General features: G+C 44.8%; 1 protein-coding gene, 5 non-coding genes and 1 pseudogene across 6 annotated transcripts; 3 read left to right on the top strand and 4 right to left on the bottom strand.

Moving 5' to 3' along the window:
• Positions 1 to 216,075: 216,075 nt before the first annotated feature.
• LOC126106274 (activating transcription factor 3) lies at positions 216,076 to 825,326 on the bottom strand. The gene is made up of 7 exons (XM_049912497.1): positions 824,640 to 825,326; positions 239,935 to 240,636; positions 239,775 to 239,886; positions 232,688 to 232,851; positions 225,958 to 226,065; positions 221,945 to 222,098; positions 216,076 to 217,253 (listed from the first exon to the last, which is right to left on the bottom strand). Exons 2-7 carry the CDS (start codon positions 240,112 to 240,114, stop codon positions 217,024 to 217,026), a joined length of 948 nt encoding a protein of 315 aa, XP_049768454.1. The 5' UTR covers positions 240,115 to 240,636; positions 824,640 to 825,326; the 3' UTR covers positions 216,076 to 217,023.
• Positions 275,559 to 275,676, bottom strand: LOC126107156 (5S ribosomal RNA; annotated as a pseudogene).
• Positions 333,166 to 333,249, top strand: Trnas-gga (transfer RNA serine (anticodon GGA)). Its single transcript is given in 2 exon segments — positions 333,166 to 333,205; positions 333,215 to 333,249. It is a non-coding gene; the product is annotated as a tRNA-Ser (tRNA).
• On the bottom strand, positions 409,178 to 409,259 carry Trnas-uga (transfer RNA serine (anticodon UGA)). The gene has a single exon. It is a non-coding gene; the product is annotated as a tRNA-Ser (tRNA).
• Trnat-ugu (transfer RNA threonine (anticodon UGU)) lies at positions 424,889 to 424,963 on the bottom strand. Its single transcript has one exon. It is a non-coding gene; the product is annotated as a tRNA-Thr (tRNA).
• Trnat-ugu (transfer RNA threonine (anticodon UGU)) lies at positions 425,096 to 425,170 on the top strand. The gene has a single exon. It is a non-coding gene; the product is annotated as a tRNA-Thr (tRNA).
• A 126,695-nt stretch (positions 825,327 to 952,021) lies between the features above and the next one.
• Trnas-uga (transfer RNA serine (anticodon UGA)) lies at positions 952,022 to 952,096 on the top strand. The gene has a single exon. It is a non-coding gene; the product is annotated as a tRNA-Ser (tRNA).
• The last annotated feature ends 102,740 nt before the right edge of the window (positions 952,097 to 1,054,836 follow it).

Here is a 1,054,836-nt window from a genome sequence, read left to right as displayed (position 1 = left end):
CGAATAAGTTTTGAAAATGGCAGAATTATATTACTGGCCATTAAGATTGCTACACCAAGAAGGAATGCAGATGATAAACGGGTATTCATTGGACAAATATATTATACTAGAACTGACATATGATTACATTTTCGCGCAATTTGGGTGCATAGATCCTGAGAAATCAGTTCCCAGAACAACCACCTCTGGCCGTAATAACGGCCTTAATCCGCCTAGGCATTGAGGCAAACAGAGCTTGGATGCCGTGTACAGGTACAGCTGCCCATGCAGCTTCAACACGATACCACAGTTCACCAAGAGTAGTGACTGGCGTATTGTGACGGGCCAGTTGCTCGACCACCATTGACCAGACGTGTTTAATTGGTGAGAATGTGCTGGCCAGGGTATCAGTCGAACATATTCTGCATCCAGAAAGGCCCGTACAGGAGCTGCAACATGCGGTCGTGCATTATCCTGCTCAAATGTAGGGTTTCGCAGGGATCGAATGAGGGGTAGAGCCACGGGTCGTAACACATCTGAAATGTAACGTCCACTGTTCAAAGTGTCGTCAATGCGAACAAGAGGTGACCGAGACGTGTAACCAATGGCACCCGATACCATCACGACGGGTGAAACGCCAGTATGGCGATGACGAATACACGCTTCCAACGTGCGTTCACCGCGATGTCGCCAAACACGGATGAGACCATCATGATGCTGTAAACAGAACCTGGGTTCATCCGAAAAAATGACATTTTGCCATTCGTGCACCCAGGTTCGTCGTTGAGTACACCATCGCAGGTGCTCCTGTCTGTGATCCAGCGTCAGGGGTAACCGCAGCCATGGTCGCCGAGCTGATAGTCCATGCTGCTGCAACTGTCGTCGAACTTCGTGCAGATGGTTGTTGTCTTACAAACGTCCCCATCTTTTGACTCAGGGATCGAGACGTGGCTGCGCGATCCGTTACAGCCATGCGGATAAGATGACTGTCATCTCGACTGCTAGTGATACGAGGCCGTTGGGATCCAGCACGGCGTTCCGTATTACCCTCCTGAACCCATCGATTCCATATTCAGGTAACAGTCATTGGATCTCGACCAGCGCGAACAGCAATGTCGCGATACGATGAACCGCAATCACGACTTTATCAAAGTCGGAAACGTGATGGTACGCATTTCTCCTCCTAGCACGAGGCATCACAACAACGTTTCACCAGGCAGCGCCGGTTGACTGCTGTTTGTGTATGAGAAACCGGTTGGCAACTTTGCTCATGTCAGGACGTTGTCGCCACCGGCGCCGGTCTTGTCTGAATGCTCTGAAAAGCTAATCATTTGCATATCACAGCATCTTCTTCCTGTCGCTTAAATCTTGCGTCTGTAGCACGTCATCTTCGTGGTGTAGCAATTTTAATGCCCAGTAGTGTAGTTCCAAAGTTAGTGATGACAAGATTGTCTGTTAGAACAAACTTGTTAGGAGGAAAAAGAAACGGCGACATAGCACAAATTATGGAAGAATATGACGATTCAAAGTTTATATAAAAATTTCGTATTTCGATCTCATGCATGAGAAACGAGCGTATGAATGAAATGTAAAACTATTTCCTAACTTAAAGCTTTTCGAGTGTGCTAGGCTAAATAGTCATTTGATATTGATACTTCGTGAATTATAATGTCGTGTTCTAAAAATGACCATTTGTGCCAAAACAGTCTCGTGTATTTGGTGTGTGCTACAACTGCTGCAATATTAGAAAGGCCTATTTTGTTTTATATAGTAGACATGACAGAACAGACGTAATCAGTTCGAGAAACCACACCAGTCTTGGGTACTATATGTATTAACAGCTTTTGCAGTATTAGACTACTACATTTCAATTTTTCAAGCAGCAGAACGTTTGACGAATTTTGATGAGGTAATAGATTCTTTCGCAGAAAGGAAGACATGCCATGTAAAGCTATAGCAAGATCAGAGAGGAAAAAAATGCTTGGAGCTAAGGATTGAAGAAATGTGTACTGCCTTGCTTGTCTCTTGTGTTTACTGGTTTTATGTATCCCATATTTAATTTTATGTCACACAAACCAGGAAGTTATTAGCTAATAGGCAATAAACAGTGCAAATTTTCTGAAGAGTTCTTCTTCTCCCGATCACAAATAATCTCATCCAGTGTTAATTGCGAGTTTTTTTCTTTTTCTTTTTAAAAAGAAAGAGGGGCAGGATGTCATACTGGCCGACTGGGAGCAGGAGAGGCACCGCAGGACATTTCAATTTCCACTATCCTGTGTAGGTTTGATGGCACCTATTACAACGTCTCAATTCCACAGAGCGAAATACAGTGACGTGGGATAGAAGAAAACTATGTGAGGAGGCGTGGCAGTGCACTTCGGCACGCTTAAGCCCAGAAACATGTTTTACATTGCCGCGAACATATTTGTTTTATTATCAGTCTCTTCAGAAACATGTGCGCTACAAAATGAACATATTTTTGAAAAGTCGATTTTCTTTTTAATTTTTGCCGTCCTACCTCAAACGCTCGAGGGAGGAGGGGGGGCGCCGGTTCGGAAATATCGCAGACAGAGCAGCCCGAGTTGTGGTGGGCAGGTGGGGAGTCTCCACGTGACCCGTGCTTACGTTTAGTGATTTTGCTGTTTCCTCTTCGTTTACTGCTCTCGTGTCCAATGAAAACAAAACGGATTTCCGTGGCCGAGACCTATCAAGTGAATAAAATACATTCACATATTTACGGAAGGCTGAAATATGTTATTAGTTTCAGATTTTATTTTATTTCCACCTCTCTGACAGTCAAGTATTAATCGCCTTACAGAACAATGAAGTTATTTTTGTCGGTTTGCTAAACGAACTTGGTTTTTATTAATCGTTTCCGCTGAGGCAGTCAATGTATTTGAAACGAAGTGTTTAATTCCACACTGTTGGCTAGTTTCAACTGTTCGCTGCATTTCAAGTGCACGTTTTCATCTTCTAGCATGTATGGCATTATGCCATAATGAAGAACCAAACATGAGATAATACAGCACTGGTGCCCCAAGAAAATTTCCTTCCCAAAAATCACACTGGAAAGCTTAATATCTGGTCGAGCCTTACTTCATCAGGAATCTGGACATACGAATGTCCACTAAAGGTATGCACTTTCAATGTGAACGTTTTAGTATGATTCACAACATTCTCTGGGATCATCATCTGATGCCTATTTTCTTTTATGACAACATCTAAGATCTTTTAACGTTTTACGCGTGTGAACATGCGGCCTTACTGCGTCATCGTAGCTGCGCAAGCGGGGTGACGCCTGTTATCTGGCGCTCTCTGACAATTGCTGAAACGAGCACAATTCTAACAGGTAGGGGGAAAATATTGCGCATGGTGGTCTGAAATGCGTTAATTTCAATTTAAATTTCCCTTTACGCAAGTTGAACTATGTGCGAGAATGTACGATGAATTTCTTAACTCACAGAGCGTTTGGCTCTCATTTAGAAATGAACTCTTTGATGACGAGCCAGTTAGAAGATGTTCGAGCCCAGGAGACCAGACAGTTATGTCGTTATTAAAAATTTTACTGAGACATTTTTGTGATCTACCTTAAAGTATAACACTTGCAAATAATATCAATATTAGATGTGAAAACTTTGCTTTTCTTGTAGCAACACTATGTATATTAATTTGAACCATTAACTTTTCCTGTTTGTGTTTAACAGTGACGTTGCTATTGGCTGACTACATCACGTGTCCTATGCTCTGAATATCAGCTGTCATCGGCTGGCGAGATCACGTAACGTGAGCTATGACTGGCTTACAAAAGCACATCGCAATCTCGATTCCAATGGTTCGGAAAGTAAAATGCGGTGTTTGGTGGAATTCGAATTTATACTTTCGTAATACGAAAATATGCAGTGTACATGTTGCTGCATATCAAAGATCTTTCGAAAACATGTTTTTTTCCTTGAGTTTCATCTTCTAAAGTGCTCGGAAATTCTACGCCCGTGTATAAAACATAAACAATTCAAAGGATTGGTATGTTTTACAGTTTCGAAGGAAAATGTACTGTCACTTAACACGGAAAAGGTTTGTTTTCACCCGGGAGAAAGTGTATTTTCAACTAGGAAATCCGGGAAAAAATCCGGAATTTTTTTTTCTTGTGGGCGTATTCACACTGTTCTAGCACCTGGTTATAATAATACGTGTCTCACATTATCCTCATCTTGTTATCAAAGTCATTTTTAGATAGCTCAGATGGGCTGTGGAACAAAATACCCTTAAAAGCAGTTTTCCGATCTGTGAAATCACTGTGGTCCTAGATAGAATGTAATGCTGTTCCACCCATTGTGAAACTATTTCATAAGGGTGTGTATAGGAATGAACGCAAAATAATAAATGAGAAATTTTTTCTGCCATGTTTCTTTAAACACATATGTAACATTAGTAATGACTTTCCAGAATACTGATAACATGTGGCATCACAATGCTTAAACAACAATATAAAATCATTTGCACTCTAGGTGTTTATAGAACTGAATGTTAAACAGCAAGGAAGTAGCAGTGGGGTATATATCCAGGGACAGTCTTCATTGTCAAATTTCAGATGACCTCACTGGTGACATCATCAATTATTATTGTCATACTTACCTTCCCCGTACCCTTCTGATGACATACTAATTTCCGGGTGCATAAAATGATGAAACATTTGAAAGTTGGTTGGAAATGCAAAAATCCGAGATTGCGGACTTAGTGCATCTCTTTGAAGTATGGAATCTGACATTACCACTGGTTTTTCTTAACTCTATGATGTCAGAATCCAAGATGACCAACCTGATGGATTCTGGGATTGCTTGTCAGACCACTTGTGTTCACATAGAGACTCCAAGATGGCCCCAAGAATTTTGTGACAGGCTACGTGGTGATCAGAGTTTCGAGGTTTTCCACAGCACTATTTCTTCAAATACATGAAGGTGAAACTTGTGGATAATGATGTCATGTGAGTTAAGTATTAAATCCAAGAAGACATACTTAAAATACAAGCTTTAGTGTACATGGTTGACAGATCTCTAGGACTAAAATATGGTCTTAAGTTGAGAACATTGGGAAATTAAATATAGTGGAAATTCCAATTAGCCCAATTGTGCTCTAGAACTCAATGACATTGTAGAGTCCACTTGCCCTTTTTTTAAAAACAGGGTAGCTCCTTGTGCACTCTGAATGTTGAAATAATTTCCACTGTACCTTTGATGTCACAGTTCACTGCTACACTAAATTTGAAACCCAAGAGATGATAGGCCCTAAATTAAAAAAGTTAATGCTTTTTAAACAGGTAGGTTGTGATAGGAAAAATGACATCTTAATTTAAACAAAAGTGTTGGAGGGTTTCTCGTGTCCGCAAGCTGTGCACATACCAGCAGAGCTAACACGATTCAGCAGTACACGTGCACGCAGTTGCACCACCCAGGCCTCATGCTGACAGAGCTGTGGTGTGTTGCGGCTACATCCCCCACTGATGTGATGGCTGATGCATGGCACAACAGATCTCACTCCTGGTTGGCTGAACAGAGTTACTACTGATCCTAGTGATGCCTAACAGCCTGTATCACTTTCGCCATGTGTGTGTGACACAATTCACAGGTATTTGCCTTTGAGTTTTCAGCCACTGTCCTTTCCAAGACTTCGGTATATCTACAGTTATTCCTATTTATTCGTATCTAACACAATCTCGTTTTCTGTCTAGCAAGCTGGATTGTTTAATCCTAGTCTTTAATGTGCCAGAGTGTACTTCCTATTTTCTGGTTCTGTTCATTGTTGATCTTCTTTCCACAACATGAAAAAGCAATCAGAAGTTTGCAAACATGTCATTCAGTGAGCAGGAACGTAAAGATCTACTTTCAAGCGTAGGGACATGCACCACACACACACACACACACACACACACACACATAAACACAAGCGCATTAACAATACCAAACATCGACTGTTTTGGTGTAGACTGATGCTTCATGATGGCAACATTTACTGCTTGATAGCTCGTTGGTAACTTAAATTATTACTTACATTACATTGTGGGTAGCTTCGCAACAAAAATCGTTTGTTGATGTTGTTGTTAGTTGGGGGACCTACTGTTTGATTTTTTGGAGGTATACAGGACGAAGAAAAAATACCACACTCAGCAGTCGGTATGTGATTCCTAATCCCAATTCAAGACAAAACTGTATCTATCAAAATTTAGTCCTATCAATGGGTTTAATAGAAATGTTATTAGAAAATCGAGGCTTTGATGATTCTGTAACTGGGTGCAGCATGGACAAGAATAGGTAACATTAAACCTGTGCTGTGCTGGAGTTATCCCATTAGCAGAGTGAGACGAGGCAATGGCATGAGGAAGGATATGCTAACATGCCAATATTCGAGCTGATTTTGTGTCAATTTTGTTGGTAAAGCATCAAAATGTATCCAGTTTACACTTCCAGTTTACAGCATCTTCTCTATTTCTTTCTGTTACTATTACCTTTATGTAAACATCAAGACACAAAATGAACTTCTTACAGGCACAAACGACACCATTTTTCGTCCATGACACAAATAAAGCCAACAGAAAATTATAGTGGCTGCAGCAACATCATCTGTATCCAGTGAGCTTCAAAAAACACAGTTGGTGGGCTACACTGGATTGCACATTATGATATGCAGGATAATTCCATCCTGTATGTTCAACACCCAGACTTATATCCATGGAGCTAGTATTTACACATATGAGCAACATTCACTATAGAGACGGTGCTTTAAGTCCTCACCTTGCATTTAAAAACACTTTGCCATGTGCTGGATCATACTTTTACTGGAAGCTATGCAGTACACCTGCATCTTCCACTGCTGATGCAGTACGCATGCGAGCTTTTACGTTGGTTCATCCATGGGCGGTGTACTATAAACTTGTATCTTTGAGTATCGCCACAAATAAAAACCTAGCGGGTTAAGATCCAGGGAATATGGAGGCCAAGATATTGGAACTTCACGACCAATTCAGTTCCCTGGAAACACTTTATTTAAATAGATATGCACATTTATTCCAAAGTATAGTAGTGCAGCGTCATGCTGAAACTGTAGCTGTCGCCGAACACCAAGTGCAAAGTTTACTAACCCATCAAACTACTCATTGCAAACAAACATATTATACATGGATGCATTCAACTTGTCTTGAAATAGGTAAAGGTCCAAAAGCACTCCTCCCACAGATTTATGCCAAAGAATACCTCAAAGCCACATTCACAGACGGGCGCTAAGTTAGGTATCGCACAATGTGGGCACTATGTACATCTGGTTATGACGAACCATTAATACATGCACATCTAGAGATAAATTGGATCGAAAGTTGAATGAAGGGTAGTAGTTTGAAGGGCAGAGGGGAAAAAAGTGCCAAGGCAAAAGCCAAGGGAAAAAACCACCTTGATAATTGGGTCAGGTTGTAACAGCAGTAGCAGTTCTCTTGCTGCCTGCAACAGGTCATGCAAGGGTAGGCTTCGTTAGTAATGGGTATCATGCAGGTGGATACCTGTGACGTTGTGGAGTGGTGCTACGCAGCAGCTGCAGGTGGTTACCAGTGTTGGCTACTCGCTCAGCATTAGCATGGCTGTAACAGTTGGGTTCATCGTTGTTTAGTGTCCATTAGGTCATATATCCGATTTAAAGTATAAGGTGGCGTTGGCGGTTTGTTCGTGCATTAGTGTGCGAGCTTCCCTGCTGTAGCCTGTTGGTCGGCTCTAATAGAAGCTGTCATGTCCAGTCAATTCGCTGACTTGCAGGGGCTTGCTGATGTCGCTTGTGAGTGTATGTTAACTCTCCATTTGTGGTTATGCCCTAACTAGTAGTACCTTTGGTCGTTTATGCTTCCTCCTATGGTTGTGATCATAGTTCATCAGACTAAGGATGAAAGGATTGTTCGAGTGTCCCAAGTTCCTGTATAGTATAACGGCAGTATAGGAGATTGAAAATATGTTCAAAAGTGAAGCCAGGTTTGTCAGTCCATACCACACTATTTATAAATCGTTCCTTAGTTTTCACTTGGCGCAAAACCACTAGTTGAATGCGGTCGTCTGGCCAATGTTGTTGAGATAACTTGTAATGATATGGATGCAGTTCTACATCATGCAACACTGCAACAACAAGTCTTTGAGATATCCAGAACTGCTTTGAAGTATCACAGGTACTTCAACTAAATGATGGTTGAACGGTTTAAAGATACCCTTCCTCTGTTTGTGGAGTGTGTCCAGTCCATAGACAACCTCTGTCTGTTACCTGTGGATGAAGATTACCGGTTTGCGAAAGCAATGCTCAAGGCAATGAAAAACATTCTTATCAGGATGAAGCCTTTGAGGGTACTGTGCAGCATTCACACGGGCCACAGCAGTAGCAACTTTGTTATTGGAGGCACTCAGCGCCAAAGCGTATCAGTGTATTCATCATTTGTGTAATCCATTGGGAAGCGTGAACATGACGGCATCAGTTATGGTTGTGCACGGCACAATTTGTATACATGTGCATGCAGTTTAATGGATGCCACTCGCGTGATATGCTGTTTTCACATGACGAATGATGTCGTGCTTATAAATCATGAGAATTGGGAAACAGACCTCTAAAAAGTAAAAAAGGAATCTGGTGAGAATTCAAAGCAGTGCTCCATGGTGGATGTGGGTTTTGTGCCACAGCAGGTTACTCAGTAACCTAGGATGGTTGGTACAGTAGTGCAGTGTGATGTACGTTTCTCTATACATTCCGATACATTGCACAATGTGACAGTGTTGTCAACTCCTCGTTTTCATACAGTTTTCGAACTGCAGCCAATCTGATTTTGCTGGATAAACTTTTGTATTGAAACTGTATGAGAAATTGCATGACGATCTCCAGTTGTGGCATTTATTTTCTGCCCTGTGTATTATTGTGGGAATTACTGCTTCAATCTTTGGATGAACCTGGTGCTACTACAGTTACTACAACTACAACGGCTCCATACTGACCAAACATCTTTAGAAACGGAAACTTCCTGGCAGATTAAAATTGTGTGCCAGACCGAGACTCGAACTCGGGACCTTTGCCTTTCACGGTCAAGTGCTCTACCAATTGAGCTACCCGAACACGACTCGCCCTGTCCTCAGAGCTTTAATTCCGCCAGTGCCTCGTCTCCTACCTTCCAAACTTCACAAAGCTCTCCTGTGAACCTCGCAGATCTGGCACTCCTGGAAGAAATGATATTGCGGAGGCATGGCTTAGCCACAGCCTGGGGGATGTTTCAAGAATGAAATTTTCACTCTACAGTGGAGTGTGCGCTGATATGAAATTTCCTGGCGGATTAAAACTGTGTGCCGGACCGAGACTCGAACTCGGGACCTTTGCCTTTCGCGGGCAATTGCTCTACCAACTGAGCTACCCGAAAACGACTCACACCCCATCCTCACAGCTTTAATTCCTCCAGTAAACTTGTAGAAACATGTAAATAGGTGATTGTCTAAGAGGGAGGATGTTAATTTGTGATTATCATTTCAAGTTTGTTTATTCATTCATTGAGTTCTATCACTTTTCAATCAATGTATTTGTGGTGGCATAAGCTGTCGGCAGCACACCAGTCAGCAGAGATGCACGAAAATCAATTAGTTGGCACTGTATCAAGTGTGCCTATCACGAGAGAGGCCAGAGACACAATCGCAAGCAACATGCCGCCAATGCCCTCTCCACAGCGTATATTAAGAGCGCTGTCGCTAACTGGAGGGCCTCACTCACTCACTCATCCAGTTTGGCATCTGTCAGTTTACTTGCAGGGCAGGTTTATTCATCACAGGCTACAACAGTACACAGTGACCAGATTAGTGATCATAGTGGGACTATTACTGATGAGCTTGTACCACGAACATGGACTTTAGTCAAGTTAAGTACATTTTCCACATCATGTAAATAAAGAACTGCATTAATCCACGTGTGCATTTGTGTTGTAGGAACCCATAACATCATCCCCTCCCCTACTTCCTTGTGGGACAGGACTCTTCAGTATTATTTTGTCTCCAAAGCATATAGATTCATTTGTTGTTTTGTTTGTGAAATTTTACTGAATGTGACAAAAGTTTGTTGAGTGTGTGTGTGCTATACATATAAAGCAGAATGTATGTATTTATGTACATCAGAAATCTCCTCCGAAACCAGAGGATCAATTTAAGAAACTGGAGGTCTCAAGAGTATCATGCCTACGGAGATTATGATCTCCTAGCTCCAATAGGGGGCCAAAATGTGCACTTTGCAGCCCTGACATATAGGCTGCCCAGCATAGCAGGTATGTTGTGTGGGAATAGTATTGACCTACTTACCAAGCTGCTTTGTAGGGCAGCCTAGACAATGGGGCAAGAAACGGATTTTCAGACCCCAGCATACAGACTGCCCTGCACAACAAGTGTATTGTGTAATAATTGTATCAGCTGCTTTATTGGCCTGCTCTGCATGGCAGCCTATACGTCATAGACAAAAAACAGTTTTTCTGTCAGAGAGAGAGGGCTGGAGGGGTAAAGAGGTGAGCAGAGAGAGATAGGTGCAGGGTGAGACAGACAGAGAGAGGGAGAGAGGAGGATGAGATAGAAAGAGGAAGGTTAAGAAGATGGACAAACAGGGAGACGAAAAGATGGACAAGGTGTGAGTGGTAGAACAAAATGTACAGAGAGAGAAGGTAGTATGAGGATATGGACAGAAAGAGGGAGATGAGGAGATGGGCTGAGAGGGGGCAGAAGGAGATGGGTAGAGATAATGGAGTAACGAAACTGGTAGAGAGAGGAAGGAGATGAGTGTCAAGAAGGGCAGAAGAATGCTGGAAGGGGGAAGGAGGAGATGTGCAGAAAGGCAAGACACAGCAATGGAAAGACAATCAGGTGAGGAAGTGATAGGCAGAAAGTAGGGAGGAGGAGATGGACCAAGAGAGGATGGGGGAAGAGGTGTGTCCATTGTATCTGACATATTTGTGTGTGCTTCAGGCCACAGGGAAGAGCTAATCTTAATATATCCAAAGCAGAGAACATGTATGTACTCGTATGTCTGGGCACTCCTCTCAGACGCATGGACCAAAGTGGATCAAATTCGACACAAAAAATTCTTGCCATGAGAGGAACAACATAAGGGGCTTATAATGCTCTGACTCTAATATTTACTCAGATGTGAACATGTGTGTTTTTAAGCCGTTGGCCCATAGAAAGCCCTACACAATGGATGTGTTTTTTGGGAATAGTGTCAACATGCCTTATCGACAAGCCTTACTGATCTGCTTTGCAGGGCACACTCCACATCAGGAGCAATAAATCGTTTTCCAGCCTCCAATGTGTGCGCTGCACAGCACAACAGGTGTGTTATGCTGGTGTAGTATCAGCCCGATTTGTCAATCTGCTTGGCGTAGCTGCTTACATTTCGTGGGGACAAAAGTGTTTCCAAGCCCTTGGCATGTACACTGCGTTGCTTGAGAGGAATGTTGTGAGAGTAGTACTAGCATGCATTATAGACCTATTTTGCGGGTGCTACACACGCAGATAGGCACGCCTGGTGGAAGGTTGAGATGGATAGATGAGGAAATAGAGAGAGGGTGGGGCTATGAGGGGATGGATAGGAAGAGGGGGTGGATAGGGAGGGAGAAGAAAGGAGGTGGTGTACAGGGAAGGATAGGGAAGACGAGATGCACAGAGAGGGGGTGGAAAAGATGGATGGAAACAGAGGACGGAAGGGGATGGGATGAGATTAGGCATTTATAGGTTTGATACTCACTCTACACTTCTGGCAGATGGGGGGTTGCAGCAAAAGCCATGATGTCATGCAGCAGCTGAGGATATGCCCACCAGGGGATGTTGCTGTGATGTCATACAACGAGTCACTGGAGTGGTGTGTGAGGTTACAACTGTATCTCTCTTGCACAATCGGCGTGTTCATAGCCTGAGCCAGCGAATCCTGGCCCCGTACCAGCAGTCGAGTGGCCGGAGGTGGCCACCTGTAGCACAGTGGCCTGCACAGAGTGGCGCAGGGGCACCAACGGAGGTTTCCACATTTTAGTTTAAAGAAAGACGCAGTTCCCCCTATCACATCCTACCGTAAATGTTTAAATAGTACACAATTTTAACATAGGTAAGACAGCTCCTGAATATCAAACTTAGGTGGTTTCATGTCAGAGGGAGGGGGAACTGTTTAAAAATGCACGTTGTATCAGTGAGTTACACTGTTTTAAACTTATGGCAAATGGACTTTTAAGACAATATAACTGGGACCTTGTAAAACAGAGGGAATATTGTTGCACAGTTGGACTTTTTTCAAATTTCTGGCCATTATAAACACAGAAACAGATTCTGAGCTTGACACAAGTGACGTGGCAACCATGTAGAGTGCCCAGCATCCTCATGGATACCGGCTTGGATATTATACTTAGCATAAGTGACCTGAGAAAACTGGTAGGTTGTGCCAGGATACACCAGTTCCACTGTCTTGTATATGACATCATTGTTGTTGTTGTGGTCTTCAGTCCTGAGACTGGTTTGATGCAGCTCTCCATGCTACTCTATCCTGTGCAAGCTTCTTCATCTCCTAGTACCTACTGCAACCTACATCCTTCTGAATCTGCTTAGTGTATTCATCTCTTGGTCTCCCCCTACAATTTTTACCCTCCACGCTGCCCTCCAATACTAAATTGGTGATCCATTGATGCCTCAGAACATGTCCTACCAACCGATTCCTTCTTCTGGTCAAGTTGTGCCACAAACTTCTCTTCTCCCCAATCCTATTCAATACTTCCTCATTAGTTATGTGATCTACCCATCTAATCTTCAGCATTCTTCTGTAGCACCACATTTCGAAAGCTTCTATTCTCTTCTTGTCCAAACAATTTACCGTCCATGTTTCACTTCCATACATATCTACACTCCATACAAATACTTTCAGAAATGACTTCCTGACACTTAAATCTATACTCGATGTTAACAAATTTCTCTTCTTCAGAAACGCATTCCTTGCCATTGCCAGTCTACATTTTATATCCTCTCTACTTCGACCATCATCAGTTATTTTGCTCCCCAAATAGCAAAACTCCTTTACTACTTTAAGTGTCTCATTTCCTAATCTAATACCCTCAACATCACCCTACTTAATTCGACTACATTCCATTATACTCGTTTTGCTTTTGTTGATGTTCATCTTATATCCTCGTTTCAAGACGCTGTCCATTCCGTTCAACTGCTCTTCCAAGTCCTTTAATGTCTGACAGAATTACAATGTCATCGGCGAACCTCAAAGTTTTTATTTCTTCTCCATGGATTTTAATACCTACTCCGAATTTTTCTTTTGTTTCCTTTACTGCTTGCTCAATATACAGATTGAATAACATCGGGGAGAGGCTACAATCCTGTTTTACTCCCTTCCCAACCACTGCTTCCCTTTCATGTCCCTCGACTCTTATAACTGCCATCTGGTTTCTGTACAAATTGTAAATAGCCTTTCGCTCCCTGCCACCTTTAGAATTTGAAAGAGAGTATTCCAGTCAACATTGTCAAAAGCTTTCTCTAAGTCTACAAATACTAGGAACGTAGGTTTGCCTTTCCTTAATCTTTCTTCTAAGATAAGTCGTAAGGTAAGTATTGCCTCACGTGTTCCAGTATTTCTACGGAATCCAAACTGATCTTCCCCGAGGTCGGCTTCTACTAGTTTTTCCATTCGTATGTAAAGAATTTGTGTTAGTAGTTTGCAGCTGTGCCTTATTAAACTGATTGTTCGGTCATTTTCACATCTGACATCATTATTCTAAGCAAAATCGAAAAATCCAGGAACTATTACAACCACCCAGGTTGTCCCAGTTTCATCAAGTGCACCTCCTGGAATCCATACTCAGCACAAGTGACCTATCAACCATGCAGAGGTGTCCCAGTATCCACCACGTCTGTCATTTTGGTTTCTGATGCCACTAGGCTGAGAAAACCAGGTGATTATTTTTGATTTTATACTTAGAACAATTAGATTGTCACTGCCATCTTGATGCACTAATTTGGATTAAGACATCATAGAAGCTGCCCTAAGATCCCCCATCTTTAATTTTATACTTATGGCTGTTGGGATAGGTCTACCATCTTGGAATTTTTAATTTCACGTCAGAATCTGAGTTTTCATGAGCGATTCGCCCATGATGTCAGAGGGGTTTGGTGGAGGGGAAGGTGGGAATTCTACCAAACTGAATATGATGTCATTGATAACGCCATCAGTAAACTGGCAACAGTGCAAACTGTGCCAAAGCATATTCAGTTCCACCATCCACTATCACATTCTTTTTTTTTCGGAAATACATGTAATTGTATGTATCGTTCATGTCAGAAATTTAGTGCAAACTGCCAGAAATATCAAACAAATTTTTTTGATAATTGCTTATCACATTGTTACAATTTTTTAATCCAAAGATCAACAGATAACCGTTTCTAAAATCACCGAAGAAACTTACAAAATGGCGAAAGGAGATGCAGAAGGCGTTTTAACACACAGTTTTAATATTTGTTTTAGTCAAAAGATCATCGCATAACCTTTTTTTTATATTACTGAAAAATTCTAAAACAGAATTCGCAGAAAGCAATCAGGAACAGACGGCAGGGTAGTTTATGTCTATTACTATTTGGCAAGACTCCGCAGAAGGCGACATATTGCATTACAGAATAACAGACTTATAAAATTATTAGTCACCGTGTACCCATAATAACAAAACCATTCAACAAACACACGAGCAGATTAAAAGAAAACATAAGGATTGATGAGCTGAGGGCTCTTAATTAAATAGAAGGCTCTTTTATTCGGTTAACGTTGTGCAAGGAATCCTGTTTTACAAGAAATATTCATGCAGACATTTTCGTTGAAATGCGAAATTACCCTGATTCCGCAGTAACCAACTTACAGCAATAAGAAATTGCGTTATATTCATCAGGAATAAAACAGAATTATCACAGCTGTCGAAATACAAAGTTTAGCGAAAGGCATGTTAAATGCCTTATAAAATTAATTTCATTTCAGCTGCAAGGACTTCATATGGAGTTACCATAGACTGCTTCCGCTTGTTGGTGACAATTCAAACTTCCTAACAATAGTTTCACTGTGTTTGAAATGGCCAAAGAGCAAAACCCTTATTACCATAACTACAGGCCAGATAACAGTGACTAATACTGCTATTGTTGTGGTCTTCAGCCCAGAGACTGGTTTGATGCAGCTCTCCATGCTACTCTACCCTGCGCAAGCTTCTTCATCTCCCAGTACCGACTGCAGCCTACATCCTTCTGAATCTGTTTAGTGTATTCATCTCATGGTCTCCCTCTACGATTTATACCCTCCACGCTGCCCTCCAATACTAAATACTTCCTGACACTTAAATCTGTGCTCGATGTTAACAAATTTCTCTTATGCAGAAATTCTTTCCTTGCCGTTGCCAGTCTACATTTTATATCATATCTACTTCGACCATCATCAGTTGTTTAGCTCCCCAAATAGCAAAACTCATCTACTACTAAGCGCCTCATTTCCTAATCAGATTTCCGCAGAATCCCCCGATTTAATTCGACTACATTCCATTATCCTCGTTTTGCTTTTGTTGATGTTCCTCCTTTCAAGACACTACCCATTCCGTTCGACTGCTCTTCCAAGTCATTTCCTGTTTCTGACAGAATTACAATGTCATCGGCAAACCTCAAACTTTTAATTTCCTTTCCATGGATTTTTAATACCTACTCCGAATTTTTCTTTTGCTTCCTTCACTGCTTCCTCAATATACAGATTGAATAACATCGGGGATAGGCTACAACCCTGTCTCACTCCCTTCCCAACCACTGCTTCCCTTTCATGCCCCTCGACTCGTATAACTGCCATCTGGTTTCTGTACAAATTGTAAATAGCCTTTCGCTCCCTGTATTTTACTCCTGCCACCTTCAGAATTTGAAAGAGGCTGGAATACCCCACTCAACATTGTCAAAAACTTCCTGTAAGTTTACAAATGTTAAAAACGTAGGTTTGCCTTTCCTTAATCTATTTTCTATGATAAGTTGTAGGGTCAGTATTGCCTCACGTATTCCAACATTTCTACGGAATCCAAACTGATCTTCCCCGAGGTCGGCTTCTACCAGTTTTTCCATTCGTCTGTAAGGAATTCGTGTTAGTATTTTGCAGCCGTGGCTTATTGAACTGATAGTTCGATAATTTTGAGATCTGTCAACACCTGATTTCTTTGGGATTGGAATTATTATATTCTTCTTGAAGTCTGAGGGTATTTCGGCTGTCTCATACATCTTGCTCACCAGATGGTAGAGTTTTGTCAGGACTGGCTCTCCCAAGGCCGTCAGCAGTTCCAATGGAATGTTGTCTACTCCCGGGGCCTTGTTTCGACTCAGGTCTTTCAGTGCTCTGTCAAACTCTTCACGCAGTATCGTGTCTCCCATTTCATCTTCATCTACATCTTCTTCCATTTCCATAATATTGTCCTCAAGTACATCGCCCTTGTATAGACCCTCTATATACTCCTTCCACCTTTCTGCTTTCTCTTCTTTGCTTAGAACTGGTTTTCCGTCTGACTCTTGATATTGATGCAAGTGGTTCTACAAAGAATAAATTACAGAATTAAAAACAAGTTGAAAATATACACTATTAAATTCGACAGAACTAAGACGGCCAATCCAGGGAAGTAAACAGTTAGTACACAGAAGTTTTATTAACTTGAACCAGAAGAAAGTCACACTGTCAGGATTGCCGAGTTGCAATACAACTCTTTCGCTGTAGCAGCTTATATAGTTTGTACAAATTCTTATTCTGGTGACGACATCTACAAATGTGTGGCAAGCCGAATTTTACAAATGAGCTTCGTTAATCACCTTCGACACACTAACTGTTGTGGATTGGCAAGACAGCCAACCCACTATGAGGAAGCCGAAAGGCACGCGTTTTAGCTCACGCAGGCTGGCGTGAGGTCTGGAACAGGACAAGGTAATTATACTAGCAAAAAACGTACGTAACTGCTGGAATACTTAACTTTAATCCATAAATGGTGAACATCGCTCTTGACGGTAATGTTTTACAGCATCAATAGTAACTGGTAATGGCGCCTTGCTAGGTCGTAGCAAATGACGTAGCTGAAGGCTATGCTAACTATCGTCTCGGCAAATGAGAGCGTATTTTGTCAGTGAACCATCGCTAGCAAAGTCGGCTGTATAACTGGGCGAGTGCTAGGAAGTCTCTCTAGACCTGCCGTGTGGCGGCGCTCGGTCTGCAATCACTGATGGTGGCGACACGCGGGTCCGACGTATACTAACGGACCGCGACCGATTTAAAGGCTACCACCTAGCAAGTGTGGTGTCTGGCGGTGACACCACACTAACAATGTGTTGATACACCTGTGGAACACAATACAGCAGCTGTTCTGCACGTCATGGATTCGAAAAGTACTCGGTAGCTGTCCAGAGGTAAGTGGCGCCAGATGTCTGTACTCATGTCCTACAGATTCTGCAAATTAAAGACCACTAATTGGTGAGCACGAGATGGAACGGGATAACGTCCCAGATGTATTCAGTGTGGTTCACATTGGGCGAAATTGGCGGCGAGCGCTTCAGTACTTCACTATCACACTCCTCAAACCGTTGTAGCACAATTGTGGCCTTTGACATGGACAGTTGTCCTGCTGGAAGATGCTACTGCCATTTGGGAAGAGCCCAAGCTGGAAATGGCGCAGCTGGTCCTCAATAACGTTCACGTACTCCTCAGCCGTCACGGTAATTAGAATACTAGCGCTGCTGCCATGGAAACCAAAGTGAATATCACACATAACATTAAAGTTCCCCCAGAAACCTATGTGTGTGGCATGGTGCATGTTTGCACAAGCATGTCAATACTGAAATACATAACATGTTTGTGACCATATTTGTGGCTGATGTTTGCAATCAGATTTGTAACATAGAAACAGCTATGCGTGGCATTGCCAGTGCTGAACAAAGAAAGCAATGTTTCTGGACAGTTATGGCATGTCACCACTGCAAGGCGTAGTATTTGTGTGTGATTTGGTTTGCTCGATGTTCACCTGGTTGTATGTTTGCACATACCGTTCATTGATACTAATATTGAAATGGAATGCATGAAGCCGCATGTTTTGGAAATGGTATCATCGTAGGAAGCAGAGGAATGCCTCTCGCATGTCAGGAGTTCCAGCCACAAGAAAGTAAACGAAAGCAGGACTCTCTGGAAAGAACTGCTGCTGCGTTGAACACCAAAAGCCGCTCTGTCGACCTTAAGATTACATCGCTAATCGTTCAATACCGAAGGAAGAAAAGAACAGTGGAGGAAAGCACCAAGTCGTACAGTGGTGCAGAAGGAACTTATTAGCTGAAGTGACACGGTTTTGAAGTCGTGCAGTTCCTCGATGACATACACGAGTCAAAAGAAACGAAATGTGAAATACACTCCTGGAAATTGAAATAAGAACACCGTGAATTCATTGTCCCAGGAAGGGGAAACTTTATTGACACATTCCTGGGGTTAGACACGTCACATGATCACACTGACAGAACCACAGGCACATAGACACAGGCAACAGAGTATGCACAATGACGGCACTAGTACAGTGTATATCCACCTTTCGCAGCAATGCAGGCTGCTATTCTCCCATGGAGACGATCGTAGAGATGCTGGATGTAGTCCTGTGGAACGGCTTGCCATGCCATTTCCACCTGGCGCCTCAGTTGGACCAGCGTTCGTGCTGGACGTGCAGACCGCGTGAGACGACGCTTCATCCAGTCCCAAACATGCTCAATGGGGGACAGATCCGGAGATCTTGCTGGCCAGGGTAGTTGACTTACACCTTCTAGAGCACGTTGGGTGGCACGGGATACATGCGGACGTGCATTGTCCTGTTGGAACAGCAAGTTCCCTTGCCGGTCTAGGAATGGTAGAACGATTGGTTCGATGACGGTTTGGATGTACCGTGCACTATTCAGTGTCCCCTCGACGATCACCAGTGGTGTACGGCCAGTGTAGGAGATCGCTCCCCACACCATGATGCCGGGTGTTGGCCCTGTGTGCCTCGGTCGTATGCAGTCCTGATTGTGGCGCTCACCTGCACGGCGCCAAACACGCATACGACCATCATTGGCACCGAGGCAGAAGCGACTCTCATCGCTGAAGACGACACGTCTCCATTCGTCCCTCCATTCACGCCTGTCGCGACACCACTGGAGGCGGGCTGCACGATGTTGGGGCGTGAGCGGAAGACGGCCTAACGGTGTGCGGGACCGTAGCCCAGCTTCATGGAGACGGTTGCGAATGGTCCTCGCCGATACCCCAGGAGCAACAGTGTCCCTAATTTGCTGGGAAGTGGCGGTGCGGTCCCCTACGGCACTGCGTAGGATCCTACGGTCTTGGCGTGCATCCGTGCGTCGCTGCGGTCCGGTCCCAGGTCGACGGGCACGTGCACCTTCCGCCGCCCACTGGCGACAACATCGATGTACTGTGGAGACCTCACGCCCCACGTGTTGAGCAATTCGGCGGTACGTCCACCCGGCCTCCCGCATGCCCACTATACGCCCTCGCTCAAAGTCCGTCAACTGCACATACGGTTCACGTCCACGCTGTCGCGGCATGCTACCAGTGTTAAAGACTGCGATGGAGCTCCGTATGCCACGGCAAACTGGCTGACACTGACGGCGGCGGTGCACAAATGCTGCGCAGCTAGCGCCATTCGACGGCCAACACCGCGGTTCCTGGTGTGTCCGCTGTGCCGTGCGTGTGATCATTGCTTGTACAGCCCTCTCGCAGTGTCCGGAGCAAGTATGGTGGGTCTGACACACCGGGGTCAATGTGTTCTTTTTTCCATTTCCAGGAGTGTAAAAATACACAAGGCTCTGAAATGCATCTTTATTTGCCAAACAAAAAAAGGAATAATGGCCATTCTTTGCTTCACTGTATTTGCTGTCTTGAAATTTATGTCTTGCTTTGGAACATATGGTGCCACCATATTTGCCAGAATTTCAAAATTGTTTCCGACGAAACATGTTTCCAGTGCCAATGCGGAAGTGGGTTAACAGCTGTTTGGCTGGAGGACAGTGATCCTAGACAATATCATGGACACGGTTTAGCAAGGAATGTGATTCATCTGGTCAGACAACACAACCATTTATCGTCAGTCCAATCTAGATGGGTACATGGCCACTGCAGTCGTAACTGAGTCTGTTGCCGAGCCGCATATTCAACAATGTGTGCTCTGAAACATCACTCGTGACCCTGTCACCAGGTCTGCCACAGATTGCCTCCACATTCTGTAGTAAGGCATGGTCGTCCAGTACCGTGCCGTCTACTCACCGTTCTACCATACTTCGATCATTCCTCACAGATGTTCACGACAGCAACATGAGAACAGCGACAGAGCTTCGAAGTTTGTGAAAATCCCGTTCCCAGGAGCCAGGTTATCATTATCACCACTCTGTCAAAGTTGTTTATGTCAGTGGATTTCCGTACCTGTTCGACTTACTCGCTTTCCTTACGATGTGAGATGTCCATAGCAAAACATATGCTGTGGACAGTAATCATTATATTTGTGTTCGTTGCTATAAATGTAGAATTAGAATATATAAGGTAACATTATGTAAGTGTTAGCAAATAATGCAGTATGTCATGTAATAATATAATGCTGATATGTAGCACTTAACTAACTACTGATAAAATAAAATCGCAAGTTATTTGAATATCCTTGAGTACTTAACCAACTAAATAATAAATCCACTTGTAATAGCGAAATTTGTTTTAAATGAGAGAAAATCTATCCTCAGTATTTGATGGCAGGGTTGGATCGAAAGCCACAAATATGGAGTATATCACATGCAATACTGTTCACCTGAAAGGCAAGCTCACTGTTTATAGACAGGAATAGAGATATCAGGGACTTCAGTTACACCGAGATGTAGTTAGTGAACAAGTCAGTGGAAGAGTGACAGTCATGTATACAAAGAATTGAGCGCGTTGTACGGAAACTTTCATTTGTCATTGGGAGACACAAAAATAATATGTTTGCTCTCCTCATTTTCTCTGTATGTAGGCTCACAAAAACGATTTTGTGCGACCTGCTGTGGCTGTCAGAATAGTGGAGGGAAACATCATTCTTATACAACAGAAATGTTTGGAACATCTGTTGCTTCCACATTTTTTTTTTTTTTTTTACAATGATTGGTCTGACTAATAGAGCTAACAATTAAGTAAGTAAGCGGCAAAATATTGTTTAGAGGAGAACAATGTTGAATAGGTAAGATATGCCGGAGTGGCCGAGCGGTTCTAGGCGCTACAGTCTGGAACCACGCGACCGCTACGGTCGCAGGTTCGAATCCTGCCTCGGGCATCCTTAGGTTAGTTAGGTTTAAGTAGTTCTAAGTTCTAGGGGACTGATGATCTCAGAAGTCCCACAGTGCTCAGAGCCATTTGAACCATTTTTATGCATTGGGTGAGCAAATATTTAATAAAGCCCGGAATAAGAAATACAGTTCCACATCAGTACAACATCTTCAGCCAGTGGACAACATTTCCCATAGAACACTTCATATGTTACCTATAGTTCCAGGCATATTGTAAACAAAGTACTATCTGACAACAAAGGGAGTAACACTTTTCCACTAGTCATCGGCCATACGTTTGTCATACTGATAAGAGTCTGGTTTATGGCAGTTTATGTGGACAGTAGAAGGAACGCCACATCTCATACTATTCAAGTGTTCCATGCAAATAAAGTTTGTCCCTGTTGGGAGTCAATCATCTTTATATATATAATTCTACTGTACGTGTGTATGTCACTGAACTAAACGAGTGGACCGATTTGAATGATTTTTTTTATATGCGTTTGGATGGTTTAGATTCACAAACCAGCCCGGCAAATGGCACTGCAGTCAGTGTCTAGGTTATTTATCTATACTGCAACTAAACGGCTGGATCGACTTGAATGAATTTTTGTGTATAAGTTCAAGTATGGGCCTGGAAAATTTACATTCTTAAATCAGCATTTTTGTATGCAATATTGTGCGTATTATATTCAGATATAATATATATGATTTCGTTTATTTTTCGACATTTTAATCAAATGGTTCAAATGGCTCTGAGCACTATGGAACTTGACTTCTGAGGTCATCAGTCGCCTACAACTTAACTAATTAACTAACCTAAGGACATCACACACATCCATGGCCGAGGCAGGATTCGAACCTGCGACCGTAACGGTCGCGCGGTTCCAGACTGTAGCGCCTAGAACCGCTCGACCACCCAGGCCGGCTTCGACATTTTAATTTGAGTATATTATATTAAGTGTGTTTCATTGTTTCGGCATTTTAATTTTTTTGTAGAGTGTCTTCAGAACCGTCGGTTAAATAGATCGGCAGAAGATCAATTGACGGACAATGAAAATTTAAGAAACCAGGCTGCAATCGGACGTGCTAATGAAAGTCGGGAGCAACGCAACGAACGCCTTCGAGCTAATGCATCGAGACAAAGACCGGCCCGTCAACGAGTCACCGACACACCCAGAACACGCGGACAACAGCGTCCGCAGGTGTATCGCGCATTGACACGTGCATCACACTTCGCCTTGCGTTTGAATACGACTCGGACATCGACTGTTCGTCACATTCACAAATTTTAATCGGTGCTATGAAGAAACAGTGCCAACAAAGTCATGCACTCAAATACAAAGGTGAATCGGCCGGTTTCTACTGCGCGTTTGGAAAACTTGTATTGTCACCACTGAATTCGCCGCCAGAACCATTGAAAACCCTATTGGCTGGAGCTACATCTCAATCTAAATTGTTTTTGCGTAAAATTCGCAAATTCATTTCAAATGACATCATTTGGAGCAACAAAAATCGTTCAGAATGAGGATGGTCGCAATTTTCAATCAACGTTAAGATTCAGGGCCAAGTGTGTCATCAAGTTGGTTCTTTAATGCCGATGCCTGATACCGATTCAAAATTTGCGCAAATCTACTTCGTGGATGATGAGGAGCAGCAAATGAACGCACGCTGCCAGTAAAACCATATCGAACACATGGAGGAGCGAGAAACTGTGGGTATTTTAGAACCGTTTTCACAGAATCACAACCAGTTGGTCCAATTCTTCAATACCGTTTCAAACAGACTGCAAAAAGACAACTATACGATCTGGGCAGCACGCGGGCCGATATAATGCACCGACCATTAATGAGGTGGCAGTTGTTATGGTTGGCGACGCCTTTGAACGTCGAGATATACGAATCCAACGCAGAGATAACACAGTGCATACGATTGAAGACAGTCATCGCTCTTACGACGCTTTGCAATATCCATGGATATTTTGGGAAGGAGAAGATGGATGTCATTTAAATATCAAACAAAGAAATCCAGCAACAGGTACAATCTACACATGTCATTACCTAATATTTTATTTTTATGCACGATTAATTTCATCTTAATTATATTTTTACTTTGCAGGTGCAGAAACCAGCAAGAAAGTGAGCGCGATGAACTTCTACGTATATCGCTTGATGATTCATGTCAATGATGCCGCCAGTTGTTTTATCAATATATCGTTTATATGTATTCGATAATTGAAAGTGAGCGATTACGATGCACGTGTCAATGCGCGATACACCTGCAGACGCTGTTGTTCGCGTGTTCTGAATGTGTCGGTGACTCGTTTACGGCCCGGTCTTTGTCTCAAAGCATTAGCTCGAAGGCGTTCGTTGCGTTGCTCTGGACTTTCATTAGCACATCTGATTGAAGCCTGGTTTCTTAAATTTTCGTCGTCCGTCAGTTGATCTTCTGCCGATCTATTTAACCGACGGTTCTGGACTAATTGTGAATTTCGAGTCCGTCGACCAATATTTCCTCCTCGTCCACGAAGAAGTGGCATTGTTTTATGTACGTAACTTATATGTGAATATAATACACTTAGTATTCACAGAAATGCGACACCTGAAATATCAAAAGATACCGTACAAAAAAAATTAAAATGTCGAAATAACGAAACACATAATATAATACACTCAAATTAAAATGCCGGAAAATAAACGAACTCCTATGCACGTAACTTATATCTGAATATAAAACGCTCAATATTGCACACAAAAACGCAACGCCACCTACCGTGCTGATTTAAGAATGTAAATTTTCCAGGCCCCCACTTGAATTTATACACAAAAATCCATTCAAGTCGATGCAGCCGTTCAGTTGCAGTATAGATAAATAACCTAGATACCGACTGCAGTGCCATCTGCCTGGCTGATTTGTGAATCTAAACCATCCAGGGCGCCACCCAAACGCATACCAAAAAAAAAAAAAAAAATTCACTCAAATCGGACTAGTCGTTTAGTAGTAGTTCAGTGACATGCACACCTACAGTAGAATTATATATGTAAAGATAACTGAAAAAGTTGAGAACAAGTATGTCGCCACGTCCGGATGGCGCACAGGGTAAGCTGCAGTCTGCTGATGATGATATGGTGTACGGGAAGATGTCGTCGTTCTGTGGCTCTAGGCGGATACAAGACCACATAAACATAATTTCTAGTTGGTGTGATGAATGGCAGCTAGCTGTAAATATGGAAAAATGCAACTTAATGCAGATGAGTAGGCAAAAAAAAACCCATAATGTTCGAATACAGCGTTAGCAGTGTGCTGTTTGACACAGTCAGATCCATTAAATATCTAGACGCAACGCTGCAAAGCAATATGAAATGCAATGAGCATCTAAGTATTGTAGTAGAGAAGGCGAATGGTCGACTTCGGTTTATTGGGAGAATTTGGGGAGAGTGTTCTTCATCTGGCACAGGGCACCCTTCGCTACGCACCACGGGGAGCATGTATGTATATACTTCCCTGGGGCAGTCCTCACGATACCCTTGCCTCGCTTACACTGTCCGCCCGATCACATACACTGAAGAGGCAAAAAAACTGGAACACCTGTCAAATGTCGTGCAGCATCCCCGCGGGCTCTCACAAGTGCCCCAAGACGACGTGGCATGGGCTCGACTAAAGTCTGAAGTAGTGCTCGAGGGATCTGACACCATGAATCCTGCAGAGCTGCCCATGAATCCGTAAGTGTAGAGAGGGGGGGGTGGGGGGTGGAGATCTCTTCTGGACAGCAATTTGCAACGCCTCACAGATATGCTGATTAATTTTCATGTCTGGGGAGTTTGGTGGCCAGCGGAAGTGTTTAATCTCAGAAGAGTATTCCTGGAGCCATTCTGTGGCAATTCTGGACGTGTGGGGCGTCGCCAATTGCCCAAGTCCGTCGGAATGCACAATGGACATGAGTGGATGCAGGTGATCAGATAGGGCGCTTACCTATGTGTCACCCGTCAGAGTCGTATCTAGACGTGTCAAGGGTCCCATATCACTCCAACTGCACACGCCCCACACCATTACAGAGCCTCCATCAGCTTGAACAGTCCTCTGGTGACATGGAGGGTCCACGGATTCGTGAGGTTGTCTCCATATCCGTACACGTCCATCCGCTCGATACAACTTGAAACGAGACTCGTCCGGGGAGGCAACATGTTTCCAGTCTTCAACAGTCCAATATCGGTGTTGACGGGCCCTGGCGAGGCGTAAAGCTTTGAGCCGTGCAGTCATCGAGGGTACAGGACTGAGCCTTCAGCTCCGAAAGCCTATATCGATGATGTTTCGTCGAACGGTTCACACACTGACACTTATTGATGGCCCAGCACTGAATTCTGCAGCAATTTGCGGAAGCGTTGAACTTCTGTCTCGTTGAACGGTTCTCTACAGTCGTCGTTGGTCCCGTTCTTGTAGGATCTTTTTCTGGCAGCAGCAATGTAGGAGATTTGATGTTTTACCGAATTCCTGATATTCATGGTACGTTCGTGAAATGGTCGTACGGGAAAATCCTCACTTCACCTCTACATCGGATACGCTGCGTCCCATCGCTCGTGCGCCGACTATAACATCGCGTTCAAACTCACTTAAATCTTGATAAGCTGCCACAGTAGCAGCAGTCACCGATCTAACAACTGCGCCAGACACTTGTTGCCTTGTATAGGCGTTGCCGACCGCAACGCCGTATTCTGCCTGTTCACGTACCTCTGTATTTGAATACGCATGCCTGTGGCAGTTTCCCTGGGGCACTCCTTACGTTACCCTTGTCTCTGATGAACACTCGGCGTCGAGGACAACAAACTGGGTTGTGTTACCTCCCCTTTCAATTCTTTCAGTCGTTTCTCTACGCCAGGGACGCTTCTTATTACTGTGTCGAAGAGGAGAGAGTCTGTCCGATGGTCAAACAACGGTGTGTCTTTACGAGTCTGCTGCGTGGACGATTTCTTAAATGCTACATTTAAAACATCAGTTTTACTTTTGCTGTCGTCTGCTGCCATACCAGACTGGTCAGCGAGTGACTGGATAGATGCCTTAGACCCACTTAGCGACTTTACGTAGCACGAGAATTTTCTCGGAATGTCGGCAACTACCTTTGCTAACTGATAGTCCTTGTAAGCTTCGCGCATCGACCTTGTTACAGACGCACGAATTTATGTTAACGTTTGCCTGTCATAATTTGCACTTTCTCTTTTGAACCGAGAATGCACCAGCCTTTGCTTCCTCAGAATTTTTCGAATTTCGTTGCTAAACTGCGGTGAGTCTTTTCCGTCCTTAATCCACTTATTCTCCAGAGAATGCTTTACAATCTGATTAAACTTTACCCATAATTCCTTTGCGTCCATTACCCATAATTCCTTTACGTCCATCGTACTGGAACTAAATGATGTCAATTCAATGTCTAAGCGAGATAGTAACAACTGTCTATCTGCTCTTTTTAGCAGAAATACTCTCCTAGCCTTCTTGTTTCATTTCTTAACTTTAGTAACCAAAGTCACTATGATGACATCGTAGTCAGTAATCGCTGTCTCTAAACTTACGCCTCGATCTCCCAGACGTATTTGCCAAGGTTTTGAATGAAGATACGAGGTGTGTGTAGTTTCATACCATCCATTATTTTACAGGTAGCTCGTGAGCGGGAATGCGTTGTAGCTTCCACATAAATCGATTTGAAAATCGATGTTAAAGCATGTAGCGGTGGTTTAAAGCGCAAAATGTGGGAAATGTTATTCATCTGAAAACTGTAACGTCAGCCAAACAATTAATTGAGAAAACAGTACTTACACCGGCTCAAACATAATAATAGCGTAAACAGTGGAAAAACATAAAGTCTGGGAATATGAAAATAGGTTTTGCTATATTAGTTGGCCACAGTATTATTGTACCTAGGAGGGGGGGTGTTTCGAACACGTAATTGGGGATGACAGCATAGGCACATTTGACCTGCAAGAACTGCTAGTTCAATGTGTGTTCCATAGTTATCACGCTATTTGTTTACTGTAATAATGGCCAAGTGCAATAATATCTTGGTTGAGTAGTAATAATACTGTTAGTTTGTTTATGTTTACAACGTTGACCAAGTGTACTGGACAAACCAATTTTAGGAAAGAAGAGGAGATAAAAATGTCCTTAATATTTGTAATCACATACATGTATGGGGAAAATGTTTTGCCTCTACTGACATGAAATCGTGCAGCTGCCCCTGATGTAGATGTATATTGTTTCTGCTCAGACAGTTGACTGTAGCGCTGTTGCTGACAGAAGCAGGAATCAAAGGTGAAAGCAGGAGAAAACCGTTAACAGACAAGGACATACACATACTGCCCTTCAATATGAAATGCTCTCCATCAGCAGACACTCGCCATTGCGTCGGCAGCTACTTGCAACATCAGCAATATTGTTCAGTCACCCCACAGAATAACCGTCTGTCGCAGCCACATTGCAGCAATATTGACGACAAAACTATTCCGGCCAATTATTACCAAAAAATATGGCCTATTTAAACGAAAGTATAGCTAAAAGTTCTGCGAGTGAAACGAGCACCGATGACGTTTATATTCCTTGCTTACCACAAAAATTTCACTCTCTGTTTCCAAAAATGTCGCGATTTCAGAAGGTGAGATTAGGCAGCAACCTATGAGTGAAGCACCTTCGTGTTTCCCACTGTTGAAGAACAATTCGGGGATGGCGATTGCATCTTTCGACACGATGGAGCACCTATTCATAATGCACGGCCTGTGGCGGAGTGGTGACACAACAATAACATCCTATAGGACACCTTAGCTATGTTTTGGAACGCCGTGCCAGGCTTCACTGACTGACATCGATACCTCTCCTCACTGCAGCACCGCGTGAAGAATGGGCTGCCATTCCCCAGGAAATCTTCCAGCGCCTGATTGAACGTATGAATGCGGGAGTGGAAGCTGTCATCAAGGCCATCACCACACTGAATTGCAGCATTACCGATGGAGGGCGCCACGAACTTGTAAGTTATTCCGGATATTTTTGATCACATAGTGTAAGTTAAACAGAGTACCTCCAGTGGTCACAGGTTCGTTTCACTGTTGTAACAGATCACATGTATACTGTCATATTTTGTAAACAAATATGACGTCTGGAAACTATTAGGTGCAAGGGTCATATAGCACAAGAGGACCATTATCACAAAGTATAAAGAATATACAATACTGGCCATTAAAATTGCCACACCAAGAGGAAATGCAGATAATAAACGGGTATTCGTTGGACAAATATATTATACTAGAACTGACATGTGATTACATTTTCACGCAATTTGAGTGCATAGATCCTGAGAAATCAGTATCTAGAACAACCACCTCTGGCCGTAATAACGGCCTTGATACGCCTGGGCATTGAGTCAAACAGAGCTTGGATGGCGTGTACAGGTACAGCTGCCCATGCAGCTCTAACACGATACCACAGTTCATCATGAGTAGTGACTGGCGTATTGTGCCGAGCCAGTTGCTCGGCTACCATTGACCAGACGTTTTCAATTGGTGAGAGATCTGGAGAATGTGCTGGCCAGGGCAACAGTCTATTATTTTCTGTATCAAGAACGGCCCGTACAGGACCTGCAATATGCGGTCGTGCATTATCCTGCTGAATGTAGGGTTTCGCAGGGATCGAATGAAGGGTAGAACCACAGGTCGTAACACATCTGAAATGTAACGTCCACTGTTCAAAGTGCCGTCAATGCGAACAAGAGGTGACCGAGACGTGGAATCAATGGCACCCCATACCATCACACCAGGTGATACGCCAGTATGGCGATGAAGAATACACGCTTCCAATGTGCATTCACCGAGATGTCGCAAAACACGGATGCGACCATCATGATGCTGTAAACAGAACCTGGGTTCATCCAAAAAAATGACATTTTGCCATTCGTGCACCCAGGTTCGCCGTTGAGTACACCATCACAGGCGCTCGTGTCTGTGATGCAGCGTCAAGGGTAACCGCAGCTATGGTCTCCGAGCTGATAGGCCATGCTTCTGCAAACGTTGTCGAACTGATCGTGCAGATGGTTGTTGTCTTGCAAAAGTCCCCATCTGTTGACTCGGGGTTCGAGACGTTGCTGCACGATCCGTTACAGCCATGCGGATAAGATGCCTGTCATCTCGACTGCTAGTGATACGAGGCCGTTGGGATCCAGCATGGCGTTCCATATTACCCTCCTGAACGCACCGATTCCATATTCTTCTAACAGTCATTGGAACTCGACCAACGCGAGCAGCAATGTCGCGATACGATAAACCGCAATCGCGATAGGCTATAATCCGACCTTTATCAAAGTTGGAAACGTGATGGTACGCATTTCTCCTCCTTACACGAGGCATCACAACAACGTTTCACCAGACAACGCCGGTCAACTGTGTTGATGTTGTGAGGTAACTTCTGTCCACTCCTGTTGTCTGTGGTAAAGGATATATTTATGCCTTTTCGTATGAAGACATTGGAAATGTGATATGAAATATTAACTATAAAGGAGATTGTATGGAAGATGTTGTTTTCTTTTTGTTTTTTTGTGATGTGATTGCTTCGCCACTGAGTGTTTTGGGGTGTCAACTACGGAACTGTTACAATCCATTTGCAATAGCTGTTTGTTTTATATTTCAATCTGTTCTTCACATTTGTCTTCAGAGAGTGGTAGTTAGATAGCTCTATTGATCATGTACCACAATGCTGCCATTTTGCGGGCTATGGAGTGACATAGGCCAGGCAAGCAAATAATTTGAGATTAGATTCAAAACTAAAAAACAAAAAATGCTACACATCAGCAATAGCTACCCACCTGTGTGAAACAAAACATCATGTTAACAACACAAGCACCTACACATCCAACATATAGGCAAAAATCTCGACGTCCTTAGAAACTCCAAATATACATATACCAAACAAATCAACCTGAAACCATCTTAAATGACAATATTTACAACAGTCTTTTCTCTGTTTTAAGCAACTTTTTACGTTATTAAGTTTGCAGTGTGTGTGCGCGGGTACACGCAAATACACACGCACACGCACACACACACACACACACACACACACACACACACACACACATCTTAATATTTATCATAAATATTTAGTTAAGTTGCCATGACATCTCCCAAATGTACAAGAGATTGACCTCATTTGCAAATATACCATCACACTAGCAGTTTGTATCCCCTTTCAACTTGAAACTATATGTACCTCAACTTAATGGCACAGATTGTACATCCATCTGCATTCGGAGGGGTCCAAAAAAATGTATCCAATGTTTAAAAGTCCATAACTTGCAAACTAATTGATGGAGTTGTCTAATTTTTGGTGAAAGTGTAGCTTAAAGTCCAACTTAAAGATATCACTATAGGTGTTCGAAATGGTCACCATTAACATCCACACACAAACGATCTACCGAACTGCAGCACGAACTACTGACTGCAACGTGTTCAGTTGGATATTTGCCAATGAATGTACGATGGATTCTCGAAGTTCATCCAATGTGCGTGGATTTTGTTGATAAAAGAAGCCCTTGAGTGTTCCCCACAGGTAAAATTCTGAGGAGTTAGGTCTGGGGAAAGTGATGGATACTCCACAGCACATATACGGCCTATCCATCTTCCTGGTAGATTTTCGTCGAGATACGCCCTAACGCGATTTTGGTAGTGGGCTGGGGCACATATCTTGTTGAAAGTAAACTCTTCCGTCTCCATACAAGTCTCAGATGGCAGGTAAAATGGATGTCTGAAGCTTCTGAAGGTACACATCACCGGTAACTGTGATAGTGGAAGATGGATAGGCTGTAGAGGTGCTGTGGAGTATCCACCACGTTCCCCAGACCTATTTCCTCTGGATTTTACCTGTGGGGAACACTAAAGGACGTCGTTTATCGACAAAAGCCACGCACATTGGATAAACTTCGATAACCCATCGTACATTCATGTGCAAATATCCAACTGAACTCGTTGCAGTCAGTAGTTCGTGCTGCAGTTCTGCGGCACCGTTTGTGTGTGGATGTTAATGGTGACTATTTCGAACACCTATAGTGATATCTTTAAGTTGGACTTTAAGCTACACTTCCACCAAAAATGAGCCAACTCCGTCAATTAGTTTGCCAGTTATGAACTTTGAAACAATGGATACATTTTTTTGGTCCCCTCTGTATTTTCAAAGCATTAACCAATGTGTTACCCCAACCTTTAGGAAATTAATACACGTAACAGATATCATCTTAAGACCTCCTGCTTTGGAAAGGGGCCAGCTGAAGAATGGGATACAACACATCACCTTTGACAAATGACATCATTGGTTTCTCATAGATATTAATATCTTTATTTTCAAGCCATACATAATAAATCGGTTATCTTCTGTGGCGATGCGTCATCATTGTAAAATGGAAATAAATGAATGTGTATAAATAAGACAGGGCTAAACATTGTATACGATTTCTATAGCTTCTGTTAATTTAAATTATTTGTTTGTTTCAATTCATTCGGTACTTATTTCCATTCTTAGTGAATTTGAGATATTTTGAAACAATTGTTTTTTATTCGGGACAGTTTTTACTTTTTGATTTTTCTTTTGTAGCAATGGATTTATCTATTCCTATGAAAATGGAAGACTTGAAGCAGGGCTTGTCAACTGCAGTATGGAATACAAATTTTACAGTTGTCGCTTTTTCCGCTTTCGCTAGCATTATTATTGCTACATTTTTCTATCGACACTAGTACTATCGAAGGCGAAAAGACCGACATACGAAAAACCACCTACATAAATCAACCGTTGAGTGGTGCTTAAGATAGGTAAATAAATTAGTGAAACCAATGTGAAGTGAGGTAGAAATTAGAAAATAAATGAAAAACTTAGTTTAGTTTAGAAGAATTATACACTGGCAAACAGTGGGATGAGCAGCAGTGACAGAAGAGCCAATGACCGTGAAGTCAGCATGTTCCGGAGAAGCCGTCGCCATCCCCACATAAGCGGACGCTGTCGATTCAGCCGTCAGGGCATCGCCCGACCGGCTCACGTGTTTCTCAATTGTCACATGTGATCACAGGCCCTCGCCTACATTCCAAGAGCCAATGACCGACGTTAAGAAGATTCGTCGAGAAGCTTTTCAACGTGACAGAAGAGGCAATGACCGGCTCACGTGTTTCTCAGTTGTCACATGTGATCAAAGGGCCTCGCCTACATTCCAAGAGCCAATGACCGACGTTAAGAAGATTCTTCGAGAAGCTTTTCAACGTGACAGAAGAGGCAATGACCGTGAAGTCGTTCACCTCCAGTGAACTGAAGTAATAAATACGCGAGACGCAGTGGGCCCGACAAGAAGAGTAGCAGTAGTTTTCAGTCAGTTTCGGTGCTGAAGACCGTCATGCAAGAAGTGACTACATCATACACAGACGCACCAAGTCCGCCGCTGTGATGGAATAGCAAGCAGCAGCCTCGGCGCCAGAAGACAGAAGTTAGAAGGTATTTGAAGTCTGATTTTTACGTACCCGGGTGACTCGTGAGGACGGGAAGGAGACGGCCTCACATCAGCAGTCACCTTTGAGCTGGGATGAAGACGTGACAGCCGAAGACTGGCAAGCGGGAGTCCGTTGTTCGAGTCCGGGACACTGGCCTTCCCCCGCCGCGCCGCTCCGCAGGCCGACGCACAACACTGACACACGCGGCCGCTTAGAGAAGAGAAACACTGGGACGCCACATCCAAGGTGTCACCATCCGATCCACGACTTTGTTCTCAATAATTAAACGGCCCACAGCACGATGCGCGTCTCCAGTCAACTGGGCGAGACGGCGATACGAGGTACAAACTGCCAGGCGTAATCAGACGCCGCGTCCGCAGCTCGCGGTCGTGCGGTAGCATTCTCGCTTCCCACTCCCGGGTTCCCGGGTTCGATTCCCGGCGGGGTCAGAGATTTTCTCTGCCTCGTGATGACTGGGTGCTGTGTGATGTCCTTGGGCTAGTTAGGTTTAAGTAGTTCTAAGTTCTAGGGGACTGATGACCACATCTGTTAAGTCGCATAGTGCTCAGAGCCATTAATCAGACGCCGCCGCTGCCGCAGCAGAAGGCTTCGCAGACGACACAGCTGCCGCTCTTCCAGCCAGAACATCCAGTAAGGAAACAGTTGTACAAATGTTCAATAAAAGTTATCTTATGTAAAAATGCTGTTTCATTCTACCTTATACCCGAGCCAAGGAAGAACCCACCCTGCCCACATGTAGTTAAGAGAGAAAAAGTAATTTATTTAGTGTTTTTCACCCTGTCATAATGCTTTAGAATCAAATGCTATTTGCAGTTGCCGGCCGAGGTGGCCGAGCAGTTCTAGGCGCTACAGTCTGGAACCGCGCGTCCGTTACGGTCGCAGTTTCGAATCCTGCCTCAGGCACGGATGTGTGTGATGTCCTTAGGTTAGTTAGGTTTAAGTAGTTCTAAGTTCTAGGGGACTGATGACCAGAGAAGTTAAGTCCCACAGTGCTCAGAGCCATTTGAACCATTTTGAACCCTTTGCAGTAATGCTCATCCTGACAATTGACTAGCATCAAAAGAGAAAACCCAGTTAGTGTCAGAAGTGTTACACAACTGAAGAATTTAATACTAGTGCTAGGGAAGACGAAAAAAGCGACATACGTAACATTGGCATCCTGTAGCTCAGTTGAACTGCGAAGGCGGTAAATACGTGGTATACAAGTACAGGATACAAATTTAACTGTTGTAGCTTTTTTCGTCGTCGCTAGTGCTACTATAATAATTTTCAGTCGATACTATTTGTATCGAAGGCGAAAAAAAAAAGATTGTATACCATACTTCAGTTGACCTATACACATACTGTTGTTGGTTGGCAGGAGAGCCAACACGGGTTTACTAGAGGAAGCCGAAAGGCACGCGTTTTAGCTCACGCGGGCTGGCGTGAGGTCTGGAACAGGACAAGGAAATTATACTGTAGAAAAAACGGACGTAGCTGGTGGACTACTTAACTTTAATCCATAAATGATGAGCGTCGCTCTTGATGGTACATGATTACAGTATCAATAGTAACTGGTAATGGCGCCTTGCTAGGTCGTAGCTAATGACGTAGCTGAAGGCTATGCTAACCATCGTCTCGGCAAATGAGAGCGTATTTTGTCAGTGAACCCTCGCTAGCGAAGTCGGCTGTACAACTGGGCGAGTGCTAGGAAGTCTCTCTATAGACGTGCCGTGTGGCGGCGCTCGGTCTGCAATCACTGATAGTGGCGACACGCGGGTCCGACGTATACTAACGGACCGCGGCCGATGTAAAGTCTACCACCTAGCAAGTGTGGTGTCTGGCAGTCACACCACATTCCTCCCCCGCAAATCGGCGGACGGTTGCGGCATAAGGCTTCCGCCCGCCGTGGGGAGGACCCCATGTTGACCTATGCGACGAGGTGGGTAGCCTAACAACAGGCGAGGCTGTGCCACCCGCACCCTGCCATTCGGACCGCGGGGAGCTAGGAAACGCCTGAAAACCTGCTCCAGGGTGCACGCCAACATGCGGTGTATGCGCCCGTAGAGAGTCAAGAGGGGCCGAAGGGTCGACCTCCATCGGGCCGGAGCACCCGACGGGCGAAGACGACGTGACCCAGGGAGGCGCCCGGCGGTTGCAGCGACACGTCCACTGCGGGCGTCGCCGGCGGGAGAACAGGCGGCGGCGGCGGGGGCGGCGGCGCGTCGCCATGGGGCAAAATGGAAGGCATCGTCGGTAACACCTGAGGCGAGCCAGTAGATGGGTCCCCAGGGCGCTGACCGGACGGCACCGTCGCTGAAAGCAGACGGGGAGCGGCAGATCCCGTGCGACGACAGAGGCGCAGCTGATTGAGATGCCGACGCACCTCACCAGAGGCCCCCAAAACCAGATACAGAGCGCGGCCGAGGCAGCGAAGAATGTGCCCTTCGATCCAACGCCGTTAACCTCGATAGTGGCGGTAGTAGACAACGTCGCCTGGGGCAAAAGCCGGTGTCTGCCGCTGCACAGGAACCTGATGCGGCGGATGTAGCAAAGACATCAAGGTTCGATGAGGGGGACCGTGGAGCAACTCGGCCGGCGAGCGACCATCTCGGGGCTGAGAGCGATACGAGGACAAAAAGAGCAATAACGCGTCCTCCCGAGAATGTGACTCTTTCAACTTCAACATCTGTGACCTGAAAGTCCTGACCAATCGTTCAGAGGCACCGTTTGACTGTGGCGAAAACGGCGCGGACGTCAGATGTTGAATAGAATTGGCCTTGCAGAATGACTGAAATTCTGCGGACATGAATTGTGGGCCATTGTCGGAAACAATAGTCTGTGGAAGACCTTCAATGCAAAAGATAGCGAATAACGCTTGGATGGTGGCAGATGACGTCGTGGAAGACATCCGGACAACAAAAGGAAAATTACTGAATGAATCGACCACGACCAACCATTGAGCATTCCAGAATGGACCAGCAAAATCGATGTGTAAGCGTTGCCAAGGGGAAGGGGCTTTTGGCCATGCAAAGAATTTCTGCGGTGGTGCTGATTGTTGCTCGGCACACACCATGCAAGAAGAGCACATATTCGTAATGGCGGCATCGATTCCGAACCAAGTACAGTGCTGACGAGCAAGTTGTTTCGTTCTCACTATACCCCAATGTCCTTGGTGGAGAAGCTGTAAGACAGAGGACTGTAACGAACGTGGGACCACGACCCTGGACTGATCATTATCTGAACGCAACAGCAAAACACCACGTCATACAAAAAGTCTGTCCTTGTGAGCAAAAAGTCGGCGATCTAAGGGATCCCAGATCCGTGACTTTGACAAAGGCCATTGCGTAGCAACAAAACGCAGAACGGTAGCAAGGACAGGGTCGGCAGCTGTGGCTGTAGGTACACGACGAAAATCAATCGGAAACGATTCGACCACGTCATCGGTTTCCGAATCAATGAACATGCAAGCAAGTTCGGAGGAGTCGAATGCTCTATCCTCAGCAACAGGTAAACGGGACAACGCATCGGCGTTTCCGTGCTTAGCAGTGGACCGATACAAGATATCGTAGCGGTACTGCGAGAGGAAAATAGACCAGCGAATGAATTTCTGCGCTGTACGTGGAGGTACAGGCTTGGTCGGATGAAAAAGCGATGTCAAAGGTTTGTGGTCTGTGATGATGGTAAAGTGACGACCATACAAGAAATCATGAAATTAAGTAACACCAAATACGAGAGCCAAAGCTTCTTTCTCTATCTGTGAATAATTTCGTTGCGCAGACGTGAGCAAGTTGGACGCAAAGGCAATACGGCGATCGTGCGATCCATCTTCGTGCGCAAGCACAGCACCGATCCCGAAATCCCATGCATCCATCAACAACAGGGCTTCCGGGGATCGAATGACGTAAGGCAAGTGTTGGAAAGCAACGCCAATTTCAACTGGGGAAAGGCGCGTTCGCATTCCGTCGTCCAGACGAACGGAACACCTTTACGGCGTAAGCGATGAAGCGGAGCTGAAGTGGAAGAGGCGTGGGGGATATATTTATGATAATAGTTGATTTTTTTCCCAGCACACGCTGTAGCTGCTTCAAATTCTGCGGCGAAGGCAAGTCTTGTATGGCATGGAGGTGCTCCGGACTGGGATGTATGCCTTGGGCATTGAGTACATGTCCCAGGTAGGGTAAATTACGAGCAAAAAACACACATTTGTCCTTCCGCAAGCGAAGACCATTTTGTCGCAAGACCTGAAATAATGTTCTGAGATTGGCTAAATGTTCTTCTTCCGTCTTTCCGGAGATCACAATATCGTCCAGATAGTTTGCTGCAGTAGGGACCGACGCACAAACAGTTTGTACTTGTAGATATTGCTGAAACAATGCAGGGGCGGATGCACACCTGAATGGCAGTCGTTTGAATCGATACAAACCAAGATGCGTGTTAACCACCAAAACGCGCTGGGATTCTTCGTCCACCGATATTTGCAAGTACGCATCTGCTAGGTCCAACTTCGAAAAATATTTACCCGGGCACAGTTTGTCAAAAAGATCCTCCGGGCGGGGTAAAGGAAAAGCTGCAATCACTAGTTGCGGATTCACCGTTGCCTTGAAGTCCACACAAAGTCTCAATTTTCCGGAAGGTTTTGACAAAATTACTAAGGGTGATGCCCAGAGAGAAGCCTGCACACGTTCAATTACACCTTGTGATTCCAAATCGTGTAATATTTTTGCGACCTCATCACGCAATGCGTGGGGAACATTGCGCGCTCTGAAAAATTTCGGTTGCGCGTTTACTTTCAGTTCCAAATGTGCTTTATAGTTCTTAGCGCAACCGAGGCCAGGTGCAAAATTGTCTGCAAATTCGTCATATAGACGAGAAACACTGTCTGAAGGCACAGTTTGGTTCACTGATAGGACCTGATTTAAACAACTGAAATAAATCGAAACCAAACAAGTTCACTGGAGCAGAAGAATGAAGGACGTAAAATGACACAAGTTTTGTTTGTCCCTTGTATGTTGCAAGAAGGCTGCACTGTCCTAACACAGGGAGCTCGTGACCTGAATAGCTAGTTAACTTAACATTTGCGGCACGCTACGGAGATGTGCCCAGCAGTTTGTAAGTGTCTTGATTGATAAGTGAAACTGCAGCCCCGGTATCGAGCCGTTAATGTCCAAGTCCACAAAAAGTTTATTGTCCTGCTGACGACAAGAGCGACTGTCTCGTGCAACGTGAACTGACACTGGTACAAAATCACTTGCGACTTGACGGGAGTTCCGGCGATGTCGACACACACTATTTTTAGGACGAACACAGTCACTGTTAGAGAGAGTGGCACTGGGCAGAGTGGAATGAACTACATGAATTTCCGTGGGCGAAGTTTCGCGAGCCTGAGTATCCTTGGTTCGATTCCGATTCCGGCGCGAAGCAAAGGGCCTGGAATGGTTTTGAGCTTCCGATCTGAGCTTTTTCTGGCAAACACTTTGAACATGTCCTTTTTTATTACAGTAAAAGCAAATAGCTTGGCGTGACGGGCAGTTCTCACGCGAATGTATAGTAGCACACTGCGGGCATGATTGTAGCACTGCATTTGCTTGCTGGCGCGGTACACATGGCTGAGAGCCTGGCGGCAGTGGTGCGGTCGGGCGCGAGGACTGTTTACTGTTCTCTGCAGCTCGCCCGGCGGGCCGATTAACCTGACACACGGGTGGTGAAGTTTCAAATGATTCCTGAGCAAAGTGACGTGTGTCCTGCTGATCCAATATGTCCATCACTTGTTGAAGGGAGGAATTGACTAGTTTCAAAATCTGTTCCCTTATACGAACATCAGAAACGTTCTGTGCAATTGCATCACTTACCATAGTATCTGAATAAGGGAGTCCACATTGACACTCAAAAGCACAATCCCTAGTAAGGCCTTGCAAGGTTGCAACCCACTCCCGATTAGTCTGACTTGCCGTACATTTTGTACGAAAGAAGGTATACCGTTTGGCAACTACATTGACTGATTCTTTGAAATATGCATCTAATGCAGACAAAATTTCGGCGTGGGACAGAGTTGCTACATCGCGTCGGGGAAATAATTTGACTATCACACGGTACGTGTGCACCCCTACGGAGGACAATAAAAACAGGCTGCCGCTCGTTACCTTGAATTCTGTAGGCGGCGAGATGGAATCCAAATTGGCGTGACCACTCCGTCCAGCTTTCCAGTGCAGCATCAAAAGGACGAAAAGTTTGTGCAACTGTGTGTTGTGGCTGCGTTGGCGGTGGAGCGGCGGCTGCCGCGTCGTTTTGCATTGCACGTTGACCCTGGATGAGTTGCCCAAGGGCATCCAGTAAGGCCTGCGTCTGCTGATTCTGTAAGCGATAAAATTCGGACAGTACATCTGGAGATGGTGGCGAAGCCATTACACAAGTAAATCAGGGCAGTATAGTTACTAACGCGGTGTTGCCTCGTCGCCAATGTTGTGGGTTGGCAGGAGAGCCAACATCGGTTTACTAGAGGAAGCCGAATGGCACGCGTTTTAGCTCACGCAGGCTGGCGTGAGGTCTGGAACAGGACAAGGAAATTAGACTGTAGAAAAAACAGACGTAGCTGGTGGAATACTTAACTTTAATCCATAAATGATGAGCGTCGCTCTTGACGGTACATGATTACAGTATCAATAGTAACTGGTAATGGCGCCTTGCTAGGTCGTAGCTAATGACGTAGCTGAAGGCTATGCTAACCATCGTCTCGGCAAATGAGAGCGTATTTTGTCAGTGAACCCTCGCTAGCAAAGTCGGCTGTACAACGGGGGCGAGTGCTGGGAAGTCTCTCCAGACCTGCCATGTGGCGGCGCTCGGTCTGCAGTCACTGATAGTGGCGACACGCGGGTCCGACGTATACTAACGGACCGCGGCCGATTTCAAGGCTACCACCTAGCAAGTGTGGTGTCTGGCGGTGACACCACACATACAATACAAATTTTATGTGTGTGGCTTTTTTCCGGCGTTGAAGTTGCTCTGCTATTCTAAGAGCAAATGTGGTGCGTTCAAATGGTTCAAATGGCTCTGAGCACTATGGGGCTTAACATCTGAGGCCATCAGTCCTCTGCAGTCCTCTAGAACTTACAACTACTTAAACCTAACTAACTTAAGGACATCACATACATCCATGCCCGAGGCGGGATTCGTACCTGCGACCGTAGCGGTCGCGCGGTTCCGGACTTAAGCGCCTAGAACCGCTCGGCCACAGCGGCCGGCCAAATGTGGCGCGTCGCTGCAGGCGAATCAATGCGCCCCTAGCGGCGAAAACGTTCTACATTCTCCCGTCTTCATTTCGCACTCGGTGCCTAGTGGCTTTCACTGATTTCGTGCGGTCCACAGTCTCACGTAAAGTACGTAGGATTTGCGGTCGATCGCTAAAGTCGCATATCTTTGTGGCGTCGACGGAGTCACCTGGTAGAAGCAGAGACTCTCCATACACAAGCTCTGCTGGTGAAGCCTCAGTGTCTGGTTTGAATGCAGTCCTCGGACCAAGTAGGACAACGGGCAGTGCAGAAGTCCGTGTGGTCCTGTGGCACATCAGTGCTGCCGGTAGTATGGCAACAAGGACGTCGCCCCTAAAGCAGGTCACCCCAAGTACCGTCAAGTACGTGACGTCAGCCGATGGCACGAGTACCGTTACCGAAGGGTGGCGGTAAGAGAGGGCAGTTGCGCTACCTCCACTGTCCTGACCCACCTCTTCCTACGAACTGTACACAATTAGAATCAGAACCACCGTCAAGTGTGTTCGTCACCCTCTTCGAAAATGTTCCGCAATTTAGCTCTAAGAGCTTGCATTCAATTCGAATATAATTTCTATAAATTTGTTTGGATTTTTTAAAATTTGTTTAAATTATTATATACCTACAGCATTAGTTTCCTGTTTCCACCACGATAGGCTAAGATATCGATAGCTGTATTACATGCACTGGACGTAAGTCTTTATTTAAACAATTAGACCCACTACAACCATCAAATCTGTTCATGAAATTCTGCTCTAACAGCTGATGAGAGTTACTATAGTGTTTCCACTCAATTCGAATATAATTTCAATAAATTTGTTTAAATTTGTATACATTTATTTAAATTTGTATAAATTCTTATAATTATATAGTTTTTAAAAAATTGTTTAAATTTATTATCTACCTACAGCATTAGTGTTGTGTTACCGCCACAAGAGTTTTTGATATCCGTTTATCAGTGTTTTAATAGCTGTATTACATGCAGTGGACATAAGTCTTAATTTGAACAATTAGGTGCAGTACCAGCATCAGTTGTGTTATCCATCCTCGTGTAAAATGTGCTCGAATTTTTCTGAGGGTGGGGGGATTAGCAATGTGCGCCCGGCTGTATCGCGCTATATGTGTGTGTGTGTGTCACACCACCCCAGACGCATTGGTAATAAGAACAAAGGCCGACTAGCCTCCTTTACAGCTGCTGACGTCTGCTGGACACAAACAGTCTCACTTTCTCGAAGAACACTCTCGCCCGTTAGCAGCACACGCCCACAATGGACTGAGATATCGATAGCTGTATTACATGCACTATTTAAAAAATTAGAGCCACTACAACCACAACTCTGTTCACGAAATTTTCTCTAACAGCTGATGCGAGTCATTATCGTGTTTCCATTCAATTCAAATATAATTTCTATATATTTTTTAAATTTGTATAAATTTCTTTAAATTTATACAATTTTTTTAAAAATTTGTTTAAATTTATTATCTACCTACAGCATTAGTGTTGTGTTACCGCCGCAAGAGGCTTAGATATGTTTTTCTGAGTGTTTTAATAGGTGTATTACATGCACTCATTCAGCTCTGGACAAAAGTCTTTACTTAAACAATTAGACCCATTACCGCCATCAAATGTGTTTGCCATCCTCTCGGAAAATGTGCATGAATTTTGCTGAGGAAGGTTAGTATGGTGTCGCCCCCACTAGAGGCTGCTCATTCATATAGGCAGGATGAGGTGTTCGCTACACTTTCAACTATCTAGTTTCAACTACTTTTCAAGATCACCGAACCACATTTCCTACATACATCGAATTACAGATGTCACCTAGTTTATTACGCTGATACAAAACACTCACCCTGCCGGCAGTCTGGAGGGGAGAGAAAATTTGTGTGAAAAACGAGGCAGTCCGTTCTGGGCTGCTGGAGAGAGGACGGAGTGTACTTTACTTATTTTTTTGAACAGTTCATTTAGCTACGGATTTCACCTAATTTATTTATCGCGCTGATGCAAAACACTCAAAAATGGTTCACATGGCTCTAAGCACTATGGGACTTAACATCTGAGGTCATCAGTCCCCTAGACTTATAACTACTTAAACCTAACTAACCTAAGGACATCACACCCATCCATGCCCGAGGCAGGATTCGAACCTGCGACCGCAGCAGCAGCGCGGTTCCGGACTGAAGGGCCTAGAACCGTTTGGTCACAGCGGCCGGCGCAAAACACTCACCCTAACGTACTTAGAGTCACAATATAAGCTTACAGACCTCGAAAGTACTCCTAAATAATGCATTACGCTGATGTGCAGAGAGGCAAACAACTCGTAAATTACGTCATGCAGTGGCTAGCACACTGGACTCGCTTTTGGGAGGACATTGGTTCAATCCCGCGTCCGGCCATCCTGATTTATGTTTTCCGTGATCTCCCTGAATCTCTCCAGGCAAATGCCGGGATGGTTCCTTTGAAAGGGCACGACCGACTTCCTTCCCTAATTCGTTGAGACCGATGACCTCGCTGTCTAGTCTCCTCCCTCAAATAACCCGACTCCAAAATTACCGAAATAACGCAGCAGTACACACCAGGCACATCCACATCACTGAAATAGTGCATGCAAACACGCCCACAACGAAAATAATTGAATGCACAAACACTAACTGCAAGTAAAAAACTCAACTTATCAAGCACTCGAACCCTGATTCGACTTAATGGAACCTCCCCCCCCCCCCCCCCCCAACTCATAGAAACTCACCAGATGCGGGAGACTCGCCCAAATATCCATCCTAATTACATAATTAATCACAAAGATCGTTCATAAGTACACAACTATGTGCATAGCGCTGCAGAAGGACGGCTTAAAATCACAAAAATAATTATGCCATCCCAATACCACTCCAAACTCGCGCAAATATCGCAATTAATCACAAAGATCGGACAACTATATGCACAGCGCTGCACAAGCACGGTTTAAAATCGCAAAAACTGACAACTCCTGTTATCCTGCTGGGAAAAAAATTATATCACTCTAAACTTACGCAAAATATCGATCCTAATCATAAAGATCGGTCCTAATTACACAACTATATGCATAGCACTGCAGAAACCAATACAGCTGATGCGAGAAAAAAATTCATCACACTACTCAGGGAAATACACGCCCTGAAAGGCTGCCTTCTCATCCATCTGCAATAACAAACTATGGAATGGGAGCTACTACAGCGACAGTGTCCCTGCCCGTTCTGACGCCAAGGCGAAAGTCCCGCCAGCTGAATGGGGCGCCCCCGACCGAAATGCCTCGACAGCAGTTACAGGTATAACAGGACAGTCCCCCAACACCTCTCTTTCTTAAGGACGCTCGGCCAGCGCTCTGGTGTACGTTTCGTCCGCTCCATTATTTATTTAACATCAGCTAGACCCCTAAAATAAAGCAAAACATTCCTGGCCATAATAAATATCCTCTTTCCACGAAAATGGACAAAGTCCAGTTTTATGAGCAAAATGGGTATCGTTTTTTGCGTTCGACTTAGACAATTGTCACGTCTGCGAAGACATTTTCGTGGAAACCGATATTTCCACTCAAGGATACAGATCGCGGCGATGTAGCAGATTCCAAATCACCCCCTATAATTTACAAAATCGAATAACGTCTTTCTCATATCAAGAGAACCGGCAAACGTGTTTTCAACCTCGGAAATACACCCTGCTGACAGCTGTAGCTCTGGAAATAGAAATATCTTTACCATTCTTATTACTCGACATACGCCTCCCTTCGTCATCACATTATTGCACATCAGATCCATACCTTCCTTACGACTGGACGTAGTCGTTTCCTGTGCACATGTCAGAACGCAAACACATACTTTATAAGCCTCAGACTCAAGGCGAGCCCGTCACACATCCCCTACTACTAAGTATAATACTTCGTCAATAACTGATTGCCTGCAATGCGAAATAATAATACTGACCGAAAATCAACCGTGGGTTGACATGTCTAATAAATTTCCTTGCGAGTTGTGCCACTCGAGATTACAAACAGCGAGATGTTAAACACAACCATCACAAGCGGTCCTGGTTCTACAGGTGCATACGAGAACCCATGTTAAAAGCTATACCCACTTTACAAATCGAGTTACGGCATTACCTCTGAATGGGGTGGCTTTTTTGTCGAAACAAATACCGTAACACTGAATATAGACGGTGATCGCTCGAGTGTACTCGGATTTGGAATCAAGTCCTCCCATTCAAACATATACCTGTGTAGGATCCTATGCAGAAGTCCTTTATTGATTTCAGCCAGTAGTAAATCATATTTCTAGCACTCTCATATCTCGAAACGACTCACCTTTTTCTAACCTATCTGCTACAGTAAACTTCCAACCTTGTTTTTGATAGCCCCCACGCATCTTGCAACTGCTACCATTTCTCCATCTTTATGCATGTGATTGTTCCAATTTAACTCGGAACATAGAAGTGAGAGTGTGACAGCAAGAGTAATATTGGACAAAATCGGCAAGGAAGCACTGAAAACGGAGGAAAATATATCTGCCACCTTCTGCAACCCATGTAGAAACAGGCTAAGCTGCGTTACTGCAACAGGACTGTGTTTTGACCATTCGATGGAGACGGGAACAGCCATAAGAACAGGGGTTTTTTGCTACTGCGCTGTGGTTCGTCCCCAACTACATACAAGTACTACAGATCCGTGTCCATTCACATCTATCTTCGTTATTCTGTACGATCCAACAGAGGGAAAAAAATTAAGAACTACAAAAGCTCGACTAACTTCATCCGATATAGAACTCGATAAGATTTTTACCGCATCTCTCTCCTACCATATATCGAAAACAAATACCGTATGCGTGCAGACATCGAGCACATGCGACGATCCTACTAAACCTCCAGCTTCTGATCAGCCGCACTCCTCAGTTTAAAGTTTCGTCACCTGTTGTGTAGGAGGAGGGTCGTATCCTGAGGACTAGACTGTGTGTGACCCTGGCTCGTTGTTTGAAACTTTGCTTTCTTCTGCTCTAACACGATTTGTACACCGCCAAACATTTTATTTTTTCCTCCACGACTTCGAGGTCTGGGGCAGGTTCTAAACTGACATTAACACGTCTGATCTACGGCATGTCACAGAAAACTAGACCTCGCACGGTCACGCGATTGTCGGCAGCTGATGTTGCAATTGACGTCATTCATATAGATAAAAGGGGTTCACTATACTTTCAACTACCAAGCTTCAACTACTTTTCAAGGTCATCCGACAACCCACTTTCAACAACCAAAATATATGCCCATGGATAATTTTATATAGGAAATGTCTTAGGATTTTTGGTCGGTTAGCAAATAAGACAGCGTGATTAGCTCTGCACCAAATGTAGAACTGCAGAGTCCCTATTGATGAAGTAAAGCTTGCAAAAGGTGCACAAAATATAAAATGTAGCTTGCCACACAACTAAGTATGAGAGTAGCGCACATAAAAAAGAAAAAGCAATTTGTAAGTAATGTGCTGGTTGAGACTTGAAGTGTTTGTTTTTATTTCATGAAGTGAACAAATCATGGGCGTTACTATTAAATCAATTAAAAGTTCATCAGGAAAATTAAATTAAAAGTGGGGACTAAATACCTATCCACAGTATTAATATGCACATCTTAGAATGAAATTATGGAGTATTCTACACACTAAGGTATGAGTTTGTTGTGATGAATTCACAAACAATAAACACATTCCAAGTACAAGAAACCACTACGTCTACATAACTCTCTGGATTAAAATTGTCTTTGACAGATGAATAATACTGAATTCAGTTTGTGTTAATCACCAAATTTTTAATGAATTCAGGGATAAACATTATAGTTCTTGGTTCAAACATAGTTCCCTCCTTTTGGCAAAATGCTAGCATGTTGTAATAATAGTATTTCTTTGGGTTAGTACACACAGTAACAGAACAGTTGTCATAAAAGAGAACACTACCACTTGTGCCAGATCTACATCCATGAACATACTATCCAGCAAGAATATTTCATGATATGTAAGTCAGACAGAGAGTTAAGAAAAAGGACTCTTGTGTTAAATAGGTATAATCTTATGTAGGAAACACCTCACATCAGGACAGGATGTTATGCAAAAAAATATTTACTTCTACAATTACTTTTTATTTTTTGTATACCATCAAGATCAATCAAATATGTGTTATAAGATAAATGGTCAGAATACCATTACTTCACACAAACAAAAATTTATGAATAGACACAAGTGGTACAACAGCCTGTCAAAAAGAGCAGTAACTGAAATTTGACTTAAGTAAAGTTACAACACAGAGGTAGCGAATAAGTAACAAGGATTGTGAACTTCTGAATTCTGTATGACATAGTCCAAAATAATAGAAATGCGATTTACCAATTGAAAGATAGCAGAATCCAAAAATTGAAGCCTACATCATCTGTTAACAAAAACTGCAACAGTTTCAGACATCACTATGTGCGATTGATGTTTACAATGAAAAACAAATTATGTGTATTTTATGTACCGACGTAGGACTGACAAAAATTGTTTGTGTAAACATTTCGAAATCTCACTTGTGAAATGTGAAGAACAATATTTCAGTATCATGGGCGAATATAGAAAATGGAAAAAGGAAACTCAATGAGCTGGCAAGAGAGAGAGCAAGAGAGAGAGAGAGAGAGAGAGAGAGAGAGAGAATGTGTGTGTGTGTGTGTGTGTGTGTGTGTGTGGTGAGGAGTATTGAGGATACATAGAGATGAGAGGCATGGTGTGGGGAGTGGGAAGGATAGCAGTGTAGGGTTGGGAGAAGATGCTAGTGCTGCCAATAAGACCATGGGGGAATAAAGTAGAGACAGGATAGACAACCGCGAGCTGCAATGTCGGGAGGCTACACTGGGGCTGTGGGGGAGTGGAGAAAAGTATAGAAAAGAAGAGGATTGTGCCAGTACACCGATGGGATAGAAGTGCGTATAGTGCTGGAGTGGGAGCAGGGAAGGGGATAGAGGCAGGTGAAGGGCAGGAAATAGGGGAGGTTAAGGTGACGGGGTTGGTGTTGATGGAATGAAACCAACCAATGAAGCAGTCATTGAATTCAAGCATATCACGCTGGGTGGCGCGCTCAGTAACTGGGTCATCGAACTGTCTCTTGGCCAGTTTGGCGGTAGCCATTCGTGTGGACACACAACTTATTAGTGGTCATAACCATGTAAAATGCCACAAAGTGGTTGAAATAACTTGGTAAATCATGTGGCTGTTTTCACATTAGTTCCTGCCTTTGATTGGATGGGATATGCCTGCAACAGGACTGGAGCAGTTTGTAGAATGGGACAGCTTTTGCATCTATCGCAGGATAGGACCCATGGGACAAGTGGTTTGCCGCAGGAGTGGAATAGGGGCAGAATAGGATATTCTGTAAGTTGGATAGGCAACAGAATACCACTGTGGGAGGTTATTTTTCATTTCAGGACACAACGACAGGTAGTCAAAGCCTTGCTGTTCTCTGGAGTATTGTTAATGCATCATTAATGAACATTCATGATGACAGCAAAATTATTATGAATTATCATTAATACAGGTCACTCAATCTTAGCATTTTAAGAAAACTTAGTTGTGTGGGTGCCTTTGCCTCAAATAAATATTTATGTCTCCAAGAATATATATCCTGTCCATAGATAATTTTGCAAAAGATTTTCTCCAAGGACTTCCCAAATGGTTCAGTGTTAGTGTCTGGCATAGATGTACTGATTTTTAACATGGGCTGTAACAGTGCAGCTGCTGCTGCCAGTGCATTTTCTATGCTTTTATCACTGACACTAAGGACACTGCACTGTGTAAGTACAGTAAGTCTATTAAACTGATTTGTGTAGTCTCTTCTATGACACCTCTTCGGCAGCAGATCGGTCTGATGTCATAAAGCGCAAAAATGTATATGCCACCACAATTTTGGTTTTACTTTCTCACACACTATCTTCAAAATCCTACTGCTTGGATCATGGCCAATTTCTTTACAGGAAAAGGGAGAGTCCAATGGCAGAATTGATGGGATAAATTATAAAGTTATTGAATCACAGCTATTTAGACACACTGTCCAGGCGTCAATGGTAGCTTCAAAAATTCAATACACAGAGTAAATACACGTGACACTCAATGCAGTTCATATTTACACTAAACATTACAGTTCACATACAGCGCTGTGTTGCAGTAATACACTCCTGGAAATGGAAAAAAGAACACATTGACACCGGTGTGCCAGACCCACCATACTTGCTCCGGACACTGCGAGAGGGCTGTACAAGCAATGATCACACGCACGGCACAGCGGACACACCAGGAACCGCGGTGTTGGCCGTCGAATGGCGCTAGCTGCGCAGCATTTGTGCACCGCCGCCGTCAGTGTCAGCCAGTTTGCCGTGGCATACGGAGCTCCATCGCAGTCTTTAACACTGGTAGCATTCCGCGACAGCGTGGACGTGAACCGTATGTGCAGTTGACGGACTTCGAGCGAGGGCGTATAGTGAGCATGCGGGAGGCCGGGTGGACGTACCGCCGAATTGCTCAACACGTGGGGCGTGAGGTCTCCACAGTACATCGATGTTGTCGCCAGTGGTCGGCGGAAGGTGCACGTGCCCGTCGACCTGGGACCGGACCGCAGCGACGCACGGATGCACGCCAAGACCGTAGGATCCTACGCAGTGCCGTAGGGGACCGCACCGCCACTTCCCAGCAAATTAGGGACACTGTTGCTCCTGGGGTATCGGCGAGGACCATTCGCAACCGTCTCCATGAAGCTGGGCTACGGTCCCGCACACCGTTAGGCCGTCTTCCGCTCACGCCCCAACATCGTGCAGCCCGCCTCCAGTGGTGTCGCGACAGGCGTGAATGGAGGGACGAATGGAGACGTGTCGTCTTCAGCGATGAGAGTCGCTTCTGCCTTGGTGCCAATGATGGTCGTATGCGTGTTTGGCGCCGTGCAGGTGAGCGCCACAATCAGGACTGCATACGACTGAGGCACACAGGGCCAACACCCGGCATCATGGTGTGGGGAGCGATCTCCTACACTGGCCGTACACCACTGGTGATCGTCGAGGGGACACTGAATAGTGCACGGTACATCCAAACCGTCATCGAACCCATCGTTCTACCATTCCTAGACCGGCAAGGGAACTTGCTGTTCCAACAGGACAATGCACGTCCGCATGTATCCCGTGCCACCCAACGTGCTGTAGAAGGTGTAAGTCAACTACCCTGGCCAGCAAGATCTCCGGATCTGTCCCCCATTGAGCATGTTTGGGACTGGATGAAGCGTCGTCTCACGCGGTCTGCACGTCCAGCACGAACGCTGGTCCAACTGAGGCGCCAGGTGGAAATGGCATGGCAAGCCGTTCCACAGGACTACATCGAGCATCTCTACGATCGTCTCCATGGGAGAATAGCAGCCTGCATTGCTGCGAAAGGTGGATATACACTGTACTAGTGCCGACATTGTGCATGCTCTGTTGCCTGTGTCTATGTGCCTGTGGTTCTGTCAGTGTGATCATGTGATGTATCTGACCCCAGGAATGTGTCAATAAAGTTTCCCCTTCCTGGGACAATGAATTCACGGTGTTCTTATTTCAATTTCCAGGAGTGTATTACAGAGAAAAATGCACAGCAATATTTCAGTCTGCACAAGCTTTATGAAAGTCACCATTCTCAACAACAACTTGTTCCAATAACCAACCACACTATAATTCAGACAAAATATTATCCAACCTGATTTCTTTTTAAAAAAGCACTTTCAAGTTCTTAGTCACTTAAGTTATTGCAGATGCTGATACACAAATTTTCAGCAAAGACTGCATGTAACTATTGCATGAACGAACTCTGGGAGCAGACTTGTCATAAGACTAGCATATGAACTAATTACGATTTTGGAAACTACACAACCATTTTAAAAACTTCTAGGTTGAATATTGTTGCTCAGAACAGACTATAATAATTAATAACAACTTGATTTGTAATAAAGTGTAGTGATTTATGACTGCATTGGCAATAACCTGTTTATGCATTGTACTTGAGGACAATATTATGGAAATGGAAGAGGATGTAGATGAAGATGAAATGGGAGATAAGAAACTGCGTGAAGAGTTCGACAGAGCACTGAAAGACCTGAGTCGAAACAAGGCCCCGGCAGTAGACAACATTCCATTAGAACTACTGACAGCCTTGGGACTGCCAGTCATGACAAAACTCTACCATCTCGCGAGTAAGATGTATGAGACAGGCAAAATACCCTCAGACTTCAGGAAGAATATAATAATTCCAGTCCCAAAGAAGACAAGTGTTGACAGATGTGAAAATTACCGAACTATCAGTTTAATAAGTCACAGCTGCAAAATACTAACGCGAATTGTTTACAGACGAATGGAAAATGTGGTTGAAGCCGACCTCGGGGAAGATCACTTTGGATTCTGTAGAAATGGAACACGTGAGGCAAATACTGACCATACGACTTACCTTAGAAAATAGATTGAGGAAAGGCAAACCTACGTTTCTAGCATTTCTAGTCTTAGAGAAAGCTTTTGATAATGTTAACTGGTATACTCACTTTCAAATTCTGAAGTTGACAGGGGTAAAATACAGGGAGCGAAAGGCTATTTACAATTTGTACAGAAACCAGATGGCAGTTGTAAGAGTCGTGGGACACGAAAGGGAAGCATTGGTTGGTAAGGGAGTGAGTCAGGGTTGTAGCCTGTAAAGGAAACGAAAGACAAATTCGGAGTAGGTATTAAAATTCATGGAGAAGAAATAAAAACTTTGAGGTTGCCGATGACATTGTAATTCTGTCAGAGACAGCAAAGGACCTGGAAGGCCAGCTGATCGGAATGGAGAGTGTCTTGAAAGGAGGGTATAAGATGAACATCAAAAAAAGCAAAACAAGGATAATGGAATGTAGTCGAATTAAGTCGGGTGATGATGAGGGAATTAGGTTAGGAAATGAGACACTCAAAGTAGTAAAGGAGTTTTGCTATTTGGGGAGCAAAATAACTGATGATGGTCGAAGTAGAGAGGATATAAAATGTAGACTGGCAATGGCAAGGAAAGAGTGTCTGAAGAAGAGAAATTTGTTACCATCGAGTATTGATTTAAGTGTCAGGAAACGTTTCTGAAACTATTTGTATGGAGTGTAGTCATGTATGGAAGCGAAACATGGACGATAAATAGTGTGGACAAGAAGAGAATAGAAGCTTTCGAAATGTGGTGCTACAGAAGAATGCTGAAGAATAGATGGGTAGATCACTAATGAGGAGGTATTGAATAGAAATGGGGAGAAGAGGAGTTTGTGGGACAACGTGACAAGAAGAACGGACCAGTTTGTAGGACATGTTCTGAGGCATCAAGAGATCACAAATTTAGCATTGGAGGGCAGCGTGGAGGGTAAAAATCGTAGCGGGAGACCAAGAGATGAATACACTAAGCAGATTCAGAAGGATGTACGTTGCAGTAAGTACTGGGAGATGAAGAAGCTTGCATAGGACAGAGTAACATGGAGAGCTGCATCAAACCAGTCTCAGGACTGAAGACCACAACAACAACAATGGGTGCAAGCACAATATTGAAAATTATGGCCCGTTAATGGGTACAAGCACAATACTGAAAATTACAATAGATTTTGCAAAACTTATAATTATTAGCTCGATCAGTTAATGTGGTAAGCCAGCTTGTGCATAAAAATTGGACTAACAAAAGTGTATTAGTCCAAGAAGGAATCTAACATGCACAGAGTCAAAAATCTGCAATGTAAATCGTTGCTGCTTCTGAACTTTAATGATAATTACCTTGTAAGCTAATTATTAGCACAAAATTTGAAATATGTTGATGAAAAGTTGGAATTTCAGTCTGTACAATGAGTGGTATCATCCTTATAAAATCTATTAGCACAAAATATTTTCACTGCTATTTACTGTAGAACATTTTTTAACCAGGCATAACTTTTAATTAATATGGTTTTAAACAAAATTAACTGTATTTTTGCAGTGAGATACTGACACTACAAATGTAAAAATGAAATAGAATAAAATCTGACCTTAATAACAAACTGACACATTTGTGCTTACATCACGTACTTAATTCTTTTGTAATTTGACATGCAGTGATGATATTCTACTTGTGTTTGTTATTTTTATTTCTGCCAGGTTCTATTAAAAAGTATTCAATAATGCATTCAGTAAACCTTTGATTTATTTTCAGAAACACATCGCAAGTCCAGTACCACACTAGAACTACAGGACTGTACAACCAAACAATCTCTTCCACGACCCTATAATTTCTGGGATGGTTACTAAGAATAGGCCATGGCGAATACCCAAGATTGTTAGTTTATATTTTACCATATGTGCCAAATTAACGTGTCTGGTAATATATTAATATTATATCACTGTCTATAGTAGTATCATAGATACACTTTAACAAAATGAAATGGTTTACATTCCATTGTGAAAACACACTATAATAAAATGTTTATTGACGTGGATGACACTTGTATCTCTTGTGTTGGAGTTACTCTTGCAATGAATGTGATTATTTTAGTATGACATGTTGAAAACAACTGCAGAAAAATAAATTTGTGTATTGCAACAGCGAAACACGGGAAGTGACGTAGGTCGCAGAAGTTACCCCATACAGTTGTAGGCGCTGTATGTATTACCTTTGAAGACGAAATTCGGTAGTTCAGCAAGTGTGTAGTTAATGCTGTCAAGAATATATAAATTAATAACTGTTAAAAATTCTATATTTAATGAACAATGGCTTACAATGTGTTCTATTATCTATCTTAGCCATTACTCTGATTGCTTTCTTCTGGATCACCATAATTTCATTTATTTTCTGCTGTTTCCCCAGAGTACTAACCCATACCTTAAAACAGATTGAAAAAAACGCAAAGTACGCTGTCCTTACGTACTCAAATGTCACGCAACAAGAGCAGTGAGAAAGATTTCTAAGTTCAAAGCAGGCATACTGACCTTTTAGGGTAGTATCAAAAACACACACACACACACACACACTGAACAAAGGTTCCAACAGTAGATAAGCTCCATTCTAGACTATTTAGTTCCGTTTTCTTGCCATTTGGCAATCATGCCAACACTATTTATTACCTGAGGTTAACATAAGGTTATTTCCACAGGACCATGTGCTGATGTCGCTGTTGGTGGTGGTAGTTGTCTTTCTGTATTGGATCACACTTTAGACAGTGCTTGTACCACAACTGCTACATTCCACAGAAGTAAGTACTCCCCCTTGAAGCAAGGCTACATTTAAAGTGATCATATGACCAAAGAATCTGCTACCTGTTACTCATTCTAGAATGTTACTGGTGTCCTATCTTAATAACTTTGGCAATAATGTTCCTCTTACAACTGCCTACTGGCACGAGACCACTGTAAGTTCATGCCTGTAGGATCAGCTACAGATGATGCTACCCAGTGAGGTTCTGTTATGTGTGGAGCAGCCTCCTTCCAATGCAAACATTTACTTTGTAATAACTAATATGGATGAGTAGGAGGTGAATGTACTGGGTCAAGTGAAAGTTGCGGTTATCACCCATCTGCTTTAACCCGTGCAATACCTGTGATGTGGTGTGTGACTTCTTGGTGAGCTTGGTGTTTTTGAGTTTGATTGTGTGTGTAGGTGGTGTGTTGTAGTATTTGGTGGTGCTCTCTTGTGCTGGATGTTTGTTAGTGAGTCATCTGATGTGAGTTGGAGATTTAATGTTATTTTTCTTTTTTCTTCTATTGCAAATAAGATACAGAAATTTACGGTTAAGTCATTGCTTGTTGCAATGGGCAAAGATATAGCGCCTGTGGTGGAAGCTCCTGCCTACAATTACTTTGACTGATTGTGGATGGCTTTGTTCTGTTAGTGTGTGTGTGTGTGTGTGTGTGTGTGTGTGTGCGTGTGCGTGTGTAGGTGGGGGATGTTAAGTACGTTTTGTGATTTTTTATATTGTATATGGTGTGAGTTTGTTTATAGTTTATGTACATTGAAATTAGTGGTGAAGCGTGTTTTCTTGAATTTTGGAGTTTTCCTGGTTAGTGTTTGGTAATCATTTTGAATTGTAATTGGTATGTATTGTGGTACTGATTTACCATCTTTGGTTAGAATACACTTGTATTAGTCCTGTGAGCAAGGTTTGGTTTGTTGTACTGTGGACTTCACTTTAGAGGAAACACAGAAGTGTCTGATTCCACCCGTTTGCTTTGACTCATGACGTCACAAATATGGCGGAAACGACCATACACTACGACTCCAATATGGCGCTTATGACGTCGTTACGTAAACATGACCACAAACACGAAAATACATTGAAAAACCAACATACACACGTTCCACAAAAAACCTAATGAAACTAAGGGGTCAAGAGATGGAAATTGGGCTTTTTTGGGTGGGGACAAAGTAAATATAAATAAATTTAGACACCTACCACCATACCAAACCACTCAAAACGACGAAAAAAACCGACAACTCAAAACTCCCCAAATTCCACTAAACACAATATCCTCTGGATATTGCGCAACTTCCCTTGACCTATACAGGGTGTTACAAAAAGGTACGGCCAAACTTTCAGGAAACATTCCTCACTCAAAAATAAAGAAAAGATGTTATGTGGACATGTGTCCGGAAACGCTTAATTTCCATGTTGGAGCTCATTTTAGTTTCGTCCACCTATGCTCAATGGAGCACGTTATCATGATTTCATACGGGATACTCTACCTGTGCTGCTAGAACATGTGCCTTTACAAGTACGACACAACATGTGGTTCATGCACGATGGAGCTCCTGCACATTTCAGTCGAAGTGTTCGTATGCTTCTCAACAACAGATTCGGTGGCCGATGGATTGGTAGAGGCGGACCAATTCCATGGCCTCCACGCTCTCCTGACCTCAACCCTCTTGACTTTCATTTATGGGGGCATTTGAAAGCTCTTGTCTACGCAACCCCGGTACCAAATGTAGAGACTCTTCGTGCTCGTATTGTGGACGGCTGTGATACAATACGTCATTCTCCAGGGCTGCATCAGCGCATCAAGGATTCCATGCGACGGAGGGTGGATGCATGTATCCTCGTTAACGGAGGACATTTGGAACATTTCCTGTAACAAAGTGTTTGAAGTCACGCTGGTACGTTCTGTTGCTGTGTGTTTCCATTCCGTGATTAATGTGATTTGAAGAGAAGTAATAAAATGAGCTCTAACATGGAAAGTAAGCGTTTCCGGACACATGTCCACATAACATATTTTCTTTCTTTGTGTGTGAGGTATGTTTTCTGAAAGTTTGGCCGTACCTTTTTGTAACACCCTGTATAGGTCAACAGCAACTCCCGATACCGGTACACCCACAGCAACCACACATTGGAATCGAGCACTTCCGTTGACCTATATAGGTCAACAGAATCTACCGATACCAAATCATAAAACCCAAAACTACCTCAAAAAACACAACAAATCAACAAAATTGGAATCCAACACTTCCCTTTACCTATTAAAGTCGTGCAATGCGCACTAAATACCAATGAACAATATGAAATGCAGCCGACTGCCATATGCTCACAGGCATATGGAATGTAGTCACAGAGCCCAATGCATCAAATATGACCCATCTACTAAAATACGAATTTTCGGAAGCAAAATCGTCTTTCATATCACTTTCTAGGACAGAATTATAGTCAGGGAACTGTTAACAATATTTTAGTACTGCTTTAAAAGTAAATAAACGATGAATTAACAATTCTAACCTTTTTTCCTTGAAGCTATGCTTACTCAATCAAAACGCACTTGCTGCTGCAGCAATGAAAGCTGCCACATGACACACGTCGCTTAAGTATCTAGGCGTAATATTTGGAAAGCGATATGAAATGGAATGAGCACTTAAGTTCAATAGTAAATAAGGGGTTCATTGGCAGAATTTTAGGAAATCGTAATTAATCTAAAGGAACATTCTTGGTTACCGTTAGAACGTTTGGGACTATGACCGGGGCGGATTAAAGGAAGACAGTGGAGCAATTCAGAAGTGTGCTGATAGATCTGTTATGTTTCATCATGTGAGTGTGACAGAGATGCTTCAGTAAGTCGACAGCAGAACGATTCTTCTACTACCAATTTCACATAATCAGTGCAAAAGAAAAGATAAAAGAATTTTGGGCTCATGCAGAGGTATGCAGACAGTATTCTCTTCCTTGCACCAGTTTTCAGTGGAACAGGAAAGAAAATGATTAGTAGTGGTTTAGGGTATTCCTGGTGTGCACTACATGGTGGCTTGTGGAGTATGTGTATGGGTGTACCCAAGTAAGATCACTTGTTTAGGGTTGTCAAGGAGAGATCCGATCCACATGATTGAACACTATGGCAGATGGGACCTTTCAGTGTGTGTAAGCATTTCGAACTGTTACAAATGCTTCTGTAAAATATGTCTGTTGTTAATTCTTCATTACCCATCATATTTAATGAACTACCAAGAGACGTTGGATTCAGAAAGGGAAAATCATCCTAGAAAGTTAAATATTACTGACATAGAATTTTTTTACAATTATAATAAATTTGAAACCAATGTACAGAGAAGAATAATATCTTATGTGTAGGGTAAAGGAAAAATTTTTGTTTTATTTAAATAACTCTGCAAATATTTGATGCAAAATGGTTTTAATATAGATTTATTGGAAATTTATCTGTTTCAATTACTTGACAAATTTGTTTATATCAGAAATAAAATGGGTAAGTTATTTCCAGAAAACTGAAAAAGATAAATGTTGGGGGTTATGGGATACGGACAGCAATAAGAAAGAGAAGCAATATTCAATAAAATGCTTTTTCAGACACAAAAATCACAAATATTGTGTTGTTTACAGCAAACAGAACACTCTTCATGGTTTCACATTTCGCGCTGTATATGTTGCACATAGGAAAATTTTGGGCCACAGAACATGCATTCTGAATCTCCACTTCCAGATTCAGAATGCATTCTGACCACCTCATCTTGCAGCTTCACTATATCTGAATCCAACGGTTCAAATGGCTCTGAGCACTATGGGACTTAACTTCTGACGTCATCAGTCCCCTAGAACTTAGAACTACTTAAACCTAACTAACCTAAGGACATCACACACATCCATGCCCGAGGCAGGATTCGAACCTGCGACCGTTGTTGTTGTTGTTGTGGTCTTCAGTCCTGAGACTGGTTTGATGCAGCTCTCCATGCTACTCTATCCTGTGCAAGCTTCTTCATCTCCCAGTACGTACTGCAGCCTACATCCTTCTGAATCTGCTTAGTGTATTCATCTCTTGGTCTCCCTGTACGATTTTTACCCTCCACGCTGCCCTCCAATACTAAATTGGTGATCCCTTGATGCCTCAGAACATGTCCTACCAACCGATCCCTTCTTCTGGTCAAGTTGTGCCACAAACTTCTCTTCTCCCCAATCCTGTTCAATACTTCCTCATTAGTTATGTGATCTACCCATCTAATCTTCAGCATCCTTCTGTAGCACCACATTTCGAAAGCTTCTATTCTCTTCTTGTCCAAACTATTTACCGTCCATGTTTCACTTCCATACATGGCTACACTCCATACAAATACTTTCAGAAATGACTTCCTGACACTTAAATCTATACTCGATGTTAACAAATTTCTCTTCTTCAGAAACGCTTTCCTTGCCATTGCCAGTCTACATTTTATATCCTCTCTTCTTCGACCATCATCAGTTATTTTGCTCCCCAAATAGCAAAACTCCTTTACTACTTTAAGTGTCTCATTTCCTAATCTAATACCCTCAACATCACCCGACTTAATTCAACCACATTCCATTATCCTCGTTTTGCTTTTGTTGATGTTCATCTTATATCCTCTTTTCAAGACACCATCCATTCCGTTCAACTGCTCTTATCTGAATCACTGGAGTCAGTAGTTTGGGGCTCTTTCCTCCATTCAGGCTTCTTTGATGTTTTCTTTGCACTGATCGTTTCTGGTAGAGATGATGCGATTCGACGTCTTCTTGTTTTGTGTTATAGGCGATATGTTGTAGGGACTCCCAGCTGGCAGAAAGAAAATGGTTTGTGTTTATTTGTGAAGTACAGCGTGTTTTGGGCATTGTAGAATGGCAAACCAAACCTTTTTGTAATAGACAATTAATAAATTTTACTAACATGCTTTAGCTCTACACTTATCTAGCTGCTCGCGATTTTCTTGCTCAACATGACGTTGGGCAGATCCGTTCCCAAGACTTCCATCGTTTACAGCAGTGAAGTCACAATCACTGAAAACATTTCTGTTGCGCAGGAAGACGACCGTGACCCTGAACACGTTGACTGTAATTTCACCGGTCTGGACGTTCATATAGGCTCGACCAGAGAGTTGTGCAACATTAGCTGGTTCTAGTATTCTGTAGAGTGCTTGAAGCCATTGCCAGGTCACTTCACTGCAGTAGGTCCTCATTTTCCCAGTGGCTGGATCTTACAGGGACAGTGAGAAGGCAAGCTAACTAAATGAAGATGATGAACGAAAGCCATTTCAGCTACCTGAGTGTTTTAGATGTGACTGTAATGACCTTCTTAAGATGAGAAGCACAGGAGAGTACATACTCGGATAGATTTTGAAAACGAAATGTTCAAACCACTGCTTCAACAGGTTGCTCTGTGCTTAACAAGAGGGATGACACTCTGAAATAGACCCACGTGGTGCTCCTCTCATTAACAGCTGGTTCATGTTGCTCTTCGGGAAGCTACATCGTAGGAGGAAAGAAGGAACCATCAGCATTCAAGCACAGAATGACGGCAATGAGAGTCTTTGTGTCATGGTGGGAGTTCCTATCTGGCTTTTCTCCATGAGACTTCTGAGGCAGAGGATTTGTTTTGAACGACAGTGAAACTGATTCTGTGTACATTGGAGAAATTTCACACCACTTTTCAGTTTACTCTAGAAGCTCTGGCCTGCGATGTGCCAATTGGATTCCGAAATGATAAAATATTTTTGCGTCTAAAACATCTTCTCAGTCAAACCTTTCCTGCAATTCCAGTGCTACCAAAAGGATTGTTGATACTATTCCTAATAGCCAGCTGATAAGGCATCCGGCTAATATCTCTTCTTGTTCACTCACAGACAAGAGACTCCACGCCTAGGCAGTAGACGGTTGGCGCCTCTCGGAGATTTGCTGGTAACAAAATTCTGCATGCAAATTTCGTTGTAGCTGCATCCTCCTCATCAGAAGTTTTAGACGTAGCCCGCCGAAACATTGTCGTCCAAGGGACTTCAGACATTGTGGCAGCTTTCAAATATCCCATTTTCTTTTCCTCACTAACGTAACAGCTTTTGCCATTTTGGCAATGGCGAGGAAAGCATTTCTGAAGAAGAGAAATTTGTTAACATCGAGTATTGATTTAAGTGTCAGGAAGTCGTTTCTGAAAGTATTTGTATGGAGTGTAGCCATGTATGGAAGTGAATCATGGACGATAAATAGTTTGGACAAGAAGAGAATAGAAGCTTTCGAAATGTGGTGCTACAGAAGAATGCTGAAGATTAGATGGGTAGATCACATAACTAATGAGGAGGTATTGAATAGAATTGGGGAGGAGTATGTGGCACAACTTGACTAGAAGAAGCGACCGGTTGGTAGGACATGTTCTGAGGCATCAAGGGATCACCAATTTAGTATTGGAGGGCAGCGTGGAGGGTAAAAATCGTACAGGGAGACCAAGAGATGAATACACTGAACAGATTCAGAAGGATGTAGGCTGCAGTAGGTACTGGGAGATGAAGAACCTTGCACAGGATAGAGTAGCATGGAGAGCTGCATCAAACCAGTCTCAGGACTGAAGACCACAACAACAACAACGACATTGTCGTTCGTCTTGCGACACAATTTTCTTGTAGCTGTGTATTACTGAGCTATCAAAAGCATGGGGATTGTATTAGCAGACTATATTTTGCAGTAATTGTTTAAAATATATGAAACAGCTTTGAACACCAGAATTATGATTTAAACAGCCGTGTAAACGTAGAGGGGTTATGGAATACTTGAGAGCCAGACTGGTCCATAACCACCTCTCAAATACAACCTGACTTTGCCCATTCGGTGGATGAATAACTTCTAGAGCCATCATGTGGAGTTGCAAAGTAGTTTTACTTTATTAAATTACTATTTGACACCTTCTGCACCCCAAAGAGCTTTTACCTATAAATATTTCTTCAGTGTTTTTGGCAAGTGATAGGCCAGCCAAATACTGCTGTGTGTCTTCTTGTTTTCCTCTGGTGTCAGTTGCGCTTTAATTGTCATTTTTCAACCACCTTCCGATTTTTCACGTTTTTTTCTGTTTTCTCAGCAACTGTGATGGACACGTAGACAAAACCTGTGTCCATCAGCACCTCAGTGAGGCAGTAAAAGAAGCAGCAGCCTCTTGCGGCTCTTGCGTCTATTACAGACTACACTACACCCAGGAGCGATTCCATGCGGTGGCCGTAGCCCAGAGCCAGCGCCAGTATAATAGATATACACCAGCAGAATGGCTCCGACAATGTCCTCGAGGCATATGCAATAGCGCAGCACCTGCCTGATGGACCTTCAGCTACTGAGGGCAGCATTAGTGTCTTGGAGAGACGTCAGCAGACAGCCTGTAGTAGGCAATGGCGAAGAAATTTCTGTGTAACATCAAAGTGAGGATGCGAGGGCTACAGTAAACCAGCAGCAGTGCATCTGTTACAAGCTAGTGGACTCCCAGGAGAGATTGCGTCTGGTGACTGTAGCATAGGTAGTGCGTGTATAACGGTTGGTGTGGCGATGTAAGTGCTGTTTTCTCACCTTCTAAAAGCCGCTTACAACACCCACAGTTTCTACTCCTGCAATTACGTTTAGCATTTCAGATGTTATTCTAGCTTTGCTAATTGGAGCACTTAAACACAACTACTTCCTTAACAACCGCTAGTGATCTCAGATGCCGCGTAATAGATAAAGCTCGGTCAAAAGGGAAGTTATCGTATAGTCAGAAAAGAGACTCCACGCCTAGGCAGTAGATCTCTCGGAGATCTTGCGAACCATGGATGAAGGATATCAGACGGATACCATATTCCTTGACTTCCGGAAAGCGTTTGACTCGGTGTCCCACTGCAGACTCCTCACTAAGGTACGAGCATATGGGATTGGTTCCCAAGTATGTGTGTGGCTGGAAGACTTCTTAAGTAATAGAACCGAGTACGTTGTCCTCGATAGTGAGTGTTCATCGGAGGTGAGGGTATCATCTGGAGTGCCCCAGGGAAGTGTGGTAGGTCCGCTGTTGTTTTCTATCTACATAAATGATCTTTTGGATAGGGTGGATGGCAATGTGCGACGGTTTGCTGATGATGCTGTGGTGTACGGGAAGGTGCCGTCGTTGAGTGACTGTAGGAGGATGCAAGATGACTTGGACAGGATTTGTGATGGGTGTAAAGAATGGCAGCTAACTCTATTAATGCAGATGAATAGGAAAAAGAATCCCGTAATGTTTTAATGCTCCATTAGTAGTGTAGCACTTGACACAGTCACGTCGATTAAATATTTGGGCGTAACATTGCAGAGCGATATGAAGTGGGACAAGCATGTAATGGCAGTTGTGGGGAAGGCGGATAGTCGTCTTCGGTTCATTGGTAGAATTTTGGGAAGATGTGGTTCATCTGTAAAGGAGACCGCTTATAGAACACTGGTGTGACCTATTCTTGAGTACTGCTCGAGCGTTTGGGATCCCTATCAGGTGGGATTGAGGGAGGACATAGAAGCAATTCAGAGATGGGCTGCTAGATTTGTTACTGGTAGGTTTGATTATCACGCGAGTGTTACGGAAATGCTTCAGGAACTCGGGTGGAAGTCTCTAGAAGAAAGGAGGCGTTCTTTTCGTGAATCGCTACTGAGGAAATTTAGAGAACCAGCATTTGAGGCTGACTGCAGTATAATTTTACTGCCGTCAACTTACATTTCGCGGAAAGACCACAAAGATAAGAGAGATTATGGCTCGTACAGACGCATATAGGCAGTCATTTTCCCACGTTCTGTTTGGGAGTGGAACACGGAGTGAAGATGCTAGTTGTGGTACGAGGTATCCTCCGCCACGCACCGTGTGGTGGATTGCGGAGTATGTATGTAGATGTGGATGTAGATATCTTGGTTGCAGCTTTTCTATTCGGTCAAACTACTTCTTGCGAGTGAAAATAATACTGAGAAACAGTCGCCAGCCAAAATGACGAATCGACTGACGTAACTCAACCAATTCACCAAATTTTGGTCCTTATTTAAACTTTTTGTCTTTTAATAATTTCTATCGCTGAGGGAACAGGCTAATTCACGTAGATAGCTGAATAATGATTGCTTTCAGCATAAGTCACACGCACACACTTAGAAAGGTTTGGTCCATGAAAACAACGCCGGAACGACGATAATACTTACGTTTCTGAAGGTAAGATCAGCAACAATTCCTCTGAAAACATGTATTATACACAAGCAATATTTTACGATACTTTTGTAAGTAATGAAATGATCGCAAAACGTTTAATACTCGGTTTTTCTTAGTTTTATTGAAATAATTACTTAACGTAATTTCCCAATAACCAAGTTCACACACTAGGTAGAATTTTTATTTACTTTACGTACTTTAAATGCAATCTGCAATTCTCCACATTTACTTCAATTTCTGCACTTGAGTGATGATTTAAATTTACTTTGAAAGAAAACACTCAGTTTCATGCCAATGGATTTTCGGTTTCTTTCTCTTGAGTATACGAGAGGATCCCTACTTGGAACACTTTAGTTTAAATGAGTCGTTTTGCGCTTAAAAAAAAGAATTAAATGATTATTGATTAAAGCACACAAAAACTTGTCAATACAGCTCGTGTACGGAAGAACTAGGGACGGTTAAGTTCCGTATTGTTGTCGTGAGCACAGTTGATGGAGACTCAGGTGCTTTTAAGGCACGGACCGTTTTGCAGCGACGGAGATTGTTACTTGTCTTCGTGGCGTCGAATTATGCGACTTATACCGGCGCAATTATGAGTTTGGCTTTCCTGGGGATCTGTGTCGGTCTAAGTAATGGATTCCTTAGATCTTTCCCATCCAGGAACCAACACTCGTTGCAGACGTAATTTCATGTCTCTTCTAAAGCGCTGCAAATGCGTACCTTAGCACTTCCCCTTCACTCACGTCTATTAAGCAGTCAAATTTTTGCCTTTGTTTAAACAACACTGCGGAGTGCACCGCGCATGAGCTTTAGAGATGGGGGATCCGCTCTTGAACTAATTCATAGAGTTGAATCTTTCAAAGGAGTGAACAATCAGTGATTCAGAAAAAAAGAACGGTAGCTCCAAACGTTTCCCATGGCAGAGAGAGAGAGAGAGAGAGACGGAGCATATCAGCAGCGCCTCTGCTGGTTACAGCACAGTGCACGCCACACAACACAGCCAGCGCCGGCCTCTGCCCTGCTTCTACCTTGGCTGCCTGCATTGTGCAGTGCCGCATTGGATTTTGTGTTTCACATATGCCGTGCCGTCTCTGTGCGTCGTCTGCCGCGTGCAGTGTCTGGCGCAGCTTAACTTCGCATCGCACTCTGTCGGCGATCGTTTCAGTCGCACGTCCTGCCCTCTGGGCAGTTGATGCGAGCAACAGGACGGAGAGCCACCTAGCGGATAACATAGGAACTACTTGCAACAACCTGCTCGCAAGGGAACGGACGATTTGTCTCGGAGTGGGTGAGTTCACCGCTCCCCCCACCCTCGGAACTCGCCCGCTCAACGCTCACCCCACCGTTCTCGACTCTAGCCAGAGCGTCGAGCAAAGCAACTCAGGTGTCAGTCTGGTCTCTGCGGTCTCAGCTCACGCAGTAATACAGCTCGCAGCTCGACCTGCTCGACTCAGTGCTTCTGCATCGGAGTTCGTCTCTACTGGATATTGTTCTTCGTAGTAATACCGCAATGTATATTACATTATTATGTTATGTATACATCATTTGTTTTTATTTTATTTTTATTTGTTTAAAGTGATCAGATTAGGTTCCTGACGACTCCTCTTACTATAGGATTTTTATTATGGACACTCGAATTTACGCTTTAATTACGAGCGAACCGATAAACGTATCGCAAAATGTGATACACCAATATTTTCCTTGTTTTATTCTGCGTAAGGCTATATGCAGCACTTTCGTTTTACAGTCAAATTTATATATTTTTCTTATTCTGGTACGGATTTTGCGATTTTAGGCGTCTTCGGAAGGTAACGTTCACTTTAAAAATATATGGCTTGCGATGTATTTGTATGAGGTTAATGAAATTTTAATACATTATAGCCAAATATATTGTTAATATAAATCTCAAGTTACAACATTTTCCGATCACCCAGAAAACCACGATAGTGCAAAATAAATCAATAATCAAAAACTTTGTCATATCGTGGAAATTTCAATAAACAATACAAAATTCTTACTCATTATCTGTGTTACTTCAAAATAGGATCAAATAAGATCAAAATACAGGTATAGTACTGGAATAAACCAAGTTTAAAGGGCAATGTGCCTTTCATTTATTTTCTATTGTAAATGAGTGGTGAGTCATGAAAAAGAGCTAATTCATTTCAGGGAGTGAACAGCTCTGATCCGATCTCTGAAAAGAACAGTTTTGCCCATCTCTAATCAGCTTTCGCCACCTGCCTCCACAGTGCCTCGCGCCTGTCTGACTCCCTCCACTTCTCCCCCCCCCCCCTACCTGCAGCAAAAAATATCCACCTTTTCCGGCCTTCCAGAATGTCGGTAGATCCCTACTTGTTTATTTACCTTTAGCCCTGAGCTGGTCTTCACTTTACAAACAATTATACATAGTTAAATAAATCACAGTTATTGTTACTTACATAACATTATAAACATTTGTTAATTACATATAAACACTAAACTTCACATAGTCAAAGAATATTGTTTTCCGCAGACTCTCTTATACACTACATACCGTACAAATCTCATTCTTTGCTGCAATAGTGCAAAGTCTCTCGACTCTCAAAATGTCGATGGTGTTAAACGTGAAACAATGTCAGCTAATGCGTGCCTAGTAAGCAAGGATATCAGGGCACATCTGCGGCGCAAGTTTTAATTCAATTTTTCACCTTCTATCATTTTCTTAGGTCGTAGATATGGTCATTAATCGGTGCGCTCGTGGAATATGCAGAAAAATAACAGTTCCAATAAAATAAGGCTGTTTAGTCAGATAGAATGTCAAATATTTCCTGTTTTGAAGTCAGTATGCTCTTTGCTTCTTGGAGGTGCATGTTGATTTCTTAAGAAGGGTTAAGAAGGTTGACGTTTACTATACAACACACAACGGCTGTTGAGAAGAAAGACAGTGCTCTTCTGGTAAAACTGTTTTATCATAGCGGCATAACCAGCAGCGCTGCGTTGGGGTCGGATGGCCCACAGAAATAGGGGGGAGGGGGGCCATTGCCACGTCAGTTGTTGATGGTCGCTGCAGCTACCGCTGACCATTCCTCAAGTTCTGCAACCAGTGCTCGAGTTGTGCCATGGGACTTGTCCCCTCTCTAGTCAACACTTCAAAAGATTTTATGGTGCACTGATAGTCCTACAGCATTCAATACGTGCACCAAATGAAGCCCCGAGGTAAGATACAGTGCTGTAACTTTCCCCTTTTTTTTGGCATGCATGGAAACTGGTGGTATGTGGCTGGGGAGTATTCTTTGGATGGACAACGCACATTTTACTCTGCACAGTGCTTTGAATGCACAGACCTGTCACATATGGGGTTCTCCCCTCGATATTTAACTTCTCAGTTGCAAATAAAAAAATACTGTTTCAGTGTTTTTGGAAACTGTACCCCTAAGGGGATGAAATAGAGGATGAGATTTTTTATGAAAATAATTTATTACGAAAGCATTTTTAAAGCTAAATTTATGAAAATTAAATTTGGCTTCTCAGTTGGAAACTAAAGAATGTGTGTTTCACTGTTTTTAGAAATTCAATCCCTATGGGTTGAATTTGACTCCTATGTGGTGAAACAAAGGATGGAAGCTTCTGTGGAAATAGTTCATTTGATTATGAAAGCATTTTTGAAGCTAAATCTACGAAAATTTGTATTTGGTCTCTGTTAGAAATAAAACATACGCGTGTCACTGTTTTTGGAAATTCAACCCCCCCTAAGGGAGTGAAATAGGGGGTGAAACGTTTTATGAAAATATTTCATTGAGAAAGCATTTTTGAAGCAAAATATTTGAAAAGTGTTGTTTGGCTTCTCTGTTATAGATGAAAAAAAAGTGTTTCACTGTTTTTGGAAATTAAACCGCTAAGGGGATGAAATACGATCAGACTGATTCGTTGACTCAGCCCAAACAGCTAACGATAGAAACTTGAAATTTGGAGAGGGTGTGGATCTTATACTGCAAGCATCGCACAAGAAGGGACTGTCCGAAATTCCACTCCTAAGGGGATGAAATAGAGGATGAAAAGCCTTTTGGAAGTATGTCGCTGTGAAGGGACTAGAGCTACGAAAATTGGTTTTTGGTTTCTCAGTCAGAAAATAAAAAATACGTGATTCAGCATTTTTGAAAATTCAAACACTAAGGGGGTAAAATAGTGGCCGAAAGTGTTTTGAAAATAAGTAATTACTGAACACCTACTAAAGTATTTTTATGGTTACATCTATAACAACTAGTATCTGCATTCTCGGTTAGAAATAAAAAAAAACGTTAATCTGGAAATTAAACCCTAATGGTGTGTAGTAGGGGATGAAAATTTTTCTCAAAATATTCCGTTACATTAAAAAAATTTCAAGCTATATTTATGAAAATTGGTATTTCACTTCTCCCTTAGATATAAAGAAATATTTGTTAGCGGGTGAAAGTTACTGTGGAAATATCACCACAAGAACACAAAAGGTATGATTAACAAAAATTTTGGACTCTAACTGCCAGCATCGCTTTTCGGTCAGAAGTACATTCGGAAAAGTCCGTGACTGCGTGGTCTTAATTAGCGTGAAAAGCCTAGAAGGTGTTGCTGTTCGTGAACAACATAAAAATTCGATTAAATAAAAACAAAACAGAATCTCTGCAGGCCATACAATCCACGCGAGCGAAGCAGCGGGCACTAAGTTAGTCGTAGATAATACTGACTGTGCAAAGGGAAACAAAACAGTACCACATTTTCTTTCTCTCAGTCGGTAGTACAGTAACGGAAAACCAGCGCATTGTTGTTTGAAAAAATTTAGAGCATATGTCTTCACCGAATGTTCATTAGAGTATCATATAAAAATTTGAAGTAAATCGGTCAAGTGCTTTTCGAGATTTTTGCTAACAACTTTTACCCTTTGTGTATTGTGTTCATATTGACGCACAATACATTTTTTAAAATATCTAGTCTATATCTGGCCAAACGTTTATTACACAATCGCGTAAAAATTTGTAGATAATTGGTAAAAACTTTTCGAGATTTTTACTAACGACGCTTCGTCTAGACGTTTTAAAATTCGCAGTAAATCAGTAAGAAACTATTCGAAATTTTTGCTGACAACATTTACTCCCGGGAGCGGATACAGAATTTTTTTCTTGGGGTGCGATACTGTGTGTGTGTGTGGGGGGGGGGCGGGGGGGGGGGAGACGCAGCTATTAGAAGGTAAACACGTCCTTACAGGCTTTGTGAGACTAATTTTAGAATAAAGACACTCTCACTCTCTGCCTTCCGCCCTCCCTCGATCTCTCTCTCTCTCTCTCTCTCTTCCCTCCCTTTATTGTTTCCCCAGGCTGTCTGGGTGGCACGTGCTCCCATGCCCCCCTGGTTCCGCCCTGGGTTTACTTTTTATGTATGATATATAGTATCTTTATGTATCGCATATATTTAAAAGCTGTGAAGCTTATATCCGTTAGAACGTTCAATAGAGTATTGGGTAAAAACTTGAAGTGAATTGGTAAAGAACTTTTCGATATTTTTGGCAACAAGGTTTCACCATTATATAGTACGTAGATATTTTAAAAGAAAAAGTAGCCTATTATTAGAATATCGTGTTATAATTTGAAGCAGATCGTCAAAAACTTTCCGAGTTGCTGGGTAACAACGTTAGACAACGAAACTGATTAGGCATGCGTAAATGTAAACAGGCAGAACAAGGCACAGCAATCGGCAACGCCTACATAAGGCAGCAAGTGTCTGGCGCAGTTGTTAGATAGGTTACTGCTCCTAGAATGGCAGGTTATCAAGATTTAAGTGAGTTTGAACGTGGTGTTACAGTCGGCGCATGAGCGATGGGGCACAGCATCTCCGAGGTAGCGATGAAGTGGGCATTTTCCCGTACGACCATTTCTAGCGTGTACCATGAATATCAGGAATACGGTAAAACGTCAAATCTCCGACATCGCTGCGGCCGGAAAAAGATCCTGCAAGAACAGGACCAACGACGACTGAAGAGAATCGTTCGACGTGACAGAAGTGCCACCATTCCACAAATTGCTGCAGATTTCAATGCTGGGCCATCAGAAAATGTTAACGTGCGAACCATTCAACGAAACATCATCGACATGGGCTTTCGGAGCCGAAAACCAACTCGTGTACCCTTCACGACTGCCCGACACGAAGGCTTAGGCCTCGCCTGGGCCCATCAACACCGACGCTGGACTGTTGATGACTGGAAACATGTTGCCTGGTCGGACGAGTCCAGTTTCAAATTGTATCGAGCGGATGGACGTGTACGGCTATGGAGACAACCTCACGAATCCGTGGACCCTGCGTGTCAGCAGGGGCTGTTCGAGCTGGTGGAAGCCCTGTAATGGTGTGGGGCGTGTGCAGTTGGAGTGATATGGTACTCCTGATATGTCTAGAGACGAGTATAACAGGTGACACGTACATAAGCATCCGGTCCGATCACCTGCATCCATTCGTGTCCATTGTGCATTCCTACGGACTTGGCCAATTCCAGCACGACAATGCGACACCTCACACGTCCATAAATGCTACAGTAGCTACAGGAACCCTCTTCTGAGTTGAAACTCTTCCGCTGGCCACTAAACTCCCCAGACTTGAACGTTATTGAGTATAGCTGGGATGCCTTGCAACGTGCTGTTCAGAAGAGATCTCCAACCGTTGGTATTCTTACTGATTTATGTACAGGGCTGCAGTATTCATGGTGTCAATTCCCTCCAGCACTACTTCAGTCATTAGTCGAATCCGTGCCTCGTCGTGTTGCGGCATTTGTGCGCGCTCGCGTGGGCCCTATACGATATTAGGCAGGTGTACCACTTTCTTTGGCTCTTCAGAGTACTTATGTAGTAGATTACCACTACGCCAGACAGCTCGTGCAACCTCAGACACTTAAATGTGCCCATGCGAAGTTGGAGACCTCGCTAGTATTATACTCTTCATAGTTGAAATTCCCTAACTGTCCTCCATAATCACACACTCTCACACGACAGACCCGAACTCAGTACTTCTCAGGTAACGGTATTCTACAAGAGTATGCAATCACAGAGCTCGGTAGTAGCTGGAAGACCCTGACACCGGCAGCGGCCACGAGCGTCAAGGTGCTGCGAGGATCATACAGTCCCCTGGACGAGGAGCAGATTAGTGTTTAACGTCCCTTGCATTTACAAGATAATCGAATATGCATATGTAAAGGAGTCTACGATGTTATTTAAATTGGTAAAAACAAATAGCGCCCTTCGCGGGAATTAAAATGGCTGATAAGCTAGCCAAAAAAGCGATTGTCATGGGCAGTCAGGAACACGATGAGTTGCTGTAGGGAAAATCCGGGGAAGGTGTCGGATAAAGTACGGTACAGGCTACGCACCGCAAACACAGACCGAGTGTGCGCGTATCGGCACTGTAGTTTCTCAGTGCACGCCACGCCATAGTACAAGTGTTAACGTTTCGATCGAGCAAGTTGTACATAAGCTCGTGGGGAACAATCGAGGTAAGTGTACAAATGTACAAACTTCTCACCGTCAGGATTAGGTCTTAGTATAGGTGCACAGTCAAAAATTATCAAATGTTTGAGTAGTTGTGTGGTGTCACCGCCAGACACCACACTTGCTAGGTGGTAGCTTTAAATCGGCCGCGGTCCATTAGTACATGTCGGACCCGCGTGTCGCCACTGTCAGTAATTGCAGACCTAGCGCCACCACACGGCAGGTCTAGAAATACGTACTAGGACTCGCCCCAGTTGTACGACGACTTTGCTAGCGACTACACTGACGAAGCCTTTCTCTCATTTGCCGAGAGACAGTTAGAATAGCATTCAGCTAAGTCCATGGCTACGACCTAGCAAGGCGCCGTTAACCATATCTGCAGAGAGTCTCACTTGTATTAACACTAGCGATGTACCACAAGGATGAATTAAAGTTAAGTATTAACGCAGGTACGTACTTTTCTTTACAGCATTCATCCCGTATCCTGTTTCAGACCTCACGCCAGCCGGCGTGTGTGTACGCGTGCATTTCGGTTACCTCGCCTTGTGTCTAGACTGTCTTGTCTAGACACAACAAGTTGTATTAGCAGTAAGTTTTATTGCGCTTGTTCTGGTTCTAGTACGGCTGTCTTGGCTATTAAGGTCGTGAATTTATAAGGCGCGGCGTCTATCCTCTATAGATCGGAATACACGCTGCAATAAAATCCGGTACATATGTTCAAATGTGTGTAAATTTCTAAGGGACCAAACTGCTGAGGTCATCGGCCCCTAGACTTACACACTACAAGACACACACCGATGCTCCGGCGGGAGGGCCGCGCAGTCCGTTACATGGCGCCTCAAACCGCGCGGCCACTCCGGCACACGCGCCGCTCTTTTTTTCGTTAGGCGTTCACACAGTCTCGTGCAGATCAATGCACAATGTTATTCCCAAAATTACTTATTTCATCTGCTTTGCTTTCCATTTTCTGAGCCACAGTCAACACGAAACATATCAAAAAAACTGGGCAATCTTCGTATAAGCAAAACCTACAAGTTCGCAACATAATCAGTCACATTTTATGTAGTTTATAGGTATAATTCTCCACACTCCATACGCATATCTAGCGATACTTCGATTCTTTTGTGTCGTCATCGTGTAGCCTGGCAGTAGCCTGCTTTAATCTTTCTGGGTCCTAAAGACCGCGAAGTTTGCCCCTGGTTTTCGCTTATAAAATAACTGTACTGATGCCACGTGAGCAGTTCGTTTACTCGCCTCCGTTTGGGTGTTGGCGGCTTCTCAGTTAAGATGCGCAATACTCTGAAATATTACATGTATGCATCAGCTTGTATCTTGCAAATGCGAGACAAATTGCCGAGGTCGGTGCGAGTATTGCGAGCAGGACTATTCTGCACGAACCTGTGCGAGCAATGTGGCGGACAGAGCTGCGACACGGGCGCCAGTTTTGGCAGAGAAGACGAGGAGGACCTAGACGACCCCCTTGCAGTCACGCTGTCTGAAGCAGCCGACGTGACACACGGTATTCATTCGCGTAATATTTTGCAGCATTTGACATCTCTACTAATCGATTTTTCTTTCGTAACGTTAATGATTCAGTTACAATTTTTCATTTGTAGAAGAGAAACAACCCACTGTTCAGCTCGGACCTTTCACAGCCTCGGACGATTTTCCTGGATCTTCCACGGCCGAAGACTTTCCACCTGAGCCCTCTAGTGCCGGACAGACACTGCGTGGGCTGCAGACACCCAAACGGAGACGAGTAAAACAACTGCGTACACGAGATCAATACGTGTATTTCTACCCGTACCGATAGTTGACTACATAAATCATCTGTCTTTTCTATCACGTTGTGTCACTAAATGCCTTCTTTATATTCCACATAGAGAACCTACTCGAAGTGATGACCGAATCTCGGGCTCGATATTCAGTCGTTTCGTGACACATGTATATTACTACATACAGATTTCATATTCATCTCTCTGTTCAGTGTCGTGTACCTAATATGCTGTGAACATAATTTGCTTAAGTTTTCATCAAATATGCTTTCCCCGCAATTCATACAAAACAACCTTTTTTAAGCGTAATACACCAGAAGTATAGCGCCGAAGAGAGAGAGAGTGAGAGGGAGGGAGGGGGGGAGGCGTCGTCTGGCTTTAGGGAGCAGAAGGTATTTTTGCTAATTTTCGCTTTGCTCACTCTTCCCTTGTGAGAAAATTGAATGTAGCGGACTTTCCCTCGTACGAAATTAAATGCGCTTTTACGTTATGTAGGTGTTTGTTGTTGGTAACAAGTATATTTTCCGAGTTGTACGGGTTGGGTGTGTGCATTATGACGTTTTCGCAGAAGGGCCAAAAAATCGTCGCTTTTCTGTCCGTTCTAGCGCCTACGCGGCTCGTCACAAAAACAAATGCGACTAATGCGTTTTGTAGGAAATTTTGTGTACTTTAATTTCTGAATAGAGTGGCCATATTTGAAGCGCGTATAGTTTTCGAGATATAAGCGAAAAGTTAAAAAGAAAGTGGGAACAATGGAGACGACCTCCTACAAGGCAAAAAACATGGAATTGGGATTCAGCACCCGAGAAAACATATCGAATCATCATCATCATCATCATTTAAGACTGATTATGCCTTTCAGCGTTCAGTCTGGAGCATAGCCCCCCTTATACAGTTCCTCCATGATCCCCTATTCTGATGTTAAACCTATTACTTCAAAATCATTCTTAATCGAACCCTGGTACCTTCTCCTCGGTCTGCCCCGACTCCTCCTACCCTCTACTGCTGAATCCATGAGTCTCTTCGGTAACCTTGCTTCTCCCATGCGTGTAACATGACCCCACCATCTAAGCCTGTTCGCCCTGACTTCTACATCTATAGAGTTCATTCCCAGTTGTTCTTTGATTTCCTCATTGTGGACACCCTCCTGCCATTGTTCCCATCTACTAGTACCTGAAATCATCCTAGCTACTTTCATATCCGTAACCTCAACCTTGTTGATAAGGTAACCTGAATCCACCCAGCTTCCGCTCCCATACAACAAAGTTGGTCGAAAGATTGAACGGTGCACAGATAACTTAGTCTCGGTACTGACTTCCTTCTTGCAGAAGAGAGTAGATCGTAGCTGAGCGCTCACTGCATTAGCTTTGCTACACTTCGCTTCCAGTTCTTTCACTATGTTGCCATCCTGTGAGAATATGTATCCTAAGTACTTGAAACCGTCCACCTGTTCTAACTCTGTTCCTCCTATTTGGCACTCAATCCGTTTATATTTCTTTCCCACTGACATTACTTTCGTTTTGGAGATGCTAATCTTCATACCATAGTCCTTATATTTCTGATCTAGCTCTGAAATATTACTTTGCAAACTTTCAATAGAATCTGCCATCACAACTAAGTCATCCGCATATGCAAGACTGCTTATTTTGTGTTCACACATCTTAATCTCACCGAGCCAGTCTGTTGTTTCCAACATATGATCCATAAATAATATGAACAGCACTGGAGACAGGTTGCAGCCTTGTCTTACCCCTGAAACTACTCTGAACCATGAACTCAATTTACCGTCAACTCTAACTGCTGCCTGACTATCCATGTAAAGACCTTTAATTGCTTGCAAAAGTTTGCCTCCTATTCCATAATCTTGTAGAACAGACAATAACTTCCTCCTAGGAACCCGGTCATATGCCTTTTCTAGATCTATAAAGCATAGATACAATTCCCTGTTCCACTAGTAACACTTCTCCATTATTTGCAGTAAGCTAAAGATCTGGTCTTTACAACCTCTAAGAGGCCTAAACCCACACTGATTTTCATCCAATTGGTCCTCAACTAATACTCGCACTTTCCTTTCAACAATACCTGAGAAGATTTTACCCACAACGGTGATTAAAGAGATACCTCTGTAGTTGTTACAATCTTTTCTGTTTCCATGTTTAAAGATTGGTGTGATTACTGCTTTTGTCCAGTCTGATGGAACCTGTCCCAACTCCCAGGGCATTTCAATTATCCTGTGTAGCCATTTAAGACCTGACATTCCACTGTATTTGATGAGTTCCGACTTAATTTCATCCACCCCAGCCGCTTTATTGCACTGCAATCTATTGACCATTTTTTCCACTTCCTCAAATGTGATCCCATTTCCATCATCATTCCTATCCCATTCTACCTCGAAATCTGAAACATTACTGATCGCATTTTCACCTACATTGAGCAACTCTTCAAAATATTCCCTCCATCTGTCCAAGGCATCCACAGGATTCACCTGCAGTTTTCCTGACCTGTCCAAAATACTTGTCATTTCCTTCTTACCTCCATTTGGAAGACTGCTAATTACACTCCAGAATGGTTTTCCAGCAGCTTGACCCATAGTCTCCAACCTGTTTCCAAAGTCTTCCCACGATTTCTTCTTGGATGCTGCAATTATCTGTTTGGCTTTGTTTCTTTCTTCAACATAACTTTCCCTGTCTACCGGGGTTCTGGTATGTAGCCATTTTTGATACGCCTTCTTTTTCCTTTTACAGGCTGCCTTGACTGTATGATTCCACCAAGCTGTTTGCTTCATCCTACTTTTACACACTACTGTTCCAAGACATTCTTTAGCCACTTCTAGTACTGTACCCTATACCTTGTCCATTCCTTTTCCAATGACTGTAATTGACTACATTCAACTAACTGGTACCTTTCTGAGATCGCTGCTATGTACTTGTGCCTGATTTCCTTATCCTGAAGTTTCTCTACTCTTATCCTCCTACATATGGACCTGACCTCCTGCACATATCGAAGAGCTGAGAAAAGAAGTTGCGCAATTTTGTAACGGGAAAGTCACCAACTGGCTAGCCTACGGGCCGACAGCAGACTTGAGCGCACGGGCCGCGAAGCCTCGCCGCCAGCGTCACTGTGCGGCGCTGGCCCGCGCGCCGCACTGGCTGGGAGGGCGGCAGTCGGGCAAGCCAGTCCTCCACACTCTTCTTTAGCCAATTTGTGTGATAAAGACGAGAGATTTCTAACCAAACTGCGCGCCTGTCGAGTATCGTTTCAGTCGTGCGACTCGATTCGTCATTTTCTGTCAGAGAGGTTGGAAGGCGTTTCTTTCAATAAAATTATGATTAGGGACCCTAGGCGGGTCAGCCAAATGTCGGGGGCTTTTAACAAGAATGGTTTTACTTGTTCACTTTGCCTAGTGGATCGGCTCGTTGATCAGACCCAACCTGTTAATTACAACTGGCCCTTCACTAATTTTGATTAATATTTAATAATTAAATAGTGTTCAGGAACTGATCACTACTAAACAAACAAGGATAGCATTGAACACATTTATTGAACACCAATCTTCCCAACATCAAACTGAACGATGACATACATTTATAAGTGATAAAATGAAGCTAGTAATGGCAATGGCCTTTAAATTTCAAAACTAACTCTTCAGGTCGGATAACGCATCTGTACTCGTTATTTTCTACTCTCTCCCCTTGTCAGACGGCATAAAATACGTCAGACAAACCTACCGCAATTAACAAGTTCCCAATAAGAGCGTGGCTGGAAAACTGAGCTCGGGTAATCACGGGCGTGCGTATTACATCTACATCTACATCTACATCTACATTTATACTCCGCAAGCCACCCAACGGTGTGTGGCGGAGAGCACTTTACGTGCCACTGTCATTACCTCCCTTTCCTGTTCCAGTCGCGTATGGTTCGCGGGAAGAACGACTGTCTGAAAGCCTCTGTGCGCGCTCTAATCTCTCTAATTTTACATTCGTGATCTCCTCGGGAGGTATAAGTAGGGGGAAGCAATATATTCGATACCTCATCCAGAAACGCACCCTCTCGAAACCTGGCGAGCAAGCTACACCGCGAAGCAGAGCGCCTCTCTTGCAGAGTCCGCCACTTGAGTTTGTTAAACATCTGCGTAACGCTATCACGGTTACCAAATAACCCTGTGACGAAACGCGCCGCTCTTCTTTGAATCTTCTCTATCTCCTCCGTCAACCCGATCTGGTACGGATCCCACACTGATGAGCAATACTCAAGTATAGGTCGAACGAGTGTTTTGTAAGCCACCTCCTTTGTTGATGGACTACATTTTCTAAGGACTCTCCCAATGAATCTCAACCTGGTACCCGCCTTACCAACAATTAATTTTATATGATCATTCCACTTCAAATCGTTCCGCACGCATACTCCCAGATATTTTACAGAAGTAACTGCTACCAGTGTTTGTTCCGCTATCATATAATCATACAATAAAGGATCCTTCTTTCTATGTATTCGCAATACATTACATTTGTCTATGTTAAGGGTCAGTTGCCACTCCCTGCACCAAGTGCCTATCCGCTGCAGATCTTCCTGCATTTCGCTACAATTTTCTAATGCTGCAACTTCTCTGTATACTACAGCATCATCCGCGAAAAGCCGCATGGAACTTCCGACACTATCTACTAGGTCATTTATATATATTGTGAAAAGCAATGGTCCCATAACACTCCCCTGTGGCACACCAGAGGTTACTTTAACGTCTGTAGACGTCTCTCCGTTGATAACAACATGCTGCGTTCTGTTTGCTAAAAACTCTTCAATCCAGCCACACAGCTGGTCTGATATTCCGTAGGCTCTTACTTTGTTTATCAGGCGACAGTGCGGAACTGTATCGAACGCCTTCCGGAAGTCAAGAAAAATAGCATCTACCTGGGAGCCTGTATCTAATATTTTCTGGGTCTCATGTACAAATAAAGCGAGTTGGGTCTCACACGATCGCTGTTTCCGGAATCCATGTTGATTCCTACATAGTAGATTCTGAGTTTCCAAAAACGACATGATATTCGAGCAAAAAACATGTTCTAAAATTCTACAACAGATCGACGTCAGAGATATAGGTCTATAGTTTTGCGCATCTGCTCGACGACCCTTCTTGAAGACTGGGACTACCTGTGCTCTTTTCCAATCATTTGGAACCTTCCGTTCCTCTAGAGACTTGCGGTACACGGCTGTTAGAAGGGGGGCAAGTTCTTTCGCGTACTCTGTGTAGAATCGAATTGGTATCCCGTCAGGTCCAGTGGACTTTCCTCTGTTGAGTGATTCCAGTTGCTTTTCTATTCCTTGGACATTTATTTCGATGTCAGATTAAATGCCGAAACTGAGCATCACGTTACCAAATGCAGCATCGTGGACAGGTCAGCAAGCTGCCGATGGTGTCTGCGTCGTCGAGGAGCCTCAATTGCAACAAAAATGAATTTATTTTCGCGAACGGGCTTCCTGTTCGTAAACTCCTATTCGAAAGCTAATTCTGCTTTCTTGCCAATCGTATCACACTCGTTAAGACGGGGACTCACCAGCCCAAAGGCGGAATCCAGTAACGTCTTTAATAAAGTGTGACTCGAGGAAATTGCTCTGCTCCTCTCTGCTTCCTGTGAGACAGTATTCCCAACCGTAATTAGCGGACTCAGCCTGTCCCTAACAGTAAAACACGACAGTACCCTTAACTGAATACTAGTTTCAGTTGCAGCTGGCACACTTATTCAAAGTCCTGCACAGCACACTGGAAAGAATTTACTCTCCTAGAGCAGAGCCGAAAGCACGAAAGCTACAGGAGCTACGACGCTTCTCCTCGATAACAGCTCGAAAAGCTTCCCTCTGCAAAAATCAGCACCCCCACGCTATTTTTGGAGCTGGCCAATCCCGTGGCTCTAGACCAGCACAGTTCGCTCCCACTATTATTTCCTGGCTTCTTCCAGCCAATTAAAACATTCTGCGCCTTACTGCGCCTAGAATGTTCTGGAACAAACTGAAACTCCGTTCAAAACTGAACCCACCAATCGAGTCTCTCTGTTCGCCCTCGTGCGGGATAAGGTCATTGCACTAGCTTAACCGCGTTTCTTAGAAATCCCCAGAAAACGTTAAGATTCGTGGGAAGGCTCCCTTAGGCGCCAGCTCACCTCGACACAGTGGCGTCGGCGTAACGCCCAGCGCCAACGAGGCGCCGTCCCTCGAAGCCCTGCCTGTGTTGTCCGCGCGATGGGTGCCTACCTGCTCCGGCGGCGCGTCTCCCCCAGTGGGACGCTTTCGCATGCCGACTCGTAATGGTCGGTTGTAAACTTCCGCACCCCTCTGCCCTGCCTTTGAGCAGTGCCGCTCGTCCGCTCCAGCCGAACTCCGTGAAAATACCACCTGAACCCCGACTTCGTGCAAAATGCGAATTTCTTAAAGTTAACACGTGTCTTATGCCGTCTGATACTGCCTACATTAATTTCAATGGGCTGATTGCCTGATAAATAACATAATAACCGATATCTAACTCGTCTTTGCAACAATTATTATACTACAGTAAGGTGCAAAATACTTTTACCTTACAAGGTCACACTACGAGGTCTGTTCAAAAAATTCCGGAACATTCGTAATTTCGCGCCAGTAGTGTGTTGGATGGAAATGCGGTTGGCATCCCTGCACACGCCTATGTTTAATGTGTAATTGTCTGAAGTTCCATTGTTGCATGTCTGTTAGTAATTATTCAGTGCTGAGTGCAGAACATCGTGTCGCACAGTTTGCGAATTTCGAGGTGGCCGAGTCAGAGGAGCAACTGTGCCGTGAAAGTCGGGGAAGCTTTGCAGAGACACACCACGTAATGCAGGAGTGAGTCCTCGAGCCGTACTCGGTGTTACGAATGGTTCACACGGTGTAAAGTGGTCGGACGAAGTTAAAAGATGACCCTCGTTCAGGACGCCCTTCAACGTCTACCGACGACGCTCGTGTCAGAAAGGTCAACGACATTTTGACTGTCCGAGACTGTCTGATAGATTGCAGAGGAATGTAACATTTCAGTTGGATCACATGATGAAATTCTGACACATCATCTTGGGATGTATCGTGTTGCCGCCAAGTTCGTACCGCGGTTCATTGGTCGAGACCGGAAAGCTTCGCCTCGCAATCTGTGAAAAGCTTTTGGATCGCGCGAATGAGAACGAGATGCTCCTTAAGAGAATCGTAACTGGTGTGACACGTGCGTCTGCGGTTAAGACCAAAATTCAGTCTTCGCAATGGGTCGGGAAGGGTCCTCTAACACCAAAAAAAGCTTGTCAGGACACGTCAAATGTCGAAGCCGTGCTCATAGTTCTCTTTGAATTTGAAGGAATAGTTCACCATGAACTCGTGCTACAGGGCCACACTGTTAATCTATGGTGCTATCGGGACGTGTTGCGATGCCTGCGAGAAAATGTGAGAAGGAAACGACCTGAAATGTGGCGAGACAATTCGTGGCTCTTGCTTCACCGTAACGGAACCACGCATTCATCCCTGTCCGTGCGTGGCTACAGGTACCCTCCACACCTGGATCCTGCGGACATTTTTTTTTCATTCCCAGAGTTGAAAACCCTGTCGAAACGACGAATATTTGTAACGATAGATGGTATGAAAGAGAATTCTCAGACAGCGCTTCGCGCGATCCAGCAAGAGGCGTGCCGACGATGCTTCCGCAAGTGGAAACGGCACAATAAGGAAAAGGTAAGCGTAGGGAAATTTTGTGGACATGGTTCCGGAATTTTTTCAACAGACCTCGTACTTAGTAACCGACGGAAAATCGTCGAGTAAAACAAAAGTGATATCCGGCGTTCCCCGAGGAAGTTTTATAGACCCTCTGCTGTTACTGATCTACATAAACGATTTAGGAGACAATATGAGCAGCCCTCTTAGATCGTGCGCAGATGTATTTACCGCCTCGTAAAGCCAACTGATGACCAAACCCAATTGCAGAATGACTTAGGCACGAAAAATGCGAAAAGTAGCAGTGTTCCTCAGTAAGGAAAAGCGTGAGGTCATTCACATGATTACGAAAAGAAATACCTTAAATTTCGGTTAAAACTATAAATCACATCTAATTTTCATGTTTTCACAAAAATCACCACCTTCTCAATGAATTTGTAGATTACTGGAAAACAGTAGCCGAAGCAAATGCTTCCACATCGTCGGGCTATCGTTTAATGCTAACCGTGCATTTACGAGATACGAGAAAATGAAGCTCACATTTCTTTCGAACCCAACCTTGGTTCAAATTACCAAACACTGTCAACGCGCGTCGGAAATCAGATACACTTTGTTTTGTGGTTCAAACCATCGTCTTCCTACTGGGGAGAGTGTTATAGAACTTATTATTTTTTTGGAAAATCAGGTGAAGTTGCCACATTTTTTACTTTTTTACAAAATCTTCCACTTTGCACTTAATTTATTCAGTATTAGTAAGTGTCACATAAATTAAACTTTATATTTTACAACTCTGTGCTGTTAGGTTACTACATACCATGTTTCACGACATCACACCTTTAGTCCGCGAGATTTAAGAAGCCAAACTCTAAATTTTTAGGGCGAGATTACCTGAACTGTTCTGACTGAACATCGCTTATTTCTGTCAACAAATTATTATATAACAGGTCACAAGCCCTAGAAACTTGGAAATTCACGCCCGCTCTGCGCAAAGTCGCGTATGCAGTCAAAATGTATTTCGGCCAGCGTTGCTTCGGCGACCGTTAAATTTTACCAATGTTCATAGGGAACATGTGCCAAAGTTCACTTAAAACTTCATCTAAATTGGAAATGGTCGAGCAGAAAAAGTTCCCAAATTGGTGATTTCACGTGGAATCATCCATGCAGTTCGTCGCAAAGCAGACAGCGTGAGCCAAGGCAGTTTATCGTCCCAAATACATCATACATATATAACGTCAGCTGTGTAAAAACAGGTGCCTGCCGCGGTGGTCTAGCGGTTCTAGGCGCGCAGTCCGGAACCGCGCGACTGCTACGTTCGCAGGTTCGAATCTTGCCTCGGGCATGGATGTGTGTGATGTCCTTAGGTTAGTTAGGTTTAACTAGTTCTAAGTTCTAGGGGACTGATGACCTCTGATGTTAAGTCCCACAGTGCTCAGAGCCAGCCAAAACAGGTACCATGAACGTAATGTAATCCTATTAAGAATGGATGAAATGAGATGCTTGTAGTTAATTCTTCCGAAAGCTAATTGTTCGGAAGTGGGAAACATCACAGTAACAACAATAGCAGTGTAATAAAGAAATATAAATTCTCAGTATTTCAATTTCCACTACATTTAAGCTTCCTACTTTACCAAAACGCCTCTCTTACCTTGTTTTCTTTTGTAGTCAGCTGTAGAGCCATTACTGGGGAGCAGAAATGGTTGGTGATAATATGTTGCATACCACATCTATCCAGACCACCACACAGAAATTCCAAACTGTATCAGGATTCACTGCAAGTACTATGACAGTTAGGCGGGAGGTGAGAAAACTTCGATTTCATGGCCGAGCGGCTGCTCATAAGCCACACCATCACGCCGGTAAATGCCAAGCGACGCCTCGCTCGGTGTAAGGAGCGTCAACATTGGACGACTTGAGTGACGAATCACGGTACACAATGTGGCGATCCGCATTTGGGTACGGCCAATGCCCAGCGAACGTCATCTGCCATCGTGTGTAGTACCAACAGTAAAATTCGGAAGCGGTGGCCTTACGGTGTGATCGTGTTTTTCATGGACGGGGCTTGCGCCCCTTGTTGTTTGGCGTGGCAGTATCACAGCTCAGGCCTACATTGATGTTTTAAGCACCTTGCTGCTTCCCACTGTTGAATCCAGGGATGGTGATTGCATCTTTTAACACGATCGAGCACCTGTTCGTAATGCTCGGCCTGTTACACGACACTAACATCCTTGTAATTGACCGGCCTAGCACAGAGTCCTGACCTGAATCCTACAGAACACCTATGAGATGTTTTGGAACGCCGACTTCGTGCCAGGCCTCACCGACCGACATCGATACCTCTGCTCAGCGTAGCACTCCGTGAAGAATGGGCTGCCATTCCCCAAGAAACCTTCCAGCACCTGATTGGACGGACGCCTGCTAGAGTGGAAGCTGTCATCAAGGCTAAGGGTGGGCCAACACCATACTGAATTCCAGCATTACCGATGGAGGACGCCACGAACTTGTAAGTCATTTTCAACCAGGTGTCCGTATACTTTTGATCACGTAGTGTATTTGTCTGAAGAACTGGCCGGCCGGAGTGGCCAAGCGGTTAAAGGCGCTACAGTCTGGAACCGCGCGACTGCTACGGTCGCAGGTTCGAATCCTGCCTCGGGCATGGATGTGTGTGATGTCCTTAGGTTAGTTAGGTTTAAGTAGTTCTAAGTTCTAGGGGACTGATGACCTTAGACGTTAAGTCCCATAGTGCTCAGAGCCATTTGAACCATTTTTGAAGAACTGGAACATGTTGGGTTACTTATTCTATACTTGAGATGAGGAAAGAGACAAGAATATTTTCTTACGATTATTTTAATGAGTAACAGAACAGGATGTAATGGAAGGTAATCGATTTCAGATTTTGTACTTTATTGCGGCAGCTTGTAGTAACGCGTTCTTGGTTCAGACATCCAAATACTTGAGTATAGGGAAAGATAAACAGCAATGCATAATTTTCAATTTGAATTTGTGGGTAGGAATAACTGTTGAATATTTAATGTCTTTTTACGAGTTACACGTTTGAATAGATCTCATTTGATGTTAAAGACTACTTCTGTTTCTTCTCCTAAGAACTGTACTTTTTTGTGTATTAATGTTTGTGAAGCAAAGAAACATAATTTTTCAGTCTAGAACTTTTCTAGTCTGAAATCTAATTGCATTTGATGTTATAATTTATCCCACTCATTGTCTGCATCCAAAGTCCATGTCAAAATATGAGTTATCATTTTTACTGATTCAGTTTTGCACTGCGTCAGGCCCAGCTCAGTCGTTAGTTGTAGCTCAGGAAATGTGACACGCTTTCAGGAAAATAGCAGTATCACGGTGTTTCCATTGTACAAAAGGTAAGCCAAAGTTAAATAAAAAAGGCCCAATTTATCAGTTTGAAAATTTACTGATTCACAGTGGTAAATTCAGACAGTATGCTTGCCACGACGAATGTTTAAATAGACAGAAATCCAGATAGGCAGTTTCTAGTTTCTTTCTCGTAGTCAGTTTGTAAGACATTCTCGCAGTCGAATTCTTGTGTTGAATGTTTATAAATTCCGATGTTGTAAACGGATGATACAATTTTCATGAAATGCAGGAACGATACTAGATTTATTGTAAGCAGAGGATACGAAATATGCTTGATTGTTCGCCGAAAGACAACATGCGCAAAAGCGCGAACGCAGGCGAATGCGAACCGGACTCGAGGGAATGTCGTGTGCTCGCGCGCTTCTAGCGCTTGCGGGGGAGAGAGTTCTCGGTCGCTGTTGCACGTTCGCTTGTGTTCGCTTCGGTGCTTAATGGGGTAGACCAGGAAGACACGCGATTTCGGAACCGATGTTCATGATTTTTTTCAGTGAAATAACAAAACTAACTTTAGACGTTTATTGTACAATCTTAAATTTGTTTTGTGTATTTTTTTAAGTAAAAAAACTTTCATCCAGAGGACACTACACGAAATCGACGAAAGGTCTTCGCAGAGCGGTTGTTGGGAGCTCTGAACACCACAATTTTCATTCTAGAACAAAATTACAAAAACTGCTTTGAATCTGATGATATTTTCTAACGCAGTACGTGTAGATGTTTAAAGAAATGTTTTTAACAAAATGGCGGCACTCTAAATGTCTTTACAAAAATGTGCACTAAAAATAGAGATTAAAATATATAGCAAAAATCCCACGTGTTACAGACGAAAAAACGCCGATTCACAACTGAGAAAAAGGTATAATGTAACTGCATTTACATTTAATGAGTTATAGCTCCTACCAATTTCAAGAATGTTGTTTTGGGAAAAAAAGCATTCAAAGTTGCAACTCGAGTTTTTAAATATTTAATTCGAACAAACCTTTAATCGGCAATGTTAGCACTGTTTCTTGCCGATGTCGGAACACTCTCATTTTGAAGAAATTATATGGATTAACTGGCTTTCGCTTACCGATCGAAGCGTTTTTGCACGACTCGGATTACTTTTCGAAACTTTTTTATCCGTACTACTACGTTTGATCGTCATTTTCAAGCACCCACGGTTTACTTCGTATATAATGCAAGTGAGATAACAAGCGTACGCAAAACAAGCACGTACTTTCGGACTGTTTACCGTAAAGGAGTCGTGTTACCAACAGAAATTGAAAATAGTATTTTAGTTGACAGTAATGCCTTCTGTGATGCCATCCAAAACCCCTGTTCCATCGGTAACGACTATAGTATTACTTCGGTCGAATTGCAGCTCTCGGATGTGCCAGATCCCTGATGCAGTGAATCGCGATTTTAAGATGTTTTGCTTTTTACTGCACACATTATATGAATTAATCTTCAAAAGTGACTCTCTAAGGAACATTTTAAGCTAGCAAAAAATTAAACTAAAAAAATTTCTAGTCTGGTCTATCCCCGTAAGGAAGATTTTGCAAAACGAAATAAGCAAATAAAACTGCAATCGTGAGCACGTGAAAGAACTTGATCCCTGCGGAACTGTAGGGACACAGGACAAGCGCGGAATGGCTCTGGTACACTATAGTGGTAATGGTGAAATAATGCCGACTGACAGAGTAGCTTCGTGTGTGTGTGTGTGTGTGTGTTTACCTGCAGAGTGGCGGACGCCGCCAGCGCCTGGCGCTAAACGAGCAGCGCTGGTTTTATTATTAATTTTTTCTCGGAACTGCGGCCGCCTTTATTTATAAAGCGTTACGTAGCGCGTGGCACTCTAATCGGGTACAATGGGCGCCGACTCGAGCATGCTCGGGCAGTTAACTTGCGGTGGGATGGGCGTAAGGTGGGGGAAGCGGCCGCGTGGAGGGGGAGGGGCACTCTAACAATAGACATTACGTCGCTGCGGCGTCGCGCCGTTGCCCGGCAACAGACACATGTCAAGGACGGCAGCGTGCGTGATGAACGCTCTGCCAGCAACCTCCTGTCCCCCGTAGAACAGGAAGCTGCTCCGTACTGCCGAATGTGGCTGCACATTTCTTCTTACAGGGTATTTGCTTGCTAGCCCGTTGAACACCTCACGTTTTATCCTTATATCTTTATTACCACGACGTCCTTAGATTACGTCCCCTCAGCCCCCCCCCCCTTGCTAATTACTGGATTTAGCTATAGTTTTTAAGCGTTCCTCATGTTGTCATAGGTAGCTTCATATACAGGGTGAGTCACCTAACGTTACCGCTGGATATATTTCGTAAACCACATCAAATACTGACGAACCGATTCCACAGACCGAACGTGAGGAGAGGGGCTAGTGTAATTGTTTAATACAAACCATCCAAAAATGCACGGAAGTATGTCTTTTAACACAAACCTACGTTTTTTTTTAAATGGAACCCCTTTAGTTTTGTTAGCACATCTGAACATATAAACAAATACGTAATCAGTGCCGTTTGTTGCATTGTAAAATGTTAATTACATCCGGAGATATTGTAACCTAAAGTTGACGCTTGAGTACCACTCCTCCGCTGTTCGATCGTGTGTATCGGAGAGCACTGCAACATACATCGCGTTTCTACAGAATGATCTGCCAACGTTGCTCGAAAATGTCCCACTGGAAACGCGTCGACGTATGTGGTATCAGCATGATGGTGCACCTCCACATTCCGCAATTAACACTAGGCTGACCCTTGACAGGATCTTCGACGGGCGTTTCATAGGACGTGGAGGACGCATAAATTGGCTAGCCCGTTCTCCTGATCTTACACCTCTGGACTTCTTTCTGTGGGGTACGTTAAAGGAGAATGTGTACCGTGATGTGCCTACAACCCCAGAGGATATGAAACAACGTATTGTGGCAGCCTGCGGCGACATTACACCAGATGTACTGCGGCGTGTACCACACTCATTACGCCAGAGATTGCAATTGTGTGCAGCAAATGATGGCCACCACATTGAACATCTATTGGCATGACATGTCGGGGCACACTCTATTCCACTCCGTAATCGAAAACGGAAACCACGTGTATACGTGTACCTCACCCCTCATGGTAATGTACATGTCCGTCAGTGAAAAAGGCCAATAAAAAGGTGTTAGCATGTGGACGTAATGTGCTGTTCCAGTCTCTTCTGTACCTAAGGTCCATCACCGTTCCGTTTGGATCCCTGCGTAATTCGGTGCTCTCCGATACACACGATCGAACAGCGGAGGAGTGGTACTCAAGCGTCAACTTTAGGTTACAATATCTCCGGATGTAATAAACATTTTACAATGCAACAAACGGCACTGATTACGTATTTGTTTATATGTTCAGATGTGCTAACAAAACTAAAGGGGTTCCATTTAAAAAAACGTAGGTTTGTGTTAAAAAACATACTTCCGTGCATTTTTGTATGGTTTGTATTAACCAGTTACACTAGCCCCTCTCCTCACGTTCGGTCTGTGGAATCGATTCGTCAGTATTTGATGTGGTTTGCGAAATATATCCAGCGGTAACGTTAGGTGACTCACCCTGTATAAGTTTCTTTACTAGCATAAGCAACCGTGTGCGGTTATTTTTAGGTTCTATCTCCTATTTAGCTCGTCTCTTGTTCTATCAATTTCGTTTTTTGATATACGTTGATCCACGGTTGGGAATATATGGGCTATTTAGCCCCGACCCACGGATAAACTTTCTCGTATTCGGATGCACATGCGCATTCAAGTAACTTCCCTTGTCTTGCGCATGTGCATAGATACCGGGTCAGGCTTGTAAGTGAGCGACCGTCTGTAGCTGCAGTTTATGGCGGGTCTTGGCCCATTTTTTTGTTATTTTTTTTCCGGAATCTAATTTTTTTCGCCTTCGTTCGTTGCATCTGCTCGGGGCGGACGTCATGAGACATCCGCTTTTAAGTTCGTTGTTGATCGAGTATCTCAGTTTTTTTATTACAGAGGGCAGCGAACCCTCTGACCGAACACGCTGAGCTACCGTGTAAGGTGGAGCGTACACCATTAAGTTAAGTAGTGGTTTTGACTTTGTACATATGTACTGTTTGTGTTTTCCTTTTCTTTTTCGTTTATAAATGTATAGCTATGGTGTTCCTTTAATCATTGACAAAGGTCTTCTTAGGCATTTGTGGGTTTTATTGTTGTTCTGAAGAAGGCGTAGTTATCTACGCCGAAACCTGGGTTAACACTTGACACTAGGTGCTTTTTTCACAATCGAGGCGGGTTTTTAGTTTTTAAATAGATTCTAATATTGACTGGAAACACAGAACACATCCCCTTGTCGGCAAATACGTCCATAATGGCGAGTACTGGTCTGGTGGCGTGTCCACCTGAAGAAAGTGAACAGGACCGCAAGCGAGTTGTGTGTTAACGTGACTGGAAGCGTGAAAGCTGGCGACAGAGGACCAGGACTAGATGTGTTACAGCTTCCTAATGCTGAACCAGCCACCAGCGATGACCGCCATAGTAAATAGTGAAGGAGAATATATTATTGATGACTACTGTCTCTGCTATGTTACCTGTCGTGCTTAATTTGTGGAAAAACGCTACGAGCTCATGCAAAAACCCAATAACTAAACTGTCTGCGTCCCGTGCTCTGCAGTGCGGGCTGTATACATCGTAGAGTGCTGAAACATCGTAGGTACGTTTGTGATCGGTGTATCATGGAATATCTTGAAAAAATTGTAGTTGACTTTCTGCCACCAGGTGAAAATACGGCTCTGTGAGCAGTCACAGTGTGAAATGTTCTCCTGCTTTGACGTGAGTACACTGTTTGTTACTCAATGACGCGCATTGACTTCTTTTGAGAAGTGACTGCTGGAGTAAATGGTTATGGAGGTTCAAGTTTTCCGTACGAAACGTAGTGGCTATTGAGAAGAAAGACCGTGCACTACTGATAAAAGTTGTTTTACCAGACGGCAATAGTAGCAGCATTGCATTGCGGTAATATCGCCGACAGAACACTTCTAAGAGGCCCCATGTCAATGAATGGGCTAAACAATATTATCAGCAAATTTAAAGGAACAGCTGAATTAGGTGGTCCAGCAGAGTGACAAAGGGGTCCATTCCCCTGGCAGTGGCTGATGAAGTTGGTGCAGCTGTAACAGGCTGCGCAGCACCTGCCTCAGATTCTGCAGCCAGGGCCCGAGCTGTGTCATAAGAATTGTCTCTCCCCTGGTCAACAGTTCAAAAGATATTGCGGTGCATTTTACACTGGTAACCCTCACGATTCAGAATGTGCACCGAACGAAGCCCCAAGATAGACTACAACGCCGTGACTTTGCCGTTCTTCCCTCGGCACACACGGCAGTGCATGACATACGGCTGGTTAATGTTGTTTGAACAGACGTGGCACATATCAGTCTGCGCGGTGCAGTGAATGCGTGCAGCCCCATCACATGTTGTGTGAAGACACGCGCTGCACTCCGCTCAGGTGGCTGTGTGGTGTTGTTTGAGTCCGTCTGTCTTCGAGGAGCTGACGCCTTGCGGGACACCTGCACGTTACGACGATGTCGTCGCGCGACGCGTGAGACCAGCGTTGCAAGAACGCAGCTGTGTCCGCACCACTATTCTCATGCAATATGGGGCGACACCACATGTTGCTTGCCAAGTGAAAGACTTGCTTCGAAACACCTTCGGTAATGACTGCGTCGTCTCTAGGAAATTTCAAGGTTATATAGCCTCCATATCTTCCGAACTAAAGTCTATTCACCGAGAGCTGGGACGAAACATAAACAGTGTCACGTGAGCGACTACGCTCGTTTCCAGAGAAAGCATTCGCTGTTCACGTGACACGTAGGGGTGTGGAAAATCCTTGGCGCACGCTTTGCGGCTGGCGGCGTTCGGCTCGCTGCCGAGCTGTCACAGCGGGCCGTGAGAAACCTGGGCAACAATATACGAAATAAATTTAACAATAATGTTAAAATAATGTTAAACTGAGTTCATTCTGGCGAAGCAGATTTATTTTCATTAAGGTTGCTAACAAAACGCTCCATTCACACACAATTGTTAATTTTAATAACAATACCAGTAATAATAATGAGAAAGGATGAAACAAGGTTCACTCTGTCGAACTTGAACTGTTTTCATTGAGGTTTATAACAAACCGCTCCTCTCTCTCTCCTCTATAATGCAGTCTAATTTCCACATTTGAGTTTCCACTCGTAAAGGACAAACGGTTGCGCCCATCGCATTCGAAAAAACTACAAAATTAAATTCAAACCTTTCTGAAACTTTTCTCGCTTACACCCCCACAAAAAAATTTAAAGGGGAAAAGTCTATATTTCGGATGATGATTTGGTAAAAATTCTGCATCAGACGTGAGATTTTAATTTATTACACCACAATTACTGACTCTATTGCGCAAAAGTTTGCGGACGTCATCAACATATAGTACTGAAGCAATTATAAAATTATTTTGCTGTGCGACACACAGTTTAGGAGATATGGCGTGATGAATATAGAGTAACGCGAAAAAACAACTTTTCCTGAAAGCTTAAATATTTCTCTTTTTCAGTGGCAATAAATTTTAATGTAATGTAAAACAAGGGGTCGGTAGGTAGTTCTCGGATCACTTTATCATGCTCAGGTGCCAAATTAAACACGACTTTCGTTTTTTAATTTCTGATGCCCCTGCCTTGTACACCCCTCGACGGGAGCGCTGTGGTCACGCGCCTTGCCGTGTTTACAATACGTTTCTTGCTTCGGTGAATGGAGTATAGACCCACGTGACTTGTATTGTGGGCATATCAGGCAGATCGCGTCTAGCAGGAATGTACCCGGACTCCTGCTGATCAGAAGGAGAGCGAACAACGACTTATCGCTTCGGTCACACCGGATGAGCTGCAAGCAGCTGCCGACCGTGTCTGCCATGTATGCAGCGTGCTGCAGAGTCGGGAGAACGTGTCGAACACGTGTTGGCACTTGTGGCCACGTCCTAAACAACGTGTCAGAACCTGTCTCACTATGTGTACGATCGTCCCTCCCCTTTTCCTGCACCCCACCACATTCTGTCAGCATACTGCGCCATATTTTCACCTGGTGTCAGTAACTGGAAATATTACTTTATTCCGTGAGCACACCGATTAATGAACATACTTACGAGATTCCAGCGTCCTGCGATGCAGAAAGCCCACACATCAGCACACACAACATTGTCACTTTATTTATAATATATCATTTAACGCTGGTTCCTGGGACCTCGGGATAGTTTGCGTCTATCTTAAAGTGTGTGCCAGTTCAGTACCTCTGTTACACTCTCCCACTAGTCAAACAAACCTGTGAGCACGCGTGCTGCCCCTCCTCTGTGTAAGTTCACAGCTTCCAGCTTCCACACGCTTGAGTAACACTCTGGCGTGGGTCGCAGCCCGCTCTGTAGGCTGACTGCATTTCCCTCTCTAAGTAGCCTGTTTACGTTTGTTTATTGGTAACGCCACGTAGCGCTCTGTATGAAAATCACTGGCTGTGCTGTGTTGCAATCTGTGGCTGGTTTGCATTGTTGTTTGCTATTGTAGTGTTGGGCAGCTGGATGTGAACAGCGCGTAGCGTTGCGCAGTTGGAGGTGAGCCGCCGGCAGTGGTGGATGTGGGGAGAGAGATGGCGGAGTTTTGAGAGCGGATGATCTGGACGTGTGTCCATCAGAGAGAGTAAATTTGTAAGACTGGATGTCATGGACTGATATACATATATAATGACTTTTGAACACTATTAAGGTAAATACATTGTTTGTTCTGTGTCAAAATCTTTCATTTGCTAAGTATGTCTATCAGTAGTTAGTGCCTTCAGTAGTTTGAATCTTTTATTTAGCTGCCAGTAGTGGCGCTCGCCGTATTGCAGTAGTTCCACTAACGAAGATTTTTGTGAGGTAAGTGATTCCTGAAAGATATAGGTATTGTCAGTCAGGGCCATTCTTTTGTAGGGATTTTTGAAAGTCAGAACGCGTTGCGCTAAAAATGTTGTGTTTCACTTTAGTGTTGATCAGAATAAGTAAAGAGCGAAATGTCTGAGTACGTTCAGTTCTGCTCAGCTGTTTGAAAATCAAATAACGTAAGAGATTTATCAGCACAGTAACTCATTAATTTTTCTAAGGGGACGTTTCACCTCATAGTATTCTGACAGTGAGCCCAAGTCTGGCACCTGCTTCACCCACAAAGGGGCCTTTTCGATCTTTGCATTTGCATTCCACACCCTTAAGAAGTATTACACCCACGTATGTATATGAGTTGATCGATTCCAAGTGTGACTCGTCGGTACTGGAGTCATAAGGTATACTACAATCTTCGTTTTGTGGAGTGAACAATTTTATATTTCTTAACTTTTAAACGAAGTTTCTACTCTTTGCACCACTTTGAAATTTTATCACCGTCTGACTTAACGCGTGAAACTTTTTTCAGACAGTACTTCAGTATAGGTAATTGCATCATGTGCGAAAAGTCTGACATTACTATTAATGTTGTTTGCAAGGTCATCAATACAGAACAAGAACAACAAGGGTCCCAACACACTTCCGAGGAGCACACAGGGAAGTTCCTTGTACATCTGTGGATAACTCCCCATGCAAGACAAACTGCTGCGACTTCGCCAGCATAAAATCCTCAATCCAGGTACAAATTTCCCCTGATACGACATACGATCGTAATTTTTTACAATAAGCGTGGATGTGGTGCTTTTTCCAAACCGAGAAATGCTGTTTCTGCCTGACTGTCTCGATGCGTGGCTTCCAGGAAGACATAACAGAAAAATGGGAGTTAGGCTGTGCATGTTGGATGTGTTCGGAATCCACGCTGGTTCGCACGGATTGTGGATCACTTCGGATATTCTTCTTGTACACGGCTGTGACGCGTATTTTCTTCCAACTACTGGGCACGGTCTTTTGTTCGACAGATCTGCGGTAGTTTATAGTTAGCAGAAGAACTAACTTGTCCGCGCTACAGAATCTCATAGGGATTCGATCGGGTCCTCGAGCTTTTCTCAGTTTTAGCGATTTCAGCTGTTGCTCAACACCAGCGACACTAATATCTGTATCACTCATCTTTACAGTGGTGAGAGAGTTAAACTGTAGCAATAACTCTGGACAAGGCAGAGATAGATACAGCCCGCTCATACGAAATATTTTCCACTTTTCGTGGACATACTTACAACATTCTAGCGTCCTGCGATGCAGAAAGCCCACACATCAGCACCCACAACATTGTCAGTTTATTGATACTACCAGGTGATCAAAAAGTCAGTGTAAATTTGAAAACTGAATAAATCACGGAACAATGTAGATAGAGAGGTACAAATTGACGCACATGCTTGGAATGACATGGGGTTTTATTAGAACCAAAAAAATACAAAAGTTCAAAAAATGTCCGACAGATGGCGCTTCATCTGATCAGAATAGGAATAATTAGCATAACAAAGCAAGACAAAGCAATGATGATGTTCGTTACAGGAAATGCTCAATATGTCCACCATCATTCCTCAACAATAGCCGTAGTCGAGGAATAATGTTGTGAACAGCTGTGTAAAGCATGTCCGGAGTTATGGTGACGCACTGGCGTCGGATGTTGTCTTTCAGCATCCCTAGAGATGTCGGTCGATCACGATACACTTGCGACTTCAGGTAACCCCAAAGCCAATAATCGCACGGACTGAGGTCTGGGGACCTGGGAGGCCAAGCACGACGAAAGTGGCGGCTGAGCACATCATCGCCAAACGACGCGCGCAAGAGATCTTTCACGCGTCTAGCAGTATGGGGTGGAGCGCCATCCTGCATAAACATCGTACGTTCCAGCAGGTGTTTATCAGCCAGGCTGGGGATGATGCGATTCTGTAACATCTACATCTACATCTACATGATTACTCTGCAATTCACATTTAAGTGCCTGGCAGAAGGTTCATCGAACCACAATCATACTATCTCCCTACCATTCCAGCGCGCGGGAAAAACGAACACCTAAACCTTTCTGTTCGAGCTCTGATTTCTGTTATTTTATTTTGATGATCATTCCTACCTATGTAGGTTGGGCTCAACAAAATATTTTCGCATTCGGAAGAGAAACTTGGTGACTGAAATTTCGTAAATAGATCTCGCCGCGACGAAAAACGTCTTTGCTTTAATTATTACCATCCCAACTCGCGTATCATATCTGCCACACTCTCTCCCCTATTACGTGATAATACAAAACGAGCTGCCCTTCTTTGCACCCTTTCGATGTCCTCCGTCAATCCCACCTGGTAAGGATCCCACACTGCACAGCAATATTCCAACAGAGCGCGAACGAGCTGTCTCTTTGTTGCATCTTCTAAGTGTCCGGCCAACCTTTGGCTCGCCTTCCCCACAATATTATCTATGTGGTCTTTCCAACTGAAGTAGTTCGTAATTTTTACACCCAGGTACTTAGTTGAATTGACAGCCTCGAGAATTGTACTATTTATCGAGTGCCAGAGTGTTACTTAACAAGCTGGAAGCTGTGAACGTACACAGAGAAGGGGCAGCACGCGTGGTCACAGGTTTGTTTGACTAGTGGGAGAGTGTCACAGAGGTACTGAACTGGCACACACTTTAAGATAGACGCAAACTATCCCGAGGTCCCAGGAACCAGCTTTAAATGATATACCGGGTGATCAAAAAGTCAGTATAAATTTGAAAACTTAATAAACCACGCAATAATGTAGATAGAGAAGTAATCGAATTCCAACGGATTTCTTTTGGAACTCATGTAGATCACCTCACACCTGCCACACCATACAGCAATCTTTTCTAAATCGCTTTGCAACTGATACTGGTCTTCGGATGACCTTACTAGACGGTAAATTACAGCATCATCTGCGACCAACCTAAGAGAACTGCTCAGATTGTCACCCAGGTCACTTATATAGATCAGGAACAGCAGAGGTCCCAGGACGCTTCCCTGGGGAACACCTGATATCACTTCAGTTTTACTCGATGATTTGCCGTCTATTACTACGAACTGCGACCTCCCTGACAGGAAATCAAGAATCTAGTCGCACAACTGAAACGATACCCCATAGGCCCGAAACTTGATTAGAAGTCGCTTGTGAGGAACGGTGTCGAAAGCTTTCCGGAAATCTAGAAATACGGAATCAACTTGAGATCCCCTGTCGATAGCGGCCATTACTTCGTGCGAATAAAGAGCTAGCTGCGTTGCACAAGAACGATGTTTTCTGAAACCATGCTGATTACGTATCAATAACACATCGGCGTACCTCTCACCCGTCACGGTAGCAGTTACAAAACCAGAATTACGCATTTCCTCGAAGAAAAAAGGCCCGATAACGGTAGATGTGGTAAATCCCACCCATACCGTGACTTTCTCGTCGTGCAATGGACTTTCCAAGACAGTTCTAGGATTTTCGGTAGCCCAAATTCTGCAGTTGTGGGCGTTGACAGACCTTCGGAGCGTGAAATCAGCTTCGTCGGTCCACAACACGTTACTCAACCAATCGTCATCTTCCGCCATCTTTTGAAACACCCACACTGTAAATGCCCTCCGCGTCACTAAATCGACGATGCCGATGCCGATGTACACTCCTGGAAATTGAAATAAGAACACCGTGAATTCATTGTCCCAGGAAGGGGAAACTTTATTGACACATTCCTGGGGTCAGATACATCACATGATCACACTGACAGAACCACAGGCACATAGACACAGGCAACAGAGCATGCACAATGTCGGCACTAGTACAGTGTATATCCACCTTTCGCAGCAATGCAGGCTGCTATTCTCCCATGGAGACGATCGTAGAGATGCTGGATGTAGTCCTGTGGAACGGCTTGCCATGCCATTTCCACCTGGCGCCTCAGTTGGACCAGCGTTCGTGCTGGACGTGCAGACCGCGTGAGACGACACTTCATCCAGTCCCAAACATGCTCAATGGGGGACAGATCCGGAGATCTTGCTGGCCAGGGTAGTTGACTTACACCTTCTAGAGCACGTTGGGTGGCACGGGATACATGCGGACGTGCATTGTCCTGTTGGAACAGCAAGTTCCCTTGCCGGTCTAGGAATGGTAGAACGATGGGTTCGATGACGGTTTGGATGTACCGTGCACTATTCAGTGTCCCCTCGACGATCACCAGTGGTGTACGGCCAGTGTAGGAGATCGCTCCCCACACCATGATGCCGGGTGTTGGCCCTGTGTGCCTCGGTCGTATGCAGTCCTGATTGTGGCGCTCACCTGCACGGCGCCAAACACGCATACGACCATCATTGGCACCAAGGCAGAAGCGACTCTCATCGCTGAAGACGACACGTCTCCATTCGTCCCTCCATTCACGCCTGTCGCGACACCACTGGAGGCGGGCTGCACGATGTTGGGGCGTGAGCGGAAGACGGCCTAACGGTGTGCGGGACCGTAGCCCAGCTTCATGGAGACGGTTGCGAATGGTCCTCGCCGATACCCCAGGAGCAACAGTGTCCCTAATTTGCTGGGAAGTGGCAGTGCGGTCCCCTACGGCTCTGCGTAGGATCCTACGGTCTTGGCGTGCATCCGTGCGTCGCTGCGGTCCGGTCCCAGGTCGACGGGCACGTGCACCTTCCGCCGACCACTGGCGACAACATCGATGTACTGTGGAGACCTCACGCCCCACGTGTTGAGCAATTCGGCGGTACGTCCACCCGGCCTCCCGCATGCCCACTATACGCCCTCGCTCAAAGTCCGTCAACTGCACATACGGTTCACGTCCACGCTGTCGCGGCATGCTACCAGTGTTAAAGACTGCGATGGAGCACCGTATGCCACGGCAAACTGGCTGACACTGACGGCGGCGGTGCACAAATGCTGCGCAGCTAGCGCTATTCGACGGCCAACACCGCGGTTCCTGGTGTGTCCGCTGTGCCGTGCGTGTGATCATTGCTTGTACAGCCCTCTCGCAGTGTCCGGAGCAAGTATGGTGGGCCTGACACACCGGTGTCAATGTGTTCTTTTTTCCATTTCCAGGAGTGTATTTTGTACGGATAGCATCGGAGGGTAGGCCTCAGTGCCAACCAAACAGCAGTGTATGGAATGACGGTGCGACGTGCGACTGCACGAGCGCTGACTTCCCCGTGCATAGACGAACCCGCTCCAGTCTCCATTTATTCCTGAACTGTCTGAGCAGCATTACGCCTTGTGGTCGGTCGGCCACTACGGGGTCTATCGTCTAAACAACCCGTGGCTTCGAACTTCGAAATCATTGTTGCCACAGCTGCATTTGTCAACGGACTTTTACCCGTTCGAATCCCCTTCCTGTGGCGATAGGATCGTAACGCTGAAGTGGCACATTCCCCATTATGATAATACAGCTTCACTAAAAGCGCCTTTTCAGGTAACGTCAACATGCTGCGACTGCTGGCGCATCTGATTCTCTCTCTCATTACAGCTCCTTTTATACACGATTGTCATGCGCAGTCACTGACGTTTTGCTGTCCAGCGCCATCTGTCGGACATTTTGTGCACTTTTTTTGTTCTAATAAAACCGCATGTCATTGCAAGCACGTGTGTCAATTTTTACTTCTCTATCTACATTATTGCGTGGTTTATTAAGTTTTCAAATTTATACTGACTTTTTGATCACCCGGTATATCATTTAAAGCTGGTTCCTGGGACCTCGGGATAGTTTGCGTCTATCTTAAAGTCTGTGCCAGTTCAGTATCTCTGTGACACTCTCCCACTAGTCAAACAAACCTGTGACCACGCGTGCTGCCGCTTCTCTGTGTACGTTCACAGCTTCCAGCTTGTTAAGTAACACTCTGGCACTCGGCCAGAACTTACACGACCCCTCTCCGTCAGTAATATTACTGGACCATACGGCAATATTGTCGTGTATTGCAGGTACATTGCAGGAATTGTGACTGCTGAACCATTCTGGCCACACATTGCCATGGAATACATGGCACAGTGATATCAATGTGACGACCGCCTCTGTTCGACTCCTACGTGCAGTAACCGCTTACAGACTGCAATTGGCAGCACTAGCACTGAAGGATATATAAAGCGTGTGGGAGTGACGCGGGAAGCAGTGCAGTTGTTGTCGTAATGCAGAAACGGAGCGATGTAACTGACGTCCAAACGGGCATGATGATTGGCTTTCTGACCAAACGTGGAAGCACTGCCAAAACGGCTAAGTTTGTAAACTATTCGCGTGGCGTTGCGTGGTTGAAGTAGATCGTGCATGACAAAATGGCATCACGGGCCACAGATGACAGGGATGAACGATGGATGCAGAGATGTGTACAGGCGAGTATACGTGCCACTGTTGAGCAGCTGACCGCCCATATGAACCGAGGGGCCACCAAAACGGTCTCCTCAGTGACTGTTCAGAGAGGGTTGCTGTGTGTGCACTTATTCTGCCTGCTGTTCGCTGGCGACGAACGCAACTAGACGTCCACTGAATGGCGACGTGTGGCGTTTTCAGATGAATCGCTTGTTATGATCCATCGGAGAGATTGCCGATGGCGTGAAAGTTACGAAAGTAAGCATCTTGCAGCAGTCGATTCTAGGATCCAGGCCAAAAGGTGGAGTGTTATGGCCTGGGGACAGTTTTCGTAGCGTTCCCTGAGTGATCTCATTCTGGAAGACACGAGAATGGATCTATCCTTAGGAACCACGTCCACCCTACGTTAAGTTAGTTTTTGCCCACTGTGTGGCATCTACCACTGGGACAACTCAACGTGTCACACTGCTCGTGACTGGTTCGAAGAGCACCGGCATGAGTTTACCGTACTCCCTGCCCACCAAACTCCCTGGATTTTACCCCAATCGAGAATTTGTGGGACTACCTCGGTCCGGTTGTTCGCGCCGTGGATCAGCAACCGAGAAACCTAGTGCAGCTGGCCACGGCAGTGAAGTGAGCGTGGCCCCGTAGCTTCCAGAGCTGCACTGAGGCCCCTCCTGCGGCCTGCGCTGCCTTCTGACAGGTGGTGGCATTGATGTGGGAGCTAGCCTCGCTGGGAGCCAGTAGGGGCGTTCGTATGACGTCACGGCTTGCACAAATGTAGATGACTCTAAGCACGAATGGAAACGAGTTCTGTAGACGAGCAGCGGCTGCGGCTGCGTCAAGGCCGGCGGAGCAGCCACTCTGCAGGAGGGCTGGACGGGGAAGAAGCGAGTCCGTGCGCCCAGTCGACTCCCCTGGCGCGTGAGAGGTCCGATTCGGGCAAAATAATCCACTTTTGATGGACGTAAGAATAATCTGTCCTTATGATATGACCGACGCCTGGAATAACACCGTTTGTGAGTGCAAAATGGTTCAAACGGTTCAAATGGCTCTGACCACTATGGGACTTGACACCTATGGTCATCAGTCCCCTAGAACTTAGAACTACTTAAACCTAACTAACCTAAGGACATCACACACATCCATGCCCGAGGCGGGATTCGAACCTGCGACCGTAGCAGTCGCGCGGCTCCGGACTGAGCGCTTAGAACCGCTAGACCACCGCGGCCGGCAACAGTTTGTGAGATCGGGACACGTAACAGTAGAGTACCATCTTGTAAAAACTAGGAACTTGTGCTCTTCCCGTGCTGTCGATTGCGAGGTCACATAAGGAACGCGCACTTGTTCGTGTTGGAATGCTGCACTTGCTGGACACAGAGCCGGAGCACCCAGAAGGCAGGCTCAGTCTGTGCACGTAGACTGCACACCGGCGGCGGATGTGTAAGCGACTAGAGTAGGCAAGAGGCGTGTTCAAAAAGTAAGTACTATCAAACTTCCTGGCAGTTTAAAACTGTGTGCCCGACCGAGACTCGAACTCGGGACCTTTGCCTTTCGCGGGCAAGTGCTCTACCATGTGAGCTACCGAAGCACGACTCACGCCCGGTCCTCACAGTTTTACTTCTGCCAGTATCTCGTCTCCTACCTTCCAAACTTTACAGTAGCTCTCCTGCGAACCTTGCAGATCTAGCACTCCTGAAAGAAAGGATTTTTATATTTTTTTTTACAAAACAGTAACTGAAAAAAAGATGCAGGATGTTGTTGGTACACTTGGTGACTATTTTTGCGCAGTATCGTAATCCCGCTGAATGCGAGTGATGAGCCGAGGCACAAGCTTCTCTATGCCCTTCGCCAAGAGCTCTCTCGCCAGCCAATCCGGCTGGGAATCGAATCCGGGCAACTCGCATGGCACCCCGCCGCGCTGACATCTCACCTTGTCAGCTCGGAAGGCGAAAGTCTAGAGGAAAGCGTCGTAGTTGCATGATTTTTAGGCCACAACTGTCCACCTATTGTAATGAGTAGCAGATCTCGTTAAACGTGAGATAATACATACAACGAGGAGATATAGCCCGATAGTATTCGATTAGAAGGTTAGTGGGGGAGAATCCAGAACAGGTCACGTCGTACAAATATTCTCTAAGACAAAAATAAATGACGCACCACGAAGGGGGTATCCGAATGGGACGGAAATCGGTAGATGCGTGCGTACGTGTACAGACAAACAAATGACTACAGTTTCGGAAAAGTCTGATAATTTCTTCAAGATAAAGAGCTCTATAAATGTCCTCCGCTCGGGTATTGGGTGTTATGTTGTCTTCATCATCAGTTCGCCCTCATCGGCACGCAGATGGCCGAGGCGGCTTCAACTAAAAAGCCCTGCATCAGGCGACTCGGCTTCCCGCAGGTGGGGCACCCGGAGCAGCCACGGTTGTTATTATTCCTTACACAACGGCAACGTTCGCCTATAATCACTACTCCTGCTGATCGTGTCCGATATATCGTTTAGAGGTCCAATTAAGCTTCTCTGGGGCACACGCGATGCCATTCGAGGGTTGAGTTGGTATCTGATGTTATTTCGACGACTACAACATCGAGTCAAATTTAGGTAGAAATAGCTAGTACGAGCCCACCTGTCGGTGTCACGCTGCGTCTCCTCTAGCTTAGAGTCAGCGGAGGTGCACCTCTGAAGATGACCAGCGCAGTCCTGGACGAAACGACAGGAACAGAAGAGTTTCTTGGACCACGATCTACCATCCCGAAAGGCTTACGAGCAGCTGCGTCACCCGGTCGTGAAAGCCTTCATTCAAAGTGGTTATCGCCAAGCGTGAACGTGCATAGTTTTCCTTTCAGTTCTTCTTCTAAGGGGGATAGGCAGGCAGCTAGCTTGTTGATGTGCAGAATATCTTATAATAAATCAATACTTAAATATACAGATCTAAAACTGGCAGCATATTTACAATGTGCAGCCAATATTTTTATAAGCTGGTAGGTCCATATTTTTCTGTCTTTATATCGATACTTTGCGTCGATATATCGAGGCCGAAAATGATACTTTTTTCAAATATTTCGGATTACCGATATTTTTTACAATAAGAACAGTCCTATCGCACATCATGGAGCCGGAAAAAACACTGCTGTCCTCTTAAAGACGCTGGACATTCTATGTCCAGCAAAGCGTACTGGGTCTCATTAGTGAAAAATATTCCTCGATCCAGTGGTATGTTGTCAGGGTACTCCGTATGGTCTTGCCACGATCATGGTCGACAATGTGAAACAGTGTCGAACGCCTTTCGGACATCTAGTAAGACCTTCATGTACTGTCAATTGCGTGTCAATAATGCAAGATTTGTTACTGAATTTGTGCTGAGCCTGTGACAAAAGCTTGTTTTCCTACACGAATGTCATGATCGTTGAGATTAAAAAGTCTCAAGAGCCCTCCAACACTTCATTGGAATACTGAACAGCAACAATGACAAGCAGTAAGTGAAAGCAAGGATAAACCTGGACAAGAAGTCGAAACTGAGGGAGAAGAAATGATAATTTCAGAATAAAATTCAATAGTTAGTTGTAGAGATGTTTTTATTACGATTTGCAGCAAATGAATCACATCCATGTACACGTCAATCTGTTGTGTCAGTAGCAAGAAACACAAATATGTTACTTGACAACAGCTTGACAGGTACGTAAATATGATTCATTTACTGCCTAAATTTTATCAATCTTCCACTCCGTGTTTACGCTCATCACTTATTACATGTACAATTATGGATTTATAACGGCACTAGACGCTACCCGTGGTCTAGGGGTAGCGTCTTTGATTATTAATCAAAACGTCTTCGGTCCCGGGTTCCATCCCCGCCACTGCCTAATTTTTGATAAATAATCAGCATTGGCGGCCGAAGACTTCCGGCATAAGAAGTCAGCCTCATTCTGCCAACGGCCATGTCAAAGAGGGCGGAGGAGCGGATAGAGGTTCAGGGCACTCTCTTGTCCTAGGGGTGGGAAATTGCCCCTAAAGGCGGAAGAATCAGCAATAATCAACGACATGAGGATGCAGAAGGCAATGGAAACCACTGCATTAAAGACACCTAACGTGTATCCACAGGACATGTGGCCTGTAATTGAAGAAATGTCATGATGATCTCCCCGTTGGCAAAAGATTCCGGAATAGTCCCCCATTCGGATCTCCGGGAGGGGACTGCCAAGGGGGAGGTTACCATGAGAAAAAGATTGAATAATCTACGAAAGGATAACGTTCTACGAGTCGAGGCGTGGAATGTCAGAAGCTTGAACGTGGTAGAGAAACTAGAAAATCTGAAAAGGGAAATGCAAAGGCTCAATCTAGATGTAGTAGGGGTCAGTGAAGTGAAGTGGAAGGAAGACAAGAATTTCTGGTCAGATGAGTATCGGGTAATATCAACAGCAGCAGAAAATGGTATAACAGGTGTAGGATCGTTATGAATAGGAAGGTAGGGCAGAGGGTGTGTTACTGTAAACAATTCAGTGACCGGGTTGTTCTAATCAGAATCGACAGCAGACCAACACCGACGATAGTTCAGGTATACATGCCGACGTCGCAAGCTGAAGATGAACAGATAGAGAACGTGTATGAGGATATTGAAAGGGTAATGCAGTATGTAAAGGGGGACGAAAATCTAATAGTCATGGGCGACTGGAATGCAGTTGTAGGGGAAGGAGTAGAAGAAAAGGTTACAGGAGAATATGGGCTTGGGACAAGGAATGAAAGAGGAGAAAGACTAATTGAGTTCTGTAACAAGTTTCAGCTAGTAATAGCGAATACCCTGTTCAAGAATCACAAGAGGAGGAGGTATACTTGGAAAAGGCCGGGAGATACGGGAAGATTTCAATTAGATTACATCATGGTCAGACAGAGATTCCGAAGTCAGATACTGGATTGTAAGGCGTACCCAGGAACAGATATAGACTCAGATCACAATATAGTAGTGATGAAGAGTAGGCTGAAGTTCAAGACATTAGTCAGGAAGAATCAATACGCAAAGAAGTGGGATACGGAAGTACTAAGGAATGACGAGATACGTTTGAAGTTCTCTAACGCTATAGATACAGCAATAAGGAATAGCGCAGTAGGCAGTACAGTTGAAGAGGAATGGACATCTCTAAAAAGGGCCATCACAGAAGTTGGGAAGGAAAACATAGGTACAAAGAAGGTAGCTGCGAAGAAACCGTGGGTAACAGAAGAAATACTTCAGTTGATTGATGAAAGGAGGAAGTACAAACATGTTCCGCGAAAATCAGGAATACAGAAATACAAGTCGCTGAGGAATGAAATAAATAGGAAATGCAGGGAAGCTAAGACGAAATGGCTGCAGGAAAAATGTGAAGACATCGAAAAAGATATGATTGTCGGAAGGACAGACTCAGCATACAGGAAAGTCAAAACAACCTTTGGTGACATTAAAAGCAACGGTGGTAACATTAAGAGTGCAACGGGAATTCCACTGTTAAATGCAGAGTAGAGAGCAGATAGGTGGAAAGAATACATTGAAAGCCTCTATGAGGGTGAAGATTTGTCTGATCTGATAGAAGAAGAAACAGGAGTCGATTTAGAAGAGATAGGGGATCCAGTATTAGAATCGGAATTTAAAAGAGCTTTGGAGGACTTACGGTCAAATAAGGCAGAAGGGATAGATAACATTCCATCAGAATTTCTAAAATCATTGGGGGAAGTGGCAACAAAACGACTATTCACGTTGGTGTGTAGAATATATGAGTCTAGCGATATACCATCTGACTTTCGGAAAAGCATCATCCATACAATTCCGAAGACGGCAAGATCTGACAAGTGCGAGAATTATCGCACAATCACCTTAACAGCTCATGCATCGAAGCTGCTTACGAGAATAATATACAGAAGAATGGAAAAGAAAATTGAGAATGCGCTAGGTGACGATCAGTTTGGCATTAGGAAAAGTAAAGGGACGAGAGAGGCAATTCTGACGTTACGGCTAATAATGGAAGCACGGCTAAAGAAAAATCAAGACACTTTCATAGGATTTGTCGACCTGGAAAATAATATAAAATGGTGCAAGCTGTTCGAGATTCTGAAAAAAGTAGGGGTAAGCTATACGGAGAGACGGGTCATATACAATATGTACAACAACCAAGAGGGAATAATAAGAGTGGACGATCAAGAACGAAGTGCTCGTATTAAGATGGGTGTAAGACAAGGCTGTAGCCTTTCGCCCCTACTCTTCAATCTGTACATCGAGGAAGCAATGATGGAAATAAAAGAAAGGTTCAGGAGTGGAATTAAAATACAAGGTAAAAGGATATCAATGATACGATTCGCTGATGACATTGCTATCCTGAGTGAAAGTGAAGAAGAATTAAATGATCTGCTGAACGGAATGAACAGTCTAATGAGTACACAGTATAGACTGAGAGTAAATCGGAGAAAGACGAAGGTAATGAGAAGTAGTAGAAATGATAACAGCGAGAAACTTAACATCAGGATTGATGGTCACGAAGTCAATGAAGTTAAGGAATTATGCTACCTGGGCAGTAAAATAACCAATGACGGACGGAGCAAGGAGGACATCAAAAGCAGACTCACTATGGCAAAAAAGGCATTTCTGACCAAGAGAAGTCTACTAATATCAAATATCGGCCTTAATTTGAGGAAGAAATTTCTGAGGATGTACGTCTGGAGTACAGTATTGTATGGTAGTGAAACATGGACTGTGGGAAAACCGGAACAGAAGAGAATCGAAGCATTTGAGATGTGGTGCTATAGACGAATGTTGAAAATTAGGTGGACTGATAAGGTAAGGAATGAGGAGGTTCTACGCAGAATCGGAGAGGAAAGTTCAAGGCAATCGTAAAATGCGTTTTAGACAGATACGTGCAGAGTAAAACTGTGAGGGACGGGAAAAACCCACCATGGTACAACAACAAAGTTAGGAAACTACTGCGAAAGCAAAGAGAGCTTCACTCCAAGTTTAAACGCAGCCAAAACCTCTCAGACAAACAGAAGCTAAACGATGTCAAAGTTAGCGTAAGGAGGGCTATGCGTGAAGCGTTTAGTGAATTCGAAAGTAAAATACTAGGTACCGACTTGACAGAAAATCCTAGGAAGTTCTGGTCTTACGTTAAATCAGCAAGTGGCTCGAAACAGCATGTCCAGACACTCCGGGATGATGATGGCATTGAAACAGAGGATGACAAGCGTAAAGCTGAAATACTAAACACCTTTTTCCAAAGCTGTTTCACAGAGGAAGACCACACTGCAGTTCCTTCTCTAAATCCTCGCACAAACGAAAAAATGGCTGACATCGAAATAAGTGTCCAAGGAATAGAAAAGCAACTGGAATCACTCAACAGAGGAAAGTCCACTGGACCTGACGGGATACCAATTCGATTCTACACAGAGTACGCGAAAGAACTTGCCCCCCTTCTAACAGCCGTGTACCGCAAGTCTCTAGAGGAACGGAAGGTTCCAAATGATTGGAAAAGAGCACAGGTAGTCCCAGTCTTCAAGAAGGGTCGTCGAGCAGATGCGCAAAACTATAGACCTATATCTCTGACGTCGATATGTTGTAGAATTTTAGAACATGTTTTTTGCTCGAGTATCATGTCGTTTTTGGAAACTCAGAATCTACTATGTAGGAATCAACATGGATTCCGGAAACAGCGATCGTGTGAGACCCAACTCGCTTTATTTGTTCATGAGACCCAGAAAATATTAGATACAGGCTCCCAGGTAGATGCTATTTTTCTTGACTTCCGGAAGGCGTTCGATACAGTTCCGCACTGTCGCCTGATAAACAAAGTAAGAGCCTACGGAATATCAGACCAGCTGTGTGGCTGGATTGAAGAGTTTTTAGCAAACAGAACACAGCATGTTGTTATCAACGGAGAGACGTCTACAGACGTTAAAGTAACCTCTGGCGTGCCACAGGGGAGTGTTATGGGACCATTGCTTTTCACAATATATATATAAATGACCTAGTAGATAGTGTCGGAAGTTCCATGCGGCTTTTCGCGGATGATGCTGTAGTATACAGAGAAGTTGCAGCATTAGAAAATTGTAGCGAAATGCAGGAAGATCTGCAGCGGATAGGCACTTGGTGCAGGGAGTGGCAACTGACCCTTAACATAGACAAATGTAATGTATTGCGAATACATAGAAAGAAGGATCCTTTATTGTATGATTATATGATAGCGGAACAAACACTGGTAGCAGTTACTTCTGTAAAATATCTGGGAGTATGCGTGCGGAACGATTTGAAGTGGAATGATCATATAAAATTAATTGTTGGTAAGGCGGGTACCAGGTTGAGATTCATTGGGAGAGTCCTTAGAAAATGTAGTCCATCAACAAAGGAGGTGGCTTACAAAACACTCGTTCGACCTATACCACTCATCAGTGTGGGATCCGCACCAGATCGGGTTGACGGAGGAGATAGAGAAGATCCAAAGAAGAGCGGCACGTTTCGTCACAGGGTTATTTGGTAACCGTGATAGCGTTACGGAGATGTTTAACAAACTCAAGTGGCGGACTCTGCAAGAGAGGCGCTCTGCATCGCAGTGTAGCTTGCTCGCCAGGTTTCGAGAGGGTGCGTTTCTGGATGAGGTATCGAATGTATTGCTTCCCCCTACTTATACCTCCCGAGGAGATCACGAATGTAAAATTAGAGAGATTAGAGCGCGCACAGAGGCTTTCAGACAGTCGTTCTTCCCGCGAACCATACGCGACTGGAACAGGAAAGGGAGGTAATGACAGTGGCACGTAAAGTGCCCTCCGCCACACACCGTTGGGTGGCTTGCGGAGTATAAATGTAGAAATGTAGATGTAGATGTGGAAAACACTGATAAGGAGAAGGGACAGGATGATAGGACGTCTGCTAAGACATGAGGGAATGACTTCCATGGTACTAGAGGGAGCTGTAGAGGGCAAAAACTGTAGAGGAAGACAGAGATTGGAATACGTCAAGGAAATAATTGAGGACGTAGGTTGCAAGTGCTACTCTGAGATGAAGAGGTTAGCACAGGAAAGGAATTCGTGACGGGCCGCATCAAACCAGTCAGTACACTGATGAAAAAAAAAAAAAAAAAAAAAAAAACTTCTGTAAGAAGATACTGACATCTGCGAAACCCTAGATTCGCATTCGGGAGGACAACGGTTCGAGCACGCGTCCTGTCATCCAGATTTAGGTTTTCCGTGATTTCCGTAAATTTGGGTATTGTTTTACCTTGAGCCTTGTTTGCGTTAGGAAAATCGTACTGTTCATCCTGTAGTTTGGTCCCTTTATACCTCAAACCAAACAACCGTAAAGAGAAATAAAAACGTCAGGGGAAATGACGACTGAAATATATTCTCAAATCTACTCTACAGTTGCTGAAAAATAGCAGCTACGAATAAAATAATGTTACAAATAATATAATAACAAATAAAAACTTTTGCTGATGGCACTGTAATCTTTTTAGAGGTAGGAAATGACTTGGGAGAACAGTTGATTAGAATGAATTGTGTCTTGGAAAGTTGTTATAAGATGTATATGAACAAAAGTAAAATAAGAGTAATGGACTGTAGCAGAATTAATTCAGGTAAAGCTCAAGGAATTAGATTAGGAAATGAGGCACTAAAATTAATACATCAGTTTTGCTACTTGGCCGAAGTAGAGAGAATGTAACATGTGGACTGGCTATAGCACGAATATAATTTATGAAAAAGAGATATTTGTTAACATCCAGTATAAAGAAGACTTTTATGAAGATACATTCTAAGAAAAAAAAACGCATCACGAAGGAGTTATGCAAACTGGTCACAAATTGATATTCATACAGGCATCGACGGAAAATGCAAGACTTTGAACTTGGACAACCAGTGGTCGAAAGCGTGATGCAGCAATGAGTGACGCAGCAGCCCAATTTGACCGTATATCTGGCAGGATAGTAAACAGGGGACATGTCGATACCAAAGTACAAAGTTCTCGCGAATTTCATTCCGCGTTCTGAATTGTACAGTAACTATCCCTCGCACAAAGACGCGTGAACAACATACACAGATGTCAGTATTTGAGAGAGGAGTGTAGTCGGCCTCAAAGAATCCGTTTGCAACAATCGGCCAGTAGATCGACATTTGCATAGGAGCGATGCCACTATTGGACGATGTTGCCGGGAATGTGTGAACTCAGGCCGATCACGGCGTCAAGAAGGGAGCGGTCGACGTAGACAGAGGGCAGAACACGAGAGCTGAGGCACTGACGGCCCCGCATTCGTCGATCCAACGTGCGACTGGCGCTTCACTGACCACGGGGACCATCAATAGGAGGCTCACAGAAACGGGGCTGAGCCTCGGCTTCCCTTGCGCCAGCTGCCACTGACCTCTGTACAGACAAGCCTGGGCGCACTCCCACATTGACTGGGGTAGAACTGTCTTCAGCGACGAGTCCTCGCTCCAACCTCACTTTGTTGCCCTTTGTGGCAAGCCATTGTGGGCTTATATTTCAGGAAGATAATGCCCGCCCGTAGACGTCGAGAGTTTCTACTACCTGTCTTCGCACTTGTCAAACCCTACCTTCGCCACCAGACTCGCTGGATTTCTGCCCAATTGAGAACGTCTGGAGCATTATGGACAGGGCCCTCCAGCCAGCTGGGTCTTTTGACGATCCGACGCCCCAGTTGGACAGAATCTGGCACTATGTACCTCAAGAGCACACTCAGCAACTCTGTCAATGAAGACCGAGCCAAATAACTGCTCGAATGTGGGCCGGAGGAGGACCGACGCATTACTGATTTGGTCAATTTGTGGAGATCTCCCCCTCGAATAATTCATCATTTTTTTTTTGTTAAACTGTAATCATTTGTTTGTCTGTACATGTCGATCACATCTACCTATTTCCGCACGATTCGGATAACTCCTTAGTGTTGCGCTCTTTTTTATTATTTTTTAGAGTGTATTTGTGTGGAGTGTAGCCTTGACCAGAAGTGAAATGTGTACGATAAACAGTTCACACAAATGGAAATACAAGCTGTTGAAATATGACGCTACGAAAAGAAAAAATTAAATGTGTAGATTAAGTAACTAATGCTGACGTACTGAATGGAAATCGGGAAAAATTATGGCATAACTCGACTAAAAGAAGGGGCCGATTGATAGGACACATCGTGAGGCATCGAGGAATCGTCAGTTTGTAATGAAGTGAAGTGTGCGTGGTTTACGTGTGTGTGTGTGTGTGCCGATGAGGGTTGCAGGGAGGGGGGGGGGGGGGGGAATAATAGAGGGAGACCGATGCTCAAATACAACATTAATAGAAGAATAACGTTGAAATGCGTGTGGGTTGTGCAGTGGTTTTGCAGAGATACAGAGATTGCGCAGGATGGGCTGGCGCAGAGAGCCGCGCATCAAACCAGTCTTCGGGCTGCAGACCACAAAAACAACAACTGAACAGCAAGAAAAGCATTCGCGTGCTTACCTCTGTAATGATATGTGATCTTATCTGAAGACACAACTTGCATGGTACTTATTTATTATTGTTTTTGCGTCTTCTTTTTTTGGGGGGGGGGGGGTGCTGACGTCACGATTCGTAGGCAGCGAGGCCGCCGAGCACAAAGAAGGACCGACTGAGCAGCGACGAGGCGGTGACTGGACGGCGGTCCGGACTCGGTTGGGGAGCCACTCTGTCGCGCGCCTCGAAGCGACTGGGGTTAGCAAAGTCGCGGAAGGCGTTTACAGGGTGGTTATACACTGCGTGACAATTGCTAAGGAACAGCTGAAAGTTGCTAAGGAACAAATTCTGTCAATCGCCACAAAACGGCCAGCACTTGTAATGTCCCCACAGAAAAATACCCTCTAGCACGCACCAGTTAATCATTGCCAATCAAACCGTCCACATTCATTCACTTTGGAAAAGTGTCTGATCTGATTTTCTAGTAATATATGCGCCGACAGCTCGTCGACGCCAAAGTATTTTCTAGTACGTTTATTCTTTGGAATAACAGAGATACATGTATGTATTCTCCATGGTTGTTAGACTGGTAACTAGGACAGCTTCGGAAGTATCTGCTGAAAGATTGGCGGCTTTCTAAAAGAGACATATCTGCTTTTCTTCTCGCTAAAGCGAGCTATTAACATTTGTGCCACTAGCGGGTTGTTTGAAGAGAAAGAAACTGTAACGGAAAATAATTAAGACTTGGAACCAACAAAGATCTGGACATGTAATGGAGATGGATTGAATATACAATTTTCCTTCATAAATAAGGTTTGTGACCCCTTTTATTCTGGAGTGAATGAACGAATGAGTTCTTTGTCTGAATCATTGATGATCGCGTTGGCCCTGTAATTAGTGGGGAAGTTTCAGCTGTGTCGAAGAGAGCCTGCAATCACCGAGTCTTTGTTAAATCGTCCAAAAAGGCTTCGTACACATCTGGAATTCGAAATCTTTCGTAAAAGGAACGAATTGTTCAAACGATTGATTTTCCCAGCTGAATGCAGCACTTAACAATAATAATAAATGTAAAGATCTCTTACAGCAAGCCAGCCGCTGAATACTAAGAAGAAGGGCTCCACCAGAGATTCTATTTGGCTGATTTCACGTAATGAAATATTATATTTAAAACTGTACATAGATAAAGGAGAGAGAGAGAGAGAGAGAGAGAGAGAGCGAATGAAAATTAGAGGAGATACTAATAATCCTCCATTAGTCTAATTTTTCGCCTGTCTTATCACGGATCAGCCTAAAGACAAAACGGGAGGCCCTTACTTTACTGTATAGATTTATGTGTGAAAGTGAAGGGATCTTAAAAGCAACAGATACACGTCTATACAGACAAGACATTACACAAAGTTAGCGGCAAGCTGCATGCATTCATCATTCAGCATCTATTCTCCTTACATTAATACATTATACACTGCTACGGAAGACGCGACAAATGACAGTAAAATGAGATGCAGAGGGCGGGGCGGGGTGTGTTAACTGCAGCGAAGCGTGTGCCCCCAACGCTCTGCGTGCGCTCGACACTCCACGCAGTGCCGTAGTGGTGGGCAGGAAATCGCGTATCTGTTAGAAATCACAGTGACTGAGAAGTCGCAGATATCACAGTAGCAACTTTACAGAATCTAACTGCGATTTCAGTCACAGTTAGCAGCCGCAAGTAGTATTTCATATTCAAAGACGTGAGCCATCTATTGGTCGAATTTAGCACTGCTTTCTGCGATTTCAGTGACAAGTCGCAACTAAGAGTCGCAAGTAGCAACTAAAAAGCGCAGTTAGCACTGCCATCTGTTGAGCAAAGTTCATACTACGCTATTCGCTACCGAGTCAAACTGCGATTTCTGTGACAAATCGCAACTAAGAGTCGCAAGTAGCAACTAAAAAGCGCAGTTAACATACTTTTCCTAGCGTCATCTGTTGACCGACGTACGTACTTCGTTATGAGAGCCTTGTGCCTCACGAGATCGATGTGCTGTGTGTGCATATGAAGGGCTTATTTCAATAGTGGTACAAGTCCATTTTTGTTCATTTTGAGATACAGAGTCGTAAAGTTAAATGAGCGCTGACAAATCTGCATTTGAGATACCAGAAATATTCAAGCATATGGCTTCTTGCTAGAGATGAACCTTTATTTATGTTTGTTTGGATCACTAATTTCAGAAGCATTATAGACAGAAAAGTGGAGGTAATGGACTTGTACCACTATTGAAATAAGCCCTTCATATTATGTGACGACATGCACATTCAGCATCAGTTATGATTGGTCAAATACTGCTGTGACTCTGAATGTATTATATTAATAAGAAGCAACATTGCCTTTTTCTCCTGAAAATATCAAGTAACGTAACAAATGTGTTTGATTCTGCTTCCAATATGACAGTTTTGGTTAATACTCCACATGCCTACAGGACTTTGCAATGTTAACACAGCAGAACTCAGACATCTGTATAAGTGTAGAGAAATGAAAACAGTCATATGAATGCCTCACTTTTGTTCCGACACAGTTCAAGACTCGGGAGAAAAGTTTTACACCTGGTGTTCTACATGGCAACTTCACACACAAGAACATTTTGCCGACACTACTACCACCTACATAAGTAAGCTTTTCCTGTGTTACTTTCAAGTAATGCACTTAAGCTATTCCTGATTTAACTGGAAGATCTGTACTTCCCACTTTCATATCAACAGCCTCAAAATGCATATTGTAGACTTTGGGATAAGTTACAGGTCAGTGTCACACCAAGATTGTGGAAAAAGGGGGGGGGGCGGCATGTCACTCTCCAACAAGTGTTTACCAATAAGTAGGTGGCGGAAAATTATGGGTATAGGACGGCTTAAACATGTGGAAAATGAGATTTTTATTATTCACTCACTGTATTTGACATTTATTATTCCTTTAAAATCGCACAACAACTTCAATAAAACACAGGTTAATCATTCACACACTTATTTCACAATTATTTCACTTTTAAACTGCAAATCCTCTAAGAGCTGTCTTGAATCTTCACGAGTCTCTCTCAAAAACAGCCTTGATGTGGATAGATACGTACAGCAACCAGTAATCAGAGTCACAACTGTGTCTGCAAAAACACAAGGATTATTAAACAATTTTTGCTGTCATTAATTACTAGCAATATAATTGACAGAATAGATTGCTAATATTTGCTATAATGAATATCACATTTGCAAGAACGATCTCACTGAAGTAATTAAGTCCATCGAAACGCTTAGAAACTAACCTCTCATCTGACGAAAACGGTCTAAAGACGCAGTGGCAATTTCTTCAGATCTGTTGACAATGATATTTTGAGTTATCACTTTACTGAGTGACTGAAATGTAGTTCAGGTACCTGTGAACATAACAATATGTTAGAATTCATTTTCTAAATACGAACTATTACGGTACTGTACGGCTACTTACATATTAATTACACTATTAATATTTTCACAGTTGTTTCTTTAATACAAAATTAAAGCCAACGGAAGAAAAAACGTAAAACATACTTGCCAATTACAGGTTTGTTGAGATGCAATTTTCTGTGTTGACAGATGTAACTTTTTCATACGGTGGTAAGTCGCAGAAATCGCAGGAATCACAGAAATTGCAGAAGTAGCAGAAGTCACAGAAATCGCAGAAGTAGCAGAAATCGCAGAAGTAGCAGAAGTCACAGAAATCGCAGAAGTAGCAGAAATCGCGGAAGTAGCAGAAATCGCAGAAATAGCAGTGGCGGAGGGATACACGACCTATGTTCCTTAACTGCGACTCTTAACTGCGACAAATCACAGTTAAGAATAACAGATACTGAAAAGTAGCATTCACAGAAATCACTGATATCGGAAAATCGCAGTTTAGCCCATCACTACAGTGCCGTGTTTGACCGACTAGTGCGACTGTCCGCGTGGTACGGCGCGTCTGCGAGACACGGTTTGAGTGCTCACGACCGTGGACGGCTCGAAACACAGTCCAAGTGTCACTACTGGGCCCGGACCGACGGCTGTGCTCCAAAATGCCATATCGCAAATAAAAATGGCCGTTGTGCTTCGTCGGAACAGACGTCTCTTTCCCGGGCACATCGCTGCATCCCTTGAAACCGCTACCTGTACACGTGTCTCTGCCCAGAAGCAATTCGTGGTGAATAAATCAAACTGTTTTGTATGCACGGAGGACTGTTAAGTGTATCCCGTATCAACCACGCCATCGTCAGGAAACAGTTCGTCGGTGTAGGCAGCATGTTCGTCAGGACCAGCAATAGCGGTACGAAGTGACGTTCTCCGACGAATCCCGCTTCACTGCGGCAAGTGATTCTGACCACCAGTTAGTGTTGACACAGAAGGGAGAACGTAACACACCACAGGCTGCCGATGGACGTCATCGGTATGACGTCGGCGTTGTGACGCGGGCAGGCACGGTGCTTAATGACCGAACACCGCTGCATATCCGTCACAGCACAGCTGTGTCAGAGGGAAACTATTCTGGATCTTGTCCACCTGGGCATGCCCTATGTCCCGACTTTCTGTTTATGGACGACAATGGCAGCCCACACAGGACGCTGAAGTGTGGCACACACTGGAAACTAAAGATACTGACCGTATGGAATGGCCTGCGCACTCACCGAACTTAAACCCTATGGAGCATCCTCGCGATGCTCTCGAAAGAAGTGCTTCTCAACGTAGACCCCCCTCCCTGAACCGTGCAAGAACTGAAAAACGGTTTGACGGAGGGGTGGGAAAATATCACCCGAGGACTCCAACAGTTTGATAGCCAATGTGAATTACAGGTGTCAAATGTGCCTTATTGCCTGAGGAGGACGTGTTCCCTACTCAGAGTCCAATATCGACCTTTGTGTTGGGAGTGTGATCGGTCTCAAACATGAACTTTATTTATATCTTATATCCTGCTTTCCCATGTGCTGAAACCTGTACTGCATTTCGTTATAAACACACCACTCCATCTCTGTTACGTGTCTACTGTGTTTCATTACCTGTGATAATTCTCCTCCAACAACGTCACTGCAGATGAGAAGCAGCGTAACGAGAGTTTCGTTGCTTGAGCCAGTGTACACAGAAAACTACACTACTGGCCATTAAAATCGCTACACCAAGAAGAAATGCAGATGATAAACGGGTATTCATTGGACAAATATATTATACCAGAACTGACACGTGATTACATTTTCACGCAATTTGGATGCACAGACCCTGAGAAATCAGTACCCAGAACAACAACCTCTGGCCGTAAAAACGGCCTCGATACGCCTGGGCATTGAGTCAAACAGAGCTTGGATGGTGTGCACCGGTACAGCTGCCCATGCAGCTTCAACACGATACCACAGTTCATCAAGAGTAGTGACTGGCGTATTGTGACGAGCCAGTTGCTCGGTCACCATTGACGAGACGTTTTCAATTAGTGAGAGATTTGGAGAATGTGCTGGCGAGGGCAGCAGTCGAACATTTTCTGTATGCAGAAAGGCCCGTACGGGACCTGCAACATGCGGTCGTGCATTATCCTGCTGAAATGTAGGGTTTCGCAGGGATCGAATGAAGGGTAGAGCCACGGGTCGCAACACATCCGAAATGTAACGTCCACTGTTGAAACTGCCGTCAATGCGAACAAGAGGTGACCGAGACGTGTGACCATACCGTCACGCCGGCTTATACGCGAGTTTGGTGATGATGAAAGCACGCTTCCAATGTTCATTCACCGCGATGTCGCCAAACACGGATGCGACCATCATGATGCTCTAAACAGAACCTGGATTCATCCGAAAAAATGACGTTTGCCATTCGTGCACCCAGGTTCGTCGTTGAGTACACCATCACAGGCGCTCCTGTCTGTGATGCAGCGTCAAGGGTAACTGGAGCCACGGTCTCCGAGCTGATAGTCCACGCTGCTGCAAACGTCGTCGAACTGTTCGTGCAGATGGTTGTTGTCTTGCAAACGTCCCCATCTGTTGACTCAGGGATGTAGACGTGGCTGCACGATCCGTTAGAGCCATGCGGATAAGATGCCTGTCATCTCGACTGCTAGTGATACCAGGCCGTTGGGATCCAGCACGGCGTTCCGTATTACCCTCCTGAACCCACCGATTCCATATTCTGCTAACAGACATTGGATCTCGACCAACGCGAGCAGCAATGTCGTGATACGATAAACCGCAATCGCGATAGGCTACAATCTGACATTTGGCTTCAAATGGCTCTCAGCACTATGGGACTTGACATCTATGGTCATCAGTGCCCCAGAACTTAGAACTACTTAAACCTAACTAACCTAAGGACATCACACAAAAATTCTGACATTTATGAAAGTCGGAAACATGATGGTATGCAATTCCCCTGCTTACACGAGGCATCACAACAACGTTTCACCAGGCAACGCCGGTCAACTGCTGTTTCTGTATGAGAAATGGGTTGGAAACTTTGCTTATGTCAGGACGTTGTAGATGTTGCGACCGGCGCCATACTCGTGTGAATGCTCTGAAAAGCTAATCATTTGCAATACACAGCATCTTCTTCCTGTCGGTTGAATTTCGCGTCTGTAGCACGTCATCTTCGTGGTGTAGCAATTATAATGGCCAGTAGTGTATTTACCGTACGGGTAGCCAACTCGATAGGAATGATGTTCAAGCTGTGCGCTACAGGCTTTGCGCCGATAGCAACGTTAGTGCCTCGGCTCGCCGCTAGGCGCCGCTACTGGTTCGGCGACGCAGGGCTGGAACGCGAGCACCGGTGCGCGTTATTCGGAACTTCTAATTGACTGGCGGTTTTGGAATTGCTCTTGGGACAGGCTGACGACTATTTGCGCTACAAATTATTCAGGAAGTTACTACTGTTGCGTCAGTGAGAATGATGGACATGTCACGACTGCTGAACGTTCGACGGTCCAGCAGTAGAGCAAAAGTTTCATTGTCCCACGATGACTCGTTTCTCATGGGGGCCCTCTGACGTAGCGAAAGTTCGGATTATAACCACCCTGTATAAAGGGCGAACATTAATAAAACCGACAAACTGCAGGGACGGATTCTTGACTGGAAATGGGAAAAAAGGGTCCTACGAACACGTGTCCGGAAATGGAGGGGTGAGTAGAACGACATCAAATCGTCCCGGAACACAGTACAGCGCCACATCGCATCCACGCCACAAGAGATGTCGAGAGAGGCCCTCGCGGAACGGCAGGTGAGAGGGGCGGCGGCGGCTGCCGTGCAGGGCACGCCGTGTCGCCGGGCCACTCGGCTGGAGCTCGTGCTGGGGTTCCTGTCGATATGCTGCAGAGCCCGGTGTACACAAAGTCCGCATCCTTCCTGCACGTTCACGCGTCTGAAAGGGCCCACGATCGCACAAACGCTAAAGAGGGCTTGAAGTGTTGTGTAATGCGTTCCTGTCTGTGAGGGTACTTGTTTTGGTACGGGCGTGCTGCCTCTCGGCCGTGTTGGCTTGTTCCTGACACGAACACCGGACCACTCTGCCGCTTGCAGTACAGTACAGTACAGCCTGCAACGCACGAGGAACGCACGGCACGTCACTTGTCAGCGCCATCACTGTGGCAACGGGGCATTTCCGTACGCGTGTTCGTAGGACCCCTCTCCCTTCATTTCTAGTCAGGAATTCGTTCCTGCAGTTGCAAATTAATCACCACAGTATGCATTAGCGTAAATGGTTCGTTTCTTCATTTCGTCTGTGATTAGCTAACCACAGGTATCTTACGTTATTCTTCAGTTTATTGTTTGGTAAGCAGAGAGTAATGGCCTCTGTGATTAGAGATTTAGAGGCTACGAGAAAGCGTGACATCTCTTACCTATAATCTCACAGGGCATGAACTTACCTTGCTTTCCGTATCAGTTTGACATCTTTTTTGAGACAACCCCACTCTCGTAATTTCCACACTATTCGAGTAACGGAAACACGTACAGGGTGTTTCAAAAATGACCGGTATATTTGAAACGGCAATAAAAACTAAACGAGCAGCGATAGAAATACACCGTTTGTTGCAATATGCTTGGGACAACAGTACATTTTCAGGCGGACAAACTTTCGAAATTACAGTAGTTACAATTTTCAACAACAGATGGCGCTGCAAGTGATGTGAAAGATATAGAAGACAACGCAGTCTGTGGGTGCGCCATTCTGTACGTCGTCTTTCTGCTGTAAGCGTGTGCTGTTCACGACGTGCAAGTGTGCTGTGGACAACATGGTTTATTCCTTAGAACAGAGGATTTTTCTGGTATTGGAATTCCACCGCCTAGAACACAGTGTTGTTGCAACAAGACGAAGTTTTCAACGGAGGTTTAATGTAACCAAAGGACCGAAAAGCGATACAATAAAGGATCTGTTTGAAAAATTTAAACGGACTGGGAACGTGACGGATGAACGTGCTGGAAAGGTAGGGCGACCGCGTACGGCACCACAGAGGGCAACGCACAGCTAGTGCAGCAGGTGATCCGACGGCGGCCTCGGGTTTCCGTTCGCCGTGTTGCAGCTGCGTTCCAAATGACGCCAACGTCCACGTATCGTCTCGTGCACCAGAGTTTACACCTCTATCCATACAACATTCAAACGCGGCAACCCCTCAGCGCCGCTACCATTGCTGCACGAGAGACATTCGCTAACGATATAGTGCACAGGATTGATGACGGCGATATGCATGTGGGCAGCATTTGGTTTACTGACGAAGCTTATTTTTACCTGGACGGCTTCGTCAATAAACAGAACTGGCGCATATGGGGAACCGAAAAGCCCAATGTTGCAGTCCCATCGTCCCTGCATCCTCGAAAAGTACCGGTCTGGGCCGCCATTTCTTCCAAAGGTATCATTGGCCCATTTTTCAGATCCGAAACGATTACTGCATCACGCTATCTGGACATTCTTCGTGAATTTGTGGCGGTACAAACTGCCTTAGACGACACTGCGAACACCTCGTGGTTTATGCAAGATGGTGCCCGGCCACATCGCACGGCCGACGTCTTTAATTTCCTGAATGAATATTTCGATGATCGTGTGATTGCTTTGGGCTATCCGAAACATACAGGAGGCGGCGTGGATTGACCTCCCTATTCGCCAGACATGAACCCCTGTGACTTCTTTCTGTGGGGACACTTGAAAGACCAGGTGTACCGCCAGAATCCAGAAACAATTGAACAGCTGAAGCAGTACACCTCATCTGCATGTGAAGCCATTCCGCCAGACACGTTGTCAAAGGTTTCGGGTAATTTCATTCAGAGACTACGCCATATTATTGCTACACATGGTGGATATGTGGAAAATATCGTACTATAGAGTTTCCCAGATCGCAGCGCCATCTGTTGTTGAAAATTGTAACTACTGTAATTTCGAAAGTTTGTCTGCCTGAAAATGTACTGTTGTCCCAAGCATATTGCAACAAACGGTGTATTTCTATCGCTGCTCGTTTAGTTTTTATTGCCGTTTCAAATATACCGGTCATTTTTGAAACACCCTGTATACAGCGTGTCGGAGTGACGCGGGAAGCAGTGCAGTCGTTGTCGTAATGCAGAAACTGAGCGATGTAAGTAATGAACTGGAGCATTTTACTGAACGACGTTGGACTCTGTACACAGATGTCTCCAGAACGTGTGAGAGAATGTGATACGCTTTCTACAGCCCCCCTAACGCCACCTATCAAATTAGTACACTTCCTCTTAAAACCTGCATCTATACAGCGGAGCTACTGGCCATACGAGAAGCCATTATTATCTAATGCAGACATTTAAGATCCTACTAATACTCACTGACTCCCAAAGCTTTATGGAGAGATTACGAAACCGAAAACTCGACAAGCATGCTAACAGATTGATTTAGGAGATACTGGAGACCATCGCAGAATCGGGAAAAAACGACACACACATCCACTTCCTGTAAATAAAAGGACATCTCGCAATTTTACACAACAAAATAGACGACCACCCAGCGAAGAGTAGCAGTACCGAAGGGCATTTGCCTCTAACACCAACAATATCACAAACTACGATCACGAATGCTGGTCACCATGACTGCAGCCGTAAATGTTACGTATCACAACATAAGGCAGACACCTAGCGCCCATATAATCTGGACATCTTTACTCGACTGTCCTTCACTATCTGGAGATAAGTTAACGTCATGTGCCATCCATCACTGGCATGAGGTTGAAACTCGGATGCTACCCCGCACATTTAAATATAACAAAAATTCCAGTATCTGGCCTTTGTGGTCGGGATCAAACCGACATGGACGATCTTCTTATAAATCGTGTACTACTACTGATATTTAATATGCAGATTGCACCAAAAAGGCGCGGCTTTGATACATCATCGTTGTGCCGTAGCTCTGAAAAGGTACATTTTCGTAAAAAAAAACAAGTTATAACACTAAAAACATCAACTACTGGAAGCTGTTACCTAGCGATACTTAGTTTACTGTTATTTTATTGCGACAGATCGTAGCTGAAACGCTTTGTTTTCGAAAGATCCTCAATTTGCTCGATCCTCAAGAGCTCCTATTCGTACCACGTACTCCACCGAGAAAGAAAACCCACCAAATACAATGTTCGACACTATACAATACGGTGGTTGCTGTGTTCTAGTTGTCGCACCCTGCTGGCCACGTTCCTCTCCACCAGGCAAATATCTAGTACGCCAGTTTCTTTATTCCACGCTCCGCACCGTAGCGGAGCGGGCGGTTCCACGGTGTGACGTCAGCAGCGCCCAGGAGAAACACAGGCCGTAGCGCTGACGTCACAGCACGTGGCGCTGCAGGTCTCACGAGTGCGGGGAGCGGCTAACTGTCTCAGGCTAGTTTAATAGTTGTTTACTGCATGTTTAAACGCATGCAGGTTCTCGACATCACAAGGCAAAACAAGCCCTTCAGTGGGTACTCTGTCAATAACATACTGATTTTCCGTGGGCCTCGCACGGAGCTGAGCCTTCGTGAGGTGTGGCGGACACGCCGACTAGTGTGACGTCACAAATTCGTTGCAGGGCCCCTACCTCTTTTCACGTCCCCATGGGAGGACAGCTTTAGTGTGGCACGGAAAAGATGAGGTATCCACTCACATAAATCTCACAACGTACGAAGTTATGTAAAGCATTTAATAGGCAATCAAGTTAACTTCAAACACAAACTGAAATTATATGTACCTCACAACTTCTACTCTCTAGAAGAATTTCTGAACATGCACATGTGTGTGTGTGTGTGTGTGTGTGTGTGTGTGTGTGTGTTTTTTTTTTTTTTTTTTTTGAGAGACTGAAAAAGGTGTCAGTATTACTGGTCCATCAGTTTAACATGTTATGGATGCCAAAAAATACTGAGATGAATGAATTACAGAGAACTGTAAAAATTGGTAGAAGCTAACAGCACGGAAGAGCAGTTACAGTTGTGGAGAAACATAGTATTACGTGGAGCTGTGCTGACCTTACAGCTTATCTTACAAGGCAGACTGAAGAAAGGGAAACGTACGTTAATATCATTTGTAAATTCGCAGAAAGATTTTGACAATGTTCACTGGAAAATACTTCTGTAAATTCTGTAGGTAGCAGCAGTAATGTACCGGCAGCGAAAAGTTGTCTGCGACTGGTACGGAAACCGGACTGCCGATATAAGAGTCGAAGGGTGTGAAAGGAAAGACGTGTGACAGGGTTGTAGTCTCTCTCCAATGTTATTTAATCTGTAAATTGAGAAATCAGTAAAGGAAACCGAGGGGAAATTTGAAAAAGAAGTGAAGTTTAAGAAGAAGAAATTAGAACTGTGCTGTTAGTCGGTGACACTATAATTATGCCAGAGACGGCAAAAGACTTTCAAGAAGAGCGGAACAGAATGGATAGTGTGATTATGAGTATTAACAAAAGTAAAACAAGGTCAGCGGAATCTAGTCAGATTAAGGCAGGCGATGCCGAGGGAATTAGATAAGGAAATGAGCCACTAAAACTAGTTGATCAGTCCTCCCATTTGAGCAAAAAAAATAACAAAACAAAACAAAACACAACTAACCGATGACTGAAGCAGAAAGGTTATGTAATGTAGACTGGCAACAACAAGAATATAATTTTTGAATAAGATAAACTATTGCCCACCAGTGTAAACCCAAGTATTTTCTGAAGATGTTTGTGAACAATGTTGCCTTGTACAGAACGAAATTTAGAGAATAAGCAGTTCAGACATGAGCCGTGTTGCGGCCCGCGTTGGTGCCGTGTGTAGGTTCCTGCCAGACCGTATCTTTTAGTTGGTACGGTTGCATTGTTTGTCTTCTTCATGTGTTCACTGGCGCAACTCGGTTATATAAGCATTGCCTGTCCGCTAGTGGTAGCAGCGGCGCTTATCGATACGTAGTTCTGCTGCCCTATCTTTGGGGAGACCTCGTTCCTCTTCCGTGTGGTGTGAGTGTGGAGTTCGGTTAGGGACGGAGGAGCGGCGAGGTCCGCGCAGAGCGACAACACGCCGGGACTGCTGGCGGCGTGCGTGCACTGCCGGATGTAAGGGCCGGAACATGCATGTCGAAGCTGAGTGCATTGCAATTCGCGTAGAGAAACCTCCACCATTGTGAAATCTCGCGATTCTCCAGTGACTCGGGTTCGTGTTGCTGCTCGTAGTGTCGTCGAGGCGAAAAGCGGCGAGTGGAGGACCTGGGGAAGGCGCATCTGATTAGCCTTCCTGAGTTTCTAATTGTTTGTTGTTGTTGTTGTGGTCTTCAGTCCTGAGACTGGTTTGATGCAGCTCTCCATGCTACTCTATCCTGTGCAAGCTTCTTCGTCTCCCAGTACCTACTGCAACCTACATCCTTCTGAATCTGCTTAGTGTATTCATCTCTTGGTCTCCCCCTACGATTTTTACCCTCCACGCTGCCCTCCAATATTAAGTTGGTGATCCCTTGATGCCTCAGAACATCTCCTGCCAACCGATCCCTTCTTCTGGTCAAGTTGTGCCACAAACTTCTCTTCTCCCCAATCCTGTTCAATACTTCCTCATTACTTATGTGATCTACCCATCTAATCTTCAGCATTCTTCTGTAGCACCACATTTCAAAAGCTTCTATTCTCTTCTTGTCCAAACTATTTACCGTCCATGTTTCACTTCCATACATGGCTACACTCCAGAAAAATACTTTCAGAAATGACTTCCTGACACTTAAATCTATACTCGATGTTAAAAAATTTCTCTTCTTCAGAAACGCTTTCCTTGCCATTGCCAGTCTACATTTTATATCCTCTCTACTTCGACCATCATCAGTTATTTTGCTCCCCAAATAGCAAACCTCCTTTACTACTTTAAGTGTCTCATTTCCTAATCTACACTCCTGGAAACGGAAAAAAAACACATTGACACCGGTGTGTCAGACCCACCATACTTGCTCCGGACACTGCGAGAGGGCTGTACAAGCAGCATTGTGATCTGCCATGTCGAAAGAAACTCATTACCTATGGATTCTTATACAGTGTCAATCGCTCAGCAAAGATTGCACTACAAAAAAAAAAAAAAATCTCGAGATGATGTCACGCGTTACTACCTGTTTTGACTCTCTCCTACTCTCACGTGACAGAAACTATGTCTGACTTTCATGGCCATCCCGACAAGATTATTGCTTAAAGATTTCGTGGGCTACTCGGACGATTACCCATGTAATGCTACACCGCCCCCCAGATACTGGAGCTTTCTCTGAGCGATGGCGACGTGGTCTTGTGTACTGTTGTTTTTGAACCAGTCATTTTCAGACTCGTACCACAAGTTACGGACACTGTACATCGATCTTTACAGTGATGATAAAATGTGGGGTCTAACAGGATTTGCCCATTAAATAAACCACAAATGTCATGAGATCTGTCCAAATTTTTAGGTACTTTTTCATAACGAAATATCACACTTTTACTTCACAGCACTAATTTCACTACACTATTAGTTGAGAAGCCTTTTTTTTTTTAACTGACTGCTCAAAGCAGGGATTGCAGCCAGTTCCGATGGAAAAATGACCAAGGCAGTGGCTGCCACCGAGCTGTTCAGGCTGCTAAAGACAGCTCGTTCACCTTCTTCGGCTCTTCGACGTTCGAAGATCCCGGTACTGCTGCTCGTCCATCGGCGATTCCAAATTTTAAACAGGCCGCTTATAACGCCAGGCTATCTAATAGTTCAGCTGACAGGGTCATCTCTGTTTCCCAACAGTGCGTCTCCTCTTTGGTGTCAGCATTGTATCTTTGAAATTCATGTTTATCAACAAGACGTTGCATGTGCTAAAGTAATCTGCTCTAATTTTCCTTTACAATTATACGACAAATGATATCCGAAATTAATTCAATGAAAGATATCCTCGCTATTAATGCATTTAAGCACCGTACCTTCCCCTGCTCTAAATTACTTTGGTGAACCAGTCCAGTATTTCCATCATTCTCGTGTTTATACGATTCGCGTCCTCCCATTTCGCACCTCACTGATGATTATTTTAGAATAACGGTCATAAAAGTATGTTAATCTATTTCGTGCCCAAATTCACTGTAGTTGACAATGAATTTTCCGATGTGAACTTTTGCAGGTCATCTTCTCGTCGATGATGATCTCTTTTCCTTTTTCCATATACATATTCCTTCGTATCACTCTTGTCCCTTTTCTCTTTATAACCACTACACACACACATGAAATTTTTTCATCTTAATACTGTTATTAATAACACATTCTTCACAATGTATAAAAATGTAAGAAAAATATTTACAGATTTTAAATCAATTCTTCATTCCTCTGAATAACACTCTTGAAATCCGTCAGCATTTCCTCCCTTCTTAACGGAAAATCTGTGATCTAATTACTTTTCCAATTCGGATACTTTTTTTTTTTTTTTGATTCTCATGACTTTTTTCATTCTGTCTCCTTTCAACGTATATATACAAATACTTTCTACTGTGTAAATATACTATTTAATAACAGTTCGAAAAAAATATTCCTCTTAACTGTATACTACTAATATACAATAGCATTCATGGTATGCTTTTGGCCTGGCTCTATTCCACTAATCGTGTCCCAGCATCAAATTCCTTCTTTATTCTTCTTTCTTGCAGTTTATTTCCATATTACTGTCCGTCTGTTCTTACTGAGACTACTTCTCAATTTCTGTATGGTGAAACAGTCCCTTTACGGTATCTGAGTCATAATCAGCTAATATGTAACTCCCTTCGTGTGATACCTGGATTATTTTGTATGGCCCTGTATATAAATACTGCCACTTTTAAAGTTTCTTCTTGCTGGATGGTTTTGGATGATTTCTTAATAGTACTTCCTCACCTGTTGTATATGTGATTACTTTCTTTACACTTTTGTCAAACTTTACTTTCCGTAGTTTAGCCTGATGTTGGAGGTTCTCATAAACATTTTGCAGAATGTCCCCTTGCGTAAGATCATCTTTTTGAATTCTGGACAAATTCCCTAACCAATCTCGAGATTCGTTTCTTCCATACAATAGAACCATGTGGTAGTGAAATCCCTGAACTAGCAGGACAGAGCGGGTGAGGTTATATTTGTGGAAAGGGGCCAAAATAAGTTGCTGTCAGTTACACTCAACATATAAATTTTATTATTATTATTATTCACGTTTGGGCCCTACTGGACCACGCGAAGTACAATCACGGGGCATTCAGTTATTTTATTTTAGACTTTCTCTCTGCCCAAATTGTTTTCATTTTCTCGGAATGAGCTCTTTTCCTTTCATCAGACCATGTGGTTCCAGTTTTCTTTGGTTTTTCAGCTTGACCAACTACCCAGTCATGAATTTTTTGCCTAAATAATTTTCTGTCTTGAATTTCATCTTGTTTTATATCTGCCTCTTTCATGTCCTCTTTTATAGCAGCAATCCATTTTATTGTCTCAAATTTAGCTTTACTTCGATTTTCGTAGAATTCCACTACTTGTTTAGTTAGTCTGGTAGCATCCATTCTTTTAATATGCCCATAAAATTTTAATCTGCGTTTTTTCATATCCGAATATATGCTGGTGTATTGTTGAATTTCACTATTTGCTCTTAGCCTGTATGTTCCTTCTTCAGTATATTTTGGACCTAGAATTTTTCTGATTACTTTTCTTTCTCTTTTTTGGATTTCTTGAATGTCCTTTTTTCTGTTTAAAATTAGCGTTTCAGCCCCATAAAGGCACTCTGGTTTTATGACCGTGTTGTAATGTCTCAATTTAGAGTACCTCGAGAGACATTTTTTGTTGTAGATGTCTTTTGTAAGTCTAAAAGCTGTCTCCATCTTTTGACAACGAATTTCATTTCCAATTTTTTCTAGACCAGTCTCTGAGATTGTTTCACCTAAATATTTGAATTGCGAAACTCTTTTGATTTTTCCATACTTAGTTTCCAAAAGTTTGGGTGCCAGTTTGTTGCTAGTCATATACTGTGTTTTTTCAAATGAGATTTGGAGACCTACTCTTTCTGCTGTTTCTTTAAGAATTTCTATTTGTTTCTGAGCAATTTGGATGTCCTGCGTTAGAATAACCAAGTCGTCTGCAAAGGCCAAACAGTCTATTCGAATATTTGTTCGTCCTAATTTCACTGGTTGGTCAATTTTGAACTCCAATTTTCGTTCGCGCCACTCTTGTATTACTTTTTCTAGAACGCAGTTAAATAGCAACGGAGAGAGTCCATCACCTTGCCTCACGCCTGTTTTTATTTCAAAGGGTTCTGAAATTTCTCCTCTGAACTTTACTTTTGATTTTGTACCAGTTAGCGTGTCTCTGATAATTGCCGTGGTTTTAGGATCCAGGCCTTGTTCTTTCACAATTTGGAAAAGAGATTCACGATCCACTGAGTCATAAGCCTTTCTAAAATCTACAAAGGTACAAACTAGTTTTTTATTGTAAATTTTTTGATGTCTGAGAATTAGTTTGAGGACTAAAATCTGTTCTGGGCAAGATCTATTTGGCCTGAAACCTGCTTGATATTCGCCAATTTTCCATTCAAGTTGTTGTTGTGCTCGGTTCAGAAGACATTGAGAGAGGATTTTGTATGTGACTGGAAGAAGAGAAATTCCTCTGTAATTATTAACATCAGTTTTGTCTCCCTTCTTATGAAGTGGGTGAATCAAGGCGGTTTTCCATTCATCAGGAATTTTTTCAGTTTGCCAAATGTTTTGCATGATTGAAGTAATTTCTTTAACGGTTTTTGGACCAGCTGCCTTTAAAAGTTCTGCAACAATTCCATCTTCACCAGATGCTTTGTTGTTTTTCAACCTATGAATTTCTTTAATGATTTCCTCTTCATTTGGTGCAAGTGAAACTTGATTGCATTGTTGGGGAATTTTTGGTGGAAATCTTTCTGTGGGCTCGGGGCAATTTAGAAGATTCTTAAAATATTTAGAAAGTTCTTTGCAATTTTCTTGGTTGTTAAGAGCCAGCTGCCCATTTTCCTTCTTGAAGCAAAGATTCTGGGGTTGGTACCCCTTTATTTTGGTTTTAAAAGTTTTATAAAAATTTCTGGTATTGTATTTCTGAAAATCTTCTTCAATTTCTAAGAGTTGACTATTCTCATATTGTCTTTTTGTTTGTCTAATTAGTTTTGAAGTGTCTTTTCTAGTTGTCAGGAATGTATCATATGTGTCTTCTTTCTTGTTGCTATTCCATGCTTTAAATATAAATTTTATTAATTAAAACACACAATAACATAAGCAAGAATTAATAACTCTCAAAGTTTTAACGAAAGAGCTTCTTTGATTTGATTTAAATCGGCTGAAATCCACATACGAAAATCCAGGGCCCAAGGCCTAAGCAAAGTATTGAGGTACAGGAGTTCTTATGGAAGTTTCACTTCTTTCAAAAAAATTTTTTTTTTACTTCAATAAAAATAGGCCGAAAGCCACACATTAAGCAAGAACTGTGTTACGGCTTAAGGCCAAAACAAAGATTTTCAATGTTATTTATAAATAGGCTGAAACCCGACCGAAGGCCGCATATCAACTAAACGATTTAACAGCTTAAAGCCTAGGAAAAAGGGCTTTCAATTTAACAGGCTGAGGGCCTTAGCTTAAAACATTTCATGCAAACTCGGCTGAAGGCCTCATACTAAAGAATTACAATGTTATGACTTAAGGCAAGACCAACATTTTAAATTTTTAGTTTAAGAGAGATTACAACTCGGCTGAAGGCCACATACTAAAGAATAAACGATCTTATGACTTAAGGGCAAGACAAAATTTTGAATTTTCAGCTTAAGAGACTTTAAAACTCGGCTGAAGGCCACACACCACGGAGAAAACAATTTCACAGCTTAAGGCCTAAAGAGAAAAGAAGCTTACAATTTTAATAAGGTAAAACTTGGCTGAAGGCCACACAGAGTACTTAAAAGGAAATCGCTATGTAAAACACAATGAGCGGTGCTCAGAAGGTTCGAAGGGCCGGCCTGGGAAGGTAACACTAACGGACGTTTAGGTGAGACAGGCAGTCAGACCGACAACCTCTTAATCGGAAGGCAACCTAACCGAAGGCCAGCCGACAAACCGACCGACAAAATCAGTTCTGCTCCACCTGATGAGCAAAACGACAACAAGACGTCAATAACACGACGTTCTGGATACTGGTGCCCAATCCAGCCAAGTCGGAATAAACTCCCACAACTACCGACACACCTCAGCTGTCAAACTACACGCTGTGCTGGACAGCAACAACATGACGAGGAAAATACACTGCCAAAAACTAAGTCAATTCGTAGGGCAGGTAACCGGAACGGCAGTAGATACCACCGGTGCACTTCATTAATGAAGGAGTGAATTAAATTAAGTTAAATCCCGTCCAAGCAAAAGTCTGCAATTCTCGCCAATTTCAATGCGCACACGTTGTTGCTCGCGGGAATCTCGCTGAAAGCAACAACCGGGATCAAACGAAAGGAAGTGATAGCAGCTGAGGCTCGATAGTAGGTTAAGTGAGCAGATTCCAAGTTCGGTGGGCGACGAACTTCGTAACCCTGGGAAGAAGCGCCTCACAACTCCAGCCGCGCGTGCACGCCGCCAGCGGCTCCGGCCCGACTGCGCACGGCGGGGATTTCCTCGCTGCTCTGCCACCACCCGGAAACGGTCAAAGGGCCAAACTGACGCCGGCTGACGGGACGACCGACCGAACGACCAACCGACGGTCGTTCCCGCTCCAGTCCCCTTCAGTCGGACAGTGCACTAGAGGTGGGCCAAACGGTTATTCTGGAGTAACCGTTATCACAGTTCCAGTTATTCTTTGATAACCGTTATCGTTAACGGTTATTAATAACTGCAAGTTATTTTTCGCTAGCGAATACCGATAACTCCGACAGTTAAATAACGACATAGTTGGAATCCATCAGTTTAGTTATCAGTATAACTGCAAGTAGTGTGAAATAGCAGGAATGTCGTATGAATCGTGTCATAACCTCAGCTTATTAACTCCGGGTACATTTTAGTTGATGTTAGAACGATTATTAGTGTTTCAGATTATATGTTTGTAGGTTATCGGTCGCTATTAGAAATATTATCTTCGCAGCTGCGACAGAAAGTACGCGGAACTTCGCCAAAGCACTGTTTAAGTAAAATGTTAACAACGTGCGTTTTTAAGTATGAAGTAATATGTAAACTGAGTACTGTAGGTTAAATTCGAAGCTTAATTTCTTGTGCTGCTCACATAATAGAATAAAGTGTACAGCCTTGTAATACAACAAAAAATATGCGTAATGTGACAGATTCGTTTGCTCTTGCGCTGTAAATGCTAGTCCTATTGGGGAAAGTGTGAGTTCGCTAATCCAAGTTTTATGTCAGATTTGGAAACTGCTCGATTTCTCCAGCTACAGCATGTTTATAACATATGAAGACATGCAGATCGAAAAGGTTGACAGTGTTACATTTCTGGGGCTACAACTCGATAATAAATTCAGCTGGAAAGGGCATACCACATTTTTTCACTCTATTATTTCGTAATGCAGCATATTCTGTGGTAACTAATCAAACGTAGCAAAAGTTTTTTGCATGTAAAAGCGTGTAATAAAAATCGTTTGTGGTATAAATTCAAGAACATCATGTAGGAACCTGTTCAGGGAACTTTGTGTTCTAACCACTGCTTCCTAGTGTATTTATTCCTTAATGAAATTTGTTGCAAGTATTTCCAACCAATAGCTCAATACATAATATCAGTACCAGAAATAGGAACAGCAATCTACACAAAGACCTAAAATCACTTACCTTGGTCCAAAAGAGGTCCAATATTCAGGAACATGCATTTTCAATAAACTGCCAGAGTCAGCAACCATTAAAAACTTGGTTTCAGATAAAGCACGGTTTACAGTGTGTTTGAAAGACTTTTTGATACAGAAGTGTCTGATTCCACCCGTCATCAATATGCCGGAAATGGCTATTTTAAGTGTGTCCATGACGTCACTACACACACACACACACACACACACACACACACACACACACACACACACACATGGCAACAAACACGAAGATACATATAAATAATACAATAACATCAATCACCAAAAATACAATCAAACCAACAGGACAACTGCGGGAAGTTGGGGGTTTTAGGGTGAGGACAAGCTAATAAAAAAAACACACCATGATCCCAAAACACAAAATGAAGAACAAAAAGAAAAAAAAATACAGCATTCTGCTACACCAACAAAAATCTGCAGGAATCAGACACTTCCCTTGAACACTATAGGTCAACCATAGGTGACCATACCGAAACACCAATACCCACAACTAAAAGCACGAAAATTGGAATCGGATATTTCACTTGACCTACATAGGTAAACCACAGATGATGATAGCAAAACATCAAGACGTACAACTATGAAAATGGGAATCGGTCATTTCCGGTGACCTATATAGGTCCACCACAGCTACTGATGCCAAAAAACCAACACCTACAACTGCGAAAAATAAATCCACAATCCCAAAAGTCCACAAATCAATCATCCCTACATAAATTAAATCACATTCAATACTTCATAAATACACAAAACATCACAGCTAGAAAAAAAAAAATTAATTACCACCAGCAAATTCCGGCACTGCAAACTAGATCGGCCAGCCCCCCCTCATAAACCAACTCATAAACACCGTGCCGTAATGACATTCACACACCACAACACGTTTTTACGTCGAAGCAGACGGGTGGAATCGGACGCTTCCACTGACCCCTCCTTCTACTCTGTAGATGAATATCGTAACAGAGACTGATAGACCAGCTCAGGTAAATATTCTGTTATATTTCAGTTTTGACAGCACTTGGTTGCAACAGTCAAGATCGGTTATTCTGTGTATGATAAATTTATTAAAAGTACGTAACTGTGTTTTATTCTGACAGTGTATCAATTCTGTAAATATTAGCAGTTACTGTAATATATTCACATATTTTGACAATCTCCTGACAAATGATGAGGATAATAATTATTATATTCAACTGTATTATGTTATTCTTCCTGACATGTTATTTGTCATTCGCGATGGCCAGCGGCTATTTCCGAAGAAGTACGTAAATATTTGTTCACTCCAGTAACTATCGTCTCTGAAATATCACCGGGGTCTAAGACTGGAGTCACTGTGTCAGGAACACAACCACACAGTTATTCCGTTACCAACTTCCAGGTTACCTGTAATGGTAGCCCGATAACTGCCAGAGAGCGAGAACTGTGAGCCAATAACGATAACTGCCAGAGGAACATACCGATCTCTGACAGTTATTTCCATAGTCGCTCGAATTCCTTATGGTACCTCTCTTTATACTACCCGTCCAAGCTAAATTGACATATGAGGCGGTGGCTTAAGGGAACGACCGTACTTGTTAATGCCTGTACTGCAGCTCCTATCAGCCACCGCTTGGACATTAACTTTATTTAATTGTTTGTGCTAAAAGTAACGAAGACGCACTATATACTACACAGTTCTTATCAACAGATGGCGCGCAGTCTCACAGTTATTCCCATGGCCTATAGAACGCCTTCCAAATGGTCTACCCTCTCCCTAGTTCCTAGCCAGATCTCCGATGAGTTGACGGGAAAGCATAGTACGATCTTCGGTCAACAGATGGCGTGAGGCACTGTTGACATTAGACAGTTATTGAAATAACTGCCTGTATCATAGGAACAGTTATCGCAGTAACCGTTACTTCTCAGTAACCGGTTATTTCTATCAGTTACGTTATTTTATGCCACCTCTACAGTGCACGCCTGTCGGCAGCGGTCGGCGAGTACTGGCCTGGCTGTCCGCAGCCGACGCTTCTTCGTCGCCGACCGCTGCTCCGTGCACCGACTGACTGCACTGCTGGTCTGTCTCCAGCTGACTTCCAGACACACGACGTCCCGGAAATACTATCACTCCAGAGATGGTAAAACAGTGCAATATGATTATTTGCTGCTGCTGCCACTCACGGGCGAGTAAGGCAGGAAGTTAGTGTCGCCAGTAAATGGAATAAGAAAACGAGGCGGCAGTACCCTAGTAGAAGGTGACAAACGAGATATGGGATAAACGCGATCCGCGCACGCCTCAGGTAGCTCATGGTTAGACTCCGCAAAGGATATAATTTGACACATTTTGAAAAAATGTCGGAACAGGCCAGTATATACTTAAATGTCCCTCGTGCAGTGGGACATGGACCACACATATCGCAAGCTATTAGCCTTAGAGGTTGGAGAGGTATTTGGGATGTAGCTCGATCCTTCTACAATAGTTTATGGGTTTGGTCTTTTGACATATTTTGCATTTCTTCAAAATATTATTCGCTAGCCCAGGGCTTCCCAACCTTCTCAGCTGCCGGACCCCTTCTCCAGTCGAAAATCGATGGCGGACCCCTAGTTAGTCAAGAGCACAGTAACTTTAAATTTCAGAGCGAAACCCATGGCAACTGAAAGCTTCTTAATGCAAGTGCCATGTTCCCAATGACCCCCTCTCCCCCTCCCCCCCCCCCGCGAAGTATCAATAGGCTTTCGTTAAGAGATGAATGAAAACAACTTGAAATTAACGATCCAATTTGAATTCCCACTGTATCCAGACACTTACTAGTGGATTTACTCCCTTTGTTCAACACACTATAGCCTGATTAAAATTACTTGGTAATTGACATTTCACACGTTGGAGTTGCCTTCCTCCAAGAGCAATCAACGTCACGTCCAAACTGCTCGCTGTTGACAAGCTGCTTGTCGTGTGTTCACTTCCACTGTTGTTTGGCTACTGTTGTGTAAGGAGCATGCATATTTCGTAACAGTCGTGTGTGTGTGTGTGTGTGTGTGGTTTTTCGTGAAGACATACTATTAACCTAAGTTTAACTTCCGCTAAGGACAACACACACACACACACACACACACACACATGCCCGACGAACGTCCGGCGGGAGCGGCCGCGCAATCCACGATGACGTGCCACCTAGGCTGCGCGGCCATTCCGCGCGGCTGTGAAGAAAACAGGCAGCGCCCATGATTCTGGATACATCACGAAAGAAAAGAGGCCAAGGAACTGCCTTTAAGGGACTATTGTGACATTTGTTGTGCCATGTGTGGGAATACATTCACCTAGTTTACATGCGTTTCCAAAACCAGATTTCGTAAGCTGATGTCCCAGTTCCACTTTTGGTTTGTCAGGTAAACACTTCAAAATCGAGTCTGGAAATCTGCTTTTATAAAGCCGTTTTCCAGCTCCACAACTGATTTTCGTGCCCATGTAAAATATCTCGGAAAGTCTAGTTATTTTTACGTCTTTGCGTATCTACTGAACGGCACCTGTCAGTAGCTAGCATGCGGCGTTGCAACAATGTACTGTCGGTTGGTAGCTGGCAACTGACAGGCGGCGTGGCAACAGTTTAGCCACAGCTGACAACTTCACTTACTACTTGGACACTATATCGTGGCAGTCAGCCTCGACTGTAAACAAATTAGGAAAAGAAACAAACAAAGAGACTCTTTTTATTTCTATATAAGAAGACAAAGCATTTCACAGAACACAAGACTTTTTTCCTCAAAGGAAACAATTCTGGCAGAGGAGGTATATCTTTTACAAGGTGGCACGTCCTCATTTGTTTACGCTCGCAGTCAGTTGCCACAATATAGCGTCAGAGTAATAGCAAATAATTGTAATTGAAGTATAGGCAGGCCATATTTTTAACTGAGAGGACGGAATATATTATAAAAAAAAGATATTAGCTTTAGAGATCATTTTAATTTTTGTAACAGAAATATCAATGCCAACAGAATTCAATTAATAATTATTTTGTAAATGATAGAAGACAGAAACAAAATTCCTACAGAGCTATAGCTCAGGTACGTTCACTGAGCATCTACGAAGAAAAATGCTTTCTTATTTACTATAGATGAGTCTGTAGGAATAATAATGGAATCCTAATGTGATGGTTCAGGGTGCTTCTGCTGACACAATTTTGAAAAGTTGGGTTCAATTCTTGACAACTGGAGATGGATGTCTGGTTCCGCATCTAGACAGCTTCGGTGCTTAGTTTTGTGGGCAGCATAGATGGAGAATCCAGATTCACACTTGTATGTTGTGGCAAACGGAAGAAGTACACGTTTTGCCTCTTCAACAAGGGGGTAGTATTTCTTGTTATCGAAACGAATCCAAAAGTGTGAGTGACCGTCAATGTCAAAACTTGATTTCAAGGTAGGGTCTGCGGCAATTTCTATCAACAACTCATATTCATTTGATGATAGAATGTTCGGCTGTTTGGATACAGTGAATGGGTTGACCACCCATTCGTATTTCTGCAGCTTCTCATCTTTAGCTGTTGGGAAATAATGCTCCAACAATCACATCAAGCTTCGGAGATGTTCCAGGATTTGATGAAACAAATTCTTCCCAAGCGCCAATGTTTTGTTTTTCAAAAACTCCTCGAGAAGAGGAAAACACTCGACCTCCCCCTCCTCGACACTCTCTGCCCCAAAATTGATTTTCGTCTCGAATGCTCGAACTTTGTCGAGAGCCATGACCTTTGTTTCACTTTGCTCTTGGAGTGAAATATTTATTTCGTTCATTTTGGAGAAAATGTTTGACAAATAGGCTAGTATACACTGCCAATTTTCGTCATTAATAAAGTCTGCTAATTTGGTGTTATGCTCCAAAAGGAAAGCTAAGACTTCCAATCTTAATTCGTACAACTTAGAGAGTGTATTCCCACGTGTGATACACCTCACTTCTGTGTGGAGAAGCAGGGAACGATGAAGGCTTCCCGTATTGAGAAAAGTCTTGACTTCAACGGCCTTGATTTTATGTAGTTAATGATTTGAATGGATTCGTCTAAAACTTTCTTGAAGGAAACAGGCATTTGTTTCGTAGCTAAAGAGTATATGTGGAGAGCACAATGACTACTGCTGCAATTCTTGGCGTTTTCTTTTATTTTCGTTATTGCTCCGACTGTAGGACCCGTCATAGACTTTGGACCATCTGTGCACACATCTACGCAATTAGACCATGAAACATCGTTAGTCCTTAAAAAATCATACAATAGACAGAATATTTCAGCACCTGTTATGTTGGCAGGTAGTGTTCTGCACAATAAGAGATCCTCCTCAAAACATCCAGAATATTCATAACGGACAAAAGCCAATAAAATCGCTAATCCGTGGATTCATCTATCTGCAGAGAAAATGAATTGTGTTGGATGCGAGAAACAAGTGTGTCTTTCACATCATTTGACATGTCAACAATGCATCTCTTGACAGTATTGTTTGATAATGGCACCGAACATACAAGCTTTACTGCCTTTTCGTCTCGCATGCAAGAAGCCATATCATTAACACACGGCTTTATGAGATTTTCTGCAATGGTATGAGCTTTGCCTGTTTTTTCCACTCCATAACTAACCAAGAAAGAAGCTTTTAATGAATTTTCATTAATTGTTTTTGCATGAGTTTTCATGCAATGCTGATAAGCAACTAGTTCAGGACTCTTCCTTTTGAAAAAAATCGATGTCTTTAGCCCGAAAGTCCGGGTGATACCTTCTAAATGACTGCGCAGTTTAACTGGAACCACTGAACTGTTCGGAAGGACTCATACACAAATTACACACTGAGTTTTACCCTCCTTTGTCTCCATAAAGCCCATTTCTAAATAGCTTTCGTTGTACTTACGCTTCTCGGTTATTCCACTTCCACAGGATATTGCAACCAATGGAGTACTTGCAGCGTTTTCACATAATAAATCCGGCTGTGGAGCTTCTTGTGATTATTCTTCCTTTTGTCGTCCTCACTCCTCATTCATTTCAACTGGAAACTTCCCTTGTTGTGAAGGCGATGGAGAAACTGGACCCTTCTTCAATGATCCTGACTTCAGCCACCACTCCATGTTAGAAGTAATAAACTGGTCAAAAATCGACGTATGAAGTAGGTAGCGCAGTGACAAAGCAAGTTCAACATTTAATGATGCCTGGGGCCGCATACGTGCCGGAGAGCGCTGCGATTGGTCGACAAAGCTCGCTTCGCGCATGCGTAAAAGGTTTCAGCGCATCTAGTGCCGTGAGCTGGCGCACAAACGACACCCGTGTTGTTGTGAAACAGTCGATCAGAGAAGCCGCATTCTCCGCCACTAAACTATGTATGCGTTCTCACATAGGAACCGCAAAGGCTGCTTGGGAATACGACTTGAAGTACAAGTACACATGTCTTTCACACACACAAAAAATAGTGATGAATTTGATTTTCACATTTTTATTCAATAATTTTACTCATTATTTTCCACGATTTCGTGAAAGGTGGCCGCGGACCCCCTAGAAAGTGCCGGCGGCCCCTAAGGGGTCCGCGAACCACACGTTGGGAAACCCTGCGCTAGCCGTTCTAGGTTCGGATAATAGCAATTTTGACCCAACTTAGCTTTGCATTTATAAGGCCCAAAGTGTCCCCCCGTCAGATGAGTATACCAAAGTAATGGTTCTAGATAATCTTTTGCGACACAAACTTTCCAGCTATCATTGTTGATTTGTTTCCTAAATAATACCTCAGATCGTGCAGTATATTGATATTTAGTATTAGTAGGATATTTAAGTTTAATTTTATCCCTAATAGTCTTCCAACGTAGGTCTCCTTCTTGCAACTGTGGCAGCTTTCGACGCAGTTCTGAAACTTGTTCTTCACAGTAATTTAGTGATGTGTTGTTGTTGTGGTCTTCAGTCCTGAGACTGGTTTGATGCAGCTCTCCATGCTACTCTATCCTGTGCAAGCTTCTTCATCTCCAAGTACCTACTGCAACCTACATCCTTCTGAATCTGCTTAGTGTATTCATCTCTTGGTCTCCCCCTACGATTTTTACCCTCCACGCTGCCCTCCAATACTAAATTGGTGATCCCTTGATGCCTCAGAACATGTCCTACCAACCGACCCCTTCTTCTGGTCAAGTTGCGCCACAAACTTCTCTTCTCCCCAAGTCCTATTCAATACTTCCTCATTACTTATGTGATCTACCCATCTAATCTTCAGCATTCTTCTGTAGCACCACATTTCGAAAGCTTCTGTTCTCTTCTTGTTCAAACTATTTACCGTCCATGTTTCAATTCCATACATGGCTACACTCCATACAAATACTTTCAGAAATGACTTCCTGACTCTTAAATCTATACTCGATGTTAACAAATTTCTCTTCTTCAGAAACGCTTTCCTTGCCATTGGCAGTCTACATTTTATATCCTCTCTACTTCGACCATCATCAGTTATTTTGCTCCCCAAATAGCAAAACTCCTATACTACTTTAAGTGTCTCATTTCTTAATCTAATTCCCTCAGCATCACCCGACTTCATTCGACTACATTCCATTATCCTCGTTTTGCTTTTGTTGATGATCATCTCATATCCTCCTTTCAAGACGCTATCCATTCCTTTCAACTGCTCTTCCAAGTCCTTTGCTGTCTTTGACAGAAATACAATGTCATCGGCGAACCTCAATGTTTTTATTTCTTCTCCATGGATTTTAATACCTACTCCGAATTTTTCTTTTGTTTCCTTTACTGCTTGCTCAATATACAGATTGAATAACATCGGGTAGAGGCTACAACCCTGTCTTACTCCCTACCCAACCACTGCTTCCCTTTCATGTCCCTCGACTCTTATAACTGCCATCTGGTTTCTGTACAAATTGTAAATAGTCTTTCGCTCCCTGTATTTTACCCCTGCCACCTTTAGAATTTGAAAGAGAGTATTCCAGTCAACATTGTCAAAAGCTTACTCTAAGTCTACAAATGCTACAAACGTAGGTTTGCCTTTCCTTAATCTTTCTTCTAAGATAAGTCGTAAGGTCAGTATTGCCTCACGTGTTCCAGTATTTCTACGGAATCCAAACTGATCTTCCCCGAGGTCGGCTTCTACTAGTTTTTCCATTTGTCTGTAAAGAATTCGTGTTGGTATTTTGCAGCTGTGGCTTATTAAACTGATTGTTCGGTAATTTTCACATCTGTCAACACCTGCTTTCTTTGGATTGGAATTATTATATTCTTCTTGAAGTCTGAGGGTATTTCGCCTGTTTCATACATCTTGCTCACCAGATGGTAGAGTTTTGTCAGGACTGGCTCTCCCAAGGCCGTCAGTAGTTCCAATGGAATGTTGTCTACACCGGGTGCCTTGTTTCGACTCAGGTCTTTCAGTGCTCTGTCAAACTCTTCACGCAGTATCGTATCTCCCATTTCATCTTCATCTACATCCTCTTCCATTTCCATAATATAGTCCTCAAGTACATCACCCTTGTATAAACCCTCTATATACTCCTTCTACCTTTCTGCTTTCCCTTCTTTGCTTAGAACTGGGTTTCCATCTGAACTCTTGATGTTCATACAAGTGATTCTCTTATCTCCAAAGGTCTCTTTAATTTTCCTGTAGGTAGTATCTATCTTACCCCTAGTGAGATAAGCCTCTACATACTTACATTTGTCCTCTAGCCATCCCTGCTTAGCCATTTTGCAGTTCCTCTCGATCTCATTTTCGAGACGTCTGTATTCCTTTCGGCCTGCTTCATTTACTGCATTTTTATATTTTCTCCTTTCATCAATTAAATTCAATATATCTTCTGTTTTCCAAGGATTTCTACTAGCCCTCGTCTTTTTACCTACTTGATCCTCTGCTGCCTTCACTACTTCATCCCCTCAAAGCTACCCATTCTTCTTCTACTGTATTTCTTTCCCCCGTTCCTGTCAATTGTTCCGTTATGCTCTCCCTGAAACTCTGTACAACCTCTGGTTCTTTCAGTTTATCCAGGTCCCATCTCCTTAAATTCCCACCTTTTTGCAGTTTCTTCAGTTTTAATCTACAGGTCATAACCAATAGATTATGGTCAGAGTCCGCATCTGCCCCTGGAAATGTCTTACAATTTAAAACCTGGTTCCTAAATCTCTGTCTTACCATTATATAATCTATCTGATACCTTTTCGTATCTCCAGGGTTCTTCCAGGTATACAACCTTCTATCATGATTCTTAAACCAAGTGTTAGCTATGATTAAGTTGTGCTCTGTGCAAAATTCTACCAGGTGGCTTCCTCTTCCATTTCTTAGCCCCAATCCATATTCACCTACTATGTTTCCTTCTCTCCCTTTTCCTACACTCGAATTACAGTCACCCATGACTATTAAATTTTGGTCTCCCTTCACTATCTGAATAATTTCTTTTATTTCATCATACATTTCTTCAATTTCTTCGTCATCTGCAGAGCTAGTTGGCTTGTACTACTGTAGTAGGTGTGGGCTTTGTATCTATCTTGGCCACAATAATGCGTTCACTATGCTGTTTGTACACTTCTGGAAATGGAAAAAAGAACACATTGACACCGGTGTGTCAGACCCACCATACTTGCTCCGGACACTGCGAGAGGGCTGTACAAGCAATGATCACACGCACGGCACAGCGGACACACCAGGAACCGCGGTGTTGGCCGTCGAATGGCGCTAGCTGCGCAGCATTTGTGCACCGCCGCCGTCAGTGTCAGCCAGTTTGCCGTGGCATACGGAGCTCCATCACAGTCTTTAACACTGGTAGCATGCCGCGACAGCGTGGACGTGAACCGTATGTGCAGTTGACGGACTTTGAGCGAGGGCGTATCGTGGGCATGCGGGAGGCCGGGTGGACGTACCGCCGAATTGCTCAACACGTGGGGCGTGAGGTCTCCACAGTACATCGATGTTGTCGCCAGTGGTCGGCGGGAGGTGCACGTGCCCGTCGACCTGGGACCGGACCGCAGCGACGCACGGATGCACGCCAAGACCGTAGGATCCTACGCAGTGCCGTAGGGGACCGCACCGCCACTTCCCAGCAAATTAGGGACACTGTTGCTCCTGGGGTATCGGCGAGGACCATTCGCAACCGTCTCCATGAAGCTGGGCTACGGTCTCGCACACCGTTAGGCCGTCTTCCGCTCACACCCCAACATCGTGCAGCCCGCCTCCAGTGGTGTCGCGACAGGCGTGAATGGAGGGACGAATGGAGACGTGTCGTCTTCAGCGATGAGAGTCACTTCTGCCTTGGTGCCAATGATGGTCGTATGCGTGTTTGGCGCCGTGCAGGTGAGCGCCACAATCAGGACTGCATACGACCGAGGCACACAGGGCCAACACCCGGCATCATGGTGTGGGGAGCGATCTCCTACACTGGCCGTACACCACTGGTGATCGTCGAGGGGACACTGAATAGTGCACGGTACATCCAAACCGTCATCGAACCCATCGTTCTACCATTCCTAGACCGGCAAGGGAACTTGCTGTTCCAACAGGACAATGCACGTCAGCATGTATCCCGTGCCACCCAACGTGCTCTAGAAGGTGTAAGTCAACTACCCTGGCCAGCAAGATCTCCGGATCTGTCCCCCATTGAGCATGTTTGGGACTGGATGAAGCGTCGTCTCACGCGGTCTGCACGCCCAGCACGAACGCTGGTCCAACTGAGGCGCCAGGTGGAAATGTCATGGCAAGCCGTTCCACAGGACTACATCCAGCATCTCTACGATCGTCTCCATGGGAGAATAGCAGCCTGCATTGCTGCGAAAGGTGGATATACACTGTACTAGTGCCGACATTGTGCATGCTCTGTTGCCTGTGTCTATGTGCCTGTGGTTCTGTCAGTGTGATCATGTGATGTATCTGACCCCAGGAATGTGTCAATAAAGTTTCCCCTTCCTGGGACAATGAATTCACGGTGTTCTTATTTCAATTTCCAGGAGTGTAGTAGCTTACCCGCATTCCTATTTTCCTATTCATTATTAAACCTACTCCTGCATTACCCCTATTTTGTTTATAACCGTGTAGTCACCTGACCAGAAGTCTTGTTCCTCCTGCCACCGAACTTCACTAACTCCCGCTATATCTAACTTTAACCTATCCATTTCCCTTTATAAATTTTCTAACCTACCTGCCCGATTAAGGGATCTGACATTCCACCCTCCGATCCGTAGAATGCCAGTTTTCTTTCTCCTGATAACGACGTCCTCTTGAGTAGTCACCGCCCGGAGATCCGAATGGGGGACTATTTTACCTCCGGAATATTTTACTCAAGAGGACGCCATCATCATTTAACCATACAGTAAAGCTGCGTGCCCTCGAGAAAAATTACGGCTGTAGTTTCCCCTAGCTTTCAGCCGTTCGCAGTACCAGCACAGCAAGGCCGTTTTGGTTAGTGTAACAAGGCCAGATCAGTCAATCATCGAGACTGTTGCCCCTGCAACTACTGAAAAGGCTGCTGCCCCTCTTCAGGAACCACACGTTTGTCTGGCCTCTCAACAGATACCCCTCCGTTGTGGTTGTACCTACGGTACCGCTATCTGTATCGCTGAGGCACGCAAGCCTCCCCACCAACGGCAAGGTCCATGGTTCATGGGGGGGAATTTAGTGATATATCCATTATTTTAAAATTTAAAGATAGCTCATCTTCTTCTTCATTACTCCTCCCTTTTGGTAATCGAGATAAAGCATAATAAATTACGTTCTCTTTTCCCCTTATGTATTGCACAGAAATGTTGTATTCTTGTAACAACAGGGCCCCTCGGGTTAACCTTAAATGAAACATTCGACTCGTCAAGATATAGGATACAGCATTATGATCACAGTATATCGTAATCCTCTTGCCATAAACAAAATATCTGAACTTCTCGAGCGCCATAAAAAAAAGAAAATGGTTCAAATGGCTCTGAGCACTATGGGACTTAACATCTATGGTCATCAGTCCCCTAGAACTTAGAACTACTTAAACCTAACTAACATAAGGACAGCACATAACACCCAGCCATCACGAGGCAGATAAAGTCCCTGACCCCGCCGGGAATCGAACCCGGGAACCCGGGCGTGGGAAGCGAGAACGCTACCGCACGACCACGAGATGCGGGCCCCAGATTACTGCTAAAACCTTTAATTCCGTGGTACAGTATGCTCTCTCGCATTTAGACAGTGTTCTGCTTGCAAACCCTATAATTTTAATGGTGTTCAGGTAATGCGGATCATCTATTTGAAACAATGTGGCACTTAAGCCTGTTTCTGAGACATCTGTTGCAATACAGTCTTATTCAAGTTTCGGATGGTGCAGGAGTTGTGCATTAGTCAAAGCATACCGGATTTTATCAAACGCTTGGCTGCATTCATGCGTCCATTTCCAAATAACGATCTTTCGCAATAGTTGTAATAAGCAATCTTGGCTAATTATTTGGTCAGGCAGAAATCGACGGAAGAATGAAGCTAGGCCCAAAAAAGACTTTACTTCTTTTTTACTCCGAGGATACGGACACTCTTTGCTGGCATTTATCTTCTTGGAGTCGGGCATAATTCCGCCCGGCGTAATTATGTGTCCGAGAAACTTTAGTTGATTCTTGGCGAATTTTGACTTCGTCAGATTCACCATCACTCCGTACTCTGAGAACTTCATGAATACTTTCTCTAACAAATCGAGATGCTCCTCCCATGTCTTAGTCGCGATCAAAAGGTCATCTACATACACGGTAACTCTGTCAAGGAGATCTCGTCCTTGTACGGTATCTAACACGGAAATAAACACTCCTCCGCTGATGTTTAAGACGAATGACATAACCGTGAGTCGATTGCTTCTCCCAAGAAAGATAAAAGCAGTCTACTTCTGTCATTCAGGTGATATTCTCGTCTGCCAATAGCAACTCCTCATATCAAGGGATGTCAAAAAGTGGGCACCGTTATGAATACGTTCTTCTAAATTCTCTGGTCTCGTTTGTACCGGAACAATAATTTTGTTAATTTCCCTGGCGTCAAGACTACTGTTACATAACCAATCGACTTTAAGACAGCCAAGAGAGAGCTCGAATATGAAGAATTAGAGGGCTCTATTATTCCCCACTCGAACCTCTTAGTGATTTATTTTTTCACTGCCTCTCCTTTAGACCACGGAACAGAGTAGGAAGTGCGACAAAAATCTTCCTGAGGATATGTCTGAATACCAAACTCGAACTCCTTGATGATTCCTGGACGTTTACTGAATACTGGTGCATAATTAGTTAACAAGCAGAATAAGTCTTCCCTCTGATCTGACATCAGATATTCGGATTCAGAGACTTTGACACGTATTGTGTCTTGATCTATCTCTTCTTCAGAAGAGTCGATAAAGTGGCACTTAACACCAATATAGCTAACCATTAGATTTATACAACACCACTGCGGGACTACTTGCCCTTCATCATAGAAATTGTAACCACCTCGCTTCCTGAGTCCAACGTACACGTTCCTTCTATTACCATAGACCTTGCCGTTGGTGGGGAGGCTTGCGTGCCTCAGCGATACAGATAGCCGTACCGTAGGTGCAACCACAACGGAGGGGTATCTGTTGAGAGACCAGACAAACGTGTGATTCCTGAAGAGGGGCAGCAACCTTTTCAGTAGTTGCAGGGGCAACAGCCTGGATGATTGACTGACCTGGCCTTGTAACACTAACCAAAACGGCCTTGCTGTGCTACTACTGCGAACGGCTGAAAGCAACGGGAAAATACAAAAAAATTGTTCAGATGGCTCTGGGCACTATGGGACTTAACATCTAAGGTCATCAGTCACCTAGAACTTAGAATTACTTAAACCTAAGGACAGCACACACATCCATGCCCGAGGCAGCATTCGAACCTGCGACCGTAGTGGTCGTGCGGTTCCAGACTGAAGCGCCTAGAACCGCTCGGCCACACTGGCCGGCTGTGAAACTACAGCCGTAATGTTTCCCGAGAGCATGCAGCTTTACTTATGATTAAATTATGATGGCGTCCTCTTGGGTAAAATATTCCGGAGGTAAAATAGTCCCCCATTCGGGTCTCCTGGCGGGGACTACTCAAGAGGACGTCGATATCAGGAGAAAGAAAACTGGCATCCTACGGATCGGAGCATGGAATGTCAGATCCCTTAATCGGGCAGGTAGGTAAGAAAATTTAAAAAGGGAAATGGATAGGTTAAAGTTAGATATAGTGGGAATTAGCGAAGTTCGGTGGCTGGAGGAACAAGCCTTTCGGTCAGGTGAATACAGGGTTATAAACACAAAATCAAATAGGGGTAGTGCAGGAGTAGGTTTAATAATGAATAAAAAAATAGGAGTGCGGGTAAGCTACTACAAACAACATAGTGAACGCATTATTGTGGCCACGATAGATACGAAGCCCACGCCTACTACAGTAGTACACGTTTATATGTCAACTAGCTCCGCAGATGACGAAGAGATTGATGAAATGTATGATGAGATAAAAGAAATTATTCAGATAGTGGAGACGAAAATTTAATAGTCATGGGTGACTGGAATTCGATAGTAGGAAAAGGAAGAGAAGGAAACGTAGTAGGTGAATATGGATTGGGGGGAAGAAATGAAAGAGGAAGCCGCCTGGTAGAATTTTGCACAGAGCACAACTTAATCATAGCTAACACTTGGTTCAAGAATCATAAAAGAAGGTTGTATACATGGAAGAAGCCTGGAGATACTGACAGGTTTCAGATAGATTATATAATGGTAAGACAGAGATTTAGGAACCAGGTTTTAAATTGTAAGACATTACCAGGGGCAGATGTGGACTCTGACCACAATCTATTGGTTATGAACTGTAGATTAAAACTGAAGAAACTGCAAAAAGGTGTGAATTTAAGGAAATGGGTCCTGGATAAACTGACTAAACCAGAGATTGTGCAGAGTTTCAGGGAGAACAATTGACAAGAATGGGGGAGAGAAATGCAGTAGAAGAACAATGGGTAGCTTTGAGGGATGAAGTAGTGAGGGCAGCCAAGGATCAAGTAGGTAAAAAGACAAGGGCTAGTAGAAATCCTTGGGTGTCAGAAGAAATATTGAATTTAATTAATGAAAGGAGAAAATATAAAAATGCAGTAAACGAAGCAGGCAAAAAGGAATACAAACCTCTCAAAAATGAGATCGACAGGAAGTGCAAAATGGCTAAGCAGGCATGGCTAGAGGACAAATGTAAGGATGTAGAGGCTTATCTCACTAGGGGTAAGATAGATACTACCTACAGGAAAATTAAAGAGACCTTTTTAGATAAGAGAACCACTTGTGGAACATCAAGAGTTCAGATGGAAACCCAGTTCTAAGCAAAGAAGGGAAAGCAGAAAGGTGGAAGGAGTATATAGAGCGTCTATACAAGGGTGATTGACTTGAGGACTATATTATGGAAATGGAAGAGGATGTAGATGAAGATGAAATGGGAGATACGATACTGCGTGAAGAGTTTGACAGAGCACTGAAAGACCTGAGTCGAAACAAGGCACCCGGTGTAGACAACATTCCATTGGAACTACTGACGGCCTTGGGAGAGCCAGTCCTGACAAAACTCTACCATCTGGTGAGCAAGATGTATGAAACAGGCGAAATACCCTCAGACTTCAAGAAGAATATAATAATTCCAATCCCAAAGAAAGCAGGTGTTGACAGATGTGAAAATTACCGAACTATCAGTTTCATAAGCCACTACTGCAAAATACTAACACGAATTATTTACAGACGAATGGAAAAACTGGAAGAAGCCGACCTCGGGGAAGATCAGTTTGGATTCCATAGAAATGTTGGAACACGTGAGGCAATACTGACCCTACGACTTATCTTAGAAAATAGATTAAGGAAAGGCAAACCTACGTTTGTAGCATTTGTAGACTTAGAGAATGCTTTTGACATTGTTGACTGGAATACTCTCCTTTAAATTCTGAAGGTGGCGGGGGTAAAATACAAGGAGCGAAAGACTATTTACAATTTGTACAGAAACCAGATGGCAGTTATAAGAGTCGAGAGGCACGAAAGGGCAGCAGTGGTTGGGAAGGAAGTGAGACAGGGTTGTAGCCTCTCCCCGATGTTATTCAATCTGTATATTGAGCAAGCAGTAAAGGAAACAAAAGAAACTTTCGGAGTAGGTATTAAAATCTACGGAGAAGAAATAAAAGCTTTGAGGTTCGCCATGGCATTGGAAGATCAGTTGAACGGAATGAATAGTGTCTTGAAAGGAGGATATAAGATGAACATCAACAAGAGCAAAACGAGGATAATGGAATGTATTCGAATTAAGTCGGGTGATGCTGAGGGAATTAGATTAGGAAATGAGACACTTAAAGTAGTAAAGAAGTTTTGCTATTTGGGGAGCAAAGTAACTGATGATGGTCGAAGTAAAGAGGATATAAAATGTAGACTGGCAATGGCGAGGAAAGTGTTTCTGAAGAAGAGAAATTTGTTAACATCGAGTATAGATTTAAGTGTCAGGAAGTCGTTTCTGAGAGTATTTGTATGGAGTGTAGCCATGTATGGAAGTGAAACATGGACGATAAATAGTTCGGACAAGAAGAGAATAGAAGCTTTCGAAATGTGGTGCTACAGAAGAATGCTGAAGATTAGATGGGTAGATCACATAACTAATGAGGAGGTATGGAATAGAATTGGGAAGAAGAGGAGTTTGTGGCACAACTTGACTAGAAGAAGGGATCGGTTGGTAGGACATGTTCTGCGGCATCAACGGATCACCAATTTAGTATTGGAGGGCAGCGTGGAGGGTAAAAATCGTAGAGGGAGGCCAAGAGATGAATACACTAAGCAGATTCAGAATGATGTAGGCTGCAGTACGTACTGGGAGATGAAGCAGCTTTCACAGGATAGAGTAGCGTGGAGAGCTGCATCAAACCAGTCTCAAGACTGAAGACCACAACAACAACAACAACTGATCCACACAAAAAATCAAGATCCCAAACACAAGGCACGGCTATTTTCGAAATGATCAGGAAGATACTTTCTATAGAAGCCCCCCGCATTATAATGTCGACTCTTGCCTGTTTTGAGACTCTGCGCTTTCGCACCAAATGGACCGGATACAGTGCATCCAGTAACAGGAAACGTTAACACTCTCCCTTCTCGACTGATCTGTTTATAACAATCTTGCGTCATTACGGTAATGGCTGCGCCTGTGTCGATCAAGATTTCAACATCGATACCATTTATTACTGCTTGCACCACAGCTTGTAAAATTCGCCCACATTTATTGGAAATGTTCGGCACTTCTTCACTCAACTCTTCCCTTAGGTCCAAATCATTATTCTATCTCAATACAGTTATTGAAAAATGATGCCTGCCCTCCTTTTCATCGCCAGTCATCCTAGGAAGGCTTTTGGAGACCGGTTTTAGTTTAACCTTTCGGTAGATGTCTTCATCGGTGTTTCATGAACTTCACCTATACGAATGTTGTGTTCAGAGTTAGGTATTCGTTACCTCCGTATTTCCGGTGGTCTGTCATTCATTGGAATCGGTCTTTGCGATTGTGATGCTGGTGCGGTTCCTTGCGGATGATCTGCCCACGGTTGTATCCTGTCAGGATCTTCTTCCGGATATCTATCACGTCTGCGGCGACGACTAGGCTTTCCTGTATTGACATAATTTACGATTACCATTATTCCCATAGGTTTTCTTAGTATAATGAGCATCACGTTTATAGTTATGTCTTTCATCGTTAGTTTTATGGTAGCCATAAGACGTCGTTTGCTTTCTTTCTGGTAGTGTAGGCTTAGCATTCCTATCTCTGTTGTCGTCATTACAACCGCCACCGTGATTATTAATACCCGCATCATTACGCTGTGTAGCAGACCACTGATTATTACTCCGAACTTTGGCATCTTCCTAAATCATATCAATAGAATCAACTACAGACAAAAATTGTTCCACATTACAATCAGGAACATTTATGAGTTTTTCGCGAATATGAATTGGCAACCTTCCCTTTAGAACGCGTATTACTTTCCGATGTGAGATGGGCTCGCTCCAGTATCTCGTTTTGTCAATGTATTCTTCGAAATACTGTCGCAGTGAGCTTCGCTTACTGTTATAATATTCAGGTTGGTACACTTCCTTACGCAACCATTCCTGTTTGCTCTTGGACCAGTATTTTGACAGAAAAGCTGCTCAAATTCTGCACAGGTGCTGCAGCTCTCGCTTGCTTCTGAAGCCTACAGTGCTGCTTCAGCTGTCATTTTGGATACGATGAACTGAAGCTTATCTTGTTCCCACCGACTATGTGGAAAAATACGCTTGAAGTTATTTATGAAAATTTTTCGATGGATGTTGTTCTTTTCTGACGAATAGGTCGGAAACTGCCTGTTTTTAAATATGCTTGTTTCAGTTTTTAGAGATGACGATACCCTCTCTGAACAACCAGTCCGCACGCTAAACAACACAATGACGTCAAGAAATAAGGAAAAAAAAAAAGTATCTGGACTCGATAGACCGTGACGACTGTTGGATTGGAATGTGTTGTGGTCAAGACTTTCGAGCAGCTCTGTAGCAGTAAGCGCCTGGATGGCCGGCAACCCGTGCAGCACATGAGATAAGCAGGCAGCATACGCCTCAAGGTTCAAATGGCTCTGCACTATGGGACTAGACATCTGAGGTCATCTGTTCCCTAGAACTTAGAACTACTTAAAGCTAACTAACCTAAGGACATCACACACATCCATGCCCGAGGCAGGATTCGAACCTGCGACCGTATCGGTCGCGCGGTTCCCGACTGAAGCGCCTAGAACCGCTCGGCCACAACGGCCGGCCTCGCCTCAAGGGAGAGCGCTAAATATTGTAGTTGTAGAGAGACAAAAACAGGTGAGGACAAGGGGACTCTCCACATTGACAGTCTAAGCAATTATTACTGCGCTTCAGACCTCAGACGCAGTACAGCATCATCTGGCGTCAAAGCATGCAGTCACCCATTTCGATAAATTGTGCATAGCAAATTATTTCATAACTGCTCTGTGTCCTGATGAGCCGAACACATACACTACATAACTACTTAGAGTCATATAAAGAAAACTATTCCACAGGTTAATAAGGAAAACTATTCCGAAGATTAATAAAGAAAACTATTCCGAAGATTAAGCTAAGACTTCACCTACGTCACTGGACAGACTGTACAAGCGTACGCTGCTATTGAGTTTATAGTTGCCCTTGCTCCAATATGGAAAGAAGGACTCCTCTACAAATTCGCAAGTGTTAGTTGTTGTTGTGGTATTCGGTCCGAAGACTAGTTTGATGCAGCTCTCCATGCTATTCTATTCTGTGCAAGCCTCTTCATCTCCAAATAACTACTGCAACCTTCATCCTACTGACTCTACTTACTGTATCTATCCCTTGGTGTCCCTAAATAATTTTCAGCCCCCCCCCCCCATTCCCATTCCCCCACTTCCCTTCAACACTAAATTGGTCATTTCTTGATGTCTGAGAAGTGTCCTAGCAACTGATCCCTTCTTCTAGTCAGGTTGCACCACGAAATTCTTTTCTCCCCAATTATGTTCAGTACCTCCTCTTTATTTACGTGATCTACCCATCTAATCTTCAGCTTTCTGCTGTAGTAACACATTTCAAAATCTTCTATTCACTTTTTGTCAAAAATATTCATAGTCCATGTTTCGCTTCCTTACATGCTTATACTCCAGACAAATACTTTCAGAAAAGACTTCCTCACACTTAAATGTACATTCGATGTTAACAAATTTTTCTTCTCCAGAAACCCTTTTCTTGTCATTACCAGTCTACATTTTATATCCTCTCTAATTCGGGTATCATTAGCTATTTTACTGTCCAAATAGCAAAACTCATCTACGATTTTAAGTGTCCCGTTTCCTAATCTAATTCCTTCAGCATCACCTGGTTTAAGTCCACTGCATTCCATTATTATCCTTGTTTTACTTTTTTTGACGTCTATCTTTTACCCAGCTTTCAAGACAAGGCTTATTCCGGTTTGCTGCTCTTCCAAGTCCTTTGCTGTCTCTGACAGAATTACAGTGTCATCGACAAAACTCAAAGTTTTTATTTCTTCTTCCTGGACTTTAGCTCCCACTCCAAATTTTTCTTTTGTTTCCTTTGCTGCATGCTCAATGTACAGACTGAATAACCTCGGAGGATAGGTTACAACCCTGTCTTACTCCCTTTTCAATCACTGTACCCTTTCATGCCCCTCGACTCTTATAACTGCTGTCGGGTTTTGTAAATAGCCTTTCACTCACTATATATTACCCCTGCTATCCGCAGAATTTCCATCAACATTGTCAAAAGCTTCCTCTAGTCTACAAATGCTATTAATGTAGGTTAGCCTTTCCTTCACCTGTCTTCTAAGATAAGTCGTAGGGTCAGTATTGCCTCGCACGTTGCTAAATTTCCCGAGAATCGAAAGTGATCTTCCCGATATCGGCTTTTACCTGTTTTTCTATTCTTCTGTAAGGAATTCGTGTTTGTATTTTGCAACCATGAGTTATTAAACCGGTAGTTCGATACTATTCATAACTATCAACGCCTACTTTCTTTTGAATTGGAATAAAAATACATCTTGAAGTCTGAGGGTATTTTGCCTGTTCATGCATGTTGCACATTAGATGGAAGATTTTTATCATGGCTCGCTCTCCCGAATAATTCTGATGGAATGTCATGTACTCCCCGGGCCTTGTTTCGAATTAGGTCTTTCAATGGTCTGTCAACTTCTCCTCGCAGTATCATATCTCTCACGTATCCTGACAGCTATGTATGCGGCTAAAAGTGGCCCAAAGCATAAGGGACTAGTCAAAGCAACCCGCGTTCCACCAATACCCAACGCATCAGGTGGAGTTACCACACTGGTCGTTCCTGCCCTTGTAGGTCTCTCAGCGATGGGCTGACTGGCTGGTGGTCGTGGTGCGGCTACTGCAAAAACAGTCGACACCCACAACTCTCAGGAGCAGCTGGTGGGAGCAAGAAGAGATAACCACATGAAACCAGAAAAGAAAGGAGTAGGTCTCTTCGTAAATAAAAAAAAGCCCATTAACTATCCTGGCTGGTAGACCACTTACAAATATAGATCTGCTCAAGTTTGTCAGCGGAAAATTCAGCATTCCAACGTTCCCAGGTGTGTTTATGCGGAATACATTACCAAAGGCTGTGTGGAAATCTAGAGAATGTGAAATTGTAAATTTAGATGTTGCTGGGGAACTCGGCACCCAGTGGGTAGCGGTATGTTAAGGAAAATACAAATAATATCTACTATTTCGATTCATTTGGAGACCTGAAACCTCCAGAAGAATTACAGCGATAATTCACCGGCAGAAGACGTGTGTTCTACAATTTTCATTGCTACGAAGACTTTAATAATTACCTGTGTGGACATCTGTGCATCATGTTCCTCCCGACGTTTACAAAGAAACATGTATAAAAGAGGTGCATTAAGCATCCTATATTCAGTTGTGGTTAAGTTGCAAAGTCGTATATAGTGCGACTTTAAACGAAAAATCTTTGGTATTACACTCGAATTACTTCCCATCGACTGATTTAATGCAATTGAGAGTGGAGTATTGTGCTCATTGGACTGGAGACATACAACAGCATTCTAAATATCACAGAGGCTAAGAATAAACTTCATCTGGAAAATAACAGCAGAATAGAAATTGTGGAAATACAACCTTTTGCAAACGACACTGACGATTTTAATGATGTTTTAAAACATTCTCAAAAGGGATAGTGCTACGTGGAAACTTCAATACACTTAAATCTGAAAATAAGACGTAGAATGCGATGTCTGACTTTACCAGAAAGTTCAGAAGGACAACTACTGCGTTTCATAAAAGGACAGTTTTTGAAATACGATCCTAACAAATTTTACCGATCAGATCGGGGAATGGATATATTTCCTGTCAGCACAATCCGTGTTGAGTGTAACATTGCAACAAACTCCTATCTCAACACTAGATTGCTTCGTACAATTTTCGGATCCTTCCCATCAGTTGGAAATGGTTCTAAGAACGTTGAGACCCCTACCAACGCTATATACTTTCCAGGAACGATTCAGACGTTGGACTATTTGGAGCTGCGTATTATGGATGAGGATAATGAACTTGTTGACTTTCACGGTGAGAAATCGTTGTGTGACCTCATCTGACGTGGGATCAGCAGTGACCTCCAACGGGCAGAGACTTGTCTCGAAATGACAAAATGACAATATGTAATCTCAAATATCTACAGCTAATTACAAATAAAAAATGAGAATCGCTACGTAAACCCATAGCAATTAGGATACTAACATGCAAAACAAAAACTGTACCAATTTATGCACCAACCTAATAATACGAGGGAATGTCTTGCCAAATACTGCCGTGTTAATCTTCTTGAAGGAGTGCAGCAGAAGGCAGGAGGCTGGCGCGACTACACAGGGGGGGGGGGGCAGGGGGCAGCGTCAGGAGCGCGGCCGCTGAGGAAATCTGCAGGTGGACGAGGGTCTGCATCAAGCTGGAAATTGTCAAAGTATTTAGAAATTCCTGGCAGCCTTGACGAATTCTCCGTATCGCTGCTGCTTGAACTAGTAATAGACTGAACTCGATCACAAGGCTGTGGATAACCCGGTGTGCTTCCGGGAAGATTTTCTTGGTAATAAGGAAAACACCGTTGCATTACACACTGTGCTCCGGAAGAAGCAGCATTGTCGACAAGTGTACAGTCTTCTGCTAATACTTACGGTTCAGCTTTAAAAAAAAATAGGAGCTCTAGCGTAAGCATAATTTGTACGCTATATATTTCTCGTGGGCACTAAATTCTTCGTTAGAACGAATGGCTTTCTACGTTTGCCCGTGATCTCCTCAGGCGTTCGAGAAGGAAGGTAAATGTAAGTACCACAAATAAGGTTTTCCCCGTTCCTGCTACAGGTCCCGTGGCGCCTTCATTTTCACTCTGTCTTTGCGGTAAACTGTTCCAAACGAGTTGATTTTTTTTTTGGTGACCTAGTCTCTTGTTGCTTTGCGATCCACTTCTTTGTATTTATTAACTAAAGCGGTGTATGACTCGTGTATATTTAGCTTTTTACTTGCCAGAGACAAGGAAAACTTTGATACAGCTCTGTGATCTCCTTGAAACACTCGTGTGTTCAGTGTCATAATTCTCCCATTGTGTTTCGCCGCTACACACACTAAACTAACTGCTGGGAACCGCAGCGTCGCTGAGAAGAGACTGGCAGCGGAGAGCTAAGGCTGACGTGCGTCTGTCTGCATGCACAGATTTGTCGGCAGTCTTGCACGTACACGAAGCTCCAACCCATCAGACTTCCGCGACTTTGTCAAACTTGATTCAGTTCATGTAAGACTGTCAAAAAAATGGTTCAAATGGCTCTGCGCACTATGGGACTTAACATCTGAGGTCATCAGTCCCCTAGAACTTAGAACTATTGAAAGCTAACTAACCTAAGGACATCACACACATCCATGCCCGAGGTAGGATTCGAACCTGGGACCGTAGCGACCGCGCGGTTCCAGACTGTAGCGCCTAGAACCGCTCGGCCACTTCGGCGGGCTAAGACTGTGAAAGTTCCATCCGCACCTAACTGTTCGACAAAGCGGGCATGATCACGGAAGACTGAGGACGGACTGTAGACCAGGTTTCGCACACAGCCAGTTGATGCCTAGGGCTAAGGATCAGTTCTCGAATTTGGTGTAAAAGTGTGCAGAGGAACTGAAAAGAATGCATCGGTTTAGTAAGACAAAAGTGAAAACCGGTAAAGACTTGTACTATGATTTTGTGAAAAAAATGAAGACTTAATCCCGAGTGCAGCTGAATCCAGGAATTTGCAGCGAGTAGGAAGTTTCAGTGGGGAAAAAGTTGACAGGTTCGGGGACAAACTAGATGAGCTGGTAGAGAACATCGTGTTTATAGCCTTTACGACCGAGCTAAAATTTCTGTGCACCGAACATGACTTTCTAGTACATTATAATTCCATGTTCGATACAATCTTCCAAAAATTTGTACCACTTAAATGGAAAGGGTGGAAGAATATTAATAAATTGACGAACGTTTGTTCTGATGTCATACAGTTTTATATTTCTATTGAGTAGCGTAATACAATGTTGTTTTGTGTTGTTCTGGTACAACCTTAATAAAAGAGTATAATAAACGGTTAAGTCCAGCAACTCGTACCGCTCGCATAACAACTAGTTTATGTCGTATGTCGTCCCTTACAAAGAGAATATCGATCGTATAAAAGCGAATAATGAAAATAACACCTGGTGGTCACAAACAGTCATCGTGTAGACGGCTTTTCGAGGAGTTAGAAATTCTAAATGCAGCTTGACAATACACATTGTTGTGCTAAAAGTTAAGGACGAGAATAACTTTGTAACGACGTGTCCCTTCCAAGTAACCTCGGACCGTACACAGAAAGAACTGCTACAGTATGGTACAGAAGGTAACTAATGAAGTACGCAATGAGACATACAGGAAAGAGTGTTTTTATCCGAAGCCAGTCCCTGGAGACGAGCCGCCGTCCTTCACTCCGCGCCCCCACGCCGGACGCGCCGCGCGTCGCCTCCGCCGCTGCTGGACGCTCGCTGCACCTCGCGGCCGTCCTGCAGCACGCCTGCCCGCTCCACTGGATTCAAGTCGGGGGAACGGAGAGGCCAGCCCGTTCGCCGACATGTCTTCTCACTCCAAGAATTCTTCTACTTGCGCACTTCGATGCTGTCGCGCATTGCACGTAGCCAGGGCCGCACTCAGCCCTGAAAAGTCGCACGTGTGTGCAAGACCAGTGTGCGATTTGCTGGCGGGGGGGGGGGGATTTCCCCCCCTCTGCATCAGACCATCCCCTCCTCTGGTTTTAGTTTATGCATCCCAACCTGGGATGTTTATTTCCCACGCACTGGCGTAAAACTTTACATATAATTTAAATTTGTGGAGCCGAACACTGAAAGTTTTTAGTACAGTCTTACTATTAGTAGTATTAATATGTTTGCTTATTAATTTTGAAAAAGTGTTATGTAGTAGTTAAGCATCTCAAAACATTTAGAACTAAATTATCATTATCATGTTGTCATTGTTGCTTTCGTCTAAGCTGCGTCATCCGTTTACAGGGTGTTTCAAAAATGACCGGTATATTTGAAACGGCAATAAAAACTAAACGAGCAGCGATAGAAATACACCGTTTGTTGCAATATGCTTGGGACAACAGTACATTTTCAGGCAGACAAACTTTCGAAATTACAGTAGTTACAATTGTCAACAACAGATGGCGCTGCGGTCTGGGAAACTCTATAGTACGATATTTTCCACATATCCACCATGCGTAGCAATAATATGGCGTAGTCTCTGAATGAAATTACCCGAAACCTTTGACAACGTGTCTGGCGGAATGGCTTCACATGCAGATGAGATGTACTGCTTCAGCTGTTCAATTGTTTCTGGATTCTGGCGGTACACCTGGTCTTTCAAGTGTCCCCACAGAAAGAAGTCACAGGGGTTCATGTCTGGCGAATAGGGAGGCCAATCCACGCCGCCTCCTGTATGTTTCGGATAGCCCGAAGCAATCACACGATCATCGAAATATTCATTCAGGAAATTAAAGACGTCGGCCGTGCGATGTGGCCGGGCACCATCTTGCATAAACCACGAGGTGTTCGCAGTGTCGTCTAAGGCAGTTTGTACCGCCACAAATTCACGAAGAATGTCCAGATAGCGTGATGCAGTAATCGTTTCGGATCTGAAAAATGCGCCAATGATTCCTTTGGAAGAAATGGCGGCCCAGACCAGTACTTTTTGAGGATGCAGGGACGATGGGACTGCAACATGGGGCTTTTCGGTTCCCCATATGCGCCAGTTCTGTTTATTGACGAAGCCGTCCAGGTAAAAATAAGCTTCGTCAGTAAACCAAATGCTGCCCACATGCATATCGCCGTCATCAATCCTGTGCACTATATCGTTAGCGAATGTCTCTCGTGCAGCAATGGTAGCGGCGCTGAGGGGTTGCCGCGTTTGTATTTTGTACAGATAGAGGTGTAAACTCTGGCGCACGAGACGATACGTGGACGTTGGCGTCATTTGGACCGCAGCTGCAACACGGCGAACGGAAACCCGAGGCCGCCGTCGGATCACCTGCTGCACTAGCTGCGCGTTGCCCTCTGTGGTTGCCGTACGTGGTCGCCCTACCTTTCCGGCACGTTCATCCGTCACGTTCCCAGTCCGTTGAAATTTTTCAAACAGATCCTTTATTGTATCGCTTTTCGGTCCTTTGGTTACATTAAACCTCCGTTGAAAACTTCGTCTTGTTGCAACAACACTGTGTTCTAGGCGGTGGAATTCCAACACCAGAAAAATCCTCTGTTCTAAGGAATAAACCATGTTGTCTACAGCACACTTGCACGTTGTGAACAGCACACGCTTACAGCAGAAAGACGACGTACAGAATGGCGCACCCACAGACTGCGCTGTATTCTATATCTTTCACATCACTTGCAGCGCCATCTGTTGTTGAAAATTATAACTACTCTAATTTCGAAAGTTTGTCCGCCTGAAAATGTACTGTTGTCCCAAGCATATTGCAACAAACGGTGTATTTCTATCGCTGCTCGTTTAGTTTTTATTGCCGTTTCAAATATACCGGTCATTTTTGAAACACCCTGTACTTGCGAGCTTGCGAGGGAAGTAGTGTGGCAGTCATACCACAGCAGTCGTTCCGCAGAGTTGGGTGAGCTGGGGGCTGAAATTCCCACCCCGGGCCCTGACACGCGGTGATGACCAGCCCGGTACCTGTGCGAACATTTACTGTTAGGCCACCTTTTGGCAACGGTATGGCGCGGACTAACGTGCCTGGGACGAAAGCACAAAGTAGTGCGAAGTGAGCAACGGTACCTACCAGACGGGATCGGACAGTCTGACTTCGCTAGCCGCGAACCACGTGGGTGGAGCTTAACACAGGCTCCCCAGCATCGCGTACTCCAAAGTAATTGGTGCCGTTCGTTCGTTGCCTCGCGTCCGCCAAACAGACGGCGATCTTCACACGTTCCAGCTTCAGTAGTTTCATTAGTGAGTTGAGTGCGTCCGGGCCTATAAGAACTACGGAATTTCAGGATGTCAATCAAACAAAGCAAAATTTCTGATTTCCTTAAGGGCAGTGCATTACCTGATACGCGTACCAACTCTGACAGTCAGGATACTGACATTGGTGCCAGAACACTTAAAATAGACAGTGAATGTAAAAAAGAAAACGGTAATGTTGGTGCTAATACACAGGAAGAGACTGAATCTCCGGCGACTGAAAACTGTGACACGTCTCAAGGTAGGAATGGGAGTAATAGTACTCTTGGGGTAATAGTAGGAAATTGTGTTGCCTTATCACGTTTTCAAAACTGCCAAATGACTAAGCCGTGGCTGTCTGTAAATGACAAAAACTTAGTAATATGCACAGTGTGTTGACAAGTTCGTGAACTTAAGGTGGAAAGCACTGAACGTGTGCGTATCGATAACGCGTTTTTAGCTAATGTTTTTGCTAATAACACCAAAAAACTAAATGATGAAATCGGGGATCATGCAGGGTACAATCACACATGAAGTGCGTAGAAATCATGAGTATAAAAGAAAATAAAAGTTAAAATAAATGCGTGAGTGAAAGCGAAAAGTTGTGGGGAAAGCAGCATCAAGAAAAAGTAATAGCAACTGCTTCGTTGTCCAGATCTGCATATGTAATAGCTAAACAGAAATTATCATTCGAATCGTATCCTGCAGTAATCGAACTACAAAAGCTTAATTGTTTATCAGTCGGTAATGTGCTTCATTCTGACCATGCATGCCGAAATATCATTATGTTTGTAGGAGAAGAAACGAAAAAGAATCTTGCTCACTTCCTTGTAGAATCGGGTACAAACTTAAGTATCATGATGGACAAAAGTACAACGCTTTCCAATAAAACTTGTTTAATAATATATTTACCTTTGTCCTTTGAGGGAGTTGCTTGCAATTATTTTTTCGACATTGTTGAATTAGAAAGTGGGACAGGCGAATGCATTTTCAGCACACTGTTAGCAGCTCTTGAAAAGTATGGCATTACAAATGATGTACTAAAAAACCACTTTGTAGGTATCGCAACAGATGGTAGCTCAACAATGCTTGCACCTTACAAAGGCGTAGCCGCTCTACTGCGTAGTCATTTACATAAGGATTTAACTGTCGTTCATTGTATGAACCACAAAATGGAGTTAGCTGTCCTAGCAGATGAATACCATATACAGGTTCTTTTAGATTCCTTATATTCTGTGTTTTCTCGAAGTCCCAAAAATCAGAGACTACTACGGAGTGTTTGACAAGAATTATTCCCGCAGCTATTAAAACTATGCCGTATTTTTCGCGTACGTTGGGTTGCTTCTTCATTTAACGCTGTTCGGGCTCTTCTTGGAAGTCACAGTTCTCTTGTCCATCCTTTCGAAAAACTGAGACGTGATGGTTCCTGATCAACTCAGAAGAGATGTAAATTTGAAGGTTTACTAAAACATCTCACAAAGTGGTTGCTTGTAATGGAATTAGTTATGCTTTATGAGGCCCTAGAAGTTCTTTATGCAGAACAGAAATTCTTCAGTGCTTAAAGCAAAACAGGAAATTGGCGTGGCTATAAGAACTCTTGAAACACTGAAAACAAATGGCTCGCCACGAATTAGGATGATAGTACAAGAGTTGGAGGGAAAGCGCACATTCAAAGGGAATTAATTGAAGAACCATTTGGGATGAATATAACAGATTTCAGACATTTCGGAAGAAATTTTTCAGTCTTTGGTAGACAATATAAAAACCGCTTTGAGGACCTGGATTTCTTTTCGGATGTAGCCGTATTAAATTCAGATACATGGCCTTCAGATGATTATGAACGAGTGTTTTATGGGGACATGTCAATTTCTCGCTTGTGTAATAAGGTGGATTTTAAATAACGTGAAAGCACGCGTGCGTCACTAGTTAAAGATTTTCGAATCTATAAAAGAAATCCTCAACACATGCCCAGTTATGTGAAGGAACTTGTGAAAGCAGTCGAAGTTATACCTATATCTACAGCTGAATGTGAACGAGGATTTAGTGCCATGAATTTTACACTGACTGATCAGAGAAATCACTTACAAATACCGACACTTTGAAATCTACTTTTCATTTCAATAAATGGACCTCCACTGCATTGCTTCGATGCAGAAAAATTTGCAGCAAGGTGGATCAAGTCTCAGCACCATAGCACCCTTCACAAACCAACAGGCAACCCTCGAATCTTCAGGAGCAGTCTCATTCATCTCGTCTCTTCAACTAAACTCTGTAAGTTAAAATGACAATTTTATACTGTAGTACTAGCTGAACCGGCCACACTTTGCTAGGGCTTTGTCATAATACGATGATTTAACAAATTAACATTCACTTATAATTTCAGAGTGTTAAAATTAAGCACAAAACAACACAAAAATTTTAATTTTACATTTTATTCATCTCATATTTTAGTATAGTTTGAGTATCGTATATTACATGAATCATTTACAAAGTTGTTAATTAACAACATATGAAGATTTATTAATTTTATAAATGAGGTAAGTAAACTCGCCCCCGGATGTCTCTACCTTCCCCTTACGTCCATTTTCTTCTTTTCCCACTCCCCATCTTCTCCTGCCCTTCTCTCTGTCCATCTACTTTTCTCCTCTATCACCTCCTACCCCCTCCGTCGCTCTCCCCTTCGCCAAGGTCAATTTCTCTCCCCCTCTAAGTCAATCTCCTCCTCCCCTCTTTTTCTGTTCCTGTGACATCCAACATTTACATATTGAAAGCAGTAATTTGCGTCCACAGTTGCCATAAGGACAATGCTGAATGTTTTTTTGTAGTTGATGTATTCACTTCCAGTATTCGGAGGACACATAATTTGCACATGTTTGCCATATATGGCTCCTATGCAGTGAGGGAAATTACACTTCAGTTAGAAATTTCTTGCTACCTTCTGCCATTCTTCAGTATCTTTTGGAATCTGAAAAGTAAAACATACTCATTACTTTCCCTATTTTTTCAGGCTGATGACACAGAGGTCATTGTATCAAAAGATAACGGCGATGTAGCTCTTGAAGAACATGTACCTCCCACATATGTCAAGTACATATTTTCAAATGTTCTTTTTAAAGCGGCCTTGGGGGAGTATGAACAGCAAACTCCGAGCGTCGAAACATTGGTTGCAAATCCTAGCTGTGAAACTCTGTCTGTGGACAATATTACTTAAATGAAATCAGTATTGAATGTTGCGTGCATACCTTTACGTAGTTCTTCAACACCAATGAAAAAGCTTCGCATACTTCTGGCACCATGAGGGAAATAGCAGAATATGATACTTTAAGTAAGTACATTAATGACTTGTATGAATCGCCAATGGCTGAAAGTCGTAATGTGATGCCCCATCGAATTCTTGGTGAAATACTGTCTTGGCAGTTGTAAACTTTCTTTACAATAAGAGGTGTAGTTAACTGCAGTAAGTAATTAAAGTCTTCAGTCGACACTCTCGTAAAATTGCTAAATAACGCACCATCGTCTGCTTCTAGTTCCTAGGATACTATTTCGTGGACCTTCTTTAAATACTCTTCTCTTCCACCATCATTTTCTTTTCCTTTGGTTTTCATTTCCGTTGTTAGCTGCATGTGCCAGTACCAAGTAGGCCGCCGCTGCGATCACTTTATCATCCGTTGTAATGCAAGACCGACACACGTGTGGCACAAATTCTGTTGCTTTGGTATAAATTAACCTGCCGCATGCAACATACGCCGTAAGATGTTGCCTGTTGTAGCATGCTACAAGACGACGCACACCACACTTCCGTAGCATGCCACAATGTTGCAAGACGTCGCCCCAGCGTAAACGAGGCTTTAGAGCCAGGTCTGTATTGTATCGTGGATGTGACGTCGTGGAAAACTGTGAAGAGGTTTCATCCTGCAGCAAGATAACGCTCGCCCACATTCTGCGAAACGGACAGCCGACGCAATAAAGGAGTTGAGATTCGAGGTGCTGGAACATCCACCATACAGTCCAGACCTGGCTCCAAGCGATTTTCACATGTTTGGACCCTTAACGGAAGCACTACAGGGAAGAAGATTTGAAAGTGATGAAGACGTCATTGCTGCGGTGCAAAATTGGTTACAGATGCAACCGAAAAACGTATTTTCTGACGAAATAAAAAAAAAACTCGTAAAACGTCGGGAAAACACAATTGAAGTCCAGGGAGGTTACGTAGAAAAATAACGCATATTTCAGTTTTTATCATCTGAATAAGTACAGCTTTTCACAAATGTGCCTTCACTTTTTGAGTTCCCCTCGTATACCTGTATGTAGATGATTTTGTAAATAAGCTTTACCTATCATGTACTTTTAAAGATATAACAAGGGATGGCTTTTCTGATAGTGCATACGCGTGAATAGTGAGTTTCGGCATTAACCTCTATTTATAAATAACTGTTTAACCATGGGTAACGCTAGTAACATATATAATTACACTAACCCCCTAAGACATTTCCCCCCCCCCTCCCCCCCACTGGTAAAAGCACAAATCGCCCACTGGCAAGGACTACAGTAGCACAGTAGCGCTGACCAGTGGGTGTAACGTGTTCAGGGATAAGGAGGATTTTACGCACGTGCTGCGTAACACCTAGACAAACAAAACAATCAGATTTGACGATGTTCCCAGATCCATTGCGCGTTCTCGTCTCTCGTCATATCAGAGTACGTAATAAAACCAGGAACATTGCATACAAGTACCAGGAGCATTCAATAACTAATGCAACAAATATTTTTTCTCGGCCTGCTTCGGTCGAAAAAATGCGGAGTTTGTTGTGAGACATCGAGGAATATTCTAGCTGCAGCCGCTGTAGTTTCACGAAGTTCCGATAGACGACGGCGCTATACGCGGCTTCAAAATGGCGTCCGTAACGGAGGTGCGTTACACGCCAAGACCTGTCCTCCAGTTTCTCTCGGAGCAAAACCAGACCAGCGCAGATATTCGCAGGCGTTCGCAAATGTCTGCGTAGAGCTGTCACGGAAGGAGATCGAGGCGAGCCGCCGGCCGAGGCGCCTGTAGCCGCCGCAACCGGGCCACGCACGCCCGAGTCCTGCGGTGCCGGAACGTGCGGACACTCTCACTCGAGCTGAACGACGGATCACACTCAGACAGCTCGCCGCTCAACTAAACGCGACAATTAAAAGAAGGGGAATAGAACTTTGGCAAGAAATCTGGGATGGGGATGAAACAGGAAGAAGGACTCACCGATTATTACCAAACGTTCAGGAAAGATTAAGGCTAAAAACATTTCCAGCCCAGTAAGGGACTGCTGCACTTCCTCACTGGGCACGGCCCGTATACCCGGCATATCTATGCCGGTTTGGGAAAAGAGCGACACCATCGAGTGACTGTGGTGCCGAGATCGGTACACCGGATCATGTAGTCTACGAGTGTCCGCTTTTCGACGACGTTGCAGCTGATTTACGGAACTCATTGCCTAACACAGATACCTTTCAACTTATTCGAGACCCTAACACTTTCACCATCATCGATAAACTGGCTAGCGAGGTATCCGCCAAGGTCCTAAGGGAATATAGAAGGGAGATCGAGTAAATATAAAACTGAAACCTGACATCACGCACCATCCCATACCGCCAGGGTGTGTACTGGCCGACCGTCAATGACGGTCGGGATCCGACGCATCCAGGACCAGGGGGAGGGGGAGGGTGCGACCACACCGACTTGACACTACAGCACACCAACTATGACTTATAAAAACCAATTATTATTTTTGTAGAAGCAGATCGTAGGGAATTCCTTTTCTTAAACCTGCAGCGATTGCGGTAAGGCCAGCCCAGTACCAGGGGCACGCCCACTGGGATTAGCTCGGTGGGCATGGCCATGAAATAGTAGGTTTATATTATATACTGGCACACCTGTAATGCTGCAGGAGGTAGTTGTTAGTAGCAGAGTAGGTTAGAGTTGATGGCATTATTGAGTAACAATTATAAAGATACCCATATATCATATAGATAGATAGAACTAACTTCCTGTGGCTAATAAAACAGTAGAATATAGAATATGTAGTAAATGCCGCTAATGTAATATTGTGTCTAATTTCGACCCACTAATGTTTTTAGGTGGTGGGGTAGATTGTATAATATTGGTTTTGATTAACAAAGATTAAAAAAAAAAACGGCACGTGTCGGTACTGTCGGCACACTCGTCCAGCCCCCCAGTTGAGGCACCCGCCGGGTCCCGTGCCGCCTAACAGGAGGCCACAAAGACGCGTTACTACGCTGATCGCGTCAATTTCTTGTGGAACTTGGTCACAGGTGACGAAGCACCAGTTCACTTCTTTGAACCAGAAACAAACTGCTTTCATAGAGTGGCCCCACACCACGTCTCCTCCTCCGAAGAACTTCAAAGCCATTAAAGTGACGGCGATGGTCTTCTGGAACTTGAAAGGCCGATTCTGTTTGGTGTCAGCCCTCTCTGTGCAACGATCAGCTATCGAGTGCAATGAAGAAACGACTTCAGCGTGTTACTCGTCACAAAAATGCAAACGAACTTTGTTTCTGCACGACAACGCAAGCCGTCACGCGAGCTCACAAAGCTTCGCTGTACCGCTGTCCCTGACCCACGCTGCCGCCTGGGCTCTAGAGATGGGGGATCCGCTCTTGAACTAATTCATAGAGTTGAATCTTTCAAAGGAGTGAACAATCAGTGATTCAGAAAAAAAAGAACGGTAGCTCCAAACGTTTCCCACGGCAGAGAGAGAGAGAGAGAGAGAGAGAGAGAGAGAGAGAGAGACGGAGCATATCAGCAGCGCCTCTGCTGGTCACAGCACAGTGCATGCCACACAACACAGCCAGCGCCGGCCTCTGCCCTGCTTCTACCTTGGCTGCCTGCATTGTGCAGTGCCCCATTGGATTTTGTGTTTCACATATGCCGTGCCGTCTCTGTGCGTCGTCTGCCGTGTGCAGTGTCTGGCACAGCTTAACTTCGCATCGCACTCTGTCGGCGATCGTTTCAGTCACACGTCCTGCCCTCTGGGCAGTCGATGCGAGCAACAGGACAGAGAGCCACCTAGTGGATAACATAGGAACTACTTGCAAAAACCTGCTCGCAAGGGAATGGACGATTTGTCTCGGAGCGGGTGAGTTCACCGCGCCCCCCACCCTCGGAACTCACCCGCTCACCGCTCACCCCACCGTCTCGACTCTAGCCAGAGCGTTGAGCAAAGCGACTCAGGTGTCACTCTGGTCTCAGCTCACGCAGTAATACAGCTCGCGGCTCAACCTGCTCGACTCAGAGCCTCTGCATCAGAGTTCGTCCCCACTGGATATTGTTCTTCGTAGTAATACCGCTATGTATATTACTTTATTATGTTATGTATACATCAATTGTTTTTATTTTATTTTTATTTGTTTAAACTGATTAGATTAGGTTCCTGATGACTCCTCTTACTATAGGATTTTTATTATGGACACTCGAATTTAGGCTTTAATTACGAGCGAACCGATAAACGTATCGCAAAATGTGATACACCAATATTTTCCTTGTTTTATTCTGCGTAAGGCTATATGCAGCACTTTCGTTTTACAGTCAAATTTATATTTTTTTTTCTTATTCTGGTACGGATTTTGCGATTTTAGGCGTCTCCGGAAGGAAACGTTCACTTTAAAAATATATGGCTTGCGATGTATTTGTATGAGGTTAATGAAATTTTAATAGATTATAGCCAAATATATTGTTAATGTAAATCTCAAGTTACAACATTTTCCGATCACCCAAAAAACCACGATAGTGCAAAATAAATCAATAATCAAAAACTTTGTCATATCGTGGAAATTTCAATAAACAATACAAAATTCTTACTCATTATCTGTGTTACTTCAAAATAGGATCAAATAAGATCAAAATACAGGTATAGTAGTGGAATAAACCAAGTTTAAAGGGCAATGTGCCTTCCATTTATTTTCTATTGTAAATGAGTGATGAGTCATGAAAAAGAGCTAATTCATTTCAGGGAGTGAACAGTTCTGATCCAATCTCTGAAAAGAACAGTTTTGCCCATCTCTACTGGGCTCCCGTCTGTTTGGCCCAGTGGGAGGGGCACTCGGCTGCCAGCAGCACGCGGCTGCTGACGGGGAGGTTGCTGGCTCCGACGCCGACGCCGGCCAGCAGAGTGGAAGCAGGCGGCCACACAGTGCGGTGGCGCCACGGAGGTCTGCGCTGTTGTAGCCACAAGAGTGGCCAATACCGTGCTGTACTGGATTCCTCAGTGAAACCATCCTGCTTTCAGACACAAAATGTGACGCATTACACAGTGAACGCCCGTCGTATTTGACGTCTTGCCTTGTGAATGAAGGCCTCGCTTGACAATGGAAGCTTCAAAATGTCACTGAAATAATTTCTGTTTGACAGCTACTACTGTTCCACAGACGAATACGCCTGAAACGTCCCCTCACAAAAATTATGAATGACTCTGCTGGTAAACTTCTACGTTATTTGATTTTCAAACAGCTGAGCAAAACTGAACGTACTCAGACAGCTTTCTCTTTACTTATTCTGATCATTACTAAACTGACACACAATATTTTAGCGCAACGCAATCTGACTTTCAGTAATTCCTACAAAAGAATGGCCCTGACTAATAATAGCCTATACCTTTCATGAATCACTTACCTCACAAAAATCTTCGTTACTCGAACTACTGCACTACAGCGAGCGCCAATACTGTCAGCTAAATAAATGATTCGAACTACTGAAAGCACTAGCTACTGATAGGCATAGTTACCAAATGAAAGATTTTGACACAGAACAAACAATGTATTTACCTTAATAGCGTTCAAAATCCATTATACACACGCACACACACACACACACACACACACACACACAGATATATATATGTATATAATATATATATATATATATATATATATATATATAATTGTGTGACATCCAATTAAAAAAATTTCCTTTTTCTGACGGACGCATGTCCAGATCGTCCGCTCAAAACTCTGGCATCTCTCTCCCCATATCCACCACAGCTGGCGGCTCACCTCCAATTGCCCAATGCTACGCGCTGTTCACATCCAACTGCCCAACACTACACAAGCGAATATTCCAACAGTGAGTCCAACCAGCCACAGACTGCACACAGCGCAGTCAGCGATTTTCATACGTGGCACTACGTGACGTTACCAACATAAAAACCTAAACAGCCTTCTTACACACTATGTGATCAAAAGTATCCGGACATCCCAAAAAACATACGTTTTTCATATTAGGTGCTTGGTGCTGCCACCTAATGCTCAGTAGTCATTAGATACCGTGAGAGAGCAGAATGGGCCGCTCCGCGGAACTCACAGACTTCGAGCGTGGTCAGGTGATTGAGTGTCACTTGCGTCATACGTCTGTACGCGAGATTTCCACACTCCTAAACATCCCTAGGTTCACTCTTTCCGATGTGATAGTGAAGTGGAAACGCGAAGGATCACGTGCAGGACAAAAGCGTACAGGCCGACCACGTCTGTTGACTGACAGAGACCGCCGACAGTTGAAGAGGGTCGTAATGTGTAATAGGCAGACACCTATCCAGACGAACACACAGGAATTCCAAACTGAATCAGGATCCACTGCAAGTACTATGACAGTAAGGCAGGAGGTGAGAAAACTTGCATTTCATGGTCGATGGTTGCTTATAAACCACACATCACGCCGGTAAATGCCGAGGCAGGATTCGAACCTCCGACCGTAGCGGTCACGCGGTTCCAGACTGAAGCGCCTAGAACCGCACGGTCACACCGGCCGGCAATCACGGTACACAATGTGGCGATCCGATGGCAGGGTGTGGGTATGGCGAATGTCCGATGAACGTCATCTGCTTTGCCGTTACAGAGACATGATAACATTAGCGCATCATCAGCGTCTCCCTGGCGCCTTGGCTTCACTGGACTTTAGCCAGGCTTTCGACCGTGTTGACCACTTCTATTTACGGACAGTTCTTCAGCATATGGGTTTTCCTGGCGGTATTATAACGGTGATTATGCGCCTGTTGAGTAGTGCAACCTCTAAAATCATGTACAATGGTCGTCTTACACCGTCCCTGGTCATCGCACGATCTGTACGACAAGGATGCCCTCTTTCCACGATTTTGTATGCTTTCGCCTTGGAAACCCTGCTCCAGGGCATGCGCCAACGTTTGGAAGGCATGGCTGTGCAAGGCCACCGTTTTTGTTGTACAGCCTACGCAGACGACATAGTACTATATGTGCGCAGTGAAGATGAAGTACGAGCAGCACTGGCATGGGTGGCGACTTACGACGAAGCGTCGGGGAGCTGCCTCAACGTGTCAAAATCCAAGGTCCTGCTCATTGGTGAGGGCTTGCCGGAGAGATGCGCTGCCCCCCTTAGTGTCGCCGCCACCATACGGTGTCTAGGACTTGATTTCACAGCAGACCTGCGCCGCTCAGCGACTATCAATGGTAGACGCTTGCTACAGACAATCAGGGCAAATCTCGCCGATCACCGGCTACGAGCTCTCGACGTTATCCAACGCGCGCAATACGTGAACATGTATCATGCTTCCCGTATACCACACGTGGCTCAAGTACTACCAGTCCCAAATCTCCTGGCGCGACGATTGTTGATGGCTTTCGGCTCCTTCGTCAGCTCGGGGATGTTATTCAAGGTGCAGTATGAATCCCTTGCACTGCCACGAGATCGTGGCGGGTTGGGACTCATCCACGCGCCGACTCGTGTCAAGGCACTATACGTCAGCTCCCAACTAAAACTTTGGCATCGTTGCCCGCAGAGCCTAACTAGCCTCTTACTTCACAACTTTGCACCGGCCTCCTTGTCCGCCCCAGTACTGGTATCGACCATTCCAACCCCCTTTTATTACATCCAACGATTTTTCCTGGAGTTCAGTTATATCTACCGGTCCTTACCACTTACACGTTTGTACCTCACGAAAACAGTCTCCGACTTGTTACAACAGTGCCGCCCGTCCAACCCCATCGAACGTAAGTATCCACAGTACGTGTGGCGACACATATGGAAGGCGATCCATGCGCGTTTTCTCGAATCAGACGTTCAATCAGCGTGGTACATCACCGTGAATGGCAAACAAGTTAACCGAGATCGTCTGCACCGCATCCATCTCGCCGATTCATCCCTCTGCACCCACTGTGGAGTGGATGACACGGATGTCCACCGGTTCTACTGTGGCACAGCGCTAGACGTCTGGACACTTGCGCGGCGAATTTTGGCGTTTCTGACTGAACGTATGCCTACGAGAGTGGAAGCTGTCATCAAGGCTAAGGGTGGGCCAAGATCATATTGAATTCCAGCATTACCGATGGAGGTCGCCACGAAGTTTTAAATCATTTTCAGCCAGGTGTCCGGATACTTTGGTCATATAGTGTACCTACACGTAGTTGGGCCGCGCGGGATTAGTCGAGAGGTCAAGTCGGCTCTCAGCCGTGCTAGCGTGCGGAGCTGCTCCGCGCGCCGTCCGACGCTCCGCTCTCGGTGGTGTTTACTTCCGCGTCGCGGTGTTTGTGTCTATCGAGTCCAGTACTAACGTACACCATGGCGCACTCGTACCGCCGTGCAACGATCAAAGTAACGTTTCAGGCCGAACATCCACGACCCAGAGCTTTCGAAGTCGAATAGTTCATACGTGAGGATCTACTTTTGAACCCCCAGGACGTAATCGGCATACATTTTTCCATCACTGGAAATGTTGTCTACATCAAGATGTCGACGGAGGAAATTTGCAATGACATAATTCACCGTCATGCCACCGGACTGAAATTTAAACACTCTGATGGACATATGGGTGCCGTGACAGTCGCCCATGCTGGATTCGGTCTCCGGACATTGCGGGTGTTTGAGCTCCCGTTCGAGGTGCCTCAGGATGTGGTCATTGCCGCTTTCCAACCATATGGCACCGTCTTGGGTCACGTCGCGGAGAAGTGGCAAACATTTACGACCTACCCCGTATTAAATGGCGTCCGGCAAATAAAAATTGAGCTGACGAAACATGTCCCATCGTACCTGCTGATTGGCGGTGTGAGGGCCATCGTCATGTATGATGGACAGCCACGAACATGCGCAAGATGTGGCCAGGAGGGACATGTACGTTCCGAATGCTTACACCGCCGTTTAATACAGACGCCGTTACGCGAAGAGACCCAGGCTTCGACGGTCACGTCCTTACCCATCACCTACGCCAAGGTTGCACAGGACCCCGTCGTACCAATCTCGATTGCGCCAGCAGCTTCGTCAACGCCACCCGCCTCAGCACAACGCGCCGAGGACACAAGCACGGCGTCGCCTCCAGTGCTCGCTTCAGGACCGATGTTCCTGTTGGAACTATGGACGTCGACCTCGGTGTCGTGCCGACGTCTGCCTTTGTCCAGACGGGTTCGGCGTCAGACGACGGGCGACCACATTCTGATTCAGAAGGCCACATCAGGAAACAGCGGTCGCCTCGCAAACACAGGAAACGACGACGAACGCCTTCCGATGACGCCCTTTCTCAGACGGCCCCACGAGATGTCGACCTGATGTCTGATGGTGATCTCCCACATTGCGTCCAGTCACGCGATGTGGCAGCAACAGGAGCCCCTCCTGTGAAGCCTACTCTCCCAGCCAGGGACGTGTCCTCGCCGTTGTCAACGAATGATGACGGCGGTCCCCCTGCCACTCATGTTGCGGAATCCACAACACCCGTTCCGGAAGTACGTGACCGTCACATGTCCACGTCGTCAGCTTCCTGAGCCGATGACGTTGAAGAAGAAGCGGAACAGACTGCCAGCGTGTCTGCACAGGAGTCCACCTCGGCGACACTGGGGCTGGCGCCCCGCCAGTAATTATCACCACGGCGGGACCACCGGCGGCTCTCCACCTGCCGGCTACTTCTACCGCACGTTCTGCAAATACTGAGGATGGCCGCACACAGCAATATCGTATCGCCACGATGAATCTTGCCACCATTCGTGCCCCCCATAAACTGGCCATGTTTAGAGACACTATTTACTCTGCGGATGTGGATATAGCACTCTTACAAGAGGTGTTTGTGGCTGACTTCCTAGTTCCCACCGGATACAACGCCCATGTTTCCCCCGCATCCGATACCGGTAGCGGCGTCGCCATCCTGCTACGCGACGGACTCCCTGCAGAGGACGTCATCTACCTCCCCACTGCGCGAGGTATGGCCCTCACACTGTTCGGCGTGCGTATTATTAATATCTACGCTCCGTCCGGCACTGGCCGCCGTCATGACCGACAAACTTTTTTTGCCGAAAGCGTCACGTCCCTCTTCACCGGTCCGCAGGACGATTTGGTACTCGGTGGGGATTTTAACTCGACACAGGAGCCCGCAGACCAACTCCCGCGACATTCCCCTTGTGCATCTCTCTCAGTGGTCATCGACCGTCTCCGACTTGTTGACACATGAAAGAAGCTCCACGGAATTCAACCGGGCTATACATTCTACACCTCTCACTCGTCAAGCCGCATAGATCGCACCTACGTTACCCGCTCCCTTGCTGATGGCACACGTCATGCGGAAGTCAGGCCCTTGGCCTTTTCAGACCATGATGCGTACGTCTGTGACGTCACTCTCGCCCGACAGCAAGTGTGGCATAGTCGTGGTCTGTGGAAACTCAATGTCGCTCACCTGACCTCCTCAGACTGTCGCCGTATGGTCGAAGAAGCGGGGGCACGCTGCCACCATCGTCGAGAAGCCTATGCCTCCACCTTATCATGGTGGCTCTCCTGTGCAAAGCCGACCCTCAGGAAGACTCTGATGAGTTATGGGAAGGAATTAAAGGCGTGGCAAACTAATAGCCTGCACTTCTACTACACCATTCTACGTGACTGTACGACGATACCTTTCTCGCCGGCCCGGCAGTCGATGGTCCATCGCACGAAGGCGCAGATCTCCATGATCATGCGGCGTAACTTGGAAGGCACTGTAGTCCGTTCTCGAGCTTTTAATCGAATTCCTCAAGAACGTCCTTCGATGTACCACCTCCTTCAGGAAAGACAACGACGACGACGGGCTCTGATCCAAGTCCTCACTGATGTGGAAGGGCGCCGGCACGACACCCAACAAAGCATCGATCGTGCTCTCCATGCTCATTTTGCCGGGCTATACGCAGCCGTACCGCATTCTGCAGCACTGATCACAGAAGTCGCTCAGCTTACTACGAACACTCTTCCAGAGGATGCAGTGCACGACCTCCAAGACGACGTAACCACCGATGAAGTGCTAGACGCTATCAAGACGGGTTCCGATAACAGATCTCCTGGACCTGACGGTATCCCCATCGAATTTTATAAAAGTTTTCACTATTTGTTGGCTTCCACGTGGACGGCAATCGCACAAGAGCTGATGTCACCGATGACAGTGGTCCCGAGCGCCTTTCTAGAAGGAATTATTATCCCCGTCCAAAAACCGCGCGGGTTATCGAGGGTCCAGGACTATCGCCCAATTACTTTGCTCAACAGCGACATGAAAATATTCACACGGCTACTGGCATCGCGTCTCAAGAAGGTCGCACGTTACGTCACATCCTGCGACCAGACTTCCCTAGGAGGCGACAACAACATCCGTACGGCCCTTTGCCGTTACAGAGACATGATAGCATTAGCGCATCATCAGCGTCTCCCTGGCGCCTTGGCTTCACTGGACTTTAGCCAGGCTTTCGACCGTGTTGACCACTTCTATTTACGGACAGTTCTTCAGCATATGGGTTTTCCTGGCGGTATTATAACGGTGATTATGCGCCTGTTGAGTAGTGCAACCTCTAAAATCATGTACAATGGTCGTCTTACACCGTCCCTGGTCATCGCACGATCTGTACGACAAGGATGCCCTCTTTCCACGATTTTGTATGCTTTCGCCTTGGAAACCCTGCTCCAGGGCATGCGCCAACGTTTGGAAGGCATGGCTGTGCAAGGCCACCGTTTTTGTTGTACAGCCTACGCAGACGACATAGTACTATATGTGCGCAGTGAAGATGAAGTACGAGCAGCACTGGCATGGGTGGCGACTTACGACGAAGCGTCGGGGAGCTGCCTCAACGTGTCAAAATCCAAGGTCCTGCTCATTGGTGAGGGCTTGCCGGAGAGATGCGCTGCCCCCCTTAGTGTCGCCGCCACCATACGGTGTCTTGGACTTGATTTCACAGCAGACCTGCGCCGCTCAGCGACTATCAATGGTAGACGCTTGCTACAGACAATCAGGGCAAATCTCGCCGATCACCGGCTACGAGCTCTCGACGTTATCCAACGCGCGCAATACGTGAACATGTATCATGCTTCCCGTATACCACACGTGGCTCAAGTACTACCAGTCCCAAATCTCCTGGCGCGACGATTGTTGATGGCTTTCGGCTCCTTCGTCAGCTCGGGGATGTTATTCAAGGTGCAGTATGAATCCCTTGCACTGCCACGAGATCGTGGCGGGTTGGGACTCATCCACGCGCCGACTCGTGTCAAGGCACTATACGTCAGCTCCCAACTAAAACTTTGGCATCGTTGCCCGCAGAGCCTAACTAGCCTCTTACTTCACAACTTTGCACCGGCCTCCTTGTCCGCCCCAGTACTGGTATCGACCATTCCAACCCCCTTTTATTACATCCAACGATTTTTCCTGGAGTTCAGTTATATCTACCGGTCCTTACCACTTACACGTTTGTACCTCACGAAAACAGTCTCCGACTTGTTACAACAGTGCCGCCCGTCCAACCCCATCGAACGTAAGTATCCACAGTACGTGTGGCGACACATATGGAAGGCGATCCATGCGCGTTTTCTCGAATCAGACGTTCAATCAGCGTGGTACATCACCGTGAATGGCAAACAAGTTAACCGAGATCGTCTGCACCGCATCCATCTCGCCGATTCATCCCTCTGCACCCACTGTGGAGTGGATGACACGGATGTCCACCGGTTCTACTGTGGCACAGCGCTAGACGTCTGGACACTTGCGCGGCGAATTTTGGCGTTTCTTACTCGCCAGACACCGGCTCAGATCGACGTTCACATGCTTTTGTACCCCGATAAGACTTTCTACCCCTCCGCCAAAACTAACTCTGTGAATTGGATCTGTGGCCACACGATCCGCTATCTTTTTACTTCTGGCGACAAGTCTACGCTAGGATATTGGACTTATCTCAACGAACGACACTGCGTCCTGATACGCAACCCACGCTATAAACAATATTTTTCCAATTTCTTACGGAGCACTTTCGATGACCCACCTAGTAGCTGGAACGTCCACGCCATGAGAAGCTGAAATCTGTATAAAACGAACCGACCTGAATAGATCTGCCACCCAGAACCCACGCCTACGCCATGAGAAGACACGTTTGGACGAGCTGGCATGCTGTAGGCGGATACACTTCAGGAGCTCCTGTAAGAACTGGACTTTAACTACAAGTCGCACGACGACTTAAAAAGCTTTTCCTTATTTATTCTTCATAGTTTGTTCTTAAAGGAACAAGAAATTTGATTTTGGATTTGAGAAACTTTTTTGTTCCAAAAGATTGCTTCTTCGCCAACAAGACGAAGGAGACTCATTTTTGTTTACTGGTAGGAGAAACCAGTATAATTGGAGTCTTTGTTTCTTTTGTAAAAAAAAAAAAAAAAAAAAAAGAGAGGTCAAGGCGCTGCAGTCATGGACTGTGCAGCTGGTCCCGGCGGCGGTTCGAGTCCTCCCTCGGGCATGGATGTGTGTGTTTGTGTTTAGGATAGTTTAGGTTAAGTAGTGTGTAAGTTTAGGGACTGATGACCTTAGCAGTTAAGTCCCACAAGATTTCACACACATTTTTTTTGAACACGTAGTTGGGCTGACTATATTACATTCTGTTGTGGATTGCGACTGCAATAAAATTTCCAGTTGTCTAGTGACAGAAATGACGATGCGTCTCAGGTAAATGCAACTTATGCAACTTATTTGTAAACCTAACGTCTCTTTCCACAACATAGGAAGATGTCGCTAATGTGACAAACGGAATAAGCAAGCAAATATCTGCCGCAAGTAAGTAAAGGAGATGGTTTTGGAACAACTGTATTCGTTTGGATTGGGCAGAATGTGCCGGCTCTAGAGGTTTCCAGAATGTCCCGCATCGGTTTCCGTCCGCTTTATTAATTGAGACCGTTCGAGTCGTCATTATTCAAAACATTTCGGTAGCGTGTGTTGCGGTCGGGGCTGTGGGCGGAAGACATATTAGAGCAGCAAAAGTATTCCGAGACATCTCAGATGGCCAGCGTCTATTTTTCCCCTCGCCCGTGCATGCCAGATGACTCGCCGTCGTTGCTTCACCGGATGTCAAACTCCCGCAAACGAGGATTCTGTTACGTCCGCCCACTGTCTCGGACGAAGACAAGACTTGTTCTAGAAATTACTCACGGCGCTACATGTTTATTCACAGCGGCATTTGTAACGCGATACATAGTGATCTGTATGGGCGTACAATTAACGATTTGTAAGGTTCCTCCTAGGTTTGGATCACATATTACATATGAAAGCAACTCCGATTATGTCCTGAACTGAAAGAGATACCGTCTCATACAAAATATTTAGTTGCGCGAAATAAGTAGTAACGAGATTTGGCTGTAAAGAGTTGTGTAATACTACCTAGGCAGTGAACGCTTCATCAAATGAAGCTATATGGTACGACAGACCTTTTCAGGTCTGAAACACACACACACACACACACACATACACACACACACACACACACACACACACATATATATATATATATATATATATATATATATATATATATATATATATACTCCTGGAAATGGAAAAAAGAACACATTGACACCGGTGTGTCAGACCCACCATACTTGCTCCGGACACTGCGAGAGGGCTGTACAAGCAATGATCACACGCACGGCACAGCGGACACACCAGGAACCGCGGTGTTGGCCGTCGAATGGCGCTAGCTGCGCAGCATTTGTGCACCGCCGCCGTCAGTGTCAGCCAGTTTGCCGTGGCATACGGAGCTCCATCGCTGTCTTTAACACTGGTAGCATGCCGCGACAGCGTGGACGTGAACCGTATGTGCAGTTGACGGACTTTGAGCGAGGGCGTATAGTGGGCATGCGGGAGGCCGGGTGGACGTACCGCCGAATTGCTCAACACGTGGGGCGTGAGGTCTCCACAGTACATCGATGTTGCCGCCAGTGGTCGGCGGAAGGTGCACGTGCCCGTCGACCTGGGACCGGACCGCAGCGACGCACGGATGCACGCCAAGACCGTAGGATCCTACGCAGTGCCGTAGGGGACCGCACCGCCACTTCCCAGCAAATTAGGGACACTGTTGCTCCTGGGGTATCGGCGAGGACCATTCGCAACCGTCTCCATGAAGCTGGGCTACGGTCCCGCACACCGTTAGGCCGTCTTCCGCTCACGCCCCAACATCGTGCAGCCCGCCTCCAGTGGTGTCGCGACAGGCGTGAATGGAGGGACGAATGGAGACGTGTCGTCTTCAGCGATGAGAGTCGCTTCTGCCTTGGTGCCAATGATGGTCGTATGCGTGTTTGACGCCGTGCAGGTGAGCGCCACAATCAGGACTGCATACGACCGAGGCACACAGGGCCAACACCCGGCATCATGGTGTGGGGAGCGATCTCCTACACTGGCCGTACACCACTGGTGATCGTCGAGGGGACACTGAATAGTGCACGGTACATCCAAACCGTCATCGAACCCATCGTTCTACCATTCCTAGACCGGCAAGAGAACTTGCTGTTCCAACAGGACAATGCACGTCCGCATGTATTTCGTGCTACCCAACGTGCTCTAGAAGGTGTAAGTCAACTACCCTGGCCAGCAAGATCTCCGGATCTGTCCCCCATTGAGCATGTTTGGGACTGGATGAAGCGTCGTCTCACGCGGTCTGCACGTCCAGCACGAACTCTGGTCCAACTGAGGCGCCAGGTGGAAATGGCATGGCAAGCCGTTCCACAGGACTACATCCAGCATCTCAACGATCGTCTCCATGGGCGAATAGCAGCCTGCATTGCTGCGAAAGGTGGATATACACTGTACTAGTGCCGACATTGTGCATGCTCTGTTGCCTGTGTCTATGTGCCTGTGGTTCTGTCAGTGTGATCATGTGATGTATCTGACCCTAGGAATGTGTCAATAAAGTTTCCCCTTCCTGGGACAATGAATTCACGGTGTTCTTATTTCAATTTCCAGGAGTGTATATATATATATATATATATATATATATATATATATATATATATATATATATATAAAAGAAAGATGATGAGACTTACCAAACAAAAGCGCTTGCAGGTCGATAGACACACAAACAAACACAAACATACACACAAAATCCAAGCTTTCGCAACAAACGGTTGCTTCGTCAGGAAAGAGGGAAGGAGAGGGAAAGACGAAAGGATGTGGGTTTTAAGGGAGAAGGTAAGGAGTCATTCCAATGCCGGGAGCGGAAAGACTTACCTTAGGGGGAAAAAAGGACAGGTATACACTCGCACACACACACCATCCGCATATACACAGACACAAGCAGACTTGTAAAGGCAAAAAGTTTGGGCAGAGATGTCAGTCGAGGCGGAAGTACAGAGGCAAAGATGATGTTCAAAGACAGGTGAGGTATGAGCGGCGGCAAATTGAAATTAGAAATTAGCGGAGATTGAGGCCTGGCGGATAGCGAGAAGAGAGGATATGCTGAAGGGCAAGTTCCCATCTCCGGAGTTCTGACAGGTTGGTGTTAGTGGGAAGTATCCAGATAACCCGGACGGTGTAACACTGTGCCAAGATGTGCTGGCCGTGCACCAAGGCATGTTTAGCCACAGGGTGATCCTCATTACCAACAAACACTGTCTGCCTGTGTCCATTCATGCGAATGGACAGTTTGTTGCTGGTCATTCTCACATAGAAGGCTTCACAGTGTAGGCAGGTCAGTTGGTAAATCACGTGGGTGCTTTCACACGTGGCTCTGCCTTTGATCGTAAACACCTTCCGGGTTACAGGACTGGAGTAGGTGGTGGTGGGAGGGTGCATGGGACAGGTTTTACACCGGGGGCGGTTACAAGGGTAGGAGCCAGAGGGTAGGGAAGGTGGTTTGGGGATTTCATAGGGATGAACTAAGAGGTTACGAAGGTTAGGTGGACGGCGGAAAGACACTCTTGGTGGAGTGGGGAGGATTTCATGAAGGATGGATCTCATTTCAGGGCAGGATTTGAGGAAGTCGTATCCCTGCTGGAGAGCCACATTCAGAACCTGATCCAGTCCCGGAAGTATCCTGTCACAAGTGGGGCACTTTTGGGGTTCTTCTGTGGAAGGTTCCGGGTTTGAGAATATGAGGAAGTGGCTCTGGTTATTTGCTTCTGTACCAGGTCGGGAGGGTAGTTACGGCATGCGAAAGCTGTTTTCAGGTTGTTGGTGTAATGGTTCAAGGATTCTGGACTGGAGCAGATTCGTTTGCCACGAAGACCTAGGCTGTAGGGAAGGGACCGTTTGATGTGGAATGGGTGGCAGCTGTCATAATGGAGGTACTGTTGTTTGTTGGTGGGTTTGATGTGGATGGACGTGTGAAGCTGGCCATTGGACAGGTGGAGGTCAACGTCAAGGAAAGTGGCATGGGATTTAGAGTAGGATCAGGTGAATCTGATGGAACCAAAGGAGTTGAGGTTGGAGAGGAAATTCTGGAGTTTTTCTTCACTGTGAGTCCAGATCATGAAAATATCATCAATAAGTCTGTACCAAACTTTGCGTTGGCAGGCCTGGTGAACCAAGAAGGCTTCCTCTAAGCGACCCATGAATAGGTTGGCATACGAGGGGGCCATCCTGGTACCCATGGCTGTTCCCTTTAATTGTTGGTATGTCTGGCCTTCAAAAGTGAAGAAGTTGTGGGTCAGGTTGAAGCTGGCTAAGGTAATGAGGAAAGAGGTTTTAGGTAGGGTGGCAGGTGATCGGCGTGAAAGGAAGTGCTCCATCGCAGCGAGGCCCTGGACATGCGGAATATTTGTGTATAAGGAAGTGGCATCAATGGTTACAAGGATGGTTTCCGGGGGTAACAGACTGGGTAGGGATTCCAGGCGTTCGAGAAAGTGGTTGGTGTCTTTGATGAAGGATGGGAGACTGCATGTGATGGGTTGAAGGTGTTGATCTACGTAGGCAGAGATGCGTTCTGTGGGGGCTTGGTAACCAGCTACAATGGGACGGCCGGATGATTGGGTTTGTGAATTTTAGGAAGAAAGTAGAAGGTAGGGGTGCGGGGTGTTGGTGGGGTCAGGAGGTTGATGGAGTCTGGTGAAAGGTTTTGTAGGGGGCCTAAGGTTCAGAGGATTCCTTGAAGCTCCGCCTGGACATCAGGAATGGGATTACCTTGGCAAACTTTGTAAGTAGTTTTGTCTGAAAGCTGACGCAGTTCCTCAGCCACATACTCCCGACGATCAAGTACCACAGTTGTGGAACCCTTGTCCGCCTGAAGAATGACGATGGATTGGTCAGCCTTCAGAGCACGGATAGCCTGGGCTTCAGCAGTGGTGATGTTGGGAGTAGGATTAAGGTTTTTTAAGAAGGATTGAGAGGCAAGGCTGGAAGTCAGAAATTCCTGGAAGGTTAGGAGAGGGTGATTTTGAGAAAGAGGAGGTGGGTCCCGCTGTGACGGAGGACGGAACTGTTCCAGGCAGGGTTCAATTTGGATAGTGTCTTGGGGAGTTGGATCATTAGGAGTAGGATTAGGATCATTTTTCTTCGTGGCAAAGTGATATTTCCAGCAGAGAGTACGGGTGTAGGACAGTAAATCTTTGACGAGGGCTGTTTGGTAAAATCTGGGAGTGGGGCTGAAGGTGAGGCCTTTGGATAGGACAGAGGTTTCGGATTGGGAGAGAGGTTTGGAGGAAAGGTTAACTACTGAATTGGGGTGTTGTGGTTCCAGATTGTGTTGATTGGAATTTTGAGGTTTTGGATGGAGTGGAGCTGGAAGTGGGAGATTGAGTAGATGGGAGAGACTGGGTTTGTGTGCAATAAGAGGAGGTTGAGGTTTGCTGGAAAGGTTGTGAAGGGTGAGTGAGTTGCCTTTCCGGAGGTGGGAAACCAGGAGATTGGATAGTTTTTTAAGGTGGAGGGTGGCATGCTGTTCTAATTTGCGGTTGGCCTGTAGGAGGATGCTCTGAACAGCCGGTGTGGATGTGGGAGAGGAAAGATTGAGGACTTTTATTAAGGATAGGAGTTGACGGGTGTGTTGATTGGCTGAGTGGATGTGTAGGTGAAGGATTAGGTGGGTGAGGGCAATGGATTGTTCAGTTTGGAATTGGTATAGGGACTGTAGGGACTGATGGGGACAGATATATTTTTTCCACGTAGATATATTTTTTCCACGTGGAATGTTTCCCTCTCTCTCTCTCTCTCTCTCTCTCTCTCTCTCTCTCTCTATATATATATATATATATATATGAAGCAGCAGCCTCCAGCTCGCCAGGCAGACGCGCTAGCCAGCGTGCCGCCCTGGCACGAGAGAACGGACTACCCCTGCACAGCTGCCTCCTCAGTCACGCCCGCTTGGAATCCCCCCCCCACTCCCCCACCCTACCCCCTAAACTCGAACATCATTGCAGAGGCTGTCCAGTTGTACTGGAATAGCACCTCCGCGTCGGACGAAACAGGGGATACTGTCTGAAACACAGGCATAGGTGTTTTAATGAAATGAAACTACACGGTTACAGAGACCCAGTCTCAAGTATCTATGATGTATATGTGCAGACTGAAATGACGAATGAAAATTTGTACCAAGGCCAGGATTCAAAACCGTGTCTCCTGCTCACTAAGCATATCTGTGGTTAGATATGCTTAGCTCGTGAGCAGCAGAACTGGGTTTGAATCCTGGCCTTGGTACAAATTTTCGTTTGTTACTTCAGTCTGAGATTTGATTGTACCCGTATAATATTACCTAGACAGTGAACGCTTACATTGAGAAACATTTGGTTGCGTAACATTACGTTGGTAGTGAATGCTTACTTTGCACGACGATAGTTTTTTTGTAGGTTCCTGCTGATCATCAGTCCCTAGGGTTAACCTAACCTAAACTTACGCTGAGGACAACACACACAGCCGTGCCCGAGACAGGACTCGAACCTCCGATGGGGCAGCCGCGCGAACCGTGGCAAGGCGGCTCAGGCCGCGCGGCGGCAGTGATTTACAAGCGGCACAGCGAAAGGAAACAGATCTGTATGAACCTCAGGAATTATACCAAATGCATGAAAATATGTAAAGGTATGTGGCTTATAGCCCTGCGATTAGCCCGTGGACTCAGTTTGTTGTGGTACATCAAATAATCACCCTTTGTATGGAAAGAAGGACTGCGACTCTGCGAATTACGTTAGCGCCAATACTCGGTTTTAGTGCTGGAAGTACGATGTACAGTGTTCAGGGACTGATTTTACTTTCGATACGAAATGCAGTAAGAATTCTTTAGATCTTCTGCTAGTTGATGAAGGCGAGAAGTATTGCAGTGGTGCATAAATTTGTAACGTTTTTCCATAAGTTTAATAAACGTAACAGATACACACAGCAGTCATCCGTAAGATATTCTCCCTCACTATGCTGGGATACCTTTTAGATTTCATGACTGTAGAAATCGTGTGGTTTTGAGGCGAAGAACTCGTCGACCTACGTTCGCAGCACATTTTCATCCGAAAGGAAGTTCGTTGGAGGTTGTTCGATAGAGAGCAAAAAAGGTGAAACACTTAGGGCACAAGACGAGGTGAATAAGGTGGGTGCCGAATGAATTCCAAACCCTGTACAGCGCTTCCCGTGAGTCTAGCAGCATGCGGGCGGACGTTGTCGTGTAGAAGCGTCGCTTCACGCAGCCTTCCCGGTCGTTGTCCTCGGACTGCGCCTGCAAGACGTCTCAGCTGTTGACGATAGATGTCAGCAGTGCTGGTTACACCTCTGCAAAGCATTTTTAGTACACCGCACTGTTGCCGGTCCAACAGACGCCTCTCCTGTTGATGCACGCAGGTCTTTATACGGGGAATTGATGCTTTGTTTGGGCTCAACCGTTCCTTCTTTTCCTTACGGTAGCATAGAGACGTCATTTCTTGTCACCACTAACGATACAGGAGAGGAATGGTCGTCGGTGTTCAGGAGACAATTGATGATGAGCAAGCAGAGGTGGACAAATGACCACCTGCTGATTTTGACTTAGAGGGTAGATACCCATACACTCGATTTTTGAACGTTCCCCATTGTACGCAAATGCCGCACTACGGTGGAATGATCACAGTTCTCCAGTACAGTGACGTGAGTCATTGCGGATTAACGTGTTTACACGAAGGTCTTCATTAATGTGGAAAGCCAATAATGTCAAATAAGAAAACCGTTGTCATGCCGTGCTCTGTCCAGTGGCGTTATTCCAACACGTGCCGTGAACGTGTGTGGCTGCCTGTGCTGTTCAACTCGAACAGAAGCTTGCCACTCCATTCTTTAGCGTCCACTGGTCCACTCACTATCTCCACATGACAAAATGACAATATGTAAACCCATATAGCAGTAGTGGACTACAAATAAAAAAGGGCAATCTATAAATAAACCTATAGCAAATGGGATACCAACGTGCAAAATAAAAACGCAACGAACTTACGCTTCTACCTAATACGCCTCGCATCGAGAGGTAGTGTGCTGACTGCTAAGTGTAAGTCGGTACAAACTCGTGCAAACAGGAAAGTGGCAGCTAAGTTCAAATGGTTCAAATGGCTCTGAGCACTATGGGACTCTACTTCTGAGGTCATCTCCTAGAACTTAGAACTACTTAAACCTAACTAACCTAAGGACAACACACACATCCATGCCCAAGGAAGGATTCGAACCAGCGACCGTAGCGGTCTCGCGGTTCCAGACTGTAGCGCCAAGAACCGCACGGCCACTCCGCCCGGCGACAACTAAGTACGAGCGGCGTTGAACAAGTAATGGAACATTTTCTTTTTTCTTTTTTTGAAAGGAGCTCGGTTTTATTCAGGATATCAATACACCGCGTTATAACGTATTCTTTTGGCTACAATGGTTCTTTGTGGTTCTCTATAACTATCTCCATTTATTCTCGTAAAGCACTACTTTCAGCGTGGTTCTTTATAATTACACTCCTGGAAATGGAAAAAAGAACACATTGACACCGGTGTGTCAGACCCACCATACTTGCTCTGGACACTGCGAGAGGGCTGTACAAGCAATGATCACACGCACGGCACAGCGGACACACCAGGAACCGCGGTGTTGGCCGTCGAATGGCGCTAGCTGCGCAGCATTTGTGCACCGCCGCCGTCAGTGTCAGCCAGTTTGCCGTGGCATACGGAGCTCCATCGCAGTCTTTAACACTGGTAGCATGCCGCGACAGCGTGGACGTGAACCGTATGTGCAGTTGACGGACTTTGAGCGAGGGCGTATAGTGCGCATGCGGGAGGCCGGGTGGACGTACCGCCGAATTGCTCAACACGTGGGGCGTGAGGTCTCCACAGTACATCGATGTTGTCGCCAGTGGTCGGCGGAAGGTGCACGTGCCCGTCGACCTGGGACCGGACCGCAGCGACGCACGGATGCACGCCAAGACCGTAGGATCCTACGCAGTGCCGTAGGGGACCGCACCGCCACTTCCCAGCAAATTAGGGACACTGTTGCTCCTGGGGTATCGGCGAGGACCATTCGCAACCGTCTCCATGAAGCTGGGCTACGTCCCGCACACCGCTAGGCCGTCTTCCGCTCACGCCCCAACATCGTGCAGCCCGCCTCCAGTGGTGTCGCGACAGGCGTGAATGGAGGGACGAATGGAGACGTGTCGTCTTCAGCGATGAGAGTCACTTCTGCCTTGGTGCCAATGATGGTCGTATGCGTGTTTGGCGCCGTGCAGGTGAGCGCCACAATCAGGACTGCATACGACCGAGGCACACAGGGCCAACACCCGGCATCACGGTGTGGGGAGCGATCTCCTACACTGGCCGTACACCACTGGTGATCGTCGAGGGGACACTGAATAGTGCACGGTACATCCAAACCGTCATCGAACCCATCGTTCTACCATTCCTAGACCGGCAAGGGAACTTGCTGTTCCAACAGGACAATGCACGTCCGCATGTATCCCGTGCCACCCAACGTGCTCTAGAAGGTGTAAGTCAACTACCCCGGCCGACAAGATCTCCGGATCTGTCCCCCATTGAGCATGTTTGGGACTGGATGAAGCGTCGTCTCACGCGGTCTGCACGTCCAGCACGAACGCTGGTCCAACTGAGGCGCCAGGTGGAAATGTCATGGCAAGCCGTTCCACAGGACTACATCCAGCATCTCTACGATCGTCTCCATGGGAGAATAGCAGCCTGCATTGCTGCGAAAGGTGGATATACACTGTACTAGTGGCGACATTGTGCATGCTCTGTTGCCTGTGTCTATGTGCCTGTGGTTCTGTCAGTGTGATCATGTGATGTATCTGACCCCAGGAATGTGTCAATAAAGTTTCCCCTTCCTGGGACAATGAATTCACGGTGTTCTTATTTCAATTTCCAGGAGTGTATTTACATCTATTGTTGCAAAGCACTACTTTTAACATTAAGTGGTGTAAATATGACACTGCTTCTACGTATGGTAACCACGTTTGGGCTGTGTCGATTTTCGGCACGATTGTGTTCCTGCCGCGAGTGTTGAGGTCGACACCGGCCTCGCCAGAGGTCCTGGGGGCGCCGAGTTGCCGGCGAGTGGCCCTCTGGCGTGGAGGGATGGAGGGTCAGGCAGTGCGGAGCGAGGAGGACAGAACGGTAGGGGTGGGGTCCAGGATTGTGCAGTAATAACTCTGCCACTCTGTGGTAATGAATTGATGGTGAAACCGACACGCTTGGGAAATCAACGCTGTTGTGGAGCGAGAAGCCGTGGGCTCTGCAATTGTATGGACACAGTTTATGCCGAGCTGTGGCCGATGTCGTTTGCGGGTGTTTTGCCACGGCAGATACACGAGACAGCGTGGGCCCAACCTGAACACGCTGTGCTGCAGCATGTTCGCCCACCATAAGGATGTCACGAGATCGCAGAAGAAAGCAGTCGAATACGGTACGTGTATTAACCTTCAGTGACGTCTGCGGTGTTAGTTTACTTAACTGTGTGGAGACTGAGCCGTAACTGTCACTTTTCAACGGAATTTACGATCGTGTAAAAGTGTGGGCAATGCCGGACGGGCGTTGTCATAAAGTTATTATATGTCTTATTTGTGAACATAATTCTCTGTTATCAGGATTACTCATTGCACAGATTTGAAATTGTCAGTTCTGCGCTGTAGTTCAGCGGGTTATAAATACTGGAATTTGATAAATGAAAGTGAATTTTCAAGGTTTCTTTTTTTTGTGCTTCTAGGGCCCACAACTACAGTGGTCATTAGCGCCCAGACTAAGTCATGAATGCACTGCGAGGCACAATGTTAAAACAGCAACTAAAAGGGACAACACTATAAAAGGTACATTAGGCAAGGGAATTGTAAGGTACCTATCTAGCAATAAGAGTCTGTAAGTTTTTATTTGGAAGTGATGTTGTTTGCTACTGTTATTGGTTGAGAATTTATTACCCTATTAATCAAACGAACAGTTATTTAACCAGCCTTTCTATGAAGTGTTTTGAGACTTGTTTTCAGTGAAGTATTATTAATAAATTACGTAAATCAGTAATTGTGTGCAAGCAGTTATTATAGGCACCCACCACCATCGCCAGTTGTGAACGGGCATTGGGTGTAACGTTAGCGGACTAGAGACTATTTGTTAACTTCTGGCAACGCTAATCCTGTTGTTTGTTATTCTTGTTGAAGTGTCTAGTCACCCATAAATTAATTCCGAACATCGGTAGAAGAGCGTGGTACATTGGCTGGAGGGAAGTGTCTTCAAACTGTCGAAAATTAGGTTGTAGTATAAGATTGCTCGCTACTATTTTGGACCTGATACTGCTGTAATTATTCCAGGATGCCATCGAATCTGGTGAAGGACGCGGCTTTATTGAGGAGAAGTGAGATGATGTACGAACTTCAAAGGAGGGGTTTGGAACCACAAGGCAATGTAACTGAATTGTCGGAATTATTAAGGAAGCATACGCACCTCCCGGTAACGATGAAAATTACTGAGATTGGCCGCTGCCGCTATAGTTGCGCCGCTTGACGAAATGTTGGAAGTGTTGACGGTTTGGATGTGGCTTCACTAACCGAAAATCAGGTTAGAAGGTTACAAGAGAGACATGCCCATTACCTAAATCGGGTGGATGATTTAGTAGGTATGCAGAGGAAGGAGGACAATGTAATGAGGGATTATTTAAAGCGAATCGGTGACGGGTTGTTCGTTTGTTCGTTGTGACGTAGGGGATGTAAGCACATTTAAATTCATCCTGCTAAAGAGCATAACATCTTGGATGCAAGTTATATTACCGATATTTCGTAACAATATTGTCTAGATCCCCCAGTGATGACGTCAAACCGGGGCACCCTGCCGCGCCTATCACGTCCCCTTTCATACTCTTGAAGATCGTCCCAGTTCCAGATGTCTATTGGAAGGAGGGAGACAGCCCTTCGTGAGTACTATCCTCACCTCCAAAATAGAACAGCACACTGGTCGGGCAGTACAGTGTAGCGCCCACTCCCTCACAACCACACACTGTATTCTACCCTCACACATGCAGAACGTAGAGCAAACGGAATAACTATTCGATCGCTCTTTGCCACCTAGGCCCTGTTCTTCCTTCTCACAGGTACAATGATGTCTGATGTCTCTTTTGTTTGATGTCTCATCTCAGTGTCACAGAACATTCGAGGCCAAACTTCATTCAGCACGGCTGTAGGATTGTGATATCACATTGAAACAGCACTCTTTAGGTTGCTTTATAGATAAAACAAGCATCAGACATTGGCTATTTTAAATTTCAGTTGGTTCTTTAACTTCTCTCATTTAACTACATTTATCCTCTGCAACAAAGGCATGATTACGGGGGTACGGTTCCCACCAGGTACCAAATCCGTGAGAAAGACAAAACAAGCTGCGTTCTGTGGCACAGGCTGTAAAAATATTTTTTCCGTCGTTTCATTCCCGGCACTTATGGGAGCAGGAGGCTTATGGACTGCGCCTAACCCTTCTGTATACACACGCGCATTTCGAGGCTGAAATAGCGAATCAATAAAAATTATTCTCACACAGTGCTCTACAGTGAGGTGAATGATCTTGGTTTCATGTATGTATTATTTGTACAGGGGGCATTGTTAACATAGTTTGTCAGTCACTAAAAGATTTTATGTTTTGGTTGTCCTGTGAAGATTTTCGTGATGGTATTATTTTGTGGGAAGCAAAGATCTGAGATTGTGAAATAAAGAGAACTGATGATTTAGTAGCGAAGGTACCGTGACTGTAAAAAGTTGAGATTGTGGATGTGGGAGATATGCAGTTTAGAGTTTCCTGCATTCAAAGAGGATTTTCCGCAAAATGTGCAGCTGAATATCGATATAGGTATATTACAGCATAGTTTCCTTGAAGACCAGGTTCTCTAGCCATTTCCATGTGTGTACAACAAAGGCACAGCTGTTGGGTTTACTAAATCATGTAACTACTGAAATGATTCTAATTATTCCTTTTTTCTCTAGTTTCTCCTCTTGTAATTCATGATGTGATGATATGTAGTAAGAGGAAATAATTTCATTTATAAAAAAGGGGACCACGTACTGAAAAACAATATTTGCCGAATATGCAAACAACATATCTGATACAGCAATACTTCAGAAATTGTACAGACGGGGAATGCAAAGCCACTGAAAAATGTGAAGTTGTTCTGTTTATTTGGCATCTTCTTGTTAACTTGTTCGTGGGAGCTGAAGTTCAACATATGTATCTTGCTTAACGTCTTAACTGTTTGGTATATAATCTAAAAAAGTCTTGCATCACCCCAGTTCCCAGAACTCCTGAAGATAGACGTTGACTGTGGATATTGCATAACAGACACAGTCCCTTTGACTGTTCAGAGACGTCATAAAACCCGCCCAGCCGGCCGATGTGGTCGAGTGGTTCTAGGCGCTACAGCTTGGAACCGCGCGACCGCTACGGTTGCAGGTTCGAGTCCTCCCTCGGGCATTGTTGTGTGTGATGTCTTTAGGTTAGTTAGGTTTAAGCAGTTCTACGTTCTAAGGGACTGATGACCTCAGATGTTAAGTCCCATAGTGCTCAGAGCCATTTGAACCATTTGAAACCCGCCCAAAGATGTAAACAACCACGCATGAGTAGCGCCTATTAGACGGAGGGGGTCCGACAGCCAATTAGTTCCAGTCATTCCACCAGGAAGGAGGTACACGGCTCGTGTTGTCTGTAGTTCAACCATGGCTAGACGGTCAATACCACAGTTCGATCGCGTCCGCATCGTTACTTTGTGCCAAGATGGGCTCTCAACAAGGAAGTGTCCAGGCGTCTCGAAGTGAACCAAAGCGATGTTGTTCGGACATGGAGGAGATACAAAGAGATTGGAACTGTCTATGACATGCCTAGCTCAGGCCGCCAAAGACTACTACTGCAGTGGATGACCGCTACCTACGAATTATGGCTCGGAGGAACCCTGACAGCAACGCCACCATGCTGAGTAATTCTTTTCGTGCAGCCACAGGACCTCGTGTTACAAGTCAAACTGTGCACAATAGGCTGCATGATGCGCAACTTCACTCCCGACGCCCATAGCGAGGTCCATCTTTGCAACCACGACACGAGGCAGCGTGGTACAGATGGGCACAACAACATGCCGAATGGACCGCTCAGGATTGGCATCAAGTTTTCTTCACTGGTGAGGTCGCATATGCCTTCAACCAGACAATCGTCAGAGACATGTTTGGAGGCAACCCGGTCAGGCTGAATGCCTGAGACACACCGTCCATCGAGTGCAGCAAGGTGGAGGTTCCTCGCTGTTTTGGGGTGGCATTATGTGGGGCCAACGCACGCCGCTGGTGGTCATGGAAGGCGCCGTAACGGCTGTACGATATGCCAGTGCCATCTTCCGACTGGTAGTGCAACCATATCGGCAACATATTGCCGAGGCATTCTTCTTCATGGACGACAATTCGCGTCCCCATCGTGTTCTTCTTGTGAATGACTTCCTTCAGGACAATGACATCGCTCGACTAGAGTGTCCAGCATTTTCTCCAGATCTGAACCCTATCAAACATGTCTAGGATAGATTGATAAAGGCTGTTTATGGACTATGTGACCCACCAACCACTCTGAGGGATCTATGCTGAAGTGCCATTGAGGAGTGGGACAATCTGGACTGCAGTGCCTTGATGAACTTCTGGGTACTATGCCACGACGAATACAGGCATGCATCAATGCAAGAGGACGTGCTACTGGGTATTAGAGGTACCGGTGTGTACAGCAATCTAGACCAAAGTAGAGGGACTACCTTCGTTTCAGCGCATTTTGTTAGTGCTTGTTGCCTACATCAGGGGCAGGTATGCACTCAGGGGAAAACCTGTTTTCTCGTTTGATTGACAGATACTTAACATATTGTTCTCCTTTGATCGACAGGGACTTCATCTATTGTTCTGCTAAAAGGATCTTTCCTTTCGATTGGGGCACCAGTGCATTTTGTTATTGCAGGTTACCTACATCAGAAGCAGGTACACTCATGGCAAACCTATTATTCTTCTTCAATTGACAGGCACTTAACCTATTGTGCCCCTCGCCCCCTCCCCCTCCCCAAACCCCCATCCCCTCGCTGCTACAGGTACACATTCAGGTCTGAGTTATTGGAATAGGAGCCCCTCTCACTCTTATCAGTTTCATTGACTACTCAATTAAGTTGATCAATTCATTAACCTCTCTTCCTCTGTTAATCCCCTCTCCCCTCTCATCCTCCCCTCCGATAGAGAACTCGACAAGATTTTACCCACATTGCTCTCCTCCCATATATCGAAAACAAATACCGCATGCATGCCAGCTCTGAGCACATGCGACGATCCTTTTACATATACAGGTCACTGCACAGACCAGTTTAAAGTTTCATCTCCTATACTGTAGAAGACTATACTGTAAGTCGCAAGAGATGTTCCCTGTGACCCTGTGTCATTGTTTGAAACATTGTTTTTTTTTTTCTACTGTAACACGCTTTGTACGCTGCCATACATTTTGCTTTTCCGCCACGACTTCGAGGTCTATGTCAGGTTCTAAGCTGACATTAACACGTTCTGATCCAGTGCCTCTCACAGAAAACTAGACGTCACGCGGTGTAAATCATGTTGTTTCTGCCCATACCATTACACGCCACACACACTGGATGATTTTAAATAAAAGACAGTTATAACATAAGGAAACTGGAAGAGTTTGGCGGCGGTGTGGAGAGTTTCCAAACTTCTGTCCGAAAGTGATAGACAACCTCTACATTTAAACTCATCTGTCAGTGACAGAATAGCTGATGGCTCCACGTTCCGTTTCGACTGATTCCTCATATTGCAGTCATGTATGCAATCACTGTTTTAGTGCTATCCATGCCCAGAAGGTGTTGTCCATCCATGAAAACCATTATGTGGTGACCAACAGCATACCAGTTGACAGATAGGATAGAAAAGACACCCTGATGTACTGAAATTGATTGTGTAAACAATTTTACCAATTTTACAGTACTTTCAACACAGACCCGTGATGTGACAGCATGTTTCCAAATTTCAGTGCTGCAAGGACTATATGCAGTGCTGTCTGTCTTTGCGGTACATATACGAGTGTCTGGTGGTCGATAGCTATACGAATGATGTAAAAGGGCCGATTTTTGTAAGGCGCAGGATACAAATTGTATGTTTACTACATACCCTCGCATTTTCCTCGTCATTCTATCGATAGTGATGTTGATTGCAATACACCAGCCCACGTCAGTGATATCTTTTCAAGCATTGTATCTGCGGGTGCAGTATTCATTATAACACATAGTGCCGGTCTCCTGTCCTTTGTAACACTTGTTGGAGAGAATCTTGGCAGGATGCAGCACCTTCCAGAAGTGCTGATTCAAAGTTTTTGTCAGATAATTTCCTAGGATTGAGGAGAATCGAAACATATAGGTGTTGTGAGTGTAGGTGTACTATAATTTTTTCAGGTGCTGTACAGATATAAAAGATAACTGCACTGTTTGTCTGAAATGCGTATATGTTGCAGTGTCAAGTTACTGTGGCTCATCTTGTGGCTCGATTAGAGTAGATGAGTGTGTGTCCTATCGTGAGGGACGCATAGATTCAGCACATCGATACCTGTGAAGGTACGAGAGAGATTTTTATGTGGAAAATTATGTATGCTATAGATACTGAGATTGGTTCTAGAACCACAGCCATCAAGACCAGAAATTACCTGTAAATCGATCAGTGTCAGACTGCAGCAGCAATCGTAATATTTAATTGTAGTTACACCAGTAAATGTGATCCTGGCTCGCAGTATTCTGGTGAGTCTTGTATGTATTTGATGATATGTAGACAACTTTTGCGGGGTTTAACAGTCAGTGCAATCTAGCGATCTGTACAAAATAATTTACGTGCTACATGTCTCGTCTGCAGAAATCCATCACGGACGGTGCTCCCACACCACCACCACCACCACCAGCAGTTTGATGGGTAAATTCAGTGACGAATGGGCTGTCCCGTTAGGATCGCTAGGAACAATGAACCCTGTGCTATTCTGGAAGGCATCGGAACATCTCTCTCTGTGCTGGACCCGCATTGCAGCTATATGTCTATATATGGTGTCTATGCGAACACGTATTTCGACAGGAATTTCTCAGGTGTCAAGTGTGTGTATGCGTGTGTGTGTGTGTGTGTGTGTGTGTGTGTGTGTGTGTTTGAGTGTGTGTTTTGTCGAGTTCATCACTATTCTCAACCACCACCCTGTCTCCTTATCATTTATTTAAGTTACTTTTGATTCTTATATGTTTCCGGGAAAAACTGGAAAGTTTGGCACCGGATTGTTCAGACGAGAATGAACGGACACTACTGGCGTTCTTTCGTTATATTTTTCTTTTCAATTAAGAGCCAGAACCTCCGCCCCCCTCCACCAACCCCCAGGATATTTTATCCGATAATTTTACCTGCTGCAGGCAACGTTTTCTAAGGAGAACTACGCGGGTCTCATCGACTATCGTTTCCCAAGAATGACTCCTGCGAGCCTAATCGTTGGCCTGATGTAATGCAACTTGTTGTGAAAAAAATCCGAGTATGGCCTACAAAAAGGTAACCTGTTACATGAAATCACAGAAACCTGCACGAGTTGCTGTCTGTGCACAGGGTGGGCGACTGCCACGCCCAGCTCGGCCCCTGAGGAACTGAGGAATCCACACAGCGGCCGCCACACCGCGAGACAACAGGGAACGCAAGCCACGCTGCGATAGCGCGGCGCTCTTTCTAGTAACGTTGCACATTTTTTAAGTTATGTTATGCAAGTGTGTAAGTACCCATTTCGGATTAAAATGACCGGAGAGAGCTTTCTTTTGCCTATTCCGAAACCTTTTCTGTTATGTAGTTTCTTTTATTGTCTACATATTTGGTATTATTGTTACACGTTAAATTGCCAACACTGTGTCTCAACCGACTCGAGTATGACTGTTAGCGTGCGTGACCCGACGCGAATGAGAGTTTTCTCCTGCAAGCGTACAAAAGATCCAATAGAACATATTCTATTCATTTTTACGTAAGAAAATCGAACTATTCGTGAATATTTTTGTACATCGTGTCTTCATCTCTTATTCATTAAGGATGGTGACCAAACGTTTCTTTTTCCTTGAAGCAGATTATATGAAAATTCTTCCGAAATTTCTTTACAATGCCGATGATGATGAATTGTGAGCTGTTTGTGTGATCTTAGACACGAGGAACTGTTCCATTCTCCGTAAAATACAGAAACCAGAAGGGTCCGCTAGAGCTGAGTCGGCTGCATTCTGCACTTCCTCGTTCTTGTCTCCCGCGTTAGTGTAGCGCTGTCTCAGAAGAAGTCGACCGTACTCGAAAGCATTTACACGTCCACGGACTCAGCTTCGGAATGCGTACTGCCAAGATGAGGAGTTTAAAACTCTTTCTCAAAGACGAGACAAATTATCTTATTGACGAAGCACTTCGATTTGTGAGGGACACATTTGATGAGACTGGCATTCCCGCGTAGAAAATTAGTAGAAGGCGATGATACCTCGAGAGAAGGCTGCAGCCGAGACTCTGACTCTGCAAAAGAAACCGAGAAGTTCAGTGTTGCAGTGCACCGACAGGTTTCTACAAGATATCGTTACACGCTGCTAAACCGTGAAACGAATATCAGATCTTTTTACAATTTTAAAGCCCAAAAACATAATTAAAATCTCAGAAATGGAACTTCCCACATTGTAAAAAGCTTAGGTGAGAATTAATTTAACATTTCTGAAGATGGTATTCTTGCAGAAATCGTATCCCTAATGTAACGTACCCTCTGTCTCTTGTTTTTTTTTGTTCTTGTTTTTTGTTGTTGTAGTTGTTTAGAGATAAGAAATTATTGTAGCGGTTTGCTTAGTCAGCCGTACTTCCGAATTTTTTGACATTAAATGGAGCCTGAAACTTGCGTAATAAATACTTCGCGTGAAGTGCGATTTGCGGCATAAAGAAAAATTAATTGCGGAGATGCAATCCACAGAATATTAACAGAAAAGCTTTAGAACAATGCGCACGACTGACTAGACACATTCAGAGGGTACGTACATTCGCGTACGAGTGGTTGCGATCTGACGAGGAAGATCTATCTCAATTTTTTTTGTGTAAAATAATTACGTCGTAACACACTCGGAGATTTCGAACTTACAATCAGGGTAGAGGCACGTACTTTCTATCATTCTCCGTGGCCTGGGTAAAAGAATTGCAATTATTTAAATTTAAGAATATTTCTTTTTCAATCGGACTCGTATTTTTATACGAAAAGGAAGATTGCAGGATCTGAATGTCTCGGCAAAAACACATCGAAATTAATCTTAGCGGCCACCAAAGGAAAGTAGTGAGCACAATCACGTACCTCTATTGTTGAGCAGCGCCGTCGTAAAGATCGTCGCCTCCATCTAAAACTCGCTTTCTCCAATTAACAGAATAATTTGTACTCCATTGGTATGGGATTTAGGCTTGATCTTGACAGAAATTATAAAACACATTTTTCATCATTTAACACCTTCATTTAACACACACACAGACATGAAACTATACAGAACGTCTTTACGCCAGCACATAAGAACAAAAAGGTCGTTAATACTGGAAGTAATAAAAGAATCTCGAAATTAGTCCTTTGTCTCTCAATAATAAAAAAGTTTTTTAGAGTATTCCTCTAGTATCATAGGCGAACAAATTTTCTTCTTGTATCTTTGAGATTAAGTTACAACATTTTTTTAGTTCCTTTTCGTCGCCCCCTTGGGCGAATTGTCCGAAGAAATGTCAATTTTCCGGGCAGTGAGCCCAAACACTTAACACTTGACTGTTATACACACGTAATGGAACTGCACTGTCAGTGTCTTTCTTCCCATTTCTTCATTCTACAAACATGGTTTTGATGCCAATTCTGACACAAGGCAATGACTAAACATATACATTAGGATATACAGAACACACGTAAAACACACAAACTTACATACTATACACACAAAATCTTTTTCATTGTCTTTACATTTCACATAAAATCATGACATCTGGATAATTATACACAGAATTGTTACATACTCCTTTTACCTTCTTCCTCTTCTTTTCTTTCTTTTTTATGTCGTACAGTATACACAAAATTATTTTTATTATATCTTTGTACATTGTATTATACAAGGGTATTACATTGTTTTATACATAATATATCGCCGTATAAACTGCCTTCTCGTTCGCATGTTGACAATAAAATTCATTTTTCATAAGTCTTTGTCTCTTGAGTAAAAAAAAAAAAAAAATTACACGAAAGTCTCATACTTATTGGAGTGTACGGATGTAGGGTGTGTGGCTAGCAGAGGTGTCTGGGGCAGCAAGAGGCGTTAGTTCTTGCTTAGAGTTGCTGGTGCTTCCCACTGCTTCCCTCTTCTACGCCAGGATCTGCTTAGTGACACCCTTTTCACATTTTACTGTTGTCTCGTCATGGGTAATATAAACACGTAACAAATAAAAATTCACATGGATTAGTACTCAATACATAAACATAGGCGTTGTTCAAAGGTAACGTGGGACGTGAATCATGAGCTGTGGTTGTCAGACTTTATTTAGTGTGTCAGGGAACTGTTTTTCTACATGTCTTGGCACTTTGTTGGGTGTCTATTTAAACGTAGATATTGCTTTGCATTTAAGTTGTCCTCCTATGTTACGCCGTTAGCCAATAATGCGTCAGATGCGCAAAACTGCAGACGCAACAACCAGCAGTTGCGTGGCCCCACCGCCGTAAGGCGATGCCGCGCGTCCCGGTTCATACTTGTCAGTGTCTCGTGCAGTGTTCGCAGAGTTTGCGAAAAACCAACCGCACTTGTTTGAACTTGCCGTACACCTTGGCTGTGCGAAGGGACCACTGGGTGCCTTCTAAGTTTACTGCACGAAAGGTAAGTACTGCACTTCACTATTTGGCTTGCAACGGCACACTGGCCTATATAGTGCACAAACACTCGTACCGTAGCAGCCTTCCTTGATTCACTGTATCTCTTTTACCTCGAAGAAAAAGGTTTCTGAAATGAAACGTATTTTCACTTGTCTATTTGCGTATAGCTCACACACTGGTCACTGACACTGAATAACTCGTTGTCACTGGGTAAATATACACTATCCTGTTCATTATCAAGTTCGTTCAGAAACAAAACTTTAACTCATCACACCACTAGCTTGTCTTTTATGATAAATGCCCACGTTCGTTATTTTTTATTGTGCTTCTATACGGAACTATGTCGGCGTACTTTTTGCTCACAACATTTTAGTACATAAATTGGTAGGTGATTGTTTTCTCAGAGAGTACGTGCCTCTAATAACTACATTTCGCGGTCGCGACACTGCCTGGCACCTCACAGAGCATAGCAGAACGCGCTTGAGAACAACAGCACTTTCTAAGTTTATGTCGTACTACTGATGCACTTATGTATTGAAGTGACAACAATAGCACATGAATGCACTATAAGTGCTTTTTAGAAGTTGTCTCCAAATGAGTCAAAATCTGTTCATTTTCTACCCGCGAGTTACTATGTGGGAGGGGGGGGGGGATATTATTTTTTCATCCTTTCGTCACCCAAGTTTGTAACAACGCATGGTACACACATCATAAACAAACAAACAATTAAAAAAATAAGAAAATACATACATAAATAAATCACTATACTTAAATTGCTAGGTAGTACAAACAACAGATCAATAATGAAGCTTGGCTGCTGTGCGCTGCTGCCTCTAAAGTCTGTGCTTGCGTGTATGGTGCTTCTTTGTGTTCGTGTTTGTGTTACTTTTTCCTTCCATCAAATATCTTCTGCTCAGATTGGACAAAATATTATAAACCTAGCAAAAGAAATAAGTGTACTGCATCCCTCTAAAGTCAGCATACATCCTTAGTGTTTTCATACTGGAAAAAATAGATGATTAAAATCCGCTGGCGTTACTTAGTGTCACGTAGTGTATTTCTCAGTGTTCTTGGTAATGTTTTATTACGTCAATCGTCGGTCATAGTGACATTAATGGAACTTAGTGGCTTTTCTCCGCCGATTAAAGTCTCGCAGTATCTCGCCGAGCGCCACCTGTAAATAATTGTTTGTTTCGGCGTTACCTCATTTTTTTTCGGCTAGTTGGTTTGCTGTAACTTACCTTGTGCATACTCCTTTATTTTGTTATAAGAGACGGTGTTATGTTTGCCTCAGTTAACATTCACTAATCGTATCTCAACATCGTACTTGCATTCAAACATGTATATAAAGTTGAAAAAAAATTATCTGTATGACTGTAAGATCACACAAGTTGTTATTCATGAATCCTATCTTTAGGTGCACTTTCCTTAGATTAGGTTACTGTGCGTATGATGTATAGTACGCTAAACTTCCATTAACAGCTAGAAATCATTTTTATAATTGCAGCACCCAAAAAAAATTAACATCATTTTCCATGCGATACACTTATTGATAAAACCTCGTGGTGTGTATACGTCAAAAACCACCCAATACTTTCTCAACAACCTATAGTGTACTTGTGTCACACATTTATCCTTTGTACCTAAGGGAGTCCAATATTTTTCTGTAACTTACCCTGTACCTTATTCCTTTGATACACAAATGGCATAAAAAAATGACTTACATCTATATTGTTCCGAGGTCTGTGCTAATTGTTCGCTCTAGATACCTCCGTATATAAACTTAAAACTAAAATACCACTGTGACCAAACAAAAACATTCCGTCAAAACTTACAAGTACACTTCGTTTTAAGAATCGCTAGTCACCAACTGACGCGTATGTCCTAGCTTAACTGTGTCTTGCGTCCACGTTCACTGACAAATGTAAACAATAATAGTGAAAAGTTCTTATTCACTTAGCTGCATAAGATGTACTTCATCCTAATCGTGTTCGTTCTCTTTTTCGCAGTAACTTATTTTGTACGTGTGCATTAATAGGTATGGCGTGTGATACTTATAAAGTAGAATTTTCGTAAGTCTCTGTGTGCATATAGTCCTTTGTTTTTGCCATTGTGGGGGTATGCAAGTAAATAACATCCGTCGTGCGGAATATGTACAATTACGTACAGACCAGTATATTTTATTTGCCACTTAGCGTTTTTCTTAATTAACAAGGAAGATTTCACATGAGTTTTGAGTAACACCTTTTCTCTGATTGTAGATCTGGTAACACCATGTAGCTGTTTATCATAATGCTTCTTTCGGCGTTGGGTTTGTTGTGTGATAGGGATTAATACTTGCCTTATTTTTTCATTTAGGTCTACAGGTTGTCTAGGAACAGACGGGATAGGGTTTACCTATTCATTATTCTATTTCTTATTGCATATCAGATCAGACGGTGTAACTGCAGTATCGTATATTGGGAGACTGTTTACCACCTGTTCAAAAACGTTTAAATATTCAGTCCACTTAGATTGCTTGTCTGCTACATATGTCCTCATAAACCTATTCAATTCACGGAATATTCTTTCAATTGGGTAGGATTGCGGGCTATACCTGGATATCAATATTTGTTTAATCTGTTGTTCTTTCAGAAATTGTTTTCAAGCATGGCATGTAAAATTGGTTGCGTTATCTGGTAAGATCGCCTGTGGTTTCCCAACAGACGGGAAGTAGTCGTTTAGCAAACGTCTGATAATAGGCTTAGCTGCAGTTGTTTTCGTGGCAAACAATTTCACATACTTTGAAAATACATCATATACTCCAATGACACATTTTACACCTCCCCTGTCAGAGGGTAAAGGACCCATAACATCTATGCATACTAGCTCTAGCGGGTTTTTTGGTAAAATAGGATGCAACTCTGTCTCACAGTTCAGATTGACAGGCTTAACCTTCTGACAAATAATACAAGTTTTTTATATGTGTTGTGTGCGTCGAAGCATATTGGGAAAGTAGCAGTACATATTTAATTTCTTACAGCACTTATGGGCGCTGTAGTGCCCCCAAGCGTAGTGGGTATGCCAAATTAAACTTTTCTCGTATGCTTCGGGTACACAAACGCACCATGTATCGCTGTCCATGTTTCTCCTGTAGAATAATGCACCCTTATGTAACCTGTAATGCTGTTTTATAAGTAAAGGGGGTTATTGTTTAACTGGGATGTGACTTTCCTCCAGCGGTCATCTTCTTCCTGTAATTTGACCATATTATTGCACGTATCCAAAAAATATTTCCTAAATTTGGTGTCCCTGATGAGCATAACTTTAAATTCTGTGTTCTCTTCTACCAATTCTTCGAACTCAGGTAATCCTTGTGGTTATCTTGACAGTGCGTAGGCGATTACGTTACCTTTGCCATTCACATATATAATTTCAAAATCATAAGACTGCAAAAATAACGTCCACCGCGCAAGGCGATTGTGTAGCAACCTACAAGTGAGCAAAAAGCTTAATGCCTGATGGTCACTGTAGACTCGTACATGCTTGCCAAACAGATAATAGTTGAACTTCTTAAAGGCCCACACAATAGAAAGGGCTTCTAATTCTGTTGTAGAATACCTGCGCTTGCATTCTGATAGAGTACGGCTAGCAAAACTAATTATGTTAACATTGTCGGAGCTAGCGCCTTCGTCCAGCTGAAATAGACAGGGTCCTAGTCCCGAAAATGAAGCATCCGCCGCTATACAAAAATCTTGGCTCATGTCAGGATGTTCTAGGATATTAGAATTAACCAAAGCGTGTTTTATTTTATCAAAATCGGTCTGGCATTGAGGCGTCCAGATCCACTGTTTGTCCTTCTTTAATAGGCCCCGTAATGCGTGGCTATCGAGCAACTGGTTCGGCACGAACCGGCGAAAGAAAGAGCACAAACCCACAAATGCCTTTAGTTGTCGTTTTGTGCATGGAGCGGGGAAGTTTTTTTATGGCTAACAGTTTTTCTGGGTCGGGTCTTATCCCTGCAGGTGAAATTATGTGACCGAGAAATTTTATGTTTTTTCTCACAAATTTGGATTTCTTCATGAACCATAGACCTTGCCGATGGTGGGGAGGCTTGCGTGCCTCAGCGATACAGATGGCCGTACCGTAGGTGCAACCACAACGGAGGGGTATCTGTTGAGAGGCCAGACAAACGTGTCGTTCCTGAAGAGGGGCAGCAGCCTTTTCAGAAGTTGCAGGAGCAACAGTCTGGATGATTGTCTGTTCTGGCCTTGTAACACTACCCAAAACGGCCTTGCTGTGCTGGTACTGCGAACAGCTGAAAGCAAGAGGAAACTACGGCCGTAATTCTTCCCGAGGGCATGCAGCTTTACTGTATGGATAAATGATGATGGCGTCCTCTTGGGTAAAATATTCTGGAGGTAAAATAGTCCCCCATTCGGATCTCCGGGCGGAGACTACTTAGGACGTCGTTATCAGGAGAAAGAAAACTGGCGTTCTACGGATCGGAGCGTGGAATGTCAGATCCCTTAATCGGGCAGGTAGGTTAGAAAATTTAAAAAGGGAAATGGATAGGTTAAAGTTGGATATAGTGGGAGTTAGTGAAGTTCGGTGGCAGGAGGAGCAAGACTTTTGGTCAGGTGAATACAGGGTTATAAATACAAAATCAAATAGGGGTAATGCAGGAGTAGGTTTAATAATGAATAAAACAATAGGAATGCGGGTAAGCTACTACAAACTGCACAGCGAACGCATTGTTGTGGCCAAGATAGATACGAAGCCCACACCTACTACAGTAGTACAAGTTTATATGCCAACTAGCTCTGCAGATGACGATAAAATTGAAGAAACGTATGATGAAATAAAAGAAATTATTCAGATAGTGAAGGGAGACGAAAATTTAATAATCATGGGTGACTGGAATTCGGTAGTAGGAAAAGGGAGAGAAGGAAACGTAGTATGTGAACATGGATTGGGGGTAAGAAATGAAAGAGGAAGCCGCCTGGAGGAATTTTGTACAGAGCACAACTTATCATAGCTAACACTTAGTTCAAGAAACGTAAAAGAAGATTGTATACTTGGAAGAAGCCTGGAGATACTGACAGGTTTCAGATAGATTATGTAATGGTAAGACAGAGATTTAGGAACCAGGTTTTAAGTTGTAAGACATTCCCAGTGGCAGATGTGGACTCTGACCACAATCTATTGGTTATGACCTGTAGATTAAAACTGAAGAAACAGCAAAAAGGTGGGAATTTAAGGAGATGGGACCTGGATAAACTGAAAGAACTGGAGGTTGTACAGAGTTTCAGGGAGAGCATAAGGGAACAATTGACAGGAATGGGGGAAAGGAATACAATGGAAGAAGAATGGGTAGCTTTGAGGGATGAAGTAGTGAAGGCAGCAGAGGATCAAGTAGGTAAAACGACGAGGGCTAGTAGAAATCCTTGGATAACAGAAGATATATTGAATTTAATTGATGAAAGGAGAAAATATAAAAATGCAGTAAATGAAGCAGGCAAAAAGGAATACAAACGTCTCAAAAATGAGATCGACAGGAAGTGCAAAATGGCTAAGCAGGGATGGCTAGAGGACAAATGTAAGTATGTAGAGGCACATATCACTAGGGGTAAGATAGATACTGCCTACAGGAAAATTAAAGAGACCTTTGGAGAAAAGAGAACCACTTGTATGAATATCAAGAGCTCACATGGAAACCCAGTTCTAAGCCAAGAAGGGAAAGCAGAAATGTGGAAGGAGTATATAGAGGGTCTACACAAGGGCGACGTTCTTAAGGACAATATTATAGAAATGGAAGAGAATGTAGATGAAGATGAAATGGGAGATGTGATACTGCGTGATGAGTCTGACAGAGCACTGAAAGACCTAAGTCGAAACATGGCCCCGGGAGTAGACAATATTCCATTAGAACTACTGACAGCCTTGGGAGAGCCAGTCATGACAAAACTCTACCATCTGGTGAGCAAGATGTATGAGACAGGCGAAATACCCTCAGACTTGGAGAAGAATATAATAATTCGTTTCTGAAAGTATATGTATGGAGTGTAGCCCTGTATGGAAGTGAATCATGGACGATAACTAGTTTGGACAAGAAGAGAATAGAAGCTTTCTAAATGTGGTGCTACAGAAGAATGCTGAAGATTAGATGGGTAGATCACATAACTAATGAGGAGGTATTGAATACGATTTGGGAGAAGAGGAGTTTGTGGCCCAACTTGACTAGAAGAAGGGATCGGTTGGTAGGACATGTTCTGAGGTATCAAGGGATCACCAATTTAGTATTGGAGGGCAGCGTGGAGGGTAAAAATCGTAGAGGGAGACCAAGAGATGAATACACTAAGCAGATTCAGAAGGATGTAGGTTGCAGTACGTACTGGGAGATGAAGAAGCTTGCACGGGGTAGAGTAGCGTGGAGAGCTGCATCGAACCAGTCTCAGGACTGAAGACCACAACAACAACAAGGTTAGCTGTGACACCAGCCGCTGTAAACCTCTGTAGCATACTTTCCAAAAGCTCTGTATGTTCATCCCACGTAGGTGTTGCTATTAATATGTCATGTATATAAACTGTGTGTTTGTCAAGGAGGTCAGGTCTTAAAACAGTGTCGAGCGCAGTTATGAAAACGCCGGCACTCACGTTCAATCCGAACGACAGAACACAATACTGGTAGGACCTACCTGCAAATATGAATGCTGTACACTTCCTACTATCAAGCGATAGTGCGATTTGCCAGTACGAACTACGAAGGTCTTCACTAGTTAAATACTGCACCCCATGAAAACGCTGTTCTATCAGGTTTTCAGGTCGGGTGGTTACTGGAACTATAATCTTATTAATCTCCCTGCGGTCGAGAACGAGTCTCACCGAATTGCCGGCTTTCTTGACCACTAGTAGCGGACTGCAATAAGGCGATAATGAAGTCTCTGTGATATTCCACGAGAGCACTCTCTTTATTTCTTGAGCCACTGCCTCTCTTTGTGACCAAGGTATAGAATAGGTGTTCTTACAGAATGTGTCGTTGGGCTGGACATCCATGCTGTACTGATACATCCCTATGACTCCGGGCCTTTTATGAAACACACGAGCATAGCGTAACAATACACTTCTAAGATCACCCTTGTGTTGTGAGATTTCCGAGCATTCAGATATTTTCCGTTCAATCTCATGCTGCTCTACCTACTGACACCACAGTTCACTTGAGTCGCTACATCGTGAAGTATTGACCTTTAGGATTTGGATGTGTATAGATCGACAAGATTTGTCGTTCCTACACTTGACTTTTATTAAATCCACACAATTCTTCCCGTTAATATACAAAGTACACTTTCCAGATTCCAAGTCAATTTTAGCACACTTTTCCCTTAAGAAATCCATGCCGAAAATGCACCGTTCTGTCAACCCTTCTACTACTAGAAAAATTGACTGTAAAACCACGTCTTCAATCTGCATGGTTTGCATTTTAATTAGCTTGGATTTACCGCCTATGGCTCCTAATATCGTACAATTTTGTACTGGATAGGTCGGTAAAGTTGTGTGAATGTTAATCTCTTTAAATAGTGACTTGGACATCACACTAATTTTCGCACCAGTATCCACAAGGATATGCGTAGGTACTTTTCCTGTAAACCAGCTTGTACTATACGATCACCTTCACATGACTGTGGTTCTTCCTCCTTGGTCAATAAATCACGCATGTCCGTTTCATCTTGGTACCTGAGCAATTTACTATCATGACAGTATGGATCGCCCCCACGACTATCTATGGCCAACACTGGGGAGCATAATGAGGCCATGCTTAGTTTAACGCTCCGCGGTTCACATCTGTTTGTGTTTCGTTTGCGACTTCAATTATATTTACCCCTGACGTGTTGTTCCAGAGTTTAGCGGCATATTGGCCCCTTAGTGTTTGAGCTCGATAGGCTTGGCTGTTAACTGGATATTGCCACTGCCTACTTTGATGATCCACCGTGTGGTTGCGGCTAAATTCAAGTTGGAAATTATTATAACTTCAACTTTTGTGGTCCTGTCTTCCTCAGTTGCGTGTAATATTACGGTATATTAATAATTTTTACTTATGGACCGTCTGACAGCAACTGAATAAAACACAATTTTAGTGCCATACGCGTTTCGCCTTTATTTTCTGCAAGGCATCATCAGTGGCCTGGAATATGTACATATGTTAGCTATTTTATTTACATTTTTGTCATTGTGCCTATAGGTTATAAACAGTTCTGGTGGTTGGTATTTCTTATTAAGTAGTAATGTTTTGAACTGTACGTACAGGTTGCGTGGTCAGTTTCCTACATATTACGCTCCTGTTGCATTTTTGGTGTTGTTCTTCTTCTTATGAACGCCAATTTGCGGTTTTTTTTCGCCATTCCAAAACGCTATGCACTGAACGCTTGTTTTAAAGCAATGTTTTGGTTTCTGTTGCCGACTGTCAAATGTTTTTGCCAAAGATCGAATGTTATTGCCAAACTTATGAGTGTAACTATTGAAGTATCTGTGGTCTGTTCGTGTATGAATTTGTGTGTGCGTTTGTGTATGTGTGTGTGTGTGTGTGTGTGTGTGTGTGTCTCCAGATGATGAGGGGAAGAGTTTTTTTTAATTATTTTTTGTTTTATGTTATCATTTCCTTTACTAAGTGTAGTAGGGAGCCTGTGCTGATGTGTGTCTGTTCATTTATCACATGTTTGTTTTCTGCTATGGCTTTCTGGATGTGGAAGTTTTCTTGCATTTGTATAAGATGTTTGTCATGGTTGCTTATTCTCATTATTTTCATTTCTTGTTCCATGTTTGTAGGATGATGGTTGTAGTGTTTTAAATGCTCTGCAAATGTGGAATGGTTTGTTTCATACTTCCAACATCTGATATGTTCTTTGTATCTTGGCTGAAAATTCCTGCATGTCATGCCTATGTATACTGCATCACAACTTTGACATTCAAGTTTATATATTCCTGATTGTGGAATTTGTCTCTCTTGGTAGCTGGCTGGCTTAGGTGTGACTGAAGGGTTTGCCCAGGCTTATATGCTTTACACAAATGCATACACGAACAGACCACAGATACTTCAATAGTTACACTCATAAGTTTGGCAATAACATTCGATCTTTGGCAAAAACATTTGACAGTCGGCAACAGAAACCAAAACATTGCTTTAAAACAAGCGTTCAGTGCATAGTGTTTTGGAATGGCGGAAAAAAAACCGCAAATTGGCGTTCATAAGAAGAAGAACAACACCAAAAATGCAACAGGAGCGTAATATGTAGGAAATTGTCCACTCAACCTGTAAGTACAGTTCAAAACGTTACTACTTAATAGGAAATACCAACCACCAGAACTGTTTATAACCAATAGGCACAATGACAAAAATGTAAATAAAATAGCTAACATATGTACATATTCCAGGCCACTGATGATGCCTTGCAGAAAATAAAGGCGAAACGCGTATGGCACTAAAATTGTGTTTTATTCAGTTGCTGTCGGACGGTCCATAAGTAAAAATTATTACTATACCGTATTATTGTAACTGTTTGCCTACTGGTTCCTATTGCCATTTCTGTTCCAGTTACGTTTTGGGTCATCGAAATAACCAGAAAAATACCTATCACCGTTTTTTCTTTTTCTATTGTACTGTGGATGGTCGGTCTGGCTGTAGCTGTTGCCGTAATTTCCTCCCGAAATCACGCCTGGCGCGAACGACAAAAGCCGGTCGCGACTCAGCCGCGCACGCTACATCGTGCTGCCGGCTCTGCGCAGGCTGGTTGCTACCGCTGCCACGAAAATTGTTTTGGTGGCCTTCATTTTGCCTGGCATCCTCATTAATTAAATCTATAGAATCTAATACAGATAGGAAATATTCGAGATTGCTCCCTGGTACTTGTACTAATTTTTCTCGGATACTGAACGGTAATTTTGCTTTCAGGGTGCGCAGTACGTCTCTGTGTGTGAGGGGCTCGTCCCAGAATCGCGTTTTATTTAAGTATTTTTCAAAATACTTCCGGAGTGATCCAAATTTTGGATTGTATTGCTCCGGGTTGAACAAAACTTTCCTTAATCTCTCTTGTACACCTTGTGACCAATACTTAGATAAAAATGCACCTTTAAATTGTTCTAAAGTCTGACAATTTTCCGAAATTTCCATTGCCTATAGGGCACCTTCGCCTTGTATATATCCAGTTACATACTGTATTTTTTGCTTTTCAGACCAGGTCTTAGGCAACAGATTCTTAAATGACTTTATAAAAATTACCGGTCGGACGGATTTTTTTTTCTGGGATAAACACTTGGAACTGCCTGTGTTCCTCTAACAGAACAGCCGACAAAGTTGGTTCGGTTGTCTGGTGTCTCTCTCGTTCGTCGCGGTAATGTCGGTTAACGTTACGACCGTGGTTAGGTGAAAACACGGGTACATCGGGATAAAGGTAACTGTTTGCCGCATCGTCACTCTTACCTGTGCGTCTGTCATCAAATTCCTCTTCTGGCTGTTGTTCTCTCTCGTTCTGCGTAGGGTGTTTACTCTTTAGTTGCTCGTCTACATGTTTTTTCCAGTCAGGTAAGTCCTGTGTCAGAGTATTTTGTAACTGAGCTAGGTCAGTTTGTAGTTTAGTTACGGACATGGTCTGGGTAGTGTACACCTGTTCTACAGTATGAGTTATTGCTTTTTTTAGTTCTGTCTCTAAAGTATGGTTGATATGTTTGTCTTTTTCCTCTAAAAATTCGTCAAACTGCTGTTTTTGTTGTTTCGTCATGTCATCAACTTGGTCTACAGCCTCCTGCATTTTGACACTAAGCTCGGTCTGCTGTAAACTCGTAGCTTCAAAATTTTCGGTTAAGGTACGGATCTGTTCTGGCATATCCTTAACTGTGGACTTTGAGTTGTCGATGTCTTGGCTCGTGTAATTTAAATCTTCGCGTACTACCTCTATCACTTGATCCGCTACCTCTCTTCTTAACTGGGTCAGTTGAGTCGTCAGGTTGTTTTGCATGTCGGTCAGGTTCTTCACGTCATTTTCTATTTTGTCCATTTGTGTCGTAATATTTTCTACACGCCTATTTACAGTACCTATTTGTGCTGCAACATTATCTATCTCCGTGGTGACATTTTCTGTGTGAGCGTGCAATTGTGCTGTAACATTTTCTGTGTGAGCGTGCATTTGTGCTGCAACATTTTCTACACGTGTGTTAACAGTACCTATCTGAGCTGTGACGTGAGCTGCAAACTGTGACATTAAATTCGTCTGCATCTCTCTAAACATGCGCATGAGGTCTGGTTCTACTGGGTCTTGTTTATCGTCAGTATTCGTGTCTGTTTCTGTAGTCGACATGTTGTCGCCCGTCGCTTGCGACTGAGCACTGCCGGTCGCTGCCACTGTGTTTTCAGTATTCGCAGTACTTTCTGCCTCGAGGTTATGTAAAGGTTGGACTGTGGTTTCCTCATCTGACGAACTATCCACGGTTTTGGTTGAGATCTGAGTTTCACCATGCCAATTCACAACTCAGAACAGCGTGCAGCCGAACTTCACTATCACTACAGCTCGCACTACATGTAAATAAATCAGAGATGGCTTTGCGCTCGTCCGTGGAAATTCACGTAGTAAAATATGTCTCTGGCAAAACAGAAGACTGATAAATCACTCTTTTCTTTTTCGCGCGCAATTAATAATTTTTTTCCGCCATCTTGTGATTTTTTTTGACGGTTTTGAAGAATTAACGTTAAATGGTCCAACACTTTTCTCTCGAAAATTGGTAATTTCTCTATGGGTTTTTTTCTTTTTTGGTACGCAGCTCGCGTAACGTGCAACAGAAACAATGAGTTGTAATAGCAATAATGGATTGGAAAAATGCTTAAATTTTTCAACTAATATTTCTACTGATTTTTACTGTAATAATCGTCATGGCACTCGGTCGCCACTGTAACGTACCCTCTCTCTCTTGTTTTTTTTGTTCTTGTTTTTTGTTATTGTAGTTGTTTAGAGATATGAAATTATTGTAGCGGTTTGCCTAGTCAGCCGTACTTCCGAATTTTTTGACATTAAATGGAACCTGAAACTTGCGTAATAAATACTTCGCGTGAAGTGCGATTTGCGGCATAAAGAAAAATTAATTGCGGAGATGCAATCCACAGAATATTAACAGAAAAGATTTAGAACAATGCGCACGACTGACTAGACACATTCAGAGGGTACGTACATTCGCGTTCGAGTGGTTGCGATCTGATGAGAAAGATCTATCTCAATTTTTTTGTGTAAAATAATTACGTCGTAACACACTCGGAGATTTCGAACGTACAATCAGGGTAGAGGCACGTACTTTCTATCATTCCCCGTGGCCTGGGTAAAAGAATTGCAATTATTTAAATTTAAGAATATTTCTTTTTCAATCGGACTCCTATTTTTATACGAAAAGGAAGATTGCAGGTTCTGAATGTCTCGGCAAAAACACATCGAAATTAATCTTAGCGGCCACCAAAGGAAACTAGTGAGCACAATCACGTACCTCTATTGTTGAGCAGCGCCGTCGCAAAGATCGTCGCCTCCATCTAAAACTCGCCTTCTCCAATTAACAGAATAATTTGTACTCCATTGGTATGGGATTTAGGCTTGATCTTGACAGAAATTATAAAACACATTTTTCATCATTTAACACCTTCATTTAACACACACACAGACATGAAACTATACAGAACGTCTTTACGCCAGCACATAAGAACAAAAAGGTCGTTAATACTGGAAGTAATAAAAGAATCTCGAAATTAGTCCTTTGTCTCTCAATGATAAAAAAGTTTTTTAGAGTATTCCTCTGGTGTGACAGTCGATCAAATTTTCTTCTTGTATCTTTGAGATTAAATTACAACGTTTTTTAGTTCCTTTTCACTAAGATCCAAAAGGAGAGTATCGAGTCTGGGCATCTTTAATATTCTTAAAGTTCGGTGCCGAATATGAATTTTCCGAATCTGTTCCCAACGTCATTTTGGTGGCAAGATTTTTCACATGTTAGTCTGTTTCAGTAGCTTCAGGTGAGCTAAGTTTCTGAAAACTTAAATAATTAAGAATTATGTTGGATCCACTATGAGTGAAGTATGTCTGCCTGGTTTGTTAATTTTGTCAACCTGGAGCTACAGGTATCGATTTCTGTGATGAAGTTTCAAAATTTGTAGCGGAAAAAGTTAGGTGAAGAGTGTAAGTAGCATAATAAATACTTAGTTGCGTATCTGGATGAAAAAACATTAATGGCAATAGACGGCCATCCGAAATTAATTCGAAATGTATTCGCTGAATGCGAATAACTTGGCCTCGACAAGCGAAGGGTACGGCAATCAGTCGCAAGTGAAGTTCACCGCGTATCTAGATTTAGGTCACTGTGTGGCCATCTTCATTGCTATAAAACATGCAAGGAGCCAGTTGAAATAAGGTAATGTGCTTGCCTTATTAAATGTGCAGTTGCATAAGCCTTAAATGTATGTCAACCATAACATCTCGGTCAGATATCCAAGTTAACAAAATTTTTATTATTAAAACCATGCTACATACTAATCACTTAGGTATCTGAACAAAATGTTTTGCATTTTTTAAACTAGGTTCACTTGTAAAATGTGCAGAACTAATTGACCCCCCCCTCGCCTTGTACCACTGTAAGATATTAGTCACTATAGTTACAATAACTCTAAATTATGTACAAACGTTTTTAAAAAGTATAGAATAGTAAATAGAACGACAAAACATACGAATTGTAAAATAAAGTTAATACATGTCACGAGTGCATCATACATGTAAGGAGGGCACTGAAGATTGGTATCACATACATTGAAACTAGCTGTGTTTTAATTGTAAACAGTGCCCTGAGTGGGACTCAGCCTTCTACATGAATAGTCCAGTTGGGATTGTGAGTATATAGAAGTGGTTTTAATGTTTTAACTTACATTTTCCGGTATGTATTCTATGACTGACTTACATTAAAAGCTTATGAAGCTGAAAATTTAGTAAGGCAGGCATGTTACCTTATTGTGACTGGTTCTTTAGATGTTTCTAACACCGAAGATGGTCAAACAGTGGCCATAATCTAGATATGCAACAAAGGTCATTTGCGATTGATTGCTGTTCCCTTTACTAACTGAAACGAATACAGTCGCTAGGCACAACTGTTTCCCTATGGAATTGAGCCAGACAAAACTTGGTCTCAGCTGTGTTTGGTGCAGTTGTACCACCTACTGGTGACATGTGCCAGACTCGAACTCTGATTTCCCATTTATCATTAACCCTTAGGCTGTCCAGTATAGGGATGTATAGGGTGGAGATCAACAGGAGGTGCAAAATAGCCAAGCAGGGATTGCTAGAGGACAAATGTAAGGATGTAGGGGTGTATTTCACTAGGGGTAAGATAGATATTGCCTACAGGAACATTAAAGAGACCTTAGAAGGAAAGAAAATCACTTGTATGAATATCAAGAGCTCAGATCGAAAACCAGTTCTAAACAAAGAAGGGAAAGCAGAAAGGTGGAAGGAGTATATAGAGGGTCTATGAAAGCACCCAGTACTTGAGGGTAATATTATGGAAACAGAAGAGGATGAAGATGAAATGGGAGATAAGATACTGCGTGAAGAATTTGACAGAGCACTGAACGACCTTAGTCGAAACAAGGCCCCAGGAGTATGCAACTTTCCATTAGAACTACTGATAGCCTTGGGAGAGCCAGCCCTGCTAAAACTCTACCATCTGGTGAGCAAGTTGTATGAGACTGACGAAATACCCTCACTCAGACTTCAAGAAGAATGTAATAATTCCAATGCAAAAGAAAGTAGGTGTTGACATGTGTGAAAATTACCAAAGTATCATTTTAATAAGTCACAGCTGCAACATACTAACACGAATTCTTCAAAGACGAATGGAAAAATTGTTAGAAGGCGACTTTGGGGAAGATCAGTTTGGATTCCGTAGAAATGTTGGAACACGTGAGGTAATACTGAGCCTACGACTTACCTTAGAAGATAGACTAAGAAAAGGAAAACCTATGTTTCTAGCATTTGTAGACTTAGAGAAATCTTTTGACAATGTTGACTAGAATATTCTCTTTCAAATTCTGAAGGTGGCAGGGGCCAAACACCGGGAGCAAAAGGATATTTACAATTTGTACTGAAACTGGATGGCAGTTATAAGAGTCTAACTAAATCAGGTGATGCTGAGGGAATTAGATTCAGAAATGAGACACTTAAAAGAGTAGATGAGTTTTGCTATTTGGGGACCAAAATAACTATTGATGGTTGAAGTGGGGAGGATATAAAATGTAGACTGGCAATGGCAAGAAAAACGTTTATGAAGAAGAGAACTTTGTTAACATATGGATTTATGTGTCAGAAAGACTTTTCTAAAAGTATTTGTATGGAGTGTAGCCATGTATAGATATAAAACGTGGACTATAAATAGGTTAGACAAGAAGAGAATAGAAGCTTTTGAAATGGGTTTCTACAGAAGAATCTTGAAGATTGGATGGGTAGATCATGTAACTAATAAGGAGGTACTGAATAGTATTGGGGAGAAGAGGAATTTGTGGGACAACTTGTCTAGTAGAAGGTATCAGTTGGTAGGAAATGTTCCGAGGCATCAAGGGATCACCATTTTAGTATTGGAGTGCAGAGTGGAGGGTGAAAATCGGAGAGATGAATACACCAAGCAGATTCAGGAGGGTGCAGGGTGCAGTAGTTACATGGAAATGAAGAAGCTTGCACAGGATAGAGTAGCATGAGTGCTGCATCAAACAACTCTCTGGACTGGAGACCACAACAACAACACGGTTTACATATAAAGCTTAGGCCAGATCAGGAGGCGTGCACGGATAGCCTAATGGTTCAGGTGACCACTCACAACAAGCAGGAAATCCGGGTTGGAGTACCAGTGCAGCACAAGTTTCCTTATGTCATCAGTTGGCAAATTTACTGCAAAATGAAGTACTTATGACTAAGAAGAAGTTTATTTTGTGTTACTGATTAAAATGCATTTCACTTATTTGTCCCCTTTTATAAAGACTGTTTACGAAATATTTACCATTATATTTTGCTTACGCATCCACTTGTGTCCAAAAGTTGCTTCTCCTAAAAAAATTGGTTGATGTTTTTTATGGTCTCAAGGGTATCAAGAGGGCGGGACAAAGGAGTAAAAATTCCGCACGGGCGCCAAACTAGTCAACAATGCCGCTGATGTGAAAGCTTTTTTGCTGTCCCAGTTGTGAATGATGTGTGGAAAGATCCACAACTACTGACCCCTCTGCATGAGCTCGAATCTCTCTGACATTATCTTCATGGTCTTCTCAAGAAATATACATGTAAGTGAGCAATATACTAGAAAAGTAGACCCACGGAATTTTAATACACTATACTGTGATGGTGAATATCTGTCTCGTAGTGTCTACACTTGATGTTGGATGAGCATTTCTGTGATGGTGTCACGTTTACTAAAGAATCCTGTCACCAAATACGATTCTCTTCTTTGAATGAACTCTATTTCGAATTATGAATCGTATCTGTTAACCCGGCGTGACGTCGGGTATGTCATACCAGAGGTGTTTTGAAGTGCTGATTGTTGAACGTCATGGTTGCCACACAAATCTTGCTGTCTCAGTAGCTGGAGGTAAGGGAGAGTGGGGCAAGATGCAGTGTCAAGTTTATCACTGCACCAGCGTCAGAGGGAAATACACATGTGCAAACGTGGCTAGGGTACATCATACCTGACCTCGTACTCGGTGTTACATTTTTGAGCTTGCATCGATTTTATGAAATACAAAGTAATTTATAGTATTCTTTGATTTATTTTTAGATTTTATATTTCTCAGGATGTCTTATGAAGAAAAGGAACGTCGACTACAAGAACTTCTAGAAGCAGTTTTAGAAAATTGTTCAAATGCTATTTCCTGTGACTCCGAGAGCGAGGAAGAGATTGACAGAGTTTCTCAAGGAAGTGAAGAAAGTGATTCGGAGCAAGAGGGTATTTTGTATGATTCGGAAGAACCAAAATCTGCGATAGTGGCTTCTAGTTAGTCACCTGAAGTACATGGGATTTTATATACGTCCAAAGGTGGTACAAAATAGATGAAGGATTGTCCTAGGCAAAAAGTTCGTATTCATTCAGAGAATATTATTACCAGTTCTCCGGGCATAAAAGGTAATATCATTATGTTAATTAATGAAAGAAACTGCAATTTTTTTCGAATTTTGTATGAAAAACTGTTAAACTTCTGAAACCTGTGTTTCTTCTGAGAAAATGTAGGCACTTCATTATTTCAACCCCCCCCCCCCCCCCAAAAAAAAGGATTTACATCTTAAACATAGTGTTCTACTTACTCATCTTGTTTAATAGACATCATTATTAATATCCCAAGTAAAAAAATATTTAACACACTACTATAGTATCAAAAATTTGTCATCAGAATTTCAGGTATCTCATACCCACCCCATAGCTGGTGTAACAATTTCGCACCTCATTCACTCCGGGTTAAGAGTCCCAGCTGAAATGCAACACTCAAATATCCCTTTCAAATGTAGATTTTGTGAGCAATCCCCTTCACCAGTAAATTAAAGTTCCTGCAGATTCTTACAACAAATCTCAGTATGACATCTACATTTCCTACAATTGTATTTATTTTGGTATTTGACTTTAAAAATCATTCCATACACACAGTTACAAATATTTAGTGCTTGTGACTGTTTCCACTGATTAGTAACAGCAAAACAAAATAATAACACGACTTTCTGGCTATTTATGTGCATTACTGCGTTTGTTTTTATGTACCAATCCCTTCACCAAGTGTTGATCCTCTGGTGGACTTCCACTTGTAACTGGCATTGATTATTTTTAGAATGCCTTGCTCATATGTGACTCCATTCAAATGGGCCTGAGCGCTATGGGACTTAACATCTGAAGTCATCAGTCCCCTAGAACTTAGAACTACTTAAACCTACCTAACCTAAGGACACCACACACATCCATGCCCGAGGCAGGACTCAAACCTGCAACCGTAGCAGTTGCACGGTTCCGGACTGAAGTGCCTAGAACTTCTCGGCCACTGCGGCTGGCTGTGGCTCCATTTTTGATCAGAAGTGATATAAACAAGACTGTCCCATTTTTACATCATACAACATAAGTGAATATGACATCATGTGGACTGGTCTTCAGCAAAAACTGGATCGAGCTGGAAAAAAATTTGCTCAAATCCTACTGATTTCCTAGTGAAGGAGTCATCTTATTTATTACCCGACAAAAGGTTAAGCTTTAACTGTGAAAGTTTCAGATACTTCTTGAAAATAACTACATATTCAAGACGAAATCTAGATGGAAAAAGAAAAGAAAAACAAACCTTTCATCAGGACTATCCATCTGCCAACATCAATACTTTGGCAGTGTGTAAATACAGAATTAAATGAAGTAATTGTTGGAACATTTATGAAACAGCTGAAGCCTGCAACCTTCTGACTTCCATGTGTTATATCTCTTCTTCTCGTTCATGTTTACCCTGTTTTACTTATGGGCTCCACTGTACTCAAGTTTTGGTAATTTTGTTTTATTCAATTTTGTGGCCAGATCCCCTTCCTGTTGCGACATTCCATCTTCTATCTGTCACCAGAAGGGAAAAATAGTGCTAGAATACATTTTGTGTCAAGTAAAGAAATTGTAGTATCCACATACAGTTTTTCACTGTGAAGCTCAGATTTTTCATAGTGTCCTCATACATGTAAAATGTGTAACATTCAGCTCTGTGAATAAAAGTGGGATCTATTTCACAAACATGAATTATAACAGACAAAATATAGAGGTAAGAAATAGTTTTATTACATACAGTGTTTTAATTATAGAAAAAATACATGTGGTCCATTATTTTCCAGATAACTTTTAAAGCCCACAGCTTCCAGGTACTGAAGTACTTAATACAACACTGAGATAAAAGGAATGATTCTGCACTCTGACAAACCAAGCAGTAGGCAACAAACTATCAATTTTATGTATTTGTACAAAACACTTACTGTTACCATTCTATTACATATAAAAAGGTAATTTAGTAAAAGCTTGAAATTATACATTTTAGAATTAACTGCTAATAAGCAACTTGATAGATATTATATAAAACAGATTTTTGTGATTTTTATTTGTGTATAGTGTTATAAACATTTCTTTAATAAAACTTTTGATACTTGCTCTGCTGAAGTCTTGAGTTTCAACAATTTATTGTGTTACTGTATTACAATGCATACATATGCTGATGAAACAGTTTAAAACAAAGTTTGTGTTATACTATTCGAATGAATTCATAAGCAGATGAAAAAAATTAAGACAAGCAATAAACAATACTTCTTTGACATGTAAGGGAAAGGGTGCAATCTGCTTCACCTGAGCAATCTACTTTTATCTATGTTTATAAAATGTACACCTCAAGGTGTTACATTTTTTATGCTGTGTTGTCAGCATTGGAATTAATTATTTACTCATGATGTACTGACTTCAGATTAACTTGATTCTATTGTCAGAGTATATATTTTTATAATGTGCACAATTTCACATTACATATATTCGTAAAGCAGAGTGTTATTTAGTAAACAACCACATCCTTGGCAACAAGTTCACAGAATACAAAGAAACACTCACAGTGACATACCACACAAAGAAACTCAAAATATCTATAAATGGAATTACCAGCTGTTTGACATACCAGACATAGTTCTCATTTGGAATGGTTGAAGAAATGTATTTCACTCTGTTAATAATATTGAAGCTGTACATTTTTATGTCAATTTCTTGTTACAGATTCATTAAGATGATCGTCTTCAGAACTGTTTTGTTGTATATGCAAAAGTACACACCTTAATGAGTGACCTCTCTGGAAGTGACAATAATAACGTAAATTAAAATAATTTAAACTAATGTTCCAAGTAAAAAAAATCTCTTATTAGCACTGATTATATCACTTAACAGTTTGCCATTATTGAACCTCATAAAGTGAATGTAAATTGAAATTACAGCCAGTTACCAAGAAAGTAGTCTAGGCTGATGTAGAAAATTATTGTTGTTCTCATACCAACAATAACAAACAGTAGCAGTACTTTTATCTCAATCTTTCACTTCACTACATTATTAGGAACGAAGCTCATGAATGTGTGTACATTTCAAAGCATAAATTAATTTGCATCAGAACAGATATCAGAAAAGATGAGCTAAAGTTACTGCTACTAATGGCTTCTTATAACTTTCTTTGTCAAATTTGTTCAAGCAAACACGACAAGAATGTTGTTACAGAATGAATGGCAATGAGTGTTTTGAACACTAAAAATTATTCTCATATAACACAGCCTAACAAGAGGTAATCAGGTCAGACCTGTATTAATTTACCACTATCCATTGCAAAAATATTTGTTTACAATTAAGGCACTTCCATTTTGGAAAATTGTTGATCACACTAGAGGTAAAACAGATACCAAAAATGAAATATCAGCATTTATGGAAGAAAAGACCCCATCAAAACTAAATGGCATATAATGATTCAGCACACATGGAATAATAATGTTAATTTGAAGATATTCCTTTGGTAAGACTGAGGCTCTCATCCTCCAAAATACAAATGACACATCTTAGTTTAGGTATTTACAAAATATATTTGTGTCATTCCTAAACAATAAACATTCCGTTGCAAAAAAAGCTCTCTGATTAAATTTTTGGTGATACTTTTTGCTTTGAAAAATAGTACTTTGTGTACACTACAGTTATTGTCAGGTGTGAAGAAACTGAGGTGCAGCAGAAAAATGTTACTATTTCTCTGTACCAAATGTAGCAACAAGTTCAAAAAGGAGAGAAATTTACTGTTCTATTTGCTGTTATATTCTGTATAATTACAATAGTTGTTTTACCTTTATTAAAATGTTGTCTCCACTGTTGATTCATATAAACTGCAAAAAAAATTTACATTCACGGGTTTCGAATAGTCAGTGAAATAATGTATTGTTGTGTTCATGGATAGCCTCATATCATACAACTCAATCCGTGTTCTACAACTGCATATACTTTACCATCAGAAACCTAGTGTCCTCAAAAAATGATTCCTTAACTCCCTTTCCTATTTACATATGAGTTCAGCTTGGAAGAGCTTTTAAGGGTGGTACCATAGCATGTTTCTTTCAGAAATTAATTCTGCAGAAGAATGAAAAGCAGTTTACTACCCTTTTATAGCTACTAAACTAACGATATTAAATTAATTGTTGATCCAAAAAGCACGCCTAAGTGATGGAAGTATCCTAATGGAAAAGCCCGTTCTATATATTTAAATATGTGATACCAAGAATGAAATATACTTAATATATACTACAAAATCAATGTGTAGAGACTATAACACACCTGGAGTGCTTGGAACAGTATGAAATGCAATAACTGTTATTGTTTCTATAAATAGGTACAAGTATAGTCATAATTCTTGTTGCACACATTCAGTATGAGATGTGGCTATGTTTTTTTTCAGATTCTTTAGATTTAGCTGCATCCCCAATCCCCACACACATAATGCTCCACATATTTTGCAGGCAGTCCATATTTTAATATATGACTGGAGCAAAAGCTTCAATGAAACACAATTTTGAAACATATAAAAAACTGCCTTGTAACAGACAACCTGCTAAATTCAATATTTTGTGCAACCTAATTAACGAAGCAGTTGCTACAAGTGCACTAAGAGACACAAAATTGTACTATTAATACAAATACTTGTGGTTATTAATTTAAGATCTATATGACTCATTATTATACTAGTTTAAATGAAGAATAAATCACTCTTATAAAAATTACTTATGGTTCATTAAAACTTGTGCAAAAAAAATTATAAAAATAGAAGCTTAACGTCTGCATCCTATTTTCTAACATGAACTTTTATACTAAAATATAAACAGTTATTGTATACAAGCACAACACACAACTTCTTATAAAACACAATAAAAACAATAAGCATTTTTACAAACATTAACCTTAATCTCGTAAATAAAGGAACATAGGCTATGCACACTTACAATATAGTTTATTTATTTTACACATTTGTTCTGATACCATAAGGACATAAAACATGCTAAAATTGCTTGCAGCAATGGTTTTGAAAAAAAATACAAAGAACAACGTTGAATTATAGCTGCAATACAAATATATGAATAAAATTTTTATTCTTAATGCTCTAACAGAATATAAATTATCAAAGACTATTAATCACATGACGAACACACAAAATGTTGTGCAAGAAGAATGTAATTTTAGTAATTCAGTGACTTTCAGAAATGTGTTTACAGAAAAATAAACATTGAAAGTAGTGCAAAGGCCTGAAAAGTGAACACATAAAAGAAGTCTTAATCCCCTTTAAGGAAATTTGTAGCACCTAAGTTAAGCACCAGTTTCAACATACATCAAGATTATCACTGATGCTAACAAGCAGCAGCAATAACAATAAGAAATTAAAGAGTACAAAATATATAAATAACACTCCTTTTTTTCACGAAGAATGAGTATAAAATATGAAACTGTAACTGGAATTTCAACAGTGGCAAACAATGATCTCTCAGTTCACATCCCTTGTTTCTAAAGCATCTACAATGGGAAGACACCAATCAGTGACTGAGTGTATTTTATTTTACTTTTTTTCGAATAATGATGTTAATTGTCCTATTTGCGATGAGGGCATTGATCTTCATAAAGAGAAGCTAGACATTTCTAAACCTCAAATTCTCATATGGTCAGCTTTGGTGATATTCTTACAATTGACTCACAAAATATCATAGTGCTTTACACACACACACACACACACACACACACACACACACACACACACATTCCAGTTGCAGCAATTAGATTATCACACACACACACACATTCCAGTTACAGCAATTAGATTATCACAAGTGTCAAATGTTATATAAAAGGTACAAAAATGTTGTGAGTTAATATTTTGAAAATCATGGACAAGTTTAGTTTTTAATGTCCTTGATAACACATTGTTCTCTAATAAGCCATATTAGTACTTACTCACTTCTGCCACAGTGCAGTTTGAAAACTGACATTTCTGTTGTTCTGTGTACATGGACGATTCTTTATGGAACCTTGGTGATTACTTTTTCCTGAAATCTTAAAAGCAGAAATTTCTGAATTTTTCTCACAAATTTTTAGACACTGATAGCAATTATGTGCTTGCTCTGCAAAAATGGTAAAATTATAATCTGGTAAGGCACTTTGATGTATTGACTCTTTCTTGTAGGATATTTAGAATACCTGGGTTCTTCAGACAATTAAGGCAGCATTAACATACTTTGAGAAATTATGGATATAGTTCAAATTTTATTCTACTTTGCGTATTTTAGAATCATACATGAAGATAAAATAAATGAAAACAGTGGAACATGACTATTTTGGAAGCATGAGAGGTACACATGACTTTATAATTCAGGATGTATCCCAAACTGTTGTTTACATTGTTTGCTGAATGCACTGAACAATTTGTCATATGGAACTAAAGCCAGATATTTTACAAATAGGTTTTATGTACTTTGTAGACACCAGCACTGAAGCAATTTTTTATAGTGTACATCTTAAATCCAAGTTCTACAACAGATTAAGGTTACCACGGTCCTCGATTCTCATACGGAGCTCAGGGTCCCGTTAAGCCATGCAGCCACCATCAATACCGGCCCCCGGTGAGGGATAGCCACTGCTATAGTTGCACGATGATGGGTACTGCTGCTCCGGTTGGTGCTGGTGGTGCTGTTGGGCATGGTGGTTGTGGTGGTGGTGGTGGTGGTGCTGGTGGTAGGTGCTACTCGCAATGAACGCTTCGTAGGTCTGCGGCAGAGAGTCGCCATTTGTGCCAAAGTTGTCCCCGGACTGTGTACCTGCAGTGCAAGATAGTCCTTCAGTGACAAGACATTTCAGTATTAAGACACGAAGGAATTACAGACATTGTATGTGAGTGGCCACTGATCGAAATCGAGGGGGAAAGTTGAAAATTTGTGCCAGACCAGGATTCGAACCTCGGTCTCTTGTTCTGACCGACATGCAGACAGTGGGCGTTGCAACTGCACAGACTACCCTAGCATGCCTCCTGTCGCACCCTCTACAAGTGCTGCCTGTTCTTTCAGATATGTCCAAAAAAAGAGACCATTTTGGATCCAGCAACCATTACGAATTAAGACACAAAGGAATTACAGACAATGGCTGCGAGTGGGCACCGATTGGGTAGTGTGTCGATCAGCTGAGAGTTTGGGTCTGATGAGAAGCGTGCTAAAGCTAGTACGTGCAGTCGCAACGAACACTATGTGTAGGTGGCTTAGCGGTCAGAACGCCTGCCTAATAAGTAGGAGATCCAGACTCGAATCCTGATCTGGCACAAATTTTCGAATTTCCCCACTGGCTTCAATAAATCCCCACTCACAGCTGATGTCTGTCATTCCTATGTGTCTTAATCTGTAATGGTTTCTGCATCAAAAATGGTGTCTGTTGTTTGGGCTTGTCCGAAAGAACAGACATCACATACACTCCTGGAAATGGAAAAAAGACCCACCATACTTGCTCCGGACACTGCGAAAGGGCTGTACAAGCAATGATCACACGCACGGCACAGCGGACACACCAGGAACCGCGGTGTTGGCCGTCGAATGGCGCTAGCTGCGCAGCATTTGTGCACCGCCGCCGTCAGTGTCAGCCAGTTTGCCGTGGCATACGGAGCTCCATCGCAGTCTTTAACACTGGTAGCATGCCGCGACAGCGTGGACGTGAACCGTATGTGCAGTTGACGGACTTTGAGCGAGGGCGTATAGTGGGCATGCAGAAGGCCGGGTGGACGTACCGCCGAATTGCTCATCACGTGGGGCGTGAGGTCTCCACAGTACATCGATGTTGTCGCCAGTGGTCGGCGGAAGGTGCACGTGCCCGTCGACCTGGGACCGGACCGCAGCGACGCACGGATGCACGCCAAGACCGTAGGATCCTACGCAGTGCCGTAGGGGACCGCACCGCCACTTCCCAGCAAATTAGGGACACTGTTGCTCCTGGGGTATCGGCGAGGACCATTCGCAACCGTCTCCATGAAGCTGGGCTACGGTCCCGCACACCGTTAGGCCGTCTTCCGCTCACGCCCCAACATCGTGCAGCCCGCCTCCAGTGGTGTCGCGACAGGCGTGAATGGAGGGACGAATGGAGACGTGTCGTCTTCAGCGATGAGAGTCGCTTCTGCCTCGGTGCCAATGATGGTCGTATGCGTGTTTGGCGCCGTGCAGGTGAGCGCCACAATCAGGACTGCATACGACCGAGGCACACAGGGCCAACACCCAGCATCATGGTGTGGGGAGCGATCTCCTACACTGGCCGTACACCACTGGTGATCGTCGAGGGGACACTGAATAGTGCACGGTACATCCAAACCGTCATCGAACCCATCGTTCTACCATTCCTAGACCGGAAAGGGAACTTGCTGTTCCAACAGGACAATGCACGTCCGCATGTATCCCGTGCCACCCAACGTGCTCTAGAAGGTGTAAGTCAACTACCCTGGCCAGCAAGATCTCCGGATCTGTCCCCCATTGAGCATGTTTGGGACTGGATGAAGCGTCGTCTCACGCGGTCTGCACGTCCAGCACGAACGCTGGTCCAACTGAGGCGCCAGGTGGAAATGGCATGGCAAGCCGTTCCACAGGACTACATCCAGCATCTGTACGATCGTCTCCATGGGAGAATAGCAGCCTGCATTGCTGCGAAAGGTGGATATACACTGTACTAGTGCCGACATTGTGCATGCTCTGTTGCCTGTGTCTATGTGCCTGTGGTTCTGTCAGTGTGATCATGTGATGTATCTGACCCCAGGAATGTGTCAATAAAGTTTCCCCTTCCTGGGACAATGAATTCACGGTGTTCTTATTTCAATTTCCAGGAGTGTATATACATTTCAGAATGTACGGTCTACTAACTGGAATTTTCCAATAATAAAGGTACAGCTTAGAAAACTGGCCTCAAGATAGCACCTATGTCTACATGACATGTAAATAAAGTAATGAGAATGATAGCACTGTTCAGTCTGGCAATGCTAGAGACGGGGGAGAGGCAGGTGAACACGTGATACGTCACGAGTATGTAACTGTCTGCACTAGCGTCACATTCGTTGTCCGTAGAGCTTTCTTCAGTGGAGAATGTTTCGCTTGTTCATTCGGACAGTAAGTGACTTACATACCAAGCAATGTTGTGCGATCGTATTTTGTTTCGTACTCGGGCACACTACAGTGGAAACGTTCGCAAAACACTGGCAGGCCTATAGAGACAGCATTCTGCCGAGGGCCCCGGGGTTTCGGTGGTGCAGATCGTCGGCTGATAGTCACGACGGCTGGGGCAGAGTTGAATCTGGATTACACTAAACAGAAACCACATGTCAAAAGAATTGGGTGTCGCATCACGACTATGTGCCCTGTCAGTCAACATTTTCAATAATCCATTTTTTTGGCCATTAAGGACATTCCTGTGTGTCCTGAGCCAACTTATTCGCCCGACTTGAGTTCTTGTGACTCTTTTCTCTTTCCGCGATTGAAAACGCACTTCGAGGGAAGTCGCATTGGGGCACTCGATAACATCCAAATGGGTGTAACCGACGGGATGAAGGTAATTCCAGTATCCGGGTTCCAGCAGTGCTATGAGGAGTTGAAGAACAGTCTCCAGCGCTGTGTGGTTTCCTGAGACAAGTGCTTCGAAGCCGACAAAGCTTAATTGTAACGCTATTGGGATAAAACAGGTGAAAAAATCACTCCTGTTAATTTGTTTGCACATCTTTATTGTCTCGATGCTGTGTAATTCACGTTACGCAAATTACACGTACAATATTCATTCAGTATTTGAGAGCGAGACCAATTAGCGATTTAAACCAAACTTTACACACTATTTTAGAACGGTTTCATAACTTTATTTCCCTGACATCCCCAAAAAAATAAAGTAGGGAAAAAAGTTTATCACTTACGACAGTTCCACTACTCGTGCAGTAAAACTACATCATTTGCCATGACGTTTTAACTTATTAATTATTTACTACTAACTCCATTCGCAACACATTTCCAGACATTATTCACATATATCACTGAAAGTTCCCGCTGAAATGCATGAAAAACTAGCTTTTCTTAAAATGGAGAGCAAATTTCCTTGACTATAAACATCCCAGATAGGTTTTGAGTCTTTCATTAGAGTACCGGTAAATAACCTGAAACTAATAAAACCATCATAATCAGCGTTTTGTGTCTTCAACCGTAAAAGTTTTACAAGTGCAACAACAAATAATTAACAAGCTGTTTTAAACATTGGAGTTAAATTTTTTAAGAATCAGGAATAGGGGTAGGTTTACTTATAGTGCACTGTCAAGGTAGTAAGGGTATGTGTCACTAAATGAAGAGAAGTGACAAACAGACCTTCATGTAATGAAGGCATTTGTGAGAATGTATGTCTAGAGTTTAGCCGTGTGCGAAAGTCAATCACGAACTGTGGAAAAATCGTGAAAGATGAGAATCGAAGAATCTGAGATCATATGTTACAGGAGAAGGGAGAAAAATTAAGTGGACTGATTAGAGATGAGGAGGTCCTCCCTACAGTCGGCAAGGAGAGGGATGTGGGGTAACACCTGACTTACGATAAGCCGCTCCGGTTTGCGAGGAAATTTTCACACACGCGTCATATAAGGAGCAATCAAAAAGTTTCCATTGTGGCAGGATAAACGAGTAAGCAACGCAGCGCGACTGCGATGCAGGTATATAAGCACTGACATGTAAGCAAGGGATTATTGTGGCATTTGTGTCTTTCTGATGTTTGTGCAGTATATGCGGAAACGTGATCTATGGCGATATTATTACCAAATGCGTCCAAACAAGACCGATGTGAGATTTTTTCCTCGGTTGCGGGACAAATACCAGTAGACATCCACAAAAGAATGAAGACTGTGCACGGGGCAGCATATCTGTTCGAGACCACCACTGTGGAATGGTGCGCCAAGTTCGCAGTTCGACACGAGACGGAAGTCGATCGGTCGTTCATTGCAGACAAGTGGCAGGCACTGCCCTGGAGCCACAATATCTCCCCGTGCGATTATCGCGCTTTCAGTCCCTCGAAAACGGCCTCGAGGGGTCGACGATTTCTGATGGGAGATGACACACAGCACTGCCTCGCGCAACAGGACAAGGAGTTTCACCAAATGGGTATGTGCAACCTGGCGCATCGGTGCGATCATTCCTTCAATGTTTGTGGCGAAGTTGTCTGATTGGCATACCCATTCTGGATTGTACGCCCTTCGAACGGAACATTTTTGTTCGTCCCTGATATCATTTGGCCTTTGGCAAGACAAGCGGCTACGTGTTTTGACTGAGCCTTCCACTGGCCCTGATGGTGGGACATTTGTTAGTACTGGAGAGGGTAGTAGTGGGCAAAAATTGTTGGGTAAGACAGAGATTGGAGTATGACCGAGGATGCTGGGGCAAGTGCTGCTCTGGGATAGAGAGGTTGCCACAGGAGAGGAACTAGTCAGAAGATGTCCCAGCAGGGAGTCTCATTTTCAGTTGCTCACCTGTTGAGCCAGCCGTCGGCGGAGCACCCCCCGAGTTCTTGAGGCAGGTGGGCGTGTGCATGGACAGCATGTCGATCAGCCGGCGCCGCTGCGCCTCCAGGTCTTGAATCTGGCTCTTCAGGTCGTGGTTCTGCGTCTCCAGAATTTCGGACTCCTGCAGACAAAAACCGTGTGATGCTCTCACTGGGCTATACAGCTCAAAAAGCGCATGACGATACCTGCCGATTGTGTTCAGTCCAATTAAGGAGTGATAAAAGCTAGAACAATGTAGCAGCAAGTCCAGTTAAGAGTTTACACTTAAGCTACGAAGAAGTACGTGTACGTGTGTTTTTTGGTTGAAATTGGGACTTGTATACCTACAGTCGGCTTTCAGCCATGTCGTCATACTATTGTAGCGGGTGACATAATCCATTATCGAGATTTACCATCCTAATCATTCGGACGTTAAACATTATCTTTGGTACTTCTACTAACGAGCGATAATAGTGATTACGAACAATTCACGTGATATTGGAATTATTTATAAATATATTTTCCTTTCGGATATTAAATTCTTACCTGCCATACTACCGGTTTGAGGGATTGAGCCTCTGTTTGTGGGTTACAATGATGTTAACCAATAAATCCCAAGTTTTATTTCCTTGTCGTAGTCATTTATTTTATTTGTTGCAGCTTTCACGTTGTAATTTTTGCTAAATTGATTCTTCTGCTAAATTGATTCTTCCACTATACCAAGCCTGGCTAAAAAAGGGAAGCATCCAAAAGACACTTTGTGTACATATACACCAGCGGCATGTATGTAAACGATTAGAGTTGCAATGCTCTTGGAACCGCGCCACTGCTACGGTCGCAGGTTCGAATCCTGCCTCGGGCATGGATGTGTGTGATGTCCTTATGCGTAAGATAGGCAATATTATGGGCACTGTCAGGCGAGGAGCTCCGTGGTCCCGTGGTTAGCGTGAACAGCTGCGGAACGAGAAGTCCTTGGTTCAAATCTGCCCTCGACTGAAAATTTTGCTTTCTTTATTTTCGCAAAGTTATGATCTGTCCGTTCGTTCATTGACGTCTCTGTTCACTGTAATAAGTTTAGTGTCTGTGTTTTGCGGCACCGCAAAACCGTGTGATTAGTTGACGAAAAGACGTGCCTCTCCAATGGGAACCGAAAACATTTGATCGCAAGGTCATAGGTCAACCGATTCCTCCACAGGAAAACACGTCTGATATTTTGTATACGACACTGGTGTCAGCATGTGCGTCACATGACAGGAATATGTTGTCGACCCACCTAACTAGTACACTTGGCGAATGGGTGAAAAGTTTCTTCTACCTTGCCCGATTTAGGTTTTCTTGTGGATGTAATAATCACTCCAAAAAAAGTGATGAAAACATAAGAGTTCTTCACATAAACTGAAAATAAAAAGTTAAAATTTTCGGTCGAGGGAAGATTTGAACCAAGGACCTCTCGTTCAACAGCTGTTCACGCTAAGCACGGGACCACGGAGCTCCTCGCCTGACAGTGCCCATAATATTGCATATCTTGCGCATGGACGACCCAGTTTGTATACTTTGCTTATTTTTTCACAGTTCCATGCAACTTCTTCCTGTTTTCTCAATTGATCTGTGTTCAGTTTTTCAAGGCCTATCCACTGTGCCAACTTATAACTAAATCTGAGGGGGGTGCGATGGGGAGGTTCCCTTGTAAGCACACTGTTGTCCCTTCTTGTCTGTACCTATCATCGAAGGACAAGTAATGAACTGCCTGCACAGGAAAACATTCCGTGCCGTACCGCATCACTGGTCAGAGACTAGCAGCAGCCAGGCTTGGGAATTAGTGTCCCACGCGCAAGTTTCTGTTAACACTACGGTGCAAACAGCTGCCGTGACTGACAGGCGACGACTGTCGACCAATGGTGTTCCTTCGTGTCGAGCGATGAGCTGCGGTTCGGACCATCGATGGCGGTGACCTGGGGGAGAAGTCGCACTCTTCCACCGTTTTTCATGGACATCTCGCGGTCTCGTGTGTCGCCTCACATGCGACAGAATCGTCGTGCCATCCTCCAGCAGGACACTGGTCACCTACACGTGGCACACTTCTCTACGAACTGCTCGGCCAGCAGCAACGTCTCACCGAGCGAGGCGGCACAGTGGAGTCGCATTCGGGAGGACGACTGTTCAAAGCCACGTCTGGTCATCCACGATTTCCCTAAATCGCTTCAGGCAAATTCTGGGATGGTTCCTTTGAGAGGGCATGGCTGTCTTTCTTTCCCATCCTTCCCCAATCCAATGGGATTGATGTCCTCGGCGTTTGGTCCCTTCCACTAAATCGACCGACCGACCAGCAACGTCTCCAGATTTGTACCGAACAGAACAAGTGTGGGACCAGCTCGGACGTCAAATCCATTACAGTGCCGCTGTTCGGACTATCGAGGACCAGTTACAACAGTTGTGGGCCACTGTGACTCAGCAGAGGGTACAACAGTTCTATGACCCCGTTATCAACCGAATCAGTGGATTCATCCACGTCACAGGCAATGAAACGTCATAGAAATAGCAGGGCTGATACCGCCAAGTTATTGGCAAATTTAGCTTGATTTTCTAATCACTGAAATAACATCACATAACCTCTCAACCCACGAAGTTTCGTCTCCACCTCCTCCAACGCCAGCCCCCTTATGGACGGTTGGCCTTTTTTTGTCAGGGAATGTATTTCGTGGTCGTTTGTTGAGGTGGGAGATGGAGGATTAGGAGTCTACTATTGAATTTTTGCAAGAGTTGCGTGTAATCGGAGCTTTTGTATACAATAGCAGGGGTGACATCTTGGTTTAAAAATTGCTTAATAATCTTCATCACTTATTTTCAATGACTCCAAAAATAGTAATTGATGGCCAAATACAAAATTAAACGGAGCACAGCGAAGAAAACACAGGAGGGCAAAAACACCACTTTAATGTAGCAGCCTTGGTTTTAGTATAAGAGTATCCAATACGTGGTTTGTTTATTGTATTGCTCAGTACTGTGTATCAGGTGTTGTATCACTATTATATGACTACCTATTATCCATTACTTAATGTCGTGTGGAAGAGCTGTGAATTATTTGCTTACTGATGATGATCATAATGTATCACTGCAATGATCATATTTTAATAACATATTATGGATTTGTAATTAAAGATGTGAAATTTACAAACACTACTGTGATTTTGTAGTAGAGTTATTTTTATACAAAATTAAGGAATAGGAAGTCCTTAAAATAAACACTGTCTAACGCTATGACGAATTATTAAAACTGTAGATGGCTTAATAGATAATAATGTTTAACATGGTTCATAAGATAGTTCCAGGTACCAAATGAATCAACTTTAGAACCAAGCCTCTGTAAATGCTAGTTATTTAAATAATGAAGCACCTAAGCACGAATTAGTATATTTGCAAAGTAATTGTTGAAAATTAATATTTCACAAAATTTTGCAAATAATTTTGCATGTTAAAAATCTGACTGAGTTAAATATTTTACTTTTTATTGTAAAACATACTATTATGATAATGTGTAGTTTTTAACTGCAGACATTACTAATGTAAGAGAATCAAGAAGCTATTTTTCATGAGAGACTGTTATGTTTTTAGATTTATCTTGTATTTGGTGGAAGATTGAAGTTGATATTATCAGCAAAATTGAATCAATGGTTGCACAGAACTGTGTATTTGTCCTTTACATATGAAGGGAATGAATTGGAAGAACATATGCAGATATTGCCAAGTAATGATTTACGATGAACAACCCTATATCTGTTGTTATTATTACACCGTACATAAACATCATTGTTAGTTTTACTCTATGTTCGATTAAATGTTAACATGTGGTGTCTACAGCAACTCTAGTAACAGAATTTCTCCTGCCTACAGACAAAGAATTTTCAGCAGTATTATTCTTGTACATATGTTGTTTCGACCTCATTTCTGGTGCCATGTTTGCGCACGTGTTTCGGCGTGAATCAGTATGTATCCGAGCTTACCTGTACTAGATTCACGGTCCTCTCCCTCTTCTTCAGCCTACACTTCGTCGCAGCGATTTTGTTTCGTTCTCTTCGCCTTCTTCGCCTTTCTTCGTCTTCGGGCGTCAGCTGCAAAGTTTGAAAATTCATATGAGACTGCTGGAAACAATTTTAAAACTATTTTCTCGCTAGAACCGAATTCTGTGTGAAGCTGAAACATTTAAAAGTTACTGCGCATTTCCAAAACATTGATCCGATTTCACAGCATCTTATGTGCAACATAAATGAGAATAGAAACGTGTGGTAGCAACTAAAAGTTTGGCTTGGCAGCAGTTGTACGTTGCTGGTCGTGTGGTTGTCTGCCTGGTGCAGCCGACACCGGTTTAGTGCCGAAATGACACAAGCGGCTGTCTTGGGCAAGAAGTTGAGAGGAGTGCCGCAGCCATCAAAGAGCAAAATCTGTGTATAGCCTGTATCATAATTTGAAGCGAAAACTGGCAGAGGTGGCTGTATATAATAGCAGAAGGGAAAAATTACCCAACAACGATCCGGAAACAAGCCGTTTGTGGGATGTTTGCGAATGTGTTGTTACAAGCCACTAATAAAGTCAGTAAAAAAAAAAAAAAAAATCCAAAATATGTAAATGTATTTGAGACCTAAACTTTTCGATTACGCCGTCGCCTAATTGCGCTCAAATTTTACCAAGGCTACCTTCCACATCTACATCTATATTTATACTCCGCAAGCCACCAAACGGTGTGTGGCGGAGGGCATTTTAGGCACCACTGTCATTACCTCCCTTTCCTGTTCCAGTCGCGTACGGTTCGCGGGAAGAACGACTGCCGGAAAGCCTCCGTGCGCGCTCGAATCTCTGTAATTTTACATTCGTGATCTCCTCGGGGAGCAATATATTCGATACCTCATCCAGAAACGCATCCTCTCGAAACCTGGACAGCAAGCTACACCGCGATGCAGAGCGCCTCTCTTGAAGAGTCTGCCACTCGAGTTTGCTAAACATCTCCGTAACGCTATCACGCTTACCAAATAACCCTGTGACGAAACGCGCCGCTCTTCTTTGGATCTTCTCTATCTCCTCTGTCAATCCGACCTGGTACGGATCCCACACTGATGAGCAATACTCAAGTATAGGTCCAACGAGTGTTTTGTAAGCCACCTCCTTTGTTGATGGACTACATTTTCTAAGGACTCTCCCAATAAATCTCAACCTGGTACCCGCCTTACCAACAATTAATTTTATATGATCATTCCACTTCAAATCGTTCCACACGCATACTCCCAGATATTTTACAGAAGTAACTGCTACCAGTGTTTGTTCCGCTATCATATAACCATACAATAAAGGATCCTTCTTTCTATGTATTCGCAATACATTACATTTGTCTATGTTAAGGGTCAGTTGCCACTCCCTGCACCAAGTGCCTATCCGCTGCAGATCTTCCTGCATTTCGCTACAATTTTCTAATGGTGCAACTTCTCTGTATACTACAGCATCATCCGCGAAAAGCCGCATGGAACTTCCGACACTATCTACTAGGTCATTTATATATATTGTGAAAAGCAATGGTCCCATAACACTCCCCTGTGGCACGCCAGAGGTTACTTCAACGTCTGCAGACGTCTCTCCATTGAGAACAACATGCTGTGTTCTGTTCGCTAAAAACTCTTCAATCGAGCCACATAGCTGGTCTTATATTCCGTAGGCTCTTGCTTTGTTTATCAGGCGACAGTGCGGAACTGTATCGAACGCCATCCGGAAGTCAAGGAAAATGGCATCTACCTGGGAGCCTGTATCTAATATTTTCTGGGTCTCATGAACAAATAAAGCGAGTTGGGTCTCACACGATCGCTGTTTCTGGAATCCATCTTGATTCCTACAGAGTAGATTCTAGGTTTCCAGAAAAGACATGATACGCGAGCAAAAAACATGTTCTAAAATTCTACAATAGATCGATGTCAGAGATATAGGCCTATAGTTTTGCGCATTTGCTCGACGACCCTTCATGGAAACTGGAACTATCTGTGCTCTTTTCCAATCATTTGGAACATTCCGTTCCTCTAGAGACTTGCGGTACACGGCTGTTAGAAGGGGGGGCAAGTTCTTTCGGGTACTCTGTGTAGAATCGAATTGGTATCCCGTCAGGTGCAGTGGACTTTCCTCTGTTGAGTGATTGCAGTTTCTTTTCGATTCCTTGGACACTTATTTCGACGTCAGTCATTTTTTGGTTCGTGCGAGGCTTTAGAGAAGGAACTGCAGTGTGGTCTTCCGCTGTGAAACAGCTTTGGATAAAGGTGTTTAGTATTTCAGCTTTACGCGTGTCATCCTCTGTTTCAATGCCATTATCATCCAAGAGTGTCTGGATATGTTGTTTCGATCCACTTACTGGTTTAACGTAAGACCAGAACTTCCTAGGATTTTCTGTCAAGTCGGTACATAGCATTTTTTTCGAATTCACTGAATGCTTCACGCATAGTCCTGCTTACGCTAACTTTGACATCGTTTAGCTTCTGTTTGTCTGAAAGGTTTTGGCTGCGTTTAAGTTTGCAGTGAAGCTCCCTTTGCTTTCGCAGTAGGTTCCTAACTTTGTTGTTGAACCACGGTGGGTTTTTCCCGTCCCTCACAGTTTTATTCGGCACGTACCTGTCTAAAACGCATTTTACGACTGCCTTGAACTTTTTCCATAAACACTGAACATTGTTAGTGTCGGAACAGAAATTTTCGTTTTGATCTGTTAGGTAGTCTGAAATCTGCCTCCTATTACTCTTGCTAAACAGATAAACCTTCCTCCCTTTTTTTATATTCCTATTTACTTCCATATTGGATGCTGCAAAGGCCTTATGATCACTGATTCCATCTTCTGCGCTTACAGAGTCGAAAAGTTCGGGTCTGTTTGTTATCAGTAGGTCCAAGATGTTATCTCCACGAGTTGGTTCTCTGTTTAATTGCTCGAGGTAATTTCGGGATAGTGCACTCAGAATAATGTCACTCGATGGTCTGTCCCTACCACCCGTCATAAACATTTGAGTGTCCCAGTGTATATCTGGTAAATTGAAATCTCTACCTAAGACTATAACATGCTGAGGAAATTTATGTGAAACACAACTTAAATAAATGATTTGCCCAGAAATTTATCTGACGAAAGGATCGACGCACTCCATCACATCACCTTTCAGCCTCGTACTAAGGCAACAAAGAACCGATTCTTATTGCAGGAGTTCCAGCACAGTTCTTCTGTGCGAGGAGTACACCGTTCAAATATAAAGACTTGGGAGTGTCAGTGTTCTCTGCTTGTCCAAGAATAGCTAAATAACTTTCCCTTCAGTTAGTTTCCATTCATATGTGCAATCAGATTCAAAACTATAGACGGATTTATAAATGCGTTTACCAAAAACATTTAAGATGCCGTACTTGGTTCGCCGTACCAAAAGAAACAATTACAACGAAAGCTTTGGCTTTCCATAAACAGTAGGCTAATTATAAGTTCATAACTCTATGAAATTTGTTCACAGTTGCACAATCTTTTTGACTTTACCTGCATTAGGTGTGAAGATATTACCTATTGGTGGCATGTGAAAATTGTACCGGAACCCCAACTTCCCTTTCGTCGCGAGTGGTCGCCGTAACCATCTCAGCTGTCCGAGTACGCTTGCAAGACCAGCCCGCAAGACTTCCGTACGTCATACTGTCTACAACCCTATCACTTGCAACTTCACTTGCTTTCCCACTCAGGCTTTCAAGGAACAAACGTATTTCGCGTTGGTATTAGGATTGTCATTTTGGCCCTCGACAGTATGACATATGAATGTTTGGATTGGTCTCGGAAGCGTGTGTTCAGATACCCTACGTGTTCAAGGCGAGCGCTTGCGAGAAGCTGCAGATCTGCGTTGGAACGCCAGTCTGGCACAAATTTTCATTTGTCACCAATACGTGATGCCTTCACACACAGTTCAAATTATGTGCTTTGCATACCGTCTACATATAATAGTGATATACCTTAAAATACTAGATGGATAACTAGCAGTCGCTTGCAGTAATACGAGTTTTGTGAAACTCGGCTGCTGGCGCACGGTACACTTTCAAGCACGCGGACGCACGAGCAGAACACAACCAGATTTTCCGCAAGCTTCGCTCAGTGGAAGAGGAGAGTAAAGAAGCTAACACGTGTCTCGGCTTATCCGTAAATACTCGACAGTTTCTCAAAAAAGAAACCGACAGTCGAAGTTTTCGAAGCCAGATGCGTTCTAGCGCGCGATAATGTCAGCGAAAGTGGCGGTGCAGTGGGTAGCGTCGCAGTTTCACAGTTTTGTGCTCCGTGTTCTAAACCCGTGTACTGCTTTTATTTGTATCCAATTTTCTACCGATGTCCGTAGAAGCTTACTATACGACTGTTTCTTACTAAGTTAGGCGATACAATGGCGTTATACTTACTGTAAAATTACAATTGCGTTTCACAATGAAATGATCGATCGTATGGCACCGTTGGTAACACCCAGTCTCAACGAGCGGAGAAAATCTCCAGCCCGGCCGGGCATCGATCCCGGGCCCGCTGCGTGGGAGACAAGCACGTTGCGATTCGACTGAGCAGGCGGACTGAGTTTCACAATAATTACGAGGGTCGTCCACAAAGTAAGATCCGTTTGTATTTCTATCCGCGGCAGCGCTACGGTCGCAGATCCGAGCATGCGCGGCGGTTGCTCTGACTCGAGGAGAAGACATGTACGCCATTTTCAGATCGCTGCTGCCGAGGTGTGTGCTTTGTTGTGCTTCTTTATAACGTCATGCGTAATTGAGAATGCCGCTGCGTGTGAACTCAGATCTGTGGTTCGTTTTGAAAATCCAAAGAAAGTTAAACCAAAGGAAATTCATCGGCAAATCTGCGAGGTTTACGGACAAAATTCAATGGTTAGAAGATGGGTCAGACTGTTCGATGAAGGACATAATGAAGTGCACGATGAAGAACGAATTGGATGCCCGTCTGTGGTTTCTGATGAACTGGTTCACACAACTGAAGAGAAGATTAAGCACAACCGTAAGTTTACACTTAGTGCCCTTGCTATGGAAGTTCCGCAAATCTCACGATTACTAATTCGTGAAATTGTTACGGAAAACCTAAAATTTGGAAAACTTTACTCACATTGGGTACCCAAAGTTCTTAGTGAACAACACAAAAAACAACGGACGGGCATTGCAATTCAGTTTTGACACGCTACAACGAAGAGGGCGGTGGTTCTCTCTCTCTCGGATAGTCACGGGGGATGAAACTTGGGTATCGTACGACACCCCTGAAATAAAACGGCGATCAGTGGAATGGAGGCAGACTTCATCCCCAACGAAGAATAAGCCTAAGCAGATCATGACACCTCTAAAAGTCATGTGCACCGTTCTTTGAGACAGAAAAGGCATTTTGCTGATTGATTTATTATCACGAGGCCAAACAACCAGTGCACATTGTTACTGCAAAACCATTAAGAAATTGCGCCGTGCAATATAGAACAAGCGCCGAGGGTTACTGCCAAAAGGTGTTGCTTTTTCCACGATAATCCCCGACCTCACACGGCGAATGTGACGAAAGAAGTGTTACGGGAATTTCGCTGGGACGCGTTAGACCATCCTCCGTACAGCACGGACCTCGCTCCTAGCGACTTTCATCTCTCCTTACACCTAACATCTGTCCTCGGTGGTCAACACTTGAGCGACGATGACGAGCTGAAAGAACGTGTTAAGACACGGTTGAATACACAGGCGGCAACCTATGAGGATGGCATGCAAAAACTTGTGCCTACAAAATTTCGGAAGTTACGAAGAAGAGTAGTTTAACAGTTGTAGATTTTTGTACAATAAATATTTTTGCTGTATCTGTATACGTTTGTTTTATATAACGAAACGGAAGTTACTTTGTGGACATACCTCGTATAATGTACTTCTCTATGCTATTTTCAGGGATTACAATCTTTTTAAATTATCACGTTCTTATACTTAATTCTTCCATTAATTATTGTTGTTTATTGTTCACGAAGATTTGGTGTATTCCTTTGGAGACTATCGATCGCAGAGACATTCGGAACAAAGGAATTCCGAACACGACGAGGCTCGCGCGAAGGTGCGTTTGCCACGGTGACATTTCTTCGCGCGGATCTCATCCGGGAGAGAAGCACCGTCAACACTGCTCGACATTTCACGTGTTGGCAATAATTTCACGGCAAACCAGGCATAAAGGATCACTTTAACAAGAAACTGGTGCTTGTTGTTGACCACGAATCGAGATACACTAAGGGAATTCCAAGTAATTCAAAGAAATTTCAAATAGTTTTCTAATTTTTTTTAAACCGTTCACCAGACATACAATTTACTGACGAGTACGGAGAACGTTATTTCAGTATACGTCGGAAAACATTCGTTTACGGACACGGGAAGATAAAAATGAGAAAAAAAAATAAAAAGTTGTTCAAAAGTGTGAGGCCGCGAAGGTAACGACTGTGCGACCACGTCGGTAGAACTACTTAATCGCTGAAAGGCGCCTAAAGTACGTGGAGGACTGTGACCGCCGTTCTCTCAGGAACGGTGGAGTATCCACGGGTAAGCCGAGGCGAGGCAAGTGCTGGCTTGTTGTGACTCCTCCTCCGGCGAAGTTCCTGGGAAGCTGGGTTATATCAAAATGGGCAGCTTTACAGTTATGCCCCCTGCTGGGAAGATTTATCCGGCGACGGCCGTGCCGGACACCGGAGTACGTACCTCGTCGTCGCCGTCGCGCTTGGCCGCCTTGGGCCCCCGCTCCGGGCCGTACGCGCCGTCGTCGAGCAGCGCCGAGCCGGTCGCCTCCCGCTTCTTCTGGATGGTCATCTTGAGGCTGTCCTTGATGAGCTGCGAGCACATGTGCTGCACCGACGGCGGGGTGCCTGCGCACACACAGACAGACGAGCAACTCAGTTCTCCCGGCAGCCTTCCTCAGTAGAGGTGGGTATAACTCGTTCATTCCCGTGAACTACTTCATTCATTTCACTCTTTGCCGTGAAGCGTTCAAATGAAGTAGTTCATTCGTGAAGTACGGAGGCCTGGCGAAGTTGCCCAGTTCGCCGCTCAGCCGCGGCTACGCTCGCTTCTCCTCGCTCGTACAATAAAACTTCGTAATACTTCATAAGTTTACCAACAGGTGGGCGCACTATGCAGTAACGTGCACGCAACGTTTTACGCTCTTACAGCGTCTGATTTAACTTAATAGAGCGTGGTTGAGGGGGACAAAGGAAAGATAAACAGAGAAGCCTGTCACATATAAAGAAGGTATTACATTTAATCTTGCTCGACATTTTCCCATGAAGCGCCCAAAAAAGTCTTTATCTGCCTAATTAAACTTTATTTGTTGTATTCACGGACAGAAAACTAGGGCTACCAGCGAAATGCAGTCCAATTTTATGTTCCTTTTAAAATTTAATCCAAAATAGAATGAGTACGTTTACCACCATCACATAGTCTATATACCTACGTTAAGTAATTATTCAGAAGTTTTCCTGTAGAATTTATTTTTGTTGAGAATAATAACCCTCCAGATTCAAAACGTAAACTGTCACCTGTAGTCATTGGTACGATTTCAGGTAAAATCCCTCTTTCAGTGTTATTAACAAACCTCTTATTTTCATGCGTGCTCACACAGCCAGCCTCTTCGTTTGTATCTTTAATTTTCATTTGTCTGCAAGCGCTGCCAACGGTAGGTTACCCGTAGACGCGAAGTTTAACTGCACAAATAGTCACGGGTAATGATGTCAGCACTGCAGGAAGCAGCTGACGCTGCATTCCCCTCGCCCCTCACCTCTCCAAACCCTCGTAAACCTATCGTTCCCAACAAACACCGTTCGATTCGTCGACAGGCAGTAGAGGGAGGACTGAAGTGAAGTGACGTAGCGCCGATGTAGTGGGTGAGGGAGAGGGGAAGAGAGTGAGTGAACAAGAAAAAAGTGTGGAATGTGCTATCTGTGAAGAGTTTGAAGCACCAGTTCATTGAAATTGAATGGTTAGTTCACACTTCACTGGAGTGAAGCGTTCATTTGAACGACTCATTCACGAGCTCCCCATCACTATTCCTCAGGGCCTCCAGTCGCTTCTCTACAGGCGACGTCGACCGGCTCCTGTTGCCCCATTCGAGTACTCGGAAGAATAATGGTGACTTACTATTAACGATTACACCGCCTCGCAATCGAACTGGCGCCACATTCTCCGACACTAAAATATTCGCTCTTACAAGGGAAGCACGCACAAAAACGGTCACCCACCGATTTTGCTTATCTTTCGCACGATTGCAGTGCGTGCTCAGATGTAACCTATGCTGCTCTGCACGTGGCACTTCTCGACCGTTTTAGAAAACTCGAATCTTGCGCGTGCCGTTAAATTAACGTACGAGCATGCCGGTAGCCGCTGCGCGTTTGTCTGGTTCAATGTTCGCGCAACATTCGATTAGCCTCGCCTCTTCTACAAACTTGGTATCTAAACATTCAGCAGTTGTAGCTCCTTAACCAATGGCAGTTAATTCCTCGGAATGTAAACCCTGTCCCCTGAAACATTATCTGCAGCTAGTATGTACCTAGTTTTCCTTTTTGGCCGGCCGCGGTGGTCTAGCGGTTCTGGGTGCTCAGTCCGGAACCGCGGGACAGCTACGGTCGCAGGTTCGAATCCTGCCTCGGGCATGAATGTGTGTGCTGTCATTAGGTTAGTTAGGTAAGTTCTAGGCGACTGATGACCTCAGAAGTTAAGTCGCATAGTGCTCAGAGCCATTCAGTTTTCTTTTCCCAGTACATTCTTCGTTGTCGTACGCCCAAAAGTGTTGCAACAATACTGACTTCCCAAAACTTGTGCACTTTCCCTATAGTAGAATGAAGCTATTTTCCTGTTTTTATGAAGCTCCTAATATTTCTGAAATGAGACATATCCTCAAAAAATGAACCGAGACAGTATTTGGAAGTATATTCAAATGGCTTCCTGAGTTCGTCTGTGACTGCTCAGTTGCTGGCAGTGATGTTAGATTGGAAGTTACTGGGAAACTGAAAATGGCAAACATTATTGTTTCTCATTTGCATGCTTCCAGAACTCTTTCTCGATTTTGAGCAAGATGCACAATTTCCTCTTCTTACGCCCTTCTTCACATTTGATCAGTTTGCATCTTCATCATCAGGTTCATCAAACTCTGTGTTAGACTCATCTGGATTATTTCTGTCAACGAACTCAGGAAAAAAGTAGAACCACAATTCAACTACATAAACAAAGTCGGCATTGAGTCACGAGGTATCACATATGGTACCTTCCAGTTTAAAGTCGATAAATCCGTTATAGCATTAGTTTACAGTTCGGTATTAACTGAAATATATCTGTACAGTTTTAATATAATGTCAAAGTGTGGTGTCACCGCCAGACACCACACTTGCTAGGTGGTAGCTTTAAATCGGCCGCGGTCCATTAGTACATGTCGGACCCGCGTGTCGCCACTGTCAGTAATTGCAGACCGAGCGCCACCACACGGCAGGTCTAGAGAGACGTACTAGGACTCGCCCCAGTTGTACGACGACTTTGCTAGCGACTACACTGACGAAGCCTTTCTCTCATTTGCCGAGAGACAGTTAGAATAGCCTTCAGCTAAGTTCATGGGCACGACCTAGCAAGGCGCCATTAGCATTACATTGCATGTATCTAGAGAGAGTCTCACTTGTATCATCAAGAATGCTGTATACAAATGATGGATTAAAGTTAAGTATTCCAGCAGCTACGTACCTTTGTTTATAGCATTCATTACGTATCCTGTTTCAGACCTAAGCAAGCCTGCGTGAATTAAGCGCGTGCCTTTTCGGCTTCCTCGCCCTGTGTCTAGACTGTCTTGTCTAGACACAACACGAAGCATGTGAAAACACATGTAATTAGAAAAACAAATGTCTTCACCGTGCAGTCGGGTAATCCGAACCTTCCAATTAGTGTTGCCGCGCGGGATTAGCCGAGCAGTCATGGACTGTCCGGCTGGTCCCGGCGGAGGTTCGAGTCCTCCCTCGGGCACGGGTGTGTGTGTGTGTGTGTTTGTCCTTAGGTTAAGTAGTGTGTAAGCTTAGGGACTGATGACCTTAGCAGTTAAGTCCCATAAGATTTCACACACATTTGAACAATTAGTGTTGGCCCCTCATATTGCTCGACAGAAGAACGTATAAGTCAGCTGCCGCAGGTGGCGAAGTCTACGAGGGCAGTTCAATAAGTAATGCAACACATTTTTTTTGTCGGCCAATTTTGGTTGAAAAAACCGGAAATTTCTTGTGGAATATTTTCAAACATTCCCGCTTCGTCTCGTATAGTTTCATTGACTTCCGACAGGTGGCAGCGCTGTACGGAGCTGTTAAAATGGCGTCTGTAACGGATGTGCGTTGCAAACAACGGGCAGTGATCGAGTTTCTTTTGGCGGAGCCGGCCGGTGTGGCCGTGCGGTTCTAAGCGCGTCAGTTTGGAACCGCGTGACCGCTACGGTCGCAGGTTCGAATCCTGCCTCGGGCATGGATGTGTGTGATGTCCTTAGGTTAGTTAGGTTTAAGTAGTTCTAAGTTCTAGGGGACTGATGACCTCAGTAGTTAAGTCCCATAGCGCACAGAGCCATTTGAACCATCTTTTGGCGGAAAACCAGAGCATCTCAGATATTCATAGGCGCTTGCAGAATGTCTACGGTGATCTGGCAGTGGACAAAAGCACGGTGAGTCGTTGGGCAAAGCGTGTGTCATCATCGCCGCAAGGTCAAGCAAGACTGTCTGATCTCCCGCGTGCGGGCCGGCCGTGCACAGCTGGTACCGTGCAGGCATACAGGCCCTCATTTCAAGGTGGCGTAAGGCCGTAGCATTGAATGGAGATTACGTTGAAAAATAGTGTTATGTAGCTAAAAGATTGGCGAATAACCTGGTGTATTTCAATGCTGAATAAAACAACCCCTGTTTCAGAAAAAAAAAAAGTGTTGCATTACTTATTGAACTGCCCTCGTATTTACATGATACCACAGGCCACACAAAGTTCAAATGCAAATGCGTCAGAGAAAAGAATAAAACTTAAAAGTATCCTATTTGATACCCCGCGACTGATGAGGCTAACTACAGCTACCGCGACCCTATTTAATGAACAACGCAAACGACTGATATGCGGAAGTTTTCGGAAACTGACAACTGCAGACACATTAATCAGTAGTGGATCGTGCCACCCAGTAATCCACAGAAGGGCGATGTTTATCCTGGTTGTGCGATGGTGTTATCATCAGAGTAGTAAGGCACAATAATCAGCCGCAACGTTACGACGACCGACCTACTGTCTACACAGAGCCGTGCAGTAGGTAGCAGCGCCACCTGGCGTGGAGCGACTGCCAGTCGGACAGACGCACGGTCCGCATAGTACCGGCGAGCGTGCTGTCTGTGTGTAGAGTGGGGAAGGTGTGAGGTCCGTCTGGGTTCGGCCGAGGGCAGATTGCGGTGGCCCGGAGGCTCCGCACGGGAACCGCGAAAACTGCACCACTTGTCGGATCGAGGAGTGCTGTGATGAGTGTCCTCAACACGCTGGATTCCGACCAGGAAGATCATGCTGTGGCCAAATCCTTAATCTCACACAATACATCGAAGACGGCTATCAGAGAGGAGAAGTAACTGGGGTCGCATTCCTGGATCTCAGCGCTGCATATGACACAGTTAACCATAAGTTGCTTACCCAGAAAGTGTATAATGTCACTAAGGACTACACCCTTTCTATGTTCGTGCAATGTCTGTTACAAAACAGACGCTACTATGTAACCTTACAATCTAAAAACAGCCGATGGAGGACACAGAAAAATGGACTTGCACAGGGTAGTGTCTTGGCTCCAATATTATTTAACATCTATACCAATGATCTTCCCATCAGCCGCCAGACACGGATGTTCATATGTGCTGATGATGCAGCAGTGGCCACACAGGATGAAACCTTTGAACAAGTGGGGGAGAATCTCACAGGAGCCTTAACAGAACTTTCTGCCTATTACGACGGCAATAATCTCAAACCAAACCCTAGTAAATCTCAAGTATCCGCCTTCCATCTTAGGAACAAACAAGCCAAACGGAAACTCCGAGTCATGTGGCAAGGGGAAGAGCTGAAACATACAAACAGCCCAAAATACCTGGGAGTAACATTGGACAGAGCACTTACTTTTAAGCAGCACTGCCACAACACTAAAAAAAAAGGTCTGTGCCAGGAACAACATACCGCGGAAGCTAACAGGTTCATCGTGGGGAGCTCAACCACATGTTTTGCGCACCACGGGTCTGGTGCTGAGTATCTCAGCAGCGGAATACGCAGCGCCAGTTTGGAGGAACTCTGCTCACACTGAGCAAGTTGACGTCGCAGTAAACGAAACTGTACGTATTGCCACAGGATGCCTCAAACCAACTCCCACAGACATCATTTACCCCATCATAGGCATAGCACCACCCACTATCCGCAGACAAGTAGCCGCCGAGATCGAAAGATCAAAACAAAAGAATGATCCTCGACACCCGATGCATATGCACCGAAGACAACGTGTCCGGCTGAAATCCCGCAGGAGTTTCATTGAAACTACTGAAGAGCTCGCCACCGAGCCCGCCGCAAGGCGGCTATCTCTCTGGGAAGAAATGGTGCCACACTCCACAATGGAACTACTTGAGGAGGGATCTGCAGGATTTCAACTACCTTTTACAACTTGGAGGTCATTAAACCGGCTGCGCACTGGAGTAACTGGGTGCAAATCAAACCTATTTAAATGGGGTTACAGTGATGGCGACAGGTGTGAATGCGGAGCAATACAGGACTTGGACCACCTACTGATCTGCCCAGATATGTCTGTAACATGCACTAAAGATGATATTTTGAAAGTCAATGACAAAGCAATCTACGTTGCTAATTACTGGGAAGGGAAGATATAATTGGTGCATTCGGACACGGAAGAAGAAGAAGAACACGCGGCGAAGGCAAACTGAGACCTCGTCCAGGCGTCGTGGGGTGGGGCGGTCGCCCCTCATCACAAGTGCCGGACGTCGCGGGCTGGGCAGACTTGTAAAACAGGACTGTGGCGGAACTAGCATCACTTTAACGCTGGCCGGAGTACGAGTGTGTCTGTGAACGCGCTGTGCGCCGAACAGTCGTTACGATGGGGCTCCACAGCCGACGACCCTTGCACGTGCCAATGTTGACACCACGACGTCGGCAGCTACGGCTGAAATGGGCGCGTGACCGTCGCCACTGGACACTGGGGCAGTGGCAGAGCGTTCCACGTTTTGACGAATCCCGATACCTTCTCCATCGTGCCGATCGGAGTGTGCGAATCCGTCGTCTTCCAGGGAAACTGCTGCACTGCAGGAAGCTGTCGGCGGCTCCACGATGCTCTGGGGCACCCGTGGGTCCAGAGGAGCTCGTGCATGGCTGAGGGGTATCGTACACTGGTTGCATACTACTTACGCCCCTTCGTGATGGTCATGTTTTCCGACGGCAGTGGCATTTTTCAACAGGATAGCGAGCCGTGTCACACGGCCAGGAGTGCGACGGAGTGGTTCGGGGAACGCACTGGCGAGTTCCATTTGATGAGGTACCCCCCCCCCCCCAACTCGACAGATCTGAATCCGATCGATCCTGGAGACGGTTAAACGTGGCGTCAGAGCTCATCGCCCCTGCCCGGAATTTACCGGAATGAGGTGACGTGTGAGGGCAGATGTGGCGCCAGCCACCTACCGAGGCCTCACTGTTTCCGCGCCACGACGCGTCGGTCGACGTACAGGCTGCCGGGCAGGTGGTCGTAATGTCAGTGTACGGCACTTACCTGTGGGGCTGGACAGAGGCGACCGCGACGCAGATCCGCCGCCGCTGGCGCAGCCGCCGTCACCGAGGCTGCTGTGGCCCGGGGGCACGGAGGCGATGCGCGGCCCGCCCCCGACGCCGCCCCCCGCGACGCCGCCCCCGGCGACGCCGGCGCCGCGCACGCCGGCGCCGCCGCCGGCCGCCGTGGGGTAGCCGTCGAACGGGTTGGACATGGCGATCAGCGAGTTGAGGATCTCGGGCGTCTTGGGGGTGGTGCACGCGCCCTCCACCCCCAGCAGGCCGCCGGGCCCGCCCCCGACGCCGCCGGGCGTCAGGTTCACGTTCACGTTCAGGTTGTACATGCCGGCACCTCGCTTTGCCGCCACCTTGTCACGCACCACGGACTCAAACTACGCAGGCGACTAACTTCTTTGCGTAGTTTCCCTGCGCTCGCTAGGACCAATAACCTCAGACGATTTTATCACAAAGACGCTTACCTACTGCCTACTATATTAAAGCTTGAAACCTTTCGATATGTTCTACACTGCACCAACCTTCCTATTAAAGCAATTTTCCCACGAAATATGTTACAGCGGTGATAACTAACTCCTATATTATATAAAAAAAGTGTGCACAAAACAGAATGTAATTTGCGAAACTACACCAAACTGTTCGTATAAAAAAATAATGCTCGTATAAAAAGAAACACAGTCTTTCACGTCGAGTCCAGTCCAGTTGCCGGGTAATCACTATCTACTGTAGATGCCACTCAGTCACTAACGTAAGACCGGCAGCAACTGTTGAAGAAGCTCCTAATGTTCTTCATTCGAACAGTTCTATCACTTCCCTGGTTCCTGATGAAGGGTGTGGAATTGGGCTGCGACCTGCAACAGAAATGAGAAATAGAGAAATTAGTTATAATACAAATAGATGGCTTCATCAGAAGCAAATACTGAATGAATGATGATTGGTGATCACCGGCCCCGCTCCCTTACACACACGGAGTCTCTCAGATTAAAATCGACGCATTCACATTCTTTTTCTGACATATCTTAACATATTTTCTTAACATGATGTTAATGATATGTAAAAATACTTGGTAAATTATGTCTGTCACGTGTGTTTCGTAATATTTGACAACTTTCTGGAAAAAGCATACATTCACTCTGATCTTCTCTAACTTTGTTTTAAAAGAGACACTTGCACCGTGAATTCTCTGACTACTGCTGTTAAAAGTTCTTAGGTCAGCACGTTTGCACACAGAAATATCTTGTGGAGGCACATGTAAACAACGGAAGTACCGCAAACACGTCACAGATTCTAAACTAAACACACGAAGACGAATGAAAGACTGTACTGCAAGCAAATCGAGCAAATGAAGACTGGAGCGCACGACACGTGAACATTATCTCTGATGCTCTTCAACTTATATTCTGAAACACTGTTTCGCAAAACATGGACTGGCTTCGACAGAGGGATCAGCACCAGTATGGAAACAACACGATTTTCGTAAACGAAACAGTGCTGTTCAGTGACAACATATTGTGTCTTCAGCCACTTCTGAACAGACTTCACAACAGTAGAAACAACAACAATAATTGCCACTAACAGGGAGAGAACTGAGATCGTAGTAATCAGCTGGGCTGGGGACACAACTGAACGAGACGTTTCTCTGTTAGCCAGTAACCTACAGTGAAGTCGGCGAAAGGAGGTGCACGACAGCTGCCACCAGTGTAGTCAGCAACCGACTGTGAAATGCAAACGATATTCGCAGTCGAGTATAGTTGCGGCATTGCAAGTCGTATAAAAAAACGCGTTACGTGACTGGTTGAGTGAGGTGGTCGAGGCAGACGTGCCCAACCTTCTGCAACTACCTGGGGATGCGTCCAACTACTGCGTCACTGCGGTCAGTGGACGCATACCTTAACCACTTCACAGTACCACACTACATACTGTCGTCGCACTGCTCTCCACTTTTGTTATGCACGAGACAGGGGTGCACCAAGTGAACAGTAAACTGCACTGTTGAATTCGATATCTGACGGATGTATCATTTATATCGATTTGCAACACAGTTTGTACAAAACGAACAGTATGTAGCGCAATTAATTGTAGCAATAACAAAAACAGGTCGTCAGATTTTGAAAGTTGTCATTCTATGGGTTTCCTAAGGAGTTCAAGTGGTGTGAGACACTGTATTACAGGACTGCCTAGTCACGATTTTCTTGAACCCTTACGCATTTATTGTGGAATACCGTTTTTTAACGGTTATTAGGTAATAAACAGCAGAAGACATGATGAACTGCCGAAAGACATCGCAAGCAGTGAGGTCACAAAGTTATGGGGTACTTCCTAATGTTGTATCGGACTTCCTTTTGTTGGCCATAGTGAAATGAAATGTCGTGTGGCTAGGGCCTCCCGTCGGGTGGACCGCTCGCCTGGTGCAAGTCTTTCGATGGGACGCCACTTCGGCGACCTGCGTGTCGATGGGGATGAAATGATGATGATTAGGACACTTTTTTTCACTAGCTGCTTATATTTTATGACCCACCGTCTAATTTCTTATGGTGGGTCGTATGTTGCCACTTAGCCGCTGTGACTGGGTCCGGGGTCCACAGTGACTGAAAGTAACACCACCCCGGCTCCCGTCCCCACTCACACCGTTGCCCGTGTCCCGCCACGTGGAGGCGGGCTCTATTTGTTTACATCCATTTGATATCTTTTTTTTGTGCGCAGCGTTAGAAAAACTTATAACTAATACAAAATCAAGTAAGATATTAATAAACAAAACGAAATTAAATATTTAGAAAGAAGGAAGGAAGAGAACTGAATAGAGAAGTTATGGGTATAATATTGCCCGTCACCTGGTTGTGGGCGGCGGCCCGGGTCTTGGAATGAACCTCAAGACGCTGCCCGTTGCTCACCATGCCTTTAACATCTACCATCCTAAAAACTAACTTAACTAGAAGAGATTAGGGTACTTTAAAGCTAGAAACTAACACTAAGACCTCCATGTCCAGCCTGCTAAACTATGATTTTGTGCTTGGCTCAAAGTTGCTAATGAAAGGGTACTTGTGGTAAAAGTAATAAGGTAATGACGGCAACGGTTTGTGTTGAGCCTACAAGGCTCCTAGTAGAGTACATCAGGCGCAAGCACCTACCGGCCCCCCCGACAACACGACCTGAACGGTGGTTTTCCCCGATCTACCATAGGTATCCGTCGGGTTGGGTTCAAAAGAGAGGAACCACAATTAAGATCCTTCCATCCAGGACGTGCGCCGCCTCTTACCAGGGGGCGTAGGTCCCTTCAAGAGGTGCCTAACCTTAAGCTTCAGATCAGAAGTTATTAGTGTAGTGGAGGTTGAGGTATAGGCTGTGTAGGTTGGTTGTACAAACAGTTCACGCTGAGCCAATGAGACTTACAATGATACGTGGTGTGGCAGTTGGCACCTTCCAGCCCCGCCAGCAACACAGCCTGAACGGTGGTTTTCCCCGATCTACCATAGGTATCCGTCGGGTTGGGCTCAAAAGAGAGGGACCACAATTAAGATCCTTCCATCCAGACTGTGCGCTGCATCTTAACGGAAGGCGTAGGTCCCTTGAACAGGTATCCAGCTTTAAGCTCATATTAGACACGGAGATGCTGTTAACTATTTACATATAAGGTGCAATCTGTTTTTAGGATTGTGTGTGACTAGTGCACCTTTTGTCGGTTGTTCCACTCCGTTCTTTCAATTTGACTTGGTTGACACTATGGATCATCCGCGCTGGACGCTTCAATATCTGTGTTGGTGCCCTGGACTGTACCTGATTCTTCTTCATCGCTCGTGGTGCTAATCATATCTGTGTCCCCCTGGGCATCGTGACGTCTGTTTGGACCGACTTGCCTTCGGTAGGGTCTTTTGCGCAAGTATTCTATTTGTTGGATCTTCGAGATTTCGTCCGTTAGTTTGTTGAGTTCAGTCCACCTTTCCGGGTCGCGTATTATGGCATATAGTTCGTTCTGTGTGTTCAGGCGATTTATGTGTACTGTGTGTCTTATGTTCGTGCGTTGTTCGCAGAAGAAGACAGTATGTTCAGGGGAACCTTCTTCCCCGCATGTGCATCTATTAGTCTGCTGCAGACTCACGCGGTACAGGTGCGTGGGATAAGGGCCATGTCCTGTGATGAAATGTACCATACCGCGGCTGGGATCAATATGTTTTAGTTTTAGTCTTTCCCGGATGTCAGGGAAGAAGTTGTATACACGGCGGCCCTTATCGCTGTTGGCCCACTCGCTCTGCCAGGTATCCACTCGCCATGCTCTGAGTTGGCGTGTTGTCTCAATCGGTACACTAGTGATCTGCCGAACCTGGTCTATTCTCCCCATCCTAAGCCAGTACATTGCTGCGCGGTACCTGATGGTGATATCTATGGGGAAGATTCCCATGACGACACAAAGTGCGTCATTTGATGTTGTGTTGAATGGCCCTTTTAGTCGAAGTAGAACACTTCTTTGGCCTCGACGTACAATGGTTCTGTTGGTTGAGAGATTTAACCTGTGGGCCCACGTACTGGCAGCAAAGCATAGTACTGACTCGAAGAGAGCGCAATGGTATGTTCGTGTCACTGACAGGGGTAGTCTGAATTGTTCCGAATTTAGCCTAGCCAGTTTGTGTAGTATCTTTTCTGCTTTGTTTGTGCATATTCGCATGTGTTCGTGGAAGTTCAATCGTTCATCAATGTATACTCCTAGATGGCGTGTGACTGCTAGTCTCTTTATGTTTGTGTCCCCGATTTTGACTATTGGGTTCCTGCGCAGGGTACCCTTTGGCAATGTATAAGTTGTTTTGTTTCCTGCTATCTTTAATTTATTATCTGTGCACCATTGGGTTATTGTCCTAAGTGTTCCATCGGCTCTTTCTTCTAGCTGGGCACGGTTATTTGCTGAAACTACGACGAGTAGATCATCAGCATAAGCGACAGCTCCATCTGTCAAGATGTGCTCCTCTAGTAACAGTAGGAGCGGTTCTATAACTATATCCCAGAAAATGGGGCCGCAGATCGACCCTTGTGGACAGCCTTTTGTAATTCGTTTAATCACTTTCTGGTTGTCCATTTGCCAAACGACCGTTCTGTCTCTGCAGTAGTCCATGAAACTATTATACAGAGACTCCGGTACCTCTTGAACAAGGCCGGCCACCAGAGGTTGTCGAAGGCACCTGAGATGTCTATCATAATTGCAAGTGTGTATTTGGAGGGTGTGTCGTGTACTATTTGGAGTGCTCTGTTAATTGCGTCGTCTATAGATTTCCCTTCCCTCAAGCCGTATTGGTGTGGTGTCAGTCCCCGTAGTGTTCGGTGTGCTTGTAGTCTTTTGCAGAGTAGTTTTTCTTGTACTTTACCGTCGGGTAGACCGTTCGCCTGGTGCAGGTCTTTCGAGTTGACGCCACTTCGGCGACCTGCGTGTCGATGGGGATGAAATGATGGTGATTAGGACAACACAACACCCAGTCTCTGAGCGGATAAAATCTCCGACCCAGCCGGGAATCGAACCGGGGACCCTAGGATTGACAGTCTGTCACGCTGACCACTCAGCTACCAGCGCCGGACTTGACCACGGTGCAGGAACGCGACGTGGCATCGACTCAACAAGTGGTTGCAAATCCCCTGCAGAAACATTTGAGTCCTGCTGCCTCTATATCCGTCCATAACAGCGAAAGTGTTGCCAGTGCTCTATTTTGTGCACGAACTGACCTTTCGATTAATCTCGTACATCTTCGGTGGGATTCAGTTTGCGAGACTTTGGTGCCGAGAGTTCTTCAAGTCAATTGCGAATAAGTGTGGCCAAGTGACACGGCACATTGTCATCCACAAAAATTCCATCGCTGTTTGGAAGCAGAAAGTCTATGAATGGCTACAAGTGATCTCCAAGTAAAGTAGCCGAGAATCCAGCCCACACCATTATGGACCCACCACAGAGCTTTGTTGACAATCTGGGTCAAGAGCTTCGTGGCGTTTGCGTCACACTCGAACCCCGCCATTAGCTCTCACCAACTGAAATAGGGACTCATCTGGCCAGGTCTTCGTTTTCCAGTCGTCTAAGGGTCGAACCGAGGTACTGCAGGCCATGTCGTGCTGATAGCAAAAGCCACTCGCGTCATGCGCTGCTGTCATATCCCATTAACGCCAAATTTCGCCTCACTCTCCTAACGGGTACTTCTGTCTCTAAGCTGGTCGTAGGTTTTGTTACAAAAATGAACAGCATAGATACAGGAGTGATGACACTTTCTGCAGAGCCTTACCATCATTTTGCAGGACAATGCTCAAGCACGTACAGTGCAAGCTGTTAATGTTACGTTTGACTGATGGGACTGCTTAAGTGCTATACCACCTACTGACCTACTGCTCTCCCCTGACTTAAGCCCTCGTGAATTCAACTCGATTTCTAAACTGAAGGAAACGCTTCACGGCATTCGCTTGAGAACTGCTACAAATTCGTCGTGCAACAGACCGCGCCGCTCCAACGGTCAACACAACTGGCACTGCTAAGAGTATCCTACGACTTCCACATCGCTGGCAACGGGTTATACACAATGCTGTTGACTACTTTGAAGGTCAGTAAAACTTTGAAACACGCATCTATTTTGTACGAACTGTAAATAAGTAGTTGCCACTATTATAGTTCCAACCCTCGTAGGCCACAGAGAAAAATCGCAGTAACTGCGGGAAAAAAAATCCTAGAACCACACCGGGATCTGTGACGGTACGTCACATAAACATTGACTTTTTAGCGGTTGTAAATCGTAGTTTGCGTATTTTAAGAATATAATTAGTGTAAAAGATATAGTTAATATTCTTGAAACATCTGATATGCAGCGATACCATCTTTATTTAATGTCTATGAAAATAAAAAAGGATCGAAAGAGACGCGATTGTACGGCCGAGGAGGAAGGGCGTATTTTGTGGTGGACACACTGTTTTGTTTCGCTACACGGATGGTAGCCATCGAGCGGCTACACATATTTTATGTAAGTTATTCGTATTTATTGCTAAAATAAACGTGTTATTGTTATTACAAAATGAATTTCTTTGTAATAGTTGTCTCCTCAACTGCTCGCAGTGACTAATTATTTTTAATAAGCATTTTTTCAGTAATTTGCGCTGCGAGAAGCTCATCTTCCGATGCAGCTTCTGGTCGGCCATTACGCGCCGAAGTATTAATTTCTTTTTCAGTGTTAACAGTAACTGTAAATGCGAGAGATTTCGTTATAAGAACCTTTTTAAATTGCAACAGATAATCAATTTACGTTAAAGTTCACGTTTTTAAACTATACAGATTCCATGATTTCATGATTTCAGTAAGTTTTATCTTGGCCGCTCCACGGCAACAATCGAAATTCTCTCAAGACTTGCTTTGCAACCAGTAAATAGAAATCAACAAAATTACATTCAATTTAGTTAGCGGCAACTATATTATAGTCAACACGTTCAAAATCTAAAGTTGGTACATGAATAACTGAGGCCCTTCAAGAACCCGTTTCATATTTACTTATGCGCGTAAGTAAAAGTGATAAGAAAAGACAATATCCCTGAGAGAAAGAAGCATGCTGATAAATTAAAATAATTTCCTTTGTATATGACGTCACGAATCCCAACAGACGTCACAGATCGAACCCAAGCCGTAGTAGCGACGTGTCGCTGTGGCTACTGCGAAACATTTCGGGTAGCGTAGACGATTTGCTCTGTAAATCACGTAGAGCTGTTGAGTTGCAGCTCAGGTGGTCGCCACACGTGTTACAGTACCAGTATGGCCGTATGGTACTGGCGGGCGCAGAGCCGGTGACAGTTGAATGGGGCCGCCGCATTGTTGTGCAGGCAGCTGCGGCCCCGTCCATCACGCAGGTTTCAACACGCGGCCTCTCCGTGGCTCCGCCCCCGGCATACTTTATTCCCCATCACCGGAGCCGCTTCGTAACTTTCTAGACTCTTAAAAACTAATGAAATTAGCGGAAACGCTCGGGCCCACCTGCTCCGTTGGCGGTCGCCGCCATAATTGGGTAATAAATCACAGCCTTAATTTTCCTTGTGTTACGTTGCTCAGCACGTCCGCTCGTCTGCTGTCGGCGTAAATTAGTTTTCTCGTTTCGTTACACTTTTTTTTGCTACTGCTTTACTTTTGTTGGCCCCCCTTATTTTTCTTTGCGCCCGGACGTCGATCCGATAATTTTTCTGAGAAATCGCAGTACTGTGAGAGTCAAACACATACACAATCAAAAGACACTCGCTGCTGCAGAACTTCCTACCGTGTGACAATTGACGTCACACTAGCGCTCCTAGCGGCGAGAAAGCCGTTTCTCACTTAACGTTAGATGTACCAACAAATTAATGTTTTTAGCTCTTTTCTACTTAATTTACGAAATAGTTATTGCATTTTTGCATTCCCGGCAATAGTGAAATATCAAGAGACCTGAACAATCGCAAAATAAATGTAAGCAGAGTCCAAAATTCATGAATAAAATGACGTTAGCTACAATGATTTCATGAAGAAATACTCTCGTAACTGCATATAATTACAAGTTAATTCACTGAAATCAAGAGAATATAAAACACAGTATTTCATCCATAAGAGGCAGATATTTCAGTTATTGACTGTTATAATTGGGAGTTTCTTTGACACGCAATTATTTTGCGCAAAGTCTAAAGATTCGCTCATCGTTGCAATTCACTCGACGTTTCCAATCCACGAATATTTGTTTAATGCAAATACTCGTTCGTCGAAAGAGGCCTGAGTTGAAAAATTCTGACTTGCGTGACTCCGATGTAGCAACAGTTACGGAGTTACTCGGATTCGGGAAACAATTTTATTGTTTTTGACGTTTTATAATCATGTGTGTATGATAGTTGTCTCTTGAGATACATTTATGGTGCTTATATTGTACGCTAAACAATATAGGCACTGCATTGCATGCAGCGGGTTTCGAGGCGCCTTGCCACGGTTCGCGTGGCTCCCCCTGTCGGAAGTTCGAGTCCTCCCTCGGGCATGGGTGTGTGTGTTGTTCTTAGCGTAAGTTAGTTTAAGTTAGAATAAGTAGCGTGTAAGCCTAAGGACCGATGACCTCAGCAGTTTGGTCCCACAGAAACTTACAACAAACTTCTAAACTACTGCATTCCGTACCAGTTTCCTGTTTTGCACATTTATAAGGTGGTTTATTTTTAACTATAGTGAACAGAACGTTACGTTATTGTGTAAAAATACTACGCCTTTCACCAGTCCCTCGCATCTTATGCTCTTCACCTAGTATTCCTTGTTGTTAAAAAAAGCCAGCCTGTGTGGCCGAGCGGTTCTAGGCGCTTGAGTCTGGAACCGCGCGACCGCTACGGTCGCCGGTTCGAATCCTGCCTCGGGCACGGTTGTGTGTGATGATGTCCTTAGGTTAGTTAGGTTTAAGTAGTTCTAAGCTCTAGGGGACTGATGAACTCAGATGTTAAGTCCCATAGTGCTCAGAGCCATTTGAACCACTTTTTTCTTAAAAAAAAGTTATTCTTTTGTAAATGTAGGTAGGTTACATAAAAATTGTGACTAAAGACTTCTATCATGCGCTGCTTCATACGTCTCGAAACTCTTAGAAAACCCAAGGGATGACAAATTTGGATACTTACTTTTGTTACCGATACAATTTGTTGTGCTACGTACTCTCCGTTCTCATTTTACAAAGCAATAGAAAGCCAGAGTGGACAGAAGCAAACGAGCATCAGTGAACAGTAATTCTTTCCGGCGTGAACGACTGCATTCGGTCGTGTTACGTCCTCATTCGCTTGCGTTCATTCGCGTTCCGCTCGTTGTCGGTCTTTTAACAGGAAGTTGCGTCCCCTCCGCTTCGGCGCTATCACTGCAGAGAGTTTTCGCCGGCTATCCTGTCCACTTCCGTTGCTGACATGAGCTTCGTGAGCGACAGAGTGATCTGTTGCTTTCGTCAGGATGGAACGGAGTGAGTAAGTGTGAACCTTCCATTTCATTTTGCTAAAAATGAGAAGCGCAATAAATGTCTTCGAAAGCAAGCAAGTACAAATACGTGTCTCTTATGCTGATTGAAATAAAAATATGCAAAAGACATCATGATTCTCATTGCTTACTCCCATAGTAGTTGTTATTACTTGGATAATGCATCGCTGTTCTGTTAGGAGATTTTTGACGATATATAAAAGAGGTTAATCCACTAAAAAACTGTACTGTAGATTCTATCAAGTAACCCATGTCACAGTCGTTTAATTATTTGACATTTTGTTAACTTCGTTTTATTGACATCATCTTCCTTATAGCGACTTTAATGAAGCCCTCGAAGTGCTTTGGATACGTCGCTGCAGACATTACAAACCATCTCAGATGTGGCAGATATCGAAGTGCGCAGCAATCATTAACGTAATTATCTCCTGCTTCTCAAAACAGAGAGAAAGTGCCAGCGTGTCTTCACGTTATGTTGGACATCTGTAATTAGTGTTCTGCTTTCAGATTTCTACTGGGTTGTAATGAGAACCCATCGTAAAGCGTCGGCTACCCCTGTCGGAGGTTCGAATCCTCCCTCGGGCGTGGGTGTGTGTGTGTGTGTTGTCCTTAGCGTAAGTTAGTTCCAGTCTAGGGACCGATGGCCTTAGCAGTTTGGACCCATAGGGCCTTACCACCAAATTTTCCGAAAAGCGTCAAGCGAAATACGTGCAAAGTTTTGGATTAATTCTAAGGATAGTAGAAGCTGTGATTCCGTATTAAGTACACTATCTGCACGTATTTCCCGTTTACGTACGAACTTACGACACCTGGAGTCCTCCTTTTCTACGTCGTTTTGCGTACTTCGTTAAAGAAGGGTGTCCTCGCCCTGTGAATATCAACGTTCTGCGCCGTGGTTGTAACTACACACTGTTGCGTTCCGTGTACCGATTACTGGCGCAAAAACCAATAACGAAGCGTTCATAGGCTACGTTCGTTATACTCTATACCGTTCTCTTCCGTTCGCGCTAGTGCAGTTATTCCGAAACGTTTCCTCTGACAAAACACTTTGAGAATCCTGGTACTTCGATGGGACACCGTGCTTATTTTGAAGGGCAATGAAATCAACAGGATTTTAAAAAATGAGAAAAACTGATACTCAGTGATTACTTTAGGTTTAAATCATAACTAATAATACAGAAGTCAAAAAAAAAAAATTTAAAAATAAGAAAAATGTCATATACAACGCCATGCTATTAATAATTTTTTGTGGAGGATTATTCACTTCCCACAGAACTGCGTTTAGCACACACTACTCTGGCACGAAAGCTTGTTCACAGGTAAAAGGAAACTGCTGCTAATTCGCATTTGCTTTGGTGGTACGGGGATGAAAAACTGGTCTTACTGTGTGAATACACTCGACTCTTTGCCTAACGGTTTCTTTATAGGCTAACACTCGCATCGACAACCGCAGGAACTGCTACCGGCTGTATGAGAAGGAAGAATATGAACGTTATTGCTCCTCGTTTCGCCCACAGCAATTAAAACTGTCCTCTTACGTTTCTACCTGTTATAAATTCGGAAATCACTGCATATTTGGAAATAGACAGCGAGATATTCGTGTTCAGGAAGAAAATGTATGCTAATGCCTCTCGTAGCAGTTTTAACTGTCCTGTTTAGCGGAGGAGGAGGAGGTTAGTGTTTAACGTCCCGTCGACAACGAGGTCATCAGAGACAGAGCGCAAGCTCGGGTTAGGGAAGGACGCGGAAGGACATCGGCCGTGCCCTTTCAAAGGAACCATCCCGGCATTTGCCTGAAAGGATTTAGGGAAATCGCGGAAAACCTAAATCAGGATGGCCGGAGACGGGATTGAACCGTCGTCCTCCCGAATGCGAGTCCAGTGTGCCGACCACTGCGCCACCCCGCTCGGTGAGTCCTGTTTAGCCGCGTGTCTAAGCACACACTCGGAAATAGCCAAATATTTATTTCGTCATTTGTCCTCTACTCGGAAGGAAATGTAAATAACATCGAATACAGCAGAACATACTTGCATTGCATGCATAAGAAAGTCACAGAACGTGTTAACAACGCTAAGACAAATACAAGTAATTACATATAGCGGGATGCGGACTTACTGTTTCTACTCCAGAAATCACAACAATATCCATTTCTTCGTCATCTGATCTCCTGTCTCGGTTATGATGATATCCCTTGAAGCCTTATATCTTTACTGTATTATTAACTGACATTTAATGACAACGGTGCCACGCCAGTGATAAAATTTCAGTGCTCCGTTACCTTCAAGTAGCCTGCTCCAAATTATCACACAAGCGTGTTTCATGCTCAGTTTCTAAATTATTGACGATAAAACTCATTCTTGAGAGAGAGCACTTAGATGAAAATATTAACTGCCGATGAATCATTGTGCGATTGCAAACGATAATTATAATAAATCGTATCAAGGATGGCGTGTTTCATAAAGTCTCCGATACCCGTGCATGAAGTCTTGCGAGAGGCTCGTATCGAACGCTAACGAAGTTCGATTGCTGTTCCTGTGGTTGTCGATACTGTGTGTGACGTTAGAAAGTCTTGTGAAATGAGTGTTACTCATAGCGCCTAACGGTTTCTTTATGATCAATTATGTCAAGCGAAACTGAGTCCACAACGATAAGTTCATTACCTCAACAAGCCGTAGAATCGTGCCAAGATGTTTTTGAGGTACCATCATCGGAGTAAAAAGTAAAAAAAAAAAAAAAAAAAAAAAAAAAGACTCATGCGTACGGACTTGCATTGCTACAGCTTCCCTTTAGTGGAGCGTGGGAAAATGTCCCGCTTCCTAACAAACACGGCGGGCGCCCCCGATGTTGTCGCGCCTCGCTGCCGTGTGGAAACAATTGGTCGTTACTCATTCACGACGGGGCGCTGCGACGCGCGTGCGTGCGTGAGTGCGTGCGTGTATGTAGACCCGCGACGCCGCCCTTTGAAGTTTACGGTTATGCAAAGGCCGTGGAAAAGAAATATTCGACACGGCAGCGCGTACCCACTTTCACCGTGATAAATATAGTTGGTTCAAGTGGCGGCAGACAGAGGGCAGCACTGGACAGCGAATGGGGAGAGAGCCTACAGTGGCACAGAGAGAGAGAGAGAGAGAGAGAGAGAGAGAGAGTAATGAGCGGGTGGGGGGGGGGGCAATGTTGACATCGCCGCTGCGGCTGGGAGCTCAGGGCGCCATATTTTACGCTGCCTTTTGTTTATTGTGGCTGGAGTAGAGTGTGTGGTGCAGCTATAGACTGATTTTAACGTTCAAAATTACACCTCAGTGGCGGAATATTTGCCGATGGAAATACACTTCTGCGTTTCCTTTGTCCGTTCGTTATATAATCTGCACCAATAAAGTAGTCAAGTTGCAGCCGGAATCTGTGGCGATATCACAACAGATTTTCCACCAGTTTTTCTAAACTAAATTTTGACAGATTTTACGCATGTGGCCAATACGACTTATGTAATTTTTTCAGGGTAAGAAAGAGCAGTGGAGGTGGCTTCGGGGCCGCTGCTAGGTATTTTGCCCACAATAGGCGAGAACTGAGAAAAGAAAACAGACGCCCCCCCCCTCTTTTACTATCACCGGTCCACGAGCACAAAAATCGATTGCCGCAACAGAAGGCAAATATCCTACTATTTTTTAATCAGTAACCTTGGGTTGGGTGACTGGCCGTTATCATTTTTCTTCTCATTTGTTCAATTTTTTCCAGCCATTCCCGGCCTCCTAAAACGGCCCTAGTCGGCCGCCTACTCTCGCCTAAAGGTAGAAATGGCCCTGGGTCGCCGAATGATGCATGTTTCCTATACATGAAAGACGCAAACAGTAGTCACTTGAAATTTTAACCCGGATGACAGGAATCGTAATGGCTTTTTGTGGAAATCGACAAATTACTCGTTTCTGGTGTGAAGAGTGTATGCTGGGCCATTTAACCAATAACATTTCGTTGCACCCGCTTTTCTTTGTACCTAATGTTCAGTGTTGTAGTGAACACTTGGTATTTTATCACTATAGGGACGAATAGAAAAAGCCACAGTTCATACTGCTGAACAGTTGTCAGATGATGATTCTAGTAGTTGGCCTACAAACATCATTAATGATATTTATTTAGTGCGTAACACTTTTTTTTGAGTTACCATTTCTTCATCCCTAGCAGTGATTTGTTACTGTGAAGAATTTGATTTGCATTGTGTGAGATACGGTATGTCTGAAGCAGTACATCTAATTTACAAATCGCGTACTTTGCATTGACGGACTGATTTTGTAATCACTCTTTATTGAAATTCACAGGACAAATAACTGGTTATAGAAATGATTGGCAAGGAATACCATTTCTAAAAATGCCACTTATTCCTGAAGGAGGTAGTATTGGTCAAAACCAGAAGGGCATTTACTATAATTACGCGGCTGGGAAGCAATATCCGTTGAGATATGGTGTACTTGTGACGAGTAATGTGTAGTACTTGGTCAAGCAGGTCATCACACTTCTGACGACCTACATGATATAGTAATCTAACCCAACAAGTAGGTGTGGGCAGATGCAAACCCTGTCATGGAGGTGAGGCATCAGAATCACTTTATGAAGGTAAGGCGTGTGAACTGCTTCATTATCAATGTGTGGGGAAGAACTGTCTGCGACAGACTCATAGGATCACTCACTGTACCAAAATACTTAAGATGATCAGGTCCTGTGCCTCACCGATTTCTGTGCGATGAGTTATCAGTGGAAGGAAACGGCTGTGCTTCATGCACCACAGGGCACAATCCCACATTTTACGGACCGTACGGATTGGTCGAGGAGGTTCAGGAGCATGGCTTCTCCGTTTACATAACCTGAATCCGTTGAATTTCTGGCTATGGGGGCATGTACAGGCACTGATGTACGCCGAACGCACCGACGATGTGCAGGTATTACAGGACCGTGTCATCAGGTTCAGTGTGGGCTATATTCTAATGTGGTAACGTGGAAACGACTTACACTGGGTAAAATTAGTGCCGATTTTGGTCACTAGGTGCAAATATGGCGCTACGAATGCAACAAAGACGAACAGAAATGTTTGCATATGCAATGGATTAGAAATGGGACGTGGGCAGAAAAGCTCATACAACTGAGAAATGCATTATGCCGATTTTATTATCAACTGTCAGTTACACAGTTTGTTCTGTACGAACAACTGACATGTCGACAGGAAGAATTGCATCTGGTGGCCAACGTTGGAACAGTTCTTTTTGCAGCATAAATCGATTCCGCATTAATACACTAGCGTATCTACCAAGCCGGCCGCGGTGGTCTAGCGGTTCTGGCGCTGCAGTCCGGAACCGCGGGACTGCTACGGTCGCAGGTTCGAATCCTGCCTCGGGCATGGGTGTGTGTGATGTCCTTAGGTTAGTTAGGTTTAAGTAGTTCTAAGTTCTAGGGGACTTATGACCTAAGATGTTCAGTCCCATACTGCTCAGAGCCATTTGAACCATTTTGTATCTGCCGAGTTTCGCTGCCATATGAGAATTACAGCCCACCCTGAATTGTTGATAAAATATCGAGACTTATAGGCGATATTTTTTCACCGATATATCGATATCGAAATGCCAATAACGTGCCAATATTTTTGTTTTATTTTTTTTCGCAATTTTCGACAAATATTTGAAATTGTTCTTTTGAAATTGTAGTAGAACATAATTTTACTTTGACTGTTTGAAGGAGCCTTACGAGTTTTTGAGATTTTATCATGTATTATCTTTCTCTTTGACTGCATGAATCAAGTATGGAGGGGAGGAGGAGATTAGTGTTTAACGTCCCGTCGACAACGAGGTCATTAGAGACGGAGCGCAAGCTCGGGTGAGGGAAGGATGGGGAAGGAAATCGGCCGTGCCCTTTCAAAGGAACCATCCCGGCATTTGCCTGAAGCGATTTAGGGAAATCACGGAAAACCTAAATCAGGATGCCGGAGACGGGATTGAACCGTCGTCCTCCCGAATGCGAGTCCAGTGTGCTAACCACTATGAATCAAGTATAGGTGGCACAAAGAAGAAATCCGAATGAACGGGGTCGGGCAGAAGTGGAGGTGTGAATGGAATAACAAGACTTCCGACGTGAAGATATGGCACACCAGTTGCGTTAAAAAACGCAACTAGTGTGCTATTTATTCTCATCGGCATTCTTCAAAAACAGCTGCTGCAAAAATCTAAACGACAAGGCTTGTTTGTCTCTGCAATGGGGGCAAACGTATGAACTCCAATGCTGACGTAATCGACGATCGGCGCTAATAACAGGAACTGCAACGTTTAGCTTCAACACGCAATTTTGACGCTAAAATTGCACGGTAGCTGGCCTTTGCTGAAATGAAAAAATAGGAAAGTCGGCATGAAGTGTTCTGGTCAAATCTGATATGTGACGAAACGGAAAGACGGATCCATCGGACATTTTCTAAAATGGCTCAAATGGTTCAAATGGCTCTTGAGCACTATGGGACTTAAGTGCTGTGGTCATCAGTCCCCTAGAACTTAGAACTACTTAAACCTAACTAACCCAAGGACATTACACACATCCATGCCCGAGGCAGGATTCGAACCTCCGACCGTAGCGATCGCGCGGGACATTTTCTATTGTGCCACTTACTTGCAGGTACCAAAGTGGTTATCGCCAAGCACAAACGTGCATTGTTTTCCTTTCAATTCTTGCTCTAAGGAGAACAATCATGCTCCTAGCTTGTTGATGGACATAATGTCTAATAACAAATCAGTACTTAAATATACATCTCTAACACTGGCAGCAAATTTACAATTTGCAGCCGGTATTTTTGGAGGCATTGCCGTCGATATATGTTTCGTCGATACAACGATAAATTTTTTCTATTTATGGAACACAGACTATGACATCTTTTAAAATATCGATATATCGGACTTCAAATAGTTTTAAAAACATCAGCAGTCCTACACTGGACCTCTGTGAGTAGCTGCATTATATTTAGATCGGTCAATCTAACGTTAACAAAATTTGTTTTATTTAAAAAGCTTCTAGAATCTTCACATAAAAAATTCCACGGCATTATTTTTGTGCACGGTCTCGTACGTCTGGAAGAAACGTGTTGTAGCCGTTCTTCGTGTGGGTGGTGAGGGGAAGACGACGTCCGTGGAGAATGGCGACAGTTTGGCGACAGAGTAATACGTCTGCTCAGAGCGCCACGGGGGGGGGGGGGGGGGGGGGGGGGGGCACAGCAGTCTACGAGAACGACGGACTGATATAAACGCTGTGTCGGGGGAGTGCAAGGGCACGCCGGCGGCCTAGTTTTCAGCAGCGACCGGTGTTCGGCTGCCTGTGAGTTCTCTCTCTTTATTTTGCCGGTCCTCGCTCTCTGGCACGTTTCCACGTTTCGCGTCGCGGCGCAAACAGACGGCACAGGGACGCGATTGAGGCTCGCCCCCACTTCCGGCCGGGAAATGTGAGATGGCGGGTAAACAGTTGAATGACTAACTGCCAGATGGCGTCCGCGCCATTTGCGACCGCTATTCTGGGTGCTGCGTGTCAACCAGTGACAAGTGGGCCGCGTTTCGTGTATTTTCTGTCCGACCGACTCCGCCGAAACACAACCCAGCTGACCGAAAAACCAGCAGAATATGTGTATTTATCGATTCTGAAAAAAAAAGGAAACCATTTCACTGTGTTAAAAGAGACATATTTTGGACACACTCTCTTCCTTTTTTCCACTTTATCCAATTTTATTTCATTTTATTATGTTTTCAAACTAATTACTTTTCGCTTATCTCTCTTTTTACTGGTTTGATGTACCATTCCACGATTTCTTCACCTACAATCAATTTCTTGTAAATTATTCCACACACAGACACTCCACACAAGTACACACTCTAAGGCACCACGAAGGATGTATCCGAATGGGGACGAAACAGACTTGATATACATGTAAGATGACAATTTCAGAAATAAATGCATAATTTATTCGAGAGAAAGAGTTGCACAAATTGAGCAAACAGCTATTCGGCTTGGCATTTAGTGATAGATTCGTTACATTGTTGAAGGATACCGTGGCAGATTCTATCCAACTGGCGCGTTACACAGTCAAAATCGCTGGCTTCTTGGAGGACGCCGCCCACAATGCTAGAAAGGATCTCAGCTGGTGAGAGATGCGGCGACCGTGCTGGCTGAGGCAGAGAGATTGGCAAGCACGGAGGCAGGCAGTGGGAATCCGCGCCGGGCGTTATCTTGCTGAAATGTGAGCCCAGGGTAGGGCAACACGACGGGGCGTAGATTACCGTCCCACCCCAGGCCAGCGCTCCTGGCGGGCTGCCACCATTACTTTAAAACAATGAAACCCTTTTTTACAAAAATAGACCTCACGCTAGATAGTTTGACATCCTATTTGTCCACGTCCCTCTCTTCGTTTGGCGATAAAAAGTCGGACAAAAATCCATTACGTAATTTCTGGGAGTCTTTTTTCTGGTCCAGCAACGGCCTCGCCGCAGTGGATACACTAGTTCCCGTCAGATCACCGCAGTTAAGCGTCGTCGGGAGTGGCCGGCACTTGGATGGGTGACCATCCGGGCCGCCATTTTTCGGGGTGCACTCGGCCTCGCGATTCCAATTGAGGAGCTACACGACCGAGCAGTAGCGGCTCCGGATTAAGAAAACCATCGCAACGGCCGGGAGAGCGGTATGCTGGCCACACGCCCCTCAGCTTGGGATGACACGGCGGTCGCACCGTCCCGATGGGCCACTTGTCGCCTCAAGACGGAGTGCTTTTTTCAGGTCCGCTTAAACATTTGATCACAACAGACGCCGCATATTCAGCTACCCCTACCTGTGGGTTTTATACAGCCCACATCATCTTCAAATTCCGCACGCATATTTTCGTATGCTCTCGCTCGTTACGCACAAACTATTACTCGTACAGAAAAAAATGAACAGAGCCTTCTTGTAGGAAATTTAATTTTTCGAATTATTCGAGAAAAACGTACAACGAAGACCTTCAAACGCATTTTTCTTGAATAACTCGAGAACTGTGGTCTCCAGTGAAAACGTATCCCAGTAGAAAATTTAACTAGATTAAATTTTCATTCTAACGTGGGAAAATGGTTGCTTCTCGTATGATGGATGCTTCCACAACACGGCAACCGAAGTCTTTGCTGTTTCGAGAAGCACCGTATTGAAGACTTCTATCGCATACAGGAGAAAGTGGAAAAACACGCCAAGTCACAACATGGACGAAAGTCTGTGTCGACTAATCGTGACAGACAGTTATGGAAGAGGGTTGTGAAGAAAAATAAGAGGGCAACAGCTGCAAAAGTCACTGCAGAAGTGAGTGTCGGACTTGCGAACTCTGTCAGCACAAAAACAACACGAATGGAGCTCCGTAGCTCGGAACAACATGGCGAGCTCGAATGTCAGAATCAAATGCATATAACAGAAAAACGTGGTACGGAAGCCATAAAACCCGGATTTTGGAGTTGTGGAACACAGTCATTTCGTTAGATGAGTGTTGTTTTGCACTGTTTGAAACTTGTGGCAGGGTTTACGTCCCAAAAGTGAAACACGAAGGGGCTTCGCTGAAGTTTTAGGCAGGCATATCGTGGTATTCGCCGAAGGGCTTGCCTTAATGGTAGGACGGGTTCCCGCCAGATCACCCAAGTATAGCGCCGTCGGGTTCGGCCAGGACTTGGATGGGTGACCGTCCGCCCTGCCGAGCGCTGTCGGTAAGAGGGGTGCCCTCAGCCCTTTTGAGGCTAACCGAGAAGCTGCTCGATTGAGAAGTAGCGGCACCGGTCTAGCAAACTGACAGCGGCGGGGAGAGCGGTCTGCTGACCACGTGCTCCTCGATATCAGAACCCAGTGACGGCAATAGGCTGAGGGTGACACGGCGGTCGGCCAGTAACGTCGGGTTTTCCGAGGCTTGTTAGCAGTTTAGTTTATATCGTGGTATCCCATAGGCTCCCAAGGTGGCATTAATGCCACGGGTTATGTTACCACTTTAGCTGATAGGGTCTATCACTCGATGCAGTGTGCGGATGGTGTGCTCCAAGATGACAACACCCTGTTCACGCAACTCGCGCCGTCGACGGCCGGTTTTTTGAGCGCGTGGCTAGATTGTCGCGTCTCCTCTGGCCAGCACACTCGTGGCGTCTCCATCACTGTACCGAGCCTTTGCTGCCTTCTGAATCTTGCTGGACCGTAACATAACCTTCCTCGAAACAGGACCTATATTTATCCATTCTGAGACGAATGAAAGCAGTTTTAAATGCCAATACGTTCTTACACCACATTAGACACGCGATTCTATTGTGATTTTGGCGTTTTCATATCTTTGCCCACACCGTGCAAATTCAAAACCGTGGCGCCACTCGACATGCTTCACTTTTAGAGCTCGCTGCCTGACGTTAAGAGGCGATAACTGCGGATAAATGACCTAGGACTGGCCGAGGATCGAAATGCGGAACATTTTGTTCGTACCGTGAGCCCTACCCACTTAGCTGTCGAACCGCACAACAACTGAAGACCCAACATTCTAAAAGTGCTTAGTACTATTGATTTTATTGTGTCTAAAGGTGCTACATCGATTCGAGTTACACTAATAGCGCTTCATCGTAGGACGAAGGGAACAAATCGTAATAGTGACGAACAGATGGCGCTGGTGCTAGCTCCGTGGCCTTCATCATTCTAAATGCATTTTTAGCAACCAGCGCTGAATTAAATGTTTAATACGCGAACTAATAGCAGCCACATTGTTTTTTGGAGGTAGCACTTGTACATCGATCTGCAACAAGCATTGTTTATCCCAACTCTTAATCACTTGGTTATATTCTGCTTACGCAGGCTTCCATATTGCAACTTCTGTGTTCATGCTCATGACAACAGTGAGGCAATAATGTAATTGTGGCATGAGGGTGAAGGGTCTTGTGGAGCTGATAACATAAAGTCTCCGTCCGGAAAGGCTTCGAAAAGGTCCAGCGGTATCGACCGACCGCCGTGTCATCGTCGGCCGAGACGTGTCACTGGTTGTGGATATGAGGGCACAGGTTGTCAGCACACCGCTCACTTTTCGTGACAGGAGCCGCTACTCCTCGGTCGAGTAGCTCCTCAGTTGGCCCCACAAGGGCGGACTGCAGCCCGCTTGCCGACAGCTCTCGGCAGACCCAGATGGTGACTGATCCAAGTGCTGGCGAAGGTCGACAGCGCTAAACTTGGGTGATACGCCGGGAACGGCAGCAAGCCGCTGGCCCTAACGACATAGCGTCGCGTCTATTCCACGTTCCGAACTGCACTAACGATACCGTCAGTGTAACTGCTAACAAAAGGAAACAGGTGATTTTGAGTAACAACTACTGTGGACCGAACAAAAACCGTGTAATTGTATCTATGTACGTATTTACAGGGCCTTGTGCCCTATCTGATTGCGTACAACATGAGTAACTGGTGCCGGACCAAAGCTTCCTCTCTTGTGATAGGAATTTTTGTCGCAACAGAAAAGCGCAAGAAGAGACTTAAGTGTCATATACCTGATGATCTACAAAGGTAATTACTTGAGCACGCCCTTGTTTACCATTCAGCATACTCAGAATGAAGGACAGAACTTGACCGACTTGCAGACCGCTGCTGACTGATCCGCTGACACGACGGAACGACGCGTCAGCTCCGCTGCCCACCTGCAGTAAGCAGCGCGCTCTGGATGGACATTCCGTGACACTGAACACTGGCAAAGAGTAAACATCCCAGTGAAAGGCGAAACTGTCGGCGATTTCACTCGTGCGCGACTTCCAGTAGCGCAAAATATTTCACGAGTGTTTCCTGAAGAAGTAAAGGACTTGCTGGTCATGGTACGCTTTATACCACATCACCATCGGCAGTTTTTTTTACTGATCTCCTTAATGATACTGCATACTGATGAGTTTTGTTTCGTATTCTTTAAATGTCTTAAGACATTTAGATTCAGCTACATTTGTCAACCATTATAGCACAGTACCTCTGTTTGACTTATTACATTTAGTCTGAATAGGGAAATATGTAAGACGTAAGATACCTTCTACTCTGAAATTTTTAATTTTCTTTTTCTGCAAAATTACAAGCAACTTTCCCTCATATTGTAGTATATATTTATACTTGATGGATGACAGTAAATGTTCAGTACTATGAAAACGTGCTGCCAATTTAGTATGTTTTTTCGTTATTCCGCAAAACATTACTTTTGGTCCTTAGCACATTTAGAATGTTAGATCTTTCATTAACTACCCGAATACATTTGCAGGGGAAGCCCAAGAAGCCCTTGATGTTTTTCTCTGACGATATACGCTGAGGCGATAAAAGTCCTAACATCGTGTAGCACCTCCTTTTGCCCGGAGTAGTGCAACAATTCCAGGTGTCATAGATTCAAAAAGTCGTTCCAAGTTCCTCGCAGAAATATTGAGCCGTCCATAATTCCCAAGTTGTTGCCGGTGCAGGATTTTGTGCACTAACTGAGTTCTCCAATACGTCCCACGAATGTTCTGGGTGGCCGAGTCATTCTCTCGAATTGTCCACAATGTTCTTTCAACCGGTCGCGAACTATTGTGCCCCAACGACGTGGCGCATTGTCAGCCACAAAAATTCCATCATTCTTTGGGAACGTGAACTCGTGAATGGTGACGCAAGTGGTCTCCGAGCAGCCGAACACGACCATTTCCAATGAATGGTCGGTTCAGTTGAACCAGAGGACCGAGTCCGTTCCACTTCGACAGTGTCCACACCACCACGGAGCCACCGCCAGCTCGCCCGGTGCCGCGTTGACAACTCGGGTCCACCGCTTCGTGGTTTCCCCGCCACACTTTCGCCGTACCACCTGCTCTCACCAACTGAAACAGGGACTGATGTGAGCAGCCCACGGTTTTCCGATAGTCTAGGGTCCGACCAGCCCAGGAGAGGCGCTGCAGGGGATGTCGTGCTGTCAGCAAAGGCGTCGGTGCTCTCCTCCCAAAGCCCATTAACGAAAATTTCGCCGCACTGTCCTAACGGTACGTTCGTCGTACGTCACACGTACAGGGTTATTACAAATGATTGAAGCGATTTCACAGTTCTACAATAACTTTATTATTTGAGATATTTTCACAATGCTTTGCACACACATACAAAAACTCAAAAAGTTTTTTTAGGCATTCGCAAATGTTCGATATGTGCCCCTTTAGTGATTCGGCAGACATCAAGCCGATGATCAAGTTCCTCCCACACTCGGCGCAGCATGTCCCTATCAATGAGTTCGAAAGCATCGTTGATGCAAGCTCGCAATTCTGGCACGTTTCTAGGTAGAGGAGGTTTAAACACTGAACCTTTCACATAACCCCACAGAAAGAAATCGCATGGGGTTAAGTCGGGAGAGCGTGGAGGCCATGACATGAATTGCTGATCATGATCTCCACCACGACCGAGCCATCGGTTTTCCAATCTCCTGTTTAAGAAATGCCGAACATCATGATGGAAGTGCGGTGGAGCACTATACTGTTGAAAGATGAAGTCGGCGCTGTCGGTCTCCAGTTGTGGCATGAGCCAATTTTCCGCGGGCTACGCGTGAAACTTGTCCGCACGCGTTCAACCGTTTCTTCGCTCACTGCAGGCCGACCCGTTGATTTCCCCTTACAGAGCCATCCAGAAGCTTTAAACTGCGCATACCGTCGCCGAATGGAGTTAGCAGTTGGTGGATCTTTGTTGAACTTCGCCCTGAAGTGTCGTTGCACTGTTATGACTGACTGACGTGAGTGCATTTCAAGCACGACATACTCTTTCTCGGCAACTGTCGCCATTTTGTCTCACTGCGCTCTCGAGCGCTCTGACGGCAGAAACCTGAAGTGCGGCTTCAGCCGAACAAAACTTTATGAGTTTTTCTACGTATCTGTAGTGTGTCGTGACCATATGTCAATGAATGGAGCTACAGTGAATTTATGAAATCGCTTCAATCATTTGTAATAGCCCTGTAGATTTCTGCGGTTACTTCAAGCGGTGTTGCTTGTCTGTTACCAGTGACAACTCTACGCAAACACCGCTACTTTGCGTCTTTAAGTGAAGGCTGTCGACCAATGTGTTTTCCGTGGTGATAAGTAATCCCTGAAATTTGGTATTCTCTTTTGTGTTAGCAGAAGAGCCAACACCGTGTTACGAGTGGAGGCTGAAATGCACGCGTTTTAGCTCACGCAGGCTGGCGTGAGGATGGAACAACTATTCTGACGTGAGGTCTGGAACATGACAACGAATGAGAATTCAGAAAGTGGACGTAATTAGTTTGATACTTAACTTTAATCCATTAATGATGAACGTCGCTCTTGACTGTACATGATTCACAATATTATCTGTTCAGAATACATTCTGGAAGATACTAACTATAGTAACTGAATATGGTGCCTTGCTAGGTCGTAGCAAATGACGTAACTAAAGGCTATGCTAAACTGTCGTCTCTGGAATTCAAAAATGGCTCTGAGCACTATGGGACTTAACATCTATGGTCATCAGTCCCCTAGAACTTTGAACTACTTAAACCTAACTAACCTAAGGACATCACAAAACACCCAGTCATCACGAGGCAGAGAAAATCCCTGACCCCGCCGGGAATCGAACCCGGGAACCCGGGCGTGGGAAGCGAGAACGCTACCGCACGACCACGAGGTGCGGACTCTCTGCAATTGAGAGCGTATGTAGACAGTGAACTATCGCTAGCAAAGTCGGCTGTACAACTGGGGCGAGTGCTAGGTAGTCTCTCTAGACTAGACCTGCCGTGTGCCGGTGCTCGGTCTGCAATCACTGACAGTGGCGACACGCGAGTCCGACGCATACTAACGGACCGCGGCCGATCTAAAGGCTACCACCTAGCAAGTGTGGTGTCTGGCGGTGACGCCACATTCTCGGTGCGCTCTTAACGCTGTGGATCTTGGAATATTGAATTCCTTAACGATTTCCGAAATGGAATGTCCCATGCGGCTAGCTCTCAACTACGGTACAGCGTTCAAAGTCTGTTACTTCGCGTCATGTCGGTAAACCTATTCACACGAATCGCATCAGTACAAATGGCTGTTCTGCCCTTTCATACCTCGTGTGCGCGGTATTACAGTCATGTGTATATTGGCTATACCATCACATATATCACCACGATGTAGTTTTGTTTGTTCTAACATACCCTTCTGCTCGAAAATGAAACGAGACGAATCTTACCGAGTTTTGGGAAGCGTCTATTCTGCCATCGAGCATCCGCTGGAAACGTCATCCTAGGCCAGAAGACCAGGAGTTCGATCCTGGCCTCCAGCCAAAACGCTATGCATCTTGCAGACTGGACGAGAAATATGTTCTGGTGGATTTTATACCTCCCCGCTATCTGCCGGCATTATGTCATGTACGCGTCACAAAGATAGCCAGTGCATTATCTGGGTCGATTAGCAAATAGTTATCACGGGCAGTCGTCTTATCAGTTGATCCTTGTACAGTTATCGCGCCCTGACCAAGCAGATAAGAGGTGCGGACCAATCGACAGCACATTCACTTAGATACGGATCGTTATCTTCTGAAGGAATCGACTGTTGCCTTTATGACGCCGTATCTGCTGAGTTGTACTTTGCGACGCAGTATTGAATCATTTTAGACCGGTATTGCATCATTAATTCGAGATCTATTGTTTTTTTGTTTGCTTGTAGGTATCTAGCCGAGCCTGAATGGAGGCATGTGCTGTCGACGACAAGGTCATTCGGGATCATTTAAGCTCCGATTGGACAAGCATCGAGCAAGGTAAGACATGTGTTCTTTTAAAAGGGAAACAGTACACTAAAAGACCAGTTGTTCGAGCGATTCTTGAGTGTTATACACCAGTCTGGGACGCTTGCTAGATACGTTATTTCAGTACGTGCGAGAGCTCTGTGGACATGGTCATGAATGCGGAGAAACTGTGTGTTGTTTTTGCTAACATTCTATACACTACCTTTCACTTGTTGTGTTTCTTACATGTTACTACTTCGATGGTCTCTCATGTGTTTGTTAAATAGAATATCATCTCCGACATGGGCGTCAGTTATTTAGGTGTTTAAACAGTTGTCGCATAGTAAATTGTGGCGAACACGCTAGTTAACATGTAGTACGCGCACTCTTAAGATTTGCTGAATCTTCTCGTTACAAGCGTCAGTTCACAGTTTCGGATCCTAGGCGTCACGTAGGACCACAAAGCAACATCATTAACACACTGAGGCGCCAAAGAGAGTAGCATACGTATTCGTATTCAAATACAGAGATACGGAAACATGCAGAATACGGCCCTGCGGTCGCCGGCATCTATATAAGACAACAAATATCTGGCACAGTTGTTCGATCGGTCACTGCTGCTACAATGGCAGGTTATCAAGATTTAAGTGAGTTTGAATGTGGTGTTGTAGTTGGGGCACGAGCGATGGGACACAGCGTCTGCGAGGTAGCGATGAGGTGGCCATTTTCCCGTACGAACATTTCACGAGTGTACAGTGAATATCAGGAATCCGATAAAGCATCAAATCTCCGACACCACCGCGGCCGGAAAAGAATCCTGCAAGAACGGGTGCAACGACGACTGGAGAGAACCGTCCAACTTGGCAGAAGTGCAACCCCTGCAGATTTCAATGCTGGGCCATCAACAAGTGTCAGCGTGCGAACCATTCAACGAAACAGCATCGGTACGGGATATCGGTGCCGAAGGTTCACTTGTGTACCCTTGAGACTGCACGACACAAAGCTTTGCGCCTCGCCTAGACCCGTCAACACCGACACTGGAATACTGATGACTGTAAACAGGTTGCCTGGTCGAACGAGTCTCGTCTCAAACTGTATCGATCAGGGGACTGTTCAAACTGGAGGAGGCTCTGTAATGGTATGGATCGTGTGGAGTTGGAGTGATATGGGACCCCTGATACGTCTAGATACGAATCTGACAAATGACACGTACGTAACATCCTGCCTGATCAGCTGCATTCATTCGTGTCCATTGTGGATTCCAGCGGACTCAGGCAGTTCCAGAAGGACAATGCGACACCCGACACGTCCAGAATTGCTGTAGAGGGGCTCCAGGGACATTCTTCTGAGTTCTTCCGCTGGCCACCAAACTCTGCAAACACGAATGTTATTTAGCGTATCTGGGATGGCTTGCCTCCACCACCTCGTATTCTTGCGGATTTATGGACAATCCTGCAGGATTCGTGGTGTCAGTTCCCTCCAGCACTACTTCAGACATTAGTCGAGTCCATCTCCGTCGCGTTGCGGCTCTTCTGCGATCTCGCAGGGGCCATACACGGTATTAGGCAGGTGGACCACTTTCTTTGGCTCTTCATTGTAATAGACACTTATATTGAGGATGACATGCCGTAGGAGAAACTGACGAAAGACCACGAAAGTGGTAAGTACGTAAGAAATATAGAAAGCAAAAAGTACTGATTATAGCATCATCAAAAGCTGTTTTTTTTTAATCGTAATTTAACATGTTCCAGTATGTAACATACCATACTTTAAGTTTACACAGGATGCGTACAATAAATCTGGTTCAGACAATAGACTGATTGCAGACTGAGGACGAAATTAGCTTTGACACGGTGTGTCACTGCCTGGTAACATACCTCGACGCAACTTGGACCACACACAGGAAGACCTGCTACAGTACAATAGAGTACAGTGTAGTATACTGTAGCATAGTCTACTATAGTAAAGAAGGTAACTGAACCAAATACGCAATGAGACGAACAGAAATGACATTATTAGAGGCGGGGCTTAAGGCCGGGGCCACACGAGCGGATTGTTTCCGCAACGGTCGACGGCCTGCGGCTAGACGCAGAGTCCTGTACCCATGCGGCTAGCTGCGGAATGTTCGTGCGGAGAGCCAAATATCTAGTCATCTATTTTGTGTCGAAAAAAATTGATTCATGTAAACGAAGGAAAGCTACACCCGTCCATGTAGTTAGTTTCTCATTACAACTTATACTTTTCGTGTAAAAAATTAGAAACCACTGTTTTGGAATTCGTCTGTGTTCTGCGCTACGCAATCTCTCTCATTAGATTGTGAGGAAACTATTCGACAAAAAAAATAATATTTTTACGCGTGTTATAGCCTGATATCACAGCTTGATAACGAAATGGTTTTCTTTTCGCTGCTGCCCATGGTTATCGTGATACATCATAATTAAGTAAAATACAGCGCGTATTTTGAAAAATTTGCAGTAAAAAATGTCGTCGCTGGCTACTTTGCGTTTGGTGCATTTGAGGTCGTATAATGCTGCGTACGAATTGTAGCTAAGATATCGAAATTGTTTTTAACATTGGAAGGAGAGCCATATCTCTTTCCAGTCTCGAGTAATCGAGTGATATATATTGGCGCTTGGTAGTGTAGTGGCAGTGTAGACAAGAAAAAATGACACATCAAGCAAATCATAGACGACATGCGGAAAATAAACGCGGCACAACTCTGCATTGTGAGCGAGAATAGCCTCGAGCGTGGCGCGCCGTAGGCAGCTGCGGCCAAGCGCCAATATATATCACTCGATTACTCGAGACTGGAAAGGGATATGGCTCTCCTTCCAATGTTAAAAACAATTTCGATATCTTAGCTACAATTCGTACGCAGCATTATACGGCCTCAAATGCACCAAACGCAAAGTAGCCAGCGACGACATTTTTTACTGCAAATGTTTCAAAATACGCGCTGTATTTTACTTAATTATGATGTATCACGATAACCATGGGCAGCAGCGAAAAGAAAACCAGTTCGTTATCAAGCTGTGATATCAGGCTATAACACGCGTAAAAATAAATTTTTTTCGTCGAATAGTTTCCTCACAATCGAATGAGAGAGATTGCGTAGCGCAGAACACAGACGAATTCCAAAACAGTGGTTTTTAATTTTTTACACGAAAAGTATAAGTTGTAATGAGAAACTAACTACATGGACGGATGTAGCTTTCCTTCGTTTACATGAAACAATTTTTTTCGAGACAAAATAGATGACTAGATACTTGGCTCTCCGCACGAACATTCCGCAGTTAGCCGCATGGGTACAGGACTCTGCGTCTAGCCGCAGGCCGTCGACCGTTGCGGAAACAATCCGCTCGTGTGGCCGCGGCCTAAGGCGTGTGATCAGCACGGACGGCGATGCATTCTCCGCAACGAGAAGCCGCGCCGGTGAGGAGTTGTGTGTGCGGCAGGGCCTGCTTCCGCTGCTCCGCCAGCGCGGTCAGCAGCTGCCGGCCGGCAGTCGCTGCGACACGCCAGCCCGACGCATCATCCCAGACGAGCACGGCGCGACGTAAGTCGGGGGAACGGGAGAGCCGCTACACTACATTCGCAGGATATTTTCTCGTTCCGACAGGTACTCCACATCGACGCGGTCGCAGATTCTCGTCCATAAAACTGAAGTCAGCGCCGAGTGTACTCCTGGAAAGTCGCACGCGAGGAAGCAGTACCGTGTCACATTACCGCTCAACGGTGAGAGTCCAGTTTTTACAGATCTGGAGGTCAGGTCAGTAAGCCCACGTTACATTACGCTTCCGCACACCACAACACCTGGACCACAGAGACGATCGTGTTGGACGATGTTTGTGGGTGCATTTCGCGTTACGCACCCTCATACGGTGGGAGGTGAGCATTATCGATCACGACCGTTTCCGTAGCCCAGGTGTGGGGAGGCATAATACTGCGTGGGCGCACCAACTTCAAAATCTCTGAACACGGTGCGTTCACTTCTACGTTATTCTATTATTATTATTATTAGAATAAATGCGCACAAGTTGTGCACAAGTTACGTAAATTACATAGCTTTGTGATATCACACCTCGTTCGTCACCTTGCAGTGTTCACATTGGTTATTATTCTGCGTTATTCTGACACTGTATTGCTTCCCCCCGGCCGTCTTTACAGGTGTGCTTTCAGCCGCGACTACATTTCTTTGAATGAGTAGTGGATTTTTGTTCTCGAGAAACGGACTGATGGAACGTTCCGTTCGTACTTTACAGACACTTGGCGATTCTGTTGGAAAACTGTGTTTTGTATATACACTCCTGGAAATTGAAATAAGAACACCGTGAATTCATTGTCCCAGGAAGGGGAAACTTTATTGACACATTCCTGGGGTCAGATACATCACATGATCACACTGACAGAACCACAGGCACATAGACACAGGCAACAGAGCATGCACAATGTCGGCACTAGTACAGTGTATATCCACCTTTCGCAGCAATGCAGGCTGCTATTCTCCCGTGAAGACGATCGTACAGATGCTGGATGTAGTCCTGTGGAACGGCTTGCCATGCCATTTCCACCTGGCGCCTCAATTGGACCAGCGTTCGTGCTGGACGTGCAGACCGCGTGAGACGACGCTTCATCCAGTCCCAAACATGCTCAATGGGGGACAGATCCGGAGATCTTGCTGGCCAGGGTAGTTGACTTACACCTTCTAGAGCACGTTGGGTGACACGGGATACATGCGGACGTGCATTCTCCTGTTGGAACAGCAAGTTCCCTTGCCGCTCTAGGAATGGTAGAACGATGGGTTCGATGACGGTTTGGATGTACCGTGCACTATTCAGTGTCCCCTCGACGATCACCAGTGGTGTACGGCCAGTGTAGGAGATCGCTCCCCACACCATGATGCCGGGTGTTGGCCCTGTGTGCCTCGGTCGTATGCAGTCCTGATTGTGGCGCTCACCTGCACGGCGCCAAACACGCATACGACCATCATTGGCACCAAGGCAGAAGCGACTCTCATCGCTGAAGACGACACGTCTCCATTCGTCCCTCCATTCACGCCTGTCGCGACACCACTGGAGGCGGGCTGCACGATGTTGGGGCGTGAGCGGAAGACGGCCTAACGGTGTGCGGGACCGTAGCCCAGCTTCATGGAGACGGTTGCGAATGGTCCTCGCCGATACCCCAGGAGCAACAGTGTCCCTAATTTGCTGGGAAGTGGCGGTGCGGTCCCCTACGGCACTGCGTAGGATCCTACGGTCTTGGCGTGCATCCGTGCGTCGCTGCGGTCCGGTCCCAGGTCGACGGGCACGTGCACCTTCCGCCGACCACGGGCGACAACATCGATGTACTGTGGAGACCTCACGCCCCACGTGTTGAGCAATTCGGCGGTACGTCCACCCGGCCTCCCGCATGCCCACTATACGCCCTCGCTCAAAGTCCGTCAACTGCACATACGGTTCACGTCCACGCTGTCGCGGCATGCTACCAGTGTTAAAGACTGCGATGGAGCTCCGTATGCCACGGCAAACTGGCTGACACTGACGGCGGCGGTGCACAAATGCTGCGCGGCTAGCGCCATTCGACGGCCAACACCGCGGTTCCTAGTGTGTCCGCTGTGCCGTGCGTGTGATCATTGCTTGTACAGCCCTGTCGCAGTGTCCGGAGCAAGTATGGTGGGTCTGACACACCGGTGTCAATGTGTTCTTTTTTCCATTTCCAGGAGTGTATATAGGGTGGCAATTATTGAACTGCACGAAAAAAATGTAAAATAGTTACAAACTCTGGCGTGCACCCACCTTATTCACCATGTAAACATCACCACATGTATTCGGATGCAGTTTACGGCACGTTCGATATTATGCCTGCCGTCAGTGGCGATGATGTGGAACAGACGAATAGCGAAATTCTGCATGACCCGCTGAAATGTCGGAACATCGGTGATGCCGATGACTCCTGAATGGCTGTTTTCAGATCAGCAATGATTCTGGGGTTATTGGTGTACACCTATAGCCCCACATGTGTTCAGATCCGGAGAATATGGCGGCCAATCGTGGGTGATAGGATTGGCCTCTGGGTATCCCAGAGCCAGACTGCTCCTCCACGACGTCACACACTCTCCTGCTTCGATGAGGTCCAGCTCCGTCTTGCACGGACCACGTCTTGTCCAAGTCAGGGTCACTTTGGATACCCCCAAATGCGTCAATTTTGCTTACTGACGAACCCATCCAAATGAAAGTGGGTTTAGTCGCTAAACGAAACCATACAGTGCATACTAATTCCCATCATGCGTCGCGGCTGACGGTACGGTTTGAACGTCCCAACCCAAACTGTTCAGAAGTTGTGAGGATTTTCTTTCATATAGTACAATGTATATATATCACTTTAAGCTTAAGAGTGTCTTCAGCAAAAGTTACTTAGTATGTCAGAATAATGTGTAACTTACTATTTGAAGTCTACTCTTACGTAAGTGTAAAGCTGCAGAGTGGAATGAAGTGGAAAGAGTATGTACGGTCACTCATAGGGAAGGCATATGGTCAACCTCGGCTTATCGGGATAAACCTGTGGAAGTGTGGTTCATTTGTAAAGGAGACCTAACACAGAACACTATTCCTACCCATTCTTGAGCACTGCTCGGATGTCGGGGATCCCTGCCAAATAAGATTACAATGGCTCTGAGCACTATCGGACTTAACATCTATGGTCATCAGTCCCCTAGGACTTAGAACTACTTAAACCTAACTAACCTAAGGACATCACACAATACCCAGTCATCACGAGGCAGAGAAAATCCCTCACCCCGCCCAGAATCGAACCCGGGAAGCCCGGCGTGGGAAGCGAGAACGCTACCGCACGACCACGAGCTGCGGACTAAGATTACAGAAAAGCATCGAAGCAATTGAGATTTTGCTAGATTTGTTGCAGGCAGAGGTTCGATCAACTCGCAAGTATTATGGAAACGCTTTGAGAACTCAGACTGGAATCCCCGCGGGGAAGACGACGTTCTTTTAGAGAAACACTGTTCAGAAAGTTTGGATAAGATACAGCCGCGCGGGCTACCCGCGTGGTCTCAGGGCACCTTCTCACGGTTCGTCGGAGGTTCGAGTCCTCAAACGGTTCAAATGGCTCTGAGCACTATGGGACTTAACATCTGATGTCATCAGTCCCCTAGACTTAGAACTACTTAAACCTAACTAACCTAAGGACATCACACACATCCGTGCCCGAGGCAGGATTCGAACCTGCGACCGTAGCAGCAGCGCGGTTCCGGACTGAAGCGCCTAGAACCGCTCGGCCACAGCGGCCGGCGTTCGAGTCCTCCCTCGGTCACGTGCGCGTGTGTTGCTCTTAGCGTAAGTTAGTTTAAATAGCGTGTAAGCTTAGGGACCGATGACCTCAGAAGTTTGGTCCCATCGAACTTACCACAAATTTCCAAATTAGATGATATCTGAGGCCGATGCAGAAAGATTGTACACCCACCAAAAATACCCTTCGCGTAGCGACTGCAAAGACGAGACAAGAAAAGTTAGATGTCGTACGGAGGCACGCAGACAGTGATTTGTGAGCGGGACGGGAAAGGACGTGACCTGCAGTGGGGGCGCGGTGCCCTCCGCCGTGCAGGGCACAGGTGCGGGTCGGTGGCTGCCCACCTGCGGTAATTACCCCCTGAGCGGCGGAATGAAATTTTCTTAGCGGTAAAAAAAGAAGCATTAGTGTGTTACGGTTACGAAACAATTTTTTTTAAGATCATTAGTATTATCACTATTTCATAAGACTGTTATACCGATTATCAAGTTGCCAGTCGTTATCTTTTTTTTTTCAAAGACGAGGGTTAACCTGTGACACAATTTGATTGCGGTTTAAGCTTTTGAAACGAATGTATCGAGATCTTCTACTCCTATAGTCCACCTTTTAAATATAAATGTTTCACGATGTGCCGTGCATCTATAAAAGTAAAACTGAGACGTATACATCATATATGCTTTAATATCTCATCGAAATGTCATCTCTGAGTTGTAGATAGTCGCTACAACAGACCAGAAATTGCTTTAGTATTCATTTGGAGGCAGATAATGCATCCAATTGACGACACGACACAACGGTAACTACGTAATGGTGACTAAACTCCTGCAGTGCCTTCCCAGTGTTATTATTATTACTATTAGTTGTCAGACATAAAGCTTTGGCAGCCTAAGGTCTTCCAGTTCAGAAGTAATTACTCCAGCAATGAAGTAATTTACAAACCGTAAGTGTAACGTACGCATTTTAATTCGGTTGCTTTTGAATGGTGGTGTAGAGTCTGGGTGAAATAAGAGTCTCCAGGGAGAGCAGTGGTGCAGAGGAAAAATGTTTTGTAACAAATGTCTATACACAGTGTGGACAATTAGCTTTCTTTCCTGAAGAGGTGTTGTAGGGAGCACTGGCGGCGCACTGTCAAGTGTTTCATCATTCAATAAAAAAAAAAAAAAAAGATTGTTGGAAATAAGCAGAATCACTAGTCCGTGATATAATAAATCACTATCTTTCGCCATTCTAAAAATGGAAGTGTTGAAACAGAATATATTCATTCTACAATTTACTTAGGCACAGATGATGCCGTTAGTGGTGACGGGTACTAGCTAGTATCTGACTGCACTCAGGGCTAATGACCTAAGAAAGGTCGGGGAAATACCGATGTACATAGAACATCTGGCGTTTAGTGAGGCAGGAAAATATCAACATTCACAACTATGCAGTCGCCGTGAAATCGTTCTGCACGAAACAGCCTGTCTGCAGCATCGGCGACAGGTAGCTACGCTGCAGAACAAAGTTGCGTTTAACGCAGCCAGCACGTCAGTCACTGACTAACCCCACCATCCATCCATCCTCCGCAGCCTCTGACATTGCAGACACGGCCCCTGTCGCGTCACAGTGGAAGGCAGAGCGACGGCTGCGCCACTGCGACAGTAGCGGGCGAGGCTGGTACTAATGGCCCGTCCCGCCCAAGCAGGGCGGGGCTCGCCAGCGCGGATTGTAATCGAGCGGCGGGAAATCGACCCATCGACCGCGCCGACATCGAAACGACCGGCGCCTCCGGAGCACAATGAGCGACCCGGGGCGTCGCCGGCGGCGGCCGCGAGGTCGGCCGTCAACGCAACAGGCCGCTGTGGCCAACTGCCGAGGTCAACCAAGAGCGCGCGCGCGCGCACACACACACACACACACACACACACGCTCCGGATCGCAAGTAGTCATTTCGAGTCCGACTCCTGGAAGAAGTATCCTTCCACACGGTCCAGTCACCATAATGTGACCTTCGCCTTCGTTCAGTGTCAACGCGCAACTAACACTCAGCATGCACCACTAGCAGCGGACTTTATACAACGAGCCTACGAAAGCCATGGAATGTTTTCAGCGCACGACCAGAATTAACAGACTCTGAATGCGCAACAGTACACGGTGCTGGACGCATGGGAAATTCCACGTGTCGACACTGTACCGAGAATGCCAGATTTCAGCAGTTACCTCCCAACAAAGGCAACGCAGTAGCCGATGCCCTTCGATTAAAGACCGAGAGCCAATGGCTTTGGCGTAGAGTTGTCAGTGCTAATGGACACAGCCGGAAATAACCGCAGAAATCAATATGGGACGTACGACGGACGTATTCGTTAGCAGAGTCTAGCAAAATCTGGAGTTAATGAGCTGCAACAGCAGACGACCGACGCGAATGCCTCTGCCAACATCACGACACCGGCTTTCACCGTCCCTCCTGGGTTCGTGACCATATGGCTCGGACCCCAGGCGACCCGAAAACCGTGGCCCGGTCGGATGAGTCCGGATGTGAGTTGGTAACAGCAGGTGGTGTCGTACGAGTGTCGCGCAGACCCCACGAAGGCGTGTGGCTGCCAACACGAACCACTCCGTCTGCAGGCCACAGGTGACCCATCGGGATCATCCCACCGCCGTGTCATCCTCAGCGGAGGATGCGGATAGGAGGGGCGTGGGGTCAGCACACCGCTCTCCCGGTCCTAATGATGGCATTCTTTACCAAAGCCGCTACTATTCGGTCGAGTAGCTCCTCAGTTGACATCACGAGGCTGAGTGCACCCCGAAAAATGGCAACAGCGCATGGCGGCCTGGGTGGTCACCCATCCAAGAGCCGACCACGCCCGACAGCGCTTAACTCCGGTGATCGCACGGGAACCGGTGTATCCACTGCGGCAAGGCCATTGCCCTGCCAACAAGCCACTGTGCACATGCATAATGGTGTGGGCTGTGTCTACATGCAATGGACTGGCTCTTCTGGTCGAACTGACACGATCATTGACTGGAAATTGCTATGTTCAGCAACTTGGAGGACATCTGTACCCACTCACGGACTTCTTGTTCCGAAACAACGACGCGCCATATCACCAGGCCGGAACTGTTCGCGACTGGTTTGAAGAACATTCCGGACAGTTCGAGGAAGTAGTTTGGTCACTCAGGGCTCCCGATATGAATACCATCCAAGTTTTATGGCTTTGCAAAAACAGACATAATGTCTTATGGGATAACAGCAATCAGTGATTTTATAATGTTGCTTAAAATCCGTCTTGATTGCAAAAAAATTTTTTTTATTATTCATATGACCGGTTTCGGTTCATTCAGAACCATCATCTGATATTTCAGTTACAGCAGTAACCCGTCCACAGCCAGCAACTTTCACATGCTACGTCATATCAGATCTGAAGATGGTTCTGAATGAACCGAAACCGGTCATATGAATAATAAAAAAAAATTTTTGCAATGGATTTTAAGCAACATTACAAGTTTTATGGGTCATAACGGAGAGGTGAGTCCGTGCATGAAATACTGCACCGGTAACTCTTTACCAGTTGTCAACGGGTACAGAGGCAGCACGGCGCAATATTTCTGTTCCTGGTGGGGACTTCCGGCGACTCGCTGAGTCGGTGGTACGTCGAGCTGCGAGCTGACGCACTACGCCACTCAAAAGCAGCTGTCCCACGGCTTCTGTCACCTCAGTGAATAAAGCGTGCACGTGTGTGTGTGTGTGTGTGGGGCTGGGGGGTGGGGGGGGGGGGGGGTTGAACGCGGGAAACTGTGCACTTGTTGTGAGACCTGAGTTTCCTACAGGACTGGTAGTATTTAGCTTAGATATAATGCGAAATGTTTTTGTTCGCCAGGATCTAAGATTAGGATCCTCTCAGGTTCCGCAAAGGATGGATCATCTTGCTTTGCGTAATGCGGGTGTCTCCAGTGTTCCTTGCAGTTGCGTCGTGTCGTGTATCAGTCGACTGCCAGGACGGTGGAGGGCCGGTCTAGTGAGCGTAAGCTCACAGCGACCGAGTCCGTCTCCGTAGCGTTACGGCCTACCACGCAGGGGGCCGGGCTTCGATTCTCCGCAGGGGACTGGCTGTTGTGTGTCTTTCATCATCATCGACTCGCAAGTCTCCGATGTGGCGTCACCTAGAATATCCGCCACTGGAGAACATCGTCTGGGCGGCAGTCATCCTTTGGAATATAACAACATGGTGATTGTGGCATGGACTTTCAGCTACTGGGATAGTGTTACTACGGATGCAGTAGAAATTAAGTTAGCGAATACTCTTACAAATAGAGGTGGAGGGTTTTGTTTAACTTGTGAGTGGGATTCTGCTATCTCTCCTGTGAAAAAACAGAGACACAGAGTAAATGCTACCCCAACCATTGATTACGAATTTTCTCTGTCGGTAACTTCTGACGTCGGTAATTTTGGTTGTGTGATGGTACTGGTGTTATACAGTGTGTGTGTGTGTGTGTGTGTGTGTGTGTGTGCTTTTCGGGATGGCTCTGTGAACTGAAGGATGTCCCCCCCCCCTCCCCCGTCGAAATATTGGCAGTCACGAGACTGCATTCCCGTGCAGTCGTTGTCGTAATGCGGAAACATCGAAAAGGGTACAGTCCTGGCTATCGGGCCAAAGATGGAGGCATGTCCAGAGCGGCCAAGTTTGTAAGCTTTTGCCGTGCCGTCGTGGTCAAAGTATACCGTGCATGGCAAAATGGCGCTATCCATAAGCGGCGCCGAGGAAATTGTGGTGCGTGGCGGGCTTTAGCGACGGCTGCAGTGCTGCAGAACGACGGACCGCCCCGGTGAACCACGCTGCCGCCACCGATGCCTCCTTAATGGCTGCCGCGTACGGAACTCCGGTGCAAGCGGCTGGTTCACGCTCCCGTGCTGACTGCTGCTCACAGGCTGTAATTTCCAGCTGGACGTCTGCGGAGTCGTGACAGGAGGCCTTTTAAGAAGAACCGCGCTCTGTGCTTCAGTGGACAGATGGCCGCTGCATCGTCGAAGGAGTCCGAGCCGCGCGGGCTAGCCGTGCGGTCTGAGGCGCCTTGCCACGGTTCGCGCGGCTACCCCCGTCGCAGGTTCGAGTCCTCCATCGGGCACGGGTGTGTGTGTTGTCGTCAGCGTAAGTTAGTTTAAGTTAGATTAAGCAGTTAGATTAGCAGTTTGGTCTCATACGACCTCACCACAAATTTCCAAAAAGAGTCCAAGCTGTGGGACGGAGCATTGTCATCTGCGAAATATTTCCTTGGCATAACCTGGGTGCATAGGCTCAATCTACGAATATTAGAGGCCACTGAAGTGAAGTGGAAAGAAGACAAGGATTCCTGGTCAGATGAATATACGGTAATATCAACAGCAGCAGCAAATGGTATAACAAGAGTAGAATTAGTTATGAACAGGAGGGCAGGGCAGCGAGTGTGTTACTGTGAACAGTTCAGTGATAGGATTGTTCTTATCAGAATCGACAGCAAACCAACACCGACAACGGTAGTTCAGGTATATATGCCGACGTCTCGAGCTGAAGATGAAGAGATAGACAAAGTATATGAAGATATTGAAAGGGTAATACAGTACCTAAAAGGGAGATGAAAATGTAATAATCATGAAGGACTCGAATACAGTTGTATCGGATGGTGTAGAATAAATGGTTACAGGAGAATATGGGCTTGGGACAAGGAATGAGAGAGCAGATAATTCAGTTCTGTAATAAATTTCGGCTAATAACAGCGAATACTCACTCTGTTCAAGAAGCACAAGAGGAGGAGCTATATTTGGAAAAGGCCGGGTGATACGGGAAGATTTCAGTTAGATCATGGTCAGAGAGAGATTCCAAAATCCGATACTGGATTTTAAGACGTACCCAGCTATCACGCTAAATAACTATCGCCAGCTTCGCTGTGGCCCGCGACACGGGGTTAAAATTGTCATTTCTTCTGTACCAATAATGAACCCAGCTACTTTCAAACGACACTCACATTGACCCAGTGGAGTGGAAAACCGTCCAAAGTTAAAGAGGAAAAAAGACGCTCTCTCTCTCTGTCTGTCTCTCTCTCTCTCTCCCCCGAGAAGAGCACGCGACCACGCTGGTCGTCGCTCCAGCTCCTATGCTACCTCTACATCTCCACGATTACTCCGCGATTCACAATTAGTGCGTTGCAGAGGGTTCATCGTACCGCCTTCGAGCTGTCGAGCTATGTGTCTACGGTTCCACTATGTGACAGCACCCAGGAAAAACTAACACTTAAGTCTTTCTGTGCGAGTTGTGATTTCTCTGATTATGATGATCATTTCTGGCTGTTGAGGTGGGAGCCAACAGAATATTTTCGCTTTCGCAGTTGAAAGTCGGTGACTGAAATTTCACGAGAAGATTCAGCTGCAACGAAAAACGCCTTTATTTCAATGACTGTCACCCTAACTCACGCATCTTGTCTGTGGCACTATCTCCCCTACTTCGCGATTATACAAAACGAGCTGCCCTTCTTTGAATTTTTTCGATGTCGTCCGTCAGTCCCACCTGCTGCGGATCCCACACCGCGCAGCAGTACTCCGGCATAGGGCAGACAAGCGTGGCGTAAGCAGCCTCTCTAGTAGACCTTCTGCAGTTTCTGAGTGTTTTACCAACAAATCGCAGTCTTTGGTTTGGTTTAACCACAATATTATCTATGTCATCGTTCCAACTGAAGTTGTTCGTAATTGCAATTCCTAAGTATTTAGTTTAACTTACAGCCTTTAAGGTTTGTGTGATTTATCGTGTAAGCGAAATTTAATGGATTTCTTTTACTATTCACGTGGATAAATTCACATTTCATTATTTAGAGTCAATTGCCACTTTTTGCACGATACAAATATCTTGTCTAAATCATCTTGCAGTTAGTTTTGATCATCTTATGACCTTACAAGGCGGTAAAAGGCAACATCATCAGCTAGCATCTAAGAGGGCTGCACAGATTGTCTCCTACGCCGTTTATATAGATCAGGAACAGCAGAGGGCCTACAACACTTCCTTTGGGAACGCCAGATATTACTTCTGTTTTAGTCGATAACTTTCCGTCAATTACTACGAACTGTGATTTAGCTGAGTTGTAGAAATGATACAATATTCCATAGGCAGGCAATTTGATTAGAGGAAGCTTGTGAAGAAAGGTGTGGAAAGCCTTCTAGAAATCTAAAAATACGGACTCAATTTGACAACTGCCGTCGATAGTAGTCATTACTGAATCAGTATAAAGAGCTTGTTGTGTTTCACAAGAACGATATTTTCTGAATCCGTGCTGAATATCTGTGAATATATCGTTTTCTTTGAGGTATTTCATATTGTTCGAACACAGAATACGTTCCAAAACCGAGCTGCAAATCGACACTAACGATATGGATCTGTATTTTAACGGACAGATGACAAAATGGTAGATATCGAAACAGACGACAGAGGGATAGAGAAACACTTAAAATCGGTCAAAAGAGGAAAGGCCGCTGGACCTGATGGGATACCAGTTCGATTTTACACAGAGTACGCGAAGGAACTTGCCCCCCCTTCTTGCAGCGGTGTACCGTAGGTCTCTAGAGGAGCGTAGCATTCCAAAGGATTGGAAACGGGCACAGGTCATCCCCGTTTTCAAGAAGGGACGTCGAACAGATGTGCAGAACTATAGACCTATATCTCTAACGTGTATCAGTTGTAGAATTTTGGAACACGTATTATGTTCGAGTATAAAAACTTTTCTGGAAACTAGAAATCTACTCTGTAGGAAGCAGCATACGTTTCGAAAAAGACGATCGTGTGAGAACCAGCTCGCGCTATTCGTCCACGAGACTCAGAGGGCCATAGACACGGGTTCCCAGGTAGATGCCGTGTTTCTTGACTTTCGATACAGTTCCCCACAGTCGTTTAATGAACAAAGTAAGAGCATATGGACTATCAGACCAATTGTGACATTGGATTGAAGAGTTCCTAGATAACAGACCGCAGCATGTCGTTCTCAATGGAGAGAAGTCTTCCGAATTAGGAGTGATTTCAGGTGTGCCGCAGGGGAGAGTCGTAGGACCGTTGCTATTCACAATATACATAAATGACTTTGTGGATGACATCGGAAGTTCACTGAGGCTTTTTGCGGATAATGCTGTGGTATACCGAGAGGTTGTGACAATGGAAAATTGTACTGAAATGCATGAGGACCTGCAGCGAATTGACGCACGGTGCAGGGAATGGCAACTGAAGAGGGGCAGCAGCCTTTTCAGTAGTTGCAGGGGCAACAGTCTGGATGATTGACTGACCTGGCCTTGCAACATTAACCAAAAGGGCCTTGCTGTGCTGGTACTGCGAACGGCTGAAAGCAAGGGGGAAACTACGGCCGTAATTTTTCGCGAGGGCATGCCTGCATCAAACCAGTCTCAGCTCTGAAGACCGCAACGACAACAACAACGTATATCTCGCGAAGAGACCACGAGGGTAAAATTAGAGAGATTAGAGCCCACACAGAGGCATACCGACAATCCTTCTTTCCACGAACAAAACGAGACTGGAATAGAAGGGAGAACCGATAGAGGTATTCAAGGTGCCCTGCGCCACACACCGTCAGGTGGCTTGCTGAGTGTCGATGTAGATGTAGATATAGGATTACTCCTGTTTCCTCTCTTGGGTATCGGTGCGATTTATGCAGCTTTCCAATCTTTCGATGAGCGAGCAGCTGTATATCGTTGGTACATATGGAGCTGTTGTATCAGGATGCTCTGAAAGGAACCTGAGTGATATGCTGCCCGGACCGGAAGCCGTGCCTGTATTAAGAAATTTGGGCTACTTCACTACACCGAGAATGCCTGTGCTCTTGGTGCGTGTGTCAGGGGAAGGCAGCGTAGCGATCGTCGGACGGAGCGACCACCCCCACCCCCGCGCACACCCCGCCCTGCTGCTGTGCGGGTGCGGTCGCGGCAGCAGGCGCCCTCACACGCGGTGTCCCTTTCCGCCTGCAGCTGGCGGTCACCCGCTGCTGCAAAGTACTGGTCAGTAGACTTGGCCACTGTTTCTATGTTTCGATACAGTGTATCGATACGTGGAACTGTTTCAGTGTTTCGGAACGGTTGTGGTTCACTGTTTCGAAACAGTGGTGTTTCATTCCGCCCCTGTCTCGGACCAGATTCGATCTCGAGCCAGACACAGAAACTGCATCGTTGTTTCAAAATAAGGCTGTTTCGGTCCACCTGTGCCTGGAACGGACTAATTGTATCGAAACAGTGATGTTTCATTCCACTCTGTGTCGGACGAGATTCGGGCTCGGCACAGGTACTGAAACACAACATACCACTTCGTGAAACACTTTCAAAGAGTGTCGAAATCTTTTTGACAAGCTATAGCATGAAGCTTAAGATATCCGAAAATGAAGCTTCGTTTCTAGCTGACTGTCCTGTTTCGAAATGGCGTAACATCTGCTTTATAAACACTAACCAAACAATAAAAAACGCATACTATTCGCATTCAAAATAATAAATATGTGAAAATCATTCAGTTAAATTACACTTTTTTTATAACATACGCTTCTCTGTTCGTGTACAGTAATCATATTAAGAAACCGCAAGTAAGCCTACAACATTTTGAATAAAAAAAGGCGTAGAGTGACAGTTATTAGACATATACATAAATTTGATGTAGGTATAATTGCAAGCAATTTGTTTGACATATCACTGATAGTGTAATGCTGTACGGGAAGGGCTGGGAAGCATGGTGAATTTATAGTAACGGTTCGAAACACCTTGAAAGACAAAAAAAATTTCTGTTATATTTCGTTATTTATACGAATTATTTGGCTTTATTTGTGAGTCTATAGTCACTGTGCCTATTATCCACAATGATTCCCCTTGTGTAGATGGAAATTAGCAGGATGGGTATATTACCCATACTAACGGAATGTGTGTTTCTGCAGTTTGCTCCCACCTCCAGTTCCGTTCGTGGTGGTTCTTCTGTCTTCAGATATGGCTGTCCTCAGCCAATTGAAAAGTATGAAAGTCACGCGACACGAAAGCAGCGCATTTGCTGCAGGAAATACGAAACTGCCAAGACGCCTAAGTGATAGTTTCATACTTTCTGCGACATGATTAGCGCTCTCGCACCTCATTTGTGGTTATATGGACATACTTATACAGTAGACATTCAAGATGATAAAATGTGTAGGTTTATTAGAATACAAAACACAAACTGTTTCACTGTTCCGAAACAACGTATCGGAACATTACATTGTACTGTTTCATTTGTTTCGAAACAATTACGTGTTTCAGTTTGCCCACCTCTACTGCTCGGCGACACACGCTGTCTCTGCCCGCCGCTTCAGCTGCCACGTGTTGCTTTGCTGCGCCTGCCGCATTTGACGCCACAGTCGGGTGACGTCCAGATTTCTGGGCGCGGCTGGGGGAACTCCGGCAACTTTCATTCAGTTCCGCACAGTAGTCAACACGTTACCTTGGTTTATCTGCCTCACACTAAACTTTTCCAGAGCAGTGTACTCGTTGCGAGGTACTGCTTCCTGCCAACGCTTTGGGAAGGGTTTTTTGCTAAAGGGTATTAGCAAACAATGGTCATCCTATTGAAATCACTCGCCTTGCAGAACAGTACCGTCGGTCCAGACCACAGTTTACATGCGTTTAGAGAATTTGGCCATTATCTTCATACTGGAGAGCAGCCGCCGTCACCCGCAAACCGGAAAGCAGACGCTGACGTTCACGTTTTCATGACGTAGGAATGTTTTTAGCAACTTTCAATATCTATTTTGCACTGTCATTAAGGATCTAATACCATAACGCGTCCACACACATGGTAAAATTATTAAATAACATATATATATACCATGGGAAAGGCCGTGGAGACATCGAGCTTATATTACTCACATCTCTGTCCCACCCCTCTTTTTACACTCATGATCATCATCATCATCATCATTTAAGACTGATTATGCGTTTCAGCGTTCAGTCTGGAGCATAGTCCCCCTTATAAAATTCCTCCATGTACCCTATTCAGTGCTAACATTGGTGCCTCTTCTGATGTTAAACCTATTACTTCACATTCTTAACCGAATCCAGGTACCTTCTCCTCGGCCTGCCCCGACTCCTCCTACCCTCTACTGCTGAACCCATGAGTCTCTTGGGTAACCTTGCTTCTCCCATGCGTGTAACATGACCCCACCATCTAAGCCTGTTCACCCTGACTGCTACATCTATAGAGTTCATTCCCAGTTTTTCTTTGATTTCCTCATTGTGGACACCCTCCTGCCATTGTTCCCATCTACTAGCACCTGCAATCATCCTAGCTACTTTCATATCCGTAACCTCAACCTTGTTGATAAGGTAACCTGAGTCCACCCAGCTTTCGCTCCCATACAACAAAGTTGGTCGAAAGATTGAACGGTGCACAGATATCTTAGTCTTGGTACTGACTTCCTTCTTGCAGAAGAGAGTAGATCGTAGCTGAGCGCTCACTGCATTAGCTTTGCTAAAGTCTTTTTAGACTTTGACACTTTAATGATACAGGAATAATTTCATAGTTAGTGTCATCTGGTTACAATCAAAAATGTGTACATATTTCCTGACTGCTAAATCCACTGTTAGGCTTTCCAGCCTGATGCTGTTGGATTATATAAGGTGTATTGGGCATATGTCAGTTTCAGATTACTGGCAGATTAGTTCAATAAAATAGGTAAGCGATTCATACTAGGGTCACACATGTTGTAAAAATACGATGAATTGCAGTTTCTGCAGGACACCACTAGAAGTGATTTTCGCCTTGGTATCTCAATCGGTTACACTACGTGTATCCTCGATTTTCTGATATGGACTTGACGTTGCCATTGTTTCCGTTGTTGTTTAGTTTTTACGCTCTTTGTATATCTTTCGTTCGGTGTAGTTCTCACTAAATGGTTGGTCTGTTGTTAATTTGTGACATGGTGATATCACTGGATTTTGTAATAGTATCATGTGATTATTACATTACATAATACTGTATGCAGTTCCTCATTTGCTTGTATTACTTGTATCCTCAAACCTCTGATATAGATTTGCCGATATAGAGTTGTTTTGCTGCTGCTAGTCTAAATAATTCGCGGTAGTTGGACTGACCCATATAATTGTTCAGCATTATATGTCCACGCATATTTTCATATATTGTAGTCATTGCCAAACTGTCAGTTTGTTTCTATCCTGTGACAGTGAAGTACCACGTGACATTGCAATACCATCACGTGACTGTTGTACTCCAAAATATTGTACATGTCTATCTACATTTTCATATGCAATGGTTCCCACAAAACGGACGGTTTGATTTTATAATGTGAAATTATAATATCGTGTGACAATGTAATACTATCATGTGATTTTTATATCACATGATGTTGCACTGAAAAATTGTGGCACTGAGAAATAAATATTCTTTATACAGCTTCATAATTTGAGGTCATGCCTGCCTATCCCTGAAAGTACTTGCTGAGTTCTAGTTTGGCTGTTCGCTTGCCGCCTCTTAGATGTCGGCCTGCTGCACCTTGTCGAGCCTGAGCACCTCTTAAATGTCTTCAGCGTTGCTTCCCGCACGGTTAAGCGCGTATTACAGCGTTAAGCATCAGTTTTGATACGTTTGCAAGTCACCAATGGCGTACGTTTTCCTGGTTAAACAGCACGTTCGCCACGTGAAATTCTCACAACAGATATTTTTCGTCAGTACACGGAATTGTACGACTAATAGTTCTGATGAAGATGTAACTTGTGTTGACGTTCACAGTTTTCTCTCAGTTTCCATTTATGTGCTAGCACTGTGAAGATCGTCCGTGATCGAAACCAGTGGTGAGTAAATGTATTCTAAGACATCACAGTGTCCAGCGTGCCTTTCTCCAGGCTCACGATGCCGGCCACCAGTAATTGACAGGCGCTGCCTGCGATTGACATGCTGTACCAGAACGTGACCTGCTGTAAACGAATTCTTGTTGTTGTTGTTGTTGTTGTTGTGGTCTTCAGTCCAGAGACTGGTTTGATGCAGCTCTCCATGCTACTCTATCCTGTGCAAGCCTCTTCATCCCCCAGTACTCTACTGCAACCTACATCCTTCTGAATCTGCTTAGTGTATTCATCTCTTGGTCTCCCTCTACGATTTTTACCCTCCATGCTGCCCTGCAATACTAAATTGGTGATCCCTTGATGCCTCAGAACATGCCCTACCAACCGATCCCTTCTTCTACTCAAGTTGTGCCGCAAACTTCTCTTCTCCCCAATTCTATTCAATACCTCCGCATTAGTTATGTGATCTACCCATCTAATCTTTAGCATTCTTCTGTAGCACCACATTTCGAAAGCTTCTATTCGCTTCTTGTCTAAACTATTTATATCCATGTTTCACTTCGATACATAGCTACACTCCATACAAATACTTTCAGGAACGACTTCCTGACGTTTAAATCTATACTCGACGTTAACAAAGTTCTCTTCTTCAGAAATGCTTTCCTTGCCATTGCCAGTCTACATTTTATATCCACTCTATTTCGACCATCATCAGTTATTTTGCTCCCCAAATAGTAAAACTCATCTACTACTTTATGTGTCTCATTTCCTAATCTAATTCCCTCAACATCACCCGGGTTAATTCGACTACATTGCATCATACTCGTTTTGTTTTTGTTGATATTCATCTTATATCCTAACTTCAAGATACTGTCCATTCCGTTCAACTGCTCTTCCAAGTCCTTTGCTGTCTCTGGCAGAATTACGTCATCGGCGAACCTCAAAGTTTTTATTTCTTCTCCGTGGATTTTAATTCCTACTCCGAATTTTTCTTTTGTTTCCTTTACTGCTTCCTCAATATATGGATTGATTAACATCGGGGAGAGGCTACAACCCTGTCTCACTCCCTTCCCAACCACTGCTTCCCTTTCATGTCCCTCGACTCTTATAACTGCCGTCTGGTTTCTGTACAAATTGTAAATAGCCTTTCGCTCCCTGTATTTTACCCCTGCCAACTTCAGAATTTGATAGGAGAGTATTCCAGTAAACATTGTCAAAAGCTTTCTCCAAGTCTACAAATGCTAGAGACGTAGGTTTGCGTTTCCTTAATCTACTTTTCTAAAATCAGTCGTTGGGTCAGTATTGCCTCACGTGTTCCAGTATTTCTACGGAATCCAAACTGATCCTCCCCGAGGTCGGCTTCTACCAGATTTTCCATTCGTCTGTACAGAATTCGTGTTATTATTTTGCAGCCGTGGCTTATTAAACTGATAGTTCGGTAATTTTCAGACCTGTCAACGCTTGGTTTCTTTGGGATTGGAATTATTATATTCTTCTCGAAGTCTGAGGGTATTTCTCCTGTATCATAGATCTTTCTCACCAGGTGGTAGAGTGTTTTTAGGGCTGGCTTTCCCAAGGCTATCAGTAGTTCTAATGGAATGTTGTCTATTCCCGGGGTCTTGTTTCGACTAAGGTCTTTCAGTGCTTGTCAAACTCTTCACGGAGTATCATATCTCCCATTTCATCTTCATCTACATGCTGTTCAATTTCCATAATATTGTCCTCAAAACCATTGCCCCTGTATAGACCCTCGATATACTCCTTCCACCTTTCTGCTTTCCCTTCTTTGCTTAGAACTGGGTTTCCATCTGAGCTCTTGATATTGGCGCAAGTCGTTCTCTTTTCTCCAAAGGTGCTTTAATTTTCCTGTAGGCAGTATCTTTCTTACCCCTAGTGATATACGCCTCTTCGTCCTTACATTTGTCCTCCAGCCATCCCTGCTTAGCCATTTTGCACTTGCTGTCGATCTCATTTTTGAGACGTTTGTATTCCTTCTTGCCTGCTTCATTTACTGCATTAATTTAAAAAGAAAAATAAACATTAGTCGGATGCAGTGTTTGGCAGTGCAGCTTCTTCTGCAGATTTAAGCAGCGCTGTGACGAGGTAGCGGCAGCTTCGCGAGGCAGTGTGCTGGGTGTCGGAGGACGCGGCCGTCGGGAAGTCGTGGAAGGGGCGCGTGACGGCTTCATCAGCGGCGCCCGCGGCCTGATGTGTGCGCATACATTTGCCTGCATTACGCTCGTCCGCAACTGGTGGGCCCCCCTTAATTAGCCGCTGGCGGCCGCGTCTGGGTTTTAACCGCCGTAGAAAAAGTGTTCGGCAGCCAGAGACCGCCGCAATTACCTGCTACCGGTCTCTTTGTCAAATAGGTCCGTTCGTGTAACTATACGGTTCCAGAGACCTTTTCAGGCTTTAAACATCTACAGTGTATATGTGCACACTTAGACGACGGATGAAAGTTTGGATCGAGTTAGTCCTGCCGCTCCAAGCACTGCGCCAACCCGCCACAGCGGCCTAGCACAGCTGAACGGACCACCCCAGCACGCCTCGAAATTTGTAAGAAAATGGAAGAATGAGTGGCAAGAAAATTTCAAACCTTTTAGAACATTTTTCGCGCTGATACTACCTCCCCTCCCCCCACCCCACATACACACACACAATGCTGAGACGCAGACAGTATCTACATTTAACACAGGTAGTACCCGAAAATTTATATCACTATACGATACATAGTTCAGCAGATATAACGTAATAAATATTGAGATGCGTTAAAAAAAAAACTTGCTTTTGTTTGGAGTGGAACAGAAATTATCCACACTGTAATTCTCCAGTCTTTCATAATTGGAACACTGACTTCCAACAAAACTTCAAGTATACGAGGTCTGTTCAAAAAATTCCGTAAACTACCGAAAGTTTCATTGTTGTATGTCTGTTAGTTGTTGTTCAGTGCCGAATTGAGTAGAACATTACGTCGCACAGTTTGCGAATTTTGAAATGACAATCGTAGTCGAGCGACTCGTCTGCATTAAATTTTGCGTGAAACTCGAGAAAACCTGTACAGAGAAACACCGAGTGATGTAGGAAGGCGACGGTGGCGGGCGCTCCAGCCGTCCTCGGTTGACGAGCCTCGTTCAGGCCGCCCTGCGACGTGTGCTGACGAAGCTCGAGAAGGGGCGCCAACGAAACTGTGCGTGCCAGGCGAAGACAGACTGTCCGGAGGATTGCAGAAGATTGTAACACTTCAGTTGGATCGTGTGAGAAGCAAACTGCCTAAAACGTAGCGAGAAAATTCGTGGCTCTCGCATCACACTAACGCGACCATAAATTCATCCCTGTCGACGCGTGACTACTGCACAAGAAACGAAACCACTGTGCCGTGTCATCCTACGTACTCTGCGTACCTTGTCACAGCGCATTTTTTTTTTATTTCCAAAGCTGAAAACACCGTTGCAGAGATACACGGGGAAAAGAAAATTTGGGTGACGGCGCTTCACGCAGTCCAGCAGGAGCCGAACGGAGACTGCTTCCAGAAGTGGACAGGCCGTTAGGAGCCGAGTATCAACTGTGGAGGAAAGTACACTGCTGGAAATTCAAATAAGAACACCGTGAATTCATTGTCCCAGGAAGGGGAAACTTTATTGACACATTCCTGGGGTCAGATACATCACATGATCACACTGACAGAACCACAGGCACATAGACACAGGCAACAGAGCATGCACAATGTCGGCACTAGTACAGTGTATATCCACCTTTCGCAGCAATGCAGGCTGCTATTCTCCCATGGAGACGATCGTAGAGATGCTGGATGTAGTCCTGTGGAATGGCTTGCCACGCCATTTCCACCTGGCGCCTCAGTTGGACCAGCGTTCGTGCTGGACGTGCAGACCGCGTGAGACGACGCTTCATCCAGTCCCAAACATGCTCAATGGGGGACAGATCCGGAGATCTTGCTGGCCAGGGTAGTAGTTGACTTACACCTTCTAGAGCACGTTGGGTGGCACGGGATACATGCGGACGTGCATTGTCCTGTTGGAACAGCAAGTTCCCTTGCCGGTCTAGGAATGGTAGAACGATGGGTTCGATGACGGTTTGGATGTACCGTGCACTATTCAGTGTCCCCTCGACGATCACCAGTGGTGTACGGCCAGTGTAGGAGATCGCTCCCCACACCATGATGCCGGGTGTTGGCCCTGTGTGCCTCGGTCGTATGCAGTCCTGATTGTGGCGCTCACCTGCACGGCGCCAAACACGCATACGACCATCATTGGCACCAAGGCAGAAGCGACTCTCATCGCTGAAGACGACACGTCTCCATTCGTCCCTCCATTCACGCCTGTCGCGACACCACTGGAGGCGGGCTGCACGATGTTGGGGCGTGAGCGGAAGACGGCCTAACGGTGTGCGGGACCGTAGCCCAGCTTCATGGAGACGGTTGCGAATGGTCCTCGCCGATACCCCAGGAGCAACAGTGTCCCTAATTTGCAGGGAAGTGGCGGTGCGGTCCCCTACGGCACTGCGTAGGATCCTACGGTCTTGGCGTGCATCCGTGCGTCGCTGCGGTCCGGTCCCAGGTCGACGGGCACGTGCACCTTCCGCCGACCACTGGCGACAACATCGATGTACTGTGGAGACCTCACGCCCCACGTGTTGAGCAATTCGGCGGTACGTCCACCCGGCCTCCCTCATGCCCACTATACGCCCTCGCTCAAAGTCTGTCAACTGCACATACGGTTCACGTCCACGCTGTCGCGGCATGCTACCAGTGTTAAAGACTGCGATGGAGCTCCGTATGCCACGGCAAACTGGCTGACACTGACGGCGGCGGTGCACAAATGCTGCGCAGCTAGCGCCATTCGACGGCCAACACCGCGGTTCCTGGTGTGTCCGCTGTGCCGTGCGTGTGATCATTGCTTGTACAGCCCTCTCGCAGTGTCCGGAGCAAGTATGGTGGGTCTGACACACCGGTGTCAATGTGTTCTTTTTTCCATTTCCAGGAGTGTATTTCGCAGGGGGGGAATGCACAATAAGTAAAAGGTAAGCGGAGAAAAATTTTGTGGACAAAGTTCCGATTTAAAAAAAAAAAAAAACAACAGTTTCCTTAAGTTCAGATCTTTTCCAGTAGTTTTCTCGCTCATACGCTTAACGTATGCATTTAACACCTTCACACGTTTGTAAAGCAATCAAACGTTTGAAGATGTTTCATACACGGAAGTTGGATTATGTAAACACAGGGGATTTACTTCTTGTGTCCTAATTCACTTTAGTTTCGGTCCGTAAACTAAAATCAACACAGAAATATTTTTACGACTCAGGAATGCGTTCGTCGCAACTGTGCCAGTCACGCCACGGGAAATTATGCAGAGGCGGAAGAGCGCGCACGAGAAACAGCCAGTTAGGCGGTTAAGTCAACAGCAGCTCGTGCCCTGGCCTAGGATTCTGTGCCCGTTAAAAGTCTGGGGCTGCCGACTGCAGGGGAGCAACACGAAAACGGAGAAAGAGCGCGTCTTAAAGCGGAGCGGAATGTGGCGCGAGCGTTGCGCCGCCAGTAAAGATGAGCTCTTGTCTGGGCCGGCACTCGCTTACTGGCGCCACCACGACTTGCTGTAAAAACACCGGCGTGTTTTATAACTGCCTTCCACAGGCCGGGACCGGAGAACGTAAGCAATGTTACGTACGTGTCTCGGAAATGGAAGCTGTCGACTAGCACCTAATATGTTGCTGGAGCTTCAACGAAGCGCGGAAGACGCGCGTCGAAAAATAATTTCTCTATTCCTTTCTTTATTCCAATAAAAACAATTTCACAGCAGCTATTTTTTTTACATTGCTATTATTTTGATGTTTATCTCACACAGGCAGTATCGACTTCAGTATTGCCTCATCTTCAGGTACCTGTTACTCGTTTTGTCGCAGAGAGTAGACAGCGTCTGACAAGAATTATCCAACTGTATGCGATAGGCATTATGGGCGCCTCGCTTGATTCGGAGCACTTACGGCATTTGATCCCTGAAACGAGCCCGACAAAGGCGACACGACATTGCCTCGAAATCCATAGTACCGGGTGATCAAAAAGTCAGTATTAATTTGAAAACTGAATAAATCACGGAGTAATGTAAAAAGTTCAAAAAATGTCCGACAGATGGCGCTTCATCTGATCAGAATAGCAACAATTAGCATAACAATGTAAGACAAAGCAAGGATGATGTTCTTTACAGGAAATGCTCAATATGTTCACCATCATTCCTCAACAATAGCTGTAGTCGAGGGATAATGTTGTGAACAGCACTGTAAAGCATGTCCGGAGTTATGGTGAGGCATTGGCGTCGGATGTTGTCTTTCAGCATCCCTAGAGATGTCGGTCGATCACGATACACTTGCGACTTCAGGTAACCCCAAAGCCAATAATCGCACGGACAGAGGTCTGGGGACATGAGAGGCCAAGCACGACGAAAGTGGCGGCTGAGCACACTATCATCACGAAACGACGAGCGGAAGAGATTTTTCACGCGTCTAGCAATACTTTTTTTTGTTTTGGTTCTAATAAAACCTCATGTCATTCCAAGCATGTATCTCAATTTTTACCTCTCTATCTACATTATTCCGTGGTTTATTTAGTTTTCAAATTTATACTGACTTTTTGATCACCCGGTACATACGCGGGATGAATATCAGAATAAAACGTAAGGAAACTGACTTTCACTGGAATAAACAACAGCTGCTAGTCCTTTGGGCATGCGATATAAGTAGTTTGACTAAAGCCTTCTAAATAGCTCTTTTCTCACGTTTGATATACTCCGTGTAACAAAAATACATGGCACAAATGTCAAGAGATATTCCTCACACGTAGACGAACAAATTACGTTGGATGAACATGGATCTGGAAACACTTTGTTTCCAAGTTACTGGTAAACACAGCAAGTTAGTATCATCGGGAACAAGCTCTGTGGGTGACGTCTGGCTAAGTTGTACACGGCGAGTGTTCTGTTTTAGGTATGCGCGTCGCCATGCGACATTGGTCCTGCGTAGAGTTAATCACAGATGTCTCTCGTGCAGTGTTAGTGGACAAAAGTGCAGAGGTGGCAGGCGCCCATCTGATGTGTGGATTAGGTGACGGCGGTAGCGCTGGCGATCAACTTTTGTACCGGCAGGGTTTCTAGGGCGAAAGTGTGACGACAGTAAAACCTGTGAAGCCCCCGACTGTCGTCTCAGGGAGCACGGGGCATTTAAGCCAGACACTGACGACCGCTGGAGGCATAGAAGGACGGGCAGGCGGCAGCTGTTGGCGCAGCTGACGGCGTCAGCACAAGACGCGCAGCTGCAGCTGCAGCACCCATCTCGGACCACACGACTGTCTCGCGACTGCTACACGAGCACCAGTTGTACCGGTACCATTTGCAGCGCAATCACCGGCTCATTTTCCTGCGCGGGTACTCTTCTGTGAATGTCTTACACTTTCTGTCAATGTTTGGGCCGCGATTGTTGCTGACTGGTGGAGCCTTACCAGGCTCAACAAACAAGAGTACCATAATTTCGCAGAGGACATTCTACCTGGTCTATTACTATGTGCCTTGAGATGTGCGACAAAACATGTGTTTGAAACTTCCTGGCAGATTAAAACTGTGTGCCGGACCGAGACTCGAACTCGGGACCTGTTCGCAGGAGAGCTTCTGTAAAGTTTGGAAGGTAGGAGACGAGATACTGGCACAAGTAAAGCTGTGAGGACCGAGCGTGAGTCGTGCTCGGGTAGCTCAGTTGGTAGAGCACTTGCCCGCGAAAGGTCCCAAGTTCGAGTATCGGTCCGGCAAACAGTTTTAATCTGCCAGGAAGTTTCATAACAGCGCACACTCCGCTGCAGAGTGAAAATCTCATTCTGAAAACATGTATTTCATACACGATGAAGCACCTTCTCATTTTAGTGTTGATGTCCGTCGGCTTCTAAATAACATATTCGGTGACAGACTGATAGGTACAGATGGACCGACTGCCTGGCCTCCACCGGACCTAAACCCGCTGGGCTTTTATTTGTGGCGGCATCTGAAAGGCTCTCTTGTTATTATGTTGCAGTGGGAATAAAGGGGACATATGTGAAATTTCATATTACTTTCTGTAAAACATTACGCAATCCGATCGTGGGAAAACTGTACTGCTGATGACGTATGTCAAGGTGTCATTGCTTTCGTAAGAGAGTAGCAGGAATAGCTGTCTAAAGTGTAATAAGTTTCTAAATTAATTTCAAAATTATTTTTCTTAAATGGCTACATAGGATAATTGAAATGGCCTGGGAGTCGGGACAGGTTCCATCAGACTGGACAAAAGCAGTAATCACACCAATCTTTAGACATGGAAACAGAAAAGATTGTAACAACTACAGAGGTATCTCTTTAATCAGCGTTGTGGGTAAAATCTTCTCAGGTATTGTTGAAAGGAAAGTGCGAGTATTACTTGAGGACCAATTGGATGAAATTCAGTGTGGGTTTAGGCCTCTTAGAGGTTGTCAGGACCAGATCTTTAGCTTACGGCAAATGATGGAGAAGTGTTATGAGTGGAACAGGGAACTGTATCTATGCTTTATAGATCTAGAAAAGGCATATGACCGGGTTCCTAGGAGGAAGTTATTGTCTGTTCTACAAGATTATGGAATAGGAGGCAAACTTTTGTAAGCAATTAAAGGTCTTTACATGAATACTCAGGCAGCAGTTAGAGTTGACGGTAAATTGAGTTCATGGTTCAGAGTAGTTTCAGGGGTAAGACAAGGCTGCAACCTGCCTCCACTGTTGTTCACATTATTTATGGATCATATGTTGAAAACAATAGACTGGCTGGGTGAGATTAAGATATGTGAACACAAAATAAGCAGTCTTGCATATGCGGATGACTTAGTTGTGATGGCAGATTCGATTGAAAGTTTGCAAAGTAATATTTCAGAGCTAGATCAGAAATGTAAGGACTATGGTATGAAGATTAGCATCTCCAAAACGAAAGTAATGTCAGTGGGAAAGAAATATAAACGGATTGAGTGCCAAATAGGAGGAACAAAGTTAGAACAGGTGGACGGTTTCAAGTACTTAGGATGCATATTCTCACAGGATGGCAACATAGTGAAAGAACTGGAAGGGAGGTGTAGCAAAGCTAATGCAGTGAACGCTCAGCTACGATCTACTCTCTTCTGCAAGAAGGAAGTCAGTACCAAGACTAAGTTATCTGTGCACCGTTCAATCTTTCGACCAACTTTGTTGTATGGGAGCGAAAGCTGCGTGGATTCAGGTTACCTTATCAACAAGGTTGAGGTTACGGATATGAAAGTAGCTAGGATGATTGCAGGTACTAGTAGATGGGAACAATGGCAGGAGGGTGTCCACAATGAGGAAATCAAAGAAAAACTGGGAATGAACTCTATAGATGTAGCAGTCAGGGCGAACAGGCTTACATGGTGGGGTCATGTTACACGCATGGGAGAAGCAAGGTTACCGAAGAGACTCATGGATTCAGCAGTAGAGGGTAGGAGGAGTCGGGGCAGACCGAGGAGAAGGTACCTGGATTCGGTTAAGAATGATTTTGAAGTAATAGGTTTAACATCAGAAGAGGCACCAATGTTAGCAGTGAATGGGGATCATGGAGGAACTGTATAAGGGGGGCTATGCTCCAGACTGAACGCTGAAAGGCATAATCAGTCTTAAATGATGATGATGAATTATTTTTCATTTCGGTCATTTTTATTAAATAATATATTAGTATTTGCATTTCGAATGACGTCAATGACTTTCTGCTTAGTGATTGGCTAAGGCAAGATTTGCCGCGTGAATGGTCTAGAAGGATTATTCTGATTGGTCTGTCAGACTGATCAGCCAATCAGAATTAAGAGGTTCCCGCCTTCTGAAAGTAGGTTGGCAGAGAGTGGGGAGGCATCGGAAGAGTGGATCGCCAGCTATCGGACGCGAAAGGCCGTGGTAAATATCACGGTGCTCATTATGTCTAAAACGAAGAAATACTGAGTTCTCGCGTTTAGTACGAGCCGTGATCACAGCTGTCGCAATTTGGAAGTATGAAGCTTCTGGATTGTTTTGTGGGTAAGTTACTAGCGTGTGAACTTTCAGCTTTAGTGAAAATTCCGCGTGGCACATTCTGTATTTATTTATGGAGTATTTGGCGAGCACGCCTTTTATGTAAGACCACTGAATCAGACCGAATATAGAACTCACAAACAGGTGTTAACGAGAGACTGTGAGATCGCAAACATGAAGGGGTCCGACTTGAGTAGATTTCTGGCTGCTTTGCGTGTGAAATTTGTTGGTTGACTGAGAACTGAGAATGATAGAATAGTACCTCACTAAATGTGGACCTGACAGCCATAAACGTGTGTTATTAAGCAATAAACATTACTTGTTTTGAAATTTTACGACGCTTATTTCAGTCAAAAATACACCATATTCCCACCGGAATTCTTGATAAATAGGAACTCTCGGGAACTGTTTCCACCACTAGAGTTACGCGCACTCTGCTGGGTAGGTAGGCACTAGGCGACGTTTCGGCCGTCTAGTAAGTACCTATGATTGCAGAGTGAAGGGACGTCGAGCGGAAGCCGTACTGAGGTAGGTGGACTTTCAACAGGAACAGTACGTGCGAGACATATATTTTAACCCGCCCCGCCCCGCGCCGCAGCAAGTCCAGCTAACCCCCAACATTCTTATGTAGCATCATATCTAATGCTTAGATTATCTTCTGTTCCTGTTTCCTCACAGTCCGTGTTCCAATGCCATACAATGTTGTGCTCCAAACGCACATTTTCAGAAATCTCATACTTAAATTAAGGCCTGTGTTTGCTAATTGTAGATTTCTCTTCGCGTTTTGCCAGTGATAATCTCCTTTTCATGTCCTCTTTGCTCCGTCCGTCGTAGGTTATGTCTCTCCTTACGTAGGAGAATTCCTTCACCTTATGTGCTCCATGATCAACAATTATGATGTTAAGTATCTCACCATTCTCGTTTCTGCTACTTCTCATTACTTACACCTTCCTTCGAGTTAGCCTCAGACTATATTCTTTATTCGCGAGAATTTCATTGCAATCAACTGATCCTCTAATTCTTCTTCACTTTCACTGAGTAATGCCATCGGCGACATTCTGAGAACACAGGAGTAAGTTATAGGGGAAGTAGGGAAATACGGATAATACACAATATGCAGAAGAACCAACAATAAGACTGGAAGACCGAGTACGAATTGCTCAGATTAAAATGGGTGTAAGACAGGAATATAGTCTTTCGCCTCTATTGTTCAATCTATACATCAAAGAAGCAATGACTGAAATGAAAGAAAGGCTCAAGGGTGGAATTAAAATTTAGGGTCAAAAGGTTATCAATGATAAGGTTCGCCGACGACATTGCTATCCTCAGTGAAAGTAGAGAAGATTTACAGGACGTGTTGCCTGAAATGAACGTCTAATGAGTAAAGAATGTGGACTGAGCGTAAATCGAAGAAAGACGAAAGTAATGAGAAGCAGCAAAAATTAGAACAGCGAGAAACCTAGCATCAGGATCGTTGATCACGAACTAGATGAGGTAAAGGAATTCTCCTATGTGGGCGGCAAAATAACTCCTGACGGACGGAGCAAGGAGGACTTAAAATGTGGTGGCCTAGCATTGGTAAGTAGAGCGTTCCTGGCCAAGAGAAGTCTACTAGTGTCAAACATAGACCGAAATTTGAAGAAGAAATTTCTGAGAACGTAAGTTTGAAGCACAGAATTGTATGGTAGTGAAACGTGGACTGTGGGAAAACCGGAACAGAAAAGAATCGAAGCAGTAGATGTGGTGGTAGAAAAGAATGTTGAGAATTAGGTGGACTGATAAGGTGAGGAGTGATGAGGTTCCCCGCACAGTCAGCATGGAAAGCAATACTGCGTATAGCAAACACTGACAAGAGGAAAGGACAGGGTGTCAACACATCAGGATACTAGGGGGATGGAAAGGAATACTGGATGTAGCATACACTGACAAGAGGAAGGGACAGGGTGTGAGCACATCAGGATACTAGGGGGATGGAAAGGAATACTGGATGTAGCATACACTGACAAGAGGAAGGGACAGGGTGTCAACACATCAGGATACTAGGGGGATGGAAAGGAATACTGCGTATAGCAAACACTGACAAGAGGAAGGGACAGGGTGTCAACACATCAGGATACTAGGGGGATGGAAAGGAATACTGGATGTAGCATACACTGACAAGAGGAAGGGACAGGGTGTCAACACATCAGGATACTAGGGGGATGGAAAGGAATACTGGATGTAGCATACACTGACAAGAGGAAGGGACAGGGTGTCAACACATCAGGATACTAGGGGGATGGAAAGGAATACTGCGTATAGCAAACACTGACAAGAGGAAGGGACAGGGTGTCAACACATCAGGATACTAGGGGGATGGAAAGGAATACTGGATGTAGCATACACTGACAAGAGGAAGGGACAGGGTGTCAACACATCAGGATACTAGGGGGATGGAAAGGAATACGGGATGTAGCATACACTGACAAGAGGAAGGGACAGGGTGTCAACACATCAGGATACTAGGGGGATGGAAAGGAATACTGGATGTAGCATACACTGACAAGAGGAAGGGACAGGGTGTCAACACATCAGGATACTAGGGGGATGGAAAGGAATACTGTACGTAGCAAACACTGACGAGAGAAGTTACAGGGTGTCCAGGCAGCAGGATACTACAGGCAGTTGCAGAGGGTAAGCCAGAGATTGGGATAGGTGTAGCAAACAGTTGAGGACGTCGGTTGCAGGTACTACTCTGAGATGAAGTGCTTCGCACAGGAGACGAATTCGTGGCGGGTCGCATCGAACCTGTCAAAAGACTGATGATTAAAATAAAATGGTTCAAATGGCTCTGAGCACTATGGGACTCAACTGCTGTGGTCATAAGTCCCCTAGAACTTAGAACTACTTAAACCTAACTAACCTAAGGACAGCACACAACACCCAGCCATCACGAGGCAGAGAAAATCCCTGACCCCGCCGGGAATCCAACCCGGGAACCCGGGCGTGGGAAGCGAGAACGCAACCGCACGACCACGAGATGCAGGCGATTAAAATAATAATAATAATAATAATAATAATAATAAACAGAAGACCATTCGCATCTGTTTGGTAACTATACCGTTCCTTAGCTTCAGCCTGTGAATTCTCTGACTTACTCTCGAAAAATGTGTTCTCACACTTTTTTACGTTCGAAAATAACTTTATGTGTGGAACAAAATAATACTTCCTTTCACATATCTTTCAGTACAACCAAATGCTGCAAACAGATTTTTCCTCTGTATTGAAGAAACTTTTATTGAAAATACGATAGTTAAAAAAAAACTGTACAGGATTCCAGCAGGTGCCTGCAAATCGATGTCGGCAGTTGTTAGCTGATAGAGATGGTCATGTTGGCTTCAATATTATAACGTCACCTGTCCTAGACAGGGATGCCCAGACTTTTGTCACTGCGCATGACCTGAGATATGTAGAAATTTGGGAGTACTCGTGTAGCTTGTTCACTTTTTAATGAACCCTTTGTGTGTGTGTGTGTGTGTGTGTGTGTGTGTGGGTGGGTGGGTGGGTGGGTGGGTGGGTGGGAGGATAACTCCCGCCGTCTTGCTCAGTGGTGGCAACGCACATTTTGTTTTTGTGTCGTCCTGATCCGCTACTATGTTGGCGGAAATGTGACGCACATACGTAATGACTTTTCGCGGAAAGACTTTTGCAGAGGTGTTCACGTTCACACTGAGCAGCGAGGTAACTGTACTGCTGTCCTCCGAGGTAGAAGGAACTTCCTGGCTAAAAAATCACTTCACGGATAACTTAAAAGACAATCGCATATAACTCACACAATCAATTAAAGTGCAACATCACAAATATAGCAGTCAAGAATCAGCTTGCTGCAATACGCACGCTCCGGTTCCAGAAGAAGCAAGCTTCCTTCGTATGTCGATCTCATTTAGGGTAACACCCAACAAAGCGACAACACCAAGATTCACTGCGTAATGACTGCTGCGTCGGTACACATTGGTACAACGCGTAAGTTGGAAGCAGCTGCGAAGTGGCACGAAAACTTTCGAATAACGACGGACAAGAACCGATCAAAATTTGGTCAATCTCAAAAACAGATTAATCATTGCTGCGCACGGCAGCGAAGGCAAATGGAGGGGGGGTGAGGGGAGGGTATGTGGGGAGGGTAGAATCCGAGCTTCCCGTGTCCCACGGTGCAGTCTGAAACAGACATTTTGCGGTAAATAAATTTTCTTTAACATTATACAGATTACAGATGCTACTGTTTCTCACAATCATTATCATTTCGCTTCAAAGATACAGTAATCTGAGAGATTGTTTTACTCATATCAGTACATGTTCTGTTTATTTGAACGCGTACGATCTAAAATGTCCTTCCTCAAACTTTCGCATGATACGTTTCCGGATACAGAAAATCAGGTAAATAAAACTTACATCTGTCCACCGATCGCTGATTTTCTGGAAAGTAATAGGAGGTTGAAAACCACAAAAAAATCGCCAGTATTCTCTTACCGGTTCTAGTTTGTTGAGATATTGTTCAAATGTATGTTGTAATCGAGAATGATACCATTATTTGGGAATCGCGAACAGTCAGTGCTGAAGAGTGAAAACGCAGATTGTAGAACGGTATTCATACGGCAGTGTGGAATCCTTCGTCTAGAATTATTAACAGCTGCCGGCTTGAAACTCGTTATTTGCCATTACCTACGAGCCACAGAATGCGGGGGACGGATATATCTGTCGAACTCGCGGAGAGCGAGCTGACCACGGACGCCAGGTATACAAAGGTGGACAAAAGCATTCGGACACGGATCACATGCATATCTCGCGTTCAGTTGTGAGTGACGCATACACGGACTGTGTAACTGCGTCTGTGCCATAATGTAGGGAATATTTGGAAAGACGTTGACTGTGCGAATGTCAGCGTACCCTCTACCTGGAAAGATTAGTTCCGTGTTACCATCACAGGCGTGTGTTTCACGCGGGACAAAAGTGATGAGACACCGCCCCGCCTGACAAGGAGCCCCGCCTGACAAGGAAACCGCAGTCTGAAGGCACAACTCTGTGGCAGCGAGCAGTCAGTGTGTGCTAGAGATGGGAAAACTGTTCTTTTCAGAGATTGGATCAGAACTGTTCACTCCCTGAAATGAATTAGCTCTTTTTCATGACTCACCACTCATTTACAATAGAAAATAAATGAAAGACACATTGCCCTTTAAACTTGGTTTATTCCAGTACTATACCGGTATTTTGATCTTATTTGATCCTATTTTGAAGTAACACAGATAATGAGTAAGAATTTTGTATTGTTTATTGAAATTTCCACGATATGACAAAGTTTTTGATTATTGATTTATTTTGCACTATTGTGGTTTTTTGGGTGATCGGAAAATGTTGTAACTTGAGATTTACATTAACAATATATTTGGCTATAATGTATTAAAATTTCATTAACCTCATACAAATACATCACAAGCCATATATTTTTAAAGTGAACGTTTCCTTCCGAAGACGCCTAAAATCGCAAAATCCGTACCAGAATAAGAAAAAAATATATAAATTTGACTGTAAAACGAAAGTGCTGCATATAGCCTTACGCAGAATAAAACAAGGAAAATATTGGTGTATCACATTTTGCGATACGTTTATCGGTTCGCTCGTAATTAAAGCGTAAATTCGAGTGTCCATAATAAAAATCCTATAGTAAGAGGAGTCATCAGGAACCTAATCTAATCAGTTTAAAGAAATAAAAATAAAATAAAAACAATTGATGTATACATAACATAATAATGTAATATACATAGCGGTATTACTACGAAGAACAATATCCAGTAGGGACGAACTCCGATGCAGAGGCGCTGAGTCGAGCAGGTCGAGCCGCGAGCTGTATTACTGCATGAGCTGAGACCGCAGAGACCAGAGTGACACCTGAGTCGCTTTGCTCAACGCTCTGGCTAGAGTCGAGAACGGTGGGGTGAGCGACGAGCGGGCGAGTTCCGAGGGTGGGGGGAGCGGTGAACTCACCCGCTCCGAGACAAATCGTCCGTTCCCTTGCGAGCAGGTTGTTGCAAGTAGTTCCTATGTTATCCGCTAGGTGGCTCTCTGTCCTGTTGCTCGCATCAACTGCCCAGAGGGCAGGACGTGCGACTGAAACGATCGCCGACAGAGTGCGATGCGAAGTTAAGCTGCGCCAAGGCCCTGCACATGGCAGACGACGCACAGAGACGGCACGGCATATGTGAAACACAAAATCCAATGGGGCACTGCACAATGCAGGCAGCCAAGGTAGAAGCAGGGCAGAGGCCGGCGCTGGCTGTGTTCTGTGGCGTGCACTGTGCTCTGACCAGCAGAGGCGCTGCTGATATGCTCGGTCTCTCAATCTCTCTCTCTCTCTCTCTCTCTCTCTCTCTGCCGTGGGAAACGTTTGGAGCTACCGTTCTTTTTTTCTGGATCACTGATTGTTCACTCCTTTGAAAGATTCAACTCTATGAATTAGTTCAAGAGTGGATCCCCCATCTCTAGTCTGAAGGCACAACTCTGTGGCAGCGAGCAATCAGTGTGCACAAGGCAGCTGCCTCGTACTACGGGAGAGCACAGGTCTCGTCAAAAAAGACCAACGCAGAGCTATGCCCCGTAGATATAGTGAACCGAGAGTGGAAGAGCGAAAGCTTACTGTGTGGCTGCATGGTGAGGAAAAATCGTATGCAGAAATAGGCAGCGTCGTCAACCGGAGCCGAAAAACTATATTTAGTATCGTACAGAAATGGAAGGTAGAAGAAACTCTCGTCAATCGTCCACGACAGAGGCGTCCTCAGAAACTGAAGAACAGGGACAGAAGGAAGATAGTTGGAATGGTGAGGAACGACCCGCAGACAGCGGCCCCTGCTACAGCGACAGTACTGGCAGAAGGGCGTCAGTACGCATATCACTGTCTGAACAGTGTGCAGCTGCCTGAACAGTGCTGGTACAATGCCTGAGTGCCAAGGTGCAAACCGTTCGTAAGTACAGGGTGTTTCAAAAATGACCGGTATATTTGAAACGGCAATAAAAACTAAACGAGCAGCGATAGAAATACACCGTTTGTTGGAATATGCTTGGGACAACAGTACATTTTCAGGCGGACAAACTTTCGATATTACAGTAGCTACAATTTTCAACAACAGATGGCGCTGCAAGTGATGTGAAAGATATAGAAGACAACGCAGTCTGTGGGTGCGCCATTCTGTACGCCGTCTTTCTGCTGTAAGCGTGTGCTGTTCACAACGTGCAAGTGTGCTGTAGACAACATGGTTTATTCCTTAGAACAGAGGATTTTTCTGGTGTTGGAATTCCACCGCCTAGAACACAGTGTTGTTGCAACAAGACGAAGTTTTCAACGGAGGTTTAATGTAACCAAAGGACCGAAAAGCGATACAATAAAGGATCTGTTTGAAAAATTTAAACGGACTGGGAACGTGACGGATGAACGTGCCGGAAAGGTAGGGTGACCGCGTACGGCAACCACAGAGGGTAACGCGCAGCTAGTGCAGCAGGTGATCCGACGGCGGCCTCGGGTTTCCGTTCGCCGTGTTGCAGCTGCGGTCCAAATGACGCCAACGTCCACGTATCGTCTCGTGCGCCAGAGTTTACACCTCTATCCGTACAAAATTCAAACGCGGCAACCCCTCAGCGCCGCTACCACTGCTGCACGAGAGACATTCGCTAACGATATAGTGCACAGGATTGATGACGGCGATATGCATGTGGGCAGCATTTGGTTTACTGACGAAGCTTATTTCTACCTGGACGGCTTCTTCAGTAAACAGAACTGGCGCATATGGGGAACCGAAAAGCCCCATGTTGCAGTCCCATCGTCCCTGCATCCTCAAAAAGTACTGGGCTGGGCCGCCATTTCTTCCAAAGGAATCATTGGCCCATTTTTCAGATCCGAAACGATTACTGCATCACGCTATCTGGACATTCTTCGTGAATTTGTGGCGGTACAAACTGCCTTAGACGACACTGCGAACACCTCGTGGTTTATGCAAGACGGTGCCCGGCCACATCGCACGGCCGACGTCTTTAATTTCCTGAATGAATATTTCGATGATCGTGTGATTGCTTTGGGCTATCCGAAACATACAGGAGGCGGCGTGGATTGGCCTCCCTATTCGCCAGACATGAACCCCTGTGACTTCTTTCTGTGGGGACACGTGAAAGACCAGGTGTACCGCCAGAATCCAGAAACAATTGAACAGCTGAAGCAGTACATCTCATATGCATGTGAAGCCATTCCGCCAGACACGTTGTCGAAGGTTTCGGGTAATTTCATTCAGAGACTACGCCATATTATTTCTACGCATGGTGGATATGTGGAAAATATCGTACTATAGAGTTTCCCAGACCGCAGCGCCATCTGTTGTTGAAAATTGTAACTACTGTAATTTCGAAAGTTTGTCTGTACTGTTGTCCCAAGCATATTGCAACAAACGGTGTATTTCTATCGCTGCTCGTTTAGTTTTTATTGCCGTTTCAAATATACCGGTCATTTTTGAAACACCCTGTAAGTGTTACGCAGAAAAGCGGATGGTTTTTGTACAAGAATTTATCGGCAAGGATGTGACCTTTCGGGACAAGATTCTGTGGAGTGATGAATGCAAATTTTCTTTGGGCCTCGTGGATGGCCGCAGTTTAATGTGTCGTCTAGAAAACACACAAAGTGGGAACCTAAAAACATGCAAGCAACCATCGAACATGGCGGCGGCAGTGTGATGGTGTGCGATGCATGTCTTCCAGAGGTGTTGGCGAGCTCGTCTTTGTTGAAGGCACCGTGGACAAATTTCTCTATCTCGATATACTCAAACAAAATCTGGCGAAAAGTGCTGCGAAGTTGGATCTCGGAGTGACTTTTAAGCATACGGCGGAAGCTGTCAAACTGTGGGTCCTACGCAACACGCCTCATCGCCTCATTGTCCCACCGCAGTCCCATCGAAAACGTACGGAATGAACTGAAAACGAGACTGCACGAACGACGTGTGAGCAGCCTGGCACATCTGCGTGCGTCGATAGAAGAAGAATGGATGAATATCGGTTCGGATATAAAGAAAAAGGTTGTTTACACCACGCCACAGAGGGCTGTAATAGATGGAAAGGGACGCATTACCAAATACTGACTGCTGAGTGTCTGAATGCGTTTTTAACTCAAAACATATATTTTATTCTTTACGAATAAGTAACACGTATGTCAATCTGAATATAAGCAGAAGAACAAGTAACAAAACACACCTTATGTAAAAGAAAGACACAAAAAATGGAAATATACGATGGACAAATGCACAGTCTGAATACTTGTCTTCGTATGTCGTGCACACTGTGACCCAGCCACCCATCCACCGACACACACACACACACACACACACACACACACACACACACACACACACAGACCTTCCTTCCCGCGTACGGCCTCGTACCAGTAGGTTCTGGCAAAAAATGAAAGAGTGTAAATAATTCGTCTCCTCGGACCTGAGCCTTGCTGCTCGAGAAATGAAGCTGTTACTCGAATAAGGCGAAGAAATGTGTTCGCCGCAGCTGACGGTGCAGGAAACGCCCTGACAGCTTGGCAGATGATACAAACACTCGCGTTCCCACTGCCACGCTGACATACGATACGTCCCTGTAAACACACATGTGCTTCATACAGCGAGTATGGGAATTCCGGAGGAGGGAACGGAGCAAAGAGGTTCTAACGCTCGATCTGATACAAATGAAAGTGGCGTTCTCAGGTGCTTGTATGAAGACACAGAATAACTTGAATAGATGACAGCTTGCTCTAAATATGGAAAAAATGTAAATTAATGCAGATGTGTAGGAAAAAGGATGCTGCAATGTTTGAAAACAGCATTAGTTGTGTTCTGCTTAACACAGTCACCTCGATTAAATTATGGATGATAGTTATCGCTGAAACAACCGATTTTCATAAACATTGTTCTGGGAAATAATTAAAAAAACTGGTTTCCTGTTATACCGCTTTTTCCATCACCAGTTTCACCTGACTGTTGAATCTGTTCAAAATAACAGGTTTCTGAAATAACCGATTTTCGGTTTTCTATTGTTATTATTTCCAGCAACAAACGCAGACATCGAACAATGAAAATTATGACTTCGTCAAACTTTCGCAGTATACGTTTCGAGACATACAAAATCAAAATGTCAAATAAAATTCGTAAATAAAAGTTAAGTCTGTCCACTGTTCGCTGGTTTTCTGGAAAAGTAATGAGGGGTCGAATACTGCAAAAAATCACCATTTTTCTCCCATTGGTTCTGATTTTTTGAAACGTTTTCCTAATTCATGTTTTAATCGAGAAAGATACCTTTATTTGGGCATCGCGAACAGTCAGTGCTGCAGAGTGGAAAATGAGATTTGAGAACCATATTTTTCCTGTTCACTAGTCCGTTTGCGAGGGCCACTAGCAGATAACGGCTTTTTATGTACACAATCGCACCAGATACGCTACTTTCTATTATTATAGGAAAAACTACGATACAGTTGTTAAGTCGCAAGTGTTGTGCCTCCTCCCGTTTTTAATCTTTGACACCAGATGGAGCATTTTATCGCACTGCCACAGCATTTCGTAAAATAGTTCCAGACTAGCGATGGCGCCATTCCGATGACCTACGACATCATTCAGACCAGGTGGGGGCAGGTCTTGCACACAGTACGCGCAGCCGTACCGTCCAATAAGGCACTGACGCACGGCAGCGTGTCTGTACACGGACACAATTATTGAACTGTACGAAATAAAATCGTCATAACTTCTGAACGGCTCAAACCGCACGTTTGGCCGCGGGGCAAGATGGGAATTAATATGAATTGGTTTAGCGACGATGCCCACTTTCATTTGGATGGGTTCGTCAATTAGAGAAATTGGCGCATTTGGGGGACTGAGATCCGCATTTCGCGATCGCGATGTGTCTTCATCCTCACCAGGCGACTGTGTGGTGTGCGGTGTCCAGCCACGGAATAGTCGGTGCGATATTCCTCGATGGCACGGTGACTACCGAACGGTACGGGAACGTTTTGGAAGGTGGTTTCATCCCCATTATGCAAAGTGACCCTGATTTCAATAAGATGTGGTTCATACAAGACAGAGCTCGACCCCCTCGAAGCAGGAGAGTATTTCACCTCCTGGAGCAGCACTTTGGGGACCGCATTCTGGCTCTGGGGTACCCACAGGCAACTGGCATGGGACAATTTTGGTAAACATTTTTGGAAAGCAGTGATCAATTAATTGTTATATTTTGACTAAAGTTCAGTCTTGATCACTCATGTATGTTTTAATAATATAGGTAACCGGTTTCGATTCTTTCTACAGAACCATCATCAGACCCATGGCTCCCTTAGGATGGTAGGCGGAGCTCTCCTCGCTGCTACGCAGACTGCGTATCGAACATATCATAACCTAAATTCGAATATCTGTGGTGACGTTTACATGTTGAATAAAGTGTGTGCACGCCGGGGTTTGCAAATAACTTACGTTTTTTTCCGTACAGTTCAACAATTGTTGCTCTGTAAATTATCGCCCCAGCAGCACTGCAACGATTCTTACATGTGTATGCTGCTCGATTCTGTCACAGACGATATTAAAATAGCAATGATCACGTTTCCAATTTTCTATAGTAACCCAATACTTCAAAGCAACATTTTTAGCGTTCCGTACAGCTATAGGTAAAAACAAATCCCTTATAGGATCACTTTGTTGTCCGTCTGTCTATCTGTCTGTCTGTTTGTCCGACTGTTAAGCCCCTATTACCGATGCGCCTAAACCGTACACCTATGCACCAGCGCTCCAAGCGTGCATATCTGTAACTACAGACTGGTTCACGTAGACACATTCCACCAACCGCACGAGATATACCTGGCGTACATGCGCAGTAGACGGTAATAACACGCGAAACGAGAACGGAAGCGTCTGCTCTCTTGTAAAGCCGTTCGGTCCACCGCGCGAAACACAAGGGTGATCGAGTGACGTAGGAAAGTCATTCGTTCAAATTATTTATGTGAGCTCAAGGTTCCTATTTAATAAGAAATTGTTTGTATCATTGCCGGCCGGAGTGGCCGTGCGGTTCTAGGCGCTACAGTCTGGAACCGAGCGACCGCTACGGTCGCAGGTTCGAATCCTGCCTCGGGCATGGATGTGTGTGATGTCCTTAGGTTAGTTAGGTTTAATTAGTTCTAAGTTCTAGGCGACTGATGACCTCAGTAGTTAAGTCACATAGTGCTCAGGGCCATTTGAACCATTTGTTTTTATCATTATTTATGACGTAATTGTTATTCTTTTATGTAGGTTACTACTGTTCTGAATTACAGACTCGACAGTTAGTTTTGTATTACGACATTTGGTTACACAGGTACACATATACCAAAATTTACATTTTGCACATGGAAGACCCACTTGTTTTTGGAGCTATTGCTCTGGCAGTGAGAGCAAATCTTCGGATTAGGGCAGAACGACGACGAAACCGAAAAGCCAGACGTTGTTGAGTTCGACCCTGGCTGAAAGGAACGGACGAAGGCACTGCTTAAGAACTGAGGCCCGAAGATCCGCAACATTTTCGGAACTTCGTGAGGACGGACATGGCTTGTTTCGTGAAGCTGCTGTCTGTGATACAAGATGGAATCAGCAAGTGTGACATAATCATGAAGGAGACTATCTCACCTCCTCGGAAGTAAAAATTAAATCATATGATTATATGTTTTGTGATCATACCAGCCTAGATCACTGATAAAATACCAGTACACGCCCTGTTATGTTGCAGGCTGGTTGTAACATTACGTTTCCTGGCGACTGGGAAATCTTTTCGAGTCTGCCTCTTAGCCACAGAATAACACAGCCCGCCATTTCGAAAGTTCCTGTGGGTGTGTGGTGTGCGTACTGTAAGACCTTCGGTACACACACCATCAGATTATTTGACTTGTCGCTCGAACGAAGTAGGCGAGTGTCATCAATATGTCTCGTGGTCTTATCGTGGCGTGTTTATCTTCTGCCGTTAGGTCAGACGATAGAAATGCCACTTGCACGCTTAGAGTGTCAGATTGACGGTGACCAACTTTAAACAGAACTTGATTAATTTTCACACACATTTATTAAAATAATAACAAGCATAAAAATAACTTAACTTAGATCTGAATGCTATTTACAATGGACAGTCTGAAGGTCCTTTGGTCTTGGTACGTTAATCTTATTCTCACATATCTCTGATACTTGACAAAGTGTCTATACATTTCTCTTCATGGCGATGTACAGAAATATGGTAATCTTATTAGGCGCAGACTGAAACTTGACTGTAGACTAGTACAGACTAATGTAGACTGGTACAGACAGGTGCAGACAAATGCAGACTGACTAATCGGAGGTCTGTACACTCGTTGTAATACCTCGAGCGTTCAGGTATCACTGCGCAAGTGTGATGCGCGAGGAGAAAACGTTCTACGTTAGCACCAATCTCATTGGCTGCGTTACATATTAATACGCGGATCGGCGGAAGCAGAATTTGGTGCGTCTCTAAGACAGCACCATCTCGTAGTGCGGAGACGGACGAGCGCTGCGCCTGCGCTGTTGTGCTTAGCGGGACGCGCTCTAGTGGAAAAGTTGTGTACGCGCTGACTACGCGGAACTATGTACACAACCGGGTGTGTACACTGCAGTTTGGAACACTTTAAAGGACCAATACTTAGAGGTGCACTTGTGTTATTTTTCCAACTTTGGAAAATGGAATGCAATGTGCTACTCAGAGTTTAACAGTCTTCTTCTGTCGCAGTCGGCGAAACTGCACGCCTTTCTCGCCATCACTGCCAGTTTCTCTTTTCTAGTATGCCTAACTACCAGTTTAATAACTATCAGTTCAATAAGTCACAGCTGCAAAATACTGCGACGAATTCTGTACAGACGAATGGAAAAAGTGGTAGAAGTTGACCTCGAGGAAGTTTGGATTCCGTCGAAATGTTGGAACACGCGAGGCAATACTGACCCTACGACTTATCTTAGAAGATAGATTAAGGAAGGGCAAACCTACGTTTCTAGCATTTGTAGACTTAGAGAAAGCTTTTGACAATGTAGACTGGAATACTCTCTTTCAAATTCTGAAGGTGGCAGGGGTAAAATACAGGGAGAGAAAGACTATTTACAATTTGTACAGAAACAACATGGCAGGTATAAGAGGCGAGGGGCATGAAAGGGAAGCAGTGGTCGGGAAGGGAGTGAGACAGGGTTGTAGCCTATCCCCCATGTTATACAATCTGTATATTGAGCAAACAGTGAAGGAAACGAAAGAAAAATTCGGAGTAGGAATTAAAATCCATGGAGAAGAAATAAAAACTTTGTGGTTTTCCGATGACATTGTATTTCTGCCAGAGACAGCAAAGGACTTGGAAGAGCAGTTGAACGGAATGGAGCATTTTGATAGGAGGATATAAGCTCAACATCAACAAAAGCGAGACGAGGATAATGGAATGCAGTGTAAATAAATCAGGTGACTGAGGGGATTAGATTAGGAAATGAGGCACTTCAAGTAGTAAATGAGTTTTTCTATTTAGGGAGGAAAATAACTGATGATGGTCGAAGTAGAGAAGATATAAAATGTAGACTGGCAATGGCAAGGAAAGCGTTTCTGAAGAAGTTTGTTAACATCGAGTATAGATTTAAGTGACAGGACGTCGTTTCTGAGAGTATCTGTATGGAGTGCAGCCATTAAAATCTTTAGGGTACTTCTCATTGACCTTCAGTCGTCGAATTTGCCAAGAAGCAAGGGTTCTCGGTACAAGTATACGAAAATATCCAAAAAATTGTTAATCTATAATTATACTAACGAAAAAATATCCGACTTGAAGCTTTGAAAACATTCTAGAAAGTCTTGGAATTCTGGGGAGAGATATCTTCCAGGTATAAATGTCGGTAACAGTGCAAAATCGTCGAGGTTCTCGATCCCTGGAACCGATTAAGTGAACGTAATTAAGTGTGTACGGAACTCATCACACACTACAAATGTAGCGCGCCTTGTGTATTATCCTCATTATTCACGGCGGCTGAACCTGAAGAGATGACTGGCCTTCCGCCTGTGTGTGTGTGTGTTCTCTCGGACATGTCAGAACAGACACGCTGTATCCTGTGTATGTAACCCACTGCTCGCTTCTTCCACGACGACAGCCGGTTGGCGGCGACCGGCGACGTCGCTGACGAGCACGACTCCCTCGCCGCGTCGCCGGGGCGAGTTCGCCACTTCACTGCCGTGGTGCGCGTGGTTCCACCGCGCACGCGTCCTGCCAAACCGCTCCGAGCCCGCTCTAACGAAGTAGCCCGTGTGCTCGGAGCCTCGGGCGCGCGTGCAGCTGCGTCCACGGCGAGTCCGTGTCGACCTTGCGCGATGTGCCACCATGTTCTGACCTCTCGCCTCCACAGTGGGGTTTAACGGGGGGGGGGGGGGGGGGGGAGACTCTACGTTCCGGCACGCGCGCCCCGGTCCCTGGCAGGCCCCCCACGATGTCCCCAGTCTCCCTCCTGCACTGTTTTCTTCACTCTGCCCCTCTCCATCCCGTCCCGAGTTAACCTCCACGGCAGCGACGCGGTCGCATTACTAACCAGACGGTCGCCGTCCCACCGAGGCGAGCGCCAGTGCTACACCAGTTTGAGGGCGCACGGGAACATGCGCCGAGATTTTACCCAAAGGTTCATCATTTTAGGCTTGCTTTGCGGAGACTCACGCCCGACGTTCCAACATGTTCCTTTCACTCCTCCATCTTTTATAGACCTGAGAAACTTTATTCCTAATGTTTCTTAATCGTCCGAAGTATTTCTTTCTTCAGTCTAATTTCAGCACCATCATCATCATCATCATCATCATCATCACCATCATCATAAATTCTTCTTCTTCCGCACTTACTACAATACTTTTTTTTTAATTTCGTCCTGTTCCTTGTCCTTACCTTGTCCATTGTTGTTGTTGTTGTTGTCTTCAGTCCTGAGACTGGTTTGATGCAGCTCTCCATGCTACTCTATCCTGTGCAACGTTCTTCATCTCCCAGTACGTACTGCAGCCTACATCCTTCTGAATCTGCTTAGTGTATTCATCTCTTGGTCTCCCTTTACGATGTTTACCCTCCACACTGCCCTCCAATACTACATTGGTGATCCCTTGATGCCTCAGAACATGTCCTACCTACCGATCCCTTCTTCTAGTCAAGTTGTGCCACAAACTCCACTTCTCCCCAGTCCTATTCAAGACCTCCTCATTAGTTATGTGATCTACCAATCTAATCTTCAACATTTTTCTGCAGCACCACATTTAGAAAGCTTCAATTCTCTTCTTATCCAAACTATTTATCGTCCATGGGGGAAAGAAATACGGTAGAAGAAGAATGGGTAGCTTTGAGGGATGAAGTAGTGAAGGCAGCAGAGGATCAAGTAGCTAAAAAGACGAGGGCTAGTAGAAATCCTTCAGTGACAGAAGAAATGCTGAATTTAATTGATGAAAGGAGAAAATATAAAAATGCAGTAAATGAAGCAGGCAAAAAGAAATACAAACGTCTCAAAAATGAGATCGACAGGAAGTGCAAAATGGCTAAGCAGGCATGGCTAGACGACGAATGTAAGGATGTAGAGGCTTATCTCAAAAGCGGTAAGATAGATACTGCCTACAGGAAAATTAAAGAGACCTTTCGGGAAAAGAGAACCACTTGTATGAATATCAACAGCTCAGATGGAAACCCAGTTCTAAGCAAAGAAGGGAAAGCAGAAAGGTGGAAGGAGTATAGAGAGGGACTATACAAAGGCGACGTACTTGAGGGCAATGTTATAGAAAGGGAACAGGATGTAGATGAAGATGAAATGGGAGATATGATACTGCGTGAAGCGTTTGACAGAGCACTGAAGCACCTAAGTTGAAACAAAGCCCCGGGAGTAGACAACATTCCAGTAGAACTACTGACATCCTTGGGAGAGCCAGTCCGGACAAAACTCTACCATCTGGTGAGCAAAATGTATGAGATAGGCGAAATAACCCTCAGACGGCAAGAAGAATATGATAATTCCAATCCCAAAGAAAGCAGGCGTTGACAGATATGAAAATTACCGAACTATCAATTTAATAAGTCACGGCTTCTCCATATACTCCACCATTATCTTCTTATCCTCCGTACTTCCCCTTCCGTGAATTATCTATTCATGCTTCTCACCATATTTACCATTTTTTCAATTTTATCTGTCTTCTGCTTGTTGTTCACCACCAGCGAGTCTTCTCCTTCTCTCTCCTATACTCGTTATGAGTAACCCTAGTTCTCCTTTTCCCCGTTCTTCTCCATAAACGTCACAGTCATCTTCTGCTCATCACAGTCCGTCATCACCTTCCTCTATTCCTAGTACTGCTCCCCCTTGTCGCCCTCTTTCTCATCTTCTCACTTTCTTTTCTCTACCCACTTATACTCCATCACCACTAAGTTCCCCTTCCTCTTTTAGCTCTTATTCTTTCTCCTTCATACAATTTAACATTTGGTGTGGTGTTTTGCACGAGACGGAAGAGAGTCGGCACGAATTCTGCCTCCGCTCAATTGCTCTGGTATATCAGCCAGCGTTGATGAGTGTTCACCCCCAGGAGAATACCGACCACATTCGATGACTAAGTGCCTTCTGCTTTTCAGACAATCCGAGAGATGTTGAGGTAATCGTGAAGAAACTATCGGGAAAACTAACACTTTTTCTAAGGGTATACATGTTAGAGACGTATTTTACATTTACACAGACACTCAGCAAACCACTGTTCAGTACGTCTACATCTACATGGTTACTCTGCAATTCACAGTTAAGTTCCTGGCAGAGGGTTCATCGAACCATTTTCATACTACTTCTCTACAATTCCACTCTCGAATGGCGTGTGGGAAAAAGGAACACCTAAATCTTTCCGTTCGAGTTTTGATTTCTCATATTTTATTATAATAATCCTTTCTTCCTACGTAGCTGGGTGTCAACAAAATATTTCGGCATTCGGAAGAGAAAGTTGGTGATTGAAATTTCGTAAATAAATCTCGCCGCAAAGAAAATCGCCTTTGTTTCAGTGACTGCCACCCCAACTCGCGTATCATATCACCCCTATTGCGCGATAATACGAAACGAGCTGCCCTTCTTTGCATTTTTTTCGATGTCCTCCGTCAATCCTACCTGGTAAGGATCCCATCCCGCGCACCACTATTCCAGCAGAGGACGGACAAGTGTAATGTAGGCTGTCTCTTTAATGGGTTTGTCGCATCTTCTAAGTGTTCTGCTAACAAAGCGCAGTCTTTGTTTCGCCTTCCCCACAATATTATCTATGTGGTCTTTCCAATTTAAGTTGCTCGTAATTATAATTCCTAGGTATTTAGTCGAATTGACAGCCCTTAAATTTGTGCGATTTATCGTATACCCAAAATTTGTCGGATTTCTTTTAGTACCCATGTGGATGACCTCGCACTTTTCTTTGTTTAGTGCTAATTGCCACTCTTCATACCATACAGAAATTCTCTGTAGATCATTTAGTAATTGGAATTGCTCGTCTGATGATTTTACTAGACTGTAAATTACAGCGTCATCTGCAAACAATCTAAGGGGGCTGCTCAGATTATCACCTGGATCATTTATATAAATCAGTAACAGCAGAGGGTCTATGACACTACCTTGCAGAACACCAGATATCACTTCTGTTCTACCCTCTATCACTACGAACTGTGACCGCTCTGACAGGAAATGACGAATCCAGTCACACAACTGAGACGACATACCATACGCATGCAATTTGATTAATACTCGCTTGTGAAGAACGATATCAAAAGCCTTTTGGAAATATAGGAATATGGAATCATCGGAGACCCCTTGTCGACAGCACTCATTACTTCATGGCAATAAGAACGATATTTTCTGAATCCGTGTTGGTTATGTATCAATAAGTCATTTTCTTCAAGGTGATTCATAATGTTCGAGTACAATATATGCTCCAAAATCATACTGCAAATTGAGGTCAGTGATATGGGTCTGTAATTCAATGGGTTACTCCTATTTCCTTTCTCGAATATTCTTGTGACCTGTGCTACTTTCAAGTCGTTAGCAACAGACCTTTCGTCAATGTTTTAACAATTTTATTGCCGAACCTTGTAAAATATGCGTAATTATTTATAGGCAATGAATGCAATATGCCATTTAATTCAAACGTTTCACAGATCTGGTGAAATGTGGACGGGACACGGAAACTATATTTAGTGTGTATGGGGCAGTGGCTGCTGTCTCGCCTGTGTGTGTGTCGCTGCTAAGGAGGAAGGTCTTCGACAAATGGGGCGGAAAGTCTGGCGCCAGCCAAGGACTGAGTAAAGAAAACGACTCTGGGGCGACAAACATTGAGGGAGATAAATAGTTAGCTACAAAGAGAGAGAGAAGAGAGAGAGAGAGAGAGAGAGAGAGAGAGAGAGAGAGAGAGAGAGAGAGTGACCAGTGGGTCAGGGGAGGGGAGGGGGGGGGGGGCGGGAAATTTAACATCGAGAGACAGGACATGACATCTGAGGGTGATTGTAAGCGGCGTCGTAATGTGACCGTCTATATGCGATAGGTGTGATACTGATGAAAGTGTTGTGTAGGTATTAATAGGGAAAGGCTTCATTCTTCGCCTGTTGTGCAAAATGGCGGTTGGTTCGCACTTTTTTTTGTCTGCCTAGCTGTTAACACACTTTGTTTGCATTCTAAATTAAATGACTCTGGTTTCCCCTTTCTGTTTTCACACGCCATCACTTCATGGGCACAAAATATTTTTCTCCATATACACAGTTCCAGATTCTGAGTTTCTCACTTCTAGATTCATGGTTGTTGTGTGAACATTTCTAGATCTGGGCAATGTCTCCTGTCGGGTCTTCCATATGACCTGAGCGAGACAAAACATCACTCTCGAAACCCAACTCGTGCCTTTCAAACATTGTATCAATGGTCGAGAACTAGTCAAATATTTCTCTGGATAGTATATTTTTAGGCCACATCAAACGAATAAGAGCAGAAGACTTCCGAGAAGAACCGTAGATTGGACTGAATCTGGAGGGACCAGTTGATAGACCACGAACGAGATGGAGGGACTACGTGAAGGATGATGAGAAACGAAGAGGACTGCAATGGCAGGAGAAGCTAAATCACTGTGGGAGAAAAGAGAATCTTGGAAAAGACTCTGGTAATGACTAGCATAAGCAGAAACACTTCAGGAACAAGAAGAAGAAGAAGACTATTATATTTTGGTGCATTCTGTACAGATGTTATAAGAGATACGTCTCGTTTCCTCATGTGGCCGAGGTCCTCTTGACATTTTGGCAGACGTCTTGTTGCTCCGAACTTTTCGGCCTGCTTCAGTCTCAACTGCACCCACGATTTTTCGTGGGATTGTTCCTTCCAGGACTCCCAACTTCTCTAGCTCATAATTAATCGAGAGACATTCACTGTTTTGACCGCAGTATTATAGCATCTCAGTTTGGCATTCCAGGAGACGCACTTACGGCTGGAGAAAGTTTTTAACCGGCCGACATGCTATCTCCATTTTTGCGATCCGATCACGTATCGCAACTGTTTGTGGTCCATTTTCCTTCACGGTTTTACAGCGTTCACTCGGACGTTTTTACCCCGTAATCCGACCTATGTCTGTTTCAAGGAATTTCGGTCCATCTTCGTCATTCAACACGAATTTGGTATTTACTCTTCAGTATCTAAACCCCGTTCTGCTGGCGATGTTTTTGAGGTTGATGTGGATGATAATATCACAATGTCATCCGCAAAGTCCATGCAGTTGGCTTCAATTCCTTCCGACTTACTCTCTGAACAGATCAGTCTTATTCCTGATTTTCGAATTCCCAGGATATTGTTATTAAAACTCGCTGCTGTATCCGTTCCCGGCCACGCGTGGCTGCGGCTCCGTAGGGTCAAACGGAAAACAGAGAGAAGAGGAAACACGCGTTTCTACTGAGGACGCACGTCGCACTGTCCCTCGTCCCGTCTCTGTTCACCTCCTCCCCCCCCCCCCCCCCCCCGCCCCTGCGTTCATCACCTCATCTGCCCTCATTACGTTAATCTTCGCCCGCCCCTTATTACAATACTGTGTAAAATTTCAAGTAAATCGATCTAGAACATTTAGAGATTTTTGGTAATAACGTTTCCCATTTATGAATTACACATAGATATTATATATACACTATGTCATGACAGGCTTGGGAGAGCCAGTCCTGACCATCTGGTGAGAGCAAAATGTATGAGACAGGAGAAATACCCTCAGACTTCAAGAAGAATATAATAATTCCAATCCCAACAAAAGCAGGTGTTGACAGATGTGAAAATTACCAAACTATCAGTTTAATAAGTCACGGCTGCAAAATACTAACGCGAATTCTTTACAGACGAATGGAAAAACTGGTGGAAGCCGACCTCGGGGAAGATCAGTTTGGATTCCGTAGAAATATTGGAACACGTGAGGCAATACTGACCCTACGACTTATGTTAGAAGAAAGATTAAGGAAAGGCAAACCTACGTTTCTCGCATTTGTAGACTTAGAGAAAGCTTTTGACACTGTTGACTGGAATACCCTCTTTCAAATTCTGAAGGTGACAGGGGTAAAATACAGGGAGCGAAAGGCTATTTACAATTTGTATAGAAACCAGATGGCAGTTATAAGAGTCGAGGGGCATGAAAAAGAAGCAGTGGTTGGGAAGGGAGTAAGACAGGGTTGTAGCCTCTCCCCGATGCTATTCAATCTGTATATTGAGCAAGCAGTAAAGGAAACAAAAGAAACTTTCGGAGTAGGTATTAAAATCCATGGAGAAGAAATAAAAACTTTGAGGTTCGCCGATGACATTGTAATTCTGTCAGGGACAGCAAAGGACTTGGAAGAGCAGTTGAACGGAATGGACAGTATCATGAAAGGAGGATATAAGATGAACATCAACAAAAGCAAAACGCGGATAATGCAATGTAGTCGAATTAAATCGCGTGATGCTGAGGGAATTAGATTAGGAAATGAGACACTTAAAAGTAGTAAAGGAGTTTTGCTATTTGCGAAGCAAAATAACTGATGATGGTCGAATTAGAGAGGATATAAAATGCCGACTGGCAATGGCAAGGAAAGCGTTTATGAAGAAGAGAAATTTGTTAATATCTACTATAGATTTAAGTGTCAGGAAGTCGTTTCTGAAAGTGTTTGTATGGAGTGTAGCCATGTATGGAAGTGAAACATGGACGGTAAATAGTTTGGACAAGAAGAGAACAGAAGCTTTCGAAATGTGGTGCTACAGAAGAATGCTGAAGATTAAATGGGTTGATCACATAACTAATGAGGAGGTATTGAATAGAATTGGGGAGAAGAGGAGTTTGTGGCACAACTTGACTAGAAGAAGGGACCGGTTGGTAGGACATGTTCTGAGGCATCAAGGGATCACCAATTTAGTATTGGAGGGCAGCGTGGAGGGTAAAAATCGTAGAGGGAGACCTAGAGATGAATACATTAAGCAGATTCAAAAGGATGTAGGCTGCAGTACATACTGGGAAATGAAGCAGCTTTCACAGGATAGTGTCGCATGGAGAGCTGAATCACACCAGTCTCAGGACTGAAGACCACAACAGCATGTCGTCAAAACTATCCGGACACCCCCAAAAAATACGTTTTTATGTTAGGTGCATGGTGCTGCCACCTACTCCATACCAGCAACCTCAGTAGTCATTAGACATCGTCAGAGGACAGAATGGGGCGCTCCTCGGAACTATCGGACTTCGAAAGTGGTCAGGTGATTCGGTGTCACTTGTGTCATACGTCTGTACGCGAGATATCCAAACTCCTAAACATCCCTAGGTCGACTGTTTCCAATGTGACAGTGAAGTGGAAGCGTGAATGGACGCGTATTGCACAAAAGCGTACGGGCCGACCTCGTCTGTTGACTGACAGAGACCACCGACAGTTGAAGAGGGTCGTAATGTGTAATAGGCAAACATCTAACCAGGAACTCCAACTGCATCACGATACACTGCAAGTACTATGACAGTTAGGCGGTAAAACATAACCAGATCCAGAAGCACAGCACGTTGTACATTTCTTGAGGTGATAACTTCGCTGCAGAAAGTCTTCCGTCACTCCAGACGTACACCAGTTTTGTTTATTTGTCACAACTTTACAGGCACCGTGGCACACCAGCTGGTACTCCATCCGCTCTCTTCTAGCTCTCTGACAATGTGTATTTATACATCTTTTAACAATTACGTTCTTTGACATTATTATGTTACTTCATGTTTGATGTTGTAATTGCGGTAAGTTAACCCAGCAAAAACTGACATTACGGAATTTCAGTAGAAATTAAAAGGAGTACAATGATAATGCACATTTTCGAAATTAACGATCTTTTACCAGTGCAATTTTGAAATCTGCCAGGAAGTTTAACATACATATAGTTAACAATTGAGTTCTTATTATTCGGTCCAGAACATTCTCGAATATCTTTACGTAATTTAATTTATTGTGCAATTTTATGAAACAACTTCGAGCTGGTAATATTTCTACAATATCAAAATTCAAATTCAAACGTTCAAAATGACTTTTTCACTACATTTGAAGGCTAAAATGCGGAATAATTACGTACAACTCGAAACCTTTGAATCGTGTTACAAAAGATTAATGAATTGTTCTTCTAACATTATTTATGATACAAATTGTCTTTCTGAATCACGTTATGTCTCCAGTTTAAACGAATCTTCTCTAGTTTTCATAATATCTGGATTTCTCTATATAATGTTCCAGAAACATTAATTACGCGTGTAATTACAGAGTTTTAGTTGGTGATTTCCGTAAGAATATGTTGTTCTGACTTGCAAAGATACATAAATGTTAAGTTTTTCCGAAGTTAATGGTTCACACGGTTAATCCGCGTTATGGTAAACAATGAATTTTACAAATTGAAATATAATTACAAAAGTGAATTAAAAAGGTTACTAACATTTATACACTATTAACACTGATTCAGAACTTGTTCTTTCTCTTCAAAACATCCGGAAATTCATATGAAAGTGGTAATGACTCATCCGAACTGTACACATTACTTTACCTGATTAAGAACATCCATTAATTGGTCTGTGACACAGTTTAACATTTTTGTTACGACTGTTTCACACTGTTGCACTAAGTGACCTCATTCACTAGTTGTCCTGTTCTAGCGTGTATCGCATACTACGAAACCTGCTGTATTGGTACTTCACATGACCCAATACAACCTGTTTCATTACATCGAGAGGTGAGGACACTTGGTTTTCACGGTCTAGCGGCTACTCAGAAGCCACACATCACGTCTGTAAATGCCAAACGACGCCTTGCTTGGTGTAAGGAGCGTAAATATTGGCCGATAGAACAACGGGGAAAAGCTGTGTGGAATGACGAATCACGGTACACAATGTGGCGATACGATGGCAGGGCGTGCATATGGGGAATGCCCAGTGAACGTCATCTTCCAGCCTGTGTAGCGCCAACAGTAAAATACGGGTTCTTGCTTCCCACTGTTGAAGAGCAATTCGGGGATGCCGATTGCATGTTTCAATTGACTGAGCACCTGTTCATAATGCACGGCCTGGGGCGGAAGGTTACACGAAAAATAACATCCCTGTAATGGACTGCCCTGCACAGGGTCCTGTCCTGAATCTTGCTTCTTGCGAGGCCTCACCGACCGACATCGATACCTCTCCTCAGTACAGCACTCCGTGAAGAATGGGCTGCCATTCCCCAAGAAACCTTCCAGCACCTGATTGAACGTATGCCTGCGAGAGTGGAAGCTGTCATAAAGGCTAAGGGTCGACCAACACCATATTGAGTTCCAGCGTTACCGATGGAGGGCGCCACGAACTTGTAAGTAATTTTCAGGCAGGTGTCCGGATACTTTTGATCACATAGTTTACATATGAAAAGACTGACCTATAAAAACAGGCGCTTATTTGAATAGAACGTTGTGTCAAAATTTCGAAGCAATGTTTTCGGAGCCGGCCGCGGTGGCCGTGCGGTTCTAGCCGCTTCAGTCCGGAACCGCGCGACTGCTACAGTCGCAGGTTAGAATCCTGCCTCGGACACGGATGTGTGTGATGTCCTGAGGTTAGTTGCGTTTAAGTAGTTCTAAGTTCTGGGGGGACTGAAGACCTGAGATGTTAAGTCCCATAGTGCTCAGAGGCATTTGAACCGTGTTAATTTTTTCGGAGATGTAAGATTCTGAAAAAACGAACACAAGATGTTTGCGAAGAACGTATCATCTTTATTAGTATATTGTCGTCGACAGACTATAATATGGGGCGGGGGACGGTAGCGAGACAGTAGCAGTACGTGGCACACTGAGAACAGACGCCTGCCGAAGACGAGCAGCCACGCTTCCGACGCCCCACGGTAAGGAACCTCAGCATACGGAAGAATAAGAAGTCCTCTCTGCCACGCACTTCACACAGTATAGATTTAGTTGTAGCTGTCGCTGAATCGTTCGTAAGTGCTTCGCTATTCTCCCCTGCTTATTAGCAGTGACATATTCGGTAACGTGTGAATATTTTTCGTGAGTCAGGAAACCGGTCAGCAGTGGCCCAGAGCGCTGCGTGTACGCACTTCCGCGGCCTGGAGACAGCCGGCGGGGTTATCTGCGCCTCCCACGCCGCCGCAGACACACAAGGCGGCCGCTGTGCCCCGCAGCGGCCATTAATTTCCGCCCGCGCCCGCGCCTCCGCCTCCGCCCCCTGCACGGCCTACAGTATGTGGGCCGGCCACCACGCACTGCCGCACGGGCAGCGTCCCTACTTGCCGCCAGCCACCACACAGCTCCCACATCGCCCCCTGCGGCCAGTGGCCTCTTGCCGTAGCGAAACCATCTTTGTACATTTCTCTCACATACCTATAATACACTCCTGGAAATTGAAATAAGAACACCGTGAATTCATTGTCCCAGGAAGGGGAAACTTTATTGACACATTCCTGGGGTCAGATACATCACATGATCACACTGACAGAACCACAGGCACATAGACACAGGCAACAGAGCATGCACAATGTCGGCACTAGTACAGTGTATATCCACCTTTCGCAGCAATGCAGGCTGCTATTCTCCCATGGAGACGATCGTAGAGATGCTGGATGTAGTCCTGTGGAACGGCTTGTCATGCCATTTCCACCTGGCGCCTCAGTTGGACCAGCGTTCGTGCTGGACGTGCAGACCGCGTGAGACGACGCTTCATCCAGTCCCAAACATGCTCAATGGGGGACAGATCCGGAGATCTTGCTGGCCAGGGTAGTTGACTTACACCTTCTAGAGCACGTTGGGTGGCACGGGATACATGCGGACGTGCATTGTCCTGTTGGAACAGCAAGTTCCCTTGCCGGTCTAGGAACGATGGGTTCGATGACGGTTTGGATGTACCGTGCACTATTCAGTGTCCCCTCGACGATCACCAGTGGTGTACGGCCAGTGTAGGAGATCGCTCCCCACACCACGATGCCGGGTGTTGGCCCTGTGTGCCTCGGTCGTATGCAGTCCTGATTGTGGCGCTCACCTGCACGGCGCCAAACACGCATACGACCATCATTGGCACCAAGGCAGAAGCGACTCTCATCGCTGAAGACGACACGTCTCCATTCGTCCCTCCATTCACGCCTGTCGCGACACCACTGGAGGCGGGCTGCACGATGTTGGGGCGTGAGCGGAAGACGGCCTAACGGTGTGCGGGACCGTAGCCCAGCTTCATGGAGACGGTTGCGAATGGTCCTCGCCGATACCCCAGGAGCAACAGTGTCCCTAATTTGCTGGGAAGTGGCAGTGCGGTCCCCTACGGCACTGCGTAGTATCCTACGGCCTTGGCGTGCATCCGTGCGTCGCTGCGGTCCGGTCCCAGGTCGACGGGCACGTGCACCTTCCGCCGACCACTGGCGACAACATCGATGTACTGTGGAGACCTCACGCCCCACGTGTTGAGCAATTCGGCGGTACGTCCACCCGGCCTCCCGCATGCCCACTATACGCCCTCGCTCAAAGTCCGTCAACTGCTCATACGGTTCACGTCCACGCTGTCGCGGCGTGCTACCAGTGTTAAAGACTGCGATGGAGCTCCGTATGCCACGGCAAACTGGCTGACACTGACGGCGGCGGTGCACAAATGCTGCGCAGCTAGCGCCATTCGACGGCCAACACCGCGGTTCCTGGTGTGTCCGCTGTGCCGTGCGTGTGATCATTGCTTGTACAGCCCTCTCGCAGTGTCCGGAGCAAGTATGGTGGGTCTGACACACCGGTGTCAATGTGTTCTTTTTTCCATTTCCAGGAGTGTAGTTCCAGTTCCAAAGCAGGCAGGCGCGGGCAGGTGTGAACACTACTGAGATGGTCCGTACTCGATTCCAGAGAGTGCTGCTTTCTGTTCTCTATACACGGCCGTTCGTAAAACATCGATGCATCAACATTATTCCAACAATTGTATATCGGCGATCCCCCACTATATGGGTATATAGATATCGAAACGACAGTGTCAAAAATGTTCAAATGTGTGTGAAATCGTATGGGACTTAACTGCTAAGGTCATAAGTCCCTAAGTTTAGACACTACTAAACCTAAATTATCCTAAGGACAAACACAAACACACACACACATGCCCGATGGAGGACTCGAACCTCGAACATCGTCACAGGCGATGAAACGTGGCTTCATCGCTTCGAACAGGAAACAAAACGGCAGTCGGTGGAGTAGCGCCGCACCACCATTCCTCCGAAGCGACTCCTCAAAGCGCACCCTCAGCCGGCGGCAGTGGTCCGGGACTCGGGAGCGATCATGCCGTTCGACGGCCTCCCTCGGCGTGCGACGACTCACTGTGCCGGTGTGCTGCGCTGGCTGCCCCCAGGAGGCTGGAGACGCGGACACCCCCCCCCCCCCCCCCTCCTCCACGACAGCACACGGCTGGCTCTCGCACGTTCCGACTTGCATCTGTTTGGCTCGAAGAAGGGTGAACTCCGCGAGAAGCAGTGGGCGACACGGAGGTCAGTCACGCAGCCACACGCTGACCATGTGCACATACAAGCCCTCCGAGAAAGGTCGCAGTGAACGGAGATTGTGTTGAAAAGTAGCGCTCTGTAGGCAAAAGACTGGGCAGTAATGTGGTTTATAAGAATCCTTGATATAACCATCTGCTTTCAGAAAAAAGTGTAGCAGTAATTTCTGAACGAGCTTCGTAAACAGGGCTGGGTGGCCAGGCTGCATTTTGCTCGCTCTCGCTTCTCTCCAGCAGCGAGTGCTATCATTTTAAAAAAAATCCGCATCCAGGGTTCCGTACAAAATTAATTACCTATATGGATAGTTCATCCAATCCAGGGAATCGACAATCTCGTCGGTTTTAGCATGTTACCAACATCGACGATGCCAACGTATCGGCCCCGGGAATTGTAAGACCATCCAGAATGATAAAAAAGAAATATTTCTGCCGCGTGATGTAATTACAAATTAACAATTTTCAATTATTTTCTCTTTAGTTCCGGTGTGAAATCTTGCTTCTTGTCAACTTTCGTGATTATAGACCACCGGGAAGTACCTTACAGATTACGAAGAACGAGTTTGCGAGTATTAAAATATGTGATATAAATGGTCGCAACTTTCGATTGCTATGACTTACAAGCTTAAATTTTGTACAACGCCAAGGGATCATGAACTTCAGTACAAGACATATATTTCAACTTGGCACATCTATCTGTTCAAATGTTCAAAGCTGTGTGACATCGTATGGGACTTAACTGCTAAGATCATCAGTCCCTAAGCTTAGACACTACTTAATCTAAATCATCCTAAGGGCAAACACACACACACACACCCACACACATGCCCGAGAGAGGATTCGAACCTCCGCCGGGACCAGCCGGATCTATCTGTTCCTGAGAAAAAGACTGTCATAACAGACGGACAGACAGTCAGACAATAAATGGCAAAAAATATTTTTCCGTGCGATATAATTACGAATTAACAACAATTTTCGGATATTTTCTATAGTTGTACTGTGAAACCATCCTTCTTACCAAGTTTCCTGATTCTCGGCCGACGGGAAGTACGCTATAGGTTTTGATGAGTGACTTTGCGAGTATCGAACCGTGTCACATGAATGCCCGTAACTTTTGATTGCATTTACTTATAAGTTTACATTTATTAGACTGCCAAGGGACACTGTCCTTAGGACGCGACAGGAATTTCAAGTTGATACGCCTCTCCGTTCCTGAGAAAATGGAGGCCTCACGGCCGGTCAGACAGACATACAGACGGACGACAAATTGCTCCTGTAATGATTCCGTTTTTACCGACCGAGGTACAGAACCGTAAAAAAGCTACTCCTGTTGATATTTTCGTAAGGAACAAAGTCAGAAAAAAGGCAGGGACGGTGGTTAATGCCGCCCCGGAACTCTGATACATTTTTAGCGTTCTGTACCTCAGTCGGTAAAAACGCAACCGATGTAGGATCACTGTGTTGCCTTGTGTGTCTGTACCCCTTCTGTACGAGTCCTCAAGAGCACTTCTTCTCAGGATAGGTTAGACGCATCAGTCATGTTGAAATTTGCCTCCCATATTCAGGTCTACGGTCACTTGGCGTTGTAAAAAATGAAGTTTGCAAAAAAAGGTACGGCTATCCATGTAACACATGTTGATACTAGCAAAGCTACGGGGTACTTCCTATCGACCTAGAATCATGAAACGTGCCAACAGGCAAGGTTTCGCAGTACAACCGAAGGAAAAAATCCGAAAGTTATTAATCTGTCATTACATCACACGAAAATTTTTTTCTATTAATATCTATCTGTCTGTGCCTCCGTCTGTTAAGACCCCTTTTTCTCAGAAAGGCGTAAAATTACTAAGTTAAAATTTATGTCACATACTCAGATCTTTAGTCCTTTGGTGGCATAAATATGTTAAGTTTCTAAGTCAATGCAATCAAAAGGTAAGGCCATGTATGAAGATTTTAGCGTTTAATAAAAGAACACGTTGTCGGTTGAAGGTTGTGCTGTGCTTTATTAAAATACTGCTATTAGCTAATTCCGGCCCTGAGCCATTATCAAGCACATTTGCTATGTCGTGTACTACGTATCGTGTTCATCACATTCCTTTACGTCACATACATAAAAGAACGTGATGAGCACGATACGGAATACGCGACATAGCAGATGATCTTGACAGCGCCTCACGGCCGAAATTAGCTGATAACACCATTTTAATAAAGCACAATACAGCTTATAACGGACAATGTATTCTTTTACTGTACGGCCGTTTATGTCGGATATTTTGATACTCGCAAACCCACCCATTGAGACCTACAAGGCACGTCGCCATGGGAAAAAAAATACTACAGTGTACAAGTAGAGGAAAAGATATTTGTAATTATATCAGAAAAACACATTTCTTTTGTCAAAAAAATGGTTCAAATGGCTCTGAGCACTATGGGACTCAACATCTTAGGTCATAAGTCCCCTAGAACTTAGAACTAGTTAAACCTAACTAACCTAAGGACATCACAGACACCCATGCCCGAGGCAGGATTCGAACCTGCGAACTTTCTTTTGTCAATTGTTATCGGGTTCCATACCTGAAATTAAAACCGCCTCTGTAATCTTTGAATCAAGACTGATATCTTGCGAGGCAAATTCGCCGAGATCTTTGATTCCCAGGATGGATCAACTATCTATATCATATTTTGGACCATTACCCCTCAGTGCAGTCAGACATTACCTAGTACCCCCCCTCCCCCCTCCCTGCCATCTGTTGCTCCCCTCCCCCACATTTTCAACGACTTCAGCACCTAATTAATCTGTAGAATGAGAGACTTTCGTTGGAACACTTTTATTTTTAAAATGACGATGAAACACGAAACATATTTAATTTATTTGTGTGTGTGTATCAGACTAAATGACGAAGGAACTGGTGGTGCACCGCCAGTGCTGCCGCAACTGACTACCCGCAGTGAGGGTGACCACTTGTTACAAAACAAGCTTCCCCTGCACTACTCCTCTCCACTGAGGCACTTTCTTCACCCGCACACTGCAACCGCATTTGAAATGAATCAAGTTGAAAAGTGTTCGGTACAGTTAACGCCCGAAATCACTCGGCTGCTGCTTTCCTTACTTCTGAACTGGCAGAAATTAGAATGTATTCTTCAATGAAACAGAATCGAACCATCTTTCAGGAAATTTCATTTTATCCCCCAGTTCGGCAAACACTGGTCTGTGTACAGAGTTAAAAGTTGGTACGGAACTCTCAGTGCAGTAGTCCTACCCGCACCTGCCCAAACCTGTCCAGTTTGTTATGTTTCTTCAGAAAAAGAAATTATTTGGGACGGCCTAAATGGGACGTCCCGTATAACGGCTAGTGCGTAAGATGGCCACGCAAATAGAGACATAATCCCGACAACTTTAAAGTTGTATGATCAGGGTGTCTACGTGGACAAGAAAAAGAATTCCCGGATTTTTCCCGGATTTCCCGGTTAAAAACACAATTTCTCCCGGATGAAATTACGTATAAAGCGGGTGAAAATACATCCGTGTTAAGTAACAGTATACTTTCCCTTGGAGCTGTAAAACCTATCAGTCCTTTGAATCTTAAAGGTCTTATACCGGCGGAGGACGTCCCAGCACTTTAGGAAACGAAATCCAGGAAAACAATGCGTTTGGAAAGTTGTTTGATGCGAGACAATATGCACAGAGTTTATTTTCGTATTGCTAAAGTATTTACACAAATTCCACAAATTACAGCACGGTAGCTTCCGAAACTCTAAAATAGAGATTGCGTTGAGCGATGCACTTTTGTCAGCCAGTCATAGCTCATGTCACGTGACCTCGCTAGCGAATGACGGCCGTTATTCAGAGCACGAGGCCTACGAGAAAGACAGGCCGCGGCGCGTACGTTACGAAGGTAGGCCGAGCTCGCTCAAATCAGCAAAGTGCGTTTCTACACCGGTTAACTCGTAAGCAGATGTGTATGTACGAACGAGAATTGCATCCTCTGTTGGCATCCACTGTTATTAGTCCTACAATGATAGGAAGTCCGTAGGCCTACTAACAGGCTCTAATTTGGCAATTAAAATCGTGCCAAAATGATTATCAGTTGCGTAGAAAAGTCGAGGTGTTCTGGCATGAAGACACTTGTGACATTGCTCAGTAACACATTATGCACATTCTGTGAAGGTCAATGGAACTTTTTGCCATCGATTGCATAATTTTTTATCTATGAAAGAACAACATTAAATATGAAAACTAACTTGAAGCTCGGTCTTTTTTTAGCGTGTGTTACACGTGAAGTCATATCAAATACAAATGTGCCGGTAAAATTTTAAATAGTGGCATAAATGACTTTATCTTCTGGGCCCGACATTTTTCAAATGGCTGGTCCTCAAAGTGTTACGTTTTGAATGAGAGTTATAACGCCCTGTGATTTAAGAAATGCACTGCACATTCTCACACGTAACATAAATCATCTTGCGTGGAAATTTACTTCGAAAGTAACGCATCTCAAGCCACTATTCGTAATAATTTCTGGTGATCTGTTAGAAATGTAAACAATTGTGACGTCACACACATCGAATGCGTGTTAGTTGTTACGGACGTACTGCATAATCTTCGACCTAAATCCTTTGACACTATTTACCCATTTTCTATGCAACTAAACTTTTATTTTGGTGTTATTCTGTGATTTGTGTTTCATTGGTGCAATATTATTTAGCAGTAGTGGACTAAAGTTCTTTGTCAGCGTATCAGATCTTACACGTCACACCTACAAAACTTTAACTGAAATCTAAAACAACGAAAAATCCCGGAATTCTAAAAAATTCCCGGGTTTTTCCCGGATTTGTCCCGGATGAAAAAATTCCCGGGTTTTTCCCGGAATTCCCGGGTGTCCCGGGCCGTATACACCCTGATGATGTATCGCGCAGCCGTGTCGCTGCAACTAGAGTGCTAACAGGCTTTACCGTATCGGATGTGAGAACGCGTCCTCTTTTTACGGAACAGCGAATGCCAGGGAGGGCACGGCGCGGTGGAGCAGCAGGAAGGAAGCGGTCAAATCTGGGACGATAACTGCGACTGCTGCGACAAGCTAGGCCAGTGCGTGCTGCACGCTGCGCACTTCACCGAGCCATTCCGCGGCCCGCTGGAGCGAAGCTGGGCGAGCTGTGCAGGGCGTGGTGGGCGTGGCGCGGCGCGGCGCCGCTTTGAAGTCTGCCGACCGGCGGGCGTCGCCGCAATCGCTGCGCCCGCAGCCCGCTGCTCGTAGCCTAGCAACGGCGTCCTTCAAAACAAGCCGATGCGCAGGCATCTTCTCGCGGAACGGGCACTTTATCCTTTCAGTATCGATCCACCCCCGGAGGGAAACACATTCCTCTTACTTATTTCAGATAACGTCGTACTCACGCGAAACATTAAAACGCGCGCCACATAGCGGCCGTTACTCGCTGTTCGGTGGGGTCGAGCGCTTCGAAAAGGCATTCGGTAAACAGTTCGACGTCGAGCCCGAAGCTGTTGTTTCTGAGCGAAAATCGATTGTTTTGTGGGTGGAGACGCTGTAGACATCGGTACTGTGCACAAAAAGAAAGCAGGACCTTCGAGGCCGGTCATACTGAATTCCCCCGAACGATCTGCACGGAAACGTGCATCTGCTTTTTGCAGTTTCTGACCGCACCGCGAGGGAAAGGCTTCATTAAGACTGGGAATTTCATCCGTGCAAACTGGAACTCGTGCACACGCTTCTTTCCATTCAGGAAAAACGCCTTGTGAGACTTTGATCGAAAACCTGCCCCCTGGCGCCATCGGATTCTACGGTAACGAGGAACGTCTTCATTTATCTGGATGCGTGAATAAACAAAACACGCGATATTGGGGTGGCACGAAACCGTGGGGAGGTCCGAAAAGATGGGGAAAGATAATTTTATTTTTCATAAAGCGTAGCTTTTACCAAAATGGGTGTTCACACTTTATCATACATACATTGGGTATGAAATACCATGTTGGTTGGTTGGTTGGTTTTGGGGAAGGAGACCAGACAGCGTGGTCATCGGTCTCATCGGATTAGGGAAGGATTGGGAAGGAGTCGGCCGTGCTCTTTCAGAGGAACCATCCCGGCATTTGCCTGGAGCGATTTAGGGAAATCACGGAAAACCTAAATCAGGAAGGCCGGACGCGGGATTGAACCGTCGTCCTCCCGAATGCGAGTCCAGTGTCTAACCACTGCGCCACCCCGCTCAGTGAAATACCATGTCTTATGTATCATAAAAAGTTAAAAATGGTGCCTGCGGCTCTTGTCAAGATGTGCGCAATGTGGCACATTCTAGTTTTCGCGATGCAACGCAATCCACGACCAGACGACCAGCTCCTGTCTCCGCCGGCGCATCCACGACTGCGCCTGCTCTCTGCTCTGCACTTCCCCGTCCGACTGAAACCGACGTCCACGCACGTCTCTCTCCAGCTCGCCAGAGATGTGAAAACCACCCGGCAAAAGACGCGGGCTGTACAGAGGATGTTGCAGCGCCACCCGACCAAATCGCTGTACCGTAGTGTGAGGGCGGCCGTTACCGTGCATCGAGATGATTCCGTCTGACATCGTTCCCGGCTGTCATGACTCGTGGCGCGTGGCAGTTTGTGCACAGTGTCTTCACAGCGCTGCCGACTCGTTGTGGTTCCGTGCTCGAGCAACTCGACGAGCTGAGGGCTCCTGCGCCCGAAGGGAAAGGTCCCCCAAGTTGGGACTCCTTTGGCGGCGGAGAATGGCTTTGCCCTTTACCCTCAGGCTGTCCCACGGAATCGTCAGCTGCACGATAACGCCCTCCTCCGTACGGCCAACCGGACCAGCGAGTCGGTTGGGAAACACTCGGCGTACTCCGCACAGCCCACGGCCTTCGCCGTCTGGTTTTCACATCTTTGGCGACCTGAAGAAAGACGTGCGCCGACGTGGTATCAGTCGGACGCAGAAGTGGAAGAAGGGTGGGTGCCGTTGTGGATCCGCGTTCTACGAAAGAGGAGTTTATCGTCTCCTCTCCCAGTGGTATAAATGTCTTAACGCGTGTGGTGATTACTTTTGAACGGAACATTCCGTGGTCCCGGTGTGGCGGGTGTTCGGATTTCATCTGACTGCCCCCCACAAAATCACTTTGGGCCTTTGAACAATGCTCTGAAAAAACAAAATGGCAGCTATTTCGGAAACGTGACAATTACTTGCCGGTCGGCGCAGCGAGAGTTGAATATTCAGATTTGTGACATGTGGTGACATTAATGTGACTGGACAGCGTTTGAGGTCGTTTAGATTATTGCCGTCATCAGCTGTATAAGCAAGATTGGAAGAGAGTAGGAATATGAGGCGTCTGTTATAAATTATCAGGTTACGAAACTTATAAGGATAAACTTTTTTGAATGTACTCTCACTAACTAAACGTTTAGTGTCAATAAGTAAAAAACATGCCTTACACGGTGTCAACTGCGAACTCGGCACCTTTTCTCTCTCCCTGTCTCTCACCTATTATCAAAAATACAAGAGCTAGCTGAGAGGTGCCGCTACAAAATGAAGGGAATATTTTGAAAAATTTTTGGGGCTGCGTTGACAGTTGACGTCTAGCTTACTTCTAAGTTTTGTTTGATGAACATGTAAAAAGAAATTTTTAATCTTTTAGGTCTACGGCTTTTGCAGGTCGATAATGTATAACAAACACCTCTCATTCCTATGTTCCTTTAACCTTAATCAAAGAGTTGGTGGCAGTAGGCGCAATGACGTCATAAGCAAATAAATTACGCGCTGTAGAAGCTTTTTAAACACTAAAACTCTTCTTTGTGTGAAATGGCGTAAGTACATACAATTTCCTTATCTACATTTATATTCACACGCAGTGGATGGACAGAAATAAGAAGCACCAAAATCACTACACGTTACCACACCTAATATGGTGTAGGAAAAGCGTTGGCATTCAAAACAGCTTTCTGTGCAAGCGGAATGATTAAATACAGTTGGTGTATTGTTTTCTATCGGAATCTTGTACCATTATTTCTCAAGAACAGCGGTAAGTTGACGTAACGGTGATGGGGGTGGGTAGCGATGACACACTGTTGTCTCTGACGCAAGCCACACAGGCTCAGTCATACCGAGGTTCGCTCGACAGACACGTCCCCCGAGCTGACAAGACCAGTCCTGCGCGACCAGGTGGCGGGCCTCGGCAGCCACGACGGTCGCACAGTTCTCGGCAGTAGTCGAAGAATGGAGAGTAACCGTGGGACCCGTAAAGTACCCTCCGTTTTTCACTCTCGGACTGTAAAGTCGGCCAGTGTGAAACAAGGCTTGTCCGACCGAGTGATGCCCGCATCTCGTGGTCGTGCGGTAGCGTTCTCGCTTCCCACGCCCGGGTTCCCGGGTTCGATTCCCGGCGGGGTCAGGGATTTTCTCTCCCTCGTGATGGCTGGGTGTTGTGTGCTGTCCTTAGGTTAGTTAGGTTTAAGTAGTTCTAAGTTCTAGGGGACTGATGACCATAGATGTTAAGACCCATAGTGCTCAGAGCCATTTTTTTTCGACCGAGTGATGCTCCAGCACCACGGTCCCCTGTTACGGGCATTTGCATCACACTCGACACACACTTTCGTCCGCTTTGTGACTTAGCGGATGGTGTTCTTCCTCTTGTCCGGTATGCGGTAAAAATTTTCGATACGGTGCCTCCCGAAACACCGAACGCTTTGGCTACCTCGGTTATGGCAATACTCACCATCGGAGCACCAACAATTTGCCCACGTTCGAATTCTGTTGCCTCGGATATCAGTGCTGTCTCAAGTACACAGAAAACTGTTCCGGAGCTTGCAACGTACTGAGCACACTGCGTTTGTGTTCAGGCACGCCCTTCTGGCGGTGTTCACATATTTTTGTCCAACCGCATGCTCTGCAAGCGACCGTAAGGTGCACAGCGGAGGGTATCTTCTACCACCACCAGTCGTTCGCACTCCCGTTCTACTCGCAAATGGAGCGAGGGGAAAAACGATACTCTGTATGCTACAGTACAAGGGTTAATTTCTCTTCCTTCGTCTTCGCGGTCCGTACGTGAGATGTACGTTGTCGGCAACAGAATCTCTAAATTTTCCGAATAGCGTTTGGCGAAAAGAATGTAGACTTCTATAGCGGGATTCCCATTTGAGAATACGAAGGATCTCCGCATTACTCGCGTGGACCCGGCCTGTAACAAATCTAGCAGCACGCCCCTGAATTGCTTCGGCGTTTTCCTTTGACCGGACCCGGCCGAGATCTCGATCTCGCGGGAAGTACTCGAGAATAGTTCCCAGAGGTGTTCTGCGCCCTGCCACTCGTACAGGCGAGCAACACTTTCCTGGAACTCTCCCAATGAGCCTGAGTCGAGCACTCGCCTTCCCTACTGCCGACGTCACGTCGTCGTTCCACTTCTCAGCGCTCCGCAACTTTGCGCCTCTGTACGTAATTGTCGCCACTGTGTCAAGTAGCACACAGGAGATCGATATTCCAGGGCTTCACCGGCCTGGGTGGCCGAGCGGTTCTAGGCGCTACAGTCTGGAACAGCGCGACCGCTGTGGTCGCAGGTTCGAATCCTGCCTCGGGCATGCATGTGTGTGATGTCCTTAGGTTAGGTTAGGTTTAAGTAGTTCTAAGTTCTAGGGGACTGATGACCTTAGAAGTTAAGTCCCATAGTGGTCAGAGCCATTTGAACCATTTGATACCGTCGAGGGCGCCCCAGCAAAGTGTCACTAGACTAGTCTCGTTGTCTACACACAGAATGAACGACAAGTTCCCGTACCCCGAGTATCGAAAACTAATTTCATTCATTCGTTGTAGCACAAGTACTAACTTAGGTATTGAGTGTACAGTATATCGGTACGTTTCCCATAAAACTGTGATGTACGTCCGTAGCGTCCGTGTTCTTCTTGACATACCGGGTGATCAAAAAATCAGTATAAATTTGAAAACTGAATAAATCACGGAATAATGTAGATAGAGAGGTACAAATTGACACACATCCTTGGAATGACATGGGGTTTCATTAGAACCAAAAAAATACAAACGTTCAAAAAACGTCCGACACATGCCGCTTCATATGATGAGAATAGCAATAATTAGCATAACAAAGCAAGACAAGCGAAGATGATGTTCTTTACAGGAAATGCTCAATATGTCCACCATCATTCCTCAACAATACCTGTAGTCGAGGAATAAGGTTGTTAACAGGACTGTAAAGCATGTCCGGAGTTACGGTGAGGCATTGGCGTCGGATGTTGTCTTTCAGCATCCCTAGAGATGACGATCGATCACGATACACTTGCGACTTCAGGTAACCCCAAAGCCAAAAATCGCACGGACTGAGGTCTGGGGACCCGGGAGGCCACGCACGACGAAAGTGGCGGCTGAGCACACGATCATCACCAAACGACGCGCTCGAGACATCTTTCACGCGTCTAGCAACATGGTTTCTTTTTTTGCGTTCTCATAAAACCCCATGCCATTCCAAGCACGTGTGTCAATTTTTACCTCTCTATCTACATTATTCCGTCGTTTATTAAGTTTTCAAATTTATACTGACTTTTTGATCACCCGGTATTTTCGAGTATGTCCGGTGTTACAGTGCGAAATCCATCCTCAACAGCGCTGCCAAGTTCTTCGTCTGTAGCACAGCAACGTGCAGGTATATGGCGCGTGAATGACTCCCCGTAACGAGTTGTCAGGTGTGGTGAGGTCCGGACCTGTTTGGCGGTATCTCGTGGTGCTGACGAACCACGACCTCTCCGCCGATCTGGAAAGTGCTCCTTTAGGAACTCGCGTGGTGACGGCGCGCTCCGTGTTGCTGTAATCGTATGTTTTCTGTGAGGCCCCTTTCGTCCAACTGAGGTATTAACCGTGTTTGTAACAGGTGTGAATAATTTGCAATATTCACAGCCCCTTCAAAAAACGTACCGTCGAAGAAGGTGTTGTGATGTCATCGCTGCCCGTATCGTTACGTGAGGCCGATTTCTTTCCGACTGTGTAATGAGGATTCTCTTTGGCTCAAACGACAGTATTTCTGGGACGTGAGTTGCGATAAATGGCACGTCCACTTGAAAACGTAACCTTGGCAGGGTTCACTTCATTTGGAAACTCAGTTAAGAAAGCATTGCCTGCTAAAACGCACACATTGCTGTCTGTAACCAGTAAGTCGCTTACGAACGTCGATCGAAAAGGTCTGACCTTGAGGTATTTTTTCACTGATCTCGAATTGTTGTTCTCGTTACGTCGAGTTCCGGAGTACGTTTACATTTGGACTTGATAGGAGGCTATTCAGTCGCAGCAGACACACGTTTCTTCTTCTGTCTTCTTCCTTCCAATCCGCCGCCTGTGTTGAACAGTGCCAAATCCACAAGGGTCTTATTTCACGGTGCAGCCTTATCACGTCTTTTCTGGAGTCGAGGAGGAGATCGGTGTTTGACTTCCCGTCGACAACGAGGTCACAGAGACGAGGCAAGAGCTCGGATTAGGGAACGACGGAGAAGGAAGTCGGCCGTGCCCTTTCCAGTCATTTGCCTGACGCGTTTTAGGGAAATCACGGAAAACCTAAATCAGGATGGCCGGACGGCGAAGTGAACCATCCGGTGCGCGTCCAGTGAGCTAATAACTGCGCCACTTCGGTGGGTTTTCCTGGAATGCTCCCGTAATCTATCTCATTATCTGCCCTGTGCGTTGTTCGTGCACTGGTAAACCTTCTACTAATCGCTCGTCAGTAGTACAACTATGACCACTCACATATGCCGTGGCTTCAAATTAAAACCCCACAGCCGACCGGAGTGGCCGAGCGGTTCTAGGCGCTACAGTCTGGAACCGCGCTACCGCTACGGTCGCAGGTTCGAATCCTGCCGTGGGATGGCTGTGTGTGATGTCCTTATGTTAGGTTTAAGTAGTTCTAAGTTATAGGGGACTGTTGACCTTAGAAGTTAAGTCCCATAGGATTTTTATTATGGACACTCGAATTTACGCTTTAATTACGGGCGAACCGATAAACGTATCGCAAAATGTGATACACCAATATTTTCCTTGTTTTATTCTGCGTAAGGCTATATACAGCACCTTCGTTTTACAGTCAAATTTATATATTTTTTTCTTATTCTGGTACGGATTTTGCGATTTTAGGCGTCTTCGGAAGGAAACGTTCACTTTAAAAATATATGGCTTGCGATGTATTTGTATGAGGTTAATGAAATTTTAATACATTATAGCCAAATATATTGTTAATGTAAATCTCAAGTTACAACATTTTCCGATCACCCAAAAAACCACGATAGTGCAAAATAAATCAATAATCAAAAACTTTGTCGTATCGTGGAAATTTCAATAAACAATACAAAATCTTACTCACTATCTGTGTTACTTTAAAATAGGATCAAATAAGATCAAAATACAGGTATAGTACTGGAATAAACCAAGTTTAAAGGGCAATGTCTCTCTCTGCTGTGGGAAACGTTTGGAGCTACCGTTCTTTTTTTCTGAATCACTGATTGTTCACTCCTTTGAAAGATTCAACTCTATGAATGAGTTCAAGAGCGGATCCCCCATCTCTAGCGCCCACCGTGCAGCGAGCGGACCTGTCGTTGGCAGGCGGGCATGGGCAGTGCGTGCAGCGGCGGCCCGGCTATGAATAGGCGGCGCAAACAGGGCCGCGAGGCGCCGCCGGCGGCCTCTTTGAAGTCCGCGTCGCCAGGAGGTGCGTGCGTGTGCGTGGCGCAACTTGGCGGCGGGCCCAAGTCGGCGTGTGTGCCCCCCGCGTTCGCACCTCTGTCGCACAGCCGTCCATCCACTTCTCGCAGGCGTCTCACAGGAGGAGTGTGCGCTCAAACAGCGCGGTTACTGTGCGGCGTAGGCTTTACCGCAAGCGCTCGGCAGATTCCTTTTCCTTCTTTGGGTTTCTGTGCCTCACTCGGTAAAAAGTGAACGCTTTTATGATCACAAGGGTCTTATTTCACGGTGCAGCCTTATCACGTCTTTTCTGGAGTCGAGGAGGAGATCGGTGTTTGACGTCCCGTCGACAACGAGGTCACAGAGACGAGGCCCGTCGGTCTGGCCCACTGACAAACAAAACCCTTTTTCTCAGGAATGGATACGTGTACCAAGTTGAAATTTTTGTCATACTCTAGGGTTTCGGTCCCTCGGCTGTATGCCAAACTGAAGCTTCAAAGTCAGTGCAGTCAAAAGAGACGGCCTCTTCTTACACATATTTTGATACTCGCAGACTCACTCGACACGATCTATAGCGTACTTCCCTTTGGCCTAGAATCATACAATTTCTCGAGAAGCGAGGTTTCAAAGCACAACTAAAGGAAAAAAATCCGAAAATATACCTACGACAGTTGAAAATTTAATAGCGGCAACTATTTATTTACGGCCCGTACAAAATAGACACGTGTTTCGAAGTTTTACCGACCTTCAAAGTAGTCAACAGCATTGTGTATAAGCCGTTGCCAGGTACGATACTCTTAGTTGTGTTGACAGTTGGAGCTGCGCGGTCTGTTGCCCGACGAATTTGTAGCAGTTCTCAAGCGAATGCCGTGAAGCGTTTCCTTCAGTTTAGAAATCGAGTTGAATTCACGAGGGCTTAAGTCAGGGGAGAGCAGTAGGTCAGTAGGTGGTATAGAACTTAGCAGCCCCATCAGTCAAACGTAACATTAACAGCTTCCACTGTACGTGCTTGAACAGTGTCCTGCAAAATGATGGTAAGGCTCTGCAGAAAGTGTCACCACTTCTGTCTGTAAGCTGGACGTAGATCCTGTTCCAAAAATGAACAGCATAGAGACAGAAGTGATGACACTTTCCACAGGACCTTACGTGCTTGAGCAGTGTCCTGCAAAATGATGGTAAGGCTCTGCAGAAAGTGTCACCACTTCTGTCTGTAAGCTGGACGTAGATCCTGTTCCAAAAATGAACAGCATAGAGACAGAAGTGATGACACTTTCCACAGGACCTTACCATCATTTTGCAGGACAATGCTCAAGCCCGTACAGTGCAAGCTGTTACTGATTTCTTTGACTCATGGGACTGCTTACGTGCTATACCACCTACTGACCTACTGCACGCCCCTGACTTCAACCCTCGTGAGTTCAACTCGATTTCTAAACCGAAGGAATCGCTTCACGGCATTCGCTTGAGAACTGCTACAAATTCGTCGGGCATCAGACCGCGCCGCTCCAACTGTCAACAGAACTGGCAATGCTAAGAGTATCCTACCTGGCAACGGCTTTTTGACAATGCTGGTGACTACTTTGAAGGTCGGTAAGACTTCGAAACACGTGTCTATTTTGTACGAGCCGTAAATAAATAGTTGCCACTATTACAAGTTCCAACCCTCGTAAACACGAAAAAAGATATTTGTCACTTGTTGTCAGACCGTCTGTGTGTCTGCCAGTCCGTCTGCTTAGACTTAGAATCTGGCACACGTGTCAAGTCGAAATTTTTATCACATACTAAGATCTATCGCCCCTCGGCGGTGTAAAACAGTTAAGTTTGTAAGTCAGTACAGTCAATATCGCATATTTTGATATTCACATACACATTCATTAAAACCTGTGGGGTACCTTCCGTTGATCTTGAATTGGTTCAAATGGTTCAAATGGCTCTGAGCACTATGGGACTCAACATCTGTGGTCATCAGTCCCCTAGAACTTAGAACTACTTAAACCTAACTAACGTAAGGACATCACACACATCCATGGCCGAGGCAGGATTCGAGTCTGCGACCGTAGCAGTCGCGCGGTTCCGGACTGAGATCTTGAATTATGAAATTCGGTAGGAAGCTAGCTTTCATAGCACAAGTAAAGGAAAAAAATCACAAAGTAGTTACTTTCAAATCATATCATACAAAAATTGATTATTTTGTCATTTGTTATCCGATTTCAAAGATAAAAGTAACATTCGTGGAAGTATTTGTGAGGCATTCAATTTCGGTTAGTTATTAAGCATCTTCAGTGGCGATTTCCAAAGTTGCTCGTTGATGTGTCTCGTCCCGAACATGTGTTAACTCGGTCTCCATACTCCAGATGAGCGGTTTTTGGAGTTCTCTCGCCCACATTTATTACAATTCTTCACTCGCACTTTTCAGTGTATGTTTAAAGTATGTGAATTAAAACATTCTCGAAAGTCTTGCAATTCCTGACACGGATATCTTGCCAGTACCAATGTCGATAACAGGCAAAAATCGTCGAGTTTTTCAATTCTCGGGTTGGATGAACCGTCTGTAAACATTCTTAATTAAGTTCGTAGGGAACCCTCAATGCGCTCCTGGTCAAGTTTTATTTTCTTTGTTGGCCTTTCGCCATCGCCATACAGTCACCCATCACAACGTACACAGTATCATTTTCGATGGTTATTCTGGTATGTCCTCGTTTACATGATTACTCCGCAATTCACAATTACGTGGCCGGCTATGGGTTCATCGACCCACCTCCAAGCTATTTCTCTGCCGCTTCACTCCCGAAAACCGCGCGGGGAAAACGAACATATAAAACTTACCACGCGAGCTCTGATTTCTCTTATTTCATTAGGATTATCGTTTCTCCATGTGTAGGTGGGCGCCATCCGGAGGAGAAAACTGCTGACCGAAATTTCTTGAGGCGATCCTACTGCAACGAATAACGCCTCTGTTTTAATGACTGCCACCTCAACTCGCGTACCATATGCGCGGTTTCTTTCAGGATAATACAGAACGAGCTGGTCTCGTTTGAACGTTTCCGATGTCCGCCGCCAGTCCGACCCCACACCGCGCACCAGCAGTCCGCAAGAGGACGGGCAGGCAGTCTCCGCAGTACACCGTTGCATCTCCTCAGTGTTCTGCTAGTAAATCGCAGGCTTTGCTTCACTTTCTCGGTTTTACGGTTGTATCTCATAACAGGCACAGGAAAACACTAGATGAGTCACGTCTTCTTCTTCATTTCACAAATCGCACTCCCTTCAATCCTATTTGGAACGGGAGGATAAGAAATTTGCAGTGATACAAGCGCGTCCGCGTAATCGTTGTTATGAAACGCCTGCTTCTGTTACAATTAGAAAACCACAGAGAGGAAATGAGTACTGATGACTACACATTGTATGTAGATGTCTCCTTGGATAAAGGCCTTTGGATTTAGAAATATTAAAAAAAAGTAGGCCATTAATAACTGTACAGGATTTCAAAACAAAACTGGAGGTCACAAATGTAAACTAGTTTGCGCGGTAAGGGTCACGATTACCAGCGCCAGCAATCCTATCACAGCCACCAGTCATAACCTAATCTAAAAGCCCACTGTTCATTATTTAACCCGATCTGTGAATGAGTGTTAGAGAAAGAGAGAGAGAGGGAACACTTAAATACAGATTTAGTGTTACATTACTATGAAAAAAAAAAACAGTAAATCTTGAACTTACACGCTGTAACTACAGCCAGATGTAGCGAATGTGAAGCGTGAAAACATGATACAGCCAGGTATAGCGAATGAGAACCGTGAAAAGATAAATACAGTTAGGTAACTGCATACCAGCGTCATTGAACTGAGATGTCATTTGATTGCAGTTGAATTTCCATGAGGCTTACTGTGTATACTTGAGTGCTTCTCATAGAACTCTTGAATCATAATGTTCTAGCCAGACAATGAAATGAAGTGGACAGCGTTTAAGTTTATGGGCTAATATATCACACAATCTTTATTCAGAAAATACACTTATAATTAATGAACCGCCTTCTTTCATGAAATGTGTAGTACTCGAGAACAAATTTCAATTACAAAAGACGGAATTTTTCTTATCTTTATGATACGACATAACTGAAGTTGAGGGAACTCAACTTGCAGGCACAATGTTTTGAGAAATATTGGGTTCGGAACGAGCGTAGCAGCGAAGTTGTGGGCAGGATTTCGCACTGGAACGGGGCCGTGTCTACGATCTTCCCCGGATATCTCAGCTCCGATCACAAACAAAGGAATCGGACAGGGCGGCACTACGCCACTGGGTGCTTTCCGCGGCTGCCACACACAGCGACAAGAAAGCCCCGCCGCGTTGTACTTACTTTCTTGTTGCTCCCTTTGTTTCACAGTTGGCTCGTTTTCGCAATTACAGGCCGGCGGTTCATATTCGGGAGGTCGGAGAGGTTCGCAAAACACCGGCTGCGGCGGTTGGCGCGCACTTGTGTTTCGCGAGATTCCGGCCAGCCCAGGGGCCAAACCTTTCGCCTCCTCTTTCTAATCATCCGATTTCGCCAGCTGCCACGCGTTGGCCAGGCCTGGGCCGGCTTGCGCTACTGCAGCAGCAACTCACGTGCCGACAAGCGATGGCGATACGGCGACGTTTACGTACTCAGCTCGACTGCACTAAACGCAGCGGTGTCGCAGGCCTCCGCGGCGGAAATCGTACGAGGACTGACAAGCAGTCTGAATGGGTTGGCGCACACGGTGGGCAGCAATCTGCTGGTGATGCCGTGGTGTCCGGTAAGGTGTCCAAGTTGAGTGACTGCAGCAAGATACCAGACGACTTAAGGCGAAATTTCCAGTTGGTGTGATGAATGGCGACTAGCCTTAAATGTGGAAAAGTGTAAGTTAATGCGGATGAGTAGGGAGAACGAACTTGCAATGTTCGGATACAGCACTACTAGTGTCCTGCTCGATAGTGTCACGTCATTTAAATATGTGGGCGTAACGTTGCAAAGCGATGTGACGTGGAAGGAGCATGTGAGAATTGTGATAGGGAAGGCGAGTAGTAGACTTTGGAGTATTGGGAGAATTTTGGGAAAGAGTTGTTCACCTGTAGAGGAGAGCGTGGTGCGACCTTTTCTTGAGTACTGCTCGAGTGTCTGGGATTAGTACCAGGTCGGATTGAAGGAAGACATCGAAGCAATGCTATTCTGCAATTCTGTGTAAGACTTCACTCCTGATCTGGCAAGAACTGCTGATTTATCCTAACACGTATGTGAATGGTTATCTGGTGCAACTCTTTTCGTTCACTTGGTTGTCTCTTGGCTTGCTTGCGAACTCGACTGCTGCCGATGGATAGTCCTTCGGCATTTTCTTAATGGCTTAGTGTGATGGTGAGGTGTGCATACTGCAGGCCCTTTAACTTGACGCACGTTGAGGCAGTGGCAAGGCGGGACTGCGGCTGTGGACCTGCCAGCCGACAAGGTGTGGTGTGTGCTCGGATGACTGCAGCTCTCGTTTCCGAGTTACAGGGAACGAAGCAGCCGAGAATCGTCTGTTGGGACGCCGCTCTACTATTTTCTCCGTTAATGTAACTACTGAGTTGTTTGTCACGCTTAGTTGTTCACTTAAAACGGTTTTCTTTTGTGCTTTCGTTTTGTGAATATCATAGTATTCTTGTAAGTTTGTGAGCGGTTTTTTATTGTTTGTTGCTTCAAACGTCTGATTATTTTACAACTGAGATTATGTGTTAAGTAATTGACGTTAACTCTGCAAGTGAGAAAAAAATTTAGAAATGCTTTGAAGTTATGTTTAAAGTTTGCTGGAATTCGCAAACAGTGCACGACCGTAGTCAGGATAATTTGCACTCCGTTTTAAGAAAAGCTGCTTTACGATGTTTATGACGTCACATTTCCTTAACTGCAATAACGATGTTATTTCGCAGATACGTTAAATGGTATACGTGGTTGCAGTCTGCGAAATGTGTTCCGAACAGAGTTAGTAGTTAGCGACTTTAGGGAAAAAGCGAAGGGAAATACCTGAATAAAGAGGAATACGGTGTTCAAAATTCTGCACACAAAACTGGTCTCCTCTGTACAGTAACAGGAAAATACACATCACGGAGAGGTAGTAGCTAAATTTGTTTGAATTCTGCCGGCCGTGGTGGCCGAGCGGTTCTAGGCGCTCAGTACGGAACCGCGCGACTGCTACGGTCGCAGGTTCGAATCCTGCCTCGGGCATGGATGTGTGTGATGTCCTTGGGTTAGTTAGGTTTAAGTAGTTCTAAGTTCTAGGGGACTGAAGACCAAAGCAGTTAAGTCCCATAGTGCTCAGAGCCATTTGCACCATTTTGTTTGAATTCTATAGGACGACATCGGAGGGCACGATAATACTTTGGTTGTGTAACAGTAACTAAGTAAGGTCCAACGAAGGCAATGGGCGACATTCTTGCACGACTCACGTGTAACAGAAACACGCAAATTATTTATTTACTTCACAACTGTGTACAGGCAAAAAACACTATAGATTTACATACAGATACTTACAGGCTACAACGTAACTGGTTACTAAACTTTTTTGTTCTATTACGACAAGTTTGCTACATCATTACGTGGCAGTTTAGATTTTTCACTCTGCAGCATTGCTTCCGACAGAGCAACGAGGCCACAGTTTTCTTACAGCCTACGATGCGTGTTTGTAAACAGCGAGTCTGTTTAAGGCTGAAAATCAGACATCTCACCGAAAGGACTCAACGTAAATGCACAGGACTGCACACACACACTCGAGCATTCCTTTCCAGATCGAATGCGGCTCAGCTTAAAATAACAACTGTCGTCACGATGAAGCTAAGCCTGACCCTCGTCGCAATTGAAGAACGAAGTTCAGTAGGTGGCTGGTCAGCTGGTGTGTCTGCGAAGATCTCGTACCATACGGAGGGTCTTCACGAATACACTACCCGATCAGAGCGCTTCCCGAACACCCTGTGTGAAGCGGAGTTCTCGCGAGAGGTGGGGCCGGCAGTGTGAATGGAGGAGGCGAGTACAGCGTTTGTCAGTATGGAGGAACTAACGCTCGGACAGGAGGGAACAGTCACTTGCAACGTCGACTAGTCACCCGAGTATAGTCTGTCGGTAAACTGAAGAGCGAGCGAGCGAGTCCCCACTCTGCGTACCCAGCTACGTCACGAGGCGCTTATACAGGCTGTTTCACAAGTTAGTACCGGTTCTGCAGCGGCGCGCGTGTTAAATCTTTGTCGACTCCGTGTACAGATACGTCCTGGCAGCGTTTATTTTTAGACAAATGCGTTAAGATCATAATGAATCCAAAAGACGATAGCTTTTTCCGAAACACAATATTATAGAGTAAGTAATATTAACGTAGGAAAGAAAGTCAGGATTCTGCTACAAATACAGAACCGAATGCCTGTTCATGTGAATGTATGTACCCTCTACTGCTATTAGCAAAACGAACCCCGTATGGTGCAATCAATCTGTAGAATTTAAGCCTTGTTCTTACTTTATGTTTCTATTAAAAGCTAGAAATTTCCAGGTAAATCCCATTTTACGCTGTGTCTTACGTAAAACATCTTTCTGCCAAAGAAAACAGATTTTTTATTTTGACGGCAGTAAGCAATGTCCATAATGTCGTCATTATTTTTTGGTTTATGTGAAAGTCCTCTATCGTTTGTAGAATGACCGATTTTGTGAAACTGCCTATAACGAAGAGTTTCCTCCCAAAATTATCAGTTTTCCTTCGTGGCGGTTCCAGTAAACCACGCGGTTTATTTTCGCGTTTCTTCCTTATGCGTCCTGTTGTGGCGAGGCTGACGTTTGCATAACTTGCAGCCCTCTGATTGGGACTGGTAATATTAGCCCACAGTTCTTTTGTGCCGCCTCTTTAACACATGATGCTGTAACATCACAGACAATCGAACGCTCGTTACTCCATAAATACCTCCTCTTCTCCATATTCTGCACATTTTCTTGCAATGCAGGGCGATTATCCATCACTTCCGGATACCGAAGTATATCAGTAAGCATACAAAATTACCTGTCTGACACTGGCAATTAAGATCCCACGAAGAGAACGACGTGTATCACTGCTCGCTGATCTACACCGCTAGGCAGGTAACGGGCAAATGATTTTGGGTGCCCCTGTAGGCCAGTGGCAGGGTTCTTCTGGGAAAGGCCGCTTCCCCCACCAAAAGCACTGCTCGCTCTTCAGTTTACAGACTATAACAAACCCGTCAGGGACGTTTCAACCCTTCAGAGGCTACCCGAGGCGACTGCCGATGGTGTGAGGGATACGGTGTCGTCCTCTTATGCAGCGGGTCGGAATGGCTCGGGACCTTCCCTGAGGTCACGGGCTGTCGACAGAAATCAACTGCGCTTCCCCTTACGGAGGGGCAGTGGGCTGAGGAGGGACTTCGTGATGAGGGTCAGGCGGCCGCTGACGATGCGGGCGGGTGGCGCCGGAAGTGGGCGTGGCCTCGCCCCGCTGCAGGCGGCGGGGGTGGCGGTGTGTGGGCCCGCCGTACCGCACAGCTCTGCTCTGGGCCGTAAAAGAACGTTAGCCGTCGCGGCACCCAGTCTGTTGCAATATCTTGCAAGCGTAGGTGGCGACGTTGGGACCACGGATTTACTTCAAACTTTGTTCACCTTTAGTACAACATAATGTGCAAGTAGTAAAGGGCAATACTTTAGCACGCCCGACAAAATCGCAAGAGAAGTTTCACGAGTCTATTATGTAGGCGATATAACGATAACTAGATGTTCCATGCTGGAGTGGAAGCCGGCGCGGTAGCTCCGCGTGTTCGTCAGAGGGTTGGCTGCCCGCCGTAATAAAAAAGAAAAAGAAAAAAAAAAGAAAGGATCAACGAAGAAGAACGGGTGTCACGGGACGTCCGCCCCGAACAACTCCACCGAACAAAATGAGATTTTGTTTTTAAAAAAGAAAAAAAAAAATTGCTTACCATTCGAGCTTCGTAAAAGGCGCACATGTGTAAGGCGGCGATTCGACTCCCGCTCGAACCTTCATTTTTAATCTATATTTTTTTTCATCACTGGTCACATTATTTAATTTATATGGCATCTGAGAGATAAAATAACTAAGAAAACCACGTGCATTTGCATAAAGTTTTAGTGTATTTCATGTTATTTGGCTGCTTATTATCTCTAATCAAATTTAATTATTACAACAAACATATTTATAGCTAGCGACAAGTAAATGAAGAAACGAAAAGAACTTTCCTGAAAATGTAAGCCTGTCGTGATTTTCGAAATGCCTTATACGTGCAAACTGGTAAGGTACCCGGAACTACTTTGCACCTCGACGCTTCGAAATGCAGACAAAGAGGCAGGTCCAGTTTGACAATTAATTTCCTTAGCGGTAAGATGGTTCAAATGGCTCTGAGGTCATCAGTCGCCTAGAACTTAGAACTACTTAAACCTAACTAATCTAAGGGCATCACCCACATCCATGCCCGAGGCAGGATTCGAACCTGCGACCGTAGCGGTCGTGCGGTGCCAGACTGTAGCGGCTAGAACCGCTCGGACTCTCCGGCCGGCGCTCAGCGGTAACACGCTGCTCATGTAGCAACAACTAATAACGTAAGTGCAAATTTTTTAAATATCACAGAATTCGCACTTGTACTACAAAAATGAAGGTTTCAACGGGAGTCGAACCGTCGACTCATACACGTTCGTGTTAGTAAGCTCGAACGCTAATCATTTCACTACCGTGACCGACGCCTACGAATGGATACACCACTTACATAGTAGACGCGTAACACTTCTCTCACGATTTTCTCGGAATTGCCAGAGTAGTACACCTTACTACTGGCACATTATGTTGTTTTAACACCCTACTAAAGATGTACAAAATTTCAAGTAAATCCAGGATCTCAACGTCGTGCCGATCCTTTGTCAGGTTTTCCTGGCGTTATTGTTCATTGGCGTACCTCCCGGTGCTCAACCGAATTGTTGTTTCCAACCGTTTCTCGACTCATCTCGAACTCAAACTCTGTCCGAACAGGCTTCGAAAGGCCCAACCGTACAGACCGTACGCCGTGTCACCCTCACGCGGTACTGGACGAGAATACGGAGGGGCCTGTCAGTTTTTGTGACCAGAGCCGCTCCTCCGTCGGCCCCACAACGGCAGAGTGCAGCCCGGCAGGCAGGGACGGTCACCCATCCAAGTGCTAGCCAAGCTCGACATCGCTTAACTTCGGTGATATGACGGGAACCTGTGTTACCACTGAGGCTAGACCTTAGCACCTTTTCTCAACTCCAACACAACACAACTAAGACGATATTCCGTAGGCACGCAGTTTGATTACAAGTCGGCTGCGAGGAACGGTGTCAAAACCCACCAGGAAATCTAGAAATTTGGAATCTATTTGAGTTCACCTGTCGATAGCAGCCATTACTTCTTGAGAATAAAGAGCTAGTTGTGTTGCACAAGAAAGAACAATGTTTTCGGAATCTGTGATATGTGTCAAATGAGCATTTCCATCTAGATAATTCGTAGTGTTGATCACAATATGTGTTGTAAAATCTTACTGCAAATCGACGTCAGTGAAATGGATCTCTAATTCAGCGGAGTACTCCTATTTCCTGATGTGACCTGTGCAACTTCCCAGTCTTTAGGTGCTGAACTTTCGGCGAGTGATATGTTGTATATGTTTCATAATATGGAGCTGTTACATCAGTATACTCTGAAAGATTTTCGAAATCTTTCGACACTGTACCACATTTTTCTGCTGAAAACATGAATAAGCTACGGTCTTTTGGGGCCGAGAATTTTCGACTAATGGAACTGAGTACGTTACTAGCGGAAAAATACTCCTCCCGGACAACACAAAAGGTGTTTAAAAGAGTGACTGAACATTAGGGTACCGGCTGCCTTCCTCGGCACCTTTTAAACAGAAACCTATTTGCCTTTCTTGTGCTCCGGTAGGAACATTATTTCCCTGGGTCCCTTCTTTTCAGTGCCACAGCAGTGCATGACACTCGTATGAAAAGTACTCGAGGGGGCGGTAAAATTTTGATAGTTTACTTATGTGAAATTGAGATAGTGAAAAACTACTCGAACATCTCAGACCGAATTTTACGTGCACAAAAATTTTGCACGTGTTTCAGTATTAGAACATGGGATTCCCAGAACCCTTCTGATGGTAACGTAGACACCTTACAGTATATTTCTCCGTGCTAAGACTCTTTGTAAACAACATTTTCGCCTCTCATTTTACACGTAGGATACCTTTGAACCAACGCATCTCGGAAACGGATAAATTCATCTAGGAAATTTTCATAGCCATTCGAAATCGGGATCTATCGTAAAAATATAAGCCATTTGCTACGCGTAGCCGCCTAGGAATCCGCGCTTGGTACGAAATAAATGGAAAAACGCGTTTTTTGGTTTTTTTTTCTAAAGAACAGCCGATGAACTAATGGTGCCTCCATAAGCCACTTAAGACCCACCGCAGACCACATCAAATGCTAAAATACCCGACTGATTTGCTCGATTTTCCTAAGAAGGAGGAAGTGTGTAATATTCTTACTTTCACCTCGCACTGTAGGATAGCTCCAGCAAGACGATCCTACTGTTGGGAATACAAATGGCCTCTAGTCCAAGGGCTATCCAAAACACTTGACGATATCTTCCTATCACCAACAGAACACAAGGTATGATGCCTGGAATAATCCCATGTTTATGCGCCATGTTTTGGAACTTATTAGATTACAGCACGGTTAATGTTCTACAAAAACGGAAGCATAATCGGTTGTACAATACAGATATTGGAGGAGTATGCTAATTGATAACTGGAGAAATGAGAAAAAATTCAGATGAAGAGTTGAAATGGTGAAGGAAGTGTTCTAGAAAATGGAACACTTATCTGCAGAAAATTAGGTTGGAGTTGAGAAAAGGTGCTAAGGTCTTGCCGCAGTGGTAACACAGGTTCACCGAAGTTAAGCGATGTCGAGCTTGGCTAGCACTTGGGTGGGTGACCGTCCGTGCCTGCCGGGCTGCACTCTGCGTTGTGGGGCCGACGGAGGAGCGGCTCTGGTCACAAAAACTGACAGGCCCCTCCGTATTCTCGTCCAGTACCGCGTGAGGAGGACACGGCGGCCGGTCTGTACGGTTGGGCCTCTCGAAGCCTGTTCGGACAGAGTTTGAGTTCGAGATGAGTCGAGAAATGGTTTCGAGCTATCCTGCCAGTAACATCACCGTCCGTAGTAAGTGACGGAGAGTAACCACGCAAAACAGGAGCAACATTCGGCGTTCACCGGGGAGGTGTTGTAGGCCCTCTGCTGTTCATTATCTATGTGCACGATTTAGCAGATAATCTGAGCAGCTATCTTAGACTCTTTGCAAATGATGTTGTCATTTGACGTCTAGTAAAGAAATGACAACATCAAAAGCAATTGCAAAATGATTTAGAGACGATATCTGTGCAGTGTCAAAAGTGGCAATTAAACCAAAATAATTAAAAACGTGAGTTCATCTACCTGAGCAGTAACAAAAATGCGTTAAATTTCGATCACGCAATAAATCACACAAATCTAAAGGCTGTTAACTCAACTAAATACTTGGGGATAACAAGTACGAACAACTTAAACTGGAACTATAGCAAAGATAATGTTAAGGGAAGGCAAAACAATGACCACGTTTTATTGAGAGAACGCAGAAGACAACAAATCTCAAGTTATAGTGCCCACAGTATGCGTGTGCGTCCTCTTCTGGACTACTGCTGTGCGGCTTGGGTTCTTCCTAGGTATTAGTGACAGAGGACATCGAAACAGTTCAAAGAAGGGTAGCTCGTATTGTATTACTGTGAAATAGGGGAAAGTGTGTCGCAGATGTAATACGCTAGTTGTTGGGGTAGCAATCATTAAAACGGAGACTTTTTCGTTGCGGCGATGTCGTTTTATGCGAGATTTCAGTCTCCGACTTTGTCCCTCCAATGGCGAAAATATTTTGCTGATGCCCATCTACATCTTCGCAGAGCAGTGAGGGAAATCAGAGCTCGCACGGATAGACTTAAGTATTCGTTTTTCCGTTGCGCTGTTCGAGAGTGGCGAAATGGTGTGAAAGTGGTCCGATGAACTCCCGCCAGGCACTAAAACGTGAACTGCAGTGTAGAAATCTATGAACAGAGAGTTTTCTGAATGCAAGATACCAAGCATGAACAAGCAAGATATGTTTCACCCAAATGATGTGCTACCTGTTCCATAAGAGCGTGCGGAAATGTAACAGGACATAGAGAATACTCCACTGAGCCGGCCGGGGTGACCGAGCGGTTCTAGGCGCTTCAGTCTGGAACCGCGCGACCGCTACAGTCGGAGATTCGAATCCTGCTTCGGGCATGGATGTGTGTGATGTCCTTAGGTTAGTTAGGTTTAAGTAGTTCTAAGTTCTAGGGGACTGATGACCTCAGAAGTTAAGTTCCATAGTCCTCAGAGCCGAGCCGAAACACACCATGGATATTTATCAGGGTACGTCGGAATCTTGTTCACCGACGTCATGCTTGCATTGAGGTCGATGTCGTCAGTTTCAGCACGTTTTGTAAGATAGACTACAAATGGCACGTTCATTGTGTCAGTGATAGTATTAGCAGTTAAGTATAACTAATGTAAGTAAAAAACTACACATTAATGTGATTTTATTCCTGTGATCTCCTTAAGCTGGCTTCCCCGACCCCAGTTTCCTACCTGAAATTGTTCAGTGGAGCGTCCTCTACGACCCGCTGAATTTTGGGACCCTCTTAGGGAAACAGCGCGCAGGGTTTCGCAGTGCGTACTGGCGATTACCCTTGCCGTACTCCGGCGCTGACAAAATAAACTTGTTACGTATCTCGTGGCTCGCCTTTTCACGATTACATCCACATCACTTACATCACTACCCTGCAATTCACACTTAAGTGCCTGGCAGAGGGGTCTTCGAACCACCGTCAGATTATTTCTCTACTGTTCCACTCGGAACAGCGCGCGGGAAGATAAAACAGTTGGATCTTCCTGCGCGAGCTCTGGTTTTTCTTATTTTATTACGATGGTCATCCGTCCCTATGTATGTTGGCTACAGTAGCATAGTTTCATACTCAGAAGTACAAATTGGTGATTGAAGCTTCGTGAAAAGATGTCGTCGCGACGCAAAACGCTTTTATTTTAACTATTGCCACTACGACTCAGTTGTGATATTCGTGACACTTACATTCCTAATTCACTATAATACAAAACGAGCTGCTGTTCTTCGTACTTTTTCGATGTTATTCGACAATGCTACCTGGTAAGCACCCCACACCGCAGAGAAGTACTCCAGCAGGGCACAAACAAGCGTAGTGCGGGCAGTCTCTGTACTAAATAAGTTGATCTACTAAGTGTCCTGGCATTAAAACGGGGTCTCTGGCTGCCTGCCCCGCAACATTCTCTACCACGTCTTTCCAGTCTCATTCATTAATAATTACAATTCTTAGGTGTTAGTTGAAATGACAGATTTTATATGTGTGATTTATTGTGTAACCCGAATTTAACTGATTTCTTTTCGTGTTCACGTGGATGACCTCACAGTTTTTCTTATCACAGGCAATTTCCACTCTTCGTACCACAGACTGAGATATCGCATCCGAGCTGTTTTGCAATTGGTTTTGATCTTCTGCTAATTTTACCAGACGGTAAATGACAGCGTCGTCCGCGAACGATATGAGGTGCTGCGCAGATCGTCTCCTAACTCGTTTATACAGATCAGGAACAGCGAAGGGCCTACAAGACCTTCTTCTTCGGAAACGCCAGATATTATTTCTGTTTTACTCGATGAATTTCCGACGGTTACTACAAACTGTCACCTTTCCAACAGGAAATTACGAATCCACCAACTGAGACGATACTCCGTATTGTGAGAAACAGTGTCAAAAGCCTTCTGGGAATCTAAAAATATGGAATCAATTTAATATCCCCCAGTCGATAGGACTCGTTACTTCGCGAGAATAAAAAGGTGCTGTGATTTACAAGAACGATATTTCCTGAAACCGAATTGGCTATTTGTTCAAAAATGGCTCTGAGCACTATGGGACTTAACATCGATGGTCATCAGTTCCCTAGAACTTAGAACTACTTAAACCTAACTAACCTAAGGACAGCACGCAACACCCAGCCATCACGAGGCAGAGAAAATCCCTGACCCCGCCGGGAATCGAACCCGGGAACCCGGGCGTGGCAAGCGAAGGCTATTTGTTAATAACGCGTGTTCTTCGATGTAATGTACACGTATCGACGTCAGAGATACGGGTGTGCAATTCAGCGGATTACTCCTGTCTCCTGGTGTGTTCATTTGTGCTCGGTAAGCATCTCAAATGCTTCAAGACTTTCCACCACGGTTCAGAGTAAACGTTAGTGACGACGCATACACCAGCGTTAATCCCAAAAGAACACAGGCGGTACGAGTGTGCGGAGGCCACGGGACGTCCTCGGGCACCGTTAGTGCCGCCTGGAGAGTGGGCGGCGGCAGACGCGCCCGGCTGACGAGTTTGCTCTGCGCTTCAGTCTGGCAGTCGGTCCGCTGTTTGGTCTGGAGAGAACGCCCGAGGGAAGTGCCAGACAGCGCCAGTAAGTGGCTGGCAACTGCGCTCGGCCGGTCCTTCGGTCGCCGCCTAAACATGCAAATCTACTTCCACATCACGCAAGCCACGGCCAACTCCAGGACACACGCCGCTTCCTACACACAGCGTCCTACACACACCGTCCAGCCGCTGCGAGGAGGGGCAGCGAGGGAATGTGTGCTCCAGCGCCGTGGCCACTGGTGCTGCGTCTCTGGGTTCAGGGCCCGTGACGCGTACAGCGTGTAACGTGTCTTTCCTTACTGGCAGAAATTCCGAACAAGTACAGGGTTATTACAAATGATTGAAGCGATTTCACAGCTCTACAATAACTTTATTATTTGAGATATTTTCACAATGCTTTGCACACACATACAAAAACTCAAAAAGTTTTTTTAGGCATTCGCAAATGTTCGATATGTGCCCCTTTAGTGATTCGGCAGACATCAAGTCGATAATCAAGTTCCTCCCACGCTCGGCGCAGCATATCCCCATCAATGAGTTCGAAAGCATCGTTGATGTGAGGTCGCAGTTCTGGCACGTTTCTTGGTAGAGGAGGTTTAAACACTGAATCTTTCACATAACCCCACAGAAAGAAATCGCATGAGGTTAAGTCGGGAGAGCGTGGAGGCCATGACACGAATTGCTGATCATGATCTCCACCACGACCGATCCATCGGTTTTCCAATCTCCTGTTTAAGAAATGCCGAACATCATGATGGAAGTGCGGTGGAGCACTATACTGTTGAAAGATGAAGTCGACGCTGTCGGTCTCCAGTTCTGGCATGAGCCAATTTTCCACGGGCTACGCGTGAAACTTGCCCGCACGCGTTCAACCGTTTCTTCGCTCACTGCAGGCCGACCCGTTGATTTCCCCTTACAGAGGCATCCAGAAGCTTTAAACTGCGCATACCATCGCCGAATGGAGTTAGCAGTTGGTGGATCTTTGTTGAACTTCGTCCTGAAGTGTCGTTGCACTGTTATGACTGACTGATGTGAGTGCATTTCAAGCACGACATACGCTTTCTCGGCTCCTGTCGCCATTTTGTCTCACTGCGCTCTCGAGCACTCTGACGGCAGAAACCTGAAGTGCGGCTTCAGCCGAACAAAACTTTATGAGTTTTTCTACGTATCTGTAGTGTGGCGTGACCATATGTCAATGAATGGAGCTACAGTGAATTTATGAAATCGCTTCAATCATTTGTAATAGCCCTGTATTTAGGTGATTCGAAAATGTACTTAATGCGTTCGAGAAAAATTGCCTCACGAAAAACATGTCACGAATACAATGGTACGATGCGATTACCTGTGTAACATACACAAAATAATTTCTAATCATCTGGTTAATTCTCATAGGATTTGCGTCTTAATTATCCCATCGCGATTTCGATCGATGAACCAGGCCCTGGCGGCTACCGTACATCGTCGTTCTTTGAAAGCAGTGACCGTCAAAAATATTGCACTGACTTGCAGACGTACGTTGGCAAAACTGTAACATCGACTTCGTACAAAAATAATGCGAACGTTCGACTTTGTACGTAATGATGAAACGACATGAAGCGATAAGCTATCTGTCGCTTTGCATCCAAATAGAGTTGCGCTTTAGCAAAACCACGGTTCGACAGTTTTGGTACGCTACATAAATAAAGTAGTAAACGGTAGTATTACCGGTAGAATTGCCGGTACTGGTAGCGAAAAACACATAAATAAAGTTGTGAAAGAGGAACTGGGAGCCGACGATTTCTCTTTGTGTCTTGTTTGTTTATTTGTTTTGCACATAATTAGAGTCACACATCGTTAAGTTTTAGCCAATTGTGCGTAACTTCTGCGCTTTTATGTAACCAAAGATATTACATTTCATGCAAGTACAGTTTACATGCACAAACAGAAAAATGTTTGTATAGTTATTATTGTTACAATATAGTCAACAAAACGTTGTGAATCACAATCAAAGGTAACAGTTCCCTGTTACTACTGGTAAGTGTGAAAGTTGTTTGGCAATAACGGAAATTTTTTTTATACAAGCTCGACAAAGTACTGAAGCACTGAAGCGATGTTGATACGGTTTTGTTTCGGGTTCTTTAAAACTTTTACATTTTTTTGTATAGAATGCTGCGTTTTCTAGCGCCACATGATAAACCCGTATTTTTTTCATTTTTACTACACCATCCGTCTGTTTTACGTTAGAGATCAACAATTTTCAAATAAAACCTCAATTAAACATTGACAATTTCAATTTTTCTATAAATAGTTTTTATTTTCAAGTAACCTACCAGAGGATAACAACGTAAGATAAAAAAAGAAATGTTCTGTAGGTTCTGCGATTCTTTATATATGCTCCGTCAGTTTCCAGATGGTTCACCACTTCCGGTTTCTAGGGGGATCTAACAAGACACTGGTGCTTCGTGGAAACAAAGCTATCGAAATGAGGTAACGCCACTATAGGTATGCAACACACTTAATGTACAGGTACCGCGGTTACAGTCCTAACTGACCAAAGCTGCCAGTCTACACTTACTGACGACAGTCCACACTAGCCTACCGCAGTTTTACAACTGTGTTTCCAAACAATGCGTGCGCAATCCTGATACACAGACCTGTCCAGACGTTGAAATTCATGAACCAGATTAAAGTATTTTGTTCAAATGGATTCTAAAAATGACTGCAGAGACATCAGCAGAAACTTAACACTTATTATTCGATAGTAATTACAAATTACACAACGCAATTAAATGTACTTCTGCTAATTAAGGAAACAATAAGAAGAGCACGCTTCCTTACTTTTGTTTAAAAAAATGGATTCCATGTAGATATAACGTTTGCTTGTCCTTGATATAGACAGTCTGTGAATTAGATATACAATTTAGTCTCCTCCGATCACGTGGCTTCCTGAATGACGAAGTCATCCAGGGAATGCCACGATGACGTTCTCCGAACCATAACGCTCTCTCCTGTTTCTAGGGTGTTTGCCTACAGACTTCTCACGCCGTACGAGAGCTATGCCGGAAGTTTTTTGCAGAATGCGTGAAAAAAAATTATGTGCAACTTTTCAAAATACTCTCCATTAGCATGTATACATTTTTCCATTCTCTGAATCCACTTAGAAAATGTGTCAGTCCTAGCTTCTTATGGGACGTCACTTAGTGCACTGTCGTACGCTGCAATGGCCTCTTCATCTGATGAGAACCGCTGCCCTCGAATTTTTTCCTCAGTCTTATGGAACAGAAAGAAGTCACAGAGAGCCAGATCAGGTGAATAAGGGGGACGGGGTAACACTCGCACTTTTTCCTCCTCCAGAAAGTCCATCGTTCTGGCAGCCCTGTGCGCACATGCACTGTCGTGATGCAGCAGAAAGTGCCCACTCTTGGACTTTAGTTGCTGTGACTTCCATGTGGCGATGACTTTTGGAAGACAATCGTTCACTTACCATTCAGCATTGACTGTACGACGTGTGTCCAAGGTCACATTGGTGAGACGCCCGATCTTTGTGAAAAAGTTGCCACCATCTTTTTTCCAGAGCTCCGATTTCGTCGAACTTTTGTGGGTGGTTCCTCCCCTGGAAAGCACCAACAGAAGACTGTCTCTTCGTTTCAAGGTCATAATGGTAGACCCACGTTTCATCACCTGTGACGATACTGTAGGTGTCTTGGGACTTCCCTCCATTGAATTTTTCGAGCATGAAACGACATCCGTCCACTCTCGCCTCCTTTTGGCTTTCTGTCAGGGAATGTGGCACCCAACGGGCACATCTCTTAGTAAGGCCTAAGTGACTACGAACGACGGTCTGTGGTGCTGTCGATCCAATATTTAAGGTCCCTTCAATGTCGCAAAATGTAAGATGTGGATTTTCTTTGATCATTTTCCTCACAGCATCAATGTTTTCAGGAGTCACAGCTGTTGCTGGCTGATCGGGACGAGGTTCATCTTCAATTGACTGCCGACCCTCGAAAACTCGCGAAACCAATTTCCAACTGTGGCCCTAGAAGGAGAAGCTTCACCAAAAACACGCAGCAAAGAAGAATGGCATTCTTCGGCACTTAAACCCTTTTTATAATCGTAAAAAATCATGGCGACAGCTCCATCCTGCACCGTCGCTGACTCGGCACTGCCTGTGCTTTCTTACCGCGCTGTGGGGGGATCACCGCTAGCCAGGGGCTGCCCGCGCACGTCACAAGGTCGAAAAACAACGCTCTTTCGAATGAAAACAATGTCCTCCGCCTTACAGTTTACGGGCTGCTGAAAACTTACGGCGCAGCCCTCGTACACGCCATCGCCGAGGTGCGCGATGGATCGCAAAACGTGATTCATGTGAAAAGGCCTCGAGTGGCGACTGAGCGGTCGTCCAGCTGCGGCTGCGGCTGCGGCGGCGGCGTCGCCGACGAACGGCGGGCTCGGCTGAGGGGGCGGCGGCCGCTGGAGGACACACTCCTGGCAGCCCCTCGCTTCACCTGGCCCATCAGCTGCACGTCCGTTCGCCTCTACACGTCTCCGCAGGTGTCATCTATGGCCTCTTGTGCACCACAAGAGTTTACAAACTTACATAATAAAATAAAACACCTGAAGCCGTTCTTCCGATGTTATTTATTACACAGGAGCCACTTCGGCCGGCCGGAGTGGCCGAGCGGTTCTAGGCGCTTCAGTCTGGAACCGCGCGACCGCTACGGTTGCAAGATCGAATCCTGCCTCGGGCATGCATGTGTGTGATGTCCTTAGGTTAGTTAGGTTTTAGTAGTTCTAAGTTCTAGGGGACTGATGACCTCAGATGTTAAGTCCCATAGTGCTCAGAGCCATTTGAACCATTTTTGAGCCACTTCGATGACTCACGACCGTCAGGCCTTAACTGACGCTGAGGGCGTTTAAAAACTTACGCGTTTCGGAAATGGTTCGACCCGTGGCCCGAAAACCGAGGATCGTGCCCTTTTGTTTGAGAGATGCATCGCTCCGTTTTCGCATTACGACAGCAACACCACTGCTAGTGCTGCCATCTGCGGTGGGCGCAGTCACTGGACCGTGCACGTCCTGTACCAGTCGAAACAAGGCCACAGACACGTACACGCCTCTGTGCTGTTCCATAGGACTCTAAGAAACAACACCACAGACACGTACACGCCTCTGTGCTGTTCCATAGGACTCTAAGAAACAACACCACAGACACGTACACGCCTCTGTGCTGTTCCATAGGACTCTAAGAAAAACACCACAGACACGTCGTACACGCCTCTGTGCTGTTCCAGAGGACTCTAAGAAACAACACCACAGACACGTCGTACACGCCTCTGTGCTGTTCCAGAGGACTCTATGAAACAACACCACAGACACGTACACGCCTCTGTGCTGTTCCAGAGGACTCTAAGAAACAACACCACAGACACGTCGTACACGCCTCTGTGCTGTTCCATAGGACTCTAAGAAACAACACCACAGACACGTACACGCCTCTGTGCTGTTCCATAGGACTCTAAGAAAAACACCACAGACACGTCGTACACGCCTCTGTGCTGTTCCAGAGGACTCTAAGAAACAACACCACAGACACGTCGTACACGCCTCTGTGCTGTTCCAGAGGACTCTATGAAACAACACCACAGACACGTACACGCCTCTGTGCTGTTCCAGAGGACTCTAAGAAACAACACCACAGACATGTACACGCCTCTGTGCTGTTTCAGAGGACTCAAAGAAACAACACCACAGACACGTACATGCCTCTGTGCTGTTCTAGACGACTCTAAGAAACAACACCACAGACACGTACATGCCTCTGTGCTGTTCTAGAGGACTCTAAGAAACAACATCACAGACACGTACACGCCTCTGTGCTGTTCCAGAGGACTCTAAGAAACAACACCACAGACACGTCGTACACGCCTCTGTGCTGTTCCAGAGGACTCTATGAAACAACACCACAGACACGTACACGCCTCTGTGCTGTTCCAGAGGACTCTAAGAAACAACACCACAGACACGTCGTACACGCCTCTGTGCTGTTCCATAGGACTCTAAGAAAAACACCACAGACACGTCGTACACGCCTCTGTGCTGTTCCATAGGACTCTAAGAAAAACACCACAGACACGTCGTACACGCCTCTGTGCTGTTCCAGAGGACTCTAAGAAACAACACCACAGACACGTCGTACACGCCTCTGTGCTGTTCCAGAGGACTCTATGAAACAACACCACAGACACGTACACGCCTCTGTGCTGTTCCAGAGGACTCTAAGAAACAACACCACAGACATGTACACGCCTCTGTGCTGTTTCAGAGGACTCAAAGAAACAACACCACAGACACGTACATGCCTCTGTGCTGTTCTAGACGACTCTAAGAAACAACACCACAGACACGTACATGCCTCTGTGCTGTTCTAGAGGACTCTAAGAAACAACATCACAGACACGTACACGCCTCTGTGCTGTTCCACAGGACTCTAAGAAACAACACCACAGGCACGTACACGCCTCTGTGCTGTTCCAGAGGACTCTCATGAGGCCGACAGTGCTGACCTTCCTGGCTTCCTGGCTGCTCTCACTGTTGCAAATACATGTAGTAAAACCAACCTGTCCACAGCATCCTTTGTGATAATCGACAGCGCTATGTGCTGGCATTTGCACCATTTTTCATCTCATGTAAATTTGCAAACTTTCACGGCCTCCTCAGTGAAAGTAAAATCTTCGAGATTGTCAACCCGCGTCCTGCGCTTCTTCGCTTTCTCCTACACGATCTCCGCTTCCACCCCTCTGCTGTGATGATCTGGTATTCACGTTTGCCGGCCGGTGCGCCTGAGCGGTCCTTGGCGCTTCAGTCTGGAACCGCGCGACCGCTGCGGATGCAGGTTCGAAACCTGCCTCGGGCATGGATGTGTCTGATGTCGTTAGGTTAGTTAGGTTTAAGGGGGTAGGACGTGAAACGGGTCTTGGAGCAGGAGAGGCACCACAGGACATTTTAATTTATACTGTCTATACTTTTACAAATAAATTCATACAAGTTTGTTAGCATGACCAGGAAGGATTCAGGATTCACACTCATAGCAGATAAAGCTCAAAAACATAACAAAACAGTTTTTTTTACATGTTAAATTTCATCATTTTTTTTCACTTGGTATTAGCTGCACTTGTAGCTGTAGGTAGACTTTTCTTCATAAGTAAGAGAGATTCTTCGATGAATTTTGCACAGCATACAAACCATACTTACAGGTGTATCAAACTCTAGAATTTTCCAAATCTATTAAAAACTATGGTAAAAATTGAGATAATTAACTGTAAAATTCCAGTTTTCTCTAAACACGAAGTTTAAAACGTAACAGCCTATTCATTTTTCCATAGATTACATTCTAAAATTCTAAAATATACACCTGTAAGTATGGTTTGTAAGCTGTGCAAAATTCATCGAAGAATCTCTGTTACTTATGAAGAAAAGTGTACCTATAGTAAGAAATGCTGCCAACAGTAAGTGAAAAAAATCATGAAATTTCACATTTAAAAAATATTATTTTTTCGTGTTTTTTAACTTCCGCTGCTATGAGTGTGAAACCTGAATCCTTCCTGGTCATGCTGACAAAGTTTTATGAATTTATTTGTAAAGGTATATACAGTGCAAATTGAAATGTCCTGTGGTGCCTCTCCTTCTCGAAGTCGGCCCGTTTCAAGTCCTACCCCCCCCCCCCCCCCCCCCTCCTAAGTAGTTCTAAGTTCTCGGGGACTGTTGACCTCAGATGTTGAGTCCCATAGTGCTCAGAGCCATTTGAACCATATTCACGTTTAGCTGAACCTTCTTCCTTCCGTTCGCGCACACTAACGCGAGCGCAACACCACAATGAAGAAGCACAGCGGTGATCCGTGGGACGCAGTGCTGATGCCTGACAGACTGGTGGGCGGACCGCACTCGACCCTGCCGGGGTTCTGTTCTCAGTTCTGGTGACAGAGAGCGCGGGCTTTCTCTGAGACAGGGATCGGGGGAAAGCGAGGCAGATAGCCGCTTCCTGCAGCAGTTCCTCTTCCTGGCGACGATTCCGCTTCTCTTCTCACAAGGAGGTGGGCACACCAGAAAACCCAGTGGCAGCTCCACGCTGACAAACTAATAACTCGTCAAGCTGACATATTGTGGCCAAGAGTCAGTTTGTCGCTAGCGCCTCAGGAAGCTACATAGCTCCTCCTGGACGGCAACTGACACGAAACGTACAAGTACAATTGTACACAAAAATAATTAAATATATTGAAATAAATGAATGAGCGACGGGAAAAAATAAGTGAAGCTATAACGACTTTAAGTGACATCATTGTAAGCCACTAAGATAGGTTGAACTAGTATCTTATCATTTGCAGCGTATTTTAATAGTATGCACTGGAATCATTTCGAGTCATTACATTGTCACTGCTTTTATCCAGATCGATCCTTAATTATATTTCAGTAAATATCTCTTGTGACGTGCTAAGCCGGGGTCTTCCACGACCTCCGTCCTCCACAATTGTGCTACTCTTCTCCCACAAGCCGAGCGATGCTGCGCTCTCCCGCACACAACCATTGACGCTATTCTATTCCCATGCACGCAGTGGCACTAGTCTATTCCTATATACGCCGTGGTGCTGTTTTATTCCCACATACCTAATGGATGTATTCTATTCTGAAATACTCAGTGCTGGTATTTTATTTCCACATACCCAGTGGTTCTATTCTATTTCTACATGCATAGTGATGTTATTTTATTCTCACATACTAATTGTCAGTACTCCATTCCCAAATACCCTCTGATGGTATTCTATTCCCAAACAGACAGTGGTGGTATTCCATTTCCACATACCCAGTAGCACTATTCTATTGTCACTTACCCAGTGGTAAAATTTCATACACACATGCCCAGTGCTGCTATTCTATTAACACATACTCAGGGTTCTATCCCATTCAACACGCGCTATGGTACAGCCTCTCTCAGTAATGTTCAGAAATCGTAAGTGCAAACATCAGTAATATGATCAACACGTAGAACAGCTGGGTGACAGTTAGGCGAATTTGGTAACGAATTCGACGGACATGTGAGTGCCACCTGCAGTATTCTTTTTATTTTAAACCACGACTGGTTTCGGGCCCCAAGGTCTTTTGGTCTCGGCTATACTATCAAACAGCAAAGTCCGACGGAAATAGTCAAATGGTAAACAATATAGCAGGAATAAACATCATCAACTACAAATCAAATGTGTACATATTCAGGACAACTCCTCCTTTAATGAAGTGCGTGGGCGAATTGTTTTGGACATTTATATATTTGACTTTGATGTTCATCATGCTTATTGCTACATTCTTCACCGTTTGACTAAACCTGTTGCAGCTGCACAGCTACAACTCGCGGTGACATTTTCTTCAAAATGAAAGTTTCAGACAGGCCCGGGGGTGGGGGGAGGGGGCGGGTTCTAGAATAGCCCACTGGCTAACGCGACTGCACCCTATACGCAGGAAATCCGGGTTCTAGTCGTGATCTCACAGATACGTTTGAATTCTAACAAGAATTTCATCCCCTTACAACAGGCTGGGTAATCTGATGCAACGAAATTAACTTCGAGATATTATAGAAAAGGAAGATAAAGTACGTGAAGATGCAGTGGCGATCTAACACGGGCAGGTGAATTTGACAGAGCACTGGAAGACCTGCCTGCGAGTCACTGAAACCCTTGGGAGTGCCAGCCGCAATAAAACTACCCCACCTCATGGCCAAGCCATACAGGGTGACTCAGCAGCCCCCACTGCTGGCGATTTATGCAATGCGCAATGTTATAGCTGGCCTTCATAAACAAAACGTGAGAGGAAACTTCCTGACATATTAAAACTGTCTACCGGACCGAGACTCGAACTCGGGACCTTTGCCTTTCGCAGGCAAGTGCTCTACCAGCTGAGCTACCCAAGCACGACTCACGCCCCGTCCTCAAAGCTTTACTTCTGCCAGTATCTCGTCTCCCACCTTCCAAACTTTACACAAGCTCTCCAGCGAACCCTGCAGAACTAGCACTCCTGAAAGAAAGGATGCCGGCCGAAGTGGCCGTGCGGTTAAAGGCGCTGCAGTCTGGAACCGCAAGACCGCTACGGTAGCAGGTTCGAATCCTGCCTCGGGCATGGATGTTTGTGATGTCCTTAGGTTAGTTAGGTTTAAGTAGTTCTAAGTTCTAGGGGACTAATGACCTCAGCAGTTGAGTCCCATAGTGCTCAGAGCCATTTTTTTTTTTTTTGAAAGAAAGGATATTGCGGAGACATGGCTTAGCCGCAGCCTGGGGGATGTTTCTAGAATGAAATTTTCACTCTACAGCGGAGTGTGCGCTGATATGAAACTTCCTGGCAGATTAAAACTGTGTGCCGGACCGAGACTCGAACTCGGGGCCTTTGCCTTTCGCGGGCAAGTGCTCTACCAACTGAGCTACCCAAGCACGACTCACGCCCCGTCCTCACAGCTTTACTTCTGCCAGTATCTCGTCTCCTACCTTCCAAGCTTTACAGAAGCTCTCCTGCGAACCCTGCAGAACTAGTACTCCTGAAAGAAAGGATATTGCGGAGACATGGCTTATCCGCAGCCTGGGGGATGTTTTTAGAATGAAATTTTCACTCTACAGCGGAGTGTGCGCCGATATGAAACTTCCTGGCAGATTAAAACTGTGTGCCGGACCGAGACTCGAACTCGGGACCTCTGCCTTTCGCGGGTAAGTGCTCTACCTTAGTTCTGCAAGGTTCGCAGGAGAGCTTCTGTGAAGTTTGGAAGGTAGGAGACGAGGTACTGGCAGAAGTAAAGCTGTGAGGACCGGGCGTGAGTCGTGCTTGGGTAGCTCAGCTGGTAGAGCACTTGCCCGCGAAAGGCAAAGGTCCCGAGTCTCGGTCTGGCTCACAGTTTTAATCTGCCAGGAAGTTTCATATCAGCACACACTCCGCTGCAGAGTGAAAATCTCATTCTGGACACTTGAGATTTTCATATTCTCTCGCTCGCTGAGCGCAACAATTAGTGGCAGAGAAGAAATGAACAAGACTTTAATGTAAGGAATTTAGTGTAGTTAAATTTGTCCTGGAATATGTTTTCGCTGGAGGATACGGTTTTCGTGTTGTTCGAGAATATTGTGATTTAATATTTTTGTACGTTACTCTTCAGTAATTCGAAAACTGCAGCGTCTACGTAAAACTGATCCAAGTACAGAATTTAACTACATTAAAGGTCCTGCAAAGAGACGTTGTTCATTTTTTCTACAGGACTAATAATTTGCACGTAGCGATCGAGAAAACATAAAAATCTCGCACGTGGTTTATGAAGATCAGATATAACGTAGCGGGTTGCATAAAACAACAGCGGTAGGGGCATCTCAATCACCATGGATGCAAAAAGTGAAATAGCGTCACATTTCAAAGAGAATGTAATAATTTCAGCTCCAAAGGAAACAGATGCTGACAGGTGGTAAGGGTACCTTCAGTTTATTAAGTCACAGTTCCAAAATACTGACACAAGTTATTTACAAACGAATGGAACAACTGGTAGAAGCTAACCGCCCGGGAGATCTGTTTGTGTTCTAGAGAAATACAAAACTCTTGAGTCAATGCTGCCCTATGACTTGGCTAAAAAGAAAGGCAAAGCTAAGCTTACAGCATTTGTACATTCCTAGAAGACTTCAAAAAAGATTAACTGGAATACTCTGTTTGATATTATGAAGATAGCACGAGTAATGTATAGGGTGCGGTTATTATCTAGCAACAGAAAGCAGACTGTAGCTTAAGAGTCGAAGGACATGCAGGAGATGTAATGGTTGACGATATAGTTTTCGAGACATTTGAATGTCTCCCATTAAAACGAACACCTTGTATAGAGCAATTATTACGGAATACCAGAAGAAATATAGAAAATGGAGTGAAGTTCACAGGGGAGAAATTAAAACTTTAAGTTTAGCGAATGACATCGTTCTGCTGACAGATAGCAAAGAATGTGGGAGAGCAGCTGGACGGAATGTAAAATGTCTTGAAAAGTATAAGGAAGGAAGCGTTACTTCTGTGTCGTTTAGGTTTAATGGTGGAAGAGAGTCTCTGAACTGAGGGGTAATAAGTCTCTCGGAGCGAGTAAGATTCCTCGCGTTTTAGACGGGTTGTGTGTTAAACCTGCGCTCTGCGCCGGCAGTAATAGGGTAAGTAAATCGACACTTGCATGCTGAATGGCTGTGCACAGGTCTGTTGCAGTTACACGAACGTCTTTAGCCTGACGGTTATAGTTTTCTTAAGGAAGAGCGAAAATTAGCCACACACTTCCCGTGTTTGATAACGAGAGCTTAGTTTCTTTCAACAGAAGCGAAACACACAAAAGGGCTATAGCTTTTTTGGTTTATTATTTTCGGTTCTGACTGTTTCATCAGTCTATGAATGAATAATGTGATACTGATAAACCAACGTAATTAGGATTTCGTGTCTTCAACTATACAGGTTTACATGCTTAACGTCATTTAAGCCATTAACTCATTAGTACAATATGTGAGCTGTTTTATACATGGCAGTTCGATTCTTTAAAACATCAGGCACGATCGGTTGCTGGTGGTTATAAGACATGATAATCAGCTCTTAGTAAATTCGACAAATGTAATACAGATCAGCAGCTTAAATGGGTAACAAACAGCCTAGCAAAATATGGTCCGTGATGTTCCGCAACTAAACAAGTGGTCAAATAATGTTCTTTTTACTGTGATAATCATTGTAGCTACATATAGTGACGAACTGAGTGTGCGAATATTCTGACCGACGCGGAAAGTCACGCAGTGACTGCTCGACGGAAACACACTGACGCACAAGTTCCGTAGCGAGCGACTCGCTGCGGCTGACTCACGCTGCGTCCGCGACGCCCATTAAAAGACGCGTGCGGGACAGTTATTACAAAACTCTAAAGCACAAAAATACAGAGATTTTTAAGTTTTAGATACAAACAAAAAATACAGATGTTTCTAATGTTGTTTTAGTAAAGTTATACATTCTTAATCAGCTGGGGCTATAAAAACCGTAACACTGGATATTGGGAAGGGTCACCTGTTAAGATCCTAGAATAGCAGTAAAGTTGTGTGATTTAATGGAGAAAGAGGGCTTTCCAATAAGCAAAATAAGTTGGACACTGCGCCGTGAGCATTGCAATATGCCGCCAGTTCAGTGATTACCGTTCGCTGCTGGCGCCGCGTTTTGACAGTCGAGGAACCGCTTCGCGGCGGTCGCGGATTTTCCTGCGATGCGGAGCTGAACACAGCGGTTCCCCACTGGCTCCGTGACCGGGCAGCGGATTTCCCTCGACGACGAACTGACCGACCGGTACAGCATTCCCATCGGTTGCCTGCGGACGACTGGTGCTTACGTTGAAAAATGGTGGTCATCTTTCTGTGTGACTGCGGCACTCGTTAAAACTCGCTTGCCATAATAATGTCTAACTTACTTTCCGAAGACCACTTACAGCATATCGTAGATGACACAATAATTCGGGTTTCGGCGGCCAGTGTCTTCGGCCAGTTGCACTGTACAGAAATCTTAGCGCCCTGTGTCACGGAGACTTACAGGACGCCTCTTGGACACTGGCAGGCGCCGTGGTGTGAGGATACAAGTAGCGAGGTTTCACTGTCGGATCGAAAACGTCAACGAATATGCTGCACATGATTTCTAAATATGTGGCTGCACGAGCCGAGCTAATTTATTCCTTTTTTTTCCCGTGACATTACGACAAGAAAATTACCAGCCGCGTGAAGAAATCCATAAAGATCACATTCTTGTATGCGAACTTACGCTTTCACTTGACGAGGAGATTAGGATTGAATCCACGGCGTAGGAACACCTACTGGTGACCAGGGATTCGTACTCCAGCGCGCTACTGGACTCACGTCGGCTGTGTCAGAGCTTCAAACAAGGAGGCGAGGACAAAGGAGAAGCAGCTGGCGCCCGCATGCTCTCCTCTCCACTCTGTCAGTGTCGACAGCTGATAGCTCGCTTGAGTTACTAGGGTATCCCGCCCTACCGCATTACGTTCAATTACTTACTTAGAACCCAGAGTAGCCACAATGGCAAACGGCCTTCTACGTTCTCGATTATTACCTTTTATCCATAACTCATACGTGGGTGCCTTTATGTCTCAGTGGTTGCTAGTAACTTAGCAAAAGTCTCCTGTTTAAAGAATCGAGCTCCCATTTATGAAACATCACATCTCCTGAACTGCATGTCGTAAAATTATGTAATTTTTCAAGTACATTCGGTAGTGTATTTGGATATTGTCTGCGAATAGACTTAGTAGTAATGAAATATCAAATTAAACACCATGCTTGACGCTCAACTTTTACTGCAGGAATGGCGAAAATGAACTAAGCGACAAACTTTTTTCATTTATTGTCTTGTGGGAGGTACCAGCGAGGAAAAGTTTTGAAAATATTTGAAATTACAAGTTAAGCTGTTTGCAGTAGCTAAGTTCTCTGCTTCTGAAATTCTGAATGAACATAGTCTGGGTAATTTGCACGTCATCAGTTATGCTACCCGAACAGACGTACAAAGTTTGTGACCTTATTACTTGAAATGGTGAGTTAAATCCTTAACTCAAGATTATACCCCTCTGGCGATCAGGTTATGACAGCATTCTAAATACTTAAATTGGGTCAGTAATTCTATTAAATACTGAAGATCGTGTTTTTGTTCCTCCTGGAAGCTGTTACACACACAATATGAAATTGGAAAAGGATGATGGTTTTAGCCTAAAGCAAAAACGTTTAGCGAACATGGGTTGTAAGACCCAGACCTTAAGAGCTACGAGCACTTACTCATCAGAAGACAAGCGAATGTGAACAATTGCTCAAACGTCTTAAGGTATCCATTGCAGAGCCCGTGCCGGCCGCTATGGCCGAGCGGCTCTAGGCGCTTCATTCCGGAACAACGCGGCTGCTACGGTCGCAGGTTCGAATCCTGCCTCGGGTATCGATGTTTGTGATGTCCTTAGGTTAGTTAAGTTTACGTAGTTCTAAGTCTAGGGGACTGGTGACCTCAGATGTTAAGTCGCATAGTGCTCGGAGCCATTTGAAATCAGAGCCCGTGTTTAATTCCTTCTTGTTTTCCTGCGTACTACCACCTTTCAAAATGTGGAAAGCAAAGAGGTTGCAAATAGACGACATTTGTTTCACAGTATCGAAGGCGGAGAGCTGGCCGTAGCGCTTGAGAGCCCACGTCCACCAGGCATGTTTGATTCGAATAATCGTTCCTGTCACATCGCTCAGTACTCACAATTCCTCCTGCAACACCGTGTACAGTTTCATTCGACATTACTGGTGCATGGAACCGAGCTCTCGACGATGGACGACTCTACTGACATTTGCGAGATGTTGACTTTACCACGCGTGCCCTCAGTCCCTCTGATAACGATACACTCTCTGACAGCATTACGACAGTCAGTTGCTGCTGACGAAGACGATGAAGGCTATCTGCAACAAAGGGAATTTTTATCCTACCTTACGGCGCAAGAACATGAAGAGTACAGGGTGTATCAAAAAGAATCAGCCGATTTGGCAGATCTATATTTCTGAAACTAATAAACATATACAATGTTCCACAAAATTTCGGTCAAACTGCCGGATGTTTGCAACTTCCTGCGAAAATACACTCCTGGAAATGGAAAAAAGAACACATTGACACCGGTGTGTCAGACCCACCATACTTGCTCCGGACACTGCGAGAGGGCTGTACAAGCAATGATCACACGCACGGCACAGCGGACACACCAGGAACCGCGGTGTTGGCCGTCGAATGGCGCTAGCTGCGCAGCATTTGTGCACCGCCGCCGTCAGTGTCAGCCAGTTTGCCGTGGCATACGGAGCTCCATCGCAGTCTTTAACACTGGTAGCATGCCGCGACAGCGTGGACGTGAACCGTATGTGCAGTTGACGGACTTTGAGCGAGGGCGTATAGTGGGCATGCGGGAGGCCGGGTGGACGTACCGCCGAATTGCTCAACACGTGGGGCGTGAGGTCTCCACAGTACATCGATGTTGTCGCCAGTGGTCGGCGGAAGGTGCACGTGCCCGTCGACCTGGGACCGGACCGCAGCGACGCACGGATGCACGCCAAGACCGTAGGATCCTACGCAGTGCCGTAGGGGACCGCACCGCCACTTCCCAGCAAATTAGGGACACTGTTGCTCCTGGGATATCGGCGAGGACCATTCGCAACCGTCTCCATGAAGCTGGGCTACGGTCCCGCTCACCGTTAGGCCGTCTTCCGCTCACGCCCCAACATCGTGCAGCCCGCCTCCAGTGGTGTCGCGACAGGCGTGAATGGAGGGACGAATGGAGACGTGTCGTCTTCAGCGATGAGAGTCGCTTCTGCCTTGGTGCCAATGATGGTCGTATGCGTGTTTGGCGCCGTGCAGGTGAGCGCCACAATCAGGACTGCATACGACCGACGCACACAGGGCCAACACCCGGCATCATGGTGTGGGGAGCGATCTCCTACACTGGCCGTACACCACTGGTGATCGTCGAGGGGACACTGAATAGTGCACGGTACATGCAAACCGTCATCGAACCCATCGTGCTACCATTCCTAGACCGGCAAGGGAACTTGCTGTTCCAACAGGACAATGCACGTCCGCATGTATCCCGTGCCACCCAACGTGCTCTAGAAGGTGTAAGTCAACTACCCTGGCCAGCAAGATCTCCGGATCTGTCCCCCATTGAGCATGTTTGGGACTGGATGAAGCGTCGTCTCACGCGGTCTGCACGTCCAGCACGAACGCTGGTCCAACTGAGGCGCCAGGTGGAAATGGCATGGCAAGCCGTTGCACAGGACTACATCCAGCATCTCTACGATCGTCTCCATGGGAGAATAGCAGCCTGCATTGGTGCGAAAGGTGGATATACACTGTACTAGTGCCGACATTGTGCATGCTCTGTTGCCTGTGTCTATGTGCCTGTGGTTCTGTCAGTGTGATCATGTGATGTATCTGACCCCAGGAATGTGTCAATAAAGTTTCCCCTTCCTGGGACAATGAATTCACGGTGTTCTTATTTCAATTTCCAGGAGTGTATCTCAGATAACATAATTTTTTTAAAGAAATCGGATGAGCGTCTTTGGCACACACTGTGTTGCACGCGGCCGCCTTTTGGGCCGGCTGGTCCCTCTGAGCGGCGACCCCGCCGGGCAGCAGCCGCGCCCCGCAGTAGGAGCGCCCTGTCTACAGCCAATACGCCCTCCGAGGGTCTCCTCCACGGCGGCCCTTCCTCAAAAACACTGCGGCCGATGACGCGTCCAGTGCAGCCCAGTCAACAAAGACCAGAAGACGTCGAACTAGGGAAGAAAATCGTGAAGTCGCAAGTTTTTGTACAGCGTGCAACGTAGCAAATCATTACGCGTTGTCACCCCGCACTGAAGACGTAGCTTGCCGTGGACCCGGAAGGAGACATATTGGTTCTCACGCTCGCACATCTGGCGTTGGCTACTGGGCCGCTAGAGCCGCTCCACTTGCTCACCGCTGCCTGTAGCACGTTACACACACTCTGTGTCAACCCAAAGAAGCACTCTTAAACATTATTCGACCTTTTCCATACTTTGTATACCAAATTCTACAGATAACAGAACCATACCCCTAAAATTTCAAATCAATAACTGCAGTACTTTAGGAGATATGGTTTGGTTGGTTTGTTTGGTGGGGCGGGGGGGGGGGGGGGGCGCAGGAGGCGAGACGAGGCGGCGACGTCATCGGTCTCATGGATTAGGGAAGGAAGTCGGCCGTGCCCTTTCAAAGGAACCATCCCGGCATTTGCCTGGAGCGATTTAGGGAAACCACGGAAAACCTAAATCAGGATCGCCAGACGCGGGATTGAACCGTCGTCCTCCCGAATGCGAGTCCAGTGTGCTAGCCACTGCGCCACCTCGCTCGGTTAGGAGATTTAAATTTTTACCTAAAACATGGTTCAAATGGCTCTGAGCACTATGGGGCTTAACATCTTAGGTCATCAGTCTCCTAGAACTTAGAACTACTTAAACTTAACTAACCTAAGGACATCAACACATCCATGCCCGAGGCAGGTTTCGAACCTGCGATCGTAGCAGTCACGCGGTTCCAGACTGAAGCGCCTAGAACCGCTCGGCCACTTCGGCCGGCTACCTAAAACACATCATAACTGTGCTGGCATTGCGAATCCGAGTTACGGAGTGTAATATATTCATCTATAGTATCAAATGAAACTACAACCACCAGGACAGGTTCATACAATCTAATTTTCTGGGATTTTCTTTAGTTTCATTGCCACAGATTACTGACGTAATTAACAGTACATTGAAAAAAAACTTGTTTCATCGTCCGGAATGAGATTTCCACTCTGCAGCGGAGAGTGCGCTTATAAGGAAGTTCCTAGCAAATTAAAACTGTGTGCCGCACCGAGACTCGAACTCGCAACCTTTCCATTTCGCGGGCAAGCGCTCTACGAATGAGCTACCCAAACACGACTCACGCTCCTCCTCACAGCTTTAATTCTCCTAGTGCCTCGTCTCCCACCCCCGAAACTTCACAGAAGCTATTCTGCGAACCTTGCTGAACTAGCACTCCTAGAAGAAAGGTTATTCCGGAGACATGGCTTAGCTACAGCCTGAGGGATACTTCTAGAATGAGATTTTTACTCGCAGCGAAACTTCCTGGCAGTGTGCTCGACAGAGACTCGAACTCGGGACCTTTGCCTTTTGCGGGCAATTGCCCACGAAAGGCAAAGGTCTCGAGTTCGAGTCTCGGTCCGGCACACGGTTTTAATCTATCAGGAAGTTTCATTATTTCATCGTGTTTTGGTTGTGTAAATGTTTCGGAGAGACTTAGAGAGTGACTGGAGGGCATAAGTAAAGTGTGGATGCGATTTTTTTTAAAAACTGTGTAAATGTTAGCGTGTAATATGGGAATTTGTGACGTATGTCCGCGGGAGATTGATATCGCAAAAGACAGCCAGAATGGGCATTGACTATTAAATTTATCAGTCATTTATTTTGTGGAAAGTAATCGTATTCTGTTTGCATTAAATTGTACCTACTTTCGGAATTACGAGATTTGTAGTCAAAATTGCCTCTGCTTAACGTACCGGGCAACAGGAATTCGACGTTTCCGGCTTTGTGCCGCAGATCTATGAGTCGATACAGTCCCTCGGCAGCCGACTTCTGGGAAACGCCTATGTTAAATCGCACTGATAAAGGTTGTACCAAAATGTAGAAATTCGCGCCTTTGATCGGTTCTCGTGTCGTTCATGAAAAGCGACTGCTGTGTTCAGTATTTTGTGAAAGTTTGAAGTTCGTGAGCGGTTTATTTTGGAAGATGTTCAAATAGCCGATAAACTCCGCGTGGCGTGTTTCGTGCAAATTACGAGACATTAAGCTGAACACTTCCCTACTAGAGACTACTGAACGACTGACTGTGTTAACTCGCAAGTGGTCGTGGGTCAGAGACTGTTTAGGACGTTAAAAATATCGGGACGCACTAAATGTCTTCTGATTCCTTTTGGGTGTGAACTTGTTACAGTCAGTGTGATTGCGTAACTAGCGTTGGGATATTAAATAATGACTTGTTAGCGATCTTCTGTGTTTTAAAGACAAAAAACCAGCTTACAGGTAATTTTAGACTTTTTTTCAAACGAGTCATGTAAGAATTTCGAACGCCCGATAGTTTCACTAACTTCCCCCCTTCTCCCCCCCCCCCCTACCCTCAGATTGGAGTTATGTAGCCTTTGCGTGGTAGGTATTTAGCTGGCTTTTCGTCAACGCTGCTTTTATCGGCTAAACCAATACCTACCATCGCAGAGTGAAGGGGCAGTAAACCTGACAGTAAACCTGAAGGCTGTCGAGGTAGGTGGACAGATTGTTTAAAGGATAGTGAGAGAGCAACCCCCCCCCCCCCCCCCCCCCCCCCGCAATTCGCAGGAGCGAGTATCATCAGAAACATACTAAAAACCCGTGATTGGTGGTGTGGGGTTTAAAGAAACTCGAATGTCACATCTTCTGTCGAAAATGTTTCCCATTGCAAAATTAAACTAAATGAAATTTATTACAGAAAAGTTTCTATTCATTTTTTAAAGTGGAACTAACAGTTTCCGCGTTGTAGAGGATGCAAAAATCGCCGCTTATTAAAAACAGTGTATTAGTGGTATAAATAAATGTTTACAGTTAAATGAAGGATGCTTAGAACACGTATTAAACGTGCGTAGCACGTCTACGCGCAGTAGAGCCGCATTAAGGGTTAAATTGTGTTCTTGGGGGGGGGGGGGGGGGTAATAGAGGGGAGGCGGAGGGGCTGGAAGCCAGAACTGCGAGGGAGGGAAGGCTGGTCGCCATGTTTATGTTCCACAAAGTGCGTTAACACTGTAATGAATACAGATATGAGTTACTATCAATACTAACGCAAGAGACGCACATGGGCAGAATCTACGTAACTCCCTGCACCCTGTCTTACTCTGCCAGAGGGGAAATTCATTGTTAGTCACATGATATTTTTTAAGTTTTCCACATCGGCTGTTTCTCCCAAGTAGTCAATTTATTGGATCTTGGACGACTGTAAGATTTCGACATTACAAGTGATTTTCGGGCGCAGTAGGTGTCGATGAGTTGTACAATTGTCGACGCAGTAAACGGCGGATGTAGCCACTCTGAAAGCGAGCACATTAAGTTAAAACCAGAAAGCTTACTGCGTGTGGTAATCGTCACCTTTATAACCGAGACCACACTGTACGACACTGTATGTGCTCGTATGGAATCAGCAAGCGGGCGGCAGTGTTGAGCTGCTGTCTTCTGTCTTATGTATAAGAAAAAATATAAGACACGTGATATTAATTTAGGTTACGGTCGAAGTGCTTGTTGTTGGATGTCGCGACCGACTTTACTTCAATACTCGATAATCGATTATGAAATTATATCTCGACATGATAACGCAAGAAACAGAAGTGCCTCAAGCATGAGAAAAATAAAAGCCTGGACTATATTGGAGAGTGCTCCCATACTAACATATAAAATACAATACGGTCCTTCTGAAATTACATTTTAGGATTCCTGTAACAAATCTGTAATTCTAATATTGAAATGTGTTTAATTTATTACTCCATATTTTGCTACCATAATAGGCTAATAATGACTTAGGTTTTACGAGGGACCTACTAGTTTGGCTAAATCGTGGTGCAATGTTAAACTTCAATTGAAAGACGATTTTGAAGAGTGGCGTTCATTCAAGTGATACTGTAAGACAAACGATCAGCTTTTCCACAAACAATTGTAATCGACATGCATCACACGAATTATCGATATTATTAAATTTGAAAATATTACCGACTCGCAATATCAGAACGAAAATTCCTTTAAGATATGAAAGTTTACACATCAATTCTCAATCGTTTTAAATATCGTGAAAATTACATTCATATTATGTTGCTAAGATGGCAGACAGAGCAGGAGAAATAATAGTGGCTCAAGTACCGTTGCTGCCGCATTAAAACACATTCAAGCAAATTCAATATGAAAAGGGAAAACTGTTTTAAGTTAATACTAATGTAAATAAAAATAGCGACATTCTTTGGCCAGTTTATTTCTATTTTTAGGATCATGTTCATACTTCGTTTTCATAACCTCACAACACAGTTGGGAATTTTAGAGAGACACGCGGAAAGACAGTTGAGAGTGAACAGATGTTGTAGTGGGTCGTGTTGACCTATACACCTATCTCTGTGAATGCTGTCCAACTGTGGATTGGTAAGAGTACGACGACATGTCCGACGTCTGTTGTTACAGCGAAATTCTTTTCTACCGTGTGTATGAAAAAAAAAAAATGTTACACTATGAAGACACCCTCGGGCTCTGTCAGCAGTTAGACGGAACGCAGAAAAACGCGATAGCGCACGCCGGCTCTTGGACCAGAGACCTGAAACGCCGCGGACAGTAAATTCATCTCACAGTACAGATTAAAGGCACAAGCTACATTCGTAGCATCGTCGACTGGGAGATGCATATTTTAGCTTTTTTATCGACCCCAGGTGCAGGAAACATCACACCGTACGTCATGACTTGTCAACATTACTGTACTAGATACCAGACACTTGACATTAGATACGAGACCGTGACGCCCTGAATTTTTACATTTCACATTCACGCGGTTTTATTTTTACGCCATGAGACAGTTTTGTAGGGCCAAAGCAGTTTTCTGCTGGACTCCACGAGACAGGAAACTTACGCAGCCGGCCCATGTGATCGAGCGGTTCTAGGCACTTCATTCTGGAACGTCCGCAGCTCGTGGTCGCGCGGTAGCGTTCTCGCTTCCGACGCCCGGGTTCCCGGGTTCGATTCCCGGCGGGGTCAGGGATTTTCTCTGCCTCGTGATGACTGGCTGTTGTGTGATGTCCTTAGGTTAGTTAGGTTTAAGTAGTTCTAAGTTCTAGGGGACTGATGACCTTAGAAGTTAAGTCCCATAGTGCTCCGAGCCGTTTGAACCATTTCAAACTTACGCAAGGTGGAAATGTCTGGGGGACGCCTTTTTGCTGTATCATATATTTCATGATAATGATGAAATCATAACTAGAATAACGAGTGACAGAGAAGGGCTTTTGCTGCGGTTTCGCAAGATAGCAGGATACTCCACTCGCTGCCTTGTCTGCACGTCAAGCTCCCTTTATATCGGAGTAAATGGGAGCGAACGCAGCGGACATGCATTCGCAGGCTGCTCGTCAGTGCTCACTGCCATTCACTTGTAACTGTGAACAAGCGTTTACACTGGAGGGAACGCTGGGGGACACACCATGAGGAACACACTGCACACTGAGGTCATAAAAGTCCTAATGTGCCAGGCCTCTTTCAGCCCGTCGTAGTGCGCCAACTTGACGTGGGGGGACTCGACAAGTTGCTGGAAGTCGCCTCCAGTGGTATCGCGCCGTGCTGCCTCTGTAGCAGTTCGGAGGTTGTGCACGCACTGAGCTCTCGGTTGCGTCCCATAAATGTCGATCGGATACATGTCGAGTGATCTGGGTGGCCAAATCATTCGCTCGAACCACCCAGAATGTTCTTCAAACCAGTCGTGAACAACTACGGACCGGTGACATGACATCGTTGTTTGAGAACGTGAAATCTGTGAATGACTGCAAGTGATCTCCATGTAGGCAAACGTAACCGTTTCCAGTCAACGATCGGTTCTGTTGGACCAGAGTAGCCACTTCATTCCATGTACTCACCGCCCACACCATTATGGAGGTACCACAGATTGCAGAGTGCATTGTCGACAACGTAGGTCCGCGGGTTCGTGCGGTCTGCGCCGCACACGAACCGCACCGTCAGCTCTTACAGCCTGAAATCGGCCGGCACGTGACCAGACCGCAGTTTTCCAGTTATCTAGGGTCGAACCGACACGGTAACCAGCTAGTGATGGGGAGCTCGTGAATGAGTCGTTCAAATGAACGCTTCACTCCAGTGAAGTGTGAACTAACCACTCAATTTCAATGAACTGGTACTTCAAACTCTTCACAGACAACACACTCCACACTTTTTTCTAGTTCACTCACTCTCTTCCCCTCTCCCTCATCCCATTACATCGGCGCTACGTCACTCATTCTCCCTTCACTTCAGTCCTGCCTCTACTGCCTGTCGACGAGTCGCGCGGCGTTTGTGGGAAACGATAGGTTTGTGAGTGGTTCGGGAGGTGAGGGGCGTGGGGAAGGCAGCGTTAGCTGTTTCCTGCAGTGCTGACATTATTGCCAGTGACTATTTGTGGAGTTATACTTCGCGTCTGCCGGTAGCCTACCGTTGGCAGCGCTTGCGGACAAATGAATATTACAGATACAAATTACAAACGAAGAGGCTGGCTGTGTGAGCACGCACAGCCAACATGAAAATAAAAGGTTTGTTAATAACACTGAAAGAGGGGTTTTACCTGAAATCGTACCAATGACTACAGGTGACAGTTTACGTTTTGGATCTGGAGGGTTATTATTCTCAACAAAAATAAAATCTACAGGAAAACTTCTGAATAATTGCTTAACGTAGGTATATAGACTTTGTGACAGTGGTAAACATACTCATTCTATTTTGGATTAAATTGTAAAAGGAACATGCAATTGGACTGCATTTCGTTGGTAGCCCTAGTTTTCAGTCCATGAATACAACAAATAATGTTTCACTTGGCAGATAAAGACTTTTTTGGGCGCTTCATGAGAAAATGTCGAGCACGATTAAATGTAATACCTTCTTTATATGTGACAGGCTTCTCTGTTATCTTTCCTTTGCCCCCTTCGACCATGCTCTATTTAAGTTAGCTCATACACTGTAAGAGCGTAAAACGTTGCGTGCACGTTACTGCATAGTGCGGCCATCTGTTGGTAAAATTATGAAGTATTACGAAGCTTTATTGTACGAGCGAGGCGAAGCGAGCGCAGCCGCGGCTGAGCGGCGAACTGGGCAACTTCGCCAGGCTTCCGTACTTCACGAATGAACTACTTCATTTGAACGCTTCACGGCAAAGAGTGAAATGAATGAAGTAGTTCACGGGAATGAACGAGTTCGACCCATCTCTATAACCAGCCCAGAAGTGTCGCTGCAGGCGATGTCGTCGTGTGCGCTCGCGCCGGTCGCCTGCTGCCGCAGCAGTTAGGTTCGCCTCCTGCGGTTATTCCACGCTCTGTTGCTCGCGCGTTGTCCATGACTCCTCTGCACAGACGTCGCTGCTCTCGGTCGTTATGTGCAGGCGGTCAGTGACTGCGTCGTCCACTGTGAGAGGTGACGCCAGAAAAGTGGAACTGCAGGCACGCTCTGCACACTGTGCACCTCGGAATATCAAATTTCCTGACGATTTGATAATGTCGACTGGAATACTCTCTTTCAAATTCTAAAGGTGGCAGGGGTAAAATACAGGGAGCGAAAGGCTATTTACAATTTGTACAGAAACCAGATGCCAGTTATAAGAGTCGAGGGGCATGAAAGGGAAGCAGTGGTTGGGAAGGGAGTGAGACAGGGTTGTAGCCTCTCCCCGATGTTATTCAATCTGTATATTGAGCAAGCAGTAAAGGAAACAAAAGAAAAATTCGGAGTAGGTATTAAAATCCACGGAGAAGAAATAAAAACCTTGAGGTTCGCCGATGACATTGTAATTCTGTCAGAGACAGCAAAGGACCTGGAAGAGCAGTTGAACGGAATGGACAGTGTCTTGAAAGGAGGATATAAGATGAACATCAACAAGAGCAAAACGAGGATAATGGAATGTAGTCGAATTAAGTCGGGTGATGCTGAGGGAATTAGATTAGGAAATGAGACACTTAAAGTAGTAAAGGAGTTTTGCTATTTGGGGAGCAAAATAACTGATGATGGTCGAAGTAGAGAGGATATAAAATGTAGACTGGCAATGGCAAGGAAAGCGTTTCTGAAGAAGAGAAATTTGTTAACATCGAGTAAAGATTTAAGTGTCAGGAAGTCGTTTCTGAAAGTATTTGTATGGAGTGTAGCCATGTATGGAAGTGAAACATGGACGGTAAATAGTTTGGACAAGAAGAGAATAGAAGCTTTCAAAATGTGGTGCTACAGAAGAATGCTGAAGATTAGATGGGTAGATCACATAACTAATGAGGAAGTATTGAATAAGATTGGGGAGAAGAGAAGTTTGTGGCACAACTTGACCAGAAGAAGGGATCGGTTGGTAGGACATGTTCTGAGGCATCAAGAGATCACCAATTTAGTATTGGAGGGCAGCGTGGAGGGTAAAAATCGTAGGGGGAGACCAAGAGATGAATACACTAAGCAGATTCAGAAGGATGTAGGTTGCAGTAGGTACTGGGAGATGAAGGAGCTTGCACAGGATAGAGTAGCATGGAGAGCTGCATCAAACCAGTCTCAGGACTGAAGACCACAACAACAACAACAACAACAACGATTTCCTAAATGGAATTTCCCATGCGCCTAACTGCAAATACCGTGCCGCCTTCAAAGGCTGTTAGTTCGCGTCGTGCGGCCGTAAGTACGTCGGTAGGCTTCTCACGTGTTATCATCAAGTACAAGTGACACCTCCACCAACGCGCTGCCCTTTTATACCCTGTGTACGCTGTACTACGCCGCCTGTATATCTGCATATCGCCATCCATGACTTCCATCAACTCAGAATATGAACGCTGCGTTATGGTTTTTTAGCGCTATTAATCGGTACACGGGATATAATACTGTATGACGTACGAAAAAAAGAAAAAAAGCTTTGGTGTCTCAGTTTGTACGTAAACGTGAAATCCTCGAGCTACTGCACTAGACACTGAATTACAGCTCTAGCTACCCTTAGCACAGACCAAATATCATTTAGACACGTGCTTATCGTTAGCTTCTCATTGCAAATGAACAAAATATTTAAAAACAGAACAGTGTTTACCTACGACCAACAGAACTCTGGTCACAAGCAAAAAATGGCTCTGAGCACTATGGGACTTAACTTCTGAGGTCATCAGTCCCCTAGAACTACTTAAACCTAACTAACCTACGGACATCACACACATCCATGCCCGACGCAGGATTCGAACCTGCGAGCGTAGCGGTCACGCCGTTCCAGACTGTAGCGCCCAGAACCGTTCGCCCACTCCGGCCGGCGGTCAGTACCAGCCGAGAACATTTACAATAACGATAGTTTCGCAATTCAGTAACCGCTGCACAGACCGTAAGTGCAGATATTCCTATTGGTGACTCGGGTCGGTGCACTTAACAACATTGTGTCAGGAATTATGGCTATTACAAATTATACGTTTTTAGGTTGGTTAGTACTTCCAAGTACACTCTAAGACTAAAGTAACGGCGCTCCGCCATGGAATTATCGGAATAGGGCAGAAATCGGTAGATATGATTTACACGTACAGACAAACCAATGACTATAATTTCTGAAAAACTTGATGATTTGTTCGAGAGCCTGACAAATTGAGCAGGTGAATAAGATGTTGGTTACCTCTGGCTCTCACGCAAGCAGTTATTCGGCTCGGCATTCATTCACGGAGTTGTGATGTTTAAAGCTTTCCCGGCGTACTGATTGTTCCATAAAAACACGGGAGAACTGCCGCATATCAGTTTTTATGGAACATTCACGGAGTTGTTGCGCGTCCTCCTAAGGGATATCGTGCCGAGTTGTGTCCAGTTGGCGCGGTAGATGGTCATAGTCCGGAGTTGGTTGGGGGGCCCTGCTCGTAACGCTCCAGACGTTCTCGGCTGGGGGGGGGGGGGGCGGGGGGGAGACGTGGAACTTGCAGGCCGCGGCAGGGTTTGGCAAGCACCGACAAAAACAACAGAAACATTCGCCGTGTGGGGTCGGGCTTTATCTTGCTGAAATGTACGCCCTGGGTGGCTTGCCACGAACGGCAACAAAACGGGTAGAAGAATGTCGTCATCGTAGCGCTGTGCTGCAATGGTGCCGCGCGCGACGACCAGACAGTCCTGGTGTGAAGCGAAATGGAACCCACACCACGGCTACTGGTTGTCGAGCTGTACGGCGGGTGGGGTGACACGTCAGGCTGGCTGGTATTCCTCGTCTCGAGACACGTCTTCGCTGGCCGTCGGGGCTCAGTTGGAAGCGGGACAATCGGATTCCAGGTCCAAGTCATGCATGTGCCGCGTAAAATTACAGATACCTCGAACCTACGTAAGAACATGATGCCGGCTTTCGCAAATTTTTAATTTAAATCGGCGTAAGATATATATATATATATATATATATATATATATATATATATATATATATATATATATTCGCACTTGTTGACTTTCAAGGAAATGTTTTGCGCTTTTCGTTTTTATGAAAATAAATATAAAGTTTGAGTTTCTTCATTTCTCACTGTACGACGTTTTGATTGATCTGTGTTCTTTCTCACGTCACTAGTTGTACTTTTGAGTGGTTCGGCAATTTTCTAGCAACGAAGTTTCTTTTTCTTCGGCTTTTGGATCCCAGAAGCATCTACGATATCTACATTCTTCTGTCAGTAACATCACATTTTCTTCGGCTAAATCCACCGCTCGGACCACTCGTGTCGACAACGAAAACGGTAGACAGGATGGGAGACGAAAGCTTTCTGTGCCGCAAGCGACAAAGCGAAGATGACGCGAAATTCCTTTGACGATTCGCCGAATGATCGACAACCAGTGGAATACTGACGAACACGAGCGAATACGAACCGAACACGACCAATTGGTGTGTACTTACGTGCTCCCGCCGTTTACAGCAGAGAGAATTCTCGTTCGCCGTGTCCGTTCTGCCGTAAAGACGCTCCACGTAGATCCACAGGCCTGGGCGCGCACAGTGGAGCCGCCAGCAGCACGTGCGAGGCGCTCGGCCCACACTGCGGTCGACCGCGCCGTCAGCTCCGTCAGCTTCCTCCGGTGACGCCACGCAGTCCCGCGGAAACGGCTCCGTCGCCGCCGCGTGCAGGTCCCACACGCTACTCGCGGGGGTCTGACATTTCAGCTGTTGACGCACTGCTGGGCCGCAGTGCTGTTACAGCAGCACTCATACTGTGGTGTCACCGCCAGACACCACACTTGCTAGGTGGTAGCCTTGAAATCGGCCGCGGTCCGTAAGTATACGTCGGACCCGCGTGTCGCCACTATCAGTGATTGCAGACCGAGCGCCGCCACACGGCAGGTCTACAGAGACTTCCTAGCACTCGCCCCAATTGTACAGCCGACTTTGCTAGCGATGGGTCACTGACAAATTACGCTCTCAATTGTAGAGACGACAGTTTAGCATAGCCTTCAGTTACGTCATTTGCTACGACCTATCAAGGCGCCATATTCAGTTACTATAGTTACTATATCTGAACAGATAATATCGTGAATCATGTACCGCGAAGAGCGACGTTCATCGTTAATGGATTAAAGTTAAGTATCAAACTGACTACGTCCACTTTCTGAATTCTACTTCCTTGTCATGTTCCCGACCTCGCGTCAGTATAGTTCTTCGCTCCTCACGCCAGCCTGCTAAAACGCGTGCATTTCGGCCTCCTCTAGTAACACGGTGTTGGCCCTTCTGCCAACACAACACATACTCCTATAAATACTATCACACATATATTCGTCATCGCTAGAACACACAACGTTCTCATCATCAGCATCATCACTACACATCATCACAGACACACACACACACACACACACACACACACACACACACACACGCACGTCGTCATCATTTTCTTACATGCCTCTGTGAAGAAGTGAACAGTAACTGCATATTTATCTACATTGAAGAGCGAAAACGTTATCACCAACTGCTAAACAGCGTGTTGTTCCACCCACGGAACGCAATACCTTAATGTGCCGGACGGTGTGGCCGAGCGGTTCTAGGCGCTACAGTCTGGAACCGCGCGACGACCGGTACGGTCGCAGGTTCGAGTCGTGCCTCGGGCATGGATGTGTGTGATGTCCTTAGGTTAGTTAGGTTTAAGTAGTTCTAAGTTCTAGGGGACTGATGACCTCAGAAGTTAAGTGCGATAGTGCACAGAGCCATTTGAGCCATACGTTAACGTGTTTCCAGAGAAGTCACGCAATTCCCATAAATTGGATCCCGGTGGTTTTTAGGCACGGAGTTGGTGCCAGGTAGGGTGTTCCTCATCAGGCGGAAGTCGACTGCCAGCAGAGGACCAAACAGGAGGCGAAACGACGGTCCCTCCAGGCCGTAGTGCTGCTCCCGTCCACCTCCGTCCGTGTCTCCAGCGTCTGCTCGCCCGGGTGATCGCGTATCGCCACACGACACACACGACCGCGGGCCAGGTGTACAACCTCGGAAGGGGACACCCTACTTACGCAGCTTACTTCTCCCACGTTTCAAGAAAAGAGACATACGGGCAATGGCAACAGCACTGGCAAATATCGGAGCAGAAAAAGGGCCTTTCCTTCGCTTCAGTCCAGCAGACTAACCCAACGACAGGGCGGTATTGCCAGATGGATATTCCGAGAAGACTTCTGACATCACTTATTGCAGTAAGATTGGGACACGTGTTTCCCTGCACGCCTCTATAATACTGAGGTGATATACCCTCCCACACAGCGAACATCCAGAAGATAGAAAAGATCCAACCCATCACGTCTGGATGTTATAAATATGCTCCACACAAAAATGGCACAACATCGAAAAAATCAAGATTCCCTTGCCGGGAAATATTCGGTCGCTAATGAATGAAAGCAATGTTAAAATTAACTGTTTAATAGCACATTTCCACATACACAGCCCACTAGGCCGGGTAACAACACTGAGCAGGAACATTAATGCACTGTGGTGACGTCACACAGCATTGCAACTGTATTTGTTAACAAACGTGCACATGCTGTGTACGTGTACAAAGCTATATTGGCAACCCTTCGTGTCTCCTGGGTGTTTCATTTGTTTTTGGACAGGCAATTGCACCTTGCATCACTATTTTTACAAGTTTCCAAACCGCACTGACTTTTGAAACAGTGAGGTCATAATGAACAGCAATAGAGTTGTTTCCAATAAGAAACTTAATGATTTTGCACGAACTAAGACAGGAACGTAAGAGTTTAACATCTGTAAACGAGGACCTCATTACGGACGAAACGTCAGGTTTGTTTGGAGAGGACTCGGTTCAAAAAATGGTTCAAATGGCTTTGAGCACTACGGGACTTAACATCTGAGGTCATTAGTCCCCTAGAACTTGGAACTACTTAAATCTAACTAACCTAAAAACAGAACAGTGTTTACCTACGACTAACACAACTCTGCTCGCAAGCAAATAATGGCTCTGAGCACTATGGGACTTAACTTCTGAGGTCATCAGTCCCCTAGAACTTAGAACTACTTAAACCTAACTAACCTACGGACATCACACACATCCATGCCCGACGCAGGATTCGAACCTGCAGGATTCACATTCGAACCTGCGATGTGTCTAGAACCGCTCGGCCACAACGGCCGGCAGAGGACTCGGGAATGAAGTAGGTCGTTTCCTCTTTTTTTTTTTTTTCGTTGGCACCACCGTCGGAGTTTTCTTAATATAGTACTACGAAAATGGGATTTGAACCACTATCCTCCCATTACAGCAGGCCATAAGAAAATAGGATTCTGCAGACTGATGCCAGGACCAGTTCGTTTCGAAAGCAGGACCCAACTTAGGCAACGGCAGTGGAACTGCTGTCTCGCTATCATGATGCATGGTTAATGTGTACAGATGGGTCCAAGTCGAGTGACGGCGCTGTTACTGCCCACTGGATACGCCGAAGCAAAGATCAGGGCCTGTACAAACAGGGTCCATACCCCACTTTATCACAGCCGAGCTGATTTCCATTTTGGAAGCCCTGCTACTCGCACAGATGACCACGGCAGACCCAAATGTGACAGTGTGTCAGCCCTATAACTGATTGCACACCATCAACTCCTGTATCGACCCCATAGTTGCAGCAATTGCCGACATTGTGTTTCGGTTGCAGCAGAAGTACCGCAACATGGCGATGGTACGGATGAAAGACCACGCTGGGACAGCTGAAAATGAACGTGTAGACGTGCTGGAAAAGCAAGCATCTCTACATCAAGGTCGTAAATAAGATAGACTCCCTCTCGCAGGAACGATAACCGTGCTCAGGCAGCGGTTGCCATCGGACCAGCAAGAGGCCATCTAAAATCGGAGGCACTCACTACGGTCTAATTCAACCCACGATGGTGTAATCAGACACAAACATCGAGGAGATTCACACGACAGTTATAGCACGTCTGAAATCATCTATGTGTTTGGCGTGGAGGAAGAAGAAGATCCAAACCATATATCCCTACAGTTTCTTCGGAACACGTGTCACATAAGAGACTTTGCAACTTGGTGGAGAGGCGAGTTCGTGTACCGACGACACTCTTTCGCTGTTGAGGACGCCTGCAGAGGCCCAGTATTTGTGCAGCGGGCTTCCCAACGGGCCGTGTGGACTTGCTGCAGTACATCGGGCAGTAGGAGGTCCGACACGGTGTTAGAGATATCGCGTGACTTTTGTTACGTCACTATGTACCTTATACATGTATTGAATGAATACAGGAGTATCTATATGTGTGGCAGCGATACCCAAATCTTGTTCTTGTATAATGTTGTCATGTTCTGTCTAGAGGGTACTTATAGATCTGCACAAATGTTCAATTCCGTGTCCGCAGCTTTTGACATACAAATTAACATTTTATTGTTCATTTAAAAATATAGTCATTAATATGGATTCTATTGGGATTATTCCGAATGTTTACCAACGGAAATCGTGATTTATTGTGTTAGCAGTAGGATTTTTGTAGAATACTACGTGTTTATCTTCTTTCCCATTTCAGTCTAGTTTAGTCGGTTTGGTGCACTTTGGTTGTAAGGTTTGTTCCATGTTAGAATTAGTCTTTTGTTAAGCCTATGTGACATAGTACCAGAGTACGTCATAAACTACTTTGAATTATCATAACAAACTTTAGTATACTATTCCTGGGGTGTCACCGCCAGACACCACACTTGCTAGGTGGTAGCCTTTAAATCGGCCGCGGTCCGCTAGTATACGACGGACCCGCGTGTCGCCACTGTCAGTGATTGCAGACCGAGCGCCGCCACACGGCAGGTCTAGAGAGACTTCCCAGCACTCGCCCCAGTTGTACAGCCGACTTTGCTAGAGATGGTTCACTGACAAATTACGCTCTCATTTGCCGAGACGATAGTTAGCATAGCCTTCAGCTACGTCATTTGCTACGACCTAGCAAGGCGCCATTACCAGTTAATATTGAGATTGTAAAACCTGTACAGTCAAGAGCGATGTACACCAATTATGGATTAAAGTTAAGTATTCCAGCAGCTACGTACCGTATTGGCTATATTAATTACATTGTCATTTTCCAGACCTCACGGCAGCCTGCGTGAGCTTAAACGCGTGTCTTTCGGCTTCCTCTCATAGTGGCTTGGCTGTCTTGCCAAGTCACAACAATTCCCACTTTTTTGTTTATTTATTTAAAATGGTTCAAATGGCTCTGAGCACTATCGGACTTAACATCTATGGTCATCAGTCCCCTAGAACTTAGAACTACTTAAACCTAACTAACCTAAGGACATCACACACACCCATGCCTGAGGCAGGATTCGAACCTGCGACCGTAGCAGCAGCGCGGCTCCGGACTGGAGCGCCTACAACCGCACGGCCACCGCGGCCGGCCTCAAAAATTGTGGCCCATCGTATAACTTTTGGAGTTCTATTCCACACCCAGTCATCACGAGGCAGAGAAAATCCCTGATCCCGCCGGGAATCGAACCCGGGAACCCGGGCGCGGGAAGCGAGAACCCTACCGCACGACCACGAGGTGCGGACCGTTTATTTATTTACAACATGTTGCATTACAATACTTGTATAGTACATGTATGTATTGTGTATGTGTGTGTGTGTCGAGTGTAATGTCCATGCTGTATGATGATGATGATGATGATGATGATGAGAAAAGGGGGAGTGTGAAACCCGGTGCCGGCACACAGAGCGCTCCTCTCGAAGACCGCCAAGGAGACCGCAGACCTCAACGTCCCTGTTCGATGGGCGGATCATCGTCAACCGTGACAGACGCCCTCAACTGGAGACACACTGCGGAGAAGTTTGGTATTGAACCCACGACACGGGCACAAAGTCTGCAGATCAGGAACTTCCCCCTACCAGCCAAATACTGGCAGTGGAATTTTTTCACCGCATCCAGGATTCGAACTGGCTTACCCCGGGTTGAACACCACTGCACGAGCATGCGACCTCGGTCACGCAGGCGGATTATACCACTTCAAGTGTCGAGATGGCTGAATAGGCACGTACCGAATGCCAGTTAAAAACCACATTCGCCTGCAAATGCGAGTCCAGTGCGCCATCTCGCTTCGGTCTCACTTTTCGAATGCAGATTTGTGGGAACTTGGCAGCCGAGATGAGGGGCGCGTGCCACGCCCCCTTGTGCTGGCCGCCGGCTGGCTTTTAATTACACGCCTGTTAGCGCGCGCCAGTCACTCCAGATTGGACCGGTCTCTTTGATTCTCGCCGCCGACCAGCTGGCACGCGTGCGTGACAACGCCTCGCCGCTCCCGAGACCCCTGAAGACGGCAGTGTACACATGTGTCGAAACGTCGCCTGCGCGCTGCCATTTCAGCGACTCCGCCGAACCCACCACAAGCGTCTTTGTGCTCTCGGACGAGATAACAGCTTCCGCTGCTGACCGCACACTTCTTCTGGGGCTTCAGTTTGTAAATAAAGCGTGTCGGCCCTGCGCGGAAAGTTCACAGAGCGCGTGACGCTGTGACAGTTAAAACGGGCCACCACTTCCGGAATCAAACTTGTTTCTGCTTAATCTATACATACACATAAACTGGCCAAGTGCGAGCCGGACTCACACACAGAGGGTTCCGCAGAAATTATGTACGGTACACAGTTCATCCACGCAGGGAATCGAGGATCTAGACGATTTTTGGCTGTTGTCTTTACCGACAATCGCGAGATATTCGTCCTGGGAATATATATCAAGTAGGTCCTCATACTGGCCCGGAGTCCAAAAAGAAGAGAGCAGCGGGCGTAAGTTGAAATATGTAGAAACAGAAGGTTTAATAAAATATATTTTATTTACTTACTAAAACATCAATACGACTTACATTTTATGTTTGCATCCCGTAATAATCTTCAAGGGCAAGTTTTTCGATCTTTTTTGTGACTTACGCTGTACTGGCTGGACACTGAGCTTCAAATCCTATCCCCTGACGTCACTTCATTAGTTTACATGCGTACACCGAACTACTTCTACATAATTTCGAGATTATTGTGCATCGCCACAGCTCGGAAATACTGTCTTCGGTAGGCAGACGTCGCCACTTACGTAAACGGAGACGACACAGTAAAGTCGTAAAGTACGCCGCTCTCAACCAGTTAACTCTACACAGCGCGCACGTAGCAGAGATACGTGATAACGCTCGTTGTTACTCCCTCACAACCGACGCACTGACAACACAATGGATCAAGTTGTACTTCGCAACACGCGGATTGTGGTATGCGTACAACTGGGTGTAGGTGTCCCACACTGTCGACAACGCAGCGACATGGGGGACACATGTTGTTACCTTTCAGTAACTAGGTAATATCGACAACATATGGGTAAACGGGTAAACCTAATAAACACGGAGTACGTACAGTAGCAGTTCGCAAAGTGAGGATGCAAAGAACTCTCGAATTACATCCTCAGTAATTTTCTACCAAGCAATATGCGGAAATTAGTATCGTTATTTCGGATAAAAAATTGTCTGTGTCCGAGTAGAACATTACACAGAAAATTAATTACGTATACAGTTCATAGTAATAGAAGGCAAATCATCGAGTAAAACTGAAGTGATTTCAGGTGTTCCCCAGGGAAGCGTCCTGGGACCTCTGCTGTTCCTGATCTATATAAATGACCTGGGTGACAATCTGAGCAGTTCTCTTAGGTTGTTCGCAGATGATGCTGTAATTTACCGTCTAGTGACATCATCCGAAGACCAGTATCAGTTGCAAAGCGATTTAGAAAAGACTGCTGTATGGTGTGGCAGGTGGCTAAATAACGAAAAGTGTGAGGTGATCCACATGAGTTCCCAAAAGAAATCCGTTGGAATTCGATTACTCGATAAATAGTACAATTCTCAAGGCTGTTAATTCAACTAAGTACCTGGGTGTTAAAATTACGAACAACTTCAGTTGAAAAGACCACATAGATAATATTGTGGGGAAGGCGAGCCAAAGGTTGCGTTTCATTGGCAGGACACTTAGAAGCACTGAGAAGATGCTACAAGTCCACTAAAGAGACAGCTTACACTACACTCGTTCGTCCTCTGTTAGAATATTGCTGCGCGGTGTGGGATCCCCACCAGGTGGGATTGACGGAGGACATCGAAAGGGTGCAAAAAAGGGCAGCTCGTTTTGTATTATCACGTAATAGGGGAGAGAGTGTGGCAGATATGATACGCGAGTTGGGATAGAAGTCATTACAGCAAAGACGTTTTTCGTCGCGGCGAGATCTATTTACGAAATTTCAGTCACCAACTTTCTCTTCCGAATGCGAAAATATTTTGTTGAGCCCAACCTACATAGGTAGGAATGATCATGAAAATAAAATAATAGAAATCAGAGCTCGAACAGAAAGGTTTAGGTGTTCGTTTTTCCCGCGCGCTGTTCGGGAGTGGAATGGTAGGGAGATAATATGATTGTGGTTCGATGAACCCTCTGCCAAGCACTTAAATGTGAATTGCAGAGTAATCATGTAGATATAGATGTACAGACAGGTCATCCATTCTGGGAACCGAGGATCTTGAGACTTTTTTCCCGTTGTCGACGTTTATAACGGCAAGGTACCGGTCCCAGGCATTACAAGACCGAGGATGTTTTATATTTCACTTCTGAAGTCGGATAACAAATGACAAAAGGTATATTGTTTTCGTCTGATATAATTAAAAATTAGCAAATTTTTGAGTCTTTCCTTTGCCTGTACTGTGAAACTCTTTTTCTTGCCAAGTTTCGTGATTCAACGTCAAGGGAAAGTCTCCACCTTACCGCAACGTTCCATCGGCGACGGACTGGTCGAGGAGGTTCGGTAGCGCGGCCTCCTCGTTCTCCACATCTGAATCCGTTGACCCTGCGGCTACGACGACATTTAGAGGCATCGGTATATGCTCAACCCAGCAACCTACGTGCAGACGTTGTAGAAGCCTGCAACTAATGCTTGTGATGCAATCCTAATGGAAAGAGTAGCACCTGAAAGAGTGAGCGATTCACTGTGAAGAAGGACTGAAGGATGTCTCAGCCCTCCTTATGAAGTCCCTTTCTATATAACAGACAGATGGGAACGAGAGAGGGAGTCGGGCTGGCATCTCAAAACCCTGTTTGACTACTATTGGTACAAACGTATAGGCTCCGAGTGATTGCCACCTGTTTCCCTCAACTCGAGCACTTCTTTCTTCGGCAGAAGACAGTGTGAAAATGTCACTTAACTGAAGGGCGACGTTAGTACCTGGTTCAACATCTTGGCAGAAGTCACAGGAAAGCTTGTGGAGCACTGCAACAAATGTTTAAATTTGAACGACGACTATGTAGAAAAGCAGATATCAAAATAAGATCTAAAAGAAGTTTTGTTTGTAAGACCTGAGTTTCTCTCGGTTTACACAGTGTTCAGGAAACTTAACGGGAATACAGCCGGCTGGCGTCGAGAACTGGCGATATTTCGGCAGAAGACGACGCTGTTATTTTCAAGGCAAAACTGCAGCAGGAAAACACTGTACAAGGAAATTTACAACCTTGGTATGCAGAGCAATTCCAAAAAGTTAACACACGCACACTGTAAACGCTAACGCCACCACACCAATCACAGACGGCTGACACCAGAAGTTATCGACAGTGAGCAAACTGGCTGTTGCAGAACTCTGTCTTTGCTCCCATCATCCTATGGAATCTAACACGGAGATTCTGGTATGCTGTATATTGGGATAGTGTTTCTAAGGAAGCAGTTGAAGTTAATTAACCAGCTAACCGTGTAAATAGAGGTGAAGGCTTCTGCTAAAATTCTGCGTGGAAACCTGATCCCTCCCTTGCCAAAAAACAGAGGGGCAGAGCCAATGGTAGGTCACTCGTTCTTCAGCATCTTCACTATCGATAGCTGCTGTTGGTCATCTTTGGTTGTGTGATGGTGCTAGTGTTCACAGTGTGTGTGTGTGTGTGTGTGTGTGTGTGTGTCTGTGTGTGTATTATCCTTTCGAAATTGCTCTGCAAACCGAAGTTTTAAATTTCCTTGTGCAGCGCCTTCCTGCGTTGAAAATGGAAGGATGAGCTCCTGTCCAAATAATATCAGCGGCTGTCGGGAATGTCACGCGGCTGCATTCCCGCGAGTTAATTGAAATTTTTTTCCATTTTCTTGAACAAAAATGTTTGGAGAAACAACGTTGTTCACTTTTAGAATGTCCCTCGTGTATGCTGCGTGACACTTGTTTTACGTGTCCTACTGTATCATAGTGTGGCCACCTTTCAGACTGCTGCTGTGGAAGATATCCAATAAGCCCTGTTTTCATGCTTCTTTTAGTAGTTTCCATATAAGCTCGGCCGCGCTACGCTCGGAGCAACTGGCGCCGGGGCCTAACAGACAAGTCAGGTTCGCTTCTCTGCTATTCTGATATCCAATTACTGCTGCAAGTACAAGGATGCCACAGAAATTCATAAACAGCTTTAACACGAAAGTAGAAGAACTGACGTAACACTAGTTGTAGGCCTTAGCGTTAAATAAAGTAACTCTTCTCGAGGGGGGGGGGGAGGCGGGGAACGCTAATGGGAACACATATTTGAACAAAGAGTGGCAACAGCTTATTGTTCCCACTTTATTTCTCGGTGCACGAACTTGCACTATTGAGGGTGTTCTTTTCATTTTTATGATAGTATATTGTAGGCTGTCAGAAATGTCTATCCTGAGTAATAACAATGGGAATGTTAAACAACCACAACAGTATGCTCAAGTTGTACCGGACAAAGCAATTTAGGGTTGCGCCTAACAAAACAGATAATATAAAAAAAAATTACGTTTTTTTCTTGAACAGTCAAAAACCAAAAGTAAGGACAGAAATGGGATTTAAATACGAGAGCTATTCGTTTATTAAGGTCCTATCGATCGCAAAATAGGAACCACAGTGAAAATCAGAACTATTTTAGTTGCAACAATCAGTTCCGCCATTCAGCTACTTCCCTACACAGTCGCTGCTCCCACTTGGACATCTGTCGTGACGCTGAATCGAGTTTCCAGTACCGTCGTCACAGCAGGCAGCTACCTGTGCTTTCCGCCACTTCTCAGCGCTCGTGTGCAGTTCGTTGTGTGTGCAGAAACGTCGTTCGTGCGAGCAGAGCAGATCACAGTATGGTGGGTGACCAAACACCTCCCACGGAAAGCGCTGCAGGGGCGTCTTCGTTGCCCCTGCAGAGTGTGACCGACAGCTGTCGTGACGAAGGAATTGCACGACAGGCGCGTTACGTGGGGTTGCATTAAATCTGGGGAATCTCTGCGACGCGATCGACTGGCGTACTGGAGACACGGCCCGACACAATTCTGCAAAGCTTCGTAGGATTTTCACGGCGGTTTCCATTTCGCGCCCTATCGGACCTTAGTATACGAACAGCCCTCGTGACACGAACAGAGCCGTAGACAAATAGTCAACTGTGTTAGGACTACAGCTGGGGACCCAATAATACTCTAGTTGTGCAACATTACCGAGGTAAGGTCCAAAGAAGGCAGCGCACGGAGAATAGTCGACATTCTCACAGGACTCACCTGTAACAGAAAGACAAAACCATTTATTTACTACAAAATTACATGCAGACAAAGTGGCCATATGTTTTCAAATAGCACGTTTCAAATAAGGTGCATTTTCTCTGCAATCTACAAAATACGTGAAAAGGAATGTTTGTTTGGATATGTACACGTAAGAAACGCTACTCTTTCTGTGGAGTTACGAAAAAAGTTAGTTTAAATATTTTACAGAGACATTCAGCAACAAGCTATAATTACTTAAACAGAACATTTTTTTCCCTATATGTAGCTGATGTATTTAAACCAAACCAATTTTTTACCAGTTTTAGTTAGGCAACTACAAACGTCCGCAGTTTGTATAGGGATGGATGTAACATGCCGGAAGTAACTGCCTGTATGCAGATGGATGTACTGGGGGCGGAATGTTAATCTTATCTCGAATGCACAACTCCGTGAACCTTCTAGCCGACCTAGGGACGAGGCTCCACGTTCATTCTACGTCAGACTCGGCTGTCTGTGCATTCCATCCCGTCTCGCGTACGTCACTCTAAGAATGGACACTCGAAAAACCCTACTTTCGCGATACTTCCTCACCTTTCCCTGCCAATGCTATATATAACGCATTCCGTCGCTGCCCCGCTATCTTTTGGCAGCGGTCTTAACGGCATCTCAGACAGATCGTTACGCTGTTAACAGCAAACGGTTTGGCAGTATCAGAACGACAAAGCTGTTACATTTAACGAGAAACTGTTTCAAACGGGATTAGTGAGATGAATGTTACAGAAGTGAAACAAGCGAAGTACCGTCTTTGGCCACATAAATTTGTCTTTTGCACTTGGGAAAAAACTGCCACACTTTCTCTTATACTAAGAGCGATTTAAGATATTTATGGCAATACTCAAATAAAATGCCTCCAATGATGGACTACATCATTTTTACTGCGATGTGATAGAGAACTCCAGTTTCCTATTATTTCCATTTCCATAGGCTTATGAAACAAAACAGGAAATTTATTAGAGGAGTTGCAATAAAAATTTTAGTGTTACACTCTTACATGATCAACATGTCTGACATACTTATTAACATTCAAAGCGGCTCAAAATACTCGTCACTATATACTGCTTCTGTTACTAAGTGTGTAATTTATACTTGGTGAGATTGTAACGTACTGTAGTAACAACTACACATCATATGTTATGCATACAACTTAAACTGGAAGGAACACATAGAAAATATGGTGGGGAAGGCTAACCAAAGACTGAGTTTTATTAGCAGGACACTTAGAAAATGTAACAGACCTACTAAGGAGACTGCCTACACTACGCTTGTCCGTCCTCTTTTAGAATATTCCTGCACGATGTGGGATCCTTGCCAGATATAATTGACAGAATACATCGAAAAAGTTCAAAGAAGGGCAGCACGCTTTGTATTATCGCGAAATATGGGACAGGTCGGTGTGAACATCATGTCAGGTACTCAGCTGATTTTTTTACGTCGTTTGGAGGGACGGCGGTTGAATGACTCTGATATTTTAGTGAGTTTCGATGTGGTCTCTCTCTTCACTCGTGTTCCTCTGATTCGTTACTGTTAATTGAGGCCAGGTTTGGTTCTGAAGTAACTAATCTCTTTTGGCATGTGTTGACATCCACTTACTTTTTATTTAATGACCAATATTACGAGCAGACAGATGGAGTTGCGATGGGTAGTCCGTTGTCTCCTATGATCGCAAATTTGTTTATGGAAGACTTCGAGGAACGTGCATTGGAGTTGGCGCCTTTGAAACCCGCGTGTTTCAAAAATGGTTCAAATGGCTCTGAGCACTATGGGACTTAACATCTATGGTCATCAGTCCCCTACAACTTAGAACTACTTAAACCTAACTAACCTAAGGACAGCACACAACACCCAGCCATCATGAGGCAGAGAAAATCCCTGACGCCGCCGGGAATCGAACCCGGGAACCCGGGCGTGGGAAGCGAGAACGCTACCGCACGACCACGAGATGCGGGCATCCGCGTGTTTCTTTAGATACGTTGACGATACCTTCGTTGTTTGACCTCATGGTAGGGAGAATTTGAATGTCTTTCTAGAACATCTGATCTCGATCCACCCGAACATTCGTTTTACGATGGAGGTGGAAGAGGATGACGTGTTGGTTAGGAGGAAGGATGATGGATCATTGGGACATGCAGTCTACAGGTGGTGGTGGTTGTTAGGATGTTTAAGGGGGACTAAACAGCTAAGGTCATCAGTCCCCAGTCTACAGGAAACGTACTCACACCGACTTGTACTTCCACAGGCTAATAGTTGTCACCATCCGGCTCAGCGTGGAGGGGTACTTCGTACCTTGGTACACAGGGCACATGTCCTTTCCGACGCTGAGACTTTGCCAGCTGAGCTGTCCCATCTTGAAGCTTCATTTCGTCAAAATGGTTATAGTGATAGACAGATTGAACCTGCGTTGCGCTATCGACCAACTGTACATCGGATGATTGATGATAGTTCTGAGTTAACACCTAAGTCAACTGCCTTTTTGCCTTACGTAGGAAACACGCCCAACAAGATCGGTCGTATTTTACGGAAATCCGATGTGAAATGTGTTTTCTGACCTCCATCTAAAATTAAAGCGCTTTTGAGTTCCGTTAAAGATGATCTTGGACTGCGGATGTATATCGTATTCCTTGTAGCTGCGGCATGGCATATAGTGGTCAAACCATCAGGACCGTGGAGGACCGATGTACTGAGCATAAACGGCACACACGATTACAGCAGCCAAGTATATCTGCTATTGCTGACTTTTGCTTGGATACTGGTCACCCCATGTTGTATAATAACACCGAGATATTGGCATGCACGTCCAGCTATTGGGACAGTGTTATTAAGGAGGCAGTTGAGATTAAATTAGCGAGCAACCTCGTTAACAGGGATGGAGGTTTCTGTTTAAACTCTGGCTCTCTCCCTTGTCAAAAAAACAGAGGGACAGAGTCAACGCTACCTCACCTGTGAATTCGTAGTCTCACTATCTATAGCTCTGACTTTGGTCATCTTTGGTGGCACCTGTGTTCAGTGTGTGTGTTATCATTCCTGCTTCAGTCCGAGAACCGAGGTTTTAAATTTGCATGTACGCCGCCTGTCCGTTGCAGTTAGCCTCGAAAATGGCGGGGTGTTCTCCCGCCGAAATATAGGCGGTCGCTGAATGTGTTACGTGGCTGGATTCCCGGAAGTTATTTGAATGACAAGGGTGCTCGCGTGTGCGTTGCCAGGCGATGGCTGCGAGAACGTTCCTTTCATCGGTTCCGGTATCGGATGTCGTTTCTCGATCCTCAAACGAACCACAATGCATCTGCAGTTGCCCAGCGATCGAAACAAGACTCCTACACAAGTGTTGGTAGCGGCCGCGAAGAGTCATGTCGCGTCGACGTTGTGAAAGATGTGGACGGCTGGAGAGTTGTTATGTAAAAGTGAGACAAGTTTCGCGTTAGTAGTCTGTGGGAAAAGACGGACGTGCTACAACTCGAATACAACTGAGGTTGGTTTCCTACTGTAGCTACCGTGGTAGTTTCCTGACTGTAGCACGAATATTCGAAAACAACGGGTGTTCATGTATGATGTCCACAGCGGGCAGCACTCTCGTATCGGTATGTCGGTAGTAATGCTCTACTTTTTGGACTCTCATTGCAGTATGCATACCACATTATAGACTGCCGCGATAGGAACAGTTCGGCGCAATAAAATTCTGTGTTCGTTTAAACCATTCAGTCACTGGGAATTACGGAAAGCTGCGGGAAGCGTACGGTGAAGATGCGCTCAAATGGTTCGAATGGCTCTGAGCACTATGGGATTTAACATCTATGATCATCAGTCCCGTAGAACTTAGAAATACTTAAACCTAACTAACCTAAGGACATCACACAACACACAGTCATCACGTGTAGAGAAAATCCCTGACCCCGCCGGGAATCGAACCTGGGGAAGATGCACTCCTTCGAGCAACAGTGCTTAGGTGGTCCGACCACTTCAAAGGTAGCCGACTCGTCTGTTTTGAAGCTACGTGGGCCTGGTGTTCCTGCTTCTGCTGTGACTCGAGTTACAAGCAGCACGGATGCTGTGACTGTCCGTTAGGGAAGGCGGACAACATTGCGTAACGTCAGTCAGGTGATGAGAATCTGATATCGCGGTGTCTTTACGATTATGCAGGATCACCTCGGTATGACCCGTGTCTGTGTCCGTCGGGTGGCACGCCTGATGATTCCCGAACAGAAGGCTGTGAGGTGCAGCTTCTCTTTGCTGCGTTTCTGGAACCGATTATCACCGATGATGAGTCGTGGCTACATCCTTACGATCCTGAAAGAAAACGAATCATCACAATTTGGAAATCGCCAAGTCCTGAAGGAGAAATTTGTTGCATCTGCAGGGAAACTGGTGGCGATCGCATTCTTTGACTGTCACGGTATCATTTACCAGCCTGCAGTTGCCACCTCACCGTACGCTACACGTTGGTATTGGTTAACCTAAGGCAGCACACTGCAAGGGAGCTAAGGCTGGACGGCGAGTTCAGCACGACAACGCGCGGCCGCACGTCGCAGATCAATTCTGGCTCGGTTCGACATTACTCGTGTACCACCTTATAGTCCCACTTTTGCCCATTGTAAATTCTTCCTCACTTCCATCAGTAGAGGCAAAGTTCCGAGGCAATCGCTCTGAGATCTCTGAAGCAGTGAGGCATTTCTCGAGGACCTGACAAGCAACACCCTGCATGGGTTCGAAGACGCGCACAGACGCTATAGGCGAGGACTACTTTGAAGAAGATCGTGCTGACACTGAAATGGAGTAATAGACAAATATCAAAAAAATTAGTCTCAATCTTTGCCAATCAGCCGTCCTACGTCTTTACATAGCCTGACATTTTATTCCGGTGCAGGAGAGCAAAAATTAGGCACAGAAAAATACTCGAGACCACGAATTTGTACCAGTTAAAGCGTTGCCGGCGAGTACGAGGTGTGTTCGGAAAGCAAGGTCCGATTAGGCGCGAAATGGGAACCACTGTGAAAATGCGACGGAACTTTGCAAAGGTGTGCTGGGCAGTGTCTTCAGAGTGCCTGTCGATCGCTTCCCATCGCAGAGAGATCACGTAGAAACGCTTAAAACAACAGTGTCTCCCGCCAAGTATGTGGATCTGGAGAGAGATTTCCCCTGAAGCTATGCGGCCCACATAACATAAATGTCATGCGTCTATTTCTTCGAGACAATTTTCAGCCGCATTCTGAAGGGGTAATGAAGGGGCTCCTGCAGCGTTTCTGACAGGAAGTGTTTGACCACCCACAATACAGCCGTTAATTGGCTCCCTCCGTTGCTCATCTCTGCTCACACGAACCGCAAGCTACAAAGACATTTTGACACAAACAACGAAGGCACACCAACGTAGGGAATTGGCGGAAAGCACCGCCGGCTGTGAGGACGAGACCTAGTAGATAGTGTCGGAAGTTCCATGCGGCTTTTCGCGAATGATACTGTAGTATACAGAGAAGTTCCAGCATTACAAAATTGCAGAGAAATGCAGGAAGATCTGCAGCGGATAGGCACTTGGTGCAGGGAGTGGCAACTGACGCTTAACATAGAGAAACGTAATGTATTGCGAATACATAGAAAGAAGGATCCTTTATTGTGTGATTATATAGCAGAACAAACACTGGTAGCCGTCACTTCTGTAAAATATCTGGGAGTATGCGTGAGGAACGATCTGAAGTGGAATGGTCGTATAAAATTAACTGTTGGTAAGGGGGGTGCCAAGGTGAGATTCATTGGGAGAGTCCTTAGAAAATGTAGTCCCTCAACGAAGGAGGTGGCTTACAAAACACGCGTTCGACCTATACTTGAGTACTGCTCATCAGTGTGGGATCCGTACCAGGTCGGGTTGACAGAGCAGATAGAGAAGATCCAAAGAGGAGCGGCGCGTTTCGTCACAGGGTTATTTGGTAAGCGTATTAGCGTTACGGAGATGTTTAGCAAACTCAAGTGGCATACTCTGCAAGAGTGGCGCTCTGCATCGCGGTGTAGCTTGCTGTCCAGGTTTCGAGAGGGTGCGTTTCTGGATGAGGTATCGAATATAATGCTTGCCCCTACTCATACCTCCCGAGGAGATCAAGAATGTAAAATTAGAGAGATTCGAGCGCGCACGGAGGCTTCCCGGCAGTCGTTCTTCCCGCGAACCGTACGCGACTGGAATAGGAAAGGGAGGTAATGACAGTGGCACGTTAAGTGCCCTCCGGCACAGATAGTTGGGTGGCTTGCTATAAATGTAGATGTACATGCACTGGAAAGTTTGTACAACGCCACGGCAGATGTCAAAGTCGCCAACGGTTGCGAACAAAAAATTTTTGATTTTCACTGTGGTTTTCATTCGACGACGGATCGGGTCTTACTTTCCGAACAACCCTCGTATCTTTAATTGCTTTTCCTGACTTGAGTACAATGCGTGCAGTGCGAGTGGTCCTGAGTATGTGTGTGTGTGTGTGCGTGTAGAGACGCCACTCCCAGCGAGGTGGGCGCGGCAGGCACGCGTGCGTGACTCCACGGCGGTGTCGTCACTTCACGTCACGCATCTGCGCGCCTGCGTGTCGGACACGCTGCGTAATTACAAGGCGGCGTACGCAAATGCGCGCCGGCCCCGTTCCCATATTCACCGGCTTCCCGCTCACGTTTTTTCCTCCCCTCGGTCGCCTCGCGCATCTCAAAATTTCCTGTACTCGGACCCACATACGGCAGCACTCTTAGCGTCCCGTGTATGTAAGTTACACGAGCGATAAGTACAGTACACCGGAAGCCACAAAAATGCGACGCCACGAAGGGCAGTGAATAACGTAGTTTTGCTTATTGTGCGTGTACATTGTACACTGTCCAGTCACAGTAGTGTGAGCACCTGTCAAAGGCCCGAGTAACGACCTCCTGCAGCGCGGTCCACTGCGAGAGGTGCAGGAGGGGTGCCGCTGAGGTTCTGGGGGGTGGGGGTGGGGGTGCCGGGTTTCTCGGTTGAGGATGCGTGGCGTGAAAAGGTTGTGCCACGGCTTCTCGATTTCATTTCAATCCGGCGGCTCAGTCGTCATCAGGGCAGTACGCTAAACTCACTCTGGTGCTGCCTTCGAATCACGGACGTATGCTGTGAGTTTAGTTATCGTGCTGGTAGACGCCGCCGTGTCGAGGAGCGGGTGGACACAGATAGAAGCGTACTTGCGTCGATCCGCTGACCCTCCCATCACGCAGGGAATGCCGAGGAAACGTTCCCCAGTCACAACAGTGCCTCCTCCGGCGACTGCTGCGGGGTCGTAAGCGTCGGCCGTCTGCCCGACGCAGCACACAGCGGGGTTCATTCGAGGAGGCCACCTGTCGCCAGTCGGCGCCGTTTGCCGCGCAAACCACAGCCTCGGCCGCAGTCGGCACGGGTGCAGAACCACAGGCGGTCGCTGCGGAGGCAGCAGGGAAGACACTGTCGCTTCGTCTGGGCGGTCGTTTCCGCAGCAGTTCCACATTCACTCCCCGTGGAAAACTCCGCTTTTGTTCACCTCTGTCTTCTACAGCCAGCAATGTACCACAGCTGCTCGGTCGCGGGTTTTGCCATGCACGATGTACTTTAATCACGGCGGCACACGAACAGCTCACAAATTTGGCCATTAGAGAAATGCTCTCATTCTTGGCCTCAGAGCCAACGATCGTGCCCTTTTGGACGTCGGATTAATCGCTCCGTTTCCTCATTAAGACAACGACTGCACTGTTTTCGGCGTCCCCCCCGACACACTTTGTACACTCCTGGAAATGGAAAAAAGAACACATTCACACCGATGTGTCAGACCCACCATACTTGCTCCGGACACTGCGAAAGGGCTGTACAAGCAATGATCACACGCACGGCACAGCGGACACACCAGGAACCGCGGTGTTGGCCGTCGAATGGCGCTAGCTGCGCAGCATTTGTGCACCGCCGCCGTCGGTGTCAGCCAGTTTGCCGTGGCATACGGAGCTCCATCGCAGTCTTTAACACTGGTAGCATGCCGCGACAGCGTGGACGTGAACCGTATGTGCAGTTGACGGACTTTGAGCGAGGGCGTATAGTGGGCATGCGGGAGGCCGGGTGGACGTACCGCCGAATTGCTCAACACGTGGGGCGTGAGGTCTCCACAGTACATCGATGTTGTCGCCAGTGGTCGGCGGAAGGTGCACGTGCCCGTCGACCTGGGACCGGACCGCAGCGACGCACGGATGCACGCCAAGACCGTAGGATCCTACGCAGTGCCGTAGGGGACCGCACCGCCACTTCCCAGCAAATTAGGGACACTGTTGCTCCTGGGGTATCGGCGAGGACCATTCGCAACCGTCTCCATGAAGCTGGGCTACGGTCCCGCACACCGTTAGGCCGTCTTCCGCTCACGCCCCAACATCGTGCAGCCCGCCTCCAGTGGTGTCGCGACAGGCGTGAGTGGAGGGACGAATGGAGACGTGTCGTCTTCAGCGATGAGAGTCGCTTCTGCCTTGGTGCCAATGATGGTCGTATGCGTGTTTGGCGCCGTGCAGGTGAGCGCCACAATCAGGACTGCATACGACCGAGGCACACAGGGCCAACACCCGGCATCATGGTGTGGGGAGCGATCTCCTACACTGGCCGTACACCACTGGTGATCGTCGAGGGGACACTGAATAGTGCACGGTACATCCAAACCGTCATCGAACCCATCGTTCTACCATTCCTAGACCGGCAAGGGAACTTGCTGTTCCAACAGGACAATGCACGTCCGCATGTATCCCGTGCCACCCAACGTGCTCTAGAAGGTGTAAGTCAACTACCCTGGCCAGCAAGATCTCCGGATCTGTCCCCCATTGAGCATGTTTGGGACTGGATGAAGCGTCGCCTCACGCGGTCTGCACGTCCAGCACGAACGCTGGTCCAACTGAGGTGCCAGGTGGAAATGGCATGGCAAGCCGTTCCACAGGACTACATCCAGCATCTCTACGATCGTCTCCATGGGAGAATAGCAGCCTGCATTGCTGCGAAAGGTGGATATACACTGTGCTAGTGCCGACATTGTGCATGCTCTGTTGCCTGTGTCTATGTGCCTGTGGTTCTGTCAGTGTGATCATGTGATGTAGCTGACCCCAGGAATGTGTCAATAAAGTTTCCCCTTCCTGGGACAATGAATTCACGGTGTTCTTATTTCAATTTCCAGGAGTGTAGTTTCGAAAAGGTTTTCAATTATGTGTAAAATTTATTAGAAGTCTCTATGTGCCCTTATTCTCCTGCTAGCTGCTACCTGTGAGTGGTTATTGCACACTGACGCTGGAGATAAGCGCTGATCACATTCGTGTGCCAGAACTGTGTAGTACTTTAAATCTGTTAATGATTGGGACCGCAGAAAATGTAGTACACAGGGCTGCCACCTGTGACAGTAACGACGGGTCTAACCTCGCTGAACGGAGCTCGCATGACGCCGTTCCGTGCCACTTAGGCTCTTTGCCAGAGTTTGTGAAGTCTAGTGGCTGGGGAGCGGTCGCGAGCCAGTGTCTCAGCGACGCATAGCCAGATGTTTGCAGCGACCGAGATATCCACTACGCTCTGTATCGAGATAAGCCGAGGCAGCACACGAGATATGCAGTCTTGCATTAACTTGTTAACAGATAACGTCGCGGACGCCACGAAAGTAATGCAGAGCTACTGGCATGTGGTTCGCACAGTCGGTTCTCTGGATGCAGCCGGTTGGGTGCACAAAACGATCACCTGTGGTTCGCACTACGATTAGGATTTAACGTCCCGTGGACACCGAGGCCGTAAGAGACGAGTCACCGTCAGATCTTCCACGGAAGTCTAGAACCACATCTCATTTTTAAAATACTCACTATTTCCAGGTTCTTTTTAGAGCCTAATAGCTCAAAAACTTGAAGCACGGTAACGTGCAACATCCGTTTGTCAACAGCGATCAAACATACGTTCTAGAGGATACGTCTCAAAGTTAACAACAAATATTTACAACGTACAAAATAGCTTGCAATACACACATTTAAATGAGAAAATATGGCAGAGTTAAAGCAGTTCCACAATTTAAATATCTCCGTGAAACAATCCAGGAAAACGGATCAAAACAAAAGCAAAAGAAATTACATGCCATAAGATTGATAAGATCTCATCACACCATCTGCAACAAGAAATGTACCTGCAAGCACACCAAACTAAGGTACTGCAATACAGTAATTAAACCAAAATACCTCTATGGACAAGAAATATTAATTCTGAGTAGACACTCAAATCTCTGAGAAAAAGAAACCCAAATGTTAAGAAAAATTGTGGGTAGAAGACGTGTAGAAGAACAATACCGACTCAGTGGCACACAGGAAATAACAAAATGCAGAAAAAGCTACCGTGACAGTAAAACTAGGAGATGAACATGCTACGGAGTCATTAAAAGAATGAACCGAGAGAGAAACCAAACAGTCGAATTCTTTTACAACAGCACAAGATGAAAAGCAATGGTTACATCACAAATGATCTGAAATTGGTGAACATAACACCTGAAGATGTCGAAACAGTGAAATCTTCAGGTCTAACATTCACAAACAGTAACTTGACCGAGAGGAAAAACCAAAGGTGAAGACTGGAACAACGACGGCTGAGAAGAAACAGAAAGCCCAGAGGAAAATGGAAAAAAAAATTGGACACTAAGGGAGGGAAATACCCAACTGTTACTATTTTGCGTACTTCTAATGAGCTTATCCGCAAATAATAATAATAATAATAATAATAACTGGCGAGGTGCGAGTAGAGGGTTCTGTGCAGACGTAATTATGTATGCAGACAGTTCATCCGTGCCAAGAATCGAGGCTGTCAACATTTTCTGCCGGTTGTCGACGTTGATACTGGCAAGAGAAGTTTTTATTTCGGGTATTAAGTCGTATGAGAAATGACAAAAGAAATATTTATTTCGTGTCATATAATTAGAAATTAACAACTTCCTCGCTTTTTTCTTTGCTTGTGCTGTGAAATGTTTCTTCTTGCCTGATTTCGTGAGTCTACATCAACTGAAAGTACCGTACAGGTTTCAGTACGTGAGTTTAGGAGTATCAAAATATGTGCCATAAATGACCGTATCTTTTGATCGCATTTACTTAGAATGCTTACATTTATTACACCGCCAAGGGACGACAGACCTCAGTAAGTGACATAAATTTCAACTTAATGCGTCAACCCTTTCGTGAGAAAAAAGGGGTCCTAACAGACAGACGGACAGATTGACAGTCGGATAACAAAAGACATTAAAATTTTTTCATCTGATATGATAACGAATTCCGTCTTTTTTTCCTTTAGCCGCACGGTCACAACTGCCAAGTTTCAGGAGTCAAGGCCGACAGTAAGAACACTAATGTTTTGTCGAGTGAGTTCGCGAGAATCGAATTATGTCACACGGCTGGCGTCCGTTTTGATTGCATTGGCTTAGAAGTTCCGATTTTATACACCGCCAAGGGACCGTAGACCTTAACGAGTGACATAAATGTCAGCTCGATATGTGTACCCGTGTATGAGGAAAAGGGTTTTCAACGTAGACTTGTCCAGTGAACTAGGTTTTTAACAAGATTTCTCAAGTAACGAACAGTGGCACAACCGTAGCGCACGGCTTTAGCACGCGACCGTAACTCGTGAGATTGCCGAGGTGACAGGACTCACCGACGCCTCCTGCAGTGGCCGGCCCGTGCAGAAGCCGCCCTCGCCTCACTGCACAGTGCGACGCGCGGCGCTGCCTGCGAGGCGGACACACCAGAGCCGCGCCGTGGAGACGTTCGCAGTGCGTGGGGAAGCCTGGAAGCCTGGAGTGACGGGGCTGGCACGAGGAAGCTGCGGGCAGGATGTGGCCGCCGGCGAGACCCACGCGCCGCTGCAGCCCGGCCGAGGCAGCACGGCTCGGCCGAGGCGCTAAAGCCGTCGCCACACGGACCGTGCTGTCGAACGTCAACGTTGAGCGTGACGAGTTCAACGTGCTGCTGAACGCTCAGAAACGATGCGACTTGTGCATACGGTACGTGGGCCCCGACGTGTATACGCGATCGCAACGCACTCCAGCGGCAGTCGAGGGATGTTTCTAGTTCGTAAATCACACGGTTTCCTCAACAGGTGTGCGTAAAATTCCGACGTTAGCTCTATTAAATCGCACATTTCCTCCATTATTCGTATCCTAGTCGCCTTATTCTATACATAACATACACAAATAAAAACTTCAATATCCACGTACATGTTTTAAGACGAAAAGAAAAGTACCATGTGCAATCAATAAGGACACAGGCTTATAAAAGTTCCATTACAAACAGTGTGACACAAATTTGCAATAGTTCTCCACTTCAGATAAACTCTATTTTATCTTTCCCACTTGTTAGTAAAACCCTAAGGTCATTCTTACTTTATCACTGTTCCTACCCAGTAGCAGAATCTTTACAACATGAAAATTACGAAACTCAAAAGAAAAAGGATCAAAATATCTTTATACAAATAGCGCAAGCTGTCCTGTAGATTAAGCCAATCGAACAAACTCACTCCTCAAAGAAAGGTGAACTTATATTTACATAACATCAAATATTGTAGTATAAACTTACATTAAACTAATAGTAAAGCATCAGAACCTAAAATATACGCGAATGCGAGGAAAAAATTTTTAATCTTCACAAGACGCGAACCAACTTCAGGTCAAATGTCTGATTTTTTTTTTTTTTTTTTTTTTTTTCTTTCTTTTCCGTAGCGGTCGCGCGGTTCCAGACTGCAGCGCCTAGAACCGCTTTTTTTTTTTTTTTTTTTTTATGTCCCAAAAGAAAAATCATATATAAACAAGAAGGAAAAGAAATATAGGACTGAAGTGACATCCTCGTCACTTCACTGGGAGTACATTCTATCCCTCGAAACAACGTAAACCTGGGACTCCCCACCGCTTCGGGGGGTTATGAAACATGCTGCCTAGAAAGTTCGCAAAAGTCGTTTTATATTTAGAGTGGCGTCGGATGATTTCGTGTTGTTCTAGTAGATAATGCCAATAGTCCATGCCCGATATCAAGGTCCGCGAGAGCACGTAGTGCGATGCGTGTCCACCAATCCATCGGATTGCCGAAGTTTTTTGTGAGGGGAAAAATACAGCGTCAGGGAAAAATAAAGCGTCCGTCGTGATCGTTGATTCATCGGTGCGCCTGAGGAGGGCCATGATGCGTTGCGTCAGCCTCCAAACATCCTTTGCCTCTCCGCACTGCAGAGAATGTTCGTCGGTGTCCTGCATGCCACATATAAGGCAGAGCGGGGAATCAACCATGTGAATGTCGTACAAACGTTGGCGGTTGACTGTCTTGCGGTTGATTAGTGTATACCATGACGATCGCGCTGCTGTGGTGAGGAGAGGTGTATGGACAGCTCGCCAAATCTGTCGCCAGTTTCGTGTTGGGTATTTAAGTTCGACAACATTGCTGCCATGATGACGCCGCAAGTATCGATATATCTCACGGGTAGTGGGGATTCTTGTAGAAGGTATCTGTAACTGAACATAACTAAAATCAACAAAAAATCGCGCGACGTGAGAAAAAGAGGGTGAGATTGTGCCTACAGCGACCGGTGGTTCAAAGGACGTGGGATGAAGCACATCCAGGATGGCCGACGTGATGGCGTGTTGCCGTTGGTTCCAAGTGCGTAGCGTCGCTCGCAAGTATAGAGCTAGAGCCTTGTTCCGCACATCCGTGAGGTTAAGTCCTCCAGCATGGTGTGGGAGAGTTAAAGTCTTGTATTTGACCTTAAACAACATTCATTGGCTGACATAGTATCCAAAGGCCGCCATTAATCTGTCAGCAATACCATGTGGCATTGGCAGTACCTGTGCCAGGTGCGGCAGTCGCGAGGCCAGGTGAACATTAGTGTAGTCCACCCTTTGGAGCAGGTCGAGCGTTCGGAGTGAATTGTTGCGTATGTGCAGTCGGACGTTCTGGAGGAGACGTCGATAGCTCGCCGCCGCTGATTGCCGTAGCGATCGGGTGAACAATACACCTAAGCATCGCAAGATGTCCACCGTCGTAAACGGACTGTGCAGATCGTCCAGCCCTCGACCGATGTGCATGATCTTGGTTTTATTCATGTTGACCCTGCTTCCCGCAGCTACGCCGTACGTAGTAAGAAGGGTAACCACCTGACTTACTTCATTCTCCGACCGGACGAGTATCATCAAGTCGTCGGCATATGCACTACACGTGAAGGAGCTCGCACGGAGTCGGACGCCTGTTAGAGTCCGTCTAAGAGTCTGCATCAATGGTTCGAGCGCTATTGTAAACAGTAACATCGACAAGGGACATCCCTGCCTAACGGAGCTGCAAACAGGAATCGGTCCTACCTCCCTGCCATTGACTCTCACCGTCGAAGAAGCGCCGCGAAGGAGGCGCATGAGGACGGTAATAAAATCCTGTGGTATCGCCATGCGTCGCATGGTCGAGTCAAGGAAATCATGGTTGATCCTGTCAAAGGCACGATCAAAGTCCACCGATACGAACGCCGCTCGCATGCGACAAGCTTCCGTCAGTGAAATTACGTCACGGTATTCGCCGAGGATAGTATGTATGTTGCTCCGAACCCCTAGACAAGCCTGGTCAGGTGGTATTGTCTTGGATATGACAGTCTTGAGCCTTGCCGCCAACATTCGCGCAAAGAGCTTATAATCAGAATTGAGCATCGTGAGCGGTCTAAATTGATGGACGCTGACACTCGCTGTCGATTTCGGTATTGGTATAAGCAGTCCCGCCATGAACTGCGACGGAACGTCCATGTCAGGGCTCAATAACTCATTATACATCAATACCAACTGGGACATTATTAAATCCGCAAATGCGCGGTAAAATTCGAGTGTCAACCCATCTGGCCCAGGGGATTTATGCACCGCACCCTTCGCGAGTGCGCCCCGGATGTCATCTTCCGTTAGGGGTTCCAATAGCGCCTCTGCATCTGAACCATCCACCTCCGTTTGCATCTGTCGCAAAAGTTCTTCTCCTGTCCGATTGTCCGTCGGCGTCCCAGTGAAAAGGAGGCGATAATGCTCCAGAAACTCAGCAGCAATGTCCCGTTGTGACGTCAGGGGCCGACCATCGTCATCATGGAGTACTGTGATTAGGGATCGGCGATTACGCGCATTTCCCTTGGACACTTGATGCATGCCGATACGTTCTCCATCGACGTTGTCCAAGCACCGAGCACGGATCGAAAGTCCCTCCAGTCGACGTCTCGTGATCGATAAAATACAGGCCTGAATGCGATGGACTTCCGCTTGACGCTCGAGCGATGGGGCCATGGAGGACAGGTCGCGGAGCACCATGTAGAAATAGTCAAGTGTATCTCGGAGCCATTTCGCTTTTTCCTTGCCATACGTGATGAGAGCTCTTCGTATCGCCGGTTTTGCACACTGCAGCCACCACGAAAGAACCGTACGGTGCAGCGGCAGACGGCGAGTGCAAGTCTGCCATGTTTCTTCGATCCGCTGGCGACATTCGAGATCCACCAATAAGGATGAATTGAGTTTCCAGGAACTACGACTCCGCCAGACCCTCTGCCGTGGGAGGGTTAACGTGCATAAATATGCAAGGTGATCCGTAAAAGCTGTGGGCCAACGTTCAGCAGCCAACACGTGATCTCTTAATCCGTCAGAAACATAAATCCGATCCAGCCTGCTCGCCGAATGGCTAGTAAAATACGTGTAGCCCTCTCGCTGCCCATGGATCTTTTCCCACGTGTCCATAAGGGCCATGTCCCGGCAGATCGTGTTCAATGCGTGGCATGAGCTGAAATTAGGAGTTTGATCCTTCGGGGCGAGTACACAGTTAAAATCCCCCCCTATCAAGATGTGGTCATACCGTCCATGGAATAGGGGGGCAATCTCCTCCGAGTAGAATCGTGCACGCGCCTGTCGATTTTCAGATCCGGAGGGTGCATAGATGTTGACGATACGAATGCCGTTCACGGTCATAGCCAAACCCCGAGCCGAAGGAAGGTAATCGAGGTCACACATCGGAATCCCTTCCCGGACTAGTATCGCTGTGCCACGTCCTCCATCTGGAGTCGGCGCTAGGTAAGTGTTGTATCCGTGCACGTCGGGAAAAGCAGCATTGCAGGTTTCCTGCATCAGCAGAATATCAACGTCAGTGGCGTAAATCATGTCCCGGAGAAGTTGCATCTTTGCAAGCGAACGTGCGGTGTTAATGTTCACTGTGCCCACCTTATATGCTTGGTTCGTTGTCGTTGTCATGCTCGTGCCATGTCACTGAGAACTCCAAGGGCGTTAGGCCACTATTCGTGCTCAGAGGGGTGCCCGCCAACGGGCTGCCCTCCTTTGTTGTCGTTCCGTGGTGTGCATCCTGTAGGTGAGTGGTCATCATTAGGGGTTGGCAATTCCTGTATGTCCTCGACTGGTTCCGCCCAATCACAGTGGTCATCCATCCGAGAAACGTCCTCTGATGTATTTCGACGAGGTTGCTGGGACATTGGTATCCCGGACTCCTTCGTCGGCAGGTCTGGGTCAGTCGGTGTCAATGAAGAGGGACCATCTGAAAGGCAGGACATCCGGTCTCCATCTGACGGAATCCTGTCAGCGTTCTCTAAAGGCACGTGTTCTGTGTCAGACAGTTCGTCGGCTAGGATAACTTCCGTGTCCCCTAGGCTAGGGGGGGACGTGTCACCCGAATTATGGCGACGCTTTTTGCGACGCTTCGGCGATCGCTGTTTGCGTGCCCTGCCCTCTGCTGCCTCACTGTGTTCGTCGATCGTTCGTTGGTCCGTTGCCGGCGCCACTGTCTCGACCTCTACTTCCACGTCGCGTGCTTCATGTGAGTTGTCAGAAGGTTCCTCCCTCAACCGACGTGACGTAGGCGTAGGGACATTCTCCGAGTCACCTCCACGCTCCCGTAACTCGGTCGGCTCTTGCATAAACACGTCTTCGTCTCGCTCCGAACTGGGCAACACCTCCCGGCGAGCCACCGACACGTACGTTATCGGCAGTTGCGTGGGAACTTCTCGCTGTGACGCGTCTCCATGTGGCAGTTGCACGACGCGGCGTTGTATGCACTCCGAGCGGATATGTCCTTCTCCACCACTGCCAGAACAAGTGCGTGGCTGGCCATCGTAGATCACAATAGCTCTACACCCGCCAATGTATAAATAAGACGGGATATGTTTAGTAAGGACGATCCGCACCTGTCGCACGCCGTTTAGCACAGGATAGGTACTAAAACTTGCCCAGCGTTCAGGCGTATGACTAAGTACCGTTCCATATGGTCGCAGCGATTCAGTCACCATCGATTCTGGCACCTCAAACGGCAGTTCAAAGATCCGAATCATCCTCACACCCAATCCTGAAGGAGCTACTGTTACATCGCTGATATGGCCATCAGAGTGTCGAAATTTAAATCCTCTTTGAGCAGCGGAGAGAGTTCTTTCACACGCAGCTTCATCGGTCATCTTTACGTACATTGTACTGCTGACAATGGACAGGTGTATTCCAATTATGTCCGTAGCAGGTAAACGAACTTCTTCCCTCAAAAAACGCTCTATTTCGAAAGCTTTTGGTCTGGCAAATTCGTTGTCGAACGTAAATTGGAGCGTAGTCTTTCGAAAATTGTGTGCCATGGTGATCGAGTCAGACAACAACACGCGCGAGTACCGACGGTGTAAACACTTCCTCGTCCACGCGCGCCCGCGGCCGGGACAGCAGGTCCGTGCCGCGCCACCGCCTAAAGCAGACTATCATAAATTGCTACACGTCATCGTCTGCAAGCTAAACTGGACACATCTGCACTGCCCAGTGAGGCACCACTTGTACTAACACCTGGTGGACGGCTGTGAGACGAGGAGATGAGCTGCGGCTTCTGGGCGCGACTGTAACGCTGCGCCCTGGATCAAATAACACTGCACATTGCTGGTGACCCACGTGTTTAGTAGTGACACAACTGCTAGGATGCAGCTGAACGTCCGCCCTATGAGAGCGAGAAAATTTGCGCAGTCGGCAGGACTCGAACCTACGCTCCCAGAGGGAATCTGATTTCAAGTCAGACGCCTTAACCACTCGGCCACGACTGCCGGTAAAAATGGTTCAAATGGCTCTGAGCACTATGCGACTTAACAACTGTGGTCATCAGTCCTCTAGAACTCAGAACTGCTTAAACCTAACTAACCTAAGGACATCACACACATCCATGCCCGAGGCAGGATTCGAACCTGCGACCGTAGCAGTCGCGCGGTTCCGGACTGAGCGCCTAGAACCGCTAGACCACCGCGGCCGGCATGAATCGTGATACATCAACGCTACTCATTACACTAAAGTGACACCTACTCGTTTGTGGTCAGCTCTAAGATGATGTTGTCACTTGCTAAATGCATTAATAGTAGCTATGCTCCTCACTGAAATTTATTTACAACATATTGTACCAAGAACAATTTGTCTTTGGTGGATCGCCGCTGTGTCGCTACCTTCAAATGACATACTCTCATAATACGAAGTTACAATAATTCTTTTGCCACGATATGATGTCTATCATTATTTTATTGCAACAAATCACGCAGTTAACAACGGGTTTTCGAGTGATTCTCAATTTGCTGGTGCTCAGAAACGACATATATACGTACAGGCTTCAACTGAATGCCAATATGGCGCCTCACAGCTCAGTGCTGAAGGGAGACGGCGTGCATGTGACGTAGGTGGCGTTGTGCCATCTCATTGGTCAACGCTCAGACGCACGCTCAGAATATCTGACTTGCTAGATATTGCTCTGCACGTTCGGAAAGACTCCCGAACGTGCTGTTCCACGCTATGGCGTCAGAAACGCGGCACGCTGAACGCTCAACGTTCGGATGCACGGTCCGTGTGCCGACGGACTAAAGCCGTCGCCACACGGACCGTGCTGTCGAACGTTAACGTTGAGCGTGCCGAGTTCAACGTCCTGCTGAACGCTCGGGAACGATGCGACTTGTGCATACGGTACGTGGGCCCAAACGTGGAATACGCGATCGCAACGCACTCCAGCGGCAGTCGAGGGATGTTTCTAGTTCGTAAATCACACTGTTTACTCAACGGGAGCGCGTAAAATTCCCACGTCAGCTCTATTAAAACGTACATTTCCTCCATCGTCCACGAAAAGGAAAGTACCGTGTCCGTTACAAACAGTGCGGTACAAATTTGGAATACTTCTCCGCCTAAGATAAACATTATTTCATCATTCCCACATTTTAGTCAAATCTCAAGGTCAGTGTTACTTGATCACTGTTCCTACCCGGTAGCAGAATCTTTGCAACATGTGAAATACGAAGCGTAAAAGAAATATCTTTATACAAGTAGCGCAAGCTGTCCTGTAGATTAAGCCAATTGAACAAAGTCACCCCTCGAAAAAGGTTGAACTTATACTTACGTAACATCAAATAGTATAGTATATACCTACATTAAGCTAATAATAAAGTATCAGAACCTAATAAAAACGCGAATCATAAAAAAAAACTTGGAAGTGTTAAGACGCGAATCATCGCCCCTACGAACATTTCTAGAAGACTCTGACGCTACTCATTACGCTAACCCAACAGCAGAACCCTTACGACGATTCACATTATGTTACGCCTTGCTGAAAACCTTAATCGTACATATGTTACTGATTGAAATTTAATTATAACAAATTGTACCAAGAACAATGCGTTTTGGGTGGATCTTCAGTGTGTCGCTGCCTTCAAATAGCCTACTCTCATAATACGCAAGTTGCAATAATCTTTTGCCAGGAACATGATGTTTCTCATTATTTTATTGGAATGAATCACGCAGTTAACAACGGTTTTTCCAGTGATTCTCAATTTGCTGGCGCTCAGAAACGGCATATATACATATAGGCTTGAATGAATGCCAATATGGCGCCTCACAGCATTGTACTGAAGGGAGACGGCGTGCGTGTGACGTAGGTGGCGTTGTGCCATCTCATTGGTCAACGCTCAGACGCACGCTCAGAATATCTGACAAGCCAGATATTGCTCTGCACGGTCGCAAAGACCCCCGAACGCGCTATTCCACGCTATGTCGTCAGAAACTCGGCACGATGAACGCCCAACGTTCGGATGCACGGTCCGTGTGCCGACGGCTTAACGAGCCGCCTCTCCCAGGACAACACGTCTCACCTATAGGGTGTTTCAAAAATGACCGGCATATTTGAAACGGTAATAAAAACTAAACGAGCAGCGATAGAAATACACCGTTTGTTGCAATATGCTTGGGACAACAGTACATTTTCAGGCAGACAAACTTTCGAAATTACAGTAATTACAATTGTCAACAACAGATGGCGCTGCGGTCTGGGAAACTCTATAGTACGATATTTTCCACATATCCAACATGTGTAGCAATAATATGGCGTAGTCTCTGAATGAAATTACCCGAAACCTTTGACAACGTGTCTGGCGGAATGGCTTCACATGCAGATGAGATGTACTGCTTCAGCTGTTCAATTGTTTCTGGATTCTGGCGGTACACCTGGTCTTTCAAGTGTCCCCACAGAAAGAAGTCACAGGGGTTCATGTCTGGCGAATAGGGAGGCCAATCCACGCCGCCTCCTGTATGTTTCGGATAGCCCAAAGCAATCACACGATCATCGAAATATTCATTCAGGAAATTAAAGACGTCGGCCGTGCGATGTGGCCGGGCACCATCTTGCATAAACCACGAGGTGTTTGCAGTGTCGTCTAAGGCAGTTTGTACCGCCACAAATTCACGAAGAATGTCCAGATAGCGTGATGCAGTAATCGTTTCGGATCTGAAAAATGGGCCAATGATTCCTTTGGAAGAAATGGCGGCCCAGACCAGTACTTTTTGAGGATGCAGGGACGATGGGGCTGCAACATGGGGCTTTTTGGTTCCCCATATGCGCCAGTTCTGTTTATTGACGAAGCCGTCCAGGTAAAAATAAGCTTCGTCAGTAAACCAAATGCTGCCCACATGCATATCGCCGTCATCAATCCTGTGCACTATATCGTTAGCGAATGTCTCTCGTGCAGCAATGGTAGCGGCGCTGAGGGGTTGCCACGTTTGAATTTTGTACGGATAGAGGTGTAAACTCTGGCGCACGAGATGATACGTGGACGTTGGCGTCATTTGGACCGCAGCTGCAACACGGCGAACGGAAACCCGAGGCCGCTGTCGGATCACCTGCTGCACTAGCTGCGCGTTGCCCTCTGTGGTTGCCGTACGCGGTCGCCCTACCTTTCCAGCACGTTCATCCGTCACGTTCCCAGTCCGTTGAAATTTTTCAAACAGATCCTTTATTGTATCGCTTTTCGGTCCTTTGGTTACATTAAACCTCCGTCGAAAACTTCGTCTTGTTGCAACAACACTGTGTTCTAGGCGGTGGAATTCCAACACCAGAAAAATCCTCTGTTCTAAGGAATAAACCATGTTGTCCACAGCACACTTGCACGTTGTGAACAGCACACGCTTACAGCAGAAAGACGACGTACAGAATGGCGCACCCACAGACTGCGTTGTCTTCTATATCTTTCACATCACTTGCAGCGCCATCTGTTGTTGAAAATTGTAACTACTGTAATTTCGAAAGTTTGTCCGCCTGAAAATGTACTGTTGTCCCAAGCATATTGCAACAAACGGTGTATTTCTATCGCTGCTCGTTTAGTTTTTATTGCTGTTTCAAATATACCGGTCATTTTTGAAACACCCTGTACCTGGCCACCACTTCCTCCGACCGGCTGCTCATTTCTCGTGTCGTATGCAACTTAAATCACTTAACAAAAGCAAGCCTTCCTATCACAGTAAGCTGATGCAATAGCTCCGTACTTAACAATCATAAACGATCGCTCGCTCGACGAAAGATCCGTACCCAAAGACTGGACAATTACACAGGTTACACCAATATTCAAGAAAGGTTGTAGGAGTGATTCACTATATTTGCGGTCCAAATCATTAACGCTCATATGTAGCAGGATTTTGGAACATATATTGTGTTCCAACATTATGAATTACCTCGAAGAAACCGCTCTATTGACACATAGTCAATATGAATTTACAAAATACCGTTACTGTGAAACACAATTAGCTCTTCACACACCAAGTGTTGAGTGGTACTGACAAGAGATTTCAAATTGAAATTGATTCGGTATTTCTAGATATCCAAAAGGGTTTTCACACTGTACCACACAAGCGGCCTGTAATCAAATTTCCTCCCCCGGGCATGGGTGTGTGTGTTTGTCCTTAGGATAATTTAGGTTAAGTAGTGTGTAAGCTTAGGGACTGATGACCTTAGCAGTTAATTCCCATAAGACTTCCACACATTTTTATGATTTCTGGCGTTCTCCAAGGCTCTCTGCTGTTCCTTATCTATATAAACGATTTCGGAGACAATCTGAAGAGGCGCCCAGCCTGTTTGCAGATGCTGCTGCGGTTATCGTCTAGTCCAGTCATCAGAAGATCAAAACAAATTGCAAACGTATGTATAAACTATCTGTGTGGTCTGAAAATTGGTAATTCACCCTAAATAATGAAAAGTGTTAGGTCATCCACATGATTGTTAAAAGGAATCCGTTAAACTTCGGTTACACGATAAGTCAGTTAAATCTAACCGCCATAAAATCAACTAAATTACAATTACGAAGAACTTCAATTGCAAAGAACGCATAGAAAATGTGGTGAAGGAAAACCGAAGACTGCATCTTATTAGCAGAACCCTTAAAAGATGCAACAGATCTACTAAAGAGATTGCTTACACTACCTTGTCCGCCCTCTTTTGGAGTACTGATGCGCACCGTGGGATTCTTACTAGACAGTATAAACGGAGTACACCATGAAAGTTCACAGAGGGGCAGCACGTTTAGTATTATCGAGAAACAGGAGAGACAGCGTCAAGGGTATCGGCAAAACAAAGGCGTTTCTCTTTGCCGTGAGCTCTTTTCACGAAACTTCAATCACAAACTTACTCCTACGAATGCGAAAATATTTTATTGACACCCATCTACACGGGGAGAAACGATCTTCGTAACAAAACAGGAGAAATCAGAGCTTACACCGAAAAATGTAGGTGTTTGCTTCTTTCGCGCACTATCTGAGAGTGGATTTACAGGATTATTGTGAAGGTGGTTCGATGAATCCTCTGTAAGTCAATTAAGTGTGACTTGCAGAGTAGCAGTGCAGGTGTAGATTGAAACACTGTAGCGTACCCCCACTACATGTGTAATAAAAATTAAGAGGGGTGGGGTTAAAACAGAAATACGCTAGACGGCACGAAAGTCGCAGCACGTGATACATGACGTGTAATTATCTATTTAAGTCACGACGCGCTTTTTCTGTAACATAAGAGTATGAGGGGGGGGGGGGGTCTGTGAGACCTCTACTCGTTTAAACTGAGATTTTAGGTAAAAATCACTCGAAACTCTTAATTTATGTTATGTAGCGTTTATTTGTCAGCAGCTCGTGGTCTTCCGGTAGCATTCTCGCTTCCCGCGCACGGCATCCCGGATTCGATTCCCGGTGGGGTCGCTGGCTGGAGTGGTCGAGGGGTTCTAGGCGCTTCAGTCTGGAACCGCGCGACCGCTACGGTCGCAGGTTCGAATGCTGCCTCGGGCAAGGATGTGTGTGATATCCTTAGGTTAGTTAGGTTTAAGTGGTTCTAGGGGACTGATTAACTCAGATGTTAAGTCCCATAGTGCTCAGAGCCATTTGAACCATAAGCCCGATGGATCATATTTCGGACGCCATCAGATGCTAGCTCCTCGCCCGCAAACTGACAGTCCGTAAGTTACAGTAATTGCGTGTCTGGTGCTACCTAACCCCGGAAACTATCGAGAACGTGCAAGTGGACGCACTACGTACGCCGCGATCGCGGTGTAGACACTTTTACTGATCCAGGATGACCGGTTTCAGCAGTCTTGTGCTGCCGTTGAGAGGTGGCATGAGCCCCCTCTCATATTTCTATCTTACGATTCTCCTCTGTAATTGCATGCGGTGGAAAGTTGCTATTCCTTCACACGCGGACTTCCCACGCAGCGTCTCTCGTCACCCGGGTGGTCCAGTGACAGGCGGGCTCTGTTTGACTTTGAAAGGGTAAGCCGACAGGTGTGAGGGAGTCGAGTGAATGCTTTCCAGACGCCGACATTGTCAAGAGGCACGCCCGCAGGGCCTGAAGCAGCGGCTGGGCTAGAGGTTCCGTTACTTCGCAGAAACTTAGCGAAAACACTTTCTGGCGGGCTACCAGCGAGGCGTGGGAATGACTTGTGTACCCAGGCAGCTGTGGCGGGAAAATTCCCGCGCTTTCTGCAAAATAGTAACTGTGATTGGCTTGCTCAGGGCATAGCTCCGTGACGTAGCAAGATCGGCGCAGAAATTGGCGCCAAGAATCTCCATTGGTGGAATGGTAGCGTTCCGGCAATGGAGTGGAATTTTCCGCCGGTTTTCGAGTTGCTGATTGGAACGTTTAACCACGGCCACTGTCGTGGGGGCGGGAATGTTCTGGGTTCGGTTTTGTACGGGTGCTCTAGTGGGGAGTCGGCTCTCACTTTTCGGTCGAGGACGTCGAAGCAACCAGCCAACGGCTCCGGTACGCCAGATTGTGTCCTGGCACTCAAGAAGCCAGTTTGGTAATGTATGTCCGCAGCACCGGCAGATAGGGATTTTCCTAGGTGATAATCAGAGCTCAGCAGAGCGCGCCTGTTCGTCTTTTTTCTAACTTTGTTCTGTCTTGGGTAGCAGCAATTAATGTTGGGTTGGCTATGTGTTTTCTCTAAGATGTGAGTTGCAAGGAATTGGCTGCACATACCACTTCGTCATAATCCTCACAATCTAGTTTAGGGACAACTTCACATTCACAGCGTTTGTTTGAGTATCCAATTTGAGCCAATTTGATGTATTGTAAATATTTCATGTGTTTTTGTTTATTATTTTGTGTTTAGTCTTAATAAATCATATTGTTATTTTGGACAGAACTTTCATTCTGTCAATCGGTAGAGCAACCCTATCATTCCTCACTATGTTAATGAGGCTTTCGTTTATGTAACTTATTTACGAAATTAAATTATTGCAGGTGCCAAACTCTCTTCTACTCCACTGGCAGGGTTGATTAGAGTCAGTTCGCGTACTTTTTTTAATCCTTGTGCAACAGCAAAAGTCGGAGTTAGAATAGGGGGGGGGGGGGGGGCTTAGCGCATCATGTACATATGTAGCTTCTAGAAGAGTGTTAAATACACTGCTAGCCCCGGCACCTCGCAGCGTCATCTGAAGTTTTATAACATGGCAATTTTATAACAAGGTCATACGATGGCGGCATAACACTGTCGAAATCGGCCATCGTGGAACAATAAAAGTGTCTACGTGGCGTGAGGCGGCTGTCCGTTGCCAACTACAGCGGTCGGCGAGCAGCGCGCCACGTGCCCCTGTCGAGCGCTCGTCCGTCGTCGTCTGCGCAGAATCGGTTCCGTATTCGTTCCGAAGCTGCACCGACGCGGTACTTAGCTGGTGGTCGCACTTGTCTGTGTAATGGACTCACGAGGACGAGTACGAGCGCGACTGGCGCCGACGCCGCACGTCGCCAGCGCGCAGCTGGCGCGCCTCTTGGCAGCGGCGGAGGTCGCTGACCCCGGCACGGCGGCGGCGGCGGCGCGACTATTAAATGGCCGGTAATTAGGGCGGCTGTGCTCGGCCCACACCCATCAGGCCGGCGGTGGACGGCACGGGCCATCAGCGCAGATTCGCCACGACGCGCCCCACGCCGCGGCGCTCCGTCTTCTGGGCTGGCTGCGTCGCCAGGTTTCTCATTATCGCACACCGAACCGGCTTTCTTTTTCACTCCATTGGTTTTCGGGTCGAGCCCGTTCACCCGTCTCAACAGTAGTGTCAATTTTGACGATACGATCTTACGGCACGCCCACTTGCTAAGCGGAGAAAATCTCCGACCCGGCCGGGAACCGATCCCGGGCCCCTTCGGTTCGCCGCGCTGACCTCTCAGCTACCGAGGCGAACACACCGAACTGCGTTGTCAGGTGCGGTAACCACTCACTGTGCAAGCGACAACTCTAGAAGCTGTCTCAAAACGCTACAGTTGAAAAGTGCTATGCACGGCAATAAAAATCCACGTTAGCTCTGATGATGCTTTTAATGCTTCGTCAGCCTTCAGCAGGCGAAACACCTACGTGTTAATGGAAACGAACCCTGTCAGTTTCGATATCCTCGAAGCAGGGAACTCTTTGGGCATAGGACAAGACCGTTACTTCGTTCTCTTCAGGTTGGTTGGACAATGTAACGACAGCTTTGGACTGTGCAAAAGCACGGACACACACTGCTGTTTTTGTAGTAGTCTTCAGTCCAAAGACTGGTTCGATGCAGCTCTCCATGCTACTCTATCCCGTGCAAGCCTCTTCATCTCCCAGTACCTACTGCAGCCTACATCCTTCTGAACCTGCATAGTGTATTCATCTCTTGGTCTCCCTCTATGATTTTCCACCCCTCACGCTTCCCTCCAGTACTTAACTGGTGATCCCTTGATGCCTCAGAACGTGTCCTACCAACCGATCCCTTCTTCTAGTCAAGTTGTGCCACAAATTCCTCTTCTCCCGAATTCTGTCCAGTACCTCCTCACGAGTTACGTCATCTACCCACTTAATCTTCAACATTCTTCTGTAGCACCACGTTCCGAAAGCTTCTATTCTCTTTGTCTAAACTGTTTATTGTCGATACATGGCTATACCCAACACAAATATTTGCAGAAAATACTTCCTAACACTTAAATCTATGCTCGATGCTAACTTTTCTTGCCACTGCCAGCGTACATTTTAAATGCTTTCTAGTTCGGCCTCCGTCACTTATTTTGCTGCCCAAATAGCAAAACTCATCTGCTACTATAAGTGCCTCGTTTCCTAACCTGGCTCCCTTATCATCACCTGATTTGACCGAACTATTGCGTCAGCAGCAAACTTCAAACTTTTAATTTCTTTTGTTTGAACTTTAATCCCTACTTCAATTTCTTCTTTGGTTTCCTTTACTGCTTGTTCAAAGTGCACGTTCAATAACATCGGGGGTAAGCTACAACCCCGTCTCGCGAGCTGTTCACCACCTTATGAGAAGTATACGGACACGAGAGAAGGTCGCGCCAGTGCAAGACGAGACTTTGCCCAGAGAAGACTGTGTCGGCCGCCAGCATCCATCGCTCACGGACAGCCTGACAAATCCCCTCGGACTGGCGTCCCGGTCAGCTGTAGAGAGAGACAGAGGGGAGGTCTCTGGGAGCCGGCCAAGCCTTTGACTGCGGCTCCGTGCTGGCAGTGCGGCACGCCCCTTTGGCCGCACCCCCACTGAGCCGCCGAGATCACAGCGCGTCACTCATTCGTACAGAACGAGGAGTCGCCAAAACCTTCTGTCAGTGCAAAAAAAGAAAAAGCAAAGAGGAAAGAAAAGAAATCCTCTGTGCTCAGTTGGGTTCCTTGCCGTACATGTTTCATGGAGATGTCGAGATAAAAACGTCACAAGAGTTTCGTATTAATACGTAATTTAACTATCGATCTCTTTAATACCCTGGTCACACAGATTAGTAAGAGGTCTACATCTCTCTGAGGCACCGATCTGTCGCCAAATTAAGACCGTACTGACAAATCAGATCAGGCTTTGCGCAGTGTCTCCAGTATGCCCGCAGATCCCGTCACGTCACGCTTTTCAGCTGTGAGCGCGCAGCCTGCAACAGAGAACTCTCCCGCCAGCTGTGAAGTGTGCGCCGTCATGCGGTTTCTACGTGCTGAGGGGTTCCGTCAGATTTCGTGCAGCTCACACATTACTGCCGTGAGTGACATCCAAGCGCGGCGATGGCAGAGGAACTGGGAAGCAGGGCGTGCAAATGTTCGTCGCGATGCAAATGGTCATGGAAGGGAGGAGGTGTAGACCGATGATTGTGTTCAGTGCGTGCATCACGCACTTCCGGAGAATCGTCTACGAAGGGCAATGCAGAACAAGCAAAGAGGAATGTCCGCCCAGTGGATGCGTCGTTAGACAGTATCGACAGGGCCTGTTGCACACCACACTCTCCTTCTTTCGATGAAATTTTCCTTAACTTTTCGGCATACTTGCGCTTCTAATCCTGTTATTACACGCTGAATCGCAGTCTTGTGTTCCGCATGTGATCATCAGTTGCGTACACACAAATGTTCAAATACACCTACAAGAGGAAAACACACGGGGTCAAGTCGTACGATCTTGGTGTCTAATTCTACATCTACATCTACATCTATACTCCGCGAGCCACCTTACGGTGTGTGGCGGAGGGTACTTATTGTACCACTATCTGATCCCCCCTTCCCTGTTCCATTCACGAATTGTGCGTGGGAAGAACGACTGCTTGTAAGTCTCCGTATTTGCTCTAATTTCTCGGATCTTTTCGTTGTGATCATTACGCGAGATATATGTGGGCGGTAGTAATATGTTGCCCATCTCTTCCCGGAATGTGCTCTCTCGTAATTTCGATAATAAACCTCTCCGTATTGCGTAACGCCTTTCTTGAAGTGTCCGCCACTGGAGCTTGTTCAGCATCTCCGTAACGCTCTCGCGCTGACTAAATGTCCCCATGACGAATCGCGCTGCTTTTCGCTGGATCATGTCTATCTCTTCTATTAATCCAACCTGGTAAGGGTCCCATACTGATCAGCAATACTCAAGAATCGGACTAACAAGCGTTTTGTAAGCTACTTCTTTCGTCGATGAGTCACATTTTCTTAGAATTCTTCCTATGAATCTCAACCTGGCGCCTGCTTTTCCCACTATTTGTTTTATGTGATCATTCCACTTCAGATCGCTCCGGATAGTAACTCCTAAGTATTTTACGGTCGTTACCGCTTCCAATGATTTACCACCTATGGCATAATCGTACTGGAATGGATTTCTGCCCCTATGTATGCGCATTATATTACATTTATCTACGTTTAGGGAAAGCTGCCAGCTGTCGCACCATGCATTAATCCTCTGCAGGTCTTCCTGGAGTACGTACGAGTCTTCTGATGTTGCTACTTTCTTGTAGACAACCGTGTCATCTGCAAATAGCCTCACTGAGCTACCGATGTTGTCAACTAAGTCATTTATGTATATTGTAAACAATAAAGGTCCTATCACGCTTCCTTGCGGTACTCCCGAAATTACCTCTACATCTGCAGATTTTGAACCGTTAAGAATGACATGTTGTGTTCTTTCTTCTACGAAATCCTGAATCCAATCACAAACCTGGTCCGATATTCCGTAAGCTCGTATTTTTTTCACTAAACGTAAGTGCGGAACCGTATCAAATGCCTTCCTGAAGCCCAGGAATACGGCATCAATCTGCTCGCCAGTGTCTACGGCACTGTGAATTTCTTGGGCAAATAGGGCGAGCTGAGTTTCACATGATCTCTGTTTGCGGAATCCATGTTGGTTATGATGAAGGAGATTTGTATTATCTAAGAACGTCATAATACGAGAACACAAAACATGTTCCATTATTCTACAACAGATTGACGTAAGCGAAATAGGCCTATAATTATTCGCATCTGATTTATGATCCTTCTTGAAAATGGGAACGACCTGCGCTTTCTTCCAGTCGCTAGGTACTTTACGTTCTTCCAGCGATCTACGATAAATTGCTGATAGAAAGGGGGCAAGTTCTTTAGCATAATCACTGTAGAATCTTAAGGGTATCTCGTCTGGTCCGGATGCTTTTCCGCTACTAAGTGATAGCAGTTTTTTTTCAATTCCGATATCGTTTATTTCAATATTTTCCATTTTGGCGTCCGTGCGACGGCTGAAGTCAGGGACCGTGTTACGATTTTCCGCAGTGAAACAGTTTCGGAACACTGAATTCAGTATTTCTGCCTTTCTTCGGTCGTCCTCTGTTTCGGTGCCATCGTGGTCAACGAGTGACTGAATAGGGGATTTAGATCCGCTTACCGATTTTACATATGACCAAAACTTTTTAGGGTTCTTGTTTAGATTGTTTGCCAATGTTTTATGTTCGAATTCGTTGAATGCTTCTCTCATTGCTCTCTTTACGCTCTTTTTCGCTTCGTTCAGCTTTTCCTTATCAGGAAAACCCGGCCATGGATCATCTACCGTAACAAGTCCGTTGTTGCAATCAGTGCTTGAGAGGTTGCGACATCTTTTTCAAAGCAAACCCCTTCGGCGCTCCCTCGATGTACTGCGGCAGCGCTCGCCGCCCACTGTGCCCGGCGCCGCCCACGCAGTGGCACGCCACGCCCCAGGGGCCGCCGCTCGCCCTCATTCGCTGTGGATGCAGCGTGGCTCCCCCATGATTACTCGAGGCTTTCCCGTTTTCCAAAATCCTGCAGTTTTGCTTTCGGACGCAATCATTCTGCAGAAAGTGCTCCTGACCAGCGAACATTATTTTCTTCGTGAAACCGTCGTCCGGCCTTTGTCTCACAAGCACGCACTGGGATGTCCAGCGGTTACAGTGATCGTTTACGCACAGTTCTTACGTCACTCAACTATTACAGGCTCAAAGATCCCAATCTTTTTACAGAATTCGGTGCACGCTGATTCTAGGACTATCCATTTCTCGTGAACGTCGGCGAATAGATTTCAGTGGACTTGGTAAAATCATCACTCAAAAAATGGTTCAAATGGCACTGAGCACTATGGGACTTAACATCTATGGTCATCAGTCCCCTAGAACTTAGAACTACTTAAACCTAACTAACCTAAGGACAGCACACAACACCCAGCCATCACGAGGCAGAGAAAATCCCTCACCCCGCCGGGAATCGAACCCGGGAACACGGGCGTGGGAAGTGAGAACGCTACCGCAGGACCACGAGATGCGGGCTAAAATCATCACTCCCGATGCCGACACTTTCAGCGTAACTATTAACACGTGGGGGCCCCGAGGGTTTGATGTCCACAACTAAAGCAGTTTCCACAAATTTAACTATCGGCTTCATAACAGTCGACGTAATCTGGGTTTTAGGCTGATCAAACCGACCGCGGAGTTTGATAACAGTCTTTGCGCAAATACCAAATTTTTAATAATTTCTAGTGTTTAGTACCTCTACCGGTACAAACGCAAACCTTTAGGATCGTATTGTAGTCCGTCTGTCTGTCCGACAATTAAAAAACACTTTTTCTAAGGAGCGATTAGACGTATTAATTTAGGTCATATGTTAAGATGTACTGTGCCCTAGGTAGTATATACATTTTAAGCATCATTTCAGTCACAATATACGGCCATTTATGTCAGCTATTCTGATGCTCGAAAAGTCAGCCATCAAACCCTGCTGACCTAGAATCACGAAATTTCGCAACAAGCAAGGTTTCACAGTACGAGTGAAGGAAAAAAGAATCCGAAAAGTCTTAATTTGTAAGCATATAACAGGAAAAAATAATTTCTTTGTCATATTTTATCCGTCTGCCTGTTTGTCTGCCCACCTGTTACGAACCTTTCCCTGTGGAACAATTTGGCGCATTAAGTTCAGACATACGTTACATACTAAAATCAGTGTATTCGTGGTGTAAGAATTTTAAGCTTATGTATCAATGCAATCAAAAGATACTATCATTCATGTCTTTTTGATATTCGAAGACTGCCTCAGCAAGAACTGGAGGGTGCTTCTTGTTCACCTAGAAAGATCAAATTTGGAAAGAAGGAAGGTTTCACAGTACAAGTAAAAGTAAAAGTCCGAAATTGTAAATTTGTAGTTACTTGATTCGAAATACATTTCTTCTGTCATTTGTAATCCGACTTCAGACTTGAAATTAGAACATTCTACAAGGAACTGGAATCCCTGGGGCCGATATTTTGCCAGTATCAATGCCGATAATAGACAAAAATCGTGGATATATTCGATTCCTACTTGTACCTAACATGTTTTTTTCTTTTTTTGCAATATAACATGATGCTGTTCCGCTCCACTACTCCACTACCAGCCACACGAAAGACAGACTACATTCATGCAACGTTCAGAGTGCCAATTTGCTAGAGCAAAAATGCCGGCCATTTCAAAAGTGACTATCTCTGTGCGACAGCCTTTATTTGACGGCACATAAGCGCGCTATCGTCAGCATACTCGCGCTAACAGATGCCCTTACTAGAGCACAACATGGAACTTCAGTAATAATATGACGAAAATGCGAGTACCGTAATAACGAGATTCGTCGTCACTGGTATCTCGATTGCCTTTTTAATAACTCTGTCCGAGAAACCGTTAGCTGAGCAGCTCAGAGATGTCCTTTCGAAACTGAACATCCGTTACTCCGTTAACTTGTGGTCTGATAGGGTAAATTTATTTTCCTACCCGTGTGTTGCATGTATGTTCGGTGCAACGCAGGAGACATAGCGCCGGGTTTATCCGACGTAAGATTTTCAGATCCACACTGCTCGATTTACCTTCGTACACGTACATACCATCGGCGGGTATACAAATTATTTGGAAAGAGTAGAGTTGCATTTCTCAGCGGCAAGTGTGACGGCCACTATAGTGCATCAGTGATATAGGCGTTGTCTGCTGTAACCAGACTTGCCGGGTGTTACCGTATAAAGGGGCGCGAACAGCGTCAGTGATCACTGAACAGGACACGGAGATGCCGCGTACACGTGTGAGTCGGCGTTATCAGCGAGTGACAGAGTTTGAAAGGGGCTTCGCCTTGGCTCTCCATTTGGCCAGCTGCAGATGTGTGGGGGACTGGGATAAGGGATGCGGCAGCGAGTCCGTGTCGGACTGTAGGGCTGAGCGTGAGCGCAGGCACTGTCGTCGCTGAGGTTCCAGACGACCGCATCTGACCGACACAACTGGCGGTCGCCGTACGCTCTAACCCCTTGACCTCTACGCCTGCTATCGGAGAACAGGCAATGGGCTCAGCGCACCATTCCGTGCCGTCTCGCATCACTGGTCGGAGCCTAGTAGCAGAATTACCGTCCCACGGGCAGGTTGCCGTTAAGACAGCAAGGCAGTGGTGTCGTGAGTGGGAAGCGGCAACTGCTGATGGGTAACGCCGCCTCGTAGTAAGGAATGAATTGTCTCCAGTAGAATATGGACCACCGTCCCAGTTCCAGTATCCGAGATATCGAGGGCAGTTAAATAGCTGCGGGCCAGCTAGCCTAAGGTCAGGCTATAACGGCTGTATGACATCTCACCCAGCTGAATCATTGCATCCAACGAGGACAGAGGGGGTGCAGCGTCACAGTATTACGTCGGCGCATACTGTAAAACTTAAACTCCGGACAAGCAGGCCTCGGAAGGCCCAACAGTACCGACCGACAGCCGCGTCAGCCGCTGCTGATGGGAGTCGCTGGATGCAGGTAGGGAGTGGCTTTTGGTCAGCACACTGCTCTCCCAGCTGGTGGTAACTTTCGTGGCTGGACCTGCTGATTCTCAGTCGAGCAGCACCTCACTTGGCCTCTCAATGGCCACGAGCACCTCTCTTGGCAACAGTGCTCAGCAGACCAGGATGGTCACCCATCCGGACGGTAGCCCGACAGGCGCTTAACTCCTGCGATCTGATGGGAGCCCGTGTTACAACTGCGGCGAGACTGCTGGCCGTACGCCGGCCGCACTGGCCTTGCGGTTCTAGGCGCTTCAGTCTGAGAACCGCGTGACCGCTACGGTCGCAGGTTCGAATCCTGCCTCGGGCATGGATGTGTGTGATGTGAATTATAATTCAATGGACACCCTAGCTGCAAACAGGCGTTGATGTACTTCATTGGGGACATGTTGAAAATGTGTGCCCCGACTGGGACTCGAACCCGGGACCTCCTGCTTACATGGCAGACGCTCTATCCATCTGAGCCACCGCGGGCACAGAGGATAGTGCGTCTGCAGGGACTTATCCCTTCACGTGTCCACGAAAGTAGTGGTGTGGACATGTTGGGAATGTGGATCTCACGGGGAGCGTCCAAGGGATAAGTCCCTGCAGACGCACTATCCTCTGTGCCCGCGGTGGCTCAGATGGATAGAGCGTCTGCCATGTAAGCAGGAGATCCCGGGTTCGAGTCCCGTTCGGGGCACACATTTTCAACATGTCCCCAATGAAGTACATCAACGCCTGTTTGCAGCTAGGGTGTCCATTTAATTATAATTCATTTCTAGCAAAGCTGCATGGTCATCCACAGTAACTGTTCTTTCGGGAACAGATACTACCGTCATATATGTGTGTGATGTCCTTAGGTTCGTTAGGTTTAAGTAGTTCTAAGTTCTAGGGGACTGATGACCTCAGGTGTGAAGCCCCATAGTGCTCTGAGCCATTTGAACCATGTTTTGACTGAAGACTGCGACTGAAATCGGGCCGAGCAGCCGGCGCCGTCCTACGTCGCGGCGGCGGAGGGCGTTCGTAGTGGGGACCAGCGGGCGCGCAACACTGCATGCCCGCACTATCCCTGTCGGCTTCTCTCGGAAATGTCAGCTCCAGTTGCCAACTATGAGACGCCGGTGAAGGTGTTATCGATCTACGATTCCACACGGCACGACCTCGTTGTCGATGGGACTTTAAAGCCTAGGATTCCTTCCGTCGAAATAATGTGTGATACTATAATGACATAACGTCTCAAGTCGTGAACTTTCATTTCGTTTTCTCCTACTCTTCTGCGGGTTTCACCTTCCCCTGACAGGCAGTGTACACTTCACTCCTGCTGGCGTATTCCGCAGGCGTAGTACCGCTGAATCTCTTAACGTGTTCAGGAGCTGGCGGCGGCCACGATAGGAACGCGGGGCTGGTAGCTGGCGACGCAGCCTCTGCTTCAGTCCCGCCTCCCCGCTTTCCGCCCCGGCTGTTGCGTGCAGGTATCGGCGGCAGGCGAGGCCGCGTGTGCGCTCGTCTGGCCGCGAACGCCTAATTACGGCCGCGAGGCGGAGTGGGCGTTCCGACGCATCCCGACTAGAGATGGGGGATCCGCTCTTGAACTAATTCATAGAGTTGAATCTTTCAAAGGAGTGAACAATCAGTGATTCAGAAAAAAAGAACGGTAGCTCCAAACGTTTCCCATGGCAGATAGAGAGAGAGAGAGAGAGAGAGAGAGAGAGAGAGAGACGGAGCATATCAGCAGCGCCTCTGCTGGTCACAGCACAGTGCACGCCACACAACACAGCCGGTGCTGGCTTCTGCCCTGCTTCTATCTTGGCTGCCTGCATTGTGCAGTGCCCCATTGGATTTTGTGTTTCACATATGCCCTGCCGTCTCTGTGCGTCGTCTGCCGCGTGCAGTGTCTGGCGCAGCTTAACTTCGCATCGCACTCTGTCGGCGATCGTTTCAGTCGCACGTCCTGCCCTCTGGGCAGTTGATGCGAGCAACAGGACAGAGAGCCACCTAGCGGATAACATAGGAACTACTTGCAACAACCTGCTCGCAAGGGAACGGACGATTTGTCTCGGAGCGGGTGAGTTCACCGCTCCCCCCACCCTCGGAACTCGCCCGCTCAACGCTCGCCCCACCGTCTCGACTCTAGCCAGAGCGTTGAGCAAAGCGACTCAGGTGTCACTCTGGTCTCTGCGGTCTCAGCTCACGCAGTAATACAGCTCGCGGCTCGACCTGCTCAACTCAGCGCCTCTGCATCGGAGTTCGTCCCCACTGGATATTGTTCTTCGTAGTAATACCGCTATGTATATTAAATTATTATGTTATGTATACATCATTTGTTTTTATTTTATTTTTATTTGTTTAAACTGATCAGATTAGCTTCCTGATGATTCCTCTTACTATAGGATTTTTATTATGGACACTTGAATTTACACTTTAATTACGAGCGAACCGATAAACGTATCGCAAAATGTGATACACCAATATTTTCCTTGTTTTATTCTGCGTAAGGCTATATGCAGCACTTTCGTTTTACAGTCAAATTTATATTTTTTTCTGTTATTCTGGTACGGATTTTGCGATTTTAGGCGTCTTCGGAAGGAAACGTTCACTTTAAAAATATATGGCTTGCGATGTATTTGTATGAGGTTAATGAAATTTTAATACATTATAGTCAAATATATTGTTAATGTAAATCTCAAGTTACAACATTTTCCGATTACCCAAAAAACCGCGATAGTGCAAAATAAATCAATAATCAAAAACTTTGTCATATCGTGGAAATTTCAATAAACAATACAAAATTCTTACTCATTATCTGTGTTACTTCAAAATAGGATCAAATAAGATCAAAATACAGGTATAGTACTGGAATAAACCAAGTTTAAAGGGCAATGTGCCTTCCATTTATTTTCTATTGTAAATGAGTGGTGAGTCATGAAAAAGAGCTAATTCATTTCAGGGAGTGAACAGTTCTGATCCAATCTCTGAAAAGAACAGTTTTGCCCATCTCTAATCCCGACTAAGCGTGGCGAATAAAGATCGTCTGCTCTGCTCGCACCTGTGTGCGGCCAGGAAGGCGTGGCACCAGTTTCGATGCTTACTTTGCTTCGTTGGCTCCTCTCTCACGAGGCGCCAGGGAGTCTGCGACCCAGGATCATCTCTAATGTTTACAATTCAGTGCACAACACTGGAACTGCGGCAAAATGGTTTTTGTGCGTACGGCGTACGTAATACAGGGGACGTCCGACACCGTAGCTGCGCGGTCAGCTCGGCACGTTGCTAACCGAAAGGGCCCCGGTTCGATTCCCGACCGGGTCGCAGATTTTGTCCGCTCGCGGACTGAGTGTTGTCCTGTCGTTTGTCACGAACTAGAGGAATTCTTCTCTCTGCTCTCCAACATCAAATAACGAGCCGACAACTGACGCGGTTGCCCCACGTTAGGAGCCAACAATTAACTGATATCAATAATTAAATAAAATCGAACACAAATGGTACATTAGGGTTTTCGTGTATGAATGTAAAAGATTGCTTATATGATCGAACCATAAAAGAAATGTATTTATTTTCGTAGTTTCCACAAAACAAAACAATATTACAAATCTCGAGGCTGATTTGAGTGGGCGGGGACACGATTCAGTTATTGAGGGGAAGGAGGAGGGGACGAACCGCCCCACCATTCTCCGTTATGGTTCGCCGCACTCTCCTGCCGGCGGCAGGCGCTGCTTCGGTGCGGCGCATCGCCTGGGAGCTGTGCTGCGCGGGTCGGCGGCCCCCGCCAGCAACCGCGGCCTCCGCGTTGTCAGCCGTCGTCGGTCGCGGCGTGGCCGGAGCCGTGCTGCCACGGCGTCGGAAGGCGGATGGATGTCGGCGGTGGCTGCAGGGGCGGCCGCGTCCTCTGCCTTCCTCAGTGCCTCCACGTCTTCTCGTCCCTCATCCATCTCCCAGCTCAGCTCCTCTCCCAAGTATTGTCGTTGTCATTGGCGGACGAAATTTTCGACGCGGCCCAAACAGCCGTTTCATCGCTACGCCTCTCCGTGCGGGGTCGAAATTTCCTATCTGGCGTGTGGCTCGTGCATTCTTCAGATGTTTTCCAGCATTCCGAGCCTGTTGGGAGAGCAGCTACACAACAGTTCATTATAACCGCTCTATCTGCGTGTGATACTCTTCACTGGTTGGCAGCTGAATCTTCAAGTTGACACAGGACAGAAAGTCCGGGCTAGAGGTATATGCATACAAATCCTTATAACGAAAGAACGCGACATTTTTTATTGGTGGGTAAACACGCAATCGACAGAGACACTCGACAGGATGTGATCCTCGCCATTTCGTGACCAGCGCTGAGTCGCACTGCACACGGGCGCCACTGGCAGGGCACGCCCTACCTCCGTCTGTTGGCGGTCTGTGCTGTTTCACAGCCGCCTTCCGATTTCATTTTCGAGCAAGATGGGCAGTGACGCCACACCTCACGTCTCCTTGTATCGGATGGAGGCGGTGTCCCCCCCCCTCCCCCCCGTCGATCGTCTCCCTATCTGACTCCGCTGGATTTCAGTGCAGCGGAGTTTAAGCTTCTCAACCACATTCTATACGGAACGGAGAATCCATAACTGGTAGGTTTGGGACAATGGACCTACGCCGCAGAGGGCTTGACACCTGTCTTGCTTATTAGCATGTGGTGAGGATGGAGGATGGAGGCTACAAACGATGCCTGGGTCTGCGCTGAACTGTACCGCCATGCATAAATATGTTTGAACTCCTGTCTACAGTGCTGCACAAGTAGTTACGAACCTCAATAGATACTGACATACAAACAAATGTTTTTTTATACGTCTAGCACGGATGGCCCGTATTTGTATGATCCAGGTGGCCGCCATCAGCATCTGCAGCTGCAGCTGCAGCTGTCGCTACACCACAGGGCCTCCCAGCGGGAGCGGTCGGTGTTCAGCGACGTCACGGGGACGATCGTTCCAAGAAAAAAGTCTTCTAAACGTTTGCTTTGAAACGCATACCTTAAGAACTATGACAACTTCTTCGTCTTTGATACTGTCATACAAATCTCTTCTAATGCAATTTCTTTCCTTTTCATATTTTGACAGGAGGCAGTATGAAACAACGTAAGAAAAAAGTCCATTAAACATGGGCTCGGAAGTGCGTGCATTAAGAGCTATGTCTTACGATCACACGAAACTCCAACTGTCTGACCATAACTAAAGGTGCTCTGATTGCTATAATTGGTTCATTGCAACTACAGCATATGAAATATCAGTTCACTTTCTTATATGAACGAGAAAAAGAATTGCTTCACTTGGTGCTATCATTTGCCACAAGAGTGCTCGATAATTTACAACTGGCACTATTAAAGCATCACTCGATGCTCTAAGTGAAGTTCAATGTTCATCACTTACAGGAGTGCGTTTCCACCTGAGACTCGAATAACGCTTTAGCCTTACTCAGTCACGCTGAGTGCGTCAGCTGAGGTCAGCAACTGGGCCACAGCGCCTCCACGCTCGGCTCTATATTGACCTCCGTGCGAGGTCGCTGGCAAGGAACGATTATTCGAAACGGGAAAGACAAGTAAACATTCGCTCTAAGATGCATACATTATGAACTGTGAAATGCGACAACAGGTCGATACTATCAGTACTGAGGAAGTGCACGGTTGGTCGACAGTGCAGCGCACGTTAATCTATCTTTCGGTGTGTTAACACTGACGCGAGGCGACCCCAGGATGGGTTAACTCAGCCGAAAGTCTCTCAGGTTGCGGTACGACGTCCGTCCTCGTGCCGAGCCGGCTGGTGACCACCAGCAGCCTGTGCATACAGGTCAGCGTGAGTAGGCTTCCTGCAAACGGCGTTTCTCAACGTACCCTCGACCTTCCTACTTGCTGCAGTTTTGCTTTGCAAATGACACGGTGTGCTCCTATCGAAATATCTGCAGTTGTCGACGACTTCACCCTGCTACGTTCCCGTAACTTTTCTGAACATTGTATGCGGCGGGAGAAACTCGGGTCTCACTTTAGAGAACCTGTACGTCCGACAGACTGTACAAGGACGTTACTGCTTTCAATGTTCATCTCGCGCATTGTCCTTGACCAGAGTGTAAGAGAAATTAACGCTCGTACACAGAAATACAGACGGTATCTCTCCTCTCGTCCCATTTACGAGTGGAATAGGACAGTCAGTGACTTCTGTTACTGATTCGAGGTACCCTCCTCTATTTACCACTCACCACTGTGCAGTGGCTTGAGGAGTATGTGTGTATATGTAATATGGTCACTCATTCTGTTACATCACACTTACCGTTGTGTCGTGACAAAAGAATATGAACACACACACACACACACAGCATACCTACTCGAAACAGTCTGATGTGTCTAGGGATAAACATTCACCCATGCTTCGCACCTCGAGATGCGGTGAAAGTAACGCAGAGTAAGAGGACGAACAGGCGTGTATTTGCAGCTCGTCGTTCCTGCTAGGGTGGCCCCACAGACTTGCCTGTCTGCCAGTTGCGTTTCTCTCCTCCCGCCGACGCACTTCATCGGAAGGCAGCAACACTACCCGTTCCCGCTAAGAGGCGTAACTGGAGGCGTCACGCGAACCGCGGCCTTGTACACTACAGGGAAGACGCAGCTAGTCCACTGCAGGCAAAAAAAGGAAGCAGGGCGCAAATTTGGGGTGTAAAAGAGGTGCCCCACACGGTCGAGTTATTGGCCCACTGTTTCTCTCGATGGGTGCTAAGTGACTAAAAAACTACAGTTTGTTGTCGAGTAGTAGCGGAAATGATAACAGTGAAAAACTTCATATCGAGATTGGTGATCACGAAGCAGTTGATTTTAAAGAATTCTGCTAGTTTCGCAGGAAAATAAGCCGTGGCGGACGGAGCAACGTAACATGAAAAGCAGACCAGCACTGGCAAAAGGAGCATTCCTGGCCACGAGAATTGTAGTAGTATCAAAAATAAGAATTTCAGGAAGAAATTGCTGAGAATGTGCGTTTCAAGCAGAGGATTGAAATGTGAAACATGGGACTATGGGAAAACCGCAAAAGATGAAAGTCGATGCATTTAAGACGTGGTTCTACAGAAGACTGACGAAAATTAGGTCGACTGATAAGTAAGACATGAGGAGGTTCTCCGCAGAATCGGCGAGGAAGGGAATACATGGAAAACACTGACAAGGAGAAGGGGCAGGGTGATTAGACATCTGTTAATACATCAGGAAAAAAACTTCCATAGTACTAGAAGGAGCTGCAGTGGTTAAAAGCTGTAGAGGACGACAGTGATTGGAATACATCCAGCGACAGAGGTTGCAAGTGCTACTGTGAGATGAAGAGGCTGGCACACTAGAGGAATTCGTGGTGGGACACAACAAACCAGAGGACTGTTGAGTCAAAAACAAAAGGCTCGGGTCACGGTGTTCATTACGTAGCCTTTCCATCTCCGTCAATGTATCTCCTACCCACGTCCTCCTCCGCTGCTGAGTGCTCAGCACAGGTGGCTGCCATGTAGAAAACAGGGCTCGGATTCGCGGTACTGGCGTGGAATTTTCCTTGGGGGAGGAGTGGTATGGGGTGCATCCAGCCTCGCAATTCCGACTGAAGAGCTACTCGAACGTGAGGCAGCGGCTGCACGGTCTAGGAATTTGTCAACACGGCCGGGAGATGTGTGTGCTGACCGTAGCGCGTCCACGTGGCGCCGCTAGGCAGAGGACGACACGGCGGCCGGTCCACGTCTCGCGGGCCTGGACGAGGTGCTCGTCGTGTGTCTGGCGTCGCCGCTGTGTAAGGCACCCGCTGCCTGGCTCCGCAGGCGTTCGGCAGTTGTTCGCAGGTGTCGCAACGCCCCGGGCGCGCACTGCCGTTGCATTCGCAGTCCCTGACTCCGCGGGTCCCCCCCGTAAATCTGCCGCCTATCGGCTCGCCGGCCTGCCGTTTCTGTTCTCCACTCGCCGTCCTCAGGCCGCATTTCTTCCGCCTTTTTAATCGTGCCGCAGCCGCGCCGGCCGGCACTTTCACGCCGTATTCGGAATGCGGCGCACCCAGCCGTGTGTTTTCGTGCGCCGATAGCCGATGGCCGCGCGGACAGCGGCTTCGGCAATTGCTTCGTCGTTTCCGAACGTTTCCCCCCACACCTCACCACAAGTCCGTCACCGGGAATTGCTCAGGTATCCTCCTTAAGGCCCTCTTTTTGTCAGCCATCTTCTTGCCGCGATCACGTACTGTTTTCAAATACGAAGGTCGCATTCCTGTCCTCCCCACAACGAATCTTTCACTCTTCAGCTGAGTGTGCGCCGTTTTGCAACTTCCTGGCAGATCAATACAGTGTCACAATGAGACCCTGTGATGAGAGGGGAAGTTTCAAAAGGCATTTATCGGCTGTACATTTTATTGTGATAACCGGTTTCGGCGCTCGCCATCTTCAGATCTACACTGAAGTGCCAGAAGCCACGAGATAGGTTTTAATATCGTGTCGGACCTGATTTTCCCTGCGTCGAGCGGGAACTCGGCGTCGCACGGACTCGACAAGTCGTCGTGCAGAAATGCCGAGCCGTGCTGCCTCTACAGCCGTCCACAATTGCCGGTGCACGAATTGACCTCCGGATGAAGACCCGTAGGTGGTGGCCGAATCATTCGCTCGAAATGTCCAGAACGTTCTTTAAACAAATCGCGAATAATGGTGAGCTGGTGACACGGCGCATTATCATCCATAAAACTGCATCGTTCTTTCAGTACATAAAGTCCACGAATGGGTGCAAATGGTGTCCAAGTAGCCGAACGTAACCATTTGCAGCCAATGATGAATTAGACCAGGGGCTCTAATCGATTTCATACAAACACAGCTCGCATGGTAAGATATACCCGGTGATCAAAAAGTCAGTATAAATTTGAAAACTTAATAAACCACGATATAATGTGGATAGAGAGGTAAAAATTGACAGACTTGCTTGGAAAGACATGGGGTTTTATTAAAACCACCGCATTTGGTAGACGCGTGAAAGATCTCTCGCGCGCGTCGTTTGGTGATGATCGTGTGCTCAGCCGCCACTTTCGTCGTGCTTGGCCTCCCAGGTCCCCAGACCTCAGTCCGTGCGATTATTGGCTTTGGGGTTACCTGAAGTCGCAAGTTTATCGCGATCGACCGACATCTCTAGGGACGCTGAAAGACAACATCCGACGCCAGTGCCTCACCATAACTCCGGACATGCTTTGCAGTGCTGTTCACAACATTATTCCTCGACTACAGCTATTGTTGAGGAATGATGGTGGACATATTGAGCATTTCCTGTAAAGAACATCATCATTGCTTTGTCTTGCTTTGTTATGCTAATTATTCCTATTCTGATCAGATGAAGCGCCATCTGTCGGACATTTTTTGAACTTTTCTATTTTTTTTTTTTTTTGGTTCTAATAAAACCACATGTCATTCCAAGCATGTGTGTCAATTTGTACCTCTCTATCTGCATTATTCCGTGATTTATTCAGTTTTCAAATTTATACTGACTTTTTGATCACCCGGTGGATGTTTGTTCTTTCCGCGCGCTATACTAGATAATGAGAATTGTGAAGGTGGTTCGATGAGCCCTCTGCCAGGCACTTAAATGTGATTTGCAGAGTGTCCATGTAGGTGTACTGTAGATAGAGCCACCACCAGCTTGCACAGTCCCTTGTGGACAACTTGGGTCGGTAGTTTGGTGAGGTCTGCGCCACACTCGAACGCTACCATCAGCTCTTACCAACTGAAATCCGGACTCACCTGCCCAGGCCACGGTTTTCCAGTCACCTACTGTCCAACCGACACGGTCACCAGCCCAGGGGAGGCGCTGCAGGCGCTGTCGTGGTCAGCAAAGGCACCCGCACCAATCGCCTGCTGCCGTGGGCCACTAACGCCAAATTCCTGCGCACCGTCCCATAGGATACGTATGTCGTACGTTGCACATTGACTTCTGCGATTATTTGACGGCGTGTTGCTTGTCTGTCAGCACGGACAACTGTACGCGCACGCCGCTGCTCTCGGCCCTCAAGTGGGGGCCGCCGTCTGCTGCGTTGTCCGCGGTGAGAGGTGGCGCCCGACACTCGGTACTCTCGGTACTCTTTTGACACCGTGAATCTCGGAATACTGAATTACCCGACTATTTCCGAAACTGAAAGTCCCAACCGTCTAGCTCCAGCTACCAATCCAAGTCCAAAGTCTGTTAATTACCGTGTAGACACAACCACGCCGAGAACCTTTTCACACGAGTCAGCTGAGTAGAAATGTCAGCTCCGCCAATGCATTGACCTCCTACGCCTCGTACACGTGACACCATCGCTGTCCCGTGACTTTTGTTGCCTCAGTCTACAGCCTTATTCATAAGCAACTGCAGTGTTTGAGATGGCGTCTGGACGAAAACTACAACACACGTGAGAAATGACGCACATCATCGGATAGGGCGTCCCTCCGTGTCTTGACGCGTAACAGGCGCCTGACGTAGTTGCTCTGCGAGGCAGGTGACTCAGAACACGACAAATCATCCGCTCTCTTCTTCCTCATCGAATTAGTTCACATCTGCATATACGATACCTTGACGAACAGATTGCCAAAGCCGGTTGTTGTCGCGCCTTCACAAGTGATTCGTTCCAGCGAATTAATTGAATTACACACACGTACTGACGTTTGTGGCATCACAAAGTCTGCCCGTATCGAGCACTTGTAATGTCAATTCAAAATTTGCAGAGTCACTGTATGCACAGACATGCGTCCTTTTTCCGTCTGCTTCCTAGTTTTCAAGCAGTAGTTTTTTGAAACCCTGGAGATATGAGTAACCCTACGTAAAGGAAGAACTAGCGTTAACAACTGTAGCTTAGCAGCATAATAAGCAGCAATTATACATTTACACGGTGCAGCCTATGTTCGACGTCAACGTCCCCTGACCACAGACAGACGAGAGGTGGGAACGCTTACACCAGAGCACTAGAGGGTACATAAAGTGCGTCGAGGGCGCACGCAAAACACTGCAGTCGTTGTCGTAATGCGGAAATGCAGCGATTTGTCCGACGTCTGAAAGGCATGACCTTCAGCTTCCGGGCCAATGGTGGACGGATTTCCGAAACGGCTGAGCTAATAAAGTTTTCGCGTGCCGCTACGGTTAAAGTATACCACGCGTGGCAAAATGGCGCCGTCCAAAACCCAATTGTGGCGCACCGGGCGCCGCAGATGACAGGTTTCGGACTTGGGCTGCAGGGGTGTGTGAGGGCGAGAAGCCGCCAAGATGAACTGCCACCAGCAGTAAACAGCGAGATACGGAAAATTCTTGCATATAAAAATCGATGTACCGGGTGGTTATCATTAAACTCTCCCTATTTAACATGGAAAGTAATTACCGTACGAGGACCAAACTTGGTAGCATTCATGTCAAGGACATGGGGAAGAGAAATAAGGCAGAATCAACTAAACTGAAACACTTTGAATGTGCTGCTACGGTACATCGTACCATTACATACCGCTACCATTACTGCTGCACAAGGGGCTCAATATGGCGCCCATCAGAGTCTGGAAGCGCAGGTTCGCATTATACACAGCAGAGGGAAGCATGTCCGTAGCTATGCTGGCTACCTCTCTTGATATACTGTGCTAAAGATCTTGTGGTAAACCCTGTCCTTGAGGTAGCCCCACAACCAGGAAACACAGGGAGTGAGATCAGGTGATCGTACCGGGCAAGCATTTGGAAACGATCGGCTGATAATTCGATCGTTGCCAAATGTGTTTGGGAGAAGCAGGTGAATTTAACGAGCGATGTGCGGCGAGGCCCCATCTTGCATGAAAACTGTTGCGGTCAGTGTGTGTGTGCCTCTCCCCTGTAGGGCGGATACGACATGCCGGCGAAGCACATCGCAGCAACGCTGGCCCGCCACACTGCACGTCTTTGGTCCTCGAGCGCCAACCTCTTCAAAGGAGAATGAGCCAATGATGTGAAGCCACACCGTACGGTGACACGTTCACCGTGCAGAGGAACTTCGTGCACAGTTACTGGAGGTGAAGAACCCCACACTCGGCAACTCTGTGTGTTCACCTCACCCGTAATAGAAAAATGGGGACGGTCGAGGGCCAGTCCACGTGGACGCCAATCCTTGAGAGAAAGTGGAAGCGAAGTCAACACGTCGTTGTGCGTCCTGTGGTGCAAGCTGGATCTTGTACGGATACCATTTGAGAATGGATGGAAGGACCTTCCGCACACTGCACCACGGGATGTTCAACTATCGTGACACAGCACGCGCGCAGCGTTGTTTGCATCGACAACCTGTGGTGCAACCGGTCGTCGGCCTCTTCCCGGAGCGATGCCCAGTTGTCCAGTCGGTTCGAACTTCTTCCTCGTGCTGCGCACGGCAGGGAGAGAAAGAGGACCCTCCCGTCATCCTTCCAGCGGGCCTGTTGTCCGAGTGCAGCTGCAGCATCACTGTTGTTTCGATAACAGAGCTTCACCAATGACGCCCTTATCCTTCTGTCCGAGCTCATGTTGACATGTCAACAAGTGCACTGCGATTGGTCAGCTGTGTGACACTGTGAATCACGATGACAGATCACGGCTCTTGGCGGCCATAGTTGGAACTTGACGCCAGTCATGTATCCCACACTCTTTACATTAATGCTAGCAAGTTTGCTACTAGTACGGTAATTACGAGGGCAGTTCAATAAGTAATGCAACACATTATTTTTCTGAAACAGGGGTTGTTTTATTCAGCATTGAAATACACCAGGTTATTCCCCAATCTTTTAGCTACACAACACTATTTTTCAACGTAATCTCCATTCAATGCTACGGCCTTACGCCACCTTGAAACGAGGGCCTGTATGTCTGCACGGTACCATTCCACTGGTCGATGTCGGATCCAACGTCGTACTGCATCAATAACTTCTTCATCATCCGCATAGTGCCTCCCACGGATTGCGTCCTTCATTGGGCCAGACATATGGAAATCCGACGGTGCGAGATCGGGGCTGTAGGGTGCACGAGGAAAAACAGTCCACTGAAGTTTTGTGAGCTCCTCTCGGGTGCGAAGACTTGTCATGAAGAAGGAGAAGTTCGTTCAGATTTTTGTGCCTACGAACACTCTGAAGTCGTTTCTTCAATTTCTGAAGAGTAGCACAATACACTTCAGAGTTGATCGTTTGACCATGGGGAAGGACATCGAACAGAATAACCCCTTCAGCGTCCCAGAAGACTGTAACCATGACTTTACCGGCTGAGGGTATGGCTTTAAACTTTTTCTCGGTAGGGGAATGGGTGTGGCGCCACTCCATTGATTGCCGTTTTGTTTCAGGTTCGAAGTGATGAACCCATGTTTCATCGCCTGTAACAATCTTTGACGAGAAATTGTCACCCTCAGCCACATGACGAGCAAGCAATTCCGCACAGATGGTTTTCCTTTGCTCTTTATGGTGTTCGTTTAGACAACGAGGGACCCAGCGGGAACAAACCTTTGAATATCCCAACTGGTGAACAATTGTGACAGCACTACCAACAGAGATGTCAAGTTGAGCACTGAGTTGTTTGATGGTGATCCGTCGATCATCTCGAACGAGTGTGTTCGCACGCTCCGCCATTGCAGGAGTCACAGCTGTGCACGGCCGGCCCGCACGCGGGAGATCAGACAGTCTTGCTTGACCTTGCGGCGATGATGACACACGCTTTGCCCGACGACTCACCGTGCTTTTGTCCACTGCCAGATCACCGTAGACATTCTGCAAGCCCCTATGAATATCTGAGATGCCCTGGTTTTCCGCCAAAAGAAACTCGATCACTGCCCGTTGTTTGCAACGCACATCCGTTACAGACGCCATTTTAACAGCTCCGTACAGCGCTCCCACCTGTCGGAAGTCAATGAAACTATACGAGACGAAGCGGGAATGTTTGAAAATATTCCACAAGAAATTTCCGGTTTTTTCAACCAAAATTGGCCGAGAAAAAAAATGTGTTGCATTACTTATTGAACTGCCCTCGTAGTTCACGTGTTGAAATGTGTTTCATAACGTGTTAAATTGGGAATGTCTAATTCTAACCTCACCGTGTGTCTGTGTGCATTTTGCAAATCTCCTCCTAAACCACTGGACCGATTTCAACCAAGTTCGGTACACGTTTCCCTGACCGTCAGGCAACAATCGCTGTGGGAATGACAACCACTTAGCTACCATAGTTCAGGAGGTATGACGTCGAAAACAGTGATATGCGTGACGAACTGTTACATCACGCCTGACGTTCAAACTTACAACTTCTTCTCTTTCCGCAACGTATTTCACAGACGGTATCCACGTTTGCCAGTGAATGTACTACACTAATACATCATTGTACGACAAACAGTTCGTGAGCCGGCCGGTGTGGCCGTGCGATTCTAGGCGCTTCAGTCTGGAACCGCGTGACCGCTACGGTCGCAGATTCGAATCCTGCCTCGGGCATGGATGTGTGTGATGTCCTTAGGTTAGTTAGGTTTAAGTAGTTCTAAGTTCTAGGGGACTGATGATCACAGATGTTAAGTCCCATAGTGCTCAGAGCCATTTGAACCATTTTTGAACAGTTCGTGAGATAAGACGTCATAAACACTCAGATGCGTAAACAAAAATGCTGGATCTTGCACGAAGTTTTAATATATTATTCTTTACTGCTGAGGCACACCTACAGTCGAGTCAGGTTACGGAAACCCCTCAGACAGTTATTTTGATAGGTTTCAACTGCAAAGCGCAAACGACGGTAGGCGAAAAGAATAGCAGTCCACAGAGGTCCCACGAGGCGTTGCCACACGGAAGGTTACAGAACAGCGTTCTACACACGCGAAGCAGCTGCATCCCTCGTGCAGGAAGTGCCCGGCGCCATCTCACGCCGAGTCCACTGCAGGGCTGAAATAGACATTACAGAGAATCTGCATTTTGCGTACCTCGTTTCTTAATTTGCATACTGTACTTAACACATTTGTATACCGTGCGTATTCCTTTGTACGACTGTTTCATAATTCCAAAGGTGTTTTCATAATATATGGAAATGACCTTTTTCCGATATTACACTACGAACACAGTTAATTTCTTTTGTGGTGTCACCGCCAGACACCACACTTGCTAGGTGGTAGCTTTAAATCGGCCGCGGTCCATTAGTACATGTCGGACCCGCGTGTCGCCACTGTCAGTAATTGCAGACCGAGCGCCACCACACGGCAGGTCTAGAGAGACGTACCAGGACTCGTCCCAGTTGTACGACGACTTTGCTAGCGACTACACTGACGAAGCCTTTCTCTCATTTGCCGAGAGATAGTTAGAATAGCCTTCAGCATGGCTACGACGTAGCAAGGCGCCATTAACCATTTCTATAGAGAGTCTCACTTGTATCATCAAGAACGCTGTATACAAATGATGGATTAAAAGTTAAGTATTCCAGCAGCTACGTACTTTTCTTTATAGCATTCATTACGTATCCTGTTCCAGAGCTCACGCTCGTCTGCGTTAGATTATAGCGTGAATTTCGGCCTCCTCTATCTACAAGGTGTTGGCACATTTGCCAACACATCATCTTTTTCCCGTTTTTAATAGAATATTGGCAAAATGAATACTCGGGTCGGACAATGCCGAAATTGTCAGTTGATAAGCAGTAAAGGACCAGTAAAGCTTAAAAAACTCGAAATCTTACGTGCTGCAATATGTTGATAGACAGATTCTGATTCTACACACCAAACTACATACTAACTGATATAGAAAATGGCTTTCGAGTAGTGTAATTGGTCAGAAGTGAAGATTAACGCAGTAAAGTTTCGTAATGAGAATCTGAAAGTAGCGAAAAAGGACGAAGGAAGAAGATGTTAGTGCAATAGAGGAGGGTGTAGCTCTTCAAAGAAACGGTGTAGGATGTTTAATGAGAAACATCCTGGAAGTGTGAAGTGAACTCGAAAGAAACGAAAGAAGACCAAGGAAGGAGTCGGTGCAATAGAAGTGAGTACAGTCAGCCTAACGCTGCTCGCGAGGAGAGCTTTATCCGGCCGGAGCGGCCGGTGACAGAGGTCAATGGTGACCGCGCCGAGTGCGCCGTCGTTGCGCAAGAGCACCTGAGGCGGCCGGCATTCCGGGCGCACGCCCCTCCGTGGCCCTCCCGGCCCGGTAATGCCCTGGAACGCTGATTTTAAAATCAAATTTTACGGCACACTAGTTGCGGAGTCGTGTCGCTAGGCGTCCCGGGAGGACAAATTATGCGGCGCACTCCGCGCTCGGCGGAGGTCGTCGCGGGCAGCCAACACGTCCAGGGAGCGATCACGTCCCAGGGCGGCGCCCGCCTGCTGGGAGGGACGCGGCGAGGACGTCACCTGCCGCGCTCCGCAGCTGCCCGGTGTCTGGGAAACGTCACCTTCTGATAGCTCACACAAATGATATCATCACGTGAACGAGACACCTGTATTACTAAGCGACTCACAACAGTCCAGCCATATTTGAGGTGACCACGTGTCTCAATTTATAGACCGCTCGGTTTTATTAGATACATTGTGGGAGTGAACAGTGATCACTGCGTTACAAACATATTGATTGGACAAATGTATTATACTACAACTGGCATCTGATTACATTTTCGCGCAATTTGGGTGCATAGATCCTGAGAAATCAGTACCCAGAACATCCACCTCTGGCCGTAATAACGGCCTTGATACGCCTGGGCATTGAGTCAAACAGAGCTTGGATGGCGTGTACAGGTACAGCTGCCCATGCAGCTTCAACACGATACCACAGTTCATTAAGAGTAGTGACTGGCGTATTGTGACGAGCTAGTTGTTTCGGCCACCATTGACCGGACGTTTTCAATTGGTGAGAGATCTGGAGAATGTGCTGGCCAGGGCAGCAGTCGAACATTTTCTGTATCCAGAAAGGCCCGTACAGGACCTGAAACATGCGGTCGTGCGTTATCCTGCTGAAATGCAGGGTTTCGCAGGGATCGAATGAAGCGTAGAGCCACGGGTCGCAACACATCTGAAATGTAACGTCCACTGTTCAATGTGCCGTCAATGCGAACAAGAGGTGACCGAGACGTCTAACCAATACCATCACGCCGGATGATACGCCAGTATGGCGATGACGAGTACACGCTTCCAATGTCCGTTCACCGCGACACGCTTCCAATATCCGTCCACCACGATGTCGCCAAACACGGATGCGACCATCGTGTTGCTGTAAACAGAACCTGGATTCATACGAAAAAATGGTTTTGCCATTCGTGCACCCAGGTTCGTCGTCGAGTACACCGTCGCAGGCGCTCCTGCGTCAAGGGTAACAGCAGCCATGGTCTCCGAGCTAATAGTCCATGCTATTGCAAACGTCGTTGAAGTGTTCGTGCAAATGGTCGTCGTCTTGCAAACATCCCCATCTGTTGACTCAGGGATGGACACGTGACTGCACGATCCGTTACAGTCATGAGGATAAGACGCATGTCATCTCGACTGCTAATGATGCGAGGCCGTAGGGATCCAGCACGGCGTTCCGTATTACCCTCCTGAACCCACCGATTCCATATTCTGCTAAGAGCCGTTGGATCTCGACCAACGCGAGCAGCAATGTCGCGATACGATAAAGGACAATGGCGATAGGCTATAATCCGACCTTTATCAAAGTCGGAAACGTGATGGTACGCATTCCTCCTCCTTACACGAGGCATCACAACAACAATTCACCAGGCAACGCCGGTCAAGTGCTGCCTGTGTATGAGAAATCGGCTGGAAACTTTCCTCATGTCAGCACGTTGTAAGTGTCGCCACCGACGCCAACCTTGTGTGAATGCTCTGAAAAGATAATCATTTGCATATCACAGTACCTTCTTCCTGTCGGTTAAATTTCGCGTCTGTAGCACGTCATCTTCGTGCTGTAGCAATTTTAATGCCCAGTAGTGTATTTACTATCAATAACAGTCTTGATCACAATTTATAGTAAACGCTTGGTTTTAATTCCGCCGCCGACTCTCATCGAAAATGGCCGAACACTGGTCATCCGAAATACACATTTTTGATGCTCTATTGTTCCCTCTAGTATCACGTAAGTCATTGCCTGATGTTTTAACAGATGTCCTACGATCTGCACCTTCTTCTTGTGAGTGTTATCCACATATTCCTTCCTCGCCGATTCTGCGTAGAAGGTCCTCATTCCTTACTTATTAGTCCACCTAATTTTCAGTAGTCCTCTGCAGGATCACATCTCAAATGGTCCAATTTTCTTCTTTTCCGGTTTTATCACAGTCCGTGTTTCACTACCACACAATGCCGTGCTCCGAACGTGCGTTCTCAGAAAATCCATCATCAAATTAAGGTCTATGTTTGACACTAATAGACTCCTCTTGGCCACGAATGTCCTTTTACTCAGTGCTAATCTGCTTTTTATGTCCTTGCTCCGTCCGTGGTGGGTTATTTTGCTGCATAATTTCTCCGTCTGTTTCGTGATTTCCGATTCTGACTTTTGCTCGCTGTTCCCATTTCTGCTACTTCTCATTACCTTTGTCTTTCTTCGATTTAATTTCAATCCATATTCCGTACTCACTGGACCATTCATTCCATTCAATACATCCCCTAATTCTTCTTCACTTCCACTACGGATGGCAAAGTCATCGTGAGATTGATAGTCTATGGAAATCGCGCTCCAGCTACGGCCAGGTCTGGGTATTACGGTCGGATTTTGGCAAGTTTAACTGAAGATGTCGCCGGATGCCCTTCCTGTTTCCACACCGTACCCTCTGGGACGGAATCAGTGTTCCCCAGCTCCCTACGTCTAGTGTAAACCGTCAAATAGTGCGAGTGTGTGTCAAATGCCTGCGAGTCGTGTAACTGAGGCGGAACGTGGAGACCAGACCAGTATTCACATAGTGGGATGTGGATAACCGCCTAAAAACCACATTCAGGCAGGTCGGCACATCGGCCCTTCGTCGTTAATCCGCCGGGAGGATTGGATTCAGCGCTGGCATACCTACCAGAGTCCAGGGAACAGCGCACTAGCGCTCTCGGCTGAGCCGGCCGAAGTGGCCGTGCGGTTAAAGGCTCTGCAGTCTGGAACCGCAGGTTCGAATCCTGCCTCGGGCATGGATGTTTGTGATGTCCTTAGGTTAGTTAGGTTTAACTAGTTCTAAGTTCTAGGGGACTAATGACCTCAGCAGTTGAGTCCCATAGTGCTCAGAGGCATTTGAACCATTTTTGCTCTCGGCTGACCTGACTGGTCTTATCATTGATATCCTGCTTATATTAAGAAATGTGTAATTCGGCTCATACTGCGCTGCACAGATTGCATACTGCCTCACGTACCGGCTTCCACGAGCAACGAAAATATGATTTTGAATATTTCATATAATTATTCACTGAATTTAAAATTTTAAAAAGCTGTCATAATTTCCCCATTAAGAGGTATAAACTTATGTTAAAAGTTTAGGACAGTAAGTCAAGTATTAAAGTCAGAAACTGTGTGTGTATGTCATGAAGCAGCATAACTCACGGGGCTCAAATTCTTCAGATTCTATTCGTCCAGTATTCGAGAATAAGGGCACATAGAGACTTCTAATAAATTTTACACATAATTGAAAACCTTTTCGAAACTATTTCTCATTCACGCCTCCCATGAATAATGAAAAAAAGTGTTTATCGCTAACCACATTTTCACTGCTCATGCATTAAAACTTCAACACCAGTCATGACATTTTAATTTACTACGTAGCCGTGCATTTTGCAGACAGTATCCAAATGTACCACTGAGTGTCCCTGCGACATTACATCTTCGCACGACACATAGATCGGGAGATGTGACGTTTGGCAGATGGGAATCCCACCCTTTAAACATTCAGGGGAGGAGGATGGGGGGCGGAGCGTGCGTGCAAAGGGAGGGGGTTTACTGGTGAAATCCCAAATGAATAGACAGCGTTACTAATAAAATTTTCCTAACCAATGCACATCAGTTATTGATACGGGTCTGTCATCAAGTACAGGTATGACATGTAACACTGTATCAATAATGACGATGTCCTGCACGGTGGCTCACAGAATGAGCATCAAACTATTGATTCTAAGGTCTGGGGTTCGACTCCTGATCAATTCTCGTTTTGCCTCCTGCAGTAGTAACGGCATCACGAAACCACCAAATCATCTGTAACGTGCATTTCCGAGAGGCGTTCAATAAGTAATACAACAGATATTTTTTTTCTGGAAGCAGTTTGGTTTTACCCATGATTCAAATACACCATATTATTCCCAACTCTTTTGGCTACAAATCTTATCTTTCAAGATATTGTGCCCTCAGTATGGTGGCCTGACCCTACTTTACTGGGAGGGCTCGTATGCCCGCATAGTACAACTCTACTGGTCGACTTGCTGGCTCAGTAATCAATAACCTCCCCATCAAAAACGTATTGCTTCCCGCAGAGTGAATCCTTCATCGGGGCAAACAGGTGGAAATATAAAGGTGCGGGATGTGAGCAGTAGGGTGGATGAGGAAGGACAGTCCAACGAAGAGCTCCTCTCGGGTATGCAGACTTGGGTGAGGCCTCGCGTGTCATCCAGAAGGAGAAATTCGTTTGCGTTTTTGTGGCGACTGCCACCTCGAATGAGCGTCCAACGTCGCAGGATTCACAGACGCCACCACGCGGGAGGTGGGACAGGTTTGCGCGACCTTCGCTGAACGACTCACCGCGCTTTTGTTCACTGCCAGCTCTGCACAGATATTCTGCGACTCTCTGGTTTCCCACCAAAAGAACTCGACAACACCTCTCTGCTTGTGGCGCACCTCCGTCACAGACGCCATTTTGGAGGCTACGCACAGCACCGCCACTTACCGGAACTTCACGAAACTGTCGTATCTGAAGTGAGAATACTCACCGACGTCACGCAACAAATTCCGCATTTTTCAACGAAATTGTTGGAGGAAAAAAGTGTTGGGTTACCTATTGAACACCACTCGTATTTACCGGCAATTAGCGCCGGTCGAGTGATCATCTTCGATTCACCCACGTATTAGCAGGAACGGATGACAAATAGAACTTGTCAAAACAATCCATTGTGATAGGAATCCGCCTCGATAATGAGTGGTCAGCGTTTCTGGCTGCCACACGGAAAGCCCGGGTTCGAATCCCGGTAGTCGTGGACTTCCCGTTGATGAGAGGACTGGAATGGGGTGCACTCGGCCTCGTGACGCAGACGACGCAGGCCGATGCGGCGGTCGGTCGGTCGCGACTCACCCGTCGTGGCCAGAGCGGCGGAGCATTGTGGACGGACTGTGCTGACGGAGACCGTTAAATCGAGTTGAGCGAAGGTTCCTTGTCTTCCACTGCACAATTGCTACGAGTTGCAGCACCCAAAGGAATAGTTAAAAATACAAATGTGCGGAGACTTCGTACAAACCATAGCATATATACACTTCGTGCGCTTACAAAAATCTAACACGAGTGTCTGTTGGATATACAGTATCTGATCAAAAGTACTCGGGACACCACTACGTAATGCGGAACCGACCGCTAGCTGTCACAAGCAGCAGAAGCGTCGGTACGAAAGGAGGCGAAGCGTTGTCAGTAGAGACACAACAACAGCAGAGTGGACACCTGAGTCACTTCCAACGTAGGATAGTCGCTGGCTGTCACCTGGGTAGCGAACCCATCAGGGACATTTCAATCCGTGTAAAACTGTCCAGTCAGTTGTTGGTACCGTCGACTTTGAAGCGAAAACGGGAAAGAACGACCGCGTCCAAACGAAGACCAGGCGGAACTCCCTGAAGTACCGATGGACATGGACCGTCGGGCATCGCGGAGGGCGGCTTTCCAGGAATCCCACCAGAGCTCCAGTCCTGCAAGCAGGGGGCCAAAGGCAGTCACGTACGCTGGCCGACTAGCTCCTAGAAATGCGACCCGTTTATGTAGTAAGTAATTAGTGACGCTTGAGATGCTGTAAAGAACGACCCCACTGGACGAGGATGAGTGGAAACGGGAGACTGGGAGCGATGAATCAAGCCATACCCTATGGCACTCCGGTCGGACAGTTTGGGTTTAACGGACGCCTGGAGAAGTCTACCTGCCATCGCGCGTGCTGCCAACAGTGAAGTACAGGGCAAGTTGTGTAACGGTTTGGGGGTATTTTTCTTGGTTAGGGTGTGGTCCCCTCGTCATTTTTAAGAAAACCCTAAATGTGGGAGGATGTGTACACCCCGTACAGCACTGCGTATAACACAGGACCACTTCAGAGACGACAGTTGTTTGAATCAGCACAGCAGTATACAAATGACTTAGTGGTTTGTAGACAATCATATCCTTTAAACTGACTGGCCTGTCTAGAGAGTAGACCTCACCCGCAAGGAAGTTCTTTCGGATGAGTCAGAATGTTGACCCCGGACTACTCTCTCTGGTTTCGGCTCTAGAGGAAAACTGGGCTCCGGGTTCCCGGGTTCGATTCCCGGCGGGGTCAGGGATTTTCTCTGCCTCGTGATGACTGGTTGTTGTGTGCTGTCCTTAGGTTAGTTAGGTTTAAGTAGTTCTAAGTTCTAGGGGACTGATGACCATAGATGTTAAGTCCCATAGTGCTCAGAGCCATTTCAACCATTTTTGAAAACTGGGCTGCCATTAATCTACAGGTATTCATACGCCTCACCTGATTGAAACTGTCCCCAGGAGTATTCAGGCCGCCGTAAAGGCGAACGGTGGACACGTCCAATATTAACGCCCAATAATAGCTGCCCACATACTGTTGATCACAAAGTGTACATAGCCTTGTACGCGAAAATTTTGATTTATTTGTTTTAACAGATGAAACAGCCTTTACTTTGATTCTTTCCTCAGCGGCTGTCTGTAGCTAGCCCACCTATTGTCCAGCCCCTTTAGCTGCGGGCCGGCTAGTCACTGCTTTCGTAGAACTTTATTCCTGATTTGGTTCGCAATGATCTCCCTCTCGCTCTCGATGTCCCCTTCCAGCGACCGACAGCTGGCTGCTCGAACGACAGCCAGCCATATAGCCACTCCCCCTTCACCGGTTGCGTGTTTAAAGCGTGCCTTGCCTTTGCCGGCGCTGGTCTTTTCGTCGACACGCTGGGTTCATGGTCGGCTGAACCATACCGGGACAAGACACGGAACGCACACACACACTCTCTCTCTCTCTCTCTCATTTCCTTTCGCTTTAAGCACGCGGTGTCCCTGACCTGTCGCCGTTTTAAACCGCTAGCCGGGGGAAACAAAAGTACGACAAAACACGCCGTTCCAAAACATGGGAAGAAGAACCACAGACACTGAGCATTTCCTGTGGAAAATGGTGTACATCTTCAACTCATTTGAAACACGACACGATGTATACGTCACAAGCTGTTGCAGTGAATATGTACACAGAGACAACTGGTCTCCGAGAAGCGCCTATTTCAAGTCACACATCAGCAGCAGATCACGTTTACGGAAGGTTCCTTGGCGTAAAATACGTAATTGCATCATCTCTCAGTCAGAAACGCGCGTGTGTGTACAGGGTGTTTCACAGTTCTAGAGGTTTCAGATCACATTTTACACAGGAAGCCACGTCGGGAAACGTTTGGCTCCGAGCGGCACGGTCCCGCTCATTCGCCTCACCTGGTTCCCTGCCACGTTCTCTTGTTTCCACGGATGAAAAGGGGCACCAAAGGACACCGATTTGACAGCACTGAAGAAGTCAAGAGAAAAAATGGGCCAGGGTCTGTCAGCTGTTTCTAAAGATGACTACAAAAAATATTTCGAACAGTGGAAAAACCGGTGGGACAAACGTATCAGTTGTAATGGAGAGTATTTTGAACGGGATGAGGTTGGTTTGTAAACATTTTGAAAATATACAGCTTTTAACAAATAATTTCGAGTTTTTTTGGTACCACCTCGTATTTAACGTGTTGAATGGCGTGCGTACAACCCGGACCTAAGCCCTACAGAGCGTGCCTGGGATGTTCTCGGCAGACGTGTTTCTCGACCAGCACCCCCTCCAAGAACCCAGCAAGAACTGAAATGCAATGAAATGATCGTATGGCATTGTTGGCCGGGAGGCCCCATGCGCGGAAGTTCCGCCGCCGTATTGCAAGTCCTTTTTTAGTTGACGCCACTTCGGCGACTTTCGAGTCAATGATGATGAGATGATGAAGAACACACAATACCTTCATCACGATGCAGAGAAAATCCCTGACCCCGCCGGGAATCGAGCCCGGGACCTCGTGCGCGGGAAGCGAGAACGCTACAGCAAGACCACGAACTGCGGACCCAGCAAGAACTTAAAAAACCGGCTTGAGAGACGACTGTGACAATTATTTCCGAAGGACTTCTAAACAATTTAGTAGTGAACCTGAATAACAGGTGCAAAATGAGCATCAGTGTACGAGGAAGGCGCATTCCATACTGAGAGACCGATATCCACTTTCGTGTGGGAGTCTGTCCTGTGTCAAACAAGTCTGTTATCCCGATTTCCCATTTGGTGAAAGTCGTACCATTTTACGTTACACATATACCACTCCACTTCTATTACTGTGTTTCAAGTCGTCCATCGCCTTTAATTCTACCGTCGACAAAATCAAGCAGTGGTTATGATCCAATACCAACGATACAGAATTTCGCGCATTGCTCCGCGGTCAGAAACGAACAATCATTCTCTACAAACAAGTCTTCCACTTCACAGAGTTCGCTCAGGTTACTAGCAACCGACAAGTGTTCAGTGTTCCACATTCACGAAGTTCATGACCGGTGATATCGTACTTCTTCAAACACGTTCTGCACTTCGTCGCCCTTTTTCTCAATCTGTTGAGGGTCTTCCATCTGGCGTACTGGTGACTGCAGTAGCTTCTCTTTCGCTGTTCATAATCCTCCACGGAATATTATTCTCCACATCTCAATTCGGAAGCCTTCTACTTGTAATATACCTTGTACTGTGCCCAAATTGTGTAACGTTGTTGAATACAGTCGATTCGCCTGCGATAGACCTCAGCGCCCTTTGCATTGCGGTATTTTCACCGTGAAATGACAATTTACCAAAAAGGGACCGAGACAGACTTACTTATGGTTGAGCTCGGACCAGATGGTCGATGCTATTGCGACTAGTCTCATTTCTAAAGTCTAGGCATTGTTGGTAGCAGCGACTGCAAGATTTTTAATTTATGTTCAGTTCATGTCGTTACTGTGACTTAATTATCAAAGAAATACACACATCTAAAATTGTTTTGCACCATCCTGGTTCCCAGAACTCCTGAAGATAGACCTGGACTGTGGATATTGTATCACAGACACAGTCCCTTTGAGTGTTCAGAGATGTTACTAAACCCGCCCAAAGATGTAAAAAACCATGCTTGAGCAGCGCCTTTTAGACGGAGAGGGTCCGACAGCCGATTATTTCCAGTCATTCCACCAGGAAGGAGGTACACGGCACGCGTTGTCTGTAGTTCGACCATGCCTAGCTGGTCAGTAACGCGGTTCGATCGCGTCAACAAGGGAAGTGTCCAGGCGTCTCGGAGTGGACCAAAGCTACGTTGTTCGGACATGGAGGAGATACAGAGAGACAGGAACTATGACATGCCTCGCTCAGGCCGCCCAAGGGCTACTACTGCAGCGGATGACCACTACCTACGGATTATGTCTCGGAAGAACCCTGAGAGCAACGCCACGATGTTGAATAATGCTCTTCGTGCAGCCACAGGACGTCGTGTTACGACTCAAACTGTGCGCAATAGGGTGCATGATGCACAACTTCACTCCCGACGTCCATGGCGAGTCCATCTTTGCAACCACGACACCATGCAGCGCGGTACGGGTGGACGCAACAACATGCCCAATGGACCGCTCAGGATTAGCATCACATTCTCTTCACCAATGAGTGTCGCATATGCCTTCAACCAGACAATCGTCGGAGACGTATTTGGAGGCAACCCAGTCAGGCTGAATGCCTGAGACACACTGTTCAGCGAGTGCAGCAAGGTGGAGGTTCCCTGTTGTTTTGGTGTGGCATTATGTGGGGCCGACGTACGCCCCTAGTGGTCACGGAAGGCGCCTTAACGGCTGCACGATGGGTGAATGCCATCCTCCGACTGATAGTGCAACCGCATCGGCAGCATACTGGCGACGCATTCGTCTTCATGAACGACAATTCGCTCCCCCATCGCGCACATCTTGTGAATGACTTCCTTTAGGATAACGACATCGCTCGACTAGAGTGGCCAGCATGTTCTCCAGACATGAACCCTGTCAAACATGCCTGGGATAGATTGAAAAGGGCTGTCTATGGACGACGTGACCCACCAACCACTCTGAGCGATCTACGCCGAATCGCCGTTAAGGAGTGGGACAATCTGGACCAACAGTGCCTTGATGAACTTGTGGATACTATGCCACGACGAAAAAAGGCATGTATCAATGCAAGAGGACGTACTACTGGGTATTAGAGGTACCGGTGTGTACAGCAGTCTGGACCACCACCTCTGAGGTCTCGCTGTATGGTGGTACAACGTGCAATGTGTGGCTGTCGTGAGCAATAAAAAGGGCGGAAATGATGTTTATGTTGATCTCTACTCCAACTTTCTGTACAGGTTCCGGAACTCTCGGAATCGAGGTGATGCTAAATATGATATGTGTAGAACGGAATGTGTAGCGATAAAGTGTACTGCTTCTTCAAGAATAGACTGTTAATTATTGCAAAAGGTATGTAGGATTTATCATTTTGTGAATCTAACTATATGTAGCCGAGATATCTGTACATGCGGGGCCGGTCGGGGTGGCCGAGCGGTTCTAGGCGCTCCAGTCTGGAACCGCGCGACCACTGCCGTCGCAGGTTCGAATCCTGCCTCGGGCATGCATGTGTGTGGTGTCCTTAGGTTAGTTGGTTTAAGTAGTTCTAAGTTCTAGGGGACTGATGACCTCAGAAGTTAAGTCCCATAGTGCTCAGAGCCATTTGAACCATTTTTTGTACATGCGGGTTTATGAAGGATGGATGGATAATTAGGGCCTGCACACAGTGTCATATTTAATTTTCAAAATTTTTCATCTGTACGAATTTCTTTTCAGTGGTAATATGACGACTGTCGTCACGCACTTTCTAGCGGCAGTGCCATATTAACACACGAACTGGCTCCGGACGGTCTATGAAGATAAAAGTTATGGTCCTGTAAAGCTTCTAGCACGAGCCGATGTAAGGTTTCTGAACGAGGTTACGGAAACGTCACCGAGTGAACAACGAGACTTCGTCAGAAACGTCCAGCTGTAAATCCAGTAAGTATCGAGTACTACTTCTGCTGAATTTTGAATGAAGAGCACTGACCCGAAGAACAGCCTTTAATTTTCTGAGTTACACAAGTCTCTAAAGTAAGCAGATATTAAAGACAATGCATTCCGCATTAATGGCTACAATTTTCAATTCACTGAGTTTAATTATTCACAATATTACACTCTGGATTAGAGATATTATTGTAGTTAAGTGATCTAAGGGCAGTGGACAGGTATTTCATGCTGAACTTAAAGAGCCGATGCGTTTGTAAGGAGGAACCTTTCTCCAGGTTTCAGTCCTGATAGGGAAGCACGTATTCCAAACAAAGGAGATGCAAAAATGCGAAAGGAATTTTTGTACGGAAACTGATTACAGTTCCTCGGGAGCGCAGAGTCACGCATCGGATGTGCATCGACTACGTGGAACCCCATTCTCGAGGTCCTAAGTTCACCGTGCGCGGCTGCAGACGCGAGTCCATTTTCGAGTGGCGTCGTTCGTTACCCAGAGTGAGAAGATTAAGGGACCAAAATAAGAAGAAAGTACGAATTTATTACACACGGTACAGAGAAAAAAGAGCTGACGGAATTCTTTTTCCTCGAATGTTCTGGACGAATAAACTTTTGTTACATTACTTGTAGGGAAAATTGTAGCGAAAAAGTAATTTTTAATGCCAATGTGAAGTAAAACATTTTGTTCCTCCTAGCGCCTGCGGGGAGAAGCTGAAAGCGTAAACGAGGGAAAAAATAAAAGCGATAAGGAATGCTCGTTCGCAAACAAGCGGCTACGATTTATTAACTGCGGTCATAATTACCTGAGAGCGCATAACTCTTGCATCGGACGTGCATTAACTTTAAAAAGCTCATTCTCGAGGTCGTAAATCCGCCGTGCACGTGCGCGCTTCGTTTTCGATAGGCGCCGTTCGTCTCGTCTCTCCTAAAAACACACCACGAGTGGAGGAGGGGGGGGGGGAGGGGAGGAGGAAGGAGGGGAGGGAAAAAGGGGAGCGCGACTCGACGGAGGCCCCTCGGGCGCGAGTAAGCCGGAAAATATGTGCGGGCCGAGAGAAGAAGTTGTTATCTGGTTGCGATGAATGGGACCGGCTTCCCGGAAAAAAAGCAAGAGACGAAACAAAAAGAGATCGACCGGCGCGTTCCAGATGCGCGAGCGCGCTTCTAATTAATTGGACGTGGCTTGATTGGATGAGAGCTGGCGTCTGTGTCTGTCTATGTGTGTGTGTGTGTGTGTGTGTGTGTGTGTGTGTGTGTGTGTAAGTGTGTGCCTTACGTGTTGCGAAAGCGTTCCCGCCGAAGTCTCCGGCAGTAAGGAAGGTTTCCTAAGCACGAAAACTAACGACGGCGGCAACACGTTTACGGCGCCATATAGGGGAACTCAAATAGCAGGAGATACACACACACACACACATTGCCTTCCGATAAAACTTTCACAACTTTCGACGAGCTCCGAAACAGGCTTTGGCAGCCCAAAACATTTCGGAGGCAGTCCTGCTGGAACTTCGGAGTTACGAGATACCCTCCGTGCCGCGTCGAGGCAGATTTTTACGAAGAAAGTGCTGTGGCTGCGTTATCGACAAATACTATGCAGTGCTCTATCGGACATGCATGCATGACCGTAGAAAAAGGCGCTCTGGTGTCCAGATACAACTGCTGTCAAAGACATGACGCGCATTGCGAGTTACAAACACGAACCGCTTCCAGCTGTATAACGAAATGAGAAAGAAAATTTGTACCGGACTTGGTGCTTCGGCTACTCGAGCACGTTTCAGGCCAGACCCAACTCCTTCCCTGCGTCGCACCTGTACACGCACGCCCCACCAATGTTGTTCCCGCAGAGGGAGACATTTCACTTGTGAGTGGCTGGCTCAGCGTCGGCCACTAAAGTTTCTTTGTTGCCCAGAAGTACGACGCGACGTTCCATTGTACGTGCACGCAGGCACTGAGGCGACTACAGCTGCTACGAAAGACATGGAACTTATTCGCAGCTGCGAACGTGGACCACCTCCGGCTGCAATGAAAATTACGCCTGACTTGGACCAGAACCTGTATTTTCCACTGTATGTGAGCGGTCGCCTTAGCCACTTTCGCTGTTCCAGCATAACTCGTGGCCAGACCCAAACTTCCATATGTCGTCGTTCACGTGTCATTTTCGTCTGAGTTGTACAATTTTTTTGTGTGAAACAAAAGGTATATGTTAATCATTTGACACATACTGATAAAGCTACACTAATACCCTGGCAAGCCTAATTAAAGGATCTGGGATCTGATCCTAATGAACACGAATCGGAAGAAAACAATTCATATTCGCGAAATATTAAAATTCAGTAAAACACTTTCATCGTAACGGAAGTTCATTTTGGTTGGCAGAGCAATTAACTTCCCTGTTCTCCATCCGCCACCTGCAGCAGCCACCGTCACGTTTCTTACAGCCTGAGGATGGTCAAACTTATGTACCGAAACCGGCCGCCAAGCAAAATAAATACCTGTTGCAGTCGAGACTGTTCTACTGAATTTCAATATTATACTGATTGTTGCTCACTTTCCATTAGAGAATGCTTTCTAAAATTTTATATACAGTAACAGTGAAAAGCTGAAGAAATGAATAAGAATTTGTTCCACCATCCACATTTGAACCTGGGTCTTCTCGTTTACTAAGCCGGTATCCAGCCCATCACACCCCCACAGCACTGCAGTTAACATAGCTGCACGGAGTATCCTACTCCAATGATTCAAAATGGATCAAATGGCTCTGAGCACTATGGGACTTAACTTCTGAGGTCATCAGTCCCCTAGAACTTAGAACTACTTAAACGTAACCAAGCTAAGGACATCACACACATCCATGCCCGAGGCAGGATTCGAACCTGCGACCGTAGCGGTCGCTCGGTTCCAGACTGTAGCGCCTAGAACCGCACGGCCACTCCGGCCGGCCTACTCCAATGCCCATGGCACATATTTTAATTCATTTCTTCAGCTGTCATCATTATTGTGCATAAAGACGAGACTCAAATATCTCGAGGAAAATGCAATTATATCACATCTAAGAAAATTTATATTTGCAAAGTCATACTGTGATTGCCAAATTGTTATTATGTGCTAGGGAAGGGTATAAGTTTGCATCTGTCCCCTGTAGTTGAAAGCACGTTGATTGTGAAAGCTGCACGCTAGTCTTCAAAGTGAATCTCGAAATAAGTGAGACTCATTAAAAGTGGTTTGACTGTCCCTTCGGCTGGTCCCACTGCCGTGTTAATCAGCAACTTGACGGTCGAGTGGCTGCAAAGTCAGTTATTGGTTTGGTACGAACAACTCGCGCCTACAGCTCAGTTTAACTGAGTCACAACAGTTTCCAAGTCCAGTCCATCGCTCATCTGCTTGAAGGGGCGCCTGGCTGCTCAGTTGATCAAGTGCGGAGGAGAGTCTGGCGTAGAAAGAATTTTTTACAGTGTGGTTCCTTCAAGACTAGTGTTTTCGCGTTTTTCGTTCGTCACGCCATTTCAGTTGGCTGAACTACGGATATTCTGAGTGTCGAGCAGTGAAAAGACGTCTTAAAACAAGCTGGCGCCCTCCCGTGGCTCTTCTTTCAGGCTGCTAACCAGTAATATGCTCCCTTACACTCGGTGCTGAAAAACTGTGTCTAGATGTCCTCGTTTCTATGACCAATGACCTTAGTCCTCAACAGAGTTTCTCTCTCTAACTTGTAAATTATTTAGGTTAGCCAGTCCTGGCTGTTCTTAAATTGGGTTCAACATTTGGTTTTTGTAGCGTCTGAGCTCGGTGACATCCCAACCCTTCAAAGGTCGCCTAACTCCTGGGTTCTCAATGCACTTCTGCTTTCTACCAACACTCAGTACATTTTCAACAGCCAATATCGCTGAAACCATTTATTCGTGTTGATTACGGGTTTGGCAATTCTCTGTTGCCATTATAGGATCTATGTTTACATCATTACACAATTGTCTGCAGCAATACAGTAAGTCGTGTAATGATGTCAACACAGATCTCAAGATGGCAACAAAGAATTCTGGAAGCTGGTAATATATATGAATAAACGATTTTAGTGTTACTGGCAGTCGAAAATTTATTCAGTGTTCATAATACTCCAAATGATCCCCACGGCCGGCCGGAGTGACCGAGTAGTTCTAGGCGCTACAGTCTGGAACCGCGCGACCGCTACGGTCGCAGGTTCGAATCCTGCCTCGGGCATGGATGTGTGTGATGTCCTTAGGTTAGTTAGGTTTAAGTAGTTCTAAGTTCTAGGCGACTGATGACCTCAGGAGGTCATAGTGCTCAGAGCCATTTGAACCATTTTTTGATCCCCACGCTGACAATGTCGGAAGTGTATCAGATTTCTATGTTCTGTTCACAACATCGTTCTTACGGCCTCACAAATGTGGCACTTGTCCTCCTTCCACATTCAGGACTCTGCACCGTGGCACTCTTGCCAGCAGTGTCCAGGGGCGGCTCCTCAAACCGAAGGTTGGCTCAACAAATGGCACCGCCGGCGAATTCTTCTGCGACTTCTCCTGGAAGTGTGCTTGCAGTCCAGCTCAGTGCGATTCCTGGGTGGCCTCCCATTTACATGAACCACGCAATTAAGTATAAAAATGAAATTAATTAAGTACTAACAAACACTCATTTATTGGTTGGGATTAATTATTCTGATTTTTTTTGTCTGTTTAATTCCGGTTATAACAGTCATAGGACAGTTCTGGAAAAAAAAAGGTCACATAACTCACTTGAACTTCTGTTGAAGTTTCTTTGACAAGCAAGGGGGCTATATTATATCCTTGTTATGTCAATGATCTTTCATCAGTTTTGTCCTTCTGCAGATACCATTTCCATGCCGAAAACCTACAGCTTCGACCATATGCCAGGCCTGAAGACATCTACGCTACGATCACGTCCACACGAATGATGACCTTTCTTTAGTGGTAAGGGACACTAAACCTGGGACTTAAACTGAATGAGAAAAAATAATTTCACTGTCCCATCGGAAATGAACAAGTTCTGAATCCCTCGAACAAATATAGCTCCTGTTCTTCTCAGTAAACAACCAAGACCTTATCAAAAAACAGCGAAGAACTTGGATTCAACTCTGGATGGACATTGCAGGGGGCCGAAAATACTGTCGTTTGCCTCAACGCCCTTAAAAAGTTTCAGAAAATATTTCCACAGCATATGAACGAAAATATGTTGAAGCACTCGTTGTACAAAATCTCCATTACGGTGCAAAAGTACACCTGTCTCCTGCTCACAAGGTCTCACATACCTGTTACCTCGGATACTCCCACGCATCAAATAAAAACAACACAGACTCGTTCGCTGTAGGTGCTGCCCACGTGTGGAACAATTCAGCGCCCTGTTGCTTTCAAGATGAAGCTGGAACACTTCCTTGCGTCACGTTCTTAACGTTTCTTTCTCTTTCCATTTCTCAATCGTCACACCACTTGCTTTTTCCATATCTGCATTGTGTTTTAGCACGTTTCCTCTATGCCTCCATCATCCATTGCTCGTCCCTTCTTTCATTTCCATTGCTACTAACCCTCATTGTATTTAATGTTTTTTCAACCTCCGATCGTTCGGGAAATCTGATGGAGCTTTGCGCAGTGTCTGTAATACGCCCGTCGGCCGCATCACATCACACGTTTTAAGTTCTGAGCACACAGTGAGCACGTAAAGACGTTCTCAGCAATGAAGCCTCCCGACAAGCGTGAAGTGCACGCAGAGGGGTTCAAGCGGATTACATACAGCTCACGTTGATCGAGAGGCAGTCCGTGTCCTCCGTCGATTTTGTCTGGTGGATTTATCAGCCTAACTGCGACGAGTCTCGTCTGTTGCCGTACGTGGCCGCCAACTCGGGGCTGTGGCGCACACGCCGTGGTCAGCCGCCGCTGTCGCCTTCATTACCAGCACGAACTGCACAACGTCGCACATTACCGGTGTCGGTACAATCACCACAGCTTCCGTTTTTCCACGGATTTCAGTCGGAGGCACGTTTTCAACTGGTGGCAAGCCTTCCAGGGCTTGCATTTCGGCAAGGTAATGCGCACCCGCACCCAAAGAGAGTTCTCAGTTCTTGCCACGCCCTACTTTCCCCAGCAAGGTCGCCGGATCTCCCCAAATTTAGAACTTTTGGAGCATTATGGGAGAAATTGGAAATTTGTGGTAAGCGCCTATGGGACCAAACTGCTGAGGTTATCGGTCCCTAGACTTGCACACTAGTTAACCTAACTTAAACTAACGTACGCTAAGGACGACACAGACACCCGTGCCCGAGGGAGAGAGGACTCGAACATCCCACGGGGGGAGCCGCGCGAACCGTGACAAGGCGTCCCAGACCGAGCGGCTACCCCGCGCGGCTAGCATTTCGTGCGGGCTCTACGTGCACCCCGGAGTTTTGATGACCTAATGCGCCAGTTGGGCAGAATCTCCGAGATATCCTCCAGGAGGGGATCAAAGAACTCTATCGATTAATGCCAAACCGAATAACTGCTTTCGTATGGGCCAGAGGTAGAACAACACGTTATTAACGAGTACAATTTCTGTAGCTCTTTCTCTTGCGTACATCATCCAGTTTTGTTGCACCCAAGTCTGCTCCTGTTGCGCTGACGCGTGTTAAAATCCGTACATGTGTGATACACTGGTGGAATACCGATGTATCTTGTCGCTTCTGTGTGGCAGGACAGTATACACGTGGAATTTAAGGGTGTACACGAAACTGTTATAAATTGCCGCAATACGTGACCTGACACTCTCAGGTCTCTGACATTCAGACTTGTGAGAGTCGGTCACATCGATGCGACTGGACCGTGTATAAAAATGTCAATATTACTCGCCTGCAGCACTTGTACATTTAAATTGTGACGTGTACGTCTGTGTAGGAAAACTTACGACAGGACACATTTTTACCGATCAGTCGCAAGTATTTGCATGTTTGCACACGGTACCCATGATTTCCGTCCCATTCGGACAATTTCTTCTTGGTGCGTCTTTTTTTTTCCCCCTCTTAAAAGCATAGCAACGTTACGCACTGCCACGTCACAGGCTGAAGCTCGGAGCCCTCTGGCGGCAGAGGGTCGTAACTTGCGTCAGCGAAGCGGGGAGTCGGCCGTTGCGTCGACTGTTGCGTTCCACCCGCTGTCCCACATAGACCCAACCTTTCTCTGTGGAATTCTGTGGACTGGGGGGGGCGGGGAGATTAGTGCTTAAGGAGGTCATTGGAGGCGGAGCACAAGCTCGGAGCAGGGAACAATCACGAAGGAAATAGGCCGTGCCCTTTCATATGAACTATCCCGGCATTTGTCAGAAGCGATCCACGGAAATCACAGAAACTCTAAATCAGGATGGCTGGACGCAGGTTTGAACCGATGTCTTCCCGAATGTGAGTCCAGCGTGCTAACCACTGCGCCACCTCGATCGGTGTTGACTAAATACATTCCTCGAAATGCTAAAGGAAAGGATGGATTAAATACAGTAACCGGTGTTCATAATCTACACTCCTGGAAATTGAAATAAGAACACCGTGAATTCATTGTCCCAGGAAGGGGAAACTTTATTGACACATTCCTGGGGTCAGATACATCACATGATCACACTGACAGAACCACAGGCACATAGACACAGGCAACAGAGCATGCACAATGTCGGCACTAGTACAGTGTATATCCACGTTTCGCAGCAATGCAGGCTGATATTCTCCCATGGAGACGATCGTAGAGATGCTGGATGTAGTCCTGTGGAACGGCTTGCCATGCCATTTCCACCTGGCGCCTCAGTTGGACCAGCGTTCGTGCTGGACGTGCAGACCGCGTGAGACGACGCTTCATCCAGTCCCAAACATGCTCAATGGGGGACAGATCCGGAGATCTTGCTGGCCAGGGTAGTTGACTTACACCTTCTAGAGCACGTTGGGTGGCACGGGATACATGCGGACGTGCATTGTCCTGTTGGAACAGCAAGTTCCCTTGCCGGTCTAGGAATGGTAGGACGATGGGTTCGATGACGGTTTGGATGTACCGTGCACTATTCAGTGTCCTCTCGACTATCACCAGTGGTGTACGGCCAGTGTAGGAGATCGCTCCCCACACCATGATGCCGGGTGTTGGCCCTGTGTGCCTCGGTCGTATGCAGTCCTGATTGTGGCGCTCACCTGCACGGCGCCAAACACGCATACGACCATCATTGGCACCAAGGCAGAAGCGACTCTCATCGCTGAAGACGACACGTCTCCATTCGTCCCTCCATTCACGCCTGTCGCGACACCACTGGAGGCGGGCTGCACGATGATGGGGCGTGAGCGGAAGACGGCCTAACGGTGTGCGGGACCGTAGCCCAGCTTCATGCAGACTGTTGCGAATGGTCCTCGCCGATACCCCAGGAGCAACAGTGTCCCTAATTTGCTGGGAAGTGGCGGTGCGGTCCCCTACGGCACTGCGTAGGATCCTACGGTCTTGGCGTGCATCCGTGCGTCGCTGCGGTCCGGTCCCAGGTCGACGGGCACGTGCACCTTCCGCCGACCACTGGCGACAACATCGATGTACTGTGGAGACCTCACGCCCCACGTGTTGAGCAATTCGGCGGTACGTCCACCCGGCCTCCCGCATGCCCACTATACGCCCTCGCTCAAAGTCCGTCAACTGCACATACGGTTCACGTCCACGCTGTCGCGGCATGCTACCAGTGTTGAAGACTGCGATGGAGCTCCGTATGCCACGGCAAACTGGCTGACACTGACGGCGGCGGTGCACAAATGCTGCGCAGCTAGCGCCATTCGACGGCCAACACCGCGGTTCCTGGTGTGTCCGCTGTGCCGTGCGTGTGATCATTGCTTGTACAGCCCTCTCGCAGTGTCCGGAGCAAGTATGGTGGGTCTGACACACCGGTGTCAATGTGTTCTTTTTTCCATTTCCAGGAGTGTATATTTCAACTACTGTTTCCGTTATATTAATAAGAACAAGTTAGGGCGCATACTTGCCACTATTTTACCATTATTTTATTTTTATCACGCTTGCATTTGTTAAACCTAAACAAATATTCTGATCAATTTCTTAATGCACTCTCACGCGTTGGTTTTAAGCAATTGCTGGTTTTAAAACTACGATACTGAGCACACCGGACGTTAGGGAGGCCGCCAGCCGCCTTGTCTGTGCGGCCAGACACGGTCCAGTTACATTACTGTGACCGCCGTCTGTGTTTGTCAACGTGCAGTAACGATATCCAGGCAGGAGGTGGCGGCACTAGCAGTGGAGGGTATGTAAAGCACGTCAGGGGGACGCGGAAAACAGTGCAGTAGTTGTCGTGAAATGGCAACGGAACGATTTATTTGCCGTTCGAAACGGTACGTTGATTGGCTTTTAAGCGGAGGAAGGAGCCATTTATGAAATGGGTAAGTCTGCAAACAGTTCGCGTCGTGCCGTGTTTCATGTATACCGTAAGTGGGAAAATGTTGTCGTTGTTGTTGTCTTCAGTCCTGAGACTGCTTTGATGCAGCTCTCCATGCTACTCTATGCTGTGCGAGCTTCTTTATCTCCCAGTACCTACTGCAACCTACATCCTTCTGTAGTGTATTCATCTCTTGGTCTCCCGCTACGATTTGTACCCTCCACGCTGCCCTCCAATACTAAAATGGTGATCCCTCGATGCCTCAGAACATGTCCGACCAACCGATCTCTTGTTCTAGTGAAGTTGTGCCACAAACTTCTCTCTAATTGTTCTCAGTATGACAAACTGCCTATTGGCTTCTGTCTCGGGTTCTTCGGCCGACGTTCATATAACGATTTTTCTGACGTTTCGCCAGCACGAGTGGCTGGCATTGTCAAAGCTTCACCCTCCATTGCCGGTCTCGCGGGCGCAGACTATATGTACCTGGCGCGCCAACGTCCGAGGGCTTCTCCGCGGTCATTTCCGGTGCGGTTCTCCTCTTGCTACCTGCGACGGCCGTTCGCTGCAGTACGGGAAGCCAGGATCCGTTTACCTTAATGCTTTCCTCTTTCTTGTTCAAACTGCTCTTCCATGCATGTCTCACCACGAGCTATTTCATGTGGAATGGCGATTTCTACGAACAGCTGGAAGGCGTCGCCATGGGTAGTCCTCTCAGTCCAGTGGTGGACAACTTCTTCATGGAACAATTCGAAGTACAGGCACTGGACTCGGCGACTTCCAAACCTAAGGTGTGGTACAGGTACGTCGATGATACCTTCGTGGTGTGGAGCCATGGTGAAGAACAGCTCGGTGACTTCCTAAGACACTTGAACAGCCTCCATGCCAACATAACATTTACCATGGAAGTAGAAAAGGACAAGAAACTGCCATTTCTAGATGTGCTGGTCACAAGGGAAGGCGAAAACCTGGGACACAACGTGTATCGAAAACCGACACATACGGACCGATACCTGCACAAACTGTCAAACCACCACCCGAGCCAGAAAAGAGGCATGATTGGTACGCTCGTAACGAGAGCAGGACGAATATGTGAGCCTCAACAAACGAGAAATGCAACACCTGGAAACTGTTCTGAGGAGCAATGGGTACTCCACAAATTACATTAGAAGTGTAACAGAGCCAAACACTCGGCGAAGTAAGGAACCAGAAAAAGAAATGTCTGGTACGGCCTTTCTGCCATACATTCCCAGAGTGACGCACAGAATCGGCCGTATATTGCGCAAACACGGCGTAAAGACGATTTTCAAACCGACAAGGAAGATCAAAGAGTGTCTTAGATCGGCGAAGGAGAAAAGAGACCCACTTGCAATGTCGGGAATATACCGTATACCATGCTCATTTGGAAAAGTTTATGTCGGAATGACTGGACGATCTATCAACACCAGGATCAAAGAGCATAAGCGACATTGCATGTTGGGGCAGGTGGAGAAATCGGCCGTGGCAGAGCACGCACTGAATGAGACCGAACACGTAATAAAATTCGGCGACACGGAAGTTCTGGCTGTAGAGAAGCAGTATCACACGCGCTTGTTCAGAGAAGCTGTAGAAATCCAAAAACACGCGAACAGTTTCAACAAGAAAAAGGAAAGCCTTAAGGTAAACGGATCCTGGCTTCCCGTACTGCAGCGAACGACCGTCGCAGGTAGCAAGAGGAGAACCGCACCGGAAATGACCGCAGAGAAGCCCTCGGACGTTGGCGCGCCAGGTACATATAGTCTGCGCCCGCGAGCTCGGCTCCAGTTCACCACCGGCAATGGAGAGTGAAGCTTTGACAAAGCCAGCCACTCGTGCTGGCCAAAAGTCAGGAAAATCATTATATGAACGTTTGTCAACAAGTGGCCACGAAAGCCTTAACAATTTTGTTCTCAGTATCTCCTCATTAGTTATGTGATCTACCCATCTAATCTTCAGCACTCTTCTGTAGCACCACATTTCGGAAGCTTCTATTCTCTTCTTGTCCAGACTAGTTATCGTCCATGTTTCACTTCCATACGTGGCTACACTCCAAATCTGGCGCCGAGGCGACTGCGGTGGAGCACGAGCCGCAGACGACGGCGGAGGCGCGTGCGGGCAGCAGGCTGTGGCCGCTGAGCAGCTGACCGCCCGGGTCAACCGAGGGGCTGCCAGCCGACGTGGGCGCCTCGTCCAGGCGGTGGCGGACGCAGCTGGGCGTCCACCGGGTGGCCGCAGCCGGCCCCTCCAGATGAACCGCGCTTCGTGTTCGAGCGGCGTGAAGCGTCTGAGAGCAAAGTCTTCCGACAAGGGTTGGAAGGTCCGCGCTGGAGGAGGGAGAACGCTTTCTTGGCATTCCCTAAATGATCTCGCGTCACTCTGGAAGTCATAACACAAGTATGCAAGTATGCGTCTATCCTTCCGGACCACGTCCATCCCGACGTGCAGTTTGTTTCCTTGCCACTGGTTCACCTACCAGCAGGACAACAGCTCGCAATGTACCAGGCTGAGTTAGCCGTACTCCCCCGCCCACCATACTCGCCGGCTTTAAACCCAATCGAGAATTTGTGAGACCATCTCGACCGGGCTGCTCGCGACACGGACCCTCGACACGCAAACCTAGCGCTTCTGGTCGTGGTACTGGTCGCCACGACTCGCCAGTAACTTCCACAACCTCAGTGACTCTCTTCCTGCACGTCCCCGCTGCAAAAACTGGTTATTCAGGCTTCTGACTGTTGGTCACCTAAATGCGGCAGGACCCTGTATAAACATGTTAATACCATTCACCCGCTGCATGTGGAGGTCTGGATAGAAGAACATACGACAAGATGTATTTTTTATTTACTGGCAGATATTGGCATGTTTGCACAGTGTACCTACATCACCCGTAGAGCCTATGCAAATGTGAATTTTAGATTTTTATGCTAGTTGTAATACAGTTGTTAACAACTGTTTTTCTTTCGTATTTACCGTAACAGAACTGAAGCTGACTAACGCCGAAAATGGTAATCGTAAGATAGTTCTTACGTAATCAATGATTGGAAATAATTATAGTAAAATTGTTATTACCGTTAGCTTTACGGTAAGTGAAGATGATCTGAAAATTAGAACCAGTTGCAAAGAATGAACGAGTTATCAGCAGCTGTTAGCGGTTCAAATATAACGCGGTTGTTTCTTTTTCGAATGCTTACGATCTACGGACATAATTTTCACAAACAGAGTAAATAACGGCAGAAAAATATGCAGAAGGAACGTGGATGAGCACAGCTGGAGATGACAGTGTAGAACAAGGTCTAGAAGAAGCCTTTATCGAGCAGTGGACACTGAGCAGGTTCATGATGATGGTGATGATGATGACACTGACGTTGTTGCATACGATATGACATGTGTTGCGAAAGTTGGGTGACGAAAGAAGTATTGAAATATCCTCACACGCTGACGCTAGTGGGATTTCTGCTGCGGCAGAAGATTTACAGTAGAGTCTACAAAACACGCTGTTTAGGACGCTGGCTGCAGAAGGCACGCAGAGATCGAAAGACCGAGAAAGTTGTGGTACGACAAAAGACTGACGACTGCAACAAAAATACCTTAAAACGCCCTCAGTATTAGGTTTCTTCCGCCCTATGGCCGCGCCTCGGCTGATAACATCGGCTATTTGCAGTGAAACCTCTGCATGTTACAGCCACCGCCCCATTATTAAGTCGACACCTGTGCGTAAGGCGACTTATCGCGCGCATCTATAGCAGCACCTGTCCGCCGTTCCAGTTTGCTGCCTGCATCGACGGCGGCCCCATTGAGCGCTGGCAGCACGTACTATGCGAGGCGGCTCCAGGTAAATACCGCAGTATCAGCGGCGCGTTATCGCAGAGGAACAAAACCGGCGTGTACAACAGGTGTATACCGTGTAGCCACTGCCTCGGCGACAAGACGGCACAGCAACAAATAAACTGGACGCAACGCGAGTGCACACGCTGCCGCACAAACAATGACCACTGTGATGTTAAGTCGGAGACAGCTAGTGACTGGAACTGTAACACTTCCGCACGGTACCGTAGAGTATTTATGAGCAAGTGTAGACTACCGCAGTTTTAGTAGTTACCTTGGTCTGTTAAGATCGTATCCACATTAAGTGTACCTCAGGAGTGTTCCACACCTATCGGGCGTAACCTCATTTCCATGGCTTTGCTTGCGTATGAGATCAGTGTCTTATTAGATTACCCTAGAAATCGCAAGACTTCAATCGTTAGAAACTGAGTTAGGATATGTAAAGGACCGCGTAACCTACGGAACATTTTTGTAGTACATAATAACGGTCCTCATGTCTGTTACTGCCGGCCTGAGTGGCCGTGCGGTTCTAGGCGCTACAGTCTGCAGCCGAGCGACTCCTCCGATCGCAGGTTCGAATCCTGCCTCCGGCATGGATGTGTGTGATGTCCTTAGGTTAGTTAGGTTTATGTAGTTCTACGTTCTAGGCGACTGTTGACCTCAGAAGTTAAGTCGCATAGTGCTCAGAGCCATTTGAACCATTTTGTCTGTTACTTGAAACTTAACAATATTTATAGCATGATTAAAATTTTCAATGTTTGATTCAGGTTTTATTCGAAAATAGTCGATTTGTAACGTGAGACAGAGATGCTGCAGCAAAAATGCATAGAAAGAAATGCAGACTTATCACGAGCGCAAGAAAACCCAATTTAAAAAGAAAGCGCAAAACAGAAACACATGAAACATGACATCAATACCTAGACTAGCTTGTGTGAAACATGTTTCTGTTATTCATAAACAACTTTCGCAGTTCGCAATAATAACAGGAAAACACGTTGTACTGAGTATAAAACAACAACAAAAGTAATTCCTTTGCTTACATAAAAGCGCAGAAGTTAGGCGATCAAGTAATTAAAAGAAATAGTTCAAATAGCTCTGAGCACTATGTGACTTAACATCTGAGGTCATCAGTCCCCTAGAACTTAGAACTACTTAAACCTAACTAACCTAAGGACATCACAGACATCCATGCCCGAGGCAGGATTCGAACCTGCGATCGTTGCGGTTGGGCGGTTCCACACTGTAGAGATCAAGTAATTATTATTACCTATAAAATTAAATCAGTATTTTGTAAGGATATAAAATACACAGTGGACTAGCACTGGACAATGTTGGGTACTAATAACGTGCGAAACAAACAAACAGAAACAAAGAGAAATCGCCGGCTCCCAGTTACTCTCTCACATATTCATTCAAGTTTCTTTCTCTACCGGCAATGCTACCATTTATTACGTCGGTTATGTTGTTGTTGTTGTTGTCTTCAGTCCTGAGACTGGTTTGATGCAGCTCTCCATGCTACTCTATCCTGAGCAAGCTTCTTCATCTCCCAGTACCTACTGCAACCTACATCCTTCTGAATCGGCTTAGTGTATTCATCTCTTGGTCTCCCTCTACGATTTTTACCCTCCACGCTGCCCTCCAATGCTAAATTTGTGATACCTTGATGCCTCAGAACATCTCCTACCAACCGATCCCTTCTTCTGGTTAAGTTGTGCCACAAACTCCTCATCTCCCCAGTTCTATTCAATACCTCCTCATTAGTTATGTGATCTACCCATCTAATCTTCAGCATTCTTCTGTAGCACCACATTTCGAAAGCTTCTATTCTCTTCTTGTCCAAACTATTTATCGTCCATGTTTCACTTCCATACATGGCTACACTCCATACAAATACTTTCGGAAACGACTTCCTGACACTAAAAACTTATACTCGATGTTAACAAATTTTTCTTCTTCAGAAACGCTTTCCTTGCATTGCCAGTCTACATTTTATATCCTCTCTACTTCGACCATCATCAGTTATTTTGCTCCCCAAATAGCAAAACTCCTTTACTACTTTAAGCGTCTCATTTCCTAATCTAATTCCCTCAGCCTCGCCCGACACAATTCGACTACATTCCATTATCCTCGTTTTGCTTTTGTTGATGTTCACCTTACATCCTCCTTTCAAGACACTGTCCATTCCGTTCAACTGCTCTTCCAAGTCAGTTGCTGTCTCTGACAGAATTACAATGTCATCGGCGAACCTCAAAGTTTTTATTTCTTCTCCATGTATTTTAATACCTACTCGGAATTTTTCTTTTGTTTCCTTTGCTGCTTGCTGTCTGTTATGTACTGCACCAAAACTACTCGGCCGTTCACTGTCTGCCGACAGGTGGACTTTCCACATCAGTGCTATATAGGACAGAAAGCAAACATCCGGCAACAGTCGTCGGAAGAACCCAGATCCAAGCAGGGAGCATTACGGTGTGAGGAATGTTTTCGTGGCACTCCCTGGGTAATCTCGACATTCTGGTACACACAACGGATCATCAAAAGTGTGCATCTATCCTTGGGGACCACGTCCACTCCTACATGCAGGATGGCATCTACCAGCAGGACAATGCAGCGTGTGAGACAACTCGCAGTGTACGTGAGTGGCTGGCAGAGCACCACGACGAGTTCACCGTACTGCCCTGGCACCAAACTCCCCCCGATATAAACACAATCGACCACCCAGATCGCGCTATTGGCACAACGGATCCTCTATCGGGAAACCCGGCGCAGCTGGCAACGGCGTGGGTCCACATGGCTGGCAGCGCCTGCGAGATGCTCTCTGAGTCTCCTCCTGCACGTCTAGCAGCGTCTGCGTCGCGAAACGTGGTTACTGCAGCTCACGGTAACGTGACCGGACAGTGTGGCTGAATGTGAATAAACTCTTCAGACAACAACTCTTAAGGGGCTCCGGAACGCCCTATACTTGCAATGTTAAAATAACGCTTATAAATTACATCTTTCCTCACAAAGTATTTGAGGTAGGAAGTTGAACTTTTTACAGATTATTTATTGGAATATGGGCTACAACTTAACACAGGGATTTTACAAAATTTTAGTTCAGTTATTAAAGATGATTTTTTTTCAATTGTAATGAAAATTCACAACATTTTTTTGCAATTTTTTATTTATATATTCAAAAATATACAGTTTTTTGGAAAAAGGCTGTGTTAAATTATGCAGAAGGTACTGTGTAACATTTACTGAAAGTTTGGAACAAATACGTTTGGAAGATCCTTAGAAAACATGTAATTAGTATGAGAAAATAAAAGTTTTGGGAATCGAGCGACAAAGATTGGATTAACTTTTTAGTGCATTCCAGGTCCATAGGATGGATGATCTTCATCCTCTGCAAACTCCTCCTCCAGCTTCCTCTTGTTCCTCCTGCTGTTTACTCTTGCTTGTATTTCTAGACTTTTTACAGCCCTGTCTGCAGCCCGAAGGCGTTCCTTGTCTAAAGCAAGCATCGCTCGTACCATGTTAGAACCTATCTTCATTCCCATATTTCTAAATACCTTGCTCCTTACAATGTTGCCATCATTGAAAGTCGCAACAGCATCATACACACCAAAGTGAAGTGTTTCTATTCCAACAAATACAGTCTTGGGGATTCTCGACCATATAACACTATTTACACTTTCATTGGGGTTTTGAGTTTTTCCGTGAATACACTTTTTCAACAGTTCAGGTGCTGCTAAGTCTCTGAAGCCCCTTAAGGGGCTCCGGAAAGGCTCAAAATCATGAAAAGTTCAATTTTTACTTTTTTGCGTTTTCTGAATCTGCAGACTATTACCTTTTAATAGATATATAATTTATTCAATTCCGAAGACTACAACTATTTTTAAATTTTTTTTTGAAATGTGTTCTACATGGGCGTGACCCACTGTGGCGCTGTTAAACTGCTGTCAAATGGTGTTATTACTAACGTCCGTGTTCATCAGGTACATTTTAGCGATGTGAGATAAAGTATGTGTTGTGGCTAACCTGTGATGGTTCAATATATATCGCTGGTGTGATTGTCGATTGTTTCATGTTTATTTACTCTGTCGTTATCTCGAAAATATTCGTAATTAATTCTGTTTCTTGAGTCTCTGTTTTGTTGAAGTATAATAATGAGTAAAAGTAAAGTTATTAGAAATCCTCTGAAGGCTTTTAAGAAAAGGAGAAATGTTGGAAAGCCAAAGGTATGTGTTATTACTGTAAATAATAACATTCTAACATGGTACGAGCGATGCTTGCTTTAGACAAGGAACGCCTTCGGGCTGCAGACAGGGCTGTAAAGAGTCTAGAAATACAAGCAAGAGTAAACAGGAGGAGGAACAAGAGGAAGCTGGAGGAGGAGTTTGCAGAGGATGAAGATCATCCATCCTATGGACCTGGAATGCACTAAAAAGTTAATCCAATCTTTGTCGCTCGATTCCCAAAACTTTTATTTTCTCATACTAATTACATGTTTTCTAAGGATCTTCCAAACATATTTGTTTCAAACTTTCATGAAATGTTACACAGTACCTTCTGCATAATTTAACACAGCCTTTTTCCAAATAACTGTATATTTTTGAATATATAAATAAAAAATTGCAAAAAAATGTTGTGAATTTTCATTACAATTGAAAAAAATCACCTTTAATAACTGAACTAAAATTTTGTAAAATCCTTGTGTTAAGCTGTAGCGCATATTCCAATAAATAATCTGTAAAAAGTTCAACTTCCTACCTCAAATACTTTGTGAGGAAAGATGTAATTTATAAGCGTTATTTTAACATTGCAAGTATAGGGCGTTCCAAAGCCCCTTAAGTGCTTGATGTATTCAAGTTGTGTCACCGTCACATATATATCTTCGTATTTACTCCTCAAGCCACTGCACAGTACATGGCGGAGATTACATCTTACCAATATTATCAGGTTTCTTTCTTATTTCATTCGTATATTGAGAGGGGTGAGCCGTCTGTTTAAATGCCTCTGTACGCGTCCCGATCTCCTTATCGCAGATCCACTGAGCGGGGATACACGATGCTGCAAGTATAGTGGTCGCGCAGCCTTCTCCGAATTTCTTTTTTTTTTTTTTTCTTTAATTTACCCAACAGGGTGACACAACAACTGCGGCGCCTTTCTTCCGCAGATTCCCATTTAATTTCTCCAAGCACGCCTGTTACACTGTCGTTTGGGCCATGCCGACCTGTTACGACACTCGCAGTGCGTCCCTGAACTCAGTCGATGTTTGTCGTGATGTCCACTATGACAAGAGCCCCAAACATTCTGACCACACAACACTGACCGCACTAGAGTCATGTAATTGGTGGTCGTAGTTAAACGGACGGCGTTCCGAGTGCTGCACTGCGGGCTGTGTACCTCTGACGACACTCCAACATCGTAGGTACGTTCATTAATCTACGTGCGTGGAGTATGTTGAAGAAATAGTAGTTCTACTTTCTGCCACCAGATGAAAATATGGCACTGTAAGCAGTCAGAATGTGGAATGCTTCCTGTTTTGACGCCAGTACGCTGTTTGTTGCTTGGCGATGCGTGCTGATTTGTGCAGTGACTACCGGTGTAAAGGGTGAAGAAGGTTGAAGTATTCCGTACGGAATGCTGTGGCTGCTGAAGAGGAAGATGGTGCAGTCATGGAAATGTCGTTTTATCAGAACGACAATAATAGCACCACTCCATGGTGGGACTATCGTCGACAGAAACAGGCTGCGAAGAGGTCCCGTGTCAATAAAGGGCTGAAGAGCACGATCGAGGAATTTGACGAAACAGGTAAATTAGGTGAAGCGGGGTGAGGACGAGGTCCCAGTCTGGCGGCACTTGTCGGCGAGGGTGCTGCAGCTGCAGCCGACCGCGCAGATGGTGTAGCCGGGGCTCGAACCGTGTCACCGTCACTGCCTCCCTCCTCGTCAACAGTTCAAACATTTTGCTGCGCGCTGTACACAAGTATGCCTACAAGACTCATAATGTGCGCCAAGGGAAGCCCCGAAATACGCTGGAACGCCGTGACTTTGCCCTTCGGTTTTTGGCATGCGTGGAAATGAATGATGTGTGTCTGGGAGGCACATTTTACTCTTGTGAACGTTCAGAACCGTCGCATGTGGCGATCCACCCAGCCGCATACTGTGCAGGAATCTCCAGTGCTTATCTGGCTGCGTGATGTGGCTTACAGAAGCTCCTTCACCCTCGCTCCGTTTTTCTTTGAGCAGATGACACCTTATGGGCCTCCTAGTCTTACAGTTATAAGGACCTCCTTGTCCAACACGTGATTCCATTTTTGGAACAACCCAACTGTGTCCGCACTACTATTTTCATGCAAGATGGGGCTAGAATACACGTCGCTTGCCGGGTGGAAGATTTCGGCAACAGCTTCATCCATCCCTAGGCAATTTCAAGATGTATGGCCTTTCAGCTCACCCGGCGTAAATCCGTGTGTCTTCTGTTTGTGGGACTATCTGAAAGATTGTGTCTATCAGGAATGTATCCGGAATCTTCCCTACCTGATGGATAGTACATGACGACATATAGCTCTGATTACACCGGATATCCTGCGAGCAGCTGTCGACCGTGCTGTGTCGCTGACTCAGAAGACCGTGTTGAACTCGCGACCACATCCAAAAAGACGTGCCACTACTACCGTTGTCACGTGTTTGATCGTTCCTCCACTCCTCCTAAACCCACACGACGTTCTCTGACATCTATCGGCGCCATATTTTCACCTCGTAGAAGAAGATGGAACCATTATTTTTTTTTCAGCTCACTCCACGAGCGCACCGATTAGTGAACATACGTAAGGCGTTTCAGTGTCCTGCGGTGTACGAGGTGTGGCTAGAAAAAAACCATTGTCAGCAAAAACTGATGCAAACATTGAAAAAATCGGTAAACTTGTTCGACAAGATCGCCGTTTAACAATCAGAGCAGTGTCTGAGTTAACAGGAGTTGACAAGGAAAGTGTTAGGCAGATTCTTCATGTTTTTGCTGACAATGGTCTGCTAGTGCGAGTGTCATCACTGGTGTCTTCGCGGCCATCTTTAAATCGTTTAAACCACTCAAACACTTGTGTTCGCGATAAACAATCATCGCCGTACACTTGTTGTAACATTACAAACGGTTCACTTGCAGATTTTCCTAGTTTGAAACAAAATTTGATGTTAACACGCTGTTCTTTCTGTACACTCAACATTATCCGACGCACAGACAAAACGTCAACTACTTAAAACAGACGCCACGGGCAGACTGAGTGCAGGAGGCAGATGAAACTCGAGCAGTAGGCGGAGCGAGAGTCACGTGACAGGCCACGCGACTTTCAGCCTTATTGCATTCGTTTTATTGTTTCACCAGTACTAGTCCGGTTTTTTTCTAGCCACACCTCGTATACAGCACGCACTGCAGCACTCGAAACACTGTGAGTTTAGGTATAACCACTGCAGCCTTGCAACAGATCTTTTCACCGCCTTCCCCAACACATTTTTAGGTGACTGTCCCACTTCGTGTCGCATCACCCACGAATAAAACTTAAACGATTTAAGACTTTTATCCATTGTGGATGTGGAACACTGCGACTGTGGTGTGAAAAGGTTTTCAGAAATTACTGCAACCAGTCGCCTTTTATGTAGATGTATTTTATTTAACCATGACCGGTTTCGAGCTGCCTAGCAACTCATCATCAGATGGTATATACATTTAGTGCTTTTTTGTACCCATTGTGTGGGTGGTTGAGTATCTGTGGCTAAACAGAAACGAGAACAAATAATCGCTACATGTGGTACAGTAACACGAAATATTTACAGAATAATTTATGTTTAACGTATAAGAGCAAATAATCACTACATGTGGTACAGTTACATGAAATATTTACAGTTTAATTTACGTTTTGAGGTGTTACTTACAGATAAATCTTTCTGCAGGTATATATATCTCTTTTAGGACGTATTTTTGAAACCATTGTGTCTTGTTTTTCACAATTACACAAGTTAAAACTTTCACTAGATGTATATTACTTTTATGAGGCACTGTTGGAAACATATATCTTGTTTTTCGTAAACATCGCTGAACACACTTAGCCACAGATACGAATACAGGATTTACACATTATAAACAAGCCAAAGATTGCAATATAACTACAGTATCAAAGATTTCAAGTTGACCAGAGGCATTATTAGTCATCGCACACACTGACAAGAGATTTGTCTTTATTACATAGAAAATAAATGTAAATTAGCTTAAACTATTAAAATATTTATTTATAAATTAACTGTGCAATTTTAACAGGTATTTTAAACTAAATTTTTTACATAATATTTCAGTTACATTTAAGATTATTGGTATTGAGAGTATTATGACAGCTAATTTCTTGCTCCTTCCATTGGCTGATCTTGGCATATGATGTCAGGAATGAGAGATTGATGGTTAACTTGAAATAATAAGTAATGCTGGTACTTGAAAGGGTGTGGAAAAGGAGTTGGCGGTGGGGGGGGGGGGTGTATAGGAAAAAGTAGAGGGGGGGGGCATTTTGTTTCTGAATGACTGTTTAGTTTTTTAAGTTCAAAGAATCCTTAAAATTCTGAAAGAAGGAGTTATTCGCCAATTCTGTCTGCTCATTTAAAATGGTATGTGGGGAATTATGTTTGTGGGTGAAAATCTCTAATTGTTTGAGAAGATCCATCTTGAATCCCTTGTCTACAATGTGTAGGATTTGAAGGTTAGTTTTAATGTCTGTTATGGAATGTTTATTATCTGCTAGATGGGTAGCAAAAGTGGATCTATTTAAGTTGTTTAGGCGAAGTGCATCAGTGTGCTCTTTGTATCGCATCTCAAAATTTCTACCTGTTTGCCCTATGTAGTAGCAGGAGCAGCTGTCACATCTTAATTTATATATACCAGATTTTTGGTAGGGTGTGCTGGCTATTTTGGTGTTGTGGACTATTTTGTTCTGTATTTTGTTGTTAGTGTGAAAACTTATTTTGACATTATGTGGTTTGAATAGCTTAGCAAGTTTGTATGAGATATTGCCGAGAAACGGCATACAAACGAATTTGGTTTCTTCTGCTACTGAGGTGTGGCTTGCTGGTTTTGCTTTGTTAGATATAATGTTTTTATCTAATTTTTCAATTATGCTTGGGTCATAAGCATTGTTTGATGCTATTGTTTTTAATATATTGATTTCATTAATTTTTGCAGTAGGATCAGCTTGAATCTTGTTGATACGGTTAAGTGCTGATTTGAAAAAAGCTAGTTTATGCTGATTTGGGTGGCATGATGTATTGTTTATTATGACATCTGCAGTGGTGGGTTTCCTATATATCTGAAATTTATGTTTGTTGTTGTGATGTGTTATGTTTAGGTCAAGAAAATAGATACCTTTTTGGGTTTGGTGTTCTACTGTGAACTGTATTTTGGGGTGAACATTATTAAGTTTACCAGCTAAGGCCTCAATTTCAGTGGCTGTCCCATCATATAACAACAGGGTGTCATCAATATATCGTTTATAATAAATGATTTTGTCTGTTTCTATTGGGTTTGCTTTAAAGAATTTAATTTCGAGATCATTAATGTAGATGTCAGCAAGAAGGCCAGCTAGACTACTGCCCATTGCTAGACCATCATGTTGAATATATATTTTGTTGTTGAAGGTGAAGTAATTGTGGGACAGCACTAATTCAAGTAAATCCATCAGCTCACAGATTTCCATGTCACTTAACTTTTTATGTTGTAATAAGTTATTTTTTATTATTCGAAGTGTGTCTATTATAGGTATGTTTGTGTACAGGTTGACAATATCAAGGGATGCAAAGTTAGCTGCATTGGGAATGGAAATTTCTCTGATACTGTCAATCAAATCATAGGTGTTTTTTATGGAATAATTGGTTGGGAATGTATAATATTTCTTGAGTATTTCATGCAGTTTTTTAGTCACTTTGTACCCTGGGCTATTTATGGAATTCACAATCGGGCGTATCGGGTGTCCATCTTTATGAATTATAGGTTGTGATCTAAGCTTTGGTGCTGTAGGGTTCATTATAACACATTGTTTGGCTTCAATGGATGTCAGCAGAAAGTTACAATTTTTTAACATGTCTTTTATTTTAGCTTGGTATTTGGGAGTGGGGTCAGATTTCAACTCAGTTATGTTGTTATTCTTGAAAAATTCTAGGGTTTTCTTAATGTAATCAGACTCGTACATTATCACGGCTGTGCTGCCTTTGTCAGATTTAACAACAAGGGCACTACTATTTGTTAGCTTTTTGTTAATTTGTTTCAGTGTTGCAGATTCATCATGTTTATTACTATGCAATCTTTGGCTTGTTTATAATGTGTAAATCCTGTATTCGTATCTGTGGCTAAGTGTGTTCAGCGATGTTTACGAAAAACAAGATATATGTTTCCAACAGTGCCTCATAAAAGTAATATACATCTAGTGAAAGTTTTAACTTGTGTAATTGTGAAAAACAAGACACAATGGTTTCAAAAATACGTCCTAAAAGAGATATATATACCTGCAGAAAGATTTATCTGTAAGTAACACCTCAAAACGTAAATTAAACTGTAAATATTTCATGTAACTGTACCACATGTAGTGATTATTTGCTCTTATACGTTAAACATAAATTATTCTGTAAATATTTCGTGTTACTGTACCACATGTAGCGATTATTTGTTCTCGTTTCTGTTTAGCCACAAATACTCAACCACCCACACAATGGGTACAAAAAAGCACTAAATGTATATACCATCTGATGATGAGTTGCTAGGCAGCTCGAAACCGGTCATGGTTAAATAAAATACATCTACATAAAAGGCGACTGGTTGCAGTAATTTCTGAAAACCTTAAACGATTTGTCGAGTGCTGAAGATGTTCACTACTAATCTTGTGACGAGAACTATGTTTTGTTACATATGCTATTTTGCATTATGCACATTTGAAGAAAGCTGCCAGTCATTACACCAACTGATAATGTTGTACAAGTATATCTACAATTCCTTACGATCGTACAAGGACGATGCCTTCCTGCAGGCAACGGCATCGGCAGCAAACGATCTGTAGTGCTGAGGATTCCACCTGACGAGTCGCTGACATACAGGGGAAGCACACACGACATCGTGATTTCTTGCATATTAACAGTACTGAGCCGTGTTGGCTCTTATCGACATTGTGCACGGTAACACACCGGCAACGACTTCACACGTGGTGCCCCAGAAGGCGTGCGCGGTGATTTCCCAGTCCTTTACTGGCCAGCAGGAGTCTGCGTCTGGCGGTCAGGGAGGGGGGGTTCCAGGTGGCAACGGGAGCAGCGTCTCCAGTGCGTGCAGACCAGCTGGGTCGCGGACAGCCAGCCAAGTGGGTAGCCGCACGTCGCGGTCGCTGCTGTAGCGGCCTCTGGAGCTAATGTTGCTGGTCACGCCTCACAACATTGCCTGCCACTACTAGTCTGTATAGAGCTCCCCATTAGATTCGAGTCGATTGTTTTTACTTCATGTTTGTTACTGTTAAGACAGAGTTCGTTATTGATTGTTTCATGTTAAATGGGTTTCGCTCGCTAATTCGTTCTTGTTACCGGAGGTCGGAATTTAATGTTTTTTTGTCTTAAGTTATAACTTGCTCATTTATTTTTTGAGCACCGGTGTGGAGCGAGAGAGTAGATATGAGTGGCCGGTGTGATCTTCCTAAATGAGTGCGTTTGCTTTTAAGATTTTACTATGTGAATCTTTGTAATTCGTCTTGTACTAAGGTTTACCAGGACTTCTTGTTGATGCTTTATTATTGAAAAGTTAATAGTTATTGCTCTGACATTCAAGCACCGCTCTATCAACTTGTTCATAACCTTATTTGCGGAGTTTAGATTATTTATTAGTATCATCAAAGGTTGGGTTAAATATTTTTTGGGGGCGCGCGATGAAATGTCTAATTTACGGAGCCTGAAACAGCCGTCCACTATGTGAATTGGTTATTGTGCGTCTGTTAAATGTATTTTATGTTTTGAAGGACAAATTAGTGTACTATTTGGCCAGGTCATGTAGAAAGGCGCATGCGGTACTGTGAATTGGTGCCGGGTTGAGTCCTGCCCACATTCGATTGATTGTAAAATGAAGCTAATTGGACACCTTCTGGCATTTATAATTGTATCGTAAACATAATAACAATCTTTTCTATTTACTTACCTACCAGCAGAGTGATAGTTTATTTTAATGAAATCGTTGTTGTGCGAGTGATGTTTATTTGACGGGCTACCCCTATCATTCCACAAGCACCTTGCTTACTAACCGTTTCAAAGACAAAAATTTCCCTACGAAAATATTTTGCCCCGTACATATATTCGGTAGAAAATCGAAGTCAAAGCAAGGCTGTAATGATCTTCATTCAAGACTACGAGGTTGTGGTTTATAGTTAATGCAGTTGCTATTATTTTGCCTTAGAATACTCGCGTCCAAGAGTTCGACTATGGCTCCATACTTTCTTTCATTAATTTCCTAATTTTAACCTGCCCTTGCAATGCTACAGCACTCACTTATGAAACTATACATATCGCATAACTACAGTTTTTTAGCGTCGATCGTAACAATTATTGGTCGTACATGTCAGAAATATTCGTAAAGAGTTATAATCATTTAAAAATAAATACCTGACATAGGACACAAGTAACTACAAACGTTAGCGGTGTGTATATGTTGAACATACATAAAATAAACGGTTAGAATTTATAATATTTCAAATACAATTTTTCTAAGCGTTATCAATCTTCTGACTGCTTAGATGCGGCCCGCCGCGAATTCCTCTCCTGTCCGGTCTTTTTCATCTCGGAGTAGCACTTGCAACCTGCCTCTGCAATTATTTGCTGGACGTATTCCAGTCTCTGTCTTCTTCCTCTTCAGTTTTTGCCCTCTACAGGTCTCTCCAGTACCACAGAAGTCATTCCCTCATGTCTTAACAGATGCCTGTCAGCCCGTCACTTCTTCTTCTCAGTGTTTTCCACGTATTCCTGTCTTTGCCGACCCTGCGGAGAATCTCCCCATTCCTTACCTCACCTGTCCACTTAATTTTCAACATTTTTCTGTAGCACCACATCTCAAATGCTTCAATTCACTTCCCTTCTGGTTTCCCCCAAGTCCACGTTTCAGAACGATATAATGATCTGCTTCAAACTTACGCTCTCAGAAATTCCTTCTTCAAAGAGAGTATGCGAGGAATCACATTGTTGATTCGCTCTGCCTCCACAGCACGTGTGGCTGCTTTGCTGGGTTCGAGTCCCGGTATTGCCAGAGAACTGACACAATGTGTGCCGAGGCTCGCGACGTCAGCTACGCTGAGAGTCGGCGGCTGCGGGCAGCGGGGGCTGGCGTAGTGTGCTCTAGAGATGGGGGATCCGCTCTTGAACTGATTCATAGAGTTGAATCTTTCAAAGGAGTGAACAGTCAGTGATTCAGAAAAAAAGAACGGTAGCTCCAAACGTTTCCCACGGCAGAGAGAGAGAGAGAGAGAGAGAGAGAGACGGAGCATATCAGCAGCGCCTCTGCTGGTCACAGCACAGTGCATGCCACACAACACAGCCAGCGCCGGCCTCTGCCCTGCTTCTACCTTGGCTGCCTGCATTGTGCAGTGCCCCATTGGATTTTGTGTTTCACATATGCCATGCCGTCTCTGTGCGTCGTCTGCCGCGTGCAGTGTCTGGCGCAGCTTAACTTCACATCGCACTCTGTCGGCGATCGTTTCAGTCGCATGTCCTGCCCTCTGGGCAGTTGATGCGAGCAACAGGACAGAGAGGCACCTAGCGGATAACATAGGAACTACTTGCAACAACCTGCTCGCAAGGGAACGGACGATTTGTCTCGGAGCGGGTGAGTGGTGGCCGTTCACCGCTCCCCCCACCCTCGGAACTCGCCCGCTCAACGCTCACCCCACCGTTCCCGACTCTAGCCAGAGCGTTGAGCAAAGCGACTCAGGTGTCACTCTGGTCTCTGCGGTCTTGGCTCACGCAGTAATACAGCTCGCGGCTCGACCTGCTCGACTCAGTGCTTCTGCATCGGATTTCGTCTCTACTGGATATTGTTCTTTGTAGTAATACCGCTATGTATATTACATTATTATGTTATGTATACATCATTTGTTTTTATTTTTTTTTATCAGATTAGGTTCCTGACGACTCCTCTTACTATAGGATTTTCATTACGGACACTCGAATTTACGCTTGAATTACGAGCGAACCGATAAACGTATCGCAAAATGTGATACACCAATATTTTCCTTGTTTTATTCTGCGTAAGGCTATCTGCAGCACTATCGTTTTGCAGTCAAATTTATATTTTTTTTTATTCTGGTACGGATTTTGCGATTTTAGGCGTCTTCGGAAGGAAACGTTCACTTTAAAAATATATGGCTTGCGATGTATTTGTGTGAGGTTAATGAAATTTTAATACATTATAGCCAAATATATTGTTAATGTAAGTCTCAAGTTACAACATTTTCCGATCACCCAAAAAACCACGATAGTGCAAAATAAATCAATAATCAAAAACTTTGTCATATCGTGGAAATTTCAATAAACAATACAAAATTCTTACTCATTATCTGTGTTACTTCAAAATAGGATCAAATAAGATCAAAATACAGGTATAGTACTGGAATAAACCAAGTTTAAAGGGCAATGTGCCTTCCATTTATTTTCTATTGTAAATGAGTGGTGAGTCATGAAAAAGAGCTAATTCATTTCAGGGAGTGAACAGTTCTGATCCAATCTCTGAAAAGAACAGTTTTGCCCATCTCTAGTGTGCTCACGCCGAGCTGCAGAGCCACTGGCGGCGGCGGTGGAGCGTGGCGCGGCGGTCGGTCGATCCCCAGTGGGCCACCAGCTCCGCTTTTCTCTCTTACGCCACGTCGAGACACTGTCCAGAGTACTTTAGTTTCTGTGAAGCTTTCGTCGTCGACCGTAGTTTCCGGGTTTCTGTTAGTCGAACAGTGCTCACACACCTGCCTGATCGCAGTCGATGCGGCACAGCATATAAAGACTCTCGAAAATGTAGGAAGTCGGTATTTAAAAGAGCTTCGAGCGTCTGCTGTTTGTAAGACGTACTTACAGTTCTGCTACAGCCACGTTTCGACATGACAGTGTTAATGCTAATCTGATGCCTCGTTCGTCGGTCACAGGAACAGGACGAATGTGACGGATATTCCATATCAGACCGGTTAGAGGTAACGTGCGGTGTTCGCCTCGAATGGAGTGGCGGGTGTTGTAGATGGTAATCGCAGCAATCGAGCCTGTAAAGAGGGGAATGGACCCAGTGCAGCTGCAGCTTGCCGCTGGCGGTGGTGTAAACTGGAGACAAGTTTATGACGGGTGTCCCGTAGGAGAACTGCGAAGAGAGAGAGAGAGAGCGAGAGAGAGAGAGCGAGAGGCGGGGGTGGGGGAGAAGCAGAAACGAGGCCCGCAGCCGCCTGTGTGTTACGGCTAATTGCTCGTTACCGGACGAGCTCTCGTTAGCGTAATGCGTCCCACACGCAGTGTCCGCCAAAGAAAAAAGCAAATCTCGCAGCCGGTGGCAAGTGGCAGAGGTGCCGAGTGGATTCAGTCTAGGGAAGCGCGCAGTCGGCGGCCAGAGTACACGTCGTGTCGTCCACAGATGTCAGGCGCGCCGGCAACGCGGAGACACCCTGCACGCACAGTAGCGCGGTCTCGCTGCCGCGTGGCAGGCGTCTCGGCCCCACGGCTGCCGTGCTGGCCAGTTTGTGCCTGCAGCTGCAGCAGTCAACAGCATCGTGAACGAACTGTCATTGTCAAGTTTCACACGAGCACGTGCTTTAGTTGAAGCTGGACATCGTACTTCGAGAGAACAGTTGCTCATCGTATGCGACAAGTGACGCTTTCGTGTTCAGTGACAGTTGTGAATGTTCTGCACTCTGCTGTGGCCAATAACAGTCTCGAGTGAAATAAATCTTTCTTGCCCAGAGCAATCAAAGAACCAACAATCGTGGCCACACGAAAGTGGTTTCGCCTGCGCACAACATTACGTGGAGTCCTGCTCCAGTAGCACGCACTTGCCAGCCGACTCCGAGAAACCGAGGCTGCGGCGCTTACAGAGTGCAGCCGTGGAGCAGCCACCAGCCCTGCCTGTCTGGACCTCTCTTGCCTGCCTTACACTCCCCCCAGTCACCCACAAAACACTTGTACCGCTATAACTAATCGTGTTTCCTGGGAAAGAAACGATAATAACAATTGTAATAAGAATACGATATTAAGAGAAATGAGGAGTTCAGGCGCTTATGGGCACTGAAATAAATCTGAGGTGAAGGCTGAAAATTCGTGCTGCAGCGGGGCTTGCACCTGGACGCTCCGCTTCTCTGGAATAGTTGCCTCAACAGTGTCAGACTTCCGGATGCGCTACGGACTCACCCAAACTGTCGACCCGTCACGCAGAAGTAGCGCCCCCACCCACTGACGCCAACTCCCGCAGGGTTTCGGAAGATATGGTGCATCCGTACTGAAAGTACCTAGACCCGCCCGCGCTCATATATATCGCACCACCAGAAAAATACTTCATCCCGAGTAACGAATTTTCGAGAGTACATCTGTATATGTAACCTATGTAAGCGATTAATATGGCAAGATTACAGTTTAAGTGGGGTAGGACGTCAAATGGGCCGACTTGGAGCAGGAGACGCACCACAGGACATTTTATTTTCTACTGTTTATACTTTTACAAATAAATTCATAAAACTTTGTCAGCATTACCAGGAAGAATTCAGGATTCACACTCATAGCAGTGGAAGGGCAAAAACATAACAAAATAAAATTTTTTTAGATATTGAATATAATCATATTTTCACTTACTGTTGGCTGCATTTGTTCGTATAGGTACATTTTTCTTCACAAGTAAGAGAGATTCTTTGATGAATTTTGCACAGCATTGAAACCATACTTACAGGTGTATGAAACTCTAGAATTTTCCAAATCTATTAAAAACTGGGGTAAAAATTGAGATAATTAACTACAAAATTTGATTTTTTTCTAAACATAAAGTTTAAAACGTAACAACCCATTCATTTTTTCATAAATTAAATAGATTTTAGAGTTTCAGACACCTGTAGGTATTGTTCGTATGCTGTGCAAAATTCATCGAACAGTCTCTCTTACTTATGAAGAAAACTGTACCTGTAGCAACAAATGGAGCGAATAGTAAGTGAAAAAATGATGAAATTTCACATGTAAAAAAAATGATTTTTGAACTTCCGCTGCTGCGAGTGTGAATCATAAATCCTTCCTGGTCATGCTGACAAAGTTTTATGAATTTACGTGTAAAAGTATAGACAGTGGAAATTAAAATGTCCTGCTACAAGTCGGCCCGTTTGACGTAATGTAAGTGCGAGGTACGTTATTGCGAATGTGAAATGCTCGTACATTAATAACGCGTGAAACCACCAAATGTTGAATACAAGGTGCAAACGTGCGTGCATTGTGTCGTGCAGGTGCCAGATGTCACTTATTGGAATGTAGTTCCATGCGTGTTGCACTTACTTGGTCGGCCGATACAGGGACGGTTAATGCTGTTTGTGGATGACGCTGCAGTGGCCGTCCGATGACGTCAACAGATCTGGTGGTGGAGCAGTCGACTGTGTGCAGGGCACGTCGGGTTACAACAGCGGCATGTCGGCGGGCGATATCCTGTTGCGAAACACTGCCTGGAATGGTGTTCACGAATGGCAGCACAGCAGATCGAATTACCAGGCCGAGCTACAGATTCGCAGTCGGGCTGGACCGCACCCCAGACCGTAGCTGCAGGTGCGGTTCCAGTGCCCGTACTGAGCGGACACGCCGGTCGCACGCCTCCAGCTGGCCCACTCCTAGCCGACACACAAGCAGCCGCCGTCAGAGAACACGACAGACCTCCAGCCTGCTCTCGCTTCACACCACTCGAGTCGCAACTGGCGGTGGTTTGAGGGTGAGCAGAATGCACGCTGCAGGATGTGTGGCCCGGAGCTGGCCTCCGAGTACCCAGCCGGACACGATGGGCTTCTCGTAGCCACATTACAGAACTTCTTTGAAGTTGATAATGGCGTCTTTGTCACCTTAAAGGTATTCTTGTCTAACACCAACCAGTCCGCAGCTCGCGGTCGTGCGGTAGCGTTCTCGCTTCCCACGCCCGGGTTCCCGGGTTCGATTCCCGGCGGGGTCAGGGATTTTCTCTACCTCGTGATGACTGGGTGTTGTGTGATGTCCTTAGGTTAGTTAGGTTTAAGTAGTTCTAAGTTCTAGGGGACTGATGACCATAGATGTTAAGTCCCATAGTGCTCACAAGGGAACCTCCCCATCGCACCCCCCTCAGATTTAGTTGTAAGTTGGCACAGTGGATAGGCCTTGAGAAACTGAACACAGATCAATCAAGACAACAGGAAGAAGTTGTGTGGAACTATGAAAAAATAAGCAAAATATACAAACTGAGTAGTCCATGTGCAACATAGGCAACATCAAGGACCACCTGAGTTCAGGAGCGCCGTGGTCTCATGGTTAGCGTGAGCAGCTGCAGAACGAAAGGTCCTTGGTTCAAATCTTCCCTCGAGTGAAAATTTGAATTTTTTATTTTCAGACAATTATGTGACGCATATGCCGTCACCAGGGTCGCATAGAATATATCAGACGTGTATTCCTGTGGAGGAATCGGTTGACGTATGACCTTGCTATCAAATGTTATCGGTTCCCATTGGAGAGGCACGTCCTTTCGTCTAGTAATCGCACGGTTTTGCGGTGCGGTCGCAAAACAGACACTAAACTTATTACAGTGAACAGAGACGTCAATGAACGGACAGATCATAACTTTGCGAAAAAAAAAGAAGTAAATTTTTCACTCGTGGGAAGACTTGAACCTAGGACCTCTCATTTCGCAGCTACTCACGCTAACCACGGGACCACGGCGCTCCTGAACCAACCCTGTCCATTAAGTTGCTTATCATGGGCATGGACTACTCAGTTTGTATATTTTGCTTATTTTTTTCATAGTTCCACGCAACTTCTTCCTGTTTTCTCGATTGATCTGTGTTCAGTTTTTCAAGGCCTATCCACTGTGCCAACTTATAACTCAATATGAGGGGGGTGCGATGGGGAGGTTCCCTTGTCAGAGCCATTTGAACCATTTAACACTAACTCACCGCGTCCATTCTAACGCTGAGGAACGTTAAGCCTGCATTTAAAGCAAACCTGATTTGCGTCCCCACAGTGGCGCTACTGGTACCATCCCTATGCAACTGACGCGAAATGTAAACAAAGATTATGTTTCAGATGTATAAAAACGCTTACCAACTTTCGTTTATGCCACACAACTCCTTCTTAGTGCTGGGACTTTTTTTCTTTCAGTATATCGGACTCAAAAATAGGTAACATGTACAGAACAATACCAATTCGCCATACCATTCGGTCAGAGGCAGACGTTATCCTTATCCGTGTTAACCAGCTGTTTTCTATTTTCTATATACAGGGTGTTTCAAAAATGACCGGTATATTTGAAACGGCAATAAAAACTAAACGAGCAGCGATAGAAATACACCGTTTGTTGAAATATGCTTGGGACAACAGTACATTTTCAGGCGGACAAACTTTCGAAATTACAGTAGTTACAATTTTCAACAACAGATGGCGCTGCAAGTGATGTGAAAGATATAGAAGACGACGCAGTCTGTGGGTGCGCCATTCTGTACGTCGTCTTTCTGCTGTAAGCGTGTGCTGTTCACAACGTGCAAGTGTGCTGTAGACAACATGGTTTATTCCTTAGAACAGAGGATTTTTCTGGTGTTGGAATTCCACCGCCTAGAACACAGTGTTGTTGCAACAAGACGAAGTTTTCAACGGAGGTTTAATGTAACCAAAGGACCGAAAAGCGATACCATAAAGGATCTGTTTGAAAAATTTCAACGGACTGGGAACGTGACGGATGAACGTGCCGGAAAGGTAGGGCGACCGGGTACGACAACCACAGAGGGCAACGCGCAGCTAGTGCAGCAGGTGATCCGACAGCGGCCTCGGGTTTCCGTTCGCCGTGTTGCAGCTGCGGTCCAAATGACGCCAACGTCCACGTATCGTCTCGTGCGCCAGAGTTTACACCTCTAACCGTACAAAATTCAAACGCGGCAACCCCTCAGCGCCGCTACCGTTGCTGCACGAGAGACATTCGCTAACGATATAGTGCACAGGATTGATGACGGCGATATGCATGTGGGCAGCATTTGGTTTACTGACGAAGCTTATTTTTACCTGGACGGCTTCGTCAGTAAACAGAACTGGCGCATATGGGGAACCGAAAAGCCCCACGTTGCAGTCCCATCGTCCCTGCATCCTCAAAAAGTACTGGTCTGGGCCGCCATTTCTTCCAAAGGAATCATTGGCCCATTTTTCAGATCCGAAACGATTACTGAACCACGCTATCTGGACATTCTTCGTGAATTTGTGGCGGTACAAACTGCCTTAGACGACACTGCGAACACGTCGTGGTTTATGCGAGATGGTGCCCGGCCACATCGCACGGCCGACGTCTTTAATTTCCTGAATGAATATTTCGATGATCGTGTGATTGCTTCGGGCTATCCGAAACATACAGGAGGCGGCGTGGATTGGCCTCCCTATTCGCCAGACACGAACCCCTGTGACTTCTTTCTGTGGGGACACTTGAAAGACCAGGTGTACCGCCAGAATCGAGAAACAATTGAACAGCTGAAGCAGTACATCTCATCTGCATGTGAAGCCATTCCGCGAGACACGTTGTCGAAGGTTTCGGGTAATTTCATTCAGAGACTACGCCATATTATTGCTACGCATGGTGGATATGTGGAAAATATCGTACTATAGAGTTTCCCAGACCGCAGCGCCATCTGTTGTTGAAAATTGTAACTACTGTAATTTCGAAAGTTTGTCCGCCTGAAAATGTACTGTTGTCCCAAGCATATTGCAACAAACGGTGTATTTCTATCGCTGCTTGTTTAGTTTTTATTGCCGTTTCTAATATACCAGTCATTTTTGAAACACCCTGTATGAAAAGAACCGTTGTTCATCTTTTCCCTCAATTACATCAAGTTCCAACTTTTGCAAAAGTACGTTTAGCTCTTCAGAAGTGCCTCATTCACAGATGAACGACTTCAATTATTTTATTACTGCCCTTTTTCTGAAGCTAATCTGCAAGTCTGACAGTATATAACGCGTACTCCGCTGAGTTACACCTCAATTACAAATTTCATTCTCAGAAACGGCTGTGTCCTCCTTAAGAGACGAGACGCATCCTGCGTAGAAGAGTGCTGGCCTGCTCGGATCTCAGACGCAGCTCAGTTAAAGTCACACTGCAAACGCGAGCGCCGCGACGACGGCTGCGTTCTGCATTCGCTCTGTGTCGCGCCGACACTCGCCGAGTGGACACTTCTGCGCCAGAGCAGCAGCACGGCTCTGCTGTCGGGCAGCGCCGCAGTTCGGAACCGGGACTCGTCCAGAGCGAGCTGCAGTTTGTACGAGTGACGTCGGTCATCGTTCACCGCATCTGGCACTATACCGCGGTTAAAGACAGATCGACGCCCGCCTTTTGCAGTAAGGAATGCTTTGAGACACGCGGAAAGACTGTCAACAAGGGTTCGGAAAGTGCGGACGAGTGTGAAGACCTGCCGGCCGCGGTGGTCTAGCAGTTCTGGCGCTGCAGTTCGGAACCGCGGGACTGCTACGGTCGCAGGTTCGAATCCTGCCTCGGGCGTGGGTGTGTGTGATGTCCTTAGGTTAGTTAGGTTTAAGTAGTTCTAAGTTCTAGGGGACTAATGACCACAGCAGTTGAGTCCCATAGTGCTCAGAGCCATTTGAACCATTTTTTTTTTTTGTGAGGACCTGCGCCGACTCCGCCGCCCGGCCAGCTGCTCCGGGTCGCTCGGCTGAGAATCCGAGGTGCGAACAGTCCGATCGACGTGGTCCCACACATTCTCGACTGAGTTTCACTGCGGGGAATTTTGTGGCCAGCGCAACGAGGGAAAATAAAGTGCACGTAGGGGTGAACACGGTCTCCACGGATAGATGCGTACAGGGCTATTACAAATGATTGAAGCGATTTCATAAATTCACTGTAGCTCCATTCATTGACATCTGGTCACGAGACACTACAGATACGTAGAAAAACTCGTAAAGTTTTGTTCGACTGAAGCCGCACTTCAGATTTCTGCCGCCAGAGCGCTCGAGAGCGCAGTGAGACAAAATGGCGACAGGAGCCGAGAAATGCGTATGTCGTGCTCGAAATGCACTCACATCAGTCAGTCATAACAGTGCAACGACACTTCAGGACGAAGTTCGACAAAGATCCACCAACTGCTAACTCCATTCGGCGATGGTATGCGCAGTTTAAAGCTTCTGGATGCCTCTGTAAGGGGAAATCAACGGGTCGGCCTGCAGTGAGCGAAGAAAAGGTTGAACGCGTGCGCAGTGAGCGAAGAAACGGTTGAACGCGTACGGGCAAGTTTCACGCATAGTGATGTGAAAGATTCAGTGTTTAAACCTCCTCTACCAAGAAACGTGCCAGAACTGCGAGCTCGCATCAACCATGCTTTCGAACTCGTTGATGGGGACATGCTGCGCCGAGTGTGGGAGGGACTTGATTATCGGCTTGATGTCTGCCGAATCACTAAAGGGGCACATATCGAACATTTGTGAATGCCTAAAAAACCTTTTTCAGTTTTTGTATGTGTGTGCAAAGCATTGTGAAAATATCTCAAATAATAAAGTTATTGTAGAGCTGTGAAATCGCTTCAGTCATTTGTAATAACGCTGTACTTTCCCCAGACCGTAGCTGCTGCACTGTGTCTGCACGCCCTACACGCCGACGGCCAGCCTCGGCTCTCGGCGGACGTTCGGCTGCCGTACTGGAGGGACAGCAGCCGGTGGACCGCGTGCTCGCAGTGCAGGCGCTGTCGGTAGCCCCCGGCCGGTCAGCTGCTCCACAGCCCCACCCACACGCTTCTCACGCCACCTACGGCCTGTGGTGCACCGTAGTTGCCTCTTCGTCGGTTTCCGATAGCGCCCTTCTGCCGCGCACGATGTAGTTTCACATTGGCGGTACGCGAGCAGTTTACACACTTCGGGAAAAGTTGCACCCTCGGCCGGAAAGCCGACGATCGTACACTTCTGGATGTCAGGTAAACCGCTCCGATTCCGCGTTGCGCCTGTTTTCCCCCGACGCGCCTGGTACACCTTCCACTGCTAGCGCTGTCCCGACGGTGGCACTGATGTGACTCCACCGTGCACACTGCTACGCACACTTTTCTGGCTTCAGGTCAGTATAATTAAGCTTCTTTCGATGAATCACTTAACAACATTGATCCCATCCATTTTTGCTCGCGCTGTAGCTTAATTTTATTCGGCCCTTTGCGGAAGCCTCGTAATTTTTGCATGCAAGCGTGACCCTTATAAGCAACTACTTTCTGTGCGAGGGCTTCTGTTCCTGAAACATTAATGTGTTTGGCCGGTAAGAAACAAAGTTAGGGTGGATCCTGTCGAGAAGTTGTCCACGTTATCTTTCCTTATAAAGGGAACGCAATACAGTGCTCTCCGCAGTGTTTATCTCCATTTCGTCCAGGCAGGGTTGAAGATGCGCAGCTCTCAGAATAGTGGCTGCCTTCCGGAATATATGCTGCGCAGAATTAAGGAGCATCCGATGCGCGTCACACCGGGGAGAGCGGTGTACGGACCACGGAGCCAGCAACAGGTGCAACTGGGTGATGGCCGTCTGATATGCACGGATTTACGAGCGAAACGGTAAATAACGCCGACTCGAGCTGTCAGGTTTACGGCGCGAAACTGGCGTCGGAATAAAGGGGCAGATATAGAAGGCAGAACAATGGGCAGAGGCGAACAATACGCAGTGAAGAACCGCTAAGCCCCCGGTATCGGCACGACCGAGGGCAGCGGGGCGTGGACGGTAAAGTCGTAACGTACGGCGAGATGAAGCCTAGCGGGCCCGCCTCGTGGCCTGCCTGCGGAGCCCACTTCACGGGGCATAGCGTCGCTCACCTGCCAGGAGGCAGGAAAGTGTGGCGCACGCGAAACTGGGGACCGCGACACGCACTGTAAACGCGACACTTTTCTCACAGTTCCAAAGCACCTGGGGGAATCTCAGCAGCTGTCCTGTCAGGGCCTCTCGCAAAGGAAGACGAGGAATTAAATTGAAACCGCTTTTCCAGTAGCGGATCCGTATTCATTAATAATCACGAGTTCAGTGATAGTAGTGACAGGCCTGTAAACGGAACAATTCCAAAGTCGATGAAATTAATCATTCAGTTCGTGCATTTAAATGAAAGCTTATAAAATTAAGAAAGAAACGGACAAACCAGAACGAGATACTGTACAAATAAATCGCGGGCCGTAATACGACATTTTTATTTATTTTATTTTTTGCACTCGGGTCGGCTTTCTCGAGGATTCCGATACACCAGATTGTTCCTCACAAACCTCTACTTTTTCGTCACAGTCTTTTCGCCCAGTGCGACGGCGTAACTCCACCTCGCTGAGAGGGCCTTTACCTCGATAACCTCCCCACGACTTCCGGCGGAGTCGATCCTTCGCTGGGCCAAACAGACGGAAGTCGGAAGGTGCGAGATCCGGGCCCACAGAAGTTTCGCGAGCCTCCTCTGGGGTGCGCAGACTTTGCCACGCCCTGCTTCTTCACGCAGAAGGAGAATTTCGCACGCATTGCTGTAACAACGAACACGTTCCAATCGCTTCTTCAATTTCTTGAGGGTAGAACAATACACGCCAGAGGTTAACGCCTTCAGAGAGCCAGAAGAGTATCGCTGTGACTTTACTGGCTACGAGTGCAGTTTCGGACCTTTTCTTCATAGGAGACGTGGTGTGGCGCCGCTCCGTGGACTGCCGTTCTGTTTCCGGTTGCAAGCGAGGAGCCCGTGTTTCACCGGCTGTGGCGACGTGTGACAAAAAACTGTCACGATGAGCCTCGTAACCCTCGTGCCGAGCAGGCAGTTCCACAGAGACGGCCCTCCGTTGTCCTTTACGGCGGGCGCACACCTCACCTGCTGGACCACTGTGTCAGGAGTGCCGACTAGAGATGGGGGATCCGCTCTTGAACTGATTCATAGAGTTGAATCTTTCAAAGGAGTGAACAATCAGTGATTCAGAAAAAAAGAACGGTAGCTCCAAACGTTTCCCACGGCAGAGAGAGAGAGAGAGAGAGAGAGAGAGAGAGAGAGAGACGGAGCATATCAGCAGCGCCTCTGCTGGTCACAGCACAGTGCATGCCACACAACACAGCCAGCGCCGGCCTCTGCCCTGCTTCTGCCTTGGCTGCCTGCACTGTGCAGTGCCCCATTGGATTTTGTGTTTCACATATGCCGTGCCGTCTCTGTGCATTGTCTGCCACGCGCAGTGTCTGGCGCAGCTTAACTTCGCATCGCACTCTGTCGGCGATCGTTTCAGTCGCACGTCCTGCCCTCTGGGCAGTTGATGCGAGCAACAGGACAGAGAGCCACCTAGCGGATAACATAGGAACTACTTGCAAATACCTGCTCGCAAGGGAACGGACGATTTGTCTCGGAGCGGGTGAGTTCACCGCTCCCCCCACCCTCGGAACTCGCCCGCTCAACACTCACCCCACCGTTCTCGACTCTAGCCGGAGCGTTGAGCAAAGCGACTCAGGTGTCACTCTGGTCTCTGCGGTCTCAGCTCATGCAGTAATACAGCTCGCGGCTCGACCTGCTCAACTCAGCGCCTCTGCATCGGAGTTCGTCCCCACTGGATATTGTTCTTCGTAGTAATACCGCTATGTATATTACATTATTATGTTATGTATACATCAATTGTTTTTTTTTATTTTTATTTGTTTAAACTGATTAGATTAGGTTCCTGATGACTCCTCTTACTATAGGATTTTTATTATGGACACTCGAATTTACACTTTAATTACGAGCGAACCGATAAACGTAGCGCTAAATGTGATACACCAATATTTTCCTTGTTTTATTCTGCGTAAGGCTATATGCAGCACTTTCGTTTTACAGTCAAATTTATATTTTTTTTCTTATTCTGGTACGGATTTTGCGATTTTAGGCGTCTTCGGAAGGAAACGTTCACTTTAAAAATATATGGCTTGCGATGTATTTGTATGAGGTTAATGAAATTTTAATACATTATAGCCAAATATATTGTTAATGTAAATCTCAAGTTACAACATTTTCCGATCACCCAAAAAACCACGATAGTGCAAAATAAATCAATAATCAAAAACTTTGTCATATCGTGGAAATTTCAATAAACAATACAAAATTCTTACTCATTACATGTGTTACTTCAAAATAGGATCAAATAAGATCAAAATACAGGTATAGTACTGGAATAACCCAAGTTTAAAGGGCAATGTGCCTTCCATTTATTTTCTATTGTAAATGAGTGGTGAGTCATGAAAAAGAGCTAATTCATTTCAGGGAGTGAACAGTTCTGATCCAATCTCTGAAAAGAACAGTTTTGCCCATCTCTAGTGCCGACAGAGACGTCCAGTTGTGCAGCGAGGTATTCGATAGTGACCCGTCGACCACCTCGAACGAGAGTGTCCTCACGTTCCGACACCGCAGGAGTCACACAAAGCTGCGCGCGGCCGACCGACACGTTTGCGCGAACTCGTTGCGACGGCGACACACGCCTCGTAGTAGCCACCACAGCAACAGGTGTGGATACGTCGTTCTCACTTCGCCTCCTCGTGCCATGCAATTTTGTGAACAGCACGATCGTTAACGGTCATCTTCTAAAATATTACATGCGTGGCATCAAAGCGCTTTCAGGAGCAATAACTTTACTACCCCATTAAAATGTCATGTCTAGCCAGGAACGCCGAGGAAATAAATGTTTTAACATTTACTACAAATATCGTTATATATACTAGTTCACATAAACGTCACATGTGCCTCACTGCGTGGGAACGTATACGAGAGAGATACTCTGAAATCATTACGGATAGTACAGTAAGATCGCCCGCATCTCGTGGTCGTGCGGTAGCGTTCTCACTTCCCACGCCCGGGTTCGATTCCCGGCGGGGTCAGGGATTTTCTCTGCCTCGTGATGGCTGGGTGTTGTGTGCTGTCCTTAGGTTAGTTAGGTTTAAGTAGTTCTAAGTTCTAGGGGACTGATGACCATAGCTGTTAAGTCCCATAGTGCTCAGAGCCAGTACAGTAAGATCGTTGAACTTTTTATTTTCTGACTTGGGGTTAGAAAATTTGCTCATGCAGTCGTGCACTTATGACAGTCGGTTGATGCCTCAACTTGAGTGTTATCAACGGATCACACACCTTAATTACGTTGACTCATAAATTCAGGGTGTATACGATCCGGGACAACCGGGAGATCCGGGAAAACTCCGGGAATTTTTTCATCGGGAGAAAACCGGGAAAAAACCGGGAATTTTTTTGGATTCCGGGAATTTTTCATTGTTTTAGTTTTCAGTTACATTTTTGTGATTTTGAGTGGTGAGAACCAATACTCCAACAAAAGATATTACTGTATCCCGCAGCTGAAAAATAACACTGCAGTAAAAAAAAACATGAACGAGAGAAAAAAAGAAAATAAAACTTAAGTTGCAAAGGAAATGCGACATATACAACAAAAAAACACAGTGCTCATACAAGTGTCTGCCAACAGCAAAGTGTGTCAAAGGCTGTAGGAAGACCATGCAATGCTTCCTAACAACAAATAGCCTCCGATGAGCGAGACGTGACAGCTCTTTACATTAGACTCTTTTGAGCAGTTGCAGGCGGGCTCATGTGCACGTGCAGTTCGGTCGCGTATGAATAGTACCTTCTCCCGCTTCTGGCTACAGATGCGTGGCTGGCGCCCCTATCTAGCATTGCCCGGGTTCGGAAGTATCGTAGATCCGGGGCTGATGCACAGAGCAGTCTGAGTTGTAGTGGGGAGGTGGGTAGTCTCCACGTGACCTGTGTTTACGTTCAGTGATTTTGCTGTTTCCTCTTCATTTACTGCTCTCACATTAAATGAAAAGAAAACGGATTTCTGTGGCCGGGAGCTATCAAATGAATTAAAATACGTTCGTACAATTAGGCCCTAAATCGCTACAGGCAAATACCGGGATGGTTCCTTTGAAAGGGCAAGGTTGACTTCCTTCCCTAATCCGATGAGACCGATGACCTCGCTGTCTGGTCTCCTCCCCCAAAACAACCCAACTCCGCATAATTACGGAAGGCTAAAATATGTTATTAGTTTCAGGTTTTATTTCAGCCTTTCAGACAGTCAAGCGTTAATGGCCTTGCAAAACAATCAAGTTATTTTTGTCGGTTTGCTAAAGATATTTGGCTTTTACCAATCTTTTCCGCTGAGGCAGTCAAATATTTGAAACGAAGTGTTTAATTTCACACTGTTAGCTAGTTTCAACTGATCGCTGCATTTCAAGTGCACGTTTACCGTCTTCTACCTCGTATGGCATTTTGCCATAATAAAGAACCAAACATGAGATAATTCAAGAAAATTTACATTCGAATCTGGACATACGAATGTGTACTTTGTCATATTATGCATTTCAGAATGGTTCACGGATTTCCGATCCTCTTGAAGTATCTTCTGATGTCTTTTTTCTTTTATGACATAATGCAAGATCTTTCAGTTTTTTACACGTACGAACATACGTCATCGTAGCAGCGCAATCGCATTGACGCCTGTTAACTGGCGCTCTCTGGCAATGCTGAAACGAGCCAATTTCTAACAGGTCACGGGAAAATATTGCGAATGGTAGTTTGAAAAGTGTTACTTTCAAAGTAAATTTCCTTTTATGCAAGGTGAACTACGTGCGAAAATGTAAGATGAATTTCTTAAATCACAGAGCGTTTGACTCTCATTTATAAATCAACTCTTTGAGGATGACCCTCTAGAAGAATTTCGCGCTCAGAAGATCAGACATTTACGTCGTTATTAAAAATTTTACTTGCAAATTTGTGTGATGAATCTTAAAGTGTAACACGTGCAAGAAAGAACATTATATGTAGAAGCTTAGCTTCTCTTGCAGCTTATTAATCTTAGAGACCAATCTTATATGTGAAAGCTTTTCGTTTCTTGTAGCAACACTATGTATATTAATTCAAACCATTAACTTTTCCTATTTGTGTGTTCGTGCTACTTAAAGAGTGCTCTTGCTAATGGCTGACTACATCACGTGTCCTATGTTGTCATCAGCTGGCGAGATCACGTTACATGAGCTGTGACTGGTTTACAAAAGAGCGTCGCAATTTCGATTTCAATGCTTCGGAAAGTAACATGCGGTGTTTGGTGGTATTCGAATTTATACATTCGTAACACGAAAATATGCAGCGTACATGTTGCTGCACATCAAAGATCTTTCCAAAATGTGCTTTTTTCCCCCATCAGTTTCGTTTTCTAAAGTGCCAGGAAATTCTATGTCGGTGTATAAAACCATAAACATTCAAAGGATTGATAAGTTTTACACAGCCGAGGAAAAGTATACTGTCATTTAACATGGAAAAACTGTATTTTCACCTGGGAGAAAGTGTATTTTCAACCAGTAAATCCGGGAAAAATCCAGGAAATTTTTTTCCTTGTCCATGTTTTTTCCGGGTTCGATTCAGTACTTCCTCACTACTTATTCGATCTAACCATTCTTTTGTTAACGCCACATTTCAATATCTTCTGTTCTCTAGTTGTCTGTAGTGCTTCTCGTCCAGATTTCACAAGCATTCAAAGCCACAATTCAGACAAATACTTTCAGAAAAGACTTCCTACCACTTAAATTTAAATTCGAAGTTAACAAATTCCTTTTTCCAGAAATTCTTTTCTTGTTATTGCGAGTCTACTTCCCCTCTTGTCAGTTATTTTGCTGCTCAAACAGTGAAACTCATTCGCTACTTTTCCTATCGCATGACCTAATTCAATTCGACTGCATTCCATTGCCGTTTATTTAATTCTGTTGATATTCACCTTGTAATCTCTTCAATTTACTATGCATTCTGTTCAACTGATTTTCCAACTACTTTGCTGTGTCTGGCAGGATTACTATCTCGTCCGAAAACCTCGCCGTTTTTATGTCTTCCCCCTGATGTTTAATTCCCTTTCCGAAGCTGGCCGTGGTGGCCGAGCGGTTCTAGGCGCTTCAGTCCGGTACCAGGCGGCTGCTACGGTCGCAAATTCTAATCCTGCCTCGGGCATGGATGTGTGTGCTGTGCTTAAGTTAGTTAGGTTTAAGTAGGGGACTGGTGACCTCAGTTGTAAAGTCCCATAGTGCTTAGAGCCATCTGAACCCTTTCCGAAGTTCACCTTGCTTTCCTTCACTGTTTCCTCAGTGTAACATCTGGGACAGGCTGCAGCCACATCTCACTGCGTTATAAACCGTTGCTTTCCTCGTATGTCGTTCTACCCTGTTAAGTTCAGTCTGGTTTTTGTACAAGCTGTAAATAAACTTTCACTCCAGGATAAGTTTTTGGGTCAGTACTGCCTCGACATCAAACCTGATATCGTAGAAACAACGATATTTTGTAAATATCGATTAATTGATAGCCTTTGGAGAGCCAGCAAGGAACAAACTCTTTCACGTGATGACCGAGATGTATGAGACAGGCGAAATACCCTCAGACTTCAAGAAGAATATGGTAATTCCAATTCCTAAGAAAGCATTTGTGGACGGGTGTGAAAATTACCCAACTGTCAGTTTAATGTCACGGCAGGAAAATACTAACAAGAATGCTTTACAGAAGAATGGAGAAAGTGGTAGAAGCCGACCACGAAGAGGACCAGTTCGGATTCAGGAGAAATATAAGAACAAGCGAGGTAATACTGAAGGTACGACTTATCTTACAAGATAGATTAAGGAAAGGGAAACCTACGTACATGAAATTTGTAGACGTATAACAAGCTTTCTGCAATGTTGACTGGAATACTCTCTTTCAAATTATGAAGATAGCAGAGGTAAATTGCCAGAAGCGAAAGACTAATTACAACGTGAACAGAAACCAGACGGCAGTCATAAGAGTAGAGGGCCACGAATGGGAAGCAGTGGTTGAGAAGGGACTGAGAGAGGGTCGTAGCGTATCCGCGAAATTATTCAGAGTCATTCAGCCGGCCGGTATGGAACCGCGCGACCGCTACGGTCGCAGGTTCGAATCCTGCCTCGGGCATAGATGTGTGTGATGTCCTTAGGTTAGTTAGGTTTAAGTAGTTCTAAGCTCTAGGGGACTGATGACCTCATGAGTCCCATAGTGGTCAGAGCCATTTGAAACATTTGAAGAGTTATTCAGTCTGTACACTGATGAGCCAATAAAGGAAATAAAAGAAAAATTTGGTGTAGCAATTAAAGTTCAGGGCGAGGTTAGCGGATGACATTGTAATTCAGTCAGAAACAGCAAAAGTCTTGGAAGAGATGTCAGTGCTCGAAAGGAGGATATAAGATGAGGTTCAACAATATCAAAAGAAGGGTAATGGAAAGTTGTCGAGCTAAATCAGATGATGCTGAAGAAATTACATTAGGAAACGAGACACTTTAAGCGGTAGATGAGTTTTGCTGTATGGGCAGTAAAAAAATTGATTTTGGCAATGGAGACGATATAAAGTGTTGACTGGAAATGCCAAGAAAAGTGTTTCTGAAAAAGAGGAATTTATAACATCGAATATTGATTTAAGCAGTAACAAGTCTCTTCTGGAAGAATTTGTTTGGAATGCAGGTATGCATGGATGTGAAACATGAACAAAGAACAGTTTAGTCAAGATGGGAATACAAGTATTGGAAATGTTGTGGTACAGATGAATGGTGAAGATTAGATGGGTAGATCATGTAAGTAATGAGGAGCTACTGAATAGAATTTGGAAGAAAAGAAATTTATACGACAATGTGACAAGGTGAAAGGATCAGTTGGTGGTACACATTCTGAGAAATCAAACGATCACCAATTTAACATTGGAGGGAAGTATGTGGGGTGAAAATTGTAGAGGGAGCCCAAGAGATAAATGCAACAACTGGTGTAAGATGGCAAGAACTATGCCCCTTACATGAAGTCATTAAAGATCACCTAACTCACGTTGAGCGAACAGTAGGGCTGAACAAAAATGACTGACAAGGCACGATGCATCTTGTAGATGGTATAGTATGGACGTATTGGAATAATTAATGTCGGGTGATGGTTTTAAAGTAATTCACGCGACATGAAAACTTTGTGGAAAAGCGTCGATTTACTGGAGGCTAGTTTACCCCAGAGAAGTACTCAGAATTGACCGTGGCTTCCGGGGGAGCGGCTAAGGAAAGCGACAATAGGCAGCTTAGGGCGGCTCAAGCTCTGAGAAAGCGGTAACGGGGCGCGGCCTCCAGCTGACAGTGAGTGGGTGGTTGACCCCGACCCCATGCTGGTGTACCGGGAAGCAGACGGAGAACTTGTACGCCTGTTGATAAATGTCCGTCATCCCGTTTTCTGTGAAACATGCGAGAAAGCCACGCAAAGCTACGGTGGAGCTGTCAACGAGGTCAAAATAAGCGTGTTCGTGACTATAGCAACTTCACGCTGAATTCACAGTCTGCAGAGTCTGAAGCAAATCAGGTGAAGAGCGACAGAACGAAATACGCCGACCTCCAATGGGAACGTACGACCGAGGAATTTGAAGTACTCTCCTGGGAGTCAGAATTCAGGAAAACTTGGTGTTTGTGCAGACGCTAACCTCGATGGGTGGCCCGGGAGGAGCAAAATAGAAGTTGAGAGGAAGGGAAATTTTGTGGGAATTTGTTCACTTCCCAGAGCAGGCATTGGTCGGCGCACGGAAGCGACGCATAATTAACGCGACTTGCGCTGCAATTGGCGTAAGTGATTTTGCTGGAGGGGAAACCGAGGCGAAGAGCGGACTGTGAGAAGTCTCCGTTGAGGTCTTCCGTTCCCAGCTTGCCTAGAGCGCGGACGTGGCGTTCTTGACTCAGCTTGCCTGAGAAAGAGTGAGCAACTCTGCAGTTTAGGACTTAGCAAATGGAACGATTGAGCTTGGAGATAGAAAGTTTTGGTTCAGCTATATACTGAGCAAGATAGCTAGGAGTGAATAGACGAGCGCAGCGTTGCAGCACCACGAGGTCGGCCGACGTCCGCATAACGACGCCGCTCCGCCACGCTGAATTCGTTGATATTGCGCCCGCTCCCGCCACTGATTGATTTGTTGGATCACGTCGGCAAAGTTTCCACGAGGGTTTCGTGGGCAGTGTATTGTAGAATTCTTCTCGCACTTCGCATTACGCCTGGGTCAGTCGATAGGAATTACTTTTGATTTATCGCGCTTTCCTCCACGCAAACGCAATTTATTACCACTGCCTGTTAGGAGAGTCATGTAATGTGATGATTGAAGGTCGTGAGTTAAAATAAATCTGTGCTAATCGACTGCATCTGTTTTCAATCAAGTAGTTGAAATCCCAAGTCACTTTCTTAATTAATTTTATGTTCAACATTTGCATCTGGTGTTCAATAGCTGAATATAACATCAATGTGCACCCCTTTTTAATTAAAAGGGATCAATTCTGAATCAATTAATGTCAACACTGCCACCGCAGTTCAATCAGGAGTCACAGGGCCTTATTACTTTCTTTGCGTTATCCGGTACTGCGGCAGTTTTGCACTCTCTGTTGATCTGTTAGTCAATTACCTGGCGTGAACACACACGAAAACCAGCTAAGTTACGGGTGGGGTGTTACACTAGATTCAAAATAATGTAAGATGCAGTAGTTATTCGAAGTGGCTTGCACAGGACAGAGTAGCATGGAGAGGTGCATCAAACCAGTCTCAGGACTGAAGACCACAACAACAACAACAACAACAAAAACAACAACAACAACAATGGAACATCAAAATGGCTCTGAGCATTATGCGACTTAACTTCTGAGGTCATCAGTCGCCTAGAACTTAGAACTACTTAAACCTAACTAACCAGTCTCATCCATGCCCGAAGCAGGATTCGAACCTGCGACCGTAGCGGTCGCTCGGTTCCAGACTGTAGCGCCTAGAACCGCACGGCCACTCCGGCCGGCAATGGAACATCCCTATGTTGTAATGGTGTGGGTGTTTTCGCGGTAGTACTCGGTATTTCGAGAGGTCAGTAATCAGTGTCGATAAGGGGGACCTCGTCGCGGTGACGGTGTGAGCGCAGTTGCACGTGGCGTGGCCAGGCCAGGCCGGGCCGGCGCACGTTTCACAAGGTGCGGCGGGCGCGTGGTGCGCGGCAGACATCGGGGCCAAGGCTCGCAGAGGCTGGCAGGGGCGTCGGGGGCGGCGACCAGCCGGCGTTTCGCAACCTCTGGAGCGGCCGCCGCGCCGCGCATTCCCGGCACGAGCGACGCCGCGGAGTCGGAGGACGCTGCAGCGGAGAGCGCGTCCGCTAGCCGCCAAATTTACGTCCCGCTCTCCCCCCCTCTCTCCGAGACGGATGCCGTCACTGCCGATGGCGGACGCAGATGCCTTCACTGACACTGTTTTCTACGGCGAGACGCGAGCTCATTCGTACACAACACGCAGAGCGACAATTATTCAACTATACGAAATAAAATCGTCATAACTTCTGAACGGTTTGCGTTGCTGTTGTTGTTGTGGTCTTCAGTCCTGAGACTGGTTTGATGCACCTCTCCATGCTACTCTATCCTGTGCAAGCTTCTTCATCTCCCAGTACCTACTGCAGCCTACATCCTTCTGAATCTGCTTAGTGTATTCATCTCTTGGTCTCCCTCTACGATTTTTACCCTCCACGCTGCCCTCCAATACCTAATTGGTGATCCTTTGAAGCCTCAGAATATGCCCTACCATCCGATCCCTTCTTCTAGTTAAGTTGTGCCGTAATTTCTCTTTTCTCCAATTCTATTCAATATATCCTCATTAGTTATGCGATCTAACCATCTAATTTTCAGCATTCTTCTGTAGCACCACATTTCGAAACCTTCTATTCTCTTCTTGTCTAAGCAATCGTCCACGTTTCACTTCCATACATGGCTACACTCCATACAAATACTTTCAGAAACTACTTCCCGACATTTAAATCTATACTCGATCTTAACAAAATTTCTCTTCTTCAGAAACGCTTTCCTTGCCATTGCCATTTATATCCTCTCTACTTCGGCCATCATCAGTTATTTTGTTCCCCAAATAGCAAAATTCCTTTAGTACTTTAAGGGTCTCATTTCCTAATCTAATTCGCTCAGCATCACACGAGTTAATTCGACTACATTCCATTATCCTCGTTTTGCTTTTATTGATGTTCATCTTATATCCTCCTTTCAAAACACTGTCCATTTCGTTCAACTGCTCTTCCAAGTCCTTTGCTGTCTCTGACAGAATTACAATGTCATCGGCGAACCCCAAAGTTTTCATTTCTTCTCCATGGATTTTAATACCTTCTCCGATTTTTTCTTTTGTTTCCTTCACTGCTTGCTCAATATACAGATTGAATATCGTCGGGGAGAGGCTGTCTCACTCCCTTCCCAACCGCTGCTTCCCTTTCATGCCCCTCGACTCTATCTGGTTTCTGTACAAATTGTAAATAGCCTTTCGCTCCCTGTATTTTACCCCTGCCACCTTTAGAATTTGAAAGAGACTATTCCATTCAACATTGTCAAAAGCTTACTCTAAGTCTACAAATGCTAGAAACGTAGGTTTGCCTTCCCTTAATCTTTCTTCTAAGATAAGTTGTGAGGTCAGTATTGCGTGACGTGTTCCAACATTTCTACGGAATCCAAACTGATCTTCCCCGAGGTCGACATCTACCAGTTTTTCCATTCGTCTGTAAAGAATTCGCGTTAGTATTTTGCAGCTGTGAGTTATTAATGTGATACTTCGGTTATTTCACATCTCCCAACACCTGCTTTCTTTGGGATTGGAATTATTATATTCTTCTCGAAGTCTGAGGGAATTTCGCCTGTCTCATACATCTTGCTCACCAGGTGGTAAAGTTTTGTCAGACGGTTTGCGTTATGACGTTCAAACTGCAGGGGACGATGGTAATTAGTAAGCGCTGCGTGGTCTGATGTAGTGACGATGTCCACTTTCATTTGGACGGATTCGTCAATAAGTAAAACTGGTGCATTTCGGGGAATGAGAATTCGCATTTCGCGATCGAGAAGTCTCTTCACCCTAAACGGTCGATTATGCGGTGGGCAGTGTCCAGTCACGGAATAATCGGCGCGATATTCGTCGACGGGACGGTGACTACCGAACGGTACGTGAAGGTTTTGGAAGATGATTTCGTCCCCGTTATCCAAAGTGTTCCCGATTTCGTCAAGACGTGGTTCGCGCAAGACGGAACTGGACCACAGCGCCTGACGTCCTGGAGGAGCAGTCCGGGGCCCGCGTTCCGGCTCCAGGCTGGGCAGAGGCCACTGGCGCGGGCCCCATAGGCCGCCATGTTCTCCGGATCTGAACGCATTCGACGCCTTCTTTTGCGGCTATATTAAAGGCAAGGCGAATAGCAATAACCTCACGACTATCGGTGATCTGAAAACAGCCATTCAGGAGGCCGTCGATAGTCTCGATGTTCCGACACGTCATGCAGAATGTCGCTATTCGTCTGCGCCATGTCATCGCCAATGATGGCTGGCATATCGAACACAACCCAAATCCGACTAGCTGTAGTGACGTACAAGTCGAATAAAGTGTGTGTACGTAGTTTGTAACTAATTTATATTTTTTTTCATATAGTTAATAATTGTCACCGTTTATGTTGATCTCAAACAAAAGCGGTGGTTACATTAGTAAACAGCTAAAACGGTCGACCTTGCCTTCCGAGGGCAGCAAAAATATTATTTTCAGTATTTCATATTAGGGTGTCTACGTAGACAAGAAAAAAAAATTCCCGGATTTTTCCCGGATTTCCCGGTTAAAAACACAATTTCTCCCGGATGAAATTACGTATAAAGCGGGTGAAAATACATCCGTGTTAAGCAACAGTATACTTTCCCTGGGAGCTGTAAAACCTATCAGTCCTTTGAATCGTAAAGGTCTTATACCGGCGGAGGACGTCCCAGCACTTTAGGAAACGAAATGCAGGAAAAACAATGCGTTTGGAAAGTTGTTTGATGCGACACAATATGCACAGACTTTATTTTCGTATTGCGAAAGTATTTACACAAATTCCACAAATTACAGCACGGTAGCTTCCGAACCTCTAAAATAGAGATTGCGTTGAGCGATGCACTTTTGTCAGCCACTCATAGCTCATGTCACGTGATCTCGCTAGCGAATGACGGCAGTTGTTCAGAGCACGAGGCCTACGAGACAGACAGGCCGCGGCGCGTACGTTACGAAGGTAGGCCGAGCTCGCTCAATTCAGCAAAGTGCGTTTCTACACCGGTTAACTCGTAAGCAGATGTGTATGTACGAACGAGAATTGCATCTTCTATTGGCATCCACTGTTATTAGTCCTACAATGATAGGAAGTCCGTAGGCCTAGTAACAGGCTCTAATTTGCCAATTAAAATCGTGCCAAAATGATTATCAGTTGCGTACAAAAGTCGAGGTGTTCTGGCATGAAGAGCCTTGTGACATTACCCAGTAACACATTATGCACATTTTTTTGAAGGTCAATTACACTTTTTGCCATCGATCGCATAATTTTTTATCTATGTAAAAACAACATTAAATATGAAAACTAACTTGAAGCTCGGTCTTTTTTTAGCGTGTGTTACACGTTAAGTCATATCAAATACAAATGTGCTGGTAAAATTTTAAATAGTGGCATAAATGACTTATCTTCTCGGCCCGACATTTTTCAAATGGCTGATCCTCAAAGTGTTACGTTTTGAATGGAGTTATAACGCCCTGTGATTTAAGAAATTCACTGCACATTCTCACACGTAACATAAATCATCTTGCGTGGAAATTTCCTTTGAAAGTAACGCATCTCAAGCCACTATTCGTAATATTTTCTGGTGATCTGTTAGAAATGTAAACAATTGTGACGTCACACACATCGAATGCACGTTAGTTGTTACGGACGTACTGCATAATCTTCGACCTAAAGCCTTTGACAATTAACGGTGTCAGCAAGCTGGTCTGTGCATTGTGTAAATTACCCATTTTCTATGCAACTAAACTTTTATTTTGGTGTTATTCTCTGATTTGTGTTTCATTCTGCAATATTATTCAGCAGTAGTGGACTAAAGGTCTTTGTCAGCGTATCAGATCTTACACGTCACACCTACAAAACTTTAACTGAAATCTAAAACAACGAAAAATCCCGGAATTATAAAAAATTCCAGGGTTTTTCCCGGATTTGTCCCGGATGAAAAAATTCCCGGGTTTTTCCCGGAATTCCCGGATGTCCCGGGCCGTATACACCCTGAATATAATTATTGACCGAATTTAAAGATTTAAAATGGTGTCACGAAACACGAGTTAAGAGTTGTAAACTTAGTTTAAAGGTTTATCATATTACGTGAGGTATAGTAGTCGGAATGTTTAGCCAGCCTCTCTTCACCCTGTATCTCCGCCCCAGGCAGCTGAGTGGTCGTCGCGACGGAACGTCGTGCCTGACGGCCCGGGTTAGATTCCCGGCTGGGCCGCAGATGTTCTCCGCTCAGCGACTGCGTGTCGTGTTGTCCTTATCGTGATCATCATCTCATCCCCATCGCCACGCAAGTCGCCGGAGTGGCGTCCACTCGAAAGACTTGCACCAGGCGAACGGTCTACCAGGCGCGAGGCCCTAGTCACACGTCATATCCATTTCACGCAGTATGTGAGCGTGGGATTACTTAGCGACTTTCATCAAATTCGAAACGTAATTCCAAATCCCGCCCCAAACTCGTTGTCGGCGGCACCTCGTACGCCGGCCGGTGTGGCCGAGCGGTTCTAGGCCCTTCAGTCTGGAACCGCGAGACCGCTGCGGTAGCAGGTTCGATTCCTGCCTCGGGCATGGATGTGTGTGATGTCCTTAGGTTAGTTAGGTTTAAGTAGTTCTAAGTTCTAGGGGACTGATGACCACAGATGTTGAGTCCCATAGTGGTCAGAGCCATTTGAACCATTTTGACCCCCGTACGTTTCCGCTGAAAGCATCAGGTACGGCATTTTACTTTATTAGTCTGTGCCGCGTGGAACATAACGGTTGTTTTCCGTGCCTCCAGAAAGTAATTGTCACCGGAGTTTGGCGCTGTGGCCGCGATAGGCCACTGATGCATTATGGGCGTCTATTCCAACTAGACGTTTGCTTGAGAATGGCGCTATCGCCGAAACAAACGTGTAATAAGGAAGCAGCACTACTCATTAAACTATTTGCAGCTTGTCCGGAATAATTCATTGTAAAATTTCATATCATGACGTCATTCGCAATCCCATTAGCTGTTATTATTCCTGCAAAATCTAGATTACGGCCATGCACTTTCGTTGTATTTCAACAGACTCGAGGCAGTTCGTGTGCTACCGTCTATAGCAGAAGGACACCTGTAGAAGCGAGTCTGTTGAAATGTAACCAAAGTGCATGGCCGAAACCTAGAACAGTCTGCTGGAACGGTTGGTGGAAGGGCAGCGATCCCAGCCAGAAGAAGCTGCTGGCTTCAACTGAAGGTTGGGATACAACCCGTCGGCTTTGACCAACGACGTCACAGTTTGCTCATAGATATTAATGTCGTTATTTTCGAGCCGAAAGCGGTTACATTCTGTGGCGGGGAGTCATTACTGTAAATTGAAATAAGTGACTGTTTTCACAAGGCAGGGCTGGACATCGTGTACGATTTTTGTCGCTTGTATTAATTTAAATCATTTGTTCGTTCCAATTCATTCGGCACTTATTTTCATTCTTAATGAGTTTGAGACACTTTGGGGGAATATTTTTCATTCTGGACAATTATTACTTTTCGGTTTTCGTTTGTAGGTACGAATGTATCTATTCCTACGAATGTAAAAGACTTGAAGCAGAGTTCGTCAACTTCGGTACGGAATACAAATTTTACGGTTGTCGCTTCTTTTTGCCTATGCCAGCATATTTTTCATTTGAAGATGAAAAGACCGACATACGAAAAATGTGTATCCTGTACTTCAGTTGACCTATAAATATCAACGGAAATTCGGGACACAACTGATATATGTCAACTGAGGTCAACTTCTGTTCCTTTTCTTTTTCTTTCTTGCGCCAGTATACCAGTTCTTCAGTTGAGCTGTATAGGGCAACTGAACAATAGGATACTAGGACTCAAAGAAGCGATATACTTAACTTCATATTCGAAATACTTAATGTACGTGAATACGTCTAACACCTGATTTCTCTGTCTTGCATTCCTTTGTTTCTCAACATAACCCATGCTGCATGTCATGTGAAGAGCAGCACTTCTGAGTGCCTTTCAGGTGATCCATACAGTTCCCTGTGTGGCAGGCTGGGTGTGTTTGCTGGCCACAGGTTCTCCGCGGAAGTCTGTGCTTGTCGACTGACGAGCTGCGCTTGTTTACTGAAGGCACGCAGATTGCGTGTGTGTGTGTGTGTGTGTGTGTATGTGTGTGTGTGTGTATGTGTGCGTCAGTAGTTCTACTAGTTACCGACGCAATATGAGCGTGATTAAGTATATTAGCACTAAGGTGTTTTGTTTAAACTATGCAGTGAGTGTATCCCAGTTCTTGACACAATTTTGTTACTTGTTCTATGTTATTAGTGAATTACTTCGGTTACTGTATCAGAATCTATTAAGATATCGTACTCACCATATAGCGGGGATGCTGAGTCGCAGACAGGCACAACAAAAAGACTGTCACAATTATAGCTTTCGGCCATTAAGGCCTTCGTCAACAACAGACGACGGACACACACACACACACACACACACACACACACACAGACACACACACACAGGCAAACGCAACTCGCACATACGACTGCAGTCTCAATTGGGAGAGTCTTTTGGTTGTGCCTATCTGCGACTCAGCATATCCGTCCGCTATGTGGTGGGTAGCAACTTTGCTTTTCATAATGTTGTTACATTCCATCATCGATTTTTCACTGTTTAATTTATTAAGATGCTAGCTTAGTGCTCGATGCTTTGTTCGCGTAGACTGTATGGTCTGCACATATTTTGTTTTTATTTAATCGAATTTTTATATTGTTCACAAACTGCAACATCTTCTAAACTTTTCACGCTAATTAACGACACATAAGCACCGTCCTTTCCGAACGTACTTCTGAGCAAAAAGCGATTGTGGCAGCTGGAGTGAGGGGTGTTTGCTAATCCCCCCTTCTGAGTTCCATTTCCACAAAAAGGAGTTTTATACCCCTAACGCATAGTTTGTTAGAAGTCGAATACCAGTTTTATAGATTTAACTTATACTGTAATGTAACGAAATATTTTCATAGAAATTTTCATCTCCTATTTCAGCCCCATTAGGGTGCAGCTCAACAGAAAGAAAACTGATTAGGTGACATCGGTCCAGGAGAAGATGGGGCCATGGACGTCGACAGACGAGATCTGCCACGAGTTACGAAATGTTGTCTGGTTGCTCTGGGGGAGGGGCCAAACAGCGAGTTCGTCGGTCCCATCAGAGGAGAGAAGGTTGGGGGACATCGGCCGTGCCCTTTCAAAGGAACCATCTCGGCATGTCCCGGAAGCGATCTAGGGAAATCACGGAGAATCTAAATCAGGATGGCCAGAGGCGGGTTTGAACCGTCGTTCTCCCGAATGCCAAGTCCAGTCTCCTAACGACTGCGCCACCTCGCTCGGCGTCAGAGAATGTCAGTACCTCGGTTGGACAATCTCTAGCACGGCCAACTTACAAACGAGATAAACTGAAGGACACAGGCAGCCTCGATGAAGTAGGGAATGACAACTAGAGTCGCTTGCGATCGTCGAATGTAGGGGTCGTCTGAATTCAGAGGTCTGCCAGACGTCGCTTTCTACAGCAACGAGTGTTTGGCCAGCTACGGAAGAGGCAGGACGACGAGTGTGCGTCGTGGGGATGAAGATGCTTACACGGATCACGTTTCGAACGACACTATCAGGACAAGTTTTAGGGTAGAAACGATCCGGAAGGAAATGCGACAAACCCGTCTGCGACGGTTTGGCCGTGTGCTGCGCGCAAAGGAGGATACAACAACAGAGGCAGTCGACAGTCGGCATAGTGGAAGTGAAGAGGAAGAAATCCACGAGCCGACCCAGACTGCGATGGGCCAATGCTCTGCACCACGACCTTTAAGGCTGTGAATCTGCATCCGTACGTGGCCCACGATCGAACAGAAAGGAGGCAGCCGCTGCACTCAACAGACCGTGCCACCAGGCGGGACCGAGATGAACGTGTTGAGCTGTTTCTCTCTCTCTCCAGCCCACCTCCCCCCTCCCTCCAGCGGATCCAACGCTCTCTTCAGCAGCTGGTGGACGACGGTTCTCCGGTTACCTTTATGTGGGTTCCTGCCCACATCGGTATCCCTGGGAACGAAGCTGCAGATGCCGCGGCCAAGGCTGCGGTCCTCCAGCCTCGTACAGCTTCTAGTTCTGTGCCTTCATCCGATTTTAGCAGGGTCATTGGTCAGCGCATTTTATCTCTGTGGCATGCCGATTGGTCTACACTTACTGAAAACAAGCTTCGGGCATCGAAACCTCTCCCCACGGCTCGGACGACCTCTTCACGCCCTTCTCGGCGGCAGGAGGTCGTTTTGGACCGGTTACGGATTGGACACTGCCGGTTCAGCCACCACCATCTGCTGACGGCTGCGCCGGCGCCGTTCTGCCCGTGTGGGCAATTCCTGACGGTACGCCACATTTTAACGTCCTGTCCGAATTTTAATACACTGCGCATTGATCTTGGCCTGCCATGTACTCCGGATCAAATTTTCGCGGATGACCCAAATGGCTCTTGAGCACTATGGGACTTAAACATCTGAGGTCATCAGTCCCCTAGAACTTAGAACTACTTAAACCTAACTAACCTAAGGACATTACACACAACCATGCCCGAGGCAGGTTTCGAACCTGCGACCGTAGCGGTCGCACGGTTCCAGACTGAAGCGTCTAGAACCGCTCGGCTACACCGGCCGGCCGGATGCCCCAGGAGCAGCTGCTGGCGTTCTTCGTTTTATCCACTTGACAAACCTATCTAAGGACATTTGATTATGCTGTTTTCTTTTAATCCCTTGCCTGTCAATGTGCCTTTTATAGTGTTGTCCTTTTTAGTTGCTGTTTTAACATTGTGCCTCGCAGTGCATTCATATTTTAGTCTGGGCTCTAACGACCACTGTAGTTGTGCGCCCTAAAACCACAAAAAAAACCAGAAAACATCACGGCGAGAAGCGGCTGCCGCCGGCCAGAGCCGGAGCCACCCACCGGCCGGCTCCAGCTCCAGCTCCGCAACCGCACCCACCCCGTGTGTGCGCGGCTCTCGCGCCGCCGCGAGCTTCCCACGCGGCGCGCCACCCACGCGTCGGCCGTCGTGTGAAGTGCGCCGGCAGAAAATCGCTAACAGCCGGTCAGCGGCGCAGAACACAACAGGACACGGCGACCTGCGCTCCTGCTCCCACACGTCCTCCCCTCCATTCCCCCTCCCCTCCCCCCCACTTCGTGTCTCTTACCTCTTCTGTTCCCCTGTCAGCCACACACACAGCACCCGCCTCGCAGCTTTCCACAAAAAGATCCACAAACAACCGAGATTATTCGCGCCGCGCAGTAAAACACAGTTTATGCCGGGCATTCTACAGCCTTGTCCTCTATATATCTTTGTTTTCAGTGTTGCCCACGGTGGCTATTCTTCGCAAAACAAGAGACAGTGAAGTCAACAGAAAATATGATAACGCAGCATCGCCTGATTTCGTTCGATCACGACCCATCTGGTCTGCAACATGTACGAGACTGGTGAAATACTTTCAGACCTCTGGAAGAATGTAATAATCCGAATCCAAACGAAGCACGTGCTGACAGATGTGAATATTACGGAACTATCAGTCTGAAAAGTCATGACTACATAACACACTACTGGCCATTAAAATTGCTTCACCACGAAGATGACGTGCTACAGACGCCACAATTAACCGACAGGAGGAAGATGCTGTGATATGCAAATGATTACCTTTTCGGAGCACTCACACGAGGTTGGCGCCGGTGGCGACACCTACAACGTGCTGACATCAGGAAAGTTTCCAACCGATTTCACATACACAAACAGCAGTTGACCCGCGTTACCTGGTGAAACGTTGTTGTGATGCCTCGTGTAAGGAGGAGAAATGCCAACCATCACGTTTCCGAATTTGATAATGGTCGGATTGTAGCCTATCGCGATTGCGGTTTATCGTATCGCGACATTCCTCCTCGCGTTGGTCGAGATCCAATGACTGTTAGCAGAATATGGAATCGGTAGGTCCAGGAGGGTAATACTGAACGCCGTGCTGGAGCCCAACGGTCTCGTATCACTAGCAGTCGAGATGACAGGCATCTTATCCGCATGGCTGTAACCGATCGTGTAGCCACGTCTCGTTCCCTGAGACAACAGATGGGGTTACCCTTGACGCTGCACCACAGACAGGAGAGTCTGCGATGGTGTATTCAACGACGAACCTGGGTGCACGAATGGCAAAATGTCATTTTTTCGGGTGAATCCAGTTTCTGTTTACAGCATCATGATGGTCGCATCCGTGTTTGGCGACATCGCGGTGAACGCACATTGGAAGCGTGTATTCGTCATCGCCATTGTGCCGTATCACCCGGCGTGATGGTATGGCGTGACATTGGTTACACATCTCTGTCACCTCTTGTTCGCATTGACGGTACTTTGAACAGTGAACGTTACATTTCAGATGTGTTACGACCCGTGGCTCTACCCTTCATTCGATCCCTGCGAAACCCTACATTTCAGCAGGATAATGCACGGCTGCCTGTTGCAGGTCCTGTACGGGCCTTTCCGGATACAGAAAATGTTCGACTGCTGCCCTGGCCAGCACATTCTTCAGATCTCTCACCAATTGAAAACGTCCGGTCAATGGTGGTCGAGCAACTGGCTCGTCACAATACGCCAGTCACTACTCTTGATGAACTGTGGTATCGTGTTGAAGCTGCATGGGCAGCTGTACCTGTACACGCCATCCAATCTCTGTTTGACTCAATGCCCAGGCATATCAAGGCCATTATTATGGCCAGAGGTGGTTGTTCTAGGTACTGATTTCTCAGCATCTATGCACCCAAATTGCGTGAAAATGTATTCACATGTCGGTTCTAGTATAATATATTTGTCCAATAAATACCTGTTTACCATCTGCATTTCGTCTTGGTGTAGCAATTTTAATGGCCAGTAGTGTACTAACACGAATTTCTCAGGTAAGAATCGAAAACCAGGTAGAAGTCGATCTCGACGAGTATCTATTTCGATTAAGGAGAAATCTAGGATCTCGCGAGGCAACACTGACCCTACCACTTATCTTAAAAAGCAAAACTACCAAAAGGATACACTTAGATTTCGATCGGTTTTGAATATGTTGCAGTGTACAGCAAATTAAGAAGGGTAGTAGGAGTAATCCATCGAACTACAGACCTATATCATTGACGTCGGTTTGCAGTAGGGTTTTGGAGCATATACTGTATCAAACATTATGAACCACCTCGAAGGGAGCGATCTATTGATACGTAATCAGCATGGTTTCAGAAAACATCGTTCTTGTGCAAAGAAGCTGCTCTTTAGTCGCACGAAGTAATGGCCGCTATCGACGGGGGATCTCAAATTGATTCCGTATTTCTAGATTTCCGGAAAGCTTTTGACACCGTTCCTCACAAGCTACTTCTAATCAAGCTGCGGGTCTATGGGGTATCGTCTCAGTTGTGCGACTGGATTCGTGATTTCCTACCAGGAAGGTCCCAGTTCGTAGTAATAGACGGCAAATCATCGAGTAAAACTGAAGTGATTTCAGGTGTTCCCCAGGGAAGCGTCCTGGGACCTCTGCTGTTCCTGATCTATATAAATGACCTGGGTGACAATCTGAGCAGTTCTCTTAGGTTGCTCGCAGTTGATGCTGTAATTTACCGTCTAATAAGGTCATCCGAAGACCAGTATCAGTTGCAAAGCGATTTAGAAAAGATTGCTGTATGGTGTGGCAGGTGGCTAAATAACGAAAAGTGTGAGGTGATCTACATGAGTTCCAAAAGAAATCCGTTGGAATTCGATTACTCGATAAATAGTACAATTCTCAAGGCTGTCAATTCAGCTAAGTACCTGGGTGTTAAAATTACGAACAACTTCAGTTGGAAAGACCACATAGATAATATTGTGGGGAAGGCAAGCCAAAGGTTGCGCTTCATTGGCAGGACACTTAGAAGAGGCAACAAGTCCACTAACGAGACAGCTTACACTACACTCGTTCGTCCTCTGTTAGAATATTGCTGCGCGGTGTGGGATCCTTACCAGGTGGGATTGACGGAGGACATCGAAAGGGTGCAAAAAAGGGCAGCTCGTTTTGTATTATCACGTAATAGGGGAGAGAGTGTGGCAGATATGATACGCGAGTTGGGATGGAAGCAATTGAAGCAAAGACGTTTTTCGTCGCGGCGAGATCTATTTACGAAATTTCCTACATAGGTAGGAATGATCACAAAATAAAATAATAGAAATCAGAGCTCTAACAGAAAGGTTTAGGTGTTCGTTTTTCCCGTGCGCTGTTCGGGAGTGGAATGGTAGGGAGATAGTATGATTGTGGTTCGTTCAACCCTCTGCCAAGCACTTAAATGTGAATTGCAGAGTAATCATGTAGATGTAGATGAAGAGCCACAATTTTTTCGTACGCGCCCGTACAGTCGTTAAGGGGGTGAACCACCGCCTTCAAAAAAATTGCGTTTAATATTTCCGAATGAATACCGTTGAAACGATAACAGATGTAAAAAAAGTTTCCAGTAAAACGTTTATGTACATTATAACGGTGCACCACGACTTATCGAAGACGTCATTTTTTAAAAATTTCCTCCCACTAATTTCTTTGCTTTTTATTTCGATGTTTGACTAGTAACAAAACATACATGATCGTTAATACAACACTCAACCATATATGATACCACAGAGGTCAGAAATTGCTATTGTATTGCTAAAGTATTGCTATATCCCATTATGTATACGTGTCTGCTTCAATGTCAATTGTCATATTAGGTTCTTTAAAACATCTGTTTTCCTTGTAAATGTATTCTAAATGCCTATTCTACATACATTGTTCTATATAAATATAAAATATCTTATGCTGGTTAGAGAACTTGCCCGCGAAAGGGAAAGGTCCCGAGTTCGAGTCTCGGTCCGGCACACAGTCTTAATCTGCCAGGAAGTTTCATATCAGCGCACACTCCGCTGCAGAGTGAAAATCTCATTCTGGGTATTATACTGGTGTTCGCTTTTTACATTTGGAGTAAATTATAACAAATTTGTCTGTTTTCAAGTACTGCAGACTTAATTATGTTATATTAGAAATTGTTTATACATCATTGTTGTAACATTATTGTAAATTTGTACAGTAATGAGGAAAAACAGGATTGTTCCGGCTAAAAAAATGTTGAAAGCGCTTTGATTTTGTGCAGCAAGCACATCAAACAATTGCAATATCACTTCATCATAAGTGACTGAAATATGTGTCAGTGATGCTATACGTTTTGCTGTAAGTCAAATGTCGAAATGAAAAACAAAATAGTGAGGGGGACGTATTTCGAAAAAAATTGCTTTTACGACAGGTCTGGGTGCACCGTTGTAATGTACATTAAAAGCCATTGAACGTATTTTCGAGGCCTTCTTTATATCTGTTACCATTTCAACAGGACTTATTCAGAAATATTCAACTTCTTTTTCAAGAGCGTATTTCAACACCGTAACGGCTTTATGAGCATGTATAAAAAATTCTCTCTTTTTTGTTATACATCATATTCAAAGCCGATCAAAATCAAGTGTATCCATCTGGTAGGTTTACTTGTTAGGAGATAGGAAAAGTAATCCTACTTTACTGCACTCGTACACTTACAGAAATTCTTTGCCAATGTTGACTGAAGTACTCGTCTTTGAAATTATGAAGGTATCACGGGTAAATTACAAAGATGTAAAGGCTATTTACAATGTGAATAGAAACCAGAGGGCAGTTATAAGAGTCGAGGGCCATAAAAGGGAAGCTGTGGATGAGAAACGAGTGAGACAGGGTTGTAGCCTATCCGCGAAGCTATTTAATGTGTTCATTGAGCAGGCAGTAAAGGAAACCAAAGAAAAATTTGGAGCAGCAATTAAAATTCTGGGAAAAGAAACAAAAATTTTGTTGTTTGCCGATGACATTCTAATTCTGTCAGGGGCAGCCAGGAACTTGGAAAAACTGTTGAACGAAATGGACAGTGTATTGAAAGGAGGATATAAGATGAACATCAAGAAAAGCGAAACAAGGATAATGGAACGTAGTCAAATTTAATGACATGATGCTGAGGGAATTTGAGTAGGAAACGGGACACTTAAAGTCGCAGATGAGTTTTGCTATTTGGGCAGCACAATAATTGGTGATGGCTGACGTACACAGGATGTAAAATGTGGACTGGCGAAGGCGAGGAAAGCGTTTCTGAAGAAGAGAACTTTGTTGACATCGAATATCTTTTCTGAATCTTTTCTGAAAGTATTTCTCTGGGATGTAGCCGTGTTTAGAAGTGAAAGGTGAATGATAAAAGATTCAGACAAGATGCGAAGAGTACCTTTTGAAATGTGGTGGTTCAGAAGAATGCTAAAGGTTAGGTAGATAGATAGCGTATGTAAGGAGGAGACAAGAAATATGTGGCACGACTTGGCTGAAAGGCAGGACACGTGGGACACATTCTGAGGCATCGAGGGATCACAATTTAGTATCGGAGGGAAGAGTAGAGGGTAAAAACCGTAGAGGCAGACCAGGGGATAAATACAGTAAACACGTTCGGAAAGATGTAGCTCGCAGTAGTTATTGGGAGATGGAGACGCCTGCACAGATGGAGAGCTTCGTGAAACCTGTCTTAAAACTGAAGACTGGCACAACATCCCATTGCGAGATCTGGGCCGTAGGGTGGATGACTTTAAGCTCTTCAAGGAGGCTTTGTCACGGAGAAGGAGAGGGTTGCTCGCATCCTTCGATCACCTCGAATGAGAGTGTCCGCACGTTCCAACACTGCAGGAGTTTCAACTGTGTGCGGGTGACCACCGGCACGCGGAAGGTGGGACAGGTTTTCACGACCTCGTTGCGACCATGACAGACGCCCCCGGGGTCGATTCACTGCCAGGTTTCAGTGGACATCCTGCAAGCGCCTTTGAATATCTGCCATACTCTGGTCCCCGCCAAAACAAAATCGGTGGCACCTCCGCCATTTTGAAGGCTACGTAAAGCACCGCCTCCTATCGGAGCTTGACGAAACTACTTCGGCTGAATGTTTCAGAACAAATTCCTCAATTTTTCAGCCGAAATTGGCCGACAAATAAAACGTGTCTGCAGTACTTATTGAACGGCCCGCGTAGTTGTGTGTGTGTGGACGCCTTCCTGCGCAGAGCCACAGCGGACGACTGCCGCAGGACGCCGCTGTCCCCCGGCTTTACTGCTCCGTCGTCCTCCTCCGTCCGTCTCGGGACGAAGCGAATTACAGCCGACGTCCCCGGCCGCGGATGCGAGTTAGGCAGAGGGTGCGGCTATACCTTGTCATTACGTCTCATTTCGCCTCCTGTTGCAAGAGACATCATCCTGCTAGGTAAAATCCATAAATGCCAGAACTATCGCACAATCAGTTCAACAGCTGATGCATCTGTGACAAGAATAATGCGCAACGGAATGAAAAAAAATCGAAGATCCGTTAGATGAGGATCGATTAGTTATTAGAGGCTGGTTTGATGCGGCTCTCCTGTGGCAACCTCTTCATCTCAGAGTAGCACTTACAATCTGCTGGATGTTTTCCAATCTGTGTCTTCGTCAACAGTTTTTGCCCTCTACAGCTCCTTCTACACTCCTGGAAATTGAAATAAGAACACCGTGAATTCATTATCCCAGGAAGGGGAAACTTTATTGACACATTCCTTGGGTCAGATACATCAAATGATCACACTGACAGAACCACAGGCACATAAACACAGGCAACAGAGCATGCACAATGTCGGCACTATTACAGTGTATATCCAACTTTCGCAGCAATGCAGGCTGCTATTCTCCCATGGAGACGATCGTAGAGATGCTGGATGTAGTCCCGTGGAACGGCTTGCCATGCCATTTCCACCTGGCGCCTCAGTTGGACCAGCGTTCGTGCTGGACGTGCAGACCGCGTGAGACGACGCTTCATCCAGTCCCAAACATGCTCAATGGGGGACAGATCCGGAGATCTTGCTGGCCAGGGTAGTTGAGTTACACCTTCTAGAGCACGTTGGGTGGCACGGGATACATGCGGACGTGCATTGTCCTGTTGGAACAGCAAGTTCCCTTGCCGGCCTAGGAATGGTAGAACGATGGGTTCGATGACGGTTTGGATGTACCGTGCACTATTCAGTGTCCCCTCGACGATCACCAGTGGTGTACGGCCAGTGTAGGAGATCGCTCCCCACACCATGATGCCGGGTGTTGGCCCTGTGTGCCTCGGTCGTATGCAGTCCTGATTGTGGCGCTCACCTGCAAGGCGCCAAACACGCATACGACCATCATTGGCACCAAGGCAGAAGCGACTCTCATCGCTGAAGACGACACGTCTCCATTCGTCCCTCCATTCACGCCTGTCGCGACACCACTGGAGGTGGGCTGCACGATGTTGGGGCGTGAGCAGAAGACGGCCTAACGGTGTGCGGGACGGTAGCCCAGCTTCATGGAGACGGTTTTGAATGGTCCTCGCCGATACCCCAGGAGCAACAGTGTCCCTAATTTGCTGGGAAGTGGCGGTGCGGTCCCCTACGGCACTGCGTAGGATCCTACGGTCTTGGCGTGCATCTGTGCGTCGCTGCGGTCCGGTCCCAGGTCGACGGACACGTGCACCTTCCGCCGACCACTGGCGACAACATCGATGTACTGTGGAGACCTCAGGCCCCATGTGTTGAGCAATTCGGCGGTACGTCCACCCGGCCTCCCGCATGCCCACTATACGCCCTCGCTCAAAGTCCGTCAACTGCACATACGGTTCACGTCCACGCTGTCGCGGCATGCTACCAGTGTTAAAGACTGCGATGGAGCTCCGTATGCCACGGCAAACTGGCTGACACTGACGGCGGCGGTGCACAAATGCTGCGCAGCTAGTGCCATTCGACGGCCAACACCGCGGTTCCTGGTGTGTCCGCTGTGCCGTGCGTGTGATCATTGCTTGTACAGTCCTCTCGCAGTGTCCGGAGCAAGTATGGTATTTCTGACACACTGGTGTCAATGCGTTCTTTTTTCCATTTCCAGGAGTGTAGTATCACGGAAGTCATTCCCTGATGTCTTAACAGATGTCCTATCACCCTGTTCCTTCTCCTTGTCAGTGTTTTCCACATTTTCCTTTCGTCTCCGATTCTGCGCAGAGCCTTCTTAGGGACTGTCCGGCTGATCCCGGCGGAGGTTCGAGTCCTCCCTCGGGCATGGGTGTGTGTGTTTGTCCTTAGGATAATTTAGGTTACGTAGTGTGTAAGCTCAGGGACTGATGACCTTAGCAGTTAAGTCCCATAAGATTTCACACACATTTTTTGAAGAACCTTCTTAGTCGAGCAAATTTTCAAAGTTCTTCTCTAGCACCACATCTCAAACGCTTCTCTTCCGGTTTTTCCAGTCTCATTACCATACAATTCTCTGCTCCAAACGCACATTCTCAGAAACCCTTTCTCAAATTAAGGCCTATGTTTGATACTAGTAGACTTCTCTTGGCCAGGAACGCCCCTTTTGCCATTGCTAGTATGCTTTTTGCCCTCCTTGCTGCGTCCATCATTCCTTATTTTGCTGCCTACGTGGTAGATTCTTTTACTTCATCTACTTCGTGTATATCAGTTCTGATGTTAAGTTTCTCGCTGTTCTCATCTCTGGTACTTCTCACTGCTTTCGCCTTTCTTCGATTTACTCTCAGTCCATATTCTGTACTCATTAGACTCATCATGCAATTCACCAGATCACGCAATTTTTCTTCTCTTTCGCTTAAGATAGCAATGACATCATCGAATCGTATAACTGATGTCCTTTCACCTTGAATTTTAATTCCGCTTCTGAACATTTATTTCATTTCTGTCATTGCTTCTTCGATGTACAGATTGAACAGTAGGGGCGAAAGACTATATCTCTGTCTTACACCATTTTTAATTCCAGCACTTCGTTCTTGGTCATCCACTCCTATTATTCCTTCTTGGCTTCTGTACATATTGTACACTCCTGGAAATGGAAAAAAGAACACATTGACACCGGTGTGTCAGACCCACCATACTTGCTCCGGACACTGCGAGAGGGCTGTACAAGCAATGATCACACGCACGGCACAGCGGACACACCAGGAACCGCGGTGTTGGCCGTCGAATGGCGCTAGCTGCGCAGCATTTGTGCACCGCCGCCGTCAGTGTCAGCCAGTTTGCCGTGGGATACGGAGCTCCATCGCAGTCTTTAACACTGGTAGCATGCCGCGACAGCGTGGACGTGAACCGTATGTGCAGTTGACGGACTTTGAGCGAGGGCGTATAGTGGGCATGCGGGAGGCCGGGTGGACGTACCGCCGAATTGCTCAACACGTGGGGCGTGAGGTCTCCACAATACATCGATGTTGTCGCCAGTGGTCGGCGGAAGGTGCACGTGCCCGTCGACCTGGGACCGGACCGCAGCGACGCACGGATGCACGCCAAGACCGTAGGATCCTACGCAGTGCCGTAGGGGACCGCACCGCCACTTCCCAGCAAATTAGGGACACTGTTGCTCCTGGGGTATCGGCGAGGACCATTCGCAACCGTCTCCATGAAGCTGGGCTACCGTCCCGCACACCGTTAGGCCGTCTTCCGCTCACGCCCCAACATCGTGCAGCCCGCCTCCAGTGGTGTCGCGACAGGCGTGAATGGAGGGACGAATGGAGATGTGTCGTCTTCAGCGATGAGAGTCGCTTCTGCCTTGGTGCCAATGATGGTCATATGCGTGTTTGGCGCCGTGCAGGTGAGCGCCACAATCAGGACTGCATACGACCGAGGCACACAGGGCCAACACCCGGCATCATGGTGTGGGGAGCGATCTCCTACACTGGCCGTACACCACTGGTGATCGTCGAGGGGACACTGAATAGTGCACGGTACATCCAAACCGTCATCGAACCCATCGTTCTACCATTCCTAGACCGGCAAGGGAACTTGCTGTTCCAACAGGACAATGCACGTCCGCATGTATCCCGTGCCACCCAACGTGCTCTAGAAGGTGTAAGTCAACTACCCTGGCCAGCAAGATCTCCGGATCTGTCCCCCGTTGAGCATGTTTGAGACTGGATGAAGCGTCGTCTCACGCGGTCTGCACGTCCAGCACGAACGCTGGTCCAACTGAGGCGCCAGGTGGAAATGGCATGGCAAGCCGTCCACAGGACTACATCCAGCATCTCTACGATCGTCTCCATGGGAGAATAGCAGCCTGCATTGCTGCGAAAGGTGGATATACACTGCACTAGTGCCGACATTGTGCATGCTCTGTTGCCTGTGTCTATGTGCCTGTGGTTCTGTCAGTGTGATCATGTGATGTATCTGACCCCAGGAATGTGTCAATAAAGATTCCCCTTCCTGGGACAATGAATTCACGGTGTTCTTATTTCAATTTCCAGGAGTGTATATTACCCGGCTCTTCCTTTAGCTTGCCGGCCTGGGGTGGCCGAGCGGTTCTAGGCGCTACAGTCTGGAAACGCGCGACCGCTACGGTCGCAGGTTCGAATCCTGCCTCGGGCATGGATGTGTGTGCTGTCCTTAGGTTAGTTAGGTTTAAGTAGTTCTACGTTCTAGGGGACTGATGACCTCCGTTGTTAAGTCCCATAGTGCTCAGAGCTATTTGAGCCTTGCTTCCATTATCAAGCGCAACTTTAAAATTGCCTTTATCTTACCGAAAGCCAAACTGATCGTTGTGTAACACATCCTCAGTTTTGTTTTCCATTCTTCTGTATATTATTCTTGTAAGCACCTTGGATGCATGAGCTGTTAAGCAGATTATGCGATAATTCTAGCACTTGTCAGCTGTCCATTCATTGTTCGGAACTGTCTGCATGAGAAATTTTTCAAATGGTTCAAATGGCTCTGAGCACTATTCGACTTAACTTCTGAGGTCATCAGTCGCCTAGAACTTAGAACTAATTAAACCTAACTAACCTAAGGACACCACACACATCCATGCCCTAGGCAGGATTCGAACCTGCGACCGTAGCGATCGCTCGGTTCCAGACTGTAGCGCCTAGCACCGCACGGCCACTCCGGCCGGCAGAAATTTTTCCTAAAGTCGCCAAGTCATATATTCTACACACCAACGAGAATAGTCCTTTTGTTGCTACTTACCTCAATGATTTTAGAAATTTTGATGGAATGTTGTCTATCCCTTCTGCCTTATTTGTTTTTAAATACTCCCTTATGTTCTGAGTATAATACTGGATCCCCTATCTCTTCTAAATCGACTCCTGTTTCTTCGGACGTATCTTCTCCATCATAGAGACCTCCAGTGCGACGGCGATTGGCTTTGCGAAAGGTAAAGCCACCACAGAGGCAGTTCTGACGTTGCCTTTGATAATGAAGGCGGGACTTGAGATAAATCATGACACCTTCATAGGATTTGGCGGCCTGGAAAAAGCGTTCGACAATGTAAAACGGTGCAAGAAGTAGGAAATTCTTACAAAAATAGTATAAGCTATAGGTAAAGACGGACAATTGCATTCGAACTGCTAGATGTGTGTGGGATGCCCTTCCACCTGTCCACCCCCTTCGCTCGTCTCCTCCTCCTCTCCTTGTCCACCAGCTTCCCGTCCTTCTGACCACCTCCTCCACCTGCTGCCTGTCTCCATCCCTTTCTTCCCCAATTCTCTGTCCATCTCCTCCTCGTACCTCTCCTTGTCCATATTCTCCTTCGCTGCCTCTATGTCCATTTCCTTCCTCCTCCCACCCCCGCCTCTGCCCGTGTAGTCTTCCCTTCTCTTTCTGTCTTTGAGCATTTTTATTACATCACAACAGCCGTAAGTAGAGATCTCGAATAATAATCGCTTGGCTGCTCTAGTAAATAGTTTATTTAACGTCCGGTTTCCTAGGCTGGAGGCCGCATCATCAGGTTGAACATGGCGAATCGTGCCATTAAAGTTGCGACGTGGATGGGACCGAACAATCCTTGTGTGTGCATAAATGACGAAATTAGCGGATCGTCAGGTAAGCGGATAGTATGGATCCACCTCTTCGTTTAGATTCGTGGGACGTTGAGAAAACTGTGAAGCCATACTTTCGCTTACATGACGATCCGCTAATTTCGTCACTTATGTATAGACAAGGAAGGTTTGGTCCCGTCCATGTTGGAAATCTAATACCTAAAATGTTATTGCAGTGTTATAAACTTAGAATAATAAATGAACCCTTAACTTTCTGGTTGCTTCAGGGTGAAGTGTGTATCATCAAAAAGCGACGATGTAGAACAGTCAGCAAGTTGTGACATTTCGCTGTAGCTGCCGTCTCGCCAGTCTGCTTTCCTTCGCCATTGTTGCTGGAACAATGAGACCGATTTCTGCCACGGCCTCAACCTTGTAGCGATAGTGATCTACGACTCCTTCACTCCATCAGAATTTTTCAGTCTTTGTTTGAAATCTATTACTAGAAGTAACAGCAATAAAAAAAAGAAAATCGGTTACTTTGAGAGGGTTTACCAGTACCATTAAACTACACACGAAAAGAAACGGCGTAACCGAAAACCAGTTGTTTCACCGGCTTTATAAGTGAAACTCGTCAGCTCACGCGATGCTGTCGGACCGCGCAAATCAGCGGACTGGCGCGGTGGTGGCGCATTTCACTCGCATTCCCGGGGACGACGGTTCGACTCCCCTTCCGAACAGCGGTGCAGGAGGGCTGCACTCCCAGACAGGACCGGGAACGGACTGTACTCTGCGCCGGCCTCGAGGCTAGCGGCACAGACTGTACGGCGGGTCGTGGGCAGGTGCGCGGGTCACGAGTCACGGGCGCCGGGCGGAAGAGCCTCACGACCACGACCGACCGCTCACACACACACACACGCACACACACACACGGGGCAGGCTGTATCGCGATGGCACGTGCACGCATGGGCGCGCACCAGCAGCACTGTGGGAAACTACACGTGTACGGGAAAACGTGATCCATGCAGACGGCCGACTTATACGGCATAACAACAAAATACGCGCCGGCCGAGAACGTGGCCAGACTGGAGACGGAGGGGACACCAACCCTGTCCGGGTAGAGCTGCGGCACAGCAGGTGCTGACAAACTCTTTGGCACTGGAGCTGCGGTGGTGGTGCAACACGAGATAAATGACGTAGTGAATGGTAGCATTATCGGTAGTACTGGTGCAGTTGGTACGGAAAAACCATAAACGGACGTGTAGGAGACGGAATGGGAGCCGATGATTTGTCTCTGTTTTTTGTTTGTTTGGTAGTTTCTTTTGCGCATAATAAGAGCCGCACATCCTTCAGTGTTAGTCCATTGTGTATTTATATCCTTTCAGAACACAAACTGCATTTTATAAGTAATAAAAATTAGTTTATCGCTTAACTTCTGCGCTTTTATGTAATCAAAGGAATTACTTTTGATGCGAGCACAGTTTACATGAACAAAAACAAACACACAAACACACGCACACACACACACACACACACACACACACACACACACACACACACACACACATATATATATATATATATATATATATATATATATATATAGTTGTAATTTTGTACTCAATAGAATATTCACCAAGTTCAAAGGCAAGCCTTTCCTGTTATTATTCATTGTATGAAAGTACTTTATGAATGACAGACACATGTATTTAAGTATTGAAGAGATGTCTGATACATTTTTGTTTTGTAGGGTTTTCTTTCCATTTTCCTTTTTGTTCAGGAAATTGCGTTTTCCTGCGCTATACCATAAATCCGTAACGTTTTATTTATTTTTACTGCAACACCGCTCTGTTTCACAGTTTTCGAATAGAACCTGAATTAAACAACAATCGCAATTTTGCTATAAATACTCTTTACTTTTAAGTAACACACATGAGGTTCTGAGCACTATGGGACTCAACTGCTGAGGTCATTAGTCCCCTAGAACTTAGAACTAGTTAAACCTAACTAACCTAAGGACATCACAAACATCCATCCCCGAGGCAGGATTCGAACCTGCGACCGTAGCGAACACACATGAGGATAGCTATGTGGAACATAAATGTTCCGTAGGTTGCCCAGCCGGCTATATCCTAACTCAGTTTCTAAATGGTTCACCACTTTCTGTTTCTAGTGGAATCTAGTAAGATACTGACTGTATACGTCAAAAAAGCGATCGTTATGAAGTAATGCCCAATACGTACGCGACACATGTAACGCATATCTAACGTGGGTAAAAACTGACCGCAGCTACTAGGAAAATTGCTGTGCTCTTACTTATCTTAATCTATCGTTTTACAATTCTACTTGTAATATAACTTTGTTGACATCACTACTCTTTTCATAAATCCGAGATCCATTCCAACAAATAAATCCACTGCAAGTCGATTACTTTAAATGAAAATTGCTTTGTTCGTCATAATCTAAATATTCTATGCAGTAAAAGTTGATTTTTATGTGACACCAGCTGAAAAATGCTACTGTCGGAGACAAAAGAAGGCGAACGTGCTCCACTTTAGAAGACTGTGGTAGCCGCCTCAGACCTGACGGAAGATTTTGGCATGCGAACATATCTGTGCAGTGCCTGTATGTCACATTACAGTGTCCTTCATTGCGCCAAACAGCTGGAACCGAGCTGTAGGGTGGTCGGTGGAGAATTGTCCAATGATGTTTGGCGAGCACTGTCAAAAGATGCGTCCAGTTGTGCAGCGAGGCAGTTTCACGATTCACAACAGTTATATATATTATGAAATGTATTCACAAACTGCGAATATAGTTTGACGTTAGCTGTACATTTTATTAGTGACACATGAAAATTTGTGTTGGGCCAGCAAGCATGCATGTCTGACGGACATTGTAATGTCATGGACAAACACTGCATACACACAGACATTGTGTAAATCCGTGTGTGGGCATCGGCAAAGTGTGATCACAGGCGATACGGACAAAATGACGTATGACGTTCGGGTCGGTCCGAGAGGCGTGCACGGACAGCCAAAGTGGTTAAAGCGACCACTCGCGGTTAACGGGAAATCCGGATTCGAGTCTCGGACCGGCAAAAATTTTGTCACTAATAAAACGTGCAGCTGACGTCAAACTGTATTCGCAATTTGCGAATTCATTTCACGATACGAGGGGTGTCGAATGACTTTTTTTCTCGGCCAATTTCGGTTAAAAAATTTCGGAATTTGTCGCGGGTCGTCGTGGAATATTCCCCCAAAACTCCCACAGGTTCACGAAGTTGCGAACAGAAGCAGCGCGGCGAGTCGCTGACGGAGGCTGCTGTCGCCGCCGCAGCCTGCTCTCTGCCCCGCCCCCCGCGTGCCAGCCGGCGACACGCTGACGTCACCCGTGCAGTGCCGGAACGTGCGGACACTCTCGTTCGAGGTGACGGGCGGATCGCAGTCAAACACCTCGCTGCACAGCTCCGTGCCTCTTTCGATACTGCTCACGAAACTTGGACTGCTGTTCCTCATCGACCGTACAGCCCGGTTCTCGGGCCGCCTGGCTTCTTTCTGTCTGTTTGGCCAATGAAGGACGCACTGCGCGGGAAGCAGTACGTGGAGGTGGGGTGGTCACTGATGGAGCAGGACGTCTGCACCGACGTCGACCAGCAGAGTGCTACTACGGTGGCAGCTGAGACCCTTCCAACAGTTCAAAAGAGTGAGGAATAATTTGGTGTGCTGGAATCCTCAATAAAACCAACCTGCTTTTGGAAGAAAATGTTTCGCATTACTTATCGAATGCCCATCATACAACTACAAATATGAGGATGATGACGTTTGGTTTGTGGCGCGCTGAACTGCGCGGTCATCAGCGCCCGCTCAAAGTCTCAACCTTTACACAGTGCAGTAGAGCCACTTTCACGAATGATGAGGAGAACACGGAAACGCAGCCGCGGGGCACAGAAAATCGCCAACCAGGCCGGAAATCAGACCCGGGACCCCACGATCCGGAGGCAGCAACGCCAGTCACTAGACCGCGAGCTGCGGACAAACTAAAAATAGTTGACTTTCTTAAATGTGCTACCAGAAAACAAAAACACTACATGTCTCGCAGCAAAATATGTGCAGATGAATATATTTCAAATTTTCTAGGTCACTGATGAGGCCTGATATGAATAGATGAAACATGTTTGAATGATAACCAGTTGCACATTCCGTGGTAAAAGAGGGATAACAGTTATCCTTATTGCACGAAAAACTTAAAACACATAAATCAGTATACAGGGTGATTAAAAAGTCAGTATAAATTCGAAAACTTAATAAACCACGAAATAATGTAGATAGGGAGGTAAAGATTGACACACATGCTTGGAATGACATGGGGTTTCATTAGAACCAAAAAAAAGTATTTCTAGACGCATGAAAGATCTGTTGCGCGCGTCGTTTGGTAATGATCGTGTGCTCCACCGCCACTTTCGTCATATTTGGCCTCCCAGGTCCTCAGACCTCAGTCCGTACAATTATTGGCTTTGGGGTTACCTCAAGTCACAAGTGTATCGTGATCGACCGACATCTCTAGGGGTGCCGAAAGACAACATCCCACGCCAAAGCCTCACCATAACTCCGGACATGCTTCACAGTGCTGTTCACAACATTATTCCTCGACTACAGCTATTGTTGAGGAATGATGGTGGACATATTGATCATTTCCTGTAAAGAACATCATCTTTGCTTTGTCTTACTTTGTTATGCTAATTATCGCTATTCTCATCAGATGAAGCGCCATCTGTCGGACATTTTTTTAACTTTTGTATTTTTTTGGTTCTAATAAAACCCCATGTCATTCCAAGTATGTGTGTCCATTTGTAACTCTCTATCTACATTACTCCGTGATTTATTCAGTTTTCAAGTTTATACTGACTTTTGACCACCCAGTATATAGTACTAATCACAACGTCGTAAGCTGTGAGGTCGGCTCAACACCTGAGTTTGCTGAGCACTACTAGCCCGCCCCCTCCCAACCCCAGACAACCGCCTGCAGCGCTTAGGCGCTCAGCGCTGGCTGCGAGCACCGTCCAGGCCGCTCGTCCAGCGGCTGACGCCACGATGCAGTGCGGCGCACCTCGCGCTCAGGGACATTAATCACTCACTCAGCGACGGCGTCCATTAGGCGCCAGCGCTCGCAGCACCTGGCGCGAAGCCCAGCCACTCGTCCGCCGCCGGGGTCTTGTTTGTGTGCTCGGCGAGTAAAGCTGTGGGAATCGTCCGAGGTGACTTGCGTCTTCTCGAGGAAAGGCGCAATCTGCGCTTCTGACGAGCGTACGGAAACAATTGCCGGAGCTGGGAAAAGGGGAGGAGCTAAACGCCCACCGAGATGACGGGGACCGCGAACGATCCGGCATGAACAGTTCTCCGTTCCTTTGGCTTCGAAAAATAAGCTTTTAAAGCCTTTAGGGACTGTAGAGGGGACTTCGTAGATACAGTTTTGATAACGAATCCATGTCTGGAAATGTGCCATCAGGATGTAACATACGTTCTAAGAAGAAGAAGAAAAAAAAAAAAGACGTAAATAAAAGATAAAAACCGGCGCACCAACAATGAACTATCGGAATGGAACAGAAATCTGTAGATGTTACTTACACGTACAGAAAAACAGATGATTACAATCTCAGAAAAAGTGGATGATTTATGCAGGAGCAGGTGCTTCACAAATTGAGAACATCAGTAACGCGTCGGTCCACCTCTGGCCCTTACGTAAGCAGTTATTCGGTTCGGTGCTGCGTCACTGACTTGCTGGATGTCCTGAGGGATATCGTGCTAAATTCTGTCCAACTGGCCCTTCACATCGTCAAACTCCCGAGGTGGTAGGAGGGCCCTGCCCACAATACTCTCTCTTGCAGCATCAAATCCCAACACCCCACGCCACGATACCCGCCAACCTCGAGTAGCGTGGCTACCTTTCTTATAGTTTACATTCCCACCGTAATTTCAACTGTGTTCCTCTCCCAGACCATGAAAAACTCATAGTGATTAAAATTCTTCTGGGTATTATGCCGCGTCATCGCTAAAAACTAACAACAGTAATAAACTAAAACCGACGTTTCGGCGGAATTGCAACGGTCTTCCTCAGTCGCGCCCTGAGGCTAGGTTTTAGTAATGACGTGGCGTAACACCCAGAAGAATTTTAATCACTATGACACCGGCCGCGGAAGCCCACGTTCTTATGTCATTAAAAACTCGTTCAGATCTGTCTATCCTATCAACTACAACCGACGCTTTCCCTGTGACACTGGTATCCAACCCACATTCCCCTATATCCGGTCCCTTGACCCTTCCCTATGCTAATACCACATTCTTTCTCGAATCCGTTCCTTCCGAATGTCTCACCTACAAGATGTTGCTGCGAACCAACACTCCCATCGTCCAAACAGGACTCTAGACTACACACAACGTCTCATCATAGGCTACCTTAAAAACAAAGTACACCAACAGCGTACTTAGATCCAAGTAATACTGGTTACAGTCCATCGTTGGCGTCTGGTACAGCAACTGGTGATCATATTTTTCAAACAAAGCCAATCTGGGTTCCAATTTTTTTTATTAATACCAATTATGCGACTGCCTTTATTAACAAAAATATGTATTCCAAAGTCCTCAGCTGTGCATATTAGAATATACAGAAGACCTTCTAAAATGTTTATGTTCGACTAGTTTTTGACATATTTCTTACTGGATGATATTCTCTGGTAACTCCTTGCTTATGCAAAAGCATTCATTCCACAAAAGAAACTATTAGAACCATGTGTGGGGTTTACGCATCTACATTCGTATGAAGGTGTCAGTGCTAAGGCGCTAGAAAGACAGCTGCACGTATTATTCGCATTATATCGCGCATGTGTAAAACAAGCTGTGTTCCCCACGAGCGGTTTTAGCTACGCCTGTGGGAGGACGAAGAGAAGGGGAGAATGACGAAAGCCGTTACTACTGGAATGAGACCACCGCCAACACTTGCTGTCAGCAGCTGACAGTAAATATCTCGGAGCTCTTTTCCACCCGTGTCTTTGCTGGCCCGTCCATTATTTTGCGTACGCTAAGACGCAAAAGAGAGCTATAAATTTTCTCCTACAGGGGGCACAAGGTGCAGATCAACCGATTCTGGCTCACGTGCTCACATGGTCTCCCTTTCTCCCTTTAACACACACACACACACACACACATATACACGCAAATGGTCGAACGAGCTTTGAGACTGAAGCCTGTTAACCACATTATGGTGAGAGATCACATGCAGCAATTGTAAGGTTTCTAGCTTATTTTCCGTATACAGTGAAAGTGATATGAGATCAATTTTCATCCCATGCGTCATACTTCATGTCTGTAGACTGGTTATTTTTCAAACAGCAGTCTTCACTAGTCGATATGCTAGATCACAGACGTTCTGAGTACAAGAAGTGCGACCTTTTGTTGTCATCAGTATCGCCACTGCCAAGTAGCATTCAGAGTGAAGTAAGAGAGTCGGGCGTTGGTTACGCTACTGAGTGGTCCGGAAATAGCTTCCACAGCAGAGATACAAATGTAGGATGTTGCCTATTGGAAATGTGAGTTGATAAAAACTGATTTGAGAGGCGGGATGAGGTTCTCCTCACTCGCCTCCGCATCGGGCACAGTCCCTTAACGCATGGATTTTTACTCCGGCGGGAGGACCCCCCGATCTGCAGTGCTTGTGGCGTCCAGAATACTGTCCGCCACATTTTACTTGATTGTCCTCTGACCAGAGGGCGGTGGTTTCCTTGCCACCGGATTTGCCCTCTATTTTGCAAGACGGCGCAACGACTGTGGTTAAGGTCTTACGGTTTTGTGTCCTGTCCAATTTGTTGCCTCGGATTTTACGGAGAGGATTTTAATGTGCTACTGGGTGACTGGCTCACCCAGGGTTTAGGTAAGACGTCCGCCGGTCACAATTACCTACTTGTTTCACTTTCCTTTTTTAGTGCGTTTCGTCTCCTCTTGTTTTGCCTCTGTATGTGAGGATTTGGAACTGCGTCAGGTCTGTGTCTTTTAGCCGTTCTCCTTGTTCGCTGTCCGTCTTCGTCCCTTCACCGCATGTGTTCCTGTTTCTATGCGTTTGGGCACTGATGACCACGCTGTTTAGCGCCCGAAAACCTCAAACCACACACACACACACACACACACACTCTGATTTGAGAACTGTGAAAATTTTCAGGTAATGTTATCTTTGCATTCCTTCCTCGCGTGTAATTTAGTCATATCGGGGTGAATCAGCAATTTTTGTTGACGTGTGTAGGCAGCCCCTTACCGCTAGCACGCAATCGTCACGCTCGCTTCCCAAGTAGGTGTGACTAACACCAAAAGAAGTCAGCTCCCAGTTGATGGTTGCTGACATCAAAGTTACGGATAGTTTGCGTAAACCAGTTATGTTGGCCACTGGTGCAGCGTATATATGAATCAAGACAGCCCCTTCAGCATCAACTAAGGCCTGGAGATTGTGCAGTGAGGCGTCGAAACGGGTCGCTACACAGTAAATAAGATCATAAGGACGACTGTGGGCGTTTCATTTTCTTACGACAGTGAACGGCCGTGGACATCCAGTCAAAAGGATGGACACACTAAAGCTAAAAGAAAAGGTCAAACCTAAGCTTTAAATATATGCAAACTGCGGCCAACAGTGGTAAAAGTGACCCCTACGTACAGAGGTTCTTCATTTTTCTTCCTCTAAAGCCGTACAAGGTCCCGTTTGCCCAGTTTTTTTGTGAAATACAAACAAATTGAGGGACTCTACGTACGCGTTCAAACTTTCTAACTGCAGCGCTGTTGGCACGAGAAAGAGGAAGCAAGACTAGAGTTTGAGACAGAAGCAGGCACATTAGGTCAAGGAGACAGACGTGCATGACCAGACCATTAGACATACTCCCCACACTTGGTGGAGAGTACCGGCAACTCCGCGGCAACTCCACCAGCAATATTGCTCGGCCATGCGAAAATACTGACGTCTTTTGCAGGAACGTTACACCAATACCGCCTCACCGTATTGCAATATTCCCACGTGTTGCAGCCAAATTATAACAATACTATTGTGGCAATACTATTTGACCTCACCGCAATAATGCCGTATATTGCAGTACGTTAGTGCTACGTTACCGGCTACACCGCAATATTGTCGTGCATTGCAGCAATGTTGCTTGCATATAATCCAATACTTCCGTATGTTGTTGCCACATTACCGCAATATTCTCCAGACATACCGCAATACTGCCGCGCAATGCAGCTACACTGCATCAATGTTGCACAGCCACGCCACAGTATATTTTGCCGTGTACTGCACCCGTAGTGCAGCAGTGTTGTCCAGCCACATGGGAATATTTCCGTGTATTGCAGCCACATTGCAGCAGTGTTAATGGAAACTCTACAGCGGCCATACATTCGATTACAATAAGGGTCGTGTGAACCCACCGCAACGAAAGTGTGATACTTTGTCGAAAGATCAGACGAAGTAAGGGCGGTAAACACGTGCCGTTGTAGTTACGTGTGGAAGGGCTGAGACACGGCCAACCTACCAGGCCGAGGTTCGGTAGGCAGGTCGTGTGCAGCCCAACATGAAAGAGTGTCAGATATTTTGAATGGAAAAGTGACGATTTACTGTATACGCGGTACACAAACTGAGAGAATGAACTTTTACGATTCCTGTTTATTTATATCTAAGGTAAACGCCATTCAACATAAAAGGCGCTAGCGTACAAAAAAATAAATAAATAAATCAAGTGTAGTAAAAAACTTACCGACCAAGCATCTGGCTATGGAGCAGAGCACCCATCTTCGATTCTCACATCAATTCTCCATTTTTTTTTTCTTTTGTATTTGTTCCGTTTCGAAATTGGTGGTAATTGGAGGATTACTAAGATAAGTAAATGAAGAAGGAACAACAAGAAGGTAGGATATAAACTACTCAAACGATTTACATTACTAAAAAATTAATAATTTAATCCTGATCGCTTTGCAAATGTTCTTTCACATGTCCTCAGTTCGGTTCGAACAAATCGGTCGATGGAACTTCTCGTATAAACATTCGAAGCAAATAGAATCAAGAATTACATTTTGATGTGCATCAGGTGTGTGCTGTCTGAAAAATCGGTGCTGAAAATTGGTCACGAATTATAATGAGAATTATTATTTCATCCGTGCGGTGATTCAACAGCCGCTGGGTTTGCAGAAGCAGATTCCAATTTGAAGCTTCGAAATAAGATTTTGAGCTCGGCGACAAAAATAAACACGTAGTTGGCACACAGGTGTGCAGTTTGGCGGCATTACTTCTAGCCGAGCCTCGTCACTTATAAACATGGTACTGTACCAGTACGTGGTGCTGTCAGTTTGTCCTTCCGCAGGAAACCAGTATTAGACAAAACTTCCTATCAGTAATGTACGGTTTTAAAACGTTCTCAATATACGTTTTGTAATCTCTCTTTGTCAATTTCCCAGATCTGGAACAAGTGACACAATTTTTTTTAACGTGTCGGTTATACAATTGACCTCTTCCATGTGCCGAGGAGCAAATCAATCATTTGCTTCTTATAAGCACAGGAAAACTTTAGGCAACAAATTTTCGGACGCTTTGATGGAATATTGCTCGTCATACGAATGCGTTATTTTATGTATACTACCAACTGCGAGAAGGGTTCATTTTTCTCCTTTATGCGACAACGCCCATAGAAAGCTCGTCTTCCTAGCAGTGATACTCGGAATTGTTTTCATACAGTGAGGCTTAAAATTTTAATTGTTTACTGACCCAAGTAACTGAGAAATTTATTTGTATACTTTGTTTTTATTCCTTACTGATTTACCTACTTTATTAACCCTCCTACTACTACCAATTAAGACGCGAAAAAAATACAAATAAACGAAAAGCACGCTGAATACATCTGGGAATCCAGATGCCTTGGTCGCTAACCAGTATATACCTTACGGGCACGTACATAATCTACAGTCGTAATAGTTTCTTTTCTCGATTTATAGGAAAATAACTGTTCCTATATCCGATATATGATGACGAAAAATGCTATTTGCAATTACCTATCGATTCCGTGGCCTTTGAGTCGGTTACGTGAGCTGCCAAATATGAGCCGATTCGGTTCGCCGTATCTGAGGGCATCCCCTTGTCAGTTACTAATCACTTCCTCGCTTGCTGACTGCTTTTGCTCGATACAGTGAGTTATTTGCAAGTAACAGGACATACCTCCTAGCGGTATTCAAGTTCATTGTCTATCTTATGCAGCAACATTCTGTCAATGGTCACCACAGCAGCAAAGGAAAACCTCGAAGGGATTAGGCTAGGCGATCTGAGGGTCCAAATCATCTTCACCGTGCGGTAGCATTCTCGCTTCCCGCGCCCGGGTTCCCGGGTTCGATTCCCGGCGGGGTCAGGGATTTTCTCTGCCTCGTGATGACTGGGTGTTGTGTGATATCCTTAGGTTAGGTAGGTTTAAGCAGTTCTAAGTTCTAGGGGACTGATGACCATAGATGTTAAGTCCCGTAGTGCTCAGAGCCATTTGAACCATTTTTTTTTTCATCTTCACCATATATATAAATATATATTCCTCGTGAATCGATGTACCTATTAGCCAAAACCAGACCAAAATCCATACAGCAATTCCTGAGATTAGCTACATGCACAGACAGACGCGAGATAGGTACACTGACTCACGAGGAAGGTTGGCGCCACAACTCGAGAGAGCAGCAGTGCGTCGAGAGCGCAGCACTCACGACCAGATTCGTATGTGACGGGGGTGGTCTGCAGGTACAGCGGGATCGAATCCCGGCTGGCACACTTCAGCTGTGTCAAACCCGCCTTGCGACTGAAGACCACGGCAACAACAGTGGGCGACACAAAACTGTGAGTGAGTACTGAGGGTCCCCATAAAGTACCCGATGTGGTAATGGCTGCCTGAAGCGGCCACCGGCTGCGTGGGTGTGAACGGCTGCAGCTAGCCAACCAGACCCAGTTTGGGCAGCGAGCGCCAGCGGTCGGTGGCACGCAGAGCGAGCCTAGTTTAAGCCGTCGGCACACGGACCGTGCTGTCGAACGTTAACGTTGAGCGTGCCAAGTTCAACGTGCTGCTGAACGCTCAGGAACGATGCGACTTGTGCATACGGTACGTGAGCCCCAACGTGGTATACGCGATCGCAACGCACTCCAGCGGCAGTTGAGGGATGTTTCTAGTTCGTAAATCACTGTTACTCAACGGGTGCGCGTAATTCCCACGTTAGCTCTATTAAAACGCACATTTCTTCCATCGTCCACGAAAAGGAAAGTACCATGTCCAATCAGTAAGGACACAGGCTTATAAAAGTTCCGTTACAGACAGTGCGTTAGAAATTTGGAATACTTCTCCGCGTAAGATAAACGTTATTTCATTATTCCCACATTCTAGTAAAACTCCAAGGTCAGTCTTACTTGATCACTGTTCCTACCCAGTAGCAGAATCTTTGCAACATGTGAATTACGAAGCGTAAAAGAAGAAGGAGTAAAATATCTTTAAACAAGTAGCGCAAGCTGTCCTTTAGATTAAGCGAATCGAACAAAGTCACCCCCAAAAAAAGGTGAACTTGTATTTACATAACATCAAATATTATAGTCTACACTTGCATTAAACTAATAATAAAGTATCAGAACCTAATGAAAACGTGAATGTTAAGAAAAAAAATTGGTTGTGTCAGGACGCGAACCACCGCCCCAACAAAAAAACTCTTTATGGAACACTGCCGCTCTTCATTACGCTAAACCAACATCTCCCAAATTGGTACTAATCATAGTATCTTAACGTATGCTAAAAACATTAATCGTAGATATGTTACTAACTGAAATTTAATTATAACAAATTGTACCAAGAACAATGCGTTTTGGGTGGATCTTCAGTGTGTCGCTGCCTTCAAATAGCCAAGTTACAATAATTCTTTTGCCGCGAATATGATGTTTCTCATTATTTTATTCGAACGAATCACACAGTTAACAACGGGTTTTGCAGTGATTCTCAATTTTCTGGTGCTCGGAACGGCATATATACATATAGGCTTGAAATGAATGCCAATATGGCGCCTTCACAACTCTGTACTGAAGGGAGACGGCGTGCTTGTGACGTAGGTGGCGTTGGACCATCTCATTGGTCAACGCTCAGACGCACGCTCAGGATATCTGACATGCCAGATATTGCTCTGCACGTTCGGAAAGACTCCCGAGCGTGCTATTCCATGCTTGACGTCAGAAACTCGGCACGCTCAACGTTCGGATGCACGGTCCGTGTGCCGACGGCTTTAGGTGGCGCACTGTCCACCAGAGACCGCCTCACTATTGGCCCTAGTGCCCGGCCCTCGGCTGTTGCTGCCCTCACCTCGCTGCTCCCTGCTGGAGAAACACGCCCCGGCCGGCTCAAAATACGAGGAATCCGGCGCAAGGCCGACGGCGAAAGTAATGGCGCCGCTACTGCTGCGAGAGGGCACCGGTCGCTCCGGAAAATTCGACCGAAATGTGGGGAATTATCTTAAGCGGCAATTTCCTCTAGAATTACACAACGCACAGAGGTGAGCCCGATCCCCAACGAAAAAATAATATCGGAGGTTGCTCGTGTATATTTTCTGGATATTCTGGTATAAGGGACCATTTGTCTCCGGTCGTTCGTTATTATTATTTTTATTATTATACACTCCTGGAAATTGAAATAAGAACACCGTGAATTCATTGTCCCAGGAAGGGGAAACTTTATTGACACATTCCTGGGGTCAGATACATCACATGATCACACTGACAGAACCACAGGCACATAGACACAGGCAACAGAGCATGCACAATGTCGGCACTAGTACAGTGTATATCCACCTTTCGCAGCAATGCAGGCTGCTATTCTCCCATGGAGACGATCGTAGAGATGCTGGATGTAGTCCTGTGGAACGGCTTGCCATGCCATTTCCACCTGGCGCCTCAGTTGGACCAGCGTTCGTGCTGGACGTGCAGACCGCGTGAGACGACGCTTCATCCAGTGCCAAACATGCTCAATGGGGGACAGATCCGGAGATCTTGCTGGCCAGGGTAGTTGACTTACACCTTCTAGAGCACGTTGGGTGGCACGGGATACATGCGGACGTGCATTGTCCTGTTGGAACAGCAAGTTCCCTTGCCGGTCTAGGAATGGTAGAACGATGGGTTCGATGACGGTTTGGATGTACCGTGCACTATTCAGTGTCCCCTCGACGATCACCAGTGGTGTACGGCCAGTGTAGGAGATCGCTCCCCACACCATGATGCCGGGTGTTGGCCCTGTGTGCCTCGGTCGTATGCAGTCCTGATTGTGGCGCTCACCTGCACGGCGCCAAACACGCATACGACCATCATTGGCACCAAGGCAGAAGCGACTCTCATCGCTGAAGACGACACGTCTCCATTCGTCCCTCCATTCACGCCTGTCGCGACACCACTGGAGGCGGGCTGCACGATGTTGGGGCGTGAGCGGAAGACGGCCTAACGGTGTGCGGGACTGTAGCCCAGCTTCATGGAGACGGTTGCGAATGGTCCTCGCCGATACCCCAGGAGCAACAGTGTCCCTAATTTGCTGGGAAGTGGCGGTGCGGTCCCCTACGGCACTGCGTAGGATCCTACGGTCTTGGCGTGCATCCGTGTGTCGCTGCGGTCCGGTCCCAGGTCGACGGGCACGTGCACCTTCCGCCGACCACTGGCGACAACATCGATGTACTGTGGAGACCTCACGCCCCACGTGTTGAGCAATTCGGCGGTACGTCCACCCGGCCTCCCGCATGCCCACTATACGCCCTCGCTCAAAGTCCGTCAACTGCACATACGGTTCACGTCCACGCTGTCGCGGTATGCTACCAGTGTTAAAGACTGCGATGGAGCTCCGTATGCCACGGCAAACTGGCTGACACTGATGGCGGCGGTGCACAAATGCTGCGCAGCTAGCGCCATTCGACGGCCAACACCGCGGTTCCTGGTGTGTCCGCTGTGCCGTGCGTGTGATCATTGCTTGTACAGCCCTCTCGCAGTGTCCGGAGCAAGTATGGTGGGTCTGACACACCGGTGTCAATGTGTTCTTTTTTCCATTTCCAGGAGTGTATTTTCTGGATATTCTGGTATAAGGGACCATTTGTCTCCGGTCGTTCGTTATTATTATTTTTATTATTATAGTTACCATGATCGCACACACATTTGTCTCCAATTACCTATAAGCTGTTCTGACTAATTATTTAAATAAAAATGAATTTTTAGCTAACCATTGTTTTAAATCGTACTGAAAAGTATAAAATAATTTCTCCTAGCCCCGTCCTACATGCGGTCCTGAAAATCGGTGACTGCGAATTTATGAAGCTATTAGAATAAATATAAGATTTAAAATGAAAAACGTGGAGTGCATGCAATGGACAACAGTAAAAGGTGAACTATTCGTGTATCAGTTAGCAAGCGGTCTAATAGTAAGGAAGCGAACTATTCATGCATCCATTATGTATTTCATGTGTCCCTCGTTTTTCGTTTTAAATATTAGAACTATTTTCGAAGCTGTTAAAAATTGACAATCACAAACTTTCATGTCTGCCTGTATGGAGTTACGAATGTGTATGAGGCAACTAAAAATTATTTTATACTTTTTAGTCCAATTTCAAAATTCCTTTTTATTTAAAAATTATTTTCTGCTTTGAGGTTTCGTGTGTGTGAAATTTTTGATCAATTTCTAACATTTTGATGAGATTACGACAGAGACATGTGGTACATTTCGGGTTTATTCAGGTTCTCTTGCCGGCCGGTGTGGCCGTGCGGTTCTAGGCGCTTCAGTCTGGAACCGCGTGACCGCTACGGTCGCAGGTTCGAATCCTGCCTCGGGTATGGATGTGTGTCGTGTCCTTAGGTTAGTTAGGTTTAAGTAGTTCTAAGTTCTAGGGGACTAACGACCACAGATGTTAAGTCCCATAGTGCTCAGAGCATTTGAACAATTTTTCAGTTTCTCTTCCTAATAACAACCTCACGAACACGGTCAGTCATACAGGATGCTTAGATATTGTTCGTGCAAACAGAATGGGCGTGCAGACGACTACGAAACAAGCAAATAATCCAAATAAAAGTAAGTCCAGAAATCAATGGAAGAAAGAATTGGTTGAGACTATTTCAGCTAGTTGCCACGGCGAAGCTTAGTTAAAGTGGTTGCGTCACATTGGCACTGCTTCGTCGTGAGTACTCCACCGTTAGGAACTGGGCGGTAAAAAAAGATAACTTGTAGGTTTCTCATGTCTCACCCAACGCAAGTTGTCTTTTCGCTTTGACGTGTTGTAAATTCAAAGCTGTCACAATCGCACGAATAATGAAATAGCTTTGCTTGTTCATATTGGTATGCTGAACGTGATGTTGCAATAACTTGTCGTGAGATTGAACCTGTTGCTTTGAGTATCCGTATGGGACTGCAAATCTTATTTGTGTTGAATAGCAATATAACTGGTTATCAATCTAGTCCTTTCGGATTGATTTCAATATATACCTAATCATTCTTTGTTATTACGCACAGTATCGTACCATGTTGAACGGTCGCCATCTTGTTGCATGTCGTGGGTCCAGCTCGAGACCCAAGAACATCCCGTCGCATCGAAAATCACGTACTGAGTTGCAGTCGCGGGCCGCTAGCATAAGCACTTTCTCTTTGCTTGCTACCTGGTTAGAACGACGGGTGCTGTTTCGACGGGTGCTGTTTCTTGAATATCGTGTGGATACATAATGTTACACGAAATTACGTAGAAATTATATCCAGGATTTATGTCTTCATTCAGATCATTGAATTATTATTGGTATGTAATTGCAAAACTAAGGAGATACCCTCAACGGATGGCATCTGAAGCTGACTGCAGCTCGATTCTACTGCCGCCAACGTACATCTCGCGTAAAGACCGCGAAGGTAAGACAAATTAGGACTCTTAAGAAAGGAGATAGATGGTCCTTTTTCCCTTGCTCTGTTTGAGAATGGAACAGGAAAGGAAGAAGGTACTCCCCGCCGTTCACCGTGAGGTGGTTTGCGGAGTACGTATTAGATGTAGTACTGTACGCTACAAGCAGACAGCTAACACTTGTTAACTTTGGGATCAGTGTCTCGATTAATTATTACTTAGTCTGGGACCGCACGACCGCTACGGTCGCAGGTTCGAATCCTGCCTCGGGCATGGATGTCTGTGATGTCCTTAGGTTAGTTAGGTTTAAGTAGTTCTAAGTTCTAGGGGACTGATGACCTCAGATGTTAACTCCCATAGTGCTCAGAGCCATTTTGGCAGAACGTTTGATAATCTGCGAGGGCCTTTACGTTTTATGCCTATCCGAGCTTTTCGTACAAGGTAGCTATGAGCTTCCTGCTCAGCTACAATTTTCGACACGAGAGGGGAGCCTATAAATACTGGTCGGATCGCAGCGCAATAATCCTCATTAGGACAAATTGACAGGCGCCAAATCTCTGTCCATTCTTCCTCAGCCAGTACCCACATCCGCAACCTGAAGTCGGAGGATGGTAGACTAAACTTCATTTTAGGGCCAGAAACACGGGCCTGCTCCGTTAACTGGTCGGTGTTGTCATTCTGTGACAACCTTACGTGGCCTAGGGTCCGTACTGGTATCACATCGCATATTCAGCAATGAGTTACATGAAATTTCCCGTACCTCCATGGAGCCATTATACCACCACTTTGTTGTCCGTCCGTCTGCCTGCCTCACTGTTCGAAACACTTTTCCTCAGGAATGGGAAGACGTAGCACGTCACATGCTGAGAGGTCTACAGTCTTTTAGTGATAAAAATGTTAAGCTTATAAGTCAATGGAATAAAAAATACAGCGATTTATGGCAGACATTCTGAAATCGCAAACTCACTGATTAAAACCTCTAGGGTACTTCCCCTTGACGCAGAATCGTGAAACCTGGCAAGAAGGACGGTTTCACGGTACAAGTAAAGGAAAAAAAATTTAAATGTTGTTAATTTATAATTAAATCACACGAAAAAATACTCCGACTGTAAACTTGAAATTAAAACATTCTCGAAAGTCTTGGAATCAGTGGGACCGATATCTGGTCACCAACAGGCAGAAACAGTCGAAATCTTCAATTCCCGGAACGGGAAAAACAATGGTACGAATGCGAAACGTTATGTATGTATTATTAGAAGTCTCCTGAGTAAGCACGCGAAGTTTTCGTCATTTCCGACAGATAGCGTAGCTGCAGGACACTTTCAAAATGGCGTCTGTAGGTGATGTACGTTACAAGCAACGTGCCGTCACTGAATTTCAAACTGCACACAAAGAAACTGTGGGGAACATTCACAAACGCTTGTGTAAAGTCTGTGGAGCACTGCTGTCGACAGAAGTGCAGTTAGCCGCTGGGCACGGAGGGTGGGGTCACCAGGAGGCGGTTCGGCGGAGCTCCACGATTTGCAGCGGTCGGGCAGACCATCGACGTCCGTCACACCTGACACGTCACAGCGACCTGATGACGTTGTCATTCGCGAGGACAGACGCGTTACGAGTCGGCAGTTGGCGGTGAATCTGTCAATAAGCAAAGGAAATGTGTATTGCAATTATCCGCACTCTTGGATATTCAAAAGTATGTGCTAGATGGGTCCCACCGTGTCTAACGGTGGATTAAAAAAAAAAAAAAAAAGAAAAAAAAATCTGTCTTGATTTGTTACAACAACGTTTTGAAGCTGAGGTGGAGGCCTTCTTGTCCCACATTGCGACAGTTGATATTCTGAGCCCGAAACAAAACAATAGTCGATGGAATGGCGCCATTTCCACTGCCCACAAAAGAAAAAATTGAAAGCAACTTCTTCCGCCGGTGTCATGATCTCTGTATTCTGGAACTGTGAAGGTGTGATTCTCATTGATGTGATGCCAAGAGGCGGTACCATTAATTCAGAAGCGTATGTGAACACGTCAACAAAACTCAAGACGCGCTTTCGGAGACTTCGGCGCCACAGCAGCCCAGGAGGTGTTTTGCTGCAACGCGATGACGCTCGGAGCCACACAAGTCTGGGCGCTGCTGAACGCATCGCAAAACAGGGCTGGACAGTGCTACCCCCTGCACGCTACAACCCTAACCCAGCCGCCTCGGACTTACACCTGTTTCGGCCGTCAAAGGATGCCACTCGTGGAAGTCATTTGGAGCGAGGTGGTTCACACAGTGAAGCACTGGCTCCGCCACCAGGACACGGATTGGTGAGACGGGCCATACGCGCCCTCAATTCGCGCTGGAGGAAGGCCACAGACTGGGATGGAGATCACATGGGAAAATAGGGTGTGTAGATAAAACACCATTCTTCCGTGTGTGTAATTCTCATTATGTTCAATAAAGAACTGGTGAAGAAACAAGATGCGGTGCATTACTTTCTGGAGCCGGCCGCTCTGACCGAGCGGTTCTATGCGCTTCAGTCCCGAACCGTGCTGCTGCTCCGGTCGTAGGTTCGAATCCTGCCCCGGGCATGGATGAGTGTGATGTCCTTAGGTCTGTTAGTGTTAATTAGTTCTAAGTCCAGGAGACTGATGACCTCGGAAGTTAAGTCCCATGGTGCTTACAGCCGTTTGAACCCTCGTACAAAATGTGTGTGTGTGTGGTGAGTGGACTATATGAGGAAGATGATGATGATATATTCGGCTCATAAGCTCTAAGATCCAAGACATTGTGTCATGCGTTAATGCTAGTATTCGATAAAAATGAAATTATTGCCAAGTTTCGTAGGCAGTATTACAGACTTACAAAATACTGATAATAGTAATAATCATGTTTTAAAAATAATTTAATTTCGTAACCGAAACACAATCAAAACTTTTTGTCTCTAGAATGAATCTGCCAGGAAGTTTCAAAACTTTTCGTTTTCAGCTCTCAGAAAATTATTACCCCCCCGGTTGGGAGTCGCTACACTAGATTCTCTAGTACTGCAATCGGAAATTACTGACGGGAATGCTGTCACAAGCTTTCTTAAGGCCAGTAGAAACCGTCTGCAGGGTGTCTACGTGGACAAGAAAAAAAAATTCCCAGATTTTTCTCGGATTTCCCGGTTAAAAACACAATTTCTCTCGGATGAAATTACGTATAAAGCGGGTGAAAATACATCCGTGTTAAGTAACAGTATACTTTCCCTCGGAGCTGTAAAACCTATCAGTCCTTTGAATCTTAAAGGTATTATACCGGCGGAGGACGTCCCAGCACTATAGGAAACGAAATCCAGGAAAAACAATGCGTTTGGAAAGTTGTTTGATGCCAGACAATATGCACAGAGTTTATTTTCGTATTGCTGAAGTATATACACAAATTCCACAAATTACAGCACGGTAGCTTCCGAAACTCTAAAATAGAGATTGCGTTGAGCGATGCACTTTTGTCAGCCAGTCACAGCTCATGTCACGTGACCTCGCTAGCGAATGACGGCAGTTATTCAGAGCACGAGGCCTACGAGAAAGACAGGCCGCGGCGCGTACGTTACGAAGGTAGGCCGAGCTCGCTCAATTCAGCAAAGTGCGTTTCTACACCGGTTAACTCGCAAGCAGATGTGTATGTACGAACGAGAATTGCATCCTCTATTGGCATCCACTGTTATTAGTCCTACAATGAAAGGAAGTCCGCAGGCCTACTAACAGGCTCTAATTTGGCAATTAAAATCGTGCCAAAATGATTATCAGTTGCGTAGAAAAGTCGAAGTGTTCTGGCATGAAGAGCCTTGTGACATTACCCAGTAACACATTATGCACATTTTTGTGAAGGTCAATGGAACTTTTTGCCATCGATTGCATAATTTTTTATCTATGAAAGAACAACATTAAATATGAAAACTAGCTTGAAGCTCGGTCTTTTTTTAGCGTGTGTTATACGTTAAGTCATATCAAATACAAATGTGCCGGTAAAATTTTAAATAGTGGCATAAATGACTTATCTTCTCGGCCCGACATTTTTCAAATGGCTGATCCTCAAAGTGTTACGTTTTGAATGAGAGTTATAACGCCCTGTGATCTAAGAACTGCACTGCACATTCTCACACGTAACATAAATCATCTTGCGTGGAAATTTACTTCGAAAGTAACGCATCTCAAGCCACTATTCGTAATATTTTCTGGTGATCTGTTAGAAATGTAAACAATTGTGACGTCACACACATCGAATGCATGTTAGTTGTTACGGACGTACTGCATAATCTTCAATCTAAATCCTTTGACACTATTTACCCATTTTCTATGCAACTAAACTTTTATTTTGGTGTTATTCTCTGTTTTGTGTTTCATTGCTGCAATATTATTTAGCAGCAGTGGACTAAAGTTCTTTGTCAGCGTATCAGATCTTACACGTCACACCTACAAAACTTTAACTGCAATCTAAAACAACGAAAAATCCCGGAATTCTACAAAATTCCCGGGTTTTTCCCGGATTTGTCCCCGATGAAAAAATTCCCGGGTTTTTCCCGGAATTCCCGGATGTCCCGGGCCGTATACACCCTGGTCTGGGTCTCTAAATACCTGGCCAATCTTTTTTGTCACGAGCTGTTTACTTTGTGATATCGTGACAACATCGGCTCGCCCACACACCCGCCACGGCTGGCCGGCTCGTGCCGTTTGGTCACGGTCGAGCCTCCTCGTCGGCAATGAACCGCCTCAAACTGTAATCCGAAGCGAGGGCGAGCGGCATTAACGGAATTAGGCGACGGCTGGTAACTCCCGACTCCTCTGCCCACGTTTCTTTCGCCCGTCCGCATAACTGGTTCTCTCCCACAATCTTGTTTCTACGTGTGTATCTACGCTGACCACTGTACGGTGTGTGGTGGAGGGTACATGATACACATTACTAAATCAAAGTCCCACACAGCGCCTTTCTGTCTGAATGTGAAGGCTGGTTTCAGGATTTACTGTAGGGATTTTAATACAGACCGCCGGCCGGTGTGGCCACGCGGTTAAAGGCGCTACAGTCTGGAACCGCGCGACCGCTACGGTCGCAGGTTCGAATCCTGCCTCGGCCATGGATGTGTGTGATGTCCTTAGGTTAGTTACGTTTAAGTAGTTCTAAGTTCTAGGGGACTGATGACCTTTGAAGTTAAGTTCCATAGTGCTCAGAGCCATTTGAACCATTTGATACAGACTAACGTACAAGGGAGGTTAGTGTATATACGATGTAAACGAAATTAATTGCAACGTACTAAAGTAGTGAGTGGGACTGTTGATAATTTCAAAGCTGACCGATTGGTTCTAGGCGCTACAGTCTGGAACCGCGGGACCGCTACGGTCGCAGGCTCGAGTCCTGCATTGGGCATGGATGTGTGTGATGTCCTTAGGTTAGTTAGGTTTAAGTAGTTCTAAATCTAGGGGACTGTTGACCTTAGAAGTGAAGTCCCATAATGTTCAGAGCCATTTTTGATAAATATTGGAAATCCTATATACCAATATTCAAATGCTTTCTTCGTCTGCAAGGATATAGCGATATACAGACGGAAAAAAAAAATACCGACGAACCTGATTATAAAAATATTGGCTGCACATTGTAAATATATAGTGCCGCTTTTAGAGCTGTGTATTTAAGGATTGATTTTTATCAGATATTCACGTGCATTAACAAGATAACAGCCTGCCTACCCCCCTTACGGCAAGGATTGAAAGAAAAACGATGCATGTTAACGCTTGGCAGTAACCACTTTGCTAATAACGGTGACGGCGCATTAGTGACACAATAAAAGGATTTGGACTGGATAGTTTGGGGGAGGAGACCAGAAAGCGAGGTCATCGGTCTCATCGGATTAGGGAGGGACGGGCAAGGAAATCGGCCGTGCCTGGAGCGATTTAGGGACATCACGGAGAACCTAAATCAGGATGGTCGTACGCGGGATTGAACCGTCGTCCTCCCGACAATAAAAGGTTTCCGATGAATCTGTTGTTCAGTTTCGTTATATATCGGATTTGTCCGGAACACTTCATGTCGCACTAGCCGTTCTTTTTTCTTTTTTTTTCATTTCTACCAACGCCAGCGACCTAGGAGTTACAGCGTCAAAATTACGTGCCGAAGCTAAACGTTGCAGTTTCTGTGTTGGTAGCTCTGAGCGCCGATTACGTCAGCATATCTCACACGTTTCTGTCCACCGCAAAGACCAATCTTGTCGTTTAGATTTTTGTTCTTCATTTTCAGCAACTATTTTCGAAGATGCCGATGTTAAGAAAAAGCACACTAGTTGCGTTACAAAATTCAGTCCGCGACCGCCCGGTGTAATCGGGCTTGCATTTTAATATCGATGTAGCTGTGGGAATCATATTTCCCAAATATACAACGATACTTCTTGAGAACAATCGATACATCGGTATGTCGATATTTTAGAAATAGCTTTAATAGGAAGACGAGACGAACAGTTTTATATAGGACACTTGCTGCCAATCGTGACGGGAAACAAACTTCAAACTGGCCTACAAAAGCTGCCAAAGCTACAGTGCATGCGCGGTGCGTGAGATCTTCAATATTATTTTTCTTTGCGTGCTACTATTCGTTCTAGAGAAAAACGAATACGACCTTTTGTGGTATCGTACAGAGTTCGCGTTGCCACACCACAGTCGGCAACGCGAATCGATACCACACGCGTTAGCTAGGGCTCTCGCTGCAGTCCGCAGCGACGTACGGGAAGCGCCCCTGAAGAGCACTCCTCGCCTCTCAGCACAGCAGCGCCCTCACACTGAGGCTAATGCCACACAAGGCGACTCTCTCCGCTGAAGGTCAGCGATTTTTGTCGCGCCCGAAATGGGACTCCTTGTTGCAAACGGTAGGAGCTACACTGGGCTGTAATTGTCGCTCCGTTACGTTTCTGCGCGCGACTGTCGCTGTCGAATGGGTCCGGCCCTATTTTTGGAGGGGGCAATAATTTAAAAAAATTCAAGTTAACTGTGAGTAGGAACAAGATAGAGGCAATGAAGATGAGCAGACACCAACACCTTGTCACATCATACTGGAGGGGGAGAAAGTTGAATGTGTGAAAAGCTTCAATTATCTGGGTAGCATCATATCACGCGATGGAAGTTCCAAAGTAGAAGTCTTAAACAGAATAACAAAAGGACCTATCTTCTTCCACCAAGTACCAAATCTAATCTAGGACAAGGAAGTCCCTCAAAGAGCCAAACAGACCATGTATCTCCTGCGAATCGTTACGTATAGTCTAGAGGCCTGTGTCATAAATAAGAGGGAAGAGAGCAAATACAAGCATGTGAAATGAAGTTTCTAAGGTCAGTTCTACAAAAAACTAGGAGAGACAGAGTCAGGAAGTATTGGGTAAGGAGAGACCTGCAGGTAGCATTGACTACAGAGGAAAGAATGAGTGCTTTGAGATCGAAGTGGTTCGGTCATTTGAAGTGAATGCACCGGACTCGAATTCCACGCCAGATGGAGGTACCGGGAAGAAGAAGAAATCGGCGGCCTAGAAAGAGATGAGGAGGTATTGAATAGGATTGGGGAGAAGAGAAGTTTGTGGCACAACTTGACTAGAAGAAGGGATCGGTTGGTAGGACATGTTTTGAGGCATCAAGGGATCACAAATTTAGCTTTGGAGGGCAGTGTGGAGGGTAAAAATCGTAGAGGGAGACCAAGAGATGAATACACTAAGCAGATTCAGAAGGATGTAGGTTGCAGTAGATACTGGGAGATGAAGAAGCTTGCACAGGATAGAGTAGCATGGAGAGCTGCATCAAACCAGTCTCAGGACTGAAGACCACAACAACAACAACAGAAAGAGATGGACAGACCAGGTTAAGGAAGACCTCAAGAGGAGAGGTGTAACACGGGATGTAGTGGACAGGGAAAAGCTATACCAGGACAGAAACCAATGGAGGCACATCGATCACAAAGTTCCTACCCGGCTCGCTGTAAGGAAATCCTGATGACGGTGGACAATCGTCGGCACTCCTGCCACATTAGACTGGTGTTGTCGCCAGTCGCGCAGCTGCCACAAGGATACACAGCACCCAGTTATGTTTCGTCTGTGTGTCCCATTGTCCTGAAACTCTGTGAATGTCGTTCCAATGGATCATTTGGACAGTGAGCTGATAATAATTGAGGTGGTGATATATATAACATCTCTACAACATAAAACCGCAAAATTATAAAGATCGTCTGCTGAAGACGCATGGAAGAAGGTGTGTGCAGATGTCGTTGGGACTGAGAACTGGAACGCGTGATCGCTGGATGCACAAAATGCAACAGGTAAGATGACGTACGTACATACTTGTATATACAGGTGCATGCAAAGTTTCATGTACGAGAATCGGCGTAACTTTCGCCTAGATAACTACTAAAACAGTAATTTAATTTTAATTTTTTCTTCTTCCTCTAATAGTTTGACGTGCATATAAACCTTTTGCTCCAAAAGCATTTAATTAATTGAGTTGAAACTTTGCATCATTTAATATAATGTTTTTAGAGGTATTTTCAGACTATTTTCAATATTTTAAAAAAGTCATAAAAATAAATACTCTGAATTTTTACTAATTTTTCTTACTAATATCTTAATCCAATATCACCTAAGGTTAAAAAATCAGTTACGAGGATGCCGACTCACACACATTTGGACAGTACCAAGTGGAATGTGGGTTTTTCCAAAATGTTTCTTTTAATTTCAGGACCTCAGGAGATACGAATGATGACTCTATTCTTGAGAATGATGAAGCGGAAAACATCACGAAGACAGTGCGCCGCCACCTAACACTGCTGCTAAGCCTTCCACTGCTGAAGCAAATAAAAGGAAACTTCAGGACCCGTCTGAAAGAGAGTTGATAAGAGTTTTGACACATAGTTCAACTTGTGCTGAACCACAAAAGGATCCCGATGAGTTGTTTTTGACATCTCTTTTGCATTACTTAAAAGAAATGACTACCGACGATAAACTAGACTTTCAAATAAAAACATTACAACTAACAAAACCTTACTGCCGAAAGGCTGTAGAGAGCAGCCCTACAACTGACTCCTTCGTAAATACTGCGCCGTCAGGTACGTCGACATCGACAACAACTTATTTTTCAACAGTCACTGGGACTGCCGGATGGAGGCTCAATCTTGTCGTTTGAAGAATATTACAAGTGATTAGGCAGCTGACATCAACTTGTAATGTAAACTCTTTCGTGGTAACCTACTTTATGTTAACGATATGTTAAGTGTGTGTTCGTGTCCATAAATTACTTACTCAATTTAATTAAAAATATACCTCAATGTTACTGCGAGTTTTTATTCCGCACCAAGACAGTCACGTAACTTGGTATCCATCTTTTGTAAGTTACTTTCTATATTCGAGAGCAGTAACGCGAAAGATGCTACGGACACGTGGAAATAATTAAAGAATTTCTCCCGATAACTCCTAAGTTTCTTGAGCAACAACACAAACTTTCCTTCACTTGGACGATTCATAATAGTTGCATGAATATACCACTTTCGTTAGCAGTTACGCCTTCTGCGACGTCGATCTACATACAATGCTAGTGCAGCTAAATATTTCAGTTTTGAATGACAGGTCATCATGCATGGTGTTTCTCGTGGCTGGTTCCAACACAACTGCAGGAGAGGCCGATTTTTGTCGCTAGTGCGGCACCCAGTTTCGTCGGCGCGACTTCACCTGCCGCCATTATAATCGTTTGATGTGTGACACCCTAGGCGACTATTTCAGCCACGATTATTATCGAGAGGAGAAAATCGCCTGGTGTGCCATTAGCCTGAGGCCGCAACAGCTCAGCCCTAGTTCGAGACCTCACCTTCAGCAGTCAGCAACATCTAGTAGGGCAGTGTTTGTGACGTTTCAGATGGACGTATGCTTTTGTCATGGTTTTTTCAAGGAAATAATTTGTTAACTAGTGCATCAAGTGATGTTTTGCTTGTCAATGATAGTAGTAAATTATCCAGTATTCCTGTGGCGAAGAAGTGTGACAAAGTTAAGTAAATCTTTTACTCATTTACGTAATAAAGTGAACTAATATTTCAACTGTTGTAGTTAACAACGAACCATCCCCCAGAGCACTCGATCAACAGCACGGGCAGTTGTGGCCGAACGAAAGCAGTTTCGCCTGGTCACAACACCTTTTTTCTAGGAAATTTAATGTAATTTACTTTTGTACTGGCATACATTTTCACTAGAGGCCGGGATTTTGCGGCGTGCTTTAAGGGCAGAATTTATGGACTGGAAACCAGCTTTAAACATAATTTCAAATCTTTTCTAACCTTTTCCTCCCTTTAAAGATTTTACCTCGTTAAAGCGAAGTGTTTAACACTTTAACTCATTGGTAAAGTAAACAAACAGTATTCTTTGTCAAAGTTGATACGTCAGATATTTATGTCGAAGGAGTTCTATAGTGTAATAGGGCACTTTGTCAAATCTCGTCTCTGATCAAATAAATTTGATCAAAGCTAAGGGCCTCGCGGTAGATTTTATCATAAAAGTCGCTTGTCTTCTGTTCACTGCAATGTGACTTGTCACCACGTGGAGCGCTAACATCGCTGCAGCGTTATGCCACCTGTAGTGTGTTTGTAAACGTGGCCGGTAAGTACAATTGGTGTGTACCGTCAAGTACAAAATTAATAGAGATGTATGAAGCTGATGAGGCGCCCTGAATAAAAAAACAGATTACGAAGATTGGAGAGCTATAAAAATATTGCGGAGGTAATCAGCCGCGAGATACGGCGTGGTTGCACGGCAGCGGACATGACAGAAGAAAATTAATGACCTCCTCACAAACTAGTTCCACGAGAAAGCAAAAGTACGTATCGACACGTTTATATCTTTTTATTTATACAAATAAAGTTTACATGACATACAAATGATTTACATAAATTTGTTCACTGCAGCTACTTGAAGCACACAATATTGTTTAGATAACCTACAAGTAGTTTACATTATTTTCATTACTATTATTGCAGATGCTTAAAAGCCAAAGTGTAGCCAGTGCACGGGCGGTTTGTACTCCGCGAGTGTAGTGGTTCCACATGCTCGAGTTCCTCTATCAGGCCACAGAGGCGGACGAAAGTGTTAGCAATGTGGAGAGTACGGGAAGTGGCAGTGAACGTGGTACACCAACGCTCGAAGAAATGTTTGAGGTACGTACGTTTGTTAACATTTTACATAACGAAATGTGATTATCTTGCAGGGCACTTTCCCAGCGCCATTGTAAAACGTTTTGAAGCATTCTCTGACTGCTCTCCCGTGTACTGGACATCTACAAGCAGCTTGGCAAGCTATTAGTTCCATTCGCTGTAGGTCCTCAGTGCTTTGAGACTCGAGACAAGTGCAGTGTCCTATTACGGCAGACACTGTTTCCTGACGGGTGAACAAGTGTTTTCTTCTTTCAGTTAACGAGTTGTGCAGTGTGCAGGCAGCCAGTGTAATTATGGTAACTTTTTCTCGAGGCAGATTAATGGTAGTAAGGAAAATCCTGAAACGACTGGCAACAATGCCAAAGCTGCTTTCGACTAATCTTCTTCCTCGTGACAGTCTGTAGCTGAAACCTTTTCTTCCTCAGTGATTCCCTTTAACGGGTACGGCTTCATAATGTTGTAACTCAGAGAAAAACATTATCTGCCAGTACAACCATTGGAGTTGTAATGTCTGTGTTCCCAACCTTCCTGCCTTCAGGAATGTTCAGAACAGAACCCTCAATGAGACACTCCCGTAGTTTGCTTTTTGAAAACACTCCAGCATCACCAACGCGCGCATTAGTTCCTACATCAACATATAAAACTTTGTATTTAGTATCTACCGTGGCAAATAAAATGATACTGTTAAGGTATTCATATTTCAAAAAGTGACATCCACTACCTTGTGGGCATTTAATACGAATATGCTTTCCGCCATTGCTCCTCTAGTGTTATAACAGTTGCACTTGTCCTCGAAATCCTTTGCAATTTGCTCCCACTCTTCTCTGCTTGTGGGTACCTGTAAATAAGGTTTATGTATGTGCAAGGGAGTATGTAACTAGTGGGTTTCATTTCAATTTTATAGCAAGAAATGCAGGCTCGAGAAGAGCCTGTTGTCGCATGGAGTGAGCCACAGCCATAGCGTCAAGAGCGGCCTCCCACAGAGAGGAGGGGAGGCGCAACCGACGTGACTGTGGAGGCCACCAGAAGGTTGAAGGCTGTGGCTGGTACGGCCACAAATCAGCCTCAGCACCAGCCACAGACTGTCCGAGAAGACCGATACAGCGCCCTAGCCACCCGCATCGCAGCTGGACTGCGAGAGCTGGAGGATGTGGATGGTAAGGAGTTTACAACGGGCACTGTTCGTGGGTTGCAGCGGTATTTGATGGACAGGTGGGATCTGCTGTATGCGACATCTCGACATCCACAACCGTCTACCTCTGGATATATCCAGGCTGCCTAGCAGCAAGGTGGTGTATACAGGATGTTACAAAAGTACGGCCAAACTTTCAGGAAAGATTCCTCACACACAAGTAAAGAAAAGATGTTATGTGGTCATGTGTGGGCTGACGAGAATCCGCACACAATTCTGCAATCAAGTCATCAACACAGATTTTCTGTGAACGTTTGGGCAGGCATTGTTGGTGATGTCTCGATTGGGCCCCACGTTCTTCCACCTACGCTCAATGGAGTACGTTATCGTGATTTCATACGGGATACTCTACCTGTGCTGCTAGAACATGTGCCTTTACAAGTACGACACAACATGTGGTTCATGCACGATGGAGTTCCTGCACATTTCAGTCGAAGTGTTCGTACGCTTCTCAACAACAGATTCGGTGACCGATGGATTGGTAGAGGCGGACCAATTCCATGGCCTCCACGCTCTCCTGACGTCAACCCTCTTGACTTTCATTTTTTGGGGGCATTTGAAAGCTCTTGTCTACGCAACCCCGGTACCAAATGTAGAGACTCTTCGTGCACGTATTGTGGACGGCTGTGATACAATACGCCATTCTCCAGGGCTGCATCAGCGCATCAGGGATTCCATGCGACGGAGGGTGGATGCATGTATCCACGTTTGTAACACCCTGTATATATATATATATATATATACTCCTGGAAATTGAAATAAGAACACCGTGAATTCATTGTCCCAGGAAGGGGAAACTTTATTGACACATTCCTGGGGTCACATACATCACATGATCACACTGACAGAACCACAGGCACATAGACACAGCCAACAGAGCATGCACAATGTCGGCACTAGTACAGTGTATATCCACCTTTCGCAGCAATGCAGGCTGCTATTCTCCCATGGAGACGATCGTAGAGATGCTGGATGTAGTCCTGTGGAACGGCTTGCCATGCCATTTCCACCTGGCGCCTCAGTTGGACCAGCGTTCGTGCTGGACGTGCAGACCGCGTGAGACGACGGTTCATCCAGTCCCAAACATGCTCAATGGGGGACAGATCCGGAGATCTTGCTGGCCAGGGTAGTTGACTTACACCTTCTAGAGCACGTTGGGTGGCACGGGATACATGCGGACGTGCATTGTCCTGTTGGAACAGCAAGTTCCCTTGCCGGTCTAGGAATGGTAGAACGATGGGTTCGATGACGGTTTGGATGTACCGTGCACTATTCAGTGTCCCCTCGACGATCACCAGTGGTGTACGGCCAGTGTAGGAGATCGCTCCCCACACCATGATGCCGGGTGTTGGCCCTGTGTGCCTCGGTCGTATGCAGTCCTGATTGTGGCGCTCACCTGCGCGGCGCCAAACACGCATACGACCATCATTGCCACCAAGGCAGATGCGACTCTCATCGCTGAAGACGACACGTCTCCATTCGTTCCTCCATTTACGCCTGTCGCGACACCACTGGAGGCGGGCTGCACGATGTTGGGGCGTGAGCGGAAGGCGGCCTAACGGTGTGCGGGACCGTAGCCCAGCTTCATGGAGACGGTTGCGAATGGTCCTCGCCGATACCCCAGGAGCAAAAGTGTCCCTAATTTGCTGGGAAGTGGCGGTGCGGTCCCCTACGGCATTGCGTAGGATCCTACGGTCTTGGCGTGCATCCGTGCGTCGCTGCGGTCCGGTCCCAGGTCGACGGGCACGTGCACCTTCCGCCGACCACTGGCGACAACATCGATGTACTGTGGAGACCTCACGCCCCACGTGTTGAGCAATTCGGCGGTACGTCCACCCGGCCTCCCGCATGCCCACTATACGCCCTCGCTCAAAGTCCGTCAACTGCACATACGGTTCACGTCCACGCTGTCGCGGCATGCTACCAGTGTTAAAGACTGCGATGGAGCTCCGTATGCCACGGCAAACTGGCTGACACTGACGGCGGCGGTGCACAAATGCTGCGCAGCTAGCGCCATTCGACGGCCAACACCGCGGTTCCTGGTGTGTCCGCTGTGCCGTGCGTGTGATCATTGCTTGTACAGCCCTCTCGCAGTGTCCGGAGCAAGTATGGTGGGTCTGACACACCGGTGTCAATGTGTTCTTTTTTCCATTTCCAGGAGTGTATATAGCTCTCCAGTCTTCTTAATCTATTTTTGTACTCAAGATGCGTCACGTCGTAAAACACCTCATCAGCTTCATACATTTCTATTAATTTCGTAGTTTACGGACGCAAAATGTAATTGATTTGTTTATGAAATAAACATAGTTCTTAATGCACATAAAGTGTATTGAATATTTATTTACCTTCAGATGTTGGTCGTTTAGTGCTCCATAAATAGCTGCACACGTTTGAGGTATTGTTTTCGCTAATGTGCACTGCGGTGTTCGAGTGCTGTACTGTGAGCTAGAGTAACTCTCCCCTGCAGCAAGGAATCGGAGCGTTACAGTGAGCCGGTCTTCTGCAGATATAGCAGTTCTTACGTGAGTATTGTCCTTTGTGATATGAGGACACACTGAAATGTGTGCTCATCCATTCTTGAGTAATTTATGTACGACTTGTCGTCCTCCACTACAAACTCACGTAACAGGTTTTGTTGAATGCTTTTATCGTCTCGTCGTAAAACCCACGGCTTTCCCCCGCTTCTCTTCCACACGTGCACACAGTGCAATTGTTGTACATGCAGCTGATGCGGTTAAGAACAGGTTGTCGGTGTCAGCCATCTTGAACGTTGACGAAAAACATGATGACAGTGTAATACCCTTTTATAGCGCCACGTCAAAGATGTTTGTCAAATAAATGTGACGAATATTCGATCATATCTTTGTTCAAATCTTTGACAAAGACATTTGATAGTGTAATACGTGGCCAAGGCGACGCTAGCGCTGCGGTCTGTGTTTCTCGTGGGTCCCCGAGGTCACCTCAGTGTAAAGTTCATCTCGTCAACATCTCCTGTATACACGAGGATCGACTGAAAATAATGCGCCCACCTTCGTAATTCTTCAACAGTTGGCAGCATTGATATGCGGCAGGTACTGGCGTGTTCCGTAGCCTCTTCTCTACAGCTCCAGTTGTCGGGAAGCCTTAGTGTAGAACGGCTGTGTTGTTACAGTGTAAAGTATGCAACCCTGCGCAGACGATCGGTCAATGCGATTTAAGCAACGTGCAGCCCTCGAATTTTTGACAGCAGAAGGTGTCACCCGAAAGGAGATTCGTCAGAGAATGACAGCAGTTTATGGTGATTGTGTTGATGTGGGTACTGTGCGCACGTTGCCGGCAAATTTCAAGTGTGTGCGCTTTCATTTCAGGAGTCAGCATCTGGGGTACCCGTGGTGCACAGATCTGACAGCCAAGCAAAGCAATAATGTGACCCACACGTTCTTGTGAAATGCCGATTGTGCTTGCAGTTTCTCTCTGAGTGATACGACGATCGTCCTGAATCAATCTGGCAACATTTTGCTTGTGAAACTCGGTGGGCCGAGCGGGGTAGCCGTGCGGTCTTGGGCGCGTTGCCACGGTTCGCGCGGCTGCCCCCGTCGGAAGTTCGAGGCCCGAGGCCTCCCTTGGGCATGGGTGCGTGTGTGTGTGTTGTCTGTAGCGTAAGTTAGTTTTAATTAGATTAAGTAGCGTGTAAGCCTAGGAACCGATGACCTCTGTAGTTTGGTCCCATAGCTCTTACCACAAATTTCCAAATTCCGTGGTTGGTGCCACAGGACGTCCAATTATTTGTTTGTCACGCAGGTCAGATGTTCCTGCCTGAATATCTTCAAAGTTACTCACCCAACGATGCACAGTACTCACATCAACACAATCACCATAAACTGCTTCCATTCTCTGATGAATCTCCTTTGGTGTGACACCTTCTGCTGACAAGAAGTCAAGGACTTCATGCTGCTTAAATCGCATTGACCGACCGTCTGCGCAGGGTTCCATACTTTACACTGTAACAACACAAGCGTTCAATGCTAAGGCTTCCCGCCAACTGGAGCTGTAGAAAAGAGACTACGGAACAAGCCAGTACCTGTCGCATATCAATGCTGCCAACTGTTGAAGAGTTACGAAGGTGGATGCATTACTTTTAAAAAGCACTATGGGACTTAACATCTATGGTCATCAGTCCCCTACAACTTAGAACTACTTAAACCTAACTAACCTAAGGACATCACACAACACCCAGTCATCACGAGGCAGAGAAAATCCCTGACCCCGCCGGGAATCGAACCCGGGAACCCGGGCGTGGGAAGCGAGAACGCTACCGCACGACCACGAGCTGCGGACTATTACTTTTCAGTCAACCCTCGTAGCTAACAGCGTTTACCCATTTCCAACTATTCGCTTAGCTACGAAAATTCGGACAAAATCCCCACTGTGTAGAGTCTTTATTTTCGCTCCGCTCAAATATTTGACGAAAGTTTTTGAAGCCAATCGCATACCTGGAACCGCATTGGGTCGCTCGTCTAGCAGCGGCAAATGTAGCTGGTGTTTGTTAGGCGAGCCACGACTTCTCGCAGAGCGCAGTCTGCGGCGACCCTGTGGGAGCTGTTTAATAGGGCTCCTCTGATGGGGCAGGTGTGTTTTGCCGCGACCTCGGCAGCCGTGACGTGCAGGGAAGAGGCGCAGGAGTCCCTGGAGAGCGGCCTTGGCGCTCCGCGAGCCGCTAATGACACTCACTCCAGAGAGAGAGAGAGAGACAGAAGCCTCAGCAAAGAACTCGACGTACCCACCGCCCCGACTGCAAATCACGCTGCCATCAAAATTCTGCCAGACGTCATCTGTGCTGCCTGCGTAATCTCTGGCTGCTCAGGTGTCACACGGCACGTTAGCGTAAGAGCACGCGTGGGGAGTGGGGAGGGGGGGGGGGGTGTTTACAGAGGTTGGTGTATGACAGACACTTTCTGCGTGTGCCGCATCAGGTCGTCTGTTACATCTTCTGATTTACATTGCACGTTGACTAAACTACGGTAACACCCAAAAACCTTTTCGTGCAGAACAAAAGTTAATACGTATCTAAAGCAAATGTTAACTACCATGAGGACACTAACCAGTACGATTCCCTTACTTGTAACTTTACCCAATATGAAGATAAGAGTAGTACCCTATATTTTGTACTACCTGGGTACCAGGCGTAGCCCAGGTATGTACTTGTTCCAGTCCATCTCCTGCTTGCCCCTTTCTTTGTTCATCTCTCTGCCCACCTCCTCCTCTCACCGATTTCTGGCCATTTCTCCCTCCCTCACCTCCTCCACTTCTGTGTCCGTCTCCTCCCCCCCCTCTCTCAATCTCCTCCTCCTCGCTTCTCCCTCCAGCGTATTACCTCCACACCGGACAGGAAAGTACTGGTTCTTAGCTCCATAGCATTTCTTTTTAGACAGTAAGTAATATGTATGCCAAACTTGGTTAAAGGCGATCCGGGGGTTTAGAAGAAGCTTTTTACCCGTGACTTTGCTCGCATACGCACGTGTCACATATATTACACAAATATTTAACATATTTGTACGTATATTCCACCTGTATCTGTGTCGAATTTCGCCCTGCAGTTCCGTTTTCACGCAGCTAAATGTTTATGACGTCATATCTCCTGAACTGTACGTCGTATGGTGATATAATTTTGCAGGGACATCCAGCGGTACATTTGGATACTGTCTGTGAATTGTGATGCGAATAGAGTAAGTTGTAATGAAGCAGTAAGTGCATGATGTAGTAGTTTTGCACGCGTTTCAGTTTTAATGAAGTCATATATCTGCTGAACAAAGTCATAATTTTGCTGGTAAGTTCAGTGGTAGATGTGAATGCTGTCTAAAAAATGAATTGCGAATACAGTTCGCAGTAAGAAAATAATAAATTAAAACGGTATGCCTGATGCGGCAGTTTTACTGCAAGAACAGCAAAAATATAATAAGCGATATACTTTTTTCCACTCGTTATTTTGTGGGGTTGTCAGAGTTGCGTAAAGGCTTGTCGTAAGTCAGTAAGTAGTCTCGTTCTCAAATACGAGATGAATATATTGTGTCTACTTGCGTCTAGTGATGTACGTTTCTTTTCCACACCACCACCACCCCTTTGACAGGAAGGTGGTTCTTAACCCGGAATCGTCTCTTTCCAAAAACTGATATGTTCCCAAGTTTAGTTGAGACTGGTCCAATGATTTAGGAGGAGAAGTGGAAGATGCATACAAACACACATATATAAACATACATGCATACATAAATATTTATAACATGTAGTCATGTATTGATTCAATTACCATCTTACTCTCCTAAACACTGTTCAAAATTTTCTTACAGTGTACCATTCAGGTGAAAATCAGAAACATAACACAGAATTAGCTTTGATCCTCCTGTACTATGTGGCGTTTCTTAAAGTCGAAGTCGGTAAAAAAAATTAAATTCTGAAGTCCCATGTCGTACGGTGTTACATTTTTGTAGGTAAATGCAACGGTATGTGCGATTACAATCTGTAAAATGTGTCGCGAATAAAAATTAAAACGCCTTGCCTCATGGGGCAGTTTTACTGCACGAACAGCGAAAATGTAGTAAGCGAAAATCTTTTTATTCTCATTACCTTGTAGGGGTTGTCAGCAAGAAAAAGTTTTGTGGAGGATTGAAATTACGCGTAAAACGTGTTGTAGGTCGCCAAGTGGTCTCTTTCTCAAATACTAGATGAATAACGTCAGTAATTCGCACGTCATGGGCTACACTTGTCTTCGCCGTTACACGCATGCATCTGATAGGTAGGTGGTTCTTAACCCCCCCCCCCCCCCCCCCACAGCGATTCTTTCCAGATTGTAAGTGATGTGTGTGTACCAATTCTGGCTGAAATCGGCCCATTAGTTTAGGAGGAGATGTGGTATACAGGGTGAGTCAGCAGGAAAGTTGCATGCTTTGAGAGGTGATAGTATTAGTAATTCTGCACAAAGAACTTCACACGGATGTATGTCCTGTTCCGAATAGTTTCCGAGATGCAACGCATTTAATATCAGTTTTCTACGTTTTCCTCGAATAACTCGAAAAGGGCATCCTCCAGCGAAACCGGGTCGGAATACAAAATTAAACTACATCGAGTTCCCTACAAAAATATGCTGATCATTTTTTCTCTAGGGGTAACAGATTCCGCGAAGAGAGCGCGAGAATGTTGACAATCTCGCGCGACGCGCAGGCGCTGTAGCGGAGGCAATTTAAGTAGGCCAAATTGAGGTAGTTTGACGACTTGATACACACAAGTTCCCTGTATTAAATCGTTCGTGCCAACTTCCTCTACACTACTGTGGTACGCTGCAAAGAATGAAAATATTAGAGTAATACCCAAAATAAACTACAGTGTACATTAAATGTGTTCTATCTAGGAAACCATTCGGAATAGTATATATGTCCATATGAAGCTTTTTTTTTTTTTACGCCGGCCGCGGTGGCCGAGCGGTTCTAGGCGCTTCAGTCCGGAACCGCGCTGCTGCTACGGTCGCAGGTTCGAATCCTGCCTCGGGCATGGATGTGTGTGATTTCCTTAGATTAGTTAGGTTTAAGTAGTTCTAAGTTATAGGGGACTGATGACCTCAGATGTTGAGTCCCATAGTGCTCAGAGCCATTTAGCCATTTTGTTCGGAATCACTAATACTTTCACTCCTCGAACCGTGTACCTTTCCTCCTGACTCACCCTGTATCTCCATTCTTACAATACGTATTGGCTTGCAGTGTGGTTGCCTTTTCAGAAGCCCCCTTTTCGTGTGAACGCTCTTCTCCCCTTTTTCGCCGGCAAAGAACAATTACGGGGAACAGACCAACACCTACGGCAACATCTACATCTTCATTTGTTCACCGCCAACTACCTTACGGTGTGTGGCAGAAGGTACATTTGATGCCACTATCTTCACGCCCCCCCCCTCCCGCCACCTCCACAACTGCTCCCTCCATAATGCCATTCACGGAAGATATGAAGATATATAGCAAGTGCGACTGTTGAGATACCTCCTTATGAGCTCGTATTTCTCTGCTGGTTCTCGCTCTTGTCATTCCGTGATACGCTTGAGGGAGGCAGTAATACGTCGCCCGAATCGTCTTGTCGTCGTGATACGTGACGCCTCCGCGACGCCCTGCTGTTTCGTGAACGACGCCGTGGCGGTCGTCGCCGCTTGGCCCTCTCTCTCCCTTTTGTTAATCCAACGCGCCGACGGTGCAGTACTCACAGAGTCGGACGAACACGTGTTTCGAGAGCCACTTCCATTGTGGATGAATTAAGTGTCCGTAAGATCCTTCCTATGAAACTGACTCCGATATCTGCTTTTTCTACTATTTGTTTCATGAAGTCAGTGTTCATAAGGTTGCTGCGAGGGTGACTGTCATACGTACTTTACGGTTGTTACTTTTTACTACGATTTACCGCCAATAATGCAGTAGATAAGTGGCATATATCTTCGTCTATTTGTACTCAATACGCCAGTTTCTTTTACGTTCAGTATGTAAGTATGCTGCTTAGCTTTTTATATTGGTAACGCCACGTAGCGCTCTGTATGAAAATCACTGGCTGTGCTGTGTGAAGTCTGTGGCTGGTCTGCATTGTTGCAGTATTGCTATTGTAGTGTTGGGCAGTTGGCTGTTAACAGCGCGTAGCGTTGTGCAGTTGGAGGTGAGCCGCCAGCAGCGGTGGATGTGGGGAGAGAGATGGCGGTTTTGAAATTTTAAGACTGGATGTCATGAACTGCTATATATATTATGACTTTTGAACACTATTAAGGTAAATACATTGTTTGTCCTCTATCAAAACGTTTCATTTGCTAACGTGCCTTCAGTAGTTTGAATCTTTTATTTAGCTGGCAGTAGTGGCGCTCGCTGTATTGCAGTAGTTCGAGTAACGAAGATTTTTGGTGAGATTTTTGTAGGGATTTTTGAAAGTCAGATTGCGTTGCGCTAAAAATATTGTGTGTCAGTTTAAGCACAGTCATGTATAATTGTTCTAAGGGGACGTTTCAAGTATCAACCGCCAGTCGCCGCACACCACGAAAGTTGATACGAAAGTGACCACAAATAACAGAATTAGGTGCTCAGGTCGCTTACGTAACACAGGCAGCGTTCCATTGCGCCCATTTCTGAAATGCCAGAATATTTGCGGAGCTTGTTTACGGTGCTTCATTTGTTTTCCCCCACGTGCGTCCTCCCTCGCTGACAGACGGGTGGTCGACAATAGCGGCGTTAATATTCGGCACGCGACCACACGCGTAGTCGCTCCAGCTATTTCCGTACGCTGTCCTCGGGCTCCACGACAACTACTTTGTTTGTCACATTTATAAGACTGCATACACTGCTCGACAACGACGGATGACATGAAACACAGTACACACGTAACAGAGGTGGAGCGGCATATTTATAACGAAAAATGGTACAGATTTCACGACAGGGGAAAGTGGCATAACGGACGTAAATAACGTTCGTGTTTGACACAGGTCAGACTCCCAACGTAAGGTCGAATTCTCGGTGACGGATTTGCCGTCCTAGGTCACTAATGAGTTATTCATGCTGGCTACTGAACAAGAAGTCCTTGGGGGATATTGTCCTACTTCTCTGCCTTGGCGATTACGAGTTATAGCACGGGTCAGGGAGAGAGGTGTCTGTTGAGGAACAGGTCGGCCAAGAGCATCCCAGGCAGGCGCTAGCAATAGGGTTCAGGTGTGGATAACACGCAGGCCACTCCGCACGTCAAATACCTTCACTTTCCAGTGTGTCCAGCAGTCCTGTTTGGACGGCCGCTGTCGTCGATAAACAGCCAGTGGGGCACAACCCAGCGCTCAACAGATGCGTGTGATCTCCTTGCAGGATGACTGTGCTGTAGCGGTACTTCGTCCAAAGGATGCAACAGTGTTCGGGCACTGTGCATTATGCTTGCCCACACCATAACACCTAGGCTATACCGGCGATGGTGATGAACATTCTGTGTCCCCCCCTCTCTGTCTGTCTCCACAGTAACTGGTGGCCAGAATCTGCTGCCACAGTGAACCGGGATTCGTCGGAGAACGTGACTCCGTTGCTGACGCTACCGACACGCTGCCTACACCGACCAACTCCCGGCTCAAGTGGGCAGCAGGCAAGCCGGCCTGATCGAACTGAAGTGAGATCCTTCTGCCAGAGACACGTGCACCGGTAGCGGCTGCACCGGTAGCGGCTGCGTGGGAGTCACACGCCCGTCTCTTCCTTTTCGCCACTCTTGCGGTCAGGTGGTCCACCTACGAACACGTGCTTTCGTGTACAGCGTAGCATATCCACCTTGAGCGGTCTTAAAAAATCGCGAGATGACACTTTTTGACAGAAGTTGCCACAGAAGTGACACACTGACAGGCTTCGAGCCGCCCACCTGCTCGTCCGCTATAGTAAACGCTCAGAAGATGCCTTGCCGATATGTTGCCGTACCACACGGATCGACTCCACAAAAGTTTTTGCTAAACACCGTACAGCATCAACTGTTGAATGCATATTCATGCACAGGCTTCGCTATAAATAACGCGTCCCACTCTCTACATTTCCTTTTACTACGTGTGTGTGTGTGTGTGTGTGTGTGTGTGTGAGAGAGAGAGAGAGAGAGAGAGAGAGAGAGAGAGAGATTACACAATGCTAAGTTTTGCAGTCGGTGATCCATATCTGTGATATGGATACATAATCCGTGACCAGCACAGCAAACTTTTCTTTACATCAATTTCTGCCTTAGTGCTGAACGATCGTCAGATACCTGTTTTGTTGTTGTTGTTGTCTTCCGGACATTGGTATGATGCAGCTTTCCGCGCTAATCAACTCTACTCATCTAGTCTGTCGCATAACTACTGCAACCGACATCCATTTGCCCTGTGCACAACCGTTGGCCTTCCTCTGCACTCTCCCCCCCCCCTCGATTTTTACCTCCAGCACCAAATCAACATTTCCTTAATGTCTCTGGATACGTCCCATCACTCGATCCCTTCCGCTAGTCAAGTTGTGCACTACATTCCTCTCCCCCTTCATCCTGTTCGTCACTCCTTCACATACCCACTCAATTTCCGGCAGTGTTCTGTTGCACCACATTTGAAAAGCATCTGCTCTCTTTTTTTCTGAATCGATTATCATGCGCGTTGCACCTCCATACAAGCCTACAGTACACACAAAGAACTCCAGCAAGAATTTACATTAGACGTTCACATGTTGCTCTATTTCAGAAGTCGGATTAAGATATACGAAAAACTGAAATATAGGTTAGAGGCATTAAACCGTTGCACACATGGTAGTACAGTTGATAATACAGTAGAGCGTCGACTATCCGAAGTAATTGGGGGACATGGGTGTTCAGAAAACTGGTTTGTTCGGATAATCAAACTGTACATGTTTATTTGCCAAAAAGAAGTACTGTACAGTAACTTTATTCATAAAAACAGGCATCTCTTTTAGTATTACAAAGTAACATACAAAGGCAACTTCAGTAGGAATATATAGTATGTGGCACAGTTTATTAAACAAATATATATATACATATTACATACGCAGCAGCACACAAGTGGTCGTAACAGAGAACAGAAGGTGACTGTTCGCACCGTGAGAAGCTCTTCTTGGGGGCGCGCAATCCTTCTAACTGCGCGGAGCGGCACGCCTCAACTCCAAGCTGGCGCAGCTGTTGCTGTGAACAGCTTTGACACTGCCGCTACTTTTACCGCCAGTGCCGAGCCGACAGAAGTGTGCTGATTGCTGAAACACAGCGACTGGCGGCTCGGCCGGTCAGCAGCGCCTTGTGAAGGCCCCATTAGAAGCAATGTTCCGCCAGCGGTGGCCCAGTGCGGCGACTACTGTGGGAAACTTGGTTTGGGAGTGAGGGGGATGTGGACGGTAGGGTGGGAGAGTAACAGGCGCGAGCGAGCACACAGTTCGGTTAAGCGGTCGTTCGGTTGACCGACGTTCCGACAATCGACGTTCTACTGTATTCCCATGGGAGTGGATAGAGTGTAAGGAAGACCAATAGGTATGGATCTGTACAATCGTAGCAGTTCGAAGTAAGATATCAGTGTCGTACTGATGTGGCTGGTTTCCGTACTATTTTATGGTCCAGAATGAACGATGAGTACTTTTGTTTGTATACGCCGTATCTGGCGCTGCTACTGTTTGGAAATAAAAATTTAAAAAAATTGAAGTCTTTATGTATGGCAGTTGACTTGCACTTTTATTGTATTTATCGTTTTATCCTGGACGGTTGGAAGTTGTAATAAAGACATTCCCTACATCCTGAAACGGTGATCCCTATCTGACATTTCCTTGTAGCAGCGAAGCAGTTATATGTTGGTTCTCGTACCATTCAGGGTTAAAGTTGACTTTGTTATACGTATATGTATAATAATGACATGATTTAATGCTATTTCGTAGAAAACCGCTTTACCTATTTCGTACATGTATCTTCGACGATACGTTCTGTATCTCGTTACACGCACACAATAATTTTTCTAACATTTTATTCGATAACTTGTAATTTGACTTTCTGTCACGCGGGATAATTTGAAAACTGGTTCAGGTAACACGAAATTAGACATCCATTAAATAAAAAATGAATCTAGCAGCTTTGGCTGTTTCTAAATCGAAAATATCAAAAAAACCTGACGCAATCTTTGATTGGATGTATCTTTTCTTTAATTCGAGGGAGATAGGGAAAGACGGACGGCCTGACGTATACGGATATTAAGTAATTGCTGAACAATGCAGGATATCGAAATATAGATTTGGAACGTGCCGGTTCAATATGGGGTGAATATCTGTAGTACGGATACTGATGGTAAGTCTTACGCTAGATGTTGTAAACAGGTCTGGGGAACGGCTTCAGAACACAAAATGGATGCACTTCTCACACAGTGGCTAGATACAGACAGAACAGTGGTTTGCAAGCACTGCTGCTAGTTTACCAGACTTTTGGTCGCAGAAGGCGAGATTTTTATACATATATGTAGGACGACGAAGACGGAGAGAATACAAGAATAAAATTGGAGGCAGAGCTTACCGTTAGCTTAGAACGAGCAGCTTGCGAGTACAGGAGACGGTCAACAGTTGATGTCGCCTACCTGAAAGCACAAAGAAAAGCATTGTTTAGTTAATGTTCCTTTGGACTGCGTATATAACACTGATTCTTTTGCATATTCCGTTATAGTCAGATAATTAGAAGGATTTTACGAGAGCCAAGCAACAAAATACAGCATTTCGTGAATAAATTGTAAAAAAGTTGCCTGGAGCTACATCTTTGTTTTTCTGAATCCGGCACTTGAGCGTCACGCTCGGGAAGACGAAAAAGTCGGCCCAGTTATGATAGCCGCATAATGTACGAATGTTACAGTTTCCGAGTGCCCACTCTCGATGACACGACGCCACAGTCAGTTGAAGGTTTCGCTGTTTCTTCACACTTCCTCAGCATGCCTACCGACGCTTCGAGACAATAGCAGTTGGCTCGGTTCCAGCACGGCGGTAGGCCCGCTTGAGAGGAAGACGGGAGATGAGTGACAGGCAAACAGCCGACCACCCGCGAGGGCAGAGGCGAAGCCCCGCCACGTACGACCGTGCCGCCGTGCGCGCCACTGTCGTGTCCGAAGTAGTCAGATGACCGACGGACTCTAAACTGCCTGATCGATTCGCCACACGGACACGTGCACGTAATTACGAGCCCCGTTCCTCATTCTCACTTTTTCTTTCTCGCCAAGCAGCGGGGCGGAGCTGCTCTTCACTGGCGACCGATGTCCGTACACAACGGCGTGTCGGCCGAGAGACGTGCATTGCGGAGAAGCAGACTCTGGAGCTCGCGTAAACGAACCAGCAGCGTCGTCATACGGACTGGGCCGAACACGTATCTTTGTGGGGAGCCCCCAGCTTCCTTCCCGCTTAGCTGCACCACTACCACCAAACACAGACCGCACTCACGCTGTTCGCGTCACGCGGACTCAAATCTTATTCTCTACTTGCTGAGCAGAGGTGCAGCAGCGCGACGCCTCGAGCGTACAGCGTACTGTCCGTCGGAAGACGTCCATTAGGATGGCAGCAGCGGGCGGAACACATAAAAACTACTCGCCGGAACGGAAGCCTATACACTGTTCAGAAGAATTAGGGGAGCACGAGCGTCGACGTCCGGTATGCCAAACATGTTTTGGTACACGCGGTACCTGTGAGCTTATTCCGTGCCTCGAGACCTTTGCAGTCACTCGCCACCTGTTGGCTGTCACGCATTACAGTGTCAGGTGGGTGCTCGGATACCGGTGTCCCAGGGTTTTCTACTGAGGTGCGCGGGTGGCAGCTGTCACTTGCGGACGTCGTGCTCGAGCGGGCACACTTCCTCTACGTGCCATAAAAATGACAGATCCGCCGCTGTGTCCTCGTTGCCACACGCGTGATACAGGGTGTTTCAAAAATGACCGGTATATTTGAAACGGCAATAAAAACTAAACGAGCAGCGATAGAAATACACCGTTTATTGCAATATGCCTGGGACAACAGTACATTTTCAGGCAGACAAACTTTCGAAATTACAGTAGTTACAATTTTCAACAACAAATGGCGCTGCGGCCTGGGAAACTCTATAGTACGATATTTTCCACATATCCACCATGCGTAGCAATAATATGGCGTAGTCTCTGAATGAAATTACCCGAAACCTTTGACAACGTGTCTGGCGGAATGGCTTCACATGCAGATGAGATGTATTGCTTCAGCTGTTCAATTGTTTCTGGATTCTGGCGGTACACCTGGTCTTTCGAGTGTCCCCACAAAAAGAAGTCACAGGGGTTCATGTCTGGCGAATACGGAGGCCAATCCACGCCGCCTCCTGTATGTTTCGGATAGCCCAAAGCAATCACACGATCATCGAAATATTCATTCAGGAAATTAAAGACGTCGGCCGTGCGATGTGGCCGGGCACCATCTTGCATAAACCACCAGGTGTTCGCAGTGTCGTCTAAGGCAGTTTGTACCGCCACAAATTCACGAAGAATGTCCAGATAGCGTGATGCAGTAATCGTTTCGGGTCTGAAAAATGGGCCAATGATTCCTTTGGAAGAAATGGCGGCCCAGACCAGTACTTTTTGAGGATGCAGGGACGATGGGACTGGAACATGGGGCCTTTCGGTTCCCCATATGCGCCTGTTCTGTTTATTGACGAAGCTGTCCAGGTAAAAATACGCTTCGTCAGTAAACCAAATGCTGCCCACATGCATATCGCCGTCATCAATCCTCTGCACTATATCGTTAGCGAATGTCTCTCGTGCAGCAATGGTAGCAGCGCTGAGGGGTTGCCGCGTTTGAATTTTGTATGGATAGAGGTGTAAACTCTGGCGCACGAGACGATACGTGGACGTTGGCGTCATTTGGACCGCAGCTGCAACACGGCGAACGGAAACCCGAGGCCGCTGTCGGATCACCTGCTGCACTAGCTGCGCGTTGCCCTCTGCGGTTGCCGTACGCGGTCACCCTATCTTTCCGGCACGTTCATCCCTCACGTTCCCAGTCCGTTGAAATTTTTCAAACAGATCCTTTATTGTATCGCTTTTCGGTCCTTTGGTTACATTAAACCTCCGTTGAAAACTTCGTCTTGTTGCAACAACACTGTGTTCTAGGCGGTGGAATTCCAACACCAGAAAAATCCTCTGTTCTAAGGAATAAACCATGTTGTCCACAGCACACTTGCACGTTGTGAACAGCACACGCTTACAGCAGAAGGACGACGTACAGAATGGCGCACCCACAGACTGCGTTGTCTTCTATCTCTTTCACATCACTTGCAGCGCCATCTGTTGTTGAAAATTGTAACTACTGCAATTTGGAAAGTTTGTCCGCCTGAAAATGTACTGTTGTCCCAAGCATATTGCAACAAACGGTGTATTTCTATCGCTGCTCGTTTAGTTTTTATTGCCGTTTCAAATATACCGGTCATTTTTGAAACACCCTGTACATACGAACATTAACTGATGTGTGGATCATTTGCAGGGGTGTGGTAGGTGATTCAGGAGATGCTTGCCTTTCTTCTAAGTACGGCGCCCCACGCCATTACACCGCAATCTCTTCTGTTCCCAGATGAGACACACTTCCCACGTACGAAGAACAATGCTGCGATCTGGGTGAAAGGCCTCTCGATGTCGTATTTGTTCCATGAAGGTGATAAGAGTGTTCTGGATTTTTGGACGTTCCTGCCAGATCGCTTTGCTGTTCTCGTGCGCCTTCTTCGATACCCCCTGCAGCTGGGGTGTCCCACGTATGAGAAGGTGATTTCAGTGAGAATCTGTAATACCAGAACTCGATCCAATGTACCGGCAAAATGCAATGTTCTTCGTGAACACGTTCAAATGGCTCTGAGCACTACGGGCATCTGTGGTCATCAGTCCCCTAGAACTTAGAACTACTTAAACCTCACTAACCTCAGGACTTCACAAACATCCATGCCCGAGGCAGGATTCGAACCTGCGACCCTAGCAGTCGCGCGGTTCCGTCAAGACGTGCCTGGAACATGCCTGACTGCCTTGGGATTCAGTGTGCATCTACTCACAAGTTGGCGGGACGCGGATGCGATTTTGTCTGTTCTGTCACGAGGGCGTCTTCTTTATTTTCTATAATTTCCTTTTTATTTTGTTTGTTACTGATGGTAATTACACATAATTGTTTTTCGCCTGGAGGGCGTCCTATGTGATCTCAACAAATATACGTGAAATAAATAAAAAAATTAGTATGATAAAAAGTTGGTAGAGCACAAGTCCGCGAAAGCCAAAGGTTCCGAGTTCGAGTCTCGGTCCGGCACACAGTTTTAATCTGTCAGGAAGTATCATATCGGCACACACTCCACTGTAAAGTGAAAATTTCATTATGGCCTTCGACTTATCGTAGAAGATATATTAAGGAAAGCCAAACCTACGTTTCTACCATTTGTAGACTTAGAGAAAGCTTTTGACAATGGTGACTGGAATACGCTTTTTCAAATTCTGAAGGTTGCAGTGGTCAAATACAGGGAGCGAAAGGCTATTTTCAATTCGCACACAAACCAAATGGCAGTTATAAGAGTCGAGGGGCATCAAAGGGAAGCAGTGGTTGGGAAACGAGTGAGACAGGGTTGTAGCCTATCCCCGATGTTATTCAATCTGTTATTGAGCAAGCAGTTAAGGAAACAAAACAAAAATTCAGACTTGGAATTAAAATCCATGGAGAAGAAATAAAAACTTTGAGGTTCGCCGATGACATCGTAATTCTGTCAGAGACAGCAAAGGACCTGGAAGAGCAGCTGAATGAAATAGATGGTGTCTTGAAAGGAAGATATAAGATGAACATCAACAAAAGCAAAACGAGGGTAATGGAATGTAGTCGAATTAAATCGGGTGATGCTGAGCGAATTACATTAGGAAATGAGACCCTTAAAGTACTAAAGGAATTTTCTATTTGGGGAGCAAAATAACTGATGATGGCCGAAGTAGAGAGGATATAAATGGCAATGGCAAGGAAAGCGTTTCTGAAGAAGAGAAATTTGTTAAGATCGAGTATAGATTTAAGGGTCAGGAAGCCGTTTCTGAAAGTATTTGTGTAGAATGTAGCTATGTATGGAAATGAAACATGGACGATAAATAGTTTGGACAAGAAGAGAATAGAAGCTTTCGAAATGTGGTGCACCAGAAGAATGCTGAAGATTAGATGGGTAGATCACATAACTAATGAGGAGGCACTGAATAGAAATGGGGAGGAGTTTGTGGCACAACTTGACTAGAAGAAGAGATCGGTTGGTATGACGTTCTGAGGCATCGAGGGTTCACTAATTGAGTACTGGAGAGCAGCGTGGAGGGTAAAAATCGTATAGGGAGACCAATACACTAAGCATATTGAGAAGTATGTAGGTCGCAGTAGGTACTGGGAGATGAAGAAGCTTGCAGGGATAGAGTAGCATGGAGAGCTGCATCAAACCAGTCTCTGGACTGAAGACCACAACAACAACAACAACAACGACATCTACCAGCAGGACAATACAACGTGTCACACAGTGTACGTGCGTAGTTCAAAGAGCACCAGGACGAGATTACATAGTGCTCTGGCCACCGAACTACTTCCATTTTAAAACCAGTCGATAACCTGTTGGACCACCTAGATCGGGCTGTTCGCGCCACGGGGAACCTGGCACAGCTTGTCACGGCAGCGCAGTCAGCATGGCTCGACACCCCTGTCGGCCTGTCGGTCCCTTCGAGATCCCAACCTCCTTGACTCCCTTCCCGTATGTCTTGACCTGCGAAAGGTGGTTGTTCCGGCTTTTGACAGGTGGTCACATTAATGTGACTAGGATCAGTTGGACCATCGTCTTCTTCTCTTTTCTTCATGTTGTAATGTTAAAGTGAATGCAAGAAATCTTTTGTGTACATTGGTAGCGTTCCAGCTAGTGTATAAATACTTCGCGACAAGAACGTACCGTGTGACAGCTGCTTCAAAATGAGGTTAAATTTGACAGATTTCGTTGATTCGCCTCGTGCTTCTTTAACAAACCCCTGGGTTGGAGCCGGCCGTGGTGGCCGATCGGTTCTAGACGCTACAGTTCGGAAGCACGCGACTGCTACGGTCGCAGGTTCGAATCCTGCCTCGGGCACGGATGTGGGTGATGTCCTTAGGTTAGTTAGGTTTCAGTAGTTGTAAGTCTACGGGACTGATGACCTCAGATGTTAAGTCCCATAGTACTTGGAGCCATTTGAACCCTGGGTTGGAAACTGAGGATTTGACAAACAAGTTTGATAGTTACCAGGGGCTTTCAGCGATGGTGCACTTTGTTGCCGTCTCTTCTGTTCTTCCTCTCCTGACTACCCACGCAGGTGCTCTGGAGCGACGCGTCGAGTAAACAGCGGCCTGTCCATCACAAGGCGTCCATTAGCGGCGGAGGAGAGAGGAAAAAGAAGCGGCGCGGGCAGAAGCAGAGGCACGGCGAACAGCTTCCTGCCGCGTCCCGGCCGGGCCATTACAGCCAAGGCCGACCGCCCAGCCGCTAAGTGAATTTACAGCTCCACTGTTTTGCTCCTATCTCCCCCTCCCTCGCCTCCCCCCCCTCTCCGACCCCACTATCTGACAGCACAGCGGGCAGGGGTACACCCGCTGTGGGCTCGGCTGCTAGATAAAAAGGAGGACAAGAAAAGAAACGCAGAGCGGAAACGTTCAGCGGGGGGCCCGCTGCAGCAATAACTACAGCAACAGGTGTGCGGAAATTACTGCACGGTACACGATTTACGTTCCACGCTGCAGATACACATTTCTCCGACTAACAACACTTGTCGAGACGGAGACAAGAGATAGAGGGGAAGCGATCTGACTGCTTTCTTCAAAATCGAGAATGAGTCTGTCATGCTTTAGCGCACTGAGATAAAAGAAGCTTTGTGCCGCAACAGGATTCTGGCACAGGGCTCCGCTACTTAGACGATAGGGATTGCGATTACGAACAACACAAACTCGAAGTTTTCCCGGCGGACATTATGTTCCATCATCTTTCGGTCGTGCACTCGGGACAGCGACAATTCTTCTTGCGATATTTCGGCTGGGAAGATGGCTGGGAGGTTTCTAGCCGAAATATCGCAAGAAGAATTGTCGCTGTCCCGAGTGCACGCCCGAAACATGATGGAACACAAACTCGAATTGGTTCAAATGGCTCTGAGCACTATGGGACTTAACATCTGAGGTCATCAGTCCCCTAGAACTTAGAACTACTTAAACCTAACTAACCTAAGGATATCACACACATCCATGCCCGAGGCAGGATTCGAACCTGCGACCGCAGCGGTCGCGCGGTTCCAGACTGAGGCGCCTAGAACCGCTCGGTGACATCGGCCGGCACAAACTCGAATTATTGGAGAGAAAATTCCCTGGGAAAGGTGAATCAAGGACAGTCTTTCTTCCGTGAACAGAAGGGTCAGCAAATATACAAGGTGATTCCGCGACGTTGTTAAAAAACCTTTAGGAGTGATGCAGAGGAGCAAATGTATGAATTTGAGCAAAGAGACCCCGGTCCGGAAACGACTGAGTCGGAAGTTATAAGTCAAAATCTGTCTGATACCTCTGACAGCGAACCTCTTCTACTGCAAGCTCTTTGCTTTCCGTGTTTTGGCAGGATGTACTATGGAACTACAAAATGAGAAGAAACGTGGGATCTAAAGCGCGTAACTTAGTTCGCAACCTGGGGGTAATTACCCCGCGAGGCATAAAACGGAATTTTCTGAGAGGTAAAAACTAAACGATTAGATTCTGTTTCAATCATGAATCTAAATTATTTTCAAAAACTCATTACTATTATCACAATTTTCTGAATTAGTAGTTTAGTGTGATTGAGGTTACATGTTCTTCAAGTAGTTCACCCACTACATAAGTACATTGTGCTTTGGTCTGTACGTCTGTACAATGTTCATGATAAAAGTGAAACTTATACATAACAAATGCTAAATATCACAAGAAAATGTCTTCTCCAACTTGTAGATAGTACGTCTTCTCCAAGTTGTAGATAGTACCTGCAGAAGTCCAGAAATTGCTTCATTACTCCCTTCGAAATAGATGAATGAATTTGCCGGCCGCGGTGGTCTCGCGGTTCTAGGCGCGTAGTCCGGAACCGCGTGACTGCTACGGTCGCAGGTTCGAATCCTGCCTCGGGCATGGATGTGTGTGATGTCCTTAGGTTAGTTAGGTTTAAGTAGTTCTAAGTTCTAGGGGACTGAAGACCATAGCTGTTAAGTCCCATAGTGCTCAGAGCCATTTGATCCATTTTTGAATGAATTATTTGACAGCACGACAAGCAGGTAGTAGTCAATTACACTACTGGATATTGAAATTGCTACACCACGAAGATGACGTGCTACAGACGCGAAATTTAACTGACAGGAAAGAGATGCTGTGACATGCAAATGATTAGCTTTACAGGGCATTCACACAAAGTTGGCGCCGGTAGCGACACCTACAACGGGCAAAATGAGGAAAGTTTACAACCGATTTCTGATACACAAACAGCAGTTGACCGGCGTTGCCTGATGAAACGTTGTTGTGATGCCTCGTGTAAGGAGGAGAAATGCGTACCATCACGTTTCCGACTTTAATAAAGGTCGGATTGTAGCCGATCGCGATTGCGGTTTATCGTATCGCGACATTACTGCTCGCGTTGGTCGAGATCCAATGACTGTTAGCAGCAGAATATGGAATCGGTGGGTTCAGGAGGGTAATACGGAACGCCGTGCTGGATCCCAACGGCCTCGTATCACTAAGCAGTCGAGATGACACGCATCTTATCCGCATGTCTGTAACGGATCGCGCAGCCACGTCTCGATCCCTGAGTCAACAGATGGGGACGTTTGCAAGGCAACAACCATCTGCACGAACAGTTCGACGACGTTTGCAGCAGCATGGACTATCAGCTCGGAGACCATGGCTGCGGATACCCCAGTTACGCCAGTCACTACTCTTGATGAACTGTGTTATTATGTTGAAGCTGTATGGGCAGTTGTACCTCTACACGCCATCCAAGCTCTGTTTGACTCAATGCCCACGCGTATCAAGGCCGTTATTACGGCCAGAGGTGGTTTTTCTGGGTACTGATTTCTCAGGTTCTATGCACCCAAATTGCGTGAAAATGTAATCACATGTCAGTTCTAGTATAATGTTTTTGTTCAACGAATACCCGTTTATCATCTGCATTTCTTCTTGGTGTAGCAATTTTAGGGGCCAGTAGTGTATTAAAAATGACAGTCACAATCGCATTATTTATTTTGCAATTTACACCATTTGGTAGCTCGTTGGAGTCGTCACACTGGCTCTGCACAGGCGATGACCCCATCGCGGGTTGAAACCGGTTGGCGGCAAAATAAATAATGCGATTATGACTGTCATTTTCAATAATTGATTATAAGTAAATCAATCGCTACTATCTCCACACAATTATGTTGTCTAAAAATTGACTACTGTACTGCTATACAAGTTCTGTTATTAAGTGGTTGGATACAAACGCATTAGCAACCTGAAGTCGTCCAGTTTTTGCCAGGAGTGCAGCAATGAAGTGATTTACGAGCAGTAAATACAGGGAACGCATACCAACTTGGCTCATTTTAAATGGGGTTGCCGTGCGCGGGTCAAGCAAGTGCCACAATGGAGAGGAGTAATGCAGGGGAAGTATGTTTTGTAACAAGTTCAAAATGGTTCAAATGGCTCTGAGCGCTATGGGACTCAACATCTTAGGTCATAAGTCCCCTAGAACTTAGAACTACTTAAACCTAACTAACCCTAAGGACATCACACACACCCATGCCCGAGGCAGGATTCGAACCTGCGACCGTAGCAGTCCCGCGGTTCCGGACTGCAGCGCCAGAACCGCTAGACCACCGCGGCCGGCTTGTAACAAGTGTCTACCCTCATTTGTCGATAGTCAGTTTTCTTTCCTGAGAAGGAGTTGTGGGTAGCATTTGCAGTGCACCACGTATTACTTCCACACACACACACACACACACACACACACACACACACACACACACACAAACTAATTATCACTCATCTTTCGTCATTTCAAAAACAGAATTGTTCCATAAGAATGTCTGATTGCACTCAGGCGTAATCGCCCAAGAAAGATTGGAAATCACTGGAGGTGCGACCGCCTGTTCACCTTCCTAGTGTGATTCGCATCTCTCCTACTAAACAAGTCCTCACAGCTCTTAAGGTATGCATTTTATAGCCGATGTTTACTTCACAACCACCTCTCAAAATGTATAAAGCAAGGAGCGCGCAGAAGAGGCCCACTGTCAGAGGCATCAGAAGAATTTTCGCTTATAACTTTCGACTCGCTTGTCTCCGTACTCATATTGATACAGTTACCTGCTCCATCATCCCTGAAGGTTTGTAACACCATCACGGAATGACCCTGTACATTTACGTCTATACTGTGCAAGCCACATTACGGTACTGTGTATTCCACTGTTACTTAAGTTCCCGTTCCAGTCGCGAGTGGTTCACGGAAAGAACGAGCCTCCACGTGAGCTGAAATCTTTCATTTTGCCTTCGTGTCTTTTCGTGAAATATACGTAGTAGGAAGAGGATTGATCGACTCTTCTGAAAAGTACGCTATCGCAATTATAGTTACTGTATTAAAGAGACTGCCTACACTACGCTTGTCCGTACTCTTGTGGAATATTGCTGCGCGGTGCGGGATCCTTTCCAGATTGGACTGACTGAGGACGTCGAAACAGTCCAAAGAAGGGCAGTTCGTTTTGTACTATTACGAAATTCTGAAAGGATCGTGACGGAAGTGATATGCAAGTTGAGGTGGCTATCATTAACACAAAGGCGTTTTTCGTTGTAGCAAGATCTTTCCACGAAATTTCAACCAGCAACTTTTTCCTCCGAATGCGAGTATATTTTGATGACTCCCACCTGCAAAAGGAGAAACGACCATCGTAATAAAATAAGAGAAACCGGAACTCGCTCGCCGCAGTGTCTACGCGCTGTCGCCTGTCGTAGGCATAACCAACAGTAAAAGCCTCCTTTGCCTCTGACAAAAGTTATTCCCTGTGACGAGCTCTATCACCCCTAGACGTCTCATCTCTCTCTTTATCTAATTCATATATAGTCGAGTGGCGAGAGCTGCAGAGTGCCATGGGAGGGGCCCGGGTTCGATTTCCGGCCGCACCGGAGATTTTCTCCCTCGGGGTCTGGGTATTGTCTTCATCATTTCAGTCCCACGTCAGTGACGCACAAGCCGCTGAAGTGGTGAACTAATAAAGAAGAACTTGACCAGCCGACCGACCTGGCTGCCGACCCCGGCCACGCGCACGTTTCGTTTGCATAGGCAGGCTGATTCAGCTGCCCCTACCGCTGCCATCTTGTGCTACCTGCAGTGTTATATTTGGCACTCGTATATACGTAGCGCGAGATTTTCATATTCTCCCGCGCAAACAATTAGTCCTACAGAGAAAATAAGACGTTTTTCTAGGAAATTTAATGCAGACTTGTTTTGTACTAAGGCCATAGTTTTCGAGTTATTCATGAAAAACGTGCGAATGTGACCTTCAAACGCATCCCTCCTTCCCCACTCGGCCCTCACCGGTCAGGATTTCTAAAATGTTGTTCGTGGCACTTTCTCCTACGACTGTGAAAATATTTGTGACTGCGCCAGTATTTCCGACATTCGACCCTCTTTGGTCTTCATTGACTGGCATTATTGGGCCACCGGCCTAGTCGGGCTCTTACAAGTTGTAAAATTGACGTTTGTAAATTTAACTTAACAGTTTTGTGAACTTTAACAGCATAAAATAAACAATTAGATAGTCGTATTTGTCTGGCCTTCTGACTACGAAACCACAGTGTTTCTACTGGTTAAGATTAAATCGAATTGTGAACACAGTTTTATCGAACATTTACAAAAGTCGTTTTTCTTACATTACCATCATGGGAACGAAGTAGCCCACTACGCTGGCGGCACAATAGCCCGATCATCATCATCAGTTATCCGCTACATTAGCAGGTCCTTTGCCTCTCCATTTTCTGAGATCCATTGCTCCCTTCTTAAGGCTGCTGTATGTTGTACCGTCCATCATGTCACCCAGTATCTGGAATTTCTTCCTTCCTCGCCTCCTTTTCCCTTCTACATAACCTTCTAAAACTGTTTTTTCAGTCCGTCATTCTTTCTTAATATATTCCCTATCCAATTTCTTTTTCTTGTTTTTATTACATCTAGTAACTGTCTTTTTTCTCCCACTCTTCTCATTACCTCTTCATTTTTTACTCTGTCCATCCAATTATTCTTTCCATCCTCCGCCATGTCCAGATCTCAAAAGCCTCCAGCCTTGTTTCTTCCTCATAGTCCATGTTTCAGCGCCATATAGAAGAACACTCCATACAAGACATTTTATGAGTCTTTACCTGAGTTCTCTGCCCAGACCGCTGCAGAAAATTCTCCTTTTCTTATAAAACGTCTCTTTTGCCATTGCTATAATTGTTTTAATTTCTGTGGTGCACTTCCAGTCGGTGTCTATCTTGCTTCCAAGATACTTAAAATTTTGCACCTGTTCTAGTATTTCTCCATTCAGCATAATTTTTATTTCTTTATTTCCTCCCAGTGCCAATTCTTTTGTTTTATTTGTGTTAATTTTCATTCCATATTTTTTCCGTTAGTTTCAATGGTGTCCACCAAATCCTATAGTTCTTTTCCCCTGTGGCTAGAAGGACCATGTCATCAGCAAACCTCAAAGACCCTACTCTTCTTCCTCCAATTTCTACGCCTTTGTCATCTAATGAACATTGGTCAACCATATTTTCCAAGTAGAGGTTGAAAAGAGTAGGTGATAGACAGCATCCTTGTCTTACTCCTTTTCCTAGTCCGATCCATTTTGTACTTTCTCCTCTCACTTTAACTGAAACTTTTTGATTGAGGTATAATGAGTTTATAAGTCTTCTGGTTTTCCAGTCCACTCTCTTTTCCCTCATAATAGTCGCCAGCTTGTCCCAAACCACATGCCTTTTCTAAATCGATGAAGCACAAATATAGGTCTCTTCCTTTTTCAATAAACCTTTCTCCCAAGATTCGTAGGAGCCCTGTTGCATCTCTGGTGCCGGTATTCCGTCTAAAGCCAAACAGCTCCTCGCCGAGATTCTCCTCTATTACTTTTTCAAGTCTTTCATTAATTATTCTTAACATCACTTTGGCTGCATGTGAAATGAGGCTGATTGTCCTGTGCTCGCTGCATTTCTTGGTTCCTTGTTTTTTCGGTAATGGAATCATTACTGTTGTCAGAAAGTCCTCAGACCATTCACCACTACCATATATTTTATTACATAATCTCAATATTTCTCTTATTCCATCTTGGTTCTAGAATTTTTATTTTTTCCCGGTATCGTCTCTGTACCTACCGCTTTGCCAATTTTCATTGCAGCTATGGCAGACTTTACTTCTTCCATTATGATGGTTGGTCCTTTCTCGTCATCACTTACACTGTTGTGTGATTCAAGTTCCAGAGTTTGTGGTTTGCTATTTGTGTCGTATAGCTCTTTTAGATATTCGTCCCATCTCTGGAGGACATCGTCACGATCTTTGTACACTACCTCTTCGTCTTTACTCAAAATTTCCTTAGTAGCACTTCCTGCACTTTCAGCCTTACACCGATAACCCGATCATTTGCATAGTCTACATATTCCACACATTTAGCCAATTCCTTTGTCATAATCATTCCTACTCCATTCACTGCTCTTACTTCTCCTCCTGAGTAGTACAACACATATTCATCTGACTGCAACTCTCCATGTCATTCCATCTTACCTCAGCAACTCCTACGAGGTCCATATGATTCTTTTCCATCTCTCTCTTAAGGTTTTCTAGTTTTCCTGCTTGTAGGAGAGTTCTAACATTCCAGGTACCTATTCTCGTTTTGATTTTTTGCCTCCTTTCAAGTTGTCCCCCCCCCCCTCCCCCGGAGATCCGAATGGGTGACTATTTTACCTCCGGACACTTGATTTACCATGAGATGAAGCCATAAAATGGAGACTGCATTATGCAGGGGAGATAATCTGCGGTGGTATTCCCGTTGCCTTCCGCAGTTCTGGAGGCCGCCTCTAATATGGGATACAGACGCCTTTTGCAGCCGCCCGCTTCGGCTCAGACGCTGCATGAGAGGTATAGCTTGGAAAATGAAAGACCCCTAGCCCTCGAAACCTAATAGCGTCAGGGTCGGAAAAGAACAAGAGCTGGCGGAGGGTGGCCAGATAGGAAAGAGAAAAGTGAGGAGCCTGGTATAAGTAAGTGGAAGCAATGCCAGGACCCAGCTCGGGGCCCTGTGGTCGCCAGCCAAGTAGTCACGAGGTGTGACTCCCTGAGGAGAACAGCCCAATCAATAGAGACCAAATATGGTCGGATACCTGGAATAATACGCGCAGGTCGGAAATTTTTCTGCAGTGGTATTGGGGAGTGCCACGAACAAAATACTAGAAATATTGACTGATGAGAGATCATTGTCGGATGGAGGTGCGTTTGAAACTCACTTTTCTACGGTTTTCGTGAATAACTCGAAAACCGTGCCCTCCAGAACAAATATATCCCAATACAAAATTTTCCTACAAAAAAGGTCCTATTCATTTTTTCTGTAGGACTAATAGTTGCGCTTAGCGTGAGTGAGACTACGACAAACTCGAGCGTGGTTTATGAAGGGTATGTATAACATTGCAGGTTGCATAAATCGGCAGCGGTAGGGCCCGTCTCAATACCGTGTATAAACGTGGGCAAGATGATGAGGCCATTACGATGGCGCTTCCGTAACGAAGGAAGCACAAGTGTCAGATGTTTCGAGAGGCTCTGTGTCGAATATTTGTGCAGCACACAAGGAATGGGGAAAAACATCATCCGCTAAGTCACAACGCAGACGGAAGGGTGTGTTGAGTGATCGTGATGGATTTTGACGGAAAATAAAAGGATGACAGCTGGAAAAGTCACTCGCGAACCCCGTCAGTACCGAAACAACACGAAGAGTGCTCCGGGAGCCGGGAATCGTAAGGCGGGATGGAATTCCAAAAGCAGTCGACAGTGATGAAAACGCCAGTAGCAGGAATACGCAGTGCCGATGGCAAGAAAGCTGGACTACAGAACAATAGAAGAAAGACATGTGGTGGGATACGTTCTGTTGCACACAAGTTTACGTCCGAAAAGTGAAGCATGGCGAGGGTTGCGTGATAATTTGGGCAACAACATCGTGGTATTCAATACGGCCGACTGCTGCTTTGCAAGGTCGCATTGCTGGCGAGCACTGTGCGACCAGTTGGGACGCGCGGCCGCCGCCCACGCAGCTCGCTGATCACGCGACCACCGGCATGAGTTGTCGGCCACGCCTCAGTGTTACTGGCCCTTCGTGATCTAGTTTCGAGAGAAGGGTGCACGATCACCATCTCCGCCATCGTTACCTGAACTTTCCACTGTCATGCAGAAAATATGGTGTACTACTCCCTTGAAAAACACACAAAACCTATATTTATCCATTGCGGTTTTCCTACACCGATTTAGGCACGCTAATGTGTATTTCGTGTTTCCATATTTTTCGCCAACCCCTGTCGACACATGTATCGACACATTCCACACGATAATGTTTAATGTGAATTTAATCTACGTAACACTGAACTAGCTATATAGCTAATTCAGGGCGTTTGACTATTACAGGGGTCAATAAAGGGCAGTGAAACAAGTAAATAATCCTAACAAACAAAGATCAACAAACCAATGGCTTCTCCGATGAGTGCAGTCACGCCACTCTTACAAAACTGTGAATGTCGAAGGTTACGTGTGGATGAGACTCCGTTCGGTCAAAGGAGACGTAGGAGCATCAGCACATGTTGGTGTGTCTCTTCGAGAATACGAAGAGAATACGAAGCACGTATCTGTGTCGGTCTCTTCTCTCCCGACGTCAATCTCTGTTTTTTTCTGTGTGGGCATTTAAATGTTCCGGTGTACCTCAATCCTATTCGTAGTGTCGCTGGACTATGGGAGCGCATGACGGATGGCTGTCAGTGCATTCAGAACACTCCCGGGGGTTCTGAATGGGTGCAGGCAACAATGAGGAGATATGGTAAGGCCCGGCTTCACACGGACAGTAACCACCTGGAACACGAGTGGTGCGTATCTGCAGTTCGGATCCTCGAGGACTCTGTCACTAGTTGCTCGTCGTAATACGTCGTACTGGGGACATCATTGCTTTACGAACCTATGTTTATTTGTAGTATTTGCTTATTCCGTTACCCTCTACTCGCCACTTTCGTCTGTGCCTGTAACGACTGCGCCATGTGAGCACGTTTGAAGAGTGCTCTTTCTTCTGCTGAAGTATCTTCTGGAACATCAGACAAAAAGCTGGCCAAGACTATCTACACTAACAAGAGATGAGTTACTGTTTCCTATGCAGAAACGTAGCGTATTCAAAAACAGAGAGAGCTCATTGCGAAGTATGTACTATAGTGACTGGAGAAAAGCGACTATTAGCAAAAAATAAGAAAGACGAAACCCAGCGGCCCATCACTTGCAGCTTTTGTCGGCTTTTGCGGTAAGATGTTCCGTTAATTTTACATCTACGAGGCAGCTGATTAAGATTTGCGAGTACTACCGATATCTATCTCGAACTATCAGGAGTGTGTAATTTCTACAGAGAACCTGCAGCACCTATACGACAGTCTTTCGGAAGGTCGGAATGTCCTGTAAACAGCAACAGTGACCATGGATTATGCAAGCGTGGTACACAGTACAGCAGTCAGCTCTGGGCTGCGGTCACGTGCTGTAAGCGTCATGGCAGGCGACACTTCGATCACAGAACGCAGTGGCCCCTGCGAGCCACGCTACGCCGCACAACTGGCCTTCACTGCGGGTAGAGGAGCAGCGTAAGTGGGCTTTTCGTGAACACCATTTGATATCGCCGCAGAGGATGTAATCTTAGTTATGACTCGTTTTGCAACTGAAAAATGGCTATATTTTCAGCAAATACGTTTGGTTTATTACGGTATAACAGTGCCACTCCTTGAAAAAACATGTTCTTTGATTACCGCTTTCGTCACTCACGGGCATCTCGAGATCCCTTAAAACTGGTTCTGTGATCTCGATGTACTATTATCCAGTAATAAATTGCAGTAATATGAGGGTTGCCCTCGGTTACCACGGCATATGTCGTAGTATAAATGTTTCGGCATCTTTAAAAACGCCATCATTACTACGACTGCTGTCTCCTTTCAGTGTTTCGATTTATTCTCCCGTCTACCAGACATTATTTTGTCATCAGTCTATTTGCCAAAAAAATAACAGTAAAAGAAAATTGAATGCAGCTTTCTGAGAGGAAATACTTGAACAGTACAAATAGAAAGATTTTACCTATACCGTGGGAGTACTTTTACAAATCTGGTATGCAATGGAACAATATCGAGACTTAAAGTACATTTACGAAATTAAAATCTCGCAACAACATTTTTGGCCAGTTTTTTTCCCATCAGGGAATAAAACTGCACAATACATTAAGTGTAGAGGATAAAGGGGCTATTTAAGAAACTTGTTTAAGAAATCACTTAAAAGTACCTGGTAAACAATGTATCTACACTGTAGAGGGATTAGTCGGATAACAGAGAGGTTTCTGTAAAAAATGGAACGCTAATAGGAGGGCGTGGTGAAATCTAATGCCTCGGAATTTTTAATGTGAAAGTCTTGAAGCTTTTTACGTAAAACAAACGTTATTAGCCGGCCGGAGTGGCCGTGCGCTTCTGGGCGCTACAGTCTGGAACCGCGTGACCGCTACGGTCGCAGGTTCGAATCCTGCATCGGGCATGGATGTGTCTGATGTCCTTAGGTTAGTTAGGTTTAACTAGTTCTAAGTTCTAGGGGACTGATGACCACAGCAGTTGAGTCCCATAGTGCTCAGAGCCATTTGAACCAAACGTCATTAAGGGTGGTAGGACGTCAAACGGGACGACTTGGAGTAGGAGGGACACCACAGGACATTTTAATTTTCACTGTCTATACTTTTAGAAATAAATTCATAAAACTTTGTCAGAATGCCCAGAACGGATTCAGGATTTACACTTATAGTGGTGGAAGTTCAAAAATATAAGAAAATAATTAATTTTTTTACATTTGTATTTCACCTTTTTTCACTTACCATTGGCTGCATTTGTTGCTATAGGCACACTTTTCTCCATAAGTAAGGGAGATTCTTTGATGAATTTTGCACAGCATACAAGCCATACTTACAGGTGTATGAAACTCTAGAATTTTCGAAATCTATTAAAAACTGTGGTAAAAATTGAGATAATTAACTATAAAATTTGAGGTTTTTTCTAAACATTAAGTTTAAAATATAACAGCACATTCATTTTTTCATAAATTAAATAATTTCAAGAGTTTCATACACCTGTATGTATGGTTTGTATGCTGTGCAAAATTCATCGATGAATCTCTCTTACTTATGAAGAAATGTGTACCTATAGCAACAAACGCAGCCAATAGAAGTGGAAAAATGATGAACTTCCGCACGTAAAAAAAATTATTATGTTACGTTTTTGAACTTGCACTGCTATGATTGTGAAACCTGAAATCTTCCTGGTCACGGTGACAAAGTTTTATGAATTTATTCGTAAAAGTATAGACAGTGGAAATTAAAATGTCCTGTGGTGCCTCTCCTGCTCCAAGACGGCCCGTTTGGCGTCCTAGCCCCCTTAACATTGTGCGCCTTTATTTGCAGCCCTCTACCGCAACAAGGTTCCGAACTGTAGCGTGTGGACGGCGGCGTATAGCGTAACTATGTCGGTACTGTTCGTATCGGTGTTGAGTACACGAGGTACTCTACTTAACCCCAGAGTGGTGAACTCCGGGGAGCGCCCAGACAGATGAGCAGCAGTCGGCACGGGTGCACGGAGGGGGCGCCCGGCTGCGGAGGCAACGGTCGCTGGGGAGGCACCGGTTCACCTGGGCGGCCAGTTGTAAACATATCCGCACACCTGTCGTCTACGGCCGACGATGCACCGTACTCGAATCGACGCCGGTTTTGGATAGCGCAGTTTTGTCACGCACGGCGGCACGCGTACAATTTACAAACTTAGCCGCTTCGAAAATCTGTCCATCGTTAACCCAAAAGCCAATGATCGGACCTTTTGGACCTGAGATAAATGGCTCCGTTTCCGCATTACGACAGCAACTGCACAGTTTTCCACGTCCCCCCCCCCCCCCCCCCCCAACAAGTATTATGTATTCTCCACTGCTAGTGCTGCCGAATGCCGGACATTTGCCACGCCGGACATTTGCCACACTTTCCCCTTCGCCAGGTAGCGATCCCTCAGGTAAGGGACGCCCTTCCTCGAACTACTTCTGTCCGCTTTCAAACCGCCGTCTCCACATCTTGGCGAAATACAGAGCTTCTTTTCCGAAATCGAAATATTTATATCTTTTGGGAAACGAAAGCAATACCGACTATTATGTCATTATGTAATTAGTTCTGCCAAGTACAAATATAGATTCCTCTGTCTGTACGATAGCTTCCTTTCACGCTTACTGATTGCAGTAGAAACAGTCCATCGCCATGGGAGCAACAAGAAAGGAATGTTGTAATGAGAATGCGAATGCGCACTCATCATTGCTTTTTGATCGCTGAATTCGTGCCTACTTTAATTACTACAACTGCATGCCCAAAAGACAATAAGGAAAGAAGAAATGGGTATGTGAATGTTTGAAAAGCAGAACGACATACTTCATACTAATTTACTCTCTAAAATCCGATATCCCTTCCGGCGAAACATTAGTTAATAAAGTGTAGCGGGACAATGTTCAAAATATAATTGAAAGTACGTTCATAAACAGAGATAAGAACATCTATGATCGACATGTCATCTAATGTCGACGTACAATTTGAAAATGTTAAAAAGAAGGAAATGAAGTAATACAGAATGCTATGGTTGTAACGTACGTTGCTGTTCTACATTGTTTAGCTCTGGTATTAACAGGGTCACAGAGAAAGCATCCTAGGTTTTGGAGGGAAAAGCCGTAATTGTAATGATCTTCACTACAACAGAAAGAAGAAGCACAACTTTAGGAAAAATAATGTAATGTGTGTTCCAGCTCACAAGCGACATTGAAGCAGATAGTTCCTGTGACTTAGTATGGGCTAGAGGTTATATTCGACAACCGGAATAAATTAATAACCGGCTCCTTTTATCGACCCCCGGTCTCAGATAAAACAGTTGCTGTACATTTCAAAGAAAACTTGAGTTTCATCACAAATAGGTACCCTGCTCACACAATTATAGTTGGCAGTCACTTCAATCTACCTTCAGTATGATGACAAAAATACGTTTTCGGACCCTACTATAGATGGAAAACAACTTCCATAATTTATAAAATAATTTTGAACAAGTGGTTCACGAGGCCATGAAAATTGTAAATGGTTACGAAAACACACTAGACCTCTTAGCCACAAATAATCCTGAGCATCACGACGGGTGCAGGAATTAGTGAACACACAGCCGTAGCGACGCTCAATTCCGTAACAAAGAAATTCACCAAAACAAAACGCGAAATGTATATATTTCTAAAAGCAACTAAAAATTCGGTTGATGTCTTTCTAAGAGACAGTCTCCAATCCTTCCAAACTATGTAAGTGAAGAAATAGTATCAACAGCACTCGAGAGATTCATAACGACCCCCATGGTACACAAAACACGACAGAAAGCTGCTGCAGGAGCACCGAAAAAGGCACGTATAATTTAGACGAACGTGAAACTCCAAGATTGGTGAAGTTTTACTGTGGCTCGAAATTTGGTGCGGATTTCAATGCGAGATGCATTTAATAGTTTCCACAACGAAACCCTCTCTAGAAATGTGGCGAAAAATCCATGGAGGTTCTGGTCGTATGTTAAGAAAACCAGCGGAAAGCCTCAGTAAGTACCTGTACTGCGGGTCGGGCGGCGAGTGAGCAGGAGGAGGGGGAGGGGGAGGGGGAGGCGAGGGACGCAGGTAAGATGGTGGCAAGTGCTTCCATCTGGCGTTTGTCAACAGTTATTGCACCACTGGTCGTCACATTTAATGTGGATGGGCCGTACAATGATTATTAATATATTCGCAGAACAAAATATCTCATCTTAATTAAATGGTCTCCGCCCAGATAACCGAGCACCTTAACGTCGCGTTTCGTGGATTTGGGGAGGCGATCTTGCCCCGTATCGAATCCGCCTCTCGGAGTAACGAACAGCGCCGGTGAGCCGGCAAGGGCGGATGCGGTTTTTAGGCGATTTCTCACACCCGACCAGGTGAATATCTGGCTGGTAGCCGAGTCCCGCTTCTGTTGCACGCCAGGCACACACTTGGAGAACGTTCTCACACGTGAACACTGGACGCAGGCAGGTGGGCCGCGCGTACTGGCACAGCCGGTATAACAGTGCCGAACCAGCAGAGAAACTAGAAAACTAAACGAGGAAGAACTCTTAAATGAAGTGGGTATCTTGACCGAGTAGCTACATCGTCCTCTCCTTCTGGTGTCAAACATCTACGTAATAAGTGCGTGGCTTTGAAAACATAAGGAAGCTTCCCACGACCTGTGGTGAGTGCATCAGATCATATCGGAGCAGCGTGCAGGACTGAAGTGCGCTTATCTGACCACAACAACCTCTCAGGGCCGGCTTTCTGGTGTCGACGATAAGGCGACGCCGTCTGTTTGTCGGGGCGCCGCTTATCGCTCCCCAGATAATATGCGGGAATATATTTTCACGACATACTGCTGTTAATGGCAGCACTGGCCTACCTTAATACTCTGTTATAAGCCCAACCCGCAATGCATAAAACAGTAATTTATTTATTCGGAAAAATCGTTCAGTTTGTCTTTTTCGGATCAATGTTTTGCAAGGCAAAGCTGTCCTTTTCCCGCAGGGCTGGTTTGAACGCCACACCGATTTACTAGGCGTGCATCCTGATAGTGGCGGCTACCGCTGCCTTCCTCCGACAAACCAAACCAGTTGTAGGCGGAGCTACAGTTAATGTGAACCCTGAACCAGAGGCAGGTGGTTCCCAAAGGAACAGATCCAGAGGAACGGTTCACCAAACTGAGCGAGAGCAACAGTCGCCCCGCCGTCCCCCGTCCCTCGTTCGCGCCTAGGCAGCCGTGCACTTCTTCGGCTCGTCACTAGTTCCTCGTCCAGTGAAAGATCGTTTCATTTGTTGCGGTCGCCCGTTTTTGTTCAGTTTCAAACCATTCTCTAAATCCTAACTTCTAGTTCAGCATCCACGAACGGTAATTTGTAACTTTATTACACTCATATATTGCGATCAACACAAGAAATACCGATTCGCCGCAACTCGTTTCCTGTTTCCCTCTGTAAAAATAAAGAAAATAATAAAGAAAAGTGCCAAAAATTTCTCATATTCGAATTTAGAACCAATATTTATCAATGGATATATATATATAAGTTCGGGTATGTATAATTCTGTCTTGTTAAAAAATAAAACTCATTTTCAGTTCTGAGCTTCTGGCGCACAGTTGGTAACCCTGTGAAGCGATTAAAGGGCAGTCAGACAACTTGGAACCCATGCTAATCTATTTTGTTTGCTCAAGCCGAGACCTCGTTCAATTACGAAAATTTCGGATCCCGCTTGAGTCTGACGTATGTACTATATTTATCTAACAGACCGGCCCTCTTCCGTTTTCTTTACATTTATGGATATTTATGAATCTCAGTGCCCAAGACATCAATTTCCTTATGCTGTACGATGCAGTTCTAAAAAAACTCGATAAATCGGCTTTGAAGATGACTGTCACGTTTATAAGCTGCGTTAAACGCAAAGAAATGCCTCCTGATAAGCGTAATCGCCAGTAGCCGAGTGTAGCGATGCTGTACCCACTATGCATAGTCATTGATTCGAATCTCACTAGAAGAATATTTTTACTTTTATTTAAATTACATATCTATATTAATCAAATGTGTTAATAAACATGTAATGAGTTACAATTAATTTCTTAGACACGATGTTTTTAATTTTAATTCCTGGTCATGGAGCTTTTCTTCCAATAGTCAGTCTGCGTTTTTCATCCCGTCTATTTCGATCGTCATCAATCGTTTTGCAAATAGCAAAACTCCTCTACTACGTTTAGTGTCTCATTTCCTAACGTAGTTCCGTCAGCATCATCTGATTTAATTCGACTACATTGCAGTACCATTGTTTTGCTTGAACTGATGTTCATCTCATAATCTCTTCTCAAGATACTACCGATTCCGTTCAATTGCTCTTCCAACTCCTTTACAGTCAACGACAGAATTACAATCTCAACGACGGATTGCAATATTTTTATTTCTTCTCCCCAAACCATAATTCCGTGTTTCTCCTTCGCGTCCTTTGCTGTTTGCCCAGTGTACAGACTGAATAACATGGGGGTAGGCTACGACCCTGTAACATTACCTTCTAAACCGCTGCTTCCCTTACATGTCCTTCTACTCTGCTTTATGTACAACTTACAAGTAATTTCTCGCTCCCTATGTTTAAATCCTGCTATCTTCACACTCCTCTACCTTCACAAAAGGTTTTAAACACAGGGAACGAAAAGTTACTTGCTTCTCTTACTGTCTAGAGCTCGAAAAGGTTAATATGTTAGCGCTTCGCGACCGTGTCATTCTGGAGTACCTTGCAACTGGGTACAGCTTCTGTACATAGAACGGAGGAGCTACGTCCAAGCGGCTGCCGGAGCGTCAAATGATTTTCGCATCACAGTAAGAGTCGAACAGCATTCGGCCTAGTCACCTCTGCTGTTTATTCTTGTGATGGATACTGCGACGTCACGCCAGAGTATACCACTTACCTGCACTGATGCTGTAATGTTGGCTGCAGAGGACAAGTCCAGCCCCAAACTCATAAAGAGTTGCGCGATAAAGCCTGCGGCTCAAAGAACACAAAACTGAGTACATCGCATCAGGCTGGCTCAAATGCCTCTGAGCACTATGCGACTTAACGTCTGAGGTCATCAGTCGCCTAGAACTTAGAACTAATTAAACCTAACTAATCTAAGGACATCACACACATCCACGCCCGAGGCAGGATTCGAACCTGCGACCGTAGCGGTCGCTCGGCTCCAGACTGTAGCGCCTAGAACCGCAAGGCCACTCCGACCGGCCGCATCAGGCCCACGAGAAGTTGGAAGCATCAACGTCCCCGGAGATCTACCGAGGGTAGATAAATTTATCGGTTCTATAATCTCTAGCGATGGCCAGCTTACGACGAAAGGACGCAGGCAGTCTGGATGAAGTGGCGAACCTCAAAGGCGTCAACTGCGATCGTCGGGTTTGGGATGATTTACAATCAAAAAGTCTACCCGACTGTCGCCCTCTACGGCACCGAGTGTTGGCCAGCTGCAAAAGACACGGGACGGCGACTGGGGGGTCATGGAGACTAACATGCTGCGACCACTCGACTGGATCTAGTCGACTGCTTTCTGGTTCTGGCAGTAATATTGTCGCCCAGTCTTCTGTTATCGCTCTTTTCTGCTCACTTTCCACCTCAAATAGCCCTCCATTGCAGTAAACACGCCTTAAATGTATTCTACGAAGGTTTTCCGCGGGGTTCGAATCAGCGCAACGTGCTGACCAGGGCAAGACCGATTATCTTGTTGGAACATGAGACGCTCCTCATACATTCAAATCCGTTCTGTTTCTGGCTTCTCAGTGTAGATATTAGAGTTCTTTCCCTATCAGAGTTCTTTCTGGTATCCACTCAAGCAGTGCTTGGTTCACCTGTAACCCAGAACGCTGCCAACTTCGTAACACTTCCGCCACCATAACTTCTTACCTGGCGCTCTGTTCTCAGATCATGCCAATCATAATGAAATGCATCAGGGCTACCTAAATTAAATTTATTCTCATCCCCTAAGATGACTTTATCCCACTGTCAAGTCCATGACATATGGTTTTCAGCGAACTCCAGTCTAGCCTTATGTTCGAGTGTTGGAGCAGGTTTCTTGACTGCAAGACGTTTATCGTGTGACAATATTTGCGTAGACGTGTGGCAGGTGTAAATTGGCGACAATCTGAGAGGGGTAACGGTCCGTGGCCCTCGCCTTGCGATGCCTCAGATAATTTTCTAGTCTGCCAGTATTTTCAGTTCTGTGCACATCGTGCTGCCAGTGTAACCAAATTATATGTCACTGGTTTTGACCGGTTTAGCTTCTCGGCGATTTGAGACCCCGATTTCCTTCTACGTGCCGATTCTGTTCTTTTTTGTCACACTATAACTGCTTTCCGCGTGTGACTGTAACAGTCGTGGTTTATGTACACAACACGCCTGTTTCTTATGGGCAGGAAAGGCACGTACGTACACGCTAACACCGAACACAGCCGTCTGCCTTCATACTGAGTTCCACCCTGTACCCATTGAATCGTTCATGTCTCGTTATATACTGTACTACTGACACCAAATGCAACACCATTTGACTATTTGTCGGATACTGGACCTCATATTACTGCATCTATGGTGTGCACAAGTATTCCAATCGACAATGTTCATCCCTACAAATATCCATGCCTTTATACCGATTCCCACTACTCGAAAGGAGAGTCTCAATTAATTTTATGTTTAAGTTTCTAATAACGTCACGTTTACGTAAATCGTACTCTGTAATGCGTTTCTGAACAGGTACGGAGGAGAGGAAGCGAAATACCGAATAAAAAGTACAGGATGCCATTTAAAAAAGACGTACCGCTGTTGATAATTCGTAACGCACAAACTTACAAGAAAGGCAGTCATGCTGGTAGTTATGCAACAGTTGCCTGATGTATTTCTTCTTTCGTTTGCGCAAAAAGTTAGTGCGAGTGAATGGGATATCCTACCTAGCTGGAACAAGAGTAGACTCGGCAACATTTCCTGTGGTACACGAGTACAACAAAACCAACAGCACAGCCAATATCGATTCCTGTCTTAAACCAGTAGTTGCTGTCCTGTTCGTAGTTAGCTGAGGTAGTCCCATAGTAAGTCGAAGTCGTCCCATACTGAGGGAATGAGCGCTGGGAGCAGCTCCAGCAATCCTGCTGGACGTCGTTTAGCACTGCCTTCCTCCGGCCAGATGTGTGTGGACAGGCTGCAAGCGGGTCTGCTCCTGTCGAATAGCTGCTCGGCCCCATCTGACGGCCGGATCACGGCTCGTGTTCTCACTTCGTAAGAGACTGCGGGAGGACTGGAATTTAGTCCGTGTTACTCGCACAAACACTGCTGATCAGGAACTTTGCGTCACAGCTTGCCGGACAAACACTAGCAGTCAAAATTTCATCCCTCACTAGGAATCGAACTGGCATACCTCCGACTCGATCGTCACCGCACAAGAGCGCATTAGCGACCTCGGTACTAAAGTAGACTTGAACCGTGTATCGATTCGTGCTACACCTTGTGTTTAGGTTGCATTGGTTTCCCTTTTCTCCCCTGACATGTTTGTTTGATATGTTGTCTGTCATTAATTGGCTGCTTGGTTGTCTTTTCCCTCTGCTATCGATATCTGCGTTTTTGCTTCCGGGAAACTGCCAGGGAGGAAGTGAGATCTTTGACCGGTTGTAACCTCGTGTGGTGGCGCGGAAGTAGCGGCGTCGCGCGCAGAGAGAGTGGTGGACACGGGAGGGCAGTGTGGCTCTCCAGCGCGAAGCAGGTGGTCGGTTGTACCGAGTCGCCACGTGATGTATGTCGGCTGTGTGTAACGAGCGGGTCTAGCTGACGGAAGAGCTCCCCGCGTGTTGGTTGTATACAGAATCGCCCCACGAGTAGTTGCTGTTCATTTCGCCTCGGTGGGGCGTTAACAAGCTTCTTTAAATCCTCCGATTCAACACTGGAGTTTAAAAGGAGACACCTAACATGAATGAGAGGTCACTACCTGTCAACGTTGAGAGAAGTCGTGAACTCCGTTGACGGAGCGTGTTGTCGCGTGACCGTGGCGTGTTGGGTACGCTGGCGACGCGTGCGCGGTCGGATGTGTGGATCCTTGCCATCGGAGGTCGTGTACTGACTGTTCGAGCATAATTGCAAGTTAAGTTCGTGGAAGGTTTAATCATTAAGTAATAATTTTGTGTAACCAGCTTCTCTTCTGTCTTGAGGCCTCCACCGACCGGCTTGTTCAAATGGCTCTGAGCACTATGGGACTTAACTTCTAAGGTCATCAGTCCCCTAGAACTTAGAATCTACTTAAACCTAAGGACATCACGCACATCCATGCCCGAGGCAGGATTCGAACCTGCGACGGATCCAGACTGTAGCGCCTAGAACCGCTCGGCCACTCCGGCCGGCTCCAGCGACCGGCTTTCCTGCCCCCGGCACCGGTGTAATTGAAGACAGTGATCTTTCCTCCTCCTGTCGTTACTGTCCGATGGGAGGTGTAGTTTTGACAGTTTAATTGTTTCGCTGTTCTGTCGTGGGTTATGAGTAAATTCATGCTTCTTGTTGGTTGACCACGTGGTCGCTCATTCAGGGCTGCGTGGTGTAATGTTTCTTTGCACGAGGTTAGCTCTAATTCTGTAAGCAAGTTAAGCCATCTTATAACAGGTTTTCGCGGGCTAAAAGTCGGTGTAGTGACCAGCCTGAGAGTGGCAACTGTCTTTACGGGCGTATTTAAATTGGTCAACATTCTGCCTAGCCTGAGCATCCCTGAGTGGGTGATTTGTGGCCACCTTACACGGGTCTGTCATAACTGTTATGTTCTAATGATGTTTCAGGACACTTTTGTTTAAAATTTTTTTAAATTCCTCCTTGTTTGGAAATTCCTTTTATTGCCATTAATCGTGTGTTTGCTGAGACCTGTTTAATTTTTTTAATGGCGGTGTTGGTAACTTCACTACCTCACCGTACCGTATTAACGAAGTTCTGCATTTACTTTACTAGCCTGTTTACTAATGTTCTTCAAGTTTTTTTAAATTGTCGTATTGCTATAAATTACTTTGATTGGCGTTAGCGGCGTGTTTTAAAAGGTTGTTTATTGCCGTACTGTTAGCTTCTGTGTTTTTTTAATTTTTTAAAATTGTTGTATTGCTATAAATTACTTGATTGCCGTTAGCGGCGTGTTTAAAAGGCTGTTTATTGCCGTACTGCTAGTTTCTGTAAGATACGAATAAAACATTTGTGAAAATCTCAACTCGACAGTAAACCACTAGAAATTGCACCCCGTTTCCCAAGTTGTGGTGTGGCTTGTAGTAACCGTAACCACTGTGTGTGTCAAGACGTAATTAAATTAAGAAGGGGCAGCTTAGGCAATGACATGATATTCAATATAGCACAAATCAGTAACGTGTAGTGTATCTGCTTAACATACTGTGATCAGCGAGGCCTTCTGATCAACCGTCTAAGAACTGGTGTATCCACCTATGGCACGGATAACAGCGACCAAGCGCCATAGCACGGAACCAAGGACAGCCTGGTGGGTGGCTGGAGGGACATGGCCCCATATCTGCACCCAGAATTCCGACGCCAGGTTCAATTAAATCCCACATGTGTTCGATTGGTTTCAGATCTGGTGGAATGGAGGTCAGCACATAAATTGGAGCTGGACACTGTGTTCCTCGAACCACTCCGACACACTACTGGCCTTCAGACATGGCGCATTATCTTGTTGAAAAATGCCACTGCCGTCGGGAAACATGATCGCCACGAAGCGGTGTATGTAGTCTGCAGTCAGTGTACCATACTCGTTGGCCATTAAGGCGCCGTCCACGAGCTCCACGTGGATAATCCCCGGAGAATCGTGGAGCCGCTGCCTTCAGTACAGATGGCAGGATCTGCTGCCTCGGAGGACGGCAGATACGCTCCCTCCCATCCCCACGATGAAGAAGGTATGGGGGTTCACGAGAACACGTAACGCTCTGCCACTGTGCCAACGTCCACCGCCGGTGGTCACGTTCCCATTTCAGTCGCAGTTGTCGATGTCGTCACGTTAACATTGACACACGTGTGGCTCGTCGGTAACAGAGGAGTGTTCCGTGCACGGTGTGTTCAGACACGCTTGTACTTTGCCCAGCATTAAAGTCTGACGTTAATTCCGCCGCAGTTCGCCGACAGTCCTGTTTCACAAGCCTGCGCCAACCCCACGACTTCTGGACGTGGTTTCGCGACGTGTCGAGGACCCTCCCCATCGCCCCAGCACTCCTCGAACACTCGACGAGTCGCGCAGGTTCCGAAACGTTGGTGCCCAGCCTCTGGGCCACCACAGCCCGCCCTCGGCCGCGTGCCTTCCCCGTTCTGCACCAGGGTGTCTACGTGGACAAGAAAAAAAAATTCCCGGATTTTTCCCGGATTTCCCGGTTAAAAACACAATTTCTCCCGGATGAAATTGCGTATAAAGCGGGTGAAAATACATCCGGGTTAAGTAACAGTATACTTTCCCTCGGAGCTATAAAACGTATCAGTCCTTTGAATCGTAAAGGTCTTATACCGGCGGAGGACGTCCCAGCACTTTAGGAAACGAAATCCTGGAAAAACAATGCGTTTGGAAAGTTGTTTGATGCGAGACAATTATTTTCGTATTGCGAAAGTATTTACACAAATTCCAAAAATTGCAGCACGGTAGCTTCCGAAACTCTAAAATAGAGATTGCGTTGAGCGATGCACTTTTGTCAGCCAGTCATAGCTCATGTCACGTGACCTCGCTAGCGGATGACGGCAGTTATTCAGAGCACGAGGCCTACGAGAAAGACAGGCCGCAGCGCGTACGTTACGAAGTTACGCCGAGCTCGCTCAACTCAGTTAAGTGCGTTTCTACACCGGTTAACTCGTAATCAGATGTGTATGTACGAACGAGAATTGCATCGTCTATTGGCATCCACTGTTATTAGTCCTACAATGATAGGAAGTCCGTAGGCCTACTAACAGTCTCTAATTTGGCAATTAAAATCGTGCCAAAATGATTATCAGTTGCGTAGAAAAGTCGAAGTGTTCTGGCATGAAGACACTTGTGACATTGCTCAGTAACACATTATGCACATTTTTTTTGAAGGTCAATTACACTTTTTGGCATCGATTGCATAATTTTTTATCTATGAAAGAACAACATTAAATATGAAAACTAACCTCAAGCTCGGTCTTTTTTTAGCGTGTGTTACATGTTAAGTCATATCAAATACAAATGTACCGGTAAAATTTTAAATAGTGGCATAAATGACTTATCTTCTGGGCCCGACAGTTTTCAAATGGCTGATCCGCAAAGTGTTACGTTTTGAATGAGAGTTATAACGCCCTGTGATTTAAGAAATTCACTGCACATTCTCACACTTAACATAAATCATCTTGCATGGAAATTTACTTTGAAAGTAACGCATCTCAAGCCACTATTCGTAATATTTTCTGGTGATCTGTTAGAAATTTAAACAATTGTGACGTCACGCACATCGAATGCACGTTAGTTGTTACGGACGTACTGCATAATCTTCGACCTAAAGCCTTTGACACTTTTCGGTGTCGGCAAACTGGTCTGTGCATTGTGTAAATTACCCATTTTCTATGCAACTAAACTTTTATTTTGGTGTTATTCTCTGATTTATGTTTCATTGCTGCAGTATTATTCAGCAGTAGTGGACTAAAGTTCTTTGTCAGCGTATCTGATCTTACACGTCAAACCTACAAAATTAACTGAAATCTAAAACAATGAAAAATCCCGGAATTCTAAAAAATTCCCGGGTTTTTCCCGGATTTGTCCCGGATGAAAAAATTCCCGGGTTTTTCCCGGATCTCCCGGATGTCCCGGGCCGTATACACCCTGTGCACTCACAGAGTCTACACGCACCGTCCGTGTCTGACTGGTAGCCATTGCGCGCCAGCTGGCGCTGGTACCGCCTGGACGTCGACACTAGCTCCGTGGTCATGATGTTGCACCTGATCTTGCTATAAAGAGTCCACAATAAAAATAGACAGGTCAGGGTGTCACTGTGCTACGTCTCTATGGCTTTGAGATAAATTCTTCATAAGAATGTTACGGTGTGTCAAGAACTACTGAAGTTTGACTTTTTGTTTAATAAATGTTATAGTGTGAGAACAACTACCAAGTTTGACTTTATGGTCATTTTAACACTGTGAAAAGATACAGAAAGACTCTGCCTGTAATAAAAATATGTATTGTATATAAGTCGTATAGTAACCTTTTTATTTTTTACTGGTTTTCCTGATGAAAAGTTATGTAACTATGGATGATTAGTAAATAATTGAGTGTACCAGAATTATCAGCCTGACAGAGGTAATCAGTAGTGATAGATATCGCCATTAGAAAATTTGTGGGATCATCTACCTAATAGATACTTTTCTGCTCATAACAATTTTATATAAATTAAATACCTTTATCTACAAACCACAGTGATGTAATAGTAGGCAATTAGATGACCTTAAATGCATGATTGGTGATATGTGATTCTTAACCACTCCTATTAGTCTGATGATATGTACAGGAGCATATCAAACTATGGCATATAACAGAGATGAATAAATTATGACAGTAAATAGACCATTATTAATAAAATATTAGTGTCCCCTAAACTGTTGACACACAATAGTACTTTAGAGGTATACTGTAAAATACGGTGGTTTGTAAATTCTCAGCATACAACTGGTATGGTAGCACACAGACATCCTCTTCAGTAATATAAACAAATCCTATATTAACAGAAAATGTACTAGAATAATAATCAGATCTAATGATGTTAATCACTAGTAATTATTATCAAACTATGTATTGATTATCAAACTATGTATTGATTATCAAACTATGTGTCATATCTGGATATGTACCTAAGGAAGGGGAAAAATATTAAGTTTTAGTTGGCACTGAATGTCACGATGACGTAATCTCTGTGACTAGTGCCTAAATTACTTTGAGAGTTGGTTAGACTGAAGTGTGTCTGTCTCTATTTCTACTAATGTTATACAGCAACCATAAACTGCAAATGACTTGTAATTGGATATTAATGTTGAAAGATTTGCATTCTGAGTTTGTTATTGTGTGTAATGTTAACTACAGCGATAGCCGAGCTATCCAGCGGCTGGGACATCTTTGCATTGCCGTAACTGCTTCATTAAATATTCTTTGAGCTACTTTATTCAGTGCATAAGTATTCTACACAGATACGCTTATGAGGATAAATGCTGATGTAAGATGTGATGCGTTTAAAGTTGTTTCACTTAACAGCTGCATACTGTAATGTTACACACTTCATTATATGTGTTTTTGTTCTTCTTTGGTACAGTGGACTCCGCTGAGGTCTGATCCTAGATCTAACACAGTCGTCTGTAACAACATATAGCGTTACAGCTACACGGTGACAATTACTGAACTATACGAAATAAAATCGTCATAATTTGTGAACGGTTTGCGTTAGGACGTTCAAACTGTACGGTTGGCCGCGGGAGATGACGGGAATTAGGATGCGCCGTATGGTTTGGTTTAGCGACGAAGCCCACTTTCAGCCATTCAAGAGGTCATCGACAGCACAGCATGAATATTCCGACACTTCAGCGGTCATGCAGAATTTCTGTTATTCGTCTGCGCCACATCATCGCATACGAAGGAAGGCATATCGAACATCTCATAATCCAAATTCGAATATCTGTAGTGACGTTTAGGCGTTGAATAAAGTGTGTGCACGCCGTAGTTTTATCTAAGTTACGTTTTTTTATATAGTTCAATAATTGTCACCCTGTAGGTATTTTATAACGCTATACTGGACAGTAATTACCTCAGTTTTATACAAGATTTTATGTTGAACACTTCCGTCATTGATTTGTTTTCATAACTCATAAATTTCGACTTTTGGAATCCTCCTGATAAGCTCAGGAAACGTGATGAGACGGTCAGCAACTATATATGGAAGAGTTATGCATTGTTGGTCTACTCTCCGGCCAGCGGCAGCGAAAACGAATGCTGGCCAGAGGGGTTAGCTATGTGGGCGGGTGCCAGAGATAACCCTGCGACGTCAGCGCCACCCGCTCGCCATTTAAGGCGACGGGAGCGTTATCTCTGGCGTGACGTTTCGCGACAAGCGAAAGCGCTTGTCCCTTTGTTACGTACGCGTCTCCTGAGCGTTGAGTTCTGTTTTGTCTAGCGCTCGCTTGCCACGCGAACCACAGTGTGGATTTATAATCGCGTTGAAGTCAGGTGCTGACGAGTGTGATATTACCAAAGTGCAGACACGAATTATCTACAGAATTCTGTGATAACTGGCAGAGGTCGACTTCGGACGAGACCATTTATGATCCGAAGGAATTTAGGAAGATGCAGGACAATACGACATTCATTACAGAGTAGAGTGAAAGAGGTTAACTAGGTTCTGCAGGGTAAAAGATTTTCTCACAAATAACCAACATTCAAATGCGGTTTCCGGAAAAGAAACTCGCTATATAATTGCTCATTATATGCACACTACTTTCTCAATTATTTGTTGCTTGTATTCCAATCTCTATCTTCCCCTACAGTTTTTACATCCTGCATGTTCAAATGGGTCTGAGCACTATGGGACTCAACTGCTAAGGTCATTAGTCCCCTAGAACTTAGAACTAGTTAAACCTAACTAACCTAAGGACATCACAAACATCCATGCCCGAGGCAGGATTCGAACCTGCGACCGGAGCGGTCTTGCGGTTCCAGACTGCAGCGCCTTTAACCGCACGGCCACTTCGGGGCCGGCATCCTGCAGGTCTCTCTAGTATTATGTAAGTTATTCCCTGGTGTCTTAAACCATGGCCTATCAAACGGTTCCTTCTTGTTCTCAGAGTTTTCCGTATGAGCCTTTCTTCACCTCTTTCTTGACCTTATCAGTCGATCTAATTTTCAAATTCCTTGTGCAGCATCACATCTCAAATGCTTCCAGCGTCTTCCTATTTCCCACAGTCCATCATTCACTACCATATAGTACTGTGCACCAAGTGGACATGCTCAGAAATTTCTGCCTGAGACAAGGCCGATATTAGATTATTTTTGTCAGAAATGCAGTCTTTGCTGTGATATTCTGGTTTTTATGGCTTCCTTGCTTCGTCCGTCACCTGTTATTTTGCTTATAAAGCATCTGGATTCGTTGATTTCGCCTACTTCGCGGCCATCAATTTTGGTGTTATGTTTAGCTGTAATCTCATTTCTGCTACTCCTCATTACTTTCGTCCTTCTGCAGTTTACTGTCAATCCATATTCTGTACTCATTACATTGTTTATTCCATTTAACAGATCCTCTAATTATTCTTTACCCTAACTAGCGATATCAATGGCGTCAGCTAATATTACCACTGACATCCTTCCACCACGAATTTTAATCCCACTTTCGAACTTTTCTTTTATTTCCGTCATTGTTTCTTCCACGCACAGATTGAACAGTACGGGTGCTAGACTGCACCCCGGTCTTACCACCGTTTTGGTCTAAGCACTTCGTTCTTGGTGTTTGTAACGTGACAGCTAATATTGTAACGAACATTTACAAAATACTTTGTGTTTTTTCTGAAGTCTCGAAAGATCGATACGAAGGTATCGACTAGTCAGCAGCTCATTACTCCCGGGTATTATCTAAACGAAGGTGGAAGAATAAATCATTTGTTATTAGTTATACAGTACTTTTATTGAATATAGACTGTAATTATCGCAGGCTAATACAGTATCGAGAAACAAACTATACGTAAGTGAGAAATTCCGCTAGGTGTTTTAACTCTCCATTTCATCGGTGACCTCGAAGTACCGCGTGGCGAGCAAGCGAAGAAAGAAAAGGGCTGGCCTGTTAAAGGGTGCAGTCGCGGGAATGTGCACGTCCTCACAATCTGGGGTGAATCGCTCTACGTACTTGTCACGTGTCTTCGACGCCAATATTTGGTATCGCTAAATCATCTGTGCGGAGAAGTCGCGGAATGCAAGATTTTCCTGACTTTACCAAGATGGTGCTTGGCGGAGGGTACCTTGTACCACTACTAGTCCTGTCCTTTTACTATTTCCACTCGCAACTGATCAATACTGACAGCGAAGCGAGCTCTGCCGAAGCCTGCTCGCTCCCCGGACAATGCTGAAGCGGTACGAGCTGCTCGACACAGAAGCCCGCGCAAAACGCGCACAGAGGCGGCAGTGCAGCCAGCGTATCGAGGAGCTCCGTTCAGCGGATTCTTGAAAGCGGCCTCCGGATGCACCTCTGCGCAGAAGCCCACGGCGGAACACTGCTGTTTGTCCGCCGGGGAGAGGATAGGCAACAGCGTCTGGTTTTCAGTCCAAGTGCATTTTCGCTAGGACAGTGTGCTTAACAAACAAAATGTATGCTTTTGGGATACCGAGAATCCGCAAGTGCTTCGTGAACGAAAATGTAACGCTCCTAGGAGTACTGTGTGTGTCCAGTTCCAAATCACTTATTTGTCGAATCATTTTCCTTTGAAGGAACTGTGAACAGTGGGCGTTGTTTAAGTATGAATCCCAATAACTTCGCTCCACAGTTTCTTGTTACTCTATTGCTCTTCAACACGCCGGCCTTCATGTATGATGGAGGAAGGCCACAATGCAAAAACACGAGCCTTTGGACTTGTGGGTCATTTCATTGAATTTCCAGGTCGTTTCGACGACATACAATATAGGCTCCTCAATAATCTGGACCTCAACTCGTGGGACTTTCGCCTTTGGGGATGCCAGAAGGAAACAATTTTTCCGAAACACCCACACGATTTAATGAAGCTCAGGCGCCTTATTCTTCAGGCTTGCACCGAAGTCGCAGAAGACATGCGCCGTAGGGTTGTCGCCAACATCAGTGTTCATGTGCACGTACTGAGCACATAATGCGTCAGAATAAATTCTCCGCAGAGTGTCTTACACGGAAGAATATGTTCCTTTGAGTTTGTCTTGGCAGTAAAGTATGTATTCAACGTATTCAAAACCAAAATGGTGATCCACCCGTACATTTCTTTGTGTAAATATCGGATTCATCACACACACACACACACACACACACACACACACACACACACATATATATATATATATATATATATATATATATATATGTGTGTGTGTGTGTGTGTGTGTGTGTGTGTGTGTGTGTGTGTGTGAGTGGGTGAAATGAGTCCGACATTTTCACCAAGTAAAACGGGAAGTGTTGCTAATCAGATGTACGCATCAGCTTCAAAGAATCGCAACCTCACAACCAACAGAACTTTGACGGTACGCACTAAGAGACACGCTTGCGCCCGCTGCAGTCTCTCCGCTCTCGCTGGCTTAGCCTGCATCCGTGCCCGCTCGTCCTTGGCGAGGGAAGCACGCACAACTATCTTATCCCAGATTGCCTGCTCTCGAGATTGCGGCCTCTCAGAAGCTGTGCGTCTTCTGACCTCGCTCCGTCTCGGCTGCCTTACCTTGATGATGTCGTAGTAGTATTGTTCTGTAGAATACTAATAATTTCCTCGTCCGCTTATAGACAGCAGATAAGGAACTAACGTGAGTAGTTCGAACGGGTGCGAGGCGGTACGTTAGGTCTCCTACAAAAAAAAAGGCGTACGCTTCTGACGCCGACTTAAGATGACAGATAACGTCACATTTTTGTCGAATCTTACGACAGGCTTTATGTTTCGTATCTCCGACTGCTGTGTGATGCATCCTCGATTGGCAGGATATACAAAGCGATTACGAAATGATTCGACGATTTGGTTAGTTTACATTTGCACCAGCCATATATGCTTTTTGGGGGGTAGAGGTGGGGCGGGGAGGTGGGCCGGTTCTGCGGATGCTTACTCCAATTCACCGCACCGCGCAGTAGACACCTCAGCTCTAAGTCCATCAACGCTCAAAGTGGGTGAAAACTTCGCTACTTGAAAAACTTAGACGGGAAGAAATCACACAAGACTGAAAGAACGAAAAGCTTTCGCTTTTCTGTATGGATGGATTTAAAATTGTTCGGTGCTAAGCAGCATCCTATTGCAGTATCGAAGATCACTCAGTTACGACACCAGGTCTTCCGCCCACCCGCGAGTAAAGATTCGAACTCTCCAGTATGAAACTCGTTTGATGCCCAAGTTTTACACATTTAGTAAATCACAAACTGTTTTCCTTCCACTATTTTGTGGGGCTGTAAACGAGAAAAAGTGCAGCGAAAATTTGAAATTATCTCTGAACTTTATTAGAAGTCGTTAAGCGCTGCCTTTCTCATACACTGGCTGAGTATAGTCCGGGTGACGTGCGTTTCGCTGTAAGAGAAGCTAGTATTTCAAGCATATCAAGATGTCACATCTTCTGAACTGTGTGTCGCGCAATGATATAATTTTGTACGTACATTCAGTGTTATATGTGGTTAGTGTCCGCGAAATGTACTGTGAAGAGAGTCAGTAGTAAAGCAGTACTAAATTAAAGCCTCGTGTCTGATGCTCGCGTCTTACTAGTTGAGATGCGAAAATACAGGGTGATTCAAAAAGAATACCACAACTTTAAAAATGTGTATTTAATGAAAGAAACATAATATAACCTTCTGTTATACATCATTACAAAGAGTATTTAAAAAGGTTTTTTTTCACTCAAAAACAAGTTCAGAGATGTTCAATATGGCCCCCTCCAGACACTCGAGCAATATCAACTCGATACTCCAACTCGTTCCACACTCTCTGTAGCATATCAGGCGTAACAGTTTGGATAGCTGCTGTTATTTCTCGTTTCAAATCATCAATGGTGGCTGGGAGAGGTGGCCCAAACACCATATCCTTAACATACCCCCATACGAAAAAATGGCAGGGGGTAAGATCAGGGCTTCTTGGAGGGCAGTGATGAAGTGCTCTGTCACGGGCTGCCTGGCGGCCGATCCATCGCCTCGGGTAGTTGACGTTCAGGTAGTGCTTGAACCAATTTCAGACGATAAGGTTTCATAACTAACCTTTTTCGCAGGACTCTCCATACAGTTGATTGTGGAATTTGCAGCTGTCTGCTAGCTCTGCGAGTCGATTTTCCTGGGCTGCGAACAAATGCTTGCCGGATGCGTGCTACATTTTCATCACTCGTTCTCGGCCGTCCAGAACTTTTCCCTTTGCACAAACACCCATTCTCTGTACACTGTTTATACCAACGTTTAATACACCACCTATCAGGAGGTTTAACACCATACTTCGTTCGAAATGCACGCTGAACAACTGTCGTCGATTCACTTCTGCCGTACTCAATAACACAAAAAGCTTTCTGTAGAGCGGTCGCCATCTTAGCATCAACTGACGCTGACGCCTAGTCAACAGCGCCTCGAGCGAACAAATGTACAACTAAATGAAACTTTATAGCTCCCTTAATTCGCCGACCGATAGTGCTTAGCTCTGCCTTTTGTCGTTGCAGAGTTTTAAATTCCTAAAGTTGTGGTATTCTTTTTGATTCACCCTGTATAGTAAGAGGTATTTTTTTCTCCTTTAACCATTTTATGAGAGTACCAGCGGCACAAAGTTTGGAAATACACACAGTGTTAATGTGCCACACCAGCGCACACTTGGCTGCCGAGTCAGCGAGGCTGCGGCTAAGCGGCTAGGCGTCTCCACTGTGTAGGCTGCTTCCTGCCACGGGTGCGGGAGCGCTGGTGCCGCGGCAGACTTCCTGTCTCGTCTGGACGGTGGCAGGTGAGGTGCAGGTGGGAGAGCTCCGGTAACTCAGTCACTAGAGCACTTGCACGCCAAAGGCAAATATCCTGGGTTCGAGTCCGTGTCCGGCACTCAGTGTTAATCTGCCAGGATGTGCCAGTTTCACATTATTGGTAAGGTTTATTGGAAGTTGGCAAGTGCCCTCATTCTCAAATACTCGATGAACATGTTCTGGGTAATTTGCGCCCGACGAGTTGCGCTGACTCGAGACGTATACTCAGTTTCTGACTTTAATTCTAGACTGTTTGTGCTACACGTTTAAGGTGGGTCGGACGTCAAACGGGCCGACTTGGAGCAGGAGAGGCACCACAGGACATTTTAATTTCCACTGTCTATACTTTTACAAATAAAGTCATAAAACTTTAACAGCATGACCAGGAAGCATTCAGGATTCATGCTCACAGCAGTGGAAGCTCAAAAACGTAACAAAACACTTTTTTTTACATGTGAAATTCCATCATTTTTTCACTTACTACTGGCTGCATTTGTTGCTATAGGTACACTTTTCTTCCTAAGTAAGAGAGATTCTTCGTAGACTTTTGCACAGCATACAAGCCATAGTTACAGGTGTATGAAACTGTAGGAGTTATTTAATTTATGAAAAAATGAATGAAGTGTTACATTTTAAACTTCATGTTTAGAAAAAATTCAAGTTTTATAGTTAATTAACTCAATTTTTTCCACAGTTTTTAATAGATTTGGAAAATTCTACAGTTTCATACACCTGTAACTAGTGTTTGTGTGCTATGAAAAATTCATCGCAGAATCTCTCTTACTTAGGAAGAAAAGTGTACCTATAGCAACAAATGCAGCCAGTAACAAGTGAAAAAATGATTAAATTTCACATGTAAAAAAAAGGTATTTTGCTACGGTTTTGAACTTCCACTGCGATGAGTGTGAGTCCTCAATCCTTCCTGGCCATGGTGACAAAGTTTTATGAATTTGCTTGTAAAAGTATAGACAGTAGAAATTAAAATGTCCTGTGGTGACTCTTCTGCTCCAAGTCGGCCCGTTTGACGTGCTACCCCCTTAAAGTCAAATTATACGTCTTAATGAGCAAAATTTCGAATTCGATCAATGGCTACATTTATGAAAAATATCAAAAATCATTTTGTTCGCGCCTTAAATATCCAATCTGCAAGTTTCAGTGCAAGGTATTGACTGTGATATCACAAATAACGCTTTCGAACCACTCATTTCCAGAAAACTTGCCTGATTTACAGATAATTTGATAACTTGCGATGGCAAAACGCTCTAGGAAATTGATTTCTGTCAGGAAAAGTAATCTTTTTACTATTTTTTTAGCACGTTACTATTTTTGCTGTTTGCTTCATCAGACCTATCAAAATGAAATAATATTTACTGTGGCAATATCAGATAGAAACTGGAAGAACACAGGAAAATACTGATGCGTAACATGCCACTTTGCACGCCAACATTAGACACATTCTATAAACTCACATGTGATAAGAAACAAATATACCGAGCTAGGTGGCGCGGTGGTCGGCACACTGGACTCGTATTCGGGAGGACGACGGTTCAAAGCCGCGTCCGGCCATCCCGAGTTACGTTTTCCGTGATGTCCCTAAATCTCTTCAGGCAAATGCCGGGCTGGCTCCTCTGAGAAGGCCACGGCCGGCTTCCGTCCCCAATCCGATGGGAGCGATGACCTCGCGGCTCGGTCCGCTCCCCCAAATCAACCAACAGCCAGATGTCGTCGTTATGTTTACAACGCACTCTGCCCTAGCGCTCCGGAGTTGCAGTACGTTAACTGCAAAGTTACGCATTAATAAACGCTCACATAAAAACAGTTTACATAATCCTACCATACGCCACCACTGTTATAAAGAATCTGAAACAATAGGACATCTGTGAAATCCTAACAATGAAATTAAATTATTTTCCGTAAAGCGGTAGGCCGACTGTATAAAAATTTCATACGTCACGCTCGCTTAAAAATATGTTATAGTCCTAGCAGCGGTTTCGGCACATCTTCAGATGTAGTTTATTCACCGAGATATAATGACACAGACACTTTCAATATCATGCAAAATAAAATACGTCAATGAATGTACATCGTACCGTAACATGCCAAAGGAGCCGGCCGTTGTGGCCGAGCGGTTCTAGGCGCTTCAGTCGGAAACGGCGCTGCTGCTACGGTCGCAGGTACGAATCCTGCGTCGGGCACAGATGTGTGTGAAGTCCTTAGATTAGTTAGGTTTGAGTAGTTCTAAGTCTAGGGGCTGATGACCTCAGATGTAAAATCCCATAGTGCTCGGAGGCGTTTGAAGCGTGCCAAAGGAAGCGGTGGTTGCAGCGACCGGTCTCGGTCACTACGGGCGCCATCGCTCGGCACAGGCTGGGTCGGCTTCCCTCCCGGGCGCGGCGGGTTGCCCTCCGAGGCGCCGCCGTTACCTGCTCACGCAGTGCTGGGCTACGGCCGAACCTCCTCATTGCTGCCTCTAGCACGGCCGAACAGTGGGCCAAGTCGCTTCAGAACCTGGAGCGACTGCAAAAGTGGATATTAAAAAACTACAAAGTTCTATTCCTTTTAGATTTTTGGGATCGCTGATCAAGAATCCGAGTCAAAATCACAAAATTAAAAATGTTGGATCCAACATGATGCATCATAAAGCTCCAAACTCGGCAGATTCTTGAAAAACTTCCGATATAATGTATCGTGTGCTCGCTAATAACGAACTGTTTACTGGCAACGTCAAGCGGTCGTTCCTCTGTTGAGCTCGGTTTCACCGTGTCCAAAATTTCGAGAAAATTAATCGCAAGTATATATATATACGAAGATGGTATCTGTTCTTTCGGACATGGCCGGCCGGAGTGGCCGTGCGGTTCTAGGCGCTACAGTCTGGAAACGCGAGACCGCTACGGTCGCAGGTTCGAATCCTGCCTCGGGCATGGATGCGTGTGTTGTCCTTAGGTTAGCTAGGTTTAAGTAGTTCTAAGTTCTAGTGGACTGATGACCGCAGAAGTTGAGTCCCATAGTGCTCAGAGCCATTTGAACCATTTCACCGGCCACTTGACCATCTTCTTCTTCTGTGCGAATGCACAAACAGTGCCCGAACTCTTACGGGAATCGGTAACGCGCCGCGAGTAATGAGTATAATGGGCGGGGGAACTACGAATGTAGTGCGGGACAATACGTTGAGAATGTGGGTTTCGCGGGAGGCGTGCCAGAGATAAATCCCTGCAGTCGCGCTATCCTCTGTGTCCTCGGTGTCTCAGATGGATAGAGCGTCTGCCATGTAAGCAGGAGATCTCGGGTTCCGGGTTCGAGTCCCGGTCGGGGCACACATTTTCATCTGTCCCCGTTGACGTATGCCAACGCCTGTAAGCAGCTAAAGGTGTTCATTTCATTGTAATTTCAATCGCAAGTATTTTTCACTAGCAGTAGTGAGCTAAAACAGACTTTCGTCAGACAAATTTGGCTGTACAGCCGCGAACTTGAAAAAGAAATCATTAAAAATGTTCATTAATGAATTATCCACAGTACATTGTCTGTTGATTAGTTTTCATTTCAATAATGAAGCAGTTGTTTAATTCGCTATTAATTAATTTAATAGTTACCGAGCATTATCATAATTTCCACAATATTGCGCACGATTACAGAGTGTTTTGCAGTATTGCACAATAAATGTCTACCGTGTGTCACAATCGCAGGGTCATAAATGACCGTCCACTAGAAACGCGCAAATAAGCGCAAGCAAATACGTTTGAAATCGTTAACTGTACTATTAAGGTAGCAGGTGAGTCATTTACAAAAGCGGAGCCGCGCGGAGAAAATTTTGTAGCCAACGATTGCGGATAATATCGGTAGTTGTTTGGTTTTAAGTAGACACAGCTCATTTCATCGGTTAAAAAGTCACTAAACATACCTTCTTTACCGCTCCCGTCATATTTTACCCTGACAACTGCGCTGTAATGTGTCAAACAAGCCACAAAAACAGTATCTGTGTTCTCGTCCGCTTCACTGTTTCCCGGCGACTGTCAAGGCACGTAACTGGACGGCGACCGCGGCTTTGTTCAGCAAGCACCGGTGCCAGCCGCACACGATTCCGTGCCACTGAAGTCGGGATGCGCACGTGCGGCGTCACAACAAACACAGACAGTCTACTTGTCTCACAGAGGCAATAAACGTGGCGCATATAAAGGTTGCGCAATATGAAACTGCCTCAGAAAACATTTGATGCTCCTTAACATAGGCAAACATTGTTACATCATCCGTACCCGAGCAAAATGAAATACGCTGCGTCGCCTTATTTAAGGCGCGTGAAATAATTTCCGAAGCAATTTTGTTTCGTGCACGCTGTACCATGGGTCATTAATTATTGCAAACGAAATGAAAATTCTTCTTTGTCTCTGGTAGTTTTGACTTATAACAAGAGTCGACTGAGTAGCCTCCGCTTTCTTCTGTGTTTCTCCCTCTTCCTTAATCTACTACCAACTTCTTCCATTTCTAATGTCATCCATCACTGTCCCATTTCTTCTCGTCGTCCTCTCTCGTCTGCAATTTTTCCTTCGTTGTCCTTCTTCGCAAGCAATTTCTTCCAAATGCACGACCAACCGAAGATATCTTCTTTCCTGTCCCAATGTTTGAAGTAATTTCTAAGTAATTTCTCGTTCCCAATACAGTCATTCACATTTCAAGTATTTTTCTCCACAACCACATTTCAAATATAACCACCACTGTTTCCTCTTTCTTTTTCACTGTTCCTGATTTCCTGCCGTATAACAAGCACATTCCGAATGAAACTCGTTGCGGATCTTCGCTCTACCGAAATTATTTTCGTTGTCACCAAATATTTCCCCTGTCAAATTTTGTCCAGAGATATTCTACTTCTACATGAAACTGCAGCTCCTACGATATGGATTGTCAGTTGGGAAGAACGCTTTTTAATTACATCCTTACTGAGTTATTTAACCACGAAACTTTAGGGCCATAGTCCTCCCTCCCGCATTTTACCAGGAATTCTAGATTTTTACATTATATTCATTATGGCGACCATGTTATTAGCTACACCTAACGTAGAAGGTAACATTTGGATATCACTATGTTACAAATCGAACTGAAATAAAGAGATTTTACATATGTTCGTGACAAGTGCAACAATAAAAATAAAAAATGGCCAGATGCGAGTACAAAGTTAATTATGAACGCTGACAGTTTATCCATCCTGGAAATCGAGCAAGTCGACGATTTTTGCTTCTTATTGGTATCGATACTGGGAAGATGACAGTCCCGGGAATTCCAAGTTTCTAATTTTAAGTTTCAAGTTGGATAAAAAGTGACAAAATAGATATTTTGTGTGTGATATAATTACAAATTAAGAATTTCCTGTTCTTTTCCCTTTACTTGTACTTTGAAATCTTCCCTACCTCCAAATTTCAGTCAACTGTAAGTACCTTACTGGTTTGAATGAGTAAGTTTACGAGTAACAAAATATGTGACATAATTTTTTTTATTTCATTGCCTTAGAAGCTTAAACTCTTTTACACCGCCAGGGTGGCGTAAATTTCAACTTGATACTTCAACTATTTCCCGGGAAAAGGGTTTTTAACAGTCGGACCGACTGGAGTATGGAACATTAAAAACATATGCAATTTAGGTCGGCGGAGGTTCGAGTCCTCCCTCGGGCATGGGTGTGTGTGTTTGTCATTAGGATAAGTTAGGTTAAGTAGTGTGTACGTTTAGGGACTGATGACCTTAGCAGTTAAGTCCCGTAAGATTTCACGCACATTTGAACATTTGCAATTTAGGTAGGAGACTGATCGAGAAATAACAAGAGAAAGAAGCGTAAATGGGAGAAAACGGAACATTTGCTTTACTAATAATCTGGATTACACTGACTAATTTTAATGATTTAGGAGGCGAAATCAGCTGTATTATTACATATTTATTGTGCTACGACCTGTTTCGTTTTCAGGACATCTTCAGGCTAACACAACGCGACAATCTGAAGATGTTCTAAGAACGAAACACGTCGTAGGACAATAAATGTGTAACCAGAGGAAAAAGACGAATATGCTCCTGTTTAAAAGACTGACTGAAAAGTTGGGTACCAGCTGCCTAATTATTCCTTCCTCAGCACCTTTCAAATTTTACCCAAAAATTTCGGTATGCGAATATACTCGTGCTCTCTCTAACGCGCAACCCATCTTTCACTCCGACAAACTGTCTTAACTGTAATTTGCTCACAGCCACTTGTCTGTCGACGTAAGTCGCTCACATTCACCCATTCCACTCACTCATTCATTCATTCATTCATCCCAACCCGCTGTCACTGTCACAGTCTCCTGTCCCACAGCCACACCCTCTTTCGTTCTGTCCTGGTGCCGCTATCTCCCCTCAAAGCCATTCTTTCTCTCCTGCTCTCTCTTATTGCTACTGCAATATCTGATTCATTCCTTTCCACTGCTGCTGTCTCTCTTCAGAGTCGCGATATCTCTCTCCCTTGTTGTGCTAGACTCTATCTCTCATTATCACTGGCTCCCACACAATTTCACCTACAACTTCTCTTTATTCCTCTGCCACTGTCATTGTCTCCTCCACTCGTTTCCTAGCACTGTTCTGGCACTGTCAACTATGTTCCGCTGCCACCGTGTCCCTCTCTTTCCCTCACACTGCCACTGTGTCTCTGGCTCTTTCCATACCACAACCATTCTCTATTACTTTACAGTATTTCTAACTTTTTCGTCTGCTTCTCCGGCCACTCCCTCATTCTCTCTCAGGATAAAAAAAGCGTGAATATGTTTGCATGACACACGTTTTCGGAAAATTTCTAAAAGCTGCTGAGGAAGGTACCACACTTTTTACTCAGTGTCTTTTAAATAAACAGGAACACATTCGCATATTTAGCGCTCCGACAGGAGCATTTTTCCGCTGGTTCCCTTCTCTTACCCGCTAAAGCACCTCACGTGACTGTTACGAAAGGAATTATGGGTCAGCAAAATTTTGCTAGTCTGCTTAAGTGAAACTGTAGTGACGAAAACTATAGAATTTTATACCTCAGACTGAATTTTATGTGCACAAAAATTCTGCATGTGCTTCAGTACTACAACACCGTGGAATTGCGGAAATCCTTCTGATGATAATGGAGATACGGATTTCTCCGTGCTACATCACTTTATAAACTACGTTTTCGCGTCACATCGAATTTTACTTCCACAACATTGACACTGTGGATCTCGGAAACGAATGAAGTTAACATGAAAACTTTCGAAGTTCGATATCGGGATCTTAGGAATATGTCGTAAAAATTTCTGCCAGTATCTGAGCACAGCCGTCTTGGAATCCGCTGCCCGGTTTTGGTACCCAAAAACCACGTTTTTGGGATGTTTCTCGATAATGGTTAAAGATTTTTGCAAACTGAAAGGACTTCTAGATAAAAGGCTAAATAATTCACCGTTATAATTTGGCCAATTTGGTGAAATTATTCATTATTCGTTCGTTTCACACCGGATTTTACGTCCGCAGTTTACATAAACAAGTAGGATAACTTTGAACCTCCGTACCTCGGAAACGGATTAAGATATCACGAAAATTTTCAAGACTCTTCGAGATCGGTATCTTACGAATACACTGCAAAATTTCAGCGATTTGCTGTGTATAGCCGTCTTAGAATCCGCGGTTCGGTTTTGGTACTCAAAAACCAAGTGTTTTTTTGGTTTTTCTCAGGGACCACCCACGAATTAAATTGTGCCTCCATAAGCCCGTTAAGGCACACAGTAGATCACATGTAAAGCACAATGAATCAGCCGGTAGTACTGAAACTGACTCTATACTGTAGGATAGCAACAGTAAGACGATCCTTCTGTTGGATATACAGATTTACATATACGGGATATCGAAAACACTTGACCTTAACTTTCTGTCACGAACAGAACCCGATGTATGGGCACCCGCAAAGTCCCGTTTTTATGCGCAGCTTTTTGAAACGTGTTAGGAAACGCATGCTGTCGCATGCGTACCGATTATACAGCTGAGGTGGTTTTCAGTCATCACGAAATTTGCTTTACTCTTTGACAGCGGCAAAACTGGCCGTATAAGTTAATTTTTGGAGGAAAGCTATGCGGCTGACAGACCGAATTGCCACAACAACTTCTTGTTGAAAGCAACAGCGTGTCGAATTGTGCGCACAGTGCAGGGGACCTTGTTCCAGTGGGGGACATCGGCAGCAAACGAGTAATTTCTGATTATTTTTGGTACTTTTATGAGGGGGCAGAACTAGGGTACTAGGTAAGTGAGACCTCGTGTTTCTCCCTGTTTTAAAACTAGGAGACACTGTTCTCCCCTTTATGGAAAAAGTGAAGTATCTCGGGCTTATTTTTGATGAGAAGCTCACATGGTTGCCACACTTAAAGGATCTAAAAGTCCGCTGTTTCAAGGCTTTAAACGTCCTTAAATGCGTCAGTCATAGATCCTGGGGCGCTGACAGGGCACGTCTGCTCCAACTTTATAAGGCCTTTGTGCGACCTCGACTGGAATACGGATGTCAAGCTTATGGCTCTGCAAGACCTTCCTACCTCAAAATGTTGGATGTGATTCACCATGAGGGCATTAGGCTTTCAACGGGGGCTTATCGCACGAGTCCAGTTGTTAGTCTGTGTGTCGAGGCGGGAGAGCCTCCGCTGTCCATTCGGCGTCTTCTCCTCGTGGTACGGCACGCATACAGGGCCAAGTCCACTCCTCTTTCATTGGCGTCCGACACTTTTTCCCAGCCGGCACTGGCACGTCTCTTCCGCCACCGTCCGGCGGCAACAAAGCCGTTTGGCATCCGTGCAGTCTCGAGTCAGTACACCTGGAGGGCATTAAGGTACTCCACCAGGGATGTAGGGGATCTCCCTGGCGACTACAAAGGCCAAGATTACTTCTTGATCTGGCTGCTTACAGGAAGTGTTGTACCCCGGACCATCTTTTTAAAATTAAACTTACTGAGATTTTAGAATGCCATTCCGATTTTATTACTGTTTACACGGATGGGTCTAAACAGGGGGATTGTATGGGCTGCTCTGCTGTGTTTCCCGATACTGTCCATCGGATAGGGCTCCCAGAGCAGTTCTCAGTTTACTATGCAGAACTGTTTGCCATTGTGCAAGCATTAGAGCATATGCGCCGACATCGTGGCACGAAATTAATCATCTGCTCCGATTCCCAAAGTGCTCTACACGCTCTTGAACAGATGTACCCAGCAGATCGGATGGTGCAAGAGGTGCAGGACGCACTCCTGCTCTTGCAACAGCAGGGTAAGGATGTAATTTTCTGCTGGGTTCCAGGGCACATAGGGATTCCTGGCAATGAACTTGCAGATGCGGCTGCCAAGGAGGCTTGCTCCATCCCACCTCCTGCTCGCTGTTCCGTCCCCCTGCAGGCCGTTACGTCTTTCGTGACTCGGAAGGTCATGCGTTGGTGGGAGGCTCAGTGGCTGGACGTGAGGGATAATAAGTTGCGAGCGGTGAAGGATTCTGTCCGACCGTGGCTCACCTCCTTCCGACAACGACGCGCTGAGGAAGTACCCTTACACGGCTTAGAATAGGACATTGTCCTTTGACACATGGTTTTCTGTTACGTCGTGAGGAGCCACCAACGTGTCAGACATGTGGGACACAGCTGTCGATACGACATATTTTAACTGAGTGTGTTTTATATGCGGGTTTGAGGGAAGATTTCAGTCTCTCACCAGACCTACCCTCTCTTTTAACTAATAATGAGGCGAGTGTCGCTAGAGTTTTACGTTTTTGTGTGACGTCTGGCCTTCTTCCCAAAATCTTGGGATTGAAGTCTTAATGTGCTGTCCAGTGGGTTGGTCACCCATTATTTGTAAGTGGTCACTCAGCCACCGTTAATTAATTATTTTTACCTGTTTGTACTGCTATTTTATTTTTAGTTTTATCTCCCTGTTTTGATGTGCTGTGTCCAATCTTGCAATTTGAACAATACCAATTCTCTCACAATTCGGCTCTGGATTGAACTTTTGGGAACGGGCGCTGATAACCTCGCTGTTGTGCGCCCTGAAACACTAATCATCATCATCATCATCATCATCATCATCGAGTAGGACGAGATGACGGGTACTTGACCTCCGTCGTTCCCTCAGTGCACACAGCGCACGGCAGTCACGTGGCCGCGACCAACCACGTTGGGCGTACGTGCACTGATGTGGTCACACTGGCGGATGTTGCACGCGAGCCTTCACGGTTATGACAGCAGGAGCGCTGCCGCGGTTACCCCACGCACCCTGACTGCAAATTTGTAGGTCAGTCTGGTGATTCGACCTACTGTGCTGCCATTCACGAAGAGCATTCCTGGGGATGTTTTCCAACAGGATAACGCTCGCTGCTGTAACCCAACGTGCTCCACAGAGCGTGTCGACGTGTAGCCTTGACCTACTCGATCGCCAAATCTGTCTCGAATCGAGTACACATGGAAATCGTCGGATTAGAACTCCAGCGTCATCCACCAACAGCACTAACCGTCCCTGTATTGACCGACCGAGCGCAACAGGCACGGAACTGCATCCCACAAACTGACATCTACCGCCTGTACAGCACAATGCACGCACATCTGCACGATTGTATTCGACATCCTGGATGTTACACCGGTTATTAATGTACCAGCATTACACATTATCAATGGCGTACCTCGCGCTTACGTCAACGTGTGGTCTTGCAATCTTCATCACTTATACATGTTACCTAGACGAATGTATTCCCCAAATTTCATTACATTAATTATTTTCTGGCGTTGTCTTTTTTTTCCTGTCACTGTATGTTCTGAAATTTCTGGAGGACACCGAGGCAAGCGGAAGCCTTCCGCATGCATTTTCCGCCCGGTTACTGCTGCGTCCGGACTGTTTTCTGGCAGAGCACTGTCGCACAGTGGAGAACACTAGAAGGCACATTTTCGTGCAGTTCTGAAGCTATTAGTTTCCATTGGTGGACAGAAAAACATCACTCAACGTACACGCCCTCGCTTTTGCATTTTATCATCCCTATCTCTGATGCAAAATAGAGGTGAGGTGACCTAACTCGGTTATAGCCCCAGTGTCAAATTTTCCAAGAGATGCAGAGGGCTCTCGATTGTGCACGTTGCTGATTGGCCGACACCGATTTAATGTTTCATCCGGCAGCCGCTTAGCAACCGAGTGCCGTCTGTAAAAGACAGCGGGAGCCCACAGATAAAGCCCTGCTAGCGCACGCTGACGATACCGCTATTTATAGCAACACTGCGAGATGAGCTAATCCTCCGATACAGGAACTCAGGTACACAAAGCAAAAATGGAAATCGCGTAGCATCGAACACGTACGCTTTTTCGACATTTTTTTTCTGAAGATTATGTTGTAACATTTTCCACACTAAACAGTATTAAATAATACGATACTCAATACGATCATAAAACGCAATGTCGTAAGGACGAGCGTTCGACGGTAGTTTCCAATCTTTGGATTCGAGTAGCTCAAATTTTTAGAGGGTTGTATCGGATATCAAATTGTAATGAGCAAAAAAGTCATTTTTGTTGCAAAATATTTTAATTGGATGGTTATAAACTTGAATGTCACAGAGTCCGTCAACTCGTTTCTTGATGAACCCGCTGCTAGCTGCAACCTCATTGATTCTGCTGTCCCCAGACTAAAGTCTTCACATCTTTTCACATAATAAAGTAAAACTCTTTAAACGCTTTCCCTTTAGTCTTACTGAACAGATGCTTTATTTTCAGTTGCTCTGTATACTTCCACACTAGATGTAACAACTTATCTTTACTTGAAAGCATAATATGGCTATCTAAACATTTTTGACGTGACTGTAAAACTGTTTCCTATCCTTACCTGAATGTTTTCAAAAAATTAAGAAAAATAAAGAAGAAACTAATTACTTCCTAAATCAGGTTTCATGGCCACATCCCTGTTTCGCCACTAAAGCTTTCAGTCTATCATCTACTGTACTATGTTGGTCCTGAACCATTCTAACTCACTTACCTGATTGTCTTTTCAATATCTTTGACTTTTTCTATATATGTTGTTATCGTACCATGTATGTCCTGACTTCTCCTGCTTGATAGGCAACAAAAATTTCATTTTCAAAATTTTATGTATACATTGCCCGAACTAAAAATAACGTCTTGGCATAATGTACTCGTGAACAGGTATAATCTTACGTTAACGGTTTTACAAAATACAAGTATTATACGTAATAAGGAAATATAGTTATACCTTGAGCAAACACAGTTTATCTTGTTTTACTACCCATGAATGTTTTGGAGAAGGTTCTCCATCTTCAGTGGGTTTTCTTTATTATCTATTGAACAGCATACAAAGAATTTATGCATAATGATATTTATCAGTTTTTGAGATTACAGTATTTATATTACCGTAAGTATTGATAGAAATATTAACATCGACAATAAATATACACTCCTGGAAATTGAAATAAGAACACCGTGAATTCATTGTCCCAGGAAGGGGAAACTTTATTGACACATTCCTGGGGTCAGATACATCACATGATCACACTGACAGAACCACAGGCACATAGACACAGGCAACAGAGCATGCACAATGTCGGCATTAGTACAGTGTATATCCACCTTTCGCAGCAATGCAGGCTGCTATTCTCCCATGGAGACGATCGTAGAGATGCTGGATGTAGTCCTGTGGAACGGCTTGCCATGCCATTTCCACCTGGCGCCTCAGTTGGACCAGCGTTCGTGCTGGACGTGCAGACCGCGTGAGACGACGCTTCATCCAGTCCCAAACATGATCAACGGGGGACAGATCCGGAGATCTTCCTGGCCAGGGTAGTTGACTTACACCTTCTAGAGCACGTTGGGTGGCACGGGATACATGCGGACGTGCATTGTCCTGTTGGAACAGCAAGTTCCCTTACCGGTCTAGGAATGGTAGAACGATGGGTTCGATGACGGTTTGGATGTACCGTGCACTATTCAGTGTCCCCTCGACGATCACCAGTGGTGTACGGCCAGTGTAGGAGATCGCTCCCCACACCATGATGCCGGGTGTTGGCCCTGTGTGCCTCGGTCGTATGCAGTCCTGATTGTGGCGCTCACCTGCACGGCGCCAAACACGCATACGACCATCATTGGCACCAAGGCAGAAGCGACTCTCATCGCTGAAGACGACACGTCTCCATTCGTCCCTCCATTCACGCCTGCCGCGACACCACTGGAGGCGGGCTGCACGATGTTGGGGCGTGAGCGGAAGACGGCCTAACGGTGTGCGGGACCGTAGCCCAGCTTCATGGAGACGGTTGCGAATGGTCCTCGCCGATACCCCAGGAGCAACAGTGTCCCTAATTTGCTGGGAAGTGGTGGTGCGGTCCCCTACGGCACTGCGTAGGATCCTACGGTCTTGGCGTGCATCCGTGCGTCGCTGCGGTCCGGTCCCAGGTCGACGGGCACGTGCACCTTCCGCCGACCACTGGCGACAACATCGATGTACTGTGGAGACCTCACGCCCCACGTGTTGAGCAATTCGGCGGTACGTCCACCCGGCCTCCCGCATGCCCACTATACGCCCTCGCTCAAAGTCCGTCAACTGCACATACGGTTCACGTCCACGCTGTCGCGGCATGCTACCAGTGTTAAAGACTGCGATGGAGCTCCGTATGCCACGGCAAACTGGCTGACACTGACGGCGGCGGTGCACAAATGCTGCGCAGCTAGCGCCATTCGACGGCCAACACCGCGGTTCCTGGTGTGTCCGCTGTGCCGTGCGTGTGATCATTGCTTGTACAGCCCTCTCGCAGTGTCCGGAGCAAGTATGGTGGGTCTGACACACCGGTGTCAATGTGTTCTTTTTTCCATTTCCAGGAGTGTATAACTTATTATTACGTGGTGGCGTTGACAATTATGACAGTTTTAATTATTTCCTTGCAGTATGTCATCTGCAATTAGAAAGGTTTATCATGGTTCTGTTACGCATTTCTCACAACTTTTTAAGGTATAATAGGACCCTGTCCGCTTTTTTATTCTTTCTATAACACTACTGCCGTTACATCGTGTTGTTTTGTAAACAAAGATTCGCTGTTTTACTCTGTAACAAGCATTTTTTATGTTACAGCGCTAGTTCTCGAAAAATGTGTTGGAATGTACGCTGATTGTGAATAGGCTTTATGAAATGGGGGAGCGCACTACGTCAGTAAATCTGTGTACTCTTTGTAGTCCTCGTGTTTTCGAGTTGCTAAAGATGTCTAAGTGGAGCTTCCTAGCACACATTGTTTGTATGAAGTTCACTTGTCCTGCCATCTTGTGCTGGGTGTTCTGGGTCAGAATTTTAAATTTTGCAGCGACATTAGGCTGTGGGTGTGTGTGTCAATGTTGTTTGGTTGTGTGTTTGTTTTGTGTGTGTGTGTGTGTGTGTGTGTGTCTTTAGTTTTCTGATAATTCCTTTAGAGCTGAGAACAGCGTTTCAATGCATACCGCTATTTTCATTCTTCACTTCTTTTCATTCCGCTAGTGCTCTTAGTAGATTGTAATTTTCTTCTCTTATTAATTTCTGTAGAGTTCTTTAGGAATTGTTAAGTCTGTGTTAATGTCTGTTGATCTGTGTTTCTTGTCCATGAAATGGTCTGCAAATGCGTAATGACTGCTATGACTCTTACGTGCCCTTCTGTGTTCTGTGTACCCAAAACTGAAATTTCTGCTTGTTTGTCAAATATAAACTGAGTTGCGGTCTTGATACAAGAGATGGGACATACTATATGTGTTGTGTTTGTCTGTGTTAGCATTTGAGTTCCATTTGTATAGAGTTGTCTGTGTTCTGTACGCAATTTTCAGTCTTTGTTTTTTTTAATATATTGCCTATTCTGTTAACTGATTTGTTGCTGTAAGTGAGGGTGCGTGCCGTTTTATGTGTTGTTGTGGATGCTTATTTTTCAGATATTATCCGTGTGTTTGCGTTCTGTGTGACCTGTGGTTGTATACCGTTGTCGATAGGTTTGCTGCTTTGTGCTGGATGTGCTTTTTATTTTTGTTTCAATCCTTTGGTTTAGTCTGTCTATCGTGTTTGTTTTGTATCCATTGTAAACTGCTATTTGTTTGGTTTGTGTGTCGTTGTGGATGCTTATTTTTCATATATGCTCCGTGTGTTTGTGTTCTGTGTGACCTGTGGTTGTATACCGTTGTCGATCGGTTTGCTGCTTTGTGTGGGATGTGCCTTTCATTTTTGTTTTAATATTTGGTTTAGTTTGCCTGTTACGTTTGTTTTGTATCTGCTATTTGTCTGAGTATTTGTAGCTCATTTTTGTAGTCCTAATCGAGTGGAATTATTTTTCGTCTGTGTAGTATGTGTCGGAACTTACATTCCTTGTGGATAATGGGATTATTTGTTAATATATTATTGCGCTACAACTTGTGGGTTTCGGAATTTGAAAAATTGGTATTGGGTAATATGTCTGTGTTGTGATAGCTAACAAATTTAGTTTTTTGTCCTTTTCTGAGTGTAAGGTGAATTTTATCTGTTTCACCTATAAGGGTGTATGACGTCGTCTACACAACGATACCAGCATATTATTCTGTATTGTTTGGGTATTGCTAGGATTTCAAATATTTTGTTTTCAGTGTGATTTACGAAGATGTTACACTGAAGATGATCCCATGGGGAGCCTGTTCCGTTGTGAGAGGAACTGGTTGTCAAAGTGGCATAGTCATGTTCTGTGATTAATTTTAGAATGTTTGATATTTCTTTTATGTGGGATTTGGGATTGTCTTTTTGTTGTTCTAATTTATTTGATGATGTTGATGGTTTCTGTGGTGGATGCGATGTCAAATGATATGAGTTTGGCTTTTGTTACTATGTTGATGTATTTGACATTTTCCATAAGCTCTTCAGTGTGTGTATACTTCTGCCATTTGTGTACGTACAATGTTTCCGTAAGAGAGAGTGATATGTGGATGTAGTTCTGTAATTTATGAGTGGCTGTACTGGTGTATCCTGTTTATAGATCTTTGATAGGCCGTTTAGAGTGGGCGTCCTTGGGTTCTTTTGTTTCAGCCATTTTACTTCCCGTTTTGAGATTACGTGTGAAATGTTTTTTAAAAGTGTCTGTGTATCTTTCTGGTACCTATGTGTTAGGTCACTGGTTAGTTTTATTACGTTGTTCTCGTGTATAATTCTAGGCTTTCATTTGTGAACTGTTCCTGTTTTATTACTATCATGGAGTCGCTCTTGTCTGAACTTGTGATGAGACCTCTCTTGTTTATAAATTTATTTATTATTTTTCCGGATGTTTTTTGTTCCTGTGAGTATGTTATTTTTGTTTTCCTTTATTATGCGCCCTATTTTCTCAGCTATTAGCTGTATTGTTAGCCCTGTATTCAAATTAGAGATGTTGTACTTCTCTTCTTGTCTCACTTTCCGTTATTAAGTTACCTGTTGTCTTCTGTGTAGCCTCTGTGTTGACACTGTATTTGAGTCCTCTTTCTAGAAGGCATAGTTCTTGTTTTGCGAATTGTACGTCCTTATCTGAAGATATCGCTGAAAGCAAGGGGAAACTACAGCCATATTTTTTCCCGAGGGCATGCAGCTTTACAGTATGGTTAAATGACGATGGCGTCCTCTTGGGTAAAATATTCCGGAGGTAAAATAGTCCCCCATTCGGATCTCCGGGTGGGGTCTACTCAGGAGAAAGAAAACTGGCGTTCTACGGATCGGAGCATGGAATGTCAGATCCTTTAATCGGGCAGGTAGGTTAGAAAATTTAAAAAGGGAAATGGATAGGTTAAAATTAGATATAGCGGGAATTAGTGAAGTTCGGTGGCAGAAGGAACAAGACTTCTGGTCAGGTGAATACAGGGTTATAAATACAAAATCAAATAGGGGTAATGCAGGAGTAGGTTTAATAATGAATAGGAAAATAGGAATGCGGATAAGCTACTACAAACAGCATAGTGAACCCATTATTGTGGCCAAGACAGATACGAAGCCCACACCTACCACAGCAGTATAAATTTATGTGACAACTAGCTCCGCAGATGACGAAGAGATTGATGAAATGTATGATGAGATAAAAGAAATTATTCAGATAGTGAAGGGAGAAGAAAATTTAATAGTCATGGGTGACTGGAACTCGATAGTAGGAAAAGGGAGAGAAGGAAACGTAGTAGGTGAATATGGATTGGGGGGGAAGAAATGAAAGAGGAAGCCGCCTGGTAGAATTTTGCAGAGCATAACTTAATCATAGCTAACACTTGGTTCAAGAACCATGAAAGAAGGAAGAAGCCTGGAGATACTAGAAGGTATCAGATAGATTATATAATAGTAAGGCAGAGATTCAGGAACCAGGTTTTAAATTGTAAGACATTTCCAGGGACAGATGTGGACTCTGACCACAATCTGTTGGTTATAAACTGTAGATTAAAACTGAAGAAACTGCAAAAGGGTGAGAATTTAAGGACATGGGACCTGGATAAACTGAAAGAACCAGAGGTTGTAGAGAGCTTCAGGGAGAGCATTAGGGAACGATTGACAAGAATGGGGGAAAGAAATACAGTAGAAGAAGAATGGGTAGCTTTGAGGAATGAAGTAGTGAAGGAAGCAGAGGATCAAGTAGATAAAAAGGCGAGGGCTAGTAGAAATCCTTGGGTAACAGAAGAGATACTGAATTTAATTGATGAAAGGATAAAATACAAAAATGCAGTAAATGAAGCAGGCAAAAAGGAATAGAAACGTCTCAAAAATGAGATCGACAGGAAGTGCAAAATGGCTAAGCAGGGATGGCTGGAAGACAAATGTAAGGATGTAGAGCCACATATCACTAGGGGGTAAGATAGATACTGCCTACAGGAGAAAAGAGAACCACTTGCATAAATATCAAGAGCTCAGATGGAAACCCAGTTCTAAGCAAAGAAGGGAAAGCAGAAAGGTGGAAGGAGTATATAGAGGGTCTATACAAGGGCGATGTTCTTGAGGACAATATTACAGAAATGGAAGAGAATGTAGATGAAGATGGAATAGGAGATATGATACTGCGTGAAGAGTTTGACAGAGCACTGAAAGACCTAAGTCGAAACAAGGCCCCGGAAGTAGACAACATTCCATTAGAACTACTGACAGCCTTGGGAGAGCCAGACCTAACAAAACTCTACCATCTGGTGAGCAAGATGTATGAGACAGGCGAAATACCCTCTGACTTCAAGAAGAATATAATAATTCCAATCCCAAAGAAAGCAGGTGTTGACAGATGTGAAAATTACCGAACTATCAGTTTAATAAGTCACAGCTGCAAATAACTAACACGAATTCTTTACAGACGAATGGAAAAACTGGTAGAAGCCGACCTCGGGGAAGATCAGGTTGGAATTCCGTAGAAATGTTGGAACACGTGAAGCAATACTGACCCTACGACTTATCTTAGAAGAAAGATTAAGGAAAGGCAAACCTACGTTTCTAGCATTTGTAGACTTAGAGAAAGCTTTTGACAATGTTGACTGGAATACTCTCTTTCAAATTCTGAAGGTCGCAGGGGTAAAATACAGGGAGCGAAAGGCTATTTACAAATTGTTCAGAGACCAGATGGCAATTATAAGAATCCAGGGACATGTAAGGCAAGCAGTGGTTGGGTAGGGAGTGAGACAGGGTTGTAGCCTATTCCCGATGTTATTCAATCTGTATATTGAGCAAGCAGTAAAGGAAACCAAAGAAAAATTCAGAGTTGTAATTAAAATCCATGGAGAAGAAATAAAAACTTTGAGGTTTGCCGATGACATTGTAATTCTGTCACAGACAGCAAAGGACCTGGAAGAGCAGCTGAACGGCATAGACAGTGTCTTGAAAGGAAGATATAAGATGAACATCAAAAAAAGCAAAACGAGGATAATGGAATGTAGTCGAATTATGTCGGGTGACGCTGCGGGAATTAGATTATGAAATGAGACACTTAAAGTAGTAAAGTAGTTTTGCTATTTAGGGAGCAAAATAACTGATGATGGTCGAAGTAGAGAGGATATAAAATGTAGACTGGCAATGGCAAGGGAAGGGTTTCTGAAGAAGAGAAATTTGTTAACATCGAGTATAGATTTAAGTGTCAGGAAGTCGTTTCTGAAAGTATTTGAATGGAGTGTAGCCACGTATGGAAGTGAAACGTGGACGATAAATAGTTTAGGCAAGAAGAGAATAGAAACGTTCGAAATGTGATGCTACAGAAGAATGCTTTAGATTAGATGGGTAGATCACATGAGGAGGTATTGAACAGAATTGAAGAGATGGGAAATTTGTGGCACAACTTAACTAGAAGAAGGGATCAGTTGGTAGGGCATATTGTGAGGCATCAAGGGATCACCAATTTGAAACTGGAGGGCAGAGTGGAGGGCAAAAATCGTAGAGGGAGAACAAGAGATGAATACACTAAACAGATTCAGAAGGCTGTAGGTTGCAGTAGGTACTGGGTGATGAAGAAGCTTTCACAGGATAGAGTCGCATGGAGAGCTGCATGAAGCCAGTCTCTGGACTGAAGACCACAACAACAATATCTGAAGATCATCTCATGGGCAAGAAACACAAGCCAACAGACTTAAAAATTCTTAAATGCAGCAATAGCCCTCCACAGAAACTTATAACAGGAGGAAATTACCACTTACAAAGAGCCATAGTGGACGGGAAAGAAGTGATGAAGGAATACACAGTAATATGCAATGGTTCCCTGTTCTCAGCTCTAAAGGAATTATTAGGAAATCAAGACACACTAACAAACAGACACACACAGACTGAAGACCACAACAACAATATCTGAAGATCATCTCATGGGCAAGAAACACAAGCCAACAGACTTAAAAATTCTTAAATGCAGCAATAGCCCTCCACAGAAACTTATAACAGGAGGAAATTACCACTTACAAAGAGCCATAGTGGACGGGAAAGAAGTGATGAAGGAATACACAGTAATATGCAATGGGTCCCTGTTCTCAGCTCTAAAGGAATTATTAGGAAATCAAGACACACTAACAAACAGACACACACACACACACACACACACACACACACACACACACACACACACACACACGTTCCCAGTCAGACTACAAGATGGCAGAGCAAGTGAACATCACAGAAACTGTGAAACCGTGTGCGTTAGCAAGCTCCACTCAAACATCCTGTCGATGAACGAAAACGTGAGGTCTACAAAAAGTAAATACACACAAATTTACGTATGTAGTCTGCTCCCCCAACCCAATTACCATTTGATAAAGCCTATTCACAAGCAGCATAGATTTCAACACAAATTTTTGAAAAAAATAGTACTGTATCTTACGAACTGCTAGTCAAAGAGTGAAATTGTGAACCTTTTTTTACAATACAGCATAATATAACGACAGTAGTGCTACAGAAAGAAGAAAAAAAGGGATAACATCATACTTGCCTTAAAAGTTGTGAGAAATTACGTAACAAAACAATGATAAACGCTCATTAATTGGAGATAACGTACTGGAAAGTAATAGCTTAGGTGTGCTGCAGATATCAAACATGCTTGTGATCAACAGTTCGCAGTGATAAGGTATATATTTATTGTTCATGTTAATATTTCTGTCAATTGTTATATTAACGTAAATACTTCAATCTCAAAAACCTGATAAACATCATATTGCATAAATTCCTTGTATATTGTTCGACAGGTAATAAATAAAACCCACTGAAGATGGAGCAATTACTCCAAAACATGTGTGGGTGGTAAAAGAAGAAAAATTGTGCTTACTCGAGGCAGAACCGCGTTTCCTTATTTTACGTATTAAGAAGCATTTTAGTTACAAACTGTGCATGTACTGAGAGCAGCCATCGACTTCAAACCAAACGTTACATGTAATTTCAAATTTGTTCGGAAGACACCGTCTACTAAATGGCGCAAGGGAAAAAGTCGATCCCTTACTACACTCCCGCCGTCCACGCAGCAAAACTTCAGCTCCAGGCATGACATATTTTTTCAGTTTATTATCCCTTAAGTACCCACATATTTTGCAGGCAGTATCCACATTTACCACTGAATGTACCTGCAAAATTATATCATTGTAACCTTTATAGTTCTGGAGACATGACGTCATAAATACTGAGATACTGATTTATATAGGGGTGCTCTATTCGTTAAAGAATCGTGAGTTGTGGGGAGTTTCTGGTTTTGACTGTTTCTCGATCACACCTTGATCAGTTAAGCTTTCGCTGATTCGAACTCTCAGTTATTCGAACATTTTCTGAGGTCACCCGATCTTTCAATTATCGATAGTCGACTGTGGATAATATTAAGGAAGCGCTCTCGAATCCAAGCACTTCACATTGTTAGTTAGCACTACAATGTCCACAGAAGCTCCGGCTCCCAATAAACGCGGCCCGTATTTACGCTTGTTTCAAAGTTTTTCCATCAAACGTATAGAGTTGATAGACCATATCATAGGGTAACAGGCACTGCTGCAGTGAAAATGTTCGCTGACACTTCGTGCCAAGACTAGATGTTCTTTTGTAGTATAAGGGGCGATCAAAAAGCTTCCACTCGAAGGCCGCACGGTACAGAATCGATATGACAGTCAGCAAAATTGTCGTCAGGACTGAGGCAATCATACCACCGATGCACCAAGTTGAAGTCACCCGTTTGGTAAAACTAGCTGAGTTCTGCAATATATTTCAGCTAGTGATACGGAATACCCTCTTAAAGAATCGCAAGACGAAGGGATATGCTTGGGAAAGGCGTGCTGATACGGGAAGATTTCAGTCGGAGTACATAATGGTCAGGCAGAAATTGCGAAAACAGATATTTCATTGTGAGGCATACCGAGGAGCAGACTTAGGTTCAGGTCACAATTTATTACGACAAGGAATAGACAAGTTAACAGAGTTGTCCAGAAGATTCAGTGTAGAAGGAAGTGGGATACAAAAATACTGACAAACAGTGAGACGAGTTTGCAATTGGCTAAGGATTCGAATACTGCGATAAAGAGTAGCAGAGTACGTATTTTAAGTGTACGTCTCTAAACAGGGCCTTCACAGAAGCTGAAAAAAAAAACCACTGGCACACGGAAGATAACAGCGAAGAAGCCATAGGTAACAAAAGATACTCCAGTTAATCGACGAAAGAATGAAGTACAACACTGCCCAAGGAAACTCAGGAATACAAGAATATAAGTCACATAGGAATGAAACAAGTGGGAAGTGCATGGAAGCTAAGGCAAAATGGCTCCATGAAACACGTAAAGATATCGAAACAGAAATGACTGTCGGAAGAACTCACTCAGCATATAAGAAAGTCAAAACGATCTTCGGTGAAATTAAAAGCAAGGGCGGTAACAATAGGCATGCGATGATAATTCGACTGTTAATGCCAGGGACAGAGCGGATAGGCCGCAAGAGTCAACTGAAGGCTCGATAAGATCGAATAAATTCTAAAATGATTGGGGTAAGTGGCAACAAAAGACCATTGACGTTGGCGATATACCGTCAGACGTAGCCTACGGAAAACATCGTCCACACATTTCCGAAGATTACAAGAACCGTCAAGTGCGACAGTTGTCGCACAATCAGCTGAGCAGCTCCTGTATCAAAGTTGCTGACAAGAACAATATACAGAAGGACGGAACAGAAAACTGAGGGTGTGTCAGATAACGACCAGTTTGGCTGTACGAAAGGCAAAGGCAGCAGAGAGGCGTTTCTGACATTGTGGTTGATAATGAAAGCAAGACTAAAGAAAAAAAGATCAAGACGCATTCATACGGTTTGTGTCGAGCGGGATAGCGCAGTGGCTAGCACACTAGACTCTGATTTGGGAGGACGACGGCTCAAATCCGCGTCCGGCCATCCTGATTTAGGCTTTCCGTGATTTTCCTAAATAGCTTAAGGGAAATGCCGGGACGGTTCCTTCGAAAGGGCGCGGCCGCTTTCCTTCTCCACCCTTGCCCTATCCGAGTTTGTGCTCTGTTTCTAACGACCTCGAGGTGGACGGGACGTTAAATACTAGTTTCCTCCTCCTCCCCCTCCTTCTTCTTCTTCTTCTTCATTCTTCACGCGATCAGGCCCAGCGGACCGCGCGCCACCACAGTTAGAGCTCTCCATCCGTCTCTGCCTTCTGCTATCTGTCTCCAGTTTTCCGTGACTCCCAGCTGCGACAGGTCTTCTCTCACTCCATCGATCCACCTCTTTCTAGGTCCTCCCACTGGTCTGCCGTCTGACGGGATCCAGTCCATTGTGATTTTGGGCCATCTTGTTGCCTCCATTCTAACAACATGTCCAGCCCATTGCAGCCTTTTGCTTCTCATCACTCCCAAGATGTTAGGCTCCTTGTACAGCTCTTCTAATTCAGTGTTATGGCGTCTTCTCCATTCTCCAGTAGTCTGATCTCTGACTGGTCCAAATATTTTCCTGAGGACTTTCCTTTCAAATGTTAGCAGTCGCTTAAGGTCTCGTTTTCGAGTGCTCCGGGTTTGAGAACCATAATGTACTACTGGCATTATTAATGTCTTACAAAACCGTAGCTTTAGTTGTTGCGAGACACTTCTACATTTTAATATAGGGTCTAGAGAGTGATACTATCTGTTTCCCGCCTGCAGTCGTGCTTTTATCTCTGCTTCAGTTGACGTTACTTCTGTAAAAAATGATCCAAGGTATTTGAACTCTTTCACATGTTTATACCTGGTGTTGTTCACAATTAAATCTTGAGAGTTCTGGATCTTTCTTCCTATGGTCATATACTCTGTCTTTTCAGAGCTAATTTGTAGACCGATCCTAGCTGCCAATAACTCCAAGGTCTGGATACTTCTCTTCAGATCTTCTTGTGTGCATGCTAATAGTGCAATGTCGTCTGCATAGGCCAGATATGTAATTTGTTCATTACCAATTTGAATGTCCTTGATGTTTTCTTTGTCGAAATCCCGCATTACCTTCTCAAGTGCCAGGTTGAAGAGGACAGGTGATAGCCCATCTCCTTAGCGTAATCCTGTTACAACTTGGAAGCTTTCTGTCATTTAATTGCCTACCTTAACCTCAAGTTTTGTGTCATTTAGGCATACCTCTACCAGTTTGACCAACTTCTTTGGTATACCAAACTCTGTCATAGTTCTAATCAGGCTAGGTCTATGTATACTGTCCTAAGCCTTCTTGAAGTCTACAAACAGGAGATGTATCTCTCGTCCGTATTCGTGCATTTTTTCACAGACCTGTTTTAGGACAAAAATCTGGTCCGTGGTTGATCGCCCTGCCTGGAAACCTCCATGGTATTCTCCAATTATGTCTGTTGCTATAGGTTTCATTCGTTCTAATAGGCAGTTGGAGAAGATCTTATAACAAGTGTTGAGTAGCGCTATGTCCCTGTAGTTGTCACATACGGATTTGTCTTTCTTTTTATATATGGGGCATATCACAGCTACCTTCCATTCCTCTGGTATTTCATGTTTTACCCAAATTTGCTCGATTAGCTTGTGGATTTTGAAACAGAGGATTTCGTCCCCAGCCTTGAGAAGTTCAGCAGGAATACCGTCCTCACCTGGACTTTTACCATTCTTAAGGTTTTTAATCTGGTTCCTTATCTCTTCAATGGTGGGTGGAGGATATTCTGGGTCTACTGTTACTGGTTCATCAAACTCAAGTAGTTCGGTTGGTTCATCAGAGTTTAGTAATTCTCTGAAGTATTCCATCCATCTTCTTCCAATTTTTTGATCTTCTGTTAACATTCTTCCATTGGCATCTTTTATGAATCTGTGTGGATGGTATGTCCCTCCTTTAAAACTTTTCACTTTTCTATAAAGTTCTTTATACCTATTTCCATGAAAGTCTTGTTCAGCTTCCTCCATGATACTTTTAACATATTTTCTCTTTGCTTTCCTCAATGTGGCTTGGGTCTGCCGTCGTGTTTCTTCAAACTTCGACTTTTCTTCTTCTTGCATATTGCTCTGTATCCACAGTAGTTTGGCCCGTTGTCCCTCCCTGATAGCTCCCTCACACTCCTCATTGAACCACGCTCTTTTTCGCCTAGTTCGCTTTGGGATTACTTCTTGGGCTGTTTCTTTAATGGTCTCTGCAATCGCCTTCCAGTTCTGATCTACCACAGTATCTCCTTCCTCTTCATTCAAAGCCTCAAAACGGTTTGTTAGTGCTATCTTGAAAGTTCTTCTTATAGTATCTTCAGTCAGACTCTCATGGTCATATCGAGTGACTCTTTGCATTCTTTTGTGCTTCCTGGCTCTCCATATTGTTTTCATCCTTCCTCTGACAAGGAAGTGGTCTGATCCACATTCCGCACCTCTTGCCGTTCTAACATTTTGTATCCACTTCTTTATTCTCTTCTCTATAATTAGGTCGTCAATTTGGTTCACTGTTTTCCCATCTGGAGACACCCAGGTTCCTTTATATATTCTCTTCCTGTCGAAATCAGTACTACTTATAAACAAGCCTTTTGCAGTCGCAAAGCTAACCAGCCTAGTGCCGTTATCACTGCTCACATCATGTAAACTGTGCTTTCCGATGGTCCCCGTGAAGGCTGCTTCTTTCCCTATTTTCGCATTAAAATCTCCAAGGACAATTTTGTAATGTTCACTTGGTACATTGTCTAAAACCGTTTCTAATTCCTCGTAGAAAATATCTTTTTTGATGTCATCGCTTTCTTCGGTTGGGGCATGACAATTTATATATGTGAGTTTGTGTTTTCCCGTGTCTATGGTTAGGAGTGAGATTCTGGGGTTGATTGATTTAAAATCTATGAGAGTGGTACAGAGTGATTTCTTCACTGCAAAACCAGTTCCTAGTGAGTGGTATGTTTCTGAGGCTCCATGGAATATGACATAGTTTTCCATTTCTGTAGCTCCGGTTTCTGTCCACCTTGTTTCCTGCAGGGCCAATAGATCAATTTGATACTTATCTGCCTCCCTTACTACACATTTTGCTGCCCCAGGCTGGTATAGGCTTCTGACATTCCACAGGTCCCTAGTTGTATTTCATTCCGTTGTCCTTGTTCTTGCTTAGGTCGTTTTACAGAGATCAGTCCTATCCGAGGCTCTTCTGTGATGCTAGTACCGATGATTATTTTTTCCACGACGGGTTGGTAGCCCGTCGCCAACCCCCAACCTGGAGGACCAGGATTTTTCATTCGGGGTTTTCTCCCGTAGAAAGATTGGCTTCTCCACGCCTATAGAGGTCTTTCTGCCCTTTTGTGCATATACCATGGAATGACAGGAAAAGGAAATGGTGAGGACAGGTTTGGGATAGGAAAGAGGGGCGATAGATCGTTGTGGGACACACTTTGTCTGGCTCCTCCCCTTCGGCCTGCGGCGTGGGTGACCCTGCTGGTAGCTACGCTATCGCCGGCGTAGCCCTCCGGATCCGGAGCACGCAAACCTCCTCGCCCGCACGGACAGTGCTACGTTAAGGCGGTGTCCCCCTCCTCCTCATTAGATTTATCCCTCTGGAAAAAGCGTAAATGTAAAATGGTGCAAGATGTTCGAAATTCTGAGAAAAATAGGGGTAAGCTGCAGGGACAGACGGGTAGTATAGAATTGGTACGAGAACCAATAGAGAAAAATAAGAGTGGGAAGCCAAGAAGGAACTGCTGGGATTAAAAAGGGCATAAGAGAGGGACGTAGTCTTTCGCCCCATTTGTTGAATCCGTACATCAAAGAAGCAATGATGGAAACAAAAGAAAGGTACAAGAGTGGAATTAAAAGTCGGGGTCAAAGGATATTAATAATAAGATTCGCTGATAACATTACTATTCTCAGTGAAAGTGGAGAAGAATTATAGGATCTGTTGAATAGAATGAACAGTCTGATGAGTACAGAGAATGGACTGCGAATAAACCGGAAAAAGAGCGAAGTAATCAGAAGTGGGAGAAATGAAACGAGAACCTTAACATCAAAATTTGTAATCAATAGACGAAGTTAAGGAACTCTGCTACACTGAATGCAAAATAACCCACGACGGACGAATTAATAAAGACATAGAAAGCAGACTAGTAGAGGCAAACAGTGAATCCTGGCCGAGAGAAGTCTACTAGTATCAAACAAAGGCTTTAATGAGAGGAACAAATTTCTAGAATTTACGTTTGAAGCATTGTATGGTAACGAAACATGGACTGTCGGAAAACTAGAAGTGAAGAGAATCGAGGTAGAGGAAGATAGAGACTGGAAAACATTCAGCAAAAAGGTGAGGACGTAGATTGCAAGGGCTACTCTGAGATGAAAAACTTGTGAGAGGAGAGGAAGACTGGTGACTAAAAAAAAGGGGGCGCGGTGTTCTGCGTGAAGAAGTCCGCAACTGGGTGCTGCGCATCTTCCTCCTTCTGGACCTCTCGGCCCTGAAAGGCCTTGTTAAAGGGACGGAATGCGCGGTGACCGCACTGCGACAGACCAGGACTATAGGGCGGTCGCTCCGCACTCGAGCTGGTGTGCTTTCAGCTGTCCGATACAGATTCTCCATTCTGCGATGAACAGCTGCCGGTGTTTATACTCGGGCGGCCAAGAAAAGAAGAACAGCTAGTTGCTCCCGTTTGGACGCGTTTGGTATTCACGTCGCCGTAGTTGGGGTTGGCACAATAATGCCTTGCCTACATGTGTGTGCATCGCAGTCGCTGTACGTTCCACATACGCTACAATAACCCCACCAATGGGAAACCTTTTGATCGCCCCTTATACACTGGTATTGGTGCTTCCGCCAGTTATGACGATTACTGGGAGTGGACTACACAGTGCCTGCAGACTGACCGTGACCTGCGGTGGCGATGCAGTCACCTCCCATAGTTATGCCCAAGTGAGGCTGCAGGCTGTAGGCAATCTTCGGCGTGCGAATGCCTTATGTGTCGCCCGTAATCCAGGAATCTGCTCCGTATGATAGGGGATAGGCCTAGCAAAATGAAAGTTTCTTTCAAGTATCTTTGTTCGCTTCGAGACATTCTTGAGGTTTACTTGCTGAAAATCCCTCTAGCTAGGGTAGGGAGGAACAACGCAGCGCACCTGCTTAGCAGATCCTCTTAATTTGATGAAATTTCGTCGACACCGGACCGGAGAATACTAAAGGGCGCTTAGCGTTACTGGGGAGAGTCAGCGAGCAGTTTGTCTCTAAGAAAACGTGTTCGCCGTCACGTGATCTATCACTAATTCGCGTTTGATGCAGAGACTCTGAAAGACCACGTATACCGTACACGTAGAGCCCGTCTCTTGACGAAGGTTCTTGAAGTGATGTGAAGGTTGTGTGATGAATATTCCAATTACGTGTTTCGATGTGTACATAGAGTTGTAAAAATGCTATAGGCTACCGTAGACTGTCATAAGTGAAGGAAATCACGGTAGTTTTCTCATTAGCATGGGTCAGTTAACATCATAACCGCGTTATCGGTGCGGTATGTGTGTTGCACACCTATTGGGCATTACGTGTGTTCGATCTTTTCATCTGCGTATGCGATCAGTGTGTTACTACGCTCCCCTAGTAACCACATGCAGGGAACCGTCTACATACTGGCTGAGGAAGTAGAAAGGGCCGCATAACCAACGGAACATTGTTGTTCCACAAAGTTATCTTCCTAAAAATTAACAGTATTTACAGCAGAATTGAAACTGCCAATGTTCGATTCAGGTTTTACTAGAACATTGTTGATTTGTTGCGTACAATTTACGGGTGTTGCAAAACATTTAAAAAATAAGTATTTATTGAAAACGCAATTTTCTGAAAAGAAAGTAAAATTAAAAAACACAAAACAAACACATAACAAACATCGCTTCAATACTTCGTAGACCTTACATAAAACATGTTTCCGTCATTGCCGACAACTTTCGCATTTACCGACAGTGACAGGAAACTCTTGCCTCTGATCAGCATGAAGAACTTACTACTGAGTACAAAATAACGACAATAATTGTATTGATTTCTTTACGTTTGTCCACGTAAAGTGTACTTGCATGAGAAGCAGTTGTTTTGGTTACATAAAAACATAAGTCACGTGATCAACTAATTTTTATTATGACACGATAATTAAATCAAGACCCTAAGCTGCCGACAGGTGTTGATATACACTCCTGGAAACGGAAAAAAGAACACATTGACACCGGTGTGTCAGACCCACCATACTTGCTCCGGACACTGCGAGAGGGCTGTACAAGCAATGATCACACGCACGGCACAGCGGACACACCAGGAACCGCGGTGTTGGCCGTCGAATGGCGCTAGCTGCGCAGCATTTGTGCACCGCCGCCGTCAGTGTCAGCCAGTTTGCCGTGGCATACGGAGCTCCATCGCAGTCTTTAACACTGGTAGCATGCCGCGACAGCGTGGACGTGAACCGTATGTGCAGTTGACGGACTTTGAGCGAGGGCGTATAGTGGGCATGCGGGAGGCCGGGTGGACGTACCGCCGAATTGCTCAACACGTGGGGCGTGAGGTCTCCACAGTACATCGATGTTGTCGCCAGTGGTCGGCGGAAGGTGCACGTGCCCGTCGACCTGGGACCGGACCGCAGCGACGCACGGATGCACGCCAAGACCGTAGGATCCTACGCAGTGCCGTAGGGGACCGCACCGCCACTTCCCAGCAAATTAGGGACACTGTTGCTCCTGGGGTATCGGCGAGGACCATTCGCAACCGTCTCCATGAAGCTGGGCTACGGTCCCGCACACCGTTAGGCCGTCTTCCGCTCACGCCCCAACATCGTGCAGCCCGCCTCCAGTGGTGTCGCGACAGGCGTGAATGGAGGGACGAATGGAGACGTGTCGTCTTCAGCGATGAGAGTCGCTTCTGCCTTGGTGCCAATGATGGTCGTATGCGTGTTTGGCGCCGTGCAGGTGAGCGCCACAATTAGTCGAGGGGACACTGAATAGTGCACGGTACATCCAAACCGTCATCGAACCCATCGTTCTACCATTCCTAGACCGGCAAGGGAACTTGCTGTTCCAACAGGACAATGCACGTCCGCATGTATCCCGTGCCACCCAACGTGCTCTAGAAGGTGTAAGTCAACTACCCTGGCCAGCAAGATCTCCGGATCTGTCCCCCATTGAGCATGTTTGGGACTGGATGAAGCGTCGTCTCACGCGGTCTGCACGTCCAGCACGAACGCTGGTCCAACTGAGGCGCCAGGTGGAAATGGCATGGCAAGTTGTTCCACAGGACTACATCCAGCATCTCTACGATCGTCTCCATGGGAGAATAGCAGCCTGCATTGCTGCGAAAGGTGGATATACACTGTACTAGTGCCGACATTGTGCATGCTCTGTTGCCTGTGACTATGTGCCTGTGGTTCTGTCAGTGTGATCATGTGATGTATCTGACCCCAGGAATGTGTCAATAAAGTTTCCCCGTCCTGGGACAATGAATTCACGGTGTTCTTATTTCAATTTCCAGGGGTGTACATCAACGGGGAAAGTTGAAAATCCTTGCGTATTCGTATCTTCGCCCGTGGCTTGTGTCAGCTGACACGGATAAGTGCTCCGTACCGAGCGGCAGACGACGCGGGCGCGTGTCCTGGTGACGTCATCCGCCGCGTGCAAACGCGTGTCGTCCGCCTCGTGTCCGACTTTAACAACAACCGGCTGGCCGCCTGTGTTCCCAACCAGGCGCGCCTCGGCCCGTTGTAAACACGTCGGCCCTAAATCTTTTAGCGCCCGCCTTTCCACGCGCCGAACGTTCAAAGTTGCGCGGGCTAGGAACCAACTTGTTCCTGAACGATCTCGGCAAGTGATTTAAAGTCCAACTCTGTTCAGTCGCTCACATCTTAGCGTCACACGGTATGTGGCTGCGCTGTGACCTGGCTTTCACAGCCAGAACTTTTGATCCAGTATTACGTGCGACTGCAAGTCCACGACAATCCACTGTTCATTTGTTCCATTGCGTATGTGTGTCGCATTAACTCATATTCAACGCTGCTATACTTTCTAGCTAGTCAGACAGTCTGTATATGATCCACTTGCATCATACAGCGAAAGGCATTCTTAATTCTAAATAAATAATCAGTCTTAAAGTACCACACGGATTCAACTCGGGCCCATTGTTGTCCCAAGAGGAATGGCCATCATTCAGTGCTATTACAAAAAATTCGTTTGGAGCAAGAAACTTCGTATGGACATATGTCCTATTGCGTGTGGTCTCCGAGATACATTTTACCAGACTTGTGTGGGAAAATCTCAACCGCACTTACCTCTAACCGCTGGATTGGTCACAGTAGCAATATTAATGGGCACAGAGATCGCCAGACCTTATGCCATCAGATTTTTGTTTAAGGGATTCGATGAAATCCGTGATGTACAAACGAAAGGGGAATAAGTGCGATGAAAATACGTATTTTTCAGTTCATACTTTGTAAAATGCACCTTGTAAAGTTGTTTAAATAAATGAAATAATGAACTTTACGATTACTTTCAGTGAGTGTCTGACGTGTGGAATGGATACAAACCTGGAGTTACTACGAGGCGCGTTGTGACTGCGAGTGGTGTGCTTACTCTGTGTTACTGTCAGCAAAACTTTACACGAATTGACTGCGCAATGCAACTCCCAATACCAATAAATAAATACAGTCACTCCAAAATACATTCATCTCCTTAGGCACTGAATCATCTGGTCCTGTTCAAAACTGATAACTTTGGTGCCTGTGCACATAACAAATAAATTAAATTGCCTCATCTCTAGAGCGCACCAGTGGACGGCGATATATTCCTGTCTCTCATAAAAAAAAATCCTAGCTACAGGCTCAGCACTGTGCCATGATGGCCATAACTGAAATTCTTTTGGCTGATAAACGATAACATTCAAGAAAATCCAACTTCTTTAAAAAACATGTGACCTGGATAGGGAGGCGGTAGTGATTTTGGTAAATTATTAACACTGACTTTTTTTAGCAAAATTATTTTGCAACTTTACAAAAACATCTGACATTTGAAGTTACATTGCTCACAACTGACTTACAAAAACAGCAAGTGTTATCTAACGTTATAATTCCAAACCATCAAATAACATATAGCTCTTAGAAACATTACAAAGTAAAATATCTAAATAGCATTTTTATCAGAACGGTTTTCGCACATTATGGGGTTATTCAACAATTACAAATTATCATCCAACTCATATATACTAAAGCGCTGGAAAAAATAGAAATCATAATTATTTAACATCTTTACATTGGTTGCATGAAGACTTATGCTTCCATGGTCAACAATATTGACATACCTAAATTAATCTAACTCTTGGTGGCTTCCACAGCACACTATCAAAACTGCCTACTCCATCGTCTTTCCCTCACAGACACCTACCTACAATTCAGACCGGAAGCAGTGTCTCTCGGTCTACAATATAAAGCCTATCAAAGACATACATCGTTTATAAAATCATATTCGGGTGCCACAAACAAATGTGCCCCAGTATCCTCCTTTCAACCTTGTAATGTTTATTACCTTTTGTACATGTGTAAACCTGACGATATATCGAATAATACAGAAAATAAATAACGATGTACATTAAATGTCTACTATCTCGGAAACCATTCGGAATAGGGGATATGCCCATGTGAGGCGTTTTGCTGTAAATGATGCTTCTTGTCAAAAATGGTTCAAATGGCTCTGAAAATTATGGCACTTAACTTCTGAGGTCATCAATTCCCTAGAACTTAGAACTACTTAAACCTAACTAACCTAAGGACATCACACACATCCATGCCCGAGGCAGGATTCGAACCTGCGACCGTAGCGGTCGCGCGGTTCCAGACTGTAGCGCCTAGAACCACTCGGCCACTCCGGCCGGCTGCTTCTTGTCATATCCCTGCATACTCAGCATTGGTCTTAGGACAACCTGTATTAATGGTCATTCGCTTGTTAAACTTTGACGAGTTAAAAACTGTTCACAAGTTAAACGCTGTCCGTTTTGTAGAACACAAGCTAATTAGAGGCATAAAAGATATTACTGGTCTTCCTAGTAAAATGACACCTAATGAAGTATGTATTTGAATGCATCGGAAGCTGGTTAAGACAAAAAAAAAAGAGTCATCACTTTTTACAGATCTCATTACACATAGTTTGACATCTCTCAAACGGAATGAACCTGTGGTCAAATGAATTAAAATGAAACTGTTTGCTGTAAACACTGTCAGTTTACTCATATAATGCAATAGACAGATCACCCTATAAATTTGGAAAATGTAAACACCAGCCTCAATTAAGTGCCTCAAAATAATTACGGCTCCGAGATAATCACTATTATTCAAGTTTGGATTTTAGTGGACACATTACATGGCCAAATTTTTCTTTCGGTATTTCCCTGTGCCCGTATTACTTTCATTTCATAACACTGGCGACTTTCCTGTCCTCCAACCAAGTGTTTTAAATCTTCTCAGGTTTATCTGAGTGGTCAACAGCCCAGTCGTGAGTTTTTTTGATTAAAAATTTTAATAAAGTTCATTGCCTAGTGTGTTGTCACAGTTCCTTTCAGGTCTGCTTTTACCGCAGCAATCTCTTTGCATTGCATAGTGTGTTGTCACAGTTCCTTTCAGGTCTGCTTTTACCGCAGCAATCTCCTTTATTGTATCAATTCCTGGATTTGTAAAGTCCTCCATTTGCTCTGATTGGTTCCATTCTTTTGATATGCACATAAAATTGTATCCCGAATTTTTTTAAAAATTTGACAAATGTGAGTATACTTTCCAGTTGCCTCGTACTGTAATGAAATACATTGTGAAAATTAAAATAATTGCTTCTATTAAATTCCAGTATGTATCGTAACTAATAATTTTATTCGATATTGTTTACTTGAATTGAACTCCAGTACGTATCGGTCCTAATAATTTTATTCGATATTTACTGCAAATCTAGCAATCAAGTGCAATTTTTGTATTTCGCAAATGGAATTAATATAAATTAGTTTCTCAAGCTGAATAACGGAAAAAATACGTCGCCACTTAAATAACTTACAAAGTGCGCATCTTCACCGCTTCATGTAAAACAGCTTGCAGTTGGGGAATAGCATGAAATTGCCTACAACAGTACGTTTGATTCAAATGGCTCTGAGCACTATGGGACTTAACATCTGAGGTCATCAGTCCCCTTAAACCTAACTAACCTAAGGACATCACACACATCCATGCCCGAGGCAGGATTCGAACCTGCGACCGTAGCGGTCGCGCGGTTCCAGACTGAAGCGCCTAGAACCGCTCGGCCACACTGGCCGGCTCAACAGTACGTTTGTGGACGACGCAACGAAGGTAGTGGAAATACAGTTAACAGCAGGAAACTGTAGACAGACAATCCAGTAGTCCTGTCTGCAAGGAAGAAAGGTTTAAGAGAAGTATCACACGCAGAGAGGGTGCTGCTTAACGCAGGATTCCAGTTGAACGCGTGTCAAAGCATTTACTGAGGGACGGAGCAGAATTATAGCGCTGTGGGTTGCCTACTGGCAGGCGCAGTTTCGGTATCCCAACCGTTGAAGGATTGGTCGCAGCAAACGCATTTCTAAAAAAAAAATAGAAAAGGACCCGCTTCTTCAAAATAAAAAAAAATTGCAGAGCTTTTAAGTGCGAAACAATTGTTAATTTGAACATAAACATTGCACAGCATAAATGTTTGGTACTTGTGTGGCTTGTGGTTTGAATCTCCTACTATCAGCGCCATTTTGCTTTTATTTAAATTCCATATTTAATAATAAATTGAAATGTTATTTACCCAACAATGGATCACATATTTTAAAATAAAATAATATTTTTCTCTTTTTAATTTCTGCTTGTATGAAAACAAATTAAAATTTGATACACACGTGCGAAAAACCTTGTTGTTAAACGGAAAATAATGATATCCATCATAGAAATGAATTTAATTTCCCATCTGACGTTTTGCAGTTAGGCACCAATTTTTTTTTCAATAAAGATTCAGTGTTTCTGAACATATCTACATTTGTTAGAAAATAAGGGATTCTCTTAAACGAAAAAAAATGATGAAAGCAGGATGAAATGAAATTTTTAAAGAAGGTACAAGAATGTACTCCGAGGGGCCAAATAAAAAAAAACCTGAAATAATGAAATACATTTTCATGAATGAAAGAATATGAAACGGGATAATAAAGTGCAAGAAGCATATTGAAAAACGGACAAAGAAAGAACAGTCAGGCATACAAACGACTATTGACCAGTAGGATAGAAAGATAAAGGAAGACCAAGGTAAAGTGGGATTTTGTGAAGACGGAACAGCCTGTAAGCCTACCCCTTCGACCGAAGAAGAAGTAGTAGAAGAAGGGGAAGTAAAAAAATCGGAAGGTGGACCACAGTCACGAATAAAAACAGTGATTTCGGAAGCGTAGAATATTTTTTTTAGTCTTTTAGTCTATCATCACAAAAAAAAATTCCTCAGAATACCACCTTTCTCAGTGGTAACGATATTCAATCTGTTTAAAAAAATTGTCCTAACATGCCAGTGTGGCATCGTCATAATGTGTAAACAAAATCAGCTAGGCGTCGTGGACCATAACTACACTACTGGCCATTAAAATTGCTACACCAAGAAGAAATGCAGATGATAAACGGGTATTCATTGGACAAATATATTATACTAGAACTGACATGTGATTGCATTTTCACGCTATTTGGGTGCATAGATGCTGAGAAAACAGTACCCAGAACAACCACCTCTGTCCGTAATAACAGCCTTGATACGCCTGGGCATTGAGTCAAACACAGCTTGGATGGGGTGTACAGGTACAGCTGCCCATGCAGCTTCAACACGATACCACAGTTCACCAAGAGTACTGACTGGCGTATTGTGACGAGCCAGTTGCTCGGCCACCATTGACCAGACGTTTTCAATTGGTGAGAGATCTGGAGAATGTGCTGGCCAGGGCAGCAGTCGAACATTTTCTGTATCCATAAAGACCCGTACAGGACCTGCAACGTGCGGTCGAGCATTATCCTGTTGAAATGTAGGGTTTCGGAGGGATCGAATGAAGCGTAGAGCCACGGGTCGTAACACATCTGAAATGTAACGTCCACTGTTCAAAGTACCGTCAATGCGAACAAGAGGTGACCGAGACGTGTAACCAATGGCACCCCATACCGTCACGCCGAGTGATATGCCAGTATGGCGATGACGGATACACGCTTCCAATGTGCGTTCACCGCGATGTCGCCAAACACGGATGCGACCATCATTATGCTGTAAACAGAACCTGGATTCAACCGAAAAAATGACGTTTTGTCATTCGTGCACCAAGGTTCGTAACACATCTGAAATGTAACGTCCACTGTTCAAAGTACCGTCAATGCGAACAAGAGGTGACCGAGACGTGTAACCAATGGCACCCCATACCGTCACGCCGAGTGATATGCCAGTATGGCGATAACGAATACACGCTTCCAATGTGCGTTCACCGCGATGTCGCCAAACACGGATGCGACAATCATTGCTGTAAACAGAACCTGGATTAAACCGAAAAAATGACGTTTTGCCATTCGTGCACCCAGGTTCGTCGTTGATTACACCATCACAGGCGCTCCTGTCTGTGATGCAGCGTCAAGGGTAACCGCAGCCATGGTCTCCGAGCTGATACTCCATGCTGCTGCAACTGTTCGTGCAGATGGTTGTTGTCTCGCAAACGTCCCCATCTGTTGACTCAGGGATCGATACGTGGCTGCGCGATCCGTTACAGCCATGTGGATAAGATGCCTGTCATCTCGACAGCTAGTGATACGAGGCCGTTGGGATCCAGCACGGCGATCCGTATTACCCGCCTGAACTAATCCATTCCATATTCTGCTAACAGTCATTGGACCTCGACTAACGCGAGCAGCAATGTCGCGATACGATAAACCGCAATCGCGGTAGGCTACAATCCGACCTTTACCGAAGTCGGAAACGTGATGGTACGTATTTCTTCTCCTTACACGAGGCATCACAACAACGTTTCACCAGGCAACGCCGATCAACTGCTGTTTGTATATGAGAAATCGGTTGGAAACTTTCCTTACGTCAGCACATTGTAGGTGTCGCCACCGGCGCCAACCTTGTGTGAACGCTTTGAAAAGCTAATCATTTGCATATCACAGCATCTTCTTCCTGTCTGTTAAATTTCGCTTCTGTAGCACGTCATCATCGTGGTGTAGCAGTTTTAATGGCCAGTATCGTAAAAATATGATTACAGTCGAAGTTGTCTAGCTGATTTTGTTTGTACGACTTGGCAATGCCGCCCTGGCTGTACTGTATTAGGACACGTTTTGACCTCATCTGAAGATGGTCACCATTTACCGAAATCGATAGTTTCAGGACAATTTTTCTGTGATGATAGCCTGGAATAAAAGTAACAACGTAAAAGATAAATTGCTGCTAGTGAAATTACCAGACCCTCACGCTATGCACCAACCTACGGAAAATTATGCTAATGAATTACTTCCTTTAACCGAGTCTGTACTACAATAACCACGTAGTCGATTGAGCCTTAGATCCTAATGTTTCTTTTCGTTATTCCCCCCCCCCCCCCCCTCTTTTTGGGCACAATTCCGGCAAGCGAAGTTGAACAATTTGGTCGTTACAGGATTTGTGTATGCTCCAGTTGCAGTTGCTTTGAACTCACATTTCTGGTCACTGAAACTGCATCGCCACGATGGCGGCACACTTAAACCTGAATAACAGCTTTTCGCAGCGCCAACCGCTGCGGAAAGTGCAGAGAGAGGGTCGGTGGCGTCCTACAGCGGACCGACGGGGGTGTGCAGCCACGCCGACTGTAGAGGCCTGGCCAGCTGCGCTGCATTGCTCGGTTCAGGACGCACGGCGTGGACAGCCCTGTCGAGGTGGCACCACAGGTTCTCGACTGGGTCTACATCCGGGGGTTACGCTAAACTCATCCTGCTCCTCCTCGAACGGCCAACGTACGCTAAGAGTTGTGTGACACTTTGTATTATCCGGCTGGTAGATGCAAACTTCATTTAGGGGCGGACCTGCTTCCCAAGGTTAGACGACAACTTGTATTGATGCAGTGAATGCCACGAAAACATTCCGCAGAGCGTAATGAGGTCTTTTCCGGCCTGGACCCTTCCGACGGTTGTTGCAGGGCCGTACAAGCTGTGCCCGTACGATGGGACATGACACGTCATTGATCTGGAAACGCCACTTGTCAGCCCTCAGTGACCGTCCAATTGCGAAATGGGCGTGCTTATTCCAATTTCCAATTCCAATTTCTAGCATTTGTATAGAGACAGCTTTTGACAATGTTGACTGGAATACTCTCTTTCAAATTCTGAAGGTGGCAGGGGTAAAATACAGGGAGCGAAAAGCTATTTACAATTTGTACAGAAACCAGATGGCAATTATAAGTGTCGAGGGACATGAGAGAGAATCAGTGATTGGGAAGGGAGTGAGACAGGGTTGTAGCCTCTTCCCGATATTATTCAATCTGTATATTGAGCAAGCAGTAAAGGAAACAAAAGAAAAATTCGGAGTAGGTATTAAAGTCCATGGAGAAGAAATAAAAACTTTGAGGTTCGCCGATGACATTGTAATTCTGTCAGAGACAGCAAAGGACTAGGAAGAGCAGTTGAACGGAATGGACAGTGTCTTGAAAGGAGGATATAAGATGAACATCAACATAAGCAAAACGAGGATAATGGAATGTAGTCGAATTAAGTCAGGTGATGCTAAGGGAATTAGATTAGGAAATGAGACACTTAAAGTAGTACAGGAGTTTTTCTATTTAGGGAGAAAAATAACTGATGATGGTCGAAGTAGAGAGGATTTAAAATGTAGACTGGCAACGTCAAGGAAAGCATTTCTGATGAAGAAAAATTTGTCAACATCGAGTATAGATTTAAGTGTCAGGAAGTCGTTTCTGAAAGTATTTGTATGGAGTGTAGCCATGTATGGAAGTGAAACATGTACGATCAATAGTTTGGACAGGAAGAGAATAGAAGCTTTCGAAATGTGGTGCTACAGAAGAATGGTGAAGATTAGATGGGTAGATCACATAACTAATGAGGAAGTATTGAACAGGATTGGGGAGACGAGAAATTTGTGGCACAACTTGACTAGAAGAAGGGATCGGTTGGTAGGACATGTTCTGAGGCATCAAGGGATCACCAACGTAGTATTGGAGGGCAGCGTGGAGGTTAAAAATCGTAGATGGAGACCAAGAGATGAATACACTAAGCAGATTCAGAAGGATGTAGGTTGCAGTAGGTACTGGGAGATCGAGAAACTTGTACAGTATAGAGCAGCATGGAGAGCTGCATCAAACCAGTCTCAGGACTGAAAACCACGACGGCAGCAACAACAATTCCAACCCTCCTCGCCGATGAACAGCAGTTGGTTGGTTGGTCGAGTATGGAGAGATGATCAAGCAACGAGGTCATCGGTCCCTACGCATGAGGGAAGGAACGGGAAGGAAGTCGGCCGTGCCTTTTCAGACGAACCATCCCGGCATTTGCCTGAAGTGACTGAGGGAAATCACGGAAAATCTAAACCGGGATGGCCGGCCGCGGCTTTGAGCCGTCGTCTTCCCGAATGCGAGAGCAGTGTGCTAACCACTGCGCCACCTCGCTCGGATTATCAATATTTGTTATGAAGCATTAGGTATGTAATTTTTGTACATGTTCAAAATGGCTCTGAGCACTATGGGACTTAACGTCTATGGTCATCAGTCCCCTAGAACTTAGAACTACTTAAACCTAACTAACCTAAGGACGTCACACAACACGCAATCATCACGATTTGTAAATGTTATCAGATATATTTTTCTTGTACATTTCAAACACACCAGTTGACGTGACATACCTCACATAATGATCGTCTGTCAATGATATAATGTCGTATCCAGTAGGTGGGGTTTACAGTACGTATTCCCTAGTAATGCCGCCTTATTCGGCAGTTACAGATCCTGGGCCGTCCACTGCCGCCAGCCACCATCATCTCTATAACATCATCTTTTCTTATTACTGTATCTTTTATTTTAGATGTTTTCAGCCCCACTACCATCTCTTTTTATAGAAACCGTCTGAATGTGTAATACTATTATACTGCGGAGCTTACGGCCTAAAGATGGTCTAAATTATACACCGAAGCCGGTTCCTAACCAAATGAAACAGTTTTTTCGTTCGAGATTGATTTACTGGATTTTAGTATGTCTGTCACTCAAGCACAGTTGCACTCCATGTCCAAGAGGGTTACAGACGTTCTTGCTGTCCTGTAAAGACCGAAATCAGCGACAACACTGAACCACGTACTCTACGAACTACACAGTATGACGAGAAACACTCGGTTATTTCCATCCTCCCCGACTTGCGGTTTTAATGGCCACACCCGCGCCTGGCAGCTGGCCACACACAAGGCACGCCGGCTGCTGCTCTGCGTTTCTGCGGTCTGCCCGGCGCAGCGCAATGGGACGCCGGAGAGGCGCACGTGCAGGAAGCAATGGGAACCACCAGGCCAGGCGGCAGCTGGAGTTCCAGGAACCAGCGGCCGCCTGCCTCTCTCTCTCTCTCTCTCTCTCTCTCTCTCTCTCTCTGGTCTGCGGCCTTGCCCGGCACGTCTTCCCGGGATCGCTAGTTGCCAGAAGCGCCGCAGCAGCCAGCGAGGCGCCGCCGTCGCCACATCTACATCTCTGCTCTGCGGACCAGTGTGTGTTGCGTGGCTGTCGGTACTTCCCGGTGTGGCACTTATCGGAATTTCCATTAGCGTACGGACCGCGGTGAGGGTGAACGGCTGCTTAAGCGGCTTCGTGCGCATCGTTAATAGTGTCATCTCGCGTTAGCGATTCCCACGGATGCGACACGCGGCAGGTTGTGAATTATTCCTGAATTCCGAGCTCGAAGGTGTTCGTCGAATCATTTTACTACAATATAAGTTGCACGTGTTGGTGGGAGCGATACGATATTATTTGATAAATAAGAGTATTTGACAGCCTAGATGACGTGTTGTAATATTTTTATATCTATTTTATTTAATAAATGGCCGGTTTCGACACAGTGTATTTGTTATCTTCGGGCCTATAATTATCAGGTGAAAAATAACATTACCATGAGAATCCGCAACTATGCGACCTTTACACAAGTAGAAACACGACATAACAACTGGGTATCACAATATTTACACACCTTGTCAAGTCTACGGCACCGACATCGTGGAGGCAGTGAGACAGTGCCCACCTAGTCTTGGCAGGTTGCCTACCTTAACGGCTTCCGTGGGCTACAAAAATTTGATTTTCAGTATTTCATAGAGTGATTCGCCTAACTTAAAAATTTAAAACCGTCATAATCGACTCTCTAGGACCTGTAATCGTGCGTTGAAAGGCTGACCCAGCAGGAGAAGTTGGCGACTGTGTAGCTGTCTTCGGGCAGCGTAACTCACCACGCACAGACCACCGAGATCACACTTGTCCAGTATTCGAGAACGAGGGTACTTAGCGACTTCCAACAGACTTTACACACATAATTTCAAACCTTTCCGTAACTTTTTCGCGCTGTCGCCTCCCCCCCCCCTCTACGACCCCCCTCCCAAAAAGAAAAAAACGGAAGGAAGAAAGTTCATCGCTTACTACAGTTTCACTGATTATGAAATAACATTTCAGCATGAAGCATAGTGTTTTAATTTATGCTTCACTAGCTGAGTAGCCAGCGTTGCACGTGTACGTACTTACTTTATTCTTGTCCCTCCTGCCGCTACCTGTGCCCACTGCCCCTTCCCCTCGCGGTCTGTCCAGCTGCTACTCCCCCCTTCTCTCTCCACTTAATCACGCCCAACCCAAAAAGAGGCGTTCCTCCCCGACTGTAACTAATATACAGGGTGTTTCAAAAATGACCGGTATATTTGAAACGGCAATAAAAACTAAACGAGCAGCGATAGAAATACACCGTTTGTTGCAATATGCTTGGGACAACAGTACATTTCCAGGCGGACAAACTTTCGAAATTACGGTAATGACACTTTTCAACAACAGATGGCGCTGCAAGTGATGTGAAAGATATAGAAGACAACGCAGTCTGTGGGTGCGCCATTCTGTACGTCGTCTTTCTGCTGTAAGCGTGTGCTGTTCACAACGTGCAAGTGTGCTGTAGACAACATGGTTTATTCCTCAGAACAGAGCATTTTTCTGTAGGACACAGTGTTGTTGCAACAAGACGAAGTTTTCAACGGAGGTTTAATGTAACCAAAGGACCGAAAAGCGATACAATAAAGGATATGTTTGAAAAATTTCAACGGACTGGGAACGTGACGGACGAACGTGCCGGAAAGGTAGGGCGACCGCGTACGGCAACCACAGAGGGCGACGCGCAGCTAGTGCAGTAGGTGATCCGACAGCGGCCTCGGCTTTCCGTTCGCCGTGTTGCAGCTGCGGTCGAAATGACGCCAACGTCCACGTATCGTCTCCTGCGCCAGAGTTTACACCTCTATCCGTACAAAATTCAAAAGCGGCAACCCCTCAGCGCCGCTACCATTGCTGCACGAGAGACATTCGCTAACGATATAGTGCACAGGATTGATGACGGCGATATGCATGTGGGCAGCATTTGGTTTACTGATGAAGCTTATTTTTACCTGCACGGCTTCGTCAATAAACAGAACTGGCGCATATGGGGAATCATTGGCCCATTTTTCAGATCCGAAACGATTACTGCATCACGCTATCTGGAAATTCTTCGTGAATTTGTGGCGGTACAAACTGCCTTAGACGACACTGCGAACACCTCGTGGCTTATGCAAGATGGTGCCCGGCCACATCGCACGGCCGACGTCTTTAATTTCCTGAATGAATATTTCGATGATAGTGTGATTGCTTTGGGCTATCCGAAACAGACAGGAGGCGGCATGGATTGGCCTCCCTATTCGCCAGACATGAACCCCTGTGACTTTTTTCTGTGGGGACACTTGAAAGACCAGGTGTACCGCCAGAATCCAGAAACAATTGAACAGCTGAAGCAGTACATCTCATCTGCATGTGAAGCCATTCCGCCAGACACGTTGTCAAAGGTTTCGGGTAATTTCATTCAGAGACTACGCCATATTATTGCTACGCATGGTGGATATGTGGAAAATATCGTACTATAGAGTTTCCCAGACCGCAGCGCCATCTGTTGTTGAAAATTGTAACTACTGTAATTTCGAAAGTTTGTCTGCCCGAAAATGTACTGTTGTCCCAAGCATATTGCAACGAACGGTGTATTTCTATCGCTGCTCGTTTAGTTTTTATTGCCGTTTCAAATATACCGGTCATTTTTGAAACACCCTGTAAGAACCAAATTCAGTTGAAATCCTTCCAGTGCTTTAGGTTTAGCACTTTAACAGTGGCTTTGTCCACTTACGCACATATCAAATTTATTTGCTACGCATCTACAGTATATCGGACGTATTTTACACATTTGCCTTGCCGCAGTGGTAACAGCGGTTCCCGTCACGTCACCGAAGTTAAGCGCTGTCGTGCTGTGTGACCCTCCGGTCTGCCGACCGCTGTTGGCAAGCGGGGTGCACTCAGCCCTCGTGAGGCAAACTGAGGAGCTACCTGAGTGAGAAGTGGCGGCTCCGGTCTCGTAAACCGACCTACGGCCGGGAGAGAGCTGTGCTCGCCACGAGGCCCTCCGTATCAGCCTCCAGAGAAGCCTACGGGCTGAGGAAGACACGGCGGCCGGTCGGCGCCGTGGGGCCTTTGTGGCTTGTTCGGGGGGGGGGGGGTTAGTTTTAATTTTTACATATATTTCAGCTGTACGAATAGCAAATTTCGCCCTGCAGCTCTATACTTATGACATCGCAGCTTCTGAAGTACGTGCTGCGAAGACGTAATTTTATAGGTACATCCATTGCTGTATGTGGCTACTGTCTACGAAACGTGTTGTGAATAGAGTTACTGGTAAAAAAGTAATAAATTACAACGTCATGCAACATGTGGCAGTTTTTCGCGCATTCCGCTGTTCGTAACGTCCTATTTTCAGAATTATGTGCCGCATTGTGATACACACTGAGCTGACAAAAGTCACGGGACAGCCCGTACTCTGGTGCCGGGCCTCCTTGTGCCCGCTGTGGTCCATCAGCTGAATGTGTCGCGCGCTCAACACGTCGTCCCGCGGAAGTCCTGAGCCCTGCTGCGTCTAGCCGGTGCTGCATGTTGTGCACAAACTGACCTCTACATTACGTACCACAAACGTTCGATGGAGCGATCTACGTGGCCAAATCACTCGCTCGAATTGTCCAGAATGTTCTTTAAGCCAATCGCGAGCAACTGTGGACCGCTGACATTACGTTATTATTTGGGAACATGATGTCTAGGAGTGGCTGCAAATGGTCTGCAAGTAGTCGAAGATAACCATTTCCAATCGATGATCGGTTCAGGTGTACCAGAGGACCCTGTCCATTTCATGTAAGCGCACTCCACACCACTATGGAGCCACCACAGCCTGCACAGTGCCTTGTTGACAGGCCGGCCGCTGTGACCGAGCGGTTTAGGCGCTACAGTCTGGAACCGCGCTGCTGCTACGGTCGCAGGTTCGAATCCTGCCTCGGGCACGGATGTGTGTGATGTCCTTAGGTTAGTTAGGTTTAAGTAGTTCTAAGTTCTAGCGGACTGATGACCTCAGAAGTTAAGTCCCATAGTGCTGAGAGCCATTTTTTTTTATCTAATCTAATGTACCATCATGTGATGTAACAAGGCCCACTACTACTCTCCAAAATTATGTTACTGTACACCCCAAGTTTATTAAAATAAACAATGAAAAAACGAGCTTCTTCTTAACAGAAAATGAAATAATAAGGAAAGTTTTTCATTTCGTGGAAGAGAAGTGCGTTTTGAGACTACACGTTTCTTTGCTTTAAAGTTTAAAGTAATTTCTCTTTCAGAAATTCTTATTCACTCAGTAACGAAAGCTCCGAGTATGTAAATAAGTTACTTGTTTTACCTAACAACACTTACAAATATTATAATATTCAAACGCAATTTTTTTCACCTACATGGTACTGATTTAGGAAACTGACGTCGGGACACTAAGTTTCAAATGCTGTAAATATGGAAGGTCCATCCCACTTCGTTAGTTTAGACGCGTAAACGAACTACTTGTAGATAATTCATCAGTCTTTTCGAGATTGTTGTGCATCGTCACTACTCGGATATACTGTCTTCGGTACGGAGACGTCGCCACTTACGTAGAAGGCGACGACACAGGAGAGATATGAAGAACGCCGCTCTCTGCCCGTCAATTGTTTACAGCGGGCACGTAACAGTGAGACGTGGTGACGGCCGTCGCTTTTATGCGCATGACAATGTTAATCAAAGATTCGCAAACTGTTTAAAATATAGTGAAATTAGAAGTTTAATTTTTTCTATGGTATTTTAAAAGTATTTCAGAAGCGGTTGTGAATTTTAGACGCGTGTGTTCATGGCAGTAAAAGCAGCGCTTGTTTACCAAGTTAACGAGATGAATGATTCTACTATTTACCGACTTGCTTCAATAAGAATGTTTTATGTAATTTGAAATATGTGTACACGAGAAAACGTCTGTGTACCAAATATAATGATGCAAATACCTTCCTTTCTGTATACTGAACTCCAATGAACGAGACACGTAAGAGGAATCATTTCACTATGTCTGACTGGTACGTTTAATCGACGTTTATTTACCATCTGACACGAATAACGTTTTGCACACATACGAAATGTATTAACTCTTGTAAAAGGAGCTCTTATAATTTCATTTTGTAATTTTACTGCATCATTTTAAATTTATTTCAGTAAACAGTTATGAATTTTAGACTTTCGTCTCTTAGCGGCCGTAAATGCGGCCGGTACGTGCCAGAGTTTAATGACATTATAGTTCTCGTATTACTTCAGGCTTAATGAGGTATTTAAATTCAGTAAAATAGTCTCGATCGCAGACAAATACGCACAGAAGGTTGTGAGGATAGGCAAATCCTTAGCATCAAAGTTGATTTTTGATAAGTTTCGCCTTCAGCTCTGATTAAGTTCCAAATTCTCTCGAAAACACCACAATGAACTCCACTGAAGTAGTGTCGGCGTTCTTTTAATGAGGCAGTTCTCTTCATAATTCGAACGATCAGTTCGTCTCATGAGTTTACACTTTGACATCTTGGGTTGTCAGGTGTTCTGCCGGATATCAGCGTCGTACTTGCACGATATTTCGGTCACGTTTACACTTTGTTCGTAGACTTGGCCTTTCAATCGTCCCCAAGGTGTGAGAAGCTCGGTGGCTAAGAAACGTGACCACCTCAGCAGGTCCGTCTTGTGGGCAGTGTTAGGTTCGGGACAGACGCTCGGCCTACCCCGGGTCTGCTCCATCCTTCCTCGGCACAGCGCGACGTCTGGCTCGCTACTGCGCTGCGGCGTCCTTCGATCGGCAGAATCGTGGCGTAATCGCTGTTTACCCTCCGCTGCTTGTTCGTGCTACGAAGGATGCCCACACGTCCAGTGGCTATTCGCACACAAAGAGGCCACCTCGCGACTTTCGTCACAAGACTGTAAAAGTGAATGCGGATGACACAGGAGAGGGATGACAATTCTCAATATACGAGGTGCATTCAAGTTCTAAGGCCTCCGATTTTTTTTTCTAATTAACTACTCACCCGAAATCGTTGAAACTGGCGTTACTTCTCGACGTAATCGCCCTGCAGACGTACACATTTTTCACAACGCTGACGCCATGATTTCATGACAGCGGCGAAGGCTTCTTTAGGAGTCTGTTTTGACCACTGGAAAATCGCTGAGGCAATAGCAGCACGGCTGGTGAATGTGCGGCCACGGAGAGTGTCTTTCATTGTTGGAAAAAGCTTAAAGTCGGTAGGAGCCAGGTCAGGTGAGTAGGGAGCATGAGAAATCACTTCAAAGTTGTTATCACGAAGAAACTGTTGCGTAACGTTAGCTCGATGTGCGGGTGCGTTGTCTTGGTGAAACAGCACACGCGCAGCCCTTCCCGGACGTTTTTGTTGCAGTGCAGGAAGGAATTTGTTCTTCAAAACATTTTCGTAGGATGCACCTGTTACCGTAGTGCCCTTTGGAACGCAATGGGTAAGGATTACGCCCTCGCTGTCCCAGAACATGGACACCATCATTTTTTCAGCACTGGCGGTTACCCGAAATTTTTTTGGTGGCGGTGAATCTGTGTGCTTCCATTGAGCTGACTGGCGCTTTGTTTCTGGATTGAAAAATGGCATCCACGTCTCATCCATTGTCACAACCGACGAAAAGAAAGTCCCATTCGTGCTGTCGTTGCGCGTCAACATTGCTCGGCAACATGCCACACGGACAGCCATGTGGTCGCCCGTCAGCATTCGTGGCACCCACCTTTCGCATTTTCAGGTTGTCATGCAGGATTGTGTGCACAGAACCCACAGAAATGCCAACTCTGGAGGCGATCTGTTCAACAGTCATTCGGCGATCCCCCAAAACAATTCTCTCCACTTTCTCGATCATGTCGTCAGACCGGCTTGTGCGAGCCCGAGGTTGTTTCGGTTTGTTGTCACGCGATGTTCTGCCTTCATTAAACTTTTGCACCCACGAACGCACTTTCGACACATCCATAACTCCATCACCACATGTCTCCTTCAACTGTCGATGAATTTCAATTGGTTTCACACCACGCAAATTCAGAAAACGAATGATTGCACGCTGTTCAAGTAAGGAAAACGTCGCCATTTTCAGTATTTAAAACAGTTCTCATTCTCGCCGCTGGCGGTAAAATTCCATCTGTCGTACGGTGCTGCCATCTCTGGGACGTATTGACAATGAACGCGGCTTCATTTTAAAACAATGCGCGTGTTTCTATCTCTTTCCAGTCCGGAGAAAAAAAATCGGAGGCCTTTGAACTTGAATGCACCTCGTATATTATGCAGTCGCATAAGCGACAGGTACAGTAAATTCGCTACGAAACGATATTACAGTAACATACAGAAAGAACTTAAAGGATTATTTGATAATGAAACAGAAAAAAAATTACAGCCATTGACGGAGAACATTCATTGTTCCGCCCATCAAGAAGCACTTAACTCTAAATTTGCGGGCATGCAGAACGTGAAGAAATTGGCAGCATGAGCAGTAAAATTTCTGAAGTCACACGCAGCATTCCACTGTCAGTTGCAACAGCTTTCGATAGAACTGAACCAGAGTATGATGACTCTATTTGTTAATGGGAAGCCGGAGGGTTAAGCCAAGAAGCACCCCTGGAATGAATTTGTGAGGAAAAAAGGAATGAAGGGACAAAAATTAGAACATCGTGAACCCGGAATGGACCGCAGACCTTAGATTTTACATGGAGCTGACTGCACAGTGCTAGGTGAGGAACAACTTCTTTCTGAAACGATGGGGATGCATTCAAAAAGAAAATCGCGTCATAGAAGGGACACATTCTGACAGAGTCCAATTCTCTAACTCACTGGCGTTAATGAAAACGCGAGATGTGTGGAATTCATTGTCGTCTTGAGAGAATTACGAGGGTAGTTTCCTAAACGTTTTGAGGACACTGCCAATCTTATGTCTTTTTTCGAGCGGTTTTGGAGGCCGAGTCCAGTTTCAGCTGAAAGCGCCCTGTGCATGTGCAGATATAACTGATTGACCAGCAAGGAAGTTCAAGTCTCGATGGCAAAGCCTTTTACTTTTCCCTCAGATACGTGGGGTTTCTTTCCAAAATGAGGTTGCAAAAGTGCTACAGTATTTCGCTCGACATATTTGCGTGAAAGATCTTTTATCGATTATGAAACTAAGCCACGATTGCGTGGCGACGTGAGAGCGAAAATCTTTGAAATTGTCTGCTTCTATTCGTAGCCCGACCGTTTGTACCAGATAAAAATTATATTACGTCTTCAACGCGACAAAAATAATCGAATAATGCCGAAAATTTGTTCTCTTTGTGATTTATGTTGTTGCGAAATGTGAAATACAAAACCAACTCGTACGCAGTGCGACTGCACTGCCGCTTGGATGCGGCGCGTTTCCTGCGAGGACGAGCGCGCCGCCCACGTATCAATCTATTGCAGTCAGCTACTACTCCAACTCCCTCCCTTTGTACATCTCCCCCATCCCGGACTCGTTGTCGATACCGTGCTGCCTCTCTCCCCATCCATCTACAGCTACCCCTCACTCCCTCCACATGCGTCACCTCGCTCCATCTCCTCCCCCCTCTCCGTCCATCTCCTCCACTGCCCACTCACTACCTGTCTCCTCCTGCCCATACCTCGGTCCATCTGCCCCTCTCCCTCTCTGTGCGTCTCCTCCTCCCATCTTCCCTCCTCTCTGTCGATCCCCTCCACCCCTGCCTTTGTCCACTTCATCTACCTCCCACTTTCTGTCCATATCCTCCTGCCTGTCTCCCTGCTATCTCTCTGTCCATCTGCCCCTCCCCCATCTGAGCGTCTCCTCCCTCCATCTAATTCCATATTTTCCTGACCTCTCTGACCATCCCTCTCCACCCCACTTACCCTCCTTCCCTCTCTGTTCACCACCTCCTCCCCAGTTCTTTCACCACCCATAACTCAATGGATGCCTGGTGGTTGTTACTGCGACAGTATTTCTTTCCAGATCGTAACGAACGTATACCAAATTTGGTTGAAATCTTTCAAGGAGGTTTGGTATGAGTTTTTTGCCCGTCCCTTTGCACACGTACGCACTTGTCAAATCCATTTAACGTACATCACACATGTTTGCACACATCTCTAGCGAATTCCGCCACGGTTTCAGGTAGCTCAATTTTTCTCTTAAACAATGTATCGTACACGATGTTATAATTTTGCAGGTACACCCAGCAGCATACGTAGCTACTGTCTGCGTAATGTTTTGCGAATAGAGTTAGTCGCGAAGAAATCATAAATTGAGACCTCGTGCGTGATGCGGCAATTTTTAACGTATCACAGTGTTTGAGACGTCATAGCTCCTGAACTGCGTGCGTGCAACGGTATAATTTTATTTCGGTGGTATAAGTGAATACTGTCGGAAAAATGTGTCGCGAATATTGTTAGTAGTAAAGAAGTAATAAATTAAAACGACGTGCTTCATCTGGCAGTTTTACTGCCTGAACAGCGAAAACATAGTAAGCGACATTCAGCATTTTGTGGCGGTTGTCAGCGAGAAAAGGTTTCGTGAAGATTTGAAATTATTTGCAAAGTTTGTGGCAAGTCTCTAAGTGTCCTTATTCTCAAATACTGGATGAATGAATATTCGCGCGTCGTCGGCTACCTGCTTCTTCAGCCGCACTTCCACCCACGTGATACGTGGGCAGTACTTACCCTCACGGCGATTACTTTCAGACTGTTTGAATTACGTCCAGTGGTTTGGGACGTACATCAGGGTGTCTACGTGGACAAGAAAAAAAAATTCGCGGATTTCCCGCTTAAAAACACAATTTCTCCCGGATGAAATTGCGTATAAAGCGGGTGAAAATACATCCGGGTTAAGTAACAGTATACTTTCCCTCGGAGCTATAAAACGTATCAGTCCTTTGAATCGTAAAGGTCTTATACCGGCGGAGGACGTCCCACCACTTTAGGAAACGAAATCCTGGAAAAACAATGTGAGACAACTATTTTCGTATTGCGAAAGTATTTACACAAATTCCACAAATTACAGCATGGTAGCTTCCGAAACTCTAAAATAGAGATTGCGTTGAGCGATGCACTTTTGTCAGCCAGTCATAGCTCATGTCACGTGACCTCGCTAGCGAATGACGGCAGTTATTCAGAGCACGAGGCCTACGAGAAAGACAGGCCGCGGCGCCTACGTTACGAAGTTACGCCGAGCTCGCTCAACTCAGCTAAGTGCGTTTCTACACCGGTTAACTCGTAAGCAGATGTGTATGTACGAACGAGAATTGCATCGTCTATTGGCATCCACTGTTATTAGTCCTACAATGATAGGAAGTCCGTAGGCCTAGTAACAGGCTCTAATTTGGCAATTAAAATCGTGACAAAATGATTATCAGTTGCGTAGAAAAGTCGAAGTGTTCTGGCATGAAGAGACTTGTGAAATTGCTCAGTTAACACATTATGCGCATGTTTTTGAAGGTCAATTACACTTTTTGGCATCGATTACATAATTTTTTATCTATGAAAGAACAACATTAAATATGAAAACTAACCTGAAGCTCAGTCTTTTTTTAGCGTGTGTTACATGTTAAGTCATATCAAATACAAATGTGCCGGTAAAATTTTAAATAGTGGCATAAATGACTTATCTTCTGGGCCCGACAGTTTTCAAATGGCTGATCCTCAAAGTGTTACGTTTTGGTTCAAAAATGGTTCAAATGGCTCTGAGCACTATGGGACTTAACATCTATGGTCATCAGTCCCCTAGACCTTAGAACTACTTAAACCTAACTAACCTAAGGACATCACACAACACCCAGTCATCACGAGGCAGAGAAAATCCCTGACCCCGCCGGGAATCGAACCCGGGAACCCGGGCATGGGAGTTACGTTTTGAATGAGAGTTATAACGCCCTGTGATTTAAGAAATTCACTGCACATTCTCACACGTAACATAAATCATCTTGCATGGAAATTTAGTTTGAAAGTAACGCATCTCAAGCCCCTATTCGTAATATTTTCTGGTGACCTGTTAGAAATTTAAACAATTGTGCCGTCACGCACATCGAATGCACGTTAGTTGTTACGGACGTACTGCATAATCTTCGACCTAAAGCCTTTGACACTTTTCGGTGTCGGCAAACTGGTCTGTGCATTGTGTAAATTACCCATTTTCCATCCAACTAAACTTTTATTTTGGTGTTATTCTCTGATTTATGTTTCATTGCTGCAGTATTATTCAGCAGTTGTGGACTAAAGTTCTTTGTAAGCGTATCTGATCTTACACGTCAAACCTACAAAACTAACTGAAATCTAAAACAATGAAAAATCCCGGAATTCTAAAAAATTCCCGGGTTTTTCCCGGATTTGTCCAGGTTGAAAAAATTCCCGGGTTTTTCCCGGATCTCCCGGGCCGTATACACCCTGTACATACACCTACATACATACCTGTGCATCCATTTTTATAATATGTATGGATTCGTACCGGCCACCTCCACCTATAAGAACGAGTACAGGCAGGTATTTATTACGCACCACTTTGCACAGAGCTCGGCTACCGGCGCACCGCTGTCATTAGCAGCGCCATCCGCGCCGCCGCTTTATTGGAGCCGGCCGTGCGGCTGATGGGGGACAATTGACGGACTGGCCGCGTCCACGAGCGGCACGTAAACAGCCGAGAATTACGACGGAAGCCAGCAGACAGGGGGAACCACGGCCGTAAAGCCCTCAGGAGCTGCCATTTTCCCTCGTAAGAGTGGTTTCGAGTGCCGCGTACACACAGCAACCTGGCCAGGAATCGGCACGCAACAGCTTTTATTGAACGTTTACTCACGTACTATTGCAGCTGTCGAGGCAGGCGCAGCCCGTGCACGCTTCAGCTTCGGGCAGCGTCTGGCACGTGTTATAGGAACTGCACGACTCACCTGTGAAAGGAAACAAACAGCAAGGCGTTACTACGTGCCGTACACAGGCGAGGCACCTAGCCTGTGAAACAACGTTTTCCCAAATTTCTGTCGAAACCAGATGCTAAAGCCAAAATAACGAATTAATGTGCACAACGTCCACAAAGGGATTACAGATTACTGGAAGATTTCAGTAGGTTCAAATGGTTCAAATGGCTCTGAGCACTATGGGACTTAACATCTGAGGTCATCAGTCCCCTAGAACTTAGAACTACTTAAACCTAAGTAACCTAAGGGCATCACACACGTCCATGCCCTAGGCAGGATTCGAACCTGCGACCGTAGCGGTCGCGCGGTTCCAAACTGTAGCGCCTGGAACCGCTCGGCCACCCCCGCCGGCCACAAAAACTTAAATAAGTTTCACATTACTGTATTTTTAAAAAAATTGTAACGGCTCGACCACACCGGCCGGCTTGATTTCAGGAGACTATATTTCCATCAGCAGTGGAGATAGATACGCAGATGACGGCAAAACGGAACACAAGAAACGTTAAATTGGCACGAAATGCACTATAATAGCGAACAAAAGTTTCCGTTCGAGGGCGTTTGCTTCTGCAGCGTGTATGCAACGTAGGGCGACTCCAACACGGACACAGAGGGCGCAACGGGTACCACTGCAGGTATCTCTATTGGTGACTGAGGACGGCGTTGTGGACAACGTAACACCAGTATTTACGTCGTTTGAAGACTGACAGTTATAGATTTTACAGATGGAAATGTTTTTAGATTGGTTAGTACCTCTAACTACACGTGGCAAGAGCAAGTCATTAATGCTGATTTTCCCCTGGGCAACACGTCAGGTGCTGAAGCGCGGACGCAAAACGGTTAGTCTATACTGACAAGCATAAGCCACTTGCTGGTGCAGTATCAGAATGCGGGAAACATTATGTCCTGAAGGTTGTGACGTGTTTGTGGGAAGCCTGTTCGACGACGAGATGTGTCCACATATTAGAGTGCCACATACAAAAATATCTGCACCTGTTCCCGTTACACACGCTGTAAGTACCGACGTTTGTGCGAGGCATTAGCGTGGTTTTCGTGTCTTTCCGACTTTTGTACGGCAAATACAACGTGAACTGTGCAGGCATCGTTACCTAATGCGTCCAAGCAGGACCAACTGTCTGTTGCTGTTTTCTCGACTGCCGGGCGACAGGCACCGGTAGACACCGTCACGCACGAGTTGCGCTAGCTCAGGTGTCAGGCACTCGAGCTCCAGACAGTCCCCCATAGGCCAGGAAACCAATGGTTTCCCTGATTCCACGTATTGTGACTGAGTACGTGACCACTCGGCTCTACACTGCACACACATACCCTTTAAGATTAAAATATTGCAACAATTGTTCCCCACGGTCACCGGTCATGTGAAGACAGCACTCAGCGTTCCCGCTCAAAATTTCCAGGGGTATTCCGAACGCAGTGACAAGAATCCGCAACGGACATTATATTATATTGGCGTCCCTGAGTTGGTCTGACGTACTCTGCAATGCACGCTTGTCTGAAGGCACCGGAGCAGTTGGTAGCGGTACGAAATACGAGGATTGTATTCGCATTTGCGAATATGACGAAACTCCCGCTTCACTTTTTATCGCTGACATTGAAAATTTGTACGGGACCGTGAGTCAAAACCGGAATTCGCGCTTTACGCAGACGGTCATCTTAACTGCTTCGGCTAGCCGAGCACGCTTCCCAGACAGCCCCGAACTTTGATATGTCACCCTATAGTTTACATCCTATACTGGCACGTATACTGTAAATTCCGTATATGCAGAAATGTACGATTAAAGTCACGGCTTTGTTTATGGACATGAAATATTATGTTGCAAAGCCTGCAATGTCCTTCTGAGATGAGTGCCTATAAGCGAGACTGAGACTGTAATGATACGCCTCTCCCTGCAGTGGATTCACAGGGGAGTCGGCGCCTGCGCAGAGAGCGTGCTCCGCTGGCCACAGGCTGCTGAGCCGACCACACGCGCAACACTGCAAGTCAGGCTCCGAACCCCGGTCCGGCACAAAGTTTTCACTGTCACCGAGAAAGACTGCAGCTGATGTTCCAATATATTCGCAAATGCGAATACAGTTCTTCTAATCCACATTGCGTCTCACGATTTTATTGACGCTAGAAAGTTCATTGACGCCATCATCAGGGCAAGAAGACACCAAAGCTCTCAAATATCCTTTACACATAAACATGCTGCGGGTTCATGTCGGGTACTGGCGGTCCACCGTCGATACCCTTGCTGTCGAAACTCTGTTTCCCGCTACTTAGGTATCAGGAATTAATGATAAAATCAATGGAGTGCAATTTATCACTCGACGTCTCATTTTCGGTGTTTCGAAATAGATGTAACCATAGGCATTAACAATACTTTATATATACTAAGATGGTATCTGTTATTTCGGACATGTACGAAAGAACAGATACCATCGGTGACCATGCAGCTCGTTAGAATTAAATTACAATGAAATGAACACCCTTAGCTGCTTACAGGCGTTGACATACGTCAACGGGGACAGATGAAAATGTGTGCGCCGACCGGGACTCGAACCCGGGATCACCTGCTTACATGGCAGACGCTGTATCCATCTGAGCCACCGAGGACACAGACGATAGCGTGACTGCAGGGATTTATCTCTGGCTCGCCTCCCGCGAAACCCACATTCTCAACGCATTGTCCCGCACTACATTCGTAGTGAACTCTCCCATCAGAAAGAACAGATACCATCTTAGTATATACACGGTTATTACAAATGATTGAAGCGATTTCACAGCTCTACAATAACTTTATTATTTGAGAAATTTTCACAATGCTTTGCACACACATACAAAAACTCAAAAAGTTTTTTTAGGTATTCGCAAATGTTCGATATGTGCCCCTTTAGTGATTCGGCAGACATCAAGCCGATAATCAAGTTCCTCCCACACTCGGCGCAGCATGTCCCCATCAATGAGTTCGAAAGCATCGTTGATGCGAGCTCGCAGTTCTGGCACGTTTCTTGGTAGAGGAGGTTTAAACACTGAATCTTTCACATAACCCCACAGAAAGAAATCGCATGGGGTTAAGTCGGGAGACCGTGGAGGTCATGACATGAATTGCTGATCATGATCTCCACCACGACCGATCCATCGGTTTTCCTATCTCCTGTTTAAGAAATGCTTCTGCTTTAGCCTTTTCCGTAAGATTTTCCAAACCGTAGGCTGTGGTACGTTTAGCTCCCTGCTTGCTTTATTCGTCGACTTCCGCGGGCTACGCGTGAAATTTGCCGCACGCGTTCAACCGTTTCTTCGCTCACTGCAGGCCGACCCGTTGATTTCCCCTTACAGAGGCATCCAGAAGCTTTAAACTGCGCATACTATCGCCGAATGGAGTTAGCAGGTGATGGATGTTTGTTGAACTTCGTCCTGAAGTGTCGTTGCACTGTTATGACTGACTGATGTGAGTGCATTTCAAGCACGACATACGCTTTCTCGGCTCCTGTCGGCATTTTGTCTCACTGCGCTCTCGAGCGCTCTGGCGGCAGAAACCTGAAGTGCGGCTATAGCCGAACAAAACTTTATGAGTTTTTCTACGTATCTGTAGTGTGTCGTGACCATATGTCAATGAATGGAGCTACAGTGAATTTATGAAATCGCTTCAGCCATTTGTAATAGCCCTGTATATAGTTAAGGCTCACCGGCCACTTGACCATCTTCTTCTTCTGTGCGAATGCGCAAACAGAGCCCGAACTCTTACGGGGGTCGGCAACGCGCCGCGAGTAATGAGCGGGGGCACTACGAATGTAGTGCGGGACAATGCGTTGAGAATGTGGGTTTCGCGGGAGGCGTGCCAGAGATAAAACCCTGCAGTCGCGCTATCCCCTGTGTCCTCGGTGTCTCAGATAGATACAGCGTCTGCCATGTAAGCAGGAGATCCCGGGTTCGAGTCCCGTTCGGGGCACACATTTTCATCTGTCCCCGTTGACGTATGCCAACGCCTGTAACCAGCTAAAGGTGTTCATTTCACTGTAATTCCAAACTGCTGAGATCATCTGTCCCGAGGCTTACACGCTACTTAATCTAACTTCAATTAATTTACGCTACGGACAACACACACACACTCATGTCCGAGGGAGGACGCGAATCCCCGAGTCCGAAGCTCGTGGTCTAGTGGCTTGAGTTGCTGCGTCTGGATCACGGGGTCCCCTGCTCCGTTGCCGACCGGTTTGGGGATTTTCTCTGCCCGCGGACTGGGTGTTTGTGTTGTCCTCATCATTTCATCGTCATTCGTGAAAGTAGCTAGATTAGACTGTGTAAAGATTGGGACTCGGGTTCGGGCGCTGATGCCCGCGCTGTTGAGCGCCCAACAAACGAATCATCATCATCATCATCATCATCGAACTTCCGACGGGGGTAGCCGCGCGAACCGTGGCAGGGCGCCACCGTGCGCTGTTCGGTGCGGTTGCGCATTGTCATCCGGAAAAATGCAGTCAGGGCGGAATGTACCCTTTTAAAAAACGCACTTGGGGAAGGAGTAGAGTGGCAGACCAGTGAGTGTGTCGTTTCTAAAGATCTGGTCTGTACGTCCACGCAACATTCAGCCTCCCCACACCGCAACACACGAGCCACCAAAACGATCACGTTTCACCCATCGTACGGCTCGAACATATAACGCGTCCAGGAACGTGGTTGAACCTGATCGTTCTGGTGGTCCGCCTGTTGTGGAGAGAAATAGCGTCGCTTCGGCGCGGAGGCCTCAGTATCTTTGAATGCGGCACTATTGTGATACTGTGCTCCTACCTCGTGTGCGTCTTTTCAGCTCCGCATTCGGCGTACACTTTATCCTTGTGGACGATAATGCGTAGTCTCATCGAATTGCGCTGTTGGAAGACTCTGGAAACAAGACGATGTTCGGGGAATGAACTGTCCTGCTTATTTCCCCGACTTGAGTCCCATTGAGCACGTGTGGGATGCAGCATTCACCTCCACCGACGACCGAGGAACAGAACCACCCACCTCAAAAAGCCCTCACCGAGCTCGTGGGAGCACTTTGCAGAGCACGCACCCTGGTAACAGTCCCGTACTGTCTTCTGTAATGACAAAGGGATCATTATTTCTCTCAGTTGCCTGTTACTCGGCAGTGACACATTATGTCAGCGACGGGCAAACGTTGCACGCGGCTCATGAGCACACGGCTCTGCACGTGTGCTGCTCGCGTGCAGTCGTCGAATGGGGCAGTGCCGACAGCCGGCAGGTTGCGGCAGTGTAGTACCAGGCTAAGCTGCGGACGTTGAAGCGAAGCGACCACTACGTAGTGAACGTTGTATTTCAATAACCGGAAAATGCAGAGTGAATCAAGGAAACGGAGAATTGGTGATTTGCTATCTTTTAAAAAGGAATGGGAGAATCATTTGTTCTCTGTGGAAAAAACGTGAAAATTAGAAAAGTATAATATGTGACAGTATTCTCGCAGGTGAGCGGAAGTTTAATATTGAACGCCATTATAATAAATTTCAGTATGTTGCCGTTCTTAGTGCAATAAAAGAGGAATTTCTCAAGCGATTTGGGGATATATCTTACTTATCCCAAGGTTTTGAATAGTTCTCGAGAGTATCTGGTTTGTGTAGATGATATTCATCTCAGTTTGCCAATGGAATTAATAGATCTACAGTGTAATTCTCGTCTGAGAGACAAGTTCCTTTTGGCAAGACGTGTAATAGATTTTTATCACGACTTTCCACAGCAAGAGTTTCCTCGTCTCCATCGTGAAGCCATGAAGATAGTCAGTGTTGGGCTCGATATACTTTTGTGAGAGATTTTTTTCTGTTATGAAAATTAATAAGTCTCGGTTAAGAGCAAACATCAGTAATGAAAATGTACGTAACTGTTTGCGTTTGTCTGTATGTAGAAATTTTGTTCCAGTCATTAAACGTATTGTAAACTCCACCTGTAACAATTAAATAAAACGTATCGTAGGTAATAGGTACTCTTTCAAACCATGATTACTTTCAAGCACTCCTACTAATCTTATTCCTTCATTTAATAAATCAGGCCAGGAAACAAAACGCATTACAGGGGAAGAAACGGAGCGACGGTATGGAGGGGAGGGGTGAGAAGCGGGTGGCCAGCTTGCCCCTGTGTGCACGCAGAACACCTGTTAACTGCACAAGTGCATGTGCACCGCACACGTGCAGAATTCCTGCCCGCCCCTGCATTATGTGAAAGTTACTTTCCTCGCTGAGTTTTGCACACCAGCGTACTTTCGGTGGTCTGCCCAAAATATAACCCGAACGAATGGGGGTACCGACACACGGTTTCCACTAACTCATAGTGGGCTACGAAGCAAATTACAGAATGAAACCGAGCGGGCTGGCGCAGTGCTCAGCACACGCGGGACTCGCATTCGGGAGGACGCCGGTTCGAACCCGTCTCTGGCCATCCTGATTTAGGTTTTCCCTGATTTACCTATATCGTTTCAGGCAAATGCCGTGATGGTTCCTTTGAAAGGGCACGGCCCATTTCCTTCCCTATCCTGTCCCAAACCGAGCTTGTGCTCCCTCTCTAATGACCTAGTTGTCGACGGGACTGAATGAAATTTTCACTCTGCAGCGGAGTGCGCCCTTATATAAAACTTTCTGGAAGATCAAAACTGTGTGCCTGTCGGAGACTCGAACCCGGCACCTTTGCCTTTCGTAGGCAAGTGCTCTGCCGACTGAGCTAACCAAACACGACCCGTGCTTAGAGCTCTACTTCCGCCAGTACCTCATCTCCTACCTTTCGAACTTGACACAAGTTCTCCTGCGAAACGTGCAGGGCTAGCAGTCCTGGAAGAAAGGATATTGCTGAAACGAGGCTTGACCGTAGCCTGGGGGATGTTTCCAGAATGAAATTTTCATTCTACACTCCTGGAAATGGAAAAAAGAACACATTGACACCAGTGTGTCAGACCCACCATACTTGCTCCGGACACTGCGAGAGGGCTGTACAAGCAATGATCACACGCACGGCACAGTGGACACACCAGGAACCGCGGTGTTGGCCGTCGAATGGCGCTAGCTGCGCAGCATTTGTGCACCGCTGCCGTCAGTGTCAGCCAGTTTTCCGTGGCATATGGAGCTCCATCGCAGTCTTTAACACTGGTAGCATGCCGCGACAGCGTGGACGTGAACCGTATGTGCAGTTGAAGGACTTTGAGTGAGGGCGTATAGTGGGCATGCGGGAGGCCGGGTGGACGTACCGCCGAATTGCTCAACACGTGGGGCGTGAGGTCTCCACAGTACATCGATGTTGTCGCCAGTGGTCGGCGGAAGGTGCACGTGCCCGTCGACCTGGGACCGGACCGCAGCGACGCACAGATGCACGCCAAGACCATAGGATCCTACGCAGTGCTGTAGGGGACCGCACCGCCACTTCCCAGCAAATTAGGGACACTGTTGCTCCTGGGGTATCGGCGAGGACCATTCGCAACCGTCTCCATGAAGCTGGGCTACGGTCCCACACACCGTTAGGCCGTCTTGCGCTCATGCCCCAATATCGTGCAGCCCGCCTCCAGTGGTGTCGCAACAGGCGTGAATGGAGGGACGAATGGAGACGTGTCGTCTTCAGCGATGAGAGTCGCTTCTGCCTTGGTGCCAATGATGGTCGTATGCGTGTTTGGCGCCGTGCAGGTGAGCGCCACAATCAGGACTGCATATGACCGAGGCACACAGGACCAACACCCGGCATCATGGTGTGGGGAGCGATCTCCTACACTGGCCGTACACCACTGGTGATCGTCGAGGGGACACTGAATAGTGCACGGTACATCCAAACCGTCATCGAACCCATCGTTCTACCATTCCTAGACCGGCAAGGGAACTTGCTGTTCCAACAGGACAATGCACGTCCGCATGTATCCCGTGCCACCCAACGTGCTCTAGAAGGTGTAAGTCAACTACCCTGGCCAGCAAGATCTCCGGATCTGTCCCCCATTGAGCATGTTTGGGACTGGATGAAGCGTCGTCTCACGCGGTCTGCACGTCCAGCACGAACGCTAGTCCAACTGAGGCGCCAGGTGGAAATGGCATGGCAAGCCATTCCACAGGACTACATCCAGCATCTCTACGATCGTCTCCATGGGAGAATAGCAGCCTGCATTGCTGCGAAAGGTGGGTATACACTGTACTAGTGCCGACATTGTGCATGCTCTGTTGCCTGTGTCTATGTGCCTGTGGTTCTGTCAGTGTGATCATGTGATGTATCTGACCCCAGGAATGTGTCAATAAAGTTTCCCCTTCCTGGGACAATGAATTCACGGTGTTCTTATTTCAATTTCCAGGAGTGTACTTCAGTAGATCCGCGGCTAGAGCACTTGCCTGCGAAAGCCAAAGTCCCGAGTTCGAATCTCGGTCCGGCACAACGTTCTGATCTGCCGGAAAGATTCATGTGGTAAATTGTCTGCCAAATTATCATCCCAACTTCTGAACCGTTCAACAGCAGTCTAGAATTGATGAACGAGGCGATCCAGCTGTTCAAAAAAGTACTCTACAGATACCGGGTACTGAATGCTCGCCCTTATTTCGATTGCACATGACACTGGATTCTTCCTACACGTCGGTCAGGGGCCTGAACATGGCGTAGTGTATCGCCGAAACTGGCCGCGTTAGTAAATTAGAAGTTGAAATATATACGATTTAAGGTGTTTTTGGTTGTTTTATACTGAACCGTGCCGCGAAACATCCGCGAAAGTCTTGTAATCCGTGGGACCGATGTCTTGCCAGTATCTGTGTCGATAACGGGCAAAAGCAATCGAAATTCTCGATTCGCAGCATGGACGAACTGTCTGTATATATATATATATATATACAAACACAGTAAAGATTGTACGGAACCCTCAGTGTGCGACCCTACTCTAATTTTACTTTATGAGTCTTGCGGCGCCCCCTACGGACAGCATACCTGGTTGGAGGACGCAGTTAGATGTGTATTTACCTTGTGTTCTTTTCAGTAACTTAAGTCTGTACTTGTATAATTTTGTAAAGAAATTAATATGTTCGACCAGGCGAGTGGAGGGTGCTGCCCTCTCTAGAGGTACTTACACGGTCAGTAGGCGATCTCTCCACGGACGCCCTGCCAGACAGACAACAGTTTCCTGAACGGAATCTCTGTCCAGCGGCTATTCTAAGCTCGTGGCCGTGCGCCACGTACGGTAACCATCAAATGTGTACCTTCTGGTATACGAAGCTGAACTTAATGTGAATAGTAAGTGATTCAATAACAGGTCGACATTCATTACAACCGGAATGGATCCGAACCAATATACAGTGCTCCTACATTCGTGGACCTCCGCTAACATCCACGGTTTACATTTCCGTCTGCGGACGCTAACAAATACCTTGGAAAATGTCGAGATTTGAAAACTAATGAATCGTTTATAGCAGCCGTGTACTTCATTTAGCGAAGCACAGACCACGATCGGTGTTTATCTACTTCCCTCAGCCAGTGTGAATTTTGAACTGATCATTCGCGCATATTGCGATGGCTGATTTTCCCCGAGTTTGTAAGAAATATTCTATCCGTAAATAAAATCTTCGAAACGCCGCATCAGTTTGCTATATTTATAAACACTGTGATAGATTTTTCTTCGATTCACGACTTTATTTTCACTTATGTCACGTATGTAGTGTGGCAGGTTTAAATTTATCCATAGGGGTTTAAAAATGCACCACATATTCCTGCAGAAGGTAGCACTGCGCAAAACCAGAAGAAAAGTTCCCATAACGTTATGTCCGGAAACCAATACTGCTGAGATAAGGGCCAACCTGTCCTCTTATTCCCACTCGTCTGTTACGAACAGCTCGATGTTAAAGTAAAGAAATCAGAACTGTGTTTCCTCCATTCTGCTACGGTGTTGCTTGCTCCTGTGTTGTGAATTTCTTTGCTCCTAACAGTTTCTTTTATTTTCCACGCTTTTACTCAATGAAGTTTTTGTAGTTGCTGTATCTTTTAGATATTAAAGGGAGAAGATCACTATTCCTAAAAGTGTTGTGTTCTCGGTTATATCCTAAGTTCAGCCACAACAGCCGACACTAGAGGCAGTGGCTGTAAGTGGCTGCCACGCGTCCTCGCACATCCTTCACGCCTTCTTCACGGCGAAGCACGCACTTTTTGAAATGCACCTGACTCTACTGGGACTGCGTCCCACGCACTGGTCACACTTTCCTATAACGCGTGCGTTGGGCATACATCAATGCCTTTAAATGCCCCGTGGCCAGAAATACAACTGCGCCATCTCCGGTGACAGCGATGCATTGCTACCAGACCTCTTCGACCAATCCGTCGCACATGAAAGTGGAAACGGGCCACAGTCAGTCAAGCTGAAGGAAACGCGAATCTGAGGCATGCCCATACACTAAATGACAACAGATATACATCAGCTGTCCTGTGGAAGAACCAGCGTGGCCACGGAATAGGTTAATCACCCCGTTGTCCCAGCCGAAGAGCTGAACCGGTACTTCACGTTACCCACAGCCACAACAGTACTGTGACGCAATGCATTAAGTGCCGCAGCTGTCCTATGAGATACTCTGGGACAAACGAGCAGAAGCTTCTGTACTAAATGTACAGAACGTCTTAATCTAGCTAACTCCAGATCAGCCCTAAGTAACCACACTTGCAATATAATTTAAAAATTCTTCACAAGAACGGAACGTAATCTCAATATCTCGGAGAGGTCGAGATATTAAGACGCAAAAAGCGTTTCCCAATGCATACCCTCAATGGGCAACTTCAGTTGTGTCATCGCAACATTAAGCAAAGTTCGACTGCTTAAACAGAATAACCTAGCTCTGTTTTAAACCGTTTTTACACTGAGTTTTTTGGCATCCTTCCGTAAATTACTGTTCTCCACTCTGCCATTTTGATGCTTGACCTTTAGAATTGTTAATCATTATGAGACTGATGTCACCGTATATGAATTTTGCCGGCCGGAGTGGCCGTGCGGTTCTAGGTGCTACAGTCTGGAGCCGAGCGACCGCTATGGTCGCAGGTTTGAATCCTGCCTCGGGCATGGATGTGTGTGATGTCCTTAGGTTAGTTAGGTTTAATTAGTTCTAAGTTCTAGGCGACTGATGACCTTATATTTCACCTTCACTCCCAACAAAATACCGTCACACAAATTCTTCCCTTCGTCCAGACTCCTGAATGATGAGCACCGTTCTGTTACCGCAGAATCAGAAGTAAACATGGACCCCGAGACTCTTTCCATTCCTCCTGTAAATTCGGAACGTGAACTCAGCAACATCATCTTAACCATTTTATTCTGTTTTGCCAACCCCAACGAAAACCGCCGATACCGCACGTCCGAGGAGAGAGAACAATTCAGCTTGCTGTCTACCGCAGCAGGTGAGCTCAGCCGAACGAGAGCCGAGTGGAAATTGGAGGTTGAGAACTGCCAAACCGGGAAAGTAAATGTTCGTAAGGCCAATTCTAGAGTACGCAGCAATAGCGTGGAGCGGAAACACCACACAGTGCAACAGAATTAAATCAACGGACAGAAGAATGCTAAGAACAATATCAAACATACCCTACGAACGGATATCGACGCTGCACACCACACTTGCAACCGACTCCATGGAAGAGAGAATAATAAAACAGCTCGCCTCATACGGCGGCAACAGAACACAGACAAACGAAAACATCAAAAATCTGATCATAAAAACACCATCCCAGCTGAACCTACCAAAATACAAGTATCCATTTCCACCAGAACTAACAGCAATAGCAACAGAGAAAATCTACAAAAAACAGAATGAACTAGAACAAATTATAAGAGGAAAACAGCTACCACAACACCTACAAAGTAACTAAATATGAAATAAAAGGATATAAAGAAGTAAAACTAAATAGGAACAACACCCGACCCTGGCTGAGGTTTTAGGGGGTTTCCCTCAGCTGCAAGGCGAATGCCAGGGACGTGTATTACCCCCATCCAGGAAAAGAAATAGCGCAAGTAGAAAAAAAAAGTTCAAATGTGTGTGAAATCTTATGGGACTTAACTGCTAAGGTCATCAGTCCCTAAGGTTACACACTACTTAACCTTAATCATCCTAAGGACGAACACACACACCGATGCCCGAGGGAGGATTCGAACCTCCGCTGGGACCAGGACCAGCCCTAGACCGCACGGCTAATTGCGCGCGGCGCGCAAGTAGAAAAGTAGATTCAGAAAATAGGAAGTTCCCTACCCAACCTAACAAATAAAGAGGGTCACAACAGCAAAATTTAAGTCTAAGCTAAGGCTCCAAAGGACATTAAGTCCTCCATGAGCCCGCCTACACCTATCTAGTGAAGGAATGAAAGTTTAAAAAAATTGCCGAATATATGCTAACCTGTAGTAGTGCCATTCTCTTACAGTTTAGTGTCGTTGATTCTCTGATGATTATACACGTTACAAAATGGAATTGCAGAAGTATACCGTATGTACGCTGTACACGGCGCAATGTTGCGTGTTTGAGAGTATGTCCTGGTGAATATGTAGAACAACTCCGCAACTGTCATTCTTGAATCGTTCTGTGTACGTTGGCATTATGATGCTTGTATCAGCAACGATGTTTTTCGAGTGTTAAGTTCTGAATTATGAATGCAGCTTTGCCACTGAAGATAAGTTGATTTGATTCTCAGCGTTAGTAAGGAAGTAAAGGAAGGTAGAAATCGAATACCGACAGAGTTACAGCACATTTCGGAAAACTGTAAAAGCCATTGCCACGAATGTGTTGATGAAGCGAAGCACGGAGAGAATTAAAAGAACTGGAATGTAACATTCACAGAACACCAGTTTGGGTGACCCCATTTGCACATCGCAGCTTATAAGGTACCCCTTATTTGCAGGTAAGGGCGCATTTTCCGTTATTTCCAGTTTTGCTGTTTCACATACGTGAAGCAACGCTGCAGTACGTGCAGCGTGAGGCTGCCACGCTGCCCACCAGAGACTAGAGATGGGCAAAACTGTTCTTTTCAGAGATTGGATCAGAACTGTTCACTCCCTGAAATGAATTAGCTCTTTTTCATGACTCACCACTCATTTACAATAGACAATAAATGGAAGGCACATTGCCCTTTAAACTTGGTTTATTCCAGTACTATACCTGTATTTTGATCTTATTTGATCCTATTTTGAAGTAACACAGATAATGAGTAAGAATTTTGTATTGTTTATTGAAATTTCCACGATATGACAAAGTTTTTGATTATTGATTTTTTTGCATTATCGTAGTTTTTTGGGTGATCGGAAAATGTTGTAACTTGAGATTTACATTAACAATATATTTGGCTATAATGTATTAAAATTTCATTAACCTCATACAAATACATCGCAAGCCATATATTTTTAAAGTGAACGTTTCCTTCCGAAGACGCCTAAAATCGCAAAATCCGTGCCAGAATAAGAAAAAAAATATAAATTTGACTGTAAAACGAAAGTGCTGCATATAGCCTTACGCAGAATAAAACAAGGAATATATTGGTGTATCACATTTTGCGATACGTTTATCGGTTCGCTCGTAATTAAAGCGTAAATTCGAGTGTCCATAATAAAAGTCCTATAGTAAGAGGAGTCATCAGGAACCTAATCTAATCAGTTTAAACAAATAAAAATAAAATGAAAACAATTGATGTATACATAACATAATAATGTAATATACATAGCGGTATTACTACGAAGAACAATATCCTGGGGGGACGAACTCCGATGCAGAGGCCCTGAGTCGAGCAGGTCGAGCCGCGAGTTGTATTACTGCGTGAGCTGAGACCGCAGAGACCAGAGTGACACCTGAGTCGCTTTGCTCAACGCTCTGGCTAGAGTCGAGGACGGTGGGGTGAGCGTTGAGTGGGCGAGTTCCGAGGGGGGGGGGGGAGCGGTGAACTCATCCGCTCCGAGACAAATCGTCCGTTCCCTTGCGAGCAGGTTTTTGCAAGTAGTTCCTATGTTATCCACTAGGTGGCTCTCTGTCCTGTTGCTCGCATCAACTGCCCAGAGGGTAGGACATGCGACTGAAACGATCGCCGACAGAGTGCGATGCGAAGTTAAGCTGCGCCAGACACTGCACGCGGCAGACGACGCACAGAGACGGCACGGCATATGTGAAACACAAAATCCAATGGGGCACTGCACAATGCAGGCAGCCAAGGTAGAAGCAGGGCAGAGGCCGGCGCTGGCTGTGTTGTGTGGCGTGCACTGTGCTCTGAGCAGCAGAGGCGCTGCTGATATGCTCCATCTCTCTCTCTCTCTCTCTCTCTCCCTCTCTCTCTCTCTCTCTCTCTCTCTCTCTCTCTCTCTCTCTCTCTCTCTCTCTCTGCCGTGGGAAAAGTTTGGAGCTACCGTTCTTTTTTTCTGAATCACTGATTGTTCACTCCTTTGAAAGATTCAACTCTATGAATTAGTTCAAGAGCGGATCCCCCATCTCTACCAGAGACGGCGGCTGGCCATCTGGCGCTTTCAGAGCCAGCGGCGTCAGGTGCCGATGCAGAAATCGCTCGTGACGTCAGCAAAGAGGTAGGAAGGGAAAGTACACTTATTCTGGGGCGAATGAAGTAACAGATATTAACAAATATTTGCTAACAAAAGTTGTCTTGTGCCAGCCAGACGATAGGAGTAGTCTACATGTGATAAACACTATCTTTCAGTAATTTTACAATGCCAGGAAACATTGATATTAATAAATAAATGAATAGCTTTGTCCTAACCGAAGACGTACGATGTTATACGGACTACACCAATTGTATGCTGTGCCCCATAGCTGGCTGCAGTCGATAGGGCGCCTTTCCATCTATCTGGTCACGTGGTGGATCGCGCTCTCGTACCGTCAGTAGTTAGCTTATAATCAATGTCAACAAGTTCATTTTACGGTGTATCTCAAATAAACACACCATAACAGCATTCCATGTAAAAATTATTTGCACAAGAAAATTCTTCCCGCTCCATTATGTGAAAACCAAACAATAGTATTGCACTTTCTGAAACCGACGGCTCTGCGTCGGGTCATAACTCTGCGAGAGCATCTCCACCTTACAGGCAGCAAGAGTTCCCACGTGGCGGCTCACCGAGTCACTTCGAGGACGGACTGTCTCCTGGGAATCCGCGGCCGGGTGTAGGTACAAAAAAAAGTTTTTGGGGCGTTTCTCGATAATGGATAAAGATTTTTAAAACTGGGAGATGTTTCTTCCAGATAAATACTTAGAGAATATACCGTTAAAAGTTGAGCAATTTTCTGCGGTTATTTATTATTTAAATTTCGCCTCATACTTTATTTTACGTGTACAAGTGGGTTAACATTGTACGTCTGTTTCTCGGAAACGAATAAAGGTATCGAAAACAATTTTAAGGCTGTTCAGGATCGGGATCTTTGGAACATAGCGTGAAATTTCAGCCATTGCCTGTGCATAAGAATCTCGGAATCCTCGGATGGGTTTTGGTTCGCTGGTGACGGCGAAAATATAGTTAAAAAACAGTTTTATGAGGTTTTCCGAAAAACCGCCCAGGAATTAATGGCGCCTTCATAATTTCTTTCAAATCCACCATAGAACAGACCAAATGGAAAGACGCAGGAAGAAGTGTGCAGAATTCATAACGTGACCCTTTACTGTAAGGTAGTGACACGAAGACTGTTCGCTGTGCAAACGGTCCCAGAAAAATTGACCCGACAGAAGGCGAGGCACGAGGACTGGAAAATCCCGTTTTTATGTGCGGTGTTTTGCAACTTATTAGCTACCCACGCTGTCGCACGCACACCGACACGACGAAGAGGCCCGCCACGCGAGTTGTGAGCGCAGAGACGGTGAGACAGACAGGTGAAGCCCCTGGCTCCTCAGAGGAGACACGTCGCACGTCTGCAGAGGGTGACTCACGCGCACGTGCCGGCTCTGGGTCTCGCACAACACGGCCACTGTGCCGCTGCGCGAGGCTCACGTCTCGCTACTCCGACGTCAACTCGCTCAAAGTGATCGAGCTAGTGATGGGGAGCTCGTGAATGAGTCGTTCAAATGAACGCTTCACTCCAGTGAAGTGTGCACTAACCATTCAATTTCAATTAACTGGTACTTCAAACTCTTCACAGACAGCACACACCACACTTTTTTCTAGTTCACTCACTCTCTTCCCCTCTCCCACTACATCGGCGCTACGTCACTTCACTTCAGTCCTCCCTCTACTGCCTGTCGACGAATCGAACGGTGTTTGTTGGGAACGATAGGTTAACGAGGGTTTGTGAGGTGAGGGGCGAGGGGAATGCAGCGTCAGCTGCTTCCTGCAGTGCTGACATCATTACCCGTGACTATTTGTGCAGTTAAACTTCGCGTGTACGGGTAGCCTACCGTTGGCAGCGCTTGCAGACAAATGAAAATTAAAGATACAAACGAAGAGGCTCGCTGTGTGAGCACGCATGAAAATAAGAGGTTTGTTAATAACACTGAAAGAGGGATTTTACCTGAAATCGTACCAATGACTACAGGTGACAATTTACGTTTTGAATCTGGAGGGTTATTATTCTCAACAAAAATAAAATCTACAGGAAAACTTCTGAATAATTACTTAACGTAGGTATATAGACTATGTGATGGTGGTAAACGTACTCATTCTATTTTGGATTAAATTTTAAAAGGAACATAAAATTGGACTGCATTTCGCTGGTAGCCCTAGTTTTCTGTCCATGAATACAACAAATAAAGTTTAATTAGGCAGATAAAGACTTTTTTGGGCGCTTCGTGGGAAAATGTCGAGCAAGATTAAATGTAATACCTTCTTTATATGTGACAGGCTTCTCTGTTTATCTTTCCTTTGTCCCCTCAACCATGCTCTATTAAGTTAACTCAGACGCTGTAAGAGCGTAAAACGTTGCGTGCACGTTACTGCATAGTGCGGCCATCTGTTGGTAAAATTATGAAGTATTACGAAGCTTCATTGTACGAGCGAGGCGAAGCTAGCGTAGCCGCGGCTGAGCGGCGAACTGGGCAACTTCGCCAGGCTTCCGTACTTCATGAATGAACTACTTCATTTGAACGCTTCACGGCAAAGAGTGAAATGAATGAAGTAGTTCACGGGAATGAACGAGTTCGACCCATCTCTAGATCGAGTAACTAGGCTGCCCACGTCTACCTGTTACACCTCACACTGAACACGTGTGCTGTTATCCTCTCTCCTAGTTACTCTTGTTAATATCATTCACTCATCAGTCATTCGCGTCATCTGCTGCTTCTGTCTACACGGTACAGTCGTATCGACGTGGCCACCGCCTATGTTCGTCAGTGCGCAACAACCACTCACACACACGGCAGATAACAGCACAAGCAGTGGACGCTATCATAAGCAATATCCCCACATAGAGGCGCCGGTGTCATTGAGAAGTACCGTACAACGTTCCTCAGGACATGCATCGCGCTTCTAAAGAACGCAGACACTGCTGTTTCAAATTTATTCGCAAATATCAGGCCTGAGAGTCTCGATAAGAAAATGGTTGAAATGGCTCTAACAAGGGAATGGTCAGACTTGTCATGCCGAAACATGTATTGCTTTTTTTAGCACTGTTATTTAACTGCGCAAAAGGTCCGTATGCAGAATTGTAGCTGCTGACATGAACTGGAAGTCACCTAAAAAAAATCACGAACATGGCTGTGTTTCCTGCTTGGCGCTTGCAGTGACAGCTGGCCACCCCTGGAAGTGGCGAGTCGCGAGCGTTGTGCGCATGGTCGGCAAGTGCGGCCGTCTTATCGCGGCGTTCACTAAAGAGGAATGTCGCTGCACGGTTTTGGTGGAAAGGGGAAACGAATATTCGTTTCTGTGGCATCCACGTCCTTTTAATTTCTGGTACTTATTTCGAAACATACCGTCCTGAAACTGGTTAGAGATGTGAAAGATGTTCTGTACATGTTCATCTATACTCCGCAAGCCACTTTACGGTGAACATTCAATCTCCCCTCACAGGTGATGGCGAACCCTGTAAATGTTTTGCTGCTTGCCATGGAGATATACCGCAGACGCCAAATGAAGCAATCAACAGAAAACACGCGTGAAGACTATGTGTTGTGCGACAGGGTTGTTAAACTTCTAGACGAGCATGTAAATGGCGCAGACATGTGGCTAGAAACAACTGAAACACTCGATATTGCAGACTGTGAATCTACAGACGGCGAAGACACCGACGAAAGTTGCACTCATCAAGACTCTTCGAGTGATAGTGCCACGTACCATCATCAATTATCTCCGAAAGTAACACCAGCAACTACAATTACCTTATCAGACAAAGAAAAAGCGGTGACGTATTGGTTGAACGAAAGTGGTAAGAAACGTCTATGTGTAAGTACTGTTCAAAATAAGTATCGGTTTGTCCGTTCTGAACGTGAATTGTCTAGGTGGAAAAAGGAAGTCGGTGGACGACGTAAGAGTCGACTGGAAATTGCGACGGAGATAAATGCGCGACTTTTTGAGGTATTTACCGATGCCAGACAACAGTCATTTAATGTCAGCGATACAACTTTGCGTGATTGGGCGTTAGAGATTGCCAACGCGATAGGCGCTAAAGAATGTACAGCTTCTCAAAGTTGGATTAATCGCTTCAAAAGATCACATAAAATTGTGGCAATGAAAATAATAAAATTTGTATCGAGAAACAGGTCGGAAAATGAAGTGTCACAAATCGAAATGATAGAAGCTTTTCTTACGAATGCAAAAAATAAGATCGCTAGTTTTAGTGAATCGTACGTCTACAATGCAGATCAGTCAGGTTTTCAAAAAGAAATGCGTGCGAAAAGAACACTGACATTCAAAGGGGAAAAACACATTGAGGCGATTGCGCAGTCCACGACTGCACTCGCCCATTCATACACTATAATGGATGGTTCATTTCTGCCTAAACTAGGCTATATGTGTGTCTTCAAGAACCAACTGGACGTTTTGGACCACGTGTCAAAAGAACAATGTTCTACGCAAACAATCTTGTGGTAGACGCATCGAAGTGTGGAAAAATGGGAAATGAAAACGTTACACTTTTCATGCGTCATGCTTTTCTTCCGTTCTGCGGGAACAAATCTCTTCTCCTTCTAGATTCGTCGTTAGGTCATAAAAGGTCTGATTCATTAAAAGCTGTATTTCGAGCCCACCCTGACAAAGAAGCAGAGACACTTCAGATTCCACCCGGCACGACGAACGTAATTCAACCTTTGGACAGAGAATTTTTCCGTCAGTGGAAGGCATTTTACAGAAAACTAACAGAGAAATTATTGTGTGCAGATCACTGCAATTTCCTGTGTATCACCGTGATAATATTCTCAAGCTGCAATCAGTAGTACATTATCAATTTTCCTCCCCACGGTTTCAGAATTTGATTAAATATGCGTGGCACTCCTCGAAATATACTGATACTAGGCCTGATTCATTCCTAACACCAGCCCAGTTTTGTCTACGGACATCTAACAACGTCTGTGATTCGCAGGGCTGTCATATGTCGTCTTTGGTTGTAGGTTCTTGGTGCACAAAAAACCTATGTTTTGAACATTGTATCAATATTTCCCATTTTGAGGTAATTACAAGAAATAAAATTTGGACGTGTTCTAAATCGTATATTTATTTGTGTCTATTTCATAGCTATTTGGAAAGAATGTTGCAGATAACATATCAGCCATATTTGTCAACGAATGTTTAATTATAATACCATCCTTTTCACTGGAGAAATCAGCTCTCTCACTGCTGTGCAAGAGAGCGGCGCGTAGCTAACGCCACCTGGTCCCTACATGGCGTTGGTATAACGTAGCGAGAGAGGTCAGGGTTGTACAAGAGGCAGTTATAAGCGCGGAAACCATGCGACAATAACGTCTTGCTTCATAAAATTGTTTACAGACTTCCAGTTCATGTCAGCAGCTAAAATTCTGCATACAGACTACTTGGAATGTTAACTCACAGTGGTAAAAAAAGCAACACAGGTTTCGACATGACGAGTGTGACCATTCCCTTGTAAGCACTATGGGGCTTAACATCTGAGGTCACGAGTCCCCTAGATCTGGAACTATTTAAACCTAACTAACCTAAGGACATCACACACATCCGTGCTCGAGGCAGGATTCTAACCTGCGAGCGCAGCAGCAGCGCGGTTCCGGACTGAAGCGCCTAGAACCGCTCGGCCAGAGTCTAAATAAATGTGTTTTTCTTGCAATGGTATATACGTACCGCACGAGAGCAGTTTGTGAAACACAGAGGACGACATTTGGAAATTTGGGTCTGGCCGTGGTTCGTGCACGGATATTCGAAGCGGTTAAGGTGACGGCACCCGCAGAGCGGGATATCCGGGTTCGAGTTCCTGTCCGCCGAAGCCTTCATCGTCGTCATTGAAATGTACACCCGACGATCATTCGTACTCGCAATTGCGAATACATTTCCTGTATAAGAACGCGGGTCGGGGCGACGCCGGAAACAGTGAAGTCGCTGTCGGGTGCGGAAACGGAGCGATTTACCTGACGTCCATCGAAACAGGCACGACCGTTGGCTTTCGGGCCAGTGGTGGAAGCATTTCGGAAAAGGCCACGTCTGTAAACTGTTGGCCTGCCGCCGTGTTTAAAAGAGCGCCGTGCGCGGCAAAACGGCGCAGTGGTGCACCACAGGGGCGAGCGGCGGCTGCGGGGGTGTGCGGGGGCGCAGCGGCGACGGAGGCTGCAGCCTGGACGCGACAGGCGAGTGGCCGAGGGCGCGAGGCGTCTGGCACTAAGCATCCCTGAGGAGGAGGGCGAGGGAGAGTCGCGGTCTGGGGAGCGTTTCCGTCACTATGCCCGTATAATGGCGGTCGGTGGCGTATGCTTCGCTCAAACACCTTTCCACAGACGCAGAAATCTCGAGCAACCTTTGCCTGTTGTCATTTGCGGTTTTTCTTCTGACCCGACAGTGGAACTGCCTTTGCTTCCTCAGCATCTTCCGAATTTTGTTATTAAACTGTGGTAACGAATCGGGTAAACCACAGTTACACTGTTATTCTGTAACGGATCAGCGAAAATAATGTATTCTTCACACCAAATATCAGTGAATAAGCTCAAACTTTTGTGGTTACTGTTTCGGTTCACGCGATAGAAATCGTATAGGTTCTTCGCCCGCCTTGTTACAGCACCCGCAGTTTTTAAAGTATTGTGAAGAAGTTCTTACACCTCGCATTATCCAGTACTCTGTCGACTGTCGCAGATAAGTGTGACAGCATCGCCCTTGTCCTGTGTATGCATAAACGATCTGACGGGTAAAGTGGACGGCAGTTTGCGATAGAGATGGGCAAAACTGTTCTTTTCAGAGATTGGATCAGAACTGTTCACTCCCTGAAATGAATTAGCTCTTTTCCATGACTCACCACTCATTTACAATAGAAAATAAATGGAAGGCACATTGCCCTTTAAACTTGGTTTATTCCAGTACTATACCTGTATTTTGATCTTATTTGATCCTATTTTGAAGTAACACAGATAATGAGTAAGAATTTTGTATTGTTTATTGAAATTTCCACGATATGACAAAGTTTTTGATTATTGATTTATTTTGCACTATCGTGGTTTTTTGGGTGATCGGCAAATGTTGTAACTTGAGATTTACATTAACAATATATTTGGCTATAATGTATTAAAATTTCATTAACCTCATACAAATACATCGCAAGCCATATATTTTTAAAGTGAACGTTTCCTTTCAAAGACGCCTAAAATCGCAAAATCCGTACCAGAATAAGAAAAAAAAATATAAATTTGGCTGTAAAACGAAAGTGCTGCATATAGCCTTACGCAGAATAAAACAAGGAAAATATTGGTGTATCACATTTTGCGATACGTTTATCGGTTCGCTCGTAATTAAAGCGTAAATTCGAGTGTCCATAATAAAAATCCTATAGTAAGAGGAGTCATCAGGAACCTAATCTAATCAGTTTAAACAAATAAAAATAAAATAAAAACAATTGATGTATACATAACATAATAATGTAATATACATAGCGCTATTACTACGAAGAAAAATATCCAGTAGAGACGAACTCCGATGCAGAGGCGCTGAGTCGAGCAGGTCGAGCCGCGAGCTGTATTACTGCGTGAGCTGAGACCGCAGAGACCAGAGGGACACCTGAGTCGCTTTGCTCGACGCTCTGGCTAGAGTCGAGACGGTGGGGTGAGCGTTGAGCGGGCGAGTTCCTAGGGTGGGGGGGATCGGTGAACTCACCCGCTCCGAGACAAATCGTCCATTCCCTTGCGAGCAGGTTTTTGCAAGTAGTTCCTATGTTATCCGCTAGGTGGCTCTCTGTCCTGTTGCTCGCATCAACTGCCCAGAGGGCAGGACGTGCGACTGAAACGATCGCCGACAGAGTGCGATGCGAAGTTAAGCTGTGCCAGACACTGCACAGTGCACACAGCAGACGACGCACAGAGACGGCACGGCATATGTGAAACACAAAATCCAATGGGGCACTGCACAATGCAGGCAGCCAAGGTAGAAGCAGGGCAGAGGCCGGCGCTGGCTGTGTTGTGTGGCGTGCACTGTGCTCTGACCAGCAGAGGCGCTGCTGATATGCTCCGTCTCTCTCTCTCTCTCTCTCTCTCTCTCTCTCTCTCTCTCTCTTTCTGCCGTGGGAAACATTTGGAGCTACCGTTCTTTTTTTCTGAATCACTGATTGTTCACTCCTTTGAAAGATTGAACTCTATGAATTAGTTCAAGAGCGGATCCCCCATCTCTAGTTTGCGACTGTTTGCTGATGACGCTGCAGCGAGCGGGAAAGCGTCACGCAACTACTGACCAAGTCTACACGATTATTGAGACAAGGTTTGAAATAGCCGTTATGAATGGCAGTTGGCTTTCAATGTACAAACACACACCAGTGTTCCGCCCTAGTGAAGGTGTTCACATGTACCTCTCCATGAAAACCTGTCATTAGGTGCCGCGCGGGATTAGCTGAGCGGTCTGCGGCTCTGCAGTCGTGGACTGTGCAGCTGGTCCCGGCGGAGGTTCGAGTCCAGTTCGAGTCCACCCTCGGGCATGAGTGAGTGTGTTTGTGCTTAGGATAATTTAGGTTAAGTAGTGTGTAAGCTTAGGGACTGATGACCTTAACACTCGAGTCCCATAAGATGTCACACAGATTTGAACATTTGTCATTAGCTGGCCTCTTCGTTTTCTCATAAACGTATACTAATGCATACTGGTAACAAAAACAATCCCGTGATGCTCGAATACAGTATTACTTGTTTGCTACTTAACACAGTCACGTCGATCATACAGGGTGCGTCAAAAAAATGTACACACACTTTCAACTCTCATAGACAATTTATTTCCCGTTCTACAAGGTTAAATATCTGTGAGAAAGTAATGTTATGTTTCTTCAACAGGTGGCAGCAGTGGCAAGGAAGTAACTGCAACATGGCGGACGTGCGTTTCAGCTTTGAAGCGCGGAAGCAGTTAATTAAGTGGTACTGGAAGTTTGAGAATGTAGCTGCGGTTCGAAGACAGTGGAGAAGTGAGTATGGTAGAGAACCACTTTCAAGGTTAACAATTACACGTCTACGAGACAAATTCGAAATTCGTAGAACAGTGTGTGATGTTCATAAAGATCGATCAGGGCGACCTCGTACAGCTACAAGTGATGATTCCACAACTGCGGTCTCGGAACTGTTTCAGCGTTCGCCTCAAAAATCTTCAAGGCAAGCGGCACGTGAGAGTAATGTAAGTGCTGGTAGTCTGCTACGCATTCTGAAGAAAGGCAAGTTTTGTGTGTGCATTGCAAGGCCGGTGCAACAGCTCAGTGACCACGATCCAGATCGAGGGTAACATTTTGTGGTTGGGTTCAGGAGATGGTGAGACGTGAACCGGGATTTATGGGTAGCATAATTTGGTCGGATGAAGCCCAATTCAAACTGAATGGAACTGTCAATAGGCACAATTGTGTGTACTGGGCTGAAGATAATCCTCACATTACAGTTGAAAAGGCCTGGTCTAAATGTGTGGCGTGGTTTGTCTGCAAGGGGACACATTGGGCCTTTCCGCTTTGAAGGTACTGTTACTGGAGAAACGTACCTAATAATGCTTGCTGACTCCATATTCCCTGCCATTCGTGCATTATACGGTAATGATGAGTTTTATTTCCAACGATATGGCGCCCCGCCGCACTATCATAGGGACGTGGGAGCATACCTGGATCACAATGTGCCAGGCCAGTGGATAGGACGCACGGAACCGATCGAGTTTCCTGCACGCTCTCCAGACCTCACGCCGCTGGATTTCTTCTTATGGGGCACAGTAAAAGATGAGGTGTACAAACGTAAACCACGTAACCTGGACACACTTTGGAATGAGATTTAGGCGGTGTACGCAGAAATCTCATTGGACACTTTGGTACGATGTACGGAATCAGTGGTGACTCGTACTCAGAAATGTATTGATGCTGAAGGCCACTAGTCTGAAAAAAAAAAAAAAAAATGGTTCAAATGGCTTGAGCACTATGGGACTTAACATGTATGGTCATTAGTCTCCTAGAACTTAGAACTACTTACACCTAACCTAAGGACAGCACACAACACCCAGTCATCACGAGGCAGAGAAAATCCCTGACCCCGCCGGGAATCGAACCCGGGAACCCGGGCGCGGGAAGCGAGAACGCTACCGCACGACCACGAGCTGACCAGTTTGAACATTAACCACATTTGCAAAGTACATTTATTTTTCCAATTGGACTTTAAGCTTTCTATTTCCAGAAATTTAACATTGTAGAACGGGAAAGTAAATTTTGTATGACGCTTCAAAGTGTGTATACACTTTTGTGACGCACCCTGTATATCCAGCCGATACGAAATAGAAAGAGCACTTACGGTCGGGTGTGGGGAAGGCGAACGGCCACTTTGCGTCGGTTGAGAGAATTCCAGGAAACGCAGCTCATCTGTAAAGAAGACGCGAACAGAACAATAGTGCGACCTGTTCGTGAGTATCGCTCCAGTGTTTGGGTTCACCACAGGGTGGTATCAGAGGAAGACGTCGAAGCAACTCACAGGCGGGTTACAGGTAGTTTCGATCAATATGCGAGTATTATGGAAACGCCGCGTGAACTCAAATGGGAACCCCTGAAGGGAAGACGTCCTTCTTCTCGCGATACTCGGAAGTTTAGAGAACCGACAAGTGCGGCCGAACGATAAACTGCTGCTGAAGTACATTCCGCGAAAGTGCGCAGAAATTAAGGCTCGTTCCGGAGCATTTAGAGAGTCATTTTGGCTTCGCCCAGTTTCCGAGTGAATCGGGAAAGGGAGTGACTAGCAGTGGTAGAAGGTAGCCTCCGGCACGCACCTAATAGTGACTACGGAGCATGTACTTAGATTTCGACTACTACTACGGAGGTTGCCTGCTCGTTCTTCCAACTGTGCGCCGCCTGGTGCAGACGGCAGCCCAGAGGCCGGCGAGCAGGCGGCGTGTCCGCTGGCGCCACCTCAGAGGCCGCCCGCAGCGCCCCCCGCGGAAGCCCCGCCGCCCACGCTTGCAGATCTTGGCCGCCGCCTCCACGGCCGCCAGCTCCCCTGCTCGCACACTTCCCGTGCTCGGCCGCAGCACTTGCCCCTCCCCCCCTCCCCCTGGTTACTCTCTTAGACGCTGGCAGACAACTACTCGAGCTTCAACCACACCTCGTGTCCGAATGGTCAAACTGAAAGCGAGCCTGCACGGAGCAAGTCTCAACCAGTTAAGTTTACGAGTGATTAGTTACTAAGCGGGAATGTACAGCGTCGCGGTTATTCAACTACATGAAAGAATACGTTAATTAGTTACAAACTACGGCGTACATACGTGTCATTCAACGTGTAAACGTCACTACAGACATTCCTATTTAGCTTACAACATGTTCGATATGCCTGTCAACATTAGCCACGATGTGGCACAGATGAATAGCGAAAGCCGACTGCAGTGGCCGTGCGGTTCTAGGCGCTACAGTCTGGGGCCGAGGGACCGCTACGGTCGCAGGTTCGAATGCTGCCTCGGGCATGGATGCGTGTGATGTCCTTAGGTTAGTTAGGTTTAATTAGTTCTAAGTTCTAGGCGACTGATGACCTCAGAAGTTTAAGTCCCATAGTGCTCAGAGGCATTTGAACCATTTGAATAGCGAAATTCTGCATGACACGCTGAAGTGTCGAAACATCGATACTGTCGATGACCTCCTAAATATTTCTTTTCAGTTCAGCAATTCTTTTCGGCCTACTGCTGTACACCTTGTCTTTAATACAGCCCCACAAAAAAGGAGTGACATGTGTGCAGATCCGGAGAATATGGCGGCCAATGGAGGCCTGTACCAGTGGCCTCTGGGTACACCAGAGCCACATTGCGCTCCCTAAAGCGCTCCTGCATCGCATCAAACACTCTCCTTATTCGATGAGGTCGAGATCCGTCTCGCACGAACCACATCTTGTCGAAATCGGGATAGTGGTGATGAAATCATCTTCCTAAACCTGCACGTACCGTTCGGTAGCCACCGTGCCATTAAGGAACGTCGCACCGAGTATTCCGAGGCCGGACACCGCACACCACACAGTCACCCGTTCACCCGTTGAGGGTGAAGAGCCTTCTCTATCGCGAAATGCGGATTCTCATTCCCCGAAATGCGCCAGTTTCGCTTATTGACGAGCCCATCCAAATAATAGTGGGCTTCATCGCTAAACAATAATGCCCGTACTGATTCCCATCGTGTCCCGCGGCCAACGGTGCAGATTGAACGCCCTAATGCAAACTGTTCAGAACTTATGACAGTTTTATTTAATATAGTTCAATACTTGTCACGCTGTTTCAGAGATTTTCACAGGGAGACAGCAAACGCCGATACTACAGATTTCCGCATTGGTCGCCTTAAACGAAACGTCATTCAACCGTTTTAGAAGAGCAATGCTGATTGGCAGACGATATTTCTGACGCCTTGAGCTGAAGGAGTAATGGAAGAGACCGAAAGATATACCCCTTCACGTCTGGCGTGGAGAGGGGCCATTCCATTGTCGCTCTTGGAGCGAGAACACATAACGAAGGCGTTCGCGCTCATACGAGGACCAACTCTCTCCTCAGTACTTCACTGAGAGAGCACCTCTGTCGAGAGTGAATCGAAGCGCAACTCTATATTGAGTTGTTGCGATTAAGCGTTGTTCACTGTGTTGGCCGCCACACTTATTGTGCTGTGTGACTGACAGAGTTATAGTTAAATGCCTGCGAGCGAATTTTGAGTGGCGTCACGATGGTCTGGTTATCTGACCGGTGTACCACGCCAATAGTTAGACTAGGGGCGAATAGGAGTCCTTGACTTCATCAAGGTGTAGGGAGAATTTGATTGGCGAAGATCAATCGAGATAGAACGTGAGCAGCGGAGACAGCAGTCATCGCAGCTTACGGTATTGTGCGCTACAGATCTTGCGAGCCCCATATTTCCTCCACAACAGTACACTTCACTGCATTGCACACGCAACAGCCTCGACCGTATCTAGCAACATTCTAACAGATAATTATTCAAGTTGAATAGGTGCGGCTCTCAGCCATTCTGCCAAGTCAATAACAATCTTAAACCTTGTATAGAAATTTCATTAACGAATCCTATCCTATCCTATCACATTCCGAAAAGAACCCGGAAATAACTTGTTCAGTTCATAACTAAAAGTGCCAATGTGATTTCTCAGAATTTTAACAAAATAAATAATAATTTTCGTTAGTTTCATGTTTTTCTGACACTAACTAGCACTACTCCAGTACCCAAGTATCCCACTAGTTACGTAAGAAATTTTTGTGAATTCTTGTGTCATTTCCTTACAGCGGACGACTCCAGAAGATATTTATTGCTGATTTCTCTTTAGAACGTTAGGAGCGTCTATCTGACTTCTGTAGTAGTGTGGGGGTGGAAATTGCATCTTGCAGGAGCCACAGGGTAAAGGGTACATCTCAGATTAATCCGTTGCACAGAATGACAGAATAGCACCCACCCGCCGCTCACATTAAAGATGCGATTAAATATTAAATAAATGCACGTATAACGGAACACAAAACCCGAACGAAAGCTGTAATAACCTCGTTTAGGAGCGACTTTGGGGTCACATTTTAGGCCTACTCACCTAGTATTGTTAAAATTTGCTTGATGATGCTTGTCCGGTATCCAGTGATGGTAACAGTGGCTGATTCTGGACCCATGTCAGACTAGGGTTTGATGGAGGTAGCTTCACTGAAAACCTACTGAAGAAGGTTGATGGTATGTGTAGTGAAAGTCAGTGAACGATATTGCCAAAAGGGAACACCACAAGGGTCAGGCTAGAAGCAATGATCTACATGAAGACCAAATGATGATTGTCACCAACATTAAGGTACTTGTTTCTGGTATAAATGCTGATAAAATAATTCTTCTGCATTTTCCAGAAGTTTCATGTTTCAGTGTATAAGGAACATTTATTCTAGAATATTTCAAATAAAAAGATGAAATTTGCTATAGACTTTGTATGAACCACATCTTGTCGAAATCAGGATAATGGTGATGACGTTGGTCAGCTGGGTCGCCGGATCTGCTCCCAAGTGAGAACGCTTGGAGCACTATGGGCAGGATTCTCCAACAACCATCTCGGGATTTTGATGAACTGACGCGCCGGTTGCGCAGAATTTGGCAGGATCCAGGAGGGGCCAACGGCCTTGCTGCACAAGTAACACGGGTTCGCGTCAGATCACCGAAGTGAGTTAAGCGCTGTCGGGCTGGGCCAGCACATAGATGGGTCACTATCCGGTCTGCCGAGCACTGTTGGCAAGCGGGGTGCACTCAGCCCTTGTGAGGCAAACTGAGGAGCTACTCGGCTGAGAAGTAGCGGCTCTGGTGTCGTAAACAGACTTAACGAGCGGGAGAGCGGTGTGTTGGCCACTTGCCCCTCCATCTCAGCATCTAACGGTGTCTGTGGTCTGAGGAAGACACGGCGGCTGGTCGGTACCGTTGGACCTTCGTAGCCTTTTCGGACGGAGCTTAGTTTAGTTTTTATCCCCAAGGAGGACACCTAACTTCATTCAGTGTCAAGCCGAATAACTGGCTGAATAAGGGCCAGTTGTGGACCCACGCGTTATTGACTTGCACAATTTGTGAAGCTCTTTCTCTTGAATAAGTGATCCACCTTTCCTGCAACTGTAATCATTTGTTTGTCTGCCCCTATACATCACCTCTACCGATTTCCGTCTTATTCGCCCCGTGCCTAACCAGCTGACGACGGACTCGTGGGGGCGGACGAATTTTCCGGGCCCCAACTGGATTAACTCCGCAATATTGGAAGGTAGAAAATATGAGGGGAGCAGCACCGTAGCGTCGGTGGGCAGTCGCCTGCCAGGCCTTCCGTCACCTCCAGCTTTTCTCTGCTCGTACTCTCTCGTGGTTCAAGGGCTGGACCTTTTTAATTTAATGTTTTTCATACAACTGAATGTTTTATATTTTATATTCTTTTGCTGCCAAGGAGCAGTAGGACGTGGCCTTTATTAATTTACATTTATTCTCGTCTAAGCCGTCCGATGTGGCCGAGCGGTTCTAGGCGCTACAGTGTGGAACTGCGCGACCGATACGGTCGCAGGTTTGAATCCTGCCTCGGGCATGGATGTGTGTGATGTCCTTAAGTTAGTTAGGTTTAAGTAGTTCTAAATTCTAGGGGACTGATGACCTCAGAAGTTAAGTCCCATAGTGCTCACAAGGGAACATCCCCATCGCACCCCCCTCAGATTTAGTTATAAGTTGGCACAGTGGATAGGCCTTGAAAAACGATCGAGAAAACAGGAAGAAGTTGCGTGGAACTATGAAAAAATAAGCAAAATATACAAACTGGGTCGTCCATGCATAAGATAGGCAATATTAAGGGCACTGTGAGGCGAGGAGCTCCGTGGTCCCATTCGCCAAGTGTACTAGTTAGATGGGTCGACAAAATATTCCTGTCATGTGACGCACATGCTGTCACCAGTGTCGTATACAAAATATCAGACGTGTTTTCCTGTGGAGGAATCGGTTGACCTATGACCTTGCGATCAAATGTTTTCGGTTCCCATTGGAGAGGCACGTCCTTTCGTCAACTAATCACACGGTTTTGCGGTGCGGTCGCAAAACACAGACACTAAACTTATTACAGTGAACAGAGACGTCAATGAACGAACGGACAGATCATAACTTTGCGAAAATAAAGAAAGCAAAATTTTCAATGGAGGGCAGATTTGAACCAAGGACCTCTCGTTCCGCAGCTGTTCACGCTAACCACGGGACCATGGCGCTCCTCGCCTCACAAGGCCCTTAATATTGCCTATCTTACACATGGACAACCCAGTTTGTATATTTTGCTTATTTTTTCATAGTTCCACACAACTTCTTCCTGTTTTCTCGATTGATCTGTGTTCAGTTTTTCAAGGCCTATCCACTGTGCCAACTTAAAACTAAATCTGAGGGGGGTGCGATGGGGATGTTCCCTTGTCAGAGCCATTTGAACCATTTTTTTAGACTCGTCTATCGGGCTATCTTACGAATTTAATATGTGTTGTTGGAGGAACAATATAGTAGATTTTTCCAGAACAGATACATTGTCAAACCCCTACTAGAAGTGAATTAGTTCGATGCCAGCCACGGTCCGACAGCACTCAACAGGAAGGTGAATGACAAACCTCACTAACTGGAGGGAAACAGAGCAATCGTCTGCATAAACAATTATTTATAGTACTTCCGCCATCGGTGTGTAGCAGCAAGCAGCCGCTACATGGGCTGTAACGGAAGATATGAGACACCGCCCCGCCCTCTTCCCACACGAAAAAAAAAAATAAATAAATAAATAAAAACACACCACGAAAAGGTAAAAAAGCAGCGGAAGGAAAGCAAATAAAAAAATAAGAATAAAATAAAAAATAAAACTGAAAAAGTCGGTAATGCATTATCCCGCGAAATGCAAGCTTCTGGGCTCCAGTCACGTACGGGTACAAATATTTTTTTTTTTTAACGTGCCCGGAACTTTCAGATCAGCGCACACTCCGCTGCATTCATTATGGACTTCAATTATTGCTCCATCTGTTGTAAGACAAACGTGAATGATATGAGCGGCGTTCAATATGTAATACAACACATTTTTTCTGAAAGCAGGTTGGTTTCATTCAGGATTCCAATACACCACATTATTCCGCACTATTATGGATACAAAAACCGTATTTTGCAACATAATCTTATAATATCACTTCATAACCTTTAATGCAGTCTTAGATAAATCTAAATACTGTGTGCTGCGACTGCTCGAACAATAGACTTTAAAAGACAGTATTTGGTAGAAGAAGACTTTTCGATTATTTACAAACACGGAATAACTCTCGGTTATAAATAACCTGAATTATCGCTTGCCTTCGAGGGCGCAGCGTTGTAAATAACATCGTCGGCTTCTTAAGAGTTCCGTGGTTTTTAACAAACTTGTGTATTTCGTGACTTCACTAATGATTTTTTTCGCTGATAGTAGACTTGACTGCGGAAGGAGGTGTTTTCGAAGGAGGTGTACTTCTGTTCTTAAAAAGTAAACGGCAGCCACCACTGCTACGAGATATCAGAAAATATTAATTTTTGTCAACAGATGCTGTAAAATTTTTCTCATTTCTGAAGTGAATATTATGCTCACCTTTCCTCTCCTAGTAATTACAATATAAAGTGTAAGCAAGCAGAAGACTTAGGATTTTAATGCTATCTAGTACTGTTTAATAACACTGTGTTTTGGAATGAAAGATTCTCTTTTTTGAAAAGCGAAAATTTGTGAAGCTTGCGCTACCGACGCAGACTATCATAGTTGTTGAAAATCGTATCCAACAGCGTCAAGAATCATTCAGAGCTACAATACGACGCAGATCTTGAAAAGCGGTTTTTTTACGCTGGCTGCTAACAACCTTAACCTCGGGTGCGCTCGATTGCACTTCGGAGAAGCCACGCATTATTGCAAAATTAATAATTACTCTTTTTCAGCCAAGAAGACTAATTAAGATCCACAGCACTAAATATTTTATTTTTGAAAAAGCCGCGCGGGATTAGCCGAGCGGTGTAAGGCGCTGCAGTCGCGGACTGTGCGGCTGGTCCCCGAGGAGGTCCGAGTCCTCCCTCGGGCATGGGTGTGTGTGTGTGTGTGTGTGTGTTTGTCAGTCCTTAGGATAATTTAGGTTAAGTAGTGTGTAAGCTTAGGGGACTGATGACCTTAGCAGTTAAGTCCCATAAGATTTCACACACATTTGAACATTTTTGATAAAAAAGTCAATTTCAATTTTCATATTCAAAAGTAACACCAAAGAACAGATCATGTAAATCATTTAACACTGATGCTATTTTTCTTGACTTCCGGAAGGCGTTCGATACAGTTCCGCACTGTCGCCTGATAAACAAAGTAAGAGCCTACGGAATATCAGACCAGCTGTGTGGCTGGATTGAAGAGTTTTTAGCAAACAGAACACATCATGTTGTTACCAATGGAGAGACGTCTACAGACGTTAAAGTAACCTCTGGCGTGCCACAGGGGAGTGTTATGGGACCATTGCTTTTCACAATATATATATAAATGACCTAGTAGATAGTGTCGGAAGTCCCATGCGGCTTTTCGCGGATGATGCTGTAGTATACAGAGAAGTTGCAGCATTAGAAAATTGTAGCGAAATGCAGGAAGATCTGTAGCAGATAGGCACTTGGTGCAGGGAGTGGCAACTGACCCTTAACAGAGACAAATGTAATGTATTGCGAATACACAGAAAGAAGGATCCTTTATTGTATGATTATATGATAGCGGAACAAACACTGGTAGCAGTTACTTCTGTAAAATATCTGGGAGTATGCGTGCGGAACGATTTGAAGTGGAATGATGATATAAAATTAATTGTTGGTAAGGCGGGTACCAGGCTGAGATTCATTGGGAGAGTCCTTAGAAAATGTAGTCCATCAACAAAGGAGGTGGCTTACAAAACACTCGTTCGACCTATACTTGAGTATTGCTGATCAGTGTGGGATCCGTACGAGATCGGGTTGACGGAGGAGATAGAGAAGATCCAAAGAAGATTAGCGCGTTTCGTCACAGGGTTATTTGGTAACCGTGATAGCGTTACGGAGATGTTTAACAAACTCAAGGGGCAGACTCTGCAAGAGAGGCGCTCTGCATCGCGGTGTAGCTTGCTCGCCAGGTTTCGAGAGGGTGCGTTTCTGGATGAGGTATCGAATATATTGCTTCCCCCTACTTATACCTCCCGAGGAGATCACAAATGTAAAATTAGAGAGATTAGAGCGCGCACGGAGGCTTTCAGACAGTCGTTCTTCCCGCGAACCATACGCGACTGGAACAGGAAAGGGAGGTAATGACAGTGGCAGGTAAAGTGCCCTCCGCCACACACCGTTGGGTGGCTTGCGGAGTATAAATGTAGAATGTAGATTTAGAGTAGGGAACAGTAGTCACAATTTTGCAGCGGGAAGATTCGAGGCTGACTGCCTGTTTGTTGTTACTAGTGGCAAAGGGAGGGACCTTAGAATCGCCACCTTACTGGGAGGCTCCGCTGGTCGGGGTCGGGGCCGGCGCCGCCCTGCGCCACCCACGCACCGCTCCCCTCATTGGGCGAAACAGATGGAAGTCGCGAGGTGCGAGATCCGGGCTGCAGGATGCACGAGGAAGCACAGTCCAATCAAGTTTTGTCACCTGCGGTGCCTTGCGTTGTCACAGGGACGGAGAAGTTGGTTTGCATTTTTGGTCCCTCGTTGCTCTTTATGTTCTTGTGACAGGCAGTGAGCAACCCAGCGAGCACACTGCTTGGAGGACCCCAACTGGTGGACGAGAGTGTCAGCGCTACCGACAGGGGCGTCCAGCTGAGCGGCGAGGTGTTCGCCTCTCTGTTGTGTCCGTCACCTCCAGTGAGAGTGTCCGCACGTTCCGACACTGCGGCAGTCACAGCGGTCTGCGGCCGGCCGGTTCGCGGGACACGGTACAGGTTTCAATCGACAGACGTCTCGCACAAAGAATCACCTTTCTTTATTTCATTGCCAGGTCACCGTAGACATTCTGCAAGCGTCTGCGAGTCTGATTTTCACCCAAAAGAAACGCAGTGACAGCTCTCTGATTGGATCGTACCTCCGTTACAGAGGCCATTCTGAAGGCAATGTACAGCGCCGCGACCTATCACAAATTCGTAAGACTACAGCGGCTGAACTGCGAATATTGCACGATGTCCCACAACAAACTCCGCATTTTTTCAGTCGAAATTACGCACTGAACGGCCCTCGTACAACTTTTCTGTTATCGTATTCGGTATCAGCACACTGCAACTACGACCGAGCTAGGTAGCGCAGTGGTTAGACAATGGACTCGCATTCGCGAGGACGACGGTTCAATCCCGCGTCCGGCCATCCTGATTTGGGTTTTCCGTGATTTCCCTAAATTGCTCCAAGCAAATGCCGGCATGGTTCCTTTGAAAGGGCACGGCCGACTTCCTTCCCCGTTCTTCCCTAATCCGATGAGACCGATGACCTCGCTGACTGGTCTCCTTCCCCAACAACCGAACCCACACTGCAACAACAACAATAAACGAGTTTAATTTAAAAAAAATTTTCGTTGTCCTGCCTAACTGAGGCTACTTTATTGATCTTCGAAGTAACAACAAAGTCAGATTTCTCCTCATTAAAAATAAAACAGTTTCTCTTCGCTACGTCAGCTGAATGGGACGGCTGGCGCTTCTACTACAGTGGAAAATACGATAACGCAAGAGGGGGAGTCGCGAAAGATCGAGTGTGGTGGAGGAGGGAGTCAATTGCGGTTTACAGTGCCGGCTCCTAAGAGGCCCACGTAATCCCAGTAAAGAGGCGACATTTCACAAAGAGGACTCGGCGCTGCCATTCGACGCTTCTCGGAAAGCGAATGAAAAGGGCCGGCAGTTAACCCGCTTGCGGTGGCCGTAAAGTTGGCAGGCGTGGGGCGCCGCGCTGGCTGCACAGTGCCCGTCGTTATCGACGGAGCGCAGCTGAATGGGCAAGGCCGGCTGCCTTATCTCTGCGGATTGTGTCGCCGGCGGGCAGACAACAACAGCGCCGCCCTCCATTTGTCGCGCTGCCCTGACGCCGCGCGTCCATAAGGCGGAGCGAAGATTAATCGCCGCGAGGTTCACGGGACTACCATGGTTGTCTGATAAGTCTGGTAAATTTCCATGAGAGAATGGAACACTTTTGTTGCGACTTCACGGTTGGTTACCTTGCTTACTTCGAGAATCGTGTAAGGAATTTCAACAATATACAGTGTAGAGTTCATTCTTCATACATGTCTTAGTTGTTCCGTGTATCGGCTGCATTTCAAAATGGAGAAAACAACGCATAACTAAACTCCTTCATTTGGAGGATTGCGCTGCCGCACAAATCGAAACAGAATTAGATGGTGTTCAGGCGGACTCTCCGCCATCACTGAAGACCATTTACTTTTGGAGCAATTAATTTAAATGTGGTCGGACGGAAACCCAAGACGGAGCGCGCTCCGCCCATCCGAGGTAACCACTAAGGAAATCACTGATGCAGAACAGTGGAAAGAGACTGGTGAATACACACCGAAGAAGAGAAACGCCATTTTGTTAGCTCGTAAGGTCACGACCACAGTTTTCTGGGATTCTCAAGGAACAGTCGTCACAGATTACTTTATATAACCGACGGCGAGTGTTTACGAAACATATTACGTAGGGATTTCGTACGAAGGAGATTCGTGAGGAGAAAAATACGCCGAAAAAGAGTTAGAGGGAGAAGGTTTGGAACGCTAATAGATGTGGAGAGGGGAGGAAGTTACAAACAAATGAAGGAAGACGCTCAGGACATGTCTGAGCACAGATGTACTGAAAGAAGAAGACAAAGAACACTGCCGCACGCGAGAATATGAGGTGGAACGGTGGACAGCATTAGCATAGAATTACGCTCAGCATAAGAGCGGATTTACGTGCAGTACAACAATGAAAAGCGTACTCAGCAATTTAAATTAAACTGACAATCGTAATAAAATTAACGGAAGGAAGAGTACTGAAGAATATCTTGAAAAGGTATTTCATATGGAGGGTGATGCAGAAGCAGAACGTAATGCTGTTAGCTGGACTCTGCACGTTTGTCACGGAGGATAAGCAGTCCTTCAGCCCAGGAAGACAATTCTGGGGCCTTTACTGCTATGTGGTATGAAGCCTCATTTCGCACACACACACTCACACACACATCGTAAGCATGCAAGACGCCATTTTAGGTATAGTCAAAATGGGAGCAGTGGACACCGGTGTGCTCTCCGACGTCATCTCATTATTCCCATGTTCAACTGTGTAGACGGTTTCACGTTGCTACAAGGACGTTAAGCGCTATGCAAACGTAAAATTTCAGTGAAAACTAGTTTTATTAAGTGTGACTTCTGTAGTCTGTAGTCTGTAGTTGCGTCGGTAGTGCTCCTCATTGCAACAGGGAATTAAGGTAGTGCCTCATTAGACCGAGGATGTACCTCCATGCTACGAAACCGGCTGTACCAGTCTCTAAGCGATTACGATAAAAACAGATGGCAAATTTGACTCTCAATTAGTTTTACCTGCATTTTAACACCTCAGTATACTGTATTCCTTTCGTGGTGCATAATTATTTTAGCTGTGGGTGCTCTGCTTATAAGATTGTTCCGAAATCCAGCTTAGAACGTGGTCCGTGCAGCTTGTGTTTGGTATGAAATCTGCTTGTTCTAGAGGGACACTTGTGTCTTCCCTGCTCAGTGGAAGTCTCTCGTAAGATTTTTAACAACAACAGCGAAGTGCTACTCGACGACAAGTTTCTACTTAGTATGAAGGTTTATTCATTTTCAAGACAGCGATAACTTCAGTAATTTAGAAAGCTTTCGTTAGACATGTCGATTATAGAATCGATGTAAAAAATTTCATCATCTATACCCTCGTCGTCTTCCCATAGCGAGTGTGGCGACAACGTAAGTCAGTACACTAAGATCTGGAATTCTGAGGTAGGGAACTCGTGTGCGGCATTCTCTACAACAGGCAGTAGCGTTTTCATCGATAAATACCACATCGGCGTATTCATTATTTGCAAATATATGCGGCGTTCTTAAACAATACAGAGAAATCACCGCTAATCACAATGACAGTCACAGGCGAAAAATTCAATTATGCGAAATTAACAAAATCTGCACAAATTGAAATCGAAAGTGGCAATCGAAGAATTAACTCGTAGCAACTGGAGTACCAACACATGAATTGAAAATCTATCTCTGTAACCAGCCGTGTCTCTTGAAACAATAATAACTACACAGGTGTTACGTGGGATGTTTCATTCGGATTAGTGTGCACTACTATTCTAAAACACACTGCTCAACACAATTAAAGGATCTTGTTTTCGAAACCCCGGAACTGTCTCCAACTGCGAAGCAGAAGTTCGAAATTTCGCTCGAAGGTCCCACCCTACACGTTTCCCGTGTGGTGTGGCAGAAGCGCGGCGCGCCGCTGCCACAGCGGTGTGGACACGTGGATGAAGAGAAAGAACACACCCCGTGGACCGTAAGGTCAGTTAACAACATCACATGCGCACCGAATTTCACCACAATTGTGACGAACGCCACTTATTAAAAAAAAAATGGCTCTGAGCACTATGGGACTTAACTTCTGAGGTCATCAGTCCCCTAGAACTCAGAACTACTTAAACCTAACTAACCTAAGGAAATCACACACATCCGTGCCCGAGGCAGGATTCGAACCTGCGACCGTAGCGTCCCTCGGCATCGACAACCACAGGTCTCAGTGGGTGGTGACGTACAAACATCGTCAATGAAACCAATCCTTTCTTTAGGGCGTCGATTCCCACACCTTTCGCGGTCGGAAACGACAGTTCGCAGTACGATGAGCAGCAGGGAGAAGTTCTTGGCGACCAGTGGAGGCTGTGGTGTACGAGCACAAGAGCACCTCTACCACCTTTCAGATTTACTATTTATTTCTCCTAGAATGCTGTTAAACGTAATTTAACTGCGGTAATCTGAAATACGCGGCACTAAATCTACCGCGCTGTGCTACAGTGCTCCGTGAAACTTGTCCTCTGGCTCGCGAGCACACCTTCAACTTGTGCACGTTTTAAGGAGCTTTTTGCGGATGCGCAACTGGCGTGATGCGATTGTCTTCCGGGCCAAATGCGCGCGGATTTGATAGACGACGTGCACGGTTCACGGCGTGCACAGCTAGCCCTCCCTATTCGACCACAAGTTTTACGTCAGCGCCACCGTGTGGCAGCACACTCCAGCAGACTGAGGCTTGGCGTAGATCCTGCTAGACGGCAGCACATTCCTCAGATTGACAATTCACTCACTAGACCGAGCGCAATGTATGTTGTACTGACAGAGAAACCCATTTTGTGAGATTATGAATGAGATACAGTATAAGATATAATATAAGATGTGGACATGGAAGAGTATGTAGATGAAGATGAAATGGGAGATACGATACTGCGTGAAGAGTTTGACAGAGCACTGAAAGACCTGAGTCGAAACAAGGCCCCCGGAGTAGACAACATTCCATTGGAACTACTGACGGCCTTGGGACAGCCAGTCCTGACAAAACTCTACCATCTGGTGAGCAAGATGTATGAAACAGGCGAAATACCCTCAGACTTCAAGAACAATATAACAATTGCAATGCCAAAGAAAGCAGGTGTTGACAGATGTGAAAATTACCGAACAATCAGTTTAATAAGTCACAGCTGCAAAATACTAACACGAATTCTTTACAGACGAATGGAAAAACTAGTAGAAGCCGACCTCGGGGAAGATCAGTTTGGATTCCGTAGAAATACTGGAACACGTGAGGCAATACTGACCTTACGACTTATCTTAGAAGAAAGATTAAGGAAAGGCAAACCTAAATTTCTAGCATCTGTAGACTTAGAGAAAGCTTTTGACAATGTTGACTGGAATACTCTCTTTCAAATTCTAAAGGTGGCAGGGGTAAAATACAGGGAGCGAAAGGCTATTTACAATTTGTACAGAAACCAGATGGCAGTTATAAGAGTCGAGGGACATGAAAGGGAAGCAGTGGTTGGGAAGGGAGTAAGACAGGGTTGTAGCCTCTCCCCGATGTTATTCAATCTGTATATCGAGCAAGCAGTAAAGGAAACAAAAGAAAAATTCGGAGTAGGTATTAAAATCCATGGAGAAGAAATAAAAACCTTGAGGTTTGCCGATGACATTGTAATTCTGTCAGAGACCTGGAAGAGCAGTTGAACGGAATGGACAGTGTCTTGAAAGGAGTATATAAGATGAACATCAACAAAAGCAAAACGAGGATAATGGAATGTAGTCGAATTAAGTCGGGTGATACTGAGGGAATTACAGTAGGAAATGAGACACTTAAAGTAGTAAAGGAGTTTTGCTATTTGGGGAGCAAAATAACTGATGATGGTCGAAGTAGAGAGGATATAAAATGTAGACTGGCAATGGCAAGGAAAGCGTTTCTGAAGAAGAGAAATTTGTTAACATCGAGTATAGATTTAAGTGTCAGGAAGTCGTTTCTGAAAGTATTTGTATGGAGTGTAGCCATGTATGGAAGTGAAACGTGGACGGTAAATAGTTTGGACAAGAAGAGAATAGAAGCTTTCGAAATGTGGTGCTACAGAAGAATGCTGAAGATTAGATGGGTAGATCACATAACTAATGAGGAAGTATTGAATAGGATTGGGGAGAAGAGAAGTTTGTGGCACAACTTGACCAGAAGAAGGTATCGGTTAGTAGGACATGTTCTGAGGCATCAAGGGATCATCAATTTAGTATTAGAGGGCAGCGTAGAGGGTAAAAATCGTAGGGGGAGACCAAGAGATGAATACACTAAGCAGATTCAGAAGGATGTAGGTTGCAGTAGGTACTGGGAGATGAAGAAGCTTGCACAGGATAGAGTAGCATGGAGAGCTGCATCAAACCAGTCTCAGGACTGAAGACCACAACAACAACAACAGTATAATTTTTGGATTTTATCATACAGTAATCCATTTGAGGTCCTGAGAAGAATAAAGCCTATCAACGTCGACTGTGAGACTGCAGCATTTCCTCGTGCTTCCGATGTCTGTCGATCTTATGATGGGTCACATTTATATGTGCTGTAGGCTTACATTGTATCTGTGAACATTAACGAAAAGTTTGTCTAACTGGTTTGTCTGATATTCACTTAAATGTGGGGCCGACGATGGCGCACTTTGGCCTCTTACTGTTCTCAGCGCCTCACTTCTATTGCAGTCGAGTGATCGTGTTGGTAGACGGCAAAACTTGAATTTAATCATTTACACAAACGGAAGTTTGTGTTTGGAGTTGGTTGTTTACTGTGCACCAATCTGCTTTCGTGTGTAGTGTCGACAGAAAAGAAAAGTGGCAGGAAAAGTTAGCAGCAAAAGAATTAGGTCTTCCCAGACCAATCCACTGACTGACAGAGTGAAGAAGTCAGATAAGCGTGACGACAAGCGAACGAATAACTTTGTAATAACCGTAAATTGCTGAGTGGGTGCAACGTAAGAATGTCTGATTTACAGCCGGTAAGTTAGTTCCTTAACTAATTTGAGTGTTAAGAGGTATTGTACATTTGTCCGGAAAAATAAAAAAGCACGAAAACTCTCACATACACAAAAATGCGAAACGGAGAATAAGGAAAACTTAAACGTTATTTCGTTCTCGACCTAAACTGTACTTAATTATGTACAAAACAACAATTTCCCCAAAACAGACAAGTTACTACCGTTATTATTATTATTATTATTATTATTATTGTCAGTGGTTGTAGTTGTATAAATATATTGATAAGCATAGTTGCTGTACAGCAGATGCTATTAATATCGCACTCTCATATTTATCTGAATCTAAAATGTTTTGAACACCCGGAATGTATGCCAACTGTTTGGTGACCTTTGACACTGCTCATGCCCCCCACACGTTTCAACCCATCTCTAAGGAGACTGCTGGATCCCCGTTGAATGTGATCGCTCGTCTTTGGAGCGCAGGGTGACTGGAATTTGCACTTTTATGTACACACTGAAACGACTAAGGGCCGTTCACAGCCGTTGAACGAAATGTGAAGGCCGTCCTATGGCGTGACCACTGGGGTGCGTGACACTGACACGTCCGTGAACAAAGCGGCAAAGGGAGCCTCTAAGGTGACGCAGTTCGGCAACACGCTCGTTGGCACCCGCCCATCTTCGTTGAGAGTTTCGAAAATGTGCCTCCACAGAGACACACTGCCGAGTACTCCCAGACGCCTACAGGCAGGGCTGTCTGCGTGCCAGGACTGCTTCGCAGGTTGCCTCTATAAGGGCGCATTTTTAAAATTCTCAGTAAAGGAAGCCGGCTGGCACCGAGCCACTTGCCGAAACGGTGAAACTTACAGGGACACTTTGCCCCATTTTATTCGTGCACGTGGCAATGTCGCACCCTCCCCCTTGAAAGGTCTCTGTTGGATTCCTTTCATGTTTAATTTCTTAAATCTATTGTCATTTACGGCATAAATTCCTCTTTGAAATTTACTGTGGCGTTTCTGACTATCTGGGAGGAGACTGAGTAGTGGAACGTGTAACTTCTACACATAAACAAGAACGATCTGTCACACTACTACACTTTAAAACACAGTTTATATGTAATTCATGTCACACAGTCTCATACGGAACCTACATCCGCTTTCTTTTATATACTGTATACGATAAGATACTGTCATCCCCCTTCCCTTCTGTGTGAGAGGATGAATGAGCAAATGTATTTCTAGTTGCATGCTTGAGGGTAGCAGACAAGCCTGTCTGCTAGAGAACAGTAGGACCAACGTCGGAACAGGTAGCTACGCTTTCTAAAAGCAAAGAGGTTTCTATCCTTAGTATGGTCCTGTCCGTCCCTTGTCATGTTGGTATAGGAAGCTGCCCCTCTGGCCACTTCCGTTTGTATTTGTGAGCCACCCTCAGGAAGGGACCAGGTCAGTCTGTCCGTGGCGAGCGTCTGAAGTGGTAAGATCTCCGGCTAAGCGCGTGTCTGCTAAGTCCGTAGCACAATGGATTTCTTAAGTTCAGCCTAACTGAAAATTTAATCACCTTTATTTCAGGTTTAGCTCTAAAATATCTAATGTTACCTTAAATTGCAACGCAGTGTAATTCGCGTGTGAAGTTCAGAATATATTCCGGTAGCTGCTTTGTCACTACTTTGTGAGTAAAGTGGAACCACGTGTTGATCAGTAACTCTAACTAAGATCATCAATCTTAAATGCGAGTGTGCATGAGATTATAACATCTCGTCTTGACAATATTTTTCAATATAGCAACTTTTCTTTATGTTCAACCCACGTGGGGTGTACTTTGTGAGACCACTACCACGTGCTTATATAATTGTTTGACCCATCAGGTTAATAGTAAAACGTTAGTAACCAGTTGGAGGTTTTTCTTTTGTAAATTGCTTTTCGATCTATTTTAATTATCAAAATTACTGTGGAGTTACACGCTTTGTGTAAACCAAGTTGATCACGTGAAGCATGTGGTGTAATCATCAAAGTAGCCCTCAGCTATTCTTTTCGCGAAGATTTCATAAAGAGTTAATATGAATTTAGTATACCAGTGTGTGGTAATTACATGACGGACAGGATTGTGCTACGAACGTAATTTCTTTGGGTGAAAATTTGAATCTGTTGGTAGTGGTTAACTTTCTCTTGCATACGTTTCAACGTTCTTTGTGTGTTGTTTTATGAATGCAGTGTTGTATGCAGTCTCCCAATCTTGGCTCCATAATTGATGTGTTCCGTAAGATTGCAATCTCACATTTTCACATTTTCACAGTTCTAAATAAGGCACCAGTTTAGTTAGGAATCAATTTTAATATGCTGAAATTTCAATGATCAATCTTAAAATAAATTTGCAAATATAAACTGATTTATTCCTTTTTATTTAAATTCTCTCTTTTATATATATATCACCGGTTGTCGTATGACTATTAAAAGATTATAATTAATGTTCGTCTGGTTGGGAATTTGGTAAGCTAGACAGGATACCTGGTGAAACAGTTGCGCAGTAATGCAAGGTTAACTTCCCCAGACAGCTCACAGCTTTTAACCCGCTTTTATTGTCCATCAGTACCGCTTTCATCATAGCAAATTAAAGTAACAACGTTATACCCTCCCTCGTTTTCGACCGTGAAATGTACGGGAATCAACGCCCCGACGGATGGGGTGTTTCATTGCCTTGTTTATGCAACCCCTGAGACCTTTTGGTGTCGATTCTGAGCGACGGTCTGTCCAAAATGTTTCCCTCGACCATCCGTAAGAAAAGCGCGTGATTTCAGCGCTGAGCTTCGCGGTCGTGGGGAGTCAGAAGACGGGGTGACGTGGGGGTGCGAGGCGGCGTGACGGCGCTGGCCAGCACTGGGGTGCCCACGTGACACATCACACCGACCTCTGACCTGTGGCCTCTTCTCCGCAAGAGTCGACACCTCCCTGTTCGGAGCCTCATCTGGTCATCTGGTTCTGCACCATACAGGCATCTTCCACCCAAATATGAAATGTGTACCGCCGCAATGGGAGACAGTTACGGGGTTTCTAAAAAGCTAGCCTCTAACTGTGATGCACAGTTTATTTACTGCTACTCCTCAAACACCACGTATATCAAGACACGAGTCCAAATTTAATTACAAGTTTACTCACGTACTGCAGCACGAACGTCAGCAACTTTTGCAAACGGCCAAGATTCACTAGGATTTCAGCTTCACAGACTTTCCAACACGTACTGTACGACTCACCTGTAACAACAGACAAACAATGAAACCATTATTAAGTGTCACTCGTGAGTTACGCAGGATAGCTGTACACAAAATAACTTCACACAGCGATTACAGATTATTGCAAGATTTCGGGGGGGGGGGGGGGGGGGGGGGGGAGGAAATGCTTTAATCAACGCCACTGACAAATACATGATAGTAAACGGGTTACCTCTTGAGGAAAAAGAGTCTTGAGAAATCTGACTCGCATCCGTTCCTGGCAGGCCTATCCGATATCGGTTTGAAGCGAGCCAGAACATGCAGTGGGTATTGACTTTAGCAGGAAGGATGTGCCCAGTGTTCTGGAGGAGGAGTACAGTTTACTGGCTGCACCCAGCATGCGCCCGTGTAGAACGTGCAGCCTTCAGGGCAAACATAAGATGCACAGATCACGTTATAAGCTGGATTTCAGAACAATCTTGTAAGTAGGGCGTCCACAGCTAAAATAAATATGCATCCTGAAAGGAAGACTCAAAAAAAAAAAAAAAATTACAATATACTAAGGTGAAACTAATTGAGAGTCAAATTTATTGTTTGCCGTCTGTCACATGCTGATTCTTTTAGAGTAGTTGTTTTCCTCAATCATGTCGATGACAACGATGATTATGAAGTGTGTACTTGTTGCTGGGTGTAATCGTTTCAGTAAAAAAAAAAAAAAAAAAAAAAAAATGGCTGGTCCCAGAATGCATCCCTGTGGAAAATTACTATTAATGCTGTCTGACGAATACCGATTCCTTTCGAGTAATTGTTTTCCTCCTTGATGATGACGATGGTGATAATGGGTGTGCTCGATGCTGAGCATAATAGGTTCAGAGAGAAACGCCGGTCCTAGGACGCATCTCCGTGGGGCATCCACTATTATTTGCTGTCTGACGCTGCGAACACGGCAGATTGTGGACTAACACACCTGAACTAGAAAATCGCTACGCTTCGAACATACTGCGCCGCCACAGGAAGGACGCTGCTCGCGGAGGGAGAGACAGACAGAGAGAGACAGACAGACAGAGAGAGAGAGCGATCTGCCAGTGCTGGCGAGTGGCCCCGGGCGGCCCATTTAGCGCAGCCCAGTCGAACCGGCTCGGCCCACAAAGATAAAGCTCTTTCTCTCTCCGTCTTTCTCTCCCTCTCTCCTTCCTCTCGCCAGCTTTTAACGGCCTGGGAACGCGTCCAAATGAGCCTTCCGCTTCCTCCGGGTCTAACTGACGAGATCGTCTGTCTTCTCTCCTCTCAACCGAATGAATTAAAGGGAGAACAGCGTGTGTTTTAGGCGCGGATATGCGGCCCTACCACCGCTTCCAGATGCATCACGCGTTCTCCCACTATTCAATTCGTACGGGGTACAGGCGAAATATGGACTACAAATTCTTATGCAGATCTGTTCGCCAATGCCTGTCACTTGCGACGAGGGAGACTTCTACAAGTAACTCATTGCTGGTGATGTTTCGTGCATCAAACGGTACATAAGCTCGACGAGACAATCTGCACCATTCGAATTGGGCACGTAATGCTCCCCTACCGACGCCGCAACTCTCTCCCTGTATGCAGTGTGTACTTGGAGTAAACCTCCAAAATTACTGCTGGTCGCGTCTTTCTGCATTGCCCAGTCTCAAGAGAATGCTTCGATTTGTTTCCCATCACAAACAAAAGTATTTATTAATCGGAATTTTACGTGCCCATTCGATACAGCGCTCCCAAATTAGCCCGATACCCGTTTTCTCGCTGTCTGTTAAAACGGACAGACAAACACGAAGAATAAAAAGTAATCCAACAGCGACTAACTAGCGCTGCATAGTTGGCGCTGGCGGCCGGGGCAGAGGTTGTTGCCGCTGAAGTACTCCTTACACTTCGTGGTTTACTGCCCCTGTTAGGGGGGTTGGACGTCAAACGGGCAGGAGAGGCACCACAGGACATTTTAATTTCCACTGTCTCTACTTTTACAAATAAATTCATAAAACGTTGTCAGCATGACCAGGAAGGATTCAGGAAGTGGAAGTTCAAAAACATAACAAATTAAATTTTTTTGCATGTGAAATTTCATCATTTTTTTCACTTACTATTGGCTGTATTTGTTGCTATAGGTACGCTTTTCTTCATAAGTAACACAGATTCTTGGATGAATTTTCCACAGCATACGAAATCTATTAATAACTATGGTAAAAATTGAGATAATTAACTATAAAATTTGAGTTTTTCTAAACATTAAATTTAAAATGTAACAGCTCCTTCATTTTTTCATAAATTAAATAAATTCTAGAGTTTCATAGACCCGTAAGTGTGGTTTGTATGCTGTGCAAAATTCATGAATCCTTCCTGGTCATGTTGACAAAGTTTTATGAATTTAGTTGTAAAAGTACAGACAGTGGAAATTAAAATGTCCTGTGGCGTCTGTCTTGGTCCAAGTCGGCCCGCTTGACGTCGTATCCGCCCTTAACACAAGACGACAAAAAGAATAGTGCAATAGATTAATATCGTATTGCTCTTTTTTAAAAAAAATCATTTTCTTTGCAACGGTATGGAAACCGACGTTTCTTGTCCGTAAAGGGCGTCACATCAAAGGCGTGCTGAGCAGCGTTTCTCTGGGATGAAACCCACACAGTGCCAAAAAGGATTTGCAAATACCTCCACAGAATATGCGCCTGATGAGTCTTAGGAGAGAGACCCTGTCTGTAGGGGGTGATTCAGCTGCAACACCTACGGGTTTTATGCAACCCACAACGCTTTCCAGTACCGCTTGCAAGATTTTCATATTCTCTCACTCGATACGTGCAAACTATCTGTCCTACAGGAAAAATGAACAGGATCTTTTTGTACGCAATTTAGTGCAGTTAAATTATGTTCTAGGATCCATATTCATTCTTCAAATGAAACGTACAAAACAGACCTTCAAACGCGATTTTCTGTGCAACTCGAAAATCGTGGCATGCTGCGAAAACTTAACTTACAGTACAAAACTTACCGACAGTAAATTTTATACAAAAATGTCCCGTTTATTTTTTCTCTGGGACTAATAGTTTGCATATAGTGTGAGAGAGAATATGGCAATTCATGCACGTGGATTTTTAAGGCGTTGTGGGTTGCATAAAAGCCCATACGTAGGGGATATGAATCATCGTAACTGATTGCAGTAACCCATTATACTCCTCATTCACTGATCTCCGAAACCACAGTAGACAGCCATACTGCACTGTTATACTTCTGGAAGAGCGCATAATGTGAAGGCAGCCTGGGTATCGTTTCCAGAAAGTATTTTCCCTCTATAGCGGAGGGGGCGCTGTGCCTTTCGTGGGCAAGTTTACTAACAGCTGAGCTAGCCGAGCGAGCCTCACGACGCGTCCCCACAGTTTTCCTCATCTCCTACCTACCAAACTTTACGGAAGCCCACCTGCGAAACTTGCAGCACTGGCACTCCTGGAAGAATGGACAATGCGGTGACATGGCGTAGCCACAGCCTAGGGGTTTGTTTCCGGAATGTATTTTTATTCTGTGGCAGCGTGGGGGCTGATTTCAAAACTGTGGGTCGTGGTTGGATACCTAAGTTGTTGGTTCCACTTGCCAGACTAAGTTAAAGGTCTCACGTTCACGTTCGCGTCCTGTATACAGTTTTAATCTTGTGGGAAGTTCAAATCAGCTCACCCTCTGCTGTGGAGTGAAAATTCATTCTGGAATAACGTCATACGACGTAAGCTTACTTTTTAACGGTTTTGTCGTAATACCCTGTGCATTCATTAATTAGGATGAGCAGGGCCTACAGAAACGAAAAACTGTGATCCAGTTCTATGCAAACAACAAGAACAAAAGTGAATGAAATGGTTGAAATGGCTCTGAGCACTATGGGACTTAACAGTTATGGTCATCAGTCCCCTAGAACTTAGAACTGCTTAAACCTAACTAACCTAAGGGCATCACACAACACCCAGTCATCACGAGGCAGAGAAAATCCCTGACCCCGCCGGGAATCGAACCCGGGGAGCCGGGCGTGGGAAGCGAGAACGCTACCGCACGACCACGAGCGGCAGACTAAAAGTGAATGATTGCAACGACAAAGTACATACACTGTGATCAAAAGTATCAGGACACCCCCAGAAACATACGTTTTTCATATTAGGTTGAAAGGTCTCTGTTGGATTCCTTTCATGTTAATTTCTAAAATCTGTTATCATTTACGGCATAAATTCCACTTCTAAATTTACTGTGCCGTTTCTGACTATCTGGGAGGAGACTGAGTAGTGGAACGTGTTACTTTTACACATAAACAAGAACGATCTGTCACACTGCTGCACTTTAAAACACAGTTTATATGTAATTCATGTCACACAGTCTCATAGGGAACCTACATCCGCTTTGTTTTATATACTGTATAAGATAAGATACTGTCATCCCCCTTCCCTTCTGTGTGAGAGGGTGAATGAGCAAATGTATTTCTAGTTGCATGCTTGAGGGTAGCAGACAAGCCTGTCTGCTAGAGAACAGTAGGACCAACGTCGGAACAGGTAGCTACGCTTTCTAAAAGCAAAGAGTTTTCTATCCTTAGAATGGTCCTGTCCGTCCGTTGTCATGTTGGTATAGGAAGCTGCCCCTCTGGCCACTTCCGTTTGTATTTGTGAGCCACCCTCAGAAAGGGACCAGGTCAGTCTGTCCGTGGCGAGCGTCTGAAGTGGTAAGATCTCCGGCTAAGCGCGTGTCTGCTAAGTCCGTAGGACAATGGATTTCTTAAGTTCAGCCTAACTGAAAATTTAATCACCTTTATTTCAGGTTTAGCTCTAAAATGTCTAATGTTATCTTAAATTGCAGCGCAGTGTAATTCTCGTGTGAAGTTCAGAATATATTCCGGTAGTTGCTTTGTCACTACTTTGTGAGTAAAGTGGAACCACGTGTTGATCAGTAACTCTAAGTTCAGCAATCTTAAACGCGAATGTGCGTGAGATTATAACGTCTCGTCTTGACAATATTTTTCAATATAGCAACTTTTCTTTATGTTCAACCCACGTGAGGTGTACTTGGTGAAACCAGTACCACGTTCTTATGTTTGACCCATCAGGTTAATAGTAAGACGTTAGTAACCAGTTCGAGGTTTTTCTTTTGTAAATTGCTTTTCGATCTAATTTATTTTAATTACCAAAATTATTGTGGAGTTACACTCTTTCTGTAAACCAAGTTGACCACGTGAAGCATGTGGTGTAATCATCAAAGTAGCCCTCAGCTATTCTTTTCGGGAAGATTTCACACATAGTTAGTATGTATTTAGTATACCAGCGTGTGGTAATTACATGACGGACAGGATTTCACTACGAACGTAACTTCTTTGGGTGAAAATTGAATCGGTTGGTTGTGGTTAATTTCCTCTTGCATATGTTTCAACGTTCTTTGTGTGTTGTTTTATGAATGCAGTGTTGTATGCAGTTTCCCAATCTTGGCTCCATATTTGATGTGTTCTGTAAGATTACAATCTCACATTTTCACAATGCTAAATAAGACACCAGTTTATTTATGAATCAAATTTAATATGCTGAAATTTCAATGATTAATGTTAAAATAAATTTCCAAATATAAACTGATTTATTTCTTTTTATTTAAATTCTCTTATATATATATATATATATATATATCACCGGTTGTCGTATGACTATTAAAAGACAATAATTAATGTTAGTCTGGTTGGGAATTTGGTAAGCTAGACTGGATACCTGGTGAAACAGTTGCGCAGTAATGCAAGGTTAACTTCCCCAGACAGCTCACAGCTTTTAAACCGCTTTTATTGTCTATCACCACCGCTTACACCACAAATAAAGCAACAACGTTATGTGCACTATGCCGGGAACTCCGTATCCCCAGTAGTCATTAGACATCGTGAGAGAGCAGAATGGGACGCTCTGCGGAACTCACGGACTTAGAGCGTGGTCAGGTGATTGGGCGTCGCTTGTCTCATATGTCTGTAATCGAAATTTGCACACTCCTAGACGTCTCTAGGTCCACTGATCCCGATGTGACAGTGAAGTGGAAACGTGAAGGGACACGTACAGCACAAACCGTACACAGGCCGACCTCATCTGTTGACTGACAGAGACCGCCGACAGTTGAAGAGCATCGTAATGTGTAATAGCCAGACATTTATCCAGACCGTCACACAGGAATTCAAAACTGCATCAGGATCCACTGCAAGTACTACGACAGTTAGGTGGTAGGTGAGGAACCTTGTATTTCATGGTCGAGCGGCTGCTCATAAGTCACACATCACGCCGGTAACTGCCAAACGACCCCTCGCTTGGTGTAAGGACAACTGAACATTGAGAAAACGTTGTGTGGAGTGACGAATCGCGGTATACAATGTGGCGATCCGATGGCAGGGTGTAGGTATGGCGAATGCCCGGTGAACCTCATCTGACAGTGTGTGTAGTACTAACAGTAAAATTCGGACGCGGTGGTGTTACGGTGTGGTCGTGTTTTTCATGGAGGGGGCTTGCACCCCTTGTTGTTTTGCGTGGCACTATCGCAGCACAGGCTTACATCGATATTTTAAGCATATTTTTGCTTCCCACTGTTGAAGAGCAATTCGGGGATGGCGACTGCATATTTCAACACGATCGAGCACCTGTTCTTAATGCACGGCCTGTGGCGCATGGTTGGACGAAAATAACATCCCTGTAATGGACTGGCCTGCAGAGAGTCGTGACCTGACCTGAATCCTATGGAACACCTTTGGAATGTTCTGGAAGGCCGACTCGTGCCAGGCCTCACCGACCGAAATCGCTACCTCTCCTCAGTGTAGCACTCCGTGGGCTGCCATTCCCCAAGATACCTTCCAGCACCTGATTGGACGTAGGCCTGCGAGAGTGGACGCTGCCATCAAGGCTACAGGTGGGCCAACACCAAACTGAAATCCAGCATTACCGATGGAGGGCGCCACGAACTTGTAATTCATTTTGGGCGAGGTGTCCGGATACTTAGTGTACTTTAGCTATAGTGATGATGACGATGATTATCTGCTGCAGAGTGATGTACTCAGTTATTTACTACGTCCTGGGGCATGCGAGATGCCTTTTCCATCTACATAAGTGAAGCTCTTCTCATGACACAAGCGAAGGTCGTCCTGAACGTCTCACTGCTTTAGCAGCCACGGCCCGACCAGAAGCGGGACTTTTCACTGACTTAAGAAGCTACTTACAGGGGGAACTAGAGTTTGAAATGGACGCTGTACAGCGTTCCAACTTTACTTTTTCACCCATAGGGGACTTGCAGAAGTCAGTTCCACATTATTACGTAAGGCCAGGTAACTTTAACTGAATTCTGTACTACAGATCAAAGTGAAACATATGATACTAGTTTTCAACGTAGTCGCCGAATATGTACAAACAACGATTGGGAAGTTCTACCAGTTGTCCATTTCCTCGACGATAGAAATCCGTTCCCTGGTAGTACAGCCATTCGAGAAGAACTGTGCGAATGTCGTGTTCGTTGAAATATGCGACACCTGCAAATCAGTTCTTAAGATTTGATAATAAAATGAAGCAAGGAATATACAGTGATATCGCAGTATTAAGTGGTTGTGTCGTATTATTATAATGAATGATGATTGAGTGATAATGAAACAAGAATTTCGGCGGGCAGACAATAGGTTAATCCCTCCATCTTTGGTAACAGCAGCCAATCAGAACACAAGTCGACTGAGGGGCACAGCTTCAGACGGCAGCAGCAGCCCTTGTCGTTGCTGCCCCCTTCGCTTTACGACGTCATGCGTCAGACCCCGCAGCTTCGCTACCGAGCGAGGTGGCGCACCGGTTGCCACACTGGACTCGCATTCGGGAGGACGACGGTTCAAATCTCGAATCCGGCATTCTGGAGGACCACGGTTCAAATCCCGAATCAGGTTTTCCGTGATCTCTCCTAAACGCTCCAGGCAAATGCCGCGACGGTTCCTCTGAAAAGGACACGGTCGATTACCTTGAAACAATCCGAGCTTGTGGTCCGTCTCTAATGACTCCTATGTCAGCGGCACTTTAAACCCTAATCTTCCTTCCTTCCTTGTATCTTCGGTCAATGAGAAGCGAAACACGGGAAAAAGCTATGGCTCCAAGATCCAGAAATGTTGCACAGCCACACCGGCATTCCACGTAAATGTGTTCAAAAGGCCGCGGAAGACTTAAATCGAGCTGACTGCCAGGTGGTGACAACATCGCACCTTTGCTGTGCAGGTCCAGTGCCTTAATAAAACCTTAATAAAGGCTCGTTCCGGTAAGCAGGAGCGCCTGACTCTCTCGATATGTGGGAGTTGTGTAGCTGAAAGTAGAGTCACGGTTTTTGTTTGCGGGCACACGTGGCCGGAACCCCGCCTGTGCTAAGTGGCAGCGTGTGGACGCAGAGAGGACAAGACTAACCGCTAACAAGGAGGAGCCGAGTGCAGGGGGAGGGGGAGGGGTAGGGGCAGGGGTAGAGAGAGACACAGAGACGAGCCAAGTTAAGCAACACCTCTGTTCACACTGACGCAGCAAGACTTCTTCACATGCCACGTGATCAACCAATGAAAGACATTTCAGAAAGCGCACTGGATTTTATGCTGTCTAATATTAAGCAGAGCCTGTGTACGTTAGATTGGTATACCGACACAGTTGATTTACTTTATTTTGCGTTCCGTCTACTAAGGACCACATGAAATAACTTGTCTTCTTTCTCTTATCCTTTCTTTCTTTCCAGCCGTTTTCCATTCTTTCCCTACGTCTTTCTCTTATTTCTTCTCTCTCCTTTTTGATTTTCCTGGAAGCCCTTGTAACTTTTGACTTTTGCTTCTTCCGTTATTCACAATTTCTTCACTTCTGCTTTAACTACTTTAACCCGCTCCTTGTATGTTTTTGGGTTTGTACCAAAAAAGTTAATAAGAACTTTTTTCTATTCTTTTTTCATCTAGCCGTTTAAGGTGTCCACATAAAATACATCTTTTCTTTGTCATAGTGTCCGGGTTTTGTTTTATTTTTTCAAACACTTCTTAATTTCCATTTCTCTTTCTCATACACTGCTCAAAAGGATTAGAGAAACATGACTTTGGAAGTCTGCCATATTCAACTGAGGACTGCTGTCTGCAGCTCGTGGTCTTGCGGTAGCGTTCTCGCTTCTTGCGCACGAGGTCCCGGGTTCGATTCCCAGCGGGCTCAGGGATTTTCTCTGCCTCGTGATGACTGGGTGTTCTGTGTTCTTCATCATCATTGACTCGCAAGTCGCCGAAAGTGGCGTCAACTAAAAAGGACTTGCAATACGGCTCCCGGCCAACAATGCGATACAATCATTTCATTTCATTTGAGAACTGGTTATGTCATCACATTATATCTCAACCTTTCAAAAATTGTAATAATTGAGGACCAGGTATGTTAACAAACTATACGTTTCTCTTTCTGAAATCAAGCACAGAACAAAACATCATTATATATTCGACCTTCTACACAATCCTTTGACAGCAGCTATATTAGGTATAAATGTACTACGCAGTAATGACATACGAACCAATAATATTTTCGTATGTCACTATTGGCTAGCAATACAGCTGATGTCTACGGATTCGCAGTCAGAGTATTAATTCCGAAGCAGTTATATTGCAGCGCTTATTAAAAAAGTACATGAATTAATTTTAGTAAAGGTACCACATTGTAACAAGGCCGCAGCTGTCACATTCGAAGATGCTAGATTTTGAACACAGGAATTGGCAAATCAAAGTAGCTCAAACCACTGAATGTTAAAAGCAGTTTTACATGGTACATCAACGTTACAAATAGCTCAATAAACGTAAATCTTTAAGTATGGAGGGGAGGGAACCGAGGTACTTACAAGGGAACATCCCCATCGCACCCCCCTCAGATTTAGTTATAAGTTGGCACAATGGATAGAACTTGAAAAACTGAACACAGATCAATCGAGAAAACAGGAAGAAGTTGTGTGGAACTATGAAAAAATAAGCAAAATATACAAACTGGGTCGTCCATGCGTAAGATAGGCAATATTAAGGTCAATGTGAGGCGAGGAGCGCCCTGGTCCCATGGTTAGTGTGAACAGCTGCGGAACGAGAGGTCCTTGGTTCAAATCTGCCCTCCACTGAAAATTTTGCTTTCTTTATTTTCGCAAAGTTATGATCTGTCCGTTCGTTCATTGACGTCTCTGTTCACTGTAATAAGTTTAGTGTCTGTGTTTTGCGACCGCACCGCAAAACCGTGTGATTAGTTGACGAAAGGAGATGCCTCTCCAATGGGAACCGAAAACATTTGATCGCAAGGTCATAGGTCAACCGATTCCTCCACAGGAAAACACGTCTGATATTTTGTATACAACACTGGTAACAGCATGTGCGTCACATGACAGGAATATGTTGTTGACCCACCCAACTAGTACACTTGGCGAATGGGTGAAAAGTTTCTTCTACCTTGCCCGATTTAGGTTTTCTTGTGGATGTAATAATCACTCCAAAAAAAGTGATGAAAACATAAGAGTTTTTCACATAAACTGAAAATAAAAAGTTCACATTTTTGGTCGAGGGAAGATCTGAACCAAGGACCTCTCGTTCCGCAGCTGTTCACGCTAACCACGGGACCACGGAGCTCCTCGCCTCACATTGACCTTAATATTGCCTATCTTACGCATGGACGACCCAGTTTGTATATTTTGCTTATTTTTTCATAGTTCCACACAACTTCTTCCTGTTTTCTCGATCGATCTGTGTTCAGTTTTTCAAGGCCTATCCACTGTGCCAACTTATAACTAAATCTGAGGGGGGTGCGATGGGGATGTTCCATTGTTAGTAGAACCATAAGGGGGTAATGCTTGTAACATATAAGTCATTGCAATAGCACTGTAAAAACTGTCACTAACTGCACTAATATATCCCTAGCAACAAGGCCAAAACTACTGCGCTTCCGGATGCTGTGACCATAAGTGCAACAAAAGCGGGACTGGTGCAGTGATAACCGACAGTAAAGGGCAATCCGTCACAGGAGCGTACCACAGAAATTTAGTGACGAGGCACGGAGAGTTATCAAGACGATGGGTGGCGGCAAGCCGTCCAGGGGCACGTTTTCCTCCACGACAGTGTTTATTTTAGTACATCATACAAGAATTTCACCCACACTTGATGCAGCACAGGACGTGGCCCCAGATGCTGCCTCTTTAGGTTACCAGATTTTGCCTCACTTCCGCTAATTCATCACATGGAAGACAATGATTTATTCCTCTTTCCTCGAATCAGGAACCCACTGCTTGGTAGAATTTCCAGAAGAACAACGAGGTGAGATTCGAGGTAGAACGTTCCTTGAACAGCCAAAATGCATCACCGAGGTCTTCACAAATCCACATATCATAGTCAAAAATATGGTGCATTGGAGAGTAAAGATGTGGAGAAGGAGTAACAGCAAGTTTCAGTCTGATATTTTCGAGCTGATGAAAACTTCATTATTGTCGTCGTACAGTATTTATGCAAATGAATTGACTCCAAACCATACCTGTATGAGACCAGCAAATTATCTGGAATCATGTCACTTCACTTATACGAGGTCCGTCCCTTGTAGCTGAGAGGTCAGCGCGACAGAATGTCAGTCCTAAGGGCTCGGGTTCGATTCCCGCCTGGGTCGGGGATTTTCTCCGCTTAGGGACTGGGTGTTGTGTTGTCCTAATCATTATCATTTCATCCCCATCGACGCGCAAGTCGCCGAAGTGCTGTCAAATCGAAAGTCTTGCACCCGGCGAACGGTCTACCCGACGGGAGGCCCTAGTCACACGAAATTTACATTTTTATTTGTAATGGAAAAACTGGTAGAAGCCGATCTGGGGGAAGATCAGTTTGGATTCCGTAGAAATATTGGAACACGTGAAACAATACTGACCTTACGAGTTATGTTAGACGAAATATTGAGGAAAGGCAAATCTACGTTTCTAGCATTTGTAGATTTAGAGAAAGCTTTTGACAATGTAGACTGGAATACTCTCTTTCAAATTCTGAGGGGCTATTTACAATTTGTACAGAAACCAGATGGCAGTTATAAGAGTCGAGGAGCATGAAAGGGAAGCAGTGGTTGGGAAGGGAGTGAGACAGGCTCTCCCAGACGTTATTCAATCTGTATATTGAGCAAGCAGTGAAGGAAACAAAAGAACAATTCGGAGAAGGTATTAAAATCCATGGAGAAGAAATAAAAACTTTGAGGTTCGCCGATGACATTGTAATTCTGTGAGAGACAGCAAAGGACTTGGAAGAGCAGTTGAACAGAATGGACAGTGTCTTGAAAGGAGAATATAAGATGAACATCAACAAAAGCAAAACGAGGATAATGGAATGTAGTCGGGTGATGCTCAGGGAATTAGATTAGGAAATGAGACACTTAAAGTAATAAAGGAGTTTTGCTGTTTGGGGAGCAAAATAACTGATGACGGTCGAGGTAGAGAGGATTTAAAATGTAGGTTGCAGTAAGTACTGGGAGTTGAAGAAGCTTGCCCAGGATAGGGTAGCATGGAGAGCTGCATCAAACCAGTCTCAGGACTGAAGACCACAACAACAACAACGAGTACCTGTACCTGGGTTTCAGGCTGGATCCCCCATTCGCGTTCGATGCCGAGGTGCTGTTCCAGAAGACGGAGAGCCTCGGCAACTCTGTTCGTGCGTAAGGGGGATTTTAAAGTAGACTGGGGCGGGTGGCAGCACGTCGATCGAGGAGGGGCGCGTGCCGGGGTGGTCCGCGCAGCTGGGGGCCGGCGCGCCTGCCCACCGAGTACGAGACCCGGGTTCGGTTCCTGTCCTCGGTACACATTTTCTCTCGCCACTTCAGTCTATATACGAGGGCAGTTCAATAAGTAATGCAACACATTTTTTTTCTCGGCCAATTTTGGTTGAAAAAACCGGAAATTTCTTGTGCAATATTTTCAAACATTCCCGCTTCGTCTCGTATAGTTTCATTGACTTCCGACAGGTGGCAGCGCTGTACGGAGCTGTTAAAATGGCGTCTGTAACGGATGTGCGTTGCAAACAACGGGCAGTGATCGAGTTTCTTTTGGCGGAAAACCAGGGCATCTCAGATATTCGTAGGCGCTTGCAGAATGTCTACGGTGATCTGGCAGTGGACAAAAGCACGGTGAGTCGTTGGGCAAAGCGTGTGTCATCATCGCCGCAAGGTCGAGCAAGACTGTCTGATCTCCCGCGTGCGGGCCGGCCGTGCACAGCTGTGACTCCTGCAATGGCGGAGCGTGCGAACACACTCGTTCGAGATGATCGACGGATCACCATCAAACAACTCAGTGCTCAACTTGACATCTCTGGTGGTAGTGCTGTCACAATTGTTCACCAGTTGGGATATTCAAAGGTTTGTTCCCCCTGGGTCCCTCGTTGTCTAACCGAACACCATAAAGAGCAAAGGAGAACCATCTGTGCGGAATTGCTTGCTCGTCATGTGGCTGAGGGTGACAATTTCTTGTCAAAGATTGTTACAGGCGATGAAACATGGGTTCATCACTTCCAACCTGAAACAAAACGGCAATCAATGGAGTGGCGCCACACCCACTCCCCTACCAAGAAAAAGTTTAAAGCCATACCCTCAGCCGGTAAAGTCACGGTTACAGTCTTCTGGGACGCTGAAGGGGTTATTCTGTTCGATGTCCTTCCCCATGGTCAAACGATCAACTCTGAAGTGTATTGTGCTACTCTTCAGAAATTGAAGAAACGACTTCAGCGTGTTCGTAGGCCTAAAAATCTGAACGAACTTCTCCTTCTTCATGACAACGCAAGACCTCACACAAGTCTTCGCACCCGAGAGGAGCTCACAAAACTTCAGTGGACTGTTCTTCCTCATGCACCCTACAGCCCCGATCTCGCACCGTCGGATTTCCATATGTTTGGCCCAATGAAGGACGCAATCCGTGGGAGGCACTACGCGGATGATGATGAAGTTATTGATGCAGTACGACGTTGGCTCCGACATCGACCAGTGGAATGGTACCGTGCAGGCATACAGGCCCTCATTTCAAGGTGGCGTAAGGCCGTAGCATTGAATGGAGATTACGTTGAAAAATAGTGTTGTGTAGCTAAAAGATTGGGGAATAACCTGGTGTATTTCAATGCTGAATAAAACAACCCCTGTTTCAGAAAAAAAATGTGTTGCATTACTTATTGAACTGCCCTCGTACATACAATCATATCTGCATGAGACCAGTGAAGTGTCTGAGATTGTGTCATTTCATTTGTAACTGATTGTTTATTTTTTGCCAATTTGTTCTTGTGTTCGTTGCCTACTGTGATAATACAGGTTAACTTTGTGAAATTTTTTAAAATTATTTCCAAGGTGAAACCACCTCCTTATAATAACTGGTTGTTTACTTTTTTGCAATTCTATGACGATAATATTCAATTTGGTGAAAAAAAATTTAAAATTACTTTTTTATATTGTTCGGACTCAAAGAGTTATGAGGCACGACCTTATGTTAAAGGTTTAACACAATAAATAAAGTATCACAGTTAGAAACTGTGTTACGTCTACAGACAGTGGAACTCACAGCGCGCAAATTACTCGGAGTATATTCGTGCAGCAGTGGAGAATCAGAGCACTTGGCGACTTCCAACACGCTTTACGCCCATTTTCAAACCTTTAGGAAACTATTTATCGCTGATAACGCCCCTTGAAATAATGAAAAGGAAAATTTTTATCACTTACTACATTTTCGATGATTATGCTGTAAAAATTCTGCATCAGGAATAAAGTTTTAATGTACTACTCCTTTGCAACAAAATTTGCAGTCAATACCCACATAACCACTGAGTGCATCTGCAAAATTATGACATTGTACGACACATAATTCAGGAAACAGGACGCCATAAAAAGAGATGCGTGAGGCACTAGCTTCTGCTTAACCTGGAGCGCAAATGACTCAGACTGTACTCATCCGGAGACCAGATTGTGACCTCGAACGCAGTTTACGCGTCATTTCAAAGCTTTTCTGAACTTTTCCTCGATTACATCTTTAACGTCAAATATGTTCAAGACACCAAATCATTTGTGAAGTAATCGAAACTTTGGAGCTCTTTTATACATGGGAGTTCGACACTGTAAAAAATCGGGGCATTAGTGGTACGTCAATAAGCAGCGTTGTGATTTTCATCCAGTATTTAGGAATCTTCAAAATGATAATTTTACGTTGACTACAAATCAAGTACATATTCTTATATATTTGACAATTTTGTTTTAGCTAAATATACTCTCGCAAATACGCTTTCGTGACAAAGCTCACGGAATTATTCCTAATGTCGTACCGAAGCTCTTTTTGCCTGGCGTACCGCAGTAAATCGACATGCCGGTGCAAGTGCCCTGCAGAAATATTATGCCGCGCTGCCTCTATAGCCGTCCACAATTGCAAAAGTGTTGCCAGCGTAGGATTTTGTGCACAAATTGACCTCTCGGTTATGTCCCACAAAAGTCCGGTGGGATTCATTTCTTGCGATCCGGATGGCCGAATCACACGCTCAGTCTGTCCAGAATGTTCTCGAAACCGCTCGCGAACAATTGTGGCCCAGTGACACGGCACATTGTCACCCATAAAATTCCATCGTTCTTTGGAGTTGCCTGCAAATGATATCCAAGTAGCCGAACCTAACCTTTTCCAGTCAATAATCGGTTCAGCTGGACCAGAGGACCCAGCATTCGATGTAAACGCAGCTGCCACCATTATGGAGCTTGACAAATCGACTACGTGGGGTCTAACCCTGCCGTCAGGTCTTACCAACTGAAATTGGGACTCGTCTGACCAGGACGCGGTTTTCCAGTCGCCTAGGATTGAACCGATACGGTGACGAGCCCAGGAGATGTGTTAGCCGAGACATTCGAGTCCGTTGTCTGCTGCCATAGTCCACTAAAGCAAAGTTTCGCCGCACTCTTCACTTAAAACTTCCGGGCTGATAGGCCGTGGTCGAAGTATAAAACACTCTCCTGACGTTTCGTCTCCGTCTGCGGGAGACATCCTCGGAGGTAAAGCGGCGAACTGCGAAGAGAACTCGACGAAGCGCTGATTATATAGGCAGTACAGAGGGCGCCACAGTCGATCACGTGGCGTCGGCTATGAGATTGTCTCTGGTAATGCCAACATTCTCGATTGAAAGTAATCGATCGTCACGCTTGCGGTGCAACGTTGACATCCAAATTTTATCCAGCTTAACACCTTCGTCTTTCCTGTTAAAATTATTACGATGAGGCTATCGAGATTGATAAACATCGTAATAATTTTAACAGGAAAGACGAAGGTGTAAAACTGGATAAAATTTGGATGTCAGCGTTGCACCGCAAGCGTGACGATCGATTACTTTCAATCGAGAATGTTGGCATTACCAGAGACAATCTCATAGCCGACGCCACGTGATCGACTGTGGCGCCCTCTGTACTGCCTATATAATCAGCGCTTCGTCGAGTTCTCTTCGCAGTTCGCCGCTTTACCTCCGAGGATGTCTCCCGCAGACGGAGACGAAACGTCAGGAGAGTGTTTTATACTTCGACCACGGCCTATCAGCCCGGAAGTTTTAAGTGAAGACAATACCGGCCGTGAAAGCTTACATTGTATGATCATTTCGCCGCACTGTTGTAACGGATACGTTCGTCGTACGTCCCACGTTGATTTCTTCGGTTATCTGAGGGAGTGTTGCTTGTCTATTAGCACGAACAATCCTACACAGACAGCACTGCTGTAGGTCGTTAAGTGAAGGCCGCTGGCCACGACGTCGTTCCGTGGTGAGAGCTAATGACTCACACTGTGGATCTCGGAACAGTGAATTCCGTAACATTTCCGAAATGTCCTATGCGTCTAGCTGCAATTACCATTACCCATTCACAGTCTGTTAATTCCCACCGCGCGGCTATAATCACGTGGGACACCTTTCCACACGAATCACCTGGCTACGAATGTCAGCTCCGCCAATGCACCGCCCTTTTGTACCACGTGTAAGCGACGCTGCACGTGTGCGTGACAGCGTCCCACGGCTTTCTCTCACCTCGGTGTACGTTATTTGTAGAGGCCACGGTGTGTTTATCGTCAGTAGGTATGTAAATCGGAGAAAGACGAAGGTAATGAGAAGTAGTAGAAATGAGAACAGCGAGAAACTTAACATGGGGATTGATGGTCATCAAGTCAGTGAAGTTAAGGAATTCTGCTACCTAGGCAGTAAAATAACCAATGACGGACGGAGCAAGGAGGACATCAAAAGCAGACTCGCTATGACAAAAAAGGCATTTCTGGCCAAGAGAAGTCTACTAATATCAAATACCGGCCTTAATTTGAGGAAGAAATTTCTGAGGATGTACGTCTGGAGTACAACATTGTATGGTAGTGAAACATGGACTGTGGGAAAACCGGAACAGAAGAGAATCGAAGCATTTGAGACGTGGTGCTATAGACGAATGTTGAAAATTAGGTGGACTGATAAGGTAAGGAATGAGGAGGTTCTACGCAGAATCAGAGAGGAAAGGAATATGTGGAAAACACTGATAAGGAGAAGGGACAGGATGATAGGACATCTGCTAAGACATGAGGGAATGACTTCCATGGTACTAGAGGGAGCTGTAGAGGGCAAAAACTGTAGAGGAAGACAGAGATTGGAATACGTCAAGCAAATAATTGAGGACGTAGGTTGCAAGTGCTACTCTGAGATGAAGAGGTTAGCACAGGAAAGGAATGCGTGGCGGGCCGCACCAAACCAGTCAGTAGACTGATGACCCAAAAAAAAAAAAAAAAGCTATGTAATCTGCACTCATTCCGTACAACGTGAAATAATGAACAACAAATGTGAAGCGCGGTCACAAGATGTTACAATACTCGATACCGTGTATCGAGCAACACACTGAAGGTACTGCAGTGCGACGCAGTGTGTGAGGGCAGAGCAGGCCGGTACCTCGGCGCAGCAAGTGGGCGCTCGGCCTGCAGAAACGCGCCACGCGGCCTGAATGACAATGGCTGCCCCAATCAGCGCCGCCGCCGAGGTGTGTTCTGCACGGCGCAGCAGCCGGGGCATTCCTCTGTCAGTTACAGCTTCGGAAGGTGTCTCGAGCAAAATGACGACCGGCTTGGATTCCGAAAACTTTGATCATGTGAATACCCATTTCGCATTATTCTCACATGACATCTACATCGATACTCCGCAAGCCACCTGACGGTGTGTGGCGGAGGATACTTTGAGTACCTCTATCGGTTCTCCCTTCTGTTCCAATCTCGTATTGATCGTGGAAAGAAGGATTGTCGGTATGCCTCTGTGTGGGCTCTAATCTCTCTGGTTTTATCCTCACGGTCCCTTCGCGAGATATACGTAGGGGGGAGCAATATACTGCTCGACTCCTCGGTGAAGGTATGTTCTCGAAACTTCAGCAAAAGCCCGTACCGAGCTACTGAGCGTCTCTCCTGCAGAGTCTTCCACTGGAGTTTATCTATCATCTCCGTAACGCTTTCGCGATTACTAAATGATCCTGTAACGATGCGCGCTCCTCTCCGTTGGATCTTCTCTATGTCTTGTATCAACCCTATCAGGTACGGATCCCACACTGCTGAGCAGTATTCAAGCAGTGGGCGAACAAGCGTACTGTAACCTACTTCCTTTGTTTTCGGACTGCATTTCCTCAGGATTCTTCCAATGAATCTCAGTCTGGTATCTGCTTTACCGACGATTAATTTTATATGGTCATTACATTTTAAATCACTCCTAATCCCTACTCCCAGATAATTTATGGAATTAACTGCTTCCAGTTGGTGACCTGCTATTTTGTAGCTAAATGATAAAGGATCTTTCTTTCTATGTATTCGCAGCACATTACACTTGTCTACATTGAGATTCAATTGGCATTCCCTGCACCCTGCGTTAATTCGTTGCAGATCCTCCTGCGTTTCAGTGCAATTTTCCATTGTTACAACCTCTCGATATACCACAGCATCATCCGCAAAAAGCCTCAGTGAACTTCCGATATTATCCCCAAGGTCATTCATATATATTGTGAATAGCAACGGTCCTACGACACTCCCCTGCGGCACACCTGAAATCACTCTTACTTCGGAAGACTTCTCTGCACCGAGAATGACATGCTGCGTTCTTGCTGCGATCTTGAAATCCGTGGTTCAAGGTTATCAGGTACACCTACTGTACATTTACATACATACTCCGCAATTCACCGCTTGGTGCGTTGCGGAGGGTACTCTATACCACTGCTAGGCATTTCCTTTCCTGTTCCACTAGCAGGTAGGGAAACACGACTATCTCTACGCTTCTGCATGAGCCTAATTTCTCTTATCTTCGTGGTCCTTACGCGAAACGTACGTTAGCGGCTGTAGCCATTCTCTGGTCAGTTTCGAATGCCGGTTCTCTAAATTTAGCCAGTAGTGTTGCTCGAAAAGAACATCGACTTTCCACATGAGTGTTCCTGGAACCTACCGGTAACAAATCTAGCAGCACGCCTTTGAACTGCTTCGATGTCTGCCCTTAATACGATCTCGCGTCGATCCCAAACACTCGAGCGGTAGTCAAGAATAGGTCGCACCAGCGTCTTATGTGCTGTCTCCTTTACAGGTGAGCCACACTTTCCCAAAATTCTACTAATGACCCGCAGTCGACCATTCGCCTTGTGTACCACAATCCAAAGCTCATCCCACATGGCTGTGGGAACGACATGGCTGTGCCAAGGAGGGTACCACTACTGCTGAATTCCAACGTCACAGGTTTGTTATTCCTACTCATCCGCATTAACTTACATTTAGAACTAGCTGCCATTCATCAAACCAAACAGAAGTTATCTTGTATCCTCCTACAGTTACTCAACGCCGACACCTCCCCATATACCACGATATCATCAGATGCTGCCCACCTTGTCCGCCAGATCATTTACGCTCCTGTCACATCCCTGGCGTACTCCTTGTCTCTGGTGGAACACTTGCCGTCGGTTTTGTTACTTACGTACTCTTAGAGCCTCTCGCACATCTGTGAACCTACACCATATGCTTTCTGAAGTCCTGAAATATGGAATCTGCCTGCTGTGCTGTGCTTCATCCACAGTTCGCTGTGTATCATGTGAAACACGGGCTAGCTGAGTTTCGTACGGACGATGCTTTCCAAAACCGTGCTGATTCGTGTGCAGAATCTTTTCGGCCTGAACGAAATTTCTTGTAGAAATGCAGTATTTCTCGATTTCAGAAAATCATTTCACACAGTGTCACACCTACTTGTATTGTGAAACATAGCATCGGATGGGGTATCCAGCGACACTGTCGACGGGAATGGTTTCTCGGTTTCACACCTCCCTGGGACACTCCTTACGGTTTCCTTGTCCCTGATGGACTCTCGCCGTCGAGGACAACACAGTGGGTTCTGTTACTTGAGAAGTCTTTCAGCCACTCACATATCTGGGAAACTATTCCATATGCTCGTACCGGCGTTAACTGGCTGCAGTGAGATACCGAGTCAAATGCTTTTCGGAAATCTAGAAGTATGGAATCTGCCTGTTGCGCCTTCATCCGCAGTTAGTACTATATCGTGTGAGAAAAGAGCAAGATGAGTTGCACGCAAGCTGACTCGTGGACAGAACCTCCCCGGACTGAAATAAATTTATTACATAAACACAATACTTGTCGATTTGCGAAAAGCATTGACTCACTACCACAGATACGCTTATAGTGACCATCAGTATCGGAAGGCGTATCTAGCGACATCTCTGACGGAATTAATGAGGTCTTCATAGCGAGCACGCAGCGTGTCTTCTCCGATGGAGAGTCATCGACAGATGTAGAAGTAACTTCTGATGTGCCCCAGGGAAGCGTGTGGGGACCTTGCTGTTCATGTTGTGTAATAATCACCTCGCAGAGAATATAAATATTAACGTCAGATTTTACACAGATGATGCAGTTATCTATAATGAGGTACCGTTTGAAAAAAATTGCTGAGAAGTTCAGTCGTGGTGAGAGGTAATGACTCACACTGTGGATCTCGGAACATTGAGTTCCGTAACATTTCCGAAAGATTTCGAAGAGGTGCTTTAAATGTTCTGAAATGTACGAGGGCACTTCAATAAGTAATGCAACACATTTTTTTTCTGAAACAGGGGTTGTTTTATTCGACATTGAAATACACCAGGTTATTCCCCAATCTTTTAGCTACACAACACTATTTTTCTACGTAATCTCCATTCAATGCTACGGCCTTACGCCACCTTGAAATGAGGGCCTGTATGCCTGGACGGTACCATTCCACTGGGAGATGTCGGAGCCAACGTCGTACTGCATCAATAACTTCTTCATCATCCGCGTAGTGCCTCCCATGGATTGCGTCCTTCATTGGGCCAAACATATGGAAATCCGACGGTGCGAGATCGGGGCTGTAGGGTGCATGAGAAAGAACAGTCCACTGAAGTTTTGTGAGCTCCTCTCGGGTGCGAAGAGTTGTGTGAGGTCTTGCGTTGTCATGAAGAAGGAGACGTTCGTTCAGATTTTTGTGAACAATTGTGACAGCACTACCAACAGAGATGTCAAGTTGAGCACTGAGTTGTTTGATGGTGATCCGTCGATCATCTCGAACGAGTGTGTTCGCACGCTCCGCCATTGCAGGAGTCACAGCTGTGCACGGCCGGCCCGAACGCGGGAGATCAGACAGTCTCGCTTGACCTTGCGGCGATGATGACACACGCTTTGCCCAACGACTCACCGTGCTTTTGTCCACTGCCAGATCACCGTAGACATTCTGCAAGCGTCTACGAATATCTGAGATGCCCTGGTTTTCCGCCAAAAGAAACTCGATCACTGCCCGTTGTTTGCAACGCACGTCCGTTACAGACGCCATTTTAACAGCTCCGTACAGCGCTGCCACCTGTCGGAAGTCAATGAAACTATACGAGACGAAGCAGGAATGTTTGAAAATATTGCACAAGAAATTTCCGGTTTTTTTCAACCAAAATTGGCCGAGAAAAAAAAATGTGTTGCATTACTTATTGAACTGCCCTCGTATAAAGGTGTAGTTGTGAAAAAGAAGAAAGAGTACTGGTTCACATGGCGGCAATGTTCGCCTCCGTAGCTGAGTGGTCGGCGTAGATGGAACCCCTGGTTGACCGAACAGTAACTGATCGACGGCGTGGAAACTCTGCCGGGAGAGCGGCGTGCCTCTCGCGACAGGGGTGCCACGAGGAGGAACTTCGTTTTGTGACTACAATATAAACGAGTCACAGTTGCAGTCGGTCAATTCGAACACATACCTGGGCGTAACACTTTGTAGGGATATGCAATGGAGTGATCACACACACAGCTGTGGGTAAAGCACGTAGTAGTTTTCGGTTTACTGGTAGAATAATGGCGAAATGGAACCAGTCTACCAAGGAGATTGTTTACAAATTACCTGCCGTAGAATACTGCTCGAGTGTACCAAATAGAAAAGGGAATATCAAATGTATACAGAGAAGGGCAGCACAAATGATCACAGGTTTATCTGACCCGTGGCAAAGAGTCACCACTTGAAGATGAAGTCGTTTGACCTGGTTTCGGGACTACTATGAGTGCCTTCATCAGAAGTAAGAAATTAAAAGTGGCCTATAACATAAGACAAAAATTACGGGAATTTTTTTCTGTAAGTGTAAGTGCTGACTAACAGTACAAGAAAGAAACAGTACTTACATGTCCATATAAAATAAATATCACGCGATAAGCCCATAGTGGCTTGCCTTCCATGTATTCTTTCTTAAAAATTTTCTGACTAAAGCTTTATCGCTTGATATTTATTTCATATGTGACATGTAAGTACTGTTTCTTTCTTGTACTGTTAGTCAGTACTTGTGTAAAAGAAATTTCCCGTAATTTTTGTACTTATGTTATAGGCCACCTTGAATTTCTTACTTCTGATGAAGGCACTCATAGTTGTGCCAAAACCAGGTCAAAAGACTTAATTTTTGAGACCGAGGTGTGTACTAGCTTTACTTTCAATTTTTAAACGGTCGCTGACCACGCAGCCACATTACAAACTTAAAGAACGACGCAAACTGTCACGACGAAGCCTACTTAAAAAGGTTCGAGAAACAACTTCAGAGGCTGAATGTGGGAATATTCTAGAACACCATACGTATCATTCCCGAACGGATCGTGAGGGCAGATTAGATTAATTACGGCACGCACAGAGAAATTGAAACAGTCGTTCTTCCCGCGGCCCACCCGTGAATGGAACGGGAAAAAGACCCAACAACCGCCTCAATGAAAGACGAACTAGGACTACGGACACCTGGAGTCTGCAGCATCAGCTACGAAGGCGGCATGCCATATATCGGCCAGACACAAAAGGTGTGTTTCGCAACGCCATTCAGAATACGTTAGAAACGATCGCCTCGGCCAAACGGACAAATCTGCACTGGCAGAGTACAGCCTCAACGAAGGCCATATGTTTGAAGAGACGGAGGTGTTGTGCCGGACGAACGGGTTCTGGGACTCGATTGTCGACGAGGCAATGATGGTATCGGTTCGTGACTTGTCAACCGGGATAGCGGTTTCCATCTGCGTTCTGCATGGGTTATAGCGATAGTAGGAATACGCCAAGAGCGTTCTGATGTCAGAGCGGCGAAGGCAGTGGTCGGAACAGACAGGCAGCACGAGGACGCGAAGCCAGGACCCTCCAGCACTGGGAGGGTCTGCACCCCCCCCCCCCCCCCCCCCGCCTTCCCACTCCTCGACTCTCCTTCCGGAGGCGCACCAGTGGCCCAGCCGTTGCAAACAGGGCAGAGGAGCCGGCCGTCCAGAGTCTGTAGAGATACGAAATGGACATGAACCCGACACTTCGCCTGAAGATAAAGAGCACGAAAGTTGTCGAAACGTTGTTGCCGCAGAACGACGTCTTGACTCGGCTGATAACCCGAGAAGAATTCATCATATCGAAATTGTTTTTGAAGGTGGGAGGAAAGCTACTACAACGTGGAGAAAAGAAAAGTTGAAATATTTTCTTTTAACGCACCACTTGCAAGTAATCTACACCTCACTCGAGAACAGTTGCTCCACGTAGACGCACGTTTCTCAAATTAGTGCTCGCGATTTATTGTTGTAGTTAAGGTTGGAAGAAAATCAAGAAGGAGAAGACATTGCACACCGACAGTCACATAATCGAAAAGATTGAACACGTGTCACATTTAGGACAAAGTTTGACAAAAGTTTCTTTGCGACAACTATCAGACGTCATGTGTTAAATGAGTACGACTCATATATTAGGGTGAAATTATAGGTATGGGCGTAATTCAAAACATTTGTATAAATTAAATTTTAGTGCAACCTAATGTTTTCATTCAAAATAATACTAAATAATTTGAAATAAATTTTATGACGCCGAATTTCTTGGCGCCAGCCGTGTTAGGTGTAGATATACTGCTCATCAGTGACGTATCAGGATTTGTGCCGGAGCGGGACTCGAACCCGGATTTCCCGCTTACTGCGAGCGGTCGCCTTAACTGCTTTGGCTCTCCGTGCACGCCAATGTATTTCGAGTTAATATAGGACGGCTGTCAATCGTCAACAATGGCAATCCAGGGATGCAAGTAAGGAATACCTGTGCGTTACTTTTCGGGTTGAAAACATGAGCGAGAATTCCAGCACTGATACAAACGCTGAAAATTCTGTAACTGTTTCTGTTTGAAGTGAATTTGATTCTCCATGTCACAGTCCCAGAAAAGAAAAAACTAGGAAGTAAAATAAAATTGCTGCAAGAAAAAAACCGGTACTTACAAAACACAGTATTTTCGTCGCCATCTGAAGCTAAAATCAATGGCAGTTCATCGCGCACACACACGTGAACGGTAATGAATTTTAAAGCTTATGCCGGCCGCGGTGGCCGAGCGGTACAAAATGGTTCAAATGGCTCTGAGCAGTATGCGACTTAACTTCTGAGGTCATCAGTCGCCTAGAATTTAGAACTACTTAAACCTAACTAACCTAAGGACATCGCATACATCCATGCCCGAGGCAGGATTCGAACCTGCGACCGTAGCGGTCGCTCGGCTCCAGACTGTAGCGCCCAGAACCGCACGGCCACTCCGGCCGGCACCGAGCGGTTCTAGGCGCTTCAGTCCGGAACCGCGGGACTGCTACGGTCGCAGGTTCGAATCCTGCGTCGGGGATGGGTGTGTGTGATGTCCTTAGGTTAGTTAGGTTTAAGTAGTTCTAAGTTCTAGGGGACTGATGACCTCAGATGTTAAGTCCCAAGTGCTATTAAAAAAAAAAGAAAAAAGCTTATATGATAAGTTTTTAACTAAAACTTTATCACAACCTGTTTCATTAGTGTCTCCTTTCGTGAAAGTTCTCATTTAGGGAGTTAGATTAGTTCCGTTTCGTAAGACTGTCCATTCCGAGCCGTAATAGTGAGCAGCTGTCTATCGTTTGGCGTTTACTCCGTTTCAATACGGCGTCGAGCACGAGCGCACAGCTCCGCTGAGGTTATACGCACGGAACGATTGGCTACCTGTATCGCTGAGCCACTCGAGCATCCACCGCGGCTAGCTTCACGGTTCGCGGGAGGCGCATAAAATGTAGAGAGTCATAAGTGGGCTCGGTCGAGTCAGTTTATACAGGCTGTGACCCTGTTCCTGAAGAAGATAACTCCTCATTCGTTGTAGGTCTCTCGAAGTAGGAAAATGCCGAGAAAAAAGTCTGCACTCCGAAGATAGCAGCCCTCGTAGCGCTCGTAAATTTAGTTGTCAACTTTGTTTTTTTACTGGTGGCAGATAGCAGAACAAGCCGCCGCAATTTCAAACGAAAAACACCGACTAAACATGCGACTGAAGGTCTTAAGAGTCTCAACAAGAGAGAAAATAAAGGAATGTGAGTCGGGTTTCAAATCTGTAGTACGTCATTAGCGTGCCGCTCACTAGAACAGTTTTCTAAGTTACACCCGCCATTTGTCCTGGTATGACAGTAAAAGTCTGACAGAATGGAGAGCCATTAGCGAGTGCTGTAGGGGGCGCAGCTGATACGGTGAAAGTAGTAAAAAGGGACGGGCGGCGATATCGGCCGTACTGCTGGGCGTATTCCTCTTTCGCCTCATTAGCACTGCGAAAAATTTTTCTCACCCCTACACGTTTTCTAACTGGTACACATCAACCTTCACACGAAGAGTGGGCGCCCGTAACACTTCGTAACTGGTCGGAAGAAGTTTCCGGCTTCGAATCACTTTGTGCGGTGTCGCGAATGGCCCGAGGAGTGATCCGCAACAAGCATACTAAAAACTAGAAACCCGCCTCGATTGCGAAAAAAGCAGCTAGTGTTAACATAGGTTTCGGCGTAGATAACTACACCTTTTTCAGAACAATAAAACCCACAAGTGCCTAAGAAGACCTTTGTCAATGATTAAAAGAACACCGTAGCTATACATTTATAAACAAAGAAAAGGAAAACACAAACAGTACATATGTACAAAGTCTAAACCACTACTTAACTTAATGGTGTACGCTCCACCTCACACCGGCCTATGTTCCATGGGCCATGACCCGCCATAAACTGCAGCTACAAATGGTCGCTCACTTACACTTTGCGTTTTATTGTTCTGAAGAAGGTGTTGTTATCTACGCCGAAACCTAGGTTAACACTAGGTGCTTTTTTCGCAATCGAGGCGAATATATTACCCAACGATTGCTGACGCGCTGCGATGTTGAAGGTTCCCCAGCAAGCAGTTTGGTGGGCCCTTTGTTGGCAACTGCGAGGTTGCGTGTCGGTGCGAGTCTGTAAGAGACACGAACCATTTGCAAATCAGGAACGTTATTTATTGCTAACTCTGCCCGAAAAGAATAAGAGGTGATCAGTTTCCATTCGAAGGGCGCACAGTGCAGAATCGATATGCCAGTCAGGCAGAAACGCCGTGAGCACTGAGGAGATGTCGGCACCGCCTGGTGGAACACGGCGTGCAGAGGTCCGTAACCGCCTCGTGCTACAGGAATAGTCGATCCTCGAAGGCCGGTTTTAAGGGGCTCCGGAAAGGCTCAAAATCATGAAAAGTTCAATTTTTACTTTTTTGCGTTTTCTGAGTCTGCAGACTATTACCTTTTAATAGATATATAATTTATTCAATTCCGAAGACTACAACTATTTTTAAATTTTTTTTGAAATGTGTTCTACATGGGCGTGACCCACTGTGGCGCTGTTAAACTGCTGTCAAATGGTGTTAGTATTAACGTCCGTGTTCATCAGGTACATTTTAGTGATGTGAGATAAAGTGTGTGTTGTGGCTAACCTATTTTCGGAGACTTAGCAGCACCTGAACTGTTGAAAAAGTGTATTCACGGAAAAACTCAAAACCCCAATGAAAGTGTAAATAGTGTTATATGGTCGAGAATCCCCAAGACTGTATTTGTTGGAATAGAAACACTTCAGTTTGGTGTGTATGATGCTGTTGCGACTTTCAATGATGGCAACATTGTAAGGTGCAAGGTATTTAGAAATATGGGAATGAAGATAGGTTCTAACATGGTACGAGCGATGCTTGCTTTAGGCAAGGAACGGCTTCGGGCTGCAGACAGGGCTGTAAAGAGTCTAGAAATACAAGCAAGAGTAAACAGGAGGAGGAACAAGAGGAAGCTGGAGGAGGAGTTTGCAGAGGATGAAGATAATCCATCCTATGGACCTGGAATGCACTAAAAAGTTAATCCAATCTTTGTCGCTCGATTACCAAAACTTTTATTTTATCATACTAATTACATGTTTTCTAAGGATCTTCCAAACATATTTGTTTCAAACTTTCAGTAAATGTTACACAGTACCTTCTGCATAATTTAACACAGCCTTTTTCCAAAAAACTGTATATTTTTGAATATATAAATAAAAAATTGCAAAAAAAATGTTGTGAATTTTCATTACAATTGAAAAAAAATCATCTTTAATAACTGAACTAAAATTTTGTAAAATCCCTGTGTTAAGTTGTAGCCCATATTCCAATAAATAATCTGTAAAAAGTTCAACTTCCTACCTCAAATACTTTGTGAGGAAAGATGTAATTTATAAGCGTTATTTTAACAGTGCAAGTATAGGGCGTTCCGGAGCCCCTTAAGGGACCCAAGGCACGGTAGTCGCACGGGAAGACATGAGACGGGCGGGTGCTCCACTCTCTCCCACCTGAGTTGGCGTCAAGTTCTGCGTTGCATTTCCGATACGGGGACGTGTGTCACGATGAGGCAGAAGCGCCCCTCGTCGCCGTTTTCACGGACGTTTCGCCTGAACTTACGTGCCGTAACTTGTCCGGCATAGCGCGGTACAGTACCCCTTTGACGGAGACAATAAGCTCCTCGAATGGATGAGGCTGGCCTCCCAGACCGACTGGCGCCTTGTGGCGAATCGCAATCACCGTGGAACTTGGCGGTCATTTTCAGCATTCGTGCTGCCCCTCGTACATTCCTCATCCTGGGACGGATGTGGTTCGCACGCTGACACTTGTTGACGGCCCAGTATTGAAGTCTGCAGCAATTTGCGGAAGAGTTGCACTTCTGCCACGTTGAAAGATTCTCCTGAGTCGTCGTCGGTCCCGTTCTCGCAGAATCTTCTCCCGGCCGCAGCGATGTCGGAGAGTTGTTGTTGTACAGGATTCCTGCTATTCACGGTACTCTCGTCAAATACTCGTACGGGAAAATCCCCGCTTCACCCCTACCTCGGAGATGCTGTGTCCCATCGCTCGAGGGCCGACTCTAACACCACGTCAGACTCACTCACATCCTGATAACGTGCCACTGTAGCAGCAGGAATCGATCTGACAACTGCGCCAGACACTTGTGTTATGTAGGCGTTGCCGACCGCAGCGCCGTATTCTGCCTGTTCACACATCTCTGTATTTGAATGCGCACGCCTATGCCAGTTTCTTTGATGGTTCAGTGCACAAGATGCAACGGGTATAAGTGCATATTTTTGTCTTGATGATAGAGGACGGTTTACTGAACAATATTACATCAGTATTTATGTCATTTGCAGCCTAATAATTATGGCTATTACAAGTCGCATATTTTCGGTTGAGTTGTACCTCCAAGTAGACGTGGTAAGAGCAAGCCGTTACTGTTTATTTTCCCCTTGGCAGCGGTCAGACGCACGCGGACTCAAAACGATTAGCCCACACTTTTGTGTGTAATCCACTGAGTGGTACAGCTCGACCGAGCAGAGAACATAACGTAGTTAATTATGTTACTTGTTTATGTCCGATAGTGCTCAGAGCCATTTGACTTGTTTATGGGAAGACGCCGTGAAAACACTTATGTGTGTACATATTACGGCACAAAATATAAAAATATATGCACTAATATTCGTTATACTCTGTATACGTGCAGCAGGCGTGCATTGCCCTGTGTGGTGACTGTACATCGTTCACTGTTATTAGTACACGATTTTGTGATTATGGTCTTGCCGACGCCAGCATCGCGAATAAAATGACTGGCATCCGTTTTGGAGTTTCGACTACGTCGTTTAGTACTCTATTTGACGGGGATATTGAACGTATACAGAGAAGGGCAGCACGAATGGTCACAGGTTAGTTTAATCCGTGCGAGAGTATCACAGAGATACTGAAGGAACTTGAATGGCAGACTCCTGAAGACGGACGTAAACCATCCTGCGAAAATCTATAAACAAAGTTTCAAGAACCAGTATTAAATGATTACTCTGGGGATATACTACAGCCCCATACGTATCGTTCGTACAGCGATCGTGAGGATAATATTAGAATAATAAATGCACGCACAGAGCCGTTCAGACAACCATTCTTCCCGCGCTCCATACGTGAACTGAACAGGAAGGAACCCTAATAACTGGTACCCACTGCCACGCACCTAGCGGTGCAGACGCAGACCTGAGCCTGAATACGCAATCAGTAGCAACCCATCTCAGTCTGGAGTGCCTGATCAAGAAAAAAATGGCTCTGAGCACTATGGGACTCAACATCTTAGGTCATAAGTCCCCTAGAACTTAGAACTACTGAAACCTAACTAACCTAAGGACATCACACACACCCATGTCCGAGGCAGGATTCGAACCTGCGACCGTAGCAGTCCCACGGTTCCGGACTGCAGCGCCAGAACCGCTAGACCACCGCGGCCGGCGCCTGATCAAGAACCGAAGCCTCGACAGTCACGGCGCTGGGGTAGAGTGTTTGAAGACGCCAGGTGTATAGCTTCTGCAGACCTTTGCAGTCTTTACACAGAGCTTTGCGATCTTTCTCGATGCGTGAAGGTCCAACTGCGAACTCCACGTGGGCGGCAGTGTCAGTACATATGAGGCTAGTGAAGCCGTGACATTTGTAGGGGGAGCTTTTCTAATAAATAACCATCGTAACCAGTTTTAAATATTCCGTTACGTGAATGCTGGGATGGTTGCTTTAAAATGGCATCGCTGATTTCCTCCTCCATACCGAGCACGTACTCTGGCTGTAATGACTGCGTTGTAGCCGTAACGTCCCCAGTATTACACATTTCGCTGTCAAGATTACATTTGACGTACAGCGTACAGCTAGTACAGCTGACGCGCGTGGGAGAGAAGATGTAGTTTTCGTTATCACACTTGCCGGTACGTGGCAGCACCAGTCTGTCGGTAACGAGTTAGTAGTCGCAGAGGGCAGTGCGTTGCAAAATCGGTAGAAATAGCGAGCATATCGCAAGTTTCAGGAGGGAATTTTTTTACCGACTAGCCGAGCCATGAGTTTGAAATTTCACGAACACAGTGCGGTATTGTTATACAATACAAAGGAATTAGTGAGAAGCCGAATAAAGCAAACGATAGATAGGCTAATCATAATGGCGTGTGGCGTGTTTAATGCTACTCGGGAATGTTTACACCGGAATGAGAAGGTGCGTCTTGTTCACTACCGCTTTAGGACAGTTGACGCACGAAAGCAGTTGGAGAGAAGACGCAAACACAAAACGTATCATGAATGAAATTTTCACTCTACAGCGGAGTGTGCGCTGATACGAAACTTCCTGGCAGATTAAAACTGTGTGCCGGACCGTTCATTGCACGCTGGTTTCGCGCTCACAGAGCAGTATAGTTGCTCTCAATCACCTGTGACGTGCTTCTATGTTAAATACATGATGACACGTCCTCAATGCTAGCAGCGGCGACGGCACGGTAGCTCAGCGTGTTCGGTCAGAGAGCCGATTGTTGTTGTGGTCTTCAGTCCTGAGACTGGTTTGATGCAGCTCTCCATGCTACTCTATCCTGTGCAAGCTTCTTCATCTCCCAGTATCTACTGCAACCTACAACCTTCTGAATCTGTTTAGTGTATTCACCTCTTGGTCTCCCTCTACGATTTTTACCCTCCACGCTGCCCTCCAATACTAAATTGGTGATCCCTCGATGTCTCAGAACATGTCCTACCAACCGATCCCTTCTTCTAGTCACGTTGTGCCACAAGCTCCTCTTCTCCCCAATTCTGTTCAATACCTACTCATTAGTTATGTGATCTACCCATCTAATCTTCAGCATTCTTCTGTAGCACCACATTTCGAAAGCTTCTATTCTCTTCTTGTCCAAACTCTTTATCGTCCATGTTTCACTTCCATACATGGCTACACTCCATACAAATACTTTCAGAAACGACTTCCTGACACTTAAATCTATACTCGATGTTAACAAATTTCTCTTCTTCAGAAACGATTTCCTTGCCATTGCCAGTCTACATTTTATATCCTCTCTACTTCGACCATCATCAATTATTTTGCTCCCCAAATAGGAAACTCCTTTACTACTTTAAGTGTGTCATTTCCTAATCTAATTCCCTCAGCATCACCCGACTTAATTCGACTACATTCCATTATCCTCGTTTTGCTTTTGTTGATGTTCATCTTATACCCTCCTTTCAAGACACTGTCCATTCCGTTCAACTGCTCTTCCAGGTCCTTTGCTGTCTCTGACAGAATTACAATGTCATCGGTGAACCTCAAAGTTTTTATTTCTTCTCCATGGATTTTAATACCTACTCCGAATTTTTCTTTTGTTTCTTTCTGCTTGCTCAATATACAGATTGAATAACATTGGGGACAGGCTACAACCGTGTCTCACTCCCTTCCCAACCACTGCTTCCCTTTCATGTCCCTCGACTCTTATAACTGCCATCTGGTTTCTGTACAAATTGTAAATAGCTTTTCGCTCCCTGTATTTTACCCCTGCCAGCTTTAGAATTTGAAAGAGAGTATTCCAGTCAACATTGTCAAAAGCTTTCTCTAAGTCTACAAATGCTAGGAACGTAGGTTTGCCTTTCCTTAATCTAGCTTCTAAGATAAGTCGTAGGGTCAGTATTGCCTCACGTGTTCCGATATTTCTACGGAATCCAAACTGATCTTCCCAGAGGTTGGCTTCTATCAGTTTTTACATTCGTCTGTAAAGAATTCGCGTTAGTATTTTGTAGTTGTGACTTATTTAACTGATAGTTCGGTAATTTTCACGTCTGTCAACACCTGCTTTCTTTGGGATTGGAATTATTATATTCTTCTTGAAGTCTCAGGGTATTTCGCCTGTCTCATACATCTTTCTCACCAGATGGTAGAGTTTTGTCAGGACTGGCTCTCCCAAGGTTGTCAGTAGTTCTAATGGAATTTTGTCTACTCCAGGGGCCTTGTTTCGACTCAGGTCTTTCAGTGCTCTGTCAAACTCTTCACGCAGTATCGTATCTCCCATTTCATCTTCACCTACATCCTCTTCCATTACCATAACACTGCCCTCAAGCACATCGCCCTTGTATAGGTCCTCTATATACTCCTTCTACCTTTCTGCTTTCCCTTCTTTGCTTAGAACTGGGTTTCCATCAAAGCCCTTGATATTCCTGCAAGTGGTTCTCGTTTCTCCAAAGGTCTCTTTAATTTTCCTTTAGGCAGTATCTATCTTACCCCTAGTGAGATAAGCCTCTACATCCTTACATTTGTCCTCTAGCCATCCCTGCTTAGCCATTTTGCACTTCCTGTCAATCTCATTTTTGAGACGTTTGTATTCCTTTTTGCCTGCTTCATTTACTGCATTTCATCAATTAAATTTAATATTTCTTCTGTTACCCAAGGATTTCTACTAGCCCTCGTCTTTTTACCTACTTGATCCTCTGCTGCCTTCACTATTTCATCCCTCAAAGCTACCCATTCTTCTTATACTGTATTTCTTTCCCCCATTCCTGCCATTTTTTCTCTTACGCTCTCCCTGAAACTCTGTACAACCTCCCGTTTAGTCAGTTTATCCAGGTCCCATCTCCTTAAATTCCCACCTTTTTGCAGTTTCTTCAGTTTTAATCTACAGTTAATAGCCAATAGATTGTGGTCAGAGTCCATATCTGCCCCTGTAAATGTCTTACAATTTAAAACCTGGTTCCTAAATCTCTGCCTTACCATTATATAATCTATCTGATACCTTTTAGTATCTCCAGGGTTTTTCCATGTATACAACCTTCTTTGATGATTCTTAAACCAAGTATTAGCTATGATTAAGTTATGCTCTGTGCAAAATTCTACCAGGCGGCTTCCTCTTTCATTTCTTAGCCCCAATCCATATTCACCTACTATGTTTCCTTCTCTCTCTTTTCCTACTGACGAATTCCAGTCACCCGATTGTCCCCTGTAATAAAAAAAAAATGAGTCAAGGAATCAACGATGAATTTGAACAGATGTTGTGTGACGTCCGCCCAGACCAAACGAAACGAAAAATGCCGAACAAAAAAAAAGCAGGTGTGTGTGTGTGTGTGTGTGTGTGTTTCCGCAGCGGCCTCATACACCGCCTGCTTGCTGTGTCCAGAGAGGAAGAAACCCAGGGACGTGAGGTCAGGTGGGCACAGGGCCACCTTGGCCGAACCGTCGATCCCCAAAAGTGGCCCTCGGATGTTTCCTCACAGCAATGCTACAAGTACATCCTTTGTCTAACACTCAGAGGCACACCCTCCAGCAGTTGTGGCAACACATGTTCCACTAATACACGACATCTCTGTCCGTGTAAGCGGGATGACGTCCCACACATTAACACCGAGTCGCTGTTGGTGAGTACGAGGTCGAATTCCTCGTGAATTCACACGTGAATAAACTCGCCAATTGTGGACATCTGAATGTCAGTATACGGTCCCAGTCAGCTGCACCGACGCAACTTACGGCAGCACCAGAAACAGAATGTTCCCTAATATCACGAGTTGGTTTCGGAGGCCCTGTGTTTCTTATCTAAATATAGAAGATGTCCGGGCTAGAGGTATACAAAAACATTTATTTGTGTTTCAGTAAGTACTGAGGTTTACAACATTATTTGTGCAACAGTGTACACAGGAGCTCAAACATTTCCACGCATGTTGGTACAATTCGAGGTGGCCACAGTTCGTAGGTCGACAGATACTGCACATCTCGCCAAATGTTCGATAAGCACAAGTGTTACGGCCTCGACTGCGGCGTAGATCCGTTGTCTCATATCTAACAGGTCTCGAACGCTTATTCTGTAAACAATGTCCTCGATAAACCCCCGTGCAGTGAAATCCGACGGAGTCAGATCCGGAAGGAGACTTAGGGAGCCAGGCAATGCGATCCCCACCCACCCACCCACTTTCCGATCCAAAGTTCAGGAAAAGTCTCGCGGAGAAATGTGGTAACATCCGCTCGATAGTGGGCTGTGGCACCATCCTGCTGGAAAATGACGTCTGGCGGCAGGTGTCTGGCTACAAAGTTCACCAGCATTTCGAGATAAGTATGTCACCGGCGCGCATGCGCCGTGCGACTCAGCGCTGTTCATGAAATTGTGAGGGTCACATCTTGGAGACAGTCTCAAACGATCGCGTATGTACGCAACAGTATAGAATGTCGAGTTCTTTCATTACGAGCATTTGTTTGTGTACACCTCTACTTTATTTTTTACACCTGTATTTTTTTTATGTTCTTTATCTCTTGTATTAATCTGAACGAACAGTTTCGGAACTTGCTGTATTTTGCAGTGTCTGTGTTTTACTGTGTGCTATGCACTGCTATTCGAGACACTGCTACGATCTACAGCTGTATAAACTACAAGAAATGTATTCCCAAAAGAGAATAATATTACACTTCAGCGGCACAATTTATTAGTGACTTACTGAATACACCGAAGTTTATGATTTCCGTACTTTAATCGCCACACGACGAAAGCAGTGGTACACCTGCTGGTGCCGGTCGCACGTCCCTCTGCTCGACGTAGTGCGGCGTCACGGCGTGGCAGGGACTCAGCAAGTGGTCGGAAGGCCTCTGCAGAAGTACTGAGCCGTGCTGATTCTATAGCCGTCGCTCGAAAGTGCTGCCAGTGCAGGATTTTGTGCAAGAACTGACCTCGCGATTGCGCCCCATAAGTGTTCGGCGGGATTCACGTCCGGCGATCGGAGAGGCCAAATCATACGAATGGCTGGAATTGGTCTCCAAGTAGCCGAATACAACCATTTTCTATTTATATCAGTTCAGATGGACGACAGGACTCAGCCTATTGCATGTAAACACAGACAGCGCACACCACTGTTGTACGGTATCTTGTTGACAACTTCCGTCCATCAAAATGTGGGGTCTCCGCTGCACTCGAACCCTACCAACGACTGAGATCGCGACTCAGTCGTCTAGGGTCCTGCCGAAATGGCCACGATTTCTGCTATTATATCAGGCATTGTTGCTTGTCTGTTAGCACTGACGCCGCCGCTCTCGGTCCTTCAGAGTGAAGGCCGCCGCCGGCCACTGCTTTCTCCGTGTCGAGAGGTAATGCTCGAAATTTGGTATTCTCGGCACACTCTCGACATCTACACGCATACTCTGCAAATCACATTTAAGTGCCTAGCAGAGGGTTCACCGAACGATTTCACAATTCTCTATTATTCCAATCTCGTATAGTGCGTGGAAAGAATGAACACCTATATCTTTACGAGCTCTGATTTCCCTTATTTTATCGTGTTGATCGTTCCTCCCTATGTAGGTTGGTGTCAGCAAAATATTTTCGCATTCGGAGGAGAAAGTTGGTGATTGCAATTAAGTGAGAAGACTCCGTAGCAACGAAACATGCCTTGCTTTGAATGATTTCCTGCCCAAATGTTCTATAATTTCTGTGACACTCTCTCCAATATTTCGCGATAATACAAAGCGTGACACTCTGGATCTCGGAATACTGAGTTACGAAACGATTTCCGAAATGGAATGCCCCATGCGTCTAGCTCAGGGGCGGGCAGGAATTCTGCACATGCACGTGTGCAGTTAACAGGTGTTCTGTGTGCACACAGGGGCAAGCTGGCCACCCGCTTCTCACCCCTCCCCACCATACCGTCTCTCCGCTTCTTCCTCTGTAATGCGTTTTGTTTCCTGGCCTGCTTTATTAAATGAAGGAATAAGGTTAGTAGGAGTGCTTGACAGAAATCATGGTTTGAAAGAGTACCTATTACCTACGATACGTTTTATTTAATTATCACAGGTGGAGTTTACAATATGTTTAATGTCTGGAACAAAATTTCTACATATAGACAAACGCAAACAGTTACGTAAATTTTCATTACTGATGTTGGCTCTTAACCGAGACTTATTAATTTTCATAACAGAAAAAAATCTCTCACAAAAGTATGTCAAGCCCAACATTGACTATCTTCATGGCTTCACGATGGAGACGAGGAAACCCTTGCTGTGGAAAGTCGTGATAAAAATCTATTACAGGTCTTGTCAAAAGGAACTTGTCTCTCAGACGAGAATTACACTGTAGATCTATTAATTCCATTTGCAAACTGAGAAGAATATCATCTACAGAAACCAGATTCTCTCGAGAACTATTCAAAACCTTGGGATAAGTAAGATATATCCCCAAATCGCTTGAGAAATTCCTCTTTTATTGCACTAAGAACGGCAACGTACTGAAATTTATTATAATGGCGTTCAATATTAAACTTCCGCTCACCAGCGACAATACTGTCACATATTATACATTTCCAATTTTCACGTTTATCCACAGAGAACAAATGATTCTCCCATTCCTTTTTAAAAGATAGCAGATCTCCAATTCTCCGTTTCCTTGATTCACTCTGCATGTTCCGGTTGTTGAAATACAACGTTCACTACGTAGTGGTCGCTTCGCTTCAACGTCCGCAGCTTAGCCTGGCACTACACTGCCGCAACCTGCAGGCTGTCGTCACTATCCCATTCGACTCCTGCACGCGAGCAGCACACGTGCAGCGCTGTGCTCTCATGAGCCGCGTGCAGCGTTTGCCCGCCCTGCCGCGTTCGAAGTCTGTCCACTCCCACTGTGCAGCCGTGATCACGTCGGAAACCGCTTCACTTGAATCTCCTGAGAACAAATGACAGCTCAGCCAATCCTCTGCCCTTTTATGCCCTGTGTACGCGATACTACCGCCAGCTGCCGTCACCTCAGTGTACATGTAGCGTGTCTGTTCAGATGCGGTTTCAGAGTACATTTCGAGACATTCTACACATCTTTCCCCTGAGTCATTACAGCGTTGCCAGTCATCTTCAGTCCAAGAAACGCGATTCGTTATCCGATTACAGGTGCCACGAATCTCTGACGGACACGGCAGTCAAAATGGTCCGACTACGTGCTGCGTGGGTGGAGGCCGATGATCGCGCATTCGAGCGGTCCCTGTGAACGCCACTGCCGAGTTACCTCCTGTGTAAATCGTCCGTAAGATCAGAACTTGCGTTCGGGAAGCACACGTAAGCATATTTGTGTTCAGGGTCTCTACCTTCTGTATTGATTTGAACGAATAGGTTCGGTTCACCCAGTAATGCGCAATATGAGTTCGAGGGTCTGACAGGCGTGTGGGGTATAGGAGTGAACTTGTTGTGAAAGAGCTGACAAGTACGCCGCCACTGGCAAGGCGGAGGAAGCAAGCACCACGAGAGCGAGGGATACCCGAATGGCGCACGAGAACACCTGCACGCCGACTATCGGCAGTTAGCGTGTTGCGCTAACAGCCGTTTTACGTCGGCAAATCACAGTGCTTTGGCTGTCTGGTACGTTCTTCCAGCTCTAACCACTGTTAGCTATCGTGTAATTACTGTCAGTATAATTTAATCTAGTAACGTAGCCCTGACTGAAGTGCAGCTGTAACCGACATCTACATCTGCATCTACCGTCTACAAATACAGCCTGAGACAGCTAAGACAGGCACTCCCACATATATCCGCAATGGGTAAACAGATAGAGGTACGATTTTCCCTAAATTGTAACACAAAATACAACGAATTTTCTGACGTGCACATTTTGAACATTTATACTAGTAGGTGCCGAATGTCACCAATTTTCTTTCTTTTATGGACTAACGTTCATTCTTTTTTCCTGTAGCATTGGAAATAGCCTTCGAAGAGGACTTGGACATAACATATACGGAACTTAATGAAATAACAACAAGGTAACAGCGCAACAGAATTAACTGAACAAGGCGTTACGGAGAAAGAAGTCATCAAAGCAAGACTTAATAAGATGAAAACAGCGTACTGCCTCACTAAGGGGCGTATACAATTAGAACTCAATAACCTTCTCAATTCTAAACGTAGGGACTACTCTACAGTAGTTGCGTAGAAGCACTTTACATACCAGAATGTTTAACTTCATACAACAGAATGTTTAACTGTAAACAGAAAAGCAGTGGTAGAGATACTGGAAACAGTGAAAGAAAATTACTAAAGAAAACTTTTGGACCACTTAAAGCAGTAAACACAACACAGACGACGTTATAACAATAAAATTTATATACATACTGAAAAAATTAATGACATGATTAAGAAAAGAAGGACAGATTTCCTTCGGAACATCCACAGAATGAATCCCAACAGACTGACAAAAAGACTGTTCATTGATCCTGCCGAAATTAAAAATGGATAACATACGGTGCAAAGAAATCAGTGGGGCAAAGACCAACTCGGAATTGCTCCTAATGGTACGATTACCACTAAGAAAGAAGTTGTACTTTTCATGGACGGTTTTCGCTTTAAGGTTTCTACGAAAATCCCAAGAAGAGGTCTGGAAGCACCAGGACAGACAAAAGAAGAGAAACATCGAGAAATGATGAGACAAATTAGAAGGAATAAAAAGAAGAAACAATTGGAATAAAAGTAATCAATAGTGTCTCATACGAAAACATATATAAATGAAATAAAACAATAACACAGCTGGATACCACGGTTCAGCTGTTAGAAGAAGAGGACTCACAAGTGTCACTTCACTGTACCAAATGCAAGCAATTCGTCTTCGAATGCCCTTTCTGATATATGAAGTTCCGTAAAAATAAAGCAGCAGTTTACTTCCATCCTTCAGAAAATTCACAACATTTCCCAGCATAATTTGGCATAACCTACGCCTCTATATATATAAAACCTCCAAACAGTATCGTCGTGGCTTTCTTTCGGGCAATCTGTTTTAGGTTAGTCCCTCTGTATGGTCAGCAAGTCAAATTCCCGTGACCCCTTCTTTGCATTATAGCAGAGTGATAAAGTGATCTTGATAAAACTACTGCACAAGATAATCAAATATGGCGGATTCCTGGTCCCAGGATATGCTCTACTACTTCCGATTTATCCCTGTTGTCCAGACTAGAATTGCTGTTGTGTTCCTTAAGCCTGCCGTACTTATTCTCTTTTCAGAGTAATAAATTCTTCTGAAAGTATTTCTTAAATGATCCAGCTTGTCTTCTAAGTACTAGCGGCTCACAAATTCTTTTAGCCTACTCAATCGATTGATTAATTACTCTTCTTTTCTACCTGAGATGGTCCTTGGAATGTTTGTGAAGGTTAGAATTGGAAAATCAACTATTGGAGTCTTTACGGCCTCTGAAATTTTCTCGACGAGAGAAAACGTCCGTAGCAAGCCTAATAACTATAAAAATCACCGATGTAACAGCCATAGTTCCTTGTAACCATGCAGTTTACTATAAAAATAGCATAACACTTAAAAACCCAGTACCTAACATCTCACCAGTTATTCCGTTTTGAACATAACTATGGTGTTGTCACAGGTGATGAAACACGCATCCTCATGTTTGGTACAAACACACAGCATGAAAGCGCGGAAATACTACGTAAAAACACCGTCCATTGAGGAAATGTGTTTACGCGGGGGGCAAACAGTGTGGGACCCTAGCCGTGTAGGTTTACACGCTCTGTCGGCAGTCGCTTCATAAAACACTTGCAGAAGGAGACAGCACCTTCAGGAGACGCCCAACAAAGGTCAAAAAAAAAAAGGGTAATATCCAACGTCGCTTCTAGAGGCAGTGCCTGACAGTGCATCTACCGTAGAACTCATCCGTGATATGAAGTAAGTGTACACTCAAGGATGTGACGGTATTTCAAACCTAAATGTTGAAGATGGCCGGCCAGTGTGACCGAGCGGTTCTAGGCGCTTCAGTTTGGAACCGCGCGACCGCTACGGTCGCAGGTTCGAATCCTGCCTCGGGCATGGGTGTGTGTGATGTCCTTAGGTTAGTTAGGTTTAAGTAGTTCTAAGTTCTAGGGGACTGATGACCTCAGATGTTAAGTCCCATAGTGCTCAGAGCCATTTGAATCATTTGATGACGGAAATGCTGTACATCAGACGGTACAAAACTGTTTGCAGACCGAAACGTCATCCCAGAGCAACACTGTGCGCCAGATCGTTAATGGGACCCGGAATGTGGCGTTTCGCCAGTTGAGCTACCCAGCTCTCTCTGCTTCACTTCTGCCACCCAGAAGCGAGGTCCCGTGTCCGCGTGCCGGCGCGGCACACAGTTCTGATCTGCCAGGATACGCCAGAAAACTGCACACTCCGTTGAAAGCCGAAATAGGCCCAGTCAACAAAGAGTCGGACCGCCATGTACAAAACGGCTTCGGGCGTCAGATTACGTTACAAATGAACCAATGTGAAAAATATTTGACGCTAAGCATGTAGAACCTTTACGGTTGAAGACAGAAAACCCTAATTATGTTGGTTTTATTAGCTTCGGATTAGGCACTGTATGAGCACAATATGGGTCCTTTGCGCTCTGTTTTAAGAAACGTCAGCGTTTATGACGTCATATCCCCTGCCCCCACGTATCGTACAACGATACCATTTCCCAGGCACATCCAGTGATATATGACAATAATTTTCTCGGCATATAAACCACTTCCAATCGTCGAATGTCCACGATATTTCGGCGAACTGTATCGAGCGCCTTCTATATGTCAAGGAACACAGCATACATTCGAGGAGCCGACATTTACCGGCTACTGTGTCCCCACAACGAAGAGAGAGACCATCACAATCGCGGACTCGCTGCATGAATTAATTTCCTTTATGAATAAATAAAGTGTAATTTAGAAGTAGACAACGTCGGAGTACCGAAGCAACTTAAGTCAGTTAATAAGAGCAAGTCTTCCGGTCCCGATTAAGTGCCATTAGGTTCCTTTCGGAGTTGTTGTTGTTGTAGTCTTCAGTCCTGAGACTCGTTTGATGCACCTCTCCATGCTACTCTATCCTGTGCAAGCTCCTTCATCTCCCAGTACCTACTGCAACCTACATCCCTCTGAATCTGCTTAGTGTATTCATCTCTTGGTCTCCCTCTACGATTTTTACCCTCCACGCTGCCCTCCAATAATAAATTGGTGATCCCTTGATGCCTCAGAACATGTGATACCAACCGATCCCTTCTTCTAGTCACGTTGTGCCACAAACTTCTCTTCTCCCCAATCCTATTCAATACTTCCTCATTAGTTATGTGATCAACCCATATAATCTTCAGCATTCTTCTGTAGCACCAAATTTCGAAAGCTTCTATTCTCTTCTTGTCCAAACTATTTATCGTCCATGTTTCACTTCCATACATGGCTACACAACATACAAATACTTTCAGAAATGACTTCCTGACATTTAAATCTATATTCGATGTTAACAAATTTCTCTTCTTCAGAAACGCTTTCCTTGCCATTGCCAGTCTACATTTTATATCCTCTCTACTTCGACCATCATCACTTATTTTGCTCCCCAAATAGCAAAACTCCTTTACTACTTTAAGTGTCTCATTTCCTAATCTAATTCCCTCAGTATCACCCGGGTAAATTCGACTACATCCCATTATCCTCGTTTTGCTTTTGTTGATGTTCATCGTATATCTTCCTTTCAAGACATTGTCTATTCCGTTCAGCTGTTCTTCCAGGTCCTTTGCTGTCTCTGACAGAATTACAATGTCATCGGTGAACCTCAAAGTTTTTATTTCTTCTCCATGGACTTTAATACCTACTCCGAATTTTTCTTTTGTTTCTTTCTGCTTGCTCAATATACAGATTGAATAACATTGGGGACAGGCTACAACCCTGTCTCACTCCCTTCCCAACCACTGCTTCCCTTTCATGCCCCTCGACTCTTATAACTGCCATCTGGTTTCTGTACAAATTGTAAATAGCCTTTCGCTCCCTGTATTTTACCCCTGTCACCTTTAGAATTTGAAAGAGAGTATTCCAGTCAACATTGTCAAAAGCTTTCTCTAAGTCTACAAATGCTGGAAACGTAGGTTTGCCTTTCCTTAATCTTTCTTCTAAGATAAGGCGTAAGGTCAGTATTGCCTCACGTGTTCCAGTATTTCCACGGAATCCAAACTGAACTTCCCCGAGGTCGGCTTCTACTAGTTTTTCCATTCGTGTGTAGAGAATCTGTGTTAGTATATTGCAGCTGTGGCTTATTAAACTGATTGTTCGGTAATTTTCACATCTGTCAACACCTGCTTTCTTTGGGATTGGAATTATTATATTCTTCTTGAAGTCTCAGGGTATTTCGACTGTTTCATATATCTTGCTCACCAGATGGTAGAGTTTTGTCAGGACTGGCTCTCCCACGGCTGTCAGTAGTTCCAATGGAATGTTTCTACTCCGGGGGCCTAGTTTCGACTCAGGTCTTTCAGTGCTCTGTCAAACTCTTGACGCAGTATAGTATCTCCCATTTCATCTTCATCTACATCCTCTTCCATTTCCACAATATTGTCCTGAAGTACATCGCCCTTGTATAGACCCTCTATATACTCCTTCCACCTTTCTGCTTTCCCTTCTTTGCTTAGAACTGGGTTTTCATCTGAGCTCTTGATGTTCATACAAGTGGTTCTCTTTTCTCCAAAGGTCTCTTTAATTTTCCTGTAGGCTTACCCGCATTCCTATTTTCCTATTGATTATTAAACCTACTCCTGCATTACCGCTATTTGATTTTGTGTTTATAACGCTGTACTCACCTGACCAGAAGTCTTGTTCCTCCTGCCACCGAACTTCACTAATTCCCACTATATCTAACTTTAACCTATCCATTTTCCTTTTTAAATTTTCTAACCTGCCTGCCCGATTAAGGGATCTGACATTCCACGCTCCGATCCGTAGAACGCCAGTTTTCTTTCTCCTGATAATGACGTCGTCTTGAGTAGTCCCCGCCCGGAGATCCGAATGGGGGACTATTTTACCTCCGGAATATTTTACCCAAGAGGACGCCATCATCATTTAATCATACAGTAAAGCTGCATGCCCTCGGGAAAAATTACGGCCGTAGTTTCCCCTTGCTTTCAGCCGTTCGCAGTAGCAGCACAGCAAGGCCGTTTTGGTTATTGTTACAAGGCCAGATCAGTCAATCATCCAGACTGTTGCCCTTGCAGCTACTGAAAAGGCTGCTGCCCCTCCTCAGGAACCACACGTTTGTCTGGCCCCTCAACAGATACCCCTCCGTTGTGGTTGCACCTACGGTACGGCCATCTGTATCGCTGAGGCACGCAAGCCTCCCCACCAACGGCAAGGTCCATGGGTCATGGGGGGGGGGGGGGGCCTTTCGGAGTATGCTGATATAATAACTCCCAATGAAAGATTCGTAACTAAAGACTGGAAAGTCGCATAGATCACACAGGAGTAATTCGCTGAATTACAGACCCGTATTACTAACGCCATTTTGTAGTAGGGTATTGCAACATGCACAGTATTCATACATTATAAAATAGCTCGGAGGAAACGAGTATTGAGACTTAATCATCATGAATGCAGAAAATAACGATCTTGTGAGACGCAGGTAGCTCTTTATTCGCACAAGCAATGAGTTTTGTCGGGAGAAAATCTCTAGTTGACTCCATTTTTTTTAGGTTTCCAGAAGGCTTTTAGCACTGTTCCTCACAAAAGACTTTTAATCAGATTGCGTACCTGCGGAGCATCGTGTCACTTACGTGAATGGATTTTCCTGTCAGAAGGGTCGCAGTTCGTAGTAACTGACGGGAAGTGATCTACTGCAAGAGAGCGATATCTCAGGTTGCCCAACAACGTGCTATAGGCGCTCTGTTGTTCCTGATCCATATAAACGATTTAGGAGGCAGTGTGAGCAACTCTGTTAGGTAGTTTGCAGATGATGGTGGTGTTTACAATCTAGTGAAGGTCATCAGAAGATCAAAACGCATTGCACACTGATTTAGCACAAAAAAAGTTGTTAAATTTCTGTTGCACGAGAAAATCACAAATATTTAAACAGTGTCGATTCAGTTAAATACCTACGCATTACTGTTGGAAACATCTTAAATCATAACCATCACACAGAAAATAACTTGAGAAAGGCGAACCAAGGACAGCGTTTCAGTGGCAGAACACTTAGAAGACACAATAAATCTATTAATGAGACTGTCTACACTACGCCCGTCCGTGCTCTTCAAGAGTATTCCTGGTCGGTGTGGGAAGCTTACCAGATAGGAGTCGTGGAGCACGTCGAAGAAGTTCTAAGAAGGGCAGCTCGTTTTGTGTTATGGCGAAACGGGGGAGAGAGTGCCGCGGAGAAGATACAGGGGCTGGCTGGGTAACAACCACTAAATCGAGGGCGTTTTTCGCTGCGGTCAGATCTTGTAACGAAATTAAAACCATCAACTTTCTCCTCCTAACGCGAGAATATTTTACTGACGCGCACGACCATAGGGAGCGATGGAGTGGCGCATTAAAGCAGCGCGAGGCCTGTAGTCAATGTTAAGAAAATGCCATTATTTTAAATTAAAAATGAACACCACAATCATTTCGATAAGGATTTTAAAAAGTTACCCTTCTGTAAGTACTGAACTGGCGATGTTTAGCTAACGGGGCTACTGGGTAATCTCATTTTTTACGGTTCAGTGTCTCACCAGAAATAATTTTCGTTACATATTCGTCAGACTGGCTTATCACGACCAGCTCGAATGAAATTAAGGTATTCCCCTCAAAGTTTTGCGGTGACGTCAACTTGACGACATAATGTACCGTGTGGCCGGCGCTCATTTTTAGAAATGACGTGCAATTGTTACTAATTGTATTACATTGGTGCATAAGGCCGTTGCATTTTGGTCTGCGACGTTGGTTTTCTGACTGCTTTCGGTTTATCTATCACTATAATTTTTTTATCTGTAGCTCTCTGTTACTATTTCAGTTAACAGACCGTCATTTTGTCATTTGGAGATGGTGACTGGAGCTGAGGACGCTTGAAAATGGACAGCCAAGTAGAGAAATCGGAACGTTCCCGTCATATTCTTCCGTTTGATTCAGTAGAACGGTGACAGCAGCAGATGCAGCAGCAGACTGCGCGCGGCGCGCCCTGTGTGCAGATGGCGCCACGGGGCAGTTTTGACATCAGTGACTCTCCACGTTTAGGAAGATGTTCGGGGTTTAATGAATATCGCTTAAACCGATTAATCCACAATGATCCACGTCAGTGAACTAGAGAATTGTCAAATATGACGAACTGTGATCATTCCACCGTGGTGCGACATTCGCATGCAATGGGGAAGGTTCAAAAATCGGGTGTACGGCTACCACATGCTCTAAGCTAAAATCACAAAAATCAACGAGTGCCGTATGTGCCTCTCCCCTTGCTCGTCGACAACACTGACCATTCCTATCCTGTTTCGTTACTGGTGACGAACACGGTGCCTTTACCCTAATGAAAGAAAAAAACCCGTGGTCTAGAGGTAGCAATCAATAGTATCTGTGGGAAGGTGTGACCTGGCAGCAAGTGGTGGGAGGGCCGAACGAAAGGGAGAGGACTCGTCAGTACCCAGACCCGGCAGTAATACTACTACCACTGCTACTACTACAGGTACCATTTCTAAGCCATTCTGCAATTTGTTTTGATCCCCAGATGAGTTTACTAAACGATAAACGACAGCATCATTTGCAAATAATCGAAGATGTCTGTTCTTATTGTCTCTTAAATCGTTTATATAGATATGGAGCAGCAGAGGGCCTATAACAGCACCTCGGGCAATGCCAGATATCTCTTCTGCTTTACTCGATACAGTTACTAAGAACTATCACTTCCCTGACAGGAAATCACGTATCCGGTCGCATAACTGAGACGATATTCCGTAAGTACGCAATTTGATTACAACCCGCTTGTGTGGTACGGTGTCAAAAGCCTTCTGGAAATCTAGAAAAACGGAATCAATCTGAAATCTTTTGTCAATAGCACTCAGCACTTCGTGCGAGGAAAGAACTAGTTGCGTCTCAGAAGAATGATGTTTTCTGAATCCGTGCTGACCGTGTATTAATAAAACGTTTTATTCGAAATAATTTGTAATGTTCGAGCAAAATGTGTAGTAGAATACAGAAATCAGAGCATTCGAGGGAAAATTTAGGTGTTAATTTTTCCCAATTGCCATTCGAGATTGAACGGCAGAGTAGTAGTGTGAATGTGGTTCTCGTGAAGTCTCTTCCAAACAGTTAAGCGTAAATTGCAGAGTAGTGGTGGAGATATTAGAAGGTATCCTTCATGGGACATTGGCGTTGTGAGTGGTGAGCTAGCTGCCAGTGGAGGCTTTTTGAATGGAGCTCGTTGCTGCACGCACACACACGCACACGCGGAGCGCCGGATGCTTTGTTATGGCTCGCAGATGTGCGCGCTGGGTAAACACACGGCGAGCGCGCGCCGCCGCCGCCGCCGCCGCTGCCGGCTGCTGCTTCGCCGCTCTCTCCAGCTTCCACCGTCTGCCGCACAGCACACGACACGCGGCATTCACTAGTCTACCGTGTAATATTATTGTACGAGGGCCGTTCAATAATTAAAGAGACAAATTGATCCGCGCAAAAAAACTGTTAGCAGGGCAAGTTTGGTACTTTCATTGCTTTAAGTTGGCATCACTGGGATGAGGCCTGATAAGCTCATGTATCAACATTCTTTTGTTTATAACCTCAAAAATACTTTTCAAGATGGCGAGTCCGCTTGAAACGTCCACATTAGTTGAACAACGTTCTGTAATTAGTTTTTTTACTTGCTGAGGGCGAGAAACCAGTGAATATATAATGTGGAAAGTCTAAAGCTTATGGTGAAGGTTGTATAAATAGTGCAAATTTTTACGAGCGGGTAGAGCAATTCAATAATGGTCGCAATTCAGTGACTGACGAACGCCGTTCTGGCCGACCAGTTGCAGTTTCAACTTTGTCACTTGAAAGTCTCAACTCTCTCACTTGAAAGTCGAATTGATGACATTATTCGTGCTGACCGTCGTGTGACTGTGGGAATCATAGCTGATAAGGTTCAAATGAGTACAAGTACAGTTCACAACGTTATCTGTAACAGCCTGAAGTACCACAAAACATGTGCGAGATGCGTCCCAAAGGAGTCGACGGAAACGTGGTTGAGAGAGTGCAGAGAGCTAAAGGGACGTTATGAAGGAGAAGGTGAGCACTTCCTCAACAAAATTTTCAATTGAGGTGAAACTTCGGTTCACTATTAGGAGACAGAATCAAAAAGACAAAGCACGGAGTGGAAGCACACAAACTCACCTGTGAAGAAAAAATTCAAAACCCCAACATTAGCAGGAAAAGTGACGTTGACGGTGTTTTGGGGTGCTGAAGGTCCCGTTTTTTGTGATTATCTCGAAAAGGAGCGTACAATGAACAGCCAGTACTACTCGGATTTACTTTTAAACACGGTGATGCCAGTCGTGGTAGAGAAACGTCTCAGAGGAGAGGTGTGATTCTCCAGCAAGACAACGCACGTCCTCATATTGCTGAACTAACCCTTGAAACCATCGACAAAATGTGGTCAGAAGTATGCCTCATCCCCCTTACAGTCCTGGTGATTTCCATTTGTTTGGTGGACTGAAGGAGACATCATGTGGGAAGAGGTTCCAGGACAACGAGGACGTGAAAAAGTTTGTGGGAAATTGGTACAAACAAGAACCAGAATTAAAAATAAAATTGTAGCCCATTGGAACAAGTGCATAAATGTTCAAGGGGGTTATGTTGAAAAGTAGAACAAGTATTGTTTTGCAAAAATAAACGGTTTTTTTCCTCCAGACCAATTGTTATTTATTTCATTTATTTAATTATTGAATGACCCTCGTACCTGGGAGTGAGGGTCGGGTTATTGTGATTTTTTATAGCGACATTTCACAAGAACCCGAGAAATTACTCGAATATACACAACTGTCTTAAAATCACGCACAGTGCGATGTGTTTTCCTTAGCCACCCCTGTATTTGTTTAGTGCAACTTCTCACTGTATTTCCGTTAATGGTGACGCGACACCAAGTGCAGTAATATTGTGGTCGGGTATCACACCTGTTTATCAGATTGACGATGAAGGATGACAGCCAAAAACAGCTGCAGGATAAACATTTATTAAAATTCTTGACCAAGGTTTTTTTCGGTACATATAAATATACCTTCATCAGAAGTATGAAGGTATATTTATATGTACCGAAACCTTGGTCAAGAATTTTAATAAATTTTTATCCTGCAACTGTTTTTGGCTGTCATCCTTTATCGTGAAGAATTTCAACAGTTGCTGTTGCAGCCATGTTTAAAATCTTGTTTATCAGATATTGCTGGCGTGCTGCTGATTTCTTCAGCACCGTCTAGGCCGAAGGGAACACAACCAAGCCCGCATCTCGTGGTCGTGCGGTAGCGTTCTCGCTTCCCACGCTCGGGTTCCCGGGTTCGATTCCCGGCGGGGTCAGGGATTTTCTCTGCCTCGTGATGGCTGGGTGTTGTGTGCTGTCCTTAGGTTAGTTAGGTTTAAGTAGTTCTAAGTTCTAGGGGACTGATGACCTAAGATGTTAAGTGCCATAGTGCTCAGAGCCATTTGAACCATTTTGAACACAACCAAAAATGCAACGACCTACGAGAATTCTCTCTGGTGTGAACGCAAGGCGCGCCTTAGTAAACGGCATTCGGCCATGTTCGCTCAGGTGCGTACACGTCAGACCAACGAAGGCCATCGACAGATAACCAACTGGTTCGCTGGACAAGATTTCTTTGGTGCGAGCGGACGGGAAATCGTAGGCAACGAAGCGGTTGGCTGTGGTTGCGGTTCGGACTGCCGGCGGTAAACATCAAAGAGTTCACTGTGGGTCGGGCTTCGGATCCCTCTCCTTGTCTGGACGCTGGGTCGAATGTTAGTTCGTCCAGTAGCAATTTGCTGCGTCTGTCGAACAGGTTTGTACTTATTGTGTTCAAAAATATTTGAGTATTCGGTGGAATATAGATAGTTTTTTTATCCTGAGCGAGAATATTTCTGGATTCTCTCGAACTGCGATCACGTGCTTGGAAGGAAAGAAGTGAGATGTTACAAAACAATGAGCAGGATGTGAAAAAGAAAACTGAGTCTTTATTGGCCTGTGTTTGCTGTAGGTACAGCTCTCGGAAACGAAGTGGCATATCCGGAAATTTTAGGGCCTATACAGGTCAATAACAAACCGAAATCTATAGCTTTCATTCGAAAAAAATTACGAAAAAGCCGATTCCCAATTTAGCTTTTAGGTGAGACATTAATTTTGTCCCACCACACGGCTCCATTCTCCTTGGCTCCTTGCAGTGCAACAGACGCTGCTCGTGCCACGACTGTTCGCAGTCTCTGTTCCTCATCCACAGCGCGGCCCACCGAGCCAAGTGGCGCAGTCGTTGGCACACTGGGCTTGCATTCGGGAGGACGTCGGTTCAAAGCCGCCTGATTGGGGTTTCCGTGATTTCGCTAAATCGCTTCAGGCAAATGACGGGACGGTTCCTTTCAAAGGCCTCGGGCGACCCTTCTCCATTCTTCCCTAATCCGATGGGATCGATGACCTCACTGTTTGGTCCCTCCCCCAACACTGTAATTAAACACTGTTTTGTAACTTTAACAAAATGGGAGCAGGTTTGACAAGTTGTCTGAGACAACTGCGGTTTCGTGTGGCCGAATCCCTCGGTCTGAACTCCTAACGCCAAAGCGCTCGGTCCGATCCCCCGGCTGTCGTTCGTCGGGCTTCACTGGCCTAGTGCCTGGCAGCTGGAAAGTAATTGCCGTTCTTATAACAAACCTTCAAACCGAGTCTGCGCGCTCTCCTCTTAGGCGCTAGCAGTACACAAAGCTTCCCTCCAGTAACTTGTATGAATCTCCTGTTAACATGGGTCCCGTGTTCCGTAGAGCGCACACGAGAGAATTGGCTGAACGATACATAGATGTCATATCTACGTCAGGCATCCGAGAGATCCACAGCACAAATGACGAAGGAAAGGAAACACCGTTTGTAGAATACTGCCGCAGCGCCCAAAATCCTTATTGCGGCCGTGCGATGTGGCCAGGCACCATCTTGCATAAACCACGAGGTGTTCGCAGTGTCGTCTAAGGCAGTTTGTACCGCCACAAATTCACGAAGAATGTCCAGATAGCGTGATGCAGTAATCGTTTCGGATCTGAAAAATGGGCCAATGATTCCTTTGGAAGAAATGGCGGCCCAGACCAGTACTTTTTGAGGATGCAGGGACGATGGGACTGCAACATGGGGCTTTTCGGTTCCCCATATGCGCCAGTTCTGTTTATTGACGAAGCCGTCCAGGTAAAAATAAGCTTCGTCAGTAAACCAAATGCTGCCCACATGCATATCGCCGTCATCAATCCTGTGCACTACATCGTTAGCGAATGTCTCTCGTGCAGCAATGGTAGCGGCGCTGAGGGGTTGCCACGTTTGAATTTTGTATGGATAGAGGTGTAAACTCTGGCGCATGAGACGATACGTGGACGTTGGCGTCATTTGGACTGCTGCTGCAACACGGCGAACGGAAACCCGAGGCCGCTGTCTGATCACCTGCTGCACTAGCTGCGCGTTGCCCTCTGTGGTTGCCGTACGCGGTCGCCCTACCTTTCCGGCACGTTCATCCGGCACGTTCCCAGTCCGTTGAAAGTTTTCAAACAGATCCTTTATTGTATCGCTTTTCGGTCCTTTGGTTACATTAAACCTCCGTTGAAAACTTCGTCTTGTTGCAACTACACTGTATTCTAGGCGGTGGAATTCCAACACCAGAAAAATCCTCTGTTCTAAGGAATAAACCATGTTGTCTACAGCACACTTGCACGTTGTGAACAGCACACGCTTACAGCAGAAAGACGACGTACAGAATGGCGCACCCACAGACTGCGTTGTCTTCTATATGTTTCACATCACTTCCAGCGCATATCTGTTGTTGAAAATTGTAACTACTGTAATTTCGAAAGTTTGTCCGCCTGAAAATGTACTGTTGTCCCAAGCATATTGCAACAAACGGTGTATTTCTATCGCTGCTCGTTTAGTTTTTATTGCCGTTTCAAATATACCGGTCATTTTTGAAACACCCTGTAGCTGTGTAATAGTGGCAGGGAGAAATTGTCTTAGCGGTATACTGCACCAGAAGCTGTATCACGAACTCACAAATAGGGTCTCCACAGCATTAGCGATGAGGGCTTTACGAAACTGGCGACGAGGGTTTACAAAACAACGCCTTTTGAAAACACTGTCCATCCTCTTGGAGTGCTCTTCGAAGCCACTTTCTGTCTCTGAGAGAATTGCAATGTCATGTTTCTATTCCTTTTACCTGAACCTTAATTCATCTTCTAAAGTTCTGATTAGGTTTTCTACACAGCTTGCTCAATGGAGGAGTAAAGAAGCATCGGGGGATAAGCTACAATATATCTCACTTCCAGATATTGCTTCACTTTCATGTTCTCCGATTCTTACAACTACCGTCTGCTTTTTGTACAAGTCGTAAATAATCGTTCGGTCCCTGTATTTTATGCTTGCTACCTTCAGAATTTCAAAGAATGTATTCCAGTCAACATTGTCAAAAGCTTTCTCTAAATATACAAATTTTATAAACGTAAGTCTGCCTTTCTTTAACTGTTCCTCGGAGATAAGTCACAGAGTCCTTGTTGCCTCGCGTGTTCCTACATTTCTCCGGAAGCCAAGCTAATCTTCCCCAAAATCTGCCTGTATCTGTTCCTCCATTTTTCTGTAAACGATTTGCGTAAGTTTTCTTCATCCACGAGTTATTAAAATAATGGTACAGTATTCATGCCTGTGACCAACAGATTTCTTTGGAATAGGCATTATTACATTCTTTCATATTTATGGAGTATTCAGTCGGTTCTTGGAGCCCTGTAGACGTATTAAGAACTTGAATATACGATATTAATATTCCACGTCAATATTTATGTTATGGTCCATTATGAACCGGATTTCTGCTTCCTAGTCATTTTAGTTAATACTAAACAGATAACTAACACCAAACAAATAGCCCACAGAATTTCAGCGGAAGTTCATAGCTGTAAAAAGATTGTTTTTCAAATATATGTGGCATTTTACGACTGTATCGCTACAAAAATGCAGGCTCAATGTAATATCCATTGAGGCTCTGAACAAATAAGTCTCATATATCAGTATATTCAAAGATTAAAATTGTATGAATGTAGAAGCCAAGTACGTCGTATAGGCGAGTAACGGCACCAACTACTGTGTTGAAGAGACAAACTGGTGAATGTGATTAACAGACAAAGAAAAGGTGGGGGGTGGGGGGGCAGAGGGGAGAGGGGTTCTGTGGAGTGTGAGTGTGCAGGAGTTGCAACAAGCCTATTATCCAATGGTGTCTGCTGCTACTCTCACCTTCCCTCGACATCAGATAATATCCTCAAATAAAGAACAACCGCCTTCAGTCACAATCGTGATTTTATTTCAAGGCACGATGGATTTCGAACCCAGGGAATTCATCTTCAGGTTATTTTACAGTTTACATTGATACTTTTTTCAGATTTAGGTTAACTGTGGACCTGGTAAGATTAAAATGGCACATTACAAAATGGCACGTTGTGAATATAAATTTACAAATTTAACTTAGATCGAAAAATAGTTTACTGTTTCAAGTGATGGATACATGGTTTTGAAACACATAGTGAGTGAACATATTTATGTACACGTATACACTTTTCATTCCATAGCACGTTTTGTAAACGCAGGTCAAAATAAGTCAAAGAATTTCAAATGTAAAAATGCTACAATAAACAGGTGTTATTAATTCAAAGAAGATACAAAGTATTACATTATTAGTTATACAGGATATCATTTACAAAACAAATATTTGTAAATATGACAAATGTCGATTATGGTATCAAACGATTGCACTATTAACTACTTGTGTCTTTAGGAAAAAATAAGCTTTATAATTACTGGAGAAATTGTGACTGCTAAACTCTGTTTGTTAATTCAATATGTTTTCAGAAGGTTTTTCTTTGTGTAACATTATTTCCATCTAAAACAATTAGAATTAAAGTTAGACAAAGATAAAAATTCGATGTACACTGCCAAAGCAACTGAAGATGATCCCCCAGAGCTCTAAATGCATCGTGCGTTGAAATAAAATCTCGATTGTGACTGTAGTCGATTGTTCTTTATTTTACGAAGGTAACGCAGTCACGGAAGAACCACTGACAGCAGTGGATAACATTAAATTAGATAGTATACTTGTTGGAACTGTCCCACAACCACATTCCACAGAATCTATTCTGCCCTTCTGCCCCCTCCTCTTTGTTGGCCTGTTAATCACATTCACCCGTTTGTCTGTATAACACGGTAGTCTGCGCCATTACTCACCTGTACAACATATTTGGCTTGTACATCCGTATACTCTTAATCTTTCACTGTACTGTAATGTAAGATTTACTTGGTAAGAGTCTGTTTGGGTATTTCTGTATCGATATTGTCGTAAAATGTCACGTTTTCGAAAAACAATTTTGTATCTCTACGAATTGGCTCAAATAGCTCTGAGCACTATGGGAATTAACATCTGCCCGAGGCAGGATTCGAACCTGCGACCGTAGCAGTCTCTCGGTTCCAGACTGAAGCACCTAGAACCGCTCGGCCACCGTGGCCGGCACCTACGAATTCTCGCTTCAATTTGGTAGGTTATCTGTGTAGTATTAAGTTATGGCCTAAGAAGCCGATATCAGGTTCATGAAGAATAAATGTTATTGTGGAACGTCAACGCTATGTGTTCAAGTTTTTAATATTACGTTCCTCTGGACTTCTTGAGAATATTTCGTCTTTCTTATACATCTCGCACTACAAATGGAATATTTTGTCAAGACTCGTCCCCCAATAATCTGAGTGATTCTAAAAGATAATTCAGGGGTCTTAATTCCACTTAGGTTTTTCAGTGCTCCGTCAAATTCATCTTGCAATATCATATCCCCCATGCATCTACTACCTCTTCTGTAATACTGCGTTTTCCTTGCATAGACGTTCTATACATTCCTTCCACCTATCAGATTTCTTTGCTTAATACTGGCTTGCATCTAAACTGTTCATATTCATACAGTTACTTCTCATTTCTCTGAAGGTCTCTTTAACTTTCCTATAGGCCGTCATACATCTTTCACCTAGTTCAGTCTTGCACTCCTGCTTAGCCATCTTGCACCTTCTGTTACTCTCATTTCTTAGACGACTATATTCCTTTTGCTACTTTATTTACTACATTTTTATATTTACTTCTTTCACGAATTAAATTCAGTAGCTCGAATGTTATCCAAAGATTTCTTCTAGGGCTTTCCTATTTTTACCTGTTTGGTTCTTTGTTGCCTTCTCTATTGCATCTCTCAAAGGTAGCAATTGGTGTTCTATTTTATTTTTAGTGCAGTGCCTGTATTTGACAGTGTCTGTATAGTTCTGTGGTCGCAAGACAGAAGGAACAGACACTGCTGACTATCGATAGCGGTATTAAATTATGCAGTGTATTCGTAAACTGCGAATAAGTCACCACAACAGCTGTACGATTCGCTAGAAACATAATAGAATTTGCGCCGGGCCGGGACACGAACCCGCATTTGCCACTTGTCGCGAGTGGTCGACCTAACCATTGGGCTATCCGAGCACACTGCCAGACCAACCCAAACCTCCACAGGTCCCAGTGTCTGCTTCCCATGTTGTACGATTCCCACGCAGAGAGAGACTTATTTGTTTATGTCGTCTGGTTGTCTCGCCTGTGGTGTGAAATACCGCAGCAAAGCATTCGTGTCCGACAGAATGTTGCATCGAACTATATTGTCACTGTCAAATACAGATATTGCACTAACGTATTTTATGCCAAAACCATGGATAGGCGAAGAGAAAAATGAGTAAGTCTCTCCCTATGCAGGTATCACATAATTGTGCGAGCACTGTCGAAAGCAAACACTGGGACACACGGAGATTTGGGTCTGTTCTGGAAGCGTGCTCGTACAGCCGTCCCGGTTAAGGCGACTGCTCGCGACAAATGGCAAGTCGGGTTTCGAGTCCTGGTCGGCACAAATCTTCATGTCAAGTGAGTTGTATATCTGTTGTGGTACCGTACTCGCAGTTTGCGAAAACGGTTCGTGTTTTATTTTATTCCTTTCCCGTCCTTCAGTCGCTACCCAGCGCTCCCTCCCGAACTCGAAGCAACGTCTACATGGACCACATGAAATGGTAAACTATAATAGTAGGAAAATTATAAACATTGGTTTATTTACTGTGAATTCAATATCGCAATATCGCAGAGACATGTATATACATTTTAATTTGGTCGTGAGAGGGTTCATTCGTACGCCGCAGTGGGCAAAGCGGAAGGAGCAAACACGCCGCGGCAGCAAGAAATACCGGGCTAACGACGCGAAGATACGTGCAGAACGATTGCCGCCAATTAGCGAACTGCGCCGGCGGCCGTTTTACGTCCGCAAATCACAGTGCTCTGGCGGTCTGGTACGCTTCCTCGGCTCTGGGATCCTGTAATCACTGTCAGCACAATTTAATGTGACGAGCTAACCCTTACTAGTGGTTACCTAACATCAACATCTGCCTCTAACTTCACCTCTATAGCTACGTCTTCACACATTCCGTCCAAGTCACCATACGGTGCATGGCAGAGGGTACCTTGAACCACCACTAGTTAATCCACTTCCTGGTTCAAGAGCAAAGAGAGTGAGGAAAAAAATGACTGTTTGCACAAAAAAAAAAAACAAAAAAGAACACGCACAACGAACGAATTCTCCGAATTGGTAACTGTTACGTACATGTACAAACAAATAAATTATTACAGTTTTAGAAAAAAACGGAACTACAGTATGTTCCAGGGTCACGTAACAGGGTAGGAGAACGAATGTTCTACAACTCTCCACCAAATTAGTAACAAAGTCACTAATGAGTTAAAAGGTTTACTTATGTTTCTGGATAGTTGAGTATTGATGTCTGCAACACTGCATGTAATATAAAAAAGGCCATCAATGGATAAATGCAGATAATCGGAGGTAAACTTCACAGTATATATCAAATGCAATTTACAACTGTCGCTTCACTTCTATGAGTTCACCAAACGACGTTCCCTGTACGAATCAGGCCTGGACGATGATGTATAAGCAAGTGGGCGAGAGCTGCTTTTCTACATTCCGGATAGGCTTCTGTCCGTTGTCGTCCGCTCGTTGGCGGACTGCACTCGGCCGGCGACGTCGCTATCTTCACCCTCAGCGCCGCCCGTGGCGAGTGTCTATGGCACCGTCACCAGCTCGCATCTTTGTTCCTGTGCTGCATTCGCCCTGGCTGTGTCTTGTTCCGAAGACACAGCAGGTTATGAATATCGAGAAAAGAAAACAAGGGTAGACGAATTAATAAAGTTGATTGTTGTGTACATAGTTCCGCGTAGTCAGCGCGTACACAACTTCCCCACTAGAGCGCGCCCCGCTAAGCACAACAGCGCAGGCGCAGCGCTCGTCCGTCTCCGCACTACGAGATGGCGCTGCCTTAGAGACGGACCAAATTCTGCTTCCGCCGATCCGCGTATTAACATGTAACGCAGCCAATGAGATTGCTACTAACGTAGAACCTTTTCTCCTCGTGGATCACACTCGCGCAGTGCTACCTGAACGCTCGAGATATTATAACGAGTGAGCAGACCTCCGATTAGTCAGTCTGCATTATCTGCATTTGTCTGTACCAGTCTATAGTCAAGTTTCAGTCTGCATCTAATAAGATTATCATATTCCTGTACATAGCCATGAAGATAAATGAATAGACACTTTGTCAAGTATCAGAGATATGAGAGAATAAGATTCACATACCAAGACCAAGGGAACTTCAGATTGTCAATTGTAAATAGCATCCAGAACCAAGTTAAGTAAGGTTTATGATTGTTATTATTTTAATAAATGTGTGTGAAAATTAATCAAGTTCTGTTTAAAGTTGGTCACCGCCAATCTGCTACTCTAAGCGTGCAAGTGGCCTTTCTATCGTCTGACCTAATGGCAGAAGATAAACACGCCACGATAAGACCACGAGACGTATTGCTGACACTCGCCTACTTCGTTAGAGCGACAAGTCAAATTATCTGATGGTGTGTGTACCGAAGGTCTTACAGTACGCACTCCACAATAATGCTGACAGAATTGGTTACGAACAGTGTTGTGGCACGAAGTGAGGCGCCGGCACGCCGGTCGAGAACGAGGGAGCAGAGAGGGCTGTGGAGAAGACGTCGGCCAATCGCACGCTGGCCGACCCCTCTCCAGGACGACAACGCGACGGCAGAGGCCCATATGTGAAGAGAACTGGCCGCCACCCAGTTCTACAGAAGCTTCACGACTAGCGACCTGAGCACAAGAGTCAACTGTTTTACTTCACTTGTGTTACGAATTGTATATACTGAAGAGATTTCTCATTCGCATGTCGCCCTTTGCTCGAGACACTTCTGTGTTATTGTCAAAGTACTGTCATAGTTCATTTCGTAATAAAACTCATCTTGGGGTTGAAGCTCTTTTGTCCACGTTTGCTTTAATAATACATATGATTTTGGAAGGCGTCCACCTTTAGCAAAACACAATTTTGTTTTTTATCCCATACACGTTTCACTGCAGTCACATCATCAGTGGGCTTTTACTTTATGGCTGTTAAACATAAAGAATGTTCTTTACTGTTTGCATACATGCAACTATTAATTTTTAAAATCGTAATTACAGATTTTTGAAGAAAACATAAAATTATAAATTCATACCTTTTTACCACGTGGTGTGGCTTTGCTGATGTATTATGTTTTTACAGTGACTGTTTTCTTTTACAGTTTGTCGTGTGCAACCATATACAACTTAATGTAGACAAATTATTTGAGCAAAAATTACGATTTGGAAGCTGTTCTGGCTATGCCTGAAATTAATTAATTCTATGTGAAAGGTTTTGTGTGTATGTGTGTGTGTGTGTGTCTATTCACATTATGTTTCACTTACGTTTTCTTTTTTCCTCATCTTCTTCACTGTTCTATGTACTGAGCTGTCACTGTTTCATTGTTTACCAATTGTAAAAACAAGATGGCGGACAGTAGAACAGTTGAAGGTGTATAAACAAGATGGCTGACATTGGAACAGTTGAAGGTGTATACACAAGATGGCTGACATTGGAACAGTTGAAGATGTTCCTGGCGGTTGTTTTAAATATTTCAGAGGTGTCTGTGCATTTTGTGCGTGTGTGTGTGTGTGAAACAGGAGAGAGAGAGAGAGAGAGAGAGAGAGAGAGAGAGAGAGAGAGTAACTCTGAAGATTTATCATTATTATTATTGTTATTAATATTATTATTATTGTGTGTGTAGGAGGGCGTTCTATAGGTTGGTGTTTTCTAATAATTCCGTGAGGTCAGAGGACACAGTTCCATTGCAGAGAGCAGAGAAACGTGTTTGGGATAAAATGCAAAATTCTGTTTTGCTAAAGGCAGACCCCTTTCAAAAATATATATATTCTTTAATACGATTTGTTTGAATGTTGTCTAGCGATCCGAGAAAGCAGGTTTCCTAGATACCACACATTCGACTACTAGGCAGGATTCAACAAAGAGAGACACAAAAATTTTGCTATATTGGCCCTAAAATAACTGACAACTGTTGAAGTAGAGTAAAGTGGCAATATAAAAAAAATCATTTCTAACAAAGAGGAATATATTAACATCTAAGAAAAACTTAAATGTTAGGAAGTCTTTTGTGAAGTGAAAAGTGGCAGACAAGAAGAGAGCAGCGCTGCAAAATGATGTTGAAGATAGATGGGGTAAAGTTGGTAATGAGGAGGTACTGAATATATTTGGGGAAAAAGAAATTCATAGCACAACTTGACTGAAAGAAAGGATCGGTTGGCAGGACACACAGTGAGGCATTCATGTATGTCCGAAGGAACACTGAGTCGTACTTCTCAATAATAAACGCGCTGCTGTTTCGTATTTATCCGTCAATACCGAACCCTCGAGTTTCAATCAATATGTCTTTCCTGGACGGGAATATACGTAACGTACGACTGCAGGTTGCGACACAGGGAAGACGAGATGTGGGAGTTGGCGTGTGGCCGTGGTTCGAGCTCGGATGGCCGAAGCGGTTGACGCGACCGCTAAAGTAATATCAGCCGAAGATGGTTCATTTTCGCAACTGCGAATACATTTCCTGTTGTGTAGAAGAGTCATGCACAGAATGGACTAGCACGGAGAGGTGCAAAATTCTTCTGCCTGAAGACAACAACAACAATAAGAATAACAAATGGTTCAAATGGCTCTGAGCACTATGGGACTTAACATCTGAGGTCATCAGAGGTCATCAGTCCCCTAGAACTTAGAACTACTTAAACCTAACTAACCTAAGGACATCACGCACATCCATGCCCGAGGCAGGATTCGAACCTGCGACCGTAGCAGTCTCTCGGTTCCAGACTGAAGCGCCTAGAACCGCTCGGCCACATAGGCCGGCAAGAAGAATAACAGCTACGTTACATCTCGGTAGCGCCATCTACTGGCCTTTTGTAATCGTTTTAAAAGGACGACCCTTTCAAAGTAACGCAGCGCGCGCCCGTCTGTGTATGTGTCCTTTCCTTTCTCACAGCCCCTCTTCTCTCTCTCCCTCTCTCTCTCTCTCTCTTTCCTTCTCTGTCTCTCCTCTTCCTGTTTCATCCCCCCTTCCCCAACACACACACACACACACACACACACAGACACAGTGAAGAAACTATTCCAGATAAACATGAAGAGGGGCTATAAATGTAGACATAAAATTGCTCGTTAATTGAATTGCAGGAAGCGGGACAAAAAGCAGTAGAGTGCTGGTGTACAGACTAGAGGCGCTTATATAAACAGGTGGCGTTAATAGAATTTTGCAACCTATGAAGCAAGTTAGCAGGAAACGGAGATAGTACGCAAACTGGATGGACGTGGTGCTTACGTGACCAGCTGCTACTGCACCAGGAAGTGGACGACGTTAAAAGTAAAGCTGAAGCCACTCCCGGTACGGTAGCAGTCTCTCCTTATGGCGAGTACATTTTATTTATTTATGAAGCTCTCATATGCTGAATATTGCGTTAAATAACAGCGTCCAATTTCCTCTCGCGTTACAGACGCTTTGGATCTAATGTGAAAAAAAAGAAGAGAAAAGGCTGCGTTATGTTTTCTACTTGCTTAGTTAGGTAGTTACATGCTCCCCATCTTCTTTTTCTTTTGCCTCTACGCCGCATTTACAAGGGGTCGGCATTTTAATCATCGAAATTATCATTGTTTACGATAGAGGGTAGCCGTTTGCAATTTCTACCGTTAGCCCTTTAAGGCCTGGCCAGACAGAATCCGGCCTGCCGCAGCGACGGACGGCGCAGCGGTGGGCCGGGCCCGTCAGCGGCCAGGGACGCCACACAGGCGACGGCCGGCCGGCCGCAGCGACTCTTGATGCGTCAGCTGTTACACTGTGGAAGGGGCCGAAATCCATTATTAAGCTTGCTTGCATATCGCGATTGTCTTGCGTTAGACGATTTGGAATATTCACGCGGGACACGTTATCTTTGTGCGAGTTCTCTCTCTCTCTCTCTCTTTTTTGAATTGCAGAAATGAGAAGCTTGCACTAGCAATACGAAATGGCACCAAGAAGAGATGTTGGGTGCACGACATTGATAGCATGAAAGAAAGCTTAGGAGAATACCGTCGTCTGTGTATTGATCTAAAGTCTGACGAAGATAGGTTCTTCAAATCTTTTCGTATGTCGCGAAAATGTTTCGAGGAAATGCATCGGCTGATAAAAAAGGTAGCACCGAGAACTGCACAACGAACCGGAGAAAGCCAGTTGATACAAGGCACAGACCAGACGTTTGTTTGAGGTACGTTTTACCGTTTGTGGCCTCACTGTGCTTGAAATAGAAGTCATATAAATTATTCCATTTCAGTTTTGCTGTATCATATGAGAGATTCGGCGGAAGAAAGTGCTATCCCACAACGTAGTTACGAGTGGAGTGATAAATTTATTTGCAGTGTTTACGAATACAGCAAACGATAGTAACATCTAGTTCCGTATGTCCCGCTAGAGAGAACTTTCTACTTAATAGATTGTTTTCTTTCATTGTATTCATACCACTGTCACTGAATTTAAACATATCTTTGGTCGTTAACTTATCCATTCGATCTATCGGCATAACAGATTTTAATCTTTTCCAGATACTTGACTACAGGCGATAGTCACCAGACCATAGCTTTTACTTTTCGGATAGGATGTTCAACAGTCTCAGATATTGTGAAATAAGTGTGCCAGGCAATATGGACTGTTGTACAGCCCAAGTATTTACATACTTCTACAACAGAGATGTGGAAGAAATCTGAAGGAGGATTTCTAGAACTTTGGGGGTTTCCAAACTGCCTTGGAAGCATAGACGGAAAGCGTATCAGGTTAAAATGCCCGAAGGATAGTGGATCCCAGTTCTTCTGTTACGAACAGTTCTTTTAGCTAGTGCTCCTGGCGATCGTTGATCCATGCTACGGAGTATGCCTTGGAAGCATAGACGGAAAGCGTATCAGGTTAAAATGCCCGAAGGATAGTGGATCCCAGTTCTTCTGTTACGAACAGTTCTTTTAGCTAGTTCTCCTGGCGATCGTTGATCCATACTACGGAGTTTACAGTAGTTGATATTGGAAGTTATGGACGTCACAGCGACAACACTATTTCTGAGAATTCAGCTTTCTATCAAGAGTATATCGAGGGCAAAAGTATTCTACCTCCAAATCAGGATCGCGTGTATCATACAAAAAGTTGTATTCTCCCACCTCCTCTGTAAGTCTTTCTGTGTCCATGATGCATGCACTACGAGCTACAAGACAAAAACCGCCTCACGCCGCTGCCTCCAGTGTGACAGCAGAGCGGTTGAATGCGCCAACAGAGGCAAGCAGCCGCTCCGGCTTGCGGCGAATCTGTAATCTGTGACAACCCGGCGGCGGCCGGTGCGGCAGGCCGTATGCCGGTGCGGCAAAGCCGCACTCTGTGTGACCGCAGCCATACAGTAACGAGCGATTCAACAGTGCGGCCTGCCGGCTGCGGCTCAAGGCCACAGGCCGGACGGCCAGGCCGCATTCTGTCTGGCCAGGCCTATTGTCCGGAACGGAATTTGTGTACCACAGCTGCCTACTTCTAGTGACATCCATGTGAAATGATGCGAACGTTATCTAAACGTTCGCGAATCGTGCAAGTGAGGTGGGACACGGGTGCCAGCCCGATATTCACGTAATGGGACGTGAGGAACCACCCAAAGACGACAGCGAGGCGGGGGGGGGGGGGGGGAACCCCTTACCAAATACCGGAAGCGGTGTGCTGTCACGTGCTGCTATCCTGGCGGGTATGTTAAGCACTCCGCATATCTTTGTAATGTTTTCGTCTACTAGATAACTGAAACTTTTAATGGCCGAGCTAACGTACAGACAAGACCTAGAGCAATAAGAGAGAACTGCGAAGTTGCTAGTCGGTACCATGGGAAGATCTCCCGAAAAGGAAGTGATAACAGAAACTTATCTTGAAGTTTATCAAGTTATGTCGATATGAACGCTGCTCTACGGGAATAAATCTTGAATAATAAGAATAAAAAGAAAAATAAGAGTATAGGTCAACGAAACGTAGTTCCTCGGGAATATACCAGGATACAGGAAGTTAGATTATAAAAAGAAATTTAAGTATAAGAAGGAATTAAAAACCTGATCAAAACAAAAAGGTCGACGAGAATGGACAAAAATGGATACCACACGTGTTGCGAATTTGGGCAAGGTTAAAGACGCAATGGAAGACAAGCAAAAAGATGGAAGGACGAAGTGTAAAAATGACGTAACAGAGGAGTAGAAATAAAATTTACATTTAAACCAGTTAACTGAATAATACATGATCAAAGTCATTTTGTTAAAGATTTAAAGAAAAAAGATCGTTTCAAAGCACCTCACAAGATTCGAATCCACAACTTTATCGGTGTCAGGAACCCACGATAACCATTATGCTGCGGCAACAGTCTGGTTGATTTTACTATTCTGAAAGCTGTAGAGCATGACGCGAAAGCCGGAACTGTTTGTGTCGATTACTCGCAAACGAGGGTCCGTCAGGACGGATGGCTGCAGGGTGTGATGCCTCGGACCTTCCGCTAGACCACCATACGCATGTCCGCAGCCGTGGTTCACACAGTGAAACCCCCGCGACGCAGTACCGGAACACGCCGCTAGAGCAACCCAAGCAGAATGAGAGAGTACCGCGAGGTAAATCGTTTTCCACATATCCAGGGGAGCAACGCTGCAGTTCAGTTGATGCACCATCATTCGACACACCGATTACATGGCGGAGACGCTTCCAGCGTGGTTAAACAAGTCTGAACGACGAAGAACCCAAAGGCAGGCCATCTCTCAGACCATCTCCTCTCGGGAGCAGCGAGAGACGTGGTGAATCTGGGGCACGAACGCCGTAGCAGCAGAATCGAAGGAACAGTGCAAAAAGTGAAAATCAGTCACGGGTTGATTTTCGCCACCCTGCAGTACATTCCGAACGCCAGGAACGTCGGCGGCCGTTGGGGCAGGCGGCTACTGGCTGGTCTGACGAATACAGGCAGCGGCGGAAAAGTTGCAGCCGTCCGATTCGAAAATCTAGACTCACAGGAGAACGACCATAAGGTGCCCGAGGCAGCAATAGACCCTTGGAGACAAGTCGGCTGGAGGACGATGTATTGAATCTCGACGCAATTTGAGTGTTCCATCGTCATTAGGAGGCTCTGAACGTTACAATTAACTATCAGTTTTGCGTCGGATTCGAAAATCTAGTCTCACAGGAGAACGAACATAAGGTGCCCGAGGCAGCAATAGACCCTTGGAGACAAGTCGGCTGGAGGACGATGTATTGAATCTCGACGCAATTTGAGTGTTCCATCGTCATTAGGAGGCCCTGAACTTTACAATCAACTATCAGTTTTGCGTCGGATTCGATAATCTAGACTCACAGGAGAACGACCATAAGGTGACCGAGGCAGCAATAGACCCATGGTGACAAGTCGGCTGGAGGACGATGTATTGAATCGGGACGCAATTTGTGTGTTCCATCGTCGTTAGCAGGGCTAGTGTTCGGTTTATCACTGCGATACCCACAAAGGAGGAAAGCAAGCAAAAGACGAAAGCGCAACCGCCATGGGGAAAGGTGATAGCGAGTGCTTTCTGCGACTGCCACGGTCTGATGCTAACACACTGCACTCGTGGGACAATACAGGGCTATTACAAATGATTGAAGCGATTTCATAAATTCACTGTAGCTCCATTCATTGACATATGGTGACGACACACTACAGATACGTAGAAAAACTCAAAGTTTTGTTCGGCTGAAGCCGCACTTCAGGTTTCTGCCGCCAGAGCGCTCGAGAGCGCAGTGAGACAAAATGGCGACAGGAGCCGAGAAAGCGTATGTCGTGCTCGAAATGCACTCACATCAGTCAGTCATAACAGTGCAACGACACTTCAGGACGAAGTTCAACAAAGATCCACCAACAACTGCTAACTCCATTCGGCGATGGTATGCGCAGTTTAAAGCTTCTGGATGCCTCTGTAAGGGGAAATCAACGGGTCGGCCTGCAGTGAGCGAAGAAACGGTTGAACGCGTGCGGGCAAGTTTCACGCGTAGCCCGCGGAAAATTGGCTCATGCCAGAACTGGAGACCGACAGCGCCGACTTCATCTTTTAACAGGATGGTGCTCCACCGCACTTCCATCATGGTGTTCGGCATTTCTTAAACAGGAGATTGGAAAACCGATGGATCGGTCGTGGTGGAGATCGTGATCAGCAATTCATGTCATGGCGTCCACGCTCTCCCGACTTAACCCCATGCGATTTCTTTCTGTGGGGTTATGTGAAAGATTCAGTGTTTAAACCTCCTCTACCAAGAAACGTGCCAGAACTGCGAGCTCGCATCAACGATGCTTTCGAAGTCATTGATGGGGACATGCTGCGCCGAGTGTGGGAGGAACTTGATTATCGGCTTGATGTCTGCCGAATCACTAAAAGGGCACATATCGAACATTTGTGAATGCCTTAAAAACTTTTTGAGTTTTTATATGTGTGTGGAAAGCATTGTGAAAATATCTCAAATAATAAAGTTATTGCAGAGCTGTGAAATCGCTTCAATCATTTGTAATAACCCTGTATCTAGGTACGTACACCGCAAGCCAGCGTGCGGTGCGTAGCGGAGGGTGCCGTGCACCACTACTCTTCTGCTCGCAAATAGGGCGAGGGAAAAACGACTGACTGTATACCTCCATACAAGCCTTCATTTCTCGCACCTTGTCCTCGGGCTCCTCACGTGAAATGTACTTTGGCGACAGTCAGTCTGCAGTCGGCCTCGAATAGTGGTTCAATGAATTTGCGCAGTACTGTCTGCTGGGGAAGAGCCCCATCTTCTCCAGCGATTCCCCATTCGAGTTCGCAAAGCGCCGATACTTGCGTACTGATCGAATTACCGCTAGCAAATCTAGCAGTCCGCCTCTGATTTACTCGATATCTTCCTTCGATGCGACCTGGTACGGATCCGAAAGATTCGTACAGTACTCAAGAATTGATCATACTGGCATTCTATGGTTGATCTCCTCTATGGAAGACTTACACTTTGCCGAAATTCTCCCTAGAAAAGCAAGTCCGATCGAAGTGACTGTGTCAAGCTCCACCCTTTTAATGCCGTATTCGAACGTTACCTGACTGTTTATCCACTCATCCGCTTTTTTTTAAAGAGCAAGCTGCCATTCGTCACACCAACTAGAAATTTTGCCTGCGTCATCTCTTATGCGTCTACAGTCATTCCGAACACGACAGCGTCATCGGCAAACAGCTGTAAATTACTGCTCACCCTGTGTGGCACGTCATTTGCGTGTACAGCGGCCCTGGCGCCCTTCAGGCGATACCTTCCGTCCACGATGAACACTCGCCGCCGAGGACCGTGCGTCGGTTTCTATTACTCACACATTGTTTCAGCCGCTCACGTATGTCGGACCCTGAACCGTATGCTCGGACCTTTGTCAAGAATCTGCTGTGCGGGACCGTGTCAAATAGTTTTTGGAAATCTGGAAATATGGAATCTGGCTGCAGCTCTCCAAGCACGGTTTGTAGAATAATAGTTGAGAAAAGGGCAAGCTGATTCTCGCACGAGCGACGCTTTATAAATACGTGCTGGTTTGTGGACAGAAGAAGCTCTTCTTTCGCAAGGATATTTATTATATTCGAATTCAGAATGTGTGAAGCACCTATGCGGCAAACCTACGTTCCCGGATACTGGCAGCGCCGGCTTTAGGGTGGGGCGACCCGGGCGGTCGCCCAGGGCGCCGGGGCCCAAGGGGCGCCACGTACTAAACGCATGTAAAAAAAAAATTACAATTTACAATCACCCATTTCGCGAAACTAAAATATTATTCAGTCTCATTCAACATACGTCACTAATCTAACGAATGCGCGATGAATTCGGTGTAGCAGAAGAGAAATCATGCTGAATGCAATCTTCGTATTGTCTGCAACCATCCATGTTTGACGCGGACTAGCACGGGCTCTACCAAAGCGCCTCTCTTATTTGTTTCAAGAACTGCAACAAGGAAGAGCCCATGCAGGCGCAATATTTTTAGACAATTTCCCAAAACGTGAATGCCCAAACAATATATCACTGCTATACTGACTGTTACGGCAGCGACAGCAGCATGCTGGACTGACGTCACAGGCTACACAAGACTCACATGGAGCGTCTTAGCGGGCTTTCAGATTATTTGGATTTCATTTCCATTTAAAAAAATAAAATACTCAAATTTACGATGGAAAAAACCATGTTATGATCATAAGATGACGCCATTAACCACTTAAGACGATTTCTAGAAAACAGTCAAATACCGTGTTGCAAAGCACTGCCAGGTTCGCTATTTATACAATAAAGGGCGCAACTGGACGACTCGCCCGGGGCACCTGGATGCCTAAGGCCGGCCCTGGATACTGGTCTGTAATTATATTCTTTTCTTGTATACAGGAGCCCCCTGAGCTTTTTTGCCATTCATTTGAGACTCTTGGCTGGGCGAGAGATTCGAGGTAAGTGCAGGCTAAGCAAGGAGCCGTGCCGCAGAGTAGTCTCCTTAAAGTCGGGTGGGGAACCATCGTGCGTCCAGGTGGCGACGCTGGGTGGTCTTCGCGCCTGCCGCGGTGAGCTGCTGACACACTACACTCGTGACGGGCAAACTACAGCAACCTCCTGACGAGGTTACGAAAGAGCGCAGAAGTGTCCAGCGGGGTGTTTCTGCTCCGTGTCGACGCAGTACAAAGTCAACACGTGCAGTAAACTTTACCTCGTCCTCTGCATTCCCCTGACATCAGACCCAGTGACTTCTTTATCTTTCCTCAGGTGGAGAAAGCATTGCGTGGAAGCCCTTCGGAGGTGGTCAACGTGGAATGTTTCCTGGTCACCCAAAATGCAAACTTCCTACACCCAAGGTGTCCTCCAAGTCATCCGCCGTTGGGAAAAATGTGTCGTGCTTAAGGGTGAATACGGAGAAAAAGGCTGGCACCAAACCAACTTTCATAATCGCAGATTGAGGTTTTTCCAAGTCATCGTCATCCTCATCCTCATCATCATTACATCATCATCTTCTTCTTCTTCTCTTCAGATATTAGGTAAACTAGCCTGTTAGAGGACCCATCTTCTACATCTACAACCTCCCTGCCGTGCGGCTTGATGTTTTGGTGAACAACGTATGACGTATATACGCAGTTTGCAACCACTGCAAAAGAGGGGCCTGACGTGGACCCTAGGCTCCCCGAGGTGGGCCAGGACGAGAGAAATGCACGAGCTGACTGGAGATAAATACGTCGCTGAGAAGATAAAAGACCAGGCAACCCGTCTTTTTCACAAATTAGACGAATATCCGAGGAGTGTCCGTCAACTTGCGAATGTAGGCAAGACCCTACCACGACACTCGGACAAATGCAAGCTGCCTCGAGCCATTATTGTACCCCCATAGGACCAGCAAAGATTACGCAATGTTCAGTTATTCAGTGTCCCACATGTAAATAGTTACTGTCAATCGCTAGTACGAGCACATAACCAACGTTCTCAAAGAACTCAAGGATCCACAGAGAGCCCATGTCCCTTTGAAAGCGAACACACAATAAAGCGAAATTATTTTCCATACTTTGCATCCCGAAAGAAAAACTCGCCAAAGGCGATCACTCTTTGGACACAACACGCAAAAAAAATCTACATCTACATGGATACTCTGCAAATCACATTTACGTGCCTGGCAGAGGGTTCATTGAACTACCTTCACAATAATTCTCCATTATTTCAGTCTTGTGAAGCGCGCGGAAAAAAGGAACACCTACATCTTTTTGTGCGAGCTCTGATTTCCCTTATTCTATTTTGATGACCGTTTCTCCCTATGTAGGTCGGCAACTAAAAATATTTTCGCATTCGGAGGAGAAAATTGGTGATCGGAATTTCGTGAGAAGGTTCTGCCGCAACGAATAACGCCTTTGTTTTAATGATATCCACCCCAAATCCTGTACCATTTCAGTGACACTCTCTCCCTTATTTCCCGATAATACAGAACGTGCTGCCCTTCTTTGAACTTTCTCGACGTACTCCGCCAATCCTGTCTGGTGTCCTGGCAATAAAACGCAGCCGCGGTCTTGCTCTATCTCTATCTTGTTCGGGAGGCAATACGGTAAATAAACTGCTCGCCATAAGCGGCAATCCCAATCTCTGGTCCCGGTGCGGTACAAATACTCGTATGTCAGAAACAGGCAGAACATCTGTACCTAATACAGCTAACGCCAGGTTATTCCCATTCAGCGAATTTATTTCGATCTAGTTTCGAACAGCTGTCAATCTAGACCAATGTAAAAATTTCCGACTTTTGTTTTTAAATTTTTTGTAAGTTGGTCCAAATATCCAGCTGAATTTACTGAGCTTGATTTCTACATCTTTGCTGCAGCCGTATGTCACCTCACATCCTAGGTAGTTAAGGTAGTTTATTTGTTCTAAAATCTTCTGTCACAGTTTTGGTTCATTCGTAACGTGGTATTTCCTCATGAATGCCACTGTCTTAAATCTGCTGTGGTCCCCATATCAAGTTTCGCACTTATTTGTTTCGGTAAGGTACTTCGCTTCTGGAGGTCCTTTTCTTTATCTGTTAGGATTACTTCATCGTCATCATATAGCAAGTCATGTAAAGGAGTTCCCCTGTCTAGGTATATATCTTTCCGAAATTCAGGTATGTAAATCTTGAACAAACTTGGGAAGCAGTCTTACCGTACTGCTCCGTTGATTGGTACCTCACTGGTCATTTCTCCGTTCAGATCGAAAGTGACAGTCGGTCCTGATATAAACTTTCTATCGCACTAATTTGTGCGCAATTTGTCGTCATTTTCCACATTTTATGTCTACGGACGTTGTCGGAAGCTTTTTTTAAATTCGATAGAAGCAATTTCTGACATTTCTGCGTTTTTGTGTTATTTCCTGTAAAGTATGCCGTGCAGCACTCTTAGCAAAAGCTCATTTGTTCTTCGTGCAGTTCTGCTAGCGTTATTATATGTGACAAGTAGCACTATGTGCCCACTCTTTGCGTGCTGCTCGCAGGCGACGTAGACGCATACTCTCTCTGATGCACACACACACAGTGGCGCCACGTGTAGCAAGCAGCCATGCTGACCTCACAACGCTGAGCAGTGAAGTGGCCGAGTGTGCTTCGCAACCTCCCTTACGTTTACTGCGCACTCTTAATTAATGACTGCGCCGTTAACTGAGTGGGCGTGGCCTACACCTTGCGTTCGCCTCGCCACGTTTTCTGCGGCTTCACTTCAAAGCGGCTCCCGTTACACAACACACCGTCACCCCCCTCCCAACGCTCTGCCTATTTTATGACTCAATATCGAATCGCACTCTCCTCTCCTTTACACCAGTTTTTGCCAATAGTCTTTCACAATTGCCGTGTTAATTTAGTCGACAGCGCGCCTTTCCTCAGGAGAAGCTGTTTCCTGACAGTAAATCACGGCTTCATTTACTCTTGCAGGCTAAAATACAAGCTGTGATGAAAAACATATATCTTCGTGGAACTTCAACACTGCCTAGGCAGAACAATCAGCAACTGTTTTTTTTTTTAATTTCTTTATTTTTCCGTTTCAGTCGAGCTGACTGTTCTTTTCCTTATCGAACCATCTCCTATGGTAAAAGTGCGGCATTAGTCGTAATGTCCGCCCCCGGTAGCCGAGTGGTGCCGGCACGGTAGCTCAGCGTGTTCGGTCAGAGAGCTGGTTGGCCTCTGTAATTATTAAAAAAATTAAAAAAAAATGTGGTCAGCGCGACGGACTGTCAATCCCAAGGGCCCGGGTTCGATTCCCGGTTGGGTCGGAGAATTTCTCCGCTCCGGGACTGGGTGTTGTGTTGTCGTAATCATCATCATTTCATCCCCATCGACGCGGAAGCCGCCGAAGTGGCGACAAATCGAAAAACTTGCACCAGGCGAGCGGTCTACCCGACGGGAGGCCCTCGTCACAAGCCATTGTTATTATTAGTCGTCATGTAAAATCCAAATGTTTACGTATAAAAAATAATTTTGTGCTGCCGTTGGAAGTACTTTATTCGTCAAAACGTAAAATACAAAAATAGACTAGATAGTTTTCTATCACTCTGTACGTCCAAATCTCAGCAGTTCGTAACAGTGATTGTAAAATAACCGAGTGGTTTGGAATGATAAGTGAAATAATGCGTTTGTGTTAGTGTCTGTTCTTTTGGACACGTCAGAAAGAACACACAACGCACATATATATGTCGACTGCAAGTAATGGTCATTCAGTGCAGACGTGCTCTTCTTCCGATCTCATGTGGGAATAAGCGTGACGCTGTGAGCAATGGGGATGATGGACAAGAGACGCTACGAAAATAGTGCGACACGGCGGTAACTTGGGTTGGACAGGAAGCCTGTTCGGATAACGCGGGAAATATGGGATTCGAGTCGCGGACCGCCACAAATTTTCACTAGCAGCCATTCAGTTTATATCAGTGCCCGACTGTGGCTGATGTTCGAATTTCTGTTTCGCTCTCGAATAACTTGTGTTGTACACCCAAGAGCATTTTCTGGGAAACGTTTTAGCCTCATAGCGATATGACGAAGCCTTCTTACCATCAGAAATTCAGTTCTTTATGACCGAATCTAGAATTTGGCGTCGTCAACAACGTGAATGACACAGTAACACGTAGAACAGTGAACGTCTTAAGAGAAATACAAGACACTAAACGTCTAATGAAAATGTTTTCGATGAAAAGGTCACTGTATGATAAAAGCATGCGGAACGGCAGATAGTATGGCCAAACAGCAACTACGGCGATGAGAAACACTTTTAAGTGTCGGCAGACGACTTGATACAAAAGTACAGCGGACCGAAGGATAATGAATCGGACGAGCTGTGCACAGACTCCTAGGAAAAACAAGAGGCCGAAACTACACGGTGGGGAAAAACAAACTAGTAAGGCAAATTTTCCAGAAAATTACGAGTCGGAAATGCACCGTCGCGTAACTACTGCCGTAGAACAGCAGCTAATAGGAGAAGGGGGCGTGCAAGTGCGAGCATTTAAACTAATTTGCCCCTGGTAATACGCGTTATGTTAAACAACTGCGCAGTTGCTAATTAAATTAGCTGAAGGTCATTATTTCAGCTCGGCAGTCAGAGCAAGGGAGACTTCAAACTTATATCCACAGCTGTTCACAACAGACGCGAAATTTTAGTGATATTTACTGGGCAAAGCTTGCCTATCAAATCAGCTACCGTAAAATTTGAGTAAATGTGTTCGCAGCTGCGAAAATGAGTCAGCATCGACTTATACTGGAATGATGACAATGGAAATTTGTGCCGGACCGGGACTCGAACGAGGATTTCTCGGCTTTACGCGAGGGGTCGCGGTAACCGCTTCGACTACCCGTACACGACTCACTGCCACACACACACACACACACACACACACACACACACACACACAAAATGGCTCTGAGCACTATGGGACTTACCATCTGTGGTCATGTGGTCATCAGTCCCTTAGAACTTTGAACGACATCAACCTGACTAACCTAAGGACATCACACACATCCATGCCCGAGGCAGGATTCGAACCTGCGACCGTAGCGGTCACGCGGTTCCAGACTGAAGCGCCTAGAACCGCACGGCCACACCGGCCGGCCTGCCGCACACAAACATCCACAACCTGCACTCGTACACTCTGTATATTTCTGCCCACGAAGGATATTTTTATTGGGCGTCGAGGTGCTGCTATTGGCAAATAAATAAGAGATATTAGTGTCTGTGATATTAAAAAGTACAAATCAATGTTCCCTCGGACCTACATGCTTCATCAGCTCTATTCAATAGACCACGATTAATTACCAAATTGCGCTTTTTTACATAACAGTAAAGGCAACAGAATAATACAGCGCCTCACACATCGAAAACATTACGCATTAATGCCATAATAAAGGAAAGTACGTACTTTAAAATGAGAATCGTTTACCGAAACGCGTCGTGCAAGAACAGTGGCGAATGGCAGCAGAGAAACGTATTTTAAACACAAATCCATTGCTTTTATAGTCGCGTGCTTTCGCCAATCATATGTAATGTGATGATGATGATGATGACCTCCCATACTCCGAGGAGCGTAGGGGCACAAATGCGGGAGATCCGCACCGCCGACTAGGCAAGGTCCTAGTGGAGGTGCCTTGCCATTGCCTTCCCCCGACCGAAATTGGGATGAAATGTACTGTACACCCTACAAAAAAGTTTACAGAAAATATTTTACTAATAAAATGGTGCCACGTGCAATTTTGTATCCCAGACTACGTGTTCGACTTCCTTATACCGGAATCTCTTGATCGTCGCGTTACGTCATTTTGGCTCTTCTGCCTCTAGAGCAAGCTGCAACCAAAACTGGCAGCACACGGTTTAATGTCTTGACCTTAAAATACGGATCAGTGGTTCTCATTCTGGGGATAATGACCCCCTGAGGGGTCAAACTGAATTTTATAAGGGATAAAAACAAACGGAGTCGATTGTGTTTCAGTCGCTAACCTCTAATACTTTTAAAAGGTTATTACTAGTATCACTATTTCATAAGATTGTAATTCTGATTACAGAAGTCATCAATAATTCCCTTTTTTCATACACTCTACTAGCATTAATGCACGTCAAAATGTGGTCGAGTCTGCAGTTTGTCAAACATCATGTTCGTGAAGTAGTCGAACCTATACGAACATACTTTGAACTTTGTATCTCAGAGTTACGATAGTAAAATTTATTCATTTTACAAAGGTTTGAAGCTCCTCTTGATGTTTTTGCGTGTTAGAGATTTAAAAATTGGGTTGTTTTAAGAATCAGCCTGATGCAAACACGACTGGTTTTTTTTTTTATATATTAACCCAAACACGTTTCGACACCTATGTGACATCTTCTGCCCACACACACATACACAAACACACACACACATACACACACACACACACATTTCATACCTGGTGATCAAAAAGTCAGTGTAAATTTGAAAACTGAATAAGTCACGGAATAATGTAGATAGGGTGGTACAAATTGACACACATGCTTGGAACGACATGGGGTTTTATTAGAAGAAAAAAAATACAAAAGTAAAAAAAAAGTCCGACAGATGGCGCTTCATCTGATCAGAATAGCAATAATTAGCATAAAAAAGTAAGACTAAGCAAAGATGATGTTCTTTACAGGAAATGTTCAATATGTGCACCATCATTCCTCAACAATAGCTGTATTCGAAGAATAATGTTGTGAACAGTACTGTAAAGCAAGTCCGGCGTTATGGTGAGGCATTGGCGTCGGATGTTGTCTTTCAGCATCCCTAGAGATGTCGGTCGATCACGATACACTTGCGACTTCAGGTGACCCGAAAGCCAATAATCGCACGGACTGAGGTCTGGTAACCTGGGAGGCCAAGCACGACGAAAGTGGCGGCTGACCACACGATCATCACCAAACGACGCGCGCAAGAGATCTTTCACGCGTCTAGCGATATGGGGTAGTTCTAATAAAACCCCATGTCATTACAAGCATGTGTGTCAATTTTTACCTGTCTATCTACATTATTCCGTGGTTTATTAAGTTTTCAAATTTATACTGACTTTTTGATCACCCGGTACATTATGCCCTCTCCCAGTAGCCACACCACACTTCTTCTGACGAAACATTCAAAATTTGCGCCACAACAATCACAAGACCAACGATAAACAAGTGAACAGCGACAATAACATAACACTTGTCACTGAGTATGGAGTCAGAAGTGTCTGCCCAGATCACATTTCGCTACATTTTGTGGAAGAACAGGTGAGGTGAACCAGTAAGCGAAACTTTTGTGAAAAACTGCCGAAACGGTGCACTGAGTAGCAGCTGATCGGGACATCAACCAGAGATACGCAACAGGATGGAAAAAAAAGGCAGTTCATTTAGCGATGTAATTTTAAGGTGAGCGTCTAAACAAAACAAAAGCAAAATTCATATCTTGTAATCCTTAGGCCTAAAGTAGACAAATTATTATAAATTTGGTATTGTATTTTACAGAAATAAAAATAAATAAAAATTTGACCCACGGAAGACGACACATAGTTGTCGAAACATGTCTGGGTAAATATAAAAATTAACTAATTGTGTTTGGATGAGGCTGATTCTCAAAACAGCATAATTTTTAGTATATATATATATATATATATATATATATATATATATATATATATATATATATATATATACGTCACGTACATATACACCACATACGCTTTAACATCTCATAAAAATGCCTTCTCCGAGTTGTAGGTAGTTCCCGAAACACACCAGAAATTGCTTTATTATTCGCTGTACAACAACTACAAACAAATTAATTGGTAGTTTCAACACAACACTAACCTTAGACACTGGACTCGCATTCGGGAGGACGACGGTTCAATCCCGCGTCCGGCCATCCTGATTTAGGTTTTCCGTGATTTCCCTAAATCACTCCAGGCAAATGCCGGGATGGTTCCTCTGAAAGGGCACGGCCGATTTCCTTCCCAATCCTTCCCTAATCCGATGAGACCGATGACCACGCTGTCTGGTCTCCTTCCCCAAACCAACCAACCAACACTAACCATGTAATGGCGACTTTACTGCTGTAAGGCGTACACACTATTATTATTATTATTATTATTATTATTATTATTAGTGGCAGTTGTCGGACACAAAGCAGTTCTATGTGAAGTCTCAATCTTTGCCAGTTCAGAAGTACGGAATCCAGCAATCAACTGATTTACAGTATTTTGCACGCATTTTAACCAGGTTGATTTTAAGTCGGGAAGAAGGGCGTGGGCGGAGCACGTGTCACCAGGGGGATGAGCGGTGCAGAAGAAGAAGGCCGTTTTGTTAACAAGTGACTATCTTCCCCGAGAAGGCGTTACAGTGCTCTGGTAATTCCTTCACCAATGTATAAAAATGATTGTTACAAATAAGAAATACCAATTATGTCAGTGACTCATTAGTCTTTGGTTTAAAGAAACGCCTACAAAAATAAAATATCATTTATCTTTGGTCGTTCTAAAATTAAAATTAAAAGTGTTCAAAAAAAATTCTTTTTCTTTATAAAGTTTAGTAAGGCTCTAATGTCGATAATGCTGGGGAGCGGATACTGGCTAATAACTGATTGCACTGAAGGGTAATGGTCTCAGAAATGTCAGAAACCACTGGTATTGATGGTGTAGTCCGCGTATGACGTTGCAATATCGAAAGTGACATCGATATCGGTTCTCTGGTGGCGGAATTCATTTGCAGCCGCCTGCAGGAATACTGTTAATACTGTTCGGTATACTTTTATCTCAGTTGCAGTATTTTCAATAAAAGTTACTTTACTAAACTGGTGAAAAGTTTGCCGTGACTGGTTGCAACAAAAGATATGTGAAAAGATGTAATATTTACTTCCACGGGTAAATTTGTACTCAATATACAGACTAATTTGCGAACACATTTTGCGAGATTAAGCCAGCGAATTTACAGGTAGAAGATAAGGACAGATATATTTACTAAGGATATGAGACTGGTCTTCAGTCCGAGAGTATTTATTTGTGTCTAAATATTACGAATTGATGTAAAATATTTGATCAGGTGAACATCCGCAAGTGAGGAACATATTTATAGAATAATTTAACTGGCAACTGAAGTGGATTTTTTATTTTATAAATACCAACTGAATGATATACACTATGTCATCAAAAATATTCGGACACCCCAAAAAACATACGTTTTTCTTATTAGGTACATTGTGCTGCCACCTACTGCCAGGTACTCCACATCAGCTACCTCAGTAGTCATTAGACATCGTGAGAGAGCAGAATGGGGCTCTCCGCGGAACTCACGAACGTGGTCAGCTGATTGGGTGTCACTTGAGTCATACGTCTGTACGCGAGATTTCCACACTCCTAAACATTCCTAGGTCCACTGCTTCCGATGTAATAGTGAAGTGGAAACCTGAAGGGACACGTACAACACAAAAGCGTACAGGCCGACCTCGTCTGTTGACTGACAGAGACCGCCGACAGTTGAAGAGGGTCGTAATGTGTAATAGGCAGACATCTATCCAGATCATCACACAGGAATTCCAAACTGAATTAGGATCCACAGCAAGTACTATGATAGTTAGGCGGGAGGTGAGAAAACTTGGATTATATGGTTGAGCGGCTGCTCATAGGCCACACATCACGCCGGTAAATGCCTCGCTTCGTGTAAAGACCGTAAAAATTGGACGATTGAACAGTGGAAAAACGTTGTGTGGAGTGACGAATCATGGTACACAATGTGGCGATCCGATGGCAGGGTGTGGGTACGGCGAATGCCCGGTGAACGTCATCTGCCAGCGTGTATAGTTCTAACAGTAAAATTCGGAGGCGATGGTGTTAGGGTGTGGTCGTGTTTCTCATGGAGGGGCTTGCACCCCTTGTTGTTTTGCGTGGCACTATAATAGCAGAGGCCTACACGTATGTTTCGAGCACCTCTTTGCTTCCCACTGTTGTAGAGCAATTCATGGATGGCGATTGCATCTTTTAACACCATCGAGGACCTGTTCATAATGCACGGCCTGTGGCGGAGTCGTTACATGTCAATAACATCGTTGTAATGGACTGGCCTGCGCAGAGTCCTGACCAGAATCCTGTAGAACACCTCTGGGAGGTTTTGGAACGCCGACTTCGTGCCGGGCCTCACCGACCGACATCGATACCTGTCCTCAGTGGAGCACTCCGTGAAGAATGGGCTGCCATTCTCCAAGAAACCTTCCAGCACCTGACTGAACATATGCCTGCGAGATTGGAAGCTGTCATCAAGGCTAAGGGTGGACCAACACCATGCTGAATTCCAGCATTACCGATGGAGAGCGCCACGAACTTGTAAGTCATTTTCATCCAGGTGTCCGGTTACTTTATATCACTTAGTGTACCTAATAGGTAAGTGTGGAAATTTATGAAATGTGCATGTCTAGGTCTTTCTTCCCCGTTTTTTCATGATTTGTTTTCGTGTAATTTCAACCAGCACTGATGAGTTACAAAGGAATGTTTCGACCTTGCACAGACCAATGCCGTAAATATACACTCCTGGAAATGGAAAAAAGAACACATTGACACCGGTGTGTCAGACCCACCATACTTGCTCCGGACACTGCGAGAGGGCTGTACAAGCAATGATCACACGCACGGCACAGCGGACACACCAGGAACCGCGGTGTTGGCCGTCGAATGGCGCTAGCTGCGCAGCATTTGTGCACCGCCGCCGTCAGTGTCAGCCAGTTTGCCGTGGCATACGGAGCTCCATCGCAGTCTTTAACACTGGTAGCATGCCGCGACAGCGTGGACGTGAACCGTATGTGCAGTTGACGGACTTTGAGCGAGGGCGTATAGTGGGCATGCGGGAGGCCGGGTGGACGTACCGCCGAAATGCTCAACACGTGGGGCGTGAGGTCTCCACAGTACATCGATGTTGTCGCCAGTGGTCGGCGGAAGGTGCACGTGCCCGTCGACCTGGGACCGGACCGCAGCGACGCACGGATGCACGCCAAGACCGTAGGATCCTACGCAGTGCCGTAGGGGACCGCACCGCCACTTCCCAGCAAATTAGGGACACTGTTGCTCCTGGGGTATCGGCGAGGACCATTCGCAACCGTCTCCGTGAAGCTGGGCTACGGTCCCGCACACCGTTAGGCCGTCTTCCGCTCACGCCCCAACATCGTGCAGCCCGCCTCCAGTGGTGTCGCGACAGGCGTGAATGGAGGGACGAATGGAGACGTGTCGTCTTCAGCGATGAGAGTCGCTTCTGCCTTGGTGCCAATGATGGTCGTATGCGTGTTTGGCGCCGTGCAGGTGAGCGCCACAATCAGGACTGCATACGACCGAGGCACACAGGGCCAACACCCGGCATCATGGTGTGGGGAGCGATCTCCTACACTGGCCGTACACCACTGGTGATCGTCGAGGGGACACTGAATAGTGCACGGTACATCCAAACCGTCATCGAACCCATCGTTCTACCATTCCTAGACCGGCAAGGGAACTTGCTGTTCCAACAGGACAATGCACGTCCGCATGTATCCCGTGCCACCCGACGTGCTCTAGAAGGTGTAAGTCAACTACCCTGGCCAGCAAGATCTCCGGATCAGTCCCCCATTGAGCATGTTTGGGACTGGATGAAGCGTCGTCTCACGCGGTCTGTACGTCCAGCACGAACGCTGGTCCAACTGAGGCGCCAGGTGGAAATGGCATGGTAAGCCGTTCCACAGGACTACATCCAGCATCTGTACGATCGTCTCCATGGGAGAATAGCAGCCTGCATTGCTGCGAAAGGTGGATATACACTGTACTAGTGCCGACATTGTGCATGCTCTGTTGCCTGTGTCTATGTGCCTGTGGTTCTGTCAGTGTGATCATGTGATGTATCTGACCCCAGGAATGTGTCAATAAAGTTTCCCCTTCCTGGGACAATGAATTCACGGTGTTCTTATTTCAATTTCCAGGAGTGTATTTCCACGAGTTGAACGTCTATATCATATCTAAAACAAGCATGACGAAGATTTTGGGGCAACGTGCCTAATCACTTCAAGAGTTTTCTCTATAACTGATTTACGATATATTATGCCCCTTATCCTATGTCAAATCAAACACCTTTCAGCCGTCTAATTTCTAGAATCATTTTATTTGGCTACCAGTTTCGGCGATACACTATGCCATCTTGAGACCCCTAACCACCATGTAGGAAGATTCCAACCCCGGTTCAAATACTCGTATCTATAGATTTCTTCTTGCTAGTGCTACAGTGGTCTCTTCAACCGTGACCAGCAGATGTGGTAGCCAAATAAAATAAGTTTGGAAATTTGACATCATGTAGCGAACAGGCGAGTCCCGCAACCACCACTGAAAAGGTGGACACATAGAGACTTATCCAGCTGTACTGGAGTAAGTAAGAGCCAAAATATAAACTGATATTCTGTAATCAGGTATACAGCAGCTGTTAAAATGTGGAACAATCACTATAGCAAATGTATCAGATTGCTAATAACCAGCGTGTAAATGCTATCCTTTCGTCAGGTTATGTCAGTCGTCGGTAATTAGTGTTCTACTTTTAGATTTGCTCCTCAGTTGTAATGAGAAGCCAACGAAAAGCGTGAACCGACGTTTGTGCACAGATTTGGACTAATGGAGATGCGGTTGCAGTATTAAGTGCACAACCTGCACGCATTTCACGTTTACATACAAACTGCTTCACCTCAGTTCTTCCTTAATTTTGCTTACTTCGTTAGGAACCGTGCGCTCGCCGTGCAAAATTATCCTTTCTGTATAGCAAAGTTTGTACCGTGGCTTTAAGTATGTTGTGCCTTTTATTAGCGCCAAAAAACAATAACGCACCTTCCATACGCCATGTTCATTACCTCATATTCTCTCCCGTTCTGTGCAGTATAACGCTTGTTCACAGATAAAAGCAAACTGTGCATTCGTTTATGTTAGCATTCATTCGTTCCGATATAAAGGGGACTTTACTTAGATGTTTGGAAGAAACTAACAAAGCAGAGGTATGGGCGTGAGCGGTCAATCTGTATCTATGGCCATAGAGTGGGTATAGGCTATCTATGGAGCGACCGTAGTCCACGGTAACATCACACCTGGCTATTCATGTGATTTTAGGACGACGTTGCTTGTCTACAATGTGTACTAACAGCGAAACTTGAATATTACACGGTTTCGCCTTGTTTTATATACGTTTCTGCATGTAACAGCTATGGCGCAGTACTGTCGTTGCTGTGGACGTAAAGAGAAGTATCCCAAAGGAAGACCAGATACTTTTCATAGGTATGTACCACAAATGTATACTATGAACACGAGGCACTTTATATGTTGATAAATATCGAGACACGGTATTATAAAGTGTTGTAGAGATCATTTCTGTGATTTTATGGCCATATGTTTACAAGTGCTAGACAATATGCATATTTGTGCCGTGTTCATTTGCAGATAAAATTTATACATAACAATCAGATTAATATCCTCCTATTTATGCCGTAAAGGAAATATTATTGGCTGTCACTTCTTTTATTACCCTAAAATTTGAGCATTGATGTATTTTTTCCTTTTTTGTGCTTAGTGTACGGTTACATTTTTCTGATGACGAAAAAATAGATATTTTATTTGTCTGTAAAAAGCAGATGGGCAATTAAAGAAAAACGGAAAATAATAATGGACAAGCAGGAGGTGCAGATCACTTACCGTATTTACAGCAGCAAATTCATGCTTCCAAGTGCGTTGTCTTTTCGTGACACTTCGACGCCTTCAACAGTCACTGTGACGTATTTTATTAGAACAAAGATTCGACAATATGAACAGATGCAGTAGAAAATATTTTAAAAAATGTCACCAGCTTTCACTTCTTATCCCGTAACCGAAAAAAAAAACGTAAATAAAGTCGAATCTGAGCTAAGATAGTGTGGCGAAAAGCACAATACTATTGCTTTTCGCATCTTCAAGCTAATTTCAGTTCCTGGTATCAAATTTTTAAGATGTCGATAAAACGCATATACAAAGCTTCACGGTACTTCTGAAGGTGACTATTTGTAGCAGCCAAATAATGGCATTGAAAATACGCTAAGCGCTATACAGGCAAAAATGCGCCGTCCCGTAATCAAGTGATTTCAACTGCAGGAGTTGTTGCGGACAGAATTTTCAATCCGTATGTTCACTCCATAAATATTTATGTTCTATGGTCTGAGACAGTAACGTATTGACGGTGCGTACTGTGGCAGACATATTGCAACCCGTAACGGCTGCGCGCGCACATCCGCCATTTTGAGAAGCTACAGGAAGCCGTGGCTAGTCAGCTTAGCACCAGCAAATTCATGCGCGCTTCTTACTTATTCACACACACACACACACACACACACACGTGCCGAAAGAGTTGCGTTATGACGACCTGGAAATCATAGCGTCTGCAGTTTGCCAGTTCTTGCTGAAGTTTTATTTTTTTCCCTATAACATTCCGCCCCGCTATCTCAGCTTCGTTCAGGCGCGTCTGAAGAAAAATCGAGACCTTTATCGGGTAACCAAGTAAAAAAAGAAAAAAAAGAGATTTTATGGAGAAAAACATTTCATGCGGCAGGTGAATTTTACGGTCAGTAATTCCGGAACAGCACCATGATGAGGAAAAAAAGCAAAAGCCTCTCATCACATTAGCAGGTTCAGGGGTTTTATGAAAAAACAAGTGCCGTTGCCACATTCTCGACATTTTCGCACAACAAATCGAAAAAAAGCGATGCGTTTTTCAGAGACCTTCGTGTGTCGTTGCATCGAAATCGCATATTCTCGAAGCACACAAATTGACATGTGGAAAACCATCGTATACGGCAGTTTAAGCTTCGCAGAGTTGTAATGACGTCTTCTTGGTTTGCTTCCATCGGCCAACACAACGAGGACTCTCCTTGTTCTGGCGGTAAAAAATTTCAATTTTTTCAATGTTATTTTTTTATTTCTTACGTTTTTTCTGGCATAATGAGTATTCCAAGATGTTCGGGATTGTTGCCGGATCAAGTCGACATCTTGCCACGATATTTCGGCTCTTACTCAGCCATCTTCAGGTTTGTCTTACACCGGAAACTGCTGGTGTACGTCGCTAAGTTTGTACTAAAAACTAATACGGACGCGCACGTGTATATATTAGCTCTCTATTAATGCGAGAAGGTGCATGCGGAATGGTGATATTGCATGTACATCCTCTGCCGAATTGCGGGCCTACAGAGTTGAAATTCAGCGGTCAATATAATCATCCAATGTAACACTCATTTGAAGATCGCTGAATGATTTTCAGCAGAAACATCTAACCTTCAGTCACCAGGACGGACGTACAAAAAATCGTGGAAAGTTTCGACGTCATGTGGCTGCAATCCTGAAACCCCATGAAAGACTATTTTCACTATTTTATAGACTGAAGTTTTGAATACTGATCCGTAACATAGACTATACATGACGAGTGTGATGTGGCACAGTCTGTTGTTGTCGTGGAGCGTGAAATAAATTATTGTATGATGGATGTAGTCATGTGTTCTGCGCTGTGGTTGCCTGTCATTAGCGAACACAACATTGTACACACTGGATTACATCTTTGTGAACCTACGGCGCCATAGATAATGGTTTTCACATTGCGTGCTACGAAAATACGCTGATTCGATCTAACGACACTTTTACGTTACCTCAAAAATGTTTCGATTCTGGTATTTCTGATTCTGATACTAAAAACTGGAAAACATTGTGTCACTGGAGCATCGGAATGTTACTTTCTAGTTTAATCCTTCTCGATCACCTTTATCTGATGTTCCTCCGTGATCGGTTACAATTACCATCGTGTTTGTTTCAAACTATGCTTGCAAATAGCAGCATTTAAAAGAGCAATACTCATGTTCGAAGGTTGCACCACTCCCAAAGTTCTATGTGTATTTTAAACAAATTTTATTGTTTGATTTTCAATCGGTGATGACAAATAATCTTATTGGACCTACGAAAAGACGAAAATATTTCATTGTACAGAAGAATTCAGTGCAAACTTTCACAGATCAGCTACACAAATGTAAAAATTAAGTAACACCTTGTGACGTTCGGTTTGACAGGGAGCTGTCGGCATTTGTCGAGTTTCTTTGCGGAAGTGACGACACAAGGCAGTCTCTGACAGATTAACTATTCAAATAATTTTTCTATGAGCGTCACTGCTGAACGATTTTTTATAGTGCCGCTCTTAAGAAAAGAGCGAATCAAAATAACACATTTTACAGATGTAAACATTTCACACACCAGATAAAATGAGGCGCTCAGATTCAGATAATGATAAGACTCATTGAGTACATTTCACACGAGAGACGTGTGAATGTCCAAAAGAAGGTCCAGGTGATGGACGTAACAGATTTGTTTATTGTTTTACTAGGGAAACCGGTAATGCTACCCAACTGTTAAATATGTATGGGAATTGCTTCTACATCCTAAATTCGTTGCTCCGCCTGTGTGTGCCCATCTCCTCATTCCCCCCTCTCTTCCTCCCTAATCTCTCTGTGCATAACCTCCTCCCCTCTCTCTGTCTATCTACTCCTCCACCATTCCTATGTCCATTTCTGTGAGAAAGTTCACCAGAGTATCGCGTAAAAATGTGAAGTAAATCCATCAAGGCCTTTTCGAGATTGTTGGTAACAACGTTTCCTCTTGTATATGTATGTATATAGGGTGATTCACGACATCGCAAACCTGTACAAGATTAAAGTAAAGCACGAATTCCATTTATTTCGTTGTTATTTGTCCGGTGAATCTAATAAAACATGTCCCAGACGTGGATTTGCAGTAGTTCTCCAGAATGTATAAACGCTTATGTCATTGTCGGAAACCGTTAGTGAGTTGGTTCAGTCATTTCCTAATCTTGAAACGAGCTAGTTTTCTACATCGTTCCGTTAAAGAACATAATAACAACAGAGTATTTAAGTGAAATCACATAGTCACTGTTGTAGTTTGTAGATTATTTATGAAATAGGGATGCCTTTCAAATTTACGAGAGAAGAATACGCCGATATTGTGTTTATTTAAGGAAAACAAATTGGGCCAAGTGGTTAATAAATTAAAAATTTTACGAAAACACTTTTTTACTTGTAGAATAACATATTAAAATATTTGCTTATCTTCGTCAATCACACTGTACATATTCTTCAAACTGTCAAACTGAACACAGTTTTTTTTATTTTCATTTTCAAATCAAAAATACCATTACTGCTCACAATTACGAAACAAAAGAACCAATTCTGTCGAGCCGTCCTCAAGTGATGGTTTTTCCCAACCGATTTTAATTTCCGACTTTTCTGGTGGGTTTTCCAAAAATTTTCTTTCATACAAACCTTGTCCTGCCAATAACGAACACAAAAACAAATCAGCCCAATCGGTCAAGTCGTTCTCAGGTGATGTTCTTTCGTACATACGGGTCCAGAAGAGTGTAGACACTCTGACAGGCAGTATTAATGGAAGAAAATGACATACCGGGAAGTTTAGTTTATGTGTTCAAAGTGACAGCCAACAACGTCGATGCCGCTGAACTGTTGACCGAACTGCGGCTGTCAGTGTTGTCTGTGAGATAGCTGTACAGGACGCCTCGATGGTTTCTCGTAGCTCGTGCACTGTAGCCCCCATAGATGGAAGTCAAGAGATGTAAGATATGAAGACATGGTGCGTACTCAACAGCTTCTCATCCACCTATCCATTGTCCAGGTCTATTTTCTTCCAGGTAGACTCTGATATAACTGTGTAGTGAGGAGAAGCGCCATTTAGTTGTAGGTAAAATTTTTCGTTTCCAGCCACTTGTGGGATGGCAGGTCAAATCGGTATTTGCAGCATATGAAGATACGCTCACCACTTAACGATACCTTCAAAGAAGAGTCGACCAATCGATCCGCGCGTAGACAGACCACACCACACATTAACATCCGGCAGATTAAAATGTTTGTCCACACTTTCAGGAGCCTCGTGCACGCAGATGTGGTCCTCACTGAGAACTGCGCATCGTCAAGATCAGATAACCGTCCCTGCAAACCGTTCATCCTCGCTAAGCACGCCTTCAAACGACTCGCAGTACTCCGTCCTTCGATCCGGGTCGCCCTCGTTCATAGCGTGCACACTTTCCACCTCGCAGCCTTCAGGGTTCGTCGTACCCTTGATCGGCTTACCCCGCTTTCACGTGTAACACGCTTCACAGATTTTTGAGATGAACTAGTAAAATGTCGCAACCCGGCAGCGCTGCAAGCTGGATTTGTTAACTTTTTAGTAAATCAGACCTTTCCTTATTCACATCATGAACAATACCGTCGGCTTCCAGTCGATCCCGAATACGATAAATTGTTTTACGTCTTAGTGGCTGAGTTCTGTACACTTTACGCCATTGCCGTTGCAACACCACCATGTTTTCGCACTTCCAGTACCAACAAGGCCTTGCGTTGCTCAAACGACAATCTTACGTCATTTATTGCAGCAGTGTCATCTGCTGGAAAACGCGCGCCAAGATCTGTCGAGTGAACGATGGACTACGCTACAGCGCAAAATTTAGCGATATGTCAGTATATTTCAAAGATATTAACTATCAAAGAGTGTCTACATTTTTCTGGACCCCTCTGTTGTTAGATAAGGTACTACATACCTTAAGGCATTCTTGTCACATGAACCAGAACATTTTTCAGTACCGCAAGTAGTGAAAAACAATATTAAGTACAAGGAATACATATGACTTCAGGTCCCCGCTACTCTGTCACCGAATAGCTACAGCAAGCCACATCCATTCGAACCTGCTTACTAAATATGTCTGCAGGTCTCCTTCTGCGGTTTTAACCCTATGCTAACATCCAAAACAAAATTGAGGATTCCTTCACGTCGCACAATGTGTCCGATTAACCGGCCCTTCTTTTGGTCTAGTTATGCCATAAACACTAAATGGTGCAAAATCTCAATCAAAATGCAGAGGAGAAATTTTTGGAACATTTTGAAATTAAAAGAGGGGAGAGGCAAGACGACGGACACTCTCGTGGCTTTCCAACGGTGTCTCAGGAAAAGTCATGCAAGAATGGCGCAAGCTAAATTCGGAGCAAAGAACTGACGAACTAATCGATATAGGGTGAACCACTATTAGGACAGACCGCTTAACTTTTGCGGCGACCTGCCAATTCTATGTGAGAAACCTGAAACAGCGCAAAAACAAACGGAAATTCTTAAAGAAACAGCAGAAACAGTAGAGATAAATATCGTTAAGAAATTACATATCCAAAAAGAACATGGCACTCAGAATTCTGAACACTAAATATGGGAAAAATCGAGAGAGATTCTCAGTTCAAATATTTAGACGAAACTGGCCTGGAAAAAATTGTTACGAAATTCGCTGTCACATAATTGAAACAACTTTCACGCCGAAAAGAGAACAGATATCGTAAAAAATATATCTCAAAATACTAGCTGATTCAAAAAGAAAGAACAGATTTCAACTACTTGTTATAGACATAAAAGATCGGAAAACATGGCGCGTGCCCTGGATAGAAGAAAGTTGAAAGTTTTGACACAGGTGCACTGTTTTTTGTTTGTAGCAACACGGGTTGGAAGAGGTGGACAAGATCTTGAGCGCCGAGGAAACCACACCTCACACCTAGCGAATTTTGTTTTGTGGAGTACATAAAAGACGGAGTCTTTGTCCCACCTATGGCAGCTACTCTTCAACAGCTGGGAAACTAACTGTTGAAACTTTCCATTCAGTAAAAAGGGTTTTGGAATGAAATGGGCTACACTTCCGATGCTTCTCGAGCAACGCATGATGCTCATGGTGAATATATGGTAAAATGACCTTTGCAGTCATAAAATTTGGAACCTTTCTCTTTCCAGTGACGTGCTCAATGTGTTTCTGTCTTTCATCGTTTTCCTGTAATAAAAATGAAAGTGTTCTACCTTTCTGAATCATCCTCTGCCCCAAACTTAGCCTACACAACACAGTCATCAACGTATTTATGGTCCTGATACACTCATTTTAAGCCGACAGAGAGACACTGAAGAAACCCAGAAGAGAGAACGGAAAATAGGGAGGACGTTTTACGTCTAAATTATATTGCAAAAGGAACATACAGAATAAGAGAAAATAACGAAATTGAAACGTGTGTCATTAATGTAACCGGGTGTGAAAAACCGCAGGCTAAAGTTATATGGGCATACTGAAAACCAACCAGATTATGTAGAAAGGTTGTAGAACTCCACCAAAATCACAGTAAAACAAAAATTGAAACAATAATCGGTTCAGTAAAAGAAGTCCTGAAACAAGCTGGAATAACAAAGCGTGATATACAAGAGAGGAAAATACTTAATCTGAAAATTTGCAACAGCAGAGTTCGCCTCGCAGAAAAACAACTTGCTTTGAAGAGTGGAAAATTCTCAGAGAATGAAAGTAATTTGGACACAGAAATGCTACGTGGGAACGTCCCATGTTGCACATTGCATGGTCCAGTAGGGCCCAAACATGAATAATAGTAATACTAGTAATAATAATCCAATAGTAATAAATTATTATCGTTTGATTACTTTTGTACCATCATTCCTATTATGTATTTTAAAGTGCAATGACGTTAATTCTGCGTATTTGTTTCCGATACTTTTCCTTCAAGACCTGGAATCCAAACTAATTTGCGCGTTTGTGGTGTGACGGGAGGTCGGGTTTTCCTGCTACGTCAGTTCGCACCTTGCTTTACTGTTCTACTTCGAGGCACTTTTCTAGCTCCCACACGTCCCGATGAAAGTATTTAGATGTTCGACCGGGCTCCGTATTTCATAGCTCTATGTTGCGAATGAGGTCAAGGAGAGTCTAAAGAAGTATGCGCTTGCAGCGGCAAGAGTTTTCTCCGCATTGCGACACGGAAAGTTCGTTCTGAACGAAAAGGAAGGAAGGGCAGAGTCCAGGTACAGTCGATATTGGGGTCAGTAGAGACGAGAACGCTAATTTCAGTAGGGGGTACTTTCCCTCGTTTGCTTCTTAGCGTAGCAAAGTTTAAAACATTTCGCCCCGTTCTGGTATCTGAGACCCTGAATGGCTAATCACTATCTTTTAAGAACAACATGTGTTATACGTTATTGAGAGAAAATGTCGGTGCAATTTCTGAATAGCTGTAGCTTATAGCTTAGGGATATTTTAACTACAGTAACGTTATAGGTAGTTAGTAATATCTGCTTAAATTTACCACCCAGCAGTCAAGGAATGCCATATTCGTCGGTTTTACGACAGATGGGATGTGCCAACTAGGGAAATGGTATTCTTTTCTGATTCTCGAGCTAGACGCAGCTGCAGAACAAATCAATGAAACGAAGACACGAGCAGCAAAGGCGCCACTCCACATCCTGCTGACCGCCCTTTACACCGGAGCGAATGGAAAAGAACACAAGCCACTGCGCATTCGCTAACAATTCACCAGTGTTCGGTACCAGTCGTTGGTATAAGTGAAAAAGCGTTTGCACAAGAGGGACCGGAAGAGGTGGTACCGAAAATCACATAACACCAAAATAACGGAAGTGCAAGGCCCGTGTTACGGTATGTAAACACAAACGGACAGTTCGGGAAAATATGGCGCGATAATCTACATTCTTGCTTTGCTACGTACGAGTGCTAGACGATAATATTTATCATTTATTCTTTACGGGTGAGATTGGTAGTCTGGTGGTAAAGTGTATTTATTTGTAAAGCCAATATTGCATTTTCGATCGTGTGGATGTTACCAACTGGAAGTTATCGTCCAGATTACAAACTTCTCGTGCATGTTGCACTCTTTGAACTGCATTGTCAATACGTTGCTCGTATTCTGCATCATCCTTGCTCTCATTGTAATATAGGGGTTGGGGCGGGCAGTGAGTTTGCTTTTGTTTCAAACGAAACAGAAGCTGGTTTTTTCTCATGGTATTCTGTGGAGTCGTGTCTATTTGTTACAGCTTACTAATCTGTGCGTGAAGAGTATAGGAGCTTTCGAAATGTGGTGCTACGGAAGAATGCCGAAGATTAGATGGGTAGATCACGAAACTAATGAGGAGGTACTAAAATGAATTGGGAGAAGAGAAATTTCTACATCTACATCTACATGGATACTCTGCAAATCATTTTTAAGTGCCTGGCAGAGGGTTCATCGAACCACCTTTACAATTCTGTATTATTCCAATCTCTTATAGCGCGCGGGAAGAACAAATTACTATATCTTTTAGTACGAGTTATGATTTCCCTTATTTATCATGGTGATCGTTTCTCGCTATGTAGGTCGGCGTCAACAAAACAATTTCGCATTCGGAGGGGAAAGTTGGTGATTGGAATTTCGTGAGAAAATTCCTTCACATTGAAAAACGGCTTTGTTTTAATGATGTCCATCCGAAATCCTGTATCATTTCAGTGACACTGTCTCCCCTATTTTGCGATAATACAAAACGTGCTGCCCCTCTTTGAACTTTTTCGGTGTACTCCGCAGTCCTACCTGGTAAGGACCCCATACGGCGCAGCAGTATTCCAAAAGAGGACAAGTTTAGTGTAGGCAGTCTCCTTAGTAGATCTGTTACATTTCCTAAGTGTCCCCTCAATAAAACCCAGATTTTGGTTAGCCTTCCCCAAACATTTTGGACGTGTTCCTTCCAATTTAAGTTGTTCGTAATTTTAATTCCTAGGTGTTTAGTTGAATTTACGACCTTTAGATTTACTGATTTATAGTGCAATCGAAGTTCAACGGATTCCTTTTAGCATTCGTGTGGATCACCTCACACTTTTCGTTATTTAGGGTCAACTGCCAATTTTCGAACCATACATGTATCTTTTCTAAATAGTTTTGAATTTTTTTAATTCTCTGATGACTTTACTAGTCGATAAACGTCAGCGTCATCTGCAAACAACCTAAGACGGCTACCCAGATTGTCACGTAAATCGTTTTCGTAGATAAGGAACAGCAGAAGGCCTACAACACTCTCTTGGGGAACGCCTGAAATCCCTTCTGTTTTACGTGATGAATTTGCGGCAGTTATGACGAACTGTGACCTCTCTGACGGGAAATCACAAAGATAGTCACATAAATGAGACGATATTCCATAAGCATACAATTTCACTACAATTCGCTTGTGTGGTACAGTGACAACAGCATTTTCGAACTCCAGAAAAACGGAATCAATTTGAAATCCCTTATCAACAGCACTCAACACTTCCTCTGTGTGGAGAACTAGCTGTGTTTCACAAGCACGATGTTTTCTTAATCCGTGTTGACTGTGCATCAATAGACAGTTTTCTTTGAGGTAAATCATAATGTTCGAACACAATATATGTTAGAAAATCCTGCTGCAAATTTAGTGGATTACTCCTACTACCTTTCTTGAATATTGGTGTGACCTGTGCAACTTTCCAGTCTTTGGGTACAGATCTTTCGTCGAGCGAACGGTTGTATATGATTGTCAAGTATGGAGCTAATGCTTCAGCATACTCTGAAAGGAACCAAATTGGTATACAGTCTGGACCAGAAGACTTGCTTTTATTAATTGATTTAAGTTGCTTCAGTACTCCGAGGATATCTACTTCTACGTTACTCACGTTGGCAGCTGTTCTTGATTGGAATTCAGGAATATTTACTCAGTCTTCTCTTGTTAGGGCATTTCGGAAGGTTATGTTTAGTAACTCAGTAAATGAAATAAGACAAACAATAAAGAAATTAAAGAACAACAAGGCCTGTGGGGAAGACCAGGTATATGCTGAGCTTTTAAAAAATGGAGGACCACAATTGGAAATAGAACTACATTCCTTAATTGAAACAATTTGGGAGACAGAAAACATACCGGCCGATTGGAAAACTGCAATTATATGCCCCATCTTTAAGAAGAATGATCCCCTTGTCTGTGATAACTACAGAGGAATTGCCCTACTCGATGTCACGTATAAAATTTTGTCGATGTGTATACTACACAGACTGATTCCCATAACCGAAGAACTGATTGGGGACTACCAATGTGGTTTCCGCACTAACAGATCCACTTTGGATCACTTATTCACATTGAGACAAATAACTGAGAAGGCATGGGAATTTAATGTAGATATCCATATTCTCTTTATAGACTTCAAGAAGGCCTATGATAGCATACACCGACAGACACTCTTAAACACCATGAAAGAATTTGAAATACCATTAAAATTAATCAAATTAGTTAAAATGTGTTTGGAAGAAACCATATGCAAAGTTAAGACACCTGCAGGAGAGACTGAAAATTTTAAGGTGTACACTGGACTGAGACAAGGGGATGCCATCTCACCTATTCTATTTAATATTATCTTAGAGAAGATTGATAGAGAATTCCCCAAAACTAATCCACAAGGGATCCAACTGCAGGGACAGAACATTACTAGACTTGCTTATGCAGATGATGTAGCCTTAATAAGCACTTCAAAAGCTGAATTAATCAGGATGATGCAAAATTATTACAAAATAGCTGAGAAAGCTGGACTTCATGTGAATGAAGAAAAGACAGAATATCTAGTCATAAGTAAAAAACTCCAAAAGAATACACCACTGACCGTAAATGGTCTCACTTTCAAGGCAGTTGACCACTTCAAGTACTTAGGGAGTCTTTTTAGCAGAGACAATAGAGCAGAAATAGAAATAGACGCCCGTCTAGCAGCAGCTAATAGAACTTTTTACAGCTGTATCAAAATTTTAAGGATGAGATCACTTAGTACTGAATTCAAAATCCGTTTTTATCAGTCAACTATTGTACCAGTAGCATTATATGGATGTGAAGCTATTACATTCAGGAAAAAAGATGAAGAAAAACTGTTGATATTTGAAAGAAAAATATTAAGAAAAATAGTTGGACCAATCTTCGATGAAAATGTCATGGAGTGGAGGATAAGGAAAAATGAAGAACCACGGGAGCTGTACAAACATAGTACCATTGTGGAAATGTTAAAGAAGAGAAGACTGAACTGGGCTGGTCATGTAGCAAGGATGCCGGAGAACAGACTACCCAAAATAGCATCCACTAAGAAATTAGAAGGAAAGAGAAGAAGAGGAAGACCTCGAATTAGGTGGATGGAGAATATCCGGGAAGATGCAGCTAGGATGGGCATCAACTCTGATTGGACAACAATTTCCCTGGATAGAAATAATTGGAAGAGGCTCGTAGAGCAGGTGTATGGTCGATAAGGCCTTAGCCACGTGTAAAGTAAAGTAAAAAGTAAAAAAGTATGTTTAGTAACTCTCCTTTGATAGCACTGTCTTCGATAGCATCTCCATTGCTATCGCGTAGAGAAGGCATTGATTCTGTCTTTCGCTAGCATACTTCACATACGACCACAATCTCTTTGGATTTTCTGTCAGTTTTCGAGACAAAGTTTCGTTGTGGAAACTATTATACGAATCCCGCAGTAAAAGATCACCAATCTTGGAGAGTTTGCATCTGTTTAAATTGGGCATGTTTTTTTCGTTGTTTCTGCCAACAGTGTTCAGACCCGTTTTGTGTACCAAGGAGGATCAGCTCCGTTGTCCATTTTATTTGGTATAAATCTCTCAATTGTTTCCGATAGTATTTCTTTGACATCAAGCTACATCTGGTCTGCACTTCGTTGTTAATTTGGAAGGAGTGTAGATTGTCTCTCAGGAAGGCGTCAAGTGAATTTTTATCTTCTTTCTTGAATAGTTCATTTTTCGTTTATGTCTGGAGTGTTTGGGGGTTACAATATTCAGTCTCGCTACGACAAACCTGTGTTCACTAATCTCTGTATCCGTTTTGATGCACGTTATTAACTCAGGATTATTTGTTGCTAAGAGGTCAAGTGTGTTTTCACAGCCGTTTACTATTCGCGTGGGCTCATGAACTAACTGCTCGAAATAATTTTCAGAGAATGCGTTTAGCACAATTTCGGATGATGTTTTATGTGTCCCTCCGGAATTAAACATGTATTTTCGCCATCATATCGATGGTAAATTAAAGTCACCACCAATTATAATTGTATGAGTCGGATACGTGTTTGATATTAAACTCAAGTTTTCTTTCAGCGATTGTATCATCTCAAATGGGAGGTCGGTAAAAGGATCCAATTATTATTTTATTCTGGTTGCCAACAATCATCTTTTCCGATCTAACCCATAACATTTAAATGCACTCCCAACATATCGCATTTTTGTTTCCATCTGTGTTTCGTACTCTCGCATTTAACAGAGGCCACCAAAGTTTTTATTAACTTCTACTGAAATGTCCTGTTTGTAGTACCTGTTAATAACGTGTGCAGACATTTGCATGGCTACCAGGACTACAAAGCACACTCGTCTACATCTACATCTGTACTGTGCAAGTCACTGTAAAATGCATGGCACTTATTGGCAAGAAGCAAAACAGTTAGACACAGAATTACATACTCATTTCGTGACAATCTGCAATACAGCTAAATACAAATACGGACAAAACCTGCTAACGTAGAGTTCTCCACGTGAGAAAGTACGGAAAACAGATGCAGACGAAAATAAAGTATAACAAAAACAATGGACTTAACATGCATTTGAATAGAGCAGTTCACACGCAGATTCGTAAGCAGTAACAAATACACAAAAGTCCACAGGACACAAAGTGACGAAGCCAGTTCCTGTTTTGTATGAAACAAGACCAAATACGAAATTATTTACCTCACCCAATATTAAAGTTGGGAGCAGAACTCAGAATGTGAGCTAAATATTCACGATGCAGTTCGAAGAGTGCAATGCACACGAGGAGTCGTAATCAGAAGCACAATGAGCTGGCTAGCTGGGATGGCCGAGCGGTTCTAGGCGCTACATTCTGGAACCGCGCGAACGCTACGGTCGCAGGTTCGAATCCTGCCTCGTGCATAGATGTGTGTGATGTCCTTAGGTTAGTTTGGTTTAAGTAGTTCTAAGTTCTAGGTGACTGATGACCTCAGATGTTAAGTCCCATAGTGCTCAGAGCCATTTTGAACAATGAGCTGAAGCCAGTTTTTGTGAACTAAGAAACGGAAACAAACATGGAAGACTAAAGATCAACCTATAAGAGAACGAGATGGTGGACTGATGAACCTGTGTCCAGGCAGCGAGCCAAAGTCGTGAGGAACCTAGCCCACGAACATTGCGCTGCTTTCCTCGCGCTGCTGGAGTAGATCAGTGGCGTACTTTTCGAGATTTTTGGTCACAGCGTTTAACGACTTGTCTTTATAGAGTAGTATAGCGTATATATAAAGAGAAATGCAAGCATGTAATTAATTCGCCGTGATCTTTCGTCCACAGTAGGCCATTTGAGTGCTTTCTTCCTCCTAATTACATTTCTTTTCCTTCGGCCTACTCCATCGTTCACGCAACCTATGTCAAAAAACAGAAGTAGACAGGATAGCAGACCAAAAGTACCGGCACTGCTAGCGCCGAAGTGAAGGCGCGAATATGCTTTGACATTTGGCTAAAGGACCGAAAACCAGCGGCACACGAGCCAACACTAACGAATTCGAACCGAAAGCGACCGAATGCGTTTACTGACGCACGCATTAAGTTTACACCAGAGATTGCTTGTTCGTTGTTCGCTTCGGTGTGACTGGGGACTTTAGAGAAACAGAATTTATAAAAAAAAATATCTGGCCACCACTTGTCAAGTAGGAGGAGGGGGAATCAAACACACGCAGAAATGTGAATTGCCTATAGGAGTTGATAGATTCTAACTTCTCCGAGAAAGAAGCCTTTGCATTATGAGTCAGTGAATTGAAGATTATACGTCTACTCATCAAAAAGGTCTACAAGAAAAAATCAGTATTCATTTCCCTAAGGTACGGCAGTAGTGTCAGAGGTGCTATACGTCATAGAAGGCCATGCTATGAATAAAGCGAGAAATAAGGGGTAAGTAAAAATAGATTCTGAGGAAAATCCTAGATCCAGTCAAAGAAAATGGTGAATTTAAAGATGACACAACGATGATTTCCAAATACGCGTAAGAAAGACCACGGACGCCCTTCGTACAAAAAAATTGTTTTCCATGGCAGCACTACTCGTAGGAGTCCCGCAGGGTTGAGAAATTTGATCCTGCACCACTTCCTCAACAAGAAAACCAAGGAGGAATAGTTGAAAGAGGTAGAAAAAGATCTGCAGGAAGTGGACATAACACAGGAGGATATTCAGAAACTCTAACACCACATTGATACGTTGGTTTCCAAAATAACAAAAACTCGAAAAACGCGGACTGAAGCGAGGAAAGAACACCACAGAAATACAATGCACAATGCTGGGTTTGAAGTCCAGCCACGAAAAAAAGCACGTTTGAATAGTGTGGTCCCTAGATGGCCGAACCGCCAAAAATAAAAAAAATAAAAATATTATTTACGACCTTCATTTGGCCACAGAATGTTCGTCTTCTGAGCTGGTGAGGTGCTTTCAAGGTTGCACTTAAACTTTTTTAAAAAAAAGTGAGGTAGTCCTTTAATATAGAGTTATACCTTCGAAACGTGTTGCACGTACACAGAAGTACAAAATATTGAGACGGAATAAAGTACAATGCTAGCGATCACGCAACGAACCGATCTGGGACCTAAAAACTGTTCTGCAGATGAGACGCCAGAGAAACTATGACACAAGAGCTACATATGTATATTTCAAGAATAGCGCATGAAACCAGACACAGGAGATTTCTCATCAATATCATGAAAGAATTCAAGTTGGATCCAAAAAGTAGGAATATTATCCAACACACATCGACGAATGCTTCACCTAAATTCAGGTTCTGTGGAGAATCCTCGAAACATTTTAAGATAAAAAAAGGACGAATGGGATGCACTGTCATTTTTTCTTTTCAGCTGTGCCCTGGGAAAGGTAATTCGAGAGGTGAGAAGTCCGAAGTGAAATGCGTAAAATGGGGAAACGAAAACTGGAACATCCATGTGGACTGCCTGGCATTCACAGATGACACTGCCTTGGCAACAGACAAGCCACGAAATTCCAAAATCCAAGTAGAAAACCTAATTGTGCAGGCAAGAAAAAACTCTTTTCCAATGGCAGAATTTATAAAAAAACTATCGACATAAATTACTCATAGAACATGAAAAAATCAAAAAAGTGAGCTCATTCAAATATTTAGGTGAGCGGCCAAGGATAAATAACTATGTGAAGGGCAGTGTAGAGAAGTGAAAATTGCATTCCTGAGCACCAGAAACATACAAAAGAAGAAAGCTTCATCGAGGGACGCTAAAGTTAAGTACTACAATACAGCAGTGAGCTCTTAAGCTCTTTACGGTGCCGAAACACACAAAATAGAGCGGAATCAACAAAATCATGAAAGTAGAGAGAAGGTGGTTAGAAGCATACTTGACCCAAGGATAACAGAAACAGAATATAACAGGCGGCGACCTAAAAAAGAAATGAACATGTAGCGAACATAATACACACCACGCGGAAAGGAAGAATAATGTTCTTCGGCTATTTGGCTAGAATGGATGATAACAGACTGACGAATCTAATGTTTACTGAATTATGAAGCTGAAAGGACAACTAGCACAGTTTACAGAGACTCTAAATAACCTCAATGAAGCAATATTCAGCATGATTGACACACACAACAGGAATTTATTTAGAACAAAATCCGGAGAGTTATCTTCAGGCACAGCCTCATAACATCTAACTGCTCCGGAAGCAGAGATAAGAAGATATAAAAACGAAGGTGGGTCAAGGCGAAGAACAAAGCATGCAGCAAAAACTGAAACATTGATTTGACGTGCTCTGTTAAAGCGTAATTCCAATAAGTAACAATATTAGTGAAATTATCATTAACCAACATGTGCATGAGTCTTCATTCTTCGCAACCGGAAATTAAATTTATTACCTGCGGTAACATCGAAATGGAAGCAAAAGCAAAATATCGGTTCCATTCGCAATTTCAATCCAAATGCATCGTTTCCAGTTGCAAGTTGATTCTGAAATGTATTAGCACGCAGCGTTACGATGTGAAAGCTTCGGTCGTAATTGGTTTCTGCGGGAGCACGGCTCCTGGAAAGTGTGGTATTTTATAGTAACAGAATTGTTATACAAACGATAAAAATCTTTAAAGTGAGTGGATTCGTATGCTGCATAGTACTAGTATGCATGTATTTGAAAACTATGCGAACATAAATCGAATCTATTAATACAACAGTTCATTTTCTAAACTAAGGAGCTTCATCTTATTGCAATAATAAGTATACGGATTTAAACTTGTCACTATGGCCTGTCAGCCAAAAAGTTTCCAGACTGAATCAATAAAAGTAGAAAAACTTTAAGGTGGTGTTGTACAATACATAGACTCCGCCCCCCCCCCTCCGCCACACACACACATCAGTGCAACTGCGAACAGCGTTCTATCAGAAAAGTCCTTTGGGATGTTGTTCAACTGTCGCGTCACATTGGTTTGAATGTCGGTTATGTCGTCAAAGCGTTGACCCTTCATGTGAATTTCTACACTGTGTCGTTTAGCGGTAGGTTCGTACTGACAACACCAAGTCTCGTCACCCGCGATGATTTTTTCCAGAAAAGATTTGTCCGCGGTTTGCATTTCAAACACGTCGCTTGGGGCGCCCACGCACCGACGGTTTCCTTTGGGAGTCAAGGTGTGCGGGAGCTACTTTGCACATATTCTCCTCTTCCTGCAAACACTCTGTAAAGCGTCTTTAACACTTGAGTTACAGATTAGCTCTACTGCGGTTTGTGACGCACGCATATTGACAAACGATTGCCGCACGTCCATTACTTAACACTGCCTGCTCACAAACAACTGGTCGAATGCATATCTATTTTTTGCAGTTGTTTGTTCAAGCTGCCACCGTACATACTGCGCTAATGTTTATACGCCAGTAATAAAATCACTATCGGAACCTTTTGACGGACGTTGTAAGTCCACGTATTTCAAGTAATTTTATGGAGACAGCCTTGTTAGAATATTGTATAAGGTAGGATAACTGCATTCCACGGTAAGGAATATTTAAGAGCAAAAGTTATAACTGATGATAAGCTACTAGAACAGACAAATACTTCCAAATTCCTGGTTTTATGTTGTGACACTAGGAGTTCTAATGTACGGGTCAGAAACTCGTGCCCTAACCGCCATTCAAAGGAGGTGGGTTGAGGCAGCGGAGATGTATTCCAAACTCACAGATCGGAAAAAGAATACTGAAATTAGAAAACATATAAAAGAAATGGCATGAACACTTTCAAAGGAAGTCAGATGAACGAATACATAAACTAATATACAAATATACACCCCAAGGGAATAGAGACTTGAGCGTCCTGAGAAAAGGTGGAAAAATTAGCTGCAGCAACTGAAATTGGGGAGAGACGATGTTGCGTAAACCAGACATCGATATCATGACGAGTTTGAGAAAAAAGTGTTCTTCCTATGAGAGGCGAACTCTATATTACGAGAGGAGAACAATACATCAAATGTTACTTTTCCAGCAAGATAAAGGCGTTTAATTGATACAACGAATATTTATATACTCGTTACAAAAGACTGTCAGGCCGAAACCTTTGGTATATTTATGTTGGCATGATTTTTTCCAAAATACAGACATAATACCGGTATGTCGTTTTCGGCTCCACTACCTATTCTGTCTTTTCCTCCAATCTAACGATTTCTGATCTTCACGACGGCAGAAAATGATCGAAGCTGAAAAACTGGCTGTGTCCAGTGGTGTAAGCAAATGCTCAAAAACTTAGGCTCGTACATAACATCGAAACAGGAGACGAAATTGTGATACATTCTTGTGGGTCGGTACCTAAGCAGCAATAAACAGTTCGATGCCAATAAAAGAGTTTCGTTGTAGAAGCAATTCTTAGAAAATTAACGCTCGGTTCTTACAGCGGATACGTCGTGACCATCCTCTAGAGAATGGAGAAACCGGCAGTGCTAAATGGTACAGAGCAATTCGTGTGCTACAAATCACCTATGAAATTATGAAAATCAGCTGAAAACGTCGCATCATTCTGGAGCATGACAATGGGAAAAAATTGTGTAATTGTCGAAGAAACACATCGAATTACTATCTCAATCCGGATATTCATTTGATTTTTCGGCCAACGCCTTCTTCTTGTTCCCTTAGGTCAAACGATAAAAGAGAGGGCAGTAAACCGTCGAAACCTCCAAAACTACGCTTATGTTCCTCCGAAAGCTGACACTTGCGCATTGTTTGCTGGGGTATTCACGTTGAAACTTCATTTACGTGTGCTAGTTAGACCACTAGTGATATGGAACAATATTATTCACGAAACAACCCACTATTCCGGGATTATCGTCGTTATCTACTGCTGATATAACGGTAATCATCCGCTGCAATTTCCTGCAGAAAAAAATGTTTCTCTGCGGTTTCTTAAATTTTTTGCATTGTTTTTCCGATCTCGGCGTGAAGACGGGTTCATGAAACGTTCCACGCAAGTCAGTCCCGTACAAGCCTTCTCACCTTTCCGTGACTACTGCGAACTACACCAGTTTGAACTTTCTTACTGTAGTAACGCCTTCGCGCCCGACTACCAAACTCGTTTACGTCTCAGGATGTTTCCTATCAACCCATATCTTCTTATAGTCAAGAAGTGGCACGAATTTCTTTCGTCCCCGATTAGTTCTGATACGACTTGTTGGGTTGTCCGAACTACCCGTTTAATTTTCAACGACCTATTATTGCACCACATTTCAAAAGCTTCTATTTTCTTCTTTCCTGAACTGTTTATCGTCCATGTCTCTTTTTTAGAAACACTTTTCTTGTTATTGTCGGTTTGAAATGGTTCAAATGGCTCTGAGCACTATCGGACTTAACACCTACGGTCATCAGTCCCCTAGAACTTAGAACTACTTAAACCTAACTAACCTAAGGACAGCACACAACACCCAGCCATCACGAGGCAGAGAAAATCCCTGACCCCGCCGGGAATCGAACCCGGGAACCCGGGCGTGGGAAGCGAGAACGCTACCGCACGACCACGAGATGCCGGCGTCGGTTTGAATTTTGGATCGCCTCTACTCCAACCACTGTCAGTTATTTTACTATCCAAATAGCAAACCCCATGTACAACACCGTGTGTCTCATATCCTCACCATCGCGTCGTTTAATTCTCCAACATTCATTACCCCTCTATACTATCGAGATTCAAATTATAGCCCCTTTTCGAGACACTCTACATTCCATTCTACGAAAGCGCGCTTAAAATAATGCCTCCGAATTACTTATGTGAAAACTCATAAAGTTATTACATTACAGCAAACGTTATTAACAATCTACGTCTTTGCTCTTCATACCTACACATTTATTTCTCAACATAGTTACTCTGGCGACGAACAGATTTTTCCCATCGAGAGACCGGTTGCTTGCTAGCGCCCCTGTGGAATGTTTGACTTTGTTGAGAGAACCACTGCCTCACCTCTGCTAGCACAGCTTTATCACTCTCAGGGTGTCCTCGAGGGTTTATTTTAAGTTTTGTAAATCGGATGTGGCCAAGTCGGGACTGTATGGAGGACGATCGATGACAGACAGTGGACCGAAGGCGTCGGATTGCTGCAGACGTGGCAGCGGTCTGGCGTTCTCATGTGTGGACCAACTCTTCGAATTCGAAACTCGATTAAAGCACGTTGTTTCTCACATAGTTGCACACTACAATTCGGAGTTCTCGAGCAGTAAAGGACTGCAAATATGTAGACATGATGAATAAAGATGTAGAATATTAATAACGTTTGTTTTATTGAAAAAGCTTTAAGAGTTTTCACATTAAAAATTCGGAGACATTACTTTTCAGCATGTCCTCATATTCACTCATCCAAACCACCGCTGACAGGTCATGCATCAAAGTTTTTACACTCGAGGTATCGATTAAAAATGCCTTCAGTCACAATTTTTCGTGTTTCATTCAGTACACGATGCATTTCGACCCTGTGTATCCATCTTCAGGTGTGTCTTAATACATACTCCATTTTTTTTCTTGAATGAGGTGCAAAGCATATTCCTATCACGAAAAGGTTAGACGTTAGGTTACGAACTTCGTAAGTCAAACGCGGTAAATATGTACGAAATAGTGGAAAAGATAAATTAGTATAAACTTACCAAATAATCCAAGAAAAGCGTTTTGAACATTTTAGCTATAGCGTACGTTTTTTTCCCCATCGTTTTCAAACATATCACGTCAGTCAAGAGATACATTCGCAAATAATTGTTTGTAAACACTCCACAGATGTTGTACATGGTGTGGTTAAAGATGAATTTTTCATAGTGCTAAAGATATAATTATTAAACAACTGACATAAGCAGAAAACAATTGACAAAAAAAAATGGCTCTGAGCACTATGGGACTCAACTGCTGTGGTCATAAGTCCCCTTGAACTTAGAACTACTTAAACCTAACTAACCTAAGGACAGCACACAACACCCAGCCATCACGAGGCAGAGAAAATCCCTGACCCCGCCGGGAATCGAACCCGGGAACCCGGGCGTGGGAAGCGAGAACGCTACCACACGACCACGAGAAACAATTGACATATGCAGGAAATAACTTTAGAATAGGTCTTTAAAATTACTGAATTAGCTGTGGCTTGCGAAATCTGTTTGTTCATTTAACATCGATACTAATTTTTTTGATTTTGTGGAGGTATATCTCCAGTTGTTCTAAGACATTTACGGTCTTACCATTGGCTTCATTATGTAACACTACCAAATTGTTTTCTACAATTTTGATAACATGTTTGGTTTCCAACATATGTTGTGCAATGACAGATTTTACAAAGTGGTTGAGCCTGAAAGCATTTACATGTTCTTGAAAACGGGTTTTGAAGTTTCTGACTGGTTTCCCTACATAGTAGGCGGGACAACTGGGCCATGATACTTTGTACACTACACTATTGTTGTATGTGTACGTATTTGATTTTGCCGGCCGGTGTGGCCGTGCGGTTCTAGGCGCTTCAGTCTGGAACCGCGTGACCCCTACGGCCGCAGGTTCGAATCCTGCCTCGGGCATGGATGTGTGTGATGTCCTTAGGTTAATTAGGTTTAAGTAGTTCTAAGTTCTAGGGGACTGATGACCACAGATGTTAAGTCCCATAGTCTTCAGAGCCATTTCGTATTTGATTTTATGTTATGGATGAGTAAGTTTCCTACTTTATTATTAGTTCAGAAAGAAACTGTTACTTTTTTTTAAGGTTAGCTATTTTTTGTGATATGGGACCCAGGTAAAAGTTGAAATGGAACGACTGGAAATCGATATCCTAGGCATATCGGATATGAGATGGCCCCAGCCAGGTGATTTCTGGTCTGGAGAATACAGAGTCATTCACACCGGAACTGACCAAGATACACCAGGAATGGGAGGAGTTGGAATAATTTTGAGGAAAAACTATGGTTCACGTGTCAAGGGATATATGCAATATAGCTCTCGAATAATACTAGTCAAACTTGAAACTAAACCAAAGGACACTGTGATAATACAAATATACATGCCAACATCCAAAGAAAAAGATGCAGTCATTGACGAAATATACGAAGAAATAATTAATGCGATGAGAAATGTTAAGGGAGATGAAAACCTGATTGCCATGGGGGACTGGAACGCAACTGTGGGTGAAGAACCGGAGGAAGGAATTGTTGGCAAACATGGACTTGGAAGAAGAAATGAAAGAGGATATCGGCTTATCGAGTTCTGCTCGAGGAACCAATAAGCTGTTGCAAACACACTTTTCCAATATCACAAACGAAGAAGATAAACATGGAAGGCCCCTGGAGATATGAGGAGACAACAGATTGATTACATTCTAGTGAAAGCACGTTTTAGGAACCAGATAAAAGATTGCAGGAGCTATCCATCTGCAGACATAGGCAGTGATCATAACCTGGTCCTGATGTAAAGTTCACTGAGATTCAAACGTTTGAAGAAGAAGCCAGTAAAACTTAAATGGGAACTAGAAAAACTAAAAACTGAGGGACTGGCAAAGCGCTATGCTCATGAAACAGATAACCTAACTAAGAATTTTCAACATGCTGGAGTAAATGTAGACTGGGATCAAATTAAATCTGGTATATACAAAGCAGCAGAAAAGATAGTTGGAAGAACTGAACCCAAAAACAAGAGGAAATGGATTACAGCAGATATTATTGAGCTTACAGAAAACAGGAGATTATACAAAAATGCAACTGATGAAAAAGAAAAAGCTGAATACAGAAGACCAAGGAATTTAGTTAATAGAGAAGCTAGGAAAGCAAAAGAAAATTTTCTTGAAGAAATGTGCAGTGAAGTTGAAGAAAATATGCAAAACGGAAGAACTGATTTAGCCTACAGAAGAGCAAATCAATTTTTTAACAAACGTAAAACGACACTGTCAAGCACAATAGAAAATAAAGAGGGGAATATGCTGTTTGGTGAAGAGATGGAAAGAATACATAGAGGAGTTGTATGCCGGAACACCTCTTTCGGAGGAAGTCACAGGAAGAGAAGAGCAAGTAGAAGAAGATAACAAGGGAGCTGACATTCTGCAAGAAGAATTTGACAGAGCTCTAAAAGAACTACGGGATAACAAAGCAACGGGTATTGATGACATGCCTGCAGAACTAATAAAGAATGCTGATGACAGCATGAAAATGATGCTGCTTAAACTTATTAGTTCCATCTATAGCACAGGAGAGATACCGACAGTCTTCCAGAAATGTATAATTGTTCCTGTACCAAAATTGGGCAGCAGCTACAAAATGCGAACAGTACCGAACTCTAAGCCTAATATCACATCCATCAAAAATTCTCATAAAAATGGTTCTGAAGAGAAGTGAAGAGAAGGTGGAGGATATGCTGAGTGAAGATCAGTTTGGCTTCAGAAGGGGATTGGGAACAAGAGAGGCGGTTCTGGCACTGAGACTCGTTATCGAAAAGCAGTTACAGAAAAATAAACCATCTTATATTGCCTTTGTAGACATGGAAAAGGCATTTGATATCGTTACCTGGCAAGAGATGTTCAGAGTGCTGAGGAAAAGTGGAATAAAGTACAAAGACATCCGTGTGATACTCGGTTTCTATAAGAGTGAGGTGTCACCAGGAACAAGAGGCAAATATTAGAAAAGGGGTAAGGCAAGGATGTGCTCTCTCTCCTCTTATATTCAATGCTTACATCCAGGAAGCTCTACACCAAGTTCGAGAAACTACTGAGGTGGGGATCAAAATTAATGGTCAGAAGATAGACATGCGACGTTATGCAGATGATATTGCTATAGTCACGGAAACAAAAGAAGATCTAGAGGAAGTCCTCAGAACAATGGAAAAAATTCTATGCAATCAGTATGGAATGAGAATAAACAAGAAAAAGACTAAAGTGGTGGTATGCAGTACAGGAGCAGAATATGAACCTCTGAGAATGAGAACTGGAAGAGAGCAGCTGGAAGTGATAGAGGAATTTACTTACCTGGGAAGCAAAACCACAAGAGATGGAAGAAGCAGGAAAGAAATTGCGACCAGAATACAAAAGGCCAAAATTGCATTTAATCGGAGAAGGAACTTACTCACCAGTTTCGGTACGTTAGCTTCGTTTCTCATACATCAGTCTGAAAATAAGGAAACATATCATGAAAGGTTTCGTTTGGGGTGTTGCCCTATACGGATGTGAAACTTGGACGATTGGAAAAGAAGAGAGGAGATGGCTAGAGGCCCTGGAGATGTGGTGCTATAGAAGGATGATGAAGATCAGCTGGAGACACAAAGTAACAAATGAAGAGGTGCCTAGAAGAGTACAGGAAACCAGCTCTCTGTGGAGGCACATCCGAACAAGAAGAGACAGACTTGTAGGGCACATCCTACGACACAACAACATCATTGGAACAATAGCAGAAGGAGGTATTGAGGGAAAGAATCGGCGGGGGCGACCGAGGATACCGTACATGCAACAGATCATGAATGACGTCGGATGTAAGACGTACGTGGAAATGAAGAGGAAGGCAGACAGAAGAGAGGAATGGCGCTCTGCTGCAAACCAGCCTCAGGGTTGAACACTAAAAGAAGGGGCCCAGGTATGCGATGCTGGCGAATGATTTCTCTTCTTTCATAGTGTTGCCATTCGTTATATTGCTTTTGTGTATTTGTCTGCCTAAATTGTCAGTTGTTTTGGCTGTGTCGCCATTGGTTATGGCAATGCTCTTTATTGTATCTATCTCATTCTTGAGGGTGTTTTCTTCCAGATCAAGAGAGTGTACTCTGTGTAGCATGGACATAAATGCAACATGTTTCTGTGTGATGGGATGGCATGATGAGTTGTCCAGTGTTATGTCTGTGTATGTGTGTTTTCTGTGTATTCTGAACTTATGTTTTTGTTGATGGTTGGTGATTTTAAGGTCCAGGAAAGTTATGCTTATGTTGTCCTCATGTTCTATTGTGAATATTATGTTTTTGTGGAAAGAATTGAATACTGCTAGTAGTTCTTCGATCTCATCTTTTGTTCCATCAAATAGAAGCAAGATATCATCAACATATTTCCAGTAATACATTATTTTACTTTTGAATCTGTTGTTTTCATTAAAGAACTTACTTTCCAGATGATTGAGAAATACATCTGCCAGAAAACTTGATTGATATTGCCCATGGCAAGACACTTATTCTGTTGGTAAACTTTTCCATTGAATGTAAAGTAATTGTGAGACAATATTAGCTGCAACACGTCCTTGACTTCAGATATTTCTGCAATTGACAATTTTTTATGTTTTATTAAGTTTTCAAAAATTATGTCTATTGTTTCTTCAGTTGGTATATTTGTAAATAGGTTAGTTACATCAAAAGAGACAAACCTACCACCTGCAGGAATATTTATGTTGTTAATTTTAGTTGCTAATTCCCTTGTGTTCTCAGGTGAGTATGATTTATCAAATGTGTAGTACTGTTTCAGAATTCGTCCAGTAATTGGCAGACTTTGTTACTTGCTTAGTGCACTTGAGTAACATCTGGGATCACGTACAATCCTGCCTCTCTTCCGAACTACTGCTCCTGTTTCATGTCCTTTGACTCTTATAACTGCGCTCTGCTTTTAGTACAAGTTATCCCTGCTACCTTTAGAGTTTCCAAACCTGCCTTCCAGTCAACATTGTCAAAAGCTTTCTGTAAATCTACAAATCTTCTACACGTACGATTGTCTTCTTTCACTACATATATTTCTTGCAACATCTTCCATCATCTACCCAGAAACCAGAACTAATCTCCCCCGAGTAATCTTTCCATTGCTGCGTAAACAATACGTGCTAGTATTTTGCAATCATAATTTATTAAACTGACGGTTCGGTGATGTTTGCACCTGACAAAACCTGCTCACATATAAATATTTTATAGGTCTGCACCGTATAGAAATCTGCGTAGTACCTATAACACGTAACATGCGTATCAGAGCAAATGGAACTTGAGGGGAAAAACATTCAGGTCACAAAACACTCATTGTTCGTAGGATACATAAGCTATTTTCTTTTTTCTCTGCTGGAACCTATAACTGTGGCTCGTTAGTTGGAAGTGCGTGCTGAAGGCGACGTGTACTAGCGGCCACCGGGTGAGAGCGTCAAGGCCTCGCCGCCGACGCCATTTTGTAGCCGAGTAGGGCCGCGCATTTAAATACAGAGAGTTTCCCATCACAGCAACAGCTCCGCATTGCTTTCCAATCTTCACCGCACGCCTTTATTGCCAATCGCGATTTATTGCGCTCCTGATGGCAAACCAGTGTAGGTCGCAAAGAAAGCCTGCGTAGCGGGAGAGTATAACTGTTTCCAAGGGGGCCGTTCCCATTCCTCGGACGAGCTAAAACTGCGAGGCACCACCTCATCCAAATGGCGGATTAATTCTCAACGATCACTAAAGCTGTCTCGTATTTTCACGTGCAGTTCTTCATCTTGAGAACGTGCTAGTTTTCTAGGTATTATATGCAAGCTGCGTCCTTTACTAGGATGTACGATAGCGGCAAAACATAGACATTGATTTTGATTTCATCACCGTCGTCCTAATATCGATAGCAGATAATGATCGCCCACCGAATATCGATATTTTTGTATAAAGTGATGAAAATATGGAACGACGTAAAAAGCGGCGTACAAATACATCTAACGTCATATTTGTTATTCAATAAATACCGATTAAAATTACACTGCCAAAAATTTTTCTCTAGAGACTGTAATCTTTCCTGTTATTTTTTGGTAGTCGCAGGAATGATCCAGGTATAAACTGATTCTTCTTGTCACCTCGCATTTAACGTGACAAGGTATTCTCGTCCATTATTGTAGTACGTTTCGTGACAAACTGAGTATTAAAAAATAAAATAATAAATTTCGTAACTCGAGACAGGCAGACCGTGACCAACTTCTACACAAAACATTTTTCTGTGTAGGTCGCATATTATTTGTTCTAATTACGCAGTTAGAAAAAATAAAATGCTTTGCAGGTAAAAAAAAATGTATAAAGAATAAAACATGAACAACGGTTGACATCGCTCGGCGTCCAACACGCCGATCCTTCACCGTTTTGTCGTTTCGTAATCATCTTTAATACTAATACAGACCGTGTGACAATGATAAAGAGAGTGGTAAGTGTTTATTTTTCGCAATTGTTGTCTTTCAAGGTGAAAACAGGAAATAATGATATAGTTCGAGAAATGAACGCAAATATCTGAACACCTTACTTACGTGGACCAAAAGTAATGTGACGTATCATGAACAGAAATTTGACATATATCATTCGGATGATCGTTTCTAACAATCACAAAAATTCCAAACAAAACTGGAACTCTGTTTTGCCACCACCACGAAGGTGTGAACTGAGTGAACCGTAAGAGGCATTATCCCACGCTCAGCTACAACACGGACATGTTTGTCAAGTCGCAAAACTGTTGCACGGGTGTTAAGAAACATGCTCACAAAATTTTACGTTTACTTGACTAAAAAATTATTCACAGTGGTATCAAGTAGCTTTTTTATTACCAGCATCGAACACAGGAATTGCAACCCCTAAACTGAATGAAGAAGGTGGACATATAAACTATACAATTATTAAAATACGGAACCGTGGTTGGTAAATACACAAACGGAACTGAAATTTAAGAATTTAAACTATTAAATATAGAGGAAAATCAAAATTAGTCGTTTCTTACTATGAAGGGCAGAAAGATGAAAACCGAACACACGCAACAAGAGGACTATCGAATGGTTCCATCCAAAAGTAGCCACCACACACACGGTTATCCCCCTGGGAGACGAGATCACTTTCTGTCTCGTAGAAGGCGGTCGGCCGCTGACCAATCCACCTTGTGATTCCAAACCGACGTCCGAGCAGGTCTTTCTCCAGGTCGCCAAAGACGAGGATCTTGCAGTGTTTCCCAACCAAATCGCTGAATCGTAACGTTCGCCCGAATGGCCGCGTGCGTGCAGGCGCTGCCGTGCAACGGGATGATTCCAACGTTGCATTCGAATACTGGAGCGCCATATGGTATATACAATACAATAGTTACATACTTATTTATCGTGCATGTAATATATGTACCATATGGCGTCCCAGTAGGTATTGAAGAACACGCACGTCAAAAATTCGAGGAATCGATGAAGAACTTTCGGAGATTTAAGATTTTGAACAAACGAACATAAGATTTTTACTAGCAACGCATCCCTTCTACATAGATATCAAAATGATTTTAAGCAGCCGCATACGTCATGTGTTTTCCGCGTCAGTAGCAAGGAGCGGAAACGTGCGAGGCATGTTCAAACACTGTGTAACAGAACTTTGATGGAAAAAAAGAACATACGCAACACTTTGTAAGACAATTAAAATGCTCTTTTTACTAATTACAGTGTCATCAGTATAGCATTAGCAGAAAATGAACAGGGAATACAAATGTTAGTACGAGATTTTTTTCCTTTGGTGTAGGCAGTTAAACAAGAGAAGGAAAATAGCACAAAGGAATCGTCAGGAGGGCCCAGGGAAGTGTGATGGAGCGCTGTTGTTGCCTATAGACGGGCTGTTCAAAAAGTCTCTCCGCGCGTGCTGTATGCCGTAGTGAATATACCGAAATGAAACGCAGTGACATACAAGTTATTAATTTATTGAATATTCATTTTTTGTTACAAATTTTCACATTAAATGTTGAAAGTGTCCCCCCCCCCCCCCCCCCCCCCTGTTGTTGAATACACAGTTCAATTCGTCTAATCACGTTTCACAAGCTGTAACATTTCTTCTGTAACAGAAGCAGTGAAAGTGGATATCACAGTTTTCAATTCATCGATGGATTTCGGACGCTTTTTATAGACTGTTGCATTCGCTGCACCCCAGAAGAAAAAGGTAGGTGGTGTTAGGTCAGGCGATCGTGGAGGCCAAAGTCCCTGTGGATCACCAAAACCATCAGCAAGCAGTGACATTGAAACGCGAGCTGTATGCGCGGTTGCACCATCTTGTTGAAAATAACCGTTCAGTATTTCACTTTCAGAAGTTTTCCTGTGAATGGGCTCAGAATATCACCACAGTCTCGTTGTCCGTTTATTGTTTCGTTGAAATATATGGGACCCACAATCCGACGTCTAGAAACTGCAATCCAAACTCCTATTTTCACAGAATGAAGTGGTTCCCCATGAATACACAATAGATTTGTAGTACTCCACATACGAGAATTTTGCGAGTCCATGTACCCGGATAAATGAAACAACGCCTCATCGTGAAAAACGTTTCATTGAGAATATCCCTTCCATTTTGTAGTACGAAATTTTTGAACCATTAACAATAATGCAGTCTCTTACCGTGATCAGTATTTTTCAGTTCTTGCACGACTGTCACTTTGTACGGGAAAAGTTCTAAATGTTTCCTTACAGCTGTGTGGGTCTTTCCGACACTAACATCGATTTCCTGGGCAAGTTTTCTTACTGACTTGTTCGGACTCGTGGACACTGTATCGGAAATATCGAGCAGTTTATCCTCAGACAAAACGCTAGGACTACCACTTCGAGGTGCATCTGTCACTGAACCTGCACTTCGAAATTTGTTATTCAAATCTCGCACAGTATCTCGATGTGGGAGTGTTCTCTCCGGGAAAACTGAATGAAATGTTTGACGCACTGAAACTGTGCATTTACCGTCAGCTTTGAACACTTGTTCGACTGAAAACACACGTTCTTTAATGGTTACCATTTCAACAGTGACAAAAACGAAACAAACGAACAAATGAACTAAACTTAAACGTTCACGTCAGCATGTAACGACACACACCAACGATACTACTGACGCTGGCTAAGATAAACGAAACAGTGGAATGTTGGGAGAGTCCACTCGAAGGGAAGTAACCCAGGCAGGCGAACAAACATACGGCACGCGCGGCTAACAATCATACGGCAGTGCGGAGAGACTTTTTGAACACCCCGTACATAAATGATCTACAGCGCAGGGTGGCTATCAAACTGCGGTTGGTTGTTTGTTAATGATGCCATAGTGTACGCTAAGGTGTTGGAAGTTGAGTGACTGCAGGAAGAGGCAAAAGACTTACACAAAATTTCCAGTTGGTATGCTGAATGGTATCTACCCGTAAATGTAGAAAAGTGTAGGTTAATGCCGATGAGTAGGAAAATCAAACTTGTAACGTTCGGATACGGTATTACTAGGGTCCTGACTGACACAGTCAAGCCGTTTAAATATCTGGGCGTAACGTTGCAAAGCGATGTGAGGTGCAGGGAGCATGTCAAAGCTATGGTAGAGAGGGCAAATGGTCGACTTCGGTTTTATTGGGATAATTTAGGATCGGCCGCACATAGGACGCTGATGCGACCTATTCTTGAGTACTAGTCGAGTGTTTGGGATTCCTAGCAGGTCGGACTGAACGAAGACATCGAAACAATTCAGAGGTGGGCTGCTAGATTTGTTAGCGCTAGCTCCGAACAACAAGTGTTAACGGGGATGCTTCGGGAACACAAATGGGAATGCCTGGAGACACACTACTGAATGTCGAACGATTCTACTGCCGCCAACATACTTTGCGCGTAAGGACCACGAAGATACGAGAAATTAGGGCTCATACGGAGGCGTACAGACAGCCGTTTTTCGCTCGCTGTATTTGCGAGTTGAACAGAAGAGGAAATGACACGAAGTAGCACAGGGTACCCTCCGCCACACACCGTACGGTGGCTTGCGGAGTATCTATGTACATGTAGACGAAATATCATGATTTGAAACGGGAAGGTAACTCAAGTGGATATAATTGGATAAATTGTCTCTCCCGTATTACGGACGGCGGATAAAATAATAAAGGTAGCTATTGTCAGCCTATGAAGAATAACCTGTCTGATCAGTGGAGTGTGGGATGGATGTCTCAAGCAAAATGAAAGAAAGACAAAATACTTGGAAGAAAAGGCACCGTAATTTCGTGAATAAAAGCAGTATATGCTCTCAGTGCTTGAAACGAGATTAAAATTAGTTATCTGTCGTTCACTCTTTCCCGTTTACATTCTCGTAGCAAAATTATCTTACAGGTTTGGACTATGGCTGATCTGGAATACTACTATAACTCCGAACAACCTCCTTCGGTTAGTGGATAAATATCTTTTACAGGCTGCTTTCGTGACTGTATGTTTCACTGAGAAACAAACGAGTCACAGGAGGGTCACTTATCGATACAGCAGAACTTCAGAAATATATAGCAATAAAGAAATTAAATTTTTTGGCTAGTTATGTTGTTTGTCTATAATTATTTCTACGGCTTTCTACAAAATCTATAGTTCATGGATCTGTCGGGAAAAGCTATTTTGTAAACTCTGACATGTGTTTTACACATTCTAGCTTCTATATAAGTGATATTTCCAGACGGAAAAAGATTGTTCCGCAATTCATAGGCGATAAAAAGTGCAAGAAATAACAGAAAACTATCCTCCGTACGATAATGACATTCTGAAAATAAAAATTAGAACAGGCTGTTAATAAATAAGCTAGCGAGATGAACATAGGTCATTACATAGAAAAACATTCATCAACTGGACTACGAAGAGCAGGAACAACCGATGAGTGCAGTTGGCACATAACAAGAGTACTATGTTTCATGGGTGCGTGTTAGAGCACGTTTTAATTAGAATTTAAACACGCGACTTTCCATGTTATACGATAATTTAACGCGTCCTGAACCAGTTTTCTCCAGCCTAGGCCGTAATAAAGTAAAGATAATGGCGAAACTGAAATATTTCTATGCCACAGCCTATGAATTATAAATTTAGGAAAATGAGAGTCCTGAATGATTTTTTGGCTGCCTGCAGTATGTAGTTCAGTGATACAGAGAAGCCAGAAATTTGTTCATATCAGATAACCGGATCTTACGGTGTTCGCTCAAAAGCCTGGTTCGTAAATATGAAATGTACAAAACGGGTAATTGATTACGACACGACGTGTTAGTTCACAATGCCCATGTCAGCAAAAACCTTTTCCAGAAATGGGTTTCTCTTTTTTTTTCGTTAAGGTCCAACGGAGAAATTATTGCCGCCCTTCTTGTTTTATTGAAAGTTACTCCTGTCGCTTTTCGCTTCCGTACTAGAGACCGGGTAAATTCTCCTCACGGTCCGCTCCGTCGCTAAGCTACCATGTAAATCACTTCACAAAGAAACCCTGATGAAAGTTTCTTCACTGTTACTGGCTGATATGGACCCTGTCAGTATCGTGTAGCAAGTGATAACAAAGACGGTAACCAAACAAAGATACACACGTCATATTCGAAGCCGCCCCGGAGGAAACATTTCCATAGCTGCAGCCCGGAAGGACAACAGACACAGCAGCTGGCGGTTGTCCTCCGCGCGGCTCGGGAATTCTCCTTCGCCGGATTGAATCTTCACCTGGGCGACGGTCATTACCGGAAGCAGGAGCCCGAAGCCTTGGCGTGACGTCACACGATTACGAATGTTCATAGAGACACGACTGAATATTAATACTGTAATGAGTTACATTCTGGCCACGATACAGTTTATATCTATGTTCCGCACTACTGAAAGTTTTGTAATACGTGCCATTAGTTTGTGCTCTGTGGTGACAAACAAACAAACTTGACACTGAAAAAAAATAAAAAATAAAAAAGCGTGTTCGGTCAGAGGGTGAGCTCCTCTATGTAATAAGAAACTGAAAGAACGGGTCAACGATAAACTTGGTGTCGTAGGATGTCCGCCCCGAACAAATGCAACGAGCAATAACGAAAAAACTGGATAAAGAAAAGTGGCCAGCGTGGCAGAATGCCATGCGAGGGTCCCGGATTTTATTCTCGGCCGGGTGGGACATCTTCTCCGTTCGGTGACTGAGTGTTGTGTTGTCCACATCACCAGTTCGTGCGCACCGATACGCAAGTCGCCCAATGTGGCGTCAACGAAAAAGATTGCAGGTCCGAGCCACACGACATTCCATTTGTACCACTGCTGTGAAAATCGTACAGGCATTTAGTGAGGTCAGCGCGAACTGCTTGCTTCTCGGAGCTATGCTGCCGACTATACACTCTGTGTGTTGAACATATCAACTGAAGACAGCGCTGATTTTGTTGTAGTTTTCCTCTACATTTTGGAGTACGTGGCGAAGAGAATTAATGATTCATTTATGGGTGAATATACATGAAATAATCTTAGTTTTCGGACATTAATGTATTTGTATTCGTTGTGGTTCGTTTGTAGCAAGGACAGTGGCGACTTTGCCTAAAATCTACCGCTGTAGGTGTTCGATACTGTACCGGCACAGTGTGAGAAACTTGCTCGTATAATGAGTTTTAAAAAATTTTGTTTAGCATTATTAGTGCAGTATTATGTTCACAAGTGGTGAGGGGAATTTTATAATGTTTTCTTTATCATAATTTAGTAATTAAATATCTATTTTGAATTAAACAATGGAGATAGAAACGCGTTATGGAAAGTGGGTCGCAGATGTATCGCATTTGGCTGTAACAGATCTAAAATGGCGATCATGGATTAAATGAATGTGCACATATATCAAAAGTGCCTCAGCTAGCAGTTTAGCCGCATGCTTAAAATGAAAACGAAAATGCAAACGGAGATATTAACATTTTTGGCCGGGGAAAAGTGTTTTCCTGCGACGTTGAAAACGAAATGAAGAGCACGTTCTTACATCTGAAACGATGGTTTTCATGTCGGCCGTAAAGAAACTTCAATATTGGAAAATGAAACGGACTGTTCCGTAGGATCACAGCAGAAGAGGCCATGACAAGCAGAACGTCGACTGAAGGTGTCCATCCGAGATATATCGTCTCCGAAACAAAATCTCCAAGGCCTATCGAAGCAGCGGAGGGGGGAAAGAAAGAAGAAATCCAGAAAATCAGTTGCACGGAAGTCACCAGAAAAACTAATTCGTAAAACAGAGAAATAAGGGTGGTACAATTTATGCACTCAGTGGCACAATTTAGAAAACCGGATTTCTAATTTGTACTATTTGTAGATATTTAGTAGATTAACTGTAGCGTGTTTATTTTTCGTAGAATTTCCCGTACCAATGAACAACCTCCAGGCTGCCAACTAATGGAAGACCGCCAGGACGACGTTGTAAGCGGCGGGCACCTGTGCACCGCTCTTCTATACAGAATTAGTGAAAAACAGTGCAGATCGCAATGGTTATGTTATTTATAGTGACCGGTTTCTGCCTGGTCTTGGGACATCTGCAGAATAGCACCATCAGCTGAAGTTGACAATGGCCAGAACAGTCAGGAGACCTCAATCGCTGAAACTACTCTAGCTGCTTTTAAATAAAATAACCATTCCGATCTAGACTGTTTTTCACTAATTTTGTATAGCTTACAAGATCGTGTTCCCCCTAAAATTTCTCCAGAAATTTTGACCTAGTCTTCTAGTTCGAGATTAGTTCGGTGTCGCTAATTGGTGCTGTTGACAGCTACACTCAGTGTACATAGACGGACCTCTGCTTACAGCCAGCCACGGATGCCCCACGTTGTCAGTTCTTTCATTTACAGTGCACTTGTGTCAACTAATCTGATTGCTACGACGACAGATCCCTTTGGTCACCTTCCACCCATTTGTCATTAGCAACGACGATGCAACATCTGGGCTCCTGGGAACATTTCGGTTGCCGACTCGCATCATAATACTCACACTTTTCTAGAAATGAGTGGCTGCGATGTGATTAAACAGCAGATGCAGCAGTGACGAGTGCAACGGGGAAACAACGTGTGTCTTTAGCAAGCTCGGTTGTCTGGATGTCCCAGGTAAACCACAGCGGATGCGGACCTTTGCAGAACAGTACCGAAATACGGCTCACGACCATTTCGACAGAGTGCAACATGCAGGCGACGTGTTACCAACTGTGCAGTTGATCTGACATGGCTGCGCCACAGTGTATCGATGCTGAGGAGACGAGGACTGCATTTGATTCAGTCCTAGGACGTTAAAGCGTCGGTTCTACCGGTACATTGGAGGGTCTCACGTTCATCTGGTCGGATACTGGCCCTGGGTTACATCGTAGCCAAACAATACAAAAATGTATCCTTCAAAACACATTTTGTTGATTGAAGCTTCTCATAACGAGATATTAAAAGAAGTGTCTATGTACTTTAAACAAATCTTTTATAGCCAAGATCGCGTTCAAAAGTATTATTCTTTTTTTTTTTTTTTCGACAGGTGTTACTGTCACATCCAGATCTTCAAAAACCTTTTTTGGTTGTTCGTCATGTTCCATCGTGCGTTCGTTACTCGTTCCACGTTAACATTTTAGTGTAGAGTATAATGCACATTCCGGAACAGATTTGTCAGAAATAAAGTTACAAACAAGTTTGCCACACGTCAAATATACACAGCGTGCATTTCAGCTGACTATATTTTACTTGTGACAAACTTGTTTTAACTTTATTTTTGGCAAACCTGTGTAGAATTTACAATACGCTCTCCATTTCCAGTAAAAAATAGTTTTGAAAGCTATCTTGGATATAAGAAAATTTCTTTAGAAACATTTGTTGAACTTTTAGAGTGACAATCAATATTAAAAAATATAAAACTCATGAAAATAATGAAATGAACTTGCTGCCATGACGGGAGATGATGTCAGTGTTGAATAAGCGTTTGCCTTTAAGTTTACCTTCTGTTTCTGCACTTAGAGGAGTATCAACAGGACATTTTTTGCTGGTTCTTTTTGGTGATATCCAAGAGGATTTCTCAACGGATCTGATTCCTTTTTCTGTTTCAGATTTTTTTAAAATTCTATTCACGTAACATTATTGACGCATGATTAAGTATGTATTTTGCAAAAATTGTCGACCTTTATTTCGTAAACCAGTGGATGTAATATAAAAAGAGGTACTTATGGAATATGCTTACTTTTTAGATATGACATGACTCTTCAAAAATATGATGAATGGATAACTGCCACAATATGAGATACGTTTTATGTTCTTACTGCCCACTAAAGTTCTTAGGGCACAAAACGTTCTGAGACACACAGAATCACTTATATAAGAGTGTCAACTTAAAAATCTTGCCCCCTCTTGGATAAATTCCTGTGGACGCCAATGTGTGGATCATTAGAAATTAGGAACATCTGAAATCTGGTAGCCGGCCGATGTGACCGAGCGGTTCTAGGCGCTTCAGTCTGGAACCGCGCGAACGCTACGGTCGCAGGTTCGAATCCTGCCTCGGGCATGAATGTGTGTGATGTCCTTAGTTAGGTTTAAGTAGTTCTAAGTCTAGGGGACTGATGACCTCAGATGTTAAGTCCCATAGTGCTCAAAGCCATTTGAACCATTTTGAAACCTGGTGCTATCGAAGAAAGTAAAAAATTAAGTGAACAAATACAGTAAAGACTGAAGAAGCACTAAAAAGAGTTGGTGAGGAATGGAGTCTATGATTTACCCCAGCCAGAAGGGTCAAGCTATGCGGACATCAACTGCAGCACAGGTGGGTGGCTGACGTGGCTGCAAAGCTGCAGGTGCACACACGTTAGGCAGAAAATATGATACAGCACTTACATAGAGTATAACAGAGCTTTCGGAGACTTGCAGTCAAATAATGCAGAAAGGATAGAAAATATTTCTTCGGAATGTCTGAAATCGTTGGGAGAAATGGCAACCGAGGCGCTGTTCGAGTCGGTGTGTAGAATCTAAGAGTCTGGAGACTCACCATCAGACTTACCAAATAATATTTTCCACACAGTCTCGAAGTTAGCGAGAGCCGTTAAGTGCGAGAATTAACGCACAATCAGTTTAGCATCCCATGCATCAAAATTGTTGACAAGAGTAGCACACAGGAGAACGGGAAAGAAAATTGAGGAGTTGTAGATGATGGCCAGTGCGGCTTTTGGAAAGGTAGGCAGTGCCGACGTTCCGATTGGCAACGGAAGCAAGGCTCAAGAAAAACCGAGACACTTTCACAGAGGTTGTCGACCTGGAAAATTCGTTCGAAAATGCAAAATAGTGCAAGACATTCGAAATGTATGCTACAGGGAAAGACGGGTAATGGGCTTATAAAATCTCTACAAGAACCAAGAGCGAATAATAAGAATGGGCTACCAAGAATGAAGTGCTTCCATTAAAAAGCGTTAAGAAACGGAATTACTCTTTCACTTTATACTTCAAAAAAGCAATGACGGAAATGCACGAAAAGTTAAAAAAATGGTTCAAATGGCTCTGAGCACTATGAGACTTAACATCTGTGATCATCAGTCCCCTAGAACTTAGAACTACTTAAGCCTAACTAAACTAAGGACATCACACACATCCGTGCCCGAGGCAGGATTCGAACCTGCGACCGCAGCGGTCACGCGGTTCCAGACTGAAGCACCTAGAACCGCACGGCCACAACGGCCGGCGACGAAAAGTTCAAAAGTGAGATTAAATTTTAGGGTGAAAGGATATCAACGATATGATTCACTGATGACATTGCTATCCTCGATGAAAGTGAAGAAGAATCACAGGGCGTGTTGAATGGAGTGAAGAGTTTAATGGCTACAGAATGTGGATTGATAATCAAATAAGAAAAGGGGGAAAGTAAAGAGGAGTAACAGAAATGATTTCAGCGATAAACCTTACATCAAAATTGGGGACCACGAAGTAGACAAAGTTAAAAGAATTCTGCTAACCTCGGAGCAAAATATGACACATGATGGACAGAGCAAGGCGGACATAAAAACCAGATTAGGTGGGCTAATAAGGTAAGGAATGAGGATGTTCTCCGCGAAATCGGCTGGCGTAGATCCAGCAAATAATGGAGGATCTTGGGTGCAAGAGCTCCTGTGAGATGAACAAGTCGGCACAGGAGTGAAATTCATGGCGCGCCGCATCAAACCGATCAGAAGACTGAAGATCCAAAAAAATAAATTTAAAAAGAATTACGTAGGGACGGAGAGATTAGCAGAAGATAGGAAAAGACGAAGGACGTCACCAAACACTTAAAAGGAAATATTTTTCCTACTCGATGCACTTCGCGACACCCAGTATAGAGCAAGTATTTTGAGACTGTTTCTCTATCGATCGCACACTGCTTTACCTATTACCACTGGCGAGTCCTAGAAACAATTCATACCGTGAATTATTTATGAAGGTGATCTACAGCCACGGATTCCCTTCCGCCTACATCTTTGTGCAGAACGCAGCATGTGGGTTTCACAAGGGAGACAACAACGATTTCACTGACAAGCGTGTTCCACCTAGTTCGGTGACTTCTTCTAGAGCAAGACATGTATGTAAACGGTACTCTATTAATTTGGACAGGTTGCTGTGCCTGATTATACCGATTTTTTTCTCCAGTTGACGCAGTACCGCAAATTTTTCCGTAGTAAACTATTTCTTGTGCATCGCTTTCCAAATTGCATCTAAGAGGGAGTCCTGAGTCATACTATTACCAGATGAATGCGATATAATTTTTATTAGACGTTGAACTACACGCCTAATAGCCATATTCCCGACACTAAAATCCAGCTACAAGAAATTTTTCACCTCAATGAGATACATCTGATAACCAACATGCGAGGGAGAACAATTTATAATCTGACTGTACTTGTTTTTTTTTAAAAAAATCTGTTGTAATTACGATTCTGTAATGACGAGAGAAGCACTTATTGCAACAATGTGGATAATTGGCATCACTCAAAAACCATTTAAAGGGCGCTCAATCGCCTTAAGTTACTAAATACAAAACACATTTCCGTTCCTGAAGATTATGCAAAAAGTACGAAACGTTTATTGAGACTGAAGAAACCTTGCTATTTACTATATTCTCATAGGTTAGTAAAAAGGTACTGATTTAACAAATGTAGTTGTTTCTTCAACGCGTTGCGTGTTATAACTGGAGCATCACAATAAGTCTATTCTCTGATGAAATTTGTCATAAATAATCCATCGTAATATGAGAAGAACAGTAACATCCACAGAAAAACTGACATTTAGTAACTCGTTACTGAAGTTGCCAGTGACTATGATCATTCACTCGATCATTTCTTTCGTACAACTTTTTTTCTTCCTTTGACAAATACTGAATTAAATACTGATTCTGACGCTAGTTTAACAGCAGACAAATTTACCTTGTTTAGCCGCGCGGTCTTGGCCACGTTGCCACGGTCCGCGCGCTCCCTCCGTCGGAGGTTCGAGTCCTTCCTCGGGCATGGGTGTGTGTGTGTGTGTGTTGTCCTTAGCGTAAGTCAGTTTAAGTTAGATTAAGTAGTGTGTAAGCCTAGGGACCGATGACCTCAGCAGTTTGATCCCATAGGAACTTACCACAAATTAAAAACAAATGATTTTTTATTTCACTTGCAACACAAATAGTGAGAAAGACTAACACGTTCATTTTTATTAAATATAAGTCACTCTTTTATTTGGTACTGCGTAAACGACAACGAAGCAGCCATAGACACTGCAGCCAGAAAACATTCGCCTCGTGAAAATCATCCGTGGAACTATCTAACCAATTTTCTGGTAGGGAGATGACTTTCTCATATGTGGTAACGTCGTTGTCGGTGTCAGGGAATGTCAGTTCTTGTGTGTTGGTTTCCTAACGCCACATGGGAACGATCCAGGATTGCTAGTAATGAAATTACTATATGCTTTTTGTGCAATGGTAATTCACTCTCCCCCGGTAACCTCGCAGACTGCTATTACAAAGCAGTACTGTTTTCTATGCGTCACTATCCCGGAGTAAAGCCCAGGGAAGGCGGCTTAAGGGAATATAACGGCAGTGTTAAACATTCAGATTATGAAATGATGTACTCCTGGGCAATGAGGGAATACCCACCAATTTTTATATGTTCCGGCGACGTCAAGATGCATCACCAAGTGACCGTAATACGCTGAAACCAGTTACGATTGTGTCATAAAAATGATTGTGATAAAAGTAAACAATACTTCGTCATTAAGTCTTACGTGGTTGATGGGATACCTATGCGCCATTAACGTAATACACTGCGTGAGTCTACCTCTCACATCTATCTAATGTTGCGAAATGATTTCGAAACCTGGAGAAAAAATCTACGGACCATGGATTGAATATATATATACAGAATAACCTCGTTAGCGCGAACTCGCATAAGACGAACTCGCGGTTACCGCGAAAAAAATATTGGTCCCACCAGGAATACATTAGTTCTTATGGTATGTTTTATCGGTTAACAAGAATTTCGGTTAAGGCGAATTACGAACTCTGTTTCAGTTCCTAGCGTAATTAAATTTCACTGTAACACAAACTTCCGACCTTAGAATATTCCAAAGCGTATTTTTTTCCGAAATGAATGTAGGAAATGTAACTACAAAGCTAATTATACTTATTGTTGACTCGTTTTTAACGTATTGTAGGTCGGTAGCCGCGATTATCACCTCAACAATCAGCGATGCTGTACATTGTAAGCAGCACTTTTAGGAACATACTTAGTGCCGGATTTGACAGGTGTTCTGTTAGTCGTAGCCGTATCGAGTTGGAATACTGAATATAAACTATAGTTACAACCGGTACCGTAGCACGCGAAAATGGCAAAGAGGAAACAGACAGCTCGAAATGTACAGTTAAAGCTTAAGATTCTAGATGAAGTGGACCGTGGTACCAAGAAAACAGCATTGCAGAGCAGTTTGGAATACCTAAATCTACTTTATCTACGATTATTAAGAATCGAGAGAAAATCTTTAATGCTGCGGCATCAGGTTCTGGAAACAAATCTAAACGACTTCGTACTGCCAAGTATGAAGACATCGAGGCATTACTGCTAGAACGGTTCAATCATATGCGTGCATCTAACATACCTTTAACTGGCCCTGTGATTCAGTCAAAAGCAAATGATATTGCTAAAGATATGGGCATCGAAGACTTCCGTTGTTCTACTGGTGGTTGTATCGATTCCAAAAGAAACATTCAGTTTCATCTGTACAGATTTGTGGCGAAGCAAATAAAGTTGATGAAGAAAGTGCGAACAGCTGGTTGCATGAATTCAGCCGAGTGAAGGAAAAGTATGCCTCGTGTGATGTGTTTAACACGGATGAAACTGGATTTTTCTACAATATTTTTCCAAATCACACCCTGGGGATAAAAGATGATAAGTGTCACGGTGAAGCACGAAGTAAACAACGTATGATTGTTGTACTGTGCTGTAATGCTGACGGCAGTGAGAAGTTTTGTCCCTGGGTTACCGGTAAATCCGAGAAACCACGTTGTTTTAAAATCATAAATATGGACACTTTACCTTGCATCTACTCTCACCACAAGAAAGCTTGGATCGATGGCACCTCATTTCGCAAGTAGCTTCTTCGTTTCAACAGTCGAATGGTTGCTCAAAATAGACATGTTCTTCTAACACTGGACAGATGTACTGCCCATAACGTTCATGATCGGAACCTATCCAACATAAAGGTTCAGTTTTTTCCACCCAACGCCAGAAGCCGCCTTCAGCCTTTGGAACAAGGCATAATCTCACTCATAAAGAGAGCTTGTCGTAAGCGACTTGTAAAAGCTGCAATTCGTGCTGCTTAAAACAACAGTGCAACCCCAAATTGGAATCTGCTTGACGCAATAAAAGCCATCGCAGCAGTCTGGAACTCAGTATCGCCACATCATATTAACAGAGCTTGGAGACACAGCAACACTGCAGATATCCGCGAGTTAGAAGATGCCACTTCATGTGATGAAGTGCTGCAGGACGTTGCGAACCCTGGGATTAGTTTCGAAGAATCCATTAGTGTAGACGACGATGATGCCGTATGTGCTTCTGTGGAATCGGATGTGCCAAAAGCTGTGAACGAGGTGCAAGAAGGGCCGTCAGAAGAAAGTGAAGAGGAAGAGAGTACAGATACCATTCCACCTACCCGTCAGGAGATGTTTACAGCCATGGACTGTTTAGAACGGTTCGCTTCAACATCCGACGTCACTGCTGGTTTTACGTACTCTATCATTACAATTAGTTGTGAAATTACAAAATATTATCGTTCCCATTAACGTCAGCGGACCATGACCGAATTTTTTCCAAGAAAGTAACGTACATAATTTGTGAGTACTTGAAATTTTGCAATCACTTTATAGTGTTATAAGTCTACAATAACGTGATTGATAGTGTACTGCTGTACATGTATACTTATTAAAATCTGTGTTTTTCACTTTTTTAACATGAATTTTTTTAACACGAACTCCTGAATTTTCGGTCCCTTCGGATTTGTGTTCACGAAGTTTTACTGTATACAGGTCTGAGAGCGATCAAATAGGGCAGCGTGTGCTAATGGTGTGTCTCTTTCACGAAAATCAGATCGTATTACCATCTCCTCCATTCGAAGAATGACTGAAGTAACTAATTCTGTTTTCTCATACATCATAGGTATTGCTTTTAAACAGTACTATACACTCAGTAATTCTGCCGCTTTGTACATAATTTGTGCGTAGGCGGACGTATATGCCCCAAAAACTTCATAGAACGTAGAAAACATTTCTGTGTGATATCTCAATGCCATTGTCAAATGTTATGTAGAAGGCTTGTGTGGGATATTTCTTGTTCTTCATTGCCAGAAGAATAAATGCGTTTTGATACTGATTTGTTAAACTTTTTCCATAATTGCCATCCTGATAAAATCATTCTAAAATTAAATATTTGACTCTGAAAATCCTAGGTTCACATGAAACCATGGGACACTTCCTCAATTTTCAAAATCATTCAGCTTGAAAAAATTTTGGTAGTGAAAGAGTATAGTAAGTTAAAACAAATAACTGATATGTTTCCTCTCCTAACTGAAGGCCCCCTCCCCCCCCCCCTCCAAAAAAAAAAAAAAAAAAAGAATTTCCTGCATCTTGTAGACGTCTCTTCCAAATCTAGTATTTGGTTTCTGTGTAAACCGAAGGTAATGTATTAGTTTTTAATTTGTTTCTGTCCTGTCTAAAGCCCACTGCGATGCCATTTACCAGAAAATCTCCTTCAATTTCTTTAGGCCAGTTCACGAGATTCGTTGACAGCGAATATTACTTTGTACCTACATGTATGATTGACGTTGATGCCAACATCAGAATATATTTTATGCTATGAAGATGGCAGTAGCTGACACCAGTATGAAGTGTACAAGTTTGTGTTATCAAGACGGACCTGTAAAATAAATGCCAAAATTTGATCATAGACTAATTCTTAGACTTTATGTCTTCAATTGATGACTACTGTTCTAATTGCAACTGTTCATTCTCGTATTGTGGTCATAAAATTTTAGTCGCCTCTTGCTGAAAGTGTTCGATATTTTTTTCTTCACATTGATGATGAAGTTCCCGGTTTTCCTTTAAATATATAGTCTTTCTGTAGAAAACACAAAAATTATTGGACTTTTTCTATCTTACTTTTCCATATTTTTCATTATCAATCTGTCTTGTGTGCACAACCGTTATATATTACAAGATTTGTTGCAGTGCAATAATGTGTTCGTTTCACATCCGGTTCGTGACTGTTTTGTTATATCTGTTCGAAGTGATATTATTGTGCATAAGGGCAGTCGTTATGAAGAGGCGAAGAGATTTGCCCAGCGTAGACTACCTTCAATTGTTTCATGATTTCAGACTTCAAACTAAAGACAACAACAACAAAAAATCAGCATTATTGTTATTATAATTGTTTCTCTTCTGATTCATATTTAATGTTGCGACATGTTCTGCCATGGTATAATAAGGTACAGAATAAGATAATATAAGACCGCAAAATCGGTGCCTGCTAAGAATGTTTGGTAAATGGGACACATCAATTTAGCGTCACGGGTGTGGCGGTTACCTAAAACTACCACGTTTCTGCAGTTTGAAGGCAGATTCAATAAATTCACAAATCTGAAGGAAAGTTATTATGCAAACCCGACCACGAGCGCTAACGGGAACTCGATAGCGTTTTTTTTCCAAGGATTCCCAGGATTCTTACAGATGTTTCTTGAATAAATACGGAATAAATTGCAATTTCATATGAAGTGAACATTAGACACAATGCCCAAAACAAAGGGTTGCAATATTTCGGAAGACACTGACGTAAGTAACCGAAAATCCTTTCGTTAAGGCCACATTGCGCACGCCGAAAGGAGAAAATCTCTCAAATTCTTGGGTGCGGTTTCCGCAAGGTCGATTCAATTAGGTGCGGCATCCAGAGCATTCTCGCACGTCCTGTTCGTTACTGCTGAATGCAGAAGTACGCCTCTGCTCTGTTTAAACGATTGTTTGCATAACAAACGAACAAAAAACATGTAGAAAATGTTGCGTGCTTAGAGCGAACTGTAATGGCGCTTCTACGCAGTTGCGTAGCAGGTGGCGGATATTTTCTGTTGACCCTTTGTAATAGAGGTCGTACCGCGCACACTTGCAGCAGTATTCTCAGTTCCACCGATATACCATGAACTCGCTATGAATACGCAATCAGCTGGGATAGTTAACCGATTTACAGAGTACGACGTTGCATGGAAAACGCGATTCAACCAAGCCAACAAATCAAAATACGACACCAAGGTGCTCCTTCGCACAACATAAAAACAAACAGTAAAATAAAAACTTAAGGAGTAGGCACAAGTACGGAACGGAAAATTTGGATTAAAAATGCATTAAGTTTGTCTTAGCGACACCTGAAACTACACAGCCGTAGACTTACGTAGCAATGCCTTACTTTTTATTTCTCCTATTATTTGACAACCCCTTTACTCACGCTTTCATTCAAAGCCCTGCCAAGAAATAAAAGCTTAATTGAAGAAATAAAAGTATTTGATTAAAATCCACGGTGAAAGACGACTCTGAACGAACAATTTAATGACTACTGAATATGGACTGAGAGTAAACCAAAAAAAGACGGAATTAATGAGGAGGAAGAGACGTAAAATATAAACTTAACATGAAAATAGGGGAGCAAGTAATAAATGTAGTACAGGAATATTGCTGGGTTAGAAGCGAAATAACGCAAGACGGACAGGGCAAACTAGTAAAGGCAAAGGAAGCACACCTTGTCAAAGAAGTCTATTAGTATTGCTTTTAAAGAAAACGTCTAAGTAATGCTACATCTGTACTTCACGAAATTTCGCTACTACGCTGTGACCAGATGAAAGGCACTCCGAGTAATAATACAATACTGTTGAATAAGATAATATCCTGCACAATCGGAAAGGCGCTGTTGAACAAAGTAAGCAACCAGAAACGGCGACATATGTTGTATCGTGTTTTGTGTCCATACGTGGTCATTCCTGTACCATCTGACGTTTTCAGATAGAAAAATGCTTAAGCTTCCCACTGATGTAGGTGACATTTGTTAGACGGTGATAAGCTGACGCAAACGTACCGCAAAAAAAAAAAAAAAAAAAAAAAAAGCTGTGACTGTGGTTCTTAAAAGTGGAGTTTCAACTTCTAAACGTGTCAGACATCCAACAGGCAATAAGGATGTAGCGAGTTGGGACGGCATGTCGCTAGTAAATGGTTCAGCCTTCGTATCATGTACGGGAAATCAGATATAAGCGCTAGGTGGCAATCTGGCCGCATGAGTGCATATCGATCAGGCCGTGTTGACAAACATTCAGCGCCTTCTGAAGCCATATCGTACCATAACCCTAGAGTACTAAACATTTACGATTGCTGCTGGTACCAACTCGTGGTATCCGCCATTGTGATATTGTCAATATGTGGTGTAAAACAGGACTTTTTTTTTACTTATTTTGTATGTGACCTACCACTGGAGACCTTATCATCGTAATTAACTAGTGCATAAACTATAGATTATGACTTTCTTTGAATAAAACAAGGTGTAGTAAAATTACGATGATTTAGTAACAATGTAAAATTTTCCTTCGTTTAGTGTTCGAGGGTTCATATGCCCAGAATTGGACTTAATGACGTGATACACCACGTGCTACAAAGGTAACATCGTCTAACGTACACACGTAGCATTATTTTTGAAATGTCAAAGATGAATTTTCTTACAAAAGATTTGAAATTCTCGTTTTAGAAATTAGGAAATGCTGAAGTAGAATGCGTAATAGATTTGGCTCAGATAATTTTGACAAAACGTAGACCTCAAAAAGATCAAAACATAATTTTATTTTAAAAAACGTCACTAGTCATGTAAAATATATTCTGTGTACAGTAAAATTTGGGGAGAGAAATTATCTAGCTCGGAATGTATCCGTATATTGTCAAATAATTGATAACCTATATTGGTTTACAATGTTCTTGAAATGTACACGATGACATTGTAATAAAAAATGAAATTAATGCCGTTCTGGCTGCATGACAATTGCCTGCGTGTTAACATACACTACGTTAATTTACATCAGCACTTGGGTGATTGAAAATTGCGAAGCGTATTTACGATAGACAAGTTTCACTCTTGGTACTCAAGGCGCATCACTGTCCTGAAAGAAAAAAAATTGATATTACACTTGCAAACATCTGTTGGTCGTTATTTTTTTACATCCTTCTGATATGGCAGTTCGTATGACCGGTGAATTTGCAAGAAAGTTTGAATTTGAGTAAAATATTGTGATGATATGCGTTGCTCAAATACGGACCAGTTATCAACGTAGGGGGCTGACGACAGCGCCAATGCAATTACTGTAATGTCAAAGAAATATTCACCACAAATCCAGACTATTAGACAAATTAACAACTCGTACATGTTCCTAATGCAACTTTTACAGACTTACGAAGGTTTTTTTTTAATTTAATCACATACAAATGTTTATAGGTGTAATATATTCAGATCACTGACGATGATATTAAAAATGAAATACGTCTGAAAAATATGCATCGTAATTTTCTGACGAGGACGTCACAATATCGAGACATGTACCAAATTAAAATTAGAAATCCAAAACCAAAAATTATCAAGTAGAAGGCATCGTTTGCTTGTGACACAGTGGCCGTTGTAATTAAAATTCAGAGGCTTAAAATACTGCTCGCCACTTTTTTAACCAAATAATACGCTACCCACGGCAGCTTATCTGTGCTTTAATTATATTTTACTCGATCGGATTATTAACAAGGGGAACTTACGCTATAAATTTATCTGATTGTAGTTTTACAGCAACAACAAAAAAATCAAGACAGTTGGACACGAAAATGAGAGAAGTAGATGTATAGTGGGAGAGTGAAATACAGAAAGTGTCTGACAAAGAGCGAGAGAACGGAAGAAAGAGAGACGAAAAACGCTGTGTGTACTCACCTTTTATTTGTACGCAGCTGGGCACGAAACAGCGGTCCTCGCTATAGTCCGATTGTTGGCGCGATTGTCGAATCAGCCGGATAGGGCCGTGGTCGGAACTGGAACCGCAAGAAGTCCACACAACCAACTCAGTCCAGGCCGTCAGGAATGCAGAGGAGGAAGGCGGTAAGCCTAGGGTGCGGTGTCCCAGTGTCTCTCTCCGACCACCTGTTGTCTTCGCGTAGGCGCTGGCAGCAAGCGGTCGGCAATGGACAGCCAGCGACGGCGGCAACGGGCGGCGCCTCGGGACGTCAGGCGTCGCGCACGCTCAGGCAGGGTAGGGGGCTGGAGGGTGGGGGAGGCAGCGGAAGTGCGTGCTACGGAGGGAGGCGGGCTGTTGCGGCACAACTGGGCGACCTCCCGAAAATGGCGGCGGTAGGCTAGGGTCGCCTGTCGATGCGTCGGCGTCGGTTGCGGAAGCAGCACTGGCAGCAACAATGGAACCCGGCGGCGCAGGGGCAGGCAGGCATCATTCCAGGCGCGGAGCGAGGGGGTGTTTGGCACCGCGGGTGCGGTGCGGGAACGGTGCGGAAACACGCTCACTCGTAAACAAACGCGGCCGACGGTAAACACACAGCAGCCTCGGCGCGACGCGCGATCCTCGCTTGTTTTTCCTCTCTGTCGGAGCGACGTGTACGGAGCGGCGGACTGGCGCGAACGGGGCACGCGCGCGCCCGAACCGGGTCTTATATACCGGCTAAAAATAGCCGCATAACGTCACTCCGAGCGCGCCCATTGGCCGCCCGGCGAGCAGTGATGTAATCCGGAGACGGCGTGGTGGGGGTGGAGCGCGCTTGGAGGCCGTGGCGGCGTCGGCGGGCGGCTGTGTGTAGCCGGCAGGACTGTATCCGTGTCTAGGATGGGCTGGGGAAGGGGGGGGGGGGAGGGATGAGGAGACAACACACTAACTCCCGGAGACTTGGCGCGCGAAGAACTGCTCTGTTGTACTGCTGCGCTGCGGCTGTATTCGCACCAGCGCCTCTGTGTACGTGTGTGTGTGTGTGTGTGTGTGTGTGTGTGTGTGTGAGCGCTCACGGCCGCACGCCTTTCATGAGCAAGCATACGTCAGGCTTGACTCCTCAACAAACCACACGATGCGGAAGCTCCATTTTACAAGGGAATTTTTACGCACTAAGGCGCTTCGACTTTCTTCATAATATGCAAAGTGTGATTTAAAAGTAAGGAATTTCTTTTGTAATTTCACCTGGATTTCCAACTTTTTTCTCGTTGGTACACGTATACCTGATGGACGTTTGCGTTAACAGCTGTTTTGAACGTTTATTTTTATTGTTGGCAGTCGAAAAGATTACACGTGTTTTCGAGTGGTTGGCGAGTTTTTACTTTCGAAAAAGCTCGGTCAAAGGATTTGCATTAGATTTTGCTCGAAAAATAGAAGAAAGTGCTGCACCGTACTCCAAATGTTGACTGGAGCTTTTGGTGAATCTACTATGAGTAAGACAAGAATTCATGAGTGGCTCCAAAGAGGGTCGAGAAGACGTTGAAGACGACGACCTCCCTGGGCACCCTAGCACATCAGTTACTGACGAACTGAAGAAAAATGACTCGACCTGAGTTCAAATGTGGTAGAACGCATACGTAACATTGCATCGGAATTTCTAAAAGCATTGGGAGGGGGGGGGGGGGGGGAAGTTGCGACCAGAGAACAATTCAAATACTTCTGTAGAATCTATCAGACTGGCGACGCAAAATCAGACTTTCTGGACAATATCATCCACACAATTCCGTACGTAGCTGGGGCGGGTAAGAGCGAAAACCATCGCACAGTCAGCTTAACAGCACATGCGTCCAAGTTGCTGACAAGAATAATATACAGAAGAATGGAAAAGGAAACTGAGGACCATCAGTTTGGCTTTAGGAAAGGTAAAGGCACCACAGAGGCAATTCTCACGTTGCGTTTGATAGTGGAAGCAAGGCTGAAAAAAAAAAAATCATAACATGTTCATAGCATTCGTCTACCGAGAAAAAGCGTTCGACAGTGTAATATGAGCAAATTGTTCGATATCCTGAGAAAGACGGGAGTAAGCTATAGGAAAGGCGGGTAATATACGATATGTACAAAAGTCAAGAGGGAACGATAAGACTTGAAGATCAAAAACTAAGTGCTTGAATAGAGAAGGGCGAAAGACAGGAATGTAGTCTTTTGTTCCTGCTGTTCAATCTGTACATTGAAGAAGAAATGATGCTAATAAAAAGAAGGTTCAGAGGTGGGATTAACAATCAGGGTGAATGGATATCAATGACAAGATTCGCTGATTACATTGCTATCCTCATTGAATGCGAAGAAGAATTACAGGATCAGTGGTAGGGGATGAAGTAATGAGTAAAGAATACGGATTGAGAGTAATCCGGAAAAAGACAAAAGTAATGAGACGTAGCACAAATGAGAAGAGCGAGAAACATAACATCAAACTTGGAGATCACGTAGTAGACGAAGTTAAGAGGGATGTAATCGATTTTGGTCCAAAAAATGGATTTTTAAAAAAATACTATTTTCTTGATCTACACGGTTTACTCTATGTTGTGTGTGAATTTTATCGTGATAGCAGCTTTAGAGATGCCTTTAAATTGTTAAGCTGATTAACTCTGCCCTGGCGGTCACTCCCACTTTTTCCGACATGTGGGAAACTGCTTGCTTCTGCGGAATTTTTGTGTCTGAAGGCTATTTTCTTTCGATATCTTTGACTGACATCTATATCTCTAGCTGACATCTATATCTTTGCCTGAAAACTTTCTTGCATGTGGTTTATTAACATATTAGTAGTTGGAAAGTTGAATTCGCAAACCTTTACGTGGAAGTCAAGATTTATGCATAATGGGTGGTGGAAAAACTGGGTTTAGGAAACGGAGGTTACATGGAAATCGGTTTACCAACAAAAAATAGGAAATAGCTCAGCTCGGAATGAAGAACATAAACTCTTAGCTTCAGCATCAAAACTTGGGAGAGGAGCATCGTACAGGAGCGTGAATGATGTTGATATGGATTCCACTGGATTCAGACTTATTGACTTAGAGCTTCTTTGCCAGGCTATAAAGCTTTCATGTTCATGTGTTAGCTGTAGAAATACGGAATGCATTATTGTAGTTGAAGAAAGAAGAGTGGGAATAGCTTGTGATTTTAAATTAATTTATAATTCGTGTGGCTATGAATTTTCATTTTCCTCCTCTAAAATAATTGACACTGGTACCTATGAAATCAAAGAACGACACAAAATGAAAATGAAAGCCTCAATAATTTAATTTGGATTAGATGCTCAAAAAGGACATTCTGTGGACTTAAAGTACTCAAAATAGGCCTCTATGATGCAGTTTTATGTTACAATAATGGAAATAATGATAGAAGTGCTGAAGAGAGTTGGTATATATCTTGGTCCGTTTAGAAGAAAAGCAGGATCAAGAAAGCTAATAGATCAGTGTCTTACCTGCAAATACAGACCAGGCAGATTCGAAGAGGAGAGAAGAGAAACCTGGAGGATGAGGAGTATCAGTATGGAGGGTTTTAAAACTGAGGTAAGCTTCTTACATGAAGAAGTATGAGAAGAAAATCTTTGAACTTCATTTTCTCTATTTTACATTTTTTACGTTGTTAGAAACCTTTTCTCAAAAGGTATTTGCGCTAATGCTATGAAATTTTCAGGAACTGTTCGCAACGTGTTGCTGTCTCCCTGGAACTAAAAACTACACGATCCTGCAATTACATTCTGGTTTTTAGATGATTGTATGTAGAAAAAAAGTTTATTTGGATGTACAAAATGATAACTCTGCTAATGATAGAATTTGTACCATAAATTAATAACTGTAGTTCAGTGATCTTATAACCTTTTCAGGACACTACTATATAATGTTCAGATTAATTGCATGTTTAGAATATGAGTAAAATCTTTTTATAAAAAAGGCAATAAAAAATTAAACAAATTTCTGGAAAATGTTAATGCTGCATATTTTATTATATTCTTCTGTTAAAACACAGTTCTTTTGCTTTACACATGCAAAATTTTAGGTTTGTACATTAATAAATATGGCAGTAATGATTTTTTAAGCCGGGCGGGGTGGCTGAGCGGTTCTAGGCGCTACAGTCTGGAACCGCGCGACCGCTCCGGTCGCAGGTTCGAATCCTGCCTCGGGCATGAATGTGTGTAAAGTCCTTAGGTTAGTTAGGTTTAAGTAGTTCTAAGTTCTAGGGGACTGATGACCTCAGAAGTTAAGTCCCATAGTGCTCAGAGCCATTTGAACCATTTATTTTTTTTATTTTTTAAAGAAATATTTACGTTTTCCGTTAGATCGCCCTTAAACAATTCTGCTACCTTGGTTGCAAAATCGCCGATTACTGATGAAGCAAGGAGGATATAAAGGCAAGCTAGCCACACGCAAATAGGGCATTCCTGGCGAAGAGAACTCTACTGGTATCGAACATAGGTCTTAATCTGAGGAAGAAATTTCTGATAATGTACGTTCGGAGGACAGCACTTCATGTATTGAAATATGCACTGTTGGAAAACCGGCAGAGAAGAGAATCGAAGCATCTGAGATGCGGCCCTACATAAGAATCTTGAGAATTCGGTGGACTAATAAGGGAAGAAATGAGAAGGTTCTCCACAGAATCGGCGAACAAAGGAACGTACAGAAAACAAAGATAAGAAGAAGCGACACGGTGATGGGCAATCTGTTAAGACATCAGGAAATAACTTTCATGGTTATACAAGGAGCTGTAGAGGGTAAGAACTGTAGAGGCAGACAGAGATTGGACTACGTCCAGCAAACAATTGTGGACGTAAGGAGCAAGTGCTATTCTGAGACGAACAGGTTGTCATCGGAAAAAAATCCGTTGCGGGCTGCATCAAACCATTTAGAAGACTGATCACTCTCCTCCCCTACATCCCAGATAGTAAGGGGAATCCAGCCCAGCACCTTCGCATAACAGCCAGACACACTACCAACTGAGCTACAGAGGCCGTTATTTTCATCATAGCCTGGTACGATGTTACCTAGGATTAAGAAAGGACCCATTCGACATAAAACAAGATTTACTATCAGAGTATGCCAAAACGAGTAAACGACACTAAAATGGAACACAGGATACCTAGTGACAGTATACTGTAAAAATCGTACTGGTAACACTACTAGTACACATTTGCAATACCTCCAATTCAGCACCGAGCGAGGTGGCGCAGTGGTTAGCACACTGGACTCGCATTCGGGAGGACGACGGTTCAATCCCGTCTCCGGCCATCCTGATTTAGGTTTTCCGTGATTTCCCTAAATCGTTTCAGGCAAATGCCGGGATGGTTCCTTTGAAAGGGCACGGCCGATTTCCTTCCCAATCCTTCCCTAACCCGAGCTTGCGCTCCGTCTCTAATGACCTCGTTGTCGACGGGACGTTAAACACTAACTACCACCACCACTCCAATTCAGCAGATATTGATAGTTATATATCTTAGGAAGGAGAAAATATAAAAGGAGAAAATATAAAAATGCAGGAAACGAAATAGGCAGAAAGGAATACAAACGTCTCAAAAATGAGATCGACAGGAAGTGAAAAAATGGCTAAGCAGGGTGGCTAGAGGATGTAGAGGGTTATCTCACTAGGGGTAAGATAGATACTGCCTACAGGAAAATTAAAGAGACCTTTGGAGAAAAGAGAACCACTGGTATGAATATCAAGAGCTCAGATAAGTCACGGCTGCAAAATACTAACGCGAATTCCTTACAGACGAATGGAAGAACTGGTAGAAGCCGACCTCGGGAAAGATCAGTTTGGATTCCGTAGAAATATTGGAACAACGTCAGGCAATACTGACCCTACATCTTAGAAGCTAGATTAAGAAAAGGCAAACCTACATGTCTAGCATTTGTAGACGTAGAGAAAGCTTTTGACAATGTAGACTGGAATACTCTGTTTCAAATTCTGAAGGTGGCAGGGGTAAAATACAGGGAGCGAAAGGCTATTTACAATTTGTACAGAAACCAGATGGCAGTTATAAGAGTCGAGGGGCATGAAAGGGAAGCAGCGGTTGGGAAGGGAGTGAGACAGGTTTGTAGCCTGTCCCCAATGTTATTCAATCTGGATATTGAGCAATCAGAAAGAAAACAAAAGAAAAATTCGGAGTAGGTATTAAAATCCATGGAGAAGAAATAAAAACTTTGAGGTTCGCCGATGACATTGTAATTCTGTCAGAGACAGCAAAGGACTTGGAAGAGCAGTTGAACGGAATGGACATTGTCTTGAAAGGAGGATATAAGATGAACATCAACAAAACCAAAACGAGGATAATGGAATGTAGTAAAATTAAATCGGGTGATGCTAAGGGAATTAGATTAGGAAATGAGACACTTAAAAGTAGTAAAGGAGTTTTGCTATTTGCGAAGCAAAATAATTGATGATGGTCGAAGTAGAGAGGATATAAAATGTAGACTGGCAATGGCAAGGAAAGCGTTTCTGAAGAAGAGAAATTTGTTAACATCGAGCATAGATTTATGTTTCAGGAAGTCGTTTCCGAAAGTATTTGTATGGAGTGTAGCCATGTATGGAAGTGAAACATGGACGGTAAATAGTTTGGACAAGAAGAGAATAGAAGCTTTCGAAATGTGGTGCTACAGAAGAATGCTGAAGATTAGATGGGTATATCACATAACTAATGAGGAGGTCTTGAATAGAATTGGGGAGGAGTTTGTGGCACAACTTGACTAGAAGAAGGGATCGGTTGGTAGGACATGTTCTGAGGCATCAAGGGATCACCAATTTAGTATTGGAGGGCGGTGTGGAGGATAAAAATCGTAGAGGGAGACCAAGAGTTGAATACACTAAGCAGATTCAGAAGGATGTAGGCTGCAGTAGGTACTGGTAGATTGAAGCAGCTTGTACAGGATAGAGTAGAATGAAGAGCTGCATCAGACCAGTCTCAGGACTAAAGACCGCAACAACAACAACGACAACAATATATCTAAGTTGACAATAAAATGTTCGTTGTATATCCTGTCAGAATTGCTTCAAAAGCTGCAGATAGAGAGTTGAATATTTGTGCAGCTCTAAGAGTATCATCTGGACCCAACAGTTTACAAGAAGCTGTATATTCCAGCAAACAGTTTTTGAGACACAGACACAAAGGAGGTTATTAGTGACGTACAGTGGATGGGCGTTTTGCACATCGAACACATTACGCCAAAATGGAATATCATACGGAGAAAAATGTCCTAGAAAATGGGAATCATTTCACGAAATGCGTCGCGTAAAATGCAAATAAAAGAAACCCGTTACTGTTAGCGGAATACTTGAGTTTGATGCAGTTAATGATGATGTACGCACTGTGCCGATTATGACAGACATTTTAGAGAACGTCCAGAGCTCAGAAGACCGCATCGTTGTAAACGACGAAGACGAATTTGAGAATGGAATCAACAATGCAGTTCCTTTTCCCACTTGTAATAGAAATGGGGGAATTTGGAATACTATATTGAATAATTTGTCGAAAATTTGATGATCAACAGGATATCACCAGTAACAAGGAACAGATTTTTCCAAAAATCAATAATATACTGTGTTAAACTTTAAATGTTCCCACGACAGGAAAGTATAGCGGAAAGTTTTCTTATTGTATTGTAATAAAATTGGAAGTATTAAAGGGTAAACCAATCAGTCGCAAACAATGACTATTTCACATCCAGATTTTAGTGAATGTGTGGTCATCGTCAGTGCAGTAAATGTAACTTAAAACATTAATACGACTTATATATGCACGTGATCCAACTGGACTATTCGTCTCCAAGGTTGAGTGAATTGTCGAGCATAGGTTGGGGATGGCGGGTTGGGAATGTCTGCATTGTACAAGATGTAAAGGAGGGTTGAAACGACAGAGCCTCGGGTCACACCTGCAGTCTGGTGAAAGGTGTGAGGGGAGGTGTGGTTGATTGTGGGACGGTGGTGAAGGGAGAATGCTATAAGGTGGACATAGTTAACTAGGAGTGGATACGGTTGTAGCTTGAATAGAAATCCAGATTTTCATACCCGGTCAAAGGCTTTTTGGATATCAAGGGAGACAAATATGGCAGCTTTGCGTGTATTTAGTTTATGAGTTGATAGGAGATTGGGTGGGTAAGGTAAAAAAGTTGGTCGTCAGTAGAATAGTTGGGAACAAAGCCGCATTGGGTGTTGGGAATGGGTAGGTGAGATGCACGGTGCTGATGGATTGGTGGGGTAAGAATGGTTTCAAAGAATTTTCTGAAAACTGAGTTGAGGGTGACTTGTCATGTTTCAGGAAGAGGAGGGCTTTGGAAGTTTTCCACTGTTCTGTGTAATACACAATCTGTGTGGAGGTTGATATTATAAACCACAGCAAAGGCTTCGTGTAAGGCGCTGGGACATTCCTTGAGGTAGTGGTATCGTGACCAAGTGCAGTGTTTCGCTTTTTAGCGTGTGTTAGTGGCGTGTTTTCTCCTGTTCGTGGAGTGCTGTGTAAACACTGGAAGTTCGAAATGAGAGAACTGTGTTGGTGCATTAGTAACGTAAGGATGCCTCGAGTAATCAAAGTTGGGATCATGTGGGATGGTGGGATGCGAAGTCTTTCGCTTCGGTGAGATTATTAGCAAGTGGTCTGTTGTTTCTGGAGAGACTTTTGACTGCTTTCCCACACTTTGTACAGTTTATCCATGTTTCGTTCATTTGCAACATCGTGCAGCTTGTAGGTTACTACAGACATGTCTGTGGAGCTGTTGGTGGCATGAGAGTGTGTCCCCATTGTGGGGTACGAAGGACTTCCCTGTAGACACAGGGTACACGGCAACAGCACCTGGAGGGAGAACAGGACGGTCACGGAAGATAGTTCGGTGTGGGGTGTGACTGTAAACGGCGTTTGAGATGTTGTTTTGAATGATACCATTAGGAGTTTGAAGGTTAGAAATATGGATTCCGATTCTGGTACGGACTTGGGCATAGCATGCATTCCGCTCGGCTGGCATAATCTACCGCAGTGAGTTGGGTTTAGTACACATTGTGAGATATGGAGAAGAAGAGGTAAGTGATCACTCCAAGTTGGATTTAAGACTTGTACTGTGGTGCAGGAGAAATAACGGCATCAGGGTGGATGTGGACAGGGATGTGGATATCATTGCCATTTAGGATGCTGGTAAACTGATGCCGCCGTTTTTCTTCGGCAGGTGTGTGGGAGTGAAGGCTGAGGTCGGCAGCAATTATGTACGTGATAAAGATGTATACTATGTAGGTTAGGAAAGCGCAGCATGCGATAGATTGTGGCAAGGGTTCGGGTGAGTTTTGGTGGAAGGATGGTGCTCAGGAGGATCATTTAGGAGTGAGCGTGACGTAGAAGTGTGTAATATTATTGGTATTTCCGTCCTACGAAAGCTTTGAGTACCCTTTGAAAGACATTTGTTTTGTATAATTTACATAACTGTAAAGATGCGCATCTAGCGCGGACGCTAATACATCGATTGCGCAGTCAAAGAAACATTTTAACAGAAGCTGAACTGTCGTTCCGCTTCGATCTAAATAAAAGATGACGGTAACAAACTTTTGTAGATCTTCCGATTTTAATGTGCTTCTGTTTGTTATGTGAAAACGTAAAGGAGGTCGACTTTAAGTTAAAAAAGTGAGCGGTCTTGCTAGCGTGCAGACAACATTATTAATTAATAAAATTAAAGTAATTCATGTTCGAAACTGTAAATCAGCAAGTTATTGTTATCGGAGGTGTTGAACAGTGCAAGAATTGTCTTCAACGAAAGGAGAAAAGTAGTGACTATAATTTGTGACAAAAAAAAAAAAAAAAAAAAAAAAAACGTGAACCAAGGAGACAGCACAGCACAGGCTGAAATCTGATCGCACCATACTGTTAGAAAAGTAATTATGTAAGTTGTATTGTTTATAAATAAGCCCTAATTTTGCTAGTGAGAATTGTTTGAATATATTTAGTGTTTACCAGACTTCTTATTCTGTTCTTTTCCTTTATACGTTTTTTTTATCCTCCATGCCATATTATTTTTATAAATGTCAAGCAGCCTTTACTACAGCAGAGAATACTGCGGCATCCTGGTCGTAGACAGAAGGCCGCCCCTTGTCTTCTATACAACTCATGGCTGCCCCATTTATTAATGATTTCATTTGCAAATGCAATTTTTTTTTACTATTCATTGTTAAAGGTCCCTTAGGTAATTATAAAATTCATACTGATTACGTCAAGAAAACCGGGTTGTTCTTTTCCAAATAATAGAAGTCTTTGCGTAATCAAAACCTAGCCTCCTTCTGACAACGATCAGGAGCCGACCAGAAGACGGACGTCTTCGACCGCTTTCGTGTCTCCTGTGGCAAAGCTGTGCCAGACTGGAAACACGACATTCTAGTATGAAATACAGATTTAAATTGATAGAATTGAAATATATTTAACGTAATAATAATAATAATAATAATTTTTTTATCATACTAGAAGTGATATTTCGGAGATGGGTCTCGTAAGGGACTGTTGTGAGCATGTGTTATAAGGATACGTTAAGCATGTAGCCAAATAAATAATATAGTTTCCCTTGACGGTAATATCCTTTGCAATCGAAATATCATTTGGCTCACACTGTCTTGTACCCACGGAAATGAGAAACAAGTCTGAGCAACTAATAACAGGGAGAAGTTTCACGAGCGTTACTAGGATAAAGCTACTAGCCAGGCAGGCAGTGCTGAGCACCAGAGCACAGCAACAGGTTTACTCGCTTCGAGTCACGTGTAAGCCAGGCCGCCGTGGAGACGCCACGTGCCCTTAAGAAATAACACTGTAAGCCGGAAATTTCAGAGCGAGAGTAAGAGAGTGGCAAAGAAGAGAGTCTCTGAAAGGGACACATACGTCGTGAAGAACCTGTAGCAAATGCAGGACACGAATTTACAACGAACGCCTCCGTTCTTCGACCCAATTTCTGAAAAAAACAGCCCTTCGACACTACGCCAAGCGAGAGACTGGGAAGGGGGAAGGGGCGGGGTGGGATGGGGTGGGCGGGGGCTTTGGCAAATGCGGACGCTCCGGAGAGGGAGTGACGGTTGTCAGAGCAGAGGTCCTGCTGGAAGTGGACAGGCAGCACCACTGTCAGGGACAGCCGGAGTTATTAGCCGAACAGGGGTGAGCACAGTTACCCGCAATAATTCGGAAAAGTAGATGGAGTTGTAGCTGGGTAGCTGAGGACTGCTCCGTGTCGTGTCGTGGGTGCAGCCGCAGTTGGTGCTGACACGTTTCTTTAGTAAAAGGAACGACAACAGTTAGTCACCGGCTCTGTGTAAAAGACTTCGTCTTCCGTAGCTACAACTCATTTTAAGCAAATGTATACAAGGTTCAGGGCTTTCCCTGCATACAGTCGGAAGTTGTAAAACACTCAATGTTCGTCAATCAGTACTAATTCCAATCCTTACCTTTTTAATAAGGAAATTTTAGCAACATATTCAGGAGCACAATGTCTCATTTATTATGGGTCTTTGATATATACTCCTCTGTAATAGGACGACTGGTTTGTAAGACCGGATAATGCTATTTCGACGATGTTACGTCATTTAAGAATTTGGATAGTTCGTAACATGTTCTTACATTATGTAATGACCTCGTGTTCCTCATACTATGTCCTGCATTATATGATCTGTATGTTACAATAATTTTCAGTTCAACTTGCACTTGAGAATTGTTATAATACCGAAACAATCATTTTGTGAAATAAACGAATAGTAATTTACAATGAAATAGGGGAAATTTCTCTTAAGAAACCTGTACAATTAGTTCCTTCCGTAGCTCACACACTGACAGAGAAACTTAAAAAAAAAATTAATGTAGAACAATCAAATTTTGAGAATACGTTTGTCTAGGTAATATATGTAAGTGATTAACATTGAAAAATCGGAGGTTAACATAAGCGCGAGATAAGCCATTGAAAATGTGAAATATTTTTTCGTTAATAATCCGTGTAACCGCCAGATCGTGGAACTGAAGCGATGTGAACGAGCGGTTCTCGGCGCTTCAGTCCGGATCCGCGCTGCTGACGGTCGCAGCTTGGAATCCTGCCTCGGGAATGGGTGTGTGTGATGTCTTTAGGTTAGAGATTTAAGTAGTTCTAAGTCTAGGGGACTGATGACCTGAAATGTTAGGTCGCATAGTGCTTGGAGCCATTTTTTTAAGTGGAAACGTGCATGCATTGTGCTGTACAGGTCTGTGGGATGGAGCTATATGCCTGTTGCAGCTGCTCGGTCAATACAACTTCGAATAATGCTGGTTGTGGATGACGTTGGAGCTGTCGACCGATGAAGTCTCATACGTGCTCGACTGGAGACACGTCTGGTCATCGAGGAGCCCGAGGCGACATGTCTACACTGTTTAGAGCATGTTGGGTTACAACAGCAGTAAGTGGGCGCGCGTTATTCTGTTGGAAAACGCCCCCTCGAATTCTGTTCGTGAGTGGTTCAAATGGTTCAAATGGCTCTGAGCACTATGGGACTTAACATCCGAGGTCATCAGTCCCCTAGAACTTCTTAGACCTAACTAACCTAAGGACATCAGACACATCCATGCCCGAGACAAGATTCGAACCTGCGACCGTAGCGGTCGCGCGGTTCCAGACTGAACTGTTTGTGAATGGTACAACAGGTCGAATAACCAGACTGACGTACAAATTTGGAGTCAGGATGTGTGGAATAACCACAAGAATGCTCCTGCTGTGACAAGAAATGCACCCCAGACCATAACTCCAGGAGTAAGTAATGGAAATTTGTGGTAAGATCTTACGGGACCAAACTGCTGAGGTCATCGATCCCTACGCTTACACACTACTTAATCTAACTTAAATTAACTTAAGCTGTGGGCAACACACACACACACCCATGCCCTCGGGAAGACTCGAACCTCCGCCGGGGGGAACCGCGCGGACGGTGAGATGACCACTTAGACCGCGCGGCTACCCAGCGCGGCTACGCTGTTGTGAGCAGGCTGTTTAGGTTTTTATGTTGGTAACGCCACGTAGCGCTCTGTATGAAAATCACTGACTGTGCAGTGCGCAGTCTGTGGCTGATTTGCATTGTTGGAATATTTGCTATTGTAGCGTTGCGCAGTTGGAGGTGAGCCGCCAGCAGTGGTGGATGTTGGGAGAGAGACAGCAGTGGTGGATGTGGGGAGAGAGATGGCAGAATTTTGAGAGCGGACGATCTGGACGTGTGTCCGTCAGAAAAAGGAAATTTGTAAGACTGGATGTCATGAACTGATATATATATATATATATATATATATATATATATATATATATATATATATATATATATATATTGACTTTTGAACACTGTTAGGTAAACACATTGTTTGTTCTCCACGAAAGTCTTTCATTTGCTAACTATGCCTATCATTTCTCCATCAAAATCTTTCATTTGCTAACTATGCCTATCAGTAGTTAACGAACACTTTTGTGAGGTACGTGATTCTTGAAAGGTATAGATTACTGTTAGTCAGGGACATTCTTTTGTGGGGATTATCGAAAGTCAGATTGCGTTGCGCTAAAAATATTGTGTGTCAGTTTAGTGTTGATGAGAATAAGTAAACAGAGAAATGTCTGAGTACGTTCAGTTTTGCTCAGCTGTTTGAAAATCAAACAACGTAAGGGGTTTACCAGCACAGTCATTAATAATTTTCCAAAGGGGACGTTTCAGTGTAAGTGCAGGCAGACTGGTTGCAGGCCCTCACCTGGCCGTCACTGGCGCCGAGGCAGATCCAGCTTTCATCATAAAACACGACAGACCTTCACTGTGCCCTCCAACGACTTCTCGCTCGACACCGCTAAAGTCGCTACTGGAGGTGATTTGGCGTCAGTGGAACAGACGCTACAGGGCTTCCTCAAGTAACCGATTTGTAGCAGTTGTGTCACCGTAGTGGCAAATGCTGCTCAAACTGCTGCCGCACGATACGATGCGCCACAGGCACACGCCACACACGATGGACGGTCGGTAGTGCCACGTGGCCGTCCGGAAGCCGGTCTTACAACTTCTTAGCCACTGCCCATTCGCGTGACCACCGCTGCTAAGCAGTCGTGTACTGTGGCTGCATCCCTGCAAAGTTTTTCTGGAATATCGCAGAAGGAACATCCAGCTGCTTGTAGGCTACTGCACAACGTCGTTCAGGGTCAAGTGTTGATAATGGCTTCTTTGTCACCTTAAAGGCATTCTTGGCTCACATCAACTCACCACGTTCAATCTGAAACGTAACTAATGTTCACGAACCGTTACAGCGTTTATTTAAAGCAAACCTGATTTGCATCCTCATTGTGCGAGTATCACTCTTCTGCGAATGGCGCGAAAATGTCGTTTTCTAGATGTAGAAACATGCCTAACAACTTTCGTTTATGTCGCGCAATTTTTCGATTGCGATTGCGATTTTTTTTTTCCGTCAGTGTTTTATGGAGGTTATCTTCCGCAGCGCATAGTAACTCGTGGCGACAGGAAGCTAGCAGATATGACTCTTGTTGAAAGTAAGGGCAAAAGACTGGATAAACAGAATGACAGACCAAAGCCGTTGACACCCGCTGTAGCAGATCCCATGGCATATTCTGAGCTGAAACATTATAATGGGCCTAGAGAAATGTAAGATTCTCCCCAACAATCCGCAAGGATTCAGATAAACTACCTGTGTGAAACGCAACTCTCTTTACAAATACAGGACACCTCACGAACAGTAGGTGCAGGAGAACACAAACTTTCCGCCTTCCTAGATCCCCAGAAGGCTTAGACACTGCGCCAGATTGTCAACTACTAACCGAGATACGATCATATTGAGTACTTCGCATATATGTCACTATCCCTGGGAATATTTGACTGACAGAATCCAGCCGAGATAAACGGCCAGTTCAAAAAATGGTTCAAATGGCTCTGAGCACTATGGGACTAACATCTTACGTCATCAGTCCCCTAGAACTTAGAACTACTTAAACCTAACTAACCTAAGGACATCACACACATCCATGCCCGAGGCAGGATTCGAACCTGCGACCGTAGCAGTCCCGCGGTTCCGGACTGCAGCGCCTAGAACCGCACGAACACCGCGGCCGGCTAAACGGCCAGTCTAAGGTACTTTTGTTTTTTAAAGTGAATAGCAACACAGGGAAATGCATAGAAATCAGTGCCTATGATCTGCAACTACTGAAGTACACTGCGGTGACGAAAATCGTGGGACACCGATATGCACGTATAGAGATGGTATTATCGGTTATACAAGGTACAAAAGGGCAGCGCGCATTGCGGAACTGAAATTTGTACTCGGGTGATCCATGTAAAAAGGTTTCCCACGTAATTATGTCCGCACGGCGGGAATTAACAGACTTTGAACGCGCAGTGGTAGGTGGAGTAAGACGCGCGGAACATTCCACTTCGCAACTCGTCAGGGAATTCATTATTACCAAGTCCACAGTGTCCAGAGCGTGCCGACAATACTGAATTTCAGGAATTGCCTGTCACTATCGACAACGCAGTGCCGTAGAGCTGTCAGAGCTGATACACAAGCAACAGTGAGCGACAGAACCGTAGGAATGAATGTGGGACGTACGACGAACGCATTCCTTAGGACAGCGCGTCTAACTTTGGCGTTAATGGATTGTAGCAGCAGACGATCGACGCGAGTGCCTTTATTAACAACCGTATTAGTTCCGCCCTAGACGACTGGAGAACCGTGGCCTGGTCTGATGTCAGTTCGTAAGAACTGACGGTAGGGTTCGGGTGTGGCGCGGATCCCACGAAGCCGTGGACCCAAGTTGTCAACAAGGCAGTGTGCAAGCTGGTGGTGGTTCCATAGTGGGGTGAGCTGTGTTTACGTGGGACGGACTGCGCACACTGGTCCCACTCAACTGGATACGATTGTGTTCGGCTACTTGCAGACCATCTGCAGCCATTCGTGGACTCCACGTTCCGAAACAACGATGGAATTTTTGTGGATGACAATGCAGCATGTCGTTCACCGGGCCTCAGTTCTTCATGACTGGTGGGAAGAACATTCTCGGCAAATCGAGCGAATAATTTGGCCAACCAGATGGTCAGACATGAATCCCATCGCACACCTGTGGGACGTAATTGAGAGACCAGTTCGTGCACAAGAACCTGCGCCGGCAACTCTTTCGCAATTATGGACGAGATAGAGGCAGCAGCACGGCTCGATATTCCTGCAGCGCACTTCCAACAACTTGTTGAGTCCATGCCACACCGAGTCGGCGTCCTATGCCGGGCAAAAGGAGGTCCTGCAAGATATTCGGAAGTGCCCACCTCACTGTACAATGTTGAATAGTTTAATTACCGCAGGATCAAATTATGTGCTTTAAACAGTTCCTTTTTACACAGTATCCGCTTAGTGTAAACTCAAAAGTAAGGGATAAAAAAATGTTGTACCAAAGAACGAATTAAGTATATGTTACTGTAAAACATGATTCGAGAAACATTATTAACACTTTTCACAAATGAAAGTTGAACTGTGTTCTTCGACAAGTGTACGAGTTTCGTGGGCCGAGAGGGAGCACAACTAGCGGTAAATCCACTGCTCTTCTGACCTCAAATCTGAATATTTTGTTTTCCCCGTACGTATACTCGTTGTCTAGGGTTGGGTATGGTGCTGTTCGCTCTGCCTGTTTTCCGCTTTTCCTTCGTTTGCTTCCCTTTCTGTACTTGCCGCTGCTAGCTCTTATAGGGACTTGCTCTGAGTTTCGCGGTGGAGCCCTTCTTTCTGGAGCTGCTGTCACGTTTTCCCCGCACACAAAGTGCCCAGCAGCCACTGCCTAGATGCCCAGTTTCCCTGCGTTGACCGAGTTACACGTAAGCTGTATAGTCTCTAATAGCATGACCAAACCTTCTACGACTAAAATTGGATTATGGAGTCAAGATATGAGAAAACATAATGTCATTAAAAAGACGTACGTCACATTACCTCTCTACAACAAATACACAAACTGAGCGCTTACCTTACACCAGGATAACTAAACACCACAAAAATTACAGAAACTTTGAGCGGCGGCACAGTAAACAGGTTAGTCTTGGTTGGGTGAGTGGACCGTCCCGCGCCCTGGCAGTTCCTTACGGCCCACTTTGCCCACCGAGGCCACTTCGCTGTGCTCTCCCCTATGTCGTACTGGACGGAACTGCTCCACCGAAACGAAAGCAACATCGGCTGAGTCGGAAGCAAGCACGAGAGGAGAGCTGATGTTTTCGACATACAGGATGATCCTAATTAAAGTTCCAGTTTCAAAACGCTGTAGAAAAGGACTTCAGTTCAGAATGACGTCAAATTTGAACGGAATACTATCGACGAAGCGGCAGACTTTACGGGCAGTAAACCGTTTTAACGAAAATTTTCCCGCTGGATGGCTTCGTAAGGTCCATAATGTAAATTGGCTTGGCTACAAGTGAGAAACGACTCGGAATACGACGGCCTTGGGGTGACTTGCATATTAAACCAACAGTACTATGTAATATGCATGACCGTACAAGTTTAGCATTCAACAGCTGTGGCACTGTTAGTTAGATATGCCCCATCTACCACGGCGAGATCGTACGTCATCTGGTAAGAAAATCGGTTTTTAATTGTTCTGAGTGAAAAAACCGCATAAAAGTAATAATGACACGAGTTTTTAATTGTTCTGAGGCCAAAGACCGCATAAAAAGCAACAATAAAATCGATTTTAACTGCCACGAGGCTGGAGTATGACATGCTCAATATGCCGTCCACCGTTTCCTGCCACAGATTGAAACGGAGAAACAGCATGTTCCAGAACGGGTAGGAGTGTCTCAAAGTTCACATTCATAGTGCGTTGCGCAATGCATGCCTTCGTTTCAGCTACGTTGTAATCGGAGCACTGAATGCAGCATCTTTCAGATAACCCCACAGCGAAAAGCGCACGGATTACGGTCAGGTAATTTGGACGGCCGGGCTGTAGGGAAATGACGGCTGATGATCGTAGCGTTTCCGAAGCGCCTGTGCAGCAGCCGCTTCACTTGTTGTACAGTGTGTACAGAAGGGCCGACGGTGCGACCCGCACAGCCACGCTGCTCAACTGTTGGAATGACGTCGGTGCCCAAAAGACTCTCATACCGTTTACCAGGCAACAGGACCAGCGCGACCCTTCTCGTCGGCCATTACGGTCCTACGATAAGCGATGACGTCAGAATGAAGCACTACCTGTTGATGTGCGGGTGCATTTTCCGTTGTTCGTGTTCTGCAGTTATGTGTATTGACATGTCTTTGGAGATGGAAATGACATTCATCTGTCCCCAGAATGTTCCATTGTCGGCCACTGTCCACTTCCGTGCGAGAAGTTCTAGAGTAAACGTTTGCTTTACTACCAGGTTAGGAGGAAGTTATTCTCGAACACGTGTCTTTTGTGTGGATAGCAATGCTGGATATTTCGCAGAATTTTATGCACCGTGCTCACGGGCATTCCAAAGTTCGGGCAATGCCTCGTCCACCGCGTGTTTGCGCACCACAGCACTATACCCCCAGAAACAATGTGGCCACGTCTTCCACTGGCATTGGGTCAATTGTTTTCTTCCCTCTTCCACGCTGCTCCAACGGCCTTGGCGCAGCCGTTACACCGGCTCTCGCCAGATCACCGAAGCTAAGCGCTGTTGGGCTCGGCTAACACTTGGCTGGATCACAGTCTGTTGGGGAGCAGCGTGCACTCAGCCCTTATGACGCCAGTTGAGGAGCTAACTAACTGAGAAGTGCCGGGACAGCGGTGCGCTGGCCACGCCTGCGGGCTCAGGACGAAACGGCAGCCGGTCGCTACCGTCCGGCCTTCGAGGCCTTTTCGGACGGTGTTTGTTTGTTGGCCACACTGCACTTGAAAGGGACCTGCCCTTTGGAATTTCTTAAGGGGCTCCGGAACGCCCTATACTTGCAATGTTAAAATAACGCTTATAAATTACATCTTTCCTCACAAAGTATTTGAGGTAGGAAGTTGAACTTTTTACAGATTATTTATTGGAATATGGGCTACAACTTAACACAGGGATTTTACAAAATTTTAGTTCAGTTATTAAAGATGATTTTTTTTCAATTGTAATGAAAATTCACAACATTTTTTTGCAATTTTTTATTTATATATTCAAAAATATACAGTTTTTTGGAAAACGGCTGTGTTAAATTATGCAGAAGGTACTGTGTAACATTTACTGAAAGTTTGAAACAAATATGTTTGGAAGATCCTTAAAAAACATGTAATTAGTATGAGAAAATAAAAGTTTTGGGAATCGAGCGACAAAGATTGGATTAACTTTGCAGTGCATTCCAGGTCCATAGGATGGATTATCTTCATCCTCTGCAAACTCCTCCTCCAGCTTGCTCTTGTTCCTCCTCCTGTTTACTCTTGCTTGTATTTCTAGACTCTTTACAGCCCTGTCTGCAGCCCGAAGGCGTTCCTTGTCTAAAGCAAGCATCGCTCGTACCATGTTAGAACCTATCTTCATTCCCATATTTCTAAATACCTTGCACCTTACAATGTTGCCATCATTGAAAGTCGCAACAGCAACTTTACTTTTACTCATTATTATACTTCAACAAAACAGAGACTCAAGAAACAGAATTAATTACGAATATTTTCGAGATAACGACAGAGTAAATAAACATGAAACAATCGACAATCAGACCAGCGATATATATTGAACCATCACAGGTTAGCCACAACACATACGTTATCTCACATCACTAAAATGTACCTGCTGAACACGGACGTTAATAATAACACCATTTGACAGCAGTTTAACAGCGCCACAGTGGGTCACGCCCATGTAGAACACATTAAAAAAAAAATTAAAAATAGTTGTAGTCTTCGGAATTGAATAAATTATATATCTATTAAAAGGTAATAGTCTGCAGATTCAGAAAACTCAAAAAAGTAAAAATTGAACTTTTCATGATTTTGAGCCTTTCCGGAGCCCCTTAATCATTTTCTCCAGACTCTTAGCAGACATGGGACCAGTACACTTATCAATTGCACAACTACTGGCACACAGTCACTACTGCCCATGTCCGCCCCCGGTAGCTGAGTGGTCAGCGCGACAGACTGTCAATCCTAAGGGCCCCGGTCCGATTCCCGGCTCAGGGACTGGGTGTTGTGTTGTCCTAATCATCATCGTTTCATCCCCATCGACACGCAGTTCGCCGAAGGGGCGTCAACTCGAAAGACCTGCACCCGGCGAACGGTCCACCCGACGGGAGGCCCCAGCCACACATTTCATTTAAAGTACTGTTCATCGGCGAGAGGCGAGCCTACATTCAGACAGTCGTGCTGAGTCTCTCACAAGGGGAGGATCAGACCTGTCAATCACGGATTTTGAAGAGTCACGGGTATGTTATACTTTGCGACTTTGTGCGACGTCCTCCGGTTTCCGATAAAACCGATGTTGGCGTTTTACGCGTATCTCCTGTACCTCTAACGTTACTCACACGTCATCGAGAAAGTGTGGCGCAGCTGCTAACGTCGACTGCTACGACGCCGGCTGTGCGGTTTCCAGCCCTTCGTATCTACATTTTCCTTTTTTTTCCAGTTTCACATTACAGAATATCATTAAATGGTGTATGCAGCTGCGGAGGATGTCAGGTACAGATGAAAGGACTCGTTCCTAATCTTGCGCTCGATTACGTACTTCGTAGCGACCAGCCGGCTGCCAGTACTAATCGTCGTACAACAGATGCGGAACAAGGAGAGAAAACCGCTTCTGTGCAGAAAGAACATATGAACTAGATTAGTTAGTCTTTCACAGCACAGTATACCACAACTGCGTCAAAAATATATTCTAGTAAATTTAATTATGTTCTGAGCGCGTGGCGTTGATCTGTTATTCTGCGCAATCGATTAATCTGACATGTACCCTTTACCCTGAGGCTCCTGCAAGAGGCAATTTCCATCCCCACACTACTACAGAAGTCAGACAGACGCTCCTAACGTTGTACAGAGAAATGCCTGAAAAACTTTCAGCAATAAATATCTTCTGGAGTCGTCCGCTGTAAGGAAATGACACAAAAAATCACAATATTTCTTACGTAACTAGTGGGATACTTGGGTACTGGAGTAGTGCTAGTTAGTGTAACAAAAACATGAAACTAACGAAAGTTATTATTTATTTTGCAAAAATTCTGAAAAATCACAATGACACTTTTAGTTATGAATTGAACAAGTTATATCCTGTTTTTTTTTCGGACTGTGAAGTTACCTTTCAAGGATAGGATTCGCTAAAATTTCTATACAAAGTTTAAGATGGCTGTTGCCTTGGCAGAATGGCTGAGAGGCGCGCCTACTCAACTTGAATAATTATCCTTTAGAATGTTGCTAGGTACGGTTGAGGCTGTCACGTCTGAAATGCAGTGAAGTGTACTGTTGTGGAGGAAATATGGGGCTCGCAATATCTGTAGTGCACAATACCGTAAGCTGCGATGACTGCTGCCTGCGCCGCTCGCTGCTGAGAAATAAGATAACTCTCGTTCTATGTGGATTGACCTTCGCCAATCAAATTCTCCCTATGCTTTGATGAAGTCAAGGATTCCTATTCGCCTCTAGTGTAACTATTGGCGTGGTACACCGGTCAGATAACCAGTCCACCGCAATGCCACTCAAAATTCGCTCGCAGGCGTTTAACTATAACTCTGTCCGTTCACACCGCACAATAAGTGTGTCGGCCAACACAGTTAACAACGCTTAATCGCAAGGAGTCAATATAGAGTCGCCCTTTGATTCGCTCTCGACAGAGGTGCTCTCCCAGTGAAGTACTGAGGAGAGACTTGTTCCTCGCTCTTTCCAGTGCACCTACGAGAGCGCACGCTCTCGTTATGTATTCTCGGTCCAAGAGCGACAACGGAACGGCGTGAAGGGGTATATCTTTCGGTCTCTTCCATTATTCCTTTAGCTCAAGGCGTCAGAAATATCGTCTGCCAATCAGCATTGTTCTTCTAAAACGGGAGAATGACGTTTCGTTTAAGGCGACCAATCCGGAAACTTGTAGCATTGGCGTTTGGCGTTTGCTGTCTCCCTGTGAAAATCTCTGAAACTGCGTGCTATGTGTAAAGAATGCGTAGGCTGGGCGCTCCCACAAAATGTAGCGGAATTTGCTTTTAAGCCGAACACGCGGTTGTTCCCCCTTTTCCACTCGGGCCCACGCTGTCCGCTACGGGCGGTCACCGGCCGACATGGGCTGGGTCGTCCTCCGAAGGGCCTGGCATCCCATTGCGCGGCCTCTCTCCCGAACTAAAAGCCTCTGTGACCGTCGTGTCTGGAATGTATGTGCGCACACCAGCCTCGAGTATTTCAACCACGGTGCGTTCACTTGTCGATTGCATATCGTTTACATGAATTCATACAACATTCACTTTGTGTTATCGAGTTTGGGTTCGAATGAAGCGTCTTGATGTGCGGAATATGATTGTGAGGGCGGAACATGTAAGGAATGAAGGTCAGGAGACCGTGACGTCTTACAATGTATGGAAGAACCATTCGAAATATTTGGTCGGATTTTCTAAAAAATAGAGATGACTATTTGACTCATTGGCTCACAAATTAAAATACCCACGAAATCAGGGAGATTCACAAAAGTCTCGTACGAAAAGTTTTTAAAACATATAACTCTTCCAAACATAGGAAAAGAAAATTTTCTTCAGCTTTGATTTACGTTGGAAAGGCTGGCTCATCAGACACTTCACGAAAAAAAAAGAGCCCTGTACCTTTGACCATAAAAGTTATCGGACCGCAAGGTGCTTCACTCTGCACGTGACTCTGATGTTTATTTTTACGGGTATGTTAAATTCTTCAAGAAAAAATTTCAAAATTGGTGAAGATTAATAGAGAAATATCTTCCAGGAAAGATTCTACAACAATACATTCTTTAATTCTACATTAGTTCTGTGCCCCCGTTCCCTCAGGAATGATGAAATAACTGTGGTTCATGTCGACGTTGATTGAGGAAAACAGTGCTTCCCGGAATCGGTCGTGGAAAATCCGCGTGGCTGCAGCGCTGTAGCTTTCACTACACTTGGCTGGTGCTCCACGAATTTGTGTCTCATTTACCACTAAGACAAACACCCTATCAGGGCATACAATGCAAGCGATCCTGTAATATCTTCTGCAGCAGACTAGATACACATATGAAGGAAGTTTGCTGTAACCATTGATTTATTAATCAAATTGCCACGGCAAAAATTGTTTTTCAATATTGAATGATATTCTGTACGACAAAATTGAAAGGTGTGAGTGAAAAGATACACAAACAGGACTGAAAACCGTACCTTCAGCGTGGTAGTCGTGAACGCCCAAAGCTCGCGACGTCGAAACAAGACTAGCGTTACAGGTAAAGGATCTAAGCAAAAACAAATTTCGAAATCGATTTCCTCGGAAGTATGCGCCATCACTAGCGAGGTACTCCGGAGAGGTCACTTTACGACACAACTAAGACTCATCAGAACCTGTGATTTAACTGGTCCGACGGTTCCCCTGTCATACGCAAAGAGAGGAACATACGTGTACCCCGCATCATTTATTTTGCATACTGTGACCCTTACAGCGCTATCTAATGCTGAAATTTTTGTTAATTGTTTTTTTTTTGTTTCCATAATGTTTACCGTTCTTCGATAATATTCCGTGACTTCATTCTTTTGCAGTGTTTTGAAAATGGAATTTGAATTATAATCACCCTGCCCATAAATAATTTATAAGGCGGGACCAGTGGCAGTATGGGAGTGATGGCTGATGCTGCAGTTGTCTACACAGAAGTATCGTCCTCGTTATATCATCGTAAGGGAATGCAGTAAGGCTCGGACGAAACTGCATTTGGTGTAATGAATGACATCGCTTTAACTGGAGATAAAAGGAAGATAGTTCAGGAGTAAATGTCATAGTGACGTCAAGCGGAGTGCCATGCTCGTTGCAGCTGCAGGATCAAATAATGAATAACGTATCGTCTAATGTTGTCATTGAACGGAAAGGAAAACGCGGACACAGCAAGACGCTACTTGGTAGTATATTTGTTTTTTAATGGGTCACATAACCAGGAAAGTTGTAGAACAAGTGAGGAATACTGAAATTAAGGTCAAGTCTACATTTAACATATCTAAGAATAATAGAGTTACGAATTGCGTTAACAAAAAGTGGGAGGTACCAAATGATAGGAAGATTGCCTGGAAAATGAAGCACCAACACATCTTTATCTGTTCAGCTTGCAGCATGCAACATAAGGAAACAAAATAAAAATTGTAATTAAATCAGGGATTCGGGTTGCGTATCGAAAACATAACAGGAGCGATCTGCTCAGATTACGGCTTGTACTATTACAACCTGTGAAAACTGACACACCCTCACGACGAGCAAAGAGTGCCCGAGATGGCGGTTAGCTCCTAACTCATCGAGTAGTCCATTCCCAACTGCACAAAAAATCAATTCCTCCTGCCCAGCTTCCAACCTCTCAAAATTTCGATGTGGAAGTGACGTCTTCTAGCTATTATCAATGTGCCAGGCGAGAAACCACGCAAAAAGGACAGCAAACTTCCCAGGTTTTGTGTGCAAGACACACATTTTACCACCGAGAGGTTGGCACAGGGCTGAAACAGTGCTATGTTGATTGGTTGGCGCACGTGCACCGTACACTAGGTGCCACGACACAATCGCAACGGATAAATCAAACTTTCGTAGCGAAACGGAACCGACGCTAGCACGCTAGCTGACCGACACCGTGGCGTGTGGGATTTTGGAGCGCAGAAAGGCAAAAATATGACGCTCGAATCATCCCGAGGGAAAGCGAGGTGGGTGCGGCGTTCAGCGTCCACGGCGTGGCATCCGCGCTCGACGTAGCGAGATTCACAGGCTGCCCCCTCTGTCTAGACCGCACTGGGCCGCACCTCAACTGTGCTACGAGGGTACGAAGCTTCCTCTCCGAGGACACATTTCCAGTGCCGGAAATGTAAGCGCAAAATAGTGGCCGAAAAACGAAGTGCACTGTACAGCGATGTGTGACAGTAACGTCACATAGACAAGGAACCTGGTACTATGCCATTACTAGATTAATGGTGAATATCTGGCGCTCATCGTATAAGTGTTTATGAGTAATGCTAAGGGATAAAAATGTGACTAACTCGTAAAATCAGTAATAGAACTGTAAGTAGGCTGTTTATGTTTTCTTATTGGCAACGTTACGTAGCGCTCTATATGAAAATCACTGGCTGTGCTGTGTGCAGTCTGTGGCTAGTTTGCATTGTTGTCTGCCGTTGTAGTGTTGGGCAGCGGCAGCTGGATGTGAACAGCGCGTAGCGTTGCGCAGTTGGAGGTGAGCCGCCAGCAGTGGTGGAAGTGAGGAGAGAGATGGCGGAGTTTTGTAATTTGTCATTAACTGCTATATATATTATGACTATTAAGGTAAATACATTGTTTGTTCTCTATTAATATCTTTCATTTGCTAACTATCCCTATCAGTAGTTAGTGCCTTCTGTAGTTTGAATCTTTTATTTAGGTGGCAATAGTGGCGCTCGCTGTATTGCAGTAGTTCGAGTAACGAAGATTTTTGTGAGGGAAGTGATTTGTGAAAGGTATAGGTTAATGTTAGTCAGGGCCATTGTTTTGCAGGGATCTTTGATAGTCAGATTGCGTTGCGCTAAAAACATTGTGTGTCAGTTTAAGCACAGTCTTGTATAATTTGTTCTAAGGGGACGTTTCAGAACCTACAAATGACGGACTTACATTTTACACGGCTATACGATTTACTAGTAAAGTAATTTTTTTTTTTTTTTTTTTTTTTTTTTTGATCGCGACTCGAAGTCAGATTTCCCGCATTACTCGAGCGGGTGCCTTAAGCGCCTGGCGTGTCCGAGCACGCCTCCAGAATCGGCCCAAACTTCCATAAGTCCTACTTTCCGCGTCCCGTAGTGGTCGCACACAAACTGTATGATTCTCATATAAGAAGAGACATTATTTTGCTAGGCAGATTGCCTTGCTTTGGCATGAAATGCAGTAGAGCAGTGGCTGTATTTTACAATGCCTGCAGAGTTCGACGGAACTTTCCTTCAGACTTACATTCATGAATGCACAATCATGGGATGTAGACTTTTTGCAGACAGTATCCACATGAACCACCGAATGTATCTGCAAAATTGTATCATTGTAGAACACATAATTCGTGTCTCTCCTAAAAGTCGTCAGGCGCGCCTCCTCTGGTGTTCCGACAGATAATTCCTATTTCGTTTTTGCAATGCGTAGCTGGAGTGAGTCCAAACAAATCCCAGCGTAGACAGAAAGCATCGGTCTGTTTGCCGTTAGAAATAAACTTGTATTTCAAATGAAAACTGTGTGGATCTACAGACCTTTTCAAGTCTCACACATCTATGTCGTATCTGCAGGCTGAACCGACGAATAAAAATTTGTGCTAAACCCACACCTGGAATGCGGGTCTGCCGCTCACCAGGCACACGCCTTAAGCACTACGCCACAGCGGCTCTGCACAACTGGCCGGAGTGGAGTGCCCAAGCACGCCTACCTCCTCGTTCAAATGTCCATTCGAGCTTCAGCCCACTTTGTGTTCAGCACTGTAGAGGCTATCCAGATGTGACGGGACAGCACCTGAGCATCGAACAAAAGTTTCAGCAGGGTCCCTCACTGTCGTTCCATGTTGAGATACTACCTCGCCACAGTTAGAGTGCCCCTGCGATTCTTGGGGCCGCGGTGGTCTAGCGGTTCTAGGCGCTCAGTCAGGAACCGCGCCACTGCTACGGTCGCAGGTTCGAATCCTGCCTAGGGCATGCATGTGTGTGGTGTCCTTAGGTTAGTTAGGTTTAAGTAGTTCTAAGTTCTAGGCGACTGATGACCACAGATGTTAACTCCCATAGTGCTCAGAGCGATTTGAGCCATTTTTAGGGTGGCTACCGTTCGTGCATCTGCCTAATGACCACGTCACCAGGTTTCGAATGGCGGCCTTGATAGAAATTTTCGTTCTTTGCTCCAGGCTACATATACACACCAAAATAATTTTTAAACCGAAGTTTTACGTTCCCTTCTGACAGAGCGGTCTCAAATTAGTATTGTGCGATATTCCTAGATAACACATTAATAGTGAGTAAGAATACGTACCAGAATACCTTACCAACAACAATCAGCACAGCAGCTCACGCCGAACTGCCTTTATTAGCACATGCAACATAATAGCATGCAGACAAGTGTTACCCGTTACTAATGTTGCTTACTGTCAGCTCTGCATGTCGTGCTCTCTGAGTCGTGTAGTTGGCTCACGCCCAAGCAACGTGGCGCACGCAGGCAACTAAGTACAAAGAATGATAAGATTCGTGGTAAAGTGAAACGAACGACAGTGAATTATCAAGGAGTATATTGACACAGAATATAAGAAAACAACTATACAGCCCTGTAGGGCTATTTCGACCTACAATTGCAATATTCACATTTGAAAGTGGAAGCAACATCGTTTTTATAACTCTTAACTGTTATTGAGCTTAAGGTTAGTATTCATACTTCAGGACAGGGTAACATCTAGCGACTGGAAGAAAACACAGTACAGTGATATTACTAGCTTCTAATTAGTTACGTGTAAGCAAGCTATGAGCTCCTGTTTCACTGCGACACGAGGTCCACTCGTAGAAAGATCTTGTCTGAGCAGTGCTGAACTAACCTCAACACACCACGGAACGGACTCTTCGACTTCACAAAACAACATCCGAACAGCGTATGAAATGTGATAATGCAGAATACTCCTCAAGCGAACAACTCCGATTGGTCGAAAGCAAAAACTGACTCCAAAGACTTAAAACTGCCGCAGCGGGCCACACAGCTTGTATCGATTAAACAACTCTGACCGCACTAAACTCGCTTAGAGTTTAGTAAAGATAAATAAATAAATAAAGGACCCTGACCACAATCTATTGGTTATGAACTGTAGATTAAAACTGAAAAAACTGCAAAAAAGTGGGAATTTAAGGAGACGGGACCTGGATAAACTGGCTAAACCAGAGGTTGTACAGAGCTTCAGGGAGAGCAGAAGGGAACAATTGACAGGAATGAGGGAAAGAAATACAGTAGAAGAAGAATGGGTAGCTCTGAGGGATGAAATTACGAAGGCAGAAGAGGATCAAGTAGGTAAAAAGACGAGGGCTAGTAGAAATCATTGGGTAACAGAAGAAAAATTGAATTTAATTGATGAAAGGAGAAAATATAAAAATGCAGTAAATGAAGCAGGCAAAAAGGAATACAAACGTCTCAAAAATGAGATCGACAGGAAGTGCAAAATGGCTAAACAGTGATGGCTAGAGGACAAATGTAAGGATGTAGAGGCTTATCTCACTAGGGGTAAGATAGATACTGCCTACAGGAAAATTAAAGAGACCTTTGGAGAAAAGAGAACCACTTGTATGAACATCAAGAGCTCAGATGGAAACCCAGTTCTAAGCAAAGAAGGGAAAGCAGAAAGGTGGAAGGAGTATATAGAGGGTCTATACAAGGGCGATGTACTTGAGGACAATATTATGGAAATGGAAGAGGAGGTAGATGAAGATAAAACGGGAGATATGATACTGCGTGAAGAGTTTCACAGAGCACTGAAAGACCTAAGTCGAAACAAGGCCCCGGGAGTAGATAACATTCCATTGGAACTACTGACGTCCTTGGGAGAGCCAGTCCTGACAAAACTCTACCATCTGGTGAGCAAGATGTATGAAACAGGTGAAGTACCCTCAGACTTCAAGAAGAATATAATAATTCCAATCCCAAAGAAAGCAGGTGTTGGCAGATGTGAAAATTACCGAACTATCAGTTTAATAAGTCACGGCTGCAAAATACTAACGCGAATTCTTTACAGACGAATGGAAAAACTGGTAGAAGCCGACCTCGGGGAAGATCAGTTTCGATTCCGTAGAAATATTGGAACACGTGAGGCAATACTGACCCTACGACTTATCTTAGAAAATAGATTAAGGAAAGGCAAACCTACGTTTCTAGCATTTGTAGACTTGGAGAAAGCTTTTGACAATGTTGACTGGAATACTCTCTTTCAAATTCTAAAGGTGGCAGGGGTAAAATACAGGAAGCGAAAGGCTATTTACAATTTTTACAGAAACCAGATGGCAGTTATAATAATCTAGGTACATGAAAGAGAAGCAGTTGTTGGGAAGGGAATGAGACAGGGTTGTAGCCTGTCCCCGACGTTATTCAATCTGTATATCAAGCAAGCAGTAAAGGAAACAAAAGAAAAGTTCGGAGTAGGTATTAAAATCCATGGAGAAGAAATAAAAACGTTGAGGGTCGCCGATGACATTGTAATTCTGTCAGAGACAGCAAAGGACTTGGAAGAGCAGTTGAACAGAATGGACATTGTCTTGAAAGGAGGATATAAGATGAACATTAACAAAAGCAAAACGAGGATAATGGAATGTAGTCGAATTAAGTCGGGTGATGCTGAGGGAATTAGGCTAGGAAATGAGACACTTAAAGTAGTAAAGGAGTTTTGCTATTTGGGGAGCAAAATAACTGATGATGGTCGAAGTAGAGAGGATATAAAATGTAGACTGGCAATGGCAAGGAAAGAGTTTCTGAAGAAGAGAAATTTGTTAACATCGTGTCTGAAAGTATTTGTATATAGTGTAGCCATGTATGAAAGTGAAACATGGACGATAAATAGTTTGGACAAGAAGAGAATAGAAGCTTTCGAAATGTGGTGCTACAGAAGAATGCTGAAGATTAGATGGGTAGATCACATAACTAATGAGGAGGTATTGAATAGAATTGGGGAGAAGAGGAGTTTGTGGCACAACTTGACAAGAAGACGGGATCGGTTGGTAGGACATATTCTGAGACATCAAGGGATCACCAATTTGGTACTGGAGGGCAGCGTGGAGGGTAAAAATCATAGAGGGAGACCAAGAGATGAATACACTAAGCAGATTCAGAAGGATGTAGGTTGTAGTAAGTACTGGGAGATGAAGAAGCTTGCACAGGATAGAGTAGCATGGAGAGCTGCATCAAACCAGTCTCAGGACTGAAGACAACAACAACAACAAATATCATCATCTACTAGAAACAAGATACACAGGGAAGAAATGAAAGTGCCGAATAAACGGGCACCAATCAGGAATAATGAGTGCTTATAAAATTTGGTGCGCAGTCAGTTATGTGTTTCCTTTGCTCCCTTTTCTATTTCGTCTGTAGTAGATATAACGTGAAGATTATTTAAGTACAAGTATTGTGTCTATGTGGAAGCTATTAAAGAACCTTAAATTGTTGTTAGAACTCTGTATACTGTGATTTCTCTGTAGAGATACTCTTACCAAGTTGTTTAATAGCCGAATTCCCCCCTCCAAAGAAGACAGATAGCCGCCGTACTGAACTGAAGAAATCCTCCATCTTGCTTACCGCTATCTGACGTAATCTGGGCCTCGTGAACGAAAAGAACCAGCCTCATTTCAGAGGGCCGTAAATATGTTCTGTACTGGGCAGCAAGCGCTGACGCCTTGGAGATCCCACTGGTCGTCCTTGATAACATTTAAACCGGTGTTTTTCCGAAGCAAGCTCTGCTACGTGTTTACACACACTGTGGTCCCTTAAGAAGCAGGATATCTCTGACTTGCTATCCGGTATGACCGGTCCGTGAGATATGTTGTGGTACAGCGAAGACACGTCAGAATGGTGGAATTTGGTGTCTAGGAAGACTTTTCTGTCACCGTCGGCGCGGGTCACCTCCAGGTGTCGGTGAATGTGCAATGTTTCTTTGTAAACGCCACGGCAGTACATTCCATTACAGGCTAACTAGACTTCAATTACAGACTCCCGGCATCGAAGATGTTCATACCGTACCGCCACAGCAGTCTATGCACCTCAAATAACTTTTGACTCGATAAAGATACCACTGTACGTAATCTCTCTTCACCTGTAATCACAGTGGCAAGGGCCTTACGAAACGTGCTTTCGCAACTTAATTAATCACCGAGATGCAGGCACCAACTATGCTTTCTTAAATGGATCAATGGTATTATTTGTGCCACAAAAGCAATTGTCAGTGAGAGAAACTGAGTGAAGTAACTCTTGTTGAACGCAATATTATGGAGTGTATAGAGTAAATACATCGAGATCATATGGGAGACATGTTACTACCACAAGAATGTGACAGAACAGTGAAAGATCCAAATAGAAACAGTACAGGTCACCGTCATCATCATCATTATCATACAAGGCCCTTCGACTTGTTGCGAACCTTTAACTTGATTTTTCCAGGCTTGTTTGTGCGACCATTCTCTGCCGCATGTAGGGGATAGTGCTACACCTTCGAACGCTTTTCATACTATTGCTTCTAGCCAGCCCAGTAAAAGGAGTTTAATATATTTTCTTATCCCATTTTTAAATGATGACATTCATTTTTTATGCGCTGCAGTCCTTTTTCTGAAATTAAAAAAAAATGACACCGGAAAGTTAAGGTTTCTCCATATGTGAAAATATGCTCATGTAACTAGGAACAAATGTTCTATTGAAATCTAAACGCGTTGCAATCGAGGGAATCTTGTCACTACTGAATTTGGTCGTCTATTTGCTACATTATTACTCTGCAACACACCAATAATCAGCAAGTGAAATCAAATCAAGTAGACATATAATCAAAAACTAGTAAAAACTTAAAACATTTTCGAACTGAAGTTATTGGAAACTGACACAGACTTCCATTTTCCACAAAATTCTTGATACCAACATTTGGTTGCAGCAGTTGAGTTGACAAAAGGAATGAAGATGTGTTGAAGGAACTTGAAATGGAACCCATCACGCATTGCACAGGGTGTCCATAAAAGGAGGGCCCAGTTTGAATGATATATTACAACACCCAGTTGAATCACAAGAGGAGGAGCTACGCTTCGAAGAGACCCAGAGACACAGGAAGATACCACTTGGATTAAATCGTATTCAGACAGAGATTTCAAAATGATCTGTTCGATTGTAAGACGTATCAATGTGCAAATATTTCAGTAATGATGAACAGCAGACTAAAGTTAGAGAGAATCGCATGGAAGAATGTGTGGAAGAAAGTGCGATGCTGAAGTACTGAGAAATGATTAAATGCATATGAATTTCGGTAAGGTTGTGAATACTTCGGAAAGGAATACCACAGTAGGCAGTTAAGTTAAAGACGACTGGATATTTCTACAAAGGACAATCACAGAAACTAGACAGGCAAACACAGGTAGAGCGAATAAACCTTGGGTAACAGAAGAAATGCTGTAACTGATCGACAAAAAAAGAAGTACAAAAATGTTCAGGAAAAGACAGGAATACAGTAATGTCAATCAGTTATGAATGAAATAAATACGATGTACAGGGAAGCCAAGGAAAACTGGACGTAGAAAATACGCGAAGAAATCGAAAGAGAAGTGATCGTCGGGAGGGACTGACTCAGCACACAGAAAAGTCAAAACAACCTTCGGTGAAAGTAAAAGCTACGGTGGTAACATTAAGAGTGCAATGGGAATTCCACTGTTAAACACAGAGGAGAAAGCGGATAGGTTAGAAGAGTACAGGAAGTGGATGAAGTTGAGGAATCCTGCTATTTTGGAAGCAAAATAACCCACGACGGGCGAAGCAAGGAGGACATTAAAAGCAGGCAAAGAGGGCGTTGCTGGCCAAGAGAAGTCTGCCGATATTAAAAATATGCCTTAATTAGAGGAATATATTTCTCAGAATGTGCGTTACAAGCCCAACATTGCACGGTAGTGAATTATGGACAGTAGGCAAAACAGGACAGAAGAGAATTGAAAAATTAGAGATGATGTTCTACGAAAGAATGTTGAAAGTCAGGTGAACTGATAAGAAGAGGTTTTCTGCAGAGTCGGGGAACAAGGGAACATATGGGAAACACTGAGACGAGGAAGGGACAGAATGATAGAACATGTGTCATGACATCAGGGTTTTAATTTTGACTATTTACAACAAATTACGTATCAAACTGAGATGTTTTTTTTCATACAGTACACTTCTAACCTAAAATCCAATGCTTCCGATACATTCCTTAAGAAATCCGAAGGAATGGAAGCAACAGCCTCTTCAGTTGGGTGTTTCAACTCTGACGTATCACTACTAGGCAGCAGGAAGTAGACACGATATTTTATAAAGAGCTAAAGGAAGAAATATCATGACCTGACGTCAGATGAACGTGGAGGCTAGCAGAAAAGAGCTCAATCGTATTGACCATTTTGATCAGTCCAATGATAAGGAACTTGGAAGTTCAGCCACTCTCGTGCAAAGAAATGTCAATACAGAGGGCCTCCCTCTTGTTACCATATATGGTTTTCAGGTTCAACTTCTAACTCGAGAAAGAGCCATTCTTGGAACATATTCAGAAAAGCTACCCCTGTTACGGTAGCTTCATCGAATTTCTTGACGTAAAGACACAGCGCAGAAAACGTCGAATTTTGGAGAATATGTGTGGTATTTTACAGGTTCGTGAGGATGATCTAATTGGAGATACGAACATTGTGCTTATTTCCCATCCCAGTTAGATGAAAAGTTGCCTAGCCGCTGAACACACGATCAAGGAAGTCATCTTGCCATTGCAACACTTCACTTGCAAAGTTGTACGTACACCGTACTCACCGGTATGGACGGACGCATGTGTAAACGTTTCCTTAAAGTCTTCCGCACAGTCGCCTTTGGTAACTAAGGTCCGACACTTGCTTTCCGAACAGATTTATTAAGACTACGAAGGCAAGATGCTCTGAGACAGTCAACATCCTCTTCAGACACTTTTCGTGTCCCGTTGTTTTCCCTGCACACACACACACACACACACACACACACACACACACACACACTGACTCACACACACACAGACACATCTGATGGTTTCGAATTGATTATGTATCGGCGGTTGTTTTTGCCAGATGGGAATCACTTTGAACGAATCCGAAACGCAAGTTGAATTGAAATTACAGATTCAGTCTTAGCAAACAGCAGAGTACAAAAAGCTTTAAGCTCTGGGATCGCCATTTTGGGTGTGTGGCGTATGCAAGAAGGGAAAACAGCAAAGCACTACTCACGCGCCAGCTTATCTACAACTGTTTGAGTTTTCAGTTGTAAACTTGAACCAACAGTCTGCGACGATTACCACTGATATTATTACGATTTGTAACTGGTACATTCTTTTATGTACAGCCTGTATTGGAAACCACTAGGACGACTGAAGAAAACATCTGTAGAGAATGAGCTGAAGGAGGATCCCAAAGTCGATGCTAGAATACCACCCCAACAGTGTAAGATCGATGGAACAGTGAAAAGATGGGATAACTGCTCGACTAGATCGTAACACGGCAAGAGGCCTATAATACTTGGAAGGAAGATGATGATGATGCGAGCACTGAGGGTGCCCTGCAAGCTTAACTACGGATACAGGATGGGCACTAATAAACCCGACAAACTGCAGGGTGATTGGAAATGGAGGATGAAAGGTACTACGAGCACGTGTCCAGTAAGGAGAGGCGTGCGCGCAACGGCGACACAGCTGCATCGCATCCACGTCGCAACGGATGTTCAAAGGGGTCCCCCGTGGGATGCAGTGTACGCGTCGGTTCGTCGGTAAAGAGGGCTGACCACAGAAAAACTCCCATAGAGGGAAATCGGCTGCAGGTAATCCTCGTATTCGTCGCAGTTGACAGGGGCAGCAGCGGGTATCGTGCAGGGCACACGTAATAGTACACTCCTGGAAATGGAAAAAAGAACACATTGACACCGGTGTGTCAGACCCACCATACTTGCTCCGGACACTGCGAGAGGGCTGTACAAGCAATGATCACACACACGGCACAGCGGACACACCAGGAACCGCGGTGTTGGCCGTCGAATGGCGCTAGCTGCGCAGCATTTGTGCACCGCCGCCGTCACTGTCAGCCAGTTTGCCGTGGCATACGGAGCTCCATCGCAGTCTTTAACACTGGTAGCATGCCGCGACAGCGTGGACGTGAACCGTATGTGCAGTTGACGGACTTTGAGCGAGGGCGTATAGTGGGCATGCGGGAGGCCGGGTGGACGTACCGCCGATTTGCTCAACACGTGGGGCGTGAGGTCTCCACAGTACATCGATGTTGTCGCCAGTGGTCGGCGGAAGGTGCACGTGCCCGTCGACCTGGGACCGGACCGCAGCGACGCACGGATGCACGCCAAGACCGTAGGATCCTACGCAGTGCCGTAGGGGACCGCACCGCCACTTCCCAGCAAATTAGGGACACTGTTGCTCCTGGGGTATCGGCGAGGACCATTCGCAACCGTCTCCATGAAGCTGGGCTACGGTCCCGCACACCGTTAGGCCGTCTTCCGCTCACGCCCCAACATCGTGCAGCCCGCCTCCAGTGGTGTCGCGACAGGCGTGAATGGAGGGACGAATGGAGACGTGTCGTCTTCAGCGATGAGACTCGCTTCTGCCTTGGTGCCAATGATGGTCGTATGCGTGTTTGGCGCCGTGCATGTGAGCGCCACAATCAGGACTGCATACGACCGAGGCACACAGGGCCAACACCCGGCATCATGGTGTGAGGAGCGATCTCCTACACTGGCCGTACACCACTGGTGATCGTCGAGGGGACACTGAATAGTGCACGGTACATCCAAACCGTCATCGAACCCATCGTTCTACCATTCCTAGACCGGCAAGGGAACTTGCTGTTCCAACAGGACAATGCACGTCCGCATGTATCCCGTGCCACCCAACGTGCTCTAGAAGGTGTAAGTCAACTACCCTGGCCAGCAAGATCTCCGGATCTGTCCCCCATTGAGCATGTTTGGGACTGGATGAAGCGTCGTCTCACGCGGTCTGCACGTCCAGCACGAACGCTGGTCCAACTGAGGCGCCAGGTGGAAATGGCATGGCAAGCCGTTCCACAGGACTACATCCAGCATCTCTACGATCGTCTCCATGGGAGAATAGCAGCCTGCATTGCTGCGAAAGGTGGATATACACTGTACTAGTGCCGACATTGTGCATGCTCTGTTGCCTGTGTCTATGTGCCTGTGGTTCTGTCAGTGTGATCATGTGATGTATCTGACCCCAGGAATGTGTCAATAAAGTTTCCCCTTCCTGGGACAATGAATTCACGGTGTTCTTATTTCAGTTTCCAGGAGTATACTTTCGCTTACAGCCTGTTGGCGGGCCACTTGCCTGGAGTGTGGACTACGGTCCCTGTAGGACCCGGTCCTCCAGATGTGGTGCACGCGCACTGCGGCGCCTCCCTGAACGCCCGTCTGTCTGAGAGGACCTTCGATCACACAAACGCCCAAAAAGAACGTCAAACACTGCGCGATGTGGCTGGCGTCGGTGCTGGTGTAGCCGTGCTACGCCTCGACCGTTCCCATCTGCTTGGCCGTACACAATCATCATCTCGGCCTGTTCACGACACGAATACTGAACCCTGCTGTTGCTTGCAGTACGCTGCGTCAATCGCACAGCCTGCAACACACTTGGAACACACGGGACGTGGACAGATGAACTTTTATTCGTCAGCGCCATTTACCGTGGCAACGATGCAGGACCTTTTTTCCTCCGTATCCATTCAGGGATTCGTCCCTGCAGTTTGTCGGTTTATTAATGTACGTATAGTTCATTGCCTGTACAGGGTGTTCAGAAATTCACGTTACAGACTTGTAGGACTTCTAGAGGGGAGTGAGTACATAATACCTTGAAGAGGAACTCATGTCCGGAAACGTACCGTTTCCGTTCTACGACGGTTTCAATTCGAATGTGCAACGCTTCCACGTCCTCAAAAAATGGTTCAAATGGCTCTGAGCACTATGGGACTTCACTTCTGAGGTCATAAGTCTCCTAGAACTTAGAACTACTTAAACCTAACTAACCTAAGTACAGCACACAACACCCAGCCATCACGAGGCAGAGAAAATCCCTGACCCCGCCGGGAATCGAACCCGGGAACCCGGGCGTGGGAAGCGAGAACGCTACCGCACGACCACGAGATGCGGGCACCCCGTGTCACTCGCCACTCTTTGCGCGAGACATCTGAACAGACGGTATGGTGAAGGATGAACAGGCCGAGGTGGTCCAACTCCGTGGCCGCCGCTGTCGCCTGAGTTAGCTCCTATGGACTACAAGCGCAAAGTTTGGTTTACTCAACTCCTGCAGAAGCAGAGGAAGATCTGCTGTCTTTGGTTATGGCCGCTGCACCAGAAACTGAGAAGACGCCAGTGTTCCAGAGCATGCATCGTAGGTACAGTGTGTGTAACGGCGCTGGTGGTCGCCGCTGCTGTAAAGTATCAGAACTCTCCTGTACGTACAGTATGCTGGATTCTTTTTTTTCGGAATAATGTAATTACGTAAAGTTTAAGTGTTAATACAAAAGAGATGCGCTTAAGTGATGAGTGGATGTTTCGCTACGTTCCCTTTCGAATTGTTTACCGTATAATTCTACTGCGTCACGCCTAATTCAGTTCTTCAAGCAGAATTCGATGAGTTACACATTTGGATTGAAACCGCCGTGGAACGGTCATCGGTTCCTGTTCAAAATATTACGTACTGTAACGCCCCAACGACCACCTTAAAGTCAATTAAGATAGAACATGAAGTAGGGAAAGTTATCTTGGCAGTTACGACATCTTTCCCGATGAGCTAACATGAAAGAGTTTTGTCAACAACTAAATTGTACACCACTGAGCATATTTGTTAGTGAAAGAGAAAGAAGAAACATCGTATTTAAGCAATGGACAAATATCCATGTGACAAATGTGAAATTAATATCTCAAAAGTTAAGGCCAAAGTAATGTCATCAGAGATTTATGTGCTAGAGAGTTGTAAGCGCAACGAATAAATTCAATGCGCCTACAATGCTCTTCCACAGAAGAAGTCGCTTGCTACAACTCGTCCAGTGCAGACGTACGAGAGCAGTTCTGATCTGAATTATTGAGATTGCGAATCGTGACAAGATTGTTTTCCAGTTTAGAAGTGTTTGTTGCGTGGCTGGATTCACGGCTTAAGAAACTGATTTTATGAACTGAGACAGGAACAGATAGACTCATTTAACCGTGCATTGCGGGTTAATTGAAATCTAATAACGGAATTAGTCAACATTGGATTGACTTTAAATTAGTTGGACCTTAAGGAGAAGTGAACATTCTATGAACGAATGCACGGAATTAGTCTCGAGTAGCACCCAAGTACACGACATCGTGAAGATAAAACAATTACGCTAAAGTGTTGAGTTGTAATTGCCAAGAAACTATAACTCAATCGCACTGACTTAAGTAAACTATTCCGTGTGCGTGTGGTGCGGGAGTTATAAGTATTTAGTGATAAAATAACAATAAACTGTTCGTTACCAGTTAAATACCCGGTGTGCACTACATCATTAAATAGTTTTATAAATGACTAAATCAACGACTACTCATAAAAGACTATTTCATTGCAGTGCAAATATTCACGTCATTAGTTGAGAAGTGAACTTTAAAATATTTTCGTATTACGACGCAATCTTACAAAGACTGAATCAAAGAGTATGTCTGGATCTCGCTGCATACCAGCACAACAATTCCATAGCAACGAGACAACAGCGTAAGAAAAAACTGTTAAAGAAAGTATTTCCTCGCAATCAGTGGTGTGTGCTATGCGAACGAGAGAAGAATTAATAACTACTGCAAATCCGGGCAATTAACAATACAATATTAATAAAAAAAAGTATCAATTATACGAGTTCGCATAAGTGGAAACGCTGCGGACTTGTAATTGAGATACAACGACCACGCGAGGAACGCCTTTTCGGATGTTTCTCAGGTTTTTTCTCCCCGTTAATCTACGGGGACTGACGTTATATCGCATCGTGTCTCTACTCTGCCGCGACAGCTGTGGCAGTAGCAGCTCTACGGCGTCGACTACGTCGGCACGCGGTTCGAGTCCGGGGGCACGCGCCACGGTACTCACCCCCCCCCCCCCCCCCCTACGAGTCGTAGAAGTCTGTAGCGGGACTTTCCGAACACTCCATAAACATAGTTCATGCCGGGAACCCAGAATCTCGAGGATTTTTGCCTGCTGTGGGTGTCAACACCGTCAGGACACTGGTCCCACAAATTACGAGGTCGTGTGAAAATAGCTACAGTAGTCCTCAGACGAGCCCGGACACAAAAAAGAAGCGGGCAGGGGACTTCTATTTATGTATTATGTGGAGAGGGAGGATTTAATAAAACTTTTCTCAGTTTATTTACATTTTACGTTTGCATGGAGTAATGTTCGTCTATTGCTTTTGACGTATAATGAATGCAATGTATCTTGAAATGGCAAAAATATATGTTTTATGTGACATAATTACAATATAACAAGTTTCAGATGTCTTAATTCACTTGTACTGAGAAACCTTGCTTCTTGAGGAATTTCACGATTCTAGGTCAATCTGAAGTACCCTATAGGCTACGATGAGTGAGTTCATGAGTTTGAAAACATGTATGATCACATTGAGTTAGAAGCTTAGACGGCCGGTGTGGCTGAGCGGTTCTAGGCGCTACAGTCTCGAACCGCGCGATTCTACGGTCGCAGGCTCGAGTCCTGCCTCGGGCATGGATGTGTGTGATGTCCTTAGGTTACTTAGGTTTAAGGACTGCTAACTTCTAGGGGACTGATGACCTCACAAGGTAAGTCCCATAGTGGTCAGAGCCATTTGAACCACTTTTTTCAGAAGCTTAAATTTTTCACATTGCCAAGCGACTATAGACCTTAATATGTACACCAATTTGAACTCTATGTGCCAACCTCTTCCAGAGAAACAGGATCTTAACGGATGTACAGAAAAACACACGGACGGATAAAGGAATGACAAAAGAGATATTTTTTTCTGATTTCTTTTCCTTTACTTGTACTGTGAAACCTTGCTTGTTGTCAAATTTCATGATTCTAGGTCAAGGGGAAGTACCACACAGGTTTTAATGAGTTAGTTTGCAAATATGAGATTATGTGACATAAATGCTCATATATTCTGATTTTATGGGCTTAAAAGTTTCAGTTTTGTACACCGCCAAGGGACCGTAGACCTGAGTAAGTGACGCGTATTTCAAGTTCATACGTCTACCCAATCCTGAGGAAAAGGATTCTTAACAGTCGGACGGACAGACAGACATAGAGACGGACATAAGGTTTTACACATAGAAGCATGGAACCCTAAAAACCAGGTAGCGCTGCCTGGACGAGCATAGCGAGACACACCTACACACACACCCACCCACCCACCCACACACACACACACACACACACACACACACACACACACACAGTGAGAGAGAACAGAGACAGAGACAGACAGACATAGTCAGTTGGCAGCTTTGCAACAGTTACGCTGACGAAGAGGAAATAGACACCAGATGAATAAAAAAGTATCGACAGAAATCGGTTACAGTTCTCGGAAGAAAAATAAGCAGCACTTGCCAGATCAGTAACCGTGTTAAACAGCAGACAGCTTACGCTGTATGAAAACTACTAAACAAAAAGATCTGTCTATGTTTTATAGGTGAAATGAATGTGTGACCTCCCTGACGAGATGAGATTAAACGCAGATTGCGGTTGCTCGAACGTATACCTGTAAGTAATAAATTATTAATGTGAAAAGTACGACGTGCACCGTTTTCTAACCTACTACTATCGAATATAAAAATAAAACTGTATCATTCCGGATGAACAGAATGTGTGCAGAACATAAATAAATATAGAGTGCACTAACAAAACGGCGTTTCGATTTATAACAGGAATACTGTGCTGCCCGTCTTGTCTCTGGTCCACGCACACACGGAAATCACTACAGTTTATACCGAATCTGGCAAACGCTGATCGCTTATATGTTCTATCCTAAATCTAAAATGTTGCCGATGTTATAAGACTGTTTCGTTTAAGCTATAAATGTTGTGTACCTGTTGTTTTCTTCCTATATCCACACGCTATGTGGTTAAAAGTATGCAGATACCTCTATGTAATGCGGAATGGCACGAGAAGCGGACCTGGCGGTATGAAACGAAGCGGGCAGTGTTGTGCTGTCAACAGAGAATCAAACAGCAGAATGGGTCCGCCAGCAGAGCTCAGTCACTTTGAACGTGGGCTAGTTTTCAGAGGTCATGTAAGGAACAGTTCCATCGGGGACATTTCAGCCTTTCTAACGTCGCTTAAGCGTCAGATCACCCAAGTTAGGCGCTGTCGGGTTGGGCTAGCATTAGCGCTGTTGGCACTCAGCCCTTGAGAGGTAAACTGAGGAGCTACTTAGCGGCTCCGGTCTCGTAAACCGACATACAGCCGGGAGAGCGGTGTGCTGACCACGTGCCCCTCCGTATTCGCGTCCAGTGACACCAGTGGGTTGAGGAGGACACGGCGGCCGGTCGGTCCCGTTGTGCCTTCGTAGCCTCTTCGGGCGGAGTTTAGTTAGTAAAGTTGCCCAAGTCAGCCGGCGGTCATGTGTGCGTGAAGCAGAAAGGTGAGGGAACAAGCAGAGCGGATCTCATTGTGGCTGCCGACGGACGAGCACTGCGGAGGGTGGTTCTAAACGACCGCGTGTAATCGGCAGAAATGAGTTCCAAAGTGCTGCCACAAGTAAAGCCGACACAAGGAGCTAAACAGGGCGGAGCAAAATCGTCGAGCAACGCCTCAAGAGCCACGCATTCCTGCAGCTTGACGTGGTGTAAAGACAACGGCTGGCTGGAAACGAGTGGTTTGTAGTGACGAATCACGCCATACCCTGTGGCAGCTCGATGGAAGGGCTAGGGTTTGGCGGATGCAGACCGTCGTTTGTAATGCTAGCGTGGAAGTAGTTGCCAAGAAGTAGCTGGTGGAAACAACTTAAATTTCAATCAATGGAAATTTTATTCATAAAAGCCTTTTCAAAACAGATTTAAAATTTATAAGCAGAAAAGTACCCTCGAAATATCAAGTTATTCAGAGGCAAAATAATTTTTTTTTCTTACAATAGCAGCCTTCAGGCTGAGAAGCTTGACGTTCCCTTTCAACACGGCCGTAGTCACGACCGCTCACAACGACCTCTGAAAAATTACACTGGTGCAAATCTGCAACACACCAGATTACTTTAAACTAAAATTTTTAACAACTCACTCAAACACATTCACTATGGACCTCGTAAGAGGGATGGAAATCACACTAAGATTTTCCACCAAAAGTGCAATTTGTTTTTAACAGGCCTCTTACGGTGGAAGGATGGCAACTTTATAAAATATCTATTTCAATAAAACCAATAAAATGCAGACATACATAAAATGTACAACATACTCTACATTACACATATACCACCTCGCAAGATGATAGGGAGCATAAAAACATATTTCAAGAATTCGGCCGTCACTTCAGGCAACAAATTCGTTAACACCGAATCCGACAAACATGACAGAGGTAGCTATTAACGTACGGCAGACCGACCGACAGACAGACAGACACTAACTGCCTAACAAATGCGGACGGGAGACAGACGGGCAAGCTGGGGACGAGAAACTGACCAAGAAAACAAGTACAATTTAACAAGTAAATGAAACAACGTATCTCCAGTCACTTAACTTCTAATAAACTGCGATTTTTTGTGAAGACCTGGTGCAGCACCCCCAAATCACTCTCCCGAACAGTCCACTGCCAGCCACTTCAACGGACGAAGGAAGGCGCGCCGATCTCCCGTCTCAGGGCGTCGCAGCTCGCCCCGGCCAGCCCTATGTCGTGGGTTGACTCCTGTTGCTCTCATGTCGGCCGCGAAGCCACTACGCCTCGCTAAATGGCGCGGCCCACTTGGCGTAGAGATGGACAAAACTGTTCTTTTCAGAGATCGGATCAGAACTGTTCACTCCCTGAAATGAACTAGATCTTTTTCATGACTCACCACTTATTCACAATAGAAAATAAATGGAAGGCACATTGCCCTTTAAACTTGGTTTATTCCAGTACTATACCTGTATTTTGATCTTATTTGATCCTATTTTGAAGTAACACAGATAATAAGTAAGAATTTTGTATTGTTTATTGAAATTTCCACGATATGACAAAGTTTTTGATTATTGATTTATTTTGCACTATCGTGGTTTTGGCTTTGTAGCCATTATCATGGTCAAAGGTGATTTTGCGATACATTTGTCAGTTCGCTCGTAATCAAAGCGTACATTCGAGTGTCCATAATAAAAAATCCTATAGTAGGAGGAGTCGTGAGGAACCTAATTTGATCACTTTAAACAAATAAAATTAAATAAAAACAAATGATGTATACATAACATAATTATTACTATGAAAAACCAGTAGAGACGAACTCCGATGCAGAGGCGCTGAGTCAAGCAGGTCGAGCCGCGAGCCAAGACCTGAGATTTTTTGTAATATCGCCTGGAAGCCCGGAATTCTTCAGTAACTTCATGGTTTTTCTGCTGTACGACAAAGTTGGGTCCCGTTTAAGACACTTATACGTACTGTCCTCCAACAGTGAAGTCATTTTTCTATGAAAATCTCAGAGTTCGAGCTCCTAGACCGCCCAGGTTGTACGGACTACCGAAGCTCCATAAGGATAATGTTCCCATGAGACCTATTGTCAGTGCAATTGGTTCTCCTACTTATAAGCTGGCCAAATACCTAACAAAGTTGATGACTCCTATAGTTGGCCGGTGTGAACATCACATCAAAAACTCCCAGATGTTCATTGAGAAAATCAAAGATATTAGAGTTGGTCCAAATGACATTTTAGTCAGCCTGGATGTGGTGTCGCTGTTCACAAAAGTTCCTGTGGAGGACACTTTGAAAATGCTGGCGGATCTTTTTCCTTCTGAAACTATAAAGTTGTTCCGGCACGTGATGACGACCACCTACTTCTTGTATGGTAATAAATTTTATGAAATGACAGACGGTATGGCAATGGGCTCTCCGTTGTCTCCATCACTGGCTAACTTTTTTATGGAGAATTTTGAAGAACGGGCACTAAATTCGGCTCCCCTCCGTCCATCCTTATTTTATCGGTACGTTGACGATACATTTATGATCTGGCCACACGGCGAAGAAGCTCTCAAAGAATTCATGGAACATATGAACAGCATCCATTCGAACATCCAGTTCACTGTCGAGATGGAGAAGGAAGGGAGACTGCCTTTCTTAGACGTTTTAGTACAACGACAGACGGACGGGCGTCTTGGCCACTCTGTATACCGCAAGCCGACGCATACCGATTTATACCTGAATGCACTGTGTTTCCATCACGCTGCTCAGTAGAGAGCCGTTTTGAACACGTTGGTATATAGAGCCAAAACTGTTTCTGACGAGGACCACTTAAGGTCCGAGATTAATCACCTGAAGAACGTGTTCCGAAAGAACGGCTATGGTGCACGCGATATAAAGACAGCGTTCTCCAAAAGAAGGAAACGTGATAATGCTGCAATCTCACAGGATGAAACACCGATTGCGGTTCTTCCTTTTTGTGGCGCAATTTCCAGCAAAATAGGAAGAGTCCTGCGTAGACGTGGTATAAGACCGATTTTTCGTCCACCTAAGAAAATTAAGGAGATGATGCGCCCTGTTAAGGACAATCTCGGCCTCAGGGTCCCTGGAGTTTATAATATACCCTGTGAGTGTGGAAGCAATTATATAGGTCAGACTATTGGTACCGTTTCCGACCGCTGTGCAGAACACCAACGCCATATTAAAAATAGAGAGCTGGAGAAATCGGCAATTGCGGAGCACAGCCTCACGAACAAACACAAAATATTGTTCGATGCAACTAAAATTCTGTCCCATGCCTCCACGTACTGGGATTCTGTTATTAAGGAGGCTGTTGAAATAAGAATGAGCGAAAAGAACTTTAACCGCGATAGCGGATACCATCTGAGCTGTGCGTGGAAACGAGCGCTTGATGCAGAGAAGCAGCAGAGACGTTCCTTCCAAGGTTTACGTTCCAAGGGTTGGCGCCATCGGCGCACACAGTGATACCGTCTGAGACAGCAGCACGTAGTCGCCGACCAATCAGAAGCCGACCAATCAGAAGCCGTCTTCGGGCTATATAGAGGCTACCATAGCAGCAGTGGAGACAGTCAGCTCCTCACAATGACGATGGAGGTAATCGTCGAAAGCTCGAGATTTTATCTAGAACTGACGCGGCAAGAATACCGAGAATATTTTATACAAATATGGACCACTACATAGTGGTCGGTGATTTTAACAGTGTTCTGCGGCCCGAGTAGCAGATACCGCATTACGCCCCATGCCCGGCTCTGCAAGCACTGGTACGTGACCTCGCGCTCCACGACACATGGCTCTTACGTGATATACGCACTTTACCGGCCACTCTGCCAGTCGTCTGGACCGGATATACGTCTCGCGTGCCGTGCGACCCGCGATGCAGAACTGGACGACGGCCTTCACGGATCATCTCGCGTATATCTGCACTGTCACCTTACCCCGACAACTTACCAGGCGCAGCAGAGGCCCGTGGACGCTAAACGTCGCCCCCCGACGCGAGGAAACGTGTCGGCGAGCAATTACTGACACGTGGCGTCGTTGTTCCAGGCGCCTGTCTATGTACTGAGGCGGCTGGAAGTGTCAAACGTGCACTCCGAAAGACCCTGATGGCCTACGGGTGACAGATCGAACCGGCAGGCGACATCGGAATTTTACTATACAGCGTTACGTGAGCTGCACACGCAACCGCTGTCTCCCGAACGTCAGATATCCGTACAACGCATCAAAGCTTGTCTACTTTGCATCAGGGCAGCGCACCTAGAAGGTGTCCGCAAAAGTGCGCGAGTGCAAGACTGCGCCCTCGACGAAAAGGCATCGGTCTGTCACATTGTGCGCCAGAGGCGCCACCGCAGACGCCAGCTCATTACGGCGGTAAACGCAGAGGAGGGCGGCCGCGCAGTGACGCAAACGGACGTAGCGCACGCTTTCGCCCGACGCTATGGGACCTTGTACGTGGCAGATCCGCGAAACCTACGTGTTTCTGACGAGCTGCTGCACGAACATCCCTCCCCTGGGGACGTGGCACCCGATGATGCTCTGTTGTTGCCCATCACATCCGACGAGCTGACATCGGCCACGGCACGTGGAGCACCGAACAAATCGCCAGGGGCGGACGGTTTACCCCTGGAATTCTACTGCAGTTTTTATGACTTTATGGGCGACAAGTGGCTCCAAATGTTTCAAGAATTGATCCGCCCTGATTTCACTGTGCCCACGGAATTCACAGACGGCTTCTTGACTCCAGTACCGAAACAGAATGGTGATTGTAGGGGGCAGGACTTTCGCCCACTTGTAACGCCGGAAACGCATATCCTCTTATTTCCATCTATTGTACTATAAATTTTTTCCTTATTTTGCTACCTGAAGAAATGACATTTCTGTGTTTTTATATATTGTAATTGTTTTACAATTTGTTTATATATATATATATATATATATATATATATATATATATATATGCATTTATGTCAATGTATAATTGGTGTGCTTTGTAAATATTATTTGTATTTTTACGTTGGGTCTTGCCTAGGGAAAACTATGCTATCGAACGATTACATCGATAGGTCGTGTGGAGAACCAAAGTGTTTAGGATCTTTGGTAGTGTTAACTCTGCCGCGTGGAGCACGGGCAGGACAGGGGGAGTCTGGCTGGAGTAGGGCGGTGGAGCAGGTGTGTTGTGTGACACTCCCGCGAGTTGTCGCGCTTTCGGGGTTTGGCAGCATGTAATTGCGTTCGACTTGCTGTGATAGTTTCTGGCACGATGTCGCGGACAGGAAACATTAGCTGGCGCACATCACGAGCCCGTTTCGTCTGGTGACCGTGTCGAGAAGAAAACGCGCCAACATCCAGCTTCTGCAACAGCGACGGCCGACAATAAGTGATTGTCGCCACCTCCTCGATCGACGACTTCAAACCTTCAATCAACTAAAAAGGAAGACCGGAAGCACGTAAAGCTTTACAACTGTATGGCAGACCTCAGCTTTTCAAACTGTTCCATTTGCATCGCTAAAATACAGCAACTTAGCATGAACCTTTGTTACTCATTGTCCCAGTTGCATTACCAAGAAGGGTCAGTTCTTTTTCCGAAATGAATCCGAGTGTCGTTGAAATTCAAATGCCAGCATTAAAGTAATATCATTCCATGTCACTGCTTTAAAGTTAAAGTATTCATAGCTGGCTACAATAACCAAACAGAACTATATTTAGATTACACAAGCACAAATTAAGGGTGCAAGTTTTGTTACCATATTTTAGCTTACCTGTGACTGCAGCTCAGCTTGGTACATACTAAATTTTACTATTTTTAATTGTTCAAAATCATTTAATTCAAGTTCAAAGTTAAATCACTTATTTCTAAAATGCGTAGATTCAAGTTGCTTTTGAGGTGATTGCTGAGATAGCACAAGACTAACCTCATTTTATTTAAATTCGCAGTGCTTCACAAACAAGGTTCACTATTAATTTCAGTCACTAAATTAACGTTTAATTTTCCGGTTTTATTAATTCTTTTGCTAAATTAAGTCAGAGTGTAGTGAAATTTATTACTTCTGACAAACATTCAGTTTCACACAACACGTGTCAACCTTCAGTTGCCACGCTTTTAGTGCTAATTATATGTGCATTAAGCTTTCTTTTTCAGTTATTACAACAGTTGTCCATTAGACTGGCGACCATAATTTTCCCCAAATCTCAAATATCTAATTAACGCCAGTTAATTGTTAACGTAACGACTGCACAGCTACTTTCTTTATTAACTTAACCCTTTTTCACAATTAATTTCCACCAATTTCATTTGCATTTTTCCTTTCTTTTAGATGTAACCCTTCCCCCCTCTTTACCGACAGATTAACTTTGGTGACGATTGATTTTCGCAAATTTCCATTAGGTACACGCGGTTTAATTTTTCACTGTCATTAAGGTCGATAAGTTACACACTCACACTCCTCAACAACGACTACAAGATATTCTCCCGCATTCTCCGCGCGCGTCTCCACACCGCCATTGGGGAAGCCATCCACACCGATTAGATATGTTTAGGTGGTGTCAGCAACATTCTTACAGCGGTAGGAGCATACCGCGACGTCATTGCTTCGACGGCGGCCTGCAAGATACGAGGCGCCCTTGTCGCCGTCGATTTTGACTACGCATTCGGTTGCGTCGATCACGGCTTCCTGCGCGCAGTTTTGGAGTGCATGGGGCTCTCTGCAGAGTCTGCACAGGTGATCCTTCGATTGATCCACGGAGCGCTCTCCAGCATGATGGTCAACGGTTAGCAGTCTGGTCACATTGTTGTTGGACGGTCAGTGCGACAAGGGTGACCCTTGTCGGGTATATTATTTGAGGCAGCGCTTGAACCAGCTTTACGGGTATACGGCAGCGATTAACAGGCATTTCCATGAGGGACGTGACCTTTCGTTGTGGTGCATTCGCCGATGACGTGGTGTTCCTGGCCAGTTCAGAGGATGAAATGCATGTGGCGCTTCAGTGGCTACGCCAGTACGGGGCGGTCGCAGGGTGCGTCATCAACGTGAAGAAGACAAAATACACGGATGTTGGAGGGGGCTTCCCCACGCAACAGCGGTGCCCTTTGAAAAGGGGCCCGTACTCAAATGTTTAGGAGTGCAGTTCTATAGCAATGTTCGCCGCACGGCGGCGGCTCCTACACCACACGCGTGCTCTGCTGCAGGACAGCAAATTGCGTCGCCTGGATTTGCTCCTCGGAACACGTTATATCATCACCTATTTTGTCTCCAAACTGAACTACAGTCCTGGAAATTGAAATAAGAACACCGTGAATTCATTATCCCAGGAAGGGGAAACTTTATTGACACATTCCTGGGGTCAGATACATCACATGATCACACTGACAGAACCACAGACACATAGGCACAGGCAACAGAGCATGCACAATGTCGGCACTAGTACAGTGTATATCCATCTTTCGCAGCAATGCAGGCTGCTATTCTCCCATGGAGACGATCGTAGAGATGCTGGATGTAGTCCTGTGGAACGGCTTGCCATGCCATTTCCACCTGGCGCCTCAGTTGGACCAGCGTTCGTGCTGGACGTGCAGACCGCGTGAGACGACGCTTCATCCAGTCCCAAACATGCTCAATGGGGGACAGATCCGGAGATCTTGCTGGCCAGGGTAGTTGACTTACACCTTCTAGAGCACGTTGGGTGGCACGGGATAGATGCGGACGTGCATTGTCCTGTTGGAACAGCAAGTTCCCTTGCCGGTCTAGGAATGGTAGAACGATGGGTTCGATGACGGTTTGGATGTACCGTGCACTATTCAGTGTCCTCTCGACGATCACCAGTGGTGTACGGCCAGTGTAGGAGATCGCTTCCCACACCATGATGCCGGGTGTTGGCTCTGTGTGCCTCGGTCGTATGCAGTCCTGATTGTGGCGCTCACCTGCACGGCGCCAAACACGCATACGACCATCATTGGCACCAAGGCAGAAGCGACTCTCATCGCTGAAGACGACACGTCTCCATTCGTCCCTCCATTCACGCCTGTCGCGACACCACTGTAGGCAGGCTGCACGATGTTGGGGCGTGAGCGGAAGACGGCCTAACGGTGTGCGGGACCGTAGCCCAGCTTCATGGAGACGGTTGAGAATGGTCCTCGCCGATACCCCAGGAGCAACAGTGTCCCTAATTTGCTGGGAAGTGGCGGTGCGGTCCCCTACGGCACTGCGTAGGATCCTACGGTCTTGGCGTGCATCCGTGCGTCGCTGCGGTCCGGTCCCAGGTCGACGGGCACGTGCACCTTCCGCCGACCACTGGCGACAACATCGATGTACTGTGGAGACCTCACGCCCCACGTGTTGAGCAATTCGGCGGTACGTCCACCCGGCCTCCCGCATGCCCACTATACGCCCTCGCTCAAAGTCCGTCAACTGCACATACGGTTCACGTCCACGCTGTCGCGGCATGCTACCAGTGTTAAAGACTGCGATGGAGCTCCGTATGCCACGGCAAACTGGCTGACACTGACGGCGGCGGTGCACAAATGCTGCGCAGCTAGCGCCATTCGACGGCCAACACCGCGGTTCCTGGTGTGTCCGCTGTGCCGTGCGTGTGATCATTGCTTGTACAGCCCTCTCGCAGTGTCCGGAGCAAGTATGGTGGGTCTGACACACCGGTGTCAATGTGTTCTCTTTTCCATTTCCAGGAGTGTATTTTGCATATGTCCTTCCCTTGATGGCTACGATGGCCGACAGATTTCAGGCAGCGTATGGACATTTCGTGAGCGCCAGTCTCGATTTTATTAAAGTCCGATACGCCACCGTGACACTGCCGTAGCGGGAGGGGGGAGGGGGAAGGGGGGGAGAGGGGGCGGTATTGCTTTAATTCACGTCTATAACCGTGCGCGTCCGCTTTATCTCCACACTATGTGTCGCACGTGGACCTCTGCCCGCGTCAGTCTGATAGCGGAAGTGGCGCCACACTCTCTGCATCCGCCGGTTTCTGTGGGACACATTTCACTGGCACTCGCCCACATCGGAGAGTTCTTGATTGACCTCAGATACTTAAGATCAGACCTTCCGACGACAGGGATGTTTAGCACGAAAGACTATTATCGTCTTTAGCAACAGCGGCAGCCTGTCAGTACGGTAGCACACAGACATCCCGAAGTTGGCTGGAACACGGTGTGGCGAGCGGTACACACGCCTTTTCTACCTACGACGGTGCGTTCGTTGTGGTTCGTGGTTGTGAACGGTAAGTTCGGTACTCGCCAGAGGCTACATCCCATTCATCTGACGGACGACCCCTTGTGTGCGACACGCTCAGTCGTTGACTCGGATGCACACCGCCTGTCTTGTGCCGCGACCAGCGAGTGCTGGCTACTCACGCAGCGCATGCTGGCGTTACTCTTGCGGCGATTGCCGGAGTCTACCTCCCCTGATCATATTTTGTGCCCCGACGGCGTATTTTTTCCAACGACCAGGACTAACGCCGTTAACTGGCTAAAAGGCACGGCCCTTCACTACATATTTCCTGATGCTCACAAAGGCACACTCGACTTTTGGTCCTTACTGATGTCGACACATGGAGTCTTCAGCCACCACCCGAAGTGCAGGACCACTTCCCTAATTATTTAGGTTCATTATTTGCGGATCCTCCTACTCACTGGGGCGTTCTACGTATGAGACGCTGAAAATGAAGGAGAATCCTGGAGCATAGTGATCCTCTCCGGACTGAATTGGGGGGAACCCCTACCAACAGGCGAGAAGACGACTCGGACGCTCGGCTACGGCAGTTGTAGGATCCTTTCTGTAACGAAGCAAAAAGAAATCGATAAATATAACACAAAGAAAAATAAAAAAATTAAAGCTGTTGTCAAAATTAAAGAAATAAATAAATAATACAACATACACAAACCCGCTACATCCTCTTCCTGATCCTTCGATCCTCGAACACGTTGCTTGGATGGCCAGGCCTCGGATGTGTGTACCCCGCCTACCCGTCGTCCTGCTCCTGCAGCGGTTCCATAAAAAAAAAAAAAAAAAAAAAAAACCGTTGTAGAGCACTTGCCCGCGGAAGGCAAAGGTCCCGAATTCGAGTCTCGGTTCGGCACACAGTTTTAATCTGCCACGAAGTTTCATATCAGCGCACATTCCTCTGCAGAGTGGAAATCTCATCCTGGAATAAACAATTATTTCGTCAGTACCTGTGGGCGGTTCTGAAACGCCTTGTTTCTGCTACTACGCACATGGATGTGAGACTGTGCTCCGGTTGGGCCTTACTGCTCCTCGCGTGCGCTGTGGTCTTGGCCGCACGCACAGTTAGCAGGCTTCAAGCTGTTGCAGAGCGCTGACCGCGTACCGTAGCGGCGAGTCGTCATCGCCAGTTCTGGGATGCAGGCTCGCCTCTGCAACAGGTTTGTCTGCTCGTAAATTAAGCGCGCACGCACGCATGTGGCGCACTGAAATTCTTTTTTGCTGTACTTTTTGCCTTCTTGTTGCCATTAGCCGGCGCTATAATTACTGTCAGTCACGAGAAGGTCGATCGGCAACACATAAACGACTATACGTCAATCAGCCACCTCTCTGCAATACGCGTTACTGTCGATAAAATTGTGATTAACTACACTGAACAATTATTACATTTTAATCAGCTATAGTTACGGCATGTCTTTCGAGAAGTATATACAGGGGCTGGAGTAAAGTTTCGGAACACCAAACACACGACGTGTTACTACCCCTAAAACGGTGCAGTAAAATCGTCGCCATTCGGAAAAGTTTCGATTCGTCAAGCAACGGATAAATGGATATCGTATTTTCGGAGGAAATATTATATCAGTTTTTCTGCAAAATAGCGCCAAATTGAGGTAACAGTGGTATCGATCACTCAATCTTCCCTCCAAAGGAGACCACGAAGGCTCAATAATATTCAGATATGGTGACCTGGGCGACCAGGACAGATGCGACAATTCATCCTCGTGCTGACAAAACCAATCGTGGACGATGCGAGCTGTGCGAACAAACGCCCTGTCCTCTTCGAACTCAGCATCACTACACAGTGGGACGGACCTTATCAGCGAAGAGGGTCACATAATCCGTGTAATGCGACCTTACAGAGTTACTTGCAGAAACACCACGACATCGCTGCCCACATTATTACCGAAACTCCGCCATGTTTCACTTTTGAGCCTGCATCGCTGATGAGTGGTTTTGGAATTCGAGCTCTTACGAAGATTCGTGTTGTTTTGGTGCTGACAGGACTCGCGACGGCGGCGCTCAGTTCTGCACTGATTCCTGCAGTTGTCGTCCTCTTATCTTTCGTCACAGTCCTTTTCAATGACCGTCCATCCGTTCACTCAAGACACACTTTCACCGACTTTATGCCTTAAGCGATGACGGTATGCCGCTTTTCCTGTATGCGGTGTAAACCTTCGGTATGGAGCCTTTTGAAAGACCATACACTTCTGATATCTCCATCTCCATGGATACCCTGCAAATCACATTTAAGTGCCTGGCAGAGGGTTCATCGAACCACCTTCACAAGTCTCTATTATTACAATCTCTCATAGCGATCGGGAAGAACGAATACTTATATCTTTGTGTACGAGCTCTGATTTCCTTTATTTTACCATGGTGACGTTTCTCCCTATGTAGGTCGGTGTCTACAAAATATTTCCGCATTAGGAGGAGGAAGCTGGTGATCGAAATTTCATGAGAAGATTCCGCCGCAACGGAAAACGTCTTTGTTTCACTGATGTCCACCCAAAATCCTGCATCATTTCAGTGACACACTCTCCCCTGTTTCGCGATAATACAAAACGTGCTGCCGTTCTTTGAACTTTTTCTATGTACTCCATCAACACTATCTGGTAAAGATCCGACACCGCGCAGCAGTATTCTAAAAGACGACGGACAAGCGTAGTGTAGGCAGTCTCTGTAGTAGATCTGTTACATTATCTAAATGTCTTGCCAATAAAACGCAGGTGAACCGTCAATTTAGTTTCAAAACCTTTTCTTAAGAATTTACTTTATTTACTAGCGATTCATCAAGAACAATAATACATTTAATCACACTATGTGATCGTGGAAGTAGTTGCCAATGGTAACTGAAGAAACAAATTTAAAAAAAACTTTTTTCAATAAATGGAAATTTTATTCATAAAAGCCTTTTTTTAAACAGATTTAAAATTATAATCAGAAAGCACCCAATAAATATCAAGTTACAATTTATTCAGAGGCAGAAATAATATTTTTTCTTTTTTTTTATAGTATGAGCTTTCGGACTGAGAAGCTTGCCGCTCCCTTTTAACACGGCCGCAGTCACGACCGCTCACAACAACCTCTGAAAGACTACACTGGTGCAAATCTGCAACACACAAGATTACTTTAAACTAAAAATTTTAACAACTCACACAAACACATAAACTATGCACCCTGTAAGAGGGATGGAAATGGTACAAAACACTCACATTAGAATTATTTGCCACCGAAAGTGCAAACTGTTTTTAAAAGAACACTTACAGTTTAAGGGTGGCAACTTTATATGCTAAAATGACCATTTAAATAAAATCCATGAAATGCAGTTTTACATAAAATGTTCCAACATGCTCTACATTACACATATACCACCTCGCAAGATGATACGCAAGATAAAAAGATATTGCAGGAATTCGGCCTTCACACTTTAAGCAATAAATTCGTTAACACCGAATCCGACAAACATGACAGAGGCAGCTATTGACGTATGGCAGATTGACAGGGGGATTACTGAAGAACCCGAACCGCTGATTTCTCTAACCCGCCGCAACTCCACAAGGGAAAACGGACCAACAAATAATCAAATAACCACCTTCCCGCGGGTAGGCAAACTGAGAAGAATGGTGGGACGACCCCAAAACAAAGCGGCTGGTGACCTCACCAAGAAAACAAGTAGAATTTAACAAGTAAATGAAACAACATATCTCCAATCACTTAACTTCTAATAAACTGCGATTTCTGGCGAAGACCTGGCGCAGCACCCCCAACGCTCTCCCGAACCGTCCGCTGCCAGCCGCTTCAACGGACCCAGGAAGGCGCGCCAATCTCCCGTCTCACGGCGTCGCAGCTCGCCCCGGCCAGCCCGATGTCGTGGGTTGACTCCCGTTGCTCTCGTGTTGACCGCGAAGCCACTACCCCTTTCTATACGGCGCGGCCCACTGGACTCACGTGGGGACCTCACATGCGCCGATGCTCGAGGCGGAGCAGTCATCTCGTGTCTCAGTGTGCGACCGACCAACCGATCGATCCAACCACCAATAACCGTTGCCCGAGCAACTCGAGCAGACTGGCGGCTTAACGCGCAGACTCAGATGCAGGAACTCAGCCCCGACCGGGCGACCACTAGCTGAGTTCTGTTACTGGCGGAGTGGCAAGACTCTCATTTTCTGGCTTTAGGGTTTGATCCAAACGACAGACATACTAGCACTCCGACGACAGACAGACACTCACTGCCGCACAAATGCGAACGAGAGACAGACCAGCAACTGGGGTCGAGAGACTGACCCAGACTGACCGACAGGCGAGCTCATAGCACCCCTTAAATGCACGTGGAGAGGCAACCTTTCCCCTTTCCCACCAGAGGGAGACACCAAAGCTGCGATTGCCACAGCGGCGCCACCGCCAGAAACGGAGGGCGACTGCTTCACACAACACGCTGCAGCGCGCTCTTCAAAACAGCAGTTTTTCCCACGGCTCAGCAGGCTTTGGTTAGCCTTCCCCACAACATCTTCTACGTGTTCCTTCCAATTTAAGTTGTTCGTAATTTTAATTCCTAGGTGTTTAATTGAATTTACGACCTTTAGATTTACTGATTTATCGTGCAATCGAAGTTTAACGGATTCCTTTTAGCACTCACGTGAATGACCTCACACTTTTCGTTATTTAGGGTCAACTGCCAATTTTCGCACCATACATACATCTTTTCTAAATAGTTTTGAATTTTTTTTAGTCTCTTATGACTTTTTCTAGTCGATAAACGACAGCGTGATCTGCAAACAACCTAAGACGGCTGCCCAGATTGTCACCTAAATCGTTTTCGTAGATAAGGAACAGCAGAAGGCATATAACACTCTCTTGGGGAACGCCTGAAATCATTCTGTTATACGTGATGAGTTTGCGGCTGTTACGACGAACTGTGATCTCTCTGACGGGAAATAACAAAGCCAGTTACATAAATGAGACGATATTCCATAACCATACAATTTCACTACAATTCGCTTGTGTGGTACAGTGACAACAGTATTTTCGAACTCCAGAAATACGGAATCAATTTGAAATCCCTTGTCAGCAGCACTCAACACTTCCTCTGTGTGGAGAACTAGCTGTGTTTCACACAAGCACGATGTTTTCTTAATCCGTGTTGACTGTGCGTCAATAGACCGTTTTCTTTGAGGTAAATCATAATGTTCGAACACAATATATGTTAGAAAATCCTGCTGCATATCGACGTTAATGATATGGGCCTGTAATTTAGTGGATTACTCCTACTAGCTTTCTCGAATATTGGTGTGAACTGTGCAACTTTCCAGTCTTTGGGTACGGATCTTTCGTCGAGCGAACGGTTATATATGATTATTATGTAAGCAGCTATTGCATCAGCATACTCTGAAAGGAACCTAATTGGTATACAGTCTGGACGAGAAGACTTGCTTTTATTAATTGATTTAAGTTGCTTCACTACACCGAGGATATCTACTTCTACGTCACTCATGTTGGCAGCTGTTCTTGTTTCTAATTCTGGAGTATTTACTTCGCCTTGTTTTGCGAAGGCATTTCGGAAGGCTACGTTTAGTAACTCTCCTTTGGTAGCACTGTCTTCGATAGCATCTCCATTGCTATCGCGCAGAGAAGGCATTGATTGTGTCTTTCGCTAGCATACTTCACATACGACCACAATCTCTTTGGATTTTCTGCCAGGTTTCGAGACAAAGTTTCGTTGTGGAAACTATTATACGAATCCCGCAGTAAAAGATCACCAATCTTGGAGAGTTTGCATCTGTTTAAATTGGGCATGTTTTTTTCGTTGTTTCTGCCAACAGTGTTCAGACCCGTTTTGTGTACCAAGGAGGATCAGCTCCGTTGTCCATTTTATTTGGTATAAATCTCTCAATTGTTTCCGATAGTATTTCTTTGACATCAAGCTACATCTGGTCTGCACTTCGTTGTTAATTTGGAAGGAGTGGAGATTGTCTCTCAGGAAGGCGTCAAGTGAATTTTTATCTTCTTTCTTGAATAGTTCATTTTTCGTTTATGTCTGGAGTGTTTGGGGGTTCCAATATTCAGTCTCGCTACGACAAACCTGTGTTCACTAATCCATGAATCCGTTTTGATGTTCTTTATTAACTCAGGATTATTTCTTGCTAAGAGGTCCAGTGTGTTTTCACAACCGTTTACTATTCGCGTGGGCTCATGAACTAACTGCTCGAAATAATTTTCGGAGAATGCGCTTAGCACAATTTCGGATGATGTTTTATGCGTATCTCCGGAATTAAACAGGTATTTCCGCCAACAAATCGACGGTAAATTGAAGCCGGCGCCGATTTTAACCGTATGAGTCGGGGACGTGTTTGAAACCAAACTCAAGTTTTCTTTGAACCTTTCAGCAACTGTATCATCAGAAATGGGAGGTCGGTAAAAGGATCCAATTATTATTGTATTCCGGTTGCCAACAATGAGCTCTGCCCATAGTAATTCACAGGAACTATCTACTTCAATTCGTGAAAAGATAAACTACTTCTAACAGGAACAAAGACGCCACCGCCAACCGTGTTAAGCCTATCCTTTCGGAACACCGTTAGCTTTTTCACAAAGATTTTGGTGAGCTTATCTCCGGCTTTAGCCAGCTTTCAGGTCCTATAATGATTTGAGCATCAGTGCGTTCTAACAGCGCTTGGAGCTCTGGTACTTTCCCAACACAGCTACGACAATTTACAACTGTTATACCGGTGTTTCCTGTATCTACGTTGTTCACGTGTTCCGCCTGCACCCTTTGGAGGCCTTTTGGTGTTTTCCCGAGACCGTCTAACCTAAAAAACTTCCCAGTCCACGCCACACAGCTCGTGCTACCCGTATAGTCGCCTCCTGTGTATAGTGGACAACTGACCTATTTAGCGGAACGAGAAACCCAACCACTCTCTGGCGCAAGTCGAGGAACCTGCAGCCCACACGGTCGCAGAACCGTCTGAGCCTCTGATTCAGACCTTCCGCTCGCCTCTGTACCAGAGGTCCGCAATCGGTCCTATCATCTGTGCTGCAAATGGCAAGCTCTGCTTTCATCTTGCAAGCAAGACTGGCAGCCTTTACCACTTTCGTTAGCCGCTCGAAACCAGACAGAATCTCTTCTGATCCAAAGCGACACATATCATTGATACCGACGTGCTCTTCACGGTATGCGGGAGGAGCGTTTCAACGTGTGGAACGACCTCCCGGTATGCACACAGAGTGCACATGGTTTTCTTTCACTTTTTGCCAGCCGTGTCCCAAGGGGCCCCTTAACGCGCCTAACGTTCGAGCTCCCAACTATCAGTAATCCCACCCTCTGTGATTGTCCGGATCTCGCAGGCTGAGTGTTTTCCTCTGAAACAGGACAGGCGGTTGCATCTGGCTGAGCGACAGTGTCAGCCACAGACAGCGCCTGGAACCTGTTTGTCAGACAAACCGGGGTGGCCGCCTGGGAAGTCTTCCGCCCCGGGGCGACCTCCCACTCGACCACAGGAGAGGCGTCGACCTCAGTGCGAGCAGTGACTGGGCTGGCCATCGGTCAGGAGCGATCGGAAGACTCGGTCGTGTCGGACGTCCGTTGGATCCCCACGGTCGGCCCACAGCCTCAAGCTGTGTAACCGAAGCCATCGATGCCTGGAGCTGAGAGCCAAGTGTCACCAACTCGGCTCGCATCCTCACACAACAATCACAGACCCTATTCATACTGAAAGGTCTCTGTTGGATTCCTTTCATGTTTAATTTCTTAAATCTGTTGTCATTTACGGCATAAATTCCTCTTCTAAATTTACTGTGGCGTTTCTGACTATCTGGGAGGAGACTGAGTAGTGGAACGTGTTACTTTTACACATAAACAAGAACGATCTGTCACACTACTACACTTTAAAACACAGTTTATATGTAATTCATGTCACACAGTCTCATATGGAACCTACATCCGCTTTCTTTTATATACTGTATATAATAATATACTGCCATCCCCCTTCCCTTCTGTGTGAGAGGATGAATGAGCAAATGTATTTCTAGTTGCATGCTTGAGGGTAGCAGACAAGGCTGTCTGCTATAGAACAGGAGGACCAACGTCGGAACAGGTAGCTACGCTTTCTAAAAGCAAAGAGGTTTCTATCCTTAGTATGGTCCTGTCCGTCCGTTGTCATGTTGGTATAGGAAGCTGCCCCTCTGGCCACTTCCGTTTGTATTTGTGAGCCACCCCTCAGGAAGGGACCAAGCAGTGGGTCCGGGGCGAGCATCTGAAGTGGTAAGATCTCCGGCTAAGCGCGTGTCTGCTAAGTCCGTAGGACAATGGATTTCTTAAGTTCAGTCTAACTGAAAATTTAATCACCTTTATTTCAGGTTTAGCTCTAAAATATCTAATGTTATCTTAAATTGCAGCGCAGTGTAATTCTCGTGTGAAGTTCAGATTATTTTTCGGTAATTGCTTTGTCACTACTTTGTGAGTAAAGTGGAACCACGTGTTGATCAGTAACTCTAACTAAGATCAATCTTAAATGCGAATGCTTGTGTGATTATAACGTCTCGTCTTGACAAATTTTTCAATACAGCAACTTTTCTTTATGTTCAACCCACGTGGGGTGTACTTTGCGAGACCAGTACCACGTGCTTATATAACTGTTTGACCAATCAGGTTAATAGTAAGACGATAGTAACCAGTTCGAGGTTTTTCTTTTGTAAATTGCTTTTCGATCTAATTTATTTTAATTATCAAAATTATTGTGGAGTTATACGGTTTGTGTAAACCAAGTTGACCACGTGAAGCATGTGGTGTAATGATCAAAGTAGCCCTCAGCTATTCTGTTTGGGAAGATTTCACAGAGAGTTAGTATGAATTTAGTATACCAGTGTGTGGTAATTACATGACGGAGAGGATTGTGCTACGAACGTAGTTTCTTTGGGTGAAAACTGAATCGGTTGGTTGTGGTTAATTTCCTCTTCCTTATCTTTCAACGTTCTTCGTGTGTTATTTTATGAATGCATTGTTGTATGCAGTCTGCCAATCTTGGCTCCATATTTTATGTGTTCCGTAAGATTACAATCTCACATTTTCACAATCCTAAATAAGGCACCAGCTCAGTTATAACTCACGTTTAATATGCTGAAATTTCAATGATCAATCTTAAAATAAATTTCCAAATATAAACTGATTTATTTCTTTTTATTTAAATTCTCCTTATATATATATATATATATATATATATATATATATGTGTGTGTGTGTGTGTGTGTGTGTGTGTGTGTGTGTGTGTGTGTGTGTGTGTGTGTATGTATATATATATATATATATATATATATATATATATATATATATATATATATATATATATATATTACCGGTTGTTGTATGACAATTAAAAGATTATAATTAATGTTAGTCTGTTTTGGGAATTTGGTAAACCTAGACTAGTTACCTGGTGAAACAGTTGCGCAGTAATGCGAGGTTAACTTCCCCAGACAGCTCCCAGCTTTTAACCCGCTTTTATTGTCTATCAGTTCCGCATACACCACAAAATAACGCAACAACGTTATAATACTAAAGGCCGTGTAAAACTAAACTACCCAGATAAAGGGACTATCGACACCTGCTGCGTAACTCTACTGTAGACGCTGACGAAAACGCAGGAACTGTGCCTAATAAATTAGATTAATACGCAGAGATTCAGAAACCTGACTACCGAAGCAGTCAGGTGAAACTAAATAATTCGCTCCTGACTAGGAACTTGTAATATGTCACAAAATCGGAAAATGCGAGAACTGTGGCTATTAGATATTAAACGTACAGAAACTCAAGAAACTGCGCTATTAAAGCACACAGATGATGTTATAAAATTCGCTCCTGTTTAGGAACTCGTGAAAGTGACAAAATCGGTTACTTCCCTGTTTCTGCGTCCGCCTCGGCCGGCTGCTGCTGCCACATTGGTTACGGAAGCGCTCACCGACAGCGACAGTTTTCCCAGCTTCAGCTCCCTCGGCTCGACGTGACGACGCCCCGACCGCGACTGGCGCTCGCAACTCGCTGGAGACGCCTCGACGTCGCGCAGGTGCTGCAGCAGCGCAGCCTGCAGCCTCGCCCAGCACCCGCGTTTACATTCAGCTATGTGTGTCTCCACGTATGTAGGCCTGTGAGCACGCTGTCTGCGATCTTACGCCGTTATGTCGGCAAAATTGGCGACTACGGAAGATTGAAAAAAAAAATTGCATATCCGAGTACAACCTATTTATTACACAGGGACTTCGGAAATTCCGTTTACAAATTTCTAGGTCTTGCAGAGGGAAGTGAGTACATAATACGAGGGCAGTTCAATAAGTAATGCAACACATTTTTTTTCTCGGCCAATTTTGGTTGAAAAAACCTGAAATTTCTTGTGGAATATTTTTAAACATTCCCGCTTCGTCTCGTATAGTTTCATTGACTTCCGATAGGTGGCAGCGCTGTACGGAGCTGTTAAAATGGCGTCTGTAACGGATGTGCGTTGCAAACAACGGGCAGTGATCGAGTTTCTTTTGGCGGAAAACCAGGGCATCTCAGATATTCATAGGCGCTTGCAGAATGTCTACGGTAATCTGGCAGTGGACAAAAGCACGGTGAGTCGTTGGGCAAAGCGTGTGTCATCATCGCCGCAAGGTCAAGCGAGACTGTCTGATCTCCCGCGTGCGGGCCGGCCGTGCACAGCTGTGACTCCTGCAATGGCGGAGCGTGCGAACACACTCGTTCGAGATGATCGACGGATCACCATCAAACAACTCAGTGCTCAACTTGACATCTCTGGTGGTAGTGCTGTCACAATTGTTCACCAGTTGGGATATTCAAAGGTTTGTTCCCCCTGGGTCCCTCGTTGTCTAACCGAACACCATAAAGAGCAAAGGAGAACCATCTGTGCGGAATTGCTTGCTCGTCATGTGGCTGATGTTGACAATTTCTTGTCAAAGATTGTTACAGGCGATGAAACATGGGTTCATCGCTTCGAACCTGAAACAAAACGGCAATCAATGGAGTGGCGCCACACCCACTCCCCTACCGAGAAAAAGTTTAAAGCCATACCCTCAGTCGGTAAAGTCACGGTTACAGTCTTCTGGGACGCTGAAGGGGTTATTCCGTTCGATGTCCTTCCCCATGGTCAAACGATCAACTCTGAAGTTTATTGTGCTACTCTTCAGAAATTGAAGAAACGACTTCAGCGTGTTCGTAGGCACAAAAATCTGAACGAACTTCTCCTTCTTCGTGACAACGCAAGACCTCACACAAGTCTTCGCACCCGAGAGGAGCTCACAAAACTTCAGTGGACTGTTCTTCCTCATGCACCCTACAGCCTCGATCTCGCACCGTCGGATTTCCATATGTTTGGCCCAATGAAGGACGCAATCCGTGGGAGGCACTACGCGGATGATGAAGAAGTTATTGATGCAGTACGACGTTGGCTCCGACATCGACCAGTGGAATGGTACCGTGCAGGCATACAGGCCCTCATTTCAAGGTGGCGTAAGGCCGTAGCATTGAATGGAGATTACGTTGAAAAATAGTGTTGTGTAGCTAAAAGATTGGGGAATAACCTGGTGTATTTCAATGCTGAATAAAACAACCCCTGTTTCAGAAAAAAAAATGTGTTGCATTACTTATTGAACTGCCCTCGTATTTTGAATAGGAATGCATCTCCGGAAACCAGTGCCCCATGTACCTCAACGCTACTGAGTGTCAAAGGGACAGACGCAAATCCTGAGAGACGAGGCGCGCTCTTCACAAGCGCCTCCCGTACGTAGTTGCGGACTGTCTACATCTACGCCTACACCGATACTCCGCACCCCCACAATACGGGTCGTGGCGGAGCGAACTCCGTACCACTACCATTCAGTTCCTCTCCTGTTCCACTCGCAAGCAGAACGGGCTATAAACGATTGTCTATATACCACCGTATAAGCCCTAATGTCTCGTATCTTCGTGGTCTTTCCGCGCAATATATGTTGGACGTAACAGATTCGTTCTGTTGTCAGCTTCAAGTGCTGGTTCTCCAAATTTTCTTAATAGTGTTCCTTCAGAAAAATGTCGTCTTCCCTCTAGGGATTCCCATTTGAGTTTCCTAAGCATCTGCACAACTCCTGCGTGTTGTTCGAACCTACCAGTAGAAGATGTAGCAGCCCGCCTCTGAGTTGCCGCCACACGCTCGTTCCATTTCGTATCGCTTTGCAACCTTATCCTAGGTATTTCAACGACGTGACTGTGTGAAGCACGACACTACTCGTGCTTTACCTGAACATTACGGGTATGGTTTTCCTACTCATCCGCATTAACTTACATCTTACTACATTTAGAGCTATCTTCACACAACGACATCTTGTACCTTCCCACAGCCACTCATGTCCAACACCTTCCCACCGTACGACAGTACCACCGGAAAACAACCGCTGACTGCTGCCGACCCTGTCCACCAACTCAGTTATGTATAGACAGAACAACAGCGGTCCTATCACACGTCCCTGTGGCGTTCCTGACAACACCCTTGTCTGTGATGAACACTCGCCGTCGAGGACCACTTAAGGGGCTCCGGAACGCCCTATACTTGCAATGTTAAAATAACGCTTATAAATTACATCTTTCCTCACAAAGTATTTGAGGTAGGAAGTTGAACTTTTTACAGATTATTTATTAGAATATGGGCTACAACTTATCACAGGGATTTTACAAAATTTTAGTTCAGTTATTAAAAATGATTTTTTTTTCAATTGTAATGAAAATTCACAACATTTTTTTGCAATTTTTTATTTATATGTTCCAAAATATACAGTTTTTTGGAAAAAGGCTGTGTTAAATTATGCAGAAGGTACTGTGTAACATTTACTGAAAGTTTGAAACAAATATGTTTGGAAGATCCTTAGAAAACATGTAATTAGTATGAGAAAATAAAAGTTTTGGGAATCGAGCGACAAAGATTGGATTAACTTTTTAGTGCATTCCAGGTCCATAGGATGGATTATCTTCATCCTCTGCAAACTCCTCCTCCAGCTTCCTCTTGTTCCTCCTCCTGTTTACTCTTGCTTGTATTTCTAGACTCTTTACAGCCCTGTCTGTAGCCCGAAGGCGTTCCTTGTCTAAAGCAAGCATCGCTCGTACCATGTTAGAACCTATCTTCATTCCCATATTTCTAAATACCTTGCACCTTACAATGTTGCCATCATTGAAAGTCGCAACAGCATCATACACACCAAAGTGAAGTGTTTCTATTCCAACAAATACAGTCTTGGGGATTCTCGACCATATAACACTATTTACACTTTCATTGGCGTTTTGAGTTTTTCCGTGAATACACTTTTTCAACAGTTCAGGTGCTGCTAAGTCTCTGGAAATAGGTTTAGCCACAACACATACTTTATCTCACATCACTAAAATGTACCTGATGAACACGGACGTTAATAATAACACCATTTGACAGCAGTTTAACAGCGCCACAGTGGGTCACGCCCATGTAGAACACATTTCAAAAAAAATTGAAAAATAGTTGTAGTCTTGGGAATTGAATAAATTATATATCTATTAAAAGGTAATAGTCTGCAGATTCAGAAAACGCAAAAAAGTAAAAATTGAACTTTTCATGATTTTGAGCCTTTCCGGAGCCCCTTAATGGGTTCTGTTGCTGAAGACGAGTCACTCACGTATCTGTGAAACTGTTCTGTACGCTGGTACCTTCATCAACAGCTTGCAATGAAGTACAGTGCGAAATGCTTTCCGGAAATCTAGAAATACTGGATCTGTCTCTTTCCCCTCATCCACAGTTCGCAGCATATCGTGTGAGAAAAGGGCAAGCTGAGTTTCGCACGAGCGATGCCTTCAAAAACAGTGCTGATTGGTGGACATAATCTTCACAGTCTCAAGAAAGTTTATTACATTCGAACTGACAGTATGTTCAAGGATTCTGCTGCAAACAAAATTTAGGGATTCTGATCTGTAATTTTGAGGGTCCGTTCTTTTACCCTTCTCGTATACTGGAGTCACGCGCGCCTTTTTCCAGTCGCTTGGGACTTTGTGCTGGATTCGCGATAAATGTAAGCCACGCAAGGGGCCAGTGCTGTAGAGTATTCTTTGAGAAACAGAATTGGGATTTCATCGAAGCCTGGTGACTTACCTGCTTTCAACTCCTTCGGTTGTTCTACAGCAAACCGAAGTTAGTGATCTTGGCCTGTGATTTTGCGGGCCCGTTCTTTCGCCCTTCGCACACATTGGTGTCAGCTGCGCTTCTTGCACTAACTTGCCACTTTTTCCTGTGCCAGGGATTCGCGAAAAATGTAAGCTAGGTAGTGGTCCGATGCTCTTGACGTCTCTTTGCAAAGCCGAAATGGGATTCTATTGCTTTCAAATCTTTCAGTTATTTCTCTACGTCATGGATGGTTATTTATTACCATGTTGTCCATGCGGTATGTTTGTATGATGCTCCTGTGAGAATGATTTCTTGCGCGAGACGTTCAGAACTTCGGCTTTCGTTTTGTTGTCTTCGGGCGTCACGCCATACTTATATCCACTTAGCGATTTTACGTAGGACCAGAATTTTTTCAGGTTCTCTGCCAGGAATGCCGGTGGTAGTTGTTGTATGCTTCGCGCTTAGATCTTTTCACAGACGTACAGATCTCAACTAACCTTCTCTTGTCGTAATTTCTGTGGTCTCCTTTCAACACAGAATGCAACAGCCTCTGCTTCCTCTGTATCCTCCCACTTTCGTTATTGCACCATGGTGGGTCTTTTCCTCTATTTATCCACTTACTAGGCACGTACTTGTCCAGACTACGATTTGCAACCTGCATAAACTTTGTCCGTATTTCCTCTACGTCCATCTTACATGTCTCAGGTATCGATTCGCGTTGCCAGTTTTGGTGTGGCAACGCCGTCTACGTATGATACCACAATAGCCGTGCACCCTGCGGCACTTTTGTTTGAACTTCCCACCGCCAGCACAGGACATTTCGTAGCACTCTCCAGCAGAAGGTTCGCGCTGCGCGCGGGCTTCGACGCCACCGCCCCTGGGGACAATCGAAAGCCACAGAGGGAGGCCGACAGCACTGCGTCGGTTGGAGCCAACAGGCAAAGCCAGGTCAGCCGGAACCTAGTGGACCGTGGGGACGGGCAGCCTGTGCAGCCAGACGTGGCTGACCTGTTGAGAATTCGCCGACATTGCATTCGAGTTAAAACAAACACCTCCAAAATCATCTACAAAAGACTTAGTAGAAGAAGTCGTCCACATTTCGGCTTAATGTACGTGTTTGAGAATGATATGTTTCGTAATTAGTGCCTACGGTAATTCTAGTTGTCATCTGACTTACCATTTTGGATTGACAAATGAATTTATCTTTGTAGAAGTATTATTTAGATCGGGGGGGGGGGAGGGGCTTATGGGCGCTCAACATCGAGGTCATCAGCGATTTGGATCAGGATTAATACCTAAACTAAAGCTAGGTATTTGAGATGTTTGATGTATTTCATTCAGTTTACCGATTTCTTGACCTTTTGGTCATACACAAATGATGTTATGTTATTAGATACTGGTTTTAATTTTTCACTCTCTTCTTGCATTGCAAACCAGTTGGGCTTACATATTTCATTACAGTTGACAAATGAGGCCTACTCATTGAACTAACATATATGTATCACCTGCTATACCTACACAAATACCTATTTGTGGCTTATAATCCCATGAAAAAGTTTCTGAATTACCAATTGCACGACTTGCTATACCTTGTGAATACAATTTATTTTATAATACCGTTTCTCTTACTTCATTTCGAATATTCCACATATTTTTTCCTGAACCACTATTATCAAACGTTATAAGCCATGGATCATAATTAGATAAATCACGTACTACCATTGTACAGGAAGGATAATCATTATATCCATCACCTGTCATAAGTTTTCCTAACTCTTTTTCCCTTTAATATCACTAATTACCATTGAATTAGTAGTTGTACTATTTATTTCAGCTGTTTCATGAGCAACAGCTAAATTTCCACCTTTATTACGGATAATAAACGGTAATGTGTAACGGACCCTCATCCAATTAATGTAATGCTTGTCGAAAATAAAGTTTCTAATTCAACAGGTATTGTTGTTGTTGTTGTGGTCTTCAGTCCTGAGACTGGTTTGATACAGCTCTCCATGCTACCCTATCCTGTGCAACTTTCTTCACCTCCCAGTACCTGCTGCAACCTACATCCTTCTGAATCTGCTTAGTGTATTCATCTCTTGCTCTTCCTCTACAATTTTTACCCTCCACACTGCCCTGCAATGCTAAATTTGTGATCCCTTGATGCCTCAGAACATGTCCTACCAACCGGTCCCTTCTTCTTGTCAAGTTGTGCCACAAACTACTCCCCAATTCTATTCAGTACCTCCTCATTAGTTACGTGATCTACCCATCTAATCATCAGAATTTTTCTGTAGCGCCCCATTTTGAAAGCTTCTATTCTCTTCTTGTCCGAACGATTTATCGTCAATGTTGCACTTCCATACATGCCAACACTCCATACAAATACTTTCAGAAACGACTTCCTGACATTTAAATCTATACTCGATGTTAACAAATTTATCTTCTTCAGAAACGCTTTCCTTGCCATAGCTAGTCTACATTTTATATCCTCTCTACTTCAACCATCATCAGTTATTTTGCTCCCCAAATAGCAAAACTCCTTTACTACTTTAAGTGTCTCATTTCCTAATCTAATTCCCTCAGCATCGCCCAACTTAATGCGACTACATTCCATTATCCTCGTTTTGCTTTTGTTGATGTTCATCATATATCCTCCTTTCAAGACACTATCCATTCCGTTCCCAAGTCCTTTGCTGTCTCTGACAGAATTACAATGTCATCGGCGAACCTCAAAGTTTTTATTTCTTTTCCATGGATTTTAATACCTACTCCGAATTTTTCTTTTGTTTCCTTTACTGCTTGCGCAATATACAGACTGAATAACATTGGGGAGAGGTTACAATCCTGTCTCACTCCCATCCCAACCACTGCTTCCCTTTCATGCCCTTTCATGACTCTTATAACTGCCATCTGGTTTCTGTACAAATTGTAAATAGCCTTTCGCTCCCTGTATTTTACCCCTGCCACCTTTAGAATTTGGAAGAGAGTATTCCAGTCAACATTATCAAAAGCTTTTTCTAAGTCTACAAATGCTAGAAACGTAGGTTTGCCTTTCCTCAATCTTTCTTCCAAGATATGTCGTAAGGTCAGTATTGCCTCACGTGTTCCAATATTTCTATGCAATCCAAACTGATCGCATTCGTTTAGGGACATGGATATCACCAGATGGAAAAGTAGTGAACCAGATTGACCATGTCGCCATCCAAAGACGATTTCAAAACAGTATTAAAGACGTTAGAACTTTTAGCGGAGCAGATTGTGAGACAGATCATATGTTAATCATAGCTCAAATGAAAATAAAGCTAAAAAAGAAACAAAGTACAAATAGGGTTGAAATTAAAAGGTACGATGTAGAAAATCTGGCAGAAGAAAAAATAAAAGAAAACTTTAGGAAAGAAATGGAAATTACCCTATCGGAATCTAGACTGATACATAGTGACCAGCAAGACGTGGAAAGTAGATGGAGACACCTCAGAAACAGTATTCAAGATGTAGCTTCCAAAACTATAGGTAAAAGAAAACGAACTAACAAAATCTGGTTTAATATAAAGTGCCAAGAAAGAGTACTGGAGAGGCAAAATGCGAGGAAGGCATGGTTACAAGACATGGACAATATTACACTAAAGGAGAGATACTATAAAATCCGCAAGGAAACACAACGAACTCTAAGAGAAGAGAAAACACTACAACAACATGGTAAGAGAAGCGGAGGATGATTTCAACATCACAGAGCAAGGCAGATGTACCAGAATATAAAAAAGTCCTTGGGAAAATTCACTAAAAGGGAACAGTTTATAAAGGACCATAATGGGAAAATACTTACAAACAAGAATGACATACAAGAAACATGGAAGACATACTTTACACAGCTGCTCAACTGCAATGATCCACAATATTACTTTACATTTGAAGAACCAGATACAGTTGATATACAAGTCACCACACCATCAGTAAATGAAATAAGACAAACAATAAAGAAATTAAAGAACAACAAGGCCTGTGGGGAAGACCAGGTATATGCTGAGCTTTTAAAAAATGGAGGACCACAATTGGAAATAGAACTACATTCCTTAATTGAAACAATTTGGGAGACAGAAAACATACCGGCCGATTGGAAAACTGCAATTATATGCCCCATCTTTAAGAAGAATGATCCCCTTGTCTGTGATAACTACAGAGGAATTGCCCTACTCGATGTCACGTATAAAATTTTGTCGATGTGTATACTACACAGACTGATTCCCATAACCGAAGAACTGATTGGGGACTACCAATGTGGTTTCCGCACTAACAGATCCACTTTGGATCACTTATTCACATTGAGACAAATAACTGAGAAGGCATGGGAATTTAATGTAGATATCCATATTCTATTTATAGACTTCAAGAAGGCCTATGATAGCATACACCGACAGACACTCTTAAACACCATGAAAGAATTTGAAATACCATTAAAATTAATCAAATTAGTTAAAATGTGTTTGGAAGAAACCATATGCAAAGTTAAGACATCTGCAGGAGAGACTGAAAATTTTAAGGTGTACACTGGACTGAGACAAGGGGATGCCATCTCACCTATTCTATTTAATATTATCTTAGAGAAGATTGATAGAGAATTCACCAAAACTAATCCACAAGGGATCCAACTGCAGGGACAGAACATTACTAGACTTGCTTATGCAGATGATGTAGCCTTAATAAGCACTTCAAAAGCTGAATTAATCAGGATGATGCAAAATTATTACAAAATAGCTGAGAAAGCTGGACTTCATGTGAATGAAGAAAAGACAGAATATCTAGTCATAAGTAAAAAACTCCAAAAGAATACACCACTGACCGTGAATGGTCTCACTTTCAAGGCAGTTGACCACTTCAAGTACTTAGGGAGTCTTTTTAGCAGAGACAATAGAGCAGAAATAGAAATAGACGCCCGTCTAGCAGCAGCTAATAGAACTTTTAACAGCTGTATCAAAATTTTAAGGATGAGATCACTTAGTACTGAATTCAAAATCCGTTTTTATCAGTCAACTATTGTACCAGTAGCATTATATGGATGTGAAGCTATTACATTCAGGAAAAAAGATGAAGAAAAACTGTTGATATTTGAAAGAAAAATACTAAGAAAAATATTTGGACCAATCTTCGATGAAAATGTCATGGAGTGGAGGATAAGGAAAAATGAAGAACTATGGGAGCTGTACAAACATAGTACCATTGTGGAAATGTTAAAGAAGAGAAGACTGAACTGGGCTGGTCATGTAGCAAGGATGCCGGAGAACAGACTACCCAAAATAGCATCCACTAAGAAATTAGAAGGAAAGAGAAGAAGAGGAAGACCTCGAATTAGGTGGATGGAGAATATCCGGGAAGATGCAGCTAGGATGGGCATCAACTCTGATTGGACAACGATTTCCCTGGATAGAAATAATTGGAAGAGGCTCGTAGAGCAGGTGTATGGTCGATAAGACCTTAGCCACGTGTAAAGTAAAGTAAAAAGTAATCCAAACTGATCTTCCCCGATGTCGGCTTCTACCAGTTTTTCCATTCGTCTGTAAAGATTTCACGTTAGTATTTTGCAGCTGTGACTTATTAAACTGATAGTTCGGTAATTTTCACATCTGTCAACACCTGCTTTCTTTGGGATTGGAATTATTATATTCTTCTTGAAGTCTGAGGGTACTTCACCTGTCTCATACATCATTCTCACCAGATGGTAGAGTTTTGTCAGGACTGGCTCTCCCAAGGTCGTCAGTAGTTCTAATGGAATGTTGACTACTCTCGGGGCCTTGTATTACAGGTATTACATTGATAGAAATGGATTTCATGTAACAATAGTAGTGGGACAAAGCAAACCCCACCCACTCTCCATACTTGCTAAATTTATTCAAGATGGCGGCGATGACGTCATCCAAGATGGTCGTCTGTAGATTTGGCATCAGCGCATGACGTCATCCAAGATGGCGTGCGTGATGTCAGATAATGATGCTAGTACCGTTATCCAAGATGGCGGCTTTTGGTCGGAAACCCCACACCTCTCTGCCACATGCCCTAGAAGGGAAGTTTGAGTTTTGGAGGGAAGATAGGTCAAATAGGCTATCTCCACTAACCTAAGAAAATGGTGGGAAATAGGTCACTTGGGTTACCTCCACTAACCTAAATCATCAAACTGCTATCTCTTGCTAGGAACTAGCAGGAAGGGGAGGGGAGATAGGTCAATTGGGCTATCTCTACTATCCTAAGAAGATGGTGGGAAAGAAAGGGCAGTTGGGCTACCTCCACTAGCCTAAGTCACCCGACTACCACCTCTTCCTAGCAACTGGTGGGAAGTTCAAATACCATCAGGACATTGCAACACAGCACAGCTACCTCCACTAACCAAAGAAAAAGTCGGGAAAAAGGGCTCCTTGGCTACCTCCATTACCTAAGTCATCCAACTGCCACCTCCTCCTAGGAACTGGCTAGAGAAGGACACGACCAGTGCTGGACATAAGTCTTTATTTGGCATGCACCAGTTACTTAAACAATTAGAGACAGTACCGCTGTCAAATGTGTTCACCCAAGTCCAACTGACCTAATACACACTACTGCCACCAGAGGGCATTGTAGTCCATTCTGTGTGTAACAGTTCTGTTACTAAATGTAACTGGGTTTTCTATTTTGATGCTAGTCAATTGTCAGAATGAGCATCACTGCAATGGGCATTTCATTCTAAAGCATTATGTCAGGGTGAAAATACTAAATAAATTAATTTTTCTCTCTTAACAACATGTGGGCAGGGTGGGTTCTTCTTTGGCTCGGGTATGAGGTAGAATGAAACAACATTTTTACATCAGATAGCTTTTATTGGAAGTACCTATGGTCTAAGGGTAGCGTCTTTGATTCATAATCAAAACGTCTTTGGTCCCGGGTTCGATCCCCGCCACTGCCTAAATTTTGATAAATAATCTGCATTGGCGGCCGAAGACTTCCGGCATAAGAAGTCAGCCTCATTCTGCCAACGGCCTTGTAAAAGAGGGCGGAGGAGCGGATAGAGGTTCAGGGCACTCTCTTGTCCGAGGGGTGGGAAACTGCCCCTAAAGGCGTAAGAATCAGCAATGATCAACGACATGAGGATGCAAAAGGCAATGGAAACCACTGCATTAAAGACACGTAACGTGTATCCACAGGACATGTGGCCTGTATTTGAAGAAGTGTCATGATGATCTCTCCATTGGCAAAAGATTCCAGAATAGTCCCCCATTCGGATCTCCGGGAGGGGACTGCCAAGGGGGAGGTTACCATGAGAAAAAGATTGAATAATCTACGAAAGGAAAACGTTCTACGAGTCGGGGCGTGGAATGTCAGAAGCTTGAACGTGATAGGGAAACTAGAAAATCTGAAAAGGGAAATGCAAAGGCTCAATCTAGATATAGTAGGGGTCAGTGAAGTGAAGTGGAAGGAAGACAAGGATTTCTGGTCAGATGAGTATCGGGTAATATCAACAGCAGCAGAAAATGGTATAACAGGTGTAGGATTCGTTATGAATTGGAAGGTAGGGCAGAGGGTGTGTTACTGTGAACAGTTCAGTGACCGGGTTGTTCTAATCAGAATCGACAGCAGACCAACACCGACAACGATAGTTCAGGTATACATGCCGACGTCGCAAGCTGAAGATGAACAGATAGAGAAAGTGTATGAGGATATTAAAAGGGTAATGCAGTATGTAAAGGGGGACGAAAATCTAATAGTCATGGGCGACTGGAATGCCGTTGTAGGGGAAGGAGTAGAAGAAAAGTTTGCAGGAGAATATGGGCTTGGGACAAGGAATGAAAGAGGAGAAAGACTAATTGAGTTCTGTAACAAGTTTCATCTAGTAATAGCGAATACCCTGTTCAAGAATCACAAGAGGAGGAGGTATACTTGGAAAAGGCCGGGAGATACGGGAAGATTTCAATTAGATTACATCATGGTCAGACAGATATTCCGAAATCAGATACTGGATTGTAAGGCGTACCCAGGAGCAGATATAGACTCAGATCACAATATAGTAGTGATTAAGAGTAGGCTGAAGTTCAAGACATTAGTCAGGAAGAATCAATACACAAAGAATACGAGATACGTTTGAAGTTCTCTAACGCTATAGATACAGCAGTAAGCAGGAAGCAGTACAGTTGAAGAGGAATGGACATCTCTAAAAAGGGCCATCACAGAAGTTGGGAAGGAAAACATAGGTACAAAGAAGGTAGCTGCGAAGAAACCATGGGTAACAGAAGAAATACATCAGTTGATTGATGAAAGGAGGAAGTACAAACATGTTCCGGGAAAATCAGGAATACAGAAATACATGTGCCTGAGGAATGAAATAAATAGGAAGTGCAGGGAAGCTAAGACGAAATGGCTGCAGGAAAAATGTGAAGACATCGAAAAAGATATGATTGTCGGAAGGACAGACTCAGCATACAGGAAAGTCAAAACAACGTTTGGTGACATTAAAAGCAACGGTGGTAACATTAAGAGTGCAACGGGAATTCCACTGTTAAATGCAGAGGAGAAAGCAGATAGGTGGAAAGAATACATTGAATGCCTGTATGAGGGTGAAGATTTGTCTGATGTGATAGAAGGAGAAACAGGAGTCGATTTAGAAGAGATAGGGGATCCAGTATTAGAATCGGAATTTAAGAGAGCTTTGGAGGACTTACGGTCAAATAAGGCAGAAGGGATACATAACATTCCTTCAGAATTTCTAAAATCATTGGGGGAAGTGGCAACACAACGACTATTCACGTTGGTGTGTGAGTCTGGCGATATACCATCTGACTTTCGGAAAGCATCATCCACACAATTCCGAAGACGGCAAGAGCTGACAAGTGCGAGAATTATCGTACAATCAGCTTAACAGCTCATGCATCGAAGTTGCTTACAAGAATAATATACAGAAGAATGGAAAAGAAAATTGAGAATGCGCTAGGTGACGATCAGTTTGGCTTTAGGAAAAGTAAAGGGACGAGAGAGGCAATTCTGACGTTACGGCTAATAATGGAAGCAAGGCTAAAGAAAAATCAAGACACTTTCATAGGATTTGTCGACCTGGAAAAAGCGTTCGACAATATAAAATGGTGCAAGCTTTTCGAGATTCTGAAAAAGGTAGGGGTAAGCTATAGGGAGAGACGGGTCATATACAATATGTACGACAACCAAGAGGGAATAATAAGAGTGGACGATCAAGAACGAAGTGCTCGTATTAAGAAGGGTGTAAGACGAGGCTGTAGCCTTTCGCCCCTACGCTTCAATCTGTACATCGAGGAAGCAACGATGGAAATAAAAGAAAGGTTCAGGAGTGGAATTAAAATACAAGATGAAAGGATATCAATGATACGATTCGCTGATGACATTGCTGTCCTGAGTGAAAGTGAAGAAGAATTAAATGATCTGCTAGAACGGAGAGTCGAAGCATTTGAGATGTGGTGCTATAGACGAATGTTGAAAATTAGGTGGACTGATAAAGGTAAGGAATGAGGAGGTTCTACACAGAATCGGAGAGGAAAGGAATATGTGGAAAACACTGATAAGGAGAAGGGACAGGGTGATAGGACATCTGCTAAGACATGAGGGAATGACTTCCATGGTACTAGAGGGAGCTGTAGAGGGCAAAAACTGTAGAGGAAGACAGAGATTGGAATACGTCAAGCAAATAATTGAGGACGTAGGTTGCAAGTGCTACTCTGAGATGAAGAGGTTAGCACAGGAAAGGAATTCGTGGCAGGCCGCATCAATCCAGTCAGTAGACTGATGACCGAAAAAAAAAAACTTTTATTGAAAGTTTTGTACAACTGTTTCTTACTGGATGTTCTGGTCCGGAGAGCGGCACCTGTGTTGTTTGCGAAGCCTTCTGCTGCAGCAGCGGCGGCGGCGGCGTCTGATTACGCGTACCGGTGTGTATCTCTTGTCGCCTTCCCGCCCAGTTGACTGGAGACGCGCCTTTTGCGGTGGCCCGTTTAATTATTGAGAGCGAAGTCGTGCATCGGATGGTGATACCTTGGATGTGGCATCCCAGTGTTTCTCTACTCTAAGCGGCCGCGTGTGTTGTGCGTCGGCCAGCGGTGCGTCGCGGCGGGGGAAGGCCAGTGTCCCAGACTCGAACAATGGACTCCCACTTGCCAGTCTTTGGCTGTCAGATCTTCATCCCAGCTCACAGGTGACTGCTGATGTGAGGCCGTCTCCTTCCCGTCCTCATGAGTCACCCGGGTACGTAAAAATCAGACTTCAAATACTGTTTAACTTCTGTCTTCTGGCGCCGAGGCTGCTGCTTGCTATTCCATTACAGCGGCTGACTTGGTGTGTCTGTGTATGATGTAGTCTCTTCTTGCATGACGGTCTTCAGCACCGAAACTGACTGAAAACTACTGCTATGCTTCTTAACTTCTTTGTCTTTTTCGTCTCTCGTCTCCGTCTGTCGGGCCCACTGCGTCTCATGTATTTATTCACTTCAGTTTACTGGAGGTGAACGACTTCACGGTTATTGCCTCTTCTGTCATGTTGAGAAGCTTCTCGAAGAATCTTCTTAACGTCGGTCATTGGCTCTTGGAATGTAGGCGAGGACCTTTAATCACATGTGACGACTGAGAAACACATGAGCCGGTCATTGCCTCTTCTGTCACGTTGAAAAGTTTCTCGAAGAATCTTCTTAATGTCGGAAATTGGATCTTGGAACGTAGGTGAGGGCATTTGCCCACATGCAACAACTGAGAAACATGTGAGCCGGTCAGGCGATGCCCTGACGGCTGAATCGACAGCTCCGCTTATGTGGAACTTGCTGACTTCACAGTCATTGTCTCTTCTGCTCTGCTGTTCTGCCCGCTGTTTGCCAGCATGTAACTCTCTAAACTAAACCAAGTTTTTCATTTATATTCTAATTTCTACTTCACTTTGATTTCACTAATTTATTTACTTAAGTACCACTGAACATTCCTCCACCCTTCGGAGAAATTCGCCCTCGAATTTACCAGTCAACATTCCTCCACTCTTCATACGGCAAAAGCATTAACACAAGCAATGAAAACTCTCGACTTAGAAGATTACACATGCTTGACGTTAAGTATGTTGAAAATACTTTATCACTTTACAAAAGCACTGTTCGCTCATGAATCACATAGTTCACACATAAATGGTTATAATAAGTGTAACAAATCTTGATGACAATGAATAAACAAAAATAGATTATTCATTTAGAAACTTACATAGCAACACCTGTTTAATCTACCCTATATTAATGCAAGAATATCTATTCTACAGTATTGTTTACATTAACATAAGACTGTTTAGTAAAGAGTGAAGTACAATAAACAAAATTAATACACTAATGCTCAAAACTAACCACTGAAGTACACCAGTTAAGAGTGTGGTATCCAGTTAACAGGGATTTGATGAAGTTGTATATTATTATTTGGCTTATTTTTGCGTCTTAAATAAAAGAAAACTGTACAAAGCAGAAACATCAACACAAAGGTTCCAGATATACCCGTTCCTAGTATTATAGTTTTAGTTTTGTTTTCAGTTTTTGATTTTAAGACATGTTGCATCATAACAATGGCATGCTGTGCGAGTTTATGAACATATCTAATGACTTCAGAAGGGAACTGTCAAGGGAGTAATTGAGGTAGGATAGGTTTTGTGTCGGAAATGTTTGCATGGCGTCTTCTGAAAAAAACAAACAACATGGTTATGGACCTACGAACCTAGTAAAAACAAAAACAAGAAAAAGAAGGAATACATTGTTAACTACAAGATCAACATGCTTCTATGTTCAACTTTGCTTTTCCTAAATAAGAAACCATTATCATTTATTAATTATTTACTTTTGTATATTATCCACAGTCTACTAAGATTCAACTAGGGCATTCGCACCCTTGGTCGTAGACAGTATGGTGCCATGTCTGTATGCTGTGCTGGCGTGGCCACTCTTTTTCCTTTTCGGGAACTTCCTCCACCCTTCAGAAAAGCAGACCCTATTGTTGAAGGAATTACATCTGGAGCGCCCTTAAAAGCTTTTAAACGACTTGCATGCACAATGGTAGTTCGGGTGGGCAGTTGCAGTTTAACATTGACTGGTGACGTGATCTCAATAATTTGATAAGGACCTCTGTAGTTTGTCACAAATTTCTTCGTTTTTCCATTCGCAATGTATGGGGTTGACAGCATCACCCACTGACCGATTTTGTAATTTGGATATTTAGCTTGGGCATTACCTAATCTTTCCTGTCGTTCCAAAGCCTTTGTATTAGATTTTTGAACCTTTTTCCGTACATCCTTCATCATTCGACTGAAATCTCTTACTGTTTCTCCGACTTTTCCGTTTTTCTGCCTGATTACATCAAAAGGGGACGGCATTTTTCTCCCATAGACCACTTCATAAGGTGACATGCCAGTTGCTTCATGCATTTTGGCGTTGTATACCGACACGATTATTGGTAAATACGTATCCCAATTAGAATGTTGTTCGTTAATATGATAACTAAGCATCTTGCAAATTGTCCCATGAACTCTTTCTGTGCGTCCGTTGCACTGAGGGTGTAACGGAGTTGTGCGTAATTTACGTATTTTTAGTAAGTGGCAGAGCTGTTTCATTAATTCAGACATAAAATTAGATCCCTGATCTGTGGTAATAGCTTCAGGTACGCCAAATTTAAATATCCAGTTGTTAACTAAAGCTTGGGCAACTGTATTTGCTTGCTGATCTGGGAGTTTCACCATAGCTAGATAGCGTGAAAAGTGATCTATAATTGTAAGAACATACTTATTACCAGCAGGTGTTTTATGAAATGGCCCGTAGAGATCCAGTTCACAGATTTGAAATGGACATGAAGCCTCGGGGAGCCTCTGTAAGGGTATTTTTGAACGAGAAAGTTCAGCTCGTTGTGTGCTCGCAATGCAATTACGAACGTACTGCGTAACATCCTGCTTTCTAGTTTGCCACCAAAATCGCTCTGCTACACGTCTTTCGGTTGTCCGCTGTCCACCGTGTCCTGCAAGGATATGATCGTGGGCCTCTGCCATTATTCCTTGTCTAAGGTGTTGGGGAACAACAATTCGCGGTCCAAGTTTTGTTTTACGGCATAATACACCATCTTCAAAGCAAAATTGTTTTTGAGTTGTGTATTTTTTGCATTCTGTATCCTCATCTTGTGCCTTTCTCCAGTCCTCAGTATCTCGGCCTGTTGCTTCCAAAAGTGCTATTTTCCGACTTAGGCAATCTGCATTCGTGTGTTTTTTGCCTGGTTTATGGATAACTTCGAAATCCATTTCGGAAAGACATAGGGCCCAACGGGTGAGACGACTAGATGGATCCTTTAACCTAAGCAACCATTTTAAAGCTGCGTGGTCTGTAATAGCCTTGAATTTCCTACCATACAAGTAGCATTTAAAGTATTTGATGCCATAAATAACACTTAACAATTCTTTCTAAGTTGTGGAATAATTTCTTTCTGCCATTGTTAGTTGTCTCGAAGCGTAGGCCATGGGGTGTTCCGCGCCATTAATATTCTGACTCAAAACAACTCCTACTGAATGACCACTTGCGTCACAGGATAAAATAAATTCTTTATTATAATCTGGGTAGGCTAATACTGGACTGTGTGTTAACTTATCTTTAAGGGTTTGAAATGCTGATTCACAATCTTCAGACCAATGAAATTTTGCACCCTTTTTCAATAATTGGGTTAAGGGTCGGGCAATTTCAGCAAAATTTTGAACATATTTTCGGTAATACGATACGAGACCAATGAAACTTTGTACTTCCTTAACGCATTGTGGTGTTGGGAAGTCCTTAACTGCCGAAATTAATCGAGGATCTGTTTTAATTCCTTTTTCACTAATGACATGCCCTAGGTATGTAACCTCTGTCAATGCAAAAGTACATTTTTCCATATTTAATGTTAATTTAGCTTTTCTAAGTCTCTGAAAAACATTATGCAGACGCACAGCATGTTCATTAATGTCTTTGGAGAATACAATAATATCGTCTAGATATACACAACATTGCTGAGTTTTGAGTCCTCGCAATACTCCATCAAGTAGTCTTTGAAAAGTTGCTGGTGCATTTTTCAAACTGAAAGGCATTGTTTTAAATTGCCAGTGGCCTCCAGGGGTAGAAAATGCTGTTTTATGCCTATCTTCAGGTGCAAATTCCAATTGATGATACCCGCTATGTAAATCGATTGTTGAAAAGTATTTACTGTTACCCAAACTGTCAATGATATCTGTAATGTTTGGAAGAGGATAAACATCTGAGATTGTTTGTTTGTTAAGGTGTCTGTAGTCACAACAAAATCTATATTGTTTCGTACCGTCGGGAGACTTCTTTGGAATAATTACGATATTTGAATTATAAGGCGAATCAGAATATTCTATAATTCCATCTTTTAGATGCTGTTCTAAAAATTCATCCAGTACTGGCTGTAAGTGATGCGGAACTCTATAAGGCTTCCCACGAACTGGGGGGGGGGGGGCTATTTCCTGTTGGGATCCTATGCTGTGTGATATCTGTTGCTGGCAATGGACCTTCTGCATTAAATAAATCTTGGAACTCAACTAAAACTGCTTCTATCGTGTCTCTATCATTTCCTTTCAAATGCTCAATCTTCTGGCGTAATGCGGTTTTATAGGCGTCTGGTTTCTGACCATCAGTAATATCTGACCAAATGAAATCTTCTTCTTCAAAAGTACTGACTGTAGCTACTAATATCCCCTTATGGAACTCTTTGTCTTCCACTCCGAAATTGTCAATATGTACCGGTACTTTTCTTTCTCCCTCAACGTCTTGAACCCGTACAATACGTCTACGTACAAAACAATGTGATACATCTAATTCCTCATTTTCCTCTAGTGGCTCTATTAGACATATTGTATCTGTAGGTACCTCGGGGTCAACGGTCATCCAGAAAAGTGTTCCTGAGCCAGATGGTATTTGATCCCTTGAATCAACCTTCAAGGACGGTGCACACAGTGTAGTTGATTTCGCCTTCCGGTTGGGGAAATCTTGCGGCAGTGGGCCCTTTGCAGCGGTGTCACCTAGCTGAAACACTATTCCGCTAAGTTCTACAGTTTGCTGTCTGAGGTCGATTTTAGCGTGATGTTCATTCAGGAAATCCAACCCTAGGATCGCGTCGTACCCGTCAGTTATCTTTGTTACCACTTCTACATCTTCTTGAAATTGTACACCATGAATATAGAAAATCAGTGATGTACATCCTAATGACTTCACTGTACCTCCTCCTATTCCACTCAATCTATACCTTGGAGGGTCATATTTCTTTTCTCCAATGTATGCATTACTTACTATTAATACGCTTGGCCCTGTATCCACCAGTATCCTTGCCTCTTTATCCTGTATGGTAGCAGATAACCAGCATTCCGCCTTCACATTCGCCTTAATGGCATGAAATTTTATTGGGAACGCCTGGCGGCGGCTCCGACACTCCCGTTTGAGTTCAACTGATTTCTATTTCCAAAAACTTTCTTAGACCTGCATTCCTTGAATGTGTGACCTATTCTTTGACAATTAGTGCATTTAGGTTGTCTGCAATTTTTTGCTATATGGCCCTGTCGATCGCACCTAAAACATCGTACTCCTGCTGAAAATACATTTCGCTTCTCCTTGTATCTGGTGGCAATGTCTATTTCTTCGAAAGCCGTCGCCACAGATACAGCTTCTGCTAAATTTTTAGGAAACTCTGCCCTGACACGACGGGACGTTTCAGGTGGTAACTGTGGTGTCACCGCCAGACACCACACTTGCTAGGTGGTAACTTTAAATTGGCCGCGGTCCATTAGTACATGTCGGACCCGCGTGTCGCCACTGTCAGTAATTGCAGACCTAGCGCCACCACATGGCAGGTCTAGAGAGACGTACTAGCACTCGCCCCAGTTGTACGACGACTTTGCTAGCGACTACACAGACGAAGCCTTTCTCTCATTTGCCGAGAGATAGTTAGAATAGCCTTCAGCTAAGTCCATGGCTACGACCTAGCAAGGCGCCATTAACCATATCTGAGAGTCTCACTTGTATTATCAAGAGCGATGTACCACAAGGATGAATTAAAGTTAAGTATTAAAGAAGCTACGTACTTTTCTTTATAGCATTCATAACGTATCCTGTTTGAGGCCTCACGCAAGCTGGCGTGAGTTAACGCGTGCATTTCGGCTACTTCCGAGTGGCGTGGCTGTCTTGCAACGCCACAACAGTAACCCACGTAAAAATGTATCTAGAGCTCTATCTTCTGCCTCTTGTAAAATAACTTTATTTGCTTCATCACTAGTTGTCAACTGATAGGTGTTATTATTAAATTTTCTAATCCTATCTACAAAGCTTTCTAACGACTCGTTTTGCCTCTGAGTGACTGTGTTTAATTTTTCCCTATAAAATCTACAGCTGTTCTGTTTTGGAAAACGATTGAGTAATCCTTTCTTCAACTCCTCAAATGTTGGAGCATTCCGTAATTCTTCATGGTATAATACGTGTGCTTTAGCCTCTCCTATCAATCTTAACTTTGACATTTGTAAAAGCTGTTCATCTGACCATGATCCTAACTTTGCAGCTGCTACTAAATCATAAAAAAAGGCTGTTATGTCTTCGCCAGGTACACCTGAAAAAGGAGTTACCAAGGCTGCTGCTGAGGAATCTAGGGTGGGAGGGATTGAACTGGTTTGCCTAACCTCACTCAACTGTTAAAATAATGCATTATTATCACTTTTAAGCTGTGCTATCTGATTAACTGAATAGCTTCCTCAGTAGAAACCGCTTGTGTTGCTGACTCTGACTTTGTACGATTTCGTGTCATCATTTTACAAACTGTTAGTTACACAATCTTACTACACTGAATGAAAAAATGTGTAAATATTTTCGACAAACTCTTAAAATCATGAGAGAAAATACATTTCTAAATAATGAAAATATTACGACTGCTATGCAAACCCCTATCCTTTCACACATTACACGGTACTAACTGAGGACCTTTAGTGACCGTCATTCACACCTCATATTGAACCAAGGTTTTTTTTTTTTTCTCTCACACCAAATGTAACAGTTCTGTTACTAAATGTAACTGGGTTTTCTCTTTTGATGCTAGTCAGTTGTCAGGATGAGCATCACTGCAATGGGCATTTAATTCTACAGCATTATGTCAGGGTGAAAATACTAAATAAATTAATTTTTCTCTCTTAACAACATGTGGGCAGGGTAGGTTCTTCCTTGGCTCGGGTATGAGGTAGAATGAAATAGCATTTTTACATCAGATAACTTTTATTGAAAGTTTTGTACAACTGTTTTTTACTGAATGTTCTGGCTCGGAGAGCGGCAACTGTGTCGTTTGCGAAGCCTTCTGCTGGGGCAGCGGCGGCGGTGGCGGCGGCGTCTGATTACGCGTACCGGTGGGTATCTCGTGTCACCATCCCGCCCAGTTGACTGGAGACGCGCTTCGTGCGGTGGCCCGTTTAGTTATTGAGAGCGAAGTCGCACATCGGATGGTGATACCTTGGATGTGGCGTCCCAGTGTTTCTCTTCTCTAAGCGGCCGCGTGTGTTGTGCGTCGGCCAGCGGAGCAGCGCGGCGGGGGAAGGCCAGTGTCCCGGACTCGAACAATGGACTCCCACTTGCCAGTCTTTGGCTGTCAGATCTTCATCCCAGCTCACAGTTGACTGCTGATGTGAGGCCGTCTCCTTCCCATCCTCATGAGTCACCCGGGTACGTAAAAATCAGACTTCAAATACTGTTTAACTTCTGTCTTCTGGCGCCGAGGCTGCTGCTTGCTATTCCATTACAGCGGCGGACTTGGTGCGTCTGTCTATGATGTAGTCTCTTCTTGCATGACGGTCTTCAGCACCGAAACTGACTGAAAACTACTGCTATGCTTCTTAACTTCTTTGTCTTCTTCGTCTCTCGTCTCCGTCTGTCGGGCCCACTGCGTCTCGTGTATTTATTCACTTCAGTTTACTGGAGGTGAACGACTTCACGGTTATTGCCTCTTCTGTCATGTTGAGAAGCTTCTCGAAGAATCTTCTTAACGTCGGTCATTGGCTCTTGGAATGAAGGCGAGGGCCTTTAATCACATGTGACGACTGAGAAACACATGAGCCGGTCATTGCCTCTTCTGTCACGTTGAAAAGTTTCTCGAAGAATCTTCTTAATGTCGGACATTGGATCTTGGAACGTAGGTGAGGGCATTTTCCCACATGCAACAACTGAGAAACACGTGAGCCGGTCGGGCGATGCCCTGACGGCTGAATCGACAGCTCCGCTTATGTGGAACTTGCTGACTTCACAGTCATTGTCTCTTCTGCTCTGCTGTTCTGCCCGCTGTTTGCCAGCATGTAACTCTCTAAACTAAACCAAGTTTTTCATTTATATTCTAATTTCTACTTCACTTTGATTTCACTAATTTATTTACTTAAGTACCACTCAACATGTATTCCAAGATGGTGGTCTGGAGTGGGGTGAAATGGCAGGAAACAGTGTGGTCGGCATCAGGTCTGGACTGACCTAGTACACAGTACTGCCACTAGAGAGCGCTGTCGTCCATTTCATGACGTAATCCAACATGGGGGGAAACTGGTGGGAAAAAGTGTGTTCAATAGGGGGTCCGGACCAAGTACACAGCACCGTCAACAGAGGGCGCTACCGTCCATTCTGTGACATAACGCAAGATGGCTGTCTGGAGGGAAAAACGACTCAGTCTGCACTGGGCTACTGGAGAGAGGAAGGAGTGTACTTTATTTATTTTGGAACAATTCATTTAATGATGGATTTGAGATAGTATATTTATCACACTGATACAGACCACACACTCTGACATGCTTGGGGTCATACCACACAGCCTACAGACCTGTAAACTACTCGTAAATTACTGAAATAATGCTCTGCAGACATGCAATCATCTCCTAAATTACTGAAATAATTTCAGTACACAGCACACAGTCATGCCAACTTCTCCTAAATAATGCAGTACGCTGATGTGCAGACACGAAATCAACTTATAACTGTCCAAATAATGCACAGCACAGCCTACAGGCCTTCTCACAGTATAATGCAACAGACACACAAACGGCGTACACAGGCACCGCCCGCAGCCCCCTGTCCACTGGACCCCACAGGAGGCTACCACACACACTCCCAGAAGTCAAGATGCACCGGCAGCCCCCACGAAGTTATGCAGCCATCAACTGCCAAGCCACACACAGGTGCCCATTCAGGTCCCTCAGGCATGAGGCGGTGACATCCCTTTCATACTTGACACCTGAGAAATTCCTCACAAAATACGTGATCACCTAGGCACCGTTGCTGATGAGACAGGACGGGAACAGAGACCTATTTCAAGAGTCAGACGCTCCAAAGGCGTGCGCATGTCGACGCCGCCGGGAGCCACTGCCGGACACAAGCCAGTGTGAGCCATCGCTCTCACACCTCTGCCGATGGTATGTCAAAGTCAACTCTACAGTTTTTTTGAGCGTTATACTGAAGTCACGTGTCTATCTAAATAAGCACCAAGTCATCCTCTGGTCTGCGCGCATGTGTGTTCACCGCTGCTGTGTGATCCCTCTCTCCACCTGCATTCCAGTGAAGGCTCGCAACATGCGCAAATGTTCTCACCGCTCCTATATCACATCACAATCAATCGAGCATTCTCATTAGCTCTTATCGAATTTACCAGTCGAATTACTAACGCCGCCGCTATCAAAACACCATCCACCTTTTCTTTTTGGCGCTCTCTCTCGTTAGTTTGCAAAGACTGCTAATTTGCATCGACAGTTCTCCAAATCTATACACTGCCAACCTGTTCTTTCTTTCTACAGACGCTACACTCAATGGTAATAAACTATTTTACACTGATCACCATTTTTCACAGACAACTAAACATCGCGAAGTTGTGTACAGGTCATCAAATACTAACCATACTCGCAAGAATATTGGACCATCAAACCGATCTCCAACCAGGGAATATATCACCGAGTACCGTCAATTTTCGCTGTACTTCTCGATATCAAGAACACCGCACTAGCCTCCCAAAAGTTAACATAGCATAATGCACAACATATACACTGTAAATTATTTCTCCACAAACACCAAACTTTAGCGATGTGCAGCGTGGTGTAAACCATTGACTAACTTGAAAAATGTAGAGTAAACTGATATTCACACTCTCGAATACCAAAGTTGGTCATCTAACAGATCCTAGATGATCAATATTCTCTACAAACCAACTATGGTCGTTCCCAGGTCTAGAGAAGAAGCAAAGGTGTGTCCAACACACCACAATCCATATTCCCTCAACTAAATAAAGCCATCAAATGTGTAGAAGCAGTCAACTGAACAATTTACATGGGAGGGAATAACGCTCCACTGCAAACGCGCCATCTAAAAGCTACACTTGATCACAAGAGCAGCCCAGGACATATGTAGCTCAGTATTCGGTCGTCTACAACATGATAAAGTTAACTATCATACATTCCTACACTCCAACAGGCCTCTGCATTCGGAAGACTGCTACCATTAATGCAAATCAATACCACCACAGACTTTGCATACATGAACACATTCTAGAAATCGCCTCTCATATTTCTTCTATCATTATACTTAAATCTTACGATCTAGGTCTCAACTGAACAGTATTCGGCAATGAGCAAAGTATTGAAAATACACTCTGTTGAACGCTGTGGCTCTGGTAATACCTGTACCTTCCTTAGCACGAGACATACTCTTCCCTTCACTATCACAGTATCCCAAGTCAAATCCACACCCCCCTCCCCCCCTACAACAGCACACAGAAATTTCCTTTACACAAACAGATATACTTTATAAACCTGATCCTCAAATGCTGGCATATCACACACCCGCCCGATGCATTTTTAAAGTCACGCAGTATGTGACTGGTATTTGCAACTCCCTCACGCCACCAGAGGGAGCGAATGCTCTCCGAATGTGGAGGTGACTGGATACAGTCGAGTTCAGTGCTATATTACACGTCCTGATCAATGCATTTGGGCTAGATGGTGGCATCTGTGCTACATTTACAATCTATTTTAGAACACAGAACAAGATGTTATGTCATGACCGCATATATAGATCTGACCTCAAATCGACAGACTTGCGAAAAGTGGCCAGGGAACAGGTATATATCGACCGAATATAGAGCCTAATGCGGTGAACTTGTGAAAGTACTTTGCTAGAGCCTAATGCGGTGAACTTGTGAAAGTACTTTGCTATCTTCTGATTTTCACCGAACAATTTGTATATTGGACCAAGTATGCTGCAACAGGAGGAATCCCGGAAAAAAGTGGACATCGGAATGAAGGGAATATGTGAGGCAGTCAATTTTTTTCCCATTGAGGATGCATTATACTTTATGTATATTGAGGTACCAGGGAATTACAGATGCATCAGTCACGTGACATAGCCTGCGTTCTACTCATATACAGCTACATGTCTCGAATGTGTAATAAAGCACTATCTACTTGCGATCGTTTAAGGTAAACATGTCGGTCATCAGAGGACTTCCATCTCATGGGTGAAGAAACTTGACACACTCCTCTAAAGGAGCTTTCATTGAATTTGGTGCAATTTTCTAGTGCAGGTAGGCCAATAATAACAAATAATAATAAATGATAATTAATGATAATGAATGATAAATGGTAATGAATAATAATGAGTAATAATAAAGACAAGTACTATTTTTTCATCCATTATCATGTTGGATTTTTGAATTTGGCGCCAATTGTTTCTGGAGGCTTAGGTTAGTGGACATAGAACAATTGACCTATTTTCCCTTCAAAATTCAAATTTCGCTCCAATTTTCTGGGAGTTACGTTAGTGGAGGTAGCCCAGTTGGCTTTCTTTCTGCCAAAATCCACCATGTTGAATGACATCACGGCAGTGCTCTGTGGTGGCAGGGGTATGTACTAACACAGTTGGTCTTCGGACCTCATAGGGAACACACGTGCATTGTATAATACTGGTAATAAATAATAATAAATGATAGTAAATGATAATGAATGTTAATAAATGATAATAAATGATAATGAATAATAATAAAGACAAGTACGGTTTTGCAGCCATTATCCTGTTTGAATTTGGCGCCAATTTTTTCTAGTAGGTTAGTTTAGTGGACGTAGCCCTGTTGGCCTATTTTCCCGCCAAAATTCAAATTTCCCACCATTTTCTGGGGGGTTAGGTTAGTGGATGTAGCCCAATTGGCCTATTTTCCCTGCCTAAATCTGTCATCTTGGATGATGTCATGCGCTGTTGCCAAGTCTACATGCCGCCATCTTGGATAACGTCATCGCCGGCATCTGATAAATTTGGCAACAATGCAGAGTGGCCTCGAACTCAGGTAGTCCCACTACTCACACAGTGGGACCACAAGAAGCTGACACCCCGATCAGACCCAACTCCTGGCCCAAGGCAGACACATTCAAATACGAGAAGCAATAACTAAACAATATCACACAGAATAGCAGGCAATACGAACTGCACCATCATTACAGGGCAATTTCCCTCAAAAAAAAAAAAAAAAAAAAAAAGGTTCAAATGGCTCTGAGCACTATGGGACTTAACTTCTGAGGTCATCAATCCCCTATAACTTAGAACAGCCTAACTAACCTAAGGACATCTCTCACATCCATGCCTGAGGCAGGATTCGAACCTGCGACCGTAAAGGTCGCGCAGTTCCAGAGTGTAGCGCCTAGAACTGCACGGCCACCCCGGCTGGCCAATTTCCGTCAGAGCTGCTTGACTGGCTCATGGGGTTGTTACCTCCAGCGAATGCCACGTGTCTTCCGAGACAGCTTGGGAGCCACTTGCTTGTAGAGTTGATGACATGGTCTTGCCACCGTGTTACCTTTCACCGAACTTGAGTGGCAGATATTCCTGTGCTCACCTGCATCTCAATTGGAGTTCCAGTGGTGTTCGGAATTTAAACTGAGCACTATGGTGAAGATGCTATGCATGCTGGCTCACCTGTATATCGAGATTACGAGTTGCGTATGCGGTCTTTAATGTGCTGTCAGTTTTATCGAAAGGTCAACAGGCACAAGAAATACGGCTGCTGTCATTCGGTAATTTGGTTGGATTGAAAGGGTACAGTACCGCCCGATATCGAAAATAGGTACAACATTCTTCGTTATTCTTGTCAGTACAACATATTTTTTCTAATAATAACTCAATTTCAATCAATACAGTGAAGCCGGATACCAATGTGGGAAAGAATGACAATTTATTTATTTAACTGATCACATGTGCGCTCCCACAAAATAAATCCCTACATCCAGTTTGGTGAGATCTGTGAAATGAATGAATGTATGGTCGTCTGCTAACCGCAGATAGTGAATGTGAATATATGATCATCTTTGAGACGATCCTTTGGTCACCTTTGGTGGGACCAAAGAGAGGAAATTTACCAGAGCTTGGAGCGCCTGAAATGTGGCTGACCAATACGGTAGCAAGGTGCTCCCCCACTTGGGCAGAGGTGCGAGATGACCTGAAGAACGGCCATGTTTTCAGCATTCGGGCGCTGGATCTTGTGTTGGTAAGACCTGTCTTAGGTGTGCTCCGTAAAGACAAAAGAGTGGATAGAATGGTATGCATGTGGATACTTAAGAGTAGTTTAGAATAATAATTTCTCTATTTGAGGAACTTTTGTGGGGAGAATTAAATGTCAGGCAGGTAATATTAATGGGATCGTAGTAATATTCGGAAGTGACCAACGATCACAATGAAACCACGTGTAGAAATAAGTTGAAATACTTTCGAGTGCATAAGTTAAGCTGAATTACTGGCGTGTGTACTATAAGTTGGAAATATTTAAGAAATGGCGTGTGCTGGACTTGAAATTAGAGACGAGTACTTCCACGTGGTGAGTACTGTGTGGGTCTAAATCTGTGTATGAGACAAAGGATAAACAGAAGTACTCGTCCATGGTATCAGTTGGGGCCTCGCGTGTGTGACGAATATGTTCTTAATATTACTTTGCGTGTTATGTTTCCGTGTTACACTTGATTCAAACTATAATACTCTGAGTGAGAAGCAAGGTGAGTCAGCCGTCTATCCAGCAACGCCACTTGGCTTGCATTGCACAGGAAGACGTGCATATATTCTCCAGAGTTCATAGTAGGAAAGAAAAGTTAAAGTGGGGCAGTGTCGTGTGAAACTGAGATAAATACTAATTGAAGTGGGAAAGCTCAAAGTGATGTGATTATAACGTTGTGACTATTCCTTGTGTTGTATTCCATGTTGCCAGTGTGATGTATTTCATGTAATTTAAGCATGTGTGGTTTGCATGGGAGAGTAGGAAGGTAGTTTCAGAGGTAGTGGGTTATGCGTGTTCCTTTTGTACCGCTCGGTCAGGAGGAAATTTTCGATGATGGGTGTGAGAGTCGAAGTGTGAGATATAGCAAAAGATCCACCATCCTATCCAGAAAGTGCACTGTAGTGTTAGATAATTACGAGACCATAAGATAGAGAATCACCAATGTAAAGCCATGCCCTCTGGGCAGAGTTTCTCATGTGTAATTGTTGTGGAAAATGTAATGGTGTGTTTAGATTATAGAATTTATCGGAGAAAAAAAATAGTGAAAAGTAAAAGATTGGTGACCTTTTCCTTCGAATTGTATGTTGTCATGATATCCAGAATTTATAATGTGTGCGCCATTCATATTCAGTGCGAAGGCCACGTGTTGATCAAAGCCGTTGGGTAAGAAAGAAAATGTGGTATTGCCAGTGCGTAGTGAACAGTCAGAGTTGTGTAAATTACTAATAGTCAGATGTGCGTTATCCGTTGCGTAATATTCAAACAGGAGAATAATTTGTAACTTAATTGTGAGTACTAGAGCTCTTGTTACTTGATAAATAAGAATGAATCCACTCGCTTGGCAGACCACTCATATTGCAGGCCTGACTGCATGATGCCACAGTATGAGCAAGGCATGTGGGTGCCTCTTAGGATTACTCCGTCTTACCTGGGGATTTTCGTTGCAGCCAGAGAAGGGACAGCGAGAAAGTATAAACAGTGAGATTTGCAGTTTGAAACGCAAACATTTGTCAGTTTTGATATCAATGTACGCCACCGATTAATCTTGGTTAATAGTCTCACTGTGTTTGGGAGTATTGTGTTCAAGTCCATTTTGGGAGTGGTAGACTGTGTTTTCTCTCAGGTGGGTGCTGTTAAGTTTTGTGTTTATACTGATGCGTTTCATTGCTGTGTTTTTAAGAAATTTTAAATGAGAGGGCACTTTTATCCTGGCTAATATATTATAATTGTTCTTTATACCTCTGCTCTTGTTTAATATTAGTGGTCTGTTTTTTTTTACAGAGATTTTTCCTAATCAGTGATTCATGTTATGCAAGGTGTTTTTGGAGTCATAATGACTGCCTGCTATTATAACACTATTATTTAATCAGTCATTAAATTTATAAAAATTTTATGTCTTTAAAATTTGTCATAATATAACTGACATAAAAAGATATATGTGTAATACATGTGATGTGAAAGTGCTTTGCTAATGTATATTTGTAACTTATGTAAGGATATGTGTGAAATATATAATTTACTGAATAATATTTTGATATGGGTTAATTAAATGAAAATGTTCGTGTTTGTAATTTTATATATTTGTTCAAGTTTTCATTTGTATAAAATGGAACACATCTAGGGACAACGTGTAGGATATGTGTTATGTAAAAGATGGAGTGCTTTTGTACTGCACGGAACTTACTGCACGAAGTGTGAAAGATACCTTGGGTTTTTGGGACGCAGCGAGAGGACACAGTCTGCAGGCAGCAGTGGAAGAGGTGCCTCGCCAAGGTATTGTTGCACAATAGCCTCGGATGACGACCGCTGGATTATTATAGCCTTGGTACAAGTTGTTCGGCTACGTTATGCGCGTCAAAACAACGCCAAGCAGAACTAATTAGTCCATACTTTAAAAAACTTGTACTCTGTATCATGAGTAGTGTAGAAACGTTCACCATCTGCCACACACAACGACTGCAGCCAACAAGTTACGAACTGCATAATTAGAATTGTATAATCGTGAACCGTTAATTCAAAATTAACTTTATTTGAATAATTATTGTCTTAGAACATAAAATCTGGTTCATCCTGTATTTTATTCCTCTTCTTCCACATATACAGGTCCTTTCCTGGAGTGATTCTTCCGAGTAAAACTGTCGTAAAAACATTCTAAATGCTTTATTCAGTTTCTAAAAGCACTAATTTTCATCTTTGAATAAACGTCTGAAAATAGTTGTGGACTAACTTTTAAAGTAAAGGTAAAAGTACTGTATGATTTATATAGTACAAGTGCTGAAGTGAAATTTTGCTTAAGTACTGAAGTAGATGTTTTCAGATAAATTTAACGATTTAGGTAGTCTTACTCTCTTTGTGGTAATAAGTAAAGTAAAAGTGACTAAATAAGTTTTGCTAAAATGACGAACTTGTGATGCATAAATACTGAGGATTTGAAAATTTAAGTTTTGAGTAAAGTAAAGATAAAATTCTTTCCGTTATAAGTGAAATTCCGTAAGTACAAAGAGTTATAGAAAGAAAGTTCCTTATGTGGGTCAGTAACACTGAAGTAGGGTTGCACAAAAGTACTGAATGGCTCTGAGCACTATGGGACTTAACTTCTGAGGTCATCAGTCCCCTAGAACTTAGAACTACTTAAACCTGACTAACCTAAGGACATCACACACATCCATGCCTGAGGCAGGATTCGAACCTGCGATCGTAGCGGTCACGTGGTTCCAGATTGAAGCGCCTAGAACCTCTCGGCCACCAGGCCGGCCACAAAAGTGGTTTAGAGTGACCGTACCCTCCCTACCTTTGGCAGATCATTTGTTAATAGAAGGTATAAACAAAGTGTCTTATTAAATTTAAATGTGTGTATTATGCGATTAGAATATTTGAATATTTTATTTGTTGGTTATACAAATTTTTTCTTAGCACGTACTGATGATTAAAAGTTCGTGGACTTTCTAGGTCAAAACTATATATGCATGTGAGTGTAGTAGCTAAAAGAACCCTGTGTCTTTTTCAGAACCATAGCCTGAAAAGTTACATTTATCTGTGAACTTATGTTAACCTAGATAGGCTGGCGACCGTAAATCCGTTAGACAAACCACTTAATGAACTTGGTACGGAAATATTCTAAATCCAGTATTGTTCCATTTCTGCAGCGTTTCTTCCTAACAGATCGAAAACTCTTAGGAAAAGAACTAATAGTCTGATTTCCATGTCCATTAGTCACGGTCTAGTTCTGTAAAAGGGGTAACGTTACACGACAGTTGTGGATAGCAGGCACGTTTTTGACGTGTGTACTGTAAGCACAGTTCCCCGTATAACAGTGCTATACGCGGATTTTCCGGTTACGACTATTTGTTCTGTTGGGGCATAGTGTTATACGTGGCGCCTCCTGACAGCACTTTTTATAATACTAAAGCGTCCAGAAATAGCTTAGTACTGTCGTACATATTACACATACGTAGGATTCTTTGAAAGAAGTAAAAAAGTTTCAGGGTGACGAATTTGTTACAGCAGTTAGGAGAAAGGTTCAGTTGTAAATACAGTAATATATGTGGTTTAAACAATTATTGAAAATGGACAAAAAAACGTATATGCGGTATAGGGAAGTAAAACCGGAGCATAAAACTGAGAATACTCATGTAAACAGTGATAATCAGCACGACACAGAGGAATCAGGAACATGGATTATCCCCTGTGGGCTTTACAAGGAACTGTGGACAGGAAGAACTAAATACTGTTATTAATGATTTGGCAGGAGATGCTAACGTTGGGGGGTTAACCTAAGCACTGAAGCCTTCGGTGAATTAAGGAAATACAAAACGTGAAAGAATTTTGCGAGTCACGGTATAGGAAGGGGGCTCACTTAAGGAACAGCAGAGCGGCTCCGAAATTATATGAGAAATCCTGAAGAAATTACCAGAAGTTTCCAAGAGGGATGTGGATAGTATCCACCGAACGTTTTCTTCATATTTAGAAAAAATAATTGACGAAGACCACTATCGATAAAATCACAATTTCCATCAGAACGACAACAGTAGCAACAGTGGAAATAGCAATAGCGAGCAGAATGATAAATAGTGTCAGGTTAATACTGTCCAGAGAGGAAGAGGTAGAGGAAGATGTTCCTCCAATAATCGCGGAAGAGGTAATAGACCACATAATAATTCCAATAGATAGGAGGAAAACTACTGCCAACATTCAGGGTCGGATGGACGCGGGAACAAGGTACAGCAGGCCCAAACGTAGGAATAATTCTCACCCCAGACAGACCACCTCCTAAACGTCGATGTATGGAAGCAAAGTTGGGCTGCAGGGCCGCAGTGACAGGTGGTACAGAGCTAGGAACAAGTGCGTTTCGCGCGCTAGCAGCCGTAGGAAGAAGCAGTGCAGAAAGCGTGACGTCACAGAGCCGCTCACTGAACTGGGACCGTAATCAGCTGAGGCAGCAAGTAAGCGAGTGGACGGTGATTCACTCACTCTAACAAGTTCAGAGGCAATGGACAGACAACTTGCAGTAAATAAAAGGGAAGATAGCGTTAACACGACCGAAAATGTGGCTAGAAACAGCAACGAAGTGGAGGAGAAAGATTTGTTTACTGGAGCCGCGCAGATAAATCAAAAAGCACCACCCAACGGACGCACGTAGTTGACGATAGGGTAAATGAAGAGGTTGTGAGTGTACCCGAACTGGAGGATTAAAGTTTGCACGTCGCTTAAGAATCATTCCGTGACAACCAATCTGCGAAAAATGTTTCTGTCATTCACTAGCCTGACGCAAAAGAAAATGAATTTGTACTACTGATAGAAATCCACAAAGATTTCAACGTATATGAAATGCAAGCTGATCACGTCAAGGAAGATGAGGAGGACACTTCGCATGAATACGAACTAAAACTTACGAAAAAAAAAATCCGACTACTAATCAAGATAAGCTATTACTATCGAACGAATTCAGAAGTGCACGAGCTATGAGATTAGCAACAACCTAGAATTCTCAAAGAAATTAAGAAGGGCTTTCATTTTGGAACCAGACAGTGATATTGGAGATGCCGACTTACGTGAAAACGAAGACATTATTCGATTAAGTATGCAGAATCAGAAGCAAAGAAGCTTACTGAAAACCTCTTTCTTATAGAAAAAAGAAAACAGAAAACAGAAAAGGAGAATATTCTACGCCAAAAGTTGCCCAAATGAGGAATAAAACATGAAGAAGAAGTTGTTGAAGAAGAAAGAAAAACACTAGAAGACGAGCCATGTGAAGAACGAATAATTTCAATACACGATCCAAAAGACTAACGGAGCCAAACAAAAAGGAACCACCAGGCGAAACGATTAGTAACAAACAACAACTGAAGATTGTGAAAGAATTTGCGAAAGGACCACATGACACGGAATTTAAAAACATAAACGCCATTTCATGGGGGGAGATGCAAGGATAGATCAAGACTTACTCTGGGAAGAACAAGAGGATACATACGGAGGTGAAAGTAACTAAAGAAAACATAATTCTGATAGAGGCTTATGACTACAAAAGTATAGCGTTACTGCACATTGGCTCTCAGATTAGCGCTTTATCTTAATCTTTTTACGACTACATAGGACACAAACGGGGTGTAGTCGTAATGCAAGGAATCAGAATTGTAGGCGCAAGCGGAAGCTGAAGGAAAAGGAAACCAATAAAGACACAAGTTTTAATAGAATTTGTAGTACAAGGTCGTATTTTTACGCACGATTTCCTGGTGATCTCAGAACTTAGCACCGAAGTGTTATGGGCATAGATTGTCTGCAGAAACAACAAGTAGTAATTAACTGTGAAGATGAAATAGTTAGCATTACGAATGAAGAAGAAACTACAACCATAGACTAAAATAAAATAAAAAAAAACAGACGGAGGCATTCAATCAGAATTTCATTATATGATTATATAAATAGATACAGATAATGAAGAACCATCAACATTAGTTGAAGGTTATCACATACAAAACTCAAAAAGTTTAGACCAAATGTCAGAAGAATTTCGGGAAATTGTCATTGGGATACAATATTCAGATCTTATGCAGAAAAATGAGTTGCTACAAATACTAGAACGAAATTATTGCGTGTTTTCAGCTACTTCAGGCAGAGCGAAAACATTTCGAATATCGTGTGGAAGTATTCGTTTCTTTGGCTCCGATACGTCGTAACAAAATAGCAAGTGTAGTCAAAATTGAGAGTAATGCATTGAAGAAAGTTACAGAACGATCAAAAGCTTATGAAGTTTGTCAAAGGGCTAAAGCGACAAAAAATACAAACACAGGAGCTATGCAGAGCCTCAAACCCGAAGATAACTTAGAGTTACTATCTGTCGACCTGTATGGGTCCCTACCAAAAGCTACTGGAAATTTCACATATATACTAGAAAATTTAGACATTTCTTTCGAAATATTTTAAGCTTTATCCTCTCAGGAAAGCTGCAGCTAAAGCAGTATTCAATAAAATACTAGAGCACTTTAATGAAATAGGAATACCAAAAAGAGTACTATCTGACAACGGTCTACAGTTTATTGCTAAATTATGATTAGAAGGTGTGGAACAAAGGGAAGTACGAGTGACACACATTTAAGCTTACCACCCCTACAGAAATCCCGTGAAACGCTACGTGCCAGAGGTAGGAAGACTACATAGGACTTATTGTCACCAAAATCGTAGAATTTGGGTCAAATTATTCCAAAATTAGAAGCAATCATGAATCCACTGGCTTCAATCCTGCAGAAGTTATGCTACGTCTCAAAAGTAAAAGTTTAGTAGAGGCTATATTAGAATACAACCCAGCAAAGAGATAGATTTGGTTTTTAAAAAAAAAAGGAATTGTTGAGGCTGTTAAGTAGAGAAAAGCAGAAATAAGAGCCAAAAGGACGATGAACAACCAAAATTCACAAAATTTAATATTGGTGAACTAGTCCTTGTGAAAGCTCACTAAAAATGCAGTGAGATAAACCATGAGGTACCGAAATTTAAATATGTTTATTATGGTCCTTTTGAAATTGAACGAATACCACACACAGATGCATATTTCCTGGTATATTCTAAATCAAGAAAACAACTTAGAGTTAGAAACATAGTTGATCTAAAGAAATATGTAACTAGAATAACGTAAAATCTATGACAACTATTAATGATGGCAAATCAGTATGTTGTATGTAATATTGTTATACACATACTGATACCTGTCGAATTTCATGTTCTGAAGTACTTGTTTATAAATAGATTGATGATCTGAATAAGTGAAAAAACAAATGTGCCACTTAGAGGGCTGTTGAACGAAATAACGCAGCCTAAGGGACATAGAAAACACATACTTTTGACACCAGAGGATTGTCCAAATATGTCAAGTTAAAAAGGCAGCCAACTAACAAAGTTATACACAATGTAATTAAGTAAAGTGAAAAACAGACTGCTTACAATCTAATTAAGAGGCAGCGAAAAGGTGACGTTTATGCAACATGGTTCACAGGAACCAAAAGGACTGCCATAGTACCCATACTGGGAGTTGCAAGTATTTTCAGTAATAAGTAAAATTTTGTATAGTTACTTAAAAGTATTTTCTAGGTAGAGTGTGAGTTTACGATAAATTTTGTACAGTAATTTCAGTGTAGAATGTCAGTGTAATTTGTATAAGAGTTAGAAAATGTTTTCATGATGACAATGCTTGAAAGTAGATGAACTGATGAACAAAATATTTCTTGTATATTTCAGTTATGCTTATATTTTAGGATAGATCATTGGAAAAGTGGAAAATATAACACCATTATTCACTCATCTACTTTATAAAAGTCTTTTGCCTTCAAAATTTGGCAAAATATAACTGTGATACGCAAAGACTGTATGGAAAATATGATGTATGTGATGTTAGAATGTTTTGCTCATGTAACGCTTGTAACTTATGTAAATACGTGAAATGTATTTTGTAATGGATTAATGAAATGACAATGTTCGTGTATGGAATTTTATATATTTCTCCAAGTTGACATTTGTATAAAATGGTACACGCTTAGGGACAATGTGTAGGATATGGAAAATACGGAGGGCTTTTGTTCTGTACGGGAGTTACTGTGGGCTGCGTCAAAGGTGGCTTGGGTTATTTAGCGCGCGACCTGTAGAGCGAGCGGGAACGAGAGGAGTCGGACGGAACAGGTGCTGCCTTGCCTCGAACTTGTTGCACAGTAGTCTTGGATGAAGACTGCTGAATAATTACGGCTTTGGTACAAGTTATTGGGGTACGTTATGCGCGTTAAAACGACGACAAGAAGAATTAATTAGTCCACACTTGTACGCCGTACCATGGGTAGTATTGTCACCATTACTACCCGCCACGCCCAACGAATACAGCCAACGAGTTACGAACTGTAAAACTAGAATTGAAGAACTGTGAACCATTACCTTTTTTCAATAATTATTGTGTTAAACATAATGTTTGGCTCACCCTGTTATTTTATTCCTAATCATTCACCTATACAGTGTCCTTTCCTGAAGTTCGATTATTTCAAGTAAACCTGTTATAAAAAAACATTCGAAAAGTTGCTTATGTGGCTCAGTAACACTGAAGTAGGGATGCATTGAAAGTAATGAATGACAATACACAGTTATCACACCCTACCTTTGGCTTTTGACAGATCATTTTTTAAGAGAAAGGTATAAACAAAGTGTCTTAATACATTTAAATGTGTGTATTATGCTATTAGAGTATTTTATTTGTTGGTCATACAAAATGCGAACATAGACGTCCCGCTGGACAAAATTTCTTCTTAGCACGTGGTGATGATTAAAAATTCGTGACCTTTCTAAATCAAAAGTATATATGTATGTGGGTGTAGTAGTTAAAACGAATCGTGTGTCTTTCTCAGAACCATATCCTGAAAAGTTTTATTTATTTGTGAAATTATATTAGGAAAAAGCAGGAAAGTAGGCAAAATTTATTTATTTTGTGTTCCTGAAACTTAACCATTTTTTTTGTCTAGATAGGATGGCGACCGTAAATCGATAAGACAACCCACTTAGTGAACTTGGTACAGAAATGTATTAGATCAGTATTGTTCCTTTTTTAGTGCATTTCTTTCTAGCAGCTAGAAAACACATAGGAAAAGAACTAATATTCTGATTTCCATCTCGGTTAGTCATACAGCAAGCTGAAACCTGTAAAAGGTTAACAGTATACGACAGTTGTGAAAAACAGGCACGTTTCCGACGTATATGAAGTATGCACACTTCCCCGTATAATACAGACATACGTCGCTTTTCCTATGACGGGACTCTGTTGTGTTGGGGGTATAGTTATACTATTTTATTCAAAGAAATGTTAAACGATTTTTAAGTCATAGTTAAAAGTTACCCCCCCCCCCCAATGAACCATGGACCTTGCCGTTGGTGGGGAGGCTTGCAAGCCTCAGCGATACAGATAACCGTACCGTAGATGCAACCACAACGGAGGGGTAGCTGTTGAGAGGCCAGACATACGTGTGGTTCCTGAAGAGGGGCAGCAGCCTTTTCAGTAGCTGCAGGGGCAACAGTCTGGATGATTGACTGATCTGGCCTTGTAACAATAACCAAAACGGCTTTGCTGTGCTGGTACTGCGAACGGCTGAAAGCAAGGAGAATCTACAGTCGTAATTTTTCCCGAGGGCATGCAGCTTTACTGTATGGTTGAATGATGATGGCGTCTTCTTGGGTAAAATATTCCGGAGGTAAAATAGTCTCCCATTCGGATGTCCGGGCGGGGACTACTCAAGAGGACGTCGTTATCAGGAGAAAGAAAAGTGGCCTTCTATGGATCGGAGCGTGGAATGAGAGGTCCCTTAATAGAACAGGTAGGATAGAAAATTTTAAATCGGAAATGCATAGGGTGAAGTTAGATATAGTGGAAATTAGTGGAGTTCGGTGGCAGGAGGAACAAGACCTATGTTCAGGCGACTACATCGTTATAAATACAAAATCAAATAGGGGTAATGCAGGAGAACGTTTAATAATGAATAAAAAAACTGGGAGAGCGGGTAAGCTACTACAAACAGTATAGTGAGCGCATTATTGTGGCCAACATAGATACGAAGCCCACGCCTACCACAGTAGTACAACTTCATATGCCAACTATCTCCGCAGTTGACGAAGAGATTGATGAAATATATGATGAGATAAAAGAAATTATTCAGATAGTGAAGGGAGACGAAAATTTAATAGTCGTGGGTGACTGGAATTCGATAGTAGGAAAAGGAAGAGAAGGTAACGTAGTATGTGAATATGGAATGGGGGTAAGGAATGAAAGAGGAAGCCGCCTGGTAGAATTTTTCATGGAGCATATCTTAATCCTAGCCAACACTTGGTTCAAGAACGACGAAAGAAGGCTGTACACATGGAAGAGACTTGGAGATAGTGGTAGGTTTCAGATAGATTACATAAAGGTAAGACAGAGATTTAGGAACCAGGTATTAAATTGTAAGACATTTCCAGGGCCAGATGTGGACTCTGACCACAATATATTGGTTATGAACTGTAGATTAAAACTGAAGAAATTGAAAAAGGTGGGAATTTAAGGAGATGGGACCTGGATAAACTGACTAAGCCAGAGGTTGTACAGAGTTTCAGGGACAGCATAAGGGAACAATTGACAGGAATTGGGGAAAGAAATGCAGTAGAAGACGAATGGGTAGGTTTGAGGTATGAAACAGTGAAGACAGCAGAGGATGAAGCAGGTAAAAAGACGAGGGCTAGTAGAAATCCTTGGGTAACAGAAGAAATATTAAATTTAATTGATGAAAGGAGAAAATATAAAAACGCAGTAAATGAAGCAGGCAAAAAGGAATACAAAAGTCTCAAAAATGAGATAGACAGGAAGTGCAAAATGGCTAAGCAGGGATGGCTAGATAACAAATTTAAGGATATAGAGGTATATTTCACTAGGGGTAAGATAGATGCTGCCCACAGAAAAATTAAAGAGACCTTTGAAGAAAAGAGAACCACTTGTTCGAATATCAGAAGTTCAGATCGAAAACCAGTTTTAAGCAAAGAAGGGAAAGCAGGAAGGTCGAAGGAGTATATAGAGGGTCTATACAAGAACGATGTACTTGAGGGCAATATTATGGAAATGGAAGACCACTTAGATGAAGATGAAATGGGAAATACGATACTGCGTGAAGAATTTAACAGAGCACTGAAACACGTAAGTTGAAACAAGACCCCTGTTGTAACTGCGACCGGAACGGTCGTGGGGTAGTAGAGACTGAAACGCGGCGGGACCCGCGGAGCAGCCCGCGAACAACACAACGGGAGAGGACGGACACGACCAACGGAGGACCTTACGACAACAACAAGTACAGGCAACCATGTCCACTGGAATAGAAACACGAAGTCAGTACATTGTCTAAGACGATATGTCCTGAGACGCAACGCGATGTTAGACTGCTGGCTGAGTTTTTTGTTTTTTTTTTCTTTATTGTTATTTTTAAACCTGTTTACAGGCAGGCCAGCAGCAGCATACTACGCCGCTCTTTGGCCCAGAGAAACACAAAAGATACAAATGAAGACATTTAGAGAAAAAAACATGGTGGACATAGAAACGGAGACAAACACTTTTTAAAATACATGGAGCCGTTCACGGGCGTAGAGTCCAAGATAAAATTTGGTCAGACACCTGGACACATACAGAGACGAAGAGTGTCACACGTGAACGTAGGTGCACAAAACGAATAACACTGAACCACTGCACAAAACGACGGCACACACCGAAACATGAGGCGTTGATCTCCGGCGCGCGAAAGTTCACTAACCGTGTACGAGTCCGAGCACCTGCCAAGAAAGGAGGAGGGGAGAGCAGAGATGCCACGGGCAGGGGAGTTAGGGGGAAGGGAGGAAGGGGGAGGGGAAGCCTGGGGGAAGAGGGGTGGAGAAAGGGGGGATGGGGGGAAAAGGAGAGAGAAGGGAGGGAGGGTGTCCAGAGGAAAAGACACAGGAAGTGGGAGGGGAGGATCAAAGTTGATAGGAGGGGTAGATGGAGGGGAGGAGGACATCATCAGGGAGGGGGAGCTGGAAGAAGCCACCTTGGGAAAGGAGGGTGGAGAGATGGAGACCGGGTGGGACGTGGGAATACAGGCGCGGCAGTGGGCGGGGGTGGGAGAGGATGGGTGAGACAAGCGGGTGAGGAGGATCGAGTTTGTGGGAGGTGTACAGGATTCGTATCCTTTCAAGGAAAAGGAGGAGGTGGGGGAAGGGGATGAGACCGTACAGGATCCGCGTGGGGGAGGGAAGACGGATGCGATAGGCGAGGTGGAGAGCATGGCGTTCAAGGATTTGGAGGGATTTATAAAAGGTAGGGGGGGCGGAGATCCAGGCCGAATGGGCATAACAAAGGATAGGGCGTATGAGGGATTTATAGGTGTGGAGGATAGTGGAGGGGTCCAGACCCTACGTACGGCCAGAAAGGAGCTCGAGTAGACGGAGTCGGGAGCGTGATTGGCTTGGATTGTCCGGAGATGGGGAGTCCAGGAGAGGCGACGGTCGAGGGTGAGCTGGCTGAGTTTTTTTTTTTCTTTATTGTATTTCAGTTCCCCATCGGGGCGGGCTGGCAGCAGCATATGCGCTGCTCTTCAGCCCAAAGACATAGAACAAACAATAGAAGACATTTAAAAAGAACAAAGGAGAGAATATGGTGAACATAGATATAAAAAAGGGGGAACATCATGGAAGGCAATAGACAAAAAACGGGGTGACTGTAAAATGGAGATAAAAAAACTGTTTAAAAGTAGCACACACAAAAAGCCACACACTGTGACGATTAAAAGAACACAAGGCACAGTATGACTGGAGCATAAAGGACGAATGGCATAGCACATAACATAACACTGACGGCGAACCTCAAGGCAGTACACAATTAAAATCACACCTCTTGATGCACAAGAGAAACAGCACTAAACACAACACTGATGTGGCACACTGATGACGATCAATACAGAGGATCTGCCAGGCGCTAGGAGATGAGGGAGACCTGAAGAAGGGAGGGAGGGGAAGAGATGGGGGAGATGAGCGGGGGGCGCGCTGAAGAGGGCCAGGTAGGGAGGGATGTGGGAAGGAAAGAGGCAAGTATGGGGTGCAGGGTCTCACGGGAGGGGGGGTATGGAGGAAAATCCGCTCTGGGAGAAGGAGGGAAGAGGAAAAAGGGGGCCCTGGGGAGGGGGGGGAACAACGCGAGGTTATAGTTGGAAGGAAGAGTAGATGTCATGGCGAAGTTCGTCAACCGGGAGGGGGAGGCGTTGGAAATTGCCCTGATGAAGGAGATGGAGGGTGTGGAGGTGGAGAGAGGGAGGGATACAGCGATAGAGGCGCGGCAACAGGCGGGGGGTGGAGAGGAAGGAGGAAACCAGAGGGTGGGGGGGATCAAGCCTGCGGACAATGTAAAGGATGCAGAGATGTTGGAGGAACAGGAGGAGGTGGGGGAAGGGGATCAATTCATACAGGAGCAGTGTGGGGGAAGGAAGGCGGATACGGAAGGCAAGGCGGAGCGCATGGCGTTCAAGGATTTGGAGGGCCTTGTAAAAGCGGGTCGGGGCGGAGATCCAGGCAACGCTGGCATAACAGAGGATAGGATGGATGAGGGATTTATAGGTGTGGAGGATGGTAGAAGGATGCAATCCCCATGTCCGGCCAGACAGGAGTTTCAGAAGGCGGAGGCGGGAATGGGCTTTCTGCTGGACAGTCTGGAGATGAGGGGTCCAGGTGAGGTGTCGGTCGAGGGTGAGGCCAAGGTATTTCAGGGTGGGGGTGAGCTGGATAGGGCGACCATAAAGGTTGAGGTAGAAATCATAGAGGCGAAAGGAGCGAGTGGTGCGGCCTATGATGATTGCCTGGGTTTTGGATGGGTTGAGACGGAAGAACCACTGGTTACACCAAGTGGTGAACTGGTTAAGGTGGGTTTGGAGGGTACGTTGAGACCGTTGAAGGGTAGGATAGAGAGCCAGGAATTCGGTGTCATCAGCATACTGGAGAAGGTGGACTCGTGATGGTGGCTTGGGCATATCAGCTGTATACAAGAGATAAAGGAGAGGGGAGAGGACAGAACCCTGGGGGACGCCAGCCGTGGGATAAAAGATACAGGAGTTGGTGTTGTGGAAGGTGACATAGGAAGGGCGGTGCGAGAGGAAGGAAGCGACCAGACAGACAAAATTGATAGGCAGGGCGTAGGTTTGGTGTTTAAAGAGGAGACCAGGATGTCATACACGGTCATAGGCATTTTGAAGGTCAAGGGAAACAAAAATGGCGGAGCGACGGGAGTTGAGCTGGAGGGACAGAAGGTGAACAAGGTTGAGGAGTTGGTCTTCAGCAGAGAAGGAGGGTCGGAAGCCACACTGGGTAAGGGGGAGGAGGTGGTGTTGAGCAAGGTGCTGATGGAGACGGTGAGAGAGGATGGATTCAAAGACCTTACTGAAGATGGAGGTTAGGCAGATGGGACGATAGGAAGAGGCGGCAGGAGGGGGTTTGTTGGATTTGAGAAATAAGAGGACGCGGGAGGTCTTCCACAGGTCAGGGTAGAAGCCAGTAGAGAGGACGACATTATAGAGATGGGCGTGGACAGGCAGGAAGGAATAGGGGCTTTCTCGAAGGTGACGGTAGGTGACACAGTCGTGACCAGGGGCCGTGTTGCATTTGGCCTGGAGGATAAGTTTAATGTCTTGTGCTGTGATGGGAGTGTTTACGTCGGAGGGGGACAACAGCCCCAAGTACTGGAGACTAGGAGCAAGTGGAGCGACCGAGGTATCGGCACGTTCCATGACGGTGGGGAAAAGAGAATAATCAAAGTGGGGATCATCGGGGATGGAGAACACCTCGGAAAGGTGGGAAGCGAAGTAGTTGGCCTTACTGAGATTGTCAGGAAGGGGGCGATCGTTATGGAGAAGGGGATAGTGGGGAGCGGAAAGGGAACCAGTAAGACGATGGAAGGCGGACCAGTACTTGGAGGCTGGCTGAGTTTTTTTTTTTTCTTTATTGATTTTCAATTCCCCCCGAAGGAGGCGGGCTGGCAGCAGCTTACTACGCTGCTCTACAGCCTACAGACTTTTTTTTAAAAAAAAGGAAGAAGAAAGAAACAAGAAAAAACAGGCGATAAAATGGCGATTTAAAGTGGAAAATGGTGTAAAAGTGCGGAAAGTTAAAACAAAAAGCAAAAGGGGATGGCAATGTTGATAAAATACACAGGAATCAGACAAGTAACATAGTAGACACACAATTAAAGAAACATGGCGAGTCTGGTGTCTGTTCGCAAGAGATAAAAAAAATTCACACCCAGCGACATTATGATGGCTGTTCGCTACACTTCCCAAAAGACACAACACGGAACACTCACTGGAAAAACACACCGTAAAACACTGCACGAAAAATGGCGGCACAAATATGGCACTCCCGATCCAAAGGCAGATGGGGGGGGGGACCTGGAGAAGGGGGAAAAACAAGGAGGGAGGAGAGGAAAAACGAAAAGGGGGGGAACCAAGGAGGGAGAGGACTAATAAAGGGGGGAAGGGCAGACGCGAGAGGGAATGAGAGGAGGCAGAGGAGGGAAATGTAAAAGGACTCGGGGGAGAGAAGGGGACAAAGAGAGGGGAGGTGGGGAAGAAAGAGGATGGAAGGGGGGGAGAGGGAGCCCGGGAAAAGGACAGAGGAAAGGAGGGGGAGTGAGGATCAGAGTTAATATGAGGGATAAATGGAGGGAGAGAGGGCATCATCCGGGAGGGGGGTTGATGGAAGCCACCTTGGGAAAGGAGATTTAGGGTGTAGAGATGGAGGGTAGGGGGGACACAACGGTGAAGACGTGGCAGGGGGCGGGGATGAGAGAGGAGTGGAGCAACCAGGGGGTGAGGGGGTTCAAGACGGCGGGAGGTGTAGAGGATGCGGATATGTTCGAGGAATAAGAGCAGATGGGGGAAAGAAATGAGATCATAGAGGATCCGCGTGGGGGACGGGAGGCGTATACGGAAGGCGAGGCGGCTGGCTGAGTGCGAGGCCGGCGCTTAAGCACGCTATCGTGGACGCCGCTACTGACCGCTGCAACGACGTGTCCCGCTGCGGCGCCCTCACGCTAAATGCGGGCCAGGAGGCGCGCGCCGCCACAGCTTACGGCGCGATGGTGCAGAGACCTCTGTGGGTCTTCGACGTCCATGACGTTTGGAGGGGATTCAAATTCCGCGGCGCGCGGTACCACAAACCCGGGAGTAGACCACAGTCCATCAGAACTACTGATAGTCTTGGGAGAGCCAACCCTGCCATAACTCTGCAATCTGGTGAGCAAGATGTATGAGACAGGTGAAATACCTTCAGACTTCAAGAAGAATATAATAATTACAATCTAAAAGAAATGAGGTGTTGACAGATGTGAAAATTACCGAACTATCAGTTTAATAAATCTCGGCTCCAAAATACTAACACGAATTCTTTACAGACGAATGGAAAAACTGGTAGAAGCCGACCTCGGGGAAGATCAGTTTGGATTTCGTAGAAATGTTGGAACACGTGAGGCAGTACTGACCATGCGACTTATCTTAGAAGAAAGATTAAGGAAATGCAAACCTACGTTTCTATCATTTGTAGACATAGAGAAAGTTTTTGACAACATTGACTGGAATACTCTCTTTAAAATTCTTAAGGTGGCAGGGGTAATATACAGGGAGTGAAAGGCTATTTACAATTTGTACAGAAACCAGATATCAGTGACAAGAAAAGGAAAGCAGTGGTTGGGAAGGGAGTGAGATAGGGTTGTAGCCTATCCCCGATGTTATTCAATCTGTATATTGAGCAAGCAGTAAGGAAAACAAAAGAAAGATTCGGAGTAGGAATTAAAATCCATGGAGAAGAAATAAAATCTTCGAGGTTCGCCGATGCCATTGTAATTCTGTCAGAGACAGCAAAGGACCTTGAAGAGCAGTTGAGCGGAATGGACAGTGTCTTGAAAGGAGGGTGTAAGATGAACATCAACAAAAGCAAAACGAGGATAATGGAATGTAGTCGAATTAAGTCGGGTGACGCTGAGGGAATTAGATTCGGAAATGAGACACTTAAAGTAGTAAAGGAGTTTTGCTATTTGGGGAGCAAAATAACTGTTGATGGTCGAAGTAGAGAGGATATAAAATGTAGACTGTTAATGGCAAGGAAAGCGTTTCTGAACAAGAGAAATTTGTTAACATCGAGTATAGATTTAAGTGTCAGGAAGTCGTTTCTGAAAGTGTCTGTATGGAGTGTGGCCATGTATGGAAGTGAAACATGGACTATAAATAGTTTGGACATGAAGAGAATAGAAGCTTTCGAAATGTGGTGCTACAGAAGAATGCTGAAGATTAGATGGGTAGATCACATAGCTAATGGGGAGGTATTGAGTAGAATTTGGGAGAAGAGGAGTTTGTATCACAACTTGACTAGAAGAAGGGATTGGTTGGTAGGACATGTTCTGAGGCATCAAGGGATCACCAGTTTAGTACTGGAGGGCAGCGTGGAGGGTAAAAATCGTAGAGGGAGAGCAAGAGATGAATACATTAAGCAGATTCAGGAGGATGTAGATTGCAGTAGGTACTGGGAGATGAAGAAGGTTGCACAGGATAGAGTAGCATGGAGAGCTGCATCAAACCAGTCTCTGGACTAAAGACCACAACAACAACAACAGTTAATGGTTCAAATGGCTGTGAGCACTATGGGACTTAACATCTGGGGTCATCAGTCCCCTAGAACGTAGAACTACTTAAACCTAACTAACCTAAGGACATCACACAAATCCATGCCCGAGGCAGGATTTGAACCTGGGACTGTAGCGGTCGCGCGGTTCCAGACTGAAGGGCCTAGAACCGCTCCGCCACACCGGCCGGCAAACAACAGTTAATGGTAGAACTTTATTCACTGGGGCCCCTGAATTAAGATCCCGTTTAGATCCGTTACTTGGTTTTCAAATCACATTCCCCAAGAAATTCCATCTTAGTTTAGAATTCAAGACTATATTTGCTCTTTCCACTTTAAGACATGTATTATTATTGTTTCTTATGTACGTTTCATCACTTAAGAGTGTTATCCTCTCTATATCTTAATTAACGTGTTTGAGAAGGGAACATCTCTTGAATGCCAGATTCTGCGATTGTCTTTGAAATTGTTATGAGATGTACTCCAAAAAGGGAAGAAACATCAGCAATGAAGAACATACGACAGCGTCTGAAAGTAACCAGTCAACGTTCTACCTACATCTTAAAAATGAGAATCACGAAAGAAGAAGACACTGAAAACAGTGAACAAATTTTACACAATGTATCTTAAGGACGTACTATGAATACTTTGGAAGAACTGGAGATATACCCTCAGACGACAAATTTCTCGAACGGCTTATTCAATAAACAAACTGATCTTAAACGGAAGAGCTACTTCAAATTCAAAGAAGAGTAGGTGGCTTTGTTTTATCACAAACTGTGGGAGATTGTGTAGCGATACGATAAGCAAGTAGGGATGAGATTACGAAGTTTTATTGAAATTTTCGACTACGAGAAAGAATAAGCATATGAAATCACAGATAACGTATAGACAAAAAACTTTAACCATACAATATCTATGCAACAAACACACCATCCCAGACTTCCAAATACAAAAAGTCTTAAAATGTACAGAATTTAAGGATCCCAACCGTCAAATACCTCTCAAACCATTATCACGAAAAATTTCGTATCACAAGAGCTGCGTGATTGTAATAACGATGTTTCACAACAAAAAGCTCCCAGCTCGCGACTGGATGCCACACGATCGTCAACTCGACCTAGATCTACGCAGAAATATAATCTATAAAAATACCCTCTAGATCGTAAGTAAGATGTAAATAAGATAAATTAAGATGTAAATAAGATAAATTATTCGCAACACCCACAGGTGCATTTGAAAATGGCATTGTAATTCGAAACAGGGAAACTTGTTGTGCAGAAATACCTACATTGCAGCTACTGGAATTGACTTCTTATAAGATGTCGGATTGTAAAATGTCGGACTGTATGTAATTTAACATTTAAACTACACGTGTCTTAAAAATACATTGTGGTTTCATAGGTGGGTTTATTGTGGCATCAGTTTTTCTAAGCTGGTCGCTTCTATTAGAGTTATTTGATAAAATAAAATTACGTAAAAAATTGTACTTGTCCATTTGTCAGTGCCCTCCGCTACTGAAGTGAGAGTGGTATCTTGAGATAGGTCACCTTTTTCATATCTAATTCATCGATAAAGACAGAATTTTTTTTTTTTTTTTGGATTCAGGCAAACCATTTTTATTCATTCATTGTTCTAGCAAGTCGAAAAAAAAATAGCGGCAAGGAACTATAAATTCCTACTCATGTAGCGCCTTTGGATACCTGCACCAACACAAGCACAGATGGAAAAACTGCGCGAAGTTCGTGATCCGTTACAGTGGCTCCAGCGCGTGCTGCAGCTAGACTACGTGATTTTCATTACGTTCCATGTCTACGAGAGGTGAGTGCGGACGTGAATGCAGCCGCCGGCGCCGCCCCGCCGCTGTCAGCAAAGTCGGCTAGCGGGTCAGCGAGCTGGCTCCTTCTCCTGCGGGTCGCCACTTCCCGTCGCCAGGTGTCGACACTCTGCAGACCTTTAGACTTACATACGTAATCCAAGAGTCACTTCCTGACACTAGCGGAGGATACGTCCTGCGTCAGAACAAGCTTCACTTGTTCTTATGCCGTTTAGGGACGGTGTTCGGGAAGAAGGACTTCACAAGACTATAATAGGAGCACTGATTTCTCACATTTTTCCCGTCATTTCGCGAGATGTTTGTGGAAGGCAGTAAAATGTTGTCCGAATCCTCTTGGAATTCAGGCTCGCGGGATTTTAACACAACATTTCTTCGCGATGCACGACGACTTTCGTGCAGTGTCTGTTACGGGAGTTTGATAAACATCTTCGGGTCGTTTCTATCTTCTCTTTAACCCTGTTTGGTACGGAGACTATCGGTCTAACGAGCTGACAGTAACCTCAGCTGGCCTCCTAACGGCACAGAAGACCTAGTAGGCATCAGAATCGATGCATCATTTTTAGCGGGAAAAATATGACGGACGTGTGAAAGTAGTTTCGTACATACGCCAAGGTTATATTACAAGGCAGAGATTGTTAAAGGTTCTGATGGATATCGTCAGTGTGTGCACGAGGCTGTTGTATGCACGATGTTAAAAGTATCCTATATTTTTAGAGATTGCAGTACAGACCAAAATAGGACACAAATGTCCAGTATACGTGGGCTTTAAAATGCATCCAAAAAATATGCACTCAGTTATATTAAGGACGTAGCTTCACTTTCAAATATAAGTTTAGAATTTTCACGAAATTAACCCTTATTATTATAGTAAGCAACGAATACAAAAGGAAATCGGCAAAAGTTAACAATCAGTTGTTTTAAAGAGGTGGTTTCACATTGGAACCACTGGCACATATACTTTTCAACCACTCATCATTTCATGCGATGTATTTCAAAGTAAATTCGCATTTTTTCTAGACAAAATGCCACATATCGAAACTTCCATGTACTCATAACTCCTAAAATAAAATGTAGTCTTAAATACCAAAAAAATGGGCCTAAAATTTAGTAAATTTTGATTCAGAGTTACATTCAGCGCCAGTGGCTCCATTACCAGAACCACTCGTAAAAGCAGTAATAAAAACTAAAATTTAATTTACAGAAACCTGAGACACACTTACTTCCACTGCCGATAATCTCCTCATTAACGTCACCATGATGAAAACAACACGTCACAATCACCTACAATCATGTAGCCCGATTTTCGCGCCGACTGTTGCTTCCAAAGTTGTGAGTGACTGCTGCAACGCACTGCATTCGTAGAAGTACACCAGATGTCTCTGTCTTGCAACAGCAACGGTGGTTTCATGCTAAAGGCATTGGCACTCCAAAACAAAATTAATAAATTGTGATTTTAGGCAGAAGCTCCTGCTACACAAAGGGCTAAAAACTGTGGAGGGAGACTTGAGCTTGACTATAGCAAGCCGACAGGGGCGGATATCGGTAGCAGCATTTGTGCATAGATAAACAGATTTCAGTGGATAGAAAAGTGTTGAAAGTGGCAGCTTGATTAGTACAACTAAAACATTATTTATTTCGCTCACATTTTTTCAGACTAGGACATATTAAACCTTTTCTGATGCTTCAGAGCAGTGAATTTAATATCAGATGATGCTGAAGCTTTTGTGAGTAAGCAGCTATGGATGAAGGTCTAGTAGTAGCGATTTAGCAAGTAGTGTCAGTAACAAGTTACAGTTTAGCACGTGCGTATTTGCACTCGGGGGGGGGGGGGGGTGATTGGAGAGTTGAAGTCCTCAGTTACATTCCTGAGCCACATTTAACAGCATCTCAGAAAACGTTACTTCTAGACTTTCCACAAATTGCTCAAATTATTTTCAGGATGGAGAGAAATTCAAAGCGGAAAGTTCTGAGATATTTAGCGAGCCGTGGAACGTATATGGGAAAGACAGATTAGTGGCTATAGGACAGGGGGGGGGGGGGGTGGGCTTGTCTCTGTTGAGGCCGAAGTTGAGTGTGACAGTGAAATTATATGGTCGCGTATAACCAAGTTAACTGTTCTATGTTTTCATCGTCGCCCAAGTACGCTGTGACAATTTGTAGAGTCATTCAAAGATAGTCTACGGTCAGTAGCGCGTAAATACTCAGATCATGAAATACTCGGTGGAGGCGAATTTAGCCCACTAAATATAGACTGGGATGTCTATGGATTCATTGGGGGAGGGGAGGGGGTAGACAAACAGTCATGTCAAACATTTTTGAGCACGTTTTCTGAAAAATGTCTCGGGCACTAAGCTCGGCCACCTACACGTAATGGAAATATCTTAGACCATGTAGCTACGAATAAGCCAGATCTTATCGACAATGTCAGTATAGAAACGAGGATTAGCGATCACGATGTCATTATAGTAACTATGTTTACAAAAGTCTATAAATCAGCCAAACAGGCTAGGAGACTGTTTCTGCTAGAGAAGCAGTTCTTAGCATCTCAGTGAATTGATGTCACCTAGTTCCACTAAGATGGACATAGAGGGATTGTGGGGAAAGCTCGAGCAGACAGAACATCGTGGTCTCCACTGTTATGTGTGTAGTAAGCGGATAAAGAATGGAAAAGAACCACTACGGTTTAATGATGAAATTGAGAAATGCCGAGCAAGCAGAGGTCGTTGCACTCTCCGTTCTAAAGAGAAGGCACAAATGACGACAAGCGAATGTTAGCAGAGATTCGTGCGCCTGTGAAAAAATCTCTGTATGAAGCATACAAGAACTACCACAGTCATAGCTTAGCAACAGAGCTGGCAGAGAACCCGAGAAAATTCTGGTCCTGTGCAAAACACCTAAGTGGGCCTAAGGCTTCCGTTCAGTCCCTTCTTGATCAGTCTGGAGAGGCAATTGAAGATAGCAAAACGAAAGCCAAAGTTTTAAATTTCGCGTTCAAACATACCGTCGTTTGACCATCAGAGACTCCCGTATGGACAACTTAGTAATAAGCATCCCCGGCGTAGAGAAATGACTAAAAGATGTCACCATGTCCGGATAGAATACCGATTCGATTTTATAAAGATTAGTTTACAGCAATGGACCCATACTTAGCTTACATTTATCGTGAATCTATCGACCCGCACAAAGTCCCAAACGAGCGGAGAAATGCGCAGGTGACGCCTGTCTATAAGACGGGCAAAAGAACGGACACGCAAAATTACAGACCAGTATTCCTAACTTCAGTTTCCTGTAAAATCCTTGGACATATTCTCCTTTGGAATATAATAAATTTTCTTGAGACCGAGAAGCTTATGTCCTTCATGTTCACAAATCAGCATGGTATTAGAAAGAATCGTGTGAAAATCAGCATGCCCTTGTTTCACTGCGAACTATGGATGAAGGGCAACAGCAAGATTCAATATTTCTAGATTTTCGGAAAGCATTTGACACGACGCCGCATTGCAGGTTGACTATTAACGATGGTACCGACATATGGAATAAGTTCACAGATATGTGAGTGGCTCGAAGACTTCTTAAACAATAGAACCCAGTATGTTGTCCTCGACGGCGAATGTTCATCAGAGACAAGATTATGGGCAGGAATACGCCAGGGAAGTGTGATAGGATCGCCGTTGTTCTCTACATACATAAATGATTTGGCAGGCGGGATGGCCAGCAATCTGGCGTTGTTCACTGATGGGGCTATGGTGTACGGTAAGGTGTCGGAATTGAGTGACTGTAGCAACATAGGAGATGAGTTTTCTAGTTGGTGTGATGAACGGCAGCTAACTCTGAATATGGGAAAATATAAGTTAATGATGTTCGGATACAGCTTTAGGAGTGTACTTCTTGACACAGTCACGTCGTTTAAATACGTGGGCGAAGCGTTGTAAAGCGATACGAAATGGTAACAGCTTGAGGACTGTGGTAGGGATGGTGAATGGTCGACTTCGGTTTATTGAGATAATTTTAGGAAAGTGTAGTCATCGGTAAACGAGGCCGCATGTAGGACGCTGGTGCCACCTGTTCTTGAATACTGCTAGAGTGTTGGATTGGAGCACCACATCGATGTAATACAGAGGCGGATTTGTTAGCTGTAAGTTACGGAGATGCTTCGGGAACAGATATGGGAATCCCTGGAGGGAAGTGGACGTACTTTTTGAAGAACGCTATTGCGAAACTACAGCAAACCTGCATTTGAAGCTGAATGATTTTCCTGCCGCCAACATACTTTACGCGTAAGGACCACGAAGATAGGATACGAGAAATTAGGGTCGATACGGAGGCACATAGACAGTCGTTTTTCCCTCGCTCTGTTTGCGAGTGTAAAAGGAAAGGAAGTGACTAGTGGTGGTGCGGGCGTGCCCTCCGCCACGGTGGCTTGCAGGGTACCTCTGTCGATGTAGATGTACCATTGCTAGCCTCAAAACAAATGTTGGGGAAAAACTAATTAGGAATAATGGCTTTAATTAAATACTAATCGAAATTTTGGATATGTTGCTGTCCCACGCACTCATTCAAGTCACCCACAACTCGTTTCGCTATCATCCCTGCAGTTTCCCTCAGCAATTAGTTAACTTCAGCAAAATTCTATGCCAGCAGTTTCTCCCATCAAATTTTACTATCCCGAGGTGTTCGGACAGTCAGTGCAGCTGACCATTTTAATGTCTTGGGACTGAGATTAGATGGACATCTTCTTTGGAAGTATCTTGTGCAGAAACCTGCTGTCTTCACTACGACTCTGAAAGTAGTAAACTTTGTCTAGTTTTTTTTATACTTTCCCTCGCATTCGTGTGACGACGTCACTGTGCAACCGTGGTATAAAAAGTGTGTTAGGGGGATGCGAGAAACAGCGCACTTATTGTCGTAGTGGGCAGTCTGAACGATTTATCTGACGCCCAAAAGGACATGATCATTAGCTTTCGGATCAATAATGGAAGCACTTCCCAAGTGACTATCTAACATTCTGCATGGTGTCTGTCTGTTTTGAGTCGTGGCTCCCTACCACTTTCGCGCAACGACGTTCTCAGCGTGTTTTTTAGGGAATTGACTAGTTTGAACCTGGGACCTGTTGCTGGTAAGGAGACGCCAGACCACACATGACATGCAGAGTTCAGAAGTGTTCAGTGAGATAGCGATAATATAATCAAACACTTCATGATTTCAGCGTCAACTCCACTGCACTCCCTGTAAAAGAATCTTAATACTAACTAAATTTAGTGGAAGGGGTTCAAGGCTTTCCTATTTAGCAGTTACGTTTACCATTGGAATTTTTATTCTACTCACGAAACATTGTTTATAAATTGTACTATTGATAAAAGGAAATACTTTAATACAGGATGATAAAAACCAACTGCGTTCAACAAAAATGTGAACGAATATTCCCTGAATGGGTTTCCAATTTCTACAATGGATCGAAGGATGACCTATGCCATATCACATCTATAATCTAGGTTTAAATTAAGTTTCATAAAAGACAAAACTATCGAAAATGGCCTACAGTGACCCTCAATTATCTTTAATTACTTATTTAACTTGTTGTAAATTACAGTGGCTGATGTGGCTTCTCAATAATTATATAACAGAAAAATCATCGCGTTTCAGATTTTAACTTCAAGTAGCAAATGTGAATACCACAAAGTTTAATTGACGATCGACACCAGTATTACGTAAAAAGGGGATGTAACAGATGAGACTTCTGCAGGTCTGAGTGAAGCCTTATGCACTCTTATGTGGCATCACGTGCTTTCATTACCTTGTCAGTAGTTAGGCAGCGTCAGGGGTGGCTGGCAGCGCAGCTCCACACACCTCGCCGTCTCGGTAGCAACTCTCTCGAACTTATCCTTACTACTGTTTACCGCAGTTGGTTTAAGAAAAAGGTATCTGGTTGTAGTTTCAACTGACCAATCAGCGTCTCAATGTCAACCTTAAGATCCACCTACAAAAATTCTGTCTATACAATGAGAAACGTTATACTTTTCGTGGTGGGGCAATGTTTTTAATGTTTGCTACGTAACAGAGACGTATATACTCTCATACTAAAACTTGTAGCTGATGTGGCCCTTTTAGTGTTATCGTAAGTTCTATACTGTTCTTCTGGAGGGCTCTATCTTTTAACATGGGCTGGGGGATGGACCTGCTGGTGGTTGGCCAGCGATGTGGGTGTCCCATTGTCGAGCTCTTATCGTAGGGCCTTCTAGCCTACACAGCTCTGCTCTCGGCTTCTGTTCTCGTTTCTCCCCTCGGAACTGCGTCTGTTTCACGATAGGAAGGTATGACATGCATTTAGGCGTTCTTCTGTTAGTCTGTGGTATTCCATTTGCTCACTCGTTGATCGTATTACTTTCGTTAATTAAATGTCAGGATTTATTCGGAGCTATGTGACATATTGCCGGATTTGCTATCATGTCAAGGTTTTCACGGAAGGTGTTGGATTTGTCTGACACCTTAAAACTAAGTTCTGAGACCGTGGTTAAAGTGTACGGTGCACGGCCAAATGGCGCTGTCGGAAACCGGGGCAACTGTGGTGCAGCAAGTGCCACGGAAGACAGGGCTGAGTGACGACTGCGGAGGTGTCCAAGGGCGAACAGACGAGCAACTGGTGAGCAACTGAGCGCCCGGATGAACCGAGGGCTACGGACGCCGTCTCCTCGATGACAGGTCAGCAGGCGTTGCTGCAGCAGGCACCAGCTTTCCTTACAGTTCACTGGCTTTCGGGCGGCGCCCACTCATCGCGATGTCAGTCATGACGATAACCCGACCCGACTGCGGGCACCCGGTTCGTGCACCCGTGCTGCTGAATGGTACTCATTGTCGACGGAGGCTGGAATTTGTATGCCGGTACTGCAACTTGGCGTCTACTGAGTGGGGACAGGTGGCCTTTTCAGATGGATCATCTTTCACGCTTCATCGGACAAATGGCCTTTAGCGAGTACGACGTGGAACGTCTGAAGGCAAACACACCGCACACTCGTCGGGAGGGTAGGGGCCAGAAGGTATTCGCTGGGTCAGCTCGTCATTGGGGAAGGCAAAAGTGATCAAGTACACGTCTGTCTTTGGAAACCGCGTCCACGTCTATAAGCAGTTTGTTTTTCCTCGGCGCAGAGGCATGTATCAGCAGAATAGTGCAACATATCACAAAGCTAGCAGTGTGGTTGGCTGAGCACCAGCACCAGTTTACCGTACTCCCCTCGACACCAAACTCCTCGGATTAAACCCATTCTACAAACTGTGGGACCACCTCATTCGGGCTGTTCGCACCACGGATCCTCAACCGAGAAACATAGCCCTGTCTGTAGGCTACCTTCCAGAGCACCGCCGACTCACTTCCAGCGTGTCTCGTAGCGGTCCGCGCTGCGGCGTGTGCTTATTCAGGCTCTTCGCAGGCGGTCACATTAACGTGACTGCACAGTGTATTCATTAGAGCAACACAGGCCTTTCCTTGGTCTTCCTGTATCTCTTTCCTGTTATACGTCTAACTGTTATTTAACCCCATTCTTTCAATACGTATCATACATTTTCTAACTCGTATTCGCTTCTTTCATTCATGAAAAATATCTCTTTCCTTATTTCAGAATTCTTTATTTGATCCCTCAGAGTTCATTAATTTGTCTTATTTAAAAATTACGTTTCAGCTGATTGTATTTTCTTTGGTCTTCTTTAGTTACTGGCCAGGTCTAACTTCGGTATTTGTGCATAAGTGGTGGCATTACTTTTTACAATTTTCTCTTCTTGTCTTTCCTTTTCTTTGGCTGAAGTACTATGTGCAGTGGCACTTATCAAAATATCAAATCCATAATTTATATCAAATTCTAAGAGATGAAAACGAGATATATATTCCAATAGTTTTCCATTTCGCAATTTTTACAACCTATAGAATACAGAATGAAATTTTCACTCTGCAGCGGAGTGTGCGCTGATATGAAACTTCCTGGCAGATTAAAACTGTGTGCCCGACCGAGACTCGAACTCGGGACCTTTGCCTTTCGCGGGCAAGTGTTCTACCATCTGAGCTACCGAAGCACGACTCATGCCCGGTGAGCATTTGCCCGCGAAAGGCAAAGGTCCCGAGTTCGAGTCTCGGTCGGGTACACAGTTTTAATCTGCCAGGAAGTTACATATCAGCACACACTCCGCTGCAAGTGGAAATTTCATTCTGGAAACATCCCCCGGGCTGTGCCTAAGCCATGTCCCCGCAATATCCTTTCTTCCAGGAGTGCTAGTTCTGCAAGGTTCGCAGGAGAGCTTCTGTTAAGTTTGGAAGGTAGGAGACGAGATACTGGCAGAAGTAAAGCTGTGAGGACGGGGCGAGAGTCGTGCTTCGGTAGCTCAGATGGTAGAGCACTTGCCCGCGAAAGGCAAACGTCCCGAGTTCGAGTCTCGGTCGGGCACACAGTTTTAATCTGCCAGGAAGTTTCAACCTATAGAATAGTTTCCTTTAAAAGCCATAACTTTGATTTTATTTTCTTATATGTTTAGATTATAGAGTTTGCTCGTTAAGTTCAAGCGATGTAGAACAAAACGTAACTCATCCTCTGTCCGTCGTAAAATTATTTTGCCGTTAGCAAGGAGTTTTTTTTTCTTTTTTTTCCAACCTCTTCATCACTTGCAACCTACGTACTCAATTGCTGGATCTATCCCAATCGTTGTCTTCCTCTACTGTTTTTGCCCTCTACAGCACCCTATAGTACCACGGAAGTTTTCCACATATTACCTTCCTATCTGATTCTGCAAGGAGTACAGTATTTAAATGTATGTTTCTAGAAATTCATATTGTTCCTGCTTTTACTTCTTGTTTCCATTGTCTAAAAATGTCATCAGTATATACAGGGTGTTACAAAAAGGTACGGCCAAACTTTCAGGAAACATTCCTCACACACAAATAAAGAAAAGATGTTATGTGGATATGTGTCCAGAAACGCTTAATTTCCATGTTAGAGCTCATTTTAATTTCGTCAGTATGTACTTCCTCGATTCACCGCCAGTTGGCCTAATTGAAGGAAGGTAATGTTGACTTCGGTGCTTGTGTTGACATGCGACTCATTGCTCTACAGTACTAGCATCAAGCACATCAGTACGTAGCATCAACAGGTTAGTGTTCATCACGAACGTGGTTTTGCAGTCAGTGCAATGTTTAAAAACGCGGAGTTAGCAGATGCCCATTTAATGTATGGATTAGCACGGGGCAATAGCCGTGGCGCGGTACGTTTGTATCGAGACAGATTTCCAGAAGGTGTCCCGACAGAAAGACGTTCGAAACAATTGATCGGCGTCTTAGGGAGCACGGAACATTCCAGCCTATGACTCGCGACTGGGCAAGACCTAGAACGACGAGGACACCTGCAATGGACGAGGCAATTCTTCGTGCAGTTGACGATAACCCTAATGTCAGCGTCAGAGAAGTTGCTGCTGTACAAGGTAACGTTGACCACGTCACTGTATGGAGAGTGATACGGGAGAACCAGTTGTTTCCGTACCATGTACAGCGTGTGCAGGCTCTATCAGCAGCTGATTGGCCTCCACGGGCACACTTCTGCGAATGGTTCATCCAACAATGTGTCAATCCTCATTTCAGTGCAAATGTTCTCTTTACGGATGAGGCTTCATTCCAACGTGATCAAATTGTAAATTTTCACAATCAACATGTGTGGGCTGACGAGAATCCGCACGCAATTGTGCAATCACGTCATCAACACAGATTTTCTGTGAACGTTTGGGCAGGCATTGTTGGTGATGTCTCGATTGGGCCCCACGTTCTTCCACCTACGCTCAATGGAGCACGTTATCATGATTTCATACGGGATAGTGTACCTGTGCTGCTAGAACATGTGCCTTTACAAGTACGACACAACATGTGGTTCATGCACGATGGAGCTCCTGCACATTTCAGTCGAAGTGTTCGTACGCTTCTCAACAACAGATTCGGTGACCAACGGATTGGTAAAGGGGGACCAATTCCATGGCCTCCACGCTCTCCTAACCTCAACCCTCTTGACTTTCATTTATGGGGGCATTTGAAAGCTCTTGTCTACGCAACCCCGGTACCAAATGTAGAGACTCTTCGTGCTCGTATTGTGGACGGCTGTGATACAATACGCCATTCTTCTGGGCTGCATCAGCGCATCAGGGATTCCATGCGACGGAGGGTGGATGCATGTATCCTCGCTAACGGAGGACATTTTGAACATTTCCTCTAACAAAGTGTTTGAAGTCACGCTGGTACGTTCTGTTGCTGTGTGTTTCCATTCCACGATTAATGTGATTTGAAGAGAGGTAATAAAATGAGCTCTAACATGGAAAGTAAGCGTTTCCGGACACATGTCCACATAACATATTTTCTTTCTTTGTGTGTGAGGAATGTTTCCTGAAAGTTTGGCCGTACCTTATTGTAACACCCTGTGTATATGTTAAATAATGTGTGTGGGAGACTGCATCCTTGACGTACTCCTCTGTTGATTGCTACTGGCCCCGTTCTCTTTTTACTTGTATTAAAACATGATATAGAAAATAACAGAGGTATGGGGCAAGTAACTTTTGCCGTCAGATGTATTTTGATTCACTAAAGACATTACCTACGATCGAAGTTTCTGGCGTCGACAACCGTGCATAAAATGTTCCTGTTATTCGTGTAACGCCAGATCAAGGTGTTAACGACTACGACAGGCTGTCGTAACACTGTGAGGTGGCCATTTTATAACGTGAGGCGTCTCACGATTAGCCCACGATTGCTTCGCACTGTATATATTGTGATGACGTCAGCATCAACGGCGACACAAATCACTCACATCACATCACGAGACATTTATTGAATCCAACGAAACTTCTTGTAGCGAAAATTGAATATTGTACGCGTTATTATCCGGGCACTGCTGTAAAAGACGGGGAATCAAAACCATTCAGACATCAACGGTAGATAAAATCTGTGAAGAACGTTTTAGAGGTGATAAAAGCAGTGCCTGTTTAAACCCCCATCAGCGATTGTTTTAATGCCACGTCAACTGGCCATTAACAGTGATTACGGCACGATTTCATTGCGCGTAAAGCAAGCGGCGTAATAACAGGAAAGCGGCGGCAAAAAGCATCACTGCGAGCGCGGCGCGGCGCCTGCTCGGCGCGGCAGATTTCCTGCCGAGGGGGGCGCACGGCCTGGGCGCACACTTGTGACGTCACGTACTGGTGGCCGGGTCTGTATGGGAACGCTGCTAAGCACTCTGCAGTTATACGAACTGTACGCGTTTTAGAGCTGAAACTGCATAGGGATTCTCGTGCTTTCCACTTCTACATAGCCTTGTAATGAAAGTGTGGAAATTTATATCACTGCGTGAAGTAACTGAACAAAACTGCCATATTTTAGTCCAAGATGTAAGATTATTTTGACGATTTACCTTAAATACGCGTTTCTAGGCTCGAATACAAACTGTAATTTTAAATTCTGTCTTTTACCTCAGGAGCTACGTTTTCTTGCAGTAAAAAATCGGCAATATGCAACAACAAGCAGACGTTTTCGGTTAGAAATAAAGCAGCTGGCGCTCCTACAGAATTTGTTTCCCCGGTTATTTTCGCAAATTTTCCTCTCTACTTCAAAATTTGCTGACCTCACACGAAACTCAAATCATTCGACGAAATGGAGCACCTCCTGACATAATGTTTCATGAATCAAAAAACCCGAAAAAATATTTTATTTCCCTGTTTCTCCAGAACTTTAGAACCTTAAACATGAAAACATTGTTTCTCCTGTATCCTTGACTGAAGGATAGTGGTGTTAGTTTAGTGTTGTTAATTTAATGAGTGCTGTTAATTTAGTCACAATGCACTTACCTCGAAATTCTGCTTTCTCTACTGCTTAATCTGTCGAACACTGAATTCATTAAAGCAATTTTCTAAGGTAGTTTACTCAACTTGAAATTATTTCCGAATAACTGTATATGTAAAACTGAACAAAATCATTCTGTGTGTACCAAGCATTTTCGAGCCACACTAATTAATATGACTATTCTGTGTGACAATAGTTGCAAACATGAGACACATTTCACAGCCAGCTTCGTATGAACCTCGCAGCAATAGTCCAGAATTAAGAAACAAATTATACTGGTACATGATACATAACTGCTTTTAAAAACAATTGGCAAAAATGGTGCAATGGAAACAAATGACAGGCTGTAATTTTTTTGTCATTTACTTACCCTTCAGTGATGCGTAGACACGAATTTCTGTGTCAGAATAGCTGCAATCCAGGGATTTCTCAACTTCACACATTAGGGAAATCGAAACATGTGCACTTTCATGCCTTTTTGGCATTTACAATTTCCCTGGCGAAAGGGAACGCAATACTTGTATCCCATACTTCGAAGAATTGTAGGCGAGTACTGTACGATATATATATCAGTTTCACGTGGCACACACTTTCAACACAACATACACTCCAACAGGACTGCCGAGTAACGATAAGATGGCCAACAGTTTGTGACGCCACGTGCCAATATGGCCGCTGTGCGTAGGCCTTGTATCTGGCAGGCTTTGCTCAGCGACGCCGCCGACGGGTGGTCCGGGCCGTGTGCTTCACGGGGCACAGGCGGCTGTAGGCCGTGCATTTCCTTACAGTAGAGTCTCTTACCAACAAACCTGCCGAAAATTCGCCATAGAACAAAAAAAAGAAAAAAGGCTGACCACCGAGGAAAATAGTCGGATGAGTAGAAAATCGGTAAACGCGATGCACTTGTACAAACAAGCAAATGATTACAGTTTCAGGAAAACTGTGTTATTTGTTCAAGAGAAAGGCCTTCACAAATTGAGCGCGTCAATAAAGTGTCAGTACAGCTCTGGCAAGCAGTTATTCGGCTTGTCATCGATTGACAGAGGTGTTGAATGTCCTGCTGAGAAATATCGTGCCAAATTCTGTCCAAGTTGTGAGTTAGATTGTCGAAAATCTGGAGATGGTTGGAAGGCCCTGTCCATAATGCATCGAACATTCTCAACTGGGGAGAGATCTGGCGACCTTGCTGACCAAGTAGTAGAAAATGTTGTCGTGTGTGCGCGGGCATTATCTTGCTGAAATGCATGCACAGGATGGCTTGCCATTAAGGGCAACAAAGCGGGGCGCAGAATATTGTCGAGGTACCACTGTGCTGTAATAGTGCAGCGTATGACAACCAAAGACGTCCTGTTTTGAGAAGAAATGGCTCCCCAGATCGTCTCACTCCTCGGCACCAGCCAGGATGGTATTACACCGCTGTCCAGGGGGTCTCCAGACAAGCCTTCCGCATGGAATGACGTCGAGTGGAGTAGAATTGTCTCCAGCGACGAGTCCTGCTTCGAACTGACCGCCAATCGCCAGCGAAGAGGCGTCTTGAGGCGCCCTGCACGGCGGTGAGACACCAGCCTGACTGTAAGCCACGTACCGTGCGTGGTGGCTGGTCTGGGGCGCCGCTCCACTTCACTTCACACTTCACCTTCGGTTGCCAACTGCAGCATCCTTACAGCACAACAGTGCGTCGACGATATGCTGCGACCCGTTTTGATTCTGTTAATGGAAAACCATTCTGGCATTACATTTCAGCAAGATAATGCCTCCAGAATGAGATTTTCAATCTGCAGCGGAGTGTGCGCTGATATGAAACTTCCTGGCAGATTAAAAATGTGTGCCGGACCGAGACTCGAACTCGGGACCTTTGCCTTTCACGGGCAAGTGCTCTACCAACTTTTTTCTTTTTTTTTTAAGAGTAAATACGCCTTTAACCGCACGGCCACTTTTTTTTTTTCACAAATGTAAAGGAACAGGGATACAGGGATGTTGTTTTTATTTATTGATTTATTTATTTTCCATAAAGATCACTCTGTTAAAAGGAAAATGTAGATTATTTCATGGTATAGTATATGCATTACATATGGAGCGGTGAGAGAAGCGTCAAATGTGCACACCGACTGCACCCGGCACATCCCAACTGCGTGGGGGGTCGAGGAAGACTGCGTGAAGATAGCTGGCAAAGGTTTTCCCATAGTGTGACCATCTATGAACCTCATTGTGGGCTTGCTGCAAGAAAAACCAAAAGTCGAGTCGCGACTTGGCAGCATCCCCATAGAGGTACGCGATTGTCCAACCTTCGACCCAGATGATCGAGTGTGATTTAGTCGCCGGAAAGTAGTCACTCTCCGGATATAAGAAGGAAGCAGGTGTAATATGTTGCGGGGTCACACGGAGGTAGCAAGCCACCATCTGTCTTCCTAGGAGCCATACGTCCTCCACCGCGATACAAGTTAAGCGGTGATGGTCGTCATCCACTTGGCGACATTTCGGGCATAGTGGAGTGTCCACTAGTCCAATTGCATAGAGTCGTTCGTTGGTGTTGAACTTGCCACAGGTGACAGAGAACCACAGTGCCCGAACGAAGGTAGGAAGGAATTTTTGGTGCACATGTCTCCAAATCTTCGGCCAATGCAACTTGGGGTGTTTGAGTTCAATGACATTACGACTTATCCGTCGTTGCAGCCAAACATAAAAAACATATGGTCTCGTGCGCGGAAGCTCGTCTCTGACATAACTAAGTTCCACGATAAATGTTGATACATGCGCAAAATGTGGCGTAATGTTGCCCACCGCTACCGGAGGTGTGAGGGACGCTGGAACTAGGAGATCCAGGAGGCGGGATGTAAGGGAATCACGCCCGCTACGCCATTGCTTGTACATCGTGGCTAGAAGGAGCGCCGTCGCTCGGCAGTGAACATTCGTAAGTCCGAGTCCCCCCTTGTCCGTAGGGAGCGTGAGCGTTGTGTATCGCACTTTGAGAGGCGATCCAATCATCACAAAATAGCCTAGTGCTGATTGAAGTCGACGTCCGAGCGTGAGTGGTAGGGGCAGGATCTGCGAAATATGCACCATTCGAGAAACCACATAAGTGTTCAGATATTCGACTCGCTGCAAAGAATCGAGGCGCCGTAGGAGATGTTGTCGGACCATGGTACGTGTTGTCTGTAAAATACGTCGGTAGTTAACTGCCGCAGTATGTTTTACAGATGAGGTAAAGTCTACGCCGAGATAGCGGAATCGTTGCACACAAGGAAACGGACTGATTTCTTCTGGCGTAAGGCCCCTTCCAACCGGCATTGCTGCCGATTTGTTCATGTTCACTGCACTACCCGCCGTCACACTGTGGTCCAACAACAGTTCAAGGACCGTCTTCACCTCTTCTTCAGAACGAACGAGCAGCAGGAGGTCGTCCGCATAGGCACGACATTTGAAGGTGTAGCCCCGCAGTTCCATCCCAGAAAGAGAATTTGTTAGCCTCCCAATTGATGGTTCCAACGCTATCGCGAACAGCAGCATCGAAAGAGGGCAGCCCTGGCGAATGGATCGTCGAATTTGAATGGGCCCTGCTATACGCCCATTAACCTATACCAAGGATTGTGCGCCCCCATAAATCCTTCTAATGAGACCAGTAAAACGGTCTGGAAATCCCATTTGTTCCAGTACAGCGTACAGATAGTTGTGGCGCACCTTATCAAAAGCACTGTCAAAATCAACCGCCACCATCGCCGCTTTAAGCCGGCACTCCTCCGCCAGCGCTATCACATCACGGCATTCGCCAGTGGCTGTTTTCACATTCACCGATCCACCCGGTGCCGTCTGTTCTGGAGAGAGAACGCTACGAATTAACATACGACATCGGGACGCTAGCAACCGTGCAAAGATCTTATAGTCGGCATTAAGCAGGGTGATGGGGCGATAATGTGTGACCGTAATTCCTGGCTTCGGTTTATGTACTGGCACCAAGAGGCCTTCCATAAAAGCCGGTGGAATAGGCGCATCGGAATTTAACATCTCGTTGTACATTTCCGTCCATCGCGGTGCCATTTCGTTGCGAAATTCTCGATAAAATTCAGCAGGAAGTCCATCAATGCCTGGGGACCGGTTCAACGCACCCTTTGCGATCGCATTATGTACTTCCTCACAGCTAATGGCTTCCAGTAAGGTTCCCGCGGCTTCCACCGTCAGTGTACGGGAGACGTACGTGGCTATACGTTCGAGGTCATCGACAGGGGCTGCTTCTTCCCGATAGATGTGTTGGTAATGGTCGACGAATGCAGAGACAACGTCCGCTTGACGCGTCACTCTCCGGTCGACGCGGGTAATTAATTCCCGTACCAAAACGCGTCGTCGGTGCTTTCGTTCATTCACGACGTGGTGCATGGAAGGAATCTCGTGCATTATCGTATCGTGACATCTGGCGCGCACCATGGTTCCCTGAAGATGTTTCCGAGCTAAAGCCACTAGTTTAGCTTTTATCCTTTTGCGTTCGATCCAGACGTCCTGTACCAGCGGACCATCGTCCAGGTCGCGCAGCGCTGCAAAATAAAAGTCGGTCGTACGGCGGCGCCATTCTGCCATCTCCCTGCTATATGAGATGAACGTACGGCGAAGCGCCGGTTTAGCACAAGTCAGCCACCAATCAAGCTTCGTCGCATACCTTCCAACCCTTCGCTCGCACATAGTCCATGTCTCAAGGATCCGGTGACGGCATTCAGGATCATGTAGATGTTGAATGTTTAATTTCCACGGGGCCTTACTGTTCCACACCTCTCTACGGGGAAGAAGCACCGTACAGATGTAAGCGCTATGATCGGAAAATGACAATGGCCAGCGTTCCGCGTCCTGGACATCATTTGCATGAGCGCGTGAGATATAAATGCGATCTAACCTGCTCGCCGAATGACTTGTCACATAGGTGTATCCCGGTGCATCTCCATGTCGTAATTCCCACGTGTCACTAAGTACAAGGTCGTTGACAACGATTCGCAACTCTTGGCTGATGTTTGCTTGCGGCCATTGGTCTTTCGGGCTGAGAACACAGTTGAAATCTCCACCAATTATTACACATGCATAACGTCCATGGAAAAGTGGGGCAATGTCTTATGCATAAAATCGCGCCCTTTCCCACCGCCGATTGTTTCCCGACGGTGCATAAAGATTGATGCTGAGTGTCCCAAACGTCGTGAAAGCCATTCCCCTGGCCGACGGAAGGTAACACACGTTTTCCACTGGGAAGCCATCTCGCACGTAAACTGCCACCCCATTCCCATTTTGATCTCCATGTGACGAATAGGATTGGTAGCCTGCGATGTATGGGAGTGCAGCTATGTGGACTTCCTGCAGCAAAGCAATATCCACATCAGATGCCCAAATCGTTTTCTTCAGTAGGTGTATTTTGGCCGGTGAACGCACGTCATTTATATTTAATGTCGCAATACGGTTCGCATGGCGTTGAATCCCACTCTGTCGATGCGCAACACCATCTCCCTGCATCGGCGCTGGGGGCTGAGTTATAAGACGTTCTCTCGCCCCTCTCCCTTCACCTTCAGCAATTATTAGGTCGTCTTCGTGAGTGCCGGCTGCCTCTGTATGGCGTCCGGCGCCTCCTCAATATCGTCATACCACATCTTTGCAGGCGGTAATATATTCGTGTCCATTGCCACAGCATCTGCTTCGGGAGAGCCAATTGGTTGTGATTCCTCTTCAGCATCACCACGTGCCGGTACCGTCAATGTGACAGACCGCTGCGGGTCTGATCGAACAGTTTCCATTGCCTCATCCTGTGTCGTAGAGGCTGTTGTGTCGTCTTGGTCCACAGGCACATCGTCGTCGGGGCAAGGGGAGTCATCCCTAGGAGATGTCGTGCGACGACGCCGTTTCCTCCTTTTCGGGGAACGTTGTTTGCGTGATCTTCCTTCCGTGTCCTCAGATTGTAGGGAATCACGGCTGCCCGACAGAAAAGCATCCGTAGGAACAGGAAGTGTTTCGAGTCCCATCGTTGTACTTGGCGGGAGTTCGGTCGAAACTGATGATGTCGTCACAGAGTGCGTTCCAGACGGTACAGCATCCGTAGTGACTGGAACTGCTTCATGTACTATCGGTGTGCTTGGTGGGAGTTCGGTCTCATCTAATATCGCCGTAGATTGTATGCTCGACGGAGCAGCAACCTCTGTCATCCCGACGTCTGCTACAAGGTTTCGGAGAGTGCCATCTTCCACCAGGGCTGTGTCTTTTCGGTCATCAGCGGACGCAGTGAGGGCTTTGGAATAGGTGATTGGAAGTACTGTCATCGCCGGCGACGGCTCCCGCACGTCTGAAGGCAGTTGCGTAATCCGCCGTTGCATACAGTTCGACCTGAGGTGTCCCTCCTGGCCACAGCCAGAACATGTACGTGGTTGACCATCGTAAATCACCACCGCCCGACAACCACCAATTGTCAGATAGGACGGTACATGCTTCTGAAGATCAATAGTGATCTGTCGTACTCCGTTAAGAACTGGGTACGTGGCGAATTGTGTCCAGCGTGCTGCTGTGTGACCATGTACCGTGCCGTATGGCTTAAAAGCCTCGATAACTTCGTCAGCCGGGAGCTCAAAAGGCAGCTCAAAAACACGTATTGTCCGTACACCCAGACCAGCATGTTCTACAGTTACCGTGCCGACATTCCCGTCACTATGGCAAAATCGGAGACCTGCTTTTGTCGCCTGTAGAATTCTCTCACACGCCGCGTCATTTACCATCTTAACATACACCGTGGGACAAACGATGGACAGATGAATTCCGACAATATCGTTTGGCGGTATCTTGACGTCCTCTCGAATGAATCGTTCCACTGCTAAAGCCTTTGGTCATTCGTAGTCTTTGCAGAAAGTGAATCGTAATGTAGTTTTCCTGTACTTGTTCGCCATGATCGTTGTTAGTAGCCCGCGCGCAGACTAAGTCCACAAGTAAACAAACACTCGCACACGCCGCACAGGCGGAAGTAGCGGACCTCCGCTTCGCACGGCCGCTAGCGCCGAACTGTTCTGAGCTACCCAAGAACGACTCACGCCCCGTCTTCACAGCTTTGGAAGGTAGGAGACGAGATACTGGCAGAAGTAAAGCTGTGAGGACGGGGCGTGAGTCGTGCTTCGGTAGCTCAGTTGGTAGAGCACTTGCCCGTGAAAGGCAAAGGTCCCGAGTTCGAGTCTCGGTCCGGAACACAGTTTTAATCTGCCAGGAAGTTTCAACATAATGCCTGTCCGCACATGACGAGAGATCCTATTTATTGTCTTTGCGCTTCCCAAACCTTACTTCGGCCAGCAAGGTCGCCGGATCTTTCTCCAGTTGAGAACGTTTTGAGCACTATGGACAGGGCCCTCTGGATTTTGCCGATCTCACGCGTCGTTTGGACAGAATTTGGTACGACATCCTCAGGAGGATATCCAACAACTCTATCAATCAAAACCGAGGCGAGTAACTGCTTGCATAAGGGCCAGAGGCGAACCATCGCATTATTGACTTGCTCAATTTGTGAAACTCTTTCTCTCGAATAAATCGCGCACTTTTCTTGGAATTGTAGTCATTTGCTTGTTTGTGCATGCACATCAGATAGGCCAATTTCCGTCCCATTCGGATAACTACTTCGTGGTTTGTCTCTTCTTTTATCTTACGGTATATTAAGACCATTTGGTCAGTCGAGTGTTGGTCAACCTTCGGAACGCAATGCAGCTGCTATTCTGCGTAACATGGATTCGAAACCTGCTTGGTAAATTTTCAGAGGTATGATGGCATATCCGGGCCTAGTGTAACAAGACCGGTTGACAGGTATCCATCGATCCACGGTCCAGTCTCGGTGATCCACGCCCACTGCGATCTCAGCTGACTATGTCAGCGCGGTAACGTGGTGACAGGCTAGAACCGTCCGTTGCGGAGGCACTTCTTCATCAACGTGCAGTCCAGAATGTTCTCCAAAACAGCGCGACGAGCAACGGACATCCAGCTCCTCGTAGTCCGCGGGTGGTCTCGCCATCCTTCAACCGCTTTCCAGAAATGCTCACGACACTAGTCCGGGGACAGCCGACCAAATTCGCCGTTTCCGCCATGCCCCTTCCTCTGTCCAAGTTCCTTATGTCACAGAAGTTCCTCACTTTCGGCTCACATCGCTGCTAATTGAAGCAGATAGTTGGTGTGAATTAGTACAGACGGAGGCTACGTCGATAATCGGTTTACGTGAAAACTCTTACAGCGTTTTAAATATAATAAACTGTCTTAACATTCTACATCTCCATTCTTCATGTCTACATATTTACTTTTCAACTTAGTCGCCCTGGCGACGAGCACATTCCTCCCAGCGAGAGATCAGTTCAATGATACCACATCTTGGAGATGCAGCTGCGATACTCGCTGCTGTGAAAACTGTTACTGTGTGACAGTTGGATCGACTATAGCGCCCCTAGCGGCGGGAAATCAGTCGCAAGAATAATGCGTGCTTCTAATTACTGTTCTACTCAACTGACGAAAAAGTTATTATATTTTTGCGTTCCAAGCGAGCGGCATGAATGATTGTGAAATAAATGTAAAAGCAGCCGAATCTGAATGATCCAGTACCACAGGCTACAACTTACTCATGCAGAAATACTACGAACACGTGTATAACTGCAAATTATAGCGCTGAAGTCAAGTGAATACAAACACACATTCCGTGCATGAGGGCCACGTACAGCGCTACTGTTGTTGCCTGTTGTTACAGACACTTTCCCTGACACGTAACAGTTTTATATGACGTCTAAAGATTCGCACATTGTTACATTTCACTAGACTTTCCAGTGCACGAATAGTTTTGTACATCTAACTGCTTTTGCTGCAATAGCGCATGTGTTAAAGTTTCCTGCTGTTTTTGGTTCAGATGTAGCAACAATAGAGGAATTTTTTTCTTCTGTGTTGGCAAACAGTTTTATTACTTTCGATGCTTTATTATTGCGCTTGCGTGGTTTTCCCTTTAGTTACTGCTGTGATGGCTCATTTGTAAGTTAAATACTGTAGATATTGCATTCCCTGCACGTCTCCTACGTTTCGCAATCACTATTTTGACTGGAAATGAAGAAAACTTCACGTTGAGTAGATACACGACGTCTTTCTACGAAAGATCTGATCTTCCGCTACTTGCCAGCCATTTTTTTGTTCTTAAGAGACTATGACATACTTCAATAAATATATGAAGGTTCAAAGAGAATCGTAAATAAGGTTCTGTGATGTTCCGTTTCATACCTCCTAGGGTCCTTAGGAAACTACAGAAGTACAAATGTGCTGTTATTGTTTACTTACTTTCGATTTTTGCGGCACCACATACGCTCCTAATTGCACACACTACCTCACTACTAAGAAACTATTGGTACTCATCCAATATAGTGTTCAGAAGTGTAGCTCGCTGGACGCTGTGAGCGCTGCTGTCGCAGAGTATGACAGAAATGAGCAGGAGTGTCGCGACTCGACGACTGTGACGACACCGTCACCGTAGATGTTGATGGAGCCACAACCTCGCCACTGTTTGCACCGCTTCATCATTATCAAAGCTAATTTATGGAAGAACTACTAGTTCTGCCACGCACGTTGAGGTTAGCACTAATAACGCAACGTAACACGTCACTGATGTCGACCCAATCGTAACCGGAAACAGCCTTCGTTCATCTACTGCTTTCAGTTGGAGGCACGTTTTCTGCGGTTAGAAACTCGATTACGGCGCGCTGTGTCTCACGCACCGCCATCGTACAGGCTACACTTCGGAGCCCTATAGCGGCAGAGAGTTCCGGCTAGAATTAGCGAAACGTTAAAGTCGACCGAGTAATATGCATGACATGCAATGCAGCAGACTACACTGAGAACAGAATAAAAAGTTCGGACGCATTACTTTTCAGCACGTCCCTGTACATTACGAATTGGTTCGTTTCACCGACCCACCGACGCAAATGACATAGTTGCTGAGGCGTGCAAGAAAAATTTAAGTTTCCTCTGGAACAGGTACGCGACTCATTCGGTTTCAGGTATACCTGTACAGCAACATACAGCAAGGGATGTCGTGCCAAATTCTGCGCAGCTGGCGCGGTAGACCGTCACAATCCAGAACCGGTTGGAGGGACCTGCCCGTAAAATGCTCCAGACGTTCTCAATCCGCCAAGGTAGGATCTGGCAGGCACGAAGACAAACAGCAGGAACTCTCGCCGTGTGAGGGCGGGCACTATCTTGCTGAAATGCAAGCGCAGGATGGCTCGCCACGAGGGCTGGAATGAATGGCTTGACGAGAAATCAACTGTCTCTTAATAAATTTTTGAATTTAACTTTTGAGTCAATTGGCTTAAATTTTTCTTTAGGGCGAGAAGACCCTCGGGGAGTAGGATATCGTAAGGTGGCCGTGCATGACAACCAAAGCGGCCCTGCTACTAAAAGAAATGGCGCCCTAGCCCGTCAGTCGAGGCTGTCCAGCTGGAAGGCGCTCCCCTCCCCACAAACCCCCACCCCCAACCCCACGCCGCTGCCACTGTCTGGGGAGTCTCTACACTCGTCTTTGCCGGTCATCGGAGTTTATTTCAAAGTGGGACTCGTCAATGAAGACACTTATACTCATGTAGTGAGACTCCTGGCCTATGTTTTACTTTCCAACTTCTGCTGTTGCCCTTTTCAAGAATGTCCATTCCTCTTCAACTGAATTGCCTATTGAACTATGCATTATCGCATTATCTATAGCCTCAGACAACTTCATTCCTTAGTACTTCCGAATCTCATTTCTTTGCGCACTCACTGTTACTGACAAGTTCCTTAAATTTCAGCCTACTCTTCATCGTTACTAAATTATGATCTCAGTCTATATCTGCTCTTGGGAACGCCTTACAATAGAGTATCTGGCTTCGGAATTCTGTCTGACCACGATATAATCTAACTGAAATCTTCCGGTATGAGCAGACCTTTTGTAACTATGTCTCCTCCTCTTGTGATTCTCGAACAGAGTATTCGCTATTACCAGCTGAAATTTATTGCCGAACTCAGTTATTCAATCTCCTCCGTCATTCCTGCTACCAAGCCCGTATTCTTCCGTAACCCTTTCTTCTATCCTTCCACTAAATCTCAAAAAATTGTTCAAATGGCTCTGAGCGCTATGGGACTTAACATCTGAGGTCATCAGTCCCCTAGAACTTAGAACTACTTAAACCTAACTAACCTAAAGACGTCGCACACATCCATGCCCGAGGCAGGATTCGAATCTGCGACCGTAGCGGTCGCGCGGTTCCAGACTGAAGCGCCTAGAACCGCTCGGCCACACCGGCCGGCGCTAAATCTCATTCCGATCCTCTGCGAATATAAGATTTTCATCTCCCTTTACGTATTGAATAACTTTCGTCATATACTTCCTCTATCTCTTCATATTCTGCTTACGACGTCGGCATGTATATCTGAACTATTGTTGCCGGTGTTGGTTTACTGTCGACTCTGATCAGAACAACCCTATCACTCAACTGTTCACAGTAACTCACTATCTCCCCTACCTTCCTATTTGCAACGACTCCTAGTCTGCTGAACCATTTTCTGCTGCTGGTCACGTTACCCTATACTCGTCTGACCAGGAATTCTTGTCTTCTTTTCATTTCACTTCACTGACCCCCATTATATCTAGACCGAGCCTTAGCATTCCCCTTTTAAGATTTGCTACCTTCGCTGCCAAGTTCAGACTTCTGACATTCCACGCTCCGGCTCGTAGAACTGTATCCTTTATACGAATTTTTGTCATGATCACATCTCCTTTGGCAGTCCCCTGCTGGAGATACGTATGGGGGTCTAGTCCAGAATCTTTTGCCATTGGAGAGATCATCATGGCACTTTTGTCAATTACAGGCATGTCCTGTGTGTGTACATTACGTGTCTTCAATGCAGTGGGTTACATTTCCTTCTGAATCCCCATGCCTGCTCGTTGCCGATCCTTTCGCCTCTTAGCGGCAGTTTTCCACCCCAAGGGCAAGAGATTTCCCTGATCCTCTGTCCATTCCTCCGCCTTCTTTGGCAAGGCCGTTGGCAGAATGCGGGTGACTTCTTATGCAGGAAGTCATCGGCCGCCATTGCCGATGATTTTTATTCAAAGTTTAAGTTGTGGCTAGATTCCAACCCGGCACCGAGGTCGGTTTGATTGAATATCAAAGACGCTACCCCTAATTAATTATTACACTGCAAAAACAGTCTGGGAGCGGAGGCCTACACAATCGAGGGCCAGTCTCCAGTGCAGTCACGTATGTGCATCACAAGTAGTTAAAGTGTTACCTGCCTGCAAATACAGAAGGGTAGTGAAAACTAATGTTGTGCAAAGTATTGTGTGTTCAGTGGACGCTGATGTGAAAAACCACAGTAATTATTAAGTGGCATCCCATAAAAACATTAAACTGTGTACTCTTTGCCGCAAGCGCAGTAGCTAAGGATTTCCTCCTAATACCACTATTACAACTACATCCACCTAGTCTGTAAGGGCCCACGACCGAACGCTTTCACTGAAGCGAAGAGGCATTTCTGAATACGGAATATTTCATATAAACCGCGAGATGTGACGGATTTTCCCTGTTACAATGACAAGTTCGTGTCTATTGTAGTTGTATCACAACTAGAGTGCGGGGCACGTCTTTACAACACAAGGAGAGTGTTGAAGTATGGTCAGAAGTACGAGGGAACATGTTCTTTCGAGAAAATTTGACAGATGTGGGTAACTTCGATTTTATGCGTTAGGATCTTCCAGGATTGCTTGACGATGTTCCGCTGGCGCAATGTTGGGTAATGTGGCGATGCCTGATGCAGCACTGGCATAGTTTCGCTACTGATGTACAGCGACATGTGACGTGCCATTATGGCGCAAGACGTATACGTCGAGAAGAGGCTGTTTCTTACCATATTCTTTCATTCGTGGTCCGCTAGCATTACGAACTGAAATTCCAAATTGACATCAACTGTGTTGCATCAGACATTGGACCGTTCACGGTTTTGTCGTTAATTAAAACAAATTGGCCAGGTGCATGTGGGCTTCGAGAACTGAGCGTTCCTTACACAATTATGTACACACAGACAGTTTATCCGTTCTGAGAACCGCGGATTTCCACCTATTCGGCTGTTATCGACATGGATACCCCCAAGACGTCAGTTCCGGGAATACCAAGAGTTTAGACAATGTTTTAATTTTGAACTGGGGTAACAACTGACAGAAGAAATATTTTTTGTGTGATATAATTACAAATTACCAATTTTCGTTTTTTTTACTGTATTTGTACTGTGACAGCTTGCTTCTTTCCAAATTTCATGATTCTAGATCCTTGGGAGTAATTGTAATGAGTGAGTTTGCTAGTATCAAATTATGTGACGTAAATGGCGGTATCTTTTGGTTGCACTCACTTAGAAGTTTCAATGTTTTACACCGCCAAGGGACCGTAGATCTCAGTATGTGAGATGAATTTCAACTTGATGCGTCTACCCGTTCCTGACAAAATGTCTTGTTAACAGTCAGCCAGGCAGACAGACAGATCACAAGTAAAATTAATTAATAACCGTTTCTTGGCCTTCACTCACTCACAACACACACTCTGATGATAATTACGATTTCCTGACAGTCCTTCGAAATGCACCCACGCATTAACATCTTCACTCCTGATTTTGTATTTTGTGAATGAAAAGTGTACATTAGCCTGGTTATGGGAAAAAATAAGTTTAAAATATTAAGTATTAAGCAACCAGTGTGGTTCACTAAAATTTTAGGATATGTAGCATCAGGACTCAAATATTTTTTTATCGTTGTAACATTATCCTAATTTTGTTTCCGTAATTATGTGAGTAGCACCACTTTTGACGGCTTTATCTTTCCGTTTTGGTATCTCAACCCTGTAGTACTGGTAAGCTAGTAGCTCCTCCTCATGTTCGCAATTTGTGCCGCCGGAAGGTGAAACTTTATGCTTGGAAACCGGACGTGCAGTACGAGTAAAAAGAAAATTAGGGGTAGCTGAAGCGGGGTCTTATTCTACCAGATGTAATGAAATGTGTCATGGTTTTCTTCTACGGGTTTTATTTATACACTGACAACTGAAACACCTAAATATATTTATGTAATTATCACAAAATGTTATTTCTTTATTATGTGTGAGAGTACGCTCTCAAAATTGTTCAATAATTCTGTCGTATAAGGAACATCAGAAAGCAGCTCCTTCCGAAATGTGCGGCTCGCAGTACGGGTGATGTCGGCGTGGCACGCCGGGGCTCGGTGGAGGAGAGCGCTGTCTGGCTGCCACACTTCAGTGCTCCACACACAGGTGACCTGCAAGCTGGTATAAACCTTTTATATTCCTTAACCAAGCAGTAACTGAAAATGTTCTGGGACTCCAAAATGTTAAATATAAATGAAAGCAATTTTCATCAATCGTTTGTCTAGATGACAAACGATTGATGAAAATTGCTAAATTAAGTAAATTTCCTACGATATACACTCCTGGAAATGGAAAAAAGAACACATTGACACCGGTGTGTCAGACCCACCATACTTGCTCCGGACACTGCGAGAGGGCTGTACAAGCAATGATCATACGCACGGCACAGCGGACACACCAGGAACCGCGGTGTTGGCCGTCGAATGGCGCTAGCTGCGCAGCATTTGTGCACCGCCGCCGTCAGTGTCAGCCAGTTTGCCGTGGCATACGGAGCTCCATCGCAGTCTTTAACACTGGTAGCATGCCGCGACAGCGTGGACGTGAACCGTATGTGCAGTTGACGGACTTTGAGCGAGGGCGTATAGTGGGCATGCGGGAGGCCGGGTGGACGTACCGCCGAATTGCTCAACACGTGGGGCGTGAGGTCTCCACAGTACATCGATGTTGTCGCCAGTGGTCGGCGGAAGGTGCACGTGCCCGTCGACCTGGGACCGGACCACAGCGACGCACGGATGCACGCCAAGACCGTAGGATCCTACGCAGTGCCGTAGGGGACCGCACCGCCACTTCCCAGCAAATTAGGGACACTGTTGCTCCTGGGGTATCGGCGAGGACCATTCACAACCGTCTCCATGAAGCTGGGCTACGGTCCCGCACACCGTTAGGCCGTCTTCCGCTCACGCCCCAACATCGTGCAGCCCGCCTCCAGTGGTGTCGCGACAGGCGTGAATGGAGGGACGAATGGAGACGTGTCGTCTTCAGCGATGAAAGTCGCTTCTGCCTTGGTGCCAATAATGGTCGTATGCGTGTTTGGCGCCGTGCAGGTGAGCGCCACAATCAGGACTGCATACGACCGAGGCACACAGGGCCAACACCTGGCATCATGGTGTGGGGAGCGATCTCCTACACTGGCCGTACACCACTGGTGATCGTCGAGGGGACACTGAATAGTGCACGGTACATCCAAACCGTCATCGAACCCATCGTTCTACCATTCCTAGACCGGCAAGGGAACTTGCTGTTCCAACAGGACAATGCACGTCCGCATGTATCCCGTGCCACCCAACGTGCTCTAGAAGGTGTAAGTCAACTACCCTGGCCAGCAAGATCTCCGGATCTGTCCCCCATTGAGCATGTTTGGGACTGGATGAAGCGTCGTCTCACGCGGTCTGCACGTCCAGCACGAACGCTGGTCCAACTGAGGCGCCAGGTGGAAATGGCATGGCAAGCCGTTCCACAGGACTACATCCAGCATCTCTACGATCGTCTCCATGGGAGAATAACAGCCTGCATTGCTGCGAAAGGTGGATATACACTGTACTAGTGCCGACATTGTGCATGCTCTGTTGCCTGTGTCTATGTGCCTGTGGTTCTGTCAGTGTGATCATGTGATGTATCTGACCCCAGGAATGTGTCAATAAAGTTTGCCCTTCCTGGGACAATGAATTCACGGTGTTCTTATTTCAATTTCCAGGAGTGTATATATACTGTTCCGTTTAGGAGTACCTACTTCACAAGGTAACATCGCCAAAGTGGTTGTACAGTTTAGTTACGTAATTCGAGGGTCACCTAATCTAATTTGTTGTAGGACTAAAGGGAGAAAATAAATCAATTCTTTTAAACACTCAATTTATTTTTTTCTAAAATGCTTCACAAGAAAACTGAATATTTTCTGGAAATGAATCTGTAAGTAACTATTTATTTGATACTAAAATTTACGACAAATTGTCTCTGCAAGAACCTAACAAATCAATTTCGACAACGGAATACACATTTACGTGCCCAAAAGTACGACGAATCATCGTTTGAGCGAAGCTCTTTTGACTATAGATTATTGCGTTAACCGCTGTTCGAACAGAAGAGTGCTATGGAACTGCGACTGGTTTTTCCAAGTCTGTAGAGTTCGCAAACATAAGTTAAAAATTTGACGGAAGATACTGACAAGGAAGGACACCGACAAAGGAACACAAATTGCGGGACTTACCTCGCTAATTGTGAGCTTGTCAGAAAAAAAGCAGAGCTAACGCTGAAAAGATGACACTTACTCGACCTGCTGAGCGAGAACTGGGCCGGGCCACGATGAGGCGCCTGCCCCTCGCCGCACCCCTCTGTCAAGGCCGTGCGTCCTCCACTGTTTGACGTTCCTCTCCGCACCAAGATAACTACTACTCGGTGGGGAGTATTTACAGGTTTCGCCACAGTGACGACCAAGAATTTCTGTATGTGTGTGTGAAATCTTATGGGACTTAACTGCTAAAGTTATCAGTCCCAAAGCTTACACACTACTTAACCTAAATTATCCTAAGGACAAACACACACACCCATGCTCGAGGGAGGACTCGAACCTCCGCCGGGACCAGCCGCACAGTCCATGACTGCAGCGCCTCAGACCGCTCGGCTAATCCCGCGCGGCACCAAGAATTCCTCTCAGACTGGTGAAACGCAGGAGAGGCCTGACTAAACTTGTCCATTTTCGCTTATAATGTGCCCGCTAATTTCGCAGAGTTTGGTACACTTTATATGCCGAGTCATCACTCACTGTTTCACACATTTACGCTACACCGCCCACGCCGTTGATCCTTGCGGTTAGGGGACGTCATCGAGACAGTTACACTGTGGAATTTTCTCAGACTGAACACGGCACCGTGTCGACATCGCACATTTGCAGCCGCCGACAGAAAATGCAGGTTCGCCATACGAGAGGCGCTCAGGAGGCGTGTGGTTGCCCTGGTATGTTCCCAGTCCGCGCCGCCTCGTGGACGATCCGCCAGCCAGTTGCCACAACATTTCTGCGAACCAGCGGAACGGCAGGGGAAAGGTTGGGCCGGCCCGTATTCACAGTGCTGCGACCAGCCGCGTCCGTCACTGCAGCCTCTCAGCAGCTGCCCCAGCGAAGGCAAGTTCGCGAGTCTGACACCAGAAGCCACTGACGGTGTGCCTCCCTGCAGTACAGCTAGCAGCCTATTTTACTTGTTACCACAAAGTTCTATGGATCATCAGATAATCGAATAGAAACTCTTGTTAATCGTGACCGAGGCCTCGAACATGGCTAAAAGTCCCATAGACTCGGGAGGTTCAAAATGGTTCAGATGGCTCTGAGCACTATGGGACTTAACTTCTGAGGTCATCAGTCCCCTAGAACTTAGAACTACTTAAACCTAACGAACCTGAGGACATCACACACATCCATGCCCGAGGCAGGATTCGAGCCTGCGACCGTAGGGGTTGCCCGGTTCCAGACTGTAGCGCCTAGAACAGCTCGTCCACTCAGGCCGGCTCATTGCAACACCAATAAAACTCTCCCTACTCGTATTCGAGGCGTCAAACGTGATTAAAAGTCCTAAAGAACTGGGAGGAAACAGCCAGATATACTCATTCACTTAAAAACCATTTTAAGTTACCTCATAGGGTAATAGTCCTTATCGACATCACGTAAATTAATTAGTTAAAACTGAGACAAATGATAATTGGCAGCATTGAAATGTGATGATGTTGTGGTCTGAATAGTTAGAACTTCCCACACATCACACAGTTTCGACTTTTACTCATTAATGGTAGATAACACATACTCCTTTGAATGCTTATCGAATTCCCAGAACCACAAAATAAAATCATCAACATAGATCATCTCATTACATGACAATTATTAAAAGAACGTAAAGTGAAAGCACTCAATAGAACACATCTGTGGTAAATTGCTAATACCTATTGTATTACGTAAGAATATTGCTCATTATCTCATCATAAAAATGGTACCACTCGAAGTCTCGTTTGCAAGAAACACATGAAAAATTACTAATTCCCTTTATCTAAGGAGATAAGATATGAAAATACACCAAGGAAGTACAAGATGTAGCGGTCAGGTTTAATGTTTTTGCCAATAGTGTCAGTCAAAGACAATGTTCTGCAAACGTTACAATAATTATTAACAAACTGTTCTCTATGCATAAAATTATAACTAGAAAAGCTGAGGGAAAAGATCAGAACAGCACTTGTTTGATTATCAATTGAAAATGAGGGTCAGTTACAACCTCATTATTTCTTCTAAAATGACAAAGTTTTAGAAAAATATCTGTCTTTTCGAATGTTATTAGAGTTTACAGTTATCAGCTTATCAGGGGAGCTTCATTGGCATACCATAAGCTTGTAAAACTAAGCCACAGGCATGGAGAAAGATAAAACTCTATAAAAGGTGAATAAAATGTGAATCCACCATGACAAAACAACTAACAACATTATCTTCCTATTCATAAAAGCTGACATAAATGTAAGGGAACGACTGAAGTGAGTTTATACTCAATTCATAAAATACGGAAAGACTTACAAATAGAATGTGGTTCTGCCTGAGACAAGAGCACACATTGTTTGTAGACAAACTTCCAATTGGCAGGAGAAGAGCACATGGCTTGCATGGCCCCATGTTGTGGATTAGCAGGAGAGCCAACACCGGTTTAGTAGAGGAAGCCGAAAGGCATGCGTTTTAGCTCACGCAGGCTGGCGTGAGGTCTGGAACAGGACAAGGAATTTATAGAAGCAAAGAACGTACGTAGCTGCTGGAATACTTAACTTTAATCCATAATTGGTGAACATCGCTCTTGACGGTACATGTTTTACAGCATCAATAGTAACTGGTAATGGCGCCTTGCTAGGTCGTAGCAAATGACGTAGCTGAAGGCTATGCTAACTATCGTCTCGGCAAATGAGAGCGTATTTTGTCAGTGAACCATCGCTAGCAAAGTCGGTTGTACCACTGGGGCGAGTGCTAGCAAGTCTCTCTAGACCTGCCGTGTGGCGGCGCTCGGTCTGCAATCATTGATAGTGGTGACACGCGGGTCCGACGTATACTAACGGACCGCGGCCGATTTAAAGGCTACCACCTAGCAAGTGTGGTGTCTGGCGGTGACACCACACCCCTAACCGGAAATAGCACTGGTTGAATCCGGTGAATGAGCAGACCCTGCAACTGAACCTTCTTGTCCGATCCATCGACCAGAGAGGACACGATTGAGATGTGTCCGGAAGTTAACGGCAAAGTGGTCTGGTGCACCGTCATGTAGCAGCCACATAACCCTTCGAATCATCAATGGCGCTTCTTCCAGTAGCAGCGGCAAAGTCACCCGCGAGAAACGCCGATAGTTCCGGCCTGTTAGGCGTCGTGGGAGGAAGACTGGTTCCAAACTACGGCCGACAATTATGCCGAGCCACACATTACCACTGCCACGATGCTGATGTTTCGCTGCCACCGTACCGTGGGGGTTCTGCATACTATCCCACAGATCAGTGTTACGAAGTTGGCGATAAGAGTAGTCATGGAGAATGTTCAACACCTTCGTCTGGCTTACCCTGTACTGGTGGGCCAACTGCCTGGTACTGACACAGCTGTAGCCTTCTACAGTGTTAATCACATTTTCCTCCAAGTCTCGTGTCCGAACACTTCGGGCGCATCTTCAAGATTTTCTGCTTCCTGGAACAACCTTGTCTCAGACAAACGGTGAAACACTGTTGCAAACGCTGAATGCTGCGGTCGCTGTCGGCGGGGATAGGCCTCCTGATGCAACATTGCTGCCCACCGCCCGTTGCCATGTGCCTTTTCCTTAAGTAAACACTTGTCGGCACGTTCTCCAGTCGATACGGAACCACTGAGTACCACATCCACTACCAGGTGAGTCAGCAAGAGAAGTGAACTGGACACAACATTACCAATTACTATGGTATGAGAGGGCGGTGGGGCATGATGTACGAGGGACAGTACCACCCTCTTGGAGGGAACCATGCATACTGTAACTGTGGCTCCATGGTACAGCGCTCTCAGTCTCTGAAACAAAGTATGATTGAATAAATGGTCTCTAGCATGGAAATCATGCATTTCCGGATGTAAGTTTGAGAGGTGGCAGAAGCCGCCTCTCATATTTCTATCTTACTCTGAGTAATTCGATTTTCCTCTCTAATTGCATGCGGTGAAAAGTTGCTATTCCTTCACACGCGGACTTCCCACGCAGCGTCTCTCGTCACCCGAGTGGTCCGGTGACAGGTGGGCTCCGCTGATCTTGAAAGGGTTAAGCCGACGGATGTGAGGGAGTCGAGTGAATGCTTTCCAGACGCCGACATTGTCAGTAGAGCGGCGGAGACACGCCCGCAGGGGCCTGAAGGGGCGTCTGGGCTGGAGATTCCGTTACTTCGCAGAAACTTGGCGAAAACACTTTCTGGCGGGCTACCAGCGAGGTGTGGGTGTGACTTGTGTACCCAGGCAGTTGTGGCGGGAAAATTCCCGCGCTTTCTGCAAAATAGTAACTGTGATTGGCTTGCTCAAGGCATAGCTCCATGACGTAGCAAAACCAGCGAAGAAATTGGCGCCAAGAATCTCCATTGGTGGAATGGTAGTGCTTCAGCAATAGAGTGGAATTTTCCACCGTTTTCGAGTTGCTGATTGGAACGTTTGACCACGGCCACTGTCATGGGGGCGGGAATGTTCTGTGTTCGGTTTGTATGGGTACTCTTGTGGGAGTCGGCTCTCGCCTTTTGGTCGGAGTAGGTTACAAGACTGAACTCTCGCTGCTCTGGGCCGACCGGAGTGGCCGAGCGGTTAAAGGCGCTACAGTCTGGAACCGCACGACCGCTACGGTCGCAGGTTCGAATCATGCCTTGGGCATGGATGTGTGTGATGTCCTTAGGTTACTTAGGTTTAAGCAATCTAGGAGACTTATGACAACAGCAGTTGAGTCCCATAGTGCTCAGAGCAATTTGAATCGCTGCTCTGGACAGCCTCCCTTCCATTGGCTGTCTAATATACTTTTATTTGATTGTAACTGTTTAACGAAGTTGCTGAAGTTTCGACTTCAACATAACTTTCCGAGTACAGTTGGCAATTGAGTGTTCTGCGTACAAGCAGCCTATGTTGTCTTGAAACGTCCCCTTAGAAGCATTATACATGACTGTGCTGATAAACCTCTTACACTATTTGCTTTTCAAACAGCTGAGCAAAACTGAACATACTCAAACATTCACTAAAGTGACACACAATATTTTTTAGCGCAACGCAATCTGACTATCAAAGATCCCTGCAAAAGAATGGCCCTCAGTAACATTAAACTATACCTTTCACAAATAACTTACCTCACAAAAATCTTCATTACTCGAACTACTGCAATACAGCGAGCGCCACTACTGCCAGCTAAATAAAAGATTTAAACTACTGAAGGCACTAACTACTGATAGGGATAGTTAGCAAATGAAAGATTTTAATAGAGAACAAACACTGTATTTACCTTAATAATCATAATATATATAGCAGTTCAATTTCAAAACTTCCGCCATCTCTCTCCCCACATCCACCACTGCTGGTGGCTCACCTCCAACTGCGCAACGCTACGCGCTGTTCACCTCCAGCTGCCGCTGCCCAACACTACAATGGCAGACAACAATGCAAACTAGCTACAGGCTGCACACAGCACAGCCAGTGATTTTCATACAGAGCACTACGTAACGTTGCCAATAAGAAAACATAAACAGCCTACTTACATAAAGAAAACATAAACAGCCTACTTACATAGCCCCCCATGCTCCCCACAAAAAATTTTACAAAATATTTTTGGGCAGTGGCCAATAATGATTTGAAAAAATTTTTCATAATTACAATAACAAAGATATCAAATGCACACACTTATTTATACAATGTTGGTCAAAAGCTAAAATTTTCTCACAGTCCATAAAGACAGTCCAGATTGATCATCATAATAGTAATTACAGTTTTTGTTTTTCACAAAGTCTCATTAGTAAAAGAAATTGCACACAGAAGTAGTGGATTTCCATACAGTCTTGAAGACGGAAAGACAGTGCTGACTCTTGACATGCTGACAGGTAATGGGCCACCACAGAGCAAACCTACAGCAGAGTCATTCGACGTTTTGAAGAAGATTGTTAGGTAGGTCGTCACAGAGCAGACCCACTGTAGTCCTGGTAGAGAATATGGTATTGGTGGGCCACCAGAGGCGCAGACCCACTGCAGTCCTTGCAGAAATAATGGTATTGGTGGGCCATCAAAGATGCAGACCCACTGTAGTCCTTGTAGAGATGGCCAGCAGCCATCTGTTGTGACTGTGCAGGTGCACAATCACCATTGAAGAGTCTTGCAGATAATATAGCAAGTCCATAACCACCACTTGTGAACTCACAAAGTTTTTGGAATTGTCCTTAGAACGGGCAATGCTGTTATCCTGTCCCTTGCTGAATTATCAACACACGTGCAAACACTAACAGTCCCTACTTCTCACATATTGTCCATACACTATGACCAACAGAAACGTGTGCAGTGAAATGGAACTTACAAGTTACTTAATTTGATTAACTGGTGTCAATTACAATATTATAACATGAGAATACAATTACGAAGGTACAAAATACATCATTAAAAACATAACAATACAGATAACATTTGTAGTACAGGCTTTACAACAGAATAGAAATAAACATATACATCAGTGTTACAGGAATTATGACATAAGTAAATACATAAAAGAACAGAATAACTTTTGAAACATCAACTTTACACGTGAGCATTAAAACAAAACAGAATACATAATGTCTAAACATCTTGACAAGGTAAATAACATATTATTAATGCCAATTATATTTGAGGATAACAGTATTCCTCATCATAGTGAATGCAGCTTAATATTAAAAGAAGAAAAAATTCTATGAAACTACACAGAGACAGGAAGAAAACAAATACACAAGGGTACACAAACACATAGTGGGATAACACAAAAGGAAAGGACAGGGTTTGTTTTACTGCAGTATTTTGCATGGAGATCTCCCTTCGTTCATCATTATTCCCAAAAGTCCTATCTAAGACTGCTTTCTGTATTCTGTTCACATCCTCTATCAAAAATAGTTTTTCTCCACTGTACAGTATCCTTTTTTTTGCCCAAACCATTTTCATATAGCTTCTCAATACATTTCTTCCAAGTCATCATAGTTAGTTTCTTATATAGTCTACCCCTCTTAAGCAAACTTAAATCTACTGAGCTCAGATGCTAAACTAAGGGACGAGGCAATGCATCAGCATATAACAAATTAACACAAACAGCAATGCAAAAAAAAAAAAAAAAATGGAAAATTGCAAAGCAAGCTACAGTAAATCTAAATTACCAAGCAATGCAACATTACAACTAATATGAGCCAATGTGCAACAACAAGAAAAATAAGCTAGTAGTAAAACTAGCTTAACAGAGTAACTCAATTTAAAATTCAGTAGCACTATGCCTGGCAAACAGCAGTAACTTATACCTAAACATGACATAGCTCAAGCAGAAAAAATATTACACTAAAATGGCCATGTCTAATACCTATGTCACATCTTAACACCAGAGTGATGCATCACGAGAACTTACACTAGCAGATAAGTTACCAAATCGTAAAGAAATTATTTATGAAATTCCTGTGAAGGGAAATGTCTATTTATGTGCCCTCGTTTTCTTGTAAGTAGATCATAAATTTCTTATTGACTGGATCTGTAGGCATAAAATAACTATATTAGTACATATATTAAATTTTATTTTAACCAATGCTGCAGTGCAGCTAGGAAGTAGATATTATAGGAAATGAGCAAATATGTACAAAGGATGGCATGAAACATCATTCATTAGCCATATGGCATTTCATAATGCAGCAAAAATTCCCTCAATTCTAGAGAAAGACGCTTGTCATAATCAGGTGTACAGATGTAAGTATCTTTCCAAGTAATGAGGGTGTCGCATTTGCAATGTTTTCTCTAAAGGAATGTCAACAGCGAGGTTAATGTCTCTTTTTTTTCTCCACCTCTGCCTCTGAAAGGCACTAATGGCTTTTTTCCAGGCGTCTGTCGCGCAGCTGGGTGCACACGACGCATTACGTGCAGGTGGTCACTTAACTTCCTTACGGAAATATTTACGACAGCAGTTTCTGCTACAGTCTCATATAAAAATATAATATCTCACATAAAAATATTTATATACATAAAAATATTTCACAGGTCAATATATATAAAAATATTTCACAGATCAATATATATAAAAATATTTCACAGGTCAAGAATTTGCATTGCAAATGTGTAGAAACAAAATCTTATGAATATAACAGTGTCCAAAAAAATTTTCGCCGGCATTGTGATACATTCACGCATTTACACACATTTCATAACTCTTAAAGTACGATTCTTGGTTTCCAACATCCTTTTTCACAAGTCAAGAGTCCCTAACTTCTATTCATTATTCATATACATATAAACACGTAATCACATTCCTCATATATGGTAGCATCATCTTATTGACATAAACATACCTCAACAGCATAATACACATTGTCGTCATAAAAATAACATCATAACACCTCAGTCAAATCTCAAAAAAGTCGTAGCTTTCTGCACTAATTTCAAACCATAAAAAATATTCTCTGCTCATTTCAATAGTGTCATCTGCCTCAAACGTACTTTAAAAATCATGATCTCATACCAAATACATCATTCAAAGCTGTCATAGTATCACAATGGTTCCGAAAAAATTTGAAGAGTTCACACAGTACAAACAAAATACAATTTCGTAAGTGTGAAGTTACCCAACGGTGTAATTACGTAAACATGTGTCACTGACGTAATAAAAAAGTTTGTCTCTCTCAGTTAAATGATCAGATAGCTGCGTAATTTGTGTTTAAGAGAAATATGGTACCGATGTGTAAAATTGTATAAGCAAATACCATATTAGCTAGGGCTCCTTGTGCTTGCCACACACATGGTACACAAAGTAGGCGTGTACCCCCCTGAGGTTTAATGTAATTATACCCTCAGGTGTTACAGATTACAGCAATGGAATGAAATGTATCACGGAAAACTTTCTTTGTAATTCAAAAATCTTTAAAAATAAATGTTTTAAGTACAAAATTAATCACTGAAATGCGTGTCCTGTAGCGCTAAATGTGCATCTTGTTGTAAGATAGTATCTGTGGAAGTGTCGTAGTTATTTTCCTCCAAAAGCTAAGTTCTGCAGAAGCCAATGTACTTACCTCATGATAAACAAAAGTGAAATGCTTTGCGTAGAGATTTCTTAGTTATTACGCTTATTGTTGTGATGAAGAAATTACTGTGCTGTAACGTATTGTTGTGCTACGGAAAAGGCTGTCTCATTGCAGCTATACCACAAAAGTTGCTATTAAACATGTTTTACTTTCCAGAAGAATTCAGAAAAACTGTGCAGATATAAGATGGATACACCGCAAAAGCAACAATGTAAATTGTGTCACACATTAGTAGTGTCGTAATATAACCGTGTAGCTGTCAAAGAAACCAAATACTAAGTCATCTTTAATCTCACAGAAAGTACTTTAAATCCCAAATGTATTTTCAAGTAAACCAAAATGTTGCATTAAAATCTCATTAGCAGTACCAGATATAATGTTATTTTTCTTGGAGCCAGCCGGAGCACGTGTATGCCTGCGGTGCGAGTCATTGTCTGTCTCTTTGTTGCCGCGCATCGTTACTGGGATTAGGAGGCCTAACTTCCACAAATTCGCCTTGCCGAGAGGGCCCAGCTCTGTTTAAAGCTCGCCAGTTCTGATGGAATTCAGGTCTGTCGTTTTGTCGGTAGTTTACACAGTTTCTTTCTTGTCGGTCACGTGGTGGAGAATTTCTCCCTGAATCGTAACTGCGCGCTGGACCGTTGCATCTGAAGTTATTCTGTCTCCCGTGATAATAATTGTTCTGGTTGCCAAATTGTCTGTTTCTATGAGTGTCTCTGTCATATTCATTACTATGGAAATGCGATCTTTCTCTGTAATTATTATTACTCTGCCAGTGGTTGTCATACGGATGGTGTCTATTTTGGTCACGATTTACGTTGTAAGAATAGGCTTGTCGTGGCCAGTTATTGTTTCTGTCGTCACGAAATTGTGACAGATATGACCTGTAGTGATTGTTTTCCCGTTTTCGCATCCCACGACTGTCTGTGTCAATTTCTAATTCTTGTAGGAGTCCCTGAAAAGCTTCAATGTCGTCTTTGCAACGTCCTGCTAAAATAATATGTCGTAAATGTGCAGGCAGTTTGATTAAGCAAATGCGGATGAGTTCTGAGGGGCTGTATGGGTTTGACAGGTACTGATTCTTGTGCAACATGTCTTCAAAATATTTGACAAAACTGGAAAATTCAGATTGTTCAAAGTGTTTCATCATCATGATGCTGTGTTTTACTCGGTCTTGTGTAGCTTGAGACCAATATGCTGAGAGGAACGCATGGTAAAATTCTCCTTCACTGTGGCAATCGTGAATGACCGATCGCATTCTTACAGCTGGTTCATTCTCTAAGTAGCCACACATAAATTCTAATCTGTGTTCTAATGACCAGTTGGGAGGAAAACAATGAGAGAATTGATGGAGCCACGCTTGTGGATGAATGTCGTTGGCAGAATTCTTAAATGTTTTGAATTTACGTGTAGTAATGAACAGCTTATAGTCAAAGTCATCATGTCGGCGAGTAGCATATCGGTCATTGTTACGTCGTGTCGGCGGTTCCATCTCAAAATTCGGTCCACCTTGCCAATTCCTTTCATAATTTCCGAACTGCCCTGTGTTATTATTTTGTGGCTGTTCCGTATTTCTATGTCCCTCTTCCCGTATTGGGGCACGAGTGACCTCTGAAATACGTAATTCTTGTATTACCTGTGTCAGCTGATCTTGTACTTCCCGGATTTCTCTTTTGTACTGTGTATTGATTTGATTCAGATTTTGTTTCAGTTTCCTAATTTGTTCGCACTCTTCTGTATCATTAAAGACTACCGGTTTTGTGTCATTCAGATTATCATCTACCTTCGTAGATAAGTTAGTGACCTGATGCGAAAGTTCGGCTACTTTCTCCCATAGTGAACACATTTCCTCAGAGTGTCTTTCTGAACCAATTTTCAGAGTATCTACTGTATCCTTTAAGTTTTCTTGAGTTTTTGCAAGTTGCGTAACCGAATCAGTAGATGCAACTGAGTCAATTTTAGCTTGCAGGGTCTCATGATTTTCATGAACAATGGTTTGCAGTTCTTTTATGGCTGCTTCGTGATTCTGTAATGCATTTTCATGCCGCGAAAAAATAGGTTGAAAATGCTCACAATTTTGCGTTTTTACGTCATTACAGACCTTTTGACATTTCGATTCGATTTTATGTAACTCAGTAGTTAAATCTTCACGTGTTTGTTCAAGCGTATGTTCCACTGAGTCTAACTTTTGAAGCTTTTGTTCCATTGTGTCTAACTTTTGAAGCTTTTGCTGTGTTTGTCTCTGATTTTGTTCCATTGTGTCTAACTGTTGCTGTGTTTGTCTCTGATTTTGTTCCATTGTGTCTAACTTTTGACGCTTTTGTCCCATTTGTTGCATTAACTGTAATAACAATACACTGGTGTCTGAAACATGTTCCTCAGTGCTTTTCGGCAGTGAATTTGCACCGGCAACATTCACATTTTGACTAGCGGAAAATGTGTCTTGACTTATTTGAGAAAAGGGTGAGGACGCAAAACCTGAATCTACAGTATTTGCAAGATTGTGTCCTGTCATTTCGGATTCCTGAGGGAAGCTGTTGCCGACCGATCGATCGATAATGCTTCCCTGTCCACTACCTGTTTGACTGTCTACACCATTATTTGCCGCCCGCTCCATCTCCCTATGCATAATTACCAAATTACTACTTCGAATGTCTGTTAATTCACTACCCAGTGGTGCTGATAAGCTACGCTCGTCGTCACTATTATTTCTCAGTTTACTTTGAAGCCTAGTGTTACGTTTTTCACACGCCATTATTGTCACAATATTTCACACGACAACACAGAAAAACACAATTTGAAGAGCAAAAATAGGGGAACACATTGACATAGCACTGAAAATAATATCTAGTTAATTGCAAGCGCAGCTGCGAAATACACTCCTGGAAATTGAAATAAGAACACCGTGAATTCATTGTCCCAGGAAGGGGAAACTTTATTGACACATTCCTGGGGTCAGATACATCACATGATCACACTGACAGAACCACAGGCACATAGACACAGGCAACAGAGCATGCACAATGTCGGCACTAGTACAGTGTATATCCACCTTTCGCAGCAATGCAGGCTGCTATTCTCCCATGGAGACGATCGTAGAGATGCTGGATGTAGTCCTGTGGAACCGCTTGCCATGCCATTTCCACCTGGCGCCTCAGTTGGACCAGCGTTCGTGCTGGACGTGCAGACCGCGTGAGACGACGCTTCATCCAGTCCCAAACATGCTCAAGGGGGGACAGATCCGGAGATCTTGCTGGCCAGGGTAGTTGACTTACACCTTCTAGAGCACGTTGGGTGGCACGGGATACATGCGGACGTGCATTGTCCTGTTGGAACAGCAAGTTCCCTTGCCGGTCTAGGAATGGTAGAACGATGGGTTCGATGACGGTTTGGATGTACCGTGCACTATTCAGTGCCCCTTCGACGATCACCAGTGGTGTACGGCCAGTGTAGGAGATCGCTCCCCACACCATGATGCCGGGTGTTGGCCCTGTGTGCCTCGGTCGTATGCAGTCCTGATTGTGGCGCTCACCTGCACGGCGCCAAACACGCATACGACCATCATTGGCACCAAGGCAGAAGCGACTCTCATCGCTGAAGACGACACGTCTCCATCCGTCCCTCCATTCACGCCTGTCGCGACACCACTGGAGGCGGGCTGCACGATGTTGGGGCGTGAGCGGAAGACGGCCTAACGGTGTGCGGGACCGTAGCCCAGCTTCATGGAGACGGTTGCGAATGGTCCTCGCCGATACCCCAGGAGCAACAGTGTCCCTAATTTGCTGGGAAGTGGCGGTGCGGTCCCCTACGGCACTGCGTAGGATCCTACGGTCTTGGCGTGCATCCGTGCGTCGCTGCGGTCCGGTCCCAGGTCGACGGGCACGTGCACCTTCCGCCGACCACTGGCGACAACATCGATGTACTGTGGAGACCTCAGGCCCCACGTGTTGAGCAATTCGGCGGTACGTCCACCCGGCCTCCCGCATGCCCACTATACGCCCTCGCTCAAAGTCCGTCAACTGCACATACGGTTCACGTCCACGCTGTCGCGGCATGCTACCAGTGTTAAAGACTGCGATGGAGCTCCGTATGCCATGGCAAACTGGCTGACACTGACGGCGGCGGTGCACAAATGCTGCGCAGCTAGCGCCATTCGACGGCCAACACCGCGGTTCCTGGTGTGTCCGCTGTGCCGTGCGTGTGATCATTGCTTGTACAGCCCTCTCGCAGTGTCCGGAGCAAGTATGGTAGGTCTGACACACCGGTGTCAATGTGTTCTTTTTTCCATTTCCAGGAGTGTAGTCTAGCGACAACTTCACCTTCACAGCATTTATTTGAGTATCCAATTTGAGCCAATTTGATGTATTGTAAATGTTTCATGTGTTTTGTTTATTATTTTGAGTTTAGTTATAATAAATAAAATGCCCGCATCTCGTGGTCGTGCGGTAGCGTTCTCGCTTCCCACGCCCGGGTTCGCGGGTTCGATTCCCGGCGGGGTCAGGGATTTTCTCTGCCTCGTGATGGCTGGGTGTTGTGTGCTGTCCTTAGGTTAGTTAGGTTTAAGTAGTTCTAAGTTCTAGGGGACTTATGACCACAGCAGTTGAGTCCCATAGTGCTCAGAGCCATTTTTGAATAAATCAAATTGTTATTTTGGACAGAACTTTCATTCTGTTAATCGGTAGAGCAACCCTTTCATTTATCACTACGTTACTGAAACTTTCCTTTATTTAATTAATGTCTATCAAATTAAATTATTGCAGGTGCCAAACTCTTTTCTACTCCACTTGCAGGGTCAATTACAGTCAGTTCGCGTTTCTTCTTAATCCATGTGCAACAGCAAGAGTAGGAGTTAGAAAAGGGGGGGGGGCCTTAGAGCATCATTTCCATATGAAAATTCGAGAAGAATTTAGTGTTAAATACACTGCTAGCCCCGGCACCTCGCAAGTTCATTACAGTTTCTCATCTCATCATCGATGAATTCTTAGAGTGTGTTCACGGTGGAAAAATGGTGGGGTTTGTCAGTCCCCATCTGGCGCATCCCCAGGCGGCGGATAGGGGAACGCTCGGTAGAGATGCTGGGTAGGTGGGATATAAAATGCCACCCGTGGACCGAAATGACAACCAGAATCCATGCTACGTCTGGCTTGGAACAAGCGGCAGTATAGTCGGCGTCTGTTCACCAGGAGGTGCGACTGTATACATGCTCCACGAACTCTCAATCTCTTGTTCTACACAAGCAGCAAAGCTAGACAATTGATGACAAAAATGTTCAAATGTGTGTGAAATCTTATGGGATTTAACTGCTAAGGTCATCAATTCCTAAGCTTACACACTAGTTAACCTAAATTATCCTAAGGAAAAACACACACACCCATGCCCGAGGGAGGACTCGAACCTCTGCCGGGACCAGCCGCACAAATTGATGACAAGAGAACTTGATTCGTACAAGTAATGACAAAATTACCCCAGATGGACAATCCACACACTCCAAAGTGGCAACCAAGCATTCGGATTCTGGGTAGCTTGGACTTATACGAGACCAAGTTGGAATGCTCTGGTAAACTTCCACAAAAAACAAACACGTATATGAGCACTTCCAGTATTCAAACACTTATTCAAGCAGGTAAATTACACAATCTCACAACAGAACTCACGAAGCAGGAAATTCAAATTCTCGCCCCGCAAGAAACACGCTATACAGATTCAGAAACGATAGACTACAACAGCTACAGAATCTTTAAAAGTGGAACAAACAAGAAAATTGGCAAAGGAGCAGCACTATTTGGAATGGTCTTTATTGTAGACAACAAAGTGTTGGACTCAACAACAGATGTGAAACCAATTAACAATCAACTAATGACCCTAAGAACGAAACAAATAAACAAATACTACAACTTTATTAATGTACATGCACCAAAAGATGGTTATAATAAAAAAGAGCCTGCAAAAACAGAGACGGTCAAAATTCCAAAAGTTGATGTGAAAATTCTACTCAGTGACTTCAATGCTCAGAATGGCATACAGGTAGACAGTAGGAAAGTATCCAGTACACAAATTCACCAACAGAAACGGCACACGACTCTCTGAATTATGCCAACTAAACAACCTGAAATTTATGTCAACCTCACTTCGGAAACAACCCAAGAAACAAAAAACGTGGCGATCACCCATCCATCGTTCGGGAGAATTTCAGATTGATCATGTTGCAATATAATATGACTACCAGAAAGAAGTTCACGATGTGCAAGTACTCAGAGGTGCAAATATCGATTCGGATCATTATTTAACCAGAGTAAAAATTAAATTAACACCCTTGAGGAAATTCAAAAGAAAAACACCTCTGATCCCAACATTTGATCTACACAAAATCAAAGATTGCAAGATTACTGAAAAACCGGAAGAAAAACACGCAGAAGATTGGAAGAAATTTCAAATTAAAATCAACAATATCTGATCCCTCCTCACAAAAAACCAAAACACCCTTGGTGGCATGAAGACTACGAGAATGCACTAGGACAAAGAAGAAAGGCACTTCAGAATTACAAATGCAAAAAATCAGAAGAAACGCAGAGGAAATTTTTCGAAATGTGCAAAAAGACTTCCCATATTTTACGATAAATTTGTCAGTGAGCAGCTGCAGTCAATCGAAGAAAACTTTAAAAACTACAATACGCACTATTTCTATAAGAGCATCGCAAACCAGATCAAAAGGGTACTCACCACAAAAGCTTTGCTTTCGAAATCAAGATGGTAAATAGCCCTGATAAATAAAGGAAATTGTCAAGTACTAGCCATATATTTTTCAGAGCTTTTAAATTGTCTAGAACGCAAAGATAGGTGCCGGAAAGTGCAGCCAGAAATCTCACCACAGAACTCGTCACCACCAACACAAGAAGAAATTTACGCGCACTTCAAGAAACGTGAAAGCAATAAAGCACCAGGGGAGTACGGGATTGTAGCAGAACTCTTGAAGAATTTAGGCCCAAATTCACTCAACGAAATTACTCAAATAATCCAAAATATCTACCAAACCGAAAAAATCACGGAGGACTGGAAGATTGCTCTCATTCATCCACTACATAAAAAAGGTAATAAATCAGATGTAAACAACTACCAGTCGCATACAAAAGTCTGTCAGCTTGTCTCTTGAATAGAACACAACAGTAATTAGAACCCAAAGTAGCAGAATATCAAGCAGGGTTCACACCGAACACATGATGTCCGGAGCAAATTGTCAACCTCAAAACTATACTAAAGATGCGAGCTCTCACACAAAACCAGTAGTAAGCACATTTGTAGATTTCAAAAAAGCATGAGATTCAAGAGACAGGCCTTCACTATTCTAAATTTGAGAAGAGAGGGGATTAAATCCCAAATCATAAATAGTAAAACAAACACTAATTGGTACGAAATCTGAGTAAAATGTATGGGGAAGCTCCCGCAACCCTTCGACATTCAGACAGGTGTGAAACATGATGATGATTCTGTACAACGTAGATCTGGACCAAGTTATGGCAGAGTGGGAGAAAGAGCTCAAGAAATGTGGGGTTTGGAAGCCAATGCGACTGGGCGTTGCCAAAAACTGCCTCTACATACCATACCTTGCATTTGTGGACGACCTGGCCGTACTAACAGAGGATGAGCAGGCCGCAGTCAAACAGCTGAAAATACTCAAAGAATGTGCAGAAAGAGTAGGTTTACAAATTTCATTTGAGAAAACTGAATTCTTTTGTTCAAAAATGGGAACTGCAAGCTTGAAAACGAAATATGGTAAAATTAACAGGATCGCATACTGTAATACCTTAGAAAATTCATCGAACCGATCGGTATTAAAAAAAATCTCACAGCAACATCGCCTCCAGAAAATTAAAACAGGATTAGTATTAACGCAAAACCTCTATAACAAAAAATGAATGTGAAGAGGAGCAAAAATTGAACACTACAATACTGTCATAGAAAGAGAAATCCTGCACGCAGGTGAAATACTACCCCTTAACAGAAAACAACATGAAGACATCAAGACCATCATGAAAAGGCGAATGAAATTCTTTGGCCATCTCAGCCGGCTACCAGAAAACCGACCGACTAAGAGAATGGTAGATTGTGTAACCTCACTTAAGAATTGCATACCTTGGCCAGATGAAATACTAAAAGACCTAAATAATGCAAACATAAGACCAGCCGACGTTCTAGAAAGAGACACCTTCAGACACAAAGTAGAGAGATGGGAAGTTATACCAGAGCAACCAAAAGAAAAGCGGTACAGACAAAAGTGGTCGGAGGAGCGTAAACAAGCCTTTTCGAAAAAGAATAAATGCGTATTGGAAGAACAAGAAGAAATCAAAGAAAAATTGATCGAGTTATTTCCTTAACGTCTTCCATTTCTGGGGATCATTCGCTAATAATAACTTTTTGGAAGTTAGAAGTGTTTGAGGATGAGAGGGAGATGGATAGAGCGTAGTGGAACGTCCACCGCGTGTGTAGGTGAAACAGGTTGCGGAGAGAGAGAGAGAGAGAGAGAGAGAGAGAGAGAAGGTGGGAGGGACGGAGGGAGAAAGCTTCAGCACGGCCGTTCATTGCTTGTATAGTGATTAGTATCGAGTCGCTACACACCTACCTGTAAAAACCAAATTCTTTATTTCTAGGTTTTGATCGTAGCAAGACTAAATCTACTATGCTACTCGTCACCTCATTTTCGGCTACTACTAACTGAGAGAAAAAATAACTTTTCTAATATCAACATGGATATGATATTTATAAGAGTTGTTTTTGTCGGTGTGTGACGAGACTTGATGTACTTTGTTCTACAGTTGATATTATTTTGGCATAGCCCCCAAAGAGGCCTCGCAGAGCGGCCGGTCTCGGCGTATCGCAGAGTGTCGCTGGACTACAAAGTCATTCCAATAATAAAAGCATCTGACAGCGCAAGAGCTAAATTAGAGGAAAATAATAGGCAAGTGCTCGAAACAGTATTTGGTGCAAAGAAAATTAATTACATGTTTCTGAATGGAACACTGTCGAGATAGAGAAACTCTACAATGAGAATAAATGATCAATCCGTGAAGAGGAAAGAAGTATTTTGGCACCTTTGTCTAAACATCGACGAAAATCAAAACTTTCATTCCATAAGTAGAAATCGTTTGCCAGAGAGGCATCAAAATCTAGAAGCAAAAAGCGAAAATTGTCCAAATAATTCTTTCAGCGCCTCTGAGTGCAGTGAGAATGTACCAAAACGCAATCCTGACCGCTACTGTGAAATAATGGGGTCATAGAGGCAGAAAAAGAGGCGCAGCACGTGGTCTTCGGTGGGCTCAGGGAAGTGTACTCGTGCGCCTGACAGGTGCGTACAGAACAACACAGGCGTCTTACTACCAGCTTACCTAGCTGCACGAAAGAGAGCTGCGCAGTATTAGATCAAACAGGGCGAATATAGTGAGGTTAAGGAGATGCTGGGCACACGAGTTGTAACACGAATGTGTGGGGGGTACCTTATACTGAATTCTCGTTTCGTGACCGTGCGCCCTGTCCACACCACGTACCTGGTAATCCTGCGGCCGTCGTATTGTTCTGCTGCACAGCTGGCTGTTGGCTTGCCTGAAATTATCTATCGAAAAAATGCAAGCGGGTTTAGGGGAGCCACTCGACGTTTAAACACAACACTGTACTATGTCTGGTATCGACATCTATATTCTGAGACGATATGGAAACCACAGGTTGCAGTGTTTACACTCTAAATCGTAAATAGTTATCCCAGTTAACAATCTTGATGACTAACAGTCCAAAATATAATTCAGACGAGCGTACGCGTAACCGACACGACGCGGGTGATTGTTGATGATGCGGAAGCCGAATGATCGAACGAAAGTTGTTACGCTCGTCACACATACAGTAGTCTTCCTTGTCACTAGTAATGATATAACTCTGTTCGTAAAGTTAATTTTTCAGTTCTCAGTTCTCACTTGTACGAGCGTGCGCGTAACCGTCGCGGCGCGGCTGGTTGTTGACGATGCGGAACGCGATGATCGAACGCACGTTCTCACGCTCGCTACGAATCACTGGCACTTGATTACACTCTTTTGTTGTAAATAGTATTACTGATTCACATTTGTCCATTCTTGGAGGCCGAACACGGCGCGGATGATCCCTACTATGCGACACGCAACGAGAGGATACATAAATACGTTATTAACGCCACCGCTCATTTTCAGCTACTTCTTGACGCACTTTCCTCTGAACCATTTCCATACGCCATCACTTTACAATAATAGCACTTGTAGCAACACTTCAACCTGAATACTAACAATGCTTCTACATGCAGAGCTACGCACTACACAACATAACAGTACCGTGTCCCGTGCTCGACTCACTACAGACGCGGCTGCCCGCAAAGATACTCCACAACTGAGCCAGCGCTATGACAGTACGCTTACAGAGTCATGTCATATAAGGAAACGAACGCAAGAAATCTGGGACAGGGCAGAAACAGGGAGGAGAACCTACCAGTTCCTTCCTAACAGAGAAGAAAGAACAAGAATGACATACTTCCGTCCAGACTACGGAACTATACAGTACCTGTCAGGGATCGGTGCACATGCCAGCTGCTTGCTGAAAATACGCCATCGCACCGGGGACACTTGTCAATGTGCAGCAAACTGCACTGCGGGCCACTTCACTTGGGAGTGGTCCGACTGACCTGGACAGGGATGTGTTTGGTAAAACCTCGGTGTACAGCATAAAATAAATGATTAAAAAAGCGGTGGCACGAGCTGAGGCTGCTAACTGCCGAAATATCAGCTTACGAACTGCAAACCTACTTGGCCGAGAGAAAAGCAAGACGAAGCCGTACCTCGTGGCAACGAGACACACCGAGGCAGAACGCCCACAACATTCCGGAAGCAGTGAGGAGATGAGCTTCGAGGAGGACAGGGGAGGACTCCCTGGGACCCCTACAGCCATCTCCCAGTCTCTGCACCACATCGGACAACATTACAGCCCCTGTGAATCCTGAGTTGTGCCCCAGCGTGCCAGACGCTAACTATCCAGACAGAATGAGGAAGATTACTGCAATTACGGCTATTTTCTGTGCCACGACTTAGAGAAAGCTTTTGACAATGTTGACTGGAATACTCTCTTTCAAATTCTGAAGGTGGCAGGGGTAAAATACAGGGAGCGAAAGGCTATTTACAATTTTTACAGAATCCAGATGGCAGTTAGAAGAGTCGAGGGACATGAAAGTGAAGCAACGGTTGGGAAGAAAGTGAGACAGGGTTGCAGCCTCTCCCCATTGCTATTCAATCTGTATGTTGAGCAAGCAGTAAAGGAAACGAAAGAAAAATTCGGAGTAGGTATTAAAATCCATGGAGAAGAAATAAAAACTTTGAGGTTCGCCGATGACATTGTAATTTTGTCAGAGACAGCAAAGGACTTGGAAGAGCAGTTTAACGGAATGAATAGTGTCTTGAAAGGAGGATATAAGATGAACATCAACAAAAGCAAAACGAGGATAATGGAACGTAGTCGAATTAAGACAGGTGATGCTGAGGGAATTAGATTAGGAAATGAGACAAAGTACTAAATGAGTTTTACTGTTTGGGGAGCAAAATAACTGATGATGGTCGAAGTAGAGAAGGTATAAAATGTAGACTGGCAATGGAAAGGAAAGCGTTTCTGAAGAAGAGAAATTTGTTAACATATAGTTTAGATTTAAGTGTCAGGAAGTCGTTTCTGAAAGTATTTGTATGGAGTGTAGCCATGTATGGAAGTGAAACATGGACGATAAATAGTTTAGACAAGAAGAGAATAGAAGCTTTCGAAATGTGGTGCTACAGAAGAATGCTGAAGATTAGATGGGTAGATCACATAACTAATGAGGAGGTATTGAACAGAATCGGGGAGAAGAGGAGTTTGTGGGACAACTTGACTAGAAGAAGGGATCGGTTGGCAGGACATGTTCTGAGGCATCAAGGGATCACCAATTTAGTACTGGAGGGCAGTGTGGAGGATAAAATTCGTAGAGGGAGACCAAGAGATGAATACACTAAGCAGATTCAGAAGGATGTAGGTTGCAGTAGGTACTGGGAGATGAAGAGGCTTGCACAGGATAGAGTAGCATGGAGAGCTGCATCAAACCAGTCTCAGGACTGAGGACCACAACAACAATAACGACAACAACATTGCTGCGTAGTGTACTTTTGTATAGTATACTGCAGCAGTGTAGGGCAGTTCCGTGGAGCAGAAGCGCGTGCCACGCTGCGTCGTGGGGCGGCTCCCACTGCAGCGCCGCACCGCCTTTCCTGCCGGCGCAGTGCCGCAACTGGAGGCGGCAGTGCACTCCACAAGTTCCCTGCGCAGATGTCGAGTCACTCTGCCTGCAGTGCCGCCCATATTTGCCAGAGCGTTGCCGTTGCAGGATTTTGTGCAGGAACTCACCTCCCGATTATATCCCGTAAATGTCGATTTGATTCGTATCGGGCGATCTGGGTGGCCAAATCATTCGCTGATATTGCTCAGAACATTCCTCGAGCCAACTGCGAACGATTGTGGCCCGTCGACATCGTCGACTGGAAACATCAAGTCCGTGAGCGGCTACAAATGGTCTCCGAGCAGCAGAACATCTACATTTACAGCATACTCAGCAAGCCACCTAACGGTGTGCGGCGGAGGGTGCCTTTTGTACCACTGACTGCGAGCCCTCCAAACAGCTCGTGGCAAGAATCATTTTCGGTAAGCCTTTGTATTAGAATTTTTCGAATTTTCTCCCGATGGTCATTTCTCGAGACTTATGTGGGGAGAAGTAATATGTTTATAACACTGCAACAGCATTTACGTAGCTTGTACTATGAAATACCAAATTTGGTTTACGTACTATGCCCCAACAGAACAAATAGTCATGTCACGCAAAAGCCACGTATAACACTACTGTATGCTACTGCTATACCATAACCTTAAAGTTGGAAGCAGGTAGTGAAATAAAACTGTCTTGTTAAAGCAATTATGGTATAAAGCAACAGAGCAGTGTTACCCTCTGTGAGGAATTTTGTTATGTTGACCGTGTTGTACCTAACGGAGGTGGCTTATTGGAAGTGAAAGTCAGAATTACGTAAATATTTGAACAATAACAAACAATATTTTTGCCCAGCTACACTGTTTAAAGAATAAGGAAAACGGTCGCCAGCCTAATTAGGCAAGAGAAAGATTAACGTTCTCGTTTAAGAAAGTAGGTTTGAGTAACTTTAACGGACAAAAACAACCTAGACTTGGCCACATGCGAGTGCAATGAACGCTGACACATACATATGTTTACGGTAAGATTGAAGCTAATAGCTTGAACAGCACAAACTATTTGCATAAATATAAGAAATAACGAAACTCACTATTACTTTCAGTGCTTATTCAAACTGGTATTTATAACATGACTATCAACACTCACCGCAGAATCATAAATTGGACATAGGTTCAGTATTATTGTTCAAATATTTTCCTAGCTGACATACAATTATAAATGCAGTTCACTGCATTTTTATGAACTGGTCACAGGTTAAACATCTCTCAACTGAATACTATTCTGTTTAGAAATAAAGTTAAATGGAATTTACTAACAGGTTATTTCTCACTGTCTTTTGAACAATGAAATTATGGTTTTCATAAATAGTGGTCTTCCCGTTACTTGTTACCTAGCATTAGCACAATAGACCAACTGTGGATCCTGTTATACTATTAATATGCACGTCCAATACACAAGAGAGACAAACACTTAGCATTCATGAACATATAATTTTCTACTATTGCAGTTTTCCGCTTTTACTACAGTCAAACACAATGTTAACAAATTTGCAAGAAACTGACTCACCTTTTAAAATTTACTACAGGTATCACTATGATCATTAACTAAGCAAACCTTTATAAGCCTCAATTTTAAGAAGTTTAATTTATAAAAGAAACAGCAAATTGTCTTTATTACCACAGTCTCTACTTTCAAGTAAATGATTAAATAGGTGACTTTGAAACTTCACAAAACTACATATACTGCCTCCCACAATTTCACTAAATCCACAGTAAATCTGAATATTCCCTTCTCATCAAAGATCAAACAACATTATGTAATTAACTGTCTAACTTTGAGGCTTTCATTTTTTCCACAAAATAGGGCACTCGGTAATCATAGTTCAAATGGAGAGGAATCTGAGAGGTGTTGTGATAGGGGAAAAATCAAGGTACGTACATAAATTCATTTATAAGTTACCTTATATTTGTGCACACTAAATCACCCAATAAGCTGATCCTTCACTGTACATTATTATAGTACTCCTTTACAGTGATTGCGGGATGTGGTCGCAACTGCATGTTGGTAGGCGGATTTCCAGACGGAATTGCTGGACTCTGGCTCTTCTTGGTGGCGATGATGAGTACGAATTCCAGAATCGTTCCAGCTATTTATCCATCCATCCGAGGCATTGTAAAGTAGCAGAAAAAGCCTCCCTCGGCACCAGCACAATATACGACTGTAAGTAGGCTGTTTATGTTTTCTTATCGGCAACGTTACGTAGCGCTCTGTATGAAAATCACTGGCTGTGCTGTGTGCAGTCTGTGGCTAGTTTGCATTGTTGTCAGCCATTGTAGTGTTGGGCAGCTGGATGTGAACAGCGCGTAGCGTTGCGCAGTTGGAGGTGAGCCGCCAGCAGTGGTGGATGTGGGGAGAGAGATGGCGGAGTTTTGTAATTTGTTATACTGGATATTATGAACTGCTATATATATATTATCACTATTAAGGTAAATACATTGTTTGTTCTCTATTAAAATCTTTCATTTGCTAACTATCCCTATCAGTAGTTAGTGACTTCCGTAGTTTGAATCTTTTATTTAGCTGGCAGTAGTAACGCTCGCTGTATTGCAGTAGTTCGAGTAACGAAGATTTTTGGTGAGGTAAGTGATTTGTGAAAGGTACAGGTTAATGTTAGTCAGGGCCATTCCTTTGTAGGGATTTCTGAAAGTCAGATTGCGTTGCGCTAAAAAAAAAATATTGTGTGTCAGTTTAAGCACAGTCTTGTATAAATTGTTCTAAGGGGACGTTTCATATGTCGACCCTTAGCCGAGGATACCTCACTGGAATCTTCTGATTTTTTCTTGTAGTTTGTGTAATTAGTGTAGATTTTGTTTATTGCTAGCGCGTAATTGTAGAGAGAATCTCCTTTGTAGTTGCAGCCTTTCATTGTTGTACAGTAAAACAGTTGCGGCATGCATGTAGATTTGCACCAAGTATTTCGCAGCTACGCTTGCAATTAACTAGATATTATTTTCAGTGCTATGTTAATGTGTTCCCCTATTTTTGCTCTTCAAATTGTGTTTTTCTGTGTTGTCGTGTGAAATATTGTAACAATAATGGCGTGTGAAAAACGTAACACTAGGCTCCAAAGTAAACTGAGAAATGACAGTGAAGACGAAAGCAGTGTGTTAACGCCACCATGTAATGAATTAACTAATATTCAAAGTAGTAATTTGGTAACTGTGAATAGGGAAATGGAGCGGGCGTCAAATAATGGAGTAGACAGTGAAACAGGTAGTGAACAGGGAAGCATTATCGATCGATCGGTAGACAACAGCTCGCCTCAGGAATCGGGAATGACAGAACACAATATTGCAAATACTGTAGACTTAGGTTTTGGGTTCTCACCGTTTTCTCAAATGAGTCAAGACACATTTTCCGCTAGTCAAAATGTGAATGTTGCCGGTGCAAATTCACTGCCGAAAAGCACTGAGGAACATGTTTCAGACACCAGTGCATTGTTATTACAATTAATGCACCAAATGGGACAAAAGCTTCAAACGTTAGACACAATGGAACAAAATCAGAGACAAACACAGCAACAGTTAGACACAATGGAACAACACCAGAGACAAACACAGCAACAGTTACACACAATGGAACAAAATCAGAGACAAACACAGCAAAAGCTTCAAAAGTTAGACTCATTGGAACAAACTCTCGAACAAACACGTGAAGATTTAACTGCTGAGTTACATAACATTGAATCGAAATGTCAGAAAGTCTGTAATGATGTAAAAACACAAATTTGTGAGCATTTTCAACCTATTTTCTCGCGGCATGAAAATGCATTACAGAATCATGAAGCAGCCATAAAAGAACTGCAAACTATTGTTCATGAAAATCACGACACCTTGCAAGCTAAAATTGACTCAGTTGCATCTACCGATTCGGTTACGCAACTTGCAAAAACTCAAGAAATCTTAAAGGACACAGTAGATACTCTGAAAATTGGTTCAGAAAGACACATGGAGGAAATTGGTTCATTATCAGAGAAAGTAGTTGAACTTTCGGATCAGCTAAATAATTTATCTACGGAGGTAGATGATAATCTGAATGACACAAAACCAGTAGTCTTTAATGACACAGAAGAGTGCGAAAAAATTAGGAAATTCAAACAAAATCAGAATCAAATTAATACGCAACACCAAAGAGAAATCCGGGAAGTACAAGATCTGCTGACACAGGTAATACAAGAATTACGTATTTCAGAGGACACTCGCGCCCCAATACGGGATGAGCGACATAGAAATACGGAACAGCCACAAAATAATAACTCAGGGCACTTCGGAAATTATGAAAGAAATTGGCAAGGTACACCGAATTTTGAGATGGAACCGCCGCCACGACGTAACAATGACCGATATGCTACTCGCCGACACGATGATTTTGACTATAAGCTGTTCATTACTACACGTAAATTCAAAACGTTTAAGAATTCTGCCGACGACATTCATCCACAAGTGTGGCTCCATCAATTCTCTCATTGTTTTCCTCCCAACTGGTCATTGGAGCACAGGTTAGAATTTATGTGTGGTTACTTGGAGAATGAACCAGCTGTAAGAATGCGATCAGTCATTCACGATTGTCACAGTGAAGGAGAATTTTACCATGCGTTCCTCTCAGCATATTGGTCTCAAGCTACACAAGACTGAGTAAAACATAGCATCATAATGATGAAACATTTCGAACAATCTCAATTTTCCAGTCTTGTGAAATATTTTGAAGACATGTTGCACAAGAATCAGTACCTGTCAAACCCATACAGCCCCTCAGAACTCATACACACTTGCTTAATCAAATTACCTGAACATTTACGACATATTATTTTGGCAGGACGTTGCAAAGACGACATTGAAGCTTTTCAGGGACTGTTACAAGAACTGGAAATTGACACAGACAGTCGCGGAACGCGAAAACAGGAACACAACAATTACAGGTCACATCGGTCACAATTCCGTGATGAAAGAAATAATAACTGGACACGACAAGGCTATTCTCACAACACAAATCGTGACCAAAACAGACACCATCCATATGACAACCACTGGCAGAGTAATACTAGGTACAGAGAAAGATCGCATTTCCGTAGTAATGAATATGACAGAGACAATCATAGAAACAGACAATTCGGCAACCAGAACTATTATTATCATGGGAGACAGGATAACTTCAGACGCAACGGTCCACTGTGCAGTGATAATTCAGGGAGAAATTCTCCACCACTTAACCGACAAGAAAGAAACTATGGAATCTACCGACATGATGACAGACGATATAATCATAACGGCAGACCTGAATTTCATCAGAACTGGCGGGACTCAAACAGAGCAGGGCCCTCTCGTCACAGTGAATTTGTAGAAGTTAGGTCTCCAAATCCCAATAACGACGCGCGCCAACAAAGGAACAGACAATGACTCACACCGCAGGCTGCCGCGTGCGCCGGCTGGCTCAGAGAAAAATAACATAGATGCTAACCTTGAGAAAAATTCCAGTATTCTTTACCGACGTATACCACATGATAATTGCGTTGAAGTTGAAACTCTGCGTACTAGGAAGAGTAAAGGTTTACACCACATTTCACATGTAAAACCATTTATTGACAGATAATCTGCTTTTTAACTTAGTCTTTGCAATTTTCACTTCACGCTACTTGTGCAATTTGTCACACTGAGAAACTGTTAACATGCAACAATGTTTTGAAGTTCAATATCCACTCAAGAACCAATAGAACTTAATTAAACAGAAATTACGAGTGCATTGTTATAGTGAACAGACGTCACAGTGTTATTGTGTATGTAAATTCTTGCTTGTTAGTTGCACGATTACGTAACGACTATAAGGCTCACATACTTAGAACATTTACCATTACTGCTAATGAGATTTTAATGCAACATTTTGGTGTACTTGAAAATACATTCTGAATTAAAGTACTTTCTGTGAGATACCAGATGAGACAGTGGTTAGTTTATGTGACAGCTACACGATTTTATCACGACACTACTAATGAGTGACAATTTACAATGTTGCTTTTGCGGTGTATCTGTTTTATATCTGCACAGATTTTCTGAATTATTCTGGAAAATAAAACATGTTTTAGTAGTAACTTTTGTGGTATAGCTACAATGAGACAGCCTCTTTCGTAACACAACAATACGTTACAGCACAGTACTTTCTTCATCATGGCAATAAGCGTTATAAGTAAGATATCTATACGCAATGCATTTCACTTTTGTTTATCATGAGGTAAGTACATTGACTTCTGTAGAACTTAGCTTTCGGAGGACGGTAACTACGAGACTTTCACAGAAATTATCTTACAACATGACGCACAGTTTAGCGTTACAGTACACGTATTTGAGTGATTAATTTTGTACTTAAAACATTTATTTTTAAAGATTTTTTAATTACAAAGAAAGTTTTCCGTAATACATTTCATTCCATTGCTGTAATCTGTAACACCTGAGGATATAATTACAATAATCCTCAGGGGGGTACACGCTTACTTTGTGTACCATGTGTTTGGCTAGCACAAGGAGCCCTAGCTAATATGGTATTTGCTTATACAACTTTACACATCAGTACCATATTCCTCTAACACATAAATTACACAGCTATCTGATCATTTACATCAGTGACACATGTTTACACAATTACACAGTTGGATAACTTCACACTTATGAAACTGTATTTTGTCTGTACTGTGTGAACTCTTCATATTTTTTCGGAACCATTGTGATACTATGAGAGCTTTGAATGATATATTTGGTAAGGGAGCATGATTTTAAAGTACGTTTGAAGTAGATGACACTACTGAAATGAGCAGAGAATTTTCATTAGGTTTTGAAATTATTGCAGAAAGCTACGACGTTTTTGAGATTTGACTGAGGTGTTATGATGTTATTGTTACGACAACGATGTGTATTATGCTACTGAGGTATGTTTATGATTAATAAACTGATGCTATATGAGTTATTTGATTATGCTACGTATGTTATGATGAAATATTGAAGAAGTGTCGACGAATATGTATATGTGTAATAAGGTAAAGAGTAATGAATAGTGGTTAGGGACTCTGACTTGTGAAAAAGGATGTTGGAAACCAAGAATCGTACTTTAAGAGTTATAAAATGCGTGTAAATGCATGAATGTATCACAATGCCGACGAATACATTTTGACACTGTTATATCAATAGGATTTTGTTTCTACAGATTTGTAACGCTAATTCTTGACCTGTGAAATATTTTTATATGAGACTGTCACTGTAGCGGAAACTGCTGTCGTAAATATTTCCGTAAGAAAGTTAAGTGACCACTTGCACATAATGCGTCGTGGGCACCCAGCTGTGTCAGATGCCTGGAGAAAAAGCCATTAGGGTGTGCCTTTCCAGAGGCACAGGTAGAAAAAAAAAGGGAGGCCATTATTCTCGCTGTTGACATTCCTTTGTAGAAAGCATCGTAAATACAACACCCTCAAACTTAAAAACATGATAACACTGTGGAGCTCTTAATTTATGATATTTACTGCAATGCCGAATGAAATGACGAGAAATATTTTTATGTCTATACACCTGATTATGACTACTGTCTTTCTAGTTGAGAGAAATGCCATATGGCTTGCTTTATGTATTTATTTGCTCATTTTCTTTAATATCTAGTTTCTAGCTGCACTGCAGCATTGTTTAAAATAAAATTTTATGAATGTACTAATATAGATATTTTATGCCTACAGATCCAGTAAACAATAAAAAAACGAAGGAGCACGAAAAGACATTTCCCTTCACAGGACTTGTATACATAATTTTCTTTTCAACTACTTGGTAATATTTTTCGTAGAATAGGTTGTGGTGCACCACTTTAATTACATAGACATTAATATGTGAATATGCATTTCCCTTGTCTGCATTGTTGTCTTTAGTGTAATGTTTTTTTTTTGCTTGAGCTATGTCATGTTTAGGTATAAGTTACTGCTGTTTGCCAGGCATAGTGTTACTGAATTTGTGTTACTCTGCTAAGCCAGTTTACTACTGATTTATTTTTCTTGTTTGCTGCTCATTGCCTTATATTAGTTGTAATATTGTTGCTTACTTTGCCAATTTGAATTTTTTTGTCATTGCTGTTCGTGTTAATTGTTTTGTGCTGCTGCATTGCCTCGTCCCTTAGTTTAGCATCTGAGCTCAGTAGATTTAAGTTAGCTTAAGAGGGGTTAGCCTATAAGAGAATGAGTTGCGATGAATTTGAAGAAATGCACTGAGAGGTTATACTTGAAAAATACAGAAAGCATGCTTGGATAGGATTTTTTTGGCTGGAGCAAATGTCGAAATAAGAGGAACGATCTATGGAATGAAGTTTTGGGTTGGACTGTAGTACCAAATGTTACACTGAAAACGAACCCTGTCCTTTCCTTTTGTGTTATCCCACTATGTGTTTGTGTACCCTTGTGTATTTGTTTTCTTCCTGTCTCTGTGTAGTTTCATAGAATTTTTTCTTCTTTTAATATTAAGCTACATTCACTATGATGAGGAATACTGTTCTCCTCAAATATAATTGGTATTAATAATGTGTTATTTACCTTGTAAATATGCTTACACATTATTTACTCTGTTTTATTTTAATGCTCATATACCGATATTGTGGCATTATTCCGACACTGCCTCACCACAACCTACTTTCAATACAATAATGACTTTTATGAACAGATTGACGGGGTGGCTATGGGCAGTCCTCTCAGTCCTGCTGTGGCTAACTTATTTATGGAGACTTTTGAACAACGGGCGTTGCAGACTGCCAGTAAGAGACCAGCCACATGGTATCGCTACGTCGATGACACGTTCGTAGTATGGACACACGGAGCAGAGGAGTTGGATGCCTTCCTGACACATTTAAACAGCGTTAATCCGAAAATCCAATTCACTATGGAGGCGGAAAGGAATGGGCAATTGAACTTCCTGGATGTGTCTGTGATTAAACGACGGGACGGAACGTTGGGCCATAAGGTGCATAGAAAGCCCACACATACTTATCGTTATCTACACAAAGAATCAAACCACCACCCTAGACAAAAAAGAGGTGTAATGAAAACTTTGGTAGACAGGGCGTACAAGCTTTGTGAACCTTTTTATTTAAAAGATGAGATTGAACATCTACGGTCAACGTTCGTGAAGAATGGCTATTCTAGCAAGGATATAGATCGAGCACTTCGGTCTAGGCAGAGAATCAGGAGTAACGACGAACAACAGTCATCCAAGGGCAAAGTTTTCCTTCCGTTCATTAGTAAGGTCACAGACCGCATTGGGAAAGTTTTAGGCAAGTATGGAGTGGAAACTATTTTCAGACCCACCAGAAAGATAAAAGAATTTTTAAGGTCGGCAAAAGATGCACGAGACCCTTTGGCTACACCGGGGGTATATAAAATTCCTTGTAGTTGTGGACAGGTTTACATCGGTACCACAAAGAGAAGTGTGAACACCCGTCTTGTTGAACATAAGAGGAATTGCCGCCTGGGTCACGCGGATAAATCGGACGTAGCGGAACATGTTTACCAGGAAGGTGATCATGAAATAAAATTCATCGAGACGAGCGTCATATCAAAAACCTCGCATTATTATGCACGCTTGTATAGAGAGGTTATCGAGATTGATAAACATCGTAATAATTTTAACAGGAAAGACGAAGGTGTTAAACTGGATAAAATTTGGATGTCAGCGTTGCACCGCAAGCGTGACAATCGATTACTTTCAATCGAGAATGTTGGCATTACCAGAGACAATCTCATAGCCGACGCCACGTGATCGACTGTGGCGCCCTCTGTACTGCCTATATAATCAGCGCTTCGTCGAGTTCTCTTCGCAGTTCGCCGCTTTACCTCCGAGGATGTCTCCCACAGTCGGAGACGAAACGTCAGGACAGTGTTTTATACTTCGACCACGGCCTATCAGCCCGGAAGTTTTAAGTGAAGAATATGTGAGAAGTAGGGACTGATAGTGTTTGCACGTGTGTTAATAATTCAGCAAGGGACCGGATAACAGCATTGCTGGTTCTAAGGACAATTCCAAAAACTTTGTGCGTGCACAAGTGGTGGTTTATGGACTTGCTATCTTCTCTGCAAGACTCTTCGATGGTGATTGTGCACCTGCACAGTCGCAACAGATGGCTGCTGGCCATCTCTACAAGGACTACAGTGGGTCTGCATCTCTGATGGCCCACCAATACCATTATTTCTACAAGGACTGCAGTGGGTCTGCACCTCTGGTGGCCACCAGTACCACAATCTCTACCAGGACTACAGTGGGTCTGCTCTGTGATGACGTACCTACCAATATTCTTCAAAACGTCGAATGACTCTGCTGTGGGTTTGCTCTGTTGTGGCCCATTACCTGTCAGCACGTCAAGAGTCAGCACTGTCTTTGCGTTGGAAGGACAACACTACTTCTTCAAGACTGCATGGACATCCACTACTTCCGTGTGCATTGTCTTTTACTGCTCAGACTTTGATAAAAGAAACGGCAGTTTTACTGTGATGAATGATCAGGACTGTCTTTATGGACTGTGAGAAAATTTTAGCTTTTGACGAACATTGTATCAATAAGTGTGTGCATTTGATATCTTTGTTATTGTAATTATGAAAAATTTTTTCAAATCATTATTGGCCACTGCCCAAAACAATTTGTAAAATTTTTTGTGGGGAGCATCGGGGCTATGTAAGTAGGCTGTTTATGTTTTCTTATCAGCAACGTTACTTAGCGCTCGGTATGAAAATCACTGGCTGTGCTGTGTGCAGTTTGTAGCTAGTTTGCATTGTTGTCTGCCATTGTAGTGTTGGGCAGCGGCAGCTGGGTGTGAACAGCGCGTAGCGTTGCGCAGTTGGAGGTGAGCCGCCAGCAGTGGTGGATGTGGGGAGAGAGATGGCGGAGTTTTGTGATTTGTTATACTGGATATTATGAACTGCTATATATATATTATGACTATTAAGGTAAATACATTATTTGTTCTCTATTAAAATCTTTCATTTGCTAACCATCCCCATCAGTAGTTAGTGACTTCCGTGGTTTGAATCTTTTATTTAGCTGGCAGTAGTGGCGCTCGCTGTATTGCAGTAGTTCGAGTAACGAAGATTTTTGGTGAGGTAAGTGATTTGTGAAAGGTACAGGTTAATGTTAGTCAGGGCCATTCCTTTGTAGGGATTTCTGAAAGTCAATTTGCGTTGCGCTAAAAAAAAATATTGTGTGTCAGTTTAAGCACAGTCTTGTATAAATGTTCAAAAGGGGACGTTTCACAACTTTTGCATGGCAGTGCACAGTTTGGTAGCTCGTCCCCGACTGACCCTTGTTCCACCTTTTCTACCTAGGCCAACCACAATTTGCGCACTCTACACAGTTCCTTTCCCGAGGGGAACCACTACACCTTTTACATACAAACTAAGAACCCTAAGTGAAGGTCAGCAGTTTATATAACAGCAAACAAACATTTTAAATAAAACAGAACATTTACATATATTAGTATTTCTACAAAAAATTATTCACCCAAATTCCAAATGTATACAAATTGAGACAAAGAAGTTAAATGACAGATATACTACATTGGATAGAATCAAACCATGACATCCAAAGTTTTTACAAAGAAAGGAGTATACAATTTTGTGTTATCGATTCAATCAAACATATTTACAGAAGCTCAACGATGTAACATTAAATGAAACAAAAGCAAAATAAATCAGTGGAGCACTATAGTTATGGTGTTACATGTTGTCCCGGAAAGCGCTCTCTCGAAATTTCAGTAGCAAGTCACTCCGTGCTGCGCAACGCCTCCCTTGTAACGTCTGCCAGCGGAGTGTGTCGAGTACCTCCGTAACGGTGCCGTGCCGACTTAACGACCCCGCTCTTCGTTCAATCTTCTCTACGTCTTCTGTCAGTCCTATCTGGTAATAGATGGACAGTCATCCAGAATGGATCGAACAAGCGGCTTATAAACCGCTTCCTTCTTGGGTGAGCCACGTTTCCATCAGACTCGTCCTACGAATCTGAGTCTGTAATTGCTTCACCCACTATTTCTTTTATACGCTCATTCCATTTAAGATCACTCCCGGTAGTAATTACGAGATATTTTACGGCAGACACTGTTTCCAGTGGTTTGTCATCAACAGTGTAGCTATACACTAGTGGATTTCTTTGCTTATGTATGCGCAATGCGCTACATTTATTCACGTTCAGGCTCAGCTGGCAGACGCTGCACCATTTGTCAATTCTCTGGAGGTTACTCCGCAAATCGTTACTATCTTCTGGCGTTGCTACTTTGTCACAAACAGTCACATCATCTGCGAACAGCCTTAAAGAGCATCTGACTCTTCTATTAGACCACTTTCCAAGATGCTACTCCAGGCGGGTGCAAAATGCACGTACTCAACGGAAAATATTCAACGCTAAAATGATGATTTGGCCCTGTCTTCAGCAGGTGATGCACTGCACCCCTCCATTTAATAATAACAATACACCTCATTCGCAGATAGCAGTTACCATGGATGTAAGAAAAGGGAGAGCAGAAAAGGAGGATGTGATCATACAAGGGAAACTGAAAAATGCACAACGCAATGGTACAACATCACGAGTGTTGACCCGGGAGGACATTTCTCGAGAGGAACCACAGAAAGAAATGACTTTACTGACACTGGCTACGCGGGGACTATAGAAAGTGATTATGAATGATCTCTTGTATCTCCTGGAACTACACCAATATATATTTTCGTTTTGGTACTTTCATTTTATTTGCTGTTTACTTATAGTACTGAAGTCTTCTTCTGAAAATTAAATTATTTCCCAAGATCACTATGTTAATGCAGTTATTGGATTATTAGTTTGGACAAGATAAAGTGCCTTCTTCAGAGCCATAAAACCGGGCGGTAGTAGTTATATTATACAACGCTTAAACCACTGTGACACATTAGGACAGTGCAATATGTGTAACAAAGTCCTAACGGAACAGAGTAGTTTGAGCATTGCGGGATGTAACTACCATCTGATGATGACAATACATATTGCTGAAACTAGTAATCCAGTAACCAAGTGAACATAGCGATCTAGGCAAATGCATTGGTTTTCGCAAGAGGGCCGGAATACAGATTTGTTGATCGCCTCCTGCACTGAATGATCATTGTTTTTGAGATTGTCGTATTGATTTCGCTTTAATTACTCACGTATCTTTGTGTTATAATGAGCATGTATTTTACTGTGTGCAAAAATCTTCAAAGTATAGCACCGCATTTGTACTCTTTTTACTCTAAAAGCTTTAACTTAAAGTATTTTTATATATTATAAAAATAATGGATGGACACTTCAATCTTTAACTATATCTACAACTATTCACCAGGTGACTGAACATTAGGAAACAGAATCTGATATTTCGCTAGTAACTCACATAATTTATAAAAAGCCGTTTAACTTTCTATATCTACATACACATTCTCACTCCACATTCCACCGTACGGTGCTTGGCGGAGGGTATCCTGTACCGCTGCTTGTCCTTTCCTTTCCTGTTGCCGTCACAATAAAAGCGAGGGAAAAGCCGCTGTCTGTACGGCCCCCTATGAACCCTAATACCTCGTGTCTTATCTTCGTGGCCCTTATGCGAAATGTATGTTGGCAGCAGTAGGATCGTGCTACAATGAGCTCGAAATGCCGGTTCTCTAAATTTTCTCAATAGTGTTTCTCGAAACGAACGTCGCTTCCCCCAGTGAATCACATTTCAGTTGCCGAAGCAACTCCGTAGCACTTGTGTGTCGTTCGAACCCATCGGTAACAAATCTACCAGCCAGCATCTGACTTTGTTCGATGTCTTCCTTCACTTCAACCTCGTACGGATTCCGATCACTTTAGCAGTACTCGAGATTACGTTGCAGTAGCATCCCATACGCGGTCTCCTTTACAGATAAACCACACTTTCCTAAAATTCTTCCAACAAACTGAATTCAACCATTCCTCTTCCCATTCCTCAACCATTCCACAGGCTCGTCCCATTTCATAGCACTTTCCAACGTTACGTCCAGATACGTAGACTGCGTGACTTGGTCGAGCAGTAACTACATTTTTCTACATTCAGTGCCAGCTGTCATTCACCACGTCAACGAGTAATTTGATGTAAGTCATCTTGAATCGTCCTACAGTCATTTATCTTCGACACCTCCTCGTATACCACAGGATCACCAGTAAGCAACCGCAGATTGCGGCGAACTCTGCCCATTAGGGCATTTGCAGCATTCGGTCTGTTCTCGTATCTGGATAATAAACTAAAAGAAAAAAGCAAACAAATAAATAAATAAATAAAAATACGTCCACTTGGGTCAGTTATCGGTGCTAACTATCGTAGCCGGCCGGAATGGCAGAGCGGTTCTTAGGCGCTACAGTCTGAAACCGCGCGACCGCTATGGTAGCAGGTTCGGAACCTGCCCCGGGCATGGATGTGTGTGATGTCCTTAGATTAGTTAGGTTTAAGTAGTTCTAAGTTCTAGGGGACTGATGACCTCAGAAGTTAAGTCCCATAGTGCTCAGAGCCCTTTGAATCATTTTTGAACTATCGTAAACATTGTGTACCCGCGTACGCCTTCACTGATTCTCCTTCTCCCCCCTCCCCCCACCGCTGCTTTGTGGTGTTTTGGTGTTATTTCCGCACTTCTGGTTTTTAGTTTTCGTAATTCAGTATTGGAAATGAGAGTAAAAACGAGAGGTTTGCTGGCTTCAGAACGTTAAGCAACTGTTCGCGAAAATAAGGAATTCCGAGTTGGAAATCCTGTCTGGAATAAAGTGACATAAGTCACCACATCGATCGGCATCTACACTACTGGCCATTAAAGTTGCTACACCACGAAGATGACGTGCTACAGACGCGAAATTTAACAGACAGGAAGAAGATGCTGTGATATGCAAATGACTAGAAATGATGCATTCACACAAGGTTGGCGCCGCTAGCGACACCTACAGTGTGCTGACATGAGGAAAGTTTCCAACCGATTTCTCATACACAAACAGCAATTGACTGGCGTTGCCTGGTGAAACGTTGTTCTAATGCCTCGTGTAAGGAGAAGAAATGCGTACCATCATGTTTCCGACTTTGATAAAGGTCGGATTATAGCCTATCGCGATTGAGGTTTATCGTATCGCGACATTGTTGCTCGCATTGGCCGACATCCAATGACTGTTAGCAGAATATGGAATCGGTGGGTTCAGGAGGGTAATACGGAACGTGCTGGATCCCAGCCGCCTCGTATCACTAGCAGTCGAGATGACAGGCGTCGTATCCGCATGGCTGTAACGGATCGTGCAGCCACGTCTCGATCCCTGAGTCAACAGATTGGGACGTTTGCAAGACAACAACCATCTGCACGAGCAGTTCGACGACGTTTGCAGCAGCATGGACTATCAGCTCGGAGACCATGGCTGCGGTTACCTTTGACGTTGCATCACAGACAGGAGCGCCTGCAATGGTGTACTCAACGACGAACCTGGATGCACTAATTACATAACGTCATTTTCTCAGATGAAGCCAGCTTCTGTTTACAGCATCATGATGGTCGCATCCGTGTTTGGCGATATCGTAGTGAACGCACATTGGAAGCGTGTATTCGTCATCGCCATACTGTCGCATCACCTGGCGTGATGATTACACGTTTCGGTCACCTCTTGTTCGCATTGACGGCACTTTGAACAGTGGACGTTACATCTCAGTTGTGTTACGACCTGTGGCTCTACCCTTCATTCGATCCCTGCGAAACCCTACATTTCAGCAGGACAATGCACGACCACATGTTGCAGGTCCTGTACGGGGCTTTCTGGATACAGAAAATGTTCGACTGATACCCTGGCCAGCACATTCTCCATATCTCTCACCAATTGAAAACCTCTGGTCAATGGTGGCCGAATACGGCAGTCATTACTCTTGATGAACTGTGGTATCGTGTCGAAGCTGCATGGGCAGCTGTACCTGTACACGCCATCCAAGTTCTGTTTGACTCAATTCCCAGGGGTATCAAGGCCGTTATTACGGCCAGAGGTGGTTGTTCTGGGTACTGATTTCTCAGGATCTATGCACTCAAATCGCATGAAAATATAATCACATGTCAGTTCTAGTATAATAGATTTCTCCAATGAATACCCGTTTATCATCTGCATTTCTTCTTGGTGTATCAATTTTAATGGCCAGTAGTGTACTTGCTCCAGCCTCACTGTCGCAACTGGACTGCTGCCCTTCGACTTTCCAAAAGGCACTCACAGCCTACTTTGCACGACAAAGGACATTCTACGAAAAAATTCTCGTGGCCAGCTCTGTCAACAATGAAGAGCTTAAGCCGGAATGCCGCTGCAGCCACGTACACGCCACACACTCGCTTAGCAGCCGGGGAATGTGCTCCGGGAACTGTGTGTGTTTGTGTGTGTGTGTGTGTGCGCGCCGGGCGCCGGTTTATCTGTGCCGTCGCCATTGTGTGGCTCCGGTCCTAAATCACCCGCGACTGCCTCCGTGTCGGTCTCTAGGTCAGCCGCGGCGCTGGCTGCGCCATTCCTACGGGGCCTTCCCCGCTTTGCTCCTCTCAACGGGCGTCGTTTTGTTTACCTCCAAGTGTAAAGAAGCTGTTCACTCAGACAGAATTGCGCACAGAACTGATGTTACGTGCACGATTGCAACTGTTGTTGTAGTCTTCATCAGGAATTCAGAGAACCGAACGGTTAAAACAGATACCGGATAGTTCACCGAGCGGTATAGCTCTGTGGTTAGCACAGTGGACTCGCTTTCTGGAGGACGACGGTTCAAACCCCATTCCGGCAAGCCTGATTTAGGTTTTCTGTGATTTCCCTAAATGTCGGGATGGTTCATTCGAAACGGAACGGCCGATTTCCATCGCTGTCCTTCCCTAATCTGAGCTTGTCCTCCGTCTCTAATGACCCGGTTGTCGACTGCAAGTTAAACATTAACCTTCTCCTTCTCCGAATCGTTTTGAATAACAGGTATTTTTCGGTGTTCTTCCTTTTTTCTCGGTTATAACAGCTGCATTTTACGTTTTACTAATAACCGAGTAAAAGTACCGTAGCACCACTGCTAAAATTTTTCGTTTTTGAACAGGCTTTTCTTTAAAAAAAAAAAAAAGGAATAATTTGATTCTTAAAATTTCCATTGGTTTGAAATATTGCCTTGTTGTAGAAGACAGGGAAAGCGATCAGAGCGATTTCAGTAGCAATGCCGACAGAAGCAATCAACAAACACATGGCGCAGAAGTTGGTGCAGCCTTGCTGAGACAGTGTTGCCATATGTCGTGGCTTGCGGTGCGCCTCAACAGCGTTGCGAAATCAGCTTCCTAGAGCTAACACTGGTTTCTTTTTAATACCGTTTAGCTCGAAAACGAGTGATTCAGGTGCGGTCCGGAAATATGGCTTTTTGCGCAATCACTTGCTTGCTTTTCTTTTTCTTGACTACAGGAAAGCATTAAAATCCATGTTGAGTTAAGGAAAATGAATTTAATTAATTAATACCCGCCACACTTGTCTATTCTGGGAATTTACTGTACCACCTCTTGTGACAGCCTACACCACCTCACACCCATCACACGTAGAACAGCCCATATATCAACAGGTACTGCTTTCTCGAACTTTTCTTCTAGTTTTGACCAGTACTGCCTGCTAAAGTAATGTCTGGCACTTTTTTTTAGACAGTCCACATTTCTCCGGGACCTAATCTTCCCCGAAGTCGTCTGTATACCGGTATTTTGTAACAATTACTTATTACCAAACAGATGTTTGTGTAAGATTAACTTCTGTCAACATTCGATTTCGTTGGAATTCTATTACAAGGAGAGAGTTTCGCTGAAAGATTTAAGCTGTCAGGTATACATGATCGAATATAACCTTCCTGAGGCACGTGTAGAGGGCGCATTGCCGGTTTTTGGGGTAATTCTTCGTTCACGACCCACTTAGACTCATCAGCAAAGAAACCACAGTTTTGACTGCATGTAATATCAAAGAGCATACTGTGTGCGACCTTGGTACGTACATCACAGCTTGAAAATGGACACGTGGTTCAAACTGTCCAACAGCAGACAGTTTACACATATCAGAAAATATAGTCCCTAGCCATGGTTTCCGCCTGTACGTGAAGGTTACATCTACATCTACATCATATTCCGCAAGCCACCTAATCTTGTGTGGCGGAGGATAGATACCACTATCTGATCCTTCCAACGCTGTTCCACTCGCGAATAGTGCGTGGGAAGAATGATTGTCGGTAAGCCTATGTATTGGCTCTAATTTCTCGAATTTTATCCTCGTGGTCAATACGCGACATGTATGTGGGGGAAGTCATATGTTGTCCGACTCCTCCTGAAATGTGCTGTTCCGAAATTTCAATAGTAAATCTCTCCGTGATGCACAATACCTCTCTTGTAACGTCTGCCAGTGGAGTTTGTTTAGCATCTCCGTAACGCTCTCTCGGCAGATAAACGACCCCATTACGAAACGCGCCGCTCTTCGTTGGATCTTCTCTATCTCCTCTATTAATCCTACCTGGTAGGGATTCCAGATAGATGAACAGTACTTAATAATCGGGCAAACAAGCACCTCATGAGCCACTTCTTTCGTGCGTGACTTACATTTCCCTGAAATTCTTCCGATGAATCTGAGTCTGGTGTCTGCTTTTCCCACTATCTCTTTTGTTTGATGATTCCACATAACGTCGCTCTGGATAGTTGCTGCTGGACATTTTACGGCAGACGCTGTTTGTCATCAATAGTGTAGCTGTACAGTAGTGAATTTCTTTTCCTATGTATGTGAAATATGTTACATTTATTTACATTCAGGGCCAACTGCCAGAGCCTGCACCATTCATCAATTCTTCGCACGTGCTTCTGCAAATTCTTAGTACCTTCTGGCGTTGCTACTTTGGTATAATCAACGGCATCATCTGCGAATAGCCTTAACGAGCATCCGACGCTTTCTTCTTTATCATTTATGTACACAGTATTGTAAATAGCAACGGTCCTATCACACTTCTTCCGTACGCTCGTACTTTATTCATTAAACAACAATGCGGGGCGGTGTCAAATGCCTTAAATCAAGGAACACGGCATCAACCTGAGCGCCGCTGCCCACTGCGCTGTGGATCTCACAGAGGAACAGAGCGAGCTGTGTTTCGCAGGATCTCTGTTTGCGGAATCCATGTTGATTTTTATAGAGGAGGTGTTGATTTTGCAAAAACATCATACTTCTTGAGCACGAAACATATCCATAATTCTACAACAAATTGACTACAGCGATATACAGGGTGTTTCAAAAATGACCGGTATATTTGAAAAAGCAATAAAAACTAAACGAGCACCGATAGAAATACACCGTTTGTTGCAATATGCTTGGGACAACAGTACATTTTCAGGCAGACAAACTTTCGAAATTATAGTAGTTACAATTTTCAACAACAGATGGCGCTGCGGTCTGGGAAACTCTATAGTACGATATTTTCCACATATCCACCATGCGTAGCAATAATATGGCGTAGTCTCTGAATGAAATTACCCGAAACCTTTGACAACGTGTCTGGCGGAATGGCTTCACATGCAGATGAGATGTACTGCTTCAGCTGTTCAATTGTTTCTGGATTCTGGCGGTACACCTGGTCTTTCAAGTGTCCCCACAGAAAGAAGTCACAGGGGTTCATGTCTGGCGAATAGGGAGGCCAATCCACGCCGCCTCCTGTATGTTTCGGATAGCCCAAAGCAATCACACGATCATCGAAATATTCATTCAGGAAATTAAAGACGTCGGCCGTGCGATGTGGCCGGGCACCATCTTGCATAAACCACGAGGTGTTCGCAGTGTCGTCTAAGGCAGTTTGTACCGCCACAAATTCACGAAGAATGTCCAGATAGCGTGATGCAGTAATCGTTTCGGATCTGAAAAATGGGCCAATGATTTCTTTGGAAGAAATGGCGGCCCAGACCAGTACTTTTCGAGGATGCAGGGACGATGGGACTGCAACATGGGGCTTTTCGGTTCCCCATATGCGCCAGTTCTGTTTATTGACGAAGCCGTCCAGGTAAAAATAAGCTTCGTCAGCAAACCAAATGCTGCCCACATGCATATCTCCGTCATCAATCCTGTGCACTATATCGTTAGCGAATGTCTCTCGTGCAGCAATGGTAGCGGCGCTGAGGGGTTGCCGCATTTGAATTTTCTATGGATAGAGGTGTAAACTCTGGCGCATGAGACGATACGTGGACGTTGGCGTCATTTGGACCGCAGCTGCGACACGGCGAACGGAAACCCGAGGCCGCTGTCGGATCACCTGCTGCACTAGCTGCGCGTTGCCCTCTGCGGTTGCCGTACGCGGTCGCCCTACCTTTCCAGCACGTTCATCCGTCACGTTTCCAGTCCGTTGAAATTTTTCAAACAGATCCTTTATTGTATCGCTTTTCGGTCCTTTAGTTACATTAAACCTCCGTTGAAAACTTCGTCTTGTTGCAACAACACTGTGTTCTAGGCGGTGGAATTCCAACACCAGAAAAATTCTCTGTTCTAAGGAATAAACCATGTTGTCTACAGCACACTTGCATGTTGTGAACAGCACACGCTTACAGCAGAAAGACGACGTACAGAATGGCGCACCTACAGACTGCGTTGTCTTCTATATCTTTCACATCACTTGCAGCGCCATCTGTTGTTGAAAATTGTAACTACTGTAATTTCGAAAGTTTGTCCGCCTGAAAATGTACTGTTGTCCCAAGCATATTGCAACAAACGGTGTATTTCTATCGCTGCTCGTTTAGTTTTTATTGCTGTTTCAAATATACCGGTCTTTTTTTAAACACCCTGTATGTACACAGTATTGTAAATAGTAACGGTCCTATCACACGTCTTCCGTACGCTCGTACTTTTTTCATTAAACAACAATGCGGGGCGGTGTCAAATGCCTTAAATCAAGGAACACGGCATCAACCTGAGCGCCGCTGCCCACTGCGCTGTGGATCTCACGGAGGAACAGAGCGAGCTGTGTTTCGCAGGATCTCTGTTTGCGCAATCCATGTTGATGTTTATAGAGGAGGTGTTGATTTTGCAAAAACATCATACTTCTTGAGCACGTAACATATCCATAATTCTACAACAAATTGACGTCAGCGATATAGGTCTATAATTGTGTGGATCTGTCTTACGGCCTTTCTTAAACACGGAAATGACCCGCCATTTTTTCCGGTCGTTACGTGCATTTCGTTGCTTGAGTGATCAATGATAAATAACTGCTAGAAGGGGAGCAAGTTCTTTCGCATAGTCTGTATAGTCTGTATAGAATCTTATAGGTATCTCATCTGGTCCTGAAGCGATTGTAGCTGCTTTTCAATTCCGCGATCGGTTATCTCAATATCTGCCATTTGTATCGTACGACGATTGAAAGGAGGGAGAGTGTTATGCTCTTCTTCCGTGAAACTACTTCGGAAGAGCGAATTCAGTATTTCGGCCTTCTGTCTGTTATTTTTCGTTTCGGTGCCGGTGTGGTCGCTGAGAGAATGAATAGATGATTTTGACCCACTTCCTGATTTTACTTACGACCAAAATCTCTTAGCGTTTTTACTCAGGTCGGTTGACAACGTCTTACTCTCAAAATCATTGAACGCTTCTCTCATTTCCCTCCTTGCTCTCATTATCGCTTCGTTCTGCTTTTGTTTGTCAGCTAGGTTTTTACTTATCTCGAATCTGAGATGAAGTGCTTTTTGTTTGCTTAGCGCTTTTCTAACACTGCTATTAAACCGTGGTGGATCTTTGCCATCACCTAAAACATTACCCGGAACATACTTGTCTAGGGCCTGTTGAACGACGCCTTTGCATTTTTCCACTTTTTCTCCACATCTTCGTCCTCATCACTGAATATTTGATGCTGGCTGCTGAGATAGCCTGAAATTTGTTTCTTGTCGCCCTTGCTGAGCAAATATATCTTCCTACCTTTCTTAACGTTCCTTGTAGGACCCGTCGTCATAGATCTGTCACAGCCTTATGATCATTGATACCTTCCTCTACGTTGACTGATTCGGTAAGTTCGGGTCTGTTTGTTGCCAAGAGGTCTAAGATGTCACCCTCTAACTACATTCCTGGAAATTGAAATAAGAACACCGTGAATTCATTGTCCCAGGAAGGGGAAACTTTATTGACACATTCCTGTGGTCAGATACATCACATGATCACACTGACAGAACCACAGGCACATAGACACAGGCAACAGAGCATGCACAATGTCGGCACTAGTACAGTGTATATCCACCTTTCGCAGCAATGCAGGCTGCTATTCTCCCATGGAGACGATCGTAGAGATGCTGGATGTAGTCCTGTGGAACGGCTTGCCATGCCATTTCCACCTGGCGCCTCAGTTGGACCAGCGTTCGTGCTGGACGTGCAGACCGCGTGAGACGACGCTTCATCCAGTCCCAAACATGCTCAATGGGGGACAGATCCGGAGATCTTGCTGACCAGGCTAGTTGACTTACACGTTGGGTGGCACGGGATACATGCGGACGTGCATTGTCCTGTTGGAACAGCAAGTTCCCTTGCCGGTCTAGGAATGGTAGAACGATGGGTTCGATGACGGTTTGGATGTACCGTGCACTATTCAGTGTCCCCTCGACGATCACCAGTGGTGTACGGCCAGTGTAGGAGATCGCTCCCCACACCATGATGCCGGGTGTTGGCCCTGTGTGCCTCGGTCGTATGCAGTCCTGATTGTGGCGCTCACCTGCACGGCGCCAAACACGCATACGACCATCATTGGCACCATGGCAGAAGCGACTCTCATCGCTGAAGACGACACGTCTCCATTCGTCCCTCCATTCACGCCTGTCGCGACACCACTGGAGGCGGGCTGCACGATGTTGGGGCGTGAGCGGAAGACGGCCTAACGGTGTGCGGGACCGCAGCCCAGCTTCATGGAGACGGTTGCGAATGGTCCTCGCCGATACCCCAGGAGCAACAGTGTCCCTAATTTGCTGGGAAGTGGCGGTGCGGTCCCATACGGCACTGCGTAGGATCCTACGGTCTTGGCGTGCATCCGTGCGTCGCTGCGGTCCGGTCCCAGGTCGACGGGCACGTGCACCTTCCGCCGACCACTGGCGACAATATCGATGTACTGTGGAGACCTCACGCCCCACGTGTTGAGCAATTCGGCGGTACGTCCACCCGGCCTCCCGCATGCCCACTATACGCCCTCGCTCAAAGTCCGTCAACTGCACATACGGTTCACGTCCACGCTGTCGCGGCATGCTACCAGTGTTAAAGACTGCGATGGAGCTCCGTATGTCACGGCAAACTGGCTGACACTGACGGCGGCGGTGCAGAAATGCTGCGCAGCTAGCGCCATTCGACGGCCAACACCGCGGTTCCTGGTGTGTCCGCTGTGCCGTGCGTGTGATCATTGCTTGTACAGCCCTCTCGCAGTGTCCGGAGCAAGTATGGTGGGTCTGACACACCGGTGTCAATGTGTTCTTTTTTCCATTTCCAGGAGTGTATCTGCTTAAGGTAATTTTCGGACAAATTCATAACGATGCCTCACGGTTCCCTGTTTCTGATCACCGACGAACAAGTTTCTCGGAGGTCGCTGTGGCTGATTTAACAGGCAAATCCTCGTTGATCCCACGGGAGGGGTTAGCCCCATGTGCACGCCACACGTACTCCGCTGCCCTAGTAGCCACTTCTTGTGCGCAGTGCACGCCTGACCTATTAAAGGGAACCCTGCCATTCTGCACGCGATAGCGGAGGTCGAGACATCGCAGACCCGTCTGGGCCCCTGGTTTAGACCTTCCACTCTGCTCCAACCAGAGGGCCGCGATCGACTCTGGGTACGGTGCTACAGACAAGCAGCTTAGCCTGCACCCCGCGTGCGTTGCTAGTTGCCTACACCTAACCAGCCAGCCGCCGTAAGGAGCCGAGCGTGGCCTCGTAATCCAAGCGGCAGGCGTCATTCGTGCCGACATGTGCCGCTCACTACACGCAGCCGGCTGCACCATAGCCGCCGGCAGGGCCTCCTCCACATCACGGACGAGACCTCGCAGTAAACATACCGAATGCACACTGGAATTCTTTCTCGACTTGCCTGATATCTCCCTGAGGTGCTTCATCACCCGCCTAACATTGGAGCCCCCAATGACAAGTATACCCACCCTCTGCACTTGTCCAGACTGGGCAGGAAGATAGACCTATCGCGCAAGAGGAGAGGCACCCCGTGCTGGCTCAGAGTTATCATCAGCACTTGGAAGCACCTCGTACCTTTTGCTACATCTACATCTACATTTATACTCCGCAAGCCACCCAACGGTGTGTGGCGGAGGGCACTTTACGTGCCACTGTCATTACCTCCCTTTCCTGTTCCAGTCGCGTATGGTTCGCGGGTAGAACGACTGTCTGAAAGCCTCTGTGCGCGCTCTAATCTCTCTAATTTTACATTCGTGATCTCCTCGGGAGGCATAAATAGGGGGAAGCAATATATTCGATACCTCATCCAGAAACGCACCCTCTCGAAACCTGGCGAGCAAGCTACACCGCGATGCAGAGCGCCTCTCTTGCAGAGTCTGCCACTTGAGTTTGTTAAACATCTGCGTAACGCTATCACGGTTACCAAATAACCCTGTGACGAAACGCGCCACTCTTCTTTGGATCTTCTCTATCTCCTCCGTCAATCCGATCTGGTACGGATCCCACACTGATGAGCAATACTCAAGTATAGGTCCAACGAGTGTTTTGTAAGCCACCTCCTTTGTTGATGGACTACATTTTCTAAGGACTCTCCCAATGAATCTCAACCTGGTACCCTCCTTACCAACAATTAATTTTATATGATCATTCCACTTCAAATCGTTCCGCACGCATACTCCCAGATATTTTACAGAAGTAACTGCTACCAGTGTTTGTTCCGCTATCATATAATCATACATCTTTCTATGTATTCTCAATACATTACATTTGTCTTTGTTAAGGGTCAGTTGCCACCCCCTGCACCAAGTGCCTATCCGCTGCAGATCTTCCTGCATTTCGCTACAATTTTCTAATGCTGCAACTTCTCTGTATACTACAGCATCATCCGCGAAAAGCCGCATGGAACTTCCGACACTATCTACTAGGTCATTTTGCTAAGATATAGGCAGCCAGCCGCACGGCCTGCTCCCTCTTTTGCCTTCCGCCCAGTGATAAGCAAACCCACCACTGTCTGACAGCCACTGTGCAGCGAGGACGGACCGGTCAGATGTTACTTATCTAAAGCCGTAGCGATGTCTGGGTTACCAGGGGATTCCAGTCGCTCTAAAGGTGTCGCGGGTCTCGTCACTGGCGCCCCGACGTCACCGCAACTTCGAGCTTTAGCTAGCAGCTTGTCGACGGTAGCCAACGCAGCTTCCAGCTGTTTACGGAGAGCAGCCAGCTCTCCTTGTGTCCTGCTCACAGCACAGTCCCTAGCCATATCGTCATCATCGTCTTGGACACTTTCCAGCTCTGGCCGGGGCTGAATGGATCATAGGCCTCTCCATCATCTTCTGTCTTGCCACCATCTCTGCGTCTTCGCCTTGGTCCAGTCTTCTCCTTTCTTCTGGTCGCATCCCTCGACTCCTTTCAGCCATCGGTCTCTCAGTCTTCCTCTTGGTTCCTTTTCTTCCAGTGTATCCTCCTGGGTATCCTCTTCTCCTCCATACTCTTAACGTGTCCATACCATCTCAGCCTTGATTTCTCTATCTCCTTCTGTAATGGTTCCACCTTGATTAACTCTCTGATCCTCTCATTTAACCTGTCTATCTTCGTTACTCCAATACTGTTTCTCAAGAATTTCATCTCACTAGCTTGTACTTTGCTTCCTTTCATAACCCAGGTTTCTGATTCATATGTCAGGATCGGCACATAGTACCCTTTTACTGGTTTGGGGTACATCCTTGCTCCATATCAGGCTTCTGACACTCTTTCGAAATGCTTCAGCTTTTCTCCCAGGTCGTTTATTTCTCTATTGTTTCCTCCATCTTCCTGTATCAGGCTTCCTAGGTTTCTTGAAACTCTCCACTCTCCTCAATCGTTCCCCACCAATTCATATTCCCGTTGTTCCTCTCTTCTTCTTTCTTGTTGTGATAATCATCTCACTCTTACTTATACTACATTTCGTCCCATATTCTTGTACTGTTCTTTCCCATACATCCAATTGCTCTTGTACTTCCTCCTCCTTATTCCCCCAAATTATCAGATCATCTGCAAACACCATAGCTTTCATCTTTCTTTCACCAATTACTTGTGCTACTGCACTCATTATATCATCCGTCGCTACAATGAAGAGTAATGGTGAAAGTGCACTTTCCTGCCTCAAGCCATTCTTCTGTTCAATCCAAGCTGATCTCTCTCCTCCCACTTTCACACAGCTAACACTTCCGTGGTACATTTCCCTTATCCTCCAAATAATCTGTTTTGCTACTACTGTGTTCTCCAGGGCTTTCCACACTTTGCTTTTACGTACACTATCATATGTTTTTTCAATGTCCAGGAGTGTCATTAGTATATCTATTCCATATTCATAATGCTGTTCCCGCAGTTGTCTTACAGCAAAAATTAGATGAACCGTGGACCTTCCTGTTCTGAAGCCATGTTGCTCTTCTCTCATTCTTCCTTCTGATTTTGCCCGAATTCGTGCTTTCAAAATTTTCTCAAAAATCTTTGCACAGTGACTCATCAATGTTATCCCCTGATAGTTTTTGCACTCTGTTCTATTTCCCCTTCTTAAGGATCGGGACAATTATTTCCTTCTTCCAGTCTTCTGGGATCATCTTCTGTCCACACACAATTTTCAGTACACGATATAACCATTGTATCCCCACCTCTCCTGCTGCTCTCACCATCTCTACACTTAGCTCATCCAGACCTGGTGACTTCCCTCCCGTCATCTTGCCCAATACCTCTTCCACTTCTCCCCATGTAAGGTCTTCTTCTATTTGTTGTTCCTCCTCTTTTTTTCTCCTCAGCTTGTTCCTCCTCGGGTTCAGGAGTTCTTCAAAATACTCCTTCCACATATTCTTGAGTTCCTCTTTATTCTCTAGATTTTGTCCACTTTTGTTCACCATTCGAGCATAATCTGTCGTACCGTTCTTCCTCTTACTTTTAATCATCCCATATAACACCTTTTTTGAACCTTCACTATCCTCCTCCATCGTTCTGGTCCACTGTTCCGCCCACTTTCTTCTTTCCTCCGCCACCACTCTTTTTCCTTCTTTCTTGCTTGCCTGATACTCTTTTCTTGTCTCTACTGTTCTTTTCTGGAACCATACCCTAAAGGATCTATTCTTCTTCTGTACTATATGCTTTGTTTTATCATTCCAGCAGGTTTTTTCTTCTCATCCCTTTTTGTAGCTTGTCCTCCCACATATTGCTTCCACCGCACTTACTAATGTTCCATTGAATCTACCCCATTCCTCTTCTACCGTTTTTGGTTCATCCTTTGGGATGCTTTCCTTTACTAATTTCTTCCTCCTTCAACTTCCATACCCTTATACGCCTTTCCTCGTTTTCTGTCCCTTTATTATCCATTGTCCCTCTCAGATTCATTACCAGCAAACGGTGGTCACTATCCAAGGCCTCTGATGGTATTACCTTAATGTCAATGATGTTCCTATTCATCTCACTATCGTACAGAAAGTAGTCAACTATCGACTTTCTCTTTACGTCTTGACTCTACCAGGGAATCTTGTGGCTCTCTCTTCTCCTGAACTAAGAGTTTCAAATCAGCAAGCTATTCCTTTGACAGAACTCCATTAGTCTTCCACCTTCCTCATTTCGGCAGCCCCAACCCTCTGGTCCAAGCACACTCTCGCAGCCTTGTCTTTCTCTTCCAACGTGTGCGTTTAAATCTCCCATTACTATCATATTCTTCCTTCCCATCTGCTTCTGCATTTCCTCTTCAAACTCTTGCTTCTCCTCAAAATTGCAACCCGCATGTGGCACATACACTTGTATTACCTCTATGGTCGTCCCCTTGATTGATATTTTGGTCTTCATCATCATATCACTTATTTTTCACTTACTCTTTTAATCCATCTCTTACTACTATTCCGATTCCATTTCTCCTTCCTTCCTTATTTCCACTCCAGTACAGTCGATAGCCTTTCCTCAGTCCCCTCCTTCCTTCTCCTTTCCATCTCGGTGCAGCTAACCCCAATAGGTCTAACGTCCTTCTTTCCAGCGTGTCTACCATCTCCTCCACCTTTGGATATTTAATGTTCCAAATATTGGTCCTTGTTTATAGCCAGTTCACCGTCGATTAAACTCGTTCTTTCCGAGGCCCGTTCTATTTTTTAAAGCAGAAATCGTAATCCACTACTGGCTCGCTGGGCCTATCGTAGCTTCACCAGAGCCTCGTTAGCTATCACTTTTCAGGGTTCCTGTAGGAGCTTCACAGCTACCGTAGCGGTTCGTGGGCACACACAGTCACCACTGTACCTCGCTCCTACAGGCAATCCCCTGCTTCATGCCGTTGCCCGTTTCCGACGACTGGGACGACGGGTTGGACTTGTAGGAGAAATTTTGGAAATTTGTTGTACCTTCCTATGGGATCAAACTGCTGAGGTCATCGGTCTCTAAGCTTGTTGTTGTTGTGGTCCTCAGTCCTGAGACTGGTTTGATGCAGCTCTCCATGCTACTCTATCCTGTGCAAACTTCTTCATCTCCCAGTATCTACTGCAACCTAAATCCTTCTGAATCTGCTTAGTGTATTCATCTCTTGGTCTCCCTCTACGATTTTTAACATCCACACTGCCCTCCAATGCTAAATTTGTGATCCCTTGATGCCTCAGAACATGTCCTACCAACCGGTCCCTTCTTCTCGTCAAGTTGTGCCACAAACTCCTCTTCTCCCCAATTCTATTCAATACCTCCTCATTAGTTACGTGATCTACCCATCTAATCTTCAGCATTCTTCTGTAGCACCACATTTCAAAAGCTTCTATTCTCTTCTTGTCCAAACTAGTTATCGTCCATGTTTCACTTCCATACATGGCTACACTCCATACAAATACTTTCAGAAACGACTTCCTGACACTTAAATCTATACTCGATGTTAACAAATTTCTCTTCTTCAGAAACGCTTTCCTTGCCATTGCCAGTCTACATTTTATATCCTCTCTACTTCGACCATCATCGGTTATTTTACTCCCTAAATAGCAAAACTCCTTTACTACCTTAAGTGTCTCATTTCCTAATCTAATTCCCTCAGCATCACCCGATTTAATTTGACTACATTCCATTATCCTCGTTTTACTTTTGTTGATGTTCATCTTATATCCTCCTTTCAAGACACTGTCCATTCCGTTCAACTGCTCTTCCAGGTCCTTTGCTGTCTCTGACAGAATTACAATGTCATCGGCGAACCTCAAAGTTTTTACTTCTTCTCCATGAATTTTAATACCTACTCCGAATTTTTCTTTTGTTTCCTTTACTGCTTGCTCAATATACAGATTGAATAACATCGGGGAGAGGCTACAACCCTGTCTTACTCCTTTCCCAACCACTGCTTCCCTTTCATGACCCTTGACTCTTATAACTGCCATCTGGTTTCTGTACAAACTGTAAATAGCCTTTCGCTCCCTGTATTTTACCCCTGCCACCTCCAGAATTTGAAAGAGAGTATTCCAGTTAACATTGTCAAAAGCTTTCTCTAAGTCTACAAATGCTAGAAACGTAGGTTTGCCTTTTCTTAATCTTTCTTCTAAGATAAGTCCTAAGGTCAGTATTGCCTCACGTGTTCCAACATTTCTACGGAATCCAAACTGATCTTCCTCGAGGTCGGCTTCTACCAGTTTTTCCATTCGTCTGTAAAGAATTCGCGTTAGTATTTTGCAGCTGTGACTTATTAAACTGATAGTTCGGTAATTTTCACATCTGTCAACACCTGCTTTCTTTGGGATTGGAATTATTATATTCTTCTTTAAGTCTGAGGGTATTTCGCCTGTCTCATACATCGTACTCACCAGATGGTAGAGTTTTGTCATGACTGGCTCTCCCGAGGCCATCAGTAGTTCAAATGGAATGTTGTCTACTCCCGGGGCCTTGTTTCGACTCAGGTCTTTCAGTGCTCTGTCAAACTCTTCACGCAGTATCTTATCTCCCATTTCGTCTTCATCTACATCCTCTTCCATTTCCATAATATTGTCCTCAAGTACATCGCCCTTGTATAAACCCTCTATGTACTCCTTCCACCTTTCTGCCTTCCCTTCTTTGCTTAGAACTGGGTTGCCATCTGAGCTCTTGATATTCATACAAGTGGTTCTCTTCTCTCCAAAGGTCTCTTTAATTTTCCTGTAGGCAGTATCTATCTTACCCCTAATGAGACAAGCCTCTACATCCTTACATTTGTCCTCTAGCCATCCCTGCTTAGCCATTTTGCACTTCCTGTCGATATCATTTTTGAGACGTTTGTATTCCTTTTTGCCTGCTTCATTTACTGCATTTTTATATTTTCTCCTTTCATCAACTAAATTCAATATTTCTTCTGTTACCCAAGGATTTCTATTAGCCCTCGTCTTTTTACCTACTTGATCCTCTGCTGCCTTCACTACTTCATCCCTCAGAGCTACCCATTCTTCTTCTACTGTATTTCTTTCCCCCATTCCTGTCAATTGTTCCCTTATGCTCTCCCTGAAACTCTCTACAACCTCTGGTTCTTTCAGTTTATCCAGGTCCCATCTCCTTAAATTCCCACCTTTTTGCAGTTTCTTCAGTTTCAATCTGCAGTTCATAACCAATAGATTGTGGTCAGAATCCACATCTGCCCCAGGAAATGTCTTACAATTTAAAACCTGGTTCCTAAATCTCTGTCTTACCATTATATAATCTATCTGATACCCTTTAGTATCTCCAGGATTCTTCCAGGTATACAACCTTCTTTTATGATTCTTGAACCAAGTGTTGGCTATGATTAAGTTATGCTCTGTGCAAAATTCTACAAGGCGGCTTCCTCTTTCATTCCTTCCCCCCAATCCATATTCACCTACTATGTTTCCTTCTCTCCCTTTTCCTACTGACGAATTCCAGTCACCCATGACTATTAAATTTTCGTCTCTCTTCACTACCTGAATAATTTCTTATATATCGTCATACATTTCATCTATTTCTTCATCATCTGCAGAGGTAGTTGGCATATAAACTTGTACTACTGTAGTAGGCATGGGCTTTGTGTCTATCTTGGCCACAATAATGCGTTCACTATGCTGTTTGTAGTAGCTAACCCGCACTCCTATTTTTTTATTCATTATTAAACCTACTCCTGCATTACCCCTATTTGATTTTGTATTTATAACTCTGTAATCACCTGACCAAAAGTCTTGTTCCTCCTGCCACCGAACTTCACTAATTCCCACTATATCTAACTTTAACCTATCCATTTCCCTTTTTAAATTTTCTAACCTACCTGCCCGATTAAGGGATCTGACATTCCACGCTCCGATCAGTAGAACGCCAGTTTTCTTTCTCCTGATAACGACGTCCTCCTGAGTAGTCCCCGCCCGGAGATCCGAATGGGGGACTATTTTACCTCCGGAATATTTTACCCAAGAGGACGCCATCATCATTTAATCATACAGTAGAGCTGCACTACTTAATCTAAGTTAAACTAACTTATGCTAAGGAGGACACACACACCCAGGCCCGAGGGAGGACTAGAACCTCCGACGGGGGAAGCCGCTCGCACCGTGACAAGACGCCCCAGACCACGCGGCTACTTGTGGAGACCCCTAGCCATATCGTACTGTGTATAAAATAGATATAAGGTCTCAAATGGCGCTGCTGAGTTTGAAAATATACCAGAGGAGAATAAAGTAACACTAAAAGTTGCTGTGCAGTTTTCTCACTGTACTCCGCAAACTATTAAACAGAAATAAATTTCTCTATTGAAGTTGATGTATTTACAGATACCTGTTAGAAATCCTGTTTACCGAAGTGTTACTGCAGGAGATAAATATTCAAACTAGAATGCAGTCATCTAAACTGTGTGCTGTCTACTGGCACAAAATTAAAACTTATTGGCGTGACGGAGTTTCTGGCGACGGGAGAATTTACACTAGTAAACCACCCCGCACAAGATTATTCAGAAGACTTCCGCAACAACAATAACTTCGATTAATTTTGTAACCACTAGTCTACGCAGTAAAATACACACGTACAGTTCACTTCTCTCTCTCAAAAAAAAAAAAAAAAACCTAAATTAATTTACACTCTGCATTCACCAAACCATTCCCCTCAAACATCGGGCAATACACAGTTCTGTATAACCACATGTCACATAGTCATTTTGACACTGCCAGCAGGACATACACAACAAATGGTTCAAATGGCTCTGAGCACTATGGGACTTAACATCTGAGGTCATCAGTCGCCTAGAACTTAGAACTACTTAAACCTAACTAACCTAAGGACATCACACACATCCATGCCCGAGGTAGGATTCGAACCTGCGACCGTAGCAGTCCCGCGGTTCCGGACTGCAGCGCCTAGAACCGCACGACCACCGCGGCCGGCGTCCTGAGAACCAAGTTATCAGTCATCCTATCAGGCATTAAGTCTGAAGACGTTATTTGTTTTGCATAATCTCGAGCAGTTACTTGCTGTTCCACGGCCAGTTTGTTAGTGCGAAAGTGTAAGTTGGTGTGAAGTATCCGCCTTACGCTGGGATCTGAGAAGTGGTTGGCGCGTGTCTACCTGTTGGTCCCTATAGTCCAGGCCTCTCCAACATTTGCGCTCCCAGAATTCCCTCATTCTCCTGAAGCACAGCTGCTTCCCGCAACACTGCAGTATTCCTAGCACTTGTGAGTGACATGGCTATATGCTGAAGGTTGCACACCTGGGTCATTTAGTAAGACGCGTTCGCAACAGAGATGAATATTGCAGCATCTATTATGTCGAGTCGAAACGCATGTGTGAACTATTTTCAACATTTTATTTTTCCGCCAAAGCAGTTACTTTTACTTCTTGATTAAGTAAATAATTTATAAAGTGCTAATATGGTGAACAGAACTACAGGAAGCATTATATATAAACATTTAATATGATGTGTGATAAACATCACACATAATATTAAATGCTTGTATATACTTATACATGTATCGATTTTAGAATATGTAATAATTCCTGAACTATGGTTCGCATCACAGACGAACACATGCAGATTATAATGTGTTGAAACCGGACGTTGGCGAGACTTTGTCAGTTTCATAAGAGAAGGAAAACAAGTGAAATAACTCTAGCGGCTTGTCCATGCAATCGAGGATATTGCTCTCAAGGTAACACTTTATAAAAGTCCTGTAAAGTCCTAGATTCGATAAACAGGTCGTTGAGCTGTGTGCTCCACTGTACATCTATTATCATTAGGTACATTAGCAGGGAAAATTGGCTGGCAAATAAATCGAAATCCATCTTCAGTCGTGAAATGTCTTTCAGAACTTGCCACTAAATGTTTCAATTACTGAAACATATTCAGTCTGGTCGGATTCACAAGTAACTGCCGTGAGTCATGGGAAACGTTTCGTGTCATAACTCGAAGCTGATTTTTCTACAGGATTAATTTTTGTTTGATGGCATCGGTCTTGTCGTCCACATTTGTTACCAAAGGATTCTTCCCTTGCATTAAGACGCTTAAAGAATTCAAATAATTTACGGCGTCGACAATGAAAGATTTTGTCACGAATCTACTTGCGCTTAACTCAGGTCTATTTCCCAATGGCCAGCTTCAGTTCAGGCAGCATGTAACGCCGTTTGTTAGAAAAAAATGTGCACGATGTCGTCTTTGTGGCTGGTATTGTAATGATGCTCTAACATATGTTTTTCCAGTTCATAATAGTGCAGTCGCATACTAAGTGCATTGCTTGACCCTTAAGAGATGCGAAAAATGAGACAATCCATATTCGGCACTGAACAATTGGTTTCTCCAGTTTTTCTTTTTTGTATTTGAATTGTACAGAAACCAGATGGCAGTTATAAGAGTCGAGGGGCATGAGAGGGAAGCAGCGGTTGGGAAGGGAGTGAGACAGGGTTGCAACCTCTCCCCAATGTTATTCAATCTGTATATTGAGCAAGCAGTAAAGGAAACAAAAGAAAAATTTGGTGTAGGTATTAAAATCCATGGAGAAGAAATAAAAACTTTGAGGTTCGCCGATGACATTGTAATTCTGTCAGAGACAGCAAAGGACTTGGAAGAGCAGTTGAACGGAATGGATAGTGTCTTGAAGGGAGGATATAAGATGAAAATCAACAAAAGCAAAACGAGGATAATGGAATGTAGTCGAATTAAGTCATTAAGTCGGGTGATGCTGAGGGTATTAGATTAGGAAATGAGGCACTTAAAGTAGTAAAGGAGTTTTGCTATTTAGGGGGCAAAATAACTGATGATGGTCGAAGTAGAGAGGATATAAAATGTAGACTGGCAATGGAAAGGAAAGCGTTTCTGAAGAAGAGAAATTTGTTAACATCGAGTATAGATTTAAGTGTCAGGAAGTCATTTCTGAAAGTATTTGTATGGAGTGTAGCCATGTATCGAAGTGAAACATGGACGGTAAATAGTTTGGACAAGAATAGAATAGCAGCTTTTGAAATGTGGTGCTACAGAAGAATGCTGAAGATTAGGTGGGTAGATCACATAACTAATGAGGAAGTATTGAATAGGATTGGGGAGAAGAGAAGTTTGTGGCACAACTTGACCAGAAGAAGGGATCGGCTGGTAGGACATGTTCTGAGACATCAAGGGATCACCAATTTAGTATTGGAAGGCAGCGTGGAGGGTAAAAATCGTAGGGGGAGACCAAGAGATGAATACACTAAGCAGATTCAGAAGGATGTAGATTGCAGTAGGTACTGGGAGATGAAGAAGCTTGCACAGGATAGAGTAGCATGGAGAGCTGCATCAAACCAGTCTCAGGACTGAAAACAACAACATTTGAATTGAAGGTGGAGAGGGGCAGAAAGGAACGAAATGGGGAGGGATCACTGCTGACAGCTGCATCGGGACATCACGCAGAATCAGCGGCGACGAGTGAAAATGTGTACCAGACCGCGATTCAAAGCCGGGACCTGGTGCTTAGCAGCCAGGTGCGCCAGCTACTGTGCGTCCGGGGCGACGGCCGACCCACTCTGCAGCCGAGCGCCGCGCCCCCTGCACTCCCGTCCATTTCCTCTGAGATCCCACAGGAGGTCGCATCCACACTGGAGAAGGTGGATCCGTGCCGAGGTAGGCAAATCAGATCTTACGAATGCACGGTGTCTGTTCTTTCGGACATGTCTGACGTCCGAAAGAACGGACACCACGCATCGATATAATTTACTTTTTAAGACACGTGCGTAGAAGCTAGAGCACCCCTACGACGGAAGGCAGGTGCCACCGCCGGCAGACTGCTCGGCTCCTGAGGGGGCGTCTGTCCAAATGCAGCCTCCACTGTCCTTTCCTCCTCCTCTCTCCTCGCCGCTGCTCAGGTAGCGCTTGGCGCTGGGCAGTAGGCGGGGGCGCGGCGTGAGCGCTCGCCTTACCAGACTGGTGTTAGGCCACGACTATTCTTCGTGGCGTGTTTTACTCCATCAGTGGTGGACAAACTGGTGGCTTTCTTTCCAGAGTTCTAATGTTTTCCACCAATAACAGAACTGTGTTATGGTGTGGAGGAATTCCCCTTTGAGCCACGCTGACGTGCTGGCCGAAGTGACCATTAGGACGAGACTGTGTCTTCCTTGAATCACTGATTTTGTAAAGATTTATGGTAATTGCAATATACTGATCATTATTTCAGTTTATTTGCAATGCAAGTAACGTAAAAATGGAAAATATAAAAATTTCCACCTAAGAACTCGACCCTGCAATCCTCGGATTACCGTTCCATACTCCTTCCGCTGCGCCATCCACTGCCTGGAAACTAGCCTAACATAAAAGATACGTGCTTCGTATGACCCTCAGCAAAAGTGTTACATTGGTCAAAATAAATGTTGCGTACAGTTTTGTTTTCGATGCTGGATATAATAGAAAACAAAATAGATTCTGTTCTGTCAGGTACGTCATAAGAAAAAAATAAAGAATAAACGCAAGTGAGCCGTATTCAAAGTTAGCTCTGAAAAGCGCGCCGCAGCGCGTAGCGTGAAGCAATCGCCCTCCGTTTTCTGGCGGTGGCGCCTTTGTCGCAATTGGAGGCTTCGGTGTCTCCCTCTAGCGGGGAAGGGGAATAGTGGGCTGTTCGCGTGGGTTTCAGGAGTGGCTGTACGGGCTCTGGTGGAGGGTTGGCAGTCGGGGTGTCGAGAAGCGACTTCTGTGCCGGTGCTGGAGGGACAGCACGCAGACCGCGCCATCAGCGGCTCCGTGGTATGGGGCGTCAACTGCCCCTCGCGAAAGGAATCTTCCTGAGCGTGGGTCCGCGAGGGGAATACTCCGCAGTTGGGCAGTGTGCTGTCGACCGGCGAGGAGGTTCTGAACATCGGCGCGCCTTCCTGCGTCCGTTGAAACGGCTGGCAGCGGGCGGCTCGGCAGAGCATTTGGAGGTGCTGCGTTGGTTCAGTCCTGGCAGTCATAAAGCACCACAAGTTGAGTGTTACTTGTTAACAGATTTTATGAAGTTTAATTGAATTCAGTTTACTTATTCTTGTTAATTATACCAGCCGTATTTTTCGGGGGTTTCCCGCCATTCATTCTCGTCTGCCCACCCGCGGGAAGGTGGTATGTTAGAAAGGGTGTTCCGTTTGTCCCCTTTGGAGGACGAAAGGGGGGGGGGGGGGAGTCAGAGCAAATCTGTGGTTCGGATTGCTTCTTCCCCCTCCCAGCTTACCTACAGGTTTATTCGACTGTTAGCCTCTGCCATGTCTGTGAAACTCTAAGGCACCAATGACTGTACTGTTTAAAATGCAAGGCACTAAGACCTGATCCATTCTCTCGCCTGCCATAACTAGTATTACTAGACTCACGTGTAAAAAGTACTTTAAGAAAGAAGAAAAATTCCTTTTGCCTCGTGGTAAGAACTAGTCAACTGCATAACGAATTCCTCCTTATCTGGAAGCTGTAACGAACGTAAATTTGTGTTTATGTATATTTGGCTATAATCAAGCAAGGTTGTTAATGTACGCCGTAGTGGATTTTTTATATTGTTTCTAGTCAGCAAAAACTGTTGTGCGTTTTTCCAGTTCAATACCCTGTAAGTCTTTTACTCAACGTGCTTATGTGTTTTATACAGGTAGTTGGTTATTTGTGTGTTTTCTTGCCATGCAAAAGTTTGCCATTTGATTACGGGTAGAATTTTTTGCCTCGAAAGGATAATGTTGTGAAAGTTCGCAAGTCCTACCCGGCCAGTGTGTTTTCCGTAAGTTAACTGGCAGAAATTTGTAAAATTTGTTTCTTTTTAAGTATATTTTAGAAATGTTAATGTTATTAACTGTGAGTGTCCCCGCCCCCCCCCCCCCCCCCTCCCCCCGTGTGCATGACTCTGCGTTTTGGTTTTTCTATTTTGAGAACTTTTGTAAACGGGATTGTCTTTATATGTTGCAAACAAGTTAGATTCTGCGCCATTTAATGAATGGAGTGAAATTGACCTGTAATTGAGCTGAGCTTTAAATATTATATAGCGTCGCGTTGTATACGTTAAATTGCTTGCCCGTACTTGCCTTTTACTGGCGTGAAATTTTATAATAATTTAAAAGTGCTTTCCTATCGTAAATTGTGACTTATTTGTTACATGATTGTTGGTCTTTTTTTAAATATCGAAGTCTTGCACCAAATTTGAATAAAGAGTGTTATTGAAAATTGTGTGTAATTCCCCCAGTTATTCCATGGCAGCTACTTCCACTTTACATTTTGTGTATTGATTGAGATTAATAACCTTTGGTGAACCAGTAGTAATTTTACGGTTCAACAAGAAAAGACAAAAAGAAACAAAAACGAAACCTTACACAAAATCGCACTGCAACCACTGTAGTTTTTTCTACTGTCATCTTGCATAACACATTCGCCCTCATCGTATTTTGAGGCACTACCGAATGCCATCAGGCATACTCTTTACCAAATTGTCAAGATAGGTCTTGGGGACTTTGTCCCGTTCCTCCACAGCGGCTTCTGTGATGCTCTGCAAGTGTCTGCTAGGACAGGTCGATTGCAAAGAACTCGTTGTGACATGTTTCGTGCATTCTGAATCCAGCTGAGATCTGGAGAATATTGAAGCCATTTCATCCAGCTGATTCTGTACTCCCATACCAAGGTGTTGTTGACAAGATTGTGACGATCGCGGTTTGTATTGTCCTCCGCTAACAAGAATCCCCCTCCGGTACGATCATCAGGTCACAGTGCATGTAAGGATGTCGAGCCGATACTTCACGCCAGTACCCTCCGACGTATTGCCACAAGGGGTGTCCTACAGCCATACCTGATTCAAACCCGAAACGTGACTGAAAGGGACTGGTAAGGGTGGTGGCCTACCACACAGTTAGGGTGTAAACTTTGTCCTCGTTGCGTCCACACACGAATATCAGAGCTATTTGGGCAGAGACTGACACAGCCCTCATCAGAAAAGGGCGCTGTGTCCCACTGCTGCCCGTGCGACGTGGGCCTTTCCCTGCACGGGATGTAGAGGAGGGGCACTGACCGTTCTTCTGACTCGTAGTCGCTGCTCACAGAGCCCATTTCGCACCGTTTATGTTCACATCTGTACTCCTGCAGTTGTTTAGAATTACCGCCATACACGTGAAGCGTTGTGTTTTGGATTTACGCTTGCTATTATACGCAGATATCCGATCTGCGCACTTGTTGTTTTCCTTCCGCGGCACTCGCTAGAAACTTGTTCCAGATTGTAGAGCCATCACTTTGACTTACAGCAGTCCTCGCTGCGACGTCCACCTGACTCATTCCCTGCTCCACTAGAGGGAGTGTACGAAGCCCCTGATGGTACGTTATTGTTCTCAAAATAATCCCGCAGGAACCAAACTCTCGTAATGACACACTAGACGGGAACTTAAGTGTTGAGACGTGACACGACGGAAACGTCAACTGTTGCCATAATAAAAACTGTTCAAATGTGTGTGAAATCTTATGGGACTTAACTGCTAAGGTCATCAGTCCCTAAGCTTACACACTACTTAAGCTAAATTATCCTAAGGACAAACACACACACCCATGCCCGAGGGAGGACTCGTGTGTGTGTGTGTGTGGTTTGAGGTTTTCGGGCGCTAAATAGCGTGGTCATCAGCGCCCAAACGCATAGAAACAGGAACACATGCGGTGAAGGGACGAAGACGGACAGCGAACAAGGAGAACGCCTAAAAGACACAGACCTGACGCAGTTCCAAATCCTCACATACAGAGGCAAAACAAGAGGAGAAGAAACGCACTAAAAAAGGAAAGGAAACACAAGGAAAAGAGGACAGAAATCGAAGTGAAACAAGTACGTTAATCGTGACTGGCTGACCTCTTACCTAAAACCTGGGTGAGCCAGTCACCCAGCAGCACATTAAAATCCTCTCCCTAAAATCCGAGGCAACAAATTGGACAGGACACAAAACTGTAGGACTCGAACCTCCGCCGGGACCAGCCGCACAGTCCATACCTGCAGCGCCCTAGACCGCTCGGCTAATGCCGCGCGGCTTGCCACGTTACAAACCAATGAACTGATGTCATAACGTAATGCTGGACCACAACGTTCAGAGCTAAAGTCTCGGAAGCGTGCAACATTTATTTTGGCCACTGTATTTCTTCTAAACGCCTGGCCATCTGGAGCTGCCACTTCTATCACTTCTGGCCAACCCTTGCAGAGACCGTAAGTGTCAACGAAGTGAGGAGTAGCCGCGTTCCTCCGGTTAATTCCAATGCAAGATTCACAATTAAAAGGAATCTTTCCACAAGATACGGAACTGCAGATAAGAGTTGGAGATCCCTCTTCAGCACTGAAATGGCATCTTGTAAACAGTCACTAGTTCTATCCTACAGAACCTCATCATTCCTACAAATCTGATATTTTCTTTGTTCTGGTGCTATGTACGAGATTGTCGGCGAGACAAATAAAAACAGACTGCGTAAATTGTATCCAGAACATGAAAATACGTAGACGCGTGGTTTTCTCCAGGTTGTGGCAGATTATGTAGCGAATTTTCCCACGTTCGCAAGCAAGTTTAAGGTTTTTACCTGCTGACTTATGATGCCGACAGTGTTTCTTGAAACCAAGTAATTGTATTTTTCCCTGTGGCATTACAAACAGCCTTCGAAGAGGAATTCAGCTCCATAACATTTGTGCAACTTGATCCGATGTGTCGCAAACCTTACCACCGTGAGGAGCAGAGCCTCAACAAACGTATGCCCTTCGCTTTTCTAACTTCTTTGAGTCATCGTTGTTGTGTCTGGCTTGATGTGGTCCAACAAGAACTCGCCTCCTGCGCCTACCTCTTCAGAGTAGCACCTTACCTCCTCAATTACTTGTTGCATACAGTCCGGTCTGTCTTCCTCTACAGTCCTTTCCCTCTGCAGCTACCTCTAGTAACGCGAAAATTACACACATCAAAAAAAGTTTTGCAGCATCCCAGCTCCCAGAACTCCCTGCTGTTTTGGGATCGCATTATGTGGAGCCGACGTACACCGCTGGTGGTCATGGAAGCCGCCGTAACTGATAGTGCAACCGTATCGGCAACATATTGGCGAGGCATTCATCTTCATGGGCGACAATTCGCGCCCCCATCATGCACATCTTGTGAATGACTTCCATCAGGATAACGACATCGTTCGACTAGACTGGCCAGCGTGTTCTCCAGACATGAACCCTATCGAACATGCCTGGGATGGATTGAAAAGGGCAGTTTATGGACGACGTGACCCACCAACCACCCTGAGGGATCTACACCGAATCGCCATGGAGGAGTGGGACAATCTGGACCAACAGCGCCTTGATGAACTTGTGGATAGTATGCCACGACGAATACAGGCACGCATCAATAGATATCGGTGTGTACAGCAATCTGGACCACCACCTCTGAAGGTCTCGCTGTATGGTGGTATAACATGGAATGTGTGGCTGTGATGAGCGATAAAAAGGGTGGAAATGATTTTTATGTTGATCTCTATTCCAATTTTCTTTACAGGTTCCGGACCTCTCGGAACCGAGGTGATGCAAAACTTTTTTTTATGTGTGTATTAACTGGTATATTAACAGATGCTCTATCACCCTATGTCAATGTATGCACATCTTTCTCTCCTCACTTATTACCTTGTTGTTGTTGTTGTTGTTGTTGTGGTCTTCAGTCAAGAGACTGGTTTGATGCAGCTCTCCATGCTACTCTATCCTGTGCAAGCTTCTGAATCTGCTTAGTGTATTCAACACTTGGTCTCCCTCTACGATTTTTACCCTCCACGCTGCCCTCCAATACTAAATTGGTGATCCCTTGATGCCTCAGAACATGTCCTACCAACCGATCCCTTCTTCTAGTCAAGCTGTGCCACAAATCTCTCTTCTCCCCAATTCTATTCAATATCTCCTCATTATTTATGTGCTCTACCCATCTAATCTTCAGCATTCTTCTACAGCACCACATTTCGAAAGCTTCTATTCCTTATTGACTAAACTATTTATCGTCCATGTTTCACATCCATACATCGCTACACTCCACAGAAATACTTTCAGAAACAACCTCCTGACATTTAAATCTATACTCTATGTTAACATATTTCTCATCTTCAGAAACGCTTTCCTTCTCATTGCCAATCTACATTATACATCCTCTCTACTTCGACCATCATCAGTTATTTTGCTCCCCAAACAGTAAAATTCATTTAGTACTTTGTTTCATTTCCTAATCTAATTCCCTCAGCATCACCTGTCTTAATTCGACTACGTTCCATTATCCTCGTTTTGCTTTTGTTGATGTTCATCTTATATCCTCCTTTCAAGACACTATTCATTCCGTTAAACTGCTCTTCCAAGTCCTTTGCTGTGTCTGACAAAATTACAATGTCATCGGCGAACCTCAAAGTTTTTATTTCTTCTCCGTGGATTTTAATTCCTACTCCGAATTTTACTTTTGTATCCTTCAATGCTTGCTCAATATACAGATTGAATAACATCGGGGAGAGGCTACAACCCTGTCTCACTCCTTTCCCAACCACTGCTTCCCTTTCATGTCCCTCGACTCTTATAACTGCCATCTGGTTTCTGTACAAATTGTAAATAGCCTTTCGCTCCCTGTATTTTAACCCTGCCACCTTCAGAATTTGAAAGAGAGTATTCGAGTCAACATTGTCGAATGCTTTCTCTAAGTCTACAAATGCGAGAAACGTAGGTTTGCCTTTCCTTAATCTTTCTTCTATGATAAGTCGTAAGGTCAGTATTGCCTCTACGGAATCCAAACTGATCTTCCCCGAGGTCGGCTCCTACCGGTTTTTCCATTCGTCTGTAAAGAATTCGCGTTAGTATTTTGCAGCCGTTACTTACTAAACTGATAGGTAGGTAATTTTCCCATCAGTGAACACCTGCTATCTTTGGGATTGGAATTATTATATTCTTCTTGAAGTCTGAGGGTATTTTGCCTGTCTCATATATCTTGCTGAAGAGATAGTAGAGTTTTGTCAGGGTTGGCTCTCCCAAGGCTATCAGTAGTTCTAATGGAATGTTGTCTACTCCCATGGCCTTGTTTCGACTTAGATCTTTCATTGCTCTGTCAAACTCTTCACGCAGTATCATATCTCCCATTTCATCTTCATCTACATGGTGTTCCATTTCCATAATATTGCCCTCAAGTACATCGCCCTTGTATAGACACTCTGTATGCTCCTTCCACCTTTCTGCTTTCCCTAATACACTGTCTGAAAATCTCTACAACCTCTGGTTCTTTAGCCAGGTCTCATCTCTTTAAATGCCTACCTTTTTTCAGTCTCTTCAGTTTTAATCTACAGTTTATAACCAAAACATTGTGGTCAGAGTCCACCTCTGCCACTGGAAATGTCTTACAATTTAAAACCTGGTTGCTAAATCTCTGTCTTACCATTATATAATCTATGTGAAACCTTCCAGTATCTCCAGGCAACTTCCATGTATACAACCTTCTTTCTTGATTCTTGAACCAAATGTTAGCTATGTTGAAGTTATGCTCTGTGCAAAATGCTACCAGGCGGCTTCCTCTTACATTCCTTACCCCCATTCCATACTCACCTACTACTTTTCCTTCTCTTCCTTTTCCTACTATCGAATTCCAGTCATCCATGACTGTTAAATTTTCGTCTCCCTTCACTATCTGAATAATTTCTTTCATTTCACCATACATTTCCTCAATCTCTTCGTCATCTGCGGAATTGTTGGCAATAAAACTTGTACTACTGTGGTAGGCGTGGGCTTCGTGTCTATCTTTGCTACAATAAAGCGTTCACTGTGCTGTTTGTAGTAGCTTACCCTCATTCCTATTTTGTTATTCATTATTAAACCTACTCCTGCATTACCCCTATTTGATTTTGTATTTATAACCCTGTATTCACTTGACCAGGAGTATTTTTCCTCCTGCCACCGAACTTCACTAATTCCAACTATATCTAACTTTAAGCTATCCATTTCCCTTTTTAAATTTTCGAACCTACCTGCCTGATTAAGGGATCTGACATTCCACGCTCCGACCCGTAGAACACGAGGTTTCTTTCTCCTGATAACAACGTCCTCCTGAGTAGTCCCCGCCCGGAGATCCGAATGGGGGACTATTTTTCCTCCGGAATATTTTACCCAAGAGGACGCCATCATCATTGAACCATACAGTTAAACTGCATGCCCTCGGGAAAAATTACGACTGTACTTTCCCCTTGCTTTCAGCCGTTCGCAGTACCAGCACAGCAAAGCCGTTTTGGTTATTGTTACAAGGCCAGATCAGTCACTCATCCAGACTGTTGCCCTTGCAACTATTGAAAAGGCTGCTGCCCCTCTTCAGGAACCACACGTTCGACTGGTCTCTCAACAGATACCCCTCCATTGTGGTTGCACCTACGGTACGGCTATCTGTATCGTTGAGGCACGCAAGCCTCCCCACCAACGGCATGGTCCATGGTTCGTGGGAGGGATTTACTATATTTTAGCTCGAAATTTAGCGCGAACTTCAATGCGAGATGCTTTTAAAATGTTCCATAACGAATGTCTGTCTCGAAATCTCGGAGAGAAGCCAAAGAGATTCTGGTCGTATGTGAAGTATACTAACGGCAATACGAAATCAGTACCTCCACTGCACTGGCGATGTTAATGGTACTGCGCCAGTAAAGCAGAGTTACTAAACACGGTTTTCCGAAAGTCTGTGAACTGTTCCTGAATATCTGAATGAAGAACGACTGCCAGCATGAGTAACATACACGTAGATACCACGGTGAGAACTATGTATGGAACAACGAAATGGATAAATATTCAGAAAGGGGTGCGGCAAGGCTGCATACTGTCACCGTACTTATTCATTCTGTATGCAGAACATGTTATGAGGAATGCGAGGCTAGATGAAGAAGAAACAGGAATTAAAATAGCTGGAATAAATGTAAACAACCTCAGGTACGCGGATGATACGATCCTGTTGGCAGAAAGTGAAGAAGAATTGATAACACTCTTACTGAAGGTGAAAGACGAAAGTGAAATGGCCGGTCTTATGCTGAATGTGAAGAAAACGAAAATTATGGCAACTACACCTGCCAATTCGTGGGATATAGCAGGAGAAACCATGGAGGCAGTGACCACATTCAGTTATCTCGGTTCCCAGATCTCTGCTGATGGCGACTGCAGCCATGAAATCCGGAGACGCCTGTTGCTCGGTAGACAGGCGATGTCAAACCTTGACAAGGTTAAAAGGTCCAGAGATATAACAATAGCAACAAAGATCCGTATTGTGAGGGCTATGGTCTTTCCAGTTGTGATGTACGGATGTGAGACCTGGACCATTAGAAAGGCTGAACGGCGAAGAATTGACTCCTTCGAATTGTGGTGTTGGAGGAAACTTCTTAGAGTTCCATGGACTGCAAAGAGAACCAACAGATCAATATTGGAGCAAATAAAACCAGACTTCTCCCTGGAAGGTCTAATGTTAAAACAAAAGCTGACCTTCTTTGGACACACAATGCGAAGGCATGCCTCGCTGGAAAAAAACATTAATGCTGGGGAAGATTGAAGGAACTAGAAGAAGAGGACGTCAGAGGATGAGATGGATCGATGGCATCACAGAAGCAATGTGTTCCAACCTGGAAGGTCTACGGTAGAAAGTGCAGGACAGGAAAAAGTGGCGTGATTTGGTTCATGGGGTCACGAAGAGTCGGAACCGACTAAACGAATAGAGAGAGAGAGAGAGAGAGAGAGATACCTTTGGTTTAGTAAAGCAGATTAGAACAGTCAATAAAGGGGAGGCTTTCGGTCTAGACTCTTATAAGTCAGATTCCTCTCAGAGTATGCTGTCACGGTATATCTGTGTCTCAGGAACACGCATTCAAGATTGTTAACACTAGTGAAACCCACACAGGTGGCGGTAGTAGCGCGTACATATGGCGTAAAAGGGCGATGCATTGACGGAGCTGTGATTTGTAGTGACACGGTTCAGGTTCCAGAGGGGACTACGGCCACACGACGGAAGTTAACAGACTTTGACCGCGGCATGGTAGTTGCAGCTAGACGTATGGGGCATTCCGTTTCGGAAGTCGTTAGGGAATTCAGTATTCCGAGACCCACAGCGTCCAGAGTGTGCCGAGAACAACAACTTCGGGACATTACCTCCGTACCCGTGGTCTAGGGGTAGCGTCTTTGATTCATAATCAAAACGTCTTCGGTCCCGGCTTCGATCACCGCCACTGCCTAAATTTTGATAAATAATCAGCATTGGCGGCCGAAGACTTCCGGCATAAGAAGTCAGCCTCATTCTGCCAACGGCCTTGTCAAAGAGGGCGGAGGAGCGGATAGAGGTTCAGGGCACTCTCTTGTCCTAGGGGTGGGAAATTGCCCCTAAAGGCGGAAGAACCAGCGATGATCAACGACATGAGGATGCAGAAGGCAATGGAAACCACTGCATTAAAGACACGTAACGTGTATCCACAGGACATGTGGCCTGTAATTGAAGAAGTGTCATGATGATCTCTCCATTGGCAAAAGATTCCGGAATAGTCCCCCATTCGGATCTCCGGGAGGGGACTGCCAAGGGGGAGGTTACCATGAGAAAAATATTGAATAATCAACGAAAGGATAACGTTCTACGAGTCGGGGCGTGGAATGTCAGAACCTAGAACGTGGTAGGGAAACTAGAAAATCTGAAAAGGGAAATGCAAAGGCTCAATCTAGATATAGTAGGGGTCAGTGAAGTGAAGTGGAAGGAAGACAAGGATTTCTGGTCAGATGAGTATCGGGTAATATCAACAGCAGAAAATGGTATAACAGGTGTAGGATTCGTTATGAATAGGATGGTAGGTCAGAGGGTGTGTTACTGTTATGAAACGTCCTCTTATAACAATTTATACACGACTCTGCTGATAAACCTCTTACACTATTTGCTTTTCAAACAGCTGAGCAAAACTGAACGTACTCAAACATTCACTAAAGTGACACACAATATTTTTAGCGCAACGCAATCTGACTATCAAAGATCCCTGCAAAAGAATGGCCCTGAGTAACATTAAACTATACCTTTCAGAAATCACTTACCTCACAAAAATCTTCGTTACTCGAACTACTGCAATACAGCGAGCGCCACTACTGCCAGCTAAATAAAAGATTCAAACTACGGAAGGCACTAACTACTGATAGAGATAGTTAGCAAATGAAAGATATTAATAGAGAACAAACAATGTATTTACCTTAATATCATCACAAGTCATAATATATGTAATTTCAAAACTCCGCCATCTCTCTCCCCACATCCACCACTGCTGGCGGCTCACCTCCAACTGCGCAACGCTACGCGCTGTTCACGTCCAGCTGCCCAACAATACAATGGCAGACAACAATGCAAACTAGCCACATACTGCACACAGCACAGCCAGTGATTTTCATACAGAGCGCTACGTAATGTTGCCAATAAGAAACATAAACAGCCTAGCTTACATAAAGAAATAAACAGCCTACTTACATAGCCCCCATGCTCCCCACAAAAAATTTTACAAATGGTGTTGGGCACTGGCCAATACAGATTTGAAAAATTTTTTCATAATTACAGTAAGAAAGATATCAAATGCACACACTTATTGATACAATGTTGGTCAAAAGCTAAAATTTTCTCACAGTCCATAAAGATAGTCCTGATCATTCATCATAATAGTAATTACAGTTTTTTTCACAAAGTCTCATTAGTAAAAGAAATTGCACACAGAAGTAGTGGATTTCCATGCAGTCTTGAAGAAGTAGTGTTGTCCTTCCAACGGAAAGACTGTGCTGACTCTTGACATGCAGACAGGTAATGGGCCACAATGGAGCAAACCCACAGCAGAGTCATTCGAAGTTCTGACGAATATTGGTAGGTAGGTCATCACAGAGCAGACCCACTGTAGTCCTGGTAGAGAGTATTGGTATTGGTGGGCCACCAGAGGTGCAGACCCACTGCAGTCCTTGTAGAAAGTGTGGACAGGCCCACTGTAGTCCTGGTAGAGATGACCAGCAGCCATCTGTTGTGACTGTGCGGGTGCACAATCACCAGTGAAGAGTCTTGCAGTTAATATAGCAAGTCCATAACCACCACTTGTGCACACACAAACTTTTTGGAGTTGTCCTTAGAACCAGCAATGCTGTTATCCAGTCCCTTGCTGAATTATTAACACACGTGCAAACACTAACTGTCCCAACTTCTCACATATTGTCCATATACTATGACCAACAGAAATGTGTGCAGTGAAATGGAACTTACAAGTTACTTAATTTGATGAACTGCTGTCAATTACAATTTTATAACATAAGAATACAATTACAAAGATACAAAATACATCATTAAAAACATAACAATACAGATAACATTTGTGGTAATACAGGCTTTACAAAAGAATAGAAATAAACATATACATCCATGTTACAGGAATTGTGACATAAGTAAAAACATAAAAGATCAGAATAACTTTCGAAACATCAACTTTACACATGAGCATTAAAACAAAACAGAATAAATAAAGTCTAAACATCTTTACAAGGTAAATAACATATTATTAATCCCAATTATATTTAAGGAGAACAGTATTCCTCATCATAGTGAATGTAGCTTAATATTAAAAGAAGAAAAAATTCTATGAAACTATACAAAGACAGGAAGAAAACAAATACACAAGGGTACACAAACACATAGTGGGATAACACAAAAGGAAAGGACAGGGTTTGTTTCACTGCAGTATTTTGCATAGAGATCTCCCTTCGTTCACCATTATTCCCCAAAGTCCTATCTAAGCCTGCTTTCTGTATTCTGTTCACATCCTCGGTCAAAAATAGTTTTTCTCCACTGTACACTACTTTTTTTTTTTGCCAAACCTTTTTCGTATAGCTTCTCAATGCATTTCTTCCAATTCATCATAACTCATTGTCTTATAGGCTACCCCCTCTTAAGCTAACTTAAATCTACTGAGCTCAGATGCTAAACTAAGGGACGAGGCAATGCAGCAGCACATAACAAATTAACACAAACAGCAATGCAAAAAAAAAAAATGGAAAATTGCAAAGCAAGCTACAGTAAATCTAAATTACCAAGCAATGCAACATTACAATTAATATGAGCCAATGTGCAGCAACAATAAAAATAAATCAATAGTAAAACTAGCTTAACAGAGTAATAAAAAGTGAAATTTAGTAGCACTATGCCTGGCAAACAGCAGCAGAAATAACTTATATCTAAACATGACATAGCTCAAGCAGAAAAAAATATTACAGTAAAAACAACAATGCAGATAAGGGAAATGTATATTCACATATTAATGTCTATGTAATTAAAGTGTTCATCTTAATGTCTATGGAATTAAAGTGGTCATCTTAATGTCTATGTAATTAAAGTGGTGCACCACAACAACTTATTGTAAAAAAAATATTACCATATACTTGAAAAGAAAATTATGTGTTACTGTTACTAGTTCCTTCTTATTGTTCTTTCCTTTCCAAGTGCTCCTTTTTTAAAGAATGTGGATCATAAAATAATTATTTAATAGATCTGTTGACAGAAAGTGTTCACATTAGCAAATGCATTTAATTTTATTTTATGAAACCAATGCTGCAAGACAGCTGGAAACCAGATATTAAACAAAATGAGCAATCTCTCAACTACAAAGACAATAGATGTAAAATGTTTCTAATCATTTCATTAGGCATTTTAGTAAATATCATAAATTACGAGCTCCACAGTATGCTTTCAACAAGGAAATGTCAGTAGCGCGGACAATGGCCTCCCCTTTCTTTTTTTTCTACCTGTGCTTCTGAAAGGACACCCTAATGGCTTTTTCTCAAGGCGGCTGGCACACCTGGCCCCTCACAACGCATTACGTGCAGGTGGTAACTTAACTTTCTTACGGAAATATTTACGACAGGAGTTTCCGCTACAGTGACAGTCTCATATAAAAATATTTCACAGGTCAAGAATTTGCGTTGCAAATGTGTAGAAACAAAATCCTATGAATATAACATTGTCCAAAAAATTTTCGCCAGCATTGTGATACATTCACGCATTTACACACATTTCATAACTCTTAAAGTACGATTCTTGGTTTCCAACATCCTTTTTCACAAGTCAAGAGTCCCTAACTTCTATTCATTATTCATATACATATAAACACGTAATCACATTCCTCATATATGGTAGCATCATATTATTGACATAGACATACCTCAACAGCATAATACATATCGTCGTCAAAAAAAAATAACATCATAACACCTCAGTCAAATCTCAAAAAAGTAGTAGCTTTCTGCAATAATTTCAAACCATAAAAAATATTCTCTGCTCATTTCAATATTGTCATCTGCCTCAAACGTACTTTAAAAATCATGATCTCATACCAAATACATCATTCAAAGCTCTCATAGTATCACAATGGGTCCGAAGAAATATGAACAGTTCACAAAGTACAGACAAAATACAATTTCGTAAATGTGAAGTTATCCAACGGTGTAATCACGTAAACATCTGTCACTGACGTAATAAAAGTTTGTCTCTCTCAGTTAAATGATCAGATAGCTGTGTAATTTGTGTTAGAGAAATATGGTACCGATGTGTAAAGTTGTATAAGCAAATACCATATTAGCTACGGTTCCTTGTGCTTGCCAAACACATGGTACACAAAGTAGGCGTGTACCCCCCTGAGGATCAATGTAATTATACCCTCAGGTGTTGCAGATTACAGCAATGGAATGAAATGTATCACGGAAAACTTTCTTTGTAATTCAAAAATCTTTAAAAATAAATGTTTTAAGTACAAAATTAATCACTCAAATACATGTCCTGTAGATCTAAATGTGCGTCTTGCTGTAAGATAATCTCTGTGGGAGTGTCGTGGTTATCGTCCTCCGAAATCTAAGTTCAGCAGAAGCCAATGTACTTACCTCATGATAAACAAAAGTGAAATGCTTTGCGTATAGATTTCTTAGTTATTACGCTTATTGTCGTGGTGAAGAGCGTACTGTGCTGTAACGTATTGTTGTGCTACGAAAGAGGCTGTCTCATTGTAGCTATACCACAAAAGTTACTACTAAAACATGTTTTACTTCCCAGAATAATACACAAAATGCATTTGCTAAAAGCTGTTTCACTAATTACTGAAATGGGACTGCCAGAGTCAAGTACTGCCGTAAATTTTACGTCATTTACAGTAATGTGAATCACAGGATATGCAATGTTGTTACGTGTTACGTCGTGTTCCTGGAGTAAGATGTCCCTAATGTCTTCCATTTTTACGTAATTACTAGCTACGGCAGCTGCGTCGTCAGTTTCATAAGTACGTCTTGTGGCTGCCAGTGGTGTGAGTCATTGCCTATTGTCTCTTTGTTGGCGCGCGTCGTTATTGGGATTTGGAGACCTAACTTCTACAAATTCACGTTGTCCAGAGGGCCCAGCTCTGTTAGAAACCCGCCAATTCTGATGAAATTCACGTCTGTCGTTTTGTCGGTAGTTTACATAGTTTCTTTCTTGTCTGTCACGTGGTGGAGAATTTCTCCCTGAGTCGTAACTGCGTGCTGGACCGTTGCGTCTAAAGTTATTCTGTCTCCCTTGATAATAATTATTTTGGTTCCCATATTGTCTGTTTCTCTGATTGTCTCTGTGATAGTCATTACCGCGGAAAGGTGATCTTTCCCTGTAACTATTACTCTGCCAGTGGTTGTCATACAGGTGGTGTCTATTTTGGTCACGATTTGTGTGGTGAGAATAGCCTTGTCGCGTCCAGTTATCATTTCTGTCGTCATGGAATTGTGACGGATGTGACCTGTAGTGATTGTTTTCCTGTTTTCGCATCCCGCAACTGTCTGTGTCAATTTCTAATTCTTGTAAGAGTCCCTGAAAAGCTTCAGTGTCGTCTTTGCAACGTCCTGCCAAAATAATATGTCGTAAATGTTGAGGCAGTTTGATTAAGCAAATGCGGATGAGTTCTGAGGGGCTGTATGGGTTTGACAGGTACTGATTCTTGTGCAACATGTCTTCAAAATATTTGACAAGACTGGAAAATTCAGATTGTTCGAAGTGTTTCATCATTATGATGCTATGTTTTACTCGGTCTTGTGTAGCTTGTGACCAATATCCTGAGAGGAAGGCATGGTAAAATTCTCCTTCACTGTGGCAATCGTGAATGACCGATCGCATTCTTACAGCTGGTTCATTCTCTAAGTAGCCACACATAAATTCTAACCTGTGCTCTAATGACCAGTTAGGACGAAAACAATGAAAGAATTGATGGAGCCACGCTTGTGGATGAATGTCGTTGGCAGAGTTCTTAAACGTTTTGAATTTACGTGTAGTAATGAACAGCTTATAATCAAAATCATCATGCCGGGGAGTCGCTTGTCGGTCATTGTTACGTCGTTTCGGCGGTTCCATCTCAAAATTCGGTGTACCTTGCCAATTTTTTTCATAATTTCCGAAGTGCCCTGTGTTATTATTTTGTGGCTGTTCCGTATTTCTACGTCCCTCTTCCTGTATTGGAGCGCGAGTGTCCTCTGAAATATGTAATTCTTGTATCACCTGCGTCAATTGATCTTGTACTTCCCGGATTTCTCTTTTGTACTGTGTATTGATTTGTTTTTGATTTTGTTTGAATTTTCCTATTTGTTCATACTCTTCTGTGTCAGTGAAGGCTACGGGTCTTGTGTCATTCAGATCATCATCTACCTTTGTAGATAAGTTAGTGACCTGATTCGAAAGTTCGGCTACTTTCTCCGATAGTGTACTTATTTCCTCCATGTGTCTTTCTGAACCAATTTTCAGGGTATCTACTGTCTCCTTTAAATTTTCCTGAGTTTTTGCAAGTTGCGTAACCGAATCGGTAGATGCAACTAAGTTAATTTTAGCTTGCAAGGTCTCATGATTTTCATGAACAATAGTTTGCAGTTCTTTTATGGCTGCTTCGTGATTCTGTAATGCATTTTCATGCCGCGAAAAAATAGGTTGGAAATGCTCACAAATTTGTGTTTATACGTCATTACAGACTTTTTGACATTTAGATTCGATGTTATGTAACTCAGTAGTTAAATCTTCACGTGTTTGTTCAAGTGTGGTGTCTAGCTTTTGAAGATTTTGTTCCATTGTGTCTAACTTTTTAAGATTTTGTTCCACTGTGTCCAACTGTTGCTGTGTTTGTCTCTGGTGTTGTTCCATTGTGTCTAACTTTTGAAGATTTTGTCCCATTGTGTCTAACTGTTGCTGTGTTTGTCTCTGATTTTGTTCCATTGTGTCTAACTTTTGAAGCTTTTGCTGTGTTTGTCCCATTTGTTGTATTAATTGTAATAACAATACATTGGTGTCTGAAACATGTTCCTCAGTGCTTTTCGGCAGTGAATTTGCACCGGCAACATTCACATTTTGACAAGCGGAAAATGTGTGTTGACTCATTTGAAAAAAACGGTGAGAACCCAAAACCTGAGTCTACAGAATTTGCAATATTGTGTTCTGTCATTCCCGATTCCTGAGGCGAGCTGTTGCCGACCGATCGATCGATAATGCTTCCCTGTTCACTACCTGTTTCACTGTCTACACCATTATTTGACGCCCGCTCCATTTCCCTATGCACAGTTACCAAATTACTACTTTGAACATTAGTAAATTCATTACTCGGCGGCGCTGATAAGCTACGCTCGTCGTCACTATTATTTCTCAGTTTAGTTTGGAGCCTAGTGTTACGTTTTTCACACGCCATTATTGTCACAATATTTCACACGATAACACAGAAAAGCACAATTTGAAGAATAAAATAAGATAACACATTAACATAGCACTGAAAATAGTATCTAGTTAATTGCAGCTGCGAAATGCTTGGTGCAAATCTACATGCATGCCACAACTGTTTTACTGTGCAACAATGAAAAACCACAACTACCAAGGAGATTCTCTCTACAATTACGCGCTAGCAATAAACAAAATCTACGCTAAATACACAAACTACAAGAAAAAAACAGAAGATTCTAGTGAGGTATCCTCGGCTAAGGGTCGACATATGAAACGTCCCCTTATAACAAGTTATACACGACTGTGCTGATAAACCTCTTACACTATTTGCTTTTCAAACAGCTGAGCAAAACTGAACGTACTCAAACATTCACTAAAGTGACACACAATATTTTTAGCGCAACGCAATCTGACTATCAAAGATCCCTGCAAAAGAATGGCCCTGAGTAACATTAAACTATACCTTTCAGAAATCACTTACCTCACAAAAATCTTCGTTACTCGAACTACTGCAATACAGCGAGCGCCACTACTGCCAGCTAAATAAAAGATTCAAACTACGGAAGGCACTAACTACTGATAGAGATAGTTAGCAAATGAAAGATATTAATAGAGAACAAACAATGTATTTACCTTAATATCATCACAAGTCATAATATATGTAATTTCAAAACTCCGCCATCTCTCTCCCCACATCCACCACTGCTGGCGGCTCACCTCCAACTGCGCAACGCTACGCGCTGTTCACGTCCAGCTGCCCAACAATACAATGGCAGACAACAATGCAAACTTGCCACATACTGCACACAGCACAGCCAGTGATTTTCATACAGAGCGCTACGTAATGTTGCCAATAAGAAACATAAACAGCCTAGCTTACATAAAGAAATAAACAGCCTACTTACACTGTGAACAGTTCAGTGACCGGGTGTTCTAATCAGAATCGACAGCAGACCAACACCGACAACGATAGTTCAGGTATACATGCCAACATCGCAAGCTGAAGATGAACAGATAGAGAAAGTGTATGAGGATATTGAAAGAGTAATGCAGTATGTAAAGGGGGACGAAAATCTACTAGTCATGGGTGACTGGAATGCAGTTGTAGGGGAAGGAGTAGAAGAAAAGGTTACAGGAGAATATGGGCTTGGGACAAGGAATGAAAGAGGGGAAAGACTAATTGTGTTCTGTAACAAGTTTCAGCTAGTAATAGCGAATACCCTGTTCAAGAATCACAAGAGGAGGAGGTATACTTGGAAAAGGCCGGGAGATACGGGAAGATTTCAATTAGATTACATCATGGTCAGACAGAGATTCCGAAATCAGATACTGGATTTTAAGGCGTACGCAGGAGCAGATATAGACTCAGATCACAATATAGTAGTGATGAATAGTAGGATGAAGTTCAAGACACTAGTCAGGAAGAATCAATACGCCAAGAAGTGGGATACGGAAGTACTAAGGAATGACGAGATACGTTTGAAATTCTCTAACGCTATAGATACAGCAATAAGGAATAGCGCAGTAGGCAGTACAGTTGAAGAGGAATGGACATCTCTAAAAAGGGCCATCACAGAAGTTGGGAAGGAAAACATAGGTACAAAGAAGGTAGCTGCGAAGAAACCATGGGTAACAGAAGAAATACTTCAGTTGATTGATGAAAGGAGGAAGTACAAACATGTTCCGGGAAAATCAGGAATACAGAAATACAAGTCGCTGAGGAATGAAATAAATAGGAAGTGCAGGGAAGCTTAGACGAAATGGCTGCAGGAAAAATGTGAAGACATCGAAAAAGATATGATTGTCGGAAGGACAGACTCAGCATACAGGAAAGTCAAAACAACCTTTGGTGACATTAAAAGCAACGGTGGTAACATTAAGAGTGCAACGGGAATTCCACTGTTAAATGCAGAGGAGAGAGCAGATAGGTGGAGAGAATACATTGAAAGCCTCTATGAGGGTGAAGATTTGTCTGATGTGATAGAAGAAGAAACAGGAGTCGATTTAGAAGAGATAGGGGATCCAGTATTAGAATCGGAATTTAAAAGAGCTTTGGAGGACTTACGGTCAAATAAGGCAGAAGGGATAGATAACATTCCATCAGAATTTCTAAAATCATTGTGGGAAGTGGCAACAAAACGACTATTCACGTTGGTGTGTAGAATATATGAGTCTGGCGATATACCATCTGACTTTCGGAAAAGCATCATCCAGACAATTCCGAAGACGGCAAGAGCTGACAAGTGCGAGAATTATCGCACAATCAGCTTAACAGCTCATGCATCGAAGCTGCTTACAAGAATAATATACAGAAGAATGGAAAAGAAAATTGAGAATGCGCTAGGTGACGATCAGTTTGGCTTTAGGAAAAGTAAAGGGACGAGAGAGGCAATTCTGACGTTACGGCTAATAATGGAAGCAAGGCTAAAGAAAAATCAAGACACTTTCATAGGATTTATCGACCTGGAAAAAGCATTCGACAATATAAAATGGTGCAAGCTGTTCGAGATTATGAAAAAAGTAGGGGTAAGCTATAGAGAGAGAGACGGGTTATATACAATATGTACAACAACCAAGAGGGAATAATAAGAGTGGACGATCAAGAACGAAGTGCTCGTATTAAGAAGGGTGTAAGACAAGGCTGTAGCCTTTCGCCCCTACTCTTCAATCTGTACATCGAGTAAGCAATGATGGAAATAAAAGAAAGGTTCAAGAGTGGAATTAAAATACAAGGGGAAAGGATATCAATGATACGACTCGCTGATGACATTGCTATCCTGAGTGAAAGTGAAGAAGAATTAAAGGATCTGCTGAACGGAACGAACAATCTAATGAGTACACCGTATGGTTTGAGAGTAAATCGGAGAAAGACGAAGGTAATGAGAAGTAGTAGAAATGAGAACAGCGAGAAACTTAACATGAGGATTGATGGTCACGAAGTCAATGAAGTTAAGGAATTCTGCTACCTAGGCAGTAAAATATCCAATGACGGACGGAGCAAGGAGGACAGCAATAGCAGACTCGCCATGGCAAGAAAGGCATTTCTGGCCAAGAGAAGTCTACTAATATCAAATACCGGCCTTAATTTGAGGAAGAAATTTCTGAGGATGTACGTCTGGAGTACAGTATTGTATGGTAGTGAAGGATGGACTGTGGAAAAACCGGAACAGAAGAGAATCGAAGCATTTGAGATGTGGTGCTATAGACTGTTGTGTCTAGACAAGACAGCCTAGACACAATGAGAGGAAGCCGAAAGGCACGCGCTTAAACTCACGCAGGCTGGCGTGAGGTCTGAAACAGGATACGTAATGAATGCTATGAAGAAAAGTGCGTAGCTTCTGGAATACTTAACTTTAATCCACATTTGTAGAACATCGCTCTTGATGATACATTAATAGAATCTCAATATCAATTGAATACGGCGCCTTGCTAGGTCGTAGCAAATGTAGCTGAAGGCTATGCTAACTATCGCCTCGGCAAATGAGAGCGTAATTCTCTGTACCATGGCTAGCAACGTCGGCTGTACAACTGGGCTGAGTGCTAGGATCTGTCTCTACACCTGCCGTGTGGCGGCGCTCGGTCTGCCATCACTGACAGTGGCGACACGCGGGTCCGTCGTATACTAGCGGACCGCGGCCGATTTAAAGGCTACCACCTAGCAAGTGTGATGTCTGGCTGTGACACCACATAGACAAATGTTGAAAATTAGGTGGACTGATAAGGTTCTACACAGAATCGGAGAGGAAAGGAATATGTGGAAAACACTGATAAGGAGAAGGGACAGGATGATAGGACATCTGCTGAGACATGAGGGAATGACTTCCATGGTACTAGAGGGAGCTGTAGAGGGCAAAAACTGTAGAGGAAGACAGAGATTGGAATACGTCAAGCAAATAATTGAGGACGTAGGTTGCAAGTGCTACTCTGAGATGAAGAGTTTAGCACAGGAGAGGAATTCGTGGCGGGCCGCTTCAAACCAGTCAGTAGACTGATGACTAAAAAAAAACTCCGACCACGGACAGCGCATTGGCCGACGGCCTTCACTGACGTACGACGAACGTATTATCCGTTAGCACAGTGCGGCAAAATTTGGCGTCAAAGGGCAGTGGCGGAAACGACCGACAGGAAAGCGATCGCTAAGAGCGCGGCATCGCCTGCAGCGCCTATGCTGGGCTCGTGGCCGTGTCGGTGGGACCCTAGACGACTGCTAAAACGTGGCCCGGTCAGACTAATCCAGATTTCAGCTGGTAAGAGCTGATGGTAGGGTTCGAACCCACGAAGCCGTGGTCCCAAGTTGTCAACGAAGTACTCTGCAAGCAGGTGGTGGCCCTGTAATAGTGTGGGCTGTGTTTACATGCAATCGACGGAACTTCTGGTCCAGCTGAAGCGATCGTTGATTGTGTAACGGCTGTGCTCGGCTACTTGGAGGTCAAAAAATGGTTCAAATGGCTCTGAGTTCTGACTTAACTTCTGAGGTCATCAGTCCCGTAGAACTTAGAACTACTGAAACCTAACTAACCTAAGAACATCACACACGTGCATGTCCGAGGCAGGATTCGAACCTGCGACCACAGCTGTCGCGAGTCTCCAAACTGTAGCGCCTAGAACCGCTCGGCCACTCTTGCCGACTACTTGGAGGTCATTTTCAGTCATTCATCACTCCATTTCGCAAACAGCAATGGAATTTTTGTCGCTGAGAATGTGTCTTATCATCAGGACACAACGATTCGAGATTGGTTTGAAGAACATTCTGGACAGTTTCAGCGACTGGGTTGGCCAACCAGACCCCCTGACACGAATCCCACCGAACGTAATTGGGTGGTCAGCTCGTGCACAAAATCCTGCACCGGCAACGCCTGCGCAACTGTGGACCGCTATAGAGGCAGCGTGGCTCAACATTTCTGCAGTGGGCTTCCAACGAAGTGTCGAGTCCATAACAAGGCCGAGTGGCTGCACTACACAGGGGAAAATGAGGTCCGACGCGGTGTTTGGACTTCGGTCACCTCGGTGTGCAAGGCGTCCATAATTAACGTTCCAGTTGCAAAACGTTGTAGGCAGAGAACCACTGGTCAGAGGGACGTCAGGTTTAAACAGCACATAACTGAGACAGTTATGGTCAGCAACTGGAAGCAGTTAATACCATAAATTATCTAGGAGTACGCATTAGGAGTGATTTAAAATGGAATGATCATATAATGTTGATTGTCGGTAAAGCAGATGCCAGACTGAGATTCATTGGAAGAATCCTAAGGAAATGCAATCCGAAAACAAAGGAAGTAGGTTACAGTACGCTTGTTCGCCCACTGCTTGAATACTGCTCAGCAGTGTGGGATCCGTACCAGATAGGGTTGATACAAGACATAGAGAAGATCCAACGGAGAGCATGGCGCTTCGTTACAGGATCATTTAGTAATCGCGAAAGCGTAACGGAGATGATAGATAAACTCCAGTGGAAGACTCTGCAGGAGAGACGCTCAGTAGCTCGGTACGGGCTTTTGTCAAAGTTTCGAGAACATACCTTCACCGAAGAGTCAAGCAGTATATTAAATGGCTCTGAGCACTATGGGACTTAACAGCTATGGTCATCAGTCCCCTAGAACTTAGAACTACTTAAACCTAACTAACCTAAGGACAGCACACAACACCCAGCCATCACGAGGCAGAGAAAATCCCTGACCCCGCCGGGAATCGAACCCGGGAACCCGGGCGTGGGAAGCGAGAACGCTTCCGCACGACCACGAGATGCGGGCAAAGCAGTATATTGCTCCCTCCTACGTATATCTCGCGAAGAGACCATGAGGATAAAATCAGAGAGATTAGAGCCCACACAGAGGCATACCGACAATCCTTCTTTCCACGAACAATACGAGACTGCAATAGAAGGGAGAACAGATAGAGGTACTGAAGGTACCCTCCGCCACACACCGTCAGGTGGCTTGCGGAGTATGGATGTAGATGTAGATGTAGAGGGAGAAACGTCACAGACAAGTTGTTAACGGCAATTGTACCAATAGGAGACGGTGACAGCGTCTTAACGTAAATGGGGTCGTCTAAAAATGACAGATGAATCGCAATGCGAAAGCTATGGTTCGAGCTGCACATCTCACCATCTGTAAAGTTCGTTGTGCGTGACTGCACACAATTCGGCAGTCAACAGTTGTGCCACTCTTAGTTACTTACGCCCGTCTACCAGGGCCAAGTCGTGCCACTTCGTACGGGAAAAATCGGTTTTTAACCGTTCTGAGGCTAAAAGGCGCGTAACAAGCAAAATGGTTCAGTGTGCTATGCTGTCCAGTTTCCAGCTACAACCTGGAATGGAGGAAATGTAAGTAGGCTGTTTATGTTTTCTTTATGTAAGTAGGCTGTTTATGTTTTCTTTATGTAAGTAGGCTGTTTATGTTTTCTTATTAGCAACGTTACGTAGCGCTCTATATGAAAATCACTGGCTGTGCTGTGTGCAGTCTGTGGCTAGTTTGCATTGTTGTCTGCCATTGTAGTGTTGGGCAGCGGCAGCTGGATGTGAACAGCGCGTAGCGTTGCGCAGTTGGAGGTGAGCCGCCAGCAGTCATGGATGTGGGGAGAGAGATGGCGGAGTTTTGTAATTTGTCATGAACTGCTATATATATTATGACTATTAAGGTAAATACATTGTTTGTTCTCTATTAATATCTTTCATTTGCTAAGTATCCCTATCAGTAGTTAGTGCCTTCCGTAGTTTGAATCTTTTATTTAGCTGGCAGTAGTAGCGCTAGCTGTATTGCAGTAGTTCGAGTAATGAAGATCTTTGTGAAGTAAGTGCTTTCTGAAAGGTATAGTTTAATGTTACTCAGGGCCATTCTTTTGCAGGGATCTTTGATAGTCAGATTGCGTTGCGCTAAAAATATTGTGTGTCAGTTTAAGCACAGTCATGTATAAATTTTTCTAAGGTGACGTTTCAACTTACGCCCGTCTACCACGGCCAAGTCGTGCCGCTTGGTACGGGAAAAATCGGTTTTTAACCGTCCTGAGGCTAAAAGGCGCGTAACAAGCAAAATGGTTCAGTGTGCTATGCTGTCCAGTTTCCAGCTACAACCTGGAATGGAGGAACATCAGGTTCTCGTGCGGTCACGTTCAGAATGCGTTGTACAGTGCGTGGCTTCAGTTCATCTACGGTCGTAATCGGAGCACTGAACACAACACCTATCAGACACACCTACAGCCAGAAGCCACACGAATGAAGATCAGGTCGTCTGGACGGCCGGGCTGTAGGGAAGTGACGGCTGATAATTCTGGTATTGCCGAAACGCCTCTGCAGCAGCCGCTTCACTCGCTGTGCCATGTGCGGGGGAGCGACGTGTTGCACAAAATTGATTCTACCCACACAGCCGCGCTGTAGAAGGGTTGGAATGACGTTGGTGCGCGAAAGAGTCTCACAACGTCCGGCAGTGACGGTGCAGGTGACAGCACTCGCAGGACTCATGTTCTAGAAAAAATACGGCCGTATCAGTCACGTTTGCAGAACGAAGCGGTATCTGTTGACGTGCGTGCGGATTTTCCGTTGCCCGTGTTCTGCAATTCTGTGTACTGACATATGCTTGGAGACGGAGAGGGGCTCCGGCTGTACACAGAATGTCCCACAGTCATTCATTGTCCACTTCCTTGCGAGCAATAAATTGCAGAGCGAGCGTTTGTGTTGCTACCAGGACAGCAGGAAGCAACTCCTGAGCATGGGTTATTTTGTACGGATAGCAATGCAGGACGTTTCGTAGGATTTTATGCGACGTGCTCGTAGGCACGTCCAACGAACGGGAAGTTCCGGGTGCCAATGCTGTGGCCACATCTTCGAAAGACTTCGCATCAACTGCTTTCCTCCCTCTGCCATACTGCACTTCAAAAGAATTTTGTAATCCTTTTCTCCAATCTGTTAGCGTAAGTAGAACAAATATTTTTTTTCATTTCCTTGAGTGCCAAATAGGAGGAACAAAGTTAGAACAGGTGGACGGTTTCAAGTACTTAGGATGCATATTCTCACAGGATGGCAACATAGTGAAAGAACTGGAAGCGAGGTGTAGCAAAGCTAATGCAGTGAGCGGTCAGCTACGATCTACTCTCTTCTGCAAGAAGGAAGTCAGTACCAAGAGTAAGTTATCTGTGCACCGTTCAATCTTTCGACCAACTTTGTTGTATGGGAGCGAAAGCTGGGTGGATTCAGGTTACCTTATCAAGGTTGAAATTACGGATATGAAAGTAGCTAGGATGATTGCAGGTACTAGTAGATGGGAACAATGGCAGGAGGGTGTCCACAATGAGGAAATCAAAGAAAAACTGGGAATGAACTCTATAGATGTAGCAGTCAGGGCGAACAGGCTTAGATGGTGGGGTCATGTTACACGCATGGGAGAAGCAAGGTTACCCAAGAGACTCATGGATTCAGCAGTAGAGGGTAGGAGGAGTCGGGGCAGACCGAGGAGAAGGTACCTGGATTCGGTTAAGAATGATTTTGAAGTAATAGGTTTAACATCAGAAGAGGCACCAATGTCAGCACTGAATAGGGGATCATGGAGGAACTGTATAAGGGGGGCTATGCTCCAGACTGAACGCTGAAAGGCATAATCAGTCTTAAATGATGATGATGATGATGATGATGATCCTTGAGTGTCCTGAACTTCTGCAAGGCTACTGGCGCACAGCCTCGTTCTTGTAAAAGAGTTTTTACTGGCAGCGCGCGGTCCCCCATGCAGACATGCCGGGCGTATCGGGCGCAAAGTGAGCAACAGCCATTTGCCGCGCACCTCCTGGTGCGTACAGTCTGGCACTTTCACCGCCATCTGTTGGTCAATCTTTTATTTTTTCCACAACGTTTGCCCCTGCATCATTAATATGCTGTTCAAATCTGACGTCATTTTGAGCACCCGTTCCCTTTGTAAAGTGTTTTCAAACTGGAACATCCATTATGGAGTCCCTGTTTATGTTAGGAAAGCTTTTATATATTATGGTATATTACCTCAGTATGTCGTTACATTAGCATCACGCAGAAACGAGAAGTGATTTCATAATGGAAACTGCCAAATGCACTTGTCAAGCTGGGAGCGAAACAAGGGAACTCCAGTAACAACAGACTCTGTCAGTAGCACCTGGGCGTTATCTGTCGAGGTGATAGCCCGGCTGTGGGAGAACCTCGAGTACTGTGCAGCAACTCTGATAAAATCACCGGACAGGCTGCTCTGGAAGGAAAGGTAGCGGTATCTAATCGCAAGGCAGCAGATTGTACGATGGCAGATACAATTCCATTCTACGGACGAAATTCAGGGTCATTGGATTAAACTGATATTTTCTTTAGCGATACAGCTATTTCTGTTTTACTTCTCGAAGTGTTTTTGCTCTCTGAAGCACATTATAGTTGCATACAACACCTGATGTCTTAACACGTGTGCTGTTATCCTGTCCGTGCTTCTAGCCAATGACTTACATACACTCCTGGAAATGGAAAAAAAAAACACATTGACACCGGTGTGTCAGACTCACCATACTTGCTCCGGACACTGCGAGAGGGCTGTACAAGCAATGATCACACGCACGGCACAGCGGACACACCAGGAACCGCGGTGTTGGCCGTCAGTGTCAGCCAGTTTGCCGTGGCATACGGAGCTCCATCGCAGTCTTTAACACTGGTAGCATGCCGCGACAGCGTGGACGTGAACCGTATGTGCAGTTGACGGACTTTGAGCGAGGGCGTATAGTGGGCATGCGGGAGGCCGGGTGGACGTACCGCCGAATTGCTCAACACGTGGGGCGTGAGGTCTCTACAGTACATCGATGTTGTCGCCAGTGGTCGGCGGAAGGTGCACGTGCCCGTCGACCTGGGACCGGACCGCAGTGACGCACGGATGCACGCCAAGACCGTAGGATCCTACGCAGTGCCGTAGGGGACCGCACCCCCACTTCCCAGCAAATTAGGGACACTGTTGCTCCTGGGGTATCGGCGAGGACCATTCGCAACCGTCTCCATGAAGCTGGGCTACGGCCCCGCACACCGTTAGGCCGTCTTCCGCTCACGCCCCAACATCGTGCAGCCCGCCTCCAGTGGTGTCGCGACAGGCGTGAATGGAGGGACGAATGGAGACGTGTCGTCTTCAGCGATGAGAGTCGCTTCTGCCTTGGTGCCAATGATGGTCGTATGCGTGTTTGGCGCCGTGCAGGTGAGCGCCACAATCAGGACTGCATACGACCGAGGCACACAGGGCCAACACCCGGCATCATGGTGTGGGGAGCGATCTCCTACACTGGCCGTACACCACTGGTGATCGTCGAGGGGACACTGAATAGTGCACGGTACATCCAAACCGTCATCGAACCCATCGTTCTACCATTCCTAGACCGGCAAGGGAACTTGCTGTTCCAACAGGACAATGCACGTCCGCATGTATCCCGTGCCACCCAACGTGCTCTAGAAGGTGTAAGTCAACTACCCTGGCCAGCAAGATCTCCGGATCTGTCCCCCATTGAGCATGTTTGGGACTGGATGAAGCGTCGTCTCACGCGGTCTGCACGTCCAGCACGAACGCTGGTCCAACTGAGGCGCCAGGTGGAAATGGCATGGCAAGCCGTTCCACAGGACTACATCCAGCATCTCTACGATCGTCTCCATGGGAGAATAGCAGCCTGCATTGCTGCGAAAGGTGGATATACACTGTGCTAGTGCCGACATTGTGCATGCTCTGTTGCCTGTGTGTATGTGCCTGTGGTTCTGTCAGTGTGATCATGTGATGTATCTGACCCCAGGAATGTGTCAATAAAGTTTCCCCTTCCTGGGACAATGAATTCACGGTGTTCTTATTTCAATTTCCAGGAGTGTATTTGTTTTCTCTCGATTTTTCGGACAATCTCCTCCTTATTCATACTGTCAGTCCACTTAATTTCAAGGATGCTTCTGCAAAAAAGTAGACCTGAAATGCTCGGATTACCTGGCTTCTGGTTTTTCTACACAGTTCACTGTGATGATGATGGTTTGTGGTGCGCTCAACATCGTAGTCATCAGCGCCCGTACAAGTTCCAAATCTTTCCATTTTCAGTTTCATCACTTGCCTAATGATGATGAGAGGATGAGGAGTTCCCCGTGCGGACAAAATCTCCGACCCGGCCTGGAATCGAATCCGGGACCCCGTGAGCCAGACGCAGCAACGCATACAATGCAGTGCACCAGAGGCACATTTTGAGAAATTTCTCCTAGAAGTTACGGCCTTTGGGTGATGCAGGTAGACTGCTTTCCGAAAACAGAAGTAACAAACTCCAAACTGCTAAGATCGCTTTTGCCGCGAGGGGTAGCCGCGCAGTCTGAGCCGCATTGTCAGGGTCCGTGCCGCCGTCGGAGGTTCGAGTCCTCCCTCGGGCATGGGTGTGAGTGTGTTGTCCTTAGCGTAAGTTAGAGTAAGTAGTGTATAGGCTAAGGGCCGATGATCGCAGCAGGTTGGTCCCACAAGACCTTATCACCAATTTCCAATTTTTCGATCGCTTTTGTAGAGCATTTATTCATATTACTATACTGCCGCAAAAAAAATAAAATAAAAATAAATAAATGAAAAATTTGAAATAGACACAGGAGTACGACAAGGGGATGTACTGTTCCCAGTGCTCTTCAATTGTGCTCTTGAAAAAGTTATTAGAGAATGGAAAAAAGCAGGTGCACCAGCACACAGACTGGGACCAAGACATAAGGGCATAGAATTACACTGTTTAGCATTTGCTGATGACATGGCACTGATCGCACAAGACATTACCGATGCACAGAAACAGCTAGAATTATTACAAGAACAGGCAGCTAAAATAGGATTACAAATTTCATTTGAAAAAACAAAATTTATGACTGACGTCAAAGATGCACCTTTTGATCTCAAAATTGGTAATAACTACATCTCTCGAGTAAAAGAATTTAAATATTTAGGTGAATGGATTGCAGAAAATTGTAATGAAAAGAAATCTGTGAGATCAAGAGTCCAGAAAATGGAGACGGCGTTTCAGTTAACAAAAAACATTTACAACAAAAAGAGTCTCTCGTGGAACTGCAAAATACGACATTACACAACAGTAATTAGACCCGAAGCTCTCTACGCATCTGAGACACTAAACCTTCAACACAGAACACTAAAAGAGGAATTAGAAGCGAAAGAACGTAAGATAATGAGGAAAATCCTAGGACCAAGTACTAAAGATGGGGCACATTATCCAAAACCCAATGCAGAAATAAATAAAAATATCTCCAAAATAACAGACACAATGCGCATGAGAAGAATCCAATTCATGGGGCACTTGGAAAGAATGGACTCAAACAGGTTAACGCACAAAATCCATACATTTTTAAAGAACAAAACTACAAGACCGAACTGGTACAAACAGACGGAAAAAGACCTGAGAGAATTAGGGTCTCCAAATCTACACGATAGAAATGAAATCAGAAAAATCACAAACACACGGGGTTTTGAGGAAGAAGAGAGAAAAACTAACCGACATACGTGGTCTACGCAACGAAAGCTAGCCCATTCGTTGTTTATGAAGGAATACTGGGCGAAAAGGATGGCCAACAAATGTTGATTACGCGTGGTCCTAAGTGATCCATCCGCGAAGAAGAAGAAGAAAATGAAAAAATAGTACACCCGGAAAGACGACATCGATCTGGATAGGAGAACCTGGACCTGGGGTATACGTGATGTACTGATGACGAGCGTGCAGCGTCGTCCACCAACAGATACCGTAGCGGCACGCCTACCAGAGCGCCATCTGTGTCTCACAGCCAGAAGGGTCTGCGTGGTGCAAGCACTCGTGCTTCCTACAGTCAATCGAGGCCTCATCTGAATGGCATTGCGCAACACACCTGCGTCCTCGTCGGCTCTGTAACACACCGTACACTATCAAGGCTGACACTCCGTCCCCGTTTGTTACCCCACGGGTTACGTGCGCGTGCTCCACTTCTCCACCTACCTTTCACGAATGTGCAGAAACGTGCTAGACGGCAGTGGTGTATGAAAGAACGTCACTGGGGACAGGAAAGGCGTCAGACAGTGTTTTCAGACGAATCCAGGTTCTGTTTGTTTAAAATAATGACTGCATTTTGGCTCACTGCAGACAGGGGGAGTGGCATCACAGCGACTGAATTCGCGTAACACAACTGCGCCAACGCAGGGCCTTGTGGTGTGGTGTGGTGTTGGATATAACAAGAAATCACAGTTGGTGAGTGAGCTGTGCTGCTGCTCGCGTCTGTGCCGTTGCTAGGTTGGCATCGTTTAGTTGGTATAGTTACGAGGTGTGGCTAGAAAAAAACCGGACTAGTACTGGTGAAACAATAAAACGAACGCAATAAGGCTGAAAGTCGCATGGCCTGTCACGTGACTCTCGCTCCGCCTACTGCTCGAGTTTCATCTGCCTCCTGCACTCAGTCTGCCCGTGGCGTCTGTTTTAAGTAGTTGACGTTTTGCTGTGCGTCGGAAAATGTTGAGTGTACAGAAAGAACGGCGTGTTAACATCAAATTTTGTTTCAAACTAGGAAAATCTGCAAGTGAAACGTTTGTAATGTTACAACAAGTGTATGGCGATGATTGTTTATCGCGAACACAAGTGTTTGAGTGGTTTAAACGATTTAAAGATGGCCGCGAAGACACCAGTGATGACACTCGCACTGGCAGACCATTGTCAGCAAAAACTGATGCAAACATTGAAAAAATCGGTAAACTTGTTCGACAAGATCGCCGTTTAACAATCAGAGCAGTGTCTCAGTTAACAGGAGTTGACAAGGAAAGTGTTGCAGATTCTTCATGAAAGTTTCAACATGAACAAAGTGTGCGAGTGTCATCACTGGTGTCTTCGCGGCCATCTTTAAATCGTTTAAACCACTCAAACACTTGTGTTCGCGATAAACAATCATCGCCGTACACTTGTGGTAACATTACAAACGTTTCACTTGCAGATTTTCCTAGTTTGAAACAAAATTTGATGTTAACACGCTGTTATTTCTGTACACTCAACATTTTCCGACGCACAGACAAAACGTCAACTACTTAAAAGAGACGCCACGGGCAGACTGAGTGCAGGAGGCAGATGAAACTCGAGCAGTAGGCGGAGCGAGAGTCACGTGACAGGCCACGCGACTTTCAGCCTTATTGCATTCGTTTTATTGTTTCACCAGTACTAGTCCGGTTTTTTTCTAGCCACACCTCGTACGGTTGTGCCGTTGCTAGGTTGGCATCGTTTAGTTGGTATAGTTACGGTTGTCGTCTTCTTCTTGAGTTCATTGGCGCCACTCCGTTTGCAAGCGTTGGCTGTCCGCTAGTGGCAGCAGCGGCGGCTATCGATATCTAGGAACGATGGTACTATCTTTGGGGCGATGTGGTGTTTCTGTGTCTTGTGAGTCGGCAGTTCGGTTGGAGACGGACGAGCAGCCAGGTCCGCACAGCGCGAGAAAAAACACGCCGGGACCACTGGCGGCGCGCGTGCACTGCCGCATGGAAGGGCTGCAGTCGCGAGGGCTGCAACCTCGTTGTCGATCAATGCCAGGAAGTTTGAGCCGAGTGGGCCTTAATTCAAGTAGTGGAACCTCTACCATTGTGAGATCTCTCCGTTTGCTTGCATGAAGCTGCTCGCAGTGGCGCTGAGACGAGGAGTAGTGAGTAGAGTGTGAACTTCTTGTCATTAAGGGGCTCCGGAACGCCCTATACTTGCAATGTTAAAATAACGCTTATAAATTACATCTTTCCTCACAAAGTATTTGAGGTAAGAAGTTGAACTTTTTACAGATTATTTATTGGAATATTGGCTACAACTTAACACAGGGATATTACAAAATTTTAGTTCAGTTATTAAAGATGATTTTTTTTCAATTGTAATGAAAATTCACAACATTTTTTTGCAATTTTTTACTTATATATTCAAAAATATACAGTTTTTTGGAAAAAGGCTGTGTTAAATTATGCAGAAGGTACTGTGTAACATTTACTGAAAGTTTGAAACAAATATGTTTGGAAGATCCTTAGAAAACATGTAATTAGTATGAGAAAATAAAAGTTTTGGGAATCGAGCGACAAAGATTGGATTAACTTTTTAGTGCATTCCAGGTCCATAGGATGGATTATGTTCATCCTCTGCAAACTCCTCCTCCAGCTTCCTCTTGTTCCTCCTCCTGTTTACTCTTGCTTGTATTTCTACACTCTTTACAGCCCTGTCTGCAGCCCGAAGGCGTTCCTTGTCTAAAGCAAGCATCGCTCGTAGCATGTTAGAACCTATCTTCATTCCCATATTTCTAAATACCTTGCACCTTACAATGTTGCCATCATTGAAAGTCGCAACAGCATCATACACACCAAAGTGAAGTGTTTATATTCCAACGAATACAGTCTTGGGGATTCTCGACCATATAACACTATTTATACTTTCATTGGGGTTTTGAGTTTTTCCGTGAATACACTTTTTCAACAATTCAGGTGCTGCTAAGTCTCTGAAAATAGGTTAGCCACAACACATACTTTATCTCACATCACTAAAATGTACCTGATGAACACGGACGTTAATAATAACACCATTTGACAGCAGTTTAACAGCGCCACAGTGGGTCACGCCCATGTAGAACACATTTAAAAAAAAATTTAAAAATAGTTGTAGTCTTCGGAATTGAATAAATTATATATCTATTAAAAGGTAATAGTCTGCAGATTCAGAAAACGCAAAAAAGTAAAAATAGAACTTTTCATGATTTTGAGCCTTTCCGGAGCCCCTTAAGGCCTTCAGGCATGGAACACTTATTAATTTATTGTCAACTTTTATTTGTTGTGGCTTCCAGATAAAGTGCACACGATTGAAAAATAAAGTAACCGACAGTAATTGATTACGGCGGCCACGTCCACAGTTGCAACCCAAACCAGCCTCCCTTGGTACCAAGTCTTTCTTTAAGTTCGCTTCTGCTCATAAATTTGGGTTCTGTGAATGTGCTGAACGCAAGGTGCATCGAGATGCGGGAATGCTGGCTGTTGATACGAAGGTTAGTGAGTTTGGTCTCGCCCACCTTTCTTCCCAGCAGAGTTCTGAATAGGGGTTTGTTGCAGAGGTTCCCAGAGCTTCTCTGTGATAGACCTGGTGTTACTAATGTTCTGGACTACCATGTTCGTCTATCTGACCATATTCCCATCAGGCAGTCCCCATATAGTCTCTCACCACGTAAGGTGAAGATACTAAAGGGGAAGATCTCCAAAAAGCTTGAGCAAGGAGTTATTAGACGTTCTAGATCCGCTTATGCCTCCCCTACATTCCTCGTCCCTAAGGCTCAGGGGCGGGGTTTTCGGCCTGTTGTTGACTACTGTCGCCTAAATACGAAGGTTATCCTAGAATCAGTTCCTTTACCTGATCTTCATAACTCTTTTACTTGGTTTGCCAGGGCTAATTGGTTCACTGTGCTCGATCTGAATCAGGCGTAATACAGATTCCCTTAGCCGAAGAATGTAAACACGTTGCAGCATTTTGTACTGATTGGAATCTATTTGAGTTTAACAAGTCTCCTTTGGTTTGGCTACTGGCGCAGCTGTCCTTACTCTTTTGCTGGATAATATTCTTGGAGAATATCTGGACGATTTGGTAATTTATAATCGTTCGTTTCAAGATCATTTGGAACATATCCCGGAAGTTTTAGCTAGGCTGCAGAGGGACGGTTTGACTGTTAAACCCAGTAAGGTGACACTAGGCAGGCAGCAGGTATCCTTCTTACGTCACTTAGTATCAGTTGAGAGCATTCGCATTGAGCAGCAGCGGACTAAGGCATTGAGAGCTCTGCCGACGCCTACTGAGATTGCCAAGTTTATAGGCCTGGCGAATTATTTTAGGCGTTTTGTCCCTAATTTTGCTCAGCTGGCGGCTCCTCTAAATGAACTGCGCCGAAAGGGGGTGCGTTTTGAATGGGGACCTGCCCAAGAGGCCGCTTTTGAGCACATTAAGGCTGCTACAGCCAGGCCGGTTCTCGGAGTACCTGGCTTTGATAACAAATTTATTGTCCAAACCGATGCATCTAATGCGGGAATTTCGGCAGTCCTCCTCCAGGAGTTCGGGGCTCATAGGCAGTCATCAGCATATGCGTCTCGCCGGTCAACCAGCGCCGAGCTCAAATACTCTGTTTACGAATGTGAAGCCCTCTTGTTCGCGCTGGAGAAGTACCGGTTGTATCTCGAACATAGAGTATTTCAGCTAGAGACCGATAATCAAGCCCTAAGCTGGGTCCTAGCCAGACCGCGTAAATTGGCCTTTATCGCTAGGTGGGCAGTACGCGTTTCGGCGTTTCAGTTCGAGGCTAAACGCATTAATGGCACTGAGAATGTGCTCGCGGACGTCCTCAGCCGTTTTGTTTACTGAACAACCATCTAGTGAGGACGCCCAAGAAGCGGCGAAACGCAACCTCAGTTGCGTCGTGTTGGGCGGTGTTCCTCATCTGTTTGGTGACATTGCCGACCATCGGGATCAGGACCCCACTCGGGGCCCCTCGAGAAACGGCTTTCGGCGGGGGAACGTTTGGATGAATATACACTCCTGGAAATTGAAATAAGAACACCGTGAATTCATTGTCCCAGGAAGGGGAAACTTTATTGGCACATTCCTGGGGTCAGATACATCACATGATCACACTGACAGAACCACAGGCACATAGACACAGGCAACAGAGCATGCACAATGTCGGCACTAGTACAGTGTATATCCACCTTTCGCAGCAATGCAGGCTGCTATTCTCCCATGGAGACGATCGTAGAGATGCTGGATGTAGTCCTGTGGAACGGCTTGCCATGCCATTTCCACCTGGCGCCTCAGTTGGACCAGCGTTCGTGCTGGACGTGCAGACCGCATGAGACGACGCTTCAGCCAGTCCCAAACATGCTCAATGGGGGACAGATCCGGAGATCTTGCTGGCCAGGGTAGTTGACTTACACCTTCTAGAGCACGTTGGGTGGCACGGGATACATGCGGACGTGCATTGTCCTGTTGGAACAGCAAGTTCCCTTGCCGGTCTAGGAATGGTAGAACGATGGGTTCGATGACGGTTTGGATGTACCGTGCACTATTCAGTGTCCCCTCGACGATCACCAGTGGTGTACGGCCAGTGTAGGAGATCGCTCCCCGCACCATGATGCCGGGTGTTGGCCCTGTGTGCGTCGGTCGTATGCAGTCCTGATTGTGGCGCTCACCTGCACGGCGCCAAACACGCATACGACCATCATTGGCACCAAGGCAGAAGCGACTCTCATCGCTGAAGACGACACGTCTCCATTCGTCCCTCTATTCACGCCTGTCGCGTCACCACTAGAGGCGGGCTGCACGATGTTGGGGCGTGAGCGGAAGACGGCCTAACGGTGTGCGGGACCGTAGCCCAGATTCATGGAGACGGTTGCGAATGGTCCTCGCCGATACCCCAGGAGCAACAGTGTCCCTAATTTGCTGGGAAGTGGCGGTGCGGTCCCCTACGGCACTGCGTAGGATCCTACGGTCTTGGCGTGCATCCGTGCGTCACTGCGGTCCGGTCCCAGGTCGACGGGCACGTGCACCTCCCGCCGACCACTGGCGACAACATCGATGTACTGTGGAGACCTCACGCCCCACGTGTTGAGCAATTCGGCGGTACGTCCACCCGGCCTCCCGCATGCCCACTATATGCCCTCGCTCAAAGTCCGTCAACTGCACATACGGTTCACGTCCACGCTGTCGCGGCATGCTACCAGTGTTAAAGACTGCGATGGAGCTCCGTATGCCACGGCAAACTGGCTGACACTGAAGGCGGCGGTGCACAAATGCTGCGCAGCTAGCGCCATTCGACGGCCAACACCGCGGTTCCTGGT

The sequence above is a fragment of the Schistocerca cancellata genome, chromosome 10, assembly GCF_023864275.1.
Source record: "Schistocerca cancellata isolate TAMUIC-IGC-003103 chromosome 10, iqSchCanc2.1, whole genome shotgun sequence".
In the NCBI taxonomy this organism is placed as follows: domain Eukaryota; kingdom Metazoa; phylum Arthropoda; class Insecta; order Orthoptera; family Acrididae; genus Schistocerca; species Schistocerca cancellata.
This window is presented reverse-complemented; position numbering and strand designations above follow the sequence as displayed.

Excerpts from the sequence above, each read along its gene's own strand:
- LOC126106274 (XM_049912497.1), bottom strand. The coding sequence starts at position 240,114 with ATGTACAACCTGAACGTGAACGTGAACCTGACGCCCGGCGGCGTCGGG. Across the intron at positions 239,887-239,934 it reads CGGCCGGCGGCGGCGCCGGC|GGGGGCGGGCCGCGCATCGC; the intron begins GTGCGCGGCGCC and ends GGGGGCGGCGTC. Across the intron at positions 232,852-239,774 it reads GCCTCTGTCCAGCCCCACAG|GCACCCCGCCGTCGGTGCAG; the intron begins GTAAGTGCCGTA and ends GTGTGTGCGCAG.